Genomic DNA, 1,116,861 nt, shown 5'->3' with positions numbered 1-1,116,861 from the left:
TGACTGGATCAACTTTAGAAAAAAATATAATTTATCATAATATTGAACAGGACTGGACTAAAAACACTCCCTTGTGGAGTACCATAACCCACAGGATAAACCGTAGAATGCTTCCTGCCCATCGTGACCTATGTCGGATTCCTCAAACCCGCCAGGACAAGCTGATGTTCATTCCTTTCCATCTTTCGCATACACACAAAGCTACCTTAAAGCAAACGATGGCATGTTCTAATCAGATTCTTATAGCTTTGGCAAAGGTTTTTTTTCACAAAACAGGTTAATTGTTAATTTAATTTCTAAGGATGTGAGGAAAAAGCTTGTATTTTAGTCAGCACATGAAGTAGCCACATGCTTCTGACTCTAGTATGTAACTGACACTTCAGGCAGCTCAGTGCATGTGTCAGAATTTTCCAGATTTCAGTCCCTTTGGTGCTTCCGGCCTCATCTTGCACTGCAGGACTCTACCCTTGGCCAGGAATACTTCCACAGGCTGACACACTGAGGCATTTCTGACCCCTTAACTTTCTGCTAATAACAGCTGACGCATCTCGTCCATTTGTATTTAAATGAATGGAGTTAACAACTTTTAGTAATAAGAAAAGAGAAAGTAAACAATTTTTTTAAATTTTAATTTCAAATTATTTAACGTAACTTTTATATGTCTTTAAATGAAAAACTGGAGAACATGGTATTAGTGGCAATACACTGGTATGAATAAATGTTGCTTATGGAACAGTAAGCAGAGAGTAGGAGGATCCATTTGAAAGGTCTCAACCTGACCTGCCCATTTCCATCCATAAATACTGCCAGCTACTGAGCTCTTCTGTCATTACAGGTGTTGCAATAGGAATAAATGATTCATGTTTGGGTTGAGATCCTATGAATAACAGTGCTAGGAGAGCCAGTTATTGATTGCTGGATGTTCACAATCTATATCAAAGATCTGTATTAAGGATCAGGTGTTATTTATTAAGTTTGCTTATGAAACAAAATTAGGTGGTAGAGTAGGCTGCACGAAGGACGCAGAGAGGCTTGAGGGAGAAAGAGAGAAGCTAGGTGAATGGGCAAGGACAAGCAGATGGAGTATAACTTGAAAATATAAGTTAATCACTTATGGAGAATAAATACAAAAGGCTGGAGTATTTTTTGAAGGGGGAATGATCGAAGAGTATTGGTGTTCAGAGGGGCCTGAATACTCTTATACATGAATCACAGAAAGTTAACATGAAAACAACTGGGAAGGCAAACTGTACATATTTCTTTATTTCAAGATTTGGGCTCAAGCGTGTCTTGCTACAATAATGTAGAGACTATAAGTGGAATACTACGTACAGATCTGGTCTCTCCATCCTAGAAGCAATATTGAAGGAAGCAGTGGAGCAAAGATTCACCTTGGATAGCGGGCTTGTCATTCGATGAGTGATTAGGCAAATTAGTTGTGTATGCTCTGGAGTTTAGAAGGAGAGATGATCTTATTGAAACAGGACCTAACAAGATAAATTGGAGTTGATTTTCCCTCAGATTGAGTTCTGAGGGATAATGGCCTCAAAAGGCTGGACATTAAGGTCAGAGTTGAGATGAAATTCCTTCACCCATAGTAGCTGTAGAGGGTTGCCTCTCTGACAGGAGGCCTGTGACAGTCGGTGTGCCACAGGGATCGGTGATGGGCCCTTTGTTGTTTGTCATTTATATCAATGATATAGATGATAATGTGGTTAACTGGATCAGCAAATTTGCTGATAACACCCAAAACTGGGGGTGTAATGGACAGAGAGCAAAGCTACCAAGTCTTGCAGAGGGATCTGCATCACCTAGAACATGACCTGTAAATGGCAGATGGAATTTAATGCAGACAAGTGTAAGGTTTTGTGCTTCAGTAGGAGCATCCAGGGTAGGTCTTACACAGTGAACAGGGTACTGATGAGTGTGGCAGAGCAAAGGGAATACAGGTAAATAATTTGCTAAAAGTAACATCACAGTTAGATAGGGAAGCAAAGAAAGCTTTTGGCACATTGGCCTTCATAAATCCATGTATTGAATTCAGACGATGGGATGTTATGTTGAAGTTGGTGAGTCCTAATTTGAAGTATTGTGTGCAGTTTTTGGTCACCTACCTATAGGAAAGATGCAAACACGATTGAAAGAGTGCAGAGAAAATTTACAAAGATGTTGCTGGGTCTGGAGGACCTGAATTATAAGGAAAGATTGAATGGGTTAGGACTGTATTCTTTAGGGGTTAGGACTGTATTCTTTAGAACATACTGTAGAAGATTGAGAGGAGATTTGAAAAATGTACACAACATTTTGAGGGGTATAGATATGGTAAATGCAAGCAGACTTTTTCTACTGAGATTGGGTGAGACCACAACCTGAGGTCATGGTTTAAGGGTGAAAGGTGAGAAGTTTAAGGGGAACATGAGGGGAAACTTCTTTACTCGGAGGATCACGAGAGCGTGGAATGAGCTGCCAGCACAAGTGATCTATGCAAGCTCAATTTCAACTTTTAAGAGAATTCTGGATAGGTAAATGGATAGTAGGGATATGGAGGGTTATGGTTCCAGTACAGGTCGTTGGTAGTAGGCAGTTTAAATGGCTTTCAGCATGGACTAGATGGGCTGAAGGGCCTCTTTCTGTGCCGCAATGAGAGCTCCAGAGGCTCAGTAAATTTAACACACACAGACCAGTAGATTCTTAGATTTCTGGATAATTAAGAGACAATGACAGCAAATTTAAATATCAGCCCTGATCTTAAAGAATGGTGGAACAAGCACAAAGGGACAAATGGCCTATTTTGATTGTTATAGGGGAAAGTATAGTGAGGGCTAATAACTAGTAAATAGTGAAGTGGGTTGTGCTAATATGGCAACATGGGAATTCAGACAAAAATAGAAATGTGGAATGGAGCAGTAACGACAGCCAAGTTTCAGGAACTTCCCTAATTATTTTACAGAGGGTATCCATTGTTGTTGTAATAGAAAATTAGATTTACTATTAGATCTGTGGATAATCTTTTTATTCTGTAATCAGGACCGAGTCCATTCCTTATTTAAGTCTTTCTGTAGCCATCATTTTGCTATCAAAATTTAGTTTTACTGCTGATCCTGTCAACTGAGAATGTGAAAGCTCTACCATATTCACGCTCAGGTAGGTCAGCTTGACTAGTCTCCTGGTGCACACCAGTTTTTAATAAATCACCTGTTATTTCAAATGCCCATTCCACCTACAACTTCATGTTGCTCCCCACAATATGAATAAACGTTTTTGTTATGAATCTTGAATTTTTAATCAATTTTTAAATATTTAACTATTATTATTCCAACTATCTCTGAGATACATAAAAACTGGAAAAGCCATTCACTGACAGATGATCAGGTAGTCCATGGGCAAAGCTGATGTTTCTGCTGCCCACAGTTTAGTATCACCCGTGTGCATCACTCCACTTTGCAGGACATCAGCAGATGCTGGGTCAGCAAGATAATGGAAGACCTGTAGCTACATGGACATGGAATCCACAGTTCCTCCAACTGATTGTTTGTTGCTCTAGATTCTAGAATCCGTAGTCTTTTGGTTAAAACCTTTTGAAGTTTGGATTTTTGTTTTTTGTTAAAACTCATGGCTTTATTCAAAATATTGCATAAAATAATTGGAGCTGAGAATACATTTTCAATAATGAGATTGCAATAGCTGGTTGACACATGTGTGCCAGGAATGTCTATCTTAGAAAAACAGCTGACCTTTCTTTAAGTAAAGGTGTAGGTTGTCTAGTTCAGGGATTCCCAATTTGGGGTTGACAGATCCCTCAATTGATTCTAGGTGGCCATGGCATAAAACAGGTTGGGAACCCTTGTCTAGGTAATCCTGATTAATTCCAGATATAGGCAGGATTAAGAAAAAAATGGTACACATGTAGGAGCTCCTTTTTCTTTAGGGCAGAGTAAAAATATATTAACTCTGAAGTGGCAATCTCCTTTACTGTATTGCACAGTTCTTTATGAGGGTGGTTATTTATTTCCAAATAGATTTAAAGTTATCTTTACTGTTTTTTTATCTATACGGGTTCAAACACTATTAAATTGTTTTTCAGAATTTGTTGGTGATCAGAAATGACCAGATCATTTCATCTTGGATAATTTTGTTCTCAAGTGAGTATTTCAACAGGGTTTATTATATTCTTAAAATCCCAAATTAACCAGGAGATTGTATTGAGGAACAATTTGGGAAAAGGTGAATTAAATCAGATGCCAACATTTTATGGATGCTCTCTATTTTCAGAATGAGAGGGAAAATGTTGTCCAATTACTTGGAACTTAGTAAAATCAATAATCTAGGAGAATATTTAAAAATAAATATTAAAGCAATTGATTTGTGATTTGATGTTTTGTATGCTTTGTTTTCACTCATTTTTTTGCCATTTGCGCAATTTATTCTTTTTTTCACATTGGTGGTTTGATGGTTTTTATTAAACAGGTTCCATGGTTTTCTTTGTTTTGTGGCTGTCTGTGGGAAGACGAATCTTGGAGTTGCTAACTGAATACATACATTTAATAATGAATGTACTTTGAATTTTTGAAAACAAATTGAAGTGCTCAGGATTCTCAAGTTGGTCTTGAACTTACAACTGACTGTTCCCAGTCACCACTGAACCAAAGTGACCACAAAATTTCGGCCATCACAGCTGGAACACAAAAAAAGATACATTTCACAGTGAAAACGTCACTAACAGTCCATAGATGTATTGTCAAACCACAACATTTTCAATGTGCAGTTCTTAAGTCTGTGTTTAATGCATAGAACATAAAGCAGAGATTAGGCTAGTCATCTGCCTGTCAGTAAAATAAAACAATGAGACATATTTTTAACCAGTCTCTCTAATAAGCTCAAGAGCATTGATAGCCTCAGCAGTTGTATTTTTTTACCCTTCCTCTTTGCTTAAAGGTGGCAGCTCATGCCAAGGTATTAGTTCTAAAAGAAGCTTGGAGATATTTTGCCTCAAAGCCTTATGCTGCAGGAAATTTTATATATTGAAAGTTACATTGCTTTGACATTATTTTATAGAAAATATGTTCATAAAATGAAAATAAAGTACTGAGCTATTAGGATTTTAACTGTATCTTGACCAAATTCTGTCCTGCATTCATTCAGTACATTTTGCAATTTCCATCAAAAGCAGTTACAGAAGCTTTCTATCTCACATTAGAGAGGGTCTTCAGCTCTTCCTTGACCCAGTTCCCATCCACAAACACATCGATTTAGCCATGCTGAAGATGTTTTTTCATTGAACAACTTCAGCACTATCTTCAGCTCAAAGGTGTGGCTTTGAAACTTGAAACCATGCATGACTGTATGACATATGAAACAATACTTGTTTCAGTCCTGTTCAGGTCCCCTTGATATTTTTTTCTCTCTGGTACATTGGTGACCATACTTTTGCTGCAAGAACTTGAAACTTTCAGTCTATCTGACACTTTCCTTCCACTTGTCTTCATCTGAAAGAGAGGTTTCAAAGTTTCCAAGTGCATTTATTCAAAGAATGTATAAATTACACAACCTTGAGCTTTGTTTGCTTACAAACGGTTGCAAAGCAAGGAACTTGAAAGAACTCAATTTAAAAAAATAAGATCAACTATACCCCAGCCCCCGTCCCCGTGCCCAAAAACCCCCATAAAAAAATAATATAAACAATAGAAGCAAACAACAACAACAGCATTCCAAACCAAATTGAGTCATTAGATCCAAATCCCTGGACGAATACATTCATCATGTTAGCGGGGCAAATCTCTGCAAAGTTTGCAGACATGAAGCACAGCAGCTGGCGGTAGTTTCACGTTGGTTTGGCCTCCAAAATCCATTACTAACCACAGACAAATAATCTTGACTGCTTCTTGTAAGGATTCCATACTTTGAATTGAATGTGCTGATAGTTATTAATGAATATGATATAGTTGGTATCACAGAGACATGGCTCCAGGGTGACCAAGGATGGGAGCTCAACATCCAGGGATATTCAATATTCAGGAGGGATAGACAGGAAAGAAAAGGAGGTGGGGTAGCATTGCTGGTTAGAGAGGAGATTAATGCAATAGAAAGGAAGGACATTAGCCTGGAGGATGTGGAATTGATATGGGTAGAGCTGCATAACACTAAGGGGCAGAAAACGCTGGTGGGAGTTGTGTACAGGCCACCTAACAGTAGTACTGAGGTTTGGGATGGCATTAAACAGGAAATTAGAAATATGTGCAATAAAGGAACAGTAGTTATAATGGGTGACTTCAATCTACATATAGATTGGGTGAACCAAATTGGTAAGGGTGCTGAGGAAGAGGATTTCTTGCAATGTATGCGGGATGGTTTTCTGAACCAACATGTCGAGGAACCAACTAGAGAGCAGGCCATTCTAGATTGGGTATTGAGCAATGAGGAAGGGTTAGTTAGCAATCTTCTCGTGCGAGGCCCCTTGGGTAAAAGTGACCATAATATGGTGGAATTCTTCAGTAAGATGGAGAGTGACATAGTTAATTCAGGAACAAAGGTTCTGAACTTAAAGAAGGGTAACTTTGAAGGTATGAGACGTGAATTAGTTAAGATAGACTGGCAAATGATACTTAAAGGGTTGATGGTGGATATGCAATGGCAAGCATTTAAAGATCGCATGGATGAACTACAACAATTGTTCATCCCAGTTTGGCAAATGAATAAACCAGGGAATGTAGTGCACCCGTGGCTGACAAGGGAAATTAGGGATAATATCAAGTCCAAAGAAGAAACATATAAATTAGCAAAGAAAAAGCGGCACACCTGAGGACTAGGAGAAATTCAGAGACCAGCAGAGGAGGACAAAGGGCATAATTAGGAAAAGGAAAAAAGATTATGAGAGAAAGCTGGCAGGGAACATAAAAACTGACTGTAAAAGCTTTTATAGATACGTGAAAAGAAAAAGATTGGTCAAGACAAATGTAGGTCCTTTACAGTCAGAAACAGGTGAATTGATCATAGGGAACAAAGACATGGCAGACCAATTGAATAACTACTTTGGTTCTGTCTTCACTAAGGAGGACATAAATAATCTTCTGGAAATAGTAAGGGACCGAGGGTCTAGTGAGATAGAGGAACTGAGGGAAATACATGTTCGTAGGGAAGTGGTGTAAGGTAAATTGAAGGGATTAAAGGCTGATAAATCCCCAGGGCCAGATGGTCTGCATCCCAGAGTGCTTAAGGAAGTAGCCCAAGAAATAGTGGATGCATTGGTGATAATTTTTCAAAACTTCTTAGATTCTGGATTAGTTCCTGAGGATTGGAGGGTGGCTAATGTAACCCCACTTTTTAAAAAGGAGGGAGAGAGAAACCGGGAAATTATAGACCGGTTAGTCTGACATCGGTGGTGGGGAAAATGCTACAGTCAGTTATCAAAGATGTGATAACAGCGCATTTGGAAAGAGGTGAAATCATCAGACAAAGTCAGCATGGATTTGTGAAAGGAAAATCATGTCTGACGAATCTTATAGAATTTTTTGAAGATGTAACTAGTAGAGTGGATAGGGGACAGCCAGTGGATGTGGTATATTTAGATTTTCAAAAGGCTTTTGACAAGGTCCCACACAGGAGATTAGTGTGCAGACTTAAAGCACATGGTATTGGGGGTATGGTATTGATGTGGATAAAGAATTGGTTGACAGACAGGAAGCAAAGAGTAGGAGTAAACGGGACTTTTTCAGAATGGCAGGTAGTGACTAGTGGGGTACACAAGGCTCAGTGCTGGGACCCCAGTTGTTTGCAATATATATTACTGATTTAGACGAGGGAATTAAATGCAGCATCTCCAAGTTTGCGGATGACACAAAGCTGGGCAGCGGTGTTAGCTGTGAGAAGGATGCTGAAAGGATGCAGGGTGACTTGGATAGGTTAGGTCAGTGGGCAAGTTCATGGCAGATGCAATTTAATGTGGATAAATGTGAGGTTATCCACTTTGGTTGCAAGAACAGGAAAACAGATTATTATCTGAACGGTGGCCGATTAGGAAAAGGGGAGATGCAACGAGACCTGGGTTTCATTGTACACCAGTCATTGGAGGTGGGCATGCAGGTACAGCAGGTGGTGAAAAAGGCAAATGGTATGTTGGTATTCATAGCAAAAGGATTTGAGTACAGGAGCAGGGAGGTTCTACTGCAGTTGTACAAGGCCTTGGTGAGACCGCACCTCGAATATTGTGTGCAGTTTTGGTCCCCTAATCTGAGGAAAGACATTCTTGCCATAGAGGGAGTACAGAGAAGGTTCACCAGATTGATTCCTGGGATGGCAGGACTTTCATATGAAGAAAGACTGGATTGACTAGGGTTATACTCACTGGAATTTAGAAGATTGAGGGGGGATCTTATTGAAACATATAAAATTTTAAAGGGATTGGACAGGCTAGATGCAGGAAGATTGTTTCCAATGTTGGGGAATTCCAGAATGAGGGGTCACAGTTTAAGGATAAAGGGGAAGCCTTTTAGGACCGAGATGAGGAAAAACTTCTTCACACAGAGAGTGGTGAATCTGTGGAATTCTCTGCCACAGGAAACGGTTGAGGCCGGTTCATTGGCTATATTTAAGAGGAAGTTAGATATGGCCCTTGTGGCTAAAAGAATCAGGGGGTATGGAGCGAAAGCAGGTACAGGGTTCTGAGTTGGATGATCAGCCATGATCATACTGAATGGCGGTGCAGGTGCAAAGGGCCGAATGGCCTACTCCTGCACCTATTTTCTATGTTTCTATGTTTTGTATGTTTCCCCAATTTCTCTATCTCCAGCATATTTGCTCCGAGATAATGGACAGGGGCGGCACCAAAAGAGATCCTTCATCCCATCGAGCATGTGCTGACCATCCAGCATCCAATTTTACACTGATTCTATTCTCACTCATTTTACTCTCCTCAGGTTCCTTCCTTTTCTTCTTTGTTCTCTAGTACAGATTTTCCTTTCCTACAGTTGACAAAGTCCTCAACTACATTTCAAATATTTCTCACATCTCTTCCCCTTATAGCCCCAACCAGCAAGGACAAGTCACAGAACTACAGGCTGGTCAGGGGACATAGGCAACAACAGGGCTTCACTTCTGTTGTGATAGTGCAGAGCACACCAGGATGCCAGCATGCAGGATACTCAACCAAACTTTATCAATAACACTGCTTGTACGGTATGTGAACTCCTTCCACGTGGTACTGGCTAACTGAGTGGTACAGGATTATACTATTCAAGTCAAGTCAAGTCAAGTCACTTTTATTGTCATTTCGACCATAACTGCTGGTACAGTGCATAGTAAAAATGAGACAACGTTTTTCAGGACCATGGTGTTACATGACACTGTACAAAAACTAGCCTGAACTACATAAAAAAAACAAAACAGAGAAAGCTACACTAGACTACAGACCTACACAGGACTACATAAAGTGCACAAAAACAGTGCAGGCATTACAATAAATCATAAAAAGGACAATAGGGCAAGGTGTCAGTCCAGGCTTCGGGTATTGAGGAGTCTGATAGTTTGCTGGAAGAAGCTGTTAAATAGTCTGGCCATGACAGCCTGAATGCTTCGGAGCCTTTTCCCAGATGGCAGGAGGGAGAAGAGATTGTATGAGGGGTGCATAGGGTTCTTCATAATGCTGGTTCCTTTGCGAATGCAGCGTGTAGTGTAAACGTCCGTGATGGCGGGAAGAGAGACCCCAATGATCTTCTCAGCTGACCTCACTATTCGCTGCAGGGTCTTGTGATCTGAGATGGTGCAATTTCCAACCAGGCAGTGATGCAGCTGCTCAGGATGCTCTCAATACAACCCCTGCAGAATGTAATGAGGATGGGGGGTGGGAGATGGACTTTCCTCAGCCTTCACAGAAAGTAGAGACCCTTCTGGGCTTTCTTTGCTATGGAGCTGGTGTTGAGGGACCAGTTGAGATTCAACGCCAGGTGAACACCAAGAAATTTGGTGCTCTTAACGATCTCTACCGAGGAGCCATCGATGTTCAGTGGGGAGTGGTCGCTCCGTGCCCTCCTGAAGTCAACAACCATCTCTTTTGTTTTGTTCACATTAAGAGACAGGTTGTTGGCTCTGAACCAGTCTGTTTTACTACATCCCCCTGCTTGAACTAAAAGGAAAAACTAGGTATGTATTTCTTGCCCATGTAACTGTCTTTCTCTTTGTTTTAATGCTCACTCCCTCTCCTACCCTCCCTCCTTTTCTTTGCCAGTTGCTTTTTTTTTAAGAACAGTCTCACATTGTGAAATGTTTTCAACATTAAAACTCTTTTCTTAAAAATACCCACTAAATCCAATGGAGGTCAAGGTAGACTACCTGAACACTCCAGCAAAGTGAGAGGACTATTCTGCCTCTTTAGTCACTTGCCCTAAGCTATTCAGCTATGGAGTCTATCTCTGCGGTAGGACAGATAAGTGTCCCAATCTGGTAAAGGTTCCTAGAAGTGTTGGAGTGGATGAGATTCTTGAACAGATACATACATATCAGGTAAGTGGTTCTCGTCATAAGGATCAGGCCACTCTGTTTCTTTCTCTACCTTTCATGGACTTTGAAGGTGCACAAGCACATCCCTGTTCCACCTGATTTCACCTTGAGATGTTCTGATCACAAACGATTGTGCAGCGTGCTGCTGGACTACTGTTCCTGTAGTGAATTGGTCGAAAACCCAAACAGAAGGGAAGGAAGAATGGGCAGGCTTGTTCTCGGTCTCCAGCTCATTGGCATTTCTGATAGATTGTAGCCATTCGCATGAGGAGTGAAGTGATAAACCAGCAGTGATAAGCCAGGGAATTGCTCCGTCTTCACTGCACCTGCTCTAAGGAGATCTCCTCCTTCTTCAAAGAAGGGGGCTTCTGTTCCTCCACCAATATCACCATCCTCAACCACATTTCTTCCATTACGTGCATGTCTGCCCACTCCCCATCATGCTGCCACCCCACCAGGGATAGGGTTCCTCTTTTCCTCACCTACCACCCCACCAGCCTCCGCGTCCAGCACATAATTCTCTGGAACTTCTGCCATCTCCAGCGATTTCCCACTAACAAGCACATCTTCCCCTCCCCCCAATTTCTGTTTCTGCAGGGATCACTTCCTACGCAACTCCCTTGTCCATTTGTCCCTCTCCACTGATCTCCCTCCTGACATTTATCCTTGCAAGAGGAACAAGTGCTACACCTGCCCCTACACCTCCTCCCTCACTACTATTCAGACCCCCCAAACAGTTCTTCCAGATGAGTCAACACTTCACCTGTGAGTCTGTTGGGGTCATCTACTGTATCCAGTGCTCCTGATGTGCCCTTCTGTATATCAGTGAGATCTGACACAGATTGGGAGACCGCTTTGCTGAACGCCAATGCTCCATCCACCAGAAAAAGTGGGATCTCCCAATAGCCACCAATTCCACTTCCCATTCCCATTCTGACATGTTGCGAGGAGGCCACACCCAGGCTGGAGGAGCAAAGCCTTATATTCCACTTGGGCAGCCTCCAACCTGATGGCATGAACATTGATTTCTCAAACTTCTGGTAATGCCACCCTCCCGACCATTCCCCATTCCCATTTCTCTGTCTCACCTTATCTCTTTACCTGCCCGTCACCTCTGGTATTCCTCCCCCTTTTCTTTATTCCATGGCCTTCTGTACTCTTCTATCTGATTTCCCCTTCTCCAGCCCAGTATCTCTTTCACCAATGAACTACTCCAGCCCTCCCCACTCCCGGTTTCACCTATCACCTTGTGGTTCTTCCTCCCCACTTCCTTACTCTGACTCCTCGTCTCTTTTTTTTCAGTCTGGCCCGAAATGTCAATTGTCCTCTTTTCCATAGATGCTGTTTGGCCTGCTGATTTTGTGTGTAGTGTTTTGTAGGGCTCTTTTGCTTTTAGTAGGAGACTCTTTGCAATTTGCACTGCTGCGACTGCATCCCTGCTTGCCTCTGGGTTCTGTGGATTGCTTGTATTTGAGCTCATCGTCCCTAGCAAAGGCTTTAAATTCAGAGCTGCTGAAGTCTGGACCGTTGCCTGTCACAAATGTCTCTGGTATTCCATAGTGAATGACGACAGCTTTCAGGTGCTAACAGCTGCTAAGGATGTAGAAGACAGCTTGGATGCCTCAACATTCTGTAAGTAGTATTCCACAGTGAGAATTTATAATGTCTCTTTTTAGCTTGAAGATGCCTGTTCCTGCAATTTCCCAAGGGAAGTCTGGTATTTCTGTAGGATAGAGAGGTTCAGCATGATTTTTGTGCAGTTTTCTGCATGCTTTACATAATCTCCCAGCTGTGTGCTCAACAGAGGGCAGAATAAACTTCTTCCGCCTCACTGCATTATTCAGTTTTATTAGATCAACACTTACCCTCACCGCACCATCTGGCTTGGGAACAGGAACAGTGCCCGCGCACTAGTCAGTAGGTCCATTCACTCTAGTTATGATGTTTAGCACCACCATTCTCTCAAGTTCAGCTTAGACTTGGTTTATCAATGCAACTGATACCCTCAGTTGGATAAGGTACTCTTCTTTCAGTATCCCCAGGCCAATGCAAACACTCTGGGTACTTCTCCTGCCACTGAGCATTGTTTAGAAAATCCAACCTAGCAATGAGGTTCAGCTTCTCAATGGCATGTCATCCCAAAAGTGATCAGAAGAGATTCTGAACAACATAGACATAGAACAACTGTTTCCCATTTTTACGGATAGAAGTAGTAAACATTCCTTTCACACTGAGCTTGTGGTTCCCTGGCCCCATGAGCACATTCTTTGTTGGGTTTAGTGTAATGCCTGTTTTCTCCACCGGTTTAGCGGATAGGCATTGAGCGCTGTCTGTGACATCTGCCCCAGGGTCTATTCTGAATCTCTCTGCCTCATTTTACGAGGGGTAAGTTTGTGGCCTAAGGTAGAAGGAGTCAATTTTAGAAAACCTAGCATATTTATTTTTCAACATAGCTCCCCCACTACATTTACACACTTAGTCCGGCGGTTGCGGAGCACACGGATCTTGGACCTCCAGAAAGTGTCCACGGCAGGGGTGATTGATAAGTCTGTGGCCTAAGGTAGAAGGAGATGAGTTATACAGCTCTTGTTACATGCACATGCAGGACAACTCTTTGAGTGATTATGCAGAAAGTTTGAAGTTAATAACTCATCGGGGTGACTGATAAGTTCATGGCCTAAGGTAGAAGGAGATGATGCTCTTCTTAAGCCTGAGTGCGCGTGCTTGCAACCCTAAATCTCTCAAAGTCCCTTGGTTTAGAAATCAAATGCCTTGGAGTGGGGGGAGCTTTATTAGGTAAGTAGATGTAGGTAATACAGGCATTTGCTCCATGTTCCTGTTTGGTTGTTTATTTATTATTTTGTTTATTTGGACTACAAATGGATGTGGATGTGGTGTATGTGGATTTCAGTAAGTCACTTGATAAGGTTTCCCAGGCAAGGCTCATTCAAAAAGTATGGGATACAAGGAGACTTTGCTTTGTGGATCCAGAATTGGCTTGTCCACAGAAGGCAAAGGTGGTTGTAGATGGTTTGTATTCTGAGACCAGTGGGGTTGTTTCTAGAGTAGGTTACATGGTCGGCACAACATTGTGGGCCAAAGAGCCTGTAATAAGCTGTAGCTTTCTATGTCCTATGTTCTAAAAGTCTTCTTTTCTTTCTCTGAGAATTGAACTGATTTCTCTGACGTTTCTGCTGTGTCTGTGTCTCTATGCACGTCCCCAGGCTAGTGGCCCGCACTTTATCACATGCATTCCCTCTTGCACATAGATTGAAGGCATTGCTTAGCAATCCTACCCTTTCTTAGCTCATGTCTCATGGTGCATAAAGTTAGCAAACTAGCATAGGCAGTTTGGGTTGATAGGTCACTGGATATTTTTAATAGACAAACGTAAGCAAGAACAGTCTTAATCTAAATTCTTTCTTGTTGGGGACTTTACCTGGACTGGAGCACCATTTCATTAATGATCAACCACTTCTGACACAATGTTGTGTTTGTTATTGAGGGATAGTGCAGAGCACACCAGGATTCCAGCGTGAACTCAACTGAACTTTATCAATAACCCTGCTTGTTCAGTATATGAACTCCTCCCCTTTGGGGGTGGCTAGCTAACTGTCATAGGAATAACCTATTAACCACCACAACATCGCTATTCTGGCTCTTTGCAAAATTCACAGAGAGCTAAAATGCTTTCTGAGCTCGCTTTGACTGTAAAAGCATGGAGGAACCATGACAGTCTCCCACAGTACCCAATGATACTGTGATTTCAGTCTCTGAGGCCAAAGTAGGAGCAGCCACCAGGCGGGTGAACCCACAGAAAGCATCCAGCCCATACTAAACCTGGCTGGAGTGTTCACTGATATCTTCAAACTCTTGCTTTGGCAGTCTGAGGTACCCAACTGCTTCAAGCTTCACTTATATCAGTGCTCAAGAAGAATGTGGTAACCTGCCTCAATGACTATCGTCCAGTAGCAATTACATCCACAGTGATGAAGTGTTTTGGAAGGTTGGTAATGAAACGCATCAACTCCCACCTGAGAAGTGACTTGAATCTGCTCCAATTTGCCTACCGAAACCACAGCTCCAGAGGAGATGCCATCTCATTGGCTCTTCACTCAACCCTGGAACATCTGGACAGCAAAGATGCAATCTTCAGCATGCTCTTTATCAACCACAGCTTTGCATTCAATACCATCATCCCCTCAAAACTAATCAATAAACTTTAAGACCTTGGTCTCAATTCCTCCTTGTGGATACCTGATTTCCTCACTTGCAGACCCAAGTCAGTTCAGATTGGTAACAACATCGCCTCCACAATCTCCATCAGCATAGATGTGTCACAAGACTGTGTGTTTAACCCCTGCTTTACTCACTTTACACTTATGACTGTCTGGCTAACCACAGCTCCTATACCATTTTCAAGATTTTTGATGACACCACTGTCATAGACCAAAAGAAAGGAGGGGGTGTCAAATTAGCATATTGGAGAGATACTGAAAATCTGGCTGAGAGGTGCCATAATAGCAACCTCTTACTCAATGTCAACAAGCCCAAGGAGCTGATTATTGACTGCAGGAGGAGGAATCCACAGGTCCACCAGCCAGTCCTCATCAGGCGATCAGAGGTGTAGAGGGTCTGCAACTTTAAATTCTGCTGTGTTATTTTGCTGGACCTGCCTTGGGTCCAGCATGTAAGTGCAATTACAAAGAAAGCAGCCAGTGCCTCTACTTCCTTAGCAGTTTGTGAAAATTCGGCATGACATCTAAAGCTTCAACAAACTTCTATAGCTGTATAGTGGAGAGTATATTAACTGGTTGCATCACAGCCTGGTATGGAAACACCAATGCTCTAGAATGGAAAATCCTACAAAAAGTAGTGGATAAGGCCCAGTCCATCATGGGTAAAGTCTTCCCCACCACTGAGTAAATCTACAGGGATTATTCTCCTAGGAAAGCATCCATCATCAGGGACCCCACCACCCAGGTTAAAATCTCCTTTCACTGTTGCCATCAGGAAGAAGGTACAGGACCCTCAGGATCCACACCACCAGATTCAGGAACACTTAGTAATCCTCAACCATAAGGCTTTTGAACTAGAGAGGATAACTTTACTCAACTTCACTGCACCATCATTAAAATGTTCCCACAACCTGTGGACTCTTCATTTCATGTTCTTGATATTTATTGCTGATGTATTTATTACTATTATTATTTCTTTCTGTTTGTATTTCCACAGTCTCTTGCACAATGGTTGAACACCCAAGTTGGTGCGGTCTTTCATTGATTCTGTTATGGATTTATTAAGTACATCTGCAAGAAATTGTATCTCAGCGTTGTATATGGTGATATATATGTACTTTGATAATAACTTTCCTTTGAACTTTGGTCAGCATGATATCAGCAGTGAGTAAATTATTGGAAGGAGTTTGAAGGGGCAGAACCTAGCAGTATTTGGATAGACAGAATCTGATTTGGAGGAATCAGCATGAGTTTGTGCATAAAGGAATGCTTTTTGAAGAGGCAACTATAAAGAATGATGATGTCAGAGCACAGTGGCAGTTTAATAAGGCCTTTAACATGGTTTCCTATGGTAGGCTGATCTAGAAGGTTAGGTCCTGTGAAATCCAGGGAACGAGTGAGGTTGATTCAAAATTGGCTCAGATGTAAGAAGCAGAGGATGAGATGGCTGATAGTTGTTTCTTGGAATGAAGGCTTGTAGTTAGAGAAGTGGGCTGAGGAGCAGCAAATAGATTTCAGCTTAGTTAAGTGTGGCATGATGGAGTTTGGAAAGTCAAATCAGTGTTGGACTTATACTATGAATAGTAAGGCACCAGGTAGTGTAATGGAACAGGGGAATCTAGAAGCACATTAAAGAGTTCATTAAAAGAGATGCCATAGGTAGACAGTGTGGTGTAAAGGTGCCTTAGCACACTGGGCTTCCTCAGTGAGGGTTCTGAATAAAGGAATGATCTTTTACAAAAAAAACATAGTCATGTTAAGTGTAAGGACAATGATCTAACGAGTGGAATATAATATGGAAAAACATCTACCTGTCTTTTTTGGCAAGGGCATCTAAAAAAAAACAATGTCTAAATGAATATTTGCAGAGCTCTGAGGTACTTTACAAGTGCCTGATCTGGGTACAGTATGTGGGTTTAGTGAGTAAGGTAGCTAACAATACTGTTTATTGCACAAAAATTATGTGCATTCAGTTAGGTACAGCATTGACAAGACCACAGTTAGAATACTTTATATACAATAGTGGTCTACTTATTTAAGGAAAGATGTTAATTTGTTTGAAATGGATCTGCAAAATTTCACTAGTCTAATCCTCAGATTTAGTCAGATTTCACACAATCTGCATTTGGTGAACCTAGTGAAGAAGGAACCCCTGTGATTTACTTTTGATGCTCACAAAATGTTTTAAGAAATGAAAGATTCACCTAGAAGGACTCTTGGAACCCTAGTTGGTGAAAATGGATGAGATGGAAGAATAATTGTCGTGTCCCCTGTGGTTTCATGGGGAATTGCCTAGAGAAGGGACTGGCTGGTGGGAAACCTTATCAATTGAAGTAGGGAGTGGAGAAAGAAGGAGCAGGTGTAATAGAAATTTGCTAAAGATGGTGAAAATTGCAAAGAATGGTGTATTGAATGAAGAGGCTGGTGGAATGAAAGGTGAGTAGCAGGGGAATAATATCTGTTTGAAAGGAGTCAGAGCAGTACAGCAGAGTACCGCTCTGTGCCGTGGGCATCACGGTAGCGTGGCGGTCAGCAATAAGCTTTTACAGCTTGGAGAGTTAGAGTTGAGAGTTCAAGCCGGGCATCCTTGGTAAGGAGAGTGTATGTCCTCCCCATGGAGTGCGTGGGTACTCCTTGGGTGATTTTTTTTCCTTCCACAGTCCAGAGACATTATTGGGTAGGTTAATTGATCATTGTAAATTGTCTCATGAATAGGTTAGGGTTAAATCAGGGTTGCTGGGGCAGCACTGCTTGAAAGTGCGGAAGGACCTACTCTGTGCTGTGTAGCTGAATAAATAAAATAAGTAGATACAGGCTCTTTGGCCCAATGATTCATGACAACCTAATCATGGTGCTCACTTATTTATTTCCAATTTCTTGCATTCAGCCCAAATCCCGTTAAGATCTGCCCTTCAAAGTACCTATTCCAAGTGCTTCTTAAATTATACTATTGCACTTAACTCAACCACCTCCTCCAGTGGCTTGTTCCATATAGTCTCCATCTTTTGCATTGAAAAAGTTGCCCCTCAGTCCCTTTTAAATCTTTTCACTTTCACCCTAAGTTTATGCCTCTAGTTCTAAACATAGAATTCAGAACCTAGAAGGGTAGAGTAAAAGAACAGGCAATTCAGCTGACAATGTTGTGCCAAACCAGCTGAATGGCAAATCAAATTGCAGGCCAGGCAGCATTCATGGAAAAGAGTACAGTTGATATTTCGGGCTGAGACTCTTCATCGGGGCTGGAGAAAAAAAAAGGATGAGGAGTCAAAGTAAGAAAGTGGAGGGAGGGGATGAAGAAACACAAGATGATAGGTGAAATCCAGAGGGGGAGCAGGGGCGAAGTAAAGAACTGGGATGTTGATTCTTGAAAGAGATGAGGGGCTGGAGAAGGGGGAACCTAATAGGAGAGGGTAGAAAAAAGGGAAGGTGGTGCCGCACCAGAGGGAGGTGATGGGCAGTAAGGTGAGGTGCAAGAGGGAAACGAGAATGGAGAATAGTAGGGGGGGGGGAATTACTGGAAGTTCAAGAAATGGATGTTTATGCCATCAAGTTAGAGGCTGCCCAGATGGAATATAAGGTGATCCTCCTCTAACCTGCGTGTGGCCTCATCGCGACAGTAGAGGAGGCCATGGACCGATATGTCAGAACAGGAATGGGAAGTAGAATTGAAATGGATGACCACTGGGAGATCCCACTTTTACTGGTGGATAGAGTGTGGGTGCTCAGTGAAGCAGTCTCCACACCAGGAGTACCGGATACAGTAGATGACCTCAATAGACTTAGAGGCGAAGTGTTGCCTTAACTGGAAGGACTGTTTGGGGCCCTGAAGGAAGTGTTGGGGCAGTCATGGCACTTGTTCTGCTTGCAAGAATAAGTACTAGGAGGGAGATCAGTAGAGAAGGATGAATGGACAAGGAATTGCACAGGAAGTGAACCCTGCAGAAAGCGGGAAGTGGGGAGGAAGGGAAAGATGTGCTTGGTGGTGGGATCCCGTGGGAGGTGGCATACTGAAACTGGTTGCATCATGCTCTGGTACGGCAATTCAAGTGCACTGGTATGCAAGAAACTGCAGAGTAGTGGACTCCTCCTAATGCATCATTGACACATACTTCCCCACCATCAATCGTACCCACTGACTAAAGAATGCAATATTCATCAAAGATCCTCACCATTCAGGCCATGCAGCTATCATCAGGCAAGAGGTACAAACCCTGAAGTCCCACACCGCTGCGTACAAAAACAGGTACTTCTCATCAGCATTTGGTTCTTGAAGCAACCCACACGTCCCTAATTACTACAGTTCAGCAACACTATAACCACTTTGATCAATTTGCACTAACACTGACTTTTCTTTTAACTCTTTTTTTCCTGTACGGGTTGTGTTATATTTTATCCCATGAGTTGGGTTGCCTGTCGTTTCTGACGGTGATGTTTCTCTGTACAGCTCATCCGTTGTGCGTTCTGAGGCGGCCCCGTATTCCAATTCTAGAAAGGCGTGAATGTTGACGGTGAGGGCAGGTGAACTGTCCAGCCACGGCAGGTGCAGCTGAGGTGGCCATTTTCTCCCCTCCGGACCAGCGTCCGGATCTGCAAGGCAACGTTGGAGACTCGTCATCCAGTCCAGTCCTAAGCACTCCGCTCAAACTACTTAGATGCCACATCAGCGTGTGGCTTCCACACAGTCCTCGATCCTCTTGCGAGGCCACCACCTGTCTCTTCTTCCTTGCGACAGTCCTCCATATAACAATTGTTAGGGTATTCTGGAATCCCCAAAGCCCTAACACGCCCTGTCCAGTGAAGCTGGGCTCGCAGGATCAATGCTTCTGTGCTTGTGCTCTCTGCGCTTTCAAGGACTTCCAGTTGGTGACATGGTCCTGCCGACGGATGCCCAGGATTGATCTCAGGCTACGTGTAAGGAAGGGTTCCAGCATTTTAAGCTGCCTTCTATATACGGTCCAGGTTTCACAGTTGTATAGTAGACTACTAAGGATGACGGCTTTGTACACCTTGAGTTTTGTGGCTTTTCGATTGTTATGCTGATTTGGTAAGCGTGAATGCAAGCGCCCGAGGACTTGACTGGTCTTGCAAATCATAGCACTGATTTCTTTGTCTAGGGAGCCATCGCTAGAAATAGCATTTCCGAGCTAGTTGAATTCCTCCACTGTTTAAGCTGTATACCTTCAATGCAGATGGATGGGGCAGATGCAGTAGACATTGGACTGGGTTGGAACAGGACGTCCATCTTTTACAGGCTGATGGTGAGGCTGAACAGACAAATGGCTTCTGCAAACCTATGAACAAGCAGCTTAAGATTGGTTTCCATGTGGGCCACAAGGATACAACAATCAGTGTGTAGGGCTTCTCGATTTGGATTACTGATTGTTTTTGTATGGCTCTCAAGCGACGCAGATCAAAAAGTGATCCATCCATCCTGCACACCCACATTGTACGATGCCCAATATGTGGTGTAGAATGTACATGAGGAATGGATTAAACTATACAGGTTTAATTTGCTTCATGCTCCAACCCGAGTGTGGCTTCATCTTGACAGTAGAGGAGGCCATGGATAGACATATCAGAATAGGATTGGGATGTGGAATTAAAATGTGTGGCCACTGGGAGTGTGTGAAGCCACACTCAGGTTGGAGGAACAACACCTTATATACCGGCTGGGTAGCCTCCAACCTGATGGCATGAACACTGACTTCTCTAACTTCCGTTAATGGCCCTCCTCCCCTTCTTACACCATCCCTGACATATTTAGTTCCCCCCCTCTTTTTTTTCTCTCTCTGCCCTTCACTGCCTGTTCTCCATCTCCCTCTGGTGCACCCCTCCCCCTTTCTTTCTCCTGAGGCCTCCGGTCCCAAGATCCATTCCCTTCTCCAGCTCTGTATCCCTTTCGCCAATCACCTTTCCAGCTCTTAGCTTCACCCACCCCCTCCTGTCTTCTATCATTTCACATTTCCCCCTCCCCTTCCTACTTTCAAATCTCTTACTATCTTTCCTTTTAGTTAGACCTGATGAAGGGTCTCGGCCCGAAATGTCGACAGTGATTCTTCCTATAGATGCTACCTGGCCTGCTGCGTTCCACCAGCATTTTGTGTGAGTTGTGAGGATAATGTGAGCCAAGATTTTCCCCCTGACAGACAGGAGAGATATGCCTCATTAGTTGCCACAGTGAGCTCTGCTATCTTTGAACAGTGACATCCCTTAAGTCCTCAGGCATGTTTTCTTCCTCCCACATACTCGTCAGGATATTGTGGAACACTGTGAGAGCTAGTGGGCCTGCTGACTTAAAGGGCTTGATATGAATTCCATCCCTCCCGTGGGCCTTCCCAGAGTTTGTCTGAGAAATGGTTTTCCTGACTTCATCCAGGGTAGGAGGGAGGCTAAGAGTGTTCATAGCAGGCTTCTGGGGAATCTGTTCAAGCACAATTTGGTCTACAGTACCCAATACGTTGAGCAGGCTATTAAATTGTTTTCTCCATCTCTCATTGATGTTACTCCTCAGCCCGTGCAGAGTTTTACCATCTGCTGAAAAAAGGGGCGTGTGTTTTGGTTTGCGTGCTCCATAGACTGCTTCAATGGCCCTGAATAACATCCTGCAGTTTTTTTTGTGTCACCTGTGAATGCTGTTTATGTGCCTGTGATCTTGCTGTGGATAGGATTTTCATTGCATCTGTGCATGTACGTACTTATGCACATGAAAATAAACTTCACTTTTGACTCTGGAGCCTTATATCCTCACAACCTACTGTACTACCTATCTCTATGCCAGCAACAAAGTTAATAACCATACCACGCAAGATACTAATAAAGTTGTTCAGCCTCAATGCCATGACTTATCTCTCTTCACAATTTTACCAACCAAAACACCCATTTATGCCTACCATCTGATCGGCCAATTTGCTGTCTACTCTTAAAGCAATTGACATCTTTAGCTTTAAACATTGGTCATTGTTCTTCCTGAATAAGATTGATAAAAACTAACAAACAATTCAAGGCTGAATCAGTGAACCGCAGTCATCTACATTTAGCTACTAATTTTTCCTTTGTACAAGATCAATTGCATATGATTCTGGTATTTTTGGATCTGAAGAGCATACTGGCACATTCAACTGCAGGTTTCCCCATAAAATCCTGTTTAGTTCAACTTTTTTTTAAACTGAATTATGGAAACATTCATTCCCTTCCATTTCTGTGTAGGCCAAATTGATACCCAGGGAAAATGCAAGACTGTAAACTGTCAAATGAGTAATTATAATCTGAAATGACAACATACTTTCACAAGCTAAGTATTCACAGGGAACCAATTTTATAAAATTGATATTCTTAACAGTTTAACTCAATTAAGTCTAATAGCGCTGGCATTTTAAAGGATTTTGAGCATGATGGTCACACTTTATGACAAAGAAAGGAAGATTTTTAAAAATTTATTGATTGAAGTGATAAGCAAATTTATCATGAAGTACTTACTGCCAGTCTTAATGCACACTTCAAGTCAACAAGTTTTACATGTTTACATTAACTTGTCTTTTTGGAATTCAATCCAATTTTCTAAATTTAATTATTAAAATCACTTCCTTTTGATAGTAGCTATATACCTTGATGATATAATACCAGGAAACAATGTTTAAATCAATATATTTCATCAGAGAAGTAATAAAGTGGTATTGACTCATGGTATGCCATTCAATTCTTTCTGCTTTTAAGCTGTTCAATATCCTTGCTCCTGTCATGTGAAGGGATTTTTTTTACTGTGTGAAGGGTAGTATGTAATTGCATGTTATTCTATTCCATTTTAAGTACTGCATCGTCCAGAAGCCCATCACTGACCTGCACACATTTGTTCTGGAGGAAAGTAATGTTATTGAAGACTTTGGAGGCAGCTAATCTGCAAACAGTTTTTAAAAACTATTGCCTACAAGGTAGCATAGGTCAGTGTAAACAAGATTTCGGTACTACTTACTATGATCAGAAAAACCAGTAACTGGAATGATTATTGCAATGGGCATTCTAGAGATATGTCCTGCATGCATGGGTAACTGACAAGTCTCATACAGGCAGGCCCCAGGTTAGGACAAGGTCTGTACCCAGGAACTGTTTGTAACCCTAAATCAGAAATGAACTAAAACAGTGTCTGGGAGAGGATCACAAGAAACAGCTGTGATAGAACAGTCATGGGGACCACTGGGTGAGTGAGTCTCCTTAGGGTTCCCAGACCTGCTTGGCTTAACTCCACCCGATTGTCACAGTTCAGTGAGAGGGCAGGAAATCTTCTGGAGAGAAAGTACATTTTTACCTGGCAGGAAATGCTCAACAATTGAAATTCCGGACAATTATTCATATTTACAGCGTGCCTATGCCGGCTGTTCGTAACTTGGGGAACCTGTATCTGACTATATAAACGAATATCAGTTCCAACAATCCCAAGAAACACTTTTATGAGAGAACAGGCAAACAAATTGATCTAGTGCATCAACAGGTTATTAACGAAGTCACACAATTTAACAAAAAGTCACTGCTTTTGATTTCTAATTATTTCCTGCTGATGTGTACATCTGTGCGGAAAGTGTCAATATCGCTCTGGACTTTTACACTGACAGGAGAGTTTTGACCTTCAGAGAAAAATGCTATTATTTTGATCAAGCCTGAGCATTTAGTTGCCAAATTAAACAGTTGAAAGACTGTGGTAAAGTGATAAAATACTGCAGATGATGGAAATCTGAAAATCTCAATCAACATCTGTGGAGAATTGACATATCAATGTGATGACCTTAACCAGCAACTTAACAAAAGGTAATTGACCTGAAATGTTAACTTTTTTTGCCAAAGTAACTGTCAAACCATGTTATCTTCAGGATCATACTTGAGTAGTTTATTGAGCATTTCGAGTACAGAAAGTACCATAGAACATTGGAGCAGAATTAGGTCATTCAGCCCAGAAGCTCCTGCAACATTTGATCACGGCTGATTTATTTTTTTCCCTCTCAACCCCATTCTCCTGCCTTCTCCCCAACTTTTGATGCTGTCAGTAATCAAGAACCCATCAACCTCTGCTTTAAATATACCCAATGACTTGGTCATCACAGCCATCTGTGCCAATGAATTCCATAGATTCAGCACATTTTGGCTAAAGAAAATCCTCTTCATCTCTCATCTGAAGGTACATCCTTGTATTCTGAAGCTGTGTCCTCTAGTTCTTGACTCTCCCGTTACTGGAAACATCTCTATCTAAGCCTTTCAATATTTGGTAGGTTCCAATGAGATCCCCCCTCAGTCTTCTGAACTCCAGCAAGTGCAGGCCCAGAGCCATCAAATGGTCTTATATGTAACCCTTTCATTCCCAGGATCATTCTCATAAACTTCCTCTGGACCCTCTCCAATGCCAGCACATCCTTCCTTAGATGTGCTCACAATATTCAAAATATGGTCTGACCAATGGTTTATAAAGCTTCAGCATTACATCCTTTCTTTTATATTCCAGTCCTCTTGAATGCTAACATTGCATTTGCCTCAATTCTAATCAGTTTTTATACCACTTTCATTTTTAGAAAAAGGACACTGAATTTGACAACATATTGTGACCGTTTGCAATTAGTTATTTTGTAAGTGCAAACATGACCAATGTTACTACATAATTTTCTCTTTCCAGTAAGATTCCTTCATTACAAGAAAATATATTTTGAGATTGTTAGGGCCATTGTATAATTCCACAATGGTATGAACCAGCATTGCATCTCTCTAGAAATATCCATTGCAGAAAAAAAACTGTTGGGCATGTAGTTTTAATAGGAAAACTAACATTATATATTCTATGCTTGGGCATATTCCTAAAACTAAATGATGCAATTTTAAAAATATGATTACATGTCAAGATTTATAATAACTACACATCAAATTTTCCATAATCCCACCATAACTTTTAGGTGAATTACTGCTTGGCAATATAAACAGGCATACAGAGGAAATGATACAAATAATAACATTTTTTATTCAGATAGTTTATAATTTATATCTTCAGAAAGTCAGCCACCATGTGGCAGATAACCAAAAAATCTTGTCTTGTAAACACAAATAACACAACTGCTATTACAAGTAGAGATGTTGACTTATGCCTTTCCAATCATGCTAAAAGAGCAACATAATAAACAACCTCCCATTAGTCATGAGCTGTTCTATTTTTACTTGGATGTCAAAAAGGCACAAACTGTAATGATTCAAATTTTCTAAACTAGAAATATAATTTATTGCCACGCAGTTGGGTCACATATATGTAAAAGTTATGAGGGCAAATATTCCAAAGTTTCTTTTAATGACAGCAGAAAACAACCACAATTTTCCATTCATTTACAGTACACATGTTTTGCATTATACAATATAAAATAATGAGGGTATTCAGTGCAAATGTCTAAACAGAAATAAAGTCGGAAGGCTGGTGTTTTATTTACAACGGTAGTAATCCAGGATGAAGTATATGGCAAATTGTTCATTTGTGCTTGCACAATGCTTCAATATCTGTATTTTGTGGAGTAGTCTTTTGGCGATACCACAAGACCCCGTCCCTTGCGAGCTCCTCTGTAAACTGTTTCAACGATATCAATCATCTCCTGCTTGTCTTCCATTGGCCAATTAATTTTGTTGTTGTTACCAGTACCCAGGTCAATCATGATATGCTTATTTCTGAAAAGAACAAAAAATAGGCAAGAGAAAAAGTTAAAGAAAAAGCTTTTTGCTGAGGAAAGTTTGTGACAGAAAAGCAAATCACTACTTTACTTCATTTAAATTCCCCAGTTACTGAAATGAGCTACAAATGCTCAGACAATCCACTAAAAAGGCACAGAGCACATTAATTCACATTTGAATCACAAAGTACAGAGTCTGAAAATCTCAGTTCAGGTAATGTACAAAGCACTGTTTTCTTATTTACCAGCCCTAGGTCAAGGAAGAAACAACTGAGATTCCACTTGTCCATTTAGCTTACTGGAAATGCACACATTACTGCAGGATAAGCATCAAGTTTGATTGCAATAAAGCTTCCAGAAGTCACTTGAGCAAAATATTAGTCCAAATTACTAAACAGAGTCAATGGATTTAAAGGATGCAGAAGGAAGATGATTAAAAAATAAAAATTTATTTAGTACCTATGTATTATAATTAACATTAAAAATACCAAAGTATCATTGAATTGCTCAATTTTTCAAAACAGATAACAATCGTGCTCAGAAATAGTGTAGTAATGAAACAGTGAATGGATGAAGAAGTTTATAAATAACACACACAAAATCTAGAATTCAGCAGGCCAGGCAGCATCTATGGAAAAAGAGTAAACAGTCGATGTTTTAGCCAAGACCCTGCCAGGAATGGAAAAAAACTATGAGGTCAGAGTAAGAGAGGGAAGGGCGAAGTAAAAAGCTGGGAAGTCGAGTGGTGAAAGAGATAAAGGGCTAAAGAAGGAGGAATCTGATTGCAGAGGACAGAAAGCCATGGAAGAAAGGGAAGGGGAAGGAGCACAAGAGGGAGGTGATGGGCAGGTAAGTTTATATTTAGTTACTTCTCAACATCTTCAACCTATCCAATTTTCAGTTGCACGTTACAAGGGCTGTAGTTAGTACTTTCCCTGTAGATTGTGCCTTCCTTGTTGTAGAGTATTATTAACCAGTATGATGTTGCACTGGTGAATGAAAGCCACAAGAATGCATTAAAAACAGAGGACCAGTAATCATAGACTGCTCTCAAACAATATATAAAGCAGGATTGCCAGGCAAATGGAACTTGTGCCAAGTCCGCCCTCTACTGGATCAGTGCCTTAACTAACATGGCAGGACAATATGAAAAGTAATTCCAATTTTGAAGGCAAATGTCAGCAGTTGTGTGTGTTATAGACAAGATTTCCCTCCACTCACAACTTCATGGTCAACATGTGAACATTAAAGTTCTTAAATTACAGTGAACCATTTGTTGATGCTTTTTCCTTTGAGTTATAAGGAGAACCTGGATAGACTGGGACGGTTTTCCTTAAGACAAAGAAGGTGGTGGTGGTGGGGGGGTGGTATGACCTTATAGGTGCTTAGAAAAACATGATGAGAGTAGATAAAATGAATGGTTACAGCCTTTTTATCCAGGACAGGGGAGACTAAAACTAGAGGGGAAATGCTTAAGGGGAAAGATTGAAAGGGGACTTAATGGGCGAGTTGGAAATGACACTTGAGAAGTAGTGATGGGGAACAAAGAAATAGCGGATGAACTAAAGTATTTTGTATCAGTCTTCACTGTGGAAGATACTAGGAGCATGCCAAAAATTCAATAGTGTCAGGTTGCAGAGGTGAGTATAATCACTATTACTAAGGAGACAGTGCTTGGGAAACTGAAAGGTCTAAAGGTAGAAAGATTACCTGGACCAGATGGCCTACACCCAAGGATTCTGAAAGAGGTAGCTGAAGAGATTGTGGAGACACAAGTAGTGATCTTTCAAGAATCACCAGATTCTGCAATGGTTTGGGAGGACAAGAAAATCACAAATATCATTCCACTCTTTAAGAAGGGAAGGAAGCCAAAGACAGAAAATTGTAGGCCAGTTAACCTGGAATATGTTACTGTTTATTATTAAGAATGGGGTTTCATACTGTCAAGACATAATCATGACCAACTTGTTTCATCAATTTTAATATTCAACTCAGTTTCCCATTTTTGTCTTGACTTATGAATTCCTTGTTTAATTGCCTGTTTTTGAATCAAATTATACATACCAAAAATATTTTTTTTAATTTTTCCTTTATGAATTAAAGTTTCTATTTCATTAGGTTTCGGCAATAACATTGTTTGACCCAGTTTATCTCTTAAATAAGCCCTTAATTGGAAATAACAGAAAAGAGTGTTATTTGATATTTTATATTTATTCTTTAATTGATCAAATGACATTAATATACCTCTTTCAAAACAGTCTCCTATATATCTAATCCCTTTGTGAAACCAGTTATATAAAAGTTGATTATCCATTGTAAAAAGGATGTTTATTTTGAATTAAAGGTCTTTTTGCTAATAAAGATTTCTTTATCTCATCATCAACATTTATCTTATTCCATAAATCAATCAAATGTTTTAGTATAGGAGATTCTTTCTTTTACTGTACCCATTTAGATTCCCATTTATTTATAAAATCTTCTGGTATATTTTCTCATATATTATCTAATTCTATTCTAATCCATGCAGGTTTATCTTCATCAAAAAAAGATGCAATAAATCTAAGTTGATTTGCTTTGTAATGATTCTTAAAATTTGTTAATTGTAACCCTCCTAGGTCAAACTTCCATGTCAATTTTTCCAACGATATTCTTGACATCCTACCTTTCCAAAGGAACTTCCTCACACATTTATTTAACTCTAAAATTTATTTCTGGTATGTATAATTTGATTCAAAAACAGGCAATTAAATAAGGAATTCATAAGTCAAGACAAAAATGGGAAACTGATTTGAATATTAAGATTGATGAAACAAGTTGGTCAAGATTATGTCTTGACAGTATGACAAATAAAATAACTATTCGACTAAGATTAGTACAATATAACTTTTTACATCAAATATATATTACACCACAAAAAATAAATAGATTAAACTCAAATTTATCTGATCAACGTTTTCGATGTAATCAAGAAATTGGTACTTTTTTTACACTCTACTTTGTCTTGTTTAAAAATTCAATCTTTTTGGACAAATTTAAGAGTTTTACTGGAACAAATTATTGGAATACAACTTCCACATAATCCAACATTATTTTTACTAGGCAATATTGAAGGGATAAAATCGAAATCCAAATTGAATAAATATCAGAAAGAATTCATAAAGATTGCATTGGTAGTAGCCAAAAAGGCTATTGCAGTTACTTGGAAATTGGATTCATATAGATCGTTGGAAGAATGAAATTTTTAGCTGCATTCCACTTGAAAAAAATTACTTATAATTTAAGAAATATGAAATATTTCTGAAAATTTGGCGCCCTTATTTACAAAAAATAGTATTAAATATATAGGTGCTCCAAAGATAAAATTATTGGTTATCTGGGGAAAGAAATAAATATACATATTAAAGCTATTATGAACTCCGTGGTGCATGTGGGGATCTTACGATATCCAGGCATTCTTTCTTTCTTTTTACTTCTTTTTTTTCTATAGGGATATGTTAGGGGGGAGGGGTTAATGGGAGGTGGAAAGAGTTGATAATTTTTTTTCTTTCTGTAACCTATTTGGAAAATTCAATTAAAAAAAAAAAATGGGGCTTCAGAGTACTTGGAGGCACATGATAAGACAGATCAAAGTCAGCATGATTTCCTCAGAGGGAAATCATGCCTGACAAATCTGCTGAAATTCTTTGAATGAATAACAGCAGGATAGATAAAGCAGACTCAGTAGATGTTGTTTATTAGAATTTTCAGAAGGCCTTTGACAAGGTGCCTCACAAGAAAGGAACCTATAGTTATTACAGAAAATGTTACTAGCATGGACAGAGGATTGGCTGACTGGCAGGAGGCAAAAAGTGGGAATAAAGGTTGTCATTTTGAATTGGCTGCCAGTGACCAGTGGTGTTCCGCAGGGGTCAGTACTGGGTCCACAATTTGTCATTCCATATGTTAATGATCTGGATGATCAAATTAATAGCTTTGTGACCAAGTTTGCAGATGATGCAAAAACAGGTGGAGGGGCAACTAGTGTTGAGGAAGCAGGAAGCACGCAAAATATCTTGGATAGAATAGGAAAATGGGTAAAGAAATAGCAGATGGAATACAGTGTAAGGATGTGTATGGTCATACATTTTGGTAAAAGAATAAAGGTATAGATTATTTTCTAAACAGGGAGCAAATTTAGAAATTGAAGGGGCTATGGGACTTGGTAGCCCTACTGAAGGATTCCCTTAACTTGCAGGTTGAGTTAGTATTAAGGAAGGCAAATACAATGTCAGCATTCATTTCCAGAGGGCGAGAATATAAAAGCAAGCATGTTACACTGAGGCAATATCAGATCACACTTGGGAGTATTGTGAGCAGTTTTGGACCCTCGATCTATGAAAGGATGTGCTGAGATTGGACAGGGTCCAGAGGAGATCCACAAAAATGGTCCTGGAAATTAAAGGGTTTGATGGCTCTTGGCCCGTTCTCACTGAGGTTTAAGAGAATGGAGGTGGAGAGAATCTCACTTGAAATCTACCGAACAATGAAAGGCCTAGACAGAGTGGTCATGGAAAGAATGATGGGAGAGTCAAGGGTTAGGGTTAGGGTTAACCCTAACCCAAACACTATGCAGCCTCTGAATATGTCACCCCTTTAGAACAGAGATGAGGAGGAAGTTCTTCAGCCAGAGGTGGTGAATCTGTTGAATTTATTACCACAAAAGGCTGTGAAGGCCAAATCATTAGGTATATTTAAAGCAGAGGATGATTAGTAAGGGGGTCAAAAGTTATAGGAAGAAGACAGGAGAGATTGAGAAGGAAAATCAGCCATGATCAAATAGCAGAGGAGACTTGACACGCCAAATTGCCCAATTCTGCAGCTATTTCTTATGGTCTGTTTTTCTCACTGGTGGGTGCATGGAAGTAGCTGCCAGAGGAAGCGGAGAAGATAGGCACAATTATAAAATTTATAAGATACTTGGGCAGGTACATGGATAGGAAAGCTTTTCAGGTATATGGGTCAAATGCAGGTAAATGGGACTAGCTCAGGAAGGTGCCTTAGTTGGCATGGACAAATTTGAGCCAAGAGCTATTTCCATGCTGTATAATTCTCTCCATCCAGTATTCCAACACTGGAGTCCTGGCAGAAAGGGTAACTTGGATCTACTGTTCTACACTTACTCTCCTTGAGGTTTGCCTCAATGGAAGGAGACTATTAGGTAATTAGATCTTTTAAAACTACTTGGATTTAAAGGTTTGATATATTCATTACTTATGAATGTTTTTACTAGTTTAAATAGTTTTTTTAATCTTTGTGAATGCCAGCTGGTTAAGCTAAGGGCCACAGCTCCACTGGTTAAAAAATGTTTCCAGCACTTTTCTTAAGGTGTTCTTATTACCACCATCTGATCCCATCATGGCGGAGAAGACACTGCTTGACAAATGGTGATGCAACAATGGATTCAATCAGCATCACCCTCAAGTTCCTGCTATGGGATATACATGTGTATGTACTTCCTTGGAAGGCAGTAGTGAATGCAGGCATCTTACCTCAAACCCTGGCCCTTATTTTTTTAGAAATAGATCAGAAAATATAGCGCATTCACAAATTTGGGTGGTGACGGGGTGAGCTGGAGGTCCAGCCTTTTTCGATTCATGCAGCACAGAAATAGGCCCTCAAGTACACATCTATGCAATCCCATTCACTGGCACTTGGTCCAGATACTTCAATGCCTTGGCAATTCAATTTCTCATCCACATACCTGTAATTCATGTTAAATGTTATCATGTAATGCAACACCATTTTCATATTATTTTCTGCTTTTGCTAATTGTTGTTCCTGACTGATGATGTTTTCCTTTGAGCAACTTGAATAACTTATTTGTCATACTGGTGCACTCCAGAAAGTGTCTCTGCGAATTGACCTTTAAATGTAGTGCAGAACTTTTGGTACAGTGCTGCGCACTGCAGGAGAATTGGCCAATGCAGCAAACAATTTCAATTATGGTCAACAATAAATGACAAGCAAGCAATTTTATTATTCATCTAAAAATAGTTAACAAATACCTGGGGAAAATCTTAAAGATAAATTGTTTCCTGATAGTAAAACCATGAATCTGCATGATGCAGTGTATTAGTGGGGACACTGCTAATTACTGATCAGTCAACACTAGTATTTGATAATAATCCACCTTTTTACATGATGTGTTCAAAAATAAGTGTTTGGCCTGCTACTGGCAAATCTGCTTTAGTATTTAAACCAGGTGAATGGAGTAAGTAATTTATGGCACAATATCCTGTGACAGTGGTTTAGGGTGCCAATGCTATTCCTTTAGAGTCTGTCTATGTGCCTAACTTAGCATGAACTCTGGTAGTTTACTAAAAGCTAAAGGATACTAGTGTAGCGGTGTGCTACAAGCAGCGCTAAAATTACGACACGGAGTCGGTAACTGCAGTCGAAGGAAAAACTTTATTCGAAAACCTCAGCCTCACTTTTAAGCCTCTGTCAACCGGCCCCCCATGGCGAAGAGGCTCCAAAGCTCTGTGCTCGCAAACCCCCGTAGGCTATCTAATTGTGAGTCGGTTCGCATACGCTAGGAAATGAGCCGCCACATAACCCCCCCCCAGAACCGGCGATACACCCCCCAATGTCCACAGCCTGGGCCAGAACCTGCTTGGGAGGTCGGCCTCTGCGCCGAGGCGCCGGAAACTCGGCCGGTTGCGCCAGGTCCACATGGGCCGGCTTGAGGCGGTCCACCGTGAAAACCTCCTCCTTCCCCCCAACGTCCAGCACGAACGTGGACCCGTTGTTCCGGAGCACCGTAAACGGCCCCTCGTATGGCCGCTGCAGCGGCGGCCGATGCCCGCCCCTTCGTACAAACACAAACTTACAGTTCCGTAGGTCTTTGGGTACGCAGGTCGGGTGCCGCCCATGCTGTGAAGTGGGTATGGGGGCCAGGTTACCGAGCTGCTCGCGAAGTCTGCCCAGGACTGCTGCGGGAGCTTCCTCTTGCCCCCTTGGGGCTGGTAGGAACTCCCCGGGGACGGCCAGGGGCGCGCCGTATACCAACTCGGCCGACGAGGCGTGCAGGTCGTCCTTGGGCGCTGTGCGAATGCCGAGTAGGACCCAGGGAAGCTCGTCCGCCCAGTTGGCTCCTCGCAGGCGGGCCATGAGGGCCGACTTCAGGTGACGGTGGAAACGCTCCACTAGCCCGTTCGACTGTGGGTGGTAGGCAGTGGTGTGGTGCAGCTGAGTCCCCAAAAGGCTGGCCATAGCTGACCACAGGCTGGAGGTGAACTGGGCGCCTCTGTCGGAGGTAATGTGGGCTGGTACACCAAAGCGGGATATCCAGGTGGCGAGCAGGGCTCGGGCGCAAGATTCGGAGGTGGTGTCGGTGAGCGGGACCGCCTCTGGCCATCTTGTGAACCGGTCCACGATAGTCAGGAGGTAACGCGCTCCGCGCGACACTGGCAGGGGGCCCACGATATCCACATGAATGTGGTCGAAACGCCGGTGGGCGGGATGGAACTGCTGCGGTGGGGCTTTGGTGTGCCGCTGCACCTTGGCCGTCTGGCAGTGCATGCACGTTCTGGCCCATTCACTGACCTGTTTGCGGAGTCCGTGCCAAACGAACCTGCTGGAAACCATCCGGACAGTTGTCCGGATGGAGGGATGCGCCAAGTTATGAATGGAGTCGAAAACACGTCGCCGCCAGGCTGCGGGGACGACCGGACAGGGCCGGCCGGTGGCGACGTCACAGAGTAGGGTCCTCTCACCTGGGCCCACGGGGAAGTCCTGGAGCTGCAAACCAGAGACTGCAGTCCTGTAACTCGGAATCTCCTCATCTACCTGCTGTGCCTCTGCCAGTGCCTCAAAGTCTACCCCTTGGGAAAGGGCATGAACGGTAGGGCGAGAGAGCGCATCCGCCACGACATTGTCCTTACCCGAGACGTGCCGGACATCCGTTGTGTATTCAGAGATGTAGGACAGGTGGCGTTGCTGGCGGGATGACCAGGGGTCGGATGCTTTCGTAAACGCAAAGGTAAGCGGTTTGTGGTCCGTGAACGCGGTGAAGGGCCGGCCTTCTAGGAAGTACCTGAAATGCCGGATTGCCAGGTAGAGCGCCAACAGTTCCCGGTCAAAAGCACTGTACTTGAGCTCGGGTGGCCGCAGGTGTTTGCTGAAAAACGCCAGGGGTTGCCAGCGACCTGCGATGAGTTGCTCCAGCACCCCACCGACTGCCGTGTTTGATGCGTCCACTGTGAGGGCGGTAGGGGTGTCCATTCTGGGATGTACTAGCATTGCGGCGTCAGCCAAAGCTTCCTTCGTTTGAACGAAAGCGGCGGCGGACTCCTCGTCCCAGGTAATGTCCTTGCTCGGACCCGACATCAGGGCGAACAGGGGGCGCATGATCCGGGCAGCTGAAGGGAGGAAGCGGCGGTAGAAAGTGACCATACCTACGAATTCCTGAAGGCCTTTGATCGTGGTGGGTCGGGGGAAGTGGCGGACCGCATCTACCTTAGCGGGCAGAGGGGTCGCCCCGTCTTTAGTAATCCTGTGGCCCAGGAAGTCAATGGTATCAAGTCCGAACTGGCATTTGGCAGGGTTGATTGTAAGACCGTACTCACTCAGTCGGGCGCAGAGTTGACGGAGGTGGGACAGATGCTCCTGACGACTGCCGCTGGCTATGAGGATGTCATCCAAATAGATGAACGCGAAGTCCAGGTCCCGTCCCACCGCGTCCATTAACCGCTGGAACGTCTGTGCGGCATTCTTCAGGCCGAACGGCATGCGGAGGAACTCGAAGAGGCCAAACGGGGTGATGAGAGCCGTTTTGGGGACGTCGTCAGGATGCATCGGGATTTGATGGTACCCTCGGACAAGGTCGACCTTGGAGAAGATCCGGGCGCCGTGCAGGTTTGCCGCAAAGTCCTGAATGTGCGGCACAGGGTAGCGGTCCGGTGTGGTAGCCTCGTTCAGCCTGCGGTAGTCGCCGCACGGTCTCCAGCCCCCCGTCGCTTTGGGCACCATGTGCAGGGGGGAAGCCCAGGGGCTGTCGGACCGCCGGATGATCCCCAATTCCTCCATTCTCTGGAACTCCTCCTTCGCCAGTCGGAGCTTGTCCGGGGGAAGCCGCCGAGCACGGGCATGGAGGGGTGGTCCCTGTGTCGGGATGTGGTGCTGTACGCCGTGCCTGGGCATGGCTGCTGTGAACTGCGGTGCCAGAACCGATGGGAACTCCGCCAGGACCCTGGTGAAGTCGTTGTCGGACAGCGTGATGGAGCCGAGGTGAGGGGCTGGCAACTGGGCCGCGCCCAGGGAGAACGTCTGAAAGGTCTCGGCGTGTACCAGTCTCTTCCTGGGCAGGTCAACCAGCAGGCTGTGAGCTCGCAAAAAATCCGCACCCAGAAGCGGTTGGGCTACGGCGGCCAGTGTGAAGTCCCACGTGAACTGGCTGGGGCCGAACTGTAGCTGCACCTGACGGGTGCCATAGGTCCTTACTGTGCTGCCATTCACGGCCCTCAGGGGGGGACCCGGTGCCCTGCTGCGGGTGTCGTAACTCGTCGGAGGTAAAACGCTGACCTCAGCCCCAGTATCGACCAAAAAGCGGCGTCCCGACCTGCTATCCCACACATACAGGAGGCTATCCCGATGGCCAGCCGCCGTAGCCATCAGCGGCGGCTGGCCCTGGCGTTTCCCGGGAACTTGCAGGGCGGGCGGCAACGGCGGGCTTCTGCGCCCCACCGCTGGTGGTAGAAGCACCAGTGGTCATTGGGCCGGGGGTTAGTGGGCTCTGCGGCCGGGCCTGGACTGGTTTGCTGCTGGGAGCGTGGCTGGGAGATCTGTGCGATGGACGCCCCGCTCACCTTTTTGGCGTTCCACAGCAAGTCCGCCCGGGCTGCCACCTTCCGGGGGTCACTGAAATCCGCGTCGGACAGCAGCAGGCGTATGTCCTCGGGCAGCTGCTCCAGGAATGCCTGCTCAAACATGAGGCCTGTGTGTCCCTCGGCCAGAGACAACATCTCATTCATTAAAGCCGATGGAGGTCTGTCGCCCAAGCCATCCAGGTGCAGTAAACGGGCAGCCCGCTCGCGCCGTGAGAGTCCGAAAGTCCTGAGGAGCAGAGCTTTGAATTCCGTGTACTTGCCGTCTGCCGGGGGCGACTGTACGAACTCCGCGACCTGGGCAGCTGTGTCCTGGTCGAGGGAGCCCACCACGTAGTAGTAGCGGGTGTCTTCTGAGGTGATCCGGCGAACGTGGAATTGGGCTTCGGCTTGCTGGAACCATAGGTCCGGGCGCTGTGTCCAGAAACCCGGCAGTTTCAACGAAACCGCATGAACAGAGGCGGCGTCGGTCATTTCTGGTCCAAAAATCGTTTGGACCGTCGGGGTCACCAATTGTAGCGGTGTGCTACAAGCAGCGCTAAAATTACGACACGGAGTCGGTAACTGCAGTCGAAGGAAAAACTTTATTCGAAAACCTCAGCCTCACTTTTAAGCCTCTGTCAACCGGCCCCCCATGGCGAAGAGGCTCCAAAGCTCTGTGCTCGCAAACCCCCGTAGGCTATCTAATTGTGAGTCGGTTCGCATACGCTAGGAAATGAGCCGCCACACTAGCACCTTTTTTAACGGTTCTAGTGAATAGATTACAATTAATCTGAATGTCTAGTTCAAGTTTCCTAGTCAGCTTCTGACCTTACAGAATTTTCTTCCACCTTTGGAATAGTCAAATTTTCAGCAAGAAATTCCCTAAACTGCTATCAAGCCCCTTTCAGAAGTCAAATTTCAATTTAATGGAAACAGTTTCAGGTCATCCCTGGGTAACAAATGGGTTGTATTTATACAGACATCAATGTCAATTTTGTCAAAAGTCTATAAATCAATTATGTCAAAAGTTGAAAAGTCAGAATACACAAAAAAAACACTTGATATTATCAGGCATACCTCCACAGTATCGTAATGGAGAGAGTAGAAAATACTTCTGCATTTGTAGGAACAAACGTGTGCACTATGTTTGATTTCTGAATTTAATATTATTAAGGAAGTTTGTTCTTATCCAAAAGTTGGGAGTTTGTAACACTGCATATAGTAGCTACAGTATCATGAGTTAATAGGAGCTAGTATTGCAGAAATACAAATTATGCATTAACATGTTGGAAGAAAATGCTGAGTGTATAAATCCTTCCCAAGGAACCATCAGCTAAGATTAAAAACAATTGGGACAGCCCATTTGGAACTGAAATGAGGAAGAACCTCATAAATCTTCAGAAAACTCTTCCCCCATGGGCTGCAGAGCTTCAGCCATTCAAAAAAGACACATAGCTGCCTGGATATTAAAGGAGTAATGCAGAAAGTAATGATTAAAATAGCAGTCAGTCCCTCAATAAATGGAGCAGTAAACTCAAGGGGGTGGGGGGGGGGGGGGTCACATGGCCTATTCCCACAGCTATTTCTTATGGTGCCTTGAGGTAACAGAAATATGGGCCAAAACCTCTGTGCACTCAGGTTGCTCATCACCTGATGGCAACCAATCAGACCACCGGTGTTTTATCAGGAGTTATTGAAAGTAGTATCAATGCCAACTATAAGACTAATTATTGAAAAAAGGTATTTAAAGATAAAAAGGCAAAAAGGTATTCAGTAGATAGCGATGGAAAGGAGCAACAAGTAAAATGGTAGAAGAGATCAACAGGTCAGTTAGCAGAAGGAACAGAAACCCTTTGATGACACAGCTGAAGGTATACGTTAATCAGGGATGAAACATTTCTTTAGTGTGCAGGACAACCAAATTATCTGTTGTATCTAAGGTTGTAATGTTCTTACAACACTGATTTGCTATGGACTGCATTTACAAACAATACCGCTTGGCTATGAATGCAAAAGTTAAGTTAAAAAACAATAAATACATAAGGGGAAGAACATCATAATCTGAATAAGCAACTTAATATGTAGTTTTTAAACTCAAGAGAGCACAACAATGCACCAGAATACCACCTACAGAGCAAAGATAATGTGAGCAGCTTCACTTAGGGATTTTCTACCTTCTGTAAAATTTAGGAAGTTGCATTGTAATCACAAACTAGACTAGTGAAGCACAAGACTTGATGATGTTTGATGACAACATTACTCCTCTTTGCAAAATACAGAACTTACTCCAATCAACTACCAAGCTACAAATCTTATAAAAGGTGGTTTAAAGGTTGTGACAATTTGTTCTACTCAGACTTAGAACAATGATTTTACATACCGGAAGAAAAACATAACAGTACATGGATCATATAACTCGTACATCTTGTTGAAGTCTGGTACCTCGGTGATATCCACAAGGTAAATAACAGCAAAATTTTTCACCTAAAAACAACATTGATTACAAAATTTATATGATATCAAAACTTATTTTCCAAGAATCAAAAACTGTTTTTCTTAAGCGTTAATAGATAAAACAGAAATGAAAAATGCTGATTTCTATTTATTATAGCTTATTATAAAGATATAATTTACACATTTGACACCATCTCCAAGTAGCAATTATGTTTTGCATGATTTTTTTTTGCAGAAACTTATTCAATATTTAAAGTCAGGATTGTAAAGCATAGCATAACACTGATTTCAACAGAAACAGGGTGCAATGGCATTTGACTGTGCAGCGCCCCAAAGTGGGAGACTGTAAATGGAGACCAGAGCATTCTCCTGATGCATTGAGGAAAAAAAATGAGAGGGCACTATAAAATATGATTGACCATGACTTCAAATCAGTGTGGCTGCTCTTTGCAAATCCAGGCAAAATGAGGATTGGTTCTTTACATAAGTTCAAAAACGATAAATTCAAAACAAAAGGACATACATTTTTACTTGTAAACAACAATATTCCATAAAGTACACTAATATTTACAATCTGCTTGTAGTTATTTCAGACAGTTCAGAAGTTTTACAAATCAAGCACATTGGTGGATCTCCAGTTACTCTGGAAGTAAATGAGGTGCACGAGGAATATAAAGAATATAAAAAGAATCTTAAGAAAGCAATTAGAAAAGCTAAAAGAAGATACGAGGTTGCTTTGGCAAGTAAGGTGAAGATAAATCCAAATGGTTTCTACAGTTACATTAATAGCAAAAGGATAGTGAGGGGTAAAATTGGTTCCTTTGAGAATCAGAGAGCACAGCTATGTGTGGAGCCGGAAGAGATGAGGGAGATTTTGAACAATTTCTTTTCTTCGGTATTCACTAAGGAGAAGGATATTGAATTGTGTAAGGTAAGGGAAACAAGTAAGGTAGTTATGGAAACTATGATAATTAGAGGAGGAAGTACTGGCGCTTTTAAAGAATACAGAAGTGGATAAATCTCCAGGTCTTGACAGGATATTCCCTAAGACCTTGAGGGAAGTTAGTGTCGAAATAGCAGGGGCTCTGACAGAAATATTTTGAATGTCATTTGAAAGAGATATGGTGCTGGAGGACTGGTGTATTGCTCATGTGGTTCCATTGTTTAAAAAGGGTTCTAAGAGTAAACCTAGCAATTATCGGCCTGTAAGTTTGACGTCAGTTGTGGATAAATTAATGGAAAGTATTCTTTGAAATGGTATTTATAATTATCTGGATAGACGGGGTCCGATTAGGAACAGTCAGCATGGATTTGTGCATGGAAGGTCATGTTGACAAATCTTATTGAATTTTTTGAAGAGGTTGCTAGGAAAGTTGACAAGGGTAGGCCAGTGGATATTGTCTATATGGACTTCAGTAAGGCCTTTGACAAGGTTCCACACGGAAGGTTAGTTAGGAAGGTTCAATTATTAGGTATTAATATTGATGTAGTAAAATGGATTCAACAGTTGCTGGATGGGAGATGCCAGAGAGTAGCGGTGGATAACTGTTTGTCAGAGGCCGGTGACTAGTAGTGCGCCTCAGGGATCTGTACTGGGTCCAATGTTGTCATATACATTAATGACCTGGATGATGGGGTGGTAAATTGGATTTGTAAGTATGAAAATGATACTAAGATAGTTGGCATTGTGGATAATGAAGTAGATTTTCAAAGCTTGCAGAGAGATTAAGTTAAGTTAGAAGAGTGGGCTGAAAGATGGCAGATGGAGTTTAATGCTGTTAAGTGTGAGGTGCTACATTTTGGTAGGACTAATCAAAATAGGACATACATGGTAAATGGTAGGGCATTGAGGAATGCAGTAGAACAGAGTGATCTAGGAATAATGGTGCATAGTTCCCTGAAGGTGGAATCTCATGTGGATAGGGTTGTGAAGAAAGCTTCTGGTATGCTGGCCTTTATAAATCTGAGAATAGGAGTTGGGATGTAATGTTAAAATTGTACAAGGCATTTGTGAGGCCAAATTTGGAGTATTGTGTACAGTTCTGGTCACCAAATTATAGGAAAAATGTCAACAAAATAGAGAGAGTACAGAGGAAATTTACTAGAATGTTACCTGGGTTTCAGCACCTAAGTTACAGGAAAAGGCTGAACAAGTTAGGTCTTTATTCTTTGGAGAATAGAAGGTTGAGAGGGGACTTGATAGAGGTACAGGTGACCCGTTTTTCGAACGTTCGCTTTACGACAACTCGCTGTTACGAAAGACCTACGTTAATACCTATTTTCGCTAACCTAAGAAGATTTTTCTTTTTATGAAAAAAGACGTTCACTTTATATGTGTTTACCCCGAGAAAGAGTACAATGACCATGAAACCTTGTGTGGGCAGTTGTTTGCGCATGCATGTACGTACCGATTTTTTTTCTCCAAATCGATTTTGGCTCGCTGTCTTCCCAATTTTGATAAGTGAAACTGCACCATACATACAATATTTCTACTTTATATAGGGTGTATATTTATCATATCATTCCTACTTTTACTATATGTTAATGTTATTTTAGGTTTTATGTGTTATTTGGTTTGATTTGGTAGGTTATTTTTTGGGTCTGGGAATGCTCAAAAATTTTCCCATATAAATTAATGGTAATTGCTTCTTCACTTTACGACATTCCGGTTTACAAAAGGTTTCATAGGAACGCTCTACCTTCGGTTTGCCGGGGAAACCTGTATTTAAAATAATGAGGGGTATAGATAGAGCTGACGTGGATAGGCTTTTTCCATTGAGAGTAGGGTAGATTCAAACAAGAAGACATGAGTTGAGAACTAAGGGGCAAAAGTTTAGGGGTAGCACAAGGGGGAACTTCTTTACTCAGAGAGTGGTAGCTGTGTGGAACCAGCTTCCAGTAGAAGTGGTAGAGGCAGGTTTGATATTGTAATTTTAAAAAAAATTGGATAGCTAAATGGACAGGAAAGGAATGGAGGGTTATGGGCTGAGTGCAGGTCGGTGGGACTAGATAAGAGTAAGTGTTTGGCACGAACTAGGAGGGCCGAGATGGCCTGTTTCCGTGCTGTAATTGTTATATGGTTACAAGTTGTGCAAGGAGAGTAAAGATGATGGATTTCCTTTACTCAGAGAGATTAACAAAGGGTTTTTTAAGCTATCTCTGCAGTTTCATTGCAATCATTGATAACAGATTATTATTAGACATGAAATGGTGGGATCAGGCTGCACCTGTAGAGGAAAATAGACAGTTAACATTTCAGATTGAGACCTTCTTTTCCTTCTACAGTTGCTGCTTGGTCCGCTGATTTCCCCCAGCAGTTTTTCTTTGCTTGTGGATTTTTATTGCTAGTTTACTTAATTATCTGACTTTAAGTCGCCAGCTGTCTTAGCAAGATTTCAACTAATGTCTCCAGATCAACAACCTAATCTTTGGACACTGGTAAAGTATCTTCATCCCTATGTTGCCATACTTTGATTAAATGATAATGAAGCCTTGGCTGATCATTTTTCTGGTATTCTATTTAGTAACATTGATACAAAATTTTGCTGCACCCCTTGATACTTTCAAATACTCACCTTTTCAGCAATACTGTACAACACCTCGTCCATCTTCATGCAAGTTGGATCCCAGTCATGACCAAAACGAATGACGACAACGCGATCTTCCTCTGACAGAATGGCCTGATCAACTTGCCAACCATTGTGGAGATGGGGTAACATATACGACATGTTGGCAGAGTTGCACTAACTTCCAATACCAATAAAAAGAGCTCCAAGTTATTGTACAAACAAATGAGAATTTCAAGTACTCCTAAACCAGGCAATTCAACTTATGAGTAAAAGTTCTGTATGGCTGAAGTAGTCTTCAAAAATCAGAAAGATTGAGATGACCTGTAATATATAAGTGGCAAAGATATTAGTTTAAACGTAGTATTAAAAATGACAACACAGCTGTAATAAACACAATTCCATTAAATAAAAATACTGTGCAGAAATTTCATCTCGTTTACTCTGCATAATGTGCCACTTGCATTAGTTCATTTATTTAGAATTTGAGCTCTTGGTCACAGAGTACCACAGCACACAAACAGGCCCTTCAGCCCTTCTAGACCATGCTGAGCTATTTTAATGTTAATACAAGGAATAAACAAAAGAACAGCATGTTTCAATTTAAAGGAACATCAACAATTTAAATAATTTTTCCACCTGATCTCTAATGGATCTGTGAAACCAACAGTTTACAAAGGGAAAGTCCATGTGCAAGGTATATACATTTCCCCTTTTACATACTTACTTTTAAACATAAAAATGCAACTTCAAGTGAGAATGTGAAGAGGGTAAGGGGTACATGTAGAAGGGGTGGGCGAGGGTTAAGTGTAGGAGAACAGGGAAGAGGTAGCTAAATTAAGGTGCCAGACAGCATGTGGCAACCACAAAGAAGAGGAACCTTGCAACCACAAGACAATGTGTTTGGCAAAGTATTTTGAGCTATATACCTATTTCGAGTGTTTTGCTTGCATCCATACCCATTCCAAGTATTACGCTTGTGTCTATGCTTATTCCGAATATTTCGCGTGCTTAGCTATGCAATAGCCAATCAATTGATGGATTTGAATCGGTAACCATATTTGCGAATGTAGTACCCTGCTTTTGGGTATAAGTTTGACCTTTGTAAACCGACAAATGGGGAGTTGGCTACCTTACGCCCAAAGTGCGTGGGGCTGCGAACTCCTCTCTGAATAAAAACTGTTTCAGAGGTAATTTCGTGTCTCTGGTGTTTTTCCTCGACTGAGCAGGTTAATAATTTCAGGTTAACAATTTGGCGAGCCGAGCCAAGCAGCCAGGCAGTTCAGGATCCGGTGTAAGAGATCGGCGGGCAGGTACAAGCGGATTGAGACAGAAGGGCCCTCCGAGAGATTTTTCTCGGTCTCTCTCTCTCCCTCTCTGACTCCCTGTTCCGACCCCTTCGGCTCTGGCTGACCATCCTACGGCCTCCATGGACCAAATGGAGAACCTCAGTTGGGAGACATGGATAACAGGTGAGAACTGCATAGAGTTTGGGGTTCGAGTCCCCTGGTTTAAGAAGTTGGGGTTCGAGTCCCCGGTATAGGAAGCGGGGTTAGAGCCCCTGCGTGAGGTTTGGGGTTGGAAGCTCTGGAGCAATACATATTCAATTTGATTAAGGTCTGGTTCCAACATCTAACTGAAACCGCATCCTGCCTTAGACTGGTTGTTAAGAGCAGGAATCTGCCACGTGAAGGTCAGGACACTGAAGTGAGAGTACGTTACCAAAATGGGCCAGACTCTAGATAAATCAGGACCAAGTACGCCAATATGGAAAATCTGTAAAGAATTCCCTGAGAACAAGACAGATTTATGGAGACTGAACGCGCGGATGAATAAGAAGTTGGGGAATGAATTTTGGCCATTAGGGGGAACCTGGGATCTTGAGAAGTGTAAGCAAGCAGAGGGACAGGTGTGGCGACAGAATGTCTCACAGAAATGGAAAGATCTAATTACGAGTTGGTATACCGTGGCCAGCAGACTTAATGAGCGTTCCCGCCAGACCTCCTGGGAGGTGAATGCAAAAAAACAGAAAGATTCTCATCAATGATAGTGATGGAAAACCCAGGGGCTGGCCGGTACTGAAGGCCTTATGTGAAATCTATGATGAACAGCGTAGGATTGATGATCATAATGTAAAACTTGGTGACAAAAGGCTGGCACCGGATATGACCGGGCTGCAGACCATATTTGACCCTAATGAGGACACTAAGGAGGAGGAGGAGGAGCAGTAGGTCCCTTCGCCTGCAGGGGCTGCGAATCCCATCCCGCCTGTACCTTCAGAACCTTCCGCTCCCCCTGTGCCCTTGACTCATGCACTCCCGACCCCAAGTCCACTTCACCAACCCTATTACGGCCCGTACCCGAGCTAAAACCAGGAAAGGGGACACACAAGGTACTAAACCTGTGTCCCCTAAGTACCGCATGGCTCATAAATGGACTACAATTCAGAACCCCTATGTGGGTGACGGCCCATTGATAGACCCCCAAGGGGATGAGTTTGACCCTGACTCAGACTTTACCACCTCCAGTGATGATACTGTTCCCGAGGATAATCCTGACATAGCCCTTGCTCGAATGTACCCTGATTGGCCTTACTCCACCAAAGATCCAGGTAGATCCAAGCCCCACCCGACAGATGGCAATGCGAGAGGTCCCTAATGCTCGTCACAATCCAGCCCAGGCTGAGGATACTGTGTAAAATCCCTTGACGGTTTCTGTATATACCACCGGAAGCCCAATGAAATGCTGGTAGTGATGCAGGGCGCCCCGGACAGAAAGCAGAAGCCGGAGCAATTTATTGAATATTTTCTGAGTACTATTAAGATCTACAGGGTGACCCCAAAGGATCTTTTTCGTTTCCCTGCATCAGCCAGTGACTGTCTACTCTTCCCATGCGGTAACTGCCCTTCTAATCATGCACCAACTCAACATCTCACTCAGGCGCGACTCAGCTGCCATTAGATTGCTCTTATCTGTAATCCCTTGCTGACGTTCGCCTATTGTACCACACTTAACCCTGCTGCCTTTGTGGATCACCCGCCTGACCTTCTAACCGAGCCTCTCCACTCCTGAGTAGAGCGAAACCACTTCCTCATTTCTCCACGGCCAGACCTCCAGGACATTGAGTTCAACAATCCGGACCTGATACTTCTTGTGGTTGGCTCGTCCTCTGTCTCCCCGGACGGTGTCTGGCAATCAGGTTATGCCATTGTGACCCCACACACCACCTTGGAGGCAGCAGCCTTCCACCCACCAGTCTCGGCCCAACAGGCTGAACTTTTCGCCCTCACTCGCGTATGCATCCTCGCATTGGGTCAGACAGCAAATATTTACACGGATTCATGCTATGCATTTGGGGTTGCTCATGATTCTGGCACACTATGGGCATAGCGGGGCTTCCAAACGTCGGCTGGCAAAAGCATTGCCAATTTGCTCAATGCCATCCAGCTCCCCAGTAAGTTTGCTATTATAAAGTGTGCCGCCCACTTATCCGATGACTCTCCCGTTAGTAAAGGCAATGCCAGGGCAGACCTGGCAGCCAAGCGAACCTCCTCCTCTAAAACAATAACTGTGGATTCAGCCCCACGCCTTCTGCCTGCCAGGCAGCCGGTTGATAGCCCAGGCATATCCAACATCGTGCGATTACAGGGGGACGCCCCTGCGACAGAAATAGATGTTTGGAAGAAACATGGTTGTATTATTAATACCTCTGGCAGACCCCAGCAGGTCAGACTTGTATTCCTGATACTCTCCTGCCTGTCCTGGTCGACTGACTCCACTCTGACACCCACCTCGGCCAGGAGGGAACGTGTATGTTGTTATTAAAAACATGGTGGTCCCCCAGTTTGAATGAGGCAATGGAGAGATGGGCAAGGGGTTGGTTAATTTGCCATAAAGTAAACCTGGGTAAATCTATTAGATGTGATAAAAGGTGCACCCCAACCCCAGCAGGACCATTTGACATATTACAAATGGACTTTATTGAGTTACCTAAGGTGAACTGTTACAGGTACTGTTTAGTTATAATTCACATCTTCAGCAAATGGATTGAAGCCTTCCCCACAACGAACAAGGCTTCCATGGTAGTGCGAATACTGCTGAAAGAAGTTATTCCTCGTTTTGGTACCCACAAAGACTCTCATCTGATAACGGTCCACACTTCAATGGGAAAGTAAACAAAGAACTTTGCGAAATACTAAAGATTGAACAATTCCACTGTGCCTATCACCCCCGAGCTGCAGGAATCGTGGAACGTGCAAACGGCATCCTGAAGGATAAACTAACTAAATAGACCCTTGAAACGGGACTAAATTGGCTTAAAGTCCTTCCCTTGGCACTGTATCACATGTCCATTACACCTCAAACCGGGCTAACTGCTGCTGAAATAGTTTACGGGCATCCAAATAGAACCCCATGGGGCAGTGACCAAAACCCCCAGCCAATACAAGTAGATCTACAAATGATGGGCGAGGAATTGCAGTATTACCTCAAGCATTTAACTTTGTCTCTTAAGTCTCTACGCATACAGGTGAAGGAAGCCTCAAGACCCGTTCCTGACAGAGAAGGCGAGTGGCAGGCAGCAGAACCAGGAGACTGGGTGTTAATAAGGAACTGGGATCGACCCAAGCTGGGACCCTGGTGGAAAGGACCGTACCAGGTCCTCCTGCAGACCCCCTCTGCTGTCAAGGTGAAGGGACAAGAATGTTGGATTCATCTGAGCGACTACAAGCGCTGGACCTCGGACCCGCTAGAAACTACAGATAAATGAAGGGACTGATAAACGGACTTGATTGAACTGTTGTGTGTTTAAATTCCTTTTTCCTTGCGGTGCCACATCCTTGAAACTGTACTCTGGTAATGGAAGGTAGGATGCTCTTGGTTATCTATATTCTTTTAGGGGTGGGGGGTATAGGGCAAAGGTTGAGGGACTGCTGGACGAGGAACCAAAACCCCTAACGAGATCGAAGGGGGACATTTCAAGGCAGAAAAGGGATTGGGGTTTCCCCAAAGGCCCCACCCTTGGAAGATCCTCCTTGGGGTTTATAAGTGATAACTATTTCCAAAACGTGCACAAACGACTGTATGGTACTGCAACCATCGTTTGCTTTCCCCACCCCGCCAGTGGCTCCTCGCTCTTTACCATTTTCCCGCACTGGGATTTTGCCGATCAACCCTTCCGATGTGACCCCGCCAGCAAAACATTGCCTGAGGGAAAGAGGGTGGAACTCACCTATGACTCTTCCACGGCCCCTGTCGCGGACTGCCTATTTCCCCCGTCCATCAGTAAGCCGTCAAATCATGGACTCTTTCAGCGGATGAGAAAAGATCTCTGGTGGGAGGGGAGTCCCAAGCCCAAGTCCCAAGGGTGACCGAGTATATGAGAACTGCTACTTCGGAACAGGGTGGGGATGTTCAGACGGGTATGTCTCGAATGATGTCACCTGCCTCTCCAAACCCCGTAGGAAAAGGGAGTGTCACCCCACCAAGGACCCCTTAGGGATCTCTTGCTCTTGCCATGAGACACAGTGCCAGCCCCGACCCAGGGGGGTGTAACTCCTTTGTGGGGAGCAGAACCGCACCCACCTCCGGGTCAATGATCATGTATTCCCACTACCTATCGCAGGGGTACCAAACGAGCATACCCCTCTGCCGGTGTGGGAGGGTAGAGTGACGACAAAAACCTAAAGGGTAAAGGTTGCACTGAGACCATGTATACCCTCCCGGGGTATTTTTTTCTTCCATAATGGCATTGCTACCAACTTCCTGGAGTACCCTTACCCTCCCTCGGTGGCCAATGGCACCTTCCTCCCCACCACGGTCCCTTGCCCTGGGACTTGGGGTCCCCTGTCCCGCCCATCTGGGAGGTACAAGAGAGAGGTCTCCCAAGAATTTTGTGCAGATTACCAAGTCCTGACTACCCTAACTGCAGGTCAGGTGGCCGGATACAGGGCAGCTGGCTTTTTCTCTTTGGGGGCATCAGGAGCCACTATGGCGGCCCACAATCAGAACTATCTGGCCTGTGGTCTCATGAGCCTCGGGAACGCCACCAGGGGAGCATTAAGACTCATAACTGACAGCCTTAATCAACTGCGGCTCTTCTCCATGCAAAACTGCTATGCACTTGATTACCTCCTCGCCAGGGAGGGTGGGCTCTGTGCTATCGTAAAAGACAAATGCATAATGGGGCTAGACGAGGCTACTGCCAACATAACGCAGTATATGAACAAAATAGATGAACAGTTAGGATCCATCAAGGAAGGAACAGGTTGGGCAGGATGGGGGGACTGGGGACTAAGTGCATGGAAGGACTGGTTAATCAATGGGGCTATTTACGCGTTGACGGCTATTATAGGGATTTTTGTCTGTATCGCCATTGTCAAATGTGTCCTGAACCACATGATGGCCTCGTTAGGGGACCTGATGCCGGCTAAGCCACTGATGGTAGTACGGGCAACCGTCGAGGCCACCGAACTCCTCGAACCTGCACCAGCGGATTTTCACGATATTGATGAATGATCATTTTATGATCACAGGAGGGAAGGAGAATGTGAAGAAGGTAAGGGATACGTGTAGAAGGGGTGGGCGAGGAGTAAGTGTAGCAAAATATGTAGACAGGACCAGGGAGAGGATACGTCATTGGGGAAGCGTAGGAGAACAGGGAAGAGGTGCCAGACAGCATTTGGCAACCACAAAGAAGAGGAACCTTGCAATAACAAGACAATGAGTTCGGCAAAGTATTTTGAGCTATATACCTATTTCGAGTGCTTTGCTTGTGTCCATACCAATTCCGAGTACTACGCTTGCGTCTATGCTTATTCCGAGTATTTCGCGTGCTTAGCTATGCAATAGACAATCAATGGATGAATTCGAATCCGTAACCATATTTGCGAATGTAGTACCCTGCTTTTGGGTATCAGTATGACCTTTGTAAACCGACAAATGGGGAGTTGGCTACCTTACGCCCAAAGTGCGTGGGGCTACGAACTCCTCTCTAAATAAAAACCGTTTCAGAGGTAATTTCGTGTCTCTGGTGTTTTTCCTCAACTGAGCAGGTTAATAATTTCAGGTTGACACAAGCACAGCAATGATGAGATCATAAGAAGGTATAGAAGCAGAATTAGGTCATTTGGCCTATGAGGTTACTGGCAAGTACCTGTGGCTCAATAATACTGCTAATGACACTCTCTTTCACTTTGCTAAAGATCAGCAACTGGCTGACTTGGAACTTGTGTACAGAATTGTGAGGTCTAACACAACCAACGTAATTCAAACTCAGGGACTTAGTCCTTTGATATCCAACTGAAACCAACACATGATTGGGTCACGTTAGACTCAGATTGCATTGCTAGGTTCTGTAGTGAAACAAGAACAACTTCCCATGCCAGTTGCATGCTCCCAAAAACAAGGTCAATTGTTTACCGTACTGTTTACCTGTGCTGCAAACCACATACACTTTGAATTATATTTTATTACCAGGCGCACCATGGTTCGGAGGAGCATTGTTTCGCTTGGTTGTATGTATGTACAGTCAGATGACAAAAAACTTGAATTAACTCTTATGACATCTCACAGTACTAAACTTCATGAGGTGCCATTTTGGCCCTGCCCAAGCTGAGCGAGAGGGCTGATTCCTGTTTTGAACCCAGCATTTAGAATAAAATCCTAAGGCTTGGCTCAGGCAGGCAGGTTGTAAGAAGCTAGTTGGAGAGATGTCAGTATCTTCTCAGGAACATCTACAGATGTACAAAATTAACTGACTGTACAACTATTCAGGATCTCCACTGTCTTTGGACCAAGAGAAGTCAAGAGAATATACATCAAATATACAAGGAAGATACATCAGAAACAGGCTCCATCAAATCTGCACCATCAAGCACGTTTACTTTAATCCTGTTTTTTTTTCAATTTTCTCTACATTCTTATCAACTCTTGTGAGATTCTATCATTCACCTACACTCTAGGTGCTTTCAGAGTGCCTCCACTTTCTCAGGAGTTTGCTCAGATTTGTCCTGTCATCCAAGACCTTGGCAAACTTCTGTAGATGTGTGGTGGAAAGTGTGCTGACTATGTGGGAAACAATACAAAGAGTAGTGCATTTGGCCCAGTACATATTGGGTAAAGCCTCCCAACCACAGATCTCATCTACATGAAACATTGCCATAGAAAAGCAGCGTCTATCATCAAAGTTCCTCACCACCCAGGCCATGTTTTTTCTTGCTGCTGCCGCCATTAGGTAGAAGGTACAGGTGCCTCAGGACTTGCACCACCAAGTTTAAGAATAGTTGCTCCCCCTTAACCATCAGGCTCTTGAACAAAAGGGGATAACTACACTCATTCTATTTCATGTTTCCACAACCGATGGTCTCACTTTAAGGCTTGCTATTTCATCTCGTTATTTATATTTACATTTGCACAGCCTGTTGTTCATTGATCCCGTTTACAGTTACTGTGCTATAAATTTGCAACGTATGGTCACAGGAAAAAGTATCTCTTGGTTGTGTGTATGCATTCTGATAATAATTGTTCCTTTGACTTTGGGGTCTGGGAGGAAAGGCACGCAGTCACGGGGAAGATAAGCGAACTACACTCAGGCAGCAAAAGAGTAAGCATTGAACCAGGATCTCTGTGCATATTCAGGATTACTGAGAACATAAGCGGCCACCCTACTTTTACCACAGGCCTTTTCTTAGTGACACACTTGAAAAATTGTGCTCCATTAACAGTGGATGGAAAGATGGAGGTGGGAGCGCGGAGAGGGGAGGAAGGAGTAAGCGGGGGAGTAGGAAGGAGGTTAGAGGAAGAGTGGTGGGGGAAAGGTGATGGGCAAATTAGGGCTCTAGTTCACAACCCCAAATCCGAACAGCAACAACCACACACTCACCTCCAACTCCCCGCCACCGGGACTCGCAGCGCATGCGCAGAACCAGTCGGGGAAACATCGCGAGAGCGAAGTCTGCGCAGGACAACTGCCGTAACAATGGAGGATACCGTGAATGCAGAGTGAACTGGAGGTCTTTTCCTTCCCTCTTTCATCACAACTCACCTCAACTTTCACTGTCCCCGTTCAATGCTTTCACATGCCAGTTGCCCCCTCTGAGGGAAAGAGTCAATCTGAGCTAAGTTTCGGAAATGACGGTAACACTGATTAGGTTGTGCAGCATCTGCAGAAACAAGTACAGTTAAAATTTTCCAATTCTGCGGATAAGCCAAAAACTTGAATTGTTCATCTTTTCCCATACAGTACATTTTCTGATTTTACTTTGAGATTCAAGTAAATTTTGCTTGGGATTTGGGCTTTGGAGGAAGTTCATCCAATATTTCATCATTCTCGCTCTCTCAGTTTAACTCTTGTCATTTTATCTCCATACGTGATCTCATCCAATTTAGGCACTGAAATTCTTGCAGACCTTTAAGTATTATATTTTGCTCCCATATGTCATCCATTTCTTCCTGTCCCAAGCAGCACCACTCACCTTCAGAGATTTAGAATAACTACGCCATAGAAAGAGGAAATTTACCTGTTGTGCCTGTATTGGTTAGTTGAAAGATTTATCTAATTTGGCGTAATCCACATTCTTGCAAGCCTCTCCTTTTTAAATACAGTATATCTATGTAATCCTCCTAAGAATTGTTTTTGAATCTGCTTCAAATGCCTTTTCAGGTAATGTTTTCACACAAATCTTGTCTAAAGCCAAATTCTTCTCATTTCAGAACATCAGCATCACTAACTACGCAACCCATAACCGGGTTGTGTGCAGATATGCCAAGAATTCTCCTGTGGATTACAATGTCTCACTCTTCCAAGTTATGTATTCATTATGTGGAATTATTGTATCAGTGAAATTACAATCAATAATTTTTTCAACAAATTAGTATGATGATTCTAACGCACGCAAAATGTATTTGATGATATATTTAGTGAGATCATTAGATGGCGCTATGAACCAATAGATGAGACTATCTGATATATTTTTAGGCAAGAATTTATTAATGCAAGGATACTGAACACTGCTGATCAGTAATCAGAACATTTTATAACTCCATAGTTATAACATTGAAGTCCAAATATAAACAAAATCTGTTTGCAGGTTATTTGACAGAATTGGAGACAAACATTCAATTGTACGTTTTCAACAGATTCTTTGGGAAGATGTGTTTTGGAAGGGAGTTTGTTTACGAGTGGAATGAACATCATTGGGTACCTCACAGTCTCATCAAGCACCATTAAATTATTCTATTAAATCTACCGCAAGAGTGGTTTCTTAAGGTTGTTGTAGCTCGGGGGCTAGTGGGGATAAGCATCCACTGCCAATTAAATGTTGCCAATGGTGTGCATCTTTGTCAAACAAGCCCATCTCCTGGCCTTCACAGGTAGCTTAATTATTAAGCCTGGTGGAACTGTTTCTACTGATAGCAGAAGGTGCAAAGGTCCTTTAAAACCAGTCACTTTGGGCAGATGAGGCTCATCAGCCATGGTCGGTACCTCATCTAGGAGAAGGAAAAATCAGATCTTAAACTTCTGCTGCCTTATGCTATACCTAGTCATGGGGATGGCTTTGGGTGTAAGCCCTGAGGAAAAATCTAGAGCTGGAATCCCTAGGGCAGTCCTAACATGAGATCAAAGCTGACTGGCAACTCCTGCAACATAGGTGGTGCCAAACTGTTGGTCTCTGTCATTCCTTTGGATTCATCAGCTGTGTGGAGAGGGAGAGCCTTCTGCATGGGCAACAGTTTGCACTCCATATTGTACAGCCCTGTCTTGAGTATCAACTTCAGCAGCTAGGATACAACATCCACGGGTGAACTCCACCAACAGAGGCCATCATTGTAAGAGTTAGACATATTGATGATGACCAACAACTCATGTCTTCGGTGTAAAGTAGTAGAGAACCCAAGAAAACCCAGAAATAGGTACACAGAATTGAAATTGGAAGGGATATTTTTAAGAGTTGACAGAAATATGATCGATGTCAATCTCAAGTATAAATTGCAGCTGGGGTTGGATTAGGATTAGTTTCAGGGTATAGAGTGATAATGCTGTGAAGAATCTGTAGAAATGCAATTCTTTCAAGTTTTTCTCATAACCCTTTCAGTGAATCTTGTTAACTTTTCTTTATTGTAACTCCAGCTTATTTGGTAACACAACTGCTTCTGTGTTGGAAAACAATGAGTGAGTTTCACTCCAGAGATTTCAATTTAAAAAGCTAGGCCAACAAAGTGGTATAACATGATGAGGTTTTGCCAGATTAGGCAAACTGGGACCTTGCATTCACTCACACATGGGTGCCATAAAGGGTCCTCTATGTCTATTTGGAAGAAGAACCAAAGAGTAATCCCGGGTGTCTGGGCCCTTCCCTCAAAATCAGAATGGCTCAGAATATAAAAGGTCCATGCTCACCGCTTACTTACAATACATGGTAAGCACATTTGCTCCTTTTACAGATTCCCCTATTATCAATTTACATCAAGGTACCAATCTATTCCTTGGTGGAAACGCCCGGCTCAGTGCAATGCAATCCTCCCATGCAAAACAGCAGCTAAAAGCTTTAACGAGGAAATCTGCAGATGCTGGAAATTCAAACAACAACAAACACAAAATGCTGGTGGAACACAGCAGGCCAGGCGGCATCTATAGGGAGAAGCGCTGTCAACGTTTCAGGCCGAGACCCTTCGTCGACAGCGCTTCTCCCTATAGATGCTGCCTGGCCTGCTGTGTTCCACCAGCATTTTGTGTGAGTTATTAGCTAAAAGCTTTGATGGGTGAAGAAAGGAGAGCAAGCAGCCTGTGGTTTACTTTGCATTTGTGGATCTGTTACAAGTTTTCTGAGATGCCTCCGTTATTGTTGTTGCCGTTGTCTTGCACAGACTTGGATCTTGTGATATTTCCCAATGGATTCTATGCATGTGTTGGAGAAGCTGGGGGTGAGCGCCTGTTTGTTGTTGACTCGATAAGGAAATCCACGCTCACTGGTTCAACCTGCTGTCAATATTCCAGAGATATTTAAAACTAATAAAACATACTGAAGCAATTTTTACAAAATCAAGCTCAATTCAGTAAGGACTAACATAAAGTTTACCTTACCAATTACTTGTCCTACCTGTATATTAGTTTTCAATCATTCAGGAAGGACATGCAGGACTACCTGAGCACCAACACCATTCACTGTCAGCATTGGTCTGTTTCTACCTCGCACTAAGTGGATCATCGCACATTTTCTACATTGTATTCTATCTGACATATCCTTTTAAATTCACTTACCTTGTTTATAATTCTTTGAAGACTCTATATTCTCCTTAATATCAGGAACAAAATCAGATTTATTAAACTTAGTCCCCTCGTCCCCTCCTATGCAAAACAGCAACTAAAAGCTTTGTTGGGAGAAGAAAGGAAAGGATGCAACCTGTGGTTTACCTGTGATACAGATTGAACTGCTAGAGCCCCAACACTGATCCATTTGGCACCCTTCTAATCACAGTCTTTAAACCTGAAAATTACCTCTTTATTCTTATTCCATGTTCTTTGCCCAATAGCCAATTCTCAGTCCGTACCAATATATTACAATCACATGTGCTCTAATCTTTTTAATAACATCTTGCAAGGGACTTCATCAAAGGCTTTTATAAAGTCCAAATACATCATATTCACTGATTGTCATCATCTCAAAAAACCAACAAATCTGTCAAACAATATTCTTTTCAAAAATACATGTTCATTCTGTCCATTCCTCCTATTATTTTGTAATTACTGTACAACCATTTTCTTTATAATAGTTTCAAGCATTTCCCCAACTACTGATGTCAGGCTCCATTACGCTGTCACTTTTTCTTCATTTCATTTGTTCACCAGTTTTTTTGGTTCCACCATAGACAGCATCCTATCCTGATGCAACACTGCTCTGCCAACTATGGAAACTGCTGTCCAAGGCAGCAAGAAATGCAGTGATTGTAGAAACAGCTCAGACCATGAAAACCAGCCTACCTTACATTGACTCTGTATACACTTCCTACCGCATTGGGAAAGCAGCCAACATAATCAAAGATCCCTCCAATCTCAATCATTCTCTCCTCTATTGAATGTAAGATACTAAATCTTGAAAGCATGCACCATCATGCTCAAGGACAGCTTCTATCCTGCTGTTACAGGACTCTTGACTGGACCTCTTGTATGATTAAGATGAACTTTTAATCTTTCAATCGTCCTTGGTGTGGCCTTTGCACCTACTGTCTACCTGCATTCACTGCTTCTGTAACTGTCATACTGCAGTCAGCATTCTCTTAATGCTTTTGCCTTTGCACTACCTCAATGCATTTTGATTTTTTTTGCTTCGATTGCATGCAAAGTAAAGGTTCTCACTGTATCCAGGCACATTTGACAGTAAACCAATTACCAATTAATAAGTGAGATAGATTGGCTGGTTGAATGGTGTTGCAACAACAGTCTCACACTCAACATCAGCAAGATCAAGGAATTGATTGTGGATTTCAAGAAGGAAGGGGAAGTTAAGAGAACATACACCAGTAATCATTGAAAGGGAGTGGAAAGGATGAGCAGCTTCAAGTTCCTGGACATTAACATCTTCGAGGATCTATCCTGGGCCCAACCCATTGATGCAATCAGAAAGAAGCCACACCAGTGGCTATGCCTCATTAGAAGTTTGAAGAGCTTTTGTTTGTCATTAAAGATACTTCGAAATTCTATAGATGCATGGTGGAGAGCTTTCTGACAGATTGCATCATAGACTGGTATGAAGACTCTAATGCACAGGATTGTAAGAGGCTGCAGAAGGTTGTAGGTTCAGCCAGCTCTATCACAGGCACAAAACTCCATTGAACACATATTCAAAAAAGCAGCATCTGTCACTTCGGACTCTCATCATCTGGGACATGTCCTCTTCTCGTTACTACCATCAGGAGCCTGATGACCTACACTTAAAAATTCAGTAACAGCTTCTGCCCACTGCCATCAGATTTCAGAATGCTGCATGCACAATATTTTGTTATTCTTTTCCTTGCACAGTTTATTTTTATAATTTATAGCAATTTTAAGTCTTTGCATTACACTGCTGCCACAAAACAAACTCTAGCCATATTAGATAATTATAATAAAACTGATCCTAATTTCTTTAAATTATTAAGTGCTTAATGATATCCCTAATTTTAGACCTTAAGAGCCTCACATAAACTTCTAATTATTGTTTCCTTTTACAGTCTGCATTTAAAAAAAATTCACACAAGAGAATTTGCAGTCTGCCTTCCAATTCCTCATCAATTTCTTGATGATCCTGAAATTTTCTGAACTTTTCAGAATTTTCTATTCTGAAATTTCCCCCAATTCAAAATCGTACTGTGTTTTATTAGCAACTTTACAAGCCTTTTCCTTTGTCGTAAAACTACCCTTAACTTCTCTATTAGACACGATTTGACTACCTATGTTGGTTTGGCATGCTTGAGATGGATGTACTGTATATATGTGATAAACTATGTATTAATTCTTCATTATTAAAATATATTTATGTATTCAGAAAGATTAAAGATCTTAAAGATTTTATTTTAAAGATTATTTTTACTTATCATATGGACATCCAAACATACCGTGAAAAACATTATTTGCATCAAATCAAATCAGTAAGGATTGTGCTAGGCAGCCTGCAATTGTCCCCAGTCTTCCAGCAGCTATATAACATCCCCATGGTTTACTAATCCTAACCCGTATATCTTCGAGAGGAAACTGGAGCACCCAGAGGAAGCCCACACAGTCATAGGGAGAATGTACAAACTCCTTACAGGCAGTGGTGGGAATCAAACTCTGATCTTACAGCCGATATTGTAAAGCAATATGTTAACGGCTATGCTACCATGCTGCCATCTGTGCATTAATAGTTGATGAATGCATGATGTTACACCTGTTAATGCAGCTTTTCAGTTTACCTTTCACAACTCTTGCCTCAAAGGTTTGTAAGTATCAATCAATGAGGTCTTGGATCTTGCACTAATCCCTTTAGGGTACAAGAGGAGGTTTTCCCAGTGTAGTTCTCCATGATGAATCCAGCAACAGAGCAGCTGACAGGTTCAATTCTTCAAATTTATCAATGAGCCTCTGTGTCAAATCTCTGTGCACGTATGGATGGAAGTCTCAGATGTGCTTCCATTTCAATGACTGCATGCAAGCAAACTCAATAGACTCAACAAATAACATGCAATGTGCAAAAAATCTCATGAGATGGTGCTGTTTACCAAGAAATAGATATAAAGCAGGCTAGATAAAGGAGAGTCAGTGGATGTTGTTTATTTGGATTTTCAGAAGGCATTTGACAAAGTACTGCACATGAGGTTGATTAACAAGATAAGAGCTCATGATATTACAGGAAAGGTATTAGCATGAATAGAAGATTGGCTAACTGGCAAGAGGCAAATTGTGGGAATTTTTCTAGTTGGCTGCCAGTAACTAGTGGTGTGCTACAGGTGTCAGTGTTAAGGCCACTTCTTTTCACGTTATTTGTCAATGATTTGGATGAGGGAATTGATGGCCTTGTGGCCAAGTCTGTGGACAATATGAAGATAAGCAGGTAGTGTTGAGAAAGCAGGGTGTCTGTATGACTTGGGGGAATGGGCAAAAAAAATTGCAGGTAGAATATAGGGTAAGAAAGTGCACAGACATGCATTTTGGCAGAAGGAGTAAAGATATGGACTATTTTCTAAATGTGGCGAAAATTCAAAAATCAGAGGTGCAAAAGGACCTGCGAGTCCTTGTACAGAATTCCCTAAAGGTTAACTTGCAGATTGAGTTGATAATAAGGAAGGTAAATGCAATCTTAGCATTCATTTCAAGAGGACTAGAATGCAAAAGCAAGGATGTAATGCTGAGGCTTTCTAAGTCATTAATCAGAGTGCACATGGAATATTATGAGTACTTTTGGGCCCCTTATCTAAGAAAAGATGTGCTGGCATTGGAGAGGATCCAGAGGAAGTTCACAAGAATGATCCAGGAATGGAAGGGTTAACATGTGAGGAGCCTTTGATGGCTCTGAGCCTGTGCTTGCTGGAGTTTAGAAGATTGAGAGAGGATCTCATTGAAACATATTGAATATTGAAAGGCCTAGATAGAGTGGATGTGGAGGGGATGTTTCCTATAGTGACGGAGTCTAGGACCAGAAGGCACAACCTCAGAATTGAGGCATGTCCATTTAGAACAGAGATGAGAAAAACCTTCTTTAACCAGAAGGTGGTGAATCTGTAAAATTTATTACCACAGACAGCTGTGTAGGCCAAGTCATTGGGTATATACAAAGCGAAGGTTGATAGGTTATTCATTAATCATGGTGTCAAAGGTTACAGGGAGAATGAGATTGAGAGGGATAATAAATCATCCATGAAAGAATGATAAAATGGCAGAACAGACTGAATGGGATGAGTGGCCTGGTTCTGCTCCTATGTCTTATTGTCTTATGGTCTAAATTGTACTGATAAACCCTGATGCTTGCTTAGCACAGGTAAGTCAGTTTAACATTTTTCTAATTAATTTCAAATGCCCCCTGCATTAAATCAGAATGAAACAGAAAGTAACAATATTGCAATGCAATATACTATAACCCCTTTATTTAACCACCTCCATATTTATTATAATATTGTGATAATTTGAAAGAAAAAGGAGTCCAATCATAATAAGGATTTATGTACTGAAGCTTACCTGAACATTGGTGTCATTTGAGGTCTGCCATTCCTGTATCCTCATAAGTTTGAGATTTTTAGTATTGTGTCTCAAAACTTGAATGCCCTAGTTCTCTTGAGAAGTGTTTCCAAAATATACCATAAAGAATGTGAAGTGAGCCACAATTTAGGTAATTGAGTAGTGAAGGCTGGAAGACTGTGTTCATGAGGTACTGCAGGTTACAGCTATAGAACTGATCATAAATCACGGTGTACAAGTTATGTTTTAAATCACCATCCAGTTGTGGATGAATACTTGCTACAGACCAGTGGTGAAGGGATTAGTCTATCTGTTACTGTGCTCACTTTTATAATGATGAATTATGTGTCTGAAAACTTGAGAACGTTTGTTACTTTATACTGCGTGTTTCTTAAAGTCTGTTCATATACTGTATCACCAAACAGGACAACATTTGCAGTTGATCCCTAATTATTCTTTAGCAGAATGGTTGTGGTTGAAAGTAGCAGGTGCTACTTCAGTGAGTGAAATAGAACAGCTACAGTATTTAGATGGAAAGAAAATCTACAGAGACACAAGAATCTCAACCCAAAACATCAACTGTCCATTTCTCTCCCTAGATGCTACCAGATACACTGAATTCCTCAAGCATCATGCGAGTTGCAAAAACATTTACAGTATTGCTGGTAAAGAAACTTTACTTCAAATCAGATCCTTTAAATTTTAAATCTAAAGCCACATAAAACTTACAAGCCCATCAAGAAGCACCTTGCAAGAACAATTGTCTGAAACCAATGATTTCTATCAGTAAATGTCTTGCATTCCACTGTTTGAAATTGTAATGCTGTTTAATGTTACACAGACACTGATAAGGGATCACAAGTAGCCCACCTCTCTCCCTTAAACCCTCTGTTATGCTTATTCTGCTAATTTAGACTGTAGAGCAGAAATTATTAAGTAGGACTTTTGAAATGCAAATACCTGCATTAGATGCAGTGTGGCATTCATTAGAAAGGTAATGAAAACATTCCTACGGCTGAATTTCCAAGTGAACTAGCTTTTGTAGACTTGTTTGTGATGCACTTTTTAAAACAACTAAGCCTTTACATTGAATCACCTTACAATGATTTATAAACCTGCTTTTTAAAGAGACCTGGCTGATTTTTTTTACCAACTTTTCAGTAGTTTTCAAATGAACTTTGATGAACCTACCAAGCTGTGGAATGGAATTTTTTCAGCATACAGATGCAGAGCAGGTACAGCACAGTTTACATGTAGACAAACATCCATCTTGTTATTGTTGCAAACACAACATTGATTTTTAAATTAAAAAAATTTAAAAATAAGCGGTGCAGAACTTTTTTTACATTCTTAATGTCTTATGGTCAATACTGTAGATTCCATAACATTAACATTTTTAAAGCCATTGCAACAGTTGCTGCTCAGGTGGCACCCTGGTGTGATAACAGCATTTCAGTGTTTGAGAGACTACCCCACCCAGCTCAATCCCTTTATGTCCATTAGTGGAAAGGTCATAAAATGTTGTCCTCTCCCACAGAGTGTTTGCATTGGTTGCACCAAATTTCAATGCATCCCTCAGCATGTACTCCTTCTGCCTGGAATGTGCAAGTCGGCAGCATTCCCTCATGGACATGTCATGTCCTGGAAGACCAACAAGTTTCAAGAAGACCAAAAGGTGTACTTCACTGAGTTGATGATCTTCCAACAGTGCTTGAAGCCTGTCTTGGGTGTATGTCCCAGGAACACTCCACGATTGGAGAGTTCTCTGTTACACAACTGCTGGGGATGAATTGAGACAAAGACCCTTTCATCCTCCTCCACACCCTCTTAGCTAATCTACAGGCAGCAAAGATGTAATTTTTCTTAGCAACATTTAACAGCTTTTCCTGCTTACAATTTGCCGGCTATATGTACCTACATTAAACTGCACCAATGCATTAATATAATATTTGGCTGGTTGTATCTTGATATTTCTATTTGTAATTCAATTGCTGATTATTTATTTGTCATGACATCTTAAACTGCTTTACAGAGGTGCAGTCTCAAAAATTATAAAGGCTGATCCTTCAGAAAAATAATGATTAGAGAATAAAGTCAAAGACTTGCTCAAAGAAGTTACACTTTCTTTATGACCACTAAAGAAAGTGCATTTATTTTACAAAATATTAATGTCTATGTACAAAATAACACAAATAATAAGATATTTCCCAATAATTGTATAAGTTGCAACAGAGATATAAACTTGCACAGGTCATATCTTACAGGAAACTCAACCAGTTTTAGTTTCATTACTTTAAACTGCCAAGTCTGCAGTAACGCATTATAATCAGAAATGAAATAAGCACATAAAAAATAAATTTAATCACTCAATTCTGGTTACTTTGATCGTTTTCCCTGCACAAATGCAGAGGATTCAAAATAATTTTAGAATTGACTGACTGGTTGGTAAATTGGTATTACTCCTTAAAAGAACCACAGCCTTAATGACTAAATATTTTGCATACCTTTTTCACATATAGATAGTTTAAGAATAAAGGGTGATTTTTATAAATTAAATTATTTACTGATGACATAGCAATAATTATATTTCACTCTTATTGTACAGTATTGTTGCCTTCATTGTGTTTTTCACCAAAAGACATTATAGAGGTTGGACAATCCTCCAAGAAATCTCTTGTCTCACAGTTCCAGTGATCTGAATTTAATTCTGAACTTTAGTGCTGTCTGTGTGGAGTTCTTAGTTCTCCCTATGACTGTGTGGGTATCCTTCAGGTCCTCCTGCATCCCAAATGAATGTGTATTATTACCACGTGCATTGAGATAGAGTGAAAGACTTTTATTTTGTGTGCCATATAGACAGATAATTCCAGACTGTACATAACTACATTAAGATAGCAAGTAAAAAATAGTGTGCAGAATCTAGTACGGCTGCTACAGAGAAAGGGCAGTGCAGGCAGACAAATGAAGTGCAAAGGCCATGATGAGGTAAACTAGGAAATTAAGGCTGCAAAAATTCAGCTCTTAGTGCTTAAGAAGTTCAGCTTAATGAACCTTCCAGTATCCTTGAGTCGGGTGGTTCAGCTATTTGTCTTTGAGTCTAGTGATACAAGATCTCAGGAGTTTGTTTTTCAATACCATTTTGTATGGTCCCTAGTGTGGGTGTGTAAAATGTGGAGGAATTCTGGGAATAAGGGAGAATAAAATCAGGAAAGCAGTATGATTAGGGTAAATGGGTATTGGATGGCCAACGCAACTAAAAGACCCATTTCAGTTTTGGATGACCTCCAATGAAGGCTAACTTACTGTAAAGTAATTTGGTTCAGAATCAAAGAAAAAACACCCCTTACCACTGACTTTAAAGAAAGTGATCTTTGTTGTGCTGACTTCCCCTTTTCTGATGCTTTATGCTGTCAGATTATTTTGCTTATGTCCATCAGTTGTGATGTTGCTAAGTTTACAGTGCAGCCAGTCATATAGAACAAACCAAGCTACACAGGGCACAATCTGTAATGTAATGTAAATGTTGTTCAGAGTTGAAACATAATTATAAAATTAGGGAGAAGATAGAAGAAGCTTCCTTAGCGCCAAATACAGTTTTGCATGCAATATAATTCATGTAACATGTATAAGATTTTCAGGCAATGTTCATAATTAACTTAAATTCATGTCAGTTCAAATTATTTTCCTTAACTGTGATCATAAATGTTGTCAACAAATGTGGAAGAGCACTAAAAATGCCAACAGAAACCGTGGGATTTCTGCAGTTAATTGTATTGTGGAAATACTGCAGTGGACATAAATTTCACAAAATCATCATACTTGCTCTTTAGATTGTCACTCTCAATATTATTAGATATCGGCTAAGAAGCTAATACTAAATACAATTTGAAAGAATTTTAATGTCAAATGGAATTTAGGTCTCTTTTAGGACTCTGCTGAATTTTTTTTAAAAAGGGCTCCATGTCTAAGATTTCTGATTTGCAACCATTCACTTGCCATTAATTTGAATTTTTTCCACACTGCCTATGTTTGGGCAGCACTGCAGTGCTTTATGGTGCCAATGACCTGGTTTCAATTCCCACAGCTGTCTGTAAGGAGTTTTCCCTGTGACCACATGTGTTTCCTCTGGGTGCTCCAGTTTGCTCCCACATCCCAAAGGCACATGGTTAACTGGTTAATTGGTCACTTGTTGTATTTGGGCAGTGTGGGATTGCTGGGTTAGAAGGGCCTGTTATAGTGCTGCATTTCTAACTAAAGATTAAAATATAACTAAAATAATTACTGTGTTGGTAATCTGTTGATTTACATTTAACAAGCCTGAAAATTACAGATTACTGACTCAATAGTTAGAAGAAAAATCTATAAAACGCTGGTCTAGATAGTTTTACAGTGTTACCTGAGACAGATGAAATGGCCATATGTATGAATATCTTTATCTTCATGCAATCTTATTAGTTTAAGATATATTTAACATAATATGTCTGAATCGATTCTAATATTTCTCAATTGGCCATTTCTTAGTATAGCACACTGTCCCTCTAATCTATGGCAACACTAACTGGATTATTCTTGTGCTAATGCACACCATTCAGAAGCTACGTATTGGTCAATGGCAGGAGTAGCAATAATACTGTCAAGAATTATTCCTACTCTTGCCACGACAGCAAGTGCAATTACGCCCATGATAAATTCATTATTTTCTCCCTCCGAATAAGTCAATTTGAAAGGATTGTAAAAGAACTTTATTAAAATATAAGTTTAAGGTTTGGTGACACTGATAATACTGGACCATTGATAAACATGAAGCTGTTCTCAACAATAATAATGTTCTGTCTCCCTCCAGTCTAGGCAACACAATGACCCAGCAATTGCAAATGGGATTTGGTTCATTCTTGTCACCTGTACTAAGGAATAGTGAAAAACTTTGTTTTGCATGCCATCCATACAGATCATTTCACCTCATCAGTAAATTGAGGTAGTACAAGGGAAAAGCACTAACAAAATGGTGTGATGATGGTGGTGGTCTTTCTGCTTACCGTCAAGCTAAACACTAATCAGAAAATTCTGGTACCTGTGGTCAGCTGAATTCTGCTCCCCACAAGAAACATTACTGGGGGCGGGAGGGGGATTTGAAGGAGATGGGAGATGAAAAATGAGATTCTTGTAGACAAGTGTTTTATGCTAGGCATGGACTAGGTGGGTCTAAGGGCCTTTTTTCCATACTAAGACCTTATATCAAAAAAGGCCTTATATCAGTTACTTGATGTAATGCCAACTTTTTTAATCTGGAATTTTCACTGTATAAACATTATGAAGTCTTGTTAAATGAGGTGTAACCAAGCATTATAAAGCATAATTACCCCTAAAGAATTTCTGTGGAGCTAATTTAATACCTGAGGGTTGTCATACCTTTGAAAATATTTGAAAAATCCATCATTTTTAACACAATTATGTATTTTCATGATATTTTAGCCTCCACAATATTCCAATTTTTGTTTCTCATTCGTTATTTCACTTAGTATTGCATTTATAAAAATATAAGCTTTTTCATCCTTGTTTATTGTCTGGGAGTGAAGAATTGTCATCAGTTGCTTAGTTAGCTTGATGGCATACTGTTGTTGGATGCCAGGGAATCCCTCTGTAGCCTTTGCCTGAATGGTAATCATGTCAGGGACAGCAAAATCACTGCTGGCGAGCTTTCTTAATTTTTACAGTGAGGTTTCGTTGACACAGCATTAACCAAGCACTGGGTCAAACTGAGATTAAGAAGTGCATAGGGAGTTCAATGAACCTCCTGGGTTTTCGCCAACTTGAAGCAGAGTTTATACAAATGCTTTGGGAAGAAGGCCTGGCTTCTCATATGTAATACATTGCAAATTTACTGCATGAAAACAGAACTCCTTGGCTGTGAGAATTGGATTTATAGCCAGGCATTATAAATAAAAGGCTGCTGGTTGAAAATTGATACTGTAACTACTGACATCAGTAGCTACTGTATAACAGTAGCCCCAGGGTTTCTGACATCACCAAGTCCTTATGATTGAGTTACAGTGTTTTAATAAATGCAAGTTACTTTATCTCTTTGCATTTCTGAAAACTATATCCCTATAATCCATGCAGTCATTGGGCACATCATATAAATACAGTTCTCTGTAAAGTTCCCTTCTCTGACATTAGATACCTATCATCCTCTTACACCTATGCCAGCACACACCCATTTCCAACCACTGTCTAATATGCTGATTAAATTTCCTCAAAGAAAACGGGAAAACGTTGGGTGTATGGGCTCACGACTACTCAAAGTGGAGAAGGAGCATTCGCAATGGTGTTTGAGAACCTCCAGCCAGAGCAGAAACTTTGTAAGTAGCACAAGGAGAGCACAATCTCACAAACGTTCATCACATCCACCCCATCAGCCATCTCCTCTGGCGAAGAGCCCACAGTTCCCACATTGTGCTCCTGAGCTCACAAAACTCACAGAGACAGAATGGAAAGAGTTATTCTCCGGCCCAAAGGATTTCCTAAGAAGCAGGGAGGAGCTTTTTTTCCCTTACATTATTGGCATTTAAAAAAAATCTTTTACTCAAACCAAAACTCTTAAGCTTCTATGAAGTGTTCCTGGCATGTCTGGCGAGAGGGGCAAAAAGATGTTTTGCACAATGGGAGTGCCTGGAATGGGGCTGCTAGAGGTAGCGTTAGAGCACATAGGGCAGTGTAGTGATATTTAAGAGGCTTTTGGATGAGCACACATGAGCACACATGGATGTGTGATATGGATAATGTGCAGACAGGTAGATTTGGTTTAATTTGGCACCGTGAGCCAAAGGGGCTGTTCCTGAGCTGTACTGTTCAATGTTCTATAGTTAGCTGCAAGATCGCTGGTTGTATAAGACTCTTTCTCTGGACTATTCTTAATCCTGAATAACGCTTGACACCACGCTATTTATGTTGCACTTCTCTTAACATTGCTCATCCCTACTTGGTTGCCTTTTGCTCCCTCGTTCATCCTGATTGTGTTAAAAGGTAAATCTCCAGTTTCAGTGGATCGCCTTTCCCCCCTAACCCCTGGTCCTTTGTTCTACATGAATTTCTCCCAGTTCCTCTTCCAGTTAACTTTGAGTTTTCTCCATGTTATCCTCTCACATACTGCGAGGACATCTTATCTGTCAGCATGATCGCTTTTCCAATGTTCGGGAGCATTCGTTCGCACACTGGGTCGCAATGAAACTCTTGCACACCGACACACACTCTGCAAAAGCGATCCACCCTCTGACTGGATGCATCTCACACCTGTGCACATCCTCGCCCCTTTGCACGGCTGTTTCTCAGCCTCGACCTTTCCCGTCGGGTAAGACTCCGCCATTTCCGAGGGTACCCTCGGTGTCTGCTCGGCAGGTTCAGAGTTCAGCCGGAGTTGGCGACCGTCTCCGTTTATTGAAAAGACCGACTTTTAAATGATCACGAAATAGTCCGTCAACGCGAGAAGAGAAACAGTTGTCAAGTTTTTACGCCGCGTCCAGCCGCTCTAAGTAATTGGATTTCCATTGTCTTATACTATATCCCCTAAAATGTAGTTAAGCACACAGTTCTGAGTTTCAGCATTTTTCTGTTGTGAATTGGTGTTTGGTGCGCTTTCTACATTACTTTAATGGCGACAAAGTGTTAAAGAAAGTCAAGTTTATATCTTTGAGATGCGATCGCATTGATCGCTCGCTCGCCGTTCCGGATGATAATCAGCTTCCAGGCTGTTATCACTAGAGGGCACAGTGTGCTTAAGAAAAATGCGCTCCGCTTGCATCCGGCCGTACTCAGCAGAAGCTGTTCTGTGCGTGTCTGAGAACGCCGGCGAATGGAAATAGATACTTCATCATTTGAAGTGGTTTTCAATCCACAGTGCCTTCCCGCCGCCGAGAAAAAATAGCAGACCTCAAAATAAAATTGACACGTCCTTTATTATCTGTCAGTCCCAGCGTCCTCGCTGAAGAAACCCTATCTTTTATTTCTCTCTCAGAAAAGAGCCCCGTGGGACTGTCGACTGTCGCTATCTTCAGATGACGTTCACATTCTTGCAAGTGGCAGCTACTGTAAGTGTTGATCGTTGGGGCAGATGTGTGGCAGAAAAGCTGGTCAATCTTTGAGGGAAGTCTTACTTTGCCCTTCCATCTTCCACCCCTTCAGCTCCACGCACAAATCTTCACAGGATCATCCATTCTTCCAGGAACGCTACGACAGACTTCATGTTAATAGATTCTCTTGTCGCCTCCCTTTATACCGTATGCTTACCTGTATGTAAATGTACAGCTGCGTTCAAAACCAGAGGTGAATACTTGAAGGGTATAGACAGCAATATACCGAAAATAAATTTAACCTGGCAAACTGATGATGAGTATGCACATATTCACTTAATGAATAGAAAGATATTTGCATGTTAGACACATGTGAGTGATGCTTACTCACAAGGCACATGCCAACACGTTTAGACACACTTAGATCTGTTCCTTCCCACAAGATATGGAAACGTGCTTGTTTTATATGGATTTAAAAAGTCGCCCATACTCTCATCGCTCGAAGCACATCTGAGAGTTTAAGATGTTGCCACAGAAGACACTCAATACGCTCGGCGATTCATTGCTAATACAGTGCATGAGCTTTCGCTGTTTTACTAGAGAATGGCTTGAATATATATATTGATGAAGATTCACTGTATTAAATAAATTCGGACAATTATCAATGAGGCATGGCGGTGGGAAAATGCATAATGCCAGTCTCCCCTCCCTTCCACCCCCAGGATTGTCTCATCTGTAAAACCGGATGTTACAACTGGGAAAGGCATTGCAGACACTATTAAAGTGATTCATTAACGCTCCTTGAAGTACACATCCATTTCAAAAATATTATTCTAAAACGTTTAACAGATCTCGCACTATGAAGGCGCGTTGCACTGTACTTATTTTCCCTGAATAGTATATCCAGTGACAAACATTTGAGGAAGTTTGCCGCTTGGTTATGCAGTATTTTGGCCCCTGGCTTCACACACACTTCAAATTAGTGTTCTGACAGCATGACGAATCCTTGGCACAGCGAATATCAGGCGCCCAGTTGCTAATGTATATATATATATATATATATTCGATATGTCCAAGAAAGAGGTCGACTGCAATTACTGTTTCTTTATCCCTTTTTCAGGAACTATATTGAGCTGGACATATATTTTGTATTCGTTGACGGTTTAAAGACCCCAAAAATATATTCCCTAACAATGTTTGAAGTAGCAACTCACTCGAAGTCTCGATGGCATTTAATCCTCGGTAAGCTAACTTTGTTACACAAATATCGAAGTGCTTAACTTCTAATCGGCGTTGATACACTCAGTTAAGTGACTTCAGAGCATTCCGGGGTATCAATCGCGAGACAGCGACTCAAAAGAGATAACGTAGAACTCAACTGCGTAAACGAACGCGTTGCTTTCTGGACGAATTGCTGTCGACGTGATATTCTACGGAGAAAAACTCCTCCAGTTTCTACGAATTTGCATCGACAGAATTGGAAACGGAACAAGGAGACAGTGAGAGAGAAATGTTTCTTCACAATAAAATCCATAATGATCTGGTTGCGTCATAAAGTGGATAGCTTTGGAAGAAGCATCCAAACTGACATTACCAATCTGACTTTGAAGTTGAACGGTATCATTATCAGAAATATGTTATTTATTGCTGCGTATTTGCAGTTCAAAATTATTATTTTCTATTTGATCGTGCAAAGCCGTTATCACTTAATAGCCCGCAAGTATCCACAGTGCTGACTAAAGACAGTTTGAGCATTTCGTTCTAGAATAAATTCAATTGAGGTATTTGTTCGTGAATAAAATGCGCGCAGGCTTGCTTTCCTAGTTTACATCTATATCCTATAATTTCGCTATTGAAAGGAAAACTGAGAAATAAAAGTTTTCTTTAATTTTGTTTAGGAAATGAAATGTACTGTGCTCTAACGAAGTTTAATCCAGAATTCAACCAAAAAAAAACTTGCAATAAAGAACTACGGGGGAAAAAAACACGGTGCATTTTCAGAAATGTTCAATTTGTTTTCATTGGATTGAAAGCTTCACGTTGATGTTTATCTTTTGTTTAGACAATTGCCAGATTTTGGATAGTACTTTTTAACATTTCTTGAAAAGTCAATGGTAATTCTGGGCAGGGACACTAATAATTTTCTGTGTTCATCTCTCATCCTGGATTGCCGATACAGAGGAACACTGTATCAGTAAAAATGTACCAAGTAACTGAAGGTTATAGCTCAAAACATTGTTCAGTTATTGTGACTGTGTAATTAAACGAGGTGGGATACTTTTACGCACCAATATGCTGTAACTCAGAATAATTGAAATATTTTGAGCAAATAGTTGATGTGACAATTTGGGCCAGATCCACTAGCTGTCGATGTTCTGCAATACTTCAGAAAGTTTCCTGTTTGATCACAAACTTTGAACACACTGCCTAGCATCTACAAAAGAACATGGGAAAGGCGCTGGTAATAAAATGTAAACAACGATTCGCTTCCCTGGTTCTTTTTCTTGCTCTCTAAACGCTAACAGAATAAATTGATGCCAGCATTGTAATTAATTTGTGAGCTGTACTAATTCTGGTAACTTGAACCGGCCAGTATAATCTTTCTAAGTGCTGGCAGCTCCGGTGGGGATTCGCACATTTCATGCTTCATTACTTAAGTCAAGCGCCTCCTCTCAGCATATAACCTGCGAGCACGCTGTCCCCTGTAATTAGAAGGGAGGTATAAAACTAATATATACAAAATATAACTTTTTAATGCCTAGATTTTTAGAAAACAAATGCGATGTAATTATTTCCAGCTCCCGAGAACTCTTTAACTTTACATATCATCAACACACAATGATATTCCATGTTGCAATTTTACTGTTTCAATAGCCAGAAATATTTGTGTGTTGATCAACATTTACTTCCACAACCAACATATATTATAGACAGAATTATATCAGTTATTGCCGGTGAATATTTCTTATTCCACTGACTAAAGTCAGTTCAAATATTGGCTGGTCAGTAGTATTAAACTATCTGATACAGCCTGGAAGGCAAATCCATCTAATCCATTTGTACTTGTAAATAGTTTCGAATTGAAAAATGATTTTCAATAAACTAATATTGAAAATTCAGGAAATGGGGTACAGTGATATTTTATAGTAGAAATACAAACTAAAAAGTTTGAGTCAAAAGTTATAAATGGCACGATGATATTTTTGTATTTAATGGTTCTACGCACTTAACCAGGACATACTTTCAGATGAGTTAAACATAGGTTGAAATGGGTACACATGGTTAATCTATTTTGTTATGTAAAAAGATTTTCCGCTGATCTACACGTGTAATTTACAAGCACCTACTGACAATGTACCACTGATGCATTTGATCTCGAAAATGCATACATTTTAAATAAAATGAATGACCAATAGAAATATAAGGTTTACTAATGACATACACAGTCTTTTTTAAAATAAGGCTGTCATGGAAGATAGTGGCCATGTAATGAAAAGAGCCCATCTGTATATTGTAAATACTTTGAAGGGGTGTCTGTTTCCGTACACGGAAAGCTATATCTAATACATTCACAAAAGAATAAATGCCAACGATATACACAAATATGTTGTGTGACCTTTTGCATTTCTGTTATAGGCATGGACCTGATACCATGCGATGAGTTGTAACTGATACTGAAGGGAAACTACAGAGGAGCTAATAGACTTTTAAAAAGTTGTATCAAGTCATTCACCCAACATAAGAAAGCTTTGGAATAAGTATGCCCGTATTATGAGGACAATTTAAGGAATTTTCTTCAAAACGTTAGAAAATAACAAACAAAACAAAAAAAAATCTAATTGGAGTCACAAATGTGCCCACTGGTCTTAACTAGATTAAGTGAAGGAATGGCTTCATTCTAACATCCACGGAATCAAGGTATGACACCCAGCCATCAATGTATGTGCTTTTGTAAGGCGGCCACCGATGTACCATTGAGTTAACTTATTTTATTCTTAAAGAAAAATTAGTACGAGAGCAGCATGAGATTTGCGCAGAACAGTTGTAAAGGTAATGTGAAACACGTGACACGTGCATTATCGCTTTCATTTAGTTAAAATTATTAGCAAGGTGGAAAATTAATTTAGCTATATTGTAAATGAATACAATTTCTTCTATAGTCATATGACTAATGTGCATAATATGAGACAAATATCATGTTTTCATTTAAAACGGATAATTTCAATGCCTTTATTCGATTGGCTACTCTGCGCTCCAAATCGCGCCTCTGGACTTCTATACGCAATTGTGTCCCACAGTGTAACCTTCTTAATTGTTTAAATGCTAATAACATTTTGCCGAGGCACGTTTAAAAAGAAACAAAATGGCAGAAGCAAATCCAGGCTCAAAATCGACGAGCAACAGTAATTCATACAAGATACAGAACAACCGGCAAATTCTGACCCGACGACCAGACACAAAGAAGATGCACACTAGTTCGATTGTAGAGAGGACGGAGAAGGTCGAAGTGGATCTCAATAGGCTCCTTTTGTTATATTCGTATAACAACGGAGTTAACGTAGGAACGAAAAAGGGTCAAAGAGAAAACGAAAAATAATTAAAGAAGTTTTAACCACTTGTTGAAGTTGATTCCTTCCTCTCTGAGATTTCTGTTCATTTGTGGCAATCTCTGCACCTTTTAGATAAGATTTGACACTCTTTTACCTGAGCTGCCTTTCCCTCCCCCTTCACCTGAAAGGTTTCACAACACTCCAAGTAATTGCAGATGCCTTTTGGAGGGAACAATAAACTCCCCCAAATTCATTGCAGTAGAGTTCCAGTAGTCACGAATAGCTCTGTGTGTGTGTGTTGGTCAAGATGAGAATTGGTGGTTGATGGTATTTCTGGACGTAAAGATACATGTTTGTTATAAATCCATCAATGCTGAGGCTGTTAGATTCTGACATACCTGATGATTGCGCAGGCGCGGACAGGTGGCACCCAGCATTTTATGACCAGGTGAGATGATTCTGTAGAGGTAAAAGGAGAAATTACTCTCGAGTTCGCAGATCTTTTGACGACACCACGGACTTCTCCAGGCAATATGTCGATACTGGGCAAAATGGGCGACTGGCAGGTATGTGGAGAATCTTACAAACGACACCACTTGGAGATTGCAACGTATGTTTCATTATCTGCTGAAAGTTGCTCTCTAAGAAGTACCTTAGTTGTGCCTTCACATATCATTAATAAATCCAAGCACTTGGGGCCGAAGAACTGGGTGTACTTGATGTCCTTAAGTCCAAATTTTCTACCAGTACTTATATTTATGGTTGACGTAAGTGAAATAAACTTAATAAGCAGTTTGCGGTTGAATAAGAGGAGGATTTAATCATTCCGAATAGCTTTAATTATTCAGATTAAAAAAAATCCAGGTTTTAGATACATGGGCAGTTTATGCTTTGATATAAGGTCTACACATGTTTACTTTAGCACTGTGTCTTAAACCCTTTTGTCTTTGCCTTCTGTGGTTTTGCATTGAATTTGTAGTCAGTTTGTTGCCTACCCAGCTTTCTAGGTTTGTAGAAAACACAACATTATAGCCAGAGGTCCAATTACGGTGCGATTAAAAACAAGAACTATTAAGGTCGATTTTAACACTTTATCCCAACTCTTGTTTATATTAAAAAGGCAAATGTTTGACACGTTGAATAAAATAGAAGTAACATGTTCCTTTTGAATTCTTATTCGCAATGAAAGTAGCGAATTATCAAAATTGATATGCATTTCGAGTAATTGCAAAATATGAATTTAATTTTAAATTTGTGAAAGACCTGCCTGGCAATCGATTATATATATAGGGACATTAAGCATTAAATATTAGTATTTATGCCAAACATTTGAAGTTTTTTTAAAACTCTGGTGAAACATAATCATAGATAAGTACAATTTTGTAAAACATAGTCTCCCTTTACTCTCTACAAATGCACTTAATAATTGTGCATTTCTAAATTTGCCCAGATTTCACAAGATTGGGATAAAATAGTGTGTCGCTGATTCCTGTCTTGAATTGAAAATTCAATTTACACATGTAAAGTATCCAAACTCTGACTGCTTAAGAGTTGGAATAATAAGATTTAAACTTCGTAATAATGTAATCATTTATAATTTCTATGATGGGACGGGATGGGAGGTAGAGGTGAGGGTTTGTAGTGTACTGGCATGTAACTTGTGGAAGTTCTTAATAAGTTGTGAGGGGGGAGGGTAGATTCTATATCACCTGAAGCGAGGTTACTGCCATTTAAAATGTTTGAGGGATGCTAGTTATTAACAAAGGAACTAATAACATCGGAATCAATTGAAATCTGTTTTTCCATTGAGCAAACATATAAGGAGTTTTCTTTTCAAAGAAGAGTATTTCAATGTTATAATGTATCTAGCAATTGTTTTTTTTAATGTTTTTCATATTGGGAAACGAAAACTTATGAAAATGACCGAAGCATATCCTCTTCTTAGACCCCATGCTTTAATACGTTAAAGGAGTCACCGGCTAACTACGCACCCAAAATTCCCTCTTTCCCGTGCGCTTTTCAACTATGTGCTCTGATATCACATATTTAAACCATTCGTGGAACAGCCAGAGTGAGTGCAATAGACGCGCAGAGCAACCAGAGAGAATGTAAGCCTAGTAAGAAAAAGATTTCATTGAATATGACCTCAACTCAGAACAGTAAAAATGTTTAACCGAATGATCCAATGCACTCCTCTTTTGCTTCCCCACCGAAAATAGACTGTCTTTATTTTAACAAGGGACCCGCACCTCCTTATGGTTAAATGCATAGATTCCCATTTAACTACAATGACGGCAAATTGGGAGGGGAGGGGGAAGGGCGGTTCGAGTGAATTTTTTAAACTCTCAAATACTTTCACAGAATGGAGAACCAAACTATTCAGTTCGAGTTGTTTCATCTGGGCTATTATTCATGGCAATTTGATATACTAGCCAATCAGAGGTTTATGTTATAACAAATAAGCTATTTGCATTTAATGCCTAAATGAGTTCTTCGGCAAAAAGTTAATACCATCAGATTTAAACGACTTTATAATAAATTAATACCATATAATAATATATAGTTCAATATATTGCTTAAACACAAAGTAACAGATAATTATATATTCTTTAAATTAACAGCCATAGATAAAATTGCACTGCCTGATATTGCTTTGACCATGAATTATATCTAATAGATATCAATTTTAATTCAGAACATTCTATTTCCTCTTGAACTAATGTAACAAAAAATACAAACGTATAATGCAAATGTCAGGTCCTGAATAAATACTGAACTACTGGATCTGAGCTGTTAAAAAAAACTTTCTAAAATTTGAAAACTAGGTGATTCTGAGAAACGAAAATATGAAGAAAAGGTATACATTAGGTGAACAGAGCGCGTGTGAATAAATTATATTAGCCCCCATAGACAAGTGATATTATAGAATATATATATATATATATACATATGCATATACATACATATATATGTGTGTGTGTGTGTGTGTGTGTGTGTGTGTGTGTGTGTATATATATCTAAGCAAACGGCAGAATCTGATTCCGATTCTGATTTACCTCGCTTTAGTCGCATTGCTGACTGTGATTCTCGCACGAGACGAGGGTGGAAATTATTTTTCATCGGGTATCAAAGGATTTGGCCTTTTGGAACGTGGTATCTTGCGGCGGTTGATATTTCAGGTCTTCTAATTAAAGACAATAGGTCTTGATGACATCTTTATCCCGGAGCTCCACTAAAAATGGTAATGAAGATTAACTAAAAACGACGCCTAAATCTGGCTACACAGATTACCTGTGCTGAGTCTTATCTTTACACACTTTGTCATCTTGGAAGAAAGACCTTGCGTCTCAATTCATAATTCAAAGTCAATTAGCTATTTATTACGATAATAACTTGTACGTAAAACAGCGAAACGATTTGGAAGACGGCGCTGGTTCGAAATACTTTGCTTTTAAGTCTCTGCTTATGCCTGGCCTTAAATAACTACATAACAGCCTGATTTCCACATCAATTGGTGGTAAACCTACACTTTACTCGCTTGTTATTTAAAGCTTGGAAAAAAATCAAAGAAGGGTGAATTTCGAATGAAGTTGTTCTGAGCAGATCCACTGTTCATAGCTTGCGACAGAAGACAGCCACCGAGAGCATCTGATTAGCAATGCATTTTAGCAGCACTTCATTCCTCCGTTCTAATAGGCTGAAAGTCTCCTAGAAATAAATTGTATAGTGATAAAAACAGGATTTTCTTTACCTGCTCAATCTAAACTTCCCCCGGGAGATGGTGTAAAAAATAGCAAGAGTAATGAAATTGCTATCAGCACGTAATCTATTTAAACACACCCACTGTAAAATGGGTAAATGTTAAATATTTGTTTATTAGATCACAACACGAAATATAGTCGGGTGCTTGGTGAATAAAAGAGTTTGACATCAAGAGTTGCTTGAAAATACTTAAAGTTATTACGGATCATTTGGATATCATTTAACTCGGCGAAAATTTAAAATGCATCTAATCGCGGTTAGTTATTCTTATAAAGAATAAAACATAGCACTTTAGATAATTAACAGCCCTTCCCGTATTTCATTGAGATTATGAGTCACTTGGGAAAGTATTATCGTATAAAGTACTGCTGAATCATCGTTGGTTTATCTATTGGAAAAAGAGTTTTTGCGCATTGACACAATGGCCCTTAAGTTTGGATTTAACAATTTGGAATCCCAATTCAATATAAAAAAAAGTGGTTCAATATACATGTCGAAAGTGCAGGGCACCCCGCTATGTATTTATGCTGACGTCCAGTACTAGTCGACAGGGCAAAGCTCTGTACCTGTGTCCATTGGAGCAGTAATGCGGTTGCATGAGAGTTGGCTGGCGTTCATATGCTAATTGGGCTGTTATTAGCGAGTTACTAAAGAGCTGAGAGGCGAACTCGATCGACCATTAGAGGGAGATCTCAGAGCACATACAGAGCTCTAAACCGACACACACTCTCTATACAGGACTGTCCGCTTTCTGATACACCCAGCCAGCCACTTTTACACCAATCCATGAGAATGCTGTGGAAATTAGCGGACAATATCAAATATGAAGAGTGTGAGGTAAGAAATTTTATATTAGCTTTAAAAAATAAAATGCAATTGTCAATGCACTGCCAATGGAACAAACATCTAGAAATCACATCCAATGCAATTCAAATATTGCAAAGGATTTCTTTAAGCATTAAACCATTTAACATAAATAGATGCAGCGAAAACAAAAAAGAAGCCGATGCATTCACACGTTCGGCTTTATATTGCAACCTCGGACTTTTTGTGCATTCATATTGTGTGTCAATAGCTCCCGTTTGTAAACAAAACAAGAAAAACAAAACGAGGTTTAACAAATCTGATCATTAGATTTTTTTTAAAAAAAATTCTGAAATATCTCTGTCCGATAAATCTGGCTGTAAACTTTCGTTTGTATATATTTAAAATAAAATATGTAAAAGGACAGAAGGAAAACGACCGTTTCGATGTAGAAATATCATTACACGTTAAAATGTTAAACTGATCACACTACTGCCATAAAGCAATATAGCGAATTCTGACGTAGCTGAGTTCAGTGCATGTTTTTGTAGTAAACTTCTGTAGTAAAATTTCCATCTGTCTGCATTTGTTAGTAAACGTTCGTTCCTTTCCCTCCGCCCCATACCGCCCAGTGAAAACATTGAAATCTGCACACAACAAACCCATGTTGCCGTTATGATTAAAGGATTTGCGTAAATATATGTGTGTGTGTGTGTGTGTGTGTGTGTGTGTGTGTGTGTGTGTGAGAGAGAGAGTGTGAGTGTGTGTGTGTGTGTGTGTGAGAGAGAGTGTGAGTGTGAGTGTGTGTGTGTGTGTGTGTGTGTGTGTGTGTGTGTGTGTGTGTGTGTGTGTGTGTGTGTGTGAGAGAGTGTGTGTGTATGTGAAAGCGGCACCAGACAGTAAGGTGGTAATGGCTAAAGGCCGCGACTATACCCGGATTGAGAAAGTTGATCTGTAGTTTGCTAGGTATTATTTGGGGAGTTGGTTTTTGTAGTTGTGCAGCCGGTCCAACGGGTTTACAGAGCTAGGCTGGAAGACAGCTCATTCCAGGAGCTGAACTAGACAGTCCTTGAGTTTCACTACCCCCCCCCCCCCCACCCTCTCCATGGAACTGAAGGCTTTTTTAAAAGTAAAAAAAGAAAGCGGCGGAAAGTATGAAGGATCGGCGTGATCTTCCGGCGAAGAGAGTTAAGGATCAAAGCTGAAATCCGTTTATTTGGAAGTGGCTTCGAGCTGAGTTTAGACAAAAGTGGTGTTTTTCAGGATCGCTGTAGGGAGCAGCCTGCGTGGAAGCGAATGAGGGCTCCGGAGACTCCATAGTGTCTCTGTCGCTCCCTCTGTCTCTTAACTTTTAACCCATTGTACGATGGACCAGGCTACTAATGACCCAAGAGCAGGGCAGAACGCATCTCCAGGAAAAGATCTCAAAAGGAAGAGAGCTGAGAGCCCGGGTAGCCTCTCGCTAGTCAGGAAACGAGTGCCCGCCGACATGCCTTTAGCGTTCTCTGGATTTTCACACGAAAACGAGGTGCAAATTCCTTCTCGTGTCACTCTCGTTCTCTCTCCTGCTTGTTCCTTTCTTTCTCTGTCTCTCTGTTTCCATCCCTTTCCCCCTTTCTCTCTCCGTCTCTCTCTCCCTCTCTCTCCCCCTCTCTCTCTCTCTCTCTCTCTCTCTCTCTCCCTCTCTCTCTCTCACTTTCGCATACCCTCGATCACTTTAAAATGTTCTCCTCTTCACTGTGATTCGTCAGACCCACCGGTGTGTCCCCCTCTTCTCTCTCTCTCTGATTAGATACACTGAATCTTTATTCAATGGACGTCATTTATAACAGACACAGCCTTCAGTTGCTTCCTCGCTTCACGCTTGATTTCCGACCATTCTTCCCTTATTAAGTATTCGTGTAATATTAATAGTCATGAATATTTGCTATTATGTGCGGACTTGAAGCCGCTGCTCCTCGTTAGTGGAGGAGAGAAGGGAAAAGTTTGAAAAAAATCTATCGACGTGACGCCCTGAAACTAGACACAAATGTGATTTTTTTTTATATGTGTGTTATTCCCAATGAAGACATTTTTCAAGTGCTGATGGATTCCGCTCCCTTGTTCCTGCATGTGACTTCCCGGCGTTGTGTTCGTGTTGTAGTTGTATAGTACTGGACTGTTTTTTTCCAATTTTCCACTCTAGGTCTCTCTCTTTTTTCCCCCTGACGAGCTCAGATCAGACTGTCCGCAGATGTTAGTGCACAGTTTCTCGGCTATGGTGAGTTACAGTGAGATGCCACTAGATTTAAGCAACCCCCATATGGTAGCACTTTTGATTTTGAACCCTGTGGAATAATATTTTGCGGAATTCGCCCCCCACTTACCACGTATTCATGTTACGGTTAAAACTTGTGATAGCAAAGATGCAAACAGAACGAATGTGCTTATCGAGCAATATTTTTAAAAATTGTTTTAATGCCTTGTTAATGTCTGATTTCGTTGCAGGATCGACATGATGGAACCAGTAATGGGACTCCACGTTTGCCCCAGTTAGGGACAGTCAGCCAGTCTCCGTATCCGACCGCCCCGCCGCTGTCTCACACCCCTAACACGGATTTCCAGCCACCTTACTTCCCTCCACCGTACCAACCCATCTACCCGCAATCGCAGGACCCTTATTCCCATGTGAACGACCCCTACTCGCTCAACCCTCTGCACCCGCAACCGCAGCCACAGCACCCGACTTGGCCACAGAGACAGAACCAAGAAGCCGGTATCCTGCACCAACACCGCGCTCTGCCGCAGCTGGCTGGCTTGGACCCACGGAGGGACTACAGGCGGCCTGAGGTCCTGCTACACAGCACCCACGGACTCGATTCCGGCCTTGGAGATTCATTACCCATCCACAGCATCGGGCACGCCATCGAGGATGTGCAGGTAACTTCTTTGCAACCCTTGGGAGTTTTATTGTATATTTTATTTCAGACCCCTCTCAATTTCTCCCCTCCCCCTGCTGTTTAATGATATATTTTCAAATCTGAGAGGGCGTTAACCCCCCCCCCCCACCCCACCACCACACACAAACACAGTTATACAAAATTTGCGTTGGCGAAAAATTGCTCTTATTTAGAATTTCAAATATTTGGATAACCGATTTATTTCTAGATATAAAGCTGCATAAATTCAGCAAAAATCCAGTAACAACTACTCAATAACACATTTGTTACTAGGCATTAAATAAAAATGGATTATTATTTTCAATAGCCAAATAGATATTTATGTTCTTCATTTAATTAAATTGAACGTTCCCGTTTCAACTTTTGTTTGCAATTTGTAAACAATTAGCTCCCACCAGAGCACAAGTACTGTGTGCCTTATTCAATCTTTCAACTTGGCAGTAAAGATTTATTTCAATCTGTACTTTCTGGTCTGCCTCATCGTTGAGAAATGTATATTTTTAAATCCTTCTGATGCTTTAATTTCCCTTCTCCCGAGAAAAAGGGACGTTGTATTACTTGCACTGATTTACTAGAGCTAATTTCATTTCCTTTGCTTACTGTGGAGTTATTATTGTGGTGCATGTAAAATACAAATGGTATATGCTTGCATTGTATAAAATTGACCATTATTCAGTGGAGAGGGAAATTGAATTTATTGGTTATATCACAATTTGAATTTCTACCGTCAATGATAATCTGAAATATTTATAAGTAGATATTGCTTATCTCGCAAACAAAAGACGGTTAAAATGAAAACCAACCGCTCTGCTGGTCGGCTTAGTTTGAGGCAATATTGTGTTTCGAAACACTACTTTTAATTTCGTTTTACAAAAATGTAGATCTCAAAGCTCTCGTAAAATATTCATAAGCAAGAAACCATCATGCATTCACTTCCAAACAAATACTCATTATGAATGCTTAGTACGATTGAAAGCTGTTCAACATTCCACTTAATACCTGCGGCCATACTTTGCTTAAATGTGACTGGCTCTTTAACACACATACGCGCGCGCATACACACAAACAAAAATCTGCTGTAAACAAGCATAAAATATGGCTTTAACTGAATCATATGTGGTGTCCTTACTCTAGGATAACATTTAACAATAAAATCGTAAAGCGTTCCAAAAAAAGAGAGGAAAATCGGTTAAAAATAGTCTAAATGGTTCAGCTTATTTTGATGTGACTGTGTTTGTGTGAAATAGGAATTAAAAAGTCCTCACTATGGTGAAATATTGCCCAGCATTTGTATTGTATTGGTATAAGGGGAGGGGGCACACGTTTTGGAGTGTAATTATTATAATGAAGCTTCTATAACACTCTGGTGTCAATTCTTTAGACTGTCAAAGTAATACCAGTTTTGTACGTTATTGTAGGAAGGCCAGCGATTAGCGCCTTCAGCCACGATTAATGGAGAAATATATTCTTTTCTAAACCTTTTAAAGTATATCGACTCCTGGATTATAAACCTTTTAAGCAAAACGGTTCTTAGATATTTTTCCCCCAGAAAAAAAGCACAGTATTTCAGTCGGTCGAGTCATGCTGTTAGATGAATGTTTAATAGAGACAGAGTTCCGGCGTTGGTTTTAGGAACTGGGTTAAAACTAAACCCGCTGAAACAGAAAAACAATAGCGTATGTCTGATTGAACCACAGTTTGAGAGAGAAAAACAAAACATAATGAGAAGCCGGGAGATAATGTAGTGGGAAGCTATAGATGGAGGTTGCAATAATAAATAACAAAGGGGGAAAATCAAAGCTGAATGAATGACGCGGGGTCCGCTCCTGACATTACAGCCGCGATTTGGAAGTGACTGGTATTTGTAAATGAACTGGCTGTTGTGCGAAGATTGCCAATCGCTCAGTCTCGGTAGAATTCGTGTCAAATTGGCAAACATATTTCGACATTGTACTGCATGTCAATGTTGAAATGAGCAGATTTGCTCTCACTTAATGGTCCCCATAACTAATAAAAGCTGAGGACAAATGCTCTTCTGGTGGGGAGAACTACTGGGGTTGGGCAGTGGATCGATATATACCCCAACCCCTCCCCCCCCCACACACACATACACACACACGCACACACACACACACACACACACACACACACACACACACACACAGATTTTACCTTACAAAGGGAAAATGATCAAATAAACGATTCTCAGGAATCCAGTCTTTTGCCAAACCCTTAAAAATACTACAACCAAAATTAAAATGATGTATTGAACAGGAAACGAGAATTATCACGCTGTGGTTAATGCACGCATTATCATATTTATTCAAAGGAATGTGCCAGGCACTGGGTGGATTTTAACAACTTCTAACGTAACTCAGTTCATGCAGTTCTTGCCGTGGTAGAGGCTGTCTACCGTCCTTTATTTCCATAAGTGTATGGTAATGTTATTTTAATAATTCCGTTTCAGCATGTTGATGATCAAGGTATTAACATCCAGGACCACACCGTTATTAAAAAAGGCAAGTTCTATTTATTTTTCTTTCAAATCCGGCATTTTTGTAGACATTGGTAGAGGCCAACTGCTTTATCGGCGTTTTGTATGCAGCAATTAATGGGAAACCAGGGGATGGAGACAATTAAGAGAGATACGGATACGATGGGTTGCTACATAACCCTTGGCTGTTTAAATTTTGGTGCAGCGGGACCGCTCACAGAAAAATAATTCTGCCCAGTCTCTGCACGTTGGTGTGGATTTAAGAAATTATTTACAGTTGTGCTCCTTTAATGAGCAGATGAATTAGGGAGCATATAAATCAAATCAAATGCTCGAATTTGCAGAAGCAATTATACTGTCGATTGGCGTTACATACTTTTGGGGGTTTGGTTAGTCATGTGCGTTTGGATTTGGACTGGTATATATTTTTGTGGATCTTTACTTGGGCAGTATGCATTTTGAGCTGAGTCTTCATAAAGAGCCGCCTGCTTCCTTTGCTAAGATGCTTAAAGAAATGTTGTTCTCGGAATGATTTGATCCGAACTGGGGATGCATAGAATAGTGCGCGAGTGCACATTAATTCGTAAAACTGCAGTTTACGATTAAATGGTTTAAGTTTCATCTTTCTGCTTCTCCAGGTTTTGTCACGTCAAATTACATGTGCAAGGGATAAATCTTAAGAGATGCTCTTTCCACGTCGACATGATAATTGGCTCTTTTATTAGTAATCTCAAGAGTTCGTTTAACTCCTATTGTCTCTGTTAGCCTCCCCAGAGCTATTAATGTCACAAGTGATCTATCCGGAACTAGGAACTCGACGCCTTCAAAGATCTAGAGTAGATTTCCAGTGGCATAAAGAGAGCCCCTAAGCAGAACAGTTGATTGCTTTGCAAAGGTGCTTTTTTTTAGTGTCGGGAGGGGGGGGTCTAGTGCAAATGCGTTGTGGACCTGTATTCTACATTTTAATCGGTCAATAATAAAAATGAATAATTTTGCTGCACTGGTTCGTTCTCTAAAGTGAAGGGGAAATTCGATGGATACTTGCATTGTTTAGTCTAATTCCGCTCTGGTAATCAGATTTCCACAATTCTTCATTTCTCTTCCGGGCGGTTATAACGGCCCATTGGCTGAATGCAGGTTGTTTCGCGAAAACGGCCACATTAATTTCTTGCCAATTACATCTTTTTGTTGTTGTTGTTGTTGTTGTTGTTGCAATGAGCTGATAAATTGAGGTTAGGAGTTGATGTGTGGTGTTCCGGTATGTGTCGGCCCATTTTGCCGACAGAAGCAATCATTCCTCCCGTGCTGAGTGTTGTAGGATGTAAGTCCAGATGCGGACTGGTACAGAATTGAAATGCTATTAGGATGAAATACTATAATAACAACTAGCTCGTCTTTGCTATATTGTTGCAAAATAAATGCCTCGAAATTAATTTAACAAATAACTAAACACAAATAAGGATAGAGCACAATTTAAAGCAGTGTTAGCGATATAAACGTGTGACACAGACATATTAGAATATGAGTTCATTCTTGACTTGCCAAACAAGGAATCTATTTATGTTCTGTTGAATCACAGGAGCACTTTTTCTATTACACAATGAAAATGACTTTACTGTGATATTGACACGTTTGGAAATTGGCCTTGGCAGCAAAATGCAGTTAGCCAGCTAACTTTGGAAAGGGTGTGCATATAATAAAGACGTGGTTCACTTCAATTTGGTCTGAGTGCACAAATGATCAGGTTTCATTTTATGTTTGTCTTAAAATATACAATCTACAAGTACAATTCAGCTCAAGCGACATTGTATTAACGTGCACTGGCGATGCTGTTTTCACTGACAGTGTGTCCGATGAAGAAGACAAAGGCCTGATAGGCTCTTATATAAGATCTAATCGCAGCGGTGCAGACATGCTTAAACAGAGGTTGGAGTTGTATGTAGGGTTAGTGGGGACCACCACTGCGGAGAGTTGTAAAGTCACCTTTTCCTTCGTTTATGCAGTGCTAGCCATGGGCTGTGTTATTGATCTGAATGATGCCTCTCTTTCAGGTCCCATGTCCCTATCGAAGTCACACAGTGGGGTTGTCACCTCGATCTCAGTCAATAAGGACGGGCTCTTTGGCGGGGTTGCGAACCCAAACGAGGTGTTCTGTTCAGTTCCGGGTCGCCTCTCGCTCCTCAGTTCAACATCAAAGTACAAGGTGACGGTGGCGGAAGTGCAGAGACGCCTCTCTCCGCCTGAGTGTCTCAATGCCTCGTTACTGGGAGGAGTGCTTAGGAGGTGAGGGCTATGGGGCATCTTCCTAACCTGCTCAACTCACTGAAAACACACTGCTGCACACACAACAGGGAAAATAACATACTTCAGCAATGTTACTGTGCTTTATTTTCCCCTGTTATTAATTTAATTCCCACAACCACAATTATATCTGTTTGCTTATAAAGTATATTGCCTTATTTCGTGTCTGCATACGGACACGAATGCCCTGTCACACTCATCAATAGTTTGAAAAGCAGTCACTCGTTACTGAAATAAATGAAGGCCAAAACATCCTTCAGTGAACAACTTTACACACATTTTAACGGTATAATGACGTATAATGACGATATAAAACTTTGCATAGACGCAGATGAAGTTGTTTTAAGATATCAAAGGTTTGCATTAAAGAGAAAAGTGATCTTTACTACACAGCGGAATCACAGATTTGTTTGAAAACTGCTTTGTAATTCCCAAGTGAGCATATTTCAATTTTTTTTAAGTTGTAAATCTTTCCATGTAAAAAAGACTTTAGTTGCAGGATGGGTTTGCAGTAGCAATTTAACCAGGAGCTTCTTTTTTTTTAAAGAGCGAAATCTAAAAACGGAGGACGATCATTAAGAGAAAAATTAGACAAAATTGGATTAAATTTACCAGCCGGTAGACGCAAAGCTGCAAATGTAACGCTACTAACATCACTTGTTGAGGGTAAGTGAATTTTATTGCATTTCCTTATTAACGATAAAGTGTTAAGTTGGGATGTTTGTGGAGGGAGCGGGAAATTTTGTTTTTGTGGGACCACGTGCCGTTATGTAATCCCGCACCGACAGAGAGCAGTTATTGCCTGATGTTAACCCTTCAAAGTGCCGGCAGTAAAGAAGGGAGAGTAACAAGAGTCCGATTTTTGCACTGAACACTGCAACGATTCTCTTAGATGTATACAGTAAGCTTCCGCCCGAGTTATTAGAAGAGAACCCTGACATCACCAGATGTGGTTAGAGGATGTGGTCGGTGTGTTGAGGGAGTGTAGGAAGATTGCAAATCGCTTTTTTTCCCGCGGGTCGGGAGCGCAGAGAAGGTGGTGCCTGGATGGATTGCTTTGTGCTTTTAGGACTAATGTCTGAAGTAATATCATGCGAATGAAGTGTTAATGATGGACCCTTATGCCTTATTATTGTCTCCAGGAGCGTTGAGCTACAAAATAAGGTGCATCACAGCGGCTGTAGAAAATATTTTAATTTACCTGGCTTGGAGAGTGAGATAATCAAAAGATTATTTGGTAGGGAATACGTCCAAACCTTATGACTTATGCTCAGGAGCCTCTTATGCTTATGACTTCTTTAGTATTTCCCTCGTTGGATGTACGTATAAAAAACAGAGCTAGGAGTGAAAAGCGTTTGTGTATCTGTCTATAATTGATGTTCATTGTGTCCAAGGTCTAGGTTGTAAAATGGTTACAATAGCCCAGTGTGTCAAGATAGTATGGAGAGAGGTTCTTAAAGAAAATCATTAATCTGATTATCGTTCTGGGTTATAATTAGCCAGGAGTGGATTCACGCGTAGATGCTTTGCTGATGAATGTGTGACCAGTTGGATTTCTAAGGGCCAGGCTGTTGGACTGTGTCTGTTGTTATTGTTTATGATCTGTTCCATTTTATGGAAACGAGTTACTGGACTCTGCCTTTGAAGCACTAATTGGCGCATGCGTCCTTCCGGTGCTGGCTAATAGCAGGAAGCCCTGCAGTAAAACCCAACTGGTTCAGGAAATTAAAACCAAAGGCTTTGAAATCAACAAAAAGACAGGGTTCTAGAAACTAATGTACCGAACTGTTTAAGGGAAACTGAAAAATATGGTTTTTTTTTTGGCAAGGAGTTCTTCTTCCAAAGTGCTTAGTCTGCAATCGTGGGGAACAGTATTTTATTTTATCATCTTATGGAATTGTTGTAATGATAAAAACATGGTAAATCTTCCAGAATGCTGATTATTTATGGTGTATTGCATCGAACGGCACGTGCATTTGATTTGAGTCATGCTTCCTTTTAAACAAGCGGATTTGTTGTATTTTTACCTGGTCAATAAACTGCTCCTATATTTCGAAGCGTAGTTAAACTACGGTTCACCCACAGGCGGCCTTTTTTCCCCCTTCACAATTGACAGAAGTTCAAACGTATCCACACACGACTCATCTTTTCACAAAGTGCTGTCTAAAAGTCAAGAGAACCATCCCGCTGTAATGTTTACGAGCCAGCGTTAAAAAACAACACACGGCGTTTCTGCCCTGCATAACTACAGTATGTCTTGTTGTTCAGTTGCGTTGGGTTTATGGAACGCAGGCTTATGTGCAAGAGGATGTTGCATAGACAGGAACATAGACTGCCACTGAATGTATGACAACAAAAGAGATATTGTCAATTTATTTGATATCCTATCCAGTTCGCCATTTAACTCCTCATAATGTCGTTAAATGACTCACTGAAGCTTTCCAATTTTTTTTATTGTATGCTTCAAATATTTAGTTTGTGACAAATGACAATAGTTCTGAACTATTTCTTCCATTAAGCTGCTGAAAGAAGCTGCACTGTAGTGTAGAAATGTTAGTTATCGTGCAAAGAAATCTAAATATTTAAAGAAATTGTGCATTTTTGTGCTGCATTGTACTCATGATATAATGATCATTTTAAACAAATCTGCAAACAACTTGAGTCTTTTTAATCTAAGTCCTGCCATTAAAATCAATCGTCTTATAATACGTAGCTCCAACCAAATTTCAATAATGCAAGTAAAGAATCTGCTGCATTTTACGGGATCATAAAATCGGCTTTGAAGCACTTTACATGTAATTTGTAAAACAATTCTACTAAAATTTAGAGAACGGTCACTGTAATCAGTTTGCATGTTATATCAGTCTGCCATCATTAGAATCAATTGCCATATTAAAAAATGGATTTGAAGGATCGACCTACATTGTGGACATGTCATTCACTTCCATGCCCAGGTGAAGCCGTGCACCTTGCCCGGGATTTTGGCTACGTTTGCGAAACAGAGTTCCCAGCCAAAGCAATAGCCGAGTACGTCAACCGACAACATTCCGATCCCAACGAGCAAGTGACGCGCAAAAACATGTTACTGGCAACAAAGTGAGTCCTTTTCTTAATGAAAACTTCAACTGAGTTTTTTTTTTCACCCTACCCCTTCCCCGCATGCATATACTGGTCTCCGTTAAGTTTCGTGTATATAGTTTGCAAGAACTCTTGGGTTTGGATGGGTTTAAACTCGGGCATATGGATATTCTGAATATACCCATTTGGATTCTGACAAGTGCATAGAAAAAGGTTTAGGAGTAGAATGTGGATCAGTAGTCGATAACCCTCACACCTGGTTTGCTTGTGGTGTTATCCTCAGTATTCATTTTAAGACCTCCTGCTATCAAGAGCAGCGTCGGCTCACTTGGCGTCCAATGCTTTCACTGTTCGAGCACATGAAGCAACGTAATTTTGTGAAGTCACATATCAGACGGAGTTATTTAAGCCCGTAATATTTTCTCAGCGGCTAATAAGTATTATTTAGCAATTGTGTACAGCCGAACTGCGTGGATGAAAAGGCACGTGTGAAAAGTAAATTATCCGTGCTGAAATGTTGGAGGAAATTTCCAGGCTTGTTTTCTAGCCTTTAATTAAGAATTTGAAATGTCACCGAAGGGCATTGCGGTGTATAGGCACTGGGAGGTTGGTGGAGCAATTTGTATCGATGGTTACACTCCCAGTGAACTCAGCATTTTTTCAGAAGGTTTGAGATCTTTCCACTTCAGGCGTAGAGATATATTTTACCTAGTTTCAAAGAGACTTTGAAAATGGATTCAGCATAGTAAGTTATATAGAATACCAAACATTGGTCTAAATTTACAGACCTAATCCAAGGTACACCCTCATGCACACATTCAGACATGTATGCACGTGCTCGCGCACACAGAGGACCAAACATACGCGCGCACGCACGAGAAGCATGACTTGAGCTATATGTATTATAGTGATGATTTCATTCACATTAATTAATCTGATTTTTCTAAGACAATAGCGCTGGAGGACAATATAGTTGTTACTGCCCTCTGCATTCCATTATGTTAATTTGATTTTTTTGTTATGAATTTGTCATTTAACAGCATTTTACACATGGGTACACACTACATATTCAGAACGAGGAAACAAAGATGAGTTCAAACTTCAGAGTGAACGCTGAATGGTCTGATGTTTACTTTGGTTTATTAGCATTCTAAATTTCAAGTAGATTCCATGCATTAGAGTGCATTGTATAACAAATCCTTTAATTTTAACTTCAGAAATTTAGTTGAAATGCACTGTAACGCTGGAAGTATTGACAACTTATGCTAAATGTGCACTTCGAGTTTCTTGCCGTTGTTTCAAACGTATCAGGAATTTATAATGATAGACAAATAATTAATTGGAGTAATCGGGATCAATTTAAATGTTGACAAACATATTTAAAACAATAATCGGCCATGGGTCCATCAAGTAAAGCTGGCAGTAGAGTCTGCTACAGGTAAACCTGAACGAATCCTTCCTGTGAAGCTGTCCACTGTTATCCAGGACAAACATAAATTTCATGGTAGTGGATTTTGAACCAGAAGCCGTCCTTATGTTAGTCCATTTGTTAAATCCCTGTCTCTGCCAGAGTTGTCACACGAGGAAGGGCGAAGCGCTTGGAAATTAATTCGAAAATTATTCTAAAGTGTGCTGAGTAGAAGTTGCGGCCTTACCAATCCCCCGCTCATCCGCTCCCTCGAATAGATAATACAGCATGAACATTACAACCTGTTATCTTAAATTTCAGACAAATCTGCAAAGAGTTTACAGACTTGCTGACACAAGACCGATCTCCTTTGGGGAACTCACGACCTGCCCCGATTTTGGAACCTGGTATTCAGAGCTGCCTGACTCACTTCAGTTTAATCACACACGGCTTCGGGAGTCCGGCTCTGTGCGCTGCTATAACTGCCTTACAGAACTATCTCACCGAAGCACTGAAAGCCATGGACAAAATGTACATGAACAATACTCCCAACAACCACACGGGTGAAAATCCCAGTAAAAGCGGAGACAAAGACGAGAAACACAGAAAGTAGTTGGATAGCAAACTGCAATTTCCTAAAGAAACAAAACATTTAAAAGTTGTCATATAGGTGTGACTGTTTCCCTCTCAACCCGGAACTCGGAGCCTTAGCGAGCAGAGAAGACGATGAAGAATTTTGAACTGTTGATTAAGAGAGAAAGGGAGAAAAGACAAGAAGTTTCTAAAACTTTTTACCGAGTTAAACCTTCATCGGACTGCATCTTGATTGACATACCCCGTTGTTTAAGATTTTAAAGATTGTAGTCACAATCATTTAAAGAAGGTAACGAAAGCATATTTTATCAGTATTGTAAGTAAACTGGAGCAGTTCTTCTGTCATTACCATTCTCGTTGACAAAAAGAAATCCTCTAAGTCTAGGTATCAGTCAATTTAAACAACCATTGGAACTTGCAGTTCACGGTATAGTAAGGGAAACGATGTTCATGTATGTATATATTTATTTATGCGTAATTTAATGGGAATTGTAAATATGGTGCGTCTGTTTAAGCCTTTATTTTATTTATCTGGTGATATCGTTTACCTCCTGTAAGTGGGTTTTAATCTTCATCACATACAGTAGATCTTTCCGTGATTTTATGGTACTTAGAAAAATATTGGGGAAACCCTGGGAAAACACATTTTAGCCCTCTGTAGCATGTTGTGGCGATACACAGTTGAACAAAATCCAAGAAGGTGGGGGGGGGGGGGGAGGGGGGAAAGAAGCGAGTTTTATATGACAAACATCGAATAGTTTATAATACCACAGGAATTCAAATTTAAGAATACCCATTTTTTTAAAAAAAGCATCTGTGATGTTTTTTTTGTGTTTTAAAATATCCCATGTGTTGTGACAAAGGAATTATCTGACACCATGTCTTCTTTCCCTACTGAAAAAAGCAGAGCAATAAACTGATATTGTCTATAGAACGGTTTAGTATTTTATTGTTGAGCTGACAGCATTTGGGACGAGCTGATATCTTGTATGACCGGTGGCTAAATTGGAAACAGTTTTTAGCTGTATTATATAGAGTTGTGTTGGCAATAGTTTACATGCCTGTCGATGTATCATAGTCCTTTGTTACCCAGATAAATAAATATTTGATACGCTTTATGTCGATTTTTTTTTATTCAGTGGCTCTGTTTTGCCCAGGCGTATTTTTACTTGGCAGTATTTTCCTGCAGCCTTTCTGTATGGTTTGCAGTAATTGGGTTTAACTCTCCCTTGGCAATTGCTCCCCCGCAATAAGCAGCTGAACCCATTGTTTCCCTCAAGTATAATAAAAAAAACTTGAACTTCAAGTTAGAGTTGAACAGGCTTGCTTTGGTAGTTTATTGAGTCGTAATCAAAATAAATGATAAAAAGGTAGCGGCGTTAGACTGGGAGGGTGTGTGGGGGTTGAGGATCGTGGATTGGTGGGGGCGGAGGCGGTTTGAGGGTGGGACGGAGGGGTGGGGGAGTGTATTGCCCTGGTTTTCGCTGCCCTGAAATAATGTACCTAATGATGTGACAAGTCACTAAATAAACCTCGCAGATTTTCATGATACTGCGGTTATAAAATGTCGATCTGCTGTTTGACTCTTAACACTCTATTTTCTCAATGACAGCGATTTTTTAAGATAATGATAATCATTTTAATATTTCCTAGCGGATTTCCAGGGAGACGTGCTGAGGAATACTGCATATTGTTTACTGTCTGCTTTAATAAGTCGATCTTCCTACCAACCTCCCTCTCACCCTCCAGATCCAATGTGTGAGGTATTTTTCATTGCTGTAGTACTGTGCAACCAATAGATTTAAAACAATAAGGTTGGAAGCGACATTACCCTTTTTATATTGCATTTATACAGGCTTGATGATTCGTGAATAAAGTAATGTGCTTGCCATACACACAATAAATTCTCGGCTAAGACATAGGATAAATCTATGAGATAAGATAAGTTTAATATATGGTTTATAATAAGGACGTTTGGTTCTTGTTGACTGCAACGTTAAATTCTTTGTCAAATGCAGTTAAGTTTTATGGTATATTATACACGGAAATTCTAATCTAGATAAGTGTGTGTGTGTGTGTGTGTGTGTGTGTGTGTGTGTGTGTGTGTGTGTGTGTGTGTGTGTGTGCGCGCGCGCGCGCGCTTGACACAAATGAAATGCGCAATGTTAGCAGGTGAGGTGAAACGTTGTCTATCAGAGCTGTTTTTTTCTCTGGCCGGGTCTCAGACTGTGTGTGGGATATAGTACTTACCTCAGGCACAATGGCATTCATAAACATTATTTCAAGTCTGCTGTCTGTACGGAGTGGGGGGGGGGGGGTGGTGGAAGATACCACTTAAAGAAATATCAAAGTGCATTTATTAAATACCGATCCCAACGTCAAAGGTGTAAATACCTGGGAAGTATATCTTAATTTTAAATGGCGGGTTAGCAAAATGAACGTCTCGGAATTGATTGCAACGGGAATGATATTTTAATGAAATGATATGCATGTCCAAACCGTTCAGTTTAATCTTGTAAACGCTTTAAAAGTTTTTAAAAAGTTAGCAAGCAAAGATTATGACGCAGAATTTTGTCATGTTGAGTTTGTCTGTATGTTGTTGATTCATATGCAGGTAATCGCGTCTGAATCGCGAGACATTAATATTAATGGTAAATGCCTCGTAGAATCCGAAATTTAATCAATCCATTTTGTCTTGTAGCAATAGTTTTTTTTTAAAGATGGATCTTGTTTAGCCATTTTCGGGAATATTTCATAAATGATATTACTTGCTGCACTGTCTCACGAAATATACTGAAATAAGATGATTCTTAAACTCATTTATCTCTCTGCCTTTTCCCTCTCTCGTGGACTTCTAGTCAGAGTTTTCCTGCGAGGAATTACTTCTGATAAGAACTGCGATTTGCTAATGGGTTCTCCTAGTGGGATGATTTGCTCTGTCTCTCTGGCAGAAATTTGTGCACGGCTTCCTGACTGTGAAAAAACTTACTGGCCACTGTTATCTAACAATACTGCGTGTGTTTACGGGGAGGGTTAGGGTTAATTAGCGCCATTATCAATCATTAATGCTTGCCTAACATGTCTGAGGTATAATCAGGTTTAGAAGACTGGAATCGACATCTGCTTCGTTCCAATTAAATATTTCATGCTAAATCATTTATTACATACACAGTCTACCTTCCCCAAAGAGGCCGGTTGTTATTGTACCTGAATTAAAAAAATTATAAAGGCGTTTAACTATTAAATAGGGACCTCACCCTTGTGCTATCCAAAAATCAAATAGTCGTAGGGCAGTCTGAACAGCAACAATATCGTTTCTGAAATCATTTTTTGTTTAAAGAGCAGTTTTAGCCAAAGCCAGTGATGCTGAAATTTTTAAGGATTGGCTTGTCGGGAAAGATTTGTTGACTGTAGGGAGAAGTAGAGGCAACAGTAGCGAAATAGTTATCAACCCCAGGGCTTTTCGGAACCAACGATTTTCAGCTCTCCCACTTTCTGGGTCATTAACCCTTTCTAGTTTAATCACACCCCGCTCCTCCATTGGAGATAATAAACGGCAAAGTGTAGAGAAGTAGAGAGAACAGGTTAAGGCAAAGTTCCCAATTATTTATAATTGATTAAAATAAATCTGAGCTAGACTCTCGCTGGCAACAGTGAACATAAAAGGCATGGGAGTTAATTCGATACTTCAAGTAATGAAATATTTTCTAGTGTCCAGCTGCCTAGAGTGAGCGATTGACTCGTGTGATCTATAACAAATAATCCCGAGTTACAGTGACCTGGGGCAATCGTTAATCCAAAGAGGCGTGGCGCTGTGGTGTCTGTCCCCGCACTTAATCAGTTTCCCTTGTTTTAAGAACATAAAGAATAATCGTCCATCTAATGATTTGGTCGGTCTGATACTGTGATGTACGAGATAATACATTAAATTTTTAGATTTGATTAAGGATTAAGCATCTGAATTAGTAACTTGGTTGTCACTTTACAGACGCTGACTGATTTGTGATGTAACCTTAAGCAGTTTAGTTCTCCTATTATATAATAATACGGCTGTTTATGCGGGTTGGAATTAGATAGCCAATATAGTGCCATAATCGATTGCTTGTTGCACCTGCACGGAGTAGTTTTCCTTTCTTCACGCCGCGTGTCTATTCTACTATATTCCCAGTTACACTCATTCCAAGCGACAATCGGTGGCGCGCATGTTCCGGTTTAAATGCAGTGTGCCTTGTTTTTCTGGCAATACTGACTTTGGTGTGTTGAGGTTCTGGAGTAGCGGTTTGAGGTCTTTATTTGTAGGCTCTGGATACAGGTTGGTCCGTTTTACTTGCAACAGGTGATAAGATTCAGTCATCTTTGTTAGTGCTAATGTAGTCTTCCATTAGGCAATTCGTGGTTAACTATTTCTGACTCTTGATTGGGTTTAATAATATCTTGCAGAGGTTATGGATTTGTGTTCTATTCAGATCGCTGCTAGTACATAATTCAGGCCCATTTTTTGATCATTTTATTCACCACATCTCTGAGTAGTGAGATGTGTGGACTCTGCCCTCTTAAAACTGGCCTGGATTCTTTGGTTAATGTTAAAAGTGGAAGGGGAATGTCTTGCTTCTGGCTATTTCAGACACCAGAAATACCATAGGATGAACCCTACACTCTGTCAGTGGTTTAGTGAATGCTCGGAGTATCCATTCCAGTCTCATTCCATTGATCTAATCCACAAACGACTAGATAGCAAATATCCAATGCACATGCTGTATAGAGTGGATGGTTTAATTTGTTCCCAGATGAGCCAGAAACTCCAAACCTCTCCTTATAGTTTAGTAGAGGGAACTTGGCTCAGTATCTAACCAATGTCAGGAGTAGAGTCACCTTTACTCAATATTAAGTTCTTTCCTATTCCCATCCCCCATTCAGTCTTCCAATTTAAAAAAAAACATTAATTCCCCATGCCCCCCAAACAAAACCACAAATGGACCTGGAGAATAGTCCATCAATCAAAGAAGGCCTCAAGTCTTCATTCTCCATTCCACCTGTTGACTGCATACTTCCCTCTACAGGAGAGTTCCTCCAATGGTTGAATTTTTGCTCAGGCCTTCACGTAGAAGTATGCTTTCCCTCACTTGGGACTGACTTCTGGGATTCCAAAGCGGCCTCATCCAGAACAGACTCTTAATATGTCAATTAACATCAGCACTTTGAGGTAAATACATAACTAACAGAGACCTGGTCTGTGTATGTGCTTAAAAGTGTGCCATTTTCAAAGCAAGTGGGGATATGTGCATTGGAGTCTGAAGTAAGTTAATTTTTAATGAATAATCTGTGTTGGCTTTAATAGTAACCACCAAATGATCAGAAACTCTTTGGAAATCCTGGAAAAATGACAGTGTTAAAGAACTTCAGCATGCCAGAGGAGTAGACTGTTGAAGGTGCAGTTACCTGATCTTAAATGTTAGCTCAGGCAGTGACTTCTAATTTAGGCAATTACACAGTTATGTTTGGCACATAGTGAGACACTGCAGCCAATCAGACCAAGGTTCAGCAAGTGTAGAGCCTAGCTTACAGAAGGATAGTGACACTCACAGGGTTAGATAACTCAAATAAGAATTCAGACAAAAGCTTCATTAAATCCACTGCAGAAGCAATACACAACAAAATTCTTGGGAAACTGGTGTGATGTCTAAAAGCAGGAGAAGGCTAGGAGTGTACTTAGCAAAGAGCTTGGCTTTCATTCCTACCCTTGCTGTTGTCTGTTTTGGGTCAGTATAGATAATGTAGAGGTGGATACAGTCCACAACCAGGCCTTCAAGGGCTGCAGCTGTTTGAGGTTGTCCTCCAAGGCCATCTGTCGTCTACTTCATGGAAACAGCAATACTAGGGGCATTGAAGTAGTTCTGTATTGGAGAATTGCTTCAATCAGTGACACTGTGGTGTGCAATACAACCTCATTGACATTTAGTTTTGAATGTTCAACTTGCACTGGCTCCTTTTGTTAGAATAAGGTGGATGTTATGATAGTCAATGGCAGAGGGAAGGTAGAGCATGATGAATGAGGTATTGAAAATGGAACTACTAAATAGACTGATATAGAATGTGTGAGCAAAGCAGAGTCCATGTTGCCTCCTCACTTCTTTGCCTTATTCTTCTCCTCTTCATGCTCATTAGTGTCATCATACAGCAAAGGGCAAAGTGGAGGTACATGCAGCAGACCACAATCTGACTTGATGCTCCAGTGGGGTCAGTTTGCTATTTGGTATAGCTTTTCATTGTATGCTTGCTATCCATTTGTATATTTACCAAAGTCGTCAGCCATTTTATCTGTAGATAACATGTGGCCCATAATCATACGTAGAGGGAATGAAATCCCTTTTACTTTTAATGTGGAGCTGCCATGCATCACCAGTAAAGCAATATAAATATTTATTGGCATAGTTACCTTGACAACATTTGGCAATGCAGTCCCTGCCCTGCTCTGAGACTTCAGATTTGGCTGCAGCTGGTGAAAGATTGATAGTGAATATGGACATCTCACATTGCTCCTCACAGTGGTCTGCATCAGAGAATTTTTCTGTGAGTATATTGAGTACGTGAAATGACCTGGTGCTGAGAGTCTTTCTTCTCATTCTCATTATTTCTGATTGTCCTGATCCAGCAGCCTGATGGCTATTCTTCCAGCCAAGTTTTATTCCTAACAGAATGTGAATCAGAGCAGCTGTTTATGCAGAAGTTATGAAAGCAAAAAAAAAAAATTCAAACCTGGCACATTTCTCTCAACAGAATAAAAACAGAGAATTCTGGAAAATACATAGTCCGTCAGGCAGGATCTGTGGAGATAGATACAGAGATGTATTTTCATCACACCTGTTTCTGGGAACTGGTGTAATTCAACAACATCTGTAGAAGGCAGATGTAGTATAGCATTGTGCCAAGTTCGAGCAGGAATCTGTCAATAATCAATCTGTAAGTAGTATTGATATGAGTCATGACTGTTTAGCGTTGCTAGGTTAAGGATGGGCATTGGTTAAAGCAGTGCTTTCCATACTGATTGAGGTCATGATGTATCTGACTTGCATTCTTCCAGTAGACATTCTTCCACTGAATCCTGTCACTAATATGACACCAAGCACAATTTGTCCAACAAGTGTTTGTGTGCTGCCAGTAAAAGTTTTGAGTTTTTACTCTATGGCTATGATCCTGGACAACTGCTGAATCTATTTTAGTATTGGCCAAGAAAACATTTTTGACCTAGACAGTGGGGAAAGCCTTGCTCTTCTCTGAAGAGCCCCTTATCTGAAGACTTCTGTTAATGACATGTGTCCTATGTATTACCATCTGCCAACCTATGGCATTCATTTACCCCTAGATCTCAACACCTGAATCTGACTCCTGTTATTGAGCCAAACCAATACTTTTATCAATGGAAGTATTCTCACCACTGCAGCTGCTAAAGCCTAGACCTTTCCTTAATGACTCACATTCTTCAGAATATGAACTGGATTGACTCAAAAGTGTCTATTGTTCGCATTTACAATGCAAATTTAATGTTGGTGGAAAATGATTTAATTTCTCGAAGGACTGTTTTAACAGCAGAAGGCCCTTTGAAGTATAGTCTCTGTTGTAATGTAAGAAGGATAGCAGCTAACATAGGCACAGCAAGCTCCCACAAACAGGAATGTGATGATGACCAGACAATCTGTTTTTGTGCTGTTTATTGAGTGATAAATATTGGCAAGGAGATAAGGAGACAGGGATAACTCTCCTGTTTTTTTTTATTGAAATTAAAATTTCTACTCTAAGGAATAATTATGTTCTGGGTTAATTGTTCCATTAGTGCTGGACACAAGCATGCTTTTCAAACCAATTACTGTGACACTATGATCTTCTGACTCATACTGAAGAACCCTGCCAACTGAGCCAATCATGGCTTTTTGCCAGCTATAAGCTTCGTCACAATGCAAACACAGAAGTATCACTTGGTATATATAGATTGCCTTTTGCAATAAGTCTTAAGGAAAAACTTGCTCAAAGGACTTCAGTGCCTCCTAATGTGTAAGCACTGTTGCAGTATAGAAAGCTTGCTTCAAATTTGCACAGACAAATCTTCCATAAATAGTATGAAGATCAACCTGGTTATCTGTTTCATGGTGTTAGTTGAGAGACAAATAATGTCCAGGTTATTGGGGCTTGGGAGTCTTTTACTTTCTCCTGAGTAAATAGGGAAGACTTTAGTTTAACATCTCATTTGATGGACATGATTTCCAACAATTCAGCACTCTCTCAGCACCTATTCAGAACAAGAACTGGGAGAGTTATGCCCAGCATTTTGGAATGAGATTAAACTCAATTATTTTAAAGTATAAAACAGCTCCACCAGCTGCCACTAACAATATTGTACAACTTCTGTGGAATCTTTTGAGAAATTTGTCTCATCAGCCTTGCTTGCTGAGTCTGACTTTTCTGTTACCAATGCAAGGCTTACAATAACATGACAATTAAAAATAAACCTGCTGATGCTGGAAATAAAGACAGAAAATGCTGGAAACATTCAGCAGGTCAGGTAGCATCTGTGGAAAGAGGAAAAATTAACATTTCAGATCTTTGACCCTTAGTTTCAGTTATTATAACTCTTCCAGAATTTACAAGTGTCTTTAGATTCTGTGAGATGTTTGCCACAAAGGCAGATTGAATGTAAATAATGCCAGTGTAAGAGTGAATGACCTGTTTATTTGAACTTCTTAACATGTTCAGCACTGTTTCAGTGCAAGCACAAATCTTATGACTTTATGTACACAATAATATATTTTCTCTCTCTGACCTTGTACTTTTCCTCATTTCTAGTAAGTATCCATTATTTCATTAAAGGGATATTTTTTAACTCTTAGGTACACAGATATAAGAAAAAAATGGAGAATTATGTGCTGTGCAGGAGGAAAGAGTTAAGTTGATTATGGAGTAGGATTATATTGGTCAAAAAACATCTTGGGCTGAAGGGCTTGTACTGTGCTGTACTGTTCTATGTTTCAGGTTCTAAAGAAATTGCCACAGCCACTCTCTTCTGAGCAGCATCAAACCTCTCAGGAAAGACATTTCACCCAGTCTCTCTTTATAGAATTAAATGAATTTCCCATTATCAACAATATTTTGTCTCCAAGAAGTAACTGTGAGAACATTTCTCATAGTGTAACAGACCCTTGTGCCATGGCAGAATCAGAGAAAGATACACCAATATCAAAGGTTATTTTGCCCAGCAATTTCAAGTTGGCCAACAACCAATAATTAGCATTAATCCCTTTATTTCATTCTCCCTATATTCTCATCAATTCTCTTCCTAACTATAGTTTATTACATCAATTACATCTATTCTGAGCACTCACTCCTGTATGTGTTTATGTCAAGAAGCCGTTCAAAAATTCACGCAGTGCAATGGGCTGCAATGCTCTACACTCTTGAGTAGACTCACACAGGGAGGAATGAAGATCCTCATAGTTTTTGAAGAACAGGATATCAACTCAAGTGTCCCATCCAAAATGTGCAGCTCAGTTACCATGACAACAACAGATTATTTGGTCATTTCCATTTTGGTATTTCTTGTGAGTCTTCTGCACACAAATCGGCTGCCTCATATGTTGCATTGCAGCAGTGTTATCTGCAAAAGATTTTGGAAGGTCATCAAAGGGATCTGAAAGGATAGATAGAAAAGCAAGTCCATTTTCTGTTTAGAAAATACCAAATTATATCAGTCTTTATGTGTCTGATTGCTTGTCCTTCCAATTGCAAGCAATGAGAAACCCATTATGCAGGATGTCACCACCCAGGTTAATGAGGACAGGAGGCAAAGGTAACATAAGTAAAGGAGTAATGGCTAGCTGATAAAAATTCAGGTTACTTAAGCATCAGGAAGAGGAAGAGCAAAAAAGAAACATACAGAGGAATTTACTCAACAGATTTCCTTTCCAGATTCAATAAAATACACTCAGTGGCCATTTTATTAGATATACACATGTACACCTGCTGGCAAATGCATATATCTAATCATCTGATCATATCACAGCAACTCAATGCATAAAGGCATGCAGACATGCTCAAGTAGTTCAGTTGTTGTTCATACCAAACATCAGAATGAGAAAGAAATGTGATCTAAGTGACTTTGACCATGGAATGATTATTGGTACCAGATGGGATACTTAGAGTGTTTCAGAATCTGCAGATCTCGGGAGATTTTCACGCACAACAGCCTCTAGGGTTTACAGAGAATGGTGTGGAGAACAAAAGAAAAAGATCCAGTGAGTGGCAGTTCCATGGGTGAAAACACCTTGTCTATGAGAGAGGTCAAGGAGAATGGCCAAAACTGGTTCAAGCTGACAGGAATATGACATTAGCTCGAATAACCCTGTTTTATAACAGTGGTGTGCAGAAGAACATATTCGAATGCACAGCACTTTGAAACTTGAAACGGATTGGCTACAGCAGCAGTAGACCACACAGGGTCCAATCCTGTGCCTAATAAAGTGGCCACTGATTGTATATCTTGTATAATCTGACAATGGACAAACATTTGTAAATCCTTCATTGCATAGCTAATTAGGACTCCTGTCACGATTTTCAATGTTTTATTTCTCATTGAGTTTGGCTTAATTGCAAAATCACTATCCTTTGTCCATTGCTAGTTATGTTTCAAACTGTATCCTTTTTTGTTTCTTTAGAAACAAGCTTCTGAGATACCAGCAATATACTGTATTCTAATATACTTCTCCAGAAAATGAAATTTGAAAAAAAAAGAGATCATAGGAGATTTTATATATTGTATTTCAATTTGGGACATAAATGCATGATTTTAATAACATCAATTTAACTTTGAGGAGAATTAGATTATAAAATTCACCTCAAGTTGTGGACAAGCTGCTTCTTCTGTTGCCTGAATATCTAATGCCCATGCGATGATGGTATTTCTTTCTGTTTTTATGTAATGATTATAGTGCTCCTTTCCCATATGCCCAATCATAATACTTAAATTCCCAATCACTGTCTCCATGTTCTTTTACTTATTTGCCCTGCTGCAAGCATTTTGGTTTCCTTCCTTGTCTCTTGTGTGTTTTTCCGCATTCCTCAAGGAGATTTTCATATTTTTCCATTTTGAACATTTGATCCTAATCCTTGACATCCCAGTTCCATATTTTTCACATTATTTCTTTGGAATCATAGTCCACACATCATGTTCCATTCAAGTCTTATTTCTTCCTTCAAGTGCTTACATGTCAACTTATTTCGGGTACCAAATATCCTTTTCATATTTTTTTCTGATTAAGGACCTGTTCTGTTTTGGAAATGGAACACAATTGATGTTATATCTTTAATTGCTTCAAATTACATGAACAAACTCAGTGATGAAGGCTGGCTTGCTCTAATGTGACTGTCGTGTAAAAACATGCCCATCAATTACCACCAGATTTACCCTTGTTGCAAATCAAATGATTTACATCAAGGTCTTGAAAACAGGCAAATATGAGCTTCCACTAATTTTATGGCCCTTTCATCCAAAGCAACACATGTGCCATGTAGTAACTTGATATCAGTTGATATTTATTCTATTTCTGGAACAGGATGGCACGTAAACACTCAGACAGATCAAATTCTTTTCTATTTACTGGAATTGAGCAATTTGACTGCTTCTGTAAATAATGCCGTCTATTTTCTGAAGCACTGGCATCTTCAGAGAAGCTTTATTTTAATTTCTTGCTTCATCTCTGGTTTAAAATACCACACTCCAGTATTTTTTCTCTAAATATTCTCTAATCATTCTTTAAGCAGGGCCCATGTATACCATTATACACTGTTTGCTGATATTATTTCAGAAAATGTTGCACTATCATTTAAGATTTAAAGGGACTTCCATTCTCTCTGTATCTCTATTCTGGCTGAATAAAAGGACTAGATCTAGATACTGAATTTGCAAAGAATTTTAGTGTTGTGGAAGTCATTTCCTGTGTTTAGTGTAAGCCTGAAGCTAAGTTAAGTGAATAAAGGCATACCATCCATTGTTGTTGCAATTTTCTTCCAAGTGATTGGTCCACCAATTTTTAATAATTAAGTATCTTTGTTATTTTAGGTCCACAATAGTCCGGTTTCAAAATCCCCACAGTTTAATGAATTTATCTGAAACAGAAGCAGATTAGTTGAAGGCATTATGATTAAATAGTTGAAGGCACTATTTTGATTAAATCTTCATTGGACTGTCAGTATTCTGAGATATTTAAAGATACACAGAATATGAGACAAATTCAAGACAAGTCCTCGGACTCAACTTACAAAGAGACCTAATTCAGCAACTTGGGATACAAGTAATATTTTTATTTTTTTATTTGCCTTTTATAACTTGACACAAGGAATATAATTCTGATAATTCAACAGTGACAGGTTCTAAATACAACTCAGAAGCTACGGCTGGTGCTGGACCCAGGATTGTTATGTGCCTGCAGTCCAGGTCTGTGTCTCCTCTCTCAGTCTGATCACTCTGCCGCAGCCGGGGGGGTGGGGGGGGGGAGTCTTGCCCCAGGCCAAACATATGCTTCTTTCCAGCAAACTAATACAAATTCACCATGGAGAAATAATTGCTCGAGTGAACATTTTTTCTCTCAGCTTTGTCATTCGCTCACTCAAATCGCTGAGGCACACGCCATTTAAATCAGGGGCTTTGATGCTTGCCTCTCCTTTTTAATGAAAACCTGGACCCTTGTAAATGATGTGAGCGTTTAAAAAGCTTCATGGTTCTCCATCAAATGCATAACAGTTTGGCAAATGGATGAATCCAGACAGAGAACTTTCAACAACAACTTCAGATGGGCTGACTGAAAGAGGTTCCTGGTAGCTGTGTCGATTTGCAGCTCTTTTTAATTTGATAAAATTGATTCTCTTTCTCATCTCCTCCTATTAAAAAAAACTTAATATATTTCTTTCAAGCCTTCTCATTTTTCTTATTCTGCCAATCAAATAATTATCCAGTTTCCTTCTTGCAGCTTAATATATTGCCTTTTTGTTCTTGCATGTCTCTTAAATTCCTTATTTATTCCTATTTATTGTTTATTTATTCTCACTGTCGCTTTCATTCACACAAAGAAACATCTCCAAATATGAATAATTACTCCAAATATTATGGAAAAAATAGTCCTTTATGTACTGCGTAAGAGAAAACAATGATAGGCAACCAAAAATGTGAAAAGGAGTTAACAGATTTTTTGTTATTTCAATTTGCTTATCTTTAAGAAAGACCTAAAGTTATCTCTCTGTAAAATGACATAATTTCATACACATGATAAACACAATATCACAATCGTTATCTGTTGTAGGTAAATGAAATTTTTAGCAATTCTGAAATGGGATTTTGAAATACTTAATATTGAAGAATTGAATGAGTTTTGTATTGCTGTTCTCATCCAGACACCAGATTGCTAAGTTTTGTATTTATTTTTAACATTTTGAACAGTCTATGTCTGCTTTAACATTGAACAACAGCTATGCTATGAGCTAGTCTAGAATTAAATAAATGTTGATGGCTTAAGACCACACAAATATATTTACAGTTTCAAAATAATTATGTTAATATAGAAAAGATGGTGGAGTACAGTGGTAATGGATTGGGTGACAGGATGGTGATGGTTTATCCAACAGTGACTCCAGATGCCTCCTAATTTTTTTCCCCTTAAGATTAGAGCATATCTGCAATCTGATAGAGGGAATTAGAAATGAAGCCATTTTATGTTTTTATTTGGAAGTTTGTGGTTAAGCATTGATGATACTGGAAACAAAAAGCAAAGTTAAGTAATATAGATTCCCTGCATTAATTTAGGATGTGTTTGTATTGTACAGATATAATTTGTAAAGTGTTAAAGGGGACAGTTGTATGCGATTGCAGTGTATTAGTCAGTAACTACATTCCAGCTCCATTCTCTTCACCAGCACGAACCTATATTTAGGTTTGAATGAACTGACCCTTGAAGGCAATAACCTAGATTTCTGTCCACAACGCTGAATACAGTTTCAATTTAAGCAGCAACATTTTATGCCTGCTTGACACACTGGAAGGCAAATCCTCACAAAGCAAATGCAAGTAAATAAGAGTTTTACCAATATGACATGCACAATAGGGGTCAAGAAGGAACATGAATTGAACCCCACCCATAATCATCTAATAAATATATATAACATGAAGTTCTGAGTGCACAAATATAAATGCTTATCCACTTAATGTTAAGGATACATGTTCTTCTAAAAGCAGTCAAATTTAATTAACAAGGCAAACCCCAATGTTCCAACATTATATAATAGTTATTTGCATACAGTATGTATGTTTAACACATTCAGAATGCGTATTTAATATGCACTTGTATATACATAGATAAACCAAGATACACAGATACACAACATGTAGGTTTAATCCAGCCGTAAAAAATGCGTACTTATGACAGGCACACAGTACATGCATTCCAACTAACTGATGAAAGCTTTGATATTACGTCTGATGGATCCCAAAATATGATGCAGTTATTTTGATGTGGCCTTTCTACTGTGAAATGTCCAGTTCTTGCTATAGAAAAAAAAAACAGCTGATGAATCTGGCTTTTACTTCTTCATAAATACATCACTATTCCACTATTCATCAAGACAGCACATTTTAAATGATGAGTCAGTACAAGATTATCGCAATAAATACAATCACTGTGTTCCCTGCGTTTTTCTACCCAAGACTTATATCCAATTGAATGACACAGTTGATTCTAAATGGATACAAATGCAATTGAAGAAAAACAGGAGCTGAAATATGCAGGTAGTGGTTCAGGATTCTCTGCTTGAAGAATGGGTAGATAAGCACTTTTAAATATTATTTTATTTTAACTTAATACTGAATTGATTTGGAAGTACTTTGATGCATTTTAATTAATGTAACTTTAAAAAAATGTAATTATATCTTCTTTAATTGTTTCTAAACATTTTTTTTTACAAGTGTACCAGAGACTTCGATTGGAACAGAACCATTGCCCCAGTTTCCCCTTCAGTGGTATTCTGAGGGTAGAGCTTCATGCCTACATTGTTTAAGACTCCATTGCAACTTGCAAACTCCCTTGTGTGACTGACAAAATATGACCTTACGGACAATGGAACTTGTAGGCACAAAAGTAAACAAGCACATTGAATGCAAGCAGTCAGCTGGATGGGACATGATACAGGTCAATTTTTCAGCTCAGTTCTGATGAATGGTCATGGACCAGAAGGGTTAACTTTGGTTCTCTCACTACAGATGCTGCCTGACTCTTTGGATATTTGCATTATTTTATGCTCTTGGTTAACATTTCTAGCAAATTTAATTGACTTGGATGTACAATTAAGCAATTTTAAAGAATTTAATTTTTCTTCTATGAATTGTCATAGGCTATTTTTCAAAGCATTATGATATAAAAGTTTTCGATATTATAATAATCCAAACTTTAATCCCATACTACCTTTGAGTTGAATCAGACAGAAACAGAAATAACTTCAAAATTGTGACTTCTGTTCAATTCGGATCCATTCAGATTCAGATGTAGGATTTGAGGTTGGGTTGGCATAGCCAGAACTTGGGTATAAAGGTATTCTAATATTGTACCCATCCCCTGATTTTCTTGAAGTTGGAGTTACTTGGTGGAGTGTAGTACCATCAGCTCCCCACTACACTGTTCTTGCAGCTAATCTTCACATATGATCCAGCTAGTGGATACTTCAGCAATAAAACATGTTCTCATTGAGTGTTGTTTCCACTCACTTTCATCAAGGGGGTGCTTGCAGATTTTCATGCAGGCAGCTACAGCTTTTTAACCACCACACTTCAATCCACAAGATAACCATTCTTTCTCAAAGAATTTATTTCACTTGAAAATGCCTGAGATCTTTATTTCTTTCCTTTCTACCACAGTTCTTTCCCTCCTTCCTACTACACTTTCTTTCTTCCTTTATTCTTTTTCTTCCTTTCATCTTTTCTTCCTTCCCTATCTCACCTTTCATAGTCCTGAGAAAAGAAATACACCTGGGAAATTTCTGGCCTGTCACAGAACCATCAAGACTTGGCATTTATTTTCTCTGTTAGTATATGAGATGCAAGCCGCTAATTCTCCGTTGCTGAAAGTCATTTGAATCCAAATGTCACTTTTCTGGAAAAGTGGAAGTTCCAAATTGGAATATAAATCCAGCCTTGAATCCTTTCTGTTCTCCGTGAAAGCTGAAGCAATTTTATTTTCTTTTTCTCCCACAAGAAGTGACCTAAAGGACTTAAATGTCATTGTTTATTTCCTCAATAAATCTTATATGTACCTTTTTTTTGTGTCTATCTGAACGAGTGATGTCAATGCTGGACAAGGATACACTTACTGGCTACTCTGATAGGCCGATGTCAAGAGCTAGCACTCCCAGGCCACGTCATCATGCTGGATGGAGAATAGATACCAGATCATCAGTTTCAGAACATCTTCGAGGATGTCCAGGAGCGATGAACTCAATGATGCTTAATCCTATTGTTTCATGTGATATTTCCTCAATGTACCTACACTTGGGAGTGTTTTGTTCAATTCTGGTTGCCTCATTACTGGAAAGATGTAGAGGCGCAGAAGAGGTTTACCAGGTTTTGCCTAGATTGGAGGGGTATAAGCTACAGAGAGAGTCTGCACGAATGGGTTGCACTCTCTGAAGTATGAAAGGCTGAGGGGAATTGTGATATAAATGTATAAAATTATGAGAGGCATAGATAGTCAGAACTTAGGTATTAAGATGGTCTGGTTTCCTGTTAGTCAATCAAAATCTTTTTGCTGGCATAGAAATGTCAGATACTGGAGTACATGCATTTAAGGTGAGGGGGAAAGTTTAGAGGAGATGTGTGCAGCAGGGTTTTTACACAGGCTGGTAGGTGCCTGGAACAGGTTACCAGGGGTAGTGGTGGAAGTGATGCTCAAGAAGCCTTTAGACAAGCATATGAATATAGAAGGCATGGTGAGATATGGATCATGTACCGGTAGACCAGGTTTAGTTTAATTTGGCATTAAGTTCAGCTCAGACGCCATGGGATGATGGGCCTGTTCCTGTACTGTACCGTTTTACATTATGCTATCCCCAATCACCTTTACCTTTCCCTTCAACGAGTTGCAAAGGTCCTGCAGCAAGTTGACTAAATTATTTCATGGATCCGTAATGGAAGAGAGAAAGTCAAATTCCTCTTAAGTGTCTTGAATATTTGATCGAGATAACTTAATCTGGGTGTTCTATAGTTTGTTTTGAGAGAGAAAAGAATGGGCCTATCATATCTTACTTGACCCATGAGTTTGGTATATCTCTAGAAGCCACACTAACCTTTTATGGTGGCGAGACTCCCAGTCTTTGGGAGGCATCATGTGTGGATGGGAGGTGGTCATCAATTAGAATTGAAGGCTATACCTGGGGACGTGGTGGTGTTCTTCTGAGAATTCCTTCCTTCTCCATTGTGGCTGTTGTTTAGGAACCACTAAAATACATGAACATAATTTTAAAATGTAAAAATTAAGAAACATAATATATTCATTCAAAACAACTGGGCACAGTGACATAGCTAGTAGAGACGTTGCCCCACTGCTCCTGAGACTGGGGTTCAATCCTGACCTCCAGTGCTGTCTATGTGGAGTTTGTGTATTCTCCCCATTTTATTTATTTATCCAGACACAGCGTGGAGTGGGCCATTCCGGTCCTTTGAGCCGCACCACCCAGCAACCCCCCCCAATTTAACCCTAGCCTAATCAGGGGACAATTTACATTGACCAATTCATCTACCAACTGGTATGTTTTTGGAATGTGGGGGGAAACCAGAACACCCAGATGAAACCCATGTGGTCATGGGGAGAATCTACAAACTCCTTACAGACTGTGGTGGGAATTGAACCTGGGTTGCCGGAACCGTAAAGACTTCTGCTAACCACTAACATTGTGGGGTGGTGGGAGGAGCTGATGAGAATGTGAGGAGAATAGTACTGCAGATGGAATTAATGTAGGATTAGGTGGTTGATGGTTAACATGGACTCGATGGGCCAGAGGGACTGTTTCAATGGTGCATATCTCTAGGAGTCTGTGACTCAACTCATGTAAATTAATCAAAACATTGACATTAATTTAAGAATAAATGAAACAAATCATTTAGCTTTATTTGACTTTTCAATGCAGATTGATTATCCCATTCCAGTGCAAGGGCTGTGTTAGATGAGTGTATTTAGTGGCACAGAAGGACCCATCATCTGCCCTCCAGTGGATTTCAGGAATTGAAAACCTGTTGACCTACAGACATGAGGTAGCCAATGGCTCTGCAATGTTGGATCTCTGTTTAATTTCTGATCCTTGGGATTCTTTCAGGTGTCAAGACTGACAAGTAGTCTTAATTCTACGATTTTAGTTCATTTTTGAGTAATAATGAACATACAAATACTAATCAAACCAAAAAAGAATTGGGCAACAATGTGAAGAGGGGTATAGACAAAAGAATAAAGGTGGTGCTTCTGAAAAATGTATCACTTTTGTTGATAAGAGAAATTCCTCAGATAGAGATAAATTAGTTGATAGATTACATTATTAAAGGAATAATAAGTCAAGAAGTAAAGAAAAGCTTACGAAAGGTTCAGAGAGCTAGGTTATGTTAGAGATCTAGAAGATTATAAGGCTAACAGGAAGGATCTTAAGAAGGAAATTAGGAGAGCCAGAAGGGGCCATGAGAAGGCCTTGGTGGGCACGATTAAGGAAACCCCAAGGCATTCTACAAGTATGTGAAGAGCAAGAGGATAAGACGTGAAAGAATAGGACCAATCAAATGTGAAAGTGTGTATGGAACTGGAAGAGATAGCAGAGGTACTTAATGAATACTTCAGTATTCACTGTGGAAAAGGATCTTGGTGATTGTAGTGATGACTTGCAGCAGCCTGAAAAGCTTCAGCATGTAGATATTAAGAAAGAGGATATGCTGGAGCTTTTGGAAAGCATCAAGTTGGATAAGTCACCGGAACCAGATAAGATGTACCCCAGGATACTATGGGAGGTGGGGGTGAGGGGGAAGATTGCTGAGCTTCTGGCAATGACCTTTGCATCATCAATGGGGACGGGAGAGATTCCAAAGGATTGGAGGGTTGTGGATGTTGTTCCTTTATTCAAGAAAGGGAGTAGATAGCCTAGAAAATTATAGACCAGTGATGGAGAAGATCCTGAACGTTTGGAGAGGTATAATATGATTAGGAATAGTCAGCATGGCTTCGTCAAGGACAGGTCATGCCTTATGAGCCAGATTAAATTTTTTGATGATGTGACTAAACAGATTGACGAAGGTAGAGCAGTAGATGTAGTGTATATGGATTTCAGCCAGGCATTTGATAAGGTACCCCATGCAAGGCTTATTGAGAAAGTAAGGAGGCTTGGGATCCAAGAGGACATTGCTTTGTGGATCTAGAACTGGCTTGCCCACAGAAGGCAAAGAGCAGTTGTAGACGTGTCATATTCTGTATGGAGGTCGGTGACCAATGGTGTGCCTCAGGGATCTGTTCTGGGACCCTTACTCTTCGTGATTTTAATAAGTGACCTGGATGAGGAAGTAGTGGGGTGGGTTAGTAAGTTTGCTGATGACACAAAGGTTGGAGGTGTTGTGGATAGTGTGAAGGGCTGTCCGAGATTACAGTGGGAGGTTACAGCAAAACTGGGCTGAGAAGTGGCAGATGGAGTTCAGCCCAGATAAGTGTGAAGTGGTTCATTTTGGTAGGTCAAGTATGATGGCAGAATATAGCATTAATGGTAAGACCCTTGACAGTGTGGAGGATCAGAAGGATCTTGGGGTCTGAGTCCATAGAACGCTGAAAGCAGCTGCACAGATTAACTCTGTGGTTAAGAAGGCATACGGTGCATTGACCTTCATCAAACATGGGATTGAATTTAGGAGCTAAGTTGCAGCTATGTTGCAATGTTGCAGCTATATAGGACGCTGGTCAGACCCCACTTGGAGTACAGTGCTCAGTTCTGGTTGCCTCACTACAGGAAGGATGTGGAAGCCATAGAAAGGGTGCAGAGGAGATTTACAAGGATGTTACCTGGATTGGGGAGTATGCCTTATGAGAATAGGTTGAGTGAACTCAGCCTTTTCTCCTTGGAGTGGTGGAGGATGAGAGGTGAACTGATAGAGGTGTATAAGATGATGAGAGACATTGTTAGTGTGGTTTGTCAGAGGCTTTTTTCCAGGGCTGACAAGCTTGCCACAAGAGGACACAGGTTTAAGGTGCTGGGGAGTAGGTACAGAGGAGATGTCAGGGGTAAGTTTTTTACTCAGAGAGTGGTGAGTGCGTGGAATGGGCTTCCAGCAATGGTGGTAGAGGCAGATACGATGGGGTCTTTTAAGAGACTTTTAGATAGGTACATGGAGCTTAGAAAAATAGAGGGCTACGGGTAACCCTGGTGATTTCTAAGGTAGGGACAGGTTCAGCACAACTTTGTGGGCCAAAGGGCCTGTGTTGTGCTATAGGTTTTCTATGTTTCTGTGAATTACATCACATGGGTCATGTGCTAATACTTAACCTATGAAATATGAGAAATGGTGATAAACTGTTAGTTTAGCTGCTGTACCGCTTTCTGCCAGTGAGTGTGAAAGCTACATGAGTTTGGTAAAGAGTTCTAATCTTATAAAAAGTATTATAAAAAAAAGACGGTGGTTTCCAACACTATGGAATACTGGATATGAATCTTTGCAATGTGGCCAAATATCTTCCTGTTGATTACAACAATGTAATGCCAAATCAATAGAATGGTCTTACACACAGAGGCAAAGTAGAGCATTACTATACATGTATTTTAAAATGTCATTTTAAACCTGCTTATTGATAAACCCACATGAATTAAATAGTAAGTTCCCATCAAGATTGAATTAAATTTAGATACCTTAATCTGTAATCGGTAAGAAGTAAATTCATAAAGTGTTGTCACAGGCATCCTGGTCCAGAGCAAAAATTTGCTTTGCATGCCATCCATATTGATCATTTCATTACAATAGTGCTTTGTGGTAGTATGAAGGGAAACAATAATAGAATGAAGAATAATGTGAAAATGCAGTGCCAGTGGACAGAAAGGTTGAAGACTGTAATAAAGTCGATCTTATTCTACAAGAGGATCATTTAATAGCCTTAAAACAGTATGCTACAAATGTCCTTGAGCTTAATGAGATGTGCTTTCAGGCTTTTGTAACTTCTGCTTGATGTGGGGTGGGGGTGTGGTTGGTGGAGAGAGAGTATCTGAGGTGGGCAGGGTCTTTGATAATTTTGGCTGTTTTACCCAGGCAGTGAGAAAAATTCTCATCATGCTCTTGTTGCATATAACCAAATCCTTGTCATGACTGGATCTCAGCTTGACAGAGCCATTACAATGCATGGAGATATCAGGCATGACTGGTGATATCAATTAAGCTAGCTGCTTGGGATTGAGTTATCAAGAGCCAAGCAAATGGGCAAGAAACAATAAATGCATAATTGCATTAAAATATGTTATTTGATGAGCAAGTTACAATGAATTATGATTGACCATGGGATGTAAACAGTGTGAATCATTGGTAAACCAAAATTATGGGGCTTCTTAATAATATTTAGAAAGAGATGGTTGGAAAATTATCAATAAAGGGTAGGTTCGAGCTCAGGTATCTGACAGAATTAACAATACTTCTGCAATTGATTTTGCTTGGATATCCTTTCTTACATTCAGAGGCTTCCCTTCCTTCTGAGTGCTGAATGCCAAATGGTCATTTCATCATAAATGACTATAGAGTTATTGAATAATATAGTACAAAAAGAGGACCCTTAGTCCTTGCTGACCAAGAAACCCATTTAATCATTTGCCTGTGTTTCACCCATATCTACTTAAGCCTTTCCTCTTCATGTGCCTGTGCACCTGCCCAAATATATTTTAAATGTTGTTCCTGTACCTGCCTCAACCATTTTGCCTGGTGACTTGCTCCAAGTACACATCATCCTCTGTGTGAAGAGGTTGTCCCTCAGGCTCCTAACAAATCTCTCCACTCTCATCTTAAACACTGGGAAAGAAGACTGTGTGTAGTATAGAGAGATAAAAATTAGCTTGGGCATTGTTGTCCTGTGTTGCTTCAACAAAACCCAAAATAATGTAATCTCATTGAAAAGTACAGAATTCTTAAGGGGTTCAACAGGGTGGATGCAGAGATGATGTTTCTCCAGACAGGACTCACAATCTAAAACGAAAGGATTGATCAATCAGGTCAGAAATGAGAAGAAAATTCATCAGAATGAGAATCTGCCAAAGAGGGCTCGGTCACTGAGTATATTTAAAACAAAGATTAATAGATTTTTTTTTCGTGTTAATAAACTGTGGATCAACCATGAACTTATTGAATGGCAGAATCGGCTCAAGAAATCAATAGCCAGCTCCCGTTTCTATTTCTTAAACAGTGTATTAAGAATATTCCACTCTCAATTTCCCGTGACGGTATGGGTCTCCTCTGGGTGTTTTGGTTTCCTCCCACAGTCCAAAGATGTACTGGTTGGTAGGATAATTGGTCATTGTAAATTATCCTGTGATTAGGTTAGAATTAAATGAGGAGACTGCTGGGCAGCATTGTTCAAAGGACCAGAAAGGCCTATTCTCTGCTATATTGCAATGAATCACTCAAATTAAAATAAATAGATTTGTGTAACACCTTTATTCCTTTCAGAATGTCCCAGAGTGTTCTTACAGTGATAAGTGTGGTCACTGTTTTAGAGCAGAGAGCATTGCAATCAATTTGCATACAAGAAGCTCCCAAAAGCAGAACTGTAACAATAAACTGATAATCTGTCGGAGAAATTTTGCTTAAGGGATAAACATTGGCCAAGGCATGAGTTAACTCCCCTGCAGTTTTGTGAAGTAGTCACATGAAATGCTTTATACACCTGAGAGCACAGATGAAGCCTCAGTTTAACATCTCATTCAGAAGGCTGAACCAATAGCACTCACACATGATACTGCACTAGTGTATCAGCCCAAGCAATTTTGCTCATATCTCTGGAGAAGGACTTGAACTTGCTATCTTCTTGCTCAGAAACAACAGAGCTTCCCACTGAAAAGGTGCTGTGAAGATGCACTCCCTTGACCTGTGCACAGGTTGCCTCCAATGAATGGGACCTTCCTTTGGCTGAAAACATTTGCTGTGTTATGTCATCATGTCATCTTTGAGCTAAATATCCAAAGTAGCAAAGGAAACTCTTTTTCCAAAAGAAACTCCATTGACCCATATTAAACTAAGTAAAGATCTGCTGTCATTTGATTGTGTTCTTTTGATAATCTTACTCAGGCACGCCTCACCCTTATGCAAACTTGTTTCTCTGCGATGTAATTTATGACATGACGGCTTACGAGTCACAAGCCAGATCTAAGTTTATCTCTTAATAGAAGTCATGCCAGAACATGCATATTGCAAGCTTGGTGCCGCATGGGAAATGTAGTTTTATTTTAGTATGAAGTCTGATTATAAAACTGTGCTGTGGTCTCTCCCATATGTTGTGATTTTCTTTCTAACCAACTGGAGCTTGGTCTGTCCTTTTACAAATGTTGGCAGACTTCGGGCAGTCCACTGACCATGGAGGACGAGGTGGTTAACTCATTCCCTACCATGCCTACACTCTATTTCCAGTTCCTGGATACTTGCCAGATAATGCACTCTTTATAGCTGTGTAATCAGAGTCTCAGCTGCAGAAGATGACATCATAAATAGTCATTACAAGCCAGTGCTTACCACTGCTAAAGTGCAGATTAAGCATTTCTAGAATTTTGGACACCTGTGTGGGAGATAACATCGTGAACAATTAAAGGAAAGCTTGTGTGATTCATAAATGTCATCTGAGCTCTGAAATAGAACTCTTTGCTCAAGGGTATTGCAGGAAATGGAGCCAAGACTGGAGGATGGAGTTAAGGATACACATAAGGCAGAGTCACATTGAATGGCAGAACAGACTTTTGAAGAATGTTGCACTCCTGAGTCAGTGTTCTTGTATAAGGACATAGGAATTAAAACCAGGAGGACTTAGATTTGAAGTCCTCTGTGAACCCCTTGTCCTTCATGTCTCATTTCTTTTACTATTCTGATTTTAATCACTTCACCTTTGACAACTATGTCTTCAGGAGCCCAGACCCAAAGCTCCAGCATTCTCTTCCCAAAATCCCTGGTTCAAAAACTCTTTTCCTCTCTTTAAAGACAATCCCCCAAATCTACCTTCTTTAAGCAAGGTTTTGGTTACCTATGCAGAAAGATGACCTGTTGTTAGACTTTGTGGATCATTATTAGCACATTAGAAGAGCATATTAGAATCAAGCTGTGACTGTGCTAAGTGTATATGAAACAGAGAGTGTGTGCATGAGATGGTAGGAAAGAGAATGTGTGTGCTTGTGTGTGTATATGGATCTCTACGGGTGTGTAAGAGACAATAGGAGGTTTGTGTTTATGTGTGTGTATGAGACAGAGTGCATGTATGTTTGTGAATGAGTGTGTGTGTGAATGTACGTCAACATGTATGAGACAGAGAGAGTGTGTGAATGTATATGAGAGTCTGTGGGTGTGGACGAGATTGCATGTCTGTGTCCGTGTTTGAAAGAGTGTGTGTGAGAGAAAGAGAGATAATTAGTATTTCTGTGCATGTGAATGTGGATTAGTGTGTGTAGTAGAAGGAGCTACAGAGAATGTTGGTGTGCATATATTCTGATATTGGAGCACGAACAACAGGTAAAAGTGCAGGTTAAATAATAATGGAGATGCTTAGCACCTGGAGAGATAAAAAAACAATTCTGATGAAAGATTGTCAATTTGAAGTGTTTTTTTCCAGATATGCTGCCTGACCTGCTGCGTATTTCAGCATTACTTTGGGTTTTCAGCCTTCCGTTTTTTTTTGTCTGACCAGTTGTAGGAAAGCTCCTCTGATGTAATAGATTAACTACAGAGCTTCTTTTCCAACAGACAGGAGATCCTCTCCTCCATATTACGATGACAATGTAAATGAACCCTGGACTCCAGTTTGACAACTATACCACCTTTGCCCAAACTCCCATCAGCCCTGCTTAACTTTCATTATGTGTCGATAATGAATAAAAAAATGAAACATGGCTCAAGATTAATTGGGATTCTCAATGATTTGCTTTAAGTGGGATTTCTTTACCCAACCCTCATGAATATTGATAGCAATGGACTGTTCTGTTTCTTATTTGCATGAATCTTTCTTTCTTGTAATCTGTCTTACAACCATTATATCATGAGTTATGTAGCAGATTGATTTTGAGCAACTTTTATCATTTCTTCAAGATGGTATTGATAGAAGAATTTGAGGATGAGATTTCTAACAGAGGTTGGAGGTGGTTGACTACACTTTGGCCTAACTCATGGGCCTACACTCCCATTGGCTACAAGTGACCATGGGATTTCATTCAGCACATTTTGATACAAGGTTATACATTTCCCAGGAATTAAAACTATGACTGCAGACATATTTTTCCCTTGCCAAAACCAACTTATATGAATAAGAATACAGAAATCTTGCAGAAAATTCAGTCAAACTTACATGTGTATTTAAGAATATTTCCGTTACTTTCACTTTTCCAACTGCCCAGAGGACAATTCAGCTCTCAATCCCCCTCCTGTTGTCTCGAAGTAGCAAAGGGTCCCCTTTTCCTCTGGCAGTCCACTAGCCTCCGCATCCAATGGATCATTCACTATAATTTCAGATTCCTCCACCATAAGATATAACTTCCCTTTTCCCATATCTCTTGCAATGTTACAAAGGCTGGGTTCACTCCTCTATCATTCCTGTCACCTCTATTCACTCCCCTCCAACCATAACCCTTTTACCTCCTTCCTTCTCACCTCTGAGCACTCCTACTAGCATAAACATGAAACCACAAGGATGGTGTAACAGCGTCTCTACTTTCTTAGTAGTTTAAGGAGAATTCGGCATGTCATTGAATACTTGAAATCAAGTTCCACAGATGTACTGTTGAAAATGTCCTGACTGGTTGCATCATGGTCCGGTGTGGCAATTCAAATGTGCAAGAATGTGAGAAGCTGCAGAGAATAGTGGACTTAGTCCAATACATCGTGGACACAACTCTCCCTACCATCAAAAGCATCTTCATGAGGTGCCTCAAGAAGGCAACATCTAACATCAATGATCCTCACCACCCAAGGCATGCTGTCTTCTCACCATTTTTCATTGGGAAGGAAGTACAGAAGCTGAAGTCCCACACCATCAGGTTCAAGAATGGTTACTTACCTTCAACCATTTCATCCTTGAACCGAACAGATCAGTCTTAATCACTACCTCAGTATCGCAACACTTTTCCGCGTTGCCATGGACTTTATTTTTTGTCCAAATTGTGTTCTTTCTAGTAAAAACAATATATATAAATTATGTATAATTTATGTTTTTCTTGTGAATGCTGCTTATATGATATTATGCTTGTGATGCTGTTTAAATTTTTCATTGTACCTGTATGTGTGCATATGACAACAAACAAACCTGACTTTGAAACAATAATTTTCTTTATAGTTCCTTGAATTTCATCTGCATGAAGTCCATAGGGTTCCATTCACAAGAACTGCTTGAAAGTTGGAAACGAACAAGTACAATGTGTGGGAGTGGATCACACAAATAGTTGTGATGGGAGAGCAAGTGGGCACAGGAAGTTCAGCCTCACTGACTCAGTGGGTAAGTGAGTCTGCTCAGAGTTCTCAGCTCTGTTGGGCTTGACCCAGACCTTGACTGTTGCTGCCCCAGACTTGGGAAAGAGGAGAGACTAGGAAATTTCCTGTTATCACTCTGCAATAGTAGATGCCTGCAGCCCCTCACCATCCGGCAAATCCACACCCACCTTGGCAGTCTCACAAACAGTGGCTATTTTATTAGGTACACCTGCTCGTTAAAGCAAATATATAATCAGCCAATCAGGTGGCAGCAACTCAATGCATAAAAGAATGCAGACATGGTCAAGAGAGCCTGTTGTTGTTCAGACCAAACACCAGAATGGGGATCTAAGTGACTTTGACCATGCAATGGTTGTTGGTACGAGATGGGATAGTTTGAGTATCTCAGAAACTGCTCCTCTCCTGGGATCTTCACAAACAACAGTCTCCAGAGTTTACAGGGAATGGTGTGAAAAACAGAACAAAAAAAATCCCGTGAGTGGCAGTTCTGTGGGTGAAAACTACTTGCTAATGAGGGAGATTGGAGGAGAATAACCAGACTGGTTCAAGCTGACAGGAAGTTACTCAAATAACCATACATTACAACCATGGTGTGTGGAAGAACATCTTGAATGCACAACATGTTGAACCTTGAAGTGGATGGGTGACAGCAGCAGAAGACCATTCCGGGTTCCACTTCTGTACCTAATAAAGTGGCCACTGAGTCTACGTGCAAGGCACCTGTAAGTCTATAAGACCATAAAGAATAGGAGCAGAATTAAGCCATTTGATCCAACTACTCCACTCTTCCTTTCAATCATGACCGATATATTTTTATTTTCCCTCTCAACCTAATTCTTCTGCCTTCTCCCTGTAAACATCGACACTCTTACTAATCAAGAACCTATAACCTTGATTTAAATATACATAATGACTTGGCTTCCATGGTTGTCTGTGGCAATAAACTACCCTCTGATAAAGAAATTCCTCCTCACCTCTGTTCCAAAGGGACATCCTTTCATTCTGAGTCTGTGCCCTTTGGTTCTAGACTGCCCCACGATTGGTAACATCCACTGCACATCCATTCTATCTAGGCCTTTTAATATTTGGTAGGTTTCAATGAAATCCACCTTGTTCTACAAAATTCTAGTGAATACAGGCCCAGGGCCATTAAATGCTTCTCAAACATTAGCCCTTTCATTCCGGGATGATTCTTGTAAACCTCCTCTGGACCTTCTTCATCCTTCCTTAGGTATGGGGCCCTAAACGGCTCACAATACTCCAAATGTGGATTGAGCACTGCCTTATAAAGTATTGCTTTTACATCCTAGCCTTTAAATAGAAAATAAAAGCAAGGATGTAATGCTGAGGCTTTATAAGGAATAAAGACCTACCCTGGCCAAACTCACATCCTTTAGTCATGGCATATCCTCCTAAATCTGTTCTGCTCTCTTTCCAGTTTAACCATGTCTTTTCTAAAATAGGGTATCCAAAACTATATACCGTACAGTACTCGAAGGGTGGCTTCACTTCTGAAGCTTAAACAACTGCATCATTACGTCCCAACTCCCATACTTATACGCTGAATGATGAAGTCCTGCATGCTTTTTCACCACCCTGCCTACCTGTGATCCTGTTTTCAATGAACTATGCATTCGTACTCCCAGGTACCTCTATTTCATTACAGTCTCTCGTGCCCGACCTATTAGTCCTACACTGGATTGACTTTGAAAAATGCATCACCTCACAGATATCTGTATTAAAATCTATTTGCCACTCCTTGATAAACTTCACTCTCAATAACACGTCCTAATTTCAGGCCATTCACAGACTTGCTGCTCAGGACTCACACATTTCCATCTCAGTCATTTCTAGAAATAATGTAAAGCGAGGATTTAACACCAGCCCCTGCTGCACACCAGCCTCCATTCTGAGCTAGTTCCCTCCCCTTGAGCTAATTTTGAATCCACCTTGCTAGGTCTCCCTGGATTACATGGGATCTAAACTTCAAAACCATCCTACCATGTGGGACCTTGCAAAATTCCATATACATAACATACACTGCCCTACCTTCATCTACCTTTTTGGTTACCTCTTCAAAAACTTTAAAAGGCTTGATAAACATGACTTCCCATGCACAAAGCCATGCAGACTCCTCCTAATCAAAGTATTTCTATCTAAATGCCAGTAAATCCTGTCCCTTAAGATTCACTCCATAACTTTCCCACTAGTGATGTCATGCTGACCAGTATGTAGTTACTTGGCTTGTCTTTGCTAACACTTTAGACAATGGAATATAACTAGCCACATTGGAAACATCATCAGTGGTTAAAAATGAAGCAAATATTTCTGCAAGGGCCTTTGCAATTTCCTTTCTTACCTCCGACAAAGTCTGAGGATGCATTTTGTCAGGCCCTGTCTTAATGCACTGTAAGACACAAATGACCTCCTTCTGGTAATACAAATGTCATCCAAAGCATCTCAGCTTGTTTCCCTTATTCCTTTAGCAACCATTATGATTTCCTCAGTAAACACGAAGGAGAAATATTTGTTAAAAATTCCAGCCATCTCCTGTGGCTCAAGGCATAGACAGCCCTGTTGAACTCCAAGGGGACCGACTCCCTTTCTAACCACCCTGTTACTCTTTTTATAGCTTAGAACATATTGGGAATATTCTTAACATTTCCTGCCATTTCCATCTCATACCTCCCTTTGCCTTCCCAATCTCTCTTTTAAGAGTCATTTATTTTTATAGTCATCAAGGGATTTGCTCAGTTCCAATCTCCTAAACCCAATGTATGCTTCCTTCTTTTTTCTTGATCAGAACCTCAATATCTCTTATCTACCAATGTTCCCTAAACTTGCAAGGTTTAATTTTCACCCTAACAGGAACGTGCTGCTTCTGGACACTTGTTATCACATTCTTAAAGGCCTCTCACTTGCTGGTCATTCCTTTCCCTTCAAACAGACTCATCTAATTAACCTCTGCTCGATCTTGTCTAATTCCCCCAAAATTAACCCTGGCATCCTATCCTGTGGGCCAGTGCTATCCTTTTCCGTCACATAATAGTACTATGGTCACTGGAGCCAAAGTGGCTCCGATTTCCACTTCAGTTATTTGTCCTGTCTTGTTTCTTAAGAGGAACTCCAATACTGCACCCTCCTGAAATGGTTCCTCTATACTGAGCCAGGAAACTTTGCCAGATATATTTCAAGGCCCTTAACTGCTTGGTTGTGTCAGTCAATACAGGGGAAATTAAAATCTCCCACTAATACAGCCCTGTAATTCTTCGACTATGAGCAATTTCTCTCCATCCTTGCTGCACAAGTTCTCACTCACTTTTGCAACATCTATAATACAGCCTCGCTAGAATGACCTTCCCCTTCTTGCTTCTAGGTTCTACTGGAAGACCTCCAAACATGTCTGCTGTTACACCCTCCCTCCTTGCTTCCCTGTACATCTGTCATGCCTGTAGCACCTGTACCCTGGGATATTGAGGTGATGTTGAACATAGAGCACCACAGCACAGTCCAGGCCCTTCGGCCTATGATAGTGAGCCAACCTTTCAATCTTCTCTAACCTCAAGCCAACCCATTCCTCCTATTAGCCCTCTATTTTTCTATCATCCATACATCTAACTAAGTGCTTCCTAATGTACCTGCTTCTACAACCACCCCTGGCAGGGCATTCCATGACTCTCTGTGTTAACAAGCTCATCTCTAACATTCTCTATATATTTTTCGCCAATCACCCTAATTATGTCCCCTCACGTTAACCATTTCTGCCCTGGGAAAAAGTCCCCGGCCATCCACTTGACCTATAACATAGTCTTGTACACCTCTATCAATTGGCTCACTACCTCCTTCGCTCCTAAGAAGAAAACTCTAGCTCACTCAACTTATCCTCATAAGACAATGCTGCCCTTCTCTCAGCTATGTATCTGTTACTGCTACAAAATCCCATGCCTCAGAGACAAGCTACGTTTTTATTTGGTTCTTCATGTTCCTTTCTTGTTAGATTCCATCGTCCCTTTGTTGCCTACACTTACCACTTGCCAGTCACTGAAACTATCTTCACCCTTCCCTCCCCCTCTTGACTCCATCTCCCTAACCTTCCTCATCTGAATCCATCATTTGCTTTCCAGGCTTGCCTGCCCCTTCTCCTCACCTCTTTATCTCCCGTCTGTTCATTCAGTCTAGATGAAGGACCTCACTTGAAGCGTTGATTGTTCACTTTCCTCCATGGATGCTACCTGACCCTCTGATTCCTCCAACAGTTTGTTTCTTGCTCCAGATTTCAGCATTTCCTGTGTCTCCTGGAACCCCGCACCAGGAGCACTTTCACCACAAGAACTAGAGTATTTCACGAAGCAACCTTTTTTGAGGGGGGGGGGATTAATAACTTTTGGCCATGCCAGAGACATCTACATCCTATTGGTAAATAAATTTAGCTTGTCTAAAATTCCTGACCTTTGAGTTGTTAGCCTCGAATCAGAACCCCGAGGTTGTGAGACACAAGACAGTGCAGATGCAGAAATTCAGAGCAAAATGAAAATGGATGGAGGAACTTGGCAATTTAAGTAGCATTAGTGGAGGTAAAGGGATGATCTGAGCAGATAAAAGAATGCATGAACGGGAGGTGTGAATTCCTAAGACTGCAGCTAGGATTGAACTGGTAAGTCTGAAACCAGAGCTGGAAACACCATGTTATGGAGATGTTAAAATGCAAGATGTGGAGGGAAAGCCATTGGCAGAGGCGTTGAATTGATTGTACCTCATTGTAGGGATGGTGGAGGAGCCTCCTTTGTTCCATGGAAAATAACCTCAGCCCATCCAATGTTTCTCCATCACTGAAGTCCTCCATTCCTAGCAACATTCTGGTGAACCTCCGTACTCTCTCCAGCATAAACCCATCCTTTCTATAGTATGGATAGGCTTGGAGCAAAACAGGGTATATAATCTTATAGAAATGAGGGGCTTAGATAGGTCAGATTGCCAAAATGATTTTCCCGTGATACTGGCATCATGAAGGAGATAGTATAGATTTAAGATGAGCAGAAGGAGATTTAAGGGGGTTCTGAGAAGAAAGTTTCCACAGAGCGACCGATATCTAGAATGTAATGCCAGAGGAGGTGTTGGAATCAGATATAATAATGAGGTATAGAACCGTTATAGAGACAAAGCATAGAACATTCTAATGTGGGCAATAGGATTAGTATAAATGGGATTAGTGGGCAACAAGGCTGGCATGAACATGTAGGCCGAAGGATCTGTTTCTGTGCTGTATAACCCTATGACTCCTTAACAATCTGCCTTGTTGTGACTTTGCACTTCATCATCTGCCTGTGCTGCAGAATCCCTGTACTGTAACACTTTATTCTGAACTCTGTTATCGTTCTATATTGCCTCAATATATTGTTGAAATGAACTGGCATGTATGACAGCATGCAAGACAAGTTTTTGAATATGACAATATTAAACTGATTTATCAAAGCCTTGGTACATGTGACAGTAATAAACTAATTTATGAAACTACCAATTTAACTTTACAGCAGACAATCTATCTATTGACTGAGAAAGTTAGATGGGATTAGTATAGATGGTTGGCATTGACAATGTGGACAGAAGGGCCTGTTTATGTAGTGTATGGTTCTCTAACACTATAACAAGCAAGGTAGCCACTATTCACATAGTCATCAGCAGACTATCTTGCATACTAGCTAGGCCAGACTTTGTCATCAATAGAGCTGTTGTCTTAGAGTTGTAAGTTCAAATCCCACCATGACAGTTGAAGAATTTAAAATGAGCTAATTAAATAAATATGAATTAAAAAGCTAGTAATTACAACCATGAAAAGACTGTATTGCCATTGGAGAACTTCTGTTGCATCAAAGGCCTTCAAGGAAGGAAATCTGCCATCCCGGCCTTGGGCTATGTATGACTCCAGTCCCAGTCTGTTCAAGAGAAATAAAGGATGGATAATAAGTGTTGCTCTTTGGCAGTGGATGAAAGGGAGACCCAGGTGGCAGCAGCTATGAAATCAGATAAATATGGAGGCCAATGGGCCCATCATACCCATGCTAGTTGAAGTAATTTGATGTGACTTGATCTAATCTTTTTGCATTAGGTCTGTAGACCTGCAGGTCACAGCTCATTGAGTACACTACTGAGGAATTTTTAAAGGTCGGAGGATTTCTGCCTTCACCAATAATTCAGACATTGAGTTCTAACCATAAACACCCCTGGGTAAAAATATTTTTCCTCACCTCCCTCCTTTTACCAATTCTTTTCAAACTAGATGTCAAGCTACAAGCACAAAATGCTGGAGGAACTCAGCAGGCCAGGGAGCATCCATAGGAAAGAGTAAACAGTTGACGGTTCGGGCCGAAACTCTTGATCAGGACTGGAGAAGAAAAGATGAGGAGTCAGAGTAAGAAGATGGGGGAGGGGAGGAAGAAACACGAGGTGATAGGTGAAACGGGGGGGGGGGTGCAAAGAGCTGGGAAGTTGATTGGTGAAAGAGATACAGGCTGGAGAAGGTGGAATCTGATAGGAGAAGACAAAATGACATGGATGAAAGAAAAGGGGGAGGAGCACCAGAGGGAGGTGATGGGCAGGTAAAGAGATGAGGTGAGGAATGGGGAATGGTGAAGGAAGAGGGCTTACCGGTAGATCAAGAAATTGATGTTCATGCCATTAGGTAGGAGGCTACCCAGATGATATACAGGGTGTTGCTCTTCCAACCTGGGTGTGCCCTCATTGTGACAGTAGAGGAGGCCATGAACTGACATGTCGGAATGGGAATGGGAAGTGGAATTAAAATGGCTGGTTACTGGAGATCCCGCTTTTTCTAGTGGATGGAGAGTAGGTGCTCAGTGAAGCGGTCTCCCAATCAACGCCAGGTCTCACTGCTATACCGGGAGCACCGAACACAGTAGATGACCCCAACAGACTCACAGGTGAAGTGTTGCCTCACCTGGAAGGTCTGTTTGGGGCCCTGAATGGTGGTGAGGGAGGAGGTGTACGGGTAGGTGTAGTACTTGTTCTACTTGCAAGGATAAGTGCCAAGAGGGAGCTCAGTGGGGAGGGACGAATGGACAAGGAGTCATGTAGGGAGTGATCCCTGTGGAAAGCAGAAGGTGGCGGGGAGAGAAAGATATGATTGATCGTGGGATTCCATTGGAGATGTTGGAAGTTGCGGAAATTATGTGTTTGACGCGGACACTGGTGGGGTGGTAGATGAGGACAAGAGGAACCCTATCCCTGGTAGGTTGGTGGAAGGATAGGGTGAGGACAGATGTGAGCGAAACGAAAGAGATACAGTAGAAGGCAGCGAAGATGGTGGAGGCCGGGAAGCCCCTTTCTTTGAAGAAGGAGGACACCTCTTTAGTTCTGGAATGAAAAGCTTCATCCTGAGCGCAGATGCAGTGGCGGCTGAGGAATTGAGAGAAGGGGGTGGCATTTTTACAAGTAATAGGTAGGAAGATAGACATCAGTAGATAAGCTGTCTCCAGAGATAGAGACAGAGAGACCAAGAAAGAGGAGTAAGGTGTTGGAAATGGATCAGCTAAATTTGAATGCAAGGTGAAAGTTGGAGGCAAAGTTGGCGAAGTCGACGAGCTCCGTGTGGGTGCAGGAAGCAGTGCCAATGCAGTCATTGATGTAGCATAGGAAAAGTTGAGGAGTGATACCAGTATAGGTTTAGAGCACAGACTGTTCCACGTAGCCGGCAAAAAGGCAGGCATAGCTGGGACCCATGCGAGTGCCCATGGCTACACCTTTTGTTTGAAGGAAGTGGGAGGAGCCAAAGGAGAAATTATTGAGAGTGAGGATGTTCCGGTAGATAGAGGAGAGTGGTGGTGGAAGGGAACTGGTTGGGTCTGGTGTCCAGAAAGAAATGGAGAGATTTGAGGCCTTTCTGATGGGTGATGGAGGTGTATAGGGTCTGGACATCCATAGTGAAAATGAGATGATCGGGGCCAGGCAACCTGAAATCATTGAAAAGATCAAGAGCATGTGAAGTGTTATGGATGTAGGTAGGAAGGGACTGAACTGGGGGGATAAAACTGAGTTGAAGTATGCAGATATAAGTTCAATGGGGCAGGAACAAGCAGAAGCAATGGTTCTAGCTGGATAGGCAGATTTGCGTATCTTGGATAGGAGGTAGAAAAGGGAGGTGCGGGGTGAGGGAACTATAAGGTTGGTGGCAGTGGATGTGAGATCCCCAGAGTTAGTAAGGTCAGTGATGGTGTGAGAGACAATGGTCTGGTGCACCTTCTCAGGGTCCTGTTTGAGGGGAAGTAAGAGGAGATGTCTGACAATTGTTGCTGGGCCTCAGCAAGTGAGAGATCAGTCTGCCAGACTACTACCGCAACCCCCTTATCTGTGGGCTTGATGGTGAGGTGAGGATTAGTGCGGAGAGAGTGGAGGGCAGTGGGTAGCCTCCAACCTGATGGCATGAACATCAATTTATGATCTTCTGGTAATGCCCCCCCTTCACCATTCTCCATTCCCATTTCCCTCTCTCACCTTCTCTCTTTACCTGCCCATCACCTCCCTCTGGTGCTCTTCCCGCTTTTATTTCTTACGTGGCCTTCTATCCTCTCCTGTCAGATTCACCCTTCTCCAACCCTGTTTCTCTTCCACCAATCAACTTCCCAGCTTTTTACTTCATCCTCCCCCAGTTTCACCTATCACTTTGCGTTTCTTCCTCCCCTCCCCCCACCTTCTTACTCTGACTTATCATCCTTTTTTCACCAGTCCTGGTGAAGGGTTTTGGCCCAAAACTTCGACTCTACTATTTTCCACAGATGCTGCCTGGCCTGTGGAGTTCCTCCAGCATTTTGTGTGTGTTGCTCGGATTTCCAGCATCTGCAGATTTTCTCCTATTTGTGATCAAACCACCACTCTGTTAAGTTCCTTCCTACTTAACTTTAAGTTGACCCCTCATGCTTTTATAAACCATAGTGAACTCTCCTCTTCACCTTCTCTGTTCCAGAGAAATTAATCCAGTCTTTTCCCATAGCTATAATCTTCCAGTCCTAGCAAACCTCATAACTCTCTTCCATACCCTCTCTTGTGATGAAATGATCTGTACAGATGACATGATATGCAAGGTATGGTTTTTCACTACACCTTGATGCATGTGAAAATAATAAAACAATTTATCAATTAACTGCCAGCGATTTGATTCCAAGACCCCTTTGTTCACCCACAATAATGAATATCCTCCTAGTTATTGCATATCTCTTGCCTTCTTTCAAATCCCCATTTTCATTTTCTTTGGACTATATACAATTTGCCATCATTTTTCCAGTTACCCAAACCATCTCCTGCAAATATCTTTGTCCTTCTCCTCCATTAACCTCTTAACCATTGATGGAAATTATACGAACCAAATCAGTGACCATTGACTCTACAGAACTCTATGAATAACAGCCAACCAGTCACCAGAAGCACCTCTCAACCGGGACCCTTTATTTCCTGCCACTGAGCCAACTTCAGACCCAGCCTGACACTTTGGCTTTGCTTCTATATTCCCCCACTATCTTCTCCATGACACCATTTCGGGGCCAAAGTGTGTTCAGTACAGGTTTGAAGCCCTTCTAGCACCATAAATGAAAATCTGATATATTAGATTACATTAGTAATAGCAAAGATAATTAGAATGAGATCTAAAGCTCTTTCGGAATGCCAGCATTTACACAATGGGCCAAATAGCCTCCATCTGTGCTGGATAATTTTAGGACATCCACTCTAAATACGGGCACGGATAAGCTATCTCCAAGAGACCTTCTCAAATGACCTGAATGAAGATTCTCAAGAAACACAAGATACGAGAATAACACTAAATATCACTCACTCAGTCCCAGTTTACAACAGACTTTCAAAGAGTTAAATTGTCTTTACTTTTCTCAAATGCTGTAGGAGCTTCTCTATATTTTCTCTTTTAATTCCTGAAGCAATTATTCCTGTATCCAGGCAGATATTTATGAAAATCTCCGGCACTCTTACAATTGTAGCAGCATCATAAACTCTGAAGCACGCAGTAACGTTTTGTAATGCCAAGATTTCATTCACGGCTGCTTGTAGGTGTTATCTACATCTGAGAGATATCAGTAGGCATGGGGAAGGACTCTTCATACATCAACCACCACCCCCCCCTCCCCACAATCACCACAGCAATTATTATATGGTAAAAAAATACAGCACCCAGTGTCTGTCTAAATTAATAGACATGATAATTTCAAACCAAAGAAGGACACTATTTCATCTAAATGCTAGCTGCTCCATCACAAAGCGTCATACCACAGCTGTGGCAAACCCTGTGTTATTATGAAGTTCGATGATAGAATCCCTCTGCCATCTAAGCACTTACCTTTAGGGTAGCTATAGCTTCAGGCAAAACCAGTGCTGCCCGTGATAAAGGACTTACCCAGTGTGCGGAAGATGGAGTAGCTTTGAGACGACTGGTAATCAGCTGCAGCCACTCAAACAGCTTGCATTTTTTTTTCCCCAGCTAACTTTCTGCCAAAGCTTCTTATCCATTTCTCTTTCACCTTCTGCCTTTGTCCTGTAGGAACAAAAAGGGGCCTCGCCATCCGATTCTATGTCATCGACAATCACGTTTGTAAAGTTAAAGACAGTTGTAGTTGATGGATTTCTGGTGTCAAGGATTTGGAGTCTCAGAGCTGTGAGACAATATATTAACCACATCCCATCATCTGCTAATCACATTACAGCCTAAATGAGCATGTGTAATTTCACCCATCAATGATTTATTTCATCATTGAAGAACAATTACTCGTCTCACATATATTCCAACCACAATATTATTTTCAGTTGGGAAGGAAAGTATGAAAAAAAATTGAATTTTCACACACAGAAGGGGTAATATTCTTTCGGTTGAAATTATAATTTTCAAATCAACAGCATTCTCCCCAGCTAATGTTCAGACACCCCAATGAAAAAAAGCCGAGTTTTTTTTAGTAATTTTTACACGGGTGTGAAGCAAATTCAGTTTCTTCGCCGTGTTATACCTTCACCTAGTATAGAACAGGGGGAATTATTTTACCAAAAAAATACTGTTTATTTTTCTTGCAATTCATTAAAGGAGAATCCCATTAGGTTACTGCTGCATATCAACTTTGCTTCTGAAAACAAACACAATTTGTTTTGGTCAGGAAGCAAATGGAAGAAAAGAGACATTGGAGAGAGGAATTTGGGGAGGTTTTTAAAATAAGTCAGGAGTTTTTTTCTCCTCCCAGTCTGATTGGTTCTGGACCTGTGTAACAAAGGAGAGGAACTGCATTCCCAACAAACTGATGGAGTGTTTCATCTATTTCAAAGGGAAGTAACTAATCCTAAAATGACCACATTAAAGCACAATGCAATAGCCACAGTAAGGCCAAGGAGAAAATGTGGTCCCTGGAAAAATACTGTATTGATAACATTTGTTTAGCAGTAAGAGCACTCACACACCACTTTTCTTTATTCAGACTGGGATATTTTAGTTCTTAGAATATGAAGCCACCATGTGGCAATTGTGGGTTTACAATGAACAGATTAGAGTGATAAAGAGGTTCAATTGCTTCAGGCAGGCAATAGCAGAGCAACCTCCCTGGGGCCCAATGGGTTGAAGTGGGAAGTACTGTCAATGCTTAGGTCAGATAATCTCTCCCCCCACCTCCCCATAACAACCCCTCCTCCTGCTGCGCTCTGAAGCACCTTACAAATACCTGCTCTATATTCTGGTCTAATGTTAAGCTGTGCCTGTGACATGGAGAAAAGGCTGTTGAAGGCTCCTCTGTCATGACCATCCACAATTCCTAACCCTATCTCAAAATTAGTGACATCTGTTAAAGCTACTCACAAATGAACACGTATGGGAGAATTGTTAACAGGATAGACCTGGAAATCAGATTCAGAATCAGGTTTAATATCACTGGCATATGTCGTGAAATTTGTTGTCTTTGCATCAGCAGTATAAAGCGATATATAATAATAGAGAAAAACAATTGTGACTCACAGTAAGTATATATATACTTAAATAAGTAGTGCAAAAATTAAAAAAAAAAGTAGTGAGGTAGTGTTCATGGGTTCAGTGCCCATTCAGAAATCGGATGGCAGAGGGGAAGAAGCTGTTCCTGCATTGTTGAGTCTGTACCTCCTTCCTGATGGTAGCAATGAGAATAGGGCATGTCCTGGGAGATGGTGGTCCTTAAAGATGGATGCTGCCTTTTTGAGGTATTGCTTCTTGAAGATGTCCTGGATCCTACAGACACAAGTGCCCATTATGAAGCTAAGTTTACAACCTCCTGCAGCTTATTTTGATCCTGTGCAGTAGTGCTCCCCCCCCACCACACGAGATAGTGATGCAGCCAGTTAGAATGCTCACCATGGTACGCCTGTAGAAATTTGTGAGTGTCTTTAGTGACATACCAAATCTCCTCAAGGTCCAAATGAAATATAGCCACTCCCATGCCTTCTTTGTAGTTGCATCAGTATGTTGGGATAGATATCCTCAGAGATGTTGACAACCAGGAACTTGAAATTGCTCACTCTTTTCACTTCTGATCCCTCTATGAGGACTAGTGTTTGTTTCCCCATTTTATCCTTTGTGAAATCCACAAGTCAGTTGTTTGGTCTTACTGACATTGAGTGTAAGGTTGTTGCTGCAACACTACCCAACCAGCTGATATATCTCATTCCCGTATGCCATCTTTCCACCATCTGAAATTTTGCCAACAGTAGTTGTGTCGTCAGCAAGTTTATAGATGGCATTTGAGCTGTGCCTAGCCACACAATCATGGGTGTGGAGAGAGTAGAGCAATGGGCTAAGCACACAAGGTGTGCCAGTGCTGATTGTCAGCGAGGTGGAGACATTATTTCCAATCCGCACAGACCGGTTTTCTGGTTCACAAGTTGAGGATGCAGCTGCAGAAGGAGGTTCAGAGGCCCAGGTTTTGGAGCTTTTCAATCAGAACTGTAGGAATGATTGAGTCAAATGCTGAGCTCTAGTCAGTAAACAGCATCCAGACATAGTTATTACTGTTGTCCAGGTGATCCAAGGCCAGCTGAAGAACCAATAAGATAACATTTGCCATTTACCTATTGTGGCGATAGGCAAATTGCAGTGGATCCAGGTCTTTGCTGAGACAGGAGTTAATTTAAGCCATAAACAACCTCTCAAAGTGTTTCATCACTGTAGATATGAGTGGTACTGGATGATATTCATTAAAGCAGCTCACTCTGCTCTTCTAGGGTACTGGTATGATTGTTGCCCTTTATGAAGCAGGTGGGAACTTCTGACTGTAACAATGAGAAACTGAAAATGTCTTTGAACACCCCAGCCAGTGGGTTGGCATAGGAATGCAGGAAATCAGGTCAAGTTTTGTTTTTGTTTTAAAGAGACACAGACATTCTTGCATTCATTCATGACAAAAAATGTTATCTACTTAATCCTCAAGTTATAATACAATGTATCGCTCTACTTTTATTGTTTATTCATCATCTGTTATGTTTTGTAACTCCAAAACATAGTCATAAAGCACAGCACAGAAACAGGCCCTTCAGTCCATGCCAAAACCATTTAAGCTGCCTAACCACATTGACCCAGATCAGGACCAGAGTCCTCCATATCCCTACTATCCATGTGTCCATCCAAGCTTCTCTTAAATGTTGAAATCGAGCTCACATGCACCACTTGTACTGCCAGCTCAATCCGCTCTCTCACCACCTTCTGAGTGAAGAAGTTTCTCCTCATGTTCCCCTTAAACTTCTCACCTTTTACCCTTAAGACATGACCTCTGGTTAAAGTACCATCCAACCTCAGTGGAAAAAAGCCTGCTTGCACTTACTCTATCTATACCCCTCATCACTTTGTATACCTCTATCAAATCTCCTCTCAATCTTCTATGTTCTAAAGAGCACAGTATTAACCTATTCTATCTTTCCTTATAATTCAGGTCCTCCAGACCTGGCAACATCCTTGTAAATTTTCTTTGTATTCTTTCAAACTTATTTACATCTTTCCTGTAGGTAGGTGACCAAAACTGCGTACAATACTCCAAATTAGGTTCCCCAATGTCTTATACAACTTCAACAGAACATTCCATCTCCTGTACTCAATACATTGATTTATGAGACCAACGTGCAAAAAGCTTTCTTTACGACCCTATCTACCTGTGACACCCTTTCAATGAATTATGGACCCAGATCCCTCCGTTCTACCACACTCCTCAATGGCCGACCATTCACTGTCTAAGACCTACCCTGGTTGGCCCTCCAAAGTGCAAAACTTTGCACTTGGCTGCATTAAATCCCATCTGCCATTTTTCAGCCCATTTTTCCAGCTGATGTAGATCTCTCTCCAAGCCATGATAGCCTTCCTTACTACTCTACTACATCCCCAATCTTGGTGTCATCTGCAAACCAAAAGAACTAATCAAAGGAAGAGCAGACATAACTGCATGACCATACCATTAAGTGAGGTGTTATAGGCAAAGCTTCACTGGATCATAATCCAGTCAGGAGAGTGTCCTTTCCCTTTTGGAAACTTACCTTACACTGCTTCGTTCATTGCCATTTCTTCCCATAGTAATGAATTCAAATGGGTAGAGCACAGTAGCCAGGTTTGGTAGGAAACTTACAGTAATCGACAAATCTTAAAAAGAACTGCAGTGCGACACAAAATACTCTGCAGATGCTGGGGTCAATGCAGCACGCACAACATGCTGGAGGAACTCAGCAGGTTGGGCAGCATCCGTGGAAACGAACAGTCAACATTTCGGGCCGAGACCCTTCGTCAGGACTGAAGAAGGAGGGGGCAGGGGCCCAAAGGAGAAGGTTGGTAGGTGCCAGGTGAAAAACCAGTAAGGGGAAAGATGAAGAGATAGGAGAGAGGAAGCAGGGAGGGGATAGGCAGGAAAGGTGAAGAAGGAATGTAAGGGGAAAGCACTATGGGTAGTAGAAGGAAGCGGAACCATGAGGGAAGTGATAGGCAGCTGAAGGAAGAGGCAGAGTGAAACTGGGATGGGGGAAGGGAGGAGGAGGGAATTACCGGAAGTTGGAGAATTTGATGTTCATGCCAAAGGGCTGGAGACTACCCAGACGGTATATGACGTGTTGCACCTCCAACCTGAGTTTGGCCTCATCATGGCAGTAGAGGAGGCCATGTACGGACATATCCGAATGGGAATGTGAAGCAGAGTTGAAGTGGGTGGCAACCAGGAGATCCTGTCTGTTGTAGCGGATGGAGCGGAGGTGCTCGGCGAAGCGGTCCCCCAATCTGTGATGGGTCTCACTGATGCACCGGATGCAATAGACAACTCCAACAGACTCACAAGTGAAGTGTTGCCTCATCTGGAAGGACTGTTTGGGGCCCTGAATGGTGGTAAGAGAGGAGACGTATAGACAGGTGTAGCACTTACACTTGCAGGGATAAGTGCCAGGTGGGAGAACCGTGGGGAGGTACATGTGGACTAGGGAGTCGCGGAGGTAACGATACCTGCGGAAAGCGGAGAGCGGTAGAGAGGGAAAGATGTGCTTAGTGGTGGGGTCCTGTTGAAGGTGTCGGAAGTTGCGGAGGATAATGTGCTGGATCCGGAGGCTGGTGGGGTGGTAGGTGAGGACAATGGGAATTCTGTCCCTTTTGTGATGATGGGAGGAGGGGGTGAGGGCCGAAGCGTGAGAAATGGAGGAGATGCGGGTGAGGGCATAATTGATGACGGCAGAAGGGAAACCATGATCCTTAAAGAAAGAGGACACTTGAGATGTCCTGGAATGGAAAGCCTCATCCTGGGAGCAGATGTGGTGGAGACGGAGGAACTGAGAATAGGGTATAGCATTTTTGCATTTGGCAGGGTGAGAAGAGATATAGTCAAGGTAGTTATGAGAGTCATGAGAAAATGTCATCGGACAGTCTGTCTCCAGACATGGAGACTGAGAGATCGAGAAAGGGGAGAGAAGTGTCCGAAATGGACTAAGTGAATTTGAGGGCTGGGTGGAAGTTAGAGGCAAAGTCGAAGAAATTGACAAGCTCAGCATGGGTGCAGGAAGCAGCAACAATGTAGTCGTCAATATATTGAAGGAAAAGTTGGGGAGCAATACCAGTATAGATTTGGAGCTTAGACTGTTCCACATAACCCACGAAGAGGCAGGCATAGCTGGGGCCCATGTGAGTGCCCATAGCTACACCCTTGGTCTGAAGAAAGTGGGAAGAGCCAAAAGAGAAGTTATTAAGTGTGAGTACCAGTTCCACCAACCAGAGAAGGGTGGTGGTGGTGGACAACTAGTGAGATCTATTGTCCAGAAAGTAGCGGAGGGCTTTGAGGCCTTCTTGATGGAGAATGCAAGTGTATAAGGATTGGACATCCATAGTGAAAATGAAACGGTTGGGACCAGGGAACTGGAAGTTATTGAAGAGGTGGAAGGCATGGGATGTATCTTGAATGTAGGTGGGGAGGGTCTGAACTATGGATGACAAAATGGAGTCTAGGTAGGCAGATACAAGTTCAGTGGAGCAGGAGCAGGTTGAAACTATGGGTCTACCCGGACAGTCAGGCTTGTTGATCTTGGGGAGGAGGTGAAACCGAGCAGTGCAAAGTGTGGGAATTATGAGTTTTTTGGTTGAGGTTGGAAGGCCTCCGGAGTTGATAAGGGCGGTGATGGAACGGGAGACAATGGTAATGTTTTTTGGTGGGGTCCTGTTCCAGGGGTAAGTAAGAGGAGGTGTCAGAGAGCTGCCGTTTGGCCTCAGTGAGGTAGAGGTCCGTCTGTCAGACTACTACGGCACCACCTTAGTCTGCAATGTGACATGTGCTTTAGTCTTGGGACATCCATGACTGTTCGAATTTTCTCAGCACACTTTTGTAAAATTGTGTGCATCAATAGTGTGATCAAAGTACATGATGCTTCTTTTAATGAATTCACACATATTGTTTCATACTTTGTGCCCATAACCTCCTAATCTTTTTAACACTGGTCTTGAATTTTTGGAGATACCCCTTGTCATCATCACTGTCATCTAGGTACACTGAGTGCCTGAGCAGCCTTGCAGCTCCTGGTCCACAGCTTTCTGCCAGATTGCAGATGCAGATGCTACTCCAAAAATAAGCCTATTATAGTGATAAAGCCCTTTGTGAGTCTTTTGGTGAGAACACTTTGAACTCTTAAACCGTAAGACCATAAGACATAGGAGAAGGATTAGGCCATTCCACCCATTGAGTCTGCTCCGCCATTCCATCATGGCTGATCCCGGATCACACTCAACCTCACACACCTGCCTCTCACCGTATCCATTGATTCCTTGATGCATCAGGAAACTGTCAACTTCCACCTTAAATATATGCACGGACTTGGCCTCCACCTCCTCTTCGTCCATTTCCATCTGTAGGTAGGCCTCAGCTAAGTCCACTCTGCTGAAGTCTTTCCCTCCAGAAAAGTTTGCAAAGGTATCTTCTACCCTGGGCAAAGATCTACTTTTAGTACTGGGTTGCTGGTGACCTTAAAATCATCACAGATCCTGACTGATCAATTCTTCTTGGTTACTGGGACCATTTCTTTGCCCATGGGTTCCACTCAGTTTTAGAAAGAATTCTTTCAGCATTCATGCAATTTAGCTTACTGACTGCTTTATCACAGATGGCATGAGAAACTGAATGGGCTTTGTAAAACTTGGATGTGGAATTTTCACTTAACACTATTTTACCCTTAATATGTTTGCGTTTTCAAGTGTCATCCTTGAACATTACTGTGGCATCATGCAGACCCTTTGAAAATTTGCTTTCAGTTGACTCTATTGCTAGGAGTGTGGCATGCCAATAGTGGATTGATCCTAAATCAGGTTGTAGTCTAACCAATCACATCTGCACAATTTTGGCCCTTGTGTTTTTACCACAAGCAAGCCCAGTGTGACTTGTTGGTTGTGTATTTCAGTTATCTTTTCTCTAGTGTAAGTTCTTAGTTGGATATCTGCAGGCTTATGTTCATTTTCTTTGAAATCCTATTCAAACTCATTTTGTGAAATGACTGAAACAACTGCGCTGATGTTCATTTCTGGTGTAAGCCATATTGAATATCTCTTGTTTGTTTTCACATTGTAAATCTCAAGGCGATTCAGTCCTGTGCGTGTGTGGCCTCCGTCAGTCGTGGTCGACCATGGGTACTGGGCCTCTGGTAATCACCGGGAGTGACTTCTCCAGGGCGCAAACCAGGGCAGAGTTGACATGGAGATCCATCTGTTGCCCATGCAGTGTTATGGTGAGTAACTCCAAAACATAAAACTAATTGAAAGAAAAACGGGGCCAGGGATACTCTTAGTTTTTACTTTTAGTGAGGCGCGCACTTATGACCTGTTGGCATGATGATGAATGGCATGCATAAGCCATTCACAGGCTTCGTACATATATCTCATTAGGAATTATGTAAACAACAAAGAATGCTTAATCAAACAATATATTTGCAATAGTACTCAAATATTGTTTAAATATAAAATACAGAACACTTCAGAGCTCCCTCATGTAAGAGGGAATGCCAACAGCACTCACAGAATCTTCCTACCTGACAGCAAAGGAGTTCTCAAGAGGGATTTAAGTCAAACACAGTGATGCTAAATCCATAGCAGAACAGGTTCCAGAAGTGTGCTCGATGTCACAGACTGTCACACTAGTTTCCTGGTTACCCTGGAAGTTGCTCTCAAATATTGTCCTTTCAGCTCAGCATACCTGGAACAAACATTGCCTGAAGGGGATGAAAGACCCATTTCTGACAGAAGTTAAGAACTATATGCAAGTCAAGTCAAGTCAAATCATGTTTTATTGTCATTTCGACCATAGCTGCTGGTACAGTACACAGTAAAAATGAGACAACGTTTTTCAGGACCATGGTGCTACATGAAACAATACAAAAACTACACTGAACTATGTAAAGCAACACAAACAATTACACTAGACTACAGACCTACCCAGGACTGCATAAAGTGCACAAAACAGTTCAGGCAATACAACAGATAATAAACAAGACAATAGGCACAGTAGAGGGCAGTAAGTTGGTGTCAGTCCAGACTCTGGGTATTGAGGAGTCTGATGGCTTGGGGGAAGAAACTGTTACACAGTCTGGTCATGAGAGCCCAAATGCTTTGGTGCCTTTTCTCAGATGGCAGGAGGGAGAAGAGTTTGTATGTGGCATGTGTGGGCTGTTTGCTTTATGGATGCAGCATGTGGTGTAAGTCTCTGTAATGGCAGGAAGAGGAACCCCAATGATCTTCTCAGCTGACCTCACTATCAGCTGCAGGGTCTTGTGATCCAAGGTGGCGCAATTTCCGAAACAGGCAGTGATGTAGCTGCTCAGAATGTCTCAATACAACCCCTGTAGAATGTGGGAGATGGACTTTCCTCAGCCTTCGCAGAAAATAGAGACGCTGCTGGGCTTTCTTTGCTATGGAACTGGTGTTGAGGGATCAGGTGAGATTTTCCGACAGGTGAACACCAAGAAATTTGGTGCTCTTAATAAACTCTACTGGGGAGCCATCAATATTTGGTGGAGAGTGGTTGCTCCGTGCCCTCCAGAAGTCAACAACCATCTCTTTTGTTTTGTTCACATTCAGAGACAGGTTTTTGGCTCTGCACCAGTCTGTTAGCCGCTGCATCTCCTCTCTGTGTGCTGGCTCGTCATTCTTGCTGATGAGACTCACTATGGTTGTGTCATTGGTGAACTTGACCTTGTGCTTCGAGCTGTGTGTTGCAGCACAGTCGTGGTCAGCAGATGCTCATACATATCACTCTGAACCTTCCATAAAGATAGTGATTATGATATAGCTCAGGTAACTACATTTTCTCTCAGGTGGCAAACTGCCATGATTCTGTGCAACTTTGAGATGCTTATCATTAATCACCTTACTTTATAATTATTTACCATTACTGAAACATTTTATCTAATATTTTATGCCATTCTATACCTCATTATTTTCGGATGTAAATCTGTGCAATGATGCAATAACAGGGTTTGTAAAACCAATAGCTAGGAGAACATACAAAATACAAAGAAGTAATTGCTGTCTCTTTGGAAATAAAATAGACTGAATTAATGCTATATTGTTAAAAAAAAACTCCAGGTGGATAATACCTATTGGTTATGAAGGCCTCATATTGTGTTTTTTTTTCCAAAGAGACATTAACCAAGATGTGTTTGCCACTCAAGTAGGCTGTGTAGCAGTTTCGAAGAAGTGCAAAGATCTTGGCGTGTGCTGACCCAGAAAGGATTAGTTGGGTTGTTCACCTGTCTGTTGATTGAGAGATGTCACTAGGTATATTTGAGCTCCAACACTGGCTGCAATATGTAAGGCAATTCCTTGACTGTGAACTCTCTGGCACATCCCAAGGCTGAAAAAGACCCTACACATGTAAGTCTGATTCTTTCTTTCACAGCCCAAGATCAAGCCATCCAGCCTGTTGAGTTTGAACCAGCTCCTGCAAAGAATAATAAAAAACACAGAAAGCGCTGGAAGCATTTAGCATGTCAAGTTGAGAGAAAAAGAGTGGCCATTCCTCCTTTAATAAACAATCCAGGTAGCCTCTCTTCTCCACTCTTATCCCAGATCTGTGGAATGTTGTATGCTTCACCTGCTTCTCCATTCTCTTCTGAAGTCTACAATTGAATTTCAGTCCACTCTCATTGTCAGGATAAACTTTTCTTCATGTTAATTTCTTCAACAGACATTGGAATTTTAATCCCCTGGTTGTGAACATTTTTCCCAATTGTCAAACTCCAGCTAGCCCACCTAAGATGGCAATTTATTCAGCCACATTGATGACATCGAATAAAAGCAAAAAATTGTTGGAAATATTCAGCAGGTCAGGGGCATCTGTGGAAGGAAATAGAGAGTTAATATTTCAGGTCAAAGACATACACTCGGAAGCAGAGGAGGTAGGGTGGTCCTAATGAATGCTCTGTTTCAGAATTCACTAATGAGAGGGATCTTGAAGAATATGAGGACAGTGTAGAACAGGCTAATGTGCTGGAACATGTCAATATTAAGAAAGAGGATGTGCTGGAACTTTAAAAAAAAACATTAGGATAGATACATCCCGAGGGCTTGATGGTGCATGCCCCAGATTACCACGGAAAGTGAAGGAAGAGATTTTTGGTGATGATCCTTGCATCCTCTCTGGTCACAGGTGTAGTACCGAAAGATTGGAGGGTCGCAAATGTTATTCCTTTGTCGAAGAAAAGTAATAGGGAGAATCCTGGAATTAGAGAGCAGTGTGTCTTACATAAGAGGTGAGCAAGCTATTGGAAAGGATTTGTAGAGGCAAGATTTACAAACATTTGGAGAAGCATACACTAATTTAGGTTAGTTAGCATGGCTTTGTGATAGGCAGGTTGAACTTCATGAGCTTGACTGAATTCTTCAAGGAAGAGAGAAAACATACTGATGAGGGGAGAGAGTAGATATGGATTTTAATAAGGCATTTCACAAAGTTCTCCATGGTACGCTTGTAGAGAAAGTTAGGAGGCATGGAATCCAGGGGAATTTTGCTGCATGGATTCAGAATTTGCCTGCCATAGAAGGCAGAGAATGGTTGTATGTGGAGGTTATTCTACCTAGAGGTCAGTGACTAGTTGTGTTCCACAAGAATCTGTTCTGAGACTGCTCCTGTTTGTGATTTTTATAAATGACGTGGATGAGAAAGTGGAACGGTACTGTAGGTGAGTAAGTTTGTAGATCACGCAAAAGTTGGTGGTGCTGTGGTTGGTGCAGAAGGTTGTTGCAGGTTACAGCAGGGCATTCTTAGGATGCAGAGCTGGGCTGAGAAGTGGCAGATAGAGTTCAATCTGGAGAGGAGTGAAGTGACACAATTTTGAAGGGCAAAAATGAAGGCAGGACTAATAACAGGAGTCTTAGTAGTGTGGATGAACAGAGGGATATTGGGTTCCACATCCATTCATCCTCAATTTGATAAGGTTATTAAGAAGATATATAGTATGCTAGTCTCCATTAGTTGGGGGATATAAGTTCAAGAACCTTGAGGTAATGTTGCAGCTATATAAAACTATGATTAGACTACACTTGGAGTATTGTGTACATTTCTGGTCGCGTCATCATAAGACTCTTGTGACGCTTTATGGATGGTGCAGAGGAGATCTACCCAGATGTTGCATGGATTAGAGAGTACGTCTTATGAGGCTTTTCTCTTTGGACTGAAGTAAGATGAGAGGTGATTTGATAGCAGTGTATAAGATGTTAAGAGACATTGATGGACTGGGTGCAAATAAATAGCTTGAGGGCGCATTATTTTAAAGTGATTGAAGGAAAATTTAGGGGGATGTCAGAGGTGGGTTAACACAGAGAGTGGTGGATGCATGGAACACTCTGCCAGGGGTGGAGTAGAAACAGATATATCAGTGACATTTAAGAGATTCTTAGATAAACACATGCATGACAAAATGGAGCACCATGTGTGAGGGAAGTATTAGATTGATCACGGAGTAGGTTAAATGGCCTGCACAATATCATAGGCTGATGGGTTTATACTGAGCTTTTGTGTTCTATGTTCTATATATGTCTGAGTGATTTTTGGAGCCACATTTATGCCAACTAGGGTACAGGAGGCCAATTTCCTTCCAGAATGCACATGAGTGGGCCAGATGGGTTGCTACAGAAATCTGGTTTCATAGTTACTGCCGGCGGGGTATATATTTTTTAAAAAGAGAAAATTCCATCTTTATTTAATTACTTGAATTCAAGTTCCCAGACTCCATGCTGGGATATGAACTCTGATTCACTAATCCAGGAGTCTTTACTAAGCCAATAATTTAACCACTATGTTGCCATACCCCTGCATCAGCCAATGGAAACCACTTCTCTTTATTTACTCATGGAGTTTACCTCAGTCTTGGAAGTAGAGTGCTATGTGCAGTCAACACTTCATTCCGGATATTTTTACGTGAAGTATTTTGGACGGAAGGGGGAAGAGAGAAACATGCATGTATGTCCAAGGTGCAAAGCCTTCCATGACAAATGATATCACAGGGCACAGTGGTCGAAGGGTTTGGAAGGGCAAGGAATTATAGGATTTATGCTGCTTAATCCATAAAGTAAATATTTGTGATGAGGTTCATTTCAATCCCATTGAGAAGATTGATACTTATGCCAGTATCAAATGGCGTAAATTAGGTTCTTGGTATTTTAAGTTCTCTTTGGCAGCTGGAGCAAGACAGCTGGCCAAACCCAGGCTACGTTTAGAAATGTAACACCTCCATGAAAAACTAACCAGACTACTTACAATCTTAGCACATTTTCTGATCTCAAACTGAGTATCTGACCACATATCACTACGACTGTCTATTTTCGCCTAGGCTACGCCACCCAGTTCCAGTCCTGTCCTCAGTCAATGTCCTCACACATGCTTTTTTTCTAACCTCAAGACTCAACTATTCCAATACACCCCTGTCTGGGCTCATTCAGTCAACTCTGTAAACTTGAGGACACCAAATGCCCTGCTGCACTGTCTCAATGGACTACACAATAGGCATTTCAGACTGTGGTAGTTATTTAACTCAAGGGATTAAAAACCCAAAGGACATGTGCAAGACATTCTCCCAAGAAAAACTCTCCTCAGTAATAGGGGAACAACAAAAAAAAGTCATAATAATTATGCTTAGATTCAACATGCTGAATGGAAGTTCGAAGGCCAAAGAATGAAACGGCTCAAAATATTGGTTAAACTGGCTTTCATCACTGCAGTATGTAACTGAGATAGATGACGTGGAAAGTACACATGCAGAGGTAAACCTTTACACATGTAAAGGTTATCGTGCAGATCCTGGGTGTAAAGTCATAAATGGAATTCCGAGACTGGAAGGGATCTGTGCTCAGATCCTGATGTGCATTTATGTCAGATTTGTATTGATTTGCTAGCATTGTGAATCTCTTGTTGAATGACCATAAGATACACATTACATGCAACCAAGAATAATTTTCCATGGGTAGCTGACATTTTATTTAGAAGTTAGTTGATGGATTCCTCAGAATGAAAGAGGGCTCTCATAACCAGGAGAGTCTGAATGTCACTGAGGGGATGGAACTTACAACTTGGATTTTTTGATGATGTCACTGGAAAGGTTAAGATTTCAGTTGTCAACAACCAGAACGTTGTAATTTGCTCATGGCTACCTTGCAAAGATTGGTGAGAGGAAAGAGCAAACAGGAAATGTAACAAATTCAAAATGATTTTTGATCAGTAACAAAGAGAAAACCTTCTGGCTTTCATCAAAGCCTTTACATTGATTTATTGCTCTGTCAATATAAATGAGATATCAATGGATTTTGAGTCTTCTTCTTTAGAAACATAGAAAACCTACAGTGCAATACAGGCCCTTTGGCCCACAAAGCTGTGCTGAACATGTCCCTACCTAGGAAATTACTAGGCTTACCAATAGCCCTCTATTTTACTAAGCTCCACGTACCTATCTAAAAGCCTCTTAAAAGACCCTATCATATCTGCCTCCACCACCGTTGCTGGCAACCCATTCCACGCGCTCACCACTCTCTGAGTAAAAAGCTTACTCTTGACATCTCCTCTGTAAGTACTCCCCAGAACCTTAAACCATTTCAGCCCCGGGAAAAAGCCTCTGACTATCCACACGATCAATGCCTCTCATCATCTTCTACACCTCTATCAGGTCACCTCTCATCCTCCTTTGCTCCAAGGAGAAAAGGCCGAGTTCACTTAACCTATTCTCATAAGGCATGCTCCCCAATCCAGGCAACATCCTTGTAAATCTCCTCTGCACCCTTTCTATGGTTTTTGCATCCTTCCTGTAGTGAGACGACCAGAACTGAGCACAGTACTCCAAGTGGGGTTTGACCAGGGTCCTATATAGCTGCAAAATTACCTCTCGGCTCCTAAATTCAATTCCACAATTGATGCAGACCAATACACCATACGCCTTCTTAACCACAGAGTCAAGCTGTGCAGCTGCTTTGAACGTCCAATGGACTCGGACCAAAAGTTCCCTCTGATCCTCCACACTGCCAAGAGTCTTACCATTAATACTATATTCTGCCATCATATTTAACCTACCAAAATGAACCACCTCGTACTTATCTGTGTTGAACTCCATCTGCCACTTCTCAGCCCAGTTTTGCATCCTATCAATGTCCTGCTGTAAATTCTGACAGCCCCCCACACTATCCACAACACCTCCAACCTTTGTGTCATCAGCAAACTTACTAACCCTTCCCTCCACTTCCTCATGCAGGTCATTTATGAAAATCACAATGAGTAAGGGTCCCAGAACAGATCCCTGAGGCACACCACTGGTGACCGACCTCCATGCAGAATATGACCCGTCTACAACCACTCTTTGCCTTCTGTGTGCAAGCCAGTTCTGGATCCATAAAGCAACGTCCCCTTGGATCCCATGCTCCCTTACTTTCTCAATAAGCTTTGCATGGAGTACCTTATCAATTGCCTTGCTGAAATCCATATACACTACATCTACTGCTCTTCCTTTACCAATGTGTTTAGTCACATCCTCAAAAAATTCAATCAGGCTCGTAAGGCACGACCTGCCCTAGAGAAAGCCATACTGACTACTATTAATCATATTATACCTCTCCAAATGTTCAGAAATCCTGCCTCTCAGGATCTTCTCCATCAACTTACCGACCAATGAGGTAAGACTCACTGATCTTTAATTTCCTGGGCTATCTTTACTCCCTTTCTTGAATAAATGAACAACATCCGCAACCCTCCAATCCTCCGGAACCTCTCCCGTCCCCACTGATGATGCAAAGATCATTGCCAGAGGCTCGCAATCTCCTCCCTTGCCTCCCACAGTGGCCTGGGGTACATTTCGTCTGGTCCTGGTGACTTATCCAACTTGATGCTTTCCAAAAAGTCCAGCACATCCTCTTCCTTAATATCTACACAGTCAAGCTTTTCAGTCTGCTGCAAGTCATCACTACAATCACTGAGATCACTGTTACTTTCTGTAGCATAACCCAATGAGATTGTACTGCAGCTCTTTGGAAATACTTGGGTTTTCTTAATATATTGTATGAAAATGCAAGAAGCATCATGAACAAAGCGGTTGAGCTTAGAGCATGGGTCAGTACTTTGAGCTATGATGTTGTGACCATTACAGAGACTTGGATGGCTCAGAGGCAGGAATGGTTATTTAGAGTGCCAGGCTTTAGATGTTTCAGAAAAGACAGCGAGGGAGGCAAAAGAGGTGGGGGCATGGCACTGCTGATCAGAGATAGTGTCACAACTGCAGAAAAGGAGGAAGTCATGGAGAGATTGTCTACTGAGTCTCTGTGGGTGGAAGTTAGAAACAGGAAGGGGTCAATAACTATACTGAGAGTTTTTTATAGACCACCCAATTGTAACAGGGACATCAAGAAGCAGATAGGGAGTCTGATTCTGAAAAGGTGTAATAATAACAGGATTATTGTGGTGGGAGATTTTAATTTCCCAGGTATTGATTGGCATCTCCCTAGAGCAAGGGGTTTAGATGGGGTGGAGTTTGTTAAGTGTGTTCAGGAAGGTTTCCTGACACAATATGTAGGTAAGTATACAAGTGGAGAGGCTGTACTTGATCTGGTATTGGGAAGTGAACCTGGTCAGGTGTCAAATCGCTCAGTGGAAGAGCATTTTGGAGATAGTGATCATAATTCTATCTCCTTTACCATAGCAATGGAGAGGGATAGGAACAAACAAATTATCAGGCAGGAACTTGGAAGCATTAACTGGGAACAGGTGTTCTCAGGGAAATGTACGGCAGGTGATTTAAAACGAGAGCTTTGCGGGTGTTAGTCCGTTGTGCGGGGCCTATCAGCGGTGCTAACTGAGCTCGACGATGGAGTGCTTCTCACAAGGCAGAGGTGGTGATTTAAAACGAGAGCTTTGCGGGTGTTATTCCGTTGTGCGGGGCCTATCAGCAGCTCCAACTGAGCTCGACGATGGAATGCTTCTCACAGATCAGAGGTGGTGATTTAAAAGGAGAGCTTCGCAGGTGTTGGTTCATTGTGTGGGGACGATCAGCGGTGCTAACTGAGCTTGACGAACTAAATAAGAGTACAGAAGGGATAAGCGGAGTGGCCGTGGCGAGAATAGAAGTGACAGGCTTTTTCTCATTCAGGCTTCGGCGAGGTAGGTGGATAAATGGAGTTCATTTTTATTGGCATTTTTTTTGAAGAATAGTGAGCATGTTGGTAGGGTTAGTGTTTTGCTCTGGGTGTTGGATATGGGAATCCTGGGAATCTTCCAGTCTCCCAGATGGCCACATCTGCGCCAGCTTCTGAGAGACCATGTTCGGGATCTGGAACTGCGGCTTGATGACCTACAGCTTATTAGGGAGAGTGAACAGGAGATAGGAGGAGCTCCAGGGATTTAGTAACCCCGAGGCTGCAGAAATTAGGTAAGTGGGCGACGGTCAAGGAAGTGAGGGAAGGAACTCAGATAGTAGAGAGCACCCCTGTGGCCATTCCCCTCAGTAATCGTTATCTCATTTTGGATGTGGTTGGGGGGGATGACCTGACGGAGGACAACCACGGCGATCAGGTCTCAGGCACTAAGCCTGGATCTGTTGTGCCAGAAGTGAAAGAGAAAGATGAGGAATGCGGTAGTCATAGAGGATTCCATAGTGAGGGGAACAGACAGGAGCTTCTGTCAGCCTCATAGAGATACCCACATGGTGTGTTGCCTCCCAGGTGCCAAGGTACGGGATGACTCGGATTGGGTGCAGAGTATCTTGAAGGGAGAGGGTGAACAGCCAGAACTCTTGGTGCACGTTGGTACCAATGACATAGGTAGAAAAAGGGAGGCGGTCCTGAAGAGAGAATTCAGGGAGTTATGTAGGAAGCTGTAAGGCAGGACCTCTAGGTAGTAATCTCAGGATTGCTGCCTGTGCCACGTGCTAGTGAGTGCAAGAATAGCATGATCAGGTGTGTTAATGTGTGACTGAGAGACTGGTGTAGGGGGCAGGATCATTCCTGGATCATTGGGGCCTCTTCTGGGGAGGTACCTGTACAAAAAGAATGGGTTACACCTGAACCCAAAGGGGTCCGATATCCTAGAGGGCACATTTAATAGACCTGTTAGGGAGGGTTTAAATTAATTTGGCAGGGGGATGGGAGCCAGAGTGATAGGGCTGAGGAAGGAGAAAACAGAAATCAAGGTAGCCTGCAACAGAGATGACAGAAAAAACAGGCAGAAGATGAAGCTTAATCAAAGCCAGTGGCAGAGCTGTAGATACAGGGGAATAGAAGCATGATGCAGATAAAACAGAAAGCAACAAATACTGGACTGAGAGTGTTATATATTAAATGCATGCAGCATAAGCAATAAAGTGGACGATCTTGAAATTCAGCTACAGATTGGCAAATCTAACACTGTGGCCATCACTGAAACTTGGCTAAAGGATGGCTGCCATTGGGAGCTGAATGTCCAAGGATATACAATATATCGGAACAATAGATTAGTAGGCAGAGTAGGTGGTGTGGTTCTGTGTATAAGAAATAATATCAAATCATTGGAAAGAGATGACATAGGATTGGAAGGTGTAGAGTCTCTATGGGTTGAGTTAAGAAATGGCAAGGGTAAAAGGACTCTAATGGCAGTTGTATACAGGCCTCCAAACAGCAGCTGGGATGTGGATTACAAATTACAGCAGAACATAGAAAAAGTGTGTCATGATAATCATTGGGGATTTTAACATGAAAGTGGATTAAGAAAAATAGGTCAATATTGGACCTCAGGAGAGAGAATCTGTAGAATGTCTAAGGGACAGCTTCTTAGAACAACGTTGTTGAGCCCATTAGGGGATCGGCTGTGCTGGATTGGGTGCTGTGCAATGATCTGGAGGTGATAAAAGAGCTTAAGGTTAAGGAACCCTTATGGAACAATGATCACAATGTGATTGAGTTCACATTGAAATTTGAAATGGAAAAAATAAAATCCAATGTGTCGGTATTTCAGTGGAACAAAGGGAATTACAATGGCATGAGAGGAGAACTGGCCGAAGTTGACTGGAAAGGGACATTTGCAAGAAAGACAGCAGAGCAGTAATAGTTGGAGTTTCTGCGAAAAATGGGGGAAGTGCAAGACAGATATATTCCAAAATAGAAGAAATTTTCAAAGAGAAGAAGGACACAACTGTGGCTGACAAGTGAAGTCAGAGCCAAAGTAAAAGCAAAAGAGAGGGCATACAAGGAAGTCAGAGCTGGTGGGAAGATAGAGGATTGGGCAGCATATAAAAACTTGCAGAAGGAAACTAAGAAGGTCATTCAGAAGGAAAAGATGAATTATAAGAGGAAGCTGGCAACTAATATCAAAGAAAATACTAAAAGCTTTCTTAAGTATAAAAAGGATAAAAGAGAGTTGAGAGTAGATATAGGACCAATAGAAAATGACACTGGAAATATTGTAATTAGAGATGCAAAGATGGCAGAGGAACTGAACAAGTAGCTTGCATCAGTCTTCACAGTGGAAGACGCCTGCAGTATATTAAACATTCAAGAGTGTCAGGGAAGTGAAGTTTGTGCAGTGAAAATTTGACTGAGAAGGTGCTCAGGAAGCTTAATGGTCTTAGGCCTGATGGAATGCACCCTCACTTTTTGAAGGGAATAGCTGGAGAGAATGCGGGGGCAATGATGATCTTTCAAGAATCGATAGATTCTGGCATTGTATCAGATGACTGGAAAATTGCAAATGTTACTCTGCTATTTAAAAAAGGTGGGAGGCAGCAGAAAGGAAACCATAGACCTAATAGCCTGACATCAACGTTTGGGAAGGTGTTGAAATCGATTGCTAGGGATGAGATTACAGAGTACCTGGAGGCACATGTCAAGATAGGCCAAAGCCAGCATGGTTTCCTGAAAGGAAAATCCTGCCTGACAAAACTACAGCAATTCTTTGAGGAAATTACATGCAGGGTAGACAATGGAGATACAGTAGATGATAGATAGATAGATAGATAGATAGATAGATAGATAGATAGATAGATAGATAGATAGATAGATAGATAGATACTTTATTCATCCCCAAGGGGAAATTCAACATTTTTCCAGTGTCCCATACACTTATTGTAGCAAAACTAATTATATACAGTATTTAACTCAGTATAAATATAAATATTTATATTTATATATAAATATGTGGTGTACTTAGATTTTCAGGCCTTTGACAAGGTGCCGCACATGAGGCTGCTTAGCAAAATAAGAACCCATGGAAGTATAGGTAAGTTATTAGCATGGGTGGAGCATTGGCTGATCGGTAGAAAACAGAGAGTGAGAATAAAGGGATCATATTCTGGCTGGCTGCCAGTTACCAGTGGAATTCCACAGGGATCAGTTTGGGAACGCTGCTTTTTACATGTATGTCAATGATTTGAACAATGATATAATGGATTTCTGGCTAAATTTGCCAATGATTCAAAGATAGGTGGAGGAGTGGGTACTGTTGAGGAAACAGGGAGCCTGCAGAGAGACTTAGATAGTTTAGGGGAATGAGCAAAGAAATGGCAAATGAAATACAATTTTGGAAAGTGTATGGTCATGCACTTTGGTGGAAGAAATAAATAGGTAGACTATTATTTAGATGGGGAGAGAATTCAAAATGCAGAGATGCAAAGGGACTTGGGAGTCCTTGTGCAATATACCCTAAAGGTTAACTCCAGGTTGAGTCAGATGTGAAAATGGCAAATGCAATGTTAGCATTCATTTCTAGAGGCATAGAATATAAGAGCAGGGATGTGATGTTGAGGCTCTATGAGGCACTCATGAGACCACACTTGAAGTATTGTGTGCAGTTTTGGGCTCCTTATTTTAGAAATGATATACTGACTTTGGAGAGGGTTCAGAGAAGATTCACGTGAATTATTCCATGATTGAAAGGGTTGGCATATGAGGAACATCTGGCAGCTCTTGGGCTGTATTCCTTGGAGTTCAGGAGAATGAGGGGGGAGCTCTTAGAAACATTCTGAATGTAAAAAGGCCTGAACAGATTAGATATGGCAAAGTTATTACCCATGGTAGGGGATTCTAGGACAAGAGGACACAACTTCAGGATGGAAGGACATCCTTTTAGTACTGAGATGCGGATAAATTACTTTAGTCAGAGGGTGGTAAATCTGTGGAATGTGTTGCCATGAACAGCTGTGGAGGACAAGTCATTGGGTGTATTTAAGGCAGAGATTGATAGGTTCTTGATTAGCCAGGGCATCAAAGTGTATGGGGTGAATACAGGGGAATGGGATGACTGGAAGAATTGGATCAGCCCGTGACTGAATGGTGGAGCACAATTGATGGGCTGAATGGCCTACTTCTGCTCCTATATCTTATGGTCTTATGATATTTGTGTGGCGTTCTGCATAGGTACATTCCAATGGGACAGGGAAACAATGGTAGGGTGCAACAACTGTGGTGTACAAAGGTTGTTGAAAATCTAATCAAGAATAAAAGAAAAGCTTACGAAAGGTTCAAAAAATTAGGTAATGATAGAGATCTATAAGATTATAAGGTTAGCAGGAAGAAGCTTAAGAATGAAATTAGGAGAGCCAGAAGGGGCCATGAGAAGGCCTTGGTGAGCAGGATTCAGGAAAATCCCAAGACATTCTACAGGTATGTGACAAGCATGAGGATAAGACATGAGAGAATAGGACCAATCAAGTGTGATAGTGGAAAAGTGTATATGGAACTGGAGGAGATAGCAGAGATGCTTAATGAATACTTTGCTTCAGCATTCACTATGGAAAAGGATCTTGGTGATTGAAGGAATGAAAAGCTTGAGCATATAGACATTCAGAAAGAAGATGTGCTGAAGCTTTTGGGAGGCATCAAGTTGGATAAGTCACTGTGGCTGGACGAGATGTACCCCAGGCTCTGTGGGAGGCGAGGGAGTAGATTGTTGAACCTCTGGCAATGATCTTTGCATCATCAATGGGGACCGGAGAGGTTCCGGAGGATTGTAAGGTGGCAGGTGTTGTTCCCTTATTCAGGAAAGGGAATAGAGATAGCCCAGTAAATTATAGACCAGTGAGTCTTACCTCAGTGGTTGGCAAATTGGTGGAGAAGATCCTGAGAGGCAGGGGACTTATGAATATATGGAGAGGCATAATATGATCAGGATTAGGCAGCATGGCTTTGTCAAAGGCAGGTCATGCCTTATGAGCCTGATTGATTTTTTTAGGAATGTGACTAAACTCATTGATGAAGGTAGAATATTAGATGTAGAGTATATGGATTTCAGCAAGGCATTAGATAAAGTACACATGCAAGGCTTATTGAGAAAGTAAGGAGGCATGGGATCCAAGGGGACCTTGCTTTGTGGATCCAGAATCAGCTTGCTCACAGAAGGCAAAGTGTGGTTGTAGTCTGGTCATATTCTGCATGGAGGTCATATTCTTCATGTGCCTCAGGGATCTGTTTTAGGACCCCTACTCTTCATGATTTCTATAAATGACCTGGATGATGAAGTGAAGGGATGGGTTAGTAAATTTGCTGATGACACAAAGATTGGGGGTGTTGTGGATAGTGTGAAAGGCTGTCAGAGGTTACAGCGGGACATTGATAGGATGCAAAACTGGGCTGAGAAGTGGCAGGTGGAGTTCAACCCAGATAAGTGTGAGGTGGTTCATTTTGTTAGGTCAAATATGATGGCAGAATATAATATTAATGGCAAGACTCTTGGCAGTGTGGAGGATCAGAGGGGTCTTGGCGTCCGAGTTCATAGGACACACAAAGCTGCTATGTACGTTTACTCTGTGGTTAAGAAGGAATACGGTGCATTGGCCTTCATCAACCATTGGATTGATTTCAAGAGCCGAGAGGTAATGTGACAGCTTTATAGAACCCCGATCAGACTCCACTTGGAGTACTGTGCTCAGTTCTGGTTGCCTCATTACAGGAAGGATGTGGAAACCATAGAAAGGGTGCAGAGGAGATTTACAGGGATGTTGCCTGGATTGGGGAGCATGCCTTATGAGAATAGCTTGAGTGAACTTGGCCTTTTCTCCTTGGAGCAGCAGAGAATGAGAGGTGATCTGATAGAGGTGTATAAGATGATGAGAGGCATTGATCATGTGGATAGTCAGAGGCTTTTTCCCAGGGCTGCAATGGCTAGCACATGAGGGCACAGTTTTAAGGTGCTTGGAAGAAGGTACAGAGGAGATGTCAGGGGTAGGTTTTTTACACAGAGAGTGGTGAGTGAGTGGAATGGTCTACTGGCAACAGTGGAGGTGGATACGATAAGGTCTTTTAAGAGACTCCTGGGTAGATACGTAGAGCTTAGAAAAATAGAGGGCTATGGGGAGCTCTAGGTAATTTCTAAGTAAGTACATATTCGGCACAGCATTGTGGGCCGAAGGGCCTGTATTGAGCTGTATGTTTTTTTATAAAAAAAACTAGTATGTGATGTCCATCTCTGAGTTCAATTTTGGATACAAATTTTCCAACTAATTAACAGAAGTTCTGTCTCTAAAGAAGTGATGATATTATGAATGTTATTCTTCCAGAGTAAACATTTTTGTATGCTGGTAACTGAGAGCACAGCTATACAGAAAATCTGCACAAAGACACACACAGATATAAAAGGATCATGTTAAGATCTGGAACGTTTTAAGAAAGCAGATAGCAGTTGTGACTCATTTTCCCTATAGCTAAGTTGGTGAATCCACTTCCTTGTGTGGAATAGTGCTTAGTATCAGGGAAGGACATCCTAAGACTGCATGGAGATCTTAACTTGGCCTCAGAACACATAGGCTACAGAAAAGAAACAGTCAGACTGCATTTCCACTGCTGAGAGCTATTCAACACTGTTGTATTTTTCATTTTAAAAAATAAAGTTTATTCATAAAATATGAATGGGAAATATAAAACAATCAGCACAAGTCTTTATTTACACTAAGTATCCCATCAAAACAATACATCCATTGAGTCATCAAGTCAAACCAGATACCCCGTCTGGGCTGATGGTTTTGTGGGTTCACTCTTCTCCTGAAGGCAGCTTGCATGTTGGCCTCAGAGACTGAAACCACAGGACCATCAAAGGCTGTGAGAGTTTATGATGGTTCCTCCTTATTTTGATGGCAAAGTGAGCATAGAGGGCATTGAGCTCATCTGGAAGTGAAGCCCTGCTGTCTCAAATTTTGCTTGACTTAACTTTATAAGAAGTGACAGTATTCAAGCCCTGCCACAATTGTTGAGTATCCTTCATTGATTCTAGTTTAGTCCAGAACTGCTACTTCACCCCTGTGATGGCTTTCCAGAGATTTATCTGGACCTTTTGTAACTTCCTTGGTCACCAGACTTGAGTGCCTCTGATCTAGCCCTCAGCAGATGTGGGATCTCATGCTTCATTCAGGGCTTTGGGTTGGGGAAGACTGAATGACATACTCATCAACAACTGTTTTAATAAAGTCTCTGACAACCATGGTGTATTCATTAGATCCATAGATGAGTCCTTGAACATGGCCCAGACCACCACCTTGAAGTATTTTCATAGCCATTCCTTTGCCTCCTGTGACCACTTCTTTGTTGTTCTAATCTCTGGAGCTTTGCAGGTAGGAGAAGGACAGCCAAGTAATCAGATTTACTAAAATGCATTCTAGGCATGGAACATGAGGCATTTCTTATCGTAGTATAACAATGGTCTTGTGTGTTGAAACCTCTGGTTCTGTTGGTAATTGGGCAGGATTTTCTTCAAGCAAACCTGATTGAAGTCCCTGACTATAATTTGAAGTGCTTTGGGCTGTTTTTTGTTTGGAGACAGCAACATACAGTATCTCAAATTCTTGATTATATTCAGCCACTGATGGTATGTCAGGATAATGGAGGACAACTCCTTGGTAAATAGAATGGATATTGTTTGATCATTATATGCTTAAGGTCAGAGGAACAAGTTTGATGAAACCGCCACATCGGAGCACCACTGAGAGTTTATCATGAAACACACACTTCCACCTTTTGCCTTTTCTGAGTCAGTAGTTTGGTCTACTTTGAGAACCAAGAAGACTTCTGGTTTGATCGCTTTATCTAGCATACTGGAAGTAAGCCATGTCTCATTCCAACATAAAACACAACAATGTCTCATTTCCCTCTGATACAAGAAGAAGAAGACGCAGTATGAAAGAAGTTCATGATGCCACCGGGAGTCTGAAATGCAACCAAGCTCCTGCTCTTGACATGATCCCATCAGAGATCCTCAAGGAAGGTGGACCAGCACTTCAACACCACATTCATGACTTGCTCCTGAAAGTCTGGGAAAATGAATAACTGTCATTGGAGCTCGGGGTGCTCTGATAGTGACCATATTCAAGAAGGGAGACAAGTCAGGTTATGGCTATTACAGAGGCATCTCCTTACTGTCATCAACAGGAAAAGTGCTTGCATATATAGTTGTCAACTGACTGCTTCCGGTATCTGAAGAAGAAATCCCTGAATCACAGTGTGGTTTCTGCCCATTTAGAAGTACCACAGACATGATCTTCACAGCATGACAATTACAGGAAAATGCTGTGAACAAAGACAGCTCTTGTTCTTGGCCTTCATAGATTTGACAAAGGCTGCCAAGTTCTCTGGAATAGTTGTTCTGATAAGTACTTACAAATACTGAGGCTACTGCAAGATGACATGTCAACCACAGTACTTAGAACCCTTCATTGTCAAAGCAGAAGTCTAACAGGGCTGTATCATTGCGCTTAGCATTGTTGCCAACTTTATTGCTGCATCTTTCATCTCTTTGGCCTAGTCCTGCTGCAGGGAATCTCAACCATGTATAGAATGGACAACAGGCTTTTCAATCTCAACCGATTTACGGTCAAGAACAAGGCAGCACCACAACTATCATATGCCGATGACAGCTCTCTCTGAAGAAAGACCTCCAATGTATTCTGAATGTTTTTACCAAGTTATTTAGCACCCTGGGTCTTGTTTTGAATATAACAAAAGACATGGGTCCTATATCAGCCACTACCCAACCAGCCCTCTATCAAAGTTGGCAATATCATCCTTGAAAATGTAGACTACTTTCCGTACCTTGGTGACATTCTCACAGTGGTCATCAACTCAGAGATCAACCTCCATCAGAGCAGTGTTAGTGTAGCCTCTGCAAGATTAAGGAAAAGTGTCATCGAAGACTGTGATCTCCTTGTTCAAACAAAACTTTTGATTTATAAAGTGGTCGTACTTCCTATGTTACAGTATGGAGCTGAAACATGGACCACCTACAGTAGACACTGGAAAGCCCTGGAACAATACCACCAAAGATCCTTACAAAAGATTTTGATGATCAGCTGGAAGGACAGATGCACTAACACCAGCATACAGGAAGAGGCCAACATGAACAGTGTCTCCACCACGATAAAGCGTAAGCTCTGATGGATAGGCTATGGATAGGCCTAACCACATCTCCCCAAGCAGAACCTTTACTCCTTGGTGAAGGAAGGCTAGCATGCTCTTGGTGGCAAAGGAAACACTTCAAAGATAACATCAAAGAAGAAGTTCAACATTCAATCCAAGAAACTGATAAGACATTACACTCAATAGATGCACCTGGAGGAAATCTGTTCAAGAGGGAGAAATGCTACATGAGAGTGGCCTCCGCTGTGCCGCAGAGTGACAACTGCGAAAGGAGAGACTGATCAACCAAAAGTTCTAGCCACTAACTAGAGCCACAACTTACTCTTGCTCACAATGCACCAGGGTATGTAGATCCCGGATCAGTCTAGACAGTCACCTGAGGATCCACCAGTAGACAATATGAGAACATCTTGCTCAACTCAAATGATTGCACTACTACTACTAAAGGTCTGTTTTTTCAAGAAATGGGAAGCAATGTGATAAGTATGTTCAGACAAGGAAAAGGTACCTAATAGTGAGCCTTGGTACACTTTTGTCCCCTAAAGGCTCTTCAAGGCCAAATCTAACGTTCAGAGTTGCTTTTATTAGAAAAGGATGTTGATGAACGCAAACAATATTGCTCCATCAATACAATGATAACATGTAAACAGTTGTGCTTGCTACATATTAATTGCCTGGATGATATTGATTAAAATGCATTGTGGGGTAACTAATACTTGGGGAAGAACCTAGTCAGTGGAACAATTCCACTTATTTTTGTGACTGTTTTAATCCAGTTGTCATGAGATCATTAGATCATAAGATACAGGAGGAGAATTAGGCCATTTGGCCCATTGAGTCTGCTCTGCCATTTCTTCCTGTCTGATTTATCATTCCTCTCAACCCTATTCTCCAGCCTTCTCTCCATAACCTTTGATGCCAGTAGTATGTAAGCAAGACTCAGTCAATTTCCCTTTAAATATATACCCAATGACCTAGCCTCCACAGTTGTCTGTGGCAATTAACTCTATAGATTCACCACCCTCTACTGAAAGAATTCCTCCTCATTTCTGTTCTGATGGGACATCATTCTATTCCGAGGCTGTGCCCTCAGGTCATGGATTCCCTCACTCCTGGAAACATCCACCCCCGTCCATTTTGTCCGGGCATTTCAATATTGGATAGGTTTCAATGAAATTCCCGCTCAGTTTTCTAAACTCACGTGAGTATAGGCCCAGAGCCATCAAACGCTTCTCCCATGTTAACCCTTTTATTCCCTAGATCATTCTCATGAACCTCCTTTGAATCCTCTCCAGTAGCAGCACATCCTTTCCTAGATAAGGAGCCAAAGCTGCTCAGCATATTCCAAATGCAGTCTGACCAATGTCTTATGCCTTAATATTACATCTTTGCTTTTATATTCTAGTCCTTTCAAAATGAATGCTAACATTGCATTTTCATTCCTTAGCTCTGATTTAACCTGAAGTTAAACTTTAGGGAATCTTTCGTGAGGACTCCCAAGTCCCTTTGCACTTCTGATTTCTGAATTTTCTCCCTATTTAGAGAATAGCGTACAACTTTATTCTTTCCATCAAAGTGCATGACCATACACTTCCCTACACTACATCCATCTGCCACTTCTTTGTCCATTCTGCTAAGCTGTCTAAATCCTTCTGCAGACTCCTTGCTTCCTCTGGCTTCAGATCATCTGCAAACTTAGCCACAAAGCCATCAATTCTGTCATCCAAATCATTGACATATAATGTGAAAAGAAGCAGTTCCCACTGCGACACCTATGGAACACACTAACATCACAGCCAACCAGAAAAAGTGCCCTTCATTTCCATTCCTTTACTTCCTGCTGGTCAGCCAATCTTCTAGTGTATTTCTGGAATGTTAACGTGAAAGATGGGGTATAATTTCATGTTTACACAATGTGTTCCCATGAACTTAAAAAGTTTCTTTCATAGACTCAAACTATTATTGACTTCCAATTATGTTTTTGTTATTGTATTGCTCAGAAACTTCATTCTGCTAATTGAATCTTCCGCTGATGAACACACTGTCTAATAAGTCTTTGGGTGGGAAGAGACAAAGGGCTCGAGGAATGCCTGCATAATTTTGGGATAGTACATGTTGCAAACTCTATGTCTTAATTCCAGTCATGCCTTCATCAGAACCAAGGAGGAAAGGAAATAACAGCAGAAGTGGGACAAATTGCCTCCTTAAGCCTGCTGTGCCTTTAATAAGAATGTGGCTGAACTTTTTATCAGCTATTCTTCCTGACCTTAGCCCCCATATCCCTTGGGTATCTTAGTGCCAAAAAGTTCATTTACCTGAACCAGTGACTGAATATCTACCACCCCTCATGGAGAGAAAGCCAATAGACAATAGACAATAGACAGTAGGTGCAGGAGTAGGCCATTCAGCCTTTCTAGCCAGCACCGCCATTCACTGCGATCATGGCTGATCATACGCAATCAGTACCCCGTTCCTGCCCTCTCCCCATATCCCTTGACCCCGCTATCTATAAGAGCTCTATCTAACTCTCTCTTGAATGCATCCAGAGACTTGGCCTCCACTGCCTTCTGGGGCAGAGCATTCCACATATCCACCACTCTCTGAGTGAAAAAGTTTTTCCACATCTCTGTTCTAAATGGCCTACCTCTTATTCTTAAACTGTGGCCTTTAGTTCTGGACTCATCCATTAGCGGGAACATGCTTCCCACCTCCAGCCTGTCCAATCCCTTAATAATCTTATATGTTACAATCAGATCCCCTCTTATCCTTCTAAATTCCAGTGTATACAAGCCCAGTTGCTCCAATCTTTCAACATATAACAGTCCCGCCATTCCGGGAATTAACCTTGTGAACCTACGCTGCACTCCCTCAATAGCAAGAATGTCCTTCCTCAAATTTGGAGACCAAAATTGCACACAATACTCCACCAGGTGGGGTCTCACCATGGCCCTGAACAGCTGCAGAAGGACCTCTTTACTCCTATACTCAATTCCTCTTGTTATAAAGACCAGCATGCCATTAGCTTTCTTAACTGCCTGCTGTACCTGCATGCTTGCTTTCATTGACTGATGTACAAGAACACCTAGATCTCGTTGTACTCCCCCTTTTCCTAACTTGACTCCATTTAGATAGTAATCTGCCTTCCTGTTCTTGCCACCAAAGTGGATAATCTCACATTTATCCCCATTAAACTGCACCTGCCATACACTTGCCCACTCACCCAACCTATCCAAGTCACCCTGCATTCTCATAACATCCTCCTGACATTTCACACTGCCACCCAGCTTTATGTCATCGGCAAATTTGCTAATGTTACTTTTAATCCCTTCATCTAAATCACTAATGTATATTGTAAACAGCTGTGGACCCAGCACCGAACCTTGCGGTACCCCACGGGTCACAGCCTGCCATTTCGAAAGGGACCCGTTAATCGCTACTCTTTGTTTCCTGTCAGCCAGCCAATTTTCAATCAGCCAAGGTTTGACAACACAATGCCAGAATACAAGGAGCTTTAGTTTTGTTTGCTTGATAACATTATCATGTAGTTATTAGGAATTCCTTTTGCATTCTACACTTACTGCACCTTATCAGGTACTGAATGTATGTTCATGATCTTCTGCTGCTGTAGCCCCTCCACTTCAAGGTTAACCTGTTATGCATTTAGTGATGCGTGCTTAATATTTCAGTAATATTTGAGTAATATTGTTAATATATTGTTTGATTAAGCATTTTCTGTTGCTTACATAATGCATTAATTGAATGACTTTATTTCTTACATCCTTCACATACATGAAGTGTAAAAAATCTTTACATTACGTCTCCGTCTAAATGTGCAATGTACAATCATAGTAATTTATAATAAATAGAACCGTCAATGTAACATAGAATGTACTCAAATCATTGTGGGTTATCTCTAAAAGCTTTTTAAGGGCATACATGATCATGTCGCCTCATGATATGTTCGTGCCCTCACTTAAAGTATAAACTAAGTTAGCCTCACATTTTGGACTCTGGTCTTTTCTTTTAAATTAGTTTAATGTTTTGGAGTTATAAATCATAACATTGACGATGAAGTTTTAAACAAACATAAAGCGACTTCCTACTTGTTGAAGCGTAGCGAGATGTTTGATTTTTAAAAAAGCGCAGCACATTTTTTTTCTCTTCAGAGTGGCTACATTATCTTTGAAAAAGGAAAGGTGGTTGAGTTAAAAAAGGCATAAAATGAAAGACTCATGAGCTTATAAACAGTGAGTACTGGGTGATAATAATCATAAAAAAGATCATAAATGGCTGCATTGGAAAGATTAATGCACTTGATTACACACAGATAACTGGATGCTATATACAAAGTGGATTCAGCAGTGTTTTAAAGCAAATGAAATAGCCAATGAGAAACAAATTCCAGCTTTGCTGAGTGCCTTGGGTTTATAGGCATACAGTTTGGATTGAAGTTTAATTGCTTCAACCAAACCAGCTACCATGAGCTTTGGTGATTTTGACAAACTAATGCAGAAATATTAGGAACTGAAACCATTGTTGATGACAGAAGTCCTTAGTTTCATAACCAGAATCCAAAAGAAGGGGAGTCTATTTCTGCATATGTGTCTGAATTGAAGAGACTGAGCATTGTCAGTTCAATAATGGGCTTAATGATGCACAGAGAGATTGTTTAGTTTGTGGAGTTTTAGAAGAATGCATTAAAATGGCATTTTTAATTTAAAAGAACAGTTGAAATAGATGTATCTATGGAAACAATGGATAGAGAAGTAATTAAGTTGCAGTCAGGAATGATAGCGAGTGTGAACTAAGACAGAAACTGGCCTGGCTGAGCAAATTGTAGCAGGGGCGCAATGTAGGTTTAAAGGTGAAACTCGCAGAAAGTGTAACAAAGTAGGTCACATACAAAGAGCATCTTGGGCAGACAAATATAAATGGACTGCACAGAGAAGAGAAAAAGATAAAAAGTCCAGTTGCAGTTTCAAAATGAGCACTAACCTGTGTGCTGTTGATGAAAAATCTGATAATAATGAGAGTGATACCGGACTGAGTAGACTTGAGGTTTACAATGTGGAAACTAATGACAGACAATCTCAGCCTGAAACGTTGACTGTTTATTCATTTCCATAGATTCTGCCTGACTTGCTGACTTCCTCCAGCATTTGGTGTTCTGTGATAGACATGCAATATAGTTTACAGCAGAAGTGAATTAATTAAAATGAAATTGGACACTGGCTTGGCTGTTTCAATCATTCCACAAAATGAGTTTCAACAGCATTTCAGACTTTGTAAACTGAAGCCTGCAGATATCCAACTAAGAACTTGCACTGGGGAAAAGATAGCTCTTTTGGGAATGATATTTATAACAGTGAGATACAACAACGAGCAAACCACGTTGGTAAAAATAGGAGGGTCACCATTGTGGGATCATGATTGGCTGAGATAACTATAACTCAATTGGAGATCCATCCATCATTTGCTTGCCACATCCCCTGTAATAGTGTCAGCTAAAATGAATTAAGAAAGATACTGGCACTGGAAAACTCAAATATATCAAGGGGAAAGTACTATTAAATGAAAAAGCCACACCCAAGTTTTGCAAAGGCTGTTCGGTTCCTTATAACAACTGTGATAAAGTAGCTGATAAGCTAAATCACATGGAAGCTGAAGGAATTCTTTCCAAGGTTGACTGGAGCCCATGTGCAATGCCAATGGTCCCAGTAGCCAAGAACAATTAGTCTGTCAGGATCTGTGGTTATTTTAATGTCACCATCCATCCAGTACTGAAAGTAGATCAATACCCTCTGCCCAGGATAGAGGATTTCTTTGCGGTCTTGTCTGGACGAAACCTTTCAGCACGGTGAACTTAGCTGAGGCTTGCCTACAGATGCAGGTGAGAGAAGATTGCAAAGTGTTTCTCACCGCAAGCACTCATAAAGGGCTTTATTGCTATAATGAGCTTATTTTTGACAAAGCATCTGCACCTGGACTCTGGCAGAAAGGTACGGAGAAGTTGCTGCAAGATTGCCCAGGCACTCAGTGCAACCTGGACCATCTCCAAAATATCTGTTAAAAAGTTTCGAAGATTATCGGCTCAGGGTACAAAACAAGAAGTGTGAATTCTTTAAGCAAAGCATCACTTACTGTGGTCACGCTACTGACACCCAAAGATTAAACAAGTGTGCTGAGAAAATTCAAGCAGTAGTCGATGCCCCAAGGCCAAAGAATGTGTCGCAGATGCAGACCTTTTTAGGATTTGTCAATTACTGTAACAGATTTCTGCCAAGCCTGGCTAATGTGCTCCACCCCTTGAACTCATGACTACAGATCAGGAAGAAATGGCAATGTGAGATGGCTTTCCAAAAGGAAATGGAAATGGTGGTGTCAAACACTGAAGTCACACATTATAATCCACATCATCCAGTGAAGGTTGCCTATGACGCCTCACCTGTGGTATAGGTGCAGTCATGTCATGTTATGAGTGATGGAATTGAACACCCCATAGCCTTTGTATCACATTCCTTTACCACTGCAGAGAAAAATTATGCAGACTGATAGAGAGCTTTGTAAAATGCTTTATCCAGTACAGTACATGTATGAGTGAGAGAGTTTACCCTCATTACTGATCATCAGCCACAATTGTCCATTTTTCAATCCACATCAGCAGCACACATGGAGTATTGGGCTCTGTTTCCTGGAGGACACAATTACAGGATTGAATTCAATTGGATGACTAGTCATGGAAATCCTGATGGCTTATCCCATTTGTCCCATTGGAAAAGGAAATACCTGAAAAATTTACAAACAAGTATACTCCTCTTGATGCAAATCAGAACTCTGTCTATTACAGCAGAAATGATCCAAAGGGAAAACAGAAAAGACCCCACAGGCCAACCAAAATGGCTGGAATGTGCAACATAAATCCCAGTTACCCATTTTGGCAGTGCTGGGATGAACATGCCCTTGATGGAAGTTGCTTTATGTAGGAATTGAGAGTTGTTATACCATCCAAACTGAGAGCAAAATTGTTGGGGGAGCTACATGCTGGTTACCTAGGCATGATCAAAGTGAAACTGTTGGCTTGATGTTTTGTCTGGTGGCTTGGGATAGTTCAAGCAGCTTGCCATGCACTGTTTGAGATGCCAACATGTCCAGAAGATGCCAGGAGCAGTGTCTCTTCATCCCTGGGAATGGTCTGCATTGCCCAAGTGTAGGATTCATTTTGATTTTGCTGGACCACTCGTGGGCACAAATTTCTTGGTAGTAGTGGATGCAACTACAAAGTGACCAAAAGTGTTCCCAATAGCCTCCATTACATCCTGACACACTGTCGATGTACTGTTGAATGAAAGAGCCACACCCAAGTTTTGCAAAGGCTGTTCGGTTCCTTATATAAACTGTGATAAAGTAGCCGATAAGCTAAATCACATGGAAGCTGAAGGAATTCTTTCCAAGCTTGACTGGAGCCCATGTGAAATGGCAATAGAGTAAGGCATGTTATGTCTGGACTCAACCGCCCAGCTACAAATGGCTTCATGGAAAGGTTTGTCCAGAATCTAAAGATGAGCATTGTCATCATGGCACTGATACTGGGTCAGAAACTCACTAATTTTTTCCTTGCGTATCACAATGGAGCGCACTCTACAAGCTGCTTGAAATATTGCAGGCCACCAGACGAAACATCAAGCCAACAGTTTCATTTTGCATTCTCCAGGAACAGCTATGTTGTTCCTGCATCATTCCTTGCATTAAGATTGGATCTTCTCATGCCCAATCTCAGAAGAGAGAATGCAGGACTGATGGCCAAGACAAAGCAAAAGCTCTTCAAACAAGAAGGTTAGATGTCTCACTCCTGGACAAGCAGTCCTGGCGGGGAACTACAGAGGTGATCAAAAATGGGTGCTTGGAAAGATTAAGGACAGAGCTAGACCACTCTCCTACATGGTGGAGATTGCATCGGATATCATCTGGAAGCAATACATCGATCAGATGAGGAGAGCAGAGCCAATTGTTAGGGAAGAAAGGTGACAACTGCTGTCAGAACCACATGACTCACCAGCCAAACAGAGGAATTCCCCTTGTCAGGATTCCCTATTAGGTCAGAATAGGTCAAATTGAAGTTTACTCTGCTGTAGATGTCTGTATAGTAGTTGTATGATATGGTATATTGTGTATATAGTTGAGAAGTATTCTATATTGAGTTGGAGTTCATAGCTCAGTAGGGCAGAGTGTTGTGTATTTAGTAATTTGGTAATATTTGAGTAATATTGTAAATATATTGTTTGATTAAGCATTGCTTGTTGTTTCCATAATGAATTGAGGGTTATCTATAAAAGTACGTAAATGGCATATGTCATCACTTCACCAGGTGATATGTGCGCACCTTGCTTAAAATAAGGACTAAGTTAGGCTCACATTTCAGACTTCTATTCATTCCATTCAGTTAGTTTAATGCTCTGGAGTTACAAAACATTACATTCAGAAATGTTCTTCTCAAACCACTTTTGTAACAAGTGGTTACTTGAGTTACTGTTGCCTTCCTGTCAGCTTGAAACAGCCTGGTCTTTCTCCTCTGACCTCTTTCATTAACATGGCATTTTCACCCACAGAACTGCCACTCACTGGATTTTTTTTTGTTTTTTGCATCACTATCTGTAAACTCTAGAAATAGTTGTATGTGAAAATCCCAGGAGTTCAGCAACTTCTGAGATACTGGCATCAGCAATTATTCCCAAGTCAAGGTCACTTAGATCACATTTCTTTCCCATTCTGATATTTGGTCTGAACAACAACTGAAACTCTTGACCATCTGTGTGTGCGTTTAAGCATTGAGTTGCTGCCATGTGATTGGCTAATTAGATATTTGCTTTAATGTGCAGGTGTAAAGGTGTACTGAATAAAGTGGCAACTGAGTGCATTGTTCCTCGTTTATTTGAAGAGTTGTCTTTCACAAGCCCTCTATGGTTTTATGTCAAAGAACAATCAGCTTCCTATTGGAGAGTTCTCTGTGATTTTACATTCTTGAAGGCAAGAAAAAATAGTGAGGTCCATGAGATTGCATATAAATGCTCTTGTAAATCCAGGCTACAGAATATTAGGATGAATGTTAAAACCTTCAACAGAAAAGGAAAAGGATTCATCATTGAACGGAAACAGGCACCAAACATCGTCCTACCGTCTGTCCCTTCTCTGTGGACCTGTTAGGATTAACAGAAACCTCAACTTCTATATCAGTGTCATTCCTGTCTTCCAATGGGGTCTCTGGTAAAATATACACCTTATCTTTTGAATTACATAATTGGAAACTGAATGTCTTAGAATGGTTCAGCATAGCATTTGCAAACAAAAGTAGACATTGAGCCCAAGAGGTAAGTTTACAGGAGTGTACAAAAGGTAAGTCTGAGGGAAATTCTTGGAAATTCCAGATTATAAGGATGTGGCATTGAAGACTTGAGTGTCAGTGGTGGAATAATTACAGCAGGATGGGCATGAACCCAAAACTTGAAGATCGTAAGAGATAACATGAGATGAATCAATATACTTGTAGTTAATGATACTGCTGGTAAACAAATGGAAGAAGAAATACATTTTACTTCCATGGAATTGATATCCTGCGTAACTTTGACATCATTGGTTGCTGCTCTATGGGATATAGATTACATCTAAAAGATCTGCAAAATGAAATGATGTTTCTGCCAATTAATTGCTTAAGTCAACTAAACCAGAAACAAGAAAATACGTACCCCAGGCTTCAGTGCTAGCAGCTTGGTGAAACCTTCCAGTAGACTAAAGAGCTGTCCGCAGCCCATTAATAATTTTAGTAGGTCCTGTACAATGATGTTAGATCATGCAATGCCTGCATCTCTATTTGAGCTGCCCTTGGAAATGCTGCAGTAACACTTGATGAGGTTAAGTAATGTAAAATGGCTTTTAATATAAAGTGCTCTGTTGCTGGTACTTAGGGTTGTTTTTGCTTACCCCATTTAGCATTCCATCAAATTTCCCCACTCCTCTTGCATACCTAACCTAATGCTATCTTGTACAATAACTTTTATGGGGCACTTTATTGAATACCTTCTGAAAATCCTAATATATACTGTATCATCAACTGGTTTACCTTTTATTCTTCCTGTTCAGCAAATCTGTCAAGCACAATTTATCCTTCATAAAACCACAATTGCCTTACGATTTTCTAAATACCCATCTGTTATCTTCTTAATAGCAAATTCCTAAATTATTCCAATGACAACTGTTAGGCTAGCTGGTCTACACCTTTTCTGCTTGCAGCTCCTTCTGTTCTCCAATTATACCATTACATTTGTGGTTTTCAATCCTCTGGGATCTCTCCAGACTTTCAGGAACTTTGGTCCCTTGCATCCACTACCCCTGCGTCATTTCACAGAACCCATTTAAAATGCAAGTCCAGGGAATTGCAGAGCTTTAGTCCCATTAGCTTGCCAAGCCCATCTTCTCTATTGACAAGGATAGTTTTAAATACTTCTCTCCATACTATTTATAATTGTACATTCCAAAGACATGCATATTAATAAGTAATTGGCCACTCGGGTGCAATTGGGTATACGTGGTCTCGTTGGGCTCAAAGGGCTGGTTACTGTTCTGTATCTCTAAATAAAAAAAACAAAGTACCTCAACTGCAAGGCATGAACTAATGCTATGTTGCTAAATTAATTTGTCGAATCTAAATGAAGATTCAAATCATCCATGATTATTGTAAGACCTTTCTTATTAGACCTGGTTATTCCTAGATTTGTATTCTTTACAAAGCTTAATCTATATATGAATCCCAGCAGTGACTTCTTGCAGTTTACACTTCTTGTCTTCATCCAAACTGGTTCCATGTCTTGAGTTTCTGTGCTGCTGTCATTCCTCACCACAGCAATGATGTATCCTTGGTTAAAAGAGTTGCTTCACTTGTTTTGACTTTCTGTCTGTTCTTCTGAAATGTCAGATACCCCTTAATATTCAGCTTGGCACACACAACTGCATCTCAGTAATGGCTATCAGATCAACCCCATTTAGTTAATTTGTGTTGTAAGCTCATTTCTCTTGTTACCGATGCTGCTTGCATTCAGATAAAGAGCCTTTAGTTTTACCTGATGCTCTCATCCTGTTTGCTGGCGCACTCTTCGGCCTGTATGCTTTGCCTCGTTCTGATCCACTCTGGTTATCATTGCTTCTGTCATTGTCCTGCACTATTACCTTCTCCTTTGCTTCTCTCTTCCTAAATGCCTCTTCACCTGAATCCCTACATTCTACCTCTGGCCTAGCTTTTTTCTTTAATTCTCACTGGATCTCCCTACACTGGGTCTGAGGGAGTGGAAGTACATGACATAAGAGTATTGTTACTCTTGAATGCAGCCTGCAGAAAGTTGCCGTGGTTCACCGATGACGTCTTGAATGCTGAGCTATGCAGTTTCTCTTGGTACTGCGATGTGAGAGGGAAATGCTTGGGATGATTTCCTGTAGAGCACCATTTGTATGCCACAAGTGTTTTATTATGACTTTCTCTGACAATTAGAAAAGTGTACGATGGAAGGGTGAATGACCTGGCAAAAGCTGAACTGAGATATGTTCTTGTACTTCTTCATCTTCAATACCTTCAGTAGCCTTTGACTTTCTTCTGGGAATTTGATGGTGCAGTGACACAAATCTGTCAACAATTATGGACTGGAAGCAGAAAACCAGAGTCATGGAGACAAAGAGCTGTACAGTGCAGATACAGGCATTATGGCCTAATTTGACATGCAGACCAAGATGCCAAAATACGTTAATCTTGTTTGCTGGCTACTGTAGGCTGTAGGCATGTTTGACAGTGTGGGAGCACAGTTTGTGGCAACATTTGAAAGGTTGAGTTAAGTGACCTTGTTTAACTACACATTACACTTGGTTGGACTATGTTTTTATTTAAGTACATTGCTGGGTGGTCACATTTTTGACTAATGGACTATTCAGGTTATGAGGAGTTCTCAGGAATTGAACTTTGTCATAATTTGGGGAGGACCTGTATGCGACTGTTCCAGCTTGGAGTTTGGGGTTAAAGTGGAGAAGGTAGTTGATACATCAGAGATAATAAACAAAATGCTGGAGGAATTCGACAGGTCAGGCAGCATCCGCAGAGGGAAGTGCGCAGTTGGCATTTCAGGTCAAGACTTTTCATATGGACTGGATTTGCTAGTGAGGGATTGTTCAGAGAGGGATCTCAACTGGAAATGTCTGACTGTCCATTTGCCTCCATGGTCGCTGCCTGATGCACTGAGCTCCTCCAGTTTTTTTTTGTTGCTCCGGATTCCTGTGTCTGCAGTTTTTTTGAGAATTAATCTTGTGATAAAGTATAGCCAAAAGAAAGACATGCATGGAAAGGTCATATTGTCCCATTTACAGAGATGAAAAATGAAAACGGATGAAGCAATTGAGTTTTCTTTAAGATAGTAACTAGAAAATAAAACCAATAGTAGGTCAGTGTTAATGGTGGATGTGGGTTTGATTTCAACATCTAAGAGAAGTTTGGATAAATACATAAATGCAAGGTGTATTGAGGGCTATGGTTCAGGTGCGGGTTGATAGGACTAGGCAGAATATCAGTTCAGCATAGACTAGATGGGCTGAGGACCCTGTTACTGAGCTGTAGTAATCCATGACTCTCTAAGTTATAGTATTATTATAAATATTGTTCAAAACTGCAGTGCTTCCTGAGTGAAAACAGTGGTAAATGGAAATAAAAATAAGTGCATTTGGATTCCAATTGACACTACTGGCAATTGGAATCCAAATGCAGATTATCATTTTCATTTATCCTTACAGTTAATGTCTCTGATGTTATTTTGCCTATAATTGCTCAGTGCAATATTAATGGATAACTTCTTAATGCATTAAGTGTTATTAAGTGAATATGGCAACATCTCAATTTTTAAGCCCCATTTCCCTTCTACTTGACATTGTTAAGGAAGTATAATAAGGCATATTTGGAAAGGGCAATACAGGAATAAAAGCTATCAAAAGAAGAAATGTTCTTCCTTTTATCCAGTTAAGGTCACTTCAAAGAATTAAATACAATGGTTGTTAATTCTCATATGAAAGAAAGAAAAGAATAGAATTTCTCTATAATTATCTAAAGCATTGGCTTTTCAGAAGCAGCATTTATTGGCAAAGTGAAAATATAGTGGTAGGCTGTGTTAGCACTTGTATTTAAAAGGAATGAAGACTTTTTATTATTCCCCTAGCTTAAAGTAGATGGTACACTTTTAAAATTTGTTTGACTTGACCTTGGTCATAGCCAAATCGATGCCTGCACTTCACAACTTACCATCTCTTAGTTGAGTCCAGATGAGATATATTGCCTTGGAATTGTTGCAATGACCAGACTTGGAGGGTAGAGGATGAGGGTGATGAAGACAAGTTGCTCTGCATAGACCTTAAAAGACTATAAAGTTGAGGCCAATTCTAGAATACTGTGTGCAAATTTCAAAGTTCAAGGTAATTTCAAAGTTATTATTGAAATATGTTACCATATTCTACTTTGAGATTAATTTCTTGTAAGCATTCACTGTAGAACAAAGAAGTACAATAGAATCAATGGAAAACTACACACAAAGACTGACAAATAATTTCTAAAAGAAGAAAAACTATGCAAATATAAAAAACAAATAATAAAAGTAAATAAATAAGTAAGTAAATAAATAATATTGAGAATCTGAGTTGTAGGGTCCTTGAAAGTGAGTTCCTAGGTTGTGAAGCCTGCTTCTCTCTCCACAACTGCTGCTTGACGTGACGAGTGTTTCCAGCATTCTCCATTTTTATTGCAGATTCTCCAACGTCTGTGATACTTTGCCTTCTTCTGGCCACTTTGACGCCCCTAAGGGTGGGAAGTTATCACTGTAATGTGTTTGGTCACCACAGTATAGAAAAAAACACAATGGCACTGGATTTCACTGCACCTGTGCATATGACAGTAAATTCAACTTGGAGGAGATTCAAGATGCTGGAATGGAGCATTTCAGTTATGAGGAGAGAATGGAGAAGCTGGGTTTGTTTTCATTAGAGTGGAGCAGTCTGAGGGAGGAGCGAAAGAAGTGCAGAAAGGGGCATTGATAGGGTGGACAGTGGTAAAGCTCCCAGCTTAGCAGAGTTCAGTTTTAAGTCTATTTATTTATTTATTTACACCTCAGAACAAGCTTTCCCAGCCTTATGACACACCTATTTAACTTAACCACAGGACTATTTACAATGAGCAATCAATTGTTGCAATGACCAAAATTGGAGGGTAGAGTATTTACAATGAGCAATTAACCTACTAACCAGTACATCTTTTGACTGTGGCCGGAAACTGGAGCACCCAGACGAAACCCACATAGTAACAGATAGAATGTACAATCTCCTTACGGACTGTGCTGGAATTGAACTCTAAACGCCAATATCCTGAACTGTTACAGCATTGTGCTAACCACTACACTATCATGGTGCCTAAATGAATAAGAGACTTAGAGGAGATATAAGGAAGAATTTTTCTCCCAGACCGTGACTGTTCTTTGGTATACATTGCCTAAGAGAGAGATGGAGGCAGGTACTCTTACAATATTTAAGAAGTATCTGGATGAACACTTGAATCGCCAAGGTGTAGAAGGGTATTGATCAAATGCTGGTAAATGGAATTAATATAGATGATAGTTTGCATGGGCAGGGTGGACACAAGAGTCTGTTTAGGTGCTGTGTAACATTAGGACCCTATGGCTGTCAGTAGCATAAACTCAAAGCAAAGTTCAAACTAATTGCTGTGTTCGGAAGTGACAGTCTATTGGTCATTTCTTAAGAACTTAAGAAATACGAGTAACTGTTGGCCATATGTCCTTCAAGCCTGCTCTGGCATTCAATAAAATCATGATTTAATGTAGGTCTCAATATATATTTCCCTGTAGCTCTTAAATTCCCAGCTGTCTGAAAATCTGTGTATCTCAAACTTGAGTAAATTTAATGACTGAGGCTTCAGAATCGCAAAGATTCACAACCCTTTAAAAGAAGACATTCTCCTCCATCTTCTCCTCTAGTTTCAAGTCTCTCAGTATCAGTATTTCAGAAGATCTTTCCTGGGTCCAACACATGGATGCCAGTGGCCCTACCTGGTTAGAAGTGTGAGGAGAATCAGAACGTCACCAAAGACTTACAAATTTCTACGGGTGTATGGTGGGGAGCTTTCTGACTGGTTGCATCACGGCCTGGCATGAGGCTCCAACGTACAGGATCACAAGATGCTGCAGATAGTGTTAGACTCACATAGCTCCACACCACTGAGGCTACCTTCAAGAGATGGTGCCTTAGAAAGGTGGCATCCATCACTAAGGACTCTCACCATCCAGAACATGCCATGATTTTGTTCCTGCCATTAGGAAGGAAGTATAAAAGCCTGAAGATCCACACTTGGTGAATCAGAAAGTACTTTTCCCCCATTGTCATCAGATTTCTGAATGGTTCATTATATTTTGCAATATTTATTTTTGAAATTTATAATGCTTTGTATCTGCGCTGCACTATTTCTGCAAAACAACTATTTGAATCTTGTAAGTGTGATTCTGATTCTAGAAAATTCTTCTCTATCTTAATCTCTAATTGATTACCTTCTCACCTGGGACACTGACCCCAGTTCATGATTCCCCTTTGAGGTAAAACATTCTCAAGCTGGCTACTCTGTCAAGCCCATAGCATTTTAAGGCATAATAATCTTGTCGCTTGGTGACCTATTTGCTTGTGGGTCAGAAATTCTGGTTTTAAGCACGGTTCTGTGATCATTGGGTGCAATACCTAAACAATGTTGAAATCTCTGCCTTTTCAATGATACTTTACACCAATATTGTGTGGGTTCCATGTGAGTGTAAAAGAAGCTTACAGCTCTATTTCAAAGAGGTACATTGTGGTTCCCTTCTGAATCTTTGAGGAGCCCTAAATCTAATCCATTACTTTTCCTAGGTTTTGTGAAACCAGAACTATATATGATGCTGGAAGTACATCATAAAATTTCTGAAAACACATCCAAATACTTTATAATCACACATTATTGCAGACCATAAGAATTCCTTTGTCATTCACTTCATTAACTGAGCCATAACAGAACCAAAAAAGTGTAGTAATGCCTTGGAGGTGAATTTTGCCTCTTATTTTTATTTCTTCTTTTAGCATATATGAAATAAAAACATTGTTAATTCTGTTTTGATGTACTTCATTTCTGGTTGAAAACAATAAGTTTAATTTGCTGTCAGTATGCTATTGAAGGATTGACGATAGAATAAGGTTCAACTGGGTTTGAACAGTAAATCAATATTGTGTTCAGTCAGTTGATCCATTAGTACTGATGAAATCATATTTTCATATCTTCAAAAAGGGTGAATAGTGTGACACAAGTCAATGAGGGAAGGCAGAAAAATTTTTAATTGCTGTTCTAAGTTTTACAGGTGTTTGGTTCACTCAGAGAGAAAATTTGCTACCCTTACTCAATTTGATATGTTTGTGACCCCAATGCTCTCAATGTGGCTGGCTTTTAAATGTATTCTGAAATTGCCTCATGAGTTATACTATAACTCGTACTTTGAAACTGAGAAGGGATAACAATAAACAAACCTTCTAGCATCAATCTAAGCACCAAATTCAGACACAGCCATATTTCACAGCCTAGTCTCCAATGGAAACATATACAGTGCCTGTAAAAATCATTCACAGCTCCCCCTTGGAAGTCTGCATGGTTTTATTGTTTTACAACATTGAATCACAGTGGATTTCGTTTGACACTGATCAACAGAAAAAAACTCTTCTGTGTCAAAGTGAGATCAAATTTCTACAAATTGGCCTAGATTTATTACCATAATTAAACAGAAAATGTTTGATTGCATGTATTTACCTCCGTCAAGTCAGTATTTAGTAGATGCACCTTTGGCAGCAATTACAGCCTTGAGTCTGTATGGATAAGTCTCTATCAGCTTTGCACATCTGGACAATGCAATTTTTCCCCATTCCTTTTTGCAAAACTGCTCAAGCTCTGTCAGAATGCATGGGGATCGTGAGTGAACAGCCCTTTTCAAGTCCAGTCATAACTTTTCAATTGGATTGAGGTCTGGACTCTGACTTGGCTACTCCAGGACATTAACTTTGTTGTTTTTAAGCTATTCCTGTGTAGCTTTGGCTTTATGCTTGGGGTCATTGTCTTGCTATGAAACAAATCTTCTGCCAAGTTGCAGTTCTCTTATAGACTGCATCAGGCTTTTTACCAGCATTCCCTGTATTTTGCTGCATTCATTTTACCCTCTACCTTCACAAGCTTTACAGGGCCTGCTGCAGTGATGCAGCCACCACCATGCTTCATGGCAGGGATGGTGTGTTTTTGATGATATGTAGTGTTTGACTTACACCAAACATAGTGTTTAGTCTGTGGCCAAAATGCTCAAGTTTGGTTTCATCAGATCACAGAACCTTCTTCCAGCTGACTTCAAATTCCCCCACATAATTCTTGGCAAACTTCAGCTGAAATTGCTTGTGAGTTTTCTTCAACAGTCACTTCTCTCCCATAAAGCTGTGACTGGTGAAGCACCCGGGCAATAGTTGTTGTATGTGCAGTCTCTCCCATCTCAGCTACTGAAGCTTGTAACTCCTCCAGAGTTGTCATAGGTCTCTTGGTGACCTGCCTCACTAGACCCCTTCTTGCACAGTGACTCAGTTTTTGAGGACAGCCTGTTCTATGCAGATTTACAGCTGTGCCATATTCTTTCCAGTTCTTGATGATAGACTGAAGTTCTCAAGGGATATTTGGTGACCTTGGAAATTTTCTTGTATCCATCTCCTGACTTGTGCTTTTCAATAACCTTTTCATATAGTTGCTTGGAGTGTTCTTTTATCTTCATGGTGTAGTTTTCATCAGGATACTAACTCCTCAGCAGTTGGACATTCCAAATACAGGTTTATTTGTACTACAGTCAATTGAAACACTTGACTGCACACAGGTCTCCAAAATCAGATCTCTATTAACTAATTAGGTGACTTCTAAAACCAATCAGCTGCATCAGTGATGATTTGGTGTGCCTTATTAAAGGGAGGTGGGGGGAGTGAATATTTACGCAATCAATCATTTTGTGATTTATATTTATAATTAATTTAGATCACTTTGTGGAGATGACTTTGACATGAACGAGTCTTTTTTTGTTGATCAGTGTTAATGAAGCCGAATTAAATCCGCTGTGACTCAATGTTGTAAATCAATAAAATAAGAAAACTTCCAAGGGGGATGAATATTTCTTATATGCATAGTAGGAACTGGTGTCTATGTTGGGAAGAGCTGACCGACAGACTAGTCAAACAACAGCCTAACAGAAATGTTCCCATCTCCTTCATCATAATTCCCTTCATATCCTACTGCAGGGTGTAGTCACCCAAGAGGTATGCAGAGAGGAAGAATTAACCCATGGAGTTCATAACATTGACTCTACAGCCCATGAAATCTCATGGTATCCGGTCAAACATGGGGAAGGAAACTTCCCCTTGATGTTTCCACTCGATCACTTTGCCCTACAATGGCCTTTTCTTTTGTTATTATGTCTTTTTTTTTGTAATTATTTTTTGTAATTTTTTGTAATTTTTTTTGTAATTATGGTCTTTCTTGTAAAAATTGTGCACAATTTACAGTAATGTTCTTCTTCTGAATGTTGTGTATCTGATGCTATGCATATGTGATGCTGTTACATGAAATTTTTCTTTGTATCTGTACAGAGATATACTTGAGCATATGACAATAAACTCATTATTTGCTCCTCTTGATTGGCACCTACTATTCTCCTCTAGATGATGAACCTATTTCTTCTATATCGAACTTCACTTGGAAGCATCTGTGAAAGTAACAAGGCCACACCAAATGTCCATAATGAAAATTGGGTCGGTAGAACCATCCCTTAATGCATTGGCCAAATCCTGAAGGATACATCTGTTGGATTGAGTGAGTAAACCAACACTGGAGATGAAGCTGCATGGCCTCTTTTCTCACCTGTCTACCCGCAGCAGATGCATCTGCCTTTCTAACCTTGGCTGATGTGACCACCACACAAACCTTATGGTCTCGGTCCAACCATCTTCACCTGCTTCATCAATTACATTTCTTCCTTCAACTACCCAGAAGAGGAGATTTTCACTGATATTTGCACAACGTTCAATCCCATTCTCAAATCTTCAACAAATGAAATAATTCATGTCCACATTTTAACTTCCTGAGTCCACATGAAGGGTCTCAACCTGAAATGTCGACTATTCATTTCCCTCTACAGATGCTGTCTGGCCCTCTGAGTTACTTAAGCAACTCATGTGTTGCACCAGATTCTAATATCTGAGGTCCCCTGAGTCTTCTCAAAAGGCCCATTGAATAGTTTGAGACAGTAAGGTTTCTATGAAGGCTTAGAGTTTGCATCTTGTAAGCAGTATTCAAAAAGGCTGTTGTTAGTTGCTGTCTGTTACACTGCTGGCATTTAGGGCAGCAGTGAAGGTCTTCCATCTCTGTCTGTCCTGGTCCATATACTGTTGCATACAGATATAGAAGGATTCTTCATTGCTGTTTCCATAACAATTTTTTTCACCACCAGTCGGGTTGTTAGCCCTGTACTGAACCTCTGAACCTGGTAGACCTGTGGACCACTCTTAGTCTGTCCTCTATCATTTGACCTCTTTGGCATGGGCGACCCTACCAAAAGCCAAAGCATAAAGCCTTGACTCCATCCAACAAGACTCTCAAGGTCACAGAGGCAAGCAAGTCTTCAAAGCCCACAACAAGGTGGTGGTGTTCTTGAAGGAATGCTTTGGTATTTTTGTCCCAAAAGAATGTAGAAGAGCAATATCAGCAACTGTAGGATATGTTCCTATTCATCAGCATTATGACTAACAACGTTGCTGCTGATGACAGCATTGCTTTTGCCATGTAATACAGCAGTGCTGACGAAGGTTTACCTATCATTATCACTCCACTAGGTATGAACTCAAGTGCCTACAGAACACTGTGTAAGTGTAGTAAAATTAACTGCTGGAATACAAAGTTAGTATCTTAAATCATCTCTTGGGAGCCATGGAGCTCTTTAGCAGTCAACAGATCTGCTTAATATTCTGCACCAGTGAGTAATATTTTTACATCCTCATCACAAATCATGTATTGGGCTTCTTTTTGGTAGAAATGTGGGTGCAGATGACATTTGGTGTTGTCCCATCTGTTCAGCTGCTCTCTGAAGATCACTGGCTTCTTGATGCTTGTGAAGACAACAGATGGGACATTATTAATAACTACACATCGCCATTTCCATATTGCAGTTTCATCACATGAGCCACAAAGCTCTTGTGTGGTTATTTTTGTTTTTGGAAACACAATGTGATTCTTATAATCAGGTTCCCAATCATTACATTCACTTACCATCTTTCATGAGTTTAAAACACATCAAGTTGCCTCACACAAGGAATTCTTGAAATGCGTTTGCTGAAACAATGTCGTAAAGTAAGTGGCCAATCTTTCTGGTATGAGGTTCAGTGAACAGCAATGGCAAAGCAGGTCATTTGTCTTAATGAAGGGTTTTGGCCCAAAATGTTGGCTCACTATTCCTTTCCGTAGGTGTTGCTTGACCTGCTGGGTTCTTCTAGAATTTTGTGTGTGTTCATTCAATTCAGTGATGCTAGTTAAGTGATAGGTAGTGGACAGATTAACCCCCTCTGTATAATTGGAACTTGGGGTTGTTTATTTCCATCTCAGTGGACGGACAGTGTCATGATTTAACATAGCAGTCAAAGTACGCGATAGTGTATCATTCAGTGGAGAAGCCACTACACAGGTTTGAAAAAAGCTGCAGAAAGTTGTAAACTCAACCATCCCCATCAGGGGCACTAGCCTCCACAGCATTGAGGACACCTTCAAAAGACGATACCTCAAAAAGGTGGCATCATTAGGGAACCCAACACCCAGAACATGCCCTCATCCTCTCACTGCTACCATCAATGAGGAGGTACAGGAACCTAAAGACACACACTCATCATTTCAGGTTCAGCTTTCTTCTCCTCCACTATCAGATTTCTGAATGGACAACTCCTCAATTTTTTTCCTCTCTTTTTGCACTACTTCTTTAATTTAATTTTAAAAATATATACTCACTGTAACTTACAGCTTTTAAAAATTATTATGTACTGTAAAGCAATGTATTGTCACTGCAAAACAACAAATTTCACGACATATGCCAGTGATATTAAACCTGTTTCTGATTCCTTCATTGTGGCCACTACTGGAAGTTTGCATTCCCAACATTTGTGAATTAGAGATCTTCATGGATTAGAAACCTGTTTGTTTACCAGCTATCTCCTTTTTGTGATGTTATCGCTTGTGTTATGTCAAGTTATTATTTCATTCTGGTGTTTAACAAGCTTTTAGTGGAAATTTGACTTCAAATTAAGATCAACATGAATTCCAAATTAATATGTAAGTGTAAATTCCTACCATCAAAAGATACACTTTGATACTCTGTGAGATACATGGTGATCTCAGATTTAAATCCTCCCTCTGACATCTGTCTCGAACTGAACTATGTTGCTTGCCAAAGCAGTGGCATATTTGCCCCTAAGATGAGTTCCAGACCACATGCACTGTATCACACTCAGACTGCCTAAATTATTATTATCCAAATCCATTCTATATTTGGCAACTGTACTGAAGCCTGATTCCATTTCTGTTACCTCTAGACTTGACTATTCTAATACATTCCTAACTGATCTCATTCTAGAGTCCTCTGTGACCTAACTCAGACCGCATTCAATTCAACCATCGTATTAGTGATTGCTATCCTGTAGAATTAGAATCACGTTTAGTTCACTGACTTATATGACATGAAATTTGTCGTTTACCAGCAACAGTACAGTGCAAACGTATAAAAATTGCTACAAATGACAAAATAAATAAATAGTGCAAAAAATGAATAATGAGGAGAACAAGTAGATCCTCAACTTTCGTATTGGGAGACCACAATCAGTACAGATTGGTAATGACCTATATTGGTGATACCGTAGTTAAGCAATACCTCTGGACTTGGCTTTCCTTATCTTGATTGATTCCTCATCCTACAATGGTCCAATCATTCAATTTATTGCCAGAGAAAGAATACAGTTTACAACCTGAAATCTCAGCAGACATCCACAAAACAGAGAGAGTGAACCAAAAACAAAGAATGACAGAAAAATGTTAGAACCCCAAATCACACTCCCCCTCCCATGCACAACCAGCAAGAAGCACAGCCCCCCCGCCCACTATCCACCTTGCAAGCAAAAGCAATCTCCAAAAGAACATGATTTATAGTCCATCAAAAACTCCTGTTCATCCCAATACCTCCACATCTCAACAAGCCTCTAAGCTGCCTATGCTCCACTAATATTGGCCATGAGACTGCTTCCTGATCTAGTTTCCAACACTTGAGTGTCTTCATCTGCTTTGGCCCTAAGCTCTAGAATTTCTTTGCTAAACTTCTCTCCTGCACTACCTCCCTTTCCTTCTATCAAGACATCTCTTAAGACCTGCATCGTTGACCAAGCTTTTTGTCACCTGTGCTGATATCTCTAATTGTTTGGTGTCAAAATTCATTCGGCGACACTTCTGTGGAGTACCTTAGACATTCTGCCACATACTAATAAATGGAAATTCTCATTGAATTCTTAATATTCCTCCTTGTATCCATGACATTGTACAAATCATTTATCAAAATTCCCACTTACACCTCATTTTTTATTTCATATTAGAAATTGTTGATGACATCTAAAAATTCACAGACAAAAGTCTTGTTGATATCCTCACATGTTCTCACAAACCTCAATGCGACTCAACTCATGATAAACTTATACCTAGATTGAGTTTGTTATCCCTATATTGGAAAATAAATTTACTGTACTGTGGTAATGTATGAGTGAGTTTAAAAGTTTGTTTTTTTGGAAAACAAGGAGATCTCCTCTGGTGAAATTAGCATTTTTTCATTTTGAATCAGATTCTAAATTCAGTAGTATACACTCAGTGGCCACTTTATTAGGTACATCTGCTCAATAATGCAAATATCTCATCAGCCAATCATGTGGCAGCACTCAATGCATTAAAAACTTGCAGGCATGGTCAAGAGGTTCAATTGCTCAGACCAAACATCAGAACAGGGAAAAAGTATGATCCTTGCGACTTTGAAGTGGAATGATTGTTGGTGATGTGGTACTTTGAATATGCCAGAAACTGCTGATCTCTCGAGATTTTCATGCGCAATGGTCTCTGGTTTACAGAGAATGATGTGGAAAACAGAAAACACCCAATCAGTGGCAGTTCTGTGGGCAAAAATGCCCTGTTAATGAGAGAGGTCAGGAGAATGACCAGACTAATTCAAACTGGCAGGAAAGTAACAGTAACTCAAGTAATCATGTATTATAACAGTGGCATGCAGGAGAGCATCTCTGAACGCACAACATGTCGAACCTTGAAGTGGATGGGCTACAGCAGCAGAAGACCATGAACATACACTCAGTAGCTACATAATGAGATACAGGGGGTACCTAATGAAATGGCCACAGTGTATGAGGTGAATTAATCCTCTATTCATAAAATCAGGCGGTATGCTGTGTTCAAAAACTTTGTTTTTAACGCAAGATAATTCTAAAGGAAAATTGTTGCCTGTGCCACTGAAGCACAGCCATATATTTATCTCATTATTTCTTCAGAGTGTGTGATCTCTTACAGTATGTTCCATAATTCAAAGTTCTCTTTCAAAGCTGGTGGTGTGCCTCATATCTTTGTTTCTCTCATTTTTAAGTATGAACAGTCTAGTCTATCATTTTCACTCCTTTAAATTGGTGTCCTTGCCTGCTAGGCTTTTTTTCCCTGCAAATATTCTTGTCAAAACATAAACACTATCAAGTGCTAACCTCTGGATTGTTGCAAAGGCCCATTTGCTCATCCAGCCCTTACCTCCCCTGAACTCTATGTGACTCTACACCCACCAACATGGTAGACACTTAGTTTAATTTAATTTATTGTCAAACATACCAGTATGCAATGAAATTCTTTGTTCACATGAAGCTCACAGAATAAACAGCAGAAATAATATTAATAAATACAAGTGCAAAGCAGCAGAATGGTGCAAAGATTGTAGTGCTATGCCAGAGGAACTGAGTAGCAATAGAGAATGCACAGCATCATCTGGAAAGGGATTCAGAGTCTGGTTCAGAAGTTTAATAGCATTTCTTAAATCTGCATGTCTGGGCTTTGAAGATCCTTTATCTTCTCCTGGAAGCAGAAGACAAGAAAGGTATTGGCCAGAGTTTCAGGTAACCTTGATGATGTTACTTGTCTTGCTGAATTAACACACTGTGAAGATGGGCCAGGTGCAAGGAAGTGTTGAGCTTGTGATGGATTGGGCAGAGTATACCACTCTCTGCAGGCTAACTGCCTCTTTAGTTCAGGGGTAATTATGGATGGACAATGATAGCTAGCATGGACGACAGTAATCACATCCTAAGATCATATTGGTTCAAACTTTGCCAGAGGAGAAGCTCTTGAAACAATATTGTGACAATTTATTGAAATGTTAAAGATCAGCTTTAAAAAAAAGTTGAATTTTTTTGAATAGTTCACAGTTTTGTGCATTTTTGGCATTATATAATCATCTTGGTATTCAACGTGATGATGGTGATAGTTCATTTTTATTTTGATATTTGTCCTCATCCTTCAAACATACAGATTCATTCCTGACTATGGTTTCATGGAAAATAATTATTTCGCTGTTCCTTTCCCTGATAACCTTTCCCCTTGCAAAGAATATCACAAAACCATGGCTGAAGTAACTGCCTAGGGATTGATATTGGTGTTTCCTGACATCCTTATGCAATGTTAATTTTATACAGATGGAGATTGTATTTGGGTCTCTTATCGTCTCTCTGGCTCAAGCATTTTATGGAAGTACCTGAGTCATAGGCTCAAGACTTGCAGCCCCTCAAGCCCAGTTTCAACCTTTCAATTAACTCGCATCTCAATCTGAATCCTAACTTTATCTGTCTTGGTCCATAACTCTAATATCCTTGCTTGCCTTTACAGCCATGATAACACTTCAAAAGTACTTCATTGGCTGTAAAGCACTTAAGGATGTCTTGAGGCGGTGAAAGAAATTCCTGTAATCTCTCCAACAAAATAACATCTCTTAAAGAGAGTTTGAGGCTTTTACTGGACTGTCTAACCTGAAAAGCTTCTTTGGGGTTCTTTCCTGCTTTGTGCCAAGGAGGCATTGAACTAGTTTTTTTTAATACTGCTTCTTCTTTTCTTTGTTCCCTTTTCCATGATTGCTATTCCTCTTTGGTTTATAGATCACAGTCTCCTTTCCATTCTGTAAGCAATGGTTACCTTTGGATTACCTTGGTGCCTTGGCTCAGTGTGTGTGAGTCTATACATCGTTCTTCAGCAGATTTCTCAGTGTAGAGAGGATCTGCTGCTAACCCAACACCTATATATAGTGAGTTCCAGCAGGATAGTGACCAGCATCAGAATGCAGAACCAATGTTTCATCCTCAGTTGAGGGAATTTGAGACCTTTTATAAACTTCCATTGGGTCATTTGCTTTCAAACATAGTAGACTATTGCCTCCTCTTTTTTGAGTTCTGCAACCTTTGCTAAGCGTTGACAGTTAATAACTGAATATTTATGACATCATTTTCCCCCATCCCTCAGTGAAAATGCCTTGATGGGTGCTGAAATTGCACAGAAATTGTGTAGGAACTCTGAACACTTGGCTGCTGGAGAGTTTGGGAAGAGATGGTCCTTTGCATCAATTAATGAAATTGCGCCCACATATCTGGAGTTATTAAAGGCCCCAGAAAGCATCATCTGATAAAAATAACATGTCACAAGGCTGAGGACGGATCGCAATGCTTCTCTCCTTTGCTCCAGGCTGCACATGCCCAGTGAATACGTCCGTGGTAGTTAGAAACAGAGCAAGATTCCCCAGCAGAAGGAGCTAGCAAAATGCGGCCTGTGTTTGATGTATGAGCTATGGCTTGCCATCATGAGTCACCCCAGTATTAGCTGGAGGCAAAACAAAAATCTTTTGTGATTAATTAGAAAAACTGGACAATTATGAATTGACTGCACAATGCCAGTGTATGGAAATATAAATAGTAATGAAGCTGGCATGCATTGATGTGTAGGGTTCGTGTATCTAAATGTGTGTGAAATCATACTGTAATGATCTTACAACAAGACCGTCTGCTTTTGATGAATGGTTTCATTTAAAAAAAATCCTCCTCCTTCAAATAAAACTATTGAACAATTTTGTGGATCAGTTTTTTTTCCAGAAAATCCTCAAATTCTCTATTTTTCTTGAAATTAGATTTCTCCTTATCTACTGGCACACCCATCCCAAGTATCATGCTAGCCCACTGTTTGCACTGTTCTGAGCTTGCTTTGTTTTCTATTATTATTCAAGATGTGATGCCTGAGTAGTAAAACCATTGACCATTCAATCAGTGGAGTAGCTGCTGATAATTAAAAGTTCCCAACCCTTGCCCTCAGGCCAGGCTAGAGCCAGTCAGAGAGGAGCCAGCACCAAACTGTTCAGGGACCAATCGATCAGCTGATTAACCCTCATTACTGATTGGTCAGAGCTGATTGCATCCACGGCAAAGAAATCATCTCTCGCCTCCAGGCACTTTGTGAAACGGCATACTCAATAAACGCAGAGGAAACCATCTTTCTAACAATTAGTTGCAATACACAATTAAAGAAGTGGTGTGGCTTTCATGTACCAATGTTTGTCCCATTTTACCTTTATGAGCTAGCACTTGTTTGTACTCAATTATTTAAGCAAAGTTGTTTAAGCAGTTGCCAAGAACAGTACAAAAATGATGGGCTTTACACGTTTCTGAAAATACATAAAACTGTGATTGAAAGGCCTGAAAGACGGATGGTAGAGCTCACATGAGCCTAAGTATATTACTGTTGCTAACACTATTAGCTAGCCCCTTGGAACTTCCAAAATGCTGAAAGGTAATTCATTCTTCGATTTCTTTGGAGAGAATTTCTGGCTTTCAACTGTCAGTTTATTGGCAGTATTCAATAAAATCTGCAGGAATCTTTTCAATAATAGTGAAAATAGCAAAACTTAAACATTGAGAACAGGATTAAGGAAACAAATATAGAGTTTCAGTTTGCCACCACTTTGGGTAACACCATAGAGATGCGTTGCTATTGGTAACAGTTCAGAATGATCCACCTTAATTTCATGCATCCACACCCTTCTCCATAAAGCCTTGTTCCTTTGAGATCAGCAGGGCTGCATTTACCTACAAGGAAATGAATTGCTAATTCTTAAATTACGATTCTTTAATTTCTCAGAATTACATTTTTTCATTCTTACTTTTCCCTACCCTGCTCCTCCCAAATTAATGACTCTTGACATGACAATGCAGGAACATAAGAAGCTGCTGACAGCTGAGGACTGCCCAATACATCACTAACTCATTCCTCAAAATGCTGGAGAAACTCAGCAAGTCAGACAGCATCTATGGAGAGGAATAAACTGTCAAAATTTCAGGCAGAGGTCCTTCATCAGGTGGGGAAAGGAAGGGGGCAAAAGCTAGAATAAGAAGGTGGGGGGGGGAGAGGAAGAAGTACAAACAGGCAGGTGATAGGTGAGACCGGGTGAAGGGGATGGTGGGCCGATAGAGGAGGGGCATGAAGTAAGTAGTTGGAAGGGGAGAGGTGGAAGAGGTAAAGAGCTGAAGAAGAAGGGATCAGATAGGAGAGGACAGTGGACCAATGAAGAAAGAGAAGGAGTGAGAGGGTAATCAGAATGGGGATGGAAAAAGAAAAAAGAAGGAAGGAGGGGATATACATCATTTAATTTGTGTGGAGCTACAGTGCAACCTTCTTTCCAGCCCCTGGCTGTCTTCAGTAAATTATTAATTGTATTCTCTTTTGGATTCATAAAATAATCACAGCAGAGCATCAAAGCAAGTTAGCTCCTCAAATCCAAGACTAACTTAACACATTACTTTTTGGGCATTAATTTATTCTCACATGTATTGGGATACAGTGAAAAGCTATTGTCTGATATATCCACATTATTCCAATCATAACAATAATACACACATACATAAGGATGCCAAGGTAGTAAAAAGAGAAAACAGTGTTTCAGTTAGATAGAAAGTACACTGAAGGTAGGAATTTCTCTGATTCCTTTAATAACAATTAAAACAATTTTAAACTATATTCAAAAGCAAAATTGGGAGGAGTACCAGAGAGAACTTTATGAAATCCTCGTAAAAATTGTTCATCATTTGAAGCGCGTGCTTTGCTAAGATGCATCCCTATTACCCTTGGACTAAGTGCTTTGTTGGGCCAGTTCAGAGGGAAGTGTAGAGTTAACAACATCTTTGCAGGGCTGCAGTTGTACGATGGCCAGACCAAGGAAGGGCAGCAGATTTTCTTCCCTAAAGGACATTAGTGAACCACACGGGTGGGTAGGACAATCTGTTATTTTCACAGTCATTATTACTGATATTGACAGTGAGTTGTGGTCTAGAATCAGCTGCCGAAATGGGCAGTGGAAGCACGATTTAACAGTAACGTTTAAACGGACATATTTCTTTGCTGATTCTGACTCCAGTATTCTGAGAAGTACAGCAGTTGACCTAAGTGATCAGATAAACTTTATAAATACCTCATGTTTTCTGCCCTCCATAAGGAAAAGGATGCTGCACTTCTTGCTTGGGACTGTTCCCTGTTGTCGAATTTAATGTGCATGACTCATGTAAAGGTGTTGCCATAAATCATCATCAGGTTTACAAGCTCAATAACTAGGTTTCCCGATAAAAGTACGCAGAGCACACCTTAAATTATTAACAAGTTGAAGCCTAAAGGCAGATCCTTGGCGATGATATAAACACTGCAAGGACAAGGTGCTCTCTCTCAGCATGTGATTACATTGGCTATAATTATCATTTACCATCTCATGTTAGAAAAGTCATTTAGAAAGTGGTGGTGGTGGTGGTGGGGGGGGCGAAGGGGAGGAACAAATAAAACAGCTTCTCAGGTAATTGCGAAACTTTTCCAAGTTCCAGGTGATAACGCGCTGAGATGAGGTTGGGGAGAAATACGTCGTTGGTTGGATGTGCAAGGGTGACAGCCCCTGACTCTATTTTTTCATTCATATTAATAAAAAAGGACTGTGAGGGAGATTAGTGTAATTTGGGGCAGATACCCACTGAGTATTTAGCTCTGTGATTAAAGTCAAACTCTCCTGCCCTTGAAAACTTAAGATAAATATCCAGGCACACATTAAATATATGTTCCAATGTATTCCATGTAATTTTATAAAATAATGCTTAAAATGACACAGCCTTTCAATTTCATAAATTTCTGGGAAACAAGTATTGAGGAAACAGCTGTTATTTCACAGCAGGTATACTCAGCATTTAGATCCAGAAGAATGAGAATGGTGCTTATGGTCCACATGAGCCTCTATAAATAATTCTTCTTGGAAAAAAAATGTTGAGAGTGGATTTGATAGAACTTTGCAAGAACTCGATGAAAGGAAAATGGAAAATAGCAAATGCTTTAAGGACTGGGGCACGAGAGAGACGGAAGAAAAGTGGATGTTGTGCCGCTCCAAGTCTCCCAATGCTCAAAGCCAATGGCCTCTGTGCCACTCCCAGAGCTGGGCTGTGTTGGACACCGTAAGGATCCTGATCTCCTGAAGCTCAAGGATGTTATCCTCTGTCTGCTCTCCTTCTGTGAAACGCGACTCTGGATTCTGTGGATTTGTTCCCTGAGCAAACAGTCCAAGCTATCTGGCCCAAATGCCTCACCTGCGGCCTGTCCAACAAACATATCGACCTCACCGCTGGTGGTGGAAGGTCCCTTCAGCCCCAAGGCCTCACTTGGCTGCTGGTGAGGAGGTCCTTCCCTCTCAGGTTGCTCAGATGACATATCAGCCCAATGTATGCTGCCCTGAAGGTGGCCATGGTGGAGAAGAGACAGGCATCCACCTCTTTGCAGACTGTGGATTTGTTAGGAGTTGTGGAGAAGGATACAAGGGTTACCGTCTTGGTTCATCTCAGCAATTGCGTAATTGAGGACTTACTTATCTATGGGTGGTTCCTCGGGGTAGGCAGCAAGACCGACATCAAGTGCTGCTGGTAGGTCATCAACTCAGTGAAGGATACCCATTTATCTGCCTGAAACTTGTTAGTCTTCCAGCACTACAAAATGTCTGTAAGGGAAAGCTGCAAGAGTATGTGATGAGGGATGCATTGACACTTGGTGTACCAATGCCAAGGCTCTGTGGGGAAGGACCCAGTCTAGTCTCCTTCTTCTATCGCATGCAAAGGGTGGAACTTAGTTTAGTGGCTCAGGCAATGAAAGTGGTATCACCTCAGTGAGCCACTGGAGTGACTATGGTGCTGTGTTTGTGTTATTTTCTTTAAAAGTTTACATTACTGAATGGAATAAACCAGCGCATTTCTTTGTCACAGCTTCTTGCTTTGTGTAAAAAAAAATTTATGATTGAAGTCCATTTTTGAAAAAATTTACTTCTCGTTACCCCAATATCTCTTGATGTGGCTTCATTTCAAATATTTGCCTAATTTCACTCTTGTGATGGTTCTGGGATAGTATTACTTCTTTAAAGGTGTTACAAAAATATAAATTATTGCTAATGCTTATATCGTTAGCTGTACCACTTCCAGTAGAAGTAGAAGCAGGTTCAATATTGTCATTTAAAGTAAAATTGGATAGGTATATAGACAAGAAAGGAATAGAGGGTTATGGGCTGAGTGCAGGTCGGTGGGACGAGGTGAGAGTAAGCGTTCGGCACAGACTAGAAGGGCCGAGATGGCCTGTTTTTGTGCTGTAATTGTTATATGGTTATATGGTAAGGAATTAAATATGTGGATGTCTAGTTTTGTTTTAACTTAGATCCATGCAATCCAGGATAATTTCAACCATGCTTTCAGAGGTGATAAAAGAAAGGAATTCCACTTGCTTCAAGCATCCGAAAATCTGGATTGGAGAATTCAGTAATTTTGTACATTTAGGGAAACAGAATGTGAAAGGCTTTTATCCTTTCACCACTAAGCCTGTTAATATAGACATGAAATTGATGCTTATTTGTTTCTTAAGCAATTATTAAGATGCAGAAAATTACCTGAGATTCACTACATTTACTTATCATATCAATCTTTTTCATTTAAAGTTGGCATCAAAGCACTGGGCAGAATCTAGTCATTATATCTGATTGCACCTGCGGCAGTGAATTTCAGCTATTGACTGCTGTGTGTGTAAAAAAAACTCTGCTTAGTTCTCCCTTAAAACTTTTGCCTCTCACTATAAACCTACGTCATCTTGTTTTTGAGATGCCTACCATGGAAAACAGATCTCAACTCTCTATCCTATCTAAGCCTTTTATAATCTTACAATGTTCTAAAATGAGATAATCTGCAGATGCTGGAAATCCAAGCAACACACTCAAAATGCTGGAGGAACTCAGCAGGCCAGGGAGCATCAATGGAAAAGGGTGAACAGCTGATGTTTTGGGCCAAAACCCTTCTTCAGTACTGGAAAAAAGGATGAGAAGTTACAGCTAGTAGATGGCAGGAGGGGAGGAAGCAATATAAGGTAATAGGTTATAGGTGAAACCAGGAGAGGGGGAAATGTGTGGCAAAGAGATGGGAAGTTGATAGGTGAAAGAGTTAAATGGCTGGAGAAGGATGAATCTGATTGGAGAGGGTAGAAGACCATGGAAGAAAGGGAAGGGGGAGGAGCTCCAGAGGGGAGGTGATGAGCAGGTGAGGAGATAAGGTGAGAGAGGGAAAACGGGAATGGAAATGGTGAATGGTGTTGGGGGGGGGGGGGGGTGGGGGAGGCAATTACCAGAAGTTCGAGAAATCAATGTTCATGCCACCAGGTTGGAGGCTACCCGGACAGTCTATAAGGTTTTGTTCCTCCAGCCTGACTGTGGCCTCATCACAGCTGTAGAGGAGGTCATGGACTGACATGTTGGCATAGGAATGGGAAGTGGAATCCTGCTTTTTCTGACAGATGGAGCATAGGTGCTTGGTGAAGCGGTCTCCCAATCTACATTGGGAGTCACCAATATACAGGAGGCCACACTGGAAGCACCGGATACAGTAAATGACCCCAAGAGACTCACAGGTGAAGTGTTGCCTCACGTGGGAGGACTGTTTGGGGCCCTAAATGGTAGTGAGAGAGGAGGTGCAGAGGCAGCTGTGGCACTTGTTCTGCTTGCGTGGGTAAGTACAAGGAGGGAGATCCTGAGTAGGAATGAGAGAGGAGTTGTAAGGGCAGGTATGGTCTTATGCTCTTATGGTATGGCCGTTCCACTTGCAAGGGTAAGTGCCTGAATAGGAGTGAAGGAGGAAGTCTAGGCCTGGGTAGGAAAGAGGGGGAAGTGTAGGGCGGAATAGGAATGAGGGAGGAGGTGTCAGAGCAGGTCTGGAAATTGAGTGAGGGAGGAGGTGGGGGTTTGAATAGGAGTGAGGGAGGAGGTGAGGGTTTGAATAGGAGTGAGGGAGGAGGTGTAAGGCTGGAAAGGAGTGAGAAAGGAGGTGTAGGGCTAGAAAGATGTGAGGGAGGAGGTGTAGGGTTGAATAGGAGCAAAGGAAAAGTGTTTCTACATCATCTCCTTCACTCCGGGGAAAACCAGCACAGCCTACCCATTCTCTCCCCATAACTAAGGTCTTCCACTCCAGACAATATTCTCACTAAACTTCGCTGCCTTTTCTCTTGCACAATAACATCCTTCCTATAGTGTGGTAACACTGTGCTCCAGATAAGTCCAGTAGCACTTACATCTGCAGTGATGAAATTTTTTGAGAGGTTGGTGATGAAACGTGTGAACTCCAACCTGAGAAGCAACTTGGATTGGCTCCAGTTTGCCTACCGCCATCTCATTGGCTCCTCACTCAACCCTGGAACACCTGGACAGTGAAAATGCATACGTTAGGATGCTCTTTATTGACTACATCTTGGCATTCAATACCATCCTCCCCTCAAACTAATCAGTAAGCTATCTGTGTGTACTTGGTTCCTTCATTCCCTCATTTGTAGACCCAGGTCAGTTCAGATTGTCAACAACATCTCCTGCATGATCTCCATCAGAACAGGTGCACCACAAGGAACTTAGCCCCCTGCTCCACTTGCTTTACACTTATGACTGTGAATCTAAGCAGAGCTCCTATGCCATATTCAAGTTTGCTGCCAACACCACTTTGTAGGCCGAATTGAAGGTGGAGATGAATCAGCATCTAGGCGAAAGACTGAAAATCTGGCTGAGTGGTGCCACAACAACAACCTCTCATTCAATGTCAGCAAGACCAAGGAGCTAACTGTAGACTACAGGAGGAGGAAACCAGAGGTCCATGAGCCATTTTTCATCGGGGCATCAGGGGTGAAGAGGGTCAGCAACTTTAAATTCCTCAGTGTTATCATTTCTGAGGACCAGTCCTGGACTCAGCACATAAGTGTAATTACAAAGAAAGCACAGTAGCACCTCTTCTTCCTTAGGAATTTGCAAAGATTCAGCATGATATCTAAGAGTTGACAAATTTCTATGACGTGTGGTGTAGAGTATTGACTGGCTGCCCAATGCCTAACAACAACATCAAAATCCTGCAATAAGTAGTCGATGCAGCCCTCAGTCCACCACTGAGCACATCTACATGGAGCATTGTCACAGAAAGCCAGCATTCACACTTCTCACAGCTGCCATTAGGAAGAAGGTACAGAAGCCTAAAGACTCATACCACCAGGTTCAGGAACAGTTATTACTCCTTAACAATCAAGCTCTTGAACCAAAAGGGATAACGTCACTCAATGTCACTCAGAGGAGAGGTGGAACGAAGTCATGTTGGCGTTAAATGGCGACTACTTTGCTTGCTTCTTCGGAAACAGTTCAATGTCCATCTTCTTTTTTTCCCTTTCAGGGTTCTTTTGAAAACCCTGACTTCGGTTCTTTCTGGGAATGGGACCTGTTCCCAGGGTTTCAGGACTGTCTGTTGTTCGGCATGCCAAGGGTTCGGCCTGTGAGTCTGGTTCAGAGTTGGAAGCCTAAAATCTCAGGGCTCTGGAGATGTGCGGGGGTCGGTGTCATGGCAGGAGACCCATGTGTCATTGGGGAATCGGAAAATGTTCTGCTGTGTGCCCAAAGACCTGGGATCTTTGATATCCTTGGGAACAGAGCTCGGAAAAAGCGATGTAATGGACTTTCAACATTGTAAACCAGCAGTTATTTGCTGGGGAGAAAATGGAGATACCTCCTTCTCTCTCTCTCTCTCTCTCTCTCTCTCTCTCTCTAGAGAGAGAGAGAGAGAGAGAACATGTGGTATGTTGAAAGCCAGGTGAAATGCAAAGTCTTTGGGTAACTGTAAGCCTGTGTCTTTGCTATTATGGTATCTTGCTCACACTTGAGTGCTCGATTGTGGGTGCTGATGCTTTTTTTTGCTTGTGGGGGGAAGGGGTATCATTGCTTGCTGCCTCTTACACATCGGAGGGAGGGGAGCTGGGGGGTTCTTTGGGGTTCTTACTTTCATTTGTGGTTCATTCTTTGGGGCACTCCTCTGTTTTTGTGGATGCTTGTGTAGAAAAAGCATTCAAGATGTATATTGTATACATTCCTCTGACATTAAATTGGACCTTTGAACCTCACTTGCCCCACCACTGAAACATTCCAAAGCCTACGGACTCATCTTCAAGGGCTCTTCATCTCATGTCTCATGTTCCATATATTTATCTATGATCTGTTATTTAATAATAATAATTTTTTTTTATTATTTCTTTTTGTATTTGCACAGTTTATTGTCTTTTGCATTCTGGTTGTCCGCCCTGTTGATGTATTCTTTCATTGATTCTATTATGGTTATTTGATTTATTGAGTATGCCCGCAAGAAAATGAATCTCAGGGTTGTATATGGAGACATAAATGTAAGTTGATAATAAACTTACTTTGAACTTTTGAACTTTGAAATGTGGCTGGCATACAGTTTTGTAAAGTTGAAACATAACCTCCTGACTAATCACAAACAAGAGAAGATCTGCAGATGCTGGAAATCCAAGCAACACACACAAAATGCTGGAGGAACTCAGCAGGCCAGACAGCATCTATGGAAAAGAGTACAGTTAACATTTTGGCAGGGGTCTCAGCCCAAAATGTTGACTGTACTCTTTTCCATAGATGCTGCCTGGCCTGCTGAGCTCCTGCAGCATTTTGAGTGGGATCTTGACTAATATTCTTTTCCTGACTTATGCAGGTAAGCATGCCAAATGCCTTCTTCACCACCCTATTTGAGGCCCATGCCAAGTGATGTTCTACATGGATCTGCCCTGGGAACTCTGCTCTTTGTGATTTCTATAACTGACTTAGAAGAGGAAGTGGAATGGTGGTGGTATTGTGCATAATGTAGAAGGTTGTCATTCGATTACAATGGGATATTGACAGCTGGGCTGAGAAGTAGCAGATGGAGTTCAATCTGGTAAAGTGTGGAAGGTCAAACTAGATGGCGGAGTAAAAGTTGATGGCAGAATTCTTAGCAGTGTGGCAGAAAAGGAAGATCTTGGGGTTGAAGTCCATAGATGTCTCAGAATTGCTGTGCAAGTTGATAGGGTGGTCAAGAAGGCAAATAACGTGTTTGCCTTTGTTAGTCAGGGGACTGAGCCGCGAGTTAATGGTGCAGCTTTATAAATTTCTGGTTAGACCACACGTGGAGTGCTGTGTTTAATTCAGGTTGCCTCATTATAGGAAAGTTGTGGAAGCTTAGAGAGATTGCAAAAGAGATTTACCAAGGTGCTGTCTGGATTAGAGAATACATCTTATGAGGAAAAGTTGAGCTAGCACTTCAAAGCAAAGAAGAATAGAGGAGATTTTATAGAGATATATAAATGATAATAAGATGCATAGATAGAGTATACAGCAAATGCTTTTCCCCTAGGTGCTTAGAGGGGATGTCAGAAGTAGTTTTTAACACAATGAGTGGCTGTAAATGCATGCAATGACTGTTATGGATGATGTAGGGGCAGATATATTAGGGACATTTATGAAACTCTTAAGAGACATCACAAATGAAAATAGATATTGCCATATGAGGGAAGGGTTAACGTGAACTTGGAGTAGGTGAAAAGGTTTGAAGGTTAAAAGGATTGAGGGGCCTGTGCTGTGTTCTACTGTTCTATATTTTATTTTCTATTGATCTGTGTTGGCCCTTTCATGAACCATGGACTTGGACTCCCAGGTTTCTGTGTCTATCAGCATTCTTTCATGTCCAACAACTTACTTCACCTGTTCCATGGTTTGATTTCTCTAATGGCACTTAGTAGGGTTGAATTCTATTTGCCAAAGCTCTGCCCAGTTTTCCTATACCCTGTTGTAGCCTTAGATAACCTCCTCACTCACCACATTACTAGCTTTCATGTCAAGTTTACAGTATTAATCATACATCATATCTTCAGATCCAGATCATTACCATACATCACAAAGGACAAAGATTCCAGCAGTGATTCCTGTGGTACTCCACTAGTCACAGACTTCATTAAAAAAAATCCTTACAACACAATCCAAATTTGGATCCAATTATCCACCTTGCTTTGGATCTCTTGTGCCTACTAGTTCTACTGTGTAGGACCTTGTCCAAATTCATACCAAATAAATTCCATGTAATGAATATTGTCTGTCTCGCCTTCATCAACATCCTTTGCTCGTTTGTTTGTTATGTGCTGTGTCATATAACATAGGCGATCATGGTCTTTACATGATCATGGTTGCTCTTGGCAAAACTTTCCACAGAAGTGGTTTGCCATTGCCTTCTTCTAGGACGTGTCTTTACAAGATTGGTGACCTCAGTCATTATCAATACTTTTCAGAGATCGTCTGCCTTGTGTCAGTGGCTGCATAATCAGCACTTGTGATATGCACCAGCTGTTTATATGGCCATCCACTGCCTGCTCCCATGGCTTCAAGTGACCCCAGTTGGGGGTCTAAGCAGTTGCTGCACCTTGCCCAAGGGTGACCTGTTGGCTAGCTGAGGGAAGGACTGCCTTACACCTCATTTGATGGAGACATATCTCCACCCTGCCACCCTTTGTTACCTCCCCTAAAAACTCAAGTTATGGAGCTCACTATCCCTAATCAGTCCCTGCCTTTCAAAATGGACATAAATCCTGTACCTTCAAATTTTCTCTAAAAATATCCCTGCCACTGATTTAAGGCTTGTATTTATCTAATGCACTCCAGCTGCCCTTCTTAAAGAAAGGAACAGCATTAGCTATCTGAATTCTACACCAATCCTACACTCTGCTTCCTACATTCCCATTAACTCTGCTAACTTCTACTACTCAACTAGACAGATGGAGTATTTACAGTGCCCCATTACCCCATCAACCTGTGCATGTTTTGGATGTGGAATGAAGTCCATGTTGGGCGAACTTTCAAACTCCACATAGGCAGCATCAGAGGTCATGATTGAACCAGAGTCACTGGAGCTGGGAGTTGGCAGATCTACCTCCTGCACCACTGTCCTCCCTCTCTCCCCCAATAGTAGTGGGATCTGATTCCTGGAAAATTTGAATGAAGGATAAATATTGGATTTGGGCACTTGCAATAACCACGAGGATTTATTATTGCACATTGAAAATGAACTGTGTGTTCACCTACCAGGAACTCTGAGAAATTGTAGACAAGGAGATAGTGTCTCAAAGAAGATGCAATTTAATACCTGTGCTATTCCAATCAGCTTTATCAAGGAGCAAGACACAGGTAGTGCTCTCAGTGTGAACAAATATGATATCAACATCTGCATCACTGTGTGCTACTGGGTACTTACAAATGATTAAGTTTGTGTGTGTACTCTGCTGAGGTAAAGAAACCAGCTTCTGTTACATGCCAGATGACTGCAAGTTTTCTAGTGCTATATAACAGCATCTCAAATGCCATTTACAAGTTGCACGGTCATATCTGAGTCTAATCATCCATGGATTACCTGAATTCCTTTTAATCAGATTCGATTTTCTTATTGACAGGTTCTGCTTTGCTCCCCTAACTATCAGAGTTCAAAGGAACTTTATTATCAAAGTTCATATATGTCACCATACACAACCCTGAGTTATTTTCTGGGGATGCTCACAGTAAATACAAGCAACACAATAGAATCAATGAAAGTCCGCACTCAACAGGCTGGACAAGCAACCAATGTAAAAAAATAACTGTGCAAATATAAAAATAAAGAGAGATAAGAAGGAATAACAAAAATAATAATAAATGATAAACAATAAATATTGAGAACATGAGATGAAGAGACCTTAAATGTGTGTCTGTAGGTTTTGGGTACAGTGATGGGGTGAGTGAAATTGAGTGAAGTTATCCTCTCTGGTTCAAAAGCCTGATGGCTGAGGAGTAATAACTGTTCCTGAACCTGGTGGTGTGGGTCCTGAGGCCCCTGTACCTTCTTCCTGATGGCAGTAGCAAGAAGAGGGCATGGCTTGAATAGCAGAAGTCCATGATGCTGGATGCTGCTTTCCTGCGACAGTGTTCCATTTAGATGTGCTCAATGACCTGTGATGGACTGGGCCATATCTATTACTTTTTGGAGGCTCTTCTGTACAAGGGTATTGGTGGAGGATAAGGGAGAACATGAACTCTGTGAGGTGCACCAGCCTGTGCCAAGTGCAGAAGGCATGTGATGGGAAACCGTTGCTGACATTTTGCCCTGGAGGTCTACATGGAGTCCTTTCATTAAATAAAAGGGTAGAAGGCAGAACTTTATACAAACATTTGAACTAAAATTGCCCTAGGCTTTCTGGACGAATACAAGACTAAGTGCTTCTCTTCTACTATTGTCCTCTCTTACAAATCGCTCTGGTACATAATTTTTACCCAGCTGAGCACTGATTACAGCATTTGTGGTGTTGAGAATTTCCCTTTATTTATGTAACAATGGATTGTGTGCAACAAGCATAAGATAATATGATGCATTTGCTTTGTGGTCCTTAACCTTAGTAACCATGTTGTCGTCGTCTTTTCTGTAATACAGCCTTTGTAGGGATAAAGGTGGTAGGATCAGATTGATCTGTATGGACACATGTAGTTCACTACTCACAGTCTCATATCAACTATGTGTTTCCTCTTATTCTCCTAATTTGAGCAAATGATGCCAATCTTTAGCAGTCTGAATTTAATTACATTGGTTCTGCTCTGAATGAATTGGGTGTTTCAGTCAGTTTAACAAGCTTTCTGCACTGTGCTAAAGCATGATTAGGGTCTGTTAACTATCTGTAATACAAACAGAAAGTTCTAAAAATATGGAATAGGCAAGGCAGTATATGTGGAGAGAGAAATAGAGGTGAGATCATCAGGAAAAATCAAACTTCCGGAGAAGCCAGTCCAGATGAAGGGTCTTAATCCAAAACACTGACCCCATTTCCTTGTACAGTTGCTGCCTGAGCCACTGTTCCTCCAGTAGTTTGTTTTATGCCCCAGATTCCAGCATCTGCAGTCTCTAGAGATTTTAGTTAAAATCTGAAACACCACAGTAGCGTAATGGTTAGTGCGACACTATTACTCCTCGGGGCATTGGAGTTCAGAGTTCAATTCTATTGCCCTCGGTAAGAAAGTTTGTACATTCTTACTGTGCGCGTGTGAGCCAAGAAGAGACACCACCTCCTTCTCAAGAGCAACCAGATAGGAATGATGAACATTGTTTGTCTGTCCCTCATCAAACAAGTCCAGTTTTAAATATGATGATTTGACACCATACATCAGCCTTTGCAACTAATCATAAATGCACATCTGAATTTACTCAACTCTACAGGATGAGCAGAGGAGGGAGAGTAATTAAGTAACTCTTTCAAGTTACATGATGGGCTGATGCATTCAAACATTCCTTGGTTATCTGATACCAGTTTTTGTGGATGCAATACACCTAATTCTGAGTGTGTTTCTTAAGGACGATAGACAAAGAAAAATGGAACTTCAAATGCCAAAAACATGACGAAGGTGAAATGTTCCTAGCTGATTTAATTCTTTAGCATTTTCAACTACTCCAAGTCAAGCCATGCCATTTCTGGTGACCAGGTGTGGCTTGAACTGTCAGCCTCATCTACAATGAAAGACATAGATAATTCCACACTGCAGCTGCAGTTATTTTTTCTTGGAGATTATAGCAATTTTGGTCATCTGCAGAACAGCCTTCGAAGATCTGCTGATGATGTGATGAGTCAATGGAGTCTGTGGCAAGGGACTGGTTGGTCACCAATGTCAGTTGTCCTGTCACAGCACTTCCTCCGATAGGTTCAGATATTGTAGTGTCTGTCAGGTGCAGAGATGTGATGCCACTGTGTTGTTGGTGAGTGGAAAAGAGTCAGTTTGAGTTAACATGCACTTGTTTGGTTGGCTCTCCTGTTGCAATCTCCCTCTTATTAATCTCTCGGGGAGTGATGTGATTCAGCGTGGGGAGCCTGTGATTGAAAATTCAATCGGAGAATGATATTGGGCAACAATGTTCCTCATCATATAATCCAACAGTATTGGCTCTAGGAAGCTAATGATCATACTCACAAGCCAAATTCAATTGGCTCAAATTTTCAGCACTGCCCCCTTCATTAACCCCAGTTATATAAGATCCAATGATTTCTTAATCTGCAAGCCCACATTTCACATCTGAATTACTAATATAGAAGATTTACCAGCAGTCAAGCAACAGTCATCCCTACTCAAACTAATCTCAAATTGTAATTGCAAAATCAGCGGCAAGTTACAAGATTTTGTTCTTTTAAGTCATGCTGGATTTGAAACTCAAAATCAGAATCTGAAAAATCATCAGAATTCATTTTAGGTGGATGAACTCTTAAAAATCAGATCCAAAATTGGGTTGGTCCTAGAGGAGAGAGGACAGTTTTTCTGATTTGAGGTCTCTCATCAGCGATGTTCCACAAGGATCACTTATTTGTCATTTATATTAATCAATTGGATAAAAATATAGGTGGTTTGATTAGAAGTCTGTAGCTGACACAAAAATTGATAAAGTTGTGGTCAGTGAGGAAAGTAATCAAAGGATGCAGCATTATACTGTATATTCAGTTGGAAACTTGGCAGAGAAAGTGCAAATGGAGTTTATTCCAGACAAGTGTGAGGTGTTACATTTTGGAACGTCAAATATAAGAGTATACAGTAAATGGTATGATCCTTTGGAGCACTGGTGGACAGAAGGATCCTGTGGTGCAAGTCTATAGCTCCTTGAAATTGGCATTATGAGTGGACAGAATGGCAAAGAAGGCACATGACATGCTTGCCTCTGTTTGTCAGGGCGCTAAGCTGGCAAGTCATTTTGCTGTTCTATAATAGATTAACTAGCCAGTTGGTGGCATAGTGGCATCAGCGCTGGACTTCAGGGTGAGAGGTTCTGAGTTCGAATCTGGCCAGCTCCCTTGCACGCTCTCCATCTGTGCCTGGGTTGAGTGTCGAGCTAGCAACACTAGGGAGAAAAAGCCTGGAGAGGGATGGGCTCCGCCAGGTTTCAGATGCCCAAGACATGCTTTTACAATGAGCAGCCACCATAAAGATCGGTGCGAAAGGCTTGGCATGATGGTGCCCCAATGACTCCAACAGGAGTTAAGGGCGCACACGCACACACACAATAGACTAGCTCGGCAACATTTGGAGTGTTTTGTGTAGTTCTGGTTGCCACACTATAGGGAAGATGTGCAGGTTTTGGAGGGGTGATGTTTTGGAGGGAATTCACCAAGATGTTGCCTGAAGTGTAGTCGCTATAAGAAGTTGGACAAATTTGGATTGTTTTCTCTGGGGCATCAGAGGTTGCATGGTGAGTTGATAGAAGCATATAAGATTATGAAAGCCATATATAGACTTTATCCCAGGATGAAAATGTTAAATGCTAGAGAACATACATTTAAAATGAGAGGGGGAAGTTGTTTTTCACAAAGAGTGGTAGGTGCCTGGAAGGCATTGCCAGAGGAAGTAGTAGAAGTAGATATGAGAGCAGTGTTTAAGAGGCATTTAAACAGGCAGGGATTGGAGGGATATGGACCATTGCATGCAAAAGATATTAGGTTAATGTGGCCTCCTGATCAACACAGACATTGTGGGCTGAAGGGCCTGTTTGTGTGCTCTATTTTTTCATGTTCTATATTTCTAACAATTGAAATTGACAGCATTATTGCATATAATCAGCAAGTTTCAGTTGAAGAAAGTGATTATTTCTTACAAAATTATAAGTACTCAGAAGATTTGTCTGTGCAATGTCTAAAATTCAGTCAATTAATCCTTCATGATGTCTTGAAATCCATCACTGATGCCTTTGTCTTTTTCATGCCATGCTTATTTTGAATGACTAAATTTGCATTTATTTCCTATCCTGACTATTACAAAAGTCTTGATTCAAATTAGTGAATCCACATTAACAGTTTGCATTCGTGTTTGCTGTTTCAAGTATTAAAAGAATCTTTGTTCTTTCTTGTTTTGAATTGTGAGCCTCACAAAAGCCTTGTAGCTACTATCTAATGTCACATCTGTGGAATTTAAATTGCACGATATATCTATGCTGCAGCTTGGCTGAATCTGGACTATATCTAGTCATGCCTACTAAACACAGCCATTATCACGTTAACTTTCTCTCTGCACAGAAATTTTTAAACAGACCACACTGAGTTAGACCAAAGAAAAGTCCGCAGCCGTTGTCTGCCATTCCATAAACTGCTGACAAGCCTTATTATAGATGCAGAATAACCATTGTGATTGTTTATTCCCGGCCACATTTATTAACCAATTCATTGGAACCTGATGAGCATCAAGACATGAGAAATCACTGACAGTACAGTCCCCCATATTGAAACATACAACATCAAAAAATGTTAAACTTTTATGGAGACGTATTAAAATTAATCAATAATTGTATAATCTGTCACTATTTAATAAGCAAGTTTTTCTAACTGAAGGCTTGATTCTGTCCAATATGCTTTATTTTTCCTCCAATTTTAAGTAGTCTTACTGCTGTAAGAAAAATAATAATTAGGATATTATGCATTTTGCTTCCTCTGCACCCACCTCCCCTCTTCCCAGCCCCACCCTCACTCCCCTTTTTACTTCATAGGAAGGAACAGACTTTATATATCCAGGAGGCTGTAGAAAGTGTTGGAACTGAGTATTCTCTTATACAGGGACTGGAACCCACCTGATGGAATGTGGTACTTCTAAAGTGATTTCCTCCCAGCTAATTCATTGTTATTTGACATTCCCATCTGAAATTCCTTAGATCTCAGGGAGCCCTTCCAACAGCAAACAAAGTAGGAACATGAAAAATGACACTTTACATTTGTAAATTATAAGCTTTCTGTGAACTTAGCAGATGAGTATACACTTTGGCGTCATGCTCAATTTCCTTTAATGTACTTGACTGAATGGAGTATACTACTCCATGAAGCTTGTTCACCACCTTGTAAACTGCTGTGAAGCTACAACCTTTCTGAAGCCAATAATGTTTGCATTTTACTCATGTCGGGGAACAAGTACATGAACACAGCTGAAGAGCAAAATAAGTGTTGAGTTTGTAATTAGAAATTGACTGGAAGTAAGACAGAGCCCAATAGACTGGGCAATACATTCTGAAGTGGCTTGGAATGCAGTGTTATTGCAAAGATGTTGCTGGGTGCATAATCCTTTCTAATGAAATGGCATCAATTTTAAACTTATTTTCACAGACACTCCTTGAGCTGCGATATGTTTCCAGCACGATCTTTCCTATTTTTAACACCTTTTAGTTGTGGATTGAAGATAGTGACTTGGTGACTGCTCCTGAGGACCACAGTACAGCAAGTTGCCTGGTTTGCTTGCTGAGCCGTATCAGTACTACTGGGAAGTGTCAGCAATAGTGTGGTAGCTCCCTTTGGTTGAAGGGAAACTGTGGAATAAATCTATTCCTGACCATTTTAAGCCAATTGCTGCTGAGCACCGGGGTTTTCTGTGATCAGGTCCTGCTCAACTTTAACGTCAGATGTGGCATAGTAGGTCATGCTCTTGTGACTGGGAGAGTTCAAGATCTGTTCCAAAGGCTTGTCCAAAGTCTAGGCTGATGTTCTCATGTAGCATGAGGTACAATGAAAAAACTACATGCAAATTAGGAGAAAGGAGGTTTTGGAGGCCACAAAGAGCATTAAGGCAGATATATCCCCAAAGCATGGCCTGGTGCATTTTCAGATCTGTGGAAAGCTAGATAAGAAACTGCAGAGCACGTTGCGATTTTTGCTTCATCTCTGCACACAGGTGAGGTTGCAGAGGACCGGAGATGTGGCTAATGTGGTACCATGGTCTGAAAAAAGCAGCAAAATCCAGCTACAAATCTGGTGAGTCTGATATTGGTTGGGGGTAAATCGATGGAAGAAATTTTGAGGGACAGGAATTTCCAACATTTAGAGAGATAAATTCTGATTTGGGATAGACAGCATGGCACTGTGCATGGGAAGTCACTTCTGACAAATTTCTTAGAGTCCTTTGAGGAGGTAATCATGAGGATAGATGAGGATAGGGCAGTGGATGTTGTCTATATAGACTTTAACAAGGCCTTTTAACACATCCTTCAGGCTAGCCTGGAAGGTTAAATTACATGGGATCTGGGAAGGATGGTGGATTGAATTCATAATTGGCCCATTGGTAGGAAGCAGAAAGTAATGGCTGAGGGTTGCTTCATAGGCTGGAGGCCTCTGTCCCGTGATGTGTCACAGGGAATTGTGCTGAGACCTTTGTTTGTAATTTACATATAGTTGCAAACTGCCATTCCTTCGGATTCATCAGCGACGTGGAGAGGGGGAGCCTGCTGGATAAGCACCAGCTTACTACCTATATCATACTGCCCTGGCTTGCACATTATGCAGACAGCTAAGACGCAACATCTGTGGTTGACATCAACCCACAGAAGGCCTCCCTAAGGCATGAAGGATTTGGATGTGAATGTACAAGGCATTGCTAATAAATTTGTGGATGACACAAGATGGTGTGTAGACTCTAGATAAGGTTATGAAAAAATACAGGGAGATAGGTGAGCAGAGAATTGGCATTTGAATCCTGACAAATGTGAAGTATTGGGAGAACAAGCCATGGTATTACTTATATAGTAAATGGTAGGGCCCTGAGAGATATTATGGAACAGAGAGACCAAAGAATGGAAAGACATAGTTTGCTGAATGGTGTCACAGGTCTTCTTCTTCGGTTGTCCATCAGACTCCGATGACAACGTCCACTTCTTTAACGGTGAGATTTTTGATGACTATACAGTCCTATTCTGGACCCACAAGTTCTATTGCAGGTGGGACATGTATATGTGGTAGTGATGGCAACCGTGGCTGCATTTCTCTTGGCTCTCTTCTGCTGTCTTCCGGTTGTTCTTTCCATCTCCAGAATACGAACCCCATCCCTACACAGATGTCGCCAGGTGTTACGGTCAGCAGCAACATCCCCCAGGTCCTCGGGTCTGATCTTGCACTTCCTTAAAGCATTCTTCATCTGATCCTTAAAGTGCTTTTTCAGCCCTCCAGTTGAACATCAACCATGATGTAGCTGGCCGTATAACACTCTGTGGGGTAGCCGACATGGGGGCATCCTTATCACATGCCCCAGCCACTGCAGCTGATGCTGGGTGATCATGACCTCAATACTTCTGCAGTTGGTCTTTACAAGTATTTCAGTGTGAGGCACCCACTCACATCAAGTAATTCCCAGGATGCGGTAATGGCAGCTTATGTGGAAACACTCTAAGGTCTTGATGTGATGGCTGTAGGTTACCCAAGCTTCACAACCATAAAGGAGGGTGGTGACACAGACCGCTTGGTATACAGTGACCTTTGTGGAGGGACGACGGCTCCTGTTCTGAAAGACTCTACGCCGAAGTCTCCCAAAGGCAGCTGATGCCTGTTTAATGCAGCTCTGGATGTCGTTGTCAATGCCGCTATCCTCAGAGAGAATGCTCTCCAGATATTTGAAAGATGGCACTACTGACAGCTTTTCATCACCAACAGTGAAGGCAGGTAGGGTGGGTGGGACACTGGTTCTCCACTGGCAAACTACTTCTGTCTTGGTGCTATTGACAGTCAGCCCCATCCTGCTGTACGCTCTCACCGCCAAAGCAAGAACAGCAAAGTGAGAGTGCATGTCAATAAGTGGTTTATGAAGACTACCTCCTTCACCACTTGCCTATCTGTGACAGGAGTGTCACAGTTAGGCAAGTAGTGAAGGAGGTAGTCTTAATAAACCACCTATTGACATGCACTCTCACCTATTATCTCAATGGGAGCTTATAGCCTAAAGCTGTCTCTATCTGGAGCACACCCAACAACTATTCTATTTTCCATCACCTAACTTTAGATTGAAAGAAAACAGTGAACTGCTGTTGACTACTAATTATCTGGGGTAATGGTGGTGGGGGGGGGGGGGATCCTCTTTTGACAACACAAAATACAGATCAGGTAAAGGATAATGCAAACCACATTGAAACATGACAAAGGCATCAAACATTAATAGTTAATTTTTTATTTATAGATCAGTTTTGCTTCTTCAAGAGTTCTTTTAGAGTGGTAGGTCTCATGGACTAAATTCCTTTGCTTTTCTATTGGTTGGGATTTGCAAATTTATTTAAATTCAATATGACTTTAGAATACTGTAATTCATTAAATAAGGCAAATAAACCTGGGAGATTTAGCCTTTAGAACTTCTTAACATAGTTATTGTTACAGAATAGTAACTAGTTAATGCATATTACCAGACTCTCAGTGAAGCAGTTATTGGACGTAACTGTATTCACTACACTATAAATGTGATCTTGAGGTAGTTAATGTAGTAGTTAGTTAATACAAACCCCATTTCCAGAAAAGTTGGGATATTTTCCAAAATGCAATAAAAACAAAAATTTGTGATATGTTAATTCACGTGAACCTTTATTTAACTGTCAAAAGTACAAAGAAAATATTTTCAATAGTTTTACTGACCAACTTAATTGTATTTCGTAAATATACACAAATTTAGAATTTGATGGCTGCAACACACTCAACAAAAGTTGGGAAAGAGTTAAAATAAGATTGAAAAGTGCACAGAATATTCAAGTAACACCGGTTTGGAAGACTCCACATTAAACAGGCTAGTTGGTAGCAGGTGAGGTATCATGACTGGGTATAAAAGTAGCATCCATCAAAGGCTCAGTCTTTGCAAGCAAGGATGGGTCATGGCTCACCCCTTTGAGCCAAAATTCACGAGAGAATTGTTAGTCAGTTCAAAAGGAACATTTCCCAATGCAAGATTGCAGAGAATTTAGGTCTTTCAACATCTACAGTACATAGCATTGTGAGAAGATTCAGAGAATTCAGAGACCTCGCAGTGCGTAAAGGGCAAGGTTGAAAATCACTGTTGAATGCGCGTAATCTTCGAGCCCTCAGGTGGCACTGCCTAAGAAAGCGTCATGCTAAGAAACCGTGACAATTATAGCCATCTGGGCTCGGGAGTACTTCGGAAAACCATTGTCACCTAACACAGTCCGTTGCTGCATCCAGAAAAGCAACTTGAAACTGTATTATGCAAGGAGGAAGCCATACATCAACTCTATGCAGAAACGCCGGAGAGTTCTCTGGGCCCGAGGTCACCTCAGATGGACCGAAAGACTGTGGAACCGTGTGCTGTGGTCAGATGAGACCACATTTCAGCTAGTTTTTGGAAAAAACGGGGGTCGAGTTCTCCGTGCCAAAGATGAAAATGACCATCCTGATTGTTATTAGCGAAAGGTGCAAAAGCCAGCATCTGTGATGCTATGGGGTGCATCAGTGCCCACGGCATGGGTGAGTTGCATGTATGTGAAGGTACCATTGACTCTGAGGTGTATATTAGGGTTTTAGAGAGACGTATGTTGCTATTAAGGTGACGTCTCTTCCCGGGACATCCATGCTTATTTCAGCAGGACAATGCCAGACCACATTCTGCACGGGCTACAACAGCGTGGCTTTGTAGACACAGAGTGCGTGTGCTTGACTGGCCTGCTGCCAGTCCAGATCTGTCTCCTATTGAAAATGTATGGCGCATCATGAAGGGGAGAATCAGACAATGGAGACCATGGACTGTTGAGCAGCTGAAGTCTTATATCAAGCAAGAATGGACAAAATTTCCAATTGAAAATCTACTACAATTAGTATCCTCAGTTCCAAAACGATTAAAAAGTGCTATTAAAAGGAAAGGTGATGTAACACAATGGTAAACATGCCTCTGTCCCAACTTTTGTTGAGTGTGTTGTAGCCATCAAATTCTAAATTTGTGTATATTTACAAAATACAATTAAGTTGGTCAGTAAAACTATTGAAAATCTTTTCTTTGTACTTTTGTCAGTTAAATAAAGGTTCACGTGAATTAACATATCACAGATTTTTGTTTTTATTCATTTTGAAAAATATCCCAACTTTTCTGGAAATGGGGATTGTATAATATCCCATATAATATAATATATGTATAATATAACTCTCACTATAATTAAAGCACTCCTACATTCCTCTGACTGTTTTGACATGAAAATGTCTAGAAGATTATTGGAAGCAAGCTTTAAAGTTATCGGTCTTATTAACTTAATAACCTAGGTCTTTGAAACATTGCCTAATTGGAGGGTGGCACAGTGGTGTAGAGGTTAGTGTAACACTATTTCAGCTCCCGCTATAAGACGGGTTCAATTCCCACTGCTGTCTTTAAGAAGTCTGAATGCTCTCTTTGTTATAGTGTGCATTTCCTCCCACATTCCAAAGGTGTATTGTAGTGTTCTCGCACAGATGTAAAAGAACTCCGAACTAAACACCAAGCTTAAGCCAGTCAATGAGGCAGTCCCAGTAAGATTAACCGTTTACTGTTCACTCTTCCACATTAACGTATGGTGAAAACTGTTGATAAAACAATACAAAATATATACAGTATTTGTTTCCTTCTTGACATCACATTTGCATCATAAGTACTTGCAAAAGTAAAATTACAACAACTATATTACATTAAAGTGCAACATGCAGTCAGAATCTACCTGTGCCATCGACTGCTTTAAATGCACTTCAACACAAACTATCTGTGGCTCTTTAAATAACAAAAACATAAACTTTATCAACTGTCATTACTTTTAACAGAATCAGCTTTAACATTTTAAATTCAACATATCGATTATCTCATGAACTTACAGCGTTGCTTCACTGATGTTTCTAGTGCGTAGAAAGAAAACTTTTCTCGCTCTGATCCTGCACACATGAGCCCCCTCCTTCCCGTTTCTCCAAATCGGTATTTTCCCACAAGACGCGGTGAAACCGAGTGTGACATCATCGCATGCCACGATATATCACAGACAACGAATTTACTATAAACAATCTTAACTTTAACTAGAAAACAATAACAAATGAATTACTAAAGTGAAAATATAATAAACTAAACAAATGCCATAAAGGCAACTCACATATGGTTAGGGTTAGTGAGTTGTGGGCATGCTATGTTGGCACTAGAAGCATGATGACACTTGTGGGCTGCCCCAGATAATCTCTGCTGATTTGATTTGATGCAAACAACACATTTTGGCTTATGTTTTGACGTACATGTGACAAATAAAGTTTCTATTATTTTAACCTGTTCTCTGGTTAATCAGCTGGTAGTGGGTGTCCTAATTAGCTCAAATATTAAAAATAAAATGGTCTGTAGAACTATTGTTTTAATTCAGTCAAATTACTCCCTACCTCTTCTGAATCTTCCTCTCTCTTTATTTTCCGAATCTGTTCAGTGATAAATAAATGCACATTAGTGCCTTCCCTAATTCTGTCCCTTAACAATCTCTATGAACATTGGTGGTCAGCATTCAGTTCTGTTTCATTCTCACCCCAACAACCACATGCAGGCAGAAGATGTTGGAAACACTCAGCAGGTCAGTCAGCAACTGTAAAGAGAAACAACAGACTTAACATTTCAGGTCAAAGGAACTTTAGGTATACTTCTCCTCCTGCTGATGATACTTGATCTGCTGAGTGTTTTCAGGATTTTCTACTTTTATTTCAGATTTTCATTGGCAGTTTTAAAAGTTTTAATATAATGTAGTGACTACTTTATTACATATTAGTGACTACTGATGTATGTATATCAGTTTTATTTTGAGGACAGTAATATTACATGAACTATAGTTACGATTTTATTAGAGTAAAGTAATTGCAGCAAGTATAGTAATAGTGCAAAAACTGGAGGTACAATGCAATGTCTACTTCAGGCAAAAATGTCTGGTTACGATTGGGAGCAAGCACTGTAACAAATTATCTTTCCCCTCTTGCAATGGTGTCAAACATCTCAGTAGGACTCTAAAAGTCCAGCGCTCAGAGCAGCTAAACTAGAATAACTGAGTAATTATACAGAAGCCAACTCAAAAATCATGACATTAGCAGAGAAAAGAGAATGTGTGAAATGGAGCTCATTAGATCACGTAAAGCCTGAATAATTGATTGTTCAATTTAATCTTACTTAATATTAGGTAAAGCAATTTATCACTATAAACCCAACTACATTTCAAAGTGAGCATGTTTTTAAAATGATAAATGTTTCACTTATTCAATCTATTTAAAATTGTTGAATATTTCTGTGAACCAAAACAGAATATGTTGGAAGTATGCAGCAGGTCAGTTGTATTTGTGGTAAGAGTTCATATGAAGGGCTCTGCATCTGAACTGTTAACTCTTTCTCCTTCCACAGATGCTGTCTGAGCAGAAGAGTGGTTTCAACATCTGCGTCAGTTCTTAAAATATGCAGCATCTGCAAGTTCTTGATTTTTCTATGTCTCTGTGAACACTGCTGAGGAGTCTTTTCCTCTACCCACCTACCTTCCATTTTAAAAATTTGTTTAGACCTTAAGACCATAAGATATAGGAGCAGAATTAGCCCATTTGGCCCATGGAATCTGCTCCACATTTTCATCATGGCTGATCCAATTTTCCTCTCAGCTCCAGTCTCCTACCTTCTCATATCCCTGCATGACCTGACCAATCAAGAATCTATAAGCCTCTGTCTTAATTATACTGAAAGACCTGGTTTCCATAGCTGCCTGCGGCAAAGAATTCCACAGGTTCTCCACTCTCTGGCTAAAGAAATTTCTCCTCATCTCCATTCTAAAAGGATGCCCCTCTATTCTAAGGCTGTGTCCTCTGGTTTTGGACTCTCCCACCATAGGAAACATCCTCTCCAATCCACTATATCAAGGCCTTTCACCAGTTGATAGGTTTCAATGAGGTCACCCCTCATTCTTCTGAATTCTAGAAAAGACAGGGCCAGAGACATCAAATGCTCTTCATATGACAAGCCATTCAATCCTTGAATAATTTTTGTGAACCTCCTTTGAACCCAGTCCAGTTTCAGTACATCCTTTCTAAGATAAGAGGCCCAAAACTGCTCACAATGCTGCAAGTGAGGTCTCACCAGTGCTTTATAAAGTTTCAACATTACTTCCTTGCTTTTATATTCTAGTCCTCTTGAAATGAATTCTACCATTGCATTTGCCTTCCTCAACGCAAACTCAACCTGAAAATTAATCTGTAGGGAATCCTGTACAAGGACTCCCAAATCCCTTTGCACTCCAGATTTTTTGTATTTTCTCTCCATTTAGAAAATAGTCAACCCATTCATTTCTTCTACCAAAGTACATGACCATTTACTTCCTGACAGTGTATGCCATCTGCCATTTCTTTGCCCATTCCGCTAACCTAAGTCCTTCTGTAGCATCTCTACTTCCTCAAAACTACCTGCCCATCCACTATCTTCATATTGTCTGCAAATTTTGCAACAAAGCCATCAATTTGATCATCTAAGTTATTGATATATAACATAAAAAGTATCGGTCTCAACACAGAACCCTGTGGAACACTGCTAGTCACTGGCAACTAGCCAGAAAAGGCTTCCTTCATTCCCACTCCTTATCCCCTACCAGTCACCCACTACTTTAACCATGCTAGAATCTTTCCTGTAATACTGTTGGCTTGTAGCTTGTTAAGCATCTTCATATGTGGCATCTTGTCAAAGGCCTTCTGAAAATCCAAGTATACACCATCAACCGATTCTCCTTTGTCTATCCTGCTTGTTAAATTTTCAAAGAATTCCAACAGATTTGTCAGGCAAGATTTTCCCATGAGGAAACCATGCTGACTATGCTTTATTTTATCATGTGCCCCCAGTTACCCTGAGACTTCATTCTTAGTAAACAACTCCAACATCTTCCCAACCTCAGAGGTCAGACAAACTGGCCTACAGTTTCCCTTTTTCTGCTTCCCTCCCTTCTTGAAGAGTGGAGTGACATTTGCAATTTTCCAGTCTTCTGAAACATGACACAATCTAGTGATTCTTGAAATATCATTACTAATGCCTCCATGATCTCTTCAGCCATCTCTTTCAGAACTCTGGGGTGTACACCCTCTGGTTCAGGTGACTTATCTACCTTCAGACCTTTCAGTTTCCCAAAAATCTCTCTCTAGTTCTGGTAACTTCACATACTTCATCCTCCCTGACACCTGGAATTTCCACCTTAGTGTTAGTGTCTTCCACAGTGATGACTGATGCAAAATACTAACTCAGTTTGTCTGCTATTTTGTTGTCCCCCATTACTACCTCTTCAGCATCATTTCCCAGAGGACTGACATCTACTCTCACCTTTCTTTTACACTCTATGTTTCTGAAGAAGCTTTTGGTTTCCTCCTTAATATTATTGGTTAGCTTACTTTCGTATTCCATCTTCACCTACTTAATGACTTTTTTAGTTACCTTCTGTTGGTTTTTAAAAGCTTCCCAATCCTCTAACTTCCCATTATTTTAGCTCTATTATATGCTCTCTCTTTAACTTTTATGTTGGCTTTGACTTCTCTTGTTAGCCATGGATTACTTTGATTCTGAAGTTCCTATTGCTTGTAGCATACAGTATTACCGGCCAAACCATAACAAGAAGTTTTGTTGGTTGGGGAGGCACAGGTTAGGGGATAGGGTGGGGTGGGTGGTTTGCCTTGGCATTATTCCTAAACAGAATAAACAAATGAAAATAAACATCATCTGTACTGCAAAGGAAATGGCACACACTTTCTTATAGGATGCGTTGTCTTCTGAGCTCAACGTTCACAAATGGACACTGCCCGGTGAATCAGGGTTGCTGGTGGAAAACCTATGAAAATATTTTTCCATTAATTTGAAGCATTCTGATATGTGGTGGCGCACAGTTTAACTAAAACTATCTGTTTTTCTGGATAGTGGTCAGGGAACAATATAAAGTAACCTACCATGCAAGCCTCATTCCCAAGTATCCCATGCATCATTTGTGATTTGCAGAAATTATATGTATTTTTGATTTGCTAAAGGCAGTAAATGAAAGGAGGTAAAACTTTCAAGAAGGTAAAAGTTGGTTAAAGTCATTTCAAAGTAAAATACTGAAATTCGGAGCCACCTGGATCATGATCTATGTTGGTCAACTTTTGGATTGGATGGCATCAGTTATTTTCACGAGACCATGGATCTGCACCTGGAAAGGCTAGTCTCTCCTCTCTATGCCACCGATGTTGTCCAAGGGAAGGGCAAGGGCCGATACAGTTTGGCACCAGTGATGTCGCAGGACTTGCCGGAACGAGGTTGAAGGCAATGTCAGACTGCCTTAGGGACTCCAGCACAAGATTTGTCCCCAGGGTTTACTCCCAAAGCCTTTCCCATGAATGGGTAAGGCCGCAAGGGAGCGGAGATTTGAAATCAAAGTTTTCCCTCTCTTAGATGGACTGCCTTTCCAGGCTGATGAGCTCCTAACTGGTCAACTCGAAGTGGTTGCATTCCATAGGTTGTGCTGTATCCCAATGAACATTTTAGTCACATGTATTTATCCCCTTGATCTTTAGCCTTGACCTAGAATAAATATTTACCTTTCTGCTTCTCAAAGAACTAACTACTTTCAGTTAACATACAGCTCCACTTATCAGCAGAAACATTTACACCAAGGATTACGTCACACATTCTCTTCTAATTGTCTAATTTGTGCTGATTAATGTTAAAGGCTGGACTGATTTGTGGCAAGAAATCAGTGTGGACTGGAAACACTCCCCAAACATATTTCTCATTGAATTTTTAAGCTATTTCAAAGCGTAAGGGGGAAAATATTCTTCTTTCTTGAGTTGGCTTCAGATTCTCATGTCAAGAGACTGACATCTTTGGATTTCCTACTGTTGTGGTCTGTGATATCATGCAAAACTTTATCTTTACATCCACGAAGCCATGGCCAACAATAACTTTGCATGTTTTTGTTTCACCTTACGTGGGAAGTAGTAGGGTTGGCAGTTGAAATGTACGTAATCATCAGTAAAGCACGATGATTCATGCTTGGTTTATGAAAGTTGATTTGTAGATCAAACTGTTTCCTCTCTGTTACAAAGAATTCAAATCTACTGCTATGACTTATAAATTAACATTTCATCTGATGATGAGAGAGAACTGGAATCTCAATGATGCTTCTTAGTAATTTGCAATTGGTTTATTATTTTAACATGTGCCTAGATATGGTGAAAAACTTTGTTTGCATACCACACAGTCAAGTCATTTCATACAATAGTGCATTGAGGTAGTGCAAAAGGTAAGCAATTATAGAGAGCAGAATGATTAGATGAGAACCTAAGCCAGAATCTCACTTAATCTCCTGGGGCAGAATGTACAGGTGTCCTGAGACTGCCGCCTTCCCACTATACTGTAGAAGAGCAGGGGAGTATTGTGGGGTTTTTACCCTGATGTCATCACAGATCAGTGTTTTCCCTCCAACTAAAGGCACTAAAACAGATTATATGGTTATTCCGACATTGTTGTTTCTGGGAGCTTGCAAGCACAGATTGATTTTGTGGGTGAAGTTCTCATACTGTGGTTAAATAGTAGAATGGCCACAATTTCCCGGATATCAGGGGCTCTGTTACTGGAAATAAAAATGCAAAATGCTGGGGAAGCTCAGAAGGTCATTTTGCATCTGTGCAGAGTGAAACGATTATTATTTCAGGTCTGAGATGCTGAATTAAGTTACCTGCTTACATCCCTTCACCTTATTGGCTAGATCCATAGTTTCTCCCTCCTTGACAGACTGAAGACACATGAATCAGAACATTCTCTTAATGGCAACAATTCAGTGAAACTATCTCTGCTCAATTCAGAACACCAACCAAATACATTCAAAATTTGTGCAATCATTTTTTAATCCTTTGTTGCAGTTCCAAATGATAATTCTAATTCCTTTGCTGTGACAGGTGAGGTGTCAGATGACCAGAAGAAAGCAAAAGTGGTAACTTTATTCAAGAAGGCTCCAAGGATAAATTGGGTAACTAGAGGCCATTGAGTATATCAATAATAGTAGGTAAAGCTATTGGAAATAATTCAAAGGGACAGGTTTAAGCTATATTGGAAATAGCAGAGGTCAATTAAAAATAAGTAGCATGGCTTTGTTCAAGGGAGATCCTGACAGAATCTTTCAGAGGTAACAATGAAGGAACTGCTTTTGATGTAGTCTACATGCATTTCAGTAAAGCTTTTGACAGGTTCCACATGGGAGACTAGTCAAAAATTTAGCGGCCATGAGATCCATGACAAGTTGATAAATTCAATACAATATTAACTTGATAACAGGAGACAGAGGATTTATTTTTTGTGTGATCAGAAGCCTGTGATTTGTGGTCAACCATTAGTACTGATGCTGAAACCCTTACTATTTGTTCAATACTTTAGCAATTTGCATGTGAGTGTAGAACGTATGATTAATACATTCACAGATGACACAGAAGTTGGCGGAGTTGTTGCTAATGAAAAGGGTAGTCTTAGGATACCGAAATTCCTGGATAGAGTGGATGGAGAGAAGATGTTTCCATCAGTAAGAGAGTCCAGGCTCTGATGGCATAGCATCAGAATAAAGGAACATCCTTTTAAAGGTGAAATGAGCAGGAATTTCTTCAGCCAGAGGGAGGTGAATGTGTGGAACTTGTTGCAGAGGGTTGTATTTAAGACAGAGATTGATAGGTTCTTAAAAGGGGATGGGAATTAAAGGTTACAGTGAGAAGGCAGAAGAATGGGGTTGAAAAAAACAATCATGATTGAATGGGCTGAATGGCCTAACTCTGCTCTTAAATCATACAGTCTTATAGATATATGACCATATTGATTAGAGCAATAGCAGATGGAAATTGATTCTGATAAGTGTGTTGTAATGATTTTTGGGAGGATTATTAAGTTCAGGACACAATGAACTATTGGTATCTAAGTCCATGAATCTCCAGATGTTGAAAGAATACATTCAGGATACTTGCTTTCATCAGCCAGGGCACAGAATACTAGAGTAAGGAGTTTATAAACAACTATAAAATATTGATTTTGCAAGCACTGGGATATTGTGTGTAATTCTAGTTGCCATACTACAGGAACAATGTGATTGCCCTGGAGAGAGGGGTATAGAACAGGATGTTGCAGAGATGGAGTTTTTAGTAATGAAACTGGATAGCCTTAGAGGCAAAAGAGACTGCAGACTGGATGGACTTGGCCTGTTTTTTCTTGGAGTAGAAGATGGTGAAGCTGTAACTGACTGAGGTATACAGGATTATGAGAGGCGGTGATAGAGTAGATGGAAATGTTTTCCATAACAAGCATCTAAAGCGAGAGGGCATAGACTGAAGATAAGAGTAAGAGGAGGATAGCTTAAATCAGAAACATGCTGCCAGGGGGTGTGGTGCTTTTGTTGACATACCAAATCTCTTCAAACTCCTAATGAAGTATAGTCACTGTCTTGCCTTCTTTATAGCTGCATCAATATATTGGGACAAGGTTTGGTTCTCAGAGATCTTGCTACCCAGGACTGTGAAACTGCTCACTCTCTCCACTTCTGATCCCTCTATGAGGATTGGTATGTGCTCCTTCATCGTAGCCTTCCCGAAGTCCACAATCAGCTCTTTCATCTTACTGACACTGAGTATAAGGTTGTTGCTGCGGCACTACCCCACTAGTTGGTATATCTCACTCCTGTACACCCTCTCATCTCCATCTGAGATTCTGCCAACAATGGTTGTATGGTTGAATCATCAGCAAATTTATAGATGGTATTTGAACTATGCCTAGACACACAGTCATGGGTACAGAGAGAGTAGAACAGTGGGCTAAGCACATACCCCTGAACCAGTGTTGATTGTCAGAGAGGAGGAGATATTATCACCAATCCGCACAGATTGTAGTCTTCCAGTAAGGAAGCTAAGGATCCAATTGCAGACGGTACAGAGGCTCATGTTCTATAACTTCAGAATGAGGATTGTGGGAACGATGGTGTTAAATGCTGAGCTATAGTTGATGAACAGCATCCTGATGTAGGTGCTTGTGTTGTCCAGGTGGTCTAAAGTCGTGTGGAGAGCCATTGAGATTGCATCTGCCATTGACCTATTGTGGCAATAGGCGAACTGCAGTGGGTCCAGGTCCTTGCTGAGGCAGGAGTTCAGTCTAGTCATGACCAACTTCTCAAAACATTTCATCACTGTCGATGTGAGTGCTACTGGGCAACAGTCATTAAGGCAGCTCACATTATTTTTCTTAGGCACTAATATAATTGTTGCCTTTTTGAAGCAAGTGGGAACTTCCACCCATAGCAGTGAGAGTTTGAAAATGTCCTTGAATTCTCCTGCCAGTTGGTTGGCACAGGTTTTCAGAGCCTTACCAGGTACTCCATCAGGACCTTCTGCCGTGTGAGGGTTTACTCTCTTTAAAGACAGCCTAATATCAGCCCCCGAGACAGAGGTCAGAGGGATCTTCACAGCTGTAGTTATATTCTCCCTTTCAAAGTGGGCATAAAAGGCGTTGATAGTGAAGCATCGCTGCCATTCATGCTATTGGGTTTTGCTTTGTAGGAAGTAATGTCTTGTAAACCCTGCCAGAGTTGTCGTACATCCGATGTTGCCTCCAAACATGTTCAAAATGGTCTCTTCACCCTTAAAATAGTCCTCCACAAGTCATATCTGATTTCCTGGTACAGACCTGGGGCGCCAGCCTTGAATACCACAGATCTAGCCTTCAGCAGATGACGCACCTCCTGGGTCATCCATGGCTTTTGGTTTGAGAATGTACTATAAGTCTTTGCAGACTCGTACTCATCCACGTGGGTTTTGATGAAGTTGGTAACAACTGCAGCATACTCATCCAGAACCAAAGATAAACCCCTGAATACGGTCCAGACCACCAATTCAAAGCGGTTCTGTAGATGCTCCTGTGCTTCCCTTGTCCAAACCTTCTTGGTTCTCACTACTGGTGCTGCAGTCTTCAGTCTCTGCCTGTACTCAGGGAGTAGAAGTATAACCATGTGATCAGACTTCCTGAAGTGAGGGCGTGGAATAGCATGGTAGGCATTCTTGATGGTGGTGTCGCAATGGTCCAGTGTGTTGTTGCCTCTGGTATTCCAAGTGATCCTGCCTACTTATAAAAACATAGAAAACCTACAGCACAATACAGGCCCTTTGGCCCGCAATGCTGTGCCAAACATGTACTTACTTTAGAAATTACCTAGAGTTCCCTATACTCTTCTATTTTTCGAAGCTCCATGTACCTATCCAGGTGTCTCTTAAAAGACCCTATCGTATCCGCCTCCACCACTATCTCTGGCAGCCCATTCCACACACTCACCACTCTCTGTATAAAAAATTTACTCCTGACATCTCCTCTGCACCTACTTCCAAGCACTTTAAAACTGTGCCCTCTCATGTTAGCCATTTCAGCCCTGGGAAAAAGCCTCTGACTATCCACATGATCAATGCCTCTCATCATCTTATACAACTCTATCAGGTCACCTCTCATCCTCCACAGTTCCAAGGAGAAAAGGCCGAGTTCACTCAACCTATTCTTATAAGGCATGCTCCCCAATCCAGGCAACATCCTTGTAATGGATGACCTTTATGGGTTGCACTTGAATCTGAGTGGAACCAATATCCTGGCAGGGAGGTTTGCTAAGACTTTTGGGGAGAGTTTAAACTAGAATTGTTGGGGGGTGGGAAACAAACTGAAGAGACTAGGGAAGAGGAGGTTAGCTCACAAATAGAGAAAGCTTGCAGACAGTGCAAGAGGGAGGATAGTCAGGTGATAGAGAACTGATGCGCTCAGTCCGATGGTTTGAGATGTGTCTATTTTAATGCGAGGAGTGTTATGAACAAAGTGGATGAGCTTAGAGCATGGATCAGCACTTGGATCTATGATGTTGTGGCCATTACAGAGACTTGGATGGCTCAGATGCAGGAATGGTTACTTACTGTGTTGGGCTATGAACGTTTCTGAAAGGACAGGGAGGGAGGCAAAAGAGGTGGGGTCGTGCCACTGCTAATCAGAGATAGTGTCACGAGTGCAGAAAAGGAGAAAGTCATGGAGGGGTTGTCGACTGAGACTCTGTGGGTGGAAGTTAGGAATAGGAAGGGGTCAATAACTCTACTGGGTGTTTTTTATAGACCACCTAATAGTAACAGGGACATCGAGGAGCTGATAGGGAGACAGATTCTGGAAAGGTGTAATAATAACAGGGTGGTCGTGGTGGGAGATATTAATTTCCCAAATATTGATTGATATCTCCCTAGAGCAAGGGGTTTAGATGGGGTGGAATTTGTTAAGTGTGTTCAGGAAGGTTTGCTGACACAATATGTAGATAAACCTACAAGAGGAGAGGCTGTCCTTGATCTGGTATTGGGAAATGAACCTGGTCAGGTGTCAGATCTCTCAGTGGGAGAGCATTTTGGAGATAGTGATCACAATTCTTTACCATAGCATTGAAGAGGGATAGGAACAAACAAGTTAGGAAAGCGTTTAATTGGTGTAAGGGGAAATATGAGGCTAACAGGCATGAACTTGAAAGCATAAATTGGGAATAAATGTTCTCAGGGAAATTTACGGCAGAAATGTGGCAAGTAGTCAGGGGATACTTGTATGGCATTCTGCATAGGTATGTTTCAATCAGACAGGGAAAGGATGGTAGGGTACAAGAACCATGGTGAAGAAAGGCTGTTGAAAATCTAGTCAAGAAGAAAAGAAAAGCTTACAAAAGTTTCAAAAAACTAGGTAATGATAGAGATCTAGAAGATTATAAGGCTAGCAGGAAGAGGTTTAAAAATGAAATTAGGAGAGCCAGAAGGAGTCCTGAGAAGGCCTTGGCGAGCAGGATTAAGAAAAACCCCAAGGTATTCTACAAGTATGTGAAGTGCAAGAGGATAAGACATGAGAGAGTAGGACCTATCAAGTGTGACAGTGGAAAAGTGTGTATGGAACCAGAGGAGATAGCAGAGGTACTTAATGAATACTTTGCTTTAGCATTCAACATGGAAAATGATCTTGGTGTTTGTAGGGATGACTTACAGCGGACTGAAAAACTGGAGCATATGGATATTAAGAAAGAGGATGTGTTAGAGCTTTTGGAAAGCATCATTGTTGGATAAGTCACTGGGATCAGACGAGATGTACCCCAGGCAACTGTGGGAGGTGAGGGAGGAGATTTCTGAGCCCTTGGCGATGATCTTTGCATCATCAATGGGGATAGGAAAGGTTTCCAGGATTGGAGGGTTGCAGATGTTGTTTCCTTATTCAAGAAAGGGAGTAGAGATAGCCTGGGAAATTATACACCAGTGAATCTTACTTCAGTCGTTGGTAAGTTGATGGAAAAGATCCTGAGAGGCAGGATTTATGAACATTTGTAGAGGCATAATATGATTAGGAATAGTCAGCAGGCTTTGTCAAAGGCAGGTTGTGCCTCATAAGCCTGATTGAATTTTTTGGGAATGTGTTGAAGGTAGAACAGTAAATGTAGCGTATAAGGATTTCAGCAAGGCATTTGATAAGGTACCCTATACAAGGCTTATTGAGAAAGCAAGGAGGCATGGGATCCAAAGGGACATTTCTTTGAGGACCCAAAATTAGATTGCCCACAGAAGGCAAAGACTGGTTGTGGACAGGTCATATTCTGTATGATGGTTGGTGACCAGTGGTGTGCCTCAGAAATCTATTCTGGGCTCCCTTGTCTTTGTGATTTTTTTAAAGGACCTGGATGAGGAAGTGGAAGGATAGGTTAGTAAATTTGCTGATGACACAAAAGTTGGGGGGTGTTGTGGATAGTGTGGAGGGCAGTCAGAGAATACAGCGGGATATCGATAGGATGCAAAACTGGGCTGAGAAGTGGCAAATGTTCAACCCAGATAAGTGCGAGGTGGTTCATGTTGGTAGGTCAAATGTGATGGTAGAATATAGTATTAAAAGCAAAACTCTTGGCAGTGTGGAGGATCAGAGGGACCTTGGGGTCCAAGTCCATAGGACAGTCAAAGCTGCTACACAGGTTGTCTCTGTGGTTAAGAAGGAATATGGTGCATTGGCCTTCATCAAACGTGGGATTGAATTTAGGAGCCAAGAGGTAATGTTGAAGCTACATAGGACCCTGGTCAGACCCCACTTGGAGTACTGTGCTCAGTTCTGGTTGCCTCACTACAGGAAGGATGTGGAAACAATAGAAAGGGTACAGAGGAGATTTACAAGTATGTTGCCTGGATCGGGGAGCATGCCTTATGAGAATAGGTTGAGTGAACTCGGCCTTTTCTCCTTGGAGCAAAAGAGGATGAGAGGTGACCTGATAGCAGTGTATAAGATGATGACAGGCATTGATCGTGTGAATAGTCAGAGGCTTTTTCCCAGGGCTGAAATGGCTAACTTGAGAACGCACAGTTTTAAGGTGCTTGGGAGTAGGTACAGAGGAGATGTCAGGGTTAAGTTTTTTATACAGAGAGTGATGAGTGCATGGAATGGTCTACCAGCAACGGTGGTGGAGGCAGATACGTTAGGGCCTTTTAAGAGCCTCCTGGATAGGCACACGAAACATCAAAAAATAGAAAGCTATGGTTAGCCCTGGGTAATTTCTAAAGTAAATACATGTTCGGCATAGCATTGTGGGCTGAAGGGCCTGTATTGTGCTGTAGGTTTTCTAAGTTTGTAAATCTCCTCTGCACCCTTTCTATAGTTTCCACATCCTTCCTGTAGTGAGGTGACCAGAACTGAGCACAGTACTCCAAGTGGGGTCTGACCAGGGTCCTATATAGCTGTAACATTACCTCTTGGCTCCTAAATTCAATCCCACAATTGATGAAGGCCAATGCACCATATGCCTTCTTAATCACAGAGTCAACCTGCGCAACAGCTTTGAGTGTCCTATGGACTCGGACCCCAAGATCCCTCTGATCCTCCACACTGCCAAGAGTCTTACCATTAATGCTATATTCTACCATCATACTTGACCTACCAAAGAAAACCACCTCACACTTACTTGTGTTGAACTCCATCTGCCACTTCTTCAGTCAGTTTTGCATCTTATCGATGTCCCGCTGTAACCTCTGACAGCCCTCCACACTATGCACAACTCCTCCAGCCTTTGTGTCATCAGCAAATTTACTAACCCATCCCTCCACTTCCATATTTATTTTTTATCCATATGTTATCCATATTCCCTTGAAGCCTCTTTACATTATCCCCCCTACTAATGACTTTGTCTAGTTTAGTAACGTGAGCAAATCTTATTTGGTCCCTCACTTGGACTCTCAGCTAAGCCACTGATATAGACTGTGGTTAGCTGGGCCATTGAAACAGATTACTGAGGTACCCACCAGTCACAGCCTGCCGACCTAAGACAGATCCATTTATTCTCACGCTTTGTTTTCTGTTTATTAACCAATTCTCAGTCTATTGCTTGTATATCACTTCTGTTCCATGTGTGAGACCTAAACAAAACTGGTTGGTATTACTAAATACACCACATTGACAAGTACATGTAATCTGTTCCTCAAAGAGCTCCAATTGATTAATCAAACATAATTGGCCTTTCACAGATTCACGTTGATCCAGCTCAATCTTATTATTCTTTACTAGATTTTCTCCTATTCTATTCTTATTTATTCGAGCAGTTTGTGACTATTAATTTTAGGGTAACAGGTCATTAGTTCTCCTTCCTTTCTTAAATAAATGGGGTCATATTTGCTAGCTTCCGGTTTTCTGTATCATCTCCCACCAACCCTTACACCTAAAACATTTTAACACTCTTTCCTTCATTAAAGCCACAGGGATTTACAGTACTGACATACCCTATACCCCAACTCATCCATGTTGACTAAGATATGCTGCTGAGCTTGTCCCATTTGACTGCATTTGGCCATTTTTCTAGCCATCACCTCTCTATGTTTTAAACATTGTACTTGTAGCTTCTTCTGGCAGCTCTTTCCATACACCTGTGAACCCTTTGTGTAAAACATTTACCCATAAAATCCCTCTTAAATCTTTTCCCCATCATCTTAAGTTTATGTCCTCTGGTATTAGACTCCACAACCCTGGAAAAAAAGCTGAACTGATCTATACCCCTCATAAACCTCTATAATGTCATACTCTGCTTCCGTTGCTCCAGGAGAAAAGCTCCAGCCTATCCAGCCTCTCCTTAAAACGCAATCCCTCCAGTCCTGGTAACATTGTTGTAAACCTTCTCTGCACCCTTCGTATATATTCATCTCCATCCCGTTAGTACATTTCAAAAAACCTATAGCTTTGACCAAGTTTTCTGTTAGCTGCTTTGATATCTTCTTAAGTGGTGAGCTGATAGTCTTTGCTTGCGATCCATCTCTTTTGCTTCATTGTTATTTTGCTGCCTTAATGGCATCATGTAAATAATTGTTATGCTGCAAAACAAACTGATCTATTCATGCAAAATAGTATACTTGAGCAAGGTTAATCAGAGTATGTGAGTAGCCAGTCAGTAGTATTTTCAGTGCTGCATAACTTGCTCAATTGAATGATTAACAGATTAATGGTTAAAAAAAGGAAAATTAGGACAATCAAATTGCCTGCTTAATTGCGGGTACACGGTGTGCATTCAGAGTCGACCAAACATTATGATAGTGCTCAGAATATTACACATATTACAACAAGCTTCATTTAAACATGAATTGGAGGCTCTTTGAGTTTGAAGCAGCATTTAGCATGGTTTGTGCATTTGCATTAACCTTACATGTGAGCAGCCCTGAACAACTCAGCATACTAATAAATGAAAATCGTGCGGTTCAAACTCTTCAAGGAAAGTGGCTAGTCCTTTAATCATAGGAGACTGCTTTAAGAGAACCTGCATGTATTTTTTGCACAACTATACGCTATTCTGCCTTCAGTCCTGTCAAAGGGTTTCAGCCCAAAACTTCGACTGAACTGTTTTTCCATAGATGCTGCCTGGCCTGCTGAGTTCTTTCAGCATTTTGTGTGCGCTGCTCGGATTTCCAACACCTGCAGAATCTCTCTTGTTTGTACACTGTTGTCTTGTTTTGCATTTGTTCCTGTATTTATTGTTGGATGTATTCTGTTTCATCTGGGAACTTCATGTGAGCAAGGAATTTCATTGTATCCTGGTGTATATGACAATAATCCGAATCTGAACCTAAAGCAGAGTTCTTCATTGGTGAGGAAAGAAGTAGTAAAGTGAGAAAACTATTTACCTAAAATTATTACTGGATTAAGCCACATGTGAATTTAGTCATGTTAATTAATATTCCAATTTTCCAAACTGGGACTGTGTGCAGGAAGGTGCCATTGATGGCAGGAAGTGTAATATCGTAGGAGGAATTTTCCATAAACAAATGCAATTTTAAGTTGTGAAGCCCCCAGAATGAAGTGATACACCCACAATTGATCATAAACATTGTAACCAAGCATTGACCATAAGACCATAATTAGGCTATTCGGCCCATCAAGTCTGCTGTACCATTTCATCATGGCTGATCCGTTTTCCCTCTCAACCCCATTGTTCTGCCTTCTCCTGGTAACCTTTTTATGTTTTGCCTAATCAAGAACTGATCAATTTCTGCCTTAAATACACCCAATGACCACCATGGCAATGAATTCCACAGATTCAGTACCCTCTGGCTAAAAAAATTCCTCCTCATTTCCATTCTAAATGGATGTCCATCCATTCTGAGTTGGTTCCCTGCTGGTCATGGACTCTCCCACTATAGGAAATATTTACACCACATCCACAATCTTGGTCTTTCAACACTCAGTAGGCTTCAATGAGATTCCCTCCCCCCCCCCCACCCACCCTGCTTCTTTCTTCTAAATCCCAGCAAACACAGGCTCAGAGCCATCAAATGCTCCTCATTCAATAACACTTCCATTTCTGGTATCATTGTCGTGAACCTGCTCTGAATCCTCTCCAATGTCAGATAAGGGGCCCAAAACTGCTCGCAATATTCCTAATGAGGTGTCACCGGTGCCTTATAAAGCCACAGCATTACATCCTTGCTTTTCTACTCTACTCCTTTTGAAATGAATTCTGACATTACATTTGTCTTCCTCACCACTTCCTCACTCAACCTGCAAGTTAACCTTCAAGGAATCCTGGTCGAGGACTATCAATTCCCTTTGAGAGCAGATTGCAGCCGATATTTTTGGATTTTCTCCCCCATTTAGAAAATAGACGGTGCTTTTATTCCTTCTATCAAAGTGCAAGAGCATTCACTTCCCGGCACTGCATTCCATCTGTGACATCTTTGCCCATTGCCTATTTTGTCCAAGTCCTTCTGTAGCCCCTCTAATTACTCAAAATTACCTACCCCTCCACCTATCTTCATACTGTCTGCAAATTTTTCAACAAAGCCACCAACTCCATCATCCAAATCATTGACATATCACCTAAACAACACCGACCCCTGCGGAGCATCACTAGTCACTGGCAGCCAACTAGAAAAGGCTCCCTTTATTCCCACTCTTTGCCCCTGACAATCAGCCAATCCTCTATTCATGAAATACTCAATCTTTCATGTAATACCATGGGCTCTTACCTCATTAAATAGACTCATGCACAGCACCTTGTTAAAGGCTTTCTGAAAATCCAAGTACACAGCATCCACTGATACTCCTTTCTCTATACTGCTTGTTATTTCCTCAAAGAATTCCAACAAATTTGTCAGGCAAGACATTCCCTTAAGAAAACCAGACTGACTTTGGCCTATTTTGCCATGTGCCTCCAAGTATCCCAAAATCTCATCCTTAACAATCAACTCCAACAGCTTCCCAATTATTGAGGTCAGGCAAAATGGCCTATAATTTCCTTTCTTCTGCCTCCCTCCCTCCTTGAAGAGTAGGGTGACACTTGCAATTTTCCTGTCCTCCGGAACCAATCCAGAATCTAGCGATTCTTGAAGAAAGCAGGCAAGTATTTTCTTGTGTGGAGTATGATTTTTGTTCTGCAAGTCAGAGATCTTCCATGTTTGATCAATCACTGCCACTAAGAAACCTGTTCTACTCGTTCTTGACTTGGCTCATATTGATCCTATCTTTATCAGTAGGTGGTCCATTGCAGAACCTCCATCCTGGCTGCATGTGCAATCTCTAAACTGAGTCTGATTATGATTGACTGTTTGTGTGCATTATCCATTAAGAGAATCGAGTCTGGTTTTACTTTTCATAACTTTGTACAGTCTCTACAGAAAACGACAGGAGTCAGTTTTGCAAACAACCTTTTCCACTGTTTTGAATTGGCTGCTGGTGACATTTGTGGCATGGACTTCTTTTCTGATTTTGGTCACTGTCAGTAATTTAAAGAGTTATTTGTTACCCAGCAGCTATGATATCATCTGACTGTGTGGTTGTACTTAAGAATCCTCACCACTGTTACAAAAATGGATGGTTCCAAGTTAGTTTGTGATTGATGAGGCACTGCAGGGATCAGTGTTAGGATCCCAGTTCTTCACAATATATATTCGTGATTTAGATGTGAAGTAAATTTAATTTATCCAGACTCCAAATTGGGTGGCACTGGGAGGTATGATGAAGAAACATCCCTTGATGACTCTTACCAGAGGTGCACCATAGAAACCATCCAAGCGACACACACAAAATGCTGGAGGAATTCAGTGGGCCAGGCAGCTACTGGAAAAAGTACAGCTGACATTTTGGGCCAAGACCCTTCAGCAGGATGGGACAGAAAAAGATGAAGAGCAGATTTAAGAAGTGGAAGGAAAGGGAGGGAGAACCACAAGGTGATAGGTGAAACCGGGAGGAGCAGGGTGTGAAGTAAAGAGCTGGGAAGTTGATTGGTGAAAGAGATACAGGGCTGGAGAAGGGGGAATCTAATAGGAGAGGATAGAAGGCTATTGGAGAAAGAAAAGGGGGAGGATCCCAGAGGGAGGCGATGGATAGGCAAGGAGGTAAGGTGAGAGAGGGAAAAGGGGATGGGGAATAGTGAAGGAGAGGGCGGGGGGGGGGTGTCATTACCAGAAGTTCAAGAAATCAATGTTCATAACATCAGGTTGGAGGCTACCCAGACAGAATATTAGATGTTGTTCAACCTGAGTGTGGCCTCATTCCAACAGTAAAGGAGGCCATGGATGGACATGTCGGAATGGGAATGAGAAGTGGAATTAAAATGGGTGGCCACTGGGAGATCCTGTTTGTTCTAGTGGATGGAGTGTAGATGCTCGGCGAAGTTGTCTCCCAATCTACATTGGGTCTCACCGATATACAGGAGGCCTCACCAGGAGCACCGGACATAGTAAATGACCCCAACAGACCCACAGGTGAAGTGTCACCTCACCTGGAAGGACTGTTTGGGGTCCTGAATGGTAGTGAGGGAGGACTCATGTCGGCAGGTGTAACACTTGTTCTGCTTGCAAGGGTAAATGCCAGGAGTGAGATCAGTGGGGAGGGACGAATGGACAAGGGAATCATATATGGAACGATCACTGTGGAAAGCAGAAAATGCAGGAGGGGGGGGAGGAAGGAAAGATGTGCTTGATGTTGGGATTCTGTTGGAGATGGAGGAAGTTACAGAGAATTATGTGCTGGATGTGGAGGCTGGTGGGGTGGTAAGTGAGGACAAGAGGAACCCTATCCGTGGTAGGTAGAAAACATTCAATCTTGATACTTTTCAGCTTGGTAAGTCAACTGCTCAGTGCAAGATCACGTCTAATTGCAGAGAGTTGTGAACACTGCCCAGTCTATTGCACACACCTGCATCCTCTCTTGACTCTGCCTCTGTCTACTCTTCTTGTTGCCTTAGAGTTGCAGCCAATATAATCAACATAACCTCTGCTATTCTTGCTTCTCTCCACTCCCATCGGGCAGAAGGTGAAAAGCTTGCAAACATATACCAACACATTCTTCTATCCTGCTGTTATAAGTCTTTTGAATGGATCTCCTGTATAATAAAGATGAACTTTTGATCTCTCTTGAAGGCCCTTTCACTTTATTTGTCTACCTGCACTGCACTACCAGCACTGCGCGCACCAGCTCACTGATGTCTTCATGGATATCTTCAACACTTCACTCATCCAGGCTGCTGTCCTCACATGCTTCAAATCAGCCACCATCATCCCTGTACCAAAGAACTCTACAGCTTTAGAGCTAAACATCTACTGTCCAGTGGCACTGACACCAATTATCATGAAGTGCTTTGAATGGCCAGTAATGGCACAAATCAGAAATTGCATTCCTGCCACACGGGACATACCAACATGCCTACCTACAGGTAAGCAGCTCTATGGCAGATGCCATAGCATCTGTCGTGTACCTGTCTCTGACAAACAAGGACATTTACATCAGAATGCTGTTTCTAGATTTCAGTTTGACATTCAACACTATTGCCCCACACAGCTTGATGAACTCCTCAGTCTAAGTACACCACTGAGTATCGGACTTCCGATAGTCACTCTCTGCTTGGGGCTGTGTGCTGAGCCCAGACATGACTGTACAGCCAAGCACTCAACGAATCACGATGAGATGGCCTACAGAGAGGGGGTGGAAGAGGCCTGGTGCCAGGCATATAATGTCTTCCTCAATGTCAGCAAGGCATGGGGATGGTTATCAACTTCAGGAGAGCTCGCAACACTCACACGCCCCTTTACGATGGCGGTAAGCAGTGGAAAAGGAAAGCAGATTCAAACTCTCGGGAGTGCGCATCTTGAATAACCTCTCACGGTCTCAGAACAGAATCAGGAAAACTAACCAATGCTTCTGCTCTCTGAGGAGGCTAAAATCTACACTCATGTAGAGAGCCTCCAAGCCAGCTGCCTGCGACAGAACCTGCACTGCAGCGACAGGAAGGCCAGTCAAAACGTCCTAACACAATTCCGGCACCAGCCTCCCCACCATCAAGGACATATATACAGAAAGATGCCAGAAAAGGGCGAATGACCTCATGAAGGATCCCACCCGCCCTCCTCATGGGCTATATGTCCCACTCCCGTCAGGGAGGAGGCAATGTAATACCCACGCTAGGACCACCAAACCCAAAAACAGTTAATTCCCCAAGCAGCAAGGCTGATCAACACCTCCACCCACTAACCAACCCCTCTACACCCTCCACCACCACTATGTTATCATTTCCAGTCAGTCACCTGATGTACAGACACTCCTGTGCCTAGCATCACTTTATGGTCACAGAATCAAACTATGTATTTAACTATTTTATGTACTGTATTTATAGTGGTTTTATTATTATTGTGTTCTTTACCTTATTGTGTTATTTTGTGCTGCAATTACTCCACCTCCTTTATACCTGTGTACTGGAAATGACATTAAACAATCTTGAATCTTTCTCTGTAACAGTAATACCACATTCTGCATTCTATCATTGTTAATCTCTTGGGCTACTTCAATGCACTTATGTTTGGAATGACCTAGTCTGGATGGCTTTTGACTATATCTCAGTACATAAACCAATTACCAGTTTCTAATTACAAACACAAGAGAATCTGCAGAGGCTGGAAATCCGAGCAACACTCACAAAATGCTGGAGGAACTCAGCAGGCCAGGCAGCATCTAGGAAAAGAGTACATTTGACGTATCGGGCCAAAACCCTTTGGCAGGATCTTCCCTTTGACGGGAGTTCAGTGAAACCTTCTCTCACTGCTCCTGTGCTGTGTGAGTCCTGCTGAGGGGTTTTGGCCCGAAACATTGACTGTGCTCTTTTCCTAGGTGCTGAGTTCCTCCAGCATTTTGTGTGTGTTGACCAGTTACTAATTACCAAGAAGCAGAATGATTTGGACCTGTTGGAGATGTGGGTAAATGCATGCAGATGTGTTATATTGCAGATAAATGTGGTGAAATTGAAAGGCAAATTATTACCTGAACAGTGATTATTACCCAAACAAATGAAACCTGAAGGTCCTTTTTTGCCAGTCGTTTAAACTGCAAGCAGGTGAAGCAGGCAGTTAAGCTGGAAAGTGGAGGCAGAAGAGACTGCAGAAGCTGGATTATGATCCAAAAATGAGCTGCTGAACGAAATCAATAGTCAGCCAGCATCTCAGAAGGGGATGGACTTTTGTCTTGTAAGCTTGAGACCCTTCATCTGACTGATGGAATAGGGTGGAGATAGTGACAGAAGATGGGAGATGATAGGTGAAGGCAATAAGGGCTGAAGATGATGGAATCTGATAGGAAAGGAATGTGGAGCATGCAATCAAATAAGGGAGGTAGACAGCAGATGGAGACAGTGGGGGAGGGCACACAGTGGGAGGATTGTGTGGGTGAAGGGGCAGATGGAGGAGTGGAAATAAACAGGGTGATGGGGGCTAGGAGGAACTGGGTGGGTGAGGAGGAAAGAGAAAAGGTCAATGGGGGTTACCTGAAAATGAGAATTAAACGTTCATGCCTTGAGTTATATGCTGGTTGTGTTTAATATGAGGTGCTGTTCCCAGAGTTTGTGCTGAGCCTCTCCCTGGGATTGAAGGAGGTCAAGGGCAGATGTGGGAATATGAAGGAGAATTAAAATGGCTAGAAAACGGGAATTTCAGTTGACCATTGCAGACAGAAGTGCTTATCAAAGAGGTCTGTACAGGGAAAGTGATACTTTGGAATTCATGGCAAGCAGACTGAAGAACAGGTGCAGAGGTGCTGATGCAACTAAAGTTATATAGCAAGACCGTGACTTGATTACTGTGTGGAGTTATCCTTATCCTTATCCTTGCAATAGAAAGAGTGTAGTGAAGTTCTGACTGCTTCCTAGGATAGCAACATTAAGGTATGAAAGGAGATTGGTTTGATTGAGCTTATTAGACTATATACAGTATTTACTGGGTCTGAAGCCAACCAAGAAGTGTCTGAGCAGCAGAAATCTGCTTCCAAGAAGGAAAGCTTGAAAGCCCTGCCCAAACCAGCAGGCAAAACCGGGTGGCATGGTAGCATAGCATTTAGTATATGCTTTAAAGCTGATCGGGGTTCAATTCCCACCACTGTCTGTAAGGAGCATGGAGTTGCTCCTTGTGACCTTGTAGGTTTCCTCTGGATGCTCCAGTTTCATCCCAAATTCAAAAGGTGTACGGGTTAGGATTAGTAAATTGTGGCCATGCTATGTTGGCACTGGAGGGATGGGGATACTTGTGGGCTGCCCTAGCACATTCCTCGGACTGTGTTGGTCATTGACTCCAAAGATGTATTTCACTATATATAGTTTTTTTTTGTCAAATGTACATTGTAACCTCAATCTAATCTATTCACTAGAGTTTAGAAGAATGGAGAGCAGACTTCATAGTAAACAACAAAATCTGAAGACGACTGGATAGTTTAATTGTAGGACCAATAATCCAGATAATGAAGGAGTCTCGGACCAAAGGTCGCAGCATAAAGAAAAGAGGTAAGCCACCTAGGACTGAATTAAAGGGAAATTCCCTCATCCAAAGGGTTATGAACCTGTGGAATTATAGAGTCATAGAGTTGTTCAGCACAGAAACAGACCAGCCAGCCTTTTATGTCCATCAATACTAGTCCCATTGAAATCAGAATCAGAATCAGATTTATTATCATTGAGGAAACATGAGGAAATCTGCAGATGCTGGAAATTCAAACAACAACACATACAAAATGCTGGTGGAACACAGCAAGCCAGGCAGCATCTATAGGGAGAAGCGCTGTCAACGTTTCGGGTCGAGACCCTTCGTCCATATAATAAATGAAGACAGCAGAAGAGAGCCAGGAGAAATGCAGGTATGGTTGCCATCACTATCACCGTTACCACTACCACATATACATGTCCCACCTGCAATAGAACTTGTGGGTCCAGGATAGGACTGTATAGTCATCAAAGATCTCACCGTTAAAGGAGTGGATGTTGTCATCTTATTCCAATAGATAACTGAAGAAGAAGAGGAAGAAGAAGAAGATTCTACCCTGAGATTCATTTTCTGAGATTTATTATTTATTATCATTGACATATGTTGTAAATTTTGTTGTTTTATGGCAGCAGGACCGTGAAAGACATAAAAATTACAATAAGTTACAAAAAATAGTGCAAAAAAAAAAGGAATAGTGAGGTAGTGTCCGTAGATACATGGACTTTTTAAAATCTGACGGCAAATATACAAATGCCTGCACAATTGTCTCTTCAATTTATTGATTGTATTTTATTCCACCATCTTCTCTGTCAGCAGAATTCAGTAGTCAAGCTCTCTCTGTGTTAAACTCTTTGCCCCTTCAACCCATTTTAAAGCTCCTTCCTCTCACTGATAGCCTCTCATTTTGGTCTAGATAACCTCCTTTGAGAAAACTATTCTGACTACCCACATCTATGTCTCTTATAATTTTATATATGATACCTCTGTCAGGTGTCCTCGGGGAGAAAACACCCAGACTATTCAATCTCTCCCCATAAATAAAGCCTCCTAACCCAGACAACATTCTGCTGAATTTTCTCTGGACCCTCTCCGGGGCAGCCACATCATTCCTACGGTGTGGTGAACAAAATTGCACATAGTACTTGAAGTGCTGTTTAACCAGAGGTTTGTAAAGGTGTACCATAATGCCACATCTCTTATATTCTATGCCCCAACTTCTGAAGGTAAGTGCACTATTTGTTGTCACCTTATTTACCAGTGCTGCTACTTTCAAGGAACTATGGCTTGGTCCCCAGGGTCCCTCTGCTCATCAACGTTCCTTAGCACCCTACCATTTACTAGATATGTTCTTCCCTATTTTGACTATCCAAAATGTATTACCATAAGACCCCAGTTAGACCATTCAGTCCATCAGGTCTGCTCCACCATGCCATCATGGCTAACTTATTATCATTCAACCCCATTCTCCTCCCTTCTCCTCGTAACCTTTGACACCCTGACTGATCAAGAATCTATGAACTTCCACTTTAAATCTACTCGATGACTTGGCCTCCACAGCTGTATGTGGCAATGAATTCCACAGATACAATACCTCTAGCTAACAAAATTCCTCCTGATCTCTGTACTAAATGGACATCCCCCCTATTCTGAGGCTGTGTCCTTTGGTCCAAGACCCCTCACTATAGGAAACATCCTCTTCACATCCTCAGTATCCAGGTCTTTTAATATTCGATAGGTTTCAATGAGATTCTCCCCATTCTTCTAAACTCCAGCAAGTATAGGCCCAGAGGCATCATATGCACCTCATATTTTAACTCGTTTTTTTCCCAGAATCATTATTGTGATCCTCCTCTGGACCCTCTCCAATGCCAACAAGTCTTTTCTTCAATAAGGGGCCCAAAACAGCCCTCAGTGCTCCAAGTGGGGTCTGACCAATGGCTTATAAAGCCTCAGCATTACACCCTTGATTTTATATTCCAGTCCTCCTGAAATTAATGCTAACATTGCACTTGCCTTCCTCATCAGCAACTCAACCTGCAAGTTAACCTTTAGAGAAGCCTGTACAAGGTTTCCCAAGTCCCTTTGCACCTCTGATTTTTGAATTTTCTCCCCATTTAGAAAATAGTCTGTGCCATTATTTCTTCTATTAAAGTGCATGACCATACACTTCCTTACAATATATATCAACTGCCACTTCTGGTTCCCAACTAGGAAAGGCCCCCTTTATTCCCACAATTAAAAAAACAATAGAAGGCAACTAAAAAAGCCATAAGGAGAGAAAAGATGAAATATGATGGGAAACTAGCCAATAATATAAAAGAGGGTTCTAAATTTCAAATATATAAAGAGTAAAAAAAGGGTGAAACTGGATATAGGATCGTGGAAAAATGACGTTGGAGGGGTAGTAATGGGGTACAAAGAAATGGCGGATAAACTTAGCAAGTATTCTGTCTCAGTCTTCATTGTGGAAGACACTATCAGTATGCCAGAAATTTGAGAATGTCAGGGGGCAGAAATGAGTGTTGTTGCTATTACTAGGGAGAAGGTGCTATGGAAGATTAAAGTTGAAAGATGATAGATGACACGAAGCTGGGCGGCAGTGTTAGTTGTGAGGAGGATGCTAAGAGGGTGCAGGGTGACTTGGATAGGTTAAGTGAGTGGGCAAATTCATGGCAGGTGCAATTTAATGTGGATAAATGTGAGGTTATCCACTTTGGTTGCAAGAACAGGAAAACAGATTATTATCTGAATGGTGGCTGATTAGGAAAAGGGGAGGTACAACGAGACCTGGGTGTCATTGTACACCAGTCATTGAAAGTGGGCATGCAGGTACAGCAGGCGGTGAAAAAAGCGAATGGTATGTTGGCATTCTTAGCAAGAGGATTTGAGTACAGGAGCAGGGAGGTTCTACTGCAGTTGTACAAGGCCTTGGTGAGACCCCACCTGGAGTATTGTGTGCAGTTTTGGTCCCCTAATCTGAGGAAAGACATTCTTGCCATAGAGGGAGTACAGAGAAGGTTCAGCAGGTTGATTCCTAGGATGGCAGGACTTTCATATGAAGAAAGACTAGATTGACTGGGCTTATACTTGCTGGAATTTAGAAGATTGAGGGGGGATCTTATTGAAACGTATAAAATTCTAAAGGATTGGGCAGGCTAGATGCAGGAAGATTGTTTCCGATGTTGGGGAAGTCCAGAACGAGGGGTCACAGTTTAAGGATAATGGGGAAGCCTTTTAGGACCGAGATGAGGAAAAACTTCTTCACACAGAGAGTGGTGAATCTGTGGAATTCTCTGCCACAGGAAACAGCTGAGGCCAGTTCATTGGCTATATTTAAGAGGGAGTTAGATATGGCCCTTGCGGCTAAAGGGATCGGGGGTATGGAGAGAAGGCAGGTACAGGGTTCTGAGTTGGATGATCAGCCATGATCATACTGAATGGCGGTGCAGGCTCGAAGGGTCAAATGACCTACTCCTGCACCTATTTTCTATGTTTCTGAAGGTAGATAAATCACATGGACTGTTATGTTATTTCTGTTTAAACGTACCGTGGGTTAACAGTGAAGAATCATATTCTGGAAGAATTAGAGAACTTTTATTTACAGTAATAAACAAACACGTCTTAACCCAGCCACATGCTGGAACATTCTAGCAATCCTGTGCATGCTCAGTGCTCTGTCCGATCATGTGCTGGCACATCATTACATGTGATATCACCACATCTTCCTTTCCTTAAAAAGAAAAAACAATTAACAGCAATAATCAAAACATATCTAAATGAGATAACTGAAACTCTGAAGTTGGCTCTTTTTTAAGGTCTTTGCGATTTCTTCTTAACACTGCTCCCTTCTCTGTTTGGATCATGTATGATCTAGTCTGTGTCCATGTGTTCATTTTATCTTGTATCCTCACTTTGTCTCCTTGTCCTTCAGACGAATGTCTCCTTTGATCAGTCAACTCACGTTCCACTTCCATTTGTAATGAAATCTTATTTTCTTTATCTAATTCATTCATTAACTGTGTAATCTCTTTTTTATGCTGAGACTTCATCATTTCAATAAAACTTCTCAATTCCTTCACTTCTGCTTTCACTTCTTCCTTATACTGTGCCCAATGTGAGCGTTCTTGCTCTAGACCGTGATGAAACTGAATCTCATATTCTCTCAGTGTCGCTTTCATTATCGCTTGCATTGAAGCAACCTCCTCCTGCCATTGCTTTTTCATATCATCAGTTGCCTCCTGTTTGGTCATCTCAGACCTTTATATTCTTTCTTTTATAAGTCTTTCTTCAGACTTTTATAAAGCAACTGTTTTTATATTCTCCATGTCAGCGTCTGCCTCCGTGAGCTGGACCTGCAGTTGAGTTATATCACTTTCTGGCAACTGTAATGCAACATCCTGTCGCTTCAGCTCTGCGTCACTATCCAAGACTAAAACTTTTTTCACGAAATTAAGTCTTTCACAGGCAGATAAACCCAGAATTGACTACATTTTTTTGGCACAACCACAAATGAAAGTGTGTGCACAATATTTTTGTGTGATACCTTTGCCACGCATGTTCCTTTAACTGGAATGTCTGCACCGGAATACCCAATCACTTTTATATTCATCTGATTAAACTTCAGTCTTGGCTTTAAAGCACTAAACTCAGATTCAGCAAGAACATTTACTTGCACTCCAGTGTCATACTTAAACAGAATATTGTTTTGTTTCACTTACAGTGGAATAGTCCAGTCATTCTTACTTTGTTTATTTTCACAAAGCACATCAATATAAATTTCCTCATGTTCATCTTCAAGCACAGCACTTACTTGTTTCATTTTATTTTCCTTCTTTCTACTTTTACAACAGCATGAAAAATGATTAATCTTACCACAGCCATTGCAAATTCTGCCATATGCAGGACCCTGATTTGGATGATGTTCCCGTGCACAGCGAACACATGACTTTTTTCTTTCAAATGCCCTCCTGCTTTCTGTTGGCTTTGTCGACGTATTATTATATTTCTTGATATATTCGGGCTTTTTTACAGCATTTACATTGCAGTTTTTGACAAAAAGCTCTTCAGTCTGCAACGTCATGGTCTCAGAAGCTTTTGCAAAGTGCCAAAGCTTTTTCAAAATTTAAATCTTGCACTCTCAACAGCCTTTCTCTCAGAGCATTATCTCGAATGCCACAAACAATTCTATCTTTAATGAGACAGTCCATGAGAAATTCAGACTCACATGTTCTACTACACTTTCTTAACTCAGTAACATACTGATCAATTGTTTCAGCAGCTCTCTGCACACATGTGAAGAACTTATATCGCACATACGTTAAAATACGCTTAGGTATACAAAATACTTCAAAACTGTCCATTATTGACTTTAAATTGAAATTATCTCCATGTTCAAAGACAAAATTATTATATACCTTTACTGCGTCATTCCCAATTACATGAAGCAGAAGCACACCATTGGTTTTTTCCAATTTTTCTTCATAATCGTTTGCCGATAAGTATAGTTCAAACTGTTGCTTGAATATCCTCCAATTCTCAGCCACATTACCAGTCAGCTGAAGTTTTGATGGGGGTTGTAAACCTTCCATTTTCCCGTTTACAGTTCCAACTCTTTTTTCTTCTCTTCAATTCTCAATTCTCAATTCTCAATTTTCCTGTATTATTCTTCCAGAACCACTTCTGACACCATGTTACGTTACTTCTATTTAAAAGTACTGTGGGTTAACAGTGAATAATCATATTCTGGAAGAATTAGAGATCTTCTATTTACAGTAATAAACAAACACGTCTTAATGCAGCCATGTGCTGGAATATTCTCGCAATCCTGCACAAGCTCAGCGCTCTGTCCAATCATGTACTGGCTCATCATTGCACGTGATATCACCATGTGGACCAGATGGATTACACCCCAGGGTCCTGAGAGAAGTAGCTGCAGGCATTAGTATGATTTTTCAAGAACCACTATATTCTAGAATGTTTCCAGAGACAGGAAAATTACAAATGTCACTCCACTCTTCCAGAAGGGAGGGAGGCAGAAAAAAAGAAATTATAGGCCAGTTAGCCTGACTTCAGTGGTTGGGAAGATGTTGGAGTCCATTAATATGGATGAGGTTTCAGGATACTTGGAGGCACATGATAAAATGTGTAAAGTCAGCATACTTTTCTTAAGGGGATATCTTGTCTGACAAATCTGTTGGAATATCTTCAGGAAACAGCAGGCACGAAAGGCAAAAGAGAGTCAGTTGATTTTGTTTACTTGGATTTTCAGAAGGCCTTTGACAAGGAACTGCACACAATGCTGTTTAACAAGATAAAAGCCCATGGCACTAAAGGAAATATACTAGCATGGATAGAAGATTGGTTGACTGACAGGAGGTAAAGAGTGGCCTTTTCTGGTTGGTTGTCAATTACTAATGGTGCTCCACAGGGGTTGGTGTCGGGACCATTTCTTTTCACGATATATAAATGACTTGGATAGATTGATAGCTTTGTGTCCAGTTTTGCGGATGATATGAAGATAGGTGGAAGGGCAAGTAGTGTTGAGGAAACAGTGAGTCTGCAGGACAGATTGAGAGAATAGGCAAAGTAGTGACAGATGGAATATAGTGCAGGGATGTACGTGGGGTGATTGGTAAGTTTGTGGCCTAAGGTAGAAGGAGTCAATTTTAGAAAACATTTATTTTTCAACATAGTCCCCTCTTACATGTGCACACCTAGTCCAGTGGTCGTGGAGAATACAGATCCTTTATTTGTAGAAGTGGTCCACAGCAGGGGTGATTGATAAGTTCGTGGCCTAAGGTGGAATTAATGTGTTATACAGCTCTCATTACATGCACGTGCAGTTCAACTGTTTGAGTGATAATGCAAAAAGTTTGAAGTTAATAATTCATCTCCTTTTACATTAGGCCACAAACTTAACAATCACTCCCTGCTATGGACCACTTCTGGAGGTCCAAGACGCTGACTTCTGCAAAGAAGGGATCCGTATGCTTCATGACCACTGGACTAAGTGTGTAAGTGTATGAAAAATAAATGTGCTAGGTTTTCTAAAATTGACTCCTTTTACCTAAGGCCACAAACTTATCAATCACCCCTCGTATATGGTCATGCACTTTGAAAGAAGAAATAAAGGCATAGATTATTTTCTAAACAGGGTGAAAATTCAAAGGGACTTGTGAGTCCTTGTGCAGGATTTCCTAAAGGTTAAATTGCAGGTTGAGTCATTGGTAAGGAAGCAAATGCAATGTTGGCATTCATTTCAAGAGGACTAGAATATAAGAGTAAAGATGTCATGTTAAGGCTTTATAAGGCATTGATCAGATCACACTTGGAGTGTTGTGAGCAGATCTGGGCCCCTTATCAAAGAAAAGGTGTTCTAACACTGGAGATAGTCTAGAAGAGATTCACAAGAATGATTCTGGGAATGAAAATGTTAATGTAGGAGGAGTGTTTGATGGCTCCAGACCTGTACTTGCTAGAATTTAGAAGAATGAAGTGGATCTCATTGAACCCCATCAAATATTGAAAGGTCTAGATAGAGTGAATTTGAGGGGGATATTTCCTATAGTGAGTGAGTCTAGGACCAGAGGGTACAGGCTCAGACTAGAGAGAGGTGACCTTTTTTTAAGTAGAAGGCAGTGAACCTATCAGGCAGCTTTGGAACCTGGTCACTGAGTACATTTAAAGTGGAGGTTGATACGTTCATTAGTCAGGTTGTTAAAGTTGACGGGAAGAAGGCAGGACAATGCATTTGAAAGGGATAATAAATCAGCCATGATAGAATGGTGGAGCAGACTTGATGGGCTGAGTGGCCTATTTCTATTTCTATGTCTTATGGTCTTATAATGATTCATGTCAGATTTTTAAATGTCATTGTGGAAGCTGAATTATTGCCTGATTTCCTGGAGGAGAGTTTCTTTTACCACGTATATGAGTGTGGCAGAATCAGATCAGGCCAGTATCATCCCTCTGTAAAGAGTCTGCATGTCCTCCCCATGGAATGCATACGTTTTCTCTGTCTGCTCCGGTTTCCTCACACGGTCCAAAGATGTACCAGTTAAGAGGTTAATTGGTCATTTTAAATTGTCCTGTGATTAGTCTAGGGTTAAATCATTGGGTTGTTGGCTGCACGTCTTGAAGTGCCAGGATACCTTATTCCATGCTGTTTCTCTAAAACAAAATCAGTAAAATAAAATTCATTGCCCATTCCTAACTGCTTATGGGAAGGTGACAATCCACCATCTTCTTGATGCATCCAAGATACTTCCACTGTATTCTACGGCAGTTGGTTCCATGTTTCTTCCCCTAGTTGGGCACATTTGGAGTATTCTGTACAGTTTAGGTCACCCTGTTATAAGAAGGACATCATTAAGCTGGAAATATTGCAAAGATTTATGAGAGTGCTTCTGGGGTTTGAGGGATTGAATGATAGGGATAGGCTGGTCAGGTGAGAGTCTTTCTGTGGGCCATAAGAGACTGAATGTTAACCTTAGAGAGGTGTATAAAATCATGGCTGGCATAGATAGGGTGAATGTGCAATGTTTTTTCACAGGAAAAAGTTAATCAAAAAACTAGATGGCATGGATTTAAAGTGAAAGGGGAAAGATTTAATGGAAAATTGAGATGTAATGTAATTTTTACACATAGTTATCTATGTGGAATCAGCTACCAGATGAAGTGGTTGGGTTGACCACAATAAGTCAACTGGACAGATACGTAGATAGGAAAACTTTGGAGGGGTATGGGTGAAGTGCACAGAAATTCAGCATGGTTGAGGGACCTGCACCCATATGATATTACTCTGAGTCCATGCCTCTATGATGATGAAGCAGCCATATATTTCCAAGTCAGAGAGGTATAGTATGTAAAGTGGAGGGTGCTTAGAAATACTGATGTTCTATTGCATCTATCATACTTGGCAGTCACGTTTGGTAGGCTGAATGAAGCACTGAAGAAATGAATGAAAGGTATGTATTGGTATGGTGCTTTTTACATCCTTAAAATGTCTCTTTTAGAAATGCCAGTTTTTTTCTCTTCTTTGATTAGATCTCAGGCAATCTGGAGTTTTATTTTATTTGTCCAAATTCCATTTTCTGTCCCTTGATACACCCACTTAGTAACATACTGTACTAGAGACCAAACCATCTAAAACAGATGTTTATATTATGCATTTTCTGAAAGGAGACTTAAGACAGTAATAATTAAATCTAATATTTGGGGAATGGGAGATTTGAGCTCGACAGTAAGTCTAGCAGAATCATAAATACATTCAGAAGGGACACTACATTTAATGACCGAAGTAATTCAGCCCAGGGGTTCAGCTGACATTTAGAAGTCATGAGCTTAGTTCTGTCATAGTATGCTATTAGTCAACCAAGAGAGACACTTCTATGTAACGACATTCATTCTCAGAGCAGAAGATTCCAGATATCACTGGAATATGACTGATTTTCTGAGGAAATGTTATTTTTCTGTACAATCTTTTCAGATATTCTGGTGGAAGAAATATGGTTAACATTGACTACTTTGTGTTACCTTTCACCTTAGCTTTAATTCAATGTCATTTTGTTGTTAGAAACTATTGCACATCAACAGAGCAGGGATACTTCTCTATCCCATGATCTTTTCCTCTTCTCTTGTTACTGCTCTGAAAACTGCAGGTGGGAAGACGAGTTTCATGATAAAAATTTTGACTGGTATCGTCTCAATGAAACATCAGAGAATTTCTACATGGAAAAAATACTTCAAATCATTTATATATCTTGTGAGGCTCATCGAATTTTCTGGCTTTGTAACCCTGTAATTCTTTATGTTTTGTGCTAATTAAATCAGTGTCTAATGCTAAAATGAATGACTCGGTGACTCAGCCATAGAAATGACATAAGAAATGCTGCTTGTGGAGCAAGGTACTCTTTTACATATGGGTACTATGGACCTACTCTGGGTTTGCTTTGTCTGGCTGCTGAATGATCAGGGAGAACACAAAACCTTACAACTCTTTTATTCATTAAGAGTTGTGGGCTTCACAGACTGAGCCAGCATGAAGTTGCCCATTCTTCAGCCTTGAGGAAGTGGTGGTGAGCTGCCTTCTTGAACTGCTACGGTCCTTGAGGTGTGGTATCCTCACAATACAGTAGGGGAGGAAACTTCAGGATGTTGACCAAGTGACAGTGAAGGAATGGCAAGTCAGGAAGGTGTGTGGCTTAGAGGATAATTTCCAGGTTTTGGTAACCCCATGTTTTTACTGCCCTTGTCCTTGTAGCTGCTAGAGCGTAGAGGTTTGGAACGCGCTGTTTTAGCAGTCTTGTTGAGTTGCTTCAGTGCATCCAGTCAGTGATGCAAAGTGCTGCTACTGTGCTTTGCTGGTGGAGTGAGTGAGTGCTTGTGGGTTGCGGAAAACTGATGGTGGTGAGGATAATGGGGAAAATCGTCTAAGGTAACAGCACAATACAGATTAGATGGAGAGTTGGACAGAACACTAGCAGATGGAGCTTTATTCCTAACAAGTGAGAGATAATGGTAAGAGCCAATGGTATTGCAGGAAAGATACCAGCATGGAGAAAAGATTAGCTGACTACCACCAGTTTCTCCCAAACATTGCTACAGTGCTGCAGCCACTGAACGCACTGTTACAGACAGGAACAAAGTGGGCATGGTTCGAAAGATGAGAAAAAGCATTCAAGGAAACAAAGTGACTAATAACATCCGATAAACTGCTCAACCATTATGACCCATTCCTGCCTATCAGACTGGCGTGTGACGCATCCCTTTGTGACATTGAAGCTGTTTTGTCATATGTTATGAAAGATGGATCTGAACGTCCAATTGCGTTTGCTTCAAGATCACTGATGACTGCAGAATGCAACTACACACAGATCACCCAAGAGGCCCTTAGTCTAGAATGGGAAACAAAGAAATTCCACCATCACCTCTATGGTCAAAAGTTTACGCAAGTGACGGGTCACCAGATCCTTGTGTCCATTTTCAAACCCCGGAAGGGAATTCCAGTGATGACTGCTACCTGGTTACACCGTTGGGCACTATTCCTAGGAGCCCATTATTGTGACACAGATTTCAAGGGTACCAAAAAACACTGATGGCTGATTGGCCTGTCGTGTCTTCCGGTATTGGCAACTAAAGAAGAAAATTCTTCATACTGTGACCCAGCAGAAGTGTTCCACACCACATTGGTGGACATGTAGCCGGTAACAAATTCCAAAATACAAAGAGGAAAAAGAAATGACCCGATACTGTCAAAAGTCTTTGAAATCACCATGCAAGGATGGCCAGCTCATGGTAACCTCATGTTTCCAGAGTTCTCAGTGACGTAAGACCAGCTGTCAGTATGTGAAAGAACACTGACGTGTGGATCTCGTGTTGTGGTTCCCTCTAAACTGCACACCAGAGTGTTAGAAAATCTGTATGACGGACACCTGGGTACAGTCCAGATGAAAAGTCTCGCCTGAGCTACATGTAGTGGCCAGGAATAGATAAGCAGATTGAAGACTTTGCCAAAAGCCAAAAAGTTCAAAATGCCCTCCTACTGGCACTGTTACACCCATGGGAGTGGCTGTTGTCACCAGAGTACTCCAGACTACATATTCATTTTGCTGGGCCATTCATGGACTCCATGTTTCTGATTGTTGTGGATGCTCATTCAAAGCAGCCAGAGGTTGTACCAATGAAGTCAACTACCTCAGCAAAGACTGTCTCTGCTCTGAGAACTATCTTCACCAGAAACAACTTACCGGGACAAATTGTAAGTGATAATACAATACACGTCAGAAGACTTCCAACTCTTCATGAAGAAAAATGGCATCAGACGTTTCAAGTCAGCTCCTCACCACCCAGCAATGAATGGTTTAGCTGAAAGGTTTATCTAAACCTTCAAGAAGTCTACTAAAGCGATGGACAAGTAGGACATTTCTCTACAACACAAAGTGGACAGCTTTCTTCTTGTGTATCGGAACTCTGTTAATGCAACAATAAATCAAACATCTGAATGCTGTTCATGAACAGGAATTAGATCTCACATAGACCTCCTGAAACCAGATCTATGGCGGGAAGTGCAGAATGAACAGTTCATCCAGTTTCCAAGAGAAGCAGCAAGAGCTTTAAGGTTGGACAGGAAGACCCAGTGCATGATTACTGAGAAGGCAAGTAGGCAAGTGGACACTTGGTAGGATAGCTACAAGATCTGGACCACTGATATACACAGTGGATGTTGGAGATCGGATATGGAGACATCATGTGGACCAGATACTGGACGCCCAACTAAAGAACACATCTGAGTTGACTGCATCCAACACGATGGTCACATTACAGTCACCAGACTTGACCCTCAGTGACGTTGTCACTGACAGCAACGTGATACCAGAAACTGAGAATGCTGTTTTCGACAAGACACCTGCCAAACCTGAAGCCACCAAACAGGTCCAGAGTTGCAATCCTGAGAGAAGCAGAGTGCCAACCAAAAAGCTGAAACTTTAGAACTGTGAAGTTAGTTATGGTCTGTGATTGTGAAGGCATGTGTATTTAGAATGTGGGTTTACGAAAGGGGAAATGAATGTTTTATACATTTACAGTTTATGTTGCATTAATCTAAAAGAAGAGGCAGTGTAATGTATGGATCTATTTCTTTTAGAGTAACGAACCCCTCACTAGCACCACATATTGATCTGTTGTCTGTGTATGTGTTTTGTTTTCTCTCCTGCTGCAATGCGAATACATCAGTTAAAGCTATCTCCCACGCACATGCTTTTATTTACTCAATATGTAGTTGCGCATAGACACAACACTGCCCAGTTCCTCAGCCTTGCATTTATCTCACCCTCATTGGCATGTGCCACAGGCAGCATTCCTGAGATTGCTGCTCTGGAGGTCCTGCTGTTCAGCTTTCTACCTAACACCCAATATTCACTCTTCAGGACCCCCTCCCCTTTCCTGCCTACATCATTGGTAGCAAAATGTACCATAACTTCTGGCTGCTCACCCTCCCCCTTTATAAGCTGTGGACCCAAGCTAAGATATCCCTGACTCTAACATCAGGAAGTCAACACACCATCTGGGTGGTTCTTTCACGTCCACAGAATCTCCTGTCACTTCCTCTAATTATGGAATGCTTTCTCACAACTGCACTCCTCTTCTTTTCCCCTTCTAAGCCACAGAGCCATACTCAGTGCCAGAGACCTGCTTGCTGGGGCATTTCCCTGGTAGGTCATCTCCCCAACAGTATCTAAAATTGTAACATTATTATTGAGGGAACGATCACAGGAGTACTCTGCATTAGCTGCCTATTCCCTTGCCCACTCCTAAGTACCACCCAGGTACCTGCCTTCAAGCCTCTTGCTCCTTCAAATGACCCACTCCTAAAATGACTTGCAGTGTTCAAATGGCTCCTACCCTGCAAGATGTCACTCTTTCACACTACTTCACAAAAGTAGTGAGTCAACAATTAAGAACTTAAGAAAATAGGAATCTCTTTTGATGCATAAGGAATCAAATCAGTGATACTTAATGTCTATCCTCCAAGTTCAGCTCCCTTTCCACAATATCCATCAACTAAAATAATGGATGTTTCATTCGGCCTCACTCTTCTGTTTATTAAACTTCTGTTTGTCTGGAGTTATTGATACAGAGCCCTAAGGCTGCCTGGAGGTAGCCAGAGACAAAGACAAAGGGTGTAGTAAAACTTGGCTACAACAAGTAGAGCTGGGCTCAATCTTGTATTTGATTCTTGGAGAATGTGACAATCATCTCTCCATGCTGCCTAAGAAATTAAAATCTTTGCTACCCAGAATAATGCAGACGTGTTCCTTGCAACAACCTTGAGGGCTCTTGGAGAAAACTGCTTCTTTTAGCTGTGCTTTCAGTTGTGTTTCTTCTTAATGTGTACATCTTCCCCCTTTTAAAGGATTCAAAGAAATACAGTAAGGTGATCATGAGCCTAATAACTGGTCTCCATATCCTACAATAAGACAAGCTATTGACAAGCAAGTGCAAAGAAATGTGCCATTCCTAGGTAAGTGGCTTCATGCCAGCTTCCACCCCTTCCGTGGAATGGGCCAGGAAAGGGTTTTCATCTGACAATAAGGTCAAGAGACATGACAATTTGAAACTCTCAAGTCTGGCCCGCTGGGGAACCGACTGTTGGTGGACCTCAGGCAACCCTGTCCTTCTGAGCAGAACTGTTCTTTCTAACTATATACACTCTCTGTCTGGGTCATCACAGGGCTCCAAGAGCTGTCCATAACCAGAAGCTTTGGTAAATCAGAACCATTGTCCACTAAGATCACAGATGTTGCACTGATAGGTTAATTGCTTGCAGATTAGCAAAGATTTTAATTCATTTTGAGTCAGAATCAGAATCATGTTTATTATCAATGAACTATATGATATGAAATTCATTGTTCTGTGGCAATGGTATAGTGTAAAGATGCAAAATTACGATAAATTATACAAATAAATACATAGTACAAATAAAAGGAATAACAAGGTGATTATGGGTTCATGGATCATTAAGAAATTTGACGCTGGAGGGAAAGAACTGTTTCTGAATTGTTGACTGTGTGTCTTCAGGCTCCCAATGGGAGTGATGAGAAGAAGGCATGTTCCAGATGGTGAGATAGATGATACCTTCCTGAGGCCCCGCCTCTTTAAAACACCCTCGATGGTGGAGTGGGTTGTGCCCCTGATCGAGCTGGCTGAGCCTACAGCCCTCTCCAGCCTCTTGCGATCCTGAGGGTCGGAGGTTCCATACGAGGCTGTGATGCAACCAGTCAGAATGCTCTCCACTGTACGTCTGTAGAAATTTGTAAAAGTCTTTGGTGATATAGTCAGTGTCCTCAAACTCGTTATGGTCGAGCTGTTGACATGACTGTATCAATGTGTCGTGCCCAGGATAGATTCTCTGAGCTGATTACAGAGGAATCTGAAACTGCTTACCCTTTCCATTGTTGACCTCTCAATTACGACTGGTGTGTGTTCTCCTGATGTCCACAATCAACTCCTTGGTCTTGCTGGAGTTGATTGTGAGATTGCTGTCTCAGCATCACTCATCCAGCCAATCTATCTCACTCCTGTACATCTGCTCATTGCCATCTGAAATTCTAAGACCAACAATGGTGTCACTGGTGCTTAGTTATGAGTATGGAAAGATCTTAGCTGGAAGTTCTTAGTTAGTCTAGATCTGCACTACAGATTCAAGACATGTTGGTTGTTGAGAGTTGCCAGACCTGAGAATGTTGGACCAGAGAGTTACACTCCGTAGTAAAGACTAGCAAACTCAACTTGCAAATATTCTGTCTATCTCAGAAAGGACTCCTGTGCCCTCAAAATCCCTGGAAAAGCCATTCCTGGGAATTATGCTCACTGCTCGGAACTATGCTCAATTCTATTTTCTGTCTGCTTATGCTTTACAACCTTGGTGGTAGGGACTGCCCCCCACCCCTACCCTATACCTTTTGCTAAGGAATGACCCAGTTTGATACTGGAGCCACAGTGAATTGTCATTGACAGGGATAGTTTTTCTTTGCTTCAGGCAGACAATTGGTGCCATGAGTATCTTTTAGGCATACTATTAGTATCGAACAACAGCACATAGTTTTCTAATGATATTTGATCCATCACTCAGGCCAATCACTTATACTTCTTCAGGTGGCATATCCCCTTTGATCCTTACCATTTTTTATTGACACACTAGATATATCACAGCTTGGTCTGGCAGCTGCTCTGCCTGTGACCAGAAGAAACTCAGAGAACAGCTTGTAATTGGAATTGGGATTTGGTTTATTATTGTAAAATATACCAAGATACAGTGAAAACCCGCTCTTGTATACTGTTCATACTGATCAAATCATTACACAATTCAATAAGAAATTAGGTAAAACAATAACAATGCAGAATAAACTGTAACAGCTACATTGAATGCAGAACAGGTGAACAATAATGTACAAGATCTTAACAAGTCAGGTTGTAGGGTCAAGTGTCCATCCTTTCATACTAGGAACCTTTCCTAGTCTTGAAACAACAGGTAGAAGCTATCCCTGAATCTGGTAGTATGCACTTTCAGGCTCTTGTATCTTCCTCCCAATGGAAGAGCTAAGAAGAGAGAATGTTTAGGGTGGAAGGGGGCCTTTGATTATGCTTGCTAATTTAGTGAAGCAGTGGGAATTATTGGCAGTCCATGGAGAGGAGGTTGGTTTCTGTGATGTGCAGAGCAATGTTCACAAATCTCTGCAGTTTCTTGTGGTCATGTGCAAAGCAGTTGCCATACCAAGCCATGATACATGCAGACAGGGTGATTTCTATGGCTTCCTGAGGAAGTAGGGTCATTGGTGTGCTTTCTAGGCCAAGACATCTATGTTTTTTTGGACCAGGATAGGATTTTGGTGTTGTTCACTCCCAGGAACTTGAAATTCTCAACCTCAACACCATTGATGCAGACAGGAGCATGTGCATTGCCCTCCTTCCTGAAGTCAACAATCAGTGCTTTTGTTTTGCTGACACTGAAGGAAAGATTGATAACATGACATCATTTTACTAAGCTCTCTATCTCCCACCTGTACTCCGACTTATTATCTCCCCTCCAGGGACTCTGACTATACTTCTTGCCTCAGTAAAGTAGCCAGCAAAACTAAAGCGCCTACCCATCCAGATTTTTCTGATACATTGATCGATGCATCCAATTTTCTGTAATGGGTTTTCAGCACAGTTTCTTCTGAATGAAAAGCAAGAGGAAAAGTGCCACACACCAAACCACAATTGGCTTGGGATTTAATTCACTTCCAGACAAATACCTCAAGCATCCTACCAGTTATATCAAAAGGGCATTACATTAATTTGCGTTTAAAACTTTTTCTTTGATTCATTCTGTCTACTAGTCGTCAGTGAATTTGAAATGAAAGAACATAACTCTTTGATAAATGATCACCATTTAGCCCATTTAGATAATAAAGACTGGCATGAAACGAATTTGGATTATTTAAGTTACAATGGGTGAGCAGTTATGGGGATTTGAGGATGTCATTTCATATCATAAAATTGTCCAGGAAATTATTCTAGGCTTGCAGTCCAAATTACAGGAATAAATTTTAGGAGTTAGAACTCCATGAGCAAATGATGGAAGGTATGGAAAATGGATATGGAGGTCAGTACACATGTATCGGAGTCTCCCAATTTTTCTGGTAGCTAAATTTAAGGAATGAAAGGTCAGTATAGTTGAGAAGTGGGTGTTTTGAATATCAAATCTGATTGATCCAACCTTTCACTCTGCAAGTATTTTGCATGCTTATAATATATTTTAAGAATATTCAAAGTGTATGAATATTATATTTATGACATAAATATCCACTATATATAGTAGGAAAGGATACACAAGGAAATAATAGCATAAAAACAGATATGGATGAATCAAAGTGTCTGATTAATATCGATTAACTTTACCATTACTGATCAAAAGCAGAGCAAAGTGAAGATTCAGTAGTAAATGTAATTGTTGGCAGGAACTTGCACAGATTTTGATTGTGCAGAAATGTAAACTGTTCAGACATGAGTCTATGTTTAATATTGCTTTACTTGTTCCTTTAAATGATACACTGAATAAATCAGATGTCTGGCCTTATGAGATGGAACATGCTAATTGATAACTGTTGCATTTTATCTGGCTATAATATGTTCCTAAATGGCTTTATTGGACTAATTTAAATTTATTAATCTAATCTTGCATAAAAAGCTATAAAATATTACACAATCCTTGCCTCATATTTTACAGTTGCCATATCAGTTAATATTGCAGCATGGTCTGATTAATGTAGAGTGCATGTCCCAACTTTTCTCACTGCTCTTTGAAATAATATAATTAAATATTTGGTAACTTTCAGTTCTTCCACTGATATAATACTTCCTCTGGAAACTGCTTCAAATTGCCAGGAAATCAGCTTCTTCTTGATTCGATTGAATTTTATCCTTAAAGATGTCTTGTAGCCAAATGTATTAACTATTTAGCTGTTGTGTATAATTTGAGTTGAATGTTAAGTAAAATTAAGTGCTATAATGTAATACCATAATCCCAGTTGACAAACTGTGAATGAAGTATGTATTGGAGTTCCACACAGTGGTATAATTGATTGTCTATAACAGCTTACAGCCCAGCCTGTGTATTACCATACCAATCAGTCATATCCTACAAAGATCACTCATCCTTACTATAATCATTTGGTGTCCCTACAGAGTAGTTGAGCTATCAGCAAGTCATTAGATACAGAAAAAAAATGAAAATTACTGCAACACAGCAGTAAGTGCTATTATCCAATATTCAAAAGTTCATTTAAAATGTTACATTTTTTGTATGATTTTTTTTTCTTCCTTCCATTGCATTTGTTGCCAATAATACATCCTAATGAAGACTCATGTAAAGATCCCGTGCTTAAAAGGAACAAATATTTATGAATAAAACCCAAGATATAAATAATAGGGAAAAAGAAGTTCTGGTTAGTTTTCCTTGGACCAAAGAAGGTTAGAGGAGATATGACAAAGGTGCTCATGGTCATGGTGGAACAGGAAACAGCAGATACTGGAATATGGTGCAAAAAGAAATGCTGGAGGAACTCAGTAGGTTAGTGGACATTTCAGATCAAGACTCTTCACCTAAACATTATGAATATTTTAGACAGAATGTACAGGGAGAAGCTGTTCCCTAGTTGGACGGTTCAAGGTTTGAGGATCACAAAGGCTGTGCAATCAGCTGAGCTCTTTCAACAGAATGATTGTTGCTCCAAATTCAGCACCTCCAGTCTCTTGTAACTCCATTATGCTACTCCTCTGTGAGGTCCATTCAAGGTATGGTGACCTTGATGAAGTGTTCCTCCTCCTTCCAATCAGAACTGATGCATGGTTTTAACCTAAAATGTCAACTTTTCCTCTCTTGCCACCGATACTGCTTGATCCGCTGAGTTCGTCCAGCAGGTTGTTTGTTGCTCCCGGATTCCAGCATTGAATGGATTCCCAATACCTGGATTGCTCTGCAAAGAACTGGCATGGGATTAATGGGCTGAATGGCTTTCTGTAGTCATGGTGAATCTATGATTCTGTATTACACTAATTCTGAGAAGGCTGAAACAGTCATACTATGCAATCAGCCTACATTCTCTTTCTGGAAATTTACAGATTTGAGAGATGAGATAGTGCAAACAATATAGTCAAGTGCCACACAGAAGCTGCCTTAAAGCAAGATGTGTATTGGATTTAAAATAAATTGATGTTAGATCAAATAATTTAAAAATATATATCTTTGCTAGTTATCCAACAATAGACCCAAGCTTGTTCAATTGGAAAATAAACGAGGCTGCGTGTGAACAAATACACAGATCCCGTATCATTGTAGGCAGGTTATATCTGTGACTAATCCTCCTAAATGATTGTGAGAGTATGTCTTAATTTGGTAGGAAAGTGAAACATCTTGGGTTTTACACGTTTGTGATAAATGAATGAGTGTTAAACGACTGCTACAAAACATTACCACTTCCCAGGCATTTCATGTTTGCTATGCAATTAAATTAACTAATGTCAAAGGTTTCTAGAAAGGGGTGTTTCGTTGGTGACATACAAAACAGATGATGTGCCCACAGTGCCGATTGTATACAATACACAGAGCATGCACTCACAAAGAGTGTAACTTGTCTGTCAGGTTAGGGTTGGTGTCGGGGACTAAGATTAACACATTTCGCTGTCTATCCCCACACTGAGGCTTTGATATCTCACATACAGGGCCATTCCACCAGAAGGTATTTTAACAAAGACATGGCATTTATACAGGGCAATTTCATTGCCACAGAAAGAGAAAGAGGTGTTGACAAATTTTTATCACACAATATGGTAGTCAGAGTGATGTCGAGAGATCACAGGAAATGAAGAAGTGAGGGAAGCAGAAAAACACCCCATGTGTAACACGTTGAGTGCCAGTGCAGTAACAGGACCTTCCAAACGGAAGGCCCTGATGGAACAGTTTGTAGCTGTACTTGTGTTGTGATCATGGCCCGTGAAACTGTTGCAAAACATTAATTCATTAATTTGATCCGCTTTGCTGCATTGTGTCTTGCAGATGAGCATTGGTAACGCTTTGTGTATCCCCCAATCAGCCTGGCAGCAGCGATTACCACCAGGTCTTAGATGCAACAAATAAATGATCCAAACCAGCAAACACTTCTAGTCCAACACATAGCACAGCAAGAGTCCATTCAGCTCATTGTGAGTGGCCTGGCTTCTTAAAACTACTATCCACTTATTCCCATTATTCATATCCCCTGGGTATATTTCTGATTTTCAAATATTTTTCCAATAATCTTTTGAAAGTCCTTATTGTTTGATTGATTGATTGATCTATTCCATCATCCTTTCACGCAGTGTCATCCCAATCACAACAAGTTATTTTCCCTTACCACATAGAGTCTTGAGTCCATAAGACATTGAAGCAGAATTAGGCCATTCAGCCCATTGAGCCTGCTCTGCCATTCCATCACAGCTGATTTATTATCCCTCTCAATCCCATGTCCCTGGCTCACCCCCCCCCCACCCCATAACCTTTGAAGCCCGTGGCAATCAAGAACTTATTAACCTTCACTTTAAATATACTCAATGACTTGGCCTCCACAGCTGCCAGTGGCAATGGATTTCACAGATTCAGCACCCTCTGCCTGAAGAAGTTCCTCATCACCTTTGTCCTGAATGGATTTCCCTCCATTATGAGGCTGTGCCCTCTAGTCCTAAACTAACATCCTTTCCACATACAGTCTATCTAGGCATTTCAAGATTCGATAGGTTTTAATGAGATCCCCCTCGTTCCTCTAAATTCCAGCAAATGCAGGCCCACAGCCATCAAATGCCCCTAATATGTTAACCCTTACATTCCCAGAATTATTCTTATGATCTTCCTCTGGTCCATCTCCAATGCCAGCACATCCTTTCTAAGATATGGGCCCCAAACTGCTCAGAATACTCCGTGCAGTCTGACCAAGGGCTTATAAAGCCTGAACATGGCATCCTTCCTCTTATATTCTAATCCCCTCAAAATTAATGCTAACATTGTATTTACCTTCCTTACCATTGATTCAACCTGCAAGATAACCTTTAGGGACTCCTGCACAAATAATCCCAAGGTTCTTTACCCCTCTGATTTTTGTATTTTCTCCCCATTTAGAAAATCGTTTATGCTTTTTTCACTTCCACAAAAGTACGTGACCATGTACTTCTCTACTCTATATTTCATCTGCCACTTCTTTGCCTATTCTGACAATCCTGCAGGCACCCTGCTTCCTCAACTCTACCTACCCCTCCAAAAATTTTTGTATCTTCGGCAAACACGGCCATAAAGCCTTCAATACCATCATCAAAATCATTCATATATATCACGAAAAAACGTGGTCCCAACACTGACCCCTGCGGAACACCACTAGTCACTGGCAGTCAACCAGAAAGGGCCCCCTTTACTCCCACTCTTTGCCTTCTGCCAATCAGCCAATCTTCTATCCCTGCTAGCATCTTTCCTATAACATATGGACTCTTATCTGGTTCAGTCGGCTCATGTGCAGCACCTTGTCATAGGCATGATTTCCTTTCTCCTGCCTCCCTCCATTCTTAAGGAGTAATTTTCCAGTCCTCCAGAACAATTCCAGAATCTAATGATTTTCATGATTCATAGAAAAATACAGCACAGATATGATTTGCAGCGCAGATACAGACCCTTCGACCCAACCCATACATGCCAACCATGGTGCCCACCTGTCTAGTCTGTTTCCTGCCTTTAGTTCATATGTCTCTAAGCCCTGCCCTTTCATGTACCTATCCAAGGGATTCTTAAATGATTCTATGTGCCTGTCTAAACATTTTCTCTGACAGCTTATTCCAAAAACTCACCACCCTTGGCATGAAAAAGTTTCCAAATTTCCCTTCTCACCCTAATCCTATTGCCTCCCAGTTATGGACTGAACCTTGGGGAAAGTCTCTGCTCTTTTGCTAAGTGCCCTTAGTCTGTGTTTACATTCCCACCTGCCAGTTAAAATAGTTTCACATTAGATACTATCACAATGTCAGAAAAGTTTGTAAATCCTGCATGAACCTATTTTGGTCAGGGAAGAACATTAACTGTTCATTTCCCTCAATAGGTGCAGCATGACCCACTGAGTTCCTGCAGTGTTTTGTGCTCACTCAATCTCCACTTTCTTCACAAAAGTGAAGTCTTTCATTTTCTCTCTCAAATACAATAACTTCTTTCTTCAAAGCCTTCATTGCAAAAGAACGCCCACACGTCTTGCTCCATCCAGAACCTCCTACCCCACTGACCTTATCAACCAGCAGAACTGGAGTGGAAACAATTCCTCCTTAACCCTGAAGGGTTCCCTAGGAAAACTACAAAGGTTTTCTTTGCTTCTGCGCTCGAATGCTCATTTCAGAGTATTTGACCATGTTTGAGTCCATTAGTAATCACATGACCATTGGCTTATGCCAGCCCATTGGTTAAGATTTGCAATATTCTCCTTAAAATTTTGACCTCTCTTCCATACTTTAAGATGAGGAATAAAACTACTTGCTCAACTGTGGTTTAGTCTTCCCTTTTCCCACCCTCACTGCAGCTTTACAACCTGGTGGCTGAAATTTGAATTCTCTAACTATATGTAAGTGCTCTTCCTCTGCCCCTTTTCCCATATTTTCCATTTCCCTCTCTTCCTGATTCGATAATCTCCCACTGCCACCCTCTCTTTTCCCCTCCCCACTCTTTCCATTTAACCCTCACTCACACACTCCTCTCATTGGTTCCCCCACCCTTTCCATTTGCCCCTCACCCTCACACTCCTCTCACGTTCCCCTCCCCACCTCACACCCTCTTTATTTGCCCCTCACCCTCATACGCCTCTCACAGGTTCCCTTCTCCACCCTCTCCATTTGACCCTCACTCACACTCTCCACTCACTGGTTCCCTTCCCCACCCTCTCCATTTGCCCCCTCACACACTCCACTCACTGGTTCCCCTCCCCACCCTCTCCATTTGACCCTCACTCACACTCTCCACTCACTGGTTCCCCTCTCCACCCTCTCCATTTACCCCTCACCCTCATACTCCGCTCACTGGTTCCCCTCTCCACCCTTTATTCCATGCTCATTCTTCCACTTCTGTCAGATTTCATCATCTTTAACCTTTTATCAGTCTCACTATCAAGCTTCTGTCATCATTTCAAAATATAGCCCTCCCTTAGGCACTTATCACTTCCCTCACCTCAATCCATCTGCCGCCTGCCAGCCATTCTCTCCACCTTTTTAAACTGGGTATCTCTCCTCTTTCTTTCAGTCCAAATGAAGGGTCTTGATGCCGTGTCCAGGCTACCTGGCACACTGAACTCCTCTAGCATTTTGTGTATTGCTGCACTTTCACAAACCTCATTTATTTCCTTTTCAGTCCTGATGAAAGTCCTGAAATGTTAAGCCTGTTTTCCTTCATCAAAGCTGTGGCTTAATCTGCTGAGTATTTCTGGCTTTTTCTGTTTTTGTCTCTACCTTCCCGAACATTTCGCCCAATGAAAGTAGGATCCGCTTACTATATACACCCATTCGGGGATTAGCCATGCGAAAATTTTAAAGAAGGTTGAAGTAGAAACAGATGGGGAATTGGAAAATTAACTGTTTTTATTGAAGTGAGGAGAAGGTAGTGGGATAGAAACTAGCAAGAAGGAACAGAAGCAGTGGGTGGCGATAGAATGGAAATGAGGGGAGATTGAGAGACAAATGTTCAAAAGCCACAAGCAATGTTGCAGCTCCATTAAACTCTGGGTAGGCTATGCTTCGGAATGTTTGCTGCCTCATTATAGGAAGGATGTGGAAGTTTTAGAGAGGGTACAGACTAGGTTTAACAGGATGCTACAAAGCATTTCTTGTGAGGATAATTTGAGCAAACTAGGGCTTTTCTTTTTAGAGAGAAGGAAGATGACATGTGGCTTGATAGAGGTGTACAAGAAGATAAGAGGCCTGGATAGAGTGGACAGGCAGAGTTTTTTTTCTCAGGGTGGAATTAGCTAACATGAGGGAACATATTGATAAGGTGTTTGTATAGAGGGGTTGGAATTTGCTGCCAGGGCTGGTGACAGAGGCAGATACATTCAGGATATTTAGACAGCCACATTGATGAAAGAAAAATGGAGGGTTGTGTGGGAGGGAATGGCTAGATTGATCTTGGAGTTGATTAAAGGGTCGGCACAACATTGTGGGCTGAAAAGCCTGTACCGGGCTGTAGTCTGTGTCAATGTCAATGTCAATGTCTATGTTATTATGTTGCACTCGAGTAAGTTGTTGATGAAGCTGCATTTGGAGTACTGTGTATGGCTGTGTTTATAGAAAAGATGTGGTCAAGATGGAAAGAATGCAGAGAAGATCTATAAGAATGCTACTAGGACCAGGTCTGAGTTATAGGGAGAGGCTGGCCAGGCTCTTTATTTGCTTGGTCCAAAGGAGAATGAAGGGCAACTTTCTAGAAATTTTTAAAATTATCAAAGGCATAAATAAAGTAGATGGTAACAGTCTTTTCCCTGGGCAGGGGAGTTGAAAACTAGCGAGCATAGGGGTGAGAAGGGAAAGATTTAAAGGTGGCCAATGGGTCAACTTTTTCATGCAGAGGCTGATGCGTTTGTTGGAAAGAATTGCCAGTGGTAGTGGTTGACTCAGGTACAATAGTATAATTTAAAAAGCACTTGGACAGATACCCTGCATGGAGGGCCAGGGCTGAGAGAGATAGGGGCTGAACACAGGAAACTGGACTAGCTGGATGGGCAGGACTGCTTTAGTCAAGACCCCTCATCAGGACTAGAAAGTAAAAGAGGAGAGAGGCAGTACAAAAGTGTGAGCTGCTGGGCGATAGGTGGATCCAGGTGAAGAGTGGTTATATGTAGATGGAGGAGGGGATAGCTGAAATTGCGCTGGAATTGTGGAGGTGATATGTAGAAGAATCCAAGGGCCAAGGAAGATGGAATTTAATAGGAGAGGACCATTGAATAAAGAGAGGATGGCTGATTGAGGGGGCAAGAGATGGAGTGATAGGGCCAGTGGAATAAGAGAAAACAAAGGGCAGTGGGTGAGGGTGGTGAAGTGGACGGAAGGGAGCGGTTACTGCAAGTAAGAGACATTGATGTTCATACACTGGGTTGGAGAGCACCCAGGTGGAATATGAAGCGTTGTTCCTCTAACCTTTGTCTCGCCTCAATTTGACAGCAGAGGAGGCCATGAACAAGCATGCTGGTGTAGGAATGGTACATGGAATTAAAGTAACTGGCCGCAGGGAGATCCTGGCTGTTGCAGGGGATTGAGTGAAGAGGTACTTGGCAACACCTGGGCAATTATTTTCACCCACTCTACAAAAGAAAAAAAGATCTGTGATTTGAAGCCACAAAGTTAACATTGAGCTATAATATAATAGTTAATTTCTCCTCACATGGCTCAAAGTCAGGTTTAAATAGAAACATAGAAACATAGAAAATCTACAACACAATACAGGCCCTTCAGCCCACAAAGTTGTGTCAAACATGTCCCTACCTTAGAAATTACTAGGCTTACCCATAGCCCTCTAATTTTCTAAGCTCCACATATCTAACCAAAAGTCTCTTAAAAGACCCTATCCGATTAAATCAACAATGTTCCTATGGATCATCATGGAATGTTTTGACACTTTTAGCTTAAAGTGTCAAAGAAACTTAAGATTTTAATCATTAACAAGTTATCTCCAAAATTCTTAATTTTGGCAAGGCATGGTATCAAGTTTGTCCAACTTCTCCATACCTATGGGGCTGCGTGCACTCACTTCTGCATTTCCACTGATTTGCTATCCATGAGTTAGCGTCTCTGCAAGGTGTATTTTTGAATAAGTATGTTTATATCCCTATATGTAATATGAAACCTTTCATTGTCCCTATAAGATCAATTTCCAGACTATTTTTGTCACGTGGATCCCTACCATGCACTCTTTTCTAATAGAAAGCTGCCAATGTTTACATAATTGCATCTTGTAATTTGAAAATCAGATTTGCAAATATCAATGCAGTCGGTGCTGGCGGTTAGCTAATACCATTTTTTTTTAGACATTAAAATGTTCAGACATGTTTTTTGAGGTGTTTGTTAATGCTTTTAGAGTATTTCCAAGCATATTGTTACAGCTGTATTCAACTTTGGTTAGGCCTCATTTAGAGTATGGGATTTTGGTCAATGCACAGGAAGGATGAAGAGGCTGTGGAGAGGATGTATAAGGTTTACTAGGAAGTTGCATGGATTAGAGAGTAATAGCTAAAAGGAGGCATTGGACAAACTTGGATTGTTTTCTCTGGAACATTAGAGGTTGAGGGAAAACCTGACAGAAGCTTATAAAATTATGAGAAGTTAGTTCGTCGGACTCTTTTTCTCAGGATGGAAGAGTCAGATTAAGAGGATGTAGGTTTAAGGTGAGAGGGAGGAAAGTTTAAAGATACTTCCCTTGCAAGTTTTTTTTAATATACAGAGAATGGTAGTTTTCTGGAACAATCTTTCAGGGGAAAGGTTGGAAATAGATAACGTAACAATATTTTAAGAAGTATTTAGACCTACACATGAAGCAGCAGGGAATTGTGCGATATAGACCACAAGTGGGCAGATGTGTAGCTTAAATTGGTATTGTGGTTGACGATACTATACATTACGGACCAAAGGGCTTATTCCTGTGCTGTATTATTATATGTTCATCTTTATTTGGGGGCAGTAGTAGGTATAAATGAATATCTCTTGATGGTATTTGTGTGCCAATCTGCAGGAAGCCCATGCTCATATCCCTCATGGATAACACTGAGCTGGTGCACAAACTACACACATAATGTCTTCCATTCCACAACCACCAGACTGTAAAACATAACAGCTCAGGCTCACTGGGTAGATTTAGGCCGGGGAGGGTGGAGAGCGACCTTGCCTCTGGAACCATGGAGAGATGCTAACTAACTTTACCTCCAACTATTAGAGGAGGGAGGCAATTGGTACAAATGACATTCTAGTACAAAATGGGCATATAGCCCTTCTCTGAGCTGTAAATTCCATTCACTCCCTTTGGATTCTTGCTATGCCTTTCCTAAGCTCTCAGATGCATCATCTTTACCAAGAATTTGATCAGTGTGAAGAAAGAGGGCATTGAGTCAAGACACAAGCGACTGCAGGAGTTGGAATCTGGAGTAACAAGCAATCTGCTGAAGGACCTCAGAGGGTCAAGCAGCATCTCTGCTGGTGGGGGAGGAATTGTCAGCATTTCCAGTCCAAGAGCGGAGAAAGGAAATGGCTCTCCTCCTCTCTACTCTTATTCCTGATGCAGGATCTCGATGCAAAACATAAGTCGTGGCGACAATTGTTCTCCCTCCACAAATGCTGCTCACCTCATTGAGTTCCTCCAGCAGGCTGGTTGTTGCTGAGGGAACTCTGAGTCAACTAGTTCAAGAAACTTGTGAAGACCAATCCACCAACATTATCTTGACAATACCATCTTCCTTTTCCTTTGGCCTACCTTTCCTCTCTCTCCCCTTCCCACACTTCCAGCTGCTCATTATCTCACCCACATCTAGTTCCACTTATCAGGAACACACAAACGCACACACTCATGAATGCATGCATGCACCTACACGGACAGGCACAAAAGCACATGCCAGTACAGGGAATGATCAATAACTATCCAAAAGGAACATGTGGCAAAGTACAATCTGATGGAGGAGCTCAATAAGTCAGACAGCATCTGTAGAGGATGAGGGAGGGTAGGCATCTCAGCTCAATGCCAGCAGTAGGACTCAGGCATTTGCAGACTCCCCTGTCCTCGGGAAGAAAACGTGCCTACGTGCCTCTGGATCATTTTAATGAGTGTGTGTGTGTGTGTCCACCTTCTAAACACCTTAAATTCCTGGTCCTGAGGTCCCAAAATCCTCACCAGATCTGGACGGAGTGTAAGTGTGACAGCACTACTTAAAAACTAAGAATTCCTGGATTTATTGATGCATATTTGTGCCTATCTAAAGCAGGAACATTTATAATTCTCTTCGACAAGAACATTTTTAAGATTCATAAACAAGCAAAATGCTGGACGATCTTATTAGGTCAAGCAGCATCTGCAGGAGGAAAGGAACTGTCAAACCTGCTCATCCCTTTCCGCCCACAGATGCAATGAATTCCTCCAGCAGATCATTTGCTGCTCCAGATTCCAGCATCTGCACGCTCCGTGTGTGTCTTTATAAACTGTATTGTTTATTAATAGAAAGACAGTTAATTACAGCTCTACTATCTTTGTACCTCTTTGCATCAGAGATGTTCTCAAAGTCTCATTGAAAAAGCTGTAGTATTTTCACTGGCTCACGGGAAGCCCGGGCCGGTGGAAGCATATTCAGAGAGGCAGAGAGGATCGCGAGTATGTATGGAGGCAAATGTGGAAACTGCTCCATTTAAGAACCAACCCACCTGGCTGCCCCGTCAAACATCACTTTCCCTACCTGTCGCAAAGTGGTCCCTGCACTGACCTCATCTCCACCTTCAACGCGAGAGAGAGAGAGAGAGAGAGAGAGAGAGAGAGAGAGAAAACACATTTACGATTTCCTCTGTTCTTGAAATTAATTTTCATGTCTTCTTGGTGCACTGTTACAAGTGGAGTAGCGTAGCGCAGTCAAAATTGACATCAGTCACCAAGTCCGAATTTCAATTTGACAAAATTAATACTTCCTGATAGGAAACTCAAATCTGTCAAAAGCATTAAGTATGGCAATCATGCACTTCTTTATAATGCAGACCGGTATCAGGGAAAAAAATGTGTTAATTGCTGTGCTAATTACAACATGATTGCTTTGCACTTGCTTCGCACTTGCAGGTGATTAAATTTTTAACGAAGCATAATACTTGGCACCATTAGCACTGTTAACACATTTCTTCATCTGCCTTGGGGAGAAAAAAACACTTGCACTGAGTCCCTTCTCTGGCTGGGATACCCATGGTGTGTTTTGGAACAGGCTCCTGTATTCCAGTCTGTCAGAGAAACACCGTGGAAACGCTGGAGCCCTGTTATGTTCTAACCCACTACCCCCTCCCCGCTACTCCCTCTGTCAGCGTGTAATACCAACCAGATGCTGACGCTGAGTTCGCAGAGGTACTTAGCTATGAGAAATCAGACAATGGTGTTTATGCCAATCCCCGTTTTAAAATAAAACATCGGCTCTCCTAGGCTGGCGCGGCAGGGAGAAATGGCGAAAATGACAGCAAGTTCCGTTTGATTTATTTATTTTTTGTTGGCGCATAGTTTGCGTGTGTCCAATCCCAGCTGAACAAAAGGATGAGAAAGTTGCATCTGTTTCATCAGCAGGCTTGTATCTTTGTGCTCCTTTTGTGAAACCACACACGCACGCACACTCACACGGACACAGAGAGGTCCTATGTGATCTGGGCTGACATTTGCTTTCCCAAGAGTGCAAGGAGTAAAGGTTGGGTGGCAACATCTGATGACGAGCACTGTGTCCTGAGGCTAAAATGTGTCACCCTGCTGAATGCTGGGAGTGGATATAGATTTGGAGAATTCTGCAGTGCCATTTTCTACACTCCACGCACCACCAGACACCACACAGCCCTCAATAAACTAATGATCCTATTATAATAGCGTGCCATTTGTTTTCTGTATTTCAGGGAGCTTAACTTGACATTTGTTAATTCACTGGCTCTGCCAGCCAATGCAACATCTAGTTCTGTCGTTCGTGGTCTAGAGTTTGTTTGATTTGCTGTATCAGGAACTTTGCAGCTGCTGCAGATTGTGACCAGACAGTTGTGCATGGTTTTACCATTGTATTGTCACCAAACAACAGAAATTTCACAGGTGCAGGGGCTGCAGACTCGATGGGCCAAATGGTGTAGTTCTGCTCCTGTATCTTATCGTCTGCTGTGCTCATGCCAGCTCACGCTCAGTAAAGAGTCGCAGAGTCATACAGCCAGTTCATACATGTCCATTCGTCCGCTTGTGGCTCACCTTCCCCTGTACCTGTCTAAGTATCTTTTAAATGTTATAACTGTACCCACCCTACTCCTTCCTCCTCTAGCTCTTTCTATATAGCAGTGTAGAAAATCTTGTTCGTCAGGTCTCCTTTGAATCTTTCCTCTCTCATATCACACTCCATAGACCCTGCCTCTGGTTCTCCCTCGCTCGGACAAGCAGCCAACATAATGAGTGACCCCAGCCACCCAGAACATTCTTCCTTTCCCCGACTCCCACTGGGCAGAAAATACAAAAGCCTTAAAGTACATATCACTAGACTTAAGAATAACTTCTGTCCCACTGTTTTGAGACTACTTTGTATGATAAGATGGACACCTGACCTCACAATCTAACTTATTAGCTGCCTGCACAGCACTTTGTCTGCAACAGTAACACTTTATTCTGCACACTGTTATTACTGTTCCCTTCTACTCTGTTGATGTAGTGACACGATGAAATGGCAGCACAGGTCACATAGGAGCTCCCTGTGCCGGCAGGTGTGTGCTTGTGTGTGTGGTTTTACAATAGATGCACAAAGATACAAGCCTGCTGAAGCAACCTTCTTCAGGTTTGTTGAGATTGGACACACACAAACAATGCCCCAGCAAAAAGTTTGCAGATGTTAGATGGAGGAGCCTGCAGGGAGTCAGCAGAAGGATTTGAACAGATCAGAGGAATGGTCAAAGAAGTGGAAGATGGAATACAGTGTAGGGAAGTGCATGGACACTCACTTCAGTAGAAAGAATGAGGATGTAGACTATTTTCCAAACAGGGAGAGATTTCAGAAATCAGGGGTGTGAAGGGACTTTGGAGTCCTAGTGCAGGATTCCCTAAAGGTTAACTTCCAGGTTGAGTTGGTGTTAAGGAAGGCAAATGCAATGTTACAATTCATTTTGAAAGGACTAGTATATAAAAACAAGGATTTAATGCTGAGGCTTTATGAGGCATTGGTTAGAGCACACTTGGAATATGGTGAGTAGTTATGGGCCCTTTATCTAACAGAATTTGGGTTGGCATCGGAGAGGGTCCAGAGGAGCGTCACAAGAATGATTCCGGGAATGAAAAGGCTAACGTATGAAGAGCATTTGATGGCTCTGTGCTTGTGTTCTTTGGTGTTGAGAAGAGTGAGGGGGATCCCATTAAACCAATTGAATATTGAAAGGCCTAGATAGAGTGGATGAAGTTAGGAGGATGTTTCCTATAGTGTGGGAGTCTAGGACTAGAGGGCATAGCCTCAGAATGGAAGGACATCCCTTTAGAACAGAGATGAGGAGGACTTTCTTCAACTAGAGGGTGGTGAATCTGTGGAATTCATTGCTCTGAATGGCTGTAGAGGCCAAGTCATTGGCTATATAAGACCATAAGATATAGTAGCAGAATTAGGCCATTTTGGCTCATCGAATCACTCCACCATTCCATCATGGCTGATCCAATTTTTCTCTCAGCCACAAGCTCCTGCTTTCTCCCTGTATCCCTTCATGCCCTGACCAATCAAGAATTTAGACAGATACTTTATTGATCCCAAAGGAAATTAGAGTGTCATGGTAGCATTACAAATGTACAAGCACACTATTAACCCCTGCCTTAAATATACATAAATATTTGGCCTCCACAGCTGCCTGTGGCAAAGAATTCTACAGCATCACCACTCTATGGCTAAAGAAATTCTTCCTCATCTCCATTGTAAATGGACGTCCCTCTATACTGAAGCTGTGTACTTTGGTCTTAGACTCTTTCACCATAAGAAGCATCCTATTCACATCCAGTCTGTCCAGGCCATTCACCATTCAATAGGTTTCAATGAGGTCGCCCCTCATTCTTCTGAATTCTAGTGAATACAGGCCCACAGCCATCAAACACTCTTGATATGACAAGCCATTCAATCCTGGAATCATTCTTGTGAACCTCCTTTGAACCCTCTTCAGTTTCATCACATCCTATCTAAGGGGCCTCAGCAGTGCTTTATAAAGTTTCAACATTACATCCTTGCTTTTATATTCTCGTCCTCTTCAAATGAATGCTAACATTGCTTTTGCCTTCCTCACCACAGACTCCTGCACAAGGACTCCCAAGTTCCTTTGCTCCTCATTTTTTTTTTTGCATTTTTTCTCCATTTAGAAAATAGTCAACCCTTTCATTTCTTCTACAAAAGTGCATGACCATACACTTCCTAACATGGTATACTATCTGCCATTTCTTTGCCCATTCTCCTAATTTGTCTAAGACCTTCTGTAGTCTCCCTACTTCTTTAAAGTTATCTGCCCCTCCACCTATCTTCATGTCATCTTCAAACTTTGCAACAAAGCCATCAATTCCATCTCCAAATCATTGATATATAACGTAAAAAGAATCGGTCCCAATGCAGACCCCTGTGGAATGACACCAGTCACCAGCGGCCAGTCAGAAAAGGCTCCCTTTATTCACACTTTTTGCCTCCTGCCAGTCAGCCACTGCTTTATCCATGCTTTCCTGTAATACCATGGGCTTGTAGCTTGTTAAGCAGCCTCACATGTGGCACCCTGTCAAAGGCATTCTGAAAATCCAAGTACACAACTTCAACTGATTCTCCTTTGTTTATCCTGCTTGTTATTTCTTCAAAGAATTCCAACAGATTTGTCAGGCAAGACTTTCCCTTGAGGAAAATGTGCTGAAGATGGCCAATTTTATCATGTGCCTCCAAGAACCCTGAGATCTCATCCTTAACAACTAATCCCAACATCTTCCCAACAACTGAGGTCAGACTAACTGGCCTTTAATTTCCTTTCTTCTGCCTCTCTCCCTTCTTGAAGAATGGATGACAATTTCCAGTCTTCGGGAAGCATGACAGAATCTAGTGATTCTTGAACGATCATTTCTAATGCCTCCACAATTTCATCAGCCACCTCTTTCAGAACACCGGGGTGTACACCATATGGTTCAGGTGACTCCAGACCTTTCAGTTTCCCAGGACCTTCTCTCTGGTTATGGTAACGTCACACACTTCATCCCCCTGACACGTGGAACTTCCATCATACTGATAGTGTTTTCTACAGTGAAGACTGATGCAAAATACCTATTCAGTTCATCCGCCATTTCATTGCCCCCCCCCCCCATTACTACTTCCCTAGCATCATTTCCCAGCTGTTTAATGTCCACTCTCACCTCACTTTTACACTTTATGTATCTGAAGAAACCCTTGGTATCCTTTTTAATATTATTGGCTAGCTTACTTTCATATGGCATCTTTAACTTCTTAATGACTTTTTATTTGCCTTCTGTTGGTTTTTAAAAGCCTCCCAATTCTCTAACTTCCCAGTAATACAGTTCGTATAAAAAGTTTTCAACCCTCCTTGGAAGTTTTCATGACTTATTGTTTTACAACATTGAATCACAGTGGATTTAATTTGTCTTTTTTTTGACGCTGATCAACAGAAAAAGTCTTTTCCGTGTCAAAGTGAAAACAGATCTCTACAAAGTGGTCTAAATTAATTACAAATATAAAACTGTGATTCAATGTTGTAAAAGAAAACAAAAACATGAAACCTTCCAAGGGTGGAGAATACTTTTCATAGGCACTGTATTTAAAGTAGAGGTTGATAGGTTCGTTATTAGTAAAGGTATCAAAGATTATGGGGAGAGGGCAGGAGAACGAGGTTGGGAGGGAAAATAAATCAGCCGTGATGGTATGGCAGTACAGACGATGGGCTGGATGGTCTAATTCTGCCCCTGTGTTTTTTGAGCTTCTGGTCTTATCTCTATAGATGGCATACAAAAGCAAAGTTTTTCACAGTATGTGATGAAAGTAAAGTATTAATACTAACAAAGCTATGTCTTCTAGCTTGTGATACCCCAACAGTAGGAATAATCTATGCCCCTCATGATGTTTTACATCACTACTAGGTCACCCCTTTGTGTCCTTATGTAGCAGAAACAACAGTCGGTGCTGGAAAACCAGCACATTGGTTACAGTGAGGAGAACCACTGCCTTAGAGCACTGCAGGCATGGCTTCGGTCACTGTTCGTGAGGAGTTTGCTTGTTTTCCCCGTAACCATGTGGAATTCCTCTGGATGAGCTGCTTTCCTCCCATATTTCAAAGACATGCAAATTGGTATGGAGAGGATGCATGCGCTGGAAGCCAACGAACTATCTACAGGCAGAACTCTCTGTTGAGCAGCGTCTGAGGGAGAAAAGAATGGTTGCTGCTTCAGGTTGAAGGCCTGTGTGAGGACTCCTGCTTATTGCAGTGCCAGTTAATTGGTTGCTATAAATTTCCCCTAGCATGTAGTTTAATAATAGGGGGGAGTCCATGGCAATGTAAGAAGAATAAGTTACTTCAAAAGCTAGTATGGGGGAAAGGATTGATCTGCGACAAGATGGGCTGAATGGCCATATTCTCCATCATAAGGAAGCATGGAAACCCCTATTCTGTCAAAAGAGCATGACGGATCTGTCAGCCTCTGATTAAGAGAGGAGATGAGCTGAACGCTTTAGGTAAGATTTCCAAATGATAGGTTCTAGCCAAAATGTCTTTTTGCTTTGCTTGTTTCCTATGTATTTTGACTCTTCTGTTCTGTGTGCACCAGACAGCTTCTAGGACTGGTCTAGGTTAGGTGAATCACAGCTGGGAGTTTATGTGACTGAGGTAGACAATATGATCAAACTTGTTCCTTTCCTTTGGGGAAGAGCAGATGAAAGCAGATAGGAATACTGATTGCTCTCTTTCTGTAATGAATGGAGGTGAAGGTCATTTTCTGCAGCTATTGGCAACTCTCTGAGATCTCTCCTCTTCCCAATTCTGGCCTCTTGCTCAACTTTAATTTCACCACAATTGGTTGCCTTGCCATCTGCTGACAAGGCCACGGACTCTAGCATATTCTGCTTAAACCTCTTCCTCTCTGTTTCTGTCTCTTGCTGTCAGCCTCTGCCCTTCTCTCTCTCTCTCACTCATTTTCCTCAATCAGGACACTCCATCGAACCTACCTCTCTGGGATTATTTAAAGCATTCAGTATTAACAACTAGGACTGTAATACTCTCCCTTTGCCAGTCACTGACCATTCATTAGAAATAAGGGTAGTTGGAGATGCAATAGCCTTAATCAAATCCATAGTCTGGAAGGGGTTGTGGATAAGAAGAAAAAGAGAGAAGGTCTGACATGATGTGCAGAAAGGAAAAATGAAAAAAAAACAACTAAACAGATGATGTGCAAGCAAAAGGTGGTGGTAATGGGGCATGCATTCAAGTTTGGATCTGTTTTCAAGAAATGCCTTCTGCTGCCTTTATATCCAAACCTAGATTTTGTTTGTTGAGTGAATATTCTAGAGCTGATTGCCACGCAGTAAGTTTAGAGTCACAGAAACATACAGCCAGAAGCAGTCCCTTTGGCCCATTATGCCTGCGATTATCCATTCCCAATCTGGACAAGACCCTCATACTAACTCTTAATCCTTACCCTGCTATGCATTGTTGTTTCAGGTTCTTGCTCAGCTGCATTGTATCTGCCTCTACCACCTTGTAATGCAGATGTTACCTGTTCCAATCACTCTGGGAGAAAAATAACCTCTCCAGACATCGTCTAAAACCATATCCTCAACTTAAAACAATGCCCTTGGGCCTCACACTCCCTGCTGTGTGCAGTTTTCAGCAGGTATCCAATGTAAGTCATTACAACAGGGCACAGGATAGACCCTCTGACCAACAATGTCTGCCGATTTAAACTACATCCCTTTTGCCTGCACTAGGTCCCTCCATTCCCGCATGTTGAAAGCAACACACATACACACACAAAATGCTGGGAGAACTCAGTAGGTCTGGCAGCATCTATGGAAAGCATCTCGGCCCGAAACGCCAACTGCTAGTCATTTCCACAGATGCTGCCTGACCCATTGAGTTCCTCCAGCACGCTGTGTGTGTTGCTTTGGATTTCCAACATCTGCAGAATTCCTTGCGTCCTCATGACTAGCAGCTTCTTAAATGCCGCTTTTATGTCTGTTTCCACTTAAGCACAACAGTTGTATTTATATTCCTGGAAAGAAATGAGTAGTGCAACCAGGTTGATGCTGGAAGAGTTCAACAGGTCTGGCAACATTTACAGAGGGAAATGGACAGTCAATATTTTGGATTGAGACACAGCATGTGCAGTCTCTTGTGCCTCCTGATTTGCAGGAGATCTAGGCAGCACTCCTATACAGTATAGCCTAATGCCTGTGAGCAGCCAGTGCACCACAAACCATAGAGGAGCAATGAACTCCCAGGTCTACACAACTCGGTTGAGTAAATTCACAGTTGAGTAAATTCTCCCCACATTCTCCTCAGCTCCTCCCAGATTCTACCACTCACCCAGAGTGTGCAGTAGCCAATTAACTGATCTATGTGAACATATTTGGGATGTGACAGTAAGCTGGTACATCCCTAGGAACAAAACTTACAAAATTCTGGAGGAACTGAGCAGGTCAGGCAGCACCTATGGAAATGAATAGATCAATACTTTGGGACTACACCAGGACTGGGAAGCAAGGAGAAGGATGCCAGAATAGAAAGGTTGGGGGAGGTGGGGAGGGGATGGGGTAGGGGAAGGAGGACAAGCTAGCAGGTGGTAAATGAAGCAATGTGGGTGGGGGGAGAGGTTTGAAGTAAGAAGCTGGGAGGTGATAGGTGGAGAAGACAAAAGGCTGAAGAAGAAAGAATCTGATAAGAAAGGACAGCAGACTATGGGAGAAAGGGGAGGAGGAGGGGCACCAGTGGAAGTGATAGGTATGTAAGGAGAAGAGTTGCCAATGTGGGAAATAGAAGAAAAGGGAAGAGGTAAAGACAAAATTTGCCGGAAGGAAAAATGGATGCTCACGCCATCAGGCTGGAGAATATGAGGTATTGCTCCTCCACCCTGAGAGTGGTCTCATCATGGCAGAAGAGGAGACCGTAGACCAACATTTCAGAACAGGAATGGGAATAGGAATTAGCATGGGTGGCCATCAGGAAAATCCTCATTTTGTAGATGGAGTGGAGGTGCTCTCCCTAGGAAACCCAGAGTCAGCTGCCCAGTGTGTTTGACTCTGAAGTGACAGCAAGCCATCAATGTTTAGCACAACAAGGGATGGGCATCAAAGACTGGTCTTGCCAGCTATGCTCATTTCCTCTGAACAAGTAAATCTTTACATCACTCCTTATATGGATTCTTTCTATAGCTTTTCTTGGAGACCTGTAAACGTAATATCTTGAACTGAGGTCTCCAAAATATAAGATTTTGAAACACTCTTCGTGAAGGAACAACGAAGGCAATAACTTGTTTTCCAGTGGCTCGTAGTTTGTTTCCAAGTAATTCGTAATTTGTAGCCGTTCAACTTTGTCAGCAGGTGCCCACCCCCACCTTTGGATTTTCTGTCAATCTTGCTCTTGGTTGTATATAGTAACCTTAGCCTCACTTCTGACTTTTATTATTTCGCCTTTAGCGAAAACCGACCTTGATAAACAAGTAATTGCTGTTGCCTGTTTCCATGTTGTATTTCCCTATGAGCCTACTTCCATGGGTCTGGAGTCACATTTAAGCTAGACCATGTGATGTAGATAGATACCCTTCCCTAAATGCACATGAATTTTTATGATATCATTATCGTCTTTTGTTTCTGATAACTAGAACTAGGTTTTTTACTGTCATACTTACTGTTGTTAATTAATTGAGTTTATTTTCCTCAATTTCAATCTCATGATTTTGGATTAAGGCCAACATTTTTGGATTACCGGTCCAGTAATTAAAACATTATGCAGTCAAACTCTGATGAGGGCTGTTCCATTTCAACTAGTAGGAACATTCCCCGCATTAATAATCCATAGGATTTACAAAGAATGATTCACTTCCCTTGTTTATTTAAAACGTAGTGCATGTTGAGCAAAATTTCTCATCTGTCAGCAGATTTGCAAACAAATGTTTCCTAGAGGAACATGATTCACTTGAGACATATATCATCTCCCTGCCTTGTACGTCATTGCTTGGGTGACACAATAAGTAATCAAATCACAGGTGACTTGATAATAGACCATTTTATCTCACATTGATTTTTGACTTCAAATCCCAATCTAAAATAATGAAGACTGTACTAAAAATCTTACATCTGCAAACTGTTATAAACATTGAAGACATTGAATACATTTGAATGTCCCACACCTGATGTGCACATCAACCCCTTATAAATTAACACCATTGAAAATGTATCTTGTTGCAATAGGATAGGTAGTCATAATTATTGTTGAACAACTCTTTAGTCCTAAAAAGTTAAACTTTACATCTACCATTGATTCCATCCAGAATCTTTATTACAAAATTTTAATTAAGAAGCAGTGTTTTTTTCAAATTATTATGAAATTAGTTTCTGCCTAAATGTCTGTGTATGCATCAATTTTTATTTAGAACTTCAGAGCATGATTAAAAAAATATTTCAGGTGGAAATATTTTACTTACTAGTTTGCTACTGTTCAGTACTCTTTACTCTAACTGGCTAATAAAACAAATTGATTTTAATTTTGCATTAATTTCTTCAATGTGGTTGGCTGCCCTGCCAACTTGATTATATTGCTCTTGCAGCCACATCTCCCCCCCCCCAACAGAAGGTATCTGAAAGAAGCTCTTTTTTGCCAAGTAAAGATCGATGCCACGTAAAACCATTGTAGCTTCATGGGAAAGTTACTCCAAGGATATCGATGCCACCTCAATTCGAGATTTTGTGCATTTCTACTTAGAATGAAATCTCATTGTATCTGAAGAAATTTTATGATGCATGTTTCAAGCAAGGAGCCTTGGCATTAAGGAGACCACATCTGGACATTTCTGTCCTTTCATAAATAAACCAAATTCCTCATGGCATTAAGGAGCACAGGAAAACTCGTAACATGGAAAAGGCAAACACCTGATATACAAAAATGTTGTTATTACCTCATGAGAGTCATGTTTCTAATGACACATTCTGAATCAAGAATCTCACCTACCAGAAGGGCTCCTCAGTCTCTATGGAAGCTACAATATTCCCACATAGCTATGTGCACTGACAGTGGTCAAGGAAATAACCAATAGTCTCTGAGAAGTTTAATGTACCTTCAAGGAGATGATATTATCTCATGCATGCACTATTTTTTTCTGTTCTTGTCAAATGCGAAGACTTTTACATCTGGTATATCCTTACTTCAGTGTTCGCTACCCCTCCCCCCACTCAATCTTCTCCTTCAACCATCCTGGTGTCAAGGTGATTGGCTAGCCCAACACTTTACAGTACAGTCATTGGTGATTCAATTCCTGCCACTGTCTGTAAGGAGCTTGTATGTTCTCCCCGTGTTCGCATGGGGTTCCTCCTACAGTCCAAAGAGGTACCAGTCGGTAGGTTAATTGTTCATTGTAAATTGTCCCGTGGTTGGGCTAGGATTAAATTGCAGTTGTTTGGCAGTGAGGCTTGAAGGGCCAGAGTGCCTATTTTGCACTCTATCTCAATAAATAAAAAGATAAATGTACATCACGATAGTACAAAAAGGGTGTAAAACTGAATATGGATGATAGTGTTGGTTGCAGTGAAAGTGTAGTGCAGGAAAACAATAAAATAGAAGGACCATGACAAAGTAGACTGGGCAATCAATAGTTCATCTTTATCATAAATGACATCCTGCTATTATAAATAGCACCCTGTAGATATAATTGCAGGATGGAAGCTATCCTTGAGCCAGTTCACAACCTTTTGTACCTGATGGAGTGGGGAGAAGAGAGAATGACCAGGTATAGGAGCGATTCTTGATTACGTTGGCTGCTTTCCCAAAGCACAGGACAGCTTCGATACAGGCGAGGCTGGTTCTTGTGATGGACCAGGCTGTTTTCAGAAGATTCTGCAATTTCTTGCATTCTTGAGCAAAGCATTTGCCATACCAACCACCTTGTGCTTGCTTCAGTGAATTATCATTTTCTGTGCATGTTCCTGGGTGATGATTCTCCAGGGGCTGTTCAGCCCCAGCTCTGAGCTCATCCAATAGCCACATTTGTAGCCGTCGTTAACAGGAAGTGATTAGACAGATGAATCCTAAGCAGGAAGCATTTCTTGAGAAAAGTGACATCATAGTCACTTGTGGTCTTCCGGCATGATATCAACCAGGGATTGATCTCAGGCAAGTCTATTTCACACTCTCAGCTTTTGTCTGCCTTGTCAAGGTGAGGCATCAATAGAATTGTGTATTTATTTATACAATGATTGAAAGCTATTACACAAATACTATTTATACAATACATCACTGTCATTACATGATACTGTCTATCACAATGTATAATCACATTGTGGAACAAATATTAGTAACTGTTTTGCAAACACATTCTGCTATATTATTACATATTGTTAGTTTATTCCATCTCAGAATGTGATACAGTATTTCTTGACTGCAATCATTCTCTTTCAATCTCTGATATGTCCACCATGTTGCAATTCACACTGTGATAAAACATTGTTTTTGATGTTATTATTTTGCTAACAGTAGGCATTACTCTTATCATGAATGTATTTATACTGCAGTAAGTGAATCCCACTTAATGCTATCTTGTTTATATTGGAATTGCTTGCAACTGGAGTTTTTATTCTTCGAGCAATCTACAGGGTGCCAATTAATATTAGCTGCTTTGAGTGGGACCGTCTGCTTTCCCTGAGTGTAACTTCATTTCTGTCTTATCTTCACCCATGTATATCCTTCAACGTCAGTTTATTGTCATATACACAAGTTCAAGGATATACTTACTTCTAGCAGCACCACTGGCATATAGCATCATATAAGCAGCATTCACAAGAAAGCACGAATTAAACAATAGATTATGTGCAATTTTTACAAGAAACAACACAATTAGGATAGAAAAATGTCAATTTTCATTCAAAGTGGTCATAGAGTTGCTGAACTAGTGATTGGAGTTATTCAGGTTGGCTCAGGAATTGAATGGTTGAAGGGAAATATCTGCTCTTCAACCTGGTGGAGTGGGACTTCAGGGCTCCGTGCTTCCTGCTTGCTGGTAGCAGTGAGAAAATGGCAAGGTGGTGGGGTCTTTGATGGTTGATGTTACCTTCTTGAGTCAGCACCTCCCGTAGATACTCTTGATGGATGTGCCTGTGATATATTAGGCTGAGCTCATTACTCTCTGCAGCATGTTATGTCCTTGTGTATTCGAATTGCTCTACCAGATCATGATGCAACCAGTCAAGGTGTTTTCAGCCGTACATCTGTTGAAGTTTGTTAAAGTGTTCAGTGATAAGATGAAACTCCATAACCTGCTAAGAGAGTAAAGATGCCAGTGCTTCTTCCTTGTAAATGCATCTATGTGCTGGGTTCAGTTCAGGTCAACTGAATTGTTGATGTCCAGTAATTTAAAACGTTTACTCTCTCCAATGCCGATTGCCCCAATGTAAACACGAAGAAATCTGCAGATGCTGGAAATTCAAGCAACACACACAAAATGCTGGTGGAATGCAGCAGGCCAGGCAGCATCTATAGGAAGAAGTACAGTTGACGTTTCAGGCCGAGACCCTTCATCAGGACTAACTGAAAGAGGAGATAGTAAGAGATTTCAAAGTGGGAGGGGGCGGGGGATCTGAAATGATAGGAGAAGACAGGAGGGGGAGGAGTGAAGCTAAGAACTGGAAAGTTGATTGGCAAAACTGGAGAAGGGAGAGGATCATGGGACGGGAGGCCTAGGGAGAAAGAAAGGGGGAGTGGAGCACCAGAGGGAGATGGAAAGCAGGCAAGGAATGATTGTGAGAGGGACAGAGAGAGAGAAAAAAAAGGGAAAAAATAATAAATAGATAGATAAGGGATGGGGTAAGAAGGGAAGGAGGGGCATTAACGGAAGTTAGAGAAATCGATGTTCATGGCATCAGGCAGAATATAAGGTGTTGTTCCTCCAACCTGAGTGTGGCTTCATCTTGACAGTAGAGGAGACGATGGATTGACATATCAGAATGGGAAACACAAAGTACACTGCAGATGCTGTGGTCAAATCAACACGTACAAACAAGCTGGATGAACTCAGCAGGTTGGGCAGCATCCGTTGAAATGAGCAGTCAATGTTTCAGGTCAAGACCCTTCATCAGGACTGAAGAAGGAGGGGGCAGGGGCCCTATAAAGAAGGCGGCAGCACGGTGGAAGGTGCCAGGTGAAAAACCAATCAGAGGAAAGATCAAGGGGTGGAGAAAAGAAAGCAGGGAGGGGATAAGCAGGAGAGGTGAAGAAGGAACGTAAGCGGAAAGCATTATGGAAGAAGGCAGAATCATGAGAGAGGTGATAGGCAGCTGGAAGAGAAGGCAGAGTGAAAGTGGGAGGGGGGAAGGGAGAGGGAGGGAATTACCGGAAGTTGGAGAATTCGATGGAGAATGCGAGACCCGACGCACACTGGGGGACCACTTCGTCGAGCACCTCCGCTCTGTCCACCGCAACAGACAGGATCTCCCGGTTGCCACCCACTTCAAGTCTGCTTCACATTCCCATTCGGATATGTCCGTACATGGCCTCCTCTACTGTCATGATGAGGCCAAACTCGGGTTGGAGGAGCATCTCCTCATATACCGTCTGGGTAGTATCCAGCCCCTTGGTATGAACATCAAGTTCTCCACCCACCTTCTTTATAGGGCCCCTGCCTCCTCCTTCTTCAGTCCTGATGAAGGGTCTCGGCCCAAAACGTTGACTGCTCATATCAGAATGGGAATGGGACATGGAATTAATATATGTGGCCACTGGGAGATCCTGCCGTCTCTGGTAGACAGAGTGTAAGTATTTAGCAAAACAGTCTCCCAATGTGCGTCGGGTTTTAAATAAAAATCCTTAAGCCAACTGGAGTAAGTTGGTGGCGGAGTCACGCTCCTAGGAATGATATATGGCTGTAATAGCAGGTCTGGGTGAGCATGTGGTCGAAAAATTGAAGGGCCAAAGGAACAACAGATGGGGAGCAGTGAGAGAGGGTTTCACTAAAATCCCGACTGACGCATGTTCACCCTCTATCCCTTTTCTGAAGTCAGCAATAAACTTCTTAATTTTACTGATGTTGAGCGAGAGGTTGTTGTTACAGCGACACTCAGCCAGGTGTCCTGTCTTGCTCCTGTACGCCGACTCATCACCACTTACCGCTTATCAGCTGGCTGCCATGAATTGCAACACAAGATCGAAGACTGCTCTTCCAAATAAATAGTTATTATTCACTTTTAACATGTGGGAGCTATGTGAAGCTCAGAATTCATTGCCCATCTCCAACCCCCCTTGAGAAGATGGAGGTAGCACCTATCTTGAGTCGATTCAATACTGGAGTTATAAACGCCCTGTCATCTGCTGGGACTTGTGAGCTTGCCCTCTTTGGGAGGCTTTGCAGCAGAGTGAAATGAGCCTCACAGGCACCACCAGTTATTTCTAAGCCAAGTGGCTGCAGTGGCTTGCCTTATGTTGAGCACCTTGTAACAGGTTGGATCAATTTTTATTCAAGCCTCTGCCACTTAGAGAAGGTTGAACTGTGTTAAATGGGCCATAGCTTGTAATTCTCCAAGGCTTCAGCTGCAGTTTGAGAAGGTCTGTAAAAGATGTCAACCAGTATTTTGTGGCATAGATGCAATTTTTCTGATGGGAGTACCTTAGACATAACATCTGGGTTATACAGCTATTGCTTCTGATGAAATATCATTGGGACAGCATAATTAATTCATTGCTACCTTATATTTGATGGCTGAAGAGTTTTATTAGAAACAACCTGTTCTAGTTTCTTTGAGCCATGCCTTCAATTTCAATATCCATATATCATAGCTCTCCCACTCCACTTTTCTCTCCCACCCCAGCTGGCCTGTCAGCTGCCTGAGTGTGAACATGTGCACAGATCTCCGACACAGATCCGGAATGTGGACACCTGCCCATCTCCCATGCCCTGAGTTGTGTGTCACAGGAGCTGTTGCAGATATGACCACCCCCTCCCCAATCAATCTTTCTTGCTCCCATCCCCCAGCGGCCCATGTTTCAGTGCAAGACATAAGGGACACGCCAAGAAAATCAGCAGCTCTTAGATTTTGCATGTTTAAAGCCAAGTGCTAGCTCTCTGTAAAATAATTTTTAATTTCACATTGTTCTATTCATAACTCCAGGAAAGAAATAAGGAGATCTATTGGAAAAGGTGTTCTAAAATTGTTTCCTTACTGTAAAAGCACGATTATTCTGTCCAGCAGACAGATTCAGAGAGGCCCATTGATATCAGTAACATGCTGATATTGTTATGATGTTACTATATTAACATGCACTCTGATGATTTTCTTTTCTTTTATATAGCGCAGGCAGAAGTAATTGATGAATTCTGTGATGATTTTATTTTTCCATGTTTGAAATCTCTTTGGAATAGAAAACAGAAGTTAATTTAAAGTTCAATATGTATCTCTGCAACCTAGAAAGTGCATTTATCACTGTATTGTAGATGCATGTTAATGAATGAACAGTGGAGGCCATCAATAAATCAATATTGAATATATTATTCAACAAGTATTTACTGAAATAGGGGACAATTTGTTATTTTTCATTAGAGAAGAGCTTGAACTCTATGACATGTGATGTACACATTCACAGCTAATGCTAAATGGATGTACGGTGTGCTTATTTATTCTATTAAATATTAGGTAGTGTGATGTTCAGTCCATGACAGGCAGCTAGACACCGTTTCTTTTAACTGCAATCTTAACATCTTCACTTCAGGGAGAGTTTCTCAATTACCATTATCACTCTGTTCTCTTCTATTTAGGGGAGAGAGTGAATTAATTTTATTTTGAAATGGACACAAAATGGTAAAAAAAACATTATGGCAGCCAGCTTTATTGGGGGTTACTCCTTGTCTGTCATGAGTAATGGTTTCTGGGTCTGATATTGAGCCTGACTACTGACCAGGGAACAATGGCAGACTGTATCATCCTAACTTATGTAGTCTAACTAATGTTCAATGTGGGGAGATGGAGAAGAGGAGGAGTAGGCCATTTGGCCCTTCGAGTCTGATCTGCCTTTCAGTAACCTAAGTATATTTAAAATGCACAGAACCAAAATAATGCAAGATAATAAGAAAGAAAGAACTTCTGCATTTACTTAATCCACTGAACGCGAATGGGCCTTTGACAGCATTCATGTGGTTTCAATGTTTTGAGGGAGGAAACCTGGCAGATATTTGCACTGACACAGCCATGCGATTCAGAGCCGGCCGTCTGTAAATGTGTAGAATTTATAGCACTGGAACAGACAAATGGTTTTTATTGGCTAATGCTCCACACGAGCTTCAGCCCAGCCCCACCTAACACCTGTTTACCAGGCTTTTGTTCTAAATGTGCGGCAAGTACTGACTTGAGTAAAGCCAGATATAACCTCAAGAGATTTGAGTCAGGGCACCTTTCAGTTTTTCTCAACGCAGGAATGGAGAGATAGTTGGCAGGCCCACCAGAGTGGTGGTGTTCTGTGCAGTTTGATCATCACTGACACAGTCGTGAGCTTTCCAGGCAACTGTCTTCAGGTTCCCCATTAACGCTAGGTCATGTTCAATAAAGACACTTATTTTAAATGGAACCAGATTTACAATAGAAGCACTTGATAACAGAAACAAATATATCTTGATAACATAATAAAGCTTTCAAACATGTTTGAAGTTGTAATATTATGAAACTATGGGCCAGAGTAATCGAATAAACATAATTGATGAATCTACTACTAGGAAAGGTATCAAATGACTTCATCCTTTCATATTTTTCTTTCTCTCTGATGGACTGTTCTTAGGAGCTCAAATAATAATCATAGAATCATAGAAAGTATAACACTGAAACAGGCCCTTCAGCCCATCTATTCCATGCTAAACCATTTAAACTGCCTAGTCCCATTGATCTGTACCCAGACCAGAGTCCTCCATACCACTATCATCCATGTACTTACCCAAACATCTTTTAAACATTGAAATCAAGCTTGCATGCACCACTTGCACTGGCAGCTCTCAATACCCTCTGAGTGAAGAAGTTTCCCTTCAAGTTCCCCTTAAACTTTTCACCTTTCACCCTTAATCCATGACCTCTGGTTGTTGTCCCATTCAACCTCAATGGAAAAAGCCTGTATGGATTTACCCTATCTATACCCCTCATAATTTGTATACATCTATCAACTCTCCCCTCAATCTTCTAAATTCCAGGAAAGATGTAAATGAGGTTGAAAGAGTACAGAGAAAATTTATGAAGATATTACTGGGTCTGGAGGACCTGAGTTATAAGGGAAGCCCTAACCTATTCAATCTTTCCTTAGAAATCAGGTCCTCCAGCCCTAGCAACATCCTTGTAGGTTTTCTCTGTACCCTTTCAACCTTATTAATAGCTTTCCTTTAGGGAGGTGACCAAAACTGCACACAATACTCCAAATTAGACCTCACCAAAGTCTAATTCAACTTCAACATAACATCCCATCTCCTGTATTCAGTACTTTGATTTATGAAGGCCAATGTTCCAAAAGCTTTCTTTAAAACCCTTTCTACCTGCGATGCCACTTTCAATGAATTATGGAACTGTATTCCCAGATCCCTCTGTTCTACCACACTCCTCAGTTCCTTAGCGTTCATTGTGTAAGAACTACCCTGAATGGTCCTAGCAAAGTGCAACATCTCAAACTTGTCTGTTTTAAATTCCATCTGCTATTTTTCGGCCCGTTTTTTCCAGCTGGTCCAGATCCCGCTGCAAGCTCTGATAGCCTTCTTTGCTGTCCACTATGCCCCCAATCTTGGTGTCATCTGCAAATTTGCTGATCCAGTTAATCACATTATCATCCAGATCAATGATATAGATGACAAACAACAAAGGACCCAGCACCAATCCCTGCAGCACCCCACTAGTCACAGGCCTCCAGTCGGTAAGGCAACCATCTACTACCACTTTCTGGTTTCTTCCACAAAGTTGATGTCTAATAGAATTTGAATTGGATTAATGAATAATAACAGTATACAACTATTAGAGCATTAGTGTAAATTGAACTTTGAGTCACCCATTGTCCATTTTCCAAAATAAAAATATAGCTGACAAGGCAGGATGGGGTCAAGGCTGGTTATGGAGTGACATGCAAGGCAAAGGATTCATGAGGATGTTTCCTTCACTGGGCATTTCAGTTATTAAGAGAGTCTGGATAGAATCGATTTGTTTTCCCTAGGATGGAGGAGACTGAGGGCATCCTGTTACAGGTACATAAAATTATTCGGGGGATGGATAATGTATTCCATTAGAATTCGTTTTCCATGGTGGGCGTACTGAAGAATAGAGGGTAGCTGAGGGGGAACGATTTTCATCAGAGGGTGGTTGAAGTGTGGAACATGCTGCCTGAGGTAATGACAAAGCAGAGTCTCTGACAATACTTAAGAAACAGACATGGGAGGCTATGGACTGAATGTATGTAAATGGAATTTGTATGGCTGCAGTGATTGGCAGGCTGGAGGGCCTGATATGGCACTGTATGACTTTGTGAGTCTGGTATCTAGCACTGCAAATAATGCCTCCTGCATTAGAACCACACCAAATGATCCCATTTCGAATTAACAGCTGAAGGTAATCCATCTTGTGTGAGGCTTGCATGTGACTGACTGATCACAACCCAATGCAAAGTTCAGAGTGTTTCTGACTCTAGGAGTCTCCTTGAGAAGGTCACAGACATCCTGGACCCCACTCACAGATGCCTGGTAATTTATGTGTCGACTCTTTTAGGAACCCACCCTATTTCAATCCCCTCTTCCAATGCATATCTTTACAACCCACCAATGTTTTGATTCATATGCACATGTTGCTACTCACGTAATCACAATCTCCTGGCTCAAGCCAATCACAGACCCCTGATTCAGTGATGCAAGCCACTCTCTCTGATCATCCTTTTGTCCAGATAATCTCAACTCATTCAGCAGTCTCCCTGACTCACACCCACTCCTACCTTCCCATCGCTCACTGAAATTCTAACCACCTTAGGTGGATGGGAGGTACTCCTTGCTGTGAAATGCCAGTTGATATCTAAGTCACTCCATCTGCCTACATGATCCCTCGACCCAGGTGCCAGCCCCAGATATACCTGTCCTCTGTGATAGGTTCTGCGTTGATGCAGCATGTGAAGCTAAGTCCTCCACAAGCCAGAAACCTTGGGCTCTGGGTGCTGATCAATCTTCAGACTGTGGACCAGCATCCGCAGAGGGCATTGTCCTGCCAGTCAGTGATGGGATAATGTGCGTTTATGAGTGCCACTCACTTTCCAGGTTAAACTTTTATGTGGGTGAGGAAGATGATGAAAGCACCAATTTTGCTAATCATGCTGACAGTGAAAGGTGCTGGCTGCATGGCTGAAGAGAAACTTGTCAAGAAGGCATACACTACAGGTCAACAAAAACCAAGAGTCAGGCCAGAGAACAGCAACTGTCTACCTGGGTGCAACATTTCTTAAAGAAATCTTCCGCCGACCACCACCTGTTGCTTTCTTAGCTCAGGTACGGCATAGAGTAATGAGTGGCTTTGGAAACATGGCAGGCACACTAGAATTAAACATCTGATGCTATGGTCATGGTTTGTGGTTTGTAAGATCAATTGTCCATTCTCCTGGTTTTTCATATTTGATTTGTCCTTACAATCCCACTTTCTACATTGGTGCTTCCAATAGGTGTCATTTGTGTGTTTCCCTTCCATCATGGCTGGCAGACCTCTCAAATGCTTCAAATCCATTTCCTGCAGTCCTACAAACAAGAGAAAATCTGCAGGTGCTGGAAATCCGAGTAACACACACAAAATGCTGGAGGAACTCAGCAGGTCAGGCAGCATCTATGGAAAAAAGTACAGTCAAAGTTTTGGTCGAGTCCTGCCGAAGAATTTTGGCCCAAAGCATCGACTGTACTTTTTTCCCATAGATGCTGCCTGGACTGCGGAGTTCCTCCAGCATTTTGTGTTTGTTCCTGCAGTTCTATTCTCACCCTGCCTCGCCACCAACTACCCTTCCATTCAGTGCAAGGATACGGTTCTCCTTGCACTCACTTCCAATTGACTAGCCCCCATATTCAAAAAACCATCTTGCATAATTTCAGACACATTCAAAGTGTTGTCAACAACAGACACAACATCACCTCTCCTTTCAAAATGTGTCAGGGGTAGTTCCTTCTACACTCCCTGTTAGCTCTTCCACTTCCATTATTTTCTTTATGAGCAACTGCAGATGTTGAGCCCAAGATGAATAAAGGGTTGGTGACCACATTGTCAACCCCAATAACCTGTTTCTGAGGTTACAGTGGCTCCTTGCCTGCCACTTTAATTATTCAATCTACTCTCATTCTTTCTTCTTTGTCTTTGGTCTCCTGGTTCATTGATAGTTTGGTGGCCGGAATCTCCACTGAAATGTGGGAAATCAGTGTGTAGTTCCCCGATGGAGAGAGAGCTTAGGGTGGAACTCTGGCACAGTTATGGGAGCTGCCATCTCACAGCTCAGCAATGTGGATCCAGTCCTCACCTCCACTGCTGTGTAGACAGAGATCACACATTCTCTCTGTGCCAGAGAGTGTGTTTCTTCCAGGCGCTCCTGTTTCCTGACACATTGCACGTCGGGTTAAACGACCAATGTAAACTTGCCTCTGGTGTCAGTGGGTGTTTTGATTGATGGGAACTGGTGGGAGAATGGGATTGATCTGTGAGCTGGGATAGACTTGGTGGGTCAAATGACTTATTCTAAGTCAATGTAGGCTCAATGAACCATATGTCATCTCCGGACTCGGTACGTCACAGCTACTGAATTCAATAGTTTAACAGTTTTTGAAGAGCAGTCATTCCGGTCCGTATTTTCCTTTTATTGACTCCCTCTCCAGACATGCTGAGATTGCATTCTTTGCCTCCTCCTCGCTCATTCCTCTGTCACACCTTGAGCTAGTCATCACTCTCTCAGCCAGAATTGTCACCACTTGTCATTCAGTACCCAGTCTCCACCCTTCCGCAGGCCTCTTTTGACCTCAGACATTCTCTGTAACTTTGAACAATAAGTTTCCCGCATTTCCTAGTTATGATGAAAAGTCATTGAGCAAGAATATGGTTCTCCCTCTACCATTGCTACCTGCCCTGTTGTGCATTTTCATTACATTATATTTTATTTTTATATAGTCACAGCTCACCGCCTTGCTTTGATGTTATTCACTGCTTGCATTATACCAACCAGATTACGTATATACAGTTCAACTTAAAAAGCAATACACATTGCTGGAATTATTTAATCTCATTAATATCTCTAAATTTAAATCTGTATGATGTAAAAATAATTAGATGGTAATAGGATCAAAAATTCTGTTTCAGTAGCATCAAGTCATAAAAGTCATCAGCATGGAAACAAACGCTCTGACCCAACTGGTCTGTGCCATCCAAGGTTCCCATCCAAGACCACATTTGGCCCACATCTCCCTAAAAATAGTGGATACTTCTCAGACCTTCACAGGTAAAGCCCTCCGAACCATTGAGCGCATCTACATGAGATGCTTTCTTTGGAAAGCAGTATCCATCATCAGGAACGCCCACCACCCAGACCATGCTCTCTTCTCACTGCTGCCATCAGCAAGAAGGTACAGGAGCCTCAAGACCCACACGACCAGGTTCAAGAGCAGTTATTACCTCTCAACCATTAGGCTCTTGAGCAAAAAGGGATAACTTCACTCAACTTCACTTGAAATGATCCCACAACTAATGGACTCACTTTCAAGGATGGTTCATTTCATGTTTTCATTATTTATTGCTATTTATTCATATTTGCCTTTGCACAGTTTGTTGTCTTCTGCACTCTGGTTGAACACCATAGTTGGGTGGTCTTCATCGATTCTGTTATAGTTACTGTTCTATCGATTTGTTGAGTATGCCCACAAGAAAATGAATCTCAGAGTTGTATATGGTGACATTTATGCACTTTGATAATATATTTACTTTAAAGTTTAAGCCTTTCCTATCTGTGTAGGTGTACCTCTTAAATGTTTTAGTGTACATTCCTGGTGCATTTCCTATGACAGCACATTCTATGTACTGAGCACACCCTGAGTGAAAAGTTTGCCTGTCGGGGTCCAGTCCAGTCCGGAACCCGTGTTCCGGGTCTTGATCTGGTCCATGGACACGGACTCCGGGTCTTGCAGCTGTCTCTCCCATCACCCTTTAGCCAGTTAGGATCCTCCTGGCTTAAGGAAGCACACCTGTGGCCAATTCAGCTGCAGGTGTTTATAAAGGGCCTTGGGACTGAGACCAGGTGGGTGGTCATTTGTTCTGTACTCTGTGTCTGGTTTACCCTGCATGGGTTCTGATCTGCTCTGTGTCTGGTTTACCCTGCCCGGGTTCTGATCTGCTCTGTGTCTGGTTTACCCTGCCCGGGTTCTGATCTGCTCTGCGTCTGGTTTACCCTGCATGGGTTCTGATCTGCTCTGTGTCTGGTTTACCCTGCCCGGGTTCTGATCTGCTCTGTGTCTGGTTTACCCTGCCCGGGTTCTGATCTGCTCTGCGTCTGGTTTACCCTGCCCGGGTTCTGATCTGCTCAGTGTCTGGTTTACCCTGCCTGGGTTCTGATCTGCTCTGCGTCTGGTTTACCCTGCATGGGTTCTGATCTGCTCTGTGTCTGGTTTACCCTGCCCGGGTTCTGATCTGCTCTGTGTCTGGTTTACCCTGCCCGGGTTCTGATCTGCTCTGCGTCTGGTTTACCCTGCATGGGTTCTGATCTGCTCTGTGTCTGGTTTACCCTGCCCGGGTTCTGATCTGCTCTGTGTCTGGTTTACCCTGCCCGGGTTCTGATCTGCTCTGCGTCTGGTTTACCCTGCCTGGGTTCTGATCTGCTCTGTGTCTGGTTTACCCTGCCCGGGTTCTGATCTGCTCTGCGTCTGGTTTACCCTGCCCGGGTTCTGATCTGCTCAGTGTCTGGTTTACCCTGCCCGGGTTCTGATCTGCTCTGCGTCTGGTTTACCCTGCATGGGTTCTGATCTGCTCTGTGTCTGGTTTACCCTGCCCGGGTTCTGATCTGCTCTGTGTCTGGTTTACCCTGCCCGGGTTCTGATCTGCTCTGTGTCTGGTTTACCCTGCATGGGTTCTGATCTGCTCTGCGTCTGGTTTACCCTGCCCGGGTTCTGATCTGCTCTGTGTCTGGTTTACCCTGCCCGGGTTCTGATCTGCTCTGTGTCTGGTTTACCCTGCATGGGTTCTGATCTGCTCTGCGTCTGGTTTACCCTGCCCGGGTTCTGATCTGCTCTGTGTCTGGTTTACCCTGCCCGGGTTCTGATCTGCTCTGTGTCTGGTTTACCCTGCCCGGGTTCTGATCTGCTCTGTGTCTGGTTTACCCTGCCCGGGTTCTGATCTGCTCTGTGTCTGGTTTACCCTGCCCGGTTTCTGATCTGCTCTGCGTCTGGTTTACCCTGCCCGGGTTCTGATCTGCTCTGTGTCTGGTTTACCCTGCCTGGGTTCTGACCTGCTCTGCATCTTGTTTACCCTGCCTGGGTTCTGACCTGTTCTGTATTTGTTCTGTCCAGGTTGGTCTCGTCCCCTGCTTTTTCTTGCATGTGCTGGTCCTGCTGCTCTGCCTGTTCTGCCTTGCTCGTGCTGATGTGCTGTCTGCCTGCCTCTCCTGAGTTATCTGGGGATCATGGCTGTTGTGCTGGTCACCCTGGACCTAGTCCCTGTTCTACCCCTTTGCCTCCGTCGGGCAGGTCTGACCAGACTGCCGCTACCTGGCGGGGTGTTCTCCTCCTTCTCCCCCCCCCCCCACTTCCGATGGGTTGTGCCCTGCACCCGCCTGGGAGTCTACGTCTTGCCCAGGCCTCCATGTTTCCGCCTGGGAGGCAGCCCTACCTGGGATATATGCGGCCTGCCCAGGGGGGCTCTCCTCCAGCCAAGCCATGTACCTCTGGGACCCTTCTGCCTCGCCTGACTCTGGGATCCTGCTCTGCCTCACCTGAACGCTGGGATCCTGCTCTGCCTCACCTGAACTCTGGGATCCTGCTCTGCCTGCCCAACTAAGACTCTCTGTCTGCCTGAACCCCAGCATTACCCCTTGCATGCCATGGCAACCCCCTCCTGTCCTACCCCTAGTACTTCAGTGCCTGCGTCCTGCACTTGGATCCATTCCTGTCCCCGCTCCTGACAGTTGTCTTTCAGTTTCCTATTAAGTCTCTTCCTTCTCACCTAAACCTATACCTTCTAATTCTTGACTAACTCTGGGGGGGAAAAATACTGTGAATTCACCCTTTCTCTATGTGGTAACTTCTACTTTACAAAAAGACCACTTGACAACTTGCTGGCCAAAAGAGCATCTTTATCTGGGTCGGCAAACAATATTTACAATACAGAGGCTTCCAGGTACCTCGTGCAGCCTGGGTAGAGGAACTATATACAATGCATACTGGGAGTAAAAAGAGCGGAAGTGAAGACCCCGCCAACCCCGGATCCGTCTCTTGCTACAGACAGCTCCCCGATTAGTATTAACTTACTTTTAATAATACTCACATTACAACACTCTGCTCCTTGTGATTTTGTACATCTCCATAAGTTCACCACTCATTCTCTTCCCCAGTTCCAAAGAACAGCCAGTGAAATACATTTGAAAATGTGATCATTGGCCTAATGTAGAAAACAAGGCAGTTGACTTGTGCACAGCAAGATCCCACAAACAACAATTGGAAATTTGCTTTTTATGGTCACAGCTTCGAAGATACAGAGAAAGCTCTGTTTTCCAAACCATTCAGACAGATCATTCCAAATGCAAAGGAAATGCATTGAAGAAAAAAGCGATACCACAATGCAGAATCTTCAGTGTTGTAGTTATACAGAAAGTACAGATAGACAATTGAGGTGTAACAGCAATCAGGAGGTAGACAGAGAGATCATGAATTCATTTGTGATCTGATGAGTAATATGATAACAACCAGATAATCTTTATAAGAAATGTTGACTGGGTGTTAGATAATGATCTGGTCACCAGGGTATCTAACCTCCTTGCTCCTTGCTCACTAACCTCAAGGTAGTGGGAAGGATTCTCAATACTTCAGAGGAGAGGGTCTTGCTTGAGTACCTCATTGAATAGAGCCTGCTCAAACTGGGTGGTTGAAGGCCATGTGAAGGGCTAGTAACTCAATGCCAACTAAGAGTTAAAATTCATGTTAAAATATTCAAGAATGTCAGATTTTAAAGCAATACCCACGATTGCTGACAGATTTCATTTCATCCAAATCTACTTGATAAACAAGAAGCCGAGGTGTGTTCCAGCCAGCTGCAGTGATTCTGATTTTGGTTTTACTCTCTCGGAAGTATCCGCCCCAATGCATTATTTTTACATAAGCCCTGTTTTACTACAGTCACTTAAAAAGTACCTTTTTTTTTACTATAGGTCTCATTATATTTACAAGAACCATTGGTCTTTATGGAACAGAACATTTTCCAGCTCCAGGTGATTATTTATATCTGTCATGTTAGTCAATGACAGTGTATTTGCACCAGTTCAGCCTGGTTTGCTCTGGGTCGTTTCTGGTAGTTTCTTGCGTTTTCTTCTACAGATCTGATGTTGATGCAATGCTGGGCATGCTGGTGTTTGGTCAGTAAAGACACCTATGTCAGAGTATTGTTTATCAACTACAGTTCTGCTTTCAACACTATAATTTCAAGAAAACTCACCACCAGGCTCTGAACACTGGGAGTTAATTCCTCCCTCTGCAACAGGATCCTTGACTTTCTGATGAATAGATTGCAATTAGTGAAGAAAGGCAGCAGCACCTCTGACAAAAATTATTCTGAAGAACGTGTTGCACGTGACCACAAGAGGCTGCAGAAAGTTGTGGACATGGCACATCACAGGAACCAGCTGATGGGCTGTCTATATTTCTCGCTGCCTCAGTAAATCAGCCCGTATAAACGAAGACCCCACCCACCTTGAACATTCTCTCTTCTCTCTTCTTGTATCGGGCAGAAGATACAAAAGCTTGAAAGCATACACCACCAGGCTCAAGAACAGCTTCTATCCCACTGTTCTCAGTCTCTTGAATGGATCTCCTTGTATGATAAGACGGATTTTTGACCTCACAATCTCCCTTGTTATGATCTGAACTTTTACTTACAGTAATTTGCTTCCACTGCACTTGATAGGGTCTTTTAAGAGACTTTTGGATAGGTACATGGAACTTAGTAAAATAGAGGTCTATAGGTAAGCTTAGTAATTTCTAAGGTAGGGACAACTTTGTGGGCCGAAGAGCCTGCATTGTGCTGTAGGTTTTCTATGCTTCACTCTTTATTGTGCATTGTTACTGTTTTACCTTATTCTAACTCAATGCATTGTATGATTTGCATTAACAGTATACAAGACAAACTTTTCACTGCATCTTGGTACAATAATCAACCAATTCTAATACCAATGCAAATTATATTGTCAAGATCCTGAAGAAATACTTGATTAATACTATCTACAAACCCATAAGGAAGCTCGAATCACAGCTTATGTGGGTCAAAAATGGCCTGGGACTCAGGTCAGCTGGTGATTACAGGATTGCCTGTGAATGTGGAGCAGCGTATATCGGCCACACAGGAAACATGGTGAAAACCCACAGCAAGGAGCACAGGACGTGTATCCATTTGGGTTTCCTGGAGAAATCAGTGATAGCAGAAGGCTGCATTCACAATGGGACATCGATGGTACATAACTACTGTGCCATGCCAGTGGCTTTTGGGACCGCCTGGTGAAGGAAGCCATTGAAATAAAACTAGGGGAAAAGAATTTTAACAAAAATGAAGATCTCTCTCTATGTAAGAATCAGAAGTCGATTGTAAACAAGATGGGAGAGCGGAAACCTGATTGGATGAAGACTAACCAATTAGGAGGGATAGACAATAGGGGGTATAAATACCATCGGGCTAGACATGCCCAGGGATCATCCTTGATGAAGATGGCAGAGTTTGTCATTGAAACATCATTTATAATTAATTGCTGTACCCAGCTAGAAGCCTGAGAAGAGTTTATTGTTCAGAGGCTTTGAATGAAAACAAGTTAACATAGTAGGTACAGAACCTGATGCAGGATGAGACCATTTGGCCCCTTGTTTCTGCTCTAATATTACAGATAATCTTTTATCTATGCCATTTTCAAAATACTTTGTTTTGATTAATATCATAAAGTCTTGGATCTTTTTGTTTGTTCTCCGCACTTGAGCCTCCGCAAGCCTTTGGGTTGAGAATTCCAAGGATTCACCAATCTCTGGGTGAAGAAAGTTCTTCTCATCTCAGTGCTGAGTTGCCAACCCTTAATTTGTAAACAAGATCCTTGGTTCTATACGACTCAGCCAGGGAAAATATGAACTCTCTTTCCACCCCATCAACCACCCAAGGAACATCATGTTTCAAAGAAATCCTCCTTCTTCCCTTTTTCATCAGAGTAGAATTCCTCCACTCCAGGGATTAATCTGGTGAAACTTTTCTGCTCTCATTCTGTTGCCATTACTATATATAATTCCAGGAGTGGCCTCACCAAAGAGGTTGCTTAACATTTGTTTCCCAGCTTTTTCGTGAGCAGATGAACATCAATTAGCCATAATTTTAATGTGTATTGTTGTACATGACTGGGATTGGGTTTATTCATATTATTTACAGATCATTATCACTCATTGCATTCTTATGTAGAAATAGTTTGGCTTTCATTTGGAGGAGTTTTGGAAATCCAGCTCTCCTGTAAAAAAACAGTAAATTAATGTTTAACTGAAGAAAAGTTAGTAAATACTTTCTAAAAGTTACTTGTAAACTACTGTTCCAAAATATGTCTCATAAGCAGAAGCAGAAGAAAACTACTACCTTGAAGACAACACAAGTTGAAAAAGAATCAAGGCCTGCTGCCACTCATTGCATTATTATGTAGAAATTGTTTTGTTTTCATTTGGAGGAGTTCATGTAGTTTTAGTTTATTGCACATTCTATATTCTCCAAGTGAATTGTCATTTTGCTGTACTATGGACAGTATTTTTGGTTGCCCAATTATATCGTCTACTATATCTCCAGGTGGCGGGGTGGAGATACATCTCTACCAAAGCAGGTGTAAGGTTCTCCTTCCCTCCGTTAGCCTACAGGTTACCCTTTGGCGAATTGTAGCACTTGCTTAGCGCACCCCTGCCCCCCGGTCATATGAAGAGTGTTTGATGGCTCTGAGTCTGGAATTCAGAAGAATGAGGGTGACCTCATTGAAAGCTATTGAATGGTGAAACACCTTGATAGAGTGGATGTGAAGAGAATGTTTCCTCTGGTGGAGAGTCTAAGGCCAGAGGGCACATCCTGAGAATAGAGGGGCATCCTTTTAGATTGGAGGTGAGGAGGAATTTCTTTTGCCAGAGAGTAGTCAATCTGTTAACTTCCTGCCACAGGCAGCTGGGGAGCCACGTCTTTATGTATATTCAAGGCAGAGGTTGATCGATTCTTGAAGTGGTCAGGGAATGAAGGGATATGGGGAGAAGTTAGGAGATTGGGGCTGAGAGGAGAATTGTATCAGCCACGTTGAAGTGGTAGAGAAGATGCAATGGGCCAAATGGCCTAATTTTGCTCCTATATCTTATGGTCTTCTAAAATTCTGCCATACCAAGTTCCATTCACCCATTATCCTCATGGTTTCTGGCTTTTGTTAGGCTAACAAAAACCTAAGACTCAAATTCTGGATGTTCCCTCCAAGTCCTTCCCCAAACTCTATTACCCTCCTTCCCTCTTTCCTCCTCTAATGCATTCCATCAAGGTTCCTTTTTGACTAATGTATATGAATTGATAATGTTCCAGGGGATGACTAGTTACATTAAAATTGCTATACAAATGGATGCCATTGTTTATGGCTTTTTGCATCCTTAATTACTTGCTGTCCTTTGTGTGCCTATTCTTTAGGCTAAGCAGCTTAGAAGCTATCATATATCACTCCTAGTTCAACTGCTTCCAACTATGACACCCAATATCATCATCATGCTTTCCTGGAGCAGTTCCAAGGTATGCCTGTTTCACTCACTGTGATTAATTACCTAACAGTGGGAACCCAATCAATTGGAATGCACCTCTTCAGAGGATGCCATTTCATTAATGAGTCACATCCGCATGCAACAGGTAGGGCAGAGAGGAATGCCAGTTTCGCCAGGGGTTTTAGCATGTCTGTGGATTGGAAGAAACAGGATGGAGATTTTTTATTATTTTTGTGTGATTTAAAAATTAAGAAATTGTTGGAAAATCCAGCCCTTAATGTATCTCCAGTGAGTTCTTTTTAAGGCCTTAATGTGTTTCACTGGGAAAATCCACCTCTGGCAAGAGCTCTGCAAATTTGCAAGCAAGTGTAGTCGTGGAATAATCGCAGAGTAGTGAAGTTAAGTATTCAGATTAAACGCCCAAACAGGAAATTACTGAGGCAGACTTGATTATTTTGCCTCAGTAATTTTGGAAGGTGGAAAATCCTCATATATGCTTTTATGAGAATTGGTCCCAGAGATTTCACAGGGAAGGACAGTTTCAAGATGACCTGATTTTATGCTTAACAGAACATTATTATGAATTGATTTTTCTTATTTAACCTTGATGCAAAGAGATGGTAGAGTCAGTGTTAAGGAAACATGAGCGCTGTCTTAATGACCATATTTCTTGAATAGCTTTGATGATGGATCATATGAGGCAGAGTGTTAACATTATAGAATCATGAGGGGCATGGGTAGGGTGGATGGTCTCAAAGGCTATTTAAGATGAGAGGGGAAAAATTAAAAGGGACTATAGGGGCAACTTTTTTCACACAGTAGGTGGTGGGTATATGGAATCAGCTATCAATGGAAGTGGTGGAGGAAGATATATATTTAAAAAGTATTTAGATAGGTACATGGATAGGAAATATTCGGAGGGTTATGGGCCAAACGGGTCTACTTTAGAAAGGGACCTTGGTCGCATTAGTGGGTTGGGCTGAAGGCTGAGTGATTGTATCTGTATTTGTGATCTAGAGTAGCAATAAAAAAACACCAGGCATTTCTGTTCTTTTATCTCATTGATGGTACAATTGCTTCTTTTGGCCTTGCTAAAATATCTGATGGCTGAATCAGAAGGATCCAGGTTCAAGGATCAGATCACGTGATCCTCGTCTGCAACACTAAAGAACTGCAGTATTGATGGTGTTGTCATCAAAGAGGATGAAGACTTAGAATTGCCTGCTCTCACAAATGGGTCTTTTAAAGATGCAGAGGTAATGTTCATGATGTCCTGACTACTTGAGCAATGCCAGCAGTTTCAGATTCCCATCATCTACAATCCCTTTTGGTAGTTGTATGTTGCTGTGTATTTAATATTTCAGAAATACTGCACTTGAGTAATATTATTGTTTGATTTAGCATTGTTGTTCATTTAAAGAATTCATTATGGCTTGTATATGTGAATGGCATATATCATCACACGGCCAGGTCATATGTGCACATCTCACAATGTAAAAATGAAACGTATTCTGTTACTCCTGGCTCCATCTATCAGTTTTATGTTTGGAGTTAGAAAACATAACAGTGGTGATGAAGAAGTTTTAAACAAACCAAGATGACTATGTACCAGTTGTAGCACAGTAAGATGAAAGAGTTTGGAGAAAGCGCAGCGAGAAATGAATGAGTGAGAAAACAGTGCAACACGTGCTTCTTTGGGAATGGACAGAGACTTTAGAGTTAAAAACCAGGCAGAATATAGATGAATTCATAGGTTTATAAACAGTGAGTACCGGGCGATAATAATAATAAATGTTTAAAAAAGCAGAAATGGCTGGCTACATTGGAAACATAGATACATTTGATTACACAAAGGATAACTGGCTGCTTTATACAGAACAAATTGAGCAGTATTTTGAAGCAAATGAGAAGTAAGTGCCAGTTTTTCCAAGTGCATTGGGTGAAAAGGCAAACAGTTTGCTTTGAAGTTTGAATGATTCAACCAAACCGGCCAAAATGAAAGTAATGCAGAAACGTTTAGAACTGACACCATTGTTGATTGCAGAACACTTTAGGTTTCATAAAAGGAATCAAAAGGAAGGGGAGTCCATTTGAGCATACATGGCTGAATTGAAAAAGTTGTCAGATCATTGTCAGTTTGGTAATGGGCTTAATGATGCACCGAGAAATTGTTCAGTTTGTGGAACCTTACAGGAAAGTATTCTAAAATGGCTCCTAACTGAAGCAAAACTTGACATTTAAACCAGCAGTTGAAATTACTGTACCAATGCAGACAGAAATACAATTGAATTGCAATCAGGAATGAAAGTGGGTGTGAACAAAATTTCAATGTTGCATGGAGGCCGAAGGAATTCTTTCCAAGGTTGAGTGAACCCGGGGGGGGGGGGGGTGGAAAATGACAGTGGTCTCAGTAGCTAAGATGAATGGGTTTGTCAGGACCTGTGGTGATTTTAAGGTCATCATCAACCCAGTACTAAAAGTAGATCAATACCCTCTGTCCAGAATAGAGGATATTTTGGCAAACCTTTCTGGAGGAAAATTGGTGAGGGTGACTAAATGTCACTGGGGAAATTTCAGTTGGCAGCCATTCATGCTTTAGGAAATTTCAGACTTCTACACAGATGGGATGGTCCCCTCCAGCTAGACTTGCCATAGAGCCCAATGATAAAGCACTACCATGCAGAGGAGAGGACCCAGTTCAACTCACCTTCACTCTCAACTTTATGCAGTGGAGGGCCCCTACATTGGAATGGAGTAAAATGTATGCTTACTATTTCCATAACGTGTTGGTTTTCAGTTTAATTTTTAAAATAATATTTTGATAGCTTACGAAGAATGAGATCCATTGTAATAGCTTCTAAAATGTCTTTGGCCATCAGGTACGCTTAAAAATTATTAAAGACTCTTTTACGTATTTGATTTGCTCGGACTTACCTTGAGTAAGGTTAACTAATTAGATTAAATTTTGTGTAAAATCATCCCCTCATTTTGTGATTTTCTTATTCTTTTTCTCTATTTATCTATTTAACAAAACAGAAGATCAAAAGGAGCATTAGCAACATAATTTGACAATGAGGCCTAGGGTGAAGGCAGCCACTAATGTCATGTTCAGAGGTGTTGTGAGCAGAGAGCCTCAACGCTGAGGTAGCGAAGTGTTTTCTTATGCATGTCAAGTAGCATTTGGCTTGAGTAATTCATTTACTAAAACAGAGTAAATGACAGAGACTTGATCTTTTTCTTCTGATCTCATTCTATAAGATCAGTGGGGCCCACTCCAGCCCAGAAAGGCAGGATGGGAATAGCTCTGCCATTTATACCATTTCACCAGGGATTTCTGACAACCTTCTGGCAGAGAGTTTGACACGATGATATTAACCATATAAAGCAATGGTTGGGTTCTGAATTATTAAGTTAAAAATTTCAAAGTCCAAAGTAAATTTATTATCGAAGTACATATACATCACCATACACAACCCTGAGATTCATTTTCTAGTGGGCATTCACAGTAAATACAAAGAAACACAATGGGAACATTGATAAACAGTACACAACAAAGACGAACAAGCTACATGCACAAGACAACAAACTGTGCAAATAAAAAAAGAGAGAAAAAGACCAAAATAATAATAATAAATAAACAAACAAATAAACAAATAAATAAATAATTAAGCAATAAATGTAAAGGACAGAAGTTGACAAGTCCTTGAAAGTGAGTCTATAGTTTGTGGTATCAGCTCTTTGTTATGCTCTTTGGCTCAAGAGCCTGATGGTTGAGGGGTAATAACTGTTCCTGAACCTGCTAGTGTGGGACCTGAAGCTCCTCTACCTCCTTCCTGATGGCGCAGTGACAAGAGAGCATGGTCTGGATGGTGGGGCTCCTTGATAACAGATGCTGCTTTCCTGCAACAGCGTTCCATGTGGGTGTGCTCAAAGGTGGGGAGTGCTTCACCTGCGATGGACTGGGCTGCATCCACTACTTTCTGTAGGCGTTTCTGTTCAAGTGCATTGGTGTTTCCATACCAAGCCATGATGCAGCCAATCATTGTGTTCTCCACCACACATCTATAGAAGTTTGGCATAGTTTTAGGTGACATACCGAATCTTAGCAAACTTCTAAGAAAGTAGAGATGTTGCCATGCCTTTGTTGTAATGGCACTTGCATGCTGGACCCGGGACAAATTCTCTGTAATGATAATGTTGAGGAACTTAAACGTTGCTGACTCCCTCCACCTCTGATCCCCTCATGGACCTCCAGTTTCCCCCTCCTATAATCAATCATCAACTCTTTGGTTTTACTGAGCTGTTGTGGCACCACTCGGCCAGATTTTCAATCTCCCTCCTATATGCAGAATCGTCAGCACCTCTGATTCGGCCAACAACAGTGGTGTTGTCAGCAAACTTAAGTATGGCATTGGAACTGTGCTTAGCCTCATATTCATAAGGATAAAGCCAGTGTGACATTCATTAACACTCTTGTGGTCTTATCCCCTTCCACAATAACGTAAACCTGACACAAAAGTCAGCTAAAATTTAAGAGTCAGAACTCGTCATGCTTATGTCACTGTATTTGTAACTTTAACACACAATTGAGAGATAATTGTCTCCTGGGGCATGGTACTTGACAGCTTGTGTCACGGTATGACAGCATCACTGAGTGAGTGAGGACAACACACACACTTTTATGATAGAACAGCGTGTCTTTTGTTTCATTTGCACATTAGAAGTTCTCCACAAGGGCATCAGAGAGAAATGTGAGGAAAGATTAGTCGTATCCAAAGACCACGAAGGTAATCTTCCATTTATCTTCTGGGAGCTGAGTTTGCTTTGGGTTGCAGAAGAGTTGGCATACAACAACATAATCGCACAGGTGGAAACCATTCTGCCCCTTTATCCGTGTGCTGTTCTAAAAGCTTTAGCCTAATGCCACCCTTCTGCACCAGGTACTAGTATTGATCTTTATGTACCAAGATACCGTGAAAACATTTGTTTTGCATGCCATCAAGACAGGTCATTCCTTTCATAGATAGTGCAAAGAATGCAGAATTTCGCATTACAGAATGAGCAGTACAAGAAGACAACAAAAGCACAAGGGCCCATCATGAGTGGGGAGTCATGAACTTGAGCTCATCCTTCAGTATCCGAAGGTCTGATAGCATGGGTCCATAGGTTTGAAGTCATAGCCCTTCAAATTCATATCCAGGTACTGTTTGAATATGCTGTGGTTCTTTGTATTTGCCACCTTCTGAGGCAGCAAAGGCCATGAAATCAGAGAAGGATACAGCACGAAACAGGCCCTTTGGCCCAACAAGCCTGTACCAACCATTAAGTATTCATTTTAACACTAATCCTACCCTAACCCATTTCTCTTTATCCTCCCCACATTCCCATCAACACCCTCCTACACTCTGCTGTTTGCCTTCACACTTGCAGGCAACTTACAGTAGCCAACTCAGATTCAAAATTCAAGCTTCAAAATTGTTTAATGTCATTTCCAGTACACAACTATAAAGGGGAACAAAATAATTGTTGCTTTGGATTCCATGCAGCACTACAAAAACACAATAAGATAAAGAACACAAAAATAAAAATAACAAGAACTGTAAATACAAAAGATAGCTTATATACATAGATTTAATGTACTGTGCATCCATAAAGTGACACTAGGTACAGGAGTGTTTGTACATAAGGTGCCTGACTGGAAATGATGAAGTAGTGATGGTGGAGGGAGTGGAAGGGTGGAGATGTTGATCTGCCTTTCTGCTTGGGAAAGGTAACTGTTTTTGAGTCTGGTGATCCTAGCGTGTAAGTTACACAGCCTCCTCCCTGATCGGAGTGGGACAAACAGTCCATGAGCAGGGCGGGTGGGATCCTTCATGATGTAACATGCTGTCAGGGTTCACTGCTATGTAATGGTTTTTTTGTAATGTTCGCTGCTGAAGTAATAGTTTCTCAGTAGCAGCAATGGGGGAGATAACTGGACTGTTGACGCATGTTAGCCAATCAGGATTTTGTTGCCCTATCTTGTGATTCTGGAAGCAGTTGCTTTTGCGGGCTTTTGCGTGAAGGAGAGGAAGAGATGAAGAGAGAAGACGCAAATGAAGAAATGTGGTAGATCAACGGACAGGGTGGACTCTGAGTGGGGTTCCGAAGGAGGAGATTGATGGGGGAAGACGGACTACTGAAACAGTGTAAGCTCCAACTAATGTGCACTGACTGTTTAATAAAATTGGCACCCTTTTTAAAAATATTTTGTTTCTATACTAACCATATAGTCAAAGTAAGAGTTATAAAGCTTAATTGTTAAATTACATTTTGTGTACTGTTTGTTATTTTGGGGTACTGTTTTGTAACAGGGGACACATTGTGCAGCATCCACCCAAATGAGAGTTCTTAAGTTTGGCCGGGCAGGGGGGTTATCACCCCCTAGATTAAACCGCTAGAAGAAGCGAGTATTACAATGATATTACTGACCTTTCTCTGCCACCTTTCTGTATATATGTATGTCATTGATGGCGGGTAGGTTGGTGTCGGTGATGTGTTAAGCAGCATTGATTGCTTATTGTAGATCCTTCCTGTTGCAGAACACTTTCTGTACCATGCTGTGATGTAGCATGTTAGGATACTCTCTACTGCGCATCTGTAAAATGATGTGAATATAGATGTGTGTAGTCCTGTAAACCAACATAACTATGGGGCGTGTTAGGAAACCAGAGCACCCAGGGGAAACCCATAAGGTCACAGGTAGACCAAAAACTCAGAAATGAACTTGGTTCCCAGGAGCAGCGAGGCAGCCACTTTACCAGCTGCTCCACAGCGCCAAATGTGTTCAGTTATTTCCTTCATGCAGAATTGTTATTTGCTACCTGACAGAATGTATTGAGTAGATTCAGTACTAATGTCATAAAAGAAGTTAAGGGGAGAAAATTCGAAGTTGCAGGGAAGCAGTGGGTTCTATTAGATGGGCCTTGGAAGAATCTGCAGAGGTACAATGCACCAGACCAGTAAGCACATAATTCCCATTTCACTGTTAACATGAAAGCAGCAAGGGAGAATTACCTCTTAAAGGAAGCTGAATACTTGAATGATTTCCCAGTTTTTCTAAAATTGCTAAAGTTCTGGAAGCAAGTTCATTTTCTTTCTTCTTCCTGCTTTTTTTCCCTTTTATTGTTACTTTTTTCTTGAAGACCATGAAAGACCCATGTACCGTGTCATTTGCACTTCAGATGGTAACATCTTTTACTCCAAGGCTTAAAGTCAGAAATTTATGTTTCCTACTAAAAATGGGGTAGATGGTCTCTGATGCTCCAACACACTGCTGAGGGAAAACTATTTTGTTGTGGCACTATTACATTGCTGTTTTGGGCAAGCTTCTTGTGTGTTTAAATAACCTACCTATGCTTCAAAATGGAGTCACGAATGATCAAATTTAAAGATCAGTCTTTTTTTAGCGAAAAAAAGACTTTCAAACTACAGTACAACTTAAATGTATCAAGTTGTTTAGAAATTATTCTCGAAGTTCAGCTGGGAAGTTGATTTTGCTGTGAGAAGGGCCACTGAAATTGCCTATACTTCATACTGAAACACATCCTGAGATATTTCATGCCCAGATGCAGGATCATGGACTGGAATAGAAATGAATAAGAAAGCAAGTAAATAGTGAGAGCCTTTGTCTACACAGAAGCTATCAATCCAAAAGTTACAAATAATGAGAATATTTCTAAGTTAAAAAGATAAAACTTGTTTTACTGGTACAACGGCTTTTATCCTTTAAACATGTAAAACAACATTGCAATTGAAACAAGGGTTCTTTGGGGATTTTCAGCTCCTTGATAGAACATGTTGGGCAATGTCAACTAATCACGCAATCAAAAAATTATTGGAATGGCTGGCATATAGGACTACTGACAGTATTGGCAACTTCAGAATCATAGAGTCATAGATCACACAACAAAGAAGCAACTGCTTTTGCCAACCCTGTCTATGTTATCTCTTCACCTGCATGAGGTCTGTAAACTTTGGTGGGGTCTGGAGACTTATGACAAGAGCAAGTAAAGATGGAAGGTTTACTTCCCTCATGGCATTAGTGATGTACATTTACAAGAATTTAATGATTACATGATCAACAGTGTGGAAATTAACATTTTTATTCCAGCTTTAATCTAAATTTCAATTCTACACCGAATGCTATTCAAACATGTGTCTTGTATCAATGGCGCAAGCCTTTTGCTACTTGTTCAGTAACTTAACCACAACTACACCCAATAAGATAGAGTCAGAACTATCCCACCTTTTGAACATTAAGTTTAAAAAAAAACATAAATAAACTATACTCAACCTGCTGCTCTCTACAGCTATGTATCAATGGAATGGAGATTAGATTAACACTCTGGATTGTAATTAACCAGGTGAAAATCTCTATTATGATTTTAGCAGCACTACTTAACACTGAGGTATTCCTGTTAATAAAGTAAATGTATTATCAAAGTACATATATGTTAACACTTACAATCTTGAGATGCATTTTCTTGTGGGTGGATACAGTAAATACAAAAAACACAACAGAAAAATTGAGACACTGTACCCAATGGACTGCATCCAACAACCAATGTGAAAAAAAAACAACAAGCTGTGCAAGTACAGAAAGGAAAAGAAAGTAAAACTGAAATAAATAATAATAATAATAATAATGAAATAACATAGATCGTAGCGTGATAAAGGAAAAACATTTGACAGAATTTTAATCAAAACTTAAAATCTGCTAAACAGAGCTGAGCAGTAAAAAATAACAAAGGCAATAAACACATTTGCTATGCCTATATTAATGTATTCTTTTGGCATAATACCTTGGTCTGAAATCAGTCTGGAGAATTTACAAAGAAAAATAAGAACTGAAAAGACAAATTGCAGAAAACATTACGTGCATTTGAATACACTTAGATTAACACTACCTAGGACAGAAGGGGGAAGAGGATCAACAGACATTAAAAATCTACACAACAGTCAGCAAAAACCTCTAAAGATATTCTTTCACCAACAATAACAGCAATCAGCGCTCAATGTGTGCATATGCAATTCTGATAAGAAGTACACACCACTAAACTTAAATGAGAACACAACCCAGAAAAATGAAGACATTATCACTATTGAAGAAAAAGTTAACTAACAAGACATCCCCACAATCTGAGTAGACCAGGTGTCAACAAAGAAGCATCGAATGCCTGGCTCAGAGTCGGAGATCTCTTCCCACGAGCAGAAAGGTTGCTTGAGGCAATACAAGACCAGGTAGTTAACACAAAAAATTATCAAAGATACATAATAAAAGACGAATAAATTCAGGATGATAAATGTAGAAAATGCCAAGAAAGATCTGAAACGATTGAACATATTACAGGATCCTGTAAAAGTTTAACTCAGTCTGATTACTTACACAGGCACAATCAAGTGGCAAACGTCATTCACCAAAATCTTGCTTTAAAATACAAACTCACGACAGGCACCATACTTTAGTATAAATACAAGCCTGATCCATTTTTAGGGGCAGAGTCTTGCAAATTATATTACGGCCAATCTATTTTTACAGACAGGGCAACCATAATAACTGTCTGGATATAATATTACAGGATAAACAAACAAGAACAACTTCCTTAATTGATCTGGCCATTACAAACACTCATAACATACAGAAATCAATAAGTAAAAAAACATCACAATTATGTCAAATTAAAATATGAAATTGTAAGTCTATGAAATATGAACAGGTTATACATTGTCCCAATAATAATATCTACAGGTGGTATCGCCAAAGTCACTGCACAAAAGCATTAAACAGTGAGGCCTACACAACAATATTTCAGTAAACCTTCAGAAAGCCACAATACTAAACACCACTGAAATCATCTGAAAGATCCTAGCAATTGAGAAATGAGTGTGCTTGGCTGCACACATGCATCAGGTTTTAGCAGATTGAGCTGAGAAAAGGTAAAACTATAATAATAATGATATAAACAAATAGATGAATAAATAAATAAACACACAAATAAACAACCATTAAATATCGAAAACATGAGATGAAGAGTTCTTGAGGGTGAATCCATAGGTTGTAGGAACAGGTCAGTGATAGGGAGAGTGAAGTTATCCTCTTTGGTTCAAGAGCCTGATGGTTGAGGGGTAATAACTGTCCCTGAGCCTGGTGATGTGGGTCCTAATGCTCCTGTACCTTCTTCCTGATGGCAGAAGTGAAAAGAGGGATGGCCTAGATGACGGGGGTCCTTGATGATGGATGCGGCTTTCCTGCGACAGTGTTCCATGGAAATGAGCTCACTGGTGGGGAGAGCTTTATCCGTGATGTTTGAGAGATGTGACCGGAATGGAATATTATTTCTAAATATTTGAGATTCAAGGTAAATTTGGAATCTGCAACAAACCTCTTATATATTCTTGAGATGTGGCTGTGCCAGCAAGACTGACATTAATTGCATTTTCTAATTTCCTATGGGTTGGTGATAGTGCGACCTCATCTTAAATTTACAGACTCAATACTAAGGTAGAAATTCATCCATGATGATCAGTGTTGGCCAACATAAGAAGTACTAATGTCCATATTTTGTACTGTGATGAAGAAATTTGATTGTTTCGATAGCAACAGAACTGAATTTCAGAAGCATGGTTCAAGACATGATATGCTACATTGCAAATTTTGTACACATTAAAGGTAAAGTACTTTTACTGAAACAACCACTTTATTTTGAATAGAGCTGCACATATAGGCCTTTCAGTAACAGTTAATTTTCTTTCCGAAGGGCTTCAGTAAACCTATTTGGTTCTTACAACCATAATTTAATTTGTGTTATTTTAGCTCAGTTTTCAGATACTTAAGAACATTTTAAAACTCATTTTAACCTAGACTGCTGGATTGCTAATCCAGCCACATAACCACAACACTACCACAACATTGAACAAAGTTAAAAAAACTTGTACTTGGTTTCAGATTGAGCATTAACAAGCCAAAACAGAGAGTTGGAAGTATCAATATGATGAACAGTCAAACTAATCAGGGTAAATGTATCCCAGTTTAATACAACCTTTCATCCAGCTTTCCGACTGTTCATCAGTGAAATAACAGATGTTGCTTGGATCACTTTTGATTTTGATAACCTTGGGCAAGCGAGTTTGTTATAATCTTTCGACAAGCGTTTGTGGTGGTTTACAATGAAATAAATGGTACTCAACAGATGTATCTTACTGCTGTAATGTTAAAGGTGAGGTCTTCTCCTACTAGGTAAGGATTCAACAGCAGATCCTGTGCTTTGCCAGTAGGGTAACCACATCATTCCCTCTTTTGTTATGAAGCTATAACATGAGAGGTGGTTACCATAGGTTGTAGATGAAATAATTGGCACAAGAAATGAAAAAAAAAAATTCTTCAAACAGAGGGTGGTTGTGACCTAGAATGAATAACCTGTAAGAAAGAGGGATGGAATCAGTTTCCAAAGGGCATATGCTTGAACATGACTGATTTGCACTGAGAAGGTTAAAGAGTCTGGGTGGGACTAAATTAGAAGCTCTTTCAAAGAGCTGGCTCAACATTCCATAACATTAGTTTCTATAACTCTCTGCACTGTAGGAAGAAACGGCATGCTATATCCTATACAATCAGCTTCAGAGGCAGCTACTTTCCCACAATCATCAGATTCTTGAACCGACCTGCACAACCTTAATCCTACCTCAGCAATGGAAAACTACAGACTGTCTTTTGCACCACCATGGACTTGTCTGAATGTGTTACTTTTGCACTGATGTCTTTTTGGTACACTTTGTTTTTCTTCTCTGTCTTGTATCACTTGAGTATAACTCGTGTATAAATGATGTTCTGTGTGTTGCCTGAACCTTCGTGCCTGTGATGCTGCTGCAGGCAGGTTACCTAAACCCCACTGTACTTATGCATATGACAATAAGCCTGACTTGACTTAAATTCTTTAATTAATCCTTTACTATTGCACAGATCATTTCATAAACCTGTGCAACCTGCAGGAAGGTTGTAAATGAAGAGAAGAAATCAGGGATAGGGATGCTTGTGCACCAAGGCTGTCGGCTGTCGGATCTATTATAGCATTTGAATTTTTGAGTTATGAATGCTTTGAACGAGTTTAATTTATTCACATACTGTGTAAATAGTTAAAACATTGCCAATAATCACTAACCAATAGCACCAGGGGGATTAAGTGTCTTCCTCAACTACAAGAGGACATGATTTGAGAGTTAGGGGGCAGAAGTTTAAGGGAAACACGAAGGGGTATTTCTTTACTCAAAGAGTGATAGCTGTGTGGAATGAGCTTCCTGTAGAAGTAGTAGAGGCCAGTTCAGTTGTGTCATTTAAGGTAAAATTGGATAGGTATATGGACAGGAAAGGAGTGGAGGGTTATGGGCTGAGTGCGGGTAGGTGGGACTAGGTGAGATTAAGAGTTCGGCACGGACTAGGAGGGCCGAGATGGCCTGTTTCCCTGCTGTGATTGTTATATGGTTATATGGTTACAACTTTAAAGCAAACTGTTGTCTTTGATAATTCATCGGTGCAGGATCTTTGGGGTTTGCAATTATCTTCTGGCTTTTAAAGTCATTCACCCTTACACCCGAGGCACCATATTCTTTCTTCATTCTACCCCATTTTATTGCTGGTGCTGCTTCATAAAATAGAATATCACAGTACCAGCCTCAGTGTACCTCATACAGTAGATGTGATATTCATCAAATTATCCCCACTCACCACCTTCCTTTCTTCCAGCACCCCTTTTCTGGTATTCATCCCACTCCACTTTGAAAGTTGAGTCTGCATCCGCAACACTTTCTGGTGGTGGATCCTGCTGGAAAACCTCACAACTTAGAAAGGTTTCTCCTCATCCCCAAGTCCCATGCCTGATTCTTTTCCCAGTTCCTTCCTGGTATATATTAAATCTGCATTCTCTGATACCCATTCCCTCAGTGAAGGAGAAACCATATCTCTGTTATGTGGTCAAGTGTTGTGTGGAACCCTGTTTTGTTTCTGAAATTCAATTCCATTGATCACATTGCAGGTCCTCTTACCCAAAGATAAAGGCTGTAAGGAAGGGAAGTGCTTTATAATCAACTCTGGTGAATTGCAGGAGTGTATTCTACGAATAATCAATTTTCCTTTCCCATTGGACAAAAGCAAATCAAGCAAATTGTTACATCTTGGTTCAAGTTCCTCCACCTGAAGGTTTTAGTAGGTGTTGTCATCAGGTTGTCGGTGAGATTCTCAGCACAATTATAACTGGTACCTTGCTGATACTGGGGAAAGTTGTAGGGAGCCAGGAAATTAGCCACTCAATACAAAGTCCCCAGAAGCAAAAGTTTCAGCCTGACCACCCATGTGAGGTTTAGCGATGATTAAGTATCATGCTCTACTTCAAGTGCGCTGTCCACTTTAGTTGCTGGACATCAGTTTCTGGAGAGGAGTACATTTAGTACCAATAACAAAGACCTAGTTTCTACCCCACCACCCTTTCTCTGTGATACGAGGAATATTACAGTAGTGAAGATCTTGTCAGTAAATTTGTGAAGTGGTCTGCTAATTTAGATTGATGAGTCTCAAGCCCCTTGGAAGTCAAAGATTTTTAGGGATTTTGTGATTTCCCATTTATATTATTCATTACTTTAAACAAATTGCCACAAAATACTGTAGGTCAATTAAATGAAGTTATTTGAGTCTGGTTGAGTTGCTGATAACTAGTGACCCACATGTGTTAGCTGTATAAAAGAAAAAGTCTGGTAGATCTGCTGTTGGTGTAGAAAGTAAAGGTCATGGTTAATGCTTAGGCTGGTTCTGATAAGCAATTGCGATTGCTTGACATTTTGGTCTGCCACTTCATGGCCCATGCCTCAATGTTACCCAGTACTGCTCCATGTTGATGTGGACTAAGTACTGAATGGAAAGGAAGAGAAACGGAACATGCCTTTTGTGTACTTTCAAAGGAGTGCAATCTTTCTAAAATAGTTGACAAGACTCTTATATTGGCTTGTAAAGAGAGGGTGTGATAAATGTGTTGTCATGCTCTAGCGCATACATTCATGATCAAAGGACAAAAAAATGCTTCTTGTGCTTCTTCTTTCCAAAAAAGGAATGAAAATCATGGTGAATGTTTTTACCCCTGAAAATGTTACAGTGAAGGTTTCTTAATAAAGGCTTTTGTGCATAATGCTGAGGTGTGGTAATAATGGAAGAGTAAAGCATAGCCTAAAAGAAACACATGCTCAAATGCAAAGCTATGTTACAAATTCAAGCATAAGAAAAGAGAGCCTGGGGAGAAAGTGAATAGAGCGCCTGTTCTACATCTAACTACAGGCAAGTTTTCTGGACAAGGACACAGAGGACAGGAGTAAAGCAGCAAGTTTTGATCAGAGCTGGTTTCAAAACAATTTCATTTTTAGCAGCCTGTCTAGGAAATGCAGCTGGCTGTTACTACAGTCACCTCTGGGAAACTTCCAAACATCCTGTTGCCTTTTTTAAGCAATGAGTTTCCCTTCGCAAATCCATGCTGGCAGAGAATGGAGAAAAGAGTAGGGATCTATTGATCTTTCTGCCTATTGCGCTAAGGAAACAAGGTTAGGCAGGACATACATAGCTTGCAAGGTCTGTGAAGGTACCTACAGACTGTTTTATGGCCAGTTGTCTAAAAGCTGATATATTTCCTCAGTGATCCCTGCCATATTGGGTGCTCAGGCATTTCTTTAAGGGCAGGTTTGGGCGTGCAGGCAGCTTGTATTTATGACTTTAGCAGCTTACAAAGGAGCTGTCATTTCTTTCCTGGGTGTGTAAAACCAGTTACACTGGTACATCATGTCACAAGAGTCTGGCTGCAGCATTCTCAGCAAATTAATGACAAATCCATATTTTTTGTGCTCTAGGCTTGGCAACTGGATATTTGAAAGGGGGGAGAGAGAGAGAGAGTGTGTGAGATGGAGAGAGAGAGAAAGGGGGAGAGAGAATGAGAGTGAGACAGAGATAAGTTGATAGAGAGGGGGAGAGAGAGAGAGAGAGAGAGAGAGAGAGAGAGAATGTGGTAAAATGCCCAGAATTTGTTTTCTCACTGTATTAGAACCCTGTCCATTCATAACCTATGAGGGCAAATGTTGAAAGGCCACAACAAAATAATTCATCATCACCCCTGCTATCAGGAACATTTCTAAAATGAGGTGCAGGCAAAAAATGAATTAGCACCAAAATGAACATAGATATAATCATCAAAAGTAAAAAAAAAGACACTTTTAGCTTCACCCTTTCTCTTCCTGAAGGCATGGTCTCCATAAGTTGTCACCTTAGTGTATTGAATAGCTCTTGAAGCACTACACTCTTGCATCGAGAATGTCAGTGTCGGCCTTGGGCAATTTTGACAAACAGAGTATATATTGATACATGATAAAGTATGCTAGAAATCACTCTACTGCTAAAGGCTACTATAGTTTTAATATCATCATTTGAATTAACAAGCATTCTGTGGTGAACTGATGAGCTTTCATTATTCAGGACATCATCCTTTCCCAGGGAACAGAGCAATCATTAACGCTCGGGAAACTTAATGAAAATATTGGAAGAAGTGTTTTTTTCTTGCTGTAAAACTTTTTTTTTAATTGGCAGGTTGAACAACTCATGAAATGATAATAAATAACACTTGGACAGATGGATGGGGCTCAGGGAGAAGAGCGAGGCCTGAGTCTCAAGGCTTCATGGGCAGGTGTAAGAACACACCTGCACGGCAACCCTGCCAGGATGACTGATTGCACAAACCAGTGGCTCACAAAAGGCCTCCTTTGCATTGCGTCTCATCAGCAATCCAAGCCGAGACTGTCTCTCAGATGGCAGATAATAACCCCACCTTAATGTGGAATGCCTAGAAAGCAGATTCCCTCAAGCTTCCTCTCTTCAGCCCTCAGCTAAGTTCGGAGGGAAAGGTAATGATTGCAGGAGGTGCCAACAAGGGCAACACGGACTGCGATTTTTCCTTTGGCTCTCTGCAGTCAGTTCAGCAGTAATTGGTTTAAGTGGTGAGATGGGCACCCCAAGTAACATCCAACCAATTTTATTGTTATACGTACAAATATAGTGAGGTTCAGCACAATGTAAAGTTGGCATCACGGGCAGATTCTCAGAAGATAGAACAAATGTAAAACAGTACAGCAAGGGAACAAGCCCTTCAACCCACAATGTTGTGGCAAACTAATTTAACTATTAATTAAACATCTAGCTAAACCAATCCCTTCTACTTGAACAGTGCTCATAGTCCTCCATTCTCTGGACATTCATATGCCTTACTAAGAGCCTTTGAACACTTCTATCACATCTACCTCTGCCACCATCCTTCGCAGCGCATTCCAGGCACCCGCCAACCTTTGATTAAAAAGCTTGCCCTGCACATCCTCTTTGAACTTCCCCTTTTCACTTTAAATGCATGCTCTCTAGCATTAGACATTTCAACCTGGAGAAAAGACACTGCTATTCAATCCATGCCTCTCATAAAGGCAAGCATGCCATACACCTTCTTTACCACCCTGTCAACCTGTGCAGCCGTTTTCAGGGAGCTGTGGATCTGGGAATTATCTAAATTTTCATATCCCTAAACTATTAACTATTAAGTATAAATTTAAAAAAAACCCAAAAGCATTATTTCCCTCATTCACTTGTCTCCAGCCCAAGTATCGGCAAACTGTTTGACTCTGGAAACATCATGACATATTTGGCCTTAACCAACCCCAGCCAGAATTATTAGTAGGAAATCTATATATGATTTTCCTATTCTTTCACCGGGTTAGCTAAAATCAGTGAAATTATTAAGAAAATAATTCAAGATGCTTTCTCTTTCATTTTATGCCTGTGAGGAAAGGAGATGCAAGCAAGTTGTCACTCTAGTCCCAAGAATGGAATATAGCCTTTGATGCAACGATTGTTGTCAATTCATCTGTTAGAACAGCTTGTCTCAAAAAGCAGGAAAGAGAGTTATTTAATTAGTTTCACTCACATGGGGGATAAACACAGGGTTTCATACATCAATCTTTGAAGTAGTTTTTCTCTCATGGAGAGATTTTCTGCTATGACAAGATTAGCATTTACTGTTATATTAATAGCTAGTTCTGGTTTTGGGATCTGAATTCCCTGACCTCTTTTGTTAAGCACAAGGCAGGGTGAAAATTTTAAGGCGGCTGTTTTAGTTTGGGAAACTAACAAACTGAACACCGAGGCATTTGCCTTGATCTGGGCCCGCTCTAATAACTTAGTGACAACATAGCATTGCCACTTCCTGGACCTTGTTCCTTTGGGCAAGATGTTGGATCCTACAGCCAGTGTTTCACCACATACACACAGAAGTTTGCATGTGATTTTGCATCTGCATTTTTTTTTACTTCCCAGCAAAAGTTGTTAACTTGAGATATGTCCCAACCCATTTCTAATTAACTCAATAGACCAGATTTTTCCTAAATATTGTATAAAATGTCATTGAGTCATCAAATTAGACATCAAAGGCAGAGCTCAAATTACATTTACATAGTAAATTTCTTGATGCAACTTACAACCATTGAAGCACTTCCTCAAGGTAGTCACTGTTGCAATGTGCATCGCACAACAGCCAAGTTGCACACAACAGGCTCCCTGAAACAATGACCAAATAATTTGCTTTAGAGATATGGATTGAGGGATAAACATTGACCAGGAGACAAGGGAAAACTTGTCTGCTTTTCTTCAAAATAGTGCCATATGTTTAGTTATGTCCACCTATGTTAGTCTGTCCAGTGAGATGGGCTGGACCATTTTCTTATGAAAGTGACCAAGAAGCCTTGCATGATATTGATCTCAACCCCATATTCCACACTTATTGAGCATCCATTGGAAAGGTTTTCCAAGGGAACACTGCCCTTTGCCCTGGCATGCATCAAATTTCACCTCAGAATAAAGCAGATAATTTCAACCAGTATTCCAGTATGTTAGATAGAGAATGCTGCATAATTGGATATGCATTTTATACATGAAGATTTGAAGCAAGTCACTCTCTGTTCTCTCAGGTAAACATGAAAGATCCAATGGCACTATTTTGAACTAGAATAAACAATTTTTAGCAGAGTGACAATTCACAGATGTGTTCACTTCATTTCAGTCTATGCTAGTGAGCTATATTTTATTAAAAAAATAAAGTACAGCACAAGAGCAGGTCCTATGGCTGACAATACTGCCCTAAAAATGATTCCACAGCAAGCTAATTCTGTTCTGCCTGCTTATGATACATATTCCTTCATTCCTCGCATATTTGTGTCTCCCATCTTAAATGCACATCCTCTAGTATTTGACATTTCTATCATGGGATAGAGATTCTCTGCTCTGCTTCTCATAATTTTATAAATTTCTTTCAGGTCTCTCCTCAACCTCTGATGCTCCAGAGAAAACACCCAGGTATGTCCAACATCGTTGTATGGCTCATATCCTCTAAGCCAGGCAGTATCTTGCTAAATTTCTACAGCATCTTTCCCAAAGACTCACATCCTTCCTCTAACTTGGTGATTAGAATTGCACACGATATTACAGTGTTAAATATTATGCGGTTTTCTTTGACTGGTATTATTTTCTCAACAGCACCACTAAAGCTTGGTGTGCTTGTAATCCTGATCTATTTGTTGTGAGCATGTGAATATGAGGCCACAGTTACACTAATGATAAAAAATTCATTTCCCAGGATGAGTGGAGTTAAATGTGAATTTTTCTTTCTCCATTTGCCAATATTATTCCAGTAAATAAATCCCTGCATAGGTGAAGTAATGTTTCAGATCCAAAAACAATCTTCAGAACTAAAACATTTCAGATTTGGAACATTAACCCTGCTTCTCTTTCCACTGTCTGCCTTATGGATTGTTTCCATCATTTTCCATTCTTATTTCTGATTTCAAAGGTCTTGATGAAGGGCCTCAGCCCAAAACGTCGACTGTACTCTTTTCCAGAGATGCTGCCTGGCCTGCTGAGTTCCTCCAGCATTTTGCATGCGTTGCTTGGATTTCCAGCATCTGCAGATTTTCCCTTGTTTCTTGATTGTGACGCTGGTCTGGTTCTGGTGCACTGAGGTACGAGGATTTGCCGCTGCTGGATTCTTGAGGAGCAAACAATCTGTTGGAGGAGCTCAGTGGGATGAGTCTGTCGTGGGAGGAGTTGTCAATGTTTCAGGTTGAAACTCCGCATTGGTTTTGATGCTTGTTTAATATCCTCCAGCACCTCAGAGGAGGCATTCATCACTGGAGCGCTGAGCGAGTTGACAACACAAGGAAAGAGACAAACCAAAAACCCCATGATACACTGATGATTTTATTTGAAACTTGTGCAAAGATAACATATTAAATCAAAGTAACAGTGTAATGTAAATGATCTCATGGCATTATTTTGAATAAGAGTTGGGGGAATATTAGAATAGGCAGAGTTCTCCCTGATGACCTGGACACAAATATTTATCTCTTAATCATCATGACTGTATGGGATCTTGCTGTGCACAAATTGACAGTCATGTTTCCTAAGTCTCAAGAGTTCATTGGCTATGAAACACTCTGTGATTGTCCTGGAGAAATGCAAGAATGTACATGTCATTTTGCAATGGGGTTAAATGTGCATACTGGCCCATGTGAAGGAGAGAAAAGTACTGACTCTTCAACTTGTGACTTTGCACAAGCTTCGCTCCTGACTCAATGCACTGAATGACTTCAACCCTCTCGTCATGTTCATTGCCAACAAAGGTGAAACAATTGTTGGGACACACATTGGACTTGCATGCTCTAGTTTGACTGTACTGGTGCAGACCCAAGATGATACCAAAAGAGGTGGAGGGACAGATTGTGTTACAGAGGCAGGAAACCTGCATAAGGACTTGAACAGGTTGGGAGAGTGGACAAAGAAGTGGAAGATGGAACTCAGCGTAGGGAAGTGTGGGGTTATGTACTTAAGAAGAAAGAAAGGATAGATTAACTGGGGATAAGATTCAGAAATTGGAGGTGCAAAGGGACTTACAAGGCTTTATAAGGCATTGGACAGATCATATTTAGAACAATTTGAGTAATTTTCAAACTAGTATCTAAAAGCAAACATGCGTTGGCCCTGGAGAAGAAGGACCAGAGGAGACCCACAAGAATTAGGTTTAATATCACTAGGACATGCTGTGAAATTTTTTGCTTTGTGGAAGCAGTAAATCGCAATATATGGTAATAAAAAACACAGAAAATGATGTATATATAAAAATTAAATTAAATAAATAGTGCAAAACAAGGAGAAGAAATACCAAGGAGGTGTCGATGGGTTCATTGTCTGTTCAGATATCTGATGGCAGAGGGGAAGAAAGTGTGTTCCTGAATGCTGTGTGTATGTTTTCTCCTGTAAACAGGATGCTGTGTGTATGTTCTCCTGTAATGCTCCTGTACCTCCTCCTTGATTGTTGCAATGATAAGAGGGCATGTCCTGGGTGACAGAGGTCCTGAATGATGGACGCTGCCTTTTTGAGGCATTACCCTTAGAAGATGTCCTGGATGCTAGTGCCCATGATGGAGTTGGCTGAGTTTACAACTTCTTGAAGCTTTTTGTGATCCTGTGCAGTGGCCTCTCCATACCAGATGGTGATGCAATTAGTTAGAATGCTCTCCATGGTATATCTGCAGAAATTTGTGAGTGCCTTCAGGTGACATACCAATTCTCCCCAATCTTCTAATGAAATATAGCCACTGTCATGCTTTCTTTGTAACTGCATCAATACATTTGGCCCAGGACAGATCCCCAGAGATGTTGACAGTCAGGATCGTGAAATTGCTCACCCATCCTACATCTGATACCTTGATGAGGACTGGCATGTGTTCCCTTGACTTCCCCTTCATGAAGTCCACAATCAGTTCCTTCGTCTTACTAACGCTGTGACACCACTCAATCTCACTCCGGTATTCCTCCTTGTCACCATCTGAAATTCTGTCTATGACGGTTGTGTCGTTGGCAAACATCAATGGCACTTGAGCTGTATCTAGCCACATAGTCATGGGTGTAAAGAGAGTAGAGCTGTGGGCTAAGTACGCGTCCTTGCTGTGTGCCAGTGTCGATCATCAACAAAGAGGAGATGTACAGCTTCTTCCCCTCTGCCATACAATTCCTAATGGACATTGAACCCATGAGCACCACCTCACTTTTTAAATATATATTATTTCTGTTTTGCACTATTTTAAATCTAATATATATATATATATACTTTACTTATTGATTTACTTATTTTTTTCTTTCTATATTATGTATTGCATTGAACTGCTGCTGCTAAGTTAACAAATGTCACACCACATGCTGGTGAAAATTAACCTGATTCTGATGTTATTTCCAATCCACACAGACTGTGGTGTCCCAGTGAAGAAGGCAAGGATTCAGTTTCAGAGGGAGGTGTTCATTGTTTGGAGCTTTTTGATTAGAACTGAGGGTATGATTGATTTGAAATCCTACCCTCAGTTCTAAACTCTAGACCTCTACTTGATGGTGTTTGTTAGGGTAAGGAGGGATTTCATTGAAATCCATCGGATACTGAAAGACCTCAATAAATTGGACATGGAGAGGATATTTCTATAGTAGGAGAATCTAGGATCAAAGGGTACAGCAGCAGAGAGGAGGAAGATTCCCACAAAACTGAGATAAGGAGGAATTTCTTTGGCTAGGTGTCAGATGTAGGTTTTTTTCTTACGTAGAGAGTGGTGAGTGTGTGGAATACACTGCCAGAGAAGGTGATAGAGGAAGATACATTAAGAGCATTTAAGAGGCTCTTGCATAGACACATTGATGAAAGAAATATAGAGGGTCATATAGGAAGAAAGGGTTAGATTAATTTTGGAGTAGGTTAAAGGGTTGGCACGCCTTCGTGGGCTGAAGGGCCTGTACTATGCTATGTTCTAGAAGGTGGTGAATCTGTGGAGGCTACATCATTGAGTGAATTTAGGGCAGAGATTGATAGGTTCTTGATTGGTAAGGAGGTTATTGGTTATGGGGAGAAGGTGGGAGAATGGTGTTGAAGTAAAAATCAGCCATGATTGAATGGACTTGATGGACTAGATGGTCTGATTCTGCTCTTGTGTCTTATGGTCTTATGGAAATATAAGTCTGTCTTTCAAAGAGCATGATGATTAAAAATGGATTTTGGGTTTACTTACCGTGGTGGGAGTTTTCATTTGAATCATTGCTATATTCTGGGCTGTTGGTGTTTGAGCAGGTGCAGATGCGTGTTGAGGTGTCTACAAGCCTGCTGTAGCTTGTGGAAGAGCTGCAGCAGAGGTTAGTTGGGAGCTCTGTAGGCATGTGATGCTTATGCTGCTATGGGGCCAGGATTAGAGCCATACAGCAAACCTTTCCATCCATCCTTCTAACTGGCCTGTCCTAAATGTCACTGCTTCAAGTAAAGCTAGGGAGACCCATCCTCCATAACAGGGCTCCAACCTGGTGAATAGGGTATAGAGTATCAGTTTTTGAATAGGACAATCAATCTCAAGTAGCACCACCTGAACACTAAAACTCCAAAATGGTTCCATGATTGAAAGGGGAAAACTCAAAGGCTTACCATCTAAATGTTGATAGATTAAAATGCAAAATCCATTAAAAGAAGGATTTGAATCTCTGAAGTGCCACTGCAGGGTGGGCTGTATGTCGTGGTTAGTGAGTTGCTTCACAGTGTTCATGGATCAGGGTTTAGTTCCTGCTGCTCTCTGTAAGGAGCTTGTACATTCTCCCTGTGACTGCACAGCTTCCCTCTGATTTCTCTGATTTCCTCTCACATTCCAAAGGAGCATGATTCAGGTTAGTGGGGTTTTGCACAAGCGTGGCGACACTTGCCAGCTGCCCAGCACAATCCTTGCTGATTTGATTTCATGCAAAACAACGAGCTTTACTGTATGTTTTGATGTACATGTGACAAATAAAGATAATCTTTAAAAGAGATCTTTAATCTTTGAACACAGACTTTTATAGCCAGTGAACTATTTTGGAAATGTTGTAGTATGGGAAAGGTCAGAACAGAAGGCTTTTATCATTAAGAACTCCTTATCGAATGATTTTCTAATCGCCTGCTTGGAGCTGTGATTGTGCTACTGCCTGTACACTTATGAACCAAAATCACTGGCTCTTGTGTTTATCCCACACCCTCCAACAATGCAAGCCTAAAATGCCTAAGGGTTGGACATTTTAACTCACACTCTGCTATCAACAGCTTTGTGATGCCAAACTGTTTTAAGTAAATGGAGATTGTGCACAACTGCAGGCTATATATGAAGAGCAGTGCCCTCCCATACTGCGACTGTAACAGAGAGGCCAAAACAAAACTTCAAGGCAGTGCAGAAAAAAAGCATTTACTTTTGTTTAGGAATTTTTCTACCTGGAGCAATCCATCCAGAAATGTGAGATAATGAAGCACTTGGCTAATTCACCAGGTCTCCAGCTGCCTCTGCCAGAAGGACTCAGGTTCGGGAGGGTTAGGGCACCCACTCATAGCCACTGGCCTCTTAGTACATGTGTAGTCAAAACAAAACAGCAGCGCACATCAAAAGAACCTTAGCATTGATATGCTCAGCTGAAAGACTGCCTCTGAGATTTTTATCATGTGAATTTGCATTGCTGCTGTTCTTGCAATAAAAATATTTAAGTTCGTCATATCCTATTCCCACGTCGTGAGATTCACAGTGATAATGCAAAGTGTCCAAGGAGAAAGCTTGATGAGACTGAAGAGGGAAATTAAAGCCAATGAGAGACCAAAGATTGTGCAGATGAAAGACGCTTGCCTCAGGAACCAATGAATGAATCTTCTCCTCCTGAAGACAAATGGTTCAGGTGATGGTACGTGAAGCTGGGAGATGGCTACTCAGACTTGAGCTCTTGGGTCATTGAACTCTTCATATTAAAGAGATGGTTTGACTTTGGAGTGGACATTGCGGGTGTCCTGGCAATGACTAGGTCTGAAAATAGACATCTTAAACTGAAGATGATCACTATAAAAGCAGATGTCTTCACCAAGAGATCGGTTGAAAGTCAGAATGTGCCATCAGAAGAGTTGGCTGAGATAGAAAGCCCTATGCATTCAAGGGAAAGGCAAGAAGAGAAAGGAAGGGAAAAATGCCGCCATTCAAATAAAAATAATTCCACATGTATACCAATAATATGCAGGTCCACTACAGCTAGGGGTTGCCAGCCTGGGTTCCATGGACCCTCAGTTAATGGTTAAGTCTCCATGGCATAAAAAAGGGTGGGAATGCCTGATCTCTGCATTACCTGGCTTGCCTTCTCCACTGCCCCTGACTTATCCTGCGACTTGTCTGCCATCTGTTTCTGGATGAAAGCACTCCAATTAGATGCTAGAAAGTGTAGGTTTTCTTTGGTACTCTGCTTTCCATTCCTCTAACTGTCTGAACTTTTGCAAGGTGGCTCCAAGCATTAGGCCCCATTTCATCTTGAGACGAGCTTTCAATCTGATATCTTTCCCACAATCAAGGCCACTTTCTTTAAAAATGATGTATGAATCTAAGCTGTTGTCGTTGACAAAGCAAATGAAAAGGAAATAGTAGGAATGAAATTGAGGCATCAACACATACCATGAGAATATTATGTAATGTAAAACAACAGACAATATTGGGTTCATAGCCTTGAATGCCTTCTTAGACTCATACTAATGAAAGTAAGTCCATAGTTACAATTGTCGCTAATTCTATGTTATATTCATTTTAGTTTGTGCATTACCTGAAAGCTTCTACAAATGTACCATGGAAAACATTCTGACTGGCTACATCATTGTCTGCTATGATGTGGGGGTCGGGGGGTGGGGGGAAAGATCTATTGCACAAGATCCAAGTAAGTTGCAGGAACTTGTAAAATTAGTCAGCTTCGTCATGGGTACTAGCCTCCGGAGTATCCAAGTCATCGTCAGGGAGTGATGCCTTAGGAAGGCGGCTTCCATCATTATGGATCCCCACCACCCAGGACATTCCCTCTTCATGCTGTTACCATCAGGTAGGAGGTACAGAAGCCTGAAGGCACTCCCTCAGCAATTCAGGAACAACTTCTTCCCCTTTGCCATCTGATTTCTAAATGGACATTGAACCCATAAACATTACCTCTCTACTTTATTATTTCTGGTTTTCATTGCACTACTTATTTTAACTTAACTATTTAATAGACATATATATAGATAATGTAACTCATTTTTTCCTCTATATTTATTTTATTATGTATTTCATTGTACAGCTGCCGCAAAGACAACATATTTCGCGACGGATGCCAGTGATACCAAACCTGATTCCGATTCTGGCTCTAAACTATATTAGCTGTTATGTGAGATTGTTACTTTAAGTTTGGTGCCTTCACTCCTAGCTTAAGGAATTTTGACCTGAGACGTTGCAGTTGAGTGCAACGTTGAGTGCACTGTGCTTCATGCTCATTTGAGAGTGAGCTGCCACTATAAATAGATAAGCTTCCCTGCTGTCCCTAATGAAAGTGAGCTATGTAATACCCTACCATATGGTACAAGAGGAACCCAAATACACTACAAAAAATTATGCATGAAACAAAAGCATAGCACTGAGATGAATAGGAAATAGAGGGAATGGTAGAAGCCTTGGCAAAATACCATTTATGAGCATTGGCAAATAAAGTCTGTCTGATTGGATGTAACCACTTTAATATCAAGAACCAAAACTGATGACAATCCCAGGCAACTGGCTTAATAAGGATTGGCCCCAAGATGATGAATTGTGCCATCTTTTGCTCCCTGTCCTAGTAGTCAGCAGGGCACACACAATGGAAGTAACCAGCACAGTTAGGTGTAGCTTGTAACTGATTGCCTTCTTGGAGGATCGCTAATCTGTGGGGAACAATGTGTGACAAAGGCCAAGCAGTCAGTTCAGAGCCAACTCACACCAGTACTCCCACAATCCTGTTGCCTAACCTCATAGGACTGAAAGCAGGATTCCCTTTTGCACAGAGCTCCTCATAATTCTCCCATAGACAGAAGCCCGATTGTATCAAAAGTCACTTGACCTTTGGCATGATCAGAACAGTTGTTCCTCAATTTCCCTTAAATGTTAACTTTCCCAAAATTTCCAACTGAGAGTTTCTCTCCCCTTTCCACTAATGACTGCTTTTAACACCTAGTTGACTGGTTTAAGGTATATGTGTTTATACTGCTTTTAAAATTAGCTACTGAAAAATACTAAGTAAGCTTTGAGTGAATTGAAGCTCAGAGGTATGAGCACAAAGAGAAAATTTGCTCCTACAACACTTATCACTGCAGTTCTCCATATCCCTGTTGAAAACACACACCAATCATTGCACACTAGAGGACACTAACACTGCAGGAGAAGCCAGGCCTGTCAACTTCAAACCAATAGTCAGGCAAGGAGAAACAATGCTGTTGGGCCATCAAATTTAAATCTGAGTTGTGCTTGTTTCTCATTTGCCCCACCCAGAAAATGTGTATTTTTTAATACAAATGTAGTGGAAAATTTAAAGAAAAAATTTAAATTAGTACCATTGCAAGTAGGCATAATGTAAACCACTGTGCGTTTGGATTACAGTCAACGTTGTAATGTACAAAGTGTGGTAGACGATTTCTACAACAGCTGCGTGATAACTTCTACCTATTCTGTTGTATGCCCATGACTATGGGAGGAACGCTTGGGAGGTACCCCTCAGCTCTTCTTCTGCATAATGAAATAACATCACCTCTTATGTCAATTTGAGAGAGCAGATTGTAGAGTCATAGAAAAGTGCAGCATAGAACCATTTCCTTTGGCCCTTCTAGTCATGCTGAGCCATTCAAGATTTTCAAGATGACAGCGCGACGCCGCTTGCTGCGGTCTCTCCAGAGTGGATATCTGTTATTTGTCAAGCGGGGTGCCGTGCACAACCCTAATCTGATGAAAAACGGACGTGGGAGCACGGAGGAACACCTGGAAATCTCCAGGAAGGCCTTCTTCATTGCTATTGCTGTTGTGAGGTCCGGGTCTCTGCTGGGAAGAACAGGCCCCCAGTCCTCGGGGTTGTGTTGCCGGTGGCCGGTGGCAGAGCTCATAGTCCGCTTGGCAGAGGGTGGTACTCAGAGAGGCTGTGCTGGAGGGGATGGTTGGAGGCTCAGAGGTTCAACGGACTCGGAGTCCGCTGCGGTTGGGGTGCTTTCACTGTGTGCTGCGTCTGCGAGGCTGAGCCTGGTGGCACCATGGAAGTCCATAGCGGGGGTATTCCCTTCTGCCGCCTGCGTGGGATGACAAGTCTATTGGGACCCTGAGGACTTGTGGAAACTGTGTGGTGGTTTCTTTCGAACTTACAGTCGTTTAACATCTTTGGACTATTTTTACTGTGCCCATGGTCTGTTTTTTATCAATTATGGTATTGTTTGCACTGTTGTAACTATATGTTAACTATAACTATATGTAACTATGTGGTTTTGTGTAGGTCTCGTAGCTTTAGTTTTTGGTTTGTTGGGCGGTAGAGTTGGTCTCCTGACTTGATGTGTCTGGGTTGTCTTGCTCTGTCTGGTGGCTTTGGAGCTCCTTTCCGGGGAACGTGCTAAGACAGTAGTGTGATATTAATACTCAGCAGCCTCTCCAGACTCTGGATTGGCGATTGCCAAACGTTATGTGGATTTTCTGGTGTAGTCTGTTTTGTCATGTGCTTTTGTGATATCATTCTGGAGGAAAGTTGTCTCATTTTTTAACTGCATTGCAGTTGTGGTTTCTAAATGACAATAAACCAAAATTCAATTCAATTCAATTAAACTGCGTACTCCCATCGACATGCACCAGACCAGACCCTCCACACCCCTCCCATCCATATACCTATCTAAACTTCTCTTAGACGTTGAAATCAAGCTGGCATGCACCACTTGTGCTGGCAACTCGTTCCACACCCTCACAACCCTCGGAGTGAAGAAATTTCCCTTCATGTTCCCCCTAAACTTTTCACCTTTCTCCCTTAGCCCATGTTGTAGTCCCATCCAACCTCGGTGGAAAAAGGTGGAAATTCTTCCTTTAACGTCACATCCAGAAAATGGCATCTCTCCAGCACCACCTCAATACCAGCCTGAAACTTCAATTACTACCCCAGGAAGTACCTATAAACTCCTGATCCAATGGCAAAAGGACGACACATTGAGTCACAGTGGACACTGAGCAGACAGACATACTTTATTGATCCCGAGGGAAATTGGGTTTCGTTACAGCCGCACCAACCAAGAATAGAGAAGAAATATAGCAAAATAAAACCATAAATAATTAAATAATAATGAGTTAATCATGCCAAGTGGAAATAAGTCCAGGACCAGCCTATTGGCTCAGGGTGTCTGACACTCTGAAGGAGGAGTTGTAAAGTTTGATGGCCACAGGCAGGAATGACTTCCTATGATGCTCAGTGTTACATCTCGATGGAATGAGTCTCTGGCTGAATGCACTCCTGTGCCTAACCAGTACATTATGGAGTGGATGGGAGTCATTGTCCAAGATGGTATGTAACTTGGACAACATCCTCTTTTCAGACACCACCATCAGAGAGTCCAGTTCCACCCCCACAACATCACTGGCCTTACGAATGAGTTTTCTGATTCTGTTGGTGTCTGATACCCTCAGCCTACTGTCCCAGCACACAACAGCAAACATGATAGCACTGGACACCACAGCCTTGTAGAACATCCTCAGCATCGTCCGGCAGATGTTAAAGGATCTCAGTCTCCTCAGGAAATAGAGACAACTCTGACCCTTCTTGTAGATAGCCTCAGTGTTCTTTGACCAGTCCAGTTTATTGTCCATTCATATCCCCAGGTATTTGTAATCCTCCACTATGTCCACACTGACCCCTTGTATGGAAACAGCGGTCACCGGTGCCTTAGCCCTCCTCAGGTCCACCACCAGCTCCTTAGTCTTTTTCACATTAAGCTGCAGATGATTCTGCTCGCACCAAGTGACAAAGTTTCCCACCGTAGCCCTGTACTCAGCCTCATCTCCCTTGCCGATGCAAGGAAGCTTTGAACTTTATTATAATGTGCAGGCTAGTGTCCTACAGTTACAGTTATTTTCCTTTAACCTGAACCAGACTAGAATTACTCTCACCACCATAACGCAACAAGCATTTGATAGTTAGCCACTTCCTCTCACGTGCTATTGATTTGATCTTAACTTTTTTTTTCAGAAGGAATATGCACAGAACTAATACGAAATATTTCTGACTTTATCTGTGACTGAATACATTTCACCAGTCAAAGACATTGCCAGGAATAGGCCATTCAGCCCATGTACTCTCAGTAGGGCAATCAGCTTCCAGCTCCCAACAAGGCAGTCCTGTCAGTCCCATTGTCCATAACTTTGCAGATTATTTTCAATCAGGTAGAATTTTACTCCTAATGGTTGAGGGGATTGCAATTATTGTACTTAGAAAACTGAACAAAAATACATCTAACTGTCATCTCCTTCTGCCCTGAATAAACAATAAATTCCACTTTTATCATATTTTTGGGCATGCAAGCCTGCGGGCTCAATAAACAATTACAGCTGACAGACTTTCCACTTGCTTTCCTTAGCTGTTCAGTTCTGTACATAGAAGCAAATAGATTAGAAAAATGTATGTTTAAATGTACTAGAAAATGCTTGGGATATCACACGCCCCAGTTACTGTCAATTAGGAGCCAGGCTGAGGCTGTCTGGAAAACAATTGGCTAATTCTCAAAATGCTTCTTTGCTGTTATAAAAGCCTGAAGGTCGTCAGGTTTAGATCCTCCCACGGTTCTTGGGAAACCAATGGCAGAGGGTAAGTCTGGGCTGCCTTGCTGTGTGTGCCTGCAAGGGAACAGCTCTGACAGTGGCCTGGGCAGGTTGCTGTTGAGAGCACTATTCAATGTGCGCCATGTGCACCTTTTCGTTAAGCAACATTTTTTTTGGAAGGAGCCCAGCACAGAGCCTTAGGGGGTCACCTACCATAATTCCCCGACAGATCCACAGCCCACAGGGAGCCAGAAGCGTTTGCAGTTTGCCAGCAGGTGGAAAGATATTTTCATGCCGCTGCTTGGAAACTTTTCTCTACTGATCAACGACAGATGCCAGAGGGTTGATTGGGATATCCCAAGTTTGGCAGCCAATTAGAGCAACAGCCAGTTGCCTAACAGGGGATAGAGGGAGAGGGAGAGGGAGAGAGAGAGAGAGAGAGAGAGAGAGAGAGAGAGAGAGAGAGAGAGAGAAGGGGGGAGTAGAGAGAGAAAGAGAGAGCGAGCGAGAGAGAGAGAGAGAAAGTGAAAATAAACCATTGTGGCTAATTCCTGGGAGTGTGCACAGCATCTCAGAACTTGCATTTTAATCTCTGTCTCAAAGCTACCGGTGCCTCACTCCATTAATTACCTCCCAGTCTTACGACAAATTTAGCACAATGTACCTGTGGGCTCTGAGTGCATTAAACAAGCCAAATAGGGTTCAATGCAATTAACAAATAGGTTATTCTAAATTAACTTTCAGTTGAGCTAGCAGTTGCTATTAAGCATTGGCACTTTTACATTTTTTAAAAGAGAGGCCTTTAATGGCTCAGTGTGTGTGAATGTGAGAATGTATGCATGCGTGAGACATTGCTGTGAATATGCTAAATTGTATGTGTATGTGTGTGTGTGTGTGTGCGCGCGCATGCACATGTGTGCGTGTGTGTGTGTATACATGTAAAGTTGTGACATTATTGAGTAGCTATTATTATGAGTACTTGCATGCAATTGTGTGTGAGTCTGAGTGAGTGTATGTGCTTGTTCATGGATATGGAGGTATGAGGACGAGACTGTGATGATCGGTGTATGGGAATGATTGAGTGAATAAATGTGAGTGAGTGTAAGTGTGAGCTGTGTATACTGTTTCAGAGTTTGTGGATTTTTTCACTTCTATCCTAGTGGGTGAGTGGTTTACGTTGGTGAGAATGTGAGTGTGCTATGTTAGTGTGTTACCAAATGAATAAGTGTGTGTGTGTGTGTGTGTGTGTGTGTGTGTGTGTGTGTGTGTGTGTGTGTGTATGTGTGTGTGTGTGTGTGTGTGTGTGTGTGTGTGTGTGTGTGTGTGTGTGTGTGTGTGTGTGTGTGTGTGACTGTGAACGTTTGTTATGTAGATGAGGGTCTGCTTTTGTAAACGTCCTGGCCTTTAACCATCCCTCAGGCAAACACTATGTCCAAATAACATGCTCAGGCAGCTAAATTTGAAAACCTTCCTTTATGTATCTTTGGATTGTAAGAATGGCCAGCGTCTATTGAAGCTCACTGGATAATTGTAAAACAATTTACAGAGGGTTCAAACCTAGTTTGCCACTTTGTGCTGATGCGACCCTACTTCTGTACAACCCTGGAATGTCCACGGCTGCTTTCATCTTTAGTTCAACATCAAAATGATATTCGGAAAAGAACAAAATAAAAATGTAGTTCTTACCCAAAGATTAACAATCACTATCCCTTATTTTGTAAAACATCTGTGAAAAGAATTCTTTGGCATTATAGAAAAAAGACTAAGAAGATTTTTAGATGATAGTGCACAATTATTAACAAAGTTTTAGGTTCAATATTCACGGTGGGTCTGTCATCTTAATGCGTTTAACAAAACTGATGCACATTCTTTTTAACCCTGCCAGCCACTGTTTGCAGCCCTATATTGCATTGGAGTATAGGAAAAGGAATAAGTCAGTTAGCCCCTCAAGGCTTTTCCTCCATTCAATACGATTGTGGATGATCTGTGACCTAGCTCCTTAAGCCAGCTCTTTTCTTGCAGTGCTCACTTCCTTTGGATAACAAAGATCTTTCCGCCTCATCTTTAAGATTGCGATTTGATCTAGAAATTGCAATGTGAAGAATGGACAACTATGTTTCTACAGCATGGAATAGAAGTGCTTTTAACTTTAGTTCTGGAGCACCAGGATCTAAGCCCTTATGCTTACCTTCGACCCCTTGAGCCACTGCAGCCGACACATCGTTCCCAGCAACTTCTGTTATATCCAAAGGCCCCTACCACCAAGCACGTCTTTACCTCCAACCCTCTCTCCACTTCCTACAAGGATCTCTCCCTCCATAATCCCTCCTCACTATTCTCCGTCCCTGCAAGTGGCCAAAGTGCTACGATTGTCCATTCACCTTCTCTTCATTCAGGGCCCCAAAATTCCTTTCAGGTGAATTCACGTTCCACCTGTGGATCTGCTGGGGTTGTCCATTGTGCCCAGTGCTCCCAATGCATCCCCTTGATATTTGTGAGACCCATCGTAAATTGGGGGACTGCATTGTTGATCAGCTCCAATCTATCCACCAAAAGCAGAACTTCCCGGTGTCCAAACATTCTATTTCTGATTTTTATTCTTGTACCAACATGTCAGTTCATGGCCTCCTCTTGTGCCATAGTGAAGCCACACACAGGGTGGAGGAGGAACACCTTCTATTCCATCTCAGTAGCCCCCAACTTGATGGTATGAATATCGATTTCTTCTTCTGGTAAAAAAAATTCCTTCCCCCGCCCCTCATCTTCGATCCCCATTCTGGATTTTTTCCTCTCCTCACCTGCCTATCACTTTCCCCTTGATTCTCTCCTTCTTCTGTTTTTCCTGTGGTCCACTCTCCTTTCCTAGCAGATTCCTTCTTCTCCAGCCCTTTACCTTTTCTACTCATCTGGCTTCACCTATCACCTTCTAGATATCTCCCTTCCCCTCCCTCTACCTTTTATTCTGGCACTTCTCCCTTTCTTTCCAGTCCTGAAGAGAAGTTTCAGCCCGAAACATCAAGGCTGCCTAGCCTGCAGAGTTCCTCCAGAATTTTATGCGTGTTGCTCTAAGTTTAAATTCCATCCCTGATTGCAAACTCCTCAGCCAACAGAAATGCTTCCAAAATTTCTACCTTGTCTATTCCTATTTGTATCTCATTGGTTAAGTTGTCTATAAATAAATCAATGCATCATGCTGTGCATCTCTGTCACTTCCTCATTATCCCTACAGTGATGACTTCCCATTATCCCTACATTGTCTCCGGCTGATCAGCCGATTTCTTCACTAGACTTAAAATCTGCCTTTAGTTCTACCAGTTAACATTCCTTTATCAGGGATTTTATCAAATGCCTTCTGGAAGTCCCTATAAATAACATTCATGTACATTCCCCTATCCAGTACTTTAGTCACCTCTTGAAGAAATTTCAATCAGTTTTGTCAGGTGTGACCTGCCCTTTGCAAATCCAGGCTGGCTCTCTCTCATCAGCTGAAAATCTTTAAGGTGTTCATTCATTTCACCCTTAATTATAGACTCAAGTAGTTTCCCGACAACAGATGTTAAGATAACTGGTCGATAATTCCCTGGATTCCCCCCTGTCCCTCTCAACTCTCTTAAATAGCAGTGTGATCTCTTTAGACACTAAGAATGAGCCAACACTTTCCTAATATAGTATCCTTCCTTTTTTTAAAAAGAGAAAAAAATTCTCCCATTGATCAACCTCTTCTCCACAACATTGGTAAGCAACCGTATGTCGTCTGAAGGGCTTCCTAGCCATTCTTTCTGCCGTCTCCATTATCCAGCTCTGTCCAGCTGGATATAACAAAGAGGAAAAGGTTTGCATTTCTGTAGTTTCTTTCTTGGTCCTAGTATCTCCCAAAACACTGAAGTATTTCTGAAGTGTATTCACTGTTGTAACACAAGGAACAACACAAAAGGCACTGGAGGAACTCAAGGGGTCAGACAGCATCTGTGGATGGAAATGGACAATTGACGTGTTGGGTCACGACCCATTATCTGAACCTGAGTTTCTCTGCCACTTTTTGTGTTGCTCCAAACTCCAACATCTGCAGCCTCTTGCATCCCTCCTTTGTGAAGCAATGAAAAGTAGCTGCTATTTCTTTCCACATGTAGGCTAGGGAAGTTTGCCAGGTAGACTGGTAGTTAAACAACGTGTACCTGACAGAGCAGTATAGTAGTTAAAATATGTGCGAATCCAGAGAAGTGACACAGAGTACCAGTTGTGGAATGTAATTTCAAGACTAAAAATCTGCATCAGGCATTGTTGCAAAAATTAATCAGGCAGCGTGTGGCTGTAGATAAAAAGCCAGGTTAAAAAGAACCATCTCCCTTCAATCATATGCAATCCAAGCTCAAGTTTATCTAAAGACCATTTGGAGCCCAGCAAGTAGGAACTTTTTCATGATGTATCATCAAATCAAAAGGCTGAACAAAACTGAAGCATAGATCAGTCTACATGCATCAGCAGGGCACATGATCACTGAGATACTAAATAAGAAAAATGCTGGTTTTTCTTTTGTATATTGGAGCTCATCCAATTTATCAGTCAATGTAAACAAAGGCCATATTTTGCAGATCATTAGCAGCACTTGCATCAGGTATAAAAATGTGAGAAAATTATGATTTGCCTGGTTATTATATATAAAATTAAGCCATTTCCGCAAATGACTATGGGCCATCACTAAACATATTTTCAATTAAGCTGTAATAGTAATCAATATTCTTTTTATCACCTAACTCTTAATGTCAAATGTTGTGCTCCAGAGAATCTAAGCTGACACTGCATTAAGGACGTATACAATAAATGTTAGTGCATTAAGGAGAGTTGACGCTGTCAAGTCTATAGTTCCCAGAAAGTGGCAACACAGTAGATAGGGTGGTGATGAAGATAAATGGCATGCTTGCCTTCACAAATCAGGGCATAGTATATAAAAACTGGGTAATTATATTGCAACTTTACAAAACATATTAGAGTATTGTGTACAGTTCTGCTTGGACTTCTGTTGGAAAGATGTGGCTTCACTGGAGATAGTGCAGAAGAAATTCATAAGACTGTAAGACCATAAGATATAGGAGCAGAATTAGGCCATTTGGCCCATCGAGTCTGCTCCACTATTTCATCATGGCTGATCCAATTTTTCTCTCAGCCCCAGTCTCCTGCCTTCTCCCCGTATCCCTTCATGCCCTGACCAATAAGAATATATCAACCCCTGCCTTAAACATACATGAATACTTGGCCGCCACAGCAGCTTGTGGCAAAGAATTCCACAGATTCACCACTCTATGGTTAAAAAAATTCCTGCTTGTCTACGTTCTAAAAGGACACCCCTTTATCTGAGGCTGTGACCTCTGGTCTTAGATTCTCCAACCACAGGGAACATTCTCTCCATGTCCACTCTATAAAGGCCTTTCACCATTTGGTGGGCTTCAATGGTCACCCTCATTCTTCTGAATTCTAGTGAATATAGACTGAACCATTAAACACTCTTCCTATGACAAGCCATTCAATCTTCGAATCATTTTCGTGAACCTCCTTTGAACCCTCCCCAGTTTCAGCAAATCCTTTCTAAGATAAGGGGCACAAAACTGCTCACAATACTCCCAGTGAGGCCTCACCAGTGTTTTATAAAGCCTCAACATTACACCCTTGTTTTTATATTCTAGTCCTCTTGAAATGAATGCTAACAATACATTTGCCTTCCTCACCACAGACTCAACCTGCAAATGAACACTTAGGGAATCCTGCACAAGAATCCAAAGTCCCTTTTACACCTCAGTTTTTTTTTTGTATTTTCTCTTCATTTAGAAAATAATCAATCCTTTCATTTCTTTGACCAGAAGCGCATGACATACACTTCTCGACACTGTATCTATTTCTTTGCCCATTCTGTCAATCTGTCTAAATCCTTCTGTAGCCTCTCTACTTCCTCAAAAATAGCTGTCCCTTCACCTGTCTTCATATTGTCTGCAAACTTAGCAACAAAGTCATCAATTCCATCATCCAAATCATTGACATATAACGTAAAAGGGATCGGTCCCAATACAGACGACTCTGGAGCACCACTGGTCACTGGCAGCCAGCCAGAAAAGGCTTCTTTTACTCCCACTCTTTGCCTTTTGTCAATCTGCTGCTGTTTTATCCTTGCTAGATGCTCTGTGAATTGAATGAGTTTGGTTATGGGTAGAGATTGGATAGACTGAAATTGTTTTCCCTGGAGTGAAGGAAAAAGAGAGATGCCCTAAAAGGGTATATAAAACTATTAGTGGCATAGATAGGATATTTAGCCCCTGTAGGGCAGAGGAAATGCGGAATACTAAAGACAATTTGGCAACATACTGTGGAGGCAGAAATGAGGACCCTGAAGCACACCTGGGGCACAATGTAGAAGATGGCCAAGGACAGACAGAGATGAACGACCTTTATTGCTGACCCAAATGACAGTGGCGTGACAGGCAGTAAGTAAGATAGGGTCGATTGTAAGAATATTTATCCCAAAGTTGATATTATCAAAATCAAGAGTTCATAGTTTTAAGATGAAAGAGAGAAGTTTAAAGGAGGATCTGAGGGAAACATTGCTTTAAATAGATTGTGGTTGATATCTAGAATGTGCTGCCAGAGGGGGCGAAGGAATCAAACACAATCTCTAGGTATTTGGGGAGGCACTTAACTAGGCAAGTTGTACAAGGATACAGACCTATGTGGGCAAATGGAATTAATGTAGATGAGTGGAGGAAAAAACTCCAGCATGAATGGAATGGGCAATAGGGCCTGTTTCTGTGCTGTGACCCCATGAGTGTAATGCACTATGGAGGGAGTGCAGATTATCAGATGTGTTGATGCTCCAGTGAGCCAATATACTGTTTGCCTTTACAATTGGATCTAACAGATCCCAGGGCACTCTACTGAAGAGGAGCAGGGGAGTTCCTCCTCTTGCCCAAGCCAAAATTTGATTTAAATTATGGTTATTATGCTATTTATGGTAGCTGATGCAAAATTGGATGACGTTACAACAGTGGCTACTTTTCACAAAATGTTGGGAGCATTGGGATGTTCTGATAGCACCATTCAGATTGACTTCTTCCTTTCTCTAATGGTGTGGTTCTTCCTAAGGGAAACTGACAGCCAGTTGAAACTAATGAAAGCACACACATAATGGTGGAAAGAAATGTGTCGTGACCAACACAGCTCATTGGCATCTTGCTGGGGAAAAGTATATCCCTGCAAATGAATATTTGCAGATTGACAATCTAGTCAGCAGTATATTTACAAACAACTTCATTGCAGCACTGCACGTGCCAAAGTAAACATGGGTTAAGCTTGCCAGCTATTGGCATAATCTGTTGTTGCACACTTTTCTGCATCTCAGGTATGACACTGAAAGACTGAACTCAACCCCGTTAATGACCATAAATAATAATAACTGCATTCTTCCCTTGTTCGATCTCCTTGTGCTCACTAATCGGCCCTGACAGCCAGCTTTGCTCTCTTATTAACTCTGCCTCGGTGGCTATAATCAGTGGCAGTGAAGTCAAGCGGAAAATGTTGCATGCAGTAAAGTCTAACTTGTCCACACCTACTCACTTGTCCCGGTTCACCCTTTGCTTCAGGGTGAAGTGTTTCTCTCTGCACTACTTGGTTTCAACAGATATACTATGAAATATTTTAGAACAAATACATTCTATGGCACAGTTACAAAACTAAGGGCTTATTGGCAGTTTTCTGGGTAATATGCTTATTCCAACTTCAACATCATTAAAATAGAATAAAACAAACCCAAAAAGTGCTGGAAGTATTCAGAAATTTAAGGAAAGACTTGAAAAGTTAATCACGTTTCTTTCTCCACACATGCTGTCTGACCTGTTGAGTGTTTCCAGCACCTCCTCTCTTTGCTTCAGATTTACACCATCTTCAGTGTTTTGCTTTTAAGTAAGTACAATAGGTAGCTGTTTGTTATCACATATCTGTGTATGTGGGAGCTTGTTGTGAGCAATTTGACTTCTGAATTTCCTACAGTACCTAAGTTCATCATTTACTGTAGGTTAGCTATCAATGTTCTGAACGTGAAGTGGATGGTACCATTGAAAAAAATAATTCAAGTGGGTCCATAGCTGATTTGGTAATTGGAAATTGGTTTTCCATTGTCACGTGCACTGAGATATAACAAAAAGCTTTGTTTTACTGTATATGCCATCCACACAGATCATTTCACCATATCAATATATCAAGGTAGTACAGTACAAAGAAAGTAACAATAACGAAATGCAGAAAATAGTGTTACAGTAACAGAGAAGTACAGTGAAGGCAGACAACAAGATCAGGAATCCATCTTATCATACGAGGTCCACTCAATAACCTTATAATGACAGGGTAGAATCTGTCCTTGAGTCTGTCCTTGAGGTCTTTTATCTCCCTGATGGGAGGGGGGAGAAGAGGAAATGTCCATGGTGGATGGTGCTTTTGATTATGTTGGCTGCTTTTTCGAGGCGGAAACCAGTGTAGGCAGAGTCCATGTAGGGGAAATAAATCTCCTTTGACCTCACAATCGTTATTAGTTACAGTTTATGTTGTTTTAGCCACAATGCAGAGTAAAGTTAGGTTTGTTTTGGCAGTTGCTGAGGCCCAATAAGGTAATTTAAATGGTGAAAATGATCAACTTGTTCTCCATTGTGGCCAGAGTGCATTTCTGCAATATTCAAAGCATCCATTCTGCATTTTTCTCCATTTTCAGTATTCCTTTAAAATAGTAAGTCATAATTGTCTTCACAAAGAAAACTAACAAATTCAGGTGCTGCCTTACTCAGCTCCCAGAGCAAAAGATGTTACAGGGGCATCAGAGTAGTTTGAATGTTTGGCACAACATCATGGGCCCAAGTGCCTGTACCATGCTGCTCTATGTTCTATGTTCTATGGCATTCTTTAATCCTTAGTCAAGGAGGCTGGGGTAGGAAATTCTAATAAATGGATGCATAAAGCTGTCTTTGGGAATGGGTGAAATCATGGATTAGTTCAGGGTTCCAAACACAAGGGCATCATCTTCTAATCAGAGTCAGGTTTTCTTTGGTTGCAATTAGAAATAGTTCCTTCACATAAAGAGTACAAAACATTAAAGTCTTCTTCTTACAGAAGGCTCTAGATATTGAAGTGTCATTTGAAATCTTGATTTTATTTACTTATTTATTGAAATACAATGCAGAATAAGTTCTTCCAGTACTTCGAGCTGCACAGTTCAGCAATCCCAAACTTTAAACCCTAGCCTAATTATGGGACAATGTTCAATGGCCGATCAACCTACCAACCTGTACGCCTTTACACTGTGGGAGGAAACCAGAGTACCCAGAGGAAACCCACACGGTTAAGGGAAGAACATAAAAGCTCCTTACAGGTAGTGGCAGAAATTGAACCCCAGTCGCGTGGACTGTAAAGCTTTGTGCTAACCACTACGCTACTTTGCTGCCAAATGATGGTTTTGCTAGTTTGGGTCATCTGTGGAGTGAAATGAACCATCAGTGTTTTGGGCTGAGACCCTTCACCTGGACTGATCAGATGCAGGGTCTCGACCTTTCACATCAGATGTCTGTATCTTTCTATAGGTGCAGCTTGTCTTGTTAAGTTCCTCCAGAGGCTTGTTTTTTTAGCTCCAGATTCCAATGTTTTGCCCCTAAGTTATCATGGAATGTGCACTCAATGTGAGGGAATGAAGATGGGATACAGGACAGCCATTGTCTAATAGAATGATAGGAAACTGCCGAGGGGCTGAATAGCCTCTGCCTGTAACTTGCTGTGTGACTAATTGCATATTTATGATTATCACCATGAAGAAACTCCAGTGACAATTTGTGGAGGCATTAACTATTGATCAAGAATTATTGTATTTTAAAACTGCATTTTGTCCTTTAATAGCAGCAATTACAAATGTATTGTGCTTCAGTTACATCTGCAGTACAGAAGTTAGTGCATAAGATGACCACAAGTGCAAGCAAGTAAATTAGAAAACCACGTTCACAACTGAACTGGCAATTGGCTCAAAGTGTCAGGCTAGCAAAAGCATAAATATTCGTTCACAACTTGTGGGGAGATTAATTCCAATTTAGTGCCATTCCATTCTCAATAAGCAAGTCAGCGACTTTTGCAGCAGATATGTTACGAGTTGCAGATTACTGCCAATTGCTGGGAGATTTGCAATGCACCAACTTTAAACCTGAGACATCAGTGGCTAACCTCAACCTCTCCCTGAACAGGAATTTGCTGCATTTATATTGTATCAACAAATTAAGCTCAGTGCAGAAAGTTAGGGCTTGCATTTAGTGATGTAAATTATTTTTTTCTTAAGGCTCACGCCCCTCCAATGTCATTCAAGCAGGTTAATTCTGCTGCTTTTTTTCAAAGTCATGCCACATATGCTTTGTTACAGATGCCAAATAAAACAAATATGAGCTCAGATTAACATCTCAGCAAAAGATATCGTGATTGTTAAGAATATTATCCTCATGTTCATCCCAAATGCAGAAGCAGATTTTGGAAACTGACCTCAAAGTGCATTCATTGAGTGTATGGACAGGTTCTAAAGGGTCCTTATATTATGTGCTATAAGAAGAAGTTGGACAAGCTAGGCAGACATAAAAGTTTCTGTGGATGCTGGAAATCCAGAGCAATGCACACAAAGTACTGGAGGAACTCAGCAGGTCAGGCAGCATCTAAGCAAGTGAGGCTGAGACCCTTCATCAGAACTAAGTTCTGTTGCTGTGGGTAAGCTCAAGTTGTTTTCTCTGGAGCAGTGAAAGCTGAGGGCAGAGTTGATAGAATTTTATACAAATCTGAGGAGCAGAGATGATATTTTCCCTCGGGTTGAAATGTCTAATACCAGAAGGCGTGCATTTAAGGTGATTCGGGAAAAGTTCAAAGGAAATACGTGGGAAAGTTTTTTTTCACACAGAGAGTACTGGGTTCCTCTTATATGCTGCTTGGGTGGTGATGGCAGAGGCAGATATGATAGAAGCATTTAAGATGTTCTTGGATATAGTGCTGTGCAAAAGTCTTATGCATATACATACTGTATATTTAGCGTGCCTAATACTTTTGCACAGTACTGTATTTGTTAGCGTGGAGTGGAGAGTGCAAGTCTGTGAAGCTGGGTGGAGCAAAGGATGGTGGGAACAGTGAGGATGAGTGCCATGGGAGGGGTTTGGGATAGGTGGAAGAGAAGGAGTGCCATGGTGGGGGGTGGGGTAGCAAGGGAGTAGGCACCAGGCAGTCAGTTGATTCTAAACAATTGGTTTATTGATAATTACAGAATGTCTCTCTGGTTACTTCTCGCTCTCTCCCCTCGCCCCTCCCCTTCTCTCACTCTCAGTCCACAATAGAAACCCATACCAGAAAAAGGTTTATTATCACTCACATATGTCATGTTTTTTTTCTTTATGGTGGCAGTACAGTCCAATATATAAAATTACTACTGTAGTATACAGGTGCCTATGACTTTTGCACAATGCAGCATGACTATGTAGAGAATGGAGGGATTTAGTATCAATAACTTAATTATTTCAACATAATATTGTGGGCCAAAGAGCCTTTTCCTGTGTTGTGCTGTTCCACGTTCTACATCCTTAAATCCCACTGAATTGCATTGGCATATTAGCCCAGCTATTCATAATCATATCTCCAGAGCAGGACTTGAACTCACAGCTTACCGATTTGGGGTAAGAACACTAACCCAGTGCCACAGTAGACAACGAGGGAGCCAAAACCAAAACTCGTTTCCCCGAACTAGTAAAATCCCAGGCCATCTTAAACTGAATGCTGGATAAAAACTGGGAAAGTTGACCAAGAGTACGCAGCAGGCCGCAGGCAGTTGGACATCCTTGACTCCGCACAGGGGGAATCAGAAACAGCTAATTTCAATCAAGCTGTAAATACAGCTCTGCGTTTATAGACCCTGTACAAGCAGCACACTCCCTTGGTAATGAAGCAACTGAGAACTAGGCCATGGGCTTCTGATGAGAATGGAACAGATGTTTGTGTAATCTGTTTAAGTGCAATGCACCTTAGCGAGCAGGCTATTATTATTGTTTTATCATGCTTGCTGATGGTTCCGAGCAAGAGAACAATAGTGTGTGCCAACAGACTGTCTGTGTCAAGTCTCAGCACTCAACTGCTGTCATGTGGAAAATATGGGCGGGAATTTTTGGCTGTCTGTACAGAAAGCAAAGTTTGTCATACTATAAGTGCTACATTCAAATAAGAAAATAAAATATTTTCTATTGCACACTTACAACCTGGGCACATCCCAACCTGCTTTCCAGCCAATGAGCTACTTTCGTCTGAAATGTTCTTTATTCTGAATTGAAGAGAAAAATCTGACTCTAAAGTTTGAGTCAAATCCTTGGGTTCATGGTTCACTGTTTACATAGAAATTTGTGTTTGTAAGTACATGATGAAGTAATGTATGTATGATAATCTCTGATTCTGAAAGTTGGCCCACAGAATAGTGTGTGTAGTTCTTACTACAGAGTGGGAGGGAGGAGGTGTGACAATCAAATTTCGCACGGCAAGTTCCCATATATGCTAAGGTGATGATGGGGATGCAGATGCAGTCACAACTACTGGAGCTGCTGCCTTACAATGCCAGTGACCCAGGTTCAATCTGTCCTACTGCTATCTGTGTGGAGTTTGCATGTTTCCCCTGTTACCATATGGGCTGTTCTGGTTTCCTTCCACATTACAAGGAATTGAAGCCTGGTCACTGTGGAGAATTCACCTAATGTGTGTTTGAAAACGACTCTGCCGTTGCAACGCATCGTCAACATGGGAACAGGCCTTTGGCAACCAAGTCTGAACCAACTGTCGAACACCCATTTACACATGTTCCCATCAACTCATCCAAGATTCTAGCACTCACTCACACAGTAGAGGTGACTTATGGCAGCCAATAACCTACCAACCTACACATCCATGGGATGTGGAAGAAGTTGGAACACTTTAAGGAAACAGGGAGAACGTTGATTTCACCGGGCCCCTCAACATCACCTCTTTCGTCAAGAAAGCACAGTAGCATCTCCAATTTCTGAAGAGAAGATTCAGGCAGGTGAGGCATTCCCCTTTCTTCCCCCACTCCCAATTCTAGCCAATATTTACAGGATCCTCACTGGCTGTTCATTCCAGTGTTAGTTCTATTTTGATAAAATACTATTACCCTTTATACAAACTAGAAAATAAAAGCAAGGATGTAGTAATGAGGCTTTATAAGGCATTGGTCAGACCATATTTGTTATATTGTAAGCAATTTTGGGACCCATATTGAAGAAAAGATGCGCTGGCTTTGGAGATTGTTCAGAGGAGGGTCACAAGAATAATCCAGGGAATGAAAGACTTAATGCTTGAGAAGCGTTTGATGGCCCTGGGCCCATACTCAACAGAGTTCAGAAGAATAGGGAGGGACCTCATTGAAATCTGCTGAATGTTGAAAGCCCTGGATAGAATGGACATTGAGAGGATGCTTCTATTAGCAGAAGAGTCTAGGAAGCAGAATCATAGAATATAGGGATTTCATTTTAAGATTTGGAATAGGAGAGTTTCTTCATGATTGAATGGCAGAGTTGAGTTAGTGGAATGAATGGCCTAATTCTGCTTCTATATCTTGTGGTTTTATAAACTATAATCTGTGTGTGTGAGGTTTGAAACAAAAAGGAAAGGAAGGGGGAAAATTCCAGAACAAAAGGGTGGAGGAGGGGAAGGAGGATAGCTAGAAGGTGATAGGTGAAGCCAGGTGGGTGGGAAAGGTAAAGGGCTGGAGAGGAAGAAATCTGGTAGAAGAGAGAGTGGAGCATAGGAGAAAGAGAAGGAAAAACGACTCTAGGGGGAAGTGATAAGCAGTTGAGAAGAGGTAAGAGGTCTGGGAGGGTGAGAAGAGGGGAAGGGGAGGTGAAAACAATACTCATATCATCAAACTGGAGGCTGACCAGATGGAATACAAGTTGTTGCTCCTCCACCCTGAGGGTTGTCTCATCATGGCATAAGATGTCAGAATGGGAATGGATACAGTGGACGACCCCAGCAGATTTGGAAGTGTTCATTCACCTGGAAAGACTGTTTGAGGCCCTGAATGGAGGTGTGGGAGGAGGTGAAGGGCCGTAGGTAGCTTTTAGGCTGTTTGCAGGGATAAATGCCAGGTGGAGGTTAGTGGGCAGGGATGAGTGGTCAAGGAAATCATGGAGAGAGCAACCTCTGCAGAAAGCAGAGAATGGGCGGGTGGAGTTGGTAGAGGCAAAGTTGTGATTGGTGGTAGGGTCCATTTGAAGTTTGCAGAAATAGCAGAGAATGATGTGTCAGATGGGGAGGCTCATGAGGTGGTAGGTGAGGACTGGAAGAACTCTATACGTGTTAAGGCAGCAGGAAGATGGGGTGAACATGGATGTCCAGGAAATGGAGGATATATGGTTGAGGGCAGCATCAGTGGAGTCGGAGGCATTCTTTGCAGAAGGAAGACATCTCTAATGTCTTGGAAAGGAAACCCTCATCCTGGAAACAGATGCACTGCAGATAAAGGAACTGAGAAAAGGGATTAGCATTTTTACAGGAGAGACAGGGTGGGAAGAGGTATATTCAAGTCATCTTAAATATGTCACTTCTAACATGGCTGCATTCCCTATGTTTGATAGGGAAACATAACAGAATACAGAACACAGAACATAGAACAGGCCCTTCAGCTCAAGATGCCAGTGCTGAACATGATACCCAATGTAACTAATTGTCTTCTGCCGGCATTTGAACCATATTTATCAATTCCCTGCTGATTCATGTGTTTATCTAAAAGCCTCTTAACGTCCGCTGTTGAGAACTGAGGTAGGGTCTCCGTACTGATTTATAAAACTACAACTTTCCCCTCACAGAGGGCAGTGGAGAATATGGAATGAGTTAAAATAGGAGAAATAACAGCTTTTAAAAGACAGTTGGGCAGTTATATGGATAGGAAAAAATTTGAAGGCTACGGGCCAAAAGTTGGCAAATTGAACTAGCTTGGATGGGCATCTTGGTCAACATGGACCAGATTCCCTGAAGAGCTGTTTCTGTGTGACTATATGACTATGTGTAATGGGTTAAATCTCCCCCTTCTGCATTGAAAACCCTAAGGTTCTTTCCCCTCGACCATGTTCAATAATCCAGTGATGGTGGTACAGAGCTTGACTCACAAAACATGCATTATTTTACCCTTGCTTGCAAAGATTAATTGAGGTACAGTATGAGCATATTAGGTATCATTTGCTTATTTACTTAGTGATACAGTGTGGAGTAGGCCCTTCTGGCCTTCGAGCCATGCTGCACCAGCAACCCCAGCCAACTCCAATGTAAACCAGACCTAATTATGGGACAATTTACAATGACCAATTAACCTGCCCAGTACGCCTTTGGACTGTGGGAGGAAACCGGAGCTCCTGGGGAAAACTCGTGCATTCCATGGGGAGGGCATGGAGACTACTTACAGATGACATCGAAATTGAACTCTGATCTCTGACCCCCTCCACCGAGCTGTAAAGGTGTCATGCTAACTGCTATGCTACCATGGTGCCCTATACTTTGGTGGGTTGGTGTGTTCACATTGGATTGCTACAAACTTGTATTACAATAAAGGGGTTCACTTTGCTAAAATCTCTCAGGCACACTTGTTTCATTTTTACACTTTAAGCTTGGTGACTGAACCCAATGTGATGCAGTGGGTTCAACTGGCACGGGCTAGACCACGCAACTGCAGTAACTTCAGAATCAGATTTATTAGCACTGACTTAAATGATGTGAAATTTGCTGTTTTGTGGCAGCAAGAAAATGCAAAGACATAAAATTACAAAAGCATTTCAAAAAGAAGCAAAGTGCAAAAAAAAAAGAAGGTAGATTTATGGACTGTTCAGAAATCTGATGGTGGAGGGGACAAGGGTGCTTCTGAATCACTGAGTGTTGAGTCTTCAGGCCCCTGTGCCTCCTCCATGATCGTATCAATGAGAGGATGGCATGTCCTGGATGGTGAGGGTTCTCTGTGATGGATGCCACCTTCTTGAGGAAGAGATTCTTGAAGATGTCCTCGATGGGAATGCGTTGAGCTTGTGATGGAGATGGCTGAGTCTACAATTCTCATCAGCCTCTTGTGTATTGCACCTTCCATACCAGGCTGTGATACAACCAGTCAGGTTGCCCTCCACTGCACATACGTTGAAATTTGTAGGAATCTTTGGTGAATACTAAATCATATTCAATCTCCTAATCAAGTTGAGCTACTTGTATGCCTTCTTTCTGATTGTAGACAACTAGAGGAAGTTAACCCTTTCTATTTGCAACCTGAAGATATAGTGAGCCCCCAGGTAGAAGTTCTGAAGCATCACATTCTGGAATGGGCCGACGGCCTAACTCAAATTTCCATCTTGGTCAAGAATATTAGGGAAGACCTAAACAAGCTGAGTTTGCTGCTGTCATATGTTCCTGGAACAATTTGTAAATGTGTCTGACAGAGGATTTAAAAGCAGATATAAACATTTAAAAAGATATAAAGTTATTTAAAAATTAAAAACTACAGACATTTTAAAATGTAAATAATTAAAATATTATAATTCAATAAATAATGTAAAATAAGTCAAGCATTTTCTGCAGTTAACTTCTTGCATAGGATTGTCCAAATGAACAGGGTCATCAACTCTTCACCAAAGTACCCTGAGGGGTCAGGTGCAAGGTGTATCCTGATCCTCGCTGCAGTTTGTTCTAACTCCATCCCTGACCTCAGCAGCTGATCAGAAAAAGAAAATTGCCCTGACATCAAATCACTAACTTGTCTTGGACTTCCCTCTTTGGCCATCATGCATGCAAGGTCTAGCAGAGCAAAGCCAGACCACTAACGACTCCCCTGTGAACTGACAGCCATCAATCTGTTTCATCTGACTTCTTTATGCTGGCAGGAGCTGAGACTTTACATCAAGTGAGACTCTTGCATGGTGTCGAATGAGACATCACATCCATACCTCAAGTTCTAAAACAAAGATATATAATTGAATGGTGTCAGTGAGAATAGAAATCAATGGGCTATTACTCAGTTAATAATGTCAAGGAATACTAGATTTCCTGAAATGATTTTCTTTCCAGGTTAAAGAAATCATCTAATATTATTTCTGACATTTATGAAAGGAAGACCCATAGTTTAAAATGCTTAGCCTACTGAACCAAAATTCTAGCAATGAGCCCTCCCCTGCAACTGAGAAAACATCAAGCAACATATGTGACAGCAAGTAACTTATCGGAGTGACATGTCAGTAACCTGATGCCGCGGAGTCTTGTGAATAACCATTCCATTTTTTGCACTGTGGAAAGCCACAGCACTGAGTGAGGAGTCCCATTTTGAACCATTCAGGTGAGGGAATCACTGCTGACAAAACTGCTCGCAAAGATTTGGCCAGCTCGAGCTGCATGAGCTTGGGTAATCTTATAATGTGCGGCAATAGAAAGCAAAATCAAGCCAAAACAGCAGCTGTTGGCCCTGTCAGCTGTGTCTGGCTGGCTTCAGCCTTTTCTCAACTGCTGTGCAGACGGCAAGCTAATAAAGCCCCCAAGAAATCAACATTTTCTCCAAAGCACCTGTCCCAGTGCTATTATTTGTTGTCTTGCAATGCGTATATATTTTCATTATTATTTAACCCATAAGAAGAACAGTTGATTCAAGGTATAAGTCTCGTTGCTTAAGTGGATGGAATAGAATTTCACATTGGGTACTGTGCTGTTTACTTCCGAACTTTCATTTGCTTCTACTTCTTGCAAAAAAGCAAGGGTGGAAGTTCTAAGTCAAATGATTCCCAACCATTCTTGCCATGGACCCCTACCATTAAGCGAGGGGTCCGTAGTGCCCAGGTTGGGAACCCCCTGTCTAGACTGAATGCAGTCTTTGATCTGGCTGCAAAATACACAGAAACGTCAACGGATTTTCGCCAGTGTATTGCTTATTGCCACTGTGCTTGCTGACCTAAACTGACTCGTAGCCAAGTCATATCTTTGTTTTAAAAATTGCTTTCATATTGTGATCTCATCCTCTCCTATCTCTGAAATCTCATGAGCCTTACAGTCTTTTTGAGAAATCAAAACTCCTCCGGTCAATGCTTGCATGTCATCAATCCTATGCCAGAGGCTATGTCAACAACTGCCCTGGTGCTAAGCTGTGGCCTACCTTTCTAGTTTTCTACTTCTTTGGTCAAACTTTTGCAGGTCCACCGTCATGATGCACTGGAAATCCCATCACTTGATGGTTTTTCTGTTAAAATACCAAAGGATATAATGGAAGTTTTATCTTTAATCAAATTCCACCACAGAGCGCAGAATAATTTTTAAGGGCCTTACATCCACTTGAGAGTACAGACAGGGATTTAGGTTTCACATCATCAAATCAAGGAATCATAGAGAGATATAGCACAGAAACAAACTCTTCTACCCATCGAGTCTGCACTGAGCATCAATTATCTATGTTCAATTATAAACACAAGAGATTCTGCAGGTGCTGGAAATCCTGAGCAACTCACACAAAATGCTGGAGGAACTCAGCAGGTCAGGTAGCATCTCTGGAAACAAATAAGTCAATGTTTCAGGCCGAGACGGTCTGCATCAGAGCATGACCTCCATGTTCAGTTATCTTACATTAACCCCATCCCTTTTTTAATTCTCCCATATTTTCATTATCTATACACAGATCCTACTACGCATTTATACATTAAGGACAACTTATGGTGGTTAATTAACTTACCAACCCACACTGTGTTTGGGATGAGGTGGGGAATGTAAGCATCCAGTGGAAATCCACACAGAAAGAACGTGCAAGTCAGGACTGAACCCAGGTCTCTGGCTCTGTGAGACAGTGGCTCTATCAGCTGCCCCCATTTGGCTGAATTGGAAAGATTGAGTACAGGCCGTATCGAGGCTGCGGGGTACAGTCCCCAGAATATACTGAAGCAACTGAACCCGATGCTTGGACGATGATTTAGACACCAATCTGGATTGAAATGGTTAGGACGTTGGGGCGCGAGGCAAGGATGGGCTAGTTCATCTCACTGGTCTATTTACTTATGGTCTATTTACTATTTACTTATGTTTATTGTTTGCATGATTTGGCTTTTTCTCTACATATTGGGTGTTTGCTGGTGTTCGTTTTTATGGGTTCTTTTTGTCTTCTTGGCTGCCTGAAAGGAGACAAATCTCAAGGTTGTATAATGTATACATACTTCGATAATAAATGTATTTTGAACCTTAAAGACTGCACCATTTTATGATACATGGTAACTCCGATTGTATAGCACTTTCTCAAGACCACAATCAAGCATCAAACTAGAACTTTGCATTCAAGCCATGGAAAAGAGAACAAGAGAGGGAATAATTATGTGTGTGAGAGAGTCTGAGAGATGAGGGAAAGAATAAGTGAGAGAGACTATGTGTGAGTCTGTAAGGATGAAATGGTATGAGGGATGTTTGTGAGTGATGGAGAGAGAGAGAAAGCATAAAAACAACAGAGAACATGAATGAGAATAGTGATAAAGTGTGTGTGGGAGAGAAAGCGTCATTAGTGGAAGTGAAAGTGTCAGAGAGCACAAGAAGGAATGAAGGAGATGGTGAGTATGAAAAAGAGGGAGAGGAAGAGGGCTGTGAAAGGAAGGACAGAAGAAGAGAATATAAATAAAGCAGGAAGACAAAGCAGAGAAGTAGATTTATAGAGCAGACAATGACTGGATGTAAGAAACCCAACTTTCAAAAACCTTTCTCCAATATTACAGAAAACCATTTAGCAATAAAAGCATCAACGATATTGCTCGCTTAAAAGTGTGCATGAGTTAACTCAAACTAATGTTAGTAGATTTTTTCTGTATTAGAAGGAACTAAATCCAATATAAACTAATATCTAGGAAAATGTTCTTGCTAACTGATGTCAAATGCAACATGGTTAATTAAAAATAGAGTTAGAAACTAACATGATTCTTTCTGATATTAGCTGCAGGTGCTTTTATAATAATCTGTGAGCATTTTCATTGAAAGAGTATGATCATAAAGAAAACTAAACTGTTTTATTTTCAAAACAGAATACTTATTTTCATTAAATGACTTTGCCAAGCACTTATAGTAGTACTATTCGTGCCTCTGCATATGAACCTTGTTGGTTCAAATCCTGCTCCATCTGACTTATGTGCCTGGCCAACCTCGCTCATCAAGGAGTGGACGTGAAGCCACACCTTTGTGTCTTCTTCTCACACAAGTTCAACCTTACACAGCACTGTTATGGAGTAGGAGAAGATGAGCTCTTCAATGTTAAATAGGTCTTGGAGGAACAGTGACATCAGTTGAAGGGGAAATACTATCCTGATCTGGACGGATCACCAGAACCTCCTATCCATACATCAGACCTGCTCACTTTGTACAGGGCCGTATTTGAACAATTCAACTTCACCTGGTTCCAAAATACAAAGTAGACATCCTGTGTGGCAGTTTGACACTGCTATAATGGAGATCTCAGTCTATCACTTCATCCTTGAAGATCCTTGTCCTGATCACCTGGGACCTTGAGGACCAGATCCACCAGGTCCTGCAGCATAACCCTGCTTCAGGCGACACACCAGACAACTGCATGCACGCGCTGTTGATGTATGCTCTGATGCACTCCAGTGGGTCCTCACCTCACCCCTCTCCAGCCATTCAGGTATGCAATGGACTCGTGATTTTCTATGATGCCTGTTCTAGTAGCACACCATGATTGCAGATCTATGCAAGTCTGTTGCTGTTTGTCCTCAGTATCTAAGATCCAATTCCTCTAACCAGTGATTCTCTGGGCTCCTGTGGCCCCTACTGGTTCCTCAACACATGTGGTCCCACATCACCATGGATTTCATCATGGGTTTGCTACCTTCTTATGATCGTAACAGCAGTGGACCAGTTCTCCAAGGTGGCCCAATTCATTGCCTTCCCCAAGTTTCCATTCAGCTGGTGAGCCAGCAGACCTGGTTCTCCAACATGTAGTTTACCTCCACAGCTTTCCTCAGGATATTGTGTCACACAGGGGCCCCCACAATTCATCTCCCGTTCCTGGCAAGCCTTCTACAACTCAGTGAGTTTATCCTCTGGCTATTGGTCAGGCAGAACGGTCAGTCAGCATGTGGAGAAGTTTCTGTGATGATTTGCCACCTCTAACCCTACTATATGGAATGAGCATCTGCTCTGGGTTGAGCTGTCCCACATTCTACACTTCTCCTCCGCCACAGGTGTGTCACCCTTTAAAGTGCTTCATGGCTACCAATCCCTGTTATTCCCCACGGAGGAGCAAACGGTGGAGGTCCCATCTGCTAGGTCCCTGGTTTGCCACTTTGGGAATGTGTGAAGGAGGGCATGGCTGGCCAAATGCACCTGCTGCCGACAGGGCAACTGTCATCGGCACCCAGCCAGGCTGGAGAATGTGTCTGGCTGTCCACCTGAGATTTACCTCTGCGCACTGACTCCTGCAAGCTCTCGCCCTGGTTCATTGGCCAAGGTGACCCATCACGTCAATCCGGTCACTTACTGTCTCCAGCTGCCACCATCCCTCAGGATTACACCCAACTTCCTCAAGCACTGTCTCAAGCCCATTGTCCATGGACTACCTACCCGCCTGAGCTTGCACCTCCAGAACCAGGGGTGGTGGAAGGTGGTCCGGTGTACATGCTTCGCTGGTTGATGGATTCACATTATCGTGGACAGGGCGTGCCATACCAGATGAACTGTGAAGGATACAGCCCAGAGGAAAGGTGCTTGGTTACCATGCCATTATATCTTGGATCCATCGTTCATCAATGATTTCCACTTGACCCATCTGGCTTGTCCTGGGCCATCATGGACTGGCAGGGGTGGGGTGCTCCTGCTGACACCTCCCAGTCTCCACTCAGCTGACAGGATTACCTGCCACTCATTGCAGGCTCATCAGCTGCAGCCTATTTAACACCAATTCTCATCCATAGTCCTGGTTCAATCATTGAAGCAGCTGGCCTCAACCAGTTGTTGCTCACCTTCACTATCCCTTCCTGAATTTTATCTAGTTGCCTGTTGTGTTTAGTTCCAGCTCCTTCTTATTTTGTGGCCCCTCATGGCTTGTTAGTTTGCAATATATTATAAAAGTTATGATTCACTGCTGAAGTGTGTCTGTTGTTCTGCTTTTGAGTCAAGCCTCCTCTATGTTTCTTGACATCTATAAAATGTCTGGCAGGGGTGCCTCCAGTTCTTCTCCCTTCCCAATGGATTGGGAATCCCCACACATCAGAGCAACTCGGAAAGAAAGTTCTTTGCAAACATTCGTAATGAACAAGGATTCAGCCATTAAGTTGCTCCGATCATTGAGGCTGGACGTTGAAAGTATGACAGGAGAGATTATTATATGCCTTCTGTGCTCCTTTATTTCTTACTTACTGGCATTAAGGAGAATTCTTAATCTTGTATAATCAGAATCAGAATCAGACTTTAATCGCCAAGTACCTGGGCACATACAAGGAATTTACTTCCGGCAGATGTTGTCTCTCTGCTCATAACAATAATAATGATAAGTATAAATAAAAATATAGATTATACATACAAGTAGTGCAATCCAAGTAATAGTTAGCTGACAGTTAACCGGCAGTTAACTGTTCAGCAAAGTGACCGCAGTAGGGAAAAAACTTCTCCAGTGCCTATTAGTCTTAGTCTGGAGGGATCTGAAGCGCCTACCAGACGGAAGCAGTTCAAACAATCCGTGCGCAGAATGGAAGGAGTCCTTTATGATAGAGATGAAATTGTGATCTTTCAGTCTCTCTCATCTTAATCCTTGCATCTTATTTTCTACATGCACTCCACATCTCTACAACTGTAACACTACATTCTGCATTGTTATTGCTTTTCTTTTTGTACTGCATTGCTGTACTAATGTTTTGGAATGTTCTGAATATACGGCATGCAAATTAATTGTTTTTCACTGCAGTTTTGGTACATGTGACAAAAATAAACCAATTACCATTTGGTTGGGTAGGAAGAGTCACTTTGCATGGACTGGGTATAATGAGAGAAGTCACCTCCTGTCACCTCCCTACCATTGTGCCTCTTGGTGCTGAGGTGTATTCCTCCCCCACTTCTCCTCCAGTCCATTGGGAGATGGACTATGCTGGACCATACCAGAAACACTCAGTAGATCAGACAGCATCTGTGGAGAGAGACACAATTAATCCATCACAAAGAAAACAGCCTCCCCTCCTTGGAATATGTCTAGACTTTCCGTAGCCTTAGTAAAGCAGTCAGCATACAGATCTCTCCCACCCTGGGCATTCCTCCTTTTCCCTACTTTCATTGGGCAGACGATACCAAAGCTTAAAAATGTGCATCACCAGGCTCAAGAACAACTTCTATCCTGCTGTTAGAAGACAAATAAACAGACCTCTTGACTAAAATGGACTCTTGACTACTAAATCTACCTTGTCATGTCCTTACATCTTAGTTTCTGTCTGCGCTGTACTTTCTCTGTAACTATAACACTTTATTCTGCATTCTGCTATTGCTTTTCCCATGAACTACCTCAATTTACTGATGTGATGAATTGATTTGCATCGACTGCATGCAAACAAATTTTTCATCATCACATCTCCGTACATGTGACAATAATAAGTCAATTTACCAGCTTCCTCATTTAAGAGAGAAAAGGGGTCACTTTCAAGTGTCAGAGAAGGTGGGGAGAGATGGATGGGATAAAGCAAATTTCTCTGATAGGGCGAGGCTTAGTCTACAGAATCAGTTGATTACTAGATTAATGCTTTCAGCATGGGAGAGAACACAAGCTGAAGGAGAAGTAAAAGCTGTGAAATGCAGGTCAGAGCTTTTGCTGAAACCCAAAACCAAAAGCAGAATGCTGGAAATTCCTGGCAGTAGGTGTGGAGAGAGAACTTAGTTGCTTTTATAGATAGATAATCTACAACAAACCCGCCGCTCTTCATTCTGATGGGAATTGCTAGCCATCTAAAATTGTTGAATTTGATGTTAAGTCTGGCAAGCTGCAGTGTGCCCAGAGAGAAGGTGAGGTGTTACATGTCCAGCTTTCCTTGACATAATTCAAACACTGTAGAAAGCTAAAGAGATACACGTAGATCAGTATGAGACTGGGTGCATAGAATTAAACTGACAGACAAATGAAAGCTCAAGCTCATTTTGTGTTTGAATGGAGATGCATCTGTCAGCATCAAGAGTAGGGCGCTAGACTGTAAAAAGTGCAAGTTGGTCACTGCTTCACCTGGAAGGATGGCTTGCTCCCCTTACTGCTAGGAGGGAATAAGGTAAAATATTCGGTGTTGTATATCCTGCAGTGCACAGGAAAGTGCCACCTGAAGGAGAGTGGTTGGAGGGATGGAAGAGCTGACTTTGGGAATTATGAAGGGAGTGGTGAAAAGGGAGGGACTACACCTAGTGGTAGAATCTCATTTGAAACAATGGAACATGCAATGTATGAGCTACTGATAGCAAAGCTGGCGTAAAAGTTGAGGGACAATTGAGCTATGAATGTTTTTCTTTCCAGCATTATTTCAGATTTTCAGCACTTGTTTTTATTTTATTCTCAGGAAATGCGTTACTCATTTAGTAGACTCATTTTCATTTTATCAACCATTCTGTCTTATCTGGACAGCGGCCAGTGAGTGAGTGGGCCAGTGAAGGAGTGGATATTTGAGGGTTTGACTCGAGAGATTCTGGCAGTTTTGGCAGTTGGACTGTGCAATCAAGTCAATCAAGATTTGAATAGCTCAGCAGAAAGCAGCTGATTGGGCAATCAAGGTCAGATGACCAAGCAGTTTGAAAAGCTCAAACAAATAAATAGAGGGTTACCGCAAGCAAAGCGGCCAGTGAGTGAGCGGGCCAGTGAAGGAGTGGAGTTTTGAGGCTTTGACTCAAGAGGCTTCGACGAGAAGAGGCTGAGGAAGCGCTTCACTCCAAGTGAGGTAAGGCCGGGTAAGTTCCTTTCAAAGGAGAAAGTTTCAAAAGTTGAGGGAAGTATTGGGTAGGTCATGGCAGCTGAGATCGGCCCCATGGTTTGTTCATCCTGCAGCATGTGGGAAATCAGGGATACTTCCAGTGTCCCTGACGACTATGTGTACAGGAAATGTGTCCAACTGCAGCTTCTGGCAGACTGCATTGAGCATCTGGAGCTGCGATTGGATTCATACTGGAGCTGAGAAAGTCGTGAATAGCACGTTCAGTGAGTTGGCCACACTGCAGGTAAAGGATACACAGACAGAAAGGGAAGGGGTGGGCACTAGACAGCGTAGCAGTAGACAGGTAGTGCAGGAGTCCCCTGAGGTCATCTCCCTCCTAAACAGATATACTGTTTTGGATACTGTTGGGGGAGATGTCTCATCAGGGGAAGGCAGCAGCAGCCGAGTACATTGCACCATGGGTGGCTCTGATGCACAGGAGGGAAGGAAAAGGAGAGGGAGAGCTATAATGATAGGGGATTCGATTGTAAGGGGAATAGACAGGTGTTTCTGCGGCCCCAAACGAGACTCCAGGATGGTATGTTGCCTCCCTGGTGCAAGGGTCAAGGATGTCTCTGAGCAGCTGCAGGACATTCAGGAATGGGAGGGTGAACAGCCAGTGGTCGTGGTGCAATTAGGTACCAACGATGTAGGTAAAAAATGGGATGAGGTCCTACAAGGTGGATTTAGGGAGTTAGGAGATAAACTAAAAGTAGGACCCAAAGGTAATAATCTCTGGGTTACTATCAGTGCCATGTGCTAGTCAGAGTAGAAATAGGAGGATATTTCAGTTGAATATGTGGCTTGAAAAATGGTGCAAGGGGGAGGGATTCAAATTTCTGGGGCATTGGAACCAGTTCTGGAGGAGGTGGGACCAGTATAAACAGGACGGTCTGCACCTGGGTTAGACTGGAACCAATGTCCTAGGGGGAGCATTTGCTACTGCTGTTCAGCAGGCTAATGTGGCAGGGGGATGGGAACAAATGCAGAGAGACAGAGGTGTGTAAAATGAGGGTAGAAGCAAAAAGTAGTGAGGTGAAAAGTAAAAGTGGCAGACAGGCAAATCCAGGGCAAAAAGCAAAAAGAGCCACTTTTCAACATAATTGTATAAGGGCTAAGAGTGTTGTAAAAACAAGCCTGAAGGCTTTGTGTGTCAATGCGAGGAGCATTCGTAACAAGGTGGATGAATTGATTGTACAGATAGTTATGAATGAATATGATATAGTTGGGATCACAGAGACATGGCTCCAGGGTGACCAAGGATGGGAGCTCTACATCCAGGGATATTCAATATTCGGGAGGGATAGACAGAAAAAAAAAGGAGATGGGGTAGCATTGCTGGTTAGAGAGGAGATTAACGCAATAGAAAGGAAGGACATTAGCCTGGAGGATGTGGAATTGATATGGGTAGAGCTGCATAACACTAAGGGGCAGAAAACGCTGGTGAGAGTTGTGTACAGGCCACCTAACAGTAGTACTGAGGTTCGGGATGGCATTAAACAGGAAGTTAGAAATGCATGCAATAAAGGAAATAATGGGTGACTTCAATCTACATATAGATTGGGTGAACCAAATTGGTAAGGGTGCTGAGGAAGAGGATTTCTTGGAATGTATGCGGGATGGTTTTCTGAACCAACATGTTGAGGAACCAACTAGAGAGCAGGCCATTCTAGATTGGGTATTGAGCAATGAGGAAGGGTTAGTTAGCAATCTTGTTGTGCGAGGCTCCTTGGGTAAGAGTGACCATAATATGGTGGAATTCTTCATTAAGATGGAGAGTGACATAGTTAATTCAGGAACAAAGGTTCTGAACTTAAAGAAGGGTAATTTTGAAGGTATGAGACGTGAATTAGCTAAGGTAGACTGGCAAATGATACTTAAAGGGTTGACGGTGGATATGCAATGGCAAGCATTTAAAGATTGCATGGATGAACTGCAACAATTGTTCATTCCAGTTTGGCAAAAGAATAAACCAGGGAAGGTAGTGCACCTGTGGCTGACAGGGAAATTAGGGATAGTATCAAGTCCAAAGAAGAAACATATAAATTAGCAAAAAAAAAGCAGCACACCTGAGGACTGGGAGAAATTCAGAGACCGGCAAAGGAGGACAAAGGGCTTAATTAGGAAAGGGAAAAAAGATTGTGAGAGAAAGCTGGCAGGGAACATAAAAACTGACAGTAAAAGCTTTTATAGATATGTGAAAAGAAAAAGATTGGTCAAGACAAATGTAGGTCCCTTACAGTCAGAAACAGGTGAATTAATCACAGGGGACAAAGACATGGCAGACCAATTGAATAATTACTTTGGTTCTGGCTTCACTAAGGAGGGTATAAATAATCTTCTGGAAATAGTAAGGGACCGAGGGTCTAGTGAGATGGAGGAACTGAGGGAAATACATGTTAGTAGGGAAGTGGTGTTAGGTAAATTGAAGGGATTAAAGGCAGATAAATCCCAGGGCCAGATGGTCTGCATCCCAGATTGTTTAAGGAAGTAGCCCAAGAAATATTGGATGCATTAGTGATAATTTTTCAAAACTCCTTAGATTCTGGATTAATTCCTGAGGATTGGAGGGTGGCTAATGTAACCCCACTTTTTAAAAAAGGAGAGAGAGAAAAACCGAGGGATTATAGACTGGTTAGTCTGACATTGGTGGTGGGGAAAACGCTAGAGTCGGTTATCAAAGATGTGATAACAGCACATTTGGAAAGAGGTGAAATCATTGGACAAAGTCAGCATGGATTTGTGAAAGGAAAATCATGTCGGACGAATCTTATAGAATTTTTTGAAGATGTAACTAGTAGAGTGGATAGGGGACAGCCAGTGGATTTGGTATATTTAGATTTTCAAAAGGCTTTTGACAAGGTCCCACACAGGAGATTAGTGTGCAAACTTAAAGCACACAGTATTGGGGGTATGGTATTGATGTGAATAGAGAATTGGTTGGCAGACAGGAAGCAAAGAGTGGGAGTAAACGGGACCTTTTCAGAATGGCAGGTAGTGACTAGTGGGGTACCACAAGGCTCAGTGTTGGGACCCCAGTTGTTTACAATATATATTAATGATTTAGACAAGGGAATTAAATTCAGCATTTCCAAGTTTGCGGATGACAAGAAGCTGGGCGGCGGTGTTAGATGTGAGGAGGATCCTAAGAGGATACAGGGTGACTTGGATAGGTTAGGTGAGTGGGCAAATTCATGGCAGATGCAATTTAATGTGGATAAATGTGAGGTTATCCACTTTGGTTGCAAGAACAGGAAAACAGATTATTATCTGAATGGTGGCCGATTAGGAAAAGGGGAGATGCAACGAAACCTGGGTGTCATTGTACACTAATCATTGAAGGTGGGCATGCAGGTACAGCAGGTGGTGAAAAAGGCAAATGGTATGTTGGCATTCATAGCAAAAGGATTTGAGTACAGGAGCAGGGAGGTTCTATTGCAGTTGTACAAGACCTTGGTGAGACGGCACTTAGAATATTGTGTGAAGTTTTGGTCCCCTAATCTGAGGAAAGATATTCTTGCCATAGAGGGAGTACAGAGAAGGTTCACCAGATTGATTCTTGGGATGGCAGGACTTTCATATGAAGAAAGACTGGATCGATTAGGCTTATACTCACTGGAATTTAGAAGATTGAGGGGGGATCTTATAGAAATGTATAAAATTCTAAAGGGATTGGACAGGCTAGATGCAGGAAGATTGTTTCCGATGTTGGGGAAGTCCAGAATGAGGGGTCACAGTTTAAGGATAAAGGGGAAGCCTTTTAGGACCGAGATGAGGAAAAACTTCTTCACACAGAGAGTGGTGAATCTGTGGAATTCTCTGCCACAGGAAACAGTTGAGGCCGGTTCATTGGCTATATTTAAGAGGGAGTTAGATATGGCCCTTGTGGCTAAAGGGATCGGGGGTATGGAAAGAAATCAGGTACAGGGTTCTGAGTTGGATGATCAGCCATGATCACACTGAATGGCGGTGCAGGCTTGAAGGGCCGAAGGGCCTACTCCTGCACCTATTTTCTATGTTTCTATGTTTCTATCTTATTGTTGGACTGTTGTCTTGACCTTAGAGATGAAACGGGAAAGAAGGGCTGAATTATTGAGGTAAGTGCTTTTGGAGAAAGGAAAACAGGCCAAGTCAAAATCAGCATTGGGCCCTGATTAAGGAGGATTCATTTCAAAACTACACGAATCAGGTGGAATGATTTGGTTAAGAAGTTTGATTGTGTTGCACAGACACTAACGTGGCACTTAAATTAGGATTTCTAAACCAGTTTTTGTTAAAGCATGCACTGACCAGGGTGGGAAGAATATATCTTCCTTTCTCCAAAATTATGCAATAGCATTGTTTTCCTAAGGCTAGGCAAGTAGGCACGGTTTCAATTTTGTACCTGTTCTGAAAGACTTCTTCGGTGGAGCAGCAGCCTAGATTTTTGAACCCATGTGGGACTTAAACCTTCAAAAGTAAAGAGTATCCCCACTGAGGTCAATGCTGGCTTTAAAATATGGAATAATGAATGAAATCATGCTGAGGAAGTTTTGTCTCTAAAGTGGTTTCTGTGGATGTGCAGATATGTCGGTTAGTATTGACATGATGGGCAGAAGTGCCTGCTTCTATGTCTATGTCTCAGTAATTAGAGAGCAAGGTTAGAACTTATCCTATTTCACCTTTGACCTCACTCTGAGTTAAATGTTAGTGCAGGATCCTCTAGGATGAAAGGTGTCAAAAGGCCTACAGCCATTGGGCACCTAGCTTTGAAGAAGCAGAAAAGATTGCATTGGCTCAGAGTGAATTCTGAGTTCATCTCGCCATGCCCTCATGATTCAATCACACTGTCAATATCCGATGGAGCCTGAAAAGTTGAGAGAAGGGATTTCATTCAATTGTTTGATTATACATAAGCTAAGTATGAACTGTTGGCTCCCTGTCTATTTCATCATGGCCCTTGAATATTATTTGTCTGTCTGCACTGCACTTTCTTAGTAACTGCAACACCATATTCTCAGTTCTGTTTTCTTTTTACTATCCCAATGTAATTATGTCTGATATGATCTGTCTGGATGGCACTCAAAACAAAGCTTTTCAGTGTATCTGTATGTATGTTTCACCAATAAACCAATTTCAATGCCTACCTTGACATCAGTTTGCATGCACAGACTGCAGTAGAATTGCAAAGTCCTTGGCTGGGTGTGGCAATCTTCTTATTGAATAAATCACATATAAAATAAATAAACATTCTCAGGTTACACTTACGCAAACTTCCTGTCACATTGTGCTTTTATTTACATCAAACAAAGGTAGGATTTCTAAAGATAAGATTTCTAATAGGCATTAACGCAAATCAAAACATATCATTCTGAGAACACGTTGTCCTGGTGCACACAACGACTGGCTTCCTGCAATAAATCACAAATCAACAAAACTCCACACTGACAATCATGCACACAGAAAGAAGAATCCAATTCGCCACACAAATATCAAGAAATTTGTTTAAATCCAGCAACATCGATATTACTTCAAGCAATTAGGAACATGCTGATAATGATATGTAAATAATTATGCTGCCTCAAGGCTATCGTTTAATTCTTGGCTCAGCATATCTATAAACAATAATCAAAACTGCTAAGTTAGTTGTGAATACTGTATGTATTGTGTAATATATTGTACATATAAGTGCTTCACACACACACAGACACACACGTATATATACTGTATATATAAATATACATATGTATGTATATTTATATACTGTATTTATAAATATATACATATATAGTTTAATTCTCAAGAACAATAGGATCCCTCATTATTCCAATGTCAGGGTTATGCCTCAAGGTTTTAAGCTGCACTCTGAGCATTTTCTTTTAAGCAATGTGTGCTAAATCACACAGCATGCCCAGTGCCAGCCGAAGTGTATTGTGAGCCACAACCGACTCGTGTGACTCAGTAAATAGCGACATTAGTAGAAAACGTTATAATTGCCGCAGCCCACATCTTGTTAATAAGTAATGTACAGTCAAGCTTTAGGCGGTTGCAACTAAAATGTTTATACTGTCAGCCATCAGTTGTTATTGACACCGCATGTAATTAAATATTTGTACAGGTCAGCAGAAAGTGCTCTCCTTCGAATTAATAAAAATACCCTGCAATTGGACCATTTCTGAAACTATTTTTTTTTGGCGTCAGGGTTTCAGACTTTGCTATTTTAAAATGTTCCATTAATTTCCATGCAAATGCAGCCACAACCTTGCAATAAAGCAAATAGAAAAGCCATGCAACTCTTTTGCTGTGATGAAAGTCCTTGACGCGAATGGCTGGGACCCAACTGCCGGAGTATCCGAGGCTTGGTTCGATACGTGGTTTCAAACTGGATCAAGAATCTGAGCATAGAACAAACACTAGAAGAAATTACGAGTAATCTTACAATTGAGCACCAAACCTGAGTTCAGGTACTGCTTAAATGGTCAATCTTTGGCACTCAAAATATGATTGCCAATTAGTGGGACTGTCCTGAATCTTGAAAGGTGTAATGCCAGCTATTCGTATTCCGGGGAGTTAGAGCGTCTAAACTGCGGAAGCTGGCTTGGATGGGCGAGTGTTGTAACACTTGATACTTCATATAACTTGAAGTATATGTAATGCGAATAATTCCTCCATTAGCTGCTGACCTGAAGTAAGTATCAGTGTCTGTGACTAGCAGGGAAGTAAGGAGAACTCACTCCTTTTGAGGTAAGTGGAAAGAATCACAATACACAACCCTGAGATTCATTTTCTTGTGGACATACACAGCAAATCTATAGAATAGTAACTATAACAGGAACAATGAAAGATCAACCAGAAGACAACAAACTGTGCAAACACAAACATAAATAAATAGCAATAAATAATGAGAACATGAGATAATGAGATAAAGAGTCCTTGAAAGGGAAATCATTGGTTGTGGGGGCATTTCAATGATGGGGCAAGTGAAGTTCAATGTAGTTATTCAAGAGCCTATGATAATAATAATGATGCCAATAAGCACTTTGGAGAGAATAATTTGCGGGACCGAGAAAAGAGCTGCTGGAGGAACTCAGCAGGTCAGACAACATCTGTGGAGGGAAACTGACAGCAGCTTTGCGTTGAGATTGTTCATCTGGGTTGAAGCTGCAAGTCACTGGGGAAAGAGCAACGAAATGGGACTGCCAATACCGACCGACAAGGAGGTGGCACAATCATGATGGACTGAATGGCGTCCTTCCGTGCCATGACAGTTATTCAATGATAGATCATCATAGGCTTAAATAATGCTCTACTCACCATTCTAACTGGTGTCCTGGCATACCTCTGAGACCATCCCTCACAACTCTGATTATTACCTCAGAACAGCAACTTCATGACCACTTTGATAACCTGGCACTACTATGGGCTTTGTTAGTTTTAATTGTCATCCTGCTTGTATAATTATGTATAATCCATGTTTTTCGTGTGAATGTTAAGTTCTGATGCTATGTGCCTGTGATGCTGCCGAAATTAAGTTTCTCATTGCACCTGCACCTACCTGCACTTGTGCATATGACAATAAACTCAACTTCAGTATTGGCACCTCTTTTTCCTTCAGCGCTGGGGGACACCCGTTTCTCCAAAACCTTCTCTAACCTTTTGGCCTCTCCACTCATCACTCCATATTTCCCTTTGAAGCCCACTGTTCAGATCATGTTGATTATTGTATTGAATTAATACTTGGGGAAGATAAATGCTGTGGTAACCAAAGGCTGTGTAAGCGCGAAGCACTTCATTTGCTTATAAGGCAGGGCATCCATCATCAGTGAGCTGAGAGGACAGTGGAGGCCAACTCACTGAACATTTACTTGGGTAGATTGTGTAGTTGTCATGGACATGATGTGGGAGGTGAAGGGGAGACTTTGGTGGATTTCTCCAATGATTGTGTTGTGCACTTTTGTATACTGTCACCCTGACTTGTTCCAAGTTCATTGCCTGCGTGATTTTTTTGCTTATTCCCTTTATTTCAGGATCTGGGCATCATGTCATAGACAGTATTTATTGCCAACCCATTTTATTCCCAAAAATATATTTTATTATCAGAATCATAATCACATTTACTATCACTGGCATATGTTGTGAAGTTGCTGCTATCCGGCAGCAGTTCATTGCGATACATAATAATAAAAGCTGTGAATTATAATTAGGTGAATATATGTACGTACAAAGTTAATTGACATAAGTAGTGCAAAGAGAGAAGAAGAGTGGTGAGATGTGTTCGTGAGTTCAATGTCCATTCAGAAATCCGATGGCAGAGAGGGAGAAGCTAGTTCTGAAATGTTGAATGTGCACTTCAGGCTCCTGTACCTCCTCCTCAATGGCAGCAATGAACAGAGGGCATGTCCTGGGTGATGGAAGTCCTTAATGATGGACGCCACCTTTTTGAGACATCACTTCTTGAAGTTGCCCTGAATACTGGAGAGGCCAGTGCCCATGATGGAGCTGACTGAGCTTACAACTTTCTGCGGTTTATTTCTCTCCTGTGCAATGCCCCCCCACCCCCCACCTCTCCTACACCAGATGGTGATTCAGCCAGTTAGAATGCTCTCCACACTACATCTGCAGAAACGACTAGTTATGATTGATAATACAAAGAATTCAATTGGCACATAACTTTCTCTAGATTCATTGTGTTGTTAATTCAACAGGTTTATGGAGGTAGAATTGATGTAGGATGGGAAGCATATCCAATGGGCATCAAAGGATATACCGGCAGAAGTTGCCCTTTGGTTCAGCGACAGCCCTGTGACATCCATTACTATACGTTTACACCAATTCTACACTAATATATTTTAAAATTCCCCGCAATTCCATCAACAACCCCTCTCCTCTGATCCTCTCACAAACCCATATGATAAGGGGCAATTTATAGCCACCTAAATGTCTTTGCAATATGGGAGGAAATTAGTGCAGCCAAAGGACACCCACACGATCACAGAGAGAGCTCCACACAGACAGCACCCTCGATCAGGAGAGAACCTAGGTGAGGGACATTGCAAGGAGATCGAACAGAGGTATTTAAAATCATGAAGAAACTGTTCTCATTAGTGGAAGGGTCAAACATCAAGGGACATCAAACAAAGGGAAAAGGCAAATAAAAGCATGAGGAATAAATATCATGCAGCAAGTGTCTGGAATTGCAACCAGGGCTGATTGTGGAGGCATGTGTGTGATTGTCGTGTACAAGAGAGAGAGACTGGTGGGTAAATATCTGAGGGGAGTATCCTAACTGGATTTCTCTGCCATGGAGCTGGCACGGACTAAACATGTCTCTGTTGAAGTCTTTCCATGAACTTGCAAACTGTCACTGAAGCCAGGGTTTTATTTAACATCCCAGCTGAAAACACTGATGAGTGAGTCTGTGTTATGCACTTCAGTCTCTGAAGGGGCTTTTAAACTCTCTATTAGGATAAGGATTTTGGCAGGTAGAAAGCTCATTTGGTTCATAATCTTCAGAATTTAAATACTTAAATGGAAGAATATCTAATCTAACGAGGTCTTCATTCATCTTTTCACAAGACAATTCTATAACCTGACCCTGTTGGTAATTTACTTATCTGCTTGTAGAGAGAGATTTGGTATTTTATATACTTATAAAATCTTTATCTAACATTTCACAGAAAAATGGCCTGTTAACTTTTTCTTCAGCCCCTTCGCAAAGACAATGAAAGATTTTGTTAGTTATTTATTTATTCAAATCCAGTCATCGCTAGTAGAGCCAGAATTTATTTCCTCTCCCTAATTTAACCTGGAGGAGGAGGTGGTGGGTTGGCTTCTTGAATCTGGTGAATATGCTTCCACAGGGCTGTCGGATAGGGTTTAGACCCTGTGAGGATTTAGACCCTGTGATGATAAAAGAAGGCAATACAGTTCCAAGTCAGGCTGGCGTGTAAATTTGAGGGGCATCTACAGGGAAGGCGTTCCCACATATCTTCAGCCCTTGTCCTTCTCAGGTGCAGGCATGTGAGGGTCTGTGGGATTAGCATCTACCAGACAAAGCTCCAACTGTGGAATAATGCCACCAAACACCCCAGTCTTTTCAGAATGCCTATGGTGTACCAATGACCACTGAACTAATCTCAGGTTATTTATACTTCTGCTGAATTAATCTATCAGCAAAGTTCATATTGCAATGCTTCCTTCAAATGAGCCCCTCCGAGCACAGGGGTTCCCAAAGTGATGCAGGCCAACTCTCACAATGGAGCTTCCCAGTAAATTGCTATTCCTGCTATGCTTTCACAACAGCCAGAGAAGTGTTAATGCTACAACAATATAGGGAAAATTAAGTCTAGTTTGCACACAGCAAGCTCCCACAGTGAAAATAGTCAGATAATCGGTTACAGAATCATAGGGCCACAGAGTCATACAGCACAGAAACAGACCTTTTAGCCCAGATGATTCTGCCAACTAAGATTCCCAGCTAAGATAGTCCCAGTTGTCCACATTTGATTCATATCCTTTTAAACCTTTCCTTTCCATGTACTGTAACTGTCCAAATTGTCTTTTAAATACTGTTCACATAATTTTAACAAGGAATGAATATTGGTCAGGTCACTTGGGAGAACTCTCCTACACTTGTTCTAGATGGGATTATTCATTCAGCCTAAGGGAGCAGATAACATCTGGAAGGTTTGTTAATGCTGCACAGTGGGTTTAAACTAGAGTTGCAGGGGGATGGGAACCAGAGTGGCAGAACCATTAGTGGAGAGGTAGTGGAGGCAGGTGTTGGTAGACCTCAAACAAAGTCAGGAAGCAAAAGGTTGAGCGTGGAGTAACTGGTGTCTTCTTTCCTGTGTTTATTTCAATGCAAGAAGTATCATAGGAAAGGCAGATGATAGTATTGAAGATGGGGTAGCTGGTTAACAAACAGAGGCAATGTGTGGTGAGCAGAGGCTGTTGAAAGAACAAAATGCAGTTAACAAGATCAGTTGCAACTTAAAAGACAGACAAAATCAAAAAGGGTGAAAACAGGACTGAAGGTGTTGTATTTGAAACCACACTACATACAAAATAAGGTAGATGTATGTGGCACAGTTGTAGATTCTCATGTATGATGTTGTAGGCATCACTGAATTATGGCTGAAAGAAGATTATGGCTGGGAGCTTAATATGGAAGGAGACACATTGTATTGAAAAGACAGGCAGGAAGGCAGAGGGGTTGGTATTGCTCTGTTGGTAAAAAATGAAATTTTATCATTAGAAAGAGGTGACCTACAGTTGGAAGGGGTTGAATCATTGTGGATAGCGCTTAGGAACTGCAAGGGCAAAAATAACTGATGGGAATTGTATACAGACCCCCAAACAGTAGTAAGGATATAGACTTCAAATTACAATGGGAGCTAGAAAATGCATGCCAAATGGGCAATGTTACAATGGTCATGGAGGATTTGAATATGCAGGTAATTGGGTAAATTAGGTTGGTGCTGGATTCCAGGAGGATTCCTTGATTTCTATAGTGTCTACAAGACGGCCTTTTAGAGCAGCTTGTGGTTGAGCCTACTAGGGGACCAGCTATTCTGGATTGGGTGTTGTGCAATGGTTAGGAAATCATTCAGAATTGATTAGAGAGCTTAAGGTAAAAGAACCCTTAGGAGTATGTGATCATATTATGATCGAATTAACCCTGAAATTTGAGAAGGAGAAGCTGAAGTTAGATGTATCAGTATTACAGTGGAGTAAAGGGAATTATGGAGGCATGAGAGATGATTTGGCCAGAATTGATTGAAAAAGAACACTGGCAGGGATGACGGCAGAGCAGCAATGGATGGAGTCTCTGGAAGCAATTCTGAAGGCACAGGATATATACAGCCCAAAGAGGTGAAGGCAAGATGACAACACTGTGGTTAACAAGAGAAGTCAAAACCAACACATATGCCAAAGGTAGGGCATATAATAGATCAAAAATTAGTGGGAAGTTAGAGGATTGGAAAACTTTTAAAAACCAACAGAAGACAACTAAAAAAGGTCATTAAGAAGGTAAAGATGGAATAAGAAAATAAGCTAACCAGAAATATTAAAATGGATACCAAATGTTTCCTCAGACACATAAAGTGTAAAAGAGGGGTAAGAGTGGCTATCGGAAGAGATTGTGGAGGCATTTTTAATGATCTTTCAAGAATCACTATACTCTGGAATGGCTCCAGGAAGCTGGAAAATTGCAAATGTCACCCCACTCTTCAAGAAGGGAGAGAGGCAGAAGCAAGGAAATTATAGGCCAGTTAGTTTGTCATCAGTGGGTGGGAAGATGTTGGAGTTGGTTATTAAGGATGAGGTCTCAGGGTACTTGGAGGCACAAGATAAAATATGCTGTAGTCAGCATGGTTTCCTCAAGGAAAAATCTTGCCTGACAAATCTGTTGGAATTCTTTGAAGAAGTAACAAGCAGGATAGACAAAGGAGAATCAGTTGATGTTGTGTACTTGGATTTTTGGAAGGCCTTTGACAAGGTTCCACACATGAAGCTGCTTAACAAGCTACGAGCCTATGGTATTACAAGAAAAGTTCTAGCATGGATAAAGTAGTGGCTGATTGGCAGGAAGCAAAGAGTAGGAATAAAGGGAGCCTTTTCTGGTTGGCTGCTGGTGACAGAAGTCTGTGTTGGTATCAATTCTTTTTGTGTTATATGTCAATGATTTGGATGATGGAATTGACGGCTTTGTTACAAAGTTTGCAGATGATGTAAAGATAGGTGGAGGGCCAGGTAGTTTTGAGAAAGTAGAGAGACTATAGAAAGACAGACAGATTAGTAGAATGGGCAAAGAAATAGCTGATGGAATAGTGTCAGGAGGTGTATGGTCATGCACTTTGGTAGAAGAAATGAAAAAGATGATCATTTTCTAAATGGAGAGAAAATACAAAAAACTGAGGTGCAAAGGATCTTATGAGTCTTTGTGTAGGATTCCCTAAAAGGTAATTTTCAGGTTGAGTCTATGGTGAGGAAGGCAAATGTAATCTTAGCATTCATTTTAAGAGGACTAGAATATAAAAGCAAAGGTTTAATGTTGAGGCTTTAGAAAGCACCGGTGAGGCCTCACTTGGAGTGTTGTGAGCAGTCTTGGTTCCTTATCATAGAAAGGATGTGCTGAAACTGAGAGGGTTCAAAGGAGGCTCACGAAAGTAATTACAGGATTGAATGACATCATATCCAGGGCTATATGCACTGGAATTCAGAAGAATAAGGGGAACCTCATTGAAACCCATCGAATGGTGAAAAGCCTTGATAAGTGGATGCGGAGAGGATGTTTTCTATATTGGGAGAGTCCAAGACCAGAGGACACTGCCTGAGAACAGAGGGAATCCTTTTAGAATGGAGATGAGGAGATATTTCTTTAGCCAGAGAGTGGTGAATCTGTGGAATTCTTTGCCATAGGTAGTTGTGGAGACCAAGTCTTTACGGCAGAGGTTGATAGATTCTTGTTCCACCAGGGCATGAGGGATACAGGTTGAAGGCAGGAAGTTGGGGTTGAGAGGAGAATTTGATCAGGCAAGAGAAAATGACGGAGCAGCCTCAATGGGCCTAATGACCTAATTTTGCTCCCATACCTTATGGTCTTATGGAAAGATAGTGTTTCTGACATTATACCATGTCCTCAGAGCTTCATCGGAATACCAGGCTAAATCTCAGGAGTGGTACATAACCACAGCCTTTGTGTCGTGTGAACTGCAATGGACAGTTTTTAATCGAATGCTGCAATAATTGTGATGTCCATTGTTTCAGTTATTGTTGTGACGGATTACTATATTTCCAGTACGTGTCTGTGTGAAAACGTCTTTTCAACCACAATTGAAAGATAAATTGCAGTCCCGGGAGAAAATGAAAACTGAAGAATGTTTGAATTTTTGGCTGTCAGTTAACATTCACACTGACTAAGATTGAAGGAAAGGGAGAGCCTTCTATTTCCTTGATGGGAGGGGTGGTAACTGAAGACTGTAGCAGCAAGCTATACAGAGTGAGAAAAGGCTGAATTACTCCTTCTCTGCTCCACCAAGCAGCACTTTGCCACTGTTATACCTTCGTTTCCCATATGACCTGCCCTTTTCCCTCACGTTGATGTTACTGCTGATCCATATAAACACCCACAAGGATCAATGGTGTGGGCAGCAGGCTCAATGGAATGGTGCAAATCATTCTTCCCAAGCTGAATCTCTTCAGCAAGTCACTAGATCCTGCTGGGGTATGTTTAATATTCTTCCTTTGTTGACCAGTGACCATGCATTTTCCAGTTTCTTGCAACCAACACCAGAACCTTCACAAACATATTTCAAAAAGCCTCAAAATACAGCTAAAAATACATCCTAAAAATTCCTGTTGCACTCAACCATTATTTGGAAAATTTGAATAAAGTATTTTACTCTTCTAAGAATATATTCGCTTCTATCACTTCAAGTAGTTTTACTGAATTATATGTTAAAGCATAACCTTCAGCCTACAAGGTTAACAAGGCAAGAGGAATAATTGAAAGTAAAAGTCTTCCGGAGCCCTTGTACCTAATAATGTCTACTTTAATCATCAGAAGTAGAAGTTCTCTTTTTTTTTCTGGGACGATGTTGTTTTTCTGTCAGAAATCCAGGATGAAAAATGCAGGAAGAAATCCTAATTTCAGCAAGCTGGTAATTTCTTCCCTTTTGTTGCAGTCCAGCTCGAGCAAGCTCATTAATGAGCTTAATGACCTGGAAATGAGCCCCTTGATGCTTATAAATGAATTGATGGTGGCTTTAGCTTCCTGGGAACAGTGAAATATGGCAAGGGAAAAGGTAGAAGCACTCACCTGCTCTTATTTCCATGTTCAGCCACACTATCCTCTTAAAGGTAAACCACTGGGCAGTATATGGTATCCAAGTTGTCATCATCTATCTGGGCGCTTTTTAACCTTATGGAGTGGACATTGAATTTTACAACATTCTTATGTATTTTTCTTCTTCTATTCCCCACTCTGGCCTTTCACCTTTTCTTACCTGCCCGTCAATTCCTGCTGGGTCCCTTCCTTTCTCCTATGGTCTGCTCTCTTCTATCAGCTTCCTTCTTCTCCAGCACTTTACCTTTCCCACTCACTTGGCTTCACCAATCACCTTCTAACTAGTCTCCTTGTTTCCCCCCTCCCCCCACCATTTGTTCTGGCATCTTCTCCCTTCTTTCTCAGTTCTGAAGAAGGGCCTTGGCCCAAAAAGGGCCTGACCTGCTGAGTTCTTCCAGCACTTTGTGTGTATAGCTTTGGATTTCCAGCATCTGCAGACTTTCTCGTGTTTTTCTTGCCTTGTTTCAATGAAATACTCCCTTCTGGACAGTACTCTTGCTCCCTTAACATTAAGTTTGTACTGCATCTCACTCACCTCCTCCGCCTTACCCTGCGAAAACTGTAATCCTTCCCACATCCTATCCTCCCCTTGGTCTCTAGCCTAAAACACTGACTTGCTTCTCTTTCCACAGAAGTTGCTAGGCTGGTTGAGTGCTTCCACAATGTGCCTTTTTTGTTGTCCATTCCAAAGGCAGCCCTTATAAACACACAAAGCCATTTCTTTAGGGAAAACAGGCCCAAGCATATCTCCTTCATCAACACTCTCTTCCATCTGGCAGAACTTGTGATTGCCCTCCATAGCATCTCTTTTGGCTCCTCTCACTTTTTCCAAACCAAAGGTGTAACCACAGGCACTCACATTGTCACCAGTTATGCTTGCTTTTTCATTGGTTGCACAGAACAATCCATGTATCAAACCTACTCTGGCACCAACTCAGGTCTAAAAATCCAGTGCTTCATGTGCTGCTCCAAATTCAGGCATCTATCCTCTCTTGTGTTGTTAGCCTTCATAATGTGAGTGAAATAGGCCGAAGTGGACATTGTTCTGTCTGTAGTATTATTCCAAACATTTATTAGAACCACTGAATCCTCTGCCAGCATCAAACAATGAACTATCAGATACCAAAATCATTAAGAAAATTAACATACATTAGTTATTCCAAAGATCTTCAATAGATATATGATACTGAAAGCAAGCAATTGAAACAGAACTGAGAACAGAAGCAAAGGAAGGATTAAGGGGAGGAATATGGATTGTTTGCTATACATGGGGCAAGAGGAAGCAACTCTGAGTCATAGACTACTGAAATACATCTTATCCTGAAATGAATGAGACACATTACGTTGTTATACAATATCAGATGGTGGGTCCAAGGATGGATTTATGAAGGCCTTGGAGCTCAAAGTGGAACAGAAGCAGTGGAGATGACCAGAAACAAAAGTTTTAATAGTGAACTCTGGCTCATTTGGAGATAAGAAGATACCTATTGGTTTCACACCACTTGGTGTTTAATTGCTTTATCACACAATTCCAAATGTACTTGCCCTTCTCTGAGACTGAAGCCAATCAGAAAGCTGCTGCTGGGATGGGAGACCCAATGGATGAGTAGCAGGAGTTGGGAGTCTCAATGGATGAGCAGTATGAGTGGTGATGGTGGTGGGGAGATCACCATTAGACAAACACCAATTATATACACAAAATACTCCACAAATGCTGGGGTCAAAGCAGCATGCACAACATGCTGGAGGAACTCAGCAGGTCGAGCAGCATCCGAGGAAATGAACAGTCAATGTTTCGGGCCGAGACCCTTTGTCAGGACTGAAGAGGGAGGGGGCAGGGGTCCTATAAAGAAGGTGGGGGGAGGGTGGGAGGGGAAGCGGGGGGGGGGGATAGGCAGGAAAGGTGAAGAAGGAATGTAAGGGGAAAGCACTATGGATAGTAGAAAGAGGCGGAAACATGAGGGAGGTGATAGGCAGTTGGAGGAGGAGGCAGAGTGGAATTGGGATGGGGGAAGGGAGGGGGAGGGAATTACCGGAAGTTGGAGAATTCAATGTTCATGTCAAGAGACTGGAGGCTACCCAGACGGTATATGAGGTGTTGCTCCTCCAACCTGAGTTTGGCCTCATCATGGCAGTAGAGGAGGCCGTGTATGGACATATCCGAATGGGAATGTGAAGCAGAGACAGGAGGTCCTGTCTGTTGTGGTGGATGGAGCCGAGGTGCTCAACGAAACAGTCCCCCAATCTGCGTCGGCTCTCGCTGATGTAGAGGAGGCCGCACCGGGAGCACCGGATGCAATAGATGACCCCAACAGACTCACAAGTGAAGTGTTGCCTCACCTGGAAGGACTGTTTGGGGCCCTGAATGGTAGTAAGAGAGGAGGTGTAGGGCCAGGTGTAGCACTTATGCTTGCAAGAATAAATGCCAGGTGGGAGATCTGTGGGGAGGGACGTATGGACCAATTATATAACTGCAAATCACCACAATGAATAAAATTTGGCATGAGTGATAGAACCCAATTTTCACCTGGCCATCAGCAAAATATGATGCATAATGAGTTTTTGCCCTTCAGTTTGTAGCAGAGGTATTGACATTCCACTTGGAGTGTGTTGCTGGGGTAATGATGGTACAAGATCAGAACCTTTCCTTGTTACAAGGTCCAACCATAGGAGGAATGACACAGGACTTGGCAACAGGACATTCTTTTATGACAACAATTGGGATAAAAAAATTAAGAATGTATCACGTTAGTCTATTGTTAACTTTCAGCAACAGGTATGCTAGTTAATTTTCTTTCACTAATAGGTATGATGGTCCATAGTTTATTATAGTCACATATACTGAGGTACATGGAAAAACTTGGTTTGTACACATTCCATACAGATCATTTCATGACTTCAGTCCATCAAGGAAATACTAGGGAGAAGCACAGTACAGGTAGGCAGTAAGGTAGATTGAAGTTCAGATTCCATCTTAGCATACAAGAATTCTGTTCAATAATTTTATAACAGTGGCTTAAACACTATCTTTGAGCCTGGTGGTACATGCTATCAGGTGTTTTTTTTCATCTTCTACCCAAGGGGCTTATTGAACCAACAGATGGAATTGTGGAACACTGACCCTAAGGCACTTTCTCAGGTCGTGGGTGATGAGGGATGTGCAATAAATGCTTGCATTGTCAGTGAGTCATGTGATTAAATAAACCAATAAAAGTTTATGGCATCTTTCAGATCCAGACGGACAACATAGGTCAGCGTTGACATACATATTCCTAGATGACAGAACTTTTCAAAGGACATTTCTCTCAGCAACAGTCCTTGAAATATATCAAAGTTCACATGCACAAAGCACATAGCAAAGTAAACAGCACAGGGTGCCAGCTTCATTGACCACTCCATCATCTCTAAGTGATAAAACAGTGAGAATATTTTGAGCAGAAGCTTCCGAAATTTGGTATCCACAAATGTTCCATTCCCCAGCCACTGACTGCATCCTTTTCTCAGGGAACACACTAAAGCAATAGGTGTCCTACCTAAGCCAATGAGTAGTGTCAGATCACGGACTCACAGCATCATAATGCTTTCCACCATTATAAAGTTGCATGAGTCCAGCCTTTGTTCAGTTCAACTGCTGTTGAAACTCTCTCCTCTGCCTTTGTTGTCCATTTCTATCCAATGGCAAGCAGTTCCTCTCATCTTGATGTCCATAAACTGTGTTGTTTGTGTTCACCCTTCACCAACGGCTTACCAGCCTGTGCAACATCCATTAATCAATGCATTGATTTAAAAATCCTTACTTTTCTTTTTAAATCCTTCCACGATCTTGCCACTCCCTATATCTGCAATCTCAATAGACAATAGGTGCAGAAGTAGACCATTCAGCCCTTCGAGCCTGCACCGCCATTCTGAGATCATGGCTGATCATCTACTATCAATACTCGGTTCCTGCCTTGTCCCCATATCCCTTGATTACCCTATCTAGCTCCTTCTTGAAAGCATCCAGAGAATTGGCCTCCACTGTCTTCCGAGGCAGTGCATTCCAGACCCCCACAACTCTCTGGGAGAAGAAGTTTTTCCTTAACTCTGTCCTAAATGACCTACCCCTTATTCTTAAACTATGCCCTCTGGTACTGGACTCTCCCAGCATCTGGAACATATTTCCTGCCTCTATCTTGTTTAATCCCTTAATAATCTTATATGTTGCAATCAGATCCCCTCTCAATCTCCTTAATTCCAGCGTGTACAAGCCCAGTCTCTCTAATCTCTCTGCATAAGACAGTCTGGACATCCCAGGAATTAACCTTGTGAATCTACGCTGCACTTCCTCTACAGCCAGGATGTCCTTCCTTAACCCTGGAGACCAAAACTGTACACAATACTCCAGGTGTGGTCTCACCAGGGCCCTGTACAAATGCAAAAGGAGTTCCTTGCTCTTGTACTCAATTCCCTTTGTAATAAAGGCCAGGATTACATTAGCCTTCTTCACTGCCTGCTGCACTTGCTCATTCACCTTCAGTGACTGATGAACAAGGACTCCTAGATCTCTTTGTATTTCTCCCTTACCTAACTCTACACCGGTCAGATAATAACCTGACTTCCTGTTCTTACTCCTAAAGTGGATAACCTCACCCTTATTCACATTAAACGTCATCTGCCAAGTAGCTGCCCACTCACCCAGCCTATCCAAGTCACCCTGAATTCTCCTAACGTCCTCATCACATGTCACACTGCCACCCAGCTTAGTATCATCAGCAAACTTGTTGATGTTATTCTCAATGCCTTCATCTAAATCGTTGATGTAAATTGTAAACCGCTGTGGTCCCAATACTGAGCCCTGTGGCACCCCACTAGTCACCCCCTGCCATTCCGAGAAACACCCATTCACCGCTACCCTTTGCTTTCTATCTGCCAACCAGTTTTCTATCCATGTCAATGTCTTCCCCCCAATGCCATGAGCTCTGATTTTACCCACCAATGTCCTATGTGGGACCTTATCAAATGCCTTCTGAAAATTGAGGCACACTACATCCACTGGATCTCCCTTGTCTAACTTCCTGGTTACATCCTCGAAAAAACTCCAATAGATTAGTCAAGCATGATTTGCCCTTGGTAAATCCATGCTGGCTCAGCCCAATCCTATCACTGCTATCTAGATATGCCACTACTTCATCTTTAATAATGGACTCTAGCATCTTTCCCACTACTGATGTTAGGCTGACAGGTCGATAGTTCTCTGTTTTCTCCCTCCCTCCTTTCTTAAAAAGTGGGATAAAATTAGCCATTCTCCAATCATCAGGAAATGATCCTGAATCTAAGGAACATTGGAAAATGATTACCAATGCATCTGCAATTTCCAGGGCCACCTCCTTTAGTACCCTAGGATGCAGACCATCTGGACCTGGGGATTTGTTAGCCTTCAGTCCCATCAGTCTACTCATCACTGTTTCCTTCCTAATGTCAATCTGTTTCATTTCCTCTGTTACCCTATGTCCTTGGCCCATCCATACATTTGAGAGATTGTTTGTGTCTTCCCTAGTGAGGACAGATCTGAAGTACTTATTAAATTCTTCTGCCATTTCTCTGTTTCCCATAAAAATTTCACCCAATTCATTCTTCAAGGGCCCAACATTGTTCTTAACTATCTTCTTTCTCTTCACATACCTAAAAAAGCTTTTACTATCTTCCTTTATATTCCTGGCTAGCTTGAGTTCGTACCTCATTTTTTCTCCCCGTATTGCCTTTTTAGTTAAGTTCTGTTGTTCCTTAAAAATTTCCCAATCATCTGTCCTCTCACTCACCTTAGCTCTGTCATACTTCTTTTTTTTTAATGCTATGCAATCTCTGACTTCCTTTGCCAACCACTGTGGCCCCTTTCCTTCTCCGGGGGATGAACTGATTTTGCACCTTGTGCATTATTCCCAAGAATACCTGCCATTGCTGTTCCACTGTCTTTTCTGCTCGGCTATCGTCCAGTCAACTTTGGCCAGCTCCTCCCTCATGGCTCCATAGTTTCCCCTGTTCAACTGCAACACTGACACCTCCGATCTGCCCTTATCCTTCTCAAATTGCAGATAAAAACTTATCATATTATGGTCACTACCTCCTAATGGCTCCTTTACTTCAAGATCGCTTATCAAATCCTGTTTATTACACAACACTAAATCCAGAATAGCCTTGTCCCTGGTCGGCTCTCGTACAAGCTGTTCCAAGAATGCATCCTGTAGGCACTCTACAAACTCCCTATCTTGTGGTCCAGCACCAACCTGATTCTCCCAGTTCATCTGCATGTTGAAATCCCCCATAACTACTACGACATTACCTTTGCCACATGCCAGTGTTAACTCCCTATTCAACTTGCACCCAATATCCATGCTACTGTTTGGTGGCCTGTAGACAACACCCGTTAGGGTCTTTTTGTCCTTACTGTTCCTCAGTTCTATCCACACAGACTCTACTTCTGATCCTATGTCCCCCCTTGCAAAGGACTGAATCTCATTCCTCATCAACAGGGCCACCCCACCAGCTTTGCCCACATTCTGTCCCTACGATAGCACGTATACCCTTGTACATTCATTTCCCAGGTCTGATCTCCCTGCAGCCATGTCTCTGTTCTCCCAACAACATCATAGTTACCCATTCGCACCTGAGCTTCAAGCTCACCTTCAAGCTTCAAGATATAAAATTTTTAGCCCATTTCTCCTCTCTCTGTTTAAATCGTTGCCTATTGTGCTTAACCCAGCTCCCCGAACTCCCATCGGGCTATATGCCCCTTGAATTTTGTTGTCCTTCCTAAATTTACTTATTCTTTCTGCACATTTAGCTCCATGTTCTGTCAGACCATCCCTCTGTACATGTGTCCTCCTTATCACTTGTTCCGCCTCACCTTTCTCTACACATTTAATCTCCTCTGACTTTTTGAGAATCCTGATATTTAATTGCTCCACCTCTGGTAATAATGATGACCTCATCTCTAGACTTTCATCCTGAAGTATCTCCACCTAATAACAACATTTTGAAAGATTTAATAACTTTTAAATGTCTCTGAATGTAATAGTCAGTTAAAGCATGTTAAAAGTCACTAATAGCTAGATATTACTTAGTCTATCATGCAAACCAGTCTCTTCTCTATGGGCTCCATCTATACTTAGATAGTCTCCGCCCAAAATGTGGATTGTACGCTTTTCCATAGATGCTGTCTGGCCTGCTGAGTTCCTCCAGCACTTACTGTTTTGCTTGGATTTCCAGCATCTGCAGATTTTCCCTTGTTTGTGATGGGATGGAGTATTATTTACTTTATACTGTGCTGACAAAGGTCCTGTTGTTCCTTAAATCATTGCACTGAACTCTAGGATGTGGAGAGCTAGTGAGATTTGTGCAAGAGGAACGAAGGCACAGTGGGCAGAGATTCAAGGCAGTGGGGGAATGGGAGCTGGGGCTTAGTTTGATCCTGCACGATACATTATGCAGAATGGGTTAATATATCTCCTGATAAAACAGTGTTAGAAAATTTGCATACATAAATATTAATTTCCATCACTTTCATGGCTCACTTTGGAACCTAGGTTATTTTTAAATGTTGTGCTTTTATTATGACCATATGGTAGAATAAATTCCATTGAAGTGAAAACCTTAAATTGAAGAGAATGAAGTTGTACTTGAAAGAATCTTCTTGTAAATGCGCATAGTCGACATTTTCAAACTTCAATGGTTTATAAATGTACAAGCGCCGCTTGTGATGAAAATAGCTGAAAGTTGGTTTGTTTTCATGGACTTTGATGAACTGCCCACTTCATTTCTCATAATGAATAACCAGTAACTAGAAAAGATTCATTTAATGCTTGTGAATTTATATTAATGACAGCAAATGACATGATGAATTATTAGAAATGCACATTATGTCTGTTACAGTTATTCATGACATTTTCATGGAAATTAATGGATTACCTGTAATGACTTCCATTTAGGTGTTTGGGAAATATTGTGTTAAATGGTTATCTGTTAAATACAGAATCTACAAACAAAAATTAAATGGCTAAATAAGTAAATTGACATCCATTTTAATATGAGGCATCAACATGCAAGTTTCCAGTGTAAATGAAATAAACCAGAAGGATATCAGCATGTCATCTAATTTTGTTGCAGCAGCACATATATTACAGTCTCACTGTCACTGCCATATAAATGATGCAGTGTCACACAATATGCTTTTAACAAACAACATGGCTTGTAACTAGTGAGTTTCCAGTTCAAAGGTGCCACTAGGCAACTCTCCAGCTTCCCCACAACCTTATACATACTGAAACGTGCACATATATACACAGAGGCATGGGCACCTGCACCGAACTTCACACACACGCACAGAGACATGCAGATGTGAACAAAAATGCATACAAACTTAGACCCAACACACACATTCATATACAGAAACACACACACATAGGAACTCATATGTGTGGATGCAAAGATGTGTGTCAACGTACATGCACAGTAATGCAGGCATTCAGGTGCACAGAAGCACACAAAGCTGTGAACACACACAAGCCCATATACCAGTACACAGAGGCGCAAACATACAAGTGTAGACATGCGGACACGTACATTTCACTAATTCGCACAGGTGCATTATATCTACACCCAGTTTTTATTGACAGATTTATACACAAACACACACATCCGTATCCTTCATCTCATGCCATTTGTTTAATCAGAGGAAGATAGTAGGGACCCTCAGGCAATTATTATGTTGAGAAATGTTACTGTCAGACTGTGGAGCAATTCTCAGGTGGGGGGGGGGGAGGGTGTGGCAAATGGCTAGTGCAGGTGAGTCTCAAAAGAGATCCAACTCTTAATCCTCTATTACCTCCTGCCTATACCTTTGTATCTACCCCTGTATCCGAGATGACTTTTCATAACTTCCCCTCCTGCCCACCCTCCTCTTCTCGTCACACCCAAAAGTCTCCCACACAGACATTGTAGGAAAGAGATGGTAGCTTGAGAGGAAGAAAGTTCAAAGATCAAAGTAAATTTATTATCAAAGTACATATACAGTGTGTCACCATATACAACCCTGAGATTGCAGGCATTCATAGTAAAACAAAGAACTATAACAATCAGTGAAAAACTACACACAAAGACTGACAGACAACCAATGTGCAAAATAAATCAAACTGTAAATAAACAAGCAAACAAATAAATGAATGAATAATACTGAGAACATGATATGTAGAGTCTTGAAAATGAGTTCATAGACTGTGGATTCAGTTGAGTTCAGGTGAAAGAAGTTGTCCACACTAGTCCAGAAGCCTGATGGTTGAAGAGTAATAACTATTCCTGAACCTGGTGGTGTGGGACATAAGGCTCCTGTACCTCTTTCTCAATGGCAAGGGCCCTTGATGGATGCGGCCTTCTTGTGGTAGCACTCCTTGTGGATGTGCTCAGTGGTGGGGAGGGCTTTGCCTGCAGGGACTGTATCTATCAATTTTTGTAGACTTTTCCATTCTTAGGTAATAGTGTCTCCAAACCAGGCTGCGATGTAAGCAATCAGTAGACCCTCCACTGTGCATCAATAAAAAATTTCAAAATTTTAGATGACGTGTCAAAATTGTGCAAACTTCTCAGAAAGTAGAGGCACTGTTGTGCCTTCTTTGTGATGGCACTTACATGCTGTTCCTCGGCTTGCAGTATTCGGCCAGGCACACTGTCTGGGCCAGATGCTTTCCAGAGATTCACACTCCTGAAGGATGTTCTTATGTCGGCTTCCAAAATCATACTAAAATTACAGGATCATCAGGTGGTGTGGGAATTTATGAAGGCGAATAAGTCAGTTCTGTCAGTTAAGGCGAGCATAGAAGTTTCATGGTCTGGTCAGTGAAGTCCGTATTCCGGTTCACGGTCCAGTCCATTGTTCCGTATTCCAGATTTTCCAGTTTTCCCTTGTTCTGTTGGGTGCTCTAATTGAGGCACCTGATTCTCATTTCGGGCTGGCTACATAAATAGCTCCTGGGTTCAGCTTCGCTTGTTGGACTGTTCCTTTCCCTTCACCTTACTCCAGTCAAGCCTCGAAGAACCCAAGCCATGTCCAGTCCTGTAACCATGTCATGTCCTTGCCTAGTTCTGGGGTCCGAGTCTGAATCAAGACCCAGGTTCTGGATCCTTTTCCAGTTTCTGGCTCGGAGTCCAAGCCCAGGCTCCTAGTTCCCAGTTCCTTGTCTTGGTCCTGCTTTCCTAGCCCAAGTCTGTGTTGCTGTCCCAGCTCCTAGACTCTGTCCTGTCCCTATCTCTAGTCCAGTCCAGTTCCTAGTACTTCAGTGTCTTGCATTTGGGTATGATCCCAGTGCCCACTGTATGACATAAAGGCTTTGAGCTCATCTGGAAGCAAAATAGGCTTGAGTTAGGTGGGCGGGAGGACAAGGCCATAATCGGGAGTTTGAGGCTTGATTGTGGGAGATGGTGTGGGCCAAGATTTGATGATGAAGAGCCAAAGGCTGTGGTGATATCTAGGCAAACGCTGCCTGAGCTCTTATCTTCATCTTCCTTCCATCTTCTTCCAAAGAATAAAATAACTAAACACCAGCATTACAGCCAAAAAAATCTGGACTGACTCGCTCAGTAAGGTCAGCATGGACAAATTTGGCTAAGTGGCCTGTTTCTGTGCTTTATAACCCTATTCATCTGTGAAATTGTGTTTAATTTGGTTTGACTGCCACTTTTTTTTGCTTAGAATCAAAAATCTTCTGTGATCCCAGTCTGTAGTAATGTTTTATTTTAATTTTAATCCATATGAAGTCATTGGTTATATATAGACAATTTCTCCAAAGGTTCAAGTGGTTGTGGAAAATGACTTGGCACTCCAGTGAAATTAATCCTCAGTGTCAACAATGTATAAATACTAAGTTAAAAATACAATTATTGCTGCAATCATAGTAACATTCAAAGGGCCATAAATCCAGTAAGATCCAAGGAAAATTTCTTTTCCCCAGAGGAATTAGAATGCGGAATTTGTTACCCACAGGAGTAGTTGAGGAAAATGGTGTAGATGCAGTTAAAGCTAAGGAATCCCATGAGGGAGGAAGGAACACAGTAAAAGCTGGTGTATAGGTCCCCTCTCTGGGTTTGTGGCAGAAGGGAGGAGAGACTGGGAGGTTGTGCAGGGTGCAATGATGGTATGGCGGTCTGTATCATCTACAGGATGCACTGCAGTAACTCAGCTTCCAGACCATGATCTCTACCAGCTAGAAGGACAAATGCTGCAAAATCATGGGATCACCATCATCTGAAAGCTGCTCTTTGAGTCACATATCAACCTGACTTTGAAATATATTGTCATTCATTCACTGTCACCAGCTCCAAATCCTGGAACTCTCTTTCCCCAACACCATTGTGGGTATACTCAAACCCCAAGGGCTGCAGTGATTCAAGATGGCAGTTCATCATCAGCTTCTCAAGTGCAATTAGGGATGGGCACATTAATGGTGACTCAGCCTCCAAAGCCCAAATCCCTTGAATGAATAAAGAAAAGTAGATACTGATATAAAAATTATTTGACCAAGAGATTCCAGGGGAAAAATCTAAACATACATTGAATCTACTACAGAGCCCCAAAATTGACATCCCAAAAGAGAGTGGCAAGCTAGACACTAACATGACTTAAGCACAAGATTTACAAGACAATGAATATTACTATTAACATTTGAATGGAGCAACATAAGCAAATTTGAAAGAGGTGTTTAAAATCCAAAAAAGGGTTTAAGTGACATTAAAGAATGCACCCTGTTTTGAACAGCTGAAGGAATAATAACAAGAAGACACAGATTTAAGATAATTTCCAAAAGAATCCAAAGCAATGAAGAAAGAGTAATTCACTGAATGTATAGTTTGTCTTCGAATTATATCTGTTGGTTGAATAATTGTAAGTAAAAATGAAATTGCAGAAATATTGAGGAAAGCATAGGTGTAAAGTAACCAAATAGATTGTCTTTCAGACGGACTGTCACGCAGTCATAGGGCTGAATAGCCTCCTGTATTGTACTCTGATGAGAGAGTGGCTCTTCACATACACATCTAACTGAAGAGAGTCAGTGCCTCAAAATTCTTTCAGGTTGTCCGTTCCAGAGCTCACCTCCACTTACGTGGTAAAACAAACCCCAAACTCACTTCTAATAACTTACCGACCTCGCTGACCTTACCTGATCTTAAAACCTATTCCTGAGGGACACACAATGACCATTCTCTATGCATAAACATATCAATGACCACTTCCACTAATCAGAATAAAATTAAGTCATAATATAATCCCGGATGTGACTCAATCTCAAAAAGTAACCACAAGTGAATATCAGGAAATTCCAAATACCAATACCAACAGGGCACCTTCATTCCACAAGCAAGTAATTTCCTCTGGATAATCTAATCAGGTTGCTGAGCCATAAATATCCTCTGCAGAAGCCATGATGAGAGTGTCTCTAATGACTCCTTGTCTGTCCAGGTGGTAACACAGACTATCTCTAATGATGCCCTCCAGCGATTTGCCTATAACTAGAGTCAAGATAATGGATTTATAATTTCCTAGTTCTGACCTGTTGGCTGTTTTGATTATTGGTACATTAGTCTTCTCACAAGTCCATAGTGACAATCTGTGACTCTTGCATGACATTGAATGTAGGAGCAAAAAAACTAAACCAAGCACATCTCCCATTTCTAGGAGCTTGCTCCACTGTATGCTGTCAACATCAGTAACCCAATCAAATCTGATTCCTCCTGTTCTTTCCAGAACACCCCCATCCTCTTTACTATTTACAAATTTGGAGTCAAATTTCCACTGTCTTAATGAGTATGGTTTACAGGAGTGAACACTTGTAGCAGTAAAAGTAGATGTATAGTCTGAACTGCCTAGGGAGTTAGTGGACATTCATGAGCAGAGGTTAAAGGGAAAATAGGTGAGATATTTGAGGGAGTGGGCCAACAAGAGGTGGGGTTGGGATTGGGACTGATCAACTGCAATACTTTGGATAAGACATTCAACACCATTCAGTTTGGGGCACAGTAATATTGATGAGTTCAGGCTCCACATCTAAAATAGATAACTCACTGACATACAAAAGTCTAGCTTAATATTAGACTTTTAAATAACCTGGCTGAGATGTTGGTGCACAGTAAGTCTTGGTTGGCTCTTTGGAATGAAGTTTAGGTTGAACCCTCACCTGCAGGATATCCTGGAAGGAGAAAGAAGATCACTTGTGCACATAACCTAGGCCATATTTCAGAGTGTATTCCTACTGTAGCAGAGGCGTCTTTTCCAGGTTAGACTCTAAAAGTTTGTAAAAGATCCTGTTGTAATTTGTTGTAAATCCAGAACAGCTTCTTCCCCTCTGCCATCCGATTCCTAAATGGCATCGAATCTTTGGTCTCTACCTCACTTTTTTTAATATGCATTATTTCTGTTTTTGCACATTTTTTGAGATCTATTCAATATACGTAATTGACTTATTAGTTTATTTATTATTATGTTTTATTTTATTTTTATTATTATTTTTCTCTCTCTGCTAGATTATGTATTGCATTGAACTGCTGCTGCTAAGTTAACAAATTTCACATCACATGCCGGTGATAATAAGCCTGATTCCGATTCTGATTCCGTTCTCAATATCACAACGGTGACTTCGTTTCAAGGTTTTTTATTCATTGTTAAATGCTTCACACATCCTGATGTTATGAGAAATATTACTTCATTGCAAACCCTTCTTTTGCTGATTGCTATCATTCTCAATCTATTTTTGTACGGTAATGCATAGAACCATTATTGTCCTCATGAATTAAATTCTTCTGAATATTCAAGCACAGTCCTCTGTTTCATTACTGAGTTTCCATGATTATGTCAGTAAAATGTTTTTTATTCAGATGCTTTTCTAAGAGTTATATCAATATTTGCTTTTCCTCAGCTGACTTTTTCTATCTATTTGAAAATTAAAGAATTAATCTGGCAGAAGACTCATGATTGGCTGCATTGCTATAGATAGCATTATGAAAACATCCTTTGGAGAGAAATGCAATTCAAAACCATGTACCCCCACATTAGCATTGCATTAATTGCTGATTTGGAGACCAGTTCCTAACTTTGTTTGTGATGGTATAAACTTTTTACAAAAAGCTACCACTAGCAAACAGGGAATAGTAAGATTCCAGTATCAACTGTTTGCATTAAGGTCTGCCTGTGCAGTGTTGGGTCTGAATTTGTCTAAGTATATTGGTACTCTTGATGTCAGGTTACTGCAGGAAGGATATTTACCTTATGATTGGCCTATTTGTTATAAACTGGAACAGTTTTTTTAAAAAATCTCCACAAAACAAAGGTTCCAAATATTAAATTTAGTAGATAGGGATCCGTTGATGAGAAGGGAATTATAAGTATTGTCAAAGTCAATTTTATGCACATATTCACAGGTGCAATAACAAACTTGATTGCAGCAGCATCCCAGGCATATCTTCACATACAGAGAGCATTCACAAGTAAAACATAAATTACGCATAAATTCTACACAAAAGATATTCATTTTACTGCAAAGTATTGTTAAACTTTTTTTTATACAGTTAAAAACATCTTGGAAAGCTTGGCTCCTCTGGTGATCAAAATGTATCTATGAAAATAACATGGTAGTTTTTATTAGAAAAGCAACAGCATTTTTCTCTCTCTTGACCTCAGTCTTCAGTGAAATATGTAATCCTACAATGATCAAGGAATTACTATGGGCTCAATATATTTGGTATGTCATTTTGTCCCGCTTGCCTACCAATGCAAATGTAACTTTGCATAATCATTTATGAGTTTGGTCTTCGCCTAGGAATAGGGGATAAAATATATTGTTTGCAAACAAATCCATCAAACAATGATGGACTACTGTACCCCTAATGAGTATGCGGAATCATTATGCTGGGGAAATAAAGCACCGTTGAAGTAGACTATTAGTATTTCTAGGATTATTTTTATGCCTTTACCAGGGCTGAAGGAATATTTATTTATTTTTTACTTAACATACGGAAGTTATACTTACAGCTTTGTCACTTCATAATCCTTGCAGTGGCAACTGTCTGCCAATGTTTGTGGACAAAGATGAACAACATAATTAAGGAAACATATGAATATTACAGTGAGGCTTCAGATTAATTAGCTTTATGTCAACACCTCATCAATACCCGATTTACAAATGACACATCATTGAATGAAACATATTGATTTATGTACTGTGTTATAATATTGCAGTTGCTGTACTAAAGTAGGAATTTAGTAATACAAATAAGGAAAATAGTTTTATGAAGCTATTATTTTTTGCTTTGTTGAGCCAATTAATGAAATAGCTTCTCACTTCTATTTATCTGTTTTCCAATTCATCAGTGAAAAACAACCATGTGTTGGTTATGGCTAGTTTGACTGAATTGAACTTCTGACAATCCAAGGGAATTAATAATGATTCAATAATGAACTCACTAAGCAAGAAAACACAGTTAGTGATAAATACCGAAAAGTCCTTGGGTCTTGGAGGCTTTCCCCATTATTATAAATGAGTGCACCTTGACTTTAGACATGATCTTCGAAAGCACTCTCACTTCAAGGAATGAGATTGGAAATTGCAAATGTAAATACTACTGAACTGAGGTGTGAGAGAGAAAACAAGAAATGGTAGTCTACAGTCTTTTACAGGAAAGGTGTGAATGACTAGGCACAGAGTAAGCGAGCTGATTAGGGGAGTCATCATGGATTTATAATGACCAGCTCAAAGTTTAGTTAGTAATTGAATAATGTCAGGCTCAGGTGAATGTCAAATGATGTATTTGATATAGATTTTCAGGCTACATTTCATAAGTTTCCACATAACAAACAACAGGTTAACGTCAAAGCCTAGGGAGAAAAGACATTTATGTGACATCTTCTACATTCCTTTGCTAAACACTTTTGAAATGTGATCACTGATATGGAAAACAATGTTGGAAATGCAGCAGCCCACTTGCACAAAGCAAGTGCCCATAAAGAGCAATGTGACCAGTTATGTTAAGCGGCAAATAAATATTGGCCAGGATGGCAGGTTAGGATCTGCAGCTTTCTACTAAAATGATGCTATGAATGCAGTAGGCACTTCAATTTATCATCACATCTGCAAAACAGCTCCCCTGACGCTTCCTCTGCAAGAGTCTAGAATTTTCATACTCAGGTTTCGCAGTGGGACAGGAACCCAGAATTTTCTCTGATTTCTAGCCAAGAATAAATTTCCCAAAGAAAGGCAAGTTATTGGCCTGTTAGGAATATTGCTTCAGGATTAGATGATAAAGAGTAAAGGTGTATACAAACTGTAATGAATGCCTGGATGAATTCCAAAATGGATCATTGCTGAAGCCATAATTAACAATATTTTTAGCAACATTGATAGAAATACAATTGTGAGCAATGAATTCAAATTTCTGATGAAACAAACTAGTGGTATTAAAAGTACAATTAGTAGAGCAATTACGAAGAGACATTTGTAAATCAGCTGACTGGGCAGAACTGTGCTGGATATATTTCAGTGAACAGGAACGTGAGGCTATTCATGGTGAACTAGAAAAGAAGTTATCTGAATATTTTAAAACATTGGTAAAAGCTGTAAGTCCAAAGATATTTGATAGTACTTGTTTATATAGTTATACTGTGGTGGTCGTGCAGATATAATTAGCAATAGCATTAGATAAACAGAAGTGTAGGAATATAATAATTTAACCAATGTGGCAAATGAAGAAAACAAGATGTCATTAATAAAATGAACATTTTGACAGCAGGTAACTGAAGTATTTAATTGAAGTTATATGAAACCATTCTGCCTTTGATGCCCCTAAAATGGTCCAGCAAACCAGTTAAGTTCCAGGGCAATAAGGAACAGGAAACAAATGCTGGACCTGCCAGAAATCCCCATATCTTAAGGAAATTAATGTTAACAAAAGGAATTCTACCATGAGAAGGAATCACAGAGATTACATTTGTAGTCCCTGAGAATGTCTGATTTATGCTTTTCAGATTGTGGCAGGCATATTGAGGAATAAAACAGTCCTCAGAATAATGGAAGATAATCATAAAATCATAGTTGGGCCATTCAGGGGATAAAGTAAGATTTGTACTCTCACAACAATACAGTATATTAGTACTTTGGTTAGGCTGCACATTTGAGTATTGCATGCAGTCCTGGCCACAACATTACAGGAAAGATGAGGAAGCTTTGGAGAGGGTCAGAAAAGATTCAACAGGATTAGAGGGTATGAGCAATAATGATTTGGATAAACTCGGATTATTTTCCATGGAGTGTCCATGGAGGTTAAGACGAGACCTGATAGAAGTTTATAAAATTATGAGAGCTATAGCTAGGGTAGATATTCTGAGTAATTTTCTCAAGGTAGAAACATTGAAATCTAGAGGGTATGGTTGTAAAACAAAAAGGGAATAGTTTAAAAGGGATATTCAGGGCCTTTTTTTTTCACACACAGAGTGGTAGGTGCCTGGAATGTATTGCTGGCAGTGGTAGTAGAAACAGATACAAAAATGGCACTTTGGAGGCTTTTCGATAGGTACGTGAATATGCATGGATTGGAGGGATAGAGATCATGTGCAAGCAAAAGGGATTTATTTGATTTTATATCATGCTCAGCACTAATATTGTGGGCCAATACCTCAACTGCACTGTTCTCTGTCTATAAGTGGGAAAGGAAAGGAGCTTTTTGCTACAAAAGAGCACAATCACTCAATATTAAATTTCACAGGGACTGATCGATTCTTGCTCACTCAGTGTATGAATGAAAATGGAGCCAAAACTGAACAGTTAATCATCAAGCTTCTGAACCAGCATGGATAACTTCACTCACCTCAGTGCTAAACGAACTCCACAACCAATAGACTCACTTCCAAGGACTCCACAATTCAGTATTATTTATTTACTTTATTTTATTATTTGCACAACTTGTCTTCTTTTGCACATTTGTTGTCCGTCTTTGATATTTATAGTTTTTCATAAATTCTGTTGTATTTCTTTCTCTTCCCACAAATGCCTGAAATAAAATGAATCACAAGCTAGGATATGGATATATATAAGCGCTTTGATGATAAATTGGCTTTGAACTTTGAATTTTGAGAGAGCCAGAAATGGGACACAAAACCAGCCACAAACTCATGAACCGCGTACTATGGCGAAAGGGCTGAACAATCACCTTCAGTTTCTATGGTGCATCTTGCACAGTCCTTTACAACTCAGGAAAGAAACAGAATAACTGAGACATAGTAAATTATAGTTCAAACTATCCTTCAGTGAGGCCTAAATAACACAAAATTCTGCAAGGTTACAATATAAGACACATGTGATACTGTAAAGTCACAGCATGCCATACATTAGGAAGGAATAAGAGTAGAAAGAAGATAAGCTGTAAAGTACTTGCACTTGAATGTAGCACCTTTCTGGATGTCAAGATATCCCAAAGGGCTTTACAGTCTTTGAAATACATCTTTCAGTGGCGTCTTCCTTTGGGATTGCAGGAAATGGAAATGAGAAACATACTGTGGGGCAGTCAGCTTTGGTTTAAAGATCTGCATCACATGCTTAGAGTTGTTGTTGTTGCTGTTCCTTTCTGCATCTTGTGGTGCAATGGGCGGCAGCCTAGCCATTTTTTTAGCGTATTTTCTTTGGTTTTTGTGAGGCCAAGTTGCTCAGTCAACGCTCAACCCAACACGGATGGAAAGTGTGCAAGGAAATGGCCGGATTTGAACATGGGAACACTTACCTCGAAGTCCAGTGTGTATGCCACTATACCACCAGCCAGCAATGGTTCGGATAGCTGCTGGGATTTGATACTACAGTATGGAGAGAGATCATCAGATATCAGCTTGTGGTTCACTCTTAATCCAATGGCCGCTGCTGTTCAATCCATACACGTGGACTAATACCAAACCCAGTCGTTATTCTCCTCATGATCACACAGCGTTCACAAAAGGGAATAGGGATAAATAATAATGGTGTAGTTAGCATAGTGGAGACACGACAATGGCAATAGATTGAACTTCCACACCACAACCCTTGAACTTGAACCAGGAACTTTGGCAGAAAAGGGGATGGAAAAAGCCACCAACTGATTCAGCAAAGAATTCCACTGTAGTCTCACAAGTTAAACCCTGCTGGTTTGAAATCACAACATGCAATATCATACATTCAAATCCCCGAATGAATTATTTACCCATCATAAAATAAACAAGTTAATGCGTGTTAAGATAGCAGTCAAAAGGATTTCACAGCCACATGCTCACATCCCTGTTGCTAATATTGCACAGCAGAAATCTTAACCACACTAATTTAGCTGCTTTGAAACACGCCTGCAGTATGAGGAGACCTCAGTGTCAAAAAGCATATCACAGCTAATTAAAATACTCGGAGTCTCCCCTACCCCCTCCTTTAGTTGGACATCTCAGAACAGTTTGAGTAAATTGTATACAGGTGGAGAAGGAGCTTAATTGGACCAGGGATCAGTGATTGACACAAACTTGTCTCGTCAATAAGACTGAGTGGCTGAAGGGGTATATTAATGACATTTCAATGAAATCTTCTGTTGCTTTCAGCGCACTCTGCAGACAGCTGATAGCAATAATAAGTTTAAATAATTTTAAAAGGCAGTACAGGGGTGAAAATATTCACTGATTGCTCTGCTGACGGGGGTGAAGAACACCATGGAGTTTGGAATGAAATGAAATGACCTGCTATCAACTCGGGTCCTCCAGATGAGTACTATCAAGCAGAAGGCATAAATTAATTCCTCAGGTTGTTCTCCTCCTCCTCCAGTAATTTCCATTCTACAGATTTATCTTCAGTCGTTGACTCACAGAGTCATACAATGCAAAAACAGGCCCTTCAGCCCGACTGATGTATGCTGACAAAGGCAGCCATCTTTGCCAGTCAAATTAGCCTTAATTTAGCATATTCCTCTAATCATAACCATTTCCATCTACCTGTCCAAGTGTCTATTAAATGCTGTTAACGTACCTGCCCCTGGCTGCTCATTCCATATATGAACCACCTTGAGAGGTGAAAAAGCTGTCCCTTAGTCTCCCATCGAGTTTCTCTCCTCTCACTCGAAACCCATAGCCCCTAGTTCTTGATAACTCTAACCCTGGGTAAAAGACTGTGTGCATTTATGTCCCTCACAATTTTATATGCCTCATTCTCCTATGCTTTAATGAATAAAGCGCCAGGCGCTCTCCATAACTCCATTCCTCCAGCCCCAGTGACTGAGGTCATAATGTTGAGACACTTTTCGTTTCCTCCTTGATTTTTGTTCAATATCCTTCTTCCTGTGGAGTGGATCACGTGGCGTTGCTGAAAGGAGATAGACAAATGACACAAACTGTCCGTCAAAGTCAATGGGGCTTCTTGTCGAGAGAGATGTTGTCTTGCACAGCTGATTTTCTACCAGTCAGGGTATTGTAAGCATTACCTAGCCTCATCTAGGAAGCAGTAACAGATGTTACGCTGTCAAAAACCTCAGCTAGATCAAAATGCAGAAATGATTCCATGCAAGTTGGAGATTCTGCAAAACCAAATTGGGAAAAAAAATCATGCAGAAAATTAGCTGTTAATTTTTGCTCAAAACTGTACGTTATACCCCAAAAGAATGTGGCAAAGGATCATAGAGTCAAAGAATCATGGAGAAGTACAGCACAGAAACAGGCCCTTTGGCCCATCTGCTGAACCATTTAAGCTGCCTACTCCCATCGACCAGTACCGGGACCATAGCCCTCCATACCCCTACCTTCTATGTACCTATTCAAACTTCTCTTAAATGTTGAAATCTGCTTGCATGTACCACTTACACTGGTAACTTTTCCACATTCTCATGATCTGTGCAACGTTCGCCCAATTTCTACTTTGGCTCAGCAACAGTTCACTTCCAGTGATGTTGCAAATGCAGAGACTTATAAGACATAGGAGCAGAATTAGGCCATTCAGCCCATCGAATTCTCTGCCAGTCTCTGCCAGTCCACCTTGGCTGATTTATTATCCTTCTCAACCCCATTCTCCTGTCTTCTCCCTGTAACCGTTGACACCCTTTCTAATCAAGAATCTGTCTATCTTAACTGTACCAGGTAAATATTTGGTTTTGCACCACCAGTCACCTTTGAACATAGAACAGTTCAACATTGAACAGTCCTTCAGCCCATGATGTCTGTGTCAAACACAATGTCAAATTAAACTGTCTCTTCTGTCTGCACGTGATCCACACCCATTCATACCCTACATATTTATTTATCTTTCTTAAAGCTTCTTAAATGCCTCTAACATATCTGATTGCAATACTACACCTAGCAGTCTGATACAGGCTCTTACCACTGTGTAAAAATAAAACTAGCCCTACAGATTTCCCTTAACTTTTCCCCCTCTCATCTTAAATGCATGATCTCTAATATTTAAAATTTCACCCTGGGAAAAAGGACAAAGGACTATTCATCTGATCTATGCATCTCATAAATCTGTAAACTTCTGTCAGACCTCCATACTCACTGTATCCACTCTATCTAGTCTTTTCAATATTCATTGTGTTTCAATGAGTACAGACCCAGAGTCATTAGATGTTCCTCATAAGTTAACCCTTCAATTCTCATGATCATTCTCATAAGCGTCTTCTGGATGTTTTCCAATGCCAATACATCATTTCTTAGATATAAGGCACAATACTCCAAAGTGGGTCAGACCAAAGCCTCATAAACCCTCAACATTACATCCTTGCTTTAATATTCTAGTCATCTTGAATTTAATGTTAATATTTTATTTGTCTTCCTTACTACTGACTCAACCTGCAAGTTAACCTTTAGGGAATCCTCCACTAAAACTGCTGAGTTTCTAAATTTGCTCCTCTTTAGAAAATAGTCCATGTGTTTATTCCTTCTACCAAGGTGCATTAACTCACACTTTCCTACACTGTGTACCATCTGCAGCTTCTTTGCCCATTCTTCTAATCTGCCCAAGTCCTTCTGCAAGCACCCTGCTTCCTCAACACTACTTGCCTCTCCACCTATTTTTGTACTACCTACAAACATGGCCACAAAACTATCAATTCCATCATCCAGATCATGAATGTATAGCATGGAAAGTAGTGGGCCCAACACAAACCCCTGTGGAACACCACTAGTCACCACCAACCAACTGGAAGAGGCTCCCGTTATTCACACTATTTGCCTTCTATCAGTCAGCCAAACTTCTGTCTATGCTGATATCTTTCCTTTAATATGATGGACTTGTTTAGCTGCCTCATATAAGGCACATTGTCAAAGACCTTCTAAAAATCTAAATAAAGAACATTCACTGGCTCATTTTTTCTATCCTATCCATTATTTCCTTAAAGAATTCCAACAGATTTGTGAGGCAGATTTTCCCTTAACGAATTTGGCCTATTTTATCGTGTGCCTCCAAGTACCCTGAAACTTCATCTTTAATAATAGGCTCTAATATCTCGCCAATCACTGACGTCAGGCTAACCGGCCTATAATTTTCTACCTTTTGCCTCCCTCCCTTCCTAAAAAGTAGAGTGACATTTGCAAGTTTTGCAATTTTCTAATTCTCTGGAACCATTCCAGAAACCAGTGATTCTTGGAAGATCATTACTAATCCTTCACAATCTCTTCAGCCAGCTCTTTTAGAACCCTGGGGTATAGTCCAGCTGGCCCAGGTGACTTATTTACCTTCAGAATATTCAGTTTCACAAACACCTTCCCCTTAGTAACAATGACTACACTCAGTTTTGCTCTCTGACTCTCAGATTTCTGGCATACTGCTGGTGAGATCCACCGTGAAGAATGAAGCAAAATACTTAATCAGTTCATCCATTCTCTCTTTGTCCCCCCCCCCCCCCCCCATTAGTATCTCTCTAGCATCGTTTTTCAATGGTGGCATATACATTCTTACATGTCTTTTACTTTTAACATATCTGAAAAATGTTTTTGAATCCTCCTTTAGCTAGCTCCTTTGGCTAGCTTATTTTCATATTTCACCTTTTCTCTCCTTGTTGCTTTTTTTGTTGCCCTCAGAAGGTTTTTAAAAGATTCCCTCTAACATTTATTGTGCTCTAAGCTCTCCCTTGCTTTTATGCTGTCTTTGACTTTCGTTGTCTGCCATGTTTGTGCCTCATCTCCCCGTCTTCTTTCGGATGAACTACTCCTGCATCTTCTGAATAACTCCCAGAAACTCCAGGACTGTCATCTCTGCTAGTGTCCTCTTCCAATCTATTTAGTCCAGCTTTTCTCCAGTGGCTTTGCAATTACCTTTACCCTTCTCTCCTCTCCCCTCCTTGATTCAGTTGCTTATGCTTCCGAAAGCCCCGCTCTCAGCTCCCATGAAGAAAGAGATCCAATTAAAGGGCTTTCTGGTGTGAGTTTGCAGCCAATAGTTCACGATATTAATAAGCGTGAGATAATATATGCCACCAACAAGCTGAAAAGTCCAGATGTGTGGTATTGGTATTTGTTTATTATTGTCGCTTATGCCAAGATACAGTGGTAAAGCTTAGTTTTCTTAGCTATCCATGCAAGTTACTTGAGACCAAGTTTGTATCAAGTAAAGATAAACATGCATTTTTATCAAATAAAGTAAATGTTTACAATTTTACCAAGTAGCGCTGTTAATTGTGAAGCTACAGTGCTATTTTTGTTTGTTTGACATTTATGTTTTATTGTGTGAAATATTTTAAGCCTGCCTTGTAGGTAAAGGCTGGAGTATTCTAATTGCTGCTCTGCTGCCATTCAGAACAGATATTAAGCTGATGATTTAATGGCACTTCTGGTTAGGATTAAGGGACCGCTCTACGCTATTTTATGGAAGAGCAGGATGTGCTGTGCCTGGCAGTCTGGCTAATATTTTCCCTTAGCCACCATCGTCACATATATTAAAACACTGTTTGTTACCACATGGCTTATTGTGGGACTTGCTATATACAAATCTACTGTGTTTCCTACTTTCCAGAAGTATTTCATTGAGCCTGAAGATGTGAAGGCACTTTAGGAATGCAAATCCAAAGATTGCTTTCATGGCGCACTGAGCAATGATTAATTCCCACATGCATCAAGTATATTCAGATAGCTTCACACAACAGACTATGGTGACTAGTAAAAGTTCATCATGCAATTAGGACAGAGCATCCATGGCCAAACCGGCCAACAGGGGGGCCTCTAAGTTAGGGCAAGGGTTCAGGGGCAAGACATTTGTCTAACAGCAAAATACTACAGCTATTGCTAACCTAAGATATATCAGAATAGGCTGGAAATGCTCAGCAGGTCAGGCAGCAAAAGGAAACAATTCAGGTCAATAACATTTCATAAGATTAGGGTGTACAATGGCTGCATTGAGGGAGGAAGAACTAGGGTTCTGAGGGTTTGAGGGAACAAATGATGGAAGTGGATAAAGGTATTAATCAGTCCATAAATAAAGCTGATATTTATTCCACTTCACAGTGTAGGACAGGTCCTGATCTAAAGCCTGCCCTGGTTTTAAATATCTACCAGCAGATGTCCTGCATCATTCTGTCAGTAGAAACTGTTCCACCGGGCTTGGTATCTAAGCTAAACATGAGGGCCAGGAACTGGATTTGGCTGTCAGAGGCTATTTGAGGCACATGCCATTGCGAGCATTTAGTAGGTAGTGGGAGATTATCCCCACTTCTCCCACCCTAACCCCACCCCCCAGCTATGACAACCTTAAATATTACATCTGTAATATTAATGCTGACACCACAGACATCTGATGCTGATCCAGATGGCCCACAGCCTTGATGTTAAGTTTGAACTTGAGGTATGCTTTGGATCACCTGTCAATCATTAAAATCACCTATTTTTTTCCGAATAGTATTGTCCACCCTGACCCCAGTCTCTGTTAGAATCATCTGCATATTTGTTAGCTGGTGAGCTGACTGTTCCAACACACTCCTGACCTCCCTGTCATACTGTACGTGTCTATCAACTCCGGTCCAAAATTCTGCAGGGAGACTCCTCACTCACACTTTGTTCCGATGAGATTTTATCTGAATAATGAAGAGGAAACCATGGTGAGATTGTAAATAAGTGACCACTTAACCTTTCAATCTTCTTCCTTTGAATCTTCTTCAGAGCGCAGCCTCCAATCCCTCCCACCTCCTTTGTGTATTGGCTCTCCTCTCTTCTTTCAGTATAGATGAAAGATCTCAACCCAAGAAATTGAATGTTCTTTCCCTCCCACAGGTGCTACCTGATCCATTGAGTTCTTCCAGTGCTTCATGTGTTGTCCCACATTCCGGCATCTGGAGTCTTTTGTGTCTCCTTTTCTCTCCCTACTCCTTTCCTTTACCACCCACCCTCCTCTTGTCCCTCTTTGCTTCCCATTCTGTTTGCTGCAAATTTAGCAGCAAATTCTTAGGACTGAATTTGTTCGTATGTTCTGAAGAACATTTTGATATTATTAGTTGATAATTTTGAAAATCCCGTCGGGATCTTCTTTTCATTTGCATGGTATCACTTAAAACAAGGTTTTGGTTGCTGTTTGCTGAAGAAATTGATGTATTGCTTTTTATTTCCATAAGACCATAAGATATAGGCTATTTGGCCCATCAAGTCTGCTCCACCATTCAATCATGGGCTGATCCAATTTTTCCAGTCATTCCCACTCCCCTGCCTTTTCCCCATACCCTTTGATACTCTGGCTAATCAAGAACCTATCTATCTCTGCCTTAAATGCACCCAGTGACTTAACCTCCACAGCCACTTGTGGCAACAAATTCCATAAATTTACCACCATCTGACTAAAGCAATTTCTCCACATCTCTGTTCTAAATGGATGTCCTTCAATCCTGAAGTCATGCCCTCTTGTCCTAGACTCCCCTACTGTGGGAAATTAACTTTGCCGTATCTACTCCATTCAGGCCTTTTAACATTCAGAATGTTCCTATGAGATTCCCCCCTCATTCTCCTAAACTCCACAGAATACAGACCAAGAGCTGCCAGACGTTCCTCATATGGTAACCCTTTCTTTCCTTGAATCATTCTTGTGAATTTTCTCTGAGCCCTCTCCAATGTTGTTATATCCTTTCTAAAATAAGGAGCCCAAAGCTGCACACAATACTCCCAATGTGGTCTCATGAGAACCTCAACATCGCATCCCTGTTCTTATATTCTATACCTCTAGAAATGCATGCCAATATTGCAGTCATCTTCTTCACCACCAACTCAGTTACAGGAGGTTAACCTTTAGGATTTCCTGCACAAGGACACCCAAGTCCCTTTACATCTCTGCATTTTGAATTCTCTCCCCATAATAGTCTGCCCATTTATTTCTTCCACCAAAGTGCATGATCATACACTTTCCAACATTGTATTTAATTTGTCACTTTTTTGCCCATTCCCCTAAACTATCTAAGTCTCTCTGCAGGCTCTCTGTTTCCTCAACAGTACCTGTTCCTCTACCTATCTTTGTATCATCGGCAAATTTAGCCATAAATCTATTAATCCCATAGTCTAAATCACTAACATACATCGTAAAAAGCAGTGGTCCCAACACCAACCCCTGTGGAACTCCATTGGTAACTGACAGACAGCCAGAATAGGATCCAAACATGAGGAAATCTGCAGATGCTGGAAATTGAAACAACAACACGCACAAAATGCTGGTAGAACACAGCAAGCCAGGCAGCATCTATAGTGAGAAGTGCGTCGACGTTTCAGGCCGAGACCCTTCGTCAGGACTAACTGAAAGGAAAGATACTAAGAGATTTGAAAGTAGTGGGGGGAAGGGGAAATGCAAAATGATAGGAGAAGACTGGAGGGGGTGGGATGAAGCTAAGAGCTGGAAAGGTGATTGGCGAAAGTGATACAGAGCTGGAGAAGGGAAAGGATCATGGGACGGGAGGCCTGGTCTCCAGTCCCATGATGGAGATCAGGCAAACAACTAAATATGTCAGGGATGGGGTAAGAAGGGGAGGAGGGGCATTAACGGAAGTTAGAGAAGTCAATGTTCATGCCATCAGGTTGGAGGCTACCCAGCCGGTATATAAGGTGTTGTTCCTCCAACCTGAGTTTGGATTCATTTTGACAATAGAGGAGGCCATGGATAGACATATCAGAATGGGAATGGGACGTGGAATTAAAATGTGTGTCCACTGGGAGATCCTGCTTTTTCTGGCGGACCGAGCATAGGTGTTCAGCAAAATGGTCTCCCAGTCTGCGTCAGGTCTCACCAATCTATAAAAGGCCACACCAGGAGCACTGGATGCAGTATACCACACCAGCCGACTCACAGGTGAAGTGTCACCTCACTTGGAAGGACTATCTCTGGCCCTGAATGGTGGTGAGGGAGGAAGTGTAAGGCCAGGTGTATCCATTTACAAGGATAAGTGCCAGGAGGCAGATTGGTGGGAAGGGATGGGGGGTACGAGTGGACAAGGGAGTTGCATAGGGAGCGATCCCTGTGAAAAGCAGAAGGGGGGGGGGAGGGAAAAATGTGTTTGGTAGTGGGATCCCGTTGGAGGTGGCGGAATTTACAGAGAATTATACGTTGGACCTGGAGGCTGGTGGGGTGGTAGGTAAGGACAAGGGGAACCCTATCCCGAGTGGGGTGGCGGGTGAATGGGGTGAGGGCAGATATGCGGGAAATGGGAGAGATGCGTTTGAGAGCAGAGTTGATAGTGGACGAAGGGAAGCCCCTTTGTTTAAAAAAGGAAGACATCTCCTTTGTCCTGGAATGAAAAGCCTCATCTTGAGAGCAGATGCGGCGGAGACGGAGGAATTGTGAGAAGGGGAGAGCCTTTTTGCAAGAGACAGGGTGGGAAGAGGGATAGTCCAGGTAGCTGTGAGAGTCTGTAGGCTTATAGTAGATATCAGTAGATAGGCTGTGTCCAGAGATGGAGAAAGAAAGATCAAGAAAGGGGAGGGAGGTGTCAGAAATGGACCAGGTAAATTTGAGGGCAGGGTGAAAGTTGGAGGCAAAGTTAATGAAGTCGACGAGCTCAGCATGCGTGCAAGAGGCAACACCAATGCAGTTGTCGATGTAGCAAAGGAAAAGAGGGGGATGGATACCGGTATAGACTTGGAACATGGACTGTTCCACAAAGCCAACAAAAAGGCAGGCATAACTGGGACCATACGGGTACCCATGGCTACACCCTTGGTTTGGAGGAAGTGGAAGGAGCCAAAGGAGAAATTATTGAGAGTAAGAACTAATTCCGCTAGACGGAGGAGAGTGGTGGTAGAGGGGAATTGGTTAGGTCTGAAATCCAAAAAAAAGCAAAGAGCTTTGAGACCATCTCGGTGGGGGATGGAGGTATATAGGGACTGGACGTCCATGGTGAAAATAAGATGGTGGGGGCCAGGGAACTTAAAATCATTGAAAAAATTCAAAGCATGAGAAGTGTCACAAACATAGGTGAGAAGAAATTGAACGGGGAGGGGGGGGGGATAAGACTGTGTCAAGGTAAATAGAATAGGATCCCTTTATTCCCAGTTGCTGTTTTCTGCCAACCAGCCAATGCTCCACCCATGTTAGTAACTTCCCTGTAATTCCATGGGCTCTTATCTTGTTAAGCAGCCTCATGCGTGGCACCTTGTCAAAGGCCTTTTGAAAATCCAAGTACACCACATCTGATTCATCTGCTTGTAATTTCCTCAAACAAATTGCAGTAGGTTAGTCAGGCAGAATTTTCCTTTCCGGAAAACGTGCTGGCTTTGGCCTATCTTGTCGTGTGTCTCCAGATATTCCGTAATTTCATCCCTAACAATTGATTCCACAACTTCCCAACCACTGATGTCAGGCTAATTGGTCTATAGTTTCCTTTTTGCTCCCTCCCACCCTTCTATCTATCTAGCAGAGTAACATTTGCAATTTTCCAGTCATCCAGTACAATGCCAGAATCTATCGATTCTTTAACGATCATTGTTAAAGCCTCCACAGTCTCTCAAGCTACTTCCTTCAGAACTCAAAGGTGTATTCCATCAGGTCCAGGAGATTTATCCACCCTCAGACCATTAAGCTTCCTGAGCACCTTCTCAGTCATGATTTTCACTGCACATACTTCACTTCCCTGACACTCTTGAATGCCTGGTAAACTGAAGATGTCTTCCATGGTGAAGAGTGTCTTCCACATTCAGTTCTTCTGCCATCTCTGCATCTCTCATTACAATATCTCCAGCGTCATTTTCTATTGGTCCTATATCTACCCGCGACTCTCTTTTAACCTTTATATACTTAAAAAAGCTTTTAGTATCTTCTTTGATATTAGTTAACAGCTTCCTCTCATAGTTCATCTTTTCCTTCCTAATAACCTTTTTAGTTTCCTTCTGCAAGTTTTTAAAAGCTTCCCAATCCTCTATCTTCCCGCTAGCTTTGGCTTCCTTGTATGTCCTCTCTTTTGCTTTTACTTTGGCTCTGACTTGGCTTGTCAGCCACTGTAGTGCCCTTCTTCCATTTGAAAATTTCTTCTTAGTTGGAATATATCTGTCTTGCATTTCCCTCATTTTTCGCAGAAACTCCAGGCATTGCTGTTCTGCTGTCTTTTCTGCTAGTGTCCCTTTCCAGTCAACCTTGGCCAGTTCCCCTTTCATGCCATTGTAATTCCCTTTATTCCGCTGAAATACTGACACATTGGAATTTAGTTTCTCCTTCTCAAACTTCATAGTGAACTCGATCATTTTGTGATCACTGTTCCCTAAGGTTTCCTTAACCTTAAACTCTCTTATCGCCTCTAGATCATTTCATAACACCCAATCCAGCACAGCCGATCCCCTAATGGGTTCTAAAACAAGCTGTTCTGAAAATTCATCCCGTTGACATTCTACAAATTCTCTCTCTTGAGGTCCAGTACTGGTTTTCCCAATCCACTTTCATGTTAAAATCCCCAATGACTATCATGGCATCACCCTTCTGAAATGCCTTTTCTATCTCCTGCTATAATTTGTAATCCACATCCCGGCTGAAGTTTGGAGGCCTGTATACAACTGCCATTAGGATCCTTTTACCCCTGCCATTTCTGAACTCAGCCCGAAGAGACTACACCTTACAATCCTATGTCATCCCTTTCTAATGATCTAATATTATTTCTTATACACAGGGCCATACCAACCCCTTCGCCTCCTAACCTATCTTTCCAATACACCATATATCCTTAGACATACAGCTCCCAATGGCAGCCATCCTTTAGCCAAGTTTCAGAGATGGCCACAACGTCATACTTGTCAATCTGTGGCTGAATGTCAAGATCATCCATTTTATTTCTCATGCTGCGTGCATTCAAATATAACACTTTCAGTCCAGTGTTTGTTGCTTTCTGTTTTAACTGCACCACACCTCTACTTCTCTGTAACTGATTCCACTGGCTGTGATAATGCCTGTTCTGTCTATTATCTCCGTTGCAAGCTATCTTTGATTTATTTCTTTTTTCCCCTTCCTCAGCCCTATCACTCTGGATCCCATCCCCCTGCCAAATTAGTTTAAACAATCCCTGACTGCTCTATTAAGACTGCCTGCTAGGATATTGGACCCCTTTGGGTTCAGGTGTAACCCATCCTTTTTTACAGGTCATATGTCCCCCAAAAGATGCCCCAATGATCCAGGAACCCGATGCCCTGCCCTCTACACCAGACTCTCAGGCACTCATTAATATGCCTAATCATGCTGTTCTTGTGCTTGTTAGCACATGGCACAGGCAGCAAACCCAAGATTACTACCCTGGAGGCCCTGCTTTTTAGCTTCCTACCCAACTCCCTAAATTCTCTCTTCAGGACCTCCTCTCTTTTTCTATCTATGTCATTGGTACCAACATGTGCCAAGACTTCTGGCTGTTCACCCTCTCCCTTCAGAATGCTCTGCACCCTGATCCGAGATATCCCGTACCCTGGCACCTGGGAGGCAACATACCATGCGGGTATCTCTATCAGGCTGACAGAACCTCCTGTCTGTTCTTCTCACTATGGAATCCCTTATGACTACCACATTCCTCATTTTCTTCTCTCCCTTCTGCATCATGGAACCAGATTCAGTGCCGGAGACCAGATGCCTTGGTCGTCCTCTGTCAGGTCATCCCACCCCCTCCACAGCATCCAAAACGAAATAACGATTACTGAGGGGAATGGCCACAGGGGTGCTCTCTGCTATCTGAGTTCTTCCCATCCCTTCCCTAACAGTCACCCACTTATCTAACTCCTGTAGCCTCGAGGTGACTAACACCCTGTAGCTCCTATCTATCTCCTGCTCGCTTTCCCTAATAAGATGTAAATTATCGAGCCACAGCTCCAGGTCCCTAACACGGTCTCTCAGGAGCTGCATCTCAGCGAAGATATGGCCATCTGGGAGACTGGAAGGTTCCCAACATTCCTACATCTGACACCCAGAGCAGAGTACTAGCCCTACAGACATGTTCTTTATTCCTCTAAAAATAATCCCTACATGACAAACACTTATATATAAATACAAACATATTTTATTTATTGCATTTTGATATACAGCATAGTAACAGGCCCTTCTGTCCCAATGAGCCTGCTCTGTCCAATTACACCCATGTGACCAATTAACCTATCAGCCTGTACATCTTTAGAATGTAGGATGAAACCGGAGCATCAGCAAGACCCAATGCAGTCATGGGGAGAACAAATGTATTCCTTACAGACAGTGGTGGAATTGAACCTGGGTTAACGACAGTGTAACAACATCACGTTAACTGCTAGGCCATACCTTTACAATTATTGCAGTTGCATAACATCGTTTCTTCTATTTAGTAAGCCATCATTTGATGGAACGTTGCTTTGAGTATTTTGTTACAATAGCCAAAATAAATTGCTGATAAAATTCCAATTGCCAGCATAACACTGGGAATTAGTCTAAGTTTAGTCGGCTACAGTCTCTACTTTAGTAAATCTTGTCTTTTTAAAAATACCATGCTGCCTATCTTATTCAAATTGTTATGTTCTATTTTGTGTCTTTATGGCATTCAACATGTTATAAGTAGTCGATTTGAATAATTCATGAGAATATTGTAAATATTGTTAAGTTGGGTAATAAATTATTTACTTGGATATTTGTGGATCTACTGAAGCAGCTTTGTATTATACACTAGGTAATATGAACACAAAGGTCTTTTTCCATGAAATCACTCATTGTAAACACAGTTTACTGAAAACTGCTATGAAAAACTGTCTCAATAAATTCAAATTAACATTAATAATAAAACAATACTTGTATTTTTGCAGTTTGCAGGCACACTATTGTGAACATGTGGTAGATATACTGTTAAGTAAGAGCAATATATTCAAGTGTTTTTGTAACCTGTGAATGTTTTTGTTTTATTTTATTAGTTTCATATGTTTAACAGTTAAGGCAGATTTGTTTTTAGCCTCGCAATTCTCTCCTCTGTTCCTCCATGAAAATCATTGTCATTTTGAGATTTTGAAGACAGCTTCATTATAATCCACGTGGAACCACAGTATGTCACAAAGGCAGGTCTGCTGGAGGAGCCTAACCCTGTCCTCTTTTGATGCCTATATGTTGAATTTGCAAAAGGAATCAGGTTTATTATCATTGTCTATTTAATGTGAACATTGTTGCTTTGCAGCAGCTGTCGAATACAAAGACATAAAATTACCACAAATTACAAAATGAATAATTACTGCAAAAAAATAGGAATGACAAACTAGCATTCACAGGTTCATGGACCTTCTGATGGTGGAGGGGAAGATGTTCCTAAATTGTTGAGTGTGGGTTTTCATGCTCTGGTGTTCTTTGCTGATGGTTCGAATGAGAAGATGGCAGGTCCTGGATGGTCAAGGTCCTTAGTGATGGATATCACTTTCTTGAGGCACCCCCTGTTGAAGATGACCTTGATGGTGGGGAGGGAACTCTTTGCAGCCTCTTGCGATGCTGTGCATTGTAGCCTTCATAAAGCATTAAGTCTGATGCAATCAGTCAGAATGGTTTTCATTGTACATCTACAGAAATTTGCCAGAGTCTTTGGTGACATGCCATATCTCCTCAAACTCCTAGCAAAGCATAGCCACTTTATGATTGTATTAATGTGTTGGGCCCAGGACAGGTCCTCAGAGATGTTGACACCCAGGACTGACAGTAAGTTGACACATGTTCTGCTGCTGTCTAGGTGCTCCAAAGCGGAGTAAGAAGAAAGCTCACCAATATCTTTACTTTATCAGAAAGCTAAAGAGAGCCTGTTGACTCTTACCAATTTTTACTGATGCGCTGCAGAAAGCATTCTGATGGATGCATAATGGCCTGGCATGGTGACTGCTCTGCATGTGACAGCAAGAAGCTGCAAAGAGCTGTGGGCACAGTTCAGCGCATCACGGAAATCAGCCTCCCCTCTATGGACTCCGTCTACACTTCTTACTGTCCAGTAAAGCAGCCAGTATAATTGAAGACTCAAACAACCCTGGACTTTGTCTCTTCTCCCCTCTCCCATCAGCAGAAGATACAAAGCTTGAAAGCAAGTTCCACTATCCTCAAGGTCAGCTTCTATCTTACTGTAATAAGATTATTAACTGGTTTCCCAGTACAATAAGATGGACCCTTGACCTCACAATCTACTTGTTATGATCTTGCACTTTATTGTTTTCTATTGAAATTTCTCTATAGCTGCTACACTTTATTCTGCTTTGTAACTGTTCTGCCTCAATACTCTGCGCAACTATCTCATCTGTATGAATAATATACAAGACACCCTTTTCATTGTATCTTGGTAAATGTGACAATTGTAAACTAACACCAGTACATCTCATCTGAAGAATGGTACCTCTGACCCTGACCCTGCTCTGGGGTGTTTGTCTAAATTTTCCATTCAGGATTGGAGGGCTGAGTGGCCTACTCTTGTTCCCAGTTCATGAGTCTCTGGAATGGGACTGAACCACAACCTGAGGCAGGAGATCTACCAATGGTCTGAGTACCTGGCAGGGCAGTATAATGGGAAAGAGCCAGGACACTGGGACTGTTTCAAAATCCCAACAGCTAGGGTTTGTTCCTGAAATCCAGTGTTGTCTGTGTGGAGGTTGCATGTTCTCTCTGTGACTGTGGGTTTTCCATGGATACTCTGTTTTCTTTCCACGTCACAAAGCTCGGCTTCCTGTTTCCTGTTGGCCTGGGTGGAAAATCAGGAGGGGGGGATTAATGGACTGAGGGAAAGGTTACAGGAAAATTATTCAAAGGTTTGAAGTACGTTTATTATCAAAGTATGTATGCAGTGTACAACCCTGAGATCCATCTTCCCACAGACAGCCATGAAACAAAGAAAACCATGGACCCCATTCAAAGAAAAACATCAAACACTCGATGCACAAAAAAAAGAACAAGTTGTGCATATGACCAAAAATGAGCGAAAAGCACACAGAATATAAAACATCATAACCACAACGTCATTGAAGCAGTTGAGGAATATTCAGTTCAGTTTAGCACTGTCGTTTGTTGACTGCAGGCTGCAGAACCAGTCCGCTCCAATCAAAATCATGCAAAATAGCAATACAAAAGTGTAAGCAGAAACCAGGAACACATATAACGTGAACTGCAGAATCCAACCACAAAACGTGTTAAACCTTGCCCAAGACCAAACACTCCAGCACCATCCTCCAGCAGCAGCGAACGAGAGGGAGACAGGGACTGTTCAAACACAAGCACCTTTCTCTGGGAGCAGCGCGTGAGAGTGGAAGAGACAGGTCAAATGCAGGCAGATGGCACTGAGCACCCGCTTGCCTTCAGTTCTCAACCTCATTAACCTCAATCTTGCTCGATGCTTTACACAGTGAAATCTGTGAGAAATGGTGTCAATCAATGGCTTGAGCCCTGTCTCTAAGCTCCTTGACCTCCAGGCCACACAGTCCACTCGAAACCTCACCAAACTCCCTCGGAGACAGCAAAGTGCCAGATCGCTCAATTGGCCTGAAATCACACCATCAAAATGTAAATCACAAGGTCCAATAGTAGCAAAATCATATTTGAAAGCAAAGGAGGTAAAAGAAATAGTTTTGTGAACTGTCTGAAGGACATCGCTTTTGGTCACTTTGTTCGCTGGCGCCATCTTCTGTGGGATCAACGAGTATTCTCTGAGATCTGACATGGGATGACAGATCTTCTTGGGCATGTGAGAAAGAGTAGGTTAAGGGAAGTAACTGAGAGCATGGAATTTAAAGGAATGCTCAGTTAACTGGCATAGACATAATGGGATGAATGGTTTCCTTCTAGTCATTGTAGATACGAACAAAAGCACAGTAGGGAACTGGATGCAGTAACTAAGGGCCAAATATCTCCATTTGATCCATTATATTTTATGATTTGAACAAATGATTATGAACATACTTAAGTTCTTCGTCATTCACCTGCAAGGCCAAACCTGCAAACACAGATAAGATTGAAAGATATGTATATATCCCAAAGAAGAATGAGAAAGAAAACATAACTGTGGAACAAAGAAGAAAGAAAAACAATCTGATTATTTTAGAAATAGGTTTAGACAGTTAATCCTCTAATGAATGACTGGGAACTCTGTTGTAATAATGTTTGCAATAGTACTGCAAGAAGCAATGAACTTTTCATTAAAAACAGGTCTGAATCTTTCCCTATAAAAAACTCTGACATTCAGAGTCATTCAAAAATCAGAATCAGAACCGTTTATATTACTGACATATTTCATGAAATTTGTTGTTTTGTGGCAGCAGTGCTTTGAAATACATAATAATAAAAACTATAAATTAAATTAATAAGTACAGTGTAACATGGAAATTAATATCCAATCCAAATGTAACTTTTCTCTTGGAATGGTAATAATTAGAGTAAGACATTTAAAAATGTCTGAAAACACTACAAACTTTAAAAGTTGCTGAAAATGCTAAGAAGGAATTTAAAAGATTGAATAAGATCAGAACAATTTAAGAAATGGAATTCCTTTTAAGACCATAAGAAATAGGAGCAGAATTAATCCATTCAGCCCATTGAGTCTGCTCCGCCATTCTATCATGGCTAATCCTGGATCCCACTCAACCCCACACACCTGCCTTCTCACAATATCCTTTAATGCCCTGAACAATCAGGAAATGATCAGCTTCTGCCTTAAATATATGTACAGACTCGGCCTCCACTGCAGTCTGTGGCAGAGCATTCCACAGATTCACTACTCTCTAGCTCAAACAATTCCTCCTTGTCTCTGTTCTAAAGGGTTGCCCCTCAGTTCTGAGGCTGTGCCAATAAACCGGGTTCTGGATACACCCATCATAGGAAACATCATCTCCACATCCACCCTACCTAATCCTTTCAACATTCAGTAGGTTTCAATGAGGTACCCCCGCATTCTTCTAAATTCCAGTAAGTGCAGTCCCAAAGCTACCAAACGCTCCTCATAAGTTAACCCCTTCATTCCTGGGATCATCCTCTTGAGCCTCCTCTGGACTCTCTCCAATGACTACACATCCTTTCTGAGATATGGTGCCCAAAATTGTTGACAATACTCCAAGTGCAGCCTGACTAGTGTCTTATAAAGCCTGAGCATTATCTCCTTGCTTTTATATTCTATTCCCTTTGAAGTAGATGTCAACATTGCATTTGCCTTCTTTACCACAGACTCAATCTGTAAATTAACCTTCTGGGAGTCTTGCACAAAGAATCCCAAGTCCTTCTGCACCTCTGATGTTTGAACCTTCTCATTTAGATAATACTCCGCACTGTTGTTCTTTTTGCCAAAATGCATTATCGTACATTTTCCAACACTAATCCATCTGCCACTTTTTTACCCATTCTTCCAACTTGTCTAAATCCTGCTGTAATCGCATTGCTTCCTCAGCATTACCTACCCCTCCACCTACTTTTGTATCATCTGTAAGTTTTGCCACAAAGTCTCTAAATCATTGACAAACAATGTGAAAAGTTGCAATCCCAATACTGGCCCCTGAAGAACACCACTAATCACTGGCGGCCAATCTGAAAAGGCCCAGTTCATTCCCACTCATTGCCTCCTGCCTGTCAGCCATTCCACTATCGATGGCAGTATCTTTCCTGTAACACCATAGGATTTTATCTTGTTAAGCAGCCTCTTGAACGGCACCTTATCAAATGCTTTCTGAAAATCCAAGCAAATGACATCCACTGCCTCTCCTTTGTCCACTCTGCTTGTTGCTTCCTCAAAGAACCCTAATAGATTTGTCATTCAAGATTTCCCTTTTCAGAGCCATGCTGACTTGACTTATTTTATTATTAGTCTCCATTACCTCAAAACCTCATCTTTAATAATAGACTCCAACACCTTCCCAACCACTAAGGTTAGGCTAACTGGCCTGTAATTTCTGTTCTTCTGCCTTCCTCACTTCTTAAAGACATTTGTAATCTTCCAGCCCTCATAACCATGCCAGAATCAAGTGATTCTTGAAAGATCATGACCAATGCATCCGGTATCTCTTCTGCAGCCTCTCTCAGGACTCTGGGATGTGGTCCATCTGGCCCAGGTGACTTATCCACCTTAAGACCTCTGACTTTGTCTAGCACTTTTTTCTTTGTAATAGCAATGGCACTTACTCCTGCTTTCTGACATACATGCACCTCTTGCACACTGCTCCACAGTCTTCCACAGTGATGCCAGATGCAAAATATTCATTAAGTTCATCTGCCATTTCCTTGTCCCCCAATACTACCTCACCAGCATCATTTTCCAGTGGTCCAATATCAACTCTCACCTCCCTTTTACTTTTTATATAACTGAAAACTTGGCTAGTTTGTCCTCATATTTAATCTTTTCCCTTCTTATAGCTTTTTGAGTTGCCTTTTGTTGGATTTTAAATGCTTCCCAATCATTCAACTTCCCACTCACTTTTGCTACCTTATATGCCCTTTCCTTGACTTTTATGCAGTCCTGAACTTCCTTTGTCAGCTACGTTTGCCTGCCCCTGCCATATGAAAACTTCTTTCTCAGTGGGACATACTATCCTGCACCTTGTGAACTATTTCTAGAAACTTCAGCCACCTCTGCTCTGCCGTCATTCCTGTCAGTATCCTCCTCCAATCCATCGGGGCAAGCTCCTCTCTCATGCCGCTGTAATTCCCTTTATTCCATTGTGATACTGATACATGTGAGTTATGCTTCTCCCTCTCAAATTGCAGTATGAATTCAATCATATTATGATCACTACCTCCTAAGTATTCCTTTACATTAAGCTCCAATAAGATCTGGGTATTACACAACACCCAATCTGAGATAGCCTTTTGCTTCCTTTCATGCCACAATCCCTATTGGCATTAATGAGGTCTTCCCTCCAGACATCAGATCCAAGGGCTACCACGTGAGGGTAAACACTGGGACTCTCCCCTCTGATATAGTGAAAATCAAACTGTAGATGCCAGAAGATCTCAGCAGTCAGGCAACATCAGTAGAAAGGGATCAGAATTAATATTTCGGGTTAAAGAAGTTTCATCATATCCTTGGAAGGTTTGCCGAAGGGTTTTTGACTTGAAAACCCTTTTTTCTTTTCACAGGTGCTGTCTGGCTTAGTCATTGAGTCTTAAGCACACATGAAATGAGCACTTCTGCCCTTTTAAATGTCGTTGATGTTCCATCTCCTACACTTCCTCTGGTAGTTCATTCCTTCCTTACATTGACCTCAATGGGTAAAAATGTTGCCCCTCAAGTTCTTATTATATGTCTCCCCTCACACATTAAGCTGTGTATTTGGTGTAGTTTCTGTTTTTAGGAACTTGAGGTAAGGTATTGCCATTGGATTACATTACATGGCAAATCTAGTACTGAAGCATGTTTGCAAATGTAACACTTTCTGCTGCTCAATGAGTTCAAGACAACTGCATGTGGTCAAATTGATTATCATGAGCATTTACATGAAGCTATAAATGCCACAGTAATTAGTTTCCTGCAGTAGCAGCATAATACATTACAAAATCAACATATACTGAAGTTACATGATTAATAAACATAAGGAGACTAAGTGCAAGTTGAGAGAGATAAAAAGAAATACACAGTTCAAGGTGGTATTAGGGTTTTTCATATTGGTTCAACAACCTGATGGCAGTACGGAAGAAGCTGTGGTTGAGCTTTAAAGTGTGAGTCTTAAGGCACCTGTACCCCCTGCCTGATGGTAACAATGAAGGGCATGGCCCAGATAATGCCAGTCTCAGATAATAGGTGTTGCCTTCCTGAGTCGCCATTGCCTCTTCTAGGTGCTCTTGATGGAGGGCAAAGCTGCACCCAGAATGGAAATGGCTGAGTGCACCACTCTCTGTTGCCTCATTGAAGTTTCCATATCAGCGCAATGCAACCAGTCAGAATGCTTTCCACTTCACGTCTTCACTTGTATTCTGAACTATTTATCCACAAATTACTGTTTTAAAGGTTCTGAATTTATGGGAATCAATGGTTTTCTTAGGCCACATTACTGGTTTAGATGCAATGAAGGGTTTCTGCTGTGATTTATTCCATGAGGATTAAGTTTCATCTTTTCCTGACACACTTTGCTATTTCCTAAAAGCATGTGCTTCTTCGTCATTTTATGTATTCCTATTTTAAGAAATCAAACTCTCTCTTATTGGGCCCTTTGGGGCTACTGGTGAGGACTTGTTTTTGGAGAACATGTATTTGTAGTTCCTGAGCTGTTTTAATGAGGGTGAATATTCCTGCTATTTCTTTCTTGACCTCTGATGAGATGGCATAGGCTGATCAAAAATCTGGCAATAGTTTTTTTTAAAATGCATGTCATGTTACCTTTCTAATGGCAAAGATGAGGAAAAGCTTAGTAGACAAAATGTAAAGAGAAATATTGTTCGGTAGTATTGTTGTCGGGGCATTCCGGTTCACGGTTCACGGTCCGGTCCATGTTCCTTATTCCAGGTTTTCCAGTTTTCCCCAGTTTCTGTTGAGGCAGCTGATTTTCGTTTGGGCTGACTTCATAAATAGCTTCAGGATTCAGTGTCTGGCAGCTGGATTGTCACGTCCTAACCCCCTATCTGTATCCCATCCCTTCACCTTCTGCCTGGAGCCTCGCCTGGCCTGTAACCCTTGCCTTCACTGCAGTCAATTTCAACCACTGGCTGAGGTGTTCTGTGTAATGAGTCCCGGCCCTGCGTCCTGTACCCAAGGAGGGGTCCCAGCTCTGTATTCTGTGTAATGAGTCCCGGCCCTACGTCCTGTACCCAAGGAGGGGTCCCAGCTCTGTATTCTGTGTAATGAGTCCCGGCCCTACATCCTGTTTCCTGGGAGGGGTCCTGGCTCTGTGTTCCATGTTCCTGTCTCTTCCTCGACCAGGTCAAGGCTTTGGGTTCTCGTCCAGTCCTAGCCATGTTCTAGAACCTTGTCCTGTCCCAGCCACAACTTTGTGTTCTCGTCTTGTCCATGTGCCTCGCCCAGCCCAGGGGTACCTTGCCCAGCCCGGTGCAGGGGTTCCCTTGTCCTGTCCAGGAGTCTCAAGTCCAGTCCTGTTGCCTCTCCTCATCCTGTAGCCACGTCCTGTTCCTCGCCTAGTTCTGGGGTCCGAGCCCGAGTCAAGTCCCAGCTTCTGGGTCCTTGTCCAGTGTCTGGCTCGGAGTCCAAGCCCAGGCTCCTAGTTCCCAGTTCCATGTCCTGGTTCCACAATCCTAGTCAAGTCCTAGCCCAGGCCTGGAATCCTTGTCTCGTCCACGGCCTGTGTCATGTACAGTGTCCTTTCTTCCCCACTTTCCTTGCTTCCTTCTCACGCCTACTCCTGTTCCTGGTAGTTCAGTGTCTGTGTCTTCCATTTGGGTCCGCTCCCAGCGCCCCCATTATGGCAGTTGTATTTAATACTGTCTTAGTGTTCCTGAAGTCACTATGCAACTGCATTGGTCAAGCCCTTGAACACCTGGTATATTGGGACTGCCTTGTGGCAGTCTCATTGTAACTTTTTATTATTGGAATTACTGACACTGCATTTGTGAAAAAGCTGCTTGCCTTGGCTGATCAGTCTAGAGCTGAAGAATGTGTTTATACAATTGGGACCTACACAGGACTGAATGGTATTGAAGACACTGCCGATTTCTTTTCTCACCACCAGCCCCTCTCTCAGCTGTCAGATGTTACCATGCACTTGTGCTGAATGTATTGTGTCCCATGCCGAAAGATACCATGCAACGTTTCTGAATATATTCCTTCTCTTGCCAGATGATGCCATGCAGTGGCGCTTAATGCATTCTTTCTTTGTTACATGCTAGAGGATATCAAGTACTTGTGCTGAATGTGTTCTCTCTCTCTTTATTTCATTTATTCTTTCAAAGAATGAAATTCTTTGCTCCTATGAACCTCAGAGTGACTTGTGAACATGATAACAATAAATACAGAGACAAGTACAAAAACAACAGATTGATGCAAAGTTGGCAGTGCAATCAGAAGCAGTGCAGAGCTAAATGCAGAAGTCACAATAATAAGCAAGAGCCATGGGATTAATGAAGCCGAGCAGGTACCACTGGGAAGGAATGTGAAAGAGGTGATTGGTTCAGAAGCCTGATAGCAGTAAGGCTTCTAATCATTCAGGCTTCCCGGCATCTGTATCCTATCCCAGAAGACAGAAGAGTGAAAAGGGGATGGTTGGGGTGTCAGCCTTCCTGAAGCAATGAAGGTGGACTGGAGCGATGAAAGCAATGAGCCTGTAATGGATGGAACTGTGTTTAACATTCGTTGAAGCTTCTGTCAGTCCAGAGCACAACAGTTGTCATATCAAGCTGGATACTTCCTATAATTCATGCATAGAGGTTCCAGGAAATCGTCCTCGACCAGCCAAATCTTCTCCGATGCCCAAGAAATTACATACATTGTTGAGCTTTCTTGACCACTAAGCCAGTGGATGCTGCCACAGCAGTGCAATGGTCGTGAATGCATTCTTCAATCGTCACAGAATATCATGCATTAGAAATCAGTGCATTTCCCCCTCGCACCTGTCAAAAGGTACTAATCACTGGTGCTAAATGCATCCCCTCCTACGAACCTGTCAAAAGAAACCCTGCACTGGCGCTCAAGGCACCTACCATCTCGCTCAGCTCTGGTGAGGGTTCCACGCACTGGTGCTCGTTGGCACCTGCAGTAGAAATCATGAATTGGCGCAGACCTCCCCTATTCCTCTCTCTCTCTCTCTCTCTCTCTCTCTCTCTCTCTCTCTCTCTCTCTCTCTCATCTGTCATCGAGATCTGTCCGGTGTCTGTAACAGGATCCCTTGCGGTGGCGTCACAGTTACCAAGGTGCTCAAAGCCACTGAAGTCGGCGAGGGGACCCGGGTCAAATTCTGGATTTCCAGTACGCCGCCCAGGTAAGACTACAACGCTGCAACAAATGCAAGTTTGCTAATTATTTTATATTAAATATATCAGGAAGAAGAGCAGACGCAACTCCTCCCGTTGTTAAGCCAAAGAAAAAGGCCCAGGTAAAACCCCAGGCTACTGGGGTTATATAGTATGAAGTGGGAAATGACGCGTGGATTCAAACCTTTCTCGGAGCGGTGCACGGATATTTGCAAGTGCAGTTGTTGGACCGTGGAACTGCATTGTTGCAGCAATTTGGGCAGGGGGTTATTTGCATTATGTGGTAAATGTAGTACGAATTGCAAAATCTGGGAAATGGCTGGCGGACAATCGAGCGACTGTACAAGAAAAAAAGGGAAAACGTCTTTCCTGTGACTTCTTTCGCCTCAAGGAATAAATTTTATTGTTTATTTGCATTTAAGTTGTTCTTCTAATATTTGTCAAAAATGCAAAGTTGAACTGAATTTTTTAAAAATAGCATTCTACTCTTAGAACCCTAATAGTATTTTCTCATCGTCTTGCCAAAACTTCCTACAAGCGAGGATTCCCGCTGTACACACCATAGGGGTATAAAATCGTGTTTTACATTTAAACTTTGTTTTTAAAACAAAAAAGGAACAGATTATTGCATTTTCTTGTAAGCTGAAGAATAATTATACTTATTAAATTGTCGTTCAGCTCACTGTCAGAACTGTTCAGTGATATGGAATTGTTTAATATATGTGTTCAAAAGGTATATAGAGTCACGAACACTACAGCCGAAATATTGATCTGCCTTTGTCCTATGGACCTGCGTCTGAACTATACCCCTCCCATCCATACATCTATACAATGTTGTAGTCGAACCCTAATCCACCACTTCCTCTGGCAGCTGGTTCCACACGCTCACCACCCCATCATGTTCCTCTTAAACATTTCACCTTTCACCCTTAACCCATGATCTCTAGTTCTTGACTCACCCAACCTCAGTGGAAATAGCCTGCTTGAACTTACCCTATATATACCCCAGTAATTTTGTATATCTTTATCGAATGCCCCTTCATTCTTCAATGTACTAGCAAACAAAGTCCTTACCTATTCAATCTTACTTTATAACTTAGGTCCTCAAGTCCCAGCAGTATCCTTGTAAATTTTCTCTGCACTCTTTCAATCTTATTTACATATTATCTCTAGGTAGATGAACAAAACTGGATACAATACTCCAAATTAAGCCTCACCAATGTCTTACAGAATTTCAACATTACATCCCAACTCCTGTACTCAATACTCATCTGCCATTTTCAGCCCATTTTTCAGACTGGTACAGATCCTACCACAAGCTTTGACAGCCTTCCTTGCTGTCTTCTACCAGTTCTGGTGTCATTTGCAAATTTGTTGATCTAGTTTATTACATTGTTGTCCAGATCATTGATATAGATGACAAACAACAATGGACCCAGCACTGATCCCTGTGGCAAACCACTTGTCACAGGCCTCCAGTCAGAGAGGCAGCCATCTGTTACTACTCTGACTGTTTATTCGTTTCCATAGATGCTGACTGACCTGCTGAGTTCCTCTCGTAGTTTGTGTGCTTTGCTTTGGATTTCAAGCACCTGCAGTCTTTCTCAAGTTTACGATTTGCTGTCCCAATTCATGCTTGGCAGGCCTTACTGATACCATATCAACTGGCTTTTCTCCAGTTTAGAATCTCAACCCATAGACTGGATTGAGATTCTACCTACTACCTACTACCTCCCTGCACGTCCTGTGATCAAATGATCTGGAGTTCATCTGGGTCCAGCTCCAGTTCCTTAACACAGTCTGTAAGAAGCGGCAGCTGGATGTGCTTATTGCAGGTGTAGTTGTCAGGGATACTGGAGGTCTTCCCACAGCCCCTGAGAGGAGCATTCCACTATCCTGCATGGCATCCACACTGATCTAACTGTGCAAAGAATAATTAAATGAAAAAAATCTACCTATAGTCTCTGCTTCTTCTCACTGAAGCCTCATGAGCCAAAGCCTGAACTTCCAATTCTAACACTGGCCCTCTCGCACAATGGCCCTTCCTATAATGTCTGTTCTATTTATATCTAACTTTTTATGTATGTTGTAAACTCAATAACATTGTTATTAAAATATTTCACTAATATATTATTATTTTTCACATGAAAGCACAGGTAGCAAAGCATTTGTAATCTATTTCCCAAGTTATAGCGTCACAGAGGAACACATGCCTTTGAACCAACTTGTCCACGCTGATCAAGCTGCCCATCTAGTCTAATCCCATTTGTTCGTGTTCCACTTCTAGCCCTCAAAACCTTTGCTGTCTGTGCACCTGTCCAAATACCTTTTAAATATTGTTATTGGACTTGCCTCAGCCACTTCCTCTAGCAGCTCATTCCATCTGCGTGATGATGTTGCCCCCTCAGGTCCTTTGTTAGCAGCTCTTTGTCTGACTTTTAATGTCTCAACCATTCTATGATTACAAGATTCTATAAAGAACATGCAAACCATAGAGTCATTGAGTTATTCATTAGAGAAACCAAGTCCTTCACGCCAACTCGTCCATGCCAAATCAAGGTAGACCCAGGTACCTGCATTTAAAACATATCCCTCTACATCTTTCCTACCCTGTGTATGCGTCCAAATGTTGTAATTGTACTTGCCTCGTCCACTTCTTCTGACAGCTCATTTTATATACATACCATATTATGAAGGAAAAAAAATTGAGGCTTTTTTTATAATCCAGAGTGCCTCTCTTATTTGTTCTATAAGATACAGGAATTAGTTGGTGTTTGAAACGATCATGATGGATCTTTATTATTGAAAATACATATATGCATACCCATAGTGCCTTCCCTTCAAAGACAGGCGTTGCTTGATTTACAAAACCAATGAAATTCTGAAAAACATTTTGTTAAATGAGATTATATAAATTGAAAAAGTTGTGTATTGAGTAGAGAAGAATGAGAGAATCATAGAAACATTTTGAATGTTGAAAGGGTTGGACAGAATAGATGTGGAAAGGCTGTTTCCCCTGGTGGGTGAGTCCAGGACAAGAGGTCACAGTCTTAGAATTAGAGGGTACCCATTTAAAACAGAGATGAGGAGAATTTTATTTTAGCCAGAGGGTTGTGGATTTATGGAATTCGTGGCCACATACAGCTGTGGAGGCCCAATCATTGAAGGTTTTTAAGGAGGAGATTGACAGGTATCTGATTAGTCAGGGTATCAAGGGATATGGGGAAAACGCCGGAAATTGGAACTAGACCAGGAGAATAGTTTAGCTATGGTGGAGTGGCGGAGCAGACTTGAAGGGCCAAACGGCCTACTTCTCCTTTGTCTTGTGAACTCGTGTAAAATGCAATATAAGTAGTTCAGTACAATGTACTGCAGTGCAGTGAATACAAAGTGTAGCTGTAAATGAAAGGTGCATACACTCAATAGTCAAGAACTTAATAGCAAAGATTCATAAGTTGAATGTTTTTCTTACATCCTCAGTTTTCTTAAGCCTGAAACTTTGAGTTTGTGTTCCTTGGATCTTGTACCATTTGTTTTTGGGAACAGCTCCCTCTGTTTACCCTGTCTAAAGCAGCCAATATCTTGTACACCTCCAATGCATCTCTCTTCAACTTTCTTTATTCCACGGATTCACAGAAAACAACTTGCACCATCCCAAGGTTCTTGGTCATCTGATGTTGGTTCCTTTTCCACCTTCCGGAGTGGGACTGTTCCTCAAACATGTACTCCTGAAGTTCTGGCATTCCAGTTGAGCTTACCAACATTTGGTTCTGCCCAGGTTCCTTGTCATTCCAATGAAATTAACTCTCTACAAAATTAAATGTTTCAATTTAGATTTTTGTTGCCGCCATTAAACACTACTGCCTGAAGACTTGATGATTACTGTGACTGTAAGTCTTCCTCCTCTGGAGTGTGATTCATTTGGCTCATCGTTTCCTCAGAACCTAATTCAATTGTCAGAAATATACATATCAAGAAAATTCTCTTGAACTCATTTTAAAAGGCTGTCCTTTTCCAACAGAAGCAAATTTCAGTTACTGGAAGTTTATACCTCTAGAACATTTCCTAATTGATTTGCTCCTCCTCTCTCTTTCTCTGTCTGTCTCACTTTCACTGCATTTTCTTTCGCACACCTTTTCTCTTTTTCTTTTTTTCCAATTCTCTTTGACTTCTTTTCTCTCTGTCTCACTGCCTCTCATTATTTAGTGGCCTACAGAATCCCTTCTGTTCCTCTATTGTACAGTTACCTCCTCTTTGTGTCTTGACTCTAATCAGATGGATTCAATACCTGTCCTCAAGATCATCTTGAACATATACTTCCTAATCAATACCAGTGCTGCATCTTCCTCTGTTTCTCCTTTCCCTTTTTCAAATACCTTGTATCTACAAGTATTGAGTGTCCTTTTCTGGCCTTTAGGGAATATTTTGGTTTTTGCCATCACATCATAATCGTACTTGAGTATTTGCAGTTTTTGCTTACCAACCTTCCATGCATTAACATGTTCTGAACAAGTTTACTGTTAAACTATACAGAAATGCAAATGCTGGAAATCTAATATAAAATAGAAAAAATGTTGGAAGCACTCAAGAGATGAATTCTTGATGATTTGATCTACCTCATCATCACTTTACTGTATCTATCTACCTGCACTGCAATTTCTGGTCAATTGTAACTCAGCATTCTGTTACTGTTTACCCTTTTGTACTACCTCAATGCACTCGTGTTTGGAATGATCCCTGGAGAGCATACTTACAACAATAATACACCAATTGCATTTCAGGTAGCATCCATGGAAAGAGAGAGGTAACAAAGGAACTCAGCTTGAAATGTTAACCCCCCTTCTCTTTCCTTAGATGAGTCTTTCTGCACTTTCTGTTATATTCCTGCTTTTCTATTCTTTGCAGTCTCTATCTTGGTCTGCTATAACGTAGTATATTACTAGTGAAATTTTTATTCACTATTCTTCCCAAGGACAGGATTAGATAATGAAACTCTAAGGGAGGATACTGACTTTCTCTCCTTTACCATGTATCAAAAAAAGACACAGAATTTATCATGTTATACACCAGGTCTACCGTTTCTCATTTCAAAAGATGAAATTGAGTGAATCAACAAGCCTAGCAAATACACAGACAGGGAACAGATTCAATGAGACATAAAAACAGGAGATATTGGAGATGCTTGCAGGTCAGGCAGCATCTGTGGGGGGAGAAACAATTATGTTTCAGCCCTTCCCACCACTGACAACATCTACAGGAGTTATTGATTCAAGAGGTAGTATTTATTGTTAAGGACCCCCGCCCTCTTCTCCCTGCTACTGTCAGGTGGGAGGTACAGAAGCCCGAAGTCCCACACCACCGGGTTCAGGAACAATTACTTCCCTGCAAATGTTAGGTTTCTGAACCAACCTGCATAACTCTAACCCTACCTCAGCAATGGAACAGTACAGACCACCTCTTAAACAACCATGGAATTGTCATCGATTGCGTCTTTTTTTTTGGCACTATTGTCTTGCACAGCTTTTTAATCCTCTGCCTGGTGTAATTTATATATATAGTCTATAATTTATGTTATGTGTGTCATCTGTGCCTATGTATCCAAGATGCTACTGTGGGCAAGTTTTTCATTGTACCTGTACCTCACTGTAAATTCGACTTGACTGATCCTGTTACAGGGTTTTGACCCAGCCATCAATAATTCCTTTACCTCCACAGATGCTGCTTGACCTGCAGTGTTTCTCCAGCAGATTGTGTGTCACTAATGTTTCAGTTCATTGGCCTTTCATTCAGAAGGTATGACGTTCCGGCATTTCTGATGTGCCAAAAAGCTGTATTGCACTTTTTTTGACTTTCTGCATGACTTAATTTAAATATATGGTTCAGGGGGAAAAATCTCCCTTTGAATTTTTATGGAAGCTGCTTTGTGAAAGTATAACATCTCTTAATGGAAAATGAAGGAACAGAGCATGATGGCTCTGTTACACCTTTATAAATACTAATCTATTCATTTGGCTCATTTCAATGAACAATTAACACCTCATTATTCAGTGTCTGCGAGAGTATTGCAGTGTTAATTGTCATACTCCAGTGTTTATGTTGCGGAAATTGCTTTAAATTGAAGTGGTTTTGCATTGTGCTCATGTTGTGGAATTAGAGGACCGATTATAGTTCTTGCATTCAAACAGAATCAGGTTTTAAAATCCCTGGCTGTGGATAAATGGGATTGAGATTTATCTGTGGGAGGGGCTGAGCCAGTAGGCACATGGGAGCACTCCTCAATTCTCCACTAAAGTAGAGGAACACTTCATATTCTACTGGGTAGTCTACAGGCCATCAGCATGAACATTAAATTCTCCAACTGCTGGTAAACTGCATCACCTCTGTCATTTATCTCGCACCTCTTGAACAATTTAGCCCCACATCGGCCTGTCTATTTACCCTACTCTATCCTTTCCATTTGCAAAACTCCCACATACTCCTCTCATCTGCCTTTCCCTCTTCCCTGCCTATCTGGTTCCAGGCTCCACCTTTCTCTCCTGTGAGATGCCACCATCTTCAGAACCCTGCCACTCACACCTATCACTCTGAGTTTGTGGCACGGTTCCCACTCTCCCTTTCCCATCTGCCTTTCACCCCTCTTCAACTGGATCCATCAGTATCTTGCCAAATTTTCCTCCTTCCTCCTTTTTTATACTGGCTATCTCGCCTCTGTCTTCCAGTCCAGATGAAGGGTCTAAACCCAAGACATTGACTGCCTGATTCCCCCCACAGATTCTGCCTGACTGGCTGAGTTCTTCCAGCTTCTTGTGTGAACTGACATGTTTTGCAGCAGCAGTACAAGACGTAAAAGTTACTACAAAGTCATGTAAATAAATAAATATTGCAAAAGGCAAATAATAAGATATTGTTCATGGGTTCATGAACTGTTCAGAAATCTGATGGCAGAGGGGAAGGAGCTGATTCCAAAACACTGAGTGTGGTTCTACAAAGTCTTGTACCTCCTCCCCGGTGGTAATAACGAGAAGAGGGGGCGTCCTGTCTGGTGAATGATTGGGTCCACCATTTTGAGGCGTCGCATCTTGAACATGTTCTTGATCGGTCGTAATGCTCTTCACCACACATCTGTAGAATTTTGCAAGAGTGTCTGCTGACATTAAATCTTCTGAAACTCCTAGTGAATTACAGCCACTGGCATTCCTTCTTCATGAATGCATCAGTACTTTGGGCATAGGATAGATACTCTGAGATATGATGCCTAGGTACTTGAGGCTGCTCACTCTTTCTTCTGCTGACTCCTTAGTGAGGACTAGTGTGGGTTCCCCCGACTTCCCCTTTTCTGAAGTCCGTAATCAGTTCCTGGGTCTTGCTGATATTGAGTTGCTCTAGAATTTGGCATGTGCAGTCTCTTGTGTCTCCAGGAAACTCCTTTCTTGTGTGTCACCACTCTCATTACTCTTCATTGTTCAGCTGAGCGTTAGTCGATGTTGTGCATTGGGAGCACATTCAAGATCTGGGATCAGCCATGATGGAATGGCGGAACAGACTCGATGGGCTGAATAGCCTAATTCTGCTCCGATGTCTTATGGTCTTGTGGACCTGTGTAAGTGGTAAAAGGTGTAGATCAGCTCACAGGTTAAATCCCCCACCCCACCTGCCCTGTCTGTAGAAGATCTTACAGTTCCCACATCAGCCTCACATCGGCCTTCAGAATGCACTAAACCAGAATGGAAGCAGGTCATCTTGGATTTTGAGGGACAGCCCAATAACTTCTGGAATTCTCTCCTAAATTACTTTGCCATTCCTTTAAGACTTCCATTACAAACAAACTCTTTGTGTAAGCTTTAGATCATTTGTCTTACAGAGATTTTAATCAAGTTTTTGTTACAGAACTATCAAGTTATTGCTAATCAGGCTGTTTCTCTGCACATGCTACTGGACCTGTTGAGTGTTTCCAGCATTTCCTGCTTTCTATTTGGATTTCCAACATTTGCAGTTTTGAGGCCAAAGAGACTGTCGATACTGGTACCTGGAGCAATAAACAAAAGGAGCTTTGTAGTGTAGTGGTTAGCACAATGCTTTACAATATCAGTAACCCAGGTTCAATTCCCACGGGTGCCTGTAAGGAGGTTGTACGTTCTCCCCATAACCATGTGGGTTTCCTCGCGGTGCTCCAGTTTCCTCCCACAGTCCAAACATGTATCAGTTGGTAGGTAAAATGGCCATTGTAAGTTGTGCTGTGATTAGGCTAGGGTTACGTGGGGGGTTGTTGGGCGGCACAGCTCGGAAGTCTGAATGGGCCTGTTCCATGCTGTATCGCAATAACTGAACTCAGCAGGTCAGACTGCATCTGTGGAGGGAATTAGACAGTCAACATTTTGGGTGAGATCTTTCATCTGAAGTGAAAGAGTTAAGCGGATATAACTGGTATAAGGGAGTGCAAGAGCCGGCAAGCAATTGTGGATCCACATGAGATGGGGGTGGAGTTGATAGGCAGATGGAGGAGGAACGTGTGAAGCTAGTGACAGAAGCCAAGAGGTGAAATGTGAAGCATCAGAAAGCTGCAGGTGCGGGAATCTGATCGGAGATGAAGGTGGAGTATAGAGTCAAATAAGGGCGGTGGTGTGGGCAGATGGGAACAGTCGGGGAAGGGCACCCAGTGGGTGATGGGCAGATGCAGTGGAAAAAACATAGGAAAATGGAGGGCTGGGGGGTGGTGTGAGATGAACTGAGTAAATCAAGAGGAGAGAACAAAGGAACAGAGGGCGAGCAGGCATTTTAGTGGTTTTCACTTGCTTTCAAATTAGGTTTTATAATACCACATGAAAGATGTCTGTGATTGCAACTAGTAATCGTGCACATTTCTCAATACCTGACTTGGATTGCATGTGGATATGGTGGAATCATGATAAGGTTTTGAGGTTGTAGTCATGAGATCTATCATGGGGTCATGACTTCAGATCTCAACAAGACAACTGGGGATATTAAATTCAGTTAACTAAACTGTGCTTGAAAACCTAGTGAATGTGAAACAACTAATTTATTACAGAAATTTAAAGTTCTGGTAATATTTGTCAGGTTAGGCGGTATCCTATATCAGATTAAACAGGGTTCATGCTTCAGTTCAATGAGTCTTCTGTTCTCTCTCCACAGATGCTGACTGACTTATTGAGTATTTCCATTCAGATTTCTGACATCTGCAGCTTACTAGTGTTACGAACACCGTAACTGGGTGACTTACCAGCAAAGATAGAGAGATCCGTTGAAGTCTGATGATACTATTTTTAACAGTATTTATTAGTAAAAATACACAAAAATAATATCAATGCAAATATACAGATAATATACGTCGTCAATACTAAATCTAAAAGTGCGGGTATAATAATAATCAATAAGAAATAAGCTCTATCGTTGTCTAGGGGATAATGTATTGTCAGATGGAAATATAAAGTTCACTCAGTTCATGCAGGCTGCAGCCTTTGGGGACCGCTGTATGGCAATGGTTGGAGAGAGAGAGTTTAGGGAGAAAAACTTGCCGGCTTTCCTTTTATGATTTTGATCCGTCAGGAGTCCCGTTGGTGTGGCTGTTCACTTGTGGCCTCTCCTTTAGCTAAGCCATTCTTTCGTGGTGAGCCCACCAACCAGGCAAGGGAGGACGCACATGAGCCCCCCACCAGCTGTCGCTATTAAACGCAGTCACGGGATTTCTAGCGTTTCTCCTGGTGCATCTAAAGGGGTTGTTCCCCAGACCCTCTTTTATCCTTACTCATGGGGTACCAGATGTCAGTCAGGTTGGGATGATGCAATCCCTCAACCAGCCCACTCTGGTTGTCCCCTGAGGAGTTTCAATGAATAGTACAGTGCTCAATACACAATTCCATCTCCAAGAGACAATAGCCGTTATCAGTGGTTTCGTTTCGCTGAGGCCAGGACACATTCCAAACCTTGTGGATTCTGCGTGTCTCTCTCTCATTTCCTGGGTCCCAGACCCGAATTAATAGCGATCTTGCGATTCTCAAAAAGGAGGGGGCGACTTTGTACCCTTTGGCCCCTCAGAGTTGCCTCACATTCATAACACTAGTTTTTAATTTTTGTAAAAACTTGTACAGTTTGGTACACTTTTTTTGTTAAGTAAGTCTGAAAACCAAGAACACTGCAGATATGGGCACTGGAAATCTGCTTGTTGGGTGTGGAGAGGATGTTTTCATTTGAAGGAAAGTCCATTAGAAAGACAGGAATCTAAAGATTGAGCACGATCAGTGTATATTTCAATGCAAGAAGTATTGTAGGAAAGGCAGATGAGCTCAGAGCATGGATCAGCAAATGGAATTAAGATATTGTAGCCATGAGGAAGAGTTGGTTGCTGGAGGGGCAGGACAGGCAGCTCAATATTCCAGGGTTCTGTTGTTCTAGATGCAACAGAGCGGGAGGGATTAAAGGAGGAGGGGTGGCACTATTGGTGAGGGAAAATATCATGGCAATGCTCAGTCAGGACAGATCGGAGAACTCGCCTAGTGAGGCGTAATAGGTGGAAGTGAGGAATAAGAAAGGTATGAACATGTTAATAGGGTTACATTACTGACCACCCAATAGTCCACGGGATTTAGAGGAACAAATTTACAGAGAGGTCGCAGACTGTTGCAAGAAACATAAGGTTGTTATAATAAGTGATTTTAACTTTCCACATATTGACAAGGACTGCCATGCTGTAAAAGGACTAAATGGGATAGAGCTTGTCAAATGTGATCAGGTAAGTTTCCTTAATCAGTACATAGAAGTCCAACAAGAGAGGGTGTGATACTTGATCTGCTATTAGGGAATGAGACACAGCAGGTGACAGAAGTTTGTGTAGGCAAACACTTTGCATCTAATGATCACAAAGCCATTAGTTTCAAAGTAAATATGGAGAAAGATAGGCCTGGTCTACTGGTTGAGATTCAAATTGGAGAAAGGCCAATTTTGATGATATCAGAAAGGATCTGGCAAGTGTGGATTGGGACAGGCTGTTTTCTGTCAAAAGTGTACTCGGTAAGTAGGAGGCCTTCGAAAGTAAAATTTTGAAGGTACTAATTTTGTATGTGCCTTTCAGAATAAAAGGTAAAGATAATAGGCTAAGGGAACCTTGGTTTTCAAGAGATATTGAGGTCCCATTTATGAAGAAAGTGTGTATAGCAGGTATAGGCAGATAGGAATAAATGAGATGTTTATGGAGTACAAGAAATGCAAGAGAACACTTAAGAAAGAAATCGGGAAGGCTAAAAGAAGGCATGAGGTTGCCCTAGCAGATAAGGTGAAGGAGAATCTTAAGAGATTCTACAGTTAAGATAAAAAGGATTGCAAGGGACAAAATTGGCCCTCTGGAAGATCAGAATGGTAATCCATGCGTGGAGCCAAAAGAGATGGAGGAGATGTTAAATGGGATTTTTCAACTGTATTTACTTAGGAGAATTGGCACAGTGTCTACAGAAATGAGACTAAACAGCATTGACTTCATGGACCCTATATAGATTACAGAGGAGGAGGTATTTGCTGAGTTGAGAGGCAAATTAGGGTGGATAAATCCCCAGGGCATTACAAGATGTTTCTCGGACCCTGTAGGAGGCAAGTGTAAAAATTGCAGGGGCCCTAGTAGGGATATTTAAGTCATCCTTAGCAACACGTGAGGTACTGGAAGATTGGGGGATATCTAATGCTGTTCCTCTGTTTAAGAAAAATGAGGCTGCATAGTAGCATTAGCACAACATGTTACTGCATAAGTGACCCAAGTTTAATTCGCACTGCTGCCTGAAAAGTTGATGAAGGCAAGGCAGTGGATTTTGCGTATGTGGACTTTAGCAAGGCCTCTGACAAGGTCCTGCATGGGAGGCTGGTCTAGAAGGTTCAATCCCTTGGCATTCAAGATGAGACAGCAATTTGGATTTAGACTGGAGGCCTGTGACTAGTGGAGTGCCTCTGGGATCTGTGCGGAATCCATTGTTTGTCATCTATATCAATAATCTGGATGATAATGTGGTAAACTGGATCAGCAAATTTGCAGATGACACCAAGATTGTGGGGTGTAATGGGCAGTGAGGAAGACTATCAGAGCTTGCAGCGGGATCTGGACCAGCTGGAAAAATGGTCCGAAAAATGGCAGATGGAATTTAATGCAGGCAAGTGTGAGGTGTTGCACTTTGGGAGGACCAACCAGGATAGATCTTACACAATGAATGGTTGAGCACTGAGGAATGTGATAGAACAAAGGGATCTGAGAATACAGGTTTGTAATTTGTTGAAAATGGCATCACAAGTAGATAGGGTTGATAGGGCCTTCATAAATCAAAAATACTGAGTACAGGAAATTAGATGTTATGTTGAAGTTGTGTAAAATATTGGTGAGGCCTAATTTGGAGTATTGTGTGCAGTTTTGGTCACCTACTTCCAGGAAAGATGTAAGTAAGGTTAAAATAGTACAGAGAAAATTTACAAGAATGTTGCTGGGACTGGAGGATGGGTTATAAGGAAAAATTGAATAGGTTAGGACTTTATTCCTTGGAACATATAAGTTTGAGGGGAGGTTCAATAGAGGTATACAAAATTATGAGGGGTATAGATAGATACAAGCAGGATTTTTCCACTGAAGTAATCAGAGTGGAAGGTGAAAAGCTTAAGGGGAACATGAGAGGAAACCTCTTCACTCTGGGGGTCAGGAATGTGTGGAACGAACTGCCAGTGCAAGTAGTGCATGCGAGCTCGATTTCAGCGTTTAAGATAAGATTGTAAAGGCACATGAATGGTAGGGGTAAGGAAGGCTATGGTCAAGGTGCAGGTTAATGGAGTTGACTGTTTAACTAGTTGAGCATGAGCTTGTTTCTGTGCTGTAGTTTTCAATGATTCAATGACTGTGGAAGGATATTCTAGGATCTGAAGGCACAGCCTCAGAATAAAGGACTATCCTTTTAAAACTGAGTTGAGGATTTTCTTCAGCCAGAGGATCGTGGAGGCCAAGTCACTGAGTGTAGTTCAGGTAGGGATTATTAGGTTCTTAATTGGTAAGGAGATTAAAGCTAACAGGGGGAAGGAGGGAAAATGGGGGTGAAAAACAAGTCAGCCATGGTTGAATCGTGGAGCAGACTCAATCGGTCCAATGGCCTAATTCTGCTTATTTGTCATGTGGTCTTATTTTCTTATCTGAAACAAAATCTGGAAGTGCTGGAAGATTGTTGTAGGTCAGACAGAGTCTATGGAAAGAAGGAAAAGCTAATGTTTGAGGTCAAAAGCTCTTTGTTCAGTTTATACCTGAAATGTTAACTGTTTCATTTTCCACAGGGAGGGAAACTTGCCTTCCTAAACCAGCTTGGACTAGATGTGGCTCCCGACGCTTCGTAAAATAGTTATTTTTAATTGCCTTTTTAAATAACCCAATCGATAATTAGTTGAAGGACAAATTTAAAATAATGTAAATTTGAAATTAAAGCAGACAATGTGGGGAAAACAGGACAAGTCAAACAGTATTTGAGGCACGAGAAACAGTTAATGGGCCTGATTTAAGAGGAATAATTTAGACTTAGCATTGGCTGAAAATGGGAATGCAAACCAAAATCATGTAAATATGACTTTATTTCTTTCAGGTTCAATAAGTGCACTGTTACCAATTCCAAACTAAAGGAATGGACTCCAATTTAAAGATGGAAGCTGAGGACCTTGAGTTGGTAGGTGTTGCAAGTGACTTCATGGGTTGTTAGTTTAATCCTATGTACTTTACCTGTTAATTACAAAAAGTCATTGTAGGCTTTTTTTGTTATTGAAGGTAGATATAATGGACTGATCTCGTATAATGGTAGAGCTGAAATTCCCGTGACTCTTGCCTGTGAGAGTAGAATGAAACTGTAGCAAATTCCTCTTGGCGACATTAATAAAAACATAAAAAGTAGGTGCAGAAGTTGACCGTTTGCCCCCTGAGCCTGCTCCTTCATGGCTAGTCTCACCTTTGGTCACAGCTCCTCTTTCAGCCTGATCCCATGACATCTGATCAAAAAGGAGGTGTGGTTTTTACAATAATAGATTCTGAAGAAAATTAAATTTATAGTACTGTCAAAATAATGCCATCTACGTTAAGAATAAGAGTGTTTGTGGCAATGTTACGGTTGTTCATTCTGTTATACTGGCTTAGTGGTAGGTGATTGCTGCATTTGTCAGATGCCATTAATCTATTTATAGTTTTTTAAATGTATTTGTCTTTTTAATTGTACAATTCTACAACTTATGATGCATTGTGTCTTGTTTGGTTGACAACACAATATTACTATACCCTTCTTTCCTTGTCTTCAGAGCATGACAATGTCCTCACATCTCCTTCACTTCCACCTTGTGTTGGATCACTGCACTCTGCATTGCCTCATTTTTCTATTACAGTATTTTAATAAATGCTAGGAGTTTGAATTGTACTTCCCGATAATCCTCACAATTGACATTAAAATCAGCTTCCCATATTTGTTACCTGCTAGCTTGACTCTTCTACTCCATCCTTGACCTGTCTTAAAATTCCCTCAAACTGCACACTCTTGCTGCTTGTTCAACTAGTTCTGTTCAAAGTTCAAAGTACTTTTCTTATAGAAGTATGCATGTATTATACAACCTTGAAATTTGTCTCCTTATGGGCAGCCAGAAAACAAAGAAACCCAAAAGAACCCATAAAAAAGGCTATCAAACACTCAATGTGCAGAGAGATTTAGAAAAATTGTACCAACGATAAAAGAAAACAAATAGCATTCATAACAAAATGAGTCCACAGATTCATTAACCCTATGCTTGATGGCCTTGTATCTGCTTAAGTAACACATTGTTCTTAGAATTTTTGTCCTTTTTAAATGTCTGCAAGTCTTCGCCCTACACTCTTTTTGCAATCAGTCTAGCCCTTTGACTTTACAGGAAATCATTGCTACACCAATTCCCTGATCTAGATTGCTTTCAAATTTAATTGCTGGATTGTGGTGACTACAGGCTCAAAGGCTCTTCCTATGGAATTCCATTTCTAAATCTCTCTTGCTCTCTCTCCACCTCTAAGTCACTCCCTAAGACCTACCACGTAAACCAAAATTTCAGTCATCTGTAGTATTTCCGGGGCGCCAATACCATGGACAACCAGAACAGAAGCTGTCCTTGAAAATGATGGAAATCATCAAATATTCTCGTTTTAGCCTGCAACAGCTGAGAACCATAACTGCTTCTATGATCTGTACAGTCAGTGATGAAGTTTTAATGTGATTAAATTATCTTTTGTTACTTAAGACAGATGTTAATAGACTGGACTGTGGCTGCACTGCCCCTTTGAGAGGTGCAGGTGAAAGAGGGATTGATGTGCTGGTCTGATGGTGCATTTAAAGAAAAGAGGTTTTCAAATCCCAGCACCACCTGTCTTGCTGGCAAACCTACAGTCTCTGGTAAATAAAATTGACAATCTCAGAGCTTTATCAGAGGGATGTTAAGATTGAGCGCGTCCTTTGTTTTACAGAATCTCAGTTAACCCCTTCCATGCCAGCTGCAGTGATTCGAATTGACGGGTTCACAATACATTGTCAAGATAGGTTGGTCGGATCTCTCAAAAACAGAGGTGCAGGTGTACTAAAGTGTTGGTGACGTCGCAATATGGTTCACCAGACCTACAATACGTTGCAATTAAGTGCTGTCTATTTTATCTGCTGTGGGAGATTTCAGCGATCATTTTGGTAGCGGTGTATATTCTACCCCAGGCTAAAGTCAAGCAGGCTCTAGATGAACTGACCAATGTAACTAACAGGCACGAAACGGATTTGGGATAATGCTGCCGGCGCTTCAAAAAACCCAAATCAAATTCCAACTGCAGTTCCTAGCAGCTTGTGTCTTCCTCCAAGCTGCTGACCAATCCTCTTTAAGGTTTGTTCTCAGAATTAACTATCAATTCCCATGGAAAACACTTCTGCAAAATTCAGGGAAACAAATATAAACCTTTTCTTTTATCTCTCAGTCTCAGTCTGATATGGTCTCTAAATTGAATTTTAATTCCTGTTCCTCTCCACAGATGCTGCCTGACTTATTGAGTGTTTACAACATTTTGTTTAGTGTCAGATTTTTAGCATCTGAAGATTTGTTTTGATGTTCAAGAGTATTCCAGATTTTAACAGCTGTCTTGTGTAAATTTAATGAAACTCCAATAATCTGTTATTTGACCATGCTGGAAATCTTAATGGTTTGACATATGGCTCACCAGGTGATGTTTGTTGTGTTCCCTTCTGACTCCAGGGGCCCAGGGTTCCCATATGCCCTATAAACTCACCACACTGTCTTCTGCCCTTCTTTTCTGCTCAGTGGGGTCCAAGTTCCCATGCACCTTTCCCAACATCAATGTCCTAGTTCCTGTGCTCCATTTCGAGCTCTCGATCCCCAATTCCTACCTGTTGTTCCACTAATTGCCACTGTACTTGTGCAGGCTCTCTTGAAACTTACTGTGGCTTTGTTTCCCACATTTCCATGAACTATCAGAGCTTTTTTGTTAACTAACAATCCCTTTAAACCTGTAAGATTCACTGGTACACTTTATCATTCTACTATGACATCTTAAAAATAATGAAATTGGATGGCATAATAATATGAATAACATCCAGTAGTCTGGAGAAATTAATAGTCTGGCACCACCAAAGTTTCAAGTGTGCTGGATTAATGAAGTTTTGCTTACTGAAGAATATCTTCATCTCCCCTCTGGACAGTCTTCAAGTGATTTAAAATACTGATGTACTTCCAGATGGACCTGTGTCTATTCTAGGTCCTAAATACTGCATGGTTCTCCCATAGGACAACGGTACTGCCCTTTACAACATTTTCTAATCAAACACCGACTTTCTTGGGAGCTTCTTGGCAAGATATCTTGATAGTTTTACCGTTTTCAGGTTAGATTGTCTGAATATGCATTAGTAGTTTTATAAGGTGCTTTCTGCCCTTGGTTTGCATATGGTGGGGAACCATGGTGAGGTGGAGGTGATTGTAAATGTGAGTGAGTTTACAGCTTGTCCTGTCTATGGGTTTGTAACCTAAGCTCAAGTCCTGGCGCCTCCCTTTCATCGTGCTGGCCACCGAAGATGGGCTTGGCCAAGGAGAAGAGAGGGGGAGGGGAGCTAAAACATTGTGGTAGGCCAAGATCATGGGGCTTGGTGCTCCGATACCAGCACCACATTAACTGGTGAGGAAGAGGGTTACAGCCATTCTGTGAATGGGGGAGGAAAGGTGGGTAGGGAAGGGAATTGAAGCTGTTTTGTCAGAGTGGGGAGTCTGAGGCAGCCTTCAGATGGGCTTTCCCAGCAGGTTTCATTGAGATGGGTTTCTATGCCCCACATCCTTTTGGCAGATGCCTTGAATCCTATTAACTATATGGGTATTTGTGTATTAACGAAGCTCCTGCTTATCACTGGCTTCAGGATCCAGGGGAAATGGATAAATTTTGGATCTATAGCAGAGCTGTTTTAACCATGTGTATTTAACTCTTTAGGGAGGGGGTTTAGTTGAGCCCCAGTATTTGTGAACGCTGTTGTCTAGCTCCAAACAGCAGCAGCTTTAACTTGTTTGACAGTGGAATTGGCCCACGGACGTTCCAAGTGAACTTATCAAAGACAACATACTTAGAGTTTCTTAAGGTGGTCCTGCCTCGATTAAATGGCACCAGGCTGCCAATCTAAGCCCTGATAGTGAGCAAAGTGGCCGTTAATTAATAGTCCCTTCCTTTCTGCCTTCTTGTCTACTTGTTTCACTCACAACGTCAGGAGTCTTTTAATCTCTGAATTACTCCCATGCCGTGTGCTAGTCAAGGCAGGAACAGGATGATAGTACAGATGAAAGAGTGGCTGAGGGACTGGTGCAGGGTTTCAGATTTCTGGATCACTGGGATCTCTTTTGGGGAAGGTGTGACCTGTATAAAAAGGACAGGTTAAACCTGAACCCAAGGGGGAATCAATATCCTTGTGGGCAGGTTTGCTAGAGCTGTTGCAGAGGATTTAAAATAAATTGGCAGGGGGATGGAAACTGGAGTGGGGTTGAGGAGGGGTCCGTTAGTATACAGGTAGGTGCCGTGTATAGTGAGATTGTGAGGAGAGACAGACAGATGATAGGACAAAATTGTATTCAGTGAGATGAATTGAATTGTAACATGGGGGAGCGTTGAAAAAAGTGATGAATACGGGACTGAAGGTGTTATATTTGACTGCATGCAGTGTAGTGAATGAGGTTGATGATCATGTAGTGGAGTTAGAGATTGGCTGGTGTGAGGTTGTGGGCATATATATATATATATATTGTATCGAAAGGACTGTCAGGTAGATGGAGGGGATGGGGTGGCTCTGTTAGTAAGAAATGAAATCAAGTCCTTAGAAAGTATTGACATGGGATCAGAAAATGTAGGATCTTTCTGGGCAGAGTCAGGAAACTGAAGAGGTAAAAAAACATCGATCAGAATGATGTAGAGACCTCCAAACAGTAGCCAGGATAGGGGATATAAATTACAATTGGAGATAGAAAAGGCATATAAAAAGGGCAATTTTATGATAGTCATGGAAGATTTCAGTATGTGGGTAGATTGGGGAAAATCAGGTTGGTCCTGGATCCCAAGAGAGGGAATTTGTATAATGCCAATGAGATGGCTTATTAGGGCAGCTTGTGGTTGAGCCCACTAGGGGAAAGGCAACTTTGGATTGGCTGTTGTGTAATAAACCAGATTTGATGAAGGAACTTAAAAGATAAAGGAGAGAGTGATCATAATATGATAGGACTCGCCCCACGGTGTGAGAAGGAAGAGATAAAGTCAGATGTATCAGCATTACAGTGGAGTAAAGAAAATTACAGAGGCATGAGAGACAAGCTTGACAAATATGATTGGAAGTGGACACTGGCAGGGATGGTGGCAGAACAGCAATGGCTGGAGTTTCCAGGGGCAAGTCAGAAGGGCAGGATAAATACATTCCAAAAATGAAGAAGTATTCTAAAGGGAGGATGAGGCAACTGTGGCAGACAAAGGAAGTCAGACAGCATAAAATGAAAAGAGAGGGCATATAATATAGCAAAAAAATAGTGGGAAGTTCGAGGATTTGGAAGCTTTTAAAAAGCAACAGAAGGTAACTAAAAATCCATAAGGAGGAAAAAGATGAAATATGAAGTTAAGTTAGCTAGTAATATAAAAAAGTATACCAGAAGTTAAATAGTAATAGAGAGGTGAGAGTGGATATCAGACCACTGGAGAATAATGCTGGAGAGGTAGTAACAGGGGACAAAGAACTTAATTTTGTATCAGTCTTCACTGTGGAAGACACTTGCAGTATAGCAGAAATTCAAGAATGTTAGGGAGCAGAAGTGAGTGTAGTTGCTGTTACTAAGGACAAGGTGCTTGGGACTGAAATGACTGAAGGTGCAGTAGGTAAGTCACTTGAACTACACCCTAGGGTTCTGAAAGAGTAACTAAAGAGATTGTGGAGGCATTAGTAATGATCTTTCACAAATCAGTGTATTCTAGAATGGTTCCAGAGGATTGGAAAATTGCAAATATCACTCCACTCTTTAAGAACGGAGGGAGGCAGAAGAAGGGAAATTGTAGGCCAGTTCACCTGATTTCAGTGTTTGGAATTCATTATTAAGGATGAGGTTTTGGGGTACTTGAAGGCACATGATAAAACACACAAAAGTCAGCATAGTTTCCTTAAAAGAAATCTTGCCTGACAAATCTGTTGGAAATCTCTGAAGAAATAGCAGGCGGGATAGACAAAGGAGTCAGTGGATGTTGTTTATTTGGATTTTCAGAAGGCCTTTGACAAGGTGCCACACGTGAGGCTGCTTAACAAGATAAGAGCCGATGGTTTTACAAGAAAGGTACTTGCATGGATAGAAGATAAGGTGATTGGGAGGAGGGGTACAGTGGGAGTAAAGGAGGCCTTGTCTGGTTGGTTGTTGGTGACTATTGCTTTTTTGTAGGCATTGGTATTGGGACTGCTTCTTTTCAAATTATATGTCAGTGATTTGGATGATGGAATTGATGGTTTTGTGGCCAAGCTTGCAGACGATATGAAGATAAATAGAGGGGCAGGTAATGTTGAGGAAGCAGGGTGTCTTAGAAACATTGGGGGAATAGCCAAAGAAGTGGCAGATAGAATATCGTGTAAGAAAGTGCATGGTCACGCATTTTGGCAGAAGGAACAAAGGTGTGGACTATTTTCTAAATAGGGAGAAAATTCAAAAATCAGAGTGGAAAAGGGACCTGGGAGTCCTCTTGTGGGATTCCCTAAAGGTTAACTTGCAGGTTGAGTCAGTGATAAGGAAGGCAAATGCAATGTTAGCCTTCATTTCAAGAGGACTAGAATACAAATGGAAGGACATAATGCTGAGGCTTTATAAAGCATTGCTGAGAATATTGCGGGCAGTTTTGGGCCCCTTATCTGAGAAAGGATATGCTGGCATTGGGGAGGGTCTAGGAAAGCTTTGTGAGAATGATCCTAGGAATGAAAGGGTTAAGACACGAGGATCGTTTGATAGTTCTGGGCCTGTACCTGCTGGAGTTTAGAAGAGTGAGGGGTTTTCATTGAAGTGGCTGTGGAGGATGTTTATGATTCTGCATGAGTCTATGACCAGAAGACACAGCCTCAGAATAGAGGGGCGTCCATTTAGAACAAAGACGAGGAATTTATTTAGCCAGAGGGAGGTGAATCTGTAGAATTCATTGCCTTGAACAGCTCGGGAAAGCCAAGTCAATGAGAATATTTAAAGCAGAAGTTGATAGCTTCTTGATTAGTCAGAATATTAAAGGTTATAGAGATGGCAGGAGAATGGAGTTGAGAGGAATCAGCCATGATGTAACAGTGCAGCAGATGCGATGGGCTGAATAGCCTAACTCTGATCCTATGTTTTATGGTCTTATGGTGCTTTGGACCAATAAGGTTTTTCTACTTTGAAGAAGCTGCACTGAGCTGTGCTGTTTGGGGTGTGCGAAGCTGCTTGTAGGTGCCAGGATGTGCCTTAAAGAAGATTCTCTGATCATCTTGGCCCCAGCTGCTCCTCGGGTTCCATTCTTCCTGCTGATTTGACCCTTCCTCTGGGTATGGAGCCTGCTCTGGCTCAAGGGTCATTGACTAGTAGATAAAGTGTTGATGAAGGAATATGGGATGCTTGACAACATTAGCTGGAACAGTGAATGTAAGAACCGGGAGGTCTTGTTTGTGTCATGGGTAGAGTATTTTGTGTCCGGTGTCGCCTGTCTCACTGTAGGAAGGTCGTGATTGCTCTGGAAGGGTGCAGAGGAGATTCACCAGGATGTTGTCTAGGATGGGGAGTTTTGTGTGTGAGGAAAGACTGGATAGACTGGGCTTGCTTTTATTTGGAACAGAGGAGGGAGGGGGACTTAATATACAAACTATGAGTGTGGCACTTTTCCCCACTGCAGAGGTATCTAAGATCAAAGAGCTTTGATTTAAGTTGAAGCTCAAGGTGCTGTGACACCACACAGGGCCCCATCATTCACTGTGAATATCCTTCCCTGGTTTGACATTACAAAATGTAACACCTTCGCTGGTAGTCTTAAGAAGCTGGTACATTTACGAATCACCAAAGTATAGGAAGCTGCAGTCCAAATGCTGAGAAAGGAAATTATGAGAGATGGGTATTTGATGTTTGACAGCAACATGATAGATTGACAGGTGTGTTTCTGTGCTGTAATGGATCAATCTAGGGTTCACTGGCTTTGTATAACGATCCTGCAATGAGGAAGAAGGAAGTTTAACCTCATGAGCTAACCAAACAGTGTAGGGAAGATGAACAGTGAAAAAGAAATACTTCTGGAATATTAATGTCCTTGTGTTCATTCTGAGCATTCATACGACGTTTTGATTACTGATGTTGCTGCACTGCTGTTGGCTCATTATGGAGCATCCTCGTGGCCAGCTCAGTGTGAAACTGCCGGGACTCATTAAGTATGGGTCTTTTGAAAGCTGGTTCCTGGGAACTTGTCTATGTAAAGCTGCTGCTTCTATGGAGCTAGCAGTTCTGGTGCACACCATGAAACCAAGAGATGTGTCATTCGTGGGTCAGATAGGTTTGCTGTCATTTTCTAAGCCGGGAGATAGATCAAGAACATATGGCAGAATAGCACAATAGAAGAGCAAGCTCTTTAGCCCACGATGTTGTACCAAGGTAATTAATGACACGTAATCCCTTTGCCCACAAAAGGTCCGTATCCCTCCATTCTCTGCACATTCCCCTGCCTGCATAAGAGTTTCAAAGCCCATTTCTGCTTTACACACACAAATCAGGGCTGATTTCCTACAGCAGGGCTCAATATTGTAGGTCTAAAGTATTGGAAATACTCAGCAGTTTAGACTACATCTGTGGGAAGAGAAACAGAGTCAATTTTACAGGTTGAAGACCTTTGGTGAGACCGTGATATCAACAGACTACATTGAGTATTAGAAATACTTCAGGGTTTCGTCCCAAAATGTTAACAATTCTATTCCACCCACAGATGTTACCACAAAACATGCTGAGTTTCTTTGGCAAATTGTTGCTACAGAAACTTGTAATTTTATTTAATGTGGTAATATAACCATTATGAAACAAAATCCGACAAGAATAGTGTGTAATGTCCCCATAAGGATGTAGCTACAGTTCCGGCATGAGGTCTTCAAGTTGAAACATTAACTCAGTTTCTCTTCCCATGAATGTCTCCTGATTGCTGAGTATTTCCAGGAGTTTGCTTTTGTTCTGAGATCCTGTCTGCCTTCTCAGGCAGACTAAAGACACTCAAAGGCTACATTTTGAAGACAAGGAGAGATTCACTTGGTTTCCTGGATAAGACCCAGCCCCAGTCAAGATCACAAAAGGTTTTTTTTCTTCTTCATGGGCAGTCCCGTGGGATTGAAGCTGACTTGCTACCACTCCATCGTTTAAGATGGCGCTACTGGGGGCAGCGTTTACTTGGCCATGTGCTGAACTGAGGCTGTGGCTTTGAGCCTTGCTTCGGTTGCTCCAGGCTGAAGACTCACTTTCTTTCTAAATGCAATTTGCTTGCTTTAATTGTTTGCACTATTTGTTTTTTTCCTCTCTCTCTCTCTCTCTCTCTCTCTGCATATTGGGTGTTTGTTGTTTTTTTAATGGGTTCTTTTGGGTTTCTTGTTTTGTGGCTGCCTGTAAGGAGTCCGACCTCAGGGTCATATAATGTGTGTATACTTTTATAATAAATGTACCTTGAAATTTGTGAGAACTGTGGTGGCTGATGAGACCAATGAACGTATAGCAGTCTTTTCCATGGACGTGGCTGTTGGGATGGGGTTGCATACTTTTGATACTACCACCATGCTTTTGATGCATAGATTTGAGCTTCTCAATATCATAAGACCATAAGACAAAGGAGCAGAATTAGGCTATTTGGCCTACTGAGTCTGCTTGGTCATTCCATCATGGCTGATTTATTATCCCTCCCAATCCTATTCTCCTGCCTCCTCACCATAACCTATGATGCCCTACTAATAAAGAAACTATTAATCTCCAGTTTAAATATATCTGATGACCTGCGATGTGGCCATTCTACATTGACAAGAGCAAGCGTAGACTAGGTGGCACCTGCACAATGGTCAACTTGATGTTCTGGTTGTATGTCACTTCAGCTGTCTTTCCCATCGCAAGACCAACCTGCTTGCCCTCAGCCTTCTCTGCTGCAATGATGAGGCCAAGTGCAAGCTAGAAGGACACCACTCCTATTCTGCTTGAATAGACGACAGTCAATTGAATATTGAAACTTCCCATTTCTGGTAACTCACCTCCCTCCTCCCTGTGTTTCTTTTCCATTCTCACTGGTCTACCCAGCTTTTCTCTCTCCTTGTTGACCTTTTCCATGCTTTACCTCTTCATTATTAAGACTCCTCAACTAGTTCCATCTGTCCTCTCCCACATAACTGTTCACGTGGGTTTCTTCTCTCTTGATTCCCCTTTCTTATTACCTCTTCCACCTAGATCTGATTGTCTTTCCTTTATCTGGTTCCACTTATCACCCACCAGCCATTGCCTCATCCCTGTATATACTGCTATCTTCCTACTTTACTCTCGGTCTTGATGAGGATCTTATAGCAGTTTAATTTTTTTCCAGATTCCAGCATCTGCAGTCTCTTCTGTGTCCATTCCCAGCAATTAATTTGGTCTTCATGTCCTATACCCTGTGGAGAGAGTGAGCAGTTTCACGTTCCTGGCTGTCAAGATCTCTGAGGATCTAACCTCATCCCAATATATCAATGCAGTTATAAAGAAGGCAAGACAGTGACTATACTTCATTAGGAGTTTGAAGAGATTTGATATGTCAGCAAATACACTCAAGAACTTCTGTAGATGTACCGTGATTCTGATAGGTTGTATCACTGTCTGGTATGGGTGGGGGGTGGGGGTCTACTGCACAGGACCGAAAGAAGCTGCAGAGAGTTGTAAATTTAATCGGCTCTGTCTTGGGTACTAGCCTACAAAGTATTTAGGACATCTTCAAGGAGCGGTGTCTCAGAAAGGCAGCGTCCATTGTTAAGGACTTCCAGCACCCAGGCCATGCCCTTTTCTCACTGTTACCATCAGGTAGGAGGTACAGAAGCCTGAAGGTACACACTCAGCGATTCAGGAACAGCTTCTTCCCCTCTGCCATCCGATTCCGAAATGGACATTTAACCCGTGAACACTAACTCACTTTTTTTTAATATATATTATTTCTGGGGTTTTTTGCATGATTTTTAATCTATTCAATATATATAGAATAGACTGTATTACAATATATATACTATAATTGATTTGCTTACTATTATTTTTTTCTTCTTCTTCATCTATATTATGTATGGCATTGAATTGCTGCTGCCAAGTTAACAAATTTCACAACATGTGCTGGTGACAATAAACCTGATTCTATTCTGATTCTGATTCTGTATCCGTGGGTAACTATGTCTCTGTAAAAAATACCCTTCCGTGTAACCCCCGTTAATCATCCAAACCTCTGTACCTCTCACACATCCCTGATTTGAATTGCTCCACCTTTAACTGCTTTGACCCTAAGCTCTGGAATTCCTCCAAAAACCCTCTGTCTTACTCAAGGCAGTTTCTTAATATCAGCCATTTTGACTAAACTGTGAACACCTCCACAGATATTTCCTTGCTGGGCTTTGTGCCAAGCTTGGTTTGATATTGGACTATATTATTTTCAGGGAAGTACAATAATTAAAAGGAGATTTTTGATGTTTTTTGACTCAAGAATTACATTATATAAAAGGAAGTTCTTGATGCATTGTGATTCAAGAATTACAGTATATAAAAGGAAGCTGTGACTCAAGAACTCTCTGTGCTGGGAGGGGGAATCAGTAACATTGAGATTGACAGTGTGTTGCTTTGTGCATGAGCTTAGGTAGTTACCTGATAATGTTTACTTCTGACATAGAAGGAGGCCTGCAAGCCCTTCAGGTCTATAGTCTGTGGTCAGCCCATTCCCTGAACCTATATATTCTTGTGTGAACATTAAATCTAGTTGATTTTTCTATCACTCATCTACCTCAGGTGGTAAGTTAAGGTGGCCAATTAACCTCCCAACCAGCATGTCTTTTGGTTGTTGGAGGAAGCTGGAGCACCTGGAGAAAGTTACTGAGGTCACCAGGCGAATGTGCAATATGCACACAGTACATAGAGTATGACTGAGCCTGGGTCACTGGAGCTGTGAAACTGAATTATGCTACTGGCAATGAACTGAGCATGCCGAATGGACCAATAGAAACCTGAACTCCCCCACAATTATCCTGTCATTCCTTAATGCAATTGATTAAAGGTAATGGCTTCAAACTGACTGCAAGTCAACTGGAACTGAAACACAAATATTCTGCTGGTGGGACTCAGCAGGTCAAGTAGCATCTGCGGGAGGAAAGGAATTGTTGATGTTTTAGGATGAAACACCTCAGAAAGTCAGAGTTGCTGTCTGACCTGCTGAGTTTCTCCAGCTTTTTATTTGCTGCCTCAGACTGTGAGTCTCTTGTGTCTCAGACTGTGCAGTCTCTTGTGCCTTAAGTGGAAATGAAGTTATTTTGGCTGTGAAAAAGAGTTGTGGGTACCTTTGCAGCCTCAGCCTAGGAACTGTTTTATTTGTATGAACAACCTCACACCAATTCATCAAAGAAACTTGCTGAAGGAACTCCAGAGGGTCAGGCAGCATCTGTGGAATTGCTAACATTTTGTGTCAAAATCCTGCATGTTTCAGCCGAGGGGCGCAGTGAGTGAAAACATTGGTTTGGAAAAATTCCTGTGTTACAGCTTGGGCTTGGTCTCCATTGAAATGAGGGTTTGTGCAATATCTGGTGGAGGGCAGGGACATTGGGGAGAGCAGGTAAGTGAAGCAGGCTGACAGGCGATCTCTTGTGGCACTTGACATTGATTTGGAACGAGGGAGCAGAAATTGTTGATGTTTTGTGTTGAAACTCTACAGTTCCTGTCCCCTTCACAGATGCTGGCTTAGCTCAAGTTCCTCCAGCAGACAGTCTCTTGCTCCAGTATCTGGTCTTTATCTTCAGTAACTAAATGTTCATTGCAGTGTGTATGATATTTCTGGAGTTATGTTCTTGAGAATGTATCTAGGACTGGACTATAGATCTGCAGGCATGAAGCTGAACCACCCAGTGGTCAGATGGGAATTTAAATTCAATAATTAATTAAATTTGGAATAACTAAATAAGCAAGAAATCAGCAACAGTGACCCAAAGCTTTGAGGTTATTGTAAAAGCCCACCTGTTTCACTGATACTCCTTCAGCCAATTTAATCCTTATCCTGTCTGCTTATGGAAATGCTCAGTAGGCCGGGTGCATCTGTGGAAAGAGAAACAGAGTTTTCAGGTGAGAGTGTTAAAATTTTTCCAAAACATTTTTATACCAGGTTAGAGGACTGGTATGAAATAGATGCTCAGCACAAGTGCTATTTGTATGCTGTTTCTCTTCACATAGACAGAAGTCTTCAAATTCTAAGCAAACTAATTCTTCACACCAATGGAGGAGATGGTTCCAAACATTAGTGTCAGAGCAAGCAGAGCTGATAACAAAACATACATAGGCCAGCTCTTAGCATAGTGTGCTTACTGTACCTAAAGGGATATGTAAATGAAGTGCTGTTGCTATCAGTCAGAATTACTTTTGTGATGGATCATTATACATGTTTATGAAGCTCCCTCGTTTTCTAATCCATGGCCTCAGCATTCCTTCACAGTTGTACAATTGAATCTGAGGAGCTTTTCCCAGATGTTTATCGTCTTGCAATGTTAAATTTCCACCTCGCTGGATTTGCAGATTTGTGCTTGTCTTCTAAACAAAGCCTCATTCCAGCCTCTTCACCAGGTGCTCTGTGCTTAATGCTGCCTCTCTCTTGGAAGGCCACTGAGCCTTGATTCTTCACTTCTCCGTGTTTTATTTAGTAACTTGCACGAGAGGAAGAGCGGTGACATCTCAGAGCTGTACCAGAATGAAGGTTCAGTGAACCCTCCAAAGTAATATAACCTTCAAGCTCAGCTTCTGCACTGCTTACTTCAGAAGGGCTTGCAGAAGAAGAAACTGTGCTAATTATAGATCAAGAAAATAAACACGATTTCACCGGCACTTAACAATAAAGATGCTGCTGTGTTTCCACTGTCTTTGTATGAAATATGAACTTAACAAATGATTTTCAGAAGAAATTTTTTATACTCCCATTTTAGTTACCCACTAACTGGCTTAGCCTCACATACATAGTGAAGAGAATATCTGAAAATAAGTCACTGACTTGCAATTACTCCCAGAATGAGTGCTTTATTCATCAAGTGTGTTGCAGGTTGAATTGGTAATTGGTTTATTATTGGCACATGTACTAAGATACAGTAAAGGTTTTGTTTGCATGCCACAGACAGATCATTCCACACACAACTACATCGAAATATTACAAAAGGAAAACAAAACAGAATGCGGAATCACAAATCAGAGAAAACCTGCCGATGCTGGAAATCCAAGCAACGCGCACAAAATGCTGGAGGGACTCTTTTTCATAGATGATGCCGGGCCTGCTGGGTGACGAAGGGTCTGGGCCTGAAACGTTGACTCTTTATTCTTTTTTCCATGCATGCTGCCTGGCCTGCTGAGTTCCAAAAAATGTATTGCTACGTTTACAGAGAAAGTGCAGCGCAGGTAGACATCTCAAATTCAAACGTTATGATGAGGAAGATTGGGAGATCAAGAGTTCATCTTTATCTTACAAGAGATCCATTCAAGAGTTAGGTCTGGCATGTTTTGAATGAATAGTATGGATCTGTACTAATTAACTAATCTAACCTGTCACTAATTATCTTGCTTGTGCAAGTTTTTTTGCTTCACCAACTTACGAAAATTTTGGATTATTGATGCTTCCATCACTTCACAGGACTGAACCACCATTCTAAAAAAAACAGCAATTCTGCTCAGGGGAAGATGATAAGGGGGAATTTCTGTGGTCTGGCTTTGGTTAAGACTCAAGGGTGCTGGTTGTGAGAGATTCAACCTGCATTATAATACTGCTGCACTTTTTAAGAGATGAGGAGATATGAAGACGTACACACAGGATTGAGCACCCAGTAAATTGCTTACACATTTAAAGCTAATTGCGGTATAAACTCAACTTGGCATTACCCTTTCCTAACAGAAAATCCCCTCACATAATTGACCCCTATGACTTGAAGTAGAAACATAAATTGCTGAAAATTTTTGATATAGATTGTGAATAGCAGGGACTAAACATTCATTCCTGCAGCACCCCTCCATTTGCAGCCTACCTACTTGAGAAGGATGTATTTACTCCCACCTTTGGCTTTATGTCCAATAACCAATTCTCGTTCCATGCCAGTGTGCTGACTAACCTTCTATATGGGACTTATGGAAATCCAAATCCAACTGGCTATCTTTATGGTTTCCCCCTTTCCCAACTTCATTGAACTCTGTTGAGTGATTTTATTCTTTGCAAGGTATTTTGCTATTAGCTCTTCCATTATACTGTATATTCCAACAGTTTCTCAGTGACTGATGGAGAATGGAATTGGTCACCGTGCTGGTTGAGCCACTGCCTCACAGTGCATGAGATCTGGCTTTAATCCTGTCTTCTGCTTGTGTGGAGATTGCATGTAGTTTGTGAAAAAGGTTGAGCCTTGTATTTAGATGAACATTGCAACTAGTAAAGTAAGGCTTACTTTTCGAGTGATGGGCTGGTAATTGTTGACGTGGATTCTAACAAGATTTGTGTTTGATTGGTCTTGAACTCAGTGAGATAGTCACATTTTATGAAGTAGGCCCCACAGTTAGATGACGAAGATATACATTTTGATATGCATTATGACCAGTCTGTTATGGCTGACTTTTAGTGACAGTGGGCCTCACAACAGTAAATTTGGTGCGAGGGGGTTCATGTTTAGTTAGATAAGGATCACTATTTCAGGTGAATGGCCTTAAATTTATCAAGACTATCTGTGAAGTAGGTTAAGGCTCCCAGGGGGAGATTTCTGGGCTATGAATTAGGTAGCTGGAACATTGCCACTTCGACCATGTACCACTAAAATCGACTTAGTTTTCCTTTGTTCTAATTATGTTTTCATGTAAAAATTGTATTTAATTTATGGTAATTTTTTGTTTTTCTGGTGAATGCTGCATATATGATGCTACAGTATGTGCCCATGGTGCTGCTGCAAGCACATTTTCCATTGCAAATTGTACATACAGGTAGCTGTGCATATAGCAATAATCTTGACTTTGATGATACAGAGGCCATTGCTTTAAGGTTGGAGGGGAAGAGTTGTAGCTTGTAGGAGATTTGCGGAGTGAAGTTTTTTAACACTGAGGTAGATGCTTGGAATGCACGGCCAGGGCTAGTGGCATTTAAGTGGATTTTAGATAAACACATGGAGGGATATGAATCATGTTCAGGAAGAAGAGACAGTTTAAGTTAGCATAGTATTTGATATAGATGTTGTGGGTGACGAGCTTGTTCACGTGCTGTACTATCCTGTTCTAGGTTCACAGTGGATGCTAACAGTGACTGCTTACACAGCCATTGTTTTTTTTTCGGATTTGATTGGTTTGCTGTGTACAAATTCTGGTCACTGCATTAAGGGAAGGGTACGATTATCTGGAGAGGGTGCAGCAAATATTGACAAGGACATTGCAGGGACGTTGTTGGGACTGGAGGGCTTGAGTTATGAGGATGAGACTGGATAGGCAGGAAATGTTTTTCCTGGAGCAAAGAAGGCGGGAAAGGGGGGGAGAGTGACCTTAAGGAGGTTTATAAAGTCATGAGAGGCATGAATAGGGTGAATAGACATAGTCCCCCCCCACCCCCAGGGTAGGGGAGTCTGAAACTAGAGAGTGTAGATTTAAGATGAGAGGGAATGCTGTGTGCCTGTGATGCTGCTGCAGATAAGTTTTTCATTAAATTTATGCGTACATCTTTATAAAAATGACAGTAAATGACTTTGAGGGTATAAAGACGGTCTGAGGGGGCAAGGTTTTCATACAGAGGATAGTGGTTGTATGGGACAAGCTGCCGGAGGAAGTGTTAGAGTCAGGTACAATTACAATGTAGAAAATACACCGAGATGGCTGCTTAAGTAGAAGAGGTTTAGAGGGTTAATGGCCAAACTGACAGGTAGCTCAGGGAGGGATAAGTTAGAGTCAGTGGCATGATTCACACCAGCCTTGCCCTTGTTTCTGTTAGCTTTCGCATGTCTTGAATATTGCAAACCATCCCTCCGTGGCCACAGCTTCCATGAAATTGCTTCCTCTCATCCCTACCTGAGCCAATCCTACACTCATAGCTCAAACCCTCCAGTCCCAGAAACACCCTTATGAATCTTTCCTGCACCCTGTCTACAGTTGGATTATATCTTTCCTATAGCACAGTGACCCAGAACTGCACAATACTCCAGGTGAGATCTGACCAGCATCTTGTGCAGCTGTAACTTGGCTGTCCCTGCCTGTTTCTGCACTGCTTTGCTCTCTGACTCTAGGTGCCTACAAGTAGCCCATTGATTGGTGTAGGTTGATAACTTGGAAGCAGTTTAAAACAGATGGTTTACTTATGTGACTGTTACCTGGAGGAACTCTGAGAAGTTTTGGCCTTCTGGAATTCAGGAGTTAGTGCCTGATGACGGTAACATGAGCATGTTATCGTATGTGGGATGGAGGTATGCACCTGAAGGGTGTGGCAGTGGGATCAACATGCAAATGCTCTTGGAAAAGTACAACAAAAAAGTGGAATGAGACTGACTCTTCCTAGGTTAATGGCACCTTTCCTTCAGCAGGATGATCAAAACTGAACACAGTACTCTTTAATGACTTGTATCCTAACTTCTGGACTCAGTGGCCGGATTCATGATGGCCAGTATGCCGAAACCTTAATCATCACCCTATTTACCAGTGACACTACTTTCAGCAACCATGTACATCCCTAGGTTCCTCTGATAATTACTTTGAAGCATCAAGGGATTGAGGACCATGGGGACCTGGCACAGTAGAGGATTGGGGCCGAACAGCCGTGGCAGGGCAGGCTTGAGGTGCTGCATGGGTACCGTTGTGCCTAATTTCTTGCATCCTTGTCTGTGCTGAGTAGGGTTCACCCTGGAGTTGGTTTAGTAGAAGCCCGGTGTTTCATGCAGTACGGTGCTGACTACCCCTGCCCCACCAACTTTGATAGCTTTGATAGCTTCGGAATATTTCGATGCTGTTTGTGGGGTTTTGCCATTTACCTTGAGGAACAAGTGGAAGGAATTTCATGGGAGGTAGGGCCAGGGAGGGATGGCTAGCAAAATGTGAAATGTGTGTTAGAAACAGCTTTTAATACTAGTGTGAATTGGGCCACTGTGTTTCAATGCGATCCAAAACTAGAGAGGGAGGTAACACTCAGTTGGTGTGGAAATAGGACACTAAGCCATGGTCCTTCTCTTCCCAGTTTACCCTCCAGAATGACGAAAATCATCTTGTGCCTTGTAGTGGAGGAACTTGACTTCTCGAAACAATTAAGCATCTTAACATTAATGAGGTGACGCTTACCAGGCTGGGTCAGGAGCCAAAATGTGGACGGCTCAACTGAACTAATTTTTTATGCCATTGTGAACTTACTCTTCTCTTTGACATATAATTTGCACATGGACTGCTGTCGGGAAACAGTAACTTTGCGTTTTGCTCCTAAGCTGTTGATAGGGTCTGTCTGTGTGATCTTTGTAAGGAGATAAGGGCAGTGTGGACAGCTTAAAGCAGAGCTTGTTTACAACAAGGCAGGCGAAAACAGACACAAATTAGGGCTGACGGTTTCATGAAGCACAATTGGTTGATTGCAGATTCAATGTGACTACCTTGAACTGAGCGTTGATCCGTACAGTATGCAAAACTCACTTCCTTACTGGTCTGTGCCCACCAGCCTCCAAGCAACTTTCCCAAAGCCCTCAGCCACTGCTTTGAGTGGAACCAGAACTGAACATGCCATTGTTGTCTCCAAATTCTTTTTGACAACAATCACGTTATTTTAAAAACTATATAGATTCTACTTGTCACTGGTTATAAATGAATTTTTTGCTACCAAGCAAGTATTCATCAAATTTTATTTTCAAATGCTACACTGTAACTGAAACACATATTTGCAGTTAAAACTTGTCTATTACTAGAGCCATTTAATGTTCTCTGTTTTTATTTGTAATTTTAAAACTGGCTGCAAGTTGAATATATTTATTTGCTTGTTGCATAAATCCTGGATTCTCCATAACTTTTTCTGTAAGCAGATATCCTGATATAACCATATTAGGCATGGTAGAAAAACAGCATTGCTTGTCCAAATTAGCAACCAGTGGGTGATTGATGATGAAAATTCAAGTCTCCATTTGAAATAAATGATATTTGTGCCATATGCTTATGTATAATGACTATTAGGCATGCAGTACTAATGATAGCTATTGTAGAAAATTCTAAATGATCATGACAATTATTTGCTTTAAAATTCGAACATTTTATCTGTGAAGGAAATAAAATTATTCTTGATTGTGTTTAGAGACAACACCTCAAAGCACTTTGCACGATGAATTAATTGTTTTTTGGAGCATTTTCACTGTTGCAAAGGAACGTGATATCTCATCAGACTTCAGTGAAAGTACTTTCTATAATTTCCACTCTGCAATGAAATCCTTCAGTGGAATGTCTCTTTCTGTGAAGCACTTGATGAGCCAACAATTTATTCCTTGTGGCTCTGTATTCTTAAGTGACTGGGTAAAACATGAGTTGATCAGATTTTTTTGCCTTAATCATTGAATGATAAGCAACAAATACATGAAGGTATGTATACACAGAACAGCTTGATGCTGTGCATTGATAAACGTGCTCGATTGACAACCAAGTACAAAGGACGCTTGTGGGATATATTGTGCTCCGATACAACAATCACACCTAGAATATTAACTCATCCCATTTTCTTTCACTGCATTGCTGTTTGGACTAATTACTAATGAGCTTGCCTGTTCCTTTTCTCCTCTCTGTGATTAGAGTTGCACTTAACATTAGACTTGAAAGAGTGTTTTAGGAATTGCCCCCAACTGGGATGAGCAGAATGGGAATACATGACAGCAATTCTCCAGACTGTTCACAGTGGAGTAAAGGAATTATCTAAAGAGCATAAAGTCAGAGAGTACAACAGAATAGAAACACACCCTTCAGCCCATCTTATCCATGATGACCAGTGTGCCAATTTAAGCTAGTCCCATTTGCCTGTGTTTGACCCATATCCTGCTAAGCCTTTCCTATTTGTGTTCAGAAGTTCAAAGTAAATGTATTATCAAAGTACATATATGTCACCATATACAACCCTGAGATTCATTTTCTTTCAGGGAAACACAATAAATCCAATAGCCATCATAGAATCAATGAAAGACCGTACCAACAGTGCGGACAACTAGTGTGCAAAGGACAACAACCTGTGCAAATACAGAAAGAAAAAAAGATGTTATAATAATAACAGTAATAATAAATAAGCAATAAATATCAAGAACATTGATTGGAGTAGTGCGCAGGCGCAGTGGAAATCCGGCGAGGAACTGTAAAAAGCAGGAAGCTTTTTCAACAGGAGTCATTCATTGGAGTACCACACAGATGCTGTAGAAGCATTCCTGAAGAACTTTAAAAACCCAGTCTCCATAAAAGAGGGGTACCGTCTAGCGTGGGGTTGGTTGTTGTTGGTTTGAGTCAGAGTGGTAAGGCTTTGATTCCATAGGGCTTTGGTGAGAACAGGCGGAGGCAAGGCATGTAGCCTGGGAAGCATAGGGAACTGACAAGGATAGCAGTGGTAAGAGGGGACTCTATAGTTAGGGGGACAGATAGGCTATTCTTTGGATGCGGAAAAGAAACGCAAATGGTAGTTTTCCACCCACGTGCCAGCTTCTGCAATGTTTCTGAACACATCCGCGATATCCTGAAAAGGGAGGGTGAGCAACTAGAAGCCATGGTACATATTGGTACCAATGACATCAGTAGAAAACAGAATAGAGGGAGTTGGTAAGGAAGCTGAGAAGCAGGACCTCAAGGGCAGTAATCTCGGGATTGCTGCCTGTGCCACGTGACACTGAGGATGGGAATAAAATGAGGTGGCAGATAAATGCATGGCTGAAGAATTGGAGTGGGGACAGGGATTCAGATTTCTGGATAATCGGGACCTCTTCTGGGGCAGGTGTGACCTGTACACAAGGGACAGGTTGCACTTGAATCCGAGGGGAGCCATTATTCTTGCGGGCAGATTTACTAGAGCTGTTGGGAGTGGTTTAGACTAATATGGCAGGAGTATGGGAACCAGTATGGTAGAGCTGAGGGTGAGCCTGCAAGTTCACAAGTAGATAGTGGATGTAAATGAATGTAAGGAAGGACAAGCCAGTGACTGGGTACAAATGCAGACAGGGCAAAGCGTTAAATTGTACCACAGAGGTAAGATTCAGAGGACTGAAGATGCTGTACTTAAATGTGCGTAGCATTTGGAATAAGGAGGACGAACGTGTGGCACAGTTAGGGATTGATCAATATGACATTGTGGGCATCACTGAGCCATGGCTGAAAGAAGGCCATAGTTGGCAGCTTAACATCAAAGGATATACTTTGTATTGTAAGGACGGGCAGGAAGCCTTATGCAGTGGTGTGGCTCTGTTGATAAAAGAAGGAATTACATCTTTAGAAAGAGGTGACATAGGGTCAGAGAATGTTGAATTTTTGTGGGTGGAATCCAGAAACTGCAAGGGTAAAAAAAAACATGGGAATGATATATACCTGGCATCAGTCTTTACCCATTCCTTCACTGTGGAAGACACTAGCAGTGTGTCAGAGGTCTGTGAGTGTCAGGGAGCTGGAATGAGTGCCTTTGCTGTTACAAAGGAAAAAGTGCGGGGCAAACTCATAGGCCTTATGGGAGATAGTTCACCTGTACTTGGAGACTAATGATAAAATAAGTAAAAGACAGCATTGTTTCTGTCAAGTGAAATCTTGCCTGACAAATCTGTTAGAATTCTTTGAGGAAGTTACAAGCAGAGTAGACAAAAGAGAGGCAGTGGATGCCACTTACTTTGATTTTCAGAAGACATTTGAAAAGGTGCCTCACATGATAAAATCCTATGGTGTTACAGGGAAGATACTGACATGGATAGTGGAATGGCTGACTGCCAGGCGGAAGTGGGTGGGAATAAAGGGGGCATTTTCTGGTTGGCTGCCGGTGATTTATGTTATTCCTCAGGAGTCAGTTTTGGGACTGCTGCTTTTCACATTGACAAAGATTTGGATAATGGAATTGATAGCTTTGTGGCAAAGTTTGCAGATGAGAAGAAGATAGCTGGAGGGGTAGGTAATGCTGAGGAAGCAATGCAATTGTAGTAAGACAGACAAATTGGAAGAATGGGTAAAAAAGGGAAGATAGAATATAGTGTTGGGAAATGTATGTTAATCCATTTTGGTAAAAGGAACAATAGATTGGACTGTTATCTAAATGGTGAGAAGCTTCAAACATCAGAGGTGCAGAAGGACTTAGGAGTTCTCGTGCAAGACTCCCAGAAGATTAATTTACAGGTTGCATCTGTAGTAAAGAAGGTAAATGTAATGTTGGCATTTATTTTGAGGGGTATAGAATATAAAAGCAAGGAGATAATGCTGAGCCTTTGTAAGATGCTAGTCAGGCTGCACTTGGAGTATTGTCAGAGTTTGGGGCCCCATATCTCAGAAAGGATATGTTGTCATTGGAGAGAATGGTTCACAAGACGATTCCGGGGATCAGGAGGTTAACATGTGAGGAGCCTTTGGCAGCTTTGGGCCTGTACTCACTGGAATTTAGAAGACTGAGGGAGGATCTCATTGAAAACCACCTACTGCTGAAAGGACTAGATAGGGTGGATGTGGAGAGAATGTTTCCTGTGGCGGGGGAATCCAGACTTAAAGGGAACAGCTTCAAAATTAGAACAGAGGTAAGGAGAATTTATATTTTCACCAGAGAATTGTAAATCTGTGGAATACTCTGCCACAGACTACAGTGGAGGCTAAGTCTGTGGGTATATTTAAGATGGAAGTTGATTGTTTCCTGATTGGTCGATGCATCAAAGGATATGGTAAGAAGGCAAGTATATGGGGTTGAATGAGATCCGGGATCACAGAGCAGCATTGTTGGGCTGAACAGCCTAATTCTGTTCCTATGACTTACAGTCTTATGAAAAATCCTTCAAAGGTTATGGAAACAGTTCAGCGTTGGAGCAAGTGAAGTTGAGTGAAGTTATTCCATGTGGTTAAGGAGCCTGATGGTTGAGGGGTAATAACTGTTCCTGAATCTAGAGGTGTGGGTCCTAAGGGCCTGTGTCTTGTTTGTGATTGCAGCAGCGAGGAGAGAGCATTACCTGGGTGGTGGGGGTCTCTGATGATGGATGCTGCTTTCCTGTGACAGAGCTCTGTGCAGGTGTGCTCAATAGTGGGGAAGGATTTACCCATGATGGATTGGGCTGTATCCATTACTTTCTATAGGATTTTCTGTTCAAGGACATTGGTGTTTTCAGGATGTGCTACAGCTAGTCAATATATTCCCCACTACAGATCTGTAGAAGTTCGTAGAAGTTTTAGATGTCATGCTGAATCATCACAAACTCCTAAGGAAGTAGAGGTGCTGCTGTGCTTTCTTCATAATTGCACTTACATGCTGGGCCCAGGACAGGTCCACTGAAATGATAACACTGAGGAATTTAAAGTTGCTATCCCTCTCCACCTCTCATCTCCTGATTAGGACTGGCTTATGCACCTCTGGTTTTCTCTTTCTGAAGTCAATAATCAGCTCCTTGAACTTGCTGACATTTAGTAAGAAGTTGTTGTGGCACCACTTAGCCAGATTTTCAATCTCCCTCCTATATGCTGATCAGTTAGCCACTTTAATTTGGCCAGAGTAGTGGTGTAATCAGTCACTTAAATATGGTATTAGCAAGTAGAGCAGGGGGCTGAGCACACAGCCTTGTGGTGCACCTGTGCTGATGGAGGTTGTGGAGGAGATGTTGTTGCCAATCCAAAATGACAAGGGTCTGCAAGTGAGGAAATTGAGGGTCCAGTTGCACAAGGAGATAATGAGGTCAAGGTCTTGAAGATTGTTGATTATTTTTGAGGGGGTGATTGTTTGAATACCATGCTTGAGTGAATAAAAAGCATTCTGATGTAAGCATTTTTGCTGTTATAAGGACTGAGTAAAGAGCCAAGAGCGAATGTTGTTGTTATGCCTGCATCAACCGCTTCCTCTGGCAGCTTGTTCCATATTCCTCAGGCAGTTCATTTCATTGAAGAAATTGCCCCTCTGATCCCTTTAAAATCTTTCCTTTTTCACTTTAAGCCCATGCCCTCTAGCATTTGATTCCTTTCTCTGGGATAAAAATATTTACTTATCCCTCTGTATGCCCTCACGAGTTTATACACACTGTAAGGTCAACCTTCAGTCTCTTGCAGTCCAAGGAACAAAGTTCTAACCTGTCTAACTCCTACCTGAAAATCAGGCCCTCAGGTCTTGGCAGTTGTCTTGTAAATCTCAACACACTAGTTAGAAAACAGCAATTGGAGATTCGGTCTCAGAAAGTGTAATCAGTTAACTGCATCTGCTTTGCTGTTTTACTTCCATGCACCATAGTCTTTCGCCAATAAAGCTTACCAGTTCGCCTTGGTGAGATCCTGCACCGTGCAGGGTCCCTCCTTGTGAGCAGTGTACAATCGAAAGGTCTTGGATGGACCACCTCTGCAGTGGCTTTGTTGGCTGTCAAGGCTGTTTGCAGATTTTAGAAGCACTGATGAATGTTAGCTATCAATGAATGTTTGCATTAAATATATATGCCCATTTGAACTAGTTGTCTATCCTCTGCCAAGGCGGATAAATCATTCAAGTATTCTGGCTCAAGGTTAATGATCCCAAACTATCTGTAAGCAGCATCATGGGCCATATAGAGTCTGAAAGCTGCTTCTCTACAGTTTACAGATAGCTTTCCAACACAACACATTGGCAAGAAAATTAGAGCCCCATGCATTGAATTTATTGAAGGATCTCAAGCATTAACGTTTGGCCAACCGTCACTGGCATCTGGGGCTTGGCTCATAGGCTATCCAGTTTCTGTACATCTGTATGTTGACTCTATGTTTCTGAGTATAGGAAGTGATGTTGTTAATTGGTCAGAAGGCTTGAAATGAAGAACATAATCACGTTAGAAAGTGTAAATTTTTGGAATTTATTTTCATGTAGAAAGAAGGAGTCACAGATGTCACTGTGAAGTGGTGTCTGAAGGAAATAGTGGGATTTTCAAAGACATTTAGGGCTTTTCCAATTAATCTTGGTCTGTAATGATCAGTAGCCCGATTGAAGTATTGGTTAATTACAAATTTTAGGGTGCCATGGTTGGGTAGTGGTTAGTGTGACACTATTACAGCTCGGGACGTTCCAGTTTTCGGAGTTCCATTCTGGTGCCATTATATAAGAAGTCTCTGTATATCCTCTTTGTGGAATGCAAGAGTTTGCCCAGGTGCACAGGTTTCCTCCCACAGTACAAAGACATACCGGTCGGTCAGGGTAATTGATCATTGTAAATTGACCCATGATTAGGTGAGGGTTAATTGGGTTTGTCATGCTCAAAGGTTTGAAAAGGCCTACTCTGCACTGTATCGTAATAAAATAGATTCAATACAAATCAGGAGACCTTGGAGCAGTCAACTAAAATCTGATTTCGGAATACAGTTAGAAACATTTGTGGATGTTTAAATTTCGGACCCCTGACATTTATATATCTAAGAAAATACCGTGAAGAAATCTAAAGCTGTTGACCTTCATTGTATATTCAGTTTTAAGGATTTAATTATTGGGGCTACTTCTGCAATAAATTTTCCATTCCTGTTGTTCAATTACTGTTTGACCCTTCAGCAGAGATGTAAATTAAGTGACATTTCCTTGTTGTCCTGTATTTAAAATGCAATGTTAGTTGTGGATCATAAATGATGATCTTCATTCTGGAGCTAATTTATTCATTTAACAATTTCCCCCAAGAAGTTCCAGCACAAGCCTCGAAAGCAAACTGAGCAGAAGAAATCAAAGTCGGCTGAATTTCTGATGGGTGAGCTTTGCTTGATGAGTTATTGCTCATAATTTGTGTAAGGATTAATTAACTAATTACAGACAAATGGCTGTAGGCTAAATTTTCTTCTTGCATGTCAGGGCACAGTTTGTAATTATTTTAATCATTTATTTTTTTAAGCTTCAGATTTAATTTTAACCTAATTGTGTTTTGGTGCCATTCGAGAATGATGTGTTTGTCTGCATATTTGATAAAGGAATGTTAAAGGAATTACGGGGAAAATTTTCTCTGGTTGTCATATGCATGTATTTCTTGTGTGTCGTGCGATCCTGACCCTGTTTTTTTGACGGTTGCAGTAAAAGACATCAGATCTGGAGCAGACGGCATTGAAAATCCTGCTTTTAACATCAGTATGAGAAATCTTTCAGCATATCATAATTCAGCAGAAAAAGAAATTAGACATGACAGACATGATAGTGCCCTTGCAGCTCACCAACAAAAACTCCTGCTTCGAACCTATGATCAAGCGAGAGGTGAGGTTTCAGCCTTGATTAACCTCAAAGTGACTGACAGCAGTTTTGTTCTCGGTCTAAACCTCACATTCCGGTGTCTAAACCTTACATTCCAACTTTGCGTGCTGGAGCACGTTCTTTCGAAATCCGTTCTGTGAAATGCAAAGAAAGAAAAAAAGTTAGCAAATCCATTTGGAACCAGGGATGTATTTAACATGCAAACCTGGAGAAAAAGCTCTACTGGAATAGTTGATCTTGAGTGTCTTCTCTTTACCTACTTAAGCTAATTCTTTTAAAAGGGACTGTGAATAAGGTAATGAAAGTGGGCACCCTTTAAATGCCTGTATGTAACTTCACACACCTTTTCAAAGGACCTTAATCACAGAGCTTACCTCAGTTTTCCTTTTATTTTCAGGCTAAATCCCTTAATTATTTTGCCAAAATGTTCACCTCTGAGTGCTAAAAAGTGCAATCATTGGATTAAACAAGCTTACAGCTTCTAAAGAAAAATATGCTGTATGCTGACAGGTTTTTTGATGGCCCAAGTAAATCTTCGGATAAGGAGCCTATCTTGCAAATGATTTTTTTTAGAGAAGGGAACCCTATAATTTCTTTTATAAATGTTGCATTTGTTTTGGTGGCTTGAACAAAACACAACACAATCATTAATGACCAAATCATGCCAATCATTTTACAGTATGCTTGTGTGACATCTCTCCCCTTTATAGAACAGTCTCTTTTAAGAATAGAGAGCGTAGCCTATTAAATTTGTCACAGTTTTACACTCTCGTTGCCCAAGTAGTCAAGATGACATGCTTTCTTGAAGATATGTGTAATGGTCATCACAGCTGTCAGTTCCAAATCATGTGCTTGCTTTTGCAGTGGAATAATATAAAGGGGCACACTTCTTTCAAAGAAAAAATGAGTACGTATAAAGTAGCAAAATACAATTCTTCAGAGGTGATATGGAAGATCTAATATTATCTGTAACAATGATCCATGCATATTGTTCAAAGTAAATCTGTCATTTCGGAGTAACAGTGCCATGGAAATTGCCGTGTGCCTAACAGTGACAGACTTGATGTGAAGTTTGTTAATAGCTCCGGTACATTGATTTCTGTAGTAAATTATACCATATTGTGCATAACTGCTGTAATGTGTTTCTTGGTCTAGTCATTTTTTGTTACTGCATTTGTCATTCTGTTTGAGGCTTCACACCGGTGCCACTAATAACCCAGTTAAATAAACAATTTTCTATTCTTTTTAAGAAATGCAAATTTTTTTTACACCACTGATTGTAAGTTAATAAAAAATAACGGATGGAGTACTGGAGACCAGGACATGAGCTGAGATAAAGACCCATTTTCTTCACTTACATTTTTTGGGAAAAGAAATTAGCCACCTTTACCTAATATGTGACTCCAGCACTTCCCAAAGTAGTTGGTGCTAAATTGTCCAGTGAAATGCCCCAATATCCACTCAGTTTGATGGTAATTAGAGACGGACAGTAATCTTTTTCCTGGATTAGAGAGTATGAGCTATAAGGAGAGGTTATTTACTCTGGAGTGTCAGGGGCTGAGGGCAGACATGATAGAGATTTATAAAGTTATGAGAGCATGGGTCTGGTGCACAGTTAAAATCTAGAGCAGCATGGTAGCATAGTCGTTAATGCATCGTTCTACAGCACCAGCTAGCTGCAAGATCGGATTTCAGTTCCCAGTGTTGCCTGTAAGGAGTTTGTATGTTCTCCTTGTGACTGTGTGGGTTTCCCTCGGGTGCTTCAGTTTCCTCCCACATCCCAGAAATATATGGGTTAAGGTTAGTGAGTTGCGGGCATGCTGGAAGCATGGTGCCACATGTGGGCAGCCCTGCGGAATCCTTGCTGATTTTATTTGACACAAAATGAAGCATTTCAATGTACATGTGATTAATAAAGCTAATTTTTCTTTCTCTCTTTCTTTTTCCTGAAGTTGATATGTTAAATCCTAGAGAACATGCATTTAACATGGGAGGGTATTTTTTTTAAAGGGATGAGATTCTTTTATACAGAGAGTGGTTGAGACCCAGAATGGGGTGCCAGGGGTGTATGGGGTGGAAGCAGATTTAATAGTGGCATTTGAGAGACAAACAGAAGGGACATAGATGAACAGGAAATGAAGGATATGGATAATGTGCAGGCAAAAATGATCTGGTTTGGACTGGCATTGTGTTTGGCTTCATTATCATGGGCTGAACGATTTGTTCCTATGCTGTTCTGTGTAGTTGGTCTCAGTGCCCTGTTATCAAACATTGCGAATGTTCTGCTATCGTGGCTTTAAAAATACTTCAAAGGGATTGACCAGATATTCAGATGATACCATACCTTGACAAAAACTTCTGGCCACCTTGATGAGTTTAGAAGAATTAAAATTGGCACTGATGCTATCGCTCAGTTGAGGTTCATTTGCAAATGCTTTACAACTGATTTCAGTGTGGACTTTAAGTTGACCTGGATCATCTTACAGTAGGTTTTGGCAGGAGTCTAATGTGCTTCATTTAGCCAAGAAAGTGTTTGATAAAAGTTTTATATTTGACAGTATTCAAAAGTGACGTTTATTTTAAGTAATCCAGTGCGTATCATCATTGAGATGCTCCAAGCTCCCTTTTTACATGAGCTGCAATGTTAAGTTTTTCGTTGAATGAGCAATAGGAGATGCTCCAAACCTTGGAATGCAGGAGACCAAGCTGTGTCCTTCTGAGCTGTGTAAATTCATAGGGAGGGTCATGCACCCAGTCTTTTACCCTGGGAAAGGGAATCAAAACTTAGAGGGAATAGGTTTAAATTGAGAGGGGAAAGATTTTAAAAGGATCTGAAGGGTGACACAATGCAGAGGATGGAGTTTATATGGAATTAGCTGCCAAAGGAAGATACAGTAACAACATTTCAAAGACATTTGGATAGGAAAGGTTTAGAGGGATATGGGCAAAATACAGCAAATGGGACTGGTTTAGATGAGCATGGTGGTCAGCATGGATGGGTTTGACTAAGGGTGCTATGCAACTCAATGAACAAATATTATATTTTGCAAGTTGTAGGTTAGGACTCAGCTAAATTAAATACAAGGTAGAACATAAACCCAAAGAACAGCTCCTCATCTTCCACCTGGGCACATTGCAGCCTTCTGCTTTCAATATCAGGCTGTGATAAACTTCTACAGATGTAGTGTTGGAAGTATCCTGACTGGCTGCATCTTAGTCACTTTGAACGTGCAGGAATGTAAAAAGCTGCAGGGAGTAGTAGTGCTCTCAGTCTGATGCATCAGTGGGCACATCCCTCCCCACCGTGGAAAGTATCTACATGAAGTGCTGCTTCATTCTGGTTGCTGACTTCAACTGCACCATTGATGTGGCTGGACAATCCAGCAGTGACAAACAACCAACTGGACAGCTTCTCCACGTTCTTGTTGGAAATTTGCGGCCTTACAGGAAGAGCTAAGCCGCAACCCACCTGGTCATGATCGGACGGCTCAGCCCGGCCCTGGATCGGCTTCCTCTACACATTGGAGCCCAGAAGCACTCTGCCCACTCCAGAGGAGGACCAGGAGAGCCAGGAATTTCCAGCTCTCCTCTGCAGAATCTACTAAGATCATCTTCCAGTCCAGCATCTGCACCATGCAACAAGATGAAATGTGCTTATGCATCTTCCAAAAGGTTGACAGGCAGTTTTTCTTTGATCCACAGCCTTACGGAGGAGGACAGCTCAGTAGCATCCTCTCAGACAAGCATAGTGAGGATTTGCATTTTCCATCTTATCATCTAAAATAGATCAAATTGATAATCTATTTTATTTTCAGAATCAGGCTTAATATCACTGGCGTACGTCGTGAAATTTTATTTAACAATGCAGTGTGGACTAGGCCTTTCTTGCCCTTCGAGGCATGCTGTGATTAACCCTAACCTAATCGTGGGACAATTTACAACCTGCCATGTCTTCGGAATGTGGGAGGAAGCCAGAACACCCAGGGGAAACCTGCATATTCTATGGGGAGAACGTACAGACTCCTTATGGAATGGTGTTGGGATGCTCTGAGCTGTAATAGCATCGTGCTAATCGCCATGCTACTGTGGCGCCCAATGCCAGTTAGTACGACAAAAAGGCCACAGACAGCACAGCCTCCCAGATCTTCCTGTCCTCTATCATGGAGGTCTTAGGCAACAACAAGCTAGGGAGTCCGAATCAGCCACTTATCCTGGAGGAGCTGACTGGCTCCGTCTGTTCCTTCAACTTGAATAGAACTGGAAGCAATGGCTACTGGTTGAGTTATACTCGCCTTTGTGGGACTGGATGGTCCTTGATCTGCTGGAAGTGTACTTCTGGCTGGTAGCATGTTTGACCTTGAGGAAGGGTATTATTTCCCTCATCTACAAGCAGAAGGGGGAAAGGGAAAATATCAAGATTGAAGACCCATCTCACTGTTGAATGTAGACTACAAGATCCTGCCCAAGGCCATTGCCAACAGGATTAAGTCTGCTGTGGGATGGGTCGAGTATCGGTGCTGTACCTGGCAGGAAAATATTTGACAGCCTCACTCTACCATTGCTTATGTGAATTACAGAGGGGTTGATGCCTGCCTGGTCATTTTGGACAAGGAGAAGACCTTAGACAGGATATCACACACATACATGATGATTTGCTCTCCAAAAAGGGAACCAGGAATTGCATCTAATTGACCTACGCAGGTATCAAATCGGTGGGTGGGAACGCACAACTTCCCTATCGAATCTGGAGTCAGGCAGGAGCGCCTTCTCTCCCCTGTCCTGTTTGTGTGTTGGCAAAGCCATCTGGAAGTATGACAACATAAAAGGGGTGATGTTGCCAGGCAGTGGAGGCATCCAGATGAAAACCTCCCTGGACAAGGACAGCTCAAAGCCCAAGACTGGTTTGCAGATTGATCGGCATCTGCAACCAGCTTGGAATTGGCCTCAGGCCAAAGTTAACTGCTCTTCAGCGACTGACCCGACCGATCTAGTGTCCCCTTCGTCGTCAGGTCTGATTTCCTGAAGGTTTTAGGTATCCAGGTATCTGGTTCAGAAGAACCATGGTGTGCAACAAGGATTGGCTGGAGCAGACTGGGAAAGTAAAACAGTAATTGGGACTGTGGGGAGGATGCTCATTCTCAATAAGTAGAAAGAACCTGGTCATCAGGTGTGAGGTTGTACTTGGCATCTTGGTAATCACCTGGGCCATCTTACCATTCATCTGGGAATCCACCATGGAACAATTCAGATGGGTCATGGTGCACAAGTCCCTGGAAAATGGGGGAAAAAATGTACCCAACGTCACCCTCATCTGATGACTATTTTTGTGTGTGGTGGTGTGCAGAATCGTAACTATGTAGACACCTTGCATCGCTACTTGCTGAGGTTCTATCTGTTCCCAGTGTTGTGAAGGACAGGTCTTGACTGGTTGCTGTGCCAAATTCCAATCAGTTTCTGCACTTCATGGAAAAGTTCTTCCAGACCAACACCATTAACCACAAGTCCATCAGGCAGTGGTCATCATGGAATGTCCTGCAGACTCTAGAGGAGAGGACTTGATGTATATAGTGGGGTGTTCTCTGAGCAGGTTGTCCAGATCATTTGGTAGAATGCTTCATCACCAGATCTCAGCCGCAAGCACCAAAATCTTGTTTGGTTGGCAGTCAGATCCTTCCTGCATGCCCCGCACATCACTCCCACCATGCGCTGCCTCCAAGATAACCCGTGGTGTCATGATGGTTGTGCACCTCTTTGTTGGCTGTGGGTTTGCGAAGAGCGTATGGAGGAAAATGCATGAGCCTATGTCATGGTTTGTCCCGAGCAGCTGCATGGCAGAGGACTACGTGTTGTCCCTGGCGATGGGCATCACGTGCTGCTGGGAGATCATCAGCTCAGTGAAAGATGCCCTTTGCTCCGTCCGAAACTTGCTGGTCTGCCAGCACATCGAGATGTCCGTAGAGAAATGCTACCGATTGGCACGCTCCAGGCTGCAGGTGTACGTGCTGAGGGACGCACTGGTTTGATGCAGACTATTGCATAGTGTTCTTCCGCTACTTGACAGGCAGAGGATGAATTGGGTGAGGAAGCCGCTCAATTATTGTAATCGTGTTCCACCCCAGGGAGCCACATGAGTGGCAACAGTCTTACTGGTTGTAAACAATGTAATTTAACACTAAACACATTGTCTACAAATGTAAGAATAAAAAGGCATTACATGGTTTATTCTTGTAAATATTTTTATTATGAATATAGTTTTTTTTGGGTAAAAATAAAAGTTCTTACACTGCACAGCGATGCTGCAAGATGGTGTCCACACAAGGCTGGTGTAAAACATGCAAAAGTTAACACCTGCCAGTTTTGCTTCTCTCTACACCTTTGTTTCCATTGACCCGAGGCTGTCGACGATTTCACACATTTACGCTAATCTGCCAGGGCCTTTGGAGACACAGGAGACTGCTGTTGCTGGAATTTGGAGCAAAACATAACCTGCTGGTGGAATTCAGTGGGTCAAGCTGCATTTGTCGGGCAGAAAGGAATCTTCCAGTCCTGATGCAGTATTTCCTTCCCCCAGCACAGATGCTGTTCGATCTGCTGAGTTCCTTCAGCAGATTGTTTGTTACTTTCAGGGTCTTTGCCGTTATTGTTACTTCTTCTTTATAGTAACTAAATTTTCTTTGGGTAAACCTAATTCTCAGCAGCGGAAATGCATTTCTGAGGGATTAGTAGCAGGTATGTCAGAGTTAGCAGTGTGCCTTGTTAAATATTGCCACAGGAAAGGTGCATTGAATACGTGCCACATCATTCCTTGGCAGTTGCAGAATGTGTTTATACATTTAGCGTTCTGGGCTCGTGAAAAGTGACAAAGCCAGTGCAGAAGCAGCTTTGATACGATTTCAGAATGGTACACTGTAAGACCCCTTGGGCTTGACTCTTCATGGCACTCGACTCATATACCATGTCAGGTTGAGGTTATGTAGTGCTTAGGCAGTTCACTGGTCTTCCTAGACAGTATGGGAACTTCCGTCCGACTTTGAAAGTATTCTGACAAAGCAATGAAACTAATCTAGCTCCAAGATGATTTGATAGAACCCCTACACATGTAAATATGTAAATAGGAAAAGTGGGGATTCATCTCTATAGAAGCTGCACACTATTTTTTGTAACTGTCAGTCTGGAACCACAACAAAATATAGACATGTCTCTGACCAAAACAGAGGCGAGTTGTACACGACGGTGGTGATGTACAGGTACAACGAAGGGTTTACTTGCAGCAGCATCAACTCAGAAAGGTACAACATACAAAACAATTTATACATAAGTTATACAAGACAGTGAGGAGAGAGGAAGGAGACTGTCCAAAACAAGACATTGTTGCAGAAAAAGAGACAAGGCTGTGGTAGTGCACAAGGTGGTCTGTGGTGTTCCATAGCTGAAGGAGTGGGAGGTGGGTGGGTGGTTAAATTTAAGGTGGTGCAGCTTGTTTCAGGAACCTGGTGGTTATAGAAAGGTACAAGAAGAGGACAAGGCCCAGATGGTGGGGCTCTTTGAAGACTGATGCCGCTGTCTTGAGGCTGAATGATTGCTATCTACAGCAGTCAGTGGTGAGGAGGCTGTCCCTAGGAGACTGAGCTGTTCCCATGACTCTCTGTAAACTCCTGTGCTGTTGTGGATTGGAACTGCTAAACAGGCATCTAGAATCAGAATCAGAATCAGACTTTAATCGCCAAGTACCTGTGCACACACAAGGAATTTACTTCCGGCAGATGTTGTCTCTCTGCTCATAACAATAATAATGAGAAATATAAATGAAAATATAGATTATACATACAGTTAGTGCAATCCAAGTAATAGTTAGCTGACAGTTAACTGGCACTTAACTGTTCAGCAAAGTGACCGGAGTAGGGAAAAAACTCCTCTAGTGCCTATTAGTCTTAGTCTGGAGGGATCTGAAGCGCCTACCAGATGGAAGCAGTTCAAACAGTCCATGCGCAGGATGGAAGGAGTCCTTTATGATGTTCCCCGCCCTCTTCTTCAACCTGGAAGAGTACAGGTCCACAATAGAGGGCAGGGAGGCTCCAATGATGCGCTCGGCAGTCCTCACTGTGCGCTGTGGTCTGGTTCTATCCTGCTTGGTGGCGGCTCCAAACCACACAGTGATGGAGGTGCACAGGACAGACTCAATGACTGCAGTGTAGAACTGCAGCAGCAATTCCTGAGGCAGACCATATTTCCTCAAGAGCCGCAGGAGGTACATCCGCTGCTGGGCCTTCTTCAGGATGGAGCTGATGTTCTGCTCCCACTTCAGATCCTGAGATGGTGGTTCCCAGGAACCTGAAGTTCTCCACGGTGGACACAGGGCTGCTGAGGACTGTGAGGGGGGACATAACGGGGGGATGTCTCCTGAAATCCACTATCATCTCCTTTGTCTTGAGCGTGTTCAGCTCCAGATTGTTCCGACTACACCAGAGCGCCATGGTGAAACACACAGTGTTTCAATCATGTGAGTTGGGACCCTTCATCTGGACTAAAGGGAGATAACCAGTATAAAAGCACTTGTACATGATTCAACAGCTCCACACAACTGAACACAAGGGTCAGGATGTGGCATACAACTCTGGGTGCCTTAATGCACATACTATTGTGTAAGAATAAAACCGAGGAGGAACTAGAAAAATTCTGTAAGTACTTAATGTAGCAAACTTATGACAATTTAATCAAATATTCATAAGATTTTAGGAATATATGAACATGAGAAAGTCTGCAGCTGCTGGAAATCCAAAGCAACACGCACAATATTCTGAGGACCTCAATAGGCCAGCAGCATCTATGGAAAAGAGTTAACAGATGATGTTTCTGGTCAAGAGCCTTCTTCAGGACTCAAGAAGGGTTCTTAAGAAGGGTCTTTGCCCAAAATGTTGTCTGCTTATTCATTTCCATTGGAATATATGAAGCTAGAGTTATATATAAAATAGCCAAAATTATACACAACATGAGTAAACGAAGTTTTAAAGTATGTGACAAGATTATTATCATGTAAACATTCATTAAATTACCAAGGCCAATCAAACACTATACCGATCATCGAGAATAAACTTTTATGTGATATTAACACAAAATATTGCTCAGAAAGCATTTTCTGTTATGAACTAAGCCAATACTTGCAGATGATAACTATGATGGCATCAAGAAAGGAAAGACAACACAGGACTGTGTAAATGTGCTTCATTCTGACTGAAAAATGCCACCAAAGCAAAATGGCTGCTCCCTTTCCATGGTCCAACTGAATATCAAGTATAAAGGCGGCAGCAGCATTGGAATTAAAGTCGGCATGGCTATATTTCAAAATAAAAGCCGGAACAGCACTCATTCTTTTAACCGCAAGAGGTGTAACATCTGCCCCTATACCTTCTTCCTTTCCATGATCCAGGGCCCTAAGTGGCCCTTCCAGACTTTCATATGCATTTCCTCCAGTGTTATTCATTGCATATTGCAAAGGTGCTCCCATTGTAGCTTCTACGGTCGGTGGCATCAGATGCAAACTGGGCAACTGCTTCCCTAAGCACCTTTGCTGTCTTCCATGGCCATTTGGATCTCCTGGCTGTCAGCCATTTTAATCCTCTTCCTTGTGTTCATACTGATGTATCTGTTCACGGCCTCCTCTGTGGCCAAGTTGAGGCTAAAATCAAACTTGAGGAACGACACCTCATATTTTGTATAGGTAGTCTGTAACATGAAATTCTCTAGCTTCTGGTAACTATTCCCCCTTGTTCCTTTTCTCTTTCCTACTGGCGCCAGAACCCTATCTCTTATCCCACCTCCGCTTTCGCCATCTACCCATCACCCACATATTCCTCTGACCTACTGTTCCCATCTGCCTTTTCGACCTCCCTCCCTTAATGCAATTCCCCACTTCCTCTCCTATCAAATTCCAGCATCTTCAGCTCTTTGTCACTTCCACCAATCAGTTTCCAGTTTCTGGCACAATTTGCACTCTTCCCACCCCTATTTCCCTATCACCCCACTGTACCTGCCAGCTGTTGCTCCACTCATTCCCACAACCTCTTCATGCTGGCCTTGTCTCCTCTATCCTTCAGTCTAGATGAAGGGTCTCACCCAAAATCTAAATTGTCCGTTTCCCTCCACTAATCTGCTTGATCTGCTGAGTTCTGCCAGCATTGTATGTGTTGCTTTGGATTCCAGTCTCTTATGTCTCCATTAAGGGCTTGATTCAGATTATTGAGGTGTGGTAAATGGGTTGCTGCCTTGGTGGATAGCCAGCAATGTCGATCAACCTCAATGCCTGTGAAGTCACTTTCTCCTTACTGAGATCAAAGAAGATGAAACAATCTCTTCATGTGTGTGGCTTCTGTTGTATTTCTGATGTAGCAAATTAAACAATGTGGTGGGGATCTGCTGGGGTTGCTTGGAAAGATCATGCGGTAAGAATGCTGAGAGTCAGTATGGCCTTGAACATCACTGAGAGAGCAGTTCATATGGCCATGTGTCTTCCCACAGCAAGCAGAGCCTATGTACTTGTTGATCATCAGAGAGTTCTTGGTAAGCTGTGATGTCTCTGCAGATTGGGAGAGAATGCCACACAAATTGTTCCCGGTTGACCTTGACAATGCCAGCAATATCTGAGAGCCACCACTGGTGTCTCCACTGAGCCTTCCACTGAATGAGTACCTTGGCAATTAAATGCTGGAGAAAACACCAGCTCTGGTTTCACCAAACTCTTTGTACTTTGGAAGCCTGTGGCATTGCTGAAGCTGCGAGTGAAGTTTCCTGATGTCAGCAGAGATAATGAGTAAGCAACGCATATGCTGAAGTTGGAACATGAGTGAGTGTGCCATAGCCCCTGCACAAGGAAGACACAGCGTTCTGTGGCAGATTGACGAACACCTGCCTCCTTCTACTGGAAAATAGTTGATGCAGAGTTTGAAAGACTATTTAGGTTGGAGATTACATCAAAGTGGATGGAAATAGGCAGGTGTGTTTATGACACTGGCGTAAGCTCTCATACAAGTGTCATTGGAACTGAAGATTGCTGGTCTAATTTAGCTCTGGTGGTAGCATATCTGAGGCAGGAAACTTTTCTGTTAAGTCCTGTCCAGACTCTGGTGCAGAGAAATCTGTGTTGAGATTGCAGTGCAGTTTGGAGTGCTGTGCTGATAGAACTGCAGACATTTTGGGCGAGATACTGAATTGAGGTTGAAGATGTCCTCTCAAGCGAGGTTAAGAAACTCCATTTTGAAGAACACTCTTGTAACCAGCATTTATGTCAGATGCATCATTAATGAAGCCAATTATTTAGTCATACATCATGGAAACAGGCTCTTCAGCCCCACTCTTACAGGTCACCAAGGATGCCCATTTTAACCAGCCCCGTATGCCTACATTGTTCTCGTATCTCTCTCGACCTTTCCTATCTGAGTGTCTTTCAATTATTGCTTTTGTACCTGCCTTAACTGCTTCCTCTAACAACCTGTTCCAATAATGCACCACCCTCTGCATGTAAAAGTTGACCCTCAGACTCCTAGAGTCATAGAAAAGTACAGCACAGAAACAGGCCCTTTGGCCCATCTAATCCATGCTGAACTATTTAAACTGTGTACTCCCATGGACCTGCACTGCGACCGTGACCCTCCATACTCCTGTCATCCACATACCTATCCAAACTTCTCTTAAATGTTAGCACCATTAGTTTCAACGGCATGGTTCATTTAGTTCCCTATTAAATCTTTTCTCTTTGACCTTTAACATATTTCCTCTAGTTCTTGATAACCCAACCCTGAAAATCATTGCAATGCCCCTTATGATTTTATGCTCCTCTGTAAGATCGCCTCTTAGTCTCTTACACACCAAGGAATAAAGTTGTCGCCTGCCCAACCTTTCCCTTGAAACCTGACAACATCCTCCTAAATCTTTGCCAGTCTTTTGACAATCTAATGGTGAGAAAACTGGGTATAATATTCCAAGTGTGGCCTCACTAAAGTCATGTACAACTACATAAGATCATCTATACCAGTCCCCTGACTCATGAAAACTAACTGCTAAATGCTTTCCGCACCACTCTGTCTCTATGATCTTTATCGTCGTCTGAACCCTTAGTGCCGAGGTGGTACATGGGGCATCTTTTTTTGGTTTCTGTAGCAGTAAAGATTTTTCAGGGTAGGGTTGCTGGCCCTACGCCCAACCCCTAACCTGGAGGACCAGGTACTGTATTCATCTGGCCCTTCACCTGGAACCTGCCCGGCAAGGTTGAATGTACCAGGGACCGAAATCCAAGCTGGTACATCTCCCAGGATCATTAAGGCACAGAAACGTCCACACCACGATAAGGAACAGCTCATGGGGAAGTGATCTTTATCACAATGCTGTTATTGGGGAGTTCCTTGCCCACAAACGACAAATGGGTTTCCTGCTTTAAATATATGACTCATCGAAGCAGGCCATTTGGCCCACATTCAGCACCTTGGACACCATGCTCTCGTCGTGGTTAGCGCAACACTATTACAGCTCGGGGTGTCGGAGTTTGTAGTTGAATTGAAGGTGTGTGCGCGTGTGTGTGTGTGTGTGTGTGTGTGTGTGTGTGTGTGTGTGTGTGTGTGTGTGTGTGTGTGTGTGTGTGTGTGTGTGTGTGTGTGTGTGTGTGTGTGTGTGTGTGTGTGTGTGTGTGTGTGTTTCCTAGAGATGCTTGGGTTTCCTTCCACTTTCTATGCCAAGGGATTTCAGTGCTCATCTGGACACTCTTCAAATGCTGTCAGTAGCCCTTTTTTCACCTTTACCTCTGGCTGTGTGTTCCTAGTACTCATCACTGTAGGTGAAAAAGGTCACTCTCAAACTGCCGCTACTTTTTTCAGCCCTTACCCTAAATCTGTGTTCTCTAATTTTATCTGCCTCTGATCTGGATAACAGTATGCTGCAGTGAATGCTTTCTATAACCTCTTATGATTTTATTGATATGAACATATCGATGCAGTCACAAAGAAGGTACGACAGCAGCTATGTATCATTAGGAGTTTGAGGAGATTTGGTTTGTCACCAAAGACACTCACAAATTTCTACAGATGTGCCATGGAGACCATTCTATCTGGCTGCATCATCTTCTGGTATGGGTGGGTGGGGGTTTGCTACTGCCTAGGATCAAAAGAAGCTGCAGAAAGTTGTGAACACAGTCATCTCCATCATGGCACTAGCCTCCGTAGCATCCAGGACATCTTCAAGGAGCAATGCCTCAGAAAGGTAGCATCCATCATTAAAAACCCTCACTACCCAGGATATGCCTTGTTCTCATTGCTACCATCAGGAAGGAGGTACAGGACCCTGAAGGCAAATACTCAACAATTCAGGAACAGCTTCTTTCCCTGATTACTCCTGACTTCTGAATCTGATACACCTCAATGATGTCTCCTTGCAACCTCCTCTGTGTAATGGCTGTACAACCTCCTCTGTGTAATGGCTGTACAATCTTCTCTGTGTAAAGGCTGTATGACCTCCTCTGTGTAATGGCTGTACAACCTTCTCTGTCTAATGGCTGTACAACCTCCTCTGTGTAATGGCTGTACGACCTTCTCTGTCTAATGGCTGTACGACCTCCTCTGTGTAATGGCTGTACAACCTCCTCTGTGTAATGGCTGTACAACCTCCTCTGTGTAATGGCTGTACGACCTTCTCTGTCTAATGGCTGTACGACCTCCTCTGTGTAATGGCTGTACAACCTCCTCTGTGTAATGGCTGTACAACCTCCTCTGTGTAATGGCTGTACAATCTTCTCTGTTTAAAGGCTGTACGACCTCCTCTGTGTAATGGCTGTACAACCTTCTCTGTCTAATGGCTGTACAACCTCCTCTGTGTAATGGCTGTATGACCTTCTCTGTCTAATGGCTGTACGACCTCCTCTGTGTAATGGCTGTACAACCTCCTCTGTGTAATGGCTGTACAATCTTCTCTGTGTAAAGGCTGTACGACCTCCTCTGTGTAATGGCTGTACAACCTTCTCTGTCTAATGGCTGTACGACCTTCTCTGTCTAATGGCTGTACGACCTCCTCTGTGTAATGTCTGTACAACCTCCTCTGTGTAATGGCTGTACAACCTCCTCTGTGTAATGGCTGTACAACCTCCTCTGTGTAATGGCTGTACGACCTCCTCTGTGTAATGGCTGTACAACCTTCTCTGTCTAATGGCTGTACAACCTCCTCTGTGTAACGGCTGTACGACCTCCTCTGTGTAACGGCTGTACGACCTTCTCTGTGTAATGGCTGTACGACCTCCTCTGTGTAACGGCTGTACGACCTTCTCTGTCTAATGGCTGTACGACCTCCTCTGTGTAACGGCTGTACGACCTCCTCTGTGTAATGGCTGTACGACCTCCTCTGTGTAATGGCTGTACGACCTCCTCTGTGTAATGGCTGTACGACCTCCTCTGTGTAATGGCTGTACGACCTCCTCTGTGTAATGGCTGTACGACCTCCTCTGTGTAATGGCTGTACGATCTCCTCTGTGTAATGGCTGTACGATCTCCTCTGTGTAATAGCTGTACAACCTCCTCTGTGTAATGTCTGTACGACCTCCTCTGTGTAATGGCTGTATGACCTCCTCTGTGTATTGGCTGTACAACCTCCTCTGTGTAATGTCTGTACAACCTCCTCTGTGTAATGGCTGTACAACCTCCTCTGTGTAATGGCTGTACAATCTCCTCTGTGTAATGGCTGTACGACCTCCTCTGTGTAATGGCTGTACGACCTCCTCTGTGTAATGGCTGTACGACCTCCTCTGTGTAATGTCTGTACAACCTCCTCTGTGTAATGGCTGTACAACCTCCTCTGTGTAATGGCTGTACAACCTCCTCTGTGTAATGTCTGTACAACCTCCTCTGTGTATTGACTGTACAACCTCCTCTGTGTAATGGCTGTACGACCTCCTCCGTGTAATGGCTGTACAACCTTCTCTGTGTAATGGCTGTACCACCTCCTCTGTGTAATGGCTGTACAACCTTCTCTGTGTAATGGCTGTACAACCTCCTCTGTGTAATGGCTGTACGACCTCCTCTGTGTAATGGCTGTATGACCTCCTCTGTGTAATGGCTGTACAACCTCCTCTGTGTAATGTCTGTACAACCTCCTCTGTGTAATGGCTGTACAACCTCCTCTGTGTAATGGCTGTACAATCTCCTCTGTGTAATGGCTGTACGACCTCCTCTGTGTAATGGCTGTACGACCTCCTCTGTGTAATGGCTGTATGACCTCCTCTGTGTAATGGCTGTACAACCTCCTCTGTGTAATGTCTGTACAACCTCCTCTGTGTAATGGCTGTACAACCTCCTCTGTGTAATGGCTGTACGACCTCCTCTGTGTAATGTCTGTACGACCTCCTCTGTGTAATGGCTGTACGACCTCCTCTGTGTAATGGCTGTACGACCTCCTCTGTGTAATGTCTGTACAACCTCCTCTGTGTAATGGCTGTACGACCTCCTCTGTGTAATGGCTGTACAACCTCCTCTGTGTAATGTCTGTACAACCTCCTCTGTGTATTGGCTGTACAACCTCCTCTGTGTAATGGCTGTACGACCTCCTCCGTGTAATGGCTGTACAACCTTCTCTGTGTAATGGCTGTACAACCTCCTCTGTGTAATGGCTGTACAACCTCCTCTGTGTAATGGCTGTACAACCTCCTCTGTGTAATGGCTGTACGACCTCCTCTGTGTAATGGCTGTACGACCTCCTCTGTGTAATGGCTGTACAATCTCCTCTGTGTAATGTCTGTACAACCTCCTCTGTGTAATGGCTGTACGACCTCCTCTGTGTAATGGCTGTACGACCTCCTCTGTGTAATGGCTGTACAACCTCCTCTGTGTAATGGCTGTACCACCTCCTCTGTGTAATGGCTGTACAACCTTCTCTGTGTAATGGCTGTACAACCTTCTCTGCTGTAAGGAAAGCATTGCTTACTTACTGGGCCATCAAGCATGGGCCATTGATGACCACCCGGCTCCATTGTCCTCTGAGGTTGATGGTAGGTTTGGAGTTCATCAATGCTTCTGCAATCCATTGCTTCCACTGTGCTATACAACCTCACCAGAGTCCTATTAGCCGGCTTTACCCATTTCCACTTCTCGCAACAGGGATGTAAGGCTGGACTTTGAGAGGCTAAAATGAAAATATAATTGTGTCTAAAGGGTTTTGGGACATTCTGAAAAAGCAAAGGAAGAGAAGTTACAAACAAGAGAAGATCTGCAGATGCTGGAATCAGAGTAATATATACAAAATGCTGGGGAAACGCAGCAGACCATGCAGAATCCCTGGGGAAGAGTAAACAGTTCACGTTTCAGGCCAAGACCCTTCATCAGCACTGGAGAAAAAAGCTATGAGAAGAAGAGTAAGAAGGTGGGGGTGGGGGGGGAATGGTAGGTGATAGGTGAAACTGGGAAAGGGGGAGGGATGAAGTAAAGAGCTGTGAAGTCGATTGGTGAAAGAGATAAAGGGCTGGAGAAGGGGAAATCTGATAGGAGACGACAGAAGACCATAAAAGAAAGAGAAGGGGAAGGAGCACCAGAGGGAGGTGATGGGATGTAAGGAGATTAGGTGAGAGAAGGTATTGCTCCTCCAACCTGAGTGTGGTCTCATCGCGGTAGTAGAGGAGGCCATGGACTGACATGTTGGAATGGGAATGGGAAGTAGAATTGAAATGGTGATCCAGCTTTTTCTGGCAGATGGAGAGTAGGTGCTTGCTTAGTCTACCAATCTACATCAGGTCTCACCAATATACAGGAGGTAACAGCAGGAGTATCGAATACAGCAGACACACAGATGAAGTTTTGTCTCGTGGAAGGACTGTCTGGGGCTCTGAATGGTAGTGAGGGAGGAGGTGTCGGGACAGGTGTAGTTCTTGTTCCGCTTGCAAGGATGTGACAGGAGTGAGATCAGTGGGGAGGGATAAATGGACTGGGGAGTCGAGTAGGGAGCGATCCCTGTGGAAAGCAGCAAGTGGTTGTGGGGTGGGGGGGGAAGGAAAGACGTGCTTGTTGGGATCCCATTGAAGATGGTGGAAGTTATGGAGAATTATGTGCAGGATGCGGAGGCTGGTGTGGTGGTAGGTGAGGAGGAACCCCGTCCCTGGTGGGGTGGTGGATGGATGGGGTGAGGGCAGACATGCGTGAAATGGAAGAGATGCGGGTGAGGGCAATGTTGATGGTGGAGGAAGGAAAGCCCCTTTTGAAAAAGGAGGACATCTCAGTTCTGGCATGAAAAGCTTAGATCAGAGAGCAGATGTGGCGGAGGTGGAGAAACTGAGAGAAGGGGATGACAGTTTTACAAGTGACAGGGTGTAAAGAGGTATAGTGCAGGTAGCTGTGAGAATCAGTAGGTTTATAATAGACATCAGTAGATGAACTGTCTCCAGAGATAGAGTCAGAGAGATTAAGAAAGGTGTCGGAAATGGACCAGCTAAATTTCAGGACAGTGTAGAAGTTGAAGGCAAAGTTGATGAAGTCGAAGAGCTTGGCATGGTTGCAAGAAATAGCACCAATGCATTTGTCGATGTAGTGTCGGGAATGTTGGGGAGCGTAGGCTTGAATGTTCCACGTAGCCGACAAAAGGCAGGCATAGCCGAGACCCATGAGAGTTCCCATGGCTACACCTTTTGTTTGATGGAAATGGGAGGAGTCAAAAGAGAAATTATTGAGAGTGATGGCCAGTTCTGACAGACGGAGCTAATTGGTGGTGGAGGGGAACAGGTTGGGTCTGGTGTCCAGAAAGAAGCAGAGAGCTTTGAGGCCCTCCTGATGGGGGATGGAGATGTATAGTGACTGGACATCCATAGTGAAAATGAGATGACCAGAGCCAGGGAACTTGAAGTCATTGAAAAGATCAAGGGTGTGTGAAGTGTCACAGATGTAGGGAGGAAGGGATTGAATTAGTGGCGATAAAACGGGGTCAAACTATGAAGATATAAGTTCAGTGGGGCGGGAACAAGTGGAAACGATGGGTCTACCTGGACAGGTAGGTTATGAATCTTGGGTGGGAGGTACAGGTTAAGGGAACTATGAAATTGGTGGTGGTGGATGGAATTACCTAGAGTTAATAAGATCAGTGATGGTGCAGGTGATACTAGCCTGGTGCTCCATAGTGGGCTCCTGTTCAAGGGTAGGTAAGAGGAGGTATCTGAGAGTCGTCGCCAGGCCTCAGCAAGGTAATGGTCAGTCCGCCAGACTATTACCGCATCCCCCTTATCTGCGAGTTTGATGGTGAATGAAGACACGTTCTTGTTCTGGCATTTAATTTCTCTTTGCCTTTTCATTTCCATTTCTACTCCTTCCTGCGCACTAGCTCAAAACTCGTTATTTGTAGAAATGTGAGTGCTTTTTCTCTCCCCAGAGCTGCTGCCCAACTCATTGAGCATTGCCAGTGCTTTATTTCATGTTTTCACCATCTGCAGTATTCTATCTTTGCTGTGTATTTGGATCTTGTCAGCATGCTCGATATGTGGTGGTTCTTAGCTTGTTTTTTTTGGATAATCTTGGGGAAGTTAGAAGAGGTGGTTTGAATTGCTGAGAACTACATTCTGTTGTCACTTTCAGGAGAAGGAAAAGGAAGTGTCTCTTGAGCATTGCATGATACATTTGGTTGACATATAAGTCTTAAAAGTTTTCAATTTTAACTGACAGGGAAACTCCAAAGGCTTGCTTGAAAATGTCATGTTGTTTTTGTCTCTGATAAAACTCAATCCTGAGAATAAATGTCAGTTGTGCTGAGCCAGATGCTTTTGTTTCAGGATACTAAAAGATCAAAAAATACAAACGCTGGAAATGTAAGATAAAAGCAGAAAACACTAAAAATACTCAGCAGGTCTGGCAGCGTCTGGAAAGAGAAACAAAATTAATAAAGAATCAGATGAAGAGTCTTCACCCTGAAATTTTAACTGTTTCTCTTCCCATAGATGCTGCCTGATCTGCTGAGTATTTAGAACATAGAACATCCAATTTCCACCTCATCTTAATACCCTCTGAGCTCCACCACGTGCTTAGGCAGTGTGTCCCAGACTGCAGTCATCTCTGGGTGAAAGTTAGTTTCCTCAGATCTTCTCTAACCCTCTTATTTCTCACTTCAAATGTACACACTTTGGTCTCCTTTATGGGGAAAAGTTTCTCACTAAAGACTATCTGTGCCCCTTATAAATTGGCCTCCTCAGGTTATGGCAGGGGTTATGACTAGTGTGCAAATTGGAAAGGCGGAGACAAGCAGACAATGCCTGTAGCCCCAATAAAGCTGGCAAATCCATCCTGCTCCAGAACGCTCGCTTGGATGTGGGGCTGTACAGGTCTTTTGTAACCTGGGGGTGGGCCTGTATTTTGTTGTGCCTTCCTTCAGCCTGGGTTAGGTCTTATTCCCCCGCTAGTTAGTGAGGATGACCTGTGCTGTTTAGATTTGAAACCTGTAACAGGGTAATTGTGGGAAATTACCTGTCAGGGTAAGCTGGTCTCTCTGCATGGCTTTAATGGGTATTTTTAGCTCACTATGTTGGACAGCATTACAGAAATGACCATGAGAGGCATTTCAAATGATCACACGGGAGGAACCTTCTGTTGTGGTGTGCTCGTGTGTTTGTTTTATATATGCTAACTACATGCTGAGTGTTCAAGTTCCACAACTCCCTTTCATTGTTATAATGACGGCCATTGTAATGATGAAGATCGATGATCTGGGCACAATCCAGCCTTTTGCATTCACTTCTACAGACATACTTTTGACTGGGTGCATCATGGTCTGGTAGGGTACTTTGCATTCACTGGAGTGTAAGCTGCAGAGAGTACTGGACTCTGTGGAGTACGTCGTGTGCACATCTCTCCCCACGTTCAGTGATACCTACAGGAGGTGCTGCTTCAGGAAGTCAACATCTCATTACAAGTTCTACCTCCCATCTCACAGCTACCATCGGGCAGAAGGTACAGAAGCTTGAAGTCCCACACCAGCAGATCCAAGAACTGTTGCACCCTTCAGCTATTCGGTTTGTGAACTGGACTGCGCACCCCTAATTGTTACCTTGGTATAGCTGCACTATGACCACTTTGAGCACTTTGCTCGACAGTAGGTTTTGTTTTTGTTCTAATTGTATTCTTTCTTGTTTTGTTCTAATTGTATTCTTTCTTGCATAATTTATGGTTCCATTATGAATGATGTATGTTTGGTGCTGTGTGCCCGTGATGCTGAAGTAGGTTTTCATTACACGTGCATAAAACTATAACCTTGTCTTTGACTTTGACTTCTGACTTCAAGTTCTCTAGTTTCAGGTAAGTTGCTCTTTGTATTTTTATTGGCACTAGCCACTTCTGTATGTCATTATTTTGGCACTGATTTTGTTCTGATACCAGTTCAGCTGACCTGCAGGGCATGTTCCTCAGCCTTGGTAATACATTACACCTAGAACCACGTAACTGACTATTGACACATTCGGTTTTGCTCTATCAGACATGTTACCTTTGTTTTACTTATCCTTTCCCTACTGAGTCTGCTATTGTTTTCCTTCTTTCATTGTCACGACAGAGGGTCTCAGATCTGACACGTTAATTGTTTATTTTACCTTGGAAGTTGCCTGACCTGCTGAAGATGTTGGCAGCATTTTCTGATTTTATTTCATCCCTCTGCCACCTGCAGCAGTTTTGATCTTCAAGGAAACTCACAATGCTATTCCACAACTGTTAGCAAGAAATGCAAATTATTTATTGTAAAGAAGTTGACATTTCTTTTAATTCTCATTTATTTTGACTCAAGGTTCACAGCGATGCTTAAGAAGTATGGAGTATTCGTGTCGGGGAACCCACTCCTGCATTAACTCAGTAACACACCTAATGATGCAGACATAAGATCGCTTTTAATTGAATGCAAGCAGGGAGAACAGACAGAGGAAGGGCAGACTGTTTTGTTTTGCAGCACAGACAGCAAGGGCTATTTCCTACAGGGAGGAACAGCAGTGCTAGATGTAATAGCTTAGTGGTGTTATTACAGTACATAAGCCTTTGATTAGAACACAATCTGAAGGGGTTCCCAGCTGGATCAAGCTGCCTGGCCTCATAGTGGCACTTGTTACTCGCTGACAGATATAGAAATGAAGTTTAAAAACATTTGGATTTTCACTCTGTTTTTCTTTATTGAGCCCTGATAGTGAAGTGACTTTTACAACCCTTATTTACTGCTGTTATGTATTTTATGACTGATGTCTGGAATTCAGCTGTGCCCGATAACAGAGTTGGTGCAATTTGCCTTCAAATCTACTATTGAGCTGTGGAAAGTGGCGGTTGTTTACATCTGCCTGCTTTTGTACAATATTCGGAGGTCAGGACTTTGGAAATTATGCTTACAAAGCCTGCTTGACCCCAGCTGCTTTTCTGCTGAAAGATCCCTTTGAGAAAATGGCGACTTTATTTTAGAGCCTGTGCCCTTTCCCTTTGCAGTTCCACTCTTATCATTGGCCCATTTCAGTGCAATTGGGTATCTAGTTTGACATCCAAATTTGTCTTTGCTCTGCCCCTTCACGTCTCTAGGCAACGAGGGGACATCAGCATGATGACTTGATGTTTCATAGTATGCAGTTTGGTGAACACTACTGTGTTCTGATCTCCACAGCAAGCTGTCAAATATCAGAGCTCTTCTCATCGGATGCGATTGTAAATCTTAACTTGGGAGTTATATTTATATACAAGACAGGCATTTATAGTGTATGAGTAATTCTGATCAGTTGTGTTTCAGGGTGTTTGATTTCAATTATATTGCTTTCACTGTATAATCTGCAGTAGCATAGAATTCTTGTTTAGTCATAAAGGTCAAGATAAAGTCAGTTTCAAAAATAATGGATGCATGCAGACATGAAGCAGCTTTCTACAGTTTTAAAGTGCTTTCAAGTAGCAATTGGTACTGCTGCCTCACAGGTTCAGCCACCCAGGCTCGAACTTGACCTTGGCTGCTGCCTGTGTGGAGTTTACATGTTATCGCTGTTTCCTGAAGATGTAATTTTTGCCAGCTATAAGTTACTTCTCAGTGTAGATGAACGGCAAAAGAAGTCAAACTAGGGTGAATGGGCATGTGTGAAAGAGAACAAGTTGCAGGCGGACAGGGAAACAGGAAAAAAAGAATGGGATGGATAGGATTGATCATTCAAGGAGCATGTATGGACCCAATGGGCTGAATGGCCTCCTTCCTTGTCATTATAAATGTAGGAGAAGAAAACCCTTTGTGTTACAAAATTACTTAAAGATATAGAATAGTTAATCACATAATCTTGGTCCCTAGTTTTTTTTTAAGATTGAACACATGCTATGATGAGGGGTTTAGGCTCACAGTCTAAGGACTGATGGTAGTTATGAAGTTAATGAAGGAATAAATTTCCTTCATCATGTACAGCATTGAAGTGCAGTAGCCAGCCAAGAGGATAAACTGTTAAAGAGTCCAAGAATCAAAAGAAAGAATTGTTTATGAAGGAAAGTGTCAGGAGAAATAACACTGAATGATTGTAATTCAAATCTAGAGTGGTTTGGGCACATATGATTCACTTTAAGGATATATTTGATATATGGATGGAGCCTCAATCATTGATGCTAGATAAATGTTAAGAATCTGCAGAAATATACTAAACCTTTGAACCCCCTTCATTTAAAGGCTTTTTCTCGAACTTCAAGTTATGATATGGTTTCAAAGATTGTCTTCTCCGACCTTTCCATTTTTGATAAGTGGGGCAGTGAATGTGTGAAAATCATTAAGTACAGAATCTAAAACTTACAAGGGAGCGGAGCTGACATGCTGTACTGGTATCAGCTTTAGAATTAACATTTTGGTTCATGTGCTTCTAATAATCAGTGACCCCTCCTTCGTGTGCTTTCCACAGGAAATGAATACTGCAGAAATTACTTTGACCTACAGATGTATGAGGGAATAGACCCAAGGCAGTATGGGATAGAGGTCGGCACAGAAGATGAGTGTGAATTAAGTATGTAATTTCTTGTCATTATATTCTCTTCAAATCGCTTTAATGAGGTGGGAATGACCGTTTTTTAGTCTAGCCTACTTTTACGGTTTAGGACTATAATTTGTTTTCTTACTAAAAGCGGGACTAAATATTGTTAATACCAAAAGTGCATTTTCAAAATGTTTCTTCAGATATGTGAGACATCTGTGATTGTTCATAACCTGACATTAATATGTTAGATCAAACTTAGTGTTAGTTCCAATTCTCATTTTAAATTAGAGCGATGTCTTCACTTCCCATTTTCTTGAAGCTTATGAAACATTGCAGCAAACCGTGGTATTAAAAATGAATTAAATTGGCCCACATTTTAATTCTTGTATCAATTATCATAACATACCATTTCATTTCTCCAGTTCAGTGAAAAGCCAGTAAATTGTTGGAAAAATTTATGAGCATTAAGTAGATTTTGACTAATTTATAGGATGTAATAGGATGATTTCTATAAGCCAAACAAAAAAGATATGCTGTTTAATGGGACAGATGTGGTTCATTGAGAAAGAAGTTTGATAGGGGAAGGTGTAAGAATAATGTTTGCCCTGGCAGGAGCATCTTAAACCAAAACTTCAAACAAAAACAAAAATACTGGAAGAACTCAGCCAGTCAAGCTACATCTGTCGAAAGAGAAACCAGTTAACCATTCGAGTCAGGGTCCTTTCTTCATAATTTTAAAGTAAGGGCTCAGCCTCTTGGGACAGAGTTGAGAATAAATGTCTTCATCCACAGATGGTTGTCCATAAGGGAACTAAAGGAGCCCAGCAAATGAACATTCTATGCAGGGATTGATAACTTTTCGGATTTTCAGGGAGCCAGGGATATGAAGTTAGTGCAGGTAAGCTATGTTGAGGTAAACACTCAGCTGTCATCTCACTGAATTGCAGAACAGCAACAAGGAGAAGATTGGCTTACTTCTGCTCTGTTTTTGGACAACTTTAGCTCTTATGAGAGAAATCTTCCCCTCCTCATGGCAGCTAGGTGTACGTAAGAGGATTGGTCACTGAGTATACTTACTACCATATTTTTGGTTGAGTTGACAACAAAGGATCAAATAGGTTTGAGGCAAGTGCAGCACTTATGCACACAATCATGCAAGTCCCAGTAGGTAAAAAAAAGAATTAATTCTATAATTATGATATTCAAAGTAATCATCTACTTAAACCTTAGTATACTGTCATGGCCTTTCCGATGCAGCTGTAATTTTAAAGCGTTGATTCCTGATAAAAAGTACACTGGCTTTGAAACACATAGCATGCGCTACAGTGCAACTCACATTACGGTGAAGTTCTGAATTGCATTGTTGGAGGTGCTGCCATTTGGGGTGAGGTTTTAAGTTGAAGCTTCTTAGATGAAGAAGACTTCACGGCATTACTTTTAATGACCTCTGATGTATTGGTCTGTATTTATCCTCCAATCAACACAATAACAGCAGGTAATCTGGTCAGTTTGTCAAGAAAGCAAAGCAAGCCTACTTCCCCAGAAAGTTCAGGAAATCCATTATTCCGCTAGTGATGCTTATCAGTTTTTACATATGTGCCTTTGACAGCATCACAGCTCTGCCCAGGTGCGGCACTTGTTCTGCCCATGACTACAAGAAGTTGCAGAGTTGTGGATGCAGCTCAGTGCATCATAAGAAGCAGCTTCCTCTCCATTCACTGTCTGCACTTTGCACTGCCTCAGGAAAGGAGCCTGCACAATTAAAGATCCCTTCCACCCCATTCCATCAGGCTGAAGATAGAAACATGCACCACCAGGCTCAAGGAGAGCCTGTATCCACTCTTATCAGACTCCTGAATGGACCTCTTCTACATCAATGATGAACTCACAATCTGCTTCATCATTTTCCTTTGCAGCTTATTGTCTACCTACTTTGCAGTTTCCTTGTGACAGTGTATTCTGCATTCTGTAACTGCGTTTACCTTGTACTTTAGGTGTACTTGTATATTGGGATGATCTTTCAGAACAGTTTTCACTGCATCTTGGTACATGTGACAATAATAAACTAATTCCAATTTCATTAAAATGGTTGTCCACTTAGCTTGCTGTGCCCACGTTACCTGCTGTGTTTCTCCTACCACAACTGTACACATAAAAAACATGAGAGTGAGAGCAGCGAGAGCACGATATGTGTGAGGGCAGGAACCTTCTAAAGGAGCAAGTATCATTGCTTGTGTGTTTTAATTCGGCCAATAAAAAGATGTGAGGTTTAAACGGAGCGACAATTGTGTGGGAGAAAGCCATTTTTGAAGTAGGACAGGGTTAGTATGGGGAACTGAGGCTTTGGTGAGAAGAGGTGGAGGCCAAGGTCCCAGAGATCATTTTGGTTCAGCCATTGCATGGGTAGTGGAGGAGTTGATGATCTGAAGCTTTGTCTCAAAAGGCTTCAGCAAGGAGGCACAGGTGAGTAGCAGGTGAGAACAGGTAAGTTTTTTTTATATAGAAGTTAGCTAAAAGTACAGCATTACAACAGATAATTAAGTAGGGGTGTGGGATCAGGTGATATGTTGTAGCTGTACAATGTGGCAGCTGGTTGACCCTATTGTGGTTGCTTGTGACCACACCGACACCAAGTGACGGTTGCACGAGAAACTCAGGCTCGGAGTTGATGACCTGGCATCTGAGCTGCAAATGCTGTGATGGAGCAGGGAGGAGATCTGCTGCCTGCACGTAGTCACAGCCGTCAGATCTGGTCTGTGGCTCGGGGCTCGGTGGTGAGACTGGCAGGTAGGGGGAATCTTAGAAGTAGTTGGAGGAGCCGCAGCCCTTGAGCTTGACCAACGGGTCTGAGATCGTTGCTGCCTCTGAGGATATGGGTGGGAGCTGCAGAAGGAAGGACAACTGAACTATGGCATTGCGGTTCAAAGAACCATTCAAGAGGGGGTAGAGATGAGAAATGTAATTGTAATTAGCGATTATATAGTCAGAGATATAGACAAATTTCTGTCACAGTGATCAAGAGTCCAGAAAGCTTTATAGTCTGCCTGATGTCTGGGTTTGGGACATCTTATCTGACCTGCAGAGGAATTTGGAGTGGGAAGGGAAAGATCCTGACGCTGTAGTCTACGTTGTTACCAACCATGTAGGAAGAACAAGAAAAGAGGCTGTGCTGAAGGAATTTGAGCAGCAAAGTGACTAAATTAAAATGCAGAACCAATAAGGTAATCTCTGGATTGTTACTTGTACCATATACAAGTTGGTACAGGGTTAATAAGATCAGAGCTGAATGTGTGACTCGGAAGTTTGGGGTAGGAGAAATAAGCTTGAATTCATGGGACCAGTATTGGGGAAGGAGGCAACTGTTCTGATGGGATGAACTACATCTGAGCAATGCTGGGGTGAAGGTTCTGGCAAATCACAAACCGGGCATATGGCTTTGGACTACATATTAGGGCGGTGGGGTAGGATCTGCTTGAAAAAGTGTGGACAAAGTAAATGAGGAGAGTGCAGGAGAGGTTGCAAAGTCTGTAGAATAAAGAATAAGACAAAAATCAGAAAGGGTTAAGAATTTAACTTCAGTTGGCAATGAGACAAAATTGGAAAGGGTGATGAATGCAGGATTGAAGATGTTATGTCTGAATGTGTGCAATGTACGTAACAAAGTAAATGATCTTCTCATGCAGTTAGAACTAGGCAGGTATATCATTGTGGTATCACTGAGTTGAGGCTGAAAGAAGATCATGTAGTAGGTGGGAGCTTTATATTCAAAGAATATAATTCAAAGAGCTTTATATTCAAAGTATTGAAAGAACAAGCAGGTGGAGTAGTTCTGTTCGTAAAATTGGAGTCAAATTCTTAGAAAGGATCGACATAGGATCTGAAGTGTATAATCCTTGTGGATAGAAACTGGACCCTGGTGGATGTTAGATATATACATGTCTCTGAACAGTAGCCAGGATGTGGGTACCAGTTACAATAGCAGATAAGAAAAGGCATGTATAAGGAACCATATTATGACGGTCATGAGAAATTTCATTATGCAGGTATATTGGAAAAATCAGATTGGTGCTGGATCCAAAGAGAAGGGATTTGTACAATGCCTACATCAAGAACAGCGTGAGTCGAGTCCACTGGGGAAAAGGCAAATCTGGATTGGGTGTGGTGCAATGAACTAGATTTTAGAGGTTAAGGCAAAGGAACACTTAGGAGTCAGTGATCATAATTTCACCCTGCAATTTGAGAGGGAGAAGCTGAAATTGGATGTATCAATATTACAGTGGCGTGAAAGGGAACTACAGAGGCATGAGAGCAGAGCTGGGCAGAGTTGATTGTATTCATTTCGAGAGGCCTAGAATATAAAAGTGAGGATGTAATGCCAAGGCTTTAAAATACATTGATCAGACCACATTTGCAGTATTGTGAGTAGTTTTGGGCTCCAATTCCAAGGATGTGTTGGTATTACAACAAGTCCAGAGGAATTTTTTGAGAATGATCATGAAACTGAAAATGAAAACGTGAGGGGCATTTGATGGTTCTGGGCCTGTACTCTCTGGAGTTTAGAAAAATGAGGTGGGAGGGGGTGTGAATCTCATTGAAGCATACTTAATATTGAAAGATCTAGATAGAGTGGACTTGAAGAGGATGTGTTATGTCATGAGCTAGATTTGATTAGAGAGCTTAAGGTAAAGGAACATTTGGAAGTCAGTGATCATAATATAACATAAAATAATATATATATTAACATAATATAATATTACAGTGGAGTGAAAGGAAACTACAAAGCATGAGAGTGGAGCTGGCCAGAGTTGATTGCATTCATTTCCAGAGGACTAGAATACAAAAGCAAGGATGTTATGCCAACGCTTTAAATGACTATCGTGAGCAGCTTTGGGCCCCATATCAAAGAAAGGATGTGCTGGTATTGGAGAGGATCCGGAGAAGTTTTACGAGAATGATTATGGAAATGAAAGGGGTAACAAGTGACGGGCAATTGATGGCTCTGTACAATGCCTACATCAAGAGCAGCTCATTCAAGTTTAGAAGAATGATGGTGGAATCTCATTGAAACATACTGAATATTGAAAGGCCTAGATAATGTGGACTTGGAGAGGATGTTTCCAAATGTGAGAGAGTCTCGATCTAAAGGGCACTGCCTCAGAATATAAGGACATCCCTTTAGAACAGAGATGAGGAGAAATTTCTTTAGCAAGAGGGTGTGAATCTCTGGAATTCAATGCCACAGGTGGCTGTGGAGGTCAAGTCTTTGGGTATATTTAAAGTGGAAGTTAGTAGGTTCTTGATTCATAAAGGTGTCAGAGGTTACAGGGAGAAGGCAGGGATTGAGAGGGAAAATAAATCAATCATGATAGAATGATGGAGCAGACGATGGGCCAAATGTTCTAATTCTGCTTCTATGTCTCATGGTCCAATGGTCTGACGCTCATTAGTTGGAGAGCGTTATACAATGACTGAATCTCCCCATCTCTACATACCCATATGGGGTACCTAGACAATGGAGAGGTGGAGTCATTTGTATAGATTCATGTTAGGCAGCTTTTGGAACTTGAGAGGAAGCTAATTTTCTCTTTTCCTAGTGACACCCCACCAGGATGTTTTTAGCAGGTTGCTGCATGAACTTGTATATGGATTTCCCAAAGCCCTTCAACCATCTTCCCAGCACAGGTCAGAAGTTTAGTGGAACATGTTTCATTTCCTGTTGAACTAGAGTACCAATGGCTCTAAAGAGCCTTGATACCACCCAGAACAAAGCAGCCCACACGACTGTAACCCCATGCTCCACCTTCATGCCCACTTCTTTCTCTCCCCAGCTGGTACGCTGTGGCTTGATTGTGAGCTGTCAACTTAGACTACTCTGACAGCACCTCCCAGCCCCAGGTCCCAAGGACAAGGGCAGCAGGCTAATGAGAAAACCATCATCTGCATGTCACAATCCGACTCGGAAATGCCCCAGTTTTGTTATTGTTGCTGGGTCTAAATCATGGCTTCCAACAGCATGGAGACAGCACCTTCTCTTGTACCTTCTCAAGGACAATTAGGGATAGGCACTAAATGCTGGCCTTGCCTGTGATGCACAGAAAGGGCATCTGAGAGCAAGTTCAGATCAAGCATCAACTTTATTCACCCTATACATGTATTAGGGATTTACTGTGGAGTGGTGGTGCTGCTTGCAACTAAAATACAACGTATAACAATTATGAAGTATAAAGAATTATATAAAAATAAAATCAGAAGTGTGGATATGGAATACAATGTGCATAAATACCAGCTTGTGTTTATAACATAAACAGCATTATAAAAAATGTTTTAAAGTGTTTATGTGCAATGCTGTGACTGAAATAATAGATAATGGGGTGGGGGAGTAGTGGGATAACTGGAATAGTTGATCTGATCATCTGCCTTGGGGAAGAAACTTTTAAGATGGCGTGAAGTTTTTGTCTTAATAGCTCTTTCCATAGGGAGTTCTTGGAAAAGGCAGTTTGCTGGATGGGTAGTATCTGTAATAATCTTTTCATTATCTTATTTAATCGGGTTCAAAGGGTGGAATAGACAAGACTCACTTCTATTTCTTTTATTCCTGTGGACAGGGTGTTAGAACAATAGTAGACCCCAATTACTGAGACTGTTTCATCATGCAGTACATTTGAATAATTACCAATAAATAATTGTAATAATTATATGTGCTGCAATGTCAAGCTGCTGCCTTCTTGTTTTCTGTGTAACGTACTTCAAAAGCATCAACGAAGGTTGTTTATTCTCCCCAGCTTTTTCATAACAGCATGTCAGTCATATTGTACTTCAGTAATGCAGAGTGCAGTGTGTTCCTGGGATTACTTTTGCAATAATCATAGCCTGTTTCACTGTTCCTGTACTCTGCTGCCAATGGGTTCTGCAAAAAGGACATGTCTTTCATTATTCCATCTCTTTTGCGATAGCATAATTTATTGCACATTTTCCAGAGGTATTAGATTTCATTAGTATATTTCCTCTGTCCATTATTAAGTACAAAAATGCCTTGAGGGTTCTTTCCCAGCCTGTCATGTCTATTAAATATTGTGCACCCACAAGTAAAAATTTACTTGAGCAAACAACAGGTTTGAAATACAAGTGTATAATTACATCATCCTGTTTTGAATATGATGATACATGGTATTCTCTCATTTTAATTATGGAGCTCAAAACCCAACTTACATGTAATGACAGTCCAATTATATGAGGCTTGGTTCTATATATTTTTTCGCAATTAATGTTAAACAATGTGCTTGAATCCTGAATTTAGTTCAGTGAATAAGGTGTGAAACAAATTAATTTAACCTCGTTTGAAATGCTTATATAGGAAAGAAAGATGGTACTAAGGGGTGAATTCCTCAGCAGCCTTTCACAGTTCGGACTATGAAGCATGGAGCTGAGACTGGAAAATTAAAATAACCTCACTTAAATTTAAGACAAGCTGCCATTGCCATTGCAGATCAGAGATCTGCCAAAGTTTTACTCACATTTGTGATCTGGGAATTGGTTCTCTATCAGTGTGCTAAATATGGATATGTCAGAGTCTGTTGGTTCTTAAATTCAGTTTCTTTGGAGCAGAATTTCATCAATGGTAGTGTGATGTTTGACTTAATTCATGGGCAAGGCAGAGATTCAGAGTAACGAATTGGAGATGTGCATTCGTTTGCCACAGTGACAATTGAGAGGGTTTGTTTAAGTTAACTCAGTGCATCTGCAGTAAGAAAATAGCGCCAATATTGATCATAAAGTCATGGTTTATGCTAGAAAGTCCAAGTGGCTCACTGATTCCCTTTAACAAGGAAATCTGCCCATTCTGGCTTTGACTGGGATAGCCATGACTTTAGATCCTCATGTGACAGGACCCACTTTTGACTCTGGGCTGTCATTTAACTCAGGGCCATCACGTGACTCTGCACTCACACTAACCTGACAGGTATAAAAGCTTAAAATGCGGAGTTCACCTGTGACATGAGAAATGGTTCTAGCTCAGAAATATTCACTGTTATTGCTCCCTGAGATGCTGAGCATGTTTAGCAATTTCCCTTTTTACCTCAGATTTCCAATATCTGCAGTATTTAACCTTTGTAATACGGTTAACGACCGCAACCCCTCTTCAAAATACTCCAATCTACACAATTGCAAAAAGCAATTCTTTCTCAGAAAATTAATACTGCCAACATTTACACTGCATGTTTAGCATAAGAGAATTCTTTCCCCAGTACCTTTATTTACATAATCATACTTTGACATCATCTTTGTGTTTTAAATTATTGTCCCCTTTTCAACATTTGCATCTCAGGGAACAGCCTGTGACTGAGATCTGCTTACCTCTCTCCTTTGAGAACACAGCTGGCAGAGCCATATACTTCAGGAAAATATAAAGTTGTGAAGTCACACAGCATAGAAACAGACCCTTCAGCCCACTATGTCCATGAGAATTAAGGATCTGTCTATGCTAAACTAATTATTAAAGTCCTGCAGCATTGAACTGCATAGGTGTGTCATAACAATTTTGATGCCAAGGGCAAAAATTGACATTGGAATTCTGACAACACTCATAAATGATGTAAAATCAGACCCATGTTTAATGTGGGTGAGGGTAATGCCTGCATGAAGAAAGGGGGCATATAAGAGGAGCATATGTGATTTTGTTCTTCAGAACCTGATACCGGTGACAATATGAACTTCTATCAAAAGCTTCTGAAATTTACAGAAGAAGAGGTGGAATCCATGGATGAGAGAGATACAGGTAGGAGTTCAGTAGGTAGCTCCTGACAGTATTAACATATTTATGTTACCCTCTGTACCCATATGTTCTGAGACTGGATCATCGCGCTGAGTGTGGGGATACATTTCCCTTATGTTTCGAGATTGGTCCACCAAGCCATAACTCCGAAAGGAGGGGAAGCGCTGAGACTGGAAACACCTTTTGGAGATGGGGACATGGTGGCTGAGGATGTGGGAGTGAGGAAATGGGTGTATTTATCAAAGAAGTGACTGGGAATAGGCGCTGAGCCTTACTATCTCAGCTGTATGCCCCAGGTAAATGGAAGAGCACACAAAAGCGGAAAATTAGAAAAAAAACTAACCAGGAAATAAACAAAAGGAAGTTTAATGAAGAAAGTCTGTCATCTTACTGGTCGGGTGTCCAACTGGAGCTTGCTGTGTTTTTATTATTTTGGAAGACACTATTATTATGCACACTTTTCTTCCCTTTGCAATAACTTGCAGCACCCAATGCTGTTCTATTGTAGGCTAGAGACAGTGATTAATACTGTCCCAGAAACATAGATGTCAGTGTGGGAGGTATTTTTCCCACAATACTTTAGGAAGGATGAGGCAGACCTCATTGTGTAGTATTCCTTTAAAAAAGAGCCCAGTGTTTGTACGGGAAATATTTCAGCTAGTTAAAAATAAAGAAGCCCCAGCCCGAGTAATTCAGTTTAAGTGTACATAGGTTGGTGGTAAAACCACATTCCATCACACACACGGTGTAAATTCTTGTGTACTTGGTGCAAGGATTTGCAATATTGTGGCTGACAAATCATCCATCTTTTTTTTTGATGAGGGTTGGGCGGAGGTGGGACATGTGGGGGAGGGTAGAAGGGTGGTAATCCTGTAATCTGAAAAGAAAATTATGTTTTGATATAATGCCAGATGTGTGCTGAACTCATTTCAAGGACCATCAGACTATTATTTTCTCTGGAATCCATTGCTTGGACAAGAGCAAATAATGCAACAGAAATAACAGCTTGTGTTTGACACCTCACCATATGATTGAACTTCAGATTCTGGAGACACGGTCCATAGAAGTCCATGTGAATCAAATATATGAATACATTTGGCTAGTTTTGCTTGAGAGGTGTCGCTGGGTATTTTATTAGCAAACAGTTTAAAGATCATGAATGCAGAACATTATACTGCTGTTAACAGTATGCTTTATACTGAAATAGAGAGTACACAAGCTTAAGATTTAATAAACTCATTTCCCTGCATTTACAAGAAAAAAAATGAAAATGACTATTCCAGCTGCTGTCAAAGGGCTATTCTCCAGTTTAGATAGAAAACGTGATATATTAAAGGCAAATTGTTTGTATTTGTCAGAGGATTAAGAAAAACCCATTACTTACAGCTTCACCTTCCTTATCCAAGTTAAGATGAGGAAGGTGAAGATAAGGAATATTCTGAGGGTAATGTCAGCACATCAGAATATTTTTGTGAAATAGAAGCAGGAAATGACAGAGATGGTGCATCAGGCTATGGAGGGAGAAGGAAAGTTAACCTTTCAGGTTGAAATTTCACGTCAATGCTCTTCCTGTGGATATATGTCGTGGGAGCAATGGTTGCTTTCTTCCCCAGCGTTGACTCAAGTGGAAATGCTGTCAGTCTGAATAACACCTGTCTCATGTGCATAGGAAAAACCATGACAAGGTTGTTTAATTTTGTGGTTGAGAGAAAGGTGTGGATGTGTTAGTACTCTCTCCATTAGATGTACGGAATTTAATCGAAATATACTTCGGTAATCCTGAGTTTCACTTGTCTTTGATTAGGTTTCATGTAATGTAAACCTCATAGCTTTGCTCAATAGCCAATAACTGCAAACATTAATTGGAATCTTACCTTGACAATCAATAAATACTGGCTGTAGTTTTTGGCAGGGCCCCCCGCTATACATCCTGCTAGCATGCAGCCCGGTTCATAGATTACCTCTGATCCCTTTGGTGAACATTAATGGCAATTGTGCCCATGTTTCACACACTTGTAGGCCTCTGCTGCTCTGGCTGCGTGAGTAACACACTTCCCTTTCAGTTAGTGGATGACGGGCTCAAGACTCGCACAACGAAATCCCGGCTGACACTCCAACGCAGTAATGGTGTTAAACTGAGGACCTGACTGCCCTGTAAAAGATCCCATGGCACTATTTCAAGAAACTGAAGAGTCATTTCTGGTGTCCTGGCCACTATTTATCCCTCAATATTGCTACAGTAGATTATCTGTTTGCCATCATATTGCTTCCTGTGGCTATGTTTCCTACATTATAGCAGTGACCACACTTCAAAACATATTTCCATGGCTATAAAGAACTTCATGGGGCTCTGAAAGAGATGTGAGGTGCCCCTTATAAATGCAGACCTTTATTATTGTGGTCACCCTACTGTCGATGAAGTCAACTTTGTTTTAGTTGTGAAGACAGAGGAAGAGATTTAACTTGTGAGACTGAAGTAATAGTAATGCCTTTTAATTGCTGTTGATTCCACTGTCCAGCCGTTAAGTTTTTAAAAATGTTCTGATAGCCCAGATCTGTCTGATTTTGGAACTATACCGAGGCAGACTATAGAGCGTACTGTGTGATGGATTCAGAATTATCACGAGGGAAGCATAAATGGCTGCTTTAGATAGTTGGAGTTCTTGAGGCTACCACTTTAACTATAAAGGTCAGCCATAAGGCACCTGTAATGAACCAGGCTCAGCAGTTTTCTATATATCTGACGACAGAAACCGCTGGAGCTTGCATGAGGTGCAAAAGCGCTGGAGTATGCAATAATATACGGGGCCTGCGGCAAGAGGTGGAGAGAGAGATGATCCCTCCTTATGTCAAACAGTTCGAGACGAGTGTGCAAGATGACATGATTCTGGTTGGCAGCCTTTCACTTGAACAGGTCAGACTTCAAAACTAAACAATGCAATCTTACTCCTTTCTGTTATTGTAATGTCAACGAGCGGCCTAACAAAACCATTCTTTCTTTGTCAGAAGCTCTGCGTTGTTATAATAATCCATTAAAAATAATGTAGAAGAATGTACTTAATATGTAGTAACCAGAATTTTAATGTTGTAATTGCTATTTTTAATCACAAGTTACTAATGAAGGTCATTTACAGTTATAAATTAAGGATGTATTAATTGAAAACAAATTGAGAGAATGCTAACAGGTAGATTTGCAAATAATTTCTCTTTGTTTCCTTAAAAAGTACAACGATTAATTTGTAATATTGTACTGCTAAATAGCAAGTACCTTTTTGATTAATGGTACAGATTAACAAGAATATTTTTTGTATAGAGACAGCTTCCCCTACTTAAAGAAAGGAATAATTATGGCTAAAAGTATTAAAAACATTGAGTAATATAATAATTACCCTTCCATTGCAATCTATAATCTGTCATGCCTGAGTAGGCCCAAGATCAACGACGGAGATTTCGTGAAACACACATGAATTGCTGGTCGCAAGAGGAGCATCTGGTTCAACAGCAAAAGCTGTCTGTCAAAACACAGGAGGAAGACACCAAGCAACGAGTAATGGCATTTTCAAGGGAAAAAACAAAGGTATCTAGATCCCTTGCTGTGCATGTTTCAATTGTAGTTTGTTCTAGTCTGTATCCAAATTGTTTACTAAGGTTTACCATTAATTTCTCAGCAACTTAGTGAATATTGGAGCACAATACAGCCAGAATTAAGGGTTTCTTTTAGCTAAGTTTTCTCAGACTGATGATCCTTATTTGTTCTTAGCATTATTACTCTTGTAAAACCACTGTAGAATCAATTTTTAGTGGCTTTATTGACAGTATTGTATTTGAGAGCAATTCCACTGAAAATGTAAAACCCTGAAACTGGAACTATGGATGTGTTAAACAACCAATGTAGGCCCAGAAATAGGGAGTTTTTGAGTTGTGTGTGTTTCCAGTGATTATTCCATTATGTTATTGTTTGTTTTCTATAGGTTACAAGTTAAACTCACTAGTAGTCTTTATTTCAAAGCCATTTTTCATCACATGGATTCAAAATGTTTAGAGATATTTTATCAGAACACAAAGCTTAAATGTAATATAAGTAGATCTTATGTCTGATTGGATTTAGCAATTGTGTTATATGACTCCTTTTGATGGTTGTTAGTTTTTTTAAGGATTTAAGGATTAGCATTATTTGTCACGTGTACATTGCAACATTGAATCATACAATGACATGTCAATGACCAACACAGTCCAAGGGTATGCAAGCATCGCCATGCTGTTGATGCCATCATAACATGCCCAAACTGATTACTCTAATCTGTATACATTTGGAATGGGCGAGGAAACTGGAGCACCTGGAGGAAACCCAAGCGATCATGAGAAGAACTGAACAAACTCTTCACGGACAGTGGGTTGGATTGTACGCTGATCGCCGGTGCTGTAAACATTACACTAAACATTAAGCTGCCATGCTACCCTGCAATGTTTATATTCTTATATAAAGGAAAATACTGCAACTTTTTAAAATTCCACCTGTTTTCCACCGTGGAGGAGCTACTACACAGCATCCAAGTGACCTTGGTCAACTCCATCACAGGCACCGGACTCCATAGTATCCAAGTCATCTTCAAGGAGTGATGCCTCAAAAAGGCGGCATCCATCTTTAAGGACCACCATCATCCACATTATTCCTTGTACTCCGTGCAACCATCAGGAAGGAGGAACAGGAGCCTGCAGGCAGACACTCAACAATTCAGGGACAGCTTCTTCCCCTCTGCCATCTGATTTCTGAATGGACATTGAACCCATCATGAGCACTACATTATACTTTTTATTTCTATTTTAGCCCTACTTATACTAAATGGTATAATTAAAATTATATATATACACATACACACACACACACACACACACACACACACACACACACATACAGTAATTTGCTTTTTCTATTATTATTTATTTCATTATACTGCTGTTGCAAAGCCAACAAATGCAGGTGATATTAAACCTCATTCTGATTCTGATCTTTCTTAACTTCAATTGAGTGTTTGGGTTGTCTTCACCTTGCTTAACAGACAGTGCAGAATCATTCTAAGGCAATGTCTCTATCCACGACAGACTCTGAGCATTAATACGATTGAGCCTTAGTCATGTAAGTGGTTGTATTTATGGTTGGTTTGTATGTTCTTCATGCAACTGCATGGGTTTCCTTCAGGTGCTCCAGATTCCTTCCATGCCCCAAAAATGTGCAAATTGCAGATTAATTAATTGGTCACTGTAATTTGACCGTAAAGTGTGGTTGAGTGACAGAATCTGAGTGGAAGTTCACACGAATGTGGGAAGAATAAATAAAGTGAGAGTAGGATTAGTGTAAAAATGGGTGTTTGATGGTTGCCATGGATATAGTGGGCCACAGGGCCTCTCTCCATTTTGTATTGCTTAATGATTGTATGAGAACCAAAGGTTTGCTAATTCATATAACACTATTGAACAAGACGACGTAAGGAAATATCAGGGCAGATGACCTTGATCCTGGTGACGCAAAACATCTTCAAGAGAAGTGTTGTATATCTGGCCGTTTACACAACAATATCATTCATAAAAATGCTGGAGACTGGAGCTACGTTAACAGGGTTCTTTACCAACTAAAACTGAACTGAACACATATATACAGATCAATATGCGCCCAATAGCACATGCTCAATAACATGTTCCTACGACATAAAATAGTCTCATATTTTATGGTAGGCTATATGGTTCTCTCCTCCCCTTTTATTTAAAAAGTGTATGAACTGTTTTTTTTACCTTAAACAAATACTGTATGTGTACCCTTAATATACAAATGCCCACCCACTGTTTGGTTAATAACTTAATAATGTGAAATTATAACAAAGTAACATAATAATAATAATAATAATAATAATAATAATAATAATATATTATTATTATTATTATTATTATTATTATTATTATTATTATTATTATTATTATTATTATTATTATTATTATTATTATAACTCAAGTCTATGGGGGGGTCTTTTTGGCCTCTCCAGGTAACGTCTGACTTGCAACGTTTGCTTTGTGGAATTAATCTCCACAGGTACCTCAGATGGGTCCTCAGCACTGATGACAGGCTCATCTGTGGGTGAGGCTGATGTGTTCACATCAGGAGTGTTTGCTTCTATGTCTGGGATGTCAGGGCAAGATGTTGTTGTGTTTTCCACCTGAGCATTCAGGATTTGATCCACATGACGTCTCCACACACTCTCTCCCACCCATACTCTATACATCAGTGGCCTGTCAATGGCAGAAATTATACCCGGCTGCCACTTTTCAGTCTGGTAATCCCGTGCAAGAACTGACTGTCCCACATTGAAGCTCAGTGTGGACTTAGTATTCAAGTGTTTGAACTGCCTGTTCTCCACATCACGCTGTACATTTGGTTTGAGAAGATCCATACGAGACCTCAGGTTCCTGTTCAGAAACATCATCGCTGGAGTCTGGTTAGTGGGTGCATGTACTTTATTATGATAGGCAAGGAGGAAGTTGTCTATCTTCTGTTGGTCGATTTTCGCGGTCCCTTGCCTTGAGGGCTTTCTTGAATGTCTCTACAAATCTTTTTGCCAAGCCATTTGTGGATGGATGGTAAGGAGCTGATGTAAAGTGCTTGATTCCATTGTTCTTCACAAAACTTTGGAATTCTTCAGAGACAGGTTGACATCCATTGTCTGTGCAGATTTGCTCTGATATGGCATTCCTGGCAAACATGGTCCTCAGAACTGTAATGGTCTTTTCCAATGTGGTTGTCTTCATTTTGATGAGCTATGGCCATTCGGAATGTACATCAATGGCGATTAAAAAGATTGACTCCATGAATAGTCCAGCAAAGTCAATGTGCACTCGTTGCCATGGTGATGAGGGCCACTCCCTCGGATGGAGAGGGGCTTGTGGCGGTGTGTTCTGGATCTTTTGACATGCAGCACAGTTCTTGATCACATCCTCAACGTGTTTATCGATTCCTGGCCACCACACATAGGCACGGGCAAGACCTTTCATGTTCACGGTACCCAGGTGCCCCTTGTGCAGTTCCTCCAGCACTGGTGCATAGCTTGGGAGGAATCACAACTTGTGAGCCACACATTAGTGTTTCCTGACACACTGACAACTGCTCATTCCTCACTGAGAAGGCTGGAAACAGTATATTACCCTGTGCTGGCCATCCCTTTACCATGATGTCATACACTTTTGACAACGTAGGGTCATTGTGTGTTTCCCTTTCAATGAGGCTGTTTGTTACTGGTATTTGTTCAACTATTGTTGTGTGAAAGATCTCTGCTGAGTCCATTTGCGTAGTTACCTCAGAAGTGGGCAGTGGTAAACGTGACAAACCATCTGCGTTGCCATATTGCCTGGTCCCCTTGTGTTAAATGTCATACCTGTGACCTCCTAAGTAAAGGGACCATCACTGCAGCCTTTGTGCTGTCATCACTGGAACGCCTTTTCTTGGGTTGAAGATTGACATGAGAGGCTGATGGTTAGTCAAACTTTTGGCCATACAGGTAGTGACTGAATTTCTTGACTTCTCACACGAGGCTTAGGGCCTCTCTGTTAGTCTGCGCATAGTTACGTTCAGCTGAAGTTAGTGTTCTTGAGGCAAAGGCTGTTGGTCTTTCTGAGCCATCGGAGTCTATATTCTCCTAATCTGGTGAGCACTTGTTCAAAGTTAGAAAGATGTTCGTCGTCATCTTTGCTGGTGACAATGATGTCATCCAGGTAACACTGAGTCCCTGGAATCCCCTGCAGGACCTGGCCCATTGCCCTTTGCCAGACTGCAGGCGCTGATGCTATCCCAAACACCAACCTGTTGTACTGGTAAAGTCCTTTGTGTGTATTTATTGTCGGGTATTTCTTGGATGCTTCTTCGATTTCCGTTTGGAGGTAAGCCTGGGTCAAACCAATTTTTGTCAAATGTTCCCCTTCTGCCAGGGAAGCAAAAATGTCCTCAATATGGGGTAGGGGATACTGTACTGTGCAAGAGCACTGGGTTGACAGTCACTTGAAAGTCACCACATATGCGCACCTTGCTTGGCTTTCCTGGTTTTGTACTGGAGGTTTTCTTCATTACTGGAACAATGGATGTGGCCCATTCACTCCAATCCACCTTTGACAGGACCCCAGTCTGTTCCAGATGTTTCAACTCTGCCTCTACTGTAAGATGGAGTGCTTATGGCACTAGTCTGGCTTTGTGAAATTTTGGATCTGCATTTTCCTCAATCTCAATCCTTGCCTTCATGCCCTGAAGTGTTCCTATTCCTTTCATGAACACTTTCTCAGAGTCAGCAAGTACTTGTGACAGTCTCTCAGATGTAGCCTTGCTGCCCTCCTTTGCTGACGCATCTAGTGCCTTGATGGTGTGCCAACCCAACTGGATTTTCCTGAACCATTCACATCCCAGCAATGGTGGTCCTCCATGTTTCAGTACATAGAGGTTCAGCTGCTGCGTTTTGTTTCCATAGTCACTGTCACTTTAATTTTACCTTTGGGACGCACTTTCTGACATGAGTAAGTCTTTAGCAGTAATATAGTTTGTTTCAGAGGTATGTGAAAAAACAGTTGATTGTAGTCATGTACAGAGATTATTGTTAAAGCTGAGCCTGTGTCCAACTGCATTTTCAATCTCATGCCTGCCACTTCTGGTGTGATCCATATTACTCTTTGATCATCTGTATCTTTCACGGTGTGCAGTTGCAGACAAGACAATTCACTTTTGTCTGAGTAGCTTTCATCAGCATTGTTTTCTTTCATTTTGTGCACATTGTTGTTGTGTTTTCCTACCTGGGGTTTCTTGTTTCTCTGTATTTTGTCCTTTTCCTGCTGTTTACTAGGTTTGCATACTCCGCCAGTGTGGTCCTGTTTGCCACAGTTTCTGCATTCTTTGTCTTTAAACCAACAAACACCAGGGTCATGTGACCTGCTCCCACAACGGTAACATTTCTTTCCTTCATTTCTGTGCAGTGACATTTTATTTGTAGCATATTCTGGAGATTTTTGTTGTATCAGTGAAGCACTTCGTGTGGCTGTTTCTAATGAGATTGAGATGTTTAGCGCTTTCTCGAATGTAAGGTCTTTTTCACAGCGAAGCTTCTCTGTGTGGTTTTACAGTACATGGCACTCACTAACCTGTCCCTCAATGCGTATGATCGATCAGCTCCAAATTGATAATGTTCTGATAATTTGCACAATTCAGCACAATATTCAGAAATGCTTTCATCTTTGCTCTGATTCCGTTAATGGAATTTAAACCTTTCAGCAATGGCCAATGGTTTGGGGTTTAAGTGCTGTTGGAGAGTGTCTATTATGTTTTCGCACCCATTGCACTAAGGCTATGTCCACACTAGGCCAGATAAATCTTTAACCAAAGCTTCTTCTCTTCATATTGATCCTCCATCAACACTGAAACGGCCTTTTCTCTCCCCAAAACAGAGCTTTTCTAAAACGTCCTCCTCAGTGTGTAAATTTGAAAATGTCACTTGGGCAGAGCAGTGTGGACAGGGTAACCAGAAACTTCTGAAATCTATTCTGACATGCCAGAACAGATGATGGCGGCAGCGCGGCATTCCATTGTTTTCCTGAATGCAACCCCCCACACAACCTAACAATTTCAGAACAGATGGTAACGATATTGAAGCCAGAAGAGTTAGAAATGCACTGACCAAATACTTTGACCCGTAACTTACTGAATAAATAAGTGTACTCACTTTGCCCTGTTTTCTGTCCTTGCTTGTATGAAGGTGGTTTACCTATTTATGCAAGTACTTCTCTGACAATAGACGTGTAACAGACTAATGTAACATTGTATGGAAATACAAGATAACACTGATGCAGACATGTTTTAAAGTTTTAACAAGGTGCTTTGTTAATGCAACAGAGTTAGTCAGTATTTCAATGTTCGTCATCAGTCGGGTCATACTGTCCTTGAACTCCCTGTTGGTTGCCTCCAGAAGCTCCAGTATTTGTTTTTTTTTAGTTTAAAGCCCTCCTATGCGAGAGCCAACAGCTGTCTGTCGTTTGGCAATTTGCTTTTAAGTTTTTCTAGTCTATAACTGCAAAAACGTGCACTTTCACAGCGAGATTCGACACCAAACATGTTGCTTGTTTTCTGTAGATGTGTCCTGCGCAAGCCCAGTAGGAGGAGATTTGCCCAAATACCCACTTTAATGTGGACAGAGGTATTTTCAAAAACGCTTGGCGTGGATGCCTATCATTTTTACGTGAAATCGGCATTTTCAATATTATCCAGTCTAGTGTGGATGTAGCCTAAGTAAGAGGCTGGCTTTCTTCTCTTCATTAGCATCACAATATAACTCTATTCTTTCAATATAAGTGGCCCAGTCTTCAATGCCACTATCAAATGCCGTAATGGTTCCAATTAATGCCATTCTTGTTATATTAATTTATCCTTGTTATTTGCATTTAGCCTCGGACCATTCTTAATTTAGCTCCGGTCCCTTGATTTATTCTTGACTCACGTGACCTTTTTTTGTTAGCGTCGCGAGCGTACTCTGGCTAAAAGTGTGAGTCGCTCCTTTCTTTTTCTCCCTCCGGGGGCAGGCGGACCCTCAGCCCCTGAGGTCAGCGCCGGCTGGTCTTGCCTAGACGTTCCCAACTCCGGCTGAACTCCTGCTTCTTTTCCAGACTTGCGGCCTCACTCTGCCTCTTCTGAGTGCTGTTAGCAATTAAAACACAGCATTCTGATAAGATGGATGTTCATTAACCTCGTCGCCAATTTGTTGTGTATGTGGCCATTTACACAACAATATCATTAATAAAAATGCTGGAGACTGGAACTACGTTAACAGGGTTTTTTACTAACTAAAACCAAACTGAACACATATATACAGATCAATATGTGCCCAATAGCGCATGCTCAATAACGTGTTACTACGACATAAAATAGTCCCATATTATACAGTAGGTTATATGGTACAAGAAGGACAACCTATCAAAATGGAGAGGCTTAGAGGGAGTTTAATGCTTAAACAGTTGAAAGGAGTGCCACTGATGGTGATTAAGCTTAGCAATAACAAGTAGCCAAAATTAGAGAATGTGGAGGTGGTTAATAAAATTCCAGAAATGATAGGTGTAGGGAGGTGGGAGACCACGGATGAATTTGAAAATATTGGTGAGAATTTTGAAATTGAGACATTACCTAACTGGGAAACAATGTAGGTCAGGGTACATTTGGGACATGGGTGAATGGGATTACTTTGACATCTCAAGGATAACAGCTGTAGGGATATTTGCCTCCTTCTTTCCTTTGGCAAGGTGATATCTATGGCATAGTTATGGAATTCTCTGTTGAAATTTGCCCAGCTTTAGAAGGAGGAAGAGGTGAATATGAACTAGGAATCAGAGGCAGAGAATGAGCCAGATGAGGTGTTCCCAATAATTTACAGACCATGCTAATGTTGGTGAGGAGTGGTGTGATAAATGAAGGTACTGAACTATATGCCTATGCCTGAAGATCAGAGGATGATACTATGTATGTGCAGAGTAGGATTAAGGACTGGATTACAATTGGCTGTTTACGCAATGTTTGCAGTGCCTGGCTATTTCAACCAATCACGGGACTCTATTATTATGACCTTATAAGAGCCAGGGTGCCAGCGTACTGGCAAACTCATCAGATGAAATGACGGAATTGGTCTGTGCAGTAAGGTCGCAGGGGCACATCCTTTAATATAGTGACCTCCAAAGTGACTGTGACCCAGCTCCCTGTTTAATGGACTATGAATTCCCCTGGTGGAACCGGAGCAGTGGGCTAACAGAAGTTTGTAGGGCTGAAGTGCTTACATTTTCCTGCCAGTGGCTGTGCTGGAGGGTGCCAGTGCTGCTGCCCTGTGCTAATGTGAATGTGTAGCTGTCACTCCTCACCATTGCAGTGAAGCCCCGTCAACCACCCTGCCCAACACAGAGGTGGAGGCGGAGTTAAGATGGCACTAAACGGCGACTTCTTTGCTTGCATCTTCCGAAACAGCCCTATTTCCATCTTTAATATCTTTATTTTTTTCCCTTTCAGGGTTCTTTTGAAGACCCTGACCTGGAGTTATACGCTGACTTCGGTTCTTTGCGGGAATGGGACCCATTCTCGGGGTTTCAGGACGGGCTGTTGTATGGCACGCAAAGGGTTTGGCCTGAGAGTCTGACTCAAATTCGGAAGCCTAAGCTCTCAGGGCTTTGGAGACAGGTGGATCGAGGGTCGGTGTCACAGCAAGGGACCCACGTAGTCAGAATATCTACTGCTGTGGGCCCAAAGACCCAAGATCTTTGCGATCTTCAGGCACAGAGCTCAAGAAAAGCAAATTAATGGACTTTTAACATCATAAACCAGCGAGTTGTTGTTACCTCTCCCCGCTCGCTGGGAAAATGGAGACATCTCCCTCTCCCATATTAGGGAGAGAGAACTTGTGGTATGTCAAAAGCCGGACGAAATGCAAAGTCTTTGGGGTAACTGTAAGACTGGGTCTTTGCTATTGCCTTGCTCACACTTGGCTGCTTGTTGGCAGTGCTGATTATTATTTGCCAGTTTGGGGGGGGGGTGTTGTTGCTCCCCGCTGCTTGCGCATGGGAGGGGGGAGATGGAGACTTTGGGGTTCTCACATTTAACTGTCGTTCATTCTTTGGGGCACTGCTCAGTTTTTGTGGATGTTGGCGAAGAAAAAGTATTTCAGGATGTGTATTGTATATATTTCTCTGTCATTAAATTGGACCTTTGAACTTTTGAGTGTTCCAACTCACACAGTACATAGTTGCTGACTATCCACTGTGGTAATGATGAATTGATTGCATTTTCAGATTTTGTCTCTGGGAATTTTGGATGTCCCGCAGGATCTTGGAATGTAAGTCTATAGCTCACTGAAAGTGGTGATGCAGGTGGAGAGGATAGCAAACAAGAAACTTGGTATCTTTGCCTCCAGAGGCATAAGAATTGGAATGTCATGTTGCAGAGATACAAAACATTTGGAGTATTCTATACAATACTGGTTGAAACCCTGCAGGAAGGATGTGGTAGTAATAGAGAGAGTTCAGAAGAGATTCACCTGGATGGTGTCTGGAATAGAGGGCTGTACTAGAGGGACAGGTTTAGGGTGAGAGTGGAGACATTTAAAGGAGATCTGAAGCATAAGGTTTTCTACACAGGGTGCAGTGGTTATCTGGAACAAGCTGCCAGAGGAGGTGATAGGGCAGGTGCCATTATGGTATTTAAGAATCTTCTGGACTGGTACAGAAATGGAGGCAATTACATGGAGTAGCAGAGGCAAATGGGATTAGCGTAGATGGACATTACCGTGGCATGGACGGATTGGACCTCTTTCTGTGCTGACACCAGATCTCAGTGGATTCAACAGCATCAGGAGTTCCAGTCATGAGGCAGGGTTTCCACCCTAAATGTTATGTTGAAGTTCTACAGGACATTGGTGAGGCCTAATTTAGAGTATTAAGTGCAGTTTTGGTCACCCACCTATAGTAAAGATGTAAATAATGCTCAAAGAGTACAGAGAAAATTTTCAAGGATGTTGCTGGGTCTGGGGGACCTGAGTTATAAGGAAAGATTGAATAGGTTAGGAATTTATTGCTTGGAACATAGAAGATTGAGAAGAGATGTGATAGAGGTATACAAAATTATGAGGCGTGTGTGTGTGTGTGTGTGTGTGTGTGTATATATATATATATATATATATAGTAAAGGCAAGCAGGCTTTTTCCATTGAGGTTGAGTAGGACTACAATCAGATGTCATGGGTGAAGGGTGAAAGGTGAGAAGTTTAAGGGGAACATGAGGGAAAATTTCTTCACTCAGGGCTGTGAATGTGTGGAATGAGTTGCCTGCACAGGTGGCGTATTCGAGCTTAATTTAATCATTTAAGAGATTTTTGGGTATGTACATGGATGGTAGGGATATGGAGGGCTGTGGTCTCAGTGTAATTCGATGGAATTAGGCAGTTTAAATGGTTCAGCACGGACTAGATAAGCTGAAGTACCTATTTCTGTGCTGTAGTGTTCTATGACTCTGTTACTCAATAAAATGTTGACAATTCCTTTGCTCCCATCGAGCCAAGATTGAGAAGATTGAGATCGCGACGCAGCTTGCAGTGGTCACTCTGGAGCTGATATGTTATTTGTTAAGCGGGGTGCCGTGCACAATCCTAATCTGATGAAAAATGGACGTGGGAGCAAGGAGGAACATCGGGAAATCTCCAGGAAGGCCTTCTTCGTTGCTGCTGTGAGGTCTGGGTCTCTGCTGAGAAGAACAGGCCCCCAGTCCTTGGGGTTGCATTGCCGGTGGCCATCGGCGGGGGCGTCTTAATACGTTTGGTAGAGGATGGTGCTCGGAGAAGCTGTGCCAGAGGCTCAAAGGTTCAACGGACTCGCAGTCCACTGCATTTGGGGCGTTTCAGTGTGTGCTGTGTCTGCGAGGCTGAGTCCGGTGGCGCCGTGGAAGTCTATAGCGGGGGTATTCCCTTCTGTCACCTGCGTGGAATGACGAGTCTTTCGGGACCCTGAGGACTTGTGGAAACTGTGTGGTGGTTCTTTCGAACTTATAGTCTTTTAACATCTTTGGACTATTTTTACTGTGCCCATGGTCTGTTTTTTTTATCAATTATGGTATTGTCTGCACTGTTGTAACTATATGTTAACTATAACTATACGTAACTATATGGTTTTGCGTAGGTCTTGTAGCTTTAGTTTTTGGTTTATTGGGCAGTAGAGTTGGTCTCCTGACTTGGTGTGTCTGGGTAGTCTTGTTTTGTCTGGTGGATTTGGAGCACGTTAAGACGGTAGCGCGATATTAATACGCAGCAGCCTCTCCGGATTCTAGATTGGGGATTGCCAAAAGGTATGTTGATTTTCTGGTGTAGTCTGTTTTGTCATGTGCTTTTGTGATATCATTCTGGAGGAACATTGTCTCATTTTTTAACTGCATTGCATTTGTGGTTTCTAAATGACAATAAACTGAATCTGAATTTGAAAGTGAATGCTGCTCGACCTGCTGAGATCTTTCAGCAGGTTGTATCTTGCTCCAGATTCCAGCATCTGGAGTCTCTTCTGTTTCCATTCGTTCTTTGCTGTGCTTTTTGTTTATGATGCTAAGTTCCAGGAGCATGATTAAAGGCTTCTCAGTCAGCAACTAAAAAAACACTTCTTTCTCTCTTGAAGTTGACCATACAAACACAGATCTTGTTGCACAGTGCTTCAGTGAATGAATCCTTAAAAAGAGGCCTTAAAAAGATTCTTTCTTTACTACCTGTTACACTGCTGGAGCTTTGTGCAGCAATGAAGATCCTCCATCTCGGACTGTCCTTGGCGGCAGTGCTCAGTGCTGCCTCTGTGGAGTCAGAGGCTTCCTCTCGGTTTTCACTACTGTCAGCCATGCAAGTCCCGGGTGGAGATGCAGGAATACCGTCATACACAGAAGTAGAAGAATACTTCATTGCTTTTTCCATAACTGTTCTGTTCGACCAGTCAGGGTTAGCCCTGAGCTGAACCCCCAAATCTGGAGGACCGGTGGACCACTCTTAGTCTGGCCTTTACCCTTTGACCTGTCTGGCATGGGTGACCCTATCAAGAGCCAAAGCATAAGGCCCTGACTTCGGCCAGCATAGCTCTCTGACTTATTGAGGTAAACAAGCCTCCAAACCATGACAAGATTGTGGTCCTCTTGCAGGATTCTTTCATTAGTGTGAAGTGACGTGGAGTGTGATTGGTGGAGATGGGGGCTATCTGCAGTACCCTCCAGATTTTGCATACTGATGTTCAGAGTTGACAAGTGCAGAAGCAGATTTTCAGTGAGGCTTGGGTCATGGTGATGGCATCTGATTGATGTCAGGGCCTCTTTGCTGTGGAGTGACCACATGTCTGCATGGAAAGTCTCGGAGTTCTTGACAAGGCTTCCGTGACCTTCAGGATACAACTGTAGTTCTGCTCTTTGCAGGGGACATGGCAGTTTGAAAGGTCACAGAGGCAGTAAGCTTGACAGCCTGTGATAGAAGTATACTCCAGATGTGGCTTCAGCAGTGTACAGATTTATGTGGCTGCCTTACTGCGAAGTGCGCTCTCCTCCGTGAAGGTGATTTCCTGCATGTGCAACCAGGAATGTCTGACCCTGTAACGACATAATGACGGATGAAGCAGGTGCAAAGAAGGTGCCAATGTACCCGTCTGACATGTTTGCTCCGACCCTCCTTGTACGCAGCCTGTAAAGAGTAGAGAATTTCAAAGAGACTTCCTGCACAGTATGAAGACAGACCAGACCGCCTTTGGTGGTGGTTGCAAAAAGAGCTTATCATGGAAACAGAAATTTACAGCACAGATGGAGATCATGTGGAGCACTGTGTTGATCCTGGATGAGAAAGAGTTATCCAGCTTAATTCCACTTAACCAGATCTTAGCTCCCTGCAGGTTACAACACTTAGGCTTTTTTAAAAAATGAGATGCAGATATTTTCCTTAATTATCATTTGAGGCAGTGAACTCTGAACACTCAAGTCCTACCCAGTCCTTCCCCCAATCACCATCTTCTCTGATAAGGAGAACAGATATTTTCCTTAATTATCATTTGAGGCAGTGAACTCTGAACACTCAAGTCCTACCCAGTCCTTCCCCCAATCACCATCTTCTCTGATAAGGAGAACAGATCACGCCTCCCTGTTCTATCTGGTTCATTCACAAATTTATGCAGCTCCTTTATATCTTCCCTCAGCTTGCTCCATCCCACATCTTGGAGGATCTATCCTGCACCCAACACATTGATGCAATCACAAAGAAGGCACGACAGGTGGATCTGCTTTGTTAGAAGATTGAGAAAATTTGTAAGGGTCACCAAAGACTGTGGAGAGCATTCTGATTGGTTGCATGGTAGCCTGGTCTTAGCTCCAATGCATAAGATCGCAAGGGGTCGCAGAAAGTTGTCGGCACAGCCCTTCCCACCATTGAGGATATCTTCAAGCGGCAATACCTCAAGTGTATCCGTCACTGAGAAACTTCACCATTCAGGGCGCCCCATCTGGGAGGAAGTACAGGAGTCTCAAGGCCAACAGTCCATAACTCAGAAACAGATTCTTCACCTCCACATTAGATTTCTGAATGGTCTATGATCCCATGAACTCTACCTTGTAGTCAAAGGTCTTGCTAAAGTCCATGTAGACAACATGCAGTGCCTTGCCTTCATCGACTTGGCTGATAGGTTCTTTCAAAAACACTATAAGATTGGTTAGACACTACTTAACATGCACAAAGCCATGCTGATTATCCGTAATTATGCCTTATGTATCCAAATACTTATATACAGTGCCTATAAAAAGTGTTCACCCCCTTGGAAGTTTCATGGACTGATCATCCTGTGGTGACAAAAGTTTAAACTCAGGTTTGTATTAAATGTATTCCATCTGACTGTAAACCTATGCATCCTGTTCTTGATCTCCCAAACCTGGGCAAGAGACTGTGTTCATTCATCCAATCTACAGTGCCTATAAGCTATATCCACCTGCCTTTAGAAGTTTTCATTTTTATTGTTTGACAACATTGAATCACAGTGGATTTAATCTGGCTTTTTTGACAATGATCAACAGAAAAGGATGTTTTTGTGTCAAAGTGAAAGCAGATCTCTACAAAGTGATCGAAAGTAATTACGTATATAAAACACAAAGTAATTGATTGCATAAGTATTCATCCCCCTTCCCTTTGGATATGACACACCAAATCACCACTGCTGCGGCCAATTGGTTTTAGAAGTCACATAATTAGTTAAATGGAGATCTGTTTTTGGACTCTATGTGCAGTCAAGGTGTAACAATTGACTGTAGTAAAAATATACCTTTATCTAGGAGGTCCAGCTGCTGGTGAGTCAGTATCCTGGCAAAAACCACAGCATGAAGACAAAAGAACACGCCAAGCAACTCCACAAAAAGGTTATTAAAAGCAAAAGTCAGGAGCTGGATACAAGGAAAGTCCCAAGTCACTGAATATCCCTTAGAATACAGTTAAGTCAATCATCAAGAAGTGGAAGGACCATATATGACACAACTGTAAATTTGCCTAGAGCAGGCTGCCCTCAAAAACTGAGTTACTGTGCAAGAAGGGGACTAGTGAGGGAGGCCACCAAGAGACCTGTGACAACCTTGGAGGTTACAAGCTTCAAGCAAGTCGAGATGTCCCTGACCGTAGTATATGGGAGGCATCATACTATCTGGGAATCTCATTCTTGTCAACAGAACCTCCGTTCTGTTCCCCTAATCAATGAATCCCCTTTCACAACAACTCACCTCTTTCCCCCCTTCCCTTCTGAGCCACAGAACCAGACCCAGTGCTAGAAAGCTGACTGCTTTGGCTGTCCTCTGCTAGGTCAACCCCCAACGGTATCCAAATCAGCATACCTGTATTCTCTCCCTCTACGCAATGCAGCGTCTCCTGTTCTCATCCAGCCTTATATCTTGGTGCACCTTCTTTCTTACCATGCTCAGTTCTCATCTTTACAACGCTGGCTGTCATGTCCTCACCTCCCTGGGCCCTAAGATGTAGAATTTGTACTGAAACATTTCTACCTCCCTGCATCTCTTTCCTCAATTGAGACCCCCTTTAAATCCTATCTTTTTACATCATCTGATAGGTAGGGAACCAGTAACTCACTGTAGTTTGTGAGGTCATAACATTCAGAACTGTTTAAAGCAGTTAAATAGTTAAAATAAATGTTATTTTATTTCAATTACTTAGATCCCATAACACCCTCACTCACCCTGCACTACTTTCTGTGCCTCCACTCAATCACAGACCATACGTGTATGTTCAAGCTCTTTTCATCAGCACGTGATAAACTCAGATTTTGACTCAACTTTTTCTCCCCAACAACTCCCCCACCTTCCTGATATTGATGCATCAGTTATTTCTCACACCATGCTTTTCCACATTATTATTATATTCCTTTGCTTGTCCGATGTCTCACTCTCTCTCTCAATCTCTCTCTGTCTCTCCATCTCCCTCCCCCTGCCTGCTTCATTAATCTATCTACCAGCTTATCACCGGGAAAACACTTATCTCACACTATCACAGATATTACTTAGAATCATAGAGACATTGAAAAAGTACAGCGCAGAAACAGTCCTTTGGCTTATTTAGTCCATGCCAAACCATTTAAACTGCCTACCCCCATCGACTGGCACTGCGACCATGGCCCTCCATACCCCTACCATCCACGTACCTATCCAAACTTCTCTTAAGTGTTGAAATCAAGCTCACATACACCACTTGTGCTGGCAGCTCTCTACACACTCCCACAGCCCTCTGAGTGAAGAAGTTTCTCCTCATGTTCCCCTTAAACTTTTCACCTTTCACCCTTAACCTATGACCTCTGGTTGTAGTCCCACCCAACCTCAATGGAAAAAGCTTACATGCATTCATCCTATCTATACCCCTCAATTTTTGCATGCCTCTATCAAATCCCTTCTCAATCTTTTACATTTCAAGCAATAAAATCCCAACCTATTCAACCTTTCCTTATAACACAGGTCCTACTTTTTTCCTATCTATCCCTGTTCCCCCCTCTCTGCAACTGAAAATGAAATTACTTTTCACTTCCCAGCTTTGTTGGTGTCTTTGATCTGATATGTTCTCCGTTTCTCTCTCCACAGATACTCTTTGACCTGATGAGTGTTCCCAGCATTTCCTTTCTTTAGATTTGTGGTGTCAGCAGATTTTAGATTTCCAATAGTTGAAAAGAAAACAAATGCATTAGCTTATACACCTTACAGTCTACTGGAGGAAGGGGTTTTGTGAACTGCTGAATTTGTCGTTGAAAGAATCTCAGCTGCCCATGAGATAAGCCAGTTCATTTTCTGTAATGCTTCAATTCATTGTTGAGCTGTCAGTGGCACCTCCTGTTGATCTATCATATGTCAATACCATCCTCTTTCACCATTCATTCTCTGCCCTCCTTATGAGCACAAACCATCCCCTATACGTATTAGCTCCTTGTCTCACCATCATTTTACCATCTGTTCATCTCCAACTTCTTCCAGTCCTGATGTCATTTGTTAACTTGAAGCCCGCTGTTATCTCCACAGGTGTTGCTTGACCCGCTGAGTATTTTCAGCATTTTCCTTAACTTCGTAAGGCAACCCAGTGTACATTTCTGTGTTACCCTCTTGCTTTTTAGTTCAAAGCTGTTTAGTTCAGATGTGATGTCTGCTCACTGGAGTGTTACACACAGCCCCTATCTGCTCTCTCAAGTAGATGCTAAAGATCTCATGATGCTATTTCTTTGAAGAATAGGGGTGTTATCCCTGGTTTTGGGATGATATTACCTAACACTAGAAAACAACAAGGAACTGTCTGTGGGTGCTTGCTGTATCACATTTCTAACATTATTTTAGTGACTATATGTCATTACTCGTAAAGCAGTTTGGGTACTGAATCAGGAGAGATGCAGTAGAAATGTAAATCTGACTCTTGTCTCCTTGTCACAAACAAGAGAAAACCTGCAGATGCTGGAAATCCAAGAAACACACACAAAATGCTGGAGGAACTCAGCAGGCATCAACGGAAGAGAGTAAACAGTCGATGTTTCAGGCTGAGACCCTTCATCAGATGAGTACAGGGTGGGAACAGGAGCCATGGACATGGTTTAGATAGAGGGCTGGTTACAAGGCTGTCCAACTTTGTTACAAAGACGTCTCTGGAGTTGCACAGCATAGAAATTGGTCGACACTAATCGTTGCATGAGTCTATAGTAATCCCACGTAATGTATTTAGCCATCCCTGCGCTGTTTGTCCATAGAAGGTAGAGTGAAATATACCAGCAAATGACACAAGGTGCACAACATTGTACATAAAATTCACACACAAGTATTATTACCATACTGAAACTAACAAATAGTAAAATATATTTTAGATATTTGACATTTAGCATAAGGTGCATTTATAATACAAGTTTAAAAATAAACAATATAACACTGCTGATGCTTCATACGAGACAAGATCTGGGTGATGGCAGGGAGTTCATTTGTCTCATGGCCTGGGGAAGGAAGCTGTTTCCCAACCTAACAGGGCTTGTCTTAATGCCATGGTATCTGCTGCCTGATGGTAGGGCTCAATGAGATTGTAGGATGGATGGGAGAGATCCTTGTCAATGCTAAGGGCCCTTTGTGTCAGGAAATATAGATGAGGCATGACCCAAATGCATATCAGTGGAGATGAATTAGCAATCACTTAAAAATAATAAACTGCAAAATAACAGGTCATGAAGGGTCACAAAACAAGGGGAAATGATACTTAATGTGATGAGGCAACAAGATAACTGAAGGCTAGGAGCAACTGGTTGAGGCTGGATTGTATATATGAACAAGAGTTGTGGATGAGAGCTGGGTTTAAATAGGTTGCAGGTGATGAGGTGGAAGCATGTGGCAGGTGACTCCTGTTAGCTGGGTGGAGGCTGGGGGAAGCTTGCTTGTGCAGGCCTGACACTGCGGACGCAGTACTTTTGATAACTACTTTGGACAAGGGACCCTGCTGATCCGCTCAGCAATCCTTTGTTTGGCAGTATAGGATCTTGTGGTCACATGCGTTGCTATTTCTGTACCAGATGTACTCTGAGTGGTGCTCCTGTAAAAACTAGTTAGAATGGCAGGAAGGGGGAACTTTTCTCCACTTCCTGTGGAAGTTGAAACACTGTGATGTTTTCTTTGCTATGGAGGTGGTGGTGAGGAACCAGGTGAGATTATCTGTTATGTGCACTTCCAGTAATTTGGTGCTCTTAACTCTCTAATGAAGATGCTATTATTATGCAGTGAGGAGAGGTTAGCCTGCACCTTCCTAAAGTCTACAATCATCCCTTTAGTCTTGTCCATGTTGAATCTCAAGTTGTTGAACTCATACCAGTCACTCTACCTCCTCTCTGTACACAACCTTCTTGTCCCATTGATGAGACCAACCATTGTTGTCTCTTCAGCAAACCTGATGATTCGCTTTGAGGTGGATCTCGCAGTGCAGTCATGCATCAGCAGAGTGAATGAACATCAGTGGGCTGAGCACACTGTCCTGGGAGGTGCTGGGGCTCAGCGTGCTGGAACTAGAGACGATGCTGCCAAAGCAGACTGATTGCGGTCATTCTGTTAGAGAGAGGTGTGGAGAGCTGTCATTCAGCCAACGGTGTTTTTGCCAACTATGATGAAAATCCTGATTTATCCCATCAGCGTGCATGTGATCTATATCTGTCCATTCCCTACCTGTTCATGCCTCTTTAACTTTGCTATTTTTGTTACCACCATCTTCCAGACACCTACCACTCTATGTAAAAGAAAACTTCCTTCATTAGTCTGTATTAAATTTGTATCTGACTTTTCCACTCTGGGAAAAAGGCTCTGACTATCTACGCTGACTATGTCTCACATAGTTTTAAATACAAGAGTTTCTGCAGATGCTGAAAATCCAGGGTAACACATACAAAATGCTGGAGGAACTCAGTCGCTCAGGCAGTATCTATGGAAAGGAATAAACAGTCGATATTTTGGGCTGAGAACCTTAATCTCAAAGTTTAAAATAAATTTATTATCAAGTACATATATGTCACCATATACAACTTCGAGATTCATTTTCTTGTGAACGTACTCAGTAAATCCAAGAATCATAATGAAAGGCAGCACCCAAAAGTGCAGGCAACTAGCGTGTAAAAGACAACAAACTGTGCAAGTGCAAAAAGTAAGAAAACAAGAAATAATAATAATAAAAACATGTAAATAAGCAATAAATATTGAGAGCATGAGATGAAGAGCCCATGCAGTGAGTTCATATGTTGTCAGAACAGTTCAGTGAAGTTGAGTGAAGTTATCCCCTCTGGTTCAGGACTGAAAAGGGGTGGGAGAAGAAGCCAACATAAGAAGCTGGGGGGGGGGGGCGGGAAGGGAAACTGGAAGGAGTAAATAAGCTAGAAGGTGATAGGTGAAGCCAGGTGAGGCAGAAGGTAGGTGGGAGGGGGAGCGGGGATGAACTGAGAGGCTGGGAGGTAATAGTTGGAAAAGTTAAAGGACTGAAGAGGAAGGAATCTGAAAGGAGAGATGACTGGACCATGGGAGAAAGGGAGGAGAGGGGCACCAGGGGGAGTTGATGGGCAGGTGAGGAGAAGAGAAGAGATAAGAGAGGAGCCAGAGTGTGGAGTGGAAGAAGAGGGAAAGGGGAGGGAAAAAATTTACTGGAGGTTAGAGAGGTAGATATTTATGACATCAGATTGGAGACTACCCAGACAGAATATAAGGTGTTGCTCCTCCAAGCTGAGAATGGCCTCATTGTGGCAGAGAGGAGGCCATGGACTGACATGTCGGAATGGAGATTAGAATTGTAATGGGAAATCCTGCTTGTTGCCGATGAAGTGAAGTTGCTTGAGAAAGTGACCTCCCCACCCCAACCCAGTTTACTGAATGTTGGGTCTCACCAATGTAGAGGAGGCCACACTGCGAGCACCAGATACAGTAGTTGACTCTGACAGACTCTTAGCTGTAGTGTTGTCTCACCGGTTTGGGGCCCTTAGTGAAGGTTAATAGGCGGGTGTAGTACTTATTCCACTTGCAGGGATAAGTGCCAGGAGGGAGATCAGTGGGTAAGGTCAAATGGACAAGGGAAATATGGAGTGAGTGATCCCTGTAGAAAGCAAGGAGTGGAAGGGGGAGGTAAAAATGTGTTTAATGGTAGGTTCCCAGTGAAGATGGTAAAAGTTGCGGAGAATGATGAACTAGATGATCCAAGATGGCGGCACGACGCAGCTTACAGTGGCCACTCCGGAGCTGATTATCTGTTACTTGTGAAGTGGGGTGCCATGCACAATCATAATCGGTTGAAAACGGACGTGGGAGCACGGAGGAACATCGGGATATCTCCAGGAAGACCTTCTTCATTGCTGCTGCTGCTGAGAGGTCCGGGACTCTGCTGGGAAGAACAGGCCCCCAGTCCTTGGGGTCGCGTTGCCGATGGCCATTGGTGGGGCTTAATACACTCGGCAGAGGATGGTGCTCGGCGAAGCTGTGCCGGAGGGGATGGTCGGAGGTTCAATGGACTCAGAATCCGCTGCGGTCAGGTGGCTTTCATTGTGTGCTGCGTCTGCGAGGCTGAGCCGGGCGGCGCCGTGGAAGTCCATAGCGGGGGTATTCCCTTCTGCTGCCAGTGTGGGATGACGAGTCAATCGGGACTCTGAGGACTTGTGAAAACTGTGTGATGGTTTCTTTCGAACTTATAGTCTTTTAACATCTTTGGACTATTTTTACAGTGCCCATGGTCTGTATTTTTTTTCAATTATGCTATTGTTTGCACTGTTGTAACTATGTGGTTTTGTGCAAGTCTTGTAGCTTTAGTTTTTGGTCTTGTTTCGTCTGGTGGATTTGGAGCTCCTTTCCAGGAAATGCGTTGAGGTGGTAGCGCGATATTAATATGCAGCAGCCTCTCCGAACTCTGGATTGGGAATTGCCAAACATTATGTGGATTTTTTGGTGGTGTCTGTTTTGTCATGTGCTTTTGTGATATCATTCTGGAGGAACGTTGTCTCATTTTTTAACTGTGTTGCATTTGTGGTTTCTAAATGACAATGAACTGATTCTGAATCTGAGCTGTGGAGGATCATGGGGTGCTCGGTAAGGACAAGAGGAACTCTATTCCTGTTAAGGTGAGGGCAGATGTTTGAGAAGTAGAGGAGATGTGGGTGAGAGCAGCATCAATGGTGAAGGAAGAGAAACACTGCTCTTTAAAGAAGGAGGATATTTCTGATGTTCTGGAAAGGACAGCGCTCGTTCTGGGAACAGATGCAGCGGAGAGTGAGGAACTGAGAAAAGCGAATGGAACTTTAAAAAGTGACAGGATGGGAAGAAGTATAGTCAAGGTAGCTGTGAGAGCCAGTAGGTTTATAGAAAATTCCAGTAGACAGTATGCAGAGGTGGAGACAAAGAGCTTGAGAGGTGAGAGGTGTCAGAAATGGGCCAAGTGAATCTAACAGGAGGGTAGAATTCAGAGGCAAAGTTGATGAAATTGACGAGCTCAGCATCTGTGCATTTAGCAGCACCAATGCAGTCAATGTATCACAGAATGAGTTCAGGAATGTTACTGGTGAAGGCTTGGAACATAGACTGTTCCACACAGGCAACATTAAGGTAGGCATAGGGCAAAACTTCACCTATGAGTCTGCTGGGATCATCAATGTCGACTGTGCATTCCTTTTCATAGGTGCTACCTGATTTGCTGAATTCCTCCTGTATTTTCTATGTTTTACTTGCATAATTTTATCTACTTCTGTCAGGTCACTCAAGCGTCCGATGCTTCAGCGAGAACAATTCAAGTTTGTCTAGCATCTTCTAGCATTTAATACTATCTATCCAGGTACACTCTTCTGTATCCTCTCCAAAGCCTCCACCTTCTTCTGGTAATTGTGGGAAGCACAATTACACGCAGTATTTCAAATGTGACTAATCAAAGTTTTGTACAACTGCAATATGACTTTTCAACCTTTATCCTCAACAGCCTGGCCAACCAAGGCAAATGCTTTGTGTGCTTTCTTTACCACCCTCTTGCTTGTGTTGCCACGGCCAGTGAGCTGTGAACTTGCACCCCAACATTCATCTGTATATCCTTTAAAGTCCTGCCATTTACTGTATAAAAGTGCTTGTTCAAGTTTCAAGTGCTTGTTTAGATTCTTCATAAATACTGCGAGAGTACCAGTCTCCATCACATCCTCAGGCAGCGTGCCCGAGATTGTAGCCATTCCCTGTGTGAACTTTGCTACCAGCTTTCTTGCACCTGTCAAGGCATTCACCCAGTTGCCATTGAATTGTAACAGAGCTCCATCCATCTGCCTTCAATAGACTAAAAGGTGAATGGATTTAAAATACTTGCGGATAAAAATTTTGGATAAATATATTAAGGCAGTCAAAAATGTTTCCCCCAGGGTAGATGTTCAGGTACTAGAGGACATGCTTTTAAGATGAGTGGGGGAAAGTTTAAAGGAGATGTGACGGGCACAATTTTTACACAGAAAGTGGTAGGTACCTGGAATGAACTACCAGAGTGAGTGATGGAAGGAGATAAAATAGTGGCATTTAAGAGGAGATTAAACACATGAATATGCAGGGAATGGAGTGATGTTGATCACATGCATGCACTGAGATTTAGTATAATTTGGCGTTATGTTTGGCACAGACGTTGTGGGCTGAAGGGCCTGTTCCTGTGCTGTACGGTTCTGTGTTTTAATATTTACTGCAGCATTCATTAAAGAAGAGAAAATAGGTTAAGAATTCATTGTGTGTCAACATGTGCATAGAAACTGTTTAACACAATAAAAACAGTCATACAAATTATGTTAAATTATCAGTATTACACCAAGTTTATTAAAACTCTGGTTTAATGATGTGTTTTATTTGCTGAAAGCAGCTTAAATATTAAGCATTTCCTTGTACTGTACAGATTTGTAGTTAAATTAAAATGTCAGGATAAAGTGTATTTACTGATTTACACATTACATTTCAGTTGCACTCTACTGCATGTGGGTGGTTTTGATTTTGCTTTTAAAAGCATTTATTAAGTATGTGCATATGTTTCCATTTTTAAGAATTGCAATGTATCATGCACCCATTTTGTCATTGTGCTTTATCCTTTTGATAAATTTGTGTTAAGGAAACTCGGTTGAAAATTGAACTAATTTCAGGATATGTCATGTTGCTTCAACTTTACAACCCAGTACTAATACAGTAACAAATCTCAAGCACATCGCCTGTCTACATATATCTTCATTTATGCATCAAAGAGTTTAGTACTTTGTTTCCTTGTCAATGATGTAAGGGGAAACCCAGCTTTGAGATTCCACACTGTTCTTGGGATTATTGTCCTCATTCTGTCTGATACCACCCTGGATCAAAGACACAGCTAGTCGAGCTGCTAACTCATAGCTCCAGTGGGTCATTGGAGCTCTCAAGTTCCTGTATCTTCTCCCAGAAGGTAGGAGAGAGAAGAAGTAACAGTCAGAGTTGCAAGCATCCTCGGCAGTACTACTAGCCTTCCTGAAGCAACGCAATTCTGAGCACTGAGGAGGGAACTTGTATTGTGAGAAAAGTCATAAAACTAAAACGTAAATTTATCCCCCTTCTTCATATTCTAAAACCACTTGGCATTTGTTTCATGCAAGGCCTGGAATGGTAACAGCCAACAGAAAGAAGTCTCAATGGGCTCATTAGAATTGATTACTACCTAGCATTGGAGGTAAGAGTTTTGGGTGGGTATAACAAGCACATAACCCCAGTGGTCTGCAATTAGTAAACTATCAATAGAGTACAAAACTGGTAGACCTGACTTCACCTGCAAGTGACAGCAACCATTCCCTGTCTCCATCCTACCCATGCATAGTCCACACATTGCGCTGTGGTGGGATGCCACCATTCCTCAGTCGTGTGAGTTTTCTACCCCGCGGCACTTCGGGCAGCTGTTTCTCTTCTGTTCCAGTGGTGCCTCACTCTGTACTGCTTTCTATTTTATTCAGGGTGTGAAGCTGCAGGAGATCAACTCTGAGCAGTTTGAGTTTCTACAGGCAAGTCTTCGTTCTGCCTTCCAGAAGTAAGTCCCATCATTGCGAGGCATCAGCTCTGTATGTATATGGATGTGCGTGTATGTGTATGTGTGCACGTTGCTGTGTGATTGTGTGCATCCCATGTTACACACATTTGGGTGTGTATGAATGTCTCTGCCTGTGTCCATATGATTGTGTTTAATATATGTGTTGTGCGTATGTGAGTGTGTTGAGTATAGAATATAGAACCGTACAGCACAGTATAGACCCTTCAACCCACGATGTTGTGCCAACCTTCTAACCTACTCTAACTTCCTTCTCACAAAGCCCCCCCCCCACCCTATATTTCTTTCATCCATTTGCCTATCTAAGAGATTCATAGATGTCTGTAATGTACTGTATCAGCCTCTCCACCACCCCTGGCAGTGTGTTCCACACACACACGACTCTAAAAACTTCCCACCTTAAATATGTAAAGATAGCAAAAGTTACAATCACCTCTTTGCTGTTGCACAGAATTTTATTGCTAAAACTTAATTAAAACAATGAACACTCAAAATAAATTATTTTCATTAATAAGTGGAAAATACTTTGCAGCCAAAGATGATTGTATCTGTTCCACGCTGTGCCTTATTGCTTGGATAATTTAATAAAGACAATTGAAATAATAATCTTGTAAAGTATTCAGGTAAGTTGTGTGCGCCTGGTGTTAATTCCACATACATTTTAGAATGGGATCCCTTCCTGATAACATTGATTTCTAAAAATTTCTATGAAGCAATTGTATGAGAGAAGCAGCTTTCTAGTTTGGACACATACATGGTAGTACCACCCACAAAATGCAGCCCGAGTCTTCTTCAGCACCTCCAAAACCTATTGGTAATGGAGCAACAAGCTAATGTGAACACCATCATTTGCAGGGTCCTTCGAAGTTTTGATGTATCATTCCCTCAGAATTTAGGGATCAAAGGTGGTGGAACTCCAATTAATAGCATCCTGGGAGGCCTATTACTACATGGACTGCATAGTTCAAAGTTGGAAGTAAATTTATTATCAAGGTACATATATGTCACCATCTACAACTCTGAGATTCATTTATTATTGTGTTGCAGTAATACAAGAAGAGAGTGATGTGCCAAATACACCTCTGAGCACTTCACTTTTGTGTCTGGAGGTGTATCCATCTCAAAGTTTCAGGCCTCCGTCAGGCAGAGTTAACTATGGTTATTCCATCCTAGCTGTCTAGATACTTAAGCCTGGGTGGTACGATACGGAGAGCAAGCTGATGCCCATGTAGCAAGCTCCCTCTCTCCATACAACTGGCAAACCCAAAGGAACAGCACAGATCTGTACAGTTTGGTACTTGTAGCATTGCAGGAGTTGTCAGTCAGCATTGAACTCAATTTAGGATTGCCTTAGGCACTCCTTCTCTGGATTTTTCCTCGGGGTTTACTCCCGAAGCTCTCCCCATGAGTGGGTATAGCCACAAGGCAGCGGAGGTTTGAGATCAGAGTTTTCCTTCTCCTAGATGAGCTACCAACCACGGCTGATGAGCCCCATCTGCCCAAAGCGACTGGTTCTAAGGCACCAGTTACCAGCCTTTGCCCCTTCTCCTTGTCATTAGAAATGGTTCCATTGGCTAGTGGCTAAGCCACTCGTGAAGGTCAGGAGCTGGACTTGGTTGTCAGAGACTATTTAAGGTGCAAACCAATGGGAACATTTAATAGGCAGTGAGAGCCTGACCCCATTACCACCTCCAGCTGGAACAACCTTAAGGAGCCAAACTCTATCGGGCTATTAACCCATAAACCCATAGCTTGATGGCACTCACCGGTAAGTGTTGAGTTTGTTTAACCTGGTTTCCACGTCTCAACCCTCCCCTTTTCAGTCTTCTGCAAGCCTCAGATTTATCAGTGCTTCTCCACTTCAGGGTTTTTCATTGTCACTGAAATTAATCATTCTGTCTTTGGTAGCTGTGGACCTAGGATCTTGAATTTGCTTCCACTTCTAATCCCATGCACACCTTTAAGGCTCTCATCACACTTCCTTGAGCAGTAATGTAGTTTGACGTAAATTCTTGTTTGTGAATTGTTTCTGTGAAGCATCTTTGGATGTCCTGATCTCTCTAGTTGTACATTCCACACAATATTTATCCAACAGTTGTGGTTGAAAGCTACTTCTGGGAATGTGTCCAATTGTTACTGTCAATCACAACGAAAGGCATTTTCTCCCAAATTAACTTCTTAATGAATCTGTCATTCTAGTGAACAGAAAGGAATTGTGGATAGGCGCAGTGCAGAAGGTGGAAATGTGGTCCTTCGTTAGAGCCAACCTATGAAGTTCTGCATTTTCTGTTCTGTTCCTGCACTGTGCCAAAGTTTTCCTTTTAATAAAATATTCTGTTATTAACAATTAAATCTTCTGGTTTGAGATGGGCTAGAAACGCAGTGATGCCTCACTGGCATCAAACAAATCTAACTACTCTATTAATCCCACTTTTTCTGGACGACGATCACTGCAATCAATAGCCTGTAACTTCCTTTTTGGAGATGAGCTTCTGCACTGCCCGTACAACCTGGCATTTTTGTGGTGCGAATTGAAGTCTTGAAGGTTCAGGATGATTGCGGCATGACCTATATCAGCCAAATCGAGGTGGCAGGGCCCGAGTCCAAGAGCAAAGAGCTAGCTAATATTGGCCATTGCTGGAGCAGATGTGAAGCTGATTTGAAGCAGCCGATTCGAGGCAACTGGAGGCAGTGGGGCCCAGGAATGAGCCGAAGTCTGACCGATTTAAGCACCCAGTCAGATTGGAAAGGTTGGATATGGCCAAATCAATGTGGTGGGGTCTGAGCATTGAAGTGTCAGGGCCCAGGTCATTTAAGTGCTGGGTCTGATTGAGAAGGTGAGGCTGTTGGAGCAGGAGGTGAGGGTCAGGCCAGTGTTCAGCTCACAGCTCAATGAGGTTTACTCATCTCTGTACTGAACTGAGGCTGTGACCTGCAACTAATAGGCTCCTGGACTGGCTGCAGCGATGACTAGCTTTGTGGCTGTGAACTCACTTTCTGAACAGTGACGTAAAATTTGCATGGTCAGAGAATTTTGGGATTGTGCATTACAATGTTCTTTTTTTTAGTAATTGTTAGGTGGTTGCACTTGCCAACATGTCCCAATCCTGATACAGAGCTTCAACCTGAGTTGTCGAAAATTCCTTTCCCATTATGGATGCTGGTCTGTAGATGTTCCTCCATTGCATTGTTTATTGCTCCAGGTTCCAGCATCTTCAGTTTCTTGTGTCTTAGTCATGCCATCTTGGCTTCAATTTCCTTGGAGTATGTGAACAAGTAGTCCCTGAATTTCCATTTTGTGGCATATGCGTGAGTTTGAAGAAAACTGCACTCAGCAGGCTAGTGATCTCTGTCCCAAGGGTTTCCTTGTTTCTCGTTTTGGATGCTGCTGTCAAGCCTCAGATCAGTGAGACCCAGCCATTACAGTGGCGTGCAAAAGCTTGGGCACTCCTGGTCAAAATCTCTGTTACTGTGAATCGCTAAGCGAGTAAAAGAGGACCTGATTTCCAAAAGGCATAAAGTTAAAAATCGCACATTTCTTTAATATTTTAAGGAAGATTACTTTTTTATCTCCATCTTTTACAGTTTCAAAATAACAAGAAAGGAAAAGGGCCCGAAGCAAAAGTTTGGGCACCCTGCATGGTCAGTACTTAGTAACACCCCCTTTGGCAAGTATCACAGCTTGTAAACGCTTTCTGTAGCCAGCTAAGAGTCTTTCAGTTCTTGTTTGGGGGATTTTCGCCTATTCTTCCTTGCAAAAGGCTTCTAGTTCTGTGAGATTCTTGGGCCGTCTTGCATGCACTGCTCTTTTGAGGTCTATCCACAGATTTTTGATGATGTTTAGGTTGGGGGTCTGTGAGGGCCATGGCAAAACCTTCAGCTTGCACCTCTTGAGGTAGTCCATTGTGGATTTTGAGGTGTGTTTAGGATCCTTATCCTGTTGTAGAAGCCATCCTCTTTTCATCTTCAGCTTTTTTACAGCCGGTGTGATGTTTGCTTTCAGAATTTGCTGGTATTTAATTGAATTCATTCTTCCCTCTACCAGTGCAGTGTTCCCCGTGCCACTGGCTGCAACACAAGCACAAAGCATGATCGATCTACCCTTGTGCTTAACAGTTGGAGAGGTGTTCTTTTCATGTAATTCTGCACCCTTTTTTATCCAAACATACTTTTGCTCATTGCGGCCAAGAAGTTCTATTTTAACTTCATCAGTCCACAGGACTTGTTTCCAAAATGCATCAGGCTTGTTTAAATGTTCCTTTGCAAACTTCTGACGCTGAATTTTGTGGTGAGGACGCAGGAAAGGTTTTCTTCTGATGACTCTTCCATGAAGGTCATATTTATGCAGATATTGCTGCACAGTAGAACAGTGCACCACCACTCCAGAGTCTGCTAAATCTTCCTGAAGGTCTTTTGCAGTTAAATGAGGGTTTTGATTTGCTTTGCCTAGCAATCCTACTAGCAGTTCTCTTGGAAAATTTTCTTGGTCTTCCGGACCTCAACTTGGCCTCCACCGTTCCTGTTAACTGCCATTTCTTAATTACATTACGAACTGAGAAAACGGCTACCTGAAAATGTTTTGCTACCTTCTTATAGCCTTCTCCTGCTTTGTGGGCATCATTTATTTTAATTTTCAGAGTGCTAGGCAGCTGCTTAGAGGAGCCCATGGCTGCTGGTTGTTGGGACAGAGTTTGAGGAGTCAGGGTATTTATAAAGCTTTGAAATTTGCATCACCTGGCCTTTCCTAACGATGACTGTGAACAAGCCATAGCCCTAACAATCTAATGAAGGTCTGAGACCTTGGTAAAAGTTATCTGAGAGCTCAAATCTCCTGGGGTACCCAAACTTTTGCATCGTGCTCCTTTTCTATTTTCACTCTAAAATTGTACAGAACAAAAATAATACACTAATCTTGCCTAAAATGTTGAAAAGAATGTTTCATCTTCAACTTTAACACTTTTGGAGATCAGTTCATTTTCTACTCGCTTAACTATTCACAGTAATAGAAATTTTGACCAGGGGTGTCCAAACTTTTGCATGCCACTGTAACATCAAGCAGCAGTCACAGTAAGTAAATAGTGCAGATTTCAGCAAATCAGGAAGCAACAAGATGCTTTTATTGAATTGTCTTTAGCAATAATTAGAGTGTTTCAATGTTTATGATTATAATATCCAGGTTGGATTATGGTAAAGTTGAACTGTTGGATTTTTTAAGATCCCTATTATTTCTAAATATTAATTTGAAGGAATTATAATGCACATGTACAAATACAGGTGGAGGGTTAGAGAGGCAGGTCGGGGGGGATAGGTATATGAAGGCAAAATGATGTCAGAAGATTGGTGAAGATAGGTAGAAATGACAAAGCTGAAATTGATGGAATCAGATAGGAGAAGATGTTGGCGGGTGGACTAAAGGCAGAGAGGTGGGAGGGAGAAGGGGTGGGAGAAGTAAGTGGTTGAAGGGCAGTTGGGAAATGGAGAGAGAGAAGGTAGGTAGGGAAGAGGGAGCGGCTGGGGGAAAGGAAAGGCATGGAGAGATGTGGCCCAGTTAGAACAGGAGGAGGGAGAAAAAATGAAAATAGAAGAAAAGAAACAGTAGACACTGTAAGTTTGAGAATTCAATAACATGTTGTTGAACAGAAGGATCTTGGGGCCCGAGTTCATATATCCCTAAAAGTGGCTATATAGATAATAGGGTGGCTGAGAAGGCAAATGACATTGCTTGTCTTTATTAGTGGAGGCACTGAGTTCAAGAGTCAGGAAGTTAAGTTGCAGTTTTATAAGACTCACGTTAGGCCACATCTGGAGTACTGCATACAGTTCTGGTTGCCCCATTATAGGAAGGATGTTGAGGCCTTGGAGAGGGTGCTGTAGAGGTTTACCAGGATAGTTTTCTCTGGAGTGGTGGCTACCGAGGGGCGATCAGATAGAGGTTTATAAGATTATGAGAGGCATGGACAAAGTAAACAGACAATATCTTTTTCTAAGAGTTGAAATGTCTAATACCAGAGGGCATAACATTGAAGGTGAGAGGGGTAATTTCAATGGAAAATGGGCAAATTTTTTACACAGAGAGTGACGAATGCTTGGAAAGTGCTGCCTGGGTTGATGGTAGATGCAGAAATATTAGAGACTTTAGATAGACAAGTGAATGTGAGGAAAATGGAAGGATATGGACATTGGGTAGGCAGAAGGGATTAGTTGAGTTAGTTGTTGTTTTGGCGTGACATTGTTGGCCGAAGGTACCTGTTCCTGTGCAGTACTATGTTCTATGTACTCATTCTGCCCAGTTAGAGACTCTACAAGTGGAACTTAAGTGTTATTCTCTAGTTTTCACTTAGATTTGATCCGGCAGTGGAGGAGGCCGTGGACAGACTTGAGTGTGTGGGGATGGAAAGGGGAAATCAGGAGATCCCAGCCGAAGCAAAGGTGCTCAATCAGTGACTTCTCTGAGGGATTTTTCTGGCATTGTCTTGTGTGCAAATTATATGTTTGCACAGTGTTTTGGATGAAAGTTTACAGCACCACGGTAGCGTAGTGGTCAGTGTGATGCTAATCCAGCTCGACGTATTCTGGAGTTCAGAGTTCAATTTTGGTGCCATCTGGATGTTCTCCCCGTGATTGCATGCATTTCCTCCTGGTGCTCCACTTTTCTCCCACAGTACTGGTTAATAGGTTAATTGGTCATTATGAATTGCCCCATGATTAGGCTTGTGTTAAATAGGTTGTTGGGTGGTGCGGCTCATTGGGCTGGAAGGGGCTTTTCCATGCTATATCACCAAGTAAGTAAATAAATAAATATGTCTTAATATGCAGAATTTAGAAAGGTTGAAGTACATTAATGCATTTATATAATCATAGGACTAAAAGTAATTATTTAATAGCATAAAATCAGTTTCCAAAAGTTATGGATTCAATGTGAAATGATTGTCATTGTACGTTGCAGAGCAGAAAGCCAGTTACTAAAAGCTCTTGAAAGCCGCAGGGGTGAAGTGGTGACTCTGTACGGTGACCTGACTGAAGTCAAACAGCAATACAATGGCGTGCAGGGCTGTCGCTGGAAGGTAAGGGGACTACATCAAGGCTCATCTGTAGCTTTATGACACCCCTTCCCTCCGTGCAGCACTAGAGCTGGTTTGAGTGAAACCTTTCAGCAAATGAGGAGCATATCTGTCGCCTTGCAAATGAGACACGCCTGGAGATGTAATGAATCCTCCATCAACCTTTCCTACCAGGGTGACAGCTTGCTTTGAAAAAGGTTGTAAATGCAAGAGAGATTGTGGTATAATTCCTCAGACTGGCATTTCTGCCCCCCAGTCAGTATTCGATAATCTTCCAAATTGCTGTGTTTCAGAGAGATAAAGATTTTTTTATGGCTTCCCGTCTTGAAACATACAGTATAGTCAGAGAAGCAATGGCAATCTTGCCATGCATAGCAATTCCATTGGTGAAAGACAAGATCTTCATTTATATAATTCTGAACTTAGGACAAGGGAGGGTGATGGGAAGTTGCTGGGAGTTGGGAGGGTGGTGGTGGTGGGGGGGGGGTGAAGAAATAATATAAAATGTCATGTTTGGCATGCAAAATTATCCAAATATATTTCTGCACAAAATTTGTTGGGGGTGTTTAATTTAGAATGTGTTTAATATCTTTAGACTGCCTGCACCAGTAATCCTGCCTAGAGGTTTTAAATAAAGATTACCTCCATTTTTCATATAATGTTAATTTTGGGTTTCAGCAAGCAAAATATAAAATTTAGATTTTTTTTCTTCATTAATTAAAATTTTGCAATTAGAATGAAGGTAATTGACATGTTGCTCAGTGCTTTAAAAATGAGATTTAAGTGTACAAAAGGATCTGGGAACTGCAGACAATTTCTTGCTGAAATTTACAATTTGTAACCTTTAAAGGTGTGAAGTAATGCTGCATAAAATCCAAACCGGCTTTTGGAGACACACTTCCCACAATTTGCCCATGAAATCCTGTAAGGAAATGATGACGTAGTAAAATGTTTGAGGGTGGAATTCTGGACTGGATTTACAAAGACATATGCCGTAAAGGCTATTTTTTTTCCAAAGGAGAGCAAGTGCTTGTAACATATTTAGGATTTGATTTTGATAGTCTGTTGGCTACACTGGTTCTCTACCCTAGAGGGTTATGGAGGAGAGATCACTGGGGATATTTAAAGAGAAAATAAACATATTTTCAAAAGATCAGGGAATTGGGGAACTGGCACAGAAGAGGAGGCGAGGCCTAAGGCAGATCAGCCATGATTGGTAAGGCAGGCTTGAGGGATTGAGTGACATATTCTTGCCTCTTTTTTCATATGTTTTAATTGCTGCCCTTGCATGCTGACTTGCTACATTTTGAAGTTTGCAAAGATAAATCCTAGAAAGTGATAGAAATGTTCAGCAGATTAGGCAGCATCTGTTATGAGAGAAGCAGAGTTCATGTGTCAGGCTGGGGAACTCTTGGAACAGGACCGGGAAAGAAGAGAGAACCCTTTAGATGGGAAAGACATGGATGGAACAAAAGGAATAACTGGGATTGGCTGAGGCCAAGGTTGCCTTGACAATAAGATGTTGATGAAACCATTGGATCGATGGTTAATGAGAGAAACTAGAAAGAATATGGAGAAACTGGTGGAGTACAGGATTTTAAGAAATGCCCAGCTAGCAGAGAGTACTGATGGATGGTCAACAGGAGAACTGACCAGTCCTGTGCAGAAAAAGTGAGCCTTTGAAGTTGTTGTGAAGTTTACCTTTATGTTAGCTTTGTGACGTTATCACATGTGGATATAACAGTATTCCCCTTGCTATCAGAACTGGGTTCTGCAGATAACAATGACCACACTCTCTGGGTGAAGAATCAACACTGAACATCCAGCATAATGACAATAGAAAGAGTACAGAATATATTCTGGGTAAGGAACTTCAAATCACCAGATATCACCAGTGTTCACCACTTCATGTTCCTAAATGTAGCTTGGCCAAGTACAAACCACAAAGAATCACTATGGCCAAGAAAGTACTGTGCTTTGTCCATTGACCTTCATCAATTTTTATGGACGCACCATGGAAAACATCTTATCCAGATGCATCACAATTTTGCCAAGACAGCGAGAAATTACAGAGAACTATGAACGTAAGTCAGTCTGTCACGAAAGCCAGTAACCCCTCCATGGATTCTATATGCACTTCCCACTGCCTTGTAAAAGCAGCCGACATAACTAAAGACCCCTCCCACGCTGTGCATTCTCTCCTCTCCCTCTACCAATTGGGCAGAAGATACACAATCTTGAAAGCACATCAAGCTTAAGGACAGTTTCTAGCTCACTGTTCGAAGGCTATTGAACAGATCATAACACCATAAAACGAAGGAGTAGAGTTAGGCCATTCAGCCATTGGGTCTGCTCTGCTTTTCCACCATGGCTAATTTATTACCCTTCTCAACCCCATTTTTTTGCCTATTCCCTGCAACCTTTGATATCTTTACTGTTCAAGAACCTAACAACCCTGCCTGAAATATACCCAATGACAGCAATCTGTGGCAATGATTTCCACAGATTCGACATCCTCTGGCTAAAGAAATTCCTCCTCATTGTTCTAAACAGACGTCCCTGTATTGTCCTCCGGTCCTAGACTACCCACAATAGGAAACTTAATTGTCATGTCCACTCTATCTATCTAGCCCTTTCAATGTTTGATAGTTTTCAATAAGATTTCACCCCCAGCTCCACCATTCTTCTAAACTTCAGTGTGTACAAGCCCAGAATCATCAGTGCCCTTGTACGTTAACCCTTTCATTCCTGGGACTATTCTTGTGAACCTCCTCTGTACCCACTCCAGTGCTAGCATATCCTTTCTCAGGTAAGGGGCTCGTGATTTCAGAACTGCTCACAATACTCCAAGTGCAGGCTGACGAATGCCTTACAAGGCCTCAACCAGTACATTGTTAATTTTACATCCTAGTCCTTGAAATGAAAGCTAACATTATATCTGCCTTTCTTACCACCAACTCAACCTGCAAATTAACCTCAAGGGAATCCTGCGCGAAGACTCCCAAGTCCCTTTGGACCTCTGAATTCTGAATTTTCTCCCTGCTTAGAAAATTGGCTACTCTTTTATTCCTTCTACCAAAGTGCACCACCATGTACAGTACTTCCCACTACTATATCGCATCTGTCACTTTCTTACCCATTCTGAGTTTCTTCTATGGACTCTCTGCTTCCATAACACTACTGGTTTCTCCGCTTATCTTTGTATCATACACAAATGTGGCCTCAATACCACAAGTTATGTCATCCAAATTATTGACATGTAGCGGGAAAAGAAGTGGTTCCAGCATCGCCCCCTGCAGAACACCATTAGTCGCTGGCAGCCAAGCAGAAGAGGCCATTGTTCCCACTCTTTGTGTCCTGCTATTCAGCCAGTCTTCTATCCATGCTGGTATCTCTCCTGTAATACCATGTGCTCTAGTTTTGTTCAGCAGCCTCATGTGCAGCACCTTGCTACAGGCCTTCTGAAAACCCAAGTAAACAACATTCAGTGACTCTCCTTTGTTCATTCTGCCAGATATTTCCTCAAAGAATTCCAACAGATCTGTCTGGCAAGATATCACCTTAGGGAATCCATGCTGACTTCGGCCTATTTTATCATGTACTTCCAAGCACCCTGAAACCTCATCCTTAATAATGGACTCCAACATCTTCCAGAAAGCAGATTAACTGGCCTATAGTTTGCTGTTTTTTGCCTCCCTTTTTAAAGAATGGAGTGATATTTTGATCTCTTGACCTCGCAATCTACCTCTCCATAACCCTTACTCCATATTGTGTACTTGCACTGTACTTCCTTTATAACTATATTCTGCATCTTATTGCTTTTCTTTTGTACTACCTCAATGTACTTATTTTGTGGATAGATGGCATGCAGAACAAAGTTTTCCTCTGTGTCTTGGTAAATGTGACAATAATAAATCAATTAGCAATGACCAATTCATGCAGCCACAGGGAGAATATGCAAACGCCATGCAGGCAGGGCTCGAGATCGGTACTGACCCAGATCAGATTTCCAACTGGATTCTGCCATCTTGGCATAAGAATATTGCCTTGAAAAAATACTGGTAAAACCAAAATCAGGTTTTTTTTTGGGGTACGTCATAGAGTCTCTCAGCATCAAAGATTTGGTTGTCAGCTGAAAGATTTCCCCAGAGCTGGGATTTGAACCCAATCATTTGAAGCTACTTTAATGATTTACATCTCTCTTCCTTCTTGGCCCCAGAGATGGGGAGGTGCATTCTGGGTAAAAATATTTCCCAACTCTTCTCTTTGCACAATCACTTTCACAGCACGTACAGGTTTCCCCCGCTATTCGAAGGTAGAGCGTTTCTGTGAAGTGGTTCGTAAGCCGGAATGTCGTAAAGTGAAGAAGCAATTACCATTTATTTATATGGGAAAAACTTGTGAGCGTTCGCAGAACCAAAAAATAACCTACCAAATAACACATAAAACCTAAAATTACAGTAATGTATAGTAAAAGCAGGAATGATCTGATAAATACACAGCCTATATAATGTAGGAATACTTTTCTGCAATTATTGTAGCACTGTCCACCGCAGCGAGAATCTCACGCAACCGCTCTCGGCAGCACTCGTAGCAAAAACACACGGTGCAAGCACTCCCAGCAGAAGCACTCTTTCCAGTAACCTTTAAGCTATGAAGCTACTAAACGACACATAAAAGTACACAGCCTATGTAAAGTAGAAATAATGTACATCCAATGTAGTTTCAATTACTGGAATCGGGAAGACAGTGAGCACACTGATGATGGTGCGTTAGGCTGAGTGGTTGGAGGTTGGGGTGGTGGGAGGTAGAGGAGACTGGGGTGTGAACTCATTGTTGTCTGTTTCCATCAGGGCAGGCAGGTCACCTTCTTCTATGTCTGCCTGCCTCAATGTCAAAGGTCGAGGTTTGTCGTCTGCTGTGGCCGATGTGGAAGGCTTGAAAAATGACAGCATGCTTGACTGCTTAGCCTCGTGCATTCTTCTATCATACACTTCTTTGTAAGCACTCAAACTACCCTGCAAATATGCCCTAAACCTACGTACCCTTTCAAAATTAAAGTCATACTTTTCTGCAATCATTGCAGCGTTGTCAATTGCAGCAAAAATCTAACGCAATTGCTTCACATTCAGTTCCCGGACGATTTTACTTTCGGGCCGTTGGCTACTACGTTTGGCTTCAATTGTTATCCTTTCCTCTTCATCAGCTCTTCATCTCTCAGTTCTTGGTCATGGGATGCCAAAACCTCTTCAACATCATCTTCGTCAGCTTCCACAAACCCTCAGCCAAACTCACTATATCCTTACTTTGTTCACCACGATCGAAACACTTTATTATGTCTAGTTTTATGCTAAGTGTAACTCCCTTATGCACTCTTTTAGGCTTTTCTGATACCTTAGAACTCAACTTGCTGACGGATGCACAAATAAATTGACATAAAGCATAGATGCTCACAGGCATGTGTTTAAGCAATGCCGGCTAGAATGCAGTTCCGGGGGAGGAACTTGGCTGCTCTGCCTTTTTTCGTAACAGTGAAAATACCTTTTGTTAGCGAAAACAGGTAACTAATGTAGGTCTTTCGTAACAGCGAGTTGTCGTAAAGTGAATGTTTGAAAATTGGGGGAACACCTGTACCTTCTAGTTGTTTACCTTTACTCTAAGAGAAATGGATTATTCCTCTCCACTCTAAGACAATCACAAATTTATGTGTCAAAGTTTCCTCTTCTGAGGAAATTAACCCTGAAGCACTGAGTTGTACAGTACAGAAGTAGGGCCACCATATCCAAGACAATCATTGTATGTACCTGTACTAATTCTATTTCCCATTTATCTACCGGCCTATCGAATCCTTCCTCATACCTAAAATTCTCCAGTCCTCTGAGAATGATAATGAGAAGGATTTCAGATGAAAGTGTTATGGATTTCTGAACACTGTTCTGTGCTAGTGTACTTATGCAATGTGTTGTATTTAGGTCGAGTGGTCTGGGACTCCTCAGCCAGCGCAGATCCATCTGAAGTGCCTACGAGGTGTGAAGGACAAACTGCCTAAAGGACAATACGTCCTCAGAGTTTGCCTGCACAGCCGGCTTGGAGGCTCTCCTCTGCACTGGTCTAATTCGAAGGACCGGCACTGGGCACAGGCAACCCTACCTGTCCACCATGACGGCAACTTCTACGACGTTGAACTAAGTTTCAACCAAAGCATTGCCATGGTAAGCAACGTTAAAGTGTTTACTTTGAGGGAAATTCGTCCTTTGTTAGTGGTATCCTGCACGTTCAAGACAGAGATTCATGGGTTTTTGGACGTTTAAGGGGATCAAGGGATATGTGTTAGTGGAGAAAAGGGGTTTGAGATAGCCGCTTCTGCAAGAATTAGTTACTCAGTTAAACAGTGAGTAACTGTGTTTCCGCAACTTCCGCCACCTTCAACAGGACCCCACCACCCAGCACATCTTTCCCTCCCTACCCCCCTCAGCTTTTCGCAGGGATTGTTCCCTCCACGACTACCCGGTCCACACGTCCCTCCCCACAGAACTCCCACCCGGCACTTATCCCTGTAAGTGCAAATGCTACACCTGTCCACACACCTCCCCCCTTACCACCTTTCTGGGCCTCAGACAGTCCAGGTGAGGCAACAGTTCACCTGCGAGTCTGCTGGAGTTGTCTATTGCATCCGGTGCTCTTGGTGCGGCCTCTTCTACATCAGCGAGACCCGACGCAGATTGGGGGACTGCTTCGTTGAGCACCTCTGCTCCGTCCATCACAATAGACAGGATCTCCTGGTTGCCACCCACTTCAACTCTGTCTCTCATTCCCATCTAGATATCTCCATACATGGCCTCCTCTGCTGCCATGATGAGGCCAAACTCAGGTTGGAGGAGCAACACCTCATCTACCGTCCGGGTAGCCTCCAGCCTGGTGGTATGAACATTGAATTCTCCAATTTCCGTTAATTCCCTCCCCCTCCCCCTTCCCCTATCCTAGGTCCCCCTCTGCCTCTCTCCCCTTTCAACTTTCTGCTCCTTTACCTCGACAGTTCTTTCATGCTTATCCCCTCCCCCTCCCCCCTTTATCCTTCCTCTGATTGGTTCTCCACCTGGCGCCTCTAGCCCTTCCCCCTCCCCTATCTCTATTACTGGGCTCCGGCCCTCTCTTCCCCCCCGTTCCTGATGAAGGGGCTTGGCCTGACACTTTGGCTACTCTTTTCTCACGGATGCTGCCTGACCTGCTGAGTTCTTCCAGCGTCGTGTACGTACTCTTTGATCCACAGCATCTGCAGTTGTATATTTGTGTTCAGTTACACAGTAGTTTTCCCTTTTAAAACCTTTTTAACTATTTCCATGAAGCTTAAACTGGGGCAGCCGCATAATTGGTCCAAAATGTACTGGTCCCGATGCAGCCCAATAAACCGGAATCCAGACGAGAAACCAAACGCTGGAAACACCCAGTAGGTCAGGTAGCGCCCACGAACAGTTGGCATTTCAGGTCTGGGAGCCTCCCGCAACCTGGGTTTGATCCTGACCTTAGGTACTTTTTTTTGTGGCGTTTTCAGGTTTTCCCTGTGACTGTGTTTTTCCTGTCTGCTTTGATTTCCTTTCACATCCAGAGGACATGTAGGGAGGATAAGTGTCTGCTGCATTTTACACGTAGAATAGGTAGGTGACAAGAGAATTAGGGTAGCTGAGCGAATGTTATTGGGAACTAAGCAGGGGGATCTGACTGATGCAAATATTCTGAGAACTGGCAAGGACTTGAAGGGTCAACTTGCCTCCTTTGTAATAAAACATGAAAGTATGTGCTCTCTTTGATTAGCAGAATAGGAAATTTGGGCTTTGTTATTATGTTCTGCTAAATAAGGTGAGTTGTTTGTTTGAAGGAAGTCAGTCTGCCTGGCCTCTCGTGGAGTTGTACATGCTCATGTGTCTATTAGCACTCAACTTGGATTGATTATTTTGTCAATTGAGCAGTTGGAACTGCACACTCCTTAACGTCCGTGTATGAGCGTGCCTTAGTCCCATCAGATTGATGGGTAGAGCAGCCCACTGCAGTGAGGTGAACACTGCTGAAGAAGAATTGACTAGACCAATAAAGCTCTGTAAAATCATATTGTTTTTTATGGAGTTACAGGGGAATAAACTGAGCCCCAGTCAGTAACACTAAATGCACTCTGTTGTCATAACACCATGTCGAGATTTGCCTCTGAAATCCAGTTCAGGGGAATGGTTTTTGAGTCAGCAGGTAATACCTTGACATGCTTGTGTAGCAGGAGATGAGTTTCTAAGTGCCTGCTCTTGACCTTCTCACTGCCTACTTGTGAATGCCTCCGAGAGAACCAAAATGTTGTTATAGGATTTGGAGGCTTCTGTGCTTTGAGGACTTTATGCTTTGGCTCTTGGTAGGGTCACCCATGCCAAACAGGTCAAAGGGTAGAGGCCAGACTAAGAGTGGTCCACTGGTCTTCCAGGTTTGGGGATTCATCTCAGGGCTAAACAACATTGACTGGTAAAACAAAACTGTTACGGCAACAGCAATGAAGAATCCTTCTACATCTGAGTGTGATGGTATTCCCGAGTCTGATAAAATGAATAAATGTAATTTTGTTTGTTTTCTCTACAATTTACCTAGGAATGGCAGCTTCCAATTACATTAATTGATAAATGCTGAGCTCCTATGTTGGTGTTGCTTGTGAACTGCAGGTGATTTGAAACAGTGGCTGTCTTTTTATTTCTGGGGTGTCAACATAACCGACAAGGCCAGCATTTATTGCTCATCCTTGATAGTTCTTGAACTGAGTGACTCGCCAGGTTATTTCAATGAACACTGAAAGGCAGCCACGTTGTTGTTGTGTCGATGAAGGTCAATTTCCTCCTTCTGTGCATAGACATTAGTTAACCAGTTGGGTTTTAAGAGCAATTCATTGAATCATGATTGTTGTTACTAATGCTAACTTTAGTTAACTTTATTAAGTAGCATAGTTTTGTTAGGGACATTTAAACTTCCATCTCTGGATCATTTGATGTGGATTGTTTCAATTGTCACAATTGACAGCATCCAAATAAACTTACTTGCACAATAATTGTATTTTCAGGAAAGTGCTGTCAATCCATGATTTTGATCTTATCCTTGCTATCTTCATGATTTCTGTGCTCCACTAATTCCAGCTTCTTGGCCATCCTGGAATTCAAGTACTCTGTAATTTCTGGCAATGTAGGTTTTCGCAAATAGAATGAAGTGAGGCGTTTTATGTGTAATGATAACCATAAAACATTTTATTGAACTCCAAAACCTACACAACAATAGCGTGCTAAAAACCTTTTACATAATAACATTATCTCGTCAGACCAGCCTCTTAAAGCGAAAATCTGACTCAGTGTCGGTAGTTGTGAATTATGCCCATTTCTCCCAGTTACGTTACCCTACAGCAGTACTTTCAGCTGGCAAGACTTCAAACTCTGGACTACCGTCCCCACACTTAACTTCTCTCTTCTCCTTTAAAATGCACCTTGGACGTCTACTCTTTGACCAGGTTTTCAGTTATGTTCCCTAATTACCATCTTGGCTCTGTAAATTTGAAGGTGGTTGATTGACGGGCTGGTTGTTAGTCGTATCCAATGATGACAGTTAGATTTGTGCAGTTCTGTTGGACATCCGTAGATGGCTGCTTAGACCAAGTTGTGAGCAACATAGAAGTCCACAATAAGGACATGAGAACTCAGCTGGATCTGGAAGTAGAGGCCTTCCTTCTTTGTCAAGCTGGGATTAGTACTGCTCGGCGTCTCTCCTCCAGTTTGTTGTGAGTGGTTCTAACCAAGGCTCACCAGCCACTTCAGTTTTGTGCACTCTGCTCCAGCCATTTTGGTACAAACACGGCGTTTGCAATGTTAGTTTTCACGCAGTCCTTGAACATCTCACAAGGCTTGCCTTGATCCCTCCAGCCCAGCAAAAGCTCACCATATGGTAGCTGCTTGAGGATCCAGGAATCCTGCATGTGTATGACATGCCCCGTCCACTGAAGCTGTGCTTTTACAATCATACCCTCAACACTTGTGGTCCTCGCGCTGTTGAGGACCTCTGGTTTGTGACTCAGTCCTGCCAACGGATAACAAGGACTGACCTCGGACTATGCATATAGAATTCCTGTAACATTTTGAGCTGTCTTCTGTACGTGTCTAGGTTTCACATCCATACAGGAGACAGCTGAGGACAACAGCTTCGTGCACCTTTAGCTTTGTGCACAGACAGATGTTGTGCTGGTCCAAAACATGTGATCGCAGTTGCCCAAGGCTCTGTCTGGCCTTGCAGAGCCTGGCGCTGATTTCCCTGTCTAGCGAGCCATCATTGCAAATAGCACTGCTGAGCTACTTGAATTCATCCACTGTTCTCAGTCTTGATTGTGATAGAGAGGGTGGCAGCAGCTGATCCAGGACCAGGTTGAAACAGGACTTCTGTCTTGTTTAGGCTGATGGTTAGACCAATGAGACACGAGGCTGTTGCAGATTTACTGACAATTAGCTGAAGGGTGGACTCAATATGAGCCATCAGAGCACAGTCGTCAACATAGAGGGCTTCAAGGATGAGTTTCTTGATGATCTTCGTTCTGGTGCTTATAGAGCAGATTGAACGGTGATCCATCAAGTCTGTACTTCAGGTATACACCACATTCGAGGTCTTCAATTGCATGGTTCAGCACATATGTGAAGAACAAATTGAGCAGCACACACCCTTGATTCACTCCATTTGAAATATTGAATTTTTCTGAGGTGTCACCAATTGCGAGGACTTAGCTGGTCATATTGTCATGAAAAAGGTGGATGAATTTGAAGGTATTGCCATGTCAATAGATCTGTACACCTGTCAAATTCCAATTATCAGGAATGTTTGGGACTTTGATTGCACCAGACTAGCAGATTTTGGAGAATATTGAATGTTATTTCTCTTAATACCCCAGCATAATTGATTTAATTAATTCCCCATTCTTCCCAATATCCTTATGTACACCAAAACCACAACACCTTAAAGAGCTTAATTAAATAATTGATTTTTATTGGGTGTTACATAGTATAATAAGTTTTCTGCTGAACTAGTTAAGTTTACAGGGAACACAAGGACCAGGGCTCTGTTGAGTGGGAATTGTGTGTGGAATCCAGGGTGCCAGTCAGCAGGGAAACAGCGCAGGAACTGGGGTCTTTGCGAATGGAAAGGAGTTCAGCAAATACATGCTGGTGAGTCAGGTGCTGAGCCATTGAGATCTTCACATCATTGGAGTTTGACTGTAAATGGAAGATTATATGAGGCAACAGCTGTAAAACCATAACAAATCTGGAGGATGCTAGAGTTCTCCACAGGCAGGACCTGTGGAGAGAAACAGAATCATGCTTTTATCTCTTTGATTAGAATATTCATGCTATCAGAGCAGGATCACCAGATAGTACCATGCTAAGGATAGCTAATGTTTCTTTTGTGGATAATAAATAGATTTATAAGAAACAACAAACACGAGGAAATCTGCAGATGCTGGAATTTCAAACAACACACACAAAATGCTGGTGGAACACAGCAGGCCAGGCAGCATCTATAGGGAGAAGTGCTGTTGACGTTTTGGGCTGAGACCCTTCGTCAGGACTAACTGAAAGGAAAGATAGTAATAGATTAGTAATAGTAATAGAATGAATTGAGAGAAATTGTTATGGGAAACAGGGAAATGGCAACAGAATTTAATGCATACTTTAGATCTGTCTTCACCAGGGAGGACACAAGCAATCTCCCAGATGTATGGATGGGCCAGGGTCATAAGATATCAGAGGAATTGAGACAGATTGACATTAGGAAAGAAACTGTGATGAGTAGACTGGTAGGACTGAAGGCTAATAAATCCCCGGGTCCAGATGGTCTGCATCCGAGGGTTCTAAAAGAGGTGGCTCAGGAAATTGCGGATGCATTGGTAATCATTTTCCAATGTTCCTTAGATTCAGGATCAGTTCCTGAAGATTGGAGAGTGGCTAATGTTGTCCCACTTTTCAAGAAGGGAGGGAAGGAGAAAACGGAGAACTATCGCCCTGTTAGCCTAACGTCAGTCGTGGGGAAGATGCTTGAGTCCATTATTAAGGACGAAATAGTGGCACATCTAGATGGCAGAAATAGGATTAGGCCGAGCCAGCATGGATTTACCAAGGGCAAATCATGCTTGACTAATCTGTTGGAGTTTTTTGAGGGTGTAACAAGGATGTTAGACGAGGGTAAGCCAGTAGATGTTGTGTACCTAGATTTTCAGAAGGCATTCGATAAGGTGCCACATAGGAGATTGGTGAGTAAAATCAGAGCTCATGGCATTGGGGCAGGGTTTCAACATTGATAGAAAACTGGTTGGCAGATAGAAAGCAAAGGGTAGCAGTGAATGGGTGTTTCTCAGACTGGCTGGAGGTGACTAGTGGGGTACCACAGGGCTCTGTATTGGGACCACAGCTCTTTACGATTTATGTCAATGATTTAGATGAGGGCATTGAAAACTATATCAGCAAGTTTGCTGTCGATACTAAACTGGGTGGCAGTGTGACATGCGAAGAGGACGTTAGGAGAATACAGGGAGACTTGGATAGGCTGAGTGAGTGGGCAGATACTTGGCAGATGTCATTCAATGTGAATAAATGTGAAGTTATCCACTTTGGAAGCTGGAACAAGAGGGCAGAGTATTGTCTGAACGGTGTCGAGGTAGGTAAGGGAGAAATGCAAAGAGACCTAGGAGTCCTAGTTCACCAGTCAATGAAGGTGAATGAGCAAGTGCAACAGGCAGTGAAGAGGGCAAATGGAATGTTGGCCTTTGTTACAAGGGGAATTGAATACAAGAGCAAGGATGTTCTTTTGCATTTGTACAGGGCCCTGGTGAGACCACACCTGGAATATTGTGTACAGTTTTGGTCTCCAGGTTTAAGGAAGGACATTCTGGCAATTGAGGAAGTGCAGCGTAGATTCACTAGGTTGATTCCTGGGATGGCAGGGCTGTCTTACGCAGAGAGATTGGAGAGATTGGGCTTGTACACACTGGAATTGAGGAGATTGAGAGGGGATCTGATTGAAACGTTTAAGATAATTAAAGGATTTGATAGGATTGAGGCAGGAAATATGTTCCAGATGTTGGGAGAGTCCAGTACCAGAGGGCATGGATTGAGAATAAGAGGTCAGTTATTTAAAACAGAGTTGAGGAAGAGCTTCTTCTCCCAGAGAGTTGTGGAGGTGTGGAATGCACTGCCTCGGAAGACGGTGGAGGCCAATTCTCTGGATGCTTTCAAGAAGGAGCTGGATAGATATCTGATGGATAGGGGAATCAAGGAATATGGGGACAAGGCAGGGACTGGGTATTGATAGTGAATGATCAGCCATGATCTCAGAATGGCGGTGCAGACTCGAGGGGCCGAATGGTCTACTTCTGCACCTATTGTCTATTGTCTATTTGAAAGTAGTGGGGGCAGGGGGGAAATGCGAAATGATAGGAGAAGACCGGAGGGGGTGGGGTGAAGCTAAGAGCTGGAAAGGTGATTGGCGAAAGTGATTCAGAGCTGGAGAAGGGAAAGGATCATGGGACGGGAGGCCTCAGGAGAAAGAAAGGAGGTGGGGGGAGCACCAGAGAGAGATGGAGAACAGGCAAACAACTAAATATGTCATGGATGGAGTAAGAAGAGGAGGAGGGGCATTAACAGAAGTTAGAGAAGTCAATGTTCATGCCATCAGGTTGGAGGATACCAGCCAATATATAAGGTGTTGTTCCTCCAACCTGAGTTTGGATTCATTTTGACAATAGAGGAGGCCATGGATAAACATATCAGAATGGGAATGGGACGTGGAATTAAAGTGTGTGGCCACTGGGAGATTCTGCTTTTTCTGGCGGACCGAGCGTGGATGTTCAGCGAAACGGTCTCCCAGACTGTGTTGGGTCTCACCAATATATAAAAGGCCACATTGGGAGCACCGGACACAGTATACCACACCAGCCGACTCACAGGTGAAGTGTCTCCTCACCTGGAAGGGCTGTCTGGGTGATTGGTAGTGAGGGAGGAAGTGTAAGGGCAGGTGTAGCACTTGTTCCATTTACAAGGATAAGTGCCAGGAGGGAGATTGGGGAGGGGGAAGAGTGGACAAGGGAGTCGCGTAGGGAGCAATCCCTGCGAAAAGCAGGAAGAGGGGGAGAGGTAAAAATGTGTTTGGTAGTGGGATCCCGTTGGAGGTGGCGGAAGTTACAGAGAATTATACGTTGGACCTGGAGGCTGATGGGATGGTAGGTAAGGACAAGGGGAACCCTATCCCGAGTGGGGTGGCGGGTGGATGGGGTGAGGGCAGATGTGCGGGAAATGGGAGAGATCTGTTTGAGGGCAGAGTTGATGGTGGACGAAGGGAAGCCCCTTTGTTTAAAAAAGGAAGACATCTCCTTCATCCTGGAATGAAAAGCCTCATCCTGACAGCAGATGCGGTGGAGACGGCGGAATTGTGAGAAGGGGATAGCCTTTTTGCAAGAGACAGGGTGGGAAGAGGAATAGTCCAGGTAGCTGTGAGAGTCTGTAGGCTTATAGTAGATATCAGTAGATAGGCCGTCTCCAGAGATGGAGACAGAAAGATCAAGAAAGGGGAGGGAGGTGTTGGAAATGGACCAGGTAAATTTGAGGTCAGGGTGAAAGTTGGAGGCAAAGTTAATGAAGTCGACGAGCTCAGAATGTGTGCAGGAGGCAGCGCCAATGCAGTCGTCGATGTAGCGAAGGAAAAGAGGGGGATGGATACCGGTATAGACTTGGAACATGGACTGTTTCACAAAGCCAATAAAAAGGCAGGCATAACTGGGACCCATACGGGTGCCCTTGGCTACACCCTTGGTTTGGAGGAAGTGGGAGGAGCCAAAGGAGAAATTATTGAGAGTAAGAACTGATTCTGCTAGATGGAGGAGAGTGGCAGTAGAGGGGAATTGGTTAGGTCTGGAATCCAAAAAGAAGCGAAGAGCTTCGAGACCATCTCGGTGGGGGATGGAGGTATATAGGGACTGGACGTCCATGGTGAAAATAAGACAGTGCGGGCCAGGGAACTTAAAATCATTGAAAAAATTCAAAGCATGAGAAGTGTCACGAACATAGGTGGGAAGAGATCGAACAAGGGGGGATAAGACAGTGTCAAGGTATGCAGAAATGAGTTCAGTGGGACAGGAGCAAGCTGAGAATAGGTCTACCTGGACCTATTAGGTTTGTGGATCTTGGGTAGGAGGTAGAAACGGGAAGTGCGGGGTGTGGGAACTATGAGGTTGGTGGCAGTGGATGGGAGATCCCCAGAGCTGATAAGGTTGGTGATGGTATAGGAGACAATGGCCTGGTGCTCCTTAGTGGGGTGATGATCAAGGGGTAAACAAGAGGAGGTATCAGAGAGTTGTCGCTGTGCCTCGGCCAGATAGAGGTCAGTACGCCAGACAACAACAGCTCCCCCCTTATCAGCGGGTTTTATAGTGAGGTTGGGATTGGTGCGGAGGGAGCGAAGAGCAGAGCGTTCGGAAGGAGTGAGGTCGGAATTTGAACAGGGTGTGGTGAAGTCAAGACGGTTGATGTCCCGTCGGCAATTAGCAATAAAGAGATCCAGAGCAGGCAGAAGATCAGAGCGGGTTGTTCATGAAGAGGAAGAGATTTATAGGAAAGATGCTATTAAACTGGAAAGAGTGCAGAAAAAATTTGCAAAGATATCACCATGACTTGAGGGACTGTGTTATAGTGGGGTGGCAAACCTTTATGAGAGTGTGTCCAAATTGGTGATAATTAAAAAAAAATTCAAAAATTATGAGATATAGGATCTTCTATACAATTCTCCTGCAGGTAGATTGGGAAAATCAGTTTGGTGTTGGATTCCAAGAGGGGAATTTTCTAGAATGACTATGAGATGTTTTTTTTTAGAGCAGCTCATGGTTGAGCCTACGAGAGGATCAGCTATTCTGGATTGGGTGATGTGCAATGAACTGGAATTGATTAGAGAACTTAAGGGACAAGAATCCTAGGTAAAGTGATTGTGATATGATTAAATTCACCCTGCAATTTGAGAAGGAGAAGTTAAAGTCAGATGTATCAAACTACAATGGAGTAAAGGGAATTACAGAGGCATGAGAGAGGATTTGGCTAGAATTGATCTGTAAAGAACACTGGCAGGGATGATGGCAGAGCAGTAGTGGCTGGAATTTCTGGAAGCAATTTGGAAGTCACAGGATATATACATCCCAAAGACGAAGACGGATTCTAAAGGATACCATGGTTAACAAGAGAAGTCAAAGCTAATATAAAAGCCAAAGAGAGGGGATATAATAGAGCAAAAATTAGAAGGAAATTAGATGGTGGGGAAGCTTTTAAAAACCAACAAAAAAAATGTTCATTAAGAAGGTAAAGATGGAATACAAAAGTAAGCTAGCCAATAATATTAAAGAGGATACCAAAAGAAGATCTCAATGGTTCAGCACCTGACTCAGTGGTTGTGGAGAGGATGTCTCCAATGATGGGATTGTCTAAAACCAGAGGTCACAACCTCAGAGTAGAGGGGTGTCCTTTTAGAATGGAGATGAGGAGGGATTTCTTTAGTCCGAGTGTGGTGAATCTATGGAATTCTTTGCCACAGGCAGCTGTGGAGGCCAGGTCTTTATGTATATTCAAGGCAGAGGTTGATAGATTATTGACTGGTAAGGGCATGAAGGGATACAGGGAGAAGGCAGGAGATTGGGGCTGACAGGACAAATGGATCAGCCATGATGAAATGGCAGAGCAGACTCAATGGGCCAGTGGCCCAATTCTCCTCCTATATCTTCTGGTCTATGCAATGGTATATGCAAAGGTGTATACATCAAGGTGTTCTTCATCGACTACAAATCGGCAGTCAATACTACCATCTGCTCAAAACTAATCAATAACTTCAAGATCTTGGCCTCAAAGCACCTTTGTGCAATTGGACCCTCGATTTCCTCACCAGTCAGTTTGGATAGGCAATACTATAGATGTGTAATGGAGAGTATATTGACTGTTTGCATCACAATACTGTTTGTATGGAAACACCAATGCCCTTGTACAGAAAAGCTAACAAAAAGTAGTGGAGCAACACACACAAAATGCTGGAGGAACTCAGCAGACCAGGCAGCTTCTACGAAAAGTATGGGTGACATTTCAGACCGCGATCCTTTGGCAGGACTGGGGGAGAAAAAGCTGAGAAGTAGATTTAAAAGGTGGGAAGAGGGGAGAGAGAAACACAAGGTGATAGGTGAAACCTGAAGGGGGAGGGATGAAGTAAAGAGCTGGGTAGTTGATTGGTGAAAGAGATACAGGGCTGGAGAAGGGGGAGTCTGATAGAAGAGGACAGAAGACCATGGAAGAAAGAAAAGGGGGGGGAAAGAGCACCAGAGGGAGGCGATAAACAAGCGAGGATGTAAGATGAGAGAGGGAAAAGGGGATGGGAAATGGTGAAGGAGGGGGGGCATTACCGGAAGTTCGAGAAATTGATGTTCCATGCCATCAGGTTGGAGGCTATCTAGCTGGAATATGTAGTGTTGTTCCTCCATTCTAAGTGTGGCCTCATCACAACAGTGGAGGAGGCCATGGATAAAGATAGCGGAATGGGAATGAGGAGTGGAATTAAAATGACAGATCCTGCTTTTTTCTGGTGGTTGGAGCATAGGTGCTTGCAAAATTGTCTCCCAATCTATGCTGGGTCTCACCGATATACAGGAGGCCACACGGGGAACACCAGATGCAGTATATGACCCCAACAGACTCACAGGTGAAGAGTTGCCTCACCTGGAAGGACTGTTTGAGGCCTTGAATGGTAGTGAGTGAGAAGGTATTGGGGCAGGTGTAGCATTTGCTTCACTTGTGCCAGGAGGGAGATCAGTGGGGAGGGTCGAATGGACAAGGGAGTCGCATAGGGAGCGATCCCTGTGGAAAGCAGAAAGTGTGGGGGAGGGCCCCATTCAGTTTCACTTATCACCCTGTGTTTCGCTCTCCCCTCCCCTCACCTTTTAAATCTACTCCTTAATTTTTTTTTCTCTCCAGTCCTGCTGGAAGGTCTTGGCCTGAAATGTCAACTGTGCTTTCTTCCATAGATGCTGTCTGGCCTGTTGAGTTCCTCCAGCATTTTGTGTGTGTTGCTTGGGTTTCCAGCATCTGCAGAGTTTCTCTTGTTTGGAAAAAGTAGTGGACTTAGCCCAAACCATCACGGGTAAAACCCTCCCCAACACTGAGCACGTCTACATGGAGCACCATCACAGGAAAGTGGCATCCATTATCAAGGACCTCCACCATCCAGGCTATGCCCTGTTCTTGCTGCTGACATCTGGAAGGAGGTACAGGAGCCTCAGGACCAGCACCAGCAGATTCAGAGAGTTATTATGCACAACCATCAGGCTCTTGAACCAGAGGGGATAAGTTCACCCACCTATTTACGGTTCCACAATATATCGCTTTAGAGGACTCTTCATTTATTGCTTATTTATTTATTATTATTTTCTTTTGTTTTGTATTTGCACGGTTTGTTGTCTTTTACACATTGGTTGTTTGTCTGTCCTGATGGGTGCCATCTTTCATTGCTTCTATTGGATTTACTATGTATGGCCACAAGACAATGAATCTCAGGGTTGTATATGGTGATACATATGTACATCAGTACCAAATTTGCTTTGAACTTTGAGCTTTTGAGGTTGGCAAATGGGACTAGCTTAGAATGGTTTCTTGGCTGACATGAACCATTTGGGGCGAAGGGCCACTTTCCACACTGAGTGGCTCTATGACTCTTTATTTTTGTTTTGCTCCATGTTCAGCAGTCTGAGATATTTGATCTTTTCACTTAAAGGTGGTTATACGTGCGATAGAATGGGTGCAGTATGAGGTGACTAGATTAATTCCAGGAATGAAGACTTAAGAATCATAAAACTATAGCCCACCAACAGTCTTCTGTTTGGGGAGGTAAAATCCCGCTGGTTGAAAACCTGAAGCTTTTAGGCAGCTTTGGCAAAGATAGATCAATATGGAAAATCTATAATCAGATGAGTGTACAAATGACATTATTTGGAAGCAGGGAAATAACAGATCAGTATTTCAAGAAAAAAATTGCTGGAAACTTTCTGTAAAACCATATAAACCATGCAAGGGATTCTGCTGAGTAAATTATTCTGAAATTAGTTTAGCTTCGCCAAGAATAGTGAATTTTAAGTGCTGATTCTAAATTTTATGCAATTGTGTATTTTGAATTAATTTTATATGCATTACAGATTATTATTTTATCCGTTTGAGCCTGAGTGAGATATATCCAATTACATTTTTATAATACCACCATGATATTGTACAACGTTAGTCACAGAACACGTTCTCTCTGGTTTGCCACATTTAATACATTATTTCCCCAAATTATAGAATGATAAAAACAAAGGCCATTCAGCCCATTGTACCTGTGCCCACTCTTTGAAGGAGCAATGCAATAGTTGCTGCAACTTTGTTTTTGTTTTTCATATAGTTTTTAAATTATTTCTTTCTGCTTTCTCTATTTTGCTTGTCCTGTTTCTGTACCCTGCCACTGCAGTGTTGGATCAAGGAGTGCAATACTGTCAAAAGCCCCGTCTTTTTGAGGAGACACTGAAGGCAAAAGATTGCATGGCACCATAGTAATGAAGGATATGTGTTTCCAGAATGGAAATCTATGAAGAAATGAGTACGTAAAATACATTAATTGGAAGCAGGAAAATATGAAACAAAAGGTTAAAATTCTGGAATCACTGAATAGGTCAGACAGAATTTATTGGGAGAGAAGTATATGGAGCATAAAACATTTAACAGTACAGCATGGGCTTCTTCTCCCTTCCTTTCCAGTCCTGATGAAGGGTCTCGGCCCAAAATGTTGACTCTTTATCCTCTCCATAGATGCTGCCTGATCTGCTGAGTTTTAGTAGGAACCAGCATTTGATGTGTCTAACAGAGGAACAGGCACGTTTGCTCACGATGTCTGTGATGACCATGATGCCCACTTAAACTGTGCATCTGCATGCATGTGGTCTACATCCCTCAATTTCTTGCCTGTTCATGTGTCTGTCTAAACGCCTTTTGAACAATGGTATCATATCTGTTTCTACCACTTCCCCGGCAGCCTGTTCCTGCTACCTACCACTCCATGTAAAACACCGCCCCATAAATCACCATTACATTTTCCCATCCCATCTTAAAGCTCTTTCCTCTGGGTTAAGGGTTCCCAACCTTTTTTTGCCATGGACCAATACTATTAAGCAAGGGGCCCATAGACCCCAGGTTGGAAGCCCCTTTTCTAGTTTCACATCAGTGAACCCTCCCTAAAATGGTGAAGAAGGGTCATCTTTGATGAAAAGTTATTGACTGGAAGAGCCAATCCAGTTTCACCATGGTTGTTGAATGGCCATGTTATTTCAAGTATCTGCAGGCTTTTGGTCCAGTTTTTGCCCCGTTATCCTGGCCAATATTTAGCCCATATTCATTATCATTATGTGCTGTGTTGCATGATGTGGGCAGTCATGGTCTCATGATCATGATTACTCTTGGCAACTTTAGCTACAGAAGTGGTTTGCCATTGCGTTCTTCTGAGCAGTGTCTTTACAAGACAGCTGACCCCCCCAACGTTATCAATACTCTTCAGAGCCTGACCGCCACCTGACGTCTGTGGTCGTGTAACCAGGACTTAATGATATGCACCACCTGCTCCTGTTGACCGGAGGTGGAGGGAGCTAAGCAGATGCTACACCTTGCCAAGGGTGACCTGCAGGCTGGCGGAGGGAAGGAATGCCTTATGCCTCCTTTGGTTGAGATGTATCCCCACCCTGCAACTCTCAAACCTCATTTAACACCTCTAAAGCAGATTATTTAGCCATTGTTGATTTCAGTTCATGGCCATTTACTCTGGTGTTTCCTGTGCTATCACACTGATGACAAGGCTATATAGAACTTCTTATAGAGTCATACAGTACAAAAACAGACAATTCTGCTTCACTGGTGTATACTGACCAAGAGTTCTCATTTTAATCCCAGTTAAGGTCGTCCCATTTGCTAGTATTGAATCCATATCCCTCCAAGCCTTTCTTATCCATGATCTTTTAAAAGTTGTCAATGTGTGTGGTGAACAACATATACCTGTCTGGACAGGCCCCCCCCCCACCCCCGCTGACTGCTCCTGTGGCTCCTCCCACAGATCCCTGTATAAAAGCGCGTGGAGGCACTGCTCCTCCCTCAGTCTCCAGGATGTTGTGTGGTGGTCGCTTGCTGCTTGTGCTTTCTTCCAGCCAATAAAAGCCTAACTTAACTCGCGTCTCCGAGAGTTATTGATGGTGCATCAATGTACCCGCTGTTCAATGTTTCAATGCTGGTGCAGCCACTTTCCTTGGCAGCTCGTTTCATATACTGACCATCCTCTGGGTGAAAAGTTTGCCATTTGGGTTCCTATTAATTCTCTGCTCCCTCCCCTTAAACCTATTCCTTCTAGTTCTTGATTCTCCAACTTGATGAGTAAGTGTGAATTCCCTCATAATCTTATACACTGTCCTGAACCCATGAAGACCTTTGAAGTGTCTTGAAAGGGATGTGAGAAATGATAAATGTACCAGAGAATCTTTTTGACGCTGGAATATTTTTGTTTCTGTGCCTTTAGCCATTCACTTTTTGCATGCCAAATTTGTTTAATTGGGCAGCATTCCTATAATGAATGAGAAAATCGTGAGTTCAAGTCCTACTTCAGCAATTCAAGCATAAGATGTAAATTGACACTGCAATGCAATGCTGAGAGAGTGCTCCCTTTCCAGAGGTGCCCTTTATAGCATTATATATAGTATTATAGTATTAACTTTATAGCATTAAAGTGAGGCCCTGTCTGTTCAGGTTCGGTGGACTTCCTGTAAAAAAAAATTACATTTATTACATCACTGAAAGGAAAGTCAGCATCTAGTATCCACCAACATTTACCCTTCAACCAGCATGTCTGAAAGCAGTTCCTATGTAATTACTGACATGCCTCTGTGTAGATGTGACTTCAGGATTTCAAGATATGTCAAGGCAGGTTAAGTGCAGTTTATTGTCATGTGCACAGGTACAATGAGGTGCAGATGAAAGGCTTGTTTGCAACAGCTTCACATGCCTGCCGAATATAGATGACGTGTAAGACAAATTGGTGAAGACGGAGAGCAAGTAGGTTGCGTAAAAGGAAGACCTAGTGCAAAAAGCAAGGAACAACTGGAACCAAGTCTACGATGGTGCAATCTTCCTTTTGCTGAGGTTAGGCTTAAGGTTGTGCAGGTCGGCTCAAGAACGCAGTAGTTGTGGAAAGTAGCTATTATCATATGTTTCAATTAAAGTGTCAGCACCGTCTTAGAGATATGCCTCCAAGCTCAGGCAAACACATGCACTGCTTGCATGTTGCAGCTCAGCCAGTGAGGCTTGGATAACCCCGGTTCTGCAGTGCAGAGCAGCTGTGGGTTGAGTTTTCAGAACTAAGGGGAAGCAGACATGCACAGTGAAGAAGAAAAAAAAACTTTGCATGCAAATTTAATCAATCCATCAGAAAAGACAAAAATCTATCAAAAAGCAGGTAGTGGAAGTGGCAAATAACCCAGAGACAAACCAAAAATGAAAGAAGCATTTAAGTATCCCAAAGGGCAGAAAGAAATGTCATTCTGACATAAATATTTAAGTGCACATTTAAATATTCTTATGAAAACTACATGATTTTGTATAATTACAAATATCTTATGGCACTGCTCACGGTAAGTCAATATTCTGTGAGAAGAGGTATTATGTCAAATTGTATTATGAAGAACACTGATTTATTAACGTTTCACCCCTGGTATTTTCAGGCTTGTTGGGTATCCAGAATTTTAAGATCCAAGGCCCATGGCACTAGGAAAGAGTTCCCATTTTTTGGGAGAGATGGGGTGGGCGGGGGGGGGGGGGGGGGGCGGGTTGCTGAGCATATCTCAAAATATTAGGGACGAGATATGGGAGATTATATTATAGGTTATGTTATGCCCTTGTGTTCCAGGAACTATATAAGAAACAAGGAAAAATAAGTGGGGTCCCGAAATCAGCATTCACTTAGATTTGTATCTTTCTATTCCTTGCCTGTTCAAATACTCGTGTAAATGTTTCTTGAATATAATGATTGTATTTGATCCTGCCATGAGTTCCAGGTATCAACCAGTCTCACTGTAAAAAAAATAACTTTCCCTTCAAATCCCTTCTAAACCAATGTCCTCTCACCTTTACTGTGGTGAACTACATATACGTGTGGACACGCCCCTGCTGACTGCTCCTGTGGCTCCTCCTACAGACCCCTGTATAAAGGCGATCAGAGCCTGGGCCCGGCCTCTCAGTCTCCAGGATGTAGTATGGTGGTCACTCACTGCTTGTTCCTTCTTCCAGTCAATAAAAGCCGATATCTCGCCTTTACGTCTCAGAGTGAGTTATTGATGGTGCATCACCTACAGATGTCACTCAATAACTTATCACGTCACTCGTCAGCCTCCATCACACTGGGAAACACAAGGCCAACCTAACCAGTATCCTCTATCTCTAAAATCCTTCAATCCTGATGTCTCTCTCTCTCTCTCTCTGCTCTTCCCAGCACAGCCAGATAGAGTCATCGAGTTATACATTCCTGTTGGCCCAACCTATGCCCGCTGACGATGTTGCCCAGTGAACTAGTCTTATCTGCTTGTGCTTGATCCATAGCTCACATTGCAAAGGTGATTTTAAAAAAAGATCATATGATCTATAATGGAATTCTGGATAGAGAAATAGAAGCAAATTTTGTGTGTGTGTGTGTGTGTGTGTGTGTGTGTGTGTGTGTGTGTGTGTGTGTGTGTGTGTGTGTGTGTGTGTGTGTGTGTGTGTGTGTGTGTGTGTGTGTGTGTGTGTGTGTGTGTGTGTGGTGCGCCAGCAACCTGGCCACTGGCTGCAGGAGTCTATACGCTCTCCCTGTGACTGTCTGCTGCTCCAGTTTCCTCCCACATTCCACAGATGTGGGGTTTAGTAGGTTATTTGGTCACTTGAGTGCAATCGGGCGGCATAGGCTCCTTGGCCCAGAAGGGCTTGTTACTGTGCCGTATCTCTATTTCTCTAAATAAAGTAACATCCAAGAGAATCACATAAATCGCAGCTGCTCTGTTCTTGCAGTTTGTAACAAGCTACTCATTCTCACTGTCATCTACAGGACAAAAATGCGAACATACTTCGTATTTACGTGGAACCTGCTGAGCACTGGGAACCTCAGGCCCATGATCTCTCAGAGGAACAGGAGCATTTGGGTTGGTTTTGAGGACCTTGAGTGCCTGCATCAAGAGCATGATAGAAACAAGGAATGGACCGTTCCAAAACTACCCACAATTCACCCCCTCAGCAAGCCCTTTCCCATCTGTGGAAGTGCCTACAGTTCCAACATTTGCCAAAACCACCTCAGAATCAGAATGGAAGCTTGTCATTCTCGTTTCTGTGAGAGCGCATAAGAGGAAGGGGAAGCATGTCAACCATAGAACATGCTTCAGGTGAGAAATTGCAGCAAAGTTGCTGACGGTGAAATGATGGATTCAGGGAATGAGTTTGGGGACATAATTCCACTGTCAGTAAGGTTATAGGTGTTGATGAAGTTGTTAACAACACATAGAATCCTTTGTTTCAGAGATGTATAGAATCGATGACCTCAAGGGTTAAGCACGGTCTGCAATACCACGTTCACATGCTGCTTCACTTCCAACCACCAGCCCTGCAGACTTGCAGATTTAAGGAGGAGTCTGCACAAATTGAATTCTTAGTCCACGCAACTCAGGACAAGACTGCAAACCTGAGGAAGTTTTGCTCAACCTTCACATAAATGGCAAATTTACAGTTCCTCAATTCATGGTATCTCATTCTATTTTCTCTCTTGGCGTGAAGAGTGGAAAACAGTTTTTCAGAGTTGGGACAAAAGAATAAGAGACTTCATTTATCTGGAAGGACTAGAAATGCCAGAAATAGTTACTTTTAGCCCAATGAAGAGTTGCAGGAGTAACAATTATGTTCTAAATCAAAAGGCATGGGGAAAAACTAGTTCTACTGGCAAAAGAGTTGGTAAATCAAAAACATAGATCAAAGGCATTGTATGTGGTAGTGGTAGATAGGCACATGGATGTGCAGGGACAGAGAGATATGAATCGTGTGGACAGAAGGGACTACTTTAATTTGGTATCATGCTTGGCACAGACACCATAGGAAGTAGCACCTGTTTCTATGCTGTGCTGTTCTGTGGTTAAAGAATTGGTGAGGCAAATAAAAGATTCTATGACCTATAATGGATTTTGGACAGTGTAACAGGAGCAAATTTAATTATAAGTTTCTGAAAAATGACGGGTTTATAGAACGGTGAGAGATAACGAGGTGAAGATTGATTGGAAATTCTAAAGTTTATCCAACACCGACATGATGGGCTGAATGACTTTCTCAGTGCTATGCAGTTTTATCAAATTTAGATAGGACAGATATATTCTCAGGCGATGAGCTCGGATGAACTGTTCAGCCAGGTGAGGGGAAAGGGTCCCACCTGGATAAACCACAGCAATGTAGGTTGAACCACATGATGTTATGAGATTTTAGTGGCTGTTCCAGAGGATGAATCCATTGCTTCCATGCTAACCATCACATATGTTTTCTTAAGTTTCTGATAAGGACCCACTGTGCATGCTGAAATAATTCAGTAGGATTTTAATTAAACACAGGCATTTTAATTGTTTTAACCACATCCTGAAAACAAGCTCTGGAGTCATACTACTAATGCAATCAAACATGGAACATTTAATTAATCCAGTCTCGAAACTATATTTGAAATTTGTCAGATTAAATGATTTTCCTGTCAGGTTGATAATCCAGCTTTAATGAATTTCTGCTGTTTGTCAGAGAAAGAATAAACATAATAATTCGCTTTTTAAAACAAATGACTTAAAGCGGTTCCAGTTTCCGGTCTCTCAATGAACAATAATTTCAATTTATAGTTTTTTTTGTTTCTTGAATTTAGTTTTTGCCCTATTGGTGCAGATCCTCCCAGGTCGTGGCAGGGCTGTCTTCTTGTGAACTCTGCTTAACCCGCCAATGGGGCCAGAAATAAAGTTTGCACATATGAGATGATGCCAACAGCCTCACATCTGCTGGTAAATCCATTCCACTGGTCTCTCAAATGCTCCTTTATATGTATGGGATGTACTTAAGATAGGTATTTGTAACTGTGGGAAGTCTTGGAGTTGTAAATTTTGTCTCTGCAGTTGTGCGAGAAGGCCGACTTTTTTTTAACTTTCAGATCATTTCCTTGACTGGCATTACATAAGATCATAAGACATGGGAGCCATTCAGCCCATCAATTCTGCTCCACCATTCTATCATGGCTGATCTATTATTCCTCTCAACCCCATTCTTCTGCCTTCTCACAATAGTGTTTGATGCCCTGACTAATGAAGAACCTATCAATCTTCTCATTAAAAATACCCAATGATTTGACTCCAGAGCCACCTGTGGAATTGAATTCCACAGATTCACCATTCTCTGGTTAAAGAAATTCCTCCTCATCTCTGTTTTAAATAGACATGCCTCTATTCTAAGGCTGTGTCCTCTGGTCGTAGACATCTCCACTATAGGAAATATCCCCTCCACATCCATTCTATCTGGACCTTTCAATAAGTTTCTATGAGATCCTCCATCATTCTTCTAAACTCCAGTGGGTATAGGCCCTTGGCTATCAAACTCTATGATAATTATATGCCCTCTCTTTTGTTTTTGTTACTTTATTTGCAGTACAGTAACGCTTGTTGAAAGAAGACTCAATGCAAAGCAAGGTGCATACTAGTGACTTTTCATGTACGCTTGGTGTTTTTCTTATACCATAACTTAAACCCAAACGTTGAAGTAATAATATTGAAAAAGTGCCTTTCAAGGTAGTTGAGAACTAAAGTAAAGGAGCTATTTTAGGCCACTTATTTTTTAAAAATGTCAGGAACTGAAGCAAGAGGAGGCCATTGAACTCATTGTGCTTTTTTGCATTTTGATGAGCTCATGATGGATCCTTTACCTCGTTTCCACATCCTGCCCTAATTCCTTATTTTCAAAAATCTCTCATAACCACACACAGTGACTGATGTCCGAAGGTTCACTAAGCTCTAGATGATTTAATTTCTTTTGTATCAGCACCCTGAATGTGTCCTTGTATTTAAGACGGCAACCCATTTCAAAGTTCGAAGTTCAAAGTAAATTTATTATCAAGGTATGTGCACTATATGTAAATATGCATTACTTTAAGGTTCAATTTCTTGCAGGCATTTGCAAGAAAAATAAACTCAGTTTTACAAAAAAAACTATACATATTCGACAAAGATCGACAAACAACCTATGTGTTACTTTACTTACTTTACTTTATTGTCACCAAACAATTGATGCTAGAGTGTACAATCATCACAGTGATATTTGATTCTGCGCTTCGTGCTCCCTGAAGTGCAAATTGAAGTAAATATAATAAAAATTTAAATTATAAATCATAATTAGAAAATATAAAAGGGAAAATAAGGTAGTGCAAGTCAGGTCCGGATATTTGGAAGGTTCGGCCCAGATCCGGGTCAGGATCCAATCGGCAGTCTTATCACGGTTGGAAAGAAGTTGTTTCCAAATCTGGCCGTACGAATCTTCAAGCTCCTGAACCTTCTCCTGGGGGGAAAAGGGACAAAAGGTGTGTTGGCTGAGTGGGTCGTGTCCTTGATTATCCTGGCAGCACTGCCCCGACAGTGTGTGGTGTAAAGTGAGTCCAAAGACGGACGATTGGTTTGTGTGATGTGCTGGGCTATGTTCACGATCTTCTGCAGCATCTTCTGGTCTTGGACAGGACAACTTCCATACCAGGTTGTGATGCACCCTAGAAGAATGCTTTCTACGGTGCACCTATAAAAATTAGTGAGAGTTTTAGGGGACAGGCCAAATTTCTTCAGCTTTCTTAGGAAGTAAAGGCGCTGGTGGGCCTTCTTGGCAGTGGACTCTGCTTGGTTAGATCAAGTCAGGTCATTTGTGATATTCACCCCGAGGAACTTAAAGCTTTTGACCTGCTCCACCTGCGCACAGCCTATGTAGATGGGGTCGTGTGGTCCATTACTCTTCCTGAAGTCAACAACCAATTCCTTTGTCTTGCTGACATTGAGGGATAGGTTATTGTCTTAGCACCATGCCACCAAGTTCTTAATTTCATCTCAGTACTCAAAAAATACAGAAAGCATGAACTGTAAACAGTCGCTAAAGGCAGGTATGTAGGTTCAGATTAGAGGGGTTGTAGTTATTCCTGTTGGTTCAGGAGCCTGATAGTTGTAGGGTAATAACTGTATCTGTACCTGGTGGGGCAGGACCCTAGGGCTTCTGCAGCTGTTTGATGGTAGTAGTGGGAAGAGGGCATTGCCTGAGTGGTGACGATCTCTTGATGATGGATGCTGCTTTCTTGTGGTAGCACTCCATGTTTTGCCAATGCACTGATGTGATGAAATGTTCTCATGGATTTTATGCAGATTAAAGTTTCTTACTGTACCTTGCTACATGTAAAAATAACAAGCCAATTCATCCGTTCTTCTAAACTTAAGAGAATAAATGTCTATTTATTTTATGTTCTCATTGTTAGACAACCCCACCATCCAAATAATCGATCTGCTATCCATCACATTGATTACCTTCCTTTGAGAAAGCACACAAGATGGTGTGCCATCATCATATCTCCATGTGAGAATACGTTTGTAGCCTTTTACTCAAATCATCTTGCAGTGAAGGCCAATATACTTTTTGCCTTTCTGATGGCTTGCTGCAGCAGAATTGTCAGAGGTTTGTGGATAAAGACATGCAGATCGTCCTGAGTATCAACTTTCAATCTCTTTATTTAAAAAAAATCTTTGCCTTTCTATTTTTTTCTACCGATGTTGACAACTTTCAACTTTACACTTCATATTTCATCTCATTTACTGTAGCTTGCCAATATCTTTTTGAAATCTTGCTGGGTTTTCCTCACAATCCATACTAGCACACAGTATTATCTACAAACTTAACGATAGGCCCGCTAGTAAGGGTTGGGTCAGCTTGTTGCGACTTCAGAAGAAAATGCACGACTCAAAAAATAAATGTAGTATTTACATGTCCAGGGCGATTGTATAGGAGTGTAACCTTCTCAACGCGGCCCGTAATAAACCAGGCTCTTTAGCTAACTCTGGCTAACGGGCACGTGACTCAGTATTAAATGGGTACCAGTGAGAAGGCCAACTTTAATAAGCAACACAAGTCTATGGTTGGTATGATTTGAGTTCAACCAAACAGTAAAGTTGGAATGTTCCGAAAAGTGAATGAAAATTGTGCTGAATGCTGTGTAAATACTGCCCCATGCAAAGTTGCCCTTCGGCAGGAAGTAACAAATCATACACTGGCATAAAATAAAAGTGAAAGTATATTTACATATATTTGAACTTTAGCACGTGGTTAATAGAAAAAGAAAAGAAAATGGGCCCATTACAGTTAAACCATTCTAACTGTACATAAACATTGGAGCTCATTTCTGAAGCAGTTGAGTATATCGCTTTTCTCATTGTGCTGAACCTACGTCACCCACCACATTTCAAACTTGCCTTGAAGAATGTTATGAATGAACTGGCTAACTCAGAAGTATTGGCAATTCCTCCTTGGAACCATTCATCTGTTCAAAGCCCTTCTTGCAATAGGTACTCCCCTTTGGGCAGCGTTTTTCAAGCGTCTTCCCTTGTGCTCTTCTCTGCACTCTCTTCTCTTCCAAAACCTCCCAACAAAAGATACAAACCTAGACCACCGTCCCTCAGAAATCTGATCCCACCCAGCTCTCTCGAATGTTCCATGGCATCCACTGAACAGAATGTCACAAAACATTAACAAGACAAACCCAACTGCCTGACACAACATTCCTAAGCTAAGCAAGAAGTTTAGCCCAAGCCAAAGCTTGACAATGCGTCTGCAGAGAAACTGCTAAAATAAAATAACTAACAGCATAGCAGTAAAACATGTCCTAAAGCAGGAGTCTGCAGGTTTGATGCATGTTTTGTGTTGTGTGGTAAAGCCAGAATAGGCTGGGACTCAGGATACCAATGGTCTGGTATGGGTCAGGCATCAATATAATTGCTGCGGGTGGTAAGAAGTGGATGGGATCTGGTCAGTTTCTGGTTTTAATTTTATTACCCTGAGAATCTCTACAAAAGAGGGTAAATTTCAAATCCAGTGTGCTTACATGTGGCAGTACACCTTGCCTGCAATGTCTTCTATATTTTTCTGTAAAGCAGTACTGCAATACTTCACGTTTTGTTATAAACTTATCGTAAAGGCTTACCTTGTCCATAAATGTTCTGAGCTTTGTGCCTGAGAATGATCCTCTCAATGCATCTTCATTACTCCTGTTCATACTCCAGAAATAAAGTAGTAATCCAAAATGAGCATGAGATCACAAGCCCAGGAAGGTTATCTGAATCTGCATTTGATTAGGAAGATTAAGGTAAAGGAAACTTTAGGAGGCCATGATTATAATATGAAAGAATTCACTTGCCAATTCGGAGAGAGAAGCTGAAGTCCAATGTATCAGTATTACAGCGGAGAAATTTGATTGGAAGGAGATGCTAGTAGGGATGACAGCAGAACAACAATAACTGGAGTTCCTGGGATAATTCAGAATGTGCAGGATACAATATACACATCCCAAAGATGAAGAAGTCTTCTAAAAGGAGGATGACAAGGGAAGTCAAAGCCAACATAAAAGCAAAACTGAAGATGTATAATAGGGCAGAAATGAGTAGGAAGTTAAGAGGATTTGGAAACTTTTGTAAACAAGCAGAAGGCAACTAAAAAAGCCATAAGGAGGGAAAAGATGAAATTGAATGTAATCTAGCCAATAATATCAAAGAGGATACCAAAAGTTTTTACAAATATAAATAGTAAAAAGAGGCGAGAGTGGATATCAGACCCCTGTAAAATGACTCTGTAGAGGTAGTAATGGGGAATAAAGAAATGATGACGGAACTTAATAAGTATTTTGCATCTGTCTTCACTGTGGACTACACTAGTAGAATGCAGGAAGTTCGTGAGCGTCGGGGTAGAAGTGAGTGCAGTTGCTATTACTAGGAAGAAGGTGCTTGGACAGTTCAAAGGTCCGAAGGTAGATAAGTCACATGGTCCAGATGGATTTCACCCTGGGGTTCTGAATGAAGTAGCTGAAGAAATTATGGAGTCATTAGTAATGCCCTTTAAAGAATCACTAGTTTCTTTTTGGCTCCGGAATACTGGAAGACTGCAAATGTCAGTCTACTCTTTAAGAAGGCAGGGAGGCAGAAGAAAGAAAATTATAGACCTATTAGCCTTACCTCAGTGGTTGGGAAGATGTTGGAATTGATTGTTAAGGATGAGGTTTCAGGGTACTTGGAGGCATGTGGTAAAATAGGCCAAAGTCAGTATGGTTTCCTTAAAGGAAAATCTTGCCCAACAAATATGTTGGAATTCTTTGAGGAAGTAACAAGCAGGATAGACAATGGTGAATCAGTTGATGTTGTGCACTTGAATTTTCAGAAGGCCTTTGACAACGGCTGCACGTGAGGCTGCTTAACAAGATAAGAGCCGATAGTATTACAGAAAAGATAGTAATGTGGATAGTGCCTTGGCTGATTGACAGCAGGCAAAGAGTTGGAATAAAGGAAGCTGATTGGCTGCTGGTGACTAGTGGTGTTCTGCAGGGGTTGGTGTTGGGACTGTTTCTTTTTATGTTGTTAATCAGCGATCGAGATAACAATTGATAGATTTGTAGCCAAATTTGCCAATGCTATGAAGATAGGCAGAGAGGCAGGTAGTTTTGAGGAAGCAGAAAGGCTGTAGAAGTATGAACAGATTAGGAGAAGGGGCAAAGAAGTGGCAGGTGGAATACAATGTCAGGAAATGTATGGTCTTGCACTTTGGTAGAAGAAATAAAAGGGTTGACGATTTTTTAACTGGAGAGAGATTACAAAAAAATTGAGATACAAAGGGAATTGGGGGTGCTTGTGCAGGATTCCCTGAAGGTTAACTTGCAGGTTCAGTCAGTGGTGAGGAAGGCAAATGCAATGTTCGCATTCATTTCAAGAAGACTAGAATATAAGAGCAAGAATGTAATGCTGAGGCTTTATCAGGCATTGCTCAGACTGGACTTGGAGTATTATGAGCAGCTTTGGGCCCCTTATCAAAGAAAGGATGTGCTCACATTGGAGAGGGTTCAAAGGAAGATGATGAGAATGATTCCTGGAATGAAAGACTTATTATATGAGGAGTGTTTGATGGCTCTGGGCTTATACTCGCTGAAATTTAGAAGAATGAAGGAGATCTCATTGAAGCCTATCGAATGTTGAAAGGCCTAGTTAGAGTGGATGTGGAGAGGATGTTTCCTATAACGGGGGAGCCTTGAACCAGAGGGCACCACGTCAGAATAGAGGGACACCCATTCTGAACAAGTGAGAAAGAATTTCTTTAGCCATAGGGTGGTGAATCTGTGGAATTCGCTGCCACAGGTGGCTATGGAGGCCAAGTCATTCAGTGTATTTAAAGTGGCAGTTGATAGATTTTTGATAAGTCAGGGTATCAAAGGTTACAGGATGAAGGCCGGAGAATGGGGTTGAAGGGAAATGTATCAGTCATGATGAAATGGTGGTGCAGACTTGATGGGCTGAATTACCTAATTCTGCTCAATGCCTTGTGTGCTTGTTGAATTGGATTTCTTCTCTTTCATTGTGCTGAAATATTGTTGCATATGGGCATGTCTTCACAATCATCCACTTACTCCACCGAAGTACAATAGCAGCGGTTTGCACCATTTATTGCATGCCGTGCAGTAAACCACCAAGGCAACACCTTTCATTCCCACAACCTCCATCAGTTAGAAGGATAAAGGCAAGAAAAATATGAGAACTCCATTACCTGGAAGTTGCTCTCTAAGCCACACACAATCCTGAAACGGAAATATATTGCCATTCTTTCACTGTCGCAGGATCAAACTCCTGGAATTCTGCCTTTAACTGCGCTTTGTGTACCGCTACTCAAGGACCACAATCATTCAAGAAGGCAGCTCACAACAACCTTCTCAAAGGCATTGAGGGCTGGGCAATTAAATGTGACTCACCCTGAGAAGCCCTAATCCCTTGAATAATAAATATGTTTAAAAAAAAATCATAGTATTCACTGTAAAGATTACTTCCCTTTGCAGTATTTGGTTAAACTGCTGTTCAGTGAAGGGAAAGTGGAAAATTAAGTAGTAAATTTACTTTATATACACATTAAACAAAGCAAGAATTTGGATGTTAACCTGCATAACTAATATCTGATTTGCATAGTGCAGTAGGATATTCTGTAGTGACATTCTGTGAGTGAACATGTAATGAGCCGTCAGTAAATACCTTCCCTGGGTTTGGTTATACAACAGACTAATAAATAGATTGAAATTAAGCGGCCGTTTTTGAACAGGTGATCGGGGATTGTTAATGTCCTTGTTCTGCTTCAGAGTGGTGGTCAGAATTCATGCTGTGAGACTCACCGTTGTCTTGAATTCACTGAAAAATATCTGCGCCTGGAACAATGTGGCAGCATATATACCTTTTACACACTGTAATATTTGCTAATGACCTTCTCTTACCCAGAGTGTTAATAGAAGTTCCTAATACTCTGGACACCTTCAGAGCAAATTGCATGGCCTTTGGTTCTAGCTCCAGCCTGGACCTCAGCCATCAGCATGTCCAGGCTGAGAGTTTCCTCACTGCTGGGTTCTCCATCTCCCATTACCACTCTCCAACCCCAGGTCTGTCAGGCTCCACCATCACTCCTTGGGTTTTTGGAACCTCCATCTTCCTCCCACCCCCTTCCCCTTTGGCACCAGCAACTCTCCTCGCCCTACTGATCCCTGCTCTAATCCTTTCCATGTGTTCACCATTCCCTCTACACTACCCCTCTCTGAGCTGGGACCTTCTGTCCTCAGCAAGGGTCTTGCCTTTGTCCCCCTTCACCTGCACCCCAGCAAGCTCCACGCCTGCCATGATGCCGAGCTCTTCTTCTGTCACCTCCTTCTCCAATCCCACTTCTTTGGCAAGAAATCCACACCCCGGTCTGAAGACCACTTCTGCCGTCTCCAACCCCCCTCCTCTTGTTGGACACCCGCTCTTGATCTTATTATTGCGAATTGCTGACGAGACATCAACCGGTTCGATTTCAGCACTCCCCTCTGCTCCTTGAATGTTGCCTGCTCTGAATGCACTGCCCTCCACTCTCACCACACCAATCACAGCCTTACCATGATAAAGTGGGTGCAGTTGTAGTGTGGCAGACTGAACTCTGCATTGCTGAGCCCAGACACCTCCTCATACCTACCCTGTGAAGAGGACCCCACTCCAGACCATCAGAAAACCACCCCTGACACTATCACTGACCTCAACAACTCTGTAGAACTCCTACCCATTGCCCTGAAACTCATAGTACACTTACCCCGCTTCTACCTCCTACCCAAGATCTACAAATCTGACTGCCCGAGTAGGCCTATTGTCTTTGCCTGCTCCTGACTTACTGACCTCGTGTCTTCTTACCTCGATTCCATTCTGCCCCCCACTGGCTCAGTCCATTCCCACCTACATCCATGATACTTTTCATGCTCTTGATCTCCTCACTAACTTTCAATTCCTGGTCCTGACTGCCTCACTTTCACCATGGACATGCAGTCCCTATACACTTCTATTCCTCAACAAGAAGGCCTTAAAGCTGTCCGCTTCTTCCTCAATAAAAGGACCAACCAGTTCCTCTCCACCATCACACTCCTCCATCTTTCAGAGCTGGTTCTCACCCTCAACAAGTTTTCCTTTGGCTCCTCCCACTTTCTTCAGACTTAAGGGGTAGACACGGGCACCTGCATGGACCCCAGCTCTGCCTGCCTTTTCGTTAGCTACAGAGAACAGTCCGTGTTCCAAGCCTCCCCAACTCTTCCTCTGCTACAGTGACAACTGCATTGGTGCTGCTTCATGCACCCATGCTGTACTCATCAATTTCATCAACTTTGCCTCCTTCTAACACCCTGCCCTTAAATTCACTTAGTTCATTTCTGACACCTCGCTTCCCTTTCTTGGTCTCTCTGTCTCCGTCTCTGGAGACAAATTGTCAACCGATGTCTTTTATCAACCTGCCATTTCCCGGGGTTATCTTGACTATGCCTCTTCCCACCCTGTCTCTTGTAAAAATGCTGCTTCCCTTTCTCAGTTCCTTTGTCTCTGCTGCATCTACTCCCAGGATGTGTCATTCCTTTCCGGGACGTCACAGATGCCTTCCTTCAAAGAATGGGGATTCCCTTCCTCCACCATTGATGCTGCCTTCACCTGCAACACCTCCATTTCCCAGACATCCATGCTCACCCCGTCTTCCCAACACCATATTAGAGATAGAGTTCCTTTTGTCTCTTCTTACTACCCCATGATCCTTTGTATTCAAAACATCTTCCTCCACAACTTCCACCACCTCGAAAAGAATCCTACTACTAAATATATCTTTTCCTCCTAACCTCTCTCTGTTTTCTGCAAGGATTGCTCCTCGGTGATTCCCTTATTCATTCGTTCTTCCCTGCTAACCTCCCTCCTGGCACTTATCCCTGCAAGCAGCCAAAGTTCTACACCTGCCCATTCACCTCCTCCCTCACCTCCATTCAGTGCCCCAAGTATTCCTTCCAGCTGAGGCAACACTTCAGCTGCTGGCCATCGATTATGTTTGGTGCTCTCGATGCAGGCTCCTCAACGTTGATGAGAACCTTGGCAAACTGGTGAGCTGCTTCGTCAAGCACCTTCACCCCATCCGCCAAAAGCGGAACTTGCCGGTGGCCAAACATAATATGTTCGCCCATGGCCTCCTACTGTGTGATGATGATGCTGCTCGCAGGGTGGAGGAGCGACACCTTATATTCTGTCTGGTAGTCTCCAACCTGATGGCATGATTATTGATTTTTCCTTCTGGTTAAAAAAATGCTCACTCCCCCTCCCCTCTTCTATTCCCCACTCTGGCCTCTTACCTCTTCTCACCTGCCTCCTGGGCCGCCTTCTCCTGTGTCTCCTGTGGCCCACTCTCTTATCTGATTCCTTTCTCTCTGGCACTTTACCTTTCCTACCTACCTGGCTTCACCTATCACCTTCTCACTATCCTCCCACCACCTTTTTATTCTGTCATCTTCCCCTTCCTTTCCTGTCCTAAAGAAGGGTCTCAGTCTGAAACGTCAACTGTTTATTCATTTCCAGAGATGCTGCCGGACCTCCTGAGTTCCTCCAGCATCTTGTGTGCGTTGCTTTGGATTTCCAGCCCCTGCAGACTTTCTCGTGATTATGTTGATGAAGTGTTCTGTTTCATTCCTCAAAACTGTAAATTGTTTCTGGAGAGATTTCTCAAATGTCAAAACAGAAATTGGAAACAATCTTCTCTACCCTTTCTCTATTTCTGTTTCTATTTATTCTTGTTATTCACTGGACTGCAGCTCAGTGAGAGGTGATCTTGTAGAGGGACATAGATATGATCAATGTGCACATTCTTTTTTGTAGGGTTGGGGAATTAAGTTGTCGTGGTCGCGACTGAACAGCGGCAGGTATCCAAGTTTCGACACTCCAGTTCCCCGGAGTGTGGTTAGCTGCCTCTCTCCCTTTAAGACTCAGAATGCCAAATATTGCCTGCCACGTTCCTTAATGGGATGCCTTTACCTAAAGGCCTTGTGCCATGCAGTTGTGCTCAATTGTAGGAGTTCCATTACTAATTCTACTGTTTGTAATCTTGTTTTTCGATTTTTGTTGTGTCATCTTGTTCACTTTGAGTCTGAGTTAAGTCTAGACCTTACTCTATAGGAGTTCACATAATCAGAGGGCATAGATTTAAGGTGAAAGGGGAGAGATTTAATACAAACCTGAGGGGCAACTTTTTTATCCACAGATTGATTGATATATGGAATGAGTTAACAAAGGAAGTGGTTGAGGGAGGTACCTCAAAAATAGTTAAAAGTCTCTCAGACATATGTAGTACATGGATAGGCAAAGCTTAGCGGGATAAGGACCATTCTCGGGCAAATGGACATCTTAATCTGCATGGAGCTGTTGGGCTAAGAGCCTGTTTCCCTTCTACATGACCTGATAACTCCATGACACTAATCTTTTTTTTCCCCTCACTTTATTTCTCTGTCCATCTCTTGACACTGAATTCATTGATTCTAATTCACTCTCTTGATCCTCCATCTATTTCTTAATCCTATTACCAAGCTTCAGCAAGGAATCAGATTGCATCGTCAGCTTACTCATGCAAAAGGAAACTTGCTAGGCAACATGTTTTTTGAAACCTAAATGTGTCCAAACATGTTTAAGTAAGGGCATCTACTGCAAGGTATTGAGCCACTGTCATAACTTGACTTCACATAACTTTGTAACTTTATTAGCTCTTAGACACATCAGAGTTGATTCCTGTCAATATCTTGACATAAACCCAATAGAGTAGGTTTCCTGACTCGTACAGAAATGTATTGAAAGCAGTATAATGAAAGTACAGAGCAACAAACAATGCTACAGGAACTCAATTGATCACAAGACTATAAAATATTGGAGAAGAATAAGGCCATTCAGCCCATTGAGTCTGCTCTGCCATTCCATCACGGCTAATTTATTATCTCTGTTAACTGACTTCTCCTACCTTCTCTTGGTAACCTTTGGTGCCCTGACTAATCAAGAATCTATCAACCTCTGCTTTAAATATACCTTGACACTTAGCCTACACAGCCACTTTTGGCAAAGAATTTAGCAGATTCACTACCTGCTGGCTAAAGAAATTTCTCCTCATCTCTGTTATAAATGGATATCCCTCTAGCCTGAGGTTGTGCTCTCTGGTCTTAGGGTCACCCACTGTAGGAAATATCCTCCCTACATTCACTCAAAGTTCAAAGTACATTTATTATCAAAGTATGTATACTTTATACAATCTTGAGATTCATCTCCTTACAGACAGCCACAAAGCAAAGAAAATAAGTGCACATTTTTATTCTTTCTACCAATGTGCATGGTCATACTCTTCCCTGCACTATATTCCATTTGCCACTTCATTGGCCATTCTCCCAATCTGTCTAAATCTTGTTGCAGACTCTCTGCTTCCTCAACAGTGCCTGTCTTTGTATCATCGGCAAACTTGGCCACATCAATTTTGTCCTTCAAATCATTCACATATAATGTGAAAAGAAGCAGTCCCAACACAGACCTGTGTGGAACACCACTATTCATTGGCAGCCAATCAGAAAAGGCTCCATTAATTCCCACTCTTCGCCTCCTGCCAGTTGGCCAATCTTCTATCCATGCTAGTATGTTTCCTGTAATACTATGATCTTTTACCTTGTTAAGCAGCCTCATATGTTGCAGCTTGTCAAAGGCCTTGTGAAAATGCAACTAAACAACATGCATTGACTCTCCATTGTCCATCTTGGCTGTAATTTCCTCAAAGAATTGCAATCGAGTTTTCAAGCAAGATTTCCCCTTAAGGAAAGCATGTTGACTTTGGCCTATTTTATCATGTGCATCTGAGCACCCCAAACCTCATTGTTAGTAATGAACTCCAATGTCTTCCCAACCACTGATGTCAGGCTTAGATTATAATTTCTTTTCTTCTGTCTCCCCTCCCCTTCTTAAAAGTGGAGTGACAAATTTGCAATTTTTCAGTCCTCTGGAATCATTCCAGAACCTAGTAATTCTTGAAAGATCATTACTAATGCATCCACAGTCTCTTCATCTACCTCTTTCAGAACTTTAGGGTGTAGTCCATCTAGTCCAGATGATTTATCTACCTTAAGACCTTTCATCTTCCCAAGCATCTTTTCCCTAGTAATAGCAACACCACTCACTCCTGCCCCCTGACACTCTCAAATTTCTGGTATACCGCTAGTGACTTCCATAAGTGAAGACTGGTGCAAAATTCTTATTAAGTTCCTTTGCCATTTCTTTATCCCTTATTACTACCTCTCCAACGTCATTTTCCAGTGGTCTGATATCCACTCTCACCTCTCTTTTACTCTTTCTATATTTAAAAAAGTACTTTCGTATCTTTAAATAATACTGTATTTAAATAATACTTTTACATTCTTAGCCATCTTGCCTTCATATTTGATTTTTTCTCTCTTTATGGCTTTTTAGATGCCTTCTGTTGGTCTTTAAAAGCTCCCCAATCCTCTAACTTCCCACCAATTGTTGCTATATTGTATACCCTGTCTTTTGTTTTTGTATTGAGTTTGACTTCTCCTGTCAGCCATGGTTGCCTCATCCTCCTTTTACAACTTCATCTCTGTGATATTTCTATCCCACACTATCAAAATTGGCCCCTGAAACTCCAGCCATTGTTGTTTTGCCATTATCCCTGCTAGTGTCCGCTTCCAATCAATTTTGGCCAGCTCTTCTCTCATGTCTCTGTAATTCCCTTTACTCCACTGTAACACTGATACATCTGACTTTATCTTCTCCCTCTCAAACTGTGTGGTGAATTCTATCATATTATGATCACTGCTACCTAAGAGTTCCTTTACCATATGCTCCCTAATGAAATCTGGTTCATTACACAACACCCAATCCAGAATAGCTGATCCCCTATTGGGCTCATCCACCAGCTGCTCTAAAACACCATCTCATAGGCATTCTACAAATTCCCGCTTTTGCGATCCAGAACCAAGCTAATTTTCCCAATTTAACTGCATATTGAAATCCCCCATGAATATTGTAACATTGCCATTTTGACATCCCTTTTCTATCTCCCATTCTATTTGTATCCCATGTCCTAGCTATTATTAGGATGCCTGTATTCAACTCCTATCCATTTCTTAACCCTTGCAATTTCTTAATTCTACCTAAAAGGATTCTAGATTGTCTGATCCTGTGTCACCTCTTTTGAAGGATGTGATTTCACTTTTACCAACAGTGTCAATCCACCACTCCGCCTACCTGCCTGTCCTTTCAGTACAGGGTGTATCATTACATGTTAAGCTCCCGACATTGATCTTCTTTTAGCCACTACTCAGTGATGCCCACAATGTCGTACCTGCCAGTTGTGCTGCAAGAGACACCTTGAGTCCTGCATTCATCCCCCTTTTCGATTTTGCCCTCACGTTACACTTCAACTCATCCCACTGACTGTAATTTTGCCTTACCATTTGCCTGTCCTTTCTCACAGTCTCTCTGCACGCTGTACCTACTTGTATAACAACTGCCCCATCCTGAGCCCTATCGTTGGAGTACCCATTCCCCCTGCCAAATCAGATTAAACCCTCCCCAACAGCTCTAACAAACTTGTCTAATCAGATTACATCTGAGGAGGGAAAAAGAAAATTGACGGTTTGAGTTGAGACCCTTCGTGTGGACTGTAATGAAGTGTTGATTGTCTGTGTAATGTCTCTTCCATTGACCTACCAATGCCCTAAATTATACCATTTGCTCTCCCCTGGAAATGTGGCAGTGCCCCTTATATCTCACTGTGACTTGGATGTGCCATGTCTTTTCTTCATCACAGCCAGGTCAAAATGCTGAAGTTTGCTGTCTAGCAGAGTGGGAGAGCATCATCACCACAAGTATTGCAGTGATTCAAAAGGCAACTCAGCACCAAGGAGAACTAGGAATGGGCCTCCAGTCTCGCTGTGATATATTTCAGGATAGGTGCATCACTGACGAGATAAACTTTTGTTAGCCGTGCATAGATGATCTGGAGAAGGTGGTGGTGACCATCTCCTTGAATTGCTTCAGACTTCTGGTGAAGATACGCACATAGTACCGTTGGGGAGAAAGTAGCAGGATTTATGCCAGCAGTCATAAAGAGACAGCAATGTATTCCCAAATCAGCATTTTGTATGTGGTATATATTGTGGCCACTGTGCACTCGAGTCAAAGGGAATGATTAAATAACCAGAGTGGTCAGGAGCTTATGTGAATCAAAACATTAACAATGGGTAGATGAGTCAAGCCACAAATCCATTTAAATAACTAAGGGTGCCTTTTACTGGATAATGCCAAGCTTCTTGAGTATTGATGGAACTACTGTCTTTCAAACAAATGCAGAGCATTCTGTCACACTTATGACTTAGGGGGGCCTTGTAAATGTGGGAAGCCTATGTTGTGTCAAAAAGTGAATCCCACACCAGAGGACACCCTGCCTGTGACGTCGTCTTGTAACCACAGGATTTACGTGGCTGGTCTTAGTTGAGTTTCTGGTCAGTGGCAACCTCCAGGATATTGAAGGCGATTGATAGTAAATAGAGGACTCTTGTTTGACATGACAGTTTTTTTATTATTAGTTTTGATGTTTATTATTGGAGATGATAAGCATCTGGCATTTCTGTCCCACAAATTTTGCCATTTATGTGCCAATTATTGTTACTTAATTTGCTAGCTGCTTACTTTGTGAGAATTATGTCTATGTAAATCATATCAATTCTTAAATAAGCCACATGAAGGCATCACACGCATTGCACAGGGTATTCCTTATCTTAGTTCCCAAAGAAATTATGAGCAATTTTGTGTCCCATATCTAAGAAAAGATGTGCTGGTCCTGGAGCGGATCTGGAGGTTTACTGGAAAGACCCTAGGAATGAAAGGCTTAATGCATGAGGAGCACTTGATGGTTTGTAGCCATTACTCGATGGATTTCAGAAGGATGAGGGGAGGAACATTGAAACATACCAAATACTGAAAGGCCTGGATAAAGTGAATATTTCCATTACTAGGAGAACCAAGGATCTGAGGACGCAGCCTCAGAATAAATAGAACTGAGACATGGAGAAATTTCTTCAGCCACAGAGGGATGCGAAGAGCAAGCCATTGGGTGTAATCAAGGCAAAGATTGATAGTTGTTTGACTATAAGGAGGTAATGATAGTTGCTTGACTGTTAAGGGATTTGAGCGGAAGGCAAAAGAGTGAATAAAAACATCAGCCATGATTGAATGCTGGAGCAGACTCGATGGGCTGAATGGCCTAATTCAGCTCCTATATCTTATGGACTTCTTGGAACATTAATCAGGCTCTGATGCTATAGTTTTTTTCCAAAAGTTCATTCAGTTAAAATGCATTGGCATAACAAATACAGACAAGAAACTGAACAGCATTCCTCCATCATTGTCTACAGGCATCAAGCAACTGCTGAATTATAATTCAAATATAAAAAGCATTATTTTACTAATACATTTCCTTTTCCTAAAATACTCATTTATAAGCAAAACTGTCTTATATATTCCTTGATACAATAATTACATTCTTGTCTATGGTACTTTTGTGCTATGTGTGATTGGGAAAACTTGTGAGGTAGTGTTAAGAAATCTGCAGAAATGACATTACATATTTCACTGCATTTGTATTTCATTTTATTCATAATAAAAAATACCGTGCCCTTATAATAATGAATAATAGGTCCTGAGTGATTTATAGACAAGGATTAAATGTCAAGTTTGAAAAGTTGCTGTTTAAATCATGGTGGACCCCCTAGGGTGAATCGTGAAGTATCTAAATACAATCTAATCCACTGCATTTGTCCAGATTCCAGATTTATATATGAAATAAATTAGAATTAGAGTGGATTTTTTTAGATTGCATTGGTATCTATTTGTGATGTTGAAGTGTGGTATAAACTAACACGCTTAAATTAAACAATTGAACATTGTAAAATACAAACTTGGACATTACACAGAGTGATTTAAAGAAATAACATTGACCACTCATTCAGCTTTCCCAGTGAGTACTGATGGTAATGATTCACATAAGGTTCTGGTCACTCTAGTTATTGCATGCCATGATATGAGCATGTCCCATCTATTTCTTCCTCCTTCATCCCTATTCCAAGTTCCTCTTAAGCTCCACTGGACGTACAACTCTCACACAAAATTTGATTCATTCCAAGATTATGTCAATGACATTCTTTACTGTTCCTCCTAGTGTCTTCAAATTGGATGGCTTCCAATTCAGAGGACATTTGAGACTGAGCCACATTGCTGGAGGTCTAGAATCACACACAGGGCAGACCAGGTCATTCTCCTCACCTCTTTATACTGGTTATCTCCCCTCTAGTTCAGATTAGTGGTCTTGACTAGAAATGCTGATTGTCCATTTCCCTTTACAGATGCTGCCTGATAGCTGAGTTTCTCCAGTATCTTGTTTATATCTCCATATCCTGTTAACCAATAAAGTGTATGGGGACTTGAAGGTGGTTGTCCCCCCACCCCCCATTTTTTCAGTGAGTGCTACTGGTGTCATTTAAGGAAAGAGGTCAATGCAGGAAGCTAATGTTGTAAATCACACTACATAGTGGTGACCTGCCTCAGTTTATCACCCAGTTGCACTTACATGCACAGAGATGAAGTGTTTGAGAAGTTGGTGATGAAACATATCAGCTCCTGCCTGAGAGAGGCGACCTGGATCCGTGCCAATTTGCCAACTGCGGTTGTCGTTTCATTGGCTATTCACTCAATCCTGGAACATCTGGACAGCAAAGATACTTTCATCAGGATGCTCTTTATCAACCACAGCTCAGCATCCAATACCATCATCTGCTCCAAGACTTTGGACTCAGTACCTTCTTGTGCAATTGGATCCTGGACTTCCTCACTTGTAGACCCCAGTCAATTTTGATTGGCAATTACATCTCTTCCACAATCTTCTTTAGCACAGGTGTGCCACAGGGCTGTGTGCTTAGCCCCCCTGCTCTACTCTCTTTACACATATGATTCTGTGGCTGAGCACAGCTCCAGTGCCTTATTCAAATTTGCTGATGACACCACTGTCATGGGCAGAATCATAGGTGGTGATGAATCAACATATGGGGGAGATTGAAAATCTGGTTGAGTGCTGTCATAACAGCAATCTCTCACTCAATGTCAGTAAGAATAAGGAGAGGGAAACCTGCCCACGTCAAAGGATCAGAGGTAGAGACAGTTAGCAACTTTAAATTCCTGGGTATTACTATTTCAAAGGACCTGATCTGGACCCAGCACACAACTGCAATTGCTTCTACTTCCTCAGCAGTCTGCAGAGATTTGGCGTGACATCTAAAACTTTGACAAACTTCTATAGATTGGTAGAGGAGAGCTGCCTGATATTGGCTGGCTGCATCACAGCCTGGTAAGGAAACACCAATGTCTTTGAACAGAAAATCCTACAAAAGTAGTGGATTCGACCCAGTCCATTGAGGTAAAGCCCTCCCCACCATTGAGCACATCTATATGAAACGATGTCGTAGGAAAACAGCATCCATTATCAGCGATACCCCGACCCAGGTCATGCTCTCTTCTCGTTGCTGGCATCAGAGAGAAGGTACAAGAGCCTTAGGACTCACACCACCAGGTTCAAGAACAGTTAATACCCCTCAACTATCAAGCTCTTCAATAAAAGTGGATATCTACACTCAACTTCACTTGCTCGATCATTAAAATGTTCCTACAACCAATGATCTCACTTCAAGGACTCCTTTTCTTATTATCTCACGTTCTCATTATTTATTGTTATTTACTTATATTTATATTTGCACAGTTTCTTGTCTTCTGTACTGTGGTTGATCTTCTATTGATTCTGGTATAGTTACTGTTCTGTAGGTTTACTGAGTCTGCCCACAGGAAGGTGAATCTCAGGGTTGTATATGGTGACATATAGGTACTCTGATAATAAAATTTATTTTGAACTTTGAATCCAGATGAAGGGTCTCAATTTGAAACGTTTACTGTGAGTCTCCCTCCACTGATGCCGCCTGACTTGCTGAATCCCTCCAGTATATTTCTTGTTCTAGATTTTAGCTCTCCAGATGAAGAATGTTGTTTCTTTTTACTAATTTACAGTTGTGAAGCAAATGTAACAATCCATTAGTTTCACAGTTGCTAACACAATTATTAGCTTTTAATTAGGTGTATTTAAGTTTTGCAATGGCTGCATTGAGATCCGGATTTGTTTCTGTAGATCAGTGATTTTACTAGTATAACAACCATCTCTATTAACAGGCACCGCAACGTATTACAGCCCAGAAAGTGTATTGCATACTGCTTGTTTCTTCAAAGCAACATGATCTAAAATTGATCTAGCCTGAAGTACACCTCACTTCCAGGAAGTGAGCTGATCACTTCCAGGTGAAGTATTACGCCATTAGCAAAAGTGTAGGGGCCATTTTCCATCAAGATCCATGCCAGCTTATGTGACATTTTAATTGCATCAGGTGCACATCTCGTGACATCATTTGTGAAGTGCAGTGACTGGTGTTTATGTGTTCTATATCTGTGTTTACATGCATGTCTGCCAATTCTTGTGTATGGCAGTGTGCCTTCCACTGTGTGTGTGCATCCACATCTATTGGTCTACGTGCACTTAGTGTGACTGTGTGTGTGTCTTGTCCATGCTTGTGTACACCAGTGACAAGAGGCTCAATCTTGACTTCGACTTTGTTCAAAAGAAGAAATTTGAAGCCTACTAAGTGTAAGCTGCTTACAAAACAGCAGTCATAAAAGAACAAATTACATACATAGAACACAGTTCTACAACACTGTGGACTGAAGGGCCGTAATGTGTTGTAGAACTGTGTTCTATGTATGTAATTTGTTCTTTGTAATTTGTACAACACATTACGGCCCTTCAGTCCACAGTGTTGTACCGACCATGTAACTACTCTAGAAACTGCCTAGAATTTCCCTACTGCATAGCCCTCTGTTTTTCTATGTACCTATCTAAGAGGCTCTTAAAAGACCCTATTGTATCAACTTCCACCATCACTGCCGGCAGTGCATTCCACGCACTCACCACTCTCTGTGTGAAAAACTTCCCCCTGACATCCCCTCGGTACCTATTTCCAGATTAAAACTATGCCCCCTCGTGTCAGTCATTTCAGCTCTGGTAAAAAGCCTCTGGCTATCCACACGATCAATACCCCTCATCATCTTATACGTCGCTCCAATCCCACGGTTGATAAATGCCAACACACCATACACCTTCTTAACAACACTGTCAACCTGTTCTATAGACACAGACCCTAAGATCTCTCAGATCCTCCACACTGACAAGAGTCTTACCATTAATATTATATTCTGTCTTCAAATTTGACCTACTAAGATCAGGGGTCAGCAACCTTTACCACTGAAAGAGCCACTTGGACCCGTTTCCCACAGAAAAGAAAACACTGGGAGCCGCAAAACCCGCTTGACATTTAAAATGAAATAACACTGCATACAACGTTTTGTTTTGCCTTTATGCTATGTATAAACAAACTATAATGTGTTGCATTTATGAAATTGATGAACTCCTGCAGAGAAAATGAAATTACATTTCTGCATGCAACAAAAATATTTTGAACTCCGAAAAAAAGACGTTGGGTTGAAGGTTACTTTTAAGTAAAATACTCAACGTCTATTTGAGTCCTTCTTGTATTTATGAAAAACGCCAAACTTAAATTTGCCGCCAGCAGCAAACCAAAAATAACGTCAGCCAGCTGTCAACCTGAAAAATAAAAGGACTATTTCACTGAACAATGAAAACATATGAATATACGTAAAATAATAGGCAATTAAAATATTTATCATACTTGTTCAGGTTGACTCACACCTGACAATGCAGTCGTATTTAGTAGGGATGGATCGATGCTTAGGGGAGTGACCGGGAAGGATAATGTGTTTTTTTCCTCTCTGAACTCACAGAAGCGTTTCCCAAACGATGTTTGCATTGCGATGATTGCAGAATGTAAATACTCCGAATTTATCATGTCGTGACCTTGTTTGAACTCTCTCAAATTGGGGAAGTGAGACAATGTGCCTTTCTGTAAATCTCTGGCAAGCAACGTCAACTTGCGCTCGAATGCCAAAACATCCTCCAACATGTGCAGGGCTGTACGTCCTTACCCCGTTGAAGAGCTGTGTTCAGCGTGTTCAGGTGCGCTGTCATGTCTACCATGAAGTGTAGCTTTTCCAGCCACTCTGGCTGTTCCAGCTCAGGAAAGTTGAGCCCTTTGCTGCCCAGGAAAGTTTTTACTTCTTCCAGACACGCGACAAAGCGTTTCAGCACCTCCCCCCTGGACAACCATCAGACTTTGTTGTGCAGCAGGAGATCAGAATATGCAATTTCCAGCTCGTCCAGTAACAAACGGAATTGACGGTGATTTAAACTTTTTGCCATTATTTTATTGACAATCTGAATGACAACATCCATTACTTCTGTGCATTCCGGAGGAAATGTTTGAGCGCACAGTGCCTCTTGGTGCAAGATGCAGTGAAAAGTCAGCAGCTTTCTGTCCAGCGACTTCTGCAGTAAAGCCACAATTCCCTTGTGCGTTCCCGTCATATTCGGTGCCCCCATCAGTAGCTACTGACACCAGATGGGTGGTCTTTATTCCTTTGGCTCTTAAACAATTCAAGACAGCCTCACAGATGTCCTCCCCCCGTGTTTGGTCTTTTAGAGGTATCAACTCAATCAGTTCTTCCTGTGGCCCGGCAGAGTTTACATACCGGCAGAACAACGCTATTTGTTCAATATCACCTTTGTCTTTAGACTCGTCACAGGCAATCGAGTAGGCCACAGCTGAATTGATGTCTTTAATTTGCTGTCTTGTGATGTCTTCTGCCATTTTTATGGTTCTGTCTTTGACAGTCTTTGCAGAGAGGGGCATATCCCTGATTTTCTGCACAATTTCACTCTTGTTTTTAAAGTCCGTGAATAGATGTTCTGAAATCTTAATGAAAGATTCTTTTATATATTCACCATCTGTAAACTGCTTCCCGTGCCTGACTATTTCCTGAGCGGCAATATAACTGGCGTATGTCATTGATTTTCCAGACTTCATCCATTTCTGGAAATGATTTTTGCTCAGATCAACCTTCTGCATCAGTTCCGAAACGGCTTTTTTTCTCTCATCTCCATCCGGATATTTTTGAGCAAAGGCTGCGTGTTTATTCTGGAAATGCCTTGCGACATTTGACTTTTTGTTGTTTGCTAGTTTCTCATTGCATATTAAGCATACCGGTAAACCAGTCTCGTCAACAGTGAAAGCAAATGAATCTGTCCACGTATCATTAAACGTTCTGTTTTCTTCAGTCACTTTTCTTTTTTTAGAATTCTCCATAGTTGGCTTACCTTGGATCGAAAAATTAAAGAAATCGCGCACTGGCGGGTGTCAGGTATTGGCAGTGGTGACGTATATTAATAGCGATAAAAACACGTTGTAGCGGTGTGTTCAGGCAGTCAGTAAACTGCAGTCGAATAACTTTATTCGAACTAAACAGCCTTGCTTTTAAGCCTCCCTCAACCCAGCCCCCATGGACGCAGATGCTGCAAAAGACGCGTACTCACAAACCCCCGTAGGCTATCTCCCTTAGCCGGAATGCTGGCTAATTGTGAGGAAATGTGTCGCCACACTTAGATTGTACAAGATCACCATAATCTTCAAATTTAGAATTACATTTCAAAAGCTAACAAACTAACATAAAATACATTTTAATTAAATACTGACCAATTATTTCCCAAAGCCACAGGGAGCCGCAGCACAGAGGTGAAAGAGCCACAAATGGCTCGGAAGCCGCAGGTTGCCGACCCCCGTACTAAGATGAACCACTGCTGGTTGAAGTCCAGCAGCCGCTTCTCAGCCCAGTTCTGCATCCTCTCGATGCCTTGCCGTAACCTCTGACAACCCTCTAGACTGTCCACAGCACTCTCAACCTTTGTGTCATCAGCAAACTTAATAACCCACCCTTCTATTTCCTCACCCAGGTCATTTATAAAAATCACAAAGAGGAGGGGTCCCAGAACAAATCCTTACGGAACACCACTGGTCACAGATCTCCATGCAAAATATGAACCATCTACAACCACCCTTTGCCTTCTGCAGGCAAGCCTAGCCTGGATTCACAAAACAAGGCCTTCTTGGATCCCATGCCTCCTTACTTTCTGAAGGAGCCTTACATGGGAAACGTTATCAAATGCTTTACTGAACTCCATATACACTACATCTACTGCTCTACCTTCATCAATGTGCTTTGTTACTTCCTCAAAGATTTCAATCAGGCTCGTAAGGCATGACCTGCCCTTGACAAAGCCATGCTGACTATCCCTAATCAGATTATGTTTCTCTAAATGCTCATAAATCCTGCCTCTAAGGATCTTCTCCAACAACTTGTCCAGTAGTGAAGTCAGACTCACTGGTCTATAATTTCCTTGGTTATCTCTACTCCCTTTCTTGAACAAGGGAACAACATTTGTTCCCTCCAATCCTCCGGTACTTCTCCCATCCCTATTAATGATGCAAAGATCATAGCAAGAGGCTCAGCAATCTCCTCCTTCACTTCCCACAGTAGTCTGGGGTATATTTCTCATTTGGTCCCAGCAACTTATCTAACTTAATGCTTTTCAAAAGCTCCAACACATCCTCTTTCTTAATGTCTATATGCTCAAGCGTTTCGGTCTACTGAGAGTCATCCCCACAATTGCCAAGGAATTTTTCCCTGGTGAATGCTGAAGCAAAGTATTCATTTAAGTACCTCTGCTACCTCCTCCAACTCCATGCACACTTTTCCACTATCGCTCCTGATTTTCACACGGCTGATCCTCTTGCTCTTCACATACTTGTAGAATGCCTTGGCCTTTCCTTAATACAGCTCACCAAGGCCTTTTCATGGCCCCTTCTGGCTCTCCTAATTCCATTTTTAATCTTCTTCCTAGCAACCTTGTAATTTTCTAGAGCTCTAACAGTACCTAGTTTCTTGAACATTTTATAAGCTTTTCTTTTCTTCTTAACTAGATTTTCTACATACTTTGCATACCATGGTTCTTTAACCCTACCATCCTTTCCAGGCCTCAATGGAACATACCTATGTAGTACCCCATGCAAATGTTCCCTGAACATTTGCCATATTTCTGCCGTGCATTTCCCTGAGATCATCTGCTCCCAATTTATGCTCCCAAGTTCCTGCATCATATTTCCCCCTACCCCAATTAAATGTTTTCTCAAATTGTCAGCTCCTCTCCCTCTCCAGTGCTATGGTGAAGGAGATAGAGTTATGGTCACTACCTCCAAAATGCTCTCCCACTGAGAGATCTGACACCTGACCAGGTTCATTTCCTAATACTGGATCAACTATGGCCTCTCCTCCAGTTGGTTTATCTACATATTGTGTAAGGAAACCTTCCTGAACACACCTACCAAACTCCACCCCATCTAAACCTCTTGCACTGAGGTGATACCAATCAATATTGGGGAAGTTAGAATGACACAACTTGATATTGTTTATTTTCAGAGGCTATTTAACCCTCAGCTGAAATGTTTAGAGATCTCCCAAGTTGATCAGATGGTGCTGTAAAACTACCGAAGTTTACTTCATGGAAAAGTGCTGAGGAACTCGGTCTCAGTGAGTCTCTCCATCCATGAGGATGACGACCCTCTTCTCCAGCTTATTGAGGAAGCCCATCTGGAAGCCCATCTGGAAGCCCTCCTTCCTATCCCTGCCAAATTCTGACTAGAGCTTTTTATATTTACGGAACCTGATGGGGAACTGGAAAGGAGGGGGATTATTGGGAGTAGGGACTGGTGTGAAAGCCATAGGATTCTTGGTCTCATAGCCACATTATTATGCATCTGACTACCATAGTAGTCATATTCCCGATTGATAGTAACCTGCAGGAAAAGACCAAAAGACTACAAAGTATAAGAACAGAATTCATGCCATTTGGCTTGTTGAGTCTGCTCCGCCGTTTCATCATGGCTGATTTATTACTCCTCTAATACCCATTCTCCTGCCTTCTCCCTGTAACCTTTGTTGCTCTTACTAATCAATAATCTATCAACCTCCACTTCAAATATACCCAATGACTTAGCCTCCACAGTGGTCTGTGGCAAAGAATTTCACGGATTCACCACTTTCTGATAAAGAAGTTCTACCTAATCTCTGTACATGAAGGGACCTCCCTCTATTCAGATGCTCTCTAGTCTTATACTTTCCCACTATTAGAGACATCCACTCCACTCTGTTGAGGCCTTTCAATATTCGATAGGTTTCAATGAGATCCCCCCCCCCCCATTCTTCTAAGCTCCAGTGAGTACAGACGTTCCTACATATGCATTCATAAGTTAACCCTTTAATTCCAAGAATCAGGATAGTTTGGGAACTCAGTGGTGGTAATTCCATTGAATGTCAGGGTATGAGATGTGGATGCCTGGTACATGTTTGCTTTGAATATTACTTGTTTATTTCCTGAGTGTTGAACCAAGATTAATAAGCGCAAAAGCCTTGATGCTAATGAAACAGTTGATCACGGGGGAACAATATTTGACCTATAACATAATGCCATATAACATTATTGAAGAATATGCTATAAATATTCAGTGAAAATAATCTTTATTAAAGTACTCTTTTCACGTCTTCTCGATGAGCTATGAAAATATCAGAATATCAGATTTGCAATCAATAGTCTTGTGAGCAGCTGCTCAGACTTACTTTAGTATTCATTCTCTATTTTGCTTGGGTGAATAACTTTTTGGGTAACCGAACTAGGTATAATTACCTTCTTTGTATATGAGCTGATCTAGAAGTTGATGTCAACAGTATCTATACTCTTGACGGCAAAAGAAATTTTTTTAAAGCTTGGGAGAGAAAAGACAAAATGGAACAGGAAATGAGAGAATCCCTTTTCTAAGAAGTTGGAGTTTGAGTATAGAAAAATGGGAAAATTAGAAATAAAACATTGTTAAACCAGTGGGCTTGGAATGCTCGTGGTGCTGGACTGGTAGATTTTCTCCACTGTTGGATCTTGTTCCCATTAATGCCCAACACACTTTTCTCATTTTGTTTTGAGAATTATGCATTAGCACAATACATTTTTCAATAAACCTGACAGGTTTAAAGAGAACACGGGAAAGGGAGCACTGGTGAATTAAAAGGGAATGAGAGGAAATGGGGCCCCAGAGAGTTTAGAGCAGGGGTTGCCCAACTAGGATCCACGGACCCCTTGGGGCCCAGGGCATACCGAAAGGTTGGGGAGCCCTGCTTTAGAGGGAGAACAGGAAATGGTGCCCAGGAGTGGTTAAAGTGTATGCTGGAAATGGGATCCCAGTGAATTTAAAGGGAGCACAAGAAATAGAGTCCTGGTGACTTTAAAGAGAGTGAAGGAAATTGGATTTAGATGTGTTTAAAGGCAGTATGGGAAATGGACTTTAGAAAGTTTAAAATTAATGCACGAAATGAGGCCCAAATGAGTTTAATGGAATTGCAGGAAAAAGGGTCCTGGAATGTTTAAAGTGAGCATGGGAAATAGGACCCTGAAAACTTAGAACAGGAACACTGGAAATAGAGTTTGCTGAACCAGGTGCTGAGGCTTTGGGATTTTCGAACAATACGATAATGGAATTTTATTATCGTGTCTTCCTCACTCAACTTTAGTTGTAACATTGGGGCAAGGAGAAGGCTCTTTCTATTCACCATGTATTCTTTGTATGCACTTTTATGGTATGGAGTAGCAGAAATTTGTCTCTCGCTTCACTGCATGGTTTTAATTAACCAGTCCCAGTGAGGCAAGCTCTATCCTGAACTGCTGTGTACCCTTATGTAGAATAGAGAATACAGCATGGATGGAGGCCATTCAGCCCATTTTGAGTATGTTAGAAAGAAGTTTAATGTAAACGTGAATCTAAAAGATATAATATTTATCTCTCCCACTAGGTGTTACCCTCTGTGAACAATACCAAACCAGGAATGACCTTAATCTTTGATCTCTTCCTACTGCATGGAATTAGTAGCAGCATTGACCGGGCAGTGGCATGGGGTGCATTTCCCATCTGTAACGGCAAGTTGGAGATTCTGGACGGAAAATATAGATGTCCCCTTTTGAGAGGCTGCCAGGATCTCAGAATAGATGAATTCAGAAAAATCGAGGATCTTATGTCGTCAGATATAGATCACTGGCTCTGCAACCTCTATTTTCAGGTACAGAGTTGTGAAAATGGTAATTTTGTTTGTTACAGTGAAACCACAACACTGTCACCTTTGCAAGTCTAGCAAGTAATGAGCTTCAGTCACCATTAACACCTCGGCTATTCCTTAAAGGGTTTTCTAACATTTTACTTTGATTGCTAAGTAATGTGGTGCTCTGTACGTTTAGTTCCTACTGAAGGTGTGGTTATATAATAAAAGTTAACAGTAAGATAAAGTTGAAGGAATTGTCTTTCCTTGCCATCTAATATGCTGGGAAAGTGTGAATGAGTACATGCAGCTTTTGTGGCATCCCTGCAGTTCTCTTCTGGGAATTTTGTGACATTCCAAGAAGAATTGTGGTCAGATTTGAACCAGGGAGGAGGAACTGGTGGAGCCCAGGTTCAAAACAACAGACTATCTACTGGAGGAATTCAGCTGGTTGAACAGCATCTGTGGTAGGAATGAAATAGTCGAGATTCTGATCCAAAATGTCGACAGTTCCCTTTCCCCACAGATGCTGCTCGACTTGCTGTGTTCCAACAGCAGATTGTTTGTTGCTCCAGATTCCCGCATCTGCGTTCTTTTGCATCTTCGATCCGCTGTGGAACCTCCTGTTTTCACAGAACTGCTGGATGGATTTTTATGTCACAAAAAGTGGCCAGTCATCTCATTGAGTCTAATGTCTTCCCTTAGAATTCCATCAGCAACCCCCCCCCCCACCAGCTCCATCTAAGTTGTCCAGTAAATTATTCTTTCTCAACTACCTTTCTAATTTACTCTGTTCTTGTACCACACCCCAGTGAGTTCTGCATTAAAAAACAGATTTGCCCAAAATTATGAATCTCTTCCTCCCTGGCACCTGACAGTCCTCTGAAAGCCAGCTAACTTTGTTCTTCTTTTTAGCCAGTTTAAATTTCACTCTATTTCTCAGTGTGACTTTCCTCTGACCTTGTGTGTGTAGGCGGCAGAGTGGAGGGGCACCACAAGAGCCTGGGCACACAAGGGTGTCGGTGTGAGCATTTGCTGCCATAGGCGTGATGTGGTTCAGATTGCAAGGTCACCTCAGGAAAAACTTTGGTAGGGGTGAGCGAGTCTTGTTAGAATGGTACTCATGTTGAATGCCACTAATGGAGACCAGAGGGCTCGTGGTCATTGACACAAACTTAGAGAAGCAAAAGGCAAGAACGAGTAGAAGCTGGAAGGACTTTACTGGAGGTGTGTGGAGATGCCTGCTCCCTGTGGTTAACAGATTGGAAATGAAATGATACAGATAGTAGGAAGGGGGAGGAATAACAGTGGGGCTGGGAGTGACAGTGGGAATGGAAGGATTAGCAAAAGGGTGGAGGGAGTGACAGTGGATGTGAAGGGAGTGACAGTGGGGGTGAAAGGAGTGACAGTGGGGGGATGAAGGGATTGACAGTGGGGATGAAGGGAGTGACAGTGGGGGGATGAAGGGAGTGACAGTGGGGATGAAGGGAGTGACAGTGGGGGAGTGAAGGGAGTGACAGTGGGGGAGTGAAGGGAGTGACAGTGGGGATGAAGGGAGTGACAGTGGATGTGAAGGGAGTGACAGTGGGGGGTGAAGGCAGTGACAGTGGGGGGTGAAGGCAGTGACAGTGTGATGGGAGGGAGTGACAGTGGGGATGAAGGGACTGACAGTGGGGATGAACGCAGTGACAGTGGGGGAGTGAAGGGAGTGACAGTGGGGATGAAGGGAGTGACAGTGGATGTGAAGAGAGTGACAGTGGGGATGAAGGGAGTGACAGTGGGGGGATGAAGGGAGTGACAGTGGGGATGAAGGGAGTGACAGTGGGGCGATGAAGGGAGTGACAGTGGGGATGAAGGGAGTGACAGTGGGGGGATGAAGGGAGTGACAGTGGGGATGAAGGGAGTGACAGTGGGGGGATGAAGGGAGTGACAGTGGGGATGAAGGGAGTGACAGTGGATGTGAAGGGAGTGACAGTGGGGGGTGAAGGCAGTGACAGTGGGGGGTGAAAGGAGTGACAGTGGATGTGAAGGGAGTGACAGTGGGGGGTGAAGGGAGTGGGAGTGAAGGGAGTGACAGTGGGGTGAAGGAGTAACAGTGGGAGTGAAGGGAGTGGGAGTGAAGGGAGTGACAGTGGGGTGAAGGAGTAACAGTGGGAGTGAAGGGAGTGGGAGTGAAGGGAGTGACAGTGGGGGGATGAAGGGAGTGACAGTGGGGGAGTGAAGGGAGTGACGGTGGGGGGTGAAGGGAGTGACAGTGGGAGTGAAGGGAGTGACAGTGGGGTGAAGGAGTAACAGTGGGGTTAAAGGGAGTGACGGTGAGATGGAGGGAGTGACAGTGGAGGAGGAGGGAGTGAAGGGAGTGACAGTGAAATGGAGGGAGTGACAGTGGAGGAGGAGGGAGCAACAGTGAGATGGGAGGGGTGACAGTTGATGTGGAGAGCATGACAGTGGGGGTAAAGGGAGTGAGCAGGGGTGGGGGTAGTGACAGAATAGAGAGTGATTGGGGAGTGGAGAAAGAGACAGTGGGGGTGGAAGGGTGGATAGTCGGATTGGAGGGAGCAGTTGGACAGGAGTGTTGGGGAGATAAGTGTGACATTATGTGAGTTTGGGATGACCTGTAGCTAAAATCAAGGGTCTCAGCCTGAACCGTTAATTGTTTATTCTCCTCAGTAGATGCTGCCTGATTTTCTGATTTCTTCCAGTACCTTATGTGTATTGATCATTACCAAAATGTTTCCCATTTAATTCACAAGACATAACGCTGAGTTGTTAGCAAAGTACTATCAGTTGTATGAGTTGTGCTGGGTTGTTGATGATTCTCATTCTACCTCCCTTTGTCCATCTCAAGCACTATCTTGCTGTAAACTTGATCTGCCCTCTGATGATACGCACTGTACTGAGCTTGATTCTGAATTTAATTTATTTAACTTTAGCTCTTTAAATCCATCAGGCTGAAGCAAATGGAAACCTAAGTCCTAGGGTGAAAGAACTGTAGTCTGATCCATTTTGCCATCGAGATCCACAACCATGATGATTATCATATAAAAAATGCAAGTGACACTCTCCCAAATCAATACAAATACATTTAATACGCGAGTCTTACACAAGGGACGTATAAGTTAGCCCTGGCTAGATAATTAACATTGAAGCAAAAATGTAATCTATCAACTTTATATGCTGGTAAGATTAAAGATTTTAATAATAAGAAATCAAATTAACATAACGTATTACCCTCTGTTTATCGGTGATGAAGTGTACATGCAAAAGCAAGTGTGTAGGTTTTATCCTGATAACGGTTGGCTCTGTGAATTTATACAGAGGGACCACATGGCAAAAAATGGACACAGATCTCATATCTTAAGGGTTTTGAGAGGGCAGTCCATGCACATTAAGTCGTACTTCCATCATTTTGGCCAGCAATAGAAAAGCATTAAGGTTGTGCTGACACCAGCATAGTAGGCCAGATCTCAGTCGGCAATGAGATGGAGTCCAGGAGTGAGATAGAGAGCCTGGTGTACTGTACAGTAATGGCTAGCTTAATGCTCTACCGCATCAGCAAAAGGGAGATCAGGGTTTAATTCCCATTGTCGTCTGTAAGGACTTGTACGTTCTCTGTGTGACCACCTTGGTTTCCTCTGGGTAGTCAAAGTACAAAGTTCAAAGTAAATTTATTACCAAATTTGTCGCCATATACTACCTTGTGATTCATTTGCTTGTAGGCATTCAAGGCAGAACAAAGTGTCAATGAAAAATTACATGCAAACAAAGACTTACAATCAACCAATGTGTAAAAGAAGACAATATGTGCAAATAAATAAATAAATAGAAAGTACTGAGAACTTGAGTGTAGAGTCCTTGAAAGTTAGTCCATAGATGGTGGAATCGGTTCAGAGTTGAGGTGAGGGAAGTTATCCATGCTGGTTCAGGGGTCTGATGGTTGAAGGTTAATAGGTGTTCCTGAACCAGGCGGTGCAGGATCTAAGGCTCCTGTACCTCCTTGCTGATGGCAGCAACAAGAAGAGAGCATGGCCCACACGTTGGGGCATCCTTGATAATAGATGCTGCACTTCCTGTTGCAGCACTCCTCAGTGTGCTCAGTGGTGGCGAGGGCTTTGCCCATGATGGACTGGGCTGTACCCAATTTCTGTAAGATTTTCCATTTTAGGTCCATGGTGCAACTAGTCAGGATACTCTCTGCTGTGCACCTACAGAAGTTTGTCAAAGTTTTAGAGGTCATGCCGAATACGCGCAAACTTAAAATAAAGTAGAGGTGCTGTCGTGGCTTTGTGATGTCACCTGCATGCAGGTCCCAGGACAGATCCGCTGATATGATAACACCAAAGAATTTAAAGTTACTGATCTTCTTCACCTCTGATCCGATGAGGACTGGCTCATGGACCACCAGATTTTTCTGTCTGTAGTCAGTAATCAGCTCTTTGGTCTTGCTAAAGTTGAGTGAAAGATTGTTGTTGCACCACTCAACTAGACTTTCAACCTGCCTCCTATATGCCAATTTGTCACCACTCTTGACTAGGCAAAACAATAGTGGTGTCATCAACTAATGTAAATATGGCATTGAAGTTGTACTTCACCATGCAGCCACAAAATAGGTCAGTTTCCTCCCACATTCCAAAGGCAAGTGGGTTATGGTTAGTTAATGGTTAGAGGGCATAACATGTTGGTTCCGGAGGCGTGCTAACACCTGTGGGCTGCTCCCTGCATATCCTTGGACTGTGTTGGTTGTTGATGCAAAACATCGCATTTCATCGCACGTATTTTGATGTATGTGTGACAAATAAAACTGATTTTATCTTTTGTGGCATTGTGTCAAGTAAACAAACTCTCAATATCAGCAAAACAAAAGAGCTAGTCATTGAGTTTTGAAAATGGGGTGGAGCATGCACCCTTGTACATTATGTCTGAGAGTTTCAGGTTTCTAGGTGTAAAGATCACTAGTAGCTTCTTTTGGTAGACAAGAAAGCATTCCAGGCTTTCAGCATGTCCCTAATGACTCTTACCCTTTTTAAAAAATGCAGCATAGTAAATATTCTATCTGGATACATTACAGGTAGGTATGACATTTGTCTGCCCAATACTGTAAGGAATTGCAGAGAGTTGTAAATGCAGCTCTAGTCCTGCACTTGCTGGACGTTAGATGAATTGGGAGGGGGAGATTTCTCACTGAAACCTATTAAATATTGAAAGGACTAGATAGAGTGGACATGGAAAAGATGTTTCTTATAGTGGGGGGAATCTAGGAACAGAGGACATAGCCTCAGACTAGAAGGATGTCCCTTTAGAATAGAGATGAGAAATTTCTTTAGCCAGAGGGTGGTGAATCTGTGGAATTCTTTGTCAGAGATGGCTGTGCAGGCCAAGTCTTGGGTATATTTAAAGTGGAGGCAAATAGGTTCTTGATTAGTAAGGGTCATAGAATCATAGAACATTATAGCACAGAAACAGGGTCTTCAGCCATCTAATCCATGCTAAACCTTTAATCTGCCTCATCCAATCAACCTGTGCCCAGATCATAGCCCTTCATATCCCTCTCATCCACATACCTATCCAAATTTTTCTTAAATGTTGAAGTCGACCCCACATTCACTGTTTACACTGGCAGTTTGTTTCACACTCTCAACATCCTCTGAGTGAAGAGGTTCACCTCATGTTCCTCTAAAACATTTCACCTTTTGCCCTTAATCCATGACCTCTGGTTTTAGTCCTACCCAACCTCAGTAGAAAGACGCTGTTTACATTTACCCTGTCTATACCCCTCATAATTTTAATTCCTCTATCAAGTCTCCCCTTAATCATCTATGTTCTAAGGAGTAGCTAGGTGACTGTTGGGAGAAATGGAAATGTGAATAGGCAGTTAGTGCAGAGCACCACTGTGGCCATTCTCTTCAATATTAAATATACCATGGGGAATGGCAGGGAGACCAGGTTAATAGCTCTGAGCCTGGGTCCGTGGTGCAAAAGGGAAAGAGGGAGAAGAGGGGAGTGGTAGTGATAGGGAACTCAATGGTCAGATGAGCAGAGAGGAGATCTGTGGATGTGAACAGGACACCTGGATAATATGTTGCCTCCCAGGTACCAGAGTCAGGGATGTTTCGGATCGTGTTCACAGCATTTTGGAGGGGGAAGGACAGCAGCCAGATGTCTTGGTACATATTGGTACCAAATACACAGGAAGAAAAAGCAATGAGGTCCTGAAGAGAAATTTTAGAAAGCTAGGCAAAAAGCTGAAAAGCAGAACCTCTAGGTTAGTAATTTCTGGATTGCTGCCTGTGCCATGCACCAGTGAGGGTAGAAACAGGATGATTTGGCAGATGAATGTGCGGCTGAGAAGCTGGTGCAGGGGGCAGAGCTTTGATCATTGGGATCTCTTCGAGGGGAGGTATGACCTGTATAAAAGTGATGGGTTGCAATGCACCTGAACTCTGGGGACCGATATTCTTGCGGGCAGGTTTTTAAGAGCTGTTGGGGAGGGTTTAAACTAATTTGGCAGGGGGGTGGGAACGGGAGTGAAGAGACTCAGGATAAGAAGGATGGTAAAAAAAGCAAAGATACTGTACAGTCAGACTGCCAGGAAGGGTGGGCAGATGATAGGACAAAATTGCAGCCAGCAGGGTGAGTATCAGTGCCTTAGGAATGCAGAATCAAAAGGCGTAGTGAAATACTCAAAGTGTTGTATCTCAATACACGGAGTATAAGAAATAAGATGGATAATTTTGTTGCACTATTACAGATTGTCAGGTATGATGTTGTGGCCATCACTGAATATGGCTGAAGGATGGTTATAGTTGGGAGCTGAATATCCAAGGTTACATGTGTATCTGAGGGATAGAAAGGTAGGCAGAGGGGGTGACATGACTCTGCTGGTAAAGACTGGCAATAATTAGTAGAAAGATGTGACATAGGATTGGAAAATGTTGAATCCTTGTGAGTTGAGTCAAGAAACTGCAAGGATAAAGGGACCCTGATGGCAGTTATATGCAGGTCTCCCAACAGTGGCTGGGATGTGAACCACAGATCACATTGGGAAATAGAAAAGGCCTGTCAAAAGGGCAAGGTTATGATAGTCATGGGAGATTTTGTCATATAGCTCGATTGGGAAAATCAGGTTGGAAAAGGACCTCAAGAGAATGAATTTGTTGAATGCCTACGAGAGGGCTTTTTAGAGCAGCTTGTCGTTGAGCCTACCAGGGGATCAGCTTTACTGGATTGGATGTTATGTAAGGAATCAGAGGTAATCAGGGAGCTTAGGGTAAAATAACCCTTAGGAGATAGTGATTATAATATGATTTGAGTTCAATTTGATAGGGAGAAAGTAAAGTCTGATGTGGCAGTATTTCATGGGAGTAAGGGAGATACAGTGGTATGAGAGGGGAGTTGGCTGAGGGAAGTTGGAAGGAGATGCTAGCAGAGATGACAGCAGAGCAGCAATGGTGTGAAAAATGAGAAAGTGTAGGATAGCTGTATTCCAAAAACAAAGAAATACTCAAATGGCCAAATAGTACAACCTTCGCTGACAAAAGTCAAAGCTAATGTAAAAACAAAAGAGAAGGCATACAACAAAGCAGAAATTAGCAGGAAGATAGAAGATTGGGCAGCTACAGAGAACAGCTAAAAAAATCATTAGGAGGGAAAAGATGAAATATGAAAGCAAGCTAGTAAACAATATCAAAGTGGATAGTAAAAGCTTTTTCAAGTATGTAAAAAAATAAAAGAGACATGAGAATGGATACAGGACTTTAGAAAATGAAGCCAGAGAAATAATAATGGGGAACGAGGTGATGGCAGATGAACTAAATGAGTATTTTGTATTGGTCTTCACTGTGGAAGACACCAGCAGTGTGCCAGATGTTGAAGGGTGTGAGGGAAGAGAAGTGAGCGCAGTTACTATTACAAGGACAAAGGTACTCTAAAAGCTGAAAGACCTAAGGGTACATAAGTCACCTGGACCAAAAGAACTGCACCCTAGTGTTCTGAAAGCGTTAACAGTAGAGATTTTGGAGGCATTAGTAATGATCTTTCAAAAATCATTGGACTCTGGCATGGTGCCAGAGGACTGGAAAATTGCAAATGTCACTCCACTCTTTAAGATCAAGATTAAGATAAAACTTTATTTATCCTGAAGAAAATTACTGTTTCAAGGTTGCTCAGTCAGAAATACATATTTTAAAATACAAAATGTAAGTATTGAGGTACGGAAAAGAATGCAGAATGTGCATTAATTAGAAAGTATTAGTGCAAAATACAGATGTGGAATGTAACCATGTACTGAAATACTGAAGGATGGGAAGTTGTAGAGCCTTATAGCCACAAGGAGAAATGTTCTCTTGTGACATTCAGCGGTGCTCCTCTGTTTGTCCGGTATGTCATAGTGAGAGGGATTGTGTAATGCTCCATATTGAGGCCATGATCACCCAGTGTCAGTTGCGGTGGCTGGGGCACATGATAAGGATGTCCCTATGTCGGCTACCCTGCATTGTGTTATATGGCCAGCTACCTCATGGTTGAACCTCAGCTGGAGGGTGGAAAAAGCGCTTTAAGGATCAGATGAAGAATACTTTAAGGAAGTGCAAGATCAGACCCGAGGACCTGGGGAATGTTGCTGCTGACCATAACACTTGGCGACAGCTATGTAGGGATGGGGTTCGTATTCTGGAGATGGAAAGAACAACCGGAAGACAGCAGAAGAGAGCCAAGAGAAATGCAGCCACGGTTGCCATCACTACTACCACTACCACATATACACGTCCCACCTGCAATAGAACTTGTGGGTCCAGGATAGGACTGTATAGTCATCAAAGATCTCACCGTTAAAGGAGTGGACATTGTCATTGGATTCCGATGGACAACCAAAGAAGAAGAATGCTCCATAGCTTCTGCAGCATCCTCCTCTCAGTCACAACCACCAGAGAATCCATTTCCACCCCCAGAACAGAGCCAGCCTTCCTGATAGACATGTTGATCTTCTTGGCACCAGCTGCTTTCACCCTGCTGCTCCAACATAGACTACAGCGTAGGGTAGAATGTTGGCCACCACTGAGTTGTAGGACATCTGCAGCATAGTACTGCAGACGTTGAATGAGGGGAGCCTCTTCAGGAAGTACAGTCAACTCTGTACCTTCTTGTACAGAGCCCCTGTATTTTTAGAAAAGAGGAAGACAGCAGAAAGGAAATTATAGACCAGTTAGCCCTACCTCAGTGGTTGTGAAGGTATTGCAGTCAGTTGTTAAGGGTGAGGTTATGGAGTACTTGGTGACACAGGACAAGATAGGACAAAGTTAACATGGTTTCCTTAAAGGAAAATCCTGCCTGATGAACCTGTTGGAATTCTTTGAGGTGAATACAAGTAGGATAGACAAAGGAAATGCAATGGATGTTGTATGTTTGGACTTTCAGAAGGCCTTGAAGTGGATTAAACTAATATGGCAGGGGGATGGCAACCAGTATGATAGAGCTGAGGATGAGCCGGCAGGCTTACAGGTAGATGAGGTCATATGAAATATGAATGTATGGAAGGACAAGCCGATGCTGAATACACCTGCAGACAGAGCAAAGAGTTAAGTTGTACCACAGAGGCAAAATTCATAAGGTTGAAGAATGCAGGACTGAAGGTGCTGCTTGTGAAGAACAGCTTGCGCTTGAGCCTACTCAGGGAAAGGCTGTCTTACATTGGGTATTGTGTCATAACCCAGACCTTATTAGGGAGCTTAACATAAGGGAACCCATAGGAGGCAGTGATCATATTATGATTGAATTCATACTGCAATTTGAGAGGGAGAAGCGTAAGTCGATGTGTCAGTATCACAATGGAATAAAGGAGATTACAAAGGCAAGAGAGAGGAGCTTGCCCAGGTGGATTGGAGGGGGATACTGCTAGAGATGATGGCAGAACAGAGGTGGCTGAAGTTTCTGGGAATAGTTTACAAGGTGCAGGGTAGATATGTCCCACAGAAGAAGTTCTCAAATGGCAGGATAGGCAACTGTGGGTGAAGTTAAGGACTGCATAAAAGCCAAGAAAAGGGCATATAAGGTAACAAAAGTGAGTAGGAAGTTGGATGATTGAGAAGCTTTTAAAATCCAACAAAAGGCAACTTAACGGCTATAAGAGGGGAAAAGATGAAACATGAGGGCAAACTAGCTGATAATATAAAGCAGGATACTAAAAGATTTTTCAGTTATACAAAGAATAAAAAGGAGTTGAGAGTTGATGTTGGACCACTGGAAAATGATGCTGGTGAGATAGTAATGGGAGACAATGAAATGGCAAATGAACTTAATAAGTTCTTTGCTTCTGTCTTTACTGTGGAAGATGCTAGCTGTATGCCAGAGGTCTATGAGTGTCAGGCAGCAGGAGTGAGTGTCATTACAAAGGAAAATGTGTTGGACAAACTGAAAGATCTTAAGGTGGATAAGTCTCCTGGACCGGATGAACTGTAACCTAAAGTCCTGAAAGAGTTTGCTGAAGAGATAATGGATGTATTGGTTATGCTCTTTCAAGAATCACTTGATTCTGGCATGGTTCTGGAGGACTGGATGATTGCAAATGTCACACCACTCTTTATGAAGGGAGGAAGTCAAAAGAAAGGAAATTGTAAGCCAGTTAGCCTAACCTTAGTGTTTAGGAAAGTGTTGGAGTCCATTATTAAGGAGAGGTTTCGGGGTACTTGGAGTCCAATGATAAAATTAGTCAAAGTCAGCATGTTTTTTGTAAAGCAAAGTCTTGCCTGACAAATCTGTTAGAATACTTCAAGGAAGAAATAAGCAGGACGAAGGAGAGGCAGTGGATGTCATTTACTTAGATTTTCAGAAGGCATTTGAAAAGGTGCCTCACATGAGGTCGCTTAACAAGATAAAATCCTATGGTGTTACAGGAAAGATGCTGGCATGGATAGAAGAATGGCTGATGGGCAGGAGGCAGCAATTAGGAAAAAGGAAGGCTTTTTCTGGTTGGGTGCCATTGACTAGTGGTGTTCCTCAGGGACCGCTACTTTTCACATTGTTTGTAAATGATTTAGATAGTGGAAGTGTTGGCTTTGTGAAAAAAGTTTGTGGATGATACAAAGATAGGTGGAGGAGCAGGTAGAGCTGAGGAAGCAATGCAATTGCAGCAGGATAGACAGATTGGAAGAATGGACAAAAGCATGGCAGATGGAATACAGTGTTGGGAAATGTATGATAATACATTTTGGTAAATGGAACAATAATCCAGTCTAATATCTGAATGGGGAGAAAATTCATATATTAGAGTTGCAAAGAGACTTAGTCCTTATCCAAGATTCCCGAAAGATTAATTCAGAGGTCGAATCTGTGGTAAAGAAGGCAAGTACAATGATGGCATTTATTTCAAGGGGAATAGAATATAAAAACAAGGAGATAATGCTGAGGCTTTATAAGACACTAGTCAGGCCACACTTGGAGTATTGTCAACAGTTTTGGGCCCCTGATCTCAGGAACAATATACTGTATTGTCATTGGGAGAGAGTCCAGTGGAGGATCACAATGATGATTCCAGGAATGAAGGGGTTAACATATGAAGAGCATTTAACAGCTTTAGGCCTGTACTTATTGAAAATTAGAAGAATGCAGAGGGATCTCATTGAAATCTACTGGATGTTGAAAGGACTACATAAGGTGGATGTGGAGAGGATGTTTCCTCTGCTGGGGGTATCCAGAACTAGAGGGCACAGCCTTAAAATTAAAGGGCAGCCTTTTAGGACAGAAGTAGGGAGGATTAGTTTTAGCCAGAGAGTGGTGAGTCTGTGAAATGCTCTACCACAGACTGTGGTAGATGCCAAGTCCGTGGGTATATTCCAAATGGAAGTTGATAGATTTCTGATTGGTCAGGACATCAAGGGCAGGTAAATGGCTTTGAAAGGGATCCGGGATCAGCCATGAAATGGTGGGGCAGACTCAATGGGCTGAATGGTCCAATTCTGCTCCTATGTCTTATGGCCTTTGACAAGGTGCCACACATGAGGCTGCTTACCAAATTAAAAGCCCCATGGTATTACAGGAAAGGTACTGGCATGGTTAGATCATTGGTTAATTGATAGGAGGCAGTGAGTGGGAATAAAAGGTTGGCTGCCACTGATTAGTGTTATTCTGCAGGGGTCCATGTTGGGACCACTTCTTTTTATGCTGTGTATTAATGATCTAAATGATGGAATACATGGCCTTGTTGCCAAGTTTGCAGATGGGATTAAGATTTGTGGAGGGGCAGGTAGAGTTGAGGAAACAGGTAAGCTGCAGAAGGACTTAGAGAGATTAGGAAAATAAGCAAGAGTGTGGCAAATGAAATACACTGTTGGAAAGTGTATGGTCATGCACTTTGGTAGTAGGAATAAATGTGCAGACTACTTTCTAAATGGGGAGAAAATCCGAAAATCTGAGTTTAAAGGGACTTGGGAGTCTTTGAGCAAAACACCCTAAAGGTTAACTTGCAGATTGAGTCAATGGTGAGGAAGGCAAATGCAATATTAACATTCATTTTAAGAGGTCTACAATACAACAGCAGGGATGTAATGCTGAGGCTTTATAAGACACTGGTGAGGCCTCACCTTGAGTATTGTGAACAGTTCTGGGCTGAAAAGATGTGCTGGCATTGGAAAGGGTTCAGAGGAGGTTCATACGGATGATTCCAGGAATGAAGGAGTTATTATATGAGGATCGTTTGATGGCTATGGGTCAGTACTTACTGGAATTTAGAAGGATGAGGAGAATCTTATTGAAATCTTGTTGAAAGGCCTGACAGAGTGGAAGTGGAAAGGATATTTCTCATGGTGGGGGAGTCTAGGATAAGAGGGCATAACCTCAAGATAGAGGAGCATCCATTTAAAACAGAGATGCGGAGAGATTTCTTTAGCCAGAAGGTGGTGAATTTGTGGAATTTGTTACCATCGGCAGCTCTGGAGGCCAGGTCGTTGGGTGTATTTAAGACAGTGATTGATAAGTTCTTGTTTGGACACAGCGTCAAAGGTTGCTCAGGATGTTCTACGAGGCTGTGGTGGCCAGTGCTATCATGTTTGCTGTTGTGTGCTGGGGCAGCAGGTTGAGGTTAGCAGACACCAACAGAATCAACAAACTCATTCGTAAGGCCAGTGATGTTGTGGGGGTGGAACTGGACTCTCTGATGGTGGTGTATGAAAAGAAGATGCTGTCCAAGTTGCATGCTATCTTGGACAATGACTCCCATCCACTCCATAATGTACTGGTTAGGCACAGGAGTACATTCAGCCAGAGACTCATTCCACCGAGATGCAACACTGAGCATCATAGGAAGTCATTCCTGCTGGTGGCCATCAAACTTTACAACCCCTCCCTTGGAGTGTCAGACACCCTGAACCAATAGGCTGGTCCTGGACTTATTTCCACTTGGCATGATTAACTTATTATTATTTAATTATTTATGGTTTTATATTTCTATATTTCTTCACTATTCTTGGTTGGTGCGGCTGTAACGAAACCCAATTTCCCTTGGGATCAATAAAGTATGTCTGTCTGTCTGTTATGGGGAGAAGGCTGGGGAGTGGGGCTGAGGAGGGGACAAAAAAGTTCAGGCATGATTGAATGGCAGAGCAGACTTGATCTGCCAAATGGCCTAATTCTGCTCCTATGTCTTATGGTCTTATAAAGTCCTAGCCTATTCAATCTTTCCCTATAAATTAGGCTCTCAAGTCCCGGCAACATCCTTTGTAATTTTTCTCTACTGTCTTTAAATCTTATTTACATTTTTCCTCTATGTAGGTACCCAAGACTGGACACAATACTCCAAATTAGACCTCAACAACATTTTATGTCATTTCAACATAATATCCCAACTCCTGTACTCAGTACATTGATTTACGAAGGCTAATGTGCCGAAGCTTTCTTTATGACTCTATCTATCTGTGAAGCCTTTTTCAAAGAATTAAGGATCTGTATTCCCAGATGCCTCAGTTCTACCACACCCCTCAGTGATCTACCACTCACCACGTCCCTATCCTCATTGGTCTTCCCAAAGTGCAACACTTTACGCTTGTCCGTATTAAATTCTATGGGTCATTTTTCCACCCATTTTTCCAGCTGGTCCAGATTCTGCTGCAAGTTTTAATAGTCTTCTTTGTTGCCCATACACCCTTAATCCTGTTGTCATCTGCAAATTTGCTGATGCAATTTACCACATAATTTTGTCCCTTTCTGTCCTTTTGCTCTTAATATATCTGTAGAAGCTCTCAGGTTTCTTCTTCACTTCTGCTAGAGCAACCTCATGTCTTCTTTTAGTCCTCTTGATTTCCTTTCCAAGTGTTCTCTTGCATGTCTTACACTCCTCAAATACCTCATTTGTTCTTGCCTGCCTATATCTGCTATGCACCTCCTTCGTTTTCTTAACCAGGGCCTCTTGAAAACCATGCTTCCCTAAATCTGTTATTCTTGCCTTTTATTCAGACAGGAACATACAAACACCGTACTGTCAAAATTTCAGTTTTGAAGGCCTCCCATTTACTAAGTGCACCTTTGCCGGGAAACAATCTATCCCAATTTACACTGGCCGGATCCTTCACCATTAAAATTGGTCTTCCTTCAAGCTAGAATGTCAACCTGAGGACCAGACCTAACATTTTCCATAATTACTTTGAAACTAATGGCGTAATGATCACTAGATGCAAACTTCTCCCCTACACAAACTTCTCTCACCAGCCCTGTCTCATTCCCTAATAGGAGATCTAGTTGGGACTTCTGTGTATTGATAAAGGAAAATTTACTGAACACATTTGACAAACTTTATCCCATCCAGCCCTTATGGAAAACTGCAGGATTCCAGACTGTATGATTCTACTACTGTCTTGACTCCTTAAATTTCATCTTATCCTTTATGTCATTGTCCTGTCTTTTAAGTGAATTTGTCTATTCATTCTGTCTTGGCCTCCAGTTCCAAAATGTATATCTAACATTTAAGATGCATTTGCAAGCAGTTATCACTGTCATGTGTTTCATTATTTATTTATGTATTGAGATTCAGCGTGCAGTAGGCCTTTCTGGCCCTTTGAGCCAACCACCCAGCTGTCCCCCAATTTAATGCTAGCCTAATTATGGGACAAATTACAATGATCGATTAGCTTACCAACCAGTGTGTCTTTGGACTGTGGGGGGGAAACTGGGTCACCCACCTGGTCACAGGGAGAATGTACAAACACCTTAAAGCAGTGGCAGGAATTGAACCCGGGTCACATATACTGTAAAGTGGCGTGATAACTGCTACGCTACTGTGACACCCTACTTTTATATTCAAATTCCCCTTCTGTAATGAATAAAGTAACTTAGCACTTTCAATGTCCTCATTTCTCATAGAATTGATCTCCGTAGATCTGGCTGATAATAGATTCCAGTGAAGTACTCTGGAGTTTGGAGGTTATAATTACAGCCTGACAAGCTTACAATAGCCAGTGCAGAACATGAAGACAGTTTAATGTATCAGGCACAGAAGTCTTTGACACATGTGTGTTTAATACTTTCTATAGCTGCTGCCATAGAAGTGCTACAATCTGAATATACTTGTAATATGGAAGGCCATCTATCTGCATTGACAAGTAATATTTTGATTTGGAACTCGTTCACAGATAATAAAGCTCCCCAGATCTCTTTTAGGACAGGAGCAATGTGCAGTAGAACTGCAGCTTCCTCCGCAACTGCTCACTTCCCATGAGGGCTCTCATTCCACAAAGCAGCTGGGGACCAGTGAGAACACAGTGGACCCTACCCATGAGCTGAAGGTTGTCTGGACCCAGCAGACTGAATTTAGAGATCTCCACCTGCTGCCTAAATGCTGCTGGCCTTCTGGTCAACCACAAGGTGAGTGACCTGAGTGACTGAATCAATGTGGGCACTGTAGCGGTTTCACACTGGTTTTCCATAATTGGAGCATGATGAGTTATTCATCGGGCTATTCTTTCCACCTCTCCAACAAATGATATCTTCGCCTTCACAGTTAGATTTGTTCCCTCTGAAACTCTTGCGTATAAGGATGGTTACTGAAAAGTACTGATAGGAAGTTACCTGGCATGGTAAAGTGTCCAGATAGTTCATAATGGCTAAATAATTATAACATATGATAATTTAATTCAAAAGACTTTGTTTGATATATCCTTACTATTAAAATGGTAATGTGGGACAATTTTCAAAGGATAGACTGAAGTAATAACTGCTTTGCTTTTTGGATAATCGTGACCTGGTTTATCGAATTATAGATAATCCTTTTATTGATCATTTTGTGAGAATGCACTTCAGCTGCAGTATTTAATTATAGTATTTTCTTGGAATTCTTGACTATCTTGTACACAGTATCTCATGTTCTTGTTAAGCAAAAAGATGAGCAGTTATGTAGTACCTGTCCATCTCAAAGCACATTATGCTTCCAGGTCTTTGATATGGGTCTTTGACCAAGGGACTTAGACATGAGTGTTACCTCTATACCTCTTTCCATGGATGTGGCATGAACTGTTGAGTATTTACAACATTTTGTTATTTTATTCAGAATTTCCAGCACCTGCACCTTTTTACAGTTTCACTTGAATCGCAATGAATTGAAGGAATGTAAGAAATGTATGGCAGATACTGTAATTTTCACACAACCTACTCCCAAAGCATGTAGCATAATAATGATCAAACAAACTTTCTTAATGCTTTATGTTGAGAAATCACTGTTGATCCAGATTCCATGAATAATTCCCAGTTCATTCTCACCATGAGTGGCTATTTATTTCCCAATCCACCTCTAATGTAGTACAGGCCCTTGGTTTAGCTTCTCATTATGGAAGGGGCGTCATGGTAGCATAGTGGTTAGCACAACACTTTACAGTCCCAACAACCCAGGTTCAATATCTGCCGCTGCCTGTAAGGAGTTTGTATGTTCTCTTGTGACTGAATGGATTTCCTCCAGGTTCTCCAGTCTCCTCACATAGATTGATCATTGTAAATTGTCAAAGGATTAGGCTAGGATTAAATCGGGGGATTGCTGGGCAGCACGGCTTGAGGACCGGAAGGGCCTATTCCATGCTGTAAATTAAGCGTAGTTGCTTGGTGAAGGGCCTCAAACTATCCTTTAAGGTGAGGTAACACTTCACCTGTGGGTCTTTTGGGGTCAACTACTGTATCCAGTGCTCCTGGTGTGGCCTCCCATATATCAGTGAGACACAACATAGATTGGAAGACCACCTTGCTGAGCACCTACGTTCCATCTGCCAGAAAAAGCAGGATCACCAAATAGCCAACCATTTCAATTGTACTTCCCATTCCCATTCCGATATGTCAGTCTCCTCTACTGCCACAATGAGGCCACACTCAGGCTGGAGCAGCAACACCTTATATTTCATGATGGCATGAAAATCAATTCCTCGAACTTCTGTAATTGCACTGACCCCTTCACCATTCCCTATTCCTGTTTCCCTCTCTCGTCTTATCTCCTTACCTGCCCATCACCCCCCTCTAGTGTTCCTCCTCCTTCCCTTGTTTCCATGGTCTTTTACCCTCTCCGATCAGATTTCCCCCTTCTCCAGCCCTTTATCTCTTTCACCAATCAACTTCCCAGCACTTTACTTCACTCCCCTTCCTCCCTCCCAATTTCACCTGTCACCTGCCACTGTGTACTTTTTCCTTCGCTCCCTCCACCTTCTTATTCTGATTTCTCTGCTTTCTTTCTAATCGTGATGAAGGGTCTCGGTCCAAACCGTTAACTGTTTACTCTTTTCCATAGATGCTGCCTGGCCTGCAGAGTTCCTCCAGCATTTTGTGTGAGTTGCAGTGGATGGGGTACATTTAGGTTTACTGAAGCTCTTTGGTAAGATTCCACATAAAAGATTATTAAACAAAATTAGAGCACGAATATTGTGAGTAGTGTACTGGTACACATTTCTGGCTTTATAAACCGATGGAGGTTGGAGATGGTTCAGGTGTGACAGTCTAGCTGGCTCACTCTTGTTCCTATTTCTTAACTCTTGTGTTTCAAAGTCCACTAATCTATCAGTGCCAGCCTAGATTTCTGTGCTCAAGCATCCATATCACGGCTTGAACCCCATGATCTTCTAACTCAAAACAAAAACTGTTACCGAGTAATATTATGATCACAAAGAGAAAATTGGACTCGTTGGATATGTGTATTGCATCTATTTTTACAATCGAAGGAAAAGATAAATAAAATCTGCAGTGCAAGGAAATATAAAACCAGTGAAATGGAAAACGTTTATTGGGTTAAACAAAAGCAGCAAGAGAAAGTAATGGGATAAGTTAGGCAGATCTCCAGAAGCTACATCATCAATTGTTCATTTCCTTCTCTCAGGCACTGCCTAACCTGCTGAGTTCCTTTAGCACCTGATTGATTGTATCGGTATGCAGGAAATGGAAGAAATATTAGACACTCTCTGGATTTAGGAATTGTACAATTTAGGTGGAAAATTGCAAATGTCAATCCATTATTTAAGGAAAGGAATTGAACAGAAGACATATTTTCAAAAGAGAATTTCATATTAGTTTGAATTACTCAGTGGATAAAGCACTTTATCTAGATTTCTGAAGAGTATGCATGTTTGATTCAGTGAGTGGAATTCTGTTTTGTGAAGATTGGTTGCAGCGGAATGAATGTTTTCAGATGGGCTGCCCCAAGACTGTTGGGAAGTTTCCTCAAGAGAGACTATGAGCAGGAAGTGTGAGCCCATATAATGGGAGGTAAACTTTGGCATAGATTACAATTGTAGGGAAGGAACAGAGCATAGTGGTAATGGGTGAATCTTCCAACTGACGCATGGTGACATGTGTTATTCTATCTGTAATGCAGCCTTAACATCGAGCCAAGAGCCCTGGAGGAAGAATTATAGCTATAGTCACAAATTTACTGAAAATAATTGGACATCATGGTTTACATTTATGGGCAAATCTAAGGACATATGTAAACTCACCCATTCTGGATCTGAGAAGAACAAATCAAATGATTCCAGTAATTATGTAAGTGTAGGGTGTTATTGAAATTTGGTGTTCTTCTTTCAGGATCCTCTCAGCAGATGTTGGTCACGAAGACCCATGCTTTACTTGTTCAAGGTGGGCACCTGGATAAATATCCTGCTTACTGAGTATATAATATTTTGATTAAAGGCCTAATGCATGTCTTCTCTCATGACTTCTAAATCCATGAAATCAGTCTTTTGCACGGTTGGTGAATTGAGAACTAGAGGGCATAGGTTTAATGTGAAAGGAGAGGGATTTAATAGGAACTTGAGGGGCAACTTGTTTTACATGGAGGGTTGAATGGAATGAGCTGTGAGCTGAAGTGGCTAAGAGGTGCATTAACAACTTTTAAAAGACATTCGGGCAGGTATATGGTTAAGAAATGTTTAGAAGTTTATTGGCCAGATGTGGGCAAAGGGAACTAGTTTAGATGGGCACTTGGTCAGAATGGACCATTTGGGCCAAAGGGCCTAGTTCAGTGCTGGATAACCCTTCGGCTCAATGACCCAGACAGCTCTCTCACTAATTGTTGGCAGTAGACAAAACAGCCCAACACTCAGTCCCAGGTGAGGTTTCTAAATTCTGGGTTGAATCAGCAAACAAACTCTCGAGTCCTTGGAGAGCACGAGGCCTTTGTGAGGTAAACATAAGCTATTTCTGATAATTGACTAATATTATGGATAAATTTAATGATATTGCTTCCATTTTCCCTACCAAATTATCTTCTCTTGCAGATGTTTTTTAACTAAATGTACCGGCCTGAATGGGAAATGAAAATGTTAATCATGGTAATTGAATTATTTTGTTGTTGCTCGTTCTGGATTACTGGGTTTAAAAAAAAAGATTAATTTGATTAGATGGCTTTGCAGTGCTTGCTAATTGATGGTTGGTAGCTTTTCCCATGAATTGTCAATGGAAATGTTTTTTTACTTGGGTCATTGGGATGTTCATGCCATTGAGCATGGTTAATGTACTAGATAGTTATCTGAAGTAGTCATAATATAGCCTGATTTTTATGTGTTATTCTTCTGTAATGCCGTACAGAAGCGTTAAGTACAAGGCTTTTCAGTTCATAGATAGACATTCACGGCTGTTGAGATAAATGCAGTTGTCTTAGTTGCAAGTTTTTGATGATTGTTGTGCATTTGGAAGAAAGTAAATATAACATTGTCACTATAAAAGCCTTGTAATTTGCTCAAACACAAATGAACCAATGTCAATATTCTCTGTGAGGCCTGCATCCCCTGATAAATTACAATGGCTAAACCAATTACTTGCATGCCCAATACCAGACTCCAAATAAAATCACTTTGTTCTGAGCTGTTCCTTTGAAAAAGGTGATCAGGCAGAGAGGGAGAGATTGATTCAGGGCTATGCTAAGTCTCCCTGAACATCTCTGACTCACAAAAATCCCAATGACCATTCAAGGTGGATGTGGAATATTTGGGATGGTGTGGATAATCTCGAGGTCAACCATCAAGAACACATAGAGGAAATGATACACCATCTCTCGAACTACCCACTTCCCTGTCCCTTTGGCAAATCTCCTACCCCAATCTGTGGCAGCGACACTGGTACTCATATTTCAGAATCCATCAAAGTAGAGTGAACATAATCATTCTCAATCCCAAGGAGCAACATTTGAGAATGAGTGGCTACTTGAAACTAGTCATTTAATAAATTCCATCGATGTCCCTATATTTGCTGTAGACAGGTGCCAGGCCATGGTTGTTTCCACTATGGATAGATCTCACTACTTACTCTTTATCTAACATCATTGAGTGCTCCACTGACAACATCTTGAAGTTTACTATTGACCATGAAATCAATCGGACCAGTCACTTGACCTCTGCTCTGTCCTTGTGGCTACAACAACCCTCATGACTGTTGTTTGCTTCAGTTGTTTGAATGACTTGTATTTTTTTCTTTCTCTTGAGCATCAAGAGTTGGTCTTTTATTTTTATTCTTTTTCTTTATATTAGATTATTTCAGGTTTCTTGCTTTGTGGCTACCCGTGAGCAAACAAATCTCAAGGTTGTATAATTCATACATTCTTAGATGATAAATGTACTTGAAATGAAATGAAGATTATGTCAAGAGATGGGGTATCTTGCAGTGAGTGACTCACCTTCTGACACTCTTTCCACCATCTCCAAGACACTTGAAATACTCTCCACTTCCATGGATGGGCAGAACTTCAACAATACTCAAGAGCTTGATACCACTAAGGCAAAGCAGCCCGTGATTGTCACCTCATCAAACATACTAAACATTTATTCCATTCACCAGCAGCACACAAAGTCTGCAGTGTATACGATCCACAATACGCACTGCTGCTGCTTGCTTGAGCCATTCCAAATGCTCCTTTTGAACACATGATCCCAACCACCAAGAAGGACAAGTGCATCTGTAAACATCAGTAGCTACAGATTACCTGTCATGACTTGGAAGTATATTGGTATTCCTTCTCTGTTACATGTGATAACATAATTCTGAATCTGAATCTGAATTCTCTACCCAACATTATTTTAGGAGCATCTTATTAAGAAGGAGTGTGGATATTCAAGAATGTTGCTCACCATCACCTTTGTAAGAGCATTTGTGGTTGAGCAACAGTAACTGTCCATGCAAGAGTGATTGGAGAATGGTTCAAGTAACTACTGTATTAGGATTTTCTACCATTTTCTGGTTTTGTATTGGTAGCAAAGCATTGTAAAATTCCAATGAACCTGGGTGTGTCCTGCACAAATTTTCCAACAAATAAATCAAATGCCCATGAAATTTCACTGGAATATGAAAGGCAGCTTGGTGCCTAACTGAGACTTTTATCTGTATCAGGTTGGTGTTGAATCACAAGAGAGGGAATTTGTTGAATGTCTGTGAGGTGGCTTTTTAGAGCTGCTTGTGCTTAAGCCTACTTGGGGAAAGGCTATCTTAGACTGGGTTTTGTGTAATAACCCAGATCTTATTAGGGAGCTTAATGTAAAGGAACCCTTAGGAGGCAGTGATCATAATGTGATTGAATTCATACTGTAATTTGTGAGGGAGAAGCATTTCACATAAGTCAGTATCGCAATGGAATAAAGGGAATTACAGAGGCATGAGAGAAGAGTTTGCCCAGCTGGACTGGAGGAGGATAGGAGCAGGGATGACGGCAGAGCAGAGCTAGCTAAATTTTTTGGGAATAGTTCACAAGGTGAAGGAAAATTGTGCCACACAGAAGAAGTTCTCAAATGACAGGAGAATGCAACCTGTGGCTAACAAGGGAAGTTAAAGCTGAATAATAGCCAAGGAAAGGGCACATAAGGTAGCAAAGGTGAGTGAGAAGCTTTTAAAATCCAATAAAAAGCAACTAAAAAAAGCTGTAAGAAGGAAAAAGATAAAATATGAGGGCAAACTAGCTAATAATATAAAGCAGGGTACTAAACATTTTTTCACTTATATATAGAGTAAAAGGGAGGTGAGAGTTAATATTGGACCACTGGAAAATGATGCTGGTCAGATAGAGGAATGGCTGACAGGAAGGAGGCAGTGTGGGGATAAAGGGGGCCTTTTCTGGTTGGCCTTTTCTAGTGGTGTTCCTCAGGGGTCAGTATTGGGACCACTACTTTTCACATTGTCAGTGATTTAGATAGTAAAATTGATGCCTTTGTGGCAAAGTTTGCAGATGATATGAAGATAGGTGGAAGGGTAGGTAGTGCTGAGGAAGCAATGCGATTGCAGCAAGAGTTAGACATAATGGCAGAATAGGCAAAAAGGTGGCAAGTGGATTACAGTGTTTGAAAAATGTATGATAATGCATTTTGATAAAAGGGACAACGGTACAGACTATTATCTAAATGAGGAGAAGGTTTAAACATCAGAGTGTAAAAGGACTTAGGAATCCTTGTGCAGACTCTCAGGAAGTTAATTTTAGGGTTGAGTCTGTGGTAAAGAAGGCAAATACAATGCTGCAATAGAATATAAAAGCAAGGAGATAATGTTGAAGCTTTATAAGACACGATTCAGGCCACACTTGGAGTATTGTCAACAGTTTTGGGCCCCTGATCTCAGAAAGGATGTGTTGTCATTGGAGAGAGTCCAGAGAGGTTCACAAGGATGATTCTGGGCACGAAGGGGTTAATATATGCGGAGCATTTGGCAGTTTCAGTAGAAGTTAGAAGAATGCATGGGGATCTCATTGAAACCAACTGAATGCTGAAAGGACTAGATAAGGTGACTGTGGAAAACATGTTTCTTATGGTGGCGTTATCCAGAACTAGAGGGTATAGCCTCAAAATTGAGGGCAACCTTTTAGAACAGAGGATTTTTTTTAAGCTGGAGAGTAGTGAATCTAGGGAATGCTCTGCCATAGACTGCAGTGGTGGCCAAGCCTGTGGGTGTATTTAAGGCTGAAGTTGATAGTTTCCTGATCAGTCAGGGCATCAATGGATATAGTGAGAAGGCAGGTGTATGGGGTTGAGTGGGATCTGGGATCAGCCCTGATGGAATGGCGGAACAGACTCAATGGTTTGAGTGGGCTAATATGTCTTAAGTTTTGTGTCCTATCACTTGGTAGGCTGAAGAAAGGTTAGCAAGCAGGCAATAATTTTCATGACCCCAACACATCTGAAAGCCATTGGAGTAGGTAATAAAGTGAAAACTCTCTGATGCACCACACATAGTTGCTAGTTTTCAGAATAGCAAGCTCCCATGAGTCGCAAGGGCATATTAATTAGTCTATTTTAGCAGTGTTAACTTTACAGAATAAGTTTTGGCTGGGAGATTAGTGATGACACCTCTGTTGTTAAAGATAGAACAGGTTTGTTTGATGTCCTATTCAAAGGATAGCAGCTCTGGCTATGCCTCACATCCTTAGTACTGCTTTGGATCACGAGGTTAAGCGCTTGTGTCTGGAGTGGAACTCAAGCCTTTAATTTTCTGTTCATAAACAGAATCACAGCTGACATGAATAACCCTACCAACATCCCAAGAAGCATGTGATTTTTTGTAGAGTGAAAGGTTAACATGGATATTCAGCTATCGCATATTGAAAGAAAAACTTATGCACTTGAATTTTTTTTATTTAATTGATGTTGGTTAGCACACAAACATTGGATTAGTTCTTGTTTAAATTTTTTTTTAAGTGCTGTAATGCAAAGAAATACCTCAAGTTCCTAGTTGCCAAATTGATCTCTGGTGAGAGATAAATATTTTCCAGCCTCTTAGGAGACAAATGAACTCTTGCAATATTATGTGATGCAGCCAGAGAAAATAGTGGGATACATGGAGTTATAAAAATGTGATAACCATTATTGGATTACATTGTAATTGTTGTATTTGTGATGGGTTGCAAGGGAAATCTAAAATTACTGCTAGAGTACAGCTGTGCCACAGAACTTAAAGTTTTTTTAAACTCAGGACCTTTCCCAGATTAAAGCTCTTGGTGAACAGACTAGCAGTCATTTATATTAATGTGTAAGTCCACTTAGGGATCATTATGCTGCCTCTGAGGTTCAGAGGTCTATGCTAACTTGAGTAAGATCCCATTAAGATATCAACAAGGAGCCTATGATGTGTGTGGTCATTTGACATGAATATTACTTACATCCTCATCTATTGCAGTGAGGTTACCAAGTTGCTTCTGGCGGTTGGCTTTTATTCTCGAAGGACAGTTTTTCATCTTGCAGTGGAACACTTTTGTGGATCTTAAATGTAATACATTTTTAAACATGTGGTCTGAAGATATATGGAATCCTTTGATTAATTTCTTAGCAAATTATTTGAAGAAAATTATTTGAGCTGAGGTGAATTGCTTTTGTGTCCAAAATGCCTCCTTCCAATCTTTACTAGGGGAAGTCTCCTGTCTCATAGGCACAGTCATCTTGAGGATTTCACTGGTTACCGTACAGGCAGGAACAATAGAAATGGTCTTATATTTCAGAGAAATCCATCTTCAAAGCAATCAAAGTAGAAGGTGATGTTAAAGAAAAGTTTACCAATATTTTCAGTGTCAGTTTGTGATACGTCTTGCAATCTTGAAAATTCAGATGAAGAATTTTTTTCACCTTGGTGGTCTTATCAGTCATTAAAATACTTTCTTTGCAGCACTGCTTGTTAAGTATATATTTTTTCAGCTATATCCTCTTTTAGCAAGTATTACAATTAACACGGATTCCCTTGTTTTTATTAAATAATATTTGTGTTTGCGCTACCCTAGGTTATCTATGGGAAAACAATTCGAACATATTGTGTACATACAATTCGAACAAATCCTAACTGATTTATTGTGTGTACTGTAGTGGAGGTAAAGAGGATGTTCATCCCATCATCCCAGTGCCAGCCCTTTGAAGACTATCAAATATTATCTTGCTTTTTCATTACAGCCCCCCAAATTTTTCCATTCAAGTGTATATGACTTGACAAGTAACAACATTCCATAGTTTATTTGTATTCTATCCAGATACTTCTCTATATAAGGCTTATATAATGTGCTAGCATAGAAAAGACTTGTTCAATGCAGTTAGACTTTTTTTTACCTGAACACAATTAAGTTCCTCAGTCATCATGTTTTTCTTAACTGATGAGTTTGGAATTTGTACAGTTAAATTTGAATTTGCACTCATTTGCACTTTGAAGTAGGTTGTACAGCAATCTACTTTATGGGACTTGTATATTTAATTTTGTTACTCTATAATATGTGTGTTAGAAGTTTAAATTTATCACTACATGCGCCAGAGTGATGTATGGGAAATAGTAGACCAGTCTGCTCAGGGCCTCCTAACCTGGGGTCCACGGACACCTTGCTTAATGATATTGGTCCAAGGCATAAAATAGGTTGGGACCACCTGAGTCAGCTATCTGTTTACAGAGGTGGTATAAGATGAGTTGGATTATCCTATTTAAAGGTAGATTAGTACCTGACCAGGGGAAGATTTCCATTAATGATCTTGCGGACTCTTCTGAGCATCTTGCAAAGTTCCTGGAGAAGGGCTTGGCAGTCTCGTCCAGCCTATTACTGATAAACTTTGTCTGCTTACATTTGCACAGGGCCACATGGAATCAAACCCATGTGCTGCAGAGTGCTGTTGACAGCAGCAAAAAAGACATTGAAGATTACTGTCTCACATTATCAAATACATAGGTACAAAGCATGATATGTTTAAATAAGCAATTAAACATTGGAGTTGTATTAAAGTCAAGGAATGGTACAATAAAATAAACAAGCAGATTAACAATTTTAAAGTTCTCAGAAGAGTAAAGGAATGCTTAGTTTGCTTCCATGAATAGCTGAGTTATGATGAGTTTTAGTTGTGCTGCATCTTGAGAAATTGTAAGCTCAAACATAGGTTACGTTGCCTTCTTGCACGTAGATACAGACTGTACTAATAGGAGTCTTTCTCAAAGGAGCTCCGTTTAACATCTCCCACTATAAAATGCAAATATATGCAACAATGTACTGAATAAAATCTCCTCTCAGTGCCAAAGGAAGCAAATGGATTGATTTATATCCTGCAGTTAAATCTGATCCTTGTGCAAAAAGGAAAAATTATTTTTGTGTTTAAACAACTTTGAAAGTTTTCAAAGGTAACTTCAAGCATCATTTGCTGATATATATGGCATGTAGCTTTAACCTACTAGAACAGTAAAACTTCATAACTAAATACAGCCACTCTAATTATAAATTGAATTTGACAGGCATGTTATATTATAACCTGGCCCATTTTAAAATGATATTGGCTGACAACCCCATACAGCTTTTAGAGCACAAGAACATGTGGAAAAAATTGTTCTTTTACATTTCGCAGCTTGTCACTTCCTCTCCGGGGCAACCTTTGACCCTCCCAAAGAGATCCTATCACCCACAAGGGAAGTATTCCCACTGGTGTAAAGGAAGTGGAGAGAGATTTTCATGTTGTGTGTGAGAGAGGGAGAGACGCAAAACAAGCACAAAGAGAAAGTGAAATGGTAAAAGGAAAAGATATTAAAATACCTCCATCAGGTTGGACATCTGACTTTATTTTGATGTCATAGGTATCACCACATACCTTTGGATACCAAATGAATTGTCATTAAATTAGCATTGTTTTCTTTTTGGTGAGTAGGAGCTGCGACAAGGAATGTTTTGAAAAAGTGATGTGAATTTAAGCTTTTAAGGCATAGCTAACTATTTGGTGGACCTTCGATGTAATCATAAAACCATATTGCATAGAAATAGGCTCTTCAGCCTAGCACAATCAAGTGCAGTCATCTTATACCAACAAATAATTCTCAATAGCATTATTCTAAATGTTAACAAAGCTAAGGCTACAGAAACTGAGTTTCATGTCTGCTGTTGGTTTAACCAATTGCATTAAATGAATAATTTCATCCCTGTTAAGGGAGAGTTTGGCCAGATGTTTGCAGATATCGTACAGATCACCTTCTGCAGCACATAATTTAGTATTATTGCAGCAAGCCATTTATTATAAAGGCATGCATCAATTTACAGTTTAAAAAGTCTTCCTTTGTAATTCAAGTTATGAAGAAATTATCCAACAGAAAATTCTCCCTAATCATCACTGTCAATTCTTGGCAGGAGAATGTTCCTGATGTGTGAATCTTATGCCTTATTCAGCTAACAGGATTTAAAATGTTGCCTCTCTGCATTGGCCTTTACAGAGCACTCATTGTCAAATATTTCACTATATCATTTTAAGAGGATTCAAGAGGATTGCAGTTAAATACTTCTTCCAGTTATTCATGCCCCCCCCCCCCGTAACAATTGACTATTTAAGGGTTTGATTCATTTCTTTGGAATTGTAAATTGTTTGAGAAACTAGCATGCATTATTCCAGTTTTTGCATAAAGTAACAGTTATGGTTAGTGAGCTTGTTTTGATTAAAGTGTGATTTTGGTAATCAGTTTTCCAGTCTGGCTTTGATTGCAATGTTAACTCTGTTGCCTGACCTGCTGAGCATTTCCTGGTCTAACTTTAGTAATATTGGAGGCTACTTCCATGTTAAGGTAATTCAATTATGGAAATTTACCCTCACAGAATTTGTAAAACAATGCCCAAATATTTGCGAAATAGTATATAATTTGATCCCTCAGAACTTATGTGAAACAAAGTGTAAATAAATAAATACACAAAATTTATCTTTCTTCAACTTGTTTTTCTTGACATATGCATTACAGAAAATCGCAATACAGCTTGTTTTAAAACATAGAATATGGAACGTAGAACATTACAGCACATACAAACCATTTGGCCCACAATGTTGTTCTGACTATTTAGCCTACTCTGAAATTAATCTAACCCTTCCCTCCTACATAGCCTTCTTCTTAGGAAAGCTTCCTGAAATGAGAGACCACCTTAGTTAGCTGTCACAGTATATGAGTGTTGCTAGCAACACCAGCATTTATTGACCACTCCTTACTGCCTTGGAACTTCAGAGGCAGTTAAGGGCAAATCTTATTGGTGAGTCTGGACCCACCCATGGATCAGATAGGCTAAGGAGAGGGGATTTCTTTCCCAGTTTGACATGATTGAACCAGAAGTGTTATTTCAATAATTCAGTGTTTAATGTAACAATGTTTTTAATGCAAATTTATTTAATTACTTGAATTTATATTCTCCAGTTATGACAATAGGATTCAACTCACTTTTCTGACTAGTGGGACAAAACTCTGACTGCATAACTTAACTGCCACGTTTCTATTCCCAGATCGCAACAGGTGTTAAACACATTTTATTCCATTCTTGAAGAAAATTTTGTTAGCTTAAACAACATGGAAGTGAACTCCTTCAGCCCTTGTGGACCTTTTTGGCCAGCTACACTAATCCTATTTTCAGGCATTAAGACTGTATCTTTTGTTCCTTATCCATTTATGCACACGGATTGGAAAGGTTTAGAAGGACGTGGGTAATTGGGAATAACTTAGATGGACATCTTGGTTAGCAGGGATGGGTTAGGCCAAAGGGCCTGTTTCCATGCTGTATTACTCTATAACTATTTAACTGTAAGTTTAACCACTTGTCTGCTGGAATGTTCCAATGCAGCAAAATTCCATTGTAAGTTTGGGTGCTGAAGAAAATCCAAGTCAACAATTTACTGTTGATATATGGGCTAGCTATGTAGAAATAATTGTTGATGATAGATTTATTATTCTGGTTTGCACTCATTTGTCATGCAAAGAGGGTACTTTGTCTGAAACGTGAATTGGTCGTTAGGTTTGGTTTTACAATTTTTTTTCCCGAATGCAACTACCTCCAGCTGCCTGAGGAAGGGTTGTTGCTAGTCCTGTTGAGTTTGGTCCAACTAACCAGTCTCTGTGGGTGAGCTGTTGCAGTGGATGTCAGCATGCTATTTGTCCTTCAAGTATCTCTCTTCCTCTTATTTGAGAAGCTTAATGAATACTGACCATGGCTGGGACTTTGTGTTCATTCTTTCCCTTTAGATCTTGGCTCATCAAAAGCAATGGTTCAGTCCATGGAGGAGGTCTATACATTTCATAAGTATATGCACTCTTCATTTAACATGTGCATTACAGGGAAACTTTTAAATTCGTTTCAAGAAATAAAGGCATAGATCATATAGACGATGAGAATCTTTTCTTTTGTTTCTAAGGTTGAAAATTCAAATATTAGTGAACATACATTTAAGGTGAGAGGAGGAAAGTCTAATAGAGATGTGCATTTCATTTTATTACACGCTGAATGGGCTGCTGAAGTTGTGGTGGAACCAGATGTGATAGTGGCATTTTAGAGGCTTTTAGATGGGCACATAAAGTGCATGGAATGCAGGGATATGGATCATGTACAAGCTGAAGAGGTTTAGTTTAATTTGGCAACATGGGCCAAAAGGGCTGTTCTGTTTTATATTTGATCTGTGTTCAGTAAATAATTCTGTAGAAGTGCATAGAATCAGGCCATTGAGCCCAAATCATGCATGCCATTATCTCTGCTCCAAATGAGTTTCCCCATTCTGTCCAAATGGCTCTCAATATCTCTTTATTCATTATCTCTACTCATAAGCTGAACTAATTACCTTTCAAAAATAAATTTGCTTTAACAGTTTCCTATGGAGTTCATGTTCTTTATTCTGAATATTCTTGGACCAAAGTATTTTTCCCAGTTATATTTTTTTCCATTAGGTGTTGTCAACCTATGAACCTTATTTTTATTTACATATTTTTGATGTTCGCCACTTCCACAAGTTTACAGTTTTAAATAATTTCTTTGCTTCTCTGGAAAAAGGGCAGTATCTGTTCAATCTGGAACCCTGCAGAGCATTAGATATTCAGGATCATGGTCCTTAAATATTACGCCCACCTTGAGTTCTCCATAAATTCATCTTGCACTCGAACCTGCTTAAGTGCTTTCAGCATTTCAGGTTTTCAACTCCAACTTTTACAGCACTTTTGCTTTTTGGCTAAACTTCGTACATGAAGCTCACCATTTTATTGGCAATTTGCAAATTGAGGAATTTGGGGAATAAAAACCTCCATTGGTTGCATGTACTAAATCTGTTTAATTGTGCTTGTGCACAGCTTGTAGTGAAGTCAAGGGGGCCATATTTTGGAAATGAAAGTACAAATGCAGAAGCTGCATCAGATTATGCATTTAACAGCTCTTGGTGCAGTAGAAGAGATCATGCAGCAAAGTTACTCTGTCAGGCAAAGTTGAGATCTTTGGAAAATGCCACAGATAACTAAGTTTAAACTTATGTTTTGTGAATACTGCGTGTGAAATGTGATATTCATTTACTATTACACAAAGTATGTGGATGTTAACCTAAGTGCTTTAGGTCTCTTGTTGATTGTTTGCCTTTATTCCGAGTAGCTGATTATAGTAGATATATTTGAATCCTGAAGCAAAAGAAAAATTATATCGGTTTAGAATTTTCCATATTTATTATATTGCTGGGACTGACTGCAAAAAGAAATTTCTTGTATTGCAATTTTTGCATGCATCAAGCAAAGGTTTACTTAATTAGAACCTCGAGGCAATGAAGAATTCTTTTTTTACATTCTGTGGGTCTTAATATGCTAAATAATGCAAAGCTTCAACTCTTCAAGCATGAGACACACATCTGGTGGCTTAACATTTAAATTACAGAAAAAACACTTTGGTAGTAATTTTCTAGCAAGAGAAGAATGGAAGTTGTATTACAACTAAATTTAATTTCTTTTTAGATTTTTCATCTTCTTTAATTGCGAGTGTTTGACTGATTTTCCTTATATGTTTTATTCAGATCTCAGTGCAAATTATATTGAACTTCAATTTGAGGAGCTCCTTGCTGTTGTTGCGGGAGAGAAATTATTGTTATTGCGTTTTATTTAGCAAATTATTACAAGATATTTGGAGAGTAGGAGTTGAAATGAATTCAGCCAGCCAGTTTTGCAGCATTGGGTAATATTACTGAATATCAAACAAAAGGGAGAAGAAAGGAAATAATGGCAACCTTGTTAAAAAGAAATTGAACTTACTAGATTATTTTTTAATTCTATCACTGTATGCTGTGTCAGTATAAAGCCAATGCATACAAAGGAAAACTGCCCACAGAAGCAGTAATTGCTTTGCTTGTTAGTGTGCCTTGCTTTACAATGTTTTAAATAGGATGCGACACCCTCCAGTTTAAGTTTCATTAGTGTAAGGTCCTACATTGGATGGGAACAATTTCACTTGAAAAGGAATAACATGTAACCTGAGAGCCAAGCGTGGTTGCCCCAAACATTTGTTATAGTCCTCTTTCTATCAAACCATAATACCTTTAACTATTTGTGTCAGCTTGTAGGTCAAAAGATACATTAAAACACTGTAAATGAATAACTAATTATTGTTTGATTCATAGGTTTAGTATATCCTTTTGATTTAAGTGAAGCACAGTGGGATGTAATGGAGGAAGAATTAACAAAATCATAAGCCCTTTGCAAAGAATTAATTTGGATGCTACCATTATATACTCTGCAGATTTTTCTCTTAATTAAGAACGTTGGCTCACAGAGCCAGGCATAAAATGAGCAGATTTCTTCATTGAGTTCTCGTACATCTTGGGCTGTTGCATTGCCTCCGCAACTTTCAAAAGCAAAACACCTGATGTTTGCAAATGTTGTAAAATAGCCTAAAACAAATACACGCCATGGCTCCGTGTGTGTGTGTATGACAATGTTCTTGGAAATATACAATGAAAAAAACATTGATCCGTACCCTCAGAGTGCTCCTTCTCAGATAATTTTGACTCTTCTGGTTGCCATGACCAAATCAAAATTCAATGTGCTTACTAAAACCATGTGTTTGACTCTGTAAGAATACTAAATGGGGGAAATCTTTGCAGCTCTGACACAGTATAACTGGGCAGAGTGACCAGAGGAATGTTTGCTCCCTTTCTCTGGAACCTCATGAAAACAAAAGCGGTGAACAATCTTGTAATATTAGAATATCAGCATCCAGCTGATTTGCTTCACCCTTTTTAAAACTTTATTCATCTTTGTTTTCTTTCTTCTTCATCATTGTGTTTTTATCTCACTTTAAGCATGCTACACTGGTTTGTTTACCAGATAAATGCTGGTCTCTTGCATACTCTACACTCTCCAACTTTTGCCCTCTGTTTTATAGATGCGATACCTCACTTATTGCTTAGGGTTTTCAAACATTTCTCTCCAAATACCCATTGAGAAAACTTGCCAGAAATGCTTCTAATATACAATCTGGTCTCTGAATCCATTCTAAATGACTTTACCTGATTAGTTCTAGTTGTAATGGAAATCTCTTCAATTTCAGATTCTGATATAAAGGAAAAGAGAATGTTTCATGGATGCTGGTGAATTGGCCGCTGGTATTCTTCTTCTGGCAACCAGTAGGAGAAAGGGTGTCGTCAATAGCATATGCAAATACTCTGGCAGTTGCTTTGCCTAAAAATACATGAAATTGTGGAGTGGTGAACACAGCCCAATCTATCATGAAAACTGTCCTCCTCTTCATTGACACAGTCTAGTTCTTACTGTACTCAGGAAGCACCCAACATAAGCAAGGAGATCTCCCACACTGGTCAATCTCTCTTCTCCTGCTCCCATTGGGCAGAACACAAAAGCCTGAGGAAACACTCCACAAGGCTCATCTCCCATTGGTATGACACTTGAATGCACCACTTCAAAGTAAATTTATTATCAAAGTACATATATGTCGCAAATGAGATTCATTTTCTTGTGGGCATGCCCAATAGTAGAATCAATGAAAGACTGCACCAACTGGATGCGCGAAAGTCAACAAGCCGTATAATTAAAAAACAAGAAAGAAATAATAATAATAAATAAATAAGCAATAAATATTGAGAACCTGATATGATGAGTGCTTGAAAGTGGTTGTGGGAACATTGATGGGACAAGTGAAGTTATGTGAAGTCAACTCCTTCTGTTCAAGAGGCTGGTGGTTGGGAGGTAATAACTGTTCCTAATCCTGGTGGAGTGAGTCCTGATGCTTCTGAACCTTCTTCCTGATGGCAGCAGCGAGAAGAGAGCATGATCTCAATGGCGGTGGTCCCTGATGTTGGATGCTGCTTTCCTGCAACAATGCTTCATGTAAATACGTCCAGTATTGGGGAGGGCTTTACCTGTGATGGACTGGGCTATATCCACAACTTTTTGTGGGATCTTCTGTTCAAGGGCATTGGTGTTTCTATACCAAGCTGTGATGCAGCCAGTTAATATACTCTCTACTACACATTTCTGGACGTTGGTCAAAATTTAAATGTCATGCTGAATCTTCACAAACTCTTAAGGAAGTAGAGGCACTGCTGTGCTTTCTTAGTAATTGCCCTTACATGTTGGCCCAGGATAACTCAGAGGAGTTTAAAGTTGCTAACCCCCTCCACCTCTGATCCTCCAATGAGAACTGGCTCATGGTCCTCTGGTTTCCTCCTCCTGAAATCAATACTCGACTCCTCAGCCTTGCTGACATCCAGCAAGAGGTTGCTGCTTTGGACCCACTCAGCCAGATTTTTAATCTCCTTCCTGTATGCTGATTCGTGGCCTACAACAGTGGTCTTGTCAGGAAACTTGAATATGGCTTTGGAGCTGTGCTTATCCTCACAGTCATAAGTGTAAAGCGAGTAAAGCAGAGGGCTAAGCCTTGTGGTGCATCTGTGCTGATGGAGATTGTGAAGGAGTTGTTGTTATGAATCCAAACTGACCTGTATGATAAAGTTGAACTCTTGATCTCAGTCTATCTTGTCGTGACCCTCACCATTAATTTTCTACCTGTATAGCACTTTCTCTGTATAACTGTTACTATATTCTCCATTTTGTTAATTTTTTACCCTTTAATACTACCTTGACTTTTGGAATGATCTGTCTGGATAGCATGCTAAAATATTTTTCACTGTACCTAGGTACATGTGTCAATAATGAACCAGTGACCAATTAACCCTATTTACCATTAAGAGCAAAAAACTAAAATGGATTTTATTTGGAGATACAGTGTCAAACAGGCTTGAGCTGTAGCGCCAGTGACACCTGATTTACCCCTAGCCTAGGGGTCGGCAACGTTTACCACTGAAAGAGCCAATTTGGACCCATTTCCCACAGAAAAGAAAATGCTGGGAGCCACAAAACCCTTTTGACATTTAAAATGAAATAACACTGCATACAACATTTTTTTTTGCCTTTATGCTATGTATAAACAAACTATAATGTGTTGCATTTATGAAATTGATGAACTCCTGCAGAGAAAATGAAATTACATTTCTGCATGCAACAAAAACATTTTGAACTCTGAAAAAAAGACGTTGGGTTGAAGGTTACTCCATAGGTAGCCTACCTTGGATCGAAAAATTAAAAGAAAGCGCGCACTGGCAGGTGTCAGGCTCCAAAAGACACGTACTCACAAACCCCTGTAGGCTATCTCCCTTAGCTGGAATGGTGGCTAATTGTGAGCCGGTTCGGATGTGCCAGGAAATGGGGTCTCCACAACGTTTTTGGATTGTACAAGATCACCATAATCTTCAAATTTCGAATTACATTTCAAAAACTAACAAACTACGGGGAGCCGCAGCACAGAGATCAAAGAGCCGCGGGTTGCCGACCCCTGCTCTAGCCTAATCATGGGACAATTTACAATGACCAATTAACCTACCAACTGGTATATATTTGGAATGTGGGAGGAAATCGAAGCACATGGAGTAAACCCACGCGGTCATGGGCAGAACGTACAAACTCCTTACAGAGGACTCTGGGATTGAACTTTGAACTCTGATGGCCCGAGGTGTGACATCGTCATGCTGACCGCTACACCACTGTGTTGCCCCGATGCTATCTTTACTAAATTTCTGCTTAATTTTGCATTGCAGATTACAACACCTATGGAAGCAGCTCCGAAAGTGCAAAGAAATTTGACGAGCTAATTGGAGTCAGTGGCGAGAGCGGAGTGTTCTTGAAGGTGAGAATGCTGACTGTACACCTGCACGCATGACTGCTATTGTCAGCTTGGAAGATCTGTCATTTTTTTACACCCAGCAGTTGTAGTGATCTTCAAAGGTGCATTTGATATGTTTGACAAGGTGAATAAAGTCACACTTGGCGAAGTTGGTAATGCCAACATTTTATTGTTAGAACATGTCTATACCAGGGTTTCAGGAAGGCTTAGCTAAAATTAACTAGTCAGTAGTTAACCTACATGTTTTTGAAGTGCTAATCATATTTTTCTCACATATATTGTAACTACATATCCTTCATGTAATTGTTGTGCAAGTGTTTTGGCTTTGACATGCCTCACTGTATAAAATGAGAAGATTGTTCATTCAGAGACTCACAATTCTGCTTCCTGACAGCGTAGCTTCCTCAGATATTTTTCATTTCCATCTTTTCTTTAGCTGCTGTGTTTCCTTCCACCTGTACTTGATGTGTGGTATGCATATAGTGATAAAGATCTTACAGCTGGCAGCCTTCAGAAATCAGAAACGTTGTAAATGTTGTTCACCTACTCATTGGCGGGAGTTTCCTGTCAAATATTGCTTCTCATAATAAATCCTGCCATGAGTGGAAGACCTAGCACCCACCATGAAGGAGGAGAAATTCACCTTTCACCTCCATCATTAAATGTGCGCATAATCCTGACCTGGACAAGAAATCGCAGTACAGCCTCGGCAAAGATCTCAGAGATGCCGAGAGACAGCAGCAGTCCAAGACTGAGTTGCAGACCAGTTGCAAGTTGTGCCAAGGTTTTATGCTGTAATGGGCTACAGAACGGCATGGACATTTCTGCATCCCTTCCTGACGAGCTTCATGCATTCTGTGCTCATTTTGAACAGAATAGGTTTGGAGCATCACTACCACCCCGACAGCGTCTAATGCACTTGAATTCACAGTCACCGTTAAGGATGTCAGATCAGTCACGCCCTGTCTATGTCCTTAGATCCTGTGTGGATCAGCTGATGGGTGTGTTTGAAGGTATTTTTAACCTCTCTCTGCTTCAGTCTCGTGTTCCCAGTTGCTTCAAGAAGTCCACTTTCATCCAGGTACCAAAGAAAAATAAGGTGGTACCAGGTGGCTCTGACATCTCCCATCATTGTAATTTGCCTATACTGAAAACAAGTCTACAGTGGATGCTGACCCCCTGGCCCTATACTCATCTCTAAAGCATCTGGACAGTAAGGACACTTCCATTAGACTATTGTTTACTGACAGAAGCTCCACCTTCACTACCATAACACCCAACAAGCTCATCTGCAAGCTCCTAGACCTAGTACTCAACACCTTCCTTTGCATCTGGATTCTTGACTTTTTAATCAATAGACCACAATGAATAAAAAGACGCAGTAAAACCCCTGTCATGATGACTTCCAACACTGGTGCCCCCACAAGATGCGTCCACTGCTCCTATCCTACACACTCGTGATTGCATGGCCAGATTCTGCTCAAACTCAATCTACAAGCTTGCAGATGACACCACTGTGGTGGTCTTGGAGATACAGGGCCTAGTGTAATGGTGTCATGACAACAACGCAATATCATCAAAGCAAAAGAGTGGGTCATTGACAGCAAGAAGGCAGGAGGAGCAGTATGTATGCACCTGTTTACATCAGTGATGCTCAGGTAGAGAGGGTTGAAAGCTTCAAGTTCCTAGGAGTGAACTTCACCAAAGCCCTGTCCTGGTTCAGTCACGTAGCCACCATGGCCAGGAAAGCCCACCATGGCCAGGAAAGCCCACCATTGCTTCTTCCGGAGGCTAAAGGAATTTCCCTTACACTCTAATCAATTTTTATCGATGAACCTATCCAGATGCATCATGGCTTGGTAGGGTAACAGCTCTGCCCGTGACCGTAAGAAAGAGCTGTGTGAAAACAGCTCAGCACATCAAAGAAACCAATCTCCTGTCTGTGGACTTCACCCATGCTTTTTGCTGTTTCGATAATGCACCCAACACCCCCACACTCCCCAAAAGTTCTCTCTTCCCCACCTTCCCATTGGGCAAAAGATACAAAGGAAGCATGAACCACGAGCCTTAAGGTGGTTTCTGTCCTGCTCTCATAAAGATTACTGTGCAGCCCACAGTATGATAAGATCCTGACATCACAGTCTGCCTCATTATGGCCTTGCATCTTATTATCTGCCTGCACTACACTTTCTCTGTACCTGTAACACTTTATTCTGCATTCTGTAATTGTTTTTCCCTTGTATGACCTCAGTACATTCTTGTAATGAAGTGATTTATATGGATGCCATACAAGTTTTTCAGTGTATCCCAGTACACTTCCCTCATGCCACCCCCCACTGCTGAGTTAAAGTTGTGGTGACTCCTCGTATTTAATGGCTTCTTTTCTCCCTACCTATCACAACAGAAATTGCACTCTTGCTAAGTGGGTTCAGATATAAGCTTCACTTTCCAATGAATCCCACAACTGGATCCTGAAGAATCACAATATGGGCTGTGCCCTTCCTTCTGAATGTTCATCATATTTCTCACTGACCTGATCCACGATCTTTTCCCCAACAGACCCTCCCAGACATCCAAGTTGCAGAAGAAGGGCTGAATATGCATGAGAACACCTCCAGTGGCAAGTTCCACTCCAAACCACAGAACATTCAGACTTTGGCATTTATTACTGTTCCCTCATGGAGTCATACAGGCCCTTCAGCCCAACTGATCCATGTTGACCAAGATTCCCATTTAGGCTAGTCTCACTTACTTGCATTTGGATCATACCCCACAAAACTTCTCCAATCCATCTACCTATCCAAGTATTTTCTAAACATTGTCAAAGTACCTGCCTCAATCCTCCTATGGGTGACAAAGTTTATCCTCAGGTTTGTATTAAATGTACTCCATCTGACCTTAAAACTATGCATCCTGTTCTTGATCACCCAAACCTGGGAAAAAGACTGTTCATTCACCCAATCTACAGTGCCTATAAGATGTATCCATCCGCTTTTGGAAGTTTCCATGCTTATTATTTTACAACATTGAATCACAGTGGATTTAATTAGGCTTTATTGACACTGATCAACAGTAAAATACTCCTTTGTGTCAAAGTGAAAACAGATCTCTACAAAGTGGTCTATATTAATTACAAATATAAAACACAAAAATAATGGATTGCATAAGTATTCACCCCTCCCCTTTAATATGTCACACCAAATCATCACTGGTGCAGCCAACTGAATTTAGAAGTCACATATTTAGGTAAATGGAAATCTGTTTTTGCAGTCAAGGCATTTTGATTGATTGTAGTAAAAATACACTTGTATCTGGAAGGTCCAACTGCTGGTGAGTCAGTATCCTGGCAAAAACTACACCAGGAAGACAAAAGAACACTCCAAGCAACTTTGCAAAACAAGTTATTCAAAAGGACAGGTCTGGAAAAGGATTCAAGAAAATCTCCAAGTTACTGAATATTCCTTGGAATACAGTTAAGTCAATCATAAAAGAATGGAAAGAATATGGCACAGCTGTAAATCATTTGGCAAGTTGGAAATGCAAGTACCCACCCCAAATGTTCAGTTTACAAACAGTTCCCATGAAGGTAGTCCTGGCATAACCTTGGCAGGACCTGACAAAAGAGTTTGTCAAGCTAAGATTGCTAAAAATACTCAGCAGTTCATGAGGTGTCTATAGGGAAACTGGATCGATGTTTCATAGTAGGGGCGCTTTTGGTTGGAAGAAAGTTGCCCATAGATAGGCAGAGTGGGGATGATCTGGAGAAAACAGAAGGGAAGTCTGTGGTGGGATGCAGATGAAAGGTGTCAAGGAAACAGTAAAAAAAACAGGCAGTCGAAGACAGAAAGGAACAAAAATGGAAACAACTTGTAACATGGAGATCAAGTCAAGTCAAGTCACTTTATTGTAATTTCGACCATAACTGCTTGTAGAGTACATAGTAAAAATGAGACAATGTTTTTTCAGGACCATGGTGTTACATGACACAGTACAAAAACTAGACTGAACTACATAAGAGACAACACAGAAAAAAACTACACTAGACTACAGGCCTACCTGGGATTGCATAAAGTACACAAAACAGTGCAGGCATTACAATAAATAATAAACAAGACAATAGGACAGTAAGGTGTCTGTCCAGGCTATGGGTATTGAGGAGTCTGATAGCTTGTTGGAAGAAACTTTTACATAGTTTGGTCATGAGAGGCTGAATGCTTCAGTGCCTTTTCCCAGATGGCAGGAGGGAGAAGAGTTTGTATGAGGGGTGCATGTGGTCCTTCACAATGCTGTTTCCTTTGCGGATGCAGCGTGTAGTGTAAATGTCCGTAATGGCGGGAAGAGAGACCCCGATGATTTTCTCATTTGACCTCACTATCTGCTGCAGGGCTTTGTGATCGGAGATGGTGCAATTTCTGAACCAGGCAGTGATGCAGCTGCTCAGGATGCTCTCCCTGTAGAATGGGATGAGGATGGGGGTGGGAGATGGACTTCCCTCAGCCTTCGCAGAAAGTAGAGACGTTGTGGGCTTTCTTTGCTATGGAGCTGGCGTTGAGGGACCATCTGCAGAGACAGAGAATAAGAAACAATGATTACCAAAAATTATTAAATTCATTATTAAGTACTAATGACTCTGACATCTAGACCAAAGGTGAGGTGCTGTTTCTCAGACTTCTGTCAGGCAATGTTCGTGATGTAGAAGGCTGGAGAGAGATTGGGATTGGGATCCAGACTTGCAGAATGTCATGCTGGCAACCACCATCTTTGCATATTAGCCATAGAGCAGTTAAGAAGGAAAATCGTGATCCACAGTGAATTCCCAATTCTTTTTCCTAGTATTTTTTTTCTGATCAAATTTATATCACGAAGTACATATACACTTTGCCCAACATGGTAGAATTTCTTGGCCCACAAACTGAAAACTTGTTCATTTCTGCTTAAGAGTTACAGCCTCGAGGGTGCAAGTTAGATGTGTTTGGTGCAAGGCTGAGTACTTGGCTTTTGCTGTTTGTGGGGGTTTGTGTGATCTTATCACGAGTGACACCCAGTCAATGGGGTAAAGGATTAACTTTTGCAACTGCAGCTTGCCATTTCACACTGGTCTTGAAACTATAATCACCTGAATGCATTCTTTGGAAGTAGGTACAGAGGAGATGTCAGGGGTATGTTTTTTATGCAGAGAGTGGTGAGTGCATGGAATCGGCTGCCGGTGATGTTGCTGGAGGCCGATACAATAGGGTCTTTTAAGAAACTCTTGGAGAGGTACATGGAGCTTCGTAAAATAGAGGGCTTTGGGTAACCCTAGGTAATTTCTAAAGTAAGTACGTGTTCGGCACAGCATTGTGGGCCAAAGGGCCTGTATTGTGCTGCAGGTTTTCTATGTTTGTATAAAATAAAGGCAAATCCAGGAGGAAAGCCTGATGCAGTCCACAAAAGAACTGTAACTTGGGAGATTTGCTTTCCATCAAGACAATGACCCTGAGCATAAAGCCAAATCTACCAGGAATGCCTTAAAATCAACAAAGTTAATGTCCTGGAGTGGCCAAGTCAGAGTCTAGACCTCAATCCAATTGAGAATTTGTGGCTGGGCTTGAAAAGGGCTGTTCAGTCATGATCCTCTTGCAATCTGACAGAGCTTGAGCAGTTTTGTGAAGAAGAATGGAGAAAAATTGCAGTGTCCAGATGTGCAAAGCTGATAGAGACCTACCCACACAGACTCAAGGCTGTGATTGTTGACAAAGGTGCATAGAGCAAATACTTACTTGAAGGGGGTGAGTAATTATGCAATCAATTATTTTGTGTTTTAATTTAGATCACTTTGTAGAGATCTGTTTTCACTTTGACATGAAAGAGTCTTTTCTGTTGATCAGTGTCAAAAATGCCAAATTAAATCCACTTTGATTCAATGTTGTAAAACAATAAAACATGAACTTCCAAGGTGAATACTTTTTATAGGCAATATATGTCCCCGCAATTTTGCACACCTTCCCATGATCCTTTGAAAAAGATCCCAACTTGTTCAACCTTTCTCCAACTCAGTTCTTCCAGCCTCAGCCAATCCTCTTGAATATCCTCTTTCCAATTCAGTGACATCTTTCCAAAAACAAGGTGACCACAACTGAACACACAACATACCAAATAAACACAATATTCCACAAATTTCTTGTCACAATGTCTAGATCCTGGAGCTCCATAAACTGTATTCAGCATTAAAAATGCAGTACATCTTGGGAATGTGTGCACAAGTTCCTCCTATTAATGGGATTAGCATAAGCAGATGTAAGATGGCTGGTGCAGACTCAGTGGACTGTGGGGCTTTATTTAGTTTCTATCTATTGAGATACAGCATGGAATAGGTCTTTCCAGCCCTTTGAGCTACGTTGCACAGCAATACCCCGATTTAATTCTAGCCTAATCATGGAACAATTTACAATGACCAATTAGCATACCAACCATTAAGTTTTTGGACTGTGGGAGGAAATCAAAGTATGTGGAGGAAACCCATGTGTTCACAGGGAGAACATACAAACTCCTTACAGGCAGCATTGGGAATCGCCTGTATTGTAAAGTGTTCTGCTAAGCACTAGGCTACCATGCTGTCCTTGTATTATTTATTTCAATATGTGCTGTTAGAGATAGCTATTAAGTCTTAGGATTAGATGGAGATAGAGCATAGAAAGAGGCTTTTCAGCCCATCTGGTCCATGCTGGCCACTAAACACCATTTTCTTTACACCAATCCTGCCCTAATTCTATTCTGTTATCCACATTCTAATGAACTGCCCTCTAGATTCTTCTGCTCACTTAAACAATAGGTACAATTCACAGAAGCCAATTAAATTTACAACCCACACATTTTTGGGATGTGACAGGAAATCAGAGCACTTGGAGGGAATTCATATAGTCAGAGGAAGAATGTACAACCCTTACATATAGCATCGGGGGTGAGGATTGAACCCATAATGCGGCAACTATGGTGTAGTGGCACTACCAACTGCACCTCTATACTGCCCTATGGGTTTGACTGGCTTGGGTCCAGGAAGAGCCTTCATAAAGCTAGAGCTTTGTGGGGACTAAATCTTTGTTCTGCACACCAAAGTCTGTTGACATTGCAGCTTGCACTATGTGCAAATTAATGGGAATATTCACTTAAACCTAATAGTCTAGAGATTACTGTTGGCGATATTAACAGAAGAACAGAAGAACAGAATACTGATGTTAACCCTCTGCCTGACTTCCTCTGTTTCTATCAGTGTGTCCCTCCCTTTATGTCCTTGTCCTGTGGCACTGTCCTGTAAATTTTACATTGCATCTCTTAACCATTTCCTATTGTTGCTGTTGCAATATATATTGGAATGTAATGGGCCAGTTTGTAGTTGCAATAACAGCGAAATGACTGTATTTTCTTGATTTCTAGTCGTTGCATCTTTCAATCCATCACAAAATCTAGTCTCCCCTCCATGGACTCTATCTATATTTCCTTTTTCCTCAGGAGCATAATCTAAGGCCCCAGCCACCCTGGTCTTTCCCTCTTCTCCCCCTTCCCGTTGGGCGGAAGATACAAAAGAAAACACACACCACCATACCACTGACCTCAAGGTCAGTTTCTCTCTACTGTTGCAATACCACTGAATGAATCTTTTAAATGATAAAGAGGAAATCTTGACCTCAGATGTCTTCCATTACTTTGCAAATGTCAACTATTAGAGGACATGCAGTTGAGGTAAGATGGGGAAGAATTGAAAGTAGATTGCAGAATGATTTTTTTTTACATGGAGTGGTAGGTGCCTGGAATAGGCTGTTATGGAGTAGTGGTAGAAGCAACATGATATAGGCATATAAGAGGCAGATGATTGGGGTGGGTGGGATATGGAATTTATGCAGAAAGAAGAGATGATTATTTGTTCCTGTGCTTTCTTTTCTATGTTCGTAATCAAGAGGGTTCAGTTATAATGATTTACTAATTAGACAGGTTTCAGTAATTCCCTCCCCCTCCCTTCCCCCATCCTAGTTTCACTCTGCCTCCTCCTCCAGCTGCCTATCACCTCGCTCATGGTTCCGCCTCCTTCTACTACCCATAGTGCTTTCCCCTTACATTCCTTCTTTACCTTTCCTGCCTATCCGCTCCCTGCTTCCTCTCCCACACTCCTTGATCTTTCCCCTTACTGGTTTTTCACCTGGCACCTACCAGCCTTCTCCTTCCCACCCGCTCCCCACTTTCTTTGTAGGGCCCCTGCCCCCTCCCTCTTCAGTCCTGAATGTTGACTGTTCGTTTCCATGGATGCTGCCTGACCTGCTGAGTTCCTCCAGTGTGTTGTGTGTGTTTTTTTTGGTTTTTTGGTGTATCTATGTGAGTAAACATCCTGTGAGCCCATGCAGTAGCCATGTTGTGGGCCTTCTTTGTAATAACGTACATTAAAACTGCAATAATCTCTCTAACTATTCAAAATCCCTGTAGCTCCCTATCTGGGCTAAAAGGTAGTATTTGCAATTTCCTCTCACCTGGTATCTGCATTCCTTTTAAGCTCACCTGCTTCTGTTGGCCACACTTCCTTGAAATTTAGCCAGTTCTGTTTCTCACACTCCCTTCAAACTAATTGGGTTCACCAAAATATGTCTTTTAGAAAAGTGAATTAAGAATGTGTTGGAGTGTTAACAAATTGCCCAAAAAACTGATGAGTCCAGTACTGCCAAAGTCCCAAGCATACTGGATTATTGGATCTTTGCTCTAATACCTCAAGGTTTGAAGTCTCATTATGCACAGAGCATAAGTTTACAGCCATGAGTATAAACCAGTATCTCTTTCATTGAACATGTAGTGGCATAATGCATTGGTAAAAATATCGCAAGTAATTACAAATGTTCTTGCTGTAATATATCCAGAAAGTACGCTTTGTTACATGAAGTCTTACTGTTTTTAATGGTGCACAATGTCATAATTACAGATTGGCAAACTACTTTTTAAGTATGTTTATTTTTCATTCAAAAAACTTAAACCTTTCAAATAAAATAATTATACTTTTATCATGATATTCCATCATCTGTCTTAACCTTACTTGACTTCCAGTGGAGCTGAATTTGAAGCAGAATCATTTGGTACAATTTTTACTCTAGTCTATCCACTGAATTGCCTTTTGATTTTTCTGATCCCTTCCTTACAATATTTAATTGATCATCTCAGCCTCTCTTATAGACGTAGGCTTGGTAGTTTTGCAAAGAGCTCGGTCTCTGTTGTGCTGCCTGAGCCTTTACTATATGGCTAATGTCAGCCGTTTACAGGACTATTCAGTCAACTGTATTGAGCACAAAATAATTATTCAGCTGACTTCTGGCCTGTATTCATGCTACTGTAACTGTAGGAGCCATGTATCTGTAAAAGGATCCAGTGCTTCCCCGGTGCATTTGACAAATTAACTCTTTTCGGGCTTTCAGCTGGATACGCATATCGATTATAATTGATGTTTCAATGACAAACTCTGCCATCTTCTTCAGGGATGATGCCTGGGCATGTCTTGCCTGGTGATATTTATACTCCTATAGTCCATCCCTTCTGATTGGTTAGTCTTCATCCAATCAGACTTCCATTTCTCCCACCTTGTTTACAATCGAATTTCAATTCTTCCTTGGAGCGAGACCTTTATTTTCGTTAAAATTCTTGTTCTTTAGTTTTATTACCACGGCTCCTTTTACCAAGTGGTCCCAAAAGCCATTGGCAGGGCACCGTAGCTTTGTGCCCAAACATCAAGGTGCACAGGAGGTGTATCTATTTGGGTTACCCAGAGAAATCAGCGGTAGCAGAATACAGCATTCGCAATGGTCATAGGATTGACATCGGCACAAATGCTAATCCTGTCTGCCCACCTTAGACCTGTATCTCTTTATGCCATCCCTGTCCAAGAACCCGAGAATAAAAATCTGTTTAAAAGGAAATTTTAATCTGTGATTTTTTTTAAAAGTTGAGATTGTATATATGGCCTACTCCGTACACTGTCAGGTGATGGCCCAAGAGAGACACAGCAGCAGAACAAACAGTTCACCGAGTATTAATAAGCACTGTACAAACAAAAGGAAATATAATAAATGTTAGGCCAACAGGACCACCAACTAAAACTCTCAAATTTAAATCTAATGCTGTCACCGTGGCTCAGAAGCAGTAACTTAATACTAAACTAATACTGCTCCTTTGTAGCATTAATCTAAATTGTAAGCTTCTTTCCTGGAACATGGACAAGGTAGACGGGGATCAGTGCTGTCACTATGCTTTGGTCAAGACTGAAATAAGAGGACGAGTTAAAATACAAGCACAAAGAAACTCTAATAGCCTGGAACGTGCATGCTCACAAGACTCCGGAGACACTGGAGACCTGTGCCCACTGGGTGAACGGTTTGTTCAGATGTTATGAGTCAGAACACAAAAACATTCCTTTGGACCGTACCCCTTTCAATCAATGAGATACTAGACCTTGCTATGCGCTCGGTGGGATTTCAGGAGTTACCACACAAAATAGGCCAGGGACCCATCTATGAAGAGGAGAAGTTGGGGGGGGGGGTGGCGGCGAAGGGAGGAAGTCACAGCTTGAGCTGGGAAGCATTGAACACTGGTTGAATCTTCATGGAGGATGGTAGGTGCAGCCTATTGGAGGCTCCATTGATGGCCTTCTCCACAATGAATGGTCGTACGTAGCATAGGGCCAACTTGCGGCTCTCAACTTTCGAAGGTAATCACCAGATGCCAGTTACACGTTTTACCCTGGTTTTTTACCCTCACCTATCGGCGGAGCTGATCAACTTTCAATGTATATTCTTACCAAGTATGCAGCAGGGTAGCCCTGGCTACGTGGGAGTTTCAACACTTGTCCATCAAAATCCTGGTGAGTGCATTTATGGAGGCTGCAATGAAACTGGAATTTCTGATGAAGCAGTGACAAAAGTTTGCAAAGCCCACGAAACACTTCACCTGTTTGACTGTAGATGGTTTGGGCCACTCTGTGACTGTCTGAAATTTACATGAGTCCATTTGAACACTGGAAGGGGTGAGAATATAGCCCAAGAGTAAGCCTGCTCTTTGTAGAACTCACACATCTCTGGCTTGGTATACACATCTCAGGACCATGCTGGATGCGTTCCTGATGAGAGCGGTAATAGATGAGAATGAAGTCCAAGTACACAAAAACAAACTGATTCAACATGTCCTGGAGCACGTCATTGTCCAGGGCCTGAAAAGTGCCCAGGGATTTGGCTGGATGAAATGGCATCACAAAGTACTCATTGTGGCCAGTGGAGGTGTTGAATGCTGTCTTCCACTTGTCCTCTCTTCGGATGTGAGTGAAGAGGGTAGCGATTCTTCACCATGATATTGTTGAGGGGCTGATAATCAATGCAGGGACAGAGCTTGAAAAAGACAAAGAAGCATAGGCTCCTCCGCCAATTGTGTACTATGTAGTGAGGGAGAGGGTGAAGATGGACCATGATCTTAAAATGTAGGAGGCTTGGGGCATTCTCTCACTCTGCCATTCGGTTGCCCAGTTGTGTATTCAAATTGCCAGATTTATCAGGTCATCCAGGCTGTCCAGTTCATCATGCACTATGGTCTAATGCAGGGCACCTTTCCTTCAGCCCTCATTGGAAAGCAATGATGAGGGATCTCTCGTTCCACCCCATCTCAACCACAGTCGCGCATAACTTTACTGCATCGTCCCTCACTGTCCATTTCCCGTGACGTAGGTCTAGGAGTTGGTGGACAGCCTTACTGGAAGATCAGACACCCATTTGAACTCAACTATGAATTGTTGGAAAGACTGGATTGCAGGGAAACCTTGTTCTTGTAGAGAATAAGACAGGTTGAGTGTGGGTCCATCCAAGAGATTCTCCATGTGAGCCAGTTTACACGCATCATCACCGAACCGACCTGACTGGGCGTGGAAAGTCAGCTCGCACTGGGTAATAAAGTTGCTGTAGCCTTTATGGTCACTGGAGTACCTGCCTGGCGGAGGAGTAACTTAATAATAAACTAATACCTACTTCCTGGGACATGGACAAGGTGAGCAGGGAGTGTTGCCATCGCTATGCTTCAGTCAGGACTGAACAAGACTGAAGTGAAAGGAAAGGAGTGAAATGCAAATGCTAAGTAACTAATTGGCTGGAACATGTGCACTCAGGGTGAAAGAATTCTTCCTCAGACCCTGCTTGCGAGGGTGCCCAGACTCTGTGGCTGTGGCAATTTCTACTCCTGTTTTTAATTGTTCTCTATCCTGGAACCAATCTAATGAATTTTTGCTGCACTCCATCTCTGGCAAGTATATATTTTAGATATGTCCCTCTTAGAGCAAGTTGTTGACTTTCCCCAAAACATCCCCAATGGGAGGCTTCGCATCAGTTTTCTTCAGATAACATTGAAGGGGTATCAAAATGAATGTTTTTAGTTGTGAAGCATCTGTTGCTAGTGGTGCAGCAGTTTTACAGTAATGGACATTCCTCGTTTTGCCTTTTGTTTGCAGGGAAGTCATCATAACCTGGCTGAGTTTAGTGGGAAGGACAAATGCCAGAGCCCTGTTGAACAAAGCAGATCCTCTGCAGAGTCACCATGCCTAGACGACTTGGACCAATACCGATTCTCTGTTGTGTGAGTGCTGGTTTAAGACTATCCATTCTTAAATGTAGTCAGAGCTTTGCAGTGCAATCTTCAAAAATGCTTTCATTACCTTTATCTAGGTTATCCTTTTGGCACCTAGAACTAGGTTTAATTGGTTCCCTTCCTAATCTGCTGCATAGCTCAAAGCAGGAGGATTATGGTACCTGTTCTTTGATTGACTTCTCTATTATGAAAAGATCAGTGTTAAAAAATTGTGTTAATTAGATTAGCTAGGTACAAGAATAAAGTTAAAAGTGCCATTGTCTAAAAGAAACTAAATCTTACCTTTGAATACTGATTATGTGAGGAAAAAGTGTATGCGTGTAGTTTAACTGTGTACAAACCAGAAGAAAATACAGTCTGATCTTACAAAGAGTCACACAGCATCAAAACAGTTTGTACAATCCTCCATGTGAATGCTGACCACCAAATACTTTTCTAATTGCATTCAACATCTGTAGCTTTCAATATGCTGGCCATTTAATTGCTCATCTAGATACTTATTAAATGTTATAAGACTGCATACCTTCACTACCCGCTGAGTCAAAGTATTCCTCATTCCACCCACTCTCAGGGTGAAAGAATTCTTCCTCAGAATCTTTTTAAACATGTATATCTTTACCTCCCCCCTTCTACTTTCCACACTCACTCCATCTGTGATTCCCCTGTCCATTTGACCCTTCCTTCTAATCTCCCTCCCAGCACTTATCCCTGAAGTGGCCTAAGTGCTATACTTGCTCAAACATCTCCTTCCTTGCCTCCATTCAGGGCCCCAAACAGTCCTTCCACTCTTCACCCGCGAGTCTGCTGGGGTCTTCGCCTGTGTCCGGTGCACCTGATGCTCACTTCCTCTACATCGGTGAGACCGGTCGTAAATTGGGGAACCATTTCATTGCGCACCTCCGTACATCCGCCACCACCTGGACTTCCTGTTGGCCAACCATTTTAATTCTGATTCCCATCCCTGGCCACCTCTTGCGCCAAGATGGATCCACCCTCAGAGTAAAGAAACATAACCTTGTATTCTATCTGGGTAGCCTCCAACCTGATGGCATGAATATCGATTTCTCCTTCCAGTAAGCTTATCCTACCGCCAATCTTTCCTCTATTGCCCACTCTGACCTCTTACTTCTTCTCACCTACCTATCACTTTTCCCTGGTTGTAAGTGTTCTTGTGTATCATTTGTATGGAAAGCATTCTGGGGCATGGATTACCATCCCGTGTCAAACATTGTACATTTCCTTCTTCTGCTGCCTCTTTGGTCTACACGTGCAGAATGGAAACAGAATGGACCACAAACAGAGAGGCAGGCTTTAACAAATTTGGCACAACACACAAGCTGCTGGAGGAATTCAGGCTCATTTTGACCCAAAACACTGAATGTCCATTTCCCCCCACAGATGCTGTCTCGCCCACTGAATACCTCCATCAGTTCGTGGTTGCTCCAGATTGCAACATATGCTATCTCTCGTGTCTCCTCTTAAAGTGACCCAGCAGTAACTTGCATCTTTGATGGGGGTGCAATTAAAGTGACCACTCATAGGGTCAATTCTGAAAATCTGAAACCATCTTTTGAGTTCTATATTAGCACAAGTGCCCAAGGGTTCAGATCCTCTTTCCGATTATACAGATTTGTTATCATAATTTCAGGGTGGTGTTACGAACCCCATAACTGGGTGTCTTACCAGCAAAGATAGAAGTATCGATTGGAGTCTGGTGATACTATTTTCAACAGTATTTATTAGTAAAAATACACAAAAATAATATCAATGTAAATATACAGATAATATACGTCATCAATACTAAACCTAAAAGTGCGGGTATAATAATAATCAATAAGAAATAAGCTCTGTCATTGTCTAGGGGATAATGAATTGTCAGATGGAAATATAAAGCTCAGTTCAGTTCATGCAGGCTGTGGTAGTTGTTGGTCGTGATGTTTCAGTTGTTGGAGAGAGAGAGAGAGAGAGAGAGAGAGAGAGAACAGTAACAGTTATTGACTTGCCAACTTTCCTTTATGATCTTGATCCGTCGATGCGTTAATGTTGTGGCCATTCACGTAGGACCCCTTTGTCCTTTAGCTAGATAGTTCTTCCGTGTTGGACTCGTCACCCAGGCAAGGTGGACACACACACAAGCCCCCCACCTGTCTCGTAGTGTCTCTCCTGGTGCGTCTGAGGGGTGTTCCCCAGACCTTACTTTTATCCCCACTCATGGGGTCCCAGGTGTCAATCGGGTTGTGATGATGCAACCCATCAAACCAGCCCACTCTGGTTGCCCCCTGAAGGATTTCAATGAACAGAACAGTACCTAGTACACAAACCTTCTCCAAAAGACAATAGCAGTAATCAATGGTTCCGTTCTCTTTTGCTAGCTGGAGACATTCCACCTTAGCTGTGCCGCTCTCTCATAAATTTGTATGAACTGTTATCAATAACAACTGTCTTGGCAGCTTTCCTGTGTCTCTCTCATCTCCCCTGATAACAGCATCGGAATAGTAACGATTTGCGATTCTCCAAAAGGGGGGGGGGCATTGGCAATTCTGTACCCTTCTGCCCATCAGAGTTGTTGTTCATTCATAACACCCCCATCCTTCTAAGAATTTTCACCAAAGGAGAAAATTAACTAATACAGAGTCTTACAGAATTACAGAATCGAACACAATACCAAAGAATTTTTAACTACAGAGTAATACAGATATACATTCAACTTAGCATCTAAACAGTTAGCGATTACATTGTCACTTCCTGTAATGCCTTAATATCTTGTAACTTACTGAATTCCTATAGCATCGGACTCCAATTTAATAACCACCTATTTTTATTGCTTTTCTTCAGCAAAACAAAACTAAAGAGTTGTGATCTTAGCTTAAGTGTATATTACAAAATGTGAGCCAATACATGTGTGATTATTCTGTAGTACAATACAAAAGTTTATGCAAATACTAATCTTTATTTTACTTTTAAACTTAACAGTCAATCTTCCATGGTGTTGTCTTTATTATTTACATGCTTTGTCGAAATCCATCAAAACCAGATCCTGTTATTTAAAGTGGCATTTTGTCAACCTTCGCCTCTTTTCCACTTAACTCTCACGTGGTTAGCTTGCTCACTAGTGTGGAATAGGCTTTCGCATACTCCTTTCATAGGAGTTAACTTATCAACAATGTTTTCCAAACTTAACCCATTTTCTGAACTTCCACATGATTCTTTATTTTTAAGCAAGTCATTAGTTTTATCTTCAGGACCCTTTCTTCTATTAGCTTTCAGTTTAACATCTGCAAGGTATTTACCTTTAAATTCCAAAACAAACTGTAATTGATTCACAGGCACCTTGTTACCAAGCCATTGTTCCTTCAGCCTGTTTACTGCTTCTGAAACCAATCCAGACTTTAAATTTTCTTTATTCAGTTTAGGAACTACACTTTTCCCTTCTCCTTAAATAATAATATCCACATCACCAGCTCCCATCTCCTCACTAATTTTTAACGCACTTTCTACCACAAACAACTGGGAATTCTCACTTCCCACTGGTACCAAGGTTAACCCTCTCTTCACTGAACCAAGTCCATCTGTCCCACAAGGACTGCATTCCTTTTCAACTAAATTAGATACCTCAGACTTTTCCTGAGTTTCATTACCAGGTTCACACTCAGATGGGACATCTGCCTCTTCCAGGCTTTCAATGCCCGTCCCTTTTCAAATTCTAAGTTCCCCTGATCCTCCCAGTTACTCTCTGGGCAACTCCCTTCCACAATCCTGAGGGCTGAAACAACCTCATCTGCCAACCCAGCAGACTCCTTCAAGGTAATGGCATCCTTTTCATCTAGGACTGCCCTTATTTCATTATCGGGAACACATTTAAAATGTTCAACTTCTTCAAACAGTTCTGTCAAGCCAGACAGATCATCCTTGTCCAACCCTGGACCTTTTTTTTTCTTTCTTTTTAAAAAATTTTTTCAACCACTCGGCTCGTTCCCCAACCCTCCCTCCCTCCCAACAACCCCTCGGCTCGTTCCAACCCTGGACCTTCTAACTGCCTTATCTGTTTCTCATCTTTACTCCGTGCCTCTATACATTCCCTCCCGGCTAAGGGTAGGTCCACCTCCTCTCCTTTACTCTCTTTCACCTCCCTATTCTCCGTTTTACCATCCCCTAACCCGTCTTGGTACAGGGTCGGTAAAAACGTCTCAACCAGATCGACACTGGACTGATTTAAACTGGTCTCTTTCTCAGCTGCCTTTCTTGACATGCTGCGAGTGGTTGCGCATGCGGGATAGATCTTGGAATCTAGGGGCGGGTCCTCAATACTTACAAGCTGGCTTGGCAGCTTCATTGTTGACCACACCTCACCACCTGCTAAATCGTTACCAAGAAGGACGTCTACGCCAGCTCTCGGTAATTCTGATCGCACCCCTATTTCAACTGGTCCAGATACCAGTTCACAATTTATAATGATCCCATGCAAAGGCACAGCTTCTGTCCCTTTTCCCATGCCTCTCAAAACTACCTCTCCCGTCTCTGGACCAAAATCTGGTACCTTACTGAGAATCAATGACTGCTCAGCTCCAGTATCTCTCCAGATCCACACTGGAACTGGTGTTTCTCCCTCTTTCACAGACACGGTCCCTTCTGAAATAAATTTCTCACGCGCCTTTCGTATTTTATCTACCTGGGGCTTTCATGTCGATTTGCTGATCAACACAATACACCCTGTAGGGACTGCTGCATTCCCTTTTCCTGTCTTCTTCCTCGGAGCAAAGCACTTAGATGCAATATGACCAACCTTTCCACAATTAAAACAGGTCAAGCCAGGAACCCTCCTGCCAGCCTGCCTTTCTTCCTCCTTACTTTTACCACTAGCTCCCGGCTTAATTCCTACCTCAGCCGGCGGGCTTTCTCTACCATTCCTACCGCCTTTCTGGTAACTCTTATTCGAGGAAAACATTGTCTTCTGGGTTAGGGCATATTCATCTGCGAACCTGGCAAATTCTGATATAGACTTATTCGGCTTCTCATTCAAATACGTCCGGATATCATCCGAAACACAACCTTTAAATTCCTCAATCAGAATTAACTCCCTGAGATGATCGAAATCCTCCTCCACCCTTTCTGCCGCACACAAACGATCCAAGAGCACACCCTTCTCATAGGCAAACTCTGCATACGTCTGATTCCACACTTTCTTTAAATCTCTGGACTTCTGTCTATATGCCTCAGGAATTAATTCACAGGTCCAAAGGATGGCCTGTTTTACTTCCTCATAATTCTCATACTCCTCCACAGACAATGCCATATATGCCCGTTGTGCCTTCCCTTTTAACACACTTTGTAACAACGCCACCCACTGATCTCTGGGCCACTTCTGATTCACTGCCACCTTTTCAAAATGCAAGAAATAACTATCAACATCTGTCTCCTTGAACGGAGGTACTAACCTAAACACCCTACTAACATTAAACCTCTCCTCTCTGTCTGCCCCTTGGACCCTTCTCTCTTGCTTTAACTTCTCCATGTCCAGCTCATGCTGCCTCTGTTTCTCCTTCACCTCATACTCCCTCTGTTTTTCAGCTCTTTCCTTCTCCTTTTTAGCTCTTTCCTTCTCCTTTTCAGCTGCTTCCAGCTGTTTTAACCTAAGTTCATGCTCCCTCTGTTTTTCAGCTCTATCCTTCTCCCTTTTCTCCTCTAATTCCTTTAGCTGGAGCTCATACTCCCTTCTCTTCTGTTCCACGTCCAGCCTCAATTTTTCCAACTCTAACTGAGCCGTCCCAATAGCTGGTACCTTTGCAGGGATATTTGCCAATACCTCAGCCGAAAACACATCCTTCTTAATATAATACTGAGTTATGGCCCTCCGCATCTCCCACTTTTTCATTGACGACCTCACCTCTGTGAGATTTAGTCCTTTCGCAATATTTACCAAGTCCGTCTTTGTGGCCTCCTCTAGCGCCTTCAAAGTCGGGTTTTGTGTAAATTCGTCTACGTCCATCTTTGCTGGTTTCCCGTCTGGTTACCCACATAACCAGATCAAAGTCTGGACTTAAAAGCCTGATTCACTGGCCCTCCAATTTGGTATCAAATCTCGAGATGAGGCCCCAAGTTGTTACGAACCCCGTAACTGGGTGTCTTACCAGCAAAGATAGAAGTGTCCGTTGGAGTCTGGTGATACTATTTTCAACAGTATTTATTAGTAAAAATACACAAAAATAATATCAATGTAAATATACAGATAATATACATCATCAATAATAAACCTACAAATGCAGGTATAATAATAATCAATAAGAAATAAGCTCTATCGTTGTCTAGGGGATAATGAATTGTCAGATGGAAATATAAAGTTCAGTTCAGTTCATGCAGGCTGCGGTAGTTGTTGGTTGCTGTGTTGCAATTGTTGGAGAGAGAGAGAGAGAGAAAACAGTGACAGTTATTGACTTACCAACTTTCCATTATGATCTTGATCCGTTGATGCGTTGTTGTTGTGGTCATTCACATATGACCCCTCCGTCCTTTAGCTAGACCGTTCTTCTGTGTTGGACTCATCACTCAGGCAAGGGTGGACACACACACAAGCCCCCCACTGGTCTCATAGCATCTCTCCTGGTGCGTCTGAGGGGTGTTCCCCAGACCTTACTTTTATCCCCACTCATGGGGTTTCAGGTGTCAATCGGGTTGTGATGATGCAACCCATCAAACCAGCCCACTCTGGTTGCCCCCTGAAGGATTTCAATGAACAGAACAGTACCTAGTACACAAACCTTCTCCAAAAGACAATAGCAGTAATCAATGGTTCCGTTCTCTTTTGCTAGCTGGAGACATTCCACCTTAGCTGTGCCTCTCTCTCATAAATTTGTATGAGCTGTTATCAATAACAACTGTCTTGGCAGCTTTCCTGTGTCTCTCTCATCTCCCCTGATAACAGCATCGGAATAGTAACGATTTGCGATTCTCCAAAAAGGGGGGGGGGCATTGGCGATTCTGTACCCCTCTGCCCATCAGAATTGTTCATCATTCGTAACAGCGGGAAGCCAGCTTCTGGTATTTCTCAGCTCCAGTCCACCGAAAGACTTCCGGCTCTTCCAGCATGCTACTATTCTAAGAGGTCCAGATAGTATGCCAAGTAGTGTAGTTTTGTTAGCAGCAATGAGCAAACAAGAGGTTGTTGCTCTACCTCCTCCCCAAAAGCCTGACGTGACATGTGCTTGGAAATCTTTCTCTAGTAACACGCTCTAGTTCACTGGAGCATAGATGTGCACTGTCATCTAGTGGAGCCCCTTACCCACTATTTCAATTTATGGTGATCTAAGTGACTTTGACTGTGGAATGACTGTTGGTGTCTGATGGGGTGGTTTGAGTATCTCAAAAAGTGCTGATCTCCTGGGAGATTCACACACAACAGTCTCTAGAGTTTTCAGAGAATAGTAAAAAAAAAGTGCAGTGAGCAACAGTTCTGTGGGTGAAAATACCTTCTCAATGAGAGAGGTCAGAGGAGAATGGCCAGACTGGTTCAAGCCGACAGGAGGGTGACGGTAACTCAAATAACCACATGTTACAACAGTGGAGTGCAGAAGAGCACCTCTGGATGCACAACATGTTGAACCTTGAAATGGATGGGCTACAGCAGCAAAAGGCTACAAACTCGTACTCAAATGGCCAATTTATTAGGTACAGGCGGTACCTGAAGTGGCCGCTGAGCATGAATCTTCTATTGTGTGAAACTGAAGAATCTAAATGCTTTCCAATACTTGGAGAATCCAGTAAATTGAATCTCTGTGCTCGTTTCCTTACTCATTGACTGTAACTTTATTGAACTGTGGTTATAGTTAGTTATACAGGATTGAAAAGGGGCCCTTTGGCCCAACTTGTCCACGGTGATGAAGATTCCTAACTAAGCTGGATTCATTTGCCTGCATTTGGCCCATGTGTCTCTAAACCTTTTTAGAAAATCTATGTACATGCCTTTTAAATGCTGTAATTGTTCTCACCTCTGCAAATTCCTCTGGAAGCTTGTTCCATGTAACCCCCATCATCAAATCCTGCTCCTAAGATCACCATAAGAACATTTTCCTCTCACCTTAAACCAATACCCTGGCGTTTTTAGGTTCCCCTCCCCTGGAAAAAGATTGTGCCCATCACCGCTCATGATTTTAGAAGCATTTATAAAGAAATCCTTCATCCTCCTTCTGTTCGTGGAAAACAGTCTCTCCTCAAGCCCTCCAGTCTCTGCAGTAGCCTTATGAATTTTCACTTTACCTTCTCTGGCTTATGCGTTTCCTACCAGATCTGAGCACAGTATACCAGGTGTTGCATCACCAATGTCTCATAGAGCTGCCATATGACATCCCAGCTCCTGTGTTCATTGCAAGTATGCTATACACCTTCTTCGCCTCTGTCTAACTTTGCCACCACTTCAGGGCACTATGTACAGTATTGTGCAAAAGTCTTAGGTCTAGTACTGTATTAATTTATGTATTGCACTGTACTACTGCTACAAATAGCAAATAAATTTCATGACATATGTGAGTGATATAAACCCAATTCTGATATGGGTCTCTATTGTGGACTGAGAGTGTGGTGGGGAAGGGAGCGGGGAGTGGGCTGGAAGCACCGGAGAGACATTCTGCAATGATCAGTAAACCAAGTGCTTGGAATCAGATGACCTTGCTGGAGTCTCAGGACTGGGTGTGCCTGCACCCACACCACCCCCTAACCCTGACACTCCTTTTCTACTGCCAGTTCTGCACCTCTGCACAGCACTCCATCCTCGCCATGCCCAGCCACATTTGCTCCTGCCAGATTTACAAACCCGCTCTGATCCGCATTGACAAATACAGTACTGTGCAAAAATCTTAGGCACCCGAGTAAGACTTTTGCACAGTACCGTATTTTCAATCACTTCTAGCTCTGGATCAGAAGCAAAGGCTTCCTTTTGGTACTATGAATAGTATCATCTCTAGGCAAGTAGTGGAGCTGGTATCTTACTGACAGCATCCTGGGTTCAGCTCTGACCTCGAGTGCTGTCGGTAGGGAATTTGCACGCTCTCCTTGTGACCACGTGGATTTCATCTAGGTGCTCCAGTTTCCTCCTACACTGTAACACAATGATAGTTTCCCCTGGTATGTAGCTGAGTGGTAAAATCCATGGAGGGCTGATGAGAATGTGGATTGATGTCAATGGTCCATGTGGATTTGCTGGATGGAAGGACCTGCTTGCATGTGGTATTGCGCTGTGATTGTGATTAGATACCCATGTGGGTAATCCTGCCGCACAGTGCCTGCAGGTTCAGCTGGCTGCAGTTATGAAGACTCAGAGAAAGGCCACACATCTTTCTACTCTGTGCAATTTCATCCTGATCCAAGTGGGGTTCTGGTATCTGCCCCCATGGAGCGATTCTAGCTGTAAATGAATAGTGATGTGCCACCCTCGAGCTGTTTGATGAGCTGATTGAGCAGGAAGATGCCACTTATAACTAGAGAGAATCTACAATGTAGCACTACCGTAGGTTCTAGTAGAGACAAGTTGGACTCAAGAACTGGGCAGGTATCTGAAAGGACAGAAATTGCAGGGCTGTGGGAAAATGGTGAGGGAGTAGCTGGATTGCTGTAGGAACAATACTAACTTTTTGGGAAGAATAACCTTCCATGCTGCAATCATTCCATGATTCTGTGATTGATTAAAGATGCCATTAAAGATGATGGGATCATCCTTCCAGCAGTCAAGCACAGCTATAGTCATTCAAAACCCATATAAAAGGCACAAGGCTATGAAGGTTTAGATCCAACCATTATAAGTTTTGTCTTTTGTCATAATTGATTTTTTGTAGTTATAAATGATTCTGAGCACATGAACACTGTTGAAAGGCACCTTCCTTCAGGGGAAATAACATCATTTTGCAGAGGTAAGTGATGCTGGTGTGGCAGCTGCTGATGCCTGCTAATCGAGTGACTCAGTACAACCACAGCTAAATGGTGACCGAAGAACCTGTTGACAGTTGCAGTGCCTATGTGAAGCTTGGGAGCTGTTCAAGCAGGCAATCAGTGGGTTCTGAAACTGCGCACTCAGGCCAATAAATAACACAAATAACAAGAGAATGAAGTAAAGCATCGAGATAGTGCCCTCTGCTCCTAGATGTACTGATGATACTGTTCTACTGTGATTGCAATTTGCTTTCTAAAGATTCACAGGCAGATGGAATGGTTAAAAAGACTTTTGGCACACTGGCCAAATGTCATCAGTCAAGGAACTGAGCATTGGGCATAGAAGTGGGGATGCAGTTGGGTAGGACAATGGTGAGGCCGCATTTGCAATATTGTGTTCAGTTCTGGTCACTCTGCCATCGAGTTGGAAGGAGCGCAGAAAAGATTTACGGGGATTCCCCCAAGACTTAAGAAATGAGTTTCAGGGAGAGGTTGTGCAGGATGAGGCTTCATTCCTTGGAGTGTAGGAGAATAAAGGGTGATCTTATGTATAAAATCATGAGTGTATAGATGGAATGAATGCATGTAGTCATTTTCACAGCTTTGGAGAATCAAAACCTAGAGGGCAAAGGTTTAAGGTGAAAGGAAAGAGGTTTAATAAGAATCTGAGGGGCAACTTTTTCAACCAGACAATGGTGTGTATATGGAATAAGCTGTCAGAGGAAATGGTTGAGGCAGATATCATAGCAACATTTAAAAGATACTTGGATAAGTATGTGGATAGGGAAAGGTTTTGGGGCTTATGGGCCAAATTCAGGCAGATGGGACTTGCTTAAATAGGCAAGTTGGTTGGCATTGACCAGTGGACCAATGGGTCCTTTTCCATGCTGTATGACTCCGATATTTGTTGGGAAATGTGGATATGAACATTATACACATAGTGACATCGCTATACCTGTATGTGTCCAGTCGAATTTTGTGATATGCAGGATTTCACTTGGAAATGATTGCTGGCATGATCTCCTGCAAGTCAAATGGGTTTTAATGTGATTGATGCAGAAAAAGAATGTGAATTAATTGATCCAAGTTCTTAATTTCTATGTGAGGTCATTGATAGCAGTATCTCACTCCAGGAAAAGGAGGCTTTGGATTCAAATTCCATCTCTGAGACTTGGCAGGACAGAACTGAGGAAGTGCTGTCTTTTGATGAGAAAATAATACAAGGGCTTCTCTAGCTTCCTGGTCAATTTTATAGGTGCAATGTCACTTACTCAAAGGAGGGAAGATGTTAGACCTTGAGTCCTGCTCAGTACTTGCACTTGAAATCAATTTATCCAGTCCTAATTCGTTGTAGGATTTTGTAAATAAACCAGCAGAGGCATTTTAAGTTTAAGGGAAGCTGTAACACCTCGCTGTAATGTCGACCAAACACAAGGCATAAAGCGTGGTAACAAAAACTTCATGTCATTATATCATCATGTCAGACCAGTCCCTTAAATGAACCCCAGTTTAAGAATAGCATTTGTGAATTATGCATATGGTTCCACCCCTACATTACACTAAACAGGCCCCCACCAGAATTAACCAAAACCAGCATTGTGAGCCTGTCTGGTTTTGGACAAGCCGGCCGACTTGGCTCTTGTATTCCACAGATGGAGTAACAGCAGGTGCATCTGGCTCATCCTGAGGTTCTTTGACACACTTATGGTCCTGTTGAAACGCTAAGGGCATGGTAGTGGAACCCAACTCTTGGTGGGCTGGTTTAAGGGGATCTATCAAAATACCTTCCTCTGTATGATAAATATCTTTTCTCTCCAATCCAAAACGGGCCATTGTAAGGGGGCCTAAGGGGATGCAGGTGTGCATCATTGCAGAGGAGAATGAATGAGGCAGTGTGTAGGTCAACATTGACACAAGAGTGCTGTACTCTCTGATGGGAGGTAGGAATTGAGTTTACTGTGAGGAGGGTGGAACGCTCCAGGCGGTCATGGTATCAGGAATAAAATCAGCTGGCACTTGTAACGACTGCCTGTATACCAACTCAACCAGGAACTACTGCAGGTCCTCCTTTGAAGCCATTTAGAACCCCAGCACCTGCTGGAGGCGACATGCCAATACTCTGTTATGGAAACCCTCAGAGCAGCCTTTAAGGAGTGGTGAAACCACACAGGCCATTGGACTGTGAGTGATACGCCATGGTGTAATGTAGCCTTACACCGAGGTTCTGGCCATTGCATCCCAGAGTTCTGATGTGAATTGGAGACAACGGTCAGAAAAAATATCAGATGATGTGCCAAACTGGTCAACCCGAGTGCTGATGAATGCCTAGGCCATGGCTGTGGCCTTTGTCGATGGTAGAGGGACAACCTCTGGCACCTGGTGATGGCGTCCACCTTGGTAAGGAAGTGCATGAAATGGCGGGGTGGGGGGGGGGTGGAAGAGGACCAACAAGGTCCACATTTGCATGGTCAAACTATCGCTCAGGGATCTCAGAAAGGGTCAATGGTGCCCGAAGATGATGGTTAGTTTTTGACCGCTGGCACTCAACACAGGCTGCACTCCAGTCATGCATGTCCTTTCTAAGGCTGTGCATCACAATCTTTCGTGCAGCAAGTTTCTGTGAGGCCTTTGGGCCTGGATATGAGGAGTCATGAATGGAGCCAAAAACAACAGTACCCCTCCAGTTTGTGGACACCATGGGGCGAGAATGACCAGTTGAGACATCGCACAGGAAGGAAACCCCAGATTCCCCAAACTTAATGTCAGCTAATGGCACTCCTGCGACTGCTGTTCGGTAAACCTGGACCTCTGGCTCAGTAGCCTGGTTGGCTGCCATACCTGCATAGTCAACCCTTATGTGTATGGCCTCAATAGCTGGCCGTGAGAGGCAATCAGCCAGGGCATTATTTTTCCCCTTGATGCCACTCGGGAACTCTGACTTGTCAGCCAGGTTGCTGCCATGCAGGCCAAGGGTCTAATATCTTGGCTATCACGTGCACGAGGGACTTGTGGTCAATCAGCACTGTTAAATGGCGACCCTATGGTAGAAAATGAAAACGGTGGACAGCCAGATAGAGTCGAGAAGCTCACGGTCAAAGATGCTGTACTTCCTCTCGGGAGTGGGAGCTACCAGCTGGAGAAGGTGAGGAGCTGCCACACGACTCTGACCCGCTGTTCCTGCACAGCACCCACAGCTCAGCCTGAAGCATCGGTAGTAATGGCGATGGGTGCATTTGGGGAGTGGCTGTGCTTTGGACAGAGCTCGTTTGGTGTCATCAAATACTCTGGTCTTGTCCATTGACCAGTCAAGCACACGATTTAGAGCATTGCAAAGGAGCACAAGTTCAGCAGCTTGTGGAATGAAATGGAATGTGGAATGGAATGAGATTCACCATACCTAAAAACGCTTGTAAATTTTAGTAGTACAGGGCGGTGGGAAATCCGTAATAGCAGTGACTTTTGCTGGGAGGAGTTTCTCACCTCCTGTGGAGATGTGGTGGCCAAGAAAGTGAATGGTTGACAACTGAAACTGGCAAATAGCAGGGCTAGTGATCAATCTGTGTGGCTTAAATGCTCAAAGTGTGCGGAGATGTGATATGTGTTTGGATTTGGATGCACTGGTGACAAATATGTCCAGGTAAACAAAAGGAAAATCTAAGTCGTTACCAGCCATTGGAAAGTCTGTGCTGCAGTTTTCAGCCCAAACTGGCATGTGCAGAAACTCAGAGGGATATCACAGCCATCTTGGGAACGTCCTCCGGAGCACACAGGCATCTGATGTTAGCCCCTGTCTAAATCAACTTTAGAAAATAATAACTTCCCAGCTAAACATGTTGAAAAGTCTGGGATGTGTGGGACCGGGTAACAGTGAGAAGTGTGGCCTTGTTAAGCTAATCACCACATGGGTGGCAACCACCATTGGGCTTCGGGACCACGTGGAGTGGTGAAGCCCAGGGAATATTCAACCTGCGGGTACAATGCTAAGCCTTTCCACGTTGGCAAACTCAGCCTTCACGGTTGACAGCTTATCTGGGTCCATTCTGTGAACAGGGGCATGGAGCGGCAGACCAATTGTGGAAGTGTGGTGCTCGACCCCATGTTTTGTGACTGTAGTTGAGAATGTGGGCTTGGTGAGGTTTTGGATTTCGCCCAGCAGTCGAGGAAATTCACATGTGGTGGTGCATGTGCTTGACAGAGTCATTGTGGGGAACTTACTGGGGGAGCAGGATAAAGACCCAAGCTCCTTGACATCTACAAGCCGGCAGTTCTTAAGATCAACCAACAGTCCTTGGGCACACAGGAAATCTGTGCCGAGCTGAGGTCTAGCCAGGATGAAGTCCCTTGTATAATGTCGTCCACTGAAGCAGAGCATCACCCGTCGTGTCCGGTAAGTCTGGATCGTGCTGCCGCTGGTGGCTTCCGGTGAGGTTTTGTGCTCTTTGCCTTCTGATCAATAGGTGATGTTGGCAGCACAATCATTTGAGCAGCCATGTCCCATAAGAAGCGTGGCCCTGAAAGGGTCTCCGTAGTGAACGGTAGATGACCCTGGCAGCTGGAACCCACAGTACTCACAGACCTCCGATGTCCTGACGTGCTGGAACTTTTGAAGCTGTAAGAGGGTCAGCGCTTCCTGGCGTTTGTACCAAAGGAAGCGTGGTAAAAGCACAGACATGATGTCTGTTTCACTGGTGTGGGAGTGCGTGCATTGGAGTGACCTGCTGACCGAGGTAGGGAAAGGAGGTGGAATTCTGTGCATCTGCCTGGCTGAGTGTATACTAGCAGCCATTTTAGCAAAGCTTCCTGTAGTTTCTCATGGGTGCATTAGCTAGGGCAGTGTGAACATGATCGGGCATTAGCTGCATGAAGAGTTCTTTAAAAATAAAGCAAGGATGGTGATTTCACAGGAGAGACAGCACGTGGTCCATTCACTCTGAAGGCCGAGCACCCCCAGGCAGAGAGAGGAGAGCAACTGTTAGGCACACTCAGATTCTGATAGTGCAAAAGTCTGTAATAGGTGAGTTTTCAACGTGCCATACTTATCGCATTCAGGCCTGTTCAAGCAGATTCACCATTCTCACTGCCGTGGAACTACTGAGTGACATTACTGCATAGTAATATCTGGTGTCATCTGTGGAGATTTCTCACAGTGTGAATTGGACCTTGCTTGTGCAAACTGAACCATGGCATTTTGCTCCCAAAACTCCAGCAGTTTCAAAGTTACAAAGTTGGCCGACATGCTGAATAACTATGGAAATGTCCTAGAACATCCACATTACCAACGTAGGTTTTCCTAAATAAAACAACACAGGTTTTTTAAGTTTAAGGGAAACCACATCAACATGTTATTTTCAACAAAACATAGAACATAAAGTGTGGTAAGAATGTCAATACACCAACACTTCAGACACAGCCTCCTAAAGTGAACTCCAACTTAGTGCTGGTGGTTGTGAATGATGCGTGCGTTTCCACCACTTACATTACCCTACGCTGTAATGCAAAAATTGGTGGTAGCATTTCTGACATTTCAGACATTACAGACTACATTTAATTGACTGTGATAAGTTTTGTAATGTATTAAATAGGGTCTGGAAGGGACTACATTAAAACACTTTGCAGTCACACAAAATGCTGGAGGAACTCAGTTGGCTAGGCAGCTTCTACGGAAACGAGTAAACGGTCAATATTTTGGGCTTAACCCTTTGTCAGGTCCAGGGAAAGAAAATGAAGAGTAAGAAGATGGGGGTAGTGGAGGAAAAAGTACAAGATGGTAGGTGATAGGTGAAACTGAGGGAAGGGGTGAAGTAAAGAGCTGGGAAGTTGGTCAGTGAAAGAGATAAAGGCCTGGAGGATGCAGAATCTGATAAGACCATGGAAGAAAGGGAAGGAGGTGGAACACCAGAGGGGTGAGATGGGTATGTAAGGAGGTAAATCAAGAGAGAGAAATAGGAATGGGGAATGGTGAAGGAGAATGGGTGGGGAGGGGTAGGGTAAATACTTTTACTCATTCTTTCTCCTTTAACCCTGGCAAGCAAGTGTTTCCTGACGTGGCTGTGGTTTCTTGCATTATTTTTGTAAAGCAAATTGAGTTACTTTTGCATAGCAGCAGACACTTTACAAAACATCCCCGTGTGCCACAAAAATAAGGGCAGGTTACAATTCTATATTTTCATGTATTTTATGCCCACCTTGAGAGGACCACTGGATTAATGAGATGGTGGTTTCCTTCAGGCAACTATGTTGGTTCATAACATTTAAGTGATATTTACACACCAATTTGAAAAATTACTCTGCTGTGAGGGCAAATTATCGACTAATATAATATGCTCCTGAATTCTTACTTCCTGTTGCACTGAGACCTTAATGCTGCCGTTTCATTATTCCGATGCGTAAGTGCGTACCACAGTTTCAAACATCAGTAGTAAAGATTTGCAGTGTCAATTGCACCATTCGACACTGATTCGGCCAAGCCAGATGCGTACGTTGCGATCGTGACGTGGTTGATTGCAAAGAAGATTTAAGACACTGATTAAAAAAGCTATGAACACTTTTTTGCATATCTGGGCCTACTAAATTACCATGGGTTTAATAAAGTAAATTAGAATGAATATCAGGTCATCTGTACTCTCCAGGCCCAGATGGCTGGGCATTTGCTTGTTGGGTACACTTAGCGTTAGTAAAGATAACATGGGAAAGAGCATAGTCAGAGATCCCGTGAGTGACTTTTACACAGCTGAGGAGTCTGGACATCATTCTGTGTACTGAAGTCGTCCACATTCTTCAAGGAAGCAAAGCCTGCCAGTTTGAACATTTTTTTTGTGCTTACACCAGTCATTACATAGGTCTTGGAAGGAGTATGTGGCAGACACAATGAGCATAAGAGCCATTAAATGGCTTAGTAGAGTCACATTGTTTGTTGCATATGGTTCTCACACCCAGTCACTGGTTGTGTGTTATGTAAGCATAAAGAAAGCACAGATACATGAAGCAGGGAGCCCAAGAGTCAACATATTTACTTTCTATCTGTCCCTTTTTTCATGTTTCTGTAAGATTCCTCTCTGAATTCCAGTAAGTATAGCCCCAGGTGACTCAATCCCTCCTCATAAACTAACCCTTTCTTTTCCAGAATCAACCCTGTGAACCTCCGCTGTACCACCTCCAAAGCCAGTATATCTTCCCTCAACTAAGGAGACTAGAGCTGCACGCGGTACACTAGATGTGGTTTCACCAGTACCTTGTACAGTTGCAGTTGGACCTTCCTGCTGTTAAATTCTACAATGAACACCAATGTTCCGTTTGCCTTCTTGATAACTGTTGCAGCTGCAAACAAGCATTTGAAGTTCATGCACAAGTACTCCCAAGTCCCTCTGCACAACAGCATGCTGCAGTCTTTCACCACTTAACTAATAATCTGATCTATTTTCCTCCCAATGTGATAATCTCTCCTTTACCAGTGCTGTACTACATTTGCCAGAACCTTGCTCACTTACTTAACCTATCTATAACTCTCTGCAGACTCTCTACATCCTCTGCACAATTTGCTTTAACCTCTGATTTAGTGTCATTGGCACACTCGGATTCACTACACTCTGGCCCATCTTCCAAATTGTTAATGTAAATTGTGTACAGTTGCAGGCGCAGTGCCAATCCAGTTAACATTCCACCCACCACTGACCATCAACCAGAGAAACACCCATTTTTCCTAACTCTCTGCCTCATATTGGTAAACCAATCCTCTACCCATACTGATACATTGCTCCCAACTCCATGCTTATGATAAGTCTTTTATGCGCCACCTTATCAAATGCCTCTGTACTTCCTATACCTATTAATGTGACTACTGAGTGCATGTTCATGGTCTTCTGCTGCTGTAGCCCATCCGCTTCAATGATCAATGTGCAGTGCATTCAGAAATGCTCCTCTGCATATCACATGTAACGCATGATTCTTTAGGTTACCGTCGCCTTCCTAGCTGCTTGAACCAGTCTGGCCATTCCCCTCTGACTTCCCTAATTAACAAAACATTTTTGCCTACAGAACTGCTGCTCACTGAATGAGTTTTTGTTTACTGGACCATTCTCTGTAATCTCTAGAGACCGCTGTGTGTGAAAATCGCAGGAGATCAGCGGTTTCTGAAATATTCAAGCTACCCTGTCTGAAACCAACAATCATTCCACGGCCAAGGTCACTGAGATCAATTTCGTCCCCATTCTAATGTTTGCTCTGAACAACTACTGAACCTCTTGACCATGTCTGCATGCTTTTAAGTGTTGCGTTACTGCCACATGAATGGCCGCAGATTACATATTTCAATTAACCAACCGGTGTACCTAATAAAGTGGCCACTGAGTGTAAGTGTACAACATCCTTCTGTTCCCCTCTATCCTTTGCACTCATTGTTTCCTTCAAGATCTTCAGTAAGTTTATCAAACATAAGCCACCCTTCATGAATCTATACTGTGCCTCCCTGTGTGAATGCTTCTATCCAGATGTCTCATTATTTCTTCCTTAATGATAGGTTTAAGCACTTTCTCAACACAGGCTAACATAACATAACAGGCAGCTAACATAAAAGGCGGGTAACTATAGCTAATTATAGTTACTCACCTTTTGCCTACATCCTTCTTTAAACAGTGGCATGACATTTGCTGTCTTCCAATCCGCTGGGACCTGTCCAAAGTCACCGATCACTGAATCTCCAGTCTTGATTAAAAACCTTTTGTTTTACAGCATGAAGAGTTCTTCTGGGAGGGCATGATTGTGTTCCCTGGGCCTGGTGCACCATGTTTGTCTCTGTATGCCCATAAGCTGAACAAAGGAAACTTCAAGTTCAAGTACATTTATTATAAAAGAATGTATAAGTTATACATCCTTGAGATTCGCTTGCTCACAGGTAGCCACAAAGCAAGAAACCTGAACGAACCCAATTTAAAGAAATAACAAGAATAAAAATAAAAATAAAAGACCAACACTCGATGTGCATTTACAACAAGATCAGTTAATTAAACATCTCATCATTGTTGGACTTCAGACTCCGATATTGATTTAGCAATTTCAGAAAGTGATCCTGTTACTCCTATTTATTTACTTCCTGATTATTCTTTTGTTTCTTTACCTCTCCCATAGCCTATCCTCAAAATTGTGCCAACACCCCTTCATGTTTTCTCTCTCCGCGTTTGTTGTGTGACATGTGGAGCATTCTGTTTAATTCCTGCTGTTAATGCAGTATATGATTTTGTTCAACAGTTTGATCCTGAAATAAAATTAGCCTCTGGACAGCCATAAAATTTAGTTCCTGGACTCCTGCCAGTGGTTTAACACCAGTCTGGCAGAATGGACCAAAGTTCTAGATTCAACAGACTGGATCATAAGCTGCATTTTTTCAGTTTCTTATTGCCTTGATGGTCCCCTACATGACCATTGAACTTCCAGGTGAAGCAACACTTTACCCGTGAATCAGCTGGGGTCATTTACTGTGCCCACGATACGGCCTCCTCTACGTTGGGGGGAACCACTTCGTTGAACACCTCTGCACCATCCACCACGAGTGTGGTGGCTAAACAAGTCAAGTCAAGTCCACTTCTTTTTATTAACCAGAGCCTCAGTACCTCTCAAAAGCCAAGGTTGCCTTAAACTGTTATCCTTGCCTTTTATGCTGACAGGAACACACAAACTCCATATTCTGAAAATTCTACTTTCAAAGGCCTCCCACCTACCAAGTACACTTTTGCCAGAAAACATCCTGTCCCAATCAACACTTGATGATACCCTCCTTTCTGATACCATTAAAACTGGCCTTTCTCTGATTTAGAATCTCAACCCAAGGACCAGACCTATCTTTTCCCATAATTACCTTGAAACCAATGGCATTGTGATCAGAATTTCTATAATTGTACCATGGAGAGCATTCTGACAGGCTGCATCACTGTCTGGTATGGAGGGGCTACTGCACAGGACCGAAAGAAGCTGCAGAGGGTTGAAAACCTAGTCAGCTCCATCTTGGACACTAGCCTACAAAGTACCCAGGACATCTTTAGGGAGCAGTGTTTCATTCAGAGGAACACTTGCCTAACAAATCTGTTGGAATTCTTTGATAAAATAACAATCAGGATAGACAAAGGATAGTCCCTGGATTTTGCTTACTTAGATTTTCAGAAGGCCTTTGACAAGGTGCTACATAACAAGCTGCTTAACAAGGTAAGAGCCTGGGGTGTTACAGGAAAGAAACTATCATGCATAGAAGATCAGTTGACTGGCAGAAGGCTAAGAGTGGGATTAAAGGAGGCCTTTTCTGGGTGGCTGCCGTTAACTAGTGGTGTTCCGCCAGTGTCGCTGTCGGAACCACTTCTTCTCATGTTGCATGTCAATGATTTAGATAACAGAATTGATGTTTTTCAGGACAGATTTGCAGATGATACGAGGATAGGTGGAGGGACAGATAGTGTTAAGGGAAAGCAGGCTATCTAGAAGGTGATAGGTGAAGCCAGGTGGGTGGGAAACGTCAAGGGTTGGAGAAGAAGGAATCGGATACAAAAGGAGAGTGGGCCATAGGAGAAAGGGAAAGAGGACATAGGGGGAGGTAATAGGCAGGTGGTAAAGGTAAAAACATCAGAGTGGGGAATAGTGGAAGGATGGAAGAATTTGTTTACCGGAAGGAGAAATCGATATTCATGCTATCAGGTAGGAGGCTACTCAGACAGAATATAAGGTGTTGCTCCTCACCTTGAGGGCAGCCTCCTCATGGACTGACATGTCAGAACAAGAATGGGAATTGGAATTAAAATGTTTTCCCCTGAGGCGGTGCAGCATGGCATCTCCATCTCCAAATATAATGTCATTTCAACCATAGCTGCTGGTACAGTGTATAGTATAATTGAGATAACGTTTTTCAGGACCATGGTTCACACAGTACAAAAACTAGACTGAACTATGTAATAAAAAAACACAGAGAAAGCTACACTAGACTACAGACCTACACTGGACTGCATAAAGTGCACAAAACAGTACCGGCATTACAATAAATAATAAACAGGACAATAGGGCAAGGTGTCAGTCCAGGCTTCAGGTATTGAGGAGTCTGATAGCTTGGGGGAAGAAACTGTTATATAGTCTGGTCGTAAGAGCCCAAATGCTTTGGAGCCTTTTCCCAGATGGCAGGAGGGAGAAGAGATTGTATGAGGGGTGCATGGGGTCCTTCATAATTCTGTTTCCTTTGTGGATGCAGCGTGTAGTGTAAATGTCCACGAAGGCGGGAAGAGAGACCCCAATGATCTTCTCGGCTGACCTCACTATCCGCTGCAGGGTCTTGCGATCCGAGATGGTGCAATTTCCGAACCAGGCAGTGATGCAGCTGCTCAGGATGCTCTCAATGCAACCCCTGTAGAATGTGATGAGGATGGGGGGTGGGAGATGGACTTTCTTCAGACTTTGCAGAAAGTAGAGACACTGCTGGGCTTTCTTTGCTATGGAGCTGGTGTTGAGGGACCAGGTGAGATTCTCCGTCAGGTGAACACCAAGAAATTTGGTGCTCTTTACGATCTCTATGAGGAGCCGTCGATGTTCAGCGGGGAGTGGTCGCTCCGTGCCCTTCTGAAGTCAACAACCATCTCTTTTGTTTTGTTCACATTAAGAGACAGGTTGTTGGCTCTGCACCAGTCCGTTAGCCACTGCACCTCCTCTTTGTAAGCTGACTCGTCGTTCTTGCTGATGAGACCCTCCACAGTCATGTCATCAGTGAACTTGATGATATGGTTCGAGCTGTGTGTTGCCGTACAGTTGTGGGTCAGCAGAGTGAACAGCAGTGGACTGCGCACACAGCCCTGGGGAGCCCCCGTGTTCAGTGTGATGGTGTTGGAGATGCTGCTCCTGATCCGGACTGACTGAGGTCTCCCAGTCAGGAAGTCTAGGATCCAATTGCAGAGGAAGGTGTTCAGGTCCAGTAGACTCAGCTTTCCAATCAGTTTCTGAGGGATGATTGTGTTGAATGCTGAACTAAAGTCTATGAACAGCATCTGAACGTATGTGTCTTTTTTGTCCAGGTGGGTTAGGGCCAGGTGGATGGTGGTGGCAATGGCGTCATCTGTTGAGCGGTTGGGACGGTACGCAAACTGCAGGGGGTCCAGTGAGGGGGGGGCAGCAGGGTCTTGATATGCCTCATGACGAGCCTCTCGAAACATTTCATGATGATGGATGTAAGTGCAATGGGACGGTAGTCATTTAGGCAGGACACTGAAGACTTCTTTGTCACGGGGACGATGGTGGCTGCCTTGAAGCACATTGGAATGGTGGCGCTGCTCAGGGAGATGTTGAGGATGTCAGTGAGAACATCTGCCAGCTGGTCTGCACATCCTCTGAGCACTCTACCAGGGATGTTGTCTGGTCCAGCAGCCTTCCGTGGGTTGACCCTGCACAGGGTTCTTCTCATGTCGGCCACGGAGAGACACAGCACCTGGTCATTCGCAGGAGGGGTGGACCTCCTCGCTGCCACGTCATTTTCCGCCTCAAACCAGGCGTAGAGGTTATTCAGTGCATTTGGGAGGGAGGCATCACCTGCACAGTCCGGTGATGTTGTCCTGTAATTGGTGATGTCCTGGATGCCCTTCCACATACGCCGCGTGTCACCGCTGTCCTGGAAGTGGCTGTGGATTAGCTGGGCATGTGCACGCTTTGCCCCTCTGATGGCCCAGGACAGTTTGGCCCTTGCTGTCGTTAGAGCTGCCTTGTCACCTGCTCTGAAGGTGGAGTCATGGGACCTCAGCAGCGCACGCACCTCTGCGGTCATCCATGGCATCTGGTTGGCACGTATAGTGATGGTCTTGGACAGAGTAACATCATCAATGCACTTGCTGATGTAGCTGGTCACTGATGCTGTGTACTCCTCTAAGTTGGTAGAGTCGCCATCGGTTGCAGCCTCCCTGAACATGTGCCAGTCAGTGTGCTCAAAGCAGTCTTGAAAAGCAGAGCTGGCTCCTGCTAGCCAGGTTTTCACCTGCTTCTGAACTGGTCTGGAGCGTCTAGCGAGCAGTCTGTATGCTGGGATTAGCATAACAGAGGTGTGGTCTGAGTATCCGAGGTGGGGGTGGGGCTCTGCCACACGTCGGGAATGTTTGTGTAAACCAGGTCCAATGCATTCTCCCCCCTCATTGCAAAGTCCACATACTGATGGAATTTGGGGAGCACTGACTTAAGGTTCGCGTGGTTAAAATCACCCGCGACAATGAACAGACCATCAGGATGTGCGTTCTGCAGTTCGCTAATAGCCCCGTACAGTTCACAGAGCGCCTCCTTAGCATTAGCGCTGGGGGGAATGTAGACACCGAATATAAGGACAGAGGTGAATTCCCGTGGCAACTGAAATGGTCTGCATCGAACTGCCACAAACTCCACTGGCGATGAGCGGTGTCTGGAAACCAGCACAGAGTTCGTACACCATTCCGTGTCGATGTAAACACAGACAACGCTACCGCGGACCTTACCGGAGACAGCTGCATCTCTGTCCGAACGAAACAAAGCTAGCCCATCTAGCTGGATGGCAGCATCCAAAATCCCATCAGTGAGCCATGTCTCTGTGAAGACATACACTGAGCAAACTCTGTACTCCCGCCGAGTATTTCGTTGGAGTTGGATGTAGTCCATCTTATTGTCCAGGGAGCGGACATTGGAGAAAAGAATGGGTGGGAGAGTCGGCCGGCTAGGGTTTGCTTTGAGTCTGGCACGGACCCCTGCCTGTTTGCCTCGCTTCTGCTTCCTCGAACATCGCTTTCGACGTCTCCATCTCTGGCTCCCAACATCAGGCAAGTCCGAGGATTGTCGGCCCGTTCCCCTCAGCAAGCCGACATCGCGTAATTCAGCCAGCAGATCTTTGTGGAGGTTTGTCTTTGGATGATCTCTGTATTGTAGTAGTATCTGGCGATGGTAGATAGCCGCCCTGTTATCCATGTGCCCTAATCGAAAATTGTGTATCAAACTTAAAATAGAAAATTAAATTTAAGTAACACCAGGTCTGAAAGGCCGCTGCTGCTGTGCCGTGCCACCTCATGGGAAAACATTTTAATTCCAATTCCCATTCTTGTTCTGACATGTCAGTCCATGAGGAGGCTGCCCTCAAGGTGAGGAGCAACACCTTATATTCTGTCTGAGTAGCCTCCTACCTGATAGCATGAATATCGATTTCTCCTTCCGGTAAACAAATTCTTCCATCCTTCCACTATTCCCCACTCTGATGTTTTTACCTTTACCACCTGCCTATTACCTCCCCCTATGTCCTCTTTCCCTTTCTCCTATGGCCCACTCTCCTTTTGTATCCGATTCCTTCTTCTCCAACCCTTGACGTTTCCCACCCACCTGGCTTCACCTATCACCTTCTAGATAGCCTGCTTTCCCTTAACACTATCTGTCCCTCCACCTATCCTCGTATCATCTGCAAATCTGTCCTGAAAAACATCAATTCTGTTACCTAAATCATTGACATGCAACGTGAGAAGAAGTGGTTCCAACAGCGACACTGGCGGAACACCACTAGTTAACGGCAGCCACCCAGAAAAGGCCTCCTTTAATCCCACTCTTAGCCTTCTGCCAGTCAACTGATCTTCTATGCATGATAGTTTCTTTCCTGTAACACCCCAGGCTCTTACCTTGTTAAGCAGCTTGTTATGTAGCACCTTGTCAAAGGCCTTCTGAAAATCTAAGTAAGCAAAATCCAGGGACTATCCTTTGTCTATCCTGATTGTTATTTTATCAAAGAATTCCAACAGATTTGTCAGGCAAGTGTTCCTCTGAATGAAACACTGCTCCCTAAAGATGTCCTGGGTACTTTGTAGGCTAGTGCCCAAGATGGAGCTGACTAGATTTTCAACCCTCTGCAGCTTCTTTCGGTCCTGTGCAGTAGCCCCTCCATACCAGACAGTGATGCAGCCTGTCAGAATGCTCTCCAAGGTACAATTATAGAAATTCTGATCACAATGCCATTGGTTTCAAGGTAATTATGGGAAAAGATAGGTCTGGTCCTTGGGTTGAGATTCTAAATTGGAGAAAGGCCAGTTTTAATGGTATCAGAAAGGAGGGTATCATCAAGTGTTGATTGGGACAGGATGTTTTCTGGCAAAAGTGTACTTGGTAGGTGGGAGGCCTTTGAAAGTAGAATTTTCAGAATATGGAGTTTGTGTGTTCCTGTCAGCATAAAAGGCAAGGATAACAGTTTAAGGTAACCTTGGCTTTTGAGAGGTACTGAGGCTCTCATAAAAACAAGAAGTGGCTTAGCAGAAAAAGGCAGGTAAGAAGAAGTGAGGTACTTGAGGTGTATAAGGCATGCAAGAGAACATTTAAGACGGAAATCAGGCAGGTTAAAAGATGGCAAGGAGATGAGGTGAAGGAGAATACTAAGGGCTTCTACAGATATATTAAAAGCAAAAGAACAGCATGGGACAAAATTGGTCCTCTGGAAGATCAGAATGGTAATCTGTGTGTGGTCGAGAGAGATGGGGGAAGATCTTGAATGGATTTTTTGCATCTGTATTTACTCAGGAGATGGGCACAAAGTCCATAGGCTTGAGGAAAAGCAGCAGAGAGGTCATGGTTAGAGAGCTGGAGATGTTTGCTGTCTTGAAGCAAAGTATGGTGGATAAATCCCCAGGGCTTAGTAAAGTGTTCCATTGGACCATGTGGGAATCTAGTCCAGAATTTGCAGGGGCACTAGCAGGGATATTTAAAACATCTTTAGCCATGGCTGAGGTGCCAGATGATAGGAGGATAGATAATGTTGTCCCATTGTTTAAGAAAGACTCTAACATTGCTAAAAATTATAGGCCAGTGAACCTAGCATCAGTAGTGAGAAAGTTATTGGAAGATATTCTAAAGGATTAATATATAAGTATTTGGATAGACAAGGACAAGGGTTAATCAACATGGCTTTGTGCTTGGTAGGTTGTGTCTAACCAATCTAATAGAGTTTTGAGGAAGCTACCAGAAAAGTTGATGAAGGCAAAGCAGTGGATGTTATCAACATGACTTCAGCAAGACCTTTGACATGGTCCTGGGTGGGAGGTTGGTCAAGAAGGTTCAGTGCTTGGTGCTCAAAATCAGGTAGTCAATTGGGTTAGACATTGGCTTTCTGAGAGAAACCAGAGAGTGGCTGTAGGTGGTTGCCTCTGTGACTAATGGTGTGTTGCAGGGATCGGTGCTGGGTCAGTGGTTCATCGTTTGTCTCAACGATCTGGATGGTAATGTGGTAAACTGGATTAGCAAATTTACAGATGATACCCAGACTGGGGCTGTAGTGAACAGTGAGGAAGACTATCAGCTTGCGGAGTGATCTGGACCACCGAGAAAAATGGGCTGAAAAATGGCAGATGAAATTTAATGCAGATAAGTAGATAGGGCCATAAAGAAAGCTTTTGGCACATTGGCCTTCATGAATCAATGCATTGGGTACAGGAGTTGGGATATTATAGTGAAGTTGTATAAGACATTGATGAGGCCTAATTTGGAGTATCATGTACAGTGTTGGTCACCTAACTACAGGAAAGATGTAAATAAGATTGAAAGAGTGCACAGAAAATCTGCAAAGATGTTGCTGGGACTTGAGGACCTGAACTATATAGAAAATTGAATAGTTTAGCACTTTTTTCTCTGGAACGTGGAAGATTGAGGAGAGATTTGATTGGGCTATACAAAATTATGAGGGGTATGGATTGGATAAATGCAAGCAGGCCTTTTCCTCTGAGGTTGGGTGAGACTCGAACCAGAGGTCATGGGTTAAGGGTGAAAGGTGAAATGTTTAAGGGGAACATGAGGGGGAAACTTCTTCAATCAGATGGTGGTGTGAGTATGGAACGACCTGCCAACGTAAGTAGTGGATGCGGGTTCAATTTCAACATTTAAGGGAAATTTGGATAGGTATGTGGATGTGATAGTTATGTTCTGGTTGCAGGTCCATGCGACTAGACAGATTAATGGTTCAGTATGGACTAGATGGGCAAAGGGCCTGTTTCTGTGCTGTAGTGTTCTATGATTTTATGGGGGTGTTGTGGACAGTGTACAATGTTGTCGTAGGTTATGAAGGGACAATGAGAGGATACAGTGGGACTTAGAAGTACATGTTCTTAGTTCCCTGAAAATGGCAGTTCAGGTAGATAGTGTGCTACAGAAGGCAGTTGCCATGGAGGCCTTTATCAATCAGTGCATTATGTGTTTAGACTTTGTTTATATGACCAACATTGGTAATGCCACACTTGGAGTATTGCAACAACATACGTAGCACGAGAGGAACTCAGTGTGCCAGGCAGCATCTCTGTGGGGAAATGGCCAGTTAATGTTTCCTGTTGAGATTCTTCAATTGGGTGCTGTCAGACTTGCTGAGTTTTTCCAGTGCTCTGTGTGTAGCTCCAGATTCCAGCATCTGCCGTCTCCGGTGGCTCCTGGAGTTTTATGTACAGTTTATGTTACCCTGTAATGGAATGGACATTCCTGAGGAGACTGAGGTCCTTTAACATCTGCCAGACGATGCTGAGGATGTTCTATGAGTCTGTGGTGGCCAGTGCTATCATGTTTGCTGTTGTGTGCTGGGGCAGCAGGCTGAGGGTAACAGACACCAACAGAATCAACAAACTCATTCGTAAGGCCAGTGACGTTGTGGGGGTGGAACTGGACTCTCTGACGGTGGTGTCTGAAAAGAGGATGCTGTCCAAGTTGCATGGACAATGTTTTCCATCCACTCCATAATATACTGGTTAGGCACAGGAGTACGTTCAGCCAGAGACTCATTCCACTGAGATGAAACACTGAGCGTTATGGGAAGTCATTCCTGCCTGTGGCCATCAAACTTTACAACTCCTCCCTCGGAGTGTCAGACACACTGAGCCAATAGGCTGGTCCTGGACTTATTTCTACTTGGTATAATTTACTTACTATCATTAATTATTTCTGGTTTTATTTTGCTGTATTTCTACTCTATTATTGGTTGGTGCAACTGTAACGAAACCGAATTTCCCTCGGGATCAATGAAGTATGTCTGTCTGTCTGACATCACTAATTTGCAAAGAGTGTAAAGATGATTTACAAGAATGTTGCCAGGTGTCAAGGGCCAGAGTTATAGTGGCAGGTTGGTTGGTGAGGACTTTATTCCTTAGAACATATGAGATTGAGGAGTGATTTAAAATCATCAGGAACATAGACAGGGTGAATGGACAGTCTTTTTTTTCCCAGGGAAAGGGAAAGAAAAACTGTTTGGCAAAAGTTTAATGCAAGATGGGGAAGATGTAAAAGGAACTGGAAAAGAGGGTGCTAACTCTTTCATGCAGAGGATGGTACCTACCTGAAATGAAATGCCATAAGTGGTTCAGGCAGATACAATGACAATATTTAAAAGTTATTTGGACAGGTGTATGCATAGGTATAGGGATAGGAATATTTTTGGCTCCATCCACCAGCCCTTGATCTTTCCCAGCCACCTGCCTTCACCTAACACCTTCCAGATAGCCTCCTTCCCCTCCCACCACCTTTTTTTTCCTGGCATCTTCCCCCTTCCTTCTCAGTCCTGAAAAAGTGTCTTGGCCTGAAATGTCGACTGTCTATTCATTTCCATGGGTGCTGCCTGGCCTGCTGAGTTCCTTCAGCATATTGTGTGGGTTGATATAGATTGGAAAGGTTTATAAAAGTAAAAGACGGAAAGATATGGGCCGTAACTGAGGAGGATGGGGCTAGCTTAGATGGGCATCTTGGTCGGCATGGATGAGTTGGGTTGAAGAGCTTGTTTTTGTGTTGTATTATTCTATAGCTCGATGCTATTGTATTACACTGCGGTCTTTAGCAAATCAATAGAGAAAGGATCTCCAGCAGTATGTTACACTATTCTTTGTGTACTCCACATAGAAATGTGTGGAAGTTACTGACTTCATGGAGACATCCATTAGAAATTTGATCCATTTTATTCCAGCATATTCTAATTGCTAATTGACGTAGTTAGATTTTTCTATGTACTAAATAATACCAATGAACACCATGGTCTCCTGTCTATCAATGTGGTGTCAGCACGCTACAGTGCATTGTGTAGCAGAACAGCTGTGCTGCAATGGAATTTCATCTCCTTGCTGTAAAAGTGACCTCAATGTCTTGCTGTCAAGAGGCTGAGAGAGAGAGGGACTGAATCAATTCTTGATTCTGATTAGATAAAGCTTCAAATTTTTAGTTTTCTTTTGCTTCATTTCTGGGATGCTTTGTCATTTTCTAAATGTATTTGCAAAAAATTAATTAATTTTTGTTATTAAAAATATTTCCTAAGGATCAACAATCAGGCTATTTAAAGGTCAACAGTAGTTGAATCTGTTCAAATGAGAACGATTACAGGTCAGTTCAGACATTACCCATGTTACTCCTTCAGCGGTAACATAAGCTTACTTCAGTGTTTCGCTGCAACTTCTTACTTTATTCCCTGTTGCCACTCACAGTGTAAGGCTTCTGGATTGTTACACCATCTATTGTTTGGTAGTCCATATGAGGATTTTCAGAAACACGTATGACGTTCATAAAGCAAAACAAATGGGCTTAATCGTACTGGATGTGGATGGGTTGTTCTCCTTGCTGCACGTGCTTTCTGGCACTTAGGTGACTGTGCTGGTAGAAGCTTCCTTCTGATCTTGCTGAAGGAATGACAAGGCTTCAGATAACAAAACCTCAAACCTCACTTTCAGCTCAATCTCCGAAAGTCCTTCTCACTTGTCCTTAAATGCTTCTGATGAGATATTTAACAAAGGGACTTCAGCATGCCTCTGTTGATCCTCACCAGTTTTTACAGATACATCAGAGAAGGCATTCTATTTAGATGCACCACAGCTTGGTATGGCAACTGCTCTGTCCAAGACAACAGTATGTTGCAGAGAGTTGTGAACATGGCCCAGTCTATCTTGCAACCCAGCCTCCCTTCCATTGAGTCTGTCCGTATTTCTCACTGTTCCAGGGAAACATCCACCCTCAACCTTTCTCTTTCTTCTCATTCCATTAGGCAGAAGATCCAAAGGCTTGAAAACGTGAGCCACCAGGCTCAAGGGCAGTTTCTGTCCCACTGCTATAAAACTCTTGAACGTACCTCTTGCATGCTAAGTATGAACTCTTGACTTCATTGTCCATCTCATCACAGCTCTAGCACCATATTGTCTACCTGCACTGCACTTTCCTTGTAACTGTAACACAATATTCTACATCCAGTAATTGCTTTCCCTGAATCAGTTTCAGATTCAGTTTATTGTCATTTAGAAACCACAACTGCAATGCAGTTAAAATATGAGACAATGTTCCTCCAGAATGATATCACAAAAGCACATGACAAAACAGACTACACCAGAAAATCCACATAACGTTTGGCAATCCCCAATCCAGAGTCCGGAGAGGCTGCTGCGTATTAATATCGCGCTACCGTCTTAGCGCATTCCCCGGAAAGGAGCTCCAAATCCACCAGACAAAACGACTACCCAGACACACCAAGTCAGGCGACCAACTCTACCGCCCAACAAACCAAAAACTAAAGCTACAAGATCTGCACAAAACCACATAGTTACAACATATAGTTACAACAGTGCAAACAATAGCATAATGGATAAAAAAAAACAGACCATGGGCACAGTAAAAATAGTCCAAAGATGTTAAAAGTCTATAAGTTCGAAAGAAACCACCACACAGTTTCCACAAGTCCTCAGGGTCCTGATAGACTCGTCATTCCACGCAGGCGGCAGAAGGGAATACCCCCGCTATAGACTTCCATGGCACCGCTGGACTCAGCCTCGCAGACGCAGCACACAGTGAAAGCACCCCGACCGCAGCAGACTCCGAGTCCATCGAACCTCCAAGCCTCCAACCATCCCCTCTGGCACAGCTTCTCTGAGCACCATCCTCTACCGAGCGTATTAAGGTGCCCTCACCAACGGCCACCGGCAATGCGACCCCGAGGACTGGGTGCCTGTTCTTCTCAGCAGAGACCCGGACCTCACAGCAGCAGCAGCAACGAAGAGGGCCTTCCTGGAGATTCCCAGATGTTCCTCCGTGCTCCTACGTACGTTTTCAACCAATTATGATTGCGCACGGCACCCCGCTTAACAAATAACAGATAATCAGCTCTGGAGTGTCCACTGCAATCTGCATCGCGCCGCCATCTTGGAATTGCCAACAATGTACTCCTACTTTGAGATCATCTGTATGGACGGCATGCAAAACAAGGTTTTTCATTGTATCTTGGTATAAATGATAATAAGCAAATTCCAGTTGCAATGGTTATAACACATTTAAATTATTAAAAATATTTCAAAGCGTATTTGAGCCCAAGGTTAACTCAAAACATTAAGGATAATTAAGGGCAACATAATGAGTACACCCACTGCCTCAGAGCATCAATGACCAAGGTTCAACCCTGACCTTCGGTACTGTTTGTATGAAGTTTGCATGTTCTCTCTGTGACCACATGGGTTTCCTCTGGTTCATCCAGTTTTCTCCCACATCCCAAAGACAAGCAGGTTGGTAAGGTGATTGACCACTATAGACTGACCTTGTGTTTTGGAAAGTGGTGGAAATCTGAAGGTGGCTTAAGAGAATGTGCATGGTGAATAAGAAATGGAGTTGATATAGCACGAGTGTAAATGGGTTGAGGATGATTGGCACAGATTAAATGGGCTGAAGGGTCTTTATTAGTGCTGTATATCTTTGATTCTAACATTATGATGCTAACTAATTTATAAAAATACACCTACTTGCACTTGGATGGTGCTGATTCCAGTTTAGGAGTAGGAACTTGGATTCTGCTGCTGTCTGTAAGGAGTATGTACATTCTCCCCATGGCAACATGGGTTTCCTCCGGGTGCTCTGTCTTCCTCCCATGGCCCAAAGACGTACCAGTCGGTAGGTTAATTGGTCATTGTAAATTGTCCTGTGTTTAGGCTAGAGGTAAATTAGGGTTTGCTGGGCAGCAGGGCTCAAAGGGCTTATTCTGAACTGCATCCCGATAAATAAATAGATAATAAAATGAATATTCTGGAATCTGATCTCCAGATAGTTCTTCACTTCTGCATTGCAATGCGCAGAGTTCAGGGAAAAGGTCACACATGCTTTGTACCCTACTGGTGATTCTCTGCACAGCCCATGTGTGGTCTAGCCCTGTGAACACGTATTTTCAGCAGGGTTGAATTTTACTGACGTCTTATTGGTGAATTAAAACTATGCTGTCTTGTTCAGTTTTTATTCATCTGAAGCACATATAAAAAATGATGTGAATCAGGTTAATGAGAACTTGTAGTGAATGGTAGAACAACGGACCTCACCATTGCCCTTGCAACTATGAAAGGTCTCTGCAGACTGAACCTCCACTGGTGAGATATCTGCTACTGTCAGGGTTTCTGGTGATCTGCAGCCGTGCCGTCATCAAACTTGCAATCACGTTAAACAACAGAAACACTCACAGAGGCAGGAAACAAAAAGCCCAATTGTTAATTATGTCATTGCCAAATTCAATCAAGGTAAGATCTTGGAAATCAACTATGAAAAAACTAAAAATATCTTTACATTATTTTGAAAGCCAGTCCCCCCTTTATTAACACTGTCCATACTTGGCAAAGCTGCCAGCATAATCAAAGACCCTTCCTACCTCAGTCATTCCCTCTTCTCCCCCCTTTCATCAGGCAGAAGATACAAAAGCTTGGGAAACACGTACCACCAGCCTGAAGGACAGCTTCTATCCTGCTGATATAAGGCTCTTGAAAGAATCTCTTGTCTCACAACGATGACCTCCTGATTTCTCATTCTACCTCATTGTGTCTTTTGCAACTTATGTATCTACACGTGCCGCGTTTCCGCTGTAAATGAAACCCTAATCCTACATTCTGCGTTCTGTATCTCCTGAAGTACTTCTGTTTGCAATGATCTGTCTGGATAGCATGCTAACAAAACCCCGACAGTGTGTTTCAGCTCAATTATCAATGACCAATTTCTATTTTGCAAAACCTGTCAGGGAATTACAATACCACTTTTGAAATTGCTATTTAGGGCCAGATAGTTTGCTGAGCAGTATTTCTGACTAACTATACTACAAGGACTCTTAACCATCATCTAATATTGAGTAAGAGTTTCAGGATATCTTAATGGGAATGTCTTTTTCAAATGAATCTGGCAAGAGAATACATACAAGAGAATATCTGCAGATGCTGGAAATCCGAAATGCTGGAGGAACTTGAATATTTTATTTGGCGGAATGTTCTAGAAAAACTGCAAAAGGTATAAGCTACAGAAGAGCATTAAGTTACTGACAGCAATTTTCAGATTTTCTGTCTTAATCCCACTTGTGATTAAATACAGAAATTGTTACTAGTTTATTGGATCGTTTATTAGTTTATCGTGAAATAAAACCAGAAACAGTCAGCAACTCATGCAGCATTTGGAGAAAGAGACAGCTAATGTTTCAGGATGAAGATCTGATAAAGAGTCTTGGACCTGAAACATTAACTCTCTTCTTCTCTCCTCAGATGCTGTCTGACCTGCTTTTATTTCAGACTTCCTGCCTCCGAAGATGTTCTTTGTCATAATAGTGGAAAACACTTGGGATGTTACATCCATCATGAGGGTGAAATTTCACATTAATGATGGATGTGACATATCAAATGGCACTAGTTCTGAGTTAGGCCAAAATTAGCATGCTACTTTTGCAAAAAGCGCATTTGAATACATTTCCAAAAGAGATGTAAAATACACAACAGTGTAAGTTATTTCACCTGCTTTGTAAACTTGTTTTTAAAATATTGGACTGAATTGCTTCTTTCCTTGTTGTATGACTCCATGACTCTAAATATATTACCAATTCTTACCTTTTTAACATACAAACAACTTGAGAAATATTGGTTGAAGACTGCATCCGGGTGTTCAGTTTGACAAAACAGCACGGGATAACTTAGTTGCCACTTCTCATCATTGGTTTAATAGTAATGACCTGCTTGTGAAGTTTCAAAACCATTTGCTTAACTCTTAATCCACGAGAGTGCTTGCTTGAACCTAACAACTGTATAATTTGGTTAAATCCAAATAATCTAATTATGCAGGCCCTCCATAATGAAGCTGCTCTTACAGGCCTTTTGGCAAATCTGTGATGCATTGTTTGACAGATCAAAAGGCTGTGATTCCTTTTTCCTTCTTCAATGATCGATTGAAGAAGTTAAGTACACTTGCTAAAAGTTTCATGAAGGAAAATTAACACATTGTTTGTGAGGTTTTGATGTTCACAATTTACATGTATTTTAAAGCAAGAAAAGACATCTGTGGGTAGTGACTGCATCTTGTCTAATCTGCATTTTGCTGCTTAGCTTTATTTGAATTCCATTGCAATTGTAATAATATCAAAACTGAAGCCAGGCCCTTTGGCGAAGGGATTAGTTATTTGTCTGCAGTGTTTGATTAATATGAGACACACTATTTTCCAGGCTGTGTTTTGCAAATGCATGAATAAATCTTATGTGCAAAGAAAATATAAGAAAATTGGTAAAGTATTGTTGGCATAATTAATTTTTTCTGCCTGTCAAGAAAGTCGCACAATGTCTCTTACTCACTTATTGGTATTCATTACAACACCTTGGGGCATGCAGTTAATCCACACAGGTGTGCACCCTTTACAGAACTTGACTCATGGTTTTCAAATTTGTTTATTATACTATATTATAAATGACCAGTCTGTCGCAAAGAAGTCCACTTAATTCATAACTTCAGCTGGCATGCTCTGCTAAGACAAAGAAAGCCTTTCATTTATCCACATCTTCAAAGTGCATAAAGGACATACTGTTGAATTGTAGTCACTGATGTAGTATGGGAAATGTAGCAATCAATTTGCACACAACAAGCTCCCAGCTGCGGTGATATGAGCAAGATGAACTGGTTTGCAAGATGAAACGTACAGGATTTAAAGGATGTAATTCTCCTTCACCTCTTCAGAAAACCTTATTTGTGTCACCCTTTGAGTGCAGTAAGGGCTTCAGCCAGCATTGCACGTGAAAGTGACGATGCAGCACTCCCTCAGTATTGGCCTCATTCTTTGTATCGGGAGTGGGACGCGAACTCTCAACCTTCAGACGTGGAGGCGAAGAAGCTTCCGGATGACTGGCGTTGGCTTAATAATTGTGCAATGATCACATCCTTTGTTACAGCATCATCAGCTTTAACTTTTTTATAGTTGGCCTGGTTTGAAGTTCTTAGCTTTGACAACTCAGTAGTAACTTCAGTCTGAACAAGTCTGTTGGATCGGTCTTTATTTACATTGAACTGCAGAGACAGCTCATTCAGCCCAGTTGGTCTACAGCATTTCCAACGAAGCCTCCTCCCACCACACTTAGATCAAACCATTAGGAAATCATTATTTTCTCCTTCATCAGTTCTTGCCTGTAAATAGTCAGAGTTGTACAATACAGAAATGAATCCTTCAGCTCAACTCATCCATGTCATCTGTGTCCTCTAGTTGACTCTTCCTAACCAATCCCCACCTTTCCAAGTGAACTTATATCCTATCCCTTAGAATGTTTTTTTTCTAGTCATTTCTCTCCTATTGACATCAGGATCACTGCCCTGCAGTTTCTTGGCTTATTCCTATTGATTTTTTTTTGAAAAAGGGAAAACCACTGACAGTTTGCCAGTTACTGGTATCTCACCTTTGGGTAATGAAATCCGTTACAGTCTGAGAAATGTCCTCCCTTGCTTCCCATAGCATACTGGAATTGGTCCCATCCTGCCCCGGAATTTAACCGCTTTAATAGATACCAATATCTCTCACACTTCCTTCTTCATGACATAGACACGTTCCAGAATATCAGCACATTCCCTCAATCCTCCGCATTTTTCTTCCTGTTGAATACCGTGAAAAAATACTCATTTAGGATTTCTCATGTCCCCTGGCTCCTCAGATAGATTTCCCTTTGGGTTCCTATAGGGATTGAACTCTTTCCCGAGCTACCACACTTTTTGCCCTCTTCTCTTAGCAATTTCCACATTCTTACCATTCCCGAGTTGAAGAAATTTAACCTGAATTCCTTCTTGGACAACAAGTAACACCACTGATCCTGGAACTTGAAACATAAACCACTGTTGGAAGAACTCATCCAGTCAAGCAACATCTATGAAATGTGAAACCGATCGACGTTTCCGGTCATCTGGTAACCCTCCACTTTCCACGCGATCTGAGGAAGGATCATTCACTGAAAGCATTAACTGCTTTCTCTTTCTGCAGATACAGTTTGATTGGGTGAATTCTGATTTTGTTCTTTATTGAATTTATTAGCATCTACTTAATATTTCTGACACACAGATTTGCATTTCTTTCAACTATATATACCGTGTGCATACCTGTCAACCCCTTCATAATTGCAAAGATCTTTCTTCATTTACCCTTTAACCTTCTTTGCTGTTTAATGCCAACATGTCCTTTAAAGTAATTTCTTTATAAGCTGCCTTTTATGATCGATGTTTTTTTTTGGTGATTGTATGGTATACATGCCTTCACCCAGCCCTCCTTCATTCCCAGCAGCCTCTTCCCTTGTGTATTTCACTCATTCGGACGAGACTCTGGTGACGTGCAGGAAGGTATGCTTGTGCATTTGGAACAGGACAACAGCTGGTCATGGGACAGATTTCAGATGAGTGCCAGGTCCTCTGCTGTTCTCGGAGTTGTCTCATGGACTCATGGTTTTGTGTCTTGATAGTTCTTTGGCCCCTCAAACCAAGCAGGGACCAGGTACACAGCACATCTGTAATTTGCACCTGAACATCTGCTGTACTTTGCCTTTCTCCTTAGCATGTAAAAGCAATCATTAAAATTAATCCTTGTGGGGAACAAATGGAATGCATACAGGGTAGATCACTTGGCAATATACTGATGTAATCAGCAGAATTCTGAAACAATGGACTAAACTTATATACTTGGATAGAAACACTAAGGTATACAGTAGAGTTAGAGAAATCAATAGAAATCATTAGAAAGATTAAACATTATCTGCTTATACCTTTACCTCTAATTCTGACTCTAGTTAGCTATTGCACAAGTATTGATTATTCCCCATGTTTAGCAGGCAGTGGTTATTGGTATTGGTTTTATTATTGCCACATGTACTAAGGTGTTTGCACTTTCGTTTGCATGCCAGTCAAATCATGCAAATACATCAAGACCGTTAAAGAAGACAAATAAACAATGCAGAAGACTGTGTTGCAGCTAGAGAGAAAGTGTAGTGCAGGTAACTAATTGAAGTGTAAGTACCACAGTGAGGTAGACTGGAAGAACAGCAGCAGGATAGAAGCTGCTCTTTGAATTATCAAAAGTTTTTAGTGACCATCGCCACTTTAAAATTAATGGATGCATTTCTGCCGTTAATCTGACAAAAACATAGGGTCACATCGAAACTGATCGAATCTGTGACTACACCTGAATTGAACTGCAGAGGATTTAGCTACTATTGTTCATCTTCCCACTGGTCCTGAGCATATTGTGTTAGCCAAAAGACAAGTGGTCTTTTTTACTTGGTCTGAACATGGCGAAACAAGACATGCCTTCCCATGAAGAGGTATTTGAAAATGAATGACACAACCCAATCAAAGAGCAAGTTAGAAAGAAAATTAGAGTAAAGGAAACAACATGCAGACACTATTAAATCAAATAAGGTTAGGAATGAAGGGTGGTGTGTTTTGGTTATGAAAAGCTGGTTGAATTGACTCGGCTGGTCCTAGCTATAGTGCTGCCTATTCACTTCATTGTGAAGTAAGTCAATTTATATCTGGTTGTTTCTTACCAAGTTTGGACTCAGCCCAGCCTTGGAGAATTCATTAAACAAAAATATTTTCTTCATGCCAGGACTTTTGATGTATTGCCAGGTTTCTCACTGACCTTACATGGCTTTTGGTTGCGTTTGGAAGTTTCAAACTCTGAGAAGAACAGTTGATACAAGTGTCTTTTTAGTGTCCTATGGTAGATTGCTCTTCAAACTTCATTCTAGATGTTCTTAGTGCCATTATTCACTTCTTATGTGGATCCCATGAACTGGAGTATGTCTTTTTCTATTCAGCATCTTATTTATGGGGAACAACTGAATGCTAAACACAGTACACAATTGTTTTACTTTAGTTAACCTTTCAATATTGTTCTATCTTGGGCAATTAATCCAGGTAGTATGGCATGGTACTGTGTTAAAAACATAGTATTTAGCACAGTACAGGCCCTTTAGCCCACTATGTTCTGCCAACTCTTTAAGCTATTCCGAGATTAATCTAAACGTTCCCTCCCACACAGCCCTCAATTTGCCTAAGAGCATCTTAAATGTCCCTACTCTATGTGTCTCTGCACACCCCTAGCTGTGCATTATACCACTTATACCAGTCTCCATGTAAAATATCTACCTTTGGCATCTCCTCTGTACTTTACTCCAAACACTTTAAAGTTATACTTTTCTGCTCTGGCTGTCCACTCTATCTATGCCTCTTATCATCTTGTACTCTTCTATCAAGTCACCTCTACCGCATCTTCATTCTCTCCAAGGAGAAAAGCACCAGCTCAGTTAAACTATCCTCACAAGACATACTTTCTAATCATCAGCATCCTATTAAATTTCCTCTGCATTCTCGCTAAAGCTTCCTTACAAACTGAAGTGACCAGAACAGAACACAATACTGTACTCCAAATGTGGTCTAACCAGAGTTTAATAGAACTGCAGTGTTACTTTATGAGTTTTGAACTCAGTCCCCTGACTAATGAAGACCAAAACACGATACACCTTCTTAACAACCCTATAAACTATCACTGCAACTTTGAGGGATCTACAGATAAGAACCCCAAGATCCCTCTGTTCCTCCACACTGCTAAGAATCCTGCTATTAACCCTGTATTCTCCCTCTGAACTTGACCTTTCAAAGTGATTTGCTTCACACTTTTCCAGATTAAATTCTGTCTGCCACTTTTCAGCCCAGCTGAGTTCTTATTGTCTCTCTCTCTATTCTGCCATTACAATAATGTTATAAATTAAAATATTCAACTTAAGCCACATCCACAAAATACAAACCTAAAGGTTAATGGGATTATGCATCAGCATTGCATTCTTCATCTCTGATAAAGCATTCACAAAAAACTTTGAGAAGTTGATGGAACTGAATGACTGGGGCATTGCAAGAGGCAAAGACAAAGTCCTCATTTGGGCCATGACTTGATCCATAATGGAAACAAGTGAGAGCAAAGTTAGAAGGGTATTTATTGAAAATGGAGAATTAATGATAATCTTAGAGAGAATGCTACTGTCTGTGTGTGGTGTATTTGAAAACATTTGGAGGAGTTAATAAAGTTCAAGTTCAAGTTTATTGTCATGGGCATACATATTCTCAGTATAAACATCACGGAAATTAGCTTTTTGCATCAGCAGGACAGGACATTATAAATATGACAAACATAAATTACTCAAACTTAAATTAACATAAATTATACATAACTTGCATTAAAATGCAAAAATAAACATGACAATATTATTGGAAGTTGAGTCAAATTTTTAAAAATTGAGCATTGCAGGTCAATGCAATTTAAAATCAGTGTTAATCATTGGAGTGTCACCCTTAACTTCAGAATGGTCACAAAAGTGGAGTGAAGACATTCCATGTTACAATTTTGATGGATAACTTGGGATTATCCCTGGTGTTGATGTCTGTATTTATCCCTCAGTATACATCAATTAATTACTTAGTGATTAGTCCATTGCTGTTTGGAGGAACTTAATTTGTAGAAATTGTCTGCACTCTTATCTGCATTGTAGCAAAGTACTTAGATGGCCATAAAAAACCTGAGTAAGTTTTATGGAGACAAGAGGTGATTGAGCTGAAACATTACCACTGTTTCTTCTTCCAGAGCCAACTGTGTGATTTGCTGAGAATTTACTGCATTTGTTGTTTTTATTTTTTTTACTTTTACACAGAATACAAACCACTTAAAGTGCTAATTATGAATGTTACAGCAGGAATTAATATTTTGTCAACATTGACAGCTTAGGCAATAACTTCAGAAAGGTGTATTATCAGGAAAAGGGTGAGTGGTGCAATACAGTGTTGTCACGGAGTCAAATTACCTCCGGTTATGAACTATTTTTACATTCATAAGCCAAAGCTAAAGTTGTTAATTTATCCCCATTGGAGAACTCCTTCAGGGCCATAACCAGACAATTATATTGGATATGGTGTGGAAATTTAGAACTACAGTCCGATAAAAAGTATTCACTCCCCTTGGAAGTTTTCACATTTTACTGGTTTACAACATTGAGCCACAGTAGATTTAATTTGGCTTTTTTTAACAATCTTTCATGTCAAAGTGAAAACAGATATTGACAAAATGATCTAAATTAATTGCAAGTAAAAACACAATTGCATAAGTATTTACCCTCTCCCTTTAATATGACACGCCAAATCATCTCTGGTGCAGGCAAAGTCACATAATTAGTTAAATGGAGATCTGTTTTTGGAGACCTATGTGCACTCCAGGTGTTACAAATGATTGTAGTAAATATATACCTGTATCTGGAAAGCCCAACTGCTGGTGAAGTCAGTATCCTGGCAAAAACTACACCATGAAAACAAAAGAACGTTCCAAGCAACTCCGTGAAAGGGTTATTGAAAAGCATAAGTCCACAGACGGATACAAGAAAATTTCCAAGTCACTGAATATCCCTTGGAGTACAGTTAAACAATCATCAAGAAATGGAAAGAATATGGCGCAGCTGTAAATCATTTGGCAAGTTGGAAATTCAAGTACCCACCCCAAATGTTCAGATACCAAACAGTTCCCATGAAGGTAGCTCTGGCATAACCTTGGCAGGACCTGACAAAAGAGTTCGTCAAGCAAAGATTGCTAAAAATACTCAGCAGTTCATGAGGTGTCTATAGGGAAACTGGATCGATGTTTCATAGTAAGGGCATTTTTGGACGGAAGAAAGTTGCCCGTAAATAGGCAGTGTGGGGATGATATGGAGAAAACAGAAGGGAAGTCTGTGATGGGATGCAGATGAAAGTTGTCAAGGAAACAGTTAAAAAAGAGGGCAGTCGAAGACAGGAACAAAAAAGGAATCAACTTGTAACATGGAGATAGAGCCATTTGCAGAGAGAGAATCAGAAACAATGATTACCAAAAATTATTAAATTCATTGTTAAGTACTAATGACTCTGACATCTAGACCAAAGGTGAGGTGCTGTTTCTCAGACTTCTGTCAAGCAATGTTTGTGATGTAGAAGGCTGGAGAGAGATTGGGATTGGGATCCAGACTTGCAGAATGTGATGCTGGGAACCACTATCTTTGCATATTAGCCATAGAGCAGATAAGAAGGAAAATCTTGATGCACGGTGAATTCCCAATTCTTTTTCCTAGTGTTTTTTTCTGCTCAAAATTAAATCACATAGTACATATATACTTTGCACAGCATGATAGAATTTCTTGGCCCATAAACCGAAAACTTGTTCATTTCTGCTTAAGAGTTACAGCCTCGAGGGTGCAAGTTAGATGTGTTTGGTGCAAGGCTGAGTACTTGGCTTTTGCTGTTTGTGGGGGTTTGTGTGATCTTATCACGAGTGACACCCAGTCAATAGGGTAAAGGATTAACTTTTGCAACTGCAGCTTGCCATTTCACACTGGTCTTGAAACTATAATCACCTGATTGCATTCTTTGTTGAAGCTGTAATACATTTCTTGACAACTGGAATAGTTCTGGAATATGATTTATTACTTAAGCAAACAAAATTGGTGAATTTAATGAGTTGAGTAACACTTCAGTTTGACAAGTTTTCTTGTACATATAGTTCCCCTTAACTATTGGCAAATCTCATTAGAACTAAATAAATATTTAATTGTGAGAGAAAACAACAGAAGCTGTTGGATGCAAGGGGACGTACACTTTGGGATTTTTACTGACACAATTATTACTTTGACAGTTCTTTATTGTTGATATTAAACTTTGAATTATTTGTGGAGTTGTGCTCATTCAGAATTATATACAAATTTTCCCTCCTCCGCCACTCACAACATTCTATATTGGAAGTATCTTCTTTCCTTGGTCTAACTTCTGTGATCTCCTCACCAGTAGCACAGTGGGAGCTCCTTCATCAGAGCTGGTCCAAAGAGATAGCTCACCACTATGAAAATTCTGACAGAGATGGCAAATCATACTGAAGCTGGTATTGATAGACTCTCCTAGTTACAAATTTGCCACTTGGGCAGTCATTTGACCTGGATCACTGAGAGGTTGAGTTGTGTACAGTAAAAGGCACAGATACAGAGATTCCTGAGGCAGCTGCGATAAAAGATTGCATTCATTAGAAGGGCTGATGTTAACTACTGCAGGGGCAATATTTGAGTGAGTTAATGCTCCATATTGGCTGCATGTTGACAATTCTGCTTGGAGCTGGAGATGGTATACAGAAAGAAGGTGGACATTGCTGAATGAAGATCAAAAATACTTTCAATGATGTCTGATAGAGACATCCCATGAAGAAATATGTTGCTATTAGGAGAAGGTACTCTTCTCTTGCACAGATATTTTATGGGGTACATCAGGCTTGGCACATACATAAGTTGGGAACTACTGCAATCTCTGTAAGCTAGCATTTCATCTTTGTGTACAAATGTTGCCCATCTGTTTGTGCTGCAAGATGGGGTTTACAGATGATGGGCAAGGAAGGGGAAAGATACCTGGACTGTTAACTCAATGGTTTGCCTGTATTTATAGGGTGTTTCAGAGTAGCAGTGGCCATGTGTGGAATATCTGTATAAGTGTGCTATATGTTTTCATTCTGCATTTGAGACTTGGACAGAGAATCCAGATATGTGTTACTGGGTGAGTGCTTTTTTTTTGGAGAGGTCAATAGACTAATGCCCCATATACTCTCTCAACGTCCCCTGATACAACATAATCTGTTGGCCAAATTGTATCACTGAATTTAGGTTGCAAACAGCAGATGACCCTTGGGAGTCTGTCGAATGCATATTGGCTGGTGTGTTTTTTTAAATCATTACGGTTACTGAACTTTAAAAGTATTTCACTGTAAAGTGATTTGGGAAGGTGTGCATAATGCACATTCATTGCCTTAATCTATATTACCTGTAATACTTAAGATATGCAAATACAAACTCTCAACAACATAAATACCTGAATTACCTTTATCCCCTTTATTCAGAATTCAGTATTCAGAATCAGGTTTATTATCACTGGCATGTGTCGTGAAATTGGTTAACTTAGCAGCAGCAATTCAATAGAATACATAATATAGAAGAAAAATACAATACCTGTAATAATGATGATGATGATAATAATAATAATAAATAAGTAAATCAATTACAGTATATGTATATTGGATAGATTAAAAATCATGCTAAAACAGAATTAATACATATTAAAAAAGTGAGGTAGTGTCCAAGGGTTGAATATCCATTTAGGAATCATATGGAAGAGGGAAAGAAGCTGTTCTTGAATCGCTGACTGTGTTCCTTCAGGCTTCTGTACCTTTTACCTGATGGTAACAGTGAGAAAAGGGCATGCCCTGGGTGCTGGAGGTCCTTATTAATGGACACTGCCTTTCTGAGACACCGCTCCCTAAAGATGTCCTGGGTACTTTGAAGGCTAGTACTCAAGACGGAACTGAATAAATTTACAATCCTCTGCAGCTTCTTTCAGTCCTGTGCAGTAGCCCTCCCGCCCCCCCCTGCCCGTACCCCCACAGCCATTCCGGACAGTGATGTAGCCTGCCATAATGCTCTCCAGAGTACATCTAGAGAAGGTTTTGAGTGTATTTGTTGACATACCAAATCTCTTCAAACTCCTAATGATGTATGGCCACTGTCTTGCCTTCTTTATAACTGCATCGATATGTTGGGACCAGGTTAGATCCTCAGAGATCGTGACACCCAGGAACTTGAAACTGCTCACTCTCTCCACTTCTGATCTCTCTCTGAGGATTGTTATGGGTTCCTTCTTCTTACCCTTCGGGAAGTCCACAATCAGCTCTTTCATCTTACTGACGTTGAGTGCCAGGTTGTTGCTGTGACGCCACACCACTAGTTGTCATATCTCGTTCCTGTACGCCCTCTCGTCACCATCTGAGATTCTACCAACAAGGGTTGTATCATCAGCAAATTTATAGATGGTATTTGAGCTATGCCTACTCATGCAGTCATGGGTAAATAGGGAGAGTAGAGCAGTGGGCTAAGGACACACCCCTGAGGTGCACCAGTGTTGATTGTTAGTGAGGAAGAGATGTTATCACCAATCTGCACAGATTATGGTCTTCCGGTTAGGAAGTCAAGGATCCAATTGCAGACGGAGGTACAGAGGCCAAGGTTCTTCAACTTCTCAATCAGGATTGTGGGAATAGTGGTATTAAATGCTGAGTTATAGTCGATGAACAGCATCCTGATATAGGTGTTTGTGTTGTCCAGCTGGTCTAAGACCGGGTGAAGAGCCATTGGGATTGTGTCTGCCATTGACCTATTGTGGCGTGAAGCAAATTGCAATGGGCCCAGGTCCTTGCTGTGGCAGTTCAGTCTAGTCATGACCAACCTCTCAAAGCATTTCATCACTGTAGATGTGAGTGCTATTGGGTGATAGTCATTAAGGCAATTCACATTATTCTTCTTAGGCACTGGTATAATTGTTGCCTTTTTGAAGCAAGTGGGAGCTTCCGCCCTCAGCAGTAAGAGGTTGAAAATGTCTATGAATACTCCCGCCAGTTGGTTGACGCAGGTTTTCAGAACCTTACCAGGTACTCCATCGGGACCTTCACCTTGCGAGGGTTCACTCTCTTTAAAGACAGCCTAATATCGGCCTCTGAGACAGAGATCACAGGGTCATCAGGTACAGCAGGGATCTTCACAGCTGTAGATGTGTTCTCCCTTTCAAAGCGGGCATATAAGGTGTCAGTTCATCTGGTAGTGAAGCATTGCTGCCATTGGGTTTTGCTATGTAGGAAGTAATGTCTTGCAGACCCTGCCAGAGTTGTTGTACATCTGATGTCACCTGCAACCTTGTTCAAATTTGTCTCTTCACCCTTGAAATAGCCCTCCACAAATCATACTTGGTTACAGTTCTGGGTCTTATTCCTATAAAGTGCGAAGGGTGGAAGGTGAAGATGGATGTTTGGGAATGAAAGAGATCATTGGTGATTATATTGAGAGGAAGATTACAATGTGGTTTATTCATCTGACAACTGCTTAAGCAAATTACCTATTTCCAGGTTTGCACTGTTCAATTGGTGTCAGAATTTCACAGACTACTCAATTCTCCTGTGATAGCAAAAGGCAGTTATTCATATAATATTATTATTCACTGCTGTGCAGTCTTATGTGCTTTTTATGTTATTGTTATTTCACGAAGTGCATCTAGTATCCATGCTGCTTCATAATTATTCTTGCCAGGCGTAGCATCATGTCGTTAGGAAGAACAAACATTTTAGCTCTTAAAAGCTCTAATTCTGTTTGATTTAATGATTCTTCCAATAAAGGATTGGAAGGCCTTGAAGTAACATTGAAAGTTCTAGTGCAATAGCATATCCTAAGCAAGCTATCTGCATGGCAGAAGTGCATATACTCAGACTATTTTTCCATCTGAGGTCATTACAATGCATGCTTCAATAGGCCCAAATAAATTTAGAACACAGCATTTGTAACACCTGACTTAGACTTGTAGAATGTTTGTAATGATGCTTCTTAAAAGAATGCAGAGTTATTCTTTCAAAGTTCAGTATCATTGCCTGGTAAAAGACCGTATTTGTGTTGTAACTTCCAGCCACCTACACAATTCCCTTGCTGTTTTTTTGTAGTTAACAAAGAGATGATTGACATCAGACTAACATCTGATTAAATTGTTTAAAATTCAAATAAGAAAAAATATAAGTTGGAACTATTGAAGGAAATTGTGCCCAGGAAGCATTTTATTGATCAATTAATTAATTGAAAAACAGCACAGAATAGGCCTTTCTGGCCACTCGAACCACATTGGACTGTGGGAGTAAACCAGAGCACTCAAGGAAAAGCCATGCATTCCACGGGGAGACTCCTTCCAGTCGGAATTGAACTGTGAACTCTGAACTGTGATGCCCCGGCTGTAGTAGTGTCATACTGAGGTATACTTAAACTGAAAAAAGCAAAAACTGAAAGGATTCATGGGAATGAATGTTATGGGGTAGGTTAAGTGGAAGGGGCAGAATAGTTTTGCTGCTGTCACAACTACAGTGATCTGGGTTTGATTCTGCCATCTTTGCATGCTATTTACATGTTTTTTGTGTGACTGCATGGGTTACCAGGTTTATTAACTACCATAAATTATCTCTATTGTAGAATGTGTGCAAAAATTGGTTCAAGGGAAATAGTTGTGGCAACAAGATAGATGGGATTAAACTGAAAGATAGCACAACTTGCTGGACAATACAGTCTCCTTCTATGCCTTCAGGCGGTGTGAATGGGATCATTTCTGAGTTAACCATGCAGCATGTATTGACGTGAAATATTGCATCAACGCATGATAATAATTTGAGAGAAACAAGTTTCAGTTAAACTGCTGAGGCTTTATAAGGTATTAGACCAATTTGGAGTACTGTGAGCAGTATTGGACTCCTTATCTACGAAAGGATGTGTTGGCATTGGAGGGAGCCCAGGGGAATTTCGTGAGAATGATCCTGGGAATGCAACGATTAATGTATGAGGAGTGTTTGATAGGTCTGGTACTTGATTGCTGGAGTTCACAGGAATGAGGGGGGTTCTCATTGAAACATACCCAATATTGAAAGACCTAGATAAAGTGGACATGGAGAGGATGTTTCCAATAGTGGAAGAGTCTTGGACCAGGGATACTGCATCACGATACAAAGAGGACTCCTTTAGAAAAGAGATGAGGGAGAATTTCTTTAGCCAGAAGGTGCTGGATTTGTGGAGTTCATTACCATAGAAGGCTGTGAAAGCCAAGTCATTGGGTATATTTAAATCAGAAGTTGATAGCTTCTAGATTAGATACATAGATAGATAGATACTTTATTGATTCACAGAGATTTGCAGTTTCGCAGTAGTATTATAAGTGCACAGATGTAAATATTAGAAGAGAAGTAGAAAGAATAAAAAATAAGTTACCTCAAACAGTCTAACAGGTGGGGATCATTATTTCCCTGACTCAATATAGATCCTAATTGTGAAGGGTAAGAATGACCTTATATAACACTCCTTAGAGCAGTAAATGTTACAGGGAGAAGGCATGAGAATGGGGTTGAGAGAGATAATAAATTATGGAATGGTGGGGTAGACTCGATAGGCCAAATGGCCTAATTCTTCTCATATGTCTTCTGGTTTTATGGATGTAATACTCTATAGGATCTTCCCTGAGCCTCTGACACTCCCAGAAAATAACCAGAGTTTGTTCAATCTTTCCTGATAGCACATGCCCTCTAATCCTGGCAGCATCCTGGTAAAATTCTTCTACAGCCTTTCAGTGCCTCCACATCCTTTCTACAATGGGGTAACCAGAACTGGATACAATATTCTAGACGTGTCAACTCAGTAGACATGATGACAATGATGGAATATAAAAAGTGCTTGGAATCAGAAGGGCAATTGAAGTGAAGTGAAACAGACCTTGGCATTTTTGCAGGAGCTTTATGAGTCAAATGTAACACTGGGTCATAAAAGGAGATAACTGTGTAGGTGGCACATTGCCTGCCTGGAGAGCTGAGCTCTAAGGCTCTTTTATAGAGAGGCATGAGACACAAAAATGTTTAAGAAAACAGTTTGACTGTTTAGGGATTGGCCAGCCCTTCGCTGCCCGTGGTAGAATGATTTAATTCAAGGATTGGAGAAGTGCATACGCATGTGGTGTGGTGATAGGGAGGGAGCGAGTCCATGGTGGGATGTGATAGCAACTTCCAAACAGAATCATTGCTTAGCCATGCTCCAACATCAAGCAGTAAACTCAGACATGCTGAGTCTATCTTGAGCAGCCAAAGGCTCTTCAAACTAGTTTTGCCAATTAAGAACCTAATAATGACTTAATGATCAACCCTTTGTCTCAGCTCAAGCTCTATGCTCTAATCCACATTTGATTTCACGTCTGAGTATATGATGTAAGGTTATTGCAAGAACAATGGAAAATGGTGGGGGCTGAATAGAGAACATTGGGTCATAAAGAATAGAAGTAGGCCACTTGAATCGGTGCTGTCATTCATGAAGATTATGGCTGTTTCAATCTTTGATCTCAACTCCACATTGCTGTAAGATATCCATACCAATTACAGTCCAAATCTCTCTCAGCTAAGGACATGTGCAGTGACATACTCATTAAGTGTTCCTCAGCTCTCTGGGAGGAGAGAAATCCAAAGAATTACAGTCTTCTGCTTTGGAAAAAAATATATTCCTCCTCATATCACTCTTACATCAGCAAACCTCTATCCCGAGAGCCTGCCCTAGGTCTACGTTGCTTCTTAAATAGAACAGCACAGGAACGGGTCCTCAGTCCGTGAAGTCTCTGCTGAATCCAGTGCCAAATTAAACTAAATCTGTTCTGCCTGTACATGATCCATATCCCCACAATCCCTGCATATTTATGAGTCTACCTAGCAGACCCCTGACATCAACATCATATTTGCTTTCACCACAACCACCTCCTCTGGCAGTCTGTTCTAGGCACCTTCACTCTGTGTAAAAATATTTGCCCTGCACATCTTCTTTAAACTTACCCCTCTCTCCCCTTAATTGCATGTCCTCTATTACTTGACATTTCTATCCTTAGGGAAACAGATTCTGTCTGCACTATTTTTGCCTTTCATAATTTAATAGGTTTCCATCAGGTCTCCCCTCAGCCGCTGACAATCCAGAGAAAACAAACAGAAGTTTGTATAACCTCTCCTTATCACTCATACCCTCTAATCCAGACAGCATCCTGCTAAATCTCTTCTGCACCCTTTCAAATTCTCCACATCCTTCCTGTAAGGGAGCAACCAAAATTGCACAGAATACTCCAAATGCAGCCCAATCAAAGTTTTAAATAGCTGCAACGTGACGTATAATTAATGTCTCTACCAATGAAAGTAAGCACCTTCTTTACTGACCTATACAGGAAGCAATGGACATCGTCTGAATATTTACCCTTTCAAGCTTTTGAAGAATCCTTTATTTTTCAATAAAGCCACTGCTTGTTCTTCTAAATGTCAGTAAACATAGGCCTAACCTGCTCAATCATTCTGCATAAGATATACTCTGTGTTATTTCTGAGCCAAAGGAGACTAAAATCAAATGCAGTGTTCAAGGTGTGGTCTGACCAGTACAGGCGTAGCAAGACTAGGTATTTTTACTATTATTGCAGTAAAAGCTGGTTTTTTTTGCCTCGCGTTAAATCAGAAAATGTTGGAAACAGTCAGCAGGTCAGGCAGCATCTGGAAGGAGAAGCAGTTGACGCTTCAGGTCAGAGAACTTTTGTCAGAACAAGGAAAGAGAAAACAAGTCAGCTTTGGAATTTCCTCAGTTTTGGCTAGAACCAGAAATATTAATTGTTTGTCCCTCCACAGACACTGACTGACCTGTTAATATGTCTTGCATTTACTGTCTCTGGCATTGCAATTTTAGTTTTGGTCTCTCATTACAGTTGTCTTCATAATTATTTCCTGTGCCTGCACATAAACATAGCCAGCTAAATGGAAAAGTGTTATCCCAACTCAGTAGTTTCTTTTGGTTAACCAATCAGCTATCATGTATCTAGATGCCATAATCCCTCATCTTGTGGAGTAACCACTGTTAACATGTTGCAGCGCACTGAATGACAGCCTTCGTAAGAGGCCCTGAAAATGGAAAGTATTTTCCTTTTCATCACTGATGCCCTCACCTTGATCAGTACTAAAAGGAAAGTAACTCTGAGTGCAACATTGACCTGAGCATCTGCTATAACTAATTAGCCGCTAATTAACCTGAACACGGAACAGCAATTACACCTTGCTGGCTCACAGGGACAGAGCAAGTTGTACATGACTACATTGTGAGCTGTGAGGTAGAATGCTCCTGTCTTTGTGAACCAATGTGCCCTCCAACCTTCAAGGAACTTATCAGCAGCTTAAAAATTAGGCATGAGCAAGACCTTGCCCAAAATATTTCCTGCTTAATTCAAGGTGATTGTACTGGATGGCAGGGAAATAAATCAATTTTACAGTAAGGGTGCTGCAGCAATAGGCTGGAGTTTTGCTTGCCAACTTTTGTTGGATTCTTTCCAAGAGGTATCTTGACCCCCCCCCCCCTTCAGTTTCACATCACTTCTCCCAGTCAAACAGCCTTCTTTTCCCATTTTCATCATTTCTATAACTGGTCAGCAGAGATGTTCTAAAATGAGAAAAAAAGGTGCCATGCCACTTCTTTCATGCTTCGACAATTTTTTCTCTGTGGAGTTCCTGGACTCTGGAAAAACTGATGTACAAAGTGAGATTGGGTTGATAAGGCCAATATTCACCACAGTTAAAGTATAATGAAAGGGAATCTCATAAAAACCCTTACAATTTTAACAGAACTGGACAAATTAAATATAGAAAGATGCCCTGGGTAGCCATAAGGTCCAAGATCAGAGGTTATTAGACCTCTACAGATAAGAGCCATCTTAGACTAAGATAAGAAGTCATGTCTTCTTAAGCGGTGAACTTGTAGAACACTCTACAACAGAAAGCAGTTGCAGCCAGATATATTCACAGCGGAGTGAGATATCGTTCTTAGGGCTAGAGGGATTAAAGGACATAAGGATCAAATATGAATAATACATAGAATTTGGATGGTCAGCTGTGATGATGTTGAATGGTAGTGTAGGCTCAAAGAGCTGAATAGCTTATTCCTGGTCTCTGTTTCTGTTGATGTAGATCCTGGTGATTCCGGGACAGTCCTGGAGAGTTGGAGAACTTCTACTCTGTGTTGGTCAAGATTGATGATGACCTCTTGCTGAGCAGAATGTGTACAAGAGAGATCTACCAGTTAAGTGCAAGGAAAAAAAACAGGCCAATGAATCCCTTGAATATTGTTGCCAATTATTCTTCTCTGCCTATGGGTTAAGGTAACAATAAGAGACATTTGTCAGTACTAATCAGTATTAAGTATTGCAAGATGGCAGCTGTTAGATGCATTCATCTTTGCAATTTGGTTCCATTGACTTCAATGTAGTCAAATGCATCCATGGCTTCAGTATCACACTAGAACTTTACTATTATAGTAGACCTGTATCCTGAAAGCATGCACCATCAGGCTCAAAGTCAGCTTCTATCCCAATGTTATCAGACTCTAAAACTGACGTCTTGTACGATAAGGTAGACCCTTGACCCCACAGTCGACGTCATCGTGATCTTGCACTTTATCGCTTGCCTGCACAACAGTTTTCTCAGTAGACTTCACATATTATTCTGCATTGTTATTGTTACCGCACAAAGAACCACCTTTACAATGAAGGCTCTTCAACCAGACATTTGTCTGCAGGTGCTGTATGACCTGCTGAGCGTTTCCAACATTTTCTGTTTCTAGATTGCCAGCATGTATTCTTTTTAAATCTTCATCCATTTACCTATGGATAAGTATTAGCATCAATATATTAGATATTTTACCACTAAGGAGAAACAGCAGTTCATTGTGAAATGATTTATAGTGTTTGTACCCTTTCAGTGATAGACTACAGCATGTGGAATTTCCTTTGCAGATTTCCCCAATGATATTTCAGCAGAAGTTCTGTGGTCCTAAACTAATAAGAAGTTAATGTTATTTTCCTGCCATTGTTAAGTCAACTGACTGTGTAAGCCATCTGGGCAAATTTTAAGTGAAGCATTTTGGGAGGCATTGGGATATAAAGAACATCTTGCATTCGTTGCCTGTTTATCAGCTACTTGGAACGGTCTTATGTTCCAAGCCTACGCTGGTGACTGCCCTGCACTTTTCCTATGCTACATCGATGACTGCATTGGTGCTACTTCCTGCACCCATGCTGAACTCATTAATTTCATCCACTTTGCCTCCAACTTGCACCCAGCCCTGAAGTTCACATGGTCCATTTCCAAAACTTCCCTTCCTCGATCTCGCTGTCTCTATCTCCGGAGACAGTTTATCCACCGATGTCCAATTATAAACAAACGGACTCTCACAACTACCTGGACTATACCTCATCCCACCTTGCTACTTATAAATCTGCCATCCCCTTCTCTCAATTCCTCCACCTGTACCACATCTGTTCTCAGAATGAGGCTTTTCATTCTTGTATGAAGGAGATGTCCTTCTTTTTCAAAGAAAGGGACTTCCCTTCCTCCACCATCAATGCTGCCCTCGGCCACAGCTCTTCCATTTCACACACATCTGCTCTTACCCCATCCTCCTGCCATGCTACCAAGGACAGGGTTCCACTTATCCTCACCTACCACCCACCAGCCTCTGCGTCCAGCATATAATTCTCCGAAACTTCTCCCACGTTCAACTGGATTCCACCACCAAACACATCTTGCCCTCCCCCGTACTTTCTGCTTTCCACAAGGATTATTCTCAACACGACTCCCTTGTCCATTTGTCTCTCCCCACTGATCTCCCTCCTGGCACTTAACCTTGCAAGCGGAACACGTGCTACACCTGCCCCTACACCTCCTCCCTCACTACCATTTAGGGATCCCAAACAGTCCTTCCAGGTGAGGCAACACTTCACCTGTGAGTCTCTTGGAGTCATAGACTGTGTTCAAAGCTCCTGGTGTGGTCTTTTGTATATCGGTAAAATGCAACGTAGATTGGGAGACAGCTTCGCCAAGCATCTACGCTTTGTCTGCCAGAACAAGTGGGATCTCCCAGTGGCCATCCATTTTAATTCCACTTCCCATTCCCATTCTGATATGTCCATCTATGGCTTCCTCCGCTGTTGAGATAAGGCCACACTTAGGTTGAAGGAACAAGACATTATGTTTTGTTTGGGTAGCCTCCAACCTGCTGGCATGAACATTGATTTATCAAACTTTCAGTAATGCCTTCACCGTGACCCCCCCCCCCCCTTCACCATTTCCCATCCCCTTATCCCTCTCTCATGTTATCTCCTTGCCTGCCCATCACCTCCCTCTGGTGCTCCCCCTCCCCCTCCAACTTTCTTCTTTCTTCCACGGCCTTCTGTCTCTTTCACCAATCAACTTCCTAACTCTTTGCTTAATCCCTCCCCATCCAAATTTCACCTATCGTCTGGCGTTTCTCTTTCCCCTCCCCTTACCTTTCAAATCTACTTTTCAGCTTTTTTTTCTCCAGTCCTGCCATAGGGATTTGGCCCGAGATGTCGACTGTACTCTTTTCCATTGATGCTGCCTGTCCTGCTGAGCTCCCCCCAGCATTTTGTTTGTGTTGCTTGCAATTGTATAGTTCCTTGTACACCTCCCTGCCTGAAAAGTGCTAATAGGTTAAGTATTCTCACAAGTACCAAGACACAGTGAAAAGCTTTTGTATGTATGCCATCTTGACAGATCATTCAGTAAATTGAGGGAAAGCAATATGAAAATCAACAAACACAAAATGCTGGAGGAATTCAGCAGGTCAGGCAGCATCTACAGAAAAGAATAAACTGTCGACATTTTGGGCCGAGACCCTCCTTCAGGACTGAGAAAGTAGGAAGAAGATGCCGGAATGAAAAAGTGGAGTGAGGGGAAATTGGCTAGCTGGAAGGCGATAGGTGAAGCCAGGTGGGTGGGAAAGATCAAGGGGCTGGAAAAGAAAGAATCTGATTGGAGAGGAGAGCGGGCCACAGGAGAAAGAGAAGTTGGAGGGGATCTAAGGGAATGTAATAGGCAAGTGTGAAGAAGTAAAAGGTCAGAGTGGGGAATAGAGGAAGCGTGGGGGATTTGTTTACCAGAAGGAGAAATCGATATTCATGCCTTCAGATTGGAAGGTGATCTGATGGAATATAAAGTGTTGCTTCTGCACCCTGAAGGTGGCCTCATTGTGGCTGAGGAGGCCATCGACAGATACAACAATATCAAGTACTGAATATAGTGTCGCTGTTACCTGTTGAGCAGGTAGACAAATAGAGTGCAAGTGCCATGATGAGGTAGACTGAGAGAACAAGGGTTAATCTTTATTGCATTGGGTCAATTAAGTAGTCTTCTAACAGCAAGGTAGAAACTTGTCCTTGAGGGTGGGAGTTCATCATTTCAAGCTTTTGTATCTTCTGCCCGATGGAAGGAGAGAGGAGCGAGAGTGACTGGGGTGGGAGAGACATTATGTCGACTGTTCACAAGACAATAGGAAGTATAGACGGTGTCAGAGGAGGGGAGGCTTGTTTCCATGGTATATTGTCATGATATTTCTATCGATTGATTGATTTAGATACAGCATGCAGTAGGCCCTTCCAGCTGTTTGAGCCAAGCCGCCCAGCAGTCCCCAATTTAATGCCAGCCTAATCATGGGACAATTTACAATGACAATTGACCCACCAACTGGTGCGTCTTTGGACTGTGGGAGGATGCAGAAAAAACCCTCACACAGCCATGGGGACAACGTACAAAATCCTAACAGACAGTGGCAGGAATTGAACACCTGTCACCTATACTGTCAAGCGTTGTGCTAACCACCACACAGTCGATATGTGTCTTCCTTCAGGGGAGGTCCAGCCAACCAAGGTAAGGGAAATTCAAGTCTGGAGGCAGCATCCTTGTTATCTTTACAGCAACAGCTTTTGGCGAAGGTCAGGCAGCTGGTTGATTGGGACTGGCGTGGTTCCCGCTCTGTTCAGCAGCATTAGCAGAAGAGGGAGAGACAGGAGCCAATTTTGCCAGTCCCTGTCACTAACAAATGAATAACTCAAACCAACATCCAATTGCTTTCAAGCAACTTCCCCTCATAAGTGCCACAGATTGCTCCTGTATTACGCTCACAGAGTATCCAATTTCTGTCCCAGTTCATTTGTCTGCTGACAGCATGTAGGAATTGCAGTATAAAGAGATATAGGATGAAAATAGGCCTTTCAGCCCATCAACTCCATGCCAACCGTCAACCTACTTCCTACATTAATCCTATATTTTATACTCCTCAGTTCCTCTCAGAGACTACTCCTCACATAACAGACTAAGAACAAATCTAATTAAACTGCCAAGTGACTTATTGATGTGAGAGGAAATTGGAGTGGCCAGGAAAATCTCACAGGTCGGAGGGAGAATGGCCAAACAGAACCTGAGGTCAGGATCGAACCGGAATCTCTGCCGTCAGAGGCAGTGGCTCTACTAGCTGTGCCACTCTACCTGTGTGAGCATCTTTTGAGAGAGGATAGGAGGGAGACTTTAACATAAGTAAATTTTACGAAGTATTCTTCTCTCTCACTGGGTCTCGGAACTGCCCACATCATTCCATCAGTTCAGGATATGCTTGAGTTATTTCAGTGCACCATATTTATGGAAAGAGGGGTGCCTAATTAAAACCTAGAGTTATGATTTCCATCTTAAATGCCTTGAAATGCATCCCTGTTTGTTTGCAGTAAGGGCAGCCACTAAGTACTGTATCGAGAGGTCCAATTGCTAATTAGCACACACACAGCCGTATCAAATGGCATGAATTTCTAGGCATGTTTTTTGACTTTATTTTGGAATACAATGTCATCGTAACTTTCCAGGTCAGATTCTTGCCCTGACAAGACCACGGAAACTCTGGCCTGGCACGCTCGGTTCGTGAGCCAGATACTCCTGGATCAGCTCAGAGCTTCGTACTGGTGTTCATCGGAGACCATACTGCTCCTGCTGCTCGTGGCCTTGGTCTGGTTTGTGCGGCTCTACCTGCATTACTGCAGCCAGTGGATCTACCTCCAGGCGATCGGTGTCACCGTCAACAAGTGGGTCCTAATGTTTATGTATGATGCTAGGGATCTGCTTAAAGCAAACTTAGTAACTGGTTTATTGTTCTTCATCGGAGGAATCAAAATGACATGACGAATGTATTTGTGTAGAAAAAAGACACAAGGTATCAATTTTATGTATTTATTATACCACATTGACCTCTGGAAGTGTTTATACTGAGAATTCTTATTTATTTTTGAAACATTGCTCATAACCCACTGGGTGGCAGTTGTAGGATAAAGTTTGCAAAGTAACCACAGACCGGTTAGAATTTTAAAGTTGACAGAGACTTGCTTTGCTTGTGACAATGCCACCTAATTAATGTTACACCATCAATCCCAGATGGTGTGCACCATTCTGCTTTCATTTAAAATTGCTTGAAAGCGCGATTTTCATCCATCAAATGCACACCTTACATCCCTTCTCTGCCTTTGCAGAATTTAGCATTCAAGACTTAGAACAGTCACAGCAAAAGGGAACTGTCTTCATGAAAAAGTGTCTTCATTTCTTTTCAAACCTATGGCATCAATCCCATTGAAATGCTACATCCCGTAACAGGCACGTGAGATTGGAACACAAATCATGCTCAGCTCATTCTGCCTCTGTGCTCTCTCTCTCTCCCTCCACTCTCTGTCTGTCTCCATTTCTGAAACATACTGCCACACAACAATTTCTCCTCCAATTAAAAAACAATATGTATAAACAAGCTCAGAATTACACTGTGGTGTGCGACAAAGTGAATGCTTCAGAACTTCATTTGATGTTCACATATACACTGTTTGACCAGAGCCAGTAATCTGTTTAAATTAAATAAGATAATGCCTTCATTGGGATAGTGCAGAGAGAGAGGAGCCTATGGCAAATCTTGCGCATGGTAATTTTAAGCCCTGATAGTTTACAGATTCAATTTGACTTTATGGAATGTGGACAGCCGAGATTTATTGCCTATCCCTACTTACCCTTGAGAAGGTGAAGCCTCGATGGTGTTTTATCCTTTCGATGTAGAGATTGGTACATCTGTGCACTGCCAAATCACTTCAGGTGGCACTCAAGAGCCAACCTATTGTTTCAACTCTGGAGTCAAAGTGGGTGAAGCTATTTCCTTCAAGAAAGGACATTAGTGAATCCAAAGGATTTCTTGCCAACCGTTACATTTAATTTTGAGACATTTAACTGAATTTTAAAATTCTGTGTAACTATGTTGAGGTATTTCTTGTTGTTTATTATCATATACGCCACTGTGCAAAGGAATTCCTTGCTCACACGAAGCTCACACGATTAACATGTTAAAATATAAATACATCAATAAATGTAGACGCAAGGGCAAAACAGTAGACAGGTGCCAAGACAGTAGTGCAGGAGGCAATTCTAGGAGGAGTTGCGTACAAAATATTGATGCTTTCTAATGCATCAAATGCTTTTGATTACTACTTTTGAACTAATTACTGCTCTAGTGCTATTCCTAACGCTTACGTTAAATGTAATCATCCAAAGTAGAAATAAAAATTTCTGGATTCCTTGAAATCTTTTCTAAACGCAATTTATCCAATAAAAAGGAAGGAAAACATTTTGACTGGGAACCCAGCAACATTTACTGCAAGGGTATTCAGTATGTCTTCTCTCCTTACAGTGTAGAGGAACGTTGTTTCTGGCGAGCTCTTGCAAAATAAATGTATGGATGTTGCTTTTCTAATGAGTTTACTGTGCTAAACATTTATATGTAAGTGGATGAAGACCTCCAGTCTGAATAATAATGTTCAAACAGGTCCAAAATATAAATGCTTGCACTTTGATGGTTCCTGAAAAAAAGACTTTGTAAATGTCATTGTTTGCATTTTCAAATACTGTTCTCTGAATCCCGTTTTGTAAATACAAAAAGTAAGTGTTTTTGGCTATTTATAGTGTAAACAGGAGTGTTGCAAATAAATCCTACTTAAAATGAACACTGCAGACACAGCAAAACTTCAGCTAAAGATTGATGAATATCTGTAATCTGAATATGCCAATACTTTATGTATTGGAATGGAGATCTGGAACTGTGTATATTGCAGGGCAGCTGACCCAGAGGCGTGTTAGAAATATAATACCAAAACCTAAAACATTTCATATAAATGGATCATTTTCATTTATATTTGTACCTGATTTTTTCTTTAACCATTTCCTCATGTCGCTCTTCCCCTGGGTTTCTCTCACTGGTGGACCATCTGCTACCAAACTACTATTAATGATGCTACATATCTGTCCTCTTGGAAATGTCAGGTGGGCTGAGGTGACTCCACCCACCCATTAAAATCTTCCTTCATGTGGAAAGATGCTGTTTTCCTGATGATGCAGCCAATTGTCCCCATGGGGACAGCGTGGCAGTGAGCTTACCTTGGCAAATCAACCATCTTGCCATTTATGAGGACTCTATAATTAACCATGAAAACAGTTAAGCTGGTCATAAAGATTGTTATACATACACTCAGGGTGAATGCATGCAGTCTTTCTCCCCAGGTTCAGTAATTAAGATCTAGGGGATGTAGGTGTACTTTGAAAGGGGAAATATTTAATAGGAATCTGAGGGGCAACTTTTTCATCCAGAGGGTAGTCCATATATGTAATGAGTTGCTATGGGAAGTGGCTGGGGCAGGTGCATTAAAATATTTAAGGGCAGGTATATGGATTGGACAGGTTTAGAGCAGGGATTTCCAACCTGGGGTCCACGGACCCCTCAGTTAATAGCAGGGATCCATGACAGTAAAAAGGTTAGGGGTTCCTTATTTGGAGGGATTTGGGCCAAAAGCCAAAGGAGGATAGCTTAGTTGAGAATCTTGTCAGCATGGACTGGTTAGGCCAAAGGGCCTGTTTCCTCGCTCTGTGAATGCACCCTTAAATTCTTGATAAATGAAATTATACACAGAGGCATAATCCTATGTATTTCGCTTGTCTGTTTTCTTTTTAAGATTCCACTTTTATCCACACACAGTCGAACTTAGCTACCAGAGTTCTCTGCTGGAGACATGTGCAGAGTTGACCATTGTAGCCCTGGGACCCCTGTCCTTGAACGCTATGCTGCTTATTATGGCTATAATCAGATGGGTCTGTCATCGACAATTTGGCTCATTCCCATCCTGCTTGTCAAGGTTTATCACAGCAATGGGATTTTGGACAGTGCTTGACCCCCTGGCAACATTTATTGTGGATGGTATCCTCGGGGTAAGTCAGTTAAAATAACTCCTATGTACAGACTTAAAATATATTTCTGTGTATCTCAAAAGAAAAATTGAATGCTAGCTGTACTGTGAGGAAATTGTTACAAATGATTAACATTTTATCAATAGGTGGAAGATCAACATCTCCAGGGGCTGGAAGCTCTAACCCAGATTTGGCTGTTAGATCCATACTTACTGAGACCTCTCCCCATCAACCCAACCTTCAATGATTTAGATCCTGGGTTAAACTACCCTGAAGCTGTGTATTTTGGCCATAATTAGCACAAGGGCCTTGAGTGCTGTTGTCGGCTGGTGTGGGTGGACTGGAACAAGCAGCTCCCATTAAACTGCTGCGGTTTTCTATTGTGTCCAGTACACTTGATGCGGCCTCCTCTCTTTCAACAAGACCCATCGGAAATTGGGGGACCACTTCCTCAAGCATCTCTGCTCCATTGCTAAAAGCAGAACTTCCTGGTAGCCAAACATTTTAATTCCGATTCCCATTCCAGTACTGACATGTCAATCCATGGCTTTGTCTTGTGCCAAGATGAGGCTACCCTCAGGGTGGAGGAGCAACACCTTATATTCCATCTGATTAGCCTCCAACCTGATGGCATGTATATCAATTTCTCTCCCCCACCTTCTTCCTCTGTTGCCCACTCTGGCCTTTTACCTCTTCTCACCTGCATATCACTTCCCCCTGGATCCTCTCCTCTTTCCCTTTCTCCTATGGTCCACCCTCCTCTCCTATCAGATTCCTTCTTCGCCAGCCCTTTAGCTTTACCACTCAATTGCATCACCTATCACCTCCCAGCTAGCATCTGTCCCATCCCCCCACCTTTTTTTCCTGGTCTCTTCTCCCTTTCTTCTCAGTCCTGATGAAGGATCTCAGTTTGAAATGTCATTTATTTATTCATTTCCATAGATGCTGTCTGATCTGCTGGGTTCCTCCAGGATTTTGTGTGTGCTACCCTTTAAACTACTCAGGAATGCTCTGTCAGATGGCTAAGCCACACCCCACATACCTACCTCTGAAGCTGCCAAGTTTGTTCAATGTTGATCATTTCCCTGACATTTTGAAATATTCAAAGCTATTAATGTAAAAAAGTACAATTAGAACCATTAAAATTATTAAAAGAAGGCAAATGATTATAAATATTTTTTAAAAATTATAGCAAACACAGTTAAATTGTAAGTTATCTTCTTTATATTGTGCCGGGCAGATCAAGTGTTACTTGCTTGACTGAGTTTTTCAAGGAAGTGACTAAAGTGATTGATGAGGATAGAATAGTGGGTGTTATGTACATGGATATTACCAAGACATTTGATGAGGTTCCTCATGGTAGGCTTCTCCAGGAGATTAAGATTCATGGATCCAATGTAACTTGGCCATTGGTCTTGGGTTAGAGGCATTAGATTCAGAATTGGCTTGTTCTTAAAAGATAGAGGGTAGTGACCGATGGCTTTCTGGCTGGAGATCTGTGACCGTAGTGTTCTGCAAGAATCCATACAAGGACCTCTGCTGTTTGAAATATATGTAAAAGACCTGGACAAAAATGTAGATGCTGAAGGCTCTTGGCCTGAAATGCCAACTGTACTCTTCTCTAGAGATGCTGCCTGGCCTGCTGAGTTCCTCCAGCATTTTTTGTGTGTTGCTTGGATTTCCAGCATCTGCAGATTTTCTCTTGTTTGGATGGGTTGGTAGGTTTGCAGATGATATGAAGAGTGGTGGCATAGTGGATAACATGGAAGACTGTCATAGGATACAGCGGGATATAGGTCAGTTGCAGTTATAGGCAGATGGAGCTTAACCTGGCCAAATGTGTGGTGCTGCACTTCAGGAGATTAAATATCAAGGGAAAGTAATGGCAGGACTCTCGAACAACATTGGTGTACAGATCTGGTCCAAGTACATGGTCCCTAAAGGTGCTCACACAAGTCAATCGGGTGGTAAAGGCATATGGCATGCTTTCCTTTATTTATTAAGGCATTGAGTTCAAGAGTTAGGAAGTTATCTTGCAGCTTTATAATACTTTGTTTAAACAGGATCTAGAGTATTGCATTCAATTCTGGTCACCCCATTTTCAGAAGGATATTGAGACCTTGGAGGGGGTCCAGAAGAGGTTCACCCGGATGCTGCTTGAAACAGAGAGCATTTATTACGAGGAGAGGCTGGACAAACCATGGTTGTTTTACCTGGAGTGGTGATGGATGAGGGGATGACTGATAGAGGTTTATAACATTATGAGAAGCATAGATAGAGTAGACAGCTGGTACCTCTTCCCCAGCTTCAAAATGTCTAAAACTAAAGGGCATGCTCGGCCCGAAACATCGACAGCGCTTCTCCCTATAGATGCTGCACCAGCATTTTGTGTGGGCATGCATTTAAGGTCAGAGGGGGAAAGATTAAAGAAGATTTGTTTTACACAGACGGTCGTGGGTGCCTGGAATGCCCTGCCAGTGGTGGCGGTGAAGGCAGAAATGTTAGAGTCATTTAGGTGGGCAGATGAATATGTAGAGAGTGGACCATAGACCATGGGCCATTTGCAGGCAAAAGAGATTAGGAATAATTAGATTGGCACAACATTCTGGGCAAAGGGTCTCTTCCTCGGTTGTACTGTTTTATGTTCTATTTCTTGCAGCCAAACAGTGAATATCGCAGACTGTTATCTAAATGAAGAGATGGTTCAGACATCAGAGGTGCAGAGGGACTTAGGAGTCCTCATGTAAGACTCCCAAAAGGTTAATTTACAGGTTGAGCCTCTGGTAAAGAAGGCAAATGTAATGATGGCATTTATTTCAAGGGGAGTAGAATATAAAAGCAAGGAAATAATGCTGAGCCTTGTTAAGACACTAGTCAGGCCCCACAGAGTATTGTCGACAGTTTTGGGCCCCATATCTCAGGAAGGATGTGTTGTTATTGGAGAGAGTCCGGAGGAGGTTCAAGAGGATAATTCCGGGAATGAAGGGGTTAACATATGAGTAGCATTTGGCATTCTTGGACCTGTACTGACTGGAATTTAGAATAATGTGTGGGGATCTCATTGAAACCTACTGAATGTTGAAAGGACTAGATAGGGTGGATGTGGAGAGGATGTTTCCTGTGGCGGGGGTATGAAGAACCAAAGGGCACAGCCTTAAAATTGAGGGGTGAACTTTTAGAATGCAGGTAAGGAGGAATTGTTTTTTCAGTCAGAGAGTGGTGAATCTGTGGAATGCTCTGCCACATACTGCGGTGAAGGCCCAGTCTGTGGGTGTATTTAAAGCAGAAGCTAATTGCTTCCTGATTGGTCAGAGCCTCAAGGGTTATGGTGAGAAGGCAGGCATATGGGGTTGAATGGGATCTGGGATCAACCATGATGCAATGGCAGAACAGACTCGATGGGCTGAATGGCCTAATTCTGCTTCTGTGTGTTATGGTCTCATGGTCTAATATTTAATTGGTGTATATTAAGCCCTCAAAGGATCAAAGGATCACAAGTGCTGAGGAATTTTTCCACCAGTGTGGAATCCTTTGGTGAAGGGTGAGCAGGAAGTGATCAGCGAACATAGTTGGAAGGGTGACAACTTCCCCATTTTTTTTGTGCAGGAGTCTCAGAAGTTGCAAGACCTGTTGTCATATCACACAATTTCTGGGCTGTTGCATTATTTGCGTGTTTCACTGAATCAGGCCATTGATCCGGAATGCTGATAGCATACGAGGACTGAGTCTGCAGTGTTGTCATTTTACTTGTCCTTCGGCACATCAAATCTGTGCAGTCACTCAAGAACAACAATAAAGCAAATTAGTTAAAAAATTCCAAAGCCGGATTATAATGAGAGGTTCTAAAATATTCCTCTTGGGCACCCTTTCTTGGAAAGAGCTAATCCAGGTAAAGCCATTGGCAATGCTTTATAATACTTATTGTTCCACCTACCTGTGCTTACCGTGATCTCCATGCCCAGTCTGCGAACTGTTCCCAACAACAGTTGGTCTCGTGTTCTTTTTATGACTGTGTGTGTATCCTTAGATGTTCCAGTTTCCTCCCAGATCCCAAAGTTGTGCGGGCTCATGGGTTAAATGGCCACATTAAATTGCACCTAATGTGAAACAGCCTTGGGTGAATTGACAGAATGTTCTGAATCAGAGGCTGTTTTAGATCTACAGTCATTCACCAACTATCAATTGACTTCTTCACCAGACAGACAGGCCTGTTGTATTCTCCTCTTTCAGTAGTCCCATCAGTTATATCTCCCAATTTCCCTCTGTTTGCCAGGGATACAGTATTGTTTCATGCTCTTAACTTTAGTAGGTGGAGGATTTAGCAAAAACATTTAACAAAGGCCCTTCTGGCCATTGGGGATTTCTCCTTGGATAGTGCCAGAATCATCAAGAACTCCAGACCAGTTGACGTTCAAGTGGGCTCCATGATGGCATTAGTCTTGTTGCTTTACAGTTTGTTAACTATTTTGCAAAATTGCTTTTTTTTTATTAAATTAGTTAGAATTAATTTGTAATTCTTCAATATTCTCCCAGATATAAAACAGCCTCTGAATCAAACCATACGATGGTGAACTTTTGAAGCCAGACTGTTTTGAAATGGATAGAATTTTGTGGGCTTTATGATCTTTTGTGCAAGGCTCTATGACCATGTAACACATTTGATGGACTGCTCCCAGTGAGACCCAGAGCAAAGTTTTATTCAAGGTCAATGTCGTATGTTTTGCCTTATATTGAATCCACTCATGATGTACCTTCCAACTATTAATTACTCTGCTCGTACATCTGAAAAGAATTTAGCAAATTTTAAAAAACTGCTTAGTGTAACATCTTTCCAAATACTCATCAGCTTGTACACAGTAGGGAGTAGAAACACTGATTGTTCATACCTAGGCACATAATATGGTATTTATTCAAAATCCAAATGGAGGTCCTTAATCCCCCATTTCACTGAGCGTCTGTAGTGTATTCTCATCCACATGATCATTACAAGTGTGTGGTAAACCATGTATATCTGTCTGGACGTCCCTCTGCTGACGGCTCCTGTGGCTCCTCCCACAGACCCCTGGATAAAGGTGATTGTGTCACTGCTCCTCCCACAGTCTAGGGCAGTCATCCAGCATGGATGTGCTCCGTTTTACTGATAATAAAAGCCTTTAAGTATTTACTCTACTTCCAGTATTTTGGAGTTATTGATAGTGCATCAATTTTATTAGTAGTAATTTTTAAGCATGGATCATGTTGTGAGGCCCGACAAATAGGACATCGACCCGCGAACACCTGAGGCCGGCAATGCTTTCGAACTCTGGCCAGCCTGCTTCGAATCATACCTGGAGGAGATTGAAGTGACCGAGTCCGCCGCAAAGCGCAGAGTTCTCCTCTCCAGGGTCAGTCCACGGGCCTACTCGATGATTAGAGACCAGCTGAGTTACGACGGCGCGATGAGCACCCTCATAAACACCGTCTATGCAAGACATCGCTTAGCGACACGGCAGCAGCGGCCCGGAGAGTTGAGCGCTGAGTTTGTCCGGGCCCTACAGACACTTGTGTGAGTCTGCGATTGCCGGAGGATGACGGCCAAACGGCATGTGGAGCTCCTAGTAAGAGACACATTCATCACAGGGATCAGGTCAGTGTACGTGCGCCAGCGGCCACTGGAACACACCGCTCTTACCTTACATTCGGCGATTGAGCTGGCCGACACGCAGGAGGCCGCTCTGCACAACGCTGACGCTCTCCAGGCATGCGATCTCCCAACGGCCTTGTGGACGCCGCAGACCCCGCCACCCACCGGCGAATCGACCACGTCTGCTGTCAGTTGCGAGTCCGCGAAGTGTTACTTCTGCGGACTCGAAAAGCACCCCCGAAAACTCTGCCCGGCCCGAGAAACTACCTGCTCCAGCTGCGGAAAGAAGGGCCACTTCGCCAAGGCCTGTAAGTCCAAACCGTGAGTGGGATCGAGCAGCGCCATGTGCAAGGCATGGGAGTCGCTATCTTGCCTGCCCGCCACCGCATGCGAGACATAGGGCGGCCATCTTGGTCGGCACCACTTTGCACTGTCTACGACCCACGGGTGCTTACCGGGCACCGCACCGTGCCAGACCAAGACAGAGATTCAACTCTGGCCTCTGTGACCCTCGACCAAAGCGCTCCCCACCAGCTCGCAAGGTCAATGTTGGACATCCTGGTGGAGCGGCGCAGGACAAGCTGCCTGTTTGACATGGGCAGCATGGAGAGTTTTATCCACCCGAACATGGTGCAATGCTGCGGACTTGTGACATGGTCGGTAAGCCAGAGGGTCGCCATGGCTTCTGGGTCGCATACAACAGACATCCGGGGGGGTTGTGTAGCGACACTAGTGGTGCAGGGCACAGAATATCGAGACTTTACATTACTGGTCAAGCCTCAACTGTGTGCCCCTGTGCTATTGGGGCTCGACTTCCAGAGCCACCTGAAAAGTGTGACAATGGAGTATGACGGGCCCCTCCCACCAATCACTGTCAGAAATCCCCAGTTCTGTGGGAATTCATCACATACCCCGCTACTGCCCACCCACACGCACCGACCGGCACATCCCACCCACACCATGCCAACAGCCACACTACAGACACCACTTGCAGCCTCTCCACTCTCAAGATCCCTCCCCCACCGCTGTTCGCCAACCTGACCCCCGACTGTAAACCTGTGGCAACTAAAAGCAGGAGGTACAGCGCGGGAGACAGGGCCTTCATTCAGTCAGAGGTGCAGCGGCTGCTCAGCGAGGGGATCATTGAGCCAAGCGCAAGTCCTTGGAGGGCCCAGGTGGTTGTTGCTCGGAACGGGGAGAAAAATAGGATGGTCGTGGACTATAGCCAGACCATCAATAGGTTAGGTTAGGTTAGGCTTGATGTGTACCCCCTACCCCGCATCGCGGATATGATCAATCAGATAGCTCAGTACAAGGTGTACTTGACCATAGACCTAAAATCCACTTACCATCAGCTCCCCATCTGCCTGGAAGACCGCCCCTACACTGCCTTCAAGGCGGGCGGCAGGCTCTATCACCCTCCAAAAATTTTTCCAAGCGGCCAAAGCTTTTAACCTTACCGATAACAGGGACAAGTGTGTGTTCGTAACCACCCAACTTGCTATCCTTGGGTGTGTCGTGGAGAGCGGAGTCATTGGCCCTGACCCTGACCACGTGCACCCTCTGTTGGAACCCCCTCTTTCCAACACCCTCAGAGCCCTCAAAAGGTCCCTGGGCTTCTTTTCCTATTACGCCCAACTACGCAGATAATGCCGCCCCTGGTCAAGTCCACCACATTTCGCCTCTCAGCCGAGGCCCACGTGGCCTTCAGCCACTTTAAAGGGGACATTGCCAAAGCAGCAATGCATGCGGTAGCCGAGACCATTCCCTTCCAAATAGAGAGTGACACCTCCTTTGCGCTGGCTGCTACCTTCAACCAGGCGGGAAGACCAGTGGCGATCTTCTCCCGTACCCTTCAAGGCCCTGAAATTCGGCACTCCGCAGTGGAGAAAGAAGCCCAGGCCATAGTGGAAGCTATTAGGCACTGGAGGCACTGTCTCGCCGGCAAAAGGTTCACCTTGCTGACCGACCAGTGCTCAGTCGCAATCATGTTTATCAACCAACAGTGGGGCAAAATCAAAAATGATAAAATTTTGAGGTGGAGAATTGAACTCTCCACCTACAACTATGTATAGGCCTGGTAAGCTCAATGAGCCCTCCGATGCCCTATCCCGGGGAACGTATGCCAGCGTGCAGATCGACCTGCTATACGCCCTCCATGCAGACCTTTGCCACCCGGGGGTCACCCGGCTTTTCCACTTCGTGAAAGCCCAGAACATGCCTTACTCCCTTGTGGAGATCAGGATGATGACCAGGGACTGCCAAGTCTGTGCTGAGTGCAAACCGCACTTCTACCGACCCGAAAAGGCACAACTCATCAAGGCCACCTGCCCCTTTGAGCGACTGAGTGTTGACTTTAAGGGCCCTCTTCCCTTCACCGACCGCAATGTGTACTTTCTTAACATAATCGCCGAGTACTCGCGGTTCCCCTTCGCCATCCCCTGCCCCCGTACCACTGCCACGTCAGTCATAAAAGCCCTGCGCAAACTCTTCACTCTGTTCGGATATCCCTGCTATATCCGCAGTGACAGAGGGTCCTCCTTTATGAGTGACGAGCTGCACCAGTACCTGCTGGCTAGGGGTATTGCAACTCGTAGGACCACGAGCTATAATCCCCGGGGGAATGGACAGGTGGAGAGGGAGAATGCCACGGTGTAGAAGGCCACATTCTTAGCCTTTAGGTCTAAGGGACTGCCGATCTCTCACTGGCAGGAGGTCCTCCCCGAGGCATTCCACTCCATCTGCTCCCTGTTATGCACGCCCACCAATGCCACCCCTCATGAGCGACTCTTTTCTTTTCCCAGGAAGTCTGCCACTGGGACCATCCTACCGGCTTGGCTGACGTCCCCGGGGCCAGTGCTGCTCCGGAAACATGCAAGGAGCAATAAATACTCCACGATGATCGAGAGGGTTCATGCGAACCCCCAGTATGCCTACATGGTCTTACCTGATGGGCGGGAGGACAGGGTCTCCATCCGCGACCTGGCACCCGCAGGAGCACCAGACCCCTACCCCGAACAATCCACGGTGACCATGAACCCTGTGCCCACTGATGTATATACCCACAAGACACCGTGCACTCCAAGCCCTACACAGACACCTCACGACACTCTCATACCGGGCGCCACGCACACGCACGAGGGATTACTGATGCCTAACGGGCTGGCACCTCAAGTCAGGCCGGAGCCAGCACAACCACCGTCACTGGTGCAATCACCACCGGTGCTACGTAGATCGCAGCGACGGACTCGACTGTCTGATAGACTTGACCTGTAAATATACTTGTCTTAAACATTGTCAGTCACTTCACCCCGCGGGACTCTCTTTTTAAAAAGGAGGGTGAATGTGGTAAACCATGTATATCTGTCTGGACACGTCCCTCTGCTGACTGCTCCTGTGGCTCCTCCCACTGACCCCTGGATAAAGGTGATTGTGTCACTGCTCCTCCCACAGTCTAGGGCAGTCATCCAGCATTGACGTGCTCCGTTTTACTGCTAATAAAAGCCTTTCAGTATTTACTCTACTTCCAGTCTTTTGGAATTGTTGATAGTGCATCAAAGTGAAACTTTGTAAAAGCCACAAACCTGTTGATTAATCCATTCATAGAAGTCATCACTACAGAAAAACACCATAACTCGTCCAGAATTAATTCCAAACATTAGGCATGCCCTATTCGCTCATCCTGGTAAATTCATAACAACCTTGTTTGTGCATAGACTTGTTGTGAGTCTCTATCTCATAAAACTTTCTCCAGCCAAGTGCTCATGAAAACTATTATTATTCCATTTGACTGCTTGTGATTGAAATAGGTTTCTTTTTATCGTTAGTCAACCGGAATGCAAATAACTTCGACATGAGCACTCTTTCGGTCCAGGTTCAATTCCAACAAACTCCTAAACTGTGTGCCCCCATTTGTTCAAGTATCCACAGATTGCAGCCATATCTTCTGGAGGAGAATTGGAGGCAGGCTTCACTTACCCTTCCTCTCCACCATCTTGCAGATTTAGTGTCTCAGACAAAGCCAGTGGTCTATGAGGAGCTTAATCAGATAATAAATCTATCCAGAGACACACTAAACTATACCTGCAGACCCAAATATTAAATACATGCTTGATTACCAGGGCACTAAGGCAGATCTGGTACCAGGTGCTGTAAGGTCACCAGAGACTAACCTGTAGTTACATTTGTTTGAATTGGCAAAATTCAAGTTAAACTCACATTTAAATTTTAACACTTCTTTTGTAGGAAGTGAGATCATCAATAAAGTCAACATTTAATGTTCACCCCCTAAATGTACTAATTAACTGAATTTAGGGGAGCAGAGTGGAGGGTGTGTGTGTGTGTATGTAGAGTCTGCACGCACTCCCTGTGTCCATGTGACTTTCCTCTGCGTACTCCCATTTCTTCCCACATCCCACAGATGTGCAGGTTGGTAGATTTATTTGCAGCTGTAAATCGCCCCTTGTGTGTCGGTGAGTGATGGAATCTTGGGGGAGCTGGTGAGAACGTGCAATGGGATTAATGTTGGATTAACACAAATGATTGGTTATTGATCAGCACAGACTTGGCAGGTTAAAAGTGCCTGTTTCTCTTTGATTCTGACTCTTAGGTTACTCAGCTGCCCTGGTAGATGTAAACTTGGGTCTTTGGACCATTCATCCAGGTTACTCTGGATTACTACTTCAGTGATGTGCCTCCTATTCCACCTTTACTTTGTGGAAGTCTAGGTTTGTGCATTCATGCTCTGTGTTCAGCAATGGACAACTTCCCATTCAGCATCCCTTATGAGATTTTTTTTGCACATCTTGTTTCTCTCTGTAATTCTGGCAGGTAAAGAATTGGCTTTGGATTTGCAAGAACACTAAAATAGGAATTGATGGCCTGTTACTCTACCTGTTCCTCCACTTGCTCCATAAGGTTTTTAATTCAGATAAGAATACTTGGCTATGGCTTGGTTTTCTTTGATTCAGAGCAAAAGTGCTTTAGGGTATCTCAGACTAAAAGGAGCTACAGCGTGAGGAAAACCATCATATAACTCCAAATGGCAAGCAATATCATTATGTAGTACTGCACAAGACAAATGAATAAAAAACGTGTTTCATGTTGGCCAGCTCAACATACTTTTTACTACAAAGTGATCATATGTGATTCTGAAATTTCTGAAAACACTAAATGATATATTACTGACTCCTGCATTTTGCTTCCTGGATTGTCTGAACAATTTTGGTGCAATACAAGAGATTCTGCAGGTGCTGGAAATCCAGAGCAAAACACACACAAAATGCTGGAGGAACACAGCGGGTCAGGCAGCATCTATGGAGAGGAATAAAAAGTCAACGTTTCAGGCTAAGAGCCTTTATTAGGACTGGTAAGGAAGGGGGAAAGATACCATAATAAAAAGTTGTGAGGAGTGAAAAGAGGACAAGTAGAAGGGCAAGAGGGGTGTTGAAGTAAGAAACTGGGTAATTGGAAAAGGCAAAGGGCTGGAGAAGAAGGAATCTGATAGGAGAGGGAAGTGGACTATGGGAGAAAGGGAAGAAGTAGGGGCACCAGAAGGAGGTGCTAGACAGGTAAGGAGAAGAGGTTCCAGAGTGGAAATAGAAGTGTGAAGGGGGACGGAAAATATACCAGAAGGAGTCATCATTGTTACTGCTTTCAGATTGGAGGTTACATAGACAGAATATCATGTGTTGCTCCTCCACCCTGTGAGTGGCCTCACTGTGGCAGAAGAGGAGGCCACAGACCAACATGTTGGAAAGGGAAAAGGGATAAGACTTAAAGTGTTTGGCCACTGGGAAATCCCACTTTTTGTGGATGGAGCGGAGGTGCTCGACTGAGCGGTTGCCCAATTTATATCAGGTCTCACCAATGTAGAGGAGGCTTCATCGGGAATCATTGGATACAACAGATGACCCCAGCAGACTTGTTGCCTCACCTGGAAGTACTGTTAGGGTCCCTGAATGGAGGTGAGGGAGGAAGTGAATGTTCAGGTGTAGCATTTCTGTTGCTCGCAGGGAAACGTGCAAGGAAGGAGATAAGTAGGGAGAGACAAATAGACAAGGGAATATGGAGGGAGTGGTCTCTGCTGAAAGCAAGGAGTGGGGGGTGGTGGCAAAACTGTTTGGCGTTAGAGTCCCTTTGAAGCTGGTAGAAGTTGTAGATAATGATATGTTGGATACGGAGTCTCATGGCCTGGTAGTTGAGGACGAGAAGAACTCTATCTCTGTTAAGGCAGTGGAAAGATGGTGTGAACGTGGTTGTTCAAGAATTGGAGGAGGTGCAGTTGAGGGCAGCATCCGGGGAATAGGTATGGTGAAGAGGAAGGAACTGAGAAAAGAGAATAGTGTTTCTTTACAGAAGGTTGGGTGGGAAGAGGTATGGTCACAATAGCCGTGGGAATCAGAAGGATTATAAACTGTTGGTAGACAGTTTGTCTCCAGAGATTGAGACAGGGGAGAGGGGTGTCAGAAATGGACCAAATGAATTTAAGAGCAGGGTGAAAGCCGGAGGCAAAATTGATTAAATTGATGAGCTCAGCATGGGTGTAGGAAGCAGTACCAATGTAGCACCAATATATTGGTCTAAGAATGCATTTCCTTTAAATGCAAAACTAATAGTATTTTTATATAAGTCTCAACCATAACCCTTAGCAAGTCAAAGTACATCAGCAATTTTTAAATAGCAAGCATTTTAAAACTTGGAAATGAACAGAGTTTAATCTCTAATAGGAAGTTTAATATCTGTCATAAGAGTAAAGAGGAAAGTGCTTGCACTTCTGCAGAACCTCCATGACAATGGTGTGCAAAGTGCATTAGAACGAGTCATGTACCATCACCATTGTAACGCAGGAAGTACAACAGCCTATCCTAGACAGAAAGCAAACACTTGACAGAAATGGGATAAGAGATAATTAGGTGAATACAGCACAGAAGCACTTTATAACCCGGCCACTCCAAGCCCTCATGTATCCATCCTCAAGCTGCTGTCTGTCATTCACATCTTTCAGTGTCACCCTGTACCCCCTTCTCCCTTATGCGCCTATTTTGTCTCTCATTAAACGTGTGTTTCTATCATAGGCTTCAACTATTCTATGTTGTAGTGAGTTCCATATTACTGTTCCTGTTTGGCTAAATATGTTTCCTCTAAATTCTCATTCCCACATATGGACACATTCGCTCTGAATCCATTCATTAGAACAGGGGTCCTGGAGCTGAACTGTTAACTGTTTCTCTTACCACTCAATATATTCATGCTTTCCTGAAATGTGTACCATTGCATTTTTGGTATTACTCTTCTCTGCACCCTCTTGTTCCTCTGTATTCTTGTTATGTGGCAACCAGAACTCTAGGACACAAAGGACTGCAGTTGATGGCATCTGAAGCAGCAATGAAGAGTCTCAACCCGAAACGAAGTCTCTTCATTTCCCTCCATAGAAGTTACCTGGGCTCCTTCAACATCTTGTTTGCTGCTTCAAACTTTCAACAGCACTGGTTATGCACAGAGTTATCATAACTTCCCTACTTTTTAATGTCATTCTTCTGTAGAAAAATCCTATTGGTTGATTTGCTTTATATCTTAATTTTGTTTTATTTATGTTATATGCTGATAGTGTTGTCCAGAAAAGTAGGTAGAACCTCGATGCTTGGCTCTGAAATTATGCCCTTTGATCCATTTTGAAAGGCAAACAGGACTTTGGTTCACTATATTATCCCAAGGGCAATATTTTCTGTGATCATCTCTTGTGTGTCTGGATTTTGTTCTCACATAAGATTTGATATCTAACTCAGTGAGTGCTACCAAACTACCTAAAAGAGTGATGTTCATCCTAATGTACCATTACTAAGAACTATGAAATAATTTCATGGTAACTGGTCATGAAAAATATTCTGCAGATATCATTAGATGTGATGGGGGATATTCCAGTGCAGGATCGGGAGAACAATATATTGTTTGTACGTTGCCCGTTGCTTCAAGATTTCCTGTTATCAACTGCAATCAAATTTTAGTAGAGGATAATGTGCAGCCACAACTATACTGCACAATTCTGTGAGACTTAAGTGTGAATGTTAGCACAATGCTATGCAATTGAAAACGTCAGTTCCTTTCCTTCTTAAGGGGTAAACTTGACTTAGCAAAAGTAGGGACCACTATTGGCAAGAGCAAAAGAGTGTGCGTAAATAAGAAAGTAAAAACTGTGGATCTTAAGAACCTGAAATAAAAACAGAAAGTGCGGGATGTTCTTTGCTGGTCAGACAGCATGAAGGGAGAGAAACAATGTTAACATCTTTGGTCAATTCCCCTTCATAGAATCATAAAAAGTCCAGCACAGAGCAGGCTCTTCAGCCCATCTAGTCCATACTGAACTATTTAAACTGCTCCTGGACCATAAGCCACCGTACCACTGCCATTCATGTACCTATTCGAACTTCTCCTAGATGTTGAAATTGAGCTTGCATTCACCACTTTCACTGGCAGCTTGTTTCACACTCCTCTTAGTGAACAAGTTTCCCCTCAAGTTCCCTTTAAACTTTTCACCTTTCACCCTTAATCCATGACCTCTAGTTGCAGTCCCACCCAATCTCAGAGGAAATTGCCTGCTTGCTTGTACCTGATCAATAAACATCATAATTTTGTATATATCTATCAAATCTCTCCTTAAACTTCTACATCCCAAGGAATAAAGTCCTAACCTATTCAATCTTTCCTTATAACTTAGGTCCTCCAGTCCTAGCAACATTGTTATAAATTTTCTCTTTACTCTTTTAACCTTATTTACATCCTTCCTGTAGGTGACCACAACTGCACATGGTACTTCAAATTAGGCCTTGCCAACATCTTATACAACATCAATATAACATCACAGCTCCTATACTCAGTATTTTGATTTATGAAGGCCAAATTGGCAAAAACTTCCTTTATGACCCCTATCTATTTATGCCACCACTTTCAATGAATTATAGATCTGTATTCCCAGATTCCTCTGTCCTACCGCATTCCTCTGTGCCTTATCATTCACTGTGTAAGACCTACCCTGGTTGGTTCTACCAAAGTGCAACACCTCACACTTGTCTGTATTAAATTCCATCTGCCAATTTTCAGCTGGTCCAGATCCTGCTGCAAGCTCTGATAGTCTTCCTCGCTGTCCACTACACTCCAATCTTCTTGTCATCTGCAAACTTGCTGATCCAGTTTACCACACTATCATTCAGATAATGATATAGATGACAAACAGTAATGGACCCAGCACAATTTTGGTGGCATTCCACTAGTCATAGGCCTCCAGTCAGAGAGGCAACTATCTACTACCATTCTCTGACTTCTCCAACAAAGCCAGTGTCTAATCCAATTTACTACCTCATCTTGAATACCAAGTGACTGAACCTAGCTTCCCACGCAGGAAGGTTTAGATTACGAATGATTATGGATCTGAAAAATTAACCCAGTTTCTCTCCTTAGCTTGCTGACTACATCAAACACTTTTGTTTTTATTTCTTATAGATTTAAATCCAGACACTGGATGTGTGCCAACTAATGGCTGCTGTTAAATGCTGGCCAAGGAAAAGAATGATTGAAATACAAAAGAGAAAGACAGGAAATAAAACACTTGCTTAAAGTTGTAAATGTTCTCAGCCCCGTAAAACATAGGCTGATTTAAAACTCAGCCAGAACTGCAACGTTGTAACTGGATAATTGTAATTTCTTTTTTTGTCCTGTAATAAGTTGCTTTCAGTAAATTTAAACTTGTCCTAACTCATACATAACTACTGAGATTGGCATACAGTAGTAATCGCCCACTGTTCCAGTTTGAACTTTCAGGATACATGGACAAGGAAAAGAGTTCAGAAACTATTGTTATACATGTGAGCTTTTTGAGATCTCACATGATTCAGTATCAAGTCACATGCTCCACTTCAAGAATATATCCAACCTGTGTCAGCATTCATGGAATAAGGGAGCAGTGTAGTGCATTCAGCTACTAAAACTTTTTCCACCGTTCAGTTAGATTTTGGAAGACTTATGGCTTAACTACCGTTACCCACCTTATTCAGTAATATATGCTGGTCTAATAAAAATCCACCTTCCTCAGTTTTGTAACCAGAACCAAATCTTCTTCACTCCCAACATATTTTGAGATGGAGTGTGTTCCAGTGTTCCACATAGCCACTGATCAATATTTTAGCACAATTCCTCAATAAATTATCAGCACCAATTTATATGCTGCCTGCATGATGGCAGTTTCAGTATTAAATACAAAATAAGGCAATGTACATTTATTATTAAACAGAAGATAGTCTTCTAGCTTTACCATTACTGAATATTATAGAGTTAAGACAAACTGTTATATGTATGTCAACTTCTCCAACTCATTTCTCTGCTTGAGCCTTCTTTCATTCATCAGCTTACTCTTCCTATTTCTTTCTCCCTCACATACTTATTTAACTGTCTCTCCGAGGAAGTTGGATTGTCCTAACAGAGAGCTGGCATTAACTCAGTTGGCCAACGGCTTCCCTCCTATTGGACCTATGATTCTGTGAGCCAGTTGTACTTGTGCCAGGTTCTAAGTGGTCTTCAGATAACTAGGTTACCTTCGAAAGATATTGAATTAATATTGAACTTTCTGTCAAGACTGATACAATATATACTGAATAGTTACGTCCAGTGATTTCTTGTCTCAAGGAAAACAGAAGCTTATGGCGATGCCAAGGAATTTTCAAGCCAGTTCATTACTTTCAGTTGAATCACCATGCTATTGGTGAATTGCTATCTTATTTTGCCAAATAAAATTAACATTATGCAAAATGGACTAGGAACAATGTCAAGTACCTGCCAGTGAATTTGTTTTAGTGAGACAGGTACTGAAATGCATTTCACCATTCTCAGCGTAGTGTTGCAGAAAGATGCTTGTCACCATTTTAGTTGATATGTATGGGACGTTGATGACAGTTATCAAAAGACAAGAGCTTTCCTGTCAGTTCCTAGTTGCTCCAAGGAACTTAAAACATAAAGAAAGAGAATCAAGACAATAACTTCACTGAAAGACCCGGAGATACAATAAAGTGGGCAGTCATTACGGTAAGGCAAAGACTCTGCAAACTTGGATGACATTGGAGCTGACCTTGAGTGAAAGACTCCCAGGAAAAGAGCCATGGTTTCTCCAACTGCCATAGGGCGAGCTTTGTAATTGCCAATTACCTTTGGAAGTCTTTGTCATGTTGTAAGCTTTTACTGAATTTGAGCCAGCTGCTCCATTCATTGTTTCCATTGCTTTTGCAAGTCACCGCCTGTATCTACTGAAATTAGACAACCTATCCATACTGGCCAGCAAGATCAGCTTTTCCATTCTCCATAAATATCTTCAATGAAAGCTTCACGTACATAGTGCCTGAGGTATTGCACAAAGACTGTGGGGATTCTATGCCACTAGCTTTATTTATGGTTGTCAAAATGTGTTTTTTTTTTCCTTTTTTCTTATTTCTTTTCCAGGATCTAATTTGGAAGGCCAGTGTGTATTACTTATACCAAGATATCCTTTAGAATTTTCCACAGTGTAAGAAGATGCCCATATTGTAGCTTACTGAAACAGCTGATCTGGAAGCAGGGCTATTCCTGGAGTCATGTCACAGGATACTCAGCTACTGCTGTGCTCTAATGGCCAGAATATTTATGTAGCTGCTTCAAACTGAGGTCATTCCCAGTGGTGACACCCTGCCTGGATGATGATGAATTCCTTGGCAATGGTTGAAAACCAAGGGTAGATGGTTAGACTGGCTTTTAATGGAGATGACCACTCCCTGGTGCTTCTTTAGTATGAATGTTACTTGTTGCTTATCATACTGTGTCTGAATGTTGTTTAGGCCTTGTTTTGCAATTCACTCCCATTGACTGCAGTTTCGTCGTTGCTTCTTTATACTATACTTGGTTAAATGCTGCTTGGATGCAACTCACACCTCATGCCTCGAATTTATGTCCCTGGTCTATGTTTGGAGAAGGCTGAGGTGAAACCCTAACTGCTAGGTTATTAGTGAGTAGGTGCTACTAGTGGCACAGTTGATGGTGTTTTGCATCACCTTGATGATTGGCCAATTAGATGGTGCTTATCCAGATTAGATAGATTGTCCTGTTTTAGGAATGTCCTGATAGGAATGTCCTGAAGTAGACATTCCTAAGTAATTTCCACAGAGTCCCAAGGCAGGTGCCCAAGGCAGCTCTACTGAAAAAGCTTATCTGGAAACAAGGCTATTCCTGGAGTGCAGGCCTGAAGACCAGTCAGGGTGTGGCCTGCCTGCATAGTGCTTGCTGTAACCAGTGGCCTTTGCTACACTGTTATATCAAATAGGCTGAGTCAAACTGGCTTCAGAATTAATGGAGATCTAAGGAGAAAGCAGGAATGGCTCATCCAACTGAGTGCTTCAGTTTTGTCTGATGTGCTCTCTCTTATCAGGCTGTGAAGTTGTTAAGAATGAATACTTGGAGCCTCCTGTAATTGGTGGATGAATTACCTATTATCATTCAGAATGAGATGTGGCAACATACCAGACTTCAATCTGATTCTTTTGTCATGGAATTCCATAACTCTGTCCATTGCATTCTGTCTTTGTTGCTAAGCATATAGCTATCCCTGCACTTCCTGTGCAGGCATCGCTGGTTTTGTTCCAGGATGGCCTTTTGGACTTTGATTCAGGTCGATCCCTTAACTGCTGTAATTATAGTGTGAGGGACATGCCTGATGTAAAGTTACAGATCATAGTTTGTATATTCCTGCTGCTCATGGTTCATAGTAGATCATGGATACCCAGTTTCGAGCTGCTAAGTCTATCATGATGGACGGTGTCCTTATAGTGAAGGTGGGACATTGTCTCTACCAGGACCATATAGTGGTCAACTTTACCAAAATCGTCATTAAAAGAAACATCTGATTGGTAGATTGGTGAGGATGGAAGCAAGTGTGTTCATCTTTTGGGTTGGTTTCCTCACTAATTAATTAGCACAGACCCGATCTTCAGACTTAACAACGTACTGAGTGGTAGTGCCACAATTCACATTTAGCAATCAATATTGCAGATCCTCCCCAAGGATTTGTTATTGTTTTTTTGCCTTGTTCTACCTTAATGTACTTGTGTTTGGAATGGTCCGGATGGTGTGCAATGGTTTTCAGTGTATCTTGGTACATGTAACAATAATAAACCAATTGCATACTACCGATTTTTTTTAAGGATGACCATAAAAATTATAAAAATAGAAAATGCTTGGCAGGCCAGGCAGCATCTATGGAAAAGAGTACAGACAACACGTCAGGCCGAGACCCTTCATCAGGTCCCATTAAACATCAACTGTACTCTTTTCCAGAGATGCTGCCCAGCCTGCTGAGTTCCTCCAGCATTTTCTGTGTGTTGCTTGGATTTCCAGCATCTGGAGATTTTCTCTTTGTGAAACACTTAAAAGGTCAGGCAGCATGTACAAAGGAGTTAATGTTTCAGGCAGATTATCTTTCAACAGTTATTGCCTTGAAATATTAACCCTTTTGCCCTCTTCACAGATACTGCCTGTCCTCCTGAGTATTGTAGTAGAGTAGTAGATTTGTACTCTCAGCTTGAAATGTCGACTGTTTATTCTTTTCCATTGATGCTGCCTGACTTGCTGAATTCTTCCAGCATTTCGGGTGCGTTGCGTTGGATTTCCGGCACTTGCAGATTTTTTTCTTGTTTATAACTAATATTTTGAGTTTTTATTTCAGATAAACAGCATCTGCTGTCATTTGGCTTTTGCTTTACCTCTGGCTGTGACTCATCTGTGAGACAGCTCTGCCAGAATTTAGACAGTAGTCTTCAGATTTTAGCGAGAGCTTTGCAAGATTCACTAGGTTGCTTGCTGGTGGACTAGCCAGTCTTATCCTTTCTCCATTTCAGTGTAACAGTAATTATTCAATGGAGAAGCTTGCCAAACCTTTTTAGAGGGTGTTTATGAGCAAACCATTATTGGTCTGGAATCACATTATCATCTTTTTGGGATAAGGCCATCAGATTTGCTTCTCCAAAGGGTACTCTTGTGAGTCACATTGACTTAAACAACAATCCTGTGGCCTTTGGTTATCATTTTTGATGCTAAACCTTTTAAGTTACGATGAGTAAGGTGTCTCTAATAGTTCTAGCATCAAGACTTTGTACTGTTCAAAGTCAAAATGTTTGTTACCTGATCTTGTCAAAGTTAAAGATGAGTTTATTGCCATATGCACAAATATATGTGTGTACAGGTGGAATGAAAAATTTACTTGCAGCAGTATCACAGGCTCATGGCATCAGAGACAGAACATTCACAAGTGAAACATAAATTAAACATCAGTTTTCCCAAAGAACTTCTTCCACTCCAATCAGGCAAACAGCCAATCAACAGCATGAATGTGCCTTTACTCCTCCCAGCCCATTCACTGAAGCCCCATGGACCAATGGAGTATTTCATTTGTACACATGTGATTAAGTGCAGGTGCCAAACACCCTGCTGCCCAAACGAGTTCCTCACACATTGAGTACACTTTGGATATTGAGTAGGTTATATGACCTAAGGAAACAACCAGAAAAAATGGGGCTGAAATAATGCTGCTAAAATCAGTATTGCTGGGTAATACTGCAGCATGTGTTAGTAAGACCACAAAGGAGAGGAGGTAACTGCAAGATTATTACCCACTGCCCAGGTTGTACTGTGGATGTGTCTGGAGCTCATTGTAAACAGAGGAACAGAGAGAAGTCATTGTGTTCAACACTGATTGCGTGTCTTTCTTTTCAGCGACTGACTTACAGCACAACCCGTCCAATAGGAGATGCAGCCAAGCTCTATTGGCTCTTTTACAGAACACAACATTCTGGCATCCCTGGCATACTGATCACAGTCATCTTGTTCACTCTGAATTCCCTCTGCTCCCTCACTATACTGTATTTGCATTTATTAAGGTAAGAGTGTTTAAATTAAAATCTAATGATATTTAGGATGAAATGTGTTATTGTGTTTAATTTTCTCTCATTTAGCCCACAGATTAAGGGAAGACCAGCTAAAGAAAGTATCAGCTATAGTTGGGATTCTAGACTTGAGAGTAACTTTGATTTTACTGTGATTTACACCGGTGTGTCCTGTCTTGAAGCGAGCAACCTTACTCAGGGATGGATCACCACAGCTTTCAAGTGTCTATTAAATCTTAAAAATATTGAGATGTTTCAGATGGGGAATTCACAAAAATAAAAGGGTAAATAGAGCTCCACACTGGCTACCTGGCCATAGGAGTATGGACAGTTCCCCCAGAACTTCCAAGAAGAACTGATCTGTAGCTTAATCTGGTGTTTATGGGTGGAATGTATAACTTACTGAGTGAAGAACAAACACAGCTTTCATTCAAAAAGGTTGTGGACCAATGATTTACAGAATAGCAGTATGTTTGACTTAGCACAAACATTAATATCTGTCAACGTATGTTTAAAACTCTTCTTGGAGGGTTGTGTACAAATACAGCAACATACGCTGATAATTCTACAATCTGCACTTCAACAGAAGGTTGGGTTTGCATGTGAGGGGGAAGAAGTCTGTCAAAGTGCTTTGCACTGCTTTGAGCCGAAAAGCTGTCTGGCCAATCAAGCTGGTACTTTGTGGCTTCTGTTTTACATTATTCCTTCACTGTTTCTTTTGTATCTCACTGCAGTCTTGTTCTCATTAGACAGATTGATGTTGAATTTATACCAGTTTGATTTGGAGCTCTGTACTTTATTGGAGGTCTTCTCTGATCGAAACTTGTATCACTATATTAATTTGATTGCCCGGAAAATGCATTTCTAGTTGGAAACATTAATTGGCAGTTACACTCATGTGCTCTTCATTGCTTCTGAAACTTTGTTTTATTGACTCAATGGGTAAAACATTCCGCTGCCACCATGTGGTGCACTTGGCATTAGGGTGATTTTTGAGGCTTAATGATTTTATCTTCCCCTCCTCTACTTATCATCTTAAAGTGATTGACTGCATTTCATCTCATCTGGATCTAAATCCTGCTACTCTCAACCCAACATTGTTGGAGGATCACCTTCCCTTGGATGGCTTTAGCAATGAACAAAACAGAGAAAGGGGTCTTTAAGAAAAATCAGAAAAGGGAGGAAAAGAGGAAGCATAAATGAGAGATACTAACAGTTGAAAGGGACAGAAGAGAAGGGGACTATAGCCCTGGAAAGACGAAGAGCCAAGGAACGGCTTGGTGAAATGAAAGGGTTAATAGGGTTGATGTAGAGAGGATGGCTCACCACTCCCTTCTTAAGGGCAAAGAGGGACTGACACTAAACTCTGGTCTTGACAACAATGCTTACATGCCAACAAACTTATTAGAAACAAATTGTGTGTTTGCTCTAGAACAGTGGCTCCAACCTTTTTATGCCATGAACCAATCCCTCTAAGCAAAGAGTCCATGGACCCCAGGTTGGAAATCCCTATTCTAGAAGAAAGTTCCAATTGGGAGCTGGTTCTACAGTATGTTCTAACAACTGTCTGGTAAAGAGATTTCTTCTGGTTCTACAGTATGTTCTAACAACTGTCTGGGTAAAGAGATTTCTTCTGGTTCGACAGTATGTTCCAACAGCATACAAATTTGGAGGAACAAATTTGTAGAGCGATTGCAGATTGTTGCAAGAAACGTAACGTTGGTATAGTAGGTGATTTTAAATTTCCACATATTGACTGAGACTCCCATATTGTAAGAGGATTGGATGGCGTAGAGTTTGTCAAATGTGTTCAGGGAAGTCTCAATCGGTACATAGAGGTCCCAATGAAAGAGCATGTGATACTTGATCTGCTGTTAAGAGTGAGTCAGGGCAGGTGACAGAAGTTTGTGTAGGGGAACACTTTGCATCTAGTGATCATAAAGTTTCAAAGTAAATATGGAAAGGGATGGGTCTGGTCCTTAAGCTGAGATTCTAAATTGGAGAAAGTCCAATTTTGATGGTATCAGAAATGATCTGGCAAGCATGGGTTCGGACAGGCTGTTTTCTGGCATAGGTGTACTTGGTAAGTGGGAGGACTTCAAAAATAAAATTTTGAGAGTTCTAATCTTGTATGTGCCTTTCAGAATAAAAGGTAAAGACAACAAGTTTAGAGAACCTTGGTTTTCACGAGATATTGAGGCACTGGTTAAGAAAAAAGTGAGGTGCATTGCAAGTATTGGTAGGTAGGAACAAACTAGGTATTCCTGGAGTATAAAAAAAATCCAAGAGAACACTTAAAGAAATCAAGAAGACTCGAGATTGCCCTAGCAGACAAGGTGAAGGAGAATCGTCAGGAAGCAAAAGGATTGCAAAGGAGAAGGTTAAGGGTGAAAGGTGAAAAGCTTAAGAGTAATATGATGGGAAACTTCTTCACTCATAGAGTCTTGAGGGTGTGGGACGAGCTGCCAGTGTAATTGGTGCGTGCGACTTCGATTTAAACATTTAAGAGAAGTCTGGGTGAGTGCATGAATAGTAGAGGTATGGATAGCTATGGTCCGGTGCAGCCCGATGGGACTAGACAGTTTAAGTGGTTCGCCATGGACCAGATGGGTCGATGTGCCTGTTTCTATGCTGTATGTTTCTATGACTCTGATGGTCTGGGTAATGAGATTTCTGCTGGATTCAACTGAATAACAGCAGGTATCCAAGTTTTGGCACTTCAGTAACCCAGAGTATGGTTAGCAGCCACTGTCCCTTTAAGACTCAGACGGTTAATTACTGCCTGTCATATTCCTTCATGGGAAGTCTATACTTAAAGAACTCGTGCTGTCCTCTCCTTTCTGGAAGAGCTCTTGGTGATGGCTCTACATTTTGTTGTCCCCTGAGAGAAAAAGCCATGGAGGACTATATCCAAGAAGCCCTGATACAGGGTTTATTCAACTGTCCACACCAACTTTTGGGACTGGTTTTTTCTTTGTCACCAAGAAGGATTGTTGACTAAGGCCTTGCATAGACCAGTGGTCCCCAACCAATGGGTCGCAGACCTCTGCCTTCTAATTTAGACACCTTTTCCCATGGGGTTAAACAATGACTTTGGGAATTGGGAATTGTTGGCTGTTAAACTGGCACAGCAGGAATGGAGGCATTGGTTGGAATGGTCCAAACATCCATTTGTGATTTGGACCAACCACAAAAATCATGCCTTCATTGAGGATGCAAAGAGGCTGAATTCTAGACAAGTACATTGGTCCGTGATAAGGAAGATGAACCTATTATTTATTATTACTTAGCATCCAGGATTAAAAACCAGATGTCCTCTCAACAGTTTGATGCACCTAGCAGGGAAGAGAGACCTTCAACTATAATTCTCAGCTCCAGAGTGTTGGCGCCCATGTGCTGAGCCGAAGAGCAAAATGGGACAGACCTGGGTAATGGTCCTCTCAGATGTAACTTTGTTCTCAAAGCTGCTCATTTGGAGGTGCTCAACTGGAGACACACTTCAAACCTGGCTAGGCACCCAGGGGTGGCTTGCACCCTAGAGTTCGTCACAGGCCAGGCATGACTAAAGATGTCTTGGTGTGTGATATCTGCACATGAAATGAAGAACCCTGAGCACAGCTTCAAAGTCTGCTTCAGCCTCTCCCCATTTCTGCTCACCTTTGGCTTCACAATTCTATGGACCTAGTTACAAGTTTTCAAGCATCTTGGAGTAATATAGTAATCACGGTGGCCGTAGACTAATTCTCCAAATCTGCTGCTTCGTACCTCTTCCCAAACTGCCATCAGCTTCAATGACCGCCAAGCTCATGTTACAGCACAACTTCAGGACTCATGGTTTCCCCCAGGACATTGTCTCTGAACATGGCTCCCTGTTTGCCTCTAGGTTTTGGAAGGCCTTTTGTGAGCTTACTAGGGCCTCTGCAGGTCTGTTGTATGGATTCCTTCTGCAGACCAATGTACAAACAGAGGTCAACTGGGCCATAGATTAGAACATACACATGTCTAGCCTCAGGGACCTCTACCACCTGGAGAGGCAACCTTATCTGGGCAGAGTTTACACACAACATATTTCAACATTTGTCAATTGGGATGTCCGCTTTTGAATGCTATTTTGGGAACCATCCTCCGCTGTTCCTGGTACAAGAGGTGGAGATAGGGATTCGATCAGCAGACCAACTGGTCCAGAGAAGTCGCCAGGAGTAGGTTAAGAGAGAAGTTGTTGGTCAATTTGCGGCAGCAACAACAAGACCAGGCCAACTGCTGGAGAAGGCAAGGACAAACTCTTCTTCCCAGTCAGCAGGACTGGTTCTCAACTAGAGATTTCCCAGATGAATCCAGAAAATTGGCCCTTCATTACATCTGCCCAGTCTAAAACCTATGACACATTAACCCAGTTACTCTTGAGCACTATGTGGATTTGTCCCTCATTCTGTGTGTCCCACCTCAAGCCCTTTAGTGCCCACCCCTTGGCTCCAGTTCCTAAGCTACCTCCATCTCCCAGAATTGTTGAGGGACAACCCGCCTACACAATCTGGCAAGTTTTGGACACTTGCCTTGTTGGATGTAAAAGGCAGTACCTCATGGATTGTGGGGGGGATATGGCCGAGAAGAAAGAAGCTGGGTTCCTGGACCCTACCTAGATAGAGTACTTCCACCAGCACCATCTTGATTGCCCTGGGTTGTCAGGAGCCAGCTGTAGGAAAGGGGTTACAATCATGGTTCTGAGTGAACAGTGGCGGGCATCCGAGTTTCAGCACCCCAATTTGCCTGAGTATCGTTAGCTGCCTCTGTCCCTTTAAGACTCAGACTGCCAATTATTACTTGCCACATTCCTTCATGGAAAGTCTGTATTTAATGGCCTCGTGCTGACCACTCAACTCAATGGTAGGAGTTCCATTCCTCTTACTACTGTTTGTGATTTTTGCCTTTGGATTTCATTTGCTTATTTCAAGTCTGAGTTAATCCTAGATCTTACTCTGTATGGGTTCACCACCATCCATAGCTCTCTTGCTACAGAGGGATTTTAGTAATAATTATTTCATTCCTAATTTCAGTTTCATTTTCCCACCCCTCCAGCTGCACCCCATCTCCCATCTTTGTTCCCTTCTCCCTCCTGGTTCTATCCACCCATAGGTTTTGCCCATCCACACTTTTGTCCCATCTGCCCTACTGATCCATCCGTCCACCTCTCCCCTACTGATTGCCATTATTACCTCCTTGAGTTATCGGATTCCAGCACCGGTAGCTTTTTATGTTCCTCCTTATCACACTGCAGCAGCCGTCTGTAAAATTGCTCCCACCTCACTCCACCTGCCACTCATTTTATTTTTTTCTCTTTGTCTGCCTCCAGGTATCATCCACCTGCCACTGTTTTCCAACCCCACCCTGACTCTCCTCCTCTATTTGGCATAAATTGCCAGTCATCTTTCACCCCTCCTCAGTCCAACCAAAAGCTCAAGCTCCTGTCTCACCTCCTCCCTTTACATTAGCCGTTAGGCTTCTCTACTCTCAGCCAATATATCTTGGCTTGAACAGTGGAATAACTTTTTTTTCTTGTGTTTCTATCACTTTCTAAGTGGAAGTACCTTCTCTACACCAACCTTCACTTACCTGCCATTTTTTCTTTGGTTTCATTAACAATGGCATTTTGAATAAAGTATATGCCCCATTGTCTGATAACTTGACCCATATTGGCAGTCTATTTCCTTTAAAATATTTCATGCCAAGTAGATAGTTAGTCCACTACATCCATGCAAATACTCCAGGCACCCTCACTCTGATGCCAACACAGTTGTGTTGCCAATCTTTGTGGATTGCTAGAGTCGACACATAAAGCACTGGGTGAACCAAATGAGTCATACAGTATCTACAGAGGAAAATGGACAATCAATGTTTTGGGTTGAGATCGTTAATGTGGACTGCCTAATCCACTGAGTTCTTTGCACTTTTTATGTAGCTGGGGATTCCACTATTTGTAGTCTCTTTGATTGTCTCAGGGTCTTTCTAGATGAAATATTTGATTGGAATTTGCAGTCAGCAAGGAAGCATCAGGTTTTTGTTTTCCAGTGAGCTTGAAAATTAAAATCAAATAAATTTTGTTATTTTAAATTCCAGTACATTTTGTAATGTCATCACAAACAAGAGAAAATCTGTTGATGCTCCTGGGACTCAATTACAATCCACACACAAAAAGTTGTTTTGTAAGATGTAGAGAATAGTTAAAATGTGGAATCTGCTATTAGAGTATTTTTAGATTCACTTTATATTTTTGTTAATGCACATGATTGAATGATCAGTTGAACTACAATAAAGTCAGGGTATCTTACAATAAAGCCTGTTTGTAAATAGCAAAATTCATGCTGATTTTGCTGATTTTTCCTTGACGACAATGCAGAAGTCTGCAAAGAGTTCTGTCTCTGGAGATAATTGAATCACTGACAGCAACTTTGGGATATTCATACCAAAATTATATTGTTAAAAAATCCTAAAGCTTCAGACAGTTTTGCAGTCTAGCAACAATGAAGGCTCGGTAGTTTCAGGGATATTAACTTTATTAACTCAAGGCAAATAATCTCCAACACGCCAAGAGACATACAGGGAAAGAGAATGGAAATTGGCCCTTCAAGTCCATGCTAAACACTAAGCACCCATTGACAATAATCCTATTTAACTGACTTTTACTGTTTCATATTCCCATTAAACCCATCAGTCACTCCCCAGCCTACCATTCACCAACACACTAGCGGCAATTTACAGCAGCCAATCAATCTTCCAGCCTGCCTTTGAGATGTGGGAGGAATCTAGAGCATGCACGGCCCCACACAGTCACAGAAAGCAACTGCAAACTCCACACAGGCAGCAGTCAAGGTCAGAACTGAATTACTATGCCCCCGATAAATGCCACTATACTGATCTGGAAAAATTAACAGGGCAATAAAATATTTACTTTTTCATCACTTTTCTTTAACACTTTTGTTTATTAATTAATAAACAGTGCCTGGCATTAAATTATTTTTTATTGATCTAATGTATTTCAAAAATTATAAGATCCTAAAGTGCTTAGCACCAGGGAAATGTTCTTGAATTGTCATCGCGATAACGTAGTTAATTTGCACCCAAACAAATGCTCCCTAGAAGCAATGAGCTAAGTTATCAAATAGTCCCATTTACTCATACTGGTTAACCAGTAAAAGTATATTGATGAAGATATTCTTGGAGTGATTGTGCATGCACTTCTACATAGCAAGATATGTTCATTTGGTTACGGCATCAAAATCAGTTCAGTTGTGCCATTACATAACAAATTTGATTTTCAAACCATTTATCTAATTATCACTGAACACTTTTTAGTTTTGACCTGACCAAAAATTCTACTAAGAAATGGTAGAATCATAAAGCATAGAAACAAGCCCTTTGACCCATCTAGTCTATGCCTGAACTATTACTCTGCATAGTCCCATCAACCTGCACCCGGATCATACCCCTCCTTACCTCTCCCATCCATGTGCATATCCAAATTTCTCTTAACTATTGAAATTGAGCCTGCATCTACCATGCTTGTTCCACACTCTTGCCACCTTCTGAGTGAAGAAGTCCCCCACCACCCCCCTTCAGTTTTCCCTTTAAATATTTCACCTTTCACCCTTAACACATGACCTATAATTCTAATCTCACCAAGCCTCAGTGGAAAAACGCCTGCTTTCAGTTACCCTATCTATACCCTCATAATTTTGTATACTTCTATCAATCTCCCTTTATTCTCCTATGCTCCAGGGAATAAAGTCCTAACCTACTTAACCTTTAGCCCCAGGATCTCAACCCCAGCAACATCCTTGCAAATTTTCTCTGTACTCTTATTGATATCTTTCCTGTAGATAGGTGACTAGAACTGCATACAATACACAAAATTAGGCTTTTTAAATGTATTATATACAGTAACTTCAACATAACATCCCAAATTCTGTACTCAATACTTCTATTTGTGAAGGCCAATGTGCCAAAAACACTCTTTATGACTATTGATCTGTGAAGTCATTTTCAAGCAATAATGGATCTGTATTCCCAGATCTCTTTGTTCTACCACTCTCTTCACCGCCCTACCATTCAGTGTGTAAGTCCTATCCTGATTTGTCCTCCCAAAGTGCAACATCTCACATTTGCCTGAACTAAATTCCATCTGCCAGCCAATTTTTCTACCTCTTTCAGATTCCACTTCAAGCTTTGATTGCCTTCCACACTGTCCACTACACCCCCAATATTGGTGTCACCATCAAATTTGCTGATGTAGTTTACCACATTATCATCCAGATTGTTGATATAGATGACAAATATCAATGGATCCAAGATAGATTCATGTGGCACACCACAAGTTACAGGCTCCAGTCAGAGATGCGACCATCTACAACTACTCTCTGTTTATGCAGTAAAGCCATTGTCAAATCATATTTACTACTGTATTGGGTTTGCTGATTGGAAAGATATAAACTCACAAGATCTTAAGCCTTATCCAATAATGATAGGTATGAGTATCCTCACTAAGGCGAGGTTATACTGTAACTACCCAATCTTCAAAGTCTAGTTCAATTCCCTGTTTATCCTTCTTGGCGATTTTAGCAGCCAATAACCACTATTTAAATGATGGGTTCCCCCCTCCTAACCAAGGAGGAGATACTTCCAGCTAACAAAATAGTTTAAACATAGTTCATACACATTTAAATTTAGATGAAAAAACAAATTTAAAACTCACAGAGGATTTTATCTTGTAAAAGATTTCTAAATTGCAAATGCTTTCTAAAACATAAAGGATTTCCAAAACTTAGGTACAATTCCTGTAAGCTAAACAGACATACCAATGAGTTGCATGTGAATGAGCAGTCCATTGCGGAAATTGAAGGCAGAGGAATGGATTCCAGTTTTCCCTGTATTTCTGTTATTCTTCTTGACATTCCATGACCATTCCTAACAAATTTGACTGCTTTCCTACATTTATACTATTTTTTTGCCACATGGGAAAAATGACTTCATACACATGATAGCTTTTTCAAATACCTTTCACATAAATAGTCTAAAAACTTTTGGGGACAGATGTCTCATATACCACAAGTTAATGCTGTGAGAGGTGACCCCCTGAGTCCACATGTCATCCAACTGTTAATAGATCAGCTATTCGATGTGATAAATGATAGTACCAATTTGGCCTGCAAGCTTCCCTGATCTATATACAGGCCAATTAACAGACCCCCATTGTTTTACACTTCAACTAATTCCATGCTGTGGACCAGCATTCTGTACTCTATAGACAGGTTTGTTTATTTGCAAAGCTGTCCTTTAAACTACAGATTGATTATTGCTTGTACTTCTGTTAAGCACTGAAGACTGGCTCCCGTTTACAACAAGTAGCGGAACAATGAATATTATTCGGAAGTTTAAAGAATGTTTAGTTTTCCACAAGTGTCAAATGCTATATTAGAAAGCTGAACTTGGCAAAAAGAGCCACCTGGCCCTGAACAGTGAATATCCATCACATTGCCCTAAATATCAAGTGACAAAACCTTCCTGAACAACCTGCCTTGTGGGACCTTGTCAAAGGCCTTGCTAAGGTTGCCACTGTTGGAAAATATACAGAAAGATATTGTGGATTTGATTAGGGTATTTTATGGAAGCCTTTTTTTCTACCAATGTGAATGATTTCATGTTATTCTCTTTCCTCACCCAATCATTCGTCAATATCCCCTTAAAATATTTCTGAATTATTTGCCATTCAATTCCATATTATCAGTGAATTCCAGATGGTTGATTGAGATTGTAAGCAGGACGGCCCAGCAATAATCCGTGTGTCCCAGTAGAATATTTTTTATTGTCATAAAGGGCTCACACATTTTGATGTCAGTCATAAACAATTTTTAATACATGTCCCAGGACAACTGGAAAGTACAAGAAGTAACACAATATTCATCCTACAAGCAGTAGACTGAAAACCATAATGGTCTGTGGGCTACCAAAATCTGTGTTGATTTACTAAATTTTAGTTCTTTAAAGCAGAGGAAGCACTATGTATTTCTCTGTGGTAGCTGTTATTGCAAAATTATTCCAATAGATGCCACTTGTATCTCTGTAAAAGGCTTCCCTTAAGGATTAGTCTTGAAGTCTAACTCCAGTCTTGAGGTGATGAACGTGGATTATTTTCCTTCAGTTTTTACGTGAGCTTCATTGGCAATGCCTGCATTTAATGCCAATCCATAATTGCCCATGCAAGGAAAATGGTGAACGGTAGCAGTAGTGAAGGTATTACTATACTGTTGCTGGGTAGAGAGAAGAGTTAATAGTCAATATTTCAGGCTGAGGTGAAAGGTCTTGGCCTAAAATCTCAACTGTTAATTCCTCTCCCTGGATGCTGTCTGACCTCTGAGCTCCTCCAGCATACTTTGTTTGTTGGCAGTTGTGCTGCGCTGTGTAGATGGCACAGAATGGTATTGCCTAAAACAATCCAAAATGCTGGAAGAACTCAGCCAGTCAAGTAGAAACGGTGGAAAGAAAAGACTTAGCAATGCTTAGTGTCTATGACCCTTCAGAACTACCATGCCTGTTGACACCAGTTAATAAATATTTGATCCTGGAAGTTCTTAGATGCTTGGCAGAATGAGGCCTAGATAGAGATGACAGTGTGCTACCTAAAAGCAAGAAGCTTGGTAGCTGGAAGACTGAATCATGAAGTAAAGATATAACAAGATTAACAAGTCATAACAAGATTAATGTCTTCGAAGCTGAAGGAAGTGGAGGAGCCCAGCATCGGCGTGCGTATCTCCTTGAGATGCAACCGCTGAAGCAAAGTTGGCATAACTGAAATCCTGTCCTACATGTAGTCTGAATGAAGGTTGCCATATGCCCTGTGGCAGACTGTGGTAATAGCTGACACCTATTACCACAGGTGTGAAGGGCACTAACTCCCTCCACACCTTCCAGCAGGTTACATTGCCCCATGACCAGCATACAACTAAAATTGATAATCCTGTGCTGTGCAAACCCACCATTAGAAGTCCACTTATCTGCCTGCTACAGGGGAGGGCTAAAAGATGCGTGTATTCTCTAAAGCCACCTGCCTTGCTGGACCACCTAGTTATCCCCTAAGACACAGGCTGGTGATTGTTAGGATCAGAGGGAGTGGTGACACAATCCCAGAAGCAATCTTCCTTTTCCTCTACTGCCTTCTGGATCGGGAAGGAATGGTGAAAGTGGTTGCTTGGTGGGGGCACTGGTTCAACACAAATATCAAGCAGTGAAAAGAGGACAAGGACGAGTGAGGAGAGCAATGATTGGTGATTTGACCAGAACTCCTATTGAACAATTTCTCATATTTCACTCACTGCTATGAGTCTGACTCCCCACTATCACCCCCCCACCCCTGAAAGGATTCCTACACGGATCTCCTCAGCAGATAAGAACAACAAAAAAAGACTGTGTATCTCCCTGTCCCTTGCGCTGGGAGATGGTTCATCCCAGTGGTGTGATGGGAGACACACTACAAACACTGTTCCTCGTTGGAAGCCTCCAGATGGATCTGGATCTTCCTCACCAGTTATTTCCAAAGCTCTGGAAGGACAAGGGCATAGATGGGAAACACTGCTGTCAGGAAACCTAGCAGAGACTTGACCCAAAAGCAGAGCAGCAGAGAGAGCTTAGCAAAAATGATAATGTACTGATAATTTGCAAAATAACAAGTCACGAGGGTCATCAAAACAAGAGAGAACAGGTACTTCACTCGACAAGGCAACTGAAGGCTAAGAGAAACTGGTTGAGGCTGGCTGGTTTAATGGGTGAACAAGGTTTGTGGATGAGAGCTGGGTTCAAATAGACTGCAAGTGATGAACTGGAAGTGAGCGACCGGTGACTCCTATTAGCTGAGTGGAGACTGGCCGGTAGTTGCCTGTGTGGTCGTGACAAATGCTACTGACCAATGCTCTAACATGACAAGCCTGAAAGTATTTCACTGGTTCTTCCAGCACAAATGCTAGCTTCATTTCAGATCTGCTTTCCTCTTAAGAGGGGCATGCTGCAATGTCTAGTGTTATGTTTGACAGAAGCCCCTCGATCTATTGGATGAGCTGATCCATTTTCCAGTCAGATTCCAGCTGGCTGTTCCTACATAAATGAAAAGGAGAAACTAAAGTTATTATTCCTGCTTATCCCATTAATTGATGATATTGAAGGTCTCCCCAAATCCCTCACTCCATCCAAATTTTAACATTAATTTTATGAGTGGAAATGTAAATTTCAACTCCACATGATTCAGTTGTCAATTAAAATATATTATACTTGTTACAATCATAGTCATATGCTATCAACTTATCTATTACAATTTAAATATTTTGCTTGGAATCTTATTTAATTCAGGTTTTGATACCCATCTTGTTATCCCATTCAATCAGATAAAGCAATTAATGGGTTACAGGCTGCCTCCTTGCAGTGAACATAGTGAGGAGTGATGTCTGAAGCACAAATGGAGTGTGTGATATTTAAGTTAGCATTTCTGGACTCTGGTGTGTGACCACTAATGACGATCAAAAATTTAAAAGCCACTGAAAAGCTAAAGGGGACCTTACTTACTAATAACCCTTAACTAACATTGAAAAGCAGAATAAAAGTCCTTGAACTCTTTTTGTTCTTTGCAAGCAAGCGAGATGGTCTGTCAAAGAGAGAGAGTATGTAGACTAAACTCACACTCTCACACACACACACACACTCACACTCTCTCTCTCTCTCTCACACACACACACACACACACAATATAAATATTTATATATGGCTTTCAGGCATCCAGAATAGCTATAGCATACCTCTGGGTTTCTGTCTTTGAATATACTCTTTCTCATTTCTTCAATATCAGTCTTGGGCATCAAAGCTGAGTCATTTCCCGATTACTATCAGAAGCACATGTTCACTGCCTAATGTCAGTTTTATCTAAGTGACCAGTGTTAAAACACAAGACAAAAATAATGGCTTTTGCCACTCACAGTGCAGTGAATTGTTGTAAATGTAGGCCACTGATGTGTCTTGACTCAGAAGCTGCCGCTTCCTATTGGCTGCTACCAGAGCTTGTGACATAGCGTATGACCTATTTCTAAAAGAGAAAGGCCTCAGGCAGCATACCAAGATGGGCTGTGCTGTTATCCTGGTTTTAATTACATATTAAAGAGGTACACTATTTACCTGAAACATTGCACTGGTTTCATATCACATTTTTAGAAGAAAGTGAAGTTATATTTGGATGTTGGTAGAATATAGTGAAAGATGGTAGACTGGAATGTGGTCCATTCACACATGTCAAATATGCATTGTAGTAAGGTATGTAATGACAACATCCCCCCACCCCACCCCCAGCCTCCTCTGAAAATCAGCTCCATTGAGTCATTGAAAACAAACTTCACAACTGTGGTTCAATGGTCACTCACTGTGCATCTGGCACATACATCTGAGGAAAAGTCCCAACTTTAGTAATTCAGATTTTTTAAATTATAATTTTTAATTGTTATTAAACCATAAGACATCGGATCAGATATAAGCCATTTGGCCCGTCAAGTCTGCTCTGGCATTCAATAGTCCTTATGTGGTCTGACCAATGCCTTATAAAGTCTCAGCATTCCATCCTTACTTTTATATTCTAGTTCACTCAGTTTAAACACTAACATTGCATTTGTTGTATTTATTACTGAATCGAACTGCACTAGGGCTCCCATGTCCCTTAACACTTCCGATTTCTGAATTTGCTCCCTATTTAGAATATAGTCTGTTTTTATTCCTTCCTTTGGAAATGTTGATGTCAATAGCAAGGCCAGCATTGTAGTTAAGAAAGTAATGTGGTTTCATATCCAGCTGCTGGTTTGCATTGACAGGTAGTTGTCCTGTGGATTAAAAGACCAGAGGGGGGAGATGCACCCAGTTCATTAATATTACAGTAGTGAACACAAAATCAGTTTAATCAATTTTAATCCAAAAAGCAAAGTTCTGCAGATGTTGGAAATATGAAATAAGTTGCAATAAGTTTTAACACATTCCTACCTTTTCAAGCCTGCAGGCATCTGGGCAGCTGGTAGATTCCTTCTATCGACTGCACTCCACTGAAGAGAGATTCTTTGTTCCTCTGGACCTGGAGCTGTCCAATCAGGAGCTGAGCCTCATAGTGAAAAGAGCCGAGCAGTGGAGGGGGATCGGTGGTGAGAGAAGGAAGGTGAGTATACACATAAACAGAGCTGCTGAACGCATTAGGGTGGGTGGCAATGGAGAAGAACATACTGTAGCTTTATTCCATTTGCAAACAGCTGAAGCTTAGCAGGCAGTTGAAACAACACATGTGCCCATCTCCTGCTCAAGAGCCACTCTATCAGAGTACTGGAGACCGAGGATCAATCCTAATTCAACCACATGGGCTTTGAAGGAGCCCTGGTTTCCTCTGTATCCCAAAAATGGCTATTGTAAATCATTCTGGAGAGTAGAAGAATCTGGATGGAGTTGATGAGAATGTGGGATCAAAATCAAAGTTGAGTTTATTGTCGCATTGGAATGAAAAATGGGATTAATAGACCATTAGTGTAAATAATTGTTGCCTTTATTGTTGGCCTTTATTTTAATAGCTATAGAGTACAAAGTCTTACCGTAGCTGTGCAGGTTGTTGAGATATACATGCAGACTTGGACTTTTTCAAGGGTTTGGGGTCTTTTCATTGAAAGCAATTCAGCAAAAGTTCTTGAGGTTGGGCCTCGAGAATAGGTTGGGCCTGTTTAGATTGGAACATAGGTGAATAAGGAGCAACCTCATTGAAGCTTAAAAGATCCTGAGGCACCCAATAAGATGAGAGAATAATTCCCCTCATGGAGATAATAATGAACTAACGGTCGACCATTTAGAATTGAGAGTAGAAAGTTATGAATCTTTGGAATTCTCAATCTAGCCCAGCTGTGGAGATAGAGTCATTAAATATATTGGAACTGAGATACGCAGAGTTTTGGACTATAGGGAAATGGTAACGGGAAACAGGCAAGAGGGAGTTGAGGCTATGATCATATTGAATGGTTGAGCATTCTCGCTGGGCTGTAAGACCTACACTTGACCTTATTTTCCATTATCTTATGAATGGTTATTCAGACCATCTTCAGAGCATCTCGGTGATCTATGGTTCACCTCCACGCAGAGGCAGGCCTATTGAAACTATGTGTTTTCTCCAGCAACAGTGTGATTTTTGGAGATACTTTGCATTTATCCTACCACTCACCTGCCAATTCCATTGACAGTGTCCAGTGCTGCCAGCTTCCAAGCAAGGCCTGTGTTTTAGAGGATGCTTTGTTTGAGCCAACGTTACATTCAAGGCAGGCTACACTCACGTGTTCAGCAGCAGACCCTGAGAGCCAAGCTTGCTGTGCAGGATTACATCAACAGAGTCACATCTTTACTGAGCCCCAGAATGGGCTTCTCACTATTTCCTCCCACAGTCTGTGAAGGCCAATTCCTGACTATCTTTCTCAGGTCCATTTGTTGTAGGAACTTCAGGCAGAAAAGGGTATCCAGATAGTAGATGGGACTATGTCGTTGCTTGCTGTAGCAATGGCTTTTCCAAGATTGAAACAAGTTGCAAGAAGTTGTGAATGCTGCCTGGTCCATCACACAAACCAGCCACCCCTCCACTGAGTCTGCGTGCACTTTCAGCTAACACCATCAAGGATCCTTTCATTTCTGGTTATTCCTTCTCTTCCCCCCACCCCCCCCCCCCCACCAAACTCCTCCAATCAGACAAATTCCACAAAAATTCAGAGGAAGTAATGTCAGGTTAACATACAGCTTCTATCCTGCTGTTATAAGACTCTCAAATGGATCTTGTTTGTCATCAAAATAATCTCTTGATCTCTTGATACAGTTATCTGTATCGTAGCCAGTTGCACTTTCATTTGCCTACAGGTGCTGCACTTTCTCTGTAACTGTACACTCGATTCTGCATTCTGTTTTCCTCTCCACTACCTCAGTGTACTTGAATATCAGAATCAGAATCAGGTTTATTATCACTGGCCGGTGATGTGAAATTTGTTAACTTAGCAGCAGTTCAATGCAATGCGTAATCCAGCAGAGAGAGAGAGAGAGAGAGAGAGAGAGAGAGAAATAATAATACATGAAATAAAACATAATAAATAAACAAGTAAATCAGTTACATATATTGAATAGATTATTTGAAAATGTGCAAAAACAGAAATACTGTATATTTTTTAAAAAAAGAGTAAGATAGTGTCCAAAGGTTCAATGTCCATTTAGGAATCAGATGGCAGAGGAGAAGAAGTTGTTCCTGAATCGCTGAATGTGTGCCTTCAGGCTTCTGTATCTCCTACCTGATGGTAACAGTGAGAAAAGAGCATGCCCTGGGTGCTTGAGGTCTTTAATAATGGACTCTGCCTTTCTGAGACACCACTCGCTAATGATGTCTTGGCTGGTACCCAAGATGGAGCCGACTAAATTTACAACCCTCTGCAGCTTCTTTCTGTCCTGTGCAGTGCCCACCCCCCACCCCCCACACCACACAGTGATGCAGCCTGTCAGAATGCTCTCCACGGTACATCTATATAAGTTTTTGAGTGTGTTTGTTGATATGCCAAATCACTTCAAACTCCTAATAAAGTATAGCCGCTGTCTTGCCTTTTTCATGACTACATCAATGCATTGGGACCAGGTTAGATCCTCAGAGATCTTGACACCCAGGAACTTGAAGCTGATCACCCTTTCCACTTCTGATCCCTCTATGAGGATTGGTGTGTGTTCCTTCATCTTACCTTTCCTGAAGTCCACAATCAGCTCTTCCATCCTTACTGACGTTGAGTGCCAGGTTGTTGCTGCAGCACCATTCCACTAGTTGGCATATCTCACTCACTTATGCCCTGTCATCACCACCTGAGATTCTACCAAGAATGGTTGTATCGTCAACAAATTTATAGATGGTATTTGAGCTATGCCTAGCCACACAGTCATATGTATACAGAGAGTAGAGCAGTGGGCTAAGCACACACCCCTGAGGTGTGCCAGTGTTGATCGTCAGCAAAGAGGATATGTTATCACAATCCGCACAGATTGTGGTCTTCCAGTTAGGAAGTCGAGGATCCAATTGCAGAGGGAAGTACAGAGGCCCAGGTTCTGCAAATTCTCAATTAGGATTGTGGGAATGATGGTATATGGAATAATCTATATTGAGGGCATGCAAATAAAAGTTCAAAGTTCAGAGTAAATTTATTATCAAAGTACATGTACGTCACCATATACAACCCTGAGATTCATTTTCTTGTGGGCATTCACAGTAAGTACAAGAAACAATATGGAGCCAATGCATCCAACAGGACAGACAGACAACTAATGTACAAAAGACAACAAACTGCAAATACAAAAATATAAATAATAATAATAATAATAATAATAATAATAATAATAATAATAATAATAATAATAATAATAATAATAATAATAATAATAATAACAATAAATATTGAGAACATGAGTTGATGAGTCCCTGAAAGTGAGTCCTTACTGTGGGAACAGTACAGTGATGGGGTGAGAGAAGTTGACTGAAGTTATTCCTTCTGGTTCAACAGCTTTTCACTGTACCTCAATATACACCATGTGATAATTATAAATAAGTTAATAATTTAAGAGGTAGAGTTAAGCCATGATGGGAAGTTATTTGAGATGTGGGGAGTAGAACAGAATTAATGTCAGGGCTGGAACTCACTGGCCTCCCATGATTCACAAAAATTTACCATTATAGAGGGAAGCTATTTTCCCTGCTAGTCAAGAAGATGCATGGTAGCAGTAGATGACAGTGGCAGGACTGCAAGTAAAATATAAATCCATTTAAAATTCCAATGATTTGGCTGTTGTTTTGACCACAGTTTAAAACCCATTTAATATTTCTCAGGTTACAGAAACATCACTATTTCAATGGTTATAAAGTGCTTTGGGATGTCCTCAAAGGGGAAGTAAAAGTTCCAAGAGAAATGCAAGTCTTTTTGGAAAAAAAAACTCAGTATATTTTACTTAAAATTAGAAAGAAGCTTGCTCATTTGATTCTAGTGATATTGAGCATGTTTAAAAATAAAATCGGAGCATCATCTGCTTGCAAGGATGACACAGTCTAGAACTCAGTAAAAAGGAGAAAATTCAGTCCACGGTACTGGAATTGAGTACTTCTGTCCTTTTGCTACTTACCCATGTAATAAAGACAGACTTGAGTTCAGTGCTGTAGTAATAGTCTTTCATTTTTGTTTTTTGAGGCATTTGTGGATATCCTTTCCAAAGATCAGCGTGGCATTGCTTAAATTGTTGTGTTCATGTGGCGAGATAAAACATGGCACCCAATTAAACTTTCAGATCAAACCAGAGCAGCTCGGCATAGAGAAAACAACTTACTTACAGCCAGTTTTCTGTATTATTGCAGCAAATTAATTTTTGGTAACAATTTAGACTTCACAGGGAGTTCAGGAAACCTGGTTGTTTTTGTTTTCTCTCTGTAGGCTTTTACCACTAGTTTACCAGACTGCTACCTGTATTCTGAGTACATTTCCTTAAGCAGAGATGAGCAAATTTTATCGTAGAATTTAACGACTTGTGCAAAAATAACTTGAAATGTGAAACACAGGCGTGTAACAGTTGAGCTTTGACAGCATTAGCTTTAATTTTAAAAAGTAACAAAATTGGGGGGGAAAACCCCCCAGGATTTGCTCAGTTTAATAATATCTACCAAATAAAATTTTCCGTCTAATCCACGTTAACTTATGTTTCAAAAAGTATGATACAGTGTTTGAGATTTAATTATGATAGCTTGTCAATAATCTTGGACCTGCATTAAAAATAACTCTTCCTAGTTGTGGAAGTGATTTGCTTTTTTTTAATCATCACTGCCATTCCTCAAATAAGTGTTCCCCTATTACCACTCTGGCCTGTCAAACTGTAATGTGATATCTTCTTGAAGGCGGTGTGTTACTGCTTTCTGCTGCCTCGCTGCACAATATCACTATTCTTCCCATTTGCCAGTGACTTCTGTGTGTTTTACTTTCAGTAACACTGAGTTGTGAATACAACAAGGTGCCTCTGTAACTGGCAGATTTCAAGGGGGAGCTTTTGCAAATCTGATCTCATCATTTGATATGACATGTGCTGATTTAGCAGGGAAAATATCTCTCCTTGAAGGTGGATAGTATCAAAAGTGGAAGGAAATGCACTGGAAAATGTTTAAAAGGCTAGATTGGAATTCAAAGTAAAAACAGCAAAATCCATATTTTGAGATGGGCGAATTTGATGTTATTTGGAAGCTATTAATGGCTACATTTACGCTAACATGAGTTTAGCAAAATGTGGTTCAAGTGGCTTGATGGTATTTGGATAATTCGTGACATTATTTCTATAGTTGCACTGTTTTTTAACTTCTAGAATATTAACATTTCCTGTCAGTCCACAATAAAACAGCTAATAAATTGCAGATGTTCATGTGGAAAATATCAGAGCATGGAGACGCTTTCAAAATACACTTTGAAGCAAGGGAGATACAACCTTTTTTAAAGATACTTTCTGTGTTCTATTTTGCCCGCGCATCAAGGAAGAGAGGGGTACTCTCAGTTTGTCCAAATGGTATCGGGTCTGGCAGCATATTCACGTCAGAATTGTTCGTTAGAATGCCTCAATGTTGTATGGGAATTCATCCTTTTAGGGGCTGATTGTGGAGGAATAAAACCTCAGATGCAAATTCAGAGGAGTCATGGGCTGCATTGTCACCCTTGCTCCTGAATGAGTGGGTTAATTTAACCACAGGAGCTTTCTTGTGTGTCTTAACGTGGAGAAATGAAGGAGATAGTAAAGTAGTTTGCTCTTTCTCCTATGTCAGAAAAAGAAGAAAGACATCCAGCAATTAGGGGAGTGCTTCGTTCAGCTGGCATGTTTAATAATGAATTTATAGTTACACAGTGCCTTTTAAGATTTGGCCCCATTTTAATTTTATAAAGATTCACAAACCAGCATTCAAATTAAAGTTGCATTAGAGATGGCGTGGCTTTAAAGCACACAGCGTTTATTTTAGGAAACAAAATGAAATGCATTAAAGCCAAACCATGGTCTTTTACTTTGCAAGACCCCCTGGGGCTGATGGTATATCCTCAGCAAAAACAGAATCCGACTCTACTTATAATGCATGCAGGTTTCCGACAGCGCATTGCACAAAGAACAAAATATAATTTGCTTGGACTTTTAAATGTTCTCTTCTGTTTGATTCAGCTGGAAGAGTATAAATTATGAAGTCAAATATTTTTGGCAATAGATTTCTTAAAGCCATTTAAATTTTAGCATTAGAGGGATACTGATTGGGCAATTCATTCAACACCATTGCAATAATTCCTATAGCCACTTGTAAAATCTCTGCTTACCCATCTACAGAGATGTGAATGGTGCATTGTCATAACATGTTGTATTTTAGCATAAGTTTGCTGCCAGCAGCCTACTAAAACATATTAGAATTTAAGTACTTTTGGCATCATGATGAAAATGCTTATTTGTTTCACTTCAGTCTCTTACACTAGGTTGAGGTGTGGTATTGTTCAAGACATCTGCCTTCTGTTTATAGTTTTTTTTATTCCTTTGCCCAGAATAAGGTCACTTTCTTCAGTCAAACAAGTCATCCTCCTATTAAACTAATTTGCCTACATGCAAATTTTGTCATTTTTACCTCATTAACTATTTATCATGGAATAAAAAAATTTATATTCATGAAGGAGAAGCCAGCAGCTTGATGGAGCGGGAACTAATATTTTGCAACTGTAATGATTTTTGCATCCTTAATTAGGTGGAATAAGGTTGATATGATTAGGTCAGGATGTAGTATTTTTCATTAAAAATACATTTCAGGCTCTGTATTCATAATATGTCCTTGCAATTAAAATAAAGGAGCAAATGTGATTCATTCTTTGCTCCTTGATTAATGCCAGAACTGTGTTGTTTCATTTCCAGCCTCTGCACAATACAGGTGTAGTCGTGAATATTTTGTTTCAGGTAAAGAACTCCAATCAATTCAAGTTCATAATGAACAGATTAATTATTTACAAGCAGCCAAGCTGAGGGATCTAATTAATTGTCTCATGTCACCCTTGTGATTATTGTTTCGGCTTTATTGAGGAGAGGAATAAGATTGTTGGTGGAGAGAATAGCAAATTTCCATAATGTTTCTGTAGATTTACAAACTGTTTTGTAGACTTTGTGGACAACGAGGGAAAGGCTATCTGTAATCTCTGTTGCAATTTATATGAAAGTTTGCTGACGTGTTAATAGTAGCTGATTGCCCTCAAGATGTTTTCACAACAGAAATTTGTAAGTGCTACATCAAAGTTTCTTCAGTCAAATAGTTTTTTTCTCACATCCAGATAATCTGTGACCACAGGCAAATATTTGAAAATAAGGTGGATTGTGTTATTTTTTTGGACAAATCTACCATCAGTTAGATGGTCATAGATTGGCTTCCTAATGAAGAGTAAGCACTCCAGCTTCTTGCAGTTTATATGCAAGAAATTCTTTCTTCATGATATGAAGAAGTTATTATATTCAGATCTACTCCATCCCGTGAAATCTGTCTTCCAGCAGAGCCTCTCCCCTGCATCCACTGAGGTTGCGATGATTCTGGAAAGAAACAAGAGCATGATTGTTGAGTCATTGTGCTTTCTCCAGTGTTGCACCCAACAGGCAACAGCTTCAGGTGGGTTGCCTGTTTTCCAAAAAATAGACAATGATTGCCAAGTTATTTCTTGCATAACAACTAATTTTAGTTCAGAATTATGCAATGATTCACGTTGTTGGAAATGACTTTAAATGCCTGTCACAATGTTGGAAGGGTCAACAAATTCTATGAACAGCTAGCACTTTAAGAAAGCAATTTAATTGAACACTAGCCTTAATTGAAATAATGATCCATGGATTGGGAATATGAATTAGTATATCCTGTAAATCCAGTTTGTCAGGTAAATTTACTTCAAATAAAGCTAATGTTTAAAGCTTCCTTTCTCTGGGTGAGTTTCATTTTGAATTGGCACTGTCTTGTATGAAAGTGATTCTTCACTGTTCAGTAAACAATCCATCCTAGAAATAGAAGGAACATCTCTGGAAATAAAGCATTATCATTAGTGCTGTCCTTTTAAAATTCATCATGTTGACCTACATGGAACAGAATTTTGAAGGCAGTGCACAGTGTGCTGACACTATTTTCTGATGCCTTTAACAGTATTGTAGTAGGATGAACTTTTGAGTAGCCTTGCGTTGTTTATTGATGTAGTCTTTTATCCCTCATTTTCTCTGTGTTGCAGGGGAATGGGGAGCAAAACAGATGAATTCAGCTTTCTTTTGCAGAAGTTTTAAATGAAAACTGATTGAGATGAGAGTAAAGGTTATCAAACAGTGTAATAATGAGGGGGCAAGCTATCTTCTAGAAATGTGGCACAACGAACTAAATTTTAAAAAAAGGATAAAAAGTGTACACTGAATTACTGACTTCCTTCTATATAAACTATTTCCAGTACAACATAATGCAGTGAAGCATATCATTGGGAAGTAATAACAGAGGAACAGGTCAACCAACTCTCAGCTATTGTTACTGATTATGTGTCTCTTCACCCAATTCAATGAAGTTTAATCTTCATTGTAAACTGTTCTGGTTGCAGAATAAATGCTATATTTCAACGTGTTTCTAAATCTGATATTTATCTATAATTTTTTTTTCAGTTTTTCCTCTTGAATTTTCACTTTCCTGTTTTTGTTTCAGTGCTGCAGCCCCATTGCATGTTATAAAACACCGTCCAAATGCATTTTTGTCTCATCATATTACCTCGAGAGCCAGCCCAGTGTACTGAAATGATGCTTCCCTCTCCGCATTTCCTGAAACTCGTTTCTCGTTCAACAGGCTTCAAGCAAATGCTTATTTTTTTTTAGCAGAAAATAATGAACCATGAGAACCAGCAGCTGAACAGGCGTCCAAATGTGTTAAATTGAAATATACAATATTGGTGACTAGTGATGCCTGTCTAAATATCTACTGGTTACTTTGGAACGGTGTTGTCATTCATATAAAATCAAGGCAGAGTCTCCTAAGTGTTGCTGCACTGTTTCCCTTTCAACATTCGAATGATTAGGTATGTTTGACTGTGCTTTATTTTAAACGCTCTTCAAAAAGAATATTTTCCTTTCCAGTCACAGACATGTGAGACAACGTTTAATTTGAAATGCGCTGGGCATCCAAGCTGGAAATATTTCTCAAATGTGGCCGACTCTCAAGCTATTTTTTTTTTGTTGCAGCAACAGCTCCTGCTCGGGATATGCTTTTCCTTACTCCAAGTCAAGACTGGAGCCGGCAGGGGGAATACTGAGAGCCCTGGTGTTGTTTGTAGTGAGCTTGTTCTCTCTTTTTTTGCAGTAAAGTACATTTGAGCAGGCTGACGGGCCTCAAAACCAGAGGATTAGTTGCAGAATTTAATGTGGGTGAAGCCTGCTGTCCATCTTGAAGGCCAGGCCACTCTATAAGAATGACACATAAATAACCTATTATGTCCCCCACCCATGGAAATTCAAATGCACCTGTCAAATTGATAAAGCACTCGCCCAGAGGGAAGCATTGTTTACATTTTCACTCTAGTCTTCTGAAAAGTGAGATCCTAATTATTTTTTCTTCCCTCAGAAATTAATGCCGGGTGCGACTGAAGTGCAAAAAAAAAGCCTGTAACCTATGTTTACACTGCACACTCATTACTTTCTTAATATGCAGTTCATTGACTACAAAAGGAAAGGTTAAAGGAAAGAGATTGTGTTGTGCCTTTATATGTCATAGATGAATTCAGAAATAGATCTACATAAAACTTACCCGCACTTACATACAGTAATACATCTACATATGTGTCATAAACTGTATTTATATATGCATAAGATATAGACTGAGGAACAATTGAAAGGATGATAATATATTATGTGTGTGTTTGCATCCTGATTTTTACTCTCATCTTACAAATGGTGATTAACCCTCAACAACAAAAGAGGATTTCTCTCCTGAAGTTTCAGAATCTATTAATTTCTTCTCCCCCTGTGTCTTTCAGTCAAATTTAGTTGTCTTTTGAAACTTCCTGCCTTCATCCATCACCTGTTACATGGAGGATTGAAAAGGGAAGGGAAAGGGAAGGGCAGTGTGAGGGGAATTCACACTCAATCTAGGTCTCAGTCTGTGTGTTGCTCCTCATCCATAAAGACATTTATATGTCTCATTCAGGCTTGGGAAACAAAACCGGGCTGAGTTCATTATCTTCCTATATTTCTTCTTCATGATTCCTCTCTGGAGGGGCAAGAGGTGTCAGTATTGAGATTTGCAAAGTCAGTAAACAGCAGTGTTAGCAGGGTAACTCCCACTGCAGTTTTCTAAAAGTGGATCTCCCGCGGGTCTGCTCATGGCAAATTGGATGAAACTTTCACCTCAGGTGACAGGAAAATGATACTGTGGGTTACTCTGCTGCTGAAGTGCCGATGGGCCCAAGCAGGCCTGTTAGTTTAGACAGTGAGGTCTAGTTCCTGCATGGCAGAATTCAGTTCCGGCTTGATGAGGAAGCTTAGGGGACTGATAAAAAAAACATAGAAAACCTAGAGTAAATACTGGCTCTTCTGCCCACGATACTGTGCCGAATATGTACCTATTTTCGAAGTTACCTAGGGCTACCCATAGCCCTCTATTTTTCTAAGCTCCACAAATCTATTCCGAAAGCTACAAATAGCTCCGAAAGGTAAGAAAGGTTGAGTGCAGTGGCTTAAGCTGTGTGGGCAAATGTGGCTAGAGAATAAGCAGCAGGAAACAGTGGGCCTATGAATGGCCAGGTGCTTTTTCTTCCTAAAGTTCGAGCGTAGGACCAGGAGAAATCTTTACTTCTTCTGAAGCCTCTCCTATTCGTATTGGCTGTTCTTTATCTCACTCAATGTATCTGCCTTAACTCCACTCTAATTCATCTTTACTTAGAAGAAGTATATCAAACTCACCGCAAGAGGCCCTTTAACCTGTTGAGTCAGTGCTAGCTACAAGTAGTTCAATCCTGTCAGACCCTTTCTCCTGCCCTTTGTCTGTGGTTCCCTCTCAAGTGTACATCATCTTCTTATTTGAAAGCACAGTGTTTAATAGATGCATGAATATTCAGAGATTGGAGGGATATGGAACATGTGCAGGCAGAAGGGATTAGTGTAATTAGGTGTCATTTGTTTAATTATTTTTACACAACATTGTGGGCTGAATGGCCTGTTTCTCTGCTGTTCTTTGATTCTCTTCCCACTGTCCTCTCAGACAGTGACTGTAAAACTCAGCTACCTTCTTGTAAAAATGTTCTTGCCCTTTTGGCCCAACTGGCTGATTCAGTCTTGGAGCCTCTTACCTTTGCATCCTCTTGATTCCCATCACACTTTGTGTGAAAAGCATTGATTTAGGTCTCTAACCTCATAATCCACCATGTGACATGATATGGACAAATCTTTCTTCACTTGTACTATCTAACATTGTCAAAGAGATTGTAGAAGTTCACGTTGTCGTTGCTTTGCGTTTGATTTTCTGCTAGAGCCAGTAGTATGTTTGTATTTGTCAAATTCCTTAATTACTTTATAATATTAGAACATAGAACTGAAAACACAGGATTAGGCTCTTCCATGTCTGCACCAAACATGATGTGAATCTAAATAATCCCATCCACATGTACGTGGTCTATATTCCTATATCCTTTGACTGTTCATATGTCTGTATAAATGTCTCCTAAACGTTGCTATCGTATGTGCTTCCATCACCGCTTCTGGCTGCACGTTACAGGTAACTACCACTCTTGTGTGAAACAAAAGCCTGTTGGCACATAGAACATTACAGCACAGTACAGGCCCTTCAGCCCTCCATGTTGTGCCGACCCATATAATCCTTAAAAAAAAGTACTAAATCCACTCAACCCCATAACCCTCCATTTTTCTTTCATCCATTTGCCTGTCCAAGAGGCTCTTAAATACCTCTAATGTTTTAGCCTCCCTGGCAAGTCATTCCAGGCACTCATAACCCTCTGTGTAAAAAACTTACCCCTGATGTCTCCCCTAAACTTCCCTCCCTTAATTTTGTACATATGCCCTATGGTGTTTGCTATTGGTGCCCTGGGAAACAGGTACTGACTATCCACCCTATCTATGCCTCTCATAATCTTGTAGACCTCTATCAAGTCCCCTCTCATTCTTCTACGCTCCAAAGAGAAAAGTCCCAGCTCAGCTAACCTTACTTCATATGACTTGCTCTCCAAACCAGGCAACATCCTGGTAAATCTCCTCTGCACCCTCTCCATAGCTTCCACATCCTTCCTGTAATGAGGTGACCAGAATTGAACACAATATTCTAAGTGCGGTCTCACCACAGACTTGTAGAGTTGCAACATGACCTCTCTACGCTTGAACTCAATCCCCCTGTTTATGAAGCCTAGCATCCCATAGGCCTTCTTAACTACCCTATCAACCTGCGCAGCGACCCTGAGGGATGTATGGATTTGAACCCCAAGGTCCCTTTGTTCATCCACACTCTTAACTAACTGACCATTAATCCTGTACTTAGTCTTCTGGTTTGTACTTCCAAAATACACACTTGTCCAGATTGAACACTATCTGCCATTTTTCTGCCCAACTCTGTCTATATCCTCTTGTAACCTTTGACAACCTACAGCTCCATCCACAACTCCTCCAATCTTTGTGTCATCTGCAAACTTACTCACCCATCCTCTACATCCAGGTCATGTATAAAAATCACAAATAGCAGGGGTCCCAGGACAGATCCCTGCGGCATTCCACTAGTCACTGACCTCCAGGCAGAATACTTTCCTTCCACAACTACCCTCTGCTTTCTTCCTTTAAGCCAATTTTTTATCCAAACAGCCAAGGTTCCACTTATCCCTTGCCTCATGACTTTCTGGATGAGTCTCTCATGAGGGACCTTGTCAAATGCTTTGCTAAAGTCCATGTAGACCACATCCACTGCCCTACGCCAATCAATTTCTTTTGTTACCTCTTCAAAAAATTCAGTCAGGCTCGTGAGGCACGATCTTCCCTTCACAAAGCCATGTTGACTATCCCTGAGTAGACTGTACTTCTCCAAATGCTCGTAGATCCTATCCTTAAGAAGCCTTTCCAGTAGTTTGCATACCACCGACGTAAGACTCAACAGTCTATAGTTCCCAGGTTTCCCCCATTACCTTTTTTTTAAACAAGGGAACTACATTTGCTATTCTCCAGTCCTCCGCCACTTCCCCTGCAGCCAAAGAGGATTCAAAGATCATAGCTAATGTTCCTGCAATCTCTTCTCTCAATTCCCACAACAACTTGGGGTGTATCATATCCGGCCCTGGGGATTTATCAATCTTAATGTTTTTAAGGAGATCTAGCACTTCTTCTTCCTTATTCTCCACATTGTCCAGTACACAGGCCCGCTCTACTTCGACCTCATCCTGATCAAGATCCTTTTCGCTTGTGAATACTGAAGCAAAGTATTCATTTAGGACCCCAACCTCCTCTGCTTCCAGGCCCATGTTGCCCTCTTTATCCATTAGCGGTCCCACCTTCATTCTCGTCATCCTCCTATTCTTCACATATGCATAGAACGCCTTGGGGTTCTCCTTAATCCTACATGCCAAGGCCTTCTCATGCCCCCTTCGAGCTCTCCTAAGTCTTTTCTTTAGCTCCTTCCTGGCCACCGTATATTTCCCATAAGCCCCTCCTACTTCCTGCTTCTTATATCTAACATATGCTTCCTTTTTCCTCGACGAGCTGCCTCACGTGTTTCGTCAGCCACGGTTCCCTTTTCCTACCATTTTTTCCTTGCTTCAGTGGGACAAATCTATCCTGAACCCAGCTCAAATGGTCCCTAAACTTCTCCCACATTACTTCTGTGCTTTCCCCTTTGAAGATCTGTTTCCAATTTACTCTCGCTAGTTCCTGCCTCATCTCTTCAAAGTTAGCCCTTCCCCAGTTAAACACTTCACCATTTCATCTGATTTTATCCCTTTCCATAGCTATGCTGAAGCTAAGGGAGTTGTGGTCACTCTCACCAAAATGCTCCCCCACCAAGAGGTCTGTCACCTGACCAGGTTCATTACCCAGAACAAGATCCGGTATGGCCTCTCCTCTCATCGGCCGGTCCACATACTGTGTCAGGAATCCCTCTTGAACAAACCTGACAAATTCAGCCCCATCTATCCCTCTTGCACTCAGGTGGTGCCAGTCAATATGAGGGAAGTTGAAATCTCCCATAACTATTACCCTGTATTTCCTGCACCATTCTAAAATCTGCCTGCTTATCTGCTCCTCGGTGTCCTGAGGGCTATTCGGGGCCTATAGACTACTCCCAGCACAGTGATTGATCCCTTCCTATTTCTGACTTCCACCCAGACTGACTCCGAGGACACTCCTTCTGCAGCGTCCTCCCTTTCTATAGCTGTCCCTGACCAGCAATGCCACTCCACCCCCTGTTCTACCCCACATCCTATTCCTCTTAAAACACCTGAACCCCAGGACCTGCATCATCCAATCTTGCCCTTCCTCCAACCAAGTTTCAGTAATGGCCACAACATCATAATTCCACGTACTAATCCATGCTCTAATTCATCCTCCTTGTTCCTAATACTCCTAGCATTGAAATAGACACATTTTAACCCCTTTAACTGGCTACAATTATGTTCTGTCCCCTGCCTGTCCTTCCTCATCAACTCAGAACTCTTATCATCATGCCCTTGTCCTTCTACCTTAATCCCTGCACTCACACTCTGATTCCCACCCCCCGCCAAACTAGTTTAAACCCTCCCCAACAGCTCAATCAAACCTGCCGGCCAGGATATTGGTTCCCCTGGGATTCACGTGCAACCCGTCCTTTTTGTACAGGTCACACCCGCCGCAAATGATCCAGAAATCTGAATCCCTGCCCCCTGCACCAATCCCTCAGCCAGCATTTATCCTCCACACCATTCTATTCCTATTCTCATTGTTGCGTGGCACAGGCAGTAATCCCGAGATTACTACCTTTGAGGTCCTGCTTTTCAACTTCCTTCCTAACTCCCTGTAGTCTTCTTTCAGGACCTCTTCCCTTTTCCTACCTATGTCATTGGTATCAATATGTACCACGACCTCTAGCTATTCTCCCTCCCACCACAGGATATATTGGACGCGATCAGAAACATCCCGGACCCTGGCACCTGGGAGGCAAACTACCATCCGAGTTTCTTTCCTGCGTCCACAGAATCGCCTGTCTGACCCCCTGACTATAGAGTTCCCTATCACTACTGCCTTCCTCTTCCTTTCCCTACCCTTCTGAGCCACCGGGCCAGACTCTGTGCCAGAGGCATGGCCACTGTTGCTTCCCCCAGGTAGGCTGTCCCCCCCAACAGTACTCAAACAGGAGTACTTATTGTCAAGGGGTACAGCCACAGGGGTACACTCTAATACCTGACTCTTCCCTTTCCCCCTCCTGACTGTGACCCATTTCTCTGTCCCCTGTGGTCCCGGAGTGACAACCTATCTGTAACTCCTCTCTACCGCCTCCTCTCTCTCTCCGTGACCAGACGAAGGTCATTGAGCTGCAGCTCCAGTTCCCTAACACTGTCCCTTAGGAGTTGCATCTCAATGCACTGGGTGCAGATGTGGCCGTCCAGGACGCCGGGAAACTCCAGGACCTCCCACATCTGAGACCGACCACAGAAAACTGGTCTCACATACATAATACCTCCTTTTGCAATTGACAACTGCTTCACCTTGTCCTGTTACCACTGAAGCCCGTGGAGCCAAAGCCCTTTCACTCTGCTGCCTGTTCCCAACGCTGCCCACTGGATATGGCTTTTTTTTAAACCGTTCGCACTCAACTGGCTGACGTCACACGCCTGTGCAGTCTGGCCTCTCTCTTCCCCCGAGAACTCAAAATGTCTTCCTGCTGGAAATCCTTATGTGCTCTCCCGCTGCCTTCTTGTTCCAAATCAAAAACTTCTGCAGATCCCTTGCCCTTTTTAAACTGTTCGCGCTCAACTGGCTGACGTCACGCGCCTGCGCAGTCTGGCCTCTCTCTACCCCCGAGAACTCAAAATGTCTTCCTGCTGGAAATCCTTATGTGCTCTCCCACTGCCTTCTTGTTCTGAATCAAAAACATCTCTAATCTTATCACTGTTCCCTCTAGTATCTGACCTTACTGGTCTGGAAAAAAGGCTATCTATCCCATTATGTCTCTAATAATTTTATATGCCTCTGTCAACCAGAAACATTTTGATCAGTTTTAAAACTCCAGGGAATGAAAGCTACTTGTACCCCTTATGTACACTGACATCTTTATGAAATGTTGTTCAACCCTTTCCAAGGTTATTACATCAGAATGTAGTACCCCACATGGGATCTGCTACTCTAGAATAGAGCGGTGACTTCCTCCCTTCTGTGTTTAAGCTTCCCTAAGTTAAATGCTATTCAATATGCTGAGCAACGTTTACCCAGTGTCCACCATCTCATATTAATTTTTATAAATGGGCACCTAAATCTTGCTGCTTTTTTATAGCTTAATTCTTATTGAGTGACAGTGTAACTGTAAAGAGGATGCTCCTGCCATGTTACTCCAGATCAGGGATTACCTTGATTCATTTTCAATTCTGTTTTGGGATCTTGACATCCTTGTCAAGTCCAAAATTTGCATGCATGTCTCTTCATTTGCTACTGAGCAGCTTACTGAGAAATTAAAAGACCATCCACTTGGGGTGGAGACCTGACCATGCAAGGGCAGATTTCTTCCTCTGCTTTTGCCACAAGGTGTCACAAGGATTTTACGACAAAATGCTAGTTTCATGGTCTATTTTTTACTCTACTTGGCGTTTTCTTTTTGGTTCCAAATTCCAAAGTTTCCATGAAGGAATCTGAACACGGGTCTCAGAGTTGGAAGTGGAGGCCCTCCAATTTCCACACTGGTGGTATAGCTACTGCATCAACACTATACTCATGATATATTTATGAGGTACTCAATCAATGGACTATTAGGAAGGCAGAGGTTTGTTCAATGTGGAAGCCAGTTCTCTGATGGTAGATGTATTAGTTACCTAAAGTGGTTAAGCTGAGTGATCCATTTGAGCAAATGGCCAAACTAACACCCCTCTTGATTTGGGACAACACCATTCATTTAAACAACACACACAAAATGCTGGAGGAACTCACCTGCCAGGCAGCATCTATTGAAAAGAGTTCAGTTGATGTTTCAACGGGCCCTGATGAAGGATCTCAGCCAGAAACACCAGCTGTACTCTTTTCCATAGCAGCTGCCTGGCCTGCTGAGTTCCTCCAGCATTTTGTGTGTGTTGTTTGGATCTCCAGCATCTGCAGATTTTCTCTTGCTTACCATTCACTTAGAGTAGCCTGTTTTCTTTCACATTGGCTACATGTTACTTGATGTAAATAAACTTTTTTTTTAACATACAAATTTTAATCAAGAATGTGAATGCTAGGAGTTGTGATGCATTTTATTGTGAAAGTGAGCTTGGATACAGTGGCTTCAATTTCACCTTTCTGTATGTCATTAATGTAGTCTTTTGACCCAATAAGTCAATGACGTTTCTCAGAGCATTCCCATCAATCTCATTCCCTAATCTTTTTATAACCTACTCCCTTTCACGTGCTTCTCAATCTCCCCCAACCTTACAATGAGATCACTTACAATAACTAATCAACTCATCTGTTAGCATGTATTTGGGATGTGGAGGAAGGTTGGAACACTCATGCATTCTGAAGGAGAGCATGCAAACTAACAACAGCAGGGTGGAAGGTCAGTATTGAACCAGGGTTACTAGAGCTATGAGGCAGCATCTGTACTTTGTGCACCATTCCTTTCATGTCGTGTTGTGTCATGTTAAAACATTGAGTTGGTTGCCACCCAAAAGGATAACAATTAAATTCCTCCCTCAGATACCCTTTGAACTGCTGTGTTTCTCCAGCAGGTTGTTTGTTGCTTCAGGTTTCAGCATCTGCAGTCACGTGTTTGTCGATTACACTGACTGTACACAACTCCCTTAGTACTGAACTGGAGTACAGTTATGGTCCTTCAAGTTTATTGTTGTAAGGGGACATAGCTGCAAATTAAGGGGCCAGTCATTTAAAACTGAGATGTGTCAAAACTTCCTTGAGAGTAGGAACTCTATAGAATTGTCTGCCCCGGATGGTGGTAGAATCCAATTCACTGGATACACAGTGAATTCCTGTAAATTGGGCCATCCGTGAAAATGAAATGATTTCGCGACTTCAACAAGTCCGAAACTATGAAGAATTTGAAAGTATCAGCAATCAAATTGACTGTTATAATGAAAATGAAGATGTGGAGGATGCAGTCATTGACAGCATTGTACGAAAGCAGTCCATTATGTGCAGCTGCACTGATTCTGTTCACTTACAGTCAAAAGAACATGACATGGATACATTCCTCTATTGATAAGTATTAGGAACTAATACATAGTTTTATAGTACTGCAGTAGTATTGATTGTGTTCTAATCTTCTGTATTTCATTTAAGTACATAATTTATTACTCTTTTTCTCTATTTTATACCTTTTTAACTATCTCCATGAAACTCAGGCATCCACTTAATTGGGCCAAAATGTACTAGTCCCGATGTGTCCCAGTGAACCAGATCGACTATATTTAGGTGGAGGTAGATAAATATTTGAAAGACCAAGGAATTAAGGGTCATGGAAACTGGTACAGAAGAAGTGTTGAGGCCAGTATAGATCAGCCATGTTGGTGTTGAAGGTAGAGCAGGCTTGAGGAGCTTGATGGCTTACTGCTCCTCTGTTCTTGTGTTCTCGTTTTATTTTTAATCTCAGCACTAGTAAATAACTTGCAGTTCACCGTGCCACACATGGAAAGTTTTGTTTTTAATGATCAGATCCAATTCCGGATTTTCAACTCTGAAAGTTATCCACTAGCCACCAAAATTATGTATCATTCTTTAAACCAATCTAAATTAACAGTACTGGCATCACTAACCTCTGAAATCATCATAAGGTTTATCACTTACCAGTGTGACATTGTAATCCCAGCTTTCACAATTTGTTAGCATCTTCTACATTGTCACCGAATCTAGGGCTTTAGGGCTTTTCTCTTTAGAGCAAAGGAGGATGAGAGGAGACTTGATTTAAAGATAAGGGTATGCAAGATGATAAGAGGCATAGATAAAGTGGACAGTCAGTGCCTTTTTCCCAGGGCAACAATGGCTAATGGGAGCAGGAATTTCATTTTAAGGTGATCAACTGATTTTGGAGGAAAGTATATGAGGGATGTAGAGGTAGTTTTTTTTACGCAGAGAGTGGTATGTGCATGAAATCCGCTGCCAGAAGTTATGGTAGAGGCAGCTACATTAGGATATCTAAGGGACTCCTAGATAGGCACTCCTGAAAGGAAAATGGAGGGTTACGTGGAAGAAGGAGTTATATTGACCTTGTAGTAGGTTAAAGTGTTGGCACAGGTTGTGGGCGGAAGGGCCTGTACTGTTCTATGTAGCAATAAAAATAGAAACTGCTCCAAATACTCAGCAGGGCAAGCTGCATCTGTGGGAACAGAAACAGTGCTGCTGTTCCAGATCAAAGATTTCATTTAAATTTTGATAGCAATTTTTACTGGATTTGAAAGAAAGAGTTACTGATTTTTTTCCATTGATTTGTAATAAAGCTTAATTAATGAATTAATTAATCAGTAAATATAAAAGCAATTAGTTTTTGGTTAATATCTTTCAGTAATTTCATTAAGCTCATGGTGATGCGGAAATGATCTTTGAAATTTTCAACTTCCTGTTATCAGTGTGAGTGTTTTTATGATTTTAATTCTCTATTGTGGCCTGCCACCATAAATTAAATCACGATTGGGGTTTAATTAGAATATTGTTGCATGCAGCTTATCCTTGTTACACTGCCAAGGGCAAGCAAGGACATGGACATCCATAACAACAACTTGAAAAGAATGTGATGAGTGTGCACGTTTACCCTGTAACATCAAGAATACATACTCGTAGCTGCTCAGGAGATAGCAAGCTTAAATTCCAACCTCCCCATTCATTCCCTAGAATCAGTGATACATAGCTTAGAATACTACACATCTGCTAACCAGCTATAAAATGGGTTCCACAAGCTATTCTCAAAGTTTTATTTATGGAGAAAACTGAGATTTCAAAAGCTGTTTAAACTCTGACTCTTATATTTTCCCCAACAGGGTAGAAGGAAGAAAATATGTTTCTAACTTTGCAGAGATGAAACTATTTTCCCACACATTACTGCAAATACATGTTGTCAATAAAGATAAAAATTATTTTCTAAACAGCCTTGGATAGAAATGTATCTGGCTTTGCAAGTGCTAAATGTGCCTATTGGTATAAATGACAGTAAACCTACTGCTAATGAGATGACGAAAGAGTCATTGCAGGTAATGGGCACACAGACAATATTTGTGTTTATTTAGTTAGCTAAAAGGCTCTCTAATATGGCATTAATGGCAACAAGGTGGAGCAACTGATAGAGTTGCTACTTCATAGCTCCAGTGATCTAGTTCAATCCTAACTTCCTCTGTAGCCTGTTCTTTCTGTTACCCAAGGGTTTCCCTTGGGTGCTCTGGTTTCTGCCCCGCCCCCATAACTCAGACTTGGTTGTTGGATGAAACTGACTACTTTAATTGTCCCTAGTGTATGCGGATAAATGGCAGAATGTGATGGGGAATACAGGGGTAATAAATTGCAATAATGCAGGATTAGTGTAAATGGGTGGGATTTAGTGGATTGAAAAGCTTGATTCTGTGCTGCGACTCTTAAGCAAACATTTGAAACCTAGCCAGGTAAGATATGAGGAGAGATGATCTGAGGCTTGGTCAGTGAGATAGTTTGTAAGGAGCACCTGATGGAAGGGGAGAGAGTGGGAGAGTTCCATTGCCTCAGGCCCAAGCAGCTGTTGGTTGACATCATCAATCTACCTCATAAGATATCTGTAAGTAGATGGATGGATAGATAGATAAACTGACAGACAGTTGTAAAAGGATATTTTCCTGAAGGGGGAGGAGGGGCAAAGTAGAGAAGTTTGTAACTTCTTATAGTTGTACTTCAGATTTAAACAATCAGGAACGGATCTATACTAATAGAAATCTTGTGGGAGAGGGGAGAAGAAAACTTAAACTTTATTGACGAGATAGTTTAGAGGGAGCAAGTTCATCTATGCTTAGTAACCCTATAGTAATGGGTCTCCAGTGAACACAATGATGACTTTGTATTGTTATATGATGCATAATGAAAACACTTAAAAGAAATTACATTAAAATGTTCTAATTAATACTATCTTATCTCCTGTACACCTATCTATTTCCCATATGAATAAGTTTAGGTTTGCAATTTATAGCTTGCTAAATCATTGTATTCTAGCTCATTTCTTCCCCCTAGTTCCTGTTGAAATACAGAACACTGTACTCATTTTCTTCATGGATTCTAGGAGTTAGAGAAAAACTTTAGACAGAACTGAGGCTGGTGGAGTTATGGAGGAAGGGCGGGGTGCACGCATAATATTAGAGTAAGCAAAATCCTGCATATGACTGCTGGTTCGTGGACAGTGACTCAGAAAGGACATGACTGCATTAAAGGACTATATAATGTAAACCAATTCTGACAATTTGTTTTTAATGATGAAAATGTTGGGAAGTTGCATTTGTGAGAACTGTAATATTGTGCAGTTAACGAGCTAATACACAGAACTATTCAACTCAGCTTTGATCTTTTGCCTGTGGGAACATGCTATACTAATGCCCTGGATGTTCACATGCATGCATTGTTATATCATCACAAGTTTTGAGTGGGTAATTTCCAACATCATTCATTTGTTCATTCATTCATCAACTAGGATCATATGACTGTCAGAACTTACAGTGGGGCATTGATAGGATGCAAAACTGGGCTGAGAAGTGGCAGATGGAGTTCAACCCAGATAATTGTGAGGTGGGTCATTTTGATACATCAAATATGATGACATAATATAATATTAATGGTAATACTCTTGGCAGTGTGGAGGATCAGAGGGGTCTTGGGGTCCGAGTCCATAGGATACTCGAAGCTGCTACGCAGGTTGACTCTGTGGTTAAGAAGGCATACGGTGCATTGGCCTTCATCAGTCGTGGGTTTGAGTTTCAGAACCAAGAGGTAATATTGCAGCTACATAGGACCCTGGTCAGACCCCACTTGGAGTACTGTGTTCAGTTTTGGTTGCCTCACTACATGATGGATGTGGAAAACATAGAAAGGGTGCAGAGGAGATTTACAAGGATGTTGCCTAGATTGGGGAGCATGTCTTATGAGAACAGGTTGACTGAACTCAGCCTTCTCTCCTTGGAGCAACAGAGGATGAGAGGTGACCTGATAGAGGTGTATAAGATGATGAGAGGCATTGATTGTGTGGATAGTCAGAGGCTTTCTCCCAGGGCTAAAATGGCTAGCACGAGAGGACAGTTTTAAGGTGCTTGGGAGTAGGTACAGAGGAGATGTCAGGGGTAAGTTTTTTACACTGAGAGTGGTGAGTGCGTGGAATGGGCTGCTGGCAAATGGTGGTGGAGGCAGATATGATAGGGTCCTTTAAGGGACTCCTGGATAGGTATACGGAGCTTAGAAAATTAAAAGGCTATGGGTATTCCTCGGTAATTTCTGTAGTAAGGACATGTTTGGCACAGCTTTGTGGGCTGAAGAGCCTGTATTGTGCTGTAGACTGTCTATGTTTCTATGGAGCTGAGGAGTGGTCAATTGATCTAAGGATCACAATACACTGCACACAGGTAGGATTTGTAATGCTGTGACAAGGAAAATGTTGGTATGTCTCCTGTGACTGTCACCAGTTTTTACAGATACATCGTAGAAAGCATCCTATCCAGATGTACCACAGCTTGGTGTGGCAACTGCTCTGTCCCATTCCTCAAGGAAGTTAGAGTTGTGAATACTGTCCAGTCTATCATGGAAAGCAGCCTTCCATCTGTTGACATTGTCGACACTTCTCCGACTTCAGGAAGAGAGCTGACACAATCAAAGATCCCTCCCAATCCAGTCATTCTCTCTTCTTCCTCCCCCCCCCCCCTCCATTAGGCACAAGGTGCAAAAGACTGAAAGCACATATCACCAGGCTCAAGGACAGCTTCTATCCAGCTGTTAAAAGACTCTTGAAGAGACCTCTTGTATGATAAAGATATGCTTCTGATCTCCCAATCTACCTTGTCATGACCCTTTCACCTTATTTGCCTAACTACGCTGTACTTTTTCTGTAATTGTAACTCCATATTCTGCATTCTGTTATTGTTTATTATTTTTACTGCCTTAATGTAATTATGTTTGGAATGATCTCTCTAGACGGCATGCAGATGAAAGCTTTTGACTGGATCTTGGTAGATGCAACAATAACTTATCAATTACCCACTAAGTGGAGTTTCGGCTGTAATCATAAAGATACATAAGCTTAAAAACAAATAACATTTTTGGATTTTGAGTACAATCTTGCATGTTAGGATCTGGGTGCAGCAATTGCAAAGCTATAAAAGCAGGGAAAATAAGAAAACAGCAAAAGTGGGCCATTTGGCCCTTTAAGCCTGCTACCCCATTCAACACCATCATGGCTGATCATCTGCTTCAGTATCCTGTTCCCACCTTCTCCCCATATCCTTTGGAACCTCTGGCATTAAGAAATGCAGTACAAACACCTTCTTCTTAAATGAACTTGGCTTCCACTACCACCTTTGGTGGAGAATTCCATTGATTCCTCAGCCTGGGTGAAGAAATTTTACCTGATCTTGAGGATGTGATCCCTGGACTCTCCCTTCATCTGCTCTGTTCATACTGTTAAAACTTTATACTGTAGGTCTTTTTGACACTACCTGTTGTTATTCCTACTCCGGTGAATATCAGTTCACTCCAAGAATTTCTTGTCACCCCAAGAATCTGTCTGGTAAACACATGCCAGTTCTGAGAAAACATCTTTTCTCCAATAAGATCAAAACTGCATGCAAAACTCCAGATGTGTTTGGAAATAAAAGCAGCAGAGCTTGTAGCCTTCTGGGAGTTTTTATTCTAGATGTGATCTCCCATGATTCTATCTAGCTGCATCGTCATCTTTGCTCGTGTACTCAAATCCTCTTGTAGTGGGGGTCAATATAACCTGAATACTTGCTTTGAGCATCAGTTGTCCAAAGACTCCAGTGTCTTGTTCCACTATTAACTGCATCTACACTTTGCGCCGAGATATGACAATGCTCATGCAGACCATTATTTGCTGCCCGCTCCCTCCTCCATATTTGTCTGTGGTGTTTAAAAATTAGGGCAAATCTTGTTGGCCCAATGCACACCACCATCCACTGGCAGTGCATCAACAAGGTAATACTGCCAGAAGAACATCTCTGACAGCTTTAGACACTTGGCAAAGCCACACATCCAGCTGTACCAACCAGAAGCATTTTAATACTGACATTTCCCTTGTGTCCTCATCCCTTAACCTGTGATCTCCACTGAAAACAGTAAGGTCTCACATTGTGAACTAGATTTGACAGGCACCGGATCCAGGGTTTTCATTCTGCATATTATCAATGTACCAGTACTTTTTTTTTACCCAAGGTCGATGACAGCATTTAAGAAATGTCTTGATGGACACCTGACTCACCTTGGTATAGAAGGCTATAGCCCCAAGTGCAGGTGGATGGGATTATTATGGTGGTTGTCCATTGGTCAGCAGAGAGAAGGTGTACCAAGTGACCTATTTCATGCTCAATGAGTAAATACTCTCTGTTCCATTTAGAATTAGCCAGTGAAACTTTAACCACTTTTAAGGACTCTTCATTTCATGTTCTTAATATTTATTAATATTATTAATTTATATTTGTTAATTTTTTTTGCACAGTTTGTTGTCTTTTTCACCTTGGTTGGGTGTGTTATTTCATTACTATTATGGTTATTGAACTTATTGAGTATGCCCGCAAGAAAACAAATCTCAAGGTTATATATAGCGACATATGTACTTTGAACTTTGAAATCTGACACAGAGTTACTGTGACCTTTTCTTATTCTGTTCAAGCACATGGCCTAATTATCCAGGGAAGGTAGCAAACACATTTTTAAAACTCGATCAAGATATTCTATCTGAAATTTATGTGTTAAGGGAACAGTCTTATTTTGAAACACCAGTCTTTACAAAGACAAGGATTCAAATCAAAGTTTAACCTGTCTTTCCAGCATTTTATTTATTTAAGCGGTTTTGTCATTGGTGAAGTTAAATGAATTTATCCCACTTTTCGTTCCTTCACCGTTCGTTTGCAGTGTTCACGTTAGTGGAGACTAAGAGTGATGCAAAATGGAAACAGGCCTTTCAGCCCAACTCATCCATGCTGGCCAAGATATCCACCTCTGATTCTATTTTCCCCCTGTTAAGTCTTGATCCCTCTGAACTTTTCCTGTCAATGAACTTCTCCAGCTACCTGTTAGGTGTTGTACCTGTCTCAACCACTTCCAAATATGCTCCGCCCACTGTGTAAGAAGTTGCCCCTCAGGCCCCTTTTAAATCTTTCCCTTATGCCCGCTAGATTTTGATTCCCTTTTCCAGGGAAGAAGACTGCATGGATTAACCTTAACTATCCCCCTCAATGATTTTACACACGTCTATAATGTCACCCCTCAGTCTCCTATGCTCCACGGCGTAAAGTCCTGCCTTGCTTAAACTTTTCCTATAACTCAGGCCCTTGTGTCCTGGCAACATTCCCGTAAATCTTCCCGGCACTCGAAGGACTTGGACACTCCTGGCACTTGTGCAGAAAATGCAACATCAGGCACTTCAACAGACCCCCTGTGAAGGGCTAACAAACCCCTGCAAATACACCGAATTTGAAATGGGGGGGGGGAGGAAGCAGACAAGTAGTCCCCTTCAGAGCATATCACTGAACATGTTTATAGAATTGCAGTGCATTCCAAGAAATCTGACTTGGAATTTTGGAAGCCAGGACTACATCAAACATCTTGCAAAATACTAACCTGTTATTACTTGCCTTCACTGTCAGATTTTTTATATTTATTTTAAAAGTGGAAGGATGACTTTTCAATGGCTTGTCAACATTCATTTAGAAAATATTTTAGTGGTTTCTCACTAACTGCAATGATGCGTCCTGGCCATATGAATGCCAAGTTCTCAGAAGTTCTTTGACCACATCTCTTAATTGGGGGAAGGGTTCATTAATTATGCTCTTGCTTAAAAGCTGTCAAGTGCTGCATTTCCACTGAGCTCGGGAATCACTGACTTGCAACGTGCTTTTGAAAAGCCATTGAACTCAGCATCTCCCCACTTCCTTATTTTACATAACTACATGGAATGCATGCCAAGTGCTTTAAGCTGTCTTGCCTGATGTAAAATATTAAATGATAATAATCTGATTCAAATACATGCTGCAACTTTACTAGGATTTTCTGAGCTTAGATGTGCCTATGAACAGTGACTAATCAAGCACATATGGGTGGGGGTGGGGTTTGTGGGTGATTGGGGGGGGTCTTCTTTATCTCACTAGGTGGCAGTGTATGATTACGTCTGCAATGATGAGCTCACTGAACGACTGTCCCATGCCTGTGGACCCCAGGAGCACAATCAAGTCCCTGGATCGGCCCCTAGCCAGGAAGACATCACCACTCACGTGTCCATCTACACCGTACACCTCAGCGGCCTACAAGAGCTGTACAGGCATTTCCTTCGGCTGCGTACTGGTGCCATCGTCGAGGTATTTAACCAAAGTATACAGATTTTATAATCTTATTCAAATGCTGTTTGAAACTGAAGTGGTTATGCTTCAAACCAATTGCCTGTGCTTCCACATACAATTTTAACCCTTATTTTCTCTCCTCTTTACACTCAGTATCTTGTTGAAAACACAATTTGTGGGAAAATGGCCTGGTTGTTAAGTGACACAAATAACTCTGTCTTTTAGACTTAAAAATAATGGTTTTGTTGCAATTCCTCACCAGTTTATCTCGACTCTCTTTACTGGAGTAGGGTGTTTAGAATGATTCTCCACTGTAAGTTGTTACAGTTCTTGTGCACCACTTTCACCTCATTGAAATGCCATATAACAGCACTCCACCCAGCCCAGCAGAGTACAATGCTTATTATTGGCAATAAATAGCAAGTAATCTGCTGACACAGACTTCCATATATTCAAATATTTCTTTATAGTTGCTCAATCCAGAAGAGGGAATCAGGGCTCCTAACACGGTAGCTTTGTGAAACTGAAAGGGAATAGTTTAGGTTCTGGCTGAGTGTGAACAGCCTTCTGGCTGTTAGAAGGCTTCTGGCCTTCTTCAACGCTGCTTAAGAAGGCAAAACAACTTAGTGATGGTTTCCCTGGCCACAGCCTGTCCCTATAACTAATGGAGGGTGGTCCTGATTGTAATGTAGAAAATATACGTAGCAGGCTCCCATGAGTTGTAATCATAGAATAAGGCACTCTGGTTTAGTATAATTTCCTGGATTTTGCATGGTGTGCTTTGATTTCTGTCACTCTGGATCCCAAGGGGTTTATTATCTCCTTTTAGAGATATAGCTACAAACAAGACATGCTTTATTGGAGGAAATGACAAGTACTGCCTGCATACAACATCGAATATTTGTGCACAAACATGTCTCAATTTCTATCTCCTTAAAACATCATCTTTCCTCATTTTCCTGTCTTATTTTTCTCTGTGTGGAACTTCCTGCTTCCACTCCTCCCTTATCTTCTCTTGAAGTCCATTCCTCTCTCCCCCACTCTTCACAACACTTAAGGTTTTGTGTCATCTGTGTGTGTGGCCTCTGTCGGTCGTGGTCGACCATGGGTAGGTAGTTACTGCACCTCTGGTAATCACCGGTTTGTCGGGCAGCGTCGACTGTGGCTATTGAGGCCGATTCTGGAATGGTAGGATCTGCCACAGTTGCTGTAAATGTTAATAAGTTTGATTGAGAGTTAAATATTAGTCAGAGCAAAAGGGATCTTGAAATAGTGCCATGGATTTTTTTTTTGTGTCCACTTGAGAATGTAGGTGGAGTCTCAATTCAGCTTCTTATCGAGATGCTGATAGTTCAGCTCTCTCTCATCTTGCGTTGTGTGGTAGGCTTTGATGTCTGAGTCTCCTGTGTGAAACTTGGACTCACAAACCTCTGATTCAGAGGCAAAAGCACTAAGCAGCAGCTGATTGACAACATGATGAGATTTGCCAAAGAAAAGTGAATTGGGGTTAACAACCCACTGTAGACCAGGAAGTGTCTTAACATGGAAGACTCATGGGTATTGCTAACTCAAACTGGTCCGACACATAAGCCTAGATTTTGCGGTGGATGATGAGTCAGCATTGGCCTTGATTCATGTCAATAAAAGTCACATGTTTTACCTTCAGTAATCTTCACAACTTGAACCATTGCACAAAGCACTGGAAGACTGACCACACCCTCTCCAAATGCAGTAAGGTGATGCAGTTAGAGACATGAGAAACTTCAAATGCTGGAATCTGGTGCAGCAAACAAGCTACTGGAGGGAGGTCTTTTGCAGGTCAGGCAGCGTCTGTGAAGTGAAATAGACAGTTGGTCTTTCAGGTTGAGGCTCTTTGTTTGGACAGAAATATAGAGGGGAGCTAGGCAGCATAAAGAGGTGAGGGGAACGGGATAGAGCAGGTAGGTGATAGGTGGATCCAGTTGAGGAGGGGTGATAGGCAGGGAGGGGGAATGGGAGAGTGGAAATAATGACAGAGGCTGGGAGGTGACAGATGAGGCACCAATGAGCTGAAGATGATGAATATGATTAGAGAGGAAGATGGAACACGGGATCAAATGAGGGAGGTAGGATGGAGCAATGGGAAAAGTGAGGGGAGGAGTATGTGTGCGAAAGGAAGATGGAGTGGGAGGAAAAGGGGAATCAAGGTGATGGGGGGCTGGGTAGATCAGAAGAAGAGTGAAAAGGCATGGGGAAGCAGTTATCCTGAAACTGGGGAACTCAGTGCCCAAGCCATCCGACTGTAGACAAAACAGATGATGGTGTATTTAGTAGAGCTCCTGCCTCACAGTTCCAGGGAGCGAGGTCTGATCCGGACCTGCGTACGTTTCCTCCTGGTGCCCGGGTTTTCTGTATCCCAGCGGCACGCAGCATCACGGATGAATTGTCCTCTCTAGTTTGCCCCTAGTGTTTAGGAGGGTGGTAGAATCTGGGAGGGAATTGTTGGGAATGTGGGGAGATTAAAGGCAGCACGGCAGCGTAGTGCTTAGCAGGGTGGTTTAGTGGTTCAATTGCCGCTGCTGCCTGTGAGGAGTTTGTACGCTCTCCCCGTGGCCGCGTGGGTTTCCTCCGGGTTCTCCGGTTTCCTCCCACAGTCCAAAGACATATAGGTTGGTAGGTTGATTGGTCATTATCAATTGTCCTATGACTAGGCTAGAGTTGAAATGGAGGTTGCCGGATGGTGCGGCTCGAAGGGCCTACTGCGCACTGTATCTCAATAAATAAGTCATTAAATCAGAACAGTGTATATAGGCATTTGATGGTCAGCCAGAGGACTTGTTTCCATGATTTTAAACATGACATCACACGGTTGAGCCCCACACAGTCAGTTGTCCAGAAGACTAGTGGACTTGGTGTGAATAGTGTAGGAATATTGAAGCTTACTTAAAACATCTTAAAACTCTCAAAAAACATGGAAGCATTTGTAAACACGTCAGCATTCTATTGTATAAAAATCTTCTTCCCAGATATTTTTTAGTGCATTCTTAGAACTGGTGCAAAATCATTGGTTGTGTTTTCATTGATTTCAACTTCAAAGCCTGCAGAACTGCATCAGATTACTGGCAAACGCACTGCATTGGACCATGCAAATTCTGAAAAGTGGCAGTCACCGCCGATTCTGCCTGGTCACGACAGCAAATGCTGTCATTTCAATTGCATGGTTCAGGTCACTTACTTTACACTGTTCTTCCACCCAAGTGACTGAGTAACTTCCTCACTGATATCATCAAACTAAGAGGAAAGACATGTGCATCTCCCAGGAGATAGGTGGGGTGAAGGAAGCATTGGGTTTCTGTGAAAATTGGCTGGATCTGCCTGTTTTAAAAATTTGAACGAACTGCAGAGGGTAAGATAGCCTTAAAATTAGAAGACATATTGAGGAGATCTGAAACACCAAGAATTATAACATTAATAAGTCAGAGTGCACCTGATTTAACAACAGTCATGGCAAATTAAAGGGCAGCTGCATGTCATACTGTCTTTTATACAAGCTTCATCGTATGCTACACAGTCTTGTGGAACTATTGTGCTGCTGACCTTGGAAGATAAACCTGATCAAGTCAAGTCATGTTGCTTTTATTGCCATTTCAACCATAACTGTTGGCACAGTACGCAGTAAAAATGAAACAACGTTCCTCCAGGACCATGGTGCTGTATGAAACAACACAAAACGACGTTAGACTTCAGACCTACATGGGACTACATAAAGTACACAAAACAGTGCAAGACAGGACAATAATTAATAATCAAGACAATAGACAGTAAAGGGCAAATTACAGTATAATAATAAATTATGTAAATGTAAATAATGTTTTAGCAGGAATTGAGAAAGAAATTAGCAACAATTGCAAAGGGAGTGGAGTGGTGTTCAGTTGAGTGTGTGTGTGTAAGTTGGTGACTCTGGGTATTGAGGAGTCTGATGGCTTGGGGGAAGAAACTGTTACACAGTCTGGTCGTGAGAGCCCGAATGCTTCGGTACCTTTTGCCAGATGGCAGGAGGGAGAAGAGTTTGTATGAGGGGCGCGTGGGATCCTTCACAATGCTGTTAGCTTTGCGGGTGCAGCGTGTGGGGTAAATGTCTGTAATGGCGGGAAGAGAGACCCCGATGATCCCTTCAGCTGACCTCACTATCCGCTGCAGGGTCTTGCGATCCGAGACAGCTCCATTTCCGAACCAGGCAGTAATGCAGCTGCTCAGGCTGCTCTCGATACATCCTCTGTAGAATGTGGTGAGGATGGGGGGGGGGGGGGTGGTGGTCTGCTCCTAATTGTGCAATATAATTATACGGCTTTAATACTGGACCAAATCAGAAAAACAGTTACTTTGCCCTGCTTAATAGGCAGAGTGGAGAAGGCTTTTTGTTCCCTCAATCTTGAACTTGATATTGGGTATGGATCTCCTGTACATAGGGATGAGCATTTGTGAGACTAGTGGGATGGATGGGGCTGAATTTGCCAGCTACTGCAGTTATGCCAGGTGGGAATGGGGTACCTCACCCCGTCTCCAAGTGTAATAATCAGAGGCTGGGGAAGCTCTAACACACTCACTGGGTCAGTGAGAGCGTCCGGCAGCTGACTCCTCGCACCTGTCAGAGCTATTTCTAGCTTACAAGCAGGTCATGGGCGTGGAACCCTGTCATAACTTGGGGACTTCCTGTAAGTTAAGGGCTGACCACCATCCACTCAGATCAATAGTTGATCTTTTTCTTACCGCAAACCCAAAGCATCAACAATTCCTTTTCTCCCACAGATGCTGCTCGACCAGCTGAGTTCTACCAGCAAATTGTTTGCTGCTCCAGATTCCAGCAGTCTCTTGTGTCTCTGGCCATTTATGCCAGCCCTTAACATTGTTAACTAAGATAAAGCTGTCAAACTCAGGTTAAAATGATTAGAATACATTTCCACAAATAGGTGTCACCGATTCCGAATTTCAGCATGATTTCAAAAGCCCTAAATCTGAGCAACACTTCCCTTGCAAGCAACAAACTTCTGGAAGAGCTTCGTGAGGTAGGCAGAATCTGTGGATAGAGGCACATGGACAGTGAATGACTCAGGTCAAGAATCTTTGTCCAAATTTGCTCGGACTAGTTTATCCATTTCCCTACACAGATAATGCTTGACTCACTGAGTTCTTCCAGCAGTTTCTTTCTCGCTGTCGATTCCAGCATCAGCAATCTCTTGTGTCTCCATTTTCTTGCAAGATTTGACTTAATAGTAAGTGTGTTGATTAAAACTTCTGGAGAATTCAGAGGCAAAACAAAATCATGATTTCCTTGTAAACAGAAACATATTTTTTTCTTTTTACCAGAATCAGATTTATTGTAATAAAAACTGGTGTGTGATAGGGAAATTTCGCGGTGATTTTCATGACCAGCAGCCCAAAATCCATAGGATACACCCAAAAGTATTCAGGAAGTCAAGATATTGTTATCCAGTGTTATTGCTGAGACGTGATGTGGAATTTGTTATTTTGCAGCAACAGTAAGGTGTAAAAATATAAAGATCTATAAATTACAGAAATAAATTAATAAATATAAAAACTCTCATAAATAAATACATAAATTGCAATAAAAGAATAATGAGATATTTTATTATTCAGCTCCAAAATATAGGAGCATCACCAGCAAAGCTAGCATTACTTGTCCATGTCTGCCTTTGGGGATGATGGGTCATCTTCCTGGAGGTATCCTATACTTGCGTACTGGGAGGGGGTGTCACTTGCATCCCTTTTCCCTTCATTTGGTGTGTATTTGATAGTTTATTATTGTCACATGTACCAATATACCTACATGCCATCCAGAAAGATCATTCCATACATAAGTATATTGAGGTAGTCCCAAAGGCAAAAGTATGCAAAACATCCAAAATACCCAGGTCATGCTCTGTTCTTGCCACTTCCATTGGGCAGGAGATAGAGGAGCCTTAGGTCCCACACACTAGGTTCAGGAGCAGTTATTACCCTCCGAGCCAGTGTCGATAACTTCAACGTCATTACTCAAAATTGATTCTGTGACCTGTAGACTGTCTTTACAAGGTCTCTTAGTATCTGCACAGTCTTTTCTTGCACATTGACTGTCAATCTGTCTGTTTTTTGTAAAATTTCATTGTCTTTTCCTGTAAATGCCTGCAAGAAAATGAATCTCAAGGTAGTTTATGGTAGCGTATATGTACTTTGATAATAAATTTACTTTGGACTTTGCAGTTGCTGAAGAAGGGCAGTGCAAAGACTATGATGAGGTAGACTGAGAGATCAAAAGCTCATCATTATAATATGTCCTTTCAATAATAGGAGCTGTCCTTGAGCCTGATGTTATGTGTTCTCAACCTTTTGTGTCTTCTTCCAAATGCAAGGGAGAAGAAAGAACTTGCCAGAGTGGGAGGAGTCCTTGATAATGTCAGCTGCTTTTGCATTGCCGAGGTAGCAGGGTGTGGAGGAGGCTGGTTTGTGTGATGGACTTGGCTGCATTTACAATTCTGCAATTTCTTGCAGTCTTGGGCAAAGCAATTGCCATAACAAGCTGTGATTCATCTGGATAGAATCCTCTCCATGGGAAGTTATGTCAAAGAAACATTTACTTTACCTGTACATAGAGAAAAACCTCTGCCGTTTTATGCTAAACATCCATTGAGCCATCTGTTTCATTGGACCTCCCGGGAACAGATGTCAATGGAAAACGCTCTGATTTTCCAGTTTTGCTTGCTCTGTTTTTCTAAAATAGACAAATTCTCATCGATAATCAAACTTGGAATCACTCAGAGAAGTTGACAAGATGAGGGGGTAAAACTAACAGAGACATTCAAAATGACAAGCTTGCCCAAGCTTAGTCAGGATAAATGGCTTTCTACTGACCCTAATTCACTGCTTCAACATGGTTAGATCCTCCCCATACGTATAAAGATAGAAGTCGATTCAACATGCAGAGATAGAAATCACCCTGCACTTCCAACTTCACTGGGTAGGGTGGCAACAATGATTTTAAAATGTAGTCATCTTCTTCTTCAAGGAAAAAGGCTCTTTAAGTCTAACAAGTGCAGCTGTTTTTTGCCTGAGAAAGACCATTGTCTCCTGTATCAGCAGCAGGGAGCCTGAGTATGTTGAGTAGACTCTGACACTGATGTGGGTTTCTAGATCTGAGTATGGAGAAAATGGTCACACCCCCCTTCTGTCCTTCACTTCCTGTTGAGTGCAAGCATTGATCAACACAACCTGTGGGTCCTTTATGCTGTCAGGTTAGCAAAGGCCATGACCCATAGAAATAGGCCCTTTGGCCCATCAAGTCTAAGCTGATCATTGTGCCTGTCTGACTAATTCCACTTGCCTGTGTTAATTCCATATCCCTCTGTGTCCTGCTCATTCAAGTACTTGTTCAGACACCTCTTAAATATTGTACTGTGCCTGCCTCCATCATCTCCTCCAGTAGGTCATTCCTGATGCCAGCTTTGTTTAAAATTCATTCAAGGGACGTTGGCTTCACAGGCTGAGCTGGCATTTAATTGCCGCCTTACTCCCAGACCAGCTAAATGTTTTTTTATGCTCGATTCGAGGTTGATAAAACTGAACCGCCGACGAGACCTTCTCCTTGGTCACCTCCAAGGCTGAGGTACGTAGGACATTCCAATGTGTCAACAACTGCATGGCATCCCAGGGCGGGTCCTCAAAGTGTGTGCTGAACAGCTGGCCGGTGTGCTTACGGACATTTTTAATCTCTTCTTCTCCCACTATGTCGTGCCTTCCTATTTCAAATTGTCTGTCGTTGTCCAAGGTAGCATGCCTGAACAATTGGGTGCCCTGTCGCACTCACTTCAATTATAATCATGCTACCACCCAAACTGGACCCCCTATAATTCTCCTACCAATGGAACCGGTCTACTGATGGCCTCATAACCACAGCACTACAGCACATCCTCACTCACCCAGAGAAGAGGGATGCATGCATTAGAATACTATTCCTGTACTACAGTTCAGCATTCAACCACCATAATTCCCACCAGACTTGACAGGAAACTCAGAGACCACGGCCTGCACCCTGCCTTCTGCCGCTGGATCTTAGACTTCCTATCGGATTGCCGACAGGTGGTAAGGATGGGCTCCCTCACCTCTGCCCTCTGAACCTAAACACAGATGCCACCACAAGGGTTGTGTACCGAGTCCCCTCCTCTACTCCCTGTACACCCACGACTGTGCTGCCACACACAGCTCCAATCTGCTGATCAAATTTGCAGATGACACAACATTGAAAAGCCTTATTTCTAGCGGTGACAAGACAGCCTACAGAGGAGAGGTTAACATCCTGACACAGTGGTGTCAAGATAATAACTTCTCCCTCAACATCCAGCAAACAAAAGAGCTGATTGTGGATTACAGGAGGAATGGAGACGGGCTCACCATGATCAACATCAATGGGACTGCAGTTGAGAGGGTGAGTAGTTTCAAGTTCCTCACTATACACATCACCGATGATCTCAACTGGACTGTACACACCGGTGGTGTGGCAAAAAAAGTGCAACAGCGTCTCTCCCACCACAGGTGACTGATGAAGTTTGGCATGAAGCCCCCAAATCCTCAAGACCTTCTAGAGAGGCACCATTGAGAGCATCCTGACTGGCTGTATCACCACCTGGTCTGGGTACAGCACCAACCTTGACCGCTGGGCACTGCAGAGTGTGGTATGGACAGCCCATCGCATCTGTGGATGTGAACTTCCCTCCAACAGCAGCAGATGCATAAAGAAGGTCTGGAAGGTCATCGGGGACACCAGTCACCCCAAACACAAACTGTTTCAGCTGTTTCCGTCTGACAAACGTTATCACAGCATTAACGCCAGGACCAACAGGTCACGGGACAGCTTCTTTCTGCAAGCCTTTTGACTTATAAATTCACATGTCTGTACATGGCAGCGGAGTCATAACGCAAAGAATTTTACTGCCACACATTATGGGACGGATGTAAGATTTCAATAAATTCAATGCAATTGCCTATTCCCAATTACCCTTGAGAAAATGATGAGCTGCCTTCTTCAATTGTTGCAGCCCTTGAGGTGTGTGCTTACCCACATGTCATTAGAGAGGGAGTTCCAGGATTTTGCCCCAGTGTTGGAAAAGGAAATGACAATATATTTCCAAGTCAGGATGGTATACATCTTGGACGGCAACTTCGAGGTGGTCGTGTTTCCATGCTTTAGTTGTTTTTGCCCTTTAAGCTGGCTGAGGTTGTGGGCTTGGAAGGTCCTGACAAAGGGTCTCGGCCCGAAACGTTGACTGTTTACTCTTTTCCATAGATGTTGCCTGATCTGCTGAGCTCCTCCAGCATTTAGTGTGTATTTTGTAAGGTTTCACTGTTAATATAACAGCCTCTCTGTAATGTTTCACTGCTAATGCAATGGTTTCTCTGTAGCAGTAATGTCTGGATTATAACTAGAGATAACTGGGACTTTGAATGTATGTTATCCAATGAGAGGGATGATGTTCTTTCTTGTGAGTCTGGAAGAGAGATCTTCGCTGTCTTTTGATGGCGAGAGAAGAAGAGAGACGCTCGTGGAGAGACCTAGTACACCACCGGACGGAGTGGACTGGGAGTGAGGGTCCGAAGGTCGGCAACGCTCGGAGGAGGTCGATGGTTGATGAATGGCCAAATCAGTGAGCTCCAACGTGTACTTTTGACTTTTTTCCTTAAAATGGGCCCTTTTTATTTTCTTTACTTACGCTATATTCAGATTAAGATTTATAAAGTTCAGTCATTTAATTACATATGGCGTATTGTCTGATATTTTGCAGTGTGGATTTGAAACCGGGCAACACATCACGCAGCATCCACACAAACGAGATTTCTCAGTTTTGCGGGGCCAGAAATTGTCTTCCCCTAGACGAACGTGTGCTGGCCGAGCCTGAGGGTTACACTTTGATTTCCAGCATCTGCAGATGTCTCTTGTCTTCATAATCAGAATTAGTTTTATTATCACAGTATTATATGACTTGAGATTTTCTGTTCTGCGGCGGTGGGACAGTGTAAGGACACTAAAATTACTATAAATTCCAAAATCAATAGTTGCTGTACTGCATCCTGTAGGTAGCACTAATTGCTGGTACTGTGCATTGGTGGTGGAGTGAGTGAATGGTTATGGATTGGGTTGTATATCTACAAGGTTGCTTTGCCTTGCATGGTTTTGACTTTTTTTGCTGTTGGAGCTACTTCTTCTTCGGCTGTCCGTTGATTTTCGATGATGACTGAGGCCTGGGTAAGGCTGTATGGAAGACTGCATGAGAGACTCTCCTCTCCAAGGCACCAATGTTAGCCAAGGGAAGGGCATTAGACCCATACAACTTGGCACCGGAGTCGTCACAGAGCAATGTGTGGTTAAGAGTCTTGCTCAAGGACACAACACGCTGCCTCAGCTAAGGCTCAAACTGGCAACCTTCACATCACTAGACCAACATCTTAACCACTTGGCCATGCGCCAAGTGGAGCTACACTCATCCAAGTCCTCTTTGTGTGGATAATTTACACGTCAGTTCACCTCTGCCTAACATCAGACTGCTCACCTTGAACCTACGCTCTCTATTTGAGACATTGGTACTATAAGAAAAGCATCGAGATACCATCAGGGGTAGCGAATTTCCATCACCATAGTGCCTGTTTGGGTGGGGCAAGCTCCCCCAACCGCGCGTAAGTGGCAGCAAGCAACAGTTCCCCCTTCCCCCCACCGCCAAAAATAAAGCAAACATCGGTACCACCACCGAGCACTCAAATGCAAGCAAAACAATAACAAAATCACAGACTTGCAGTTACCCTAAAAGCTTCACATTTCACCCTGTATTTAACGCACCGCAGCTTCTCTCTCTCTCTCCCTAATAAGGGAGAAAGAGGTGTCTCCGTTTTCCCAGCGAGCGCTGACTATTGATACAGGTATTGATTTATTATTGTCACATGTACCAAGATACAGGTGAAAAGATTTTATTTTGCATGCCACCCAGACATGCCATAAACAATTCTATCAGTGTAACCAGCTGACTGATGGGAGGGGAAGTAAATGTTATGTATTCATATATATGTTGGCCCTCATCGATTGCTGTCCAGCTTCCCATTGTGTTAAGTACTGAAAGTAATGTGAGAGGGAACTCCACATAGATGACATACAAGTAAAATGTACAGTGGCCTGGTTGTTCCTCACCTCTCCGTCTCTTGTGGGTGGTATTCATGGCCAGCTGGCTTCCCAGTGCCACTAACATAACAACTGGCGAACGAGGTGACAAGCCCTCACGTGACATTTATTGTTTCATTCCCTTCGGCGGGAGAAGCCTATGTGCAATGCTGGTGGCGTACTGCTGTGTGATATGGGCGAGCAAACAGAAGCGTGGTGAGTGAAGAATCCAAGGGGAGAGAATGAGAAAGGGATGGTTAAATAAAGCAAATAAGAGAGGTGGATAAGAGTAGTTAACTTTTCTAGAATGTGAAATTTGTGTTTGAAAATGGTGTCAATGTTTGGAAGTGTTGGGCCATGTGATGAAAAGGCAGAGCGATGTAGTTCTGAAAGATTTGAATGTTTCAGATGATATTCATGTTCCAGTCTTCTGACTGTGTTGGGTGCAAAAATATTTAACTAATTACAGTCCAGTGCAACCTGCTAAGCCTGGTGATAACCTTTGTGAGGACATAGTGAACATGTTAAGGGACCACAAAGCCTTTGATTACTGCTGACAGATTTAGATCTCATGAAAGGGATCGAGAGGAAGGTGAGTCTGTTATATACTTTGTGGCAGTGCTGAAGCAATTGTCCAAACATTGTGATTTTGGGTAGCCTCTAAATGACATGTTACATGATAGATGTGTTTGTGGTCTGCAAGGTGAGGCAATTCAGAGAAGTTTGCTTACAGAAGACAAACCAACATTACAGAAGGCATTTCAGATTAGTACATCTATGGAGATGGCAGCTAAAGAAGCGCAGCTATTAAGCACATTTTCCCAGGTTCATAAAGTTTCTACTGACTTTAAGAATAAGACACCTATTGGTCATCAGTGTTACTGTTGTGACAAAACTGAGCATTCAGCAAAAGAATGCCGTTATAAGAATTTGGATTTCTGAAGCTGTAGCAAAAAATAATATACTGAACTAGTTTGTAAATGTAAAGAGACACTGTCAACCAAAAACACTGTAATAAAGAAAAATTACTAGGAAAAAACAGTAAAGAAACATGAGAACAAGATGGAGCATACTGAGGACGGACTGTGTGACTCTCATTCTGCGGCTGAAGAAGCTTTGCATGTTTTATCTGTTTCGGAACAAAAAGACAGCTTTTCGGTGACCTTGATTATGTCAGCTGCTTTCCTGACGCAGCAGGTCTATTTGTCTGTTGGTAGAATCCAATGGCCAGTGTTGGCTAATGGGAGGTTTGGCATACTGTTCAACGGTCATGTTTCCCTTTACTGTCATAATTGTCCTTGCTTCCTCAACTACAAAGAAGCTAAGCTATCACTTTGACGAAGGGTCTCGGTCGGAAACGTCGACAGCACTTCTCCCTATAGATGCTGCCTGGCCTGCTGCGTTCCACCAGCATTTTGTGTGTGTTGCTTGAATTTTCAGCATCTGCAGATTTCCTTGTGTAAGCTATCACTTTGATGTGATTGTGGATAATATAGAATGCAGGAGAGGTAGATTAACTAAATGATTTTTTAGTCTCCACTCTCACATTCTATTCCGTCTGTCCTAGATCCTCTGCAGAGATAAAATTAGGATGAGGTTAGTATATCATTAGACATCCCATGAGAAACTGAGGGCTGGATCAAATTAAGGGGATTACCTGAGTTCCTTTGGAGGTCTATGTTGGAAAGTGGTAGTACAATTGTAACAAGCTTATTTTGAGTGCCGCTATGTATTATTTTATATGAGGTGAACTCATTCATGTATGAAAGTAAAAGTGGGCTGAGATTTGGCCACAAGCAAGAGATTACAAAGGGCATTTTTGCATCTGGAATCTCTTTGTTGTGGTAGTTTTGTTTCAAGTATTAGTTGCAAACAGAATAGGTTTTGTGTGGAATCTGGGTGCAGTCACTTACCTAAACCTATATTATATGACTAGCAGCAATACTGAGATATGAATATGAAGTACAAGAGGATGGGAATTGGACTCCTCACCCCCTCTGCAAAAGCAGTAACAACCTACATTTATATGGTAGCTTTAGTGCAGTCAAACATCCCATGAGTGCGCGCGCACGCGCGCACACACACACACACACACACACACACACACACACACACACACACACACACACACACACACACACACACACACACACACACACACTCTGCCAGCCAATCTCTTACGTTCTCCTTCTCTGTCTATGTCTCTTAATCTCTTCTTGCACAAATACTTCATGAGCGCCTATTCCTGACTCAGACCTGACACTTGTTTTGGATCAGGTACGGAGGCTGTAGCAGACTGGTTAAGTCAAAGGAGAAAGAGTGACTGGAACTTGCTGCAAGTTAAGCTACAGTCAGCGGTCAGGTTTGCTCAAGATGCGAGATAAGAAGCTGATCCAGGTATCCAATTCTGACTGTACGGCAGTAATCAGTATGAGCCAATGAGAAGCAGCAAGAAGAACGGGCAGTCAAAAGTCATTAGGTATGTGCTACCGTCATGCAATTTTTTTTTGGTGCACATAGTATAGCTAGTAGTAGTGAATTGGCAGTGTATCAGGCAGTAAGTGGTAACAAGAGCATTAACGTATGGTAAATAGGAGGCAGTTTGAAGCATTGAAATTCGATATGTAGATCAGATAATGTACTTACATGGATTTGAAAGTTAATTGAAAGTGACACACAGAGAATGAATTCAGAAAAAAACAGGAAGATATTAACTGCATAAATGAACTAAAATTATCTGTGATAAATTATATCGAGCAATTGAAACATTGCAATGAACTGCAGGTTAAACCACATGGTGATTAAACCATTTAAGCTTACAATGTGCCCTAAATTTGCTTTAAAATAGAGGAAATTTGTTAAGGATGGAACCAATTTGTTCAAATTGACCCAAGGAATAATTTTTGTAATGACAAGTATAATGATTGACAAGAAGTTACAGACTAGTATTATACCATTAATGCTTGAAATATTGTTTCAAGTCATTGCTCTTAAAAATAACTAATGCTTGTAATAACATCTTCATGAGACATTTGAAATATTACTGATGCTAAAATGTTCCACAATTAAATTGTATAATTAATTTGAATAACCACTTACATGTACTGTATTAAGGCAACTTGGCATTTTCTTTCTGTAAGTTGTGAGTAACCCTCCTGAGTAGCGGTGACAGGTTGCATTCTGTGGTGTGACGAAATGTCTCATTTTAAGCAGGGTAGCTTGTGTGGAGGCCAAACTAATTTGGCAGGGGATGGGAGCCAGACTGATAGGACTGAGAATGGGGTAATTGATATACAAGTTGATGCTTTGTGTGAGGAAAGACAGACAGATAACAGTGCAAAATTGGTAGCAGTGAGATGAGTTGAAGTGTAAAATAAGGGCAAAATCGTAAAGGATGATGAATACAGGATGAAAGTATTATATTTGAATGCATACAGTACACAGAATAAGGTAGATGGTCTTGTATCACAGTTAGAGATTGACAGGTATAACGTTGTGGGCATTACTGTGTCATGGTTGAAACAAGATCATAGAACATATAAGAACATATATTGTATTAAAAGGACAGGCAAGTAGGCAGAGGGGATGGGTGGTATTGTTGGTAAAAAATGAAATCAATTCCTTAGGAAGAAGTGACATGGGATCAGAAGACGTAGAACCCTTGTTGGTAGAGCTAAGAAACTGCAAAAGTAAAAAGACCCTGATGGGAGTTACATACACGCTGCTGAACAGCAGCCAGGCTGTGGGTTACAAATTACAACAGCAGATAGAAAAGCCATGAAGTAAGGCAATGTTACAACAGTCATGGGAGATTTCAATATGCTGGAAGATTAGCGAAATCAGCTTGGTGCTGGGTCCCAAGAGAGGGAATTTGTAGAATTCCATCTTCTTCATCATTCTTCATTCTTTGTCTGTTAAAGCCAAAATCCCACAACAGCTCCTTTTTAAAATCTCTCCTTCCCCGAACTGTGTGCGGTCTCCTCCACAAATTCAACTGTGACACCAAACTAAAAGCCGATTTTAAACAGCTCACTTAGATTGTAGCTAAAATAGGACATGAAACACAATTGCACCAAATAGTCTACTTAATCATTTCTCTCCATTTCGTGATTTGAAATGAAATTCCTGACTTAGGAAATTAAGATGTAATAATCAATGTATTCCTGATGACCTGAGTTTCAGAATGACGTGTGATATTTCTCATTACTAATGTTGCTAAGTGGTGATGAGGAATCTCAAGACAAGGGTCTGCCATATTTCTAATTTTTTCTTATATTTTGTCCATCAAGTCTGAGAGAAATCTTCTCTCACTTAATTCACACTAAATGTTGGAGGAACTCAGCAGGTCAGGCAGTACCTATAGAGAGGAATAAGCAGTTGATATTTTGGGCTAAGGTCCATCAGGACTGAATTAGCTGTGCTAAGCTTTCCTGACTGTCTGACTTTCAATGGCATTCAAATCCTTGATTATTTCCTTAAGTTGTACAAATATTTGAACTGGTTTATAAAGAATAGTTTCATAATTTAATCACTGATAGTACACTGGGAAAAAGCAATGCGTGTCACAAACACCATAAAATTACATCACCACTGATGAGGAGTCTTGGTCCAAAACATCAAATGTTTATTCCTCTCCATAGACGCTGCTTGACTTGCTGAGTTGCTCCAACATTGTGTGTGTGTGTGTGTGTGTGTGTGTGTGTGTGTGTGTGTGTGTGTGTGTGTGTGTGTGTGTGTGTGTGTGTGTTACTCTAGATTTACAGAATCTGCAGAATCTTTTTGTGTTCTCTCACTTATTTCCCAGTGACCTGTTCTCTATCATAAGCTTGTCAACTCCACCTTGATTCTCCTACCATACACCTCCTTAACCAGTATGTCAACTAGATGTGGGAGGAAACTGGAGCGTTCAAGGAAAACTCAAGGAGAATATACAATCTCCACAGAGAGAGAACCTGAGGTCAGAAACATACCTAGGCCTTGTTGCAATTTTATGGTGTTTGTGACACACATTCCTTTTCCCAGTGCACTGTCAGTGATTAAATTATGAAGCTATTCTTTATAAACCAGATCAAATATTTGTATAATTGAGAATTTGAAAGCCATCCAACGTTGTTGGAAAACCTCAGTCAGTAGGGGAAAGTTAGCTCAGCTACTTCAGTCTTGACTCAACAGTGTTCGTAGCTGCAGATTAGTGTTTGTGCACTTACAGTGTTAGCGGTGCCCGCAATGCATCGGATAATCACTCAGTTAGTTAATACTAATTATTTATGGATTTGTGCTCCAGACACACTTAGTAGCTTTGCTGTAAAATTTTGAACAAAAATAAGCCCTCAACATATGAAGATGCATGCAAGCCTATCTGGGATACAAAATAGGAGCCAATAAGCTGAGTGACACTTAAACGAATAAAACAGCAGCTCCAACCCATTGTCAGAAGTGAACCTGACATTTCTGTTTTATTATTACTGAGAGGCATCCAATGTTTTGGTGTTATGAGACAATGCTTTCTTTTCTTTACATATTTAATACAGTTTCATAGAAAAAAAACCCTTGTTTTATTTATAGAGGTTTGTCGAACTATAAGGAACTGAGAATCTCTACAGTAGAATAGATCTTCAGAAAGCTTATTGAAGGTGGATTCCCATTAGATTTAAATACTGCTCGGAAGGTAACGTAAAGGTGAGGGTGCCAGAAAATGTGGCAGAGCCTGGATCCTTTATGTATGTGGTTCAATATTACTTGGGGTTCGATGACATTGAGCATTGCTGTTCATGCCATTTTACCAGCTGCTCAGGGGCTTCAGCAGACAGTAAATAACTTAGAGTAAAGAGACAGCTATGAGTCCTGCTCGTACACTGTGATACAATGAGGATGGTGGAGCCACAGCTATGGACTGAGTGCTGTTTTCACTCACATCATGAATATTCTCCAGGAGAGGTCAACAGAATTTTCCTCTGCTACTTTTTTTAAATGATCAATGGGACTAAATGCAGGTTGTAAAGGAAGCACGAGGCATCTCTTAAGGAATGAAAAGTTCTACAAAATTTTATAAGGGATATTTTTCTTTCTGGTCAATATTATTCTGGAATCAAAATCAGTGTTTGCAACCTGGCGGCTTCCAGAATGTTGAGGTGGGTCATTTTGCTGTCGCGATATGATGGGATCTTTGAACATTGCTCTTCCCTGCAAACTGTAAACACTGAAGAAAGCAGTGAGATCAAATAGATTTAATGTACAACATGTGGGCAGAAACTTTCTAATCCCAGCTACAGACACAATTCAACGAGATGTAGACATTATACTTCATTAAACATCATACCTGTTTGAATTCCTCTGAGGATGAAGTGGACTAATTCATATAAGTGTCCAAATGTTGGTATATTAGTGTAGTGACTAGCAGAATGCTTTACAGTGCAGGTGACCTGGGTTTAATTCTTGCTGCTGCCTGTAAGGACTTTGTACGTTCTGCTTGTGATCACCTAGATTTCCTCCTGTCACTCTGGTTTCCTCCCACAGTCTAAAGATGTACCGGTTGGTAGCTTAATTAGTCATTGTAAATTGTCCTGTGATAAGGCTCGGATTAAATCAGTGGATTGCTGGTCAGTTTGTCTCAAGGAGCCTATTCCACACTGTATCACAATAAACAAATAAATAAATATGTGTATATGCAACAGAAGATACATATTGCCAGTTATTTAAGGATAATTTTCCAGCAGTCATAGGACACCAGTCCTGGGGACGTGCGTCTTATACTCTGAACATACTCACATGATGTGTATGAAACTATTGCCTGAAGCTTTGCATATTGTGAAGGTATGGAAGATCTTGTGTGAACATAAATAATATTGTAACAATGTAGAAATATATCAACTAGGACAACATCCAAGACATGAGTATTTCAGATATATTCTATAAGGTCTTTGTCAGAAGGACAATGGCAGATTTCTAGTTGCTATCATTGCATATTCTGGAAGATAGAAACTGAACTTGTTGGATCTTGATTTATAATGGAACATTCAGTTGACGATTTGAAACAAGGTTTTAGATCTCCTGGCATACTTGTAGAGTTGGTGTCAGATGACACACCTCAGTTTACATCATATCTGTTAGAGTTTCCTCCTGAGAATGAATGATATTAAAGATATTTTCCCTCCCCATTCCAGATGGCCTGTGGTGGAGACAAAAGTTCTGGCTGTGTTTTCAAAGAAGGCTTAAGGGGCAAGTTTACCAAGTTTGTTTGAGTTTAGCTATGAATCATTATCTGGCCAACTTTCTGTTTATGTATCAGGCAACACCGCAGGATTTGCCTCAGCAAAGCTGTCAATGCGTGGCACATATTGAACGCTAGAATTTAATGCAACCTAGCCTGGAGGAGGGAGTGTGCAGGGACAGCAGTCAAAAGAAAAGCAAGCTTGGAATAATAATAACTCTTTGGCATTAGGTAAAGAGAAGCACTTCAAGTTACAGTATACGACAAGGGAAGTGAGACCAGCAAACCAGTGTAACTCAGTAGAGCTGGGTATTGGTGAAAATACACAGTCTACATTCTGAAAATATATTTAGTACCCATTAGAGAAACTATCAGTCATCTACTTGTCTACCAAATGTATGCAGTCCTGGAGGTACCAGGAGATGGTGGAGAACTTGGTGATGAAATATTTATTCCAGACTTGAACCAGCACTGAAGAATTAAGAGCAAGATTAGTAGGGATGCCTCACTGGAACTTGTCACAGGCCCGAGACCCAACCCCCGAGTCTCAATGTTGAAGGAAAATCAGTTAATAGACTGCCATCGTATAAATATCAGGAAAACACATCTCAAGGAAAGAAAGCTGTACGGTGTGTTTGTGTGTACATATGTAAATGAGGCACATGTATGTTACATTAAGATGTGATTCTACATGTGATGTAAGCATACGGTTTAGTGGTTAGGTGGCACCAATGGCATTAGCAGATGTTCTGAAGGGTTCTTTGTCTTCTGGAGTTATTGACAGGAGTTCAGATTTGTTTCTGCTGTGATATCAACACCTCCCTGCAATATCAGTCAAGAAAACAAAGGAAAAATAAGAGCAGGAGATGGTCTGAGAGCTCATCAAACCTGCTTTATCATACTATGTGATCATGGCTGATCACGGCCTCAATTCCTTTTTCCTGCCTGTTCCTCATAATCGTTGACTCTCTGATTGTACATTACATTTCAGATTTTGACCCATTCAGCATTCCAGCGCCTTCGTTGACTTATTCTAGTTACAGAGGTCTCCCTGAGCTTACCCTCTGTGCTAGATAGGTGTCCTGTGAGGTGTAGTGGACTCAGCGAGTAGGCCTTTGGATTTATATTTAAATGTCTCTGATACTCAAAAACACGATCCAGCGCCTCATCAGATATCCCCACCATGCTCTCGTCTCACTGCTGCCATCAGGTAGAATTTACAAGAGCTGTAAGACGCAAACCATTAGGTTCCAGAACAATTACAACCCCTGAACCACCTTGAACAAAAGGGGATAACTACATTCAGTTGCCCATCATTGAGATGTTCCCACAACCAACGATCTCACTTTAAGGACTTATTATCTTATTATCTCATGTTCTCGTTACTTATAGCTATTTATCCATATTTGCATTTGCACAGTTTGTTTTCTGTGCTTTGATCTTTCATTTTTCCTGTTATAGTTACTGTTCTATTGACTTGCTGCGTATGCCCACAAGAAAATGAATCTCAGGTTTATATATGGTGACAAACATATACTTTGATAATGAAATTGACTTTAACTTTGGCTTCATATTTCAGGTTCCTGTGTAGTCAAATGTATATACCAATCTCAATTTTGCACTTGGTGAAATATTTCAATTTATAACTAAAGGTAGTGCCCTTTCTTCTCTGGTTTGTTTTCTGTGGCTGCTGGGTGTCAGGCATCCCTTTAAACAGATGTTTCAGCGCAGCTGGCCAAGCCACTCCTGGTTTAGTTACACTGTGGTCACTCTGCCATTGGCCAAGTCTTCCTGGCCGCTGTTGCTGTCCTTTGCATCAGACTCTTGCTGCTCCTGGATGGACTCCAACATACTTGCCATTAAAACCACATCAGGATACGCAGAAAATTGCTTGCGAGTAGCCCCGTATCTAACTGTTCCTTCAAGGAGACAAGAGCAGAACAAGCTGGGGTAAAGTAGTTCTCAGTCATTCTTCAATAATCAATACCCATTGAGCTGTATCAATTCCATCCGTCCAATAGGAAAGTGATAGGTATTAGCTGCATCAGTCCCGTCTGGCCAATAGGCATGTAGTAAGCATAGTAATGTCATGAGTGAAATCAATGAGGGTATTGATTTCACCGGTGACATTACTATGCTTAGTACATACCTCAGAACCTGTAAACTGAATGCAGAGGAGAGATTGTTTTGATGTACATTTCCTCAAGGTCAGCCAAATCAGTGGAATTAGCAAGCGTTAATCTAGTTTAGATGCTGGTTTTAAGACATGTTTGTATTGAATGAATATGGATCTATGTTGGTGTTAGCTCCAGTGCGCTATCTGATTGTTGTAATGCATCACTGACACCATTCTATGTAGAAATCACATGTTGTACGATAGTATCTGAAAATAAACACAATGCAATCCACAGATCTCAGTGTTAGAAACAGCTCAGGGAACAAGGAGACATGAAAACCACACTGTGAGATAGCCACACGCAAACATTGGCAACCACATTCGAAGTTTAGCTGTTAAACGCTATTTAAATTCAGGTATACTTGCAAAAAAATAAAATTTCGGTTCTTCACTGGTGATCCTTTGATGAAAAAGGCTAATATTCTTGATTAAAGCCATTTTCATTTATACAAATCTGACTGTGCCAGTTTGCCTCTCGTAAGTATACCAGGGATTATTTCGCAGTGCCAAAAATTAACTATGTTCTAAAACGCTGCCTGATTGTGGTGGCTCATGGAAGATTTTATATTTGATGTTTATGCAAATAAGCTTGCTGGAGCTTAAGTGAAAGTTTTCTTCTAAGGAAACTGGTAGAACTTTGTGGGTAATTTACTCTTGGATTATTGACCGTCTCCTGAGGGAAACTCCCAAACCTGATCTCAGCTGAATTATCAAGGAAATGTGCATTCCTGATTCATAGCTAGCCCAAATATGTTGAGAGAACAGTTCTTCTGCATTGATGCCCATTCCAGTAATTTGTCCCACCAATTCTGCTGTTCTCCAATGGTACTGGTGGTGGCAGAGAGGAAGAAGCAGAGAAAGTATTGAGAGCAAGAAGCAGATGGTTTTCTTTTGAAAGGCAGATCTTGTGTCTTTTGAGAGGCTTTTTAGAAGGGTGTGCAAAATTAAACCAGGACCACACTATACTGCTTTGATTACTAAATGCTGTAAAACAGATGTTCTTGAAAAATGAAAAGGAAATATGAATCTGATGTCGACAAACACAAACATATTTGTGCAATTCCCAGTTCCTTTTTGTTGTCTCTGTCAGCTTCAAACCAGGGACTAGGAGGCAGAGTATGGAGCGTAGTTATCTCATTTTCCCATTACCACAGGCACAGAACTATAAGGAAATTAAGCTGATTATTAAGAAAGATGAGAGGATGGTAAATTATAAAGTTTATGAATGAGAGATGGGTGTCAAAAGGAGATAAATGCAAGAAGGTGGTTGCCCTATTTTAAAAGTTAACAGTATCAGTCATATTGCTGCACAAGGACACAGTGGTATTGGTTTATTATTCATCAAGATACAGTGAAAAGCTTTTGTTTGTGTGCTAGCCAGGCAGATCGCGCTATACATAAATATGTCAAGGCAGTAAAAAGAAAAGTAGAATGTTTTAGCTGCAGAGAAAATACAAAAGCGACAGTGAGGTAGACTGTGAGATTAAGAGTTAATTTTAGTACAGACCAGGGTTAAATTAGCAGCGCTGAACAAAAACAGCAATACTGGAAGAACTCACCCAGTCAAACAGCATCTGTGGAAAGAGAAACCAACAATGTTTCAGATTGAAGACCCTTCAATGGAACCAAGAAGGAGAAGAAGTGAAACGGAGGTGCAAGACATGGCAGATGCTGGAATCTACTGGCATCTAGTTGGAACACTTTATTCCTTCATAGTGCTTGCACCAAGGCTGGAGGAAGCAGACAGCATCAATGGAGGGAAATGGACAGTCCTGATAAAGCATTTCAGCCGGAAGTGTTGACTATTTATTTCCATAGATGCTGCCTAACCTGCTGCATTCCCCCAGCATTTTCTATGTGTGTGTTTTGCTCTAGATTTCCAGCATCTGCAGAATCTCTTGTGTTTAGAAAATGGGCAGTCAATAATTTGGGCAAAGTCTTGGAGACATCTCTTCATAGATGCTGTCTAACTTAGAGTTGCTCCAGCTTTTTGTGTATGGAATAAGAAATAAGTTGGTCCAGGTAGCAAAGAGGGTAGAGATGTGCTGTGGGTGAACAAAGGGAGTGTCTGTAATAGGATGAAATGATATAGCCAGTGAATGGATGTGTATGAAATATGTTGCTAGTGTATTGAAATCTGATGCTTAATCCAGTCTACTGGGATGTACTAAGTAGACCAAAATATTTAAAACAAGGTTAGATAGATTTTTGCATAGTAAGGGAATTAAAGGTTTTGGGGAAAAGGAAAGTTGGTGGGGATGAATCCGTGGCCAGATCAACCATGATCTTATTGAATGGCAGATCAGGCTTGACAGGCTAGATGGCCTACTCCTGCTCATATTTCTTATGTTCTTATACAAGTTAAATAAAGAATAGCCAGCCTAGTTACAAGCAGAAAGAAAGAGCAAACTTGCTGAAGCTAGCACTGATAGCGTCTTGACATTGGACTCTGTCTAGAGGCTCAATGGACTCTATTCTTTATCATCGAAGAGGTCCTTTCAAAAGTCTTATTTCTGCTTGATAGAGGCTGTCCTTGAGCTGAATGGTCTGGGTTCTCAAGTTTTTGTATTTCCTGCCCAACGGACAAGGGGAAATGAGAGAATGACTTGGGAGGGGGCGGAGTCTTTGATTATGTAAGCTGCTTTCCTGAGCCGTGGCAGATAAAGGTAGATGAAGCTAGAGGAAATAGATTTGGTGTGAGGGGAAAGCAGATTTTGAGGAGAGAGTGATAGATACCTGGAATGCACAGCCAGAAAGTATGGTTAAAACTGGGTCACTGACAGCATAAAGTTACCAGATGAGTAATTGAATTGCGTCTGTATGGAGGGCCATGGACCAAGTACTGGGAGCTGGGATTAATACAGAAAGATGCCCTCTGGTCACTCTGACTGAGGGGCTGAATGGCCTGCTTCCATTCTGTACAATTCCATGATTCTTTGTCTTTGCCAACAGAAACAGAATTAATGTTTCACGGCTGAGATCCTCTGTCACTCTTCTACCTTCTCAGTGTTTTCAGCATTTTCTACTTTATTTAAGATTTCCAGTGACTATTTTTAATTTTCCAGTTCTTTTGTCAGTTTTTCATACTTGAAGCCAGTGCCAGACATCTTCTTTCCAAAAATATTCTTCCCTTAACACAATGTTCAATTACACACTCATCACCCAGTTTCTGTCAATGCTTTCCTGATTTCATTGCAAAAATCTGTTCTTCTCACTCGAGCCTATAAAACTCCAGTGCCAACAGACCTCAGTTATGGGTTTACTTGCCAGAGAATCATAAAAAAACCATCTGATTCATTAATGTCCTCCAGTAAAAGAAATGTCTAGCCAGTTGTCACTGGTAATCTCGACTGTGAGTCCTATATAGTTTTAGAGACAGTATTGCCGTTTTGGTGCTGTTGTTTGTTAGGCTAATGTGCTGCATCAAAGTTTTGAACAGACCTCTCATACTCTGGAGATGAGCTCCTGATTTCCCAGTCTGCCTTGTCATGACCCTTACACAGTATTTACCTCTTTCTATATAGCTGCTACACTATGTTCTACATTCTGTATTCTTTTACTACTTCAGTGTACTTATGTCTGGCATAAATGAGAAATGAGAGCACGTAGTTAGAAGATTAGGGGACTGTCACTTAAAACTAAGATGCAATGGAAAGTCTTGTAGAGGTCGGTGAATCTCTAATTTCTCTACAGAGAAGGAGGCTGTTAGTGGTATTTAAAGAGAAAGTAGAAAGAGTTTTGAAGGATCAGGGAATGGTGATATTTAGGGAACTGCACAGTGGAGGAAATGAGGGCTGGGGAAATTAAGCCACAACATATTGAATTGCGGGGTAGGCTTGGGGGGCCAAGTAGTCTTCTCCTGCTCCTATTTTGTTGCATTTGGATGGGTGTTCAATAATACTATTGGATGAGTGTGTTGAGAGTAATAGACCTCTGGCATTCTTCCCCTCACCAATACCTCTAAGAACAAGTTATTGCTTATTTCAGATCCTTTAGTAGATCTTGCTCTGCACCAAACCAGCTACAATTCGACAGGGTAGATTTTGCAAATCCGTGCCAGAGCATAAACTCGTCCTGGTTCATTTCCAAGAGCAGTGCGAGCTCACGGTAAACAGTCAGCAGGCGGCTCAGGTGCTAATCCATTGCCAGTGCACGGTCTGATTGTTTTGGTGTCCACGCGTTTCAGCAGAAGGGCTGCGAGCCCTGGGCTTGATGTGAGTGAAGTATGCCACTTGCAGCGTTGCATTCAAATTAAAACAAAACTAAAAGGCAGGCAACAGGGGATGCTGCCTGTTCTGATTTATCACCTCAGAAGCAACATAAACAAAGACACACTTCCCATAAGTTTATCACACAACAGAACATAAGGACAGAGCAATGAATTACTCATGTTGTGATAAATATTACAGACTGTTCAGTTCTGTAGCCTCACAATATCAATAAGGGACATATCTGGATCCCGATCTCGGATCTGTCTCCAGTGAATGATAGTTGCCTATCACTAACGAGGACAACTTCCATTTAAGTGGTGCCTTTTCACTGCAAAAAAGTAAATTTGCAAAATAATTTCATGGACTCAAAAGGCACGGGCACATGGCCTCAACCAGTATGAATGCTGCAACAGAGCACCAGTGTCACCTGTGCAGTGAATGCACGGTCTTCCTGTTGCTGTGTGGCTTTCCCCCAGCTCTTCTGGTTTCCTCCCACAGTCCAAACACACGTGAGTAGGTAGATGAATTGGTCTCGGTGACTGGTAGAACCCGAGGGGTGGGGTGGGGGGCAGTTGAAGGCTATGCAGGGAGAATAAAATGGGATTAGTGTAGGATTGGTGTAAGTGAGTGCTTGATGGTTGACACAGATTCAGAGGTGCCAAAAGGACTGTATCATAACATATTGGCCCAAAACATCAACTGCTTATTCACTTCCATCAATGCTCCCTAACCTGCCGAATTCCTCCAGCACTCTGTGCGTGCTGCTTTGTATTTCCAGCATCTACAGACTTTCTCATGTGTATATTAAGAATCCCTCTAGTAAAGGTGTTCCTGTAAAGCTGATGGTAGGGAGTTCCCGGATCCGCTGTAGATCCAACCATGGAGGAATGGGGATATATTTCCAAATTAGCATGCTCCATGACTTGAAGAGGAACTTATAGATGGTGATAGTTCCCACATACCCCCCCCCCCCCCAAGTTGTAGAGCTCACAGGGAGAGCTGTTTTCAAAATACCAGAGCAGCAAATGCAGTGCATTTCATAGGTTGTACTCTGCAGCCCCAGTGTGCCTGTGGAGGAATGTATAAATGAATGGATATAAATCAAGATCCAGAGAATGGATATAAATCAAGTGGGCTGGTTTGTCTTGGTTGGTCACCTTTCTTCATTGTTGTTGGACATGCACTCAGCCAGGCAAGTACAGTGTTCTCCCACACTCCCAACGCATGCTTTTGAGATGCTGGAAAGCTGTCTATGACAGGCACTCGGCACAGGATACCCACCCTCTGACTCATCCTCATAACCACAGTATTTATATTGACAGCAGGATCCGATGTCTAGTGTGTTTTTAGAAAGCTAGATTCTTCCCAAAAGGCCACAGAAAATGGCAGTGCAGAATGGAATTGGACTCATTCTCACAAATCATTAAAATATTATAAGAGGAATTCATAAGCTATTGTTAGGAAAGGGAACACATTTTGTAAAGGAAATTCTGCTACAGGTCAATCATGATTAGTTTAACGATTGGACAGGTGAAAGGGGCTGAGTGGCCTTTTGTTTCCCCTGCTGAATTAAACAAAATCCCTCTTCAACACCTATGAAGCCACCTGGCAGGAAGATTGTGATTGGATGTAATACACCTTGACGCTGTTGACAAATTATTCCACCAATGTACCATTGCACCTTACACCCCGAAGGTAGCATCTCTGGTGAAGGGGTAGCTCCCTCATCTTTGGGCTCCGCTGGTCAGCCAGCTCTCACCTGTGGTTCCAAGTAGCCGTTTGCATGCCACACCCAGTACCCAGACAAGCTAAACCAGGTGAGGGTAGTTTGCAGCCTCATACCATGGTGAAATGGGGACGTGCCTTTCCTAGCGTGCAAAGTCAGATACAGTGGACTGGGCGGGTGAGATCCAATGTCCAGGAAGGCAGCAACACTCTGTGGAGAGCAAAGAGCATGACAAGGGGCAGAACCCCTCATGATTATCCACTGCAACCAAGGAAGACCCCAGTTTGTGATGTTTGTTCGTACCATTGGACCCAGACTTCTGAGGTTGAGAGAGTGGAACGACCCCAGTGCACTGGCTTTCCCACTTTAAAAACTCTCGCGCACAAGTCAGACGTGATGGACAAGCACCATCCCGCCTTGGACTCACTATGAAAGATGGATCTTTGCAGTTAAGATGGAGCTCAGATACCAATGCACCTGGGAGTCAATTTCACTGATTGACTCAACACTGAACCTAGCAAGTGAACAATGACAAGGTTGCTATGACAATAAAGTTAAATTAACTTGACGAGAGGGGGTCTAATAGCACTTCACATCAGGGCCTTAGTCTTGGGACAGGGACAGTGAGGAGAGGAACGGTGGCCCCATTCATTTAATGTTATTCAAAAGAATGAATAATGGTTTGAAACCATTATTGTCATCAGATCATTCTGATTCTATGTCTGTTACTTGAGAGTTTTCTATTTAAAAATGTGGAAACATTCTGTGTCTATTTCAGCTTGATCTTCAGCTGACAAGCAGCAGGAAGTGCCTGACTTATTTTACCTGAAATATTGACTTTAAAATGTGCTTTTAGTGGATTGGGGCTATGGAGAGACTGGAGAAACTTGGCAAACACGAGGAAATCTGCAGATGCTGGAAATTCAAACAACAACACACACAAAATGCTGGTGGAACACAGCAGGCCAGGCAGCATCTATAGTGAGAAGCGCTGTTGACGTTTCGGGCCGAGACCCTTCGTCAGGACTAACCAAAAGGAAAGGTAGTAAGAGATTTGAAAGTAGTGGGGGGAGGGGGAAATGTGAAATGATAGGAGAAGACCGGAGGGGGTGGGGTGAAGCTAAGAGCTGGAAAGATGATTGGTGAAAGTGATGCAGAGCTGGAGAAGGGAAAGAACATGGGACCGGAGGCCTCAGGAGAAAGAAGGGGGGGGGGGAGCACCAGAGGGAGATGGAGATCAGGCAAACAACTAAATATGTCAGGGATGAGGTAAGAAGGGGAGGAGGGGCATTAACGGAAGTTAGAGAAGTCAATGTTCATGCCATCAGGTTGGAGGCTACCCAGCTGGTATATAAGGTGTTGTTCCTCCAACCTGAGTTTGGATTCATTTTGACAGTAGAGGAGGCCATGGATAGACATATCAGAATGGGGATTAAAATGTGTGGCCACTGGGAGATCCTGCTTTCTCTGGCGGACCGAGCATAGGTGTTCAGCGAAACGGTCTCCCAGTCTGCGTCGGGTCTCGCGAATATATAAAAGGCCACACCGGGAGCACCTGACGCAGTATACCACACCAGCCGACTCACAGGTGAAGTGTCGCCTCACCTGGAAGGACTGTCTGGGTCCCTGAATGGTGGTGAGGGAGGAAGTGTAAGAGCAGGTGTAACACTTGTTCCGTTTACAGGGATAAGTGCCAGAAGGGAGATTGGTGGGAAAGGATGGGGGGTATGAGTGGACAAGGGAGTCGCGTAGGGAGCGATCCCTGCAAAAAGCAGAAAGGGGGGGGAGGGAAAAATGTGTTTGGTAGTGGGATCCCATTGGAGGTGGCGGAAGTTATGGAGAATTATACGTTGGACCTGGAGGCTAGTGGGGTGGTAGGTAAGGACAAGGGGAACCCTACCCCGAGTGGGGTGGCAGGTGGATGGGGTGAGGGCAGATGTGCGGGAAATGGGAGAGATGCATTTGAGGGCAGAGTTGATGGTGGACGAAGGGAAGCCCCTTTGTTTAAAAAAGGAAGACATCTCCTTCATCCTGGAATGAAAAGCCTCATCCTGAGAGCAGATGTGGCAGAGACAGAGGAATTGTGAGGAGGGGATAGCATTTTTGCAAGAATCAGGGTGGGAAGAGGAATAGTCCAGGTAGCTGTGAGAGTCTGTAGGCTTATAGTAGATATCACTAGATAGGCCGTCTCCAGAGATGGAGACCGAAAGATCAAGGAAGGGGAGGGAGGTGTCAGAAATGGACCAGGTAAATTTGAGGGCAGGATGAAAGTTGGAGGCAAAGTTAATGAAGTCGACGAGCTCAGCATGCGTGCAAGAAGGCAGCACCAATGCAGTCGTCGATGTAGCAAAGGAAAAGAGGGGGATGGATACCTGTATAGACTTGGAACATGGACTGTTCCACAAAGCCATCAAAAAGGCAGGCATAACTGGGACTCATACAGGTGCCCATGGCTACACCCTTGGTTTGGAGGAAGTGGCTGCCTTCCGTTAATGCCCCTCCGCCCCTTCTTGCCCCATCCCTGACATATTTAGTTGTTTGCCTGTTCTTCATCTCCCTCTGGTGTTCCCCCCCCCTTTCTTTCTCCTGAGGCCTCCCATCCCATGATCCTTTCCCTTCTCCAGATCTGTATCACTTTTGCCAATCACCTTTCCAGCTCTTAGCTTCATCTTACCCCCTCCGGTCTTCTCCTACCATTTCGCATTTCCCCCTCCCCCAACTACTTTCAAATCTCTTACTTTCGTCAGTTAGTCCTGACGAAGGGTCTCGGCCCGAAACGTCGACAGCGCTTCTCACTATAGATGCTGCCTGGCCTGCTGTGTTCCACCAGCATTTTGTGTGTGTTGTTGGAGAAACTTGGGTTGTTTTCTCTGGAGTGTCAGAGGCTGAGAGATCTGACAGAAGTTTATAGAATTAGGAGAAGCATAGATAAAATTGACAACCAGAATCTTTTTCCCAGGGTAGAAATGTAAAATAGTAGAGGACATGCTTTTGAGGTGAAAAGGGAATTTTTAAGGGAGATATGTAGGACAGGTTTTTTACACAGAGAATGGTGGTATTGGAACGAGATACAATAGTTTAACTATAGTGGCACAAGAAGCTTTCAGATAGACATATGAATATTCAGGGAATGGAGAGATGTGGATCTTGTGCAGGCAGAAGAGATTTAGTTTAATATTTCAGTAATTCAGTCATTCCATTTAATATCAGTGATGTATATAATATACAACCTGAAGTTCCTGCTCTTCGAAAACAGAAGAGTGCTTCGAAGAATGAGTGAAAACATTAGAACCCCAAAGCCCCCCCCCCCCCCCAGCTCTGCCCTGCTCAACACACAAACAGCAGCAAAGCATTGGCCCTCTCCCTCCCTGCTTCCTCCACCCACCAAACAAACAAAAGCAAAACCATCACAAGAGAGACCATCGTCTGCAGTACAACAAAAACTAATCATTCATCCGACAGTTCTCTCTCTCTCTCCCTAATAAAGGGACAGAGAGGTGTCACTCAGTGAGCAGGGAGACAAAAACGCACTCGCTGATTTATGGTGTTAGTCTGCTGCATAACTTTCTTTCTGAGATCTGCCTCAAGAATCGACAATAAACTCTCCCCCAACAATATGAGAGAGAGAGAGAGGGATATCTCTGAGTACAGAGGCCCTGGCAGCTGATCTGTCATTCCCAATATCCTGTTGTCTCCGGCAGTCGGTGCTTCAGTCGGTGGCACCAGCATAGAATCGACTTGTCCCCAGGGCCACAAAGCCTCAGAATCCCGCAAATGCGCTGGTCTTTGGGATATTGAAAAACGGCCATTCCGTGAATCCCAAGAGTGGGAACCAACATCGTAAAGACTAAGGTTTGAGTGGAGCTGGAGTTCAGGGACTTCGACAGAACCCCATCCACCTTGAAAATGAAAAAGAGGAACATTAAATGTAGAAATTAAGCTGGTTCTGCAGTTGAGCTTGAAGAAGTCACTCTAGCGCCATCATAGCTTTAGCATAATTTGGCATCATAATCGGCATAGGCATCATAGGCCAAAGGCCTGTTTCTGTATTGTACTGTGCTAGGTTCTCAGACAGACAGACAGACTTTATTGATCCCGAGGGAAATTGGGTTTCGTTACAGTCGCACCAACCAAGAATAGTGTAGAAATATAGCAATATAAAACCATAAATAATTAAATAATAATGTTAATCATGCCAAGTGGAAATAAGTCCAGGACCAGCCCATTGGCTCAGGGTGTCTGACAGTCCGAGGGAGGAGTTGTAAAGTTTGATGGCCACAGGCAGGAATGACTTCCTATGATGCTCAGTGTTGCATCTCGGTGGAATGAGTCTCTGGCTGAATGTACTCCTGTTCCTAACCAGTACATTATGGAGTGGATGGGAGTCATTGTCCAAGATGGCATGCAACTTGGACAGCATCCTCTTTTCAGACACCACCATCAGAGAGTCCAGTTCCTCTCCCACAACATCACTGGCCTTACGAATGAGTTTGTTGATCCTGTTGGTGTCTGCTACCCTCAGCCTGCTGCCCCAGCACACAACAGCAAATGTGATAGCACGGGCCACCACAGACTCGTAGAATATCCTCAGCACCGTCCGGCCGATGTTAAAGGACCTCAGTCTCCTCAGGAAGTAGAGACGGCTCTGACCCTTCTTGTAGACAACCTCAGTGTTCTTTGACCAGTCCAGTTTATTGTCAATTCATATCCCCAGGTATTTGTAATCCTCCACCATGTCCACACTGACCCCTTGGATGGAAACAGGGGTCACCGGTGCCTTAACCCTCCTCAGGTCCACCATCAGCTCCTTAGTCTTTTTCACATTAAGCTGCAGATGATGCTCACAACATGTGACAAAATTTCCCACCGTAGCCCTGTACTCATCCTCATCTCCCTTGCTGATGCATCCAACTATGGCAGAGTCATCAGAAAACTTCTGAAGATGGCAAGACTCATTAAACTGATTGTATTTTATAAAATGTTTTAAATCTTATTTTAGGAAATTATTTGAATCTATTTAAATAGTTTTTTATACAACTCATTGAACTACCTAAAAAAAAACTTTGAAAAAGTACCATGGCCTCAAGAGAGGTGTTAAAGGCCTTAAACTGATTCTGACTGTGAATCCAGGTTCGAAATTTTCTTGCCGCTCTGAGCCTACTCCAGTCATACAGAGGGTCAGTTAATCCAGCCTTACGCATCTGGAAAAATTGTATAGCGCTCGGCTTGAAGAAACTGTGGATGGGGAATCTGGATAACAGTAAGATCCAAGAAGAACAGGCCACTTAAGTCTGTGACCCAACAAAGAGGGAAGTAAATATTTTTTCTTCTTTCTTGAAGTGTGTTCAAAACAAATTTTTAAATTTCAGCTTAAAATAAAATTATAAACAAAAGAGAACTCTTTCCATGTAGTTAATAATCTTTTATTTGGAAGAAATCACTTAAGATAAGAGTGGTTTGGGACACTCTTGTCAACAATAATAGTTTGAAGCCTTGTTATTTTGCAAAGTACTTTTAGTAAAATGAACTAAAGCTTGTTTCTCTGAATAATAGATTACCTGTTGCTGTTAGGCAAAAGTAAGTTTTAGAATTTTCTTTAAAATGTGATTGGAACATCAAATGCACTGAAAATTCAGTTCAAGTCCTGCGGTGTACAGAGAAAAACTCATTTCTAATTAAAGTTATGAGACATGGCATTGTTTGTTATGCTAAAAGTTCCCTCCCCAGTAATAATGGATAATTACTGTGGAAGGAAGTTTAAAGATAAATAATAAATTGCGACAGATTTTATCTCCCTAATTGAGAAAAAACCTCTGTGTGGCATGCTGGTGGTTCAGACGATATGGGTGTCCAGGACCAAGAGAGTTAGTATTTCCCAAATGTATCAAGGGGAGAGTCCAAGCATTTGATCACAGGAACACGATAGCCCTCCCTCACTGCCAATTAATCCTTCTCCATTTAGCTTTTGCTTTAGACATGCTTTCTCTCCTTTCACTCTCTCTTCCTCTTTCTTTCTCTAATAATGAAACATTGCCCATCCTATATACCCTCCCCCTGCCCAGACCTTCATTTTTTTCTCTGTGTAGCTTTTTGGCCGTTTGTTTGTTATCTCTGTCCTCGCTTATTCTAAAACCTTTTCACTTGCAGCTTTCTCTTTCTCTCACAGACGCAAACGCAGACACACGTGCATACACACACAGACATGTGCACTCTCTCTCTCTCTCTCTCTCTCACACACACACACACACACACACACACACTCACTCTTTATATCTCCCTCTCATTCCTTCTTTCCCTCATTCTCTCTTTTTCTTTCTCTTTCTGCCACCTCTGAGCCTGTTTTCCTCTGGTCCCGTCACTATGTCACTGAGCAGAGCATTTCTGCGTCAAGATTCTAAGTGCAACCGAAGTTGAGTATTTAGTGATTCGAAGTCAAAGTTGAGCTTATTGGTATATGCACAAGTACATGCGTACAGAGGAGAAATTAAAAACTTATTTTCAACAGCTGTGGGACTTCAAACCTCTACCTCTGCCCAATAGTAGTTGTGAAAAGATGGTGGGGATCTTTGATAATATACATTGACTTCTTGAGTCAGTGTCTCCTGTGATCTTCAATACGTGGGCCTCTGTACTTGCCTCTGCAGCTGGATCCTTGACTTCCTGATTGGGAGGCCACAGCCAATGTCGCCGCTGACAGTCAACACAGGCTGGTTGCATGCACTTCAAGGATGCATGCTTAGGCACTGCTCTACTCTGTCTACCCTCATGACACTCATGTGTTGGTGCGTGGCCAAGTGGTTTAAGGCTTTGGGCTAGCGATCTGAAGGTCGTTAGTTCGAGCCTCAGCAAGGCAGCTTGTGTGTCCTTGAGCAAGGCACTTAACCGCACACTGCTCCTGCACGTTTACCACCCAGTGGCGGTGGTTGGTGCAGTATGGACAAAAGTATGGCAACAGTATGGCTACGCACTGCTCAAACACCATCTAGAAATTTGCCAATGACATAACTGTTGTTGGCAGAATTTCATATGGTGATGAGAAGGCTACAGGAGTGAGATAGACCAGTCGGTTGAGTGGTGTCGCACTCAAGACCAAATAATTGAAGGGGCAGGGGAAGTTGGAGAATACACACCAGTCCTCAGTGGGCCCGGTGGAAAGGGTGAACAGCTTCAGTTTCATGGGCATCAACCTCAGGCATCAACCTCAGATAATCTATCCTGAAGAAATCAACAAAGAAGGCACGCCTGTGGCTATACTTCATGAGGAGATTGAGAAGATTTAATATGTTACCGAAGACTCTAGCAAATCTCTGCAAATGTGCTGTGGAGTACAGTCTGACCTGTTGCATCGCGGTCTGTTATGCAGGCTCCGATGCACAGGATTGAAGTTGCAGTCATCCAGCTCCATCATGGGCGCTAGCGTCTCCACCATTGAGGACATCTTCAGAAGATGGTCATTCAAGAAAGCGACATCCATCTTTTTAAGGACACTCTCCATTCTGGACATGACCTCTTCTCATTACTACCATCAGGAAGGAGGTACAGGAGCCCAAAGATGCACATTCAACATCTTAGGATTAGCTTCTTCCTCCCTGCCATCAGATTTCCAAACGGTCCATGAGCCTCACTATTCTACTCTTTTCTTGTGTTATTTATTTATATTTCTTCTTGTAACTTGTAATGATTGTTTCAGTATTGCACTGCGTTGCTGCTGCAAAACAATAGATTTCACGACATGCATCAGTGATAGTAAACCTGTTTCTAATTCTGGTTCTGTAGATTCTACCTGTGGTGGGGAGGGATGCACCCATGATGTACCTGGCAGAGTCCATTATTCTCTGCAGCTTCTTATATTCCTGCACAGTCGAATTGCCACAGCAGAGCACGATGCAGCCAGTCAGCATGCTTTGAACACAACACCTATAGAAGTTTGTTAGAAAGTTCAACGGTGCTATAAAACAGAGTCTGGTACAATGGTCACTTCTATCTATGTCTTTGGTAGGTCGTATTAATGTTGTTAAAATGTATGTTCTCCCCAAGTTTGTATACCTATTTCAATCTATCCCAATTTTTATTCCTAAATCTTTTTTTGATTCCTTAGACTCTATTATTTTGTCATATTTTAGGCAGAATAAGTGCTCTAGAATTAATAAAATCCATCTCCAAAAATCTAAAAAAGAGGGTGGCATGGCTTTACCTAACTTTCGTTATATTATATTATATTTATATTATTATATTTATTATATTATTATTATATTTATATTATTGGGCAGCTAATATACGTTGTGCTACCTTCTGGTCTTTCTTCTATGGCCAACCCGAGTGCCCTAACTGGGTGGCGATGGAGCTGAGCTCCACCAAAGAATTATCTATCTCTGCACTTCTTGGCTCTGCACTCCCTAGTAGTCTGCTCAGATCAATAGCTAATCCTCTTGTAAGACACACTTTGCGTATATGGGCTCAGATCAGGAAATGCTATGGTTTCCAGGGGTTTTCCGTTTCCTGCCCTATTGCTCATAATCACCTTTTTTTACCTACTACATACGATTCAGCATTCCAGGTTTGGTATAGGAAGGGCATTAGACATTTTGAAGATCTTTTCATTGATAATCGCTTCGCTTCTTTTCAGCAGCTCTCTGTTAAGTTCAATCTGCCCAATGCTCATTTTTTCAGATATCTCCAAATCCGACACTTTATTGCTCCTTTAATTCCTAACTTCCCTGAAATGCCTGTGAAAAATGCTATGGACCTATTTCTTTCCGTGAATCCTCTAGGTAAAGGCTTAATATCAATCATCCGAGATAAACTAGCGGCCTTACGATGGGCCCCCATGGATAAAATCAAAATGGCCTGGGTGCAGGATTTAAGTATCTCCTTATCTGAGGAGAGCTGGGATTCAGTTCTCAAATCGGTTAACTCAACCTCTCTTTGTGCTCGCCACTGCCTTTTACAGTTTAAGATTGTTCATAGAGCCCATATGTCTAAATCTAAACTATCTCGATTCTACCCTAGCGTTAGTCCGCTCTGTGATAAATGCAAGAGGGGCGTGGCCTCTCTCATCCATATGTACTGGTTCTGTCCTAGCTTGGAGAAATTCTGGAAAGATGTCTTCACTACATTATCGTGTATTCTGAATCAGCACCTAGAACCAAACCCCTTAATCGCTCTGTTCGGTTTTTGGGGCGAGACAGATTTATGTCTGGGTCCGACCAAATGCCGAATATTATCCTTTGCCTCTCTTCTGGCTAGACGCTTGATCCTCCTCAAATGGAGAGATGCTGCCCCGCCCACTCATGCTCAATGGCTAAACGACATCATGGCCTGTCTGGACCTCGAAAAAATTCATTATTCAGTTCTCAATTCGGATCTAAAGTTCCATAAGGTCTGGGGACCTTTTATCGAGTACTTTCATAACCTTCCTCTTGACTAGGGTTTTTTTTTTCTCTTCGGTCCCTTGCTTTCAGCTCCTTTTTTTTCTGGTAGAAGGCATTATTATCCTCTGTTGCTGAGTGTATTCACAGTCTGGGAGCTTGGCTGTCCTGACTTATACTCTCTATATTGTGTTGTGGTTGGTCTGGAGTTGCTGTTGTTTTTTTCTTGTGTTGTGGGGCTTGGGGAGGACACTAAGCTTACTTGTCTTTAATTTAGGTGCTTTTTTTTGCTAAATTCTCTTCCTTTGTAACATATTGTTATTGTATGCTTAATTTTGCACTGTTTTAATGTTCCTCATTGGGATTTGGGGTTTTTAATTTATAAAATGTTTTGAAAAACTAATAAAAAAAATTTAAAAAAAAGAAAAAGGAAGTTCAACGGTAAGCTGAGCCTTCTTAACCTTTTACGAAAGTAAAGACATTGGCACACTATCCTTATATTTGTATCTACAGTATGCACTGGGTCAGGGTCACGTCATCCTATACATTGCTATCTAAAACTATAAACCTCATTCCAGCTCTGAGATAGAAAACATTGCAGCATATAAGAGAGAGAGAGAGATTGAAAATCTGGTTGAATGATGCCACAACTGCAACCTCTCAGTCAAAATCAATAATTATTGACTATGGGAGGAGGAAACCAGTGAACCACGAGCCAGTGTCACCAGGAGATCGGAGATGAAGAGGGTCTGCAACTTGAAATTTCTTGGTGTTATCATTTCAGAGCATCTGTCCTGGGATCAGCATGAAAGCGCCATTACAAAGAAGGCCCAGCTACACCTCTACTTTCTTTGAAGTCTGCAACAGATTCAGCATATCATGTAAAACTTTGACAAACTTCTGTGGAAGCATGGTTGACAGTATCCTGCTAGTTGATTGTGGGCTGGTATGGAAGCCAATGTCCATGAACAGAAAAGCCTACAAAAGTTAGTGGATACAGTCTACGTTATCACAGGAAAAGCCCTCCCCACCATTGCACACATCTACAAGCAGTGCTGCCACAAGAAAGCAGCATCCATCATCAAGGACCCCGTTATCCAAGTCACGCTGTCTTCTTGCTGCTGCCATTGGGAAGGAGGTAGAGGAGCCTTATGTCCCTCACCACCAGGTTCAGGAACAATTATTAGACATCAACCATCAGGCTCCTGAACCAGCGTGGACAACTTCATTCACCTCAACACTGAACTGGTTTCACAACCTATGGATTCACTTTCAAGAACTTAACAATTCACGTTCTCAATATTATTTATTACTTATTAACTTATTATTATTTGTACTGGAACAGTCTGTGTTCTTCTGCACATTGATTGCTTGTTCGTGTTTGTGTGTAGTTTTTCATTGATTCTGTTGTGTTTCTTCTACTGTGAATGCCCGCAAGAAAATGAATCTCAGGGTAGTATATGGTGACATTTGTGTACTTTGATAATAAGTTTACCTTGAGCTTTGTACTTTGAACATAGCCTAGTGCATATTCACCCTGATTCCCCTTCTGGAAGTCAAAAACCAACTCTTCAGTTTTGCTGACACTGAATGAGAGTTTGTTTTTGTAGCACCACTCAACCAGGTGATTTATCTTGCTCAGGTACGTATGCTGGCTCTTTGCCACCTGTGATTCATACAACAGCAGCAGTATTATCTGCAAATTAGTCACACAGTCATGAGTATATGGAGAGTAGAGCAAGAAGCTAAGCATACAGCCTTGGGCATGTACCTGTGTTGATGGGCAGGAAGGAGATGTTATTGCCAGTCCTCGCTGATAGGCTTCTATTGATGAAGGAGTCAGATATCCAGTTGCAGGGTGAGGTACTGAGGTCCAGGTCTTGAAACTTGATGACTTTGGAAGAGATAACTTTGTTGAATGCTAAGTTGTAGTCTGTCCACATATCCATGAACCTCATGTTGCTCTGATATAAGTGGCAAATAGACTATTCTATACCGAGAAAAGTCCATGATCCAAGTTCTCTATTTCCTAATTGTGAATTGTTTCAGTATAAATACAAAATGTCATTTTGGAAAAATATCAGTATATAACATTTCATATTCTATTTCTTTAGAGCAGAGGTATAAGAATATTTGAAACATAGAAAATTCTTTGGGCACTTATTGGGTTAGGTGCAGGCAGGATGTTTCCTCTGGCTGAGGAGTCCGGAACCAGAGGTCACAGTCTCAAAATAAAATGAGGAAAGGATTGTTAACTCAAAATGAGATAAAGCTTCAGAATTATTTATCCCAGTAAAACTGCAGTGGTGACATTACTCCATAATGTTTAGGAATTATCCAGTTGAAGACTTGAATTGCCAAGGTATATAAGTGGGAAATCTACTCAGTGTACATGGAACATAGAAGATTGGCATGAGCAGGGTTGAGACAAAGAGTTTGCTTTGTGCTGTATGACTGTGATTAAGGCAAGGTGACCAATCCTCATCTACCTCAGACATAGTATACTTGTCCGTTGTTTTCAACCCCAGTTTTGAAAGGAATTAACCCTTGTGTTATCTGAAGATCAGTCCTTTCATTAACATGTAGAGGAAAAAGATGGGTGAGTGGCTTTCATGACCTCAGGATATAACATTAGATTTTACAGGCAGAGAATGTGGTTACTGTTATAATACGACATCAGCAAGATCCCACACGTCACTATGAAAGTGATTGGTTATCTTTTCTCACTCATCAGGTAGTTAGGTACAAGTGTCTCAGGAGTCACATCACAAAGTTCAAGAACAGTTACTACCCAATAACCATCAGGATCTTGAAAAAAGGGGATAACTGCACTCACTTGTGCATCCATTAAGATGTTCCTACATCCAATAATCTCACCTTAAGGACTCTTTATTTTGTTATCTCATGCTCTTGTTACATATTGCTATTTATTTGCTGAGTGTACGCGCTGGAAAATGAATCACAGGGTTGTGTATGGTGAGATATATGTACTTTAATAATAAAACTTACTTTGAACTTTGAACTGTTTGTAGTAATAGAACATAGAAACATAGAAAATCTACAGCACAATGCAGGCCCTTCAGGCCAGAAAGTTGTGTCAAACATGTCCTTACCTTAGAAAGCACCTAGGCTTACCCATAGCCCATTATTTTTCTAAGCTCCACGTACCTACCTAGGAGTCTCCTAAAAGACCCTATCATTTCTGCCTCCACCACAGTGGCCGGCAGCCCATTCCACGCACTCACCACTCTCTACGTAAAAAAAAAAACCTACCTCTGACATCTCCTCTGTACCTACTTCCACGCATCTTAAAACTGCCCTCTCGTGCTAGCCATTTCAGCTCTGACTATCCGCACAATCAGTGCCTTTCATCATTTTGTACACCTATGTTAATCAATGGGTTACTTCTCCAATGGCTCTGCAGAATAGTATTTGGGGTCTCTCGTAACAATGTGAAGAGCAGTCGGCTGCTCCACTGAGCAGTCTATACAAGGCATCCCACCTCCTGGGAATAAACTGGAATATCAGCCTGAATTCTTGAGTGTCCATTGACCCAGAAGTTGGAAGAAGAAGAAATGACTATTCCTTTAGTATCATATTTCAACAGGACATGGGATTTATTAACGTGTTCTAGTCTAGTGGAAGCTATGATAACAAACACTACTTTACTGCTGTTGTAAATAGGCCCTTATGCTTGGTCACCAGGAATTTTTTGCAATCCATTAATGCCTGGTGGGATGACACTATCTGACTCATTGTAAGAGATAAAAGCTGCTGATGTCACAGGCAGATGTAAACAGAGATCCCCAGTGTCAGCAGAGAGATTTAGTTTGGCAAAATAAATTGCAAGTGCGATACAAGAGCAAGCATGACTTCAGTATAAAGGCTGGCTGTGTAACTTCGCTCGATAAAGAAGCCAGAATGACATCTCAAATGAACTTAGATTCATTAAGACATCATGACTGGAAGCCCAAAGTCATTTTTTGATTGCTATTATTGAATTAATTTCCCAACCGTATCAATAAATTTCTCTTTAGCTCTTTAATCTTAGTTAACAGCATCTTATGAAGAGCTGCATTGAATGTCTAAAAGTCCACATGCTTGGCAGTTTCCATGGCATTCCACTGATAGAATATTTGCTGTTTAGAAACAGAAACAGGAAAAGGCGATTATTGTCCCTTGAGCTTGCTGAGCCATTCTGTAACACCTTGGCAGATCTCCTCCCTTGTCAATTTTCCTGCTAGTTTCCATTTCCTTGTTTCCCTTGAATTCAACTCATTTTTATTGATCTCACAATCTGTTGATAGAACTCAATGGGCAATCAGCATCTGTGGAAGGAAACAAATCATCAATGTTTCAGATCAAAACACCCTATCAGGACTGTCAATATTTTCTGATCGCAACCCTGCATCAGCACCATTCCTCCTATGCATCCTTTCCCCTCATGGACGTCGTTTAACCTGCTGAGTTCTTCCAGCAGATGATTTGTTGTTCAAGCTTTCAGCACCTGCAGTCTTCTGTGCCTCTTTCCTTTTAGATCTCAGCCTTGGATATATCCACAGTTCCAAGAGTGGTGAACTTCCAAAAGTTCATAATCCAAGTGAAAAATTCCTCCTCACAGAATGGTGGGCAGACACCTTTGCTGGCACGGATGTTACTCTGCTTCCATTAACTTTAGTGAGTCCCAACCCTAGTTCAATATTTCTGCGGGAGACCATTATTTTCAAATGAACACAAAATAATTGTTCAACAGATAACTTCATTTACAATGTCATTTGTAAATAACAGCATGTAATAATTATTTAATTAACAGTATGTGTGGTAACTGCCTACACTATAACTGTGCTTGAAGTGAGTGACTTGCTTGTCCAGTTATGAGGGCAGTTAACTGTCAAGCACATTAATGTGGTCAGGGGCCATAAATAATCCAAATAAGTATATTCATTTTTTTATGACAATCCAATACTTTCATGGTCTCCATTGCTGATGTTAACTTTTAATTGCATTTTTATTTTACTAATTAATTAAAGTTCTTTTCTTGTCATAATAGTTTGAATTCATATTTTCAATCACTCTGAGTCCTGGAATTTAAATGCTTCACTACCATAATCAATAAACACTCCTTATAGGGACATATAATCAAGCTTCTGAATTGGTGTACATGATATAGCTCTGATGGCTATGAATTTCTTTCCTTGCTGCTGCCATCTGGTAGAAGGTACAGGAGCCTCAGGACTCGCACCACCAGGTTCAAGAACAGTTACCACCCCTCAACCATCATATGTTGTCTTCTATGCTCTACTTGATCTTTCACTGATCTTGTTGTAGCTGCTATTCTATAGATTTGCTGAGCACGACCATGGGAAGATAAATCTCAGGTTTTTATGTCATGACATGTATGACCTCTGGTAATAAAATTTACTTTAAACGTTGAACTTTTTTGAATTTACCATATCTGACACAAAACCTTATCATTGGTTCTACTTGTTAACCAGTGTTAAATTGGTTTATTATAGCCACATGTACTAAGGTGCACTGAAGAACCTGTTTTATTTGCCATAACAATAAGAGAATGCGGTATACAGTTACAGAGGAAGTGCCGTGCAGGCAGACAGTAGTGCAAGAGCCTGACATGATCACTTGTGAAGTGAAGAGCCCATTTTATTGTACATGGGACAATGCTTTAATCGTCTTACAACAGTGGGATAAAAACTGTCCTGGTGGTACATGTTTTCAGGCTTTTGTATTTTCTACTGATGGAAGAGTGAAGAAGAGAGAATATTCAGGGTGGATAGGGTCTATGATTTTGTTGGCTGCTTTACTGAAACAGAAAATTGAGCTGGTAGACATAGAGTCGTGAAAGAGTGTAGAACAGAAACAGGCACTTCCGTCCATCTACTCCACGCTGAAACCATTTAAACTGCCAATTCTCATTGACTTGCACCAAGCCCATAGCACTCCGTACCCCTACTATCCATGTACTTATCCAAACTTCACTTAAATGTTGAAATTAAGCTCGCGTGCACAACTTGTGCTGGTAGCCCATTCCATACTCTCACGACCCTCTTGAGTGAAGAAGTTTCACTTCATGTTCCCTTTAAGCTTTTCACCTTTAACCCTTAACCCATGACCTCTAGTTGTAGTTCCACCCATCCTCAGTGGAAAAAGCCTGTCTATACCCCTCATAATTTTGTAAACTCTATCAAATGTCTTCTCAATCTTCTACATTCTGTACTTTTTCTGTACTTTTTCAACCATATTTGCATCTTTCCTGTAGATAGGTGACCAAAATTGCACACAATACTCCAAACTAGTCCTCACCAATGTCTTACACAAGTTCAACATAATATCCCATCTCCTGTGCTCAGTATTTTTATTTATGAAGGTTAACGTGCCTAAAGGTTTCTTGATGATCCTGTCTACCTGTGATGCTGCTTTCAATGATTTATGGAACTATTCCCAGATCCCTCAGTTCTACCACACTCCTCAGTGATCTACCGTCAAGTGTATGAGGCTTATGCTAGTTGGTCCCACTGGAGTGCAACGCCTCGCACTTGTCTGCATTAAATTCCATCTGCTACTTTTTAGCCCATTTCTCCAGCTGATCCAGATGCCTCTGCAAGCCATGATAGCCTTCCTTGCTGCCCACTCCATCCCCGATCTTGGTTTCATCTACAAAATTTGCTGATCCCGTTAACCCATTATCATCCAGATTGTTGATATAGATGACAAACAACAATGGACCCAGCACTGATCCCTGCGGCACACCACTCCAGTCAAAGAGGCAACCATATACTACTACTCTCTGGCTGTTCCAACAAAGCCAGTGTCTAATCCAGTTTGCTAACTCATCTTGAATGCCAGGCGACTGAACCTCCTTAACCAACCTCCCATGTAGGTTCTTGTCAGATGCTTTGCTAAAGTCCATGTAGACAACAGGCTTTTATTCACTTTCCTGGTAATTTCCTGGAAAAACACTGTAAGATTGGTTAGATATGACCTACCAGGCATTAAGACATACTGACTGTCCTGAATCAGACCATGTATATCTAAATACTTATGTATCTGGTCCCTTAGAATGCCTTCCAATAACTTTCCCACAACTGATGTCAGACTCACTGACATATAATTTCCTGGTTTATGCTTAGAGCTTTTCTTAAACAGCGGAACAATATTGGCTATCATCCATTCCTCTGGTACCTATCCTGTCACAAAGGATGTTTTAAATATCTCTGTTAGGGCCTGTGCAATTTCTGCTTCCTGTAGGGTCCGAGGGAACATCTTCTCAGGCTCTGGAGGTTTATCCACCCTAATTTGCCTCAGGACAACAAACACCTTCTCCTCTGTAATCTATATAGGGTTCATGAAGTTCATCCCGCTTTGCCTCCCTTCTGTAGACTCTGTGTCCATCTCCCGAGTGTATACAGATGCTAAAGAAATATTTGAGATCTCTTCCATCTGTTTTCACTCCACACATAGATTACCATTCTGAGCTTCCAAAGGACCAATTTTGTCCCTTGTAATCCTCTTGCTCTTAACATATCTGTAGAATCCCATAGGATTCTCCTTCATCTTGTCTACTAGAGCAACTTCATGCCTTCTTTTAGCCCTCCTGATTTCTTTCTTAAATGGTCTCTGGCATTTCTTATAGTCCTTAAGTATCTCATTTGTCCCTACCTGCCTTTACCTGCTATGCTCCTCCTTTTTCTCTTAAGCAGGGTTTCAATATACTTGGCATCTTTACCTTTTATTCTGACAGAAACATACAAGCTCTGTATTCCCAAAATTTCACTTTTGAAATCCTTCCACTTATCAAGTACACCTTTGCCAGAAAACAGCCTGTCCCAATCTGCATTTCCCATACCATCAAAATTGGCCTTTCTCCAATTTAGAATCTCAACCATTGGATCAGACCTATCTTTTTCCATATTTACTTTGAAACTAATGGCATTGTGGTCACCAGATGCAAAGTGTTTCCTTACTTAAACTGGACTTGTATACACTGGAATTTAGAAGGATGAGAGGGGATCTGATTGAAACATATAAGATTATTAAGGGATTGGGCATGCTAGAGGCAGGAAACACGTTCCTGATGTTGGGGGAGTCCAGAACCAGAGGACACAGTTTTAAAATAAGGGGTAGGCCATTTAGAATAGAGTTGAGGAAAATTTTTTCACCCAGAGAGTTGTGGATCTGCGGAATGCTCTGCCTCAGAAGGCAGTGGAGGCCAATTCTCTGGATGCTTTCAAGAAAGAGTTAGGTAGAGCTTTTAATGATAGCAGAGTCAAGGGATGTGGGGAGAAGGCAGGAACGGGGTACTGATTGTGAATGATCAGTCATGATCACAGTGAATGGTGGTGCTGGCTTGAAGGGCCGAATGGCCTACTCCTGCACCTATTGTCTATTAAACTGCTGTCACCAGCTCTGTGTCATTCCCTAATAGCAGATCAAGTATTGCACAGACTCTCATTGGGACTTCTATGCACTGATAAGGAAACTTTCCTGAACACACTTTACAAACTTCATTCCATCTAGTCCTTTTACAGTATGGGAGTCACAGTCAATATGTGGGAAGTTAAAGTCATCTACTATAACAACCTTATGTTTCTTGCAACACTCTGCAATCTCTCTATAAGTTTGTTCCTCTAAATCCCTTGGACTGTTGGGTGGTCTGTAATATAGCCCTATTCATGTGATCATCCATTTATTATTTCTCTATTCCACCCATGACGCCTCACTAGATATTGAAATATGCACAGCTCCAGACACTAGTCAACACACATCCGGATCTTGAGGTCTTACAAACATCTGTCTCCACAATCTCTCCACCAAATGTTCTAGCATGCTGGCTCCCATCCACCCACAGCTCCAGTTTAAATCCCACCATGCAGCATTATGAAACCTTCCCATTAGGAGAAGTTTGGTAATTAGTCCCCTTCTAGATCAGATGCAAAAAATCTCTTCTATACAGGTCCCACCTTCCCTGGAAGAGAGCCCAATGATCCAAAATCTTATGCCTCCCCTCCTACACCAACTTCTTATTCATGTGTTGAACTGTATAATCTTCTTATTCTGGTCTTGTTAGCACACAGCAATCCTGGGATCACAATCCGGGAGGTCCTGCTGTTTAATTTAGCACCTAACCCCTGAACTCCCTTTGGAGAACCTGGTCACTCATCGTACTCAAGACATTGGCACCTACATGGATCATGACCTCTGGCTGTTCACCCTCCTATTTAAGAATGCTGAGGACTCAATCCAATATGTCCCAGACGCTGGCAACCAGGAGGCAACCTACCATCCAGGAATCTCGATCTTGTCCACAGAACCTCCTTTCTGAATATGTTGTAACATAAACCTAAACAGACCACTAATACAATAATTATCTTTGCCAACTCACCAATTTGAAAACACTTTGAAATGAAATTGATGTGTTCTTAAGAGGTGCCATTCAAGTATGGTTTAATGTTCTGCTGCATCACATCTGAGAGTAACACCTGTTACTACCAATCTATTTCTCATTGTCTTTCTCCAAAATACAGTTTGGCAGACAGGGAAATAGCATTGCTTGCCTGAACATGCTTTTTGTCAATTGAAATCTAGCTGGAAAGATCTAACAGCAAGATTACATCAGTTGGCTTTAGTTGAACGTGTTATCTTTTAAATGTCTATTTTCTCTTTAGTGTTTTAAACCTTTAAACAAATGGTAGCGTCTGCACATTCAGTTCTTATTTGTTATAATTCTGTGGTTTTATAAATTCTGGTCTTTGTACATGTAGATTATTTTCTTTTTAAATGATTTTCTTCCTGTCCTAGGTAGGTTCCTGGTTTGAGGATGACCTGTTTCCACTCTGTAGGTTCTAAGGTTACTGTGGGATTTGCAGAGTCAACCATAGGTGATGTATGAAGTACTTTATAGGACAGGCAGGTGGGTGATTTAGGAGGTACCACATTCTATGTTAGATCTGTGGGTGCCCTACCAAGGGGCTTGAAGTCCTCAATGCCACCCTGAATAACCCTCCGCCATTTTGAGTGATTTCCAGGAATAGGTGGGAATTTTACAGATATTCAACAAGGCGTTGAGAACAACTTTGAATTGTTTCCTTTGTCTTTTTGCTAATTTATTGCCTGGCAAAAGTTGGAAGAGAATGCCTGTTTTGGGAGACTGCCCATATCAACGAGAACCTGTTGAGCATGATCAGAGCTTCAACATTGGATTTGTTGGCTGAGTTTGACTTACTTAACCTGTCAGTAGATTTGGAGAATTTTGTGGGAACAGTTTTGAGAAGCCTACTGTAAATATAGCATGTCTTAAAAATGCTGGGGCAGCAAGACAAACCATGACCTTTGAAGCAGGTTTGAAGTCTTGAATCTTCTAATACCCTTTTCCTCAAGTAGTTAGGAAAGGGAGCATTTAAGGGGCACCTGGAGACGATTTTCTAGGCAAGTCACAGAGAAAGATAGTACTGATGCAAGCGAGTAGGTTTAGTATTAGATAGACGTGATGGTTGCCATTTGGAGCGAGGGCCTGTTTCTGTACTGTGCAACTCTATAACTCTGTCTCAAATAAAGCAATATTGATGGATTTCACCATCAATAGCCTTTGCTGTGCTGTGGCTCCTGGGATATGTATTAGAACATCAAATGTAGAACAATACAGCACAGTACAGGCCCTTCGGCCCACAATGTTGTGCTGACCCTTAAACCCTGCCTCCCATATAACCCCCCACCTTAAATTCCTCCATATACCCTTAGAGTAGTCTCTTAAATTTCACTAGTGTGTCTGCCTCCACCACTGACTCAGGCAGTGCATTCCTCACACCAAACACTCTCTGAGTAAAAACCTTCCTCTAATATCCCCCTTGAACTTCCCACCCCTTACCTTAAAGCCATGTCCTCTTGTATTGAGCAGTGATTCCCTGGGGAAGAGGCTCTGGCTGTCCACTCTATCTATCCCTCTTCATATCCTGTATACCTCTATCATGTCTCCTCTCATCCTCCTTCTCTCCAAAGAGTAAAGCCCTAGCTCCCTTAATCACTGATCATAATCCATACTCTCTAGACCAGGCAGCATCCTGGTAAATCTCCTCTGAACCCTTTCCAATGCTTCCACATCCTTCCTATAGTGAGGCAACCAGAACTGGACACAGAGTTTTATAGAGCTGCATCATTACCCCGCGATTCAGTATACATTGAGGAATTCGCTCACTTCCACAGCCTCCAGGCACATCTTCCCACCCTTATCTCTAATTGGTCCAACCTTCACTCCTGTCAACCTTTTGTTCTTCACATAATTGAAGAATGCTTTGGGGTTTTTACTTTACCCTACTCGCCAAGGCCTTCTCATGCCCCCTTCTTGCTCTCCTCAGCCCCTTCTTAAGCTCCTTTCTTGCTACCCTGTATTCCTCAATAGACACATCTGATCCTTGCTTCCTAAACATCACGTATGCTGCCTTCTTCCACCTGACTAGATTCTCCACCTCACTTGTCACCCATGGCTCCTACACTCTACCATTCTTTACCTTCCTCACCGGGACAAATTCGTCCCTAACATATTGCAAGAGATCCCTAAACATCGACCACATGTCCATAGTACATTTCCCTGCAAAAACATCATCCCAATTCACACCCACAAGTTCTAGCCTTATAGCCTCATAATTTGCCCTTCCCCAATTAAAAATTTTCCAGTCCTCTCTGATTCTATCCTTTTCCATGATAATGCTAAAGGCCAGGGAGTGGTGATCACTGTCCACCAGATGCTCACACACTGACAGATCTGTGACCTGACCCGGTTTGTTACCTAATACTAGATCCAGCATGGCATTCCCCCTAGTCAGTCTGTCAACAATCCATCCTGGACACACTTAACAAACTCTGCCCCGTCTAAACCATTGGAACAAATCAGGTGCCAATCAATATTAGGGAAGTTAAAGTCACCTATGATAACAACCCTGTTATTTTTGTACCTTTCCAAAATCGGCCTCCCAATCTGTTCCTCAGTATCTCTGCTGCTACCGGGGTCCTATAGAATACTCCCAATAGAGTAACTGTTCCCTTCCTGTTTCTGACTTCTACCCATACTGACTCAAAAGAGGATCCTGCTATATTACCCACCCATTCTGTAGCTGTAATAGTATCCCTGACCAGTAATGCCACCCCTCCTCCCCTTCCCACCCTCTCTATCCCTTTTAAAGCACTGAAATTCAGGAATATTGAGAATCCATTCCTGCCCTGGTGCCAGCCAAGTCTCTGTAATGGCCACTACATCATAATTCCATGTATGTATCCAAGCTCTCAGTTCATCTCCTTTGATCCTGATGCTTCTTGCATTGAAGTACACACACTTTAGCCCTTCTACCTTACTACCTTTACACCGTTTATTCTGTTTCTCTTTCTCCAAAGCCTCTTTGAAGAAAGAGAAACTTTGCCATTGGGCAATGTTGCTCAGCTGGAACCTTTGATTGCGGACTGTTACTTTAAACTCTTCTGGGGATTCCAACCAGGTAATTGATTATAACTGATGTTTCGATGTCAAACTCTGCCATCTTCTTCAAGGATGATGCCAAAGTTTGAAGATGGCAGAGTTTGTTATCGAAATGTCGGTTATAATCAATACCTGTACCCAGCTGGAAGCCTGAGAAGAGTTTGTTTTTCATATATGCCGGGCAAGAACTAGATCCTTTTGTTGACTGTTATTTTGCTAAACATAAGGCTCATTCCCTTGAAGGGTTCAGTTGACAAGTTGATGATGATTTGTACTCTGGGATATGTGCACCCACAGCAATGTCTGTGCACTGCAGCCGGGTGACTGAGTTTCCTGTGACCTGAGAGGCAACAATGGTTGAGTAGGTTCCCTTTTAGTAGATTAGTTCCATTCTAGAAGGAAGCATGTTGGAGGTGATGTGCAATGTTTTTGCAAAGAAGTTTGACTGAATTTGGGGTGATGATACAGATTTTCATGGTGCTGCTCTGCAGTGAGATGGGGCCTGGTAGAGACTCATTGGTTAAGATCATGTCATACATGCCATCATGCAGCAGGTGGAAGATGGAGGGAGATTTTTGAAGGCAGTCCAACTTTAGAAGGATTTTCCATTGTCTCCATTAGTCCTCTGAAAGGATATTATTGGCAAGGATGGAAGAGGATAATGTATTCCAAAGAAGCCCTCCTTTTCACAAACAGCTTGTAACTTGATATTGTCAAAGTTGAGCTTATTGTCATATACTCAAGAATGCATGGTTGTAATGAAAAATTAGTTGCAGCAGCATCACCAATACATGACATCTGATACACAACATTCACAAGAAAAGTATAAATTATACAAAAGTATAAAAGAATAAACACAGCTAGAACAAAATAATCATTGTAGTTGAGAGTAATCAAGGTGATCACAATGTTGCTATACTGAGGTAGTGATTAGGGTTATGCTGGTTGGTACAAGAACCAGATGGTTGAAAGCCAGTAGTTGTTCCTGAACCTGTTGGTTTTGGACTTTAGGCTTCTGTACCTCCTGCCTGATGGTAGCTGTGAGAAGATGGCATGGCCTGGAGGCTGGAGCTCTTTGGTGATGATGTTGCCTTCTTGAAGCAGCACCGCATGTAAAAACTACTGATCGTGGAGAAGAATATGCCATGATATACAGGGTTGAGTCCACTACTCTCTGATGTTCTTGCACATTTGAGCGTCCTACCAGACCATATTGCAGCTTTCAAACAGTACATCTGTTGAAGATGACATGCTAAACCTCCTTAACCTTCTAAGAAAGTAGAGATGCTGGTGTGCTTTCCCTGTGATTACATCTATGCATGGATGCAGGACAGCTCATCCACTATGTTACCGCCCAACAATTTAAAGCTGCTGACCTTCTCCATCGCTGATCCACCACTGTTGAGTGGCACACATTTGCTCTCCTTTCTCTTCATGAAGTCAACAATCAGCTCTTTATTTTTACTGACACTCAGCAAGAGATTGGTCTCATTGCAGTGCCACTCAACCTAGTACCCTATCTCGTACCTTTACCCTGACTCTGATTCGTGCAGTAAGAGGGATGTTGTCACTGAGTTTGTATATGGCATTGGATCCATGCTTAGCCACATAGATGTGTGTATAGTGGGTAGAGCAGCGTGCTAAACATGCGGTCTTGAAGTGCACCCATGTTGATGGTCAACAAGGAGGTGTTGTAACCAATCCTCGTTGATTGAGGTCACCAATGGGAAAGTCAAGGGTACAGTTGTAGATCACCAACACCGGGTGCTACAAGAGAGCTAGACACGTCATTTGATGGGGACATTTCTAATCCACATCACCCATATTTTATCAAGTTGTAATATCTGTTGGAATGACCATTGACTAACAACTCTACATCTCCAACAATGAACAATCTAATGGGGAACTCAACAGGTCAAGCATTATCAATGAAGGATAGGAACTTTTCACTTTGAAACCCTGTACCTTCATCAGCTTGCCCCAACAGAACTGCTACCAGAAGGAAATCAATGTTGAAGGCCTTATAAATACTGTAAAGAAACCTTTTCTCAGCAGTACCTCACAAATGACCTGAGGATTCCCAAACTATTGGAGCTGCAGAGTGTCAACTGCTTCTGAACGGCTCTGGTGTCAGCTATAATTAGCAGCTGCAAACAAACCCTTTGCTTCTCTCTGAGAATCTACCTGTATTTGTTTGATGGGACTGACAGGCTAGCCATGAACAAGAAAATATTTTTGCACTAGATGCTCCACTGTGCCTGGAGAACGTGTTCCACAGAAGCGTCAAGACCACGGCCAGCAGAAAGCTGATAGCACAAAGGGCAGATGGATGGATGGAATATGGAAAAAAAAAGCACAACTTAAAGATAACCATAGTATGTGGGGTCATTTCAGTGCTGCCAAGACTATCTATGACACATATGCCCAGGGGCTTAGCCTGCTGAGAGACATGAATCCATTTGGGTATATTTATAGTGGAGTTTGATAGTTTCTTATTTAGTAAGGGCATTAAAAGTTATGGGGGAAGGCAAGAGAATACTTTTGCAGGGAAAATAAATCAGCCATAATCCAATGATGGAGCAGACTTGATAGGCTGAATGGCCTCATTCTGCTCTTGACTTATAGTCCCACTAAACTTTTTCATTTCATGAACCAGTCCAAATTACTCGTAAATATTGTAGTTGTACCTGCTGCCTCTACCACCTGCTCAGGCAGCTCATTCCATTTACGCACTGTTTCGAGAGTTATTCCTCACTCAAAGTCGCTCATCTGATGGTTTTCACACTGTTGTTTCAGGGAGGTTGCTATGCACAGTTTACATTCATTGTTGTATGCATTACGAGAGTGAATGTGCTTTAAAACTGGCCATTAGTGGCAGGAAAATATCAGGAAGTTTGGGCCTATTTCAATATGACATTGGACGAAATAACAGTTCTAGATTTTCCAGTTTTCCCACAAAACACTGGCTGATGTATCCCAGTCATATACATGCAGTTTTAAATCCTTGAGCCCAACCCTGTTTCAGAGTATTGAACATATTAATATTTGAATACAAATAACCTTTTTAAATAAGATACAAAATTGCTGGAAGCTACAGTGATTGGCAGAAAATGTATAAATTATTTGTGGCTATATTATTTACCCTTTAATTATGCACATCAGTGACATGGAAAGAAAACCTCAATATATATTTCATTAACTGTAAGGTCATTAGAAAATTATGCTGTGCAGAAAATCCATATCACACTGTACTTTGGAGAACTTGTGAGCATGTTTTATTAAATACAATTGATCATGTTGAATTACTAAATTACATACTGGTTGCTGCCCATTTTGTGGGGAGGGGGTGTAAGGTGAACTCCACCATTTCATCAATATTGTTTAATTTATTTGATTTATTAAATCAGCACGTCAGAGCCCTTGAATGGAAGTTAATCAGAAGAATCAAATGGATCGCTTTTGTTTAATCAAGTTTGCAATGTCCCCCAAGAATAGGAAGCTTGCATGTATATCAGAGTTAGAAATACCAGGCGATGCTCCTGTGTCGGTTCCCTAAGGTGACACCATTGATAATGGTAGCCAAAGTTGTACCGAGATTTGGGAAAATAGTTTTCTCTTTTGAGCCTCTGCTCAAAATTTATTCACATTTCATAAAGCGCACTATTTGCAACACTCATTCTAATAGGACAGCATGTCATTTTTCACTTGAAGAAAGGTATTGGCTTAAAAGTTAGCCATGGACATACACTCAGTGTCCACTTTATCAGATACATTTGTACCCTTGTTTGTTAATGCAAATATCTAATCTGCTAATCGTGTGGCAGCAGCTCAATGCATGAGAGTATGTGGACATGGTGAAGAGGTTAAATTTCTTATCACACCAAGCATCAAAATGGGGAGGAAATGTGATCTAAGTGACTTTGACTGTGGAGTGATTAGTAGTTTGAGTAGCTCATAAGCTGTTGGCCTCCTGGATTCTCACACACAACAATATCTAGAGTTCACATAGAATAGTGCGGAAAATGGAAAACATCCAGAGAGCGGCAGTTCACCTTATTAATGAGAGCGATTAGAGAATGGTTCAAGCTGAAACGAAGGCAACAGTAACTCAAATAGCCACGTGTTGCAACAGTGGTGTGCCGAGGAGCAATTCGAAATGAAGTGGATGAGCTACAGCAGCAGCAGCAGACCACATAGGAATCCACAGGAGATACCAAATAGAGAAGCCACTGAGTGTACTCAAGAGAGGGGATTTAATGGAATTTAAATAATACTATTCAAAGTAGATCTATGGTAAAAATAGTGTTTTATAATTACAGTGATTAGATAAATGGAGCAATGGGGAGTCTCAGCAAGACTTGGTTTTCTCTGTAAGTCTGAGATTTCCAAATTCATTGGCCCATTTGGGTAAGTCCTGTACTTCTTTCTTCTGATTGATCCAACAAGAACCAACCATTGTGGGTAGAATCTCAGAAGGAGATGGGTTAAACCAGCTAGTGGAGTGCTGTTGCGCAACAACTTTGCACTCCAAGTCAGTGAGATGAAAGAGCTGATTGTCGACTTAAGGAAGGGTAAGATGAGGGAACACGAACCTATCCTCTTAGAAGGATCAGAAGTGGAGAGAGTGAGCAATTTCAAATTCCTGGATGTCAAGATCTCTACGAATCTAACCTGGACCAAACATATCAATGTGGTTACAAAGAAGGCAAGACAACACCTATGTTTCATTAGGAGTTTGAAAACTTTTATAAATGTACCATGGGGAGCACTCTTGATGCATCACTAACTCGTACTGAGTTGGGGGAGGGGCAAGGGTTGCTACTGCACTGGACCAGAAGAAGCTACAGACAGTTGTAAAATTAGTTAACTTCATCTTGAGTAATAGCCTCCATAATATCCAAGACATCTTCAAGGAGTGGTGCCTCAAAAAGGTGGCGTCCATTAGTAAGGACCTCCATCAGCCAGGACATGCCCTCATGCCCTTATGGTTATTTATGTCTATATTTATCACGTATTGCATTGTTCAGCTGCCGCTAAGTTAACAAATTTCATGACACATGCCGATGATAATAAACTTGGTTCTGATTCTGTTCCATGGGATCCCCTTGCTAATTATTTCCTTCTGAGCTGGCTACACCAGCTCAATAAATACCACTGTTGTTTCTCTATGTCCGATGTCTGCAGGTGCCTATCCCAATTTGTAGACGTTTGTACAGTTTTGAAACTGGTCCTTACTGCAGGGTTCCCTGAAGCTTTTGTTATTCGGCAACCCCTACTACCTTCTATCAGCCAGCAAGACCAAACTCTGCTTCCCCTGGTCTCTGTCCTATCACAGACCTTTCCTTTAGTTCTCACTGCCTCTCCCTGCCCTTCATCTGCAACTTAAAAAAATTAACTTTTAATTTTTTTGTATTTTATAAGTTAATTAAAAAATTTAAGGACTCTTTTAACATTTCCCAGTTCTGAAGAGCGTTGTTTTTCGCTCTCTACAGATATTACCTCGCTTGCTGAGTTTTTCCAGCATATTCTAGTCTGATGTTAGTGGTATACTTGTCTTATCTATAGTACTGAAAAGCAAATAGATTATAAATTATTAATTAATTGCTAGGAATATTATAGTATCTATAATCAGTTTTCTTATTGTAATAAAGTACATTCAAAGCTTTAAAACATGCTTTTCCATCCAACAAACCAGTGTTTGTAAAATCTGCAAATCAGCACACTAGTATAAAGTTCAATAAGTGTTAAAACATTGCTAACAGAAGCAGGGGTCATCAAGTTATACAGCATAGAAATGGGTTGTTCGACTCAATTGATCCATGCTGAGCAAGATGTCTTGACAAGCAGGTCATATTTTCCAGATAAAAATGGCCCACATTTCTCCAAAATGTTACTATTGATGTCCTTGCCCAAATGTCTTTTAAGTGCTGGAATTGTACTTGTCTCTAGCACTTCTTCTGGAAAACTGTCAATGTACCCACCATCTTCTGTTGAAAATCTTGTCCCTTTGATCCCTTTTAAATCATTCCCCATGCATCTGAAACACATGTCAACATAGAACCATAGAAAATAGGTGCAGGAGTAGGCCATTCAGCCCTTCGAGCCTGCACCGCCATTCGGTATGATTATGGCTGATCTTCCAACTCAGAACCCTGTACCTGCTTTCTCTCCGTACCCAACTTCCTCTTAGATATAGCCAATGAACCGGCCTCAACTGTTTCCTCTGGCAGAGAATTCCACAGATTCACCACTCACTGTGTGAAGAAGTTTTTCCTCATCTCAGTCCTAAAAGGCTTCCCCTTTATCCTTAAACTGTAACCCCTTGTTCTGGACTTCCCCAACATCGGAAACAATCTTCCTGCATCTAGCCTGTCCAATCCCTTTAGAATTTTATACGTTTCAATAAGATCCCCCCTCAGTCTTCTAAATTCCAGTGAGTATAAGCCTAGTTGATCCAATCTTTCTTCATATGAAAGTTCTGCCATCCCAGGAATCAATCTGGTGAACCTTCTCTGTACTCCCTGTATGGCAAGAATGTCTTTCCTCAGATTAGGGGACCAAAACTGCACACAATATTCTAAGTGCGGTCTCACCAAGGCCTTGTACAACTGGAGTAGAACCTCCCTGCTCCTGTACTCAAATCCTTTTGCTATGAATGCCAACATACCATTTCCCTTTTTCACTGCCTGCTGTACCTGCATGCCCACCTTCAATGACTGGTGTACAATGACACCCAGGTCTCATTGCATCTCCCCTTTCCTAATCAGCCACCGTTCAGATAATAATCTATTTTCCTGTTCTTGCAACCAAAGTGGATAACCTCACATTTATCCACATTAAATTGCATCTGCCATGAACTTGTCCACTCACCTAACCTATCCAAGTCACCCTGCATCCTCTTAGCATCCTCCTCACAGCTAACACTGCTGCCCAGCTTCATGTCATCTGCAAACTTGGAGATGCTGCATTTAATTCCCTCGTCTAAATCATTAATATATATTGTAAACAACTGGGGTCCCAGCACTGAACCTTGGCAGTACCCCACTAGTCACTGCCTGCCATTCTGAAAAGGTCCCGTTTACTCCCACTCTTTGCTGCCTGTCTGCCAGCGAATTCTCTAACCACATCACTTCCATACCCCCAATACCGTGTGCTTTAAGTTTGCACACTAATCTCCTGTGTGGGACCTTGTCAAAAGCCTTTTGAAAATCTAAATATACCACATCCACTGGCTCTCCCCTATCCACTCTACTAGTTACATCTTCAAAAAATTCTATAAGATTCGTCAGACATGATTTTCCTTTCACAAATCCATACTGACTTTGTCCGATGATTTCACCTCTTTCCAAATGTGCTGTTATCACATCTTTGATAACCGACTCTAGCATTTTCCCCACCACCGATGTCAGACTAACCGGTCTATAATTCCCCGTTTTCTCTCTCCCTCCTTTTTTAAAAAGTGGGGTTACATTAGCCACCCTCCAATCCTGAAGAACTAATCCAGAATCTAAGGAGTTTTGAAAAATTATCACTAATGCATCCACTATTTCTTGGGCTACTTCCTTAAGCACTCTGGGATGCAGACCATCTGGCCCTAGGGATTTATCTGCCTTTAATCCCTTCAATTTACCTAACACCACTTCCCTACTAACATGTATTTCCCTCAGTTCCTCCATCTCACTAGACCCTCGGTCCCTATTTCCGGAAGATTATTTATGTCCTCCTTGGTGAAGACAGAACCAAAGTAGTTATTCAATTGATCTGCCATGTCTTTGTTCCCTATGATCAATTCACTTGTTTCTGACTGTAAAGGACTTACATTTGTCTTGACCAATCTTTTTCTTTTCTTGTATCTATAAAAGCTTTTACAGTCAGTTTTTATGTTCCCTGCCAGCTTACTCTCATAATCTTTTTTCCCTTTCCTAATTATGCCCTTTGTCCTCCTCTGTTGGTCTCTGAATTTCTCCCAGTCCTCAGGTGTGCCATTTTTTTTTTTGCTAATTTATATGTTTCTTCTTTGGACTTGATACTATCCCTAATTTCCCTTGTCAGCCACGGGTACACTACCTTCCCTGGTTTATTCTTTTGCCAAACTGGGATGAACAATTGTTGTAGTTCATCCATGCAATCTTTAAATGCTTGCCATTGCATATCCACCGTCAACCCTTTAAGTATCATTTGCGAGCCTATCTTGGCTAATTCACGTCTCATACCTTCAAAGTTTCCCTTCTTTAAGTTCAGAACCTTTGTTTCTGAATTAACTATGTCACTCTCCATCTTAATGAAGAATTCCACCATATTATGGTCACTCTTACCAAAGGGGCCTCACACGACAAGATTGCTAACTAACCCTTCCTCATTGCTCAATACCCAATCCAGAATGGCCTGCTCTGTAGTTGGTTCCTCGACATGTTGGTTCAGAAAACCATCCCGCATACATTCCAAGAAGTCCTCTTCCTCAGCACCCTTACCAATTTGGTTCACCCAATCTATATGTAGATTGAAGTCACCCATTATAACTACTGTTCCTTTATTCCATGCATTTCTAATTTCCTGTTTAATGCCATCCCCAACCTCACTACTACTGTTAGGTGGCCTGTACACAACTCCCGCCAGCATTTTCTGCCCCTTAGTGTTATGCAGCTCTACCCATATCGATTCCACATCTTCCAGGCTAATGTCCTTCCTTTCTATTGCGTTAATCTCCTCTCTAACTAGCAATGCTACCCCACCTCCTTTTCTTTCCTGTCTATCCCTCCTGAATATTGAATATCCCTGGATGTTGAGCTCCCATTCTTGGTCACCCTGGAGCCATGTCTCTGTGATACCAACTATATCATATTCATTAATAACTATCTGCACATTCAATTCATCCACCTTGTTACGAATGCTCCTCGCATTGACACACAAAGCCTTCAGGCTTGTTTTTACAACACTCTTAGCCCTTATACAATTATGTTGAAAAGTGGCTCTTTTTGCTTTTTGCCCTGGATTTGCCTGCCTGCCACTTTTACTTTTCACCTGACTACTTTTTGCTTCTACCCTCATTTTACACCCCTCTATCTCTCTGCACTTGTTCCCATCCCCCTGTCACATTAGTATAAAGCCTCCTGATCAGCAGTAGCAATTATGTCCCTGTGCTTTAGCCTCTTATATCCTGGGGAAAAGACTGTGCCCCAGTCCACATTATCTGCATCTCTTATTACTTTATCAACCTCTTTAAGTCCTCTCTCCATCTCACCTGGGAAAACAGTCCCTATCTATCCAGTTTCTCCTTGTATCTCAACCTTTCCTGTCCCAACAACATATTTTTGAATTTCTGAACCTTGTCTAGCTCAATCAAATCCTTCCTGTAACATGGTGAACAGACCTACTCGCAATACTCTTAAGTGTAGTCTTAACACCATAAGACCATAAGCTATAGGAGTAGATTTGGGCAATTTGGCTCATCAAACCTGCTCCACCATTCCTTCAGGGCTGGTCCATTTTCCCTCTCAGCCCCAATCTCCAGCTTTCTTCCCGTATCCTTTCATGCCTGCCAAATCAAGAACCTATCAACCTCTGCCATAAGTGTACCTTATGACTTGGCTTCCACAGTTGCCTGTGGCAACAAATTCCACAGAAGTCTGCAGTACTTTGCTTTCCTACTTGCTTCATGTCAGACTTTCCAATGAGACAATATATAAAGGCCCTTTTCCCACTCTCGGCTTTAAGCAGACCACCAAACACATCTTTCCCTCCCCTTCCCCAACACTCTCCACTTTCTACAGGGATCGCTCTCTCCATGATTCCCTTGTCCATTTGTCCTTCCCCACTAATCTTCCTCCTGGTACTTATCCCTGCAAGCAGGAAATGTGCTGCACCTGCCCATTCACTTCCGTTCAGGGCCCCAAACAGTTCTTCCAGGTGAGTCTTCATCGGAGAATCTATTGGGGTCACCTACTGTCTCCTGTGCTGCTGATGAAGCCTTCTCGACATAGACTGAGGAAGTGCTTTGACGAGCATCTCCACTCCATCCACAAAAAAAAAAGAATTTCCCGGTGGCCAACCATGTTAATTCCAATCTCCATTCCGATTCTGGCGTGCCAGTCCATGGTTTCCTCTACCGCCACGACGAGGCTACTCTCAGGTTGGAGGAGCAATGCCTTATGAGTAGCCTTCAGCTTGATGCAATGAACATCATTTTCTCCAGCTTCTGGTGATTTATCCCCCTCCCCTCCTCTCTTCTTCAGTTCCACATTCTGCCCCTCTCTTACCACTTATCTTCTCCTCAAATGCCTGTCACCTCCTCCTGGTGCCCTTTCTGCCTCCTTTCTTTCATGGTCCATTCTCCTCTCCTTTCATATTCCTTCTTCTCTAGCCCTTTACTTTTGCCTCTTTTCATCTCCTACTTTATCCCACCCTCTGTCATGCAGTTGGCTTCACCTATCACCTTCTTTGTGTTACTCTGGATTTCCAGCATCTGAAGAATCTCTGGTGTTTTCCCCCTTCATGCTGTCTAAAAAGAGCCCAGTGATTGTGCTGGAGAAGAACAGCAAGGTCCTACTTAAGGTCCATATCCTACTTAATCCTAATGTCTCTAGCAATATCCTGAAGCAGCAACACACACAAAATGCTGTTTGAATGCTGCTGGCCAGGCAGCATCCATAGGAAGAAGCACTGTCGACGTTTTGGGCCGAGACCCTTCGTCAGGACGAACTGAAAGAAAAGATAGTAAGAGATTTGAAAGTAGGAGGGGGAGGGGGAAATGTTAAATGATAGGAGAAGACCGGGGGTGGCGTGAAGCTGAGAGCTGGAAAGGTGATTGGCAAAAGGGTTACAGGGCTGGAGAAGGGAAAGGATCATGGGACGGGAGGCCAAGAGAGAAAGAAAGGGGGAGGGGAGCACCAGGGTGAGATGGAGAACAGGCAGAGTGATGGGCAGAGAGAGAAAGAAAAAATAGGGAGGGGGAAAAAAAACTAAATATATCAGGGATGGGGTAAGAAGGGGAGGAGGGGCATTAATGGAAATTAGAGAAGTCAATGTTCATGCCATCAGGTTGGAGGCTACCCAGTTGGTATATAAGGTGTTGTTCCTCCAACCTGAGTGTGGCTTCATCTTGACAGTAGAGGAGGCCATGGATAGACATACCAGAATGGGAATGGGACGTGGAATTAAAATGTGTGGCCATTGGGAGATCCTGCTTTCTCTGGTGGACCGAGCGTAGGTGTTCAGCGAAACAGTCTCCCAGTCTGCATCCTATCATTTTCTATTTCCCCCTCCCCCTCCTACTTTCAAATCTCTTACTATCTTTTCTTTCAGTTAGTCCTGACGAAGGGTCTTGGCCCAAAACGCGTTAGTGCTTCTCCCTATGGATGCTGCCTGGCACTGCTGTGTTCCACCAGCATTTTGCGTGTGTTGCTTGAATTTCCAGCATCTGCAGATTTCCTGGTGTTTGCTTTTATAAATCCTGAAGCGGATTGGTTGTTTATTATGGCAATACTTTTGTGGGAGCTTGCTGTGTGCAAATTGACTTCTGCATTTCTCCATTTACAATCATTCAAAAATCAGGCATTTTGGAGCACTTTGGAAGGAACGATAGAAATGTAAATCTTTCTCACTAGTATAACGGCAGAGTCAATGACCTTAAAAAGCTCAGAAGAGTAGCCTGGGATAAACTTTCACAATGCTGGCATGCTCGAACAGTGCTTCCAGTCCAGGACCTTCTAATCTTGTGACAAGCTTTAACTAGATTGCTGAGAAGAGATTAATACTTATGTGTCATTAGCGAAAGTAAGAAAATAGAAGCATTCTGATAAATATTTAACTTTTTATTTTATTGAGAAAAAGCACGGAGTAGGCCCTTCCAGCCCTTCAATCCACACCACTCAACAATTTAACACTAGTCTAATCCCAGGACAATTTACAATGAACAATTAACCTAGTGACCCGGTGCACCTTTGGACTTGTGAGAGGAAATTGGAGCATCTGGAGGAAACCCACATGGTCATAGGGAGAACACATAAACTCCTTACAGGCAGCGTTGGGAATATATAACATTAGGTCACTTACTCACCTCACAGAACTAAATGTTATTCTGTGCAAAAAGAGGATTATTGAGAGTGGCATTCAGTAATCAATGGTTTGTTAATGGTAAATTTATGGAACTGCATAGTTAGAATTACTAAATGTTAAATCTGTGTTCAGTGTGTGTCTTTTTGCCAGTTAAATCAATATAGCCAAACAAGGCAGTTAATAATATTGGCTCATGCAAAAAGATTTTTGCAATGTTTTACAATTTATATAGCAATCCATATCTGATAATAGCCCTCCTTTTGGGAAACAAGCTTTATTAGAGAAACCAACTGTTATGTTTCTATTTTATATGAAGTGTTGTGCCAACATCAATATAACATCAGAATCTATCCTAGGGACCAAATCCACTGCAGAATTCCTGATGGTTCCATGTAGAACTGCTGGAATTAACCTCTTCAGCTGCACAAATGCCTGGAATTCATGCAATTTGTGTGATTTTTTTCCCTAGCATTCTCTGATTTTGGAGAGAGAACAATAAACAAAAGGACAGTAGAATTTTTCTTTCTATAAGATAGACAACTGAACAGCTCATCTACCGAGGTTATTTGGGAGGAACTGAGGAATAAGAAAAGAATGAGCACATTAAAAGGATTATATTATAAACCTTCTAATAATCTGCAGGATTTAGAGAAGCAAATTTGTAGAGAGATGGCGGACTGCTATAAGAAACATAATGTTGTGATAGGTGATTTTAACTTTCCACATATTGACTGGGATTCCAATACTGTAAAAGGACTGGCTGGATGGGATAGCATTTGTCAAATGTGTTCAGGAAAGTTTCCTTAATCAGTTCATAGAGGTTTCAACTAGAGAGATACTAGGTCTTCTATTAGGGAATGAGACTTGGCAGGTGACAGAAATTTGTGTAGAGAACATTTCTAGTGATCATAATGCCATTAGTTTCAATATAATTACTGGAGAAGGTCACTTAGGTCTGGTCCACAGGTTGAAATTCTAAATTGGAGAAAGGCCAAATTTGATGGTATCAGAAAGGATCTGCAAGTGTGGATTGGGACAGGTTTTTTCAGGCAAAGGTGTGCTTAGTAAGTGGGTGGCCTTTAAAAGTGAAATTTTGAGAGTACAGAGTTTCCCTGTTTAAGAAGAAGAAAGAGATACTTAGCAGGTATACAAAAGGCAGGAACAAATGAGGTACTTGAGGAATACAAGAAATAAAAGGGAATGTATAAGAAGGAAATCAGGAATGCTCAAAGTTGTTGTAGCAGATAAGATGAGTAAGAGTCCTTAGGTCCTCTACAGATATATTAAGCACTCACTTTTCAATGATGAAATACTTTGAGAGGTTGGTCATGACTAGACTGAACCCCTGCCTCAGCAAAGGACCTGGACCCATTGCAATTTGTCTATCACCACAATAGGTAAACGGCAGATGCAATCTCAATGGCTCTTCACACGGCTTTAGACCACCTGGACAGCATACACATCTATGTCAGGATGCTGTTCATCAACAATAGCTCAGCATTTAATACCATCATTCCCATAATCCTGATTGAGAAGTTGGAGAACCTGGGCCTCTGTACCTCCCTCTGCAATTGGATCATTGACTTCCTAACTGGGACACCACATTCTGTGCAGATTGCTGATAACACCTCCTCCTCACTGACAATCAACAGTGGTGTATCTCAGGGGTGTGTGCTTAGCCCACTGCTCTACTCTTTATATTACCCATGACTGTGTGGCTAGGCATAGCTCAAACGCCATCCATAAACTGGCTGATGATACAGCCATTGTTAGTAGAATCTCAGGTGGTGACAAGAGGGCGTACAGGAATGAGATATGCAAACTAGTGGAGCGGTGTTGCAGCAACAACCTGGTACTCAACATCAGTAAGACGAAAGAGCCGATTGCCCACTTCCAAAAGGGTAAGACGAAGCAACACGTACCAATCCTCACAGAGGGATCCAAAGTAGGGAGAGTGAGCACTTTCAATTTCCTGGGTGTCCAGATCTCTGAGGATCTAACCTGGTCCCAACATATTGATGTAGTTATGAAGAGGGCAAGACAGAGGCTATACTTCATTAGGAGTTTGAAGAGATTTGGTATGCTAACAAAAGCACACAAAAACTTCTATAGATGTACCGTGGTAAGCATTCTGACAGGCTGCATCACTGTCTGGTATGGAGTGGGGGGGGGGGGGGGGGGTGGGGGAGTAGGTAGGCTACTACACAGGATCCAAAGAAGCTGCAGAAGGTTGTAAATTTATTCAGCTCCATCTTGGGCACTAGCCTACAAAGTACCCAAGATATCTTCAAAGAGTGGTGTCTCAGAAAGGCAGTGTCCATTATTAAGGACCTCCAGCACCCAGGGGATGCCCTTTTCTCACTGTTACCATCAGGTAGGAGGTACAGAAGCCTGAAGGCAGATACTCAGTGATTCAGGTGCAGCTTTTTCCCCTCTGTCATCCAATTCCTAAAGGGACATTGAACCCTTGGACAGTATCTCACTTTTTAAATAAGTAGTATTTCTGTTTTTTGCACAATTTTTAATCTATTCAATATATGTATACTGTAATTGATTTAGTTATTTCTTTCAAGAATCGATAGATTCTGGCATTCAACCAGATGACTGGAAAATTGCAAATGTCACTCCTCCATTTAAGAAAGGTGGGAGGCAGCAGAAAGGAAACTATAGACCTGTTAGCCTGATATCAGTGGTTGGGAAGTTGTTGGAATTGATTGTTAGGGATGAGATTATGGTGTACCTGGAGGCACATGACAAGATAGGCCAAAGCCTGCATGATTTCCTGAAAGGAAAATCCTGCCTGACTAACCTACTGCACTGTTGAGGAAATTACAAGCAGGGTAGACAAAGGAGATGTAGTAGATGTGGTGTACCTGGATTTTCAGAAGGCCTTTGGCAAGGTGCTGCACGTGAGGCTGCTTAGCAAGATAAGAGCCCACAGAATTACAGGGAAGTTACTAGCATGGGAGGAGCATTGGCTGATCAGCAGAAAACAAAGAGTGGGAATAAAGTGATCCTATTCTGGCTGCCTGCTGGTTACCAGTGGAGTTCCACAGGTGTCGGTGTTGCGACCACTGCTTTTTATGATGTATGTCAATGATTTGAACTATGGGATTATGGATTTGTGGCTAAATTTGCCGATGATACAAAGATAGGTGGAGGAGCGGGTAGTGTTGAGGAAACAGAGAGCCTGCAGAGAGACTTAGAAAGCTTAGAGAAATGGACATAGATGTGGCAAATGAAATACAATGTTGGAAAGTGTATGGTCATGCACTTTGGTGGAAGAAATAAACAGACTATTATTTAGATGGGGAGAGAATTCAAAATGCAAAGTTTCAAAGGGGCTTGGATGTCCTTGTGCAGGATACCCTAAAGGATAACCTCCAGGTTGAGTTGGTGGTGAAGAAGGTGAATGCAATGTTGGCATTCATTTCTAGAGTATAGAATATCGGAGCAGGGATTCTGGGAATGAAAGGGTTACTGTATGAGGAACGTCTGGCAGCTCTTGGTCTGTATTCCCTGGAGTTTAGGAGAATGAGAGGAGAATCTCATAGAAACACTCCAAATGTTAAAAGGTATGAACAGATTAGATATGGCAAAGTTATTTCCCATGGTAGGGGAATCTAGGACAAGAGGGCACGACTTCAGGATTGAAGGACGTCCATTTAGAACAGAGATGCGGAGAAATTACTTTAGTCAGAGGGTGGAAAATCTGTGGAACTTGTTGCCACGAGCGGCTGTGGAGGCCAGGTCACTGGGTGTACCTGATTCTGTATGTTCCTGTCAGAATAAAAGGCAAGGAACATTGGATTCTGAGAGATATTAAGGCCCTGGTTAAGAAGAAGAAGGAGATACATAGCAGGTATACGAAGGCAGAAAGAAATGAGGTACTTGAGGAGTACAAAAAAATGAAAGGGAATACATAAGGAGGAAATCGGGAAGGCTAAAAGTTGCTCTAGCAGACAAGATTAATACAGATATATTAAGAGCAAAAGGATCACAAGGACAAAGTAGCCCCTCTGGAAGATCAGAATGGTCATCTATGATCTTAGAAGTATATAGATTCCAGAGGAATAAGGAGCTGCCAACAGAAGTGCCTTGAGGAAAATTAGGGTGGATAAATCCCCAGGACTTGACACGATGTTCTCTTGAACCTTGTGGGAAGCTAGTGCAGAAACTGTATAGGGCCTAGCAGAGATATTTAGAATGTCCTTAGCAACAGGTTAGGTGCTAGAGAATTGGAGGATAGTTAATGTTGTTCCTTTGTTGAAGAAAGGGTCTAAAGATTAGTGCAGAAATTTTTGGCCAGTGAGCCCAACATCAATCATGGGTAGGTTATTGGAAGGTATTCAAAGGGACCAGAAATATAAGTATTTGGGTAGACTGGGAGAGATTAGGGATAGTCAACCTGGATTTGTACATGATAGGTCAAGTCTAACTATCCTTTTTTCGAAGAAGTTACCAAGAAAGTTGAAGAAGTCAAGGTAGTGGATGTTAGTCTACGTGCACTTTAGGAAGGCCTTTTTCAAGATCCAACATAGGAGGTTGGTTGAGAAGGTTCAGTCACTTGGTATTCAGGCTGCAGTAGTAAATTGGATTAGACATTGGTTTCACGAGAGAAACCAGAGAGTGGTAGTAGACAATTGGCCCTCTGACTGGAGGCCTGTGACTTATAGTCTACCATTGTGATCAGTGCAGGGTCTGTTACTGTTTGCCATCTCCATCAATGCTCCGAATGATAATGTAGTAAACTGTATCAGCAAATTTGCAGATGACGCCAAGGTTGGAGGTGTAGTGGACAGTGAGGAAGACTATCAAAGCATGTAGTGGGACCTGGACCAGCTGGAAGAATGGGTAAAAAATGACAGATGGAATTTCATGCAGACAAGTGGGAGTTGTTATACTTTTGGAGGACAAACCAGGATAGAACTTACATGGTGAGTGATAGGGCACTGATGAGTGCTGTAGAACAGAGGGAGCTGGGAACAGTGGCGTATCTAAGGTATAGCTGGTATGGCATGTGTCCTGGGTGCCACTTGAAGGGGGTGCCACTGAGCAGTTTCTATTAAAGTCAGACAAGCCATCCTCGGATAGTGAAAGAATAATTTTCTTCAGACGTATGATCTGTCTGTGATTATCATGGGTGAGAAGCACTAGGATGGCCTTATTTCAGAGCATTGTGTAAGAAGACCATGGAATGTTTGTTCACAAAGAAGAAGGAAAGTGCAGCTGAAGGACAGAAGAGACAAAAGCTGGAGGAAGAGGAGGAAGCCAAGAAGTCGAGCAAGTTCTTCATGCCCTTCTTTGAAAAGCCCGGAACAAGTAGTTCAACACGTTCCATGGGGTCACCTGCACCTGCTACAAGTTTGTTAGAATCTGAAGGTGGATCAGGTACAAATGTGTCACAAGCTGAGGAGGAAGTCAAGTCAGATAAATCCAAGTATGACAAGATTAAGAGTGAGGCTGCCACAGAGAACGTGGACATGACAGAAGGGGAAGACAATGGTGATGGTGGTGATACTGAGTTAATTGACGAGATTGAACCTGACAACACTGAACCTAGTGATCTGGATGGTGTCAAAGAGCCTTGAACTGTCATACCAGAAGTGATTGAAAAGCATGACACTGGACTTCTGAAGTTTGACAAGGATACTGGAAAAGCAATTCTGCCTCACACGTTGGAAACTGAAATAATAAAGCTGGGTTTGAAGTATTTCCAGAACAGTGAGGGGCCTTTCCTACCAACAAATAACCAGTCAATGAACAAAACTTGGTTCAAGAGGAAATTGGGAAATGGTCATGGTGAGGAAGTGACTCGCTCATGGCTGATGTATTGCCCTTCTAAAAAGTCTGCATTTTGTATCTGTTGTCTTCTCTATTCCCGATCAGATCATCAGTCCTCATTGGCGCAGGAAAGTGGATTCACCAGTGGAAAGCACCTGAAAGGATTAGTGTTCATGAAAACGCCAAGAATCGTCAGGAATGCTTCACACTGTGGAACCATAGAAACATAGAAAATAGGTGCAGGAGTAGGCCATTCAGCCCTTTGAGCTTGCACCGCCTTTCAGTATGATCATGGCTGATCATCCAACTCAGAACCCTGTACCTGCTTTCTCTCCATATCCCTTGATCCCTTTAGCTACAAGGGCCATATCTAACTTCCTCTTAAATATAGCCAATGAACCGGTCTCAACTGTTTCCTGTGGCAGAGAATTCCACAGATTCACCACTCTCTGTGTGAAGAAGTTTTTCCTCATCTCAGTCCTAAAAGGCTTCCCCTTTATCCTTAAACTGTGACCCCTCGTTCTGGACTTCCCCAACATCGGGAACAATCTTCCTGCATCTAGCCTGTCCGATCCCTTTAGAATTTTATATGTTTCAATAAGATCCCCCCTCAATCTTCTAAATTCCAGTGAGTATAAGCCTAGTTGATCCAGACTTTCTTCATATGAAAGTCCTGCCATCCCAGGAATCAATCTGATGAACCTTCTCTGTACTCCCTCTATGGCAAGTCACTTCTCAGGCAGGAGTTTCAAGTTTCACCACCCACCACTCAAAACACTTCATCACTGTTGATTTAACTGCTACTGGGCAATAATCATTGAAAACAGTAGCAAGTTTTTCAACAGGTGCCGGTGATCGGAGTACTGCTCAGATTGCAACAGAAGAGTGCCAACGCAGGTCTGGCGAAGAGCTTTAAAAACAGTCTCTATGGAGCTACCATCTAACTGAATAGTCATCATTGGAATTGTCTGAGGCAGAAATTTAGCTGGAAACAGAGGGGTTATTGATGCGGTATTTCAGTCACAGATTGAGAAGGAAAAGCAGAAGTGGCATAACATCTTGACGAGAATCCTTCACTGTGTAAAATTCCTTGCAACTCAGAACTTGGCTTTGCGAGGACACGGAGAGTCACTTCAGCTAGACAATGACTCCAGTGTGGGAAAATTCCTTGGCTTACTGAAACTACTGGCCACCTTTGACCTGTCATAAAAGAACACCTCACTCATTTGGAAAGGCATCCGGGATCCATGTCTTATCTTTCACCGGGTGTCCAGAGCGACATCATCCACATGATGGGATCCACTGTTCACCAGAGTTTACTGAGAAGCATTCATAAAGCCAAGTAATATGGTCTCATGTTCGACTCAACTGCTGATCAGGCACACCGTGAGCAGATGTCAGAAATAGTGAGGTATGTGGAAGTTGATTTTGAGAGGAAAACTGTCCGTGTTAGCGAGTCCTTCCTTGGTTTTATCCAGATAGGCCAGAGCTTGGTTAAAGACATTTTGAAACAGCTAGAGAAGGACAAAATGGAGCTACAAGATTGTCAGTCACAGTGCTATGACAATGCTGCTGTGATGGCTGGACACAGAAGTGGTGTTCATCAAAGGATAAGTGAGAAAAACAACCTGGCAGTGTTTGTGAATTGTGGCAGTCACTCACTCAACTTGGTGGGTGTACATGCAGCCAAGCAGGATACAATGATGGTCACATTTTTTGGAACCATTGTAGCTCTCTACATGTTTTTCTCTTGTTCAACACAGTGCTGGGAAAAACTCAAAAACGCCGTGCCTGTGGTTGTTAAGACGGAGTCCAAAACCAGGTGGAGTGCAAGGACAGAAGCTGTGAAGCCCGTCAACAAGTACCTTGAGGAGATGCTTCAAGTTCTCCAGGACATGATAGACAATGAAAACAAGACCATTGAAACAAGAAGTGATGCAAGGCAGCTGTACAACTGCATGATGAGTGACAATATTCTGATTTTGCTGGGATTTTGGAACAAAGTGCTCATTCGCATTGACTGTATTCAAAAGAGGCTGCAGGATCCTAGCATGAACTTCCATGATGCTGCCCTGGATTTGAAAGCCCTCCAAGATTATTTTTCTGATGAAAGAGAAATATTGGTTAGTGAGTCACTTGAAGAAGGAGTCAATCTCTGTCAAGAATGGAATATTGAAGTTGAAAGATGTCAGAGACGAAAGAAACAAATGGCTGATGAGAACTTGAGAGACGCTGGGTTAACAGCTAAGGAGAAAATGGGAAGAGTCATGAAGGGAATCCTTGACTGTCTTCACAGAGAAATAGATGATAGGTTCGTTCGTTTGCACAGCACTGACATCAAGTTTGGGTTCCTTCTCGATATCGAGGGACTGTGTTACAGCGCTGACAGTAATGACCTAAAGAAGAAGTGCAAAGGTGTGAGTGAATTGTACAGCTCTGATGTTGATGGACAGCAGCTATATGAAGAAATTTTGGATTGTAGAATGGTGCTATTAAGGTGGGTCAACATGAAAATATCAAGACTTGAAGACCTTCTTGAATTTATTGTTCAGTATGGAGGTGAGAGCGTCTTCCCCAATCTTCGCATTGCTATTCAGATCATGCTAACCATCGCAGTTTCCATCGCCAGCTCTGAGAGATCATTCAGCAAGTTAAAACTAAAACTTTTGTATTTGAGAGCCTCCATAGTCAAGGCAGACTCTGTGATCTTGCTCTGCTGAGTGTAGAAAGAGAAGAAACTGAAAAAACTGACTTTGATCTCATCATAGACCAATTTGCATCAGTGAAAGCAAGGAAGGTGCAGTTATAATTTTCATGTAGTGCCATAATTTGTTAATTAAAAGATTAACGAGCTTGAGTTGTATTTTCGAGCTGATATTATGGTAAAGTTATTTAAAAGATGGGTGTCAGATGTTTGGACAGGGGCGCAATTTCAGTGCTTGCCATAGGCACTATTTTCTGTAGATACGCTCCTGGCTGGGAATACTGATCCATAATTCCTTGAAAGTGGTGTCACACGTAGATAGGGTCAAAAAGAGAGCCTTTGGCTTCATAGTATTGCGCACTGAGTAAAATCAAATTATTGAACACAGGAGTAGGGATGTTATGTTGAAGTATATAAGATGTCGATGAGGCATAATTTGGAGTATTGTGTGCCCTATCTGGTCATCTACCTACAGGAAAGATATTAATAAGTTTGAAAATTTACAAGGATGCCGCCAGGACTTGAGGACCTGAGTTATAGGGAAAGGTTGAATAGGATAGGATAGAAGGGCATAGGAGTATGATGGGAGATTTGACAGAGGTATCCAAAATAATGAAGGGTATAGATAGGGTAAATGCAAGTAGGCTTTTTCTACTGAGGTTGGGTGAGAGTAGAACTAGGGATCATGTTTTAGGGGTAAAAGGTGGGGCAGGTCCACCATCAAGACTGTGAACCTGTAGCAAATTCAGGAGTTCTGCACATGCGCAGTTTGACAAAGAGCTCCCAGAGGCGCTGTCTTAGTGATTTGACATTCCTGCACAGTCTGTACAATCTTTGCCACTGCAATGAAGTCAGTTAAAGTAAAACAAACAATGTAGCAATGAGCTCGTCTTTCTTAAAAATACACGGAAAATCCCATTTAATAGCTTACTGAGCCATAATTATCATTCAATAAGTTGCATGACTCTTAAAGCAACTATATCTGTTGATTGTAGTTTCCATAGACAAATATTTTCAACAAACAACGTATTTTAAAGTATAAACATGAGGTAATCTGCAGATGCTGGGAATTTAAACATAACACTCAAAATGCTGGTGGAGCACAGCAGGCCAGGCAGCATCTATAAGGAGAAGCACTGTTGACCAGTGCTTCTCCTTATAGATGCTGCCTGGCCTGCTGTGTTCCACCAGCATTTTGTGTATTTTAAAGTATTATCGTTAGAAAAATATGTGGTATTTAAGCTTCTGTTTTTGCTGTAATGTGCCAGTTTCAGACTTTACCTCATTGTCTGTAGGGTGTAAGAAGATGCCATCTGTTATGAATCCTTCAGCCAGTTTGATGTTTCTACAAGTCTATTCCAGGTTTTAAATTGCTGTAGATAAGTTAGTGTGTCGTACAAAGGACAAATGGGTTCTATGAGGAGTTGGAAGAGTTGGACTTACTCTCCATTCCAAGCAAAAGTTAAAAGAAGGTTTAGAGCTATTGCATGATAGAGCAGGAAAACAGAGCCTGCAACCCTCTGAGTCCACACGGATGACCAACCAGTCTAATCTGTAGTGATCCTACTTTTGTCCTCCCCACACTCTGATTAACTTCCTCCACGTTCTACCACAGCTACACACGAGGGGCAATTTACAACAGCCAATTAACCAAACAGCCTCATGTCTTTGGGATGTGGGATGAAACCAGAGCACCTGGAGTGAACACCTACAGTCCTAGGGAGTCCATGCAAAACAGGGGAAATGTACAAACTGCACACACACAGCACACAGGTCAGGCGTTGAACATGGGTCTCTGGCACTGTGAGGCAGTGGCTCTACTAGCAATGCCTTTTGTTAAAGATCGAAGCAGTTTTCAAAGAAAACAAGTCTAAAAATCGTGTTTCCAGCAGCAGGAAAGTCATTAAGCAGAGGAAGCAGATTTAAGGTAATCGGCAGAAGACACTAGGAGAAGACATGCGGCAAGCTCCAGAATGGGTGGTGGAAACAGGTGGGAAAGTGTTTTTCCAACATGCCTCAGCAGTATTCCAGTTTAAGTCCCAACTTCAAAGAAGTATTATGCATCGAACTGTGTGACAGTTCTGTTCCCCACACATTGTAATCAGAGTTGATACCTAAATATATTTTTAGCATTTTCCTTCTTCATCATGGGCTTCATCCATACTTACTTAGCATAAGTATTGCATAATATTGCCTTCAGCACCGTGGAAATAGCTGACAAGGTGCATTTGTGTGGCACATCTAATAATGCCTCTGCATTGAGACATTCTCAGATCATTTCTCCAGACCACGAATGTATAGTCTTCCAATCAATATCAAGGGGATGCTACAGGTACCTAAGGGTGGAATATGGTTACTGGATCCATCTTATGCATCAGAGTCTTGTTTAAGTCTGATGCCAGTTTTCCCACTGAACCAGCCATGTAAGTACTCTGGCCAAAACAGTAAGAGAAAATCAAGTTGGAGTCACACGTACAAGTACCTTTGCGCACAGGTGCAATTTAAACCTTACCCGCCACCGCAACAGAGACTGTGTTTATTGTAACATGTGCCCTGCTCCCTGACACATCCCAGCCTCTCCACCGTGCTTCAGGGGAGGAGTGCAGCCCTGACTGCTCTCAGGAAGCTTGCCATCATCCAGGATGAAGTAACCCTCTTGATGGACTGCCCGTCCCCATTGTAAACCTTAATTCCCTTCACCACCAGTGCATAGTGGCTGTAGCGTGCAGTAGCAAAAAAATGCACTGCAGTTCCTCACCCAGGCTTCTCCCAAGTAACCAGACAAGCCCATGAACTCCATCACCGACAAGGACAAGAGTAGCAGATGCATTAGGACAGATTCCACTCCGAATTGGACGCCATCATGATTTGGAAATATTAGAAATTGGTAATTGCTTTATTATTATCGCATGTACCATGGTAGAGTGAAAAACTTTGATTTGCTTGACATCCATTCAGATCATTTCATCACATCAGTACATTGGAGTGGTGCAAGACAAGAGCACTAACAGAATGCAGAATATAATGTTAGACCTACAGAAAAAGTGCAGCGCAGACAGACAACAAGGTGCAATGCTACGACAAGGTAGATTAGATGGTCAAGAAACCATCTTATCAAACGAAACGACGTCCATTTTCATTGCTGGAACAGTTACTACTCCACAACCATCCGGCTTTGAACAAAAGGGGAGAACTACACTTACTTGCCCATCCATTGACCTGTTCCTACAATAAATTAATTCACTTAAAGGACCCTATCTTGTTATTTCATATTGTTATTTGTTGCTATTTATTTATATTTGTATTTGCACAGATTGTTGTCTTCTGCACTCTGGCTGATCTTGTTATAGTTACTATTCTATAGATTTGCTGAGAATGGCTGTAGGAAAATAAATCTCAGGGTGTATTTGGTGACATGTACTGTATGTACTCTGATAATAACATTTACCTTGAATTTTGATCTACATCCTGGAATTTGTTCCTCAACAGTGCTGTAGGACGACATTCACCTGAGGGCCAACAGAGGTTCAGGAAAGTGCTGAGCATCACCTTCTCTGCAGTAATTAGCAACGGGCAATAAATAAGTGGTGACTTTGACAGATATGCTCAGATTCCATAAAATGAGCAAAAATTTCAGCTAATTGGGTGAGGAAGGTGTGAAAATGCACGAGGGAGCTGATTCAGAAACGCCAAAACTCTAGTGTGAAGCTCAAACCCAAGGAACACCTCTGCCAATGCAACCTGGCAAATAATTTCACAATGATAACCTTCCCTCTTTCAAGGTTCGGGCTTTACCAGGTGTATTATACTGTTTGACAGTAGGGAGCTGGGAACAATATGAACAAAAATAAGGCATTCATAGTGACTAGCAGCCACCTGATAGTCATTTGACACGGGACCTAATACATTTGTAACATGTACAATGGGTGGCATGGGGACAAGGAGCTGAATGGCCTACTTCAGTGCTACTTGACTCTGTAATTCCATGTTCCACCTGCTTCTTCTCCGTTTCTTCCTCTTCTTCTCATGCTTCTGTTTATGCCAGCTGTGGTGGGTTTACGGTGGTGTGGAGCTGGTAGAGGAGATATGGTCAAACTCATCCTTTCAGAGGTTAAATGGCTTTCTCCTTTTTCCTTCTGTAACCCTGTTAGGTATTCGGTGCTGAGAACAATGCACATTTTGTGCAAAAGCAAGTGAGCAGGTTAGACACGGGAAAGCAGCCATCTACACCTCCTGAGCTCCGAGAGAGGCAGAAGAAAATGTGAGTATTATCATGCAGCATTTTGGAACAGTGAAATGCCCCAAAATATTTCATGGACGCTACCGTCAGGAGACTATGGATTGATATCGATTGTTACTTAATGTCACCATAGAAGGCCCTGTTCCTGTGCAGTACGAGCCGAAGGCCCGGTTCCTGTGCAGTATGACCCGAAGGCCTGTTTCTGTGCAGTATGACCCGAAGGCCCTGTTCCTGTGCAGTACGACCCGTGGGCCCTGTTTCTGTGCAGTATGACCCGTGGGCCCTGTTTCTGTGCAGTATGACCCGAAGGCCCTGTTCCTGTGCAGTACGACCCGAAGGCCTGTTTCTGTGCGGTATGACCCGAAGGCCTGTTCCTGTGCAGTACGACCTGAAGGCCCTGTTCCTGTGCAGTACGACCCGAAGGCCATGTTCCAGTGCAGTATGAGCCGAAGGCCTGTTCCTGTGCAGTATGAGCCGAAGGCCTGTTCCTGTGCAGTACGACCCGAAGGCCCTGTTCCTGTGCAGTACGACCCGAAGGCCCTGTTTCTGTGCAGTACGACCCGAAGGCCCTGTTCCTGTGCAGTACGACCCGTGGGCCCTGATCCTGTGCAGTACGACCCGTGGGCCCTGATCCTGTGCAGTAGGAGCCGATGGCCCTGTTCCTGTGCAGTACGACCCGAAGGCCCTGTTTAGGCAGTACAAGCTGAAGGCCTGTTCCTGTGCAGTACGACCTGAAGGCCATGTTTAGGCAGTACGAGCTGATGGACTGCTCCTGTGCAATACAACCCGAAGGCCATGTTTAGGCAGTACGAGCTGAAGGCCTGTTCCTGTGCAGTACGACCCGAAGGCCCTGTTCCTGTGCAGTATGACCCGAAGGCCCTGTTCCTGTGCAGTACGACCCGAAGGCCCTGTTCCTGTGCAGGACGGGCCGAAGGCCCTGTTCCAGTGCAGAACGACGCGAAGGCCCTGGTTCTGTGCAGTACGACCCGAAGGCCCTGTTTCTGTGCAGTACGACCTGTGGGCCCTGATCCTGTGCAGTACGACCCGAAGGCCCTGTTTAGGCAGTACGAGCTGAAGGCCTGTTTCTGTGCTGTATGAGTCGAAGGCCTGTTCCTGTGCATGGTGCACCATCAATAACTCACACTGAGACGTAAGGCGAGATATCGGCTTTTATTGACTGGAAGAAGGAACCAGGAGTGAGTGTCTATCATACAATGTCTTGGAGACTGAGGCCGAGCGTCAGGCCTCAGATCTCCTTTATACAGGGGCCTGTGGGAGGAGCCACAGAAGCAGTCAGCAGGGGCGTGTCCCGACAGGCACATAGTTCACCACAGTGCAGAACGACCCGAAGGCCCTATTCCGGTGCAGTACGATCCGAAGGCCCTGTTCCTGTGCAGTATGAGCCGAAGGCCCTGTTTCTCTGCAGTACGAGCCGAAGGCCCTGTTCCTGTGCAGTACGATCTGAAGGCCCTGTTCCTGTGCAGTACGAGCCGAAGGCCTGTTTCTGTGCTGTATGAGTCGAAGGCCTGATTCTGTGCAGTACGAGCCGAAGGCCTGTTTCTGTGCAGTACGAGCCGAAGGCCCTGTTCCTGTGCAGTATGACCCGAAGGCACTGTTCCTTTGCAGTACGAGCTGAAGGCCCTGTTTAGGCAGTAAGAGCTGAAGGCCTGTTCTTGTGCAGTACGACCCTAAGGCCCTGTTTCTGTGCAGTATGAGACGAAAGCCCTGTCCCTGTGCAGTACGACCCAAAGGCCCTGTTTCTGTGCAGTACGACCCGAAGGCCCTGTTCCAGTGCAGTATGAGCCGAAGGCCTGTTCCTGTGCAGTAAGAGCTGAAGGCCCTGTTCCTGTGCAGTACGACCCGAAGGCCCTGTTCCTGTGCAGTACGACCCGAAGGCCATGTTCCAGTGCAGTATGAGCCGAAGGCCTGTTCCTGTGCAGTAAGAGCTGAAGGCCCTGTTCCTGTGCAGTACGACCCGAAGGCCCTGTTCCTGTGCAGTACGACCCGAAGGCCCTGTTTCTGTGCAGTACGACCCGAAGGCCCTGTTCCTGTGCAGTACGACCCATGGGCCCTGATCCTGTGCAGTACGACCCGTGGGCCCTGATCCTGTGCAGTAGGAGCCGATGGCCCTGTTCCTGTGCAGTACGTCCCGAAGGCCCTGTTTAGGCAGTACGAGCTGAAGGCCTGTTCCTGTGCAGTACGACCTGAAGGCCATATTTAGGCAGTACGAGCTGATGGCCTGCTCCTGTGCAGTACAACCCGAAGGCCATGTTTAGGCAGTACGAACTGAAGGCCTGTTCCTGTGCAGTACGACCCGAAGGCCCTGTTCCTGTGCAGTATGACCCGAAGGCCCTGTTCCTGCGCAGTATGACCCGAAGGCCCTGTTCCTGTGCAGTACGACCCGAAGGCCCTGTTCCTGTGCAGTACGACCCGAAGGCCCTGTTCCTGTGCAGGACGGGCCGAAGGCCCTGTTCCAGTGCAGAACGACGGGAAGGCCCTGTTTCTGTGCGGTACGACCCAAAGGCCCTGTTCCTGTGCGGTACGACCCGAAGGCCCTGTTCCTGTGCAGTATGAGCCGAAGGCCTGTTCCTGTGCAGTATGAGCCGAAGGCCTGTTCCTGTGCAGTACGACCCGAAGGCCCTGTTCCTGTGCAGTACGACCCGAAGGCCCTGTTTCTGTGCAGTACGACCCGAAGGCCCTGTTCCTGTGCAGTATGACCCGAAGGCCCTGTTCCTGCGCAGTATGACCCGAAGGCCCTGTTCCTGTGCAGTACGACCCGAAGGCCCTGTTCCTGTGCAGTACGACCCGAAGGCCCTGTTCCTGTGCAGGACGGGCCGAAGGCCCTGTTCCAGTGCAGAACGACGCGAAGGCCCTGTTTCTGTGCGGTACGACCCAAAGGCCCTGATCCTGTGCAGTACGACCCGTGGGCCCTGATCCTGTGCAGTAGGAGCCGATGGCCCTGTTCCTGTGCAGTACGACCCGAAGGCCCTGTTTAGGCAGTACAAGCTGAAGGCCTGTTCCTGTGCAGTACGACCTGAAGGCCATGTTTAGGCAGTACGAGCTGATGGACTGCTCCTGTGCAATACAACCCGAAGGCCATGTTTAGGCAGTACGAGCTGAAGGCCTGTTCCTGTGCAGTACGACCCGAAGGCCCTGTTCCTGTGCAGTATGACCCGAAGGCCCTGTTCCTGTGCAGTACGACCCGAAGGCCCTGTTCCTGTGCAGGACGGGCCGAAGGCCCTGTTCCAGTGCAGAACGACGCGAAGGCCCTGGTTCTGTGCAGTACGACCCGAAGGCCCTGTTTCTGTGCAGTACGACCTGTGGGCCCTGATCCTGTGCAGTACGACCCGAAGGCCCTGTTTAGGCAGTACGAGCTGAAGGCCTGTTTCTGTGCTGTATGAGTCGAAGGCCTGTTCCTGTGCATGGTGCACCATCAATAACTCACACTGAGACGTAAGGCGAGATATCGGCTTTTATTGACTGGAAGAAGGAACCAGGAGTGAGTGTCTATCATACAATGTCTTGGAGACTGAGGCCGAGCGTCAGGCCTCAGATCTCCTTTATACAGGGGCCTGTGGGAGGAGCCACAGAAGCAGTCAGCAGGGGCGTGTCCCGACAGGCACATAGTTCACCACAGTGCAGAACGACCCGAAGGCCCTATTCCGGTGCAGTACGATCCGAAGGCCCTGTTCCTGTGCAGTATGAGCCGAAGGCCCTGTTTCTCTGCAGTACGAGCCGAAGGCCCTGTTCCTGTGCAGTACGATCTGAAGGCCCTGTTCCTGTGCAGTACGAGCCGAAGGCCTGTTTCTGTGCTGTATGAGTCGAAGGCCTGATTCTGTGCAGTACGAGCCGAAGGCCTGTTTCTGTGCAGTACGAGCCGAAGGCCCTGTTCCTGTGCAGTATGACCCGAAGGCACTGTTCCTTTGCAGTACGAGCTGAAGGCCCTGTTTAGGCAGTAAGAGCTGAAGGCCTGTTCTTGTGCAGTACGACCCTAAGGCCCTGTTTCTGTGCAGTATGAGACGAAAGCCCTGTCCCTGTGCAGTACGACCCAAAGGCCCTGTTTCTGTGCAGTACGACCCGAAGGCCCTGTTCCAGTGCAGTATGAGCCGAAGGCCTGTTCCTGTGCAGTAAGAGCTGAAGGCCCTGTTCCTGTGCAGTACGACCCGAAGGCCCTGTTCCTGTGCAGTACGACCCGAAGGCCATGTTCCAGTGCAGTATGAGCCGAAGGCCTGTTCCTGTGCAGTAAGAGCTGAAGGCCCTGTTCCTGTGCAGTACGACCCGAAGGCCCTGTTCCTGTGCAGTACGACCCGAAGGCCCTGTTTCTGTGCAGTACGACCCGAAGGCCCTGTTCCTGTGCAGTACGACCCATGGGCCCTGATCCTGTGCAGTACGACCCGTGGGCCCTGATCCTGTGCAGTAGGAGCCGATGGCCCTGTTCCTGTGCAGTACGTCCCGAAGGCCCTGTTTAGGCAGTACGAGCTGAAGGCCTGTTCCTGTGCAGTACGACCTGAAGGCCATATTTAGGCAGTACGAGCTGATGGCCTGCTCCTGTGCAGTACAACCCGAAGGCCATGTTTAGGCAGTACGAACTGAAGGCCTGTTCCTGTGCAGTACGACCCGAAGGCCCTGTTCCTGTGCAGTATGACCCGAAGGCCCTGTTCCTGCGCAGTATGACCCGAAGGCCCTGTTCCTGTGCAGTACGACCCGAAGGCCCTGTTCCTGTGCAGTACGACCCGAAGGCCCTGTTCCTGTGCAGGACGGGCCGAAGGCCCTGTTCCAGTGCAGAACGACGGGAAGGCCCTGTTTCTGTGCGGTACGACCCGAAGGCCCTGTTCCTGTGCAGTATGAGCCGAAGGCCTGTTCCTGTGCAGTATGAGCCGAAGGCCTGTTCCTGTGCAGTACGACCCGAAGGCCCTGTTCCTGTGCAGTACGACCCGAAGGCCCTGTTTCTGTGCAGTACGACCCGAAGGCCCTGTTCCTGTGCAGTATGACCCGAAGGCCCTGTTCCTGCGCAGTATGACCCGAAGGCCCTGTTCCTGTGCAGTACGACCCGAAGGCCCTGTTCCTGTGCAGTACGACCCGAAGGCCCTGTTCCTGTGCAGGACGGGCCGAAGGCCCTGTTCCAGTGCAGAACGACGCGAAGGCCCTGTTTCTGTGCGGTACGACCCAAAGGCCCTGATCCTGTGCAGTACGACCCGTGGGCCCTGATCCTGTGCAGTAGGAGCCGATGGCCCTGTTCCTGTGCAGTACGACCCGAAGGCCCTGTTTAGGCAGTACAAGCTGAAGGCCTGTTCCTGTGCAGTACGACCTGAAGGCCATGTTTAGGCAGTACGAGCTGATGGACTGCTCCTGTGCAATACAACCCGAAGGCCATGTTTAGGCAGTACGAGCTGAAGGCCTGTTCCTGTGCAGTACGACCCGAAGGCCCTGTTCCTGTGCAGTATGACCCGAAGGCCCTGTTCCTGTGCAGTACGACCCGAAGGCCCTGTTCCTGTGCAGGACGGGCCGAAGGCCCTGTTCCAGTGCAGAACGACGCGAAGGCCCTGGTTCTGTGCAGTACGACCCGAAGGCCCTGTTTCTGTGCAGTACGACCTGTGGGCCCTGATCCTGTGCAGTACGACCCGAAGGCCCTGTTTAGGCAGTACGAGCTGAAGGCCTGTTTCTGTGCTGTATGAGTCGAAGGCCTGTTCCTGTGCATGGTGCACCATCAATAACTCACACTGAGACGTAAGGCGAGATATCGGCTTTTATTGACTGGAAGAAGGAACCAGGAGTGAGTGTCTATCATACAATGTCTTGGAGACTGAGGCCGAGCGTCAGGCCTCAGATCTCCTTTATACAGGGGCCTGTGGGAGGAGCCACAGAAGCAGTCAGCAGGGGCGTGTCCCGACAGGCACATAGTTCACCACAGTGCAGAACGACCCGAAGGCCCTATTCCGGTGCAGTACGATCCGAAGGCCCTGTTCCTGTGCAGTATGAGCCGAAGGCCCTGTTTCTCTGCAGTACGAGCCGAAGGCCCTGTTCCTGTGCAGTACGATCTGAAGGCCCTGTTCCTGTGCAGTACGAGCCGAAGGCCTGTTTCTGTGCTGTATGAGTCGAAGGCCTGATTCTGTGCAGTACGAGCCGAAGGCCTGTTTCTGTGCAGTACGAGCCGAAGGCCCTGTTCCTGTGCAGTATGACCCGAAGGCACTGTTCCTTTGCAGTACGAGCTGAAGGCCCTGTTTAGGCAGTAAGAGCTGAAGGCCTGTTCTTGTGCAGTACGACCCTAAGGCCCTGTTTCTGTGCAGTATGAGACGAAAGCCGTGTCCCTGTGCAGTACGACCCAAAGGCCCTGTTTCTGTGCAGTACGACCCGAAGGCCCTGTTCCAGTGCAGTATGAGCCGAAGGCCTGTTCCTGTGCAGTAAGAGCTGAAGGCCCTGTTCCTGTGCAGTACGACCCGAAGGCCCTGTTCCTGTGCAGTACGACCCGAAGGCCATGTTCCAGTGCAGTATGAGCCGAAGGCCTGTTCCTGTGCAGTAAGAGCTGAAGGCCCTGTTCCTGTGCAGTACGACCCGAAGGCCCTGTTCCTGTGCAGTACGACCCGAAGGCCCTGTTTCTGTGCAGTACGACCCGAAGGCCCTGTTCCTGTGCAGTACGACCCATGGGCCCTGATCCTGTGCAGTACGACCCGTGGGCCCTGATCCTGTGCAGTAGGAGCCGATGGCCCTGTTCCTGTGCAGTACGTCCCGAAGGCCCTGTTTAGGCAGTACGAGCTGAAGGCCTGTTCCTGTGCAGTACGACCTGAAGGCCATATTTAGGCAGTACGAGCTGATGGCCTGCTCCTGTGCAGTACAACCCGAAGGCCATGTTTAGGCAGTACGAACTGAAGGCCTGTTCCTGTGCAGTACGACCCGAAGGCCCTGTTCCTGTGCAGTATGACCCGAAGGCCCTGTTCCTGCGCAGTATGACCCGAAGGCCCTGTTCCTGTGCAGTACGACCCGAAGGCCCTGTTCCTGTGCAGTACGACCCGAAGGCCCTGTTCCTGTGCAGGACGGGCCGAAGGCCCTGTTCCAGTGCAGAACGACGCGAAGGCCCTGTTTCTGTGCGGTACGACCCGAAGGCCCTGTTCCTGTGCGGTACGACCCGAAGGCCCTGTTCCTGTGCAGTACGACCCGAAGGCCCTGTTTAGGCAGTACGAGCTGAAGGCCTGTTCCTGTGCAGTACGACCTGAAGGCCATGTTTAGGCAGTACGAGCTGATGGCCTGCTCCTGTGCAGAACGACCCGAAGGCCCTGTTCCTGTGCAGGACGGGCCGAAGGCCCTGATCCTGTGCGGTACGACCCGAAGGCCCTGTTTCTGTGCGGTACGACCCGAAGTCCCTGATCCTGTGCAGTACGACCCGAAGGCCCTGTTTAGGCATTACGAGCTGAAGGCCAGCTCCTTTGCAGTACGAGCCGAAGGCCCTGTTTAGGCAGTAAGAGCTGAAGGCCTGTTCCTGTGCAGTACGACCCAAAGGCCCTGTTTCTGTGCATGGTGCACCATCAATAACTCACACTGAGACGTAAGGCGAGATATCGGCTTTTATTGACTGGAAGAAGGAACCAGGAGTGAGTGTCTATCATACAATGTCTTGGAGACTGAGGCCGAGCGTCAGGCCTCAGATCTCCTTTATACAGGGGCCTGTGGGAGGAGCCACAGAAGCAGTCAGCAGGGGCGTGTCCCGACAGGCACATAGTTCACCACAGTGCAGAACGACCCGAAGGCCCTATTCCGGTGCAGTACGATCCGAAGGCCCTGTTCCTGTGCAGTATGAGCCGAAGGCCCTGTTCCTGTGCAGTACGAGCCGAAGGCCTGTTTCTGTGCTGTATGAGTCGAAGGCCTGATTCTGTGCAGTACGAGCCGAAGGCCTGTTTCTGTGCAGTACGAGCCGAAGGCCCTGTTCCTGTGCAGTATGACCCGAAGGCACTGTTCCTTTGCAGTACGAGCTGAAGGCCCTGTTTAGGCAGTAAGAGCTGAAGGCCTGTTCTTGTGCAGTACGACCCTAAGGCCCTGTTTCTGTGCAGTATGAGACGAAAGCCCTGTCCCTGTGCAGTACGACCCAAAGGCCCTGTTTCTGTGCAGTACGACCCGAAGGCCCTGTTCCAGTGCAGTACGACCCGAAGGCCATGTTCCAGTGCAGTATGAGCCGAAGGCCTGTTCCTGTGCAGTAAGAGCTGAAGGCCCTGTTCCTATGCAGTATGACCCGAAGGCACTGTTCCTGTGCAGTACGAGCCGAAGGCCTGTTTCTGTGCTGTATAAGTCGAAGGCCTGTTTCTGTGCAGTATGAGCCGAAGGCCTGTTTCTGTGCAGTACGAGCCGAAGGCCCTGTTCCTGTGCAGTATGACCCGAAGGCACTGTTCCTTTGCAGTACGAGCTGAAGGCCCTGTTTAGGCAGTAAGAGCTGAAGGCCTGTTCTTGTGCAGTACGACCCTAAGGCCCTGTTTCTGTGCAGTATGAGACGAAAGCCCTGTCCCTGTGCAGTACGACCCAAAGGCCCTGTTTCTGTGCAGTACGACCCGAAGGCCCTGTTCCTGTGCAGTATGACCCGAAGGCACTGTTCCTTTGCAGTACGAGCTGCAGGCCCTGTTTAGGCAGTAAGAGCTGAAGGCCTGTTCTTGTGCAGTACGACCCTAAGGCCCTGTTTCTGTGCAGTATGAGACGAAAGCCCTGTCCCTGTGCAGTACGACCCAAAGGCCCTGTTTCTGTGCAGTACGACCCGAAGGCCCTGTTCCAGTGCAGTATGAGCCGAAGGCCTGTTCCTGTGCAGTAAGAGCTGAAGGCCCTGTTCCTGTGCAGTACGACCCGAAGGCCCTGTTCCTGTGCAGTACGACCCATGGGCCCTGATCCTGTGCAGTACGATCCGAAGGCCCTGTTCCTGTGCAGTACGAGCCGAAGGCCTGTTTCTGTGCTGTATGAGTCGAAGGCCTGATTCTGTGCAGTACGAGCCGAAGGCCTGTTTCTGTGCAGTACGAGCCGAAGGCCCTGTTCCTGTGCAGTATGACCCGAAGGCACTGTTCCTTTGCAGTACGAGCTGAAGGCCCTGTTTAGGCAGTAAGAGCTGAAGGCCTGTTCTTGTGCAGTACGACCCTAAGGCCCTGTTTCTGTGCAGTATGAGACGAAAGCCCTGTCCCTGTGCAGTACGACCCAAAGGCCCTGTTTCTGTGCAGTACGACCCGAAGGCCCTGTTCCAGTGCAGTACGACCCGAAGGCCATGTTCCAGTGCAGTATGAGCCGAAGGCCTGTTCCTGTGCAGTAAGAGCTGAAGGCCCTGTTCCTATGCAGTATGACCCGAAGGCACTGTTCCTGTGCAGTACGAGCCGAAGGCCTGTTTCTGTGCTGTATGAGTCGAAGGCCTGTTTCTGTGCAGTATGAGCCGAAGGCCTGTTTCTGTGCAGTACGAGCCGAAGGCCCTGTTCCTGTGCAGTATGACCCGAAGGCACTGTTCCTTTGCAGTACGAGCTGAAGGCCCTGTTTAGGCAGTAAGAGCTGAAGGCCTGTTCTTGTGCAGTACGACCCTAAGGCCCTGTTTCTGTGCAGTATGAGACGAAAGCCCTGTCCCTGTGCAGTACGACCCAAAGGCCCTGTTTCTGTGCAGTACGACCCGAAGGCCCTGTTCCTGTGCAGTATGACCCGAAGGCACTGTTCCTTTGCAGTACGAGCTGAAGGCCCTGTTTAGGCAGTAAGAGCTGAAGGCCTGTTCTTGTGCAGTACGACCCGAAGGCCATGTTCCAGTGCAGTATGAGCCGAAGGCCTGTTCCTGTGCAGTAAGAGCTGAAGGCCCTGTTCCTGTGCAGTATGACCCGAAGGCACTGTTCCTGTGCAGTACGAGCCGAAGGCCTGTTTCTGTGCTGTATGAGTCGAAGGCCTGTTTCTGTGCAGTATGAGCCGAAGGCCTGTTTCTGTGCAGTACGAGCCGAAGGCCCTGTTCCTGTGCAGTATGACCCGAAGGCACTGTTCCTTTGCAGTACGAGCTGAAGGCCCTGTTTAGGCAGTAAGAGCTGAAGGCCTGTTCTTGTGCAGTACGACCCTAAGGCCCTGTTTCTGTGCAGTATGAGACGAAAGCCCTGTCCCTGTGCAGTACGACCCAAAGGCCCTGTTTCTGTGCAGTACGACCCGAAGGCCCTGTTCCAGTGCAGTACGACCCGAAGGTCCTGTTTCTATGCAGTACGACCCGAAGGCCCAGTTCCTGTGCAGTACGACCCGTGGGCCCTGTTCCTGTACAGTATGAGCCGAAGGCCCTGTTCCTGTGCAGTACAACCCGAAGGCCCTGTTTAGGCAGTACGAGCTGAAGGCCTGTTCCTGTGCAGCACGAGCCGAAGGCCCTGTTTAGGCAGTACGAGCTGAAGGCCTGTTCCTGTGCAGTAAGACCCAAAGGCCCTGTTTCTGTGCAGTATGACCCAAAGGCCCTGTTTCTGTGCAGTACGACCCGAAGGCCCTGTTCCTGTGCAGTACGACCCTAAGACCCTTTTTCTGTGCAGTAAGAGCCGAAGGCTCTGTTCCTGTGCACTACGACCCAAAGGCCCTGTTTCTGTGGAGTACGACACAAAGGCCCTGTTCCTGTGCTGTACCACCCGAAGGCCCAGTTCCTGTGCAGTATGAGCCGATGGCCTGTTTCTGTGCAGTACGTGCCAAAGGCCTTGTTTCTGTGCAGCACGACCCGAAGGCCCTGTTCTTGTGCAACACGACCCGAAGGCCCTGTTTCTGTGCTGTATGAGTCGAAGGCTCTGTTTCTGTGCAGTACGCGCAGAAGGCCCTGTTCCTCTGCAGTACGACCCGAAGGCTCTGTTCCTGTGCAGTACGACCCGAAGGCCCTGTTCCTGTGCAGTACGACCTGTGGGCCCTGATCCTGTGCAGTACGACCCGAAGGCCCTGTTCCTCTGCAGTACTACCCGAAGGACCTGTTCTTGTGCAGTAGTAGCCGAAGGCCCAGTTCCTGTGCAGTACGACCCGTGGGCCCTGTTCCTGTGCAGAATGAGCCGAAGTCCCTGTTCCTGTGCAGTACGACCTGAAGGCCCTGTTTAGGCAGTACGAGCTGAAGGCCTGTTCCTGTGCAGTACGAGCCGAACGCCCTGTTTGGGCAGTACGAGCTGAAGGCCTGTTCCTGTGCAGTAAGACCCAAAGGACCTGTTTCTGTGCAGTATGACCCGAAGGCCCTGTTCCTGTGCAGTACGACCCTATGGCCCTTTTTCTGTGCAGTAAGTGCCGAAGGCCCTGTTCCTGTGTAGTATGACCCGAAGGCCCTGTTTCTGTACAGTACGACCCGAAGGCCCTGTTCCTGTGCAGTACGACCCTAAGGCCCAATTTCTGTGCAGTATGAGCCGAAGGCCCTGTTCCTGTGCAGTTCGACCCGAAGGCCCAGTTCCTGTGCAGTATGAGCCGATGGCCTGTTTCTGTGCAGTATATGCAAAAGGCCTTGTTTCTGTGCAGCATGACCCGAAGGCCCTGTTCCTGTGCAGTACGACCCGAAGGCCATGTTCCAGTGCAGTATGAGCCGAAGGCCTGTTCCTGTGCAGTATGAGCCGAAGGCCTGTTCCTGTGCAGTACGACCCGAAGGCCCTGTTCCTGTGCAGTACGACCCGAAGGCCCTGTTTCTGTGCAGTACGACCCGAAGGCCCTGTTCCTGTGCAGTACGACCCGTGGGCCCTGTTTAGGCAGTACGAGCTGAAGGCCTGTTCCTGTGCAGTACGACCCGAAGGCCCTGTTCCTGTGCAGTATGACCTGAAGGCCCTGTTCCTGTGCAGTACGACCCGAAGGCCCTGTTCCTGTGCAGGACGGGCCGAAGGCCCTGTTCCTGTGCAGTATGACCCGAAGGCACTGTTCCTGTGCAGTACGAGCCGAAGGCCCTGTTTAGGCAGTAAGAGCTGAAGGCCTGTTCCTGTGCAGTACGACCCGAAGGCCCTGTTTAGGCAGTAAGAGCTGAAGGCCTGTTCTTGTGCAGTACGACCCTAAGGCCCTGTTTCTGTGCAGTATGAGACGAAAGCCCTGTCCCTGTGCAGTACGACCCAAAGGCCCTGTTTCTGTGCAGTACGACCCGAAGGCCCTGTTCCAGTGCAGTATGAGCCGAAGGCCTGTTCCTGTGCAGTAAGAGCTGAAGGACCTGTTCCTGTGCAGTACGACCCGAAGGCCCTGTTCCTGTGCAGTACGACCCGAAGGCCATGTTCCAGTGCAGTATGAGCCGAAGGCCTGTTCCTGTGCAGTAAGAGCTGAAGGCCCTGTTCCTGTGCAGTATGACCCGAAGGCACTGTTCCTGTGCAGTACGAGCCGAAGGCCTGTTTCTGTGCTGTATGAGTCGAAGGCCTGTTTCTGTGCAGTATGAGCCGAAGGCCTGTTTCTGTGCAGTACGAGCCGAAGGCCCTGTTCCTGTGCAGTATGACCCGAAGTCACTGTTCCTTTGCAGTACGAGCTGAAGGCCCTGTTTAGGCAGTAAGAGCTGAAGGCCTGTTCTTGTGCAGTACGACCCTAAGGCCCTGTTTCTGTGCAGTATGAGACGAAAGCCCTGTCCCTGTGCAGTACGACCCAAAGGCCCTGTTTCTGTGCAGTACGACCCGAAGGCCCTGTTCCAGTGCAGTACGACCCGAAGGTCCTGTTTCTATGCAGTACGACCCGAAGGCCCAGTTCCTGTGCAGTACGACCCGTGGGCCCTGTTCCTGTACAGTATGAGCCGAAGGCCCTGTTCCTGTGCAGTACAACCCGAAGGCCCTGTTTAGGCAGTACGAGCTGAAGGCCTGTTCCTGTGCAGCACGAGCCGAAGGCCCTGTTTAGGCAGTACGAGCTGAAGGCCTGTTCCTGTGCAGTAAGACCCAAAGGCCCTGTTTCTGTGCAGTATGACCCAAAGGCCCTGTTTCTGTGCAGTACGACCCGAAGGCCCTGTTCCTGTGCAGTACGACCCTAAGACCCTTTTTCTGTGCAGTAAGAGCCGAAGGCTCTGTTCCTGTGCACTACGACCCAAAGGCCCTGTTTCTGTGGAGTACGACACAAAGGCCCTGTTCCTGTGCTGTACCACCCGAAGGCCCAGTTCCTGTGCAGTATGAGCCGATGGCCTGTTTCTGTGCAGTACGTGCCAAAGGCCTTGTTTCTGTGCAGCACGACCCGAAGGCCCTGTTCTTGTGCAACACGACCCGAAGGCCCTGTTTCTGTGCTGTATGAGTCGAAGGCTCTGTTTCTGTGCAGTACGCGCAGAAGGCCCTGTTCCTCTGCAGTACGACCCGAAGGCCCTGTTCCTGTGCAGTACGACCCGAAGGCCCTGTTCCTGTGCAGTACGACCTGTGGGCCCTGATCCTGTGCAGTACGACCCGAAGGCCCTGTTTAGGCAGTACGAGCTGAAGGCCAGCTCCTTTGCAGTACGAGCCGAAGGCCCTGTTTAGGCAGTAAGAGCTGAAGGCCTGTTCCTGTGCAGTACGACCCGAAGGCCCAATTCCTGTGCAGTACGACCCAAAGTCCCTGTTCCTGTGCAGAATGAGCCGAAGTCCCTGTTCCTGTGCAGTACGACCCGAAGGCCCTGTTTAGGCAGTACGAGCTGAAGGCCTGTTCCTGTGCAGTACGAGCTGAAGGCCCTGTTTAGGCAGTACGAGCTGAAGGCCTGTTCCTGTGCAGTAAGACCCAAAGGCCCTGTTTCTGTGCAGTATGACCCGAAGGCCCTGTTCCTGTGCAGTACGACCCTAAGGCCCTTTTTCTGTGCAGTAAGTGCCGAAGGCCCTGTACCTGTGTAGTACGACCCGAAGGCCCTGTTTCTGTACAGTACGACCCGAAGGCCCTGTTCCTGTGCAGTACGACCCTAAGGCCCAGTTTCTGTGCAGTTCGACCCAAAGGCCCTGTTTCTGTGCAGTACTACCCGAAGGACCTGTTCTTGTGCAGTAGTAGCCGAATGCCCAGTTCCTGTGCAGTACGACCCGTGGGCCCTGTTCCTGTGCAGAATGAGCCGAAGTCCCTGTTCCTGTGCAGTACGACCTGAAGGCCCTGTTTAGGCAGTACGAGCTGAAGGCCTGTTCCTGTGCAGTACGAGCCGAACGCCCTGTTTGGGCAGTACGAGCTGAAGGCCTGTTCCTGTGCAGTAAGACCCAAAGGACCTGTTTCTGTGCAGTATGACCCGAAGGCCCTGTTCCTGTGCAGTACGACCCTATGGCCCTTTTTCTGTGCAGTAAGTGCCGAAGGCCCTGTTCCTGTGTAGTATGACCCGAAGGCCCTGTTTCTGTACAGTACGACCCGAAGGCCCTGTTCCTGTGCAGTACGACCCTAAGGCCAAATTTCTGTGCAGTATGAGCCGAAGGCCCTGTTCCTGTGCAGTTCGACCCGAAGGCCCTGTTTCAGTGCAGTACGACCCGAAGGCCCTGTTCTTGTGCAGTACCACCCGAAGGCCCAGTTCCTGTGCAGTATGAGCCGATGGCCTGTTTCTGTGCAGTACTTGCAAAAGGCCTTGTTTCTGTGCAGCATGACCCGAAGGCCCTGTTCCTGTGCAGTACGACCCGAAGGCCATGTTCCAGTGCAGTATGAGCCGAAGGCCTGTTCCTGTGCAGTATGAGCCGAAGGCCTGTTCCTGTGCAGTACGACCCGAAGGCCCTGTTCCTGTGCAGTACGACCCGAAGGCCCTGTTTCTGTGCAGTACGACCCGAAGGCCCTGTTCCTGTGCAGTACGACCCGTGGGCCCTGATCCTGTGCAGTACGACCCATGGGCCCTGATCCTGTGCAGTAGGAGCCGATGGCCCTGTTCCTGTGCAGTACGACCCGAAGGCCCTGTTTAGGCAGTACGAGCTGAAGGCCTGTTCCTGTGCAGTACGACCTGAATGCCATGTTTAGGCAGTACGAGCTGATGGCCTGCTCCTGTGCAATACAACCCGAAGGCCATGTTTAGGCAGTACGAGCTGAAGGCCTGTTCCTGTGCAGTACAACCCGAAGGCCCGGTTCCTGTGCAGTATGACCTGAAGGCCCTGTTCCTGTGCAGTACGACCCGAAGGCCCTGTTCCTGTGCAGGACGGGCCGAAGGCCCTGTTCCTGTGCAGTATGACCCGAAGGCACTGTTCCTGTGCAGTACGAGCCGAAGGCCCTGTTTAGGCAGTAAGAGCTGAAGGCCTGTTCCTGTGCAGAACGACCCGAAGGCCCTGTTCCTGTGCAGGACGGGCCGAAGGCCCTGATCCTGTGCGGTACGACCCGAAGGCCCTGTTTCTGTGCGGTACGACCCGAAGTCCCTGATCCTGTGCAGTACGACCCGAAGGCCCTGTTTAGGCATTACGAGCTGAAGGCCAGCTCCTTTGCAGTACGAGCCGAAGGCCCTGTTTAGGCAGTAAGAGCTGAAGGCCTGTTCCTGTGCAGTACGACCCAAAGGCCCTGTTTCTGTGCATGGTGCACCATCAATAACTCACACTGAGACGTAAGGCGAGATATCGGCTTTTATTGACTGGAAGAAGGAACCAGGAGTGAGTGTCTATCATACAATGTCTTGGAGACTGAGGCCGAGCGTCAGGCCTCAGATCTCCTTTATACAGGGGCCTGTGGGAGGAGCCACAGAAGCAGTCAGCAGGGGCGTGTCCCGACAGGCACATAGTTCACCACAGTGCAGAACGACCCGAAGGCCCTATTCCGGTGCAGTACGATCCGAAGGCCCTGTTCCTGTGCAGTATGAGCCGAAGGCCCTGTTTCTCTGCAGTACGAGCCGAAGGCCCTGTTCCTGTGCAGTACGATCCGAAGGCCCTGTTCCTGTGCAGTACGAGCCGAAGGCCTGTTTCTGTGCTGTATGAGTCGAAGGCCTGATTCTGTGCAGTACGAGCCGAAGGCCTGTTTCTGTGCAGTACGAGCCGAAGGCCCTGTTCCTGTGCAGTATGACCCGAAGGCACTGTTCCTTTGCAGTACGAGCTGAAGGCCCTGTTTAGGCAGTAAGAGCTGAAGGCCTGTTCTTGTGCAGTACGACCCTAAGGCCCTGTTTCTGTGCAGTATGAGACGAAAGCCCTGTCCCTGTGCAGTACGACCCAAAGGCCCTGTTTCTGTGCAGTACGACCCGAAGGCCCTGTTCCAGTGCAGTATGAGCCGAAGGCCTGTTCCTGTGCAGTAAGAGCTGAAGGCCCTGTTCCTGTGCAGTACGACCCGAAGGCCCTGTTCCTGTGCAGTACGACCCGAAGGCCATGTTCCAGTGCAGTATGAGCCGAAGGCCTGTTCCTGTGCAGTAAGAGCTGAAGGCCCTGTTCCTGTGCAGTATGACCCGAAGGCACTGTTCCTGTGCAGTACGAGCCGAAGGCCTGTTTCTGTGCTGTATGAGTCGAAGGCCTGTTTCTGTGCAGTATGAGCCGAAGGCCTGTTTCTGTGCAGTACGAGCCGAAGGCCCTGTTCCTGTGCAGTATGACCCGAAGGCACTGTTCCTTTGCAGTACGAGCTGAAGGCCCTGTTTAGGCAGTAAGAGCTGAAGGCCTGTTCTTGTGCAGTACGACCCTAAGGCCCTGTTTCTGTGCAGTATGAGACGAAAGCCCTGTCCCTGTGCAGTACGACCCAAAGGCCCTGTTTCTGTGCAGTACGACCCGAAGGCCCTGTTCCAGTGCAGTACGACCCGAAGGTCCTGTTTCTATGCAGTACGACCCGAAGGCCCAGTTCCTGTGCAGTACGACCCGTGGGTCCTGTTCCTGTACAGTATGAGCCGAAGGCCCTGTTCCTGTGCAGTACAACCCGAAGGCCCTGTTTAGGCAGTACGAGCTGAAGGCCTGTTCCTGTGCAGCACGAGCCGAAGGCCCTGTTTAGGCAGTACGAGCTGAAGGCCTGTTCCTGTGCAGTAAGACCCAAAGGCCCTGTTTCTGTGCAGTATGACCCAAAGGCCCTGTTTCTGTGCAGTACGACCCGAAGGCCCTGTTCCTGTGCAGTACGACCCTAAGACCCTTTTTCTGTGCAGTAAGAGCCGAAGGCTCTGTTCCTGTGCACTACGACCCAAAGGCCCTGTTTCTGTGGAGTACGACACAAAGGCCCTGTTCCTGTGCTGTACCACCCGAAGGCCCAGTTCCTGTGCAGTATGAGCCTATGGCCTGTTTCTGTGCAGTACGTGCCAAAGGCCTTGTTTCTGTGCAGCACGACCTGAAGGCCCTGTTCTTGTGCAACACGACCCGAAGGCCCTGTTTCTGTGCTGTATGAGTCGAAGGCTCTGTTTCTGTGCAGTACGCGCAGAAGGCCCTGTTCCTCTGCAGTACGACCCGAAGGCCCTGTTCCTGTGCAGTACGACCTGTGGGCCCTGATCCTGTGCAGTACGACCCGAAGGCCCTGTTTAGGCAGTACGAGCTGAAGGCCAGCTCCTTTGCAGTACGAGCCGAAGGCCCTGTTTAGGCAGTAAGAGCTGAAGGCCTGTTCCTGTGCAGTACGACCCGAAGGCCCAATTCCTGTGCAGTACGACCCGAAGTCCCTGTTCCTGTGCAGAATGAGCCGAAGTCCCTGTTCCTGTGCAGTACGACCCGAAGGCCCTGTTTAGGCAGTACGAGCTGAAGGCCTGTTCATGTGCAGTACGAGCTGAAGGCCCTGTTTAGGCAGTACGAGCTGAAGGCCTGTTCCTGTGCAGTAAGACCCAAAGGCCCTGTTTCTGTGCAGTATGACCCGAAGGCCCTGTTCCTGTGCAGTACGACCCTAAGGCCCTTTTTCTGTGCAGTAAGTGCCGAAGGCCCTGTACCTGTGGAGTACGACCCGAAGGCCCTGTTTCTGTACAGTACGACCCGAAGGCCCTGTTCCTGTGCAGTACGACCCTAAGGCCCAGTTTCTGTGCAGTTCGACCCAAAGGCCCTGTTTCTGTGCAGTACTACCCGAAGGACCTGTTCTTGTGCAGTAGTAGCCGAAGGCCCAGTTCCTGTGCAGTACGACCCGTGGGCCCTGTTCCTGTGCAGAATGAGCCGAAGTCCCTGTTCCTGTGCAGTAGTAGCCGAAGGCCCAGTTCCTGTGCAGTACGACCCGTGGGCCCTGTTCCTGTGCAGAATGAGCCGAAGTCCCTGTTCCTGTGCAGTACGACCTGAAGGCTCTGTTTAGGCAGTACGAGCTGAAGGCCTGTTCCTGTGCAGTACGAGCCGAACGCCCTGTTTGGGCAGTACGAGCTGAAGGCCTGTTCCTGTGCAGTAAGACCCAAAGGACCTGTTTCTGTGCAGTATGACCCGAAGGCCCTGTTCCTGTGCAGTACGACCCTATGGCCCTTTTTCTGTGCAGTAAGTGCCGAAGGCCCTGTTCCTGTGTAGTATGACCCGAAGGCCCTGTTTCTGTACAGTACGACCCGAAGGCCCTGTTCCTGTGCAGTACGACCCGAAGGCCCTGTTTCTGTGCAGTATGAGCCGAAGGCCCTGTTCCTGTGCAGTACGACCCGTGGGCCCTGATCCTGTGCAGTACGACCCATGGGCCCTGATCCTGTGCAGTAGGAGCCGATGGCCCTGTTCCTGTGCAGTACGACCCGAAGGCCCTGTTTAGGCAGTACGAGCTGAAGGCCTGTTCCTGTGCAGTACGACCTGAATGCCATGTTTAGGCAGTACGAGCTGATGGCCTGCTCCTGTGCAATACAACCCGAAGGCCATGTTTAGGCAGTACGATCTGAAGGCCTGTTCCTGTGCAGTACAACCCGAAGGCCCTGTTCCTGTGCAGTATGACCTGAAGGCCCTGTTCCTGTGCAGTACGACCCGAAGGCCCTGTTCCTGTGCAGGACGGGCCGAAGGCCCTGTTCCTGTGCAGTATGACCCGAAGGCACTGTTCCTGTGCAGTACGAGCCGAAGGCCCTGTTTAGGCAGTAAGAGCTGAAGGCCTGTTCCTGTGCAGAACGACCCGAAGGCCCTGTTCCTGTGCAGGACGGGCCGAAGGCCCTGATCCTGTGCGGTACGACCCGAAGGCCCTGTTTCTGTGCGGTACGACCCGAAGTCCCTGATCCTGTGCAGTACGACCCGAAGGCCCTGTTTAGGCATTACGAGCTGAAGGCCAGCTCCTTTGCAGTACGAGCCGAAGGCCCTGTTTAGGCAGTAAGAGCTGAAGGCCTGTTCCTGTGCAGTACGACCCAAAGGCCCTGTTTCTGTGCATGGTGCACCATCAATAACTCACACTGAGACGTAAGGCGAGATATCGGCTTTTATTGACTGGAAGAAGGAACCAGGAGTGAGTGTCTATCATACAATGTCTTGGAGACTGAGGCCGAGCGTCAGGCCTCAGATCTCCTTTATACAGGGGCCTGTGGGAGGAGCCACAGAAGCAGTCAGTGGGCGTGTCCCGACAGGCACATAGTTCACCACAGTGCAGAACGACCCGAAGGCCCTATTCCGGTGCAGTACGATCCGAAGGCCCTGTTCCTGTGCAGTATGAGCCGAAGGCCCTGTTTCTCTGCAGTACGAGCCGAAGGCCCTGTTCCTGTGCAGTACGATCTGAAGGCCCTGTTCCTGTGCAGTACGAGCCGAAGGCCTGTTTCTGTGCTGTATGAGTCGAAGGCCTGATTCTGTGCAGTACGAGCCGAAGGCCTGTTTCTGTGCAGTACGAGCCGAAGGCCCTGTTCCTGTGCAGTATGACCCGAAGGCACTGTTCCTTTGCAGTACGAGCTGAAGGCCCTGTTTAGGCAGTAAGAGCTGAAGGCCTGTTCTTGTGCAGTACGACCCTAAGGCCCTGTTTCTGTGCAGTATGAGACGAAAGCCCTGTCCCTGTGCAGTACGACCCAAAGGCCCTGTTTCTGTGCAGTACGACCCGAAGGCCCTGTTCCAGTGCAGTATGAGCCGAAGGCCTGTTCCTGTGCAGTAAGAGCTGAAGGCCCTGTTCCTGTGCAGTACGACCCGAAGGCCCTGTTCCTGTGCAGTACGACCCGAAGGCCATGTTCCAGTGCAGTATGAGCCGAAGGCCTGTTCCTGTGCAGTAAGAGCTGAAGGCCCTGTTCCTGTGCAGTATGACCCGAAGGCACTGTTCCTGTGCAGTACGAGCCGAAGGCCTGTTTCTGTGCTGTATGAGTCGAAGGCCTGTTTCTGTGCAGTATGAGCCGAAGGCCTGTTTCTGTGCAGTACGAGCCGAAGGCCCTGTTCCTGTGCAGTATGACCCGAAGGCACTGTTCCTTTGCAGTACGAGCTGAAGGCCCTGTTTAGGCAGTAAGAGCTGAAGGCCTGTTCTTGTGCAGTACGACCCTAAGGCCCTGTTTCTGTGCAGTATGAGACGAAAGCCCTGTCCCTGTGCAGTACGACCCAAAGGCCCTGTTTCTGTGCAGTACGACCCGAAGGCCCTGTTCCTGTGCAGTACGACCCGTGGGCCCTGTTCCTGTACAGTGTGGGCCGAAGGCCCTGTTCCTGTGCAGTACAACCCGAAGGCCCTGTTTAGGCAGTACGAGCTGAAGGCCTGTTCCTGTGCAGCACGAGCCGAAGGCCCTGTTTAGGCAGTACGAGCTGAAGGCCTGTTCCTGTGCAGTAAGACCCAAAGGCCCTGTTTCTGTGCAGTATGACCCAAAGGCCCTGTTTCTGTGCAGTACGACCCGAAGGCCCTGTTCCTGTGCAGTTCGACCCTAAGACCCTTTTTCTGTGCAGTAAGAGCCGAAGGCTCTGTTCCTGTGCACTACGACCCAAAGGCCCTGTTTCTGTGGAGTACGACACAAAGGCCCTGTTCCTGTGCTGTACCACCCGAAGGCCCAGTTCCTGTGCAGTATGAGCCGATGGCCTGTTTCTGTGCAGTACGTGCCAAAGGCCTTGTTTCTGTGCAGCACGACCCGAAGGCCCTGTTCTTGTGCAACACGACCCGAAGGCCCTGTTTCTGTGCTGTATGAGTCGAAGGCTCTGTTTCTGTGCAGTACGCGCAGAAGGCCCTGTTCCTCTGCAGTACGACCCGAAGGCCCTGTTCCTGTGCAGTACGACCTGTGGGCCCTGATCCTGTGCAGTACGACCCGAAGGCCCTGTTTAGGCAGTACGAGCTGAAGGCCAGCTCCTTTGCAGTACGAGCCGAAGGCCCTGTTTAGGCAGTAAGACCTGAAGGCCTGTTCCTGTGCAGTACGACCCGAAGGCCCAATTCCTGTGCAGTACGACCCGAAGTCCCTGTTCCTGTGCAGAATGAGCCGAAGTCCCTGTTCCTGTGCAGTACGACCCGAAGGCCCTGTTTAGGCAGTAAGAGCTGAAGGCCTGTTCCTGTGCAGTACGAGCTGAAGGCCCTGTTTAGGCAGTACGAGCTGAAGGCCTGTTCCTGTGCAGTAAGACCCAAAGGCCCTGTTTCTGTGCAGTATGACCCGAAGGCCCTGTTCCTGTGCAGTACGACCCTAAGGCCCTTTTTCTGTGCAGTAAGTGCCGAAGGCCCTGTACCTGTGTAGTACGACCCGATGGCCCTGTTTCTGTACAGTACGACCCGAAGGCCCTGTTCCTGTGCAGTACGACCCTAAGGCCCAGTTTCTGTGCAGTTCGACCCAAAGGCCCTGTTTCTGTGCAGTACTACCCGAAGGACCTGTTCTTGTGCAGTAGTTGCCGAAGGCCCAGTTCCTGTGCAGTACGACCCGTGGGCCCTGTTCCTGTGCAGAATGAGCCGAAGTCCCTGTTCCTGTGCAGTACGACCTGAAGGCCCTGTTTAGGCAGTACGAGCTGAAGGCCTGTTCCTGTGCAGTACGAGCCGAACGCCCTGTTTGGGCAGTACGAGCTGAAGGCCTGTTCCTGTGCAGTAAGACCCAAAGGACCTGTTTCTGTGCAGTATGACCCGAAGGCCCTGTTCCTGTGCAGTACGACCCTATGGCCCTTTTTCTGTGCAGTAAGTGCCGAAGGCCCTGTTCCTGTGTAGTATGACCCGAAGGCCCTGTTTCTGTACAGTACGACCCGAAGGCCCTGTTCCTGTGCAGTACGACCCTAAGGCCCAATTTCTGTGCAGTATGAGCCGAAGGCCCTGTTCCTGTGCAGTTCGACCCGAAGGCCCTGTTTCAGTGCAGTACGACCCGAAGGCCCTGTTCTTGTGCAGTACCACCCGAAGGCCCAGTTCCTGTGCAGTATGAGCCGATGGCCTGTTTCTGTGCAGTACTTGCAAAAGGCCTTGTTTCTGTGCAGCATGACCGGAAGGCCCTGTTCCTGTGCAGTACGACCCGAAGGCCATGTTCCAGTGCAGTACGACCCGAAGGCCCTGTTTCTGTGCAGTACGACCCGAAGGCCCTGTTCCTGTGCAGTACGACCCGTGGGCCCTGATCCTGTGCAGTACGACCCATGGGCCCTGATCCTGTGCAGTAGGAGCCGATGGCCCTGTTCCTGTGCAGTACGACCCGAAGGCCCTGTTTAGGCAGTACGAGCTGAAGGCCTGTTCCTGTGCAGTACGACCTGAATGCCATGTTTAGGCAGTACGAGCTGATGGCCTGCTCCTGTGCAATACAACCCGAAGGCCATGTTTAGGCAGTACGAGCTGAAGGCCTGTTCCTGTGCAGTACAACCCGAAGGCCCTGTTCCTGTGCAGTATGACCTGAAGGCCCTGTTCCTGTGCAGTACGACCCGAAGGCCCTGTTCCTGTGCAGGACGGGCCGAAGGCCCTGTTCCTGTGCAGTATGACCCGAAGGCACTGTTCCTGTGCAGTACGAGCCGAAGGCCCTGTTTAGGCAGTAAGAGCTGAAGGCCTGTTCCTGTGCAGTACGACCCGAAGGCCCTGTTTAGGCAGTAAGAGCTGAAGGCCTGTTCTTGTGCAGTACGACCCTAAGGCCCTGTTTCTGTGCAGTATGAGACGAAAGCCCTGTCCCTGTGCAGTACGACCCAAAGGCCCTGTTTCTGTGCAGTACGACCCGAAGGCCCTGTTCCAGTGCAGTATGAGCCGAAGGCCTGTTCCTGTGCAGTAAGAGCTGAAGGACCTGTTCCTGTGCAGTACGACCCGAAGGCCCTGTTCCTGTGCAGTACGACCCGAAGGCCATGTTCCAGTGCAGTATGAGCCGAAGGCCTGTTCCTGTGCAGTAAGAGCTGAAGGCCCTGTTCCTGTGCAGTATGACCCGAAGGCACTGTTCCTGTGCAGTACGAGCCGAAGGCCTGTTTCTGTGCTGTATGAGTCGAAGGCCGGTTTCTGTGCAGTATGAGCCGAAGGCCTGTTTCTGTGCAGTATGAGACGAAAGCCCTGTCCCTGTGCAGTACGACCCAAAGGCCCTGTTTCTGTGCAGTACGACCCGAAGGCCCTGTTCCAGTGCAGTACGACCCGAAGGTCCTGTTTCTATGCAGTACGACCCGAAGGCCCAGTTCCTGTGCAGTACGACCCGTGGGCCCTGTTCCTGTACAGTATGAGCCGAAGGCCCTGTTCCTGTGCAGTACAACCCGAAGGCCCTGTTTAGGCAGTACGAGCTGAAGGCCTGTTCCTGTGCAGCACGAGCCGAAGGCCCTGTTTAGGCAGTACGAGCTGAAGGCCTGTTCCTGTGCAGTAAGACCCAAAGGCCCTGTTTCTGTGCAGTATGACCCAAAGGCCCTGTTTCTGTGCAGTACGACCCGAAGGCCCTGTTCCTGTGCAGTACGACCCTAAGACCCTTTTTCTGTGCAGTAAGAGCCGAAGGCTCTGTTCCTGTGCACTACGACCCAAAGGCCCTGTTTCTGTGGAGTACGACACAAAGGCCCTGTTCCTGTGCTGTACCACCCGAAGGCCCAGTTCCTGTGCAGTATGAGCCGATGGCCTGTTTCTGTGCAGTACGTGCCAAAGGCCTTGTTTCTGTGCAGCACGACCCGAAGGCCCTGTTCTTGTGCAACACGACCCGAAGGCCCTGTTTCTGTGCTGTATGAGTCGAAGGCTCTGTTTCTGTGCAGTACGCGCAGAAGGCCCTGTTCCTCTGCAGTACGACCCGAAGGCCCTGTTCCTGTGCAGTACGACCCGAAGGCCCTGTTCCTGTGCAGTACGACCTGTGGGCCCTGATCCTGTGCAGTACGACCCGAAGGCCCTGTTTAGGCAGTACGAGCTGAAGGCCAGCTCCTTTGCAGTACGAGCCGAAGGCCCTGTTTAGGCAGTAAGAGCTGAAGGCCTGTTCCTGTGCAGTACGACCCGAAGGCCCAATTCCTGTGCAGTACGACCCGAAGTCCCTGTTCCTGTGCAGAATGAGCCGAAGTCCCTGTTCCTGTGCAGTACGACCCGAAGGCCCTGTTTAGGCAGTACGAGCTGAAGGCCCTGTTTAGGAAGTACGAGCTGAAGGCCTGTTCCTGTGCAGTAAGACCCAAAGGCCCTGTTTCTGTGCAGTATGACCCGAAGGCCCTGTTCCTGTGCAGTACGACCCTAAGGCCCTTTTTCTGTGCAGTAAGTGCCGAAGGCCCTGTACCTGTGTAGTACGACCCGAAGGCCCTGTTTCTGTACAGTACGACCCGAAGGCCCTGTTCCTGTGCAGTACGACATTAAGGCCCAGTTTCTGTGCAGTTCGACCCAAAGGCCCTGTTTCTGTGCAGTACTACCCGAAGGACCTGTTCTTGTGCAGTAGTAGCCGAAGGCCCAGTTCCTGTGCAGTACGACCCGTGGGCCCTGTTCCTGTGCAGAATGAGCCGAAGTCCCTGTTCCTGTGCAGTACGACCTGAAGGCCCTGTTTAGGCAGTACGAGCTGAAGGCCTGTTCCTGTGCAGTACGAGCCGAACGCCCTGTTTGGGCAGTACGAGCTGAAGGCCTGTTCCTGTGCAGTAAGACCCAAAGGACCTGTTTCTGTGCAGTATGACCCGAAGGCCCTGTTCCTGTGCAGTACGACCCTATGGCCCTTTTTCTGTGCAGTAAGTGCCGAAGGCCCTGTTCCTGTGCAGTTCGACCCGAAGGCCCTGTTTCAGTGCAGTACGACCCGAAGGCCGTGTTCTTGTGCAGTACCACCCGAAGGCCCAGTTCCTGTGCAGTATGAGCCGATGGCCTGTTTCTGTGCAGTACTTGCAAAAGGCCTTGTTTCTGTGCAGCATGACCCGAAGGCCCTGTTCCTGTGCAGTACGACCCGAAGGCCATGTTCCAGTGCAGTATGAGCCGAAGGCCTGTTCCTGTGCAGTATGAGCCGAAGGCCTGTTCCTGTGCAGTACGACCCGAAGGCCCTGTTCCTGTGCAGTACGACCCGTGGGCCCTGATCCTGTGCAGTACGACCCATGGGCCCTGATCCTGTGCAGTAGGAGCCGATGGCCCTGTTCCTGTGCAGTACGACCCGAAGGCCCTGTTCCTGTGCAGTACGACCTGAATGCCACGTTTAGGCAGTACGAGCTGATGGCCTGCTCCTGTGCAATACAACCCGAAGGCCATGTTTAGGCAGTACGAGCTGAAGGCCTGTTCCTGTGCAGTACAACCCGAAGGCCCTGTTCCTGTGCAGTATGACCTGAAGGCCCTGTTCCTGTGCAGTACAACCCGAAGGCCCTGTTCCTGTGCAGTATGACCTGAAGGCCCTGTTCCTGTGCCGTACGACCCGAAGGCCCTGTTCCTGTGCAGGACGGGCCGAAGGCCCAGTTCCTGTGCAGTACGACCCGTGGGCCCTGTTCCTGTACAGTATGAGCCGAAGGCCCTGTTCCTGTGCAGTACAACCCGAAGGCCCTGTTTAGGCAGTACGAGCTGAAGGCCTGTTCCTGTGCAGCACGAGCCGAAGGCCCTGTTTAGGCAGTACGAGCTGAAGGCCTGTTCCTGTGCAGTAAGACCCAAAGGCCCTGTTTCTGTGCAGTATGACCCAAAGTCCCTGTTTCTGTGCAGTATGACCCAAAGGCCCTGTTTCTGTGCAGTACGACCCGAAGGCCCTGTTCCTGTGCAGTACGACCCTAAGACCCTTTTTCTGTGCAGTAAGAGCCAAAGGCTCTGTTCCTGTGCACTACGACCCAAAGGCCCTGTTTCTGTGGAGTACGACACAAAGGCCCTGTTCCTGTGCTGTACCACCCGAAGGCCCAGTTCCTGTGCAGTATGAGCCGATGGCCTGTTTCTGTGCAGTACGTGCCAAAGGCCTTGTTTCTGTGCAGCACGACCCGAAGGCCCTGTTCTTGTGCAACACGACCCGAAGGCCCTGTTTCTGTGCTGTATGAGTCGAAGGCTCTGTTTCTGTGCAGTACGCGCAGAAGGCCCTGTTCCTCTGCAGTACGACCCGAAGGCCCTGTTCCTGTGCAGTACGACCCGAAGGCCCTGTTCCTGTGCAGTACGACCTGTGGGCCCTGATCCTGTGCAGTACGACCCGAAGGCCCTGTTTAGGCAGTACGAGCTGAAGGCCAGCTCCTTTGCAGTACGAGCCGAAGGCCCTGTTTAGGCAGTAAGAGCTGAAGGCCTGTTCCTGTGCAGTACGACCCGAAGGCCCAATTCCTGTGCAGTACGACCCGAAGTCCCTGTTCCTGTGCAGAATGAGCCGAAGTCCCTGTTCCTGTGCAGTACGACCTGAAGGCCCTGTTTAGGCAGTACGAGCTGAAGGCCTGTTCCTGTGCAGTACGAGCTGAAGGCCCTGTTTGGGCAGTACGAGCTGAAGGCCTGTTCCTGTGCAGTAAGACCCAAAGGCCCTGTTTCTGTGCAGTATGACCCGAAGTCCCTGTTCCTGTGCAGTACGACCTGAAGGCCCTGTTTAGGCAGTACGAGCTGAAGGCCTGTTCCTGTGCAGTACGAGCCGAACGCCCTGTTTGGGCAGTACGAGCTGAAGGCCTGTTCCTGTGCAGTAAGACCCAAAGGACCTGTTTCTGTGCAGTATGACCCGAAGGCCCTGTTCCTGTGCAGTACGACCCTATGGCCCTTTTTCTGTGCAGTAAGTGCCGAAGGCCCTGTTCCTGTGCAGTTCGACCCGAAGGCCCTGTTTCAGTGCAGTACGACCCGAAGGCCCTGTTCTTGTGCAGTACCACCCGAAGGCCCAGTTCCTGTGCAGTATGAGCCGATGGCCTGTTTCTGTGCAGTACTTGCAAAAGGCCTTGTTTCTGTGCAGCATGACCCGAAGGCCCTGTTCCTGTGCAGTACGACCCGAAGGCCATGTTCCAGTGCAGTATGAGCCGAAGGCCTGTTCCTGTGCAGTAGGAGCCGAAGGCCTGTTCCTGTGCAGTACGACCCGAAGGCCCTGTTCCTGTGCAGTACGACCCGAAGGCCCTGTTTCTGTGCAGTACGACCCGAAGGCCCTGTTCCTGTGCAGTATGAGCCGAAGGCCCTGTTCCTGTGCAGTACGAGCCGAAGGACCTGTTTCTGTGCAACACGACCCGAAGGCCCTGTTCCTGTGCAATACAACCCGAAGGCCATGTTTAGGCAGTATGACCCGAAGGCCCTGTTCCTGTGCAGTACGACCCTATGGCCCTTTTTCTGTGCAGTAAGTGCCGAAGGCCCTGTTCCTGTGTAGTATGACCCGAAGGCCCTGTTTCTGTACAGTACGACCCGAAGGCCCTGTTCCTGTGCAGTACTACCCTAAGGCCAAATTTCTGTGCAGTATGAGCCGAAGGCCCTGTTCCTGTGCAGTTCGACCCGAAGGCCCTGTTTCAGTGCAGTACGACCCGAAGGCCCTGTTCTTGTGCAGTACCACCCGAAGGCCCAGTTCCTGTGCAGTATGAGCCGATGGCCTGTTTCTGTGCAGTACTTGCAAAAGGCCTTGTTTCTGTGCAGCATGACCCGAAGGCCCTGTTCCTGTGCAGTACGACCCGAAGGCCATGTTCCAGTGCAGTATGAGCCGAAGGCCTGTTCCTGTGCAGTAGGAGCCGAAGGCCTGTTCCTGTGCAGTACGACCCGAAGGCCCTGTTCCTGTGCAGTACGACCCGAAGGCCCTGTTTCTGTGCAGTACGACCCGAAGGCCCTGTTCCTGTGCAGTACGACCCGTGGGCCCTGATCCTGTGCAGTACGACCCATGGGCCCTGATCCTGTGCAGTAGGAGCCGATGGCCCTGTTCCTGTGCAGTACGACCCGAAGGCCCTGTTTAGGCAGTACGAGCTGAAGGCCTGTTCCTGTGCAGTACGACCTGAATGCCATGTTTAGGCAGTACGAGCTGATGGCCTGCTCCTGTGCAATACAACCCGAAGGCCATGTTTAGGCAGTACAACCCGAAGGCCCTGTTCCTGTGCAGTATGACCTGAAGGCCCTGTTCCTGTGCAGTACGACCCGAAGGCCCTGTTCCTGTGCAGGACGGGCCGAAGGCCCTGTTCCTGTGCAGTATGACCCGAAGGCACTGTTCCTGTGCAGTACGAGCCGAAGGCCCTGTTTAGGCAGTAAGAGCTGAAGGCCTGTTTCTGTGCAGTACGACCCGAAGGCCCTGTTCCTGTGCAGTACGACCCGAAGTCCCTGTTCCTGTGCAGAATGAGCCGAAGTCCCTGTTCCTGTGCAGCACGACCCGAAGGCCCTGTTTAGTCAGTACGAGCTGAAGGCCTGTTCCTGTGCAGTACGAGCCGAAGGCCCTGTTTAGGCAGTACGAGCTGAAGGCCTGTTCCTGTGCAGTAAGACCCAAAGGCCCTGTTTCTGTGCAGTTCGACCCGAAGGCCCTGTTTCTGTGCAGTACGACCCGAAGGCCCTGTACCTGTGCAGTACGACCCTAAGGCCCAGTTTCTGTGCAGTATGAGCCAAAGGCCCTGTTCCTGTGCAGTTCGACCCGAAGGCCCTGTATCTGTGCAGTACGACCCGAAGGCCCTGTTCCTGTGCAGTACCACCCGAAGGCCCTGTTTCTGTGCAGTAAGTGCCGAAGGCCTGTTTCTGTGTAGTACGACCCGAAGGCCCTGTTTCTGTACAGTACGACCCGAAGGCCCAGTTTCTGTTGAACATGACCCGAAGGCCCTGTTCCTGTTGAACACGACCCGAAGGCCCTGTTCCTGTTGAACACGACCCGAAGGCCCTGTTCCTGTGCAGTAGCAGCCGAAGGCCCTGTTCCTGTGCAGTATGACCCGAAGGCCCTGTTTAGGCAGTACGAGCTGAAGGCCAGCTCCTTTGCAGTACGAGCCGAAGGCCCTGATTAGGCAGTAAGAGCTGAAGGCCTGTTCCTGTGCAGTACGACCCAAAGGCCCTGTTTCTGTGCATGGTGCACCATCAATAACTCACACTGAGACGTAAGGCGAGATATCGGCTTTTATTGACTGGAAGAAGGAACCAGGAGTGAGTGTCTATCATACAATGTCTTGGAGACTGAGGCCGAGCGTCAGGCCTCAGATCTCCTTTATACAGGGGCCTGTGGGAGGAGCCACAGAAGCAGTCAGCAGGGGCGTGTCCCAACAGGCACATAGTTCACCACAGTGCAGAACGACCCGAAGGCCCTATTCCGGTGCAGTACGATCCTAAGGCCCTGTTCCTGTGCAGTACAACCCGTGGGCCCTGTTCCTGTGCAGTATGAGCCGAAGGCCCTGTTCCTGTGCAGTACGAGCCGAAGGACCTGTTTCTGTGCAACACGACCCGAAGGCCCTGTTCCTGTGCAGTACGACCCGAAGGACCTGTTTCTGTGCAGTACGGTCCGAAGGCCCTTCTCCCGTGCAGTACGACCCGTGGGCCCTGTTCCTGTGCAGTACGACCCGAAGGCCCTGTTTAGGCAGTACGAGCTGAAGGCCAGCTCCTTTGCAGTACGAGCCGAAGGCCCTGTTTAGGCAGTAAGAGCTGAAGGCCTGTTCCTGTGCAGTACGACCCAAAGGCCCTGTTTCTATGCATGGTGCACCATCAATAACTCACACTGAGACGTAAGGCGAGATATCGGCTTTTATTGACTGGAAGAAGGAACCAGGAGTGAGTGTCTATCATACAATGTCTTGGAGACTGAGGCCGAGCGTCAGGCCTCAGATCTCCTTTATACAGGGGCCTGTGGGAGGAGCCACAGAAGCAGTCAGCAGGGGCGTGTCCCGACAGGCACATAGTTCACCACAGTGCAGAACGACCCGAAGGCCCTATTCCGGTGCAGTACGATCCTAAGGCCCTGTTCCTGTGCAGTACGACCCGTGGGCCCTGTTCCTGTGCAGTATGAGCCGAAGGCCCTGTTCCTGTGCAGTACGAGCCGAAGGACCTGTTTCTGTGCAACACGACCCGAAGGCCCTGTTCCTGTGCAGTACGACCCGAAGGACCTGTTTCTGTGCAGTACGGTCCGAAGGCCCTTCTCCTGTGCAGTACGACCCGTGGGCCCTGTTCCTGTACAGAATGAGCCGAAGTCCCTGTTCCTTTGCAGTACGACCCGAAGGCCCTGTTTAGGCAGTACGAGCTGAAGGCCTGTTCCTGTGCAGTACGAGCCGATCGCCCTGTTTAGGCAGTATGACCCGTAGGCCCTGTTCCTGTGCAGTACAACCCTAAGGCCCTTTTTCTGTGCAGTTCGACCCGAAGGCCCTGTTTCTGTGCAGTACGACCTGAAGGCCCTGTTCCTGTGCAGTACCACTCGAAGGCCCAGTTCCTGTGCAGTATGAGCCGATGGCCTGTTTCTGTGCAGTACTTCCCAAAGGCCTTGTTCCTGTGCAGTAAGACCCAAAGGCCCTGTTCCTGTGCAGTACGACCCTAAGGCACTTTTTCTGTGCAGTAAGTGTCGAAGGCCCTGTTCCTGTGTAGTACGACCCGAAGGCCCTGTTTCTGTACAGTACGACCCGAAGGCCCTGTTCCTGTGCAGTACGACCCTAAGGCCCAATTTCTGTGCAGTATGAGCCGAAGGCCCTGTTCCTGTGCAGTTCGACCCGAAGGCCCTGTTTCAGTGCAGTACGACCCGAAGGCCCTGTTCTTGTGCAGTACCACCCGAAGGCCCAGTTCCTGTGCAGTATGAGCCGATGGCCTGTTTCTGTGCAGAACTTGCAAAAGGCCTTGTTTCTGTGCAGCATGACCCGAAGGCCCTGTTCCTGTGCAGTACGACCCGAAGGCCATGTTCCAGTGCAGTATGAGCCGAAGGCCTGTTCCTGTGCAGTATGAGCCGAAGGCCTGTTCCTGTGCAGTACGACCCGAAGGCCCTGTTCCTGTGCAGTACGACCCGAAGGCCCTGTTTCTGTGCAGTACGACCCGAAGGCCCTGTTCCTGTGCAGTATGAGCCGAAGGCCTGTTCCTGTGCAGAATGAGCCGAAGGCCTGTTCCTGTGCAGTACGACCCGAAGGCCCTGTTCCTGTGCAGTACGACCCGTGGGCCCTGATCCTGTGCAGTAGGAGCCGATGGCCCTGTTCCTGTGCAGTACGACCCGAAGGCCCTGTTTAGGCAGTACGAGCTGAAGGCCTGTTCCTGTGCAGTACGACCTGAAGGCCATGTTTAGGCAGTACGAGCTGATGGCCTGCTCCTGTGCAATACAACCCGAAGGCCATGTTTAGGCAGTACGAGCTGAAGGCCTGTTCCTGTGCAGTACGACCCGAAGGCCCTGTTTCTGTGCAGTAAGTGCCGAAGGCTTGTTTCTGTGTAGTACGACCCGAAGGCCCTGTTTCTGTACAGTACGACCCGAAGGCCCAGTTTCTGTTGAACATGACCCGAAGGCCCTGTTCCTGTTGAACACGACCCGAAGGCCCTGTTCCTGTTGAACACGACCCGAAGGCCCTGTTCCTGTGCAGTAGCAGCCGAAGGCCCTGTTCCTGTGCAGTATGACCCGAAGGCCCTGTTTAGGCAGTACGAGCTGAAGGCCAGCTCCTTTGCAGTACGAGCCGAAGGCCCTGATTAGGCAGTAAGAGCTGAAGGCCTGTTCCTGTGCAGTACGACCCAAAGGCCCTGTTTCTGTGCATGGTGCACCATCAATAACTCACACTGAGACGTAAGGCGAGATATCGGCTTTTATTGACTGGAAGAAGGAACCAGGAGTGAGTGTCTATCATACAATGTCTTGGAGACTGAGGCCGAGCGTCAGGCCTCAGATCTCCTTTATACAGGGGCCTGTGGGAGGAGCCACAGAAGCAGTCAGCAGGGGCGTGTCCCAACAGGCACATAGTTCACCACAGTGCAGAACGACCCGAAGGCCCTATTCCGGTGCAGTACGATCCTAAGGCCCTGTTCCTGTGCAGTACAACCCGTGGGCCCTGTTCCTGTGCAGTATGAGCCGAAGGCCCTGTTCCTGTGCAGTACGAGCCGAAGGACCTGTTTCTGTGCAACACGACCCGAAGGCCCTGTTCCTGTGCAGTACGACCCGAAGGACCTGTTTCTGTGCAGTACGGTCCGAAGGCCCTTCTCCCGTGCAGTACGACCCGTGGGCCCTGTTCCTGTGCAGTACGACCCGAAGGCCCTGTTTAGGCAGTACGAGCTGAAGGCCAGCTCCTTTGCAGTACGAGCCGAAGGCCCTGTTTAGGCAGTAAGAGCTGAAGGCCTGTTCCTGTGCAGTACGACCCAAAGGCCCTGTTTCTATGCATGGTGCACCATCAATAACTCACACTGAGACGTAAGGCGAGATATCGGCTTTTATTGACTGGAAGAAGGAACCAGGAGTGAGTGTCTATCATACAATGTCTTGGAGACTGAGGCCGAGCGTCAGGCCTCAGATCTCCTTTATACAGGGGCCTGTGGGAGGAGCCACAGAAGCAGTCAGCAGGGGCGTGTCCCGACAGGCACATAGTTCACCACAGTGCAGAACGACCCGAAGGCCCTATTCCGGTGCAGTACGATCCTAAGGCCCTGTTCCTGTGCAGTACGACCCGTGGGCCCTGTTCCTGTGCAGTATGAGCCGAAGGCCCTGTTCCTGTGCAGTACGAGCCGAAGGACCTGTTTCTGTGCAACACGACCCGAAGGCCCTGTTCCTGTGCAGTACGACCCGAAGGACCTGTTTCTGTGCAGTACGGTCCGAAGGCCCTTCTCCTGTGCAGTACGACCCGTGGGCCCTGTTCCTGTACAGAATGAGCCGAAGTCCCTGTTCCTTTGCAGTACGACCCGAAGGCCCTGTTTAGGCAGTACGAGCTGAAGGCCTGTTCCTGTGCAGTACGAGCCGATCGCCCTGTTTAGGCAGTATGACCCGTAGGCCCTGTTCCTGTGCAGTACAACCCTAAGGCCCTTTTTCTGTGCAGTTCGACCCGAAGGCCCTGTTTCTGTGCAGTACGACCTGAAGGCCCTGTTCCTGTGCAGTACCACTCGAAGGCCCAGTTCCTGTGCAGTATGAGCCGATGGCCTGTTTCTGTGCAGTACTTCCCAAAGGCCTTGTTCCTGTGCAGTAAGACCCAAAGGCCCTGTTCCTGTGCAGTACGACCCTAAGGCACTTTTTCTGTGCAGTAAGTGTCGAAGGCCCTGTTCCTGTGTAGTACGACCCGAAGGCCCTGTTTCTGTACAGTACGACCCGAAGGCCCTGTTCCTGTGCAGTACGACCCTAAGGCCCAATTTCTGTGCAGTATGAGCCGAAGGCCCTGTTCCTGTGCAGTTCGACCCGAAGGCCCTGTTTCAGTGCAGTACGACCCGAAGGCCCTGTTCTTGTGCAGTACCACCCGAAGGCCCAGTTCCTGTGCAGTATGAGCCGATGGCCTGTTTCTGTGCAGAACTTGCAAAAGGCCTTGTTTCTGTGCAGCATGACCCGAAGGCCCTGTTCCTGTGCAGTACGACCCGAAGGCCATGTTCCAGTGCAGTATGAGCCGAAGGCCTGTTCCTGTGCAGTATGAGCCGAAGGCCTGTTCCTGTGCAGTACGACCCGAAGGCCCTGTTCCTGTGCAGTACGACCCGAAGGCCCTGTTTCTGTGCAGTACGACCCGAAGGCCCTGTTCCTGTGCAGTATGAGCCGAAGGCCTGTTCCTGTGCAGAATGAGCCGAAGGCCTGTTCCTGTGCAGTACGACCCGAAGGCCCTGTTCCTGTGCAGTACGACCCGTGGGCCCTGATCCTGTGCAGTAGGAGCCGATGGCCCTGTTCCTGTGCAGTACGACCCGAAGGCCCTGTTTAGGCAGTACGAGCTGAAGGCCTGTTCCTGTGCAGTACGACCTGAAGGCCATGTTTAGGCAGTACGAGCTGATGGCCTGCTCCTGTGCAATACAACCCGAAGGCCATGTTTAGGCAGTACGAGCTGAAGGCCTGTTCCTGTGCAGTACGACCCGAAGGCCCTGTTCCTGTGCAGTATGACCCGAAGGCCCTGTTCCTGTGCAGTACGACCCGAAGGCCCTGTTCCTGTGCAGTATGACCCGAAGGCACTGTTCCTGTGCAGAATGAGCCGAAGGCCCTGTTTAGGCAGTAAGAGCTGAAGGCCTGTTCCTGTGCAGTACGACCCGAAGGCCCTGTTCCTGTGCAGTACGAGCCGAAGGCCCTGTTTAGGCAGTAAGAGCTGAAGGCCTGTTCCTGTGCAGTACGTCCTGAAGGCCCTGTTCCTGTGCAGTACGACCCGAAGTCCCTGTTTCTGTGCAGAATGAGCCGAAGTCCCTGTTCCTGTGCAGCACGACCCGAAGGCCCTGTTTAGGCAGTACGAGCTGAAGGCCTGTTCCTGTGCAGTACGAGCCGAAGGCGCTGTTTAGGCAGTACGAGCTGAAGGCCTGTTCCTGTGCAGTAAGACCCAAAGGCCCTGTTTCTGTGCAGTTCGACCCGAAGGCCCTGTTTCTGTGCAGTACGACCCGAAGGCCCTGTACCTGTGCAGTACAACCCTAAGGCCCAGTTTCTGTGCAGTATGAGCCAAAGGCCCTGTTCCTGTGCAGTTCGACCCGAAGGCCCTGTTTCTGTGCAGTACGACCCAAAGGCCCTGTTCCTGTGCAGTACCACCCGAAGGCCCTGTTTCTGTGCAGTAAGTGCCGAAGGCCTGTTTCTGTGTAGTACGACCCGAAGGCTCTGTTTCTGTACAGTATGACCCGAAGGCCCAGTTTCTGTTGAACATGACCCGAAGGCCCTGTTCCTGTTGAACACGACCCGAAGGCCCTGTTCCTGTTGAACACGACCCGAAGGCCCTGTTCCTGTGCAGTAGCAGCCGAAGGCCCTGATCCTGTGCAGTATGACCCGAAGGCCCTGTTTAGGCAGTACGAGCTGAAGGCCAGCTCCTTTGCAGTACGAGCCGAAGGCCCTGTTTAGGCAGTAAGTGCCGAAGGCCTGTTTCTGTGTAGTACGACCCGAAGGCCCTGTTTCTGTACAGTACGACCCGAAGGCCCTGTTCCTGTTGAACACGACCCGAAGGCCCTGTTCCTGTGCAGTAGCAGCCGAAGGCCCTGTTCCTGTGCAGTATGACCCGAAGGCCCTGTTTAGGCAGAACGAGCTGAAGGCCAGCTCCTTTGCAGTACGAGCCGAAGGCCCTGATTAGGCAGTAAGAGCTGAAGGCCTGTTCCTGTGCAGTACGACCCAAAGGCCCTGTTTCTGTGCATGGTGCACCATCAATAACTCACACTGAGACGTAAGGCGAGATATCGGCTTTTATTGACTGGAAGAAGGAACCAGGAGTGAGTGTCTATCATACAATGTCTTGGAGACTGAGGCCGAGCGTCAGGCCTCAGATCTCCTTTATACAGGGGCCTGTGGGAGGAGCCACAGAAGCAGTCAGCAGGGGCGTGTCCCGACAGGCACATAGTTCACCACAGTGCAGAACGACCCGAAGGCCCTATTCCGGTGCAGTACGATCCTAAGGCCCTGTTCCTGTGCAGTACGACCCGTGGGCCCTGATCCTGTGCAGTATGAGCCGAAGGCCCTGTTCCTGTGCAGTACGAGCCGAAGGACCTGTTTCTGTGCAACACGACCCGAAGGCCCTGTTCCTGTGCAATACAACCCGAAGGCCATGTTTAGGCAGTACGAGCTGAAGGCCTGTTCCTGTGCAGTACGACCCGAAGGCCCTGTTCCTGTGCAGTATGACCCGAAGGCCCTGTTCCTGTGCAGTACGACCCGAAGGCCCTGTTCCTGTGCAGTATGACCCGAAGGCACTGTTCCTGTGCAGAATGAGCCGAAGGCCCTGTTTAGGCAGTAAGAGCTGAAGGCCTGTTCCTGTGCAGTAAGACCCAAAGGCCCTGTTCCTGTGCAGTATGACCCGAAGGCCCTGTTCCTGTGCAGTACGACCCTAAGGCCCTTTTTCTGTGCAGTAAGTGCCGAAGGCCCTGTACCTGTGGAGTACGACCCGAAGGCCCTGTTTCTGTACAGTACGACCCGAAGGCCCTGTTCCTGTGCAGAATGAGCCGAAGGCCCTGTTCCTGTGCAGTACGACCCGAAGGCCATGTTCCAGTGCAGTATGAGCCGAAGGCCTGTTCCTGTGCAGTATGAGCCGAAGGCCTGTTCCTGTGCAGTACGACCCGAAGGCCCTGTTCCTGTGCAGTACGACCCGAAGGCCCTGTTTCTGTGCAGTACGACCCGAAGGCCCTGTTCCTGTGCAGTACGACCCGTGGGCCCTGATCCTGTGCAGTACGACCCATGGGCCCTGATCCTGTGCAGTAGGAGCCGATGGCCCTGTTCCTGTGCAGTACGACCCGAAGGCCCTGTTTAGGCAGTACGAGCTGAAGGCCTGTTCCTGTGCAGTACGACCTGAATGCCATGTTTAGGCAGTACGAGCTGATGGCCTGCTCCTGTGCAATACAACCCGAAGGCCATGTTTAGGCAGTACGAGCTGAAGGCCTGTTCCTGTGCAGTACAACCCGAAGGCCCGGTTCCTGTGCAGTATGACCTGAAGGCCCTGTTCCTGTGCAGTACGACCCGAAGGCCCTGTTCCTGTGCAGGACGGGCCGAAGGCCCTGTTCCTGTGCAGTATGACCCGAAGGCACTGTTCCTGTGCAGTACGAGCCGAAGGCCCTGTTTAGGCAGTAAGAGCTGAAGGCCTGTTCCTGTGCAGAACGACCCGAAGGCCCTGTTCCTGTGCAGGACGGGCCGAAGGCCCTGATCCTGTGCGGTACGACCCGAAGGCCCTGTTTCTGTGCGGTACGACCCGAAGTCCCTGATCCTGTGCAGTACGACCCGAAGGCCCTGTTTAGGCATTACGAGCTGAAGGCCAGCTCCTTTGCAGTACGAGCCGAAGGCCCTGTTTAGGCAGTAAGAGCTGAAGGCCTGTTCCTGTGCAGTACGACCCAAAGGCCCTGTTTCTGTGCATGGTGCACCATCAATAACTCACACTGAGACGTAAGGCGAGATATCGGCTTTTATTGACTGGAAGAAGGAACCAGGAGTGAGTGTCTATCATACAATGTCTTGGAGACTGAGGCCGAGCGTCAGGCCTCAGATCTCCTTTATACAGGGGCCTGTGGGAGGAGCCACAGAAGCAGTCAGCAGGGGCGTGTCCCGACAGGCACATAGTTCACCACAGTGCAGAACGACCCGAAGGCCCTATTCCGGTGCAGTACGATCCGAAGGCCCTGTTCCTGTGCAGTATGAGCCGAAGGCCCTGTTTCTCTGCAGTACGAGCCGAAGGCCCTGTTCCTGTGCAGTACGATCCGAAGGCCCTGTTCCTGTGCAGTACGAGCCGAAGGCCTGTTTCTGTGCTGTATGAGTCGAAGGCCTGATTCTGTGCAGTACGAGCCGAAGGCCTGTTTCTGTGCAGTACGAGCCGAAGGCCCTGTTCCTGTGCAGTATGACCCGAAGGCACTGTTCCTTTGCAGTACGAGCTGAAGGCCCTGTTTAGGCAGTAAGAGCTGAAGGCCTGTTCTTGTGCAGTACGACCCTAAGGCCCTGTTTCTGTGCAGTATGAGACGAAAGCCCTGTCCCTGTGCAGTACGACCCAAAGGCCCTGTTTCTGTGCAGTACGACCCGAAGGCCCTGTTCCAGTGCAGTATGAGCCGAAGGCCTGTTCCTGTGCAGTAAGAGCTGAAGGCCCTGTTCCTGTGCAGTACGACCCGAAGGCCCTGTTCCTGTGCAGTACGACCCGAAGGCCATGTTCCAGTGCAGTATGAGCCGAAGGCCTGTTCCTGTGCAGTAAGAGCTGAAGGCCCTGTTCCTGTGCAGTATGACCCGAAGGCACTGTTCCTGTGCAGTACGAGCCGAAGGCCTGTTTCTGTGCTGTATGAGTCGGCCTGTTTCTGTGCAGTATGAGCCGAAGGCCTGTTTCTGTGCAGTACGAGCCGAAGGCCCTGTTCCTGTGCAGTATGACCCGAAGGCACTGTTCCTTTGCAGTACGAGCTGAAGGCCCTGTTTAGGCAGTAAGAGCTGAAGGCCTGTTCTTGTGCAGTACGACCCTAAGGCCCTGTTTCTGTGCAGTATGAGACGAAAGCCCTGTCCCTGTGCAGTACGACCCAAAGGCCCTGTTTCTGTGCAGTACGACCCGAAGGCCCTGTTCCAGTGCAGTACGACCCGAAGGTCCTGTTTCTATGCAGTACGACCCGAAGGCCCAGTTCCTGTGCAGTACGACCCGTGGGCCCTGTTCCTGTACAGTATGAGCCGAAGGCCCTGTTCCTGTGCAGTACAACCCGAAGGCCCTGTTTAGGCAGTACGAGCTGAAGGCCTGTTCCTGTGCAGCACGAGCCGAAGGCCCTGTTTAGGCAGTACGAGCTGAAGGCCTGTTCCTGTGCAGTAAGACCCAAAGGCCCTGTTTCTGTGCAGTATGACCCAAAGGCCCTGTTTCTGTGCAGTACGACCCGAAGGCCCTGTTCCTGTGCAGTACGACCCTAAGACCCTTTTTCTGTGCAGTAAGAGCCGAAGGCTCTGTTCCTGTGCACTACGACCCAAAGGCCCTGTTTCTGTGGAGTACGACACAAAGGCCCTGTTCCTGTGCTGTACCACCCGAAGGCCCAGTTCCTGTGCAGTATGAGCCGATGGCCTGTTTCTGTGCAGTACGTGCCAAAGGCCTTGTTTCTGTGCAGCACGACCCGAAGGCCCTGTTCTTGTGCAACACGACCCGAAGGCCCTGTTTCTGTGCTGTATGAGTCGAAGGCTCTGTTTCTGTGCAGTACGCGCAGAAGGCCCTGTTCCTCTGCAGTACGACCCGAAGGCCCTGTTCCTGTGCAGTACGACCCGAAGGCCCTGTTCCTGTGCAGTACGACCTGTGGGCCCTGATCCTGTGCAGTACGACCCGAAGGCCCTGTTTAGGCAGTACGAGCTGAAGGCCAGCTCCTTTGCAGTACGAGCCGAAGGCCCTGTTTAGGCAGTAAGAGCTGAAGGCCTGTTCCTGTGCAGTACGACCCGAAGGCCCAATTCCTGTGCAGTACGACCCGAAGTCCCTGTTCCTGTGCAGAATGAGCCGAAGTCCCTGTTCCTGTGCAGTACGACCCGAAGGCCCTGTTTAGGCAGTACGAGCTGAAGGCCCTGTTTAGGAAGTACGAGCTGAAGGCCTGTTCCTGTGCAGTAAGACCCAAAGGCCCTGTTTCTGTGCAGTATGACCCGAAGGCCCTGTTCCTGTGCAGTACGACCCTAAGGCCCTTTTTCTGTGCAGTAAGTGCCGAAGGCCCTGTACCTGTGTAGTACGACCCGAAGGCCCTGTTTCTGTACAGTACGACCCGAAGGCCCTGTTCCTGTGCAGTACGACATTAAGGCCCAGTTTCTGTGCAGTTCGACCCAAAGGCCCTGTTTCTGTGCAGTACTACCCGAAGGACCTGTTCTTGTGCAGTAGTAGCCGAAGGCCCAGTTCCTGTGCAGTACGACCCGTGGGCCCTGTTCCTGTGCAGAATGAGCCGAAGTCCCTGTTCCTGTGCAGTACGACCTGAAGGCCCTGTTTAGGCAGTACGAGCTGAAGGCCTGTTCCTGTGCAGTACGAGCCGAACGCCCTGTTTGGGCAGTACGAGCTGAAGGCCTGTTCCTGTGCAGTAAGACCCAAAGGACCTGTTTCTGTGCAGTATGACCCGAAGGCCCTGTTCCTGTGCAGTACGACCCTATGGCCCTTTTTCTGTGCAGTAAGTGCCGAAGGCCCTGTTCCTGTGCAGTACGACCCGAAGGCCCTGTTCCTGTGCAGTACGACCCGAAGGCCCTGTTTCTGTGCAGTATGAGCCGAAGGCCCTGTTCCTGTGCAGTACGACCCGTGGGCCCTGATCCTGTGCAGTACGACCCATGGGCCCTGATCCTGTGCAGTAGGAGCCGATGGCCCTGTTCCTGTGCAGTACGACCCGAAGGCCCTGTTTAGGCAGTACGAGCTGAAGGCCTGTTCCTGTGCAGTACGACCTGAATGCCATGTTTAGGCAGTACGAGCTGATGGCCTGCTCCTGTGCAATACAACCCGAAGGCCATGTTTAGGCAGTACGATCTGAAGGCCTGTTCCTGTGCAGTACAACCCGAAGGCCCTGTTCCTGTGCAGTATGACCTGAAGGCCCTGTTCCTGTGCAGTACGACCCGAAGGCCCTGTTCCTGTGCAGGACGGGCCGAAGGCCCTGTTCCTGTGCAGTATGACCCGAAGGCACTGTTCCTGTGCAGTACGAGCCGAAGGCCCTGTTTAGGCAGTAAGAGCTGAAGGCCTGTTCCTGTGCAGAACGACCCGAAGGCCCTGTTCCTGTGCAGGACGGGCCGAAGGCCCTGATCCTGTGCGGTACGACCCGAAGGCCCTGTTTCTGTGCGGTACGACCCGAAGTCCCTGATCCTGTGCAGTACGACCCGAAGGCCCTGTTTAGGCATTACGAGCTGAAGGCCAGCTCCTTTGCAGTACGAGCCGAAGGCCCTGTTTAGGCAGTAAGAGCTGAAGGCCTGTTCCTGTGCAGTACGACCCAAAGGCCCTGTTTCTGTGCATGGTGCACCATCAATAACTCACACTGAGACGTAAGGCGAGATATCGGCTTTTATTGACTGGAAGAAGGAACCAGGAGTGAGTGTCTATCATACAATGTCTTGGAGACTGAGGCCGAGCGTCAGGCCTCAGATCTCCTTTATACAGGGGCCTGTGGGAGGAGCCACAGAAGCAGTCAGTGGGCGTGTCCCGACAGGCACATAGTTCACCACAGTGCAGAACGACCCGAAGGCCCTATTCCGGTGCAGTACGATCCGAAGGCCCTGTTCCTGTGCAGTATGAGCCGAAGGCCCTGTTTCTCTGCAGTACGAGCCGAAGGCCCTGTTCCTGTGCAGTACGATCTGAAGGCCCTGTTCCTGTGCAGTACGAGCCGAAGGCCTGTTTCTGTGCTGTATGAGTCGAAGGCCTGATTCTGTGCAGTACGAGCCGAAGGCCTGTTTCTGTGCAGTACGAGCCGAAGGCCCTGTTCCTGTGCAGTATGACCCGAAGGCACTGTTCCTTTGCAGTACGAGCTGAAGGCCCTGTTTAGGCAGTAAGAGCTGAAGGCCTGTTCTTGTGCAGTACGACCCTAAGGCCCTGTTTCTGTGCAGTATGAGACGAAAGCCCTGTCCCTGTGCAGTACGACCCAAAGGCCCTGTTTCTGTGCAGTACGACCCGAAGGCCCTGTTCCAGTGCAGTATGAGCCGAAGGCCTGTTCCTGTGCAGTAAGAGCTGAAGGCCCTGTTCCTGTGCAGTACGACCCGAAGGCCCTGTTCCTGTGCAGTACGACCCGAAGGCCATGTTCCAGTGCAGTATGAGCCGAAGGCCTGTTCCTGTGCAGTAAGAGCTGAAGGCCCTGTTCCTGTGCAGTATGACCCGAAGGCACTGTTCCTGTGCAGTACGAGCCGAAGGCCTGTTTCTGTGCTGTATGAGTCGAAGGCCTGTTTCTGTGCAGTATGAGCCGAAGGCCTGTTTCTGTGCAGTACGAGCCGAAGGCCCTGTTCCTGTGCAGTATGACCCGAAGGCACTGTTCCTTTGCAGTACGAGCTGAAGGCCCTGTTTAGGCAGTAAGAGCTGAAGGCCTGTTCTTGTGCAGTACGACCCTAAGGCCCTGTTTCTGTGCAGTATGAGACGAAAGCCCTGTCCCTGTGCAGTACGACCCAAAGGCCCTGTTTCTGTGCAGTACGACCCGAAGGCCCTGTTCCTGTGCAGTACGACCCGTGGGCCCTGTTCCTGTACAGTGTGGGCCGAAGGCCCTGTTCCTGTGCAGTACAACCCGAAGGCCCTGTTTAGGCAGTACGAGCTGAAGGCCTGTTCCTGTGCAGCACGAGCCGAAGGCCCTGTTTAGGCAGTACGAGCTGAAGGCCTGTTCCTGTGCAGTAAGACCCAAAGGCCCTGTTTCTGTGCAGTATGACCCAAAGGCCCTGTTTCTGTGCAGTACGACCCGAAGGCCCTGTTCCTGTGCAGTTCGACCCTAAGACCCTTTTTCTGTGCAGTAAGAGCCGAAGGCTCTGTTCCTGTGCACTACGACCCAAAGGCCCTGTTTCTGTGGAGTACGACACAAAGGCCCTGTTCCTGTGCTGTACCACCCGAAGGCCCAGTTCCTGTGCAGTATGAGCCGATGGCCTGTTTCTGTGCAGTACGTGCCAAAGGCCTTGTTTCTGTGCAGCACGACCCGAAGGCCCTGTTCTTGTGCAACACGACCCGAAGGCCATGTTTCTGTGCTGTATGAGTCGAAGGCTCTGTTTCTGTGCAGTACGCGCAGAAGGCCCTGTTCCTGTGCAGTACGACCCGAAGGCCCTGTTCCTGTGCAGTACGACCTGTGGGCCCTGATCCTGTGCAGTACGACCCGAAGGCCCTGTTTAGGCAGTACGAGCTGAAGGCCAGCTCCTTTGCAGTACGAGCCGAAGGCCCTGTTTAGGCAGTAAGAGCTGAAGGCCTGTTCCTGTGCAGTACGACCCGAAGGCCCAATTCCTGTGCAGTACGACCCGAAGTCCCTGTTCCTGTGCAGAATGAGCCGAAGTCCCTGTTCCTGTGCAGTACGACCCGAAGGCCCTGTTTAGGCAGTACGAGCTGAAGGCCTGTTCCTGTGCAGTATGAGCTGAAGGCCCTGTTTAGGCAGTACGAGCTGAAGGCCTGTTCCTGTGCAGTAAGACCCAAAGGCCCTGTTTCTGTGCAGTATGACCCGAAGGCCCTGTTCCTGTGCAGTACGACCCTAAGGCCCTTTTTCTGTGCAGTAAGTGCCGAAGGCCCTGTACCTGTGTAGTACGACCCGATGGCCCTGTTTCTGTACAGTACGACCCGAAGGCCCTGTTCCTGTGCAGTACGACCCTAAGGCCCAGTTTCTGTGCAGTTCGACCCAAAGGCCCTGTTTCTGTGCAGTACTACCCGAAGGACCTGTTCTTGTGCAGTAGTTGCCGAAGGCCCAGTTCCTGTGCAGTACGACCCGTGGGCCCTGTTCCTGTGCAGAATGAGCCGAAGTCCCTGTTCCTGTGCAGTACGACCTGAAGGCCCTGTTTAGGCAGTACGAGCTGAAGGCCTGTTCCTGTGCAGTACGAGCCGAACGCCCTGTTTGGGCAGTACGAGCTGAAGGCCTGTTCCTGTGCAGTAAGACCCAAAGGACCTGTTTCTGTGCAGTATGACCCGAAGGCCCTGTTCCTGTGCAGTACGACCCTATGGCCCTTTTTCTGTGCAGTAAGTGCCGAAGGCCCTGTTCCTGTGTAGTATGACCCGAAGGCCCTGTTTCTGTACAGTACGACCCGAAGGCCCTGTTCCTGTGCAGTACGACCCTAAGGCCCAATTTCTGTGCAGTATGAGCCGAAGGCCCTGTTCCTGTGCAGTTCGACCCGAAGGCCCTGTTTCAGTGCAGTACGACCCGAAGGCCCTGTTCTTGTGCAGTACCACCCGAAGGCCCAGTTCCTGTGCAGTATGAGCCGATGGCCTGTTTCTGTGCAGTACTTGCAAAAGGCCTTGTTTCTGTGCAGCATGACCGGAAGGCCCTGTTCCTGTGCAGTACGACCCGAAGGCCATGTTCCAGTGCAGTATGAGCCGAAGGCCTGTTCCTGTGCAGTACGACCCGAAGGCCCTGTTTCTGTGCAGTACGACCCGAAGGCCCTGTTCCTGTGCAGTACGACCCGTGGGCCCTGATCCTGTGCAGTACGACCCATGGGCCCTGATCCTGTGCAGTAGGAGCCGATGGCCCTGTTCCTGTGCAGTACGACCCGAAGGCCCTGTTTAGGCAGTACGAGCTGAAGGCCTGTTCCTGTGCAGTACGACCTGAATGCCATGTTTAGGCAGTACGAGCTGATGGCCTGCTCCTGTGCAATACAACCCGAAGGCCATGTTTAGGCAGTACGAGCTGAAGGCCTGTTCCTGTGCAGTACAACCCGAAGGCCCTGTTCCTGTGCAGTATGACCTGAAGGCCCTGTTCCTGTGCAGTACGACCCGAAGGCCCTGTTCCTGTGCAGGACGGGCCGAAGGCCCTGTTCCTGTGCAGTATGACCCGAAGGCACTGTTCCTGTGCAGTACGAGCCGAAGGCCCTGTTTAGGCAGTAAGAGCTGAAGGCCTGTTCCTGTGCAGTACGACCCGAAGGCCCTGTTTAGGCAGTAAGAGCTGAAGGCCTGTTCTTGTGCAGTACGACCCTAAGGCCCTGTTTCTGTGCAGTATGAGACGAAAGCCCTGTCCCTGTGCAGTACGACCCAAAGGCCCTGTTTCTGTGCAGTACGACCCGAAGGCCCTGTTCCAGTGCAGTATGAGCCGAAGGCCTGTTCCTGTGCAGTAAGAGCTGAAGGACCTGTTCCTGTGCAGTACGACCCGAAGGCCCTGTTCCTGTGCAGTACGACCCGAAGGCCATGTTCCAGTGCAGTATGAGCCGAAGGCCTGTTCCTGTGCAGTAAGAGCTGAAGGCCCTGTTCCTGTGCAGTATGACCCGAAGGCACTGTTCCTGTGCAGTACGAGCCGAAGGCCTGTTTCTGTGCTGTATGAGTCGAAGGCCGGTTTCTGTGCAGTATGAGCCGAAGGCCTGTTTCTGTGCAGTATGAGACGAAAGCCCTGTCCCTGTGCAGTACGACCCAAAGGCCCTGTTTCTGTGCAGTACGACCCGAAGGCCCTGTTCCAGTGCAGTACGACCCGAAGGTCCTGTTTCTATGCAGTACGACCCGAAGGCCCAGTTCCTGTGCAGTACGACCCGTGGGCCCTGTTCCTGTACAGTATGAGCCGAAGGCCCTGTTCCTGTGCAGTACAACCCGAAGGCCCTGTTTAGGCAGTACGAGCTGAAGGCCTGTTCCTGTGCAGCACGAGCCGAAGGCCCTGTTTAGGCAGTACGAGCTGAAGGCCTGTTCCTGTGCAGTAAGACCCAAAGGCCCTGTTTCTGTGCAGTATGACCCAAAGGCCCTGTTTCTGTGCAGTACGACCCGAAGGCCCTGTTCCTGTGCAGTACGACCCTAAGACCCTTTTTCTGTGCAGTAAGAGCCGAAGGCTCTGTTCCTGTGCACTACGACCCAAAGGCCCTGTTTCTGTGGAGTACGACACAAAGGCCCTGTTCCTGTGCTGTACCACCCGAAGGCCCAGTTCCTGTGCAGTATGAGCCGATGGCCTGTTTCTGTGCAGTACGTGCCAAAGGCCTTGTTTCTGTGCAGCACGACCCGAAGGCCCTGTTCTTGTGCAACACGACCCGAAGGCCCTGTTTCTGTGCTGTATGAGTCGAAGGCTCTGTTTCTGTGCAGTACGCGCAGAAGGCCCTGTTCCTCTGCAGTACGACCCGAAGGCCCTGTTCCTGTGCAGTACGACCCGAAGGCCCTGTTCCTGTGCAGTACGACCTGTGGGCCCTGATCCTGTGCAGTACGACCCGAAGGCCCTGTTTAGGCAGTACGAGCTGAAGGCCAGCTCCTTTGCAGTACGAGCCGAAGGCCCTGTTTAGGCAGTAAGAGCTGAAGGCCTGTTCCTGTGCAGTACGACCCGAAGGCCCAATTCCTGTGCAGTACGACCCGAAGTCCCTGTTCCTGTGCAGAATGAGCCGAAGTCCCTGTTCCTGTGCAGTACGACCCGAAGGCCCTGTTTAGGCAGTACGAGCTGAAGGCCCTGTTTAGGAAGTACGAGCTGAAGGCCTGTTCCTGTGCAGTAAGACCCAAAGGCCCTGTTTCTGTGCAGTATGACCCGAAGGCCCTGTTCCTGTGCAGTACGACCCTAAGGCCCTTTTTCTGTGCAGTAAGTGCCGAAGGCCCTGTACCTGTGTAGTACGACCCGAAGGCCCTGTTTCTGTACAGTACGACCCGAAGGCCCTGTTCCTGTGCAGTACGACATTAAGGCCCAGTTTCTGTGCAGTTCGACCCAAAGGCCCTGTTTCTGTGCAGTACTACCCGAAGGACCTGTTCTTGTGCAGTAGTAGCCGAAGGCCCAGTTCCTGTGCAGTACGACCCGTGGGCCCTGTTCCTGTGCAGAATGAGCCGAAGTCCCTGTTCCTGTGCAGTACGACCTGAAGGCCCTGTTTAGGCAGTACGAGCTGAAGGCCTGTTCCTGTGCAGTACGAGCCGAACGCCCTGTTTGGGCAGTACGAGCTGAAGGCCTGTTCCTGTGCAGTAAGACCCAAAGGACCTGTTTCTGTGCAGTATGACCCGAAGGCCCTGTTCCTGTGCAGTACGACCCTATGGCCCTTTTTCTGTGCAGTAAGTGCCGAAGGCCCTGTTCCTGTGCAGTTCGACCCGAAGGCCCTGTTTCAGTGCAGTACGACCCGAAGGCCCTGTTCTTGTGCAGTACCACCCGAAGGCCCAGTTCCTGTGCAGTATGAGCCGATGGCCTGTTTCTGTGCAGTACTTGCAAAAGGCCTTGTTTCTGTGCAGCATGACCCGAAGGCCCTGTTCCTGTGCAGTACGACCCGAAGGCCATGTTCCAGTGCAGTATGAGCCGAAGGCCTGTTCCTGTGCAGTATGAGCCGAAGGCCTGTTCCTGTGCAGTACGACCCGAAGGCCCTGTTCCTGTGCAGTACGACCCGAAGGCCCTGTTTCTGTGCAGTACGACCCGAAGGCCCTGTTCCTGTGCAGTACGACCCGTGGGCCCTGATCCTGTGCAGTACGACCCATGGGCCCTGATCCTGTGCAGTAGGAGCCGATGGCCCTGTTCCTGTGCAGTACGACCCGAAGGCCCTGTTTAGGCAGTACGAGCTGAAGGCCTGTTCCTGTGCAGTACGACCTGAATGCCATGTTTAGGCAGTACGAGCTGATGGCCTGCTCCTGTGCAATACAACCCGAAGGCCATGTTTAGGCAGTACGAGCTGAAGGCCTGTTCCTGTGCAGTACAACCCGAAGGCCCTGTTCCTGTGCAGTATGACCTGAAGGCCCTGTTCCTGTGCAGTACAACCCGAAGGCCCTGTTCCTGTGCAGTATGACCTGAAGGCCCTGTTCCTGTGCAGTACGACCCGAAGGCCCTGTTCCTGTGCAGGACGGGCCGAAGGCCCAGTTCCTGTGCAGTACGACCCGTGGGCCCTGTTCCTGTACAGTATGAGCCGAAGGCCCTGTTCCTGTGCAGTACAACCCGAAGGCCCTGTTTAGGCAGTACGAGCTGAAGGCCTGTTCCTGTGCAGCACGAGCCGAAGGCCCTGTTTAGGCAGTACGAGCTGAAGGCCTGTTCCTGTGCAGTAAGACCCAAAGGCCCTGTTTCTGTGCAGTATGACCCAAAGTCCCTGTTTCTGTGCAGTATGACCCAAAGGCCCTGTTTCTGTGCAGTACGACCCGAAGGCCCTGTTCCTGTGCAGTACGACCCTAAGACCCTTTTTCTGTGCAGTAAGAGCCGAAGGCTCTGTTCCTGTGCACTACGACCCAAAGGCCCTGTTTCTGTGGAGTACGACACAAAGGCCCTGTTCCTGTGCTGTACCACCCGAAGGCCCAGTTCCTGTGCAGTATGAGCCGATGGCCTGTTTCTGTGCAGTACGTGCCAAAGGCCTTGTTTCTGTGCAGCACGACCCGAAGGCCCTGTTCTTGTGCAACACGACCCGAAGGCCCTGTTTCTGTGCTGTATGAGTCGAAGGCTCTGTTTCTGTGCAGTACGCGCAGAAGGCCCTGTTCCTCTGCAGTACGACCCGAAGGCCCTGTTCCTGTGCAGTACGACCCGAAGGCCCTGTTCCTGTGCAGTACGACCTGTGGGCCCTGATCCTGTGCAGTACGACCCGAAGGCCCTGTTTAGGCAGTACGAGCTGAAGGCCAGCTCCTTTGCAGTACGAGCCGAAGGCCCTGTTTAGGCAGTAAGAGCTGAAGGCCTGTTCCTGTGCAGTACGACCCGAAGGCCCAATTCCTGTGCAGTACGACCCGAAGTCCCTGTTCCTGTGCAGAATGAGCCGAAGTCCCTGTTCCTGTGCAGTACGACCTGAAGGCCCTGTTTAGGCAGTACGAGCTGAAGGCCTGTTCCTGTGCAGTACGAGCTGAAGGCCCTGTTTGGGCAGTACGAGCTGAAGGCCTGTTCCTGTGCAGTAAGACCCAAAGGCCCTGTTTCTGTGCAGTATGACCCGAAGTCCCTGTTCCTGTGCAGTACGACCTGAAGGCCCTGTTTAGGCAGTACGAGCTGAAGGCCTGTTCCTGTGCAGTACGAGCCGAACGCCCTGTTTGGGCAGTACGAGCTGAAGGCCTGTTCCTGTGCAGTAAGACCCAAAGGACCTGTTTCTGTGCAGTATGACCCGAAGGCCCTGTTCCTGTGCAGTACGACCCTATGGCCCTTTTTCTGTGCAGTAAGTGCCGAAGGCCCTGTTCCTGTGCAGTTCGACCCGAAGGCCCTGTTTCAGTGCAGTACGACCCGAAGGCCCTGTTCTTGTGCAGTACCACCCGAAGGCCCAGTTCCTGTGCAGTATGAGCCGATGGCCTGTTTCTGTGCAGTACTTGCAAAAGGCCTTGTTTCTGTGCAGCATGACCCGAAGGCCCTGTTCCTGTGCAGTACGACCCGAAGGCCATGTTCCAGTGCAGTATGAGCCGAAGGCCTGTTCCTGTGCAGTATGAGCCGAAGGCCTGTTCCTGTGCAGTACGACCCGAAGGCCCTGTTCCTGTGCAGTACGACCCGAAGGCCCTGTTTCTGTGCAGTACGACCCGAAGGCCCTGTTCCTGTGCAGTACGACCCGTGGGCCCTGATCCTGTGCAGTACGACCCATGGGCCCTGATCCTGTGCAGTAGGAGCCGATGGCCCTGTTCCTGTGCAGTACGACCCGAAGGCCCTGTTTAGGCAGTACGAGCTGAAGGCCTGTTCCTGTGCAGTACGACCTGAATGCCATGTTTAGGCAGTACGAGCTGATGGCCTGCTCCTGTGCAATACAACCCGAAGGCCATGTTTAGGCAGTACGAGCTGAAGGCCTGTTCCTGTGCAGTACAACCCGAAGGCCCTGTTCCTGTGCAGTATGACCTGAAGGCCCTGTTCCTGTGCAGTACAACCCGAAGGCCCTGTTCCTGTGCAGTATGACCTGAAGGCCCTGTTCCTGTGCAGTACGACCCGAAGGCCCTGTTCCTGTGCAGGACGGGCCGAAGGCCCAGTTCCTGTGCAGTACGACCCGTGGGCCCTGTTCCTGTACAGTATGAGCCGAAGGCCCTGTTCCTGTGCAGTACAACCCGAAGGCCCTGTTTAGGCAGTACGAGCTGAAGGCCTGTTCCTGTGCAGCACGAGCCGAAGGCCCTGTTTAGGCAGTACGAGCTGAAGGCCTGTTCCTGTGCAGTAAGACCCAAAGGCCCTGTTTCTGTGCAGTATGACCCAAAGTCCCTGTTTCTGTGCAGTATGACCCAAAGGCCCTGTTTCTGTGCAGTACGACCCGAAGGCCCTGTTCCTGTGCAGTACGACCCTAAGACCCTTTTTCTGTGCAGTAAGAGCCGAAGGCTCTGTTCCTGTGCACTACGACCCAAAGGCCCTGTTTCTGTGGAGTACGACACAAAGGCCCTGTTCCTGTGCTGTACCACCCGAAGGCCCAGTTCCTGTGCAGTATGAGCCGATGGCCTGTTTCTGTGCAGTACGTGCCAAAGGCCTTGTTTCTGTGCAGCACGACCCGAAGGCCCTGTTCTTGTGCAACAAGACCCGAAGGCCCTGTTTCTGTGCTGTATGAGTCGAAGGCTCTGTTTCTGTGCAGTACGCGCAGAAGGCCCTGTTCCTCTGCAGTACGACCCGAAGGCCCTGTTCCTGTGCAGTACGACCCGAAGGCCCTGTTCCTGTGCAGTACGACCTGTGGGCCCTGATCCTGTGCAGTACGACCCGAAGGCCCTGTTTAGGCAGTACGAGCTGAAGGCCAGCTCCTTTGCAGTACGAGCCGAAGGCCCTGTTTAGGCAGTAAGAGCTGAAGGCCTGTTCCTGTGCAGTACGACCCGAAGGCCCAATTCCTGTGCAGTACGACCCGAAGTCCCTGTTCCTGTGCAGAATGAGCCGAAGTCCCTGTTCCTGTGCAGTACGACCCGAAGGCCCTGTTTAGGCAGTACGAGCTGAAGGCCTGTTCCTGTGCAGTACGAGCTGAAGGCCCTGTTTAGGCAGTACGAGCTGAAGGCCTGTTCCTGTGCAGTAAGACCCAAAGGCCCTGTTTCTGTGCAGTATGACCCGAAGGCCCTGTTCCTGTGCAGTACGACCCTAAGGCCCTTTTTCTGTGCAGTAAGTGCCGAAGGCCCTGTACCTGTGTAGTACGACCCGAAGGCCCTGTTTCTGTACAGTACGACCCGAAGGCCCTGTTCCTGTGCAGTACGACATTAAGGCCCAGTTTCTGTGCAGTTCGACCCAAAGGCCCTGTTTCTGTGCAGTACTACCCGAAGGACCTGTTCTTGTGCAGTAGTAGCCGAAGGCCCAGTTCCTGTGCAGTACGACCCGTGGGCCCTGTTCCTGTGCAGAATGAGCCGAAGTCCCTGTTCCTGTGCAGTACGACCTGAAGGCCCTGTTTAGGCAGTACGAGCTGAAGGCCTGTTCCTGTGCAGTACGAGCCGAACGCCCTGTTTGGGCAGTACGAGCTGAAGGCCTGTTCCTGTGCAGTAAGACCCAAAGGACCTGTTTCTGTGCAGTATGACCCGAAGGCCCTGTTCCTGTGCAGTACGACCCTATGGCCCTTTTTCTGTGCAGTAAGTGCCGAAGGCCCTGTTCCTGTGTAGTATGACCCGAAGGCCCTGTTTCTGTACAGTACGACCCGAAGGCCCTGTTCCTGTGCAGTACGACCCTAAGGCCAAATTTCTGTGCAGTATGAGCCGAAGGCCCTGTTCCTGTGCAGTTCGACCCGAAGGCCCTGTTTCAGTGCAGTACGACCCGAAGGCCCTGTTCTTGTGCAGTACCACCCGAAGGCCCAGTTCCTGTGCAGTATGAGCCGATGGCCTGTTTCTGTGCAGTACTTGCAAAAGGCCTTGTTTCTGTGCAGCATGACCCGAAGGCCCTGTTCCTGTGCAGTACGACCCGAAGGCCATGTTCCAGTGCAGTATGAGCCGAAGGCCTGTTCCTGTGCAGTAGGAGCCGAAGGCCTGTTCCTGTGCAGTACGACCCGAAGGCCCTGTTCCTGTGCAGTACGACCCGAAGGCCCTGTTTCTGTGCAGTACGACCCGAAGGCCCTGTTCCTGTGCAGTACGACCCGTGGGCCCTGATCCTGTGCAGTACGACCCATGGGCCCTGATCCTGTGCAGTAGGAGCCGATGGCCCTGTTCCTGTGCAGTACGACCCGAAGGCCCTGTTTAGGCAGTACGAGCTGAAGGCCTGTTCCTGTGCAGTACGACCTGAATGCCATGTTTAGGCAGTACGAGCTGATGGCCTGCTCCTGTGCAATACAACCCGAAGGCCATGTTTAGGCAGTACAACCCGAAGGCCCTGTTCCTGTGCAGTATGACCTGAAGGCCCTGTTCCTGTGCAGTACGACCCGAAGGCCCTGTTCCTGTGCAGGACGGGCCGAAGGCCCTGTTCCTGTGCAGGACGGGCCGAAGGCCCTGTTCCTGTGCAGTATGACCCGAAGGCACTGTTCCTGTGCAGTACGAGCCGAAGGCCCTGTTTAGGCAGTAAGAGCTGAAGGCCTGTTTCTGTGCAGTACGACCCGAAGGCCCTGTTCCTGTGCAGTACGACCCGAAGTCCCTGTTCCTGTGCAGAACGAGCCGAAGTCCCTGTTCCTGTGCAGCACGACCCGAAGGCCCTGTTTAGTCAGTACGAGCTGAAGGCCTGTTCCTGTGCAGTACGAGCCGAAGGCCCTGTTTAGGCAGTACGAGCTGAAGGCCTGTTCCTGTGCAGTAAGACCCAAAGGCCCTGTTTCTGTGCAGTTTGACCCGAAGGCCCTGTTTCTGTGCAGTACGACCCGAAGGCCCTGTACCTGTGCAGTACGACCCTAAGGCCCAGTTTCTGTGCAGTATGAGCCAAAGGCCCTGTTCCTGTGCAGTTCGACCCGAAGGCCCTGTATCTGTGCAGTACGACCCGAAGGCCCTGTTCCTGTGCAGTACCACCCGAAGGCCCTGTTTCTGTGCAGTAAGTGCCGAAGGCCTGTTTCTGTGTAGTACGACCCGAAGGCCCTGTTTCTGTACAGTACGACCCGAAGGCCCAGTTTCTGTTGAACATGACCCGAAGGCCCTGTTCCTGTTGAACACGACCCGAAGGCCCTGTTCCTGTTGAACACGACCCGAAGGCCCTGTTCCTGTGCAGTAGCAGCCGAAGGCCCTGTTCCTGTGCAGTATGACCCGAAGGCCCTGTTTAGGCAGTACGAGCTGAAGGCCAGCTCCTTTGCAGTACGAGCCGAAGGCCCTGATTAGGCAGTAAGAGCTGAAGGCCTGTTCCTGTGCAGTACGACCCAAAGGCCCTGTTTCTGTGCATGGTGCACCATCAATAACTCACACTGAGACGTAAGGCGAGATATCGGCTTTTATTGACTGGAAGAAGGAACCAGGAGTGAGTGTCTATCATACAATGTCTTGGAGACTGAGGCCGAGCGTCAGGCCTCAGATCTCCTTTATACAGGGGCCTGTGGGAGGAGCCACAGAAGCAGTCAGCAGGGGCGTGTCCCAACAGGCACATAGTTCACCACAGTGCAGAACGACCCGAAGGCCCTATTCCGGTGCAGTACGATCCTAAGGCCCTGTTCCTGTGCAGTACAACCCGTGGGCCCTGTTCCTGTGCAGTATGAGCCGAAGGCCCTGTTCCTGTGCAGTACGAGCCGAAGGACCTGTTTCTGTGCAACACGACCCGAAGGCCCTGTTCCTGTGCAGTACGACCCGAAGGACCTGTTTCTGTGCAGTACGGTCCGAAGGCCCTTCTCCCGTGCAGTACGACCCGTGGGCCCTGTTCCTGTGCAGTACGACCCGAAGGCCCTGTTTAGGCAGTACGAGCTGAAGGCCAGCTCCTTTGCAGTACGAGCCGAAGGCCCTGTTTAGGCAGTAAGAGCTGAAGGCCTGTTCCTGTGCAGTACGACCCAAAGGCCCTGTTTCTATGCATGGTGCACCATCAATAACTCACACTGAGACGTAAGGCGAGATATCGGCTTTTATTGACTGGAAGAAGGAACCAGGAGTGAGTGTCTATCATACAATGTCTTGGAGACTGAGGCCGAGCGTCAGGCCTCAGATCTCCTTTATACAGGGGCCTGTGGGAGGAGCCACAGAAGCAGTCAGCAGGGGCGTGTCCCGACAGGCACATAGTTCACCACAGTGCAGAACGACCCGAAGGCCCTATTCCGGTGCAGTACGATCCTAAGGCCCTGTTCCTGTGCAGTACGACCCGTGGGCCCTGTTCCTGTGCAGTATGAGCCGAAGGCCCTGTTCCTGTGCAGTACGAGCCGAAGGACCTGTTTCTGTGCAACACGACCCGAAGGCCCTGTTCCTGTGCAGTATGACCCGAAGGACCTGTTTCTGTGCAGTACGGTCCGAAGGCCCTTCTCCTGTGCAGTACGACCCGTGGGCCCTGTTCCTGTACAGAATGAGCCGAAGTCCCTGTTCCTTTGCAGTACGACCCGAAGGCCCTGTTTAGGCAGTACGAGCTGAAGGCCTGTTCCTGTGCAGTACGAGCCGATCGCCCTGTTTAGGCAGTATGACCCGTAGGCCCTGTTCCTGTGCAGTACAACCCTAAGGCCCTTTTTCTGTGCAGTTCGACCCGAAGGCCCTGTTTCTGTGCAGTACGACCTGAAGGCCCTGTTCCTGTGCAGTACCACTCGAAGGCCCAGTTCCTGTGCAGTATGAGCCGATGGCCTGTTTCTGTGCAGTACTTCCCAAAGGCCTTGTTCCTGTGCAGTAAGACCCAAAGGCCCTGTTCCTGTGCAGTACGACCCTAAGGCACTTTTTCTGTGCAGTAAGTGTCGAAGGCCCTGTTCCTGTGTAGTACGACCCGAAGGCCCTGTTTCTGTACAGTACGACCCGAAGGCCCTGTTCCTGTGCAGTACGACCCTAAGGCCCAATTTCTGTGCAGTATGAGCCGAAGGCCCTGTTCCTGTGCAGTTCGACCCGAAGGCCCTGTTTCAGTGCAGTACGACCCGAAGGCCCTGTTCTTGTGCAGTACCACCCGAAGGCCCAGTTCCTGTGCAGTATGAGCCGATGGCCTGTTTCTGTGCAGAACTTGCAAAAGGCCTTGTTTCTGTGCAGCATGACCCGAAGGCCCTGTTCCTGTGCAGTACGACCCGAAGGCCATGTTCCAGTGCAGTATGAGCCGAAGGCCTGTTCCTGTGCAGTATGAGCCGAAGGCCTGTTCCTGTGCAGTACGACCCGAAGGCCCTGTTCCTGTGCAGTACGACCCGAAGGCCCTGTTTCTGTGCAGTACGACCCGAAGGCCCTGTTCCTGTGCAGTATGAGCCGAAGGCCTGTTCCTGTGCAGAATGAGCCGAAGGCCTGTTCCTGTGCAGTACGACCCGAAGGCCCTGTTCCTGTGCAGTACGACCCGTGGGCCCTGATCCTGTGCAGTAGGAGCCGATGGCCCTGTTCCTGTGCAGTACGACCCGAAGGCCCTGTTTAGGCAGTACGAGCTGAAGGCCTGTTCCTGTGCAGTACGACCTGAAGGCCATGTTTAGGCAGTACGAGCTGATGGCCTGCTCCTGTGCAATACAACCCGAAGGCCATGTTTAGGCAGTACGAGCTGAAGGCCTGTTCCTGTGCAGTACGACCCGAAGGCCCTGTTCCTGTGCAGTATGACCCGAAGGCCCTGTTCCTGTGCAGTACGACCCGAAGGCCCTGTTCCTGTGCAGTATGACCCGAAGGCACTGTTCCTGTGCAGAATGAGCCGAAGGCCCTGTTTAGGCAGTAAGAGCTGAAGGCCTGTTCCTGTGCAGTACGACCCGAAGGCCCAATTCCTGTGCAGTACGACCCGAAGTCCCTGTTCCTGTGCAGAATGAGCCGAAGTCCCTGTTCCTGTGCAGTACGACCCGAAGGCCCTGTTTAGGCAGTACGAGCTGAAGGCCTGTTCCTGTGCAGTACGAGCTGAAGGCCCTGTTTAGGCAGTACGAGCTGAAGGCCTGTTCCTGTGCAGTAAGACCCAAAGGCCCTGTTTCTGTGCAGTATGACCCGAAGGCCCTGTTCCTGTGCAGTACGACCCTAAGGCCCTTTTTCTGTGCAGTAAGTGCCGAAGGCCCTGTACCTGTGTAGTACGACCCGATGGCCCTGTTTCTGTACAGTACGACCCGAAGGCCCTGTTCCTGTGCAGTACGACCCTAAGGCCCAGTTTCTGTGCAGTTCGACCCAAAGGCCCTGTTTCTGTGCAGTACTACCCGAAGGACCTGTTCTTGTGCAGTAGTTGCCGAAGGCCCAGTTCCTGTGCAGTACGACCCGTGGGCCCTGTTCCTGTGCAGAATGAGCCGAAGTCCCTGTTCCTGTGCAGTACGACCTGAAGGCCCTGTTTAGGCAGTACGAGCTGAAGGCCTGTTCCTGTGCAGTACGAGCCGAACGCCCTGTTTGGGCAGTACGAGCTGAAGGCCTGTTCCTGTGCAGTAAGACCCAAAGGACCTGTTTCTGTGCAGTATGACCCGAAGGCCCTGTTCCTGTGCAGTACGACCCTATGGCCCTTTTTCTGTGCAGTAAGTGCCGAAGGCCCTGTTCCTGTGTAGTATGACCCGAAGGCCCTGTTTCTGTACAGTACGACCCGAAGGCCCTGTTCCTGTGCAGTACGACCCTAAGGCCCAATTTCTGTGCAGTATGAGCCGAAGGCCCTGTTCCTGTGCAGTTCGACCCGAAGGCCCTGTTTCAGTGCAGTACGACCCGAAGGCCCTGTTCTTGTGCAGTACCACCCGAAGGCCCAGTTCCTGTGCAGTATGAGCCGATGGCCTGTTTCTGTGCAGTACTTGCAAAAGGCCTTGTTTCTGTGCAGCATGACCGGAAGGCCCTGTTCCTGTGCAGTACGACCCGAAGGCCATGTTCCAGTGCAGTATGAGCCGAAGGCCTGTTCCTGTGCAGTACGACCCGAAGGCCCTGTTTCTGTGCAGTACGACCCGAAGGCCCTGTTCCTGTGCAGTACGACCCGTGGGCCCTGATCCTGTGCAGTACGACCCATGGGCCCTGATCCTGTGCAGTAGGAGCCGATGGCCCTGTTCCTGTGCAGTACGACCCGAAGGCCCTGTTTAGGCAGTACGAGCTGAAGGCCTGTTCCTGTGCAGTACGACCTGAATGCCATGTTTAGGCAGTACGAGCTGATGGCCTGCTCCTGTGCAATACAACCCGAAGGCCATGTTTAGGCAGTACGAGCTGAAGGCCTGTTCCTGTGCAGTACAACCCGAAGGCCCTGTTCCTGTGCAGTATGACCTGAAGGCCCTGTTCCTGTGCAGTACGACCCGAAGGCCCTGTTCCTGTGCAGGACGGGCCGAAGGCCCTGTTCCTGTGCAGTATGACCCGAAGGCACTGTTCCTGTGCAGTACGAGCCGAAGGCCCTGTTTAGGCAGTAAGAGCTGAAGGCCTGTTCCTGTGCAGTACGACCCGAAGGCCCTGTTTAGGCAGTAAGAGCTGAAGGCCTGTTCTTGTGCAGTACGACCCTAAGGCCCTGTTTCTGTGCAGTATGAGACGAAAGCCCTGTCCCTGTGCAGTACGACCCAAAGGCCCTGTTTCTGTGCAGTACGACCCGAAGGCCCTGTTCCAGTGCAGTATGAGCCGAAGGCCTGTTCCTGTGCAGTAAGAGCTGAAGGACCTGTTCCTGTGCAGTACGACCCGAAGGCCCTGTTCCTGTGCAGTACGACCCGAAGGCCATGTTCCAGTGCAGTATGAGCCGAAGGCCTGTTCCTGTGCAGTAAGAGCTGAAGGCCCTGTTCCTGTGCAGTATGACCCGAAGGCACTGTTCCTGTGCAGTACGAGCCGAAGGCCTGTTTCTGTGCTGTATGAGTCGAAGGCCGGTTTCTGTGCAGTATGAGCCGAAGGCCTGTTTCTGTGCAGTATGAGACGAAAGCCCTGTCCCTGTGCAGTACGACCCAAAGGCCCTGTTTCTGTGCAGTACGACCCGAAGGCCCTGTTCCAGTGCAGTACGACCCGAAGGTCCTGTTTCTATGCAGTACGACCCGAAGGCCCAGTTCCTGTGCAGTACGACCCGTGGGCCCTGTTCCTGTACAGTATGAGCCGAAGGCCCTGTTCCTGTGCAGTACAACCCGAAGGCCCTGTTTAGGCAGTACGAGCTGAAGGCCTGTTCCTGTGCAGCACGAGCCGAAGGCCCTGTTTAGGCAGTACGAGCTGAAGGCCTGTTCCTGTGCAGTAAGACCCAAAGGCCCTGTTTCTGTGCAGTATGACCCAAAGGCCCTGTTTCTGTGCAGTACGACCCGAAGGCCCTGTTCCTGTGCAGTACGACCCTAAGACCCTTTTTCTGTGCAGTAAGAGCCGAAGGCTCTGTTCCTGTGCACTACGACCCAAAGGCCCTGTTTCTGTGGAGTACGACACAAAGGCCCTGTTCCTGTGCTGTACCACCCGAAGGCCCAGTTCCTGTGCAGTATGAGCCGATGGCCTGTTTCTGTGCAGTACGTGCCAAAGGCCTTGTTTCTGTGCAGCACGACCCGAAGGCCCTGTTCTTGTGCAACACGACCCGAAGGCCCTGTTTCTGTGCTGTATGAGTCGAAGGCTCTGTTTCTGTGCAGTACGCGCAGAAGGCCCTGTTCCTCTGCAGTACGACCCGAAGGCCCTATTCCTGTGCAGTACGACCCGAAGGCCCTGTTCCTGTGCAGTACGACCTGTGGGCCCTGATCCTGTGCAGTACGACCCGAAGGCCCTGTTTAGGCAGTACGAGCTGAAGGCCAGCTCCTTTGCAGTACGAGCCGAAGGCCCTGTTTAGGCAGTAAGAGCTGAAGGCCTGTTCCTGTGCAGTACGACCCGAAGGCCCAATTCCTGTGCAGTACGACCCGAAGTCCCTGTTCCTGTGCAGAATGAGCCGAAGTCCCTGTTCCTGTGCAGTACGACCCGAAGGCCCTGTTTAGGCAGTACGAGCTGAAGGCCCTGTTTAGGAAGTACGAGCTGAAGGCCTGTTCCTGTGCAGTAAGACCCAAAGGCCCTGTTTCTGTGCAGTATGACCCGAAGGCCCTGTTCCTGTGCAGTACGACCCTAAGGCCCTTTTTCTGTGCAGTAAGTGCCGAAGGCCCTGTACCTGTGTAGTACGACCCGAAGGCCCTGTTTCTGTACAGTACGACCCGAAGGCCCTGTTCCTGTGCAGTACGACATTAAGGCCCAGTTTCTGTGCAGTTCGACCCAAAGGCCCTGTTTCTGTGCAGTACTACCCGAAGGACCTGTTCTTGTGCAGTAGTAGCCGAAGGCCCAGTTCCTGTGCAGTACGACCCGTGGGCCCTGTTCCTGTGCAGAATGAGCCGAAGTCCCTGTTCCTGTGCAGTACGACCTGAAGGCCCTGTTTAGGCAGTACGAGCTGAAGGCCTGTTCCTGTGCAGTACGAGCCGAACGCCCTGTTTGGGCAGTACGAGCTGAAGGCCTGTTCCTGTGCAGTAAGACCCAAAGGACCTGTTTCTGTGCAGTATGACCCGAAGGCCCTGTTCCTGTGCAGTACGACCCTATGGCCCTTTTTCTGTGCAGTAAGTGCCGAAGGCCCTGTTCCTGTGCAGTTCGACCCGAAGGCCCTGTTTCAGTGCAGTACGACCCGAAGGCCCTGTTCTTGTGCAGTACCACCCGAAGGCCCAGTTCCTGTGCAGTATGAGCCGATGGCCTGTTTCTGTGCAGTACTTGCAAAAGGCCTTGTTTCTGTGCAGCATGACCCGAAGGCCCTGTTCCTGTGCAGTACGACCCGAAGGCCATGTTCCAGTGCAGTATGAGCCGAAGGCCTGTTCCTGTGCAGTATGAGCCGAAGGCCTGTTCCTGTGCAGTACGACCCGAAGGCCCTGTTCCTGTGCAGTACGACCCGAAGGCCCTGTTTCTGTGCAGTACGACCCGAAGGCCCTGTTCCTGTGCAGTACGACCCGTGGGCCCTGATCCTGTGCAGTACGACCCATGGGCCCTGATCCTGTGCAGTAGGAGCCGATGGCCCTGTTCCTGTGCAGTACGACCCGAAGGCCCTGTTTAGGCAGTACGAGCTGAAGGCCTGTTCCTGTGCAGTACGACCTGAATGCCATGTTTAGGCAGTACGAGCTGATGGCCTGCTCCTGTGCAATACAACCCGAAGGCCATGTTTAGGCAGTACGAGCTGAAGGCCTGTTCCTGTGCAGTACAACCCGAAGGCCCTGTTCCTGTGCAGTATGACCTGAAGGCCCTGTTCCTGTGCAGTACAACCCGAAGGCCCTGTTCCTGTGCAGTATGACCTGAAGGCCCTGTTCCTGTGCAGTACGACCCGAAGGCCCTGTTCCTGTGCAGGACGGGCCGAAGGCCCAGTTCCTGTGCAGTACGACCCGTGGGCCCTGTTCCTGTACAGTATGAGCCGAAGGCCCTGTTCCTGTGCAGTACAACCCGAAGGCCCTGTTTAGGCAGTACGAGCTGAAGGCCTGTTCCTGTGCAGCACGAGCCGAAGGCCCTGTTTAGGCAGTACGAGCTGAAGGCCTGTTCCTGTGCAGTAAGACCCAAAGGCCCTGTTTCTGTGCAGTATGACCCAAAGTCCCTGTTTCTGTGCAGTATGACCCAAAGGCCCTGTTTCTGTGCAGTACGACCCGAAGGCCCTGTTCCTGTGCAGTACGACCCTAAGACCCTTTTTCTGTGCAGTAAGAGCCGAAGGCTCTGTTCCTGTGCACTACGACCCAAAGGCCCTGTTTCTGTGGAGTACGACACAAAGGCCCTGTTCCTGTGCTGTACCACCCGAAGGCCCAGTTCCTGTGCAGTATGAGCCGATGGCCTGTTTCTGTGCAGTACGTGCCAAAGGCCTTGTTTCTGTGCAGCACGACCCGAAGGCCCTGTTCTTGTGCAACACGACCCGAAGGCCCTGTTTCTGTGCTGTATGAGTCGAAGGCTCTGTTTCTGTGCAGTACGCGCAGAAGGCCCTGTTCCTCTGCAGTACGACCCGAAGGCCCTGTTCCTGTGCAGTACGACCCGAAGGCCCTGTTCCTGTGCAGTACGACCTGTGGGCCCTGATCCTGTGCAGTACGACCCGAAGGCCCTGTTTAGGCAGTACGAGCTGAAGGCCAGCTCCTTTGCAGTACGAGCCGAAGGCCCTGTTTAGGCAGTAAGAGCTGAAGGCCTGTTCCTGTGCAGTACGACCCGAAGGCCCAATTCCTGTGCAGTACGACCCGAAGTCCCTGTTCCTGTGCAGAATGAGCCGAAGTCCCTGTTCCTGTGCAGTACGACCTGAAGGCCCTGTTTAGGCAGTACGAGCTGAAGGCCTGTTCCTGTGCAGTACGAGCTGAAGGCCCTGTTTGGGCAGTACGAGCTGAAGGCCTGTTCCTGTGCAGTAAGACCCAAAGGCCCTGTTTCTGTGCAGTATGACCCGAAGTCCCTGTTCCTGTGCAGTACGACCTGAAGGCCCTGTTTAGGCAGTACGAGCTGAAGGCCTGTTCCTGTGCAGTACGAGCCGAACGCCCTGTTTGGGCAGTACGAGCTGAAGGCCTGTTCCTGTGCAGTAAGACCCAAAGGACCTGTTTCTGTGCAGTATGACCCGAAGGCCCTGTTCCTGTGCAGTACGACCCTATGGCCCTTTTTCTGTGCAGTAAGTGCCGAAGGCCCTGTTCCTGTGCAGTTCGACCCGAAGGCCCTGTTTCAGTGCAGTACGACCCGAAGGCCCTGTTCTTGTGCAGTACCACCCGAAGGCCCAGTTCCTGTGCAGTATGAGCCGATGGCCTGTTTCTGTGCAGTACTTGCAAAAGGCCTTGTTTCTGTGCAGCATGACCCGAAGGCCCTGTTCCTGTGCAGTACGACCCGAAGGCCATGTTCCAGTGCAGTATGAGCCGAAGGCCTGTTCCTGTGCAGTATGAGCCGAAGGCCTGTTCCTGTGCAGTACGACCCGAAGGCCCTGTTCCTGTGCAGTACGACCCGAAGGCCCTGTTTCTGTGCAGTACGACCCGAAGGCCCTGTTCCTGTGCAGTACGACCCGTGGGCCCTGATCCTGTGCAGTACGACCCATGGGCCCTGATCCTGTGCAGTAGGAGCCGATGGCCCTGTTCCTGTGCAGTACGACCCGAAGGCCCTGTTTAGGCAGTACGAGCTGAAGGCCTGTTCCTGTGCAGTACGACCTGAATGCCATGTTTAGGCAGTACGAGCTGATGGCCTGCTCCTGTGCAATACAACCCGAAGGCCATGTTTAGGCAGTACGAGCTGAAGGCCTGTTCCTGTGCAGTACAACCCGAAGGCCCTGTTCCTGTGCAGTATGACCTGAAGGCCCTGTTCCTGTGCAGTACAACCCGAAGGCCCTGTTCCTGTGCAGTATGACCTGAAGGCCCTGTTCCTGTGCAGTACGACCCGAAGGCCCTGTTCCTGTGCAGGACGGGCCGAAGGCCCAGTTCCTGTGCAGTACGACCCGTGGGCCCTGTTCCTGTACAGTATGAGCCGAAGGCCCTGTTCCTGTGCAGTACAACCCGAAGGCCCTGTTTAGGCAGTACGAGCTGAAGGCCTGTTCCTGTGCAGCACGAGCCGAAGGCCCTGTTTAGGCAGTACGAGCTGAAGGCCTGTTCCTGTGCAGTAAGACCCAAAGGCCCTGTTTCTGTGCAGTATGACCCAAAGTCCCTGTTTCTGTGCAGTATGACCCAAAGGCCCTGTTTCTGTGCAGTACGACCCGAAGGCCCTGTTCCTGTGCAGTACGACCCTAAGACCCTTTTTCTGTGCAGTAAGAGCCGAAGGCTCTGTTCCTGTGCACTACGACCCAAAGGCCCTGTTTCTGTGGAGTACGACACAAAGGCCCTGTTCCTGTGCTGTACCACCCGAAGGCCCAGTTCCTGTGCAGTATGAGCCGATGGCCTGTTTCTGTGCAGTACGTGCCAAAGGCCTTGTTTCTGTGCAGCACGACCCGAAGGCCCTGTTCTTGTGCAACAAGACCCGAAGGCCCTGTTTCTGTGCTGTATGAGTCGAAGGCTCTGTTTCTGTGCAGTACGCGCAGAAGGCCCTGTTCCTCTGCAGTACGACCCGAAGGCCCTGTTCCTGTGCAGTACGACCCGAAGGCCCTGTTCCTGTGCAGTACGACCTGTGGGCCCTGATCCTGTGCAGTACGACCCGAAGGCCCTGTTTAGGCAGTACGAGCTGAAGGCCAGCTCCTTTGCAGTACGAGCCGAAGGCCCTGTTTAGGCAGTAAGAGCTGAAGGCCTGTTCCTGTGCAGTACGACCCGAAGGCCCAATTCCTGTGCAGTACGACCCGAAGTCCCTGTTCCTGTGCAGAATGAGCCGAAGTCCCTGTTCCTGTGCAGTACGACCCGAAGGCCCTGTTTAGGCAGTACGAGCTGAAGGCCTGTTCCTGTGCAGTACGAGCTGAAGGCCCTGTTTAGGCAGTACGAGCTGAAGGCCTGTTCCTGTGCAGTAAGACCCAAAGGCCCTGTTTCTGTGCAGTATGACCCGAAGGCCCTGTTCCTGTGCAGTACGACCCTAAGGCCCTTTTTCTGTGCAGTAAGTGCCGAAGGCCCTGTACCTGTGTAGTACGACCCGAAGGCCCTGTTTCTGTACAGTATGACCCGAAGGCCCTGTTCCTGTGCAGTACGACATTAAGGCCCAGTTTCTGTGCAGTTCGACCCAAAGGCCCTGTTTCTGTGCAGTACTACCCGAAGGACCTGTTCTTGTGCAGTAGTAGCCGAAGGCCCAGTTCCTGTGCAGTACGACCCGTGGGCCCTGTTCCTGTGCAGAATGAGCCGAAGTCCCTGTTCCTGTGCAGTACGACCTGAAGGCCCTGTTTAGGCAGTACGAGCTGAAGGCCTGTTCCTGTGCAGTACGAGCCGAACGCCCTGTTTGGGCAGTACGAGCTGAAGGCCTGTTCCTGTGCAGTAAGACCCAAAGGACCTGTTTCTGTGCAGTATGACCCGAAGGCCCTGTTCCTGTGCAGTACGACCCTATGGCCCTTTTTCTGTGCAGTAAGTGCCGAAGGCCCTGTTCCTGTGTAGTATGACCCGAAGGCCCTGTTTCTGTACAGTACGACCCGAAGGCCCTGTTCCTGTGCAGTACGACCCTAAGGCCAAATTTCTGTGCAGTATGAGCCGAAGGCCCTGTTCCTGTGCAGTTCGACCCGAAGGCCCTGTTTCAGTGCAGTACGACCCGAAGGCCCTGTTCTTGTGCAGTACCACCCGAAGGCCCAGTTCCTGTGCAGTATGAGCCGATGGCCTGTTTCTGTGCAGTACTTGCAAAAGGCCTTGTTTCTGTGCAGCATGACCCGAAGGCCCTGTTCCTGTGCAGTACGACCCGAAGGCCATGTTCCAGTGCAGTATGAGCCGAAGGCCTGTTCCTGTGCAGTAGGAGCCGAAGGCCTGTTCCTGTGCAGTACGACCCGAAGGCCCTGTTCCTGTGCAGTACGACCCGAAGGCCCTGTTTCTGTGCAGTACGACCCGAAGGCCCTGTTCCTGTGCAGTACGACCCGTGGGCCCTGATCCTGTGCAGTACGACCCATGGGCCCTGATCCTGTGCAGTAGGAGCCGATGGCCCTGTTCCTGTGCAGTACGACCCGAAGGCCCTGTTTAGGCAGTACGAGCTGAAGGCCTGTTCCTGTGCAGTACGACCTGAATGCCATGTTTAGGCAGTACGAGCTGATGGCCTGCTCCTGTGCAATACAACCCGAAGGCCATGTTTAGGCAGTACAACCCGAAGGCCCTGTTCCTGTGCAGTATGACCTGAAGGCCCTGTTCCTGTGCAGTACGACCCGAAGGCCCTGTTCCTGTGCAGGACGGGCCGAAGGCCCTGTTCCTGTGCAGGACGGGCCGAAGGCCCTGTTCCTGTGCAGTATGACCCGAAGGCACTGTTCCTGTGCAGTACGAGCCGAAGGCCCTGTTTAGGCAGTAAGAGCTGAAGGCCTGTTTCTGTGCAGTACGACCCGAAGGCCCTGTTCCTGTGCAGTACGACCCGAAGTCCCTGTTCCTGTGCAGAACGAGCCGAAGTCCCTGTTCCTGTGCAGCACGACCCGAAGGCCCTGTTTAGTCAGTACGAGCTGAAGGCCTGTTCCTGTGCAGTACGAGCCGAAGGCCCTGTTTAGGCAGTACGAGCTGAAGGCCTGTTCCTGTGCAGTAAGACCCAAAGGCCCTGTTTCTGTGCAGTTTGACCCGAAGGCCCTGTTTCTGTGCAGTACGACCCGAAGGCCCTGTACCTGTGCAGTACGACCCTAAGGCCCAGTTTCTGTGCAGTATGAGCCAAAGGCCCTGTTCCTGTGCAGTTCGACCCGAAGGCCCTGTATCTGTGCAGTACGACCCGAAGGCCCTGTTCCTGTGCAGTACCACCCGAAGGCCCTGTTTCTGTGCAGTAAGTGCCGAAGGCCTGTTTCTGTGTAGTACGACCCGAAGGCCCTGTTTCTGTACAGTACGACCCGAAGGCCCAGTTTCTGTTGAACATGACCCGAAGGCCCTGTTCCTGTTGAACACGACCCGAAGGCCCTGTTCCTGTTGAACACGACCCGAAGGCCCTGTTCCTGTGCAGTAGCAGCCGAAGGCCCTGTTCCTGTGCAGTATGACCCGAAGGCCCTGTTTAGGCAGTACGAGCTGAAGGCCAGCTCCTTTGCAGTACGAGCCGAAGGCCCTGATTAGGCAGTAAGAGCTGAAGGCCTGTTCCTGTGCAGTACGACCCAAAGGCCCTGTTTCTGTGCATGGTGCACCATCAATAACTCACACTGAGACGTAAGGCGAGATATCGGCTTTTATTGACTGGAAGAAGGAACCAGGAGTGAGTGTCTATCATACAATGTCTTGGAGACTGAGGCCGAGCGTCAGGCCTCAGATCTCCTTTATACAGGGGCCTGTGGGAGGAGCCACAGAAGCAGTCAGCAGGGGCGTGTCCCAACAGGCACATAGTTCACCACAGTGCAGAACGACCCGAAGGCCCTATTCCGGTGCAGTACGATCCTAAGGCCCTGTTCCTGTGCAGTACAACCCGTGGGCCCTGTTCCTGTGCAGTATGAGCCGAAGGCCCTGTTCCTGTGCAGTACGAGCCGAAGGACCTGTTTCTGTGCAACACGACCCGAAGGCCCTGTTCCTGTGCAGTACGACCCGAAGGACCTGTTTCTGTGCAGTACGGTCCGAAGGCCCTTCTCCCGTGCAGTACGACCCGTGGGCCCTGTTCCTGTGCAGTACGACCCGAAGGCCCTGTTTAGGCAGTACGAGCTGAAGGCCAGCTCCTTTGCAGTACGAGCCGAAGGCCCTGTTTAGGCAGTAAGAGCTGAAGGCCTGTTCCTGTGCAGTACGACCCAAAGGCCCTGTTTCTATGCATGGTGCACCATCAATAACTCACACTGAGACGTAAGGCGAGATATCGGCTTTTATTGACTGGAAGAAGGAACCAGGAGTGAGTGTCTATCATACAATGTCTTGGAGACTGAGGCCGAGCGTCAGGCCTCAGATCTCCTTTATACAGGGGCCTGTGGGAGGAGCCACAGAAGCAGTCAGCAGGGGCGTGTCCCGACAGGCACATAGTTCACCACAGTGCAGAACGACCCGAAGGCCCTATTCCGGTGCAGTACGATCCTAAGGCCCTGTTCCTGTGCAGTACGACCCGTGGGCCCTGTTCCTGTGCAGTATGAGCCGAAGGCCCTGTTCCTGTGCAGTACGAGCCGAAGGACCTGTTTCTGTGCAACACGACCCGAAGGCCCTGTTCCTGTGCAGTATGACCCGAAGGACCTGTTTCTGTGCAGTACGGTCCGAAGGCCCTTCTCCTGTGCAGTACGACCCGTGGGCCCTGTTCCTGTACAGAATGAGCCGAAGTCCCTGTTCCTTTGCAGTACGACCCGAAGGCCCTGTTTAGGCAGTACGAGCTGAAGGCCTGTTCCTGTGCAGTACGAGCCGATCGCCCTGTTTAGGCAGTATGACCCGTAGGCCCTGTTCCTGTGCAGTACAACCCTAAGGCCCTTTTTCTGTGCAGTTCGACCCGAAGGCCCTGTTTCTGTGCAGTACGACCTGAAGGCCCTGTTCCTGTGCAGTACCACTCGAAGGCCCAGTTCCTGTGCAGTATGAGCCGATGGCCTGTTTCTGTGCAGTACTTCCCAAAGGCCTTGTTCCTGTGCAGTAAGACCCAAAGGCCCTGTTCCTGTGCAGTACGACCCTAAGGCACTTTTTCTGTGCAGTAAGTGTCGAAGGCCCTGTTCCTGTGTAGTACGACCCGAAGGCCCTGTTTCTGTACAGTACGACCCGAAGGCCCTGTTCCTGTGCAGTACGACCCTAAGGCCCAATTTCTGTGCAGTATGAGCCGAAGGCCCTGTTCCTGTGCAGTTCGACCCGAAGGCCCTGTTTCAGTGCAGTACGACCCGAAGGCCCTGTTCTTGTGCAGTACCACCCGAAGGCCCAGTTCCTGTGCAGTATGAGCCGATGGCCTGTTTCTGTGCAGAACTTGCAAAAGGCCTTGTTTCTGTGCAGCATGACCCGAAGGCCCTGTTCCTGTGCAGTACGACCCGAAGGCCATGTTCCAGTGCAGTATGAGCCGAAGGCCTGTTCCTGTGCAGTATGAGCCGAAGGCCTGTTCCTGTGCAGTACGACCCGAAGGCCCTGTTCCTGTGCAGTACGACCCGAAGGCCCTGTTTCTGTGCAGTACGACCCGAAGGCCCTGTTCCTGTGCAGTATGAGCCGAAGGCCTGTTCCTGTGCAGAATGAGCCGAAGGCCTGTTCCTGTGCAGTACGACCCGAAGGCCCTGTTCCTGTGCAGTACGACCCGTGGGCCCTGATCCTGTGCAGTAGGAGCCGATGGCCCTGTTCCTGTGCAGTACGACCCGAAGGCCCTGTTTAGGCAGTACGAGCTGAAGGCCTGTTCCTGTGCAGTACGACCTGAAGGCCATGTTTAGGCAGTACGAGCTGATGGCCTGCTCCTGTGCAATACAACCCGAAGGCCATGTTTAGGCAGTACGAGCTGAAGGCCTGTTCCTGTGCAGTATGACCCGAAGGCCCTGTTCCTGTGCAGTATGACCCGAAGGCCCTGTTCCTGTGCAGTACGACCCGAAGGCCCTGTTCCTGTGCAGTATGACCCGAAGGCACTGTTCCTGTGCAGAATGAGCCGAAGGCCCTGTTTAGGCAGTAAGAGCTGAAGGCCTGTTCCTGTGCAGTACGACCCGAAGGCCCTGTTCCTGTGCAGTACGAGCCGAAGGCCCTGTTTAGGCAGTAAGAGCTGAAGGCCTGTTCCTGTGCAGTACGACCTGAAGGCCCTGTTCCTGTGCAGTACGACCCGAAGTCCCTGTTCCTGTGCAGAATGAGCCGAAGTCCCTGTTCCTGTGCAGCACGACCCGAAGGCCCTGTTTAGGCAGTACGAGCTGAAGGCCTGTTCCTGTGCAGTACGAGCCGAAGGCGCTGTTTAGGCAGTACGAGCTGAAGGCCTGTTCCTGTGCAGTAAGACCCAAAGGCCCTGTTTCTGTGCAGTTCGACCCGAAGGCCCTGTTTCTGTGCAGTACGACCCGAAGGCCCTGTACCTGTGCAGTACAACCCTAAGGCCCAGTTTCTGTGCAGTATGAGCCAAAGGCCCTGTTCCTGTGCAGTTCGACCCGAAGGCCCTGTTTCTGTGCAGTACGACCCAAAGGCCCTGTTCCTGTGCAGTACCACCCGAAGGCCCTGTTTCTGTGCAGTAAGTGCCGAAGGCCTGTTTCTGTGTAGTACGACCCGAAGGCTCTGTTTCTGTACAGTATGACCCGAAGGCCCAGTTTCTGTTGAACATGACCCGAAGGCCCTGTTCCTGTTGAACACGACCCGAAGGCCCTGTTCCTGTTGAACACGACCCGAAGGCCCTGTTCCTGTGCAGTAGCAGCCGAAGGCCCTGATCCTGTGCAGTATGACCCGAAGGCCCTGTTTAGGCAGTACGAGCTGAAGGCCAGCTCCTTTGCAGTACGAGCCGAAGGCCCTGTTTAGGCAGTAAGTGCCGAAGGCCTGTTTCTGTGTAGTACGACCCGAAGGCCCTGTTTCTGTACAGTACGACCCGAAGGCCCTGTTCCTGTTGAACACGACCCGAAGGCCCTGTTCCTGTGCAGTAGCAGCCGAAGGCCCTGTTCCTGTGCAGTATGACCCGAAGGCCCTGTTTAGGCAGTAAGAGCTGAAGGCCTGTTCCTGTGCAGTACGACCCAAAGGCCCTGTTTCTGTGCATGGTGCACCATCAATAACTCACACTGAGACGTAAGGCGAGATATCGGCTTTTATTGACTGGAAGAAGGAACCAGGAGTGAGTGTCTATCATACAATGTCTTGGAGACTGAGGCCGAGCGTCAGGCCTCAGATCTCCTTTATACAGGGGCCTGTGGGAGGAGCCACAGAAGCAGTCAGCAGGGGCGTGTCCCGACAGGCACATAGTTCACCACAGTGCAGAACGACCCGAAGGCCCTATTCCGGTGCAGTACGATCCTAAGGCCCTGTTCCTGTGCAGTACGACCCGTGGGCCCTGTTCCTGTGCAGTATGAGCCGAAGGCCCTGTTCCTGTGCAGTACGAGCCGAAGGACCTGTTTCTGTGCAACACGACCCGAAGGCCCTGTTCCTGTGCAATACAACCCGAAGGCCATGTTTAGGCAGTACGAGCTGAAGGCCTGTTCCTGTGCAGTACGACCCGAAGGCCCTGTTCCTGTGCAGTATGAACCGTGGGCCCTGTTCCTGTGCAGTACGACCCGAAGGCCCTGTTTAGGCAGTACGAGCTGAAGGCCAGCTCCTTTGCAGTACGAGCCGAAGGCCCTGTTTAGGCAGTAAGAGCTGAAGGCCTGTTCCTGTGCAGTACGACCCAAAGGCCCTGTTTCTATGCATGGTGCACCATCAATAACTCACACTGAGACGTAAGGCGAGATATCGGCTTTTATTGACTGGAAGAAGGAACCAGGAGTGAGTGTCTATCATACAATGTCTTGGAGACTGAGGCCGAGCGTCAGGCCTCAGATCTCCTTTATACAGGGGCCTGTGGGAGGAGCCAAAGAAGCAGTCAGCAGGGGCGTGTCCCGACAGGCACATAGTTCACCACAGTGCAGAACGACCCGAAGGCCCTGTTCCTGTTGAACACGACCCGAAGGCCCTGTTCCTGTGCGGTAGCAGCCGAAGGCCCTGTTCCTGTGCAGTATGACCCGAAGGCCCTGTTTAGGCAGAACGAGCTGAAGGCCAGCTCCTTTGCAGTACGAGCCGAAGGCCCTGTTTAGGCAGTAAGAGCTGAAGGCCTGTTCCTGTGCAGTACGACCCGAAGGCCCTGTTCCTGTGCAGTATGACCCGAAGGCCCTGTTCCTGTGCAGTACGACCCGAAGGCCCTGTTCCTGTGCAGTATGACCCGAAGGCACTGTTCCTGTGCAGAATGAGCCGAAGGCCCTGTTTAGGCAGTAAGAGCTGAAGGCCTGTTCCTGTGCAGTACGACCCGAAGGCCCTGTTCCTGTGCAGTACGAGCCGAAGGCCCTGTTTAGGCAGTAAGAGCTGAAGGCCTGTTCCTGTGCAGTACGACCTGAAGGCCCTGTTCCTGTGCAGTACGACCCGAAGTCCCTGTTCCTGTGCAGAATGAGCCGAAGTCCCTGTTCCTGTGCAGCACGACCCGAAGGCCCTGTTTAGGCAGTACGAGCTGAAGGCCTGTTCCTGTGCAGTACGAGCCGAAGGCGCTGTTTAGGCAGTACGAGCTGAAGGCCTGTTCCTGTGCAGTAAGACCCAAAGGCCCTGTTTCTGTGCAGTTCGACCCGAAGGCCCTGTTTCTGTGCAGTACGACCCGAAGGCCCTGTACCTGTGCAGTACAACCCTAAGGCCCAGTTTCTGTGCAGTATGAGCCAAAGGCCCTGTTCCTGTGCAGTTCGACCCGAAGGCCCTGTTCCTGTGCAGTACGACCCGAAGGCCCTGTTCCTGTGCAGTATGACCCGAAGGCACTGTTCCTGTGCAGAATGAGCCGAAGGCCCTGTTTAGGCAGTAAGAGCTGAAGGCCTGTTCCTGTGCAGTACGACCCGAAGGCCCTGTTCCTGTGCAGTACGAGCCGAAGGCCCTGTTTAGGCAGTAAGAGCTGAAGGCCTGTTCCTGTGCAGTACGACCTGAAGGCCCTGTTCCTGTGCAGTACGACCCGAAGTCCCTGTTCCTGTGCAGAATGAGCCGAAGTCCCTGTTCCTGTGCAGCACGACCCGAAGGCCCTGTTTAGGCAGTACGAGCTGAAGGCCTGTTCCTGTGCAGTACGAGCCGAAGGCGCTGTTTAGGCAGTACGAGCTGAAGGCCTGTTCCTGTGCAGTAAGACCCAAAGGCCCTGTTTCTGTGCAGTTCGACCCGAAGGCCCTGTTTCTGTGCAGTACGACCCGAAGGCCCTGTACCTGTGCAGTACAACCCTAAGGCCCAGTTTCTGTGCAGTATGAGCCAAAGGCCCTGTTCCTGTGCAGTTCGACCCGAAGGCCCTGTTTCTGTGCAGTACGACCCAAAGGCCCTGTTCCTGTGCAGTACCACCCGACGGCCCTGTTTCTGTGCAGTAAGTGCCGAAGGCCTGTTTCTGTGTAGTACGACCCGAAGGCTCTGTTTCTGTACAGTATGACCCGAAGGCCCAGTTTCTGTTGAACATGACCCGAAGGCCCTGTTCCTGTTGAACACGACCCGAAGGCCCTGTTCCTGTTGAACACGACCCGAAGGCCCTGTTCCTGTGCAGTAGCAGCCGAAGGCCCTGATCCTGTGCAGTATGACCCGAAGGCCCTGTTTAGGCAGTACGAGCTGAAGGCCAGCTCCTTTGCAGTACGAGCCGAAGGCCCTGTTTAGGCAGTAAGTGCCGAAGGCCTGTTTCTGTGTAGTACGACCCGAAGGCCCTGTTTCTGTACAGTACGACCCGAAGGCCCTGTTCCTGTTGAACACGACCCGAAGGCCCTGTTCCTGTGCAGTAGCAGCCGAAGGCCCTGTTCCTGTGCAGTATGACCCGAAGGCCCTGTTTAGGCAGAACGAGCTGAAGGCCAGCTCCTTTGCAGTACGAGCCGAAGGCCCTGATTAGGCAGTAAGAGCTGAAGGCCTGTTCCTGTGCAGTACGACCCAAAGGCTCTGTTTCTGTGCATGGTGCACCATCAATAACTCACACTGAGACGTAAGGCGAGATATCGGCTTTTATTGACTGGAAGAAGGAACCAGGAGTGAGTGTCTATCATACAATGTCTTGGAGACTGAGGCCGAGCGTCAGGCCTCAGATCTCCTTTATACAGGGGCCTGTGGGAGGAGCCACAGAAGCAGTCAGCAGGGGCGTGTCCCGACAGGCACATAGTTCACCACAGTGCAGAACGACCCGAAGGCCCTATTCCGGTGCAGTACGATCCTAAGGCCCTGTTCCTGTGCAGTACGACCCGTGGGCCCTGATCCTGTGCAGTATGAGCCGAAGGCCCTGTTCCTGTGCAGTACGAGCCGAAGGACCTGTTTCTGTGCAACACGACCCGAAGGCCCTGTTCCTGTGCAATACAACCCGAAGGCCATGTTTAGGCAGTACGAGCTGAAGGCCTGTTCCTGTGCAGTACGACCCGAAGGCCCTGTTCCTGTGCAGTATGACCCGAAGGCCCTGTTCCTGTGCAGTACGACCCGAAGGCCCTGTTCCTGTGCAGTATGACCCGAAGGCACTGTTCCTGTGCAGAATGAGCCGAAGGCCCTGTTTAGGCAGTAAGAGCTGAAGGCCTGTTCCTGTGCAGTACGACCCGAAGGCCCTGTTCCTGTGCAGTACGAGCCGAAGGCCCTGTTTAGGCAGTAAGTGCCGAAGGCCTGTTTCTGTGTAGTACGACCCGAAGGCCCTGTTTCTGTACAGTACGACCCGAAGGCCCAGTTTCTGTTGAACATGACCCGAAGGCCCTGTTCCTGTTGAACACGACCCGAAGGACCTGTTTCTGTGCAGTACGGTCCGAAGGCCCTTCTCCCGTGCAGTACGAACCGTGGGCCCTGTTCCTGTGCAGTACGACCCGAAGGCCCTGTTTAGGCAGTACGAGCTGAAGGCCAGCTCCTTTGCAGTACGAGCCGAAGGCCCTGTTTAGGCAGTAAGAGCTGAAGGCCTGTTCCTGTGCAGTACGACCCAAAGGCCCTGTTTCTATGCATGGTGCACCATCAATAACTCACACTGAGACGTAAGGCGAGATATCGGCTTTTATTGACTGGAAGAAGGAACCAGGAGTGAGTGTCTATCATACAATGTCTTGGAGACTGAGGCCGAGCGTCAGGCCTCAGATCTCCTTTATACAGGGGCCTGTGGGAGGAGCCAAAGAAGCAGTCAGCAGGGGCGTGTCCCGACAGGCACATAGTTCACCACAGTGCAGAACGACCCGAAGGCCCTGTTCCTGTTGAACACGACCCGAAGGCCCTGTTCCTGTGCAGTAGCAGCCGAAGGCCCTGTTCCTGTGCAGTATGACCCGAAGGCCCTGTTTAGGCAGAACGAGCTGAAGGCCAGCTCCTTTGCAGTACGAGCCGAAGGCCCTGTTTAGGCAGTAAGAGCTGAAGGCCTGTTCCTGTGCAGTACGACCCAAAGGCCCTGTTTCTGTGCATGGTGCACCATCAATAACTCACACTGAGACGTAAGGCGAGATATCGGCTTTTATTGACTGGAAGAAGGAACCAGGAGTGAGTGTCTATCATACAATGTCTTGGAGACTGAGGCCGAGCGTCAGGCCTCAGATCTCCTTTATACAGGGGCCTGTGGGAGGAGCCACAGAAGCAGTCAGCAGGGGCGTGTCCCGACAGGCACGTAGTTCACCACAGTGCAGAACGACCCGAAGGCCCTATTCCGGTGCAGTACGATCCTCAGGCCCTGTTCCTGTGCAGTACGACCCGTGGGCCCTGTTCCTGTGCAGTATGAGCCGAAGGCCCTGTTCCTGTGCAGTACGAGCCGAAGGACCTGTTTCTGTGCAACACGACCCGAAGGCCCTGTTCCTGTGCAGTACGACCCGAAGGACCTGTTTCTGTGCAGTACGGTCCGAAGGCCCTTCTCCCGTGCAGTACGACCCGTGGGCCCTGTTCCTGTACAGAATGAGCCGAAGTCCCTGTTCCTGTGCAGTACGACCCGAAGGCCCTGTTTAGGCAGTACGAGCTGAAGGCCTGTTCCTATGCAGTACGAGCCGATCGCCCTGTTTAGGCAGTATGACCCGTAGGCCCTGTTCCTGTGCAGTACAACCCGAAGGCCCTTTTTCTGTGCAGTTCGACCCGAAGGCCCTGTTTCTGTGCAGTACGACCCGAAGGCCCAGTTCCTGTGCAGTATGAGCCGATGGCCTGTTTCTGTGCAGTACTTCCCAAAGGCCTTGTTCCTGTGCAGTAAGACCCAAAGGCCCTGTTCCTGTGCAGTACGACCCTAAGGCCCTTTTTCTGTGCAGTAAGTGCCGAAGGCCCTGTTCCTGTGTAGTACGACCCGAAGGCCCTGTTTCTGTACAGTACGACCCGAAGGCCCTGTTCCTGTGCAGTACGACCCTAAGGCCCAATTTCTGTGCAGTATGAGCCGAAGGCCCTGTTCCTGTGCAGTTCGACCCGAAGGCCCTGTTTCAGTGCAGTACGACCCGAAGGCCCTGTTCTTGTGCAGTACCACCCGAAGGCCCAGTTCCTGTGCGGTATGAGCCGATGGCCTGTTTCTGTGCAGAACTTGCAAAAGGCCTTGTTTCTGTGCAGCATGACCCGAAGGCCCTGTTCCTGTGCAGTACGACCCGAAGGCCATGTTCCAGTGCAGTATGAGCCGAAGGCCTGTTCCTGTGCAGTATGAGCCGAAGGCCTGTTCCTGTGCAGTACGACCCGAAGGCCCTGTTCCTGTGCAGTACGACCCGAAGGCCCTGTTTCTGTGCAGTACGACCCGAAGGCCCTGTTCCTGTGCAGTACGACCCGTGGGCCCTGATCCTGTGCAGTACGACCCGTGGGCCCTGATCCTGTGCAGTAGGAGCCGATGGCCCTGTTCCTGTGCAGTACGACCCGAAGGCCCTGTTTAGGCAGTACGAGCTGAAGGCCTGTTCCTGTGCAGTACGACCTGAAGGCCATGTTTAGGCAGTACGAGCTGATGGCCTGCTCCTGTGCAATACAACCCGAAGGCCATGTTTAGGCAGTACGAGCTGAAGGCCTGTTCCTGTGCAGTACGACCCGAAGGCCCTGTTCCTGTGCAGTATGACCCGAAGGCCCTGTTCCTGTGCAGTACGACCCGAAGGCCCTGTTCCTGTGCAGTATGACCCGAAGGCACTGTTCCTGTGCAGAATGAGCCGAAGGCCCTGTTTAGGCAGTAAGAGCTGAAGGCCTGTTCCTGTGCAGTACGACCCGAAGGCCCTGTTCCTGTGCAGTACGAGCCAAAGGCCCTGTTTAGGCAGTAAGAGCTGAAGGCCTGTTCCTGTGCAGAACGACCCGAAGGCCCTGTTCCTGTGCAGTACGACCCGAAGTCCCTGTTCCTGTGCAGAATGAGCCGAAGTCCCTGTTCCTGTGCAGCACGACCCGAAGGCCCTGTTTAGGCAGTACGAGCTGAAGGCCTGTTCCTGTGCAGTACGAGCCGAAGGCCCTGTTTAGGCAGTACGAGCTGAAGGCCTGTTCCTGTGCAGTAAGACCCAAAGGCCCTGTTTCTGTGCAGTTCGACCCGAAGGCCCTGTTTCTGTGCAGTACGACCCGAAGGCCCTGTACCTGTGCAGTACGACCCTAAGGTCCAGTTTCTGTGCAGTATGAGCCAAAGGCCCTGTTCCTGTGCAGTTCGACCCGAAGGCCCTGTTTCTGTGCAGTACGACCCGAAGGCCCTGTTCCTGTTGAACACGACCCGAAGGCCCTGTTCCTGTTGAACACGACCCGAAGGCCCTGTTCCTGTGCAGTTGCAGCCGAAGGCCCTGTTCCTGTGCAGTATGACCCGAAGGCCCTGTTTAGGCAGTACGAGCTGAAGGCCAGCTCCTTTGCAGTACGAGCCGAAGGCCCTGATTAGGCAGTAAGAGCTGAAGGCCTGTTCCTGTGCAGTACGACCCAAAGGCCCTGTTTCTGTGCATGGTGCACCATCAATAACTCACACTGAGACGTAAGGCGAGATATCGGCTTTTATTGACTGGAAGAAGGAACCAGGAGTGAGTGTCTATCATACAATGTCTTGGAGACTGAGGCCGAGCGTCAGGCCTCAGATCTCCTTTATACAGGGGCCTGTGGGAGGAGCCACAGAAGCAGTCAGCAGGGGCGTGTCCCGACAGGCACACAGTTCACCACAGTGCAGAACGACCCGAAGGCCCTATTCCGGTGCAGTACGATCCTCAGGCCCTGTTCCTGTGCAGTACGACCCGTGGGCCCTGTTCCTGTGCAGTATGAGCCGAAGGCCCTGTTCCTGTGCAGTACGAGCCGAAGGACCTGTTTCTGTGCAACACGACCCGAAGGCCCTGTTCCTGTGCAGTACGACCCGAAGGACCTGTTTCTGTGCAGTACGGTCCGAAGGCCCTTCTCCCGTGCAGTACGACCCGTGGGCCCTGTTCCTGTACAGAATGAGCCGAAGTCCCTGTTCCTGTGCAGTACGACCCGAAGGCCCTGTTTAGGCAGTACGAGCTGAAGGCCTGTTCCTATGCAGTACGAGCCGATCGCCCTGTTTAGGCAGTATGACCCGTAGGCCCTGTTCCTGTGCAGTACAACCCTAAGGCCCTTTTTCTGTGCAGTTCGACCCGAAGGCCCTGTTCCTGTGCAGTACGACCCGAAGGCCCAGTTCCTGTGCAGTATGAGCCGATGGCCTGTTTCTGTGCAGTACTTCCCAAAGGCCTTGTTCCTGTGCAGTAAGACCCAAAGGCCCTGTTCCTGTGCAGTACGACCCTAAGGCCCTTTTTCTGTGCAGTAAGTGCCGAAGGCCCTGTTCCTGTGTAGTACGACCCGAAGGCCCTGTTTCTGTACAGTACAACCCGAAGGCCCTGTTCCTGTGCAGTACGACCCTAAGGCCCAATTTCTGTGCAGTATGAGCCGAAGGCCCTGTTCCTGTGCAGTTCGACCCGAAGGCCCTGTTTCAGTGCAGTACGACCCAAAGGCCCTGTTCTTGTGCAGTACCACCCGAAGGCCCAGTTCCTGTGCAGTATGAGCCGATGGCCTGTTTCTGTGCAGAACTTGCAAAAGGCCTTGTTTCTGTGCAGCATGACCCGAAGGCCCTGTTCCTGTGCAGTACGACCCGAAGGCCATGTTCCAGTGCAGTATGAGCCGAAGGCCTGTTCCTGTGCAGTATGAGCCGAAGGCCTGTTCCTGTGCAGTACGACCCGAAGGCCCTGTTCCTGTGCAGTACGACCCGAAGGCCCTGTTTCTGTGCAGTACGACCCGAAGGCCCTGTTCCTGTGCAGTACGACCCGTGGGCCCTGATCCTGTGCAGTACGACACGTGGGCCCTGATCCTGTGCAGTAGGAGCCGATGGCCCTGTTCCTGTGCAGTACGACCCGAAGGCCCTGTTTAGGCAGTACGAGCTGAAGGCCTGTTCCTGTGCAGTACGACCTGAAGGCCATGTTTAGGCAGTACGAGCTGATGGCCTGCTCCTGTGCAATACAACCCGAAGGCCATGTTTAGGCAGTACGAGCTGAAGGCCTGTTCCTGTGCAGTACGACCCGAAGGCCCTGTTCCTGTGCAGTATGACCCGAAGGCCCTGTTCCTGTGCAGTACGACCCGAAGGCCCTGTTCCTGTGCAGTATGACCCGAAGGCACTGTTCCTGTGCAGAATGAGCCGAAGGCCCTGTTTAGGCAGTAAGAGCTGAAGGCCTGTTCCTGTGCAGTACGACCCGAAGGCCCTGTTCCTGTGCAGTACGAGCCGAAGGCCCTGTTTAGGCAGTAAGAGCTGAAGGCCTGTTCCTGTGCAGTACGAGCCGAAGGCCCTGTTTAGGCAGTACGAGCTGAAGGCCTGTTCTTGTGCAGTAAGACCCAAAGGCCCTGTTTCTGTGCAGTTCGACCCGAAGGCCCTGTTTCTGTGCAGTACGACCCGAAGGCCCTGTACCTGTGCAGTACGACCCTAAGGTCCAGTTTCTGTGCAGTATGAGCCAAAGGCCCTGTTCCTGTGCAGTTCGACCCGAAGGCCCTGTTTCTGTGCAGTACGACCCGAAGGCCCTGTTCCTGTGCAGTACCACCCGAAGGCCCTGTTTCTGTGCAGTAAGTGCCGAAGGCCTGTTTCTGTGTAGTACGACCCGAAGGCCCTGTTTCTGTACAGTACGACCCGAAGGCCCAGTTTCTGTTGAACATGACCCGAAGGCCCTGTTCCTGTGCAGTAGCAGCCGAAGGCCCTGTTCCTGTGCAGTATGACCCGAAGGCCCTGTTTAGGCAGTACGAGCTGAAGGCCAGCTCCTTTGCAGTACGAGCCGAAGGCCCTGATTAGGCAGTAAGAGCTGAAGGCCTGTTCCTGTGCAGTACGACCCAAAGGCCCTGTTTCTGTGCATGGTGCACCATCAATAACTCACACTGAGACGTAAGGCGAGATATCGGCTTTTATTGACTGGAAGAAGGAACCAGGAGTGAGTGTCTATCATACAATGTCTTGGAGACTGAGGCCGAGCGTCAGGCCTCAGATCTCCTTTATACAGGGGCCTGTGGGAGGAGCCACAGAAGCAGTCAGCAGGGGCGTGTCCCGACAGGCACATAGTTCACCACAGTGCAGAACGACCCGAAGGCCCTATTCCGGTGCAGTACGATCCTAAGGCCCTGTTCCTGTGCAGTACGACCCGTGGGCCCTGTTCCTGTGCAGTATGAGCCGAAGGCCCTGTTCCTGTGCAGTACGAGCCGAAGGACCTGTTTCTGTACAACACGACCCGAAGGCCCTGTTCCTGTGCAGTACGACCCGAAGGACCTGTTTCTGTGCAGTACGGTCCGAAGGACATTCTCCCGTGCAGTACGACCCGTGGGCCCTGTTCCTGTACAGAATGAGCCGAAGGCCCTGTTTAGGCAGTACGAGCTGAAGGCCAGCTCCTTTGCAGTACGAGCCGAAGGCTCTGTTTATGCAGTAAGAGCTGAAGGCCTGTTCCTGTGCAGTACGACCCGAAGGCCCTGTTCCAGTGCAGTACGACCCAAAGGCCCTGTTCCTGTGCAGTTCGACCCGAAGGCCCTGTTTCTGTGCAGTACCACCCGAAGGCCCAGTTCCTGTGCAGTATGAGCCGATGGCCTGCTTCTGTGCAGTACGACCCGAAGGCCCTGTTCCGGTGCAGTACGACCCAAAGGCCCTGTTCCTGTGCAGTATGAGCCGAAGTCCTGTTTCTGTGCAGTACGACCTGGAGGCCCTGTTTCTGTGAAGTATAAGACGAAGGCCCTGTTCCTGTGCAGTACGACCCATGGGCCCTGATCCTGTGCAGTACGACCCGAAGGCCCTGTTTCTGTGCTGTATGAGTCGAAGGCCCTGTTTCTGTGCTGTATGAGTCGAAGGCTCTGTTTCTGTTCAGTACGACCCGAAGGCCCTGTTCCTGTGCAGTACGAGCTGTGGGCCCTGATCCTGTGCAGTACGACCCGAAGGCCCTGTTTAGGCAGTAAGAGCTGAAGGCCTGTTCCTGTGCATTACGACTCTAAGGCCCTGTTTCTGTGCAGTATGAGCCGAAGGCCCTTTCCCTGTGCCGTACGACCCAAAGGCCCTGTTTCTGTGCAGTACGTCCCGAAGGCCCTGTTCCGGTGCAGTACGACCCGAAGGCCCTGTTTCTGTGCTGTATGAGTCGAAGGCTCTGTTTCTGTGCAGTATGACCCGAAGGCCCTGTTCCGGTGCAGTACGACCCGAAGGCCCTGTTCCTGTGCAGTATGAGCCGAAGGCCTGCTTCTGTGCAGTATGAGCCGAAGGCCCTGTTTCTGTGTAGTACGAGCCATCGGCCCTGTTCCTGTGCTGTATGACCCGAAGGCAGTGTTCCTGTGCAGTACGAGCCAACGGCCCTGTTCCTGTGCAGTATGACCCGAAGGCACTGTTCCTGTGCAGTTTGAGCCGAAGGCCCTGTTCCTGTGCAGTACGACCCGAAGGCCCTGTTCCTGTGCAGTATGAGCCGAATGCCTGTTTCTGTGCAGTATGAGCCGAAGGCCCTGTTTCTGTGCAGTACGAGCCGAAGGCCCTGTTCCTGTGCAGTACGACCCGAAGGCCCTGTTTCTGTGCTGTTTGAGTCGAAGGCTCTGTTTCTGTGCAGTACGAACCGAAGGACCTGTTTCTGTGCAACACGACCCGAAGGCCCTGTTCCTGTGCAGTACGAGCCGAAGGACCTGTTTCTGTGCAACACGACCCGAAGGCCCTGTTCCTGTGCAGTACGACCCGAAGGACCTGTTTCTGTGCAGTACGGTCCGAAGGCCCTTCTCCCGTGCAGTACGACCCGTGGGCCCTGTTCCTGTACAGAATGAGCCGAAGGCCCTGTTTAGGCAGTACGAGCTGAAGGCCAGCTCCTTTGCAGTACGAGCCGAAGGCCCTGTTTAGGCAGTAAGAGCTGAAGGCCTGTTCCTGTGCAGTACGACCCGAAGGCCCTGTTCCAGTGCAGTACGACCCAAAGGCCCTGTTCCTGTGCAGTTCGACCCGAAGGCCCTGTTTCTGTGCAGTACCACCCGAAGGCCCAGTTCCTGTGCAGTATGAGCCGATGGCCTGCTTCTGTGCAGTACGACCCGAAGGCCCTGTTCCGGTGCAGTACGACCCAAAGGCCCTGTTCCTGTGCAGTATGAGCCGAAGTCCTGTTTCTGTGCAGTACGACCTGGAGGCCCTGTTTCTGTGCAGAACGACCTGAAGGCCCTGTTCCTGTGAAGTATAAGACGAAGGCCCTGTTCCTGTGCAGTACGACCCATGGGCCCTGATCCTGTGCAGTACGACCCGAAGGCCCTGTTTCTGTGCTGTATGAGTCGAAGGCCCTGTTTCTGTGCTGTATGAGTCGAAGGCTCTGTTTCTGTTCAGTACGACCCGAAGGCCCTGTTCCTGTGCAGTATGAGCCGAAGGCCTGCTTCTGTGCAGTATGAGCCGAAGGCCCTGTTTCTGTGTAGTACGAGCCAACGGCCCTGTTCCTGTGCTGTATGACCCGAAGGCACTGTTCCTGTGCAGTACGAGCCAACGGCCCTGTTCCTGTGCAGTATGACCCGAAGGCACTGTTCCTGTGCAGTTTGAGCCGAAGGCCCTGTTCCTGTGCAGTACGACCCTAAGGCCCAGTTTCTGTGCAGAATGAGCCGAAGGCCCTGTTCCTGTGCAGTTCGACCCGAAGGCCCTGTCTCTGTGCAGTACGACCCGAAGGCCCTGTTCTTGTGCAGTACCACCCGAAGGCCCAGTTCCTGTGCAGTATGAGCCGATGGCCTGCTTCTGTGCAGTACGACCTGAAGGCCCTGTTTCTGTGCAGAACGACCTGAAGGCCCTGTTCCTGTGAAGTATGAGACGAAGGCCCTGTTCCTGTGCAGTACGACCCGAAGGCCCTGTTCCTTTGCAGTACGACCCGAAGGCCCTGTTTCTGTGCTGTATAAGTCGAAGGCTCTGTTTCTGTTCAGTACGACCCGAAGGCCCTGTTCCTGTGCAGTACGACCTGTGGGCCCTGATCCTTTGCAGTACGACCCGAAGGCCCTGTTTAGGCAGTACGAGCTGAAGGCCAGCTCCTTTGCAGTACGAGCCGAAGGCCCTGTTTAGGCAGTAAGAGCTGAAGGCCCTGTTCCGGTGCAGTACGACCCGAAGGCCCTGTTCCTGTGCAGTAGCAGCCGAAGGCCCTGTTTCTGTGCAGTATGAGCCGAAAGCCCTGTCGCTGTGCAGTACGACCCAAAGGCCCTGTTTCTGTGCAGTACGACCCGAAGGCACTGTTCCGGTGCAGTACGATCCGAAGGCCCTGTTCCTGTCCAGTACGAGCCGAAGGCACTGTTTCTGTGCAGTACCAGCTGAAGGCCCTGTTGCTGTGCAGAACGACCCGAAGTCCCTGTTCCTGTGCAGTACGACCCATGGACCCTAATCCTGTGCAGTTTGAGCCGAAGGCCCTGTTCCTGTGCATTACGACCCTAAGGCCCTGTTTCTGTGCAGTATGAGCCGAAAGCCCTGTCCCTGTGCAGTACGACCTGAAGGCCCTGTTTCTGTGCAGTACGGTCCGAAGGCCCTTCTCCCGTGCAGTACGACCCGTGGGCCCTGTTCCTGTGCAGAATGAGCCGAAGTCCCTGTTCCTGTGCAGTGCGACCTGAAGGCCCTGTTTAGGCAGTACGAGCTGAAGGCCTGTTCCTGTGCAGTACGAGCCGATGGCCCTGTTTAGGCACTACGAGCTGAAGGCCTGTTCCTGTGCAGTAAGACCCAAAGGCCCTGTTTCTGTGCAGTATGACCCGAAGGCCCTGTTCCTGTGCATTACGACCCTAAGGCCCTGTTTCTGTGCAGTATGAGTCAAAAGCCCTGTCCCTGTGCAGTACGACCCGAAGGCCCTGTTCCGGAGCAGTACAACCCGAAGGCCCTGTTTCTGTGCAGTACGACCCGAAGGCCCTGTTCCGGTGCAGTACGACCCGAAGGCCCTGTTTCTGTGCAGTACGGTCCGAAGGCCCTTCTCCCGTGCAGTACGACCCGTGGGCCCTGTTCCTGTGCAGAATGAGCCGAAGTCCCTGTTCCTGTGCAGTGCGACCTGAAGGCCCTGTTTAGGCAGTACGAGCTGAAGGCCTGTTCCTGTGCAGTACGAGCCGATGGCCCTCTTTAGGCACTACGAGCTGAAGGCCTGTTCCTGTGCAGTAAGACCCAAAGTCCCTGTTTCTGTGCAGTATGACCCGAAGGCCCTGTTCCTGTGCAGTACGACCCGAAGGCCCTGTTTCTGTGCTGTATGAGTCGAAGGCTCTGTTTCTGTGCAGTACGACCCGAAGGCCCTGTTCCTGTGCAGTACGACCTGTGGGCCCTGATCCTGTGCAGTACAACCCGAAGGCCCTGTTTAGGCAGTACGAGCTGAAGGCCAGCTCCTTTGTAGTACGAGCCGAAGGCCCTGTTTAGGCAGTAAGAGCTGAAGGCCTATTCCTGTGCAGTATGAGCCGAAGGCCTGCTTCTGTGCAGTATGAGCCGAATGCCTGTTTCTGTGCAGTATGAGCCGAAGGCCCTGTTTCTGTGCAGTACGAGCCGAAGGCCCTGTTCCTGTGCAGTACGACCCGAAGGCCCTGTTTCTGTGCTGTATGAGTCGAAGGCTCTGTTTCTGTGCAGTATGACCCGAAGGCCCTGTTCCTGTGCAGTACGAGCTGTGGGCCCTGATCCTGTGCAGTACGACCCGAAGGCCCTGTTTAGGGAGTACGAGCTGAAGGCCAGCTCCTTTGCAGTACGAGCCGAAGGTCCTGTTTCGGCAGTAAGAGCTGAAGGCCTGTTCCTGTGCATTACGACCCTAAGGCCCTGTTTCTGTGCAGTAGGACCCGAAGGCCCTGTTCCGGTGCAGTACGACCCGAAGGCCCTTTTCCTGTGCAGTATGACCCGAAGACACTGTTCCTGTGCAGTACGAGCCAAAGGCCCTGTTCCGGTGCAGTACGACCCGAAGGCCCTGTTTCTGTGCAGTATGAGCCGAAGGCCCTGTTTCTGTGCAGTACGAGCAAACGGCCCTGTTCCTGTGCAGTACGACCCGAAGGCACTGTTCCTGTGCAGTACGAGCCAAAGGCCCTGTTCCTGTGCAGTAGCAGCCGAAGGCCCTGTTCATGTGCAGTATGACCCGAAGGCCCTGTTCCTGTGCAGTTCGACCCGAAGGCCCTGTTCCGGTGCAGTACGACCCGAAGGCCCTGTTTCTGTGCAGTACGGTCCGAAGGCCCTTCTCCCGTGCAGTACGACCCGTGGGCCCTGTTCCTGTGCAGAATGAGCCGAAGTCCCTGTTCCTGTGCAGTGCGACCTGAAGGCCCTGTTTAGGCAGTACGAGCTGAAGGCCTGTTCCTGTGCAGTACGAGCCGATGGCCCTGTTTAGGCAGTACGAGCCGAAGGCCTGTTCCTGTGCAGTAAGACCCAAAGGCCCTGTTTCTGTGCAGTATGACCCGAAGGCCCTGTTCCTGTGCAGTACGACCCGAAGGCCCTGTTTCTGTGCTGTAAGAGTTGAAGGCTCTGTTTCTGTGCAGTACGACCCGAAGGCCCTGTTCCTGTGCAGTACGACCTGTGGGCCCTGATCCTGTGCAGCACAACCCGAAGGCCCTGTTTAGGCAGTACGAGCTGAAGGCCAGCTCCTTTGTAGTACGAGCCGAAGGCCCTGTTTAGGCAGTAAGAGCTAAAGGCCTGTTCCTGTGCATTACGACCCTAAGGCCCTGTTTCTGTGCAGTAGGACCCGAAGGCCCTGTTCCGGTGCAGTACGACCCGAAGGCCCTGTTCCTGTGCAGTATGAGCCGAAGGCCTGCTTCTGTGCAGTATGAGCCGAAGGCCCTGTTTCTGTGCAGTACGAGCCAACGCCCCTGTTCCTGTGCAGTATGACCCGAAGGCACTGTTCCTGTGCAGTACGAGCCAAAGGCCCTGTTCCTGTGCAGTAGCAGCCGAAGGCCCTGTTCATGTGCAGTATGACCCGAAGGCCCTGTTCCTGTGCAGTTCGACCCGAAGGCCCTGTTCTAGTCCAGTACGACCCATGGGCCCTGATCCTGTGCAGTTTGAGCCGAAGGCCCTGTTCCTGTGCAGTACGACCCTAAGGCCCAGTTTCTGTGCAATATGAGCCGAATGCCCTGTTCCTGTGCAGTTCGACCCGAAGGCCCTGTTTCTGTGCAGTACGACCCGAAGGCCCTGTTCTTGTGCAGTACCACCCGAAGGCCCAGTTCCTGTGCAGTATGAGCCGATGGCCTGCTTCTGTGCAGTACGACCCGAAGGCCCTGTTACGGTGCAGTACGACCCAAAGGCCCTGTTCCTGTGCAGTATGAGCCGAAGGCCTGTTTCTGTGCAGTACGACCTGAAGGCCCTGTTTCTGTGCAGAATGACCTGAAGGCCCTGTTCCTGTGACGTATGAGACGAAGGCCCTGTTACTGTGCAGTATGACCCATGGGCCCTGATCCTGTACAGTATGAGCCGAAGGCCCTGTTCCTGTGCAGTACGACCCGAAGGCCCTGTATAGGCAGTAAGAGCTGAAGGCCAGCTCCTTTGCAGTACGAGCCGAAGGCCCTGTTTATGCAGTAAGAGCTGAAGGCCTGTTCCTGTGCATTACGACTCTAAGGCCCTGTTTCTGTGCAGTATGATCCGAAGGCCCTGTCCCTGTGCTGTACGACCCAAAGGCCCTGTTTCTGTGCAGTACGTCCCGAAGGCCCTGTTCCGGTGCAGCACGACCCGAAGGCCCTGTTCCTGTGCAGTATGAGCCGAAGGCCTGTTTCTGTGCAGTATGAGCCGAAGGCCCTGTTTCTGTGCAGTACGAGCCGAAGGCCCTGTTCCTGTGCAGTACGACCCATGGGCCCTTATCCTGTGCAGTACGACCCGAAGGCCCTGTTTAGGCAGTACGAGCTGAAGGCCAGCTCCTTTGCAGTTCGAGCCGAAGGCCCTGTTTAGGCAGCAAGAGCTGAAGGCCTGTTCCTGTGCATTACGACCCTAAGGCCCTGTTTCTGTGCAGTACGACCCGAAGGCCCTGTTCCGGTGCAGTACGACCCGAAGGCCCTCTTCCTGTGCAGTATGAGCCGAAGGCCTGTTTCTGTGCAGTATGAGCTGAAGGCCCTGTTTCTGTGCAGTTCGACCCGAAGGCCCTGTTCTAGTCCAGTACGACCCATGGGCCCTGATCCTGTGCAGTTTGAGCCGAAGGCCCTGTTCCTGTGCAGTACGACCCTAAGGCCCAGTTTCTGTGCAATATGAGCCGAATGCCCTGTTCCTGTGCAGTTCGACCCGAAGGCCCTGTTTCTGTGCAGTACGACCCGAAGGCCCTGTTCTTGTGCAGTACCACCCGAAGGCCCAGTTCCTGTGCAGTATGAGCCGATGGCCTGCTTCTGTGCAGTACGACCCGAAGGCCCTGTTACGGTGCAGTACGACCCAAAGGCCCTGTTCCTGTGCAGTATGAGCCGAAGGCCTGTTTCTGTGCAGTACGACCTGAAGGCCCTGTTTCTGTGCAGAATGACCTGAAGGCCCTGTTCCTGTGACGTATGAGACGAAGGCCCTGTTACTGTGCAGTATGACCCATGGGCCCTGATCCTGTACAGTATGAGCCGAAGGCCCTGTTCCTGTGCAGTACGACCCGAAGGCCCTGTATAGGCAGTAAGAGCTGAAGGCCAGCTCCTTTGCAGTACGAGCCGAAGGCCCTGTTTATGCAGTAAGAGCTGAAGGCCTGTTCCTGTGCATTGCGACTCTAAGGCCCTGTTTCTGTGCAGTATGATCCGAAGGCCCTGTCCCTGTGCCGTACGACCCAAAGGCCCTGTTTCTGTGCAGTACGTCCCGAAGGCCCTGTTCCGGTGCAGCACGACCCGAAGGCCCTGTTCCTGTGCAGTATGAGCCGAATGCCTGTTTCTGTGCAGTATGAGCCGAAGGCCCTGTTTCTGTGCAGTACGAGCCGAAGGCCCTGTTCCTGTGCAGTACGACCCATGGGCCCTTATCCTGTGCAGTACGACCCGAAGGCCCTGTTTAGGCAGTACGAGCTGAAGGCCAGCTCCTTTGCAGTTCGAGCCGAAGGCCCTGTTTAGGCAGCAAGAGCTGAAGGCCTGTTCCTGTGCATTACGACCCTAAGGCCGTTTCTGTGCAGTACGACCCGAAGGCCCTGTTCCGGTGCAGTACGACCCGAAGGCCCTCTTCCTGTGCAGTATGAGCCGAAGGCCTGTTTCTGTGCAGTATGAGCTGAAGGCCCTGTTTCTGTGCAGTACGAGCCGAAGGCCCTGTTCCTGTGCAGTACGACCTGTGGGCCCTGATCCTGTGCAGTACGACCCGAAGGCCCTGTTTAGGCAGTACGAGCTGAAGGCCAGCTCCTTTGCGGTACGAGCCGAAGGCCCTGTTTAGGCAGTAAGAGCTGAAGGCCCTGTTCCGGTGCAGTACGACCCGAAGGCCCTGTTCCTGTGCAGTATGAGCCGAAGGCCTGTTTCTGTGAAGTATGAGCCGAAGGCCCTGTTTCTGTGCAGTACGAGCTGACGGCCCTGTTGCTGTGCAGTATGACCCGAAGGCACTGTTCCTGTGCAGTACGAGCCAAAGGCCCTGTTCCTGTGCAGTAGCAGCCGAAGGCCCTGTTTCTGTGCAGTACGAGCCGAAAGCCCTGTCGCTGTGCAGTACGACCCAAAGGCCCTGTTTCTGTGCAGTACGACCCGAAGGCACTGTTCCGGTGCAGTACGATCTGAAGGCCCTGTTCCTGTGCAGTTTGAGCCGAAGGCGCTGTTCCTGTGCATTACGACCCTAAGGCCCTGTTTCTGTGCAATATGAGCCGAAAGCCCTGTCCCTGTGCAGTACGACCCGAAGGCCCTGTTGCGGAGCAGTACGACCCGAAGGCCCTGTTTCTGTGCAGTACGACCCGAAGGCCCTGTTCCGGTGCAGTACGACCCGAAGGCCCTGTTTCTGTGCAGTACGGTCCGAAGGCCCTTCTCCCGTGCAGTACGACCCGTGGGCCCTGTTCCTGTGCAGAATGAGCCGAAGTCCCTGTTCCTGTGCAGTGCGACCTGAAGGCCCTGTTTAGGCAGTACGAGCTGAAGGCCTGTTCCTGTGCAGTACGAGCCGATGGCCCTGTTTAGGCAGTACGAGCTGAAGGCCTGTTCCTGTGCAGTAAGACCCAAAGGCCCTGTTTCTGTGCAGTATGACCCGAAGGCCCTGTTCCTGTGCAGTACGACCCGAAGGCCCTGTTTCTGTGCTGTAAGAGTCGAAGGCTCTGTTTCTGTGCAGTACGACCCGAAGGCCCTGTTCCTATGCAGTACGACCTGTGGGCCCTGATCCTGCGCAGTACAACCCGAAGGCCCTGTTTAGGCAGTACGAGCTGAAGGCCAGCTCCTTTGTAGTACGAGCCGAAGGCCCTGTTTAGGCAGTAAGAGCTAAAGGCCTGTTCCTGTGCATTACGACCCTAAGGCCCTGTTTCTGTGCAGTAGGACCTGAAGGCCCTGTTCCGGTGCAGTACGACCCGAAGGCCCTGTTCCTGTGCAGTATGAGCCGAAGGCCCTGTTCCTGTGCAGTATGACCCGAAGGCACTGTTCCTGTACAGTACGAGCCAAAGGCCCTGTTCCTGTGCAGTAGCAGCCGAAGGCCCTGTTCATGTGCAGTTTGACCCGAAGGCCCTGTTCCTGTGCAGTTCGACCCGAAGGCCCTGTTCTAGTCCAGTACGACCCATGGGCCCTGATCCTGTGCAGTTTGAGCCGAAGGCCCTGTTCCTGTGCAGTACGACCCTAAGGCCCAGTTTCTGTGCAATATGGGCCGAATGCCCTGTTCCTGTGCAGTTCGACCCGAAGGCCCTGTTTCTGTGCAGTACGACCCGAAGGCCCTGTTCTTGTGCAGTACCACCAGAAGGCCCAGTTCCTGTGCAGTATGAGCCGATGGCCTGCTTCTGTGCAGTACGACCCGAAGGCCCTGTTACGGTGCAGTACGACCCAAAGGCCCTGTTCCTGTGCAGTATGAGCCGAAGGCCTGTTTCTGTGCAGTACGACCTGAAGGCCCTGTTTCTGTGCAGAATGACCTGAAGGCCCTGTTCCTGTGACGTATGAGACGAAGGCCCTGTTACTGTGCCGTACGACCCATGGGCCCTGATCCTGTACAGTATGAGCCGAAGGCCCTGTTCCTGTGCAGTACGACCCGAAGGCCCTGTATAGGCAGTAAGAGCTGAAGGCCAGCTCCTTTGCAGTGCGAGCCGAAGGCCCTGTTTAGGCAGTAAGAGCTGAAGGCCTGTTCCTGTGCATTACGACCCTACGGCCCTGATTCTGTGCAGTACGACCTGAAGGCCCTGTTCCGGTGCAGTACGAGCCGACTGCCCTGTTGCTGTGCAGTATGACCCGAAGGCCCTGTTTCTGTGCAGTACGAGCCGACTGCCCTGTTGCTGTGCAGTATGACCCGAAGGCACTGTTCCTGTGCAGTACGAGCCAAAGGCCCTGTTCCTGTGCAGTAGCAGCCGAAGGCCCTGTTTCTGTGCAGTATGAGCCGAAAGCCCTGTCGCTGCGCAGTACGACCCAAAGGCCCTGTTTCTGTGCAGTATGAGCCGAAGGCACTGTTCCGGTGCAGTACGATCCGAAGGCCCGGTTCCTGTGCAGTATGAGCCGAAGGCCTGTTCCTGTGCAGTACGACCCAAAGGCCCTGTTTCTGTGCAGTACGACCCGAAGGCACTGTTCCGGTGCAGTACGATCCGAAGGCCCTGTTCCTGTGCAGTATGAGCCGAAGGCACTGTTCCTGTGCAGAATGAGCCGAAGGCCCTGTTCCTGTGCAGTACGACCCGAAGGCCCTGTATAGGCAGTAAGAGCTGAAGGCCAGCTCCTTTGCAGTACGAGCCGAAGGCCCTGTTTATGCAGTAAGAGCTGAAGGCCTGTTCCTGTGCATTGCGACTCTAAGGCCCTGTTTCTGTGCAGTATGATCCGAAGGCCCTGTCCCTGTGCCGTACGACCCAAAGGCCCTGTTTCTGTGCAGTACGTCCCGAAGGCCCTGTTCCGGTGCAGCACGACCCGAAGGCCCTGTTCCTGTGCAGTATGAGCCGAATGCCTGTTTCTGTGCAGTATGAGCCGAAGGCCCTGTTTCTGTGCAGTACGAGCCGAAGGCCCTGTTCCTGTGCAGTACGACCCATGGGCCCTTATCCTGTGCAGTACGACCCGAAGGCCCTGTTTAGGCAGTACGAGCTGAAGGCCAGCTCCTTTGCAGTTCGAGCCGAAGGCCCTGTTTAGGCAGCAAGAGCTGAAGGCCTGTTCCTGTGCATTACGACCCTAAGGCCCTGTTTCTGTGCAGTACGACCCGAAGGCCCTGTTCCGGTGCAGTACGACCCGAAGGCCCTCTTCCTGTGCAGTATGAGCCGAAGGCCTGTTTCTGTGCAGTATGAGCTGAAGGCCCTGTTTCTGTGCAGTACGAGCCGAAGGCCCTGTTCCTGTGCAGTACGACCTGTGGGCCCTGATCCTGTGCAGTACGACCCGAAGGCCCTGTTTAGGCAGTACGAGCTGAAGGCCAGCTCCTTTGCGGTACGAGCCGAAGGCCCTGTTTAGGCAGTAAGAGCTGAAGGCCCTGTTCCGGTGCAGTACGACCCGAAGGCCCTGTTCCTGTGCAGTATGAGCCGAAGGCCTGTTTCTGTGAAGTATGAGCCGAAGGCCCTGTTTCTGTGCAGTACGAGCTGACGGCCCTGTTGCTGTGCAGTATGACCCGAAGGCACTGTTCCTGTGCAGTACGAGCCAAAGGCCCTGTTCCTGTGCAGTAGCAGCCGAAGGCCCTGTTTCTGTGCAGTACGAGCCGAAAGCCCTGTCGCTGTGCAGTACGACCCAAAGGCCCTGTTTCTGTGCAGTACGACCCGAAGGCACTGTTCCGGTGCAGTACGATCTGAAGGCCCTGTTCCTGTGCAGTTTGAGCCGAAGGCGCTGTTCCTGTGCATTACGACCCTAAGGCCCTGTTTCTGTGCAATATGAGCCGAAAGCCCTGTCCCTGTGCAGTACGACCCGAAGGCCCTGTTGCGGAGCAGTACGACCCGAAGGCCCTGTTTCTGTGCAGTACGACCCGAAGGCCCTGTTCCGGTGCAGTACGACCCGAAGGCCCTGTTTCTGTGCAGTACGGTCCGAAGGCCCTTCTCCCGTGCAGTACGACCCGTGGGCCCTGTTCCTGTGCAGAATGAGCCGAAGTCCCTGTTCCTGTGCAGTGCGACCTGAAGGCCCTGTTTAGGCAGTACGAGCTGAAGGCCTGTTCCTGTGCAGTACGAGCCGATGGCCCTGTTTAGGCAGTACGAGCTGAAGGCCTGTTCCTGTGCAGTAAGACCCAAAGGCCCTGTTTCTGTGCAGTATGACCCGAAGGCCCTGTTCCTGTGCAGTACGACCCGAAGGCCCTGTTTCTGTGCTGTAAGAGTCGAAGGCTCTGTTTCTGTGCAGTACGACCCGAAGGCCCTGTTCCTATGCAGTACGACCTGTGGGCCCTGATCCTGCGCAGTACAACCCGAAGGCCCTGTTTAGGCAGTACGAGCTGAAGGCCAGCTCCTTTGTAGTACGAGCCGAAGGCCCTGTTTAGGCAGTAAGAGCTAAAGGCCTGTTCCTGTGCATTACGACCCTAAGGCCCTGTTTCTGTGCAGTAGGACCTGAAGGCCCTGTTCCGGTGCAGTACGACCCGAAGGCCCTGTTCCTGTGCAGTATGAGCCGAAGGCCCTGTTCCTGTGCAGTATGACCCGAAGGCACTGTTCCTGTACAGTACGAGCCAAAGGCCCTGTTCCTGTGCAGTAGCAGCCGAAGGCCCTGTTCATGTGCAGTTTGACCCGAAGGCCCTGTTCCTGTGCAGTTCGACCCGAAGGCCCTGTTCTAGTCCAGTACGACCCATGGGCCCTGATCCTGTGCAGTTTGAGCCGAAGGCCCTGTTCCTGTGCAGTACGACCCTAAGGCCCAGTTTCTGTGCAATATGGGCCGAATGCCCTGTTCCTGTGCAGTTCGACCCGAAGGCCCTGTTTCTGTGCAGTACGACCCGAAGGCCCTGTTCTTGTGCAGTACCACCAGAAGGCCCAGTTCCTGTGCAGTATGAGCCGATGGCCTGCTTCTGTGCAGTACGACCCGAAGGCCCTGTTACGGTGCAGTACGACCCAAAGGCCCTGTTCCTGTGCAGTATGAGCCGAAGGCCTGTTTCTGTGCAGTACGACCTGAAGGCCCTGTTTCTGTGCAGAATGACCTGAAGGCCCTGTTCCTGTGACGTATGAGACGAAGGCCCTGTTACTGTGCCGTACGACCCATGGGCCCTGATCCTGTACAGTATGAGCCGAAGGCCCTGTTCCTGTGCAGTACGACCCGAAGGCCCTGTATAGGCAGTAAGAGCTGAAGGCCAGCTCCTTTGCAGTGCGAGCCGAAGGCCCTGTTTAGGCAGTAAGAGCTGAAGGCCTGTTCCTGTGCATTACGACCCTACGGCCCTGATTCTGTGCAGTACGACCTGAAGGCCCTGTTCCGGTGCAGTACGACTCGAAGGCCCTGTTCCTGTGCAGTATGAGCCGAAGGCCTGTTTCTGTGAAGTATGAGCCGAAGGCCCTGTTTCTGTGCAGTACGAGCCGACTGCCCTGTTGCTGTGCAGTATGACCCGAAGGCCCTGTTTCTGTGCAGTACGAGCCGACTGCCCTGTTGCTGTGCAGTATGACCCGAAGGCACTGTTCCTGTGCAGTACGAGCCAAAGGCCCTGTTCCTGTGCAGTAGCAGCCGAAGGCCCTGTTTCTGTGCAGTATGAGCCGAAAGCCCTGTCGCTGCGCAGTACGACCCAAAGGCCCTGTTTCTGTGCAGTATGAGCCGAAGGCACTGTTCCGGTGCAGTACGATCCGAAGGCCCGGTTCCTGTGCAGTATGAGCCGAAGGCCTGTTCCTGTGCAGTACGACCCAAAGGCCCTGTTTCTGTGCAGTACGACCCGAAGGCACTGTTCCGGTGCAGTACGATCCGAAGGCCCTGTTCCTGTGCAGTATGAGCCGAAGGCCTGTTTCTGTGCAGTACGACCCTAAGGCCTTGTTTCTGTGCAGTACGAGCCGAAGGCACTGTTTCTGTGCAGTACCAGCTGAAGGCCCTGTTGCTGTGCAGAACGACCCGAAGTCCCTGTTCCTGTGCAGTACGACCCATGGGCCCTGATCCTGTGCAGTTTGAGCCGAAGGCCCTGTTCCTGTGCATTACGACCCTAAGGCCCTGTTTCTGTGCAGTATGAGCCGAAAGCCCTGTCCCTGTGCAGTATGACCCGAAGGCCCTGTTCCGGAGCAGTACGACCCGAAGGCCCTGTTTCTGTGCAGTACGACCCGAAGGCCCTGTTCCGGTGCAGTACGACCCGAAGGTCATGTTTCTGTGCAGTACGGTCGAAAGGCCCTTCTCCCGTGCAGTACGACCCGTGGGCCCTGTTCCTGTGCAGAATGAGCCGAAGTCCCTGTTGCTGTGCAGTACGACCTGTGGGCCCTGATCCTGTGCAGCACAACCCGAAGGCCCTGTTTAGGCAGTACGAGCTGAAGGCCAGCTCCTTTGTAGTACGAGCCGAAGGCCCTGTTTAGGCAGTAAGAGCTAAAGGCCTGTTCCTGTGCATTACGACCCTAAGGCCCTGTTTCTGTGCAGTAGGACCCGAAGGCCCTGTTCCGGTGCAGTACGACCCGAAGGCCCTGTTCCTGTGCAGTATGAGCCGAAGGCCTGCTTCTGTGCAGTATGAGCCGAAGGCCCTGTTTCTGTGCAGTACGAGCCAACGGCCCTGTTCCTGTGCAGTATGACCCGAAGGCACTGTTCCTGTGCAGTACGAGCCAAAGGCCCTGTTCCTGTGCAGTAGCAGCCGAAGGCCCTGTTCATGTGCAGTATGACCCGAAGGCCCTGTTCCTGTGCAGTTCGACCCGAAGGCCCTGTTCTAGTCCAGTACGACCCATGGGCCCTGATCCTGTGCAGTTTGAGCCGAAGGCCCTGTTCCTGTGCAGTACGACCCTAAGGCCCAGTTTCTGTGCAATATGAGCCGAATGCCCTGTTCCTGTGCAGTTCGACCCGAAGGCCCTGTTTCTGTGCAGTACGACCCGAAGGCCCTGTTCTTGTGCAGTACCACCCGAAGGCCCAGTTCCTGTGCAGTATGAGCCGATGGCCTGCTTCTGTGCAGTACGACCCGAAGGCCCTGTTACGGTGCAGTACGACCCAAAGGCCCTGTTCCTGTGCAGTATGAGCCGAAGGCCTGTTTCTGTGCTGTACGACCTGAAGGCCCTGTTTCTGTGCAGAATGACCTGAAGGCCCTGTTCCTGTGACGTATGAGACGAAGGCCCTGTTACTGTGCAGTATGACCCATGGGCCCTGATCCTGTACAGTATGAGCCGAAGGCCCTGTTCCTGTGCAGTACGACCCGAAGGCCCTGTATAGGCAGTAAGAGCTGAAGGCCAGCTCCTTTGCAGTACGAGCCGAAGGCCCTGTTTATGCAGTAAGAGCTGAAGGCCTGTTCCTGTGCATTACGACTCTAAGGCCCTGTTTCTGTGCAGTATGATCCGAAGGCCCTGTCCCTGTGCCGTACGACCCAAAGGCCCTGTTTCTGTGCAGTACGTCCCGAAGGCCCTGTTTCTGTGCAGTATGAGCCGAAGGCCCTGTTTCTGTGCAGTACGAGCCGAAGGCCCTGTTCCTGTGCAGTACGACCCATGGGCCCTTATCCTGTGCAGTACGACCCGAAGGCCCTGTTTAGGCAGTACGAGCTGAAGGCCAGCTCCTTTGCAGTTCGAGCCGAAGGCCCTGTTTAGGCAGCAAGAGCTGAAGGCCTGTTCCTGTGCATTACGACCCTAAGGCCCTGTTTCTGTGCAGTACGACCCGAAGGCCCTGTTCCGGTGCAGTACGACCCGAAGGCCCTCTTCCTGTGCAGTATGAGCCGAAGGCCTGTTTCTGTGCAGTATGAGCTGAAGGCCCTGTTTCTGTGCAGTACGAGCCGAAGGCCCTGTTCCTGTGCAGTACGACCTGTGGGCCCTGATCCTGTGCAGTACGACCCGAAGGCCCTGTTTAGGCAGTACGAGCTGAAGGCCAGCTCCTTTGCGGTACGAGCCGAAGGCCCTGTTTCTGTGCAGTATGAGCCGAAAGCCCTGTCCCTGTGCAGTACGACCCAAAGGCCCTGTTTCTGTGCAGTACGACCCGAAGGCCCTGTTCCGGTGCAGTACGACCCGAAGGCCCTGTTTCTGTGCAGTACGGTCCGAAGGCCCTTCTCCCGTGCAGTACGACCCGTGGGCCCTGTTCCTGTGCAGAATGAGCCGAAGTCCCTGTTCCTGTGCAGTGCGACCTGAAGGCCCTGTTTAGGCAGTACGAGCTGAAGGCCTGTTCCTGTGCAGTTCGAGCCGATGGCCCTGTTTAGGCAGTACGAGCTGAAGGCCTGTTCCTGTGCAGTAAGACCCAAAGGCCCTGTTTCTGTGCAGTATGACCCGAAGGCCCTGTTCCTGTGCAGTACGACCCGAAGGCCCTGTTTCTGTGCTGTAAGAGTCGAAGGCTCTGTTTCTGTGCAGTACGACCCGAAGGCCCTGTTCCTGTGCAGTACGACCTGTGGGCCCTGATCCTGCGCAGTACAACCCGAAGGCCCTGTTTAGGCAGTACGAGCTGAAGGCCAGCTCCTTTGTAGTACGAGCCGAAGGCCCTGTTTAGGCAGTAAGAGCTAAAGGCCTGTTCCTGTGCATTACGACCCTAAGGCCCTGTTTCTGTGCAGTAGGACCTGAAGGCCCTGTTCCGGTGCAGTACGACCCGAAGGCCCTGTTCCTGTGCAGTATGAGCCGAAGGCCTGCTTCTGTGCAGTATGAGCCGAAGGCCCTGTTTCTGTGCAGTACGAGCCAACGGCCCTGTTCCTGTGCAGTATGACCCGAAGGCACTGTTCCTGTACAGTACGAGCCAAAGGCCCTGTTCCTGTGCAGTAGCAGCCGAAGGCCCTGTTCATGTGCAGTTTGACCCGAAGGCCCTGTTCCTGTGCAGTTCGACCCGAAGGCCCTGTTCTAGTCCAGTACGACCCATGGGCCCTGATCCTGTGCAGTTTGAGCCGAAGGCCCTGTTCCTGTGCAGTACGACCCTAAGGCCCAGTTTCTGTGCAATATGAGCCGAATGCCCTGTTCCTGTGCAGTTCGACCCGAAGGCCCTGTTTCTGTGCAGTACCACCAGAAGGCCCAGTTCCTGTGCAGTATGAGCCGATGGCCTGCTTCTGTGCAGTACGACCCGAAGGCCCTGTTACGGTGCAGTACGACCCAAAGGCCCTGTTCCTGTGCAGTATGAGCCGAAGGCCTGTTTCTGTGCAGTACGACCTGAAGGCCCTGTTTCTGTGCAGAATGACCTGAAGGCCCTGTTCCTGTGACGTATGAGACGAAGGCCCTGTTACTGTGCAGTACGACCCATGGGCCCTGATCCTGTACAGTATGAGCCGAAGGCCCTGTTCCTGTGCAGTACGACCCGAAGGCCCTGTATAGGCAGTAAGAGCTGAAGGCCAGCTCCTTTGCAGTACGAGCCGAAGGCCCTGTTTATGCAGTAAGAGCTGAAGGCCTGTTCCTGTGCATTACGACCCTAAGGCCCTGTTTCTGTGCAGTATGATCCGAAGGCCCTGTCCCTGTGCCGTACGACCCAAAGGCCCTGTTTCTGTGCAGTACGTCCCGAAGGCCCTGTTCCGGTGCAGTACGACCCGAAGGCCCTGTTCCTGTGCAGTATGAGCCGATTGCCTGTTTCTGTGCAGTATGAGCCAAAGGCCCTGTTTCTGTGCAGTACGAGCCAAAGGCCCTGTTCCTGTGCAGTACGACCCATGGGCCCTTATCCTGTGCAGTACGTCCCGAAGGCCCTGTTTAGGCAGTACGAGCTGAAGGCCAGCTCCTTTGCAGTTCGAGCCAAAGGCCCTGTTTAGGCAGCAAGAGCTGAAGGCCTGTTCCTGTGCATTACGACCCTAAGGCCCTGTTTCTGTGCAGTACAACCCGAAGGCCCTGTTCCGGTGCAGTACGACCCGAAGGCCCTCTTCCTGTGCAGTATGAGCCGAAGGCCTGTTTCTGTGCAGTATGAGCTGAAGGCCCTGTTTCTGTGCAGTACGAGCCGAAGGCCCTGTTCCTGTGCAGTACGACCCGAAGGCCCTGTTTCTGTGCTTTATGAGTCGAAGGCTCTGTTTCTGTTCAGTACGACCCGAAGCCCTGTTCCTGTGCAGTATGAGCTGTGGGCCCTGATCCTGTGCAGTACGACCCGAAGGCCCTGTTTAGGGAGTACGAGCTGAAGGCCAGCTCCTTTGCAGTGCGAGCCGAAGGCCCTGTTTAGGCAGTAAGAGCTGAAGGCCTGTTCCTGTGCATTACGACCCTACGGCCCTGATTCTGTGCAGTACGACCTGAAGGCCCTGTTCCGGTGCAGTACGACTCGAAGGCCCTGTTCCTGTGCAGTATGAGCCGAAGGCCTGTTTCTGTGCAGTACGACCTGAAGGCCCTGTTTCTGTGCAGAATGACCTGAAGGCCCTGTTCCTGTGACGTATGAGACGAAGGCCCTGTTACTGTGCAGTACGACCCATGGGCCCTGATCCTGTACAGTATGAGCCGAAGGCCCTGTTCCTGTGCAGTACGACCCGAAGGCACTGTTCCGGTGCAGTACGATCCGAAGGCCCTGTTCCTGTGCAGTATGAGCCGAAGGCCTGTTTCTGTGCAGTACGACCCTAAGGCCTTGTTTCTGTGCAGTACGAGCCGAAGGCACTGTTTCTGTGCAGTACCAGCTGAAGGCCCTGTTGCTGTGCAGAACGACCCGAAGTCCCTGTTCCTGTGCAGTACGACCCATGGGCCCTGATCCTGTGCAGTTTGAGCCGAAGGCCCTGTTCCTGTGCATTACGACCCTAAGGCCCTGTTTCTGTGCAGTATGAGCCGAAAGCACTGTCCCTGTGCAGTACGACCCGAAGGCCCTGTTCCGGAGCAGTACGACCCGAAGGCCCTGTTTCTGTGCAGTACGACCCGAAGGCCCTGTTCCGGTGCAGTACGACCCGAAGGCCATGTTTCTGTGCAGTACGGTCGAAAGGCCCTTCTCCCGTGCAGTACGACCCGTGGGCCCTGTTCCTGTGCAGTTCGACCCGAAGGCCCTGTTCCGGTGCAGTACGACCCGAAGGCCTTGTTTCTGTGCAGTACGGTCCGAAGGCCCTTCTCCCGTGCAGTACGACCCGTGGGCCCTGTTCCTGTGCAGAATGAGCCGAAGTCCCTGTTCCTGTGCAGTACGACCCGAAGGCCCTGTTTAGGCAGTACGAGCTGAAGGCCTGTTCCTGTGCAGTACGAGCCGAAGGCCCTGTTTATGCAGTACGAGCTGAAGGCCTGTTCCTGTGCAGTAAGACCCAAAGGCCCTGTTTCTGTGCAGTATGACCCGAAGGCCCTTCTCCCGTGCAGTACGACCCGTGGGCCCTGATCCTGTGCAGTACAACCCGAAGGCCCTGTTTAGGCAGTACAAGCTGAAGGCCAGCTCCTTTGTAGTACGAGCCGAAGGCCCTGTTTAGGCAGTAAGAGCTGAAGGCCTGTTCCTGTGCATTACGACCCTAAGGCCCTGTTTCTGTGCAGTACGACCCATGGGCCCTTATCCTGTGCAGTACGTCCCGAAGGCCCTGTTTAGGCAGTACGAGCTGAAGGCCAGCTCCTTTGCAGTTCGAGCCGAAGGCCCTGTTTAGGCAGCAAGAGCTGAAGGCCTGTTCCTGTGCATTACGACCCTAAGGCCCTGTTTCTGTGCAGTACAACCCGAAGGCCCTGTTCCGGTGCAGTACGACCCGAAGGCCCTCTTCCTGTGCAGTATGAGCCGAAGGCCTGTTTCTGTGCAGTATGAGCTGAAGGCCCTGTTTCTGTGCAGTACGAGCCGAAGGCCCTGTTCCTGTGCAGTACGACCCGAAGGCCCTGTTTCTGTGCTTTATGAGTCGAAGGCTCTGTTTCTGTTCAGTACGACCCGAAGCCCTGTTCCTGTGCAGTATGAGCTGTGGGCCCTGATCCTGTGCAGTACGACCCGAAGGCCCTGTTTAGGGAGTACGAGCTGAAGGCCAGCTCCTTTGCAGTGCGAGCCGAAGGCCCTGTTTAGGCAGTAAGAGCTGAAGGCCTGTTCCTGTGCATTACGACCCTACGGCCCTGATTCTGTGCAGTACGACCTGAAGGCCCTGTTCTGGTGCAGTACGACTCGAAGGCCCTGTTCCTGTGCAGTATGAGCCGAAGGCCTGTTTCTGTGCAGTACGACCTGAAGGCCCTGTTTCTGTGCAGAATGACCTGAAGGCCCTGTTCCTGTGACGTATGAGACGAAGGCCCTGTTACTGTGCAGTACGACCCATGGGCCCTGATCCTGTACAGTATGAGCCGAAGGCCCTGTTCCTGTGCAGTACGACCCGAAGGCCCTGTATAGGCTGTAAGAGCTGAAGGCCAGCTCCTTTGCAGTACGAGCCGAAGGCCCTGTTTATGCAGTAAGAGCTGAAGGCCTGTTCCTGTGCATTACGACTCTAAGGCCCTGTTTCTGTGCAGTATGATCCGAAGGCCCTGTCCCTGTGCCGTACGACCCAAAGGCCCTGTCTCTGTGCAGTACGTCCCGAAGGCCCTGTTCCGGTGCAGTACGACCCGAAGGCCCTGTTCCTGTGCAGTATGAGCCGATTGCCTGTTTCTGTGCAGTATGAGCCGAAGGCCCTGTTTCTGTGCAGTACGAGCCAAAGGCCCTGTTCCTGTGCAGTACGACCCATGGGCCCTTATCCTGTGCAGTACGTCCCGAAGGCCCTGTTTCTGTGCAGTACGACCCGAAGGCACTGTTCCGGTGCAGTACGATCCGAAGGCCCTGTTCCTGTGCAGTATGAGCCGAAGGCCCTGTTTCTGTGCAGTATGAGCCGAAAGCCCTGTCGCTGCGCAGTACGACCCAAAGGCCCTGTTTCTGTGCAGTATGAGCCAAAAGCCCTGTCGCTGCGCAGTACGACCCAAAGGCCCTGTTTCTGTGCAGTATGAGCCGAAGGCACTGTTCCGGTGCAGTACGATCCGAAGGCCCGGTTCCTGTGCAGTATGAGCCGAAGGCCTGTTCCTGTGCAGTACGACCCAAAGGCCCTGTTTCTGTGCAGTACGACCCGAAGGCACTGTTCCGGTGCAGTACGATCCGAAGGCCCTGTTCCTGTGCAGTATGAGCCGAAGGCCTGTTTCTGTGCAGTACGACCCTAAGGCCTTGTTTCTGTGCAGTACGAGCCGAAGGCACTGTTTCTGTGCAGTACCAGCTGAAGGCCCTGTTGCTGTGCAGAACGACCCGAAGTCCCTGTTCCTGTGCAGTACGACCCATGGGCCCTGATCCTGTGCAGTTTGAGCCGAAGGCCCTGTTCCTGTGCATTACGACCCTAAGGCCCTGTTTCTGTGCAGTATGAGCCGAAAGCACTGTCCCTGTGCAGTACGACCCGAAGGCCCTGTTCCGGAGCAGTACGACCCGAAGGCCCTGTTTCTGTGCAGTACGACCCGAAGGCCCTGTTCCGGTGCAGTACGACCCGAAGGCCATGTTTCTGTGCAGTACGGTCGAAAGGCCCTTCTCCCGTGCAGTACGACCCGTGGGCCCTGTTCCTGTGCAGATCGACCCGAAGGCCCTGTTCCGGTGCAGTACGACCCGAAGGCCTTGTTTCTGTGCAGTACGGTCCGAAGGCCCTTCTCCCGTGCAGTACGACCCGTGGGCCCTGTTCCTGTGCAGAATGAGCCGAAGTCCCTGTTCCTGTGGAGTGCGACCTGAAGGCCCTGTTTAGGCAGTACGAGCTGAAGGCCTGTTCCTGTGCAGTACGAGCCGATGGCCCTGTTTAGGCAGTACGAGCTGAAGGCCTGTTCCTGTGCAGTAAGACCCAAAGGCCCTGTTTCTGTGCAGTATGACCCGAAGGCCCTGTTCCTGTGCAGTACGACCCGAAGGCCCTGTTTCTGTGCTGTTAGAGTCGAAGGCTCTGTTTCTGTGCAGTACGACCCGAAGGCCCTGTTCCTGTGCAGTACGACCTGTGGGCCCTGATCCTGTGCAGCACAACCCGAAGGCCCTGTTTAGGCAGTACGAGCTGAAGGCCAGCTCCTTTGTAGTACGAGCCGAAGGCCCTGTTTAGGCAGTAAGAGCTAAAGGCCTGTTCCTGTGCATTACGACCCTAAGGCCCTGTTTCTGTGCAGTAGGATCTGAAGGCCCTGTTCCGGTGCAGTACGACCCGAAGGCCCTGTTCCTGTGCAGTATGAGCCGAAGGCCTGCTTCTGTGCAGTATGAGCCGAAGGCCCTGTTTCTGTGCAGTACGAGCCAACGGCCCTGTTCCTGTGCAGTATGACCCGAAGGCACTGTTCCTGTGCAGTACGAGCCAAAGGCCCTGTTCCTGTGCAGTAGCAGCCGAAGGCCCTGTTCATGTGCAGTATGACCCGAAGGCCCTGTTCCTGTGCAGTTCGACCCGAAGGCCCTGTTCTAGTCCAGTACGACCCATGGGCCCTGATCCTGTGCAGTTTGAGCCGAAGGCCCTGTTCCTGTGCAGTACGACCCTAAGGCCCATTTTCTGTGCAATATGAGCCGAATGCCCTGTTCCTGTGCAGTTCGACCCGAAGGCCCTGTTTCTGTGCAGTACGACCCGAAGGCCCTGTACTTGTGCAGTACCACCCGAAGGCCCAGTTCCTGTGCAGTATGAGCCGATGGCCTGCTTCTGTGCAGTACGACCCGAAGGCCCTGTTTCTGTGCAGTACGACCGAAAGGCCCTGTTCCTGTGCAGTATGAGCCGAAGGCCTGTTTCTGTGCAGTACGACCTGAAGGCCCAGTTTCTGTGCAGAATGACCTGAAGGCCCTGTTCCTGTGACGTATGAGACGAAGGCACTGTTTCTGTGCAGTACCAGCTGAAGGCCCTGTTGCTGTGCAGAACGACCCGAAGTCCCTGTTCCTGTGCAGTACGACCCATGGGCCCTGATCCTGTGCAGTTTGAGCCGAAGGCCCTGTTCCTGTGCATTACGACCCTAAGGCCCTGTTTCTGTGCAGTATGAGCCGAAAGCACTGTCCCTGTGCAGTACGACCCGAAGGCCCTGTTCCGGAGCAGTACGACCCGAAGGCCCTGTTTCTGTGCAGTACGACCCGAAGGCCCTGTTCCGGTGCAGTACGACCCGAAGGCCATGTTTCTGTGCAGTACGGTCGAAAGGCCCTTCTCCCGTGCAGTACGACCCGTGGGCCCTGTTCCTGTGCAGTTCGACCCGAAGGCCCTGTTCCGGTGCAGTACGACCCGAAGGCCTTGTTTCTGTGCAGTACGGTCCGAAGGCCCTTCTCCCGTGCAGTACGACCCGTGGGCCCTGTTCCTGTGCAGAATGAGCCGAAGTCCCTGTTCCTGTGCAGTGCGACCCGAAGGCCCTGTTTAGGCAGTACGAGCTGAAGGCCTGTTCCTGTGCAGTACGAGCCGATGGCCCTGTTTAGGCAGTACGAGCTGAAGGCCTGTTCCTGTGCAGTAAGACCCAAAGGCCCTGTTTCTGTGCAGTATGACCCGAAGGCCCTGTTCCTGTGCAGTACGACCCGAAGGCCCTGTTTCTGTGCTGTAAGAGTCGAAGGCTCTGTTTCTGTGCAGTACGACCCGAAGGCCCTGTTCCTGTGCAGTACGACCTGTGGGCCCTGATCCTGTGCAGCACAACCCGAAGGCCCTGTTTAGGCAGTACGAGCTGAAGGCCAGCTCCTTTGTAGTACGAGCCGAAGGCCCTGTTTAGGCAGTAAGAGCTAAAGGCCTGTTCCTGTGCATTACGACCCTAAGGCCCTGTTTCTGTGCAGTAGGATCTGAAGGCCCTGTTCCGGTGCAGTACGATCCGAAGGCCCTGTTCCTGTGCAGTATGAGCCGAAGGCCTGCTTCTGTGCAGTACGAGCCAACGGCCCTGTTCCTGTGCAGTATGACCCGAAGGCACTGTTCCTGTGCAGTACGAGCCAAAGGCCCTGTTCCTGTGCAGTAGCAGCCGAAGGCCCTGTTCATGTGCAGTATGACCCGAAGGCCCTGTTCCTGTGCAGTTCGACCCGAAGGCCCTGTTCTAGTCCAGTACGACCCATGGGCCCTGATCCTGTGCAGTTTGAGCCGAAGGCCCTGTTCCTGTGCAGTACGACCCTAAGGCCCATTTTCTGTGCAATATGAGCCGAATGCCCTGTTCCTGTGCAGTTCGACCCGAAGGCCCTGTTTCTGTGCAGTACGACCCGAAGGCCCTGTTCTTGTGCAGTACCACCCGAAGGCCCAGTTCCTGTGCAGTATGAGCCGATGGCCTGCTTCTGTGCAGTACGACCCGAAGGCCCTGTTTCTGTGCAGTACGACCGAAAGGCCCTGTTCCTGTGCAGTATGAGCCGAAGGCCTGTTTCTGTGCAGTACGACCTGAAGGCCCTGTTTCTGTGCAGAATGACCTGAAGGCCCTGTTCCTGTGACGTATGAGACGAAGGCCCTGTTACTGTGCAGTATGACCCATGGGCCCTGATCCTGTACAGTATGAGCCGAAGGCCCTGTTCCTGTGCAGTACGACCCGAAGGCCCTGTATAGGCAGTAAGAGCTGAAGGCCAGCTCCTTTGCAGTACGAGCCGAAGGCCCTGTTTCTGTGCAGTATGAGCCGAAAGCCCTGTCCATGTGCAGTACGACCCGAAGGCCCTGTTCCGGTGCAGTACGTCCCGAAGGCCCGGTTCTGGTGCAGTACGACCTGAAGGCCCTATTTCTGTGCAGTACGAGCCGAAGGCCCTGTCCCTGTGCCGTTCGACCCAAAGGCCCTGTTTCTGTGCAGTACGTCCCGAAGGCCCTGTTCCGGTGCAGTACGTCCCGAAGGCCCTGTTCCGGTGCAGTACGACCCGAAGGCCCTGTTCCTGTGCAGTATGACCCGAAGGCCCTGTTCCTGTGCAGTACGACCCGAAGGCCCTGTTCCTCTGCAGTACGAGCTGTGGGCCCTGATCCTGTGCAGTGCAACCCGAAGGCCCTGTTTAGGCAGTACGAGCTGAAGGCCAGCTCCTTTGTAGTACGAGCCGAAGGCCCTGTTTAGGCAGTAAGAGCTGAAGGCCTGTTCCTGTGCATTACGACCCTAAGGCCCTGTTTCTGTGCAGTAGGACCCGAAGGCCCTGTTCCGGTGCAGTACGACCAGAAGGCCCTGTTCCTGTGCAGTATGAGCCGAAGGCCTGCTTCTGTGCAGTATGAGCCGAAGGCCCTGTTTCTGTGCAGTACGAGCCAACGGCCCTGTTCCTGTGCAGTATGACCCGAAGGCACTGTTCCTGTGCAGTACGAGCCAAAGGCCCTGTTCCTGTGCAGTAGCAGCCGAAGGCCCTGTTCATGTGCAGTATGACCCGAAGTCCCTGTTCCTGTGCAGTACGACCCGAAGGCCCTGATCCAGTGCAGTACGACCCATGGGCCCTGATCCTGTACAGTATGAGCCGAAGGCCCTGTTCCTGTGCAGTACGACCCGAAGGCCCTGTTTAGGCAGTAAGAGCTGAAGGCCAGCTAGTTTGCAGTATGAGCCGAAGGCCCTGTTTCGGCAGTAAGAGCTGAAGGCCTGTTCCTGTGCGTTACGACCCAAAGGCCCTGTTTCTGTGCAGTATGAGCCGAATGCCTGTTTCTGTGCAGTATGAGCCAAATGCCTGTTTGTGTGCAGTATGAGCCGAAGGCCCTGTTCCTGTGCAGTATGAGCCGAATGCCTGTTTCTGTGCAGTATGAGCCGAAGGCCCTGTTTCTGTGCAGTACGAGCCGACGGTCCTGTTCCTGTGCAGTATGACCCGAAGGCCCTGTTCCTGTGCAGTAGCAGCCGAAGGCTCTGTTCCAGTGCAGTAGCAGCCGAAGGCCCTGTTCCTGTGCAGTATGACCCGAAGGCCCTGTTCCTGTGCAGTACGACCCGAAGGCCCTGTTCCTCTGCAGTACGAGCTGTGGGCCCTGATCCTGTGCAGTGCAACCCGAAGGCCCTGTTTAGGCAGTACGAGCTGAAGGCCAGCTCCTTTGTAGTACGAGCCGAAGGCCCTGTTTAGGCAGTAAGAGCTGAAGGCCTGTTCCTGTGCATTATGACCCTAAGGCCCTGTTTCTGTGCAGTAGGACCCGAAGGCCCTGTTCCGGTGCAGTACGACCAGAAGGCCCTGTTCCTGTGCAGTATGAGCCGAAGGCCTGCTTCTGTGCAGTATGAGCCGAAGGCCCCGTTTCTGTGCAGTACGAGCCAATGGCCCTGTTCCTGTGCAGTATGACCCGAAGGCACTGTTCCTGTGCAGTACGAGCCAAAGGCCCTGTTCCTGTGCAGTAGCAGCCGAAGGCCCTGTTCATGTGCAGTATGACCCGAAGGCCCCGTTTCTGTGCAGTACGAGCCAATGGCCCTGTTCCTGTGCAGTATGACCCGAAGGCACTGTTCCTGTGCAGTACGAGCCAAAGGCCCTGTTCCTGTGCAGTAGCAGCCGAAGGCCCTGTTCATGTGCAGTATGACCCGAAGGCCCTGTTCCTGTGCATTACGACCCTAAGGCCCTGTTTCTGTGCAGTAGGATCTGAAGGCCCTGTTCCGGTGCAGTACGATCCGAAGGCCCTGTTCCTGTGCAGTATGAGCCGAAGGCCTGCTTCTGTGCAGTACGAGCCAACGGCCCTGTTCCTGTGCAGTATGACCCGAAGGCACTGTTCCTGTGCAGTACGAGCCAAAGGCCCTGTTCCTGTGCAGTAGCAGCCGAAGGCCCTGTTCATGTGCAGTATGACCCGAAGGCCCTGTTCCTGTGCAGTTCGACCCGAAGGCCCTGTTCTAGTCCAGTACGACCCATGGGCCCTGATCCTGTGCAGTTTGAGCCGAAGGCCCTGTTCCTGTGCAGTACGACCCTAAGGCCCATTTTCTGTGCAATATGAGCCGAATGCCCTGTTCCTGTGCAGTTCGACCCGAAGGCCCTGTTTCTGTGCAGTACGACCCGAAGGCCCTGTTCTTGTGCAGTACCACCCGAAGGCCCAGTTCCTGTGCAGTATGAGCCGATGGCCTGCTTCTGTGCAGTACGACCCGAAGGCCCTGTTTCTGTGCAGTACGACCGAAAGGCCCTGTTCCTGTGCAGTATGAGCCGAAGGCCTGTTTCTGTGCAGTACGACCTGAAGGCCCTGTTTCTGTGCAGAATGACCTGAAGGCCCTGTTCCTGTGACGTATGAGACGAAGGCCCTGTTACTGTGCAGTATGACCCATGGGCCCTGATCCTGTACAGTATGAGCCGAAGGCCCTGTTCCTGTGCAGTACGACCCGAAGGCCCTGTATAGGCAGTAAGAGCTGAAGGCCAGCTCCTTTGCAGTACGAGCCGAAGGCCCTGTTTCTGTGCAGTATGAGCCGAAAGCCCTGTCCATGTGCAGTACGACCCGAAGGCCCTGTTCCGGTGCAGTACGTCCCGAAGGCCCGGTTCTGGTGCAGTACGACCTGAAGGCCCTATTTCTGTGCAGTACGAGCCGAAGGCCCTGTCCCTGTGCCGTTCGACCCAAAGGCCCTGTTTCTGTGCAGTACGTCCCGAAGGCCCTGTTCCGGTGCAGTACGTCCCGAAGGCCCTGTTCCGGTGCAGTACGACCCGAAGGCCCTGTTCCTGTGCAGTATGACCCGAAGGCCCTGTTCCTGTGCAGTACGACCCGAAGGCCCTGTTCCTCTGCAGTACGAGCTGTGGGCCCTGATCCTGTGCAGTGCAACCCGAAGGCCCTGTTTAGGCAGTACGAGCTGAAGGCCAGCTCCTTTGTAGTACGAGCCGAAGGCCCTGTTTAGGCAGTAAGAGCTGAAGGCCTGTTCCTGTGCATTACGACCCTAAGGCCCTGTTTCTGTGCAGTAGGACCCGAAGGCCCTGTTCCGGTGCAGTACGACCAGAAGGCCCTGTTCCTGTGCAGTATGAGCCGAAGGCCTGCTTCTGTGCAGTATGAGCCGAAGGCCCTGTTTCTGTGCAGTACGAGCCAACGGCCCTGTTCCTGTGCAGTATGACCCGAAGGCACTGTTCCTGTGCAGTACGAGCCAAAGGCCCTGTTCCTGTGCAGTAGCAGCCGAAGGCCCTGTTCATGTGCAGTATGACCCGAAGTCCCTGTTCCTGTGCAGTACGACCCGAAGGCCCTGATCCAGTGCAGTACGACCCATGGGCCCTGATCCTGTACAGTATGAGCCGAAGGCCCTGTTCCTGTGCAGTACGACCCGAAGGCCCTGTTTAGGCAGTAAGAGCTGAAGGCCAGCTAGTTTGCAGTATGAGCCGAAGGCCCTGTTTCGGCAGTAAGAGCTGAAGGCCTGTTCCTGTGCGTTACGACCCAAAGGCCCTGTTTCTGTGCAGTATGAGCCGAATGCCTGTTTCTGTGCAGTATGAGCCAAATGCCTGTTTGTGTGCAGTATGAGCCGAAGGCCCTGTTCCTGTGCAGTATGAGCCGAATGCCTGTTTCTGTGCAGTATGAGCCGAAGGCCCTGTTTCTGTGCAGTACGAGCCGACGGTCCTGTTCCTGTGCAGTATGACCCGAAGGCCCTGTTCCTGTGCAGTAGCAGCCGAAGGCTCTGTTCCAGTGCAGTAGCAGCCGAAGGCCCTGTTCCTGTGCAGTATGACCCGAAGGCCCTGTTCCTGTGCAGTACGACCCGAAGGCCCTGTTCCTCTGCAGTACGAGCTGTGGGCCCTGATCCTGTGCAGTGCAACCCGAAGGCCCTGTTTAGGCAGTACGAGCTGAAGGCCAGCTCCTTTGTAGTACGAGCCGAAGGCCCTGTTTAGGCAGTAAGAGCTGAAGGCCTGTTCCTGTGCATTATGACCCTAAGGCCCTGTTTCTGTGCAGTAGGACCCGAAGGCCCTGTTCCGGTGCAGTACGACCAGAAGGCCCTGTTCCTGTGCAGTATGAGCCGAAGGCCTGCTTCTGTGCAGTATGAGCCGAAGGCCCCGTTTCTGTGCAGTACGAGCCAATGGCCCTGTTCCTGTGCAGTATGACCCGAAGGCACTGTTCCTGTGCAGTACGAGCCAAAGGCCCTGTTCCTGTGCAGTAGCAGCCGAAGGCCCTGTTCATGTGCAGTATGACCCGAAGGCCCTGTTCCTGTGCAGTACGACCCGAAGGCCCTGTTCCAGTGCAGTACGACCCATGGGCCCTGATCCTGTACAGTATGAGCCGAAGGCCCTGTTCCTGTGCAGTACGACCCGAAGGCCCTGTTTAGGCAGTAAGAGCTGAAGGCCAGCTAGTTTGCAGTAGCAGCCGAAGGCCCTGTTCATGTGCAGTATGACCCGAAGGCCCTGTTCCTGTGCAGTACGACCCGAAGGCCCTGTTCCAGTGCAGTACGACCCATGGGCCCTGATCCTGTACGGTATGAGCCGAAGGCCCTGTCCCTGTGCCGTACGACCCAAAGGCCCTGTTTCTGTGCAGTATGATCCGAAGGGCCTGTCCCTGTGCCGTACGACCCGAAGGCCCTGTTCCTGTGCAGTATGACCCGAAGGCCCTGTTCCTGTGCAGTACGACCCGAAGGCCCTGTTCCTCTGCAGTACGAGCTGTGGGCCCTGATCCTGTGCAGTGCAACCCGAAGGCCCTGTTTAGGCAGTACGAGCTGAAGGCCAGCTCCTTTGTAGTACGAGCCGAAGGCCCTGTTTAGGCAGTAAGAGCTGAAGGCCTGTTCCTGTGCATTACGACCCTAAGGCCCTGTTTCTGTGCAGTAGGACCCGAAGGCCCTGTTCCGGTGCAGTACGACCAGAAGGCCCTGTTTCTGTGCAGTATGAGCCGAATGCCTGTTTCTGTGCAGTATGAGCCAAATGCCTGTTTGTGTGCAGTATGAGCCGAAGGCCCTGTTCCTGTGCAGTATGAGCCGAATGCCTGTTTCTGTGCAGTATGAGCCGAAGGCCCTGTTTCTGTGCAGTACGAGCCGACGGTCCTGTTCCTGTGCAGTATGACCCGAAGGCCCTGTTCCTGTGCAGTAGCAGCCGAAGGCCCTGTTCCAGTGCAGTAGCAGCCGAAGGCCCTGTTCCTGTGCAGTATGACCCGAAGGCCCTGTTCCTGTGCAGTACGACCCGAAGGCCCTGTTCCTCTGCAGTACGACCTGTGGGCCCTGATCCTGTGCAGTGCAACCCGAAGGCCCTGTTTAGGCAGTACGAGCTGAAGGCCAGCTCCTTTGTAGTACGAGCCGAAGGCCCTGTTTAGGCAGTAAGAGCTGAAGGCCTGTTCCTGTGCATTACGACCCTAAGGCCCTGTTTCTGTGCAGTAGGACCCGAAGGCCTGCTTCTGTGCAGTATGAGCCGAAGGCCACGTTTCTGTGCAGTACGACCCAAAGGCCCTGTTTCTGTGCAGTACGACCCGAAGGTCCTGTTCCTGTGCAGTATGAGCCGAAGGCATGCTTCTGTGCAGTATGAGCCGAAGGTCCTGTTTCTGTGCAGTACGAGCCGACGGCCCTGTTCCTGTGCAGTATGACCCGAAGGCACTGTTCCTGTGCAGTACGAGCCAAAGGCCCTGTTCCTGTGCAGTAACAGCCGAAGGCCCTGTTCCTGTGCAGTATGACCCGAAGGCCCTGTTCCTGTGCAGTACGACCGAAGGCCCTGTTCCAGTGCAGAACGACCCATGGGCCCTGATCCTGTGCAGTACGTCCCGAAGGCCCTGTTCCGGTGCAGTACGTCCCGATGGCCCTGTTCTGGTGCAGTACGACCCGAAGGCCCTATTTCTGTGCAGTACGAGCCGAAGGCCCTGTCCCTGTGCCGTTCGACCCAAAGGCCCTGTTTCTGTGCAGTACGTCCCGAAGGCCCTGTTCCGGTGCAGTACGTCCCGAAGGCCCTGTTCCGGTGCAGTACGACCCGAAGGCCCTGTTCCTGTGCAGTATGACCCGAAGGCCCTGTTCCTGTGCAGTACGACCCGAAGGCCCTGTTCCTCTGCAGTACGAGCTGTGGGCCCTGATCCTGTGCAGTGCAACCCGAAGGCCCTGTTTAGGCAGTAAGAGCTGAAGGCCAGCTAGTTTGCAGTATGAGCCGAAGGCCCTGTTTAGGCAGTAAGAGCTGAAGGCCTGTTCCTGTGCGTTACGACCCAAAGGCCCTGTTTCTGTGCAGTATGAGCCGAATGCCTGTTTCTGTGCAGTACGAGCCGACGGTCCTGTTCCTGTGCAGTATGACCCGAAGGCCCTGTTCCTGTGCAGTAGCAGCCGAAGGCTCTGTTCCAGTGCAGTAGCAGCCGAAGGCCCTGTTCCTGTGCAGTATGACCCGAAGGCCCTGTTCCTGTGCAGTACGACCCGAAGGCCCTGTTCCTCTGCAGTACGAGCTGTGGGCCCTGATCCTGTGCAGTGCAACCCGAAGGCCCTGTTTAGGCAGTACGAGCTGAAGGCCAGCTCCTTTGTAGTACGAGCCGAAGGCCCTGTTTAGGCAGTAAGAGCTGAAGGCCTGTTCCTGTGCATTATGACCCTAAGGCCCTGTTTCTGTGCAGTAGGACCCGAAGGCCCTGTTCCGGTGCAGTACGACCAGAAGGCCCTGTTCCTCTGCAGTACGAGCTGTGGGCCCTGATCCTGTGCAGTGCAACCCGAAGGCCCTGTTTAGGCAGTACGAGCTGAAGGCCAGCTCCTTTGTAGTACGAGCCGAAGGCCCTGTTTAGGCAGTAAGAGCTGAAGGCCTGTTCCTGTGCATTACGACCCTAAGGCCCTGTTTCTGTGCAGTAGGACCCGAAGGCCCTGTTCCGGTGCAGTACGACCAGAAGGCCCTGTTCCTGTGCAGTATGAGCCGAAGGCCTGCTTCTGTGCAGTATGAGCCGAAGGCCCTGTTTCTGTGCAGTACGAGCCAACGGCCCTGTTCCTGTGCAGTATGACCCGAAGGCACTGTTCCTGTGCAGTACGAGCCAAAGGCCCTGTTCCTGTGCAGTAGCAGCCGAAGGCCCTGTTCATGTGCAGTATGACCCGAAGGCCCTGTTCCTGTGCAGTACGACCCGAAGGCCCTGTTCCAGTGCAGTACGACCCATGGGCCCTGATCCTGTACAGTATGAGCCGAAGGCCCTGTTCCTGTGCAGTACGACCCGAAGGCCCTGTTTAGGCAGTAAGAGCTGAAGGCTTGTTCCTGTGCATTACGACCCTAAGGCCCTGTTTCTGTTCAGTATGAGCCGAAAGCCCTGTCCCTGTGCAGTACGACCCAAAGGCCCTGTTCCTGTGCAGTAAGACCCAAAGGCCCTGTTTCTTTGCAGTACGACCCAAAGGCCCTGTTTCTGTGCAGTACGACCCGAAGGCCCTGTTCCTGTGTAGTACGACCCGAAGGCCCTGTTTCTGTGCATTACGACCCTAAGGCCCTGTTTCTGTGCATTAGGACCCGAAGGCCCTGTTCCTGTGCAATACGACCTGTGGGCCCTGATCCTGTGCAGTACAACTCGAAGGCCCTGTTTCTGTTCAGTATGAGCCGAAAGCCCTGTCCCTGTGCAGTATGACCCGAAGGCCCTGTTCCTGTGCAGTACGACCCGAAGGCCCTGTTCCAGTGCAGTACGACCCATGGGCCATGATCCTGTACAGTATGATCCGAAGGCCCTGTTCCTGTGCAGTACGACCCGAAGGCCCTGTTTAGGCAGTAAGAGCTGAAGGCCAGCTCCTTTGCAGTACGAGCCAAAGGCCCTGTTTAGGCAGTAAGAGCTGAAGGCCTGTTCCTGTACATTACGACTCTAAGGCCCTGTTTCTGTGCAGTATGATCCGAAGGCCCTGTCCCTGTGCCGTACGACCCAAAGGCCCTGTTTCTGTGCAGTACGTCCCGAAGGCCCTGTTCCGGTGCAGTACGACCCGAAGGCCCTGTTCCTGTGCAGTCTGAGCCGAAGGCCCTGTTTCTGTGCAGTACGACCCGAAGGCCCTGTTTCTGTGCAGTACGTCCCGAAGGCCCTGTTCCTGTGCAGTTCGACCCGAAGGCCCTGTTTCTGTGCAGTACGACCCGAAGGCCCTGTTCCTGTGCAGTATGAGCCGAAGGCCCTGTTTCTGTGCAGTACGACCAGAAGGCCCTGTTTCTGTGCAGTAAGTCCCGAAGGCCCTGTTCCTGTGCAGTTCGACCCGAAGGCCCTGTTTCTGTGCAGTACGACCCGAAGGCCCTGTTCTTGTGCAGTACCACCCGAAGGCCCAGTTCCTGTGCAGTATGAGCCGATGGCCTGCTTCTGTGCAGTACGACCCTAAGACCCTGTTCCTGTGCAGTATGAGCCGAAGGCCTGTTTCTGTGCAGTACGAGCCGAAGGCCCTGTTCCTGTGCAGTACGACCCGAAGGCCCTGTTTCTGTGCTGTATGAGTCGAAGGCTCTGTTTCTGTGCAGTACGACCCGAAGGCCCAGTTCTTGTGCAGTACGACCCGTGGGCCCTATTCCTGTACAGTATGAGCCGATGGCCCTATTCCTGTGCAGTACGACCCGAAGGCCCTGTTTAGGCAGTACGAGCTGAAGGCCGGTTCCTGTGCAGTACGAGCCGAAGGCCCTGTTTAGGCAGTACGAGCTGAAGGCCTGTTCCTGTGCAGTAAGACCCAAAGGCCCTGTTTCTGTGCAGTACGACCCAAAGGCCCTGTTTCTGTGCAGTACGACCCGAAGGCCCTGTTCCTGTGCAGTACGACCCGAAGGCCCTGTTTCTGTGCTGTATGAGTCGAAGGCTCTGTTTCTGTGCAGTATGACCCGAAGGCCCTGATCCTGTGCAGTACAACCCGAAGGCCCTGTTTAGGCAGTACGAGCTGAAGGCCAGCTCCTTTGTAGTACGAGCCGAAGGCCCTGTTTAGGCAGTAAGAGCTGAAGGCCTGTTCCTGTGCATTACGACCCTAAGGCCCTGTTTCTGTTCAGTATGAGCCGAAAGCCCTGTCCCTGTGCAGTACGACCCAAAGGCCCTGTTCCTGTGCAGTAAGACCCAAAGGCCCTGTTTCTGTGCAGTACGACCCAAAGGCCCTGTTTCTGTGCAGTACGACCCGAAGGCCCTGTTCCTGTGTAGTACGACCCGAAGGCCCTGTTTCTGTGCATTACGACCCTAAGGCCCTGTTTCTGTGCATTAGGACCCGAAGGCCCTGTTCCTGTGCAATACGACCTGTGGGCCCTGATCCTGTGCAGTACAACTCGAAGGCCCTGTTTCTGTTCAGTATGAGCCGAAAGCCCTGTCCCTGTGCAGTATGACCCGAAGGCCCTGTTCCTGTGCAGTACGACCCGAAGGCCCTGTTCCAGTGCAGTACGACCCATGGGCCATGATCCTGTACAGTATGATCCGAAGGCCCTGTTCCTGTGCAGTACGACCCGAAGGCCCTGTTTAGGCAGTAAGAGCTGAAGGCCAGCTCCTTTGCAGTACGAGCCAAAGGCCCTGTTTAGGCAGTAAGAGCTGAAGGCCTGTTCCTGTGCATTACGACTCTAAGGCCCTGTTTCTGTGCAGTATGATCCGAAGGCCCTGTCCCTGTGCCGTACGACCCAAAGGCCCTGTTTCTGTGCAGTACGTCCCGAAGGCCCTGTTCCGGTGCAGTACGACCCGAAGGCCCTGTTCCTGTGCAGTATGAGCCGAAGGCCCTGTTTCTGTGCAGTACGACCCGAAGGCCCTGTTTCTGTGCAGTACGTCCCGAAGGCCCTGTTCCTGTGCAGTTCGACCCGAAGGCCCTGTTTCTGTGCAGTACGACCCGAAGGCCCTGTTCTTGTGCAGTACCACCCGAAGGCCCAGTTCCTGTGCAGTATGAGCCGATGGCCTGCTTCTGTGCAGTACGACCCGAAGGCCCTGTTCCTGTGCAGTATGAGCCGAAGGCCTGTTTCTGTGCAGTACGAGCCGAAGGCCCTGTTCCTGTGCAGTACGACCCGAAGGCCCTGTTTCTGTGCAGTACTACCCTAAGGCCAAATTTCTGTGCAGTATGAGCCGAAGGCCCTGTTCCTGTGCAGTTCGACCCGAAGGCCCTGTTTCAGTGCAGTACGACCCGAAGGCCCAGTTCCTGTGCAGTACGACCCGTGGGCCCTATTCCTGTACAGTATGAGCCGAAGGCCCTGTTTCTGTGCAGTACGACCCGAAGGCCCTGTTTAGGCAGTACGAGCTGAAGGCCGGTTCCTGTGCAGTACGAGCCGAAGGCCCTGTTTAGGCAGTACGAGCTGAAGGCCTGTTCCTGTGCAGTAAGACCCAAAGGCCCTGTTTCTGTGCAGTACGACCCAAAGGCCCTGTTTCTGTGCAGTACGACCCGAAGGCCCTGTTCCTGTGCAGTACAACCCGAAGGCCCTGTTTCTGTGCTGTATGAGTCCAAGGCTCTGTTTCTGTGCAGTACGACCCGAAGGCCCTGTTCCTGTGCAGTACGACCTGTGGGCCCTGATCCTGTGCAGTACAACCCGAAGGCCCTGTTTCTGTTCAGTATGAGCCGAAAGCCCTGTCCCTGTGCAGTACGACCCAAAGGCCCTGTTACTGTGCAGTACGACCCGAAGGCCCTGTTCCGGTGCAGTACGACCCGAAGGTCCTGTTCCTGTGCAGTATGAGCCGAAGGCATGCTTCTGTGCAGTATGAGCCGAAGGCCCTGTTTCTGTGCAGTACGAGCCGACGGCCCTGTTCCTGTGCAGTATGACCCGAAGGCACTGTTCCTGTGCAGTACGAGCCAAAGGCCCTGTTCCTGTGCAGTAGCAGCCGAAGGCCCTGTTCCTGTGCAGTATGACCCGAAGGCCCTGTTCCTGTGCAGTACGACCCGAAGGCCCTGTTCCAGTGCAGAACGACCCATGGGCCCTGATCCTGTGCAGTACGTCCCGAAGGCCCTGTTCCGGTGCAGTACGTCCCGAAGGCCCTGTTCTGGTGCAGTACGACCCGAAGGCCCTGTTTCTGTGCAGTACGAGCCGAAGGCCCTGTCCCTGTGACGTACGACCCGAAGGCCCTGTTCCGGTGCAGTACGTCCCGAAGGCCCTGTTCCGGTGCAGTACGACCCGAAGGCCCTGTTCCTGTGCAGTATGAGCCGAAGGCCCTGTTCCTGTGCAGTATGAGCCGAATGCCTGTTTCTGTGCAGTATGAGCCGAATGCCTGTTTGTGTGCAGTATGAGCCGAAGGCCCTGTTCCTGTGCAGTATGAGCCGAATGCCTGTTTCTGTGCAGTATGAGCCGAAGGCCCTGTTTCTGTGCAGTACGAGCCGACGGTCCTGTTCCTGTGCAGTATGACCCGAAGGCCCTGTTCCTGTGCAGTAGCAGCCGAAGGCCCTGTTCCAGTGCAGTAGCAGCCGAAGGCCCTGTTCCTGTGCAGTATGACCCGAAGGCCCTGTTCCTGTGCAGTACGACCCGAAGGCCCTGTTCCTCTGCAGTACGAGCTGTGGGCCCTGATCCTGTGCAGTGCAACCCGAAGGCCCTGTTTAGGCAGTACGAGCTGAAGGCCAGCTCCTTTGTAGTACGAGCCGAAGGCCCTGTTTAGGCAGTAAGAGCTGAAGGCCTGTTCCTGTGCATTACGACCCTAAGGCCCTGTTTCTGTGCAGTAGGACCCGAAGGCCCTGTTCCGGTGCAGTACGACCAGAAGGCCCTGTTCCTGTGCAGTATGAGCCGAAGGCCTGCTTCTGTGCAGTATGAGCCGAAGGCCCTGTTTCTGTGCAGTACGAGCCAACGGCCCTGTTCCTGTGCAGTATGACCCGAAGGCACTGTTTCTGTGCAGTACGACCCGAAGGCCCTGTTTCTGTGCCGTAAGTCCCGAAGGCCCTGTTCCTGTGCAGTTCGACCCGAAGGCCCTGTTTCTGTGCAGTACGACCCGAAGGCCCTGTTCTTGTGCAGTATGAGCCGAAGGCCCTGTTTCTGTGCAGTACGACCCGAAGGCCCTGTTTAGGCAGTACGAGCTGAAGGCCGGTTCCTGTGCAGTACGAGCCGAAGGCCCTGTTTAGGCAGTACGAGCTGAAGGCCTGTTCCTGTGCAGTAAGACCCAAAGGCCCTGTTTCTGTGCAGTACGACCCAAAGGCCCTGTTTCTGTGCAGTACGACCCGAAGGCCCTGTTCCTGTGCAGTACAACCCGAAGGCCCTGTTTCTGTTCAGTATGAGCCGAAAGCCCTGTCCCTGTGCAGTACGACCCAAAGGCCCTGTTACTGTGCAGTACGACCCGAAGGCCCTGTTCCGGTGCAGTACGACCCGAAGGTCCTGTTCCTGTGCAGTATGAGCCGAAGGCATGCTTCTGTGCAGTATGAGCCGAAGGCCCTGTTTCTGTGCAGTACGAGCCGACGGCCCTGTTCCTGTGCAGTATGACCCGAAGGCACTGTTCCTGTGCAGTACGAGCCAAAGGCCCTGTTCCTGTGCAGTAGCAGCCGAAGGCCCTGTTCCTGTGCAGTATGACCCGAAGGCCCTGTTCCTGTGCAGTACGACCCGAAGGCCCTGTTCCAGTGCAGAACGACCCATGGGTCCTGATCCTGTGCAGTACGTCCCGAAGGCCCTGTTCCGGTGCAGTACGTCCCGAAGGCCCTGTTCTGGTGCAGTACGACCCGAAGGTCCTGTTTCTGTGCAGTACGAGCCGAAGGCCCTGTCCCTGTGACGTACGACCCGAAGGCCCTGTTCCGGTGCAGTACGTCCCGAAGGCCCTGTTCCGGTGCAGTACGACCCGAAGGCCCTGTTCCTGTGCAGTATGAGCCGAAGGCCCTGTTCCTGTGCAGTATGAGCCGAATGCCTGTTTCTGTGCAGTATGAGCCGAATGCCTGTTTGTGTGCAGTATGAGCCGAAGGCCCTGTTCCTGTGCAGTATGAGCCGAATGCCTGTTTCTGTGCAGTATGAGCCGAAGGCCCTGTTTCTGTGCAGTACGAGCCGACGGTCCTGTTCCTGTGCAGTATGACCCGAAGGCCCTGTTCCTGTGCAGTAGCAGCCGAAGGCCCTGTTCCAGTGCAGTAGCAGCCGAAGGCCCTGTTCCTGTGCAGTATGACCCGAAGGCCCTGTTCCTGTGCAGTACGACCCGAAGGCCCTGTTCCTCTGCAGTACGAGCTGTGGGCCCTGATCCTGTGCAGTGCAACCCGAAGGCCCTGTTTAGGCAGTACGAGCTGAAGGCCAGCTCCTTTGTAGTACGAGCCGAAGGCCCTGTTTAGGCAGTAAGAGCTGAAGGCCTGTTCCTGTGCATTACGACCCTAAGGCCCTGTTTCTGTGCAGTAGGACCCGAAGGCCCTGTTCCGGTGCAGTACGACCAGAAGGCCCTGTTCCTGTGCAGTATGAGCCGAAGGCCTGCTTCTGTGCAGTATGAGCCGAAGGCCCTGTTTCTGTGCAGTACGAGCCAACGGCCCTGTTCCTGTGCAGTATGACCCGAAGGCACTGTTTCTGTGCAGTACGACCCGAAGGCCCTGTTTCTGTGCAGTAAGTCCCGAAGGCCCTGTTCCTGTGCAGTTCGACCCGAAGGCCCTGTTTCTGTGCAGTACGACCCGAAGGCCCTGTTCTTGTGCAGTACCACCCGAAGGCCCAGTTCCTGTGCAGTATGAGCCGATGGCCTGCTTCTGTGCAGTACGACCCTAAGACCCTGTTCCTGTGCAGTATGAGCCGAAGGCCTGTTTCTGTGCAGTACGAGCCGAAGGCCCTGTTCCTGTGCAGTACGACCCGAAGGCCCTGTTTCTGTGCTGTATGAGTCGAAGGCTCTGTTTCTGTGCAGTACGACCCGAAGGCCCAGTTCTTGTGCAGTACGACCCGTGGGCCCTATTCCTGTACAGTATGAGCCGATGGCCCTATTCCTGTGCAGTACGACCCGAAGGCCCTGTTTAGGCAGTACGAGCTGAAGGCCGGTTCCTGTGCAGTACGAGCCGAAGGCCCTGTTTAGGCAGTACGAGCTGAAGGCCTGTTCCTGTGCAGTAAGACCCAAAGGCCCTGTTTCTGTGCAGTACGACCCAAAGGCCCTGTTTCTGTGCTGTATGAGTCGAAGGCTCTGTTTCTGTGCAGTATGACCCGAAGGCCCTGATCCTGTGCAGTACAACCCGAAGGCCCTGTTTAGGCAGTACGAGCTGAAGGCCAGCTCCTTTGTAGTACGAGCCGAAGGCCCTGTTTAGGCAGTAAGAGCTGAAGGCCTGTTCCTGTGCATTACGACCCTAAGGCCCTGTTTCTGTTCAGTATGAGCCGAAAGCCCTGTCCCTGTGCAGTACGACCCAAAGGCCCTGTTCCTGTGCAGTAAGACCCAAAGGCCCTGTTTCTGTGCAGTACGACCCAAAGGCCCTGTTTCTGTGCAGTACGACCCGAAGGCCCTGTTCCTGTGTAGTACGACCCGAAGGCCCTGTTCCTGTGCAGTACGACCCGAAGGCCCTGTTCCAGTGCAGTACGACCCATGGGCCATGATCCTGTACAGTATGATCCGAAGGCCCTGTTCCTGTGCAGTACGACCCGAAGGCCCTGTTTAGGCAGTAAGAGCTGAAGGCCAGCTCCTTTGCAGTACGAGCCAAAGGCCCTGTTTAGGCAGTAAGAGCTGAAGGCCTGTTCCTGTGCATTACGACTCTAAGGCCCTGTTTCTGTGCAGTATGATCCGAAGGCCCTGTCCCTGTGCCGTACGACCCAAAGGCCCTGTTTCTGTGCAGTACGTCCCGAAGGCCCTGTTCCGGTGCAGTACGACCCGAAGGCCCTGTTCCTGTGCAGTATGAGCCGAAGGCCCTGTTTCTGTGCAGTACGACCCGAAGGCCCTGTTTCTGTGCAGTACGTCCCGAAGGCCCTGTTCCTGTGCAGTTCGACCCGAAGGCCCTGTTTCTGTGCAGTACGACCCGAAGGCCCTGTTCTTGTGCAGTACCACCCGAAGGCCCAGTTCCTGTGCAGTATGAGCCGATGGCCTGCTTCTGTGCAGTACGACCCGAAGGCCCTGTTCCTGTGCAGTATGAGCCGAAGGCCCTGTTCCTGTGCAGTAGCAGCCGAAGGCCCTGTTCCAGTGCAGTAGCAGCCGAAGGCCCTGTTCCTGTGCAGTATGACCCGAAGGCCCTGTTCCTGTGCAGTACGACCCGAAGGCCCTGTTCCTCTGCAGTACGAGCTGTGGGCCCTGATCCTGTGCAGTGCAACCCGAAGGCCCTGTTTAGGTAGTACGAGCTGAAGGCCAGCTCCTTTGTAGTACGAGCCGAAGGCCCTGTTTAGGCAGTAAGAGCTGAAGGCCTGTTCCTGTGCATTACGACCCTAAGGCCCTGTTTCTGTGCAGTAGGACCCGAAGGCCCTGTTCCGGTGCAGTACGACCAGAAGGCCCTGTTCCTGTGCAGTATGAGCCGAAGGCCTGCTTCTGTGCAGTATGAGCCGAAGGCCCTGTTTCTGTGCAGTACGAGCCAACGGCCCTGTTCCTGTGCAGTATGACCCGAAGGCACTGTTTCTGTGCAGTACGACCCGAAGGCCCTGTTTCTGTGCCGTAAGTCCCGAAGGCCCTGTTCCTGTGCAGTTCGACCCGAAGGCCCTGTTTCTGTGCAGTACGACCCGAAGGCCCTGTTCTTGTGCAGTATGAGCCGAAGGCCCTGTTTCTGTGCAGTACGACCCGAAGGCCCTGTTTAGGCAGTACGAGCTGAAGGCCGGTTCCTGTGCAGTACGAGCCGAAGGCCCTGTTTAGGCAGTACGAGCTGAAGGCCTGTTCCTGTGCAGTAAGACCCAAAGGCCCTGTTTCTGTGCAGTACGACCCAAAGGCCCTGTTTCTGTGCAGTACGACCCGAAGGCCCTGTTCCTGTGCAGTACAACCCGAAGGCCCTGTTTCTGTTCAGTATGAGCCGAAAGCCCTGTCCCTGTGCAGTACGACCCAAAGGCCCTGTTACTGTGCAGTACGACCCGAAGGCCCTGTTCCGGTGCAGTACGACCCGAAGGTCCTGTTCCTGTGCAGTATGAGCCGAAGGCATGCTTCTGTGCAGTATGAGCCGAAGGCCCTGTTTCTGTGCAGTACGAGCCGACGGCCCTGTTCCTGTGCAGTATGACCCGAAGGCACTGTTCCTGTGCAGTACGAGCCAAAGGCCCTGTTCCTGTGCAGTAGCAGCCGAAGGCCCTGTTCCTGTGCAGTATGACCCGAAGGCCCTGTTCCTGTGCAGTACGACCCGAAGGCCCTGTTCCAGTGCAGAACGACCCATGGGTCCTGATCCTGTGCAGTACGTCCCGAAGGCCCTGTTCCGGTGCAGTACGTCCCGAAGGCCCTGTTCTGGTGCAGTACGACCCGAAGGTCCTGTTTCTGTGCAGTACGAGCCGAAGGCCCTGTCCCTGTGACGTACGACCCGAAGGCCCTGTTCCGGTGCAGTACGTCCCGAAGGCCCTGTTCCGGTGCAGTACGACCCGAAGGCCCTGTTCCTGTGCAGTATGAGCCGAAGGCCCTGTTCCTGTGCAGTATGAGCCGAATGCCTGTTTCTGTGCAGTATGAGCCGAATGCCTGTTTGTGTGCAGTATGAGCCGAAGGCCCTGTTCCTGTGCAGTATGAGCCGAATGCCTGTTTCTGTGCAGTATGAGCCGAAGGCCCTGTTTCTGTGCAGTACGAGCCGACGGTCCTGTTCCTGTGCAGTATGACCCGAAGGCCCTGTTCCTGTGCAGTAGCAGCCGAAGGCCCTGTTCCAGTGCAGTAGCAGCCGAAGGCCCTGTTCCTGTGCAGTATGACCCGAAGGCCCTGTTCCTGTGCAGTACGACCCGAAGGCCCTGTTCCTCTGCAGTACGAGCTGTGGGCCCTGATCCTGTGCAGTGCAACCCGAAGGCCCTGTTTAGGCAGTACGAGCTGAAGGCCAGCTCCTTTGTAGTACGAGCCGAAGGCCCTGTTTAGGCAGTAAGAGCTGAAGGCCTGTTCCTGTGCATTACGACCCTAAGGCCCTGTTTCTGTGCAGTAGGACCCGAAGGCCCTGTTCCGGTGCAGTACGACCAGAAGGCCCTGTTCCTGTGCAGTATGAGCCGAAGGCCTGCTTCTGTGCAGTATGAGCCGAAGGCCCTGTTTCTGTGCAGTACGAGCCAACGGCCCTGTTCCTGTGCAGTATGACCCGAAGGCACTGTTTCTGTGCAGTACGACCCGAAGGCCCTGTTTCTGTGCAGTAAGTCCCGAAGGCCCTGTTCCTGTGCAGTTCAACCCGAAGGCCCTGTTTCTGTGCAGTACGACCCGAAGGCCCTGTTCTTGTGCAGTACCACCCGAAGGCCCAGTTCCTGTGCAGTATGAGCCGATGGCCTGCTTCTGTGCAGTACGACCCTAAGACCCTGTTCCTGTGCAGTATGAGCCGAAGGCCTGTTTCTGTGCAGTACGAGCCGAAGGCCCTGTTCCTGTGCAGTACGACCCGAAGGCCCTGTTTCTGTGCTGTATGAGTCGAAGGCTCTGTTTCTGTGCAGTACGACCCGAAGGCCCAGTTCTTGTGCAGTACGACCCGTGGGCCCTATTCCTGTACAGTATGAGCCGATGGCCCTATTCCTGTGCAGTACGACCCGAAGGCCCTGTTTAGGCAGTACGAGCTGAAGGCCGGTTCCTGTGCAGTACGAGCCGAAGGCCCTGTTTAGGCAGTACGAGCTGAAGGCCTGTTCCTGTGCAGTAAGACCCAAAGGCCCTGTTTCTGTGCAGTACGACCCAAAGGCCCTGTTTCTGTGCAGTACGACCCGAAGGCCCTGTTCCTGTGCAGTACGACCCGAAGGCCCTGTTTCTGTGCTGTATGAGTCGAAGGCTCTGTTTCTGTGCAGTATGACCCGAAGGCCCTGATCCTGTGCAGTACAACCCGAAGGCCCTGTTTAGGCAGTACGAGCTGAAGGCCAGCTCCTTTGTAGTACGAGCCGAAGGCCCTGTTTAGGCAGTAAGAGCTGAAGGCCTGTTCCTGTGCATTACGACCCTAAGGCCCTGTTTCTGTTCAGTATGAGCCGAAAGCCCTGTCCCTGTGCAGTACGACCCAAAGGCCCTGTTCCTGTGCAGTAAGACCCAAAGGCCCTGTTTCTGTGCAGTACGACCCAAAGGCCCTGTTTCTGTGCAGTACGACCCGAAGGCCCTGTTCCTGTGTAGTACGACCCGAAGGCCCTGTTCCTGTGCAGTACGACCCGAAGGCCCTGTTCCAGTGCAGTACGACCCATGGGCCATGATCCTGTACAGTATGATCCGAAGGCCCTGTTCCTGTGCAGTACGACCCGAAGGCCCTGTTTAGGCAGTAAGAGCTGAAGGCCAGCTCCTTTGCAGTACGAGCCAAAGGCCCTGTTTAGGCAGTAAGAGCTGAAGGCCTGTTCCTGTGCATTACGACTCTAAGGCCCTGTTTCTGTGCAGTATGATCCGAAGGCCCTGTCCCTGTGCCGTACGACCCAAAGGCCCTGTTTCTGTGCAGTACGTCCCGAAGGCCCTGTTCCGGTGCAGTACGACCCGAAGGCCCTGTTCCTGTGCAGTATGAGCCGAAGGCCCTGTTTCTGTGCAGTACGACCCGAAGGCCCTGTTTCTGTGCAGTACGTCCCGAAGGCCCTGTTCCTGTGCAGTTCGACCCGAAGGCCCTGTTTCTGTGCAGTACGACCCGAAGGCCCTGTTCTTGTGCAGTACCACCCGAAGGCCCAGTTCCTGTGCAGTATGAGCCGATGGCCTGCTTCTGTGCAGTACGACCCGAAGGCCCTGTTCCTGTGCAGTATGAGCCGAAGGCCTGTTTCTGTGCAGTACGAGCCGAAGGCCCTGTTCCTGTGCAGTACGACCCGAAGGCCCTGTTTCTGTGCTGTATGAGTCGAAGGCTCTGTTTCTGTGCAGTACGACCCGAAGGCCCAGTTCCTGTGCAGTACGACCCGTGGGCCCTATTCCTGTACAGTATGAGCCGAAGGCCCTGTTTCTGTGCAGTACGACCCGAAGGCCCTGTTTAGGCAGTACGAGCTGAAGGCCGGTTCCTGTGCAGTACGAGCCGAAGGCCCTGTTTAGGCAGTACGAGCTGAAGGCCTGTTCCTGTGCAGTAAGACCCAAAGGCCCTGTTTCTGTGCAGTACGACCCAAAGGCCCTGTTTCTGTGCAGTACGACCCGAAGGCCCTGTTCCTGTGCAGTACAACCCGAAGGCCCTGTTTCTGTGCTGTATGAGTCCAAGGCTCTGTTTCTGTGCAGTACGACCCGAAGGCCCTGTTCCTGTGCAGTACGACCTGTGGGCCCTGATCCTGTGCAGTACAACCCGAAGGCCCTGTTTCTGTTCAGTATGAGCCGAAAGCCCTGTCCCTGTGCAGTACGACCCAAAGGCCCTGTTACTGTGCAGTACGACCCGAAGGCCCTGTTCCGGTGCAGTACGACCCGAAGGTCCTGTTCCTGTGCAGTATGAGCCGAAGGCATGCTTCTGTGCAGTATGAGCCGAAGGCCCTGTTTCTGTGCAGTACGAGCCGACGGCCCTGTTCCTGTGCAGTATGACCCGAAGGCACTGTTCCTGTGCAGTACGAGCCAAAGGCCCTGTTCCTGTGCAGTAGCAGCCGAAGGCCCTGTTCCTGTGCAGTATGACCCGAAGGCCCTGTTCCTGTGCTGTACGACCCGAAGGCCCTGTTCCAGTGCAGAACGACCCATGGGCCCTGATCCTGTGCAGTACGTCCCGAAGGCCCTGTTCCGGTGCAGTACGTCCCGAAGGCCCTGTTCTGGTGCAGTACGACCCGAAGGCCCTGTTTCTGTGCAGTACGAGCCGAAGGCCCTGTCCCTGTGACGTACGACCCGAAGGCCCTGTTCCGGTGCAGTACGTCCCGAAGGCCCTGTTCCGGTGCAGTACGACCCGAAGGCCCTGTTCCTGTGCAGTATGAGCCGAAGGCCCTGTTCCTGTGCAGTATGAGCCGAATGCCTGTTTCTGTGCAGTATGAGCCGAATGCCTGTTTGTGTGCAGTATGAGCCGAAGGCCCTGTTCCTGTGCAGTATGAGCCGAATGCCTGTTTCTGTGCAGTATGAGCCGAAGGCCCTGTTTCTGTGCAGTACGAGCCGACGGTCCTGTTCCTGTGCAGTATGACCCGAAGGCCCTGTTCCTGTGCAGTAGCAGCCGAAGGCCCTGTTCCAGTGCAGTAGCAGCCGAAGGCCCTGTTCCTGTGCAGTATGACCCGAAGGCCCTGTTCCTGTGCAGTACGACCCGAAGGCCCTGTTCCTCTGCAGTACGAGCTGTGGGCCCTGATCCTGTGCAGTGCAACCCGAAGGCCCTGTTTAGGCAGTACGAGCTGAAGGCCAGCTCCTTTGTAGTACGAGCCGAAGGCCCTGTTTAGGCAGTAAGAGCTGAAGGCCTGTTCCTGTGCATTACGACCCTAAGGCCCTGTTTCTGTGCAGTAGGACCCGAAGGCCCTGTTCCGGTGCAGTACGACCAGAAGGCCCTGTTCCTGTGCAGTATGAGCCGAAGGCCTGCTTCTGTGCAGTATGAGCCGAAGGCCCTGTTTCTGTGCAGTACGAGCCAACGGCCCTGTTCCTGTGCAGTATGACCCGAAGGCACTGTTTCTGTGCAGTACGACCCGAAGGCCCTGTTTCTGTGCAGTAAGTCCCGAAGGCCCTGTTCCTGTGCAGTTCGACCCGAAGGCCCTGTTTCTGTGCAGTACGACCCGAAGGCCCTGTTCTTGTGCAGTACCACCCGAAGGCCCAGTTCCTGTGCAGTATGAGCCGATGGCCTGCTTCTGTGCAGTACGACCCTAAGACCCTGTTCCTGTGCAGTATGAGCCGAAGGCCTGTTTCTGTGCAGTACGAGCCGAAGGCCCTGTTCCTGTGCAGTACGACCCGAAGGCCCTGTTTCTGTGCTGTATGAGTCGAAGGCTCTGTTTCTGTGCAGTACGACCCGAAGGCCCAGTTCTTGTGCAGTACGACCCGTGGGCCCTATTCCTGTACAGTATGAGCCGATGGCCCTATTCCTGTGCAGTACGACCCGAAGGCCCTGTTTAGGCAGTACGAGCTGAAGGCCGGTTCCTGTGCAGTACGAGCCGAAGGCCCTGTTTAGGCAGTACGAGCTGAAGGCCTGTTCCTGTGCAGTAAGACCCAAAGGCCCTGTTTCTGTGCAGTACGACCCAAAGGCCCTGTTTCTGTGCAGTACGACCCGAAGGCCCTGTTCCTGTGCAGTACGACCCGAAGGCCCTGTTTCTGTGCTGTATGAGTCGAAGGCTCTGTTTCTGTGCAGTATGACCCGAAGGCCCTGATCCTGTGCAGTACAACCCGAAGGCCCTGTTTAGGCAGTACGAGCTGAAGGCCAGCTCCTTTGTAGTACGAGCCGAAGGCCCTGTTTAGGCAGTAAGAGCTGAAGGCCTGTTCCTGTGCATTACGACCCTAAGGCCCTGTTTCTGTTCAGTATGAGCCGAAAGCCCTGTCCCTGTGCAGTACGACCCAAAGGCCCTGTTCCTGTGCAGTAAGACCCAAAGGCCCTGTTTCTGTGCAGTACGACCCAAAGGCCCTGTTTCTGTGCAGTACGACCCGAAGGCCCTGTTCCTGTGTAGTACGACCCGAAGGCCCTGTTTCTGTGCATTACGACCCTAAGGCCCTGTTTCTGTGCATTAGGACCCGAAGGCCCTGTTCCTGTGCAATACGACCTGTGGGCCCTGATCCTGTGCAGTACAACTCGAAGGCCCTGTTTCTGTTCAGTATGAGCCGAAAGCCCTGTCCCTGTGCAGTATGACCCGAAGGCCCTGTTCCTGTGCAGTACGACCCGAAGGCCCTGTTCCAGTGCAGTACGACCCATGGGCCATGATCCTGTACAGTATGATCCGAAGGCCCTGTTCCTGTGCAGTACGACCCGAAGGCCCTGTTTAGGCAGTAAGAGCTGAAGGCCAGCTCCTTTGCAGTACGAGCCAAAGGCCCTGTTTAGGCAGTAAGAGCTGAAGGCCTGTTCCTGTGCATTACGACTCTAAGGCCCTGTTTCTGTGCAGTATGATCCGAAGGCCCTGTCCCTGTGCCGTACGACCCAAAGGCCCTGTTTCTGTGCAGTACGTCCCGAAGGCCCTGTTCCGGTGCAGTACGACCCGAAGGCCCTGTTCCTGTGCAGTATGAGCCGAAGGCCCTGTTTCTGTGCAGTACGACCCGAAGGCCCTGTTTCTGTGCAGTACGTCCCGAAGGCCCTGTTCCTGTGCAGTTCGACCCGAAGGCCCTGTTTCTGTGCAGTACGACCCGAAGGCCCTGTTCTTGTGCAGTACCACCCGAAGGCCCAGTTCCTGTGCAGTATGAGCCGATGGCCTGCTTCTGTGCAGTACGACCCGAAGGCCCTGTTCCTGTGCAGTATGAGCCGAAGGCCTGTTTCTGTGCAGTACGAGCCGAAGGCCCTGTTCCTGTGCAGTACGACCCGAAGGCCCTGTTTCTGTGCTGTATGAGTAGAAGGCTCTGTTTCTGTGCAGTACGACCCGAAGGCCCAGTTCCTGTGCAGTACGACCCGTGGGCCCTATTCCTGTACAGTATGAGCCGAAGGCCCTGTTTCTGTGCAGTACGACCCGAAGGCCCTGTTTAGGCAGTACGAGCTGAAGGCCGGTTCCTGTGCAGTACGAGCCGAAGGCCCTGTTTAGGCAGTACGAGCTGAAGGCCTGTTCCTGTGCAGTAAGACCCAAAGGCCCTGTTTCTGTGCAGTACGACCCAAAGGCCCTGTTTCTGTGCAGTACGACCCGAAGGCCCTGTTCCTGTGCAGTACAACCCGAAGGCCCTGTTTCTGTGCTGTATGAGTCCAAGGCTCTGTTTCTGTGCAGTACGACCCGAAGGCCCTGTTCCTGTGCAGTACGACCTGTGGGCCCTGATCCTGTGCAGTACAACCCGAAGGCCCTGTTTCTGTTCAGTATGAGCCGAAAGCCCTGTCCCTGTGCAGTACGACCCAAAGGCCCTGTTACTGTGCAGTACGACCCGAAGGCCCTGTTCCGGTGCAGTACGACCCGAAGGTCCTGTTCCTGTGCAGTATGAGCCGAAGGCATGCTTCTGTGCAGTATGAGCCGAAGGCCCTGTTTCTGTGCAGTACGAGCCGACGGCCCTGTTCCTGTGCAGTATGACCCGAAGGCACTGTTCCTGTGCAGTACGAGCCAAAGGCCCTGTTCCTGTGCAGTAGCAGCCGAAGGCCCTGTTCCTGTGCAGTATGACCCGAAGGCCCTGTTCCTGTGCTGTACGACCCGAAGGCCCTGTTCCAGTGCAGAACGACCCATGGGCCCTGATCCTGTGCAGTACGTCCCGAAGGCCCTGTTCCGGTGCAGTACGTCCCGAAGGCCCTGTTCTGGTGCAGTACGACCCGAAGGCCCTGTTTCTGTGCAGTACGAGCCGAAGGCCCTGTCCCTGTGACGTACGACCCGAAGGCCCTGTTCCGGTGCAGTACGTCCCGAAGGCCCTGTTCCGGTGCAGTACGACCCGAAGGCCCTGTTCCTGTGCAGTATGAGCCGAAGGCCCTGTTCCTGTGCAGTATGAGCCGAATGCCTGTTTCTGTGCAGTATGAGCCGAATGCCTGTTTGTGTGCAGTATGAGCCGAAGGCCCTGTTCCTGTGCAGTATGAGCCGAATGCCTGTTTCTGTGCAGTATGAGCCGAAGGCCCTGTTTCTGTGCAGTACGAGCCGACGGTCCTGTTCCTGTGCAGTATGACCCGAAGGCCCTGTTCCTGTGCAGTAGCAGCCGAAGGCCCTGTTCCAGTGCAGTAGCAGCCGAAGGCCCTGTTCCTGTGCAGTATGACCCGAAGGCCCTGTTCCTGTGCAGTACGACCCGAAGGCCCTGTTCCTCTGCAGTACGAGCTGTGGGCCCTGATCCTGTGCAGTGCAACCCGAAGGCCCTGTTTAGGCAGTACGAGCTGAAGGCCAGCTCCTTTGTAGTACGAGCCGAAGGCCCTGTTTAGGCAGTAAGAGCTGAAGGCCTGTTCCTGTGCATTACGACCCTAAGGCCCTGTTTCTGTGCAGTAGGACCCGAAGGCCCTGTTCCGGTGCAGTACGACCAGAAGGCCCTGTTCCTGTGCAGTATGAGCCGAAGGCCTGCTTCTGTGCAGTATGAGCCGAAGGCCCTGTTTCTGTGCAGTACGAGCCAACAGCCCTGTTCCTGTGCAGTATGACCCGAAGGCACTGTTCCTGTGCAGTACGAGCCAAAGGCCCTGTTCCTGTGCAGTAGCAGCCGAAGGCCCTGTTCCTGTGCAGTATGACCCGAAGGCCCTGTTCCTGTGCAGTACGACCCGAAGGCCCTGTTCCAGTGCAGAACGACCCATGGGCCCTGATCCTGTGCAGTACGTCCCGAAGGCCCTGTTCCGGTGCAGTACGTCCCGAAGGCCCTGTTCTGGTGCAGTACGACCCGAAGGCCCTGTTTCTGTGCAGTACGAGCCGAAGGCCCTGTCCCTGTGACGTACGACCCAAAGGCCCTGTTTCTGTGCAGTACGTCCCGAAGGCCCTGTTCCGGTGCAGTACGTCCCGAAGGCCCTGTTCCGGTGCAGTACGACCCGAAGGCCCTGTTCCTGTGCAGTATGAGCCGAAGGCCCTGTTCCTGTGCAGTATGAGCCGAATGCCTGTTTCTGTGCAGTATGAGCCGAATGCCTGTTTGTGTGCAGTATGAGCCGAAGGCCCTGTTCCTGTGCAGTATGAGCCGAATGCCTGTTTCTGTGCAGTATGAGCCGAAGGCCCTGTTTCTGTGCAGTACGAGCCGACGGTCCTGTTCCTGTGCAGCATGACCCGAAGGCCCTGTTCCTGTGCAGTAGCAGCCGAAGGCCCTGTTCCAGTGCAGTAGCAGCCGAAGGCCCTGTTCCTGTGCAGTATGACCCGAAGGCCCTGTTCCTGTGCAGTACGACCCGAAGGCCCTGTTCCTCTGCAGTACGAGCTGTGGGCCCTGATCCTGTGCAGTGCAACCCGAAGGCCCTGTTTAGGCAGTACGAGCTGAAGGCCAGCTCCTTTGTAGTACGAGCCGAAGGCCCTGTTTAGGCAGTAAGAGCTGAAGGCCTGTTCCTGTGCATTACGACCCTAAGGCCCTGTTTCTGTGCAGTAGGACCCGAAGGCCCTGTTCCGGTGCAGTACGACCAGAAGGCCCTGTTCCTGTGCAGTATGAGCCGAAGGCCTGCTTCTGTGCAGTATGAGCCGAAGGCCCTGTTTCTGTGCAGTACGAGCCAACAGCCCTGTTCCTGTGCAGTATGACCCGAAGGCACTGTTCCTGTGCAGTACGAGCCAAAGGCCCTGTTCCTGTGCAGTAGCAGCCGAAGGCCCTGTTCATGTGCAGTATGACCCGAAGGCCCTGTTCCTGTGCAGGACGACCCGAAGGCCCTGTTCCAGTGCAGTACGACCCATGGGCCCTGATCCTGTACAGTATGAGCCGAAGGCCCTGTTCCTGTGCAGTACGACCCGAAGGCCCTGTTTAGGCAGTAAGAGCTGAAGGCCAGCTAGTTTGCAGTAGCAGCCGAAGGCCCTGTTCATGTGCAGTATGACCCGAAGGCCCTGTTCCTGTGCAGTACGTCCCGAAGGCCCTGTTCCAGTGCAGTACGACCCATGGGCCCTGATCCTGTGCAGTATGAGCCGAAGGCCCTGTCCCTGTGCCGTACGACCCAAAGGCCCTGTTTCTGTGCAGTACGACTCTAAGGCCCTGTTTCTGTGCAGTATGTTCCGAAGGCCCTGTCCCTGTGCCGTACGACCCAAAGGCCCTGTTTCTGTGCAGTACGACCCGAAGGTCCTGTTCCTGTGCAGTATGAGCCGAAGGCATGCTTCTGTGCAGTATGAGCCGAAGGTCCTGTTTCTGTGCAGTACGAGCCGACGGCCCTGTTCCTGTGCAGTATGACCCGAAGGCACTGTTCCTGTGCAGTACGAGCCAAAGGCCCTGTTCCTGTGCAGTAGCAGCCGAAGGCCCTGTTTCTGTGCAGTACGACCCAAAGGCCCTGTTTCTGTGCAGTACGACCCGAAGGCCCTGTTCCTGTGCAGTACAACCCGAAGGCCCTGTTTCTGTGCTGTATGAGTCCAAGGCTCTGTTTCTGTGCAGTACGACCCGAAGGCCCTGTTTAGGCAGTAAGAGCTGAAGGCCAGCTCCTTTGCAGTACGAGCCAAAGGCCCTGTTTTGGCAGTAAGAGCTGAAGGCCTGTTCCTGTGCATTACGACTCTAAGGCCCTGTTTCTGTGCAGTATGATCCGAAGGCCCTGTCCCTGTGCCGTACGACCCAAAGGCCCTGTTTCTGTGCAGTACGTCCCGAAGGCCCTGTTCCGGTGCAGTACGACCCGAAGGCCCTGTTCCTGTGCAGTATGAGCCGAAGGCCCTGTTTCTGTGCAGTACGACCCGAAGGCCCTGTTTCTGTGCAGTACGTCCCGAAGGCTCTGTTCCTGTGCAGTTCGACCCAAAGGCCCTGTTTCTGTGCAGTACGACCCGAAGGCCCTGTTCTTGTGCAGTACCACCCGAAGGCCCAGTTCCTGTGCAGTATGAGCCGATGGCCTGCTTCTGTGCAGTACGACCCGAAGGCCCTGTTCCTGTGCAGTATGAGCCGAAGGCCTGTTTCTTTGCAGTACGAGCCGAAGGCCCTGTTCCTGTGCAGTACGACCCGAAGGCCCTGTTTCTGTGCTGTATGAGTCGAAGGCTCTGTTTCTGTGCAGTACGACCCGAAGGCCCAGTTCCTGTGCAGTACGACCCGTGGGCCCTATTCCTGTACAGTATGAGCCGAAGGCCCTGTTCCTGTGCAGTACGACCCGAAGGCCCTGTTTAGGCAGTACGAGCTGAAGGCCGGTTCCTGTGCAGTACGAGCCGAAGGCCCTGTTTAGGCAGTACGAGCTGAAGGCCTGTTCCTGTGCAGTAAGACCCAAAGGCCCTGTTTCTGTGCAGTACGACCCAAAGGCCCTGTTTCTGTGCAGTACGACCCGAAGGCCCTGTTCCTGTGCAGTACAACCCGAAGGCCCTGTTTCTGTGCTGTATGAGTCCAAGGCTCTGTTTCTGTGCAGTACGACCCGAAGGCCCTGTTCCTGTGCAGTACGACCTGTGGGCCCTGATCCTGTGCAGTACAACCCGAAGGCCCTGTTTAGGCAGTACGAGCTGAAGGCCAGCTCCTTTGTAGTATGAGCCGAAGGCCCTGTTTAGGCAGTAAGAGCTGAAGGCCTGTTCCTGTGCATTACGACCCTAAGGCCCTGTTTCTGTTCAGTATGAGCCGAAAGCCCTGTCCCTGTGCAGTACGACCCAAAGGCCCTGTTACTGTGCAGTACGACCCGAAGGCCCTGTTCCGGTGCAGTACGACCCGAAGGTCCTGTTCCTGTGCAGTATGAGCCGAAGGCATGCTTCTGTGCAGTATGAGCCGAAGGCCCTGTTTCTGTGCAGTACGAGCCGACGGCCCTGTTCCTGTGCAGTATGACCCGAAGGCACTGTTCCTGTGCAGTACGAGCCAAAGGCCCTGTTCCTGTGCAGTAGCAGCCGAAGGCCCTGTTCCTGTGCAGTATGACCTGAAGGCCCTGTTCCTGTGCAGTACGACCCGAAGGCCCTGTTCCTGTGCAGAACGACCCATGGGCCCTGATCCTGTGCAGTACGTCCCGAAGGCCCTGTTCTGGTGCAGTACGTCCCGAAGGCCCTGTTCTGGTGCAGTACGACCCGAAGGCCCTGTTTCTGTGCAGTACGAGCCGAAGGCCCTGTCCCTGTGACGTACGACCCAAAGGCCCTGTTTCTGTGCAGTACGTCCCGAAGGCCCTGTTCCGGTGCAGTACGTCCCGAAGGCCCTGTTCCGGTGCAGTACGACCCGAAGGCCCTGTTCCTGTGCAGTATGAGCCGAAGGCCCTGTTTCTGTGCAGTACGACCCGAAGGCCCTGTTTCTGTGCAGTACGTCCCAAAGGCCCTGTTCCTGTGCAGTTCGACCCGAAGGCCCTGTTTCTGTGCAGTACGACCCGAAGGCCCTGTTCTTGTGCAGTACCACCCGAAGGCCCAGTTCCTGTGCAGTATGAGCAGATGGCCTGCTTCTGTGCAGTACGACCCGAAGACCCTGTTCCTGTGCAGTATGAGCCGAAGGCCTGTTTCTGTGCAGTACGAGCCGAAGGCCCTGTTCCTGTGCAGTACGACCCGAAGGCCCTGTTTCTGTGCTGTATGAGTCGAAGGCTCTGTTTCTGTGCAGTACGACCCGAAGGCCCAGTTCCTCTGCAGTACGACCCGTGGGCCCTATTCCTGTACAGTATGAGCCGATGGCCCTGTTCCTGTGTAGTACGACCCGAAGGCCCTGTTCCGGTGCAGTACGTCCCGAAGGCCCTGTTCCGGTGCAGTACGACCCGAAGGCCCTGTTCCTGTGCAGTATGAGCCGAAGGCCCTGTTCCTGTGCAGTATGAGCCGAAGGCCCTGTTCCTGTGCAGTATGAGCCGAATGCCTGTTTCTGTGCAGTATGAGCCGAAGGCCCTGTTCCTGTGCAGTACCACCCGAAGGCCCTGTTTCTGTGCTGTGTGAGTCGAAGGCTCTGTTTCTGTGCAGTACAACCCGAAGGCCCTGTTCCTGTGCAGTACTACCTGTGGGCCCTGATCCTGTGCAGAACGACCCAAAGGCCCTGTTTAGGCAGTGCAAGGTGAAGGCCAGCTCCTTTGCAGTACGAGCTGAAGGCCCTGTTTAGGCAGTAAGAGCCGAAGGCCCTGTCCCTGTGCAGTACGACACAAAGGCCCTGTTTCTGTGCTGTACGACCCGAAGGCCCTGTTCCAGTGCAGTACGATCCGAAGGCCCTGTTCCTGTGCAGTAAGAGCCGAAGGCCCTGTCCCTGTGCAGTACGACCCAAAGGCCCTGTTACTGTGCAGTACGACCCGAAGGCCCTGTTCCGGTGCAGTACGACCCGAAGGTCCTGTTCCTGTGCAGTATGAGCCGAAGGCATGCTTCTGTGCAGTATGAGCCGAAGGCCCTGTTTCTGTGCAGTACGAGCCGACGGCCCTGTTCCTGTGCAGTATGACCCGAAGGCACTGTTCCTGTGCAGTACGAGCCAAAGGCCCTGTTGCTGTGCAGTAGCAGCCGAAGGCCCTGTTTCTGTGCAGTATGAGCCGAAAGCCCTGTCGCTGTGCAGTACGACCTAAAGGCTCTGTTTCTGTGCAGTACGACCTGAAGGCCCTGTTCCGGTGCAGTAGGATCCGAAGGCCCTGTTCCTGTGCAGTATGAGCCGAAGGCCTGTTTCTGTGCAGTACGAGCCGAAGGCCCTGTTCCTGTGCAGTACGACCCGAAGGCCCTGTTTCTGTGCTGTATGAGTCGAAGGCTCTGTTTCTGTGCAGTACGACCCGAAGGCCCAGTTCCTGTGCAGTACGACCCGAAGGCCCAGTTCCTGTGCAGTACGACCCGTGGGCCCTGTTCCTGTACAGTATGAGCCGAAGGCCCTGTTCCTGTGCAGTACGACCCGAAGGCCCTGTTTAGGCAGTAAGAGCTGAAGGCCAGCTCCTTTGCAGTACGAGCCGAAGGCCCTGTTTAGGCAGTAAGAGCTGAAGGCCTGTTCCTGTGCATTACGACTCTAAGGCCCCGTTTCTCTGCAGTACGAGCCGAAGGCCCTGTCCCTGTGCCGTACGACCCAAAGGCCCTGTTTCTGTGCAGTACGTCCCGACGGCCCTGTTCCGGTGCAGTACGTCCCGAAGGCCCTGTTCCGGTGCAGTACGACCCGAAGTCCCTGTTCCTGTGCAGTATGAGCCGAAGGCCCTGTTCCTGTGCAGTATGAGCCGAATGCCTGTTTCTGTGCAGTATGAGCCGAAGGCCCTGTTTCTGTGCAGTACGAGCCGAAGGCCCTGTTCCTGTGCAGTACGACCCGAAGGCCCTGTTCCAGTGCAGTACGACCCATGGGCCCTGATCCTGTACAGTATGAGCCGAAGGCCCTGTTCCTGTGCAGTACGACCCGAAGGCCCTGTTTAGGCAGTAAGAGCTGAAGGCCAGCTCCTTTGCAGTACGAGCCGAAGGCCCTGTTTAGGCAGTAAGAGCTGAACTCCTGTTCCTGTGCATTACGACTCTAAGGCCCTGTTTCTGTGAAGTATGATCCGAAGGCCCTGTCCCTGTGCCGTACGACCCAAAGGCCCTGTTTCTGTGCAGTACGTCCCGAAGGCCCTGTTCCGGTGCAGTACGACCCGAAGGCCCTGTTTCTGTGCTGTATGAGTCGAAGGCTCTGTTTCTGTGCAGTACGACCCGAAGGCCCAGTTCCTGTGCAGTACGACCCGTGGGCCCTGTTCCTGTACAGTGTGAGCCGAAGGCCCTGTTCCTGTGCAGTACGACCCGAAGGCCCTGTTTAGGCAGTAAGAGCTGAAGGGCAGCTCCTTTGCAGTACGAGCCGAAGGCCCTGTTTAGGCAGTAAGAGCTGAAGGCCTGTTCCTGTGCAGTACGTCCCGAAGGCCCTGTTTCTGTGCAGTACGACCCGAAGGCCCTGTTCCTGTGCAGTATGACCCGAAGGCACTGTTCCTGTGCAGTACGAGCCAAAGGCCCTGTTCCTGTGCAGTAGCAGCTGTAGCCCTGTTCCTGTAGAGTATGACCCAAAGGTTGTGTTTCTGTGCAGTACGACCTGAAGGCCCTGTTTCTGTGCAGTAGCAGCCGAAGGCCCTGTTCCTGTGCAGTATGACCCGAAGGCCCTGTTCCTGTGCAGTAGCAGCCGAAGGCCCTGTTCCAGTGCAGTAGCAGCCGAAGGCCCTGTTCCTGTGCAGTATGACCCGAAGGCCCTGTTCCTGTGCAGTACGACCCGAAGGCCCTGTTCCTCTGCAGTACGAGCTGTGGGCCCTGATCCTGTGCAGTGCAACCCGAAGGCCCTGTTTAGGCAGTACGAGCTGAAGGCCAGCTCCTTTGTAGTACGAGCCGAAGGCCCTGTTTAGGCAGTAAGAGCTGAAGGCCTGTTCCTGTGCATTACGACCCTAAGGCCCTGTTTCTGTGCAGTAGGACCCGAAGGCCCTGTTCCGGTGCAGTACGACCCGAAGGCACTGTTCCTGTGCAGTAGCAGCCGAAGGCCCTGTTCCTGTGCAGTATGACCCGAAGGCCCTGTTCCTGTGCAGTAGCAGCCGAAGGCCCTGTTCCAGTGCAGTAGCAGCCGAAGGCCCTGTTCCTGTGCAGTATGACCCGAAGGCCCTGTTCCTGTGCAGTACGACCCGAAGGCCCTGTTCCTCTGCAGTACGAGCTGTGGGCCCTGATCCTGTGCAGTGCAACCCGAAGGCCCTGTTTAGGCAGTACGAGCTGAAGGCCTGTTCCTGTGCATTACGACCCTAAGGCCCTGTTTCTGTGCAGTAGGACCCGAAGGCCCTGTTCCGGTGCAGTACGACCCGAAGGCCCTGTTCCTGTGCAGTATGAGCCGAAGGCCTGCTTCTGTGCAGTATGAGCCGAAGGCCCTGTTCCTGTGCAGTATGACCCGAAGGCACTGTTCCTGTGCAGTACGAGCCAAAGGCCCTGTTCCTGTGCAGTAGCAGCCGAAGGCCCTGTTCATGTGCAGTACGACCCGAAGGCCCTGTTCCTGTTTAGTACGACCCAAAGGCCCAGTTTCTGTGCAGTATGAGACGAAGGCCCTGTTCCAGTGCAGTATGAAACGAAGGCCTGTTTCTGTGAAGTATGAGCCGAAGGCCCTGTTTCTGTGCAGTACGAGCCGACGGCCCTGTTCCTGTGCAGTATGACCCGAAGGCACTGTTCCTGTGCAGTAGCAGCCGAAGGCCCTGTTCCTGTGCAGTATGACCTGAAGGCCCTGTTCCTGTGCAGTAGCAGCCGAAGGCCCTGTTCCAGTGCAGTAGCAGCCGAAGGCCCTGTTCCTGTGCAGTATGACCCGAAGGCCCTGTTCCTGTGCAGTACGACCCGAAGGCCCTGTTTAGGCAGTACGAGCTGAAGGCCATCTCCTTTGTAGTACGAGCCGAAGGCCCTGTTTAGGCAGTAAGAGCTGAAGGCCTGTTCCTGTGCATTACGACCCTAAGGCCCTGTTTCTGTGCAGTATGAGCCCAAGGCCTGTTTCTGTGCAGTATGAGCCGAAAGCCCTGTTTCTGTGCAGTACGAGCCGAAGGCCCTGTTCCTGTGCAGTATGACCCGAAGGCACTGTTCCTGTGCAGTACAACCCGAAGGCCCTGTTTAGGCAGTACGAGCTGAAGGCCAGCTCCTTTGCAGTACGAGCCGAAGGCCCTGTTTAGGCAGTAAGAGCTGAAGGCCTGTTCCTGTGCATTATGACCCTAAGGCCCTTTTTCTATGCAGTACGACCCGAAGGCCCTGTTCCTGTGTAGTACGACCCAAAGGCCCAGTTTCTGTGCAGTATGAGCCGAAGGCCCTGTTCCTGTGCAGTTCGACCCGAAGGCCCTGTTTCTGTTCAGTACGACCCGAAGGCCCTGTTCCTGTGCTGTTCCACCCAAAGGCCCAGTTCCTGTGCAGTATGAGCCGATGGCCTGTTTCTGTGCAGTACTTGCCAAAGGCCTTGTTTCTGTGCAGCACGACCCGAAGGCCCTGTTCCTGTGCAACACGACCCGAAGGCCCTGTTTCTGTGCAGTGCGACCCTAAGGCCTTGTTTCTGTGTAGTACGAGCCAAAGGCCCTGTTTCTGTGCAGTACCAGCTGAAGGCCCTGTTGCTGTGCAGAACGACCCGAAGGCCCTGTTTCTGTGCAGTACGACCCGAAGGCCCTGTTCCTGTGCAGTAAGACCCGAAGGCCCTGTTTCTGTGCTGTATGAGTCGAAGGCTCTGTTTCTGTGCAGTACGCGCAGAAGGCCCTGTTCCTGTGCAGTACGACCCGAAGGCCCTGTTCCTGTGCAGTACGATCCATGGGCCCTGTTCCTGTGCAGTACGACCCGAAGGCCCTCTTCCTGTGCAGTACAACCCGAAGGCCCTGTTCCTGTGCAGTATGAGCCGAAGGCCTGCTTCTGTGCAGTATGAGCCGAAGGCCCTGTTTCTGTGCAGTACGAGCCAACGGCCCTGTTCCTGTGCAGCATGACCCGAAGGCACTGTTCCTGTGCAGTACGAGCCAAAGGCCCTGTTCCTGTGCAGTAGCAGCCGAAGGCCCTGTTCATGTGCAGTACGACCCGAAGGCCCTGTTCCTGTTTAGTACGACCCAAAGGCCCAGTTTCTGTGCAGTATGAGCCGAAGGCCCTGTTTGTGTGCAGTACGAGCCGAAGGCCCTGTTCCTGTGCAGTACAACCCGAAGGCCCTGTTTCTGTGCTGTGTGAGTCGAAGGCTCTGTTTCTGTGCAGTACAACCCGAAGGCCCTGTTCCTGTGCAGTACGACCCAAAGGCCCTGTTTAGGCAGTACAAGCTGAAGGTCAGCTCCTTTGCAGTACGAGCTGAAGGCCCTGTTTAGGCAGTAAGAGCCGAAGGCCCTGTCCCTGTGCAGTACGACCCAAAGGCCCTGTTTCTGTGCAGTACGACCCGAAGGCCCTGTTCCTGTGCAGTATGAGCCCAAGGCCTGTTTCTGTGCAGTATGAGCCGAAAGCCCTGTTTCTGTGCAGTACGAGCCGAAGGCCCTGTTCCTGTGCAGTATGACCCGAAGGCACTGTTCCTGTGCAGTACGAGCCAAAGGCCCTGTTCCTGTGCAGTAGGAGCAGTAGCCCTGTTCCTGTACAGTATGACCCAAAGGTTGTGTTTCTGTGCAGTACGACCTGAAGGCCCTGTTTCTGTGCGGTATGAGACGAAGGCCCTGTTCCAGTGCAGTATGAAACGAAGGCCTGTTTCTGTGAAGTATGAGCCGAAGGCCCTGTTTCTGTGCAGTACGAGCCGACGGCCCTGTTCCTGTGCAGTATGACCCGAAGGCACTGTTCCTGTGCAGTAGCAGCCGAAGGCCCTGTTCCTGTGCAGTATGACCTGAAGGCCCTGTTCCTGTGCAGTAGCAGCCGAAGGCCCTGTTCCAGTGCAGTAGCAGCCGAAGGCCCTGTTCCTGTGCAGTATGACCCGAAGGCCCTGTTCCTGTGCAGTACGACCCGAAGGCCCTGTTTAGGCAGTACGAGCTGAAGGCCATCTCCTTTGTAGTACGAGCCGAAGGCCCTGTTTAGGCAGTAAGAGCTGAAGGCCTGTTCCTGTGCATTACGACCCTAAGGCCCTGTTTCTGTGCAGTATGAGCCCAAGGCCTGTTTCTGTGCAGTATGAGCCGAAAGCCCTGTTTCTGTGCAGTACGAGCCGAAGGCCCTGTTCCTGTGCAGTATGACCCGAAGGCACTGTTCCTGTGCAGTACAACCCGAAGGCCCTGTTTAGGCAGTACGAGCTGAAGGCCAGCTCCTTTGCAGTACGAGCCGAAGGCCCTGTTTAGGCAGTAAGAGCTGAAGGCCTGTTCCTGTGCATTATGACCCTAAGGCCCTTTTTCTATGCAGTACGACCCGAAGGCCCTGTTCCTGTGTAGTACGACCCAAAGGCCCAGTTTCTGTGCAGTATGAGCCGAAGGCCCTGTTCCTGTGCAGTTCGACCCGAAGGCCCTGTTTCTGTGTAGTACGAGCCAAAGGCCCTGTTTCTGTGCAGTACCAGCTGAAGGCCCTGTTGCTGTGCAGAACGACCCGAAGGCCCTGTTTCTGTGCAGTACGACCCGAAGGCCCTGTTTCTGTGCAGTGCGACCCTAAGGCCTTGTTTCTGTGTAGTACGAGCCAAAGGCCCTGTTTCTGTGCAGTACCAGCTGAAGGCCCTGTTGCTGTGCAGAACGACCCGAAGGCCCTGTTTCTGTGCAGTACGACCCGAAGGTCCTGTTCCTGTGCAGTAAGACCCGAAGGCCCTGTTTCTGTGCTGTATGAGTCGAAGGCTCTGTTTCTGTGCAGTACGCGCAGAAGGCCCTGTTCCTGTGCAGTACGACCCGAAGGCCCTGTTCCTGTGCAGTACGATCCATGGGCCCTGTTCCTGTGCAGTACGACCCGAAGGCCCTCTTCCTGTGCAGTACAACCCGAAGGCCCTGTTCCTGTGCAGTATGAGCCGAAGGCCTGCTTCTGTGCAGTATGAGCCGAAGGCCCTGTTTCTGTGCAGTACGAGCCAACGGCCCTGTTCCTGTGCAGCATGACCCGAAGGCACTGTTCCTGTGCAGTACGAGCCAAAGGCCCTGTTCCTGTGCAGTAGCAGCCGAAGGCCCTGTTCATGTGCAGTACGACCCGAAGGCCCTGTTCCTGTTTAGTACGACCCAAAGGCCCAGTTTCTGTGCAGTATGAGCCGAAGGCCCTGTTTGTGTGCAGTACGAGCCGAAGGCCCTGTTCCTGTGCAGTACAACCCGAAGGCCCTGTTTCTGTGCTGTGTGAGTCGAAGGCTCTGTTTCTGTGCAGTACAACCCGAAGGCCCTGTTCCTGTGCAGTACGACCCAAAGGCCCTGTTTAGGCAGTACAAGCTGAAGGTCAGCTCCTTTGCAGTACGAGCTGAAGGCCCTGTTTAGGCAGTAAGAGCCGAAGGCCCTGTCCCTGTGCAGTACGACCCAAAGGCCCTGTTTCTGTGCAGTACGACCCGAAGGCCCTGTTCCTGTGCAGTATGAGCCCAAGGCCTGTTTCTGTGCAGTATGAGCCGAAAGCCCTGTTTCTGTGCAGTACGAGCCGAAGGCCCTGTTCCTGTGCAGTATGACCCGAAGGCACTGTTCCTGTGCAGTACGAGCCAAAGGCCCTGTTCCTGTGCAGTAGGAGCAGTAGCCCTGTTCCTGTACAGTATGACCCAAAGGTTGTGTTTCTGTGCAGTACGACCTGAAGGCCCTGTTTCTGTGCGGTATGAGACGAAGGCCCTGTTCCAGTGCAGTATGAAACGAAGGCCTGTTTCTGTGAAGTATGAGCCGAAGGCCCTGTTTCTGTGCAGTACGAGCCGACGGCCCTGTTCCTGTGCAGTATGACCCGAAGGCACTGTTCCTGTGCAGTAGCAGCCGAAGGCCCTGTTCCTGTGCAGTATGACCTGAAGGCCCTGTTCCTGTGCAGTAGCAGCCGAAGGCCCTGTTCCAGTGCAGTAGCAGCCGAAGGCCCTGTTCCTGTGCAGTATGACCCGAAGGCCCTGTTCCTGTGCAGTACGACCCGAAGGCCCTGTTTAGGCAGTACGAGCTGAAGGCCAGCTCCTTTGTAGTACGAGCCGAAGGCCCTGTTTAGGCAGTAAGAGCTGATGGCCTGTTCCTGTGCATTACGACCCTAAGGCCCTGTTTCTGTGCAGTATGAGCCCAAGGCCTGTTTCTGTGCAGTATGAGCCGAAAGCCCTGTATCTGTGCAGTACGAGCCGAAGGCCCTGTTCCTGTGCAGTATGACCCGAAGGCACTGTTCCTGTGCAGTACAACCCGAAGGCCCTGTTTAGGCAGTACGAGCTGAAGGCCAGCTCCTTTGCAGTACGAGCCGAAGGCCCTGTTTAGGCAGTAAGAGCTGAAGGCCTGTTCCTGTGCATTACGACCCTAAGGCCCTTTTTCTATGCAGTACGACCCGAAGGCCCTGTTCCTGTGTAGTACGACCCAAAGGCCCAGTTTCTGTGCAGTATGAGCCGAAGGCCCTGTTCCTGTGCAGTTCGACCCGAAGGCCCTGTTTCTGTTCAGTACGACCCGAAGGCCCTGTTCCTGTGCTGTACCACCCAAAGGCCCAGTTCCTGTGCAGTATGAGCCGATGGCCTGTTTCTGTGCAGTACTTGCCAAAGGCCTTGTTTCTGTGCAGCACGACCCGAAGGCCCTGTTCCTGTGCAACACGACCCGAAGGCCCTGTTTCTGTGCAGTGCGACCCTAAGGCCTTGTTTCTGTGTAATACGAGCCAAAGGCCCTGTTTCTGTGCAGTACCAGCTGAAGGCCCTGTTGCTGTGTAGAACGACCCGAAGGCCCTGTTCCTGTGCAGTACGATCCATGGGCCCTGTTCCTGTGCAGTACGACCCGAAGGCCCTCTTCCTGTGCAGTACAACCCAAAGGCCCTGTTTCTGTGCAGTACGACCTGAAGGCCCTGTTTCTGTGCAGAACGACCTGAAGGCCCTGTTCCTGTGCAGTATTGGACGAAGGCCCTGTTCCTGTGCAGTACGACCCGTGGGCCCTGATCCTGTGCAGTATGACCCAAAGGCCCTGTTTAGGCAGTACGAGCTGAAGGCCAGCTCCTTTGCAGTACGAGCCGAAGGTCCTGTTTAGGCAGTAAGAGCTGAAGGCCTGTTCCTGTGCATTACGACTCTAAGGCCCTGTTTCTGTGCAGTATGAGCCGAAGGCCCTGTCCCTGTGCAGTGCGACCCAAAGGCCCTGTTTCTGTGCAGTTTGAGCCGAAGGCCCTGCTCCTGTGCAGTACGACCCGAAGGCTCTGTTTCTGTGCTGTGTGAGTCGAAGGCTTTGTTTCTGTGCAGTACGCACAGAAGGCCCTGTTCCTCTGCAGTACGACCCGTGGGCCCTGATCCTGTGCAGTACGACCCGAAGGCCCTGTTTAGGCAATACGAGCTGAAGGGCAGCTCCTTTGCAGTACGAGCCGAAGGCCCTGTTTCTGTGCAGTATGAGCCGAAAGCCCTGTCCCTGTGCAGTACGACCCAAAGGCCCTGTTTCTGTGCAGTACGACCCGAAGGCCCTGTTCCGGTGCAGTACGACCCGAAGGCCCTGTTCCTGTGCAGTATGAGCCGAATGCCTGTTTCTGTGCAGTACGAGCCGAAGGCCCTGTTCCTGTGCAGTACGACCCGAAGGCCCTGTTTCTGTGCTGTGTGAGTCGAAGGCTCTGTTTGTGTGCAGTACAACCCGAAGGCCCTGTTCCTGTGCAGTACGACCTGTGGGCCCTGATCCTGTGCAGTACGACCCGAAGGCCCTGTTTAGGCAGTACAAGCTGAAGGCCAGCTCCTTTGCAGTACGAGCCGAAGGCCCTGTTTAGACAGTAAGAGCTGAAGGCCTGTTCCTGTGCATTACGACCCTAAGGCCCTGTTTCTGTGCAGTATGAGCCGAAAGCCCTGTCCCTGTGCAGTAAGACCCAAAGGCCCTGTTTCTGTGCAGTACGACCCGAAGGCCCTGTTCCGGTGCAGTACGACCCGAAGGCCCTGTTCCTGTGCAGTATGAGCCGAAGGCCTGTTTCTGTGCAGTATGAGCCGACGGCCCTGTTTCTGTGCAGCAGCAGCCGAAGGCCCTGTTCTTGTGCAGTAGCAGCCGAAGGCCCTGTTCCTGTGCAGTACAACCCGAAGGTCCTGTTTCTGTGCAGTACGACCCGAAGGCCCAGTTCCTGTGCAGTACGACCCGTGGGCCCTGTTCCTGTACAGTATGAGCCGAAGGCCCTGTTCCTGTGCAGTACGACCCGAAGGCCCTCTTTAGGCAGTACGAGCTGAAAGCCTGTTCCTGTGCAGTACGAGCCGAAGGCCCTGTTTAGGCAGTACGAGCTGAAGGCCTGTTCCTGTGCAGTAAGACCCAAAGGCCCTGTTTCTGTGCAGTATGTCCCAAAGGCTGTGTTTCTGTGTAGTACGACCTGAAGGCCCTGTTTCTGTGCAGTACGAGAAGAAGGCCCTGTTCCTGTGCAGTACGACCCAAAGGCCCTGTTCCTATGCAGTACGACCCATGGGCCCTGATCCTGTGCAGTTTGAGCCGAAGGCCCTGTTCCTGTGCAGTACGACCCGAAGGCCATCTTTAGGCAGTACGAGCTGAATGCCTCTTCCTGTACAGTACAACCCAAAGGCCCTGTTTCTGTGCAGTACCACCTGAAGGCCCTGTTTCTGTGCAGAACGACCTGAAGGCCCTGTTCCTGTGCAGTATGAGACGAAGTCCCTGTTCCTGTGCTGTATGACCCGAAGGCCCTGTTTAGGGAGTACGAGCTGAAAGACTGTTCCTGTGCAGTACGAGCCGAAGGCCCTGTTTCGGCAGTATGAGCTGAAGGCCTGTTCCTGTGCAGTAAGACCCAAAGGCCCTGTTTCTGTTCAGTATGAGACGAAGGCCCTGTTCCTGTGCAGTATGACCCGAAGGCCCTGTTCCAGTGCAGTACGACCCATGGGCCCTGATCCTGTGCAGTATGACCCGAAGGCCTTGTTTCTGTGTAGTACGAGCCGAAGGCCCTGTTTCTGTTACGTACCAGCTGAAGGCCCTGTTGCTGTGTAGAACGACCCGAAGTCCCTGTTCCTGTGCAGTAAGACCCAAAGGCCCTGTTCCTGTGCAGTAAGAGCCGAAGGCCCTGTTTCTGTTGCGTACCAGCTGAAGGCCCTGTTGCTGTGTAGAACGACCCGAAGTCCCTGTTTCTGTGCAGTACGACCCAAAGGCCCTGTTCCTGTGCAGAACGACCCGAAGGCCCTGTTTCTGTGCAGTACGACCCGAAGGCCCTGTTCCTGTGCAGTAAGACCCGAAGGCCCTGTTTCTGTGCTGTATGAGTCGAAGGCTCTGTTTCTGTGCAGTACGCGCAGAAGGCCCTGTTCCTGTGCAGTACGACCCGAAGGCCCTGTTCCTGTGCAGTACGATCCATGGGCCCTGTTCCTGTGCAGTACGACCCGAAGGCCCTCTTCCTGTGCAGTACAACCCGAAGGCCCTGTTCCTGTGCAGTATGAGCCGAAGGCCTGCTTCTGTGCAGTATGAGCCGAAGGCCCTGTTTCTGTGCAGTACGAGCCAACGGCCCTGTTCCTGTGCAGCATGACCCGAAGGCACTGTTCCTGTGCAGTACGAGCCAAAGGCCCTGTTCCTGTGCAGTAGCAGCCGAAGGCCCTGTTCATGTGCAGTACGACCCGAAGGCCCTGTTCCTGTTTAGTACGACCCAAAGGCCCAGTTTCTGTGCAGTATGAGCCGAAGGCCCTGTTTGTGTGCAGTACGAGCCGAAGGCCCTGTTCCTGTGCAGTACAACCCGAAGGCCCTGTTTCTGTGCTGTGTGAGTCGAAGGCTCTGTTTCTGTGCAGTACAACCCGAAGGCCCTGTTCCTGTGCAGTACGACCCAAAGGCCCTGTTTAGGCAGTACAAGCTGAAGGTCAGCTCCTTTGCAGTACGAGCTGAAGGCCCTGTTTAGGCAGTAAGAGCCGAAGGCCCTGTCCCTGTGCAGTACGACCCAAAGGCCCTGTTTCTGTGCAGTACGACCCGAAGGCCCTGTTCCTGTGCAGTATGAGCCCAAGGCCTGTTTCTGTGCAGTATGAGCCGAAAGCCCTGTTTCTGTGCAGTACGAGCCGAAGGCCCTGTTCCTGTGCAGTATGACCCGAAGGCACTGTTCCTGTGCAGTACGAGCCAAAGGCCCTGTTCCTGTGCAGTAGGAGCAGTAGCCCTGTTCCTGTACAGTATGACCCAAAGGTTGTGTTTCTGTGCAGTACGACCTGAAGGCCCTGTTTCTGTGCGGTATGAGACGAAGGCCCTGTTCCAGTGCAGTATGAAACGAAGGCCTGTTTCTGTGAAGTATGAGCCGAAGGCCCTGTTTCTGTGCAGTACGAGCCGACGGCCCTGTTCCTGTGCAGTATGACCCGAAGGCACTGTTCCTGTGCAGTAGCAGCCGAAGGCCCTGTTCCTGTGCAGTATGACCTGAAGGCCCTGTTCCTGTGCAGTAGCAGCCGAAGGCCCTGTTCCAGTGCAGTAGCAGCCGAAGGCCCTGTTCCTGTGCAGTATGACCCGAAGGCCCTGTTCCTGTGCAGTACGACCCGAAGGCCCTGTTTAGGCAGTACGAGCTGAAGGCCAGCTCCTTTGTAGTACGAGCCGAAGGCCCTGTTTAGGCAGTAAGAGCTGATGGCCTGTTCCTGTGCATTACGACCCTAAGGCCCTGTTTCTGTGCAGTATGAGCCCAAGGCCTGTTTCTGTGCAGTATGAGCCGAAAGCCCTGTATCTGTGCAGTACGAGCCGAAGGCCCTGTTCCTGTGCAGTATGACCCGAAGGCACTGTTCCTGTGCAGTACAACCCGAAGGCCCTGTTTAGGCAGTACGAGCTGAAGGCCAGCTCCTTTGCAGTACGAGCCGAAGGCCCTGTTTAGGCAGTAAGAGCTGAAGGCCTGTTCCTGTGCATTACGACCCTAAGGCCCTTTTTCTATGCAGTACGACCCGAAGGCCCTGTTCCTGTGTAGTACGACCCAAAGGCCCAGTTTCTGTGCAGTATGAGCCGAAGGCCCTGTTCCTGTGCAGTTCGACCCGAAGGCCCTGTTTCTGTTCAGTACGACCCGAAGGCCCTGTTCCTGTGCTGTACCACCCAAAGGCCCAGTTCCTGTGCAGTATGAGCCGATGGCCTGTTTCTGTGCAGTACTTGCCAAAGGCCTTGTTTCTGTGCAGCACGACCCGAAGGCCCTGTTCCTGTGCAACACGACCCGAAGGCCCTGTTTCTGTGCAGTGCGACCCTAAGGCCTTGTTTCTGTGTAATACGAGCCAAAGGCCCTGTTTCTGTGCAGTACCAGCTGAAGGCCCTGTTGCTGTGTAGAACGACCCGAAGGCCCTGTTCCTGTGCAGTACGATCCATGGGCCCTGTTCCTGTGCAGTACGACCCGAAGGCCCTCTTCCTGTGCAGTACAACCCAAAGGCCCTGTTTCTGTGCAGTACGACCTGAAGGCCCTGTTTCTGTGCAGAACGACCTGAAGGCCCTGTTCCTGTGCAGTATTGGACGAAGGCCCTGTTCCTGTGCAGTACGACCCGTGGGCCCTGATCCTGTGCAGTATGACCCAAAGGCCCTGTTTAGGCAGTACGAGCTGAAGGCCAGCTCCTTTGCAGTACGAGCCGAAGGTCCTGTTTAGGCAGTAAGAGCTGAAGGCCTGTTCCTGTGCATTACGACTCTAAGGCCCTGTTTCTGTGCAGTATGAGCCGAAGGCCCTGTCCCTGTGCAGTGCGACCCAAAGGCCCTGTTTCTGTGCAGTTTGAGCCGAAGGCCCTGCTCCTGTGCAGTACGACCCGAAGGCTCTGTTTCTGTGCTGTGTGAGTCGAAGGCTTTGTTTCTGTGCAGTACGCACAGAAGGCCCTGTTCCTCTGCAGTACGACCCGTGGGCCCTGATCCTGTGCAGTACGACCCGAAGGCCCTGTTTAGGCAATACGAGCTGAAGGGCAGCTCCTTTGCAGTACGAGCCGAAGGCCCTGTTTCTGTGCAGTATGAGCCGAAAGCCCTGTCCCTGTGCAGTACGACCCAAAGGCCCTGTTTCTGTGCAGTACGACCCGAAGGCCCTGTTCCGGTGCAGTACGACCCGAAGGCCCTGTTCCTGTGCAGTATGAGCCGAATGCCTGTTTCTGTGCAGTACGAGCCGAAGGCCCTGTTCCTGTGCAGTACGACCCGAAGGCCCTGTTTCTGTGCTGTGTGAGTCGAAGGCTCTGTTTGTGTGCAGTACAACCCGAAGGCCCTGTTCCTGTGCAGTACGACCTGTGGGCCCTGATCCTGTGCAGTACGACCCGAAGGCCCTGTTTAGGCAGTACAAGCTGAAGGCCAGCTCCTTTGCAGTACGAGCCGAAGGCCCTGTTTAGACAGTAAGAGCTGAAGGCCTGTTCCTGTGCATTACGACCCTAAGGCCCTGTTTCTGTGCAGTATGAGCCGAAAGCCCTGTCCCTGTGCAGTAAGACCCAAAGGCCCTGTTTCTGTGCAGTACGACCCGAAGGCCCTGTTCCGGTGCAGTACGACCCGAAGGCCCTGTTCCTGTGCAGTATGAGCCGAAGGCCTGTTTCTGTGCAGTATGAGCCGACGGCCCTGTTTCTGTGCAGCAGCAGCCGAAGGCCCTGTTCTTGTGCAGTAGCAGCCGAAGGCCCTGTTCCTGTGCAGTACAACCCGAAGGTCCTGTTTCTGTGCAGTACGACCCGAAGGCCCAGTTCCTGTGCAGTACGACCCGTGGGCCCTGTTCCTGTACAGTATGAGCCGAAGGCCCTGTTCCTGTGCAGTACGACCCGAAGGCCCTCTTTAGGCAGTACGAGCTGAAAGCCTGTTCCTGTGCAGTACGAGCCGAAGGCCCTGTTTAGGCAGTACGAGCTGAAGGCCTGTTCCTGTGCAGTAAGACCCAAAGGCCCTGTTTCTGTGCAGTATGTCCCAAAGGCTGTGTTTCTGTGTAGTACGACCTGAAGGCCCTGTTTCTGTGCAGTACGAGAAGAAGGCCCTGTTCCTGTGCAGTACGACCCAAAGGCCCTGTTCCTATGCAGTACGACCCATGGGCCCTGATCCTGTGCAGTTTGAGCCGAAGGCCCTGTTCCTGTGCAGTACGACCCGAAGGCCATCTTTAGGCAGTACGAGCTGAATGCCTCTTCCTGTACAGTACAACCCAAAGGCCCTGTTTCTGTGCAGTACCACCTGAAGGCCCTGTTTCTGTGCAGAACGACCTGAAGGCCCTGTTCCTGTGCAGTATGAGACGAAGTCCCTGTTCCTGTGCTGTATGACCCGAAGGCCCTGTTTAGGGAGTACGAGCTGAAAGACTGTTCCTGTGCAGTACGAGCCGAAGGCCCTGTTTCGGCAGTATGAGCTGAAGGCCTGTTCCTGTGCAGTAAGACCCAAAGGCCCTGTTTCTGTTCAGTATGAGACGAAGGCCCTGTTCCTGTGCAGTATGACCCGAAGGCCCTGTTCCAGTGCAGTACGACCCATGGGCCCTGATCCTGTGCAGTATGACCCGAAGGCCTTGTTTCTGTGTAGTACGAGCCGAAGGCCCTGTTTCTGTTACGTACCAGCTGAAGGCCCTGTTGCTGTGTAGAACGACCCGAAGTCCCTGTTCCTGTGCAGTAAGACCCAAAGGCCCTGTTCCTGTGCAGTAAGAGCCGAAGGCCCTGTTTCTGTTGCGTACCAGCTGAAGGCCCTGTTGCTGTGTAGAACGACCCGAAGTCCCTGTTTCTGTGCAGTACGACCCAAAGGCCCTGTTCCTGTGCAGTAAGAGCTGAAGGCCCTGTTCCTGTGCAGTACGACCCGAAGGCCCTGTTTCTGTGCTGTATGAGTCGAAGGCTCTGTTTCTGTGCAGTACGCGCAGAAGGCCCTGTTCCTGTGCAGTACGACCCGAAGGCCCTGTTCCTGTTCAGTACGATCCATGGGCCCTGATCCTGTGCTGTTTGAGCTGAAGGCCTCTTCCTGTGCAGTACAATCCAAAGGCCCTGTTTCTGTGCAGTACGACCTGAAGGCCCTGTTTCTGTGCAGAACGACCTGAAGGCCCTGTTCCTGTGCAGTATGAGACGAAGGCCCTGTTCCTGTGCAGTATGACCCTAAGGCCCTGTTTCTGTGCAGTACGAGCCGAAGGCCCTGTTCCTGTGCAGTATGACCCGAAGGCACTGTTCCTGTGGAGTACAACCCGAAGGCCCTGTTTAGGCAGTACGAGCTGAAGGCCAGCTCCTTTGCAGTACGAGCCGAAGGCCCTGTTTAGGCAGTAAGAGCTGAAGGCCTGTTCCTGTGCAGCAGCAGCCGAAGGCCCTGTTCTTGTGCAGTAGCAGCCGAAGGCCCTGTTCCTGTGCAGTACAACCCGAAGGTCCTGTTTCTGTGCAGTACGACCCGAAGGCCCAGTTCCTGTGCAGTACGACCCGTGGGCCCTGTTCCTGTACAGTATGAGCCGAAGGCCCTGTTCCTGTGCAGTACGACCCGAAGGCCCTCTTTAGGCAGTACGAGCTGAAAGCCTGTTCCTGTGCAGTACGAGCCGAAGGCCCTGTTTAGGCAGTACGAGCTGAAGGCCTGTTCCTGTGCAGTAAGACCCAAAGGCCCTGTTTCTGTGCAGTATGACCCAAAGGCTGTGTTTCTGTGTAGTACGACCTGAAGGCCCTGTTTCTGTGCAGTACGAGACGAAGGCCCTGTTCCTGTGCAGTACGACCCAAAGGCCCTGTTCCTATGCAGTACGACCCATGGGCCCTGATCCTGTGCAGTTTGAGCCGAAGGCCCTGTTCCTGTGCAGTACGACCCGAAGGCCATCTTTAGGCAGTACGAGCTGAAGGCCTCTTCCTGTACAGTACAACCCAAAGGCCCTGTTTCTGTGCACTACCACCTGAAGGCCCTGTTTCTGTGCAGAATGACCTGAAGGCCCTGTTCCTGTGCAGTATGAGACGAAGTCCCTGTTCCTGTGCAGTACGAGCCGAAGGCCCTGTTTCGGCAGTATGAGCTGAAGGCCTGTTCCTGTGCAGTAAGACCCAAAGGCCCTGTTTCTGTTCAGTATGAGACGAAGGCCCTGTTCCTGTGCAGTATGACCCGAAGGCCCTGTTCCAGTGCAGTACGACCCATGGGCCCTGATCCTGTGCAGTATGACCCGAAGGCCTTGTTTCTGTGTAGTACGAGCCGAAGGCCCTGTTTCTGTTGCGTACCAGCTGAAGGCCCTGTTGCTGTGTAGAACGACCCGAAGGCCCTGTTTCTGTGCTGTATGAGTCGAAGGCTCTGTTTCTGTGCAGTACGCGCAGAAGGCCCTGTTCCTGTGCAGTACGACCCGAAGGCCCTGTTCCTGTGCAGTACGATCCATGGGCCCTGATCCTGTGCTGTTTGAGCCGAAGGCCCTGTTCCTGTGCAGTACGACCTGAAGGCCATGTTTAGGCAGTACGAGCTGAAGGCCTCTTCCTGTGCAGTACAACCCAAAGGCCCTGTTTCTGTGCAGTACGACCTGAAGGCCCTGTTTCTGTGCAGAACGACCTGAAGGCCCTGTTCCTGTGCAGTATGAGACGAAGGCCCTGTTCCTGTGCAGTATGACCCTAAGGCCCTGTTTCTGTGCAGTATGAGCCCAAGGCCTGTTTCTGTGCAGTATGAGCCGAAAGCCCTGTTTCTGTGCAGTACGAGCCGAAGGCCCTGTTCCTGTGCAGTATGACCCGAAGGCACTGTTCCTGTGCAGTACAACCCGAAGGCCCTGTTTAGGCAGTACGAGCTGAAGGCCAGCTTCTTTGCAGTACGAGCCGAAGGCCCTGTTTAGGCAGTAAGAGCTGAAGGCCTGTTCCTGTGCAGCAGCAGCCGAAGGCCCTGTTCTTGTGCAGTAGCAGCCGAAGGCCCTGTTCCTGTGCAGTACAACCCGAAGGTCCTGTTTCTGTGCAGTACGACCCGAAGGCCCAGTTCCTGTGCAGTACGACCCGTGGGCCCTGTTCCTGTACAGTATGAGCCGAAGGCCCTGTTCCTGTGCAGTACGACCCGAAGGCCCTCTTTAGGCAGTACGAGCTGAAAGCCTGTTCCTGTGCAGTACGAGCTGAAGGCCCTGTTTAGGCAGTACGAGCTGAAGGCCTGTTCCTGTGCAGTAAGACCCAAAGGCCCTGTTTCTGTGCAGTATGACCCAAAGGCTGTGTTTCTGTGTAGTACGACCTGAAGGCCCTGTTTCTGTGCAGTACGAGACGAAGGCCCTGTTCCTGTGCAGTACGACCCAAAGGCCCTGTTCCTATGCAGTACGACCCATGGGCCCTGATCCTGTGCAGTTTGAGCCGAAGGCCCTGTTCCTGTGCAGTACGACCCGAAGGCCATCTTTAGGCAGTACGAGCTGAAGGCCTCTTCCTGTACAGTACAACCCAAAGGCCCTGTTTCTGTGCAGTACCACCTGAAGGCCCTGTTTCTGTGCAGAACGACCTGAAGGCCCTGTTCCTGTGCAGTATGAGACGAAGTCCCTGTTCCTGTGCTGTATGACCCGAAGGCCCTGTTCCTGTGCAGTACGACCCATGGGCCCTGTTCCTGAGCAGAATGAGCCGAAGTTCCTGTTCCTGTGCAGTACGACCCGAAGGCCCTGTTTAGGCAGTACGAGCCGAAGGCCCTGTTTAGGCAGTACGAGCCGAAGGCCCTGTTTAGGCAGTACGAGCTGAAGGCCTGTTCCTGTGCAGTAAGACCCAAAGGCCCAGTTTCTGTGCAGTAAGACCCAAAGGCCCTGTTTCTGTGCAGTATGACCCGAAGGCCCTATTCCTGTGCAGTACGACCCTAAGGCCCAGTTTCTGTGCAGTATGAGCCGAAGGCCCTGTTCCTGTGCAGTGATGCACCATCAATAACTCACACTGAGACGTAAGGCGAGATATCGGCTTTTATTGACTGGAAGAAGGAACCAGGAGTGAGTGTCTATCATACAATGTCCTGGAGACTGAGGCCGAGCGTCAGGCCTCAGATCTCCTTTATACAGGGGCCTGTGGGAGGAGCCACAGGAGCAGTCAGCAGGGGGCGTGTCCCAGCAGGCACATATTTCACCACATTCACCCCCCCTCGTTTGAAAGAGTCCTCATGTGGCGAAGTTTCTTACAAGTCAAGTCTATCAGGTGGTCGAATCTGTCGCTGCGATCTACGTAGCTCCGGCTGTGACCGCATAGATGCCGGTGATTGCACAGGGGACGGAGGTTGCGCTTGTTCTTGCCCACTAGGCGCCGGTGATCCCTCATGCATGTGCGAGGCGCCTGGTATAAATGCATACGAAATGCCCGGTATACAAGTGTCGTGAGGAGTCTGTGTAGGGCCTGGTGAGCACGGTGTAACCTCTGGTGCAGGGTTCATAGTTACCGGAGAGCCTTCAGGGTAGTGGTCTGCTGCACCTGCGGGTGCCAGGTCGCGGATGGAGACCGTGTCCTCCCGCCCATCAGGTAAGACCACATAAGCATACTGGGGGTTCGCATGTAGAAGGTGAACCCTCTCTACCAGCGGGGAGTATTTATTGCTCCTCACATGTTTCCGGAGCAGCACTGGCCCCAGGGACGTCAGCCAAACTGGTAGGGTGGTCCCAGTGACAGACTTCCTGGGAAAAGAGAATAGGCGTTCGTGAGGGGTGGCATTGGTGGACGTACATAACAGAGAGCGGATAGAGTGCAGTGCCTCAGGGAGGACCTCCTGCCATCGAGAGACCGGCAACCCTTTTGACTTAAGAGCTAAAAGTGTGGCCTTCCACACTGTGGCATTCTCCCGCTCCACCTGGCCATTACCCCGGGGATTATAACTCGTGGTCCGACTGGTAGCAATGCCCCTAGCTAGCAAGTACTGGCGCAGCTCCTCACTCATAAAGGAGGACCCTCTATCACTGTGGATATAGCAGGGATACCCGAACAGAGTGAAGAGCTGGCGCAGGGCTTTTATGACGGACGTGGCAGTGGTGTCAGGGCAGGGGATGGCAAAGGGGAACCGTGAGTACTCGTCGATAACACTGAGAAAATAGACATTGCGGTCAGTGGAGGGAAGGGGGCCCTTAAAGTCAACACTCAGTCATTCAAAAGGGCGGGTGGCCTTGACAAGTTGTGCCGTGTCAGGACGGTAGAAGTGCGGTTTGCACTCAGCACAAATTTGGCAGTCCCTGGTCATCGTCCTGATGTCCTCCAGGGAGTATGGCAGGTTCCGAGCTTTCACAAAATGGTAAAATCGGGTGACCCCCGGTTGGCAAAGTTGTGCATGAAAGGCGTACAGCTGGTCGAGCTAGCACATGTTCCCCGGGATAGGGCATCAGGGGGCTCATTGAGACTGCCAGGCCGGTACAGGATATCATAGGTGTAGGTGGAGAGTTCTATCCTCCACCGCAAAATCTTATCATTTTTGATTTTGCCCCGCTGTTGGTTGCTGAACAGGAACGCAACCGAGCGCTGGTCGGTCAGCACGGTGAAACTTTTGCCAGCAAGATAGTGCCTCCAGTGCCTAACAGCCTCCACTAAGGCCTGGGCTTCTTTCTCCATCGCGGAGTGCCGAATTTCGGAGCCTTGGAGGGTGCGAGAAAAGAATGCTACTGGTCTGCCTTCCTGATTGAGGGTAGCAGCCAGAGCGAAATCGGAGGCATCATACTCCACTTGGAAGGGAGCAGTCTCGTCCACTGCATGCATCGTAGCTTTGGCAATGTCCGCTTTAATGCAGTTGAAGGCCCGGGGGTATGCGTCAAGCTGCGTAAACCTATTGATGGTTTGACTATAGTCCACCACCATCCTATTTTTGTGCCCAGTCCGAACAACAACCACCTGGGCCCTCCAAGGGCTTGAGCTTGGCTCAATGATCCCCTCCCTGAGCAGCCGCTGCACCTCCGACTGAATGAAGGCCCTGTCCCCCGCGCTGTACCTCCTGCTTTTGGTTGCCACAGGTTTACAGTCGGGGGTCAGGTTGGCGAACAGCGGTGGGGGAGGGACCTTGAGAGTGGAGAGGCTGCAAGTGGTGTTGGTAGTGCAGCTGTCGGCCTGGTGCTGGATGGGATGTGTGTGTCCGTGTGTGTGTGTGGTCAGTAGCGGGGTATGTGAAGAAGTCCCACAAAACTGAGGATTCCGGACAGTGAGTGGTGGGAGGGGCCCATCGTATACCATAGTCACACTTTTGAGATGGCTCTGGAAGTCCAGCCCCAATAGCACAGGTGCGCACAGATTGGGCATGACCAGCAGCTCAAAGTCCCGATATTCTGTGCCTTGCACCACCAATGTCGCTACACAACCCGCCCAGATGTCTGTGGACTGCGACCCAGAAGCCAAATGGAACCTCCGACTGACCGGCCGCGTTGCGAGTCCGCAGCGTTGCACTGTGTCCGGGTGAATAAAACTCCCAGTGCTGCCCGTGTCAAACAGGCATCTAGTCCTGTGCCCCTCCACCCCGATGTCCATCATAGACCTTGCAAGCTGGTGTGGGGCGCTTTGGTCGAGAGTTACAGTGGCCAGAGACCCGGTAAGCATCGGAGGGTCGGGGGCGGGGCGTGCTGACGTCGACAAAGATGGCCGCTCACATCCGGGGTACCCGGTCAGCATCCAAGGGTCGGGGGCGGGGCATGCTGACGTCGACAAAGATGGCCGCCCACATCCGGGCATGCAAGATGGCAGCCCCCATGTTTCACCCGCAGCGCTGCACTCCGCTCGAGGTTGAGACTTACAGACCTCGGCGAAATGGCCCCGCTTTCCGCAGCTGGAGCAGGTCGCTTCTCGCGCTGGACAGCGTTGTCGAGGATGTTTTTTATGGCCACAGAAATAACACATGGGCTTCTGACGGGCCACCGCCGTGGTCAGGGTCGGGGAGCTCGTGGAATCGCGACTGGCGGCGGCATTGGCGAATTCGCTCCCGGGAGCCGGCGGTGGCGGGGTCTGAGGCGTCCACGGAACCGGCGGGGAATCGCGCGACTGGACAGCATCAGTATTGTGCAGCGCAGCTTCCAGAGCGTTGGCCGTCTCTATCGCCGAGCTTAAGGTAAGGTCTGAGTTTTCCAGCAGTCGCTGGCGCATGTACACTGACCTCAGTCCCGTCACAAAGGCGTCTCGCACCAGCAGCTCCGCATGCTGTTCTGCCGTCAGCGTCTTGCAGTCGCAAGGTCGGACGAGTGTCTGTAGTGCTCGGAGAAACTCAGCGCACGATTCGCCAGGCCGCTGTTGCCGGGTAGCTAAACAATGTCTTGCGTAGACGGTGTTCACCGGCCGCAGGTACTGTCTTTTGAGGGCGTCCAGTGCCCCATCGTAGGTCGGCAGGTCCCGGATAATGGAGTAAACTTTGGGGGGTGACCCTCGAGAGTAGGATTCTGTGCATAACGGCGGGTTCAGTCGCACGAAGCTCCGCCAAGTACGATTGGAAGCATGCAAGCCAGTGTTCAAAAGCGAGAGCTGCGTCGGGGTCTTGAGGGTCCAAATTCAATCGGTCCGGACGCAAAACGGGTTCCATGTTTTAAAACTTCCAGTCAATAAAATTGATGCACCATCAATAACTCACACTGAGACGTAAGGCGAGATATTGGCTTTTATTGACTGGAAGAAGGAACCAGGAGTGAGTGTCTATCATACAATCTCCTGGAGACTGAGGCCGAGCGTCAGGCCTCAGATCTCCTTTATACAGGGGCCTGTGGGAGGAGCCACAGGAGCAGTCAGCAGGGGCGTGTCCCGACAGGCACATAGTTCACCACAGTGCAGAACGACCCGAAGGCCCTGTTTCTGTGCAGTACGACCCGAAGGCCCTGTTCCTGTGCAGTACGACCCGAAGGCCCTGTTCCTGTGCAGTACGACCCGAAGGCCCTGTTGCTGTGCAGAACGACCCGAAGGCCCTGTTCCTGTGCAGAACGACCCGAAGGCCCTGTTCCTGTGCAGTACGACCCGAAGGCCCTGTTCCTGTGCAGTACGACCCGAAGGCCCAGTTCCTGTGCAGTATGACCTGAAGGCCTGTACCTGTGCAGTATGACCTGAAGGCCTGTACCTGTGCAGTACGATCCGAAGGCCTGTTCCTGTGCAGTACGATCCGAAGGCCTGTTCCTGTGCAGTACAAGCCGAAGGCCGTTTCTGTGCAGTATGAGCCAAAGGCCTGTTTCTGTGCAGTACGAGCTGAAGGCCTGTTCCTGTGCAGTACAAGCCGAAGGCCTGTTCCTGTGCAGTACAAGCCGAAGGCCGTTTCTGTGCAGTATGAGCCAAAGGCCTGTTTCTGTGCAGTACGAGCTGAAGGCCTGTTCCTGTGCAGTACGATCCGAAGGCCTGTTCCTGTGCAGTACAAGCCGAAGGCCGTTTCTGTGCAGTATGAGCCAAAGGCCTGTTTCTGTGCAGTACGAGCTGAAGGCCTGTTCCTGTGCAGTACAAGCCGAAGGCCGTTTCTGTGCAGTATGAGCCAAAGGCCTGTTTCTGTGCAGTACGAGCTGAAGGCCTGTTCCTGTGCAGTACGATCCGAAGGCCTGTTCCTGTGCGGTACAAGCCGAAGGCCGTTTCTGTGCAGTATGAGCCAAAGGCCTGTTTCTGTGCAGTACGAGCTGAAGGCCTGTTCCTGTGCAGTACAAGCCGAAGGCCGTTTCTGTGCAGTATGAGCCAAAGGCCTGTTTCTGTGCAGTACGACCCGAAGGCCCTGTTTCTGTGCAGTGCAAGCCGAAGGCCTGTTTCTGTGCAGTACGAGCCGAAGGCCTGTTCCTGTGCAGTACGATCCGAAGGCCTGTTCCTGTGCAGTACGAGCCGAAGGCCGTTTCTGTGCAGTATGAGCCAAAGGCCTGTTTCTGTGCAGTACGAGCTGAAGGCCTGTTCCTGTGCAGTACGATCCGAAGGCCTGTTCCTGTGCAGTACAAGCCGAAGGCCGTTTCTGTGCAGTATGAGCCAAAGGCCTGTTTCTGTGCAGTACGAGCTGAAGGCCTGTTCCTGTGCAGTACAAGCCGAAGGCCTGTTCCTGTGCAGTACAAGCCGAAGGCCGTTTCTGTGCAGTATGAGCCAAAGGCCTGTTTCTGTGCAGTACGAGCTGAAGGCCTGTTCCTGTGCAGTACGATCCGAAGGCCTGTTCCTGTGCAGTACAAGCCGAAGGCCGTTTCTGTGCAGTATGAGCCAAAGGCCTGTTTCTGTGCAGTACGAGCTGAAGGCCTGTTCCTGTGCAGTACAAGCCGAAGGCCATTTCTGTGCAGTATGAGCCAAAGGCCTGTTTCTGTGCAGTACGAGCTGAAGGCCTGTTCCTGTGCAGTACGATCCGAAGGCCTGTTCCTGTGCGGTACAAGCCGAAGGCCGTTTCTGTGCAGTATGAGCCAAAGGCCTGTTTCTGTGCAGTACGAGCTGAAGGCCTGTTCCTGTGCAGTACAAGCCGAAGGCCGTTTCTGTGCAGTATGAGCCAAAGGCCTGTTTCTGTGCAGTACGACCCGAAGGCCCTGTTTCTGTGCAGTGCAAGCCGAAGGCCTGTTTCTGTGCAGTGCAAGCCGAAGGCCTGTTTCTGTGCAGTACGAGTCGAAGGCCTGTTTCTGTGCAGTACAAGCCGAAGGCCGTTTCTGTGCAGTATGAGCCAAAGGCCTGTTTCTGTGCAGTACGACCCGAAGGCCCTGTTTCTGTGCAGTGCAAGCCGAAGGCCTGTTTCTGTGCAGTGCAAGCCGAAGGCCTGTTTCTGTGCAGTACGAGCCGAAGGCCTGTTTCTGTGCAGTACATGCCGAAGGCCCTGTTTCTGTGCAGTATGAGTCGAAGGCCTGTTTCTGTGCAGCACAAGCCAAAGGCCCTGTTTCTGCGCAGTACAACCCGAAGGCCTGTTCTGTGCAGTACAAACCGAAGGCCCTGTTTCTGTGCAGTATAAGCCGAACGCCCTGTTTCTGTGCGGTATGATTCTATGAAGAATAAAATAAGGAATAAAGCAAAATAAGAAATGATTAAACTGAGAACACCTTCTCACTCGCTGCTGTTGAGGGAAGGTTCTTGCATTTGAGTGATCTCTCTCTCCCTCAGTGCTGTCGGAGGATGGTACCGGAGCAAGATTTAATAGGGATTTGTGGATTTGGATTCCAATTTAGCTTTACAATGTGTTTAAGGTCTGGTCACTCCATTTTTTGTTGCTACTTTTGGGTGATTTTTGAGTTGGGGCAGCCTACAGATAACAAACACTGAGCTGAACTGAAATATGACTTTTGATTTTCTGTTTTATATTCTGTGCTGGCCCTCATTTTTTTTATTGCTGTTTGCATGATCTTTGTGTGTGGGGGGACAGTGGGGGGTTGATGTTTTTCTTTGAATGGGCTGGTTCGATGCGTCTTTGTTTCTTGGCTGTCTATGTGGAGGACGAATTTCAGTGTTATATACTGCATAAGTACTTCGATAATAAATGTGATTTGAATCTTTGAGTCGCTGAACAATGGCGCTGTCAGTAATGCCGGGTTCAACCCTGACCTCCAGTGCTACCTGTGTGGAGTACGCATGCTGTTGCTGCGAGGACTTCTTGCAGGTAGTCTGGTTCACTCCCACAACCTTAACACATGTGCGTTGGTAGTTTAAGCAACAAACACAAAATGCTGGTGGAATGCAGCAGGCCAGGCAGCATCTATAGGGAGAAGCACTGTCGACGTTTTGGGCCGAGACCCTTCGTCAGGGCTAACTGAAAGGAAAGATAGCAAGAGAGAGTTGAAAGTAGGAGGGGGAGGGGAAAATGTGAAATGATAGGAGAAGACTGGAGGGGGTGGGGTGAAACTGAGAGCTGGAAAGGTGATTGGTGAAAGGGACACAGAACTGGAGAAGGATCATGGGATGGGAGGCCTAGGGAGAAAGCAAGGGGGAGGGGAGCACCAGAGGGAGATGGAGAACCGGCAGAGTGATGGGCAGTGTGGTGAACTACGTATACCTGTCTGGACACGCCTCCTGCTGACTCCTTCTGTGGCTCCTCCCACAGTCATCTGTATAAAGGCGATAGAGGCCTGAGCCCGGCCTCTCAGTCTCCAAGATGTAGTATGGTGGTCAACCACTGCTTGTTCCTTCTTCTAGTCAATAAAAGCCGATATCTCGCCTTTACATCTCAGAGTGAGTTATTGATGGTGCATCAGGCAGAAAGAGAGAAAAAAGAAAGGAGGGGGAGAAAAAACTAAATATATCATGGATGGGGTAAGAAGGGGAGGAGGGGCTTTAATGGAAGTTAGAGAAATCAATGTTCATGCCATCAGGTTGAAGGCTACCCAGCCGGAATATAAGGTGTTGTTCCTCCAACCTGAGTGTGGCTTCATCTTGCCAGTAGAGGAGGCCATGGATAGACATATCAGAATGGGAATGGGACGTAGAATTAAAATGTGTGGCCACTGGGAGATCCTGCTTTCTCTGGTGGACAGAGCGAAGGTGTTCAGTGAAATGGTCTCCCTGTCTGGTAGTTTAATTGTCTGCTGAAATATGCTCTCTGTAGATAGGTAAATGGTAGAAATAAGCATGGGGTGTTGAAAATGTGAAGAGAATAGGCAGCAGGGAGAAGTTAGGAAATGGAATTTCTCTAGGTGTAGTTAATGCTGAACTGGGCCCACTTTCCAAGGTCTCTTCGAAATGATTAAATACTAAATTAGCTTAAAATAATTAAAGTAGAATTTACTATTGTATCAGGTTTATGTAGGGTAACCCTGGGAAGATTGTCCAAATGCACCATTACAGTGAGTCCTTATCAATTCAAATGTTGGAATGTCAGCGATTCTCTTCAGAACCATCTGCCATGGCTAGCGAGGCTCTCTATAGTAAATTTACAAACTTAACAGCAATGTGATTAAATTCATCCTCTGATATGCCTTTTGCATTACTTAATGGCTTCACTAAATGCAGAAAGCTCACCAGAACAAACCTCAATTAAACTCAAAGCAAGTTTCTCAATAGAACTTCACAAAGTTAGATGGTAGCGGTTCTTAGAAGGTGCACTAATTGATTTGCTCATGATTAAATGAAATAAGAACATTGCCAAATAAGAAACTGCAAGACAGCAAAATATTATACAACATTTACAAAATGTTTTCAATAATAATAAAATAGCCTTTGGTGCTTTTCAGGAGCATTTTCCAATATCCAAGAAGTTGTAAGGACAGGTGACCAATGCCTTGGTCAATGAATTGGTCCTAACAAGCATCTTAAAGGAGCGTAAAGAGTTAGAGGTCAAGATGTTGAGAGAGAAGTTCAAAAATTAGGCAACTGAAGAGATGGCAGTGGTGGAGCAGTGAAAATCGAGGACATGACGGGAAGTAACAAGGTATCGTAGAAACATGCAGCACAGAAGTAGGGTCTTCACCCACCTTCTCCATACTGAGCATCAAAGACCCAACAAGAACAACTAAGGATTGACAACTAAATGGTGGCTTAGTTTCTGAAGACGACACACTTTGAATGGGTACAAAAAAAAAATCTCTAGAACATAGAACAGTACAACACAGTTACAGGCCTTTTGGTCCAGGAGTTTGTGCCAGACTTTTAATCTACTCCAAGATTAATCTAACTCTTCCCTCTGGCATATCCCTCCAGCTTTCTTTCATCCATGGGTCTATCTAAGGGTGTTTTTAAATGTCCCTCTTGTATTGGCCTCTACCACCACTTCTGGCAGTGCGTTCCCTGTACTCACCACTCTCTGCATAGAGCACCCCCCCTTTGCTTTCCTCCAATCACGTTAAAAGTGTGTCCTTTTGTATTAGCCATTGTACTCAAAAAATGTGATGACTGTCCACTCTACCTATGCTTCTTATCATCTTGTACACCTCTGTCAAGTCACCTCTCATCTTCCTTTGCTCCAAAGAGAAAAGTTCTAGCACGCTGAGCCTTGCGTCATAAGACTTGCTCATTCATCCAGGTAGCTTCTGGCAACTCGTCACTTCAGTCTCTCTAAACCTTCCACATCATTCCTATATCAAATTTCAAAGTAAATTCAAGGTAAATAATGACCAGAACTGTATGCAATTCTCCAAGTGAAATCTAACTGGAGTTTTGTAGCCTCATCCCCTGATATTTTAAACAGCCTTTATGTACGCTTTGAGGCATGTAACATCACTCCAACCATGAAAGCTACCCACCTCCCAGGTGAGCAGCCACTGTCTGTAACAAGAGCAGATGTAAGAAGGACTCTGCAGACAGTCAAGCGCCCCTTGGGCGGCTGGGCCAGACGACATCCCAGGCCAAGTACTCAGGAAGTGTGCATACCATCTCCCTGATGACTTCACACTCACTGTCAACACTTTACTTATCCAGGCTCTTATCCCCACATGCTTCATGGTCACTATTGTCCCTGTACCAAAGAACTCTACACGTTCAGAACTAAATGACTACCACCCGGTGGCACTGACAACAATCAGCATGTACTGCTTTGAACGGCTGGTAATAGCCATATCAAAAACTGCACTTCCGCCACACTGGACAGTCACCAATATGCCTTCCGACAGAATCTTTCATGGGGTCCCAGAACACGTTCTACACAATCACGAAAGCTCACCAATGTCTCTACTTCGTAAGGAGGCTGAAAAGATGAGATGAGAGAAGATCTTATAGGAACATATAGAATTATGAAAGAGGTAGATAAGATAGAGACAGGAAAGTTATTTCCACTGGTAGGTGAGACTAGAACTAGAGGACATACCCTCAAGATTCAGGGGAGTAAATTTAAGACAGAGATGAGGAGGAACTGCTTTTCCTAGAGGGGGGTGATTCTGTGGAATTCTCTGACAATGAAGCTGTGGAAGCTACCTCAGTAAATATATTTAAGACATGGAATATATTTTTGCTTAGTAGGGGAATTAAGGTTTATGGGGAAAAGGCAGGTAGGTGAAGATGAGTCCATGGTTAGATCAGCCATGATCTTATTGAATGTTGGAGCTGTCTCAATGGGCCAGATGGCCTACTCCGGCTCCTGTTCCTTATGTAAAGAGCTGGACTATGTACAGCTATACTTAGGTCCTTCTATAGGAGAGCATCCTAACATACTGCAGAGTATGGAAACTTCACAGCAGCAGACAGGAAGGCTCCAGAACAGGTAGTGAAAACTGCCCAACACATCACTGGCACCAGCCATCAAGGATGTATATACAGAAAGGTGCCAGAAAAAGTTCAGCAATATCATGAAGGATCCCACCCACCCTGCTCATGGACTCTTTATCCCACTATGTAGCACTTATGCAAGGCCTACCAGTCTCAAAAACAGTTACTTTCTCCAAGCAATAAGGCTGATCCACACCTGCACCCACCAGCCCCCACCACAACCACTACTTTATCATTTCCTGTCAGAACCACCTTAACGTACAGACACCCCTGTACCTAGTGTCACCTTATGGATATACAAACAATCAATCTTTGTATATAAGCTATCTTATGTATTTATTTTTTATTATTGTGTTCTTTATCAATCATATTTTTTGTGCTGCATCCATTTGGGATTTCATTCTCTTTACACTTTTGTACTGGAAATGACATGAATCAATCTTTATTCTTGAATCTGCAGCTGCAGCATTACCTTGCAGAGCTTGAACTCAACCACACCACCCCCCAATTAATGAAAGAAAAACACCTTATTTACCACCCTGTCAATTTTTGCAGCAACTTTAAGGAACAGTGGACTTGGACTCCAAGATCCCTATGTTCCAACACACCGCTAAGAAACATGCATTCTTTGCACTGTACTGCTAAGTGTGACCTACTAAAGTGAATCGCTTCACACTTTTCTGTATTGAATTCCACCTGCCACCATTAATCCCACATTTTTTTTCTCCCTGTGTTTTCATAAACTCTTCCCATACTTTACCTCTCCCCAACATTCCAGAGACAATGTACAATAATGAATTAACCAACCAATCTTCACGTCTTTGGGCTGAGGGAGGAAACCATAGCACCCAAACAGGGCAAATGTGCCATGGAGGAGCATGTAATCAGTGGAAAGAGTGTGTGAACAGAAGTTATACTGATTGAGAGCTAGTGATGTTTCCTCTCAGTGGAGAATTCTAGCTCCAGAAGGCATAGTTTCGGCAGGAGAGAAGATGGAAATGAGATTTTCTTTTCTCTCTGATAGTCATGATTTCATAGGATACTCTACCCTGAGAGCAGCGAAGCCAAAACTTTGAAACTATTCAAGTCCAAAGTAGATTATTGGACTGAAAAGTTTCAAAACTGAATAGAGCCAAGAGTGTGTGGAGTAATCAAGTGGTGTTGGGGCCATAATTAGATCAGCCCTGACCTTAATGAATGGTAGTGCATCCTTGAGGGGCCATATGGCCTATTCTAGCTAACATTTCTTTGGCTCTTAAATAACAAATGCAAATTTGTTAAAATGACAGATTAACTTAAATATATGTTTTGTCACAAATATTTTTAGCTTTTTGAGTCATGGAATATTTTCCTTTGGTTGTATGCTTTATTTTGAACAACCTTAGCTTTTATAAATGTCAGCACTACCCTGTTTGTGGCATCTTTGAGGGTAAAGAAAGCCCATGGCAATTCCAACTGCTGGCTTCCATCTTACATTAGTGCCGCTGGGAATGTGAATGACTCTCTAATTTTATTTCATTCCTTGTAAAATTATGTTATTAGCCAAGGCAAATGCATAAATGAAAGCATAGCAAAAGGGAGTAATTAGATTCTAAACATTACCGCATCCATAAAAGCCTATAGCATTCACATTGACAGTAGACAACCTGTAAATGGTGAACTGTGGTTTTATGCTGCATGAGACAATTATTAACAGAAGAAGATAGGAGCATAAGAAATAGAAGTAACAACAGGGCTTTCAGTGGGGTATATCTGATCCTTTATCTCAGCAACACTTTCAAATATGGACCCCCATATTCCTTGGAAATATAATGTTGTTGGTCAGGTACGCGGGTAGGAAAGGTTTAAATATGAGCCAGATGTGGGTAAATGGGACTAGCTTAGGTGGGAATATTGCTTAGCAGGGACCATTTTGGCTGAAGGGCCTGTTCATGCGCTGATTGACTCTACTACTCTGATTTCCTTATTTTCTAAAAATCTATTGATCTCTGTTTTAAATACTTAATAACTAGATCTCCATAGCATTCATAGACAGAGCCAAAAGATTCACTGACTTCTGAGTAAAGGAACTTCCTCCCATCTGCATTTTGAATCATGCCTTTTTTTGCTACGACTGGTATCCCTGGTTTGCAATACCACGTTCAGAGGGAACGTCATCCCTGCGGTGGCCTTGATAAGTCTTGGAGGAGTTTTGTATGCATCCCGACATGTTGAAGGAGAAACTAGATCTGGTTGCTTGTACGTTACCAGCATGAAACGAATGCTTAGATGATGTAGGCGGATCGTAGAGACCAAGTTCTTAGCTCACTGAAAGTGGCCACACAAGTCGAGGAAGAAATTGCAGAAAGAATGCTTGCCTACATTGGTTGGACTATTGAGTATGAGTCAGGAAGTCATGTTGTAGCTATATAAAACTTTGATTAGGTTGTACTTGGAGTATTGTGTGCAATTCTGGTCACTCAGCATCTGAGCTACAAGGAGAGATTGGACAAATTGTTTTATCTGAAGCATTGGATGCCAAGGGGAGGCCTGGTAGAAGCTTATAAGATTATGAGAGGCATAAATAGAGCGGGCAGTCAGCATCTTATTCCCAGGAAAGAAATGTGAAGTACTGGGCTACATACATTTGAAATGAAAGGGGAAAAGTTTAAAGAAGATGTGCAGGACAAGTTTTTACCCAGAGTTGTAGGAAACTGGAATGGGGAGAATGGTGGCATGTAAGAGGCTGTTGAATAGACACATAAATATGCTGGAAGTAAAAGTATATGGATCTTGTAGAGATAGAAGAGAATTAGTTTAACTTACTGATGCACCATCAATAACTCACTCTGAGACATAAAGGCGAGATATCGGCTTTTATTGACTGGAAGAAGGAACAAGCAGTGAGTGACCACCATACTACATCCTGGAGACTGAGAGGCCGGGCTCAGGCCTCGATCACCTTTATACCGGGGTCTGTGGGAGGAGCCACAGGAGCAGTCAGCAGGGGGCGTGTCCAGACAGGTATATGTAGTTCACCACACTTACCATCGATGCAGATGTCATGGAACAGTGGGCCCATTAATCTGATGTACTCTTCTATATGTTCAATGAATGCAATGCTAATCAAATTGTATGACCCAAAGACTGATAATGAGCGAGCCATTATTTCCGATATCTGCTGCGGTCACCTAAAACGAATGTTAGTCTCCTTTGCGTGAAACAAAATCTTTCAATTCTGTTGGAGACAATTCCTTGAGACTGATAAGGTAGAGCTGAGATAGTTTGTACAAAAGAAGTGAGAGTGGGGGCAAGTTATGAGCTGCCAGATGATAGTGAGGAGAGATTGATTGGGTCATGTGGGGGAGGAAAGAGTAGAAATAGCAACAGACACTGGGAGGTCACAGGTGGAAGCAACAAAGAGCTGCAGATAATGGAATTCTATAGGATAGAAAGGTAGAGCAAGAAATCGAATAAGAGTAATCAGGAGAGCAGATGGGAGCAGTAGATCTAGTGTGAGCAGTGTGTGTGGAGATGCATACTCCATTCTCTATCTTCTGTCTTCAGCGGACACTAGTTCACAAGACTCTCATTGTGTCCTGCTGGTGGTATCACAACATCATAGTATTAATCACTTCACATTCTGACTGCCAACTAGTCTATTGTCTCAGTAACAAAACTCACAGCAATTTACAATGACTTCAAATCTAACTTTCTTATATTGTGAAAACTTGCAAATACAGTGTCCACCTGTGTCACTTATGTGTCAGAATAACCATTAAATAAAACTAGACTTGTTAAAATGTGATACTAATTTACTTGCTGTAAAGTAATGCTTTTTCATGTTACTTCAAGTAATGAAAATGTGAAATATAACACAGTTTTTGAGGAAAAGCTGGACGTATTTTAAACCAAGAAAGCCTTTATCCTAATATTAAAGTCCCCAAAAAGAGGAGGTGAGTTAGAAGCCAGGACACTTTATACACTAATGTGACAATATTGTTGCTAAACACAATAATGTCAGACACCATAGATCTTTTGAATTGCCTCTTTGCTCTTGTGATTCTTTTCTTTCAAGGTTTCAATTTTTTTTCACGAATCTAAGGCACTGAAATATGTTAGATTGCTTCCCTTCGGATTGTATGAGGCCAAGCGAAGGAGCAGGCTTACTTGTAACTAAATATTTCTTGATTAAAATTTCAATGGCATAAATTATAGTTGACTTGGAGTGTGAAGTATGAGAAAAATTATCTCATCTTTTTCTCTTTCATTAACTAAATGATGAAACTTCAAGCCTCTGTTCCTCTGCTTCAAGCCAGAGAACACGCTCTCAAATGTAGCAAAAAACACAGCGGTTATTCTGAAGGATAATTATGGCTGGGTCCCTTAGGCCCTAGTACTAACTGGCTAGGGATACCAAACAGGCTATTAGCATTGATCTATACAGCAATGATCTCAATGCAAAGGCATTTAATACTTGATCCACTATAATGCCTTCTTGCATTTAAAGACGGTACATGTAGGAAGACCGATCTTTCAATCTTTTAAGCTAATCAAGTTCTATAATTAGAAGTAATCGAGTCTGCTTCCCCATTCTGGGAACGTGCTGGAGTTTCGTCAAACTCTGGAAAAGAATGGAATGGAGCAATGCAGATGTCCCAGACGATTCACAATACTCTCACAGGCTTTGATATGCCCCTGAGATACAGGTGTGGCCTTGTTGCATTGTAATGTGAATAGATCAATGGGCAAATGTTCTCCTGTTGATGGAAAATGAAATACAAATCACTATAGTGGCCATGCCAACCAAACTAAACCACATACTAAACCACCTCAGTTGTTGCTTCAGTGGAGAAGAAGCAAAAAGACAAAATCTCTCTCCTGCACTTCTGTGGCTAATGGTCCATGACCATGCAGTCAATTCTTGGTTACATTATTGTATACTGAAAAGGAGAAAATGACATCCTTTTACACAGAGAACTGCGTACTGTTAGGAGAGGTGGCGGAAGCAGATATGATGATAACATTTAAGAGGTTTAGACAGGTGTATGAACAGGCAGGGTACAGAGGGATACAGACCTCATGCAGGCAAATGTGTAGTTTAAATTAGTATCATGTTCAGCACAAGCACTATGAGCTGAAGGGCTATATTTAAAAGCATTTAGACAAAAATTCAGTGGGCAAGGTATGAGAGTATACAGTCCCAATGTGGACAAGTGAGATTAATGCAAATGGGCATAAAAGGCTGGCATAGACCATATAGCCTATCTCAGTGCTGTAGTTCTCTGAATCTGAAATCCATGACTCTGAAGTCCCTTATTCCTGGAATTATTTTAACACTTCTCACATTTCCTGAAGTGCCACAAACCTTAGGAAGCATCTTTCCCAAAGTCTGGTGCCCAGAAATGAACATTATGTTCCAGCTGTTTCAGAACCAGCCTTTTATAAAATTCTTTGTGACTTCCTTCTCAGGTATTTCATGCTTCTACTTATAAAGGTCAGAATCCCTTGTGTGTGTGTGTTTTTTTAAACCATTTTCTCAGCTGACGCTCCCTTTCAGCAAACTACCGTGCAAATGCTCATAGGTCTCTTTGTTAGATCCCTTTGGAATCGTTCATTTTAGTTCACGCTGTCACTTCACGTAATTTCTTCTCCTTCACAGGCAGTCCCTCAAAATCAAGGATGACCTGCTTCCAGGACAAGGCTCTCAGGTGACTGATGAGGTCAATGGAGTAACTCTTGTACAGGTTGGGCGGAAGGTGCCTAATGGGATGAGAAGGCAGTTTGTCACCTGGTGCAGCCCCTTTGCCACACCCTCAGTGCCTCGTTCTGCATGTGATGTGTGGTCTGACAATTCATTACATCATCCCAAGTGCTTGTTCTCCACTTGGAATGGTCATGGGCCAGATTCCCAGGAGTCAGTGGGGATAATGCATTTCTTGAAGGAGCACACATTTTCCTCTATCTACTGGGTAATCTGTCTCCGTGACAGCACTCCAAATAGAATGTCATCTGCAACGGTCTGGCTTAGAGTGTGTGCAAGCGATTGAGTGGAGTGTACTTATACTGACTGAATTGCCAGTGAGATGCTCGTGGTGTGTTCAGTGCTTGACATGGTACATATTTCTATTCAGCTGCTCAGGTTTCCTGTCATCCTACTCTGATGCATCACGGCTTGACGTGGCAACTATCACAGGAACTTGCGGAGAGTTGTGAACGTAGCCCAGTCTACCACACAAAACCAGATTCCCCTCCATTGACTTTGTCTACACCTCTCGCTGCCTTGTGAAAGCAGACAGCATAATCAAGGGCCCCTGCCACCGTGCTCGTTCTCTTTTGCCCTTCTCTCATCGAGCAGAAGATACAAAAACTTGAGAGCATGTACCATCGGACTCGAGGGAAACCAGTGTTACAGGGTTGAACACTGAATGATGAGCTCTTGATCTCCTAATCTACCTTGTCGTGGCCCTTGCACTTTATTTGTCTAACTGCACTGCACTTACTCTGTAATTGTAATGCATTCATACTACCTTGACATATTTATATACGGCATGATCCATCTAGATGATATGCAAACAAAATCTTTGCACTATATCTCAATACATGCAGCAATAATAAACCCATACCAATATTCTCTTCAAAATATTATCTGCATCCTGAAATACCTTCTTTCAGCTGCATATAAACTCCAAATGCCATTTTGTGCCTAGTCGTATCCTCACGTGATCTTGTTGGAATAAAGGTCAGACTGCAAAGTCGAGAGGAGGCTGTGAAGGAGTCGTGAATGTGGGAGCCTGGCACTGCCATCTTCTGAATGCAGGCAAAGCAATAGCATCTGCTTCTCAGAGTTAGTAACAACCTCCAGTTTGCAGCCAACTTGCTTTCCCCTTTTTCACCAGACTCTGCAACTCGTGTGAAGGAAAGTGCAGCCCGAATGTGTTGATTTGCATGCTAATGGTGCTTGCTTGTAACACAGGGCAGGTGTAACGCAGAGCTGTATCTCATCAGGACAGTTCAAGCTGTGCAGTGTTGTTGGGTGATGCCATAATTTGACGCACACGAAGCCAGGACCAGTGTCTCTTGGAGAACCTACTGCTTTCTCACAGATTAAAAACAGATGAGCTAGAGGAGATTTTTTTTTCTCTCTGAAGCAGCTTCTGTTCCTTTATTTTCAACTTCCCTTCACAAAGTGTATTAAATCCTCCCTCCTTGCCAGATGACAATTCGCCACACAAAGAGTTAAGTATCCCTCCTAAAGAATAATGAATTGTAAACACAAGTGATTGTGCAGATGCTGGAAATCCAGAGCAAGACAGACAAAATGCTGGACGAACTCAGCAGGTCAGGCAACATCTATTGAAATGAATAAACAGTTGACTTTTCAGGCTGGAACCCTTCTTCAGGACTGGAAAGGAAGGGAAAAGACATGAGAATAAAGAGGTGGGGGGGAGGGGAAAGAGGACCAGCTAGAGAGTGATACATGAAGCCAGGTGGGTGGGAAAGGTAAAGGGCTGGTGAAGAAGGAATCAGATAGTAGAGGAGAATGGATTAGTGGAGAAAGGGAAGAAAGTGGGGACCGGGGCAGTTGGTAGGCAGGTGAGGAGATGCAGTAAGAGGCCAGAGTGAAGAATAAAAGAAGAGGGAAGGAAGAAGGAAAAAAATTACCAGAAGGAGAAATCGATGTTCATGCTTTCAGGTTGTGTTTGGTGGTAGGATCCCGCTGAAGGTGGTAAAAGTTGTAGAGAATGATGGGTTGGATGTGAAGCCTCCTGATGTGGTAGATGAGGAGAAGAGGAACTCTGTCCCCGTGAAGGCAGTGGGAAGATGGGGGGACGGAGATGCAGGTGAGGACAGAATCAATGGAGGAGGAAAGGAAGACCTGTTCTTAAAAGAAGGAGGACATCTCTGAATCAGTTGGATTATAAAAAACGTCGGTAGACATTTGTCTCCAGACATGGAGGCAGAGTGATCAAAAAGGGGAGACAGAAATGGACCAAGTGAATTTAAGAGCAAGCTGTAAGTTGGAGGCAATGAAGCAGCACCAATATTGTCATCAGCATGGTACAGGAAGAGTTGGGGAGCAGAACCAAGGAATGAATTAATTACTAGGAACAATGAATTGTGCTGAAATTGTAATTTCCATTCCTATTTCACCCTAGATTTTTGCCTTTCTTTTAATCCTACACATCCTTAGTGTTCTGAATTCTGGGTTTTCCTCTCCAAACCTCATTTCCTTCAAGTTTCTCAAAACTTACCACTTCATCCAAACTTTATTCTTCTCTGCTGCTACCTCCTTATGTGGCTGAAGATCAATCTACGACATCGTCCAGAGTCTTTTGCTTCATAAGGGGTAATTTATCAATGTAACTTATTGTTGCTTTAGTCATTCGATTTATGTCCAATGTCAATAAGAAACTAACAGGATAGCTTCTTTGCTTTATTTATTTCCTGGTTATGAGACAACAGGAGGGATTATGTACAGTGTATAGCATTAGATAAGCAGCATTCACAAGAAAAACATAAACAAAACACAAATTGTACAAACTGTATAGAAGAAAGAACACAATTAGAACAGTAACAGTGCATTCTAGTGCAAAGTGATCAAAGTGCTGCAAAATTTGTAACACTTGGTTCAGTTGGTTCAAGATCTGAATGGCTGAGGGGAAGTAACTAATCTTGAATTGGATCGTGTGGGCCTTCAAACTTCTGTACCTCCTGCCTGCTGGTCGCTGCAAGAGATGGTATGGCCCAGGTGGTGTCCTTTGTTGGTGGATGTTGCCTTCTTGAGGCAGTACTTCCAGTAGATATGACTGATCATGACAGAGGATATGCCCATGACGCATTGAGCAGAGTCCACTGCTCTCTGCAGCTTCTTACATTCTTGTGCATTTGAATTGCTGTACCAGACATGATGTAGCAGTCAGGGTACTTTCAACAATAGTTCTGTAGAAATTTGTTGCAATGTTCAGTGACAATCTCCTAAGAACATAAGGACTCTAGTACACCTTCCTTATGGTTGTATTTGTGTACTGGTCCAAGGACAGGTCATCTGATGTGTTAATGCTGCTGACTCTTCCCATCAATGCAGACTGGTCCATGCTCACACTCCTTCTTGTTGAAGTATAAATATATTAAGAAGGATTTATATTTTATTTTTAGGGCAAGTGGGATGAAAGGATGTAGGAAGAAAGTTGAAACAAGTTCCTGAGTTTGGATAAGCAGCCATGATTGTAATGAACTATGGAGTAGACTCAAAAGGCTCTTATTTTATGTTTCTACAACAAGCCATCATTCTATTGCTGAGTGAAAGTGGCGATTTGTGCTATTTTTTTTCTGTAAGCTGAGAGATTTGGGACAGGCCATTTGATAATATTCACAACTCTTGCTGCTCTGTGCAGGTTAATTAATACAACGAGACGGCCCACAGTTCCAGTCCTCACAGAGAAACAAAATAGCCCAAGCATGAGCCGTACTAATGGATTTCTGTAACCAAAAGAGATTAGAGCATGTCACGTACTCCATCACAGCAAGAACTGAGCAAATTTAAACTACCTTCATGAAGTTAAATTATTTACTTATAATTTAGCAATGCAATACTTTAATTTGCCAACAAATCAGTTTTAAATGCTGAGCGCAGCTTAATTCAATTACATTCAATGGTTTTATCCTTGCTTTTGGGTAATAAATTGTTGGATTCCAATGCAAGAAAAACTCACAAAGTGTATTAATGGTTAATGAAGTGCAATTGATGGGGTTGTTCATTTATAACCAGGAAGGGCTCTATGGAACACGGTGGGAATACATTCAAGTTATGGCAAATTCATAGTTAACACATCAGCTACATAAGTATATACCATAGGCAGCTTACTATCAACCATCATTTTTAGTAACTGTTTATGCTTTTACTTTAATTGTTTTGAAATGTAAATCAGGGCAGAACAGTGGCACAGTTGATAGAACTGCCTCTGCACAGCTTCAGCAACTCAGGTTCAATATTGACTTTTGGCGCTGTTTGTGTAGAGTTTGCATGCTCTCCTTGTGACCACCTAGGTTTCCCTAGATGCTCCGGCTACCTCCCACATGCTAAAGGTGTTCAGGTTGGTGAGTTAATTGACTACTGTAAAGTTTCCCCACACATGTAGATGAATGATAGAAGCTAGAGCAACTTGATGGGAATATGGAGAGAATAAAATTGACCAGTATGAATGGGTGCTTGATGATTGGTGTTTACTCAATGGGCCAGAAGATCTGTTTACAGAATATGACTGTGTTTCCATGCACAATGACTATTACAGTGGCAAAAACATCCATTCATATATCTTACCGAGTATATAAAAATCCAAAGGCATTCCACACAATATTTACTAGATGGAGGAGGCATTTATGGAGGGAATACAATGTACCTTTACAGGGTGAGCATTGACCCATGGGCTAAATGTTCAGAAATAGTCAAGTGTGAGCTAGCATCTGCTCATTTCTCTACGACATCTACTGGAAAACTCAGAGATAGTTATGTAACTTGAGATGGGAATCCAGGTCAAAGCATTCAATGTCAGTGAGCCTACTCCACCAGTCTTGCTCAGTTGTAGCGTGCAGAATAGATGCTTGGATCGTGTAAAATTGATCATGCAACTCCATTTTTTGTGTGTTGGACATGGAAATGTGCCATCATTCCTGAGTTGTCAATGTCTTTTATATTTTTCAGATTTGATGCCATGGGATCTTGAAGCCCAAATGAATAAGACAGAAAATCATTTGCATCATCTGGATTTATCTTAAAAATATCATGTACATCTCTGAACTCAACTTGAAGCATTATGTCAAGCTACAAATTGTTTTAATAAAGTGTACTGGGGAACTATGTTTCTACCATTCCATTTCGAATGCTTCAAGTTCAAGTTCCGGTTCAACTTTAATTATCATCAACCCTACATGAATACCTATGAATACAGCCAAAGGAAACAGACTTCACTGGAGCCAAGATGCAAAACATAGTCATAACACAGCACAAGGCATGTATAGCACATATAAGATATCAGTAAAACATACACAGTAAAAATATATATTATAACCCATATCCCTGAGTGACATGTCCTATAAATTGATAGTGTTTGGGTGCAATTGGCAAGAGCAAGCAGTTCTTAGCATTCTGCAGACAAGCGTAAACATGCACGCACACACATAATCCATCTTGTCATTCCACTGATTAAACAGTGGAAGGCTGCAATCACAGAAGGGGCCAGCCTCCAGCCCAGCATGGATGCTGCTCTACACCGTGTCTGTTGCAACAGGCAAGCCCGACATTTGAGGCCGAGACCTCAATATGATTGAGGCCACTCAGCTCCCTCGCCGCCTGTCTCACCAACAAACAAGGGAAACGGACTAGCAGCATTTGATATTACCAAGGTCTTCCAATCGCAATAGAAACATCCAAGAACATCCAGGACAATAACTTGCTGTTAGACAGCCAACCGCCTTTGTGCATGGTGTCCGATGTGACTTGCAGCAGGCAGTGATATGGTCTGCACCAAGTCCAGCTCCTCTGCCAAAAAGCAGCTCGCTGATGGAGAAGACCTGCAGTGCCTGAAGTTCTTAATGTCCAGCTTTGTCCTGTGATTGTAAAAAAGATTATTAAAAAGGACGGAAACACCTTCAGTTAGCCTCTGAGAGGCCAACTGCATCCAAACATGCCACCATCTTCCCATCAAGGTTGGAAATTTGTTAGTCAATGTAGCTGATTGGGTGACACACTCAAAGAGCTATCACCAGAGAAGGTGATGATGAACTACTTTGTTGAGCCTTCTGATACATGTTGGGTGGGGAGTTCCTGGATTTAGGTCCATGATGAGGAATGAAAAGCGGTGTATTTTCAAGTCAGAACAATGTGCAACCTGCTGCCCATTTCATTTAAAAGTAACGTTAGTCTCTGCTATCCGGCTGGTGGTATAGTCGAATCAGCTTTGGTTTTATTTCTGTTTTGCCATAGCAAGCAGCACGTTTAGTAGTCAGCTGCCTCACTGCTCCCATGATCTGGTATCAATCCGAACATCTGGTGCTGATGTGTGTCGTTTGCATCTTTTTCCTGTGACTTATTTCAAGTACTCGTTCCCTCCTGCAGCCTGAAGACATGTAAGTGGGTAAATTGGCTGCTGTAAATTGCTCCCAGTGTGTAGGTGAGTGCAAGAATCTGTGGGAAGGTGATAGGAATGCAAGGAGAATAACATGGATTAGTGTAGAATTGACTTATTATCAATGTTTAATCATCAGCTTGGACACAATGGCCTGTTGCTGTACAGAGGTGTGTCTGTCTTAAACTCCAACTTGGAAGATCAGTTCAATACTGCCTCAGTGCTCTACCTGAGATGGGTTTATGTTTGAAAATAAAGTCAGTCAAAGCTAAAGTCAAGTTTATTAGTATATACACAAGTACATGTATGCACAGGTGCAATGAAAAAATGACTTGCAGCCGTATCACAGGCCCATGGCATCAGATTCATGCTATTCACATGAAAAAACAGAAAATAAACATAAATTATAAGACCAAAGACCATAAAACAAAGGAGCAGAATTGGGCCATTCAGTCCATCGAGGTCTGTTCCACCATTCTGTCATGGCTGATTTATTATCCCTCTCAACCCCATTTTCCCGCCTTCTTCCCGTACCCTTTAACATCCTGACTAATCAAGAAATCATCATCCTCCACTTCAAACATTTCCAAAGATATGGTCTCCATAGCTGTCTGTTGCAATGAATTCCACAAATGCATTGCCATCTGTCTAAAGAAGTTCCTCTTTATCTCTGTTTTAAATGAACATCTCCCTATTCCGAGCCTGGTCCTAGACTGTCCCAATACAGAAAATGTTCTCTCCACAAACATGCTCTCTAGGCCTTTTAATTTTGTCATCCAAATTATTGACATATAACATGAAAAAAGTGGTCCAGACACTGACTCCTGAGGAACACCACTATTCACCATCAGCTAACTAGAAAAATGCACCCTTTATTCCCATTCTTTGCCTTCTGCCATCTTTTCTGTGATACCATGGGCTCTTTTTAAACAGCCTCATGTATGGCATCTTGTCAATGAGCTTCTGAAAATCCAAGTAAACAACATCCATTGATTCTCCTTTGTCGATCCTGCTCATTAGTCCCTCAAAGAATTCCAACAGATTTGTCAGGCAAGACAAATCTTGTGGGAACCACACTGACTTTAGCCTGTTTTAGTATGTCCCTCCAACAGCCCCGAGACCACATCCTTAATAATGGATGTCCAACATCTTCCCAACCACTGGGGTCATGCTAACTGATCTATAATTTCTTTTGCCTCCTGCCCTTCTTGTAGAGTGTAGTGATATTTTCAATTTTCTAGTCCTCCAGAGCCATTGCAGAATCTAGTGATACTTGAAAGATCATTATCAATACCTCCACAATCTCTTCAGCTTCCTCTTCCAGAACCCTGAGGTGTAGTCCATTTGGTCCAAGTGACTATCTACCTTCAGACCTTTCAGCATTCCAAGCATCTTGGCCTTAGAAATAGCAAATGCATTCACTAATGCCCCCTGACACTCTCAGATTTCTGGCTTTTTTCTACTGTCATAGGGAAGACTGATGCAAAATGCTTATTAAGTTCATCTGCCATTTCTTTTTCTCCCATTATTACCACTCCAGCATCATTTTCCAGTGGTCCAATATCCAAACTCATCTTTCTGTTACTCTTTATATATCTGCAAAACCATTGGTATGCTCTTTGATATTTTTGGAAGGCCTGTTTTAGGTTTTCTGTCCTTATGGGTTTTTAAATTATTTTCTGTTGGTTTTTAAAAGCTTTGCTTATGAAAGGTTCAGAGCTAGATAATGTTAGAAGATTATAAGGCTAACAGGAAGGAACTTAAGAAGGAAATTAGGAGAGCCAGAAGGGGCCATGAGAAGCCCTTGGCGGGCAGGATTAAGGAAAACCCTAAGGCATTCTACAAGTATGTGAAGAGCAAGAGGATAAGACGTGAAAGAATAGGACCTGTCAAGTGGGAGAGTGTGTATGGAACTGGAGGAAATAGCAGAGGTACTTAATGGATGCTTTACTTCAGTATTCACTATGGAAAAGGACCTTGGTGATTGCAATGATGACTTGCAGCGGACTGAAAAGCTTGAGCATGTAGATATTAAGAAAGAGGATGTGCTGGAACTTTTGGAAAGCACCAAATTGGATAAGTCACCGGGACTGGAAGAGATGTATCCCAACCTACTGTGGGAGATGAGGGAGGAGATTGCTGAGCCTCTGGCGATGATCTTTGCATCATCAATGGAGACAGGAGAGGTTCCAGAGGATTGGAGGGTTGCGGGTGTTGTTTCCTTATTCAAGAAAGGGAGTAGAGATAGCCCAGGAAATTATAGACCTGTGAGTCTTACTTCAGTGGTTAGTAAGTTGATGAAGAAGATCCTGAGAGGCAGGATTTATGAACATTTGGAGAGGTATAATATGATTAGGAATAGTCAGCATGGCTTTGTCAAAGATAGGTCGTGCCTTACGAGCCTGATTGAATTTTTTGAGGATATGTCTAAACACATTGATGAAGGAAGACCAGTAGATTGAGAGTATATGGATTTCAGCAAGATATTTGATAAGGTACCCCATGCAAGGCTTATTGAGAAAGTACAGAGGCATGGGACCCAAGGGGACATTGCTTTGTGGATCCAGAACTGGCTTGCCCACGGAAGGCAAAGAGTGGTTGCAGATGGGTCATATTCTGCATGGAAGTTGGTGACCAGTGGTGTTCCTCAGGGATCTGTTCTGGGACCCCTACTCTTTGTGATTTTTATAAATGACCTGGATGAGGGAATGGAGGGGTGGCTTAGTAAATTTGCTGATGACACAAAGGTTGGGGGTGTCGTGGATAGTATGGAGGGCTGTCAGAGGTTACAGTGGGACATTGATAGGATGTAAAACTGGGCTGAGAAGTGGAAGATGGAGTTCAACCCAGATAAGTGTGAGGTGGTTCATTTTGGTAGGTCAAATATGATGGTAGAATATAGTATTAATGGTAAGACTCTTGGCGGTGTGAAGGATCAGAGGGATCTTGGGGTCTGAGTCCATAGGATGCTGAAAGCAGCTGCACGGGTTGACTCTGTGGTTAAGAAGGCATACGGTTAAATTGGGATTGAATTTAGGAGCCAAGAGGTAATGTTGCAGCTATATAGAACCCAGGTCAGACTCCACTTGGAGTACTGTGCTCAGTTCTGGTCGCCTCACTACAGGAAGGATGTGGAAACCATAGAAAGGGTGCAGAGGAAATTTACAAGGATGCTGCCTGAATAGGGGAGCATGCCTTATGAAAACAGGTTGAGTGAACTTGGCCTTTTTTCCTTGGAGCGATGGAAGATGAGAGGTGACCTGATAGTGCTGTCTAAGATGATGAGAAGCGTTGATCGTGTGGATAGACAGAGGCTTTTTCCTAGGGCTAAAAAGGCTGCAATGAGAGGGCACAGGTTTAAGGTGCTTGGGAGTAGGTACAGAGGAGATGTCAGGGGTAAGTTTTTTACTCAGAGAGTGGTGAGTGCGTGGAATGGGCTGCTGGCAACGGTGGTGGAGGCAGATATGATAAGGTCTTTTAAGAGACTTTTAGATAGGTACATGGAGCTTAGAAAAATAGAGGGCTATAGGTAACCCTAGTAATTTCTAAGGTAGAGACATGTTCGGCACATCTTTGTGGGCTGAAGGGCCTGTATTATGCAGCAGGTTTCCTATGTTTCTATGTAAAAGCTTCCCAATATTCTAATTTCCCACTAATTGTTTCTATATTGTATGCCCTCTCTTTTGCTTTTATGCTGACTTTGACTTCCCTTGTCAGCCATTGTTGCATCACCTTCCCTTTAGAATACTTCTTTGGGATGCATCTATCCTTTGCCTCTAAAATGCTCCCAGAAGCTCTAGCCATTGCTGTTCTGTTATTATCCCTGCTAGTGTCCCCTTCCAATGAGCTTCAGCCAGCTCCTCTCTCGTGCCTGTGTCATTCTCCTTATTCTACTCTAATACTGATACATCTGACTTCACCGCCTCTGCCTACCTGCCTATGGATCTGATTTGAGCAATCTCTGACCCTGGCATCTGGGAGGCAACATGTCATCTGGGTATCTATTTCACATCCACAGGACCTCCTGTCAGCTTTTGATACAATGTGTATCTTTTGATATTAAGCTCCCAACAATGACCTTCTTTCAATCTTGACTCACTGATGCCCACAACATCATACCTGCCAGTCTCTAACTGCGCTAAAAGATCATCTACCTTACTCCCCTTAATTAGCTGCATTCTAAAGTAACAGCTTCAGTCCTGTGTTCATCACCCTTTTCAGTTTTACTCCCATGTTACACTTCAACTCATCCCAATGACTACAGTTTTGCCCTATCATCTGCCTGTCCTTCCTTACAATCGCACTACACACTGTATCTATATAACCACATATAACCATATTACAATTACAGCACAGAAACAGGCCAGGTCAGCCCTTCTAGTCCATGCCAAACGCTTACTCTCACCTAATACCACCAACCTGCACTTAGCACATAACCCTCCATTCCTTTCCTGTCCATATACCTATCCAATTTTTTTTAAATGATAGTATCGAAACTGCCTCTTCCACTTCTACTGGAAGCTCGTTCCACACAGCTACCACTCTCTGAGTAAAGAAATTCCCCTTCGTGTTACCCCTAATCTTTTGCCCTTTAACTCTAAACTCATGTCCTCTTGTCTGAATCTCCCTTACTCTCAATGGAAAAAAGCCTATTCACATCAACTCACAGTCATCACCTGGTTGATATGCATGAAATGTTGTCGCAGGCAAGCATCAGGGAACCCCACCACACAGGACATGCTGTCTCTCATCACTTCCATCAGGATGAAGATACAGGAGCCTCAGGACCCACACCACCAGGTTCAGATATAGATATTATTCCTCAACCTTCAAGGTCTCAATCCAAACTTCACTCAACTTCTCCAGCACCATCATTGAAATGCTCTCATAACCTTTGGACTCACCTTAAAGGACTCTTCATCTCATGCTCTCAATATTTATTACTAATTTATTTATTATGATTAGTTCTTTTTTTTTGTATTTGCAATTTGTTGTATTTTTCACATTGGCTGAATACCCAAATCAGTGTGGTCTTACATTGGTTATATTGTGGTTATGATTCTATTATGGATTTGTTGAGTATGCTTACAAGAAAATGAATCTCAGGGTTGTATATGGTGTCATATATGTACTTTGATAATAAATTTACTTTGACTATGTGTTGCTAATGGGAGCTCGCTATGTACAAATTGCCGTATTTCAGAAATTAGAACACTGCATTAGCTATAATACATATTGAGGGAGGTTTTAACCAGTGCTACTGAATATAAATATAAATTGCTTCTTGGTGAAAAATCTGAATGGGAAGTTCAAGATTTTGTGGCTCACTTGCAAATGGGTTCAACTAAATACAACACAGTTCAAAGAGAAGGAGAGAAACTAACAGAAGAAAGGGAATTTAGTTGTTTATTCAGTGTCACCAATCATCATTCTTCATAATTAAAAGAACTCACAAAGTTTAGAATTAACAAAACCTAATGCAAGGTCATTAAAATTGCTTCTGAAAAAGCAGAACTTGCTTTTGCAGCATTCTATTGCATTTATTCAGTCATAGAGTCATAGAACACCACAGCACAGAAACATGCCCTTTGGCCCATCTTAGTCCATGCTGAACTATTATTCTGCCTAGTCCCGTCTGCCTGCACCCGGACCTTAGCCGTTCATACCCCTGCCATCCATGTACCTATCCAAGTTTCTATTAAATTTTGAGTTGAATCTGCATCCACCACTTCCATTGGCATCTCATTCCATGCTGTCACCACCCTCTGAGTGAAAAAGTCCTTCCTCATGTTTTCTTTAAAGATTTCACCTTTCGCTCTTAACTCAGGATCTCTAGTTCGAGTTTCACCCAATGTCAGTGGAGAAGCCTACTTGCATTTACCCAATCTATCAAATCTCCCTTTATTCTTCTACACTCTAGAGAATAAAGTCCTGAACTATTCAACCTTTCCCTATACGTCAGATTCTTAAGTCCTGGGAATATCCCTGAAAATTTTCTCTGCACTTTTTCAATCTTACTGACATCTTTTCTGTAGTTAGGAGACCGAAACTGCACACAATACTCCAAATTAGGCCTTACTAATATACAACTTCAACATAACATTACAATATAAGATTCCTTCATCTCCTGTACTCAGTACTTTGCTTTATGAAGGCCAATGTGCCAAAAGCTTTTTTACAACTCCTCCTACCTGTGATGCCACTTTCAAGGAATTATGGATCTGTATTCCTAGATCCCTCAATTCTACTGCACTCCACAGTGCCCTACCACTCATCCTGAATGTCCTACCTGGCATATAAAGTGCAACACCTCACAATAAATTCAACCTGCCATTTTTCAGCTCATTCTGAGAAAATTTCAGAATGCGGTGCTTAAAGTGAGATATCTTTGATGCACATTTAGTTTGAGAATTTTTGCAGCTATTGTGTGGAGACCAAGGTTGCACAAACAGCTGAGGTTGTAATGACTGTCTGTCTTTGATGGTTTTGGCTTTACTGAGAGAGGACATTGGCAGAGGGTTTGTGACTGTCTGTCTAAACAAAAGGAAGTGAGGTGTAGGTTTCGGGAGGCCAATTCCTCCAACTTGCTCAAGATTCAGTATGGCAACATTACAAAATTAAATCCAACATGATTTTTATCATCTCCTTTTTCCAGATTTTCAACATGTTTCTTTTATGGTTGAAGACTTCAGGAAACTCTTACAGCAGATATATATTTATGTGAAACAAATTCAGCATTTGAGTAATAAAGCATAACGCAATTAATGAAGAGTTAATTGTATGTATGTCATGAAGCCTGATTTAATTTTGAAAACTCTAGTCAGGAAATAATCATAGCACTTTCAATAATTTCCTACATAACACTTCAATATGCTTCACTGGGTGTCAGGTGCTTTGGGACAATCTAAGGTTATGAATGATGCTTCAGAAATGCAAGGCATCCTTTTTAATCTACAATTAGAATGGCACTGTTATTTCTTAATATTAAAGTTTGTATATTATTATGTATTCTAATTATTACAGACTAAGAAAGGGTCAGTAGATTAGCACTGAATCTTTGAGACCATGGATGGAGAAGCAAATCAATCATTTCATGACAAGCAGCATCTTTAAAATTTAAAATAAAATTTGACATGCTTGATGCAGCCAGGTCATTGCCCTTGACTGAGGAATCTAGGGCCAAGGGAAGCAGTTTGAAAATAAATGGTGGGTTGTTCCCATATGAAATGAGGATGGTAAAAATTGTAACTTTACACCCTTGAGAGCCATGGAAGCTCAGTCATATGCATAAATAGATTCTCGATATTGAGGGAATAGTACCGGAAAGTTACATTGAAGTAGAACAGTCATTACCTTCAAGAATGATGGAGCAGCTTGAAGGGTCTGCTCCTCTTCCCTAGCTGACAGAAAGAAAGTTTTCCAAAACCACCAAGTTTGAGTCAGGACAATCGTAGTACTGAATACACTTGAAACTGACTGCCTGATTGACATTGTGTGCTAGAGTTCAGTCTAAGGAAATATTCAAATTGTGGTTTAATGTGAATAATGCTCATCTATGTGAATGAAGTGGTGGAAGTTTTATAGACAGCCTTGCTTGTTAAATTGGTCCTCTGAAGCTGTCACTTAATAGTATCTTTCACCAATATTGCTTATGGCTTTGAAATGGAGCAGAGCTGTGCTGGTGTGACCTTATTGATTAACGTTGTGTTGTACAGCACCATTATGGCTCATAATGAACGATGCTATCCACCTTATTGGTCCTTATTGGAGAAATGCTGCTCACTATTTTGTTGTGAACATCTTTGAACAATTGTATTAAACAGGAGGATTGAAGTGGCAGTCCATAGTGTACATGTCCTGATATTCCTTTCATGGCTCTAAATGTAAATTAAAACTCATAGAGGATCATAGTGTAGGCTGATGATTAGCTATCAGCCTTTTGTCCAGTATTCACTTGTTTGAATGATTCCTGGAAATAATTTGAAGGGTGATTTCTTAGATTTAAATTCAGCCTTCGCTGACGAAGTAACCCCACCACTCCATCATCTTCTTACGCTCTTTGTTGGCTCTGAGCTTCTTGTCAAGTCTGGAGGGAATTATGGTGTTGAATGCTGAGCTGTAGTCGAGGAACAGCATTCTCACATAAGCGTCCCTCTTCTCCTGTTGTTTAAGGATGGTGTGTAGAGCAGTGGCTATTATGTCGTCTCTCGATCTGTAGTGTCGTTAGGCAGATTGTAGGGGTCCAGTGTGGGTGGTAGCATGCTGCAGATGTAGCCCTAGATCAGCCTCTGAAAGCATTTGCTTATTATTGAGGTGAATGACAGAACACCAGCTGGTCACTTCATCTGCAGGTCTCCTCGGGAGCTCGGTATTGGTGACATCGAGTTGAGCGAAGAAAGGATTTAGCTCATCTGTGTTGGAGACTCCATTGCATTTAGCTTTGAAGTCTGCAATGGTGGGCAGACCTTGCCATAAAGTAAGCGTGTGTGTGTGTGTGTGTGTGTGTGTGTGTGTGTGTGTGTGTGTGTGTGCGTGTGCGTGTGCGTGTGCGTGTGCGTGTGCGAGTGTGTGTGTGTGCGCGTGCGCGTGCGCGTGTGCGTGTGTGGTGTGTGTAGGTTAGCAAATCTATAGAACAATAACTGTAACTGTAAACAAACTTAGCAAATGCAGATAGAAGTAAGCGAGAAAATACAGTGAGGAAAGAACATGGCCTGGGTGGTGAGGATCTTTGATGGTGGTTGCAGATTTTCTACAGTAACATTTCATTTAGATGTTCTCAATGGTTGGGAAGGTTTTACCCATGACGTACTGGGCCAAATCCATCACCTTTTGTAAGATTTTCTTCAAAAAGGCATTGGTATTCCCATACCAGGCTGTAATGCAACCAGTCAGCATGCTTTCCACCACACAAATATAGAAGTTTGCCAAGGCTTTTGTGCTTTCATCGTAATAATATTTATATGATGTGTCCAGGACAGGTCCACTGAGATAGTGATACTCAGGAATTTAAAATTACTGATCCTCTCCACCTCTGATCTTCCAAGGATTACAGCCACACGGACCTCTGGTTTCCCTCTTCTGAAGCCTACCATCAGTTCCTTGGTCTTAGTGACATTGAGTGAGAGATTGTTGTAATGACACCACTCAGTGTTCAATCTCCCTCCTGTATGTTGATTCATCACCCCCTTTCATACAATACAATCACAATAATTGTGAGTTAGCTATCAGGAGCACACAGCATGCTGTACATTTTTTTTAGTCTACTGAGATTTCTATCAAAATTAGTTCAATATCATTAGAATCTCATGAATACCCTGTAATCTTCTGATTACCTCACAACTGCTGCCTCTTGAGTTGGTCTCACACACTTGCTTGGGAACCCAGGAGCAGTGTGGTATAATGTGAGAAATGCTCACCTGCTTGAAGTACCTGCTGTGTAGAATAGAAAAACATAGAACATAGAATAGTACAGCACATTACAGGCCCTTCGGCCCACAATGTTGTACTGACCCTCAAACCCTGCCTCCTATATAACCCCCCCACCTTAAATTCCTCCATATACCTGTCTAGTAGTCTTTTAAACTTCACTAGTGTATCTGCCTCCACCACTGACTCAGGCAGTGCATTCCACACACCAGCCACTCTCTGAGTGAAAAACCTTCATCTAATATCCCCCCTTGAACTTTCCTCCCCTTACCTTAAAGCCATGTCCTCTTGTACTCAGCAGTGGTGTCCTGGGGAAGAGGCGCTGACTGTCCACTCTGTCTATTCCTCTTAATATCTTGTACACCTCTATCATGTCTCCTCTCATCCTCCTTCTCTCCAAAGAGTAAAGCCCTAGCTCCCTCAATCTCTGATCATAATCCATTCTCTCTAAACCAGGCAGCATCCTGGCAAATCTCCTCTGTACCCTTTCCAATACTTCCACATCCTTCCTATAATGAGGCGACCAGAACTGGACACAGTACTCCAAGTGTGGCCTAAATAGAGTTTTAATAAATAGCAATAAATGCTGCTATCTCCCCCAAAGAGCTGAACAAACAGATACACTTGCTTTATACTCATTATGCAACACACTGATCTAGAGAATATGGCTTTAAATTGGACCGTGGTAATTTGAGAATTCAGTATTTAAAATGGTGTAAGTAAGTAGCTGCTATCTGCAGAAGTGGTGGCACACTTGTTTAAATGGGATACCACTGCTTTGGTCCTCAAAGAGAAGGCTCTGTCTCGGGTTTGATGTATGTAACTCCAATGCTTCATTCCCTTGGTGACTACTAACTCTCCTCTGAGACTCACAGTTGTGTCAATCCCAACACCTGAAAAGAAACCCGAGTTCTATGTTGCTACAGGCTGCACACAGTTGCCACTCAGTAGAAATTGCAGCCATATTCAACTGGACAAATCCTGTAATTTATTTAGAAAATCTCTTTCAGGGAGGCACCATTTACAGGTCTAAAACAGCATCTAATGTCCCACAGTATGTATGGACTGCAAATTACAATGCTTTGTTTTATCTTTCATCAGCTCTTGTACTTTAACTAAATACAAGGAACTGACATGAAGCACAATGACAGAAATGTTGACAGTCATGTTTGCTACAATAAACTGTTAAGGAAGCATTAATGCCATATATATACAGGAAAAATACAACCTGCCTATGTTGTTAAAAATTCTGGTTAGCATTCTTTCAACAACTTGTCCATTTTATTGGGTAAGGCATTGACTGATTTGCATGATCCCTGCTAATTTATGAGCAAATACAAGTGCTCACACAGCCATTTGTTAATCACAAAAGAAGCTTGTCAATTTCATCCACTTTGCCTCCAAATTCCACCCTGCCGTTACATTCACTTGGTTCATTTCTAACACCTCTCCCATCTCAATCTCCCTTTCTCCATCTCAGGAGACAAACTGTCTACCAACAGTTTTAAAAATCTGCCGATTCCCAGGGTTATCAAGACTAAACCTCTTCCTACCCTGTCTCCTGTAAAAATGCTTTTCCCATTTCTTTGTCTGCACTGCATCTGTTCCCAGGATGAGGCTTTCCTTTTCCAAAAATCAGAGATGTCCTCCTTCTTCAAAGAACGGGGTTTCCCTTCCTCCAATATTGATGCTGCTGTCACCCATATTTCTTCCATTTCTTGGATAAATGCCCTCACCCTATCTTCCCATTGCCTTTATAGTGATAGACTTCCCCTTGTCCTTACCTAACACCCTATGAGCCTCTGCATCCAATCATTATTCTCTGCAACTTCTGACCATCTTAAATGGATTCCTACCACCAACCATACCTTTGCCTCCCCCCGTCTCCACTTTCCGCAGGGATCATTCCCTCTGTGATGGATCTTGTCCATTCATCTCTCCCCACTAATCTCCCTCCTGTAAGTGACAAAAATGCTATACCTGCCTGCTCACCTCCTCTCTTACCTCCATTAAGGGTCCCAAACAGTTCTTCCAGGTGAGACCAACAGTTCACCTGCAAATCTATTGAGGATGTCTACTATATTCAGTGCTCCCATTCTGGCCTTCTCTGTGTTGATGCAACCTGACATAAATTAGAGGACTGCTTTGTCAAGCGTATTGCTCTATCCACCAAAACCAGATTTCCCTGGTGGCAACCACTTTAATTCTTAGCCCCATTCCTATTCTGACATATCGGTCCATGGCCTTCTCTTTGGCCATGATGAGACCACTCTCAGGGTGGAAGGGCACATCTCATATTCAGTCTGGGTAGCCTCCAACGTGACGGCATGAACATTGATTTCTTCTTCGAGTATCTTACCCTCTCTCTTTCCTCTTCTTCTATTCCCCACTCTGGCCTCTGACCTCTTCTCTCCACCTGCCTATCACCTCCCCTGCTAGGCCTTCCTTCTTCGCTTTCTCCCATCATTCACTCTCCTTTCCTATCAGCTTCCTTTCTCTCCAGCCCAACAATACACACAAAATGCTAGTGGAACAGCAGCAGGCCAGGCAGCATCCTGACGAAGGGTCTCAGCCCAAAACGTCGACAGTGCTTCTCCTATAGATGCTGCCTGGCCTGCTGTGTTCCACCAGCATTTTGTGTGTGTTGTTTGAATTTCCAGCATCTGCAGATTTCCTTGTGTTTATCTCCAGCCCTTTACCTTTCCGTCCCACCTGGCTTCACCTATCACCTTCTAGCTTGTCCCCTTTCCTTTTCCATTTCCTTTCCAGTCCTGATGAAGGGTCTCAGCCTGAAGTATCGACTGTTCATTCATTTCCATAGATGCTGCCTGACCTGAGTTATTCCAGCTTTTTGTGTGTGTTTAAAATAAAAGCACATTTGCAGTGTTACTCACGTGTATACGTCACTTAGAAAGTACAAGAACATAATGTGACATTATCAGGAATTAATGAATTTAGTTTTTTTTTCAGGGAAGTGGGGTGGGGGGCAGTTTAAGAGGTGATGCACTCCTTCTTCCATTTTGTTTACGATTCTGTGTTCCTAACATTGGGATAGCGCTTAAGCATCCTTTCTCCATTTTAAAAAAATTATTGCACTCACCAGAGCTGACTGAGTGCAATTGGGGCATCTAAGCTGATGAAAGATCATTGAGCTGAAATGCTAGCTCTGTTTCACTCTCTACAGATGCTGCATGACCTGTTGAGTATTTCCTGCTCTTTCTGTTTTTATCTCAGTCCTGGAGGTGATGGCTTGGGAGAGGATACTGATGTTTGCTTTTCTTGCCAGCAGATTTTGCAGAGGTAACAGTGTTGTACTTTCCAAGTGTTTTGAAGGGCCTATTGTTAATAGTCCATGGTTCTGAAGCATGCAAATAGATTGGGAGCTGTGTGTCAAGTTTGAAGTCTTTATAACTGCACAGTTGTATGGTTGTATAGTGCAGAAGCAAGCCCATCAGCCCACCACATTCATACTAACCCTTTTGCCTGTCTACACTAATCTAATTTACCTGCATCTTTGAGCACTTTTCCTGGTAGGACCAAATACGAAGATGAAGGCAGTGGTGTATTTCATCATCGGTCACTGAGAGGTGGCTCCCAAGCTGTGAGAGAATCGGTTCAGGGTCTCTTCATAGAACTTTATGTCAGGGGTGATGTTGTGGAGTAGAGACTGATTTGCTTCTAATTTTGCCGGTGCTTTCTCATACACTGGTGATGTGTTGAAGCTCAGCCTCTGTAAACGGGCAGCAACAACAAAAAAAAAACAAGAGACAGATTGATGTTCAAGAGATAGATGCCACTGTTGGAAAGGTTCAGGCAGTGGAAACAGCTGCATGATTAAAAAAATACATTTGAATTAAATACTGATCTGGGAACTAGAGAGCTTTTTATTTTCTAAAGCTATGGATTACAATTAATTTTAAGTGCGCAGACATTCGGAGCTATCATGAGGCTGTAGTTTTCACAGCTATATAGATGATTAAAAAGACATTTTCTCAAATGTTCTCACTGGAGTTTTTTGGAAGAAAAACATTTAATTGCAGCTATAAAGCACATATGCTTTCTGCACAAAATTGTAATCTGTATGGTGGTGTCACATAGTGTGTCATATTTCAATTCACATACTTCCCAATTGTACTTACACAGTGCTATCATTATTGGCTACTGATTGGAAAGGGAAGACAACAATTTATCACTTCTTAATGCATCAAATCAAAATCACAAGTCACCATCTCTTAAGGAGGTTTTGAGGCCTCCAGGACTTTTAATTAGGAAGACCAGCATGATAAGAAGGTATTCTCAGTGTTGCTCCCTCAATAGCTGGAAGCTGCTTCTAAGGGAAGAAGATATCCATCCCTTTCCACCAGGTGATGCTGCTTCATTCACTGAGATCCACCAATAGATAGTTTGTGTCTCGAACAATATGTCAGGCTGCAGGAGTACATGCTGAGGGAGGCATTGACGATTGATGCAGGCAATACAAGGGCTGTAGGGTAAGACCACAGTCTAGGGCCTTTCTGCTACTGGGCCTTGAGGAGCTGGGTTTGGTGGGGATGCCCCACCATTTATTAACCCACGGAGCCACATGATTGCCAATGATGCTACGTTAACACTACTGAATACATTGACCAAACAACACCCAGAATATAAGGTTTTGTACTGTCCTTTTGCTTTTATTTAATGAATAAAGGTTATATTTGAAATTAAAATTCTGATGGAAAGAAGTTGTAATATTTCCAGTCAAAAAGGTACACACTTTACTCTGGAAAGTAGTGATGCAATATTCCTTTCTTCTATTGTTCTAATAATTTCTCTGAATGAGAAAACTTCTGTCTAATTACTGTGCATGGCAAAATAATTTAAAAATTTCCAATGAAACAGGCTTTATTACAGACAATTTTACTGGAATTCACAAGGAGAGGAAGTATTCCTACTGTGTTATGGTATCATTAACATACAGCATATAAACCAAATCTTCTTTCCTTCATAATTACTATTGAATCGACAATAGTATTGTGAGGGATGCAATTAGGACACATGCATAGCATTGAAATGCAGAATGGCTGTACACATTAAGGTAGCATAATTTTAGATGTTGTTGGACTAGTAGCATTGAGGTGTCACAACCACTGATTTGGTAGTGCAGTAGATACGGTAATATGCAAATGTCAGCTAATTATTTCATTGTGATTGTATTTAACTCCATTCATTCCGTCGTAGTACTTGTTGGGACACAGGCACAGCAACACTTCGCTGCCTGTTTGCATTCCGCCTTGCCTGAGAAATGGGACTGTCGAGTCACCTGACTCTGAAGATCAGCAGTGTTCATTTTATTCTTAGTTGTTCTTTTCAGCCGCAGTATAGGCTTCGTCTTCCATTTGAGAGTTTTAGCTAACAGCCCTGTTTGGCCTAGTGCTTATTGTTTCCTTTTCCCTATAGCACTGCTTGCATTAAAGTCTGTGAAATTTCAACCCACTTCAGAGTCTCTCACTCCACACTTGGGCCATATCCAAACTTTGCTGGCATGAGGCTTAGAGATGTGAGTCCAAATCCAACTTCAGCAGCTATAGAACTTAATTAATTAATTAAATCTGATAGTTACCCGGCAAAACACACCTGAAGTTCACCATCGTTTTTAAAGAATGCAAGTCTGCCATTTCATCTCTGGCTAAATGGCTAATTGTCATTCAGTTCAAGGGTACTTAGGGATGAGTGCTAAATGCTGGCACAAGAGACTACAGATACATGAATTTGGAGCATCTTTCAAAAAGCTGGAGGAACTCAATGGGTAGGGCAGCATTTGTGAAGTGAAAAAGACAGGCAACTTTTCAGACAACACACACAAAATGCTGGTGGAACACAGCAGGCCAGGCAGTATCTATAGATGCTGCCTGGCCTGCTGTGTTCCAACAGCATTTTGTGTGTGTTGTTTGAATTTCCAGCATCTGCAGATTTCCTTGTGTTTGTAGGCAACTTTTCAGGTCTGGACTGATGAAGCATCTTAAACCAAAATGTTAACTGCCTATTCCCCTCCACAGATACTGCTGAGCCACTGAAATAGAACATAGAAGATAGAACAGTACAGCACTGTACAGGCCCTTTGGCCCACAATGTTATGCCAACCTTTTAACCTACTCTTAAGATCAATCTAACTCTTCCCTCCCACATAGTCCTCCATTTTACTTTCATCCATGTGCCTATCTATGAGTCCCTTAAATGTCCTTAATGTATCTGCCTCTACCAAAACCTTTGGCAGCACGTTTCACATACCTACCACTCTCTGTGTGAAAAACCTATCTCTGACATCCCCCCTATACTTTCCTCTAATCACCCTAAAATGATAACACGAGAAAATCTGAGCAACACACACAAAATGCTGGTGGAATGCAGCAGGCCAGGCAGCATCCATAGGAAGAAGTACAGCTGACGTTCTGGGCCGAGAACCCTTCACCAGGATGGCCCAGAACATCGACTGTACTTCTTCCTATAGATGCTGCCTGGCCTGCTGTGTTCCACCAGCATTTTGTGCACCTTAAAATGATGTCTCCTCGTGCATGTGTATATAAGGACAAATGAAAGTATTTAAGCTGAGCTAACCAAATCAAATGGAGAACTCTTCTTGTTCATCCTCCAGCAGCCAATGTCTCCCATTGACCTTAATGGCATTTCTCTACTGCCCTTGATTTGACTCAGGATGACTAAGCAATTTACCTGACTGATAAATGGCAAATCTTGGGAAGCTAGCACTACACCAGTCCCCCAGGGATTCTATCTTTAGAACACATGGCTGACTGATAGCTCACTCTTGGGAATGGCTTTGTTATGGCCTTATCTGCAAGCAATTCTAATCAGATCTTAGTGAAAGATCTTCCCCAAATTAAATTTGATTAACCCTGTGCAGTCGGTGCCTTGGCACTTACATAGTATAGAAAGGTGGTTTGGTGGCAAAATCTGATCATGGGTTTCAGTAAACAGAGAGAAATGCCAAAAGAACATCCTTTTTGATGGCTAACTCTCAACCTCTGGTAGTTCCTGGTACAACAATGTATCTAAAGTTATAGTACATGCTACTCTCAGTTCTTAGTTTTCAGTGTAATGCTACCATTATGCTTTATGGCTTCTATGTCCTGTGCGTTCATGCCCATCACGATAAAGGTCAACTTGAACTTGAACACAAGATTGAAAGGTGCTAAAACTACCATGAAGAACCAAAATGGGGTTGAATTTTATCCAAAGTACCTTTTGTTTCCTGTACTTTTTGATTCTGAAGTCAATAAAATATTAAGCCAAGTTGAGGGACTTCTCCTTTATCACCCATTTTAAACTAGCTCAAGGTCAAGATTATCCCTCTATAAATGAGAGAACACTCCAAAATAAAACCTGACCATTTGTGCATGAGGCAAGATGACAAAAGATTCAAAAAGATCACAAGAGGTGAGACTAATTCACTATGGCATGCTCAAAGAGGACTGGAAGATGATCTGAGGGGGAGAGAGTTACCAAAATGGTACCCTCAGTGAGGAGAGAAACGAGGAAGTTTAAAGAGGTAATGAGATGATGTCATTGAGAAGGAGAGGGGAGAGTCAGAGAGCTTACAATTAAAGTGGATAAAGAGGCATAATTGGAAATGCCCTCTATGTGAGATGTTTGCAGGCTTCAGGGCTGTGACCTGGGTTAATGATCAGGGAATGTGAGTTTCAATGCAGAGGATTAAAGCAACGTAGTGAAAAGTCATGAATCAACAGTAATGACATAAACCCACCTGGTTCACCAGCATTCTTTGGGAATGGGAATCCTGCATTGGCTTCTGACCACAATAGTTCAGTTGGTCTATTGTGTCCAATAGAGGTGGACATTTAATATCAATCTTGCCTGTGGCATTCACATCACATGAATGATTAGAAAAGATTCATAGAAGGAAACTAATTGACTTGAAGGCAGCTGCCTTATATTGATTATGCTATTTCATTGATTCACCCAGCACAGAAACAGGACATGAGATCCAACACACCCATATGACAATCACATGTTTCAGCATTGCTCTGTAACCTTTTATGTATTTCTAAATCAAGCACTCATCTAGATACTTGGTAAATTTCTGAAAGTGTCCGTCTCCATCATCCATGCAGGCAGTGTGTTCCAGGTTCTAACCACCTGCAGGGTTAAATGGGTTTTTTTCTCAGATACCGACTAAACCTTCTATGCCTTATTCTAAACCTATGCCCTCTAGTGTTAGACATATTTGTTGTGACGAAATATTTGTAAGCTTGGCATTCTAATATCTTCAATGGGGCTTCCTGCCTAAATTGGCAAATAAGAGTGTTATTTTAAAAAAATAGTATACTTCAGCTTAGTGTCTTTATTGTATTTCAATGTGATCGCAATCATTTTTGTTTTCTAAATTTTTAATGAGTACCAACAACATCCCAGTTGTTTTCCCAGGGATGTGGAGTCTAGAACTATAGCGGTCTCAGATTTAAACTGAGAGGGAAAGTATTTTAAAAGGGCCTGTGGAGCAACTTTTCCACCAAGAAGGTGGAAATTTTTTTGGTTCAAGTAGCTAGAAGAGGTGGTAGAGGCGAGTGAAATTACAATGCTTAAAAGACATTTGGACAGGAACATGGACAGGAAAAGTTTAGAGGGACATGGTCCAAATGTGGGCAAACTGGATGAGGTCAGGTAGACACCATTGTCAGCATGGGTAAGTTGGACAGAAGGGCCTAACTCCATATTGGAACTCTATAACCTGAGATATGTAACATCGCTGGATGGATTTTAACAGGATATGAGACCATGCCTCCGGTTTTGTCAGCTACCAAAAGCGTATCTTGTTCTTTGTGGGTGGGCCAAGGCCGGGCTCCGACTGCTTCCTGACTATCAAGTGCAGCGGCCACACTGATTAGTTCTTGAGTCTGGCCTGGTATGTGATAGTGAATGTGAAATCCATCCAGGTCCAATGCAATCGGCTGCCTGATTGCCTCAGTCTGTGGCACTGCATTCGGAGGGCGCCCCACTGAAGTCGCTGAACGGTGAAAGAGAGGCTGAGCGAGCCCACCCCTGCTCAGAACGCACAATTAACACTTGCTCAGAACTTGCAGCCCCCGTCGCAAAACATTTACTGGTTTTTATTTCCACGGGTGCTGCTTGACCTGCTGAGTTCTTCCAGTACTTTCTGTTTTTGCAACTGATTCCAGCATCTGAAATTTTATTTCTTTTCCAGCCCCAATCCCAAATCAAGCAGTGAAGGTAGGTAAACCACTTCCAAAAGAACATCAATACCTATGAAGTATCACAGTGATTTTACACCACAGACCATCCCTGTATGTTTCTCTTTCTGTGCTTTTGCTCCATTATTTGTGTTGAAAGTTTTCACACTGACCAGCAGTTAATTACAACTTCACAGTTCTTTATTGTCAGACATTTACAATTTGATGCACACCAACCTGGTAAAATGGACGCAGTTTAAACAATAACCTCTGAAAGGGAAGAAATAACAGAAGAGCTGGTTGGTGAGCATAACTACTGGGAGACTTGCAAAGGGATAGCATGGTGAGAATGGGCTGAATGGTTTCTGTGCGGGACCCTACAAGAAGGCTACCCAGCAGAAAAAGAGAGACAGCTGTAGGTGATGCTTCAGTTCTTTGCAAAGAATGACAAGTGAAATTCCTGAGATATTTCAGCTCCAATATACCTACTTAATATAAGCACATATAAAGCAATTAAGCTGTTCATTTTGGGAGCCTGTCACATCAGTCAGTGGTTGAAAACATAAGATAAACCGACAGAGAGATAGATTGATTAGATAGCCAGGCAGAATGGCAGAGACAAAGAGAACTGTAGACAATAGCTTGTGAAGAATGAAGTTACCTGTTGGTTTGTATTTTTTGATTGATGGCCACCGACAACAGCGAAAACTTTAAACTGAAAATGCAAAGGCAAATCCATAAGATTAAAAGATGCAACTGAGATATCTGCTGCGTGTCTGCGCAACCTTTACAAGTGGTTTCTTATGAACAAGCAGACGTGTGAAACAGAAGTGGGAGTTAGCTTTTTTTTTGGTCCACAAGTCTTTTCTGCTATTTAATAAACTTATGACAAATCAGACTGACCATGGAGCTCTGACCTGTCCCTCTTTGCTTATGAAGAATCTGTAACAACAGCATAACAATATTTAAAAGACAAATAGAAACATTTAAAAGCTATTTGGATAAAAACAAAGATAGGAGGGGTTTAGATGGATATGGGCCAAATGTGAGCAAATGGGACAAGCTTATTGGGCACAGTGGTTAGCATTGAAGCTTTGGGCCAAACTACCTGCTTCCATACTGCATTACTCAAAGATGCAAAATATATCTTTCCTTAAACTGCCAGCCTTTGAGTAAGTGCATTCCACGACACTTTGAGAGAGTAAATTTTCGCTCATCTCTTAAGTAGAGCGATCCCTTATTTTTAAGCAGTGATCTTTATAGCTTGCTCATTGATCAGATTTCATTCATGTTAAATATTATCATATAGGACAGAATAAACCTTTGGTTGTGATTCACATTGTCCGATGCACAATGTTAAACTCTTTAATGGGCTTTTGTAATTAAATACAATATCTGCAGTCATAACACGTAGTCCTGATCACCAGTAGATACGGTCTTCTACAACATCAAAAAGGAAGCAGCCCTATTTTATTCTGCCTGTGGATAGCACACGTCATTTTAATGAAGTACTGTTCATGGTGGTTCTAATTTCAGCTTTTTTTCCCCCGAACCTCTTACCTATTTGCATTTCAGCGAAGAAGCACAAACATTCATCATGGTATAACCGAGAGCTAGTTGGATCTAAATTACCCTAATCTGGCACCACTCCAATACACTCTAAATGGAGTAATTGTCCTTGACTATAAAATTTGCATTTTTTGTCTTTAATTGCTATCATTAAATTTTTGTAATTCTATTAATTTACCCTATGAGAAATTTTGCATTTAATACTGTGAATTTGCATAGAGAAATGTTGGCTTCAGCACTGATTTTCACGTTGTGTTTGATTTCTACTGTTGCATGAACATTTCTTGACTATAATGCAGTGAAGCTACAATTAATCAGAAGAACAACCCTACACACCCCTTTGAACTACATTTCCTGCTTCAGAGCCGACACTGCATTTTCCTGCTCAGTTTTATTTTATTTATGTGCACATTTGTGGCTTTTATTGCTTCTCTGTACTTCAAATCAGCACTAAGCATTATTAGGTCAGTGACAATAGTTGGCCCAGTTCCCTCCTGAATGCAGCCTCAGTCATTAAATGAGTAACATCTGCTGCTGTGAGTCCTCCATTTATTAAACCCAGATCCTCTCTAAGTGGGAATTTTGTCAAATAAGGAGCTGGACTCTGGTCTAGAAGACGGCTCGCTGGAGCTCTTAGACTGACTGAGATTGAGACTGCCGGAGCTGTTTTTACATTGGAGCAATCAGAGCCTTCGGTGGGAGTTGCACTTAACCCCTTACTTGAGCAGCTGAGTATAAGAGATGGAGGATATTGTGTCTTTGGGAACTTTCTGCATTCAAGGCAAGCAGCTGAATCATAAGACACCCCCAGTGCATTGATGCGGGAAGTGTTGGTGGTATGACGTTTAGCTGCTGATCCTGCAGGTAAGGTAAATACCAAGGAGTAGCCCAGGGTAAGGCAAGGAGATTGAGACTCCTCAAGTGAAAACTGAAAGACTTGCGTTATATAGCAGCCTTTGCATCTTTGCAGAATTTTCCAAGACACTCGTAGCCAATTAGGTTTTTTTGTGTGACGTGGCCAGATTGTTACACAGGATGTGCTGAAGCCAACAATATCATAGAGACTAGATGATCTGTTGTATTTATATCGGGGGTGAATATTATTCAGGGCAATGGCGATACATCAGAAGAAAAATTACTGCAGATGACAGAAATCTGAAATAAAATTAGAAACACCAGAAATGTTCCTCAAATCTGGTAGCATCTGTGGACTTTTGATCTGAAACATTAACTTTGTTGTCCTCTCCACAGATGCTGCCTGACTTGCAGAACATTTTCAGCATTTTCATATATATATGTGGTGCTAACTCCCCTGATCATCCTCAGAATAAGCCATGAGATCCTTTATATGCACCAGAATGGCTGGACAGGAAACAATCTGCTGGAGAAACTCAGCATGTCAGGTAGTATCTGTGTAGGGAAATAAATGGTTAGTCAATGTTTTGGGTTGAGACCCTTCACCTGGACTGAAAGAGTAGCTGATATAAAGAGGAGAGGGCAAAAGTGGGAAGGGATATGTGGGTACAGATGAGTAGGGGTTGATTAGCAGGTGGAATCAGGTGATAGAGGGTAAAGGGTGGGAGCTGGTAATTGGAGGCAACAAAGGGCTGCAGATGAAGGAATTGGATAGGAGAGGAAGGCTGAGCATGGAACCAAATAGAAAGGTGGGAGAACTGATGGGAACAGAAGGGGAAAGGGACCTACTGGGGAGAATTGAATGGTGATTGGCAGATTGAGTGGGGGAAGGGAAAGAACCTGGTGATACGGTCAATTGAGGTATGAAGGTGGAGCAGGATAGATAAGAAGAAGAGGAAAAGGGGCAGTGGAGGGGAAATGGGCTACCTGAAGAGACCTCAGTTTAACACCCTGTAGTACCCCTTACAGAGCAGCACAGTAGTGGTGCTCCAGCCTGCGTTTTCATACTGCAAGCTCTGAAGCTATATTAATTTAAGGAGAGCTGAGATATTTTAACTGAGCACCACTCATAGGTGAATTGACAAATAATCTGTACAACTGTCCACATGTCATTAGAACCTGTCCTGGGTTTTTCTATTGCTCTCTGATCAGCACAATGCTCTCCTTTAAGGAGATAGTGACAGGTGAGAACAGTATCCTCACATCTCCATACATTATGATTGTAGAATGGAATAACCCCCCATTCCAGTGGCCTGGGTTTGATCCTTACCTCCCATGCCTCCTGTGTTTGTGTTTGTTCTATGATCAAATGGCCCTTTTTCTGAATGCTCCAAGTTCCTCCCATATCCAAAACACATTTGGAAACACAGGAGACTGCTGGGGCTGGGACTTGGAGCAAAAAAAAATTGTTAGAGAAGCTCAGTGGATCAGGCGTCACTTGCGAAGGGAAAGGGCTCGTTAACATTTTGGGTCAAGAACCCTGCATCAAAACTAAAGGTCAACAAGGGGCAAAGGGCTGGAAGGTAGTGTCCAAGAGTAAGAGGAGTGATGGAAATGGGAGAAAGGGTCATCAGTGGGGAGTAGGGACTCCTGGCCAAGGAAGAAAGCAGGGAGGCAAAGAAGAGTTTGACATCATGACAGTCTGGCCCTCTTATAGAGCCTCTGCTTGCCTTTATATCTAAAAAATGCATGGGCTGCTAGTAGTGGATCCAGTGAATTGTCACCAGTGTGTAGTTGAATGGAGCTAATGGAAATGTGGGGTGATTAAAATGGGACTAGTGAAGGATTACTGTAACTAGGTGTGAACTCGAATGACTGAAGGACCAGCTTCTGTGACTCTTAATTAATGGCAAAACATCTTTTCAGCTTGTGAGCACCAACACAGCCGATTTAAGCACACAGCAAAGGCACACAGTTATCAAGGTTAATGCAATCTTCTCACAGATACCATTGGGCAGGAGGTACAGTAGTCTGAAGACCCACACCACTAGGTTCAAGAACAGAAATTTCTCTTCAACCATTCGCTTCTGGAACCAACCTGCACAACTCTAATCATTACATCAGTACAGCAACTTTATGCACACTTGGATCCGTTTGCAATTTTGTTTTGTTCTTGTGTTCTTTCTTGTAAAAACTGTATAATTTATGTTTTATTTTTGTAAATGCAGCTTATCTGTGATGCCTTGCACCTTGACTTGGTGTAGGATAATAAACTTGACTTTGACGTTGAATTAATCTGTTGTAGTGACATTAGTCAAGCAGTGATTGTTGACCATGACTTTGGAAGAAATCTCTGCTCTTTTTTGATGCTGTACAAACCTAAGATGAACTAAATTTAATATCTATTTAAAAAAGAATAGCTGGGACATGCCTCAGGATCAATGCAGAGAGATGGTATGGGAAGTCAGGTAGGTGAAAGAGAAGGACAGATTGATTATACTGGGGAGGGAAGGAGCACTGCACCTTGAGTCGGAAGGGGCGCTGGGGGGGATGGTGTAATGCCTAGTTTTGAATATACGCCCAATTCAATGAGGCTTAAATAATCAAAAGATATTAAAGTCTATTTAGTAGAGTAACAATTTTAATTAAACAACCTAAAATATTTGGGAATTAATTAAGAAAAGGCTAAATAACGAAAAAGCAAATTAGCCAATTCCTGACTGTTCTTTATTTCGGGTTGCCATCTAAAATGCTCACCATCACCACTCAGTAAGAGACAACACTGGCATATTGATATCTTAAATTTGTAGATCTTGCAACTCCTGAGAGAACAACACTGTATGCTGACCCTTGTTTGAAATGATATGAATGTGGTTTGTGTACATGATACCAAACAGTCATTACATAGAACCGGACTATCCAAAGTGCCAGCACTCATTGCTCATTCGGGACTCTTCCTATTCTTCTTCATGTAGTCTCTTTAATAAACCCCTTTCATTCCTATCGCCCCCATGTCCAGCTGCCACTTAAACACATCTCTGTTCATCACCTCAGTGAGCTCCGCATTCAAATCACATTCCGGATAAAGAATATTCTTTTGACTTCATTATTAGATTTGTGACCCTTGGTTTAATCCCATTAGTTTTAAATGTATTTTCTTCATCAGGCCTACCAGATTCTTACGTTGTCTTAAATATCTCTTGTAGCTCACCTCCCAGTCTTTTGTTTCCGAGACACAATAACCTCAACCTGTACAGTTTTTCCTAACACTTCTCAGTATTGGTATAATCTTTTGTAAACCTTTCACCATCTCTGGTATGCTACTTTGAAAATGGCCAATTCTTCCTTGTGACCTTGTCAATATCTGTCCATCAATCAATCAACATCACTGAAAGAGTTGAACACATCATTGTCCCACTTCTGTGTCTGTCAACTCGCTGCTGATAAAAAGCATTCTTCCCAATTTACCACTGCAAAAAGACTTCAAGTACCGTTCTTAGAGGATTGTTGGGATATCAGAAATTATCAAAGAGAAAGCACTTTCTTTTATTTATTTATTACACACTAACAATTTAATTCCTAATTCCTATTCAATACATGTCACTAAATGCCAATTAAGAATCAGTAGGTTTGTAACATTGTAGGTCCAACAATGCAGCTTCATTCTATAAATGAGTGAGTGCAGGGTAGGTTGGTGACTATGAAAACCAAACTGATTTTGATAATGATAGTATTTAAAAAAAATATTGTACTGACGGTGCCAAGTTCAGCTGATGAAATTATCCAGGCTTCACAGCTTTGAACACAGAAATACATTAGCTGTCGTTTTACATGTCTATCTGACCTTTAATGCATTATTCTCCAATTATGTTGCTAAATGCTGCAAATGTGCCAAAATGTATTAATCTCATTAATGTCTTCAGCTCATTTAAAGGGAAATAATAGGGTATATGTTAGATAGTGTCAAGCCCTAACATGTGAATAAATGTCGGGATGGGGGGAGGTGTGAGATACTAGAAATGTCAGGTTGAACAAAACCTTTTTTTTTACTTAAATCTGATATTTAACTTAATGAAATGACGCAAAAGGTTTAGAGGGGTACCTATTCCTGTTGGACCTGGATAAGTTGTGGCTATATCCTTTGATGGGTTTGTATCTATCGGAATCAAAATTTATTTCCTGCATATCTGAAGTACTAGAAATGTTTTACTGATGCTGTTGGAATGAAGCATTGCTTTTCAAATGTATTATTATGTGGATTGCAAATTGTAGGCTTCAGCCCATATCTTTCCCACTAGTATCTATCACAACTCATCGGGTAGCATTCTAGCCTCTCAGTTGGAATGTTCTGGGTTCAAATACCCCATGTTGCAGGACTGAAAAATAGGATTAATGAACAATTCGTGCAATTTGGTGATTTGTTGGGACGGGACAAAGGTCATATTTTCATGCTGTGACTCTCTATGATTCTATGACTCTAAGAACAGGGGAGATATCATAGAAACATGAGAAAAGGAGCAGTGTCTTCAGTGTTTTTCACTCTCTTCACTCCAGATATTTAAAATCTAATTTCAGTAAATAGTAAATTGCTCCTGCATTCTGAAAATCTAATTCTTAGGTGTCTTTTTCTTTCTGTCTCAATTAAGTCTTTTAATTACCCTTTCCACCCCAGATGTGACACAGATTCAACTGACACCCATTTTTCCCTTTTCTTTGATCATTCGGATTGAAATGAGCAACTTTTAGGAGTGCAGCAAAGTCAGTTCAGGGGAGTTGTTTCCCCAGACTAGGGTGTCCAGAAAAAACATAGAGCGTCAAAATCAGTTCTGCTCTTTCCGTACCTCTCTGATCAGTTCAACAAGAGATGCAGGGGGCGCGTCTTTTAAGACTTTCAGAGACCCCACAAAATCAGGTCATAGGGCTGGGTGCCCCTGGCTATCTGGTCCATTCTTAACTCATTTCTTCACCCAGAAGTTACTGGAATACTTTGCCCAGGACACTGGGCAGGCAGGGTCAGTCTCTAGCTATAGTCAGGACAAATGATGATAATTATTTGCATGTTAATCAGATGAAGGGATAGAGGGTTAGTGCTCCTTGCAAAGCTTTATCCTTGTTCCACTGTATGAATCTCACATTTTGAATTTTCTCCATCGAATGAACAATATATATGGAATTCAGAAAAAAATCCAATAATTTATTTAAAAAGATCTCTTTTCGCATATTAGCTGTTGTTATTAATTATAAATTGTAAAGAATGTTTGGAGGACTGAGGGAAGATGTCTCCAGATGGGAGTAAATGAATAGATCTACAGGTACCCAAGCAATATTGATCTTTCCCATTCCAATTCCAACATGTCAGTTCCCATTCTTGTTCCAGCATGTTGGTCCATGGCTTTCTCTTGTGCTAAGATGTGGTTATCTCAGGGTGGAAAAGCAGCACCTTATATTCCATCTGGGTAGCCTTTAATCTGACAGCATGAATATTGATTTCTCCTTCTGGTTAAAATAAATTTCCCCTCGCCCTCTCCCTTCCTCTGTTCACCACTCTGGCCTCTTACCTCTTCTCACCTGCTCATCACCTCCCACTAGGTCCCCTCCTCCTTTCCTTTCTCCTATGGTCCACTCTCCTTTCCTACCAGATTTCCTCCTCTCCAGTCCTGTATCTTTCCTAACCACCCGGCTTCACTTATCACCTTCTAGCTACCCTCCTTCCCCTCCCCACACTATTTTATTCTGATGTCTTCCCCCTTACTTTTCAGTGCTGAAGAAGGGTCTCAGCCCGAAACGTCGATTGTTTATTCATTTCCATTGATGCTGCCCGACCTGCTGAGTTCCTCCAGCATTTTGTATGTGGTGTTTTCTTTTTTTAGCATCTACAAACTTTCTCAGGTTTATGATCTTTTTCCCTAGTTGGTTGATCTGTTGACAAAATGTGTGAACTAGTTCCTAACATTGGTTCACCAAGGACATCTTAAATCTGTATTGTCCCACTATCCACTGTCTTAGTTTACTCCATGTATTTTCTGTTTTTACAATTTATTTCTCTCTCTTCAAACTCTGCTCAGCCAAAATACATTCAAACAGCGGAACCCACTAATAGCTGTAAATTGTTTCTTGAGTTTAAATTAACCAATGACAAATTGAACTGTTTTGACTTCCAAAATTCCCTTATTCCCAGAATGTCTTTGTAAATCAGATTGAGATCCACACTGTGCTTTTCATTTTTAAAGAGCTTGAATTCTAAAAATTCTGAGGTTAATGTTCTTACAAGTATTACTGTCACAACCTGATAATATTGAACCACAAAAGCAATTTGAACATTTTGGCATACCAAATATACATTTCAGGGATGAAGATGGCAGAGTTTGTCATCAAAATATCAGTTGAATTCGATACCTGTACGTGGTTGGAAGTCGGAGAAAAGTACTGACTTACCTGTGCTGAACACAGTTCTGTCAATTTGTCCAGTATTCCCTTTGCTCATTTCCCGTTGAGAGAACTTGAGAAATACAGTGATACAGGGACAGAAGCAGGTCCTTCAGTCCATTCTCACTCATTTATTGTAATTCCACATTAATTTCCTGAAATTCTCTCTCACCTACACACCGTAACAGTTTACAGCTGCCAATTAATTCAACCATCAGCATATCTTCGAAATAAACATTTTGGAAGGCACTCACAGGGAGAATGTGCAAACTCCACACAAACAGCAACTTGAAAGGTTGAACCTTTGGGTGTCTGATTCTCACCCACAATGACCTTGGCATAAGTGATGGTCACTGTTCTGCTGTACATACTGTGCGTAAGTTGTGCTGCTGGAAATGGAAGAAGAGGGGAGGGTGCGTTTCACCAATGGAACTGTTGAACTATATTGACAGCCAGTATACCTCACTGCCAAAGTTTTCAAATGACTTTGAATATTTTTGAATGCTTTGGAGATTCAAAACGTGCAAAAGTACTTTTTCTTTCCTCAAAAGTGAGTCAAATTTTAAAATTGTTAAAAGTGAGCAAAAAACAAATATTCAATTATAGAATTAATTCCAAAATTGATTCCAAAATACTGGCATGTTGCCTTAATGGTTCATGCTATTTCCCCATTACCCCCACCCAAACCTTTGCACCTTCACCCATCCTTCTCTACTAACACACCCCAACCATCACTCTCAGCCGCAATCCGCCACCAGTTCTTTCCAATATACCCCATCCATCCTTCTCCACCTACTCTATCAACCCTGCCCATTTCTCTCTCCCACTCATACCCCTCCAACACCTCCCCACACACCATTCTCCAACATAAACCATTCCTCCTTCACAACCCCTCTCCCACAATCACTCCTCTTCAATAATCCCTATTTATCCCTCATCCCCACCCATCCCTCCAACAATCCCTCTCTTCTGTTTTGCACCACCCAGCACTCTGGGAGATGGTGTAAGAGCTGGAGGCCTGGAGTAACTCTCTGTTACTCCAGTGACTTTGGGATAAAAATTATCAGTGGGCGATTGACAGGGAGTTCAAGAATTCTGCTTTTGCAGGCCAGGTACAGGAGTCTTAAACATGAAGCACTCCTTGAAGAATGCCAGCTGTTCCTCCCCTATAAACATTGCATAAGGAGCATTTTGAAGGATATAATACTGATGGCAGAGATTGGTGAAAATGCAGGAGAGTTTTCAACAGTGGTGCTTGGGTATCCCTTCAATTAAACAATCTTTGCTTTCTTTCAATAGCATGACATGTGCACACCTATCTTTGTCTTTCAATACCAACCCTTCTCAACAGCTCTGCAATAATAAACATATGTCTAAAGGTCAGCACTAATTTTCAGGTTCACTAACACTACAGGGTCTCCAATAATCATAATATCCCTTACCCTGACAAGTGACTGATGCAGAAGTAGCTGTGCGTGGTCACCTGTTCCATGGCATATTGTAATCCCTGGGGTCTTTTTGTAGTTATTCCAGGTATCCTTGTTTATCTCTCACTTAACCTCATAAATCTGATTATGTTGTTGTTTGTGGGAGCATGCTATGCACAAATAAGCTCCTATCTTTCAAACACTGCAGTGGCACCTTTAGCTGTCAAGGGCTAAGGGATTATCAGAGGTGCTATATGAATGCATGTCGTTTATGCATCTTGCTGTGGAAACCATGTGCACTTATACAGTATCTGGAAATGGCTGCATGTCTTAGACTTGTGAGGCTTCTACGTGAGTCACCACAGAACAGACAGAAGATAACACAGTCTCTTGCAGAGCCATACCACGTTAAGTTGCTCTTACAACCAATAAACTAAACAAAGATTTTTTTTAAAGCATCAAAACCTCAAAATTGAGAGTCCACCTTTTTTTATGCATGTTAATATTTCAACTCTCTGGAGACACAGAGTGCAGATGCTGGAATCTGAAGCAACAATCGGCTGGAGGAACTCAGCGGATTGAGAAGCATTTGCTCAGGGAATGAAGCCCTGATGCAGGCTTTCGACCCAAAGCAGTGACAATTCCTTTACCCCCGCAGATTACTGAAATCTTTGTGATGTACCAGGAAGTCCTGACTCTGCTTGGAACGGGAGAAGGCTCTTTAGACCCTCAAGCCTGTTCTACCATTTTGGCTTCACTTGTTTTTTATAAACTCAGTCTTACATGATGTAACACACCATCTGCAACATACTCTGAGCCAATTCAGTCTTGGAAAATTGGTTAAATTTTAGTTCTCGATGTTATTATTTATTCATTGATTTCAATAACTATATAACACCATAGACTGTTGATTCAGCAGAGGGAGTCTGTGCTTGTTACACCAGTCAGTTAACTGTGATGAAGATGCTGTATGCCTTTGTTAGTTTTTAAGTCTAAAATCTAAAGTTGAGTCTATTATCATATGCACAAGTACATGTAGGTGCAAGAAAAATCTTAACTTACAGCAGCATCACAGGTGTATTACATCAGATACACGACATTCACAGAAAAAAAAACATAAAATAAATTATGCAAAAAAGAACAGAACAAAACTGAACAAAAAATGTCCATTGCAGTACACTAAAGCATGTACACAGGGTTTGGTTCAGGTTGGTATTGACTGTGCTCTGTTGACAGTGATGAGAAAGAACAGCCTAAGTCGTCACATGCTTTACAGAGAACGAGAATGCTCTGTCCCTTACACTCGATTGTCACAATCGCATTACAAATCTTAGTCTTCATTGTGCATCTGCATGCTGCAGGGCAAAAAGCCAACCTGTTCAGTATACATTATATACAGTGGCAAGCAGTTGGTGCTGAGTGTGAAACTGCAATTCAATCACGGGTCGATCTGCTGATGTTTCTAACCTGTTTGAGCTTTGCCCTGGTGGTTTATGATCTGATCAGAACCCATTGATTGAATTAGAGGCTTGCAAAGGCCCCACAAACTATCCATTATCCAATGTGTAATTTATTGAGAGGAGTCAGCGGGGGGTCACATTAGCGGTAAGGAGTTGCATTATGCTGCATTTGAAAAGCAGTGGAGAGCCCCTATTGCTCTGCTTGTGACAACAGACACTCTAATAGCAGTTTCCTTTTGTGTGGGAGATGAACTCAGCTGAATAAATGATGACCAGGATTATACTTAAATATAGGGTCGAGGTTCAAGTCTTCCAATGCTTGGGTCTGATCATTTGCGGCATTAAAAGAAGAGCCTATACTTATTTCTTCAGGGAGTTGGTTAGAGCTGCCTGTTTGGATATGGCCGGGAATGTTGAGACCCCATTTGAGTGACAAGTAGTCAATAACCACGATTCATCTCCCAAAGATCTGGCAGATGATCATCATTTGCAAAACATTACTTTGTACAGCTGATTATGTGCATAACCCCAAAATATTTATTCTGTTCATGCAATGTCAATTACTTTTGTTCAAATTTCAAGAATGGCCTTCATATACTGTATGGAAGAGGAAGGAGATTAAAATGAAGGCAATTCTGAGAAAATGTGCTCCCTTGGATATTAGAAGACAACTTGGAGACTCCTCCTGCACCCAACCCTCCATTCCTGGTGGTTCCAAATGGTTTGATATTGTCATTAAAAAAAATTGGATAAGTATATGGACAAGAAAGGAATGGAGGGTTATGGGCTGAGAGCAGGTCGGTGGGACTAGGTGAGAGTAAGTGTTCAGCATGGACTAGAAGGGCCGAGATGGCCTATTTCCATGCTGTAATTGTTAGATGGTTATATGGTTAACCATCTATGATGTGGTTATTGGATATCCAACTATTTTGAAGTTGTGTCCTCTTGTGCTGGGCTCCCCTGGTGTAGGAAACATCCTCTCCATGTCCACTCTATCTAGACCTTCTGATATTCGATAGGTTTGAATTAGATCTCCCATTGTTTTTCTAAATTCCAGTGAGTAGAGGCCCAGAAGCATAAAACGCTCCTCATATGAGAAGCCATTCAATCCTGGAATCATTTTTCTGTGCCTCCTTTGAACCCTCTTCAGTTTCAGCACATCCTTTCTAAGCTAAGGGGCCCAAAACTACTCATAATACTCCAAGTGAGACCTCACCAGTCCCTTACAAAGCCTCAGCATTACAGCCTTATTTATACTTTATATTCCAATCCTCCCAAAATGAATGCTAACATGTATTTGCCTTCCTCAGCAACTGAACCTGCTAGTTAACCTTCGGGGAATCCAGCACAAGAATTCCCAAGTCCCTTTGCAGTTCTGACTTGTGATTTTTTCCCCATTTAGGAAATAGTATACACTTTTATTCCTTCTACCAAAGTACATGGTCATCGTCAGGCTCTTATGAATCAGGTTCCCAGCTGTCAACAACTGGTAGTCCTCCCATGCTCACTTTGAGGCAAGGTAAGACAGCAGAGGACCAGGAGATATGCTGTCCAGGGCAAGCTGGAATCATTCAGAGGCTGGAAGAACATTTTACAGCCAGTATCCATAACTGTAACAATATGTTCTGCATCACAAATAGAAAATGGTGGAGGAACTCAGCAGGCCAGGCAACATCTTTGGAAAAGAGTACAGTCGATGTTTTGGGCCGAGACCATTCAGCAGGACCAGCTGAAGAGTCTCGGCCTGAAACGTCAACTATACTCTTTTCCATAGACGTTGCCTGGCCTGCTGAGTTCCTCCACCATCTTCTGTTTGTTGCTTGGATTTCCAGCATCTGCAGAATTTTTCTTGTTTGTGATTTAATGTATTCTACATTCTGAATGTTTCATTTCCTATATATCATATATACCTCATGTATCTGTCTGGGTGGCATGTAAACAAAAGTTTTTCACTGTATCCCAGTGTATCATTTCCTCCAGGAATTGGGCACTGAAAGCTAGCCTAACAAATCACTAGCCTAACAATTCTCACCTGTATTAACAATACAGGTGAGAATGATTCACTACCACAGGGATTTTTGTAAAGGATTTTAAACCAAGACCCTGTTACTTTGTCACATTTTGTAAAAGGTTCTGTACACTATTCCAGAATATGGCCCCAGAGTCCTAACCAATACTTATCCTACCTTGAACAGGGTCTCCATTCTTCTTTGAGCTACCTTGTGATACAGGCAAATTGGCTATGCAATTCCTTATACAGATTCAATGACTTAATGGCTTTGGGATGTTCTGGAAGAGCTGTAAAAGGCATTATCTAAGTCTTGCTTTCTACTGAAAAGAAGATCCTGTCAATGGACAGAAAGATGCTGTGAAGTGTTGTCTGCAGCAGTGGGCAGTAACCCTGAGGTGTTTGACATACATCAGCCACATTTCAGCACCAGTGTGACCCCACACAGCCTACTTTGTTTTGGATCCTGATTTGTCGAGCACCTTTACTCCATCTATCAGAAAAGCCAAGCTTTCCCGATGATGATCCATTTTAATTCTACTTACCCATTCCTATTCCAAAATGTCAGTCCACGGCCTCCTCTACTACCACAATAAGACCACTCTCTGTCTGGGTAGCCTCCAACCTAATGGCTGAACATCAATTTCTCCAACTTCTGGTAATTTCTCCCCCTTTCCCTTCTCTCTTTTTCCATTCCCCATTTTGGTTCCCCTCTTACTCTTTCCCTTCTCCCCAAAGGCTCATCATGTCCCCCTTGAGCCCCTCCATCTTCCCTTTGCCCCATGATCCACTCTCCTTCCTCATCAGATTTCATTTTTGTCAGCCCTTTACTTTTTCCATCTATCGCCTCCCAGCTTTTTAGTTAATTTCCCCTCACCCATCCACCTACATTCCTACAGCTATCTAGACTATTCCTCTTCCCACCCTGTCTCTTGCAAAACTGCCATCCCCTTCTCGCAATTCCTCCATCTCCGCCACATCTGCTCTCAGGATGAGGCTTTTCATACCAGGACAAAGGAGGTGTCTTCTTTTTTAAAAGAAAGGTGCTTCCCTTCCTCCACCATCAACTCTGTTCTCAAACACACCTCTCTCATTTCATGCACATCTGCTCACACCCCATCCACCTGCCACCCCACTCGGGATCGGGTTCCCCTTGTCCTCACCTACCACCCCACCAGACTCCAGGTCCAAAATATAGCTCTCCGTAACTTCCGCCACCCACAATGGAATCTTTCCCTCCCCCTCTGATTCTGCCTTCTGCAGGGATTGTTCCCTACATGACTCCCTTGTCCATTCAGCCCCCCCCCCCCACTGATCTCCCTCCCGGCACTTTACCTTATAAGCTGAACAAGTGCTACACCTGCCTTTACACTTCCTCCCTCACCACCATTTAGGGCACCAGACAGTCCTTCCAGGTGAGGTGACACTTCACCTGTGAGTTGGCTGGTGTGAGACTGCATCTGGTGCTCCTGGTGTGGCCTTTTATATATTGATGAGACCTGACGCAGACTGGGAGACCGTTTTGCTGAACACCTACGCTTTGTCTGCCAGAGAAAGCAGGATCTCCCAGTGGCCACACATTTTAATTCCACGTCCCATTCCCATTCTGATATGTCTAGCCACGGCCTCCTCTACTGTCAAGATGAAGCCACACTCAGGTTGGAGGAACAACAACTTATTTTCCATCTGGGTAGCCTCCAACCTGATGGTATGAACATTGACTTCTCTAAATTTTGTTAATGCCCCCCTCCCCTTCTTACCCCATCCCTTATTTATTTATTAATTTATTAATTATTTTCCCCTTTTTTCTCTCTCTGTCCCTCTCACAATCACTCCTTGCCTGTTCTCCATCTCCCTCTAGTGCTCCCCTCACCCGTTCTTTCTCCCTAGGCCTCCCGTCCCAAGATCCTCTCCCTTCTCCAACTCTGTACCCCTTTTGTTAATCAATTTTCCAGCTCTTAGCTTCATCCCTCCCCCTCTGGTCTTCTCCTATCATTTCGGATCTCCTCCTCCCCCTCTCACTTTCAAATCTCTTACTATCTCTTCTTTCAGTTAGTCCTGACAAAGGGTCTCAGCCCAAAACGTCAACAGTGCTTCTTCCTATAGCAGCCACCTGGCCTGCTGCGTTCCACCAGCATTTTGTGTGTGCTGCTTGAATTTCCAGCATCTGCAGATTTCCTTGTGTTTACATTCCCCCTCTCCTGGTTTCATCTATCACTAGTGAGCTTGTACTCCTTCCCTTCCTCCACCTTCTTAATTTGTCTTCTTCCCCCTTTCTTTCCCATCACGATGAGGGGCTGGAGCATGAACCATCAGCAGTTTTTTCCTCTCCTTGGATGCTGCTTTCCCTGCTTCATTCTTCCAACCTTTTCTGTTTGTTTCTTTTAGACTCTGTCTGGTAAAGCAGGGCATGTTGCTTCCAGAGGACTTTTGGAATACTAGTTCCTCTAGTCGTAACTACATGGGACGAAAACTCACCGGAGCTAAGATACCAACAGGATCAGCCTTGACTTTACTAAATGGTGGAGTAAGCGCAACGACCAGAGTGGGCAGCAATCCCAGTCCAGACGTGTGCTTATCTCCTTCTCCAGCCTCGAGCAAGGCCATTCCTTGGAACCTCTCCTGTTCTTGGTCGTGCTGCAGATTCAGTGGAGTTACATCTGATGTTCCCATGCAACCTGCGCTTTCAGCCATCAGCACTAATTGCACAGTCCAGTTGAAGTGGGTCCATGGAGAAAACCTTGGAGAAAGTGTGGGCAGAGATCAGGATTGCAAGTGCGTTTAAGGAAACGGGGTTTTAAACTCCCCGTACTGACTATCTTGCTGGTGAACGTGCAGTCTCTGGTGAATAAAATCAATGATCTCAGAGCCAGGGTGCTGAATCAGAGGGACATTAGGACCGGTGTGTCCTTTGTTTCACAGAATCCTGGTTAACTCCTTTCGTACCGGTTGCAGTGATTCAGATTGACGGGTTTACTATATACCATCAGGATAGATCGATGGATTCTCTCAAAAGCAGAGGTGGGGGAGTATGCCTCATGATCAACTCTTCTTGGTGCACAAATGTATCAGTGCAGTCCCAATTCTGCTCACCAGACCTGAAATGTCTAGCAGTAAAGTGTCGTCATTTTTACTTACCACGGGAATTCTCTGGAGTCATTCTGGTAGCAGTTTACATTCCACCTCAGGCCAATATCAAGCAGGCTTTAGATGATCTGAGCAATGGGATCAACGGGCACAGAACAGTGCCCCCTAATACCTTCAGCATCGTTTCAGGAGATTTTACCCAGGCCAGTCTGAAAAAATCATGAAGCATGTACCATCAACAGATCACTTGCAATACCAGAGGCAACAACACACTGGACCATTGCGACACCACCATCAAGAATGCCTACTGTGTTATTCCACGCCCTCACTTCAGGAAGTCTGACCACAAGGTTATACTTCTACTCCCTGAGTACAGGCAGAGACTGAAGACTGCAGCACCAGTAGTGAGAACAAGAAGATATAGACAAGGGAAACACTGGAGCGCCTACAGGACTGCTTTGAATCAGTGGACTGGACTGTATTCAGAGATTTATCTTTGAATCTGGATGAGTATGCTGCAGTTGTTACCGACTTCATTAAAACCTGTGTGGATGAGTGTGTGCCTACAAAGACTTACTGTACATTCTCAAACCAAAAGCCGTGGGTGAACCAGGAAGTACGTCGTCTGCTGAAGGCTAGATCTGTGGCATTTGAGTCTGGAAACTCAGGCCTGTAACAGAAAACCAGGTATGATTTGCGGAGGGTTATTTCAAGGGCGAAGAAACAACTTCAAATGAAATTGGAGGCGATATCAGATGCACAACAACTCTGGCAGGGACTGCAAGACATTACTTCCTACAAAGTGAAACCCAATAGCATGAATGGCAGCGATGTTTCACTACCAGATGAACTCAACACCTTCCATATCCGCTTTGAAAGGGAGAACACAACTACAGCTGTGAAGATCCCTGCTGTGCCTCATGACCCTGTGATCTCTGTCTCAGAGGTCGATGTTAGACTGTCTTTAAAGAGAGTGAACCCTCACAAGGTGGAAGGTCCTGATGGAGTACCTGGTAAGGCTCTGAAAACCTGTGCCAACCAACTGGCAGGAGAATTCAAGGATATTTTCAACCTCTCACTGCTATGGGTAGAAGTTCCCACTTGCTTTAAAAAGGCAACAATTATACCATTGCCAAAGAAGAATAATGTGAGCTGCCTTAACGACTATCACACAGTAGCACTCACATTGAGAGTGATGAAATGCTTTGAGAGGTTGTTTATGACTAGACTGAACTCCTGCTCAGCAAGGACCTGAATCCATTGCAATTTGCCTATCGTCACAATAGGTCAACAGCAGATACAGTCTCCATGGCTCTTCACACGGCTTTAGACCACCTGGACAACACAAACACCTACGTCAGGATGCTGTTCATCGACAATAGCTCAGCATATATATGGTATATATAATTATCTGGATAGACAGGCTCTGATTAGGAACAGTCAACATGGATTTGTGCATGGAAGGTCATGTTTGACAAATCTCCTTGAATTTTTTGAAGAGGTTACTAGGAAAGTTGATGAGGGTAAAGCAGTGGATGTTGTCTCTGTACAATGTCCTGTATATGTTACTCAAAATGGGTTTTTTGGTTTGTTAAGAGTTGGAATGCTTCTTTGATAAGTGTTTCTCTCGCAGTTGTTTTGCTTTATACTTGTTGATATGGTAATTGTATTCATTTGTTAACCAATGGGGAATGTTATTTTGTCTTGTGAGGCTGGGAAATTGGGGAGGGGTTTTTCGCGGGCTTTTGGGAGAGAGCGGGAGGAAGACGTCGAGGAAGGTGGATGTGTGCTGCACTGCTCGGAAGACCACCGGGCGTGGTCCTAGGTGCAAAGACGTGGAGGTCGGAGGGAAGCGACGAGGGGTCGAATGGTTCGATGTTTGAGCTCCAACGATGTGCACTAAACTGACTGAACTTTGATAAGTTGGCGGCTTTTTGTTTTGTTTGTTTCCCTTGCATATATATTGTATTGCCTAATACTCTTTTCATTTTAGTAAACTCTTTAAAGTGTATTTCATAATGGTATTTGTTGTGGGTTGGATACTGTGGGCGGGCGCAAGGCATAAACTCAATTCTCACAGCACCTGCGTGTGCGGGAGGTGGGATTGGTGGCTGGATCTCCTTTTCCCCTAGACATATACCAGCCTGTTGGGTAAGTGTTCCATCTATATGGACTTCAGTAAGGTCTTTGACAAGGTTCCGCATGGAAGGTTAGTTAGGAAGGTTCAATCGTTAGGTATTAATATTGAAATAGTAAAATGGATTCAACAGTGGCTGGATGGGAGATGCCAGAGAGTAGTGGTGGATAACTGTTTGTCAGGTTGGAGGCCGGTGACTAGTGGTGTGCCTCAGGGATCTGTACTGGGACCAATGTTGTTTGTCATATACATTAATGATCTGGATGATGGGGTGGTAAATTGGATTAGTAAGTATACAGATGATACTAAGGTAGGTGGTGTTGTGGATAATGAAGTAGGTTTTTAAAGTTTGCAGAGAGATTTAGGCCAGTTAGAAGAGTGGGCTGAGTGATGGCAGATGGAGTTTAATGCTGATATGTGTGAGGTGCTACATTTTGATAGGAATAATCCAAATAGGACATACATGGTAAATGGTAGGGCATTGAGGAATGCAGTAGAACAGAGTGATCTAGGAATAATGGTGCATAGTTCCCTGAAGGTGGAATCTCATGTGGATAAGGTGGTGAAGGAAGCTTTTGGTATGCTGGCCTTTATAAATCAGAGCATTGCGTATAGGAGTTGGGATGTAATGTTAAAATTGTACAAGGCATTGGTGAGGCCAAATTTAGAGTATTGTGTACATTTCTGGTCACTGAATTATAGGAAAGATGTCAACAAATTAGAGAGAGTACAGAGGAGATTTACTATAATGTTACCTGGTTTTCAGCACCTAAGTTACAGAGAAAGGTTGAACAAGTTAGGTCTTTATTAGTTGGAGCGTAGAAGGTTGATAGAGGTATTTAAAATTATGAGGGGGATAGATAGAGTTGATGTGGACAGGCTTTTGCCATTGAGAGTACTGGAGATTCAAATAAGAGGACATGAGTTGAGAGTTAAGGGGCAAAAGATTAGGAATAACATGCGGGGGAACTTCTTTACTCAGAGAGTGGTAGCTGTGTGGAATGAGCTTCCAGTAGAAGCAGTAGAGGCAGGTTCGATTTTGTCATTTAAAAAAAAATTGGATAGGTATATGGACAGGAAAGGAATGGAGGGTAATGGGCTGAGTGCAGGTAGGTGAGACTAGGTGAGAGTAAGCGTTTGGCACGGACTAAAAGGGCTGAGATGGCCTGTTTCCATGCTGTAATTGTTATATGGTTATATTTAATACCATCATTCCCACAATCCTAATTGAGAAGTTGCAGAACCTGGGCTTCTGTAGCTCCCTCTGTAACTGGATCCTTGACTTCCTAACCAGAAGGCCACAGTCTATACGGATTGGTGTTAACATCTCCTCCTCGCTGATGATCAACACTGGTGAGGGGTGTGTGCTTAGCCCACTGCTCTACTCTCTGTATACACATGACTGTGCGGCTAGGCATAGCTCAAATACCATCTACAAATCTGCTGATGATACAACCATTGTTCGTACAATCTCAGATGGTGACGAGAGGACGTACAGGAGTGAGATATGCCAACTAGTGGAATGGTGCCACAGCAACAACCTGGCACTCAACGTCAGCAAGATGAAAGAGCTGATTGTGGACTTCAGGAAGGGTAAGATGAAGGATCACATACCAATCCTCATAGAGAGATCAGAAGTGGAGAGAGTGAGCAGTTTCAAGTTCCTCAGTGTCAAGATCTCTGAAGATCTAACCTGGTCTCAGCATATTGATGTAGTCATAAAGAAGGCAAGACAGCAGCTATACTTTATTAGGGGTTTGAAGAGATTTGGCATGTCAACAAATACACTCAAAAACTTCTAAAGTTGTACCGTGGAGAGCATTCTGACAGGCTGCATCACTGTCTGGTATGGAGGGGCTACTGCACAGGACTGAAAGAAGCTGCAGAAGGTTGTAATTCTAGTCAGCTCCATCTTGGGTATTAGCCTACAAAGTATCCAGGACATCTTTAAGAAGCAGTGTCTCAGAAAGGTAGCGTCCATTATTAAAGGCCTCCAGTACCCAGGCCAAGCCCTTTTCTCACTGTTACCATCAGGTAGGAGATACAGAAGCCTGAACGCACACAGTCAGTGATTCAGGAACAGCTTCTTCCCCTCTGCCATCCCATTCCTAAATGGATTTTGAAGCCTTGGACACTACTGCACTTTTTAAAATATGGAGTATTTCTGTTTTTGCACATTTTAAAATAACATATTTAATATACGTATTTGATTTACTTAGCAAACATAAGGAAATCTGCAGATGCTGGAAATTCAAGCAACACACACAAAATGTTGGTGGAACACAGCAGGCCAGGCTGCAAAGGGTCTCGGCCCGAAATGTCAACTGTACTTCTTCCTATAGCTGCTGCCTGGCCTGCTGCGTTCCACCAGCATTTTCTGTGTGTTGCTTGATTTACTTGTTTATTTATTATGTTTTATTTTATTTATTATTTTTTCTCACACTCCTAGATTATGTATTGCATTGATCTGATGCTGCTAAGTTAACAAATTTCACGTCACTTGCCGGTGATAATAAACCTGATTCTGATTCTGATATGTTGCTAGGACTTGAGGGACTGAATTATAGAGAGAGGATGAACAGGCTAGGACTTTATTCATTGGAGCACTGGAGACTGAAGGACGATCTTATAGAGGTGTGTGGTATCAGGAAGGGCACTTAAAGCGTAACTGTACATAGACATTTCCCCAGGTTAGGGGAGTCAAACTAGAGAACATAAGTTTATGGTGAGAGTGAGAAGTTTAAATAGGAACCTGAATGGCAAATTTTTCATTTAGCGGGTGATCAGTGTATGGAATGAGCTACCAGAGGAAGTGGTTGAAGCAGCACTGTATCTTTTATTAGTTAAAGATTATATAATACACACAGACTCAGAATAGAGAGATGACCATTTAAAATTGAGATGAAGAGCTGTTTCTTTAGCCAGAGGGTGATGAATCTGTGGAATTCTTTACCACAGGTGGCTGTGGAAGGCAGGCCATTAGGTATATTTAAGGCGGAGGTTGTAAGGTTCTTGATTAGTCAGGGCATGCAAGGTTCTGGAGAGATGGGAGGAGAGTTGGACTAAGAGGGAAAATGGATCAGCCATGATGAAATGGCGAATAAGACTCGATGGGCTGAATAGACAAATTCAGCTCCTATGTCTCATGGCCTGAAAGCAACTTCTGTGTGGAAACGTGAATTCTTTTTGTTGCGATACGGAGAAACTCAGATGTAAAATGAATGAGCAAACATCTTGTATGGCTCTTTCCATCAAGGATGGTAACAGTGGCTCTGTTTTGCAGCCGAGATGTCAAAATAACACAGATTGCATGGTCTATTTTGGCCTTGTCAATGCCACAGAGATTCTGGATGAGGTACAGCAGCAATAAAGGATGGCAGAACATCAGAAAATTCAATAGATTCACTCAGCAACATTGCAAACACTTGTATTGGCACTGAGCAGCTGATCAATTTGGGGAAGAGGGGAGGAGGCAAATTGATTTTAAGTTTTGATTGTGGTGATTTGAAACTGCATAGTGAGATAGAAGATGTTCCTCCAAACATTTAGAGGAAACGTATTTCTTGGGAAAATGCATGGGAGGTTATCTTCCATATCTTCTGAGGATGTTGGATACTGAGAACGCAGCTGTGGCACTGTGGAAAATATGGAGACACAATTGCAAGAGCAGCCACAGATTAGCAAGAAGCGTCAGGAAGCAGTGCTCCTGTGCTGAAATGTCCGTGTGATGACAGATTGGTGTGGAGTGACTCTGCCAGGGTGCCTGTGAGAGAGAGGTGCAGGTGGATGTGGTGGAGGGTGTTGATGGACTGTCTCTCCATCAGGAAGCTGAGATCTTTCTCGCAGCCGTGGCAAAGAGAGAAAAATAATGGGCTTGAAAGAGCGGTTTCAGACCCAGATCAGAATGTATTGGGGGTTGATGCTGCTGCACTCAGTCAGAAATGTACAAGGACATCAGGCACGGCTCCAGAACTATTATCACATTGCAGTGGGTGCTAAGAAAGAGCTATTAAAACACATCAGTACACCTTCTGTCTGACAGACGCCACATTTTGCCTTCGTACCCTTCCAATTGGCAGAGTGAATGAATTAGACTGACTTGTGAAAGTAGTTCAGTGAGCTCGGATATGGAAAATGGCAGTGAGAGAGCTGGGTGGGGGAGGGTGCCACCGAGTTTAACATCAGATGGGCTGGTAAAACAGAATGAGATTTATACCTTGTTTCTCTGTGCCTGGGCTTTGTTTGAGCTTTGTCCAGTGCTGTTACCATAGGATCAGGCATTGGTTTCAGCCAGGGCATTTCAGTTATCAATAGTCCCACAGAGGCGTGGATGTTGAAATGATAGGAGCAAATTTTAATAAGACCATTGGGTATCGGAGTGAGATTAAGGTAATTTGCTCACTAAGTCTGCTTTGCCTTTCAGTCATGGTTATTTTGTTTTCTCTTTTCCGACCTAATTCTCCTACCTCCTCCTGTAGCCCTTAACTCCCTTACCAATCAAGAACCTATGAATCTCCTCTCTCTGCCAGAAGACTCCTTTTACAATCCATTTCGATCATAAAATGCTTACAGGAAAAGATCTGTGTCGTTCCACCCCTCCAAGTTGTTCTGTTATTCATTAAGAATATGATAGATTTGATGTTGCCTGTTCCTCTTAATCCTGTAGACCAAAAATCTGTCTATTGATCATGTCACCTTAATCACTGAGGCAACAAAGTGCTGGGTAGAGAAATTCAAAGATTCCCAGTGCTCCTCATCTCTTCGTGTTCTGAATCTGTATCCTTTTCTATATTACCTCAGAGGGTAAGCATGCTCTCAACATTGACACAGAAGAGTGACATTGGCCAGTGTGTGAAAACAGTAATGCACCATTCTCAAAGATTCCTGGACAGCTGGTTGGATTTAGAATTTCTCCATTACATATGAAGTGAGGACTGTCCTTCTTCTTCCATGCATTTTCCTCCACCTCTCAACACCAATAAAAAATTAGCACATTTGATCCAGGCAAGTGAAACACTGAATTTCCAGAACCTTGTTCTATATTAAATTTGCAGCTCATATGCAGACAGGTTTGCATCCAAGATTTCATTCACCAGTACTTTGAATCCATTTTACCAGTGGTGTGAATTCCCAGATTGGGTCTTGTGAGGTGCTTGGTCCCATGTGTTTGCTGTAGTAATAAAATGCCTGACTTGAACAATTGCCATTGTTCAAGTCAGCCAACAAGCTATCTCTTGGTCACATATGCCTCCTGTACCCTTAAGTCAACCACCTTGCTTTCTTTGAACACCCGTTTTGAGCCTAACTGTGTACATCCTTTGCATCACATGTCTTCCATAAAAGATCTGCGCAAATGTAGCACATGGCTTCAGGACAATTCCAGTGGCCTCCCCTCTATTGACTCTGTCTACATGTCCAGTTACCTTGAGAAAGCACCCATCATAATCAAGTACCCATACTATTCTGGTCATTCTCTCTTCTTCCCTGTTCCATTGGGCAGAAGAGAACATGTATCACCAGTCTCGGGAAACCTTCTAGCCTTCTGTGATTACCCTTTAGGAAGGACAACTTATACAACGAGGATGAACTCTTGATCTCTCAGTGCACCTCATCAAGATCATTATTTGTCCACCTGCACTGTACTTTCTCAGTAACTGTAGCATAATATTCTACATTCAGTTTTGTTTTCCTTTTGTACTGCTCAATGTATAGTTTAATCTATCTGGATGATATGCAGTCAAAAGCTTTTCACTATATATCTAATAGTAATTAACCAATTAGCAATTATTGAAGCACCTTACAATCAATGAAGCACTTTAAATTGTAGTCACAGTTATAATGTAGGAAACGTGACAGTCCTCACCCTCATGCAAAATAAAATAAGAAGCTGCAATTAATCAGGAAAGATACTGCAACATCTTTCGAAAGAGAAACACAAATAACAATTCACATCAAAGAGCCCAGCCCTGATAAAGGATTATCACTCTGTGGTGTTAACGATTTCTCTTTCCACAGACACTGCCTGACATGATGAATGTTTTCACCACTTACTGTTTTTATTTTGGATCTCCAGAATCTTCATTTTCATTTGGTGACCTGTTATATTACTGCTGCCTGAGAGAACTCTCTCCCTTTGAAATAGTTTCTGCCATCTTGTTGGTCTAGCTGAGAGCATAACGTTAATATCATTTCTGAAAACATGGCACTGGTTGTTGACTAGTCCCAAAGAATTACAGTCAGGTTTGGGCCTGGAGTTTTACGCTTAATTCTCTAAAGTAGGACTTCAGTCTCTACTCAGGAGCTGGAAGAGCTAGCAAGTGAGCTGGAAAAGCTTCAGTGGTATCAAGTTGATGGCGCATCAGTGCGTCAGTTGCTTCTTTGTGATTGGGTCCAACCAACCCAAGACAAAGACCCATCAAAGTGAAGGAAGCAGAGTGGTACAGTAAATTAAGCTGCTGCCACACAGTTCCAGTGACCCGGCTTCAACCCTGACCTTTGGCATTTCTGGATGGAGTTCGTACATTCTCCATGCGTTCTATTGGATTCCTATGGAAGCATATTACCCAAAGATGTGAGGATTGGTAGGTTAATTGGCTGTTGCACATCGTGCCTGATGTGGTGATAAGTGATAAGATCTGGGGAGTTGATGGGAAACCTCCAGCAAATAAAATCGATCAGAGCAGGATTAATGTAAATGGGTCCTTAATGGTCAGTGTGGGCTCAGAACATAGACCAGAAAAGCACGGAAACAGACTCTTCAGTCCACAGTGTTGAACACAATGAAAAGTGAATTTCAATTTCTTCTGCCTGCACATGATCCATTTTGCTCCATTCCCACATGTTCTGTCCATCTAAAAGCCTATTCAATGCAACTATCGTATTTGCTTCTGTCACTACTCCAGTATCTACCATTTAAAAAAAAATAATTGCCCTGCTCATCTTTGTTATATCTGTCTCCTCACCTTAAATGCAGGCCTTCCAGTACTTGACATATTACTCAGGGATAAAGGTTCTGACTCTCTACGCTATCTATGCTTCTTATAACATTATGAGTTTTTCTGGGCTGAAGACCTATTTCCCGACCAGCATTACCCCATGATTCTTGTATTTAACATCTCCCTCTTCTCCCTTGGGCAATTTGAATAGACGGATTAAAAGATAGGGTCATAAAGAAAGCTGCTGGCACTTTGGCCTTCATAAATCAAAATATTTAGTACAGAAGATAGGATGTTATATTGATGTTGTATAAGACATCGGTAAGGTCTAATTTGGAGTATTGTGTGCAGTTTTGCTTACCTACCCTACAGGAATTGTGTAAATAAGTTTGAAAGAATACAGAGAAAATTTATAAGGATATTGCCGGGACTTGAGGACCTTAGCTATAAGGAAAGGTTGAATAGGTTAGGACTTTATTCCTTGGAAAGTGGAAGACTGGGAGGAGATTTGACAGAGGTATACAAAATTATGAGCTGTATAGATGGGATAAATGCAAGCAGGCGTTTCCCGCTGAGGCTGGGTGGGACTTTATGGGTTAAGAGTAAAAGGTGAAAAGTTTAAGGGAACATGAGGGGGAGCTTCTTCAGTCAAAGGATTTTAAGCAATGTTCCCTTTAATTTGTAATGGCCAGTGTGCGCAAAAATCTTGTGCAGTGCATTTTCTTGCCCAGTGACAACAATGTGTGTGCACTGAATAATTTCTTAAATGAAAACAGTATAAATAAGCCAGTTCTAAAATCTGCAGACAGATCATTGCAAACTCCATGTTGTCAATACTGACTGCTTCAGAAAGCAGAAAAGGAAATGTGATTGTGTATGATTGTGAAGTATACTTAACAAGCCAGCAAGGCAGAGGGTGCTGACCTTTTGTGTCCCGGTAAAAAAACACACAAACACACACACACACACACACACACACACAGAGTTGGTGCATGGAGCTCAATTTCAACAACTTGGAGAGGTACATTAGTGGTAGAGGTTTGGAGTGCTGTGGTCTATAGTCCCGGTGCAGTTTGATGGGACTAGGCAGATTAATAGTTCACTTTGGACTAGATGGGCTGAAAGGCCTGTTTCTGTGGTGTGTTTTTATATAACTCTATCACTCTATAATCTTCCTGCTACTCAATTTCTTGTGAAATTAAAATGTTTGATTAACTTATCATAAGAAATGCTGCACCCACTCTTTTAATTTATAATTCATTTACAGGATCTAGATATCACTGACAGTTGGTAATTGGTTTATTATTATCACATATATTGAGGTACCTTGAAAAACTGTTCTACAATCAATCAATCAATCAATGATGCGGATATGATAGGGTCTTTTAGGAGACTTCTGGACGGGTATATGGAGCTCAAAAAAATAGAGGGTATGGGTAACCCTAGGTAATTTCTCAGGTAGGGACAGTTTGGCACAGCTTTGTGGGCTAAAGGGCCTGTATTGTGCTGTAGGCTTTCAATGTTTCTATGTTTCTAATGCATCCTCCGCCTATTCATCACATCAGTACATCAAAGCAGTTCAAGGGAAAAACAATAACAGATGCAGAATATAGGGTTACAGTTACTGAGAAAGTGTAATGTAGTTAGACAATAAGGTTTAGAAGCCATGATGAGGAGATTATGAGGTCAAGATTCCATCTTTTTGCAGAAAAACTAATTTCAAGAGCCTTCTGACATCGGGATAGAAGCTGTCCACTCCTAGTCATATGGGCATTCAGGATTTTGTATTTTCTTCCCAATGAGGTGGTGGGAGGGCAGAACAGAGGCTATTCAGGCTGGGAGGGACCATGCCAGCATTTATTGTCCAACCCTCATCCTTTGAGTGGAGTTGCTTGATGGTCCACTTCTGAAGGCACTTAAAAGTCAGCTGTGTTGCTGTGGGTCAGGAGTCACATAAAGACCAGAGCAAGTAAGGTCAGCATATTTCTTTCCCAAAGGACATCAAGTATGACAAACCAAGAGTCAACTTTACCAAGGGTAGTTTTTCATTCTAGTTATTGGTGAATGTCCGCTGACTGCCTATATTATACGTGATATTGAATTTCCAGATTACTAGTCTAGATTGTTCAATCACTAGTTAATAACTCCACAATAAATCTACAGAACTAGAATCCTTACATAAGTAGGGTTTTGATTTCATATTAACCTGATACCAAAGCCAACGGAAGTGCCATCATTCCAAACCAGAGCTAAAATTTAGGGATACAACAAATAATACAAATTTGCGTACTGCAGCTTCACAGAAAGACCTCAGATGCTGGAATCTGGAGTAAAATACAGACTTATGGAGGGATTCAGCAGATTGATCAGAAGGCAACGGGCAGTCGAAGTTTTGGATTGAGACCTTGCACAGCATTGGCTTCTGCTGATGGGTGGCACTGGAGAGGAAATGCTGAAAGAGATGGCATGGTCGCCGTTACCTGGACAAGCAGAAGCCTGCACCACAACTTGTTTACTAATTGTGGTTCTGACTGAATTAGATACCTTTAAAGCAAGCACAGACTAATTCAGGCAGAGCAAAGCTTGATGTAACGTAATACAATGCAGCATAGTTGGTTAGACTGAAAATATGCCAAGACTAATGTTGAAATTAGATGTTTGATTTGGCAAGGCTGCATAGTAGCACAGTCTCAGTGTAAAGTGGTGTCAAATGGTGCATGTGCTCATTAGAAGCAACTCTCAGATTTGGAAGTATTTTTGTTCAGTGCATCCAGTTTTCACTCACAAACACCTGCTGTTATTAATGTATTACTTGGTTTTGCACACAAATTATGAGTGCAGAAAATATAGATAATTTCAAACAAAGAGGATCACTAATCTGATAACAATAAGTTGTTGAAGCTGAGCTGATCTTGTTTAAAGACTGGAGAGTCATAGATTTGAGTGACTGTGATGCAGGAATATTTAACAGAAAACAGATTATGACAGTGAGAGACCCATTCCTTGTCAATGCTGTTCATAATCGAGGCTTGGAACCCTCAATAACGTTTGAATAATTTTGCTTCATTTTAAATGATCAATAATACAAATATTGTGGTAATCCATTGCGTCAGTTAGTAAATGAATTCCCAAATTATTGCTCATCAGGTTAAACATTTCCAAAGAGGGAGCCTGTCATCTGTTGCTTTGAACTTTGAAAACAATAATTCATTGTGCTTTGACACAAGTTGACAGGCTAACATCAACCAAAAAGTTTGCTTCAGACTGAAGCATAAATTACTATTGAGAAAATGTCAGTGCTTTAGGAGTTATTAACCTCATTAAAATGCTTCAATATATCCATGTGTAATCATTATTACTTAAAAAAAAGATGCGTACACCAAATTAAATGTTGCTTTTGAACGAGCTATTTTGCATTGTTAGGGTAGACCATCCCATGCTCTAATGCCTGAACCTGCGACACGTATGTATTGCTCTCACAGGGAGATCTGCTCCAAGTGCTTTGCCACAACCCAGCTCTGAACAGAGGCTGTCCCCGCGCCAATAGGTAGCTGCTCACATTGGAGGACTTTAATAGCTGGTAAAGGTTCACCTCTCTTTACCTGCCAGCCATTAGCCAGTGTTAGTGACATTTTTGACATTCACAAGTATTTTGTACCCATTACAAAAAACACATTAAAAAGTAAATTTATTAGCTTTAAATTTGCAACACTGAAAAGCACACACAAACATTTTACTTAAACACAAAACAAACTGCTGGAGAAACGCAGCAATGAGGAGGGAAATGGACAGTTGAAATTTCAGGTCAAAACTCTACATAGATGCTGAGTTCATCCAGCAGTTTGTTTTTGTTCCAAGTTCCAGCATCTTATATGCTCACGGTTTACTGAAAATGAAGGACATCTTATTGGCCAAATCTTTCAGAGAGGAATAATATTTAAAATAAAGAACCATGTAGCTATTGAGACTTCAAAGAAAGACTGTGAGTGTTCTGAAGAAAAAGGAGTAAGAAAGAATTGAGAGGACGTCATACAAGATGTGAGAGGAGAGAACAGACTGTTTCAGAAATGAAGGCAATGAAATGTCATTCAAATTTTGTTTCATTTTTTACACTCATTTTGTGGAAGAAAAGATTGTATTGGTACAATGAATAAAATAATGTTATTTCAAAAGGAAATAGGTTACCCACCAAGTCATAATGAGGGGGAGCAGGAGTTCTCAAGTCAAATCAAGTCAAGTTTATTGTCATGTGTACAAGTCCAGTGAGGTACAGGTACAATGAAAAATTTGCTTGATGCTGCATCACAGGCATGTAGATTCAGACAACACACAGAATGTAAATTATATGTAAATTGAACAAGACAGTGAAGAAAAAATCTTTTACATGACAAGACTGTTAAACAAAAAAGATCAGAGATAAGTCCATGGCAGTGCAAGAGGTGGTCCATAGTGTTCCATTGCTAGGTTACTGCAGGACGGTTCAAGAACCTGACGGTTGTAGGAAAGTAGCTGTTCTTGAACCTGGTGGTGTGGGACTGACCAAAAATAGCCGTGAGAAGATGGCAAGACCTGGAGGGTGGGGATCCTTTATGAGGGATATCACCTTCCTGTGACAGTACGGTGGGGATCTTCTTGCCTTCCTCTGCTCTGGAATTGCCCTACCAGGTTGTTCTGCAGATGGACTCTGTGACCTTTACAAACCAGCACGTCTTCTGCTCTTTATATTATTTGCAATAAAGTCACATCAGTAAACTAAAGCTTTGCTCTCGACTTTATACCAAAAAATGAAGACATAATAAAGCAAATAAATTGAATCTGAGCATTAACTGAAAAGTATTTTGCTTTAAAGAAAGCACATACTTTATAGACTTTTTTCCAATAAAAGACATCAACAATCCGTTAAATTTCATTTAGTCTAAATGTCATGAATGAAAGGTACTTTCTCAGGAGCTGGCTAAATTCTGTCATCAGCTCCCGACCTTGGATACCAATTTAAATTACTTTTAAGCTGTTAAATTCTTGTAAGTGAAGTGAAGAATAACTGAATTCCAAATAGTCAGTGTGGGAAGATTACCTGTTTCAGTTCCTTTTGTAGATGGTGACAGGAGAATCAAGAGAGACATACTGTACTGGGAAAGGAAAGCTGGGAGTCAAGTAAAAAAGAAATCAGCTAAGAGCTAGTGTGTTTGAAAAAAAGGCACAGAGGTTGATACAGAAAGGAAGGAGTACTTTGGTTCTCATTAGGATGGCTAATGTTGTTCCATTGTTCAAGAAAGGTACCAAGGATAGACCAGGACTCTACAGGCCAGTACACCTGACCTAAGTTGTAGGGAAGTTACTGGAGGAAATTCTAAGGTACAAGATCTACCATCACTTATTATTAAGGCTTGATCAGGAATATTCAGCATGGATTTCTGTAACGAAAGAGATTAGTGTGAACTTCAGAAACCACAGGTTGATCATTCACAATTGCCCATCAATGGCTCTGCCATGGAGAGAGTGAAGAGCACAAAGTTCCTTGGTGTGCACATAACCTGGACCCTCGACCCCTCCTCATCAGTCAAGAAGGCAGAGCAGTGTCTACACTTTCTGAGAAGACCGAGGCATGCAAGGCTCCCCACCCCCATTCCAACAATCTTCTACAAGAGTATCATTGAGAGCATCCTGTCTGGCAGCATCCCTGCATGGCATGGAGCTGCAAGGCAGGAGACCGAGAGGATCACTGGGGTCTTCCTTCCCCCTGTTTGTGACATGTACCAGAAGCGGTGTAGACAAAGGGCCTGAAATATTGTTGAGGATCCTACCACCCATCCCACAATCTCTTTGACCCATTACCATCAGGAAGGAGCATCAGGGCTAGGATGGCCAGACTAGGTACCAGCTTCTTCCCTCAGGATGTGAGATTAATGTACACCCAGCCACCACCCAGATCTTGCCACTAGGACGGCGACTGATGACAATCTGTTGTACTGTTTGGGGTTTACATGTACTGTGCATAGTATGCATATTTGTGTCCTGACGAAGGGTCTCAGCCCGAAACACTGACAGTGCTTCTCCTTGTAGATGCTGCCTGGCCTGCTGTGTTCCACCAGCATTTTGGGTGTGCACAGTATGCATATTTGAATTATGTTTTATTAACTTATTTACAGTAATATTTTGTTTTATGTGCTGTGTGTGATGTATGTTTTGTAGGTGCAACTGGTGCATATCACAAGTCCTGGTTATGTGACTGTTGATACCAAGTAGACAATCTCTGAAGGGTACTGATAATGGTGAGGGGGTCACCATTTTATAACATGCTGCCCAGAAGAAGGAAACGGCAGACCACTTGTGTAGAAAAATTTGCCAAGAACAATCATTGTAGTAGAAAGACCATGATTGTCCATGTCCTACATATGGGCACATAACGAACGAGTATGATAGGATGGACTCTTGATCTTATGATCTACATCCTTATAATCTTGCACTTTATTGTTTACCTACACTACACTTTGTCTGTAACTGTTACACATTATTCTGCCTGTTATTGTTTTACCTTGTCTATCTCAATGCAGAATGTAATGATCTATATGAAGAGTATACAAGGCCAGTTTTCGCCGTATCTCGGTACATATGACAACAGTAAGCATTTTGCAATTGCAATTGCATCACATTTTATATTTAAAAGGCTTAAAATTGACTTTAAAAAGTAAGGAAAAAGTTTGAAAAACTTCCTTCCAATATCTTTCAAGATTCGGATGTCCAAAACATATTAATTAATGAAGCTTCTCCATTGTTACATCTGTCACAGTAAGGAGATACATCTTGAATAAAAATAAGAAAGTTTATCATAGAACCATAGAACCATTGAACATTACAGCACAGAAATAGGCCTTTTGGCCCTTCTTGGCTGTGCCGAACCATTTTTCTGCCTAGACCCACTGACCTATAGAATCCTTAGTTATATGAGTTCTATGTACCACCTTAAATTGTATGAGGGAATGATGAGCACATAGCGATGAAGTATTAACAAGTTTAAAAATTTTATTCCAAGTTTCCTCAGATATTGATGTCTGTAAATCTTGTTCCCAGAGATTCTTAATTTTGTCTAAAGGAACATTCCAGTAACATGCCATAAATATTAGATATTGAACCATTATGAAAAGGTGTCAAACTAAAAATTAAGCTTATCTGAGATTATAGGAAATGTACATAATAGAGATCTTAAAAAGTCTCTGATTTGTAAATATCTAAAAAAGTGAGTTTTGAGTAAGCTATATTTAGCTGACAATTGCTCAAATGAAAAAAGGTTTCCTCCAACAAACAGATCCCAAAAACATTTAATACCCAACATGTCTCTAAATCAATCATGGAGGGTAAGTTTTTTTATACAAAGGTTATGGGTATATGGAATGGTGGTGGAGGCAGATATGACAGAGGCGTTTAAGATGCTCTTTGATTGGCATACGGACATGCAGAAAATAGAGGCATATGGACGCTGTGTAGGCAGAAGGGATTAGTTTAATTAGGTACTATTGTAGATTTTCACAAATGAAACAGTGCAAGTGTTTTATGTTTCAGAAACCAAAAAAAAAATTTAATACAAAGCGCAGTAAAAGTCCCTTACGTAATGACCTCATCATGTCAGACCCCACACTTAAAGTGAATCCTCAGCCAAGGTTGATGGTTTTGAATTCAGTACATTTCCACCAGTTACATTAATGACACAGGCCTCCTCCAGAATTCACTAAGCCCAGCATTGTGAGCTTGATGGAGCTCAGGAAAGCAGCCCATTTTGGGTCCTATGTTCCATGGGTGAACCAACAGCAGGTGCCTCTAGCTCATCCAGAGGTGCGTTGACATGGTCATGTCATGACAGCAGAGGCAGAATCCTCCAAATCTTGGTGGGCCTGTTTCACCAAAACACATTTAAGTTTACCCCTATTATCTATGATAAAAGTCTTTTCTCTCCTTACCAAAATGCGAAATGGGTCATCGTAAGAGGAGCTAAGGGGATGTTGGTGCGCATTATGGCTGACAAAAAAAAACAAGGCTGAATGTAGGTCCACAGGATCTCAGGGGTGTTGTACACCTTGATCGGAGATATGAATAGGTGCAAGGGAATTGAATTTACTGTGGAGGGTAGAATGCTGTTGAGAGGCCCACCAGGTGGTCGTGACAGAAAGAATAAAATCACTTGGCACTCATAATGGCTACCCTTTTACCATTTCAGTCGTGGACAACCGGAGGTCCTCTTTTGAAGCTGTCCTGATCCCCAGTGGGACCCATGGGGGACAATTATGCCAGTACACATCCAAGAGGGAAGCTTTCAGAGCAGCCATTAAGAAGCGGTGAAGCTGCTCACGCAGGCCTTTGGACTGTGGCGATATGCTGTGATGTGACGTAGCCTAATGCCGAGGTTCTGGGCCCAGAGGTCTGTTATGAATTGGGGACCGCAGTCAGAGGAAATATCAGATGGGGTGCAAAACTGAACAACACAGATGCTGAAGAATGCCTGAGCTATATCCGCAGCCATCATCAATGCTAGAGGAATGATCTTTGGCTACCTGCTGGTATTGTCCACCATGGTGAGGTGTATGGGAGGGGGCAAGAGGACCAACAAGATCCACATTGACATGGTCAAACCTTTGCTCAGGGACCTCAAAAGGTGCCAATGACCCCTGGACATGATGGTTAAGTTTTGCTCGCTGGCACTCCAGACAGGCTGCAGTCCTCTCACACACGTCCTTTCTAAGGCTGTGCCACATAAACTTTAGTGCAATCAGTGTCTGTGAGTCTTTGTGGTCCAGATGCGAGAGAGCACATACGGAGTCAAAAACAGTCCTCCTCCGGTTTGCAGGCACCATGAGGTGAGGGCAACCAGTGGAGACGTCGCACAGCAAAGGAACCCCAGCTTCCCTGAATTTAATGTCAGCTGACCGCAGGCCCATGAGTGCTGTTTGGTAAGTCTGGACCTCTGGGCCAGTAGCTTGGTCTGCTACCATGCCAGCAAAGTCACCCCTTACGTGTGTGGCCTTAACAGTGGCTGTAAGAGACAATCAGCAACGGCATTATTTTTCCCCCTTAGTATGTTGTATATCAGTTGTAAACTCGGATATGCAGGGCTGTTGGCGTTGCTGCCATGCAAAGCAAAGGTCTGATATTTTGGCCATCACATGCACGAAGGTTTTGTGGTCAATGAATGCTGTGAAATGCGACCTTCTAGAAGAAAGCAAAAATGGTGGAGAGCAGATAGTGACGGAGAAGCTCATGGTCAAATGTGATGTACTGTACTTCCTTTCAGGGGGTGGAGCTGCCAGCTGAAGAAGGCGAGCAGATGCCATGCTCCTCTGATCAGCTGTTTGTGCACAGCAAGGTCTGAATGGGTCAGTACTAATGGTGTGTTGGCAAGTAGGGTCACGTTGGAAAGAGCTTCTTTCATGACATCAAATGCTCTGGTCAAGTCCACTGACCAATCAAACACATGATTAGGGGCATGAGCTTTAAGCACACTATACAGGAGGACCCTGTTCAGCAGCTCGTGGAATGAAGCGATGATCAAAATTCATCACGCCTTTTTAGTAGTGCGGGGCAGTGGGAAGTCCGTATTAGTGGATACTTTTAATGGGAGGGGTTTCACACCTTCTGCAGACCTACGATGGCCAAGAAGGTCGATGATTGACAACCCAAACCGGCATTTAGTAGGGTTAATAATCAACATGTGTCAGCTTAAGAGCTTGAAATTGTGTGGAGATCTGAGATATTGGATGCATTGTTGACAGGTATTTTAGCCAGGTGAACAAAAAGAAAATCTAAGTCTTTGTATAGAGTCCAGTAGCTGTTGGAAAGTCTGTGAGGGATTTTTCAGCCCAAATGGCATGTGCAAAAACTCAAAGCAGCCAAACAAGGTTATCACAGCTATTCAGGAGTATCCTCAGAGCTCAAAGGATATTCCCAAAACAGCTGTGATAACCCCATTTGGTAGCCCCTAGCTAGATTGACCTTGGAAGAAATTAACTTTCTTGCTAAACTTGCCGAAAAGCCTTGGATGTGTGGAATTGGGTAATGCTTGGGGTGGGGAGGAAGGGTGAACTCATTAAGGCATTGGTAATTGCCACAGGGGCAACAACCACCATTGGACTTAGGGACCATATGGAAGGGCAAAGCATGGAGGCTCTTTTACTGGCATACAATGCTAAGTCTTACAATGTTGGAAAACTCAGCCTTCATGGTTACCAGCTTTGCTGAGTGCAGTCTAACTGCGCGGGCATAGACTGGCAGGCCAGTTGTGGGAATGCAGTGCTTGACCCTATGTTTTGTGACCGTCATGGAAATTAGTGAGGATTGGGAATTTGCCCAGCAGTCGACTAAACCCACATGCGGTGGTGCATGGGCTTGTCAGAGTCATTGTGGGGAACTTACCGGAGGAACAGAGTAACGACCCAAACTCCTTGATATCCACAAATTGGCAGTTCTTAAGATTGACTAATAGTCCTTGGGCACACAGGAAAATCTGCATTGACCAGAGATCTAGGCACTTAGGCAGGACAAAGTCCCATGTGTAACGTCACCCACTAAAGCAGAGAATCACCCGTTCTATCCTGTAGTCTTGAATCCTGCTGCTCTTAATAGCCTCGAGTGAGGTTTCATTGCTCTTTGCTTTCTCATCCATAGGTGATGCTGGCAGTACACTCACTTGAGCACCCATGTCACAAAGGAAGTGTTGCCCTGAAAGTGTGTCTGTAATGAACAGTAGATGACCCTGGCAGCTGAAACCCACTATGTTCACAGACCTCGGATGTTCTGATGTGCTAGCACTGTTGAAGCTGCAAAGCAGTTAGCACTTCTTAACGTTTGTACCAAAGCAAGTGTGGTAAAAGCACAGTCCTGGTGGTGTCTGTTTCACAACCGTGGGTGTCCTTATGTTGAGGTCCTTGCTAACTGGGCTTATTGAGGTAGAAAAGGGAGGAGGATTGATGCACCACTGCCTAGCTGAGTGTAGACCATCAGCCATTTTAGCAAGCTCCCTACAATACTTCACAGATGCATTAGTGAGGGCTATGTGAACTTGATCAGGCATTTGCTGCATGAAGAGTTCTTCAGAAATAAAACAAGAATGGTGATTTCCCAGGAGAGTCAGAATATGGTCATTAGCTGTGATGGCTTAGCATTACCGAGGCCAGACAAGGAGAGCAACTGCTTGGCGCGCTTGGATTCTGATAGTCCAAAAGTCTGGAAAAGGTGAGTTTTCAGCGATCAATATTTATCATGTTCATTCAGGTGTTCTAGTAGACTCACCCATCTTACAGCTTTGGAATTGCTGAGCAACACTAACCACATAGAAATATTTGGTGTTTATGGCAGTGATTTCTTGCAGCGTGAATTGGACCTCGGCTTGGACAAACCAAGTGATGACATTTTGCTCCCAAAACTCCAGCAGTTTCAAAGCAACTGCATTGGCTGACAGGTTTCAATAACTCTGGAACTGTCCTAGAGCATCGGAGTCACCAATGTAGGTTTACACAAATGAAATGGCAGAGGCATTTTATGTTTAGGAAAATCTGTAGCAACTCATATTTTGAACAGCAAGAAACTGAATACAAAGCACGGCAAAAGTACTTTACATAATTATTTAATCATGTCAGAGCAGCCACTTAATCTGAACTCCAACCCACTGTCAGTGCTTGTGAATTCTGTACGTTTCTACCAATTACATTACCTTACATTATTAGTTTAGTTAGTTCAAAGATTTATTATCAAAGTACGTATTCAGCATAAAACCATGAGATTTGCCCTCCACACAGACAGCCATGAACCAAAGAAGGACCTTCCCTGGAGAGCAGTGAGCAAGAGGGGGAGAGCAAGACCACCACATACAGACACTTTCCTCCGACAGCCGTGAGTGAGAGGCCGGCAGATGGCACTGAACACTCGCTCGCCCTCTGCACATACATGGGATGAATAGTCTGTTCCTGTGCTGTACTGTTCTATTCAAGTCACAGTTTCTGTTTCAACTCGTTCAAAAGCAGTCAAATAATTCTCAATTCCCTGCTACTTTTCATATCTGCCTCCAAATCTTTTTCCTCTGGTTAGCACTCAATTCCCTTTTGAGGGTTATCAGCCTTTCTGACAGTATATTCAAATTCTCGACACCGGAGCCATGCAGATGGTGCTTGTTTATTTGTAAACTGAGCCCTTTGGTTAGCAGTCATTCAAAATAGTTATCTTTATTTTACCCTATCATAATTATTCATGAATCAACTCACCATTCAGACCTATCTGATGCAAGGCAATTGTATTTTCTCCTGCTTATTCATTGTAATGTCCATCATTCTTCTCTGGAATCATTCAGGTTATTCCCTCTGTATTAAGAATACCACTTTTTACTGGCCAAGATATGCCACTTATTTATAGTATTCACTTCTTCTGCCACCCTTACTCTGTTAGTCAGTGCAATCTACAAAAATATCAGCTCCACACTTCTGAAAAGACTTGATGTGGTTTTAGCTGATAAAATAATAGCAGGCAACTGTGCAAAGAACAATTAAGATCTTTTAGTGGCAGCAGGAATCATCCCTACACAGTTTGACTAATCACCAGAGTTGGTACCCTGTTTTATGGATATCCATCAACATTTTTTAATCCAACACAGTAACGGACTTGGGTGGATCCCCAAGACGATAAGTGAAACAAGTTTGCTATTCTGAAACTGAAGTTATTGTGTGTGTGTGTGTGTGTGTGTGTGTGTGTGTGTGTGTGTGTGTGTGTGTGTGTGTGTGTGTGTGTGTGTGTGTGTGTGTGTGTGTGTGTGTGTGTGTATAATAAAATTAATTCTGAGTCTCTGCTTTCTAGCCTGCAGCGACCAATGTGGAATCACTCTCGTATGTATAATAGATCACAAGAGTTGTTCATGAATAATACAAATGCTTTGGGTATATACACCAGTGTGAGAAGATGTTTATCATTGTGTGGAATCAAAGCAAACATGTAATATTCCAATCATAAGTTTTGATGAATTCAGTGGGAACTTCTCTTTGCGATTGTCTACTAATTTCATGAGAAAGGCCTGCACAATAATTGGATTTCCAATGATGTTATGATTATTCCAACATTATAATTTAATTGCAGCTGTTTTTTTAATATTGTACTGTATAATTGTAAATTTGCTATTATAATACATCAACATGCAGATTTTTCCCCTGCTACTTCAGACACATCGGTAACTCAATTTTCAATGTTTTTTCTTTCATCTATTCATTGTTGTGCAACTTTACACATCAAAGGTGTTTGAGGTTAAGATTATTTCACACCTTATTTCCAAAGAGTAAAGCATCTCTTCATGCCTGAGAAGAAACGAAAAATAGATCCTCACACTATCCTAATAGCTCTATCAATAGTCACAAGCATAAAGATTTGTGTTGTGGTACCTATCACCTTGTAGCTAACCTTCTTCCCATCCCCCCACTTTTCTGGCATCTTCCCCCTTCTTTTCCAGTCTGGAAGAAGGGCCTCAGCCCAAAACGTCGACTATTGTTCATTTCCATGGATGCTGCCTGACCTGCTGAGTTCCTCCAACCTTTTCTGTATGTCGCTTCAGATTTCCAGCATCTGCAGGATTTCTTATGTTGTGGTATGTTTATGTAAAGGCTCTAGCTAATTGAGACATAGTTAGTCAGTATTGATTGCATTGACATTGATAATCTACTTCCTCTGAACTTGCTGCCATGTCAAGAGAAACAATAAAAGGTGGCCCTGATAGATCGATGTATATCTATTATTGAGTAAACTGTTAGATTCCCAGAAATAAATGGTTCAATTGTGTGCATTTTTAATGGTAAAATTGGAAAGATAGAGTGGTATAAAACTCATTCAGAAAGCATGGTTAGGCTTCTATACAACTGTTCAAGAATTATTATAGGCAAAAAAATTATCATTATGCTTGTCTAGTGCATGGCAATCTCACCTCTGATTGGAGTGTTCTAAATTTGCTCTGTAGACCTAAGCACAAACTCTGGTCGTTACCATAGTAGAATTCTTGAGCAATAATGGAAGGTCAGTCTAAGTTTTTGTACAGAGTCCTGAGTAGGTTGTGGAAAGAATGCATCTGCTCAAGATCACCGGGCACCTGCCTCATTGGCCACCCCTTGTCCCATCTGTAGCACAGCCTTTTTGGCCTCTTGGCTGCTTTTGAACCCAAGCAACTGGAGTGAAATTAAATCAATCTTTTTCCGTAAGGAGCGCTGAAGGAGAATTGCACCGAGACAGTTGCTGCGCTTCAGATGAAGTGATGAGCCGTACATACAGAGTCAAAGACTCGCAGCAAGATACAACATAACAACTGGCCTCCAACCTACCAAACAACCAAGCAGCTATTTTCACACTTACCATACCCTAATCTATTTTACTCTGATATTCTTTTCAATTCCCTCCAAGTTTCTAGCACTCATAAATAGGATAAGAGGAATTTACGGTGGACTATTAACTCCGGTGGGCGACTCTGGCTGGGTTTGTGAGACATTACTTCCTTCAAAGTGAAACCCAATAGCATGAATGGCAGCGATGCTTCACTACCAGATGAATTCAATGCTTTCTATGCCCGCTTTGAAAGGGAGAACACAACTACAGCTGTGAAGATCCCTGCTGCACCTGATGACCCTGTGATCCCTGTCTCAGAGGCGGATGTTAGACTGTCTTTAAAGAGAGTGAACCCTTGCAAGTTGGAAGGCCCTGATTGAATACCTGGTAAGGCTCTGAACACCTGTGACAACCGATTGGTGGGAGTATTGAAGGACATTCTCAACCTCTCACTGCTACGGACAGAAGTTCCCACTTGCTTCAAAAAGGCAACAATTATACCAGTGCCAAAGAAGAATAATGTGAGCTGCCTTAATGACTATCACCTGGTAGCACTCACAATGACAGTGGTGAAATGCTTTGAGAGGTTAGTTATGACTAGACTGAACTCCTGACTCAGCAAGGACCTGGACCCATTGCGATTTGCCTATCGCCGCAATAGGTCAATAGCTCTCCACATGGCTTTAGACCACCTGGACAACAGAAATACCTACTTCAGAATACTGTTCATCGACTATAGCTCATTCCCACAATCCTGATCAAGAAGTTGCAGAACCTGGGCCTCTGTATCTCCCTCTGCAATTGGATCCTCAACTTCCTAACCGGAAGACCACAATCTGTGCGGATTGGTGATAACATCTCCTCCTCGATGATGATCAACACTGGTGCAAATCAGGGGTGTGTGCTTAGCCCACTGCTCGACTCTCTATATGTCCATGACTGTATGGCTAGGCTTAGCTCAAATACCATCTATTTGCTGACAATACAACCACTGTTGGTAGAATCTCAGGTGGTGACGAGAGGGCACGCAGGAGTGAGATATGCCAATTAATGGAGTGGTGTCGCTGCAACAACCTGGCACTCAACGTCAGTCAGACGAAAGAGCTGATTGTGGACTTCAGGAAGGGTAAGATGAAGGAACATATACCAATCCTCATAGAGACCAGAAGTGGAGAGAGTGAGCAGTTTCAAGTTCCTAGGTGTCAAGATCTCTGAGGATCTAACCTGGTCCTAAAATATCTATGTAGTTATAAAAAGGCAAGACAGTGACTATACTTCATTTGGAGTTTGAAGAGATTTGGCATGTCAACAAGTGCACTCAAAAACTTCCATTGTTGTACTGTGGAGAGCATTCTGACAGGCTGCATCACTGTCTGGTATGGGGGGGTGGGGTGACTACTGCACTGGTCTTGAAGAAGCTGCAGAGCGATGTAAATCAAGTCAGCTCCATCTTGGGTACTAGCCTACAAAGTACACAGGACATTTTCAGGGAGCAGTGTCTCAGAAAGGCAGTACCCATTAATAAGGACCTCCAGCACTCAGCCCCCTTTTCTCACTGTTACATCAGGTAGGAGGTACAGAAGCCTGAAGGCACACAGTCAGTGATTCAGGAACAGCTTCTTCCTGTCTGCCATCCGATTCCTAAATGGACATTGAACCCTTGGACACTACCTCACTTTTTTTTTGATATGCAGTTTTTTGCATGTTTTAAAATATATATATTTACTGCAATTTATCTATCTATTTATTTATTTTGTTATTTTTTTTTCTGTTCTATATTAAGCAATGCATTGAACTGCTGCTCCTAAGTTAATAAATTTCATGTCACACACTGGTGATAATAAACCTAATTCTGATTCTGATAATCTATCAGTCTGCACATTTTTGTGGAAACCCATATGGTCGTTGGGAGAAAAGACAAATTCAACACCAATAGCACTGGAGGTCAGGACTGAACCCCAGGTCACAGGAGCTATGAGGGACCTGCTCAGAGTCGCAGTTTCATGCAGAAGTCCTGATTTGCTCTCCTCTGTCAATTTCCAAACTGCTCACCAGCATTAGACATCTTTTGGAATACAATGGCTGAGCATGAATGTATAGTACTTACTGTGGGGTTAAAGTGCATCAAGTTAGAACAGGTTAGACCAGGTGTAGGAACAGCAGATCATTTCAATACAAACAACAAGGACAAGTGAGAGGTAATTTATATATCTTTGAGGCAAGTGATTTGCTTTCCACTGAAGGTTTAAAACTGTTTCGTTTTATAAATATTGATATTTTAGCTGTATGTAATGTTATTAAATTGTTTCACTGAATGTTTAAAGTTCAAAGTAACTTAATTGTCTCAGTACACATATGTCATCAGTAACAACCCTGAGATATATTTTCTTGTGAGCATGCACAGTAAATCCAAGGAACACAATAAAATCAATGAAAGACTGCACCAACAGGATGGACAAAAAAAAATGTACCAAAGAGAACAAACTGTGCAAATCCAAAAGAAAGAAGAAACACAATAAATATTGAGAACACAAGATGAAGAGTCCTTGAAAGTGTGTCCATAGGTTATGGGAACATTTCAATGATGGAGGGAGTGAAGTTATCTCCTCTGGTTCAAGAGCCTGATGGTAGAGGGGTAATAACGATACCTGAACTTGGCGGTGTGAGTCCCGAGGCTCCTGTACCTTCTTCCTGATGGCATCAGTGAGAAGAAATGGATTTTGAATATATATTTCTGGGCTTTAACAGATGATCTGATTTGGCCCTCGCACATAGATGCAATCATCCGTAAAGAACATCAACATATTTACCTTTATAGGAGGTTAATGAGATTTGAATTGTCACCAAACACTCCAAAAAGTTTCATGAAGGTTTGTGCAGTTTGTACTGCTAGAAAGCACCCTGACTGGTTGCAACATTGTTTGGCGTGGCAATTGGAAAGTACAGGCATCTAAGAAACTGCAGAGAGTCTGCCCAATATATAATGGGCACATCCCACCCCACCATTAGTGACATCTATAATAACTTGGTACTGCTTTAAGAAGGCAACATACATGATCAAAGATTTGCCACCATCTTAATGCAGCTACCATAGTGCTCACCAGCTACAGCAAAGGACGGCTCATCAGAACAAAGTTCTCACTCTCCCACACAGTTTAATTGAAAAACCAGGTAAATTAACACAGTGAATTTTATCACTGAATGAAGATCACTGAAAATAGATGAACTCGTCTTAACTGCTGTTTAAAGAATATTGCAAAGTAATAGTTGGCTCATACATTTTTCATATTAATCAAATGACTACACTTCAATAAAATTCTTAATCGGTGGCAAATCACTTTGCGGGATCCTGAAAGGGGTTTGAAAGATACCACACAAATGCAAGACATCATAAAATTGGGATCAGATTGTGAAATTTAGTGGGGCATGAACGTTATTTTCAATCATTCAGTGCAATGCTATTCATTCACTTCTTAATACTCATATTTTAAAAACACCACTGGGACTCCAGTTAATAGTATGATACCGTATTTTGGTTGACGTAAAAAGAACCTCATACAGTTAAATAGCACCTGCCAAAATTCAGGAGTAAAATGAACAGCCCATTTGATTGACATCATCTCCATTTTAAGGATTCACATCTTCTATCACCAGCACTGTGGCATTTAGATGCTGTAAGATAGTAAGTCACCTTGACCAGATGGATTACACTGCAGAGTTCCAAAAGAGGTACCTGAAGAGATTGTGGGAGCATTAATAATGATCTAGTATGAATCACCAGAAAATTGCAAATGTCATTCCACTCTTAAAGAAGGGAGGGATTTAGAAGTAAGGAAGTTATAGGCCAGGTAGTCTGATCTCAGTGGATGGAAGATGTTGGAGTCCATTATTGATGATGAGATTTCAGGGGTACTTGGAGGCATATGATTAAATAGACAAAAGTCAGCATGGTTTCCTTAAGGGAAGTCTTGCCTGACAAATCATTTGGTATGCTTTGAGGAAATAACAAGCAGTATAGACAAAGGAGAGTCAGTGGATGTTGTTTATTTGGATGTTCAGAAGGCCTTTGATGTTGCCACAGATGAAGCTGCTCAACAAGCTAGGAGCCCATGGTATTACATGAAAGATACTAGCGTGGATAGGAGATTGGCTGACTGGCAGGAAGTGAAGAGTGGAAATAAAAGGGCCTTTCCTGGATGGCTGCTGGTGACTAATGGTGTTGGGACCGCTTCTCTTCACATTATATGTCAATGATTTGGATGAAGGAATTGATGACTCAGTGGCCAAGTTTACAGATGATGAAGATCGGTGGAGGGGAAGATGGTGTTGAGAATCTGGGAGTCTGCAGAAGGACCCAGAACAAATTGGGAGAATAGGCAAAGAAGAAGCAGGTGGAATGTAGTGCAGGGAAGTGTATGGTCATGCATTTTGGCAGAAGGAATAAAGGTGTGGGCTATCTTCTAAATGGCAAGTAATTTCAAAAAGCAGAGGTGCAAAGGGATTTGGGAACCCTCGTGCGGGATTCCCTAAAACTTAACTTGCAAGATAAGTTGGTGCTAAGGAAGGCAAATGGAATGTTAGCATTCATTTCGAGAGGATTAGAATATATTAAAAAAAAACAAGGAAGTAATGCAAAGGCTTTATAAAGCATTCTTCAGACTGTACTTGAATTATTCTGAGTGGTTTGGGCCCAATATCTAAGAAAACATGTTGGCATTGCAGAGGGCCCAGAGGAGGTTCACAAGACTGATTCCAGGAATGAAAGGGTTATTGCATGAGGAGCGCTTGATGGCTCTGGGCCTGTACTCGATGGAGTTTAGAAGAATGAGAGGGGGACCTCATTGAAATGTATCAAATATTGAAGGGCCTAGACAGAAGGAATGTGGAGAGAATATTGCGTACAGTTGGTGAGTGTAGAACCAGAGAGCACAGTCACAGAATAGAGGAGCGTTCTTTTAGAAAAGAGAGAAGAACAGAAGATGCTGCAAAAACTCCACAAGGCAGATGAAACCTACCTATTCCTTCCCAGCACCTACCTATCTGCCAGAGGAAGCTGTTGAGGCAGATACAATAATGATATTTATAAGTCTTCTGGATAGATACAGTACATGGATACAAATGGTTCAGTGAAATATAGGCCAAATGTGGGCAAATAGACTAGCTTATATGGGCATCTTGGTCACAATGGAAGAACTGGACTAAAAGCCTGTTTCCACTCTTTAACTCAATACTAACTTGTTTCTCTTTTGCCTAGTTTTGTTGAAAGTCCCATATTTGAAACATTAAGTGTTTCTCTCTACGCAGACACTGCCTGATCTGCTGACTCTTTCCAGCCTTTTCTGTTTTTAATTCAAATTTTCAGCAATTATGTTTTTTTAAAATTATTTCATTTACTGAATATTTATCTCATGTAAGGCATTTTACTAGAGAAGGTTATCATTATTCCATGTCCACTTCATGCTGCACTTGTGCAATCTGTTGTAAATCAAGGTTTAAAATTCTTTAATCTGATCTCCACCAAGCACATTAACACTACTTGCAGTTCAAATACCTGCTTTTCTTTCTTCATATGCTGGTGTCAATTTATTACCAATATTCCCTCTCTTGCACAATTTCTATGTATTGTGACCTATGCTAATTTGTTACGCCCGCACTGTACTGCTGCCACAAACCCAACAAATTTCACAACTAATATCAGTGACAATAAGCCTGATTCTGATTCTTATTCTGATTTCATTGCGTGCATAGCTTGCTTAAAATACTTTCAGCAGTGTCCCAGTTAGTAGGATTTTTGCTTCAGAGTTAGAAAGTTCTGAGTTCGAATCCCACTCCGGAGATTTGTGCACAGACTAGTGCAGTTGATACAGATGTGCACTCTGACAGAGCTGCTTTTAGGGTAAACGCAAGATATTTCTTTCCATCCCAGAGGAGTGTAAGAGTCCTGATGGTAACATTTATGAAGAAGAGCTGTCCTGGCTAATGCTTACTGATTACAGATGGTCCCCGAGTTAAGAACGTCCGACTTACGGACAACTCATACTTACGAATCGAGGAAGGAGAACGCCGTCCGTCATTTTAAGTCGGATTGCAATGCCGTCTGCCATTTTAAGTCGTTGCCGTTGACACTGTGTTGAGTGTGTAACTTTGTATTTGGCTTAAATTTTTCTGTAATCTGTAGCTTGATAAGGTAAGTATCTGGTTTCTGTTTGAAAGAAGTTGTGCTTAAAATGGCCTTAATATTACCTACAATATAGCACCTTTTAAATTTGTCACCAAAAAGGACAGCATGTAATGCTGATACTTGTTTTCCCAATAGGATACTGAGACACCTCCCATTGTTGCATTCTTTCCTTTGAAAGTATTCTAAAAAGGTGATAGAGGAGATTGTTCCAGAAAGTAGAACCATCAACAATATTGCCTTTCTGAGTTAGGTTGGTAACTGACATGGAGCGGATGGTGTTCCAAAGTGCTTCATGCCTTGACCGCCTTGGTGACAGAGGTTCAGGACAGGGAGATGCTGCTGGAGGAGCCAAAGCAATGAGTTTCACTATATGTTGTAAGTGTGGCACATTGCAGCCTCTATGCACAGGTGATGAAGGGGATAAACGTTTAGGATGGGAGATGGCCTACCAGTTAAATGGGTTACTCTGTTCTGCATTATTTTGATCACTTTGAGCATTATTGGAACTACAATCATCCAGTCTAGTGGAGAATATTTAATCAGATTGCTGACTTGTTGGCATAACAGGACTGAGTAATGCACCACAGGATGCCCAGTCTCTGTCCTGCTTCACTGTCCACAATATTTATGTGCCTGGTCTAGATGAGTTTCTGAACAATGCTGACCCCATGGATGTTATTGGTGGGGAATGTAATGATGGCTATACCATTAAAAGTCAATGTAATCCATTTTTGCTCTCTCTAGTTGAAGATGGCCATTGTCCAGAACTTCTGTGGCACAAGTGTTACTTGACACATCTCAGCCAATTCCTGAACGTCTTCTAGGTATTGCTGTACACAGTCTTGAGCTACATCATTTGCTGAGGAGCTGTGAGTGCAATTGAATATTGTGCAATGATTAGTGTACACCTCCATTTTAACTTGTGATGGAAAGGAGCACATTGATGAATAGATCTGGGACACTGCTGTTGGGTTGTACTGGGTTTGGAGTGATTGACCTCCAACAATGGCAACCTTTTCCTCTAAGTGAGATACAGCCACAAACACTGGGATGCTCAGTTGCTGATCTTCCACACATCTTCTACATGGAATGAAATATAAAACCATAAGACATAAGAGCAGAATTAGGCCATTTGGCCAGTTGAGTCTGCTCCGTCATTCAATCATGGCTGATACTTTTTTCCTCCTCCTCAGTTGCCCTTTCCATCCTTCTCCCCGTATTCTTTGATGCCATGTCTAATCAAGAACCTATGAAGCTCTGCCTTAAATACACCCAACGACCTGGCCTCCACAGCTGCTTGTGGTAATAAATTCCACAAATTCACCACCCTCTGGTTAAAGAAATTTCTCTGTACCTGTTTTAAATGGATGTCCCTCTATCCTGAGGCTGTGCCCTCTTGTCCTAGACTCCCCCACCATAGGACACATCCTTTCCGCATCTACTCTGTCTCGGCCTTTCAACATTCAGAAGGGTTCAATAAGATTCCCCCTCCCCCATCCTTCGAAATTTCAGTGAATACAGACCCAGAGGTCTCAAACATTCCTTGTACGATAATCCTTTCATTCCCTAAATCATCGTGAACCTCCCCTGAACCATCTCCAATACCAGTCCATCTTTTCTTAGATGAGGAGCCCAAAACAGTGCACAATATTCAAGGTGCCTTATAAAGCCAAAGCATTTTTTGCATTACACAGTCCATTTCATAACCTCAAAATATCCCAGCGCACTTTACAACTAAGCAAATGATATTGTGGTGCAGCCATTGTTGTAACACAGGAAAGATGTGTTGGTTGTCCATCATATCCAACAATGACAACAGACTTATGCAGGAGAGTTTTTAAAGTGGAAAAGCTATTGTAATGGGAGAGTTCCACTCTCTCGACCTTGGAAGTCTGGGTCCCAGTGCTACAAGTCTTCACAAAGTAAGTTATTGCTTGGTTGCAGTAGATGACAATGGCTTCTTCTACGCCTTATCATGCCCCTCGTTCTCCACGTATTGCAGGACTGCTTTTCAGGCTGTTGGAACTCACTGTTGATCTCATCCACCCAGTCCGCCAGAGCTGACCACATGCTAGGGTAGGAATGTCCCCATCACACCGGGGAATGAGGTCCACTGGCCACCTTCATCTAGTTTAGCCTGCCTGTCGAAGCTGTGTACCGGATCGTAGCCGGTGCCACCTGCGAACAGCTACTTGGAGCCACAGGTGAGAATTGAATGTTTGGTAGGGACCAAAGGTGAGTGAGCTGTTCTGGAGTGGACATGACAAGCTCCTTCACCAGAGATGGTACCCCTCCCCGGACACCCCATCACAGGAAAGATAGTAGACAACAAGGCCACAGAAGAGGCTAGGTGACAATGAACAATGAAACATTGGTTTGCCATGATGTTGTAAAGTCATTGAATTAAACTAACTGATTCAAAACCATTCAGGTTACAAAAAAAATCTAATATTGTGAATTTGTATATCAATTGGTTGAGTTTACATAACCCTTTTGTAAAATAATAGAGGGAATGCGTTTATGAATTACACTCCTCTGGCACTGCAGTAAAAGGCCAGGCTAGATTTTGACTGTATGACTTGGAATTTCCAGCCAGTGGTGAAGCAAACCTGCTTACACCTGACCTCAAAGTAAATTTCCCACAAACATATAACAAGCTCTGTCAGGGTGCCATCGGTATCTAACAGCTATGATGTCATCGAGCTAGTTGAACAGCTAATAATCGTATTCGCACAAACATTCTGGAAGCAAAAAGGAAAAAAAAATTATCAGCTAACTTTAAGACATTGGAACATACTTGTGTAATTAAATTGGAAAAAAAATTACCATTTAATGATATTTTTGAGGCAACTTCAATATACAAATATTAATTTAGGCATTTTTCAAGCTGGAAAGTTTTTTGAAATTTAAGTACCACTTACTTCACTATTGGAAACTTGCTTACACCCTTTAAAATGTGGCATAAACCTTTTAGACTACCTTACAGTGGGACCACTTTGTAAGTAGCATAATATTCACATCAATGCTTTCTCTGTCCCTTGGTTTTGCAAACGTTTCAGCCTGTGGAGGTGGACTATGTCATTAACATCAAACTGGGTTTGGCTGTGTTAGACTACATGTGGAGATCACAAGCTTGTGTTAGACCCATGAGTAATGTTGAGCAACTGCAGTGATAATGATGTGAAAGGTATAATGGTAATAGCTTAACGTCCTTTCAAAGTTTCATGGATAAGAGAGAATCAGGAAGTAATGATTCACTGGTGTGAACTGTGGAAGCAATTAGTTACTGGATAATTTATATCAGGAATAAAAAATGTCCACATTACCCCAACAGCACTGTTTCCTACTTAAGCATGTGTGCTGAACTATATCTTGTAAAACCTGCAGAAATGGTAAATTAATTATCATTGGTTGAGTTTTTCAATGTATCATTCAAAGGAAATTAGGAAAATATTTTAGACAAAAGAAATGCAAAATTACCTCCATTACATTTAAACCCTTTAAAGTGAGATATGATTTTTAATAGTCTGAAATTAACACATTTTAACATAATCCCAATTATTGCAAACCTGCATTGTAATAAAATCCAAATTATAATTGCAATACTACACAAGTTTCAAGTTATGTACTAAATTATGATCCCGTTCAGAATCAAAATATCAGCCTGAATTATAAAACACTTCAGGATCCAAATTGCAATTTGAGTTATAATCCATATCTGCATTTAAAGTACAATCTAAGTTAGACCATAAGACGTAGGAACAGAAATGGGACATTCAGCCCATCGAGTATGTTCTGCCATTTCATCATGGCTGATCAAAATTAGACAAATTATAATCCACAATAAAATCTAAATATCAGTCTGAATTAGTATCACATTAAAATCAAAGTTACAAACTGATTTATAATCTAAATTAGAATCCAAATCATGCCTGATTTTAAAATGTGGTAGAATGCAAATTATAAAACAAATTCAGTCTGAAAGTAATATCAAAATACCAGTCCTAAATTTTAATACACATACAAAACCAAGCTGCAGTTTGAAACATAGTCTACCTCAAAATCCATTTACAATCCGAGCCACTGTAGATTTCAGAATCCAATTTGCAGTCTGAATTAAAATGTGAATCTTAATTCCATCTGAAATCTGATTTATGATATATATCTAAATCCAAATTATGATAGGAATTATCATGCACATATGAATGATCGAAATAATCTGAATTTAATTGACATAAATTTCCAAAATATAAGAGGAATTATATTTAAATCAATTATATCCAGATCAAAATCCAAATTTCAGTTTTAATTATGCTTGAAATCAGATTGCAAAAAGTAGAATAATGGCAATTTGATACTGGATTCCAGTTTGAAAATTCAAGGTGTATTGTCATTCAGGGATTGGATTCTGTTGCGAATTATATTTCAGACAGTAAAATAACTCTATGTTAGGGTATTTTCCCTGAACCTGATTATCTCTTTTTCCCTAAAGGAAGAAAACACCTAAGAAAAGCACCCAGCAAATTGATCATTTCTAAATAATGTCATATCTTTCTCTCATTATCACTCTTGTGGTCGGAATTAAGCTAATCATTTTAGAATGAAGCATGAATTAACAATTCCCTATATATTACAAATGATTATGTGCAAGGACTAAGAACATACACAAAACATATGAATAGTTTGTAATACATAAGGAATCCTTAAATTCACGCAAGATTCCAGAATGAATAACTTAACCCTACCCCAACAAGAACGATAATAACACTATGTGAGATGTGTACATAATAGCACTATGTATGGAAAAGTGAAAACAGTTGGAAATTGCCTTATAATGTAATATTACAAGTTGAAATATTGTTTCTAAATCCAGGCTTTGGTTATACAGCAATGCAATAGAAGGCACAAATGAGCAAGGGGCAAGTTAAGGAAATCCATTTGTACCATACACTAGTATACAGTGTGTATTACCATTTTCAAATCTTTTTGTACTTGAGCCTTACTGGTGACTGGAGCCGTTGAAAGGCCCCCGAATCTCTGTTCTTGTAAAGATAGGCTGCTATAAGAGAAATAATCCTGCCAGATATAAACTGTACCCAGTTTATAATCAGGAAAACAAAACCACACAATGAAACACATTTGAGAGAGGAAACTCAGCGGATATTTCCCCCCCCCCCCCCCGCTTTACTGGTGCAATCCATCTCTTCTCTATTGATTTACTGCGTGATCACTCCGTTTACATGCTAATTACATGTGACTCCAGTGAATTTGTTAGTGGTGACACGTTGAGGCACAGTGGGACTACAACTCATTATATGGTGATGTCCAGATACATCAGATATTATTAACTGTCATTAATCTGCCATACCGGCACTGAATGCACAAGTATAGCAGGCAAGAAATAAAATGTGCAAATGATGACTAATAGCACCTTGACCCAGGAGGTTGAAGGTCACAACAGGCAGGGAGCAAAAAAATGCTTTTAAAAGACAAATCTAGTTGTTGGAACTCTCTGGAAAGGATGTAAGTAAATGGAGACATCCAGTCAGAGTCTGTGAGCCTCATTAATACAAGGTTCAGGTGAAATGATTGTTGTTTGATGAACCCTTGAGCTCCCACTGGTTCAATGTGGATATTGAATGAAATGGAGTAAATGGTATAATTACTATGATCTTTCTTTAAAATCAATGTGGAGCCTTTTGGGTATGGTGCTCAGCAAATTGAGTTCCTTTTGTGCCAATTGAATGAGGTTTGTATAAACTCTGGGGGTGCCTTTCAGTTCTCTCCTAAGCAAGAATGGCAAAGGGGGAGGAGAGGTCAACCTGTTTCCCTTTGTTGTAAGCAATGAATAGAGGGGGAACAGCAGACTACAAGGAACGATCGGTGGGACAGACTGAACCTTCTAATCCACAGCCTATTCTGCGTGTTTTCTTTCTTTTAAGAAAGAAAGGCAAATACTGGCTCCAAATGAACGCAAGGCAGCTTGCCTGTGTATCCGACTGTGTTGAACCTATCAAGAAATGAAATATACACTATCCTTCCTTTCATATACCTCAGGATTTTCTTACAATTTCCTCCACAGTTTATATGCATTTAATCTTCAAAAGGTGATGGCACCATCAATTATTACTGAAATGTTGCCGGCCATCTTTTCCCTCTGGGACCTGAAAAATTACCTCGGAATCAAAAGGAGAAAAAAGAAAACCTCCTTTCCAATACATTTTCAGACAAGCACAAAAAAATAAGGGCTGGTGTACAGAGTATTTTATGTCTAATGTTCAGTCACAAAATAATGTCTTAGGAGGTCGAACTATATGAATAGTGAATGCTATTGAAGGCTCATTTGAATAAAGCCCCCAATATATTTTATTATGCTATGATTCCCATTAATGGAGTCATTACATGGAACATCCAAGGCAAGTTTGTCTGTTTTTAATCATCCCACATTTTTCATGCAAGATGAATAAATACTGATTTATATTCCACATTCATATTGCAGGAATTAATTAACTTGCCTAGATAATAATTAAGCTGTAAACTACAACTACTTGCTGTGACCCTTGCTTATGTTATGAGTCAGTGACAAAATGTGAAAATATTGCACAAATTTACAATAGAAACTATTTAAATATAGTTAATTTAAAGGCTAGTGTTTAGGCTAAAATATCATGGTTTACCTCTAGATTCTTAAATCTACATCTATTAATTTCTTTTTTACTCTCATTGTGTGACATTATTATTTCATGATTTTTTTTGCTATTTTCTTTGGTTTTCTGCTGGTGTACATATTAACACATCAACCTCTATTGTTTAATAATGAATATAATTGAAAGATCTTTTGTATTGCTGTGGAGATAACCAAATATTGATGATTTTTTATACAAGTCAGTTGTACTATTTTAGAGACAGACAAGTTCACTGCAAGGATTTGTAGATCTGAATCAGGGATTACAGATCACATGGTCTCTTTCAAACTTATGATGATCATTTTTCAAGAAGTTGTAGATGATGTAAATCTGAAGGAAAAATTCAAAAATTTAAAAATAAAAAAACCAGGAAATCTTGTATGTCAGGCGACGTCAATGGAGGGAGAAATGCAGATCCTGCATCAGAAGTGGAAGAACATCAGAAATGGAAAAGCATCAGAATTAATTACAAACACAAGAAAGCCTGCAGATGTTGGAAATCCAAAGCAGCATATGCAAAATGCTAGAGGAACTCAACATCTAGAGAAAAGAATAGGAAGTCGATGTTTAGGGCCAAGACCCTTCTTCAGGACTGAGAAGGAACGGGGAAGATGCCAGAATAAAAAGGTGGGGGGAGTGGAAAGAGGCTAGCTGGAAGGTGATAGGTGAAGCTAGAGTGGAAAAGGTCAATGCTGCTTTAAGAGTGCTTCCAGTTTTCTACAATCTAAAAATCCTTTGATTCCTTACTTTTCCTTAGTAGGATATAAGGTTATTGAACTATATTGTAATGTTAACTTTGTTTCTCACTCCACAAATGCTTCTTGACCCGCTGAGTACTTTTTAGTATATTCTGTTTTTATTTCATTATGAACATGTTGTATCATATTTTTTAAAAAGAACGCTATCTAGATATGTAACCATACAACACTACATGTATTGAAAATCAGTCTCAATGCATTGGATTAGAGCCATGCAAGGAAGTCTTCTCATTATCATTTACCAACCTCTCTCAGTGTCCCTATTGAATGCTGCTTGAAAGAGGTCCTGAGAGGTAACAGTGCATAGAAGTACTCTGGATGGGGGTGTCAATATTCATCGTGCAGTTTGATAGCTGACATGACCTTTATCTTCATTAGTCTTTCTGTGGCAGATGTAGTTAGACATTGCAGTATGATGTCCACACAGTGCTTGTGCAGAATACATCATAAAGCCTCCTCTATTGTTAGCTGATAGAGCATGATAGATGGAGTACAGCATGGAAAGAGGCCCTCCAGTCAACAAACAAGCTCTTTGGCCCACCAGATGTTGCTGGCTCTATCAGTATTACCAGGCTGGGGTGAATAGGGTGTCAGGGATGGGTAGAATCTCTGGTGTGAAGACCTGTTGTACCTTCCGAGGTAGGTCCTCCACCTTTGGTCCTCACCTGACACTCAGCTCGCACCTGTGGCTCCAAGTAAGCTGCTTGCACGTGTCAGTGGCCTCATCCTGGACAACTGCTTAGACAGGCCGGCCAAACCAGGTGAGCGTAGTCGTTGGGGTTTATTTTTGAACTCTTGGTTACTTTGGGGCTGTCTACACAAAGCAGGTGAAAACTGGATTTGGCGGACTGCGTGGAGAAAACTACCAGCTGGTTCAACAGGCAGAAGGGCATTTCCCAGCATGTGATGTGGGGCACAAAGAGCACAGCAAGACACGTAGATCTCCCTGGTCATCCACTGCATCCTGACCTATTTCTAGTCCTCTTGACTGTTGTCTTGCCACTGGATCCAGATAGACTAGACAAGAGAGTGAGGTTGACAACCTGCACAACTTTCCCTCACTTTAATCAAACTCATGCACAAGTCACGACATCACCAACACACCCACCCAAGGATGTCCGTGGTCCTCATCGCTTGCCATGGACAAACACACTACCAACCTAAATGGGGAAGGCGCAGGACCAATAGAGCAAATGAAAATAGAATATCGAGAAATATTGAGACCATCAGCAGCAGATTTACATTCCACCACTGTCTGTATCCCAGTATCTGCCACTCTGGCATTATGGTCAAACCAGATACAATACTGGTTTAATAAGTCCAGAAAAGTAGACATGCAGCAGTAAGTAGCAGGGGCATGCTGAAAGTGGTAACGTACAGTGAAGGATTACCTGCTGATTTGATTGGGAATGGAATGAGAAGTCCAGAGACAACAGTGAACCCTCAAGTTTTGAAGAATTAAAGCTTTGCAGTCATACTAAGGAGCCAATGTGAGGAGGAGGTTTCATCACTATCCCTACCTCAATATCTGGGTCAGGGGTATGTCCAGGATCTGAGTGGAAAAGATGATGCCGAAACATCTCCTATCATTCTAAACCAGCAGAGCCAATTCCAGGATCCATCTCAGCCCCTCCTTTTGACTCACCCACCAATTCAATTCATCCCATGTGTAAACAAGAAAAGGCGAAGGACAGTTTGGCAGGACTACCTCCAGACCTGGCCAAGCCATTCAAGTACAGATTCAATACTGTGATCCACCCAGCAATGAGAATTTTTGAGTTACATCATGACCACAGACAGCAGAACAGGTTTAGTCTATTACCACCATGTCAGTTTGAACTAACCATCAGTAGGTACCATTGACAGCCATAGCCTCCTCACCAAAAATGTGTGCATTGATGCTTAGTTTGAGGGCTTCAGTCCTCTTTGGAATTTTCCTCTAAACACAAACCAAAGGGTGAATTCCAGAGGTAAGGTCAAGGTGCCTGGCATTGATATTAGCGCAATAATTGATAGAGTGTAGCATCAAGGAGTCTTGGTAAGATTGAGATCAAGGAAAAACAGTCCACTGGCTGGGATTATGCCTTACACAAAGGAAGGTGCTTGTGGGTGAGCCTCTGTCTTGGGATTTGCTGTAGCTCTTCATCAGATCAGCATTACATTTTCAAACATCTTCACTGCTTCACTGATCCTATTGTTAGGAGAGAGGTTGCTTGGTGATGATTGCACAATATTCTATTGCTATATTTCTTCACTATTCTTGGTTGGTGCGGCTGCAATGAAACCCAATTTCCCTCGGGATCAATAAAGTATGTCTGTCTGGCTGTCTGTCTATTCGATTCCCATTCTAATTAGCATGTAATCCTTTAGCATACCGTTGCCATTTTCAGCATACGCCTGCTGCTGCCCTGCATATGGCAAAACATAGAAGACACCTGGACTTGGGTTTACATGCGGCAAACAGTGCTCGTGGTATATGAATTATTGACTCCAAGTATCTCCCTTTGATATTCATTGGCCTAGCCATCTCTTCAGGATCCCATCAGTAACAGCTTTGAAGTCACCATTAATCAAAAACCATGGACCAAACACTTTCGCTGATCAACCACATAAATACTGTAGTTATAGGAGTGGATGAGAAGCTGAATATTCTTTCTTGGTGAGTGTCTCCCCTTCTGATATGCCAAAGCACTTCATTGGCAAGGCACAAGTCAGAGAATTCAGGGTTACTTTCCTCTTACCAGGATAAGTCCCATGTTGACACTCAAGAAGTTCAACACTATCTATTCTACAACAGTTAATTTGTTTGGCTCCCTATCCATTTCAATGTATTTATTCCCTTCAGCAGTGGAATCTATGTGTGTTGTGCCAGTTCCCCAAGATTTCTTTGATGATACCATACAAAACTACAACATCTTACCTCCTAGTAGGTCAGGAATACAACCACCCAAAACTTCCCCTTCAATGCCGAAAGGGCATGTAAGGGCAATTCTTTCCTGGAGTAAGCATTTGGTCCCATTTATCCAATGGTTCTTCACCAGAAGGACTGCAGCACTTCAAGTTGGCCAATGTAACCTACCAGAGACTGATGGATAAACAATACTGTATATCTTTGCCTTGCCTATAACCAGAGATGTCATAAAATAATAAAAAAACAAAGTTCTTTTTTTTTCCACTTATGTACCCTGCCATTTATCCCATTAAGATTTGACATATTTGTCAGGAAACATTTTTCTTTCAATCCGTGTGGGCCCTGCCTTTACTTTCTGATCAGTAGCTTGCCACCTGTGCTTGTTATTGATCAATGTACTAAATCCACACATACTCACTGTTCAGTGGCAACATAGCTTGCTGGACAAAGGCATCAAATTGCTAATAGCCAGGTTCTAAGTAACAAAGGGCCCAATAACACAACTGAGACATCAGAATGGGGCAGCTTAGACCAATGTTTGCCCATGAAATATTTGAGAAAACATTGGCTGTCTAATTCACGCCCAGGGCTTCGCCAGCTGCCAAATCTGTTAAAAGCTATGAATGTTCCTGAAAGTTTGATACAAACTGAAAGAAACTGTTTGATTTTCAAAAAAAAAAGTTAAACATTTATTAAGTGATTATTTTGTTTAAAAAAACCAAATCTTAAAATCCAAAATTATTAAAAATACTAATTTAAATTAAATGAATTAAAGAGTCTGTAAACAAATAATGAATTTGCTGTCCCCAAACCAGGTAGAACATGACAGAGGTTTAATGGGTAGATTTCACTGTGTAATCACAGAGGACCTCATACTCCATTGAGTTGACTGTCAAAAGGTCAGAATAGCTTCAGGAAAATGAGCAGCAAATTGGGAATGTGTGTACTGGAGAAGACACATAGAGAAACCGGCCATTTTTTGCAACTAGTCCATGATGAACAAGAATCCTGCCCACTTCCATTTGCCTCTATTTGATCCATATCCTCTAAGCCTTGAATATTCACGTATCTACCTATTCACCTTTTTTAAATGTTGTTAATGCAGCAACCTCGATCACTCCGCTAGCAGTTCATTCCATATACTGGCTATCCTCTGGGTGAAAAAATTGCCCCCCCAAGTCCTATTAGATCTCCTCCCTCTCAAATTAAACCTATGCCCTCTAGCTCTTGATTCCACAATCCTGGGAAATATTCCATGTGCAACAGTTATGTCAATGTCCCCTCATAATTTTCTATGCCCCGATAAGATGGCCCACCATTCTCATGAAAAAAATGTCTCAACCTGCACAACCTCTCTCTATAACTTAGTCCCTTAAGGACCACTAACATCTTTGTAAATCTTCCTGGCACTCTTTCCTGCTTTGTGATATTCCTTCTATAGCAGGATGACCAAAACCAGTACAATGTTCCATTTACAGCCTCGCCAGCATCTTTTACAATATAACATAACATCTCAACTCCTACTCCGTGCCCTGAATGATAAAGGACAGTGTGCCTCCTACTGAAGCGTTTTGGCCCGAAATGTCGAATGTACTTTATTTCCATTGATGCTGCTTAGCCTGCAGAGTTCCTCCAGCATTTTGTGTGTGTTGCTCCTTCTTTACTATACTGTCCATTTGTGACATTATTTTCAGCACTGTAGCTCTCCCCAGGGCCCTCTTGTTCAATATGAAAGTCCTACCCTGTTTTGTCTTTGCAAAGTATAACTCTTCATATGTATCCAAATTAAACTTCATTCTGGGATTCCTGAACTTTGTGATCATTCACCACAAAATCCAAGCCAATGAGATTTCCCAAGGGATTTGCTGTCATCTCCTAACAATAGACAGAATATAAGACATAAGACATAGGAGCAGAATTAGACCATTCAGCCCATCAAGTCTACTATGCCATTCCATCATGGCTGATATATTACCTCTCTGAACCCCATTCTCTTGCCTTCTCCCCATAACCTTTGATGATCTGACTAATCAAAAACCAATCAAACTCTGCTTTAAATATACTCAATTACTTGGCCTCCACTGCCATCTATGCCAATGAATTCCACAGATTCTCTGCCCTCTGGCTAAAAAAAGTCCTCCTCATCTCTATTCTAAATGGACATCCCTCCATTCTGAAGCTGCTCCTAGAACCACTGTAGGAAACATCCTCTCCACTTCCATTCTATCCAGGCCTTCCAATATACAAAGGTTTAAATGAGATCCCCCTCCTGCCATTCTTCTAAACTCCAACCATCAAATGCTCCTCATACGTTAACCCTGTAATTCCCTGACTCATTTTTGTGAGTCTCCTCTGGACCCTAGCCAGTGCCAGCTCATCCTTTCTTAGATAAGATATGAAGATGTTATTAATTAAGAATGGCAGGCTAACTGCCCCTGCATTCACCCTCTTACTATCATTTCATTCATGGGGATTGCTTTAGAATCCAGGGAACTCTGAAAGATCTAAACCAATGAACCCAATTTGTTCTCCTCTTCTTTGAAGGCTTTCAGCCACCTGACAGGATTTATCAGCTTTCACAGCAGTCCACAAAAGCGCACAGAAAATAAGTAGCATCCAGCTTGCACCATCCTTCAGTAAGGTTGGTTTACATCAGTGGCTGTTTGAATAAATGGTGTTGACTATTACACTGCAAGTAGTGATTTGCTTTCAGTGAAATACAAAATAGTTATGTCACTGCACACGGTGAAAACATTACATTCTTTCCTATCCTGCCACACTGCCTGTTTCGATACAAAGTGAGCATATATAAATCAGCTGATGGATTGCCTATGCAAGTCGATATCTTAGCCACTTCTTCATGAGCAGCACACAGCATTTCAACATTTTTACACTTTAAACCATGCTTTTGGAAAAAATAATTGATGTGAATCATGCTAGCTTTGAGTTGGAGCTCCTACACAAGGCCCACTGTAAGTCCAGGACAAGCTGAGTGACAGATGTTGCTGCATCTGTCACTCTGCTCCATCAATGGACTCCACATGGAGCCCTTATTTGACAGGATCCCCTGGATTTGAACTGGGAATACAGCATTTCAGTCCCATATCAAACAGGTTTCGTGTAGGGTCAGCGACTTCATTCATCTCAACGGAGTTTATAAGGAGAAGGTCCTTTCTTAAATTAGTTTGCCTTAATAGTCTATTGATTAATGCATGCCTTTCCTTTCTTTATATTTTTAACTTGTTGAATTTATTTCAAAAATTGTTTTGTGAGTTCCCGGTGTGTTTGAAAACTGTCAAACAGCTGTATAGGTTTTGACAGGGGGTGGGGGGGCAAAACTCTTCCCCCTAGCTTTGACTCCTGTCAAATGGGGTCAATGTATTCTTGACATAGAACTTCATCTGTGGCCCATCTAAGGACCACTCACTACTGAGGTCTGATTAATTGACAGTTAGTTTATTATTGTCATATGTCGTACAGTGAAAAATTTTGTCTTGCATGTCTTCCTATGGATTATACTACAAACCCCATTTCCAGAAAAGTTGGGATATTTTCCAAAATGCAATAAAAACAAAAATCTGTGATGTTAATTCATGTGAACCTTTATTTAATTGACAAAAGTACAAAGAAAAGATTTTCAATAGTTTTACTGACCAAATTAATTGTATTTTGTAAATATACACAAAATTAGAATTTGATGGCTGCAACACACTCAACAAAAGTTGGGACAGAGGCATGTTTACCATTGTGTTACATCACCTTTCCTTTTAATAGCACTTTAATCATTTTGGAATTGAGGATACTAATTGTAGTAGATTTGCAATTGGAAATTTTGTCCATTCTTGCTTGATATAAGACTTTCAGCTGCTCAACAGTCCGTGGTCTCCATTGTCTGATTCTCCCCTTCATGATGCACCATACATTTTCAATAGGAGATAGATCTGGACTGGCAGCAGGCCAGTCAAGCACACGCACTCTGTGTCTACAAAGCCACGCTGTTGTAGCCCGTGCAGAATGTGGTCTGGCATTGTCCTGCTGAAATAAGCATGGACGTCCCGGGAAGAGACGTTGCCTTGATGGCAACATATGTCTCTCTAAAATCCTAATATACGCCTCAGAGTCAATGGTACCTTCACATACATGCAACTCACCCATGCCGTGGGCACTGATGCACCCCCATACCATCACAGATGCTGTCTTTTGTGCCTTTCACTGATAACAATCAGGATGGTCGTTTTCATCTTTGGCACGGACAACTCGATGCCTGTTTTTTCGAAAACTAGCTGAAATGTGGACTCATCTGACCAAAGCACATGGTTCCACAGTCTTTCGGTCCATCTGAGATGAGCTCGGGCCCAGAGAACTTGCCGGCGTTTCTGCATAGAGTTGACGTATGGCTTCTTCCTTGCATAATACAGTTTCAAATTGCATTTCTGGATGCAGCGACGGACTGTGTTAAGTGACGATGGTTTTCTGAAGTACTCCTGAGCACAGGTGGCTATAATTGTCACAGTAGCATGACAGTTTCTTAGGCAGTGCCACCTGAGGGCTCAAAGATCACATGCATTCAACAGTGGTTTCCGACCTTGCCCTTTACGCACTGAGATGTCTCTGAATTCTCTGAATCTTTTCACAATATTATGTACTGTAGATACTGAAAGACCTAAATTCTCTGCAATCCTACGTTGGGAAATGTTCCTTTTGAACTGACTAACAATTCTCTCACAAATTTTGGCACAAAGGGGTGAGCCACGATCCATCCTTGCTTGCAAAGACTGAGCCTTTGATGGACGCTACTTTTATACCCAGTCATGATACCTCACCTGCTACCAATTAGCCTGTTTAATGTGGAGTCTTCCAAATCGGTGTTACTTGAATATTCTGTGCACTTTTCAATCTTATTCTAACTCTGTCCCAACTTTTGTTGTGATGCAGCCACCAAATTCTAAATTTGTGTATATTTACAAAATACAATTAAGTTGGTCAGAAAAACTATTGAAAATCTTTTCTTTGTACTTTTGTCAGTTAAATAAAGGTTCACGTGAATTAACATATTACAGATTTTTGTTTTTATTGCATTTTGGAAAATATCCCAACTTTTTTGGAAATGGGGTTTGTACAGTGAAGTAGTACAAAAGAAAAGCAAATCAGAGAAAGCAGTGCAGGCAGACAATAAACTGCAAGGACATAATGCAGTAGATTGCAAGATCAAGAGGCCATCTTATCTTATAAGTGGTCCACTCAATCATCTTATAACAGTGGGACAGAAGCTGTCTTTGAGCCTGGTGGCATGTGTTTTCAAGCTTTTGCATTTTCTACCCAATGGAAAGGGTGAAAAGAGAGAATATCTCGAGTGGGAGAGGTCTTTGATTATGTTGGCTGCTTTACCAAAGCAGAGGGAACTGCAGACTGAGTCCATGGAAGAGAGGCTGGTTCTTGTAATGTGCTGAGCCACATGCACAGCTTTCTTGCAGCCTTGGACAGAGCACTTTCCATATCAAGCAGTGATGCATCCAGATAGGATTCTCTATAAAAATTGGAGATGGTCAATTGGCATGTGCCAAATTTCTGTCATCTTCAGAGGAAGTAGCGATGTTTTGTATCAACACCCAACTTCCAGTTGCAGAAGTACAGTGGGTAGGCTCCAAAACCTTTTATGGTGTGGGTTGTGAAATCAAGAGCAAAGACTTCAGGACATTCCCATCAGATCTCACAACACTCTACCACTCACTAACACACTAGAGGCAACTTCCAAGGCTCAGTTAACCTAACAATGAGCACGCCTTTAGGACCTGGGGATCTATGCAGTCACAGGGAGAATGTGCAATTTTCTCTGTGAAATTCCTTATAGTTGGGATCTATCTGAAACCAAACCCAAAAGAGAATGCTGTGTCAGTTGTAAAGCCAGAAAGAAGCAGATTAGGTAGACAGCAGGAAAAAAGAAACAGAATAGTGAAACTTTGATATATCTCATCCTTCAATGTTATGGGTAGCCTATATACTGTACATTCACTTTATTCACTTTAATAGCCACTTTATTAGGTACCCTCCTATTCATAATAAAGGGGCCACAGAGTGTATGTTCATGGTATTCTGCAGCTGTAGCCCATCCACTTCAAGGTTCAATATGTTGTTCATTCAAAGATACTCTTCTGCACACCACTATTGTAATGCCTGGTTATTTGAGTTACTGTTGACTTCCTGTCAGCTTGACCCAGTTTGGCCATTCTCCTCTGACCTCTCTTATTAACAAGGCATTTTCACCCAAAAAAGTTCTTCTCATTCAGTGACTTTTGCTTCTTGCACCATTCTCTGTAAACTCTGGAGACTGCTATGCATAAAAATCCCAGGAGATCAGCAGTTTCTGAGATACTCAAACCACCCTGCCTGGCACCAATAATCATTCCACAGTCAAAGTTACTTAAATCACATTCCTTCCCCATTCTGATGTTTGGTCTGAAAAGCAGCTGAACCTCTTCTCTGTGTTTGCATTGTGTTGCTGCTTTATGATTGGCTGTTTAGATAGTTGTGTTAATGAGCAGGTTTATAATTGTGCCTGGTAAAGAAACCATCGAATGTTTGTGAGTGTAACTCGGGAATGCAAATCCATTCTTTGCGTTTGTGGTGATTAACCTACACTTAATGGTGAATGTTATTTGATGTTACTGCAAAATTTAGTGCTCAGATTATTATCTTTCTTGATCAAGGTTCTAACTCAGCTTTGAACATTCAGAACTCAGATATTCAGAGGCATTTCTTACCATCATAAGGAGGTGGTGATGACCTGTCTGATGGCTGTCCCTCAATCCCCTAACACTGTCAGAGAGCCAGGAAGTTGGCTCAGTGATGATGAAAGGTTGGGGGCAATCAGGGATGGACAATAATTTCCAGTGTCACCAGTGACATCTGAACCCTGTAATAAAACACAAGGTGGTGGCAAGCAGAGGCATTGGCATCCAAAACCAAAATGGACAATGTGAGCTTACAGTCCTATGCACCCCATAATATTACAGACACATCCGCATACCTCTTTGCAATCTGGCAAATTTAAATTAATTGCACTTGTCTTTGCAGACTTGTGCAAAGGACATCCATACTCTGAACTGCTTCAGACAAGACACAGATCTGTTCCTGGCTGCAACAGAAATCCTTTGGAGGATAAGCTGGCCACTGAGAAGCATATATTGATGTTGGTAATGAAAGGACACAGAGTTAAGTTAACAAATACAAAGTCAGAGGTGAGACACATATCCATTGCCTTGTGTTGTTATGCTCAGTACTCAAATGACTGGTGAGAGCAGATTCAAGAAGGAATTGGAGAAGAGATTTACACAACTCTGGAAAAAGAGCAGGGGACTCCCAAAGCAACTGGACATCTTCAAAGTTCACAGGCATGATGAATGGTTGGAATTTCTGGAAGCAACTTTGAAGACACAATATATTTACATCCCAAAGAGGAAGCAGTATTCCAGAGGAAAGATGACACAACTGTAGTTAACAAGAGAAGTCAAAACCAACATAAAAGCTAAAGAGAGGGCATATAATACAGCAAAAATTGGTGGAAAGTTAGAGGATTAGGAAGCTTTAAAAAACCAATGGAGGACAACTAAAAAAAAGTCATTAAAAAAGTAAAGATGGAATAAGAAAGTAAGCTAGCCAGTAATATTAAAGACAGTACCAGAAGTTTCTTCAGATACATAAAGTGTAAATGAAAAGCAAGAGTAGATATGAGATCCATTGGAAAATGATTCTGGAGAAGTAGTAATGGAGGACAACAAAATGGCAGGCAAACTGAACAAATATTTTACACCATTCTTCATTGTGGAAGACACTATCATTATGGTGGAAGTTCCAGGTGTCGGGTCATGAAGTGTGTGAAGTTATCGTAACTAGAGAGAAGGATCTTGGGAAACTGAAAGGTCTGAAGATAGGTAAGTCACCTGGACCAGATAGTGTACACCCCAGGATTCTGAAAGAAGTTGCTGAAGAGATTGTGGAGGCATTACTAATGATCTTTCAAGAATCATTAGATTCTGGAATGGTTCCAGATGACGGAAAAATTTCAAAAGTAACTCTGCTCTTAGGAAGGGAGAGAGGCAGAAGAAAGGAAACTATGAGAAAGGTAGTCTGACCTCAGTGGTTGGGATGATGTTGGAGTTCATTATTAAGGATGAAGTCTCAAGGTACTTGGAGCCACATGATAAATTAGGCCTTAGTCAGCAAGGGAAAATCCTGCCTGACAAATCTGGTGGAGTTCTTCGAAGAAATAACAAACAGGGTTGACAAAAGTGCCTCAGTTAATGTTGTGTACTTGGATTTTCAGAAGGCCTTTGACAAGGTGCCACACTTGAGGCTGCTTAACAAGCTACAAGCCCATGGTATTACAGGAAAGATTCCAGCATGGATAAAGCAGTGGCTGATTGGCAGGAGGTAAAGAGTGGGAATAAAGGAAGCCTTTCTAGTGGTGTTCCACGGAGTGCTTTTTACATTATATGTCAGTGATTTGAATGATGGAATTGATTACTTTGTTGCAAAGTTCGCAGACGATATGAAGATAGGTGGAGGGGCAGGTAGATTTGATGAAGTAGAAAGGCTACAGAAGGACCTAGAGAGGTTTGAAGAGTGGGCAAAGAAATTTCAGATGGAATACAGTGTCGGGAAGTGTATGGTCCTGCACTTTGATATAAGAAGTGAAAGGGTTGACTATTTTCCAAACGGAGAGAAATTACAAAAAACTGAGATGCAAAAGGACTTGTGAATCCTTGTGCAGGGTTCCCTAAAGGTTAATTTGCATGTTGAGTCTGTGGTGAGGAAGGCAAGTGCAATGTTAACATTCATTTCAAGAGGACTAGAAAATAAAAGCAAATATGTAATATTGAAAATTTATAAAGCACTGCTGAGGTCTCATTTGGAGTATTGTGGGCAGTTTTGGGCCCCTTATCTGAGAAAGGATGGGCAGAAACTGGAGAGGGTTCAGAGGAGGTTCACAAAAATGATTCCAGGATTGAATAGCTTGTCACATATAGAGTGTCTGATGGCTTTGGGCCTTTATTCATTAGAATTCAGGTGAATGAGGGGTGACCTCATTGAAACCAATCAAATGGTGAAAGGCCTTGATAGAGTGGATGTGGGAGATGTCTAAGACCAGAGGACACAGCTTCAGAATAAAGGGGCATCCTTTTAGAACAAAGATGATGAGGAATTTCTTTAGCCAGAGAGTTGTAAATCTGTTGAATTCTTTGCCACAGGTAGCTGTGAAGGCCAAATCTTTATGTATATTTAAGGTAGAGATTGATAGGTTCTTGATTAGTCAGGACCTGAAGGGATAGGGGAAAAGGCAGGAGATTGGAGCTAAGAGGAAAATTGGGTCAGCCATGATGAAATAGCAGAGTAGACTTAAATGGTCAATTGGCCTAATTCTGCTCCTATATCTTATGGTTTTTTGGTCTTATGGTCTTATGATGGATGTATGGTTTCCTTCTATACATTAATGGATAATTAATTCATTATAGATTTATCATTTTGATGTATACAGAGATACAATGAAACGCTTTTGTTTGCATGCTGTCCATACAGATCATGCTATATGTAAGTACATTGAGGTAGTACAATAGTAAATATGAAAGTTCAGAATGTAGCATTACAGTTACAGAGAATGTACAGGGCTATTAAGCAAATAAAGTGCAAATCACTTAATGAGATCAGTTGGGAGATGGAAGAGATCATCTTTAGTGTATAAAAGATCTGCTCAAGAGTCTGAAAGCAGTGGTACAGAAGCTGCCATTGAACTCAGTGGTATGTGTTCTTAAGCTTTTGTACTTTCTGCCTGTTAGGAGGAGGAGATAACAGAATGTCTGAGCTCCTTGATTAAGTTGGCTATTCTCCTGAGGAAATATAAAAGTGTAGGCAGCGTCAATAGATAGGAGACTGAATTATGTGAAGAAATGGGCTGTGTTCACACCTTTCTGCAATATCTTGCTGTCTTGAGCAGAGCTCTTGCCTTATCAAGCTGTGATGCTTTCTATGGTATATCTGTAAAAAAACTCAGTGAGGGGCATTGGAATCATATCAAATTTTCTTAGACTTCTGAGGAAGTATTGGCACTGGTGTGCTTTCTTGGCCACTGTGTCCACATGGCAGGACCAGTTCAGATTGTCGGTGTTATTTGCACTTAAGAACTTGCATCTTATGCTGATAACATCTAATGCCAAAATTAATGGCTGCTAACTCACAGCAAAGTTTCAAGCATTGCTCAGTTCACCACTGATCCCTGGAGACAAATTACTTCCCAGATAAGAGTTTCTGAATCATATTGTTCTATTGATCTGTGACCATAAAGAGAAGAGCCAGGCAAACGGGAGCAACAGATTATTTACATCTAAGCTATGCAGCTGGCTGAAGTCCAGCCCTCTGTTGCAGCCTCTCATAAGCTAGTTCATAATAAGCCATTAATTGGACAGACAAGCCACTAAGTGTGAGGGTCATAAACATTTCAAGAGTTATAAAACTTTCATTAAGTTCTCACGATAACACGCCAGATGCTGACCTTTCCTACACTAGGAGTGCAAAAATAAAAGGGGACCTATTTAAGACATGAACAAATAGGCTCTTTGTGCAACGACATCATTACAAAATTATCACAGCCTCTTGACTTGGCCTAAGACTGAGATCTCCACAGTGTAAAATGGTAATACAAAGACTCAATTTAATTTCTTTTATTCAAACAAGTTTGAGGGTTTGGAGGAGATAGTATTGTATGCAAGGCCTGTTAATGCTGACCTCTGGAATGGAAACTGGGGGCTCCATTTAGTGGACTGCCCCTTTGATTTTCAGGGCAAATATTTCACATTGTCAATTTAACAACATTCACAGCCATTTCGCCTTGTATTAAAAGCAGATCCCAAGTACCTCACTGCATAATCAATCACACAAGATTGCAAAGTGGTCAAGAGCAGTTCTGCTTTAGAGGGGTAAACATTTATAAGATAAATTTGATCTCTTTAGGATCATAAAGTACTAATAAAGGAGGAAGTCCCCTTCACTGATCACTTCTTTTGCTAGCTGGCCTACAGCAGATCCCAGACTGACATTTTGTTTTAGAAGTTCAAATCCGTCCATAGCCTTGTCCTTCCAAATTTTTCCTTCTACCTGCCTTTAGCTCCCTGCTCTCCTTCACTTATGAATTCCCAATTTTCATCATTCCACTTTGACAGCCTTCCATAATCGTAGTCCTGATCATAAGAATTCCCTTCTTCTATCCCATTTATAGAATTCCTTAAAACTTTTCCCTTTGTCATCCTTTGGTCCCTTCTGTATCATGGTGCTTATTGTTTTCTTGATGGTATTCATATAGCCTGCCCTTCAGTATTTTCCTGAGTCAACAATGTGATATGAATGCTGTTTATTTTTATTGTAAGAATCTTGAGCTTCTAGTGGTCTAATTTTCGGATATTTATTTAAGAAATCAACTAGGCTTGTAATACCTACCGAGCAGAGCTGACTAAAAGGGAAATCTTTGTATTTTTAAATGTTATTTGTGATTATTGGAGTCACTTAGAACACAGTGAAAGTGAAAGTTATTATTCTACCCAATTCAGCAAATGATAATTGCCAATTTAGGTTATGTTAAAATGTAAATAACATGTAATTGATGAAAACCGTTGCACACACAAAGTATCGCCAGTGCTGCCTGTGGCTAAAACCAAGGTTCATTTGCTTTTAATCTGATGTTGGAAAAATAACAGTATCTGTAAAGTCATTAGATTCATGTTAGTCTTACAGAAGGCTGTGAGTTAACGCTTCTGGATCTTGCAGCATTAAAGGCATTGAGGTGAGAAGGCATCAGGCTAGTTCCTGCTTTTGTGCAGTGTGAGCTGAATCCAGTGGACTATTAGTGATTTAGGGCTTAGCTGGGGGATGGGAGGGAGGGTGCACAAAGATAAATGGAGTCAACACCATGGGTGCAGGACTGAAGCACCTAATGGCTTCTTCCTACTCTGTACGACTGATTTTGAAGAGATAGTTTTTGTGCAAAGCGATCCAAAGTCTGCCACTATTGGCTCATTGACCCATCTGGAAATATCACTTCAAGTTGCTCAGGTAATGTAGGGCCACAAGCAAAGGAGCATGGAGGTGTTGAATGCTTGTGTGAATGTGAGTGTGAGGGAGTGTGGGCAAGGGATTAGAGTGACATGAATGTGGGAGCTGAGGTCTGTTACTGTTACTGAAATTCCTCCCTGGCAAATTTTAGGTCTTCAGTAGGGATCTTCTCCAAAGCCCTGTTATTTATTGTTGGCATATGGACTTCCCAACTATTTATAAGTTATGGGCTAGGCTGGGCTGGGTAGTTTATTCTGGTATGGAGTCAAAGCACTCATGGCAAGAGAGTCACAGTATTCTTTCCAGCAGTGTTCTGTGCCATCAGTAATTTTACCTCCCATATTGGCTCTCATTAGGGTGGTTTGAAGGATGTTTGGGCCTTGAGTAACTTTGATAGCAGTAGAGACTCCTTACAACTTGTGTTTATCAATGAGTTTCAGTACTTCTGTGTTCCCTCCTCCTGACACCTGTTCTCTCTGTCATGAGCTCTCTGTTTGATCTTGGCCTTCAAATGTTTGTTTGTTTCTTTTCTGTTCAGGTTTGGTGGGGTCATCAATGCCTAACTGATGTGGATAATTGTCCATGGATCTCCTGGTCATTCTCATCAGTCTAACGTTGTTGTTGGGTTGAAAGGACCTTTTACAAATATTTAATTATGGACTTCAGAGCAGTTCAGACATAGTAGCTCGTGTTTGTCGGATTGTATATGAGGCAATTCTGGGGGTAGCTTTCTTTATGGCATCATTGAGGCCTTCAGTATTAATTTTCTTGAGGCCTGATGTCTGTTACTACCTTTGATTTGGGGCCAAGTTGATGAAGATAACAGAGCTGTTTAGACAGTGGCCAATGTTCATTGGTGTTTGAGTGTGAAAGCCTTTGTGTAAGTAAAAGAGTTTGTATGATTGAGTGCATCAGTGTGTGGGAGTGTTTGTGTGGGATAATGCACAAATTTACATTTCTGTGAATTTACATACGCGAGTGTGTGAGAGGGAGAATGTGCGGTAGAGGTTCTGTGTTAGAATACATACAAGGTTGTATGTTACTTTTATGTATGTCTGAGTGTGTATATATGCACGAGTGTCTGGGAGAGTGCGTGAGAGACTATGGGTGGAAGGGTGGGTGAGAGAGTATTGGTGAGAGAGTGTGTTTTGTAGAGACTGTAAAAGTGTATTGTGGGGCTGAGAATATATAAGATGTGCTTTAGGCTGTATGCAATTGGGCACTAAGTTTGATCTGTGGGCCACACAGATCCTTTTTTGTGCTGTACAAGGGTTTGTGACTCTAAAACTGCCAGTGCTGCTAGATGTAGGACTTCAGTCAAATTTCTCTGGGGACATAAGACATTAGATCAGAATTAGGCCATTCAGCCATTGGGTCTGCTTCACCATTCCATCATGGCTGATTTATTACCCCTCTCAACCCCATTCTCCTGCCTTCTCACCATAGCCTTTATTAATCAGGAACCTATCATTATCTGCTTTAAGTATCCCCAATGGCTTGGGCTCCACAGCCATTTGTGTGAAATTTTTCCACAGATTCACCATCATCTGGCTCCTCATCTCTTTTGTAAAGGGAAATGCTTGTATTCTAAGGCTGTATTCTCTGGTCCTAGACTCCCTCACTATAGGAAACATCTTCTCCCTGTCCACTCTATCTAGGCTTTTCAATATTCAATAGGGTTCAATAAGATTCCCACCCCCCCCCCAACTCATTTTTCAGAACTCCAGCAAAAACATGCCGGGAGCCATCAAATACTCCTCATACATTAACCCTTTTGTTCCTGGGATCATTCTCGTGAAATTCCCAATGTCAGAACAAACTTCCTTAGATAAGGGGCTCACATGGATCTGGCAATAGCTAAATAAACGACACCACACTCAGATTTAATGCTTTGGAGGGGTTATGTCAGATTACCATGTTGACATAGACAGAGTAAATCAACAGTGTATCCGTGGACAACTGAATGATTCTGGCTTTTGCAGTGGTTGTTTTACCAAATGGAAGATCTTTTCTGGCTAAAAAAGAAAGAGAATGAATTCCCTCATCAAAATCTCAAGATGCATGGTGAGCTTTACTTATCACGCAGGATGTTCGGAGAAAGAAACAGATTTTTTGTGTACTCTCAGTGTGCAGAAGAATGACAGGCAATCTCATAATGTTCTTACGTATCAGCAAAACTATATAGCTCTATAACTGTAAAATGTCAGAAGCTGGTAAGAAAGTAAGCAGACAGTTTCAGGGACAGATATGCTGGGCTCGTAAAGTGGTGAGGATTAATGATGATGAAATGATGAGATTTAAACCAATCCATAAAATAAATGATAATCATGAAGGAAATTGGAAAATGAAGCAGACAGATATCTCTGCTCTTTAGGAGTGTGCAGAGACTCCCTAGCACAACGTCCAGTCAAGTTTAGTGCTTTGATCAATTCCTACTTTCACACTATGAAAAGAAGAATTGCTTTTCCAGTAGCTTCCACAACCTTAGTATATCCCAAAGCACTCCACAACCAAAGCAGTACCTTTGAACAGCAGTCACTGCTGTAGAGGAAAATTAGTAAGTTGATAAATTGATTTGTTATTGCCAAATATGCCAAGATCCAGACAAAATCTTTCTTTTGCCTTCCACTTTTACAGTTCATTTCATCACATCAGTGCAGCGAGGTGATACAAGGGGAAAGCAACAACAGAATGCAGAATAAAGTGTTACAGTTAGAGAGAACGTACAGTGATGGCACACAATAAGGTGCAAGGCCATGCCAAGGTAGATTGTGAGGACAACAGTCCATCTTATCATACAAGGGGACAGTTCAATAGTCTTACAACAGTGCGATAAATTTGTGCACAGCAAGCCCACAATTGGCATTATGATTGTAACAAGTAATAACTTGACAATGTCATTTGGAAGACAGATACTGGGTCAGACAACACTGTAAAGATCACTCTCCTGCTCTTCTTCAAATAATGTACAGGCCATCTCCAGGTTATGAAGACCCAAATTATACACGCCCCTTCATAGGGGCAAGATCTCATAATACCCTGTTCAAAAGTCTGATAAGCATAACTTCATTCCAACAAATGGCAGATCTCTCTGTTCCTGCTTTTATTAGTAATGTTTTCTTATTTATCGTATGTGTGTTTGATAAAATACTATAGAGGTATGGTTACCATATCAAAAGATTTTTGTGTATTTTCCTGCTTACAGACAAAACAGACTTACCCAGGAGGCCTATTACCTCGATGCTTGTTTCCATTTAAGAAGGTGTAGTGACAGTGTAATGTTTCATGTGAATAATGCCACCTCCATACGTAAGATGCAATGTAACTCACACGTTTGATTTCAAGTGTCGGACTGAATGTTCCGATTGAGGGGCAAGAGTACCTACTCTAGTCACCTAGTAACAGCACTAAAGTCAAATAGGGCACAATTATCACTAGGTTACCGCACCATTTATATCTGCGGGGGGGGGGGGGGGTCATAATTGACCAGAAACTGAACTGGACTAACCACGTAGATCGCATGACTATAAGAGTTGGTCAGATTTGGATACCCTGCGGTGAGTAACTCAGCTTCTGTCGCCTCAGACCTCGTTCATCGTCCACAAGACAAAAGTTAGAAGTGTAAGGGAATATTCCTCACTTGCTTGAATGAATACTACTCCTACAGCACCGGAGAACCTCTGCGCCATTCTATTTGACTGTACCCCATCCATCACACTGGCTGCAAGCTGTGCCATCCACAGAACTTGCCCAGGCTACACCAGCATATTGAAGAAAACATAAAGAAGACACACATTCTGTTATTATTTTTATACTACTGTGATGTACCTATTCATGGAATGATCTGTCTTGATGCCATGCAAACAAAAGCTCGTCACTGTATCTCAGTCCATGTGAAACCAACCAGCAAGACTAGGAAATGGGAGCTAAACTGTGTTGATAGGCTATTCTTGCTGGCATGGTTGAATGGGCGTAATTCCCCGCCACCATTTTTTTATTATTCCATGACGGAACAATAAAATACTTTCACTGTAATACTTCTTCAAATGAACAATGCGTAGTCAGTAGTACAGTTTCAGTAAAATCAGCGGGCTGTGGGTGTTTGATGGGGCTGCTTGTTGAAGGAATCATTCACAGAAGACCCTCTCTTTGATGCAATACAGTTGAAATGTTAATTGGGAAAGTAATCCTTTTACCTGGTAGACATACTTTGCTTTGATCTGAAAATTATCATGCCATTGTCATTGTTGTTTCTTTGCCATTGGTGATGTTATGCAACTTCTGCCTTGCAAACGGCAGCAATGGTGTTGCAGCTGACTTATTGTTTTTGCATACAAGAGAACGTTTTTAAATTTGTGTAATACCATTTAAGCTGGCCAATTGGCTTCACAACACTGTGAAAAAGACAGCAAAATGGCAGCTCATTGTATCCAGGTGCAGGAAGCTTTTTGTCTGACAGGAGTCTGCCTACATCTGCCAGATAATATGACGTGAAAGAGGATTTGACTCCCACTGTGCTCCTATAAGGAGCTCTATTCAGAATGTTGTGTGCGGTTTGTCATTTCTGCTGCCTCTACTCAGGAGATTGGCTCTGCTTCAGATGGCAGGATGATCTGTCTCTGTTTAACTTAAACTTATGTTAGCTCTGGCTGAACCTGTGGAGTGAGGGACTCGCCCTGATACGTCGACTGTACTCTTTTCCATAGATGCTGCCTGGCCTGCTGAGTTCCTCCAGCATTTTGTGTGAGTTGCTTGGATCTCCAGCACCCAAAGATTTTCTCATGTTTGTGAGTGAAGTTCCACAGGCTTGCACACACACGTTGAGACTGACTCTTCCATCACAAGATAAAGATAATCTCATTCAGATCATCTCTATAAATCAAGGGAGAGTTAAAATACCCGATGGTTCCACTTTTCTTCCCCTTGGTTCTTGCTAATATTCTTTCACAATCAAGATTGTGAAGGCACAAACTATTGCGTTCCCATCAGATTGGATGTATCTGAATGCCATGCTTGCTACAGGATGGCTTTAATCTCTTCAACCAGAGGGTGGTAAATCTATGGAGTTCATTACCATAGATGACTGTGAAGGCCAAGTCATTGGCTAGATTTAGAGTGGAGGTTGATAGGACCTTGATTAGTAAGGGCATCAAAGGTTATAGACAGAAGGTAAGAGAATGAGGTTGAGAGGGATAATAAATCAGCCATGATGGAATGGTGGAGCAGACTCGCAGGTCTGAATGACCTTATTCTGCTTCCATGTCTTTTGGTCTGATGGTCTTATGGCACAGATACAAAGTGGCCGCTGCCTCCCAGCTCCAGATATCTGGGTTTCTCAGGTGTTGCATGTTCTTCCTGTGATAGCATGTGTTACTTCCTGGTGCCATTGTTCCCATCCACATCACAGGTTAATTGGCTACTTAATTAATTCTCAGAATGTAAGTAAGAGGTAAAAGTATCAAAAGGAAGTAGATGGGCATGTGATAGTAAATAAACTGAAGAATTACAGTGAAATAATGGCATGGAAATAAGACTAACAAGAGAAAATCTGCAGATGCTGGAAATCTGAGCAACACGCACAAAATGCTGGAGGAACTCAGCAGGCCAGGCAGCGTCTCTGGAAAAAAGTACATTCGACGTTTTGGGCTGAAACCCTTCAGCAGAACTGGAGAAAAAAATCTGAGGAGTAGATTTAAAAGGAGCGGGGAGCAGAGAGAGAACCACCAGGTGATAGTTGAAACCTGGAGGGGGAGGGATGAAGTAAAGAGCTGGGAATCTGACTGGTGAACAAGATGGAAGGCCTTGGAAGAAAGTAATGGGGTGAAGAGCACCAGACGGAGGTGATGGGTGGGCAAGGAATAAGGGGAGAGAGGGAAAAGGGGATGGGAAATGGTGAAGGAGGAGGGTTGGGGGGCTTTCCCAGAAGTTTGAGAAATCGATGTTCATCCCATCAGGTTGCAGGCTACCCAAATGGAATGTAAGCTAAATGTGGCCTCATCATGGCAGGTGTAGGAGGCCATGGATGGACTTATCAGAATAGGAATGGGAATTGGAATTAAAATAGGTGGCCACTGGGAAATCCTACATTTTCAGGCAGACAGACCATAGGTGCTCGGCAAAGCGGTCTCCCAATCAACGTTGGGTCTCACCCGTATACAGGAGGTTACACTGGGAGCACCAGACACAGTATGTGACCCCAGCAGACTCACAGGTGAAGTGTCAGCTCACCTGGAAGGACTGTCTGGGACCCTGAATGGTGGTGAGGGAGGAGATGTAAGGGCAGGTGTAGCACTTGTTCCACTTGCAAGGATAAGTGCCAGTAGGAAGATCAGAGGGGAGGGATGAAGGAGAACGGAGTCGCATAGGGAGCGATTCCCATGGAGAGCATAAAGTGGGGGGGAGGGAAAGATGTACTCGGTGGTGGTGGGATCCTGTTGGAGGTGGTGGAAGTTTCGGAGAATTACATGCTGGACACGGAATTAGGTGAGGACAAGAGGAACCCTATCCCTGGTATGGTGGCGGGAGGATGGGGTAAGAGCAGACATGCGTGAAATGGAAGAAATGTGGTTGAAGGCAGTGTTGATGGTGGAGGAAAGGAAGCCCCTTTCTTTGAAAAAAGAGAACATCTCCTTCATTCCAGAATGAGAGAACTGAGTGCAGTTACAGCAGAGATGCAGGAATTGAGAGAATCGGATGGTGTTTTTACAAGTAACAGGTCTGACAAGGTATAGTCCAGGTAGCCATGAGAGTCCATGGGTTTATAATAGACATTGGTGGATAAGCTGTTTCCAGAAATAGAGACAGTGAGATTGAGAAATGGACCAGGTAAATTTGAGGGAAGTTGGAGGCAAAGTAGATGAAGTTGACAAGTACAGCATCCGTGCAGGAAGCAACACCAATGCAGTCGTTGATGTAGCGTAGGAAGAGTGCAGGACAGTCACCAGTGTAGGCTTGGAACATAGACTGTTCCAGGTAGCCAACAAACAGGCAGGCAAAACTGGGACCCATGCGAGTGCCCACGGCTACACTCTTTGTTTGAAGGAAGTGGGAGGAGCCAAAGGAGAAGTTATTGAGAATGAGGACAACTTCCGACGGACAGAGGAGAGTGGTTAGGTTTCCTTCTTTGTAGAAGAAAATGAGACCTTCCTGGTGGGGGATAGAGGTGTATAGGGACTGGATGTCCATAGTAAAAAATAAGATGATGGTGGCCAAGGAACCTGAAAACTCTGAAAAGATCCAGAGCGTGTGAAGAGTCATGGATGTAGGTAGGAAGGGACTGAACTGGGGAGATAAAACAAAGTGAAGGTATGCAGATTTGAGTTCAGCAGGGCAGGAAGAAGCTGAAGCAATGGGTCTACTTCGACAAGTGAGTTTGTGAATCTTGGGTGGGATGTGGAAATATGACTGACAGGTGTCGGTATGGAGCTGAAATCCTTCTTTCGGTCTTTTGCTGAGTGACCATAAATAAGTGGAATTGGGATGTTGGGAAATGACAATTATACATGTAAATCCAACTCTTGATTGTTGAACAACTTCCCTGGATCTGCCAATTAACTTTGATTTTTGATTTTCATGTATCTCTCTCTGCAACTGGATCCTGGGCCTCCTCATCCGGAGACCACAGTCAGTGCAGATCGGGAATATCAACTCCTCCTCCTCCTCCAATTAATACAGACACACCTAAAGGATACATGCTTAGCCACTGCTCTTCTCCCTCTACACCATCAAACCCAGGCCAAAAACCATCCATAAATATGTGAATGACACCATTGTTGTTGGCTGAATTTCAGATGTACAGTTCACAACAATAACCTTGCAGTTGACGTCAGCAAGATCAAGGAATTGATTGTGAACTTTGGGAAGGGGAAACCGAGCAAACATACATAATCGTTTTTGAGGATGTCAGCTGTCAAAAGCATGAGCAGTTTCAAGATCCAGGGCATCAGCATCTCAAAGGATCTATACTGGACTCAAGATATTGATACAATCAAAATGAAGGCACGCCAACCATTCTACCTCATTAGAAGTTTCAGGAGATTTGGTATGTTACCAAAGGCTCTAGAAAATTTCTACAGGTGTACCATGCAGAGCATTCTGACTGGTGTAATCACAGCCTGCTTTGGAGGCTCCGATGTACAGGATCTAAAGTGGGTGCAGAGGGTTGTAGACTCAGCCTCCGCACCATCGAGGTCATCTTCAAAATGCATCATCGTTAGTAGGACTCTGACCATCTAGAACATGTCCCCTTCTCATGATAATAAACCTGATACTGATTCTAGGGGCAGTCTCCAATCTGATTTCCTAGCACTGGCAGGTGTGGAGCTGTGTGAATTGATACTGAAACCCTGTATAAAAATTTTTTGTTGGTGATTGTTGGAAGTGATACTGGAAACATTTTCCCAATATTAAGGGTTTGAACCTCCGTTATTCCAATTAAAATCAATGAAGATCAGATTATAGAGTGAAACTCCCTCACTCTTCCCTGTCTCTGTAATATCCAACCTGATAAACCTTCAAAATTCCTGTAATTCTGTTCAGATCCTTAATTGGCTCCAATCTACTATAAAGCATACAGCAAGAGTTCCAGCTGGCATCAAGTCAGAACCCACTACATGAGGAAGAGCACCATCACCCACATGCGACATGAAGAAGAGCATTGTCACTCTCACCTATAGGCACAAAGGGAAGGAGGAGGAGATTAGAAATTTGTGACGCATCTCACTGTTAAATATGGATTGTCCGATTCTGTTCAAAGGCATTGCTGAATGAGTCAAGTTTGCTCTGGGGAAAGTGATTCTAGGAAACCAGAAAAGCACAATACTTGCATGAAATTCATCTGACAGCCTATGATAGACAATGTGTAGAGCAGGACTGTGGAGACTTAACTGATGATCTTAAACTAGGCCATAAGACCAAAGGATATAGGAGCAGAATTGAGAAATTCAGCCCATCGAGTCTGCTCTGATATTTCATCATGGTTGATCTATTTTCCTTCTCAAACCTAATCTCCTGCCTTTTTTTCCCATGTCCCTTCATGCCCTGACTACTCAAGAGTCTACCAACCTCTGCCTTAAATATACCCCATGAGTTGCTCTCCACAGCTGCCTGTGGCAACAAATTCCACAGATTCATCACTCTCTGGCTAAAGAAATTCCTCCTCATCTCCATTCTAAAAGGACTCCTCTCTATTCTGAGGCTGTGTCCTCTGGCCTAAGATTCTGCCACCATAGGAAACATCCTTTCCACATCCACTGTAACAGGACCTTTCAACATTGGATAGGTTTCAATAGGGTCGCCCCTCATGCTACTGAATTCCAGTGAGTAGAGGCCCAGTGCCATCAAACAGTCTTCATATGACAAGCCTTTCAATCCCAGAATCATTTTCATAAACTTCCTTTGAATCCTCTTCAGTGTCAGCACATCCTTTGTTAGGTAAGGGGACCAAAACTACTCATAATACTCCAAGTGAGATCTCACCAGTGCTTCATAAAACCTCAAAATTACATCCTAGTTTTTATATTCCAGTCCTAGGACATGAACTTTGATGAAAACTGCATGCATCCACTATGAACCTGCTCTCCAAAATCAGGTTTGAGGAGGGGATTTGTAATTGTATGCTGCTTTTCCACACAGACAGCAGCACAGTCTGATTCGATGAATGAGAAATAGACAACAAATCTGGAGTAGGGCTTGTTTGCTGTCATGTTCACGTGTTGTGTGGAATCTTTCATCAGATCATCAGGAGGGACATGGAGAACAACACAATTTCAAGCAACTGAGGCACTCAGATCAGACACCCTGCACATGGGTTACACGATTATCTCCTGCTCAGATTCACAGTTGGTTCGCAGATTAATCGGTATGAGTCTGGTTTGAACTGACCTTGGGGGCCAAAGTCAATCACAGCAAAAGCATTGTCATGTTCTTCTGTAACTAGCTTAACCAACTCTCTGTTTCTTTCAGTGTCAGTTCTAATTCCCTGAAATGTGCTGGGAATCTGGCTCAGAGGAGCAAGATATGTGGTGAGGATCGACTGGAGTGGATTACCAAACTGAAATGGAAACAGGGAATATGGGAACTGTGTTGCTTTGGTGCTGTTGTACACTGTACTGGTGCAGCTCATGAACACTCCTGTGGAATGACATCCACACAAGTCATCTTCCATTTCATCTGGATCTACAAATATATGGTATTCATGGTGATATGATGTAGAAATCCCTCAAGAAAGAGAGAAATTTTTGCCCTCATCCTTGTGTGAGTATGACTGCATTACCTTGTGCATAGTGCTTGGATATGTAAACACCAGGTGTCACTAGGTCAAAAGATGAAAAAAGAGGGAAATCAGCAGATCACGCAGTATCTGTGGAGGGGAATAAACAGTGACATTCCTGGCCAAGGCCTAGGACAGATAGACAATAGACAATAGATGCAGAAGTAGACTATTCGGCCCTTCGAGCCTGCACCACCATTTTGAGATCATGGCTGATCAACTACTATCAATACCCGGTTCCTGCCTTGTCCACATATCCCTTGATTCCCCTATCCATAAGATACCTATCTAGCTCCTTCTTGAAAGCATCCAGAGAATTGGCCTCCACTACCTTCCGAGGCAGTGCATTCCAGACCCCCACAACTCTCTGGGAGAAGTTTTTCCTTAACTCTATCCTAAATGACCAACCCCTTATTCTCAAACCATGCCCTCTGGTACTGGACTCTCCCAGCATCTGGAACATATTTCCTGCCTCTATCTTGTCCAATCCCTTAATAATCTTATATGTTTCAATCAGATCCCCTCTCAATCTCCTTAATTCCAGCGTGTACAAGCCCAGTCTCTGTAACCTCTCTGCATAAGACAGTCCAGACATCCCAGGAATTAACCTCGTGAATCTATGCTGCACTTCCTCTACAGCCAGGATGTCCTTCCTTAACCCTGGAGACCAAAACTGTACACAATACTCCAGGTGTGGTTTCACCAGGGCTCTGTACAAATGCAAGAGGATTTCCTTGCTCTTATACTCAATTCCCTTTGTAATAAAGGCCAATGAAAGGTCTCAGCCTGGAATATCATATTTGTTCCCCTCCATAGAATTTTCCTGATCTGCTGAGTTCCTTCAACATTTGTGTGTGTTGCTCAAGATTTCCAGCAAATGTAGAATTAGTAGAATTGTAGAATTTCCAGCAAATGTAGAATCTACCCCTAGTGTTATGAAACATGAGTCTGGCCAAGTCATCCCAGAATGTTCCCCTTAGCTGGGCCATGTCACACTTCTAGTTCCTCATAAAATGGTTTGTGCTAAGGAGCTTCAAAGGTTATGCTTGTGAAAAAAAATGGGATAGTGGGAATAAGTAGTATTGATGGCATTAGTCAGTGAGCTGGCCTTGACTCAATGATTCCCTCTCTGAAACCGGGAAACTTGAGAATGAGAAACAAGTCTATCAGCCCAGCAAGAAAAGGAAAAATTGGAATTGGAACTGTTTTATTACTATCACATATACCAAGACACAGTGAAAAGCAATAGTTTTGTATGCCATCCATACAGATCATATCAAATCATAAGTACAATAAGGGATACATGGAAAAAGTAATAGCAGAGTACAAAGTACGGTGTTACAGTTTTAGTTACAAAAGAAGGTCAGTGCAGGAAGACAATAAAGTACAAAAGCTTTGGCAAGGTAGACTGAAAGTTCAAAAGTTGATTTATAGCATACAAATAGGACATTCAAAAGTCTGATATCAGCAGCATAAAAGGTCCTTGATACATGTTTTCAAGGTTTTGTATCTCAATGGGAGAGCAGAGATCTGAAAATGTCTGGGCTGGGAAGTGTCTTTGATTATGCTGGCTGGTTTTCTGAGGCACAGAGTAGTATAGGCACAGTCCCTGGATGGAAGCCTGTATTTTATGATGGATTGAGTTGTGCCCACAGCTCTCTGATCTTCTTGTGGACTTGGGCAGGACAGCTGCTGTGACCCATCCAGATACATCAATTATGCATCTAAAAAAACTGATAGAAGTCAATGGTGACATACTGAATTTACTTAGCCTTCTGAGGAAGTAAAGGTCTGGGGTGGATCCAGTTCCCAAAGCAGATTATCAAGGTCATTAGGCAGAATTCCTCATAACCAGAAGTTTTGAACAAACACAAAACCTCGCTTGCCTGGTGCTGATAAAAGCTCTTGTGTAGTTGGGGTCTTGATCTCATTGCACATAGTTCTTGGAATGAAAGCTGTCTTTGCCAGGCAGGTCTGGGAAAGAATGCAACAGTATTTGTCCCAGCTGCACATTATATGGTACCTTGTGTTCTCTGGGTTATTCCTAGGGATGCATTCTGAAACAGAGGGCTGAAATGTAATCACTTTGATGAAAGGTACACATTGGTCTACTTGAACTTGCTGCTTCTAGGGTTCAGGAAACTATCGACAACTGAAGCTGCCCTCTTGGATTCTCCAAGATGTTGGAATGCATTTTGAAGGATGCACTGTAACTTGGTGCAACAATCACAAAGGCTACTGAACAGGGCGATTCGCCCCTGGACCCCTGAGGACAACATTCCTCTATAATAACCTTCCAGACTTAGCATTAATAGAATGAGAAATTGATGGCCTATGGAGATAATATAAATATTGTATGCAAATGTAATCAAGATGCTGATGTAAACATCAACTGGAAGATCATCATCTTAGCACAATGTGAATCAATAAATATTCTGCGTCGTATATTTTTTGAAACATCATGAAATAGATATTTTGTGGATCTATTTAGCTTAATGGTTAAATGGACAGCCACGTTTTGGGCTGCCAAAAGGCTCTCAGCTCTGGAATTCCCTTCACAAGAAATTGCAGAGAGTTGTGATCACAACAAAAGTAGCCTCCCCTCCAAGGACTCTATCCACACTTCCTGCTACCTCAGGAACGCAGACAACTTAAGCAAGGACCACTCCACCCTGGTTATTCTCTCTTCTTCAGGCAGAAGATGGAAAGACATGGGAGCATGTACCATCAGATTTAAGGACAGCTTCTATACCACTGCCATCAGACCCTTGAATGGATCTCTAATAAGTTAAAGTTTTAAAATAAATCCTTGATCTCTCAGTCTTCCTCATCAAGGCTCTTGTATGCTATCAATCTACCTGGACAGCACTTTCTCTGTAGTTGCAATGCTATATTTTGCATTCAGTTTTTTTTTACTACCTCTATATAATTGTGATCTCTCTGGATAGCATATAAAATAAAAGCTATCTCACTAGATATGATGATAGAAACCAATACCCATCCAATTAGAATTATTGTCTCAAATTTTGACTTAAAGACACTCCGATGGAAATTTTCAGTTTTTAAAGGTGTCAATTTTGTTACAGGTGTCCTATAAATTGAAGTTATTGTTATGAAGTGAAAGCTCTAGCATCTATGTAGAATTTCTAGAATGGATGGGAGCACTGGAAAAAATTGCTTTGTGGGGTATTTGTTTTATACCAAACAATTCAGAATCAGAATCAGAATAAGGTATAATATCTCTGGCATTAGTCATGAAATTTGATAACTTACCAGCAGCAATACAAGGCAATACATGATAATATAGAACTCCATATTCAGAGCGGGCAGCAGAATGGGAGGTAACAGAGTGATAGGGCTTTGGCCTAACAGGCTTAAGCGGTAACGAGGCGAGATAAATTTACCTGTGTTAATTGCTGAAAGGAAAGGAAGTGCTCGGTGTTAGATGTAGGAAGACCTGGAGTCTCTCAGTCTTCCGGACGGCCATTTCTGCACCCAGTGCATCGAGCTGCACTAAGGGACCACTTTAGGGAACTGGAGATGCAACTCGATGACCTTCATCTGGTCAGGGAGTGCGAGGAGATGATAGAAAGGATTTATAGGTAGGTGGTCACACTGGGGCCAAGGGAGACAGACTAGTGGGTAACAGTCAGGAGAGAGAAGGGGAAGAGTCAGGTACTACAGAGTACTCCTGTTTGAGTACTGTTGGGGTGGAACAGCCTACCTGATACAGAGTCCACCCCTGTGGCTCAGAAGGGTAGGGAAAGGAAGAGAAAGGCAGTAGTGATAGGGGACTCTATAGTTAGGGGGCTAGACAGGAGATTCTGTGGACGCAGGAAAGAAACTTGGATGGTAGGTTGCCTCCCAAGTGCCAGGGTCTGGGATGTTTCTGATCGCGTCCATGATATCTTGAAGTGGGAAGGAGAACAGACTGAGATCATGGTACATACTGGTACCAATGACATAGGTAGGAAAAAGGAAGAGGTCCTGAAAAAAGACTACAGAGAGTTAGGAAGGAAGTTTAGAAGCAGGACCTCAAAGGTAGAAATCTCGGGATTACTGCCTGTGCCACATAGCAGTGGGTACAGGAATAGAATGAAGTGGAGGATAAATGCATGGCTGAGGGATTGGAGCGGGGGCGAGGATTCAGATTTCTGGATCGCTGGGACCTCTTTTGGGGCAGGTATGACCTATAAAAAGTGACAGGTTGCACTTGAATCCCAGAGAGACCAATATGCTGGCGGGGAGGTTTGCTAAGGCTACTGGGGAGAGTGTAAACTAGAATTGGGGGGTGGGAATCAAACTGAAGAGACTGGGGAAGAAGTGGTTAGCTCACATAAATAGAAAAAGCTTGGAGACAGTGTGTGAGGGAGGATAGGCAGTTGATAGAGAAGGGATGTGCTCAGACCGACAGTTTGCGACGTGTTTATTTTAATGCAAGGAGTACTGTTAACAAAGCAGATGAGCTTAGAGCATGGATCAGCACTTGGAGCTATGATGTGGTGGCCATTACAGAGACTTGGATGGCTCAGGGACAGGAATGGTTACTTCAAGTGCCAGGTTTTAGATGTTTCAAAAAGAACAGGGAGGGAGGCTAAAGGGGTGGGGGTGTGGCACTGTTGATCAGAGATAGTATCATGGCTGCAGAAAAGGTGGACGCCATGGAGGGATTGTCTATGGAGTCTCTGTGGGTGGAGGTTAGGAACAGGAAGGGGTCAATAACTTTACTGGGTGTTTTTTATAGGCCACCCAAAAGTAACAGGGATATCAAGGAGCAGATAGGGAAACAGATCCTGGAAAGGTGTAATAATAAGAGTTGTCGTGTTGGGAGATTTTAATTTCTCAAATATCGATCGGCATCTCCCTGGAGCAAGGGTTTTAGATGGGGTGCAGTTTGTTAGGTGTGTTCAGAAAGGTTTCTTGACACAATATATAGATAAACTGACAAGAGGAGAGGCTGTACTTGATTTGGTATTGGGAAATGAACCTGGACAGATGTCAGATCTCTCAGTGCATTTTGGAGATAGTGATCATAATTCTATCTCCTTTGCAATAGCATTGGAGAGAGATAGGAACAGACAAGTTAGAAAAGTGTTTAATTGGAGTAAGGGGAAATAAGAAGCTATCAGGCAGGAAATTGGAAGCTTAAATTGGGAACAGATGTTCTTAGGGAAAAGTACGGAAGAAATGTGACAAATGTTCAGTGGATATTTATGTGGAGTTCTGCATAGGTATGTTCTAATGAGACAGGGAAGTTACAAAAGGGTACAGGAACCGTGGTGTACAAAGGCTGTAATAAATCTAGTCAAGAAGAAGAGAAAAGCTTACCAAAGGTTCAGAGAGCTAGGTATTGTTAAAGATCCAGAAGATTATAAGGCTAGCAGGAAGGAGCTTAAGAAGGAAATTAGGAGAGACAGAAGGAGCCATGAGAAGGCCTTGGCGACAGGATTAAGGAAAACACCGAGGCATTCTACAAGTATGTGCAGAGCAAGAGGATAGGACCTATCAAGTGTGACAGTGGGAAAGTGTGTATGGAACCGGAGGAAATAGCAGAGGTATTTAATGAATACTTTACTTCAGTATTCACTAGGGAAAAGGATCTTGGTGATTGTAGTGATGACTTGCAGTGGACTGGAAAGCTTAAGCATGTAGATAGTAAGGAAGAGGATGTGCTGTAGGTTTTGGAAAGCATGAAGCTGGATAAGTTGCCGGGACCAGATGAGATGTACCCCAGGCTACTACGGGAGGTGAGGGAAGAGATTGCTGGGCCTCTGGTGATTATCTTTGTATCATCAATGGGGACGGAGATGTTCTGGAGGATTGGAGGGTTGTGGATGTTGTTCCTTTATTCAAGAAAGGGAGTAGAGACAGCCCAGGAAATTATAGACCAGTGAGTCTTACTTCAGTGGTTGATAAGTTGATGGAGAAGATCATTTGATATTTGGAGAGGTATAATATGATTAGAATTAGTCAGCATGGCTTTGCCAAGGGCAGGTCATGCCTTACGAGCTTGTTTGAGTTTTTTGCTGATGTGACTAAACACATTGATGAAGGAAGAGTAGTAGATGTAGAGTATATGGATTTCAGCAAGGCATTTGATAAGGTACCCCATGCAAGGCATATTGAGAAAGTAAGGAGGCATGGGACCCAAGGGGACATTGCTTTGTGGATCCAGAACTGGCTTGCCCACAGAAGCTAAACAGTGGTTGTAGACCGGTCATGTTCTGCATGGAGGTCAGTGACCAGTGGTGTGCCTCAAGGATTTGTTCTGAGACACTTACTCTTCATGATTTTTATAAATGACCTGGATGAGGAAGTGGAAGGATGGGTTAGTAAGTTTGCTGATGACACAAATGTTGGAGGTGTTGTGGATTGTGTGGAGGGCTGTCAGCGGTTAAAGCTAGACATTGATAGGATGCAAAACTGGGCTGAGAAGTGGCATATGCAGTTCAACCCAGATAAGTGTGTAGTTAATTTTGGTAGGTGAAATGTGATGGCAGAATATAGTATTAATGGTAAGACTCTTGGCAGTGTGGAGGGTCAGAGGGATCTTGGGGTCCGAGTCCATAGGACATTCAAAGCAGCTACGCAAGATGACTCTGTGGTTAAGAAGGAATATGGTGTATTGGCCTTCATCAATCGTGAAATTGAATTTAGGAGCCAAGAGGTAATGTTGCAGCTATATAGGACCCTGGTCAGACCCCACTTGGAGTACTGTGTTCAGTTCTGGTTGCTTCGCTACAGGAAGGATGTGGAAGCCATAGAAAGGGTGCAGAGGAGATTTACAAGGATGTTGCCTGGATTGGGGAGCATGCCCTATGAGAATAGGCTGAGTGAACTCGTCCTTTTCTCCTTGGAGCGATGGAGGATGAGAGGTGACCTGATAGAGGTGTATAAGCTGATGAGAGGCATTGATCGTGTGGATAGTCAGAGGCTTTTTCTCAGGGCTGAAATGGTTGCCAAAAGAGGTCACAGGTTTAAGGTGCTGGGGAGTAGGTACAGAGGAGATGTCAGGGGTAAGTTTTTTACACAGAGAGTGATGAGTGCATGGAACGGGCTGCTAGCAACAGCGGTGGAGGCGTTTAAGATAGGGTCTTTTAAGAGACTTTTGGATAGGTACATGGAGCTTAGAAAAATAGAGGATTATGGGTAAGCCTAGTATTTTCTAAGGGAGGGACAAGTTCAGCACAACATTGTGGGCCAAAGGGCCTGTATTGTGCTGTAGGTTTTCTATGTTTCTATGTAAAACTATAATTAATTCAATAAGTATGTATACGTATGTTAAATAGTTAAATTAAAAATAGTGTGTAACTTGCTTCGGCTAGCAGATTAATATAGGGGATGATACCCCCCACCCCCCGGCCAGGCCAAACTTAAGAAATTTCACTTAGGTGGATTCTGCACGATGTGTCCCCTGTTACAAGTCAGTACCACGAAATAACAAACAGTACACAATATGTGATTAAACAATTGAACTTTATCATTCTTAATTTGACTGTATGGTTAGTAGAGAAAACCAGAAAAAGAAAAAGGGCCCATTCTCATGAAACAATCTGATGCACAATGTTGGAGCTCAGTGATAGGGCTGTCGATCTCCTCTGATTGTCGCTGACCTTCAGACCCTCACTCAAAGTCCACTCCATCCGAGGTCTACCAACTCTCTCCATTCACGTCTTCTCTCCTCATCTCTCTCCAGCAAAATACCATGAATTCCCAGCTCCCAGACACACAAGAAAGAACAACATCCGGCTCATTATCTCTAGTCATAACCCAAACATTGCTGCTACGGAGAAACCATTACCTCAGCAGTGGAACATTACAGAGAAGCCATTACATTAGTAGTGAAACCTTACAGCATGTAACAAGTGCAAAAACAGAAATAATCTGTATGAAAAAGTGAGGTAGTTGTAAAGGGGACTTCTCTTTCTTTGTTACTGTGTATGTAATCAAAATGGCTTCTTTGTTTTGTTAAAAGTAGGAATGCTTCTTTGTTGCGAGAGAGTGCTGGGAGCTTGTTTGGGTTAAAATTTCCCGATAACGAGAATTGTGTTCTTTTGTAAACCAATTGGGATTAATGTTGTTCTTTCTTCTGAGTCTGTGAGCTATTGTTGACGGGCTTTTGGGGAGTCGGCGTGAGGCGGTGAGAGAGAGAGGACGCGATGCTGTAAACTGGGCAAGGAACGGACCCCAAGTGGGGGTCCGAGGCCAGGAGATACCCCGAGGAGAGGAGATGAAGACAGATGTGCTTGGTTGACCACTTCGGCTGGTCCTGAGCTGCGAGTCGAGGAGTTCGGAGGGGATCGAATGGTGGCCAGAAGACTTCAGTAATTGAGTTCCAACGGTTGTGCACGAAGTGGTTTGGACTTTGATAAGTTTGGCACCTTTTCTTTATTTTTTTTCCTTCATATATACTGTATCATTATTAATCACTTAGTTATAGTAACCTTTATAAATTTTACTCATTTAATCGCATATGGTATACTGTCTATATTTGGGCGAGGCGGGGACATCACACAGCATCCACACCAGCTGATTACCCAGTTTGGTGGGGCTGAAGGCTGCTCCCCCTAGACGAGAATGAGCTGAGCGAGCCTGAGGCAACCCAGGGGGTTACATTGTGGGGGCTCATCCGGGATTGATTTCTGTGGAAGCTGTGAGATCGCCCTCTTTAAATTATGTCTGCAGCGAAGTGCTGGTGTGCCTTTGCTGGTGTGTGATTGCTGGTTATCTCTGCATGTGTGTTGGGTGGGGTGGCTGTTGGTGCCCTGGAAGGCGTTGTTCATGTTCCGACTAGCGTTGATGAAATGGTGGTGGAGCCATGGGCTGTCCATGCTGTTAAGAGAGCGGGGAAGGACTGGTGGGTATGTTACAGCTATGGTGGGCTCCCTAAAGGGGCGGAGACGTGGGCGGAGCGGACCTCTCAGTTGTTGGGTGAGTGGCAGTGCTTGGCTGAGGGAAAGCGACAGGGATTGGTTGAAAGTTTGAGTAGGTGGGCTGGTGACATTTTTAGAACTGTCGGGTGCAATTACCTCGAAGTGACAGCTGCCAGTTCTTGGAAAGGGTGGGAAAATGCATTTGGTTCGACTGGAAGTCAAATGTCACAGCTGGGGGGCTTACAATATCTGTGGCAGGAGATTGGTGGAAAGGTTTTAGACCCTTTTGGCTAAGGGGGCAGATATATTGCTTGTAATGCCAGGGGGATCTGTCAAGGGGATCAGCTCCTCCCTCAGTAATTCAGTTAATTCGAGAGCGGTCGGGAAACTTAGAGGAGGCCCAGTGGGGGAACGGCTTGGGGTCTCTGGGGGAGCACGTTCCCAGCAAAGTACCAAGGAACTCCCGAAAGGAACAGACCCTATTCCTGAAGGCTTAGAGGAACCACGCACTCAGGTGTTGTTACGGATGGATGGAAGACAAGTTAAAGCCATCCTTGGCACCCGGGCGCTGGTTAAGTTGCTGTACAGTTTGTTTTATAACCATTATTGGAAGCATTTACCCTTGACGACATTGAGGGCACTGGAGATTTGGGGTACCAGTGCTGGTGATTATCCAGACAACGGTTGTTGGTCAGTGAAAATGGAGTTCTTAGACGCAAATGTGGAGATGACTGAGGTTCGTGAATCATTAATGCTGATGTGTCCGGACCCTGTTGAGACGGGCAGCGTTTCGGTTCTGGAGAGAACCAACATCCTGCTGGTACGCTTGGGGGCCTGCCCGGAGGAGGCGGGTGAGCGCTGTTTGGAGGCATTGTCGATGCACCCAGAGTTTCGAGCTGCTTGTGCGGACGTGTGTAGCAGCACTGAGCCGATACTGAACTCAAACAAGGGCCTGTGGTGGTATGGCCTGGGGGAAGTATCTGAGGGTGAGACCCTCTTAGTGGATGTTGCGAAATACCACAAGGGAGGGGAGTTGACCGCTGAAGACACCTCGGTGAGAGAGAGGTTGCGGCGACTGGCCCCTGAAGCCGTGGGAGATGTAGGCAGCATGTGTGTGGATTATATTGTGCTGAAGAGGAGCACTGTCAGTGACCAGAATATGGCCCTGAGAGCCGAAGAGGCGATAGCCTGTCTGAGTGGTGCGAAGTGATTTAAGGTGCTGGATCTGAGGAGTGGGTGTTGCCAGATCCCGATGAGTGTGGCCGACAAGGAGAAGACGGCCGTTATAAGTTCCCTAGGAGTCTTCCGGTCCGAAAAGATGCCGCAGGGCATACCTGGAGCCCTTGCAACCTTCCCGCGGGGCATGTGGAAGACCATGGGGGATGTGGGGGCATTTGGAGTTTTGGCGTATGTGGATGATCTCTTGGTATTTGGATTTGCCTCAGGAGAATATGAAGTGAGGTTGTTGCAGGAGTGGCTGAGAAGTACAGAGTTAAAGTGTTTTCTGGACTCGTGCCAGGTCTGGCAAAGGTCGCAGCTCGTGAGTGACTGTCTCTACGGAATCAAGTTTGAAATGAAGATGGAGAGACTGGAGAAAGTTGATCTGGATGAAGTCATGAGGAAGAAAAAGCTGGAGATAAGTGTAGTGAATACTGAACTGGAGGCTACCGATCTTTAACTGCTGCTTTTCAGGTCAGGGTAGAAGAATCTGTTGGAGTAACTGTGTCCCAGATTGAGATGGCCAGGATGAGTGATTCAGAACTGCTGAGCCTGTGGTGAGAGTTGCAGGGGCCAGAGAAGAAGCTGATATCCCAATTGCAGGAGACGGAAGAGACTGCAGGGGCAGTGCAAGCCATGTGTTTCCGTTTGGAGAAGATCAAACAGCAGCTACCGATCGCAGAAGTGAGGAAGAATACAGATTCGATGGATGATGTGCTGGATGTGTGGTACATGCTGCCTTTTGCTGACTTTCCCTCGATTGAGGAAGAGACCTTTGACCCTTCTCCCACTGAGTCCGGTGTAGTGGGGAGGGTTAGATGTGTGCAGTGGGGGGCATGAGTGAGAGGTTGAGAGAGGAGTTGGTAGTGGGCCCGAGGTATCCCCAGTTGTGTCTGAGCCTGAAGGGTTTAGGTGAGGGGGTATGGAGGTCTCAGAAGGGTGAGGGAACTCCCAGATAGTTGGCCTATGTAGTGCCTGAGGAACAGGGCGTGAGGTTTACTGTGTGGGGAGGAGATGTCACTGTTTGTGCTTGGGTTCGGGTGTGCTGGCAGGAAAGGTGGCGAGTTATTTAATAGTCGTGAGGACATGACTTTTATTTGGTGGGGGGAGAGTATAAAGGGGATTTCTTTTTCTTTGTTACTGTGTATGTAATCAAAATGGCTTCTTTGTTTTGTTAAAAGTAGGAATACTTTGTTGTGAGAGAGTGCTGGAAGCTTGTTTGGGTTAAAACTTACTGATAACGAGAATTGTATTCCTTTGTAAACCAATTGGGATTAATGTTGTTTCTTCTGAGTCTGTGAGCTATTGTTGGCGGGCTTTTGGGGAGTTGGTGTGAGGCGGTGAGAGTGAGAGGACGTGATGCTGTAAACTGGGTGAGGAACGGACCCCAAGTGGGGGTCCAAGGCCAGGAGGTACCCCGAGGAGAGGTGATGAAGATAGATGTGCTTGGTTGACCACTTCGGGTGGTCCTGAGCTGCGAGTCGAGGAGTTTGGAGGGGATCGAATGGTGGCCAGAAGACTTCAGTAATTGAGCTCCAACGGTTGTGCACGAAGTGGTTTGGACTTTGATAAGTTTGGCGCCTTTTCTTTATTTTCTTTTCCTTCATGTATACTGTATCGTTATTAATCACTTAGTTATAGTAACCTTTATAAATTGTACTCATTTAATCGCATATGGTGTACTGTCTGTTTTTGGGTGAGGCGGGGACATCACACAGCATCCACACCAACTGATTACCCAGTTTGGCGGGACCGAAGGCTGCTCCCCCTAAACGAGAACGAGCTGAGCAAGCCTGAGGCGACCCAGGGGGTTCCATAGTGTTCATGGGTTCAAGGGGTCCGGTGGAGGAACCTGCTACCCCAGCAGCCTCCACATCCAGCACATAATTCTCCGAAACTTCTGCCACCTCCAATGGGATTCCACCACCAAGTACATCTTACCCCCGACTTTCTGCATTCTGCAGGGATTGCTCACTTGTCCATTCATCCCTCCCCACTGATATCCCTCCTGGCACTTATCCAAGCCGAATAAGTGCTACACCTGCTCTGACACCTCCTCCCTCACTACCATCCACGACTCTAACCAGTCCTTCCAGGTGAGGCAACACTTCCCCTGTGAGTCTGTTGGGATGATTTATTGTGTTTGGTGCCCCTGGTGTGGCCTCCTGTACATCGGTGAGACCTGATGTAGATTGGGAGACCGGTTCACTGAGCACCTCTGCACTCACCGCCAGAACAAGCCAGATCTCCCAGTTCCCATTCCCAATTCTGATATGTCCATCCATGGTCTCCTCCACTGTCATGATGAGACCACATGTCGGCTGGAGGATCAACACTTTATATTCTGTGTGGGTAGCCTCCAACCTATTGGCATGAACATCGATTTCTCAAACTTGGGATAATACCCCCCACCTCCTCCCTTCTCCATTTCCCATCCACTCTTCCCTCTCTCACCTCATCTTACCGATCAACCCCAGCTCTTTATTTCATTCCTCCCCCTCCAGGTTTCACCTATCACCTGGTGGATTTCTCTCCCCTCGCCCCACCTTTTAAATCTACTCCTCAGCTTTTCCTCTCCAGTACTGCCGAAGAGTTTCGGCCCAAAATGCTGAATGTACTTTTTTTCCATAGATCTTGCCTAGCCTGCTGAGTACCTCCAGTAGTTTGTGTGTGTTCATGGGTTCAGTGTCCATTTAGGAGTCGGATGACAGAGGTGAAGAAGCTGTTCCCCTCTAAACTAAGCTTTATGGGATGCAAACAAGGATGAGGCACACTGCCTACCAATCCCTCAATTTAATCCTAGCCTAATCACAAGACAGTTTTCAATGACCTACCAATTGGTATGTCTTTGGACTGTGGGAGGAACTGTAGCACCCAGAGGAAACCCATGTGGTCACGGGGAGAACGTAAAAACTCCTTACAGGCAGCAGTGGGAACCTTCCTGCATTGATAAGACATATGAGTTAGGGTTAGGATTAGGGTTAGTAAGTTGTGGGCATGCTATTTTGGTGCTGGAAGCATGGCAAAACTCTGGGCTGCCCCCAGCACATCCTCGGATTATACTGGTCATTAATGCAATCAGCACATTTCACTAATGTTTCAATATACATGTGATAAATAAAGCTAATCTCTAGCCGTTAAAAGAATATGACACAGCAACTCTCAATTTGCGCTCCTACAAGAGCATAAGTGTAATTGACCAATGCTGGCCATATGGGTGACTGCAGAGTTATAGACGATCCAGAACTCAGGAGGGGACAGACAAGTTACAAGTGGCTGTCGAGCTTCCTTCCGAATGAAGGAAAGAAGAAAGAAAGTGGGATGAGGGAGAAGAGGCTGAAAAAGAGAGAGAATAATAGCAAGAGGAGTAAAAGCAACAATAGAAGACACAACATTGACAATCGTGTAGCCAGTAGATCCATTGTCAAAGCAATGGCATCCCAGGTTAGATCCTGAACTTTTGTCCTACTCATGTTCTCCCGCATTCTCAGCAATTAAAACCAACTGGTTTTTGCTCTTTCCCACTCTGCTGAAGGGGCTCTGACCTCAGACATTATCTCTGTTTCCCTATCCACAGATGCTGCCTGACCTACTGCTAACATTTTCTGTTTTAGTTTTGGATGTCCAGTAACTACAGTATTTGTGTTTCATTTTTATTTATAATTAGCAATGGACTTCTTGCTTTTTGTACCAAAATGTAATGACGTTATAATTTTATGAAAGAAGAGAAAACTGACATTTCTAAAACAGTTTCACAGCAGCTGGAATCACTTTACAGCTAAAGAAGTACTTATGGTGTGTGGCTACTGGTTTGACGTCAATCAATTTGTGCACAATTAGCTCCCATAAGAAGAATTAATAAGCAGATTATCTGTTTCTTTGCATTGATGTGGAATAACTCCCCCACGCTTCTTCAAAGTTACATCCTTGGATGATTCAGAAGCTGCTAATATCGCATCTAAAGACATCATCAGCTCTTCCTTGGAGCTGCAGTGGAGCATCTCATTGGACCTCCGTGCATGGGCCTACTAGAGTGGGTCTTGAACTCACAGCCTTCTGACTCAAAGACAAGAGTGTTTCTCACTGAGACCCAGCTGACATTGCAAATTGTCAATTGCAATGCTGTGCTTTGCTTTTTTTCCCCCCCTTTCCCTCCCCTCTCTCCCTCCCAAGTGACCCACAGCAGCTGCACAGCAACCTGCTCCCGACTGGCATAATCAGAACATATGCCCTCTCTGTCTCTGGAGAGGCTTGTTCCAGCCTCCCAACACAATGGAAAGTAATATCTTATCAAAAGCAGCAAGGAAAGGCTTAAACACTTCCATTGTATTAAATATGAATGAGTATTTATTGTTGAGCACAGTATGAGAGGATACATGATGATGTCGATTAGCCACATGATTAAGCAGATGACACGATATGGCTGCTAAGGTAAATAAAGCAAGCCTTCTGTCACTTCCTCCCTGGGGCCTCGGGAACATTTTGTTTGGTAACTTTGCCTGTGGAAGCAAATTGACTGGAAAGGAAAAGTGACTGTGCTATAAACTCGGGGGATCGTGATTTTCGTCCTTGCAAATATCTTTCTCTTCCCCCATACATTCCTTCCTTTGCCCAGGCATGCCAGTTAAAATGAGGTTAAGAGTGATAGTGATGGATTAACTGTGACACTGGATGCTCCTGACCCTTGTTGTTGAATAGATATAAAATGGAGTGTTCGATCTTCTGCCCAGGCATCAGTTCTTCTGTCAGACTTGCCCCATGATTTCCTGGAAGTATCTTTGTTCGCTGAAATCTGGAACAAGGAAAGAAAACAATGCTTGTAACACTCAGCAGGTCAAGCAGCATCTGTGGAGGCAAAAGGTGTAATCTGCCCTCTCAAGCTGAGACTCCACCTCAGAACTGAGAGTGTGGAGCAAACGTCACCAGTATACAGCAGAGAAATAGGGAGGGAGATAAAGGCTGGACAGTGATAGGCTGAACCAGATAGGGAGGAGAGGATAGGCAGATGGAACCAGGTTGAGGGGTGAGGGCTATAGGAAAGCTGAATAAAAAGAGAAAAAACGAGGTGGACACGTAAGTGTGTGTTGAAGAAAAACTCTGTGGGGGAGGGGAAGGGTGTTACATGGTCTCCGTAAGGACTGTCAGCTTACACCATTACCTCTGAAGATGCTGCTTGACCCATTGAGTTATTTCAGAATTCTGTTTTTTTTGTCCCTTGTTCAGTGCTAGTGTGGTTTAAAACCAGTAGTGACTTCCTCTGCCCTGGAGTACAATGAGAAAGCAGAGATTTTCACAGAGATTCCTGCTCTTATATGGGCAATCTGTTCTCTGGGTAAACCTACCACGTTCGGCAGCCTCCATGATATTGATGGGGGAGAGAAAAACAGTTGCCAAGAGAATGGCAAGTTGGCCTTCTGGATTTGCTTAAACAGCAACAATTACCTTTGAATGTTTTATTGTGTTATCATTTTTTTGAAATTTTATAATATTATTTTCTATGTTTTCAAACTTGCTAGGTGCTTTTGAATGCATGTCACATTCAGTGTTGCTGATAGCCTTGACAGCTGGTGAAGTTGGAGGTGGGGCCTCACCAGCTGTCAAAATCTTTCTAGGAGAGCAGCCAACCTCTTGTACTCAAACAGGCCCTACACCTCACAGTGTTGGTGGAGATGGATGTGTTGAGAGCTGGCATCACACTGGAAGACTGGCATCCTACTGGAAGAAAGGGTATGGCTCATGTGCAGGCACTAAATGACTCCCGGGGTCAGTGAATGATCTCCCTGTTCTGTTTATCAGCTTTGATTAACAGATTCATGTATGAGAAGTCATGCGTAACCTGAATGCATTTGATTTCATTTGCATTCTGGTTTAACCAAGTTAAAAAAGGTTCCAATGCTTCATTGTTGTTAAATTAGTATCTGGAGACACAAAAGATGAAATATGCTGGAATCTGGAGCAACAAACCAGTTAGTGGAGGAACTCAGTGGGTCAGGCAGCATCTGTTGAGGAACACGTACAGGTCAAAATCCTTAATCCAGACTGAAGCAAGGATGGGGGGAGAGTTAGTGGAAAAGGATGAAGGGAAGGGTGTAGCATGAACTGGCAGGTGAGGGGTTGATCCAGATGAGGAGAGATGATTCACAGATAGAGAAAGGGAGAGTGGAAATTGGGACAGAGACTGGAAGATGGTAGAGGCAGCAAATAACAACAGGTGCCAGAACTGGTTGAATGGTTGAAATGTGGTTAGGTGTGACCAATCTAAAACTGCACTGAAAAGCAGACTTCAGAGAGAAAGAATGACTTCTATTTAAATGTTGCCATTCATGAAATTGATAAATATTTTATGACCATTAAAAGAGTTTGTGAAGTCAGGGATGTGTGTATGTGTGTGTGCGTGTGTGGTGGTGGGGGGGGGGGGGGAGGTGTTGTGTGGCTAGGAAGTGACAGGATTGGTAGAGATGCTTCCAACAATTGTATGAAAAAATATATCTTATGTGAGTTCTTGCTGGTGAATATACATAGCATACAAACAAAAGTTTTTCACTGTATTTCATTGCAAGTGACAATCGTGAACTAGTTACCAAACTCCCCTCATGATATTAAGGACACATGGATGAGTTCTGCCAAACTGAAGGTTTGCTTAAGCCTCTGAAGTGTGGTCACAGTTGGAATGTGTGCATGATCTGAATGCACCTTGGCTTGGTATGGTAACAGCTCCACCCGTGACTGCAAGAAACTGCAGTGTTGCGGGCACAGCTCAGCATGTCACAGACACCAGCCTCCCCTCCGCGGACTCTGTCTCCACTTCTTACTATATCTTTAATGCACCCAGTGGAATCAAAAACCCCGCCCACCCTTGACATTCTGTCCTCCCACTTCCATCAGGCAGAAGATACAAAAGCCTGAAAGCACACATTACCAGGCACAAGGACAGTTTCTATTCCATTGTTATATGACTATTGAGTGGTCCCTTAGTACAATAAGATAGACTCTTGACCTCAGGGTCTACCTTTATTGCCCATCTACACTGCACTTTCTCTGTAATTGTAACACTTTATTCTGCATTTTGTTATTGTTCTACATTGTGTTTCCTCAGTGTGATGTTGCAATGAATTGGTCTGTATTCTAAACAGGTTCTTTTTTAAACTGTACCTCAGAAAATATGACAATAATAAATCAATCTATCAATTTCCCAGTGTAAGGCAGAGTGGACAGCTGGTTTCAACAAACTGATTTATTCAGCCTTTCTTACAGATGCAGCAATATTTTCTGCAATCCCATTCCACCCTAGAGCCATAACAGAGGCAGAAAAGCCTAATGAGAGCATCCAGATCTGTTTGGGAAAACAAAAAGCTAGGAAATTAGGGCATTGAGTATAGAAGTTGGGAGGCTATGTTGCAGTTGTACAAGATGTTAATGAAGCTGTATTTGTTTTCAGCTTTGGCTGCTCTACAGAGGTTGCTAGGACTTGAATGACTGAGCTATGAAGCGAGGTTGAGCAGCTTGGGGCTTCTTTCATTAGAAGGTAGGAGAATTAGGGGTGATCTTATCGAGTGTAAAACAGTCTGAGGGGTGACGCTATGGAGTATCATGAGGGGCATTGATGGGATCGATGTGCACAGTCTATTTTTTCCCCCAAGGCTGGGGAATCAAGAATTAGAGAGTATGAGTTCAAGGTGAGAGAAAAGAAATTAAGTAGGAACCTGAGGGGTAAAGTTTTCACCCAGGGGTGACCAGTATCTAGAATGACCTGTCAGAAGACGTGGTTGAGGCATACATGTTAACAGTATTTAAAATGTACTTGGAACGGTACAAGGATAGAAAAAGTTTAAAGGGACATTGGCCAAATAAGGCAAATGGGACAAATTTGGATGGTAGTCTTGGTTGGCATGAGCTGGTTGGGCTGAAGTACCTGTTCTCGAGTTGTATGACTCTAAAGCCTCTCTAACCCCTTTGTCAATGAAAACTTGTTCAAACCCAGGCTAACGTCTACCTACCTTCAGTTCAATTTATGCCCAACGCAGCAGATGCTCTTCACTCAACCTGGGAACCCCTGATCAGCAAAGATGCGTACATCAGGATGCTTTTTATTGGTTACAGCTCGGCACTCAATACTATTACCTCTTCAAAATTAATCATAAGCTTCAAGACCTTGTCCTCAGTTCTTACTTGTGCAATTGGATCCTCGATTTCTTCATCTGCAAATCCCAGTCAGTTCAGATTAACAACAAAATGTCCTCCACAATCTCCATTAGCACAGAAGCACCTCAAGGCTGTGTGCTTACCCCCTGTTCTACTCACTCTATACTTATAACTATGAGCTTAAGCACAGCTTCCATGCCATATTTAAGTTTTCAGATGACACCACTGTTGTTGGCCAAATCATAGATGGTGATGATTCAGCCTAAGTGAGGGAGATTGAAAATCTGGCTCAGCAGTACCACAACAACAACCTCTTACTCAAATTCAACAAGACCGAGGAGCCGATTATTGACTTCAGGAGGAGGAAACCGGAAGTCTATGAGCCAGTCCTCATTGGGGGAATCAGAGGTGGGGAGTGACAGTAACTTTAAATTCCTCAGTGTTATCATTTCAGGGGATTTTTCCTGGCCCATCGAGTAAGTGCAATTACAAAGAAAGCATGGCAGCACCTCTACCTCCATGGAGGCTTGTGAAGATTCAGAATGATAATAAATTTACTTTGAGCTTTAGAACTGCCTGCAGCACTCTGTCTTTTTTTAAAAAAACAGAAATAACTGCTGTAAGACAGGGGAGGTCCATCCCTTTCCAAAGTATAGGTGGTAGCACAGTGAGGAGGCCTGGCCCCTGTAGCTTCTGCAAGGTCACTTATTAACATCTTCAGTCAATGAAATCTGGACAAAACATTTGGATTAAATGGCATCAAGAAGTCATTGACCTGAAATTTGTTTCTCTCTCCAACTTGCTGAACGTTTCCATCATTGTCTGTTCATATCTTTTAAATTCAATTTTTAAGAGAGCTCTCGGAGTTTGGGGCGGAGTTCAGGAAATGCCATGTAAACTTAAATCCTGTGCTCCTAAGCACCCTACAATTGTCACATAGATTCCTCACCACTGCATAAGTTAATTAAAGACAACAAGATTAACAAGGATAAAGAGTCAAAATAATAGTCACTAAACAATGCTTCCACAGTACAATAAAATATTCCCCTAATCTAGTAGCATTGACCAGGATGTACATGTAAATTCCTGATTTCCTGAGCACATCTGTTTACGGTTACGCTGGTCGTAATCTAGATCGTGCCTCCATTCACAAGGTCTCAGGACATTCAGGTAACCAATCTGCCTTTGAATGTGTCTCTGAGGAAACTGTCCTAATTAGTATTTGAATTTACTGCCTTCAGTTTTATTGACTTGTCCCACTTCTTGATAATTAACTAACGAGTAAAGTAATGAGCTATGTCAGTCAGTCCTGCTGTTCAATTAAAGCTGGGAATCAATTATTGAAAATAGTTGCAGATAGTTCCAATGTCGGGAGGTGTGTGTGCATGTTAAATATGGAAGCAATTACGTCCCAGTGTTCAAGTAAGGCAAATAATGGGGAGAGTAAAGGGGAGAGCAATAATCATTGTGCTGGCATACAGCAGTTCTGTACTCAGTACATATATTAATGAGATGCAAAGCATTGTTATTAATCCCAATAAGTACCATTTAACATTAATTGAAGCAAAGAGATTGCATGGCCTCTTAAATTATTTACTTTGCAGCTACTAAATTGACCTTGTTTTTTTTCCCTTTTTTCTCTCAGCAGTTGATGCTTGGTGATACAATAAAAGTCACCCGTAGTGCTTCTGACTCATCTAATCCACCAGAATGTCGGTAAACACTTCACTCTAACACTTGGGAGCTTGCTGCAGTTAACTTTTTGACTTACTGCACACAGACCCTTTAACATGCTGCAAGGTTATTATCAGTACACAATTTCCTGATGCACTCTTGAGAAACTCCTCACTTGGCTGATTTTCTGGGGACTGTGGTCAGTTTATTTTAAACAGGTTGGTGAAGGATATTGAACAGAGTAAAGAAAGGGCTTACTTATACCTGCAATAGGTTTTACTGATTTAGTATCACTTTAGCCTCAAAGCTTGCCCTTTTACTTAAAAAATACCATTGAGAATAGCTTATTGTACCCTTTCCCCCCTGAAATTTGACAATGAAAAAGTAAGAGTATTCCCACAGACTGACATCAAGCAGTCCAGCTATCATTACTCTAATATCATCGCTATCTTCTCACAGACAGAAGATTCATATTAATCAGAAGTCATTGTTATCTGTTACTTGTCTCCAAATGACTGATATAAGATTAATCATAAACAGCATATTCCCCCCTGCAAAGCCTAATGTTCTTCCTGACTCAAATGCCCTTTAAAAAACAGATTACCAAACGGCATGCCACGTGTGGCTGTGTCATCTCTGCTTCTTAATGTGGCACACACTTTATTGGCTCATAAGAAAATGTAAAAGACCTGAAGTCTAATGGCCATAAAACTGATAACTAATTACCACATTAAACATTCCTATATTTAACTTAATTATTAATTAATTTAAAGAGAGGGTGAGGTTATAAAACTACTAATTAAACTATTCTGTAAAACTGAAGTGGATGATTGAGAACGTCTGAGGATTTACTAAATGATAAATCCCCAAATGATTCTGTTGCTATCATTATTCTATTAATACACAGTATGCTAGTGGTCTTGGATACTCTGCCTCTCACAGTTAAGAGGATGTGACAAGCATATAAAGTACCAAGAATGAAGGACATAAAATGCAAAATGACAACAGCCTTGGAGATGATGTAAGCGTAGTCTTCCCATATGACAGATATCTACTTTAGTTCCATGTTATTTCCACAAGCCTTTAATGCTTTTGGATATTATTGCCTTATTCATACTGTCAGTTATTGCAGCTTACCTCTGTATTTTTTTAATTATCACAGCCAATGAAGCAGGGAACGGAGCCCAAAATTGCATCATCTACATGCATTAGTGCAATTTCTTGTGCAAATAGGGCTTTCGTAGCTACTTATCCCAGACTAGAATAATCAAGATTAATCTCCATAGTTATGACACGCACTGTTCTCCAAAGAACACACAGAACAATTGCTCAGGGCAAGCTTCATTAGTAAATCTGATAAAATTTGTAAAACTGATTATATTTCAAAACTTAGCAGCGGCATTAAATGTAATTTGGGAGCTTTCATTAAGGCAATTTGACTCGTAGCAAAAAATCAGCGCAGTAATCTTGTGAAAGATGAATACCCTAAACACAGAGATTCTGGCAGATCAAGTATGGTGTAGACTGCACAAAAAAAAAATTATCTGTGGTCCGTTAAAATCGGAGAAGTAAGTTTGTATTTCAGGTACCTGAAGAGGAAGGCTGGTTGGGCATCTGGTGAAAATAGCAACAATACTCTAAAGTCTGATTCTTCCACCGAATTTCCTTAAGGACATTGTCTTCCGAGTCCTGATCAACTGGCGCCAGACCAGCAGAGCATGTTGTGCTGAAACTGACAATGTTAATTTCAACATTGTGCTACTCTGGGAAATCAACAACTCTTGAAAACCTCACAAATAAAATTCTTGCTATTTGCAAAACTTTCACAAGGTAACTTAGTCTTGACCGAAAGGGAGCTGAAGCTTTTCTGTTGCCGGAGAGTCGAAATGAGACTCAGATTCGAAGAGAATCATCAAAATTTTACTGATAAATCTGGAATTAGTGTTACACAAGCTACAGTAAAAACAGAAAAGGCTGGAAATACTCAACAGCTCAGGGCACATCTGTGAGGAGAGGATCGGAACCACACAAACCAGGCGGTATGCTGGAAAGCCTTTAGACTGTCCTGATCCAACCAGATCAATGCCATGGCCAAGAAAGCATAGCAGTGCCTCTACTTCTTCAGGAGACTAAGGGAATTCAACATGACTGTATTGACCTTTGTGAACTTTTATAAAGAAAGCTTCCTGTCCTGGTACAACAAGTGTGCTACCGGAGACCTCAAAAAAATCCAGACCGCTGAGCTCAGCACATCATGAAAACTAACCTTCCCTTTCTGGAATTTGACCCAGAAAAGCAGCTGACCCTCACACCCCTGGCATCCTACCTTTCCCCCCACTCCCATAAACTGAAGATATAAAAGCCTGAAAGCACATACCACCAAACTCAAGGATAGCTTTAATCCCACTGCTACAAGATTATAAAACAGATCTTGCACAATATGAAGGAGTCTTGACCTTTGCTTTGTCATGGTCTTACATTTTATTGTCTACCTGCCTTGCACTTTAGCAAACAAATCAAAGTTTTTCACTGTACGTCAGTACATGTGATATTAAACACTTGCCAATGGTCAAATTGTACATCCACTTCAAACTAGAGAAAGAAAAGAATGTTTGCCTTGGGTAAAGTGACTGGACTGTTGTTTAAAATCCTGGACTATTGATATAAAGTCATGATTTCAGATCCTATTGAGACATTTGGAACTATTAAAGTTGCAAACTGGATTTAAAATTGGTTGCAGTCTTGAAACTGTTTGCTATAAAAGCCTGTCTCGTTTAGGTTTGTTGTTCAGGAAAGGAAATCTGCCAATCATTCCTTAGCCTTTTCTATTTGGGACACAACACACAACAAAATAACTGACTTTTAGCAGCTCTCTGAATTAATCTTGGGGTAGGGGCGGAGGGTGATTTTCCAATCCACCTCTTGAGGCTAGGTCCTTGAATCTTGATGCAACTGGCTTACTCAAAATGATGTCGGAAATAGAAAGGCAACTTGGTGCAATGGATAGAGAGAGCTGTTTCTTTTCGTAAAAGCTTCATGAATCTGAGTGTGGTCACTACACAGGAGCCATGGCAATCTCTTCTGCATCAAGCTATACCTGATAAGGAAGCGAGGCACCATGGCTGAGAAAAGGTGGAAGTTCCTCCAATGGTCTTTCATGATTATTGGAAGTTCACAGCTGAGAGAAGGGGCCCAGGGTCTTCCAATTGACTTGGTGAGCATTGACAGACAAGGAGTCAGGAGCACCACTAGGTAAAGGCAGAGGACTGTGACATTCAATGTAAGAAATCAAGTGTCAAGCCTGTGGATGCAACATCAGTGAGCAAGATATTGTGTTCAACACATGTAACTTAATATCCCAAATCCCACCAGATGCATTTCCGTTCCCTGCTATCATTTCATCACCCACTATCAACACACTTTCCACGCCTTAAACCTTGCGAACAGACCTCTAGCACTATACCCATCGTCGGTCATTCAACCATATAGACACATCATGCCATTACATCCATGATATGCACAGACAGACTTCATGACACACAGCTGATACCTCCAGTGAGCAACAGTTGGGAATGGAGGTGACATGGCATGTAGTATTTCATAAAAATGAAGCAGCCTGCTGATGCTGAAAATCCAAAGCAACACATATAAAACACAAGAAGGTCAGATGCTGCCTGACTTGCAGAGTTCCTCCAGTGTTTATGTGTGTTGCATATGGTATATAACACCCTCTTGAGGAAAGGATACCAGCCATATTGGAAGTCGTGTCACAGAGATGTTGGAAGATATCTTATATGTCTCTCAGTTTTGACTTTCCCATCACTCAACAATAGAAACTAATTGCACGTGGAGATGGTGGGAGGACTCTGCATTAAGTCCACCCTTAATATGATGCGCCATACCATAGCCTGTTGACTCATCTCTTCCATGTTGACCATGGTGTCTATCAAGCTTGTCCCATTTGTCCCATATCCCACTTCCTTTCTATGTACTTATCCAAATGTCTTGTAAATTTTGTTGTTGGACCTGCCTCAACCTCTTCCTCTGGCAGCTTATTCCATCTACTGACCATCATCTGGATGAAGAAGTTACCCCTCAGATCTCCCTTAGATCTTTCACCTCTCACCTTAAACCTATGCCTCTAGTTTTAGTTACCCTTCCTGTGTATTCAACCTATCTATACCCCTCATGATTTTACACACTTCTATAGGGTCACACCTCAATTTCTCACATTCCAGGGAGTAAGGTTTTAGTCTCTCCAATCTCTATATAATCCAGACCTTCAAGTCCTGGCAGCATCCTTGTAAACCTTCTCTGTAGTCTTTCCAGCTTAATGATGTCTTGGATGCCTATAACAAGGCGACCAAAACTGTAAAGAACACTCCAAGTGTGGTCTTGTGCAGTACTTTGTAGATTGTGTTGTGGTTTATGATGTGCCATGGGCCCAGAATGAACTTCCATTACAGGATCACAGCAAGTCAATCATATTCCCATCAGAGTGTTAAAGACCTTCATTTTGTGAGTGTCCCTCTGACAGTGCATATTCAAAAATAAATTGAGCACTTCTAACTGCTGCCCCAGTGTTGGCAGTACTATTTCCCACATCTGAAAGATGTAATAGAATCTAGAAAAGGAATGCCAATCCAACAATGGGGGTCTATGTGATGCAGTGGAGGTTGAATGGGAAGGAGTGGGGGAGACAATGGGGAAATCTATTCAAAGTGTGAGTGTGCATTGTACTATATCTTCAAGCATAAAGAAAGATTATTCCAGAACTAGGTAAATATTAGTTTTGCTTCTTATTTGGGTCAATCCTATTGTGTGTGCTACAGTTGTACCCTAACATCTGTTACAGTGTAGTTACACTGTATATGCTGTTAATGCAAAGCAGATATTTAATCAAAGTATTCAGTCAGAAATATTGAAAAATGGTTGTCTGGGCAAGTAACTTTGATCACCTCCAACTAGGGAGTTTACCCACAATATTGTGACATTCAATGATTTTGCATATCAACTGGATCAGAAATAGAAGTGCAAAGGAAGGTTACAAAGGAAGGTTAAAGCATGGCAAGTGGTTCATCTCTGGATGCCTCACACTCTCTCTGTTAAGGCACATCTGGAGTGTGAGAGAAAAATCCCCACTTGTCCGGATGAGTGCAAGGCCGGTCACACTCAAAGTTCAACATCATCCATGACGAAGCAGCTCATTAGATTGGCATCCTAATCATTTACTGCATTTCCTCCACTGTGACTGCAGTGATGCATGCAGTTACCTAGGCCACTCAAACATCACCTCCCAAAGCTTGCAAGGAAGGTCAAGGGCAACAAGTATAGGGAATCACCCCAGTGCGCAGGTTTCCTTCACCATCCTGTCTTGGAAATACAATAGATTCCTTCAGTGCTGTGAGTCAAAATCATGGAACTCCTTTTCCAAATGCAACACTGGAGCACCTTTGTCAGTCGGACTGACTGGTCATGCAAATATCTCACCACAATCTTCTCAAGGTTAGTTAGGGGTAGACAGTAAATGATAGCCTTTCAAGTGGGGCACAGATCCAGAAAAAAGAGCATAAAGAAAACACTGCAAACCATTGCCAAGTCAGATATCCATCCAACTGTTCTTTAAATATTTCCAGTCTACCTATATATTCATCTCCTGTTCCACTCTCAGCAACAAGATTTGACGCTTCACTTTTAACTTGATCCAACATCATTACTCCCATAAGCCCTATTTTCCTGTTATCAAGTATACCATTGGTCAGCTTGAAACCCATTTGAATTACCAGACATATCAGATATGCTCTAATAGTATAACTATAATAATGTGAACAAATTAAACCAAACTGTGGAACATATTCCTGGGAATCTAAAGTATCCTTTGCACCTCCCATTAACAATTTATTACAGGAGATTCAAAAAACTGAGTCAGACACTGTCAGTATTTTATTCTCTGTTGAATATGCATTATGTTGTTTTACTGTTTATCCAATGATTTTTTATAGGTCATGATATTCATGCAGCCAATTCTTGTCTGGTGTTAATGCAGATCTTTATCCATCTGTCCACATATCATCTGCGCTGTGTATTAAATCTTCCATAAACACATGAATGTCAGCTTCTGTGCCAGGCAAGTTATTTTGTTGTGACATATCCTTGAATATCTTTCACAAAAGACTAATGATAAACTATAAATTGAGCTGGTAAATACTTTGCAAGGAAAAATATTCTCGCTTGACTCTTAAAGCCAAAATGCTGAATTCAAGAGCATTTCTTTGCCATTGTCACAGGCATGATGGTCTGCGTGAACAGCACCACAGTTTGATTTTGGAAGAATGTCCCTTAACTCCTGGCTAGTTGTTAAACAACATTAAAAGTATAAATTACAATGTCTGCTTTGCAAACGTGGACCTAGATTTTCCTCATGTATAGTTATTTCAAATATTGTGCTATAAAGTGCAATAATATTTGCATGTACCATTACTTTTACAACAGACAGTAATAAAATTAATTTCAAGTTTCAAATATCTCCAATCTAAGTTGAAGCTCCACAAGATGCCCATGCTGCAACATAAAGAGATTTATGAATTGAATTTAAAATGGACTGCAAGTTACAACTGATTTTTGTTTTAATCATCTGTATAAAATAATACAGATTAGTTCAAAGTGTGTTTTCACTGATTTTGACCTGGATCACTTGTAATTTCAAAAGCCTCAGCAATGTGTTTATTTCTGAACTGCCCATTGCAATAAAATTCATTCAGAAAAGATAATGAATAATGGGCTTGCCGCTCGTACCCACACTTCATGACAGAAATGGGCACATTCTGTGACGGTAAGAATCAAGAGAGTATTATCCTTAATTCATAAACCATTCTTTCATTTGAGTTTTTAAATGATGTAATGCATTCAGAAAACAAACAGATATTTTTATAAACTTGACGTAAAGGAATTGGAAGGATAACTGATGCCTAAAGAAGTTAAAATGAATTCTCATCTATTTTTCATGAACATTTTGATCGTTCAATTGTATATCCTGTCTGAGATGAAAAACTATTGGTTCAAAGATTACCCAACAGTATATATTTCTGAACTTATTAAAGAGTTTTCTTAGGGCTTGCAGTAAATGACATTGCCAGATTACAATGTATTTAAATAATGGTCCAAACATGCAGTTAGCAAAGAACCATCCACACTTGCTTCTGGCCAACAAATAATGTTTAGCTTTAACCAGGATAATACCCTTTAGCCTGAACTTGCTTTCGGGCGCCATCTCTTCGTAGCAGAGAGTCTTCAGAGATGTAATGGACTAGTTTGGACTATTCTTATATGCTTATATTTCTTTACAAAATAGGCAAAGCCTATTCAACCCAAAAAGTTTACGGTGACTCGCAGGGTAATCATATTAATACCAGAAACTCCCAAAAAACTCCTAGATTTAGTTGTATCCTACACAATTAAGAGGAATAGATAGTGTGGACAGCCAGCGCCTCTTCCCCAAGCCACCACTGCTCAATACAAGAGGACATGGCTTTAAGGTAAGGCGTGGGAAGTTCAGGGGGGATATTAGACAAAGGTTTTTTACTCAGAGAGAGGTTGGTGCATGGAATGCACTGCCTGAGTTAGTGGTGGAGGCAGATACACTAGTGAAATTTAAGAGACTACTAGACAGCTCTGTGGAGGAATTTAAAGTGGGGTGTTATATGGGAGGCAGGGTTTAAGGGTCGGCACAACATTGTGGGTTGAAGGGCCTGTACTGTGCTATACTATTTTATGTTCTATGTTCTAACCCACACTTTCCCTGTAACCTATTCTCTCACACGTGCTCATCAAAACCCCTGAATTTCCTGTTATCTACCTACAAAAGTGACAATATTCAAGCCTGCCAGCCTGCAGGCCTTAGGGGTGTGCGTGGAAACTGGAGTACTGGGGAAAACACAATGTTTGTTCGTCCATCATGCAACAATGACTAGTCATCCACAGTTTGTAGGGGCTGGACTCTCTAGCATTTTGCTGCTAGAGAGCTGATGGTTTGAGAGCTGGACTGGTCTATGGGTCTGCAGGTTGCTGGAGAGGCCAAACCATGCTCGAGAAGTTCTTTAGCAGAAGGGACAAAAGATGGCAGCCACTTTGGTTTAGGGGTTGCTGCCTCAAGCTTTCCTACACACACACAAAGCACTGGAGGAACTCAGCAGACCAGGCATTATCAATGGAAAAGAGGAAACATTTGCTGTTTTGGGCCAAGACCCTTCATCGGGACTGGAAAGGAAGAGACTCCTCTTGACGAAGGAAGTCGGCCCAATCAAGTCCTGATGAAGGGTTGCAGCCTGAAATGTTGACTGTACTCTTTTCCTTAGATGCTGCCTATCCTGCTGAGTTCCTCCAGCATTTTGTCTGTACTGCTTAGGATTTCCAGCACCTGCAGATTTTCTTGTGTGGTCATAGAACTGTTGGATTCTCTTTTGCTTGTACAGATTGATGACGGATGCATCATTAAATTCCTGTGGAACTCTCTTGCTGTCACATGAGTTGGAAGAGCTGATGCACCACCTTTCTGTAGCCCACAGCTGGTATTGTGTCTGATCCCAGCATTTTGCTGCTAGAGAGCTGATGGATTGCTTTTTGGGTCCCCGCAAAGGTTGGTGGAACATCCAGTGCTTCATTGACAGGTATTTGGGGCAAGCAATCGATATCTTCATCATTTCTAGTCAAAGGATGTTTTAGAATGTTGGCAAAGTGCTCAGCCCGCCAATGAAGTATATTTTTTCTCTTTGTCCTTGATCAATGTGTTCCTCTGAAGAGGGGATGACCTGATGATGTGGGGCCGTGGACACTTTTGAGTGCAGTGTAGAAGTTCTTTAACTCAAAACTATTTGCATATGCTTGGATCTCATGGCTTTATTGCTCAGACAGGAATCCTCTATCTGGGTAGTTTGTGTTGTACGGACTTTCGTAAGCTAGTGAAGGCATCCTTCTTTAAGATGGATTTAGGATCGCTAAGAAAAACTTCCTGAAGACGATGCTTTTCATCCAGAGGTTGTTTGATGTCAACTCAGTTTTCACCAAACCAGTGCATCAGGGAAAACACTTCCAGTTCTCAGAAGGATGTACAGTCTCTAAACAGATAACACGTGAGGCCCAGATGAATATAGGTAAATTAAATTTAACCAGGAAACTGTTCTTTTCTAAATACGAGGTTTATGGATTTAAAGTAAGTTAATTTATTTTTTGTGTTCTTTGGGAGGTGAGTGATCTTTGAACCTGGGTCACTGGAGCAGTGAGGTGTTATCAATACCTACTGTCATAGGACACCATGAGACATCCTGGGTTTGGGGTGGACAGGAAGGAAAGGAAAGGAAAAAACACCCACCAATAAAAATAGAAAATAACAGTCGTAGCTGACTAGGTCACACGTCTGTCCTGGATGGCTGTCAAAGATGTCAAAATTATAAACACAAGGTGTTCTGTAGATCTTGGAAATCTTGAGCAACACACATAAAGTGCTGGAGGAATTCAGCAAGTCTGGCAGCATCTATAAACAGTCAACAGCTTGGGCTGAGTGCCTATATCAGGACTGGAAAGGAATCCAGAATTAGAAGGTTGAGGGAGGGGAAGGAGTACAAACTGGCAGTTAATCAGCAAAACCAGGTGAGGGGGAAGGGGATGGGTGGTGAAGGAGAAATTAAAAAAGAAGCTGGAAGCCAATAGGTTTAAGAGGTGAAGGGCTGAAGAAGGAAGAATCTGATGGGAGAGCACATAATTTTCCATAGCTTCCACCATCTACAATGGGATCCTATTACTTAACAGTTCTTTCCCTCATCCACACTCTCTACATGGCCCCCATGTCCACTCATTCATCCCCACTGATCTCCCTCCAGGTACTTATCCCTGGAAGTGGGACAGGTGCCACACATGCCCCTACACTACCTCCCTCAGCACCATTTGGAATCCTAAACAGTCCTTCCAGGTGAGACAATACTTCAGCTGTGGGTCTGTCAGGGTTATCTACTGCACCTGGTGCTCCTGCAGAGGTGAGCTCTACATTGGTGAGACCCAAAGTAAATTAGTGGACTGCTTTGTCAGGCATCTTTGCTCTGTCGACCACAAAAGGTGAGATTTCCTGTTGGCCACCCATTTCAGTTTGACTTTCCATTCCCATTCCCAACATTTTTATCCATAGCCTCCTCTACTGCCATGATGAGACCATAATCAGGTTGGAGGAACAACACATCAGATTTTGGCTAGTTAGCCGCCAATTTATTGGCATGAACATTGATTTCTCTAATTTCCAGTAACTTCCATTGCCTCTCCCTCCTCTCTTTTCCCACTCCCCATTCTGGTTCCCCTCGCACCCCTTCTCTTCTCGTCACTTTCCCATCACCAACCCCAGGAGCTCCATGGTCCCCTGTCCTCTCAGATTCCTTCTTCCTTAGATCTTCACTTCTTCAACCTATAAACTCCCAGCTTCTTACTTCACCTGCCCTCCTCCACCTTATTTTTCTGTCCATTGTGGAAGTAGCCATTGTTGGAGAGGGCTAGTGTTAGGCTTTGGCTAGAACAGGCGGAGGCAAAAGGTGCTGAGTCATTTGTTAACATTAATTTTGATTGTGGAACTTGGGCTGGAGAAGTTGGAGCCAAAGGTATAACAAGCTCAGTGAGAAGAGGCTGAGTAAGCGACCTAGTAGGTGATTGCAAAACTCAGAGGATTCAGAGAGAAGCCACAGGTAAGAAGAGGTAAGCTTTTTTTATTGTCTGTAAATCCTTAGCCCTCAAATCTGTGTGGGTAACATAGTTAAGGCAGTGGAATGCTTTTCCTTTCAGATGTGGGTTTTCAGATCACCTGGCAGTCTCCCTGATGACTACATCTACTGGAGGTGCACCCTACTTCAACTTCAGACAGACAAGGTCAAGGAACTGGGAAGATGAAAACCTCATATATGAAACTTTAACTGGGGTGGTAATAAGAGTGACCACCAGAAGAAGTAAAGAGAATAAGCAGTTAATGCAGGTTTCCCCTCAGCAACAAGAATTCCCATTGGTTACTGCTGGAGGAGGATGACCAGGCTTCAGCAGCAACAGCCGGCCTAGTGGCACTGTGGCCGGCTCGGGGGGGGGGGGTTCAGCGGTGAAGGGTAAAGTCAGGCAGGGGAATAGGAGACTCGATGGTTAGGGGATGGACAGGTAGGATGCCATGCTGCCTTCCACTGTGCTGGAGTCTAGGATACCTCAGAGCAGCTGCAGAATATTCTCAAGGGGGAGGGTGAGAAGCCAGAGGTCATGATGCACAATGACATTAATAGCATGGGTAGAAAAGGGGAAGAGGTCCTGTGCAGAGTACATGAAATTAGGAAAGAAGCTGAAGAGCAGGGCCTCCAAGGTGGTAACCTCCGGGTTACTCCTGGTCAGGGTAGGAGTAGGATGATATTACAGATGAATGAGTGGCTGAGGAGCTGGTGAAGGGATATGGTTTCAGATTCTTCGATCATTTTCTGGGGCAGGGGTAACCAGTACAAGAGGGATGGGTTGCACCTAAACTGGAGGTGAACCAATATCCCAGCCAGGAGATTCACTAGTCCGTCTCCAGAGGGTTTAAAGCAGTTTGGCAGGGGGTGGGGGGGGGGCGTGGATCAGAACACCAGGTCAAAAAGTGGAGGGGTGGAGAGGAAGGTAGATGTCAGGGCCAGTAAAAACAGGCAGGAGGAAGATAGTAGATATGATATGATGGATAGTTTGAAGTATGTGTATTTTAATCCTACAAGTTTTATGGGTAAAGGAGATGAACTTAGAACATGGATCAGAGGATGGAACTATGATGTTGTGGCCATTACAGATTTTTGGTTGTGAGAGGGACAGGAATGAGTGCCTATTTTCCCAGCATTTTAATGTTTTAGAAAAGATAGAGAGGGAGGTAAAAGGGGGTCAGGGGGGGGGAGTTGCTCTACTAATTAACAGCAATATCACAGCTGCACTCAGAGGAGACATAATGGAGGGCTCACTTACTGAATCTATTTGGGTAGAATTCAAAAATAGGAAGGATGCAGTCACTCTGATGGGATTATACTACAGACCTGATACCCACTGGGACATGAGGGACAGATATGCAGACAAATTAAGGAAAGGTGTAAGAACAATAGGGTCATTGTCATGGGGGACTTCAACTTGCCTAATATTAACTAGGACCTTCTGAGTGCAAGAATTCTAGATGGGGCAGAATTTTCTTGGTGTACCCAGGAGGAGGATTTCTTAAATCGTCATGTAGATAGTCCAACAGGAGGAGGGTCTGTACTGGATCTGGTGTTGGGTAATGAGCCCGGCCAAGTAACTGGCCTTTCAGTGGGTGAGCAGTTAGAGAACAGTGATCATAACTCCTTAAGTTTTAAGATAGCTATAGATAAGGGTAAGTATGGACCAAATGGGAAGTATTAAATTGGTTCAAGGCAAATTATGAGAGGATTAGACAAGAACTAGGGATTGCTAATTGGGAACAGCTGTTTATGGGCAAGTCTGCATCAGACATTTAAAGATGTTTAAACACCAACTGCACAAGAGTAACAAATTTATTTATTTCCATAGATGCTCCTTGACCTGCTGAGTTCTTCCGGTGTTTTGTATGTGTTGCAGATGGAATTTAACCTGGCCAACTGTGAAGTGTTGCACCTTGATTGGTTGAACGCAAAGAGACAGTATACTTTTAAGTTCAAGACCCTTAACAGTGTTGATGAACAGAGGGATCTTGTGGTCCAAGTTCATACCTCCCTGAAAGTGTCTACACGAGACGATAGGGTGGTTAAGAAGGCAGATGACATGCTTGCCTTTATTAGATGAGGCTTTGAGTTCAAAAGTTAGGAAGTTAAGTTGCAGCTTTATAAAACTCTTGTTAGGCTGCATCTCGAGTATTGCATACATTTCTGGTCGCCCCATTATAGAAAGGATGTTGAGGCTTTGGAGAAGGTACAGAAGAGGTTTACCAGGATGCTGCCTGGTTTAGATGGCATGTGCTATAATGAGAGTTTGGACAAATCTGGGTTGTTTTCTCTGGAGTGGCAGTGGCTGAGGGGAGATCCAATAGAGGCTTATAAGATTATGAGAGGCATATATAGAGTAGATAGAGAGTATTAATATTATTAAAGAGTATCAATATTATTAAAATCTACAAAAACTATCAAAATTAAAATGAAGTAACATATAAAAGCAAACCTGAAATGCTTAAAAACACGTACACTTATTATACACTCGGTTTCAGCACAATTAACAAAATTTTTCCATGTGAAGTTCAGTCTAACAGTGTTCCTGAAATTCTAGCATTAGAGTACACTGAAAGAGAACTGCTGCTTTTTCATTATACTCTTGTGTGTAAAAGCAGAACATTGCTTTTTTGTTGCAACTTGACGAGTTGTGTGATCAACCACACCACTAGTTGCCCACAACGGTGAATTGAAACAACAGGAGCAGAAACTGGACCGGGACTTTCATTCATACAGTCAATAAGATGATGACCGAACTTCGATTTCAGTGCTATTTCCCTGTATACCTCTTGATTCAATTAAAATCTAAAATTCTATCAGCACTACATTAAATATACCCAATGACTGCACCTCCACAGTTTTGTTGGGTAGAGAATTCCAAAGATACACTCTCATTTGTGAAGAATGTTGTCTCATTTTAGTCTTGAATAGGTGTGGCCTATTTTGAGGTGATTTTCCCTGGTTTTAGACACTCCATCTAGAGCAGGGGTCGGCAACCTTTACCACTGAAAGAGCCATTTGGACCCGTCTCCCACAGAAAAAAGAACACTGGGAGCCACAAAACCCGTTTGACATTTAAAATGAAATAACACTGCATACAATGTTTTTTGCCTTTATGCTATGTATAAACAAACTATAATGTGTTGCATTTATGAAATCGATGAACTCCTGCAGAGAAAACGAAATTACATTTCTGCATGCAACAAAAACATTTTGAACTCCGAAAAAAAGACGTTGGGTTGAAGGTTACTTTTAAGTAAAATAATCAATGTCTATTTGAGTCCTTCTTGTATTTATGAAAAACGCCAAACTTAAATTGTCCGCCAGCAGCAAACCAAAAATAACGTCAGCCAGCTGTCAACCTGAAAAATAAAAGGACTATTTCACTGAACAATGAAAAAGTATGCATATACGCAAAATAATAGGCAGAGAGGGGCATATCCCTGATTTTCTGCACAATTTCACTCTTGTTTTTAAAGTCTGTGAATAGATGTTCTGAAATCTTAATGAAAGATTCTTTTATATATTCACCATCTGTAAACTGCTTCCCGTGCCTGACTATTTCCTGAGTGGCAACAAAACTAGCATATGTCGTTGATTTTCCTGTCATCATCCACTTCTTGAAATGATTTTTGCTCAGATCAACCTTCTGCATCAGTTCCGAAAAGGCTTTTTTCCTCTCATCTCCATCCGGATATTTTTGAGCAAAGGCCGCGTGTTTATTCTGGAAATGTCTTGCGACTTTTGACTTTTTGTTGTTTGCTAGTTACTCATTGCATATTAAGCATACCGGTAAACCAGTCTCGTCAGCAGTGAAAGCAAATGAATCTGCCCACGTATCATTAAACATTCTTTTTTCTTCAGTCACTTTTGTTTTTTTAGAATTCTCCATAGTAAGCCCACCTTGGATCGAAAAAATTAAAGAAATCGCGCACTGGTGGGTGTCAGGCATTGGCTGTGGTGACTTATATTAATAGCGACAAAAAACATGTTTTATTTAGATTGTACAAGATCACCATAATCTTCAAATTTGGAATTACATTTCAAAAACTAACAAACTAACATAAAATACATTTTAATTAAATACTCATCATTTATTTTCCAAAGCCACAGGGAGCCGCAGCACAGAGATGAAAGAGTCGCAGGTTGCTGACCCCTGATCTAGAGGGTATATTTAGCCTGTAAATACCCATGAGAATGTTTAATGTTTCAATGAGATCACTTTTCATTGCTTAAAAGTGGAGAGACCATCAATCATGTCTGCTTAATGCCTCTGCATATTGCAAACCCACAATCCCAGAAATTAATCCAACGATCCTTGCTGCAGTTCCTCGATCACAGATATATCCTTTATCAGAACCTTACATAATACTCCCAGTACACTCCCAACACGGTTTAATAAAATTAAATCCTTTTGGATTAAGATCAAGGAATTGTTTTATTGTGTTTTTTTTTATTGTAGTTTAAGCTTGTTTATATGTTTGTATAATCACCTGTTTGTAAACTTTTGGTAACTTGTAATATGTTTGGATCTAAACTTATGTAGTTTTTTTTGTCTGCAAAGCTACAGTGTGATTCAGCCAGTACCTGTTCAAAGATTTCTTAACTGCATTCGTTCAGACCAGTTTGCAGTGCAAAACAAAAGCATGAGCTAAGTTGCTTTGTTACTTCTTTACTTGCCTTGCTTACTGGTGTAGGCTGAAAAAGGCTCTATTTCAACAATATCTGTTTGCGTCAACTGTATCCTGCAGCCGACATTGGAGTTCCCAATCACAGAAGTTAATAAAACACTCTTACCTGGATAAACCAATCCTTACCAAGTATTAGTGCTTGACCAATAGTGTGCAAGAATAATGAAACGAGAGGGAAATGAACTAAGAATTCTGAATTTGTTCTGTGGAGGAGTGGGTGGTGTTGAGGAAATAGAGAGCCTGCAGAGAGACTTAGATAGTTTAGGGGAATGGGCAAAAAAGTGGCAAATGAAATACAATGTTGGAAAGTGTATGGTCATGCACTTTGATGGAAGAAACAAATAGGCAGACTATTATTTGGATGGGGAGAGAATTCAAAATGCAGAGGTGCAAAGGGACTTGGGAGTCCTTGTGCAAGATACCCTAAAGGTTAACCTCCAGGTTGAGTTGGTTATGAAGAACGTGAATGCAATGTCGGCGTTCACTTCTAGAGGTATTGAATATAAGAGCAGGGATGTGGTGTTGAGGCTCTATAAGGCACTCATGAGACCACACTTAGAGTATTGTGTGCAGTTTTGGGCTCCTCATTTTAGAAAGGATATACTGACTTTGGAACGGGTTCAGAGAAGATTCACGAGAATGATTCCAGGAATGAAAGGGTTACTGTGTGAAGAACGTTTGGCAGCTCTTGAGCTGTATTCTCTGGAGTTCAGGAGAATGAGAGGGGATCTCATAGAAACATTCTGAATGTTAAAAGGCCTGAACAAATTATACATGGCAAAGTTATTTCCCATGGTTGGGGATTCTCGGACAAGAGAACACGACTTCAGGATTGAAGGACGTCCTTTTAGAACTGAGATGTGGAGAAATTACTTTAGTCAGAGGGTGTTAAATCTTTATGTGAAATTTTTTGCCATGAGTGGCTGCAGAGGCCAAGTCGTTGGGTGTATTTAAGGCAGAGATAGATAGGTTCTTGATTAGCCAGGGCATCAAAGGGTATGGGGTGAAAGCAGGGGAGTGGGAATGACCGGAAAAATTGGATCAGCCCATGATTGAATGTTGGAGCAGACTCGATGGGCCAAATGGCCTTCTTCTGCTCCTATATCTGATGGTCTTATGGATTAAGCCGCACTTTTCTACACTCTTGCCTTCAAATAAGCATTATGCAGAATTAAGCAGAAGTCTGGCTCAGTGCTTTTTCAATGCTTTCCTTGCCTAGTGATCATTTTGTCAGTGTCATGTGTAACTGAGCTATTACAATTGTTAATAGTTATTGTCTCCCTGTTGTTCCTTGAAACCTGTGGGTTGGTTGACAGTTAAGTGCACAGGAGTTCCTAGGCTGTTTATGATGGAACATCACAGATGCACTTAGACGGTAATTCCTGGTGTGGCAATGAATTTGCTGCATGCTGGTATCACTGGCGCAGATTCCATGAATTTTATTCAAATTTAATCTTATTGATACTGTCTTTTTAATTGGAACATAGCTTAAGTTTTATGAGGTAATTGTTACTATTGTTTAATTACATGAATTATATCTGTGATATCCACTGGTGTAATGTCCCATTATTCGCAGCCAGTGGTGGAAAATACACTTGAAAGCAATATCTATTGGAAAGCTGGGAGACTGAAAGCAGCATTGTAATCATTTGATTTACAGGTACGAGACATTCCTTTAAGTATAGCTGCCCAGATAGTGCTGCTGGAGGATCAGACCACGGACCAGAGCAACATGAATGTGCTGGCACTCTAATGCACTACTAAAGGACTGCTGCACTGTCAGAGCACAGCTGCCTGTTGGTTGAAGAAAAACTTTCTATCTTATGGAATCTTTCTCTGCATTACTTAGTTGCTACATGTCTGATTGCCTGATTGCCATAAAAGCACCAAGTTTCTTTCTTTGTGAGGTAATAGATCCCAGTTGAAATGGCTTTACATTATAACTGTTGTGGTCTTCGTTGGAAAAGAACTCTTGATGCAAATGTAAAGTCAGATTACAATAGAAACCTCAAGCTGCTAGAACTGAATATACTTCTCTAGAAAATTTCCCCGTGTGATAACCTATCTCTCAGGTGTCCTCTCCCCTAAATGACAACATTAAAATATATTTGGACAAGTATATTTGCAGGAAGTATGTAGAGGTAGCTAGGCCAAATGAGCCTAGCTTAGGTCAGCATGGTCTTGAGGAGACATTTCTGTACTGTAATACTCTATGACTCCAATAATTCACCCACAGTTCCTCATGTAATTCAACAATATAGTCAAGTGGCAGAATCTCTGATCTTGGACTAGCTGAGTGATAAAGCAAACTTTTGAAAGTCTTCCTTTGGCTGTAGCTTGGATGCAACCATCCTTGGAAGCTACAGACTGTTCGTTTTTGCAGCAGTTGCTGAGTTTTGCTGCGTTGTCTATGATCAATTAAGTTACAGACCTTGCCTGAAGTGTGTTACTAATATTGGGGTCCTGATGGCATGATTGCTATGTACTGATGTACCATTGCTGCAGTACTGGGGGTGTGCCTAACACTTGGTTCATAACATCCCAGCCAGCAGCAGTGCACACTCCAAATCCACTGCCAGCGGCAAACCCATACTTCTGCATTCTTAAACTTGACCTGCATTATCCAGCATATTCCCCAATGTCAGAGATGGTTTTAATTAATGCCTGCTTGCATCTGCAAGGCATAATTATGACACACACAGCATCTGCAGGAGAAATACTGAACATGGGCTATGAGTGGAATGATCTGTTTGCAAGGCCTTGTGTTCATGCATCTGCCCATGTTCTCAAAACACATATGCACATTTTTAAGATGCTGCATATTGTAGTTATTTACTTAATAGATCCTTAGCTAAATTTCATGAGTTGCGCGTTGATGTGAGAATGTTTTCTAATACAACATTTATTCAGTGGAAAAAGGTGGCAAGAGAGTGTAGTGGTAGGCAAAGCACCAGTGACACGGGTTCAAATGACCTGTTAGAGGTGTATAAGATGATGAAAGGCATTGATTGTGTGGATAGTCAGAGGCTTTTTCCTAGGGCTGAAATGGGCATAGATTAATAATAGAGAATAATCGCAGAATAATCACGAGAGGACACAGTTTTAAGGTGCTTGGAAGTAGATACAGAGGAGATGTCAGGGTTAAGTTATTTACGCAGAGAATAGTGAGTACATGGAATGGGCTGCTGGTGGCGGTAGTGAAGGTGGATATGATAGGGTCTTTTAAGAGACTCCTGGATGGGTACATGGAGCTTAGAAAAATAGAGAGCTATGGGTAACCCTAGGTAATTTCCAAGATAAGGACATGTTCAGCACAGCTTTGTGGGCCAAAGGGCCTGTATTGTGCCATAGGTTTTCTATGTTTCTAATTCCTGCTGCTACATGCAAGCAGTTTGCACATTCTCCCAGTGATGACATGGTTTTCCTCTAGCTGCTCCAGTTTCCCCTCACAGTTCAAAGAACTACAGGTTAAGGTTAGCAAGTTGTGGGCAAGCTGTGTGGGTGACATTTGCCCGCTGCCTCCAGGACATCCTCGGACTGCATTGGTCGTTAACGACAACGACACACTTTACTGTATATTTAAAGTACCTGTGACAAATAAAAGCAAATCTTTTAATCTTTAAAGTCATCACCCACACAGGAAAGCTGTGGATTAATTCATTCAGAGTTACAAAGGCTTGATTGCACTTGTACTTGTTCAGTACTAACGGACTCAACTTCAAGCAAGATTGTCTAAGCAGGAGGATAGTTGTACCTTCTAGATGCACAACAGGATGGTGGCTTCCAACAGACAGTGTCACTGATTTCAATGGGAACACATTTCAGAAGCACAATACAGCGTAGAGCTACCACCATAATGCAATTGTAGCAATGTGACTGAAGAGAGATTTATACTCTCTGTTAATTCCCTGTTGTTATAAAGTCTGTGATTACCCTTTTCCTGATCACAGAAACTTAACACCTCGGCAGTAAGAAGCTCCACCCATGCTCCCCTCCCTGAACTGTCACAACATGCATGTCATTTTACACCCTTCCACAGTCCACCAATCATCAGTCACCTCAGGCTCCTGTCTCACCATTCCCCTTCCCCTCTTTATACTCACCGTCTTGCCCTTCCACTCTTAATCAAACCAAAACGTCAACAGTTCCTCCCCATCCCCCACCCCCACCCCAACACTGAGTTTCCCCAGATTCCAGCATCTGCAGTCTCTTATGTTTCATTTGCCAGGTTATCTCTCCTTAACTGATGGTGACATTCTGTAATAAAACAGTGTTTATATCAGTAATAATTTCACAAATTTGGTTTTCTTTTAATCTATGTACTTTGTACCAATAATTCTACTATTTACTTTGACATTATAGAGTCATAGAGCTGTACAGCACAGGCTCTTGGGCCCAACTCATCCATGCCAACAAAGGTGCTTTCCTGAGGGAGATCTATTTGCCTGCAATTGGCCCATGTCCCTCTAAACTTCTCCTATCTGTGTACCTTTCCAAGTGCCTTTTAAATGCTGTGATTGTACCCACTTCCTCAACCAGTTCTTCAGGTGGTTTGCTCCATATACCCACTGTGGACATACTAGACAATAAACAAACCCTTCAGGACCTCGTGAAATTGTTGCCTGCTATCTTTACACCCAAGCTCTAGTTTTAGACTCCCCTATTGGAAAAAGACTGTGATCTATCCCCTTGTGATTTTTTTGGAGAAAATTATAACAGACTCTAATCTTAGTCTTTATGCCATTTGAAAGAATAGATACATAACTATTAAAATATAGCTGTGTTAAACTGCATTTTCATTAATAATGAAACAATTGCCTCAATATAGCAAAATGACCTATTATTGTTAGATTGTTTTCAATAGAAATAATTTAATAATAAGTTTAAAATGAAACAGTAACCAAATTCTTAATTACATCTATGTAAGGTATATGAATTATTGTTAAATCTATTTAGTTGGTGTGATTCAGTTGAGAACTCACTTGAATCCAACTTAATGGAATTCCATTGTGAAGAAGAGCGGAGGTTTATAATGGATGTGCAGTAGGGAAAGGCAAATGCTGATTTGACTCCATCGTTTATCCTTGTATCTTACATTAACATAATTAACCAATTAATGCCATTCACGGCTCACTAATCTATTGTATATAACATCTTGTTCAGTTGGTGAGCTGTTGGAAAGTTAGTATGTTGGGAAACAAGGTGACCAAGAGTAAATACGTATACCTGGAGCAGGCTATCACTTTGCTCCTTGGGCAAGTCATAACAAAAGTGAAGATTCCAATATGCAATGACATGAAGAACCCACTCTCACCCTCTTTCTATGTTCCTTGTTGGCCTATGTAGGTTTTTATACATTTATTACCTTCCTCAGGAGCCTACGTGGCTACCCGGAAGGAGAATATGAGCAGTTTTTAGTGCTGAGCTCAGGTCATTATGGTGTATGATGCTGGCTCAACAAGCCAGCTGGCACTACTGAATGTGGGCAATAGCCTGATAACCTATTGCTTCTGAAACAAGTGCTGGGTGAAAGCACTTGATAAGATATTTGTTATGTACAGGTATTGAGGCAAATGGGGTTCAGATCTACCATCGCAGAAGCCAGAATAATGCACACAAAATGTTGGATGAACTCAACAAGTCAGGCAGCATTTGTGGAAAGGAATAAAGAGTTGACATTTGAGTGGAGGGGGTTCCCACCCTTTTTTATGCCATGGACCCCCAACTGTAACTGAGAGGTCTGAGAACCCCTGGGCCTGAGGCCCTTCGTCAGGAGCCCTCCAGAATTTTATGTGAGTTACTCTGGATTTCAAACATCTGCAGAATCTCTTGTGTTAAGGAAGAAGCCAGTTGGAAACTGATTATGTGAGAAAATGTATGTGAAATTTCTCTTTGATCCCTCCAGGTAATCAAGCCAAAAGATCATGATTTATATTAAAGGTAACAACCCATTATAGCTATCATAGCCTCAGTTAAAGACCTGTCCAACTCGTGCCTTTAGTAAAGGAGCATTCAGTGTGAAGACAGCAACCAGTTATACTCGTCGGATCTTTGATGTGGTGAACATATCCCAAGGCTCTTCACAAGACCATGAACAAAATCAGCACTGAGCCAAGTTAGAAGGTTTTAGGACAAGTGACCTAAAGCTTGGGCAAATATTTCAGTTTTAAGGAGTTCCTTAAAGAAAAGAGATGTAGAAAGGTTAAAAACTTGGAACCAAATCAGTAGGAGCACTGACCACTAATGATGCGGCAATTAAATTTAAGGATTGCTGGGACTTCAAAGGGTTATAGATGCCAGAGGTAAGTCAATATGGTTGTAAGTATTGGCTCAAATGCTCCCTGGTAACCAGTTACACACACAAACTTAGAGGGGGGGGGGGGAGAAAGGCCTGGGAAGTAATAGGTGATTCCAAGTGAGGAGGAGCAATGGGGAGATGTTGGGGGGGGAGGGAGTGAAAAAATAGTGGAGATGACAAAGGCTAAATATGACGTAATCAGACAGGAGAGGAAGGTGGATCATAATATCAAGTAAGGGAGGTGGTGATAGCAGATGGGAAGTCTGCAGGAGAAACAGTGGGAGGAATGTCTGGTGCTAAACACTGTATCTACAGGAAGGGGCATGATCAATAATTTGGACCAAGTTAATATCACCATCCCTCTGTCATTCCCACCTTGTCCGAGGTTCAAAGTTTTTAGAGCAAAATGAAAAATTATTTTCAATTCCACTGATTGTTCTAATGCTCATTAATCTAAAGCATTCTCTGGCAGCAGAGGAATACTTTTCTGCTGCTGTATTGGGTCAACATTAAGTGCTCCCAGGTCAGTTGTAACGTGGTTCAGAGGAAAGTTAAACTGCTTCATTGAATTCACAATATGCCTTTATTGCAACAGCAGAAGTCTATACTCTGTGACCCCAATGTGACTTTCCCACAGTAGCTAGCCATATAGCCTTGCTAAGTGGGACTGTCAATTACAATTAAAGCAAATTACAGGCTGTTCTCTAATTTGGGACTGCCTGTGCTAAAAGCTGCACCAGAGTACCTGTGATCACTTTATTTTGTACTCCCCAGGTGAAAGGGTGAATGTCGACAGTAAGGATTAAATTCCCTCAAGGTAAAAGACAAATTAACAGCAAGATCCAAACCTTGTCATCACTTTCACTGCTGTCTACTGCAGGTCTCACAGAAGCTTTCACACATTAACATTTTCCGTACCTGCTTATGAAGTAGAAGGGTGTCAGAGTAATTCCAGTCTGTCACTAATTTTCACTGTGAATCTGATTAATATAGACAGATATAATGGTTGGCGTGGACTATAGGATCTGTTTCCGTGGTGTACACTCTATAAGATCCAGAGGAAACCCACGCAGTCACAGGGAAAGCATGCAAACTCCACACGTACCGTACCAGAGGCCAGGATCGAACCTTGGTCACTGAAGCAGCTTCATGTGCCGCGGCATTATGCTGCACACGTGCTTTGGTTAAGCAGTTAGCATTTTAAATCATTAGTGTGCTGATGGGTGCTTCTTGCACTGCTCAGTGGGAAAATGAAGGATATTACATTAAACCCATTTACTGATACTAGGTCCATAACTAACTATGCTTTGGTGATTCAATTGCTCACCCCAGATGCTTGTTAGAGTCGTCCACCTCTGATACTTTCTCGGGCAGTGCATTCCAGATTTCAGCCACACTCTGGGAGAATTAATTCTCCCTCAGATCCCCTTTAAACATCTTTTATCAATCTACCCTATTCTTGCTTCTCACAAGTACCACAGCAAATACAAATGTGAAGCATCATACATACTGAATCTTTACCATCCCGGTGGTCTGCAGGCAACAGGAGATGCCAGGAAGGCATTAGGCTGCTGATTCCCCACTTTTCCCTGCCTGGCACATCTGCAGAATAGGATTTAAAAGGTCAAATTCATAGTCAAAGTCAAGTTTATGCACAAGTACTGCACGTGTATGCACAGATGTGATGGAAAACTTAACCTGCAACAGCATCACAGGCACGTAACATCATATAAGCAGCATTCACAAGAAAAACTCCATAAATTATACATAACCTATACAATTTTTACCAAGAAAGTACACAATTAGAACAAAAGTAGTGTTAGGACTGTGCAAGCAGGTTTAAGAAGTGAATGGTTGAATGCAAATAACTGTTAAACATAGGAACATAGAAAACCTGCAGCACAATACAGGCCCTTTGGCCCACAAAGTTGTGCTGAACACGTCCTACCTTAGAAATTACTAGGTTTACCTATAGCCCTCTATTTTACTAAGCTCCATGTACCCATCTAAAAGTCTCTTAAAAGACCCTATCGTATCCACCTCCACCACCATAGCCGGCAGCCCATTCCACGCACTCACCACTCTCTGAGTAAAAAACTTACCCCTGACATCTCCTCTGTACCTACTCCCCAGCACCTTAAACCTGAGTCCTCTTGTGGCAGCCATTTCAGCCCTGGGAAAAAGCCTCTGACTATCCACACGATCAATGCCTCTCATCGTCTTATACACCTCTATCAGGTCATGTCTCATCCTCCTTCGCTCCAAGGAGAAAAGGCCGAGTTCACTCAACCAGCTGTTCTTGAACCTGGCGTTCCAAGTTCAAAGTAAATTTTATTATCAAAGTACACATTTGTCGTCATGTACAACCCTGAGATTCATTTTCTTGTGGGCATACTCAGCAAATCTATAGGTTGGAAACTATAACAGGGTCAATGAAAGATCGAGCAAAGCACAGAAAGTGACAAACTACAAATGCAGACATAAATAAATAGCAATAAATAATGGGAACATGATATATCGAGAGAATGAGTCCTTGGAAGTGAAATAATTGGTTGTGAGAGCATTTCAATGATGGAGTGGGACTTCAGAATTCTGTACTCCTATCCAATGGTAGCTGAAATAAAGTCCCACGGCCCAGATGATGGGGACCTTTGGTAATAGATTACCCTGGGTTAAGTGCTACAGACCTCATTCCTTTCATTTGACAGAAGCCATCAGCACATATTGACCACAATTAATGCTGAACCACTAAACAGTGGCTGACTTCACTAATCACCAACCCGGTCACATATAGATCCAAAATCATTCCCCCTCAACCTCACCACCCCACCCCGCCCCAACACCTGCAAGCATCTTGGCTGGCAGCCGAATATTCCTTTTGGGTCAGAGTGGAAGAAACTTCAAAAAAACACTTGGGTAATGGAGCAAAGTAAATGTTGTCTGGATGAATCTTGCTACAGTGAGGGCTTGCATAGTCAGAGTGAGCAAGAGCTCTGACTGTTACCTGGCAACTGGCCCATTCTCTTGAATCCAACTAATGTCAGCCACCCAGCAAATTTCCTGCGTAACCAAGCTGACAGAAGCTTTACTTAATCTTGTTATCATGATGAGGCAATATTCAAACATCAGGGCAGATCAAATCAATCTTAGAAGTTGGGATAACAGTCCCAAGGTGGATTAAAGACATCCACCTTTTGCTAGCCGCTGTCGGCGACCTTGTTCTTTTGTACGCTCTGCCGTTTTAAAATAAAGTAATTCCTCCCCTGTGTCCTCAGAGAAGAGCAATGATGACTACCGACAGCAGGAACAATCATATCCGACGTGCCTGTGTATGTGTGCAGAGAGAGACTGCTTTGATTGTTCCCCGGTGGATGTAATTGGGATCATTACTGCCCATTCAAATTTCATCACTCGATTATCACAAAAGCCTCATTACTGTTGAAAAGAATGCTCGCTAAACTGTTCATTCCTGGTCCCCTCTCTCATCAGCCTATGAAAATGATTGTGGGGCCAGCAGAAGGGTGGGGGGGGGGGGGTGGTTGGAAGAGATGAAGAGAGCTCCTCTTAGATTTGATTAAAGACTGTGATACAAATCGATATTTAATAAAGTGGCTACCATCCTAATAAATGCAAGCTCTTTCCCAGGGTGAGCTGCATTATTTTCTGCTGATGTAGGCCAAAAGGCAAAACCAGTTTGGTATTTGGCAAGAATCTCTTGTTTATATAATAGGCAATACATGTAAACTATTCCTCGGCATATGAAAAGGATAGATTCCTGAGAAAAGTTTCATTCACTGAAATTTGGTGAATTAGCAAGGCTCAGTGAAATACAACATTGGATAGTTTGGTTCAGTGTGCTTCCATGGCAGGCTGTTCATTACTGTGAGAAATGGATCAGTACTTCAAAGAGACATGCCTTTGAAGAGTCAATGTCTTAACACTGATCATCTGCAAATGGAAGGATAACCGCAATAAGGAAACTCAGGGAGGCTTATTCACCCAGCAAGATGTTGCACCAAGAATGGTTGCACTGAATATTGGGTGGGAGAGGAATATCAGGTAAAAGGTAGATTAGTGTCAAAGCCCCATAATTTTACAAACTTCTATTAACTTTCCCCTCAGTCCCGGCATTCCAATGATAACTTATGATCTTTCAAGCTGTCATTTCTGCTCATAAACCCTAGCATAGGCAGCATTGGTAAATCGTACCTGTACCTTGTGACAGTGTCCTGACTGTAAAAGGGTGATCAGAATTGCACACTATATTCTAAGTGCAGCCCAACAATCTTTCATGAACATGCAATAGGAGTCCATTGATCTTGTGATGACTGCTCCAACCAATAAAGGCAGCAAGTCAGACACCATAACCATTCTATTTACTGGTATGGCCTCGTTCTGGAACATACAACAGAGAGAAGTATGACACAAGGCAGGCCATTCAGCCACAGTGTTGTGCTGTCCTTTTAACCTACTCGAAAATCAGTGTTAACTCTTCCAGCACACATAGCCCTCCATATTGTATCCCACACATCTGTCATGCTCTGTGTGTAAAATTGAAACCTCTGAATCATCCACCACCCTATAATTTCCCTTGAACTGGCCATTTTCATTGGCGAACAGTAGGGAACAGTCCACTCTATTTATTTATGACTCTAATCATCTTGTATACCTCCATAAGGTCATCACTCATCATCCTCTCCCAAAATAAAAGCCCTAATTCGCTCAACCTATCATCATGAGGCCCTCTCTCTTTCTTTTTAAACTTTATTTTTTTTATTTTATTAAACAAACGCATAGCTACAAACAAGCATCGGCTATCGGTCCACAATTCACTGTACCTAAATTAGCACTACCAGGGGCGGAAGAGAGTAGGAGCAAGAGAAAGAAGAAATAAAAAGCACGTACCTACAATTACATACAAACACAAACATACACATGGTCTACATACTTTACATCACGCCTCAATGTAGATTTACATAAATTTTAAATAAAATCACAGTCCTCAGTCAACCAGCTCAAGTCCCACATTTTGCCAGGCCCCTATATGGGCCTTTCACTGTGCCAGGTACACTATAACAGAGATCCATCTTTCCAAGTGGGAGTCCATTTTCAGCTGTAAACTTGCAGTGATATTCTCCATTCAGGCCCTCTCGCTAATCAAGGCAGCATCCTGGTAAATTTCATCTGCAGCCTCTTTAAAGCATCCATACCCTTCCAATAACGATTCAAGCAGAACTGAACACAAAGTTCCAGTAATGAGTTCTCAAGGCCTGTTAGAGGCGTTGGAGAGCATTAGGTTTTTTGAGCATCTGATTGGTTAATTGTTGTTTAATGAAGTTTTGAATCACCCAGAGTTCTTTGTGTTTTTCTGAAGCAACTCACTCTTTGTAAGCAGTTTCTTGGTGTCTTCTGTTAAGTTTATTTTGATAGGCTCAGCAATTCCATGTTCCTTCTATTTAAGCCAATGCCCAATTAGCGATAATCTCCTGGTTACTTCTTGCACTGTTGCTCGACCAATGTACTTTTGGAATTATTATCAATAAACTCTCATCGCCATCCCTGCATTGGAGTCTTGCCTTTCCTCTGTAATAGAGTTTCAATATTGCGGATAGTAGTTTGCCTCCCAGGTGCCAGAGTCTGGGGTGTTTCTGACTGCGTCCATGATATCTTGAAGTAGGAAAGAGAACAGCCAGAGGTCGTGGTACATATTGGTACCAATGACATAGGCAGGAAAAGGGAGGAAGTCTTGAAATCAAACCTCAGGGAGTTAGGAAGGAAGTTGAGAAGCAGGACCACAAAAGTAGTCATCTTGGGATTACTGCCTGTGCCACTTGACAATGAGTATAGGAATAGAATGATGTGGAGGATAAATGTGTGGCTGAGCGATGGGAGCAGGGGGGCAGGGATTCAGATTTCTGGATCATTGGGACTACTTTTGGGGCAGGTGGTGACATGTACAATAAGGAAGGGTTGCATGTGAATCCCAGAGGTCCAAAATCCTGGAGGCGAGGTTTGGGGAGAGTTTAAACTAAAATTGCTGGGGGTTGGGAACCGAACTGAAGCGACAGAGAAAATGGAGGTTGGCTCACTAATAGAGAAAGCTTGGAGACAGTGCGAAAGGGAGGATAGGCAGGTGATAGAGAAGGGACGCACTCAGACCGATGGTTTGAGATGTGTCTATTTTAATGCGAGGAGTATTATGAACAAAGTGGATGAGCTTCGAGTGTGGATCAGTGCTTGGAAATATGATGTTATGTCCGTTACAGAGACTTGGATGGTGCAGGGACAGGAATGGTTACTACAAGTGCCAGGCTTTGGATGTTTCAGAAAGGATAGGAAGGGAGGCAAATGAGGTGGGAAAATGGCACTGTTGATCAGGGATTGTGTCACAGCTGCAGAAAAAGAGGAAATCATAGAGCGGATGTCAATGGAGTCTCTGTGGGTGGAAGTTAGGAATAGGAAGGGGTCAATAACTCTACTGGCTGTTTTTTATAGACCACCCAATAGTAACAGGGACATTGAGGAGCAGATCGGGAGACAGATTCTGCAAAGGTGTAATAATAATAGGGTTGTTGTGGTGGGAAATTTTAATTTCCCAAATATTGATTGGCATCTCCCTAGGGCAAGGGGTTTAGATGGATTGAAGTTCATAAGGTGCATTCAGGAAGGTTCCTTGACACAATATGTAGATAAGCCTACAAGAGGAGAAGCTGTACTTGATTTGGTATTGGGAAATGAACCTGGTCAGGTGTCAGGACTCTCTGTGTGAGAGCATTTTGGAGATAGTGATCACAATTCTATCTCCTTTACCACAGCATTGGAGAAGAATAGGAACAGACAACTAAGGAAAACATTTAATTGGAGTAAGGAGAAATATGAGGCTTTAGGCAGGATCTTGGAAGCACAAATTGGAAACAGATGTTCTCAGGGAAACATATGAAAAAAATGTGGCAAATATTCAGGGGATATTTGTGTGGGGTTCTGCATAGGTACATTCCAATGAGACAGGGAAACAATGGTAGGTTGCAGGAACCGTGGTGTACAAAGGCTGTTGTGAATCGAGTCAAGAAAAAAAGAACTTATGAAAGGTTCAAATTTCAGGATTTATGAAAAAGGCAGGATTTATGAACATTTGGAGAGGCATAATATGATTAGGAATAGTCAGCATGGCTTTGTCAATGGTAGGTCGTGCTTTACAAGCCTGACTGAACTTTTTGAGGATGTGACTAAACACGTTGATGAAGGTAGAGCCGTAGATGTAGTGTATATGGATTTCAGCAAAGCATTTGATAAGGCACCCTGTGCAAGGCTTATTGAGAAAGTAAGGAGGCATGGGATCCAAGGAAATATTGCTTTGTGGATCCAGAACAGGGTTGCCCACAGAAGGCAATGTCTGGTTGTAGATGGATCGATCATATTCTGCATGGAGGTCAGTCACCAGTGGTGTGCCTCAGGTATCTGTTCTGGGACCCCTACTCTTTGTGATTTTTATAAATGACCTGGATGAGGAAGTGGAGGGATGGGTTAAGTAAATTTGCTGATGTCACAATGGTTGGAGGTGTTGTGGATAGTGTGGAGGACTGTCAGATGTTACAGCGGGACATTGATAGGATGCAAAACTGGGCTGAGAAGTGACAGATGGAGTTCAACCCAGATAAATGTGAGGTGGTTCATTTTGGTAGCTCAAATATGATGGCAGAATATAGTATTAATGGTAAGACGCTTGGCAGTGTGGAGGATCAGAGAGATCTTTCGGTCCGATTCCATAGGACACTCAAAGCTGCTGCGCATTGGCCTTTATCAAGCGTGGGATTGAGTTTAGGAGCTGAGAGGTAAAGTTGCAGCTATATAGAACCCTGGTCAGACCCCACTTGGAGTACTGTGCTCAATTCTGGTCGCCTCACTACAGGAAGAATGTGGAAACCATAGATAGGTTGCAAAGGAGTTTTACAAGGTTGTAGCCTGGATTGGGGAGCATGCCTTATGAGAATAGGTTGAGTGAACTCAGCCTTTTCTCCTTGGAGCGATGGAGGATGAGAGGTGACTTGATAGAGGTGTACAAGATAATGAGAGGCATTGATCGTGTGGTTAGTCAGGGGCTTTTTCCCTGGGCTGAAATGGCTAGCATGAGAGGACACAGTTTTAAGGTGCTTGGAAGTAGGTACAGAGGAGATGTCGGGGTAATTTTTTTATGCAGAGAGTGATGAGTGCATGGAATGGGCTGCGGGTGGTGGATTCAATAGGGTCTTTTAAGAGGCTCCTGGACAGGTACATGGAACTTAGAAAAATAGAGGTTTATGGGTAAGCCTAGGTAGTTCTAAGGTAAGGATATGTTCAGCACAGCTTTGTGGACCAAAGTGCCTCTATTGTGCTGTAGCTTTCTATATTCTATGTTCTATATAGATGATGGAGAAAGTATTGAAGCATAGAGTCATATAGCATGGAAAAAGGCCATTCAGCCCATTGGTCTATGCTGATTGAGATGTCTATCCAAACTAGCCTCATTTGCCTAGATTTGGCCCATTACATTCTAAGTATTTAATATCCATATACTTGTCCAACTGATATGCAAAAATTGTTTTAGTATGTGCTTCAGCTACTTCTGACAGCTAATTCACATAGACTCCATCCTCTCTGTGTGGAGTATAAATACTGTCATGGACTAATCAGTCTGAATGTTGTTTTTATTCAGTTCCATTTTTGGAATGTGGGAAGTAACATCTGGGAAACATCAAGGCCCAAAAGTTTTAGACCCAGCATATCTCGAAGAAGGACTTCCTAATATAAAAAGTTTCTGGAGTCGTTATCTTTAATCCTTCATCTGCTGAACTGGTAAGAGGCTACTATGGGCAAATCCATAACTGCACTAATTAGTATTTTAAGATTTAAGGTTATTTATTGTGTATTAGTATTCCACTTTGGATAAAGAAACTACTTGGTCAATGCTAGTTTGTTTCAAGAGCAATCCATTCCTATTCCTGAGCTCTGCAATTTTCTCTAAAACTTGTCTTTGAATATTGTTCATTGCATGCCAGGATCTTCAAAGCTCTGCCTGGAACTTTGGTTCTTTTCTAGTTATTTCATCTGATTCCCACCCAGCTTCCTGCAGAAACAGGTTTCCTTTCTTTACTCTGTCAAAATCTATCATAAATTTGAACACTGCCATTAGATCTTCTTTTAACTACCTCTGTTCTGAGGCAAGAATCCCAGTTGGTCCACGTTACTGATTTTTTTATTCTTGGAATCAATTCAATAAAACCCTTTAAGACATGGGTAGACAATCTGTGTAAGGTGTCCAGCACTGGAGGCAAGGCTTCTGTGTTAAAATGAATTCTTGATGGAAAATATATTTTTACAAATAGTGAAGTTGAGTATTTATCAAAAACATTTTCTAATTCTCAAGGTTTTAGATTCAAATCCTACTTGCAAGACTAGAGAACAAATATCTGAGCTGAGAGTTATAGGCTTTTTACACATTTGGAGCTGCCGGTTAGTTAAATATAACACCAGCTGACCAATGCAGACCCTTAAACATTTATAAAACTGTCAGGGAGGTGGTAGAGGCAAATACATTAGGGGCATTAAAGAAACTCTTTGATAGGCACATGGATGATAGAAAAATGTAGAGCTAAGTGGGACAGAAGGGTTAGAAAGATCTTAGAGTAGCTTAAAAGATTGAAGAGCCTCTACTGTGCTGTGGCATTCTACTTTTTTTGTTTTATGTCCTCTGTTCAAAGGCACAATTTAATGTCAGGGAAATGTGGACAATATACCTCCTGAATATACCCTCCTGACGAAGGGTCTCGGCCCGAAACATCAACAGCGCTTCTTCCTATAGATGCTGCCTGGCCTGCTATGTTCCACCAGCATTTTGTGTGTGTTGTTACCTCCTGAAATGCTTTTTCTCTGCAATGAAAACAGAGGAGTGCCCCAAAGAATGAACAACAGTTAAACGTTAGATCCCCAAAGCCCCCCCCCCACAGCTCCCTCCTCCCGCGCATAAGCGGCAGCAAGCAACAATCTGCCCTCCCCCCACTGGGAAAAAAATGCGAGCCTCGGCACTGCCACCGAGCATGCAAGTGTGAGCAAAGCAATAGCAAAATCGCAGACTTGCAGTTACCAAAGACTTCGCATTTCACCCAGTATTCGACATACCGCAGGTTCTCTCTCTCCCTAATAAGGGAGAAAGCGATGTTTCCATTTTCACAGTGAGTGGGGAGACATAACAAACAAACTCGCTGGCTTACGATGTTAAAAGTCTATTATGTCCCTTTTTTGAGCCCCGTGCCTGAAGATGGCAAAGATCCCTGGTCTCCAGGCACACAGCAGATATTCCAACTCCTCCGATGATACATGGGTCTCCTGTCGTGACACCAACCCTCAATCCACCCGTCTCCAGAGCCCTGAGATCCTAGGCTTCCGAATTTGTTCCAGACTCTCAGGCTGAGCCTTTGGCATGCTGAACAATGGCTAGTTATGGAACCCAGAGAGTGGATCCTGCAAAGAACCAAAGTCAGCGTGTAACTCCAGGTCAGGGTCTTCAAAAGAACTCTGAAAGGGAAAAATGGAGGTATTCATCATTATTATTAAGTGCCATGTTGTTTGACATACAGTAGGTGATCATAGTCTATGACCATTATCATTCTTGCCAAATTTTTCCACAGAAGTGGCTCACCACTGCCTTTTTCTGTGCAGTGTCTTTACAAGTTGGGTGACCCCGGCCATTTTCAATGCTCTTCAGAGATTTTCTGCCTGAAATCAGTTGTCACATAACCAAGACGTGATATGCACTAGGGGCTCATACGACCATCCACCACCTGCTCCCATGGCTTCAAAAGACCCTGATCTGTGGGGATGAGGGAGGGGGAGCTAAGCAGGGGCTACACCTTGCCTAAGGGTTATGTCCAGGCTAGCAGAGGGAAGGAGCATCTTGCACCTGTTTTGGGGGGAGATGTATCTCCACCCCGGTTCTATGTTAGTTTCATTAAAAACGAGGATAGTTTATAAGGCAGGTGTTAAAGTTGTCCCCCAAACACCTTAATTATGTGAAAGGACAAAGAACAATATAACAGTGTAAGTTAAGTTTCACTAAATACTGGTAGACAACTAAGAAACTTTTATCATAGGAGAAAAAATTTCCAAATGAGCACTTTTGTGATTATAAACCATATTTAATTCTCAAATTCACAATTATTCTTAGATTCATTCGAACGGTCACCCATACTGCCTGGGTGTACTTTATTAGGTACACCTGTACATCTGTTACTTAATGCAAATATCATGTGGCAGAAACTCAGTGCGTAACCACATACAGACCTGGTCAAGAGGTTTAGCTGTTTGGACCAAACATCAGAATGGGGGAATAAATGTGTTCCAAGTGGCTTTGCTGTGGTGCAAAACAGGGTTGTATGATTACCTCAGAAACTGCAGAGCTACTAGGATTTTCACTCACAACAATCTCCAGAATTCACAGAGATTGGTGCAAAAAAACAAAGAAAAACATCCAGTGAGTGGCTGTTCTGTGAGTGGAAACACCTTGTTAATGAGAGAAGTCAGAGGAGAGTGGCCAGAATGGTTCGAGCTGACAGGAAGGCAACAGTAAATCAAATAACCACGCGTTACAACTGTAGTGTGCAGAAGGTATCTCGGAACGCTTTGAGTGGATGGGCTGCAGCAGCAGTAGAAGTCCCTGAACGTGCAGTGAGTGGCCAGGAGGTACCTTATAAAGTGGACACTGAGTGTACGTAGATGTTAATTAGACCATGTGTTACATAATCAGGGAAAATTGTCTCAAGACAGGCTGAAAGTGACTCAATTATTATCTAATTTCCCATGACATCTCTTCCAATCCACCTCCTGCCCCAGAATCTTAAAAAGATATCCCTTTTAATTCCATTTCTTGCTCATCTGAAATAAATTCCTCATGCCCTAATACTTATTCCTTCAGTTATTAGGGGCTCAAGGTCTGGAGTTTCCTCCTTAATCTTCTCTGCCTCATTATCTCACTCTACACCCATGAAGTTTCCTCTTTCTACTTCTTTGGGCAAATCTTTAGCCATGTGACTTATTTGTCTCAGGAGGGCTTTGCTGCATTGAAGATTCTAGAGAAATGCGCATTTTGATTACTTGAACTGCTTTTTGGTAAAGTAACATTGAAAAGGAAACATCTCTGATAGTTGACGTTGAGGGAGATGATGGTTAACTCGGAGGCACGCAGTAGTAATAACGGGGGTGTCTGGATCTGAAAATCTGTCAAAAGTGGTTTCTTCTGACACATGCAATAGAACTCTCAGGATTAAAGGCTGTCAGTAACTGAACTAAAATTTCTAGTCTTGCTCCGTGATTAATGATATACTAACAAAGTTATGTAATGTGTGGTTAGGAGTCAAATTATTCCAAGGAAAGTGTTTTATTAATGATTATTTAATTGTTGGAGAAACTAGATATTCTTCTAAGAAGAGGACATTTGATCTTCATGAAGATGTAATGAAAAGCTGAATGCAAGTAAAACAGAAACAGATGCTCAGGATGCAGGTTAAGTATTTCCTCAGAGCAGCTGTTATGGGGATATCATACCCAATATTTTAGCCACTAGCCAGATGAAACTAACACATTGTAATGGATGTAAATTCACACATGCATGCACTCAGCCATCTACACTTACAAATGCATGCGCACACACACACTCTCAATTCCATATACACATGCATAGACACACAACCCCACATATGCACGTGTGCACACGCATGCACATGCACACACAAGGTAGCACAAGAACAAAGACTCATTAACATGCACACCCAATCCCTCTCTCTCTCTCTCTCTCACACACACACACACACACACACACACACTCACTCTCTCTCTCTCTCTCTCTCTCTCTCTCTCTCTCTCTCTCTCTCTCTCTCTCTCTCTCTCTCTCTCTCATAGAAGCATTCACAAACACTGACAAACACACACATAGATGTGGAAACATACATACACAATCATGTACTTTCTTTTTCTCTCTCCCCCTTTCTCTCTCTCTCATACACACACACACACACACACACACTGAGTCAAAATATTAACATGAAGAAGCTGTTGTTTAGACCGTAAAATACAGGATCAGAATTAGGCCATTTGGCCCATTGAATCTGCTCTGCCATTTTTTCATACTTGATCCATTTCCCTCTCAGGCCCAACCTCCTGCCTTCTTCCCATATCCATTCATGCCCTTACAAACAGAATGATCTCCCATCTCACTTCATATTGTTTTATCTAAATAACTCTCTGTTCCTTTCCCTTGTACGTATGTAGACAGCTTTTTCTTTGAGATGTTAATGCTATTCTCTTCAGCCAGTCCACATAACAACAAATTGGAGCAGCATGGTAGCATACAGTTTTGATTTTCACTATTACAGTGGCAGCAACCCATGTTCGTTTCTGCTGCTGTTTGTAAGGAGCTTGTACATTCTCACTACAATTGTACAGGTCTCCTCTGGCTTCTCCAGTTTCCTCTCACATTCTAAAAATGTATAGGTTAGTAGGTCACATGGGTGTAATTGAGCAGAGAAGGCTCATTGGGCTGTTACAGTGCTGTATCTCTAAATTAAAGAAAATAAATACTACCAACTCATTACTCACTTAATTATTTCGAG

At 43.9% G+C, this 1,116,861-nt stretch overlaps 3 protein-coding genes across 5 annotated transcripts; 2 read left to right on the top strand and 1 right to left on the bottom strand.

Moving 5' to 3' along the window:
- Positions 1-24,703: 24,703 nt before the first annotated feature.
- Positions 24,704-50,191, bottom strand: txnl4a (thioredoxin-like 4A). The gene is made up of 4 exons (XM_059972473.1): positions 50,161-50,191; positions 41,289-41,603; positions 37,640-37,743; positions 24,704-25,412 (listed from the first exon to the last, which is right to left on the bottom strand). The coding sequence occupies exons 2-4, from the start codon at positions 41,439-41,441 to the stop codon at positions 25,241-25,243; spliced, it is 429 nt and encodes a 142-aa protein (XP_059828456.1). The 5' UTR covers positions 41,442-41,603; positions 50,161-50,191; the 3' UTR covers positions 24,704-25,240.
- A 24,886-nt stretch (positions 50,192-75,077) lies between these two features.
- On the top strand, positions 75,078-89,333 carry tfap2a (transcription factor AP-2 alpha). Of its 3 annotated transcripts, XM_059972447.1 has the most exons (8): positions 76,288-76,676; positions 77,334-77,408; positions 77,636-78,067; positions 80,555-80,606; positions 82,633-82,864; positions 83,430-83,548; positions 85,837-85,978; positions 87,690-89,333. In XM_059972447.1, the coding sequence occupies exons 1-8, from the start codon at positions 76,515-76,517 to the stop codon at positions 87,979-87,981; spliced, it is 1,506 nt and encodes a 501-aa protein (XP_059828430.1). In that variant the 5' UTR covers positions 76,288-76,514; the 3' UTR covers positions 87,982-89,333. The 3 variants fall into 3 exon arrangements, with proteins under 3 accessions (XP_059828443.1, XP_059828430.1, XP_059828440.1); XM_059972460.1 differs by lacking the exons at positions 76,288-76,676; positions 77,334-77,408 and adding an exon at positions 75,078-75,181; XM_059972457.1 differs by lacking the exon at positions 77,334-77,408.
- A 303,296-nt stretch (positions 89,334-392,629) lies between these two features.
- On the top strand, positions 392,630-962,482 carry ofcc1 (orofacial cleft 1 candidate 1). Its single transcript, XM_059985698.1, has 21 exons — positions 392,630-392,671; positions 406,271-406,351; positions 455,672-455,773; positions 464,430-464,519; positions 467,267-467,430; positions 467,944-468,093; positions 492,056-492,129; positions 499,094-499,211; positions 505,181-505,420; positions 551,941-552,204; positions 567,792-568,023; positions 571,210-571,260; positions 587,475-587,563; positions 600,054-600,178; positions 655,721-655,936; positions 658,886-659,138; positions 679,522-679,685; positions 693,756-693,915; positions 720,323-720,529; positions 793,556-793,665; positions 962,389-962,482. Exons 3-21 carry the CDS (start codon positions 455,707-455,709, stop codon positions 962,408-962,410), a joined length of 2,796 nt encoding a protein of 931 aa, XP_059841681.1. The 5' UTR covers positions 392,630-392,671; positions 406,271-406,351; positions 455,672-455,706; the 3' UTR covers positions 962,411-962,482.
- The last annotated feature ends 154,379 nt before the right edge of the window (positions 962,483-1,116,861 follow it).

Source organism: Hypanus sabinus, chromosome 1, assembly GCF_030144855.1.
Source record: "Hypanus sabinus isolate sHypSab1 chromosome 1, sHypSab1.hap1, whole genome shotgun sequence".
NCBI lineage: Eukaryota > Metazoa > Chordata > Chondrichthyes > Myliobatiformes > Dasyatidae > Hypanus > Hypanus sabinus.
This window is presented reverse-complemented; position numbering and strand designations above follow the sequence as displayed.

Excerpts from the sequence above, each read along its gene's own strand:
- txnl4a (XM_059972473.1), bottom strand. The coding sequence starts at position 41,441 with ATGTCGTATATGTTACCCCATCTCCACAATGGTTGGCAAGTTGATCAG. Across the intron at positions 37,744-41,288 it reads TGTACAGTATTGCTGAAAAG|GTGAAAAATTTTGCTGTTAT; the intron begins GTGAGTATTTGA and ends TGTTGTTTTTAG. Across the intron at positions 25,413-37,639 it reads ACTGTTATGTTTTTCTTCCG|AAATAAGCATATCATGATTG; the intron begins GTATGTAAAATC and ends TGTTCTTTTCAG.
- tfap2a (XM_059972447.1), top strand. The coding sequence starts at position 76,515 with ATGGACCAGGCTACTAATGACCCAAGAGCAGGGCAGAACGCATCTCCA. Across the intron at positions 76,677-77,333 it reads GATTTTCACACGAAAACGAG|GTCTCTCTCTTTTTTCCCCC; the intron begins GTGCAAATTCCT and ends TTTCCACTCTAG. Across the intron at positions 80,607-82,632 it reads CCACACCGTTATTAAAAAAG|GTCCCATGTCCCTATCGAAG; the intron begins GCAAGTTCTATT and ends CCTCTCTTTCAG.
- ofcc1 (XM_059985698.1), top strand. The coding sequence starts at position 455,707 with ATGTATGAGGGAATAGACCCAAGGCAGTATGGGATAGAGGTCGGCACA. Across the intron at positions 600,179-655,720 it reads CAATACCGATTCTCTGTTGT|GTCAGATTCTTGCCCTGACA; the intron begins GTGAGTGCTGGT and ends GTAACTTTCCAG. Across the intron at positions 720,530-793,555 it reads GTACTGGTGCCATCGTCGAG|GTATTCGGTGCTGAGAACAA; the intron begins GTATTTAACCAA and ends TAACCCTGTTAG.